Source organism: Accipiter gentilis, chromosome 2, assembly GCF_929443795.1.
Source record: "Accipiter gentilis chromosome 2, bAccGen1.1, whole genome shotgun sequence".
NCBI lineage: Eukaryota > Metazoa > Chordata > Aves > Accipitriformes > Accipitridae > Astur > Astur gentilis.
In genome coordinates, this window is record NC_064881.1 from 37,012,542 (window position 1) to 38,165,974 (window position 1,153,433).

At 36.9% G+C, this 1,153,433-nt stretch overlaps 1 protein-coding gene across 3 annotated transcripts; it reads right to left on the bottom strand.

The window, feature by feature from the left end:
* Nucleotides 1-82,681: 82,681 nt before the first annotated feature.
* CSMD3 (CUB and Sushi multiple domains 3) lies at nt 82,682-850,574 on the bottom strand. 3 transcript variants are annotated; one of them, XM_049824457.1, is made up of 71 exons: nt 850,262-850,574; nt 761,452-761,674; nt 731,078-731,190; nt 682,155-682,349; nt 637,420-637,627; nt 588,824-588,936; nt 559,500-559,808; nt 544,588-544,665; nt 539,521-539,608; nt 522,900-523,024; nt 501,583-501,704; nt 472,658-472,761; nt 466,606-466,718; nt 411,892-412,074; nt 410,426-410,752; nt 401,476-401,670; nt 389,769-389,907; nt 384,499-384,686; nt 382,502-382,690; nt 372,981-373,097; nt 365,768-365,983; nt 364,960-365,148; nt 349,821-349,990; nt 340,775-340,931; nt 336,421-336,612; nt 331,613-331,739; nt 330,561-330,763; nt 310,002-310,193; nt 304,007-304,145; nt 301,619-301,806; nt 295,683-295,877; nt 263,804-263,920; nt 230,231-230,344; nt 229,474-229,569; nt 228,424-228,627; nt 225,587-225,711; nt 221,241-221,337; nt 220,240-220,344; nt 212,026-212,144; nt 209,311-209,380; nt 207,506-207,622; nt 201,733-201,942; nt 197,321-197,509; nt 193,593-193,770; nt 190,488-190,633; nt 187,746-187,826; nt 186,488-186,601; nt 180,447-180,635; nt 179,883-180,029; nt 177,117-177,305; nt 170,099-170,284; nt 169,167-169,361; nt 167,276-167,449; nt 153,118-153,291; nt 150,403-150,576; nt 147,364-147,549; nt 141,604-141,777; nt 135,218-135,400; nt 133,393-133,569; nt 125,055-125,234; nt 121,112-121,285; nt 117,217-117,390; nt 116,885-116,958; nt 107,988-108,099; nt 105,939-106,118; nt 99,116-99,181; nt 96,824-96,982; nt 88,750-88,862; nt 86,578-86,665; nt 84,215-84,350; nt 82,682-82,841 (listed from the first exon to the last, which is right to left on the bottom strand). In XM_049824457.1, exons 1-71 carry the CDS (start codon nt 850,437-850,439, stop codon nt 82,682-82,684), a joined length of 11,121 nt encoding a protein of 3,706 aa, XP_049680414.1. In that variant the 5' UTR covers nt 850,440-850,574. The 3 variants fall into 3 exon arrangements, with proteins under 3 accessions (XP_049680414.1, XP_049680420.1, XP_049680430.1); XM_049824463.1 differs by lacking the exons at nt 169,167-169,361; nt 559,500-559,808; XM_049824473.1 differs by lacking the exons at nt 229,474-229,569; nt 230,231-230,344; nt 544,588-544,665; nt 559,500-559,808.
* Between the last annotated feature and the right edge of the window lie 302,859 nt (nt 850,575-1,153,433).

The window sequence follows — 1,153,433 nt, forward strand, 5'->3', positions numbered from 1 at the left end:
TTAGGCTTAAAATATGTGGTTATCATAAAAGTTTCACTACAGGTGCTCAAATATTGACAATAAAATTGAGACAGATTTCCTCAGCTAGTGAGCCAAAAGCAACAAAACAGACACTGGGATGTTAATACACAGTATAAGCCATGCTAGCAAACATGAATGGTTCTCTCAAAATGGCTATAAGTAACTTGGAATATGAATAGCAGAAATGAAACTGAGTTGTATGATCTGATTGCACAGGTGGATAATGCTAAAATGGATGCATCCTTGTCTGTTTATATCGAATCATATTCATATGAAGCCACATTGAAAATATGAGAAAACTGATTTTAGGAGGAACAAGGAGAACAATGAAGTAGTTCTACCTATCCAACATAGGTAAAAACCACTATATATAGTAAATTTGGATGCGATGTGGAACTTTGAAGAAAGAGCAAAGGTGTAGAAGTGTGTTAGGAAACATACAGAAAAATAATTTCAAGTGGATTCTAGAGCAAGGAAGAAGAAACCACCAACATGCACATCATATTCCTCTTGGTGATGAAAGTCTCCAGCAGCTGACAACTCACTGTAACACCCCATGACCACCATGATTAGAATGAAACCACCAATTTTAGAACACAGAGTAGGGCAAGGCTGAGCATAATACTAGGAAAGGGGTAGAAACTAAGTGTCTATGTAAGCATTTGAACCAAATTATTATTCTTTCTTTTTCTGTAACAATTTGGTATGAACTAATAATGATTAGACTCTTAAGTTTTCAATTATAACAACCATTTATTAGCTTTATCTAAACTGCTGTGTCTATGCAGATAGGCTGTGCATGTGTCTAAGGAATCCTTTATGTACAAATACTTCAGAGGAATCTACCATAAACTAATACAGCCCTTTCAATTTGCTAAGGGTAACAAGCAGAGAAAAACCCATTTTTTTGAAAAGGTAAAGTCCCTTAACTGCACCTTTGCTCACCTCCTTCCATCAGCAAGCCAATCTGCATCTCCTGAGAAGTCTCTGCTTCTAAGAGGAAAATCATATCCCTCAAGATAAGGACATGAGGACCTAAGTTTGTTAGGAGAACACCTAGGTAGGAGTGACATGTACAAGTTTTCTAGTGCCTAGTGAAAGAGGTGAAACAAGGAGCCACAACCAGGTCATGTCCCCCACTATCACTTCTTCATTTTTGACTCTGATGGGGTTGCAGGAACTCCCACAGTTGCCTTTAGCTCAGTGTCCAGCTTTTATATCCAGTCACTATCTCTACATCTTGGCACATTCTTAGTGAGACTGGCACTTTTGAAGGAGGCATGCGATGCTGGAATAAGGAATGGCATTTATGTAGCTTTGGGGAAAAGTTCTGAGAAATGCTTAGAAACTGCAACAAAACCCTGAGACATTCTGCTGAGGAACAAATTACATTTTTAAAAGCTTGTGAAGGTTTTCAAGAGGACCTCAAAAGGCATATTTCAGTTCAAGGCCTTCTAAATTTCTATCCCAGCTATAGATACGCTGCAGCTATTCAAACATACAAAAAAGACAAAGCTTTCTAAAACTACCAAAATTATCCATTTTCCTCAGAAGCAGCAGCAATTGAATTACTTAACATGAAAGTTTAATAAATTTTCAGGCACAGATCCAGAATGAAAAATGTTAGTTTGAATGTTTAGATGCAGAGAATAAAATCTTTAAGACAAGAAGTCAGATGTATAAAAAAAAAATATCCAATTATTAAAAGCAGAGGAAAAATATTTTGGAAGTAGATAATTTCAAATTACAGAACTATGTCAACTGCATCTAAAATTTCTTAATCAACACTGCAGTCAGAAACAGGGGGTTTGTGCTTCTCTCTGAAAAGACAAAACCCCCCAGATAAAGCATGTGTAGCAAAGCCAACTATAAAATGACCTTTTGAATTTCAAGTGCAATGTAAATTGTAATCCATCCTCCTAACTAACTATAAAGACACAACTATTTTTAAAATATGTCTAGAAGCACCTGAATCATCTTATGTAGTTCAGGCTGTCTGTATTCAATGGATAAGACTGATGCTTATAAAGGCTTCCAGAGGAGATTCAACTGTCCTAAGTTATCTCTCTCTAATGTCTGTACAAGGAATTCAGAAATTTACTTAGGCTATTTTACTATTTGTAAAATTCAATCACAAGTTTAGTAGAAACACACCCTACTAGATTAAAAAATGCACACATAAATCTCCAAAAATGACTGAATCCATGTCTAATTTAGTATTGCAGAGTTTCTTCAAATGCATGGAATGTTCACTCCTTCATGCACCACAGAAAACAGACACTATCTAATATTATATGACTAACGTTAAAAAGGTCATATTATCTTTTCAAGCATTAAGACAATTAAAAATCCAGGCTGACTTGTCTGCAATAAGTGGTCCTGACAATTTCTGAAGTGTTCAGGGGTTTGTTTTTTTCCTGTTTTCTAATATCCATTTGCATACTGTACTTTTATTTTGCAATATATGGGATTATGCCATCATTCTTGATAAAACAGTGTTAAAAATCTGGCGCAAGTGTTTATATTGAGGTTTTCTGAAACTCAGTTTATTTAAAAAAAAAAAAAAAAAAGATCCAAAAGACCAGATGAATGTTTCCTATAAAGTTGTACTACATTTTAAAATTATCTGTTTGCTTACTTTGTCTTATCCAAATATTACCCTATCAAATTACTGATTTATTTGAATTTCAGATTAGTGGACATACTAAAGCTAGTTTTTCAGCTGGCAGATTGGAAGATGAAAATATACTTTGCATATCAATAAATGTAATTACCAATTTTCATCCAAATCTAAATTTATTATCTAAATTCTAACCAGCTTTTATATATTTGCATTATTTTTTTTAATTTCTGATATCATTATAATTTCATTTCTCTTCCTCCCCATCTAAAAATAGTCTATATTAATTTTAAGAGTAGGAAATAACATAAATCTTTTAGAGTTGCAATACATATGACGACATTACAATGGTCCCACAAAATGAAATGCATGTATTATCAGTTTGCGAAATAACGCTAGTTTAGGTCTGACTGTCTCTGGCATATTCAACAGCTCAAAGAAGACAGAATGTAGTTGAACAGCATTGTGAGATTTTTTTCTTGTGAATGAGGTACAGTCAGATGTCTGCTGCCTTCAGGCCTTCATACTGCTTGGTTGATCCAATAGGGCCCTGGTGCAAATTGGTTAAGCTTTTAGCAGGTCAGACAAGTTTATTGGCAACTGTGTGCCACTTAGTGCTAAAAGCATCTTTATCCTTGCCTTCTCTTAGTCCTATGCCAGGAACAACTTGGCTGCACTGGTGAAAATGACCAATTGCTTCTGTGTGATAAAAATGGATGAACATGTCTAATAAAACATTTACACATTTAATTTCTAGTACTTTTTTCTTCATGACATTAATGAAATCCCTTCCAGGAACCAATTATCTGTTTTTCTTTTTTTTTCTTTTTTTTTTTTTTTTTTTTTTTTTTTTTTCAATAAAATATAATTCTTTCATTACTTTACTAAGAAACCAAGGAAGGAGTAGTATATCTACTTTCATTTGATTCCAAGACCCTAAATAATACGACAAGTGATAAATGGGACAATCTGCATTCACTGTGGGCACCAGGCTGACATGCAGAATAGATTATTATACCTTGGAGAGATGATTTCTCAGTGCTAATGATATTTCAATTTCTTTGATGTAAGATAGACTCTGTTTAAGTTGCACTCCAGAACCTGAACATCTCTTGAGACCCATTTTAAATTTCAAACTGCTTTGCCATCAGTATGTGAAAAATGAGGACAAGATTCAAGCTCTTATGGTACATTATTTTTGGACTTGTCCTACTCTGGAGCTATTCTTGTCACAAATAGATGTGTGTATCTTCCAAAATTATTTAGTGTTGCTTTTGGACACCTCATATTTCTGCTTGGAGGTATGGCATAACTACATATTTTCTACCACACAGACATAAGGTAATTTTGTTATCCTTAATACCTATTTTGTCATTGATGTGTTCTTACGAAAAGAACAGGCAAGCCCAAATGCTCTCACTTGATTTCTAAACATAGAAAATTGCTATATAAAAATATTACACTCTGGTTCTACCCGATCAGGTCCTACCCTAGCTACTGGTTCCCAAAAGCCCCATACTGTGTATTCTCCAGTTTCAGAAGCTCCTTATAGTTACCAGGGAGCTCTTTCCCTATTTTCAGCTTTTTCATATTAGGTAATTTGAATATTACTGCCCTCAAGATGCTGTAACAAGGTAATAGGAAGGTATGGAACTGGGACAATGTAGCATAGTAGAAGAGTTGGACTTGCTCTTCCCACTGCCCCTATGGGACAGGCAGAGGGACAGACACAAATAATGTCACCTTTCCATGACATCAGTGACATCAGCATGTTGGGGAATTTTTGTTGTACCCCTTGAGGTGAATTAAACACACATTTTTGCTTAAATATGTATATATAAAAATGAACAAAGCATTGGACAGAGTCCTACCACCCTAAGTGGTTCTAAAAGGAGTCTGTAAAGATATATCATGAGCCAATTCCATACATACACTTGCACCAGCACCAATCCAGTGAACGCTGACATGAGGCACCTCAGCCCAGCCTTGAGTCCAAACCCCAGCCCAGATCTGCCACCTAAATGTGGTGCCTGAGTGCTCACATTCCAGGATGGCTACAAGACAGGTTAATGTTGGCTGTTTCTTGTCTTATCACCAAGGGAAACTTAACTCCCTTAACTGGACTCCTTCTGTCTCTGGCATTCCTGCTTCCAGCCAATTTAACTCTTTCTGCAGGTGGGCCTTCCTGCCCTCCATGCCACATCATTCCTTGGTCACAAATTACCACTTCTGAGCAGTTACAATTTGAATTTCCCTTTCAAGCAGTAAGCAATCAGCCTGGTTTAGAAAAATCATAAATCAGCAGATTTGTTGTCACAGGGTGTCCTATTGCCAGTTTTGTCTATGCCTAGAGACAAAATTGTCAGCCCATTTGAAGAATAAACTCTGACAAATTTAAAACATTAAACTGCTGTTTGTGACATCTTAGTTCCAAGAAGCTAGCCCTGTTACACCACCTTGCTCAAGCTTAGATGATGACAGGAGGTCCGAAAATTAACAGGAGACACACAATGCATATGCCACATCTGACTAAAGTTAGAGTGTTAAGAAGTGATTTCCCGATTCCACAATTTAGGCATGGACCAGAAAGGCAGATGTGACAAACTACTTCACACTAGGGGCACCACTGAGCAAGAAGACAAGACAGAAATCATCCCGAGAGTCCCAGAACTCCAGGTCTGAGACAGTGTTTGCTATGTTCTGATCCTTTTAAGACAAATTTGAAGTCCAGATCCCACTTTCAGGAGTATTTAATAAGCTTATGACAAAAAAACCCAAACAAATAAATTATGAGATTCATAACTATGTCAGCAAAATAGTTTGGCTTTTTTCCTTAGAAAATGGAAGAGGTAGTGCAAGCTCTTGCCCTGAGGTTCAGCCCTGGCCAAGACATACCTTTAGTCTTGACTTGGATTTGTTATTCCCTTGGGTTTTTACGGTTGTTCCCTATTCTTTCTGGCTGTTCTCTGTTCAGGCTGATGCACATTATGCCATTCCTAACTCTGCTACACTCCTTTCTGAGGTCATCGAGATCCCTTGTGATATTCCTGCCCTCTAGCCTTGCATCTCATTCCCTGGAAGCCCAGCCAAACTGCAGGTCTTCAAAATTAAAAGTGATTCTTGGTGAAAATAGGAGAAGAGCTGTCATATTAAGCACAGTATCATCATGCCACTGTCGGTACATAATAGTACAACACATAAATGGTAGGCACATACAATCTCAGTAATATTTTAATATTAATTTCTGGTAAAAGAAGGTTATTTCTTCATATTTTTGCCACTGAAAAAGAGTAATTTATCTCTGTGGCAGTGACAAGTATATTTTTTTTAATTTTCGGGAACTTTTTCTTCCTCTGGTAACAAGTTCTTGAATTCCACATTGTAATTTTTTATGTCAGTTTCCCATCATACTTATCATCACATGACTCAGTAGAATGATGCACTTTCTTCTAAAATGCAAAGCTACAAAAAATGTTCCAGTACAGGAACATTTTGTCAGCTTATTTTAGTGAATTGAATCCACAGAGTTAATATGCAATGTATAAAGTCCCAGACTCTAAGTTTTTCTTCCTCTGCTAGCTAGGTATGTCTGAGGTTTGCAACTACCTGTGAAAAATGCTAAATAGATTAAAAATTACAGCTTAAAGGTACTGATTCATCAAAACATTTTTGGAAAACTATGTAAAACGGTCAATGAAAAACATATATAATTCTGGTGACTATGAAAAGACTCTCTGAAGTTAGCTTTCTACTCCAGATCTCAGGGAACTTTTTATTTTTTGGAGGTAATCACTGTATATTACATAGAACTTATTGCCAAGAGAGACCAAGTGCTGTATGCTGTGTGTGTGGGGAAACCAAAACAGTCTCTCTGGTGAAAGCTTACTGGATCATAAGTTAATAATAATAAATAAAGACCTAACTGACATTTTATACTCCTCCAAATGTCTGGAGTATCAGACTTTCTGTGCAAGTTTATCACTTCTTACTGATCAGAAAGTCCAAAATGAGATAGCACCATTCAGTTCAGCAAACTCAGCTCATTCATGTCGGAAGTGCTACAGCAGCATACATGCAAAAATGTCAGCTCTTTCTCACATAAGGAGGAGCTCATTCTTGAAGGCTCTGTTGTGTGGCACGTCAAATGAGAATTATATTAAATATGTGTATAAAATTCCATAATTATACTTGTATGCAAATGTCAGCACATTTCTACATGTAGCTATTCAACTTGTGCTTGCAGGTTCAATGACTGACAAATTGTGGTATTTGAACAGTTCTGATACATTTTATAATTTGATTTTAATAGGAAAGAACCCATAGTAATTACTTTTCTCACCTTTTCTTCATATTTTATTCTAGTATCTGGAAATATTGCTGAAGACAGAAGGCAGACTTGCAAACTGTAGGAAGTAAAGGTACTTTCCTAGCTGCCGCCTTCTGCTTTAAGTTTCCAGGACAACTGGACTTGAATAATTTCTTCTTTTGGTATTGATCTATTGTGAGACTTATTATATGTGACTTAACTCCTCATTCCTCCATGCTTCAGTGTTATTTCTAAATATGAATGCAGTTAAAGCTGTATTAGTATTCATGGCTATCACATTTTTCACAAGAACTTGATCTTTAGATTGTTAGATATTATTGGAAATCCACTACTGAGAGCAAAAGGCTTGCAGTATCTTGAAAGACTGCATCCTAAACATACAGTAATGCGCCACATTCTGTTATGATAACCATCCTTCTCATGAGGCTAAATTTTCTATGTCATTTGTGTAGGAAAGCCAAGGGTAGCAGAAAGAAGTGTACAAACAGTTCTCTTCTCCTTTGGCAGAGTTCTAAGAAGCATCATGCATCTTTTCCTGTGTTCTAGAAAGTGCAAAGGATGGTTCTTGCTTACTTTCTGTGTCTTTGGTGAGGGAAATACAATCTAGGAAATGCACACAAGGGCTTCACAAGGACATATCTCTTATCTGAATGAAGACTGGTCACATGATTGTTGTAGAAGGACTCCCTGTGGCCAACACACCACAAAGTGTGTATGCCAGGTAATAATAGGGTCTGTCAGAAAGCAAAATTCCAAGAAATATAATCTCAGCAGTAGCACAGTACTTCTAGCAAATAATCCCACAGTCTATTGAAGCAGAATAAAAAATCTGCAAATGCAGGCATCACCAGGCCACAGGAAATGGGAGCTGAGCAAGACCCATGCACAGAGCTGAAGACTGATCAAGTCCATAAAGGACTGCAAGCCAGAGTGTACCAGAAATCAAACTAAAGCTTAGTGTTGTTTCCTCGGGAACTTTTGGTAATTCTTTTAGCTTTACTGAAGCTTAAAATTGTACATTCGGGTTCTCAAAATACATGCAACATGCTATTTACTGTGTTACCATACTCATATCTGTTCACAAAGAGTGATTTAGATATTGTAAATGTTTTATTTCAGGGTCAGGCTGACCAATAATGAGGTCAAAGTTAATCTAAAATGATGCACACATGTAGTGAGACTCTAAAATATCAATGGCTTTCACAGGAGTATGGAAACATGAAAAAAAAAAATATTTCTTATGGAAAGTTTGAGAACATATGCAGGTCACTATGAGCTTGGTTATTGTATCTGCCACTGCTGTGGCTGGTGTTTTTGCCTTGCATTATATGAACCTCTCTGCCTTTCATACTGGGTAGTTCTTGGATTGAGTTCATGATGATGGTGAGTGCCACATCATTTCTACTGTGTGTAACCTGCAAGGATTATGGAAGGCTAGAGCCAGGCTACTGAGAGTAAGTCAACACTTGCTCTCCAATTCAGTGCTCTGACTCTGACCATGTAATTATAGCATAACACAACTGATGACCAAACTTGAACCAGTCCAAATGAAACAAAGACTCAGGTGACAAAAACCTCCATCCCAAGCTTTAAGGGAAACTAACAAACAGGAAAGTCACACAGGCTTTGTACTTAAAAGCAACATCACCGAAGTAATGAAAGAAATACCTAATCTCATTAGCAAGTTGCAATCCCATGAAGAATCAGCTTTTTCAGGCAACCCATAGGAGAAGGAGGAATACTGAGAAATGTAGTGCAAGTGCAGGAGAACTTTTCGAACAGGAAACAATAATACTAATTCAGTTTAGGGACTTAATAATTCAGAAGGATTCAAGGCTGAGGACCATAACTGGGAAAGGAGTCGCCCTCCAGCCCATCTGTCCTGGTTTCAGCTAGGATAGAGTTAATTGTCTTCCTAGTAGCTGGTACAGTGCTGTGTTTTGAGTTCAGTGTGCGAAGAATGTTGATAACACTGATGTTTTCAGTTGTTGCTCAGTAGTGTTTAGTCTAAAGTCAAGGATTTTTCAGCTTCTCATGCCCAGCCGGCGAGCAAGCTGGAGGGCCACAAGAAGTTGGCACAGGACACAGCCAGGGCAGCTGACCCAAAGCGGCCAACGGTGTATTCCATACCATGTGATGTCACATCTAGTATAGGAACTGGGGGGAGTGGGGGTGGGGGATCACCGCTGCGGGACTGGCTGGGTGTCGGTTGGCGGGTGGTGAGCAATTGCACTGTGCATCATTTGTACATTCCAATCCTTTCATTATTGCTGTTGTCATTTTATTAGTGTTATAATTATCATTATTAGTTTCTTCTTTTCTGTTCTATTAAACTGCTCTTATCTCAACCCACGAGTTTTACTTCTTTTCCTGATTTTCTCCCCCATCCCACTCGGGGAGGGAGGGGAGTGAGTGAGTGGCTGTGTGGTGCTTAGTTGCTGGCTGGGGTTAAACCACACCACCATCATTACACGGTTGTCTGAGTTTATGCATAGTATGAAGCCCAAATTCTGAGACTCATCCACTTTTCCCTAGACTCCTCCTTTGAAGCATTCAGTGGTTTGGCTTGAGTCAATGTTGATCTCTCCCTTAGCTGATGCCTTAGAGCAGTAACAGAGCTGAAATAACGTATCATGCGGTGTCGGATGTAAAAGTATAGAAATATTTTTAAGAACACAGAGCCCAAGACTTATGTTCTTAAAAATATGTAAGATCATAAAATCTAGACCTAAGTAAAATTTAACAGTGGAATTTCAGTATCAAACTGAGATTCACTCAGTCCAAGTACTCTAGACAGTACATGAGAAACTAAGAATATATGTAAAATAATATCAGAGCTTTTTACATCTCTGAGACTAATTTGAACAGAATGGCTCATGTCCGTATTACTAAATTATCTTTTTCTGTGCAATAAGTTGAGGAAAGACAAACTGTAGTCCTGTAGCCTAGTAACATTGTACTGCTATTGCTAGTAAAAGGCCACAGAGCCTGTAGTGAGTTTGACCAGTCTCAGAACTGAAGCAAGTCAGGCTTCCTCTGTCTGAACATTCATTTACATGCTTGCAGCTTTGTTTGTATTTGATTTATCCATAGCAACATTTATTCTTTGAAGTCAGTGGCTATGGCTAACTTAGTCTACTTTAACTGTCTTTGTGTGGTACAACCATAGCTTTATATAGAGAGTATTAACAAGTATTTTTCTGTGTAGAAAACAAACAAACAAACAAACAAAAAATCTCAAAGAATGATGGAAGAAATAGGATGTAGAAAAATAGTCTTGGTATGACAGTAAAGGCGTTGAGAAGTGGGCACATAGGATGTGATGTAGAGCAGTACAGGCATAGGATGATAACAAATGGGACACAGGCTTGACACTGGAGACCTCATGTCTATAGAAAAATTGGTCAGTTAAAGAAATGAAGACACAGAGTTGCAGCAAACTCATTTTAGGGAGAACAAGGACAATAACGAAGTGGTATCCAACATACCTAAAAGTCACCCTATGTGGCTCAGCATCCAGGTGGAAACCAACAACAAGTGGTATCCCTTAAGGGTCCATATTGGAACCAATACCATTTAATGACATCATCATCAGTGACACAGAAAGCGGGATTGAGTGCACCTTCAGCAAGTTTGCTGACAACACCAAACTGTGTGGTGCAATTGATATGCTAGAAGGAAGGGATGCCATCCAGAGAGACCTTGACAGGCTTGAGGAGTGGGCCCATGTGAACCTCACGAGGTTCAACAAGTCCAAGTGCAAGGTCTTGCACCCAGGTCAGGACAATCCCCAGTATCAATATGGACTGGAGGATGAATGGAATGCGAGCAGCCCTGCAGAGAAGGACTTGGGGATATTGGTAAATGAAGAATTTGACATGAGCTGGCAATCTGCTCTTGCAGTCCAGAAAGCCAGCCTGGGCTGCATTAAATGAAGCATGGCCAACAGGTCGAGGGAGGTGATTCTGCCCCTCTACTCTCCTCTCATAAGATCCCACCTGGAGTACTGTGTCCAGTTCTGGGGTCCCCAAAACAAGAAAGCTGAAGAAGGACTTATTACAGGGCAATGTAGTGATAGGACAAGGGGTAACGGCTTTAAACTAAAAGAGGGTAGGTTTAGATTAGATATGAGGAAGAAGTTCTTTACTGTGAGGGTAGTGAGGAAGTGGGACAGGTTGCCTAGAGGAGTTGTGGACGCCCCATCCCTGGAAGTGTTCAAGGCCAGGTTGGATGGGGCTTTGAGCAACCTGGTCTAGTGGAAGGTGTCCCTGCCCATGGCAGGGGGATTGCAACTACATGATCTTTAAGGTCCCTCCCAACCCAAACCACTCTATGATTCTAGGATTCATTTCTTGATCTTATTTTATTTTTCTGATATTTAGACCTGGACTAATAATAATTCTTAGATTAAGCTGCTAAGATTTTAATTATAGTAATAATAAATTCCTGGGTTTATGTATAAGGTTTTTCCTTTTTTTTCCATAACAAAATTTTGAGTGTAACAAAACTGCTTTTTGATAATGGATCATGGCCAAACTGTGACTGGGAAATTGCTGCTAACGAGGCCAAGTATGACGATTGTCCTCTACTCAAAAGCTGTCGTTACACAGTTTTTGGATTCCTATCTGTCATATCTTTGAAAGAACAGAGCCAGCTCTTTACCCCTGAATACCCAGTACCTTGAGATAGCATCCTCCGAAAGGCATATCAAAGACCAAGTTTCAAAACTATTTTGCAAAAAATATGAACAATTTCTTTCATCCCTAAATTCCCTTAGTCCTTTGATTATAGAGCAGAACATGTCTGCCAGAGGCATATACTGAGATATCTCAGAACAGACAGAAGTCTGATAGTCACCCTGGACATCTGTGTTCAGCTTCAGCTCACACAGACCTTCATATTTTTAATATGTCCTCAAACAGCCAAAGCACGCACTAGATAGCTGCAGATGAAAGGGTCTCTTCTGAGGCTAGCACCTGGGGAACACTTATCTTGAGATTTTCTCTCCAGAGAGGTCTCAGCTGAAATTTCTATCATCTTGTTACCTTAAATAGCTTGGTTCACATTCATGAAACAGGCAGGTACCTATTGAGTTAATGATAACTATCATATATTTTGAAAGATGTCACGGGTGCCAGAGTAGTGGATTTAGGCACCTAATGAAGCAGAAAGACTAATTATCTTGCATGATCTGGGATGAAAGGACAAGGTTAATGCTGCTGTCTTTTAATGTCTGTCTTATATATCAGCCAGTCGACTACAGTACAACATTGAATAACACAAATCATTTTAGCACTAAGTCACTTTCTTTACATTTGCAAGCCTGGGATGACAGGATTAAGTAAATACAATATAGTTTCTATGACATTTTTTCTCATATAAATGATTACATTATTATAATGTTTATTCATGCTCTGGGGCTATTCTGCTTGCTTGCTAGGGCTATAAACATCTCCCTTGCTCTTTTTTTTTTTTTCTCCCCTCCCCCCCCCTCCATGGCATAGCAAACATTCCCAGCTTAGCTACTTAATCAGACTGTATTGACTCCACTGGGCCACTATTGATCACAGTGAAATGTTTTCCTCCTACAAAGAAAATCTCGCTTAAGTAATTTTCCCTATTTTTTCAAATAGCAGGCACCATGAATTAGGAATCAAATAACAAAAAAATAATATTAAGAAGCTTCTAGGTACAATGCAGATATTTTCCTTGTGACTTAAATCTAAGTGATAAACATGTTCTTCAAATAAAAGAAATTCAGTTGATATCTGAACAATGTGACTCATTATCTCTGCTTTGAAAATCCATAAAGTACCAAATCAGAACAACACCCAAGCATAAGTAAGTAAAATTAATAAATTAATTTCAGTGTAATAAATATTAGCTTGGAAGAATAGGCTACAGAAGACTTTCTGGTTGCACTTTTACCCTTCTGATTCTCTCCTGCATCCCACCAGGGGGGAGTGAGCAAGTGGCTGTGTGGTGCTTTGTTGCCTGCTTGGGTTAAACCATGACACTGGTTTTGGTTTTTTAAATTTCCATAGGTCTTATAACTCTAAATTTTCATTGATTTATATTACAATGAACTTTTATTCAGAATAATTACTATTTGGTAGGCAATGATTTTAAAAAAAAGGTATCTATAGTTTTAATTCTGTTTTCTTTACAGATAATCAACTAATTTTTACTTAAAGAATTGCAGACATCTGAACAGTGGCTTTAAAAACATCCATGAGTATAAATTAGTCATGGAAAACAGCCTGACATACCTGTTGCAAATCACTAGTATACTGAATAGCTGATTTTGTTCTGTAAGCACCTTGTCCTGTAGGTTTTTGTTTCCAGTGGCTGAGTTTGAAAATATATCATCTCGATTCTTGCCTTATAGTTAATGAAAGAATCAAAGACCAAAAAGTTCCTGAAAACAGAATCTCAAACTAACCTTCCTGTTCTGCATCCCATCAACATAGTCAGTAGTTGCAAATGCGCTTTGAGCTTTCTCATATCATAAGGAACGTGATAAAGTACAGCTGGGACGGTGGAAAAATCACAGCCTAGTGTAGCTAATAGCACAGAAACTCACATATGGCAATTTCTACCAGTGACTGTAGTCACTGGCCTGATAAAGATTTTCCCTTGCTGTTGCGTTACATTCTTGGCTAAAGAGAGCAGCCAGCAGCCCTGCTTCTACTTGCTCTTGTTGCCTGGCACAGCTTTTCCTCTTGCTCATGAGACAGAAAGGTGGCCACGCACCTCCATCCATACCACTGCTTCATTCAGACTTCATTTATTTGTACAGTGCCTAGAACAGTGGAGCTCCATTCTCATTTGCACCTCAATCACACGATAATAAATAAATATATATGGTCATATTCTTACATATGTATTTATCTGCCTTGAGTACTCCTAGCAATTGAATATAATTTTAGAATTATTATTTATTGTTTGCATTATGGCAGCAGCAAAGAGTATCCCACATGCTGTATGAGGTGGTGAGCACTTTGCAAATAACATGCAGTGGTGGACTTGAGAAAATTTTTTGAGGATTCAGAATAAGTGGAAGAAAGATACATAAAGCAAAATGATAATGAGGTTATGCAGTGGAAAAAATATCATTATTGGTGACAAATCGCATCTTGTTAGGTATAGCAGCCATTGTTAAAATGAGTGTTTATGGTGATTTTAAGCTCTTGTGCCCTGTATTTGCAGAAAGCAAATTTTGAATGATGTATTTTGATTATGATAATCAGATTTCCTACTGAGTTCATTAGTTACAAAGTCAGCTCATCAAAGAACAGAAAAAAATACATAGAAACACACACAGTATGCATTTCAAAATTTGAATAACAACAACTTTTTTGTGAAGTAATCATGTATGGTAAGTATTTCAGAAATAAGCTTCCCAAATTCTAGAAAATTCACCACTTTCTATTAAACAAAAACTAGTTACATTTGATCAATAATTTTCTTATTTTCATTTTTTTTTCTCAAGTGTTTAATGAATAAAATTGAAAAGGTAAGGCTGAATTTGATTTTGCCATATCAGATACTCTGTGCGGTTCATTTGCAGATTTGTTTTCCCTTAAAAAAACAACACGCGATTTTATTAGTTTAACTTTTCAGTTATTCCCTGTGGAACTGAAAGAGACAGTTGTGCCTATTGCAGAACAGCCTCCATACAAATTGATAATGTACTATTCATTCAACCATTTATTTACTTGCATTTGTTTGGTATTCCCACCATCTCCCAATTTCGTGAACTAATTAAATTGTATGACTTTATTTTTTTCTGATTATGGATTTCCATTTCATACAAACAAGGAAATTTATCATTAATTTTAATGAATGTGATTTATATTTCATTTAGAATAATAAAAACATTGATCTGAATTTTTAAAAAATCTTTCTAAAGAGAATCTTTAAAACAGATTCTAGTGGCAAGTCAATGGATTACTGATGCATACTAGTGGGAAGATGCCGCATTATATTTCTGGGAATACTGCATGGACAATTGGTTAATATTCTTAAATTATTTACAAGTTAAATTGTTTCTGCCCTCCTGTTACTCCAAGTAGTCTACTCTGGAAGTCTCTGGTGGGTTTTTTTTGCTAACACACTAGAGCAATGGAATGTTCTAAAGGGACTGACTCACACACAGATGTGGACTTTTTCTTTTTTTTTTTTTTTTTATGGAGAATTCTTGTCTGTTAGGAAATTCTCAATGAGACCATACTTCATGAGGCACTGAATATAGCTGACAAGTTTCTCTCCAAGTCACTATATTGACAAAACAGTCCTCTCAGTGTAGCACTGCCCTCATCACACTGGAAAAAACACAAGTTCAATGACATTATTTTAACTTTATTAAATTATGACAGATGGTTAAACTGAGATTGACCTCTTTTATCCTTGAAATCTCCTGGTACCTGTGGCAAACAGTTGTGCTATATAGCCATTTAATTTATTGGAAAATGTCATAACAGAGGCATTGCCAGTATTTGTTACTATTTTAAAAAATCTGATTTAATATTTTCATATTATAATATAGGTGGGAACAAGATTTCCAATATGCAGACGAAGAGAATTCTTGCTTATGAAAAGCTAATGTTTTGCAAGAATAGCTAAATATAGTAGAAAAATGAAAGATTTTATTTTTTTCATTTAGAAATTGGAATAAGGGGTGGAATAGATAGCCTTGAAAATGTTTTATCCTGACAAATATAAAAATTCATTCTCCAAATCAGAATTATTGATTTTTTTTTTTTTATTTTTTTTCCTCAGCTATTGCTATTTAGCTGTGGGAGGACACTCAAAAAGAATCCAAACAGCAAAACTCATAAAACAGTAAATGACAATATTACTTTCCTTGAAATATTCATTGGCTGCTATATTTTATTTTTCATGAAACTTCAACATAAAATGCTACGTTTACAAGGGAATTTGGAATCCCCATAAGAAAGCACTGTATCAGGACATTGGTAACAGCCCCAGAGCCTTAGAAGTGCTATCTGCTCTGTGGGTGGTTTCTTGTTAACAGAGTGAACTCTACCAAATAATATTAGAGCATATCATGGCACCAGCTTTTAAGTAAAAGTCTCCACTGGATTCAATTTCTGATAGAAAAATGATTGTATTATTTGGGCCATTAAATTCTCACTAAGACAAATGGAATTTTCGAGGATTTTTAAGAGCAGATCTAGATCTTGATGTAACTCAAACAGAGATCAGGCTGGGTATATAGGTTAACAGCGTTACTGTAATTTTTTGTCAAATGGTGCAGTTCCAATCACTTCAATGGACTTGTGTTAATCTGCTACAGCTGGTCATTATTTGGAGAGGACAAGGGGCAACCAATGCAAGTTGCACTGGGAGAAGTTTCATCTTGATAAAAGAAAGAAGTTATTTACAGTGAGAACAATCAATCACTGCAAAAACTTCCCCAAGGATGTGGTGGAGTCCCCGTCACTGGAGGTTTTCAAGATGTGATTGAACAGGGTCCTAGATAATCTCATTAAGCTCCCTTTCCCACAAAAGGTTAGACCAGGTGATCTTTTGAGGGCTATTCTATGATTCTATGATTCTGTGATCTAGTGCCAGGGTAACTGTACTTCTCACCTGCTGTGTATTATTCTGGAACATGGGATTTTTATTGCACTTAGTATTAGCACTATAAAACATAGATCTGATTTGCTGAATCTCTCAGACAGTAATAGTATCGTATACATGTTTTCAAAATGGAAAGAAAATATTGTGTGGCATTTACCTTAATGAATTTAGACTTGGCTTTCTATGCTACTTGGTTTGGTTCTCCCTTGTAGTCATTTGTGAAGTGCAGAAAATCCCTAAAACTACTGGAAGATTGCCTAAATAATGGGTGGTCCCAGTGCAGCTCAGGCTGCCATGTCTCTTGCTGTCTTCTCTGTTTCTATATTTAACATAAGTGGACTGGCTGAGAGAAGCACCGTTAGGCCAAGGTATTGGCAATGCCCATTGATGAAATTGCTTATTTCAATTCCAGACTCTCTGTTGTTAAACAGAGTACTCTAGCTTTGCTAATATTACACAGAAACTCAGTGTTTGGGAAATACAAAAGGTTTCATCACTTACACTACAACAAAGACACAAACACACACACACACAAAGGTGATGCACCCTAACTAAGGATGTGAGGCGTTCTTTCAAACAAACAGACAAACAAACAAAAAAACTGAAAGAAACCCATGGTCAATTCTGCATGGGTAATTCTGTTTTGAGGGTCTTTTAGTGGGAGAAATGTTGAAAGGTGAAGTCTGATTGTTTCAAACATTGTAAGAAGGGGTTTGGGATGTTCTGTCTGTATTTTTCTATATCTCTTTCTGTACAGATATGTATGATCTATCTATAGAGAGATAGACATAAAAAATCTGTGAAGTATCTTTTCAGAATTTTTCAACTTGGAAAAAAAATGCTTTGAATCTCAATGTCATTGATGCCAGTTTAACTTCATCTTTGTCCCATCTCAGTAGAGAAAATATTAATTATTATTCTCATACAGTCTGAAAAAAACATGCATTGAAATGCAAAGAGTAAAGGGAGAGTGCAGTTCTTTTATATGGATAAAATAGAAAATGTTTTTTACCTGTGCTACCATTTATCTATCAGAAGATCAAATACTTTTCTCCTGACTACTTGGATAAGGTACTTCTGTCACAAGTGAAATATGAAATATAAAATCCACATACAGAATGGATTTCCAAAAACTCTTAATCAAGATGATTGTACAGTTACAGAATAGTGTTATTTACCCCACCACATTATAATCATAAGTCGTTTTCTCTTTCAGATGACAAACACTACCCAGATGCCAGCTGAGAAAGATATTTTCCCTACAGCAGCATCTGGTTCATTGGCAGACTCTTCAGGCAGTGGCATTGGCACCTTCTGCACTGCATGTAGGTCTCTCATATCATTATATTGATCGTTTGTTTGGGCTACTGTGCCCTTCTGTTAAAACCTTTTTTTTGTCTGTTTCATTCTAAATTATTTGTTCAATATATTAATTTATTAATTAGCTAATTGTTGTACACAGGATACCATGTTTAGAATCACTCATGGTAAAAATTAGAGTTTACACATTTCTGCAGGGTTTACAGTTTACTTCTTGTGTGAATCAGCACTAGAACTAAATGAGTCTCAATAAATTCCTTCACAAGGGTGAATTTTAAGAGAAGTTTAAACACCACCTTTTCTGTTCTGTGTACTATTTTTAAAATAGTTTTAACTGAAAATTGCGATCCCAAATCTGATCAGTACAAGTTCATTACTATCAAACACCAATGCTTTTCCATCTTTAAAAAAATAATTCAAATGTAACTACATGTCATGGGAAAGCTGTCTCCTCAAATGCATTACACTTTAAGAAAAAGACTACAACAAAAAGATAATTATCACCAAGCATAATTGTGATTAGAGCACTGAACTACTGTAGTACTGCCAGTAACCAGGAAGTGAAAACAAATAAAACCAAAAAAGGCTAGTATGAAGCAGAAATAAGTAAGAATATCAGAGAAACCTTATAGAGTTAGATCAAAGATTCATTCAACTTTGTGTCCTATCTCTAGAAACAGCAAAAGGTAGATGCCTGTGGAAGACTATAAGAACAGCACAAGCATATATATTTCCCCCAAATACTTCCTAAGTTGCTCAGGAATTTCTAAAATTTAAAAATATTTCTAAGTGTTTAACAATTCTCACCAAATTTCTCCTTCACAATTTTTTCTAGTTTTCTCTGAAACAGTGTCATCTTTTGCATCCCAAGTACCCTGTGAAGGAGCTTCCACAACTTTACTTTGTCTTTATGAACCCTAAACAACCTCTTAGCTATGCCTTCTGTATCATTCTGTTCAAATTGTCCCAAACGTGACAGTTACTTCACTAGTTCTTAAGCAGAAGTAAAGAACACTTTTTTCCCCTTAATTTATTGATCACTGTCTGTTCACTTCCTCAGTTACTCTACTGCGGACCCAAAAATATTATTCTTGTGGCACTGATACCAACTATTCCCTAATTTCCTTAGCAAAGAAGTCTCAGTTCATTTGAATTATATTGAAGTGACCAGATTTCTTTTGAATTGGTCACCAGTTTGCACAGTATAAACCAGTCCTATCTTCAAAAGACAAGTAAAGATCTTTTAGAAAATCCACATCAAGTTGCAGAAATTATTTCTTTTCTTTCCATAACCATTAGCTGCATATCGTCTATCTAGGTCTCTGTTATTTGCCTATCCTTTTTGACTGGTCAAGAATTATTACTTCTACTTTCTTTCTTAAGAAGAATATAACAGAGAGAATTAAATCAGAGGTAAGATCAAATATTCAACTGTCTCTGCTACACAACCTATGTGGGAGCATGAACAAACCCCCCAGATTAGCTTGATGAGAAAAGTAGCCACACAGCTTAATGAAGACAAACCAGAAGTACAAACCTACCAAGGATTTTTTTTTTTTTCTTCCCCTCTCTCCTCTCTTGGAGAAGTTCGTGGAGGACTGTCTCCCTTGGAGGGGACCCCACGCTGGAGCAGGGGAAGAATGTGATGAGTCTTCCCCCTGAGGAGGATGAAGCAGCAGAAAATAACATGTGATGAACTGACCGTAAACCCCATCCGCTGAGGGGGGCTTGGTAGAGAATCCGGGAGTGAAGTTGTGCCCGGGAAGAAGGGAGGGGTGGAGGGAAGGTGTTCTGAGATTTGGTTTTATTTCTCATTACCCTACTCTGGTTGATTGGTAATAAATTGAGTTAATTTTCCCCAAGCTTAGTCTGTTTTGCCCATGACGGTAATTGGAGAGTGATCTCTCCTGCCCTTATCTCGACCCACAAGCCCTTTGTTATATTTTTCTCTCCCCTGTCCGGCTGAGGAGGGGGAGTGATAGAGCAGCTTTGGTGGGCACCTGGCATCCAGCCAGGGTCAACCCACCACAACATGTTACATGGTTTACTGAGGTAGTTTCATGCCAATTCCTCTTGTGAGAGAACCCACCACCTACTGTTACACCTCCCACGTTCAGGCTTCTTCTGCCAGGAATAAAATGTTGAACTGATCGTTTGGTGTCATTTCACCTGAATTTAGTGTGAGGGAATTCTGAACTCACCACAAACCCTCCCTGGTCTGTCCAGCACAAGTCATGACAGACAGCCTTCAGATATTAAGAAATTCAAGTAATTTTCAGTGCAATTAATTGACATAACACAATGATCTCTTACATGTTCCTTATGACAGAAAAGACATACTTGTGTATATTTGAAAGTCTCTTTGACTAATTGTTACATACAAAGTTTTAGATGATAAGGGGATTTCAGTAAGACATTGACTTTTCTGAAGAAACACCATATTGTCAATTTTTACCTTACGTAGAAACTAGTAAAAGAGTTGTGTGGCGTTGAATACTACATCACTTCACTTTATGCACATTATGAACAACAGAAAGAAAGGTTTGATGAATGTTTTCCTAAATGCAGCTGAAGCCTTCTATTTTTTATTAGGTAGGAGGTCTAAAACACATTCCCTACAGTACTCTTCAGTTGCTGTTGGCCAAATAAAGTATGACCTAATATAAATATTATTATTGTACACCAAACCAAATACATTCCCCACATGGAGCATTTTTATACAATATGTTTGCTTCCTTATATAAGTGCAATGCATGCATGATAGTTTTATAATTTCTTGAGCAAAATTGCAGTGTAAGAGAACAAGATTTACATTTTCTGTACAGTGATTAGCTCCACTGTTAGCTTACCTCTCCAGTCTAAGTTTCTGGTCCTTTCATTCTCTCATATATTCCAAAACCCTGAGTGCATCTTGGTGGCCTACAGTCTCTCATCTGTGTTATTTCTTTTTAAATGGGGAGTCTTAAAGCTGGACAAAAAATGCCAGATGCAGCTTCATGGCAAAGTATAGTGGAGTAACTGCTTCCCTCAGTCACTCACTATTCTTTTGCTAATGTGGCCCAATATGCCTAATCTGTGTCATCTGTGAATTTGCTAGAGGTGCTTTCTGTCCCACCATCTAGGTTGTTCACAAAAAATGTTAAAAACAGAATTGATCCCAGTATAAAACCCTTAAAAATACCACTCAGAACCAGTAACCAGTTTCACTTTGAACCACTGCCCTATAACCCAACAGTCCAAGTAGATTCAATGCAGTACACCTATCCACTCCATATCTCTCCAGTTTGACTACCAGGATTGTGTAAAAGACTGTGTTCCAATCTTCAGGGATCTCCCTTGATCAGCAGGACTCTTCAAACATGATAGAGACTGGCTTCACAATTATATCTTGGATATTTGTCAGCTATCTCAAATGCATCCAGCCTGGTCCCATGAACTTGAAAATGACCAGCTCACCTGAGGAGTCCCAGTTCAGGCTCCTCTACTCCCCTCTCTCCCAAACCTTGGCACTGGGCACAGACACCTGGGAGCTGAAAGTGCTAACAAAGACTTAGGAAAAGGTGTGAATACCTCAGCCTCTCTTGTAGTCTCTCTCACTAAAAGACCTGTTGCGCTGAGTGGTGAGCCCACAATAGTCTAGGGGCAATTAATTCCATAATTTAGTCTACGGACAGTTAAGTCCACAAGTCCTGAAGCTACTCAGAATCTGAAAGAATGTAATCAGTCCATGCATACCCTGTCTATATGGACGGAGTATAATGTTGCATATATACTTTGTTTCTTCTTCCAGAAATGCCCCTCATTCACATTTCAACTGTGGAAAAATGCTTCATTTTTTTGGTAATAAAATCTAATAAGCAAAAATACAGATATTTTGTACATGGTTTCTAAATTAATTAAGGTGTTAGTAACCAACTGTGGTGGGAGCAACACAGTAAAATTTCTTTTCAAGGATTTTTTTGAGGTTTACAAAACTTATTATATGTACAAATGCCATATGTTGTCTTTTAGTATTTTATGAAATCTGTGTCACTGCAGTTACCCATTTGGATTTTCCTGTAATGCACCTGTGTATTTGGAGATATTTGTAAGGATGTATACAAAATGATCTAAACAGTGAACTGCGAAACCACAGGATGTTCAAGAACAAGAACCATATCAGGCAGCCAAAGAAATGGTCCTCTCCTGTTTGACCACACTGTCTGGTGTGCATGGGCAACAAGTAGAAAGTGAATTTCATTATTCCATAACATTGTGTGCATTGTGGTCATGACTATATAAGGGGGGAAAATTATCTGCCCATTTGTGCATTCTAATGTTATCTAACAAATTTGCAGTGCAGAAACCTTCAAAAACACATATAGCATCTTTTATCTACTCCTACTTGATAAAGAATAAAACAAAGCATATAAATACCAGATGCTTACACATGAAGTTTTATGAGTTGATGAATTTCCTGGAACTCTTACTGGGAAATGAAACTTTATACTGGGGTTTTCTTTAATTTAGGAAGAGGAACTTAAAGGAGAAAAAAAAAAAAAAAAAAAAGAGGGGGAAAAAAAGTTGAAAAAGAAAAATCTAAGTGAGAAAACAAGCAAATCAAAAACACTGTATCCACTTATGTTCCTTCTCTTCCATGTCAATTTGATTTTTCCATAAGATGTTCACTACAGACAAAATGCAATACTTAATTTTGAACAAATTTGAGCAAGGAGAGGTGACAAATAATTTTTGCATTATTCTTGTGAGCAATTATAATTTTTGTTATAAATCTTCATATATAGTACTTCATGAAGGTTGGTATAAAGCATCACAATTCCACAGATCTCTGCCAGTGTAACTCCAGTTGTGAAACAGAATCCATGTTTCCATGTTTTGATACAGTGTTAACAATATCTCATCTACAAGAATATTCTCCTGATATCAATGAAAGACTAGCAGGAAAACAAAACAAAACAAAACAAACAAACAAACAACAACAAAAAAAAAAAACAAAGAAATGAGAAAAACAAACAAACAAACAAACAAAAAAACCAAATCAGTATTTCAGGAGTAACTATATCCAGATAAGAATATTTGTATTTCTTCCTTTAATTAAAAAATAGGAGGAAAATTAATCTTTAATGAGAAAAATGTTTCAATACAATGTTATTCCACATTTTTATGACTTTAATCTTTCAGATGTAGGGCAAGAATACAGAGTTGGGGGGGGAAGGGATAAGGAAGAATGTTAGCGTTAGAAAACAGCTTTCTTGTTGATGTGGAAATTATCACCCAAGCTTGATCTAATACCTGTGAGCTATGAGCAATACTAACCTTATGTTAAGTGCTGGGCCTTGCATTAAGCTGGCTTTTCCTACTAGAACCAAGGGCACAGAGCTATTGCTGGCAGAAAGTCCTCCTAGATGGGAGAACACAGTGACAGATAACACTAACTCTCTCAGTTCTTGAGCATCAATGGTTTGCAAAAAGGATCCATTTCACACCATTTATAGCAGCTACAGAAAAGACTGTGTAAAACATTTTTTGAATACCATACACAACACTCATTGGCAATTCTACCTTTTACCAGATGATGCAAGAAAATTTTGTATTAAAACATTAAGTAAGTTAATGTATTTGAATGTTCATAAAGCAACCACTAAGTATAAGACACTAAATTAAACAATAAAAAATCAAAATTACTCAGCATTTTATGGTTTCTGTCTTAACGCTTAAATACAGATAATAAAGTATAAAAATTTCAAGCATAAGAATTATAGACAGGTACAAAAAAAAAGGCATATTCAGCATCTCCTATATACCTGTATAGTATGTAGCCCTATACCAGTATATGAGCATATGGATCATGCTTCTGTAAGTAGCCCAGGATCTTTTAAAGAGAAGGTCCAAACTGCTAGATCTGTAGGTTTTTATCCCCTTTAGTAAAACTCTATCTGTTCTGTTGGGTAAATGTGATGGTCTGCATATTAAATCTTACATTTAGGTTCCTGCGGTGTCTTTTCTTGTATTTTACCTCTGATACAATCTCTGAGCCATCATGCAAGAATGTTTCCTGGGAACTTCACTGTCCTAAAATTGTGACAAACTTAGATAGCATTATCTGTACTCCCCCTTCTGATGCTATGATGTAGGCAGATACCTCAAGAGGCTTTGGAGATTTTTGTTCTTGTCAAGAGAAGTTTTCATGGCATGCTTAGTTATCTTTTAGATAATTTTCTTGTGGGTGCAGGATAAAAATCCAGATTTATCTCAAACTCTGCTGTGTTAGGTGGCTACCAACAACTTGGAGGAAACTAGAGACACTTGGAGGCAATCTTTGCCTTCCCTGAATCCAGAATAAATTCTTACCAGACATTGGATGATGGCACTGTCTTAGTAAACTTAACCTCAAAATGTTGGCTACCTCTACAATTGGGTACCTGAACAATTAGTTTATGTAAGCAGGTAGAGTTCAAAGCAGGTTGTGGAGAGGAAAGTGTGAAGGTGTTGTAAGTAGATTAAACATAATTTTCTGTCTAGTCTATTACCTTTTGATTAGTAAAACTTGAAAACAAGTTTTCTGGTTTTTAATGTTGTCAGCTGGTATTTTTATGTTGTTTACCTTAGCATGGCCTGTCAAGTAGTAACTTTAATAATGGGTGGTTTAGTGTAAATGAAAAGGGTGTTGTGGACTGACAATAAGGAGTGTATATGGTTAAAACTAGAATACCAGACTACCTTTACAGTAACTGCTACAACAACACATTTTGCCCAGTATGTCCAACAGATAACAAAAAGCGTTGCCATATCTTCACAAGCAAGTCTGAGACCTGCTCTCTAGAGGAAAGTTATATCAATATTTTCTGATTACCAGCGTTAATTATTAAAACTCTTGGATGTTCACTGGAGTAACCTGGAATATGCTTGAATCTCAGCTGGATGGAAAATATTCACCCTTCATAACTATTTTTATTAAAGTACACAAAGAGGAAAAAAAAGTGATAAAATAATAGCTTCTCAAATGTGTGGGCATTTGTGAAGTTAGACATGCAATGAAAATAACTTGCAGTCTAACTGTAGCAATCCATTGATACAATAATACAATACAATGATCATCATCATTTAAGTACAAAAAGCACCATTACTACACTTATTTTAATACTTGTATTTTATTTCTATCTAAATAACAAAAAGTCCAAGTTGAGTAAAATTATAATAGCTTGAAGGAACAACTAAAATTTTCAAGATTGGACCCACAATGTGTATAGCTCCATTCAGTGTAATATACTACCACTTTTCCTCATTATTTTCACACAACATCTGGCATTGATTCCCTATTATAGATAATATATCAAACTCTTCCTTTATTTGCTCTCTGTTCAATGCCTTGTGGCTAATATGCACAACATCACACATAGGGTGATATTTGGATTCTAGCAGTAGCATTGTACTGCTGAATTGGTATGTTTTAGAGGCAATTATAGGAGTGTTAGCAATGGTAGCTTTTTCAGAAAATGGTACAGTAGACACACAAATAGTCTGCAGCTGAATTTTAGGAAGAATACTGTTTGCGATTTTATAAAATGAGACTAATATTACCTGATGTTAAAAGAGATCAAATTAGAAGATTTCTATTTAAAGGTAACCTTTTATTGGTCGTTTTTTTAGAACTTGTCCTATCCTCGTTTTACTTGTTTGTCTTGATTTCTTCTGAAGTACTTTATATGAGCTGCAAATAGTCAAATGCAAAATTCTCCACTTGTTTGAACTTTATCTATATGATGCATTCTTTATACCAACTACTCCTGTTACTACTATCTGTCCTTATCCCTTTGCCTGAGTATATATCAGCTAATATTTTTCCCAATGAGTTCTTTAAACTGATGGTAACTTCTTATTAGCTGCTTATATCTCTCTTTTCTAAGTGTCTTTTCCAAACAGTTGTTCAAAGATGTTCTAACTCAACAACATCTGGAATCAAATTAACTGCGAAGGTTAGGCACACTCTTAAGTCTAGTGTTCTTTCAGATAACTAGGGAAGATGCAGACCTTTCACTATCTACCTACTGTGTACTGTGTCTTACAAAGTGATACCCTGTCATTTGTTTGTGCTTATGTTATAGAAGGAATTTAAACTGTCCTCACTAGCAATTGCAGGAGGGGCTTCTTAATTAAGAAATGACACAACAGTTGGATTAAGCAAATACACAAAGGGGAAGGATATTGAAAAGATGAGATAAAATTATCAGCATGGGTTTTTTTTACAGAAGTGTTTTAAGTATACTCTGCAGCAGCAAGCTACACTTTTACTATAACTGAGTGGGAAGGTGTTGATAATGTAGTAAATAAACAATTTAATAAAGTAGTCTGTCTTTGCCCTTGTAGAATACAGTGGAAAAAGGAATTAAGGGCATGAAGTGACTATGTTTATAGCTTTGATGCATTGTTCTTGAAGTTGCATGAAACTAACACACAAAAATGTTCTATCCTTCTATGACCTTTTATTCAAGAATTTATATTAAATTGCACATTTTTCCAGCTTTGACAGCACATTCAAAATCATAAGGTTGTCTTAAAAGGAATTTTTGAAGCAAGTGTTAGAAAACATAAGATTTGATCCTGATTTCTTTCCTCCTGAGTCATCATGTTAACAGATCATCAGATATACATCAAGTAGCACTGAATTCAGTTTACTACTGCTAGCTATGGATATATACTGACATTTCATTAACTAGATCAATTACCATTTTTGTAAGGAAAGAAATAATGGAGAGAGACAGTATTGCAAATGTATTAATTTCACTTTACTTCTAGTGAAAAAAGTTGTGGTGGAACATAGTTATCCTAAGGTGTATGGCACCATAATCCTAAGAGAAGAATTAACCTACAGCAGTTAATGGCAAAATTTCCACTGACATCCACAGAATTATTACAGAGCTATGAACGTGGGTGGTTTTCCCCAAAATGAAGTAAGTTTTGTCTGATTTGTACCGATACCTACTAATGCATTCCTAATACTAAGATTTAGATTGGTTCTATATTAAAGAAAAAAATAAAACAACTTTGCTTCTTACTATCATAAAAACTATACTGAAGAATATTTTGGTAGAAGCAAAAAGAACTACTCACTGATTTGTAATTTACATAAACACAATAAAGGGTTACATACACTTTATTATCAAATGAGCCAAAGCTATTGAGTTACTATGGCTTAATGAATTATCACGCATCAGCTGAGCCCTAATAGCTGCCTGCCTCAATTACACCACTTGAATTCTGAAGTAATTTTCTTTATCTTAAAGCACCATTACGTTGAATTAGTGAGCAATAGTTCACTAGGATATGTTAAAGAAATCACCTTTTGTCATATGACCAAATAGCTGATAAACTGCAACTGGCACAAGAAATCATTCTCTAGTCTTAATTTCCATACGACAGATGTGAGAAATTCTATGCTCCCACCCATTTAGTAAATCTATAGTCCAAGATTTGTAGTTGATAATAATTACAAAATAGCAGGACAGAAATTTGTTGAGAGAAGATTTTTGCACACATCTAGTCATGTACTTTCAGTGAAAGTAAACATGCTTTTAAATTTACCAGAATTGAAAAAGTGAATAGTGATCAGTGTAGAGATGGCCCTATTAAATCAACATATGAATTATATTTTTTTTTTTACCAACAGCAATAATAATTGACAAATTTCTACAGTGGAGTAACTTGGTCTAATTATCATGAAACAGGTGCATTACTTTCTGTATTCTTTAAGTGGCATTTCCTTTAAAAAGGGGTATGGTTTCCAACCCATCAGTTTTCCTCTCCCCTCCAAAGGAAAAATGACAATTGTATAATGTGTACCTGTTATCCTCTCATTTCACACAGAGAGAAAATTTTTCTGCTGAGCAATGATTTATTAAGTGTAGGCTTTCCAGAAACACAATGACATTTTTCTTCAAGTATAATTTATGAACACCAACACTTTTTGGAAAGCTTCCTGAGTTCCATAGATTATATATTTTAATAGAACCTGCATAATGCCCCCACTTTTTTAAATTAGTATTGCAGTAGGCTAATACAGAAAACTTTGAGTAAAATGCTTTCACTTAAAAATTATAAAAAAAAAAAATAAAAAAAATTACATAATTGTTTAAAATTTGGTAAAGTGTTTAATATTTATATTGCATTTTCTGGACGGTGTTGGAATAATAGACTAAAACTGGAGACAGATAAAGCTGAGGTGCTGAATGTGTTCTTTGCCTCAGTAAAGGTAGGCAAAGGAAGACCTTCCACTTACAAGGTCCCCCTGGCCCCTGTGATAAAAGGCAGGGTTCAAGGAAGAGACCTACCAGCAGTGGATGAGGTGTGAGTCAAGGATCACTTCAGAGAACTTGAGCCATGTAAGTCCCTGGGATGGACAGCTTATATGCAAGGGTGCTGAGAGCTGACCAGTGTCCCTGTAAGGCACCTCCATCATTTTGAAAAGTTATGTCCATCAGGGAAAATCTTCAATTAATGGAGGAATGCAAATGTTGCACCCATCTTCTAAAAAGCTTGAAAAGACAATCTAGAGAACTACAAGCTGGTCAGCCTCACCTCAGTCCCTGGGAAAATCATGAAATGAGTCCTTTTGGAAGTAATTTCTGGGCATTTGGAGAGAAAAAGCTAACTGGGAATAGCCAGCATGAACAAATCATTCCTGACAAACTTGGTTGCTTCCTATGGCATGCCTGGATTTCTAGATAAGAGGAGAGCACTGGATGCCATTTTCTTAGGCTTTAGGAAGGTTATAGATACTCTGTCCCAACAGGATTCTTGTATCCAGGTTGGGATGTTGTTGTTTGGATGCATAGGCAACCAGACAGGAAAAAAAAAAAAAAAAAAAAAAAAAAGAAAAAAATAGTTTGACTATTAGATTAAGGGGGCAATGGTTAATGGGTCATACTCTGCCTAGATGCTGGTAACAAGCAGAGTGCCACAGAGGTCTGTCCTGGGACGAATCCTATTTAACATCTTTACAAAAGACCGGGAGGAGAGCCAATGTGATCTAGTTTGCAGATGACACCAAGCTGGTAGATGGACCAGTCACTATGCCTGACGACAGGGCTGCCATCAAGGAGGATCTAGACAGGCTGTACAAATGGATCAACAGGAGCCATGGAAGGTCCTCAATGGGAGGTCCTGTACCTAGCAAGAAACAACCCCTGGCAGCACTACAGGGTGGGATCTGATGGCCTGGAAAGCAGCTCTGCTCAGAAGGCCCTGGGGGTCTTGCCTGACAGCAAGCTGATCATGACCCAGCAAAGTGCCCTGGCAACAAGGAGAGCCAAGAGCCTCCTGCACTGCACATCAAGGGAAGGCTGCACTCCAGCCAGTACATCAAGGGAGATTATTCTTTTTCTTTAGTCAGCTCTTATTAGACTGCACCTAGAATGCTGTGTCTAATTTTTGGTCCCAGGGATAGTATGCACACACCTGGCCTTCAGTCTCAGCCTGAGTTATTTTGTAGGTGAAATGTACAAATTCCTTATATATTGCCTTTTAACATTAATTCCATGGGCTATGGAACAGCAGTAGCCAAATATAATTTCAAATTGTCCACAGTGATTGCTACCTTCTTCAGTGGATATGAAGATCTCTCACTTCAAATTTAGAGTAGCTTCACAAGTAGTGCAGAACAGAGATAAGGTTTAGCTTAATTCAAATAGCTTATGTATTATATGGATAGGTACCTTCACTTTTCTTCTCATAATTACCTGCATTACAGTGGCAATCACATATACAAAGAAAATGGCAGAATTAATGAGATCGCTCTTCTGCATATTAAAAAAATCATCTGTCACATGTGCATTACACTTGCCTAATGACCTAATAAAAATTCAGTGTTTAAACTGTACTCTTTCTTGATTTATTATACTCAACCGCAAACACTTTGACAGAAAGATGCTCAATGAAATTGAAGCATATTATACTCTGATTATAGAATTGCTTATATTTCAGTTAGAAGACAACCAAAGGACAATAACTGATACAAATAACTCCAAATTCTTTGGCAGTAAAGAAGCCACTATACAGTACTTGTGGGCCTCCAAACAGTGAGTAGAATGTGAGAAAAAAACCCACAGTATAAGGCTCTGAATAGGCTTGTTTGTACTTTGCCTGTGACAGTATGGTTCTGCTCTACATCTGCCACACTTGGATGTGTCAAAGATAGTATTTTGAGAATGGCTTTGAGTACACTGTCTTCAAAAAATTAAACTTTCAATGAGAATTCATGTGAAGATTCTACTTAGAGTCCAACAGTGTAGGTGAGGATAATAAATTTAGAATTGATTCACCCATTTACATAGATTTTTTAAAACACTTAAGTTTTGCTCTTTAGCTGTTCATGAGGTTTGTAATGGAACTGATGAGTACCACACATTTTCAGGAAAATGGGTCTTTCATTTACTAGTGTAAGACAGGAATCACTGAGCTCTCTGGTAATCAGCCTGGAATATATGTGAAGAGGAACAAGGGATAATATTTGCATTTATTAGCTTAATCTATCTTAACTGTCTGTTCAACAAAAGAATGGCAAAAGTGAAGGAGAAAAACCCAGTAATTTTTATGATTTTTTTCCCCAACATCTATAATGTTAAATAATTTGAAATCTTTTTAAACCTGAGCAACAACGTCCTCACTCTTACGCCAGTCCAGAGGTTGTCCTTGTGCACAATGAAAAGAAAAAGCATCATTGAAATTAAGTTTCAGAGCTGTGGTGAAATGCTTCATTCTCTTAACCAGTGATATTACTACACAGAAAGGTCTCTAATAAGAACATGCTCAAAGTCTCAGTAAAGAGGTGGGGATAGGTTGTAGACCCTTTTCGAAGCAGAGTAGAGAGGAGTCTGACTAGAGAAAGGCAGTTTTCTGAAAATTTATGTAAAGTCACTCTGGACTCTCCTTTGGTACTTCTATTAGGAGGATGCCTGTTGGATGAGCCTGAAAAAAATAAATTGCTATTCTCTGTTAATGTCACATCAGTTGGTGGGAGGAAATTAAAAAGCTATATAGAACGTATTTCACAATTGTATTATGTGCATTTAAAAATAACAATTTAAAATTATTGGTATTGTAGTTCTCATTCGAGAATAAAGGCTGCCAAACGTAATATATGTGAGGTACAGAAGAGTGACTTCTAGCTGACAAAAGCTGAGTAAATTTCCTACTGTGCTTAAAGCCAGCAATGCACTCTCTTTTAGCTGGCTTTGTACTGTTTCTGCCTGGGGAGGATTGGCATCTAATTCAAGGATGGGCAGCATATTCATTCCTTGACAACAAGTACAGGGATTATTTCAGCCTGGTCAACACGCGACATTATAATCACCTGATTCCTACTGTATCCGTTTCCAAGTTAGCACCACAGAGGCTTTCTTTTAAAATCAGTGATTAGTTTTCCCAACTGCTACAGCTCAAGAAAACATCTTTTTCCCCTTTTGTTTTTCTACTTTACATACAAGTCTTCTTTACATACAGGACACATAATACCTTAAAGAAGAAGGGCTGGTCCTGACCCTGAAGTACACTTTTACTGATTTTTTGGCTGCTTATACTTTTGTCTCAAGAAAATAAAGTTTTAAAGATGTTGGAAAGAAAAAAATAATGTTCTTGTTATCTGTTTTCATTATTATGGTTTACTGTGTTTAAATTTGCAAAACCCTCCTACTTCCTGTACCTTACCCTATGTGTGTAGTTTATTTCTCAAGGCTTGAGAATAAACTACACAGCAGAAAAATAAGACATACTTGTTTAACAGGTGTTGGAATGATAGCTTCCTACTCCTTCAAAGTAGGGAAGCTTAAAAGGGTATTTTAAACCAAACTGGCTATTTTGCTTGAAGTAGATTAAGGTCTTGTATGTTCTTTTCTTCTGGCAGAACCAAAAATTGGGGAGCTTCCAGTATACAGCAGTAGCCAGGCAGCTAAAGCTAAGTCTTGCCTTTGATGACTCCGACTGGAACCATAAGAGCCAAAGCCTAAAGTAAGTTACATAGGAAATAAATTGCTGTTAGCATGAGGTAGAGATGCTATGTAACATTTTAACTGCACAGCCATTTTCCAAGGTGGATAAGACCTTAGTAATTGCCTTAACAAAGACCATTGATCTGAATTCCCAGAACAAGAATATTATTGTCACAAAGATTTATTGCCAGTAAATGGCACTGGCAACTAGAAATCAACTCTAGGTACAAAAAAAAAAAAAAAAAAAATAGGATTTGCTATTAATAACAGACAATAAAACTAAGCTGTATAGGGCAATGAAATTGTCTAAGTTAGGAACAATGGGATATATTTAATGTCAGGAATTTTGAAAAGATGCTTATGTGGGAAAGCAGAAAAAAGTCTTTTGTTTGTGCATACACAACCATGCATACAATATACATATGTTGTATACGCATGGCTGTCCACACAGACCAACATAAAAAAAAACCCACTATCAGCCATGCAAGCACAAACAGCACCAATTGCCTCATCCTGTTTCTCTTCCCAGATGAAACTCTGTTAGTGGGAAATATATATACATATATACATACATATCTGCAATACAGATCCCTCCAGTAGCTGGCCTTAGACAGTCAGTCCAGTAGCAGGCGCCAAGAACTTTTAATCTCTGGTTGCCTCATGCACAGAAACACACATGCAAAAGGGTCTCTTAGTTGATGCCCAGACCCTGTGGTGTCCCCAGGCAGACCTGTGACAGCCAGCTCACAGAGGCACACCTGTGTCCATCCCAGACTTCTTGCTGCTTCAGTACCTGGCTCCCAAGTCTCATATTGTTCTTGTGGGCTAGTCTGGCTTGATAACAACCAAGGATCACATACTGGCATACGTACCCACACACTATGCACATACTCTGGTCTCCCCAGTTGCTGCACCATGGGCACATGGGCTGTGATCTGACTAGTTTTGGCACTCAGACCCCAAACACACATGCACACAGAATAGAGTCCCTCATCCAGTAAAAGAGTTAGAAATGGAGTTTAATTAATTTCCTGTTAGACAGGACAGACTGCACTGACACGCACAAAGCATGGTCAGACAGACATTCATGCTGACCAGCAAACTGTTTACAGGGGACTGGTCCCCTTTTATACCTTGCTTCCGACATTTTGCCATGTTATTCCTCCCCAAACCACCTGGGTCCCTCCCTTTCCTTGCCTTTTGTTCCTTCCTTAAGCATCCCATAAGTCTTGCACAATCCCAGCACCCTCTTCCCCCACATCATGTAAAGAGTTCCATCCCACAGAGCAGGAACCCCACCTCCACCCCAGTCTATGTGGTATCCCACAGAGCCACTCCCCAGGGACTCATGGTGCTGGGTCTCATCCAGCCCATGGGGCTGATGATCTCCTGGGACAGCCCTGGAGGGCCAGGGCAGGGGCTCTTGTCTCTGACTGGGGCACTGGGGCTCCCCTGCTGCCCTCTGCCTCTGCGCTCTTCTGTGTGTGTATGGATGACCCTTTAACGTATATCCTAATGAATACCACAATTAGACACAGTGCATTAAAAATGGTGTATATCTGTGTTTATCTATACCCTTTTCATTTATAACCTGTTACAAATAGACAGTAGATGTACAGTAGAGTGTAAACATGGGATACTGCATGTCTGTGGCTTTTCAAAGTTTCTCTCTGCAGAATTTTAAAAATAACCAGGACCAGTATTTTGTCAACCTCAGAACTTGTGACGGTGTGCTTCCCCCACCCCCCCAACCTGACCTTTATTTCCCATAAACCTGCTCAGGTGATAATCACCAGTGATGGTCATAATGGATAGGTCTGGTTATTATGGCTGCATCTGGCTCAAAGTGGATTTGGGGGAGACAGATAACAACACAATAGCGGAGGTCTAGTTGAGCATGTGCCAAGATACATACGGTTGGTATGCAAATATAAGTCAATCATCTTACTCCATAAATAGTGGACAACCCAGGGCCCACTGAGCTCTCCTGCACAGCAGCAGGCTGCACGCCAGGATCTCCCCTTGAGTAGGGATGTCTCTCAAGTTACTCCTCAAGGTTGAGAGAATCCTTATCGCATTAGAAACTTGGTAAGATAATTGGGAATAAGAGCACTGGAATCTTGAAATCTTAGTGATGATTGCACGTATATAATCCTTTAGACATAACCCATTGACCCAGTCTGGGACTAAGTCTGGATCCAGCCGCACAAAAATCCCCTCTGAGAAGGAGTTTAGAAGGCAAGGGTGTGGTTCATGATTCAACAGGAGGGTGTCCCTGACATTTTTGTCTGACCCTGTCCTCTATGCAGTAAATAATCAAGAGTACTTTGCCATCGAATGTTGTTAAACCACTGTTGCATTTATTATCAAACTTTGTTAAATCACTGTTTTATATCGACAAACATTGCTATTCTCTCTTATAAGTACATCATTCATCTGCAATAGAACTGCATGTTCTTCAGATACAACAGTTATTAACTTGTTAATAACACTCCATTGACACAAATATACATTATAAAAATAACATTAGAGGTCTAATATTTGTCTCTAATTAAAACAAATAAGTATAAAGCCCTGATTTATCCTTCTCTGCATCAGAAATCTTTACTCATATTTTCTTACAAGAAAGTTTTTAGTCAGGTATGTTTGGAAAAAAGAACCACTTTTTTCCTCTCTTTGCATGGAATGGTTTGTAGCTGTTCTCTGCCTGATAAAGAGCAAAATAGCAAGCCCCTTCCTCTTTTCAAGGCTTTCCATTTCAAAAGGCATTCTGCTCCTGTGTGCTTTCCTAGAAATGGGATTGCACAAATACACTTCCTCTGTACATAAGACATAGATAAATGTGCACAGTTCGGCTCCCCAGGGGGTTTGCTTATGAAAATAAAAGAGAGAGGGTGGAAACCATCACACATTGAAAGGCTAATGGCTCCTAATAATCTCTTTGTTGCAGTAGTGTTTTTCAACTGGTTTCCAGTTGAAAACTTGATGGTATGTGGACTACAGGGCTTTGAAAGATGAAGAAGAGAAATAGGATCTTTTATGCCATATGGAGTTTATACTTGTGAAAATTCTGCACCTTCTCTCAGTCTTCCAAGTGCAGATGTAGCTTTCATGTGAGAAGTGAGGAATGATGTAGCCATATTGTGCATACAGGCCTAAAGATGGAATGTACTAAATATTAGTTTAAAATATTTAAAATATTGCAGTGGGACTACATGGTCAGTATAGGTCCCTTCCTACTGAACTATTCCATTCTATTCTATTCTATTCTATTCTATTCTATTCTATTCTATTCTATTCTTCTGTAAGAGCTAAATATTTAAACTGCCTACAAATGAGTAATTTGAAAGACACTATGTTACATTTTCCTATGGTAGGAGCAAATTGTGATGTAAAGACTGTTCACCTCACAGAGGCACTGGATGGCTATATAATTTATTCTCAAATATGCTACAACGTTTTATGTTCATCACAGCCGCCTTCCACCTTCTTTCACACATTTAAAGCATGCTGTCAAAGTATCATTGCGAAAGTTCCTGAAGATTTTTCTTGTTAATGTTATGCTCAAATCTTTAATGTTATTTTTCATAGAAAACTGAGCATGTAGTATCCCCCTGCTAAACAGCTATACTGAATCTAAACTATGCTGAAGACAGAATCAGTGTCACCTAATGTTGAACAGAATTACGTAGAGGAAATGATATTTGAAATAGTTTGTATGAGGCATTATTACTAGCTTGTAATAAAGTGCTTTTCTTCTGCATCCACATATCAGAGAAGAATGAGACCATCTGAGAAATATTTCTTATGCTCCCCATCCCCAATCTATCCCATTTTGACACTTTCAGTTCAATTACTTTACATTTGGCTACTATTAGATTCAACACAATAACATAACAACACAACAGGTATACTTCTACTGCATAACTTTTCAGTCATATTGGCAGGGTGATTAACTTCTAACAACAAATATTAAGACTTTATTGTGTTTCCATTGTTCAAATGGTGTCTCTATTTTGCAATAAACATTCTTGATACATTTTTATTATCATGACTAGGTTTGCCTCCTTGACAAAATAAAAAGCTATACAGCAATTATGACATTACAATTGAAATTTCTGTCAATTAAGCTTAATTTATTTGCCAAACTAAATAGATCTAAACCTGGATCTATTCCCTAAATGTCAAACTCACATCACTGTGAATATGGCCCATTAATTCCCCTGAGAACCAGACTTCACTCTAGTTTGTATTCTTGGAGCAGAAAGTCTTGAAGTCCACTTAACAAAAAAATTCCATGCAGTCTGTCACATCTCTCTAAGTAGAAAAAAAAATAAAAATGTACATTGACTAGTACTAGAAGGAGAGTTTATCTATATAGCTATTTTTTCCAATGATGTGTAATTATCAATCTGCAATATATACAGCCACATCAACTCGTATTACTAGACAGTTTTCTGATCACTAAGAACATTTACCAATAAAGTTTTCTGGAAGGTTTGAAAATACTAAACTTGAAATAAAACAAGACTGTACTTTTTGGAGCTGTTATTTTTTAATTATTTTATGAAAATACATGCCTGATGTTACAGAACATATAACAACCTTGCTCTCTAGACCCCATTGCTTTAAAAGATGGTTAGGAGGACTTTTTCCCCATGTCCTTTTAAGAGTCTGCTGGAGAACATAATTAAAATTAACAGAGGTACAGAGGTTATTATGAACAAAGGGATCAAAGACTACAGTTTTTAGTTTGACAGTAACATCAAGGTAGAGAAATTTTCCTCAGAAAAATATGCATAGTTTTGGTTTTATCTTGTTTTCCTTTATTAAATGAGGTTACTTGGGTGAGCATTTGATTGGTTTCCTATGCATATCAGTGAGATAACAGAGATAGTATTTATAAAATATTCTATTCAGGAATATTTAGTTAAGAAGACATTGACTGATAAAATTAAGAAGTACTTACTCAAGCACATGGGAAATTCTAAAAGATGACCAACATATACCTTTATGATATATCTTTAAATGTGTGTTTCTTAGCTATAACTTTAAATATCATTGTATCATCTTTTAAAATAAAAAAAAAGAGAGTAAAATAAAATACTTGATCTTATAATCATACCAGAACCTTTGATGTTAGAGTTTGAAAGTTGCATGCAAACTCTACAGAATTTGGGCAAATGAGGATGCTACTTTCTGTGAAAGTAAACCTTCCAGACTGCAGTTTGGAAAGTAATTGACATTATTTTAACCTGAATTTTAATGGAATAGCTTCAACATTTTGTCCAAACAATTCTTTTTCAAGGGCTATTTGAAAAGTTACTTAGTGAAATAAGTGCTTTTTTCCCACTGGGAAACAGATGTGAATCTTTTAAATTTCCAATAGGAAGTTAGTACTTAATTTTTCTGAAATATGTAATTATATTGTGATTTCACACACCATGAAATACCACTTAGAAAAATGTAAAAATATACAGAATGATTTCCAATAGGAAAGTTAAAACCATTATTGGTTTATCCCAGCAGATGTTCTGACAGAACTATATATTTGAAATGGCTGCTAACTGCTAGCATATAATCCCCCCCCGGTGTGGATATCAAACGCAAATATATACAGTGACAGGTCAGCTCACGTTTCCTTGCTCCTGGCTCTTCTTTTTTATGATTGCACATTCAATCATATACATAGAAGAGCAACATTTTCTAAGACAAGGTAATATACTCAAAGTGGTAACATTTTGTTGCTCTCAATTTTATTACAAAAATCAATAAACTCTTCAAAATTTACAGAAAAAAAATAGTAACAAACTATTACAGTACTGAAAACAGAAAGAAACTAATTTTCACTTCAGTGACTTTAGAGAAACACTTCCATTATGTTTTCTTCACTGTCTTGGCTTCATCATGCCATAATCTCCTAAGATATTGAATGTTCTTTATTTTATTTTCTCCAGCTTGAAAATCATTCTGTTGATCAAACTTAGCAAGTATACTGCCTCTTTGCTATTACACCCTAACCCCACAGTGACCCATACTAAATGCCCTGGAATGGAAGAAAACTCAGCAAGAGAAGCTAAGGCACTTAGTACAAGAACCTAACAGCATTTAGGTAGTCCAGTCTAGATGTAGTTAGATCATATAACTAGGACTAAGACACCACGGGACAAAAGCCAGAGTGTGTGGTATTTTGAGGTTACAGTGTGAAAAGAACTGCAGCCTCACAGCCACCACTAAAGTGTGCATAGAGGTTTGATTTCACTGAAAGGTATATTTTTCCTTTCCTAAAGATTTTCATCCTTCCCTTCCACAAAAAAAGATTTGGCATATAACTGTATAAATATGATCTATGGTGTGATACAGAACATCCATACAGGATTTAAGTATCCAATCCACCTACTGCACACCAGATTACTTCAGAGGAAATATGCCGTAACAAGGATAATTCAATACTTTTTGAAATAAGTGAGAGTCTCACTATTTATCTCAAAAGATTTTAAATTAGGAACTATATCTATGACGAGACTCATGAAGAAATGCAATAAAAGCATAGATTCTCAGATGTGTCTAACTTTGTGTGTGTGTGTGTGTGTGTAACTGATTTTTACAATTTCCTTTAATGTTTGGTGTTTCTGAGATAAATAAAAAGTAGTAAATACTGATTTTAACAGATTGCAATCCGTGCAGAACAATTACAATCATTTTATCAGATAATTATTTTAAGAGATAATACAGAAGAAAAATATTGAGCAATTTCTACATCAGTGTGATCCATATATATTTTAAGAGATATCCTGAGTTGAGTTACACAATAAAAAGGAAGGAGAATATAAAAGTAACCTAAATAATTTAGTTCACTGTTAATACTATCACTCAAAAACTTGAATCTTCTAGTCTGAACAACCTCTATTTCAGTGTTTTACTGCTAAGTTTATTATGTCCTTTTTGGAATGACTTAAGAAATGTTTATCCTATAGAAAGATTCTTCTGAAGACTCTTGTAAATCATAATCCTTACTTCTTAAAGAACTAAACTTACTGAATTGTGTTACTCTTACAAGAAATTGATTTTCTTCCTAAATCATAGCATCAGCCTTAAAGGTTTTTCTGTTCTCTTTTACAGATTTCAAATCTTTGTTGAAGATCCAAGCACCAAAACTGGGTGCACTATTTAGCAATCAAAGTAATTGTTTCTGCTTTATAGTCATCTGCTAAAAATCTACACATTATGCTAATTCATAGAGCCACATCACTACAATAGAAAGGAACTCATAGTCATATGGTTTTATACAACAAGACCCAAAGTTATATTCAGAATCAGAAGATGTAGCTTCCCATCACTGTAGAATATTTACTCTACAGCAGATATTATATATGGCAATATAAAAATTAATATAATAGACATGATTCCAAGTTATTATCAATGTTTTCCAACATATTTGCCATTTCTCTATTGTATGTGCATTGATAAGATTATACTAGCACTGATTCTACATTTTTGTCTGGAAAATTGATGAGATTCCCTGAACATCATTAGCTGACAACAGATTGCTGCTGGACCACTTTAAAAATTGTTTGTAATGTCTGATAAGCCTCATAGCATAAGTGTAGATGTGAAGGTATGAATTAAACATTTTTAATCCATCTGGCAATCATCATAGTGATTCTGCGTCATAGCTGTTTTTCTAACCAGACTGCCATTTAAACATTGTATAGAAGCTTATGTATGTCAAATTGGTTACTTTCACCAAGGTTTCATCAAACACAATTTCAAAATCTACTCAGAAGACAAAGGTTTTTTGGTGAATTTTTACATTATTATTATTATTATTAATTATTATTATTATTAAATAGCTTTCTCATTTGTTAACCTATGATCAGTGATGACCTACTCACCACAGTTACCAAATTCATTCCTTCAACTCCTTTTGAATATAATCTCCTTCATTTTTCAGTCTTCTAGTACTTTCTTAGAATTCCATACTTCCTTAAAAATCACTTCCAATGATTAAAAAATATTGCCAGAAATTTCTTAAAATCCTGCTTACAGCTTTTCCAACTCTTCAGATTTTAAATATTTCTTTTGTATTCATGAAACATACCCTTTACTCGCTGAAACTAGAAGTCTTTCCAAGCCACGCCACCATTATCCTGCTTCTCTCTGAATATAGAACAGAAATAGTTAATGAGTATTTCTATCTTTCAGCAATACATCTAAGCAACCTTATCACACTTGACTAGAATCAGACATACTGGAATTTGGTAGCTTATTCATAACCTCATCTTTATCCATCATAATATAGTCTTACACAGTACTGCGTGATGGCCACAATTATAAATTATTCTTAAATAAATTATCCCTCAGCACTGATACAGCTTAGTGCATCACTTTAAAGACAGATATTTTCAAATGACAGCTACATGGAGGAAGCCCTGGAAGGACTGACTTCAGTCAGTGGCAAGGCCAGCAGAGGCAAGGTAAGTCAGCGGCTAAGCGCTAGACTGAGGCGCACTGGGAGGTTCCCGAGGCCCAGGAGCCCCGGGGAAGACCAGGGGGACCCGGCCAGAGCCAGCAGCTCTCGTGAGAGAGGCTGACACAGTGTGGGCATTGCCAGGGGCAACCGCAGGAGATTTAAACGGCCCTGAGGAGCACCAGACACCAGGAGCAAGGCAAACAGGGCATGGTGTGTCAGAAAGGGCGTGGTGAATCAGAAAGGGCGTGGTGCGTCAGAAAGGGCGTGGCACAGCAGTTGGCACAGCAGTTCACACAGGCAGGGAGTGCAGGTGGGGTGCAGTCCCCGCTCTTCCCAGCTCGAGAAGGCTACTCAAGCTGGTGGCAGAGCTGAAGGAGGAAGTGGAAAGGTTGAGGAGTATCAGGGAGTGTGAGAGGGAGATAGATTGGTGGGCCCACCCTACCATCCCAGAGGCAGAAGCAGAAGATGGAGGCTCCGCAAGAAGCAGAGGTTCCCCTGCCCCCTTGCCACAAGGCAGGAGGGGACCTAAGAGATGGAGGGGAATAGATACAGGTCCCTGCTCGGGGAGGCAGGCAAATCCACTCCTGGTCTCCCTCACCTTCCCAGTTGTCCCTACACACCAGGTATGGGGCTCTGGAACCTGAGGACCAGGCCAGTGAAGATCAGGGTGTAGAAGAAGTCCTATCTAGGGAGGTGCCTAGGCCCAGTCGGGCAGCCCCACGCATTCTCACATCCTCTGAAAAAAGAAAAAGGAGGATAATTGTCTTAGGTGACTCCCTTCTGAGGGGAACACAGGGCCCAATATGCAGACCTCACCCATCCCACAGGCAAATCTGCTGCCTCCCTGCGGCCCAGGTAAAAGTCATTACCAGGAAAATCCCTGGTCTGGTTCGAACCTCTGATTATTACCCATTGCTGGTTGTGCAGGTTGGCAGTGATGAGACTACAGGGAGAAATCCAAAGGCAATCAAAAGGGACTTCAGGGCACTGGGACGATTACTGGAAGGATCGGGAGCACAGGTAGTGTTTTCCTCAATTCCTTCAGTGGCACAGAAATACACTGAAACGAACAGGAAAACACACCTGGTTAATAGGCGGCTCAGAGGGTGGTGCCATTGGTGGAATTTGGGTTTTTTGATCATGGGGAGGTTTACACAGTCCCAAGCTTGCTAGCGACAGATGGTGTCCAGCTATCTCAAAGGGGTAAAAGAATCCTCACTCGTGAGATGGCAGGGCTCATAGAGAGGGCTTTAAACTAGGTTGGAAGGGGGTAAGGGATAAAACTAGGTACACCACAGATGAGCCTGGGGGCAGCGTGCCAATGTTAGGGGTGGATTTGATAGGCCAGCTCAAATGCATTTATGCCGATGCACACAGCATGGGCAATAAACAGGAGGAGCTGGAAGCCATCATGCAGCAGGATGGATATGGCGTAGTCACCATCACGGAAACATGGTGGGACAACTGCCATGACTGGAGTGCTGCAATGGATGGCTACAAGCTCTTCAGAAGGGATAGGCAAGGTAGAAGAGGTGGTGGGGTGGCTCCCTATGTTAGGGAGTGTTTTGACTGTACAGAGCTGCACGATTGTGATGACAAGGTGGAGTGCTTATGGGTGAGGATGAGAGGGAAGGCCGAAAAGGCAGATATTTTGCTGGGGGTCTGTTATAGACCACCCAACTAGATTGAAGAGATGGATGAATCATTCTACAAGTGGCTGGCAGTAGTCTCAGAATCATGTGCCCTTGTTCTCATGGGAGACTACAACTTCCCAGACGTCTGCTGGAAATACAACACAGCAGGTCTTTTTCTGCCAGGCAGCTTTCCAGCCACTCTTTCCCAAGCCTGTAGCGCTGCATGGGGTTGTTGTGACTGAAGTGCAGGACCTGGCACTTGGCATTGTTGAAGTTCACATGATTGGCCTCAGCCCATCGATCCAGAGTGTCAAGGTCTCTTTGTAGAGCCTTCCTACCCTCAAGCAGATCGACCCTGCCTCGCACCTTGGTGTCATCTGCAAACTTGCTGAGGGTACACCCAGACCCCTCATCCCAGTCATTGATAAGGATACTAAACAGAATGGGGCCCAGCACTGAGCCCTGAGGAACACCACTTGTGACCCGCCACCAACTGGATTTCACCCCATTCACCACAACCCTCTGGGCTCGTCCATCCAAGAGTACACTTGTCCAAGCCATGAGACTCCAGCTTCTCAAGGAGCATGACATGAGAGACAGTGTCTGAATATGAGCCAACAATGTGCCCAGGTGGCCAAGAAGGCCAACAGCATCCTAGCCTGTATCAGAAATAGTGTGGCCAGCAGGAACAGGGAGGTGATTGTTCCTCTGTACTCGGCACTGGTGAGGCCGCACCTCGAGTACTGTGTTCAGTTTTGGGCCCCTCACTAGAGGAAAGACATTGAGGTGCTGGAGCGTGTTCAGAGAAGGGCAACCAGGTTGGTGAAGTTGGTGAGGGGCCTGGAGCACAAGTCTTATGAGGAGCGGCTGAGGGAACTGGGGCTGTTTAGTCTGGAGAAGAGGAGGCTGAGGGGAGACCTTATCGCTCTCTACAACTACCTGAAGGGGGGTTGTAGTGAGGTGGGTGCTGGTCTCTTCTGTCAGGTGGCTGGAGATAGGATGAGAGGAAATGGCCTCCAGCTGAGGCAAGGGAGATTTAGGTTAGACATTAGGAAAAAATTCTTTACTGAGAGGGTTGTCAGACATTGGAATAGGCTGCCCAGGGAAGTGGTTGAATCTCCATCCCTGGAGGTATCCAATAAGCGTGTAGACAAGGTACTTCAGCACATGGTTTAGTGGGCATGGTTGATGGTTGGACTCAATGGTCTTGAAGGCCTTTTCCTAAATGATTCTATGATTCCAAGTTAAGTAAAACAGCAATTGTTCATGAAAGCAATTGCTAGATAGGTCTGCCCTATGGAAGAACTGAGACTTCCACTGAGCAATGAGAATTAAAAAAAAAAAAAAAAAAAAAAAAAAGAGGCGGATCTACCAATGGATTATTTAAAGACAAATAAGATAGAGCTGCAATTCTACTTTGGAAAATGAGGAGAAATAATTCAAGCTACAATGTCAGAGTCAAAATATGAGAAGCAGTAATTCTATGAAGTTCAGCATATAGAAATTAACAGTGATAATATTGCTGATAAATATTACTATCAGAATCCTTAAAGTTTCAATGTTGAATGACAGACAGGGAAGAAAACAAACAGTGTTTAGTTCCTAAATTCAACAGTATACTTTACATTAACCACTTTTAATACTTGGTATTTGAGACAAGAGTTTTTTCATGATCACATTGTCTAGTGATACCTAATACAAAAAGAATTATCTATCTTTCTAGGGACAACTTTTCTCTTGTAGAACTACACTCCCCTCATTCACACATGCAGAAGTAAATTCAGGCCCTCTTAATCATACATAAATTTTAACTTGGTCATGCACCATCCACCTTATTCTTCAAAAAAGCCCCAAGAAATAAAAATCCACACTGGATCTGTGGAATTTATTGAAAGATTTATTTATTAATGTAAAATCCACCTCAATTTTGAGCAGATCCCAGCACCCAGATTCCCAGCATATGGGAATATTTCTATTAACATCATGAGGAGCTGGCTGCTGCCCTGAAACTGTGAAGGTAATTACTTTAAAAAGCCTTTGACCCCAGGGCCCTAGTCATGAACAGATAGTTTGCATTCCCTCTTTTTTCCTCATTCCACACATTTTCTCCACAAAGAGCAATCTATTTACATAGAAATTGCAAAAAATAACCTTTTATGAATGTAGCAATTACTGTGCTTTATTTGTACTATTCTCCCTCTCAGGTCTTGTGAAGGATGAACATTACAATAATGCATACATATTCATAAAGCAATATTGTAGGCTAATTCTCACAAGGCTGTTATTATTCACAACTTATAAATGAATTATTAATAGCCACTCAAATCTATAAATAATCATCATATAGTGGGCTTTGTTGGTGAAATTAAGTCATTTAACTGCAGTACAATGACTAAAGAATATGAAGAATTTAATACCAAGTGTACTTTTTTTTAACATAGAATTGACAAAAAGATTATAACATCTGCCAAAATACATATTTGATGCAGAGCCATCTAACAGTATCTTATGCATTAACTTTTGTCCATAAACTTACATCTTACTACCACATTACGATGGACATACATATATTGCTGCAGAGCAGTCAAAGATTCAGCTGACCAAATCCAGACATCAGGCTTAAAACTACCATAATGTACCAGTGTTAGTGTTCATTATGACTTCAGTAAGAAAGGCATTCATACTCCATATTCATTTAAATACTATTTATTGGAGCAAACACTATAAAGAAAAAGAGGATAGATAATCTTACCTGTCTTCAGATGCTGGGAATCTTGAGCTGTGCCACACTGAATGGACCTCCAGCTATGGCATGTCATGCTGCAAGCCATGGGAAGGTTCACCAGGATTATGGTCGTTAGAGCTCTTATAGGATTTTCTTAGATGTAAACAATTCTATTGTCAAGCAAAAAGATATTTCCATAAGAACATGCTTCACTTTTGTATAGGGAAAAGGACTCATCAGTGAGGCAATCACTGGTGCCAAGGGGGAGCTAACTGTGGGCTGCTCCATTACAATTAGCTAGCTAAGGTTAACTTGTGGCCAAGATAGGGCAACTACATCTAGGCACCTGGAGTTCCTTAATGCATAGGAGAGAAATTCTCACCTTTACATAGTGATTTGTTTTATTATGAAGTAGAAGTCTAAAATAGGTCAGATTAATTTCTCCTCAGAATTACTTGTTTATTTAATTATAAAGGGAGCTTGGAAGAAAAAAAAATTAGTGTAGATATTTACACTGTAGATTTCTTAAGTTTCTGAGGTAGTAAAAAAAAATTGTTTATATACACATTACTAGAGGTGAGTTTCTGTAACATATCTCATTGTTTCTAACTCCCTTAGTTTCATCAGTCTGAGAAGAGTTGGTGAATTTGTTAGACTCCATTCTAAGCATTATGTCATTAAGGGAAAACTTCAGCTTCCATTTCTCATTAAAAAAAAAATAGTTTCTAGAGCTTATGATTAAATAATTGAAAATGTAAAGGCAAATTTTTATCTTCTATACATTAAGATTTTGGATAGGTGGGATCATGTTCATTTTTAAGGGCTACACCTGTATCAGTAAACTGAGAGGTACTGTGGCCTGTTCTCAAGTTAAACTCTTCCCACACAAATCAAGGCAATCTTTTCTGTAATGTATTTTCGGAACTCCCAACCAGTTTGTTCCCTAAACAAGTCTTGGAATTTAGGAGAGTGTTAGGTGACCTGGGATGAAACTGTGCCAGAGATTAAGCAATTAAAGAGTAAGCCTGATGGTACATTTATTTCTTAATTCCATGAAACTTTATAATTCAGACATTGTCTTGAATCCTTGTCATTATCCCTGTGTCAGACAATGAGAGAAAGGTACATGTGCAAAAAAGGGCAATATTGACTTAATTATTTTAAAATATGATAAAACAATTCTGAAGGGTATTTTGGGGCTTTTTTTTTAAATTTTATTGATGAGAATTTCAGTAAGATTTAATGCTCTCTGGAAGTTCATAAATAAAACTGCACATCTGTGGAAGCTTTTCTGGTGAACAAAATGCATAATTATAGCCTATACAGTTTTTATCATCTAAGTATTGAAAACATATTACCAACACAGAGCTAAAAGTGCCTAGAAACAGTGCAAAATTGCAGCCTGCTGCCTCACTTGTACATACCAATCACAACTATATGTACTCATCCTTGAATACAGTCAAATCTTTATCAGCACTTTTAATTGCCCTAGAAAATTTTAAGCTGTATATAATATAACAAGCTGGGATTTCAGAAGACTCTCAAGAGTCAGAGGCAAACTAAGATTTCCACTCCTTTGGAAGGCTTTGTGTACATGTCCTTCCCATGGTTTAAACAGAGAGTCAAACAAAAGGCTTCTAAAATGATGAAGGGACTGGAACATCTTTCATATGGTGAAAGACTGAGAGAGTTGGAACTGTTCTGCCTGGAGAAGAAAACACTTAGGAGATCTTATCAATGTATGTAAATACCTGAAGGAAAGGTGCAAACAAGATAGAGCCAGGCTCTTTTCAGAGACAGTCCAGTGACAGGACCAGAGGCAATGGGCCCAAACTGAAACACAGGAGGTTCCCTCTGAAATCAGAAAACACATTTTGCTGTGAGGGTGACCAAGCACTGGCATAGGTTGCCCAGGGATGTTGTGGAATCTCCCTCCTTGGAGATACTCAAAAGCCATTTGAACATGGTCCTGGGCAGCCTGATCTACGTGGCCCTGCTTGAGCAGGGGAGTTGGATCAGATGACCTCCTGAGGTGCCTTACAACCTTAACCATTCTGTGATCTCGTGAAAAAAAGAGGTATTATAGCTCCACTGCACACCTCTTGTCAAAAAATGGTGGGTTCCTGCCCTACTCTGTTTGGTGGTAGAGGAAAACCTTCACCTTAATGAGGAACAGGCTACATTTACTAAGATTCCCACATATATCTTTGCAAGTTGCCCTGAGGTACCACTTTATTTGGGTTTACAGGCTCAGTAGAATTAACTGGATTTGTGACTATACTTTTGAAACTTTCTCGAGATTACTGTAAACACTTAGGAAGTCTTCAAAGAAAACTAAGCTGCATTCTGGCAAAATAGTGGGTTATGTTCTCCCTTACAGAATCAGAAATACAGTTACAAACTGGCAGGTATCCCTGCCACCCTGTACCCTTTCAAATGAAGGGAAATTCAAATAAGACTAAAACTAATTTCTTATTTTGTATCTTGTTTAGCATTTCTCCAAACATGTCAGCTGTGGTAGGTAACGATCAGCAAACAGTATCTCAGTTTATGTAACATCTTCGACACCAGACCTTGTCATGCATGTCCCTTATCATCTGAAATTAATCTGCAAAATACTTCCTTTCATTTAACTTTCCTCTGGCTAATCGGTTTGAGGAAATAAATTGTATTAGCTGCTTTGATTGGCATGTCTTCAAGATGTAAGTAAAACACAGCTTAGGCTTATGTAGGGCTGGAATTTACAGAGTTACTTTAACTATGTTAGTTTCCTGTCTAGGAAAATTATTCCAATCTCTTACCTCTCATTTTTAAAAACTTTAACTTGTACTACTTTTTTTTTCCACAGTTCTAATACCACATGTAATCTGAAACACAAGAAAGATCATACATGACACAATAATAATTGGAATGGGACCAATTTGGACAAAGCTTATGCCTCAGTTTTTCAAGGTTTTCAAGACTTGGACTTCTATGAGAAATAAAAAATGCCTTAAAGAAGACAAGCAGTAGAGGTATTTACAAATTAAGAATTCTGGAGCACCTAATGTTTTAAACTAAGTAAGTTTTGTGCTCTATATTTTTGTTCCTTATATCTCATATGTGGACCATGAAAAGAGGGCAATCTAGCTTATGGACTGAGGGCAATTTAGTTTAGGGCTGAGGTTCAGAAAATTCTTTAAAATTTTCCGTGTTTAAATGACTCATGTATTATTTCATCCTTTAATGTCACAGTTAACAATTACACTTTCTTCTGCTCAGTTTTGTGAACAAGAAAAGCTTGATGATAGTTGCTTTTGTAGTGGGTACAAGAACAGCTACAAACAACTGAGGTAGGCATGTCTATTCCAAAATTTTTACTGTTACCTGCAACATACTGCATGATTTTTATGTATCAAGTGGAATGGCAGACCAGGTTCTGTAAACAGTTGAAAGCCACTGTTACTGACATTGTCGTTTGTAATGCAAATCTGACAACAGGAGACAGAGAACTGCAAAAGTTTCTCAGCATAAAGAAGTCTGAAGAGAATGGGGAAAAGAGGGACTGTATCCTAGGAGATGGGACATAATGATTATTACAGATGCATGATTGTCTTCTTAAATCATGCACTTTATATAGAATTCACCAGATAGCCAAGGCAAGGGTCCAGTCTGATCACATCCCTGTTAAAAGGCACAGTCACTCTGAGTCATCACAGTGTACAAAACTACAAAGTGTAGCAATGGGCAAGATTTTTTTGAAATATTGTTAGGAGAAAAATGTGGATTTAAATTAGAGCCAAAATTATTCTTGAACCAGAAAGTTTGAAAGAGGACTTTTTTTAAAGGTGGTGTGTTTTGTTTTTTTTTTTTAAAGAAGTACATACTAGTCAAAAAAATTATTAAAAGTAATGAAACAGAAGCACTTGGATTAGTCCTGAAAGATTTGGCCTCTGGCAAATTGTAGTATCAAAGAGTGGGTGAACATCTCTGAAGTGCTGAGACACTGTGGAGAGGGAGCAGTAAGGCAGACAGAAGGACAGGTGAAAAAACCCTCTATTCTCAAAGAAAATATTTAGTGTTCTTGTCATGCTGAAATACATTTTCAGAAAATGGAAATCCTACTTTATTGAATCCAATAGAACACATCAAAAATCTTAGAGGAGGAAATGGATAGTGGAAATTAGAAAACCAAAGTTAGAAAACCAAAGTGGACATTTGAAGTGCAAAGTTGCTAACAGGAGAAATAAGTGTCATATGATACTCAATTTAAGAATTAGGAAAATTTGGTGCAGATTGGTTTAGCACTGTGACTCAATGCAATGAAATGTATTCCTGACCAACACTCCCTGAGAATAGCTTTATATAGACAAGTTATAACTCTGATTAAGAATAGGAACATGGACAAGAAACTAAATTATTTTTACAAGGGCACAATCTGTCTTATCCTTCTTTTTAAGAGATTATCAGCAACTGAAGCATAAAAAAAGGAAGAGGCTGAAATCCATAGTATATTATGAAGATTAAATGTGTCAGAACAAGTCACATAAACATATAAGAGCTGGACATATGAGATGGATAAAATACTACCCATAAACTCTCATGAACATATTTTTATTATAAAGGACAGGAGAGGTACAGTACTTGATTTGAACTAGGTAAGAGGAAGAAGACTAATAGAAATTGTTGCTTTAACTGCACCACTGCAATCTGTTTATAACGGTGGGTCCTGAGTAGAACTGATGTTAGAAATATTTATCACTGATTTGCATGTAAATATGCTTAGTAAAATCTGAGAAGATGGTGAAGAGCTCTGCAAAATTTAATAAAGCTTCTGGCACAGGCAATACAATGGTAGATAAAATTCCCTGTTGAAAATGGCAATGCCATTCATAAACTGTGCTAGAACAAAACTTTTACAAACAAAGCAGTATCTGGACAAAATCTGTTTGTCGTATGCTAATAATTGATTGGTTTTTCTTTTTTTTTCTTTTTTTTTTTTTTTTTTAAATAAGAGAATATTGAGAAATTATTCCAAGAAAAGATTCCATTGCCCAGAAATGCAATGGAGATGAAATTAAGGCTACATTGAATTAGCGGGAGTGTCAATGACTACAGCCTTTGTTTTTCTTCTACCTTATTCTGAAAATAAGTGGTGCTGGATACTGTTAAGCAAAGAAGGCCTAACCAGACAGACAACTATTTATCTGAATCACAGCAAGTCTCCATTCCCATATTTCTATGGCATTCTTTTTCCTAATTATTGCCTCCCTAATTATCTTTCATTATCTCCTGTTTCTTTCTTCATTGTCAGTCTAGTAAATTGGGAAACAGAAAACAATCAATAAATACTCTTTAAAAAATATTATTACATAACACGTCTTTTTGCTAGTGCTCTTGCCATTCCCAATTATTGCAGCTGACATAATAATTCAAGGGAATAAAACAAAATCAAATACAAGCACTTCCTTCTAGCAGTTTTGCAGGATAGCTGCAGTATGCATCTGTGAGGCCATATGGATTTTCTGGTTTTTATTTGTTACATGCTATGAACTCAAGAACATTGAAAAACCTGTAAATATGTCTGAAAAAAAGTTTATATACTATACACATTTAAAATGGCAGGTGTCACCCAACACATAGCTAATAGCTGTAAAACTACACAGTATATAAAAATGGCAGTCAGTACAGGTAAACATGAATTATGCTGAAAACAAAACTATGAAATGTCACAGCAAAAAGTAGAGGAAAATATTTTGCTAATTTGAGTTCACTTAATAGCACAGGTTGCTTCCTAGGCAGGAACAGATTGAACTAATACAGTGAACAAAAGTACTATTACTAACCTTGTCACAGCCATTTATCATTTTCAGCCATCTGCAAACCATTTAGCCATCTGCCTCTCCAGGTTCATGGATTTCGAAAATGGAAACACAGTAATATAAACGTTTAAAGAAGTTAAATATCTTGAGGGAAAAATATGCATAAAGTGTGGAATCTCTATTGGGTGTCGCTTGTTTTGTTTTGTTTTGTTTTTAAGATAATTTCTAGAAGACATACGGTACAACTCCTGGAAAAATACTGTTAGACCTAGCCCTGCTACAACAGAAGTAGTGCCTCAGGCTCAGCCTACACTTAGGGCTAGGGTCTGGGTTGAGAGAGAAACAGAGCTACATGTACTATAGAGCTGGCAAGGCACTACAAAATGGAACAGCAGGCTGCAAAGGCTCCTGGACTATATGAGAATCTCCCTTGGGGCCATGGCTGGGATCTTTGTCTAAGGTGCAGGGGAAGTATAGGGATTAGAGTTAGGGTGGAAAGAAAGAGAAAACTCTTTTTCTTGTTACAAGTTCTCTTTGGTAACTTGGTGACTTGTCCTTATGAATGCTAGTGGTCTACTATCTGAAATTCTGTGACTTTTCTTTTTACTTATTTAAGTAGTATTTTCCAGTGTGGCAGCACTTTTGCTTTTGAGTGCTCATGATGGTGGTCTCAGATTGCTTTTTTCTCATTCTCGTGCACCCATATACTTAGATTTTGTTTGTTTTGATGTGTTTGCATGGGAAGTACATATCAGTAGTCTGAGTCACCTCTCTTCTCCCCCCTTCCTTTCCACATCTTGTTTGTGAACTTTGGCTTGTATTTAAGAAACTAAAGCATAATTCTCAACTGCGTGAATAATAGTAATTTGAATACTTGACAAACATTATCTAGTAATATAATGAACAGCAACTTAGCAGCCAATCAATGTGCAAATTTACACATAAAGTTTAACACACTCCAATCAGTGCTAACAACACCATAAATAGTCACAACCAATAGGGAATTTATACTGCTTCTTATGGAAAGTCTATAGAACTAGAGGTAAAGCACAACAACAACAAAAACAACAAAAGATCATCATTTTCATAATCTTTAGCATTGCCACCTGCGGCACTGGTGAGAGCTCCCAGTGGTGAATGGAGAATTTTCCCTTTTCTGTTTCCTCTGTCTCCCTCTCTCTCTCTCTCTCCCTCTCTCGGTCACCTTCTTTTTTTTCTTTTGGAGTAGCTTTCATCATCTAGTTGATGTATGCTGTTGGCTAGGCTAACAGAGCTCTGCATGCAAGCCTGTTGCAGTGTCCTTTGCACAGCAGAAGAAACTGGGCTGCAAGAACATTTTCCTCTGGGCAATAATTGGGTGCTTTCTAAAGGTCAGCAGAAAAGTTAGAGTTAGTGTTGAGAGAAAGAGAAAGAATAGAGTTGGAATAGGGGTGAAATAGTGTTTTTGAAGGAAAGGTATCGTCCTAAAGCTTTTAGTATTATTTTCTCTTGTAACAGACTTTTGCCCTTAATTTTTTTCCATACTTTCAGCCAGCTCAAGGGCTTAAGTTTTTTTTCCAAATTTTGTAGCATTCTTCATGCTCTTTAGATTACTGATACTCAGTGTCTGGTGTCTGGAGGAGAATTAGTATTACATTTGTTATAGTGGCTCCTAGAACCTAATTCCAGGGATTGTTTTTTACTGTCTTCATCATGAAATGCATATGAAAGAATAGAAATGTGTAGTGGTTTAAACGCAGCCAGCAACTAAGCACCACACAGCCACTCACTCACTTCCCCCAACCCAGTGGGATGACGAAGAGAATCAGGAAAAAAGAAGTAAAACTTGTGGGTTGAGATCAGAACAGTTTAATAGAACAGAAAGGAAGAAACTAATCATGATAATAATAACAATAACAAAATTACAATAATAATAATAATAATAATAATAGAATTGGAATATACAAAACAAGTGATGCACAATGCAATTGCTCACCACTCACCAACCAATGCCCAGTTAGTTCCTGAGCAGCGATCCTCCCAGGCCCACTCCCCCCACTTTATATACTAGACATGATGTCACATGTTATGGAATACCCCTTTGGCCAATTGGGGTCAGCTGCCCTGGCTGTGTCCCCTCCCAGCCTCTTGTGCCCCTCAAGGCTTCTTGCTGGCTGGTCTTGAGAAGTGGAAAAACCCTTGACTTAGTCTAAACACTATTTAGCAACAACCGTAAACATCAGTGTGTTATCAACATTCTTCTCATATTGAACCCAGAACATAACACTATACCATCTAGAAAGAAAATTAACTATCCCAGCTGAAACCAGGACAAAATGGCATATTATTAATCTGAATTAAAGAAATTCTATCACAAGTACTGAAATAATCTAAGATATGATAAAAGACAACCTGCCTGAGTGTATGCTAAGGCAAATACAAGAAACAAGTCTTACATGGTCTCTATTGAGCAGAAGTGTAAACATACTGTCGCACAAATTCCTGCCTTTTAGCTACTCCAAGTCCTTTCTTTATACCAGTTTGGTCTTCTTATCCATTTTCAGAATAATCAGAGTTCCCTGACTTACAATGCAATTTTTCTTTTATCTTTCTCTTTTATGTGAGTTTAGTCCTCTCATATTTGAGCATTCGTGTTTTCTTCTTCTGAATAGAAGGCAAGAAAGGTTATTGCAAAATATAAAAATATGAGTCCATGTACCAGACGTGTGCACACACACACACAGAGGACACTAACAGAGCTAGCCACACAGAATACTATAGGCAGGGCACCGACTTTAGCAGCAGTCCCATGAACACCACACATAAAGCAGCAAAGTCCTGCTCCTCTTTTCCAACTGATCACGACTGAAGTGCAAACTCACACACAGCCTCACTCTGTAGATTCACAAATACACACAGAGTCATGGGTCCCTCAAATCTCCACACAGCCTCTCAGTCCATCTAACGCTCATGGCTGGACCCTGGGTACCTTTCCCAACATGCAGGTGTCCTCCTGCTTGCCAACTAGTCCAGCTTGATGTTCACTAGCAAAGAGATGTATGCACTTGCACACTTGTCTCACACTGATGTTGCACCCACACAGTCACAGATCCCTCAACCATTAGCACAAAACCGAAATCCACCTAAAATCCATGCCCAGCCCCTGACTCAGACCTTGTGCCTTTCCAGATGCCGGTCTCCTGCTTGCTGGCTAGTCCATCTTGAGTTTCGCTAATGAATGACACATGCACACACCCATTCACAACTAAATTCACTCAGGAAAGATAAATACACCCAGGTCTTTCCACTTGCTAGCACTCAGAGCTATACGCCCTGTGACTCCCAGCTTCTTTTCCATTTTCACGTATTGCAGCACTCACATAGGATAGTGAGGTTACACAGAAAAAAATAGTTAAGGATTTAATAAGAGAATAGGCTAGACTGCATGGATCTTACGCAGGGTGCAGTCAGACAAGCACAGCGACCTGCTCACGTATGGTGGGCCCCTTTTACCCACCCACATTTTCCCATCCTTCTTCCTCCCTGATCTAACTGCTTCGTTCCTTTTCCCTGCCTTTGGCTCTTCTCCTGAACATACCATGGTAAATTTTGCACAGTCCCACAAGCGCCCTCAAATATCCCCAAAATACTCATGTCAATCTTGTTTCCTCCTTTATATCAGTGACAAATTCAGGCCGACCCTCTTCAAGGCAGTGCCTAAGCTGCTCCTCTAAGAGCCTGTCCCTCAGTGGCTGATGGTTTCTGGTCTTCTCTGTTGTCTCCATTGCCATCCAGTCTGTAATGTCTGTGTGTCTGTGTGTCCTTAATTATTCAGTTTCTTTTTTAGTTGTTATTCCTTTCATACTGGATAGTCCTTAACCAGAGAACTTAATGAAACAGATGCTCTTTTATTCCACATAACCTTAGAGAATTGCTACAAGTTCTGCTGAAAATAAATACATCTGAGTGCCCACAAGTGAAAAAAGAGTAAAATCTGAATTTAAAGCTATTTTTGTTTTTAACATTGTGTATGCACTTTGGTTAAAACATTTAACTTACTTGCAGTTAAGTGCATTTCCGTAAAGTGAGTTAAGAGGAAATGTTGAATTGCTTTTTTTATAGGCTTCATTTTTCTGATCTACAATGGCCTGATCAAGTGTCTATTGAAAATCATTAGAAATACTGTGTTGATTTTATATGTGCATGTATAATTTTCTATGCAAACTATTAATATCTCAGCCACACAACAGGAAATCTGTATAAAAATGCCACCTTACAATATTTTTTTTCATATTGACAAAAATACAAGGTATACTGATTTGTAATAGTCATGACAAGTTCTATTTTCTCATTTCTTATTCTCTTTTAAGTCTGTAATTGTAGTGTACATTCTTAAAGACCTTGGTAAATACTGACACAATATGTTTGTGGAATTTCCCAGTGATGTATTCTCATTACAAAAAGATTTTATTGCTTTTATGTTCAGACCTTTGAATACTGTCTGCTACTTAGAAAGTACTGGCATAGTGTAAGGATCTGAAGGCTTTTATTGCTTATCTTCATGGACAGAGTGTTTTAGTTTTTCCTTCTCTAATTAGAATCTTACAGGAGTTCTCCAAAATGAAACAAAGCAGTAAATCAAAGATCATAATAATGTTCTTAATGGAAACTTTTAACATCCTGAACTTTTCTGTGTATATCAACAATGACTCAAGCTGTCTGATTAATTTTAGGGACAAGGTCACCTCTTTCACACAGCAGTATAGATCCCCACTGAAATAACTTAACTGAAGTCAAGAAAATTACACCTATTTTAATCATGAGGTATTTATAATCAGAATTAGGTTCTCCTGCATATAAAATAAAGATTAACTAATAGAAAGTCTGTTTGGCAGCATGTAGGAGAAGAGTGACATCCTGAGAAATTTATCAGACCTTTATCAGAAATTTATCAGGACCTTCAGACCTCTGAATGACAAAATCCAGCACAGGGTGAAAAATCTTGGTTCTACAAATACTCTGTGGAAAAGTTTCATCAAAAAGTAATTTGGGTGATACAAATGAATAGATAACAAGCCTGAACAAAGAATTTTCAGGTTTTTGAATGCAAGTTTTTAATTCAGCTGCATTACAGTTCTTGTGATTGCTATATATCATAATATAAACTATACAATCTTTATGTTAATTCCTCATTAACCCTCTCCAGAAGCTGATGAGAATCTTGTGCTTAAAAAAAAAAATTCTATTTCATGTTACTGATGCAACACTATAAGTACTTTCCAGAATGACCATGTTCCTATTTCGTAAAAAAATAAGTAGGCATTTAACTTTTATTGCGATAATTGGATACAATTTACCTAAATGTTTTTGAGATTGACATCCTTCTGGGTTTTTTTTAATTGTTGTTTTTCCTCATTTCATTTATTTGGATCATCATTTTATTCTAAATTTAATTAGCTATTTTACTAAATGTTAAATTCTTTAGAAGTAGTTTGCTTTGTTTAGTTGTTAATATATTGTTTGGTTTACAAATGTGTGTTTCAAGTTAGGTCTTTAGTAAGTAATAGAGCTATTATTAGTTGATTCATTCATTATGTGTGAGTAGAGAATAATAAGGTTTCAACACCATTGAACATTAGTACACAAAGTAAGACGAAGATATTTACAGGCCATTTTGCTGCAAGGTAAAGTATTTTCCTTTAAATTTATTTTTTAGAACACTCAGTGTATGTTTTCTAATAAAACATGCACTAGACAGTGTACCTAAAAGAAGCATATCAATCTGCTTTCAAAAAATGAGGAATAATTTTGTTATGGCAGAGAAATTTCTTTTAGTTAGTTTAGCAATGTGACATCTTGAAAAATTTTGCTGATGTACTCTTTTGGTGCCCTTAGTCATTCATGGAATCAATTCATTCACGGAACAAAGCATACTGAGATTATTTATAGAGAATGAAACTATTTAACAGAGTACATGCCTTTCACATATATTAAGGTTTTGTGAGCTTTACAGCTTCTGCATGCATTAAGTCTTTTGTTTAAACAAGACAGTAGCTTGAGCATGTCACAAAATCACTTTTGCTTGTTCAGTCTTAAGTCACTACGAAACTGCATGTTACTGTTTCCTATGATGATTCCAACTCACCACTGTGCAGAATAAGATTTTCCACTCTCTAAAGATGACCTACTTTTTTTTCGAAACCAGTTCTTCTCATTAGACTGTTTAAAAACTCATTTTGTTGGATTGGTAGATTTGTAGTAAGTAAGTTTTGTATCACTGTGTTAGCAACCTGTCCACATTATTTATTACCAAATCAATCTGTTTGACATCTGCAGCCATTACTGGATATTTAATACAATTTTTTTAATTAACAAATTATATATTACACGGTGTTGGATCTAGACTGGTTTCTGTGTGGATCCTTAATTCTCTCCTTTCCCAGATTATTTCAGTAAAGCAAAGAATCCTATGGATAAATGCTAAAAATGGCAGAAAGATCCTTAATTCTCCCTAATATTAGGAGATTCTGTATGAAGAAGGAAGAATGAATTTGCATTAAATTATTATCTACATTGTATAACATAAAATTTTTACTCCAGATTATTAAGAACTAGGGTCCCTCTCCTTCAGAATTCACCAGCAGACTAACAGAAATTAACTCTCAGAACCATTTGGTTTAGAATGCTCAGTGATTTCGTAAGTTGTTTAAGGAAGGCCAGAAAAAAGAGAAGTTATGATAATAAGAAGTAATGATAAAAAGTATAATAAAAATAAAGAAAAGTATTCTTTTAAGAAATTTCCTTCCTGAAACTTGTAAGTAATATCTGCTTAGACAGTAGATACCCCAGCATTATGGTGTTTTGATAGCTATTCTATATGAATTTCTGTGCTTTGCTCCAGATATTAACTACTCACCCAATCCTAAACATTCCTTTACATAAAACTGACTAATAACTTCCACATCTGTTTAAGCAAATACAGTGATAATTTTAGTAATAACAACAATAATAAAAATATTAATAATAACAATTAGTTAAGCCAAAGGGATTTATCATTCTAACTGAACATTCTAAAGTGTTACAAACAAAATTACTTGAAAGAGTCTATAATCAATTTCTTTTACTTTAGCACTCTAAGCATGCCTGACTACAGTCAGTCATTTTGGTATGAAAAATGGAAGAAAAACAGGAACACTCCTGTTCTCTTTTTCTTTTTCCTGATCAACTGCTCAGATTTTCAGGGAATGGGATAAGGAGGAAGGGGAGCTTGCAAAGATTTATTTGTGGCAGAAAAATTTGTTCAATGTGCCACGATTAGTGTTCCAATACATATGAAACAGACAACAATTAAAATTTCAAATTTTCCTGAAGAAACGGGTAGTTGGGGTGTTTTGATACAGAAACAATGCTTAGAACCATGCTACTTTTTTATCAACATAACTGATAAAGAAATAGTGAAGAAATATTACATACTTATCTCAATATAACTCTTTAATGCAGTATTTTATGACCACATACTTAAGATATTCCTTTGTTATACAAAAGTTCAAAAAAATTTAGAGTAAAAATTGTAATTATTTTATCCTCTTTCAATGTTCTCAGTTCAAAGCATGCAGTTGATCTGCAATGATACATTTCTTTTAACAGTCACAGTGAGCAAAGATTTTCCTGATGTCTTAAATTCTGAAATTGTTTAGATAGCTGTCCTGGTTTTGACTGGGATAGAGTTAATTTTCTTTCTAGTAGTTGGCATGTTTTTGCATTTAGTATGAGAAGAATGTTGATTACACACTGATGTTTTCAGTTGTTGCTAAGTAGTCTTTAGACTAAGTCAAGGATTTTTCTGCTTCTCTTGCCCAGCCAGCAAGAAGGTTGGAGGGGCACAAGAAGTTGGGAGGGGACACAGCCAGGGCAGCTGACCCAAAACTGGCTGAAGGGATATTCCACACCATATGACACCATGCCCAGTGTATAAACTTGGGGGAGCTGGCATGTGGAGGGGTTGCTGCTCGGGAAGTAACTGGGCATTGATCAGCGAGTCGTGAGCAATTGCATTGTGCATCACTTGCATATTCCAATTCTTTTATTATTCTTGTCATTTTATTATTGTTGTCATCATCATCATCATCATCATCATCATCATCATTTTATTCCTTTATGTCCTATTAAACTCTCTTTACCTCAACCCATGAGTTTTACTTTTTTTTTTTATTTTCTTCCCCATCCCTCTGGGTGGAGGGGGAGGGAGTGAGTGGCTGCGTGGTGCTTGGTTGCTAGCTGGGGTTAAACCAGGACAATACCTCTCTGCAGGGGGCTCAGACCAATTGATCAGTGAAGCCACCAGCTGCTTGTGAGTAATTCATTTTTCCCTGATACATCTCCAGAACAATGCCGAACTGTCTGCTTTAAATGTATATATTTGTTGAAATAAAATCTGTTGCTTGATATGTTGAGTACAAATAAACGCTCTACATACTATTGTATTCACTATTTTTAAAGCAACTGTTTAGATACAAGTACCTGAATTAAATTCTGAAGTTTCATGTTTCAGAGATAGAAACAATTTATATCTGTAGCCCTTCCAGTGCAGATCTTTTTCTTATGGTCTTTTTTAGAGTATTTTTTTCAAAACATTGCAAATAGTAATGTTTCCTCATCATTAGATGAATCTCACTCTTGGACAGAGTTTAGTGGATGTACAATTTGCAGCAATGCAAACTCTTATTGACTTAGAGATATAACTCTTTCATCACACTAGTTATTCCTCTATTTCAGATTAGAAACACTTGCAACAGCTATACCTTTATTATCTGATAACCCCTTCATTTTTCTGCCTCACATACCTTCCCTCTCATCTTAATCACTCTCTTTGCTTTTCCCTCTGTCTTCACCTTGCTAGTGTTTCAGGTGTGAGCCAGAAATGAACGCAGAATGTGCCAAATCAACATGAGCAATTACAGTTCTGTTAACCAGGGTGGGACATTTGTTCATGCAACCAGAACTTTTTTTCTTCATGATTTTCTGCAACAGACATTTAATGTGTTTGATTTATCCTCTTTCTTTGTACAGCCAAAAAATGCATCTGTCTATGCTCTCCGAACTTCACAGTTTTTCCTCTAATCTTATAAAATACTGTGGGTGGTCAGCACCATTCTTCAGTTCCCGCTAAGGAAGAAGTCAAGAGGAGCTGAGATACTGTCATGAAAGTTCAGAGCCTGCAGGGTCACACCTACGTGAAACAAAACAAAAGATCTGTCTTCCCAGAAAAGGTTACTCAACGAGGGAAGATTAAAAATAAAAAACAGAACCAAAACACTCACAAAAACTCCACAGCCAAACTTAATCTGTCATGTTTTTTGGACTTCTGACTCAGAAACAAAAGCTGTGGTAATCATTTACCATGGATCTTTTAATCTTTTCTATGCAAAAGCAATGCATACTATCATTGTATCTTTGCTTTTCTGGAAGCGGAGTTTGTTGGTTTCAAAATGTTGCAAATCTCCCTGTGTTAAGTGAAAAACTTAAGCTAGAACATTTGACAAAAGACAGTGTATTCTTTGACCTGTGTTTTGCCTGGTCATTTCACTACTTAGAGACCACCAGCAAGAGCAATGCAGAATGCACGCTTCCAAAATTCTGCATACCACATCAGTCTTTGCTGCACACATAGAGGGCCTTTCCAGGAAAGTCTTTGTCACCATGCCATCTGCCCAATGGGCCATGGGATTTGACTGTAAGGACTGGTGGATGTGCTCCATCCACATTGCAAGTATGGTATGTTTGGGTTTTCCCCACTGAGGGATATCAGGGACTCATGGTTTCTACCTGCTGACTTTTCAGCTGTTCTTCAGTTGTGAGATCCGCCAAGAGGTGGATTTAGCTTGGAGTACAATCAGGCACTCAAGAAGCCATCTAAATCCAGCCTGTATGTTTTCTAAGTGTTGTTTTCTAAGTGTTGTATATGTAGGCTGCTAGTCAAAGAGCGATTAGTGAAATGTCAGCTTTTTGCCAGGGACACAAGGAACTCAACTGCAAGATAATCCAAATAGAAAACAGGAAAAACCAATATCTCTAGCAAATAATATGTGGGTTTCGACTTTTTTAGACCTGTAAATGAGTTCTTCATGAGGCAGTTTAATTGCATCTATTTTGTTTCTAATTTGATTTGGTGTAATTACTTCTGGTAAAAATCATGCAGTTTGAATATATTTCCTCAACAGTCTTTCCTATTTTATATGCTCTAAAAAGAGGTAAAGTAAAAACTAAAGTTGCTTTATTATTATTGTGGCTGGTTTATTTTCCTGATGACAACAGCAAGCAAATCTATGTTCAGCCTGCACTGACATCAAAGCTGTACAATACTGTGTTGGCCTATATATAATGAGTGCCAAAGTCAAATCAGACAAGAACATCTTCTTTAAACTGTTTGATTTTACTATGTCAGATGAGCCCTAATACTTCCTGTCTTAGACAACAGGTCCCTTGATTTTTATGAACTACACACAATATCTCACATTCTTGAGATTTGAGACCTCCCTCAGCTAGGCATTACAGTGTGTGCAGAGTGAATAATGTTATGTAAGCAGAAAATTAATCAAATTCCTGTTTCTTTTGGAGGCAAAACCTTTTAAAAGACTCCAGGCCCATTGAATAAAATTGACACATTTTTCATGCTCTGTGCCTCTCTCTTGACACTAGAAAAATAAGCCTCAGTGGTCAACAGCTTAGAGAAACATGAAAAATACAACTCTTCACCCATCTTAGTTCTCACAATCCCTGTAGAAGATTCACTAGAGGTGAGTTTTTTCCCATCTTTTCACTGTACAGGTTTTATTCATATATTGGTCTATTACGGATTAGTGATAGAAATGCATTATCTTACGTGAATAGTTCATTCCATCTTGAACATTTGAGGGAGAACTTCAGAAACAGTGATAAAACCTCTTGCAATACAGCTAGTGAACTTGGCTCCATAGTCTGCCATATTTTGTTTAATGACTTTGTTGTTTGTCTAACAATTTGTTTAATGAAGTTTAAGGGATTTTAAGTTCCTTGGTTTCCTAAAAGAAAATGCTCTTAATTATTTAGTAAGGCATTCCATATATATACTGTGTGGAAACCTCTCTCTCTAGGACTGTGTCCAACTCATGTGCTTGTTTTCATATATTATACAGCTTTCACATGCTACCAACTCATGAGCAGGATAAAAACTTGGGTGATGGGAATAGACAGAGTTACACTATAGTCAGCACAGTAAAATGATGGAAAAAAATTGTCAGTTGTTCATGATTTGTTTGTGGGTGGGTTTTTTTTTCTTTTTTACCCGAGCTGTTTCTATAGTGTTTCTTTATTGCCTACTTTTGCATAGACTTCCCTAAAGCTTACTCTTTCATGCCTTAAATAAACAGGCAAGTATGGTCCCTAGATGACATAAGAGTGAAGGTTATTATTTTGCTAGGCTGAAAAAATAACTCACTTGTTTCCAAGTATATTTACTTGTGACAGCTTGGAATAACAAGGTGGGAAAGTAGGAGGAATCAAGTGCTGCTGAATCTGAGAGACAGAAACTGAGGAAGAGGAAAGAGTCACTCTCTGTAAGGTATTTCTGCTTTCTTCCTAAGTTTGCCCCACACACACTCCAAAATACCGTATCGAATCAATTGTAAAATGTTATTTTTACAAAGAAACATCGTGTATTTTCTGTCAACATTGCAAGTCAAGACAACTGTTTAATAAGCTCTGCATCAGCTTCAACACTGACAATATTATGTCTACTGATTCAAACCATCCTTATGACATTTTTAATACTATTTGTATTTTTGGTCACGGGATTAATGTATTCCCTAAAATTTAAAAATGAAACAATGAAACTTCAGATGACATTATGTACCTGTGTAAGTCGTACCTAGTACTGCAAGTTCCATAAAGTAGGGCTTACCTAAGCTCTCTGTGATGCACAAGAATACAAAAATGCAGTGTATAAATCAATAAGCTACCACTTCTCTTTCTATTTGTATTTATTCTGGGTTTTGGGGAGTTTTGTTTGTTTGTTTGTTTGTTTTTTATTAGCACATTGGAATTGTCAATATATTTATTTAAAATGTTGGCTTTTTTTAACTGAGTAGATTTTTTAAAATAACATCACTTGGAAAAGAGAAGAATTTATCAGAAGGGCTGAGAGGTCAACTGATCCAGTAGTAAGATTTGTCCTGGGATCATAGAACCATAGAATTGTTTAGGTTGGAAAAGAGGTTTAAGATCAAGTCCAACCGTTAACCTAGCACTGCCAAGTCCTCCAATAAACCATGTCCCTAAGTGCCACATCAACACATCTTCTGAGCACCTCCAGGGATGGTGACTCAACCACTTCCCTGGGCAGCCTGTTCCAATGCTTGAAAATCGTTTCAGTGAGAAATTTTTCCTAATATCCAATCTAAACCTACTCTGGCAAAACTTGAGGCCATTTCCTCTTGTCCTATCACTTGTTACTTGGGAGAAGAGACGGACACCCACCTCGCTACAACCTCCTTTCAGGTAGTTGTAGAGAGCCATAAGGTCTCCCCTCTGCCTCTTTTTCTCCAGGCTAAACAACCACAGTTGCCCGCAGCCACTCCTCATTACACTTGTGCTCTAGACCCTTCACAAGCTTCATTGCCCTTCTTTGGACATGCTCCAGCACCTCAATATCTTCCCTGTACTGAGGGGCCCAAAAGTGAACACAGTATTCGAGGTGCAGCCTCACCAGTGCTGAGTACAGGGGGACAATCACTTCCCTTATCCTGCTGTCCACACTGTTTCTGAATACAAGCCAGGATGCTATCGGCCTTCTTGGCCACCTGGGCACACTGCCAGCTCATAATCAGCCAGATATCAACCAACACACCCAGATCCTTTTCCACCAGGCAGCTTTCCAGCCACTCTTCCCCAAGCCTGTAGCACTGCATGGGGTTGTTGTGACCCCAGTGCAGGATCCGGCACTTGGCCTTGTTGAACCTCATACAACTGGCCTCAGTCCATTGAACCAGCCTGCCCAGACCCCTCTGTAAAGCCATTATACCCTCAAGCAGATCAATACTCCTGCCCAGCTTGGTGTCATCTGCAAACTTACTGAGGGTGCACTCAATCCCCTTGACCAGATCCTTGATAAAGATATAAAGCAGAACTAGCACCAATACTGAGCCCTGGGGAACACCACTTATGACTGGCCACCAACTGGATTTAACTCCATTCACTACCACTGTTTGGGCTCAGCCATTCAGCCAGTTTTTTTACACAGCGAAGAGTACACCCATCCAAGCCATGAGCAGCCAGTTTCTCCAGGAGAATTCTGTCGGAAACGATGTCAAAGGCTTTACCAAATTTCTGATAAACAACATCCAGAGCCTTTCCCTTATCCACTAAGTGGGCCATCTTGTTATAGAAGGAGAGCAGGTTAGTCAAGCAGGACCTGCCTTTCATAAAGCTATGCTGGCTGGGCCTGATCACCTCATTGTAGTATATGTACTGTGTGGTGGCACTAAAGATCATAGAATCATAGAACTGTTTGGGTTGGAAGGGACATTTAAAAAACACCTAGTCCAATCCCCCTGCTGTGGGCAGGGACATCTTTTACTAGATCAGGTTGCTCAAAGCCCATCCAAGCTGGCCTTGAACACTTCTTCCACAACTTCTCTGGGCAAGCTGTTCCAGTGTCTCAGCACCCTCACAGTAAAGAATTTCTTCCTTACATCTAATCTAAATCTACGCTCTTTCAATTTAATGTGCTACACGTTGCCCTATCACTATACTCCCTGTTAAACAGTCCCTCCTCATCTTTCCTGTAGGCCCCCTTTAAGTACTGGAAGGCCACTATGAGATCTTACCAAAGCCTTCTCTTCTAAAGGCTAAAAAACCCCAACTGTCTCAGCCTGTCCTCACAGGGGAGGTGTTCCAGCCCACTGATCACCTTTGTGGCCCTCTGGACCCAGTCAAGCAGGTCCATGTTTCTCTTATTTTGAGGGCCCCAGAGCTGAACGCAGTACTCCAGGTAGGGTCTCATGAGAGCAGAGTAGAGTGTCAGAATCACCTCCCTCGACCTACTGGTTACAATTCTTCTGATGCAGCCCAGAATGCAATTGGCTTTCTGGGCTGCGAGTGCACATTGCTGGCTCATATTTAGTTTTTCATCCACTAATACCCACAAGTCCTTCTCCACAGGGCTGCTCTCAATCCACTCATTGTCCAGCCTGTATTTGTGGCTGGGATTGCCCCAACCCATGTGCAGGTCCCTGCACTTGGCCCTGTTGAACTTCATGAGGTTCGCATGGGCCCACCTCTTAAGTCTGTCAAGGTTCCTCTGGATGGCATCCCTTCCCTCCAGCATGTCGACTGCACCACATAGCTTGGTGTCATCTGCAAACTTGCTGAGGGTGCACTCAATCTCACTGCCCACATCCCTGACAAAAATGTTAAATAGTGCTGGTGCCAATACCAACCCCTGACTGTTACTGGTCTCCATTCAGACGTTAAGCTGTTGACCACAACTCATTGAGTGCAACCATCCAGCCAATTCCTAATCCACCAAGTGGTCCCTCCATCAAAGCCATGTCTCTCCAATTTAGAGAGAAGGATGTCATGCAGGACAGCGTCAAATGCTTTGCACAAGTCCAGGTAGATGACGTCTGTTGCTCTTCCCTTATCCACCAACGCTGTAACCCCATCGTAGAAGGCCACCAAATTTGTCAGGCATGATTTGCCCTTAGTGAAGCCATGTTGGCTGTCACCAATCACCTCTTTATTTTCCATGTGCCCTAGAACAGTTTCCAGGAGGATCTGCTCCATGATCTTGCTAGGCACAAAGGTGAGACTGACTGGCCTGTACTCCCCAGGTCTTAACTTTTTTCCCTTTTTAGAAATGGGTGTTATGTTTCCCCTATCCCAGTAAGTAGGAACTTCCCCAGACTGCCATGATTTCTCAAATATGATGGATAGTGGCTTAGCAACATCATCTGCCAGTTCCCTCAGGACCTTTAGATACATCTCATCAGGTCCCATGAAGTTGTTCACCTTCGGGTTCCTTAGGTGATCTTGAACATGACCTTCTCCTATGGTGGGCAGTACTTCATTATCCCAGTCCCTGCCTTTTGATTCTGTGAATTGGGTGGCATGGCTAAAGTGATTGCAAGTGAAGATCAAGGAAAAGCAGTTGAGTACCTCAGCCTTCTCCATGTCCCAGGTAACCAGGTCTCCTATTTCCTTCTGGAGACGGCTCACATTTTTCCTAGTATTCCTTTCATCACCAAATACCTATAGAAGATTTTCTTGTTGCCTTTGACATCCCTGGCCAGATTTAATTCTGTCAGGGCTTTAGCTTTCCTAACCTGATCCCCAGCTGCTCAGACAATTTCTCTGTGTTCCTCCCAGGCTACTGTCCTTGCTTCCACCCTCCGTAAGCTTCCTTTTTGTTTGAGTTTGTCCAGGAGCTCCTTGTTCATCCATGCAGGCCTCCTGGCATTTTTGCCTGACGTCCTTTTTGTTGGGATGCATTGCTCCTGAGCTTGGAGGAGGTGATCTTTGAATACTAACCAGCTTTCTTGGGCCCCTCTTCCCTCCAGAGCTGTATCCCATGGTACTCCACCAAGCAGATCCCTGAAGAGGCCAAACTTTGCTCTCCTGAAGTCCAGGGCAGCAAGTTTGCTATGCACCCTCCTCGCTGCCCTAAGGATCTTGAAGTCCACCATTTCATGGTCACTGCAGCCAAGGCTGCCCTTGAGCTTCACATTCCCCACCAGGCACACCTTCAAAGTGAAAAACAAAGCCCAGCATAGCATCTCTCCTCGTTGACTCCTCCATCATTTGGAGAAGGAAGTTATCATCAACACATTCCAGGAATCTCCTGGATTGCTTATGCCTTGCTGTGTTGCCCCTCCAACAGATATCAGGGTGGTTGAAGTCCCCCATGAATACCAGAGCTTATGGGCATCAGGCTGTTCCTATCTGTCTATAGAGGGCCTTATCGTCTCAGTCTTCCCGGCTGGGTTGCCTGTAGCAGACCCACACTACCATGTCACCTGTCCCTGCCCTCCCTTTAATCCTGATCCATAGGCTCTTGGTCAGCTCCTCATCCACCCCCAGGCAGAGCTCCATGCACTTCAGCTTGTCATTGACATCCCTGATACAAGCCCCTGATAAGCAGCACACCTCTCTAGTGAGTGTGTCAGGGCAGCAGATGGGTGCCTCTGTACCTCTCAGAAGAAATTAAATTTCTACTATGACCTGTCACCTTTCCTTAGTTGTGCTGGTTTTTATACAGGGAGCAGATCAGGCTGCCTTACTAAGCTCCAGTGTCCCTCCTGATGTGACAGGTCTTTCCTCTTCAGTCTGCAGAGCGGTGAAGCAGTTATAGAATCATAGAATCATAGAATCATTTAGGTTGGAAAAGACCTTCAAGGTCATTGAGTCCAACCATCAACCATGCCCACTAAACCATGTGCTGGAGTACCCTGTCCATTCACTTTTTGAATACCTCCAGGGATGGTGACTCAACCACTTCCCTGGGCAGCCCATTCCAACGTTTGACAACCCTCTCAGTAAAAGAATTTTTCCTAATATCTAACCTAAATCTCCCTTGCCTCAACTTGAGGCCATTTCCTCTCATCCTATCTCCAGCCACCTGACAGAAGAGAACAACACCCACCTCAATACAACTCCCTTTCAGGTAGTTGTAGAGAGCGATAAGGTCTCCCCTCAGCCTCCTCTTCTCTAGACTAAACAGCCCCAGTTCCCTCAGCCGCTCCTCATAAGACTTGTGCTCCAGGCCCCTCACCAACTTGGTTGCCCTTCTCTGAACACGTTCCAGCACCTCAATGTCTTTCTTGTGGTGAGGGGCCCAAAACTGAACACAGTACTCGAGGTGCGGCCTCACCAGTGCCCAGTACAGGGGAACAATCACCTCCCTGCTCCTGCTGGCCACGCTATTTCTGATACAGTTCTGCAAGATGATCTGCTCCATAATCTTCCCTGGCACCAAGGATAGGCCTCCAGTTCCCTGGATACTCCTTCTGGCCCTTCTTGTAGATGGGCATCACATTTGCTAACCTCCAGTCAACTGGGACCTCCTCCCTTAGCCAGGACTGCTGATAAATGATGGAAAGCGGTTTGGTGAGCACTTCTGCCAGCTCCCTCAGTACCCGTGGGTGGATCCCATCCAGCCCCATAGACTTGTGCATGTCTAAGTGGTGTAGCAGGTTGCTAACCATTTCACCTTGGATTACGGGGGCTTCATTCTGCTCCCTGTCCCTGTCTTCCAGCTCAGGGGGCTGGGTACCCTGAGAACAACTGGTCTTCTAATTAAAGACTGAGGCAAAGAAAGCATTAAATACCTCAGCCTTTTCCTCATCCTTTGACAGTATGTTCCCCCCGCGCGTCCAATAAAGGATGGAGATTCTCCTTAGCCTTCCTTTTGTTGCTAATGTATTTATAGAAACATTTTTTTATTGTCTTTTACGGCATTAGCCAGATTAAGTTCTAGGTGGGCTTTGTCCCTTCTAATTTTCCCCCTGCATAACCTCACAACATCCTTACAGTGCTCCTGAGTTGACTTTCCATGAGTTCTTCCCAGGAAAAGGCCAAACAAAGCAGCTAGCAAATTATATGCCTCTAATCCTGAAGATAGTCTATTTTCCTTATCATGTTGTTTCACTTCTTCAAGGTGGAAGCAGGGGTGGAGCATTTACAGCATGAGAAGTAACTTGTCAGAATGGCTTGATAAGGGATATAGCTATTCACTTCTTACATGAATAACAAAGGTTGAATGAGAAAGAGTGAACAGAGCTCATCTAATCCAGTATAAAAGCTTTGTTTCCTCGTTTCCACTAGACAAAATATATGACTGTGCTCAGCAACCTTTCTTCTGTCTTCTTCTCTACCTGGATGCCCTATCATCCCCCTGTGACTTATCCAGAAACATAAAAAAAATAGTTGGAAGAATCCTTTGGAGGTCACCTAGACTAACACCTACATAAACTAGGGCCAGTTAAATCAAGTTGCTTGTGGGTGTGTCTAGTTGAGTTTTGAATTATCTCCAGAGATGGATGGAGATTCCACAATTTGTGTGGGTAGCCTGCTAGACTATTTGATCACCCCCATGGTAAAAATCACACCCGAACAACCTGATTGCCTCTTATAATAAAATTGACTGTATTTGTAGATGAAGGTACAGTACTAATGTCATTCAGCTGAACTTCAGTAAGTCTTTGATAGCTCCCCAAATAGTCCTGTATGTAAGTTAGGACATTATGGTGTGAATGGGTACATAACTACATGGGTAAAAAATTGGTTTGGAGATGAGGATCAAAGGGTATTTTTACCCTAACCAAGAGGCTGGTGGTGTTCTTCAGGGGCCCCTTCAGGAATCTGTCCTGTTTAATATCCATATCGATGACCCAGATGAGCTGACAGAGTGAATTCTCAGCAAATTTCAAATTACAATGCTGCTATCCAAAAGGACCTACACAGGATTACAGGAACCTTACGAAATTAATCAAGAACAAATAGGAGATCTTGCACCTGGCAAAGACATTCCCCTGGTTGCAATACAAGCTGGAGACTGACTGCAAGGGGGTAAGATCTGCTGAAAAGTCTCTGGGAGTCACAGCAGGCAGCAAGCTGATCAGAAGCCATCAGTGTGCCCTGCAAGCAGAGGCCCAAAGGCATCCTGGGCTGGGTTAATAGGAATCCAGCCAGTAGACCGAGGAACTCCCCTTTTACTCAAGACTTGTTAGATAGCACTTAGAATACTGCAGCCAGTTTAGAGACTCCCAAAACAAGAAAGATGTTCATAAATTGTTTTGTCCACCAAGATGGTTGGGGACTGCAAAATTTGTTTTATGAGGATTGAGGGAGCTGGGTTTATTTAGCCTGAGAAAAGGCAACTTTGCAGGGAGGACTTAATGCCATTCTGCTAATACCTATGAGAATGGTCTCAAGAAGACAGAGCCAAAATCTTTGCAGCAATACATGACAAGAAGACAAGAAACAACAGACAAAATTCATAAGGGAGGGTCTCTAACTTAACACAGAGAGAAACATTTTCCCCATGAGGACAGTCAGGCAAGTGAAAGAGCATACCAAGGAACGTTGTGCAGTTTCCATTCCTGGAGGTTTTTAAGACCCAATTGGATAAAGCCCTGAGCAAGCTGGGCTGACCTCAGAGCTGACCCTGCTTTGAGAAAGAGGGTGGAATAGAGAGCTCCTGAGGTCCCTTCTAACCTGAATTACTCTATGATCATATAATCCTGTGATTCTATGATTGAGAATGAACTACTTCAATGGTCTGTTCGAGACTTTTTCTACCCCATTGTCATATTCCTGGCTATGTTAACTGCAGCTTTCTATTATTGCAGAACAGTCTAGAAGAGTCTGAAGGTGAAAAAAAATGGACTAGAAAGAAAGACTGAGAGTTTTAGATGTATATTTTAGTTCTGAGAACATATAATTTTGTTTCTATGTCTAACATGAATAATATAGCCTTATCTCCTCAACAGAGAACTGACTGGTAGAGATAGTAAAAACATTTTCACAAAGCCATTTTTTTCCACAGAATTTGTTGCTCTGTCAAAATAGAAATTTTTCATAAAGAAAGTTTAAATGTCAGCACAATACTGCCAGGAACCTGTTAGCTTTATTTAGTACTTAGAGAGTCTCAGCTACCAGACTGTATAAGTCAAGGGTTGGAGTTATTTGTGGACAGCAAGAGTTCTCAGGAGAGTAACACGCAGAATGTGATTCTAGCTGGACACATCTTCCCTCATAAACACTAAACAAGCCTTTGAACTTTCAAAACCTGCCACAGAATGGAATTGTTTTCTTAGTGACTTTCATGGACCTTTCTATGACTAGGAAGGAGAACTGACAATCTGCTCCCCTTTGGGATTCATATTACTGTGTCACTTAAAAATGCTATATGGATCTGTTGTGGTTTGACCCCAGCCAGCAACTAAGCACCATGCAGCCGCTCGCTCACTCCTCCCCCCCCCCCCCCCCCCGCCCCAACCCAGTGGGATGGGGGAGAAAATTGGGAAAAGAAATAAAACTTATGGGTTGAGATAAGAGCGGTTTAATAGAACAGAAAAGAATAAACTACTAATGATAATAATAACACTAATAAAATCACAACAGTAATGATAAAAGGATTAGAATGTACAAATGATGCGCAGTGCAATTGCTCACCACCCACCAATCAACACCCAGTTAGTCCCTGAGTGGTGATTCCCCCCACCCCCACTCCCCCCAGTTCCTGTACTAGATGTGATATCACACGGTATGGAATACCCTGTTGGCCACTTTGGGTCAGCTGCCCTGGCTGTGTCCCCTCCCAGCCTTCTTGCAGGCTGGGCATGAGAAGCTGAAAAATCCTTGACTTGAGACTAAACACTACTTAGCAACAACTGAAGACATCAGTGTGTTATCAACATTCTTCTTATACCTAACTCAAACACATAGCACTGTACCAGCTACTAGGAAGACAGTTATCTGTATCCCAGCTGAAACCAGGACAGGACCTCCCAGAATTCTTGCATCTTGCTTATAATGCACAACAGTATAGAATCATTTAGGTTGGAAAAGACCCTTAAGATCATCAAGTCAAACAGTAGTTGTGTTATCTGTTCACTCTTTAAGGGTCTCCGCTTGGGAAGGATTTAGCTGATAATGGGGTTTTTTATCCTTCATCTTTTAGGTTTTCACCTTTTATGCTTGCTAAGAGGCTAATGCTTTGTCATTAAGCACCATATTCTGCCAGTTTTGCACACAGAGAGGAAAAGCATTTTGTTTTGTTTTCCAATAAACTAATCCTGCTATGTTGAAGGATGGAAAAGAACAGATAAAAGAAGGCATGTAGCACATTACTTTCTGTTGCATCATACTTCTGTGCTGCATGAGAGTAGGGTTCAGATCTCTTGCATCTTTCTCAAATCTAAGGTTAGTTGTCAAAATAAAGCTAGCTATGCCAGGGTCATGACATCCCACCTAGGCAGATATCCAGGTCTTGCCCACAGAGGTAACAAGAAACATGATAAAGGACAGAGTTACATGTAGCTGGTTATTTTTCTTGTGGTATAATGAAAGTCTTTTAATTTTTAGAATGAAAGCATAGAATTAAGGCATGAAGCATGGAATTATGTTACTAGACTGAAAAGGCCTTTAAAGTTTTTAAGGTTTTTTAAGATATGAGGCTACTAATGACAAAGTTCATTGTAGGTGTCTATTAATGTTATGACATTTGATACAGTACCTTTTTCTATTGTTTATGGTATATTTGTAAAATTTCTTCGAACATTGCGTGAGATCGCAGTCAGCTTTCAGACTTTAACATTGATGAATTCCACCTCAAACAGCTTCAGGTGTTACTTACGATGTATTGGTCCATTGTTCTGCTACATAACCTGGGAACGTTACTACTGTATTTTCTAATTCTGCTTAAAAGAAATCATGCCATATTTTATGAAGACCTTTAAAATCCCTGTATTTTAAAACTAATTTAGTCTTCTCAGTGTAATAAAACCACTCTTTCAGACAAATACACCTTATCTTCCATGAACATAAAGGCACTTACAACTCATACTTCACACTTGTAATCTTTTAACTCTAAATATAGCATGTTACTACAGATACTGGACATCCTTATTACTGTAAGCATTTACATTTAACAGTTATCCATAGATTAGGTCTTTCTGCAATTATGGCTCAATATGCAGTAAATATATTGCAATTTGAGGCAATAAATATTTTTATGAGGATCCATTACTTGCAAAATTGACTTAACCACATAAGTAAATGAATATAAGTGCATACATATACACGCCTAGATATTGTATATATAAAATATTTATTATACTATATAGTATATAGTATACATATGATATACTATGTTATATATAATAATATAGAAGTTATACATGGTGTACATATAGTATATATTGTATATATTTTGGTTTTCTATTAAAAAAACTAGGGAAAATTTCACCACCACTGGCTTGATTTTACATTAGATGTGTGCACAGATATATAGAGTTTATTATTTATTACATAATATATATATACTCTATGTGTATATATATACACAGGACATATATCTATATCTATCTATATCTATATCTATATCTATCTATATCTATATCTATATATCTAATCTATATCTATATACATAGTACATACACTCTCAGTATCTTCCGGACATGCTTAGGAATGATATGAAACATCTGCCTTAACTGGTTCCTCAACTATCAGGTCCTTAGCTTCCTTAATTGCTTTTGTCACTTTGCATTATTCTCTGGAGCCCATTGCTGGTGATGACAGTTTCCTGTTCTGCATTTTGGCTGTGCTATATAGTCTCTTTCTCAAAGAGCAATTGACAGTTCATCATAGCCCATTAACATGTGGTATCAATTTCTTCATTTACAGGAAAGCTCTGTACTCCAGGCTAAACCTATTATTTTTGCTTTACACTAACGACAATGTCCATCATCATCTTCTTATTTTAGAATCACAGACAAGACTGATATTGTGCAATTAGCCTTTTTAGATTTGTTTAGACACAATCTATATCATGTCGACATAGTTTCAGCATCCAGAGAAGGTAATAAAAGGGGTAAGGCACAGTTACTTTACTGGAAATACATTTTATTTAATCAGTCTTACATCTAATATAGATCCTGCTTCATCTTTGGCAATCTTAGACTTACTTATAGGTAATGTAAAAATAGCTGTAGTAAGTGCAGTGACATTCATTTTCTTTTTGTCCATCCCTCTAGAGATAAGTATTGTATTCTACATAACATTGACAGTGGCAGACTGTCATGACTTTTATGTTTGCTATTTTAAAATGTATTTTACAAATAAAAACAGAAGTATAAATTTACAAGTCTCAATATATGTTTACACTTTGATGTTGGTTGTATTGGTTTTGTTTGGCAAGGTTTTGGTAGCGGGGGGGGGGGGGGGGGGTTACAGGGGTGGCTTCTGTAAGAAACTGCTGGAAGCTTCCCCTGTGTTCGAGAGAGAGCGAGCCCATACTAGCCGGCTCTGAGACGGACCCGCCGCTGGCCAAGGCCGAGCCAATCAGTGATAGTGGTAACGCCTCCGTGATAACATTTTTAAGAAGGAAAAAAAGTTGGGACGGAGAGAAACTGCCGCCGGAGTGAGGAGTGAGAACATGTAAGAGAAACAAGCCTGCGGACACCAAGGTCAGTGAAGAAGGAGGGGGAGGAGATGCTCCAGGCGCCGGAGCGAAGATTCCCGTGCAGCCCGTGGGGAAGACCCTGGTGAGGCAGGCTGTCCCCCTGCAGTCCAGGGAGGTCCACGGTGGAGCAGATCTCCACCTGTAGCCCGTGGAGGACCCCACGCCGGAGCAGGTGGGTTCCCGAAGGAGGCTGTGACCCCGTGGGAACCCCGCGCTGGAGCAGGCTCCTGGCAGGACCTGCGGATCTGTGGAGAGAGGAGCCCATGGAGCAGGCTTTCTGGCAGGACTTGTGACCCCGTGGGGGACCCGCGCTGGAGCAGTGTGCTCCTGAAGGACTGCACACCGTGGAATGGACCCACGCTGGAGCAGTTCGTGAAGAACTGCAGCCCGTGGGAATGGCCCACGTTGGAGGAGTTCGTGGAGGACTGTCTCCCGTGGGTGGGACCCCACGCTGGAGCAGGGGAAGAGTGTGATCAGCCCTCGTCCTGAGGAGGTGAAGCGGCAGAAAATAACGTGTGATGACCATAAACCCCATCCCTGTCCCCCTGTGCCGCTGGGGGGGCTTGGTGGTGAAATCCGGGAGGGTAGTTGTGCCTGGGAAGAATGGAGGGGTGGTGGGAAGGTGTTCTGAGATTTCATTTTACTTCTCATTACCTTGCTCTGGTTGATTTGTAACAAATTGAGTATGTTTTGCAAATTGAGTCTGTTTTGCCCGTGACGGTAATAGTGAATGATCTCTCCTGTCCTTATCTCAACCCGCGAGCCTTTTGTTATATTTTCTCTCCCCTATCCAGCTGAGGATGGGGGAGTGATAGAACGGCTTTGGTGGGCACCTGGTGTTCAGCCAGGGTTAACCCATCACATTGGTTTAAGAGATACAATATATTAATTCTACCTTAATAAAAAATAAAGCCCAGAAATGCTATCAAAAAACATGTAAATCACAGTTTTAGCAGGTCATTAAAATAAGATGGACCCTGTTCACAATGATTTTCTAATTCCTGGTCCCTGAGAGTTGCTCCTCAAAAACTTTTCAAACCAAGTAAGAAATAACTCAATGAATAAGAAGTAGAGGAACAAAAGCTTTTGCCAAGAAATGGGTATAGGTGGAATGAACAGGTTAAGCTGCTCTGAGGGCCTGTAAGTTAAATCACATCAGCCCGATATTACTAATCTGGTTTCAGAATCACTGATCAAATATAACACCATTTAGCATGTTAACATAGAACATCAATCTATTTATTCATGTATACTTTCCCAGACTCCATTTTTGGTGTTTTTGTTTTTATGGACCTTTAGGGTTTTCTGACCACTTTTCTAGCATCAACCTATTTCTGAATGGACATGAGTGAAAGTAAAAGAAATAATCATAGGGACTCATTACTCAAACTACACTACTGGGCATTCTTTTGGTGGGCTAACCATAAATGTGGTGATTCCCCATGAACTGGGAAATTCTTCAATTGATATATGGGAGCAGAATCCTTTTGTGTTATGCTTCTCTTAAAGAAGAGTCTGTTCTTCACATTTTGAAGAGGTTGTTTTTATTTTTTATTTCCCAGTTTCTGAATTCTAGCAGTTCACCCACTAAACTCTTATCAGTGCAGAATGTGATAAAACACCAAGCAAAATGTCTCACAAGAACCATCAGAGGGGACTTAGTGTTCTGATATAATCTCCTGTCATTTAAGTATTGGAAAAGGAGATGACTATATAATTAATTTTGCCCTACATAGCATCTTTTATCTTAGGAATATAAATTATTTTATCAGCACTAGGTAATTGGGATCAAAGTTCACTCTGATAAACATTATGTATATTCTTAGAAATGTGGACATGCAGCTAGAGCATAAAATTCTGGACATTAGTTAATGTGGTTTAAGATGTTACCTTAAAAAAGATGTGCAGCTCCATTGACGGAAGTTATCTCCTCTTCTTTCTACATGTGCATTCTCAATATACTTCAGACAAAAAAGTATTTTGACCTCATCAGCACTGGCAGATATTCACTGGATACTTGACTAATTGCTAGGGAATCATGTATGTCTCCAACATTCATAATTATTCACAAAATTATGGGACTACTTTTCAGAACTACTACTACTACACTTACTCCTGGTTGAGCAAGTCAGGATATTATGTTGTCATAGTTTCAGCATCAAGAAGATAATAAATGGGGAAACTGTGACAGATGCACTCAACTCCCTCCCTTAACCAAACCAGCAGCAGTTTGGTACAGGCTCCAAAGGAGTTAAAGGCCCGAGCTGTAGCTGGGCCAAGAACTCCTCTAGGAAACCCACAAAGAAGTAGAGCAACACAGTGAAAGTTGTGGGTATAAGGAGTCTCGTGCATACCTCTCCCATTGTATGCAATTTGACTACTAGCCAACCACTTTATCCCATAAATACGACAGCCTAAGTGAGCCTTCTTTGAGCTCTCCCTGCTAGACAGCTTGGCTCCATGGCGGTGATCTCCAGCAACGGATCTTTCACTGATGACAGATCCTTGGATGAGCCCAATTTTCAGTTCTTCCTGGACAGCAACTGGACTGCATGCCAGGCACCTCTCCCCTTGAGCAGGGATGCCTGATGTTAACAGATATTGGTGTTTAGCTTAAACAAGTAAGTTTAAAACAGAATGAATCACTTACATTTATAATGTTGTGTGATTTAGTATGCTGTTTGCTTAGCTTTACTTACTTAGCATGAGAAGCTAGATTTGCTGAAGCCTTAGGCCGCAAGCTATAAACTTTCACCTAGATTTACTGGATGTGTACCTACTTAGTCAGAACAGGGGCCTCCAGAGCCAGTGTAAGATAAGGAGGCTTCAAGAACACAAAAAGCACCTGCACAGCACCTGCACAGCACCTGCAACTTGAGAAGAAGTAATCCAATAACGAGTCAGAAAGTGTCAGTCCAGAATTATTATTGGACCAAAGTGTGCATAGAAGATGCGCGAAGAGTGTGAAGAATGGGTGAGGGCGGGGTGAATAGTCTGTAAGAGTATAATTGCCCAGGGATTTCTTTGGATGACTCTTTACTTCCTCTCCTTCTCCTTCCCCCCTTCCTTCCATTGGTCCCTCCCCAGAGGCACCCAGCTTGAGCTGACCCTACTGCTGTACCACTCTATTAAATTATTTATTTTTATAATAAAATATGTCTGAGAGTCTGTTTCAGGAAACCAAGGGCTCGAACTTCACTGCGAACCAACACCAGACATCTGGATGGATCAGTAAGTGATTAATAGCATGCTAAACTTTGAAATCTTAAGTGATATAAAGGATCGATTGTGCACATATAATCTTTTCGACATAAACTGTTGTCCAAGTCTAAGTCTGGATCCAGCTGCACCTAGACTCTTCTCTGAGAAGGAGTTTAGAAAGCAGGGGGCTCCATTTTGAACCTCATGACTTGACAGGAGGTTTTCCTTACCCTTTGAATCTCATAGATATAAACTGTTGACCAGGTCTGAGACTAAAATTGGACCTAGCCTCCCCTAAGCTCCATCAGGAGTTTAGAAAGCAAGACGGTCCGTTTTGAACCTTGTGACTCAACAGGAGGGCCTCGCTTACATTTTTTGCATCTCCTATCTCTGTGCAAATCATGGAAAATCAATTCTAACTCAATTTTCCTTTGTATGTTTCTCCCATGTAGTAAGTAATAGAGTGAACCTTGCAATCAAACTCTGTTAAGTTTCAGTTTTACACATTCTTTAAGGATCCTAAATCACTCACCTGTGACAGGAACACAGCTACTTCACTGAAATATTTTTTATGTAATCAAATATTCATTTAATATTGGTCCTGGTTAATTTCTGACACTACAAAATCTTACTCAAAATTATTTGCCTGAGCTATTACTCACTGTACTTATTTTACTACGTAAGTAAACCAAATGATGAATCATTTTTCCATTGTCCTAGTTGTCACTTAGGACAGCAGTACAAAGTAGATGATGAACAAATGATCAAACAGTGGGAGACTTAGTAAGGAACTAAAGATAAAACCAACTTAGTGCAGAAATGATAGGCCCTCATTTGCTTAAAAAATGCCAGCTGGGATCACACAAAAATTTTGGAAAATAAATAGATATACAGTGCAGAAATCTTAAACCCAAGTGCATTCTTAAATGTTATATCATGCTCCCCTCTCGTGAATATTCTCTTCTGTAAGAATTAATTATTTAATGGAGAACAATATAAAAGGATGTAAAGAATAACAGGTTTAATTGCTAACTAGTAATACAGATTTTATTAACTTGCACTTTTACCAGAAAACTAACCCAGTGCATCTGTCTCCATCATGTTTGACTGAAATTTTGGTGACAAAATCAAAATGAAATCACAGAAACCAAAAAAAAAAAAAAAAAAAAAAAAAAGGAAATTTGGGGTTTTTGACAGATGCTAAGTAGATTTTCTGTAGTACCTTGTACAGCTACTAAGTCTACTAACAAAATGTATGTGAGAGGAGCTCTGGAACTTGGTTGCTGAGTTTACCATTGCTTGGGTGGTCCTCCTGAAGTCACAGACAATTCATGTACCTATATCAATCCCTACTCACAATGAGAAATCAGAAAATATTTTCACAAATGAATCTAATAAATATTGTGTGGTCTTAATATAACAAATGATACAAGCCATACTTTTCTCCAACTCTTACCATCCTATAAAAAAGCATGCTGCAACATACACTGACTTTCTTACTGTGGAACAGATCAACTTTTACAGAAAGATCATGGGCAGAAGCATACATGGTAAAAAAATAGTGTATTCCAGCACAAGAGATCTATGCTTTACTGAGATACTGTAGTAGTTAGGGACTTGCAACTGAATCTACACAGTGGGATACAGATCTGCTGACGTCTTTCTGCAGTGATATCCCAGATTTTAAATTCCCTGCATTTCACTAATGTTGGAAAAAATGATGAATACTTCATAAAACTTCAGCCAACTGTACTAGTGGGTTGAGATATATACTTTTAAGGCCTGGAAAAGAAAAGCTGCCTTTTAGCTAGATTAATAGCTTAGTGACTTAGCTATAGACTCACTTTAATTTCCATTAGTTGTCTATAAGAAGCTCTAAGATTTGTAGCTATTAAATGATATCCTTGACAAGAACAGCTTCTTATATTGTTGTCAAGGAGTTCCTCCAGGATAAGATGTCTACATAATAATGCCAGCTCTGTTTCACAAACAAAAGTAAAATCAGACATTTTTACCTCCATTTTATGATGGTGTAGTCGTTCTGAGTAGTTCTATTAGAATTGCTGCTTTGGTGAGTTTAGATGATACTGTGTGGTTTCTGGATTTCAGGAATGAACCAGATTGTAGTATGACTTTAATGAGACGTCATGGACCAGTTAGTTCTTGACACACAGATAATGTAGACTTAAAAGAGCTCAATGCGTACCTGAGACAGCTAGTCTCAGTGCCTCCAGAGTTACCCAGTTTAGTGGCTATTGGTTATAGAAACTTAAATGAAGTTTTAAATCTTAGTCAGTAGTCTTGATCTTGAAAGGACTCAAAGAGTTGCATAACAATCTCTGTATTATCGCATATTTTCTCTGTGTAGTGTGTTTGCTTGAATAATGTAGCCAAAGTGCTTGGAGGACAGAAAGTCTAATTAATTTCAGCTATCTTCTTGAGAAAAACAAAAAACAGTGAGTAGACTGTGCTAACCAACTGCAATCAAGGAACCAAAACTTGAAATTCCATCGGCCAAAGTGAAAATAAACCACTCTGCTAGTAGAAAATTGAACAGTTCACACAGAAACAATTTATGAGTTAAACAGCTCAAGAACTACAGTAAAAAAAAACAAACAAACAAACAACCCCCCCAAAATCAAAACAAAATCAAAAAAAAACCCCAAACAAATTCAACCCAACAAAAAAAACCCAACAATGTATTATGAATAGCTCATTCTCTGTTACAATGAAGTCAATACAAATCTTGAAAAGCACAAGCTGGATACTAGCTTAAGCATTAACAGAATTGTTGAACAAGTTCAATGAAAGTTTTATTTACTTGTATATGTTAAAACATATAATGCATAAACCAGAAAATGAAGAGCTTAACTTCAAATTCTAGGTAGTGTATGAAAGTTTGGCCACTGTGAAACAAGATTTTTTGCTTTTCAGAGTTAACCAATTTGCTCTAGAACCTGCCTGAAAAACATTAGTGCATGATCCTCACAGTATCATTTTTACAGTGACTCTTTTCTTCTCTTTCCAATGTATTTAAGAACACAGTGTTCAGTAATTTCAACGTGGGCCTGAATGGGCCTTTTGTTTATGTAGAGTACAAAATTCACAAAATAATATTACTTTTTTTTCCCCCCAGTTACCCTATGAATAGCATTTCAGATCAGGATTTGTCATTCACTTTCCATGCTTGCAAGCAAAAGGGATAGTTAAAAGACAGTTCTAATATTACAGTAAAATAATTAAGATCCTCCCCTCCAGTTCAATGTCATTAAAAGACAACATCTTTTTTTTTTTAATGCCAGAAAATACTGTATGCACTGGTACTACCTGTTAATATGTACAACCTGTACATTTCTGCAGAAAGGTAGCAAAATTAATGTGCAAAGTAGGCTGTCTACAACCTTGAGGAACACTAAGGTTTTCTTTTTTTTTTTTTCTTTTAAAGTAAAAAAAAAAAAAGAGGTTTCTCTGTGCTTTTCACTGGGTTGACAGGTATAAGCCTTTTTTTTTTTTTTTTTTTTTTTTGGAAATCTGCTTCTTCAAGTCAAACAAAAAATTCATTTTAGTAAATAGATAATTTTAAACACTGTGCTCATTGTTTTTTTGTGAAAGTAATCTAAGTCTTTTTACCTCACCTAAAATTCACAGGAAGGTACAGAAAAAAATAACATGATTTTAAGACCCACAAAAATACTAGATTTAAATTATTAATTTGGTTATTTTCTCATCTTCACAACTGAAATGAGTTTAAAGCTCATCCTCCAAAGAAGAAACATGGTTAAAAAAAGCAATTGTCCATTTTTATTTTGTTTACATTGCACTGAAAATTTACATCATACTTTTACAAATCCTTTTTCATAAAAATATACTTCTTTACAAAAGTGTATGCATTAATATAAGAGGAGTAGCCAGTTGCAGAAGAAAAAGTTTAAACGATCTCAAATGTATTAACCTTAACATTAATGAATGAATCATAGTTATTGCAGTCATTGGAATAAACAAGAATAAATAACAACCAATGGTATAAAATATAAAACAGCATCCTTTTAGTAGAATACAGTTTGACAGAGTTGTATGAATATTCAAAACAAAGTGTTGTAAAATGGTTTATAAGAAATTCATCAAACATTATAGAAATCCAAGCAGCAATCCTGGGTACAATGATTTTTGGTAGGCACTCTCTATTACGGTAAGAAAAAGTTTAGATTTTCACAGAATTATTAATGTCTGAAAGGGACAATAACAGATAATTCACACTGGCTAACACACAGCATTTGTGAGTCATGCTATGAATGGAAGACAATGACCTATCAAATAAATTACTGAGTTGCCACTGAATAATTCTGATATGAAATAACTGTAAAACTAAAAATTACATTTCCTTAGAAGCAATTCTGGAATGTCTAAAACTTGTATCTGAGGGCTGTGGAATCTGAATTGTCCCTAAAATGAATGGATTGTCCCTAATAAAATCATGGCTTTATATATATATATATATATATATGTAATATTTTTGTTTTCATTGCACTATGGTAATATATTCAATTTTAAATCATTAGCTGTAAGGATTTGTTTCCATAGAGTATGGAATATATAGATTAAATAGATGTGAAAACAGTATTTCCAAATTATAACTTCCTCTTGCTTTGTAGGTCTGATCCAAAGTTCATTGAAGTCTGTTGGAATGCATCAACTTCAATGGGATTTCACCATGCTTTGTGCATGCATTTTGACAAAATGCTGAAGGAATAAACTGATGTGATACAGTTTAGATTTAACTAGCATGGGTTGAAAAACAGACTCTTAATTTTTTTATATATGGATTTGATTGCTAATGTTACTGTAAACTGCACTTTTTAATTGGAAATATCATGAAATTATGTTTTCTCTTTTGAAAAAAATGTAAGATGGTCACTCTTTTGAATGATCTTCAACAGTAAGGAACATAGCCACATGACAAAGGTCAATTCACACTAGCTTCTTGATTGCAAAAATTTTCTAGTTGTATGATTGACAAACGAAATGTAGAAACATTACCATTTTGGGGTATTGTTAACGGAAACAAAGAAAAGGAGCTTGACTTGGAAGATGAAAAGGAAGCAAGATGTGAAGCAGGAAAGGAAATTCATTACATAAGAACATAATGTTTTAATTTTTCTTCTATGACGTGAAAAGAGTAAGTTGTACGTGCTGATTTCTAAATACTACACCCTGGACTTAAAAAATTAACTGTTCTGAGAAAAATAAAATACTAAACTGGCTAAATAAATGAAAAAAAGGTACAAACTCATGAAAAAGATGTAGCATATGACTGTTAAAGAGAAGTCAGTGACCTATTGTCTCCTGTAAGTATAGCTCTTATTTTCTACCTATATCTTTTTTTAAACCCAGTCCCTCTATTATAGTTTTTATAAAGCACAGAAATACTGATAGTGGATGCTCCTCCAATATATGCAAATATGTTTTATGTTTTAGAATAACCTCCTTTTTTAAAAAAGCAAATAAACTGTGAGTAACACTCATGGAGTGCAGCAAAATTTTTTAAAACTCTCCGTGGTACACGCGAAGAAGAATTCTGATCCAGTTTATGAAAAACAAAATCAAAACAAAATAACCACAACCCATTCTTGTCTATCATCCTCAGGAAAAGGTGACCCAGTATATCCTGAAAAGTGTGCTTTAATTTTTTTTTATTTTTTTTTTTTTAATCAGTGAACTGTGTGTGCACTGTGTTGTGTGTCAATTCCAGACTTTGAAGACGTATCATTACCACATTATACCATTGTGCAAACGGTGTTCAAGTTGGGGTCAAATCGTACTGCTTTCCCTTCCACGGACTTTGCATTTGTGTCATACATGGGGTTTTCAAAAGCAGCTTGTCCATTATTATTTTCATGTACAGAGCATCCTGTATACTGTGTTTTAGGTGCAGTCCTATAGAAGAAAGACAGAGTATTTGTAACTGCAGTTTTCCTCACTGACTCTAAAGTGGTTTAAGAGTATGAACAGTATCTAGCTCCCAATTCCAATTATGTGAGCTAAATACAACATCTCATTTTTTGTACAGTATCTGTGCTAAGAATTAGTACTCTCTTTATTGAAGTTTAAGGGATTTATGATTCATTTAAAATGGTGTTCACGTAAAGAAATGAGGTAAAAGCCTGAGAAGAGGTAGGTATTTCTACTTGGATGATCAGCTGGTAAATAGTTAAGAGTACAACAAAATCTTGTAAAGATGCAGTAATTCCCCAGCCAAGTGACTGAGATTTTCTTTTTCCCTTTGAAGACTCAACAAATTTATCAAGAATGAATTTATAGCTGAAATATTTCCTTTTTGATTAAATAACTCAAAATATCAAAGTTCAATCCCTTGAAAACATTTCATATGTATTGTTATGCAAAATGCATACTGTATTGTAAATCATCAATATGAAATGTAAAGACAAGTGCTTACAGCATACAGTTAATAACAAGTGTAGAAAAAAATTACAGGAGCATTTTTTCATATTCTGAAGCAGTTCAAAAACAAGTGGTACCATTTAAAAATCAGGGCACATGTTTTAAACTAATGTTATCCTTGTGAGTACATTACAATTATTATTGTCAGGCTACCAGATGTAAATCACCATTTTGATGGTTAGTAGGCAATGAATTGTCTTCTTATTAAAGTTATTAAATTTTCTTTAGTTATCTAACGCTTTAAAGCTATAGGAAAAGATTACTTGACACTAAATCCAAAGAACTAATACTGGTCTCAGTAACATGAACAAAACTGTTGAACTTAGACTAATGAAATTGAGAAGACTGGTGGCTATGTAAGGTAATTGCATATGAACTAATAATTTCATATGCAGAAAGAGTTCCACAATGAAACTTCTCAGTGACATAATACTTGCATATACTTGCAAGCCAATAAACACAGCAGGCATTAAAACAAATTACTCAAGATATGACTCATAATTCTGTCACATGTAAAAAAAATAATACAGGCAATCTACTGTAAGTACACACAAAGTCTATTCATTATATTATTCCCCATATGCCGTTAATTTATAGCATCTATTTTGGTATCATAAAGAGAGAAATTTATAACATTTAAAATATGTAGGAATGAAAGTATAGCACAGTACAATAAACTGACTCTCAGTCATTATGCCAGACCTTAATGGAGGTAGGAAGAACTGTCTATGTGCATATTTTGCAAACATTTTGTGGTTTTACAGAAAACTTTATTTACAGTAACAAAGACTGAGGGCAATAAAAACACCAAGTCATACATGAATTCTATATACTTAATTTGTACTTACCTTTGTTTATAAAGATAAAAGCCAAAACCAGCAAATATAAGGGCAAAGAAAGGCACAAGGATAGCAATGGCCACTGAACTACTGTTTGTACCATGTGGTTGATTAGAAGAATTTGAACCCTCAGATATATTAAGACCTAAAAAGAATAACAAGAAAAAACAAGTAATATAATATAGGTGTCTCTTCCCCCCGGCACATACTACTGCATAAACTTCAGAATTCAATAACACCTTGTGATCGGGTCATCATAATATGTTCAGCTGTATAAGTACAGCTGTATGCTGAGCCCACCTGGAAAGTAAATGTAGTGTGGTATACCATATTCTGATTAATAAGTGGATGCAAAATGTCAGCAGAAACAATATATATATGCTGGTATAGTAAATATCTTCCTGCATAATTCTGTATGGGATTCAAGTCTTGGATGTTATTAATACACATTAACATACTGTGCTACAAGAAGTCAAAATTATAATAACATATGTTCGATTATATTACTGATTATATTTGTAATGTTTTATTATTCAAGAATTCAGTATTAACTAAATTCAAATTCTTGTTGAAGGAGAAATAACACTGTTCTTAAAACAGTAACAGAAAAGTAACTGAAGTTCTTTTTCTTAAAAAGCACAACAGAATGTTGTTACTAAAGCTCTGTTACCAGAGCTGTCTTCTCCAAGAAAGGATAGATAAAAACTGTTACTTTGGCGTAGAACTGAATATATAGAACCAAGAAGTCAATTTTTAGGAAATTGTATTGGTTTTGTGTGGCAAGGTTTTGGCAGTGGGGGGCGGTTACAGGGGTGGCTTCTGTAAGAAGCTGCTGAAGCTTCCCCTGTGTTCGAGAGAGCCCATACCAGGCGGCTCTAAGATGGACCCTCTGCTGGTCAAGGCCAAGTCAATCAGTGATAGTGGTAACGCCTCTGTGATAACATTTTTAAGAAGGAAAAAAAAAAGTTGGGACAGAGAAAAACAGCTGCCAAGAGAGGAGTGAGAACATGTAAGAGAAAACAACCCTGCGGACACCAAGGTCAGTGAAGAAGGAGGGGGAGGAGATGCTCCAGGCACCGGAGCAGAGATTCCCCTGCAGCCCATGGTGAAGACCCTGGTGAGGCAGGCTGTCCCCCTGAAGCCCAGGGAGGTCCGTGGTGGAGCAGATCTCCACCTGCAGCCCAGGGAGGACCTCATACTGGAACAGGTGGGTGCCCGAAGGAGGCTGTGACCCCGTGGGAAGCCCGTGCTGGAGCCCATTCCTGGCAGGACCTGTGGCCCTGTGGAGAGAGGAGCCCACGGAGCAGGTTTTCTGGCAGGACTTGTGACCCCGTGGGGGACCCACACTGGAGCAGTGTGCTCCTGAAGGACTGTACATCGTGGAAAGGACCCATGCTGGAACAGTTCGTGAAGAACTGCAGCCCGTGGGAATGGCCCATGTTGGAGAAGTTTGTGGAGGACTGTCTCCCGTGGGTGGGACCCCACGCTGGAGCAGGGGAAGAGTGTGATGAGCCCTCCCCCTGAGGAGGATTAGTGGCAGAAAATAACGTGTGATGACCATAAACCCCATCCCCATCCCCCTTGTCCCTCTGGGGGGGCTTGGTGAAGGAATCCGGGAGTGAAGTTGTGACCAGGAAGAAGTGAGGGGTGGAGGGAAGGTGTTCTGAGATTTGGTTTTATTTCTCATTACCCTACTCTGGCTGATTTGTAATAAATTGAGCTAATTTTCCCCAAGCTGAGTCTGTTTTGCCTGTGGCGGTAATTAGTGAATGATTTCTCCTGTCCTTATCTCGACCCGCAAGCTTTTTGTTATATTTTTCTCTCCCCTGTCCAGCTGAGGATGGGGGGGTGTGATATAACGGCTTTGGTGGGCACCTGGCATCCAGCCAGGGTCAACCCATCACAGAAATAAATGCTTATCAAGTGCGTAAGATTTTGTTCTTAAAAGTAACATTAAGATTTACTTGCAAATATTTAGCAGTTTCACTCTTCTAGCAAATGTTCAGGTGAAATGTTTCAGCACCCTGAACAAGAGACCAGTTTAGCAGAGCATTCTATAACATGGGCTTTCTAGTTATCAAGATGTGAAACTAAATGCATTTTACACATATTCATAGAAAAACATTTCTCAAAACATTTCAAAATTATAGCTATACTAAGAAGTACATTGTAAGGCATATATAACTCCTTACCACTTCTGACAAAACACTCTTTGTAAGTACTACTTAAATGAGATTTTAAAGAAATTAACATCTCAATATTCTATGAAACATCAATACTCATAAAATCCTGCAGATACCCTTATACTGCTGGATATAATAAAACAGAATATGGAACAATGAACTGGCAAAAACTTGGAATTTGCTAAATACCTAATCTTTGAAGTCCAAATTGTCCATAATCTTTACCCTGGATGAATCCTTGAAAAACATATGTTGCTCCATCAGGTTCAGCAGAAACCTGTAAACAAAAAGTACTCTGAATTAAATGGGGAAAATTTTGTTACAAGTATCTATTTTGAAGAGAGAGATCCTAATATGCTTGACTGGTAGCTGTTATTCCCCATTAAAAATACCCTCTTTTTTCTAGGAAATCTATAAAGTTTAAAAGAAAAGACAGAACTGTTAAAGGCACAACAGACACGGTGGCTTATGGTCACATATACTACCTTATAATAACTTTAACTGTATTATTTTTTTAAACCAACAAAGTTTAAAGTTTCTGGCAATTCAAGATTTCAGTATTTCTAAGCATCTTACATACTTCATAATTATCTGATTTGTTTAGGAATTAGATGGCAAAAGTTATATTGTAGGTAATCCTAAGTATGCAAGTATTGAGGTTTTAATAATTACTTTAAAAATAAATAAACAAGATCTTGCATTCAACTGACAGTTAGTTCCTTTGCTATTTCTCAGTGCTTATCCCAATAATTACTTAATTATACAGCTGTAGACGAGAAGAATGAGGCTTTGGTACAAGAGCAATATATGCTAGTATAAACTAAAAGACTTGTGGGAGGGAAGAAAGGGTTGTAATCCTATGAACATCTCCTTTATCAGGGTAAGTACATTCTAAACAAACACACTGTATTCAAATTTGCAGGTACTTGCTTCCCAGGGTAGTTATTAGGTTTAAATTCAGTGGTCCCGAGACAGATTCCATCAAGATTTTCCCTTAAGCTTCCCTTTCTCAAGGTAACTATGTCTTCAGCAATGACCTGAAGCTATGTTTTCACTGAAGAAAGGGTGCATTTCTCAGGTGAATTTCTTACTTTGGGGTAACACAGCCTGTTTGAGCTGTTCCAAGATTAAAAAAAAAAAAAAAAGAAAATGGTCAAATAAGAACAGTATGTAAATAGCATACAGAATGTAGGGACTGTACTGTGTACTTTCGTACATTTAGAAGTCTGAAAGTAAATGTCTTGGGTTTACCGTATTTTTTCACCACAGAAGCATGCTCATGAAGCCTGAAGTTTGTATAAACCAAGGGAGTGAAGCCTGTTTACCAGCATATTTACTGTTTAAGATGTTTAAGGTTTTTTGCTTTGGTTCTGGTTTTGCACCTTTTTAAAAATTATTATTGAAGTAGTGCCACAAGTTATACAAATATAAATTTATGCATACAATTCAATGTGCACCTCTTCTCTTCTTTAGGCATGTGCACCCATATTGCTGTCCCTGTAGTGCTTTACCCGTAGGTGAAACATAAGAAAACAGAGAGATTCCTTGAAAAATGAGAAGGTGTAATAGGGATATATGAGTGTTTATCATCATCCAAATTATTTTAGGCCCTTTCTTTTCTGAAAATTCTACTTTATTCTATGACAAATAAAGTGTCTCAGGCCAACACACTCAGTTTTTTCCAGCATTAGCATTATCTTGGGTGATGTTTGGTGATGTTTGTTTTTCCTGTCTATTCTCTGACTGGATTTCCCTCTCATGGTTTAAACAAGTCCCAGCCACCTGGGCTGTTGCTTCTTTTACCCCTCTCCTTCACCTTTCCTCCTCTCAGTTATGCGCACCCTTCTTCTCCCTTTTAAAGAATAAGCTCAGCCCCAGAACTTCCAAGGGGCTTAATGCTTAATTGGAGCAATCTATTTTGTTTTCCCCATACATGTAACAGTTTAGCTTTTTCATGGTACTTCTAAAAATGTCACCAAAAGGTAAAACATCACTGCTAGCCTAATGGTAAAATTTGCTACTACAATAATATTATATGTTATAATATTATTTGAAATTGTTATTATATTATCATGATGATAGAATTTCTCAGTATATTGGAATGAAATCCAAAGTAAGAGAAAGGCTTCTGTGTTAACGTGCATTATAATTGTGCCTACACATTATGACTATTCCCATATTTTCTCTCAGACTGGTGTCCTATACCTTACAATACAATTTTCATTTCATTTAATGAATCAGCATTGTTAACAAGATTCCTATTAATATGTCTCAGGACTTCTGGGGTTTAGAACACCAGCATGATTTCAAACAACAACAACAAAAATATTTCCCTCAATTTTGTAGCAGAAATATACTCACAAAACCATCCATAGCCCATTTTTCCTCTTTCAACTTGCTCACAGATGTATGGGAGGGTGCTTTAATGAGATATATGTGGAGCATTAGCCGAGCTTCCTGGCTTTTATACACTCCTGTAGAATATAGTTTTTAAAATTTATATTTGTGTTGAGCAGAGAAATAATTTCATTTTTAAGAACAAGTATTTAATCTCTTGCCTTAAAAGGGGAAAGCAGGAAGAATAGGTAGCATTGTTACCAACATTTTAGTTTAACAAGATGTATTATTTTGTGAAATTATTTCAGTTATCATAGGATTTTGATAGAAACTGGTTTTAGCTTACCCTGTAGAGAGGACAGAAGGGAAACCTTATAGACGCAGCTGTTACTTAACAGTTATCGTAACAAACCTTAGACAGAACATACATTGACAGTAATCCAATTTGAGATGGAAAATACTGTTCTGAATCAGGCAGAGTGTATTACAACCTTGTATACCCACTTTCACTATTTGTAATTCAGTCATCAGTTAAAGAAGGTGATAATAGCAACATCCACATCAAAATTTTCTTCTAAAAGCTGGTGCTAAATTAAAAATTTCTAGATTTGAAAATAGATCAAAAAGTCACTAGTCAATATTACGACACAGTTTCTTCCAGACAATAAGACTTGTATATAGCCTTATTTACTTTGTAGGCATAATTAATTGATTCATTTTCATTCCTGCAGAAGAAATGTTTAGAATCCAAACACCTTTCTTTGTTAATTTGGAGAATGAAAATAAAATATTACGAGATGCTTGGTGATTTAATCTTCCATTACAAAGACAGTCAAGATACACTCAAGATTTTTTTCCCTTACGTTTTTAAACATTGTTATCAATTAATGGTTTAAAACTTCACATTTTAAATAGAAGACTTGTCTAGTATGATCATTTCCTTTCTGGCAGAGCACTGATATTACTGTTCATTTCATATGAAGTTTTCTATTTGTAGAATCACGCAAGGTTATACTGCACTTTATATCAACAAAGCTAATGATGGCTAAAACTTAAACAGTAACAAAACTAAAACCAAAACCAAGTAAAAGAAAAAAAAAAACCAACCAAATAATTATACTTCCACCTCCAGAAAATTCCACCAAACTGAAATTAAAATACACTGATTTATTGACATAGTACATCACAGAACACACTTCAAACTGTAAATGAATTAAGACTTAAATACTGACTTTCATCCCTCCCTTTAATTTTTTAATTTTTACTGACTAACAAATATGGATGACTTCAGTCTACAATAAGTTAGTATGTGTTAGCTATGCATGAAGAAAACTGGATTTCTTTTCATTAACTGAAAATTCCAGTAATATACCATTAAACTTTATTTTGGTCGTTTCTTATTTTTATGTTCATCCTAATTCTGTGATGTGAACAAGAAGTGAAGACAGCAGTGAGGTGTAGGAAGGTACTGTCTCTCTCTATTGGCTGTGTGTGGCAAGGTTTCATTAGCAGGGGGGCTACAGGAGCGGTTTCTCTGACAAAATACCAGAGGCTGGAAAAGCCAGATGTCTCCTGGAAATAAACTACAATACAATACAAAACAATAAAATACAATACGGAGAGGAAACAGTCCAGGAGAATCCTGGAAGGCAGCCTTCTGACATAGCTGGTGAGTCAGCCAACCAGGGAAGGCGTCCTACTGGACCTGTTGTTTGTGAATAGAGAAGGACTTGTGGGTGATGTGATGGTTGGAAGCCATCCTGAGCACAGCGATCATGAAATGATAGTTTTCAGTTACTGGAGAAGTAAGGAGGGGGGTCAGCAGAACTGCTACCTTGGACTGCCAGAGGGCAGGCTTTGGCCTGTTTAGGAGCCTGGTTGATGGAGTCCTTTGGGAGGCAGTCCTGAACTCAATGATCTTAAAGGTCTCTTCTAACCAAAACAATTCTAGGATTCTATGAAGGGCAAAGGAGTCGAGGAAGGCTGGACATTCTTCAAAAAGGAAATCCTGAAGGTGCAGGAGCAGGCCGTCCCCTTGTGCTGAAAGACGAGCCAGCAGGGAAGAAGACCAGCCTGGCTGAACAGACAGCTTTGGCTGGAACTCAGGAAAAAAGAAAGAGGAGTATGTCACCTTCGGAAGAAGGGGCAGGCCACTCAGGAGCACTGCAAGGATGTTGTGAGGTTATGCAGGGGGAAAATTAGAAGGGACAAAGCCCACCTAGAACTTAATCTGGCTAATGCCGTAAAAGACAATAAAAAAATGTTTCTATAAATACATTAGCAACAAAAGGAAGGCTAAGGAGAATCTCCATCCTTTATTGGACGCGCGGGGGGAACATACTGTCAAAGGATGAGGAAAAGGCTGAGGTATTTAATGCTTTCTTTGCCTCAGTCTTTAATTAGAAGACCAGTTGTTCTCAGGGTACCCAGCCCCCTGAGCTGGAAGACAGGGACAGGGAGCAGAATGAAGCCCCCATAATCCAAGGTGAAATGGTTAGCAACCTGCTACACCACCTAGACATGCACAAGTCTATGGGGCTGGATGGGATCCACCCACGGGTACTGAGGGAGCTGGCAGAAGTGCTCACCAAACCGCTTTCCATCATTTATCAGCAGTCCTGGCTAAGGGAGGAGGTCCCAGTTGACTGGAGGTTAGCAAATGTGATGCCCATCTACAAGAAGGGCCAGAAGGAGGATCCAGGCAACTACAGACCTGTCAGTCTGACTTCAGTGCCAGGGAAGATTATGGAGCAGATCAGAGTAACATCACATGGCACATACAGGACAAGCGAGTGATCAGGCCCAGTCAGCACGGGTTTATGAAAGGCAGGTCCTGCTTGACTAACCTGCTCTCCTGCTATGACAAGATGACCCACTTAGTGGAAGAGGGAAAGGCGGTGCATGTTGTTTACCTGGAATTTAGTAAAGCCTTTGACACCATTTCCCATAGCATTCTCCTAGAGAAACTGGCTGCTCATGGCTTGGACAGGTGTACTCTTTGCTGGGTAAAAAACTGCTGGATGGCCGAGCCCAAAGAGTGGTGGGAAATGGAGTTAAATCTGGTTGGTGGCCAGTCACAAGTGATGTTCCCCAGGGCTCAGTGTTGAGGCCAGTTGTGTGTGGTATCTTTATCAGTGATCTGGTCAAGGGGATTGAGTGCACCCTCAGTAAGTTTGTGGATGACACCGAGTTGGGCAGGAGTGTTGACCTCCTTGAGGGTATAAAGGCTCTACCGAGGGATCTGGGCAGGCTGGATCGATGGGCTGAGGCCAGTTGTATGAGTTTCAACAAGGCCAAGTGCTGGATCCTGCACCTGGGTCTCAACATGGGGTCTCAACAACCCCATGCAGTGCTACAGGTTTGGGGAAGAGTGGCTGGAAAGCTGCCTGGAAAAAAATGACCTGGGTGTGTTTGTCAACAGCCAGCTGAATATGAGCCAGCAGTGTGCCCAGGTGGCCAAGAAGGCCAATAACATCCTGGCTAGTATTCAGAAACAGTGTGGACAGCAGGATAAGGGAAGTGATTGTCCCCCTGTACTCGGCACTGGTGAGGCTGCACCTCGAGTACTGTGTTCACTTTTGGGCCCCTCACTACAAGAAAGACACTGAGGCGCTAGAGCACTTCCAAAGAAGGGCAGCACAGCTTGTGAAGGGTCTAGAGCACAAGTGTAATGAGGAGCAGCTGAGGCCACTGGGTTTGTTTAGTCTGGAGAAAAGGAGGCAGAGGGGAGACCTTATGGCTCTCTACAACTACCTGAAAGGAGGTTGTAGCGAGGTGGGTGTCCGTCTCTTCTCCCAAGTAAAAGTGACAGGACAAGAGGAAATGGCCTCAAGTTGTGCCAGGGGAGCTTTAGATTGGATATTAGGGAAAATTTTTTTCACCAAAAGGGTTGTCAAGCATTGGAACTGGCTGCCCAGGGAAGTGGTTGAGTTGCCATCCCTGGAGGTACTCAGAAGATGTGTAGATGTGGTTTATTGGTGGACTTGGCAGTGTTAGGTTTAAGGTTGGACTTGATGATCTTAATGGTCTTTTCCAATCTAAATGGATTCATGATTCCAAGCTTCCTCCATGTCATTTAGTGCCAATGCCAGCTGGCTCCAAGACATACCCACCGCTGACGTAGTTTGAGCCAGTCAGTAACAGTGGTAGTGCCTCTATGATAACATATTTAAGGGGGGAAAAACACCCTGTGCAACACCAGCAGCAGTCAGAAGAGAGGAGTGAGAATATGTGAGAGAAACAACCCTGCAGACACCAAGGCCAGTGAAGAAGGAGGGGGAGTAGGTGCTCCAGGTCCCAGAGCAGGGATTCCCCTGCAGCCCATGGTGAAGACCCTGGTGAGGCAGGCTGTCCCCCTGCAGCCCAGGGAGGTCCGTGGTGGAGCAGATCTCCACCTGCAGCCTGTAGAAGATCCCACACCAGAGCAGGTGGATGCCCAAAGTAGGCTGGGACCCCATGGGAAAGCCCATGCTGGAGCAGGCTTCTGGCAGTACCTGTGGCCTGTGGAGACAGGACCCCATGCTGGAGCAGGTTTTCTGGCAGGACTTGTGATCCTGTGGTGGTTCCACACTGGAGCAGTCTGTGCCTGAAGGACTGCACCCCATGGAAAGGACATGTGGAAAGGACCTATGGTGGAGCAGTTCGTGCAAAACTGCAGCTTGTGGGAAGGACCCACAAATTGCAGAAGTTCATGGAGGACTGTCTCACATGGGTGGGACTGCATGCTGGAGCAGGGAAGAGAGTGAGGAAGAAGGAGCAGCAGAGACAATGTGTGCTAAACTGACTGCAACCCCCATTCCCTGTCCCCCTGCGCTGCTTGGAGGTGAGGAGGTAGAGAATTTGGGAGTGAAGTTGGGCCCAGGAAGAAGGGAGAGGAGGAGGGAAGGTGTTTTAAGATTTGGGTTTATTTCTTACCACCCTACTCTCATTTGATTGGTAATAAATTAAATTAATTTCCACTAGTCGAGTCTGTTTCACCCATGATGGTAATTGGTGAGTGATCTCTCCCTGTCCTTATCTCGCCCCATGAGCCTGACACCTAGCATCCAGACAAGGTCAACCCAGCACACTCTCCAGTGAAAAAAAAATAACTAAGGCTGCACAAAATCACTAGCTAACACAGTAGCAGGAGGAAGGAAATATGCAGGTACTTAGTGCTTTTAGCATCTTAAGGTAGAGAAGGAAGAAATGCTGGCACAACCGAATAGCTTAATATTGGACTGCAGTGCTGTAAAGAGATGATCTGGGAGGCAGCAGAGTTTTCAGACTCATAGTTAAAGAGTTTTGTATACAGGGTCAGAAGAGAATGGTGGGTGATGCTATTGTATTAAAATGAATTCCAGAGAAGAAAAAGCACAGTCACCTTTGTCTTGCTGGCTGCTAATCTAACAAACACTTAAAAAGTGGAAACAAGATTGCCTGCCCAGATATATCCAAACTAAGTAAAGACATTTAACTTTGTCCTTTCTGTTAGTTTATTCACTCTAGACTCTCACTACAGACTATGGTGAGATGAGCGTCTCAAAAAAGTTCAGTTCAGGTTAAGATACAAACTTCCTAGCTCTCTTCAGAAGCTGCAGTAAGAGACATGGCAATGAGATTCCTCATTCATGTTTCTCATCTACATGCCTAAATTCACAGAACAAAAGCCTTCTCCACATTAAGGATAGATGATTGCCCTATAGGAGGTATCATTTTATACAAATCATCTCTGAGCTAACAAGCAGACATACTTTCGTGTTAACGCTGCACTGAGCTCAAATGAATGTGCCTTGGTAAGATAGGGTTTATTCTTTTGCCTTCAGTACTGTGTTAACATTATCATACAGTGTTTAGTCACTTCAAGAGCTTGGACAGTGCGCATCTAGAAATCATTTGGAACTTGGGAAAAAAAATTAGTCACATCTGCCATGGATGTATCTTATAAATGTACATCAGGAAGTATTTGCATGATGCTGAGGGCTGTGGTGTCTGTACATGGGCATGAACATTATGTACGTACACTCAAACAAGAGCAGAGAAGAATTATCCCGCAGACCAAGGCATCACTGTTCTCTGTTGATTTACAATGGTGGATTTGCAAGTGTTTCTTGGTGAAAGGCCAATGTGCTTCTTCAGAGCTGGCAACTGGGTTCCCAGTGTACAAGAAAGTGTTTAATCTGAGCCAAATAAACAAGTAAAAGCTGTACCTTTCTCTTCTCTTAATGCCTATAATAGCATTGCTATTTTCACTCATGCTAACCTGATCAAAAGAACATGCCCGTTTCTAACCTGTGACAGACATATATACTATAATTACAGCAAGCACAGGTGTCTAAATAGAAAGAAATAAAAAAAAAAAGATGCAGTAAACAATGGAATGCAAAACAGGAAGTGCTGCACGGGGAGAAAAATATTTTTTATTTCAGAAACCTACAAGTTGAGTACAGGAGATATCAGCTCCCTAGCATCTAAATGTCTTTTTTGATCCCTCCCTACTTCCCTGGCCCTATGATACTCTTTCAATATACAGGATCTCAGTTTTCTATCTGCAAAATAGGGAAAGAAAATAATATTAATTACCTGATGACATGTGCAATGCCTGTATGTAGAGTGAAAATGGGCATTTGTAATCACTTTTCTGTCCAACTGAGGGAACCTTTTTATTTGGAGGACAAGGAGGTTGTTTCAGTGAGAAAACACAGCTTGTACTTTTACTAATCCTAAAAATACAAAATACTACATCCACTGCACCTAATACCCTCATAGAAATTACATGGCTGAAACCAAAGAGGCATCATACAATAGAATAAGTTCAGTCAAGACAAACACCATTACCACTTAGAAAATATTTATGAAACTTTCAGTCCATCTACAGCCTCTCAAGTGTGACCCTTCAAAGGACACCTACAAAATATCTTCAACAGACAAACCTAGTGACAAAAATTCACCACTCTACTAGATACTAGAAACTCAAGCTCAAGAGACATGGATTCTTTGGCCCATTACATTCTTCCTGCAGACCAGCCCTCTCAGAAACATACGGGCTGAACTTCCCCCTCTCTTTTTTTCCAACAGGTTGATGTTCTGCCACTTATGTCCTTGATAACACCTCTGGGATAAAGAGTGATGTTAAACTACTTCAGAGAAAGGGATCCTTAAGTGATGAACAAGATTAAAACCAGCAGTGTCCAGCCAATACATAACTGTGATTTTTAAGCTTCTTCAGTCCTGGCAAAAAGTGCTGCAGAGAGAGGGACAAGAAACTAAGTTTTGAGTGATAATGTTGATTTCAGGTGTTTCTTTTATGCTTATTCATGCCCCTGTGCTATAGCCTGCCAGTCCTGTGGTGTGACAGGCCCATTGTCTATGTGGCTGAGATGTCTCAATCATGGGACTGACAGAGTTTGAAAAACAAACAAAAACTATAAACTCAAACATTTTTTACAGTATTTTTGTTTGCTTGTTTGTTAAGCCCTATCTGTAGTTTCTGCTGATGGTTCACAGCATAGAGAACTATGCATATTGTGTCAACATAACCATGGCAACAGAGCTCTGTGTGGCAGAGACTGTGGAATATCATAAACCAAGATCGCAATCAAGGGCTTCTTTTGAAACCACAGCATGAAGGGTAGCTACTTTTTTCAACTATATCACTAGTCTAATTAGTGTAATGTCTCCATGCTCTCCAAGTTCATTAAGTATCTCTGCCTTGCTAGGTCAATACATATAAGTCTCATCATATTGCTTATTAGTCATTAATAGGCTATTGTAAGGAAATTGCACGATTACGAATTAAGAAAATCTCAGGAACAGTAATTTAGAGTTTATTTTTAATATTTAAGGAAGAAGCATGAGAATTAGGATGATTCTTTCACTCCTCCTTGCCTATTAACTCCAAATATAATAAAAATCTGAGAAATAAAAAAAGGGGAAAGAAGGAAAAGGTGGAAAAATCCCTACCTTTGAAAAGGAACTGAACTAGAATGAAAATCTCTGATAAGCTAAGAAAGTTTCCAGAAGATGTTAAAAGTTTAAGTGTTATGCATAAAGTTACAGGGAACCAACGTATAAAAGGCAGAAAAAAATAAAATGGAAATGAGTTTTTCTTATCCCATACCTGATAGCAGCAATTCCATATTGCTGTTTGTAAGCGTTGCATTTACTCTTCCTGAAGTTGCATTGAAACTGGTGACTGTCAAAGTCATGGGCTGTTTCTTGCTTTTGTAATTGTAAGATCCTTTCCATATATAATTTTGAGCAAATACATCATCAGGAACTGTACAGACATCAAACATGTTTCAATACATCTTGCAATATTTAGTACTTATCAAGTCAAGCCTCCAACAAAATGTATTACAAATACTAGCATTTTCTCTACTTTACCCTCTCTATTTTTAAGTACTATTAGGCAAAACCTTCACATACAAAGCACAGAAACCTGGCATTATTGTTTATGAAAGAAATGTATTTGTACTGAAGAACACAACCACAACTGTACCTTCATTTGCTCCTTTCCTCAAATATGGACATGTCCTAGAATTAAACCAACTTCATAAAATCTAATTTAACAGCTGTAACCAAAAGACCAGATTCCTCTCACTGCAGAATCTTTTCTATGCCAGCACAGACAAGCAGAGACATACAGCTAGGATTAAATTTTGCAGAAATTAATATCGATTTAGATATTACAAAGTTTTATAAGCATATTGAAATGACATTAAAAGATTATAAGCATCTTCTTTATCACCTAGTCGCTTTTTCTAATGAATAATTTATATAAGAAGTTTTGTCTTGTCTTTGAATGCTTAAAAACATTATAAGCTCCACCAGGAGAAAAAAAAATAATCCCCTAATTTAGAATTAAAAAGCGATCATAGACTGCAGGGATAATAAATATGCTAGATTCATACCTTTATATTTAATATTTATCATTAGCCAACTGTGAAATTATTAATTTAAGTAATACTATTCCAGCAATAATACGGTTAAAAAAAAACAAGTTACCTATCCAGTAAAAACAGATACATGCAAATCTTTAAAATCTTAACATGAGATAACATTTAAACAATTAAATTGAAGGTGACTTAGGATGTGTTTACCACACTTTTCAAAGGAAAGTATCAAACTTAGCCCTATAACAATTAATAAGTATTTAAAATCCGCACTTTCACATTATTTGGAGTCACTCACACTGAACTTAAAGCTCTGGGTTTGTGTGTGCATTGGCACGTCATGTCAGATAAACACAGAAGAATACTTGCCCCTTTCTCTCTCAGTATATCCCAACATTCAAGACTGGGGCATGCTGGAATACCCGCGAGTCTTCCTTCATCATTTATTTTATGGGTCACAGAGACAGGCTGTCTTCCCCATGGAGGGTAAAAGAGCTTTTCTAGTTTTTTATTTCTGTAGATATATGTATATATGCATACATTTTTTGACAGGTAGACACATAAAAACAAAACACCTACATACTGGGCCTGCAAACTGCAAGCAAGGAAGCTGCGTGGTAGAAGCAGTCTGATGCTGTTGAATTGTGATCTACCCTACTTTCAGGAAAACTGATCTTTATGGACTTTATTTGCAATTAATTGGGATTGTACGGAAAGCTTCTGAATGAAAAACTGGTAACGTGACTACCATGCAGTACCTCATTGACAACACAATTGTGAAGTACTGCACAACCCAGTAAAACAAAACAAAGCAAAACAAAAAGCCCCACAAACTCCCCCTATGCTAAGGAATTACTTTTAAATCTTTATTCATTATTGGTAGACATTTAATAGGGTTATAGTCAAAGGCTAATTTTAGTTAAGGAGACTTCTCTCTTCAAAAAGTCTCTTTGGTGGACAGAGAAAGATTTCTCGCATCTAGTCAGGCCATCCAAAGATAGTCTTCTTTAGCAAATCAGTTAAAACTGGAGTTGATTTTAGCTGGAGTTAGAGGGACTACCTTCTCCAGGCTAAAATTAGCTTTTTTGAAGGCTAAGTTGAAGGCTAATACAGAAGTATTTAGGTAAAGCAATTTAATCAGCAATATGTAAAAGAAGTGCAAGACTGAAAAACATTGTGAAACAACATGTCTTTAAATTGCATCTGGGTGAGTAATATAGTTTCTGAATGGATAAATTACATAGGATCTTACACAGAACATGGCAATTTTAGTGAAACCAATAAAATCTCTCATCACATAACAGAAACTGTATATGGGTATAAATAATACCACATAGTCTAGATGGACTTAAACATTGGGGAATAATTTAATGAACGATGTTTTTGTTCTCTTAATGTGAAGCCTAATCTAATACCCTTTAGTCATTCTAAGCCATTCAGTGCAGTCTCACTAAATTGATTCTCGTTGTCTCTTTTACAGAAATTATTTAAAACTATATGTACGTCAAAGTACTTACCACTTAGTTTGGGACTTGGTGTTCCCAAAGCTGGTCTGGGATCCTTCACTAATATTTTGGAACCAGCTGTTAGAAAGGATGAATGACAAAAAGACAAATCAGTAGCAAATATGTTACTCAGAAACTAGGAAAATAATTTCCATAATGGAATTTATTTGTTACAAAAGGATACAAGATGACGTTTCAAACTCAAATACGAATGAGATTGCAGTCACTATCAAGCCTTAGTATCACAGGAGCACATGTGTGAGACTGAAAGAGTTAATGTTTCAAACGTTGTGGTGGGGCAAGCACTACCTAACAACCAACTCTGCATAACGAGGAATGAGGAACGATGCCAAGGAACCACAGGTGAAAAGAAGCCCATCAGCACCCCTTAGAGGAAGGGCATGCTGAAGGGTGCACAGTTCCCTGTTCTGATGTGCTGTTCTGATACGCTGAGCAGGGCAGCTCACCATGCGGGGCTAAAGATCATGTCTGCAGGGAAGGGGAAGTTACTCCCCAAATGACCCCCAAGGCCAAAGACTCACAAACTGCTCATGACACCTAATTAGTCTAATGAGTTTGAGTGCCTGCCTGAAGGAGGGGCAAAGATGATAAAAGGGCACAAACCAAAGCCCCACATGCACACACGCCCACCAGAACTGTACCCCTTGCCTGACTGGACCAACACTGGACCCAGGACCGGTGAAATCTTCCTCTTTTCCTTTTTCTCTCTCTGTCTAGTTCTCTATTTCTCTTTCCTTTTCCATAATCCCTACACATCATCCCTTGAATACATAAAACCATTGACCAAGTCTGGGACTAAGAGTGGATCCAGCCTACCCTAGGCTCTTCTCTGAGAAGGAGTCTAGAAAGCAAGAGAGTCCACTCTGAACCTCATGACTCAAAGGGAGGGCTCTCCTTATGCCCTGAATTGATATATATAGGTAACACAGGTTACACCGTTTACTGAGGTAGTTTTATGCCACCTACTGTTATGCCTCCCACGTTCAGGCTGCTTCTGCCAGGAATAAAATGTTCAGCTGATCGTTTGGTGTTGTTTCACCTGAATTTAGCCTGAGGGAATTTCAAATTCAACATGACTCCCTTGTCTGTCCAGCCTGGTTCATGACACACATGCCCACTGATTTCTTCCATTGCTGCATTTTTCTCTTGAGTCAGTCACCTGGATGCTACCAAGTCATTGCAATACCCAAACAGTGTAGCCTTTCAGAATCCATATTTCAGAATTCATAGCTCTGGACTATGCACCTAATATGTGAGATGTCTTCTGATATGTCATCTGAGGCAAGTTATATCATTTAAATCAGGATCCACAGAAAATAGCACCGTGAATAGTGCTTTGACTGGAAGCAATGTAACACCAAACAGTGAAGAGATACATAACAAGGGTGTTTTAAATAATGCTTCTCTCCAGGACTTAATTCTCTTCAACAGCACTCACCAAGTGAGACATCTTGTGTTCAAGACTAAAAACCCAAAGATGCATGCTTTATCTCTTAACAATGGAGGAGAAGGTCACTCTTTCTTTAAAAAGTAGCAACAGAAAGAAAGAAAGAAATAAGGCTGTCCACAGTATCTCTAACTGCTCAGTTGATTTGAGCACTGGAAGTTGGAGCATTTCATTTCTTCTCTGATTAGAGCAGGAACTCTCCTACCACTGAAGACGCTGAACTAAATGCAATGGGACAGTGCCATTTCCTGCAGTGAAGCTATTTTATTTTGCAGAAACTAATTCGGATTCACTGGACTATAAAGAAGACACACAATTCTGTCTCCTAACATAGAATACTCTCATGCAGCATTAGGCTCCATTCCTTGCTCCAATGGTTATTTCAATATTTTGTATTTTGGATCTTGGCTTTGAACCCAGGCCTTTTCTCTTTGATCGATACTCTAAGAAAAATAGACAAGAAAAGCAACTTCCTTCTCCCTGAGTGGAGCATTTTTCTGCATAAAAAGGAAACTTTAGCAAGAAGCACTGAGAATATTTGTCTTACAGAAGAGTAATTTTTGATTATTACAGAAGGCTTGTTCTTGCTATATAGATTAAAACTGTCAAGAAACAAGGGCAGGGGTTGGAATTCAATCTAAAGTTCTCATGGCTTGTTACTACTGATTGAGTAATCTCTATTTCCTCTCTACTTTGAAAGAAACTTACTGAACTTCACTCAACATGGTTGACCAGGAGGGCATGCTTCAACAGCATATCCTTTTTGACTACATCAAGCTCAGGTTAGAAATATCTGGACCATACTTTCCAAAGGGCTTTAGTATAAAAAGCTGCTGAGTCAATCAGCCTTGTTAAGGTGAACATGTTTCTAGTCAAGTTCAGAAATGTAATTTTAAATACAAAATAAAATTTAAATACAGATTTAATATAAAAAAAAAAACCAAACAACAAAGCTAAAACAAGTTATTTATGGAGTTTAAGTTTCTAGGTCCAGATATTTGCTCAGTAGGACTTTCAAGATTAGAGTTTTGTATTTAAAGGACTAAATTCTAGTTTATTTTCCATACAGATCCTTTTAGAGCTCTTAACTCCAAATATTTTATTCCTTTTCATCCATTTCCAAGTTATTTTTATGAAGTTCACAATCACAGGTGAACAACCTGACCTGGTGCTTTTCTCCCTTCCACAGGAGAGAGATGTTTCACCCCTCTATAACAGGTAAAATTGAAAATATTTAAGAGATATTTTACTTTATCTAATTACAGTTAATACTTTACAATATATATCTCATTCTTAGATTTCTCCACTGCTAAAAAGCAAGAAGCAAGAGGTCTGATCCTAAAAATTTTGCATTTCTGTAACATTTTATCAGGACATTGGGAAACTAATCTATATGACAAGGTACATGCACTCATAGATACCATTTAATGATTTTTTAAAAAATTCTCATAAAGGTTCCTTACAACCAGAAAGGAAACCTAATACTACTTGTTTCGATATCATCAGCAGAAAATTGTTAGATCAAAATACAACCCATGAATCACATTTGACCTGCCATAACACTTCCTGAGTACTAAACAAGTCATAAGCTTCCTGGCAGCTTGCTTTCTAACACTTTCCCAAAGCCCTGCTATGTTTCCCCACAGTACTTGCCTGGCATGTAATGCCAAGACACCTGTTTTTTAGTAATACAAAATATTTATTTCCTATTTCCCTTCCAAATAGAAGCATTTGGCTATATAGCCTTTGCATGCCTCTGTAAGAGCCCTGGGGATAACCACATCTGAAAAATTAGGTATCAGTAATCTAAAAGGTAATTTAATTATTCAGGAAATTGAATTCCCAATAGTTGCTATACTTGAGGATATTTCTTATGTCACATGAAAAACACCATTCTCACTATGATTTTGCTATGAGTTTTTTCATGCCCTGACATGACAAAGTATGTAGTAAAAATTAGAAACTTATTAAAATGTTGGAACATCAAGGACAAAGTAGATACATTTAGTCTGCAAGTAATATATTGTTGCTTACATACAAATATAAAAGAATACTAAACCCTATGGATTAATTTCATGCAGTGATTCAGACACCTACTTACAGTTTAGGTAGCCTTCTCCAATATTAGAAAAGAATCATAGAATCATAGAATCATTTAGGTTGGAAAAGACCTTTAAGATCATCAAGTCCAACCTTAAACCTAACACTGCCAAGTCCACTAATAAACCACATCTACACATCTTCTGAGTACCTCCAGGGATGGCAACTCAACCACTTCCCTGGGCAGCCAGTTCCAATGCTTGACAACCCTTTTGGTGAAAAAAATTTTCCCTAATATCCAATCTAAAGCTCCCCTGGCACAACTTGAGGCCATTTCCTCTTGTCCTGTCACTTTTACTTGGGAGAAGAGACGGACACCCACCTCGCTACAACCTCCTTTCAGGTAGTTGTAGAGAGCCATAAGGTCTCCCCTCTGCCTCCTTTTCTCCAGACTAAACAAACCCAGTGGCCTCAGCTGCTCCTCATTACACTTGTGCTCTAGACCCTTCACAAGCTGTGCTGCCCTTCTTTGGAAGTGCTCTAGCGCCTCAGTGTCTTTCTTGTAGTGAGGGGCCCAAAAGTGAACACAGTACTCGAGGTGCAGCCTCACCAGTGCCGAGTACAGGGGGACAATCACTTCCCTTATCCTGCTGTCCACACTGTTTCTGAATACTAGCCAGGATGTTATTGGCCTTCTTGGCCACCTGGGCACACTGCTGGCTCATATTCAGCTGGCTGTTGACAAACACACCCAGGTCATTTTTTTCCAGGCAGCTTTCCAGCCACTCTTCCCCAAACCTGTAGCACTGCATGGGGTTGTTGAGACCCCAAGTTGAGACCCAGGTGCAGGATCCAGCACTTGGCCTTGTTGAAACTCATACAACTGGCCTCAGCCCATCGATCCAGCCTGCCCAGATCCCTCGGTAGAGCCTTTATACCCTCAAGGAGGTCAACACTCCTGCCCAACTCGGTGTCATCCACAAACTTACTGAGGGTGCACTCAATCCCCTTGACCAGATCACTGATAAAGATACCACACACAACTGGCCTCAACACTGAGCCCTGGGGAACATCACTTGTGACTGGCCACCAACCAGATTTAACTCCATTTCCCACCACTCTTTGGGCTCGGCCATCCAGCAGTTTTTTACCCAGCAAAGAGTACACCTGTCCAAGCCATGAGCAGCCAGTTTCTCTAGGAGAATGCTATGGGAAATGGTGTCAAAGGCTTTACTAAATTCCAGGTAAACAACATGCACCGCCTTTCCCTCTTCCACTAAGTGGGTCATCTTGTCATAGCAGGAGAGCAGGTTAGTCAAGCAGGACCTGCCTTTCATAAACCCGTGCTGACTGGGCCTGATCACTCGCTTGTCCTGTATGTGCCATGTGATGTTACTCTGATCTGCTCCATAATCTTCCCTGGCACTGAAGTCAGACTGACAGGTCTGTAGTTGCCTGGATCCTCCTTCTGGCCCTTCTTGTAGATGGGCATCACATTTGCTAACCTCCAGTCAACTGGGACCTCCTCCCTTAGCCAGGACTGCTGATAAATGATGGAAAGCGGTTTGGTGAGCACTTCTGCCAGCTCCCTCAGTACCCGTGGGTGGATCCCATCCAGCCCCATAGACTTGTGCATGTCTAAGTGGTGTAGCAGGTTGCTAACCATTTCACCTTGGATTATGGGGGCTTCATTCTGCTCCCTGTCCCTGTCTTCCAGCTCAGGGGGCTGGGTACCCTGAGAACAACTGGTCTTCTAATTAAAGACTGAGGCAAAGAAAGCATTAAATACCTCAGCCTTTTCCTCATCCTTTGACAGTATGTTCCCCCCGCGCGTCCAATAAAGGATGGAGATTCTCCTTAGCCTTCCTTTTGTTGCTAATGTATTTATAGAAACATTTTTTTATTGTCTTTTACGGCATTAGCCAGATTAAGTTCTAGGTGGGCTTTGTCCCTTCTAATTTTCCCCCTGCATAACCTCACAACATCCTTGCAGTGCTCCTGAGTGGCCTGCCCCTTCTTCCGAAGGTGACATACTCCTCTTTCTTTTTTCCTGAGTTCCAGCCAAAGCTGTCTGTTCAGCCAGGCTGGTCTTCTTCGCTGCTGGCTCGTCTTTCAGCACAAGGGGACGGCCTGCTCCTGCACCTTCAGGATTTCCTTTTTGAAGAATGTCCAGCCTTCCTCGACTCCTTTGCCCTTCATAGAATCCTAGAATTGTTTTGGTTAGAAGAGACCTTTAAGATCATTGAGTTCAGGACTGCCTCCCAAAGGACTCCATCAACCAGGCTCCTAAACAGGCCAAAGCCTGCCCTCTGGCAGTCCAAGGTAGCAGTTCTGCTGACCCCCCTCCTTACTTCTCCAGTAACTGAAAACTATCATTTCATGATCGCTGTGCTCAGGATGGCTTCCAACCATCACATCACCCACAAGTCCTTCTCTATTCACAAACAACAGGTCCAGTAGGACGCCTTCCCTGGTTGGCTGACTCACCAGCTGTGTCAGGAAATTATCTTCCACACACTCCAGGAACCTCCTGGAGTGTTCCTCTCTCTTTTTTCGTGTTTCCAGCAGACATCTGGTAAGCTGAAGTTCCCCATGAGAACAAGAGCTAGTGATTGTGAGGCTTCTCCCAGCTGCTTATAGAATATTTCATCTGAGTCTTCATCCTAGTTGTGTGGTCTATAACAGGCTCCCACCATGATATCTGCTTTGCTGGTCTTTCCCCTGATTCTTACCGAGAAACACTCAACCCTATCATCACTATCATCAACCTCTATACAGTCAAAACACTCCCTAACATACAGGGCTACCCCACCGTCTCTCCTTCCTTGCCTACCCCTTCTGAAGAGCTTTTAGCTATCCATGGCAGCACTCTAGTTGTGCGAATCATCCCACCATGGTTCCATGATGGCAACTATATCATAATAGTATTGCAAGTGTCATAGCTCTCTTGCAGCTGACACAATCTGTGTAAATAAAATTATGCTTATCTAAGTTAAGCAGGTTTGTGCAAAAACATCGAAATTCTTACTCCACTGATTTTATGAGACTGTAGTCCACACCTGACTCACTCAGAAGTCTAAAAGCAGGTGTTACCCAAGTATTTCGCGTCCAGAATTATATCTGGAATTGACACCTCTGACCATGCAAATGAAGTACATGAAACCGTATGTCCCGTTAAACACAACTGGCAAAGGATTAGAGTTATCCTCTTAGATGTTCTCCCTCCTAGTTCTCCTTGCCATTCTACTTTATCTTATTAGACTGTAAGTAAAGAAAATCACTGAAATATGATAGAAGAGAGATGCAGCGGGAAACAGAAGAACTTACCTTCACAAACTGGAACCTTCCCAGTCCATGTGCCATCAGACCTACAGGCTCTATGCTCTGATCCTCCTGCCAGGAAAAAGCCTGGCTGACAAGTGTAAATCAATGTATAACCAAGTGAGGGAAGATCCATTCCTGCAACGTTAGCATGAGTTGGTGTTTCTGGTTGTTTACAGCTGTGAGCTACAAAGAAAAGATAAAATATCCTTCAGTCAAAATGGTGAAAATATTTAAAAAAAAATAATCTATACCCATTCTGACAGGTAATTAACAAAGAAAAAAGCATCATTAAAAGTAACATATTAATATATTTTTAATTCACCTTAAAAATTACTATATAGTCTATAAATTACTGTCCCGAGCCTGTGAATACACTCTTAAAGTAGACCTTTCAATTTCAAGGGACCAAGAACCAACTTTAAATGCACTTGCACAACCAAAATTAATTGCCTGCATATGAGAACATAAACAGCACACATCTTACCACAGTTTAAAGCTATCATGCTTGTGACTTACATGACTTATGATATCTGTGTAGCATTGAATAACAATAAATAAATGGGTCATTTGGAAAACACTATGAAAGGTCAAGGAGAAACTGTAGGTGAGGCAAGTTATAAATATCAGGCAGAAAAAATAATTACCATTCCTAATCACATGCAAAGTGTCTTGTATCTTTAGCAACCACCAGAATCTGAGAGTTTAGTGTTATCTCAAAAACAGCATACCTCCAAAAGCAGAGCTCACTTTTCAACACACTAAGCTACTGATCTGCTGTTTGCTTAGGGGGAACACTAGCACCACCTGAAATACTAATGCTGTTTTCTTCTGTGGATATGCTCTCCATACACTGAAGTGATTCTATAAGGTCAGACCTTATAAGGTGAGACTATTTCCAGAAAAACACAGCTGCCTAGCTGAAAAACTAGGAAGATTAACCATGATGTTATACCTCCAGTAAATTAGCATTATTTACCAATGTGAAAAAGATCTAGGAAATTAAATATTACTTCCTGTACCCAAGTAAGATTCTCTCCATTTCAGATTAAAAAATTTCCAGTTACAAACCTTTTTTTCCACCTTCTTAAAATACCCTGACTCCTTAATTGGGAAACAGCGTAAATTCTTTACTAGAACTGATTGTAACTATCTGCTCCAGTACAAGTTAGGGTTGTGCAGGGCTTTCCTACACGTCCTGTTCTCACCACCTCCTCTCTTCAAGGGGACAGTTGCATCCTTTTAGATGGAAACTGACTATTTTCAGCATCTCTCTGAATGAAGACCTGTCTGTTATTCTCATTATTTTGTGTTGGTTTTTTTTATTTTTTATTTAATTCTATAAGCTATTCTAGAAAAATTCACTCACAAAATCGCACTTCTAGCTGCTGTGTCCTGGTTTCAGCTGGGGTAGAGTTAACTGTCTTCCTAGTAGCTGGTACAGTGCTGTGTTTTGAGTTCAGTATGCAAAGAATGTTGATAACACTGATGTTTTCAGTTGTTGCTCAGTAGTGTTTAGAATAAAGTCAAGGATTTTTCAGCTTCTCATGCCCAGCCAGGGCACAAGAAGTTGGCACAGGACACAACCAGGGCACCTGACCCAAACTGGCCAACAGTGTATTCCATACCATGGGACGTCCCATCTAGTATAGGAACTGGGAAGTGGGGGCGGGGTGTCGGTCGGTGGGTGGTGAGCAATTGCACTGCGCATCATTTGTACATTCCAATCCTTTTATTACTACTGTTGTCATTTTATTAGTGTTATCATTATCATTATTAGTTTCTTCTTTTCTGTTCTATTAAACCAATCTTATCTCAACCCACGAGTTTTACTTCTTTTCACAACTTCTCCCCCATCCCATGGGTGGGGGGGGAGTGAGTGAGCGGCTACATGGTGCTTAGTTGCTGGCTGGGGTTAAACCACAACATGCTGTAAGCTAGTAATGCAAACTTGTATTAAGTTAATAAAACTATATAAATTAGCTTTATAACTATGTTACTGTAAATAGCCTAGATAAAGAAAATTGATAGATCAAAACTGTATCATTTACTTACGTATACATTCTGGCTGGACTCCACTCCATGTAAGATCAGGAAGGCAAGTTCGTGTTGTTGAGCCATGGAGAAGGTGTCCTTTTTTACACTGAAATTGAACAACATTTCCCACCTGTTGAAAAGTAGAAAACACAATAATATTGTTATGAGGAAACATCACTTGGGGGGGTGTCCAATTTTGATAGCAAACTCCTTTACATCATACAGGGTCGATAAATTGTGATGGTCTTCCTGTAGAAAGTAAATTAATTTCACAGAGCATTTTGATATAAAATAAAAATTTGCTTCATTCTCATTAAAATTACTCTCCACCCAAACTGAAATCCTCCATGGAAGAGAATCACAACCTCATCTTCTGTGGTCTCTCTGGTGTGTTGCTTTGGGCCCAGAATGTTTGAGGCACTGTGAGTTTGGAAACCAGGCTTACTGTGGCTTTCTAGGTCTGGTCCAAGGAGGAGCCCATTAGGCAATGTTGCAGCAAACCAGGGAAGTCACAGAGCTGAAATGGGTAATAGTTTTTGTCAGACCTTTGCTGAATTAGACCCGCCTTTGTGGAATGCTGGATGAATTCACAAATTATAATGAGAAATATTTCATTAGAATACACAAGGCCTGGTCAACAACACTCTCATGCTTCAGAAACTATTATGTTCCTATAATATTTTAATTTTATTTTTTGATGAGAAGAGGTAAAAAAGAAATGTTCTTTATAATAAACAGATAATAGAAGCTGAAATGCAAGTAAATTACAATTTATAATAGCAATTCATCTGAGATTAGTTTTTAATTATTATTCCTACTATGGCTATGTGTTGCATAAAAAGGAAAATATAATTCTTTAGTCAATAACAGTTCTGCACAAACTTAACATGGAATAACTTGTTCAGCATGTCCAGTCATGGTGACATTGATGAAAATGCAAATAATTCTCAGTTTCCACCAAAAGCAGGGAAATTAGATTACAAGCATATCATTCAGAGGGTAGTTTATTACATGCTGTGAGTGGTTATCTCAAATATTAAAGTACATACATCACATCTACTTTTCTGCAGTGACCTTTATTAATGTATTTATCAACTCATGTTTAAACAAGAAGTTGAAAACTTCGAATTGTATGTGACAGCACATTTATGGTTCTGCTTTGTTTTGTTGGGTTTTTTTTCATTATTTTGTTTAAATGTATAACACAATTCAAATTGATGCTCAAAGGTAAAATGTGGACTCTTTCACAATACTTTAGTTTTGGGAAACAGCATTTCACTGCTACAAGTAGTCATTTGAAACTTTATAGTACTATTCCATTTCAGCTTAAGCTTCTCATCAGAATGAAATTTAATAATAACCCATGAACTACAGATAGTAGCTCATCAACACAGTATGTGATTTAAAATTAATCTCCTTTTTTTTTTCCTCTTTACTGTGCTCACTGGACTATGTAATTACTTTTAAAAGATTTTGAAGAAAATACACTAAATCACTTTCACGATTAAGGGCAAGGTGGGAAAACACTACTACAAGTTTTAGAAGTTGCACCAAATAGAAATAGAAGTACTTTTTTACATGGTAAAGAGCTTAGTTAAAACAACCACCTCCAATATATTACTTTGCAACAAGTGCTAGTCTTATGAAAGATTTGTTCATTTCAGTAATCTGCCTCTATCAAAGCAATCTCTATTCACAGCTATGAAAAGAATACCTGCCCTATTTAATCTTTAGCTATCAAGGAAGACAATACATCAACACTGCCTTTAAAACCAAGACTCTTTCACCCTTGCTCACACCAAAAAAAACCCATCCAAAACCAAACCTCATCTTAACTGTTAACTGTAATTTCTTAATATAATCTGAATAGTAACTTAATCTTCTGTCCTCTTTATTCTTTCAAAGTTGACTCTATGACCTTCCTGAATACAAAGTATTTAAGAAAAAAATATAATTGTTTTGTGATACGGAGTAGTTGGACATCATGGAATTCAATGAGTTAAAGAGGCCAATTTGCTACTTAGATATCTAATTCTAAACTGTAACTAAGTAAGTTAGAAATTCAAAGTCCAGTAATCAATAACAAGTCCAGAAGTAGCTACGGCATGGCTTTAACTGCTTAGTGACACTACCTCACTTTTTTTCAATTAACATTTAATGTGCTACACTCTCTTTGTTAAAAAAAAAGTATCTTTTCAGAGTTTGGCAGTTCTCACAATGTGATTATCTTTCATATATTAGCTCAACACCACTTAAATATGGGCAATACTGAATAAATAAGATAACTGCGATCTTGAAATTTTCACCTATTTTTTAGTAGGATGTTACCTAAAATAAATTTGTCGTTGTATAGAATCTTTTTAGAGGGATAAAAAAGTCAATAGATCAAAAAAATGAACTCAGTATATTCAGTAAAATTCAGTATATTGTAATTTTACTCATCAAGAATGGCCTGAACAGAAAGTTCATACTTTGTGAGTTGAAAGGGCTGGAGAATTGTGTCCATAAAGTCTTTAGATCTACAGGACTCAATGGGTAACAGTGAAAAAAGGAAGGAGGTGTGTTTCCTCAGTTTTCTGTAACTTCTTTCTCTTCTTTAGCCACCTATTCATGACTTTGGATTAATTCTTTATGAACTGAGTCTTCTGCTGGACAGATATATTGAAGGAAAAATGTTCACCTGAAGAGCAGAACCAAGAAATGCATAGACATTTTTTTCCACTGTCTGCCCATCTTCACTGTAGCTCTGCCTACCTTACAGCTTCACTGAAACTTGGTTGCCTAAACATCAAATCAGTTTTTTAGTACTAGAAATACTAGAAATATATCAGTGAGAAAAGGAAATGGCTCAAGTTGCCAAGTAAGTGGAAAGGCTGAGTTGCTAGCATTCCATAATTTAGAAAAAAAAAAAACCAACAAAAAACCAACCAACCAAACAAAACCCCAAAACCCTGCAGCAAACAAACAAAACTCAAACAAAACCACTGTTGATATTGCAACCAGTTGTTGCAACACCAACTTTTCTATCCAAACCAGTAACTAGTAGTGAAACTGTTTTCCTTATTTCCTCCAAAAAAATGGATGTCACCTGTATTATCCTTGTTAGGGAAACACAACCTGTACATACGTAAGCCCTAAAAGTAACATCAAAAATACAACAGTTGCCCAAATGAGGAAGATGTTTTTAGAAGTGCTGTCATGTTATTCAAGATAATGAAGAAATAAATAAAGGAATGAGGCTCCCTGCTCCTATAAAAAAATCTTAAAAGAAATATGTAATTATTAAAAATAATAATAATTTTAAAAAGTAATTTAAAAATGACTTTTTGGGAAGTCTATTTTGCACTATTGTTATTCCAGAGGCACGAGGTGGCGCTACACTACAGCCTTCTACAGTCTTAAAATATCCCCTGTAGAGATGTTCTGATTTGTTCGAACTTTTGTTATACAGCTTGGCTACGAGCACTAGTGGGGAGAGCTGGGGAAACAGCTGCAATATCTTTATTCACTGTACTCTCTGGTTTTAGGGAAGAACTGTTCTATGTGCAACAGTGTTTGCATCCAATACTGAAAAAAAAAAAAAAAATTTCTTGTATAATGCTTGATCATCTCAGTTCCACAGCTGCTTTTCCATAGTGTCAGTTATGGTTTGGATATTCCCAAAATTAACATTACTAACTTTTCCTTTTGCTAAGAACCAAAGACCATATATCTGCTATTCTCTAACAGGAGAAATAGAAATCTGAGAAGAAAATGCATAAATAACAACCTGCATCCATTTATAAAGAATATGATAGTACTCCAGACATATTTTTTCACCAAAATATTAATATTAATATTATTAATAAATTATCTTCATTATTTCTTATATTCCTTCTAAGAATAGAAGATATTTCTAACTTTCATGAGTTATGCTACAATCAATATTTTCTTATACTTCAGTTTACCAAAGAACATGAAGATACTCTAACACGCTTCTCCATCCCCAGCAATTCACGCCAAAGGATTGAAAGACTAAGGGAATGTCAGTTATTTCTGTTCACTAACTTTTAGCATAATATTTTCAGTGAATGAAAACACATTAAGTCTTTGTTGTATCTGTAGTTTGGTAGCCCAGTAATACAGTATTGCCACTACTAGTAATAGGATACTGAGTTTGCAAGACCTCTGGGCAGAAGCTTGCCAGGCTTCCTTTGAAAGTGTCTTGAGCTGCCTGGAGTTTTGGTTTTGTGTTTTTTTAAACTTGATTTAGCTGTAACATCAGATTTTCTTGTGATCAGGTGGCTATGACAACTTTTTATGCCTTCCTTTGTCTTTGTATGATACAACCACAGCTTCATATCCATATTTTCTTGTGATCAGGTGGCTATGACAACTTTTTATGCCTTCCTTTGTCTTTGTATGATACAACCACAGCTTCATATCCATATTAGTAACAAGAAGCTATTATGTGCAGAATGAGCTATTTACCACTAATGTGATATGGTATAGAGAAATACAGGCCTGGCACTGAAATGATAGCAAAGGCTGTGAGAAATGGAGACACAGGATGCTGTGAGAAAGACTACAGGTATGGGTATGATAAGCGATGTGACACAGGCTTGGCACTTGAAACCCCATTGCTGTGAACCACTTGGTTCATGGTCACTTAAAGAAATGCAGACCTGGACAGAATCAGGTTTCAGGGGTAAAAAAAAAGAAAAAATACCTAACATAGGTGAAATGCATCTTAGAGAGGAGATTGAAATATAACGTGGAGCTACAGTGTGAATGGTGTAAAAGTGTGTTAGAAAAATTATAAATAACCCCAGGTGAATCAAGAATGACAGAGACAAAAAAAATAAAAAGAAGGAAAAAAGAAGTCAAAATCACATTCCTGCCATTGAAGCACTCCAGATTCTGACACTAACATCACCCACTGTCGCCAGGCTGAAGCCACAGACCTCAGGATCCTAAGAAGCAGAAGGAACCAGGAAAATTATGTGGTTTCTGATAAGGCTTAAATTACATTTTCATTGATGCAGTGATGATGCCAACTGTGCTAATGGAGACAGCTATACTGTGGTAGTACAGCACTTCTTTTGGAATTTCACCCTACAATCTAATCAATACTAAAGTTTTTATAAGCATTACATTCAAAGGAGGTTATTTGCAAGGTTGCTCCACATCTGCAGATGAAGTTTCATACAGCATTTCATAAAATAGAACCCAAGAGCTAGCACAGGGCTACCACTACCGTAATGTGGCTGTTTTCCTGTAAATTCAGACTGCCCTTTGGCTCCTTTCAGGCTTTAATGTAGGGTAAACCAGCTGAATTTCTAGAAAAGCATATGTTGAAAAAGTATGAGAAGTAATAAATCTTACATATATGACTGATTGGTCTAAACAGTTCTAAACTCATTCTTCAATTCAGTAGTATCTTGTGTTACAACAGCTTATGGTGAAAGTGCTATAAGCAATTTTCTATGTTACTAGCAATATATTTGAAGAAATATTTCAAAACCACAGTTTCTTTCCAAGAAGCAATGTATTTTACAGATTACGGATTAAGTCAGTATTCACTACGTTCTAAAGACATTTTGTCTTCATTGTAACACACTGTTAAAGTAGATCTGTCAAATCAAAAATACTCAGATGAAAGGTAAACATCCTAGAAGTACATATTCATAACAATTAAAGCAGGTGATGCTACTCATTTATATGCTGTGCCTGATATCCAAGTAGCACTAAACTGGTATTTTGATGTTATTTGAACATGCAAGAACCTGATCTGCTTCTGCCTGATGAATTCAATACTGAACAATAAAATCCATACAAAATTCTGTTACCTCTTTATTACAAAACCCCTATTTAACAGTTGAAACACCATTCAAATGTAAGGTGGTGATATTTGTGCTTTTGTTAGTGTAGGTTCCAGGAGGTCAGGTTTTGCTACGCCTTTCAGTCAAGCCTGGAATTATGTTGCATATGACTGAACTTTTAATGCAATCAATGAGATAGGAAAACAGATAAACAAGAGTAGGGGAAACAACAAGAACAACATAACAGCTGTGGAAGTTCATGACTTGACATTAGTATTGTGAAAGGCAAATGACAGTCAGTGATACAGGCAGGTAAAAGAGGAGGTATTCTCATTTACTGAAAAGCACTTAAAACAGGACTCCACATATGAAGACTTGAATTCTACTATCAGGCTACAGCTTGATTTTTTTTACGAGACAGAGACATAAATTTAAGACTTAACAATTAAGTCACTGAAGTGACCCTTTTTAAGAGAATTAAAAAAAAACAAAACAAAACAAAACAAAAAGACCACGAAATCCCCAAATGAGAAAAAAAACACTCACCCTGCATTAGAGTCAGAAAACCATCTTAAATATTCAACAGTAACAACTCCTTATTAGGAATTTGCCAACTACAAAACATTTTGCTTAATTGTGCATAAGGTCTTTTGGTCTATTGTTTAAAATGGTAGACAACAGATCTATCAGACAAAAGAAAATCAAAGCCATCTCACGTTCAGTATTTTGGTAGAATTTAGAATTATTCTTTACCTTTCTGCTATGGATGGAAGCAAAAGTCACTATTATTCCATTCATACCAGAAGTTAATTATAGCATAATATAAATTCATTTATAATGCATTTGCGGTTTAAATGAGTCATAACATTATTGAATATGCAGTAATGTAATATTTCTTTCCAGGTTCTACAGACAGTAACTTGTCTAGAACAGATCATTTTCACTGTTGTTTCCAACCAATAAAGAGCTAAACTCAGTTTCATCTGCACAAATGATGCTCCTACCCTGTTCTGTATTAACTAAGGAATCATATTTAGAGTAACCAGAAATTGCATGCAGACATTTAGTTACTATACAAAACCAAATTCACTACATGAGCATGAGGATAAGCTGCTGGCTAGGTAGGAAGACTATAGCTCATCCAGTTTAAATCTGCTAGGCACTAACTTTACAACTATAAATTCTGCCAGCAACTACACTTCTTTTAGAAATTATTTATCAGTTGACATTTTGCCTGGTATTTTGACAGTTCCACGCCAGCTGTGAGTGATGCTTTCATTCACAACGACAACTACACCACAAATGAGAAAGTCTGCATTAGCTTCTTCAGTCATAGAAATCTCATTAATATGCCAGAGAAATTGTGACAATAAAATTGTAGAAAATGGTCATTGCAATGATTCATTTCTTACACACTTGAATAAAGAGTTGCCCTCTAGCATAATATTGTATTATACCCAAAGGAAGTTAGTCCAAGGACTGCCCCTGCATACCCTATCTTGGCACGAAACAGGACTCCATTCCCTGGAGAAAACTGAGACAATTATATTACCACTCACATATGATTGTGATCTAGCACAATCTGAAAACCCAAAGATTGCTGAAATGATCACTGAGCAGGAGGAGTACTGCGCAAAGGCCACCAAATCAACTAACCAAAGAAACTTTTGACCATGAAACTTTGAAAAGTCTTTAGCTTTGCTTTTAGAAACTAATTTAATGTTGTAAATCTGTTAAAATCTCAGTCAGCCTTTTCTTGCATTTCTGGCAATCTGCAGTTTTTATTTAACTCCTGCTACTAGACAGGCACCACATACAACCTGGGAGCTGCTACCTTCTGCCTAGCTCTTTTCACATGTCTGGAGCTTTCAGCCCTGACACCAAACACAGAGGTAGCAGGATAGTTTAGACTCTCTCTTAGCTTGTTTGCAGCTGCCTTATCAGATTCCTAGCAAATTATACAGCACATTTTTGCATCTGTACACTGTTCACCCATGAAAATATCTCACTGAAATCAGAAATTCAGAAGCGTTTTCAATTTCACCTTTCTTTTTCCAACAGAAGCATATGCAAACACCATTTGCCACAACACACCCTTGTAGAAAAGGCTGCCAACAGCCTGCTGGACTGCATCAGGCAGAGCATTGCCAGGGAGGTGATCCTTCCCCTCTGCTCAGCACTGGTGACACCTAAGTGGGTGCTGGGTCCAGTGCTGGTCTCCTCAGTGCAAGAGAGACAGGGACATACTGCATTGCGTCTAGTCATGGGCCACAAAGCTGATTAAGGGACTGGAGCATCTGGAATACAAGGAGTGGCTGAGAGAGCTGGGATTGTCTAGCCTGCAAAAGAAATGGCTCAAGGGTAATCTTATCAGTGTGTATTAAAATTTCCTGAAGGCAGGAAAGGCAACAGAGACAGACTTTTTTTCAGTGGTGCCCAGTGACAGGACAGGAGGAAATAGGCACAAATTGAAACATAGGAAATTCTCTTTAAAAATAAAAAAAAGCATTTTTACTGTAAGGCTGATTAACTTGGAACAGGTTGCCCAGAGAGGCTGTGGAGTCTCCAACCCTGGAAATATTCAAAACCACCTGCACACAGCCTTGATCAATCTGCTCTAGCTGACCCTGCTTTGAGAAGGGGCATTGCACTAGATGCTCTCACAGGCACCTGCCAGCCTTCATGACTCTGTGATTCATTTGTGGTCACATAATTTCCAAATGTAACAGAATTGTTCTCAGGGGAAAAAAAAATCCACTGTTTTTTAGACTTTGTCTACACTAGCAGTTAGGCACACAGTATACACACTTTTAAGGAGAAAAAGCCTACTTGATAAATAGTAGGGAGCACTTCTCTATTGGTGGGAAGATACTGAATTCCTTCAAGGTGAAACCAAGCAAAACTTGATCACCAGGGTTTCACGTAGCACATTGCTAACAGGGACAGAAGATCAGTGTAATCCAACAGCTAGAAATAAGGAAACACAGCAACACTCCAGCAACCAGCTCTTACACGGCATGAGCAATTTCTGGACCTCTAATCAGAAGTTTCTAGACTCTGAGGTAGTATAAAAATAATTTAATATGCAAGTTAATAAAAAATAGTATACTCTACCTGATAGCCAAATGTGTTGTTCTGTGACCCATGCCTTGGGACTCCTGGATTTTCACATGCTGTGCGAGTAGGTTCTTATAAAAAAAATTACAATAAATTAAAGACAAAACAAATTACAGTATTTTAATGAAATACATGAATGTATCACAAAATTAAGCTTGTTCAACAACATGCAATAACCCAATGAGAGAAACAAAAATAAAGTGACTTGATTCTTGGAGAGTATAGAATAACACCAGGATAATTCAAAATAGCTGAAAACTCCTAGATTGATTTAGCAGGAAAAGGAATAAAAAGAATTTCAAGAAATTTCAATATGGGTGTAACCTTACCTATACATCGAGGGGAAGAACCACTCCATGTGCCATCTGCTTGGCAAATCCTGGTGCTGGAGCCAACCAAAATAAAAGGAGGATTGCAGCTGAAAGACACTTCTGACTGATAAATGAAGCTTTTGCCTTCTCTCTTCCCTTGAGCAGGTACTCCAGGGTCACCACAAAACTTTGCTGTGAGAAAAGATATGATAGAAATGGAATGTGTCATTTATTAAAATACACAAAAATAACACTTACCTGAAGTCAGTCAAGCAAATTTTGTATTTATTTTATTAAACACAGGTCAAATACATAAACATTTAATAGGAATTCAGAGAGAGACTAGATAGCCAATCTTTAGTCTGCTTCAGCTTGCAATAGTTTTGCTAGCTGTTCAAAATGCCTACATAATGGGCTTGGTCAGTAGCTTGAAGCTGACACTCAAGGTTACACAACTTAGTTTATGAAGGCCCAAATATCCACAATTCACCTCCACCCCAAACCACATCAATCTGCAAATCTTCCGATAGAGAGCAATCAGAGAGTGTACCAAACCTTCATGTCAATCTCCCGTCCTCTCTTGCTTTCTGCCACCTACCCAGTGCTCAACATTTTTGTATGAGTAAAGGATTTGTCAGACAGATTTTAGGAATCATAAATTCTTACTTCCTCATCCTTCACTGAAAGACAAGATTTGGTATATAGGGAAGTACAACACTTGAAAGTTAGTACAGCTAACAAAATAACCCCCCCACATAGTAAAGAAATTTCAGCAGCAATCTAAAAGTCAAACACTAATAAACTGTTATTAGGGGGGATATATTTGACTGATAAGAACATATTCTTACATTGATCTTTTTACTTTATACCTATCACCTAAAGATTCCTTATGTCTATAGCACAGCATAACTAAGTAAATGAACTGCTGGCAAATTTACTGGCTGCCTTCTGCAGTACAAAGTACTGATTATTGTCAGAAGCTGGATTTTGAATAATTGATTCAGTAAATGCAATCGGCAATGGTAAACCCTGTGCTGTCAGACTATATTATTCCCTGATGCACCATGAATTCCAATACTGTAGAGTGCAATTTCACATCAATCAGAAAATGCTGTAATACACACAAAAAAATAAAACACTGACCCGGATGTCTGCAATGACATATTTCTAAAAACACATGATGTACAGACAGTGAAATTTCCTGCTCCATCTTTCTCTTCTATAAACAAAATTCAAATTAAAATTACATCTTTTAAACAACCACCTTCAGAATACACTTCTAATATCTCTGTCATCTATGCCTTAAGCTTTCCAAAGGATGTGCTCACATGAAATGCTCCTGCCCTCTACCTCTTACTGCAGACACTGACTGTATGGGAAATCCATGCACACTCATATTGAAGAAAAAGGGCTTAATCTATAACGTACCAGAAATGTATACAATTTCATGGCTTTAAGTGAAATGGGACTGTCTGCAGAATTATAGGCCAAATTCTGTAAAATCCTTATCTATGAATTGGGGCTAGTGCCACATACTGAATCTCATTGCATGATTGACAGATCATGGTTATAATTTATGTTTTCATCAGAAAATTTTGTGGAAGTCTCAATTTGAAAATGCATGAAACACTTACAGATTTTTCACAGAGAGGCTTGAAATTGTCTCCTGAACAGTTCTTTGTACCAACAAAGTAACAACAACTCCCAAGGAAAAAAAAATCCTCAGAATAAAAATTTTTTTTTTTGGTAAGATTATTAAATTTTTGTAACTCTAAGTAAACTCCACCACAGTTGCCAGTCAACTTTACCCAATCATTGACTAGCTACTGAACATCTGCCTTCTATATAGGTAACCATAGAAACCAGGCACCATGGTAAAACATGGCAGTTTTCCCCTGGTATTGGAACAGGGGACAACACAACAAACTAAAGTTGCAACAAACTGGAAGATCTGTGAGTGCTGCCACTCCCAGTGGAAATATTTTCCTGAGGACTCTGAAAGCCTTTAATAGAGACAGGGCCGTGGAGCTCTGGCACTGAGGGTGTGAGGCTAGCCTCATTCTTCAAAGACATTTAATTGATTAACAGAAAGTTAGATCTGTGGTTAGGAATTGTCAGGCATAGGTCTGTAATTTTTTTGCCATCTATTGCCAAGCTTATAAAAACAGCAGTCCTTTACTCAAATTACTATATGAATAATTAAGCAGACAAATTTACTAGGTCATAGATGATAAATACTCAAACAAAGACATGATCAGTCCATTCTGAATAATTATTCCACGTTATAACTATACCTTGCATATCTTCAGCTACAGGCTCTATGGAACCAAGCTGGGAACTAAATTTCCGATGTCAAGAACTGCTTAAAGATTGCTCATTGAGAATGACTTTCACCAGCTCCCTCTCATTTCTGCCAGATGGTAGCTAGTTTAAGCTCTTTGACAAGCACTGGCTGCCAACTGATTTCTCTTGCAAGCCAATGGGTAACCATTGCACGTCAACAACATTCAGTTAATGTAATCTCTGCATGAAACAGCCTTTAATTCCCAGGCAGCTGCATTCTGTGCTAACTATGTCTATTAAAAAGCTTAAAGGTGGAGCCCCTTTTTCAGACCTTATTGCAGTATTGAGTATTCTAACCTCAAAGATGACAAATAGCTTGTGGTATCCAAAAATGAATGTAAAGACACAATATTTCAATCATGAAAAAATGATGAAAATAATTTTTCATGATCTTTAATGGTCATAATATAGTGGACTCTAGAAAAGCTGCATCTAGAGAACTTAACAAATGGTGGAGTTTTCTTGTTCCAGAAACAATGCCTTTCACCATGTTCCAGCTCTGGCACATACTGTTTCAGCAGCACTAAGCAGCTACTGTTGATGATATGAGAATAACATTAGAAAAAAAAGGAAAAGAAAAGATCATCTATATGATAGGTTTTCATAGTAGTAGAATATAGCCAAAACAGAGAATATTTTTGAAAGGGAGAGATGAAGAATGCAAAAAATAGTAAAAGAATGGAAAACTGCATTTTGTAACATTTAGCAAGCCACCTGGCAAGCTCAGCTACTTGGCAAGCTTGAATTAAACTTCAGAAACTGTAAATCCATGAAGATGAAATTATCCTCTTCCAGATAGACTCCTTGCTCAAGACCACTACAGAGTTTCAGTGGTATAGCTATTGTGCAAATAACTACGGAACCTCATTCTTCAGTGCAATCCACTGAATATCTCTCAGAAGCATCACAATGACATCTTTAAAAGATTTTTTAAATAATGTGTTGAATGACACCAACCTAAAGAAAAAGCCACATTTGCTATTGTAATGACATTTGTAGCCATATAAAAATCCATCAAAGTTTTAACTTTCAGGTTAACAAAATTTACTGCATAAAACATATAACTTAATTTAGTGAGGGGGGAAATAGACAATTGTCAAGGAATCACCCTGAGGCCTAGTTAACACTACTGACATGAAAAACATTCTGTGGCATCAGAGAAAGTTTAGGATGAGTAATGAGCAAATAAAAGAGATTATAATGAAACTTCCCCTATTCTATATATAGCTGGATCTGAAAACAAGACAGCACCTCTTAATCTTGTTTCGCCTTGGATCATTTGGTACGCATTGCCTGTAACATTTTTTTGTGTTTGTTTAAGGTTTCCTATATGCTCACAACGGGTTTACAGATATTCCTATGCCTTCCTCAATCTACAAATCTACAATTTTGGAAAATACAGAAGGATTGTATTTGTCCCAGGTTTGAAATGAACTGAGCCACTGCTGGAGGGGAAAAAGAAGACAAAAAAAAAAAAAAAAAAAAAAAAAAAAAAAAGGGAAAAACTTTAAAAACGAAAAAAGCGCTATAGTTGAATAAAGAAATATGGGACTATAAAGTAAATACATACGCAAGCACTGAGGCACTTCACCACTCCATGTTCCATTCCCAACACAAGTCAAAACAGCAGGAAAAGAGAGTTCATATCCTGGAGAGCAGACATAGCTAATGCTAAATCCCCAGTCCAAGTTCGTTCCTTCCAACCTTCCATTAGAGATCTGCGGAGGAGTTGGGCAGGTAACAGCTGCAATAATATTCAAAATAATTAGGCCCAGCTGCTGTAAATATCCCTGGTGTACACAATTACTAGAAGAACCATATGTGCTAATTTCACCTTTTTTAGAGGACAATACAGTCAGGACATGCTATCTTCCTCACTGTATTCTTGCCACATTTCCTGAAGTTAGTACTTCTGCTTTCCTCCATTTAGGAGACAGTGGCTGATTGATGAAGTGTCTTAAATAAAACAGGATGCTACATCAAACCAAATAGTAAGACTACCTAAAAATCAGTATGGAGACTGTGAAGCGTACAACATTTAAGATCCATGTGGTAGTATACTACAAAATTATTTTATTTGTTTAGGCAACATAGAGTACAATTATCTTTAGTTACCATGGTAATAGTAAATTACTTTCTTCCTGTTAATCAGCTTAGACATTTGCTAGATGTTAAAGCCCAGGGATGAAATTACAGGACAATTTTTCCAAAATATGACTTGAAAGCCTGTTTCTAAGTACCACAGTTTGGTTAGTATTTGTTTCATGAATAGCTCCTCACCAAAAAGCATCTAGCTTCTAGCTAGAGGGAGAAAATTTAAGGATTTGCAACCTCTTGAAATTGTCAGTGTTGCTACCTCTAAAAAGGCCAACAAGAAGTATTGCAGTATAGCTTCTCATTTCCAGGCCTCCCAGGAAAAAAACAGAAACAACTTCTACTCAGTTGTAGGAAAGAGGACTGAAAAACAGCACAGGAGGACAAGAGAAGTAAGAAGACATAACTGTAGTGATGAACATAAAAGTGTTATTTACTGGATAATGTGGTAGTAATAGGCAATTTTTAATTAAGAGCTGAAGGAAAAGGTATAAAAGAAGTTAAATGAAAAAAAATCCAAATCAAAAACAGAAAGGGGGAAAATTAGGTCAAAGTTACTAGAATGAATGAGAATAGAGAAAAGGGCTAAAAAAGAGAAAAGTTGGGAGAAACTGTGCTAGCAAAGGAGAAAGAAAGCAAATGAAACTAGAATGATTTAATTTAGTGGAGACAGTTGGGGTAAATGAGAAGAGGTGGTGGCTAAAAATAAAGTCGAGAACACACACAGGTCACAAGAATGGAGGAAATGAAATGCTGCACTTGTAACCTTTAAACTTATGTTCAGACAGCTGTCAGCTTGCAGGCTCAAAAGAAGTCAGAGGCACTAGATCAGGAGTACAGCATATTTGAATGTGATCTGCAGAACATTCACCATGTAACATTTCTCTATTCTTATAGTCTTCAGTGAGAGAATCTCAACTATTTACAACACAAAGGTTCTCTGCAGCATCATTCATGGCTGTTTGAGAATGCTGGATGAAAGTAGTACTATTATCAAATAATCCTTTGCCAACCAGTAAACCAAATCTAAATTTTAAGGCCCTATTTTTTATATTTTGTTTCTCTTGCTCTGGTTCATAGTACAAAAAAACCCAGCAACCAACCCAGAAAAGGACATAATAGCTTTTGCCACACTTCCATGATGCTTTAATAAAAGTCAAAATAAGTACTCCAAGCAGCAAAAGTCTGTCCACACTCTCCAAGAGCTTCATGACTAGTCCATTTAAAAAGATCTGTACATTTTAACTTCTGAGCTGAATAATAAAGAAATAAATTCCAGTGAAAAAATTAGGAAAGCAGACAGAAGAAGTAGCATGAAAATAGGTGTAATATCAGAATTTCAGGGTGAAAAAAGCAAAACAAAACAACAACCAGCGACAAGGCAGAATGCCTCCCTAAATATTTTGGTCAGAGATTTAACCATAAATATGTACAGCAACATTTTTCAGTTTAAGAGCTGAAAGTATATTTCAAATGCAAGTCTGCAGAAAAGACAGTGCTTGAATAGTTGAATATTTAGTTGCAGATGAACATGCATCCTTTTCCAACTAGGCAAAGAGAAAGAATTATTTATATCTTCTATTTCAATGGCACGGCCACAATTACACATCCATTTTCTGCCCAGTTCATTTTCCAATTATTTTAACTAAATGGTATCAGAGGACCCTGGCACTTCCTCCTGACAGTAAAACTAATTGTTATATATTTCAAACACACTACTGCATATTATCTATTACTTTTAATTACACAGTCAAAGAAATGAGGGTTATTAACTTACCTAGTGCACTCACACAAACCTGTGTGGAGTAGAATGAAATTCTGAGAACACTAGAGATTCTGCATATGATTATTATTTAGTATTTATACAAGCCATAAATACGCATGACCTAAAACCAGAAAGACTCAAAAACTCAAAGCCAAAATTGACAGTCTTAACTTTCTTTGTATGGTTTTGTTTGAATCAAATCAGAGTTACATCTCCAGCTCCCCGTTAGGTGCCCTGTAGTCCTTAAGAATTTGTGGCAGGGAGACTATACCATAAATACTTGTTCTGTCTTGTCATCTTCTAGCTGTTTGCTTACAGCCACTCCTGGAGACAGACAGACTTTTGGTCAATAGGACCAGGGTGGCTGTTCTTCTGTTCTTAAAATCAGTTTTGCAACTGAAGCTTGGGCTGGCTAAGAGCACAATAGAAATAGAAAAAAAAGTAAATTGTTAAGAGGATCTCGAAGTCTGACATCCTCAAGAATCCATTGGGAAAATAACTTTAAAAATTGACATTAGCAAAGGTGAATGGAAATAAACTGGACTTGGTAAGATATTGGGAGAATTGTACTCAGCAAGGAATGTAATTGCAAATGGGGTGGAGATTTGAAATTTATTTGATCTGTTTTGATGAATTAATTCAGGGGAGGAAAATGAGAAGTGCTGAGCAGGTATGTAACCGTACTTCCTGAAAACAAAACAGAAGGAAGATGGATGAGAACAAAGTAAGTACAAACTTAGCCGACTAAGTTTTAAAAGAATAGAGATCAGACATAATTAGTGTGAACTCAGAAAGAAAACACCAAAACAGTAATGCTGCTTCTCTACAGCTGTGGTATCAGGAAGAGTGAGAAAAATTACTCTAGAGAGAAGATGTTTGAGATGTTTCTCAGAGAAGTTTGTTCTAATGACACAGATAAGGTGGTCTTCCAGTAACATTCAGATTTTTTGCTGTTTAAATTTTAACAAAGCTTTAAAAAATTTCCAATAAACAGAAGAATCAAGAATGCAATTAGTAAAAGAGAAAAGGAAGATCTTGAGATTAAACCTTTCAGTTTTCACAGTAGAGAAAATAACATGAAGCAGAAAAATGTTTCTTAGGAAGTTTGCTAGAAGGATTTAGTCTTTTTGCTGAGTATGTTAATACAGCACAGTGATGCTCAAAGGTGCACGTCTAATGAAGGAGGGATCAGAGAAAAATCTTAGTATTATGGATAGAGTAACCCAGAACAATTTGCCTTTGACAAAGTTCACTTGTGTATATGCAGACCTTGCCCAAAGGTGTCTATCACGTGAGTGGTCTTTTTGTAAAGGCAGGGACATATATAAGGTCATTTTTGGTTTGACATGCTAGCATTAACAAACAAACACACAAATCTAAACCATCATTTCATATTGGCTAATTCAGTTTAGCAGCAAAGTAATAAAATGTTATACGAAGCTACAAAAAAAAGGTTCAACATACTGTGCTGGTATGAAAAATAAAAGGGTAAGGAAGCAAAGGATGAAGTCACCATTCCTGCAATCAAAAAGTAAATTCAGTGTATTCATAGTAAGTTTTGATTTCTGTGGAAGTATTTGGCTGACCCATTACGATAAACATTGGATGTAAATGTCACAGAAGAAACAGCTGACAATCAAAATAAATGTTGTACCTTTGCATGTTGGGATTATTCCACTCCACGTGCCATTGCTAGTACAAGTGCGAATTAAGGAGTTATTTGATTCCATTGTATAACCAGGTTGGCACATATAAGTAACATTTTGTCCAACAACATAATCATCACCATATCTCATGCCATTGGCTGGGACTCCTGGATCTCCACAACTGATAACTGCAAATATATATTGAGGAACAGATTTTAAAACCTAAATGTGATTTATTTAAATGTGAGGGGGGAAAACATAGGGCAAAACTAGGAATTTATTGGGGAAAAAAAGGAGAAGGAAAAAGTATCATAAATCTTATCTCCATCAGAAGAGAAGATAAACATATATGTTACCTGAATTAGCTGCCAAACACAACATGTAGAGCTGTATAACAGTTATATTTGGAGAACATCAATACATGTGTTCAACAGTAGAAGTAATGGACTGTACAATTTTGATCAGTAAAATTTCAAGATTATAAAAAGAAAAAAAAAAAAAAAAACAAGAAAAAATCCCTATGTCACTACGACCCTTTGATACCCTCAAATTTTCCTATCAGTTCAGATTTTCATTATTAAAGAAGCAGATATCTGTTGTTTAGTTTACTTTTCCATGGGTACATCTTGCAAGGAAACAGAGTCTGGAAAATTTAAGATATATGTCTGCAAAAAGCTCCCACTCTGTAAATGCTCACATGGTTACTATGTACCTAAACAGATGAGAATATTCAGGCAACCCCCAAACATGGGCCATGGCTTATGCCAAAATTAGGCGTACAGTACTTTAGTGAGTGGGACTGGTTGTAAAACCTCTTGTGACTTCTAGTGTCAGGAGATAATTTAATCTCCCGAGATTAAATATTCACAAGGAGTTAATAAAGAGTTATATCATTATAAGCTGAGAATAACGTTAAAATAGGTAAGTTTCTCTCAGATCTGGTCAATTAGATCTATCAACTTCTGGAACAGTTTTCAGAGTCAGAAATCTTGAGAACCCTAGTGGCAATGATAAAAAGCTGTTGTTTTCAGGGGAAAAAAAAATACCAGGAAAAAAATGTAGTTCATACAAAGTACAGCACCCATGTGTTCTACAGTTTATGTTATAGTAAACTTGACAATCCCCCTGCAGCATTTTTATTACTTCTGGAAAATTGTGGGAGGCGGTTTCCTGGGCAGAAAGCACATCCTGGCCACTTCTAACTCAATGCCAAAGCATGACCAATGTGAATGGCACCCTCTCTGTATCCTGGTTTCCAAAATAAGAAAACCCATGATGACATATTTCTAGTGTATTCTGGCCAGGTCCCTTGATCTAAGTAACTGGGGAAGTGAGAATCCAAGGTATCTAGTATGCCTGCTCTACAGTTTATCACAGTCTGAGTGAGCAGATACTAATTAAGCTGCATGTATCAAATCTTAAAAAAAGTCCCACACAATCACAGTCTATGGATACAGAAGAGATTATAAAACATACCACAGGGTTATCTGTGTTAGTCTAAAGGTAGCTAGTGCAGTGATAAAGAAAATTGGAGATCAGCCTATTTTATTTTACCTAGTAACATGGTAATTTTAATTTTTTTTTTAGAACTAAAAAAGTCATAGATTTTTCTTTGTCATGCTTCAAAAAATATAGAGCTGTGAAAGACAGAACTGTTTGTCTCAGCTACACAAGTATACTCAAATACTCTACATGTTCTACCTGTCTTTATTTGACATATTCCATTTACTATCTTTAATGTTGCAAATTCAACTAAAATCATGCTTGATATTTTTCCAGGTATGCTATTGTTTTGACTCAATTATGACATTATGTTCATGCCTTTATCCTTTTTTCCCTAATCCTTGTTTCATCTCTTTAGATTTCCCTGTATGAAGAGTATTTCAAATCATTGCCTTATGAATTTAAGGCAAACACCATACAACATAAATGATCAAAGAGCTCCACAAACTATCAATTTATTTCACATTGTTGAAAACTATTTTTGCTGTTTATTTAAATCCTGCTAAAACCATGTTCTCAGATTTTTCATTCACCTTCCTTACAGTCTTCATTTTTTTTCATCATTAATACAAACTTTTTGCTTCTTCCACTGTTGTTGTAATGATTGTACCCTTTCCTGTTACTGACACTTTAACATCGACCTGTTACACAGCAAGAGCCACCATGACTTTAGCAGATCTCTAGATTGTTCTACCTTCTCAAAATTCTTACCTTCTTATCATTAACTTTTAAAGCCATATTTCAAAGAAAAAAACCCCCACAATCCAGACCTGATTTTCTGTCATGTATTTTTTCCCTTCTGTACTTACTAGTTTTTATCTTACTATAGGAAAAAGAGTTGCATGAAAGAAAAGACTTAGGAGGAAAAAAGAGTCGTTCCTCACATTACTGTGTTGCAACATTAGAACTGTTCATAGAGGTGGGCTAGGAGTGGTAAGGAAAAGATCCTTTTTCTCTTTTGTGTTACACTACAGCATTTGATTTTCAAAGAAAGCAAAAGCAGATGTAAGAAGGTCACCTAGATTTTACTGAGATACTTTTGTCATAAAGATAGGAATAAAGCTTTAACTAAGAGAAATCTGTAGTAGCTACTTAGCAGGATAAGTGGTATTTTCTGAATTTCACAGATTCAGACAGTGAGAGAATCACAGAATGGTGAGGTTGGAAGTGACCTCTGGAGGTCATCTTGTCCAACTCCCCTGCTCAAGCAGTGCATCTGTATTGAGTTTGCCTGGCAAAGTTTTGGTAGCGGGGGGGCTACAGGGGTGGATTCTGTAAGAAGCTGCTAGAAGCTTCCCCAATGTCTGACGAGCCAATGTCAGCCGGCTCCAAGATGGACCTGCCTCTGGCCAAGATCAAGCCCATCAGCAACGGTGGTAGTGCCTCTGTGATAACAGATTTAAGAAGGGGAAAAAATGCTGCTGCACAACAAGAAACTGCAGCTGGAGAGAGGAATGAGAATATGTGAGAGAAATACTCCTGCAGACCCCCAGGTCAGTGCAGAAGGAGTGGGAGGAGATGCTCCAGGCGCCGGAGCAGAGATTCCCCTGCAGCTCGTGGGGAAGAACATGGTGAGGCAGGCTGTCCTCCTGCAGCCCAGGGAGGTCCACGGTGGAGCAGATATCCACCTGCAGCCCGGGGAGGACCCCACGCCGGAGCAGGCGGTTGCCCGAAGGAGTCTGTGACCCCGTGGGAAGCCTGTGGTGGAGCAGGCTCCTAGGAGGACCTGTGATGCTGTGGAGAGAGGAGCCTGCGCTGGAGCAGGTTTTCTGGCAGGACTTGCGACCCCACAGGGGACCCACACTGGAGCAGTCTGTGCCTGAAGGACTGCACCCCATAGAAGGGACCCATGCTGGAGCAGTTTGTGAAGAACTGCAGCCCATGGGAAGAACTCATGTTGGAGAAGTTCGTGGAGGACTGTCTCCCATGGGAGGGACTCCACGCTGGAGCAGAGGAAGACTGTGAGAAGTCCTGCCCCTGAGGAGGAAGGAGCAGCAGAAATCTGATGATCAGTGATGAACTGACCCCCAACCCCCATTCCCCGTCCCCCTCTCCCACTCGGGCGGGTGGGTAGAGAATTCCAGGAGAAGCTGTGCCTGGGAAAAAGGGAGGGGTGGGGGGAAGGTGTTTTAAGATTTGGTTTAATTCTCATTACCTTTCTCTGATTTGATTGGTAGTAAACTAAACTAATTTCCCCAAGTTCAGTCTGTTTTGCTTGTGATGGTAATTGGCAAGTGATCTCTCCCTGTCCTTATCTCGACCCATGAGCCCTTTGTTCTATTCTCTCTCCCCTGTCCAGCTGAGGAGGGGAGCGATAGAGCAGCTTTGGTGGGCACCTGGCGTCCAGCCAGGGTCAACACACCACACCATGCAATGACCCAGAGTTGGACCACTACCACTTAAGTCACTGTGGTAGGCAAAAACCAGCTTAAATTGTGGTGATCCTGACTAGAAGACCATTGTACATTGAGAAGTGATTCACAATACAGGTAACCTGAGGAGCCCCAGGCCTGTGCTGCACTGTGCTGCACATCCAGCACGGCCTTCAGACCTGTGCTGTGCTGCACAGATCCCTTGGCCAGGGCACAACCTCAGTCAGCTCATTGCAGCAGAGGAGCTGCAGGTAGCTCCCACTCAGCTGCATGTCCTTGCTTTTTATCTATCAGTGCAGAAAAAGTTCTCATAAGAACACTGTTTCTGTTTGACTGTAGAAATGATAGAGTTGTTTCCTTGTAAGAAAATCTTATAATAGCTTGAACAACCAAAATGGGAGAATCTTTGCTATGGAAAAGGTCTGCACAGCATGCTGCATGTGGGTCAGCATCTTGTTGGATGCTACACAGCCCAGGGCTCCCAGCGTCTAAAGGGGTATAAGATTATCTATGCTATTTTGTTATAGTGTTAGCTCTCAAAAACCAGCATTTTCAGTGACACACAAGAAGCAGCCCATTACTTGGTAGCTGTAATAATATGGGCTGGCTGTAAATTTTGGTAACACCTGGACTAAACAGAAGTGGCTGTCCTGGTTTTGGCTGGGATAGAGTTAATTTTCTTTCTAGTAGTTGCTATAGAGTTATGTTTTGGATTTAGTATCAGAATAATGTTCATAACACACTGATGTTTTCAGTTGTTGCTAAGTAGCATTTACACTAAGTCAAGAATTTTTCAGCTTCTTGTGTCCAGCCAGCAAGAAGGCTGGAGGAGCACAAGAAGTTGGGAGGGGACACAGCCAGGGCAGCTGACCCAAAGTGGCCAAAGGGGTATTCCATACCATGTGATGTCATGCCCAGTATATAAACTGGGAGAGTTGGCCTGGGGAGGGTAATTGCTGCTCGGGAACTAACTGGGCATCGGTCGGTGAGTGGTGAGCAATTGCATTGTGTATCACTTGTTCTGCATATTCCAATTCTTTTTATTTTTTTCCTTTCTGTCCTATTAAGCTTTTCTTATCTCAACCTGTGAGTTTTACTTTTTTTCCCCACAATTCTCTCCCCATGCCACTGGGTGGGGGGGAGTGAGTGAGCAGCTGCATGGGCTTAGCTGCTGGCTGGGGTTAAACCATGCTAGTGGCGTATCCTGAATCTTCCTATTAATAGAGACAGGGGACAGAACAACCAGTTAGGACACCGATATGTGTTATGTATGTGTCTTCTTAGAGTGGTGTTGGAACCCGGAAAGAAGGTGAAGACCTTGTCCGAAGAAAAGATCCTGGACTTGGGGAAGATCCTAGAAAAGGAAGAGCTGTGTGGAGACAAATGTTGGGGGACATCAGTCAGGGGATGACCCTGACTGTTAACGCCTGAGTTTCATATGAGCAGTGGCACAGCATGAACCAACAGGATTTTGAACCCATCCTTCCCAGGACAGCAGAGAGCTCCCCAAATGTAACCCTGAGGGGGAGTGAGGAAGTGTGAGATAATCAGGCAGGTAAAAGCTCTAAACTGCATGGTTCTTAAATGGACACCAACATCCAGATCCACTATGGGTTGCTGTTTACTTTGTGTCACCTGTGACAGCCACTTGGGACAGGTGCTTGCCTAAGCTGTTCTGGAAATCTGCAATGGTTCCATGAGGTTCTATGACTGCAACAGGCAATAAGCAAATTTTGGGAAATCCTGTCATAGTAAAAAATGGAGACAATGTGTACTGGTTTTGGCTGGGATAGAGTTGATTTTCTTCATTGTAGCTCGTATGGTTTTGTGGATTTGTGATGAAAACAGTGTTGATAACATAGGGGTGTTTCAGTTATTGCTGAACAGTGCTTGCACAGCATCAAGGCCTTCTCTGTTTCTCACGCTGTCCTGTCAGCAAGTAGGTGGAGGCTGCTCAAGAAATTGGGAGGGGACACAGCTGGGATATCTGATCCCAACTGACCAAAGGGAAATTCCACACCATATGATGTGCTCAGCAATAAAAGCTGCAGAAGGAGGGGACATTTGGAGTGATGATGTTTGTCTTCCCAAGAAACCACCACATGTTATGCAGCCCTGCTTTTCTGGAGATGGCTGAACATCTGCCTGCTGGTGGGAAGTAGTGAATGAATCCCTTGCTTTGCTTGCATGCACAGCTTTTGATTCACCTATTAGATTGTCTTTAACTCAACCCACAAGTTTTTGCACTTTTACCCTTCCAGTTCTCCGCCCCATCCCACTGGGGAGGAGTGAGTGAGTGAGCTTCTGTGTGGTGCTTACCTGCCTACCACGGTTAAGCCACAACAGCATGGTAAGGACAATTAGGAAAAAATTGAAATAAAACCTGCCCTGTCAACAAATTCTGCTGGCACTGCCAATTCTACTGCTTTGGATACACTTTGAAGTCATTATGAGCAAATCGTTCCTTTAAAATAGCTAATCTTCTTCAGGCATATTTTATAGACCTGGAGATAAAACTGGCAGGAGAAAGAGAGGGGACTGTTAACTCTTGATCTGTTAACTAGCTATTTAGCTAATATTGTCCATTAACTCTTGCTATTTATCTGTTAGTGATTTAAAATTGATATATTGTTGTAAGAGAGAATATAGCAAGTTAAGTACGATGAAGTATATTTTTTTATTTATTTATTTATACATTTTTTTATTTTTTATTTAGATGTGCTAGGGAACTGTAGAATAAAGGTCTGTAGAAAGGGACATAGATTGGACACAGCTCTGAGCAACCTGTTCTAGCTAATCCTGCCACAAGCAGAGGCATTGGACTAGACAATCTCCAGAGGAGACTGCCAACCTCAGCCATTCTGCAGTGCTGTAAAATACCTCTCCATTTCTGGGTATTTTGGAGCTGCAGCTATTACCTGTATCAGCTTAGATACACATTGTAGCATATAGCAGTGCTTCCTCCCACCCTTAGGAATCAGTTAATAGTTAGCAATGATCAAAAAAGCAGAAATGAGTCAGGCTTAAATTCTCAGAGTTCTTACCTTTTTTGGTAAGATATTCATTGAACTGTTCTTTTAATATTCTGACCACTCCAGGGGATACGTATGAAACTAAAAGGCCCTAAATAACATTATCACTGCAATAAACATATAAGGGGACATACTTTTTAGATGTGTAATCATAACAGAGAAAACTGTGTATTAGGAATGTCAATAGATTTATTGTATAACAAAGTTAAAATACTTATATATTAATTAAATCAAGAATATTTTTTTCTATTACATATAATCTTCACAATGACTCTCTTTGTTTTATTAGGATACTTTCTCTGTTAAGACATTTTTCTAGTTTTTAAGCAAAAATCCCAAGTTTCCACCCGAGTAGTGTTTTTGAGAAGACTGTTCTAGCCTGTACTTCAGCTAAATGTCATTCTAAAATGCAAGAAAAAATATAGATACAGTTACCATCACACAGCACCTTTATCCTTGGTACAATTAACCTGGTTCTCATTATAACTTTGGAAAATAATAAATATACTAAAACATTGGGCTCTCACAGTTTTGCTGACTACAAAAGCAGCTGTTCACATGCTTACCATTAAAGATGGATTTAAAAACAACACAAGGAGAAGTTTTCTTTATCAGTCATCTTACTTTTGGCCTCTATTTGGGTTGCAATAAGTGTGTAAAGAAGCACTTTACAAAAACTAGGGTACTAGTTCAAAATTCAAGCAACAGTGTGCTATACCTCTGATGAGGATATGTTTCCTCAAAATGACAGGCAGTCTCATGTGTCACATAAATATAAAATTTTCATAATTGTTACTAAAAGATGAACTAGGACATGTAATAAAGCAGGAACAGATGGGCTTGAAAATAAACTGTTGCAAAATGCTTATTATGAATGTAAGAGAAGCTAAAATAGCTTCTGTTAGCTGAGTAACCAAAGCAAGTATAAGGTTAATGAAGAGGCCAAACAGAAAATGTTATGTGAGAGTGGGACAAGAGTTTTGACCTCAGAGTCACTACAAAAAGAATTCTCAAGCGTTCATTTCAAGATTTTTATTTTCTGCCCTCTGGAAGACCAGAATATTATACTGCTAAGTTTTCATGATGAAGAAAAGCAATTAAATGAATAATGTCTGAACATGACATACCACCAAACATAAACAAGATTAAAAATATATACTAGGAAAGAATTGAAGTAGGTAGATCTTGTAGCCATACAACTCTTTTAAACTGTAACAGCAGTCTATATACTTTACTATAATGTGTCTGTCTTTAAAAAAACATATTCTTCATCTCATAGCACTATATTTTTTAAAAAGTATTTCATGTACAAAATTATGTATGAAGTAGTGCAAGAAAAAGCTGAAGACTTCATTTATTTCCATCCAACTTCTATATTTTACTTTACTGTCTTTCAGAGGAGAGAAAAACAAAGACGATTGATTAGAGATGTGTCTTACTTGTGCAGTTAGGCAAGGATCCAGACCATGTTCCATTGGCAGTGCATTGTCTTACAGATGATCCAGAAAGTATGTACCCTTCCATGCACGAATAAATTACTGAATTAGAGAATGTAGTTCCATCAATACGAAATACTTTTCCATTAGCAGTTGTTCCTGGATTACCACACTGCACAGCTATAAAGCAAAATGTTAAATATTTTTAAAATGTAGTAAAGATTATTTTTGAAATATTAATGTCTAAGGAAAATCCTGCTACCAGCAGTATTATGTGGTAGAAATCCCTGCTGTTATCCTGAAAAATGCAAGTTTCACCACCTACTGATAAGACGTGTTGTACAGTAAATAGCTGTTGGCATGAATTATTTGTTTCTAGCCTTTTGTACTTAGGGAAACACAGCCTACAAATTTAACTTTAAAATCGGCATTAAAGGAAAGCTAGTTTAGCTGCAAAGACAAACTCCCCATTATAAGGAAATGCCTGATCTACAATTATCTTTGCAGATTTAATTTAAATCTATAGATGCCTTTAAATATACAGATGCATTTATAGCATCACCAAAGTACATTTCCTACCTACAGGATAGAGTCAAACTATTATTTCATAGGCAGGTGTAAGCCTGATGTTTCCCAGTTCTTCAATGCTCAACTTTGGAATTTGAATGTTTCTTTCTTATATGATTACATATATACATCTAATCTATATGACCTAAACTAGAACAATACACCTGCGTGTGCGTTACACACACCTATATATATGTATCTGTGAACCAGAATCATCATTTCAAGAGATTTTTAGGGGGGAAAGAAACATCAAAAGTATCTTAAAATGTAAAAGGGGTAATTCATTTCTGTAATAGATAAGATCAAAGAAGTACTGCAGAAAGTTCAGTTGGGCTAAGCATATCCCTTCAGATACCAACAAACACACACATGTATATATTTACATCATGTCAGGATGGCAATCATTCAGCAGAAAGGATATTACAAAACCAGTTTGTAAAATAAGTTTTTAAAATGAGATGGACATTTCATACAGATAACACGGTCAACAGCGATAAAGTGGAAAATAAGAGTACAGGTTCTCAAGTTATTTTCTGCTTTTCAGGAACTTTAGTCTGTTGGAAATTATTTCCTATTTTTGAATCAAGATAATTCAGGTAATAAATGATTTTGCATAAATATTCTGTTAGAGCTTTCTTTTCTGATAATACATCTTGTTTGAAATTTCTAGAATTATTTTTTTCCAAATAAACTTGTTTCAGCATTTCATTTTCTGTTGAAAAATAATAATGTCAACAGTATTAGTAAATAAATTTTTTAAGCCAATCATTTATGACATAGATGTATCTAGTGAAAGCCTGACATTGACAGTTTCCTAAAACTCAGCTCTTTTCTCTGAAGTTCAGGTGTATAATGGCTGCAATTAAAGGTCAGGTGATGGTGAGATTTTTAAGGGAAAAAATCTCTCAGCAAAAATTGAGTTCTACAGGCCTTTTCTATTTCCTTTTCTGTTTTGTTTTTTGTACTGGGTAACATATATTTGACACTTACACAAGATTGAGAAGAAATAAACAGTTCAGTATACTTTTTTTTCCTCAAAACTTTGAAAACATGCAGTTTCATGGGTGCCAGGAACTGATTTCAAATTTGTCACCTGATGCCAAGCCATTGCTATGGTGTAACAACTTACTCAAAACAAAGTTAATGGTCAGTCCTCAACTGGATACCAATCACAACACAAAACTGGCAATGTAAAATTGTTTTTCTGATTAGCATTTTTAACAAGACAGTTTAAAAATAGAGTGGATCTTCTGTGATTTACCCTTGCACTCAGGTTGTCTTCCTGTCCAACTTCCATTTGCCATACATGTCCTTTCTTCTGAGCCATGGAGGATATATCCAACATCACAACTGAAATGTACGGTGCTTTTAATTTTAAAATTGTTTTCTTCTCTAGACCCATGACCTGGGATACCTGGATCACCACAAGAATCAGCTGTATCACCTAGAATTTAGAGTGCAAAGATTAGAATAAATATGAAATATTATTATGATACTGCATTTAAAATATATGTTTCTATGTATTTATAAATAAATTCATATTTATATTTATATTTTTAGAAAAGAACATATATCTCAATGGGTGTTGAGTCCCTGTAATTACAAAATTACCTGATTCTCAAATAATTTCTTTTTACTTATTTTATGTAAGTACAGAACAGAAAGTATAATTATCTCAAGATTCCCCTTAGACCATGCTAAACTTCTGGTAACAAAATCATCAAATAAGAATAGGGAAACAAAAGGAAACACACAAAACCTTGATTATTTTTTATTTAAAATAACAAATTCTGAGGAAAACCAGGGTCCTGATCACAAAGATAATTTTCTTGTTTGCTTATCCCGAGTGTTCATAAAATACTTTCTAGTTTTATGGTATCATTAGAGTTGTAACAGTTTTACGATTCAATGAAAACTCCAGTCAACAATTTTATGTACATCTGACATGAAGCATTTCCCTGATTTATAGAAATGTTGAAAGTTCAAGACTGCCCGATAGCTAAAATCTCCCTCAGCTAGAAATGTTTAAGCAAATTCTAAGATAAAGGGTTAATGTTTTCTACTATCTGTTGTATATCAACATTAAAAAAAATCAACATAGTCATAATAATAACAATATCTAAGATTATACATCTAAATCTTCATTTATGGTGAGAACTTTTAGGAAGGTCTAGGTAACACTGTATTTGCACAGAAGGTTAGTTGTTTAAATCTTTTAATATGTACTTAGGATTTCAGGTTTATCTTTTTAAAGGTCTTTAAGCTAGTTTTCTATGTAATGAGATGAAGGCATATTTTATTACTGAGTTTCAACACAAAAGAGTTGAATTCGAGAATTCTTGGAGCTCCGCTGTTCAGGTTTTCACCCATAGATATTTAGCTTACAATTTTCTGTGACAACTTGCAAATAAACTGAACAGTCTTCTATACAAAAATAATTCAAACACTGTAATATTTTTGAGATCATATCTGCATTATTTTGTACTTAGTTACACTAATGTAAATAAAGAAGAAATATTTTATGAATCAGCTAGGAAGCTTTAATTCAACTGCTGAAGAATGTCATATTAGAACTTCACATTAGAGACAATTATATCAAAAGTTTTGTAAAATTATTTAAAGAAAGCTTTCTGTAGAATACCCGTACTTTTCTGGTATTTTTCTAAGCTTAAATAGCAGTAATAACAGAAATTCTTACATAAAAGTAGTAAACAAAGTTCTCTGCTCCGAGTACCCAGAAGACCAAAAGTGACAAACTCACTGTCTAGGGGTTCTCTAGGAAGTTAGGACCCTGGAGCTGTAGATGCAGAGAAAAACAGAGCTTCCCTTGCCTTGGTTGGCACTGTATGTGTGTAAAGAATACTGTTGGAGTGACTGGTGGGACACATCTCTTTACTAACAAAAGCATGTACAGAACTGAATAGTGAAAGGAAGAAGAGTAGAACTAGCTCACTTTGCATTGAGAATTATGGTGTATAAGCAAATACTTAGTTTAGTCCAATACGTCCAAGAAGCTGAGTACATTATTGTCACTTATGAAGGTAGTTCATGTGCCAACCAGCAGTTTTGTAGGCCAGGCTTACTACTTTTTATTTCCTTCCCTATAGTCCATGCTTCCATCTTTGCCCACAAATCCATTGAGAAACAATATAACGAAGCACCTCACAGGAGCTGATCTGCACAACTCCTATAGGCTTGTGGGAAAAGAGAATGCAGCTATGGAGCCTCAGTCTGAAGGCACATCTGGAGAGTCAAAGAAAAGGGTGGAACTTTGCTTGGAAAAGCGTAAGAGAACAAACCTGGCAGCTCACACTACCTATCCAACCCCTTGCTGAAGCAGCTGACAAAGTAGGCTAATTATGATCCACTCTCACTAATTTAGGAGCCAATTTTATCATTACTTAAGTTAACCAAGCTTAAACTGACACCTTTCATTTGACAGTAATCAAACAATGTAGTCATGCCTATTACATTGTGAACTTTTATAGCATGTATGTGCAAAAAGTACATGGTCCTATGAATTTTAATGCTTTCAGAAATAACAAATTAACTCAAGTAAGTATAAAAGTTAGCTGACTGTCTGATTCACAATCACAAACTCAAAAGTTTAGGGTCTTCCCTGTTTACCCATTTCATTATGTGACACAGATCAGTAAAGCAGCCTGCCAGCCCTGTTTAAAAAGCAACTGTAAATAGTTCCAAATTACAGTAAGTAAAAGGATTTTACAAGCTTTCAAAATACTTCATGTCCAAGCTACTTAGGTGACTTGAAATCCCTACAGTTTGAAAATAGTCTGCTGCGTATTTTTACAATAATTTAATAATGTCCTAGATTAAGATATTTTTATTATTTCAGGAATCTATATCTTATATTTTCCAGTATTATTTATTTAGACTATGAAGAATTTGAGACAGGGCCTATTCATTATTCTATACTTGTAAAATCTCTACAGCAACAGCTCCATTTTCGGCAACTTACTTGGCATTATGCCTAAAATAATTTTAGGATGAAAAAAATGAAAATAGGCTTTTTGCTGTGCCAAGTATAAATTACATTTTCCTCTTGTAAATGAAATCATGTGTTCTTTCCTAATGTCTAATTATTACCGTGAATTATTACTCTTTTAATCTTAGGGAGGCTAACCGCCAGCTCTTTTGATTGAAGGTTACAGAAATAATTTTTCTAAATGACTAATCACATCAGGAAGTGACAGTGATATAATCAATGATATCACATTCAGAGATTCAACTAACTGATTTTCACAGCCAGTTATGAGCCATCCTTCACCCACAGGTGTAACAAATTCTCAGTTGGCATTTAATCTTAATGAAAATGAGGGTATTTAGACCACTTAAGTAAGTACACAACCATTGCTGCACTTATGAAGAATTCTAAGTTGCTGCAGATTTCTGGCTCCAGCTGATATGCATGTAATGACTGAAAACTGTATTTCTGAATGCCAGTAGATATCAATGGGACATGACAATTCCTTCTAGCTCTAGGATGTGAAATATAAAGTGCCATGTGACAAGAAGTAAACTGTCTTCGGAATGATGCAACAAAATTTGGTTACCTTATGTTTGCTGACCTAGCATTTTCCATTTGAATTCTTCTTCATGTATGAAAAGGACAAGCGTGCTGTGTCTTTTGTTAGTCAAACATTCTATATTATTTATTATTAATATCGATATTTATTATTAATATGATTAGTATAATGTATTATTTATTATTAATATTATTTATTATTTATTATTAAACAAAAATACAAAGTTTAAGGATTTAATATGTGTTAAAAATGAAGAAATCAAGTTATCAAGGCTAATAATGAAAGCTAATGATTCACATATTTTAAGATTAAAAATATGGAAATTCTTATGGTAAACTGCAAATTATTTTAAAATGAGAAATCATTTCAGATATGCACTTTGCAAACAAAGTCTTAATACACTTTGAAAACAAAGTCTCAAATTTTTCCTAAGCTAGAATTATATTTTGGTATAGTACAGCTGAAAAAAATAACAGTTTGTATTCTGTAACAATTTGATTTACTGTGATTAACATTTCAATCTATGTCAAAGAAATGTTTCTTCATGTATTGAGAAAAATTAATTAGATCTGATTAGAGATTTCTATCTGTGGATACAAAAATCATCATTAGGAAAAAAAGGATTTTCATGTACCTCATGAATGCTTATCCCAAGATATTTGAACACTTATTTCATTCATTAGCAGGATGATTATACAATAGTTTTATTTTCAGGAATGTTTCTTTGATATTTTCATGTACATTTCCAGGTTTTCTATTTGTATTCCTTGATATTTTTGTCTTTTTTTTTTTTTTTTTTTAAATTCACAAATTACATTTTTTTTTCTTATGAAGACTATGGAAAACTACAATAAGTACCCTTAGATTATACCTGAAGAAGACTTTTTTCCCCAAAACAAATAAGTATGCATACTAACTGTAAAACACCCACATTTTTTATTAACCTGGTTTTAATTTCCAATTCACATAAATATATCATTATTTATTAAGTAATATTATTTTACATTAAAGTTTGCTTTCTGGTGCATAGCTCTAAACATCACAGGTTGTAAGAACTTGATCTTTGTTGCCATTGCAGCAAATTTCCCTCTGATTTTATTTGGAGAAAGTTAAGGGATTAGATAAGATGTTCACATTTTCTAGTTTCTGTCACATTTTAGGTTGTAATAGCAGATTATTGAATGAAGGAGGACTCATAGAGCAAGATAATAACATTTAGATTATCCTTGTGTGCAACCACTGCCCAAAAGTTTGCAGTGGAAGGTTCAGATACTGAAAAATTCTTCCAACCCTTTGGAATTTAGTGCAAGATTTTAACCAAGAAACACTATTTTAATATTTAATTTTTAACTATTTCCGTGCCATAGGCTGTAAAAAAATGCATATTCTGAAAATGCAGCTGACATAATCTGTTTATACCTGAATACACTAAAGAGATGAAGGCAAGAGCTAAGAAAAAAGGATTTTAATATGTGAGAGCCCACCTGAAGTACTCTATCCAGTTCTGGGGTCCCCAGTACAAAAAGGACACGGACCTCTTAGAACAGGTCCAGAGGAAGGTACAAAAATGATCAGAGGGCTGGAACACCTCTCCTATGCAAAAAGGCTGAGAGAGTTGGGGCTCTTCAGCCTGGAAAAGCAAAGACTCCTGGGAGACCTTACTGAAGCATTTCAATATATAAAATATATAAGAAAGACAGAGAGAGAGTTTTTATTAAGGCGTGTAGTGACAGGACAAGGGGCAACAGTTTTAAACTGAAGGAGGGTAGGTTTATGTTAGACATAAGGAAGACATTTCTAACGATGAGCGTGGTAAGACACTGGCACAGGTTGCCCAGAGAGGTTGTGGATGCTCCATCCCTGGAAGTGTTCAAGGCCAGGTTGGATGGGGCTTTGAGCAACCTGGTCTGGTAGAAGATGTCCCTGCTCATTGCAAGGGGGTTGGACTAGATGATCTTTGGAGGTCTCTTCCAACCCAAACCATTCTGTCATTCTATGATTCTATGATTCTAGTGGAAGATGTCCTTGCCCATGGCTGGGGGGTTGGACTAGATGATTTTTAAAGGTCGCCTCTGACCCAAACCATTCTATGATTTACTAACATTGTAAAGTACCTTGGATTTTTAGTGTCAAACCGGTATAGCAGTACTGTCAGATTTGTGTATCGGTTATTTTTCACCTCTTGTTTTGGCATAGCTCTAACGCAAGACAAAATTGTTGCTTGTTTTCTTCCTATTTTCTGCCTTTGAAGTTATCGAAGTAGTCTGAACTACACAGGTCTGAATAAGGTCCAAAGCCCCACTGGTTTCTTTAAACTATATAATGGAAACATGAGCATGACAAGAAAGAACCTCCTCCTAGTATTTATTGAGAATTAAAACTGATAACATGATTAACCTCTATCACAATCTGTGTTTACATGCTCTAAGATAAGAAATGGGATTTAGCCAAAGTCCAAATTAGTGTGTGGCTTGGATTTCTGTTTTTCACTTGATCAATGCTGTTAAAATGAATCAAACTGAAGTTGTGAAACAGAACATTCCTAAGCATTAAGTTGTTCAGAAAACATATCTCGACTTTGGTGAGGGCTAATCTATTACGAGGATTAGATGGCGTTCCCTCAAAAACCAAGCATCCTATCTTGAAGTTATGTGGAGCCCACTTGGCCTTATTATAATGATGGATGTATTATGCAATTAAGATATATCTGAGGTGTAATCGAGTCAGTAGATATTTTGGAAATTAAAAAAAAATACAAAAATTAACCCGTCATCTTGAAGAAATGCAAGGTTTCCCTGTGGAAATTAATACTCTCTTCAGAAGTCACACAGAAAATATTTTCAAAACAAACCAGTTCCTTTAACATTCTATTGAATGTGCAGTCTCCTATTAGTATTAAATGTCATTGAGAAAGCCTACTTCTCCCAAATTATTTTCTTGCTAAAAGTTTATACTCATTTGATTTTACTTTTTTTACTTCTACTGAAATAATACTTCACTTTTATACATGATTTTTTCCAGATTTTAAAATGGCCTTCTGATAAAATCAAAGTAAATTCAAAACAACTTCAGGGAACTCTCATTAATTAAAAAATATTACCTGAGCAATGAGGGACAGATCCACTCCAGTGTCCATTTAACTGACATGTACGAGATGACTGCCCTAACAGCGATCGTTTACCTGTGCAGGTATAATGAACAGTAGACCCAAACGTATATTTATCTCCAGACAGGACCGCGTTAGGAGGAACGCCAGGATGGCCACAGTCAATCACTACAATGCATAATTATTGGAGATAAAAAAAGGTTATTATCACTGATCAAACAGATCATAGTTATATTTTTCATAATTCCATACATAAACTTCGTGAAGAGGCTGACCTTTTTAGGGCTTGGGAGAAGGGGACAGAGTATGTGATTAGAAATGCAAATATATTACAGACCAAAAGCTGTGAAACAAATGTTTGGAGATGTCAAAAAGGTATTTTAGATATAGATATTGATGTCCAAAGACACTCATTCATGAAGTTGATCATTATGGCATGAACACATGCACACATACACACACACACAAATATGCATTCATATATGTACTCTTTGGAGAAAAAATACAGGAAGACGATATCTGCCAAAGTCACTGCTGAGGTGGGGAATATGCAGACCTTCATCTCTCATCCACTGGTCCCAAATCATTGGTCATGAAGTCTATTAGGTTTATAAACCTAATAAAGTTTATAAAGATCATTTTTGCTAAATTTTCTATGAACCTTAATGTTAATATACTAATTTCATATTCATGGTTTTGGTTACTTAAAATATTGTATTGCATAAATAAAGTATTTGTTTACATATTTTTAACATATTCCTAGGCATCATCCATTTATGTTAATTGCACAGAGATTGGACGGAATTTCTATAGGATCCCAATCTTAGAAAGGGTCATGGATAAACTCCTTATCAGTTGTTTATTGAGTAAATTTTGATCAATAATTGTAGTTATTTCCATACTGTGATTAATTTTTAGTGCTCTTAATCTTGACATTTTTGTGATTTCCACTTACAGATCGCACGTAAGGGTATCAAACAGTTAGCTTATACACACACAATTTTGCTAACTGCCTCAAATGTCATGAAGTACTTAGACAAGAAAATGGGAAAATTCAGCATGATATCTTTTGTCCTTTAGTTGCCTCTGATACAGAAAACTATGATAAGTGGCTCTTGCTATAAATAGTCAAAAGCAGTAATTTTTTTTTAGGAATAAAAACCTGATCTAAAATCAGGATAACACCACTGAAATAATTTCAGCAGCCTCCTACCTACTGGAAAGTTGTATAAAGTAACAGTGAAGCTACCTTGGCTAGATCAAGAGGAAGCTAGCTACTCCATAAGACTAAAGTAAAATGACAAAAGGTCTTACACATCGTTATGGAGAACATTATCTACATGGACAATGTATGTAATGGAAATGAAGCTCTTTACTGAAAAGAAATATTTGGTCTGTCTTTTACGATTAAGAGCACATACCAAAAATATACAAAAGAACCCCCCTCAGATGTGGAATTAATATAGAGAAAACTTTAAGAATTCAGAGTAAGGAGTTAATTTAGAAGGAAACTAAATATGTCAAGTTCAGGAAATGCAGTTAAAATTCATAAACCAAGTTCACTCTGTTCAAAGAATGAATCTAGCCTTGCATGTGTGATTTCTTTTCTTCTTACATCTGTACATGGCATGTGGTGTATCTTGGCCAAAGATATTTGTGTTTATGCATCATGAAAACTACAAATTATAGCCGCAAATACCAGAGTACTAGAACAGCCCCCTAAATCATACAAATATAGTTTTTATCAATACTTCATCATCTTCAATACCATAACATTTTCAGCAGGATTTTTTTATCAAAAAAAAAAAAAAAAAAAAAAAAAGCCAGATCAGAAGCCTGATCAGGATTGAGGATGGATTCAATTGCCTAGCACTTCAGATACAGTACAAGGGTTGTACAGTACAACATATGACTAAAGTCATGCATGATGATCTTTCTCTAATGACTATTCTAAGTCTTAGAGCTTTACATTTATACATGTACTGATCTGTGTTCAATGACACATGTTCCCTTAGGAGTCCAACTTGCAAGGTGCAGAATATTCCTGACAACCCCACAAAGGATTTAGGAACGTGGTATGTTATTGATTGATTTTGTCTCCTACCTAGTGCCACTGACCCCTGTGAGCATTTTATAGGCTTGCAGGACTTTGAGTAAAATGGTCAGAATGGTCAGCTTTACAAACTGGGCACTTGCTGTTAGCATGTTATTTGTTTAATCAATTACTTATAAATAAAATCTACTATTAATTATGTATCATTGTAGAGAAGGCAAACTTAGAAGACTTAATAAAAAGGCATGTTGGTCACGCAGGCTTCAATGAAATGAAACTATTTCTTCTTCTGAAAGCATTCACAATTTTTCAGTGTTTTTATTATCTGTATTTTTCTTGATTGATTCTTTTGCTCTTTTCAGATGTTGTCATAGAGGAAAAGTTAATTTCATACTGGTACCTTACAGCATTCAGTTTTGGGCTTTCCTATACATACAGCCGGTAACCTTGATCTGCTTTTACAGTGGGAGGGACTTTGCCCCATCAGTCCCCATCTTGCGGTCCATCCACTTGAGAGGTGTGGGAAGAGAGGTTGCCAGTGAAGACTGAGGCAAAAAAGTCATTGAGTACCTCACCCTTCCCCTCCTCCATTGTTACCAGTTTGCCAGTCTTACTCATCAGGGTGGTACACTTTCTCTGACCTTCCTTTTCTGGCTGACATACCTATAGAAGCCCTTCTCACTATTCTTCGCATCCCTTGCCAAGTTCAGCTCCACCCATGCCTTGGCCTTCCTGACCCCACTGCTACACAACTGGGCATCATCCCTCTACTCTTCCCAGGATACCTGTCCCTGCTTCCACTGTCTGTGCATTTCCTTCTTGCCCTTTAGCTTTACCAGTAGGTTTCAACTCATCCATGCTGGTCTCTTGCCTTCCTTTCCTGGTTTCTGATACTTGGGGATTGAGAGCTCTTGCACTCTATGGAAAGTGTCGTTAAAAATCTGCCAGCTGATCCAGTCCCGTTCTGTCACGTAGCTGCACAGTACATTTTATAGGTGTGTAAATTTAATTTTACATTGAACTTTGATTCAGATTTAAAGAACAAATAATAAAGGAAGAAGAAAAATAAAAGAGAATAATACTATTAAACTTCTTCAGAGTATGTAAAAATGTCAGGTCAAATCATATTTTTTCATTATTATGGACAATTATCAATCAATTTCTGTCACATCAAAACTTCACTTAGAAAAAAAAAAGAGAAATTCTGAGAGAAAGATATGCAAATAATTCTTTTGCCAGTGTAACATCTTAACAACTATTTCTTTTTCCCTGAAAAATCCCCCAAAACAAAATAGCTAGTACTGATTATGGATGAGATATATGACATTCTGGAAAACCAGAAGTATAAATTCACATCCTCTTCTGGTCAAATGTGATGACTTACAGTAAAATTACATCGTTATTAGGTTAAAGCCTGATTAAATTTATGTATGCTCAATGAAATTTACAAATGTTATACCCTAATTCTTGACTACTGAATTAAAAAATACACTTGAATTTTCTTTAATCTGTGCAGTTGTCAATAATTCTTATAATTCTACCTGACAGCTGGGAATGGTTATATATGTCATATTGTGAGGGAAGAAATGTCAGGATAGGGTGCAGCAATACAATTATTGAGAAGACGACACAGAGACCAGTAAAAAAACAATCTACATTATTTGGATTTCAAGCTTGGAAGGTGTGGATTGTGTGTACTCACATCTCAGTTGCTCAAAAATAACAAATCAGAACATGTCTATCAAAAATATCTTGAGAATACTTTACAATACAAAAGCTCCTGATATGGTCACTGGAATTCTTTGAGGTATATTGTCCAAACATATCTTTCATTTGGAGTACATTTCAAATTTGAAGTATTTTACTAGGAACATGTGCCTAAGTAGTGTATGCCCCTGAAAGTCTTTAATTCAAAGGGGGAGTTGAAAGGGCATTATGGTACAGACCAACACTGAATTCTGCTTCTTACAGGATTTATAGTAGCTAGAAGTACTCTAGCTACAACACATTTCAAAGGAATTGAGTCACTTTACAGGTGAACTTCTCCCTTGTTACCATGTCTCTTGTCCATTTTTCTAGTGATATTTCAAAAAAAGGTATGTTCTTTGAGACTGGTTAGAGATTGAATTCCAGCTATGTCAAAAAAAAAAAAAAAAATCCAACCTGGGTCAAAGAAAAACATCCAGCAAGCCTTCCACTTTTATTCCATTGCTCTTACAGTGGAAAAATGTGCAGACTACTGAATGACTGCCCTACATGTGTCCAAAAGGGAAACAATTTGCAAAACACTCCAAAGGCTGAAAGGCTCTTATAAAAAATATTCAGGAGCTGCATCAGAGTAAGTTTTGGTAAACTGTAGGATTATCATGGATAATGCCTAGGTTAGAATTCATTTACCACTCTATATAAATGACACAAATAAAGCTGAGGATGCCCTTTCAAAAGTACATACAGCACTCTTACTCCCAAAGGTCAGCTTAAAGCAAGAGTAAATCTGTACTATGAAATTACTTGTGACAATTCTGAAATAAGACTAAGAGATAAAAATACAAAAATAGAAAGAAGAAATCTTTGCGCCTTTACCTCTAGAATTTCTTTCTCTTTGGAGATATGTTACTATTAAGTAACATTTATCTTTCTGAAATGGTAATGTTACCTTAAAATTTAATGTGAAACCATTAGACTCTGTTATAAGTTTAACTGCGACTTGCAATCAAGCTACTTATCCCATCAAAGAAAGGGAAAACTTCCAGAACTAAAGGTTTTAACAGCAATAAGAAATAAAGTTTCAGATTTTTTATTTTAGAGAGATAATAGCAGAACTGGAGAAACTTCAATTAAGGAAGACTAATTACGGTAAAACTGAGAACTAATATCTACAATATTGCAAATATCAGTCCATGATTCATGAATAAGGAACCCTTAGCCTGTTTTCTCTTTAATCTCTAGGAAAAAAAAAAACTTTCAGCCTTTCTCAGAGAGAAATTTTGATCCTAAACCAAAACCTTTTCATAGACATAGAGAACTGGGTAAACCAGTGGTCCCAGCCAATTAAAAACCTATGAAACATCTGTGGCTATATGCCTCACAGTTAGAACATTGTTCATGGCAAGCTGGAACAAAAACAACCTCCTTGTGTTGATCCATGTGCCTTAGTGGACAGGGTACATATGACTATGCTGTTCAGGTACATCTGGTAGTGTGGTAAGCTGAGGACAGGATCCAGAGGACAATTTTGGTGCTCTACAGTGCCATTACTATTTGCTTACTGTCTTCACAGATAGTCTGATCTTGTGGTTGTCACATGAGAAGTCTGGAAAGTACTATAGTGACATAAGTCAATAATTAGGTACTACAGATTTTAAGTTTCAGTGTGATTATATTTGTAGCGAATGGAGGCCACGTATTGGCAAATTCAACCGATATGTTTTGACCTTCTATCCCTACTATCAGGGATCACTGTGCTGAAGCATTTGTTTGGGTTATTACATTTCTCAAGGTTTCTATGTTATTTGCTACATATAGTAACAAGATAACTGTGCTACTTCAGCTGCTACTGACACCTTCCATCATTACTGCACACACACAAATGTATGTAAATATGATGATTCTAACTGCTGTCATGAGACTGATGGAAATGTGTAAAATAATACCTACTCTAGTCCACATTCTTTGCAGAAGCATACACATTATCTACTTACTAATGCATTCAGGTAGAGGTTTGTCCCAGTGGCCATTTGGTTGACAAATTAAAACTGAAGATCCAAATAAAAAATATCCAGGATTACAGTCATAAAATACCACTGTTCCATACGTGAAATTTCCATGTTCGATTTTACTTTCTCTTATAGAATTTGCAGGAATTCCAGGATCAGAACAATTGACCACTAAAAAGAAAAAGAGCACAGACTTGACTCATACAAACACAGTATACAAAAATGCCCTTTAAATGGTCTCCTATCCTTTGTATGAGAAACTTCCAGCGATTCCTACCCTGATTTTATATATAATGATACTGAATTAGGAAGATGATATGAAACCAGGAGATGCTAAAACCAGGGGATGCTAAACTCAGAGCAAATAAAAGGAAATGTTTCTTCACAAAGTGTGATGATGCTGTAAAAGCATTCGCCACTAAGAGTGACTGAACATACCAATATATTCAATTTATACTCTGGCCTTGACACAAACTATTGCACACAGATAGAAAACAGGTCATGGGGCTAGATATGCCTTTGGTCTAACCCACAGAGCCATGCAAATATACTTACGTTCCTATACGAACATTTTGATAATGGAGGACCTTTGATGCAGATGTTTTGAGCTAAAGGGCACATGGTCAGTTAGGTAAGATTGTGATGATTCTGCTAGAACAGGGAAATATCCCAACAAATGTGTATGTGCTTTTAAAAATAGGGGTATACTTTGATGGTTAAGAATACTGATGGATTTTTTGAGTCCTCAACTTCTTTAGGATATGTTTGAAAATGACTGAAGATTGATTTTTATTTTTTTTTTTCCTTTTTTGCAACTTACAGCTGTCTGGTAAGGGGAGTATAATACTTATCTTGGGGGTCGTGGAGATTTTTTTAACAGTTGCCATGCAATAGACTCTTCTGGTCAAGTAAACACATCATCACCTACTCAAAGTTACTCTAGAAAACTACAGTTCCTGTAAAAATTACTATCCCTATATCCTTATAATAAATTTCATGTTTATATGCATACCTGTGTGCAGATATATACATAATATATCTTTGTGTGTCTGTGCATGGATGTGTGTACATAAAAGTATCAAAATATGCTAAAAGCCTCTGCAAAAAAGCTATTGCCAGATGCAATTTAAGATAATTTTTCCTACCTACATCAGTCAATGTAGTTATTTTATGGCTCACCTACATCTGTCTAGTCACTGTCCTAAATCTTGGAGTTGGCTTGTGTGCTCCTCCTAGCAGTTCGCAAATATTGGTACCACAAGACTAGAATACATACATTTTTCAAGGATAGAAATAACTTTCTGGTTGGATTTGACTTCTTTAACATTAAATGATAGGTCAATTTTTTTAGTTACATTGAAGAACAGTGTTGAAAATTTGTTGGTTTTTGTTTTCTTTGTTTGTTTGGTTTTTTCCTGGTGGAAAATTTGAGCTGTATTTCTATCCATCTTCATTTTTGTAGACAAGCATTTTATAACAATTGAACATTCACTTTCATGTTATTAAGCATGTACTTTAAGCAATGAAAATTTTCTATTAATAAATCTGGAGTAGTGAACACTTCAAAGAAAATACAAGGAGCTTTGACTATTTCAATAGTTTTCCACTATTATTATAGTTGGCTAGGAAACTAGCTACTTAGCAAAGTTGTAGACAGTATAACAGCAAGTGCAGTGCTGAATTAATATGACAATTGTAAATTCAGCCTTCACAAAGGAGTGCAGCCTTTTCTATAATATGGCACTTTAAGCAGTTTACAAATATGCAAGGTAACATCTTTATGTTTTTTATTTACTTCAATGCAAATAAAACAAAATCATATTAATTAGAATTTATTTCACTGCACATTATAGACACCACTAATAATGTTGCATACAAAGTTGGTTCTTTTTAAAGTCTGTTCTAAAACCAGTAGAAGATTTCAGGACTGTGTACAATTTCAAAGAATAACCTGATCAACTTATTTACTGATCCCTATAGGCCAATAACATAACAGACAGTTTGGCACATTACTCAGCAATACCAGAACACAGAGGTGATTTATAGCAACTGGAGAAAATGAGATTTATTAGGTACTCTTAATACACAGTACATGTTTAGTATTGTAAATTTAAAAAAATAATAACTTCTTATCAACAAAAGGGTCCTTGGAAATTTAAGGTCTGTAAATTATTTCACAGTATCGCTTAAGGCAAAGTGATCAAAGGAAAGTGGAGAACACCTATTGGTAGGAAAATATAGTAAATAAAGTTAATATAAACACGTAACATGACTTCAGCTGTGTAGAGATAAAAATCCATAGAAGCTGCTGGGAAGATGATGAAAACCAATCAATACAATTTCTGCATACGTGCAAGCAGATTACAGCAAAAAGTAGACGTTTCTAAATGAGAACAATTAAAACATTTAAAAAGCACATAACAACACAGTTAAAAAGGACAATGGTGATAAAACCTTCCTAAAAGTGCTTACGAAAAGTAAAACAGAACTAATTTCCTCATATTCTTTTATTTTCAGTGAAAGAATTCTAAATATAATATCCAGAACTGTTGAGAACCAACCCAAATTAATTAGGCTAACAAATTAGAATAAAAATTTAAAAAGTCAAGATGAGCAGTTAGATCAATGGAAATGTAAAAGGAAAAAAAGGTATGTTTCCTTATGCACCTATTAGAACTAAGTTGGCTAAAAATGCAAAGAACATTAATTCAGGGTTTAAGCTGTTAATTATCTCTGTAAAATTTTCCAAAAGGAACTTACAGAAACCATTTAAAAAAAATCAATACAAACTACAGACACGTAAGGCAGTTTCTCTGCAACAGTTATCCTGGCAACCTGAATGTAGAGCAGACCTAACTGAAATATCATAGAATTGTAGAATCATGAAACATCTTCTTTAATAATTTGATGCCTATTAGTAAGGGAGGCATCATTTTGTCTTGATAATGTCCCTTTACCTTCAGTTTATTTCTCAACCTTAATTTTCCAACTGAGTTTGAAATCTGTAAATGCTTGCATTCTTACCTTTGCATATTGGAGGTGGGTGGCTCCACTGCCTATTAGCCTGACATTGTGCTTTGGTTGGTCCTTGCATAACATACCCAGTATTACATGAGAATGTCACAACATCATTGAAGTTGAAACCATTTCCACTTGTTCTTCCATAAATAGGACTACCAGGGTGACCACAGCTAACAGCTAGCATAGCACAAAAGAAAGAAACAAAACCCAAACAGAACATGCTGTTATCAATTCTCATTGTTTATGATAGAATATATAACAATTACAATCATTATATAATAGTATTTTAAAGTTTTGATACTATAAGATACTGAGTATCTTCCAGGGAAGATTCACATTCCTCTTAATTGAATAAGAACTAAGACATACTTTAGTAAATGCTCAAGCACTTATCTAAATATTTAAATAAAATTAATAGATTTGCCATGCAGTAATCAAGACAAACGAAGAAAACTTCTCTGAAGAATCAGGAGAAAAGTATGCACTTGATTTTCATTACATATAGACTGAAATTGAAAAGAAATATTTCAGTGTGATAGTTCATCACGTATTATTTCTTACAAATATGTCTTAGAATTAACTGACTCTGTTTTATCTTTGAGGCCTAGTATGACTGGGTATATGAAACATTATGGGCACTGTGAAATTTTTCTTGTTTTTATACTAAACTGACTACAGAAGGTAAAATTCATTTTTTGTGCCCACAAAGACCAGATGCAAAAATAGCAAGGAAAATAAAATATAAATTAATTTTCCCCAAATAAGTAAAAAAATTTATAAATATTTTCTTCTATGTTTTAACACTTTCCAGTTGTTGATAAATAAAATGTTCTTCAGTAATTTAAAATGAAAAAAAAATCACAGAATACATTATTTCTTTCAAATTCTTATCACTTTAGAAACTTCTAAACTATTTTTCTAAATTAATTTTATTAAGTCTGACAAACTCATGTTCTTTTTCTCCATGTAAAATAGACTTATCATGCTAACTCTAAAAGAAACCCATTTAGCAACAGCAAAAAAGTGAAAATGGTCCTTAAGAGCTAGCATACAGACAAGTCACAGTATATTCTATGAATGAAGTTAAATTGAATTCTGTGTGTTCTACTAATATCATAAAGTTATTTTAATTAAATATGTTACCTTTATGTTACAGGTATCAGAAACTTTTATATAAGGAATTGCATTTTTTCCCAAAAAAAGTAATTGGAATCATACACTAAACTGTTAATATCTGTAAAACTGTCAGGCAAAGATATGCATTCAGCCCATAAAGACGTTTTTTAATGAAGTATGAAATTTGCATACAATTTTGAATAATACCGATGCATATACAGTAGCCGACTGTATAAGCAAGAACAATGGCGAATCCAAAAGTGAAAAGGTCAGGATCGTTAAATTTAAACACATCTCAAAATTTCAATTAAAACATCTAAATTTAAATAAATGAAGAAATGTGAGGTTACTTTTCTACACTTCATTTGAACCTTCGATCTGAAGTGGAGCTGTTCCTAAGTATCTATACAAAATTAGAGGCAGCTGCTGTTTACAGCAGCCTTTTGCAAGTCTAAGCTTTTTCCCAAGTCTTGTGTCCTTTTCTGAAGTGCTGTATTGTGCGTGCACCTGTATTCAAACAAGCAGCTTCCATTTGATCAGAGGAAGAAAATACGTCCATTTTCTCTGCTGTTAGTATATCCAAAACAATTTTTTTTTTCAGTTCTAACATTGATATTAACATTTTAATTTAGAAATTTTTTATTAACAGTGTCTAATTTTATTGCCTTAACAGTTACCTATAAAGAAGTGTGCTGGTCTGAAATGTAATATAAAGAAGTAATGACCTATTACTATATCATAAAGTGAAAACAAAATTAAGAAATACCATTATAGTAGTGTTATGTATATCTAGTTCTATGTAAAACAAAGTAAATAGTGAGCAGTAAAGGTAATGAATTAATGTTGTCTATTATGATTCATCATTGAGATAGTTTCTGCTACACAAGTGTAGCTATGAAAATAGAATATTAGGAGGTAGACTAATACATTTTCAATACACTGATATTACTGAACCTGAATTATTGAAACATAGGTGTAATTTCCTTGAGAATCCTTTGAGAACTCTCAGATTTTCCTAAATGAAATACAGCATTTTCTGTTATTACCTAATTGTATTTCATGCAATATGTTGACACACTTATGAGACAAAAGAAGCCTCATCAACAAAATACAAAATTCATGCTAAAAAAGCCAAAACTCAAACCAGAAAGCAAAATAACTATCTCTGTGAGAAGAGGAAAAAAAAGTTTGTTGAAGCAAACATTATAATCATCGGTGTTGACAGTGTAATTCAAGAGTATATACTTATTTAACTACCACAATCAAAGTAAATGTACATTAAATATTTCCAAAAGCCACTAAGGGCCATAAAAAGCTTTTTTCAAATTTGAGTACTTGGGTGCCTAAGTCCCATCATTTTTTGAAGAAGTTTGATATTCGTATATAAATGACAGGTATTTAGTAGACAAAAGACACAATGGAAATTTTAAGTGACAACATTAAACTTCATCTGATAGATGTATCACAGATTTTAGGTGGCCACATACTGCTTTAAATCTTTTTTCTTGAAAAATGAATACTAAGTTGCAAAGTCACTCCTTATCTTGTCTGACATAGACATTCCTGTGACATAAATCAGTATGTGTTGCCATGCTTACTTACGCACACAGGATGGAAGCTGACCAGACCAGTTGTGATCCTGTTGACATATTCGTACAGAAGAACCAATCAAGCGAAAACCAGGACTGCACTGGTATACAACTGTGTCTCTATATCCATAATTTTCTCCAATTACTTGGCCATTGACTATAAGATCTGGAATACCACAGTGACCAGCTAGATTTTTCAAAGTAAATTAAAAAAAAAAATAAAAAAAAAAATACCAGTAAATATGCCAGAGAAATTTTAAATATACTTTCTCAATTAAAAAAAAAAAGCTGAACATCTCTCTTTTTTTTTTTATTGACTTCATTCAAAGGTTTATTTTTATTAACTTGGGGAAAACTGCAGTATTGCATTTGTATAGGTAGGACTGTACACCTTTAAAAAATTACAAAAAGTGTATCAAAGATATTAAATATAATATATGCTATCAAATTTATTTTCAAAAAATATGAGTACTTTTTATTAAAAACTGTAAAATTCTATATTATTTCCCTTAGTTTTATTTTGGTCAAGATTAAACTTAATAAACTTAACATTACTCTATTATACATTTAAATAAATATGAAAATCCATAAAAATACAAATAAAAATAATATAAATACTAATCCATTATAAATATCAACACATGTGGATGTTATAAACATAGCCTTCTTACAATGGAAACAAATTAAGTTGGAGAATTTATTGCTGGAATCTGACTCTCTGGATTGTCTTTCATTCTTTTCTCCTATTGATACCAGAGGAACCCCAAAGAGATACCATGTTTGGGTTAAAGACAGTCAGTGCAACTACATCCAAATGTCCTGCAACCAAAAAACCTTTCTATGACTTGGACTAATCTTCTATCCTGTATTCTCAAAATATAAGAAATATTTTATTTACACTATGAAAGTCACAAAAAGACATTGAATCTAGAAAAAAGCTGGGAAAAAGAATGAACCATATCATTTGTTACTATGTTTGTTAATGAACTCTGGAAAATGGGCACTGTGATTCAGCAAATAACGTGGTAATGGAAAACCGTCTGAGAATGGTTGACCTCCTGGAGACGGTGACACATGGCAGAGAACTCACTGCAAAAACAAGTAAGGCAAGAAAGAAAAACGAGCAGTTTCAGCTAAGACTTTAATGAAAAATATTACCAGCCACCCAAACTCCTCTGCTCTCCTTTTCTCCTCTACTTCTCCTCAAAAAAACTGCCCACAAACAAACCCCCAAAACAGGGTTGCTAATAAGAAAAGACATTTAGAAGCAATATAGTTTGGATATTTTTTTCCTTCGAACTCTTAAGTGTTTATAATATTCTGATGTATTTTTCAGCATTTTGTCTCATTCTTTCAAAGCTCACTGACCGATTCCAGTGAACCCCAGGTGTGGGAACTGCGCATGTTGAGATCATCAACCAACACACTATAAAAGAAGAGAGAACGAGTCCTCAGTGTGCGCCCTCCGGAACTGGATCTCTACGCTGGCTGGACCAACGCTGGACCCAGGACTGGTGAAACCCTTTTCTACTCTCTTTCTTTCTCTCATTCTGTTTCTCTCTTTTCCTGCTCTCTTTTCCACAGTCCCTACACCTCATCCTTTTAAACATAAACCGTTGACCAAGTCTGAGACTAGGAGTGGATCTAGCCGCCCCTGAGCTCCTCTTTCAGAAAGAGTCCAGAAAGCAAGGGGGTCTGCTCTGAACCTCATGACTCAATGGGACGGCTCTCCTTCTGACACAGTTTCATGTTCCTTTTTCTACTTCATTTTTCTATACTTCCCTCCTCTTCTCAAACAGCGGCTTACTGACACGTTGCAAGGTTCATATTAATAAGTTCATGTGTACTTGACAAAGTTAGCTAGGTTGAATAAATGTTGATTGTTGTTTGAACTCCCCTGGTGTTGTTCCACCTTAATTCTGACAAAGGAAGTCCATGAACCTGAGTTGCTCCAACCATGGGACGCAACACCAGGCATACCTGAAATTTGTTTTATGTCTTCTGGGATAAGATGGCATAATACATGTTTATAAAATTTTTGTCAGAGTACTTCTTGATTCTCCAGGAAAGTCATAATCTATTCAGTATGTAGTAGACTTTCTTGAACATGCCATAAAGGGCCCAATTTCCCTATCCTATCACATTTGTGATGATAAACAGCACTAACCAGATGAGGAGTAAAAACTGAGCTGGAAAAGATCAGTTTCTATCAGAAGTGCAGTCAGACAGTTTGCAGTGATTCAGACCATGTTCAAGGAAACAATTTTCTAATTGCACTTAATTACAATATTTGGCGTGGTTCTTAATTAAGATTTTAGTGTTGCTTTACGATAGCAGAGTAGAAGCAGAATCCATCACCACAAAGGTCAAGCTCTGTTTCTTGTGCATAGGGAATAAAACTGAATTCAACACATCAGGTAACTAAGATCACACTGCAGTTTCTGCAACTATGCGTGGACATTAAAAAAACCACACAACTGCAACATGTGAAAAATTCATTGTAAATCACCTGTAAGTCTTGCATTAATGTCTCTGTTTAGCTTGAGAAAATTTAAAATCACTTAAAATACCCATCCTCTCAGCCTATTTCCTCTCTTTGTCATAAACCTCTCAGACCCAAGTTTTGACTTCTTTTGACTTTTCAGTTTCTTTTTTTCTTTCTTCTTTTCTTTTGACTTTCTTTGACATCTTCTGTTCACAAGGGGAGAGCAGTGAATGTTGTTTACTTGGACTTCAGTAAAGCATTTGACACTGTGTTCCACAGCTGCCTTCTGAACAAATTGGCAAGGTACAGACTGGGTGGGTGGTCAGTGAGATGGGTAGGGAATTGGCTAACAGGCCACACTCAGAGGGTGGTGATCAACCGTTTTTACCCAGGCTGGCAGCCTGTCACAAGTGGGATTCTTCAGGGATCGATACGGGGCCTCAGGCTGTTCAACGTCTTCATAAATTATCTGGATGATAGGTTGGAAAGTACCCGCACCAAGTTTGCTGATGGCACCAGACTGGGTGGTGAGGTGAACACAGTGGAAGGGAGAGCCATCTTACAGAGAAACCTGGACAGGCTGGAAGAGTGGGCTAGCAAGAACTGTATGAAGTTTAACAAAGACAAGTGCAAGGATGGAAGGAATACCCAAAGAGCCCAGTACAGGCTAGGATCTGTGTGGCTGGGTAGCAGCTTTGCTGAAAGGGACCTGGGAGTTCTGGTGGACAGCAAACTGAACATGAGTCAGCAGTGCGATGCTGCAGCAACAAAGGCAAATTGGATCCTGGGCTGCATCTGCAGGAACATTACTAGCAGAGATAGAGATGGAATCATCCCAGTCTACTCAATGCTTGTCAGGCTGCACCTGGAGTACTGTGTCCATTCTTGTCGCCACCACTGAAGAAAGATGCGGACAGACTGGAAAGGGTCCAAAGGAGGGCTATGAAGATAATCAAAGGGCTGGAGAACCTACCCTATGAGGAAAGGCTGAAGGTGTTAGTTCCTGAAGAAGAGAAGGCTCAGAGGCGATCTCATCATAGTATTCCAGTACTTAAAGGGCAGCTACAAAGAGGCTCTCTCTTCACAAGGAGTCACATGGAGAAGACAAGGGTCAATGGGTACAAGTTGCACTGGGAGAGGATTCATCTTGACATAAGAAAACATTTTTTTTACAGTAAGAGCAAACATTCACTGGAACAGCTTCCCCAAGGATGTGATGGAGTCCTCATCACTGGAAGTTTTCAAGATGTGACTGGACAGGGTACTAGATAATCCCATCTCAGCTCCCTTTCCCATCAAAGGTTGGACTGGATGATCTTTCAAGGTCCCTTCCATCTTGGGCTGTTCTATGATTCTATTATTTCAAATCCCTCTGCATTGATTATTTCCTCCCACTGTATAACAGTTACATCTTTGGAGCTCTAACTATATTGCATGACTAATTGTGAACTAGTAAAGAAGTGTATATTTTTTAAATACTGGACCCTAATTCTACCCCTGTCTAAGGTTTCTAAACTGAAAAACAAAGAAATCTAAATGTATGAAAACTATTACAAAACTGTAGTTCTATCAACAGATTTCTAAATCAACTTATTGTGACAGTGTTAAGGAATTAAATATCACTTAAAAACAGGATATGTCAGACTTGTGACACATTTTTCATCTCAATTTTAAAAACAAATAAAAACCATTTGGGATTTGCAGGATTTGTCTCTAGTTTTCACTCTTCTTCCCAGGGAAGCTTCAATTGACTGAGAGACATAAAAAAAATTCAAAAGACACCACCCCTCCCCCCCCAAACAACAACAACAAAACCCCCAAAACAAACCAATGGGTTCAGCACTATTTGTTTCATTTTCAAAATACCATCTGTCATGTAGGACCGTGTGATAAGCGGTTCAGTATGTTTGCTACTGAAAGTGTATATAATGATATATGTAGTTCCTGTTAAGAGAACCTTTGAGAACATTACTGAAATTTCCATAATTTATGCAGCTGAATAAAATCCCTAAGTTGCAATAAAGTCAGAGACTTATTACTATTTTCCAGAAGTTTTTTTCTTTGTTTGCTTTATCTTCCCAATCTATTTCAGACATCCACAGAGCTGGTCTCCGTCAGAGGAAATAAAGACCTTTCACTTGTAATAGTTGCTATCACTACTCCTCCAATACCAAGGAAAAAAGTAGAGGAAGGAAAAAACAAACCCCCAAACCAACAAAAAACCCCACCACCATCCACACCCATATCTGGAAGACTAATTATTGCTTAATTTGCCTTCCATTCTATTCTGGTTTTGTTGTATTTCTTCTAAAAGCAGGGTGGTTTTTTTATTTTTCTCATGACTATTAGTAGAATTCTTCCCTTTTGTCATTTTTCTCTTAAGACACCTGTGAAGAAAAGAATTCCAAAATGTTCATTATACATTAAGGATATGCTCATATTCATTACCACATATCCCAGTAGTTTTTATGATCAATTCTGCTGTTAATTGTTTTTCAGGACTTCCAGTTATACTCTTATTTTAAGGGATTTGTGACAAATAAAGGTCTTTATTTCCCCTTATTAAGATTCTGAAATGAAATTTTGAAGTGCCATTCAGTAGCCTTTGATGCTTTTCTTTGTGTGTTATGTGTCTGCATCTATATATATATAGGTATATAGGTAAAAATAGTGAGTTTGGGGTTTTTGAAGGTTTTTTTTGATTGGGAAAGTTTTCAAAGCTTTCAGATTACTGCTGATTCTTTGGTAGTCTGAGAAAAACAAATACTGCACATATATAGTTTTCTATAGTTTTCTAAGAAACTTGCCGTTGTTTCTGAATGAGACATACTTATTGTGCAATGGCATCAAAGATCAACTCTATTCCTTCATTTTATCTCACAGTTATACATCTAAAACATTTTTCCACTTGCTTGTATTACATATATATCATCTACCATGTAACTGATGTCAGTTTTGTCACACTGTTGTAAACAAGGAGTAACGTATGATTTCACTACTACAAAAAATAGTGCAAAGCCATAAAGGGACATAATTTTAAATCTGTTTAAATCTCATTTGAGAAATAGGTCATGCTTACCCCAATTGAAACATTATGGAAGAGGAACATTTTAGTAGTGAACTTTGGTGTAATGAAACTGAATAAAATGATAAAAATGATTGTTGTAATAACTAGCCTTCATTCAATATAACCATAAGGTGTGACTAACTGTCCTTTGCAATGAGACAGCTAAATTATTCCTCCTAAATGCAATCCAGATACAAAACTGCTCAGGAGCTAAGCTCTGCGGGTGGAGTGTTTTCACTGGGGACTGAATGCAAATACTGCAAACTGGGCATCATTTTGAGAGAGCTCTCTGTAAACATGAACAAAATCTGCCAGAAATACTATGGCAGAAAACTGAAAACAGATGCAAAAAGACAAGGAAGTACAAAGGAAAGGACTACTGAGAAAAAAATAGGAGTACTGCTAGGAAACAAAGTTCAAACACTGAGCAACAACGTTGCCGCCCGTTTGTTTTATTTTTCTTGTTTGCCAGGAAATTAATTTTGCAAATAGATGAGAGAGTATTTAAGAAATACTGATTCTATTATCAATTTACACTCCTATTTAAACAGCCAGTAAGTCATTGAATATTTACTTATCATGGATAAAAGACTTAATAGTACCATTATTATCTAATGGAATATAATTTTTTTAACCCCAAAGTAATATTCTGATTAAGACCAATTATAAGCAAATATAAAACTGTTGTAGTCACCCTGCAAGGCCATTGAAAACAAAAAATTAAAAAAAATCATATAAAATTTGTGGGAAATACGGGACAGAGGAAGTGGTTGAAGCAGTTAAGATCAATGTTGTACTTCTGATCTGCTTTTATCAGAATGAATGAGAGAAAAAAAAACCAAAAACACCCTTGCATGGTACATTGCCAAATACAAACACCTAACAAATAGAACATTTACTGTACTGCATTAAGAATTGGGTTACGGATAGAAGAAAACCTGAAATAAAATTAGCAAATGTTAAGCAAAATCTCCATTCAACCAAAATATTCTAACACCCTAGTAGTAAATAGTTGACTTCACACTAGGTTAGGATTCCTAGGCTATTCTAGACTGTTTTCAGGATAGCCTTGTTCCTTGTCAGTGTATTGTAAGACTGGGTGTAGTTCCATCTTTTCTATGATACAGAAATAAAAGACATATACAGCAGTTTTATGAATCCAGTTGAGGCCCCCTAGGTCTTAATGTAACCTTTAATTTGTAATACTCAATCAAAGGAGCTCACTTTTGTAAAGGCTATGAGTGAATGCTACAAAGAAAGAGATTAAATGTGAAGGTTTTACTGAGTAGCAGATTTGAGGGAGGAAATAAGCAATATAACATTCTCAATTTCCAGTGTAGCAAAGCTTGAGAAGAATAAGTACATGAAATATTATTACGAAAAAAAATTAGTCAAAAAGTAGGAATGAAGGATATTAATAACGTGTGAGTACCAAATAAATTGCTTAACTTGACAAGAAATCCAGCTCTAGCAACAAAGAATGAGCATAATAACAGCATCAAAACCTTTGCAACCTCAGCTGCAAATGAGGTTTCTGCAGCTTACTCTCGGAGATGCAAGAGTAGGAATAAATGAATACAGAACCTTTACATTAAATGGCAAAAACATAGCTATGCTTATTTTAGCTGTCAGTAATGTCACATATGAGCATAACAGTGGAAGAAATCTACATATTAATATATTATTGAAAAAAGAGATTTAGGTTATTATTCAACATTAGTTAATTAACCTGTCAAGATGACATCAGCTGAGGAGGGAAGAATTATTTGCTGGAATTTCTTTTTTTCTCTACAGGGCTTGTACTTACGAGGATGTATTTTTTTTTACATCCTTCTGTTCACAAACAACATCTTCTGTAGAAAATCACAGTATTGAAACGACACTGGCACAGCCCTGGACAAAAGAGAGTTCAGGTCTTTATCCTGCTAGTTTCAGAAGATCCTACCCTTGCCAGCTGTTCAAGCTGTACTAAAACTATTCAGGATGAATGGTAATGTTCTTTCAAATCTTTTTTAATCCATGGCCCACAGAGAGATGTTCTCTGCTGAATTCCTTGAAATGGCTGAAGAATTCTTAAAAGATGAAACATCATATACCTCATCTGAAAGTCTAGTTGTTGTTATTATGAAGTAGTATTGAAGAACAAAGATGTTTAAAAACAGTGAAGAGGAAGAAGTTAGTTGCTTGTATGTTTTTCCAAAAGTTTTAAGGATGAAAATAGTGGCAGAAAGTCTACACTTCAAAGAATACATAGCCACAGAAACCTTTCAGTGACTGAAAGCTGATTGCGAAAATATAAAGGTTCCTTTGTCCTTACCTCATAGAAATATAAAGGTACACTCACTCCTGAGTATGCATATCTTTCTCTCAAATAAAAGACTTGAAAGATAACTTCACAGCTCTACTGTTCTACTTTGCTCTTCCAAATACATAAATTGCATATAAAGTAAATATGTATATATTTCAGTTCCTGATTTAATTGATCCATGGCATACATAAATTTAATATCTTTTCATACCTTCTAATTTGATTACCTAACCTCCCCACAGGTGCTTTCCTTCACTAATGTGTACACATCTGACAAACTGGTTTTATCAAAAAAACTTTTCATCCCTTATCACATTATCTTTCAGTTATGAATTGACTGGAGGTGCTAAATGGCAGATCCTTACCTGTCCCACACAGCTCTCCACAGCACTGATTGATTCATGCACTGCATATTCTTCAGTGTCGGCTTACATGGTTGCCCTGCCCCAGCTGGTATGTCTGCTACTCTTTTTACCCCGTTGACAGCATTGCTCTGTACAGAACTGTTGGATAACTGTTTTCTCATATATCATCATATTTTCTCTGAGAGTAGCAGGCTGTCACCAATGACTCATTAGTGTTTGGAATTGGTATTTTGTATGAAAAAAAGGAAGAGAAAGTTGAGTAAAATCAGGGGAAAAATTCCTCAGCTAACAAGTCACAGGTTGTGTCTACATTAGCATTTTAGTTCAGATCCTCCTTGTAATTCTTAAATGTGCTGTGTGGTTTTGCTATGAACAAATCAGCTTCCTTTCAGAGGAAGCACACTGAGAAGCTCAACTTGTGGTGCACAAAACAAGTGTTCTATCTCCTTTTGGAGACAAAGGGGTCAAAATTATTGACAGGTCCTTTTGACAACTTAGAACCATATGAGTAATGATGACATTTAGCCCAGAGCACTAGACCAGATATTGTCCAGGGAAAATTCTCTGAACCATATGTAATGCAGATATAGAGAATTCAGAACCAACTATTTGTCTTATGATCTGCTCCTTTCTGCTGGATTATTTGTTACTGCAAAGACACAGTATGTGAGGTTTACTATTTCTCTTAGGAGAAGAGATGAAAGGTATTCCTGATACAATTGTATGGCAAGTATCAACAAATGCTGACATTTAATGCTCACTCTAACCCAATTAGCTTTTTTCTGCTACCTGTCTGTCTTTATTGAAAACTGCTCTAGTATTAGTCATGTATTGGAAACACACCTCCATATGTCTTATTGATCAAGTAAACTCCACTCTTCATTTCTGCATTTTAATTCATATTGATACTTAACATTTTATAAAGGTATGTTAGGTTCTCTAAGTGAACTAAATATAACATTATTTAGTAATGTCAAGATTAACAACAAAATGCGAGATCTTATAGACCTTTAAAAATTTTAATCATATTTCATTGTTTGTCTTGATTTCAGATTTAATACTAACTTGCAGAACTGAACACACCTATCATTCCAGCAATTGCTGATTCTTCCTAGGACATATGTAGGAAATTACAACAATGAATTTTGTAAATGAGGGAGAGAGTATCAACAGATCTGTTTTATCAGTACATTTAAATGTCAGGAGGAATTGAGAAAGAAGAAGGAATTAAGAAGGAGAGTTAAGTGTATTCTGGCTGAGTTGAAGAGGATGGACTCACAACTTAAAAAATGTGAAAAGCTGGAGTAAGCTCGCCAATCAACAAAAACAGTTTGCATAAGATGTCTTTCCTCTAATGAGTCTGAAAATCAGTTGAAAATAGTATTTCTTCTCAGTTTTCACTTGGTTTTCATTGATGTGATGTCTAAGCATCTACTAAATTACTTTCAGTCATGCAACTAACACAACTGAGAGAAACTCAATGAAACTAGATATCCCCCAAAGATAAGTATGAAACTGTACATTACATTAACAGTGAGCCACAGTCCCTAGAAAGAAATCAGAAAGCTTTGGAATAATCTAAGAAAACAGCTGCTGCTTTTAAGTATAAGAAGAATTGGAACCAACAGAAAGGCTTCTCAAAGCACGCTATATTTTTGTTTCTTAGCTTTACTTTGTTTGATTTTTTTAACTAAGTTTTCTGACATGGTAACCAAAATAATACAGAAAACATTTTAAAAGCCAACAAATGACCTCAAGAAAATTCATTTCAGCACATACTCATCTCCACCATATCAACATCTATCCACAGTCACTTTAAAAATTGTGCTGCTCTCTGGAAACGTCTATGTATTTCCTCCTGCCAAGCTACATTAGCCAAACAAAAAAGTCCTGATCCTGAAATCAGGATGTTATAAAAGTAATGATCTTCTGGCAGTGCTTCTCCTTAGAGTTAATAAAAAGTCTGAAGAGAGTGCTAATTAAGCAATGGAAGAAAATCCAGTGTTAGAGAAACCTTAGGAAATGTTGGGAAATTCTATTCATCATTCACATATCGGTTAAAAAAATCCGAAAGTAATATGAAGTTAACAAAGTAGACCCTATTTATTTCCACCCTGGGGAATGCTCAGTTTAATAAATAGCTGATTACAGGCATTAAAATAAATAAATAAAAAAAACTCAAAACTTTTTTATAGTCATGAAAATATATGTTTTAACTATCATTACTCATTTCAGTAAATTAAAGCAAATAAAATTAATGTAATAAATAAAATAATGTAAATAAGCTAAGTTTTTGTATAAACATAAACAGAACAACTTATTTCTTCATCAAGTATTTAAATATTTTTCACTGAGGAAAGTTTTTAACAAAATACACAGATTTTTCAGTTTCTTTTATGAATAGGATATTCAGTAGAAATCTATTCTATGTTTCTGAATGTTTCTCCAGGATTTATTACATACACTTTCCCCCAGAAACTGACTCAATGTTTTCAGTATAGGAAAAGATCAAGCACAAGAAATTATGAGAGGCAGTCTGTAACCTTGGAGACAAAACAGTCATGTTTTTTGTCTTTGACCATTATTTTGAAAGACTGAAGTGATTTTTTTCATACTTTTTCACCAAAAAATCTTGTGAAACATTTCTTTGTTTTTAAGTCTTCCCAACAGAATTACTTCAGGAGCTCTCTGTTGGTTTTGTGGTTGTTTTTTTTTTCAATTTGAACATTATTTCTTCTCACCAGCTATGGAGAACAAGAATACTGATCCAGAACTCAATTTCCCACTACATTCAATGAATGATCAAACCAAGATCACTACATTAATATGATAACTCACACAGTACTACATCATTATTTAGGTATTCTGGAAAAAAAAAAAAAAGTGAGGTTCAGAAAGGAGGGCGGTTGTGTTAAATGTTCTATTTCTCTTTGCCATTTACTGTCTTCTGAGATTCAATACCCATAAAGTACTATCTTTCTCCTTTTAATAAAAGAAGCAGGAAAGGAAAAAAGAAAGACAAAAAAGGGCTGTGACAGCTATCAACATATTCTGACACTAGTACGGCTGTCATTAAAATCATGCACTACTGTCCACAATGTCATGGAATTTTATTTGTGTTGTAATACAATTTGGATTTTAGTGAATATTTTTGGTGATTTAAAGCTTACCTATGTTCTTGTTCTCTTCTCTATCTAATTAGGTTCAACAGTAACTAGTTTTAGGTTCCGTTGCTGATACTTATATTCTTATTTATTGTGCCTTTCATAAATTTTTCAAATTGCACATAACGAGAATGCAAATGAAGTTGTCTAACACAATGATTAAACAAAACAATTTGAGTAGCACTTTGGAAAAAATAACTTGTATTTTTAAACAAAATGCTTGGAAAAGGGTATTATTTTATCCAGTAGGATTTCATTAATGTCATCTAAGGGGACACTTAAGGGCATCTTCAGTGTTTAAAATAGAAATACACTGGTAGCCACGTGAGTCCAAGCATAACTAAATTTTTCAGCAAGGCTCTAAGATAAATGTTAAGAAAGGTTTACAGCTGTGAGCAGAAAAGCTTTAGAAGTAGAAAGGGACATAAAAATTTTTTCTTACTATTTTTCATTGATTGAAAACAAACACTAGCATTTATTCGTAAGTTGCACAAAAACGTATTTCTCGGATCATTACAATACCTGCTCTGTAGATCTTCCTGCTGTATTTTATCTCCTTTATCTCCCACACTCTACCATTTCTTTCATTTACTCTGTTCCCTCCACCTTCTGACAACATTTTCTTTCTCAAACTTCTTAAACAAATTTCTGACTTCTGATTTGTCATTAGCTGAACCCATCTATCTATCTTAAGTCTCAAATTGCTTGTTGAAGAAATAAGAATTGAACTGAGTTAGTCTGAGTCTTTCCAGAAAGCTCATTCCTGCACAGTGCTGTAGCACAGCAGGCAGTGTTGCTGCAAGAGCAGTTATTGTAGCCATTACTCTCTCCCTTTTATAAATTTGCTCTGTCAATACCTTTTTTAATTTTCAACAAGTTATGCGTGCTTTTTTGTATGCTATATATGATGTATACTACATTGTTTTTCTTTAAGTAAAACTTATATTCATGCTCTTATCAACAATTTGCCATCATTAAAGCTTTGAAGACATACTTTTGAAAATTTCCTGTAGTCCTATTAGTCTGATACAAAAGGTATCTTTTAGATTACTGTTTCCTCCTCTAGTCATATAAGTGTTTTAACACATTTTCTTAACTGTTTATTGTTACTGGACATTATAGTATATGAAATTAATAATAACAAATCTCTTCTGACAAGTAAAAAGTTTTGTTTTATCTGAAAATTGATGACTTCAGGGTCTTCTTTTAAGTTGCAAGTAAAGATTATGCAACCTATTACTATTATTAAGCTTATATTACATTTTTGTTTCTACAGGCAAATGTAGGGTAAGTTCAATTCATTCTGTATTGACCTTCACTTGGCATAAAGTTATTCTGGCAAAATTTTTAAACGCAAGTATTTTTCCAAGGTGCTGTGCTATTCACAAATAGCAGACAATTTGGCTGGTTTTAGATTAATATTTCTCTGATGAAAATTTTTACATTTCTCCAAACTTAAATAGTTGTAACCTTTGCAGATAAACCAGTAAAAATGAAAAAAAAAAAAAAAAAAAAGGTCAGAACATTTTTATTACACTCCTACTATGCTGCCCCAAAACTTTTAGATTTAAAACTGTCTGTCTTACCACGTCTGCCAACTTAGAAGATAATCAAACATTAAGATCTTTTCTTCGTCCGTCCGTCGTCCCCCCCCCCGCTAAATGGTTTTCAATGTAAAAGTGAAACATAAACAAAGTCTGTCTGTTCCCATCAGCTATAAGTCAGGAAACATTCCAGCTTCAGAACTGTAGCTTGATAAGCAACACTTTTGCTCATTCATGAGTCGTTTAAATTTAAGTGAAGACTTGCACCAAATAATGCTGCATTACGGAAGGAAAATTATTTTTGATGGAGAGTGGTCTAAAAAGGTAAATGGCAATCTGCACAAAGAGATATTGCAACAAACCCCTATATTTAATGAATATATTAGTTCAGATTCTTCTGAAAGTCTCAGTTTATGGATACTCTTTTATATTCTCATGCCCCCACAAATGACAAGGTACAATATGCCTTTCATATTGCACTCTAAAATCAGAATACTATCATAGCTTTGATTTCAGCTGAAACTAAACTGTTAATTGCATATAGAGTTAAAATCAATGTCTCTATAGTTAACACAATAACCCAGATCAAGGTACACCTGACAATAATGAATTAAAAAGAAGCCCTTCAAATTGTTTCACTAAGATCACATGTTCATTTTATTCATGAATGATTTAGGGACTGGTATCTGAATATCTTAAATGAGTGAAGATGCCTAAACATGTACAACTGAAGGGTGTCAAATTCTATAAATAGTGTCTGGATAGTGATTTTTTCTCAGAAATAAGGCTGCAGTGTTCCTGTCAAAGTTTCCACAAACTTTTTTTTCTTTCTTTCTTTTTTTTTCCTTCCCCCTTTATCTTTTGCAAGTGTACAGATTAATTCTATAACATAACCACTGAGTTCAGGCCTACTATGCAGATATTTTACTGAAGACATGTTTTATAACTGACACATCTGGAATCAGTCTTGCTGTTTATATATAGATCTACTTTAGAGACATATGCATCAATCCAGTGACACAGATTTTGCATGTTGGGAAGATACTGAATAAGGGATTCAGTCTGTGGAAAGGTAACCATAGTTATAATTTGATAAGAAAAACAACCCAGCCACACATGTTTTTAAAATGCAGAGTGCTCATCAACGTTTGTGCTAACAGAGACAAGCTGATTCACTTTGCTTACTTTTGCCTGCTAGAGAGAAAGAAAATAGGTAAGCCATGACAGTAGTATCCATACCTAAACATCTGGTCTCAATTCCACTCCAGAGTCCAGAAGACAGACATTCCCTCACTGCAGAGCCAACTAGCATGTATCCTGAGTCACAAGTAAATATAGCTGTAGATCCGTATGTGATTTGTGTTCCAATCTTATTTCCATTTGGAGGTGTAGGAAGCTCTCCACAAGAAATAACTTTATGGCAAAACCAAAACAAAACAGAAATGTACAGCTGAGTATCACAAACACACATACAATAATACTTATCAACTAGTCAACGAGATAAATAAATTTCACAGCTTAAAGTATTTTGCTGCGTAGAAAAAATAGATGAAAAACTCCAAATACAAAGACTCTTACTTCCCCAGAAATAATACTTAAGAAAGAGGTGGGCGAGGACCAATAAAATTGTCTCTGTAAAGTTAAGAAAAAACACCGTTCAGAACATTATTAATTCCTACTTAATTACCTTAGGTTTATCAATGATTGTTTTTTAATATTGGAATGTCACAATTGTTGCCATTTTAAAAATTATGTTTATGTTTCTTTGGGAAGGTGTCATTTTTATCTTCTAGTTTATAATGAAATGCTTGCCCTAGCATTCAAGTAGTATGTTGTTATAATGAGTGAACGATGCACATGGAATTCCTTGTTATTTATCTAAAATTCAAACCATCTTTTCATTCAAAATCATTATTTTAATTTAATAATTTTCTTTTAAGAATTAGCAAAAAGAACTTAATTATTAGGAAGCAAGATGGTGGATTATCGAAGGGTGAAAGCAGCTAGAGCACTTTATGCTAAAAAAAAGTAAGTGCTAATATTGCAAACAAAAGTTCCCAAAACATAGTGGAAAATGTTTGTCTTTTAAGGAAAAAAGGGTTACAAATACACATATACTATGTAAAATATCTATATACACAGAGAAAGAGATAGATACAGACATATACACAATATTTTTAGCACCAGCAGAGGTGAAATATTGCAATTAACTTTAAAAAAACCTCTAAATTAAAAATTAAATTTCTAGTAGGTTATAAAGAACTCAAGATTAATTTCCAATATAATTAATCTGTCTTTGGAATTGCATTTTTCAGCCCCTTTTTTTATTATTTTCATATATATCTTCTATAAATTCTAAATATATTCTAACCCACAGTTATCTGTCTTATCTACACATTTTTTTCCTGCTTTTTAGGTATGTATGGATTTATACACATATATGCAGATACACAGTTTAGATACATGCGTCAAAACCACAGTCATATCCCATTCCATCAAAATGTATGTCATGTGGTGTTTCATAAAGAGAAAGAAATCTTGGGCTACAAAGTACACCCAAACCCCCACAATTTTGAAAAACAGATGTCTAAATTTAAATACATAACGAGACCTGCTTTTCACAGGGGTTACGAAGGGGATGTAGCCACACATTTAGCTTGTTTCAAGTACCTGAATATTCATTACTTATTTTTTTGAAAAGTTGCTACTGCAGGTTATCAAGATACCAGCTAATGGTAGGAATGATGTGCACTTGCACACTATACGATAACCAGCTGGAAGGAGAGATTATTTTATTTATCAAGTGTGCAGACAGGATACAAAGTTTTTGCATTTTTCTAGACTATACAGCGTTCCTGGCCTAGAAAAATATATAGGAAAATGTTCTCTGTTACTTATTTGTAACTTTATAGATTAAGGGACCTTTAAAATCCAGAAGTGTGCTTACAGATATTTCCTTGTCACTAAACCTAATGTAAATAATAGCCTCTAGGATTCCCAGGAATTCCAGCCAGGAAACTTTTTTTCCTGTTAACTGATTCCAATATTTAATTAGTTAATTTCTAGTTCAGCCAAATAAAATATTTTATCTGAAGTGTGTACAGCAGACACAGATACAACATGTACTCACTTTGGCAGTAAGGCCGCTCATTCCTCCAACTCCAGGTGCCATTAGCAAGACACTCGATAGATGCTGGCCCCAAACCGTAATACCCTGGATCACAGCTGAAAACTACTTTTGTTTTATACTCATAATGCGAACCATTCACTATTCTCCATCTTCCATGTTCCAGTGTAAAAGAATTGATGCTTGGACATGTAACAACTTCGAAAATAACAAAAACACATAGTCATTTGTGGCTTAGCACAGGCAAATTAGAAAAAGAAAAGGGAAAGAGGGAAAATCCTTGAAAAAATATTCTAGGGTATGTTTTCTTTCCTTTCTAAAATTCATTGGGTGAGATAATCCAAATCTTAATGTGGATCAGACACTCTGACACTTCGGTATCAGTCTTATGATCACCTGGGTTTTCATACCCCATTTATAACTGATGGTATCCACTTCTCTTTGGGACTGAACATGCATTTTCTCTTCAGTGATGTTCCACCAAGTTTAGATGGTGTAGGATTATATTGATTTACTGAATATAAATAATAAGCAGCAGTTTCAAACAAGTATCCCAGAGTACCAGAGACTTTGTGATTCTGGATAATAAATAGGGTTTAACAGTATATGAGCTGTGCAGCTCTCAAAGAAGAGATGGCTTTTGCATAAACCTCTGCAACTATTAACTTTGATTTAGCTGTAAATTAATTATCAGTTTGAATGTATTCTATAATCTCTAGTGTATTTCTTCTGCTGTCACAAAATGTTTCAATATATATGTCAGATGCATATATTTCTAATAAGTATATCACAATAATTTAATACCAGCAATTATTCATAGATTAAAGTAACCTGAAGCTGAAAGTTTAAGTAATGAGAACATTTGTGCCTTGGATAAATAAACAAAATGTACAGCCAGGTTCTTACTCACTGGAGAGTTTTTACAAGTTACTTACCTACACAGCGAGGTGTTTTATTGTGATTGCTCCAGGTACCATCCGGTTGGCAGACTGCAGTAGTAAGTTCCTTGGCTGATAGTCTATATCCATCATTGCAAAAATAAGTAACGCGGGTGCCAACTAAGTAATCTGTAGTTAATATCCCACCATTTAATGGAGCTTTAGGAATTCCACAAGATATTGCTGAGTAAAGAGAAAGACATAGTTATTTGATATCTTCTTAACCATAAGCTTCCGCTCACCTCAAAGAGTTTATGCATTGTAACAACAACAGTCTTAAATTCACAAAAATTACTTTTTAACTCATTAATGTGTGTTTTAAGCCTACAAATAAATTCCCTTAAAATTTTAGGGAATTAAATCTCAGGAAGTTTTTGTCTTTTGATGGAGGAGGTTAAAAATAAGAACAATGGCTCATAACTCTGCAGCTATCCATTCAAAATTCAGAAGAGAATCAAAGAAGCAGGAATAGAAAGTATCTAGAAAAAATATGGTCAGCATGGTTGAATAAGTAAAGCACCAGTCTGAGACATTACGAATCTAGTTTGTACTTCAGATTTCTTCCATCAGATATACTGTGTGACCTCTGGCAAAGCACTAAAATTAACTTTCAACATTCTATTTTCCTCCTGCAAAGCAGAAAGAAAATACCCTTTTGAAAATATTGAAAATTGGCAAATGAAAGTGTAAGCCACTTTTTTTTTTTTTTAAATTATTCAGCAGAAAGAAAGTACCAAGAGAAGATCTAGCTCTAAATAATTCTCCTTCTGGTTTGCAAACAAAATAAAAACTATCTTTTCCACATTTTAACACCATACATCTAATGCATGTCAGATCCAAAGTAAAAAGGGCTTAGGCTCTTAACTCTTAAGTACTTTACTTTGAAGTGGAATCTTGAACACTGAGAAACCACCTATCCTGCCTACACAGAGATATGAAAAGTTAAGCCTTTCAGATTATGCTTAAATACTTGATAAAAAAGAGTAATCAGTTTTTTGCCCCTATTGTGAGCTGATCTGACATAAAACAGGTCTGCTTCATAAGCAATATAACAGCAGTGTGGCACTAGACCAAAGCTAATAATCACAACTGAGACACAGGTAAAGCACTAATGCTATCATAACTTGCAGAACAGAGGTGATAAGATCAATGTTAAAATATGCTTGAATTGCCATAAAAAGAAACTGCATATGACATGTAAATTTTAAAAAAAGGGACACACTGTACTGAAAAGATCACAGAAAAATACTATTAATTTGCTCATCGCCTCATCTGGGCATCCATAAAAACATATACCTCATGGGTATCACAATATCTACTGGCAACTAGAGACAAACACACATTTAGAAGAAAATAAGAAAACAGTGATTAGAAGATAGTGAAGGCCCCAAGAAAGTCATTGAATTCCTTCTTCCAGGGTACGAGGACATGATCCCAGAGGGCTAAAAAGTGACAAGGTAACTAAACCAGAAGGTCACTCTTCCACTTCTTACTGAACATCTGACAAAGCTGCACAATTTCACCCGATATAACCGAAGAAAGAAACTGAGCCTCTGTCGTGGTTTAACCCCAGCCAGCAACTAAGCACCACGCAGCCGCACACTCACTCCCCCCAACACCCAGTGCGATGGGGGAGAAAATCGGGAAAAGAAGTAAAACTTGTGGGTTGAGATAAGAATGGTTTAATAGAACAGAAAAGAAGAAACTAATAATGATAATGATAACACTAATAAAATGACAACAGCAATAATGAAAGGATTGGAATGTACAAATGATGCGCAGGGCAATTGCTCACCACCCGCCGACTGACACCCCGCCAGTCCCCGAGCGGCGATTCCCCGCCCCCACTTCCCAGTTCCTATACTAGACGGGACGTCCCATGGTATGGAATACCCTGTTGGCCAGTTTGGGTCAGCTGCCCTGGCTGTGTCCTGTGCCAACTTCTTGTGCCCCTCCAGCCTTCTTGCTGGCTGGGCATGAGGAGCTGAAAAATCCTTGACTTTAGTCTAAACACTACTGAGCAACAACTGAAAACATCAGTGTGTTATCAACATTCTTTGCATACTGAACTCAAAACACAGCACCGTACCAGCTACTAGGAAGACAGTTAACTCTATCCCAGCTGAAACTAGGACAGCCTCCGTGACACTAAAATGAAAATGTATGACCAAGTTGGTGTTTATTATATCTCAAATTCCTCCATAGCTTGGATTGCAGCAGCAACCATTAGGCAGACCTATCCATGCGAAGAGGAGGGTAACCAGAAGCTGGTATGACCAAGATATAATCACATAGCACTGTTTACTGCATAACTGGCCAAGCTAATCTCTTCCCTCAAAAGCAAATGTTAATGATAAAAAGTTTTAGGCATAATAGAGCTGCCAGAACTAAGCCCACTGCCAGTTACATCAAGGCCAGCATTCAGCAGGGTATAAAAACTAATATCCACCTGCAAATGACTTGTAACATGTGAACAGCTGTTGCTTATCATCCTGAGCACCAACACATGCTACAGCACTATTTGTTCCCAGACTGCAAATTCTGTCTCTTTTAGCAATCAGAAAAATATATATATGATACTTTGTAGATACAGACTGAGATGTTTTCTGTCTTGAGATTAACTACTCCTTCAGTATTCAAAAATCTCCATTAATGACTTGATAAATTTTGGGTCATACTATCCATGTTAACAGAATCAATCTTGTGACACAAGGAAAATATATCCTTCCCTTAACCTTAAATTTTTAAGAAACAAAAAAACACACCAAATGCTCGATAACAGCCTTTTACATAAACAACAGAGCTCCCAAGGAATCAGTTAAGGACAGTTTTAGTTTACAGCCATTATGAGCTGAATTTTACATATGTGGAATCTTGCACAGTATTTTTTTTTTTTTTAGTTGAGGGAAAAATTGTGAAAAGATCAAGACAAAGTATTTTTAACATCTGAAAACTTGACAGGAAAAAAATTACAAATATGGAACATCTAAAGTGCCCCCAAACCGGTCTATCACAGAAATATTTGGTCATGTTACGTCAGCTTTGGCAGTATTGCAAATCAACAACACAATTGTAATCACAACTGAAACAATAAAATCTATTCTTTGTTCACACAGTTCCAATTCCAAAGATATACGTTTACCAGGAGAATTTGAAACATAGGCAAGACTACTGAAACTATTCAGTGACATACTCCTCTGACCTTAACTGCTTGGACATTTAACTTGCAAAGAATTAAGAAATTTTATGAAAACTGAATTTCCTGTAGATTGCCTTACAAATCACTTTAAAGGATGCCAACTATTTATTTGGCACTTAATAAGTTACTGAGTTTTCATATCTGTCCCAATACAGCCATGCATTTGGAAATAAACAGAAGTCTATTTTGACTAAATACAAGACTTATTTATGTTATACATAGCTATATTAATTGTTCTAATGTATACGAATATGACTATCTCAGACTTATAGCCATGTCTAAATAAATGTAAAGGTAGAACGCATTATGCTTTACACATCAGTTATTTGTTCCAGACCACTACAATTGTATTTTAGCTGAAATTTTGAGAAAATCATAACTCATCAGATATCATACCTAACCAGGTATTCTTGGTATTCTCTTTCTTTTTATTTTTTTTTACTGCTTTAGTATAATTTGCATAACAATCACCAGTTATGGAACACTTATGTCTGTTGTTACAGGCAATTTAGATTACTGACCTAGAGAGAATTCTTCTAGATACAGCGTTATGTTTTAAACTTTACTTACTTAACATCTCTACCTAAAATTGATTTCTGATGAGGCCTGTGTCAGACAATGTTTATTTGCAAGAGAAATATTTCATAATTAGAACCAAGAATCATGTAATCCTGCAATAAAAAAATAAAATGTAAAAAATAACAGGGAGATAAACAAATGTTTTAAAATACTTTGAATCTTCTGAAATCTACTATCAGTTGTAAATATTCAACCGTTTATATGAATTCATGTTAATTCTTGTGTTCAGTTAGATTATTGTAAACCTATTCATTCTCTCAAAAGTTTATCATAATCAGACCTCATAATTTAGTTAACTATGGGATTCTTTTATTGACTTGTGATCAGAGACTTAATATCATTAAAACTGAGATGGATACATGGATGACAACACTTTCACATTACAACTTATTTAATGCATGTCTATATAAACAGAATAGTTAATAACTAAAAGTTAGAACAGTAAAAGTTAGTAATTAATTTGCATTATTGTTACCATTATACTACTACAATATTAGATTTTGAAGCAGTTTCCTTTTACTTCTTTTCATGACAGAAGAAGGGTGCTTTTGCATTAACTTTGAAATAGGTTTCAGGTAATTGCTGAAGTCTGGCTTGAGGCATTTCTTTTTGTTTCCTTACTAGTGCATTGAGTCTCTTATACTAAGATATGTTTAGTTCTATAAATAATGTTAAAAAGGTTTCATCTAAGGTTAAAGCTTGTATCTGGATTTTTCAGATTCTGCCAGTCCTGTAGTGCAAGTGATTTGAAGAATGGCTGGTATTATCTAAGAGGTTCAGAGGTCAAGATTGCTATTCATATAGGTATAAGAATGAGAACATTAAAAATTGCTCTAACATTACTCATGAGCTTGGGAAAAAAAAGGTGTAGTGGAAAAGGCTACCGGCATTCATTAGTTACAGGAACAGATTCAGAAGTGATAATAATGGTACAGATACAAAATGAAAAATGTAAAGAGAAAGCACTATTTTAAATACAGTCTTGAAATATTCTGCAGGCAGTAAAAAATGTTTGCCAAGAAATGGACTTAGCATTGCTAAAAAAAACCCCAAACCACCACAAACCACTAGCTGTGCTGATTGTAGAGGTATCATTAAAGAATTCATAAATTTTGAGGCCTTAGATTTCTCATTTCCTATAGGATAATGCCAGTAACTACTACTGTGATTTGACTGGTAATCTTCATTTAGGAGACAGAAATCAAATACATTAAAATGAGATACATTGGTTTTAAAGAAATTGCAAATATATATATATTTTTAACTTGCACTGCTATGTAAAAAAAAAAAAAAGCCTAATACTTTTTTTTTTTTTTGCTGTGTTAAATGGTCATCTGTGCCAATCCTACATTCAGATGTGTGAAAGAACTGATTAAAATGTCTTTGCTAGTTATGCTATAAATGATAGAGAATGTGAAGTAGAAGGTAAGACTGTGATGTTGTCATCTGATATCACCTGGCAAAATAGTTGGTAAATTCTGACTGACAATTATAATAGTTGTTAAAACAATGCTTATCCTCTATATCATGAAGTTCTAAAAAACACTAGCCCATATTTAAAAGAGTTGGAACTACTTTAAGATGAAGCTGTACTGCTCAGTAGTAGGGGGAATGGCAAAGCCCTTGTGTCTTGTAAATACCCCCTGTGACAGAACATGAGGGATATTTACTGATGGTGTTCTCAACCTTTTGATACAAGAGAACATATCATAAATCTTCTGTATCATCCAGGTATGGGGGATAATTTTCACCTCAGCAAAACAATGAGAAGCTTAGATGTACGACTGATGTACGGAAGCTGCTTAATCCTGAGGGGTTTTGCAGTAATAATGTGTCTTTAGGCTGAATCTGAAGAGTTTGCTGTTGTGAGCTGCAGCTACATATCATGGCCACAAACCACTTCCTGCACACAAGGACTTGCTGGAAAAATTGAATAAAGTTCATATCATGTATCAAAGGTAGCCCTCATTAAATGCATAATTATAATTAACTGGTATTCAATACATACATACATTAAATAATTTTCAATACTCTAACAGTTGGTACCAACAGTCTTTGTACTTGATCAGACACCATGAAGTTACTAAGCACTTAACTCCACTTGTTCCTAAAGGATTATCTGAGTATTGCAAATAGTTTCATTACTGAACTCTACTCAGTATGTTGAGAATAATCATCTTCTATTTGAATTTGGTAAGTTGTTTGGGGTTTGTTTTTTCATTCCACATTGTTTGATATATCTAATTAACAGTCTGATCAAGTTCTACAAATAACTGTCATGAAGGCAGTCCTTAGATTACTAATGAGGAGAAAAACCTAAAGAATGACACATAGCAAATGCGTTGCTTTATACTTTTTTTCTTTTCTTGAGGAGTTTCAGTTTTTAAAAACATAGGCACAGTTTTTATGTATTAATAGAAATTTATCAAAAAGTTTTGAAACTGAGATTATTTCACCTTTGACAAAGGTTAGGTAGTTTTGCTTTAGAAACATACAGTTCAAAGACCTTTTTGTCAAAAAAACCTCATGGGAAATTAACATGTAACATTCCTATAGCACTTATCTCCACTGGTCAAAAGGAGCAAAATGTACACACTTTGAATAAACACATCTGCAAATTTTCATGACAAAAAATCATTCTAATAGTTAACTGAAGAGTGACATAGGTAAGTTACCAGAACAATAACATTCTTTTCAGGAAAGGAAGAATTAGGATACAATCATGATGGGTATTAAATAACACTTTTCCTTGTTAAGTAGAATATGTTTTGGTTTTATATGGCAGAAGAAACTAAATATACAGTTAACCCGATGAATTCCACTTTAGACCATGAAAGACCAGAATGGCATTATAGGCAACACTTTTTTGGTCCAGTTTCCTGTTCTTGGAAATGTAGCAAGTTTCAGGTATTTCTGGGGGGTTTTTTGTATAGTTCTTGGATCATGATAAATGAAATTTACTGAATATTTAGTTTTAAATGAACTTTTTGAATTATTTGTGCGTTTTTTCCCCTCACAGTGATGTAGATTATTTTTAGTATCTGTCAGTCTTAGCAAATTCTGTTGAAATACCATTTCTTAAAAATACATTTGTTTTTGTAAGTTTTACTAGGTAGAAAAATTTTGGTACAGAGGCAAGACCTGCTATTCATTTTAAGTCAAAAAACTGATGGCTTACATTAGAAAAGGCAAAAGAAATTTTCCTAGGGCGTATTATTTTATAATGAAAGAATTTACCTTGACAAGCTGGGACTGGAACATCCCATGAGTAATAACCATATGGAGACTTCCTGCATACAGCAGTACTCTTCCCAATGAGCCGAAAACCTCGATCGCAAGCCCAGCGAACCATACTGTTGAGCTGTCCACCTGTCTGACTGACAATGAAACCATGTGGAGGGGACTCTGGAGTACTACAGTAGAGAGCTTTAAACATAAATATTGAATAAATGAAACATGCATTTAGAATCTGGATGACAATTCTCAACAAATTCTTATTGAATTCAGTGGACATCTAATAACAAGCTGAGAAAATGTCACTGGAAGTTGTTGTATTTTGTATCCTGATCATGCATGCACCAAGCAATTTCACTAAATATAAGGAATAGGGCTTTATAAGGGCTTCAGGTTTTAGTAGCCTGAACGGAAATACAGCAATATCTCACTTCTAGAACTGTTTTTTTTTCTTCACCATCTTCTTTTTTAAACCAAGTAAGTGACAGAATTTTAATTCATGATGAAATTTATTGCAATTGTATAAATTTCAGGAGTATACAATTTTTTTCTAAAAAGGAAACATCAAGGGCAATACTGCACAGAATTCTTTTCAAATAATCTTTTCCTTCTAGTCTTAAATAAGTTATTTCTTTCAGGTTCTAATATGGTTTCTTTCAGGTGATACAATGAACTGAACTAACAAATAAAATAGATTTTAATCATATTTATGAGTGTCATCATAAATCACTGGCAAAAACACTGAATCTGCTTTTTTGTGTGTGTGATTTATTTAGAACACATAAAGTCCTACACAAGTCTTATTTAGATACTATGAAAAAACAAATTCAGAAATCTTTATGAGAGCAAAATGATCTTTGTTGTTATAATCTGATAAAATGATATAGTTGTTATAATCTGAAAGGATTTACGTACTTTAAGTCTCTCTGACATTAAAGATTGCTTACTTATTAAACTGTCATTATGCTTATATTTCTTCTAACTCCATTGTTCATTAAGTCCATGAGTACAAAGTCACTTGGTTTTGGTTACCTCACCAAAGGAGTGGACCAGAAGGGACTTACAACCTGGTAGCGAGTTCAAGATAAATGCTGTTTAAGAATTTAACTTGGTCTCTCATCGTTTTGGTCCATGAATGAGCCATGACTGGTTAGTCAAGATGACCATTTTCCCATTTTGTAGGAAAGAAAATTAAGTTGGAAGTTTGTTCAAGTGCTTCCTTCATGCTTTGAAGAAATGTGGGTAATAATTGGTATCTATTTTCTCAGGCAAATAGAAAAATGTTGATTCACTTGCTCTTTAGGCCTTTGCATGTCCCATGACTTACTTCAGGTCAATGGTTTTCTCAGGCAAAGGCTTCCTTTGATCAGGGTAGAGTCATGTGGCTGTTTAATCTTTATTAAAGCAAGCAGCAGGATGAGAAGCACTGCCATATCTTTCAGAGCACATACTATGAAAATATTTCCTTCCTTACACTAAATTGCTCCTGCCTTACACTCTTGGAAGAACCAGACATAGAGACACCTCTACTTCTTTAGTGTGTAAGAAAATATACTGGTATTTTCTGAGTGATACAGGTAACTAGTAAATATTTCTTGTCTACCTCTCAATAGTTCTCTCACTACCACTAGGGAAAGAGTTTTAAGAACTTTCTCTTCTTTCTCTTTTAAAACATCCAACAGGTACTAAAGGCAATGAAAACAGGTACCATATAATATTTTGTGTCTAGCCAACAGTGAATTTTATCTAGCTATTCAACAAACATTTTACCTCTGAGAAAACTTTCCTCTCCTAAAGGGAAGGATGACACTGATACTGAGACTGTTGTGAGCCTAATTATTCTTCTGCAATAATGCAGTAGCCAAAAATTGAGTTAGAAAAAAAACCCAACACAGCAGAAAGAAGAATTTTATATTTATTTCCTATTGCTTTCTCCACTTGGTAAAGTGAAATTGTTTTATGCCAATAACTTCCTTAGTATCTACAGATACTATCCCCAGTACTTTTCATTCTGTGTATTTCATGTCTTTGGTCACGATAAAAAAATCAAATATAGATTTTGTGTAATTGCTGTAAATTCCAACAGATCTACTTTAGTTTGATTAATGAATATTATTATCCTGTAAAATGGATATAATATAGTAATTCTATAAAAGCAATTATATAAAAAATCAATCTTTGTTAAGTATCATCTTCAGGCACTACTCATAAATATGTTCATCTGAATTAATAACACACACACACTATGTTGGCTTTTTTGACATACTAATTGATCTCTTCTAATATGGTGTGCTGCTTCCATTGAACCTTAAATTAAAGAGTTCAATCCTTCAGGGTCTCACATTTTTCCACCTTATAGCTACTCACTCCTGCCTTGTTGCCTCCTCTTCCTCTGTCCCACCAAAAGTGTTAATGATGAATTGCATAAATATCCAGTCTGACGAACAGTGGCACATGAGCGCAAATAAATGATGGGAGGGAGAAGGAGGAAGCTGCCTCTTTCATCTTTAGGACTGGTTTATGCCATTTCAAAGTCCTGGGAAACATTTGCTTAAATCTTTACAGAGCACCTGTGTTTCATACATTCTACTTAGGGTGTGAGGGTTTTTTTTTCCCTTATAAGATCAGTATCATCAGGTTCATACATAAAACACATTGGATTTCCTTTCAGTCTTGGCAATTAATGTTACAAAAAATACCCTTTTCACATAAATAAATATGTTCCATATTGAAATTTTATGCACATTAAGGAAAGTCTGACTTACATACCTATATATCTTATCCTGAAACCTTTTTTATTGGTGCCATGATCTGCTGACCACCGGAGAAATACTTCATGGCCATTGCTGGTTATATTTAGAGAAGACGAATAGTCCCCACTGAGAGAAATGAGCAGTGGGCTATGACTATTTGGTCCTTGGTACAAAGAAGGAAAAAGGAAAAAAGGAAAAAACAAGTTACAAAGTTTAAAATAACATACAATAAATTATATGCATAAAATTAATATACATATAAAACATCCTCCAAGCAAATGGTATCCTCCAAGCAAATGGTAAACTAATGTGAATTAAAAATGCCAGTTGGCATTATATGTTATATACTAGATAGTACATATTTGTTCAGAAACAAAATTATTTCTAAACATAATTAATGCAGTACAATTTTGAAACACAGTAATCCAACAGTTCTTTTTAGCACAAAAAGTCCAAATAGATTATTTAAGATTTTTTTATACTGACAAATTATGGTACATAAACAATGCCGATTACACAGGTGCAATGTAAAAATACATATATAAAAAGTATCATCTAAATTTGTGCATCCTATAGTTACCATCAAACACCTCAAGTATATCAAATTCCTTTTCTGTCTGGAAGAATTCGAAGAACATGCTGATATTGTAACCCTTTTCCACAGTAATGGTCCATGCACACATCTGGAGGTTTGGGTAGCTATCAGGATATCCAGGGCTCAGTATTACTCCTGTTGAATCCAGACGCATTTCATTGGCTGGACAGAGCACTGTGAAACAGAAAGAGTGATAAAAAAATCTAAAGCCCACTATTTCTGGTTCATGTGATTGGCAAGATTTTCTTGAGCTTAAAAGATCTGCATTACTCATTTTATTTCCATAAATACAGAAAGACTGACAACATTTAGAAACAAAGTCAGTTAGTAGAAAAAAAAAGCTAAACTAATGTTTATCTTGAAAATAATCCCTGCAACCCTCGGAAGGTATCATTTTGTGACATTTTTCTTCTTTCATTCTCTAGATGATAAGATATTCTTGTTGGCTGTGCTTAAGTACTAAATTGTTGCATTGTTCAGAAAGAGAACCATAGACATTCCCCCGCCCCATGTTACTGTTACTGTCAGCGATAATTCCAGGTAAAGTTTTGCACTGAAAGCAAAACTCGAAGACACTGTGATTTTTGGTTGTCAGGTCCTAAATAAAGAGTAATCAATCCTTCCCAAAATCTGTATAAAGCAGGACCTAAATTTTGAGATCCTCAATCAAGCTCCAAGGATGTTGATGTACCTACACACAATGTAAGCACTATTCAGACATGAGGCCTTTGGTCTAGAAAATATAAGACACACTTCAGGTTGACATTTTGTTGCCCAGTAGGACTAATTAGACAAGAATACGATTTGTGCTAATCCAACTACCTAGTTTTTAGATTCATAGAAACCTCAGAAAATGCTAGGGTTTTGCCTTTACATGCATTAAAAAACACTTGGAATTCTATTTTTCCTTCACCTCACCTAATACAGTCCCATTTCTTTTCTATCCATTACCAAAAGAAGCAGCAAAGAAGAGTTCTTAAAATCAAAGCCTATGACTAGCAGTCAAGGTGTTGGTGTTATAATCCTGAACGGGCTGGAGAATTTCAGAATGACTTTGGGCAATTCATCTATTTGATCCTCCTTTTAAAAACAGGTACAACTGTTCACCTTATGACAAAGACTTTTGGAGGAAATAAAGATCAAATTAAGAGGAAAAAAAATAGGTGATTTCTGCCTCACTTAAAAGTAAAAACCCAAATATCACCCTGAGATATAGATATATTTATTTTAACTCCACATTCTTCATTATCCTTCAGTTCTTTGGTAAGTGTAACAGATGTGTAACTGTCTTATATGTTATGTGCATACTGAATTTACATCTACTAAACACCTCCTTTTTATTAAATCTTTGTATGAGAGAATTTTCATTATACATTCACATTTCTAGTGAACTTTCAAGCTCAGACAATCGGATACTTTCCTCCTTCTAACACAGGGACAGACTATTTCCCTGATGAGTAAATTTTAGTCAGCTGAAAAACAAATTATAAAAATCTGAAGTTCTTAATTACTGACAGCCTTTTTCCCAAATTTAGTGGTAGGAAATAAGAAAAGGAACATGCTTTACCCTTTTCTCTAAAACATTGCTGGGAGAGGCTAGACCCCACAACATGAGAGTGCTCTATCCCTGCTGACTTCTTCAGCAAGTACAGCCTGACAGACCTTCACCTTACTCTAAAGAATTATTTTTTTCTTATATTCCACATCATATTTTGAAGTTATTAATATTCCAGTTACAGGTGTGCTAGAAAATACATAGCAGCTCTGGCTATTCTTAATTGTCATAGTTTCAGGATGGATAGAGGATGCTACCAGGATAAATGCTACTTTGCTATCACCACTATTTAAAGCAGTTGCTGAAACTGAGCAAAATGGTGTTTAAAAATATGATGAAGAGGATTGATTTTGAATTTATCTGGATTCACTAAGTGTACACAGAATAATTGTCTCATTAAATAAAAATATTTGATATTGCCATGTTATTGGAATGTTTTTTAGGAACTGGTTTTGCTTCATGATATATGAACAAAGTGCCTAGAGTTTATTCAGAACTGAACACTGCTAAACAGGAACCTTAAAATCTGGGGTTTATATTCACAACTAACACTTACATGAAAGTGAGTTTGTACTGAGCCATTACAAGTTACACAAGAAAATAATAGGATCTTGGATTTCTCAAGAACACTTAAAATATTATTGGCTTATTAAATACAAAAATCAGATTTTTATGGGGAAAAAGTCATCAGACTATGAAGAGAGAGAGAGAACACAGAAAAGCAGAGAAAGAGAGATAAAAAGAATAATCATCTTCATAAACAAAACTCATAAGAATCATAGAAACATAGAACAGTTTGGGGTGGAAGGGACCTTTGAAGATCATCTAGTCCAACCCTCTGCCATGGGCAGGGACATCTTTCAGTAATTAGGTTTGTCAAAGCCCCATCCAAGCAGACATTAAAAAAGAGAAAGGAATCTGTCCATATATTTTAAAATATTCATCTCTCACTTTCAAAATTAGCATCTAATTGCTAAATTTAAATAGTTGTTTCTCATGTCCTGTGTTTGTCTCAGTTAATCAAGAAAAGATTGAATATAACACCTCCACTGCACATGAGAAAACTCATATGGCTAGAATCTGGCCAAACTACAGTGCTGGGCCAGTTGTGATACAGACTTTATCTCAAGCAAATGAAAGAACTGATCCTCTCAAGCTTTATACATACATACATATATATAAACACACACACAGAGGTGTAGCAGAAGGCAGGAAAAGCATCATAGTCATCTGGCTGCACTCATTTATTTACAGCTAGTTTTGCTGTCTCCTTATGATTCTGCTTTGCAAACTGTACTCAATTTCAGGATCTCCAGGTAAACATCCCTCAGGAATTTTATAGAGGCTTATTTCTGTACAAAGGATTCCCTTGGGAATCGGGTAGCTAAGGTTTTTTTATGAATCTGAGCTAATGTAGCTGAGATATAGCTGAGTCATCATTGAAGAATTTCTCAGGGTCTTCTAATTACGATGCAAAATACAGTTTGAATCGTCTTACTCTGAAGCTTTCATTTGATCCTGAAAGTAGAAGCTAATTTCAAGGAAAATTAAGGGCAAAGTTACATGTTGCATATGGCAAATACTCTATTTTAACAAAAGAAGATGATAGGCATTGGCATAAGCTTGTGGAAGTTAGTGATTATTTTCTGATCTAAAGAAGGAAATCTTCAAGAATTTTAAGAAATGCTCATCCAACTGATACACATCAGATAAAAAAATAGAAAAAAAAGGCAACATATTTTTAAATAGTACTAAATGTGGTGTAAATTAACCTGTAACAATTAAAATCTCAAAATAAAATTTTAAATAGATTTATTTCAATATTTTCTCCTAGGAATACCTCGTTATTGACCACTACATCTTTACTGCAAAACAATAGATTCAAACCCCAAATATTGTTATTTAGATTCTGTTCAGCAGCACTCTTCAGATTCAATAAATAAATGAATGTTGAATGTGTGTATTAATTTATTTCAAGTTAAAAATTGAAGCGAAATTCAACCAAAATGCACTTAACACTGGCTAAAGTGTCTAATGTATGCATAAGGTTAAGGCAACAGAACACTATGAAGTCTAACAATAAACATATGCTTTGCCTGGTGAAAAGAATTAGTATACTAATACAAACATGAATGAACAGAAGAGCTGAGTTTATTTCTTGAGACTGACTCTTATGTAATATGTTATATCCTGCACAATTAAAGTATGGTAGGTTATACATAAACCAGTGTAAGTATACTAAAATCACGAAAGCCATAAATTTTAGGCATACAATTTTGCTGCCTCTATATTCCACAGAGCTCTCTATTGATCTGGGTTTCAATATTGAAATTTAGCTTACATATTGGTATCTTCAAACTTACACAGTATATAAACAAATACAAGAGAAAATTATGTTGCTGCTTATTCTAGGTGGCCAGTTTGAAAGGTCGTTTTAAACATGTTTTAACTAATTCCTTCGACTTTTTTTTTTTTTTTTTTTTTTAATTTTCTGAGTATACTAGTTCTGAAGATTATGTTAATTTCATTCAGCTTTAAACTGAAATGGTAAGAGCACTGATTTAATATTTAGTATTTGATCCAATATTTAGCATTTATATGTGACAGAGGAAAGATTAACTATGGTAACTGAAGTCATCATTCCTGAGTTTTTGTCTTGGGTCTTGCAATGAATATAAATATGCCTTCAGCAACACGTGCTGAGAGAATGCCTCAGGATCAGCAAATATGTCTCTGTTTGTCCTATCTATTATTACATCATTTTAATATTTAAAGCAGCGCCTGGAGGTTACCGTGGTTTTCTACCCGTTACATGCTATGACCCTGCTAAGTTGGATTTTAAATTGGGGTGCTGGAAGCTATTCCTAGACACATTTTTACCTAAATATATGCATGGAATTTCAGAAATTATCAGTTTTAAAGTTCTTATAAAACTCACAATTCAAGATGACTTTGCATTTTTAAGAACTAGACTTACTGCTACAAATTATTTTGACTTTTGCATAGTTTTGTGCATATATTCAGGGGAAAATAGTTTATTCAGCAGTAGTAGTTGATCCTTCCAGTTTTACAGGAATGCGGGAAAGGGGTATATTTATAAGACAGTACTTTTCCAACTCTCAGCTGAAAACTGAGTTGAACATTGTAGTCACAATTAAGTTCTAAAAAATAGTACACTGATGTTTAAATTCATAAAACTAAATTGTGCACCAGTTTGAAACTTCAGAAATTAGCAAGAAACAGTCAAATATTAAAGCTTTACTTGTAAAAGTAGTAGATTTATTCACAATTAATTTACTATTTCCAAATAAATCTTTCACCATTAGTGTTTTATAGATATGTTAATGAATTAAAATTGCTAGGGGGGAACAACCAACATTTCATTGGTAGAAAACCCAGATGGCAGCATTTTTCATTTAATACAAATGTAAATCAACTTCATTTATTATGACTGATTTGGGAAAGTATTTTAATCTTGCAATAGATGTTAGAATATTAAGCTCAGGAGTAGATGGAACATGAAGGAATATCATGACAACTAGCAGGATCCAAAATGGCTTTTGTTTACATAAATTACACTTTTATGAAGCTGTGGGTTTTTTTGGTTTTTTTTTTTTTCCCTTGAAATATCTTATCACACATGTTTATAACTGTATGCCCTTATTTATCTTTCTGGAAATAAATGGAAGAATTAGTAAGAAAAAATAAAAATCTGCCCATCACTGAAAATTTAAAAAGATTACAATTTTTTTTAGATAAATCATGTACAAGGTTTATCTCCATTAGCTCCCTAATTGGTTCGGTATGAAGAAAACTCTTGCACTTTCTTCAAAAATTATGGAAAAATTCTATTGCAGCATAACACATCAAATGTCAACTTAATAAAGATTGGCTTAAATGGTGATGTTAGTGGTTGGCAGGATTTTACTTTTGTTCCAACCTTAACGGTGAGGTAGTGTCGTATCTCTCTATTCACAGTTTTCAATAAACGAAGGAAAACGTGAACACACACAGGCATACATGCACACATACAGAAAACCTGTTCTTTAAAATATACTGAATAAAAATGGAAGCACTTAAAGTTGCAGTGAAAAATGATGTTGTGACTTTGTTCACCCAAATCCATGCTATGTTTTTTAAAATTTCCATATAAATTTTCATATTATTATGTTCTAGATAAAATGAAAAAATCACATTATTTATTAGGCTCCCTCCAAAAAAATATTTTGAAATTATTTTCACAAAGTAGAGCAGTCCTTTAAACTCATCAAAGTCATTAAAACTTTACTAATTATTTTGCATTAATAGTTGACACATATTCACCATAACAAACTGTGATAATATTTGGAATAGCATCAAAAAAGTCTGAAATATTTTCAATGTTCCATCTTATCTAAAGAGATAGTGGAGGGTATCTAAGGGGTCACCATTCAGCTGGTCAGGCAGGAGGAAAAGAAAAAGGAGAAAAAACCTTGACAGGTAGGTGGTGCTCCATCCATCTGAAGCCTTTCACCTAGTCGGCATGTCAGGATCTCATTACCAACCAATGTAAAGCCTGGTTGACACTGGTATCTTATTATGTCTCCTGTTTGGAAAAACAAAACAAGACAAAACACAAACAAACAAAAGAAACATTAAACAGCTATTAACTGGGACTTTTAGCTTTGAAAACATTATTGATTAATGAAGTTTCTCGCCACCATATATAATGGACTAAATGACCTCTGGCATAAACAACTTTGATTAGTCTAAGAAATGCGGTAAATGAGCATTGTGTTGCACACTATGCTACATCTATCACTGTTTTCCACCACATTATTAGTTGGATAGTTTGCTAATTTGTCTGGGTTTGACTGATGCTGTGTGAACCATCTGTCCACAAAGCTTTAAGCAATATAATTCATTGGATAACCATGATGGAACTAAATAAAGAGATAAGATCAAGTCAGTAACCCATACAATCCTGAGGGAATAAAAACAAAATAGGAACTGGATTTAGTTGATGATATCTAAATTTGGCATGGTGAGAATAAGCAATCGTAATTTTTAAATTAAGAAATTAAAAATTCATATAGTTTTATGTATGAATAAAAGTAAAAATTTGTACATTGTACACCAGCAGTTCTCTTTGGTCCCAGTAACAGAGCAGAAAAAGAAAAAATATAACTAATCAAATATTGGTATATAATAAAAATAAATTTATTTTTATGTGCCATAATGTGAGCGAAACCAGCTGGTTAGACATCTCACATCTGACCATGTAAGTCATATTTCTTTGAACGATAGGTGGCTAAGTAATATTGTTAGCAGGTCTGTGAAGGTCAGAATGTCATCCTCTTCTCAGATCCTCCTAATTTTTACAAATTTGATTTTACCCTTCAGGTCACGGAACCTTAATGCTGGTACAGAATATACCATTGTGTACATGTTTTTTTGTGGAGTTTGTTGGTTTGTTTCAATATAAGAAAATGTTTTATATTAAAAATTATGAAAAATGTATTTTAAAATGAAGTTACTTAGAAATTTACTTTGTTACTTATATGTGATCTCTGAAGCATAGATGGGATTCAGGAAGTACACGAAAGAGGAATGACTTCTTAAAAATTTTACTTTCAAATGCAAAACTAACATATTACAGGCATGATTTGCATCCTGAAAAGTAAGAAATTTCTGTGCATCCCAGTCCTTTTTTTTGAAAAAAAAGTTGCTTTTATTTTCTCTTATTTTACCTATTTCGAATTCATCATCCTCAGTTAGAATTTCAGCATTTGGTATATTTGTTGGAGGCTGGCAGACCCGGAGCTGATAGGCTATAAACAGGAAGAAAACACAGTTGACATTCCTATACTTAGACAGTTAAGATAGCCATGCAAACATAACTGAGTTAATACCCACATTAACATGATAAAAATAAACATCCATTCATTTACTTTGGAACTTTCAAGAAAATCAAAAGAAAGGAAACATATGAACATCAAAATTAATGAAAAATTGGAAGTTGCAACTGTGTTCTCAGTTATTTAATTTCAGTGGCAAAACCCTTTTCGTAAATAACTTAAGAAGCTTAGAAGTGGTTGCCAATTTTCTCACTTAAGTAACCTCAACTGAAAAGCAAATATTTTTTCTACTGTACAATCTTTGGTTTTTTTGTTTTCTTTTTATACAATACATTTTTACTGCTGAACTCTTCCATTTTTGAAACTTTGTAAAAAGGCAAGTTTTAGAATCCAAAAGATTCTACCCAGAGGGAGCATAACTGATGGACAGAAGCATTCTGAAGGTGAAATTTCCCAGTAAATGAATAGTTGTGGAGCACATCTCACCTGCAGATAGCGTCAGAGAATAATCTGCTTTCAAACTTCTCATTTGAAATCTCACATGAAATAATTTCCTGAGTTTTAACACATGTATGCAACAGCCAGGCAAAATAATTAGGTGAAACAAATTATAAAGACAAGTAGGAGGAGTATGCAGAAGCTATATAGCTTTATTTTTTTACAGAGAACCTATGAGGATGGTCCTGTGTTTGGACACAGAGGAAATTCCTTTCAATCTGAATACAGCCAAAGAAATCACACTGAAGTATTTCTACTGACAGTGTAGTCTTCCGTGTTTTAGGGTGTACATTCAGGCTAATCAATGAGTCAGGTATGCCTGGTTTTCACCGATACTACATTTTCCTATAGCATTGTTTTATAGCATCTCTCATTAGCAAGGAAACACCATCTACTTATGGCAGATGACGATTCAGCTTCAGTTATACACATCTTTGTTACTTCCTGTACTTGGATCCTTTAGTAATCAAACTGGTCAAACTTTTGTCAATCATAACATTTATATTTTATCCAGGTAAGATCTTTTGTTGTTACTGAGTCAACCATATTTGACATCTTCCTATTCCACTCCTTTTTGTCAATCGCATAATGAAGAGCCAATTAAATCAGTGAGTCAGAAAGCTAACATCCTGCCTTAGGATAAAGTAATTTAAAATAAACCACACCAAACAAACATGGAACAGCTATGCTATTTTCATCTTTAAAAAATATATTTAAAAAGTCACTAACATTATTAAAAAATGGATACAAATAAAGTATTCATATAATTTATCTGTAATTTCTCTCATTTAGGGGTATCATTCATTTTAATCCCAAAATTATCTATTTTAAATAAATTTGACTCTTCTCAGTGCCTTGCCGTTATTGCTATAAATTGTATGTAGCTGACATGAAGGAACACAGGGATACTAAGGGATTTATTTATCTTGACAACTTCAGTCCAAAAAGTGTTTAAGTTTCTCCATGAATAATCCTTTGTGCTGCTCAGTTTGCATCTTTATTACACACTAGAGCCCACACTTGCAGAATGACAATTTCCACAATAACAGAAGAATCAAGTATAAGGAGATCAAGGTCTTTAGAGACACTTTATTACTAAGTATGAACATTTTTACATGTGTTTGGTCATTTACTGATATATTCATACATATCAATACATAGCAATTCATATATTGCTGACCACAAAGGGTCAGTTTGTCATTCACAAACTGCTACAGGCCATTTAGATGCCCAGATCTGGAATTAAAATTCTGACCTCCCTCTGCCTAATCCTACTGGAGTCTACTCCATAATCAATTCAACTCCTGTTGCTGCTGTTTTTTTCATTGTGGGATTTAGGTCTTTTTTGTTTTGCTTTGTTATGTTTAGATTAACGTTCCATTAATCCCCCCAGTTTTGTCTATCTGTATTCACCTTGGTCTTTACTAAGTCAAAAAGAAAGCTTTCTATTCTCAAAATCTAACCAGAATCCAGAAGACAGACTGTAGTCTGTCCACTTTTCCTGGAATAGTCAATCCAACAGGCATTCACAGAGCACCTGAAACACCCTTGCTTCTGAATCTGATAGGAATGCAAGAGAACACTTGGCCACAGAAGTTTTGAATTACTACAAAAAGAGGTAGAATTTGGTGCATTAATACTTAGGCATTTTCATTCAGTCAGTATTTAGTTCATTTAATTCGAGGACAATGTTAACTACACAGTATAGTTCACTATCACTGAAATCTCTAGAATAATAGTACTTTCTTCAAAAGATTTAAATATCTATGAGAAATTTAATGACCCCCATTTTGATTACAAAGGAATTTTAGAAGCACTGTAAGCAGTGAGAAGATGAGCACCTTGAACTGCAGGGTCTTGATGCTACCTTCTTTGCTCATGTCTATTCACAGTGCATTCTTTTTTTTTTTTTTTTGCGTTACTACCAGTAAATTTAATATCTGGTAAAGAAAATAGCTTGTTTTCATCGTTCGTATTAGTCTTTCATATGTTTGCGTGGTGGTCACCCTAGTGGTGGTCAGTCATATCAGTAATAGCAAATCTTCTTAAAAAAAGTAATTAAAGTAATTTTTTCATGAGTTTTCTTCCTGCAGTAATCAGTACAGACAGTGAAAAAGTGCAATTTGTCACACTTACCATGATAACTAAGTACAAAGAAGCCACTGGTAGTAAAGTCACTGTGGAACTTGATCAGAATCTGATTGGAAGTGCTATAGACGGATTCTAATGCAGTGTTGCCACTAAATTGTCCAATTTGAGGAGAAGTTTGGTCTGGTCCATCCCTAACGCAAACAGATACAAAAAGATTTTTTTTCTGAAAACAAATAATTTAATTTCTCCAACCAAATTTTAGTATAATGTAGTAAAATTTCTTTAGATTACTCTGAAAGGCATGAATCTCATAAAATCAGATAGGGCTGAAAGCCTTTTTAAATACTGTATGCAGATTGGAGTATAGCAGGTAGCAGATTCGAAGACAATAAAAATTTATTAGAGAGCAAGATGCTCCATTCAGCAACCTTTTGGAAGTAATATTCTTATTTTTAAATAATTGCAGCAAGCTCAAAAATATTGAATTTCTGATCTTACTTTATTTTCCTGCCACTAACTCTGCTCATATATACTTATCTATGCTTTCAGAAGTGGCTATCAGAAAATAAATAAACTTAATACTGCTCATCTTGCCCAGTTTTTTGACTTTGGTCATTTCTAGGAAAATTAAGAGATGAATACTATTTAATTTTTAAAAGACGAGTGAATACTGGCTTCATTAAAAATAAAACCAAAATGCTTATACTCCACTGAATACAAGATTTCACTTGAAAACTGCATGTGGGCATTTATAAATGTAGATTTTATTTATAATGATTATCTTAAGGATGCTACTTTTAGGAATTCTGTAATGTCAGAATTTTTTAACCTAGCTCCTCCCGTAATTAAATGTTATAATTTATAATTTATAGTAAATATGGACACTTAAGAATTCTTTTAAAGTTTGTTTTTATGAGTAGTTTAGAGTTTTCTGAATCAATCTTTTGCTGAGAGAGTTGTGCAATGCATTTTATATAAATGGTTATGTCTCTGGCACAGGTAAACATTCATATAAATGTTGGTAGTTTTAACCAAAACTAAGGATGACACACAGTTGATTGATTTCTTAAATCCTTGTTCACATAGATAGATTGATATTATTTTGTACTATTTATTATGATTTAGACAATACAGGTACTGCTGGTAAGGTCACTGCTACTTCATTTCAGTAGAAAAATTAAATCAAAGTTAGTATTAAACAATAGTGGAACTGTACGGAGGACAAAATCATAATGCGAGGGCATTACATTTTCCTACTCGCTTCCTTCCAGATCAGAATTATGAACATTAAAAGTTTAAATTTTCTAATTGTTATTGGCATAAGATATTTTAACTGAAAATAATTTCAAAATAAAATGATGAGTATTTTTTTTTTGAAAATTTTCCAGTAATACATTTCTCCAAATTCTTGCACATTGCCCCTTCCCACACCCTTCTGTTTTATTGGGGAAATAGTATGATTTGAAGAAGCATTTGAATTGTGAAGAATGTATTTTTTCCATTTGAAACAGCTATCAAAATTTCTGATCAGTTCCGTGAATAAATAATATCCCAAAAGTGGCATAAGCTATTATATAGCCATCAGCCATATAGCAATTATATAGCCATCACGTACATAATACAGTTTATACAGGTATATAAATCATACATAAGTAACAACATGCATGATATATACATTAATAGCATAATAGATGCTTTAATTTCAGAACATTCTCCTAAAAGTGTTGTTAATCTAAATAGGATACAAAACATCTAAAAACAATCAGCAAAGAACACATAATGAAATAAAACTGAGGTTTTACCTCTGTCATGGTATATACAATTACTTTTACTGTAAGAACCAAGTTTGTAACACAACCAGGAGTACAACTGAAAGCACATGAAATCACTTTGTAGAAAAGAAGAGCTGAACAGAAGAAGCACTAGAAATGGACAGTGGTGTTCTAGTTTGTGTAGGATGAAATAGAGAAAGGATGTCTGTATGCACACAAAGGTATAATTTAATTCAGGAAAGATTCTAAGTGTCAGCCTAAATTTGATACACAAAACAAGTGGTGAAGAGTTAAAGGGATTCAAAATTATCTGAGTTTTATCAGGGCAATAGTCTGCGTACATACTCTGATCAAATTTTGATTAGAGTTTAAGGCAAAGCAATCGAGTATCTGGGATGCAGGACAAGACAGTTTGTAAAACATAAGATGAAAAAAACCCAGAACCCACAGAAATGATCACAGAAGTGTACAGAGAACTGTTTAGGAAAGTAGGAATGAAATCCTGAGTTATATGAATTTACATGAATCCAAATCAGATCTCTGTGCAACAGAAAACATAAAATGAATAATTAATATTCCAAATTGCCTCTCATTATTTTGCACTACTCAGACTACAAGACTACTCTCTCAACATGTGGATTTTCAATCTGCAGATTCAATAATCAGTGGATTATTGTTTTAGGCAAGCTCCTAAAAGGTTTTAGCCACTATTGAAATGTCTAGGAGACTCCCCGGTAACAGTTTCAAGATTACTGCAGGAGCTGTTATACTTGGTTACAGCCTCCTGCCTTTACCAACTTCACAACTAAGCTTGGGGCTTCATCAAAATGGGGGCTTCATCATCTGAAAGATTCATGATAGACATGGATTCAGGTATATAGAGAATATAATTTGTTTACAGCTATTGTTAGTTCAACTCTTTTTGTCACAGCCAAATACAAATAGAGTCTCTCCTTTTATGCACTGTCAGTTTAAAAGAAGCCAGCCTGGAAGAAAGTGTCGCTGTAGTTTCTTGTATTAACACTCTAAACATTGTAATACACAACTGCAACTGCTTATTATCACTCCTTTCTTAAGAATTACTTCTCTTGGTTGTTGATAAGCTGTCATAGCCTACTTCTGAATGCTCTTCTTCATTGAGAAACTGAGGCACGCTATTATTGTCTTTGAATTCTTAAGACAAGGACTATGAAACTTCATGTCCAGTGCTATCTAGAGGGAATGATACATTGGAAAACACGGATTAGTGCAAATCACTCATTTCCCCTAGACAGAACATCAGTGTCAAGGGACAAATCACAAATACACTCTTTTTAATTTATACTTTGTTGCATTATTTCACATGAAGATTAAATAAATGCCAAAGGTGTTTTCTTACCAGACAGTTATGAAATCATATATTGGTTCTGTTTGGAGAACTGTGAAATTGATATAGATTCCATTCCCAGGTGGTACCCTTACAAGCCAGAAGCAGTCTTGAAAGTTTGGATACTCATCAGGGTATCCTGGAGAGTATATGGTGCCATTCATTGCAGTTATATTTCCTCCACAGAGGGCTATAAAAAAGACATTTGTTTTTAAAAGATATTAGAACCTTCTCACATTCTTGTCTAAACCATGTAAAAGCCATACTTTTGAACATGTTTGTTATACTATAACTAGATTATGTAAAACCATTGCTGTTTATAGAAAACAGATTTTACTGAGATATTTGCAGAGTCCAAAGTCTATTTTGATATTATTGGTCAAACCTAAAAGAAAAAAAAAAAATAATTCTAATGTCAGAAATGCTATCAGAACTTGAACTAAAGTAATATTTAGACATTGGATTAAATTATTTCCTGTATAATTGAAAACCACTTTGTTATGGCTTTGTGTAAGCACCAGCTACAAATTAGCAGTGAAACACATTAATTGCTTTCATTTATTGTCACAAGAAGGTATCCAAACAAAATTATCAGGTGAGAGAATAGATATGCTAAGTTGATGCAGGAAGTGTGTGGGAAAATTAGAGGGAAATTTGAAAATTAAAATATTGTGTGCAACAGTATGAATAGCAATTTTGCATTTCCTCAGATAAATTATGGTAGACAAAGTAAGAATCCTTCCTATAATTCTTGTTGAAGTGCACTAATTTTAGACATTATACAGTGCAAGACTGACCATACAGCTTTTGGACTTTCATAACTACTACTTTCAGGAAAACTAGTTGTCCAAACTGTACACTTTTCTCCACAGAGGTTCCAGATGCATGTTGAATATGACACCACCCTGTTATTACAGAAGGGAAATTATGTTATAGAAGCCTAGTTCTGGATAAGTAAGCAAAGCCTAAACCAGTATAATTTGCTTTATTTTGCACACATTCCCCTCCACCCCAAATGGACATGTAATGGCAACCCAGATTCCCTAAAATATGCTTAAGAACCAGAGGGCAGGTTGTTGGAAATATAGGTTTGACATATAGGAATTATGCATTGTTTGTATTTAGGTAAAGCATGTGTTATGGTTTATACATATACTTTGGTGAGGAGCTGTAGGGTAAGGAGTCTTTCATAGTCACACCTCATCCATTCAGACTCAACAGCTGGTATACTGCTTGTCTTCAGCTTTTAGCTTCAAAGTCTCAAGGGTTTTTGAACACTGCAGACAGAATTGATTTTGCAGCAGGGTCTTAGGGGAGTGAAGACATGGGCTGATGACTGTCAGGCAGTGAGATTTCTTGGAAAAGGAAAGGGAATCTATTCTGAAAGGATGAAAGTGAGTGACATGAGTTAAGAAGGGTCAGAGAGTATTAGATGGTGCTGAGCACAGGTTAGAGGGATTTTAGGTGCATGAGGATGCAAGGAGAAGAGAACAAAAATGTTTAAACAGGAACCCCGTTTAGTGATATTTGATTCAGACTGTCTGCTTCAAGAAGTCTGAGGCATTAACAAGCCTTAGTATATACTGCCTTACAATAAAGATATTAAAGCAAATACAAATTTAAAACATACCTACATTTCTGGCACTAGGCATATACAAAAAAGTCCACTTTATTTTAATGCTTTTGAACACAAGCACTTTATCTCAAATCAAACCAAGTGCAACTAGAAGATACCTAATTATCTTTTTCCTTCAACAATAAGGAAAAAAAAAACCCAAACCATCAGTAACATATAAAAATGTCAAAAACTCTTTACTAAACATACCACAGTAAATAATTGCACAAAACCCCCTGTAATTTAAGAAATTTCTCTGGGAGCTGAGTAATGTTGGCAGTAATCAAGCAGCACAGCACATGTTAGATCTCCATTATCAATTAGGTTGATTTTTTTTATCTGCATCTTTTCATACCACATGAAGTAGAAACAAAGAACTTCCAGCCACTGTCTGGAACTTCATCAAAAGTGATACTCAGAACAGCAACATACTCTGCACATCTTAGAATTTACTAATTAAATTTTTGGTTCCAATAAGGTAATTCAAAGAAACAGAATCACTCAATTCAGTAAATTATTTGTCTTGATTCTGGGATACAGAAAATACAGCTAGAACTAAGTAACAGGGAAAAGCTAAGCTGTTTAGCAGTTAAGACATGAACCATTACTATTCCTTCAGGATGCAGAAAATGGGGGTTGAAACTTAATTGTGATGAATTAACTTCTTCCCCTTTCAAAAGACAGTGTAGGTGTCATCCCTCTTTTATATGATAAGGCTTCTCCTTCTGAATTCAGTATCAGATACGTCTTAATTTAGCTACCATATCACCCAGAAATGCCAGTGGCTCACTGACTCCAGAAGGAATTCTGAGTAATGAGGCTTCTAATTTAAGTATCTAAATTTAGGTAGATGATTCCGAATATAATGCAAAAATCCAGAAAAGAAGGTGGCTCCCCCCCCCCCCCCCCAAGGCATTCCTCTTCAACTTGCTTGGTATTGAGGATCCCATTCTTAATGCCGAGCTTTTACCATTCAATATAGAGGGAAGTTAGGCATTTAACTCAGGTCCTGAATACCCCTCCTGAAACTGTGGAGGGTCTTCACGGCATATGAAAGTTGGCACTCAACACCTCGTACAGATCTCATCTTTGTGGAAAACCCGTGTCTAGACATATAGAGAACTTTACAGTCAATAACTTAATTGCTAACTGCATTTAGATCTTGCGGTCCCAGGAGTGTAGGTTTTGGGGATGACAGTTTTGAATATGAAGTATCTTCACTGTGTCTATGTTTTTGCAGGAATCTAACATTGCTGTCTGAATGTTGCCATAATTGTGACAAACCTGGAGGTTCCAAAAGAAAGTGATTATTTCATATGGAAGAAAATTCAGCCCTCAGTTCCACAAACAGATTTTGCGGTGCACAGATATTTCTCAAAGAAATTTCTGTGTTACCAAAACATCCATCTTTGTCTGTTTCAGAATCTGATAACACTGGACGACTGACCCTCTTTGGCCTGCTGCTTAGGTACAGGTTCCTTTCAGCATAGCTAGGGATAAGATAAACACCTCTACAGAAACTTCATATACATTCATTCTGTCTCCTTAAAATTTCAGCTATGTACAAGCCACAGTTCCTTGAATCTGCTTACCTTCTGCAAGCATATCAGTGTAAAAAAGTGTAAAAGGTTAAAAAATATAATTTTAAAAAATTTTCCATTCACAAAAAAATATTTGTAGCAAGGACTTCACACAGCATTGACCAGAGGACAACTGCAATTTATGCCACCTTTGACATCTCTTTCTAACTTATGAGACAGAACATAAGTGGCCAGAGTTGGGGAACTGAATTTTTTATTCTTTTTTCTTGATTAAGTGCAGAGCTTTTACTCTGTGGCACCACCTAGACTAAAAAGCAGCACAGGTCTCTACACTCCAGACCTTAAGCTTAACCTTCCAAAAATAAACTTATTAGCTCAGAGAAGTTTTCAGAGATTTCACATTTCCATGAAATGTTTCAGTATCTCTGCAAAAATATTCACGTGCAAAATTGAATACTTCCTCTGCAAAGACCACAAAATAAAAATAGAGGTCTCTATAAAGTGAAAAGCTGAAATGATTTCAGTTAATAGTCCTTAGGAAGTCTTACAAATAATGAAGGGTTCATGGGTCACTCAGAACATACCTTCACATCTGGGGAGAGGATGATTCCAGTTACGGCTGATGCCATGAAGACAAGTCAGAGCTGAATTTCCAATTAATGTGTAGCCAGGAAAACACTCAAATGAAATCGTTTGTCCCACAGTAAAGTCATTCCCGATAACAAAACCATTACGAAATGGTCGAGGGTCAGGACAGCTTTGTAACTGATATGCTGAAGTAAATAAATAATAATAATGGGGGGGGGGGGGGGAAGCAAAATATAAATTCCAATTAATTAAAAAATAAAAGCTTTTCATTAGAATAAAATTAAAAAATCATGGACATGCCATATGTCTTAAATTCAACCTCAGTGACAGTCAAAATCATTGGTCTTACACCAGGAGAATCACAGTGAAACATTCCCACGGCAATTCTGGAAATATGCATAAAAATTAGTTTCCAATTCCAAACCATAAGGAAAACATGATACTACAACCAAAGTTTAAACGATCTTATGTTCTTTACACATTGATAATGTGTCTGTGTGCGTGTGTAAACAAATACCCAACACCCTACCCTATAGGTTTTTAGAACAGGGTCCATGAAGGCAAAAAATGAGACTAGCCCCTTAATTTTATCTTGTAATTTTAGTAAGTACAGGAGTAGTGCACTAGAGAAGAGAGTAGAAAGGAATTTAGACTTTGTGTTTTCTCAGCTTAGATCTTCAAAAAGTTAGGCCACTTCCTGGCTCTTTAAGACTACAAATTGCTTCCAAGTGCACCCTGAGTACACCCTAATCAAAATAGATCCTAGCTGCTGACAATGAAAATTAAAAAGGCTGCAGAAGAGTATCTAAACTAAGCATGGGAAAAAACTAACAGTTACAGAAGACTGATGTGACACCATGACAGGGAGGAGGTTAACAGCCAATGCACCTCTAAAAAAAGTGCAGGAGAATGACAAACAGCAGAATTACAATAAATAGGAAAAGCAATAGGAAAAGCAAATCAGGTAGCCTACACCGCATGTTGAGCGATGCATACAGTATTAAGGAACAGAACAAGGGCCAAAATAAGAAGCCCTTTCACACCACTATAGGAGCCTAAAACACAGGAGGTAGGATCTAGAATGCTTAGACCAACCAACAGCCCTGAAGTGAAAGGCATGGCATAGAGCAGCAGGATGCAGTGCTGCTGCCAAATGACCACCTTTCCAAGACTGAGAGGGCAGAGACTTCCAGGTGGGAGAGCAGCATTGTTGTTTACAAATTATATTAAGAGTCATAGAAGAAAAATACTACCGGAAAAAAAGAAGCACTACAGAATACTCATAGATGGAAATTAAACCTCGAGAAATATAAGTAATACTGAGCTGCTTCTACAAACGTTTAAGCAGGACAATGATGGTGAACAGGAAGTCTTAAGTAAAATTAGAGAGCCTACAAATATACAACAGGTAGTAGTAACAGAGTACCCAAATATCCACCTTACCAGGATGACTTGAAGAAATAAAATTTTGAATGCAGGAAATAATTGTTCCCTAGAACAAGCAGTTGCAAAGCCCACAAGAAAATATGTTATTTAGATTTGAACAACCTTGGTACTCAAGCCTTAGTTCAAGAAGTGTTCATGGGAGAGCTGCTCAATAGTAGCAGTCATAATGTGATTTGATTGTACTAGGAGGGAGCAAGTAAAATAAATCCAGCACAGAGATATTCAATTTTCTAGAAAGCAAATTATACAAAAATGAGGTAATGCAGATTGGAATCTGCTAATTGACGCTACTTTAAAAGACCAGGTAAAATATGTTCTACACTTCAGAATAAAAAACCACTAAGGTGGTTCAGAAAAATGCCTGTGTGACTTAGTAGGAAAGTTAAAGAAGCTGCAATAGGGAAAAGACTGGCATTTAAATAATGGAAGTCTGCCTTTCCAAAAAATCATAAAACATAGCACGTCAAATTTAAATAGAAAATAAAGAGAGCAAAAATAATTTGAAAAATGTCTTGCAGAAGATGACTCAGCTGATCATAAAAAAAAATATTTGACAACATCAGAAGCAAGAAGTCAGCTAGGGAACTGGTGGGACAGTTCATGACAAATGAGAAAAAAGGGACTTTTATGGATTAGGATGCCATAAGAGAAAAACTCAATACATTCTTTGTATCTATCTTTACTGCTGAAGATGGTGTGGAGATTTTCAAACCAGATGCAGTGCTTGTATTATGCAGGTATAAGGCACTAGATTAACTTGAAGTAAATACAAAAGTACTACACTAAATAGGTAAGACAAAGGACCATGAGCAGATGGATTTCACCCAGAATAGCTGCTGAACCAAGATACGTATCATATCATTTCAAGATCTGATCTAGAGGAGTGGTGATTTCTCAATGTAATTCACATCTATCTTTAGAGGGACCTTGAAATTAAAAATCAGTGAGCCTGACTTCTATACATGGTAATATGATACAGCCTATAATAACGAATAACATTACTGACCACATGGCTAAACATGGCTTTTTGGGAAAAAGATTGGGGTTGATATGGACAGATGTTAACAAATATCATGAAGACAGTGGAAAGCCTGAATGCGAAAATGCCATCAAATCGCACAGTAATAGAATTAAGAGTCTGACAACAACTGTAGATGCTGGAAAACTACAAAAGAAACTAGCTAGGCTTCTGTGCTGCTAAGTAGCATTCCTTTTTGCCATTTGGAAATACCGTACTGAGCTAGATGGAGCTGTTTTCTGATCCAATAGGGGTGTCCTGGTTTCAGCTGGGATAGAGTTAATTGTCTTCCTAGTAGCTGGTACAGTGCTATGTTTTTGAGTTAGGGATAAGAAGAATGTTGATAACACACTGATGTCTTCAGTTGTTGCTACGTTAGCATTTAGACTAAGTCAAGGATTCTTCAGCTTCTCATGCCCAGCCAGCAAGAAAGCTGGAGGGGCACAAGAAGTTGGGAGGGGACACAGCCAGGGCACCTGACCCAAAGTGGCCAACAGGATATTCCATACCATGTGACATCATGCCCAGTATATAAACTGGGGTGGGGAGGAGGGAGGGGCGGGGATCGCCACTCGGGGACTAACTGGGCGTCAGTCGGCGAGTGGTGAGCAATTGCATTGTGCATCACTCGTATATTCTAATTCTTTAATTATTACTATTGTCATTTGATTAGTGTTATCATTATTAGTCTCTTATTTTCTGTTCTATTAAACTGATCTTATCTCAACCCACAAGTTTTACTTCTTTTCCCAATTTTCTCCCCCATCCCACTGGGTGGGGAGGGAAGCGAGTGAGCGGCTGCGTGGTGCTTAGTTGCTGACTGGGGTTAAACCATGACAAGGGGTTTTCTGTTTTTACATTCTTATTCTTAAGGAAGAGGAGAAATAAACCTGTCTATAATTTTACTTGGCTTTCTCAGAAGAATTAAAAGGTTCTGTAATGAACTATGAATATCAAAGATTTGATAGCAAACAAGTAAGATTTGAAAATAAGCCTCTCACATCTTTTCCAAGAAGATGTGAAACACTGACTTCTTATCACAGAACTGGGAACAAACTAGTCTTTTACTGCTCTCTTAGCAGTAGATTTTAAAGTTCCCTTACTCCTACAAATTGTATCATATTCCAAATAAGAAGTGAATAAAATCTTAGCATCCAATTTAAGTCATAAAATGACTTTTTCTTTAAAAGCTAACACTTTTTACAGTGGATCACTTCCAGAATGTTACATAGAGTTCAAGTCAACTTGGACTTGTTACCTTTGAAAGAATAATAGGAGACTGCTCTAAAGTAAAAACTCTTCAAATGATCCTTCAATGTTATCATGAAAACAGGTATATTTTAAAATATACATTTGACCTTTTATTGTGAACAGTGATGATGTAACCCCTTTTAAATGAATCTGCAATTATATCAATAGAATTATGATCTTGCAGTCTTCACCAGCTCAGCATGACCTACTTGGGTACAACAAAACAAGAACCTTCCAGCGCTATTGCCAACTAGGAAACAAAATCGATTTGGAGATTTCTGAGTTGGCATTATTCTGTACTAGCCTACATGGATCCAGTACTCTAAAACAATATTTAGTTCTTTCCCTTCCAGAACCCAAGACACAAAACTGAGATTCCCATATGCTTACAAAGATTAAACAATAGAGATGCTTACTTTGTAAAGCCAGGCAATGTAAATTAATATGCCAACCAAATTCAGATATGGGAAATTATCTGTTTGCCTACATTAGAACTGCTTTTTAAAGAGCATATGCAATTATTTTTCCTTTTTCATCTTAATTTTCTGCATTCTTCTGTTTGATCTTGATGCATAACACTTCGGTTTGCAACACACAAAATCTTTTATTTCATGTTTATCTTTTAGAAATGCCAAAAAAAGAAATAACCTTCAACAGCCACCCTGTTCTCACATAAGAACGTCAAAATCTCACCTTGATATACAATATGAAATCCTTGTTTGTTCTGTGAGTAATCACTGTGAAAGTATAAGCTGGTTTCATGAGTTGTGCTGAACAAAGAGGCTGGTAGCTGAGGGCCACTTAGTCTCCCAATAACAGTGCTAGTTTCTGTAGATCCACTCCTAACTTCTAAGTAATCATGTATGGTCTCCGTTGAGAAATTCACAAACTGCAAATGGACACCTGAAAAACATCATCAGTAAATAAAAGCCACTAGTATCAATACCAGGAGGGAGAATAAAGTATGTACATTTTACACTGTTAATATCAGAAAATAATGTAACTAGTGGAAATGCATGTGTTACACTCCTTGATACAGTCCATGGAATTCACTCTGAAGCATTCTTTCTCCTCATGCATTACTAATTCTGAGAGGCTGGCAAGCTAAGAAATGCTAACACTGAAATACTAACATGATCTAAGGCATTGAACTGTAGTGTATTTTATGCCGCTTTTTGGCAAAGTTTGTTGTTTGTGCATTTAGGGCAAATTTCCGTTCTGAACATTGAATTTATTCATTTTAGTTGAGGCTTTCCTGTTTTCAATTGCATAAAATAGTCTCTAGTTCTATTAAAAGAAAACATGCTTTTTGTGCCACACCTAAAAAAATCCAGTGACAGAATTCTACCCCAGAGATAGCTGCATTTCAGTTGTACATAAACTGATCTCTCAGCTTATATATATTAATTTATATATATAAAAAATCAGGAGGCACAGTAAAAATTGTGCACATAATATGGATCACATATATTGTAAGGGTATGTAGAAGGACCGTGTCTGGTCCTTTAAGGGTATCTGGTCAAGGACATTTTTCAACAAAGCAAGGTAAAATAAGAAAAGGAGGAAGCCATACACAAGAAAGAGGGACACAAACCTGAAGGAGGATGTGATGAAAAACAAACCTGGTCAATCACACTAACTGATGATGTCAAGTGAGAGTGTGAAAATATTTATTCCAGTGAGGTCATCTGATCAAGGACTTTATATATTGGGAAACCAGTGGAAAAGGGGAAAACCAGAAACCAAAATATACAAAGACACAGACCTGACAAAGCAAACGTGGAGCCAACGACAAGAAACAAACCTTGTCAGTCACACTAACTGATGGGCTGTCAAGAAACTACAGGCACAATTTCCAGGAAGACCAACCTGGACTTTGCAACTGATAAGATTGTAAACCAGGGGTATGTCATACTGGGAGGGGTGCAGGAATTGGTAGACTTGTACAAACTCCTGAGGGGACGCGCAGGGGAAAGGGGAGCAGGGAGGAACAAAGATGGAGGTAGACAGAAAAGGGCATGAAAGGGGTTGGTTGTGTGTAAAATGGGGTGGGTCAGTGCATTTTTCTGGCTAAGCCCTGCACCTGATCACCAGTCTGTCCTACCATCTCGTATCTTCTTATTAAATCTTTTCTTAACTATCTCTCTGTGTAATCTCACTCTCTATCCTGTGTGCATATGTGCTGCAAGGACTAAGTGCCAGCTGCCGGTGAGATCCATATCTGTAAGCAGAATTTGGTGCCAGCTGCTGGAGTCAGACCAGGGTTGTGGGTGCCCCTGGCACGTAGTGCTAGCTACTGGAGTGAGTGGGGGGGGGTCTCAGTGCCAGTTACTGGTGAGACCTCTGTGTGTGGGGGAGGGTGAAAATTGGTCCCAGCTACTGGAGTCAGAGCGGGGGTGTGGGCATCCTGCCGCCTGTGGTGTCAGCTACTGGGGCGAGTTAAAGGCCATAGCTCTCTGGATCTAGGGAGGGTCCTAGCGGGGTTCTGAGCAACCTGATGTAGTTGAAGGTGTCCCTGCTCATTGCAGGGGGGTTGGACTAGATGACCTTTAAAGGTCCCTTCCAACTCAAACTATTCTATGATTCTACAGACCTTGTGCCCACAATGTCAGCTAACGGGGGTACCAGTGTGCATGGACTGAGTGCCAGCTACTGGAGTCTGAGCTGGGGTGTTGGTGCCCCTGGCCTGAAGTGAGTGCAAGGGTCTTTAACTTCCAGCCACTGGGGCGGGAATGGTGTGCGTTCTCAAAACCAGTTACTGGGGAGACTAGTGTGAGTGAGGTGAGTAAGGACCTCAGTGGTGGCAGCTGGAGCGGGATGGTGGGTCACAGCCCATATGCCTGGTGCTGGCTCCTGGGAGGTCAAGTGTCTATATCTTCCCCAGTGCTGGTGTGGGTGCTCATGTGTCATCTGCTAAAAATCTTCAAACTGGACCAGCCAGTGAGTAGGGAACCTGTGAAGCAAGTAAGAGGGCCCGAAATCCAGACAGGGCTGCCGGGCAGACAATCAAGGGATCTGCAAACATGTGTGTGTGCTTGTGAACCTAGAGAGTGTTTTGTGTGTGCCTGCACTAGTGACCTTTCTCTGCCAGCCCAAGCAGAGGAGGAGACTTGGCTGCCTATGCTTGTGTTTTATTTGATTCCTGTATGCAGGTGCTGTTGAAGGCAGCACCTCCTGTTGGCAGTCTGAGTGACCATCCAGGCCAGTGTGTGTGTCTGTGCTCAGCTTCATTACTGTTTGAATCTGCAAATGGGAAAGTGGCAGCCATGTCCCTCAGCCTGGGCAGAGACCTTACGTCCCTGGGCACCAGGCTGGGCTCCAGTGCCTGGGCAGGAGGGTCCTGGGCTGGAGGAGGTGGCTGCACGCCTTACATCCCTTAACACACCTATTATTTTTGAGTAAAAAAAAAAGTAAATTCTATCATCTAGCCATCATTCATCAGTACCTCTCCCACTAAACATGCAGTTCATACGCACACTCCGTCATATGATGATCTTGCCAACAGAAATTTCTCATTATTTAATTCAGTAAGGAACAGGAAGGTAGCTAACTATCCATTAGAAAGTCCTCTCTCCTAACCAGATGATGTATTAGAACGATTATATGGCAGGACAAGAAGAAAATGCTCAGCAGCTGAGTGGTTATAGGAGTCTTTAAACATTTTCCTGTTCATACATACTTCTATATAAGTTAAAACAAAGTAGAATTTGTATTTTAACTGGAGTTAGTGCAACTATGGAATGATAATGGAGTATTTTCATTACGAAGATGATTGAGTCCCACCGGTGTTTCTGGCAAAGACAATCAACATGATTTCATACAAAATTGAAAGGAAAAGATACAATGTCAGATTAATTATTGAAAAGCCATGAATAATTTTGTAACTCCTAAACTGTAATAGCTAAATGGTGTTTGCCACTGTCTTTTAGAGCTTTCTCCCCAGATACCATCTAAAGTTTATGAATGGTTTTCTGAAGCATGTAACATTTCATACGCTACAGGAAAAAAGGTTGGTGCATAATTAAATTACTGTTACCTTGATAATTTCTGTCTCTCTTTACCTGAAGATAGTTTATATGTCAAAAGAGTTTCTGCTTTAAGTCTCATTCTTTGACTTTGCCAGCCTTCCAAATATTTCCTACACAGAGAATCCAGTTATATCCAAACTTTGCTCTTTCTCTATCCATGACATTTGTAGGCTTGGCCTTTTATTTGATTCTGTGAACCAAACACTTGTCCAAAGGTTAAGCTGTCATTAATAACTGCCAACTCATGCTGTCTAATTTTTTTCTGTTTTACCCACTTTGTTCGATACAAAACCAGCTCTAATATATTTTTGCCCATCATTCTGCTCTCTGTATTCTACTGCCTTTCACTATGAGTTCCTGAACCATATCAGTCTTTCAAAGCATTAATCCATTGCTCAGCCTGTAGCACCTGCATCTGTCTCAGACATCTGCTTGTTAGACTGGCTTTTTCTATGGCTTTTCGCAGTTTGGACATCCCTCTTGAATGTGTATTTCATATATTTATATAATATCTAACCGTTAATCTCATAAAGAATAGCAACAAACCATATAAAGCAACCTTGTAAGTTGATTGAAATTAACATTGTGTCATTGGTTTAGATTACACCATTAGCTAACATAAAGTGGAAAAGCTTATGATCTGTAAATTTTAATCAGGAAAAAATCTTGTTAGAAGCACTTAAACGAGTGAAAGCCCATAGGAAGTTCCCATGATGGCATTTCTGAGATTTTCTGTTTACTACTCAGAAGAGTTAGATGTATGTACCTCCACTGGACTAGAACCACAGCATCACTAAAACCAGTTTTAGCCATCACTTTTTCAATGTCATTTTTTTCATTTTTACAATGAACTTTTACTTTAATTTCCAATTAAATTTTAATCATGTCCTGTTTAGAAATGGTCGAAAATGTCGAGCACATTTCAATCTGTGCAATTTTAGTATAGAAAAGGGAGCATTTAGTTTTTCTGTACATGAACTGGAAAACTAGCAGGGATCTGCATGGGAACTGAAGATTCTAGACAGTATTATGACTCATGACAAAACATTAGAAGCTGTCATGTCAAGCTGTCTAAAATTCATGTAATGGCAGAATTAAAGTATCAATGCTACTTCTGTAAAATGCTTATACAGAAAAATAAATTATTGACTTGAATATTGTGACTTGAACAAAATGCAAACATAACAATTAGGTTCTATATGGAAATCCCTATCCTGACATAATGTACTTGCCACAGATAGAGTCTGTTAAGTCAATGTTACTGAATGTTTAATATTACTCAGTTTAAACAAACCATGCACAACTGGCTTTCATTTAAATGATAGGTGAACCAGGATCCTGAGACTTATAATCAAAAAGATCATAGAAGTGATTTTAAAAAGAGGAGAGAGTTACTGTGGAAGACCCAGAAATTCTGTATCATCAAGTAAAGTTGGCAGAAAATGGCAAGCATAAAATAGAAAACAGTGAGGCGTGTCTGAAAAAACAGCTTGCCATTCAACTAGTATATACAGAAAAAAAGTCCAAGCGCATGTGCTCCTACAAAAGTGCCACAAGTATAAAAAAATTAGATGGCACAACTGTATTGGCCAACTTTGAATAAAGATTTTGCAATGATAGATATATAAGATCCACCGAAAGTTGCTCAAGGGGTTAGCTAGTGTAACTGAAATAATGATATTACTTATGCAAAATCATAGTGAATGTGAGGAGTTCTGGTGACCAGAGAAAGTCTGAAGATATATCCACTTTTAAGACAAGAAAGAGGACCTGGGCAATGGCAGCTGCAGGTTCACTGCAGTCCATGGAAAGATTATGGAACTTGGCTAATTGGAGGCAATTTCCAAACACATAACACATAAAAAGGGACTCAGGAGTAGTCAACATGGATTTACTAACAGAAAATCAACACTGATCAAGCATTATTTCCTTCTATGATTAAACTGAAAAAGGCAGAACTGTGGATATAATGGACTCTCACTCTGCTATGACTTATGACTCAAGTCTTCTATAGTGTTCTCATCTGCAAGTTGAACATATATGAACTTGATAAATTGAGAGGAGGTAGGTTAAAAATTAATGGAACTTCAAGACTCCAAGAGTGATAATGAGTCATTCAACATCCACTTGCTAGCCACTAACAAGTACAATACTCCGTGGGTTGATATGGGAGCTTACACTATTCAATGTCTTTGTGAGACACCTGGATAAAGAGAAAGTATCTTTATCAGAAAATTGTAGTATATGTTAAATGAAAAACCAAGAACCTTGTAGCTTTTCTATTCTAGATCTTTCTTTAAGCTTTGATAACTTCTTTAAATGAATTATAATTCTTATTTTTTTGCCAGAATAAATATTCAAACTATTTTAAAATCTATGTTCAGTTTTTTGAATCCATAAAAAACCCCAACAAATTTAATCCATGAAAGAACACATACCAAAACCAATAGGCAGTTTTATTGTCCATGTGCAATCCAAACTGCTAGGGTAGTTGCCAGGAAACCCAGGGCTGAGGATCACGCCGCTGAAGTCTGACATGCCACCACCACATTGTGCTGAAAAAAACCGCAAAGACATTTTTCAGAGGAGAAGAATGAGCTAAAAAATTAATCCAGAGCATTGAACATCCTTCCAACATTAATAATGTAATAATTAGGTTTATGTTTCAAAAAATACACAAACTTTCCTTTACCACTAAATACCTTTAATAAAGTAATTTATAGATAGGTGCTTTAAACATATGTATCTACTCTGAATGGAGCAGTCTTTAATTTGGGGGACACATGCACCTGAAAAGAGAACAGATGTTTACTCCGCACTCTGTCTGTGTGAACCACCTTTGTGAACAGGCAAGTGGCACAAATCAGCTCATAGCAACATTGGCACAATTCCACGTTAGTTTGTAAAGGAGCATCTGAATAATATAACATAATAATCTATTTTTTAAAGATTCTGTACTCAAAGAATTTCAAGAGGTCTTTTTAAAACTGCATTTGTATCCTGCTGTTCTAAAAACAAGGTAAAATAAACAGATTTAGGAAATGTACACAAACACATATTTCCAGAATTTTAACTATATCTGTATTTGAACTTAATTTTAATTTTTTTCAGGCATGACATCAGCGAATAAAATAACTTACACTTCAATATTAGATTTGAAGATGTTAATTATGGTAAATAAAATTATGTTGAACAGTTTTGTCCAATTAACAGTTGCTACATCCTTTGAAAGACAATTAAAAATCATTACTTGCAAAAAAGAAGGGAAAAAAAGGAAAATACCCCCCCCCCCTAAAATTTCAGCACAGCATCTTTGCCTCCAGATTTTACCATACAGCAGTGCAATTATCGTATCAGACTTCCTATACATATGTTAATGCATAATGATGGAAACTGAAGACTAACTCCTGAAAAAATTCTTACAGCTATCTGCATCTTGTTGAATATTTATAAAATCTAAGCTGAGGGAGCTCAGTACCTCACAGGAGGTTTTTAACACCTGACAGGATTAGGAACAGGATTATGTGAATCAGCTCAAGAGGATATATAATCTGTCTTGAAGAAAAGCCAAGTATAAAATCTTTAATGAGATCTGCAGTATCCTACTTTCCATACATTCAAGATTACAAATACAGATAATTTTTACTGTTAGGGAACCCAAACAAAAAGGCATTTTTATTCGGTGAAAGAGAATGCAAATAGAAGGAGTTTTACATCCCTCACATTTATTCACCATATAAAGAGAATATATTTAAATGCACTTCAGATGTTTCATTTGGGCCTCTGGCAGGATTCCAGTGCTTCTTCCAATAATATTAATATGATCATGTATATAATTTAATTTGAAAAAATAATGCATCTTCTTAAATTGGGGAGACATGCCTTATGTTGAACTTATTAAAGATGAAAATGTAATGCTATTTCTATTTAGCATTTTCTATAATAATCATCACTCTGCTGTGGAAATGATTCATAAATAACTATGTTTGCAAGGGTCTCTGGAGGTCTCATCACTGATAGCGAATAGATGATAGATTCTGACTAGAACATATTTCATCCTTTCTTCTGTTGATTGGACATTTCAGAAAAGCTTGGCCAAAAAAAGTGCCAAGTATACTTTGAAAATCTTCAGCTTCATTTGACCATTTTCACTTTTAATTAAGTTCTTCTAGTTCTCCCTGTTGTTTCACCTATATGTAGCTCTTATTTTTGAGTTCTCTGGCTTTCTCATTCTGGAACATACCTAAACATATTGGAATCGGATAATTCCATCTTCTTACTGGTCCAGGCATACAGGTGATATGTGAATGTCCCTAAAATGACACAATATTTGCTAATTAATATAATGAAAAATATACAATATATGGCACATCATTAGTATCTCAACAAAAATAATTTATAATGTAAAACATCATCAAAATATATAAAACCAACAAGGTATAACATTTATATTGTACACTGTGAATTGTATCATACCTTCCATATGAGAAGACTGTAATCTTAACTATGTGACTGTTAGCCCACTTGAGAATTGTGTCTATGCCCTTAATGTTATTTCTAACAGTATAACAGTATCCAGCTGAATTCTATAATACCAGCTTTAGTATAAACCAAGGGTCTAGAAACGAAAGGTCTAATTGAGGCAATATTTACATAGTATTGATTTGCATCATTTGTGGAACGTGATAAAAAGATACAAACCACACACATTATACAGTACTGACTTTACATCTTAAATTCATAATACTTATTCTAAATGCAGTCTTTACCCTCACCCCTGAAACAGTTGCTTAAGTTGGCAAAAGCTGAGATATTTAAGGATTCTCTTTACAACATATGTCCCTTTACAACAGATGAGGTGTTATGATTTCAAGGCAATCTGTTACAGCTAAGTTCCAAGACCCACCAGTGACCTTCTGTGTTGTTCATCAGCTTCATGTAATTCTAATTGTCTTCCAGAGACAGCAAATGAAAATGAAAAATCTTAGCAGAAAACTCTACTTGGGATTTCACACAAAATCATATAGTATGCACTTTAAGATTACCTAGTAGAAAAAAACGCAATAGCTTTTAGCCTGTTTGTTCAACCTTCATATCAAGAAAAAAGTTAGGTTTTCATGTTAATCTCCTTATCAATTCTGAGCCTGTAGCATTTGAGAGAACCAAGTATCTCTAAATCATTCAGGGTAACTGTGAATAGTTTATTCGTCAATCTGCAACCCATTCTTTTTCTCTCCTAGAAGAAAAACACACTTTCTCCATAGTGCGAGTAGGCATATCTGCTCATTGCTAGAAGAAAAAAAAACAACAAGGAAGCAGCCAAGTCATAATGTATAAGCCAGAAAAACAACATGGAGGGAAGAGGTTTTACATGTGTGTTTGCATAGTCCATGCTCCAATGTTCTTTATATTTTCTTTATTTCAGCTATTTACTGTGGCTTGTCTGCTCATATATTTGTATTTAAGTATCAATTAAAACAAAGAAGAAAAAAATAATTGACAGGCTGTTCTCAAGAAAGACTAGCCAAAATCAGGCAACATATGAAGTAAACTTCAACAGTCATTGTCCGGGCTGCAATCACAGAACATTTCAGTTATTCTTGAAATGCTAGAAAGCTGCAGACATGAATAGGAACTCTGTGTTGAAGGGGAAACTGGGATACAGGTCACAAATCCAAGTGGCAGTTGAGATCTGGAAGCAGACAAGTTTATTTAGTTTCTATCACAGTACATAAACTGCAGCTTTTCAAAAAATATTCTTTAGTCCAAAAAAGTAATTGTTTTGGTTTTTTTGATGCAGTACATATGAGCCCAGTATTTTGGTCTTCACAGAATTATGTAAAATAAGTGTTTGAAATTATTACCGGTTTTAAAACTTCACTTCACTTAGTCTGACACACATCAACATGTGTTACAGGCCAGACTGATGTTAATGAAGAAAGGCAGGTAAGCTATCCTTTTGCTATTTTACTCCAAAGATATCAATAACTCCAGTAGCAGTTAATCATGTGGTGCTATATACTAAACATTTTTTCCCTTTAAAACTTTTCTTTTTACTCTGCATAGGTAATGTGACTGTTTTCTCTTTTTATGCTCTCAAAGACCTAGATAAAGTGGAGACTGTAGAGTCCACAGAGTCACAAATGAGAAAAATATTTTTTGTAAAAAAAAAAATAAATAAAAAATAATTTTTATAGCTGTTGAAAATAGTAACCTATCAGTTGAAACCTTAGTCCTTTTGGGGAGTGTCTCAAGTGGAAACAATATTCAGTTTTGAGTTTGGTTCTACAATGTAACTGTACAAATTTTTGAAAATATTTTCAAGATCTTTCCTGTAGGCAGACAGATTCTTACTGGTTATATATGCTAAGTACCTCAAAGAGGCAAATTAGTCACAGATTACAATCACTGCATTGCCCCTAGTTACACCTTATGCTAATGCAACAGCATAGTAAATTTTCTTGGCAAGAATACACCCATATTTGAAAAGCTTTTTGGATAACCTCCCCCCCCCCCCCCAAATTACTGAAAGAAAATAACTGGCACTATCTGATTCACTGAGAAAAACAATTTCCTTTCCCTTTGTTTGTTGTTACTCCCCCTCTTCAGTTACTTTCTTTTTCCTCCTGTACATAGAGAACAATTGATTATTGCTCATCAAGTGTTTTAACTTAATTTGCCAACACTGCATAGCTCAGCTATGAATACCAAAGATGCCATCAATAATAGATAACAACCTATAATCACTAATGCAGAGGAAGCACAGAGCCATACACTTCCCATAGAATATTTGGATAGTTGCTAATTTAATATTTGGCAGAAAAGCCTAACAGTCCTGCAAGTTTATCACGTATCTGCAACTCCTGAAGAGTTCAGTGTCCATTTCATATTGACAGACTCAGACATAACCACGTTAAAGAACTAAAAGGCACCATTTGACATTGGAAGCTTGGCTCACCTGAAGAGAATAACCCTGATCACACTGGAAGGACACCACATCTCCAACCATGTATCTGTCTCCAATTTTGATCCCGTTGCTTGGAGTCTGTGGTTCAGGGCAAGAGTCCAAACCTATAGCTGTGAAAAATTGAGAAGTTTAGGCATTCTAAGGAGAACAAAATCTGGTTTTAGATTCACATAGAACTTCCGTGTACAGTGTACATAGGCACACCGTACATAGGCACACCGTATTGATATGTTTTAGGAAGCTCTTGCGTACCAGAAGTTTGTCTGTGGACAAGCAAGTGGCATATTATTTTGGAACAACTGTTATGTAAGGAGAAAAACTTTTCCTGAGAAAAGGAAAAGGAAAGAAATAGTCAGGGTAGCAACAAACACTTGCCAACGATCTGAAGTCTAAACTCAAAGTCTCCTCTAAATTTTCCACTGTCTCCTGGCTCAGACTCATTCATTTCCACCCCCAGACTCACTCCTAACTATAACCTACCTAATTCAAACTGGGAGCACCTGCACTTTCCTTTCCCAGTATCTGTTCCAGGGGATGCTGGCCAATACCACACCAAATACAAAACACAGTGCAAAGTGTAACTGCTCACCTGCATTCATTCCTTCACAGGCCTGACTCTACTCTTCCATTCATGTACATACATACACACACAGAGTAAATATTTATATCAAATTTTACCTAATCTGCTATTTTCAATAAAGTAGCTATACAGTTATAACACTAATAGTTCAAATTTCTAACTGCAACAGAAGCTAGTTTGCCAAAGGACCTTAAACTTTTTTTCGTGGTCATCAAAAAGAGAAATAAATAAATTCCTCTTCATTGTCTCTACCCAGGAAGATAAGAATATGTGTAACATTAAGTATAAGCAGCTTGGTTACTCTCTTTGCCTACTGAAAGAACTACACCCTAAGTAGTTGTGAAGCTAGAACCGTTAAGCAACTAAACATCACTACATAGGGTAATAGGGAAATGTAGTGGGATTCAATAATGGCCCTATTTCAATATATTACCAACTTCTGCCTGTTTAAAAACTTACTAATGTAACTGATCACTTCATGTAAGAATTTCATCAAGTAAAAATTATTTGAAGACTCTTACAATGGTGTATTTTTATACTACATGAAAGCTGAAAGCTAATGTAAATTCTAAAGAATTTATAAAGTACACACATTATTTTTTCTCTATAAGACATATTTTGTACACCAATAATAGTTGTCACTACCACAATTATACAATAACGCTGTATTGTAAAATGAAAAAAAAAAAAAAAAGTCAGGCATTTAGAAAGTAGATATTAAATTGATAATCTAGTTTGTCATTCCTGTTCTTAAAAATGTATTGCACACATGAAATTTTATATAAAATTATATTTTAAAAACCACACTGTTTGAACTAAAATCATTGGAATCTACATTTTATTCATACAAATAAAACTCAGGACCATGACAATATAAACTTCCTGCTATGAAACATAATTCAATCCTAAACTGGAAAAAAATCCTTAAAGCACTTGCAGTCCTTATTTTCCCTGCTGAGAACAGTACTGAAGGGAAAAAACATATTTTTTTACTGCACGTATCTGTTACTAGGAATCAGAAATAACTGATACAGATCCACAAACCAAGCAGCTGTACTCATTACTTTTGGTCACTGTTAACTTTGTGATTTTTATTATTTTTTTTAATTATTATTTTACATTTTCGTACTAAGGAACTTACACAATTTATCAACAAGATGTTTTCCATGATATTCAATTCTGGCTTGCATCACTTTGTGCAGAAAGGTATGTTGCTACTTTGAAAAAGTTAGTATTTATTTCAGGGCTTTCCACTGCACATTCACAGAAGAGGATGTAATGTTCCTCTGTATATGACAATAATACCTTTGTGTATATTGATAACATATTAACTGATCCCATAACGATCCCATATTTGCCATGTACAAAATGATGCAAGCAAGTATTTTGCAACCTATTTATACATAACAGATTATTTTAACTTTCAAATTCTTATTTTCTGTTCTCAAAATACATACTAATAGAACATCAAAGAATCTATTTTGAAAATGGCTGATGGGCTTAGATCTACTTTCTACATTTCAGAGTTCTAGACTGTGATCCAGCTCATGTACAAAGTACAAATGCAAAAAAAAAGCAGTACTTGGCTTACACAGATGAGTGTTTGTAATCTATTTTGAACAGTCAAAGAAAGAGTTAGTAGTTTTCAGTTTCCAATTACTGAACCAAAGCTGAAATGCAAAACCTAACTATGTGAATACTCAAGCCATGCAAAGTGAGATGAAATAATTTAAATGCCTTTCTTGGAGTAGGTATCTTAGCAGCTCAAACCAGATCACAAGTATTCATCCTATTGTGTTCTCACTTCAATTAATAAAATAATGTTTAGAAAAGTACAGTTTGAATGCCTACAATGTCTTTCAACAAACTGAAGCATAGAAGGGTTTGCTGCCTTCCCAGCTGAGGGCTATGTCATGGTTTAACAAGGCAGGCAGCTAACCACCACACAGCCATTTGCTCCCTCTCCATTGGGGCTGGGTGTGTGTGTGTGAAGGAGAAAGGCAGAGTGAAGGAGCAGGGGAAAATGTCCCCCCTTGTTTCCCCTCCAGATTGGCTCTCCAAGGAGAAAAGGTAAATAGTGTAATTATTTATAGTTTCCGAGAGATGGCTCCTGAAGTACAGAGATGACAGCAATGCTGAGTACGGATACCAAATTAGTCTCACTGCTAGAAATTTTATCATATCATAAGCCAGAGTTACACAGTACATCAAAATGATAACCTTAACCCGGTCCCAGAGGTGATAAACAGCATAACAGGGAACATATACAGATAACACAACTCTGAGAACAAGTTGCAGCAACTCTGAGAGCAAATAAATCAACATTGTGACCAGCAACTATTAAACTAATATAACAAATGCTTATAACAAATTTGCTTAAACATGCTCTGGTCAAATCTGTCATTATCTCAACCCTTCGTGCCCCACATTGAGTGCAAAAAAGGACTGTCATGGTTTAACATGGCAGGCAGCTAAGCACCATGCAGCCGCTCACTCACGCCCCACCATGGGATGGGGGAGAGAATCAGAAAAGAAGTAAAATTCATGGGTTAAGATAAAGACAGTTTAATAGGACAGAAAAGGAAGGGAAAATAATAATAATTATAATACTAGAATATACAATACAAGTGATGCAGAATGCAATTGCTCATCCCTGCTGACCAATGCCCAGCCAGTTCCCGAGAAGTGGCCCCTGGCAAACTTTTCCCCTAGTTTATATACTGAGCATGACATCATACGGTATGGAATATCCCTTTGGTCAGTTGGGGCCAGCTGTCCTGGCTGTGTCTCTTCACAAATTCTTGTGCCCCCAGCCTACTCGCTGACAGGATGGTATGAGGAGTTGAAGAGTCCTTGACCACTCCTTAGCAACAACTAAAACATCAGTGTGTTATCAACATTATTCTCATTCCAAATCCAAACCAGAGCACTATAGCAGCTAATAGGAAGAAAATTAATTCTATCCCAGATGAAACCAGGACAGGCTACTTCAGAACCTGTATCTCTGTAGTGTCATGATAGTTATTCAGGTGAAAATATAAATGTATTCATAAACTGCACTCTGTTCATCATTGACTCATTTGTGGTGCATGAATAGTTCCTTGAACTACATTATACTACTATCTCAGTATAATGTCTTAGATTTTTAAACTTTCACGACCAGTGGCAATAGAAAGAAAAGATTTTAACATAGGCATACATTGAAAACATACTTTCAGTATCTTCTAATTTTTAGATGAGATGAATTGTATACAAAGTAAAAGAAGCTATTTGATGCTGTCTCACCCTTCTCCAACAGCTCCTATGGCTCTAAATACAAAAACCTACCAATAAAATTTTGATATTGCACTCTGGGACTACACAAGACTTAAAGGAATAGCCCATTTTATTTTTAAAAGTTATTAATGTAATTTTATGGAAATGTTCTAATATTTATGTGAGACTTATACATTATACAATTTAAATGCATAGATTTCTAAGGATTTTATTTTTAGAATGAAAATTAGTGTGTCTTTTTTTTTACTAATTTTAAATAGATACTGAGTATTATGGAAATTATGATGAGACAATCTGAGAAACTCAACTAATCTCAAAGAATATTACCACTACTTACACAGAATAATCAATTACCTAATTAGCCAAACTTTAGATAGAGAAAATGAGGACTAAATTTATATTTGTAGTGCATAAAACATATAAACATTATATAAGTGTTTAACAAACCATTCTGTGGTGGTCTTTGTTGACATTCTTCAGTTGATGCAACATATTTTCAATGTAATATATTTTCATATTTAAGGTATCCATTAGAATACATAAACTGCATGTTATTAATATGATAAGAATTTAAGAATTCAACAAAGAAGTAAAAATATGCCAGAAAATAGATTATTGATAAGACCACTATTCAGTTTTGGAATGTAAATACTTTATTCCTTATCTCAAAGTATCATTTACTTGGTCTTAAAATGTTTCTTCAACAAATAAAGTTCCTTTTGTTTTATTTTTATATTAAAAAGTGCATTTGGATTTTGTAGCAGTTCAAAAGATGAGCCAGACTGGACAGTGTGAAAAAACTATTAATAAAGGATGAAAAGAGATATTGGAAATGAAACAGAATGAAACCTTCTTACAGAAAACTGTTGTTGAGATTAAAAAGTAGTCATTTTGGGAGGAAGGGTGAACTTCCCCTCAGACTTGTGTCTCCTAGAATACGTGAAATAGAATTGGAGGATGCACTACATATTGAAAAAAAATGTTTATGGCTAACTCACTTGAAAAATGCTTAATGTAAATATTTAACTCTGATGTGTTTTTCAATGAGAACCATGCACTGATACTTCAAAAACTAAGACTTTTAATTTAGCTGACTCCTCATGATGACCTCTTTCAGTGCAGGCTCCAGTGAAATGGAAAACACTGGAAACACTGACATTAAAATGTGGCCATTACTTTCTACTTACTAACTATCTCTAAAAACAATCACAACTTTTAGAGCAGGAAGTGTTGTCTGAAAGTCAGAGATGACCAGGACAACTGAGGAGCAAACTCTGTTCTGATCAAAGCATTTCTGGAGAAAGTTCAGTAGCAATACAGCAGTATTTTGAGTCCTGGAATCCTGACCAAAATTCCTGTTTCTCTGTTGCAGAAAACTGCAAGAGACAAAAATCCAGAATATACACAAGATACAGTTTCTGTTTTCTTCCTTCCTAGCAATGATGAAAGTATTGCCCCTTAGCTTAACATCCTGTATCAAACTCACAATTCAGCCCAATGCAGAATTTTCATTAGTCTCTTCTTGAAAAAAAACTAAGCTACAGATTAAAAAAAAAATTAAAAAAAAAAAAATCATAAAACTTTCCTCCAATCCACAGGTAAAAGAGACTACGTCTTTCTTAGCAAGTAGTGGGGAGTAATAGTCATGGATCTATGGACTGAAACAGCTGGTGCCTAGGACTCAATATCCACACTAAGCGCTAAACTAAAGGGTTTTATTATTATTATTAGTTTTAGCTAATCTGGTCCTATAGGCTGATTGTCCATTAGTGGCTGAAGGCATTAGCTGAGATGTTGAAGTACACCTATTTAGTTTTGCATGAAAAGAATCCAGATTGTGTGCTCTGAAACCATGCTTTAGTTACGTGTTGTGAGCCAGAGAGTGGTAAACAAACAGGGATGCCTAATGCTTTACATTTTTCCACATTATTCTACAAAATCATGTCATTATTTGCAATTTGCAGTACAGGAATTAAGTTACAATGTACCTCTATTTTAAACTTCAAGATACTCTTGAAAATATTTTCTATTTTGTTTTTCTTATTAAAAATGTGGAGATGGTGTATTCCACAGATTTTATGGAGATATTATGCTCACTTAATCCTATTTTGTACTTTGAATACCATAGATTTTACTTCAATAATTCCCACCCATGTAAAATAATTTATGTTTATTTTAGAGCATATCTTTGCAAAATATATCACATATCACAGAAAATCTTAATTCAGTAATCATCATAGTTTACTCTCCAACCACAATTCTTTACTTGCCACAAAATATTTGCCCTTACAGTTTACAATTGTTTCCAATAAAGATTACAGGTTTAGACATTGTTTTGCAATTTCCTTACTCCACCTCAAAGTCTGTATGATGTTTTAATCACATATTTCTACCACCTGCACATGAAAAATTAATTAATCATTAGTTTTGTAAAATAGCGTATTTCACTGAGCTACTGGTTAACTGGGTATCTACTGAGGGACATCGATATTATTTCCTGAATCACAAATTTTCAGCATATACTGTGGGTTTATACATTCACATCAAAAACATATTACATTTGTACACATTCAAACACACACCTTTGTATAAACCCATATACACATATATAGCTATTGTTCTTGGCATGGACCAATACTTTAAACGACGTACTGTGAATTCTTTCTTTAATTAGAGGTGAAAGTTGAATACTGGCAGTACCCTACACATTTCAGTTATTTGGACATAGGAATACAGAGACGCATTTTCACTTCCACTGGATTTTACTTTATTGTCATAACTTCCCACATTTTTTTCCTCTCTGAAGTTGTAAGGAGCCGAGAGACTATCTGCATTTCAAGGCAATGGCAGGATAACTCTAACCTATAATTAATGTTTAGTTATAGACAAGCGATCAGGCAGCAATTTTGCAAGGCCGTGTTCTCTGACTGGCTAATCAGACAACCAGACCATGGGATTTGCATACTGGAAAACTGACAAGAAATAACTGTGACACAATTATGCAGATCAGATACCAGAACCAATATGAGCAGAGGGAACTGCACAGCTGGGAAGAAAAAAAACGCAAAAACCAAAACAACCTGCAACAAAATATTAGTGATTGCCAGAATTCCTGTCAGTCAGCTAAGGCGGTCTCATTCAGACAGAAAGGACATTTGTAATTATAGCCTTTTCTGCTCGTGAGGTATGCAGCACTAATAAAAACATTTGAAATAATTCTGCTGTAATCGCACCAACCTGTGAGCATTCATCAGTTAGTTAAGAAGCACAGCTGCTATTTTCAGTTTATTCATTCTCTCATTTTCGCTGAGAGTGACTAGTTTTTGTCCCCTACACATATATATAAAATACACACTATATAGTACATATATTATTGTACTGGGTATAATTTGCAGATTTTGGCAGGGCCTGGTGGGGTGTGGGGCTGCAGGGGTGGCATCTTTGGAAGAGACCAGGGGCTGAGCCGGACACAGCCGGTTCAGCCGGATCCAGCCGGCTCCAAGACCCCCACTGCAGGGCACAGCAGCACCCACCAGAGGAGTCTGGGGAGCCTCTGTACCAACCAGATGTGCCCCTGTGAAGACATACTTAAGAAAAGGAACAAGAAGGCCAGAGGAAAAGGAGAGAGGAGACCTCACTGAAGGGGGACAGAGAGAAGAACATGACTGAGCAGAGGCTGCGGCCGAAGCAGTTGCCTGAGCAGGGCCTGGAGCCCGAGTGTCCACCCGAGCAGGCGCTGAGAGGTGGGACCCTAAGGGGACTGTAGGAACCACAGGGCACTGACCCGATCTGCTGCCCTGCCCTTGTCTCACCAAAGAGAGTGTAGTGTTTGGGGAGAACAAGACCAAAAAAGCACGTGTGTGGGGAGGTGTCCAAAGGGAAGCAGCGGAGTTTTTCCTAAGGGTTTTTTTGTTATTATTCTTCTTCAGTACTAGAATCAATAATTAACTGTTAATCGGCAAAGAAGTTAAACTGAAATTTCCTACATCAGTTTGCTGGTTTTGCATGCACCAATTATATAAATATGTTATAATTTGGGATTAGGATTGTCACATGAGCATGTCTGCATTTACTCCTAGCTGCTGTATGTTCAGAAAAGCTTTTCAGAGAGTGAAAACAAATTAAAGGTGCAAGCAAGTTAAACTAAATTTCCCAGTCCTTACAGTACAGGATTCAGGCCTGATCTTGCTCACTTGGAATTAAATTAGGATTTTACTCATGACTTTGAAGTAATGGTATGTAGCTCATTATGTGTCATAGGACTGAATATTCCTCTTTTATATAGTTTAGGAACACCTAATGACTGGAACCAGCAAGTGCTCTTAATTAATTGAACATTTCTGCATTACCTGTATACTCAAGATGAAATCCAGCAGCTGAAACACTGATATCAGACTGAAAATTTAGGTACAGATTATTTGACGTGCTGTTGAGAAGTGGAGGTATGGTTGTTCCTGAAAAGAGAAATCAAGATATTGTTGAAATAGATGTGTGTGTATGTATAAAAAGAAAGAAAGAGAAAAAGAGAAAGGCGGGAAGGGAGGCAAGAAGATGGGGGTGGGGGTGAGAGAGAGGTCACATAACCAATTCCACCATATTTTGTCATCATGGATGCTATCAAATATCTGTCCCTATAAAAGTTTTATTACATTTTCAGTGCACCACAATATCAGAGACCTCAACTGTAGCTACTCAGGGAAGCAAGGTCTAATATAAATTTATATTACATTCTTTTATCCACAACAGAAGAAATATTCACTAGGGTTTTCATAAAAGCAAGAGCAAATCCTGTAACTGGAATAATTTTAAATGTAACAGTCAAATATATCAAGCAGCTCTGAACATATTTGGTAGGGCTATTCTTAGAAATTTTATTATTTATTTGTGTTTCAGCACAAGACAAGATAACAACGTTATTGTCTGTGATCTCATTCCGTATACATGAATGAAGTAGAATAAAGGAAAACAAAACAAAACAAGAAAAAGTAAGGCAAACAGAACTGTCTTGTTTATCTAAAATAAGGATAAAGAATGCATCCTTTAGTCATGTACAATTTCAAGAGGCATCTCTTTTAGAGGTCTATATTTTTGGCCCCTGCTATAAGAGTGGGCAAAAAAAAGAGATTAATAGATATCTAGTTTGGGAGCCTCTGAATGTTATTTCATTTCTAACATTTTCAAATATTCAAGTTTATGAAAGTCTGCTAAGAGATGACTGACTAAAACAGAAGGAATACTACCTGTTGTTAATTATAGGAGAAAGACGCACACACACGCGCGCATGAAAGAGCTGTATGTTTACAATAGAGTTGAATCTGTGAAACACTTAGTGTAAAATCTTCTCAGTCACCTGAATAACTTCCAAGCCTTGGAGCATTGTTGTCAGCACCATCGTAAAAGTCGAGGGAATCCCAATTGTGTTCTGTGGCAAAACTTACCACCTGCACCTATGAAGAAAAATGTGAGGCAAAGAACATAAACTTCCTCCCCTCTGTACTGAAGCACAAAGATGACTGTAAATTGTAGCCTCTGTTGCTTTCAATCATGAAAAGTTGTGTCTTGCTCTCATTGCCAAAGAGAATGGAAAATGATCATTAAGTGAATACAATTGCATTGCAACATTTTTTTAATTTAATTGCCAATTCAGACTTTTAGATCCTGTGACCTTTAGTGAAAACCACATATTACCTCTAACTAGAGTCACACAACTGTAAAAATCATCTGGGTGTAGAGCAGTTAGTTACTTTATGATTCTGTCCAGTTTATCCAGGGCTAAAAACAGGCCCACAGTGATGCACACTGCTTCATCTATCTTGCCATGTTCAATTTTGCCTCCAGGTAAGAGCAACCTCCTGTGTTTGGTTATCTTCATCATTGACTCATCTCCTGAGGAGGAGCAGTCACTAGCATGCTACAAGGAAAAGGCAGAACGTTCACTTCATTCCTTCCAGAGGTGACAACATTTTTCCACTCGTAAGAAGATGCAAAGCAGTAAACAGATAGACTGCAAGAGGGAGGATATATCTGTTCTCATATAGTGAAAACACTCCCCATGAAGTAAAGAAATGCCAGGTTCCTTTTCCTGTTTTGGAGGGGAGAGATTCTGGCATTTTTTTTTTGTTTTAGTGAAATAACTGTTTAATGAAAAGCATTTAAAGAGTGACAGAAGCGCAGATGAAACCTCAACCACCCTCAAAAAGGGGTACCTTAGCCACTAAGTTAGATAATTCTGCTTCTTTTACTGTTCTTCTGCCTCAATTATTCTTCCTTTTATTTTTTTCCAAAATGGAATAGCTTTAACACAAGAAATAAGCACTGGTTCCAGTACAACTAGGTAATGAAGTTATTTTTCTAAGTGAAATATATGACTTGGACCTTCTTCTAGGTAAAAGGAAGGTTCAGTATGGCTACCTATTTCTTGGAAGGGGGCCTTAAACACTAATTTTTTGTAGGAATTGGTCAGATACTACAGCCAAAGGATGATTTTGGATTTTTTTTTTCTTTTTTTATTTTGAAGTGAAGCAATGGAGAGGCCCTGACTGTCAGCATGTTTAGATACTTGGAGAAAACCCACTGAAAAAAAATCAGACTTGGCTGTCTATTTTTTTGGTTCACAAGGGATTTGGGTGAAACTTATGGGTGTTGCCTCTGTCAGGAATATTTCTGTAGACATACAGAATCGAAGTGCAGGCACCTGGGAAACCTTCAGAACAATTTTCAAACTACCTAATGTTTTTTATGTGTTTTTGGGGCCGGATTGCTGCTGACTACAGTTTTTATATTCATCATAAAACACCTAATTTAAAACATATATTTTAGTGCAACTGATGCTAGTTGCCCTAACCTCCCCGTGTAGTCAATAAGTAGACAGACATACCTTCAGGCAGTGATTCAGAGCCAGAGATGTTTTGAATATACTATATCAGATGTTTTGAATTACCTACTTGAGGCACCTTTCTGCTCTAACTTTATAAGGAACTATGGTAGATTAATTTCCTGATAAAAGGTATTTAAGTTCGGTGCCTGAAGGCAGGCATTTGGTGTACACTTCATATTTACCTAAATTTACATTTAAATGTCTGCTTTTTGATTTGATATTAGACAGCTCAGCATTTACACCTGATCACACTGTTTCAACAAATTCAACAGAGTAATCATATATATCAATTGCTGTTTTACCTAAACAGTTTAAAATTCCATCTACACATTTCACAGAGGAATATGCACTGGTGTTATATTATTTTCATCTCCTTTAAAGCTGGGAAAGTGTCTTTGATACTTTGAGGAAATAAATATTGGTCAGGAAAAATGTCCAGATATTTTATGTATTTAGATAAACACAAAAGCATTAGCTGTCACAGTATCTTGAATATCTGCATTTGCAGGCATTCTCAGGTTGGACAAAATCAGTCACCCAAGTTTTCAAATGTTGCCTCAAGTAACTGATTTTCACAGTAACAATTACATTTTAATATATGTATATTCATGTTTTGTCTTTCCTATGAAGTGAAAAAAACAAAACCAAAACAATTCTGATGCCATTTTTTATGTCATTAGTAGATATAAAGCTAAGCTCAGTTGTGAAAAATTACACAGTAAAAATGGTATGACTTCTGATGTATACTCTGTCTTACTGATCCTGTATCAGCTGTATTCAGTTTACTATACCAGGGACTTTATCCTCCTCAGACCTAGCCCTGAAAATCAGACAGGATTCAAAGGATCAAGCATGAATATCACACTTCATGACTGTCCTGTTTCAGTGACAATATTAGACATTCTACATATCTAATTACAATCATACAGGTATGCCCATGAAACTGCCCTGTTGTCATTACACTGAAACAAATATAAATGAATAACTTATTCAATAACTGATAACAGAAAGGAAGGATGCTATTTGTAACTCTGAAAAAAACCTTGGGAGAACTAGAAAGAAAGCAAACAGTAAATACATCTTTTTTATTATGAGTCTGAAGCAGAAGAATATCATGCAGATTAAACACCTAACTTAAAATCAGAGTTAGTCATTTAATCACCTAATGCAGTCTGTGATGAGAGAAATACTTCCAAAAAGCAACAGTGACTGCCTAAGTCACGATGCCAATTAATGTCTCATTTAAATCCTCTGAACTATCCTCCTAGTGTTTAACTTACATTACTGACTGTATAAGAAATACACAGAACAAAGTATCCTTAGTCAACTGTTTAATAGCAGTGTTCCTCAAAATCAATCCCAAAATTGCTTTAGATTATTAAATACTATTGTTAATGGACATCGGTGGCTTTGAAAATTGAACTCATAAATGTTACCATGTACGGACTTAGGTTGTATTTGTGATGATTTCTGTGTTCTCCCATAAAGTTTTTACATTTTTCTTAAGTATTTTTAGTTATTTTAAAAAAAAAAAACCCTATATTTTTCTGAATAAAGTAGCAAAGTATAAACTTGTACTATTTTAGAAACTTTTCTTGACACAGTAGAATACCTTAAATGCTCTGTGATGTAATTTATTAAAAAGCTTTAATAAAGTGTCCGCAATGGTTCTCCTGGATTTTATTATTAAACCTTTACCTACAGAAACTGAGCTCTTTATTTATTCATTTTCTACAGTAGTTATATTTTGAACCAAAGGTAGACATAGAAAACTTGGCACCATGGTTTCTTGATACGCGTTTTGCTAGGAATTTATCAGATGATGTTTAAATGTCCTAATTTATTACACTCAACTGCCTTTCCAATAATCAGATTTCTGTCAGTTTCTTTAGTGAACTCTAAAGAGTGAGATATACATGACTTAGCTTAATTGATACTTTTCTGTTATGTGTTCCATCTATTTACATTAATAAAGCAGTAAGCGTATCAGAGCTGGCACGTAACCGCTGGTTGTCAGTTTCCCTTCCCTGCCAGTTATACTTTTAAAATTCACAGAAACTGTTTCTTCACAAACCTATAGAACTTGTGCTAGCAGATCCTGCTGCCAAATTCCCACTGAGAAATCTCGGTAGTGAGGTCACAGCATTGTGTGGAGGGAAAGAAAACAAAGATTCCAGAGTTGAGAATTGGCAACAGCAAGTGAACATCATGGTGCCTACCAGGAAAGTAAGTATTGATTTAATAACTTAAATCAGTTTTGAGATTTATTTTGAGGAACACTAATTTAAACAGCTCTTAATATAAATTTTAGTAAATGAGAATTTTGTCAATATTTTAAAGGACCAATTCCCATCTCATGTTGAAACATACTGAAGATTCTTTATAACACTATGAACTTCCATAACGATAGAGTAAATAACAGAGTTTCTAGGAAAACATATATAACTTGTCCACAGAAGCAACCCACTTAATTTCACTCTGTTAAAGGAGATTTATCCATTTGGGGAGATGAAAAAAAATCACAGGGAAGACTCTCTTTCCTCTGGCTTACAAGGAATCACTGACCTATTGAAACAACACATTTTAAATTATTGGTGCTTTTCTTCTAAGTAAAAAGTTACAAGTGTATCTTTTAAGATTTTTGTAAATCTTATAACATTTAACAACTCCATGAATAAAAAGATGTGCAATAAATTCCATTGTGAGAATCATTAGTGAGATAGATAGAAAAATGTATGAATAAATGATCTTTTCAGCTCTTACATAAGGAAAAACAGTTTTAAACTAGATGATGACAAGCAAATAGCAAGTATACTTACTTGAATCCCAGCTCCCTCTGGTACTGTGATCTTCCACACACAATTCAGATTGTTGTCATAAGGCTCAGGGTAACCAGGAGACAAAATAGTCCCTTTGCGCTTTGTTAAAATTCCACCACAGGGTACTGAAAGGAAATGCATAAGGCAAGAAAAGAAGTATGAAGCTTCAGAAGTGAGAAAAGTTATTATCAAAGCTTACACAATGCTCAGCATACCATGGCTGAAAACTTCTGTAAATTTATGCTACATTAAAAAATTTATATTTGCCTCAGGAAAATAAAATCGTGCATCTCAAAAACCTCCTTTTAAATGACCAAAAAAGAATAAAGGAAAATTTGAATTATGTCAGTTTTCTACCTTGGAGAATCATGCTCATATTCCCCTTATTTATTTGACCTTTAATGAAGTGAAATCCATTCCATTGTCTTCTAGTAATCTTACAAAAATGAAACATTATTTTAAAGGGTTAAGAATGAAGTTTGAACAGTTAGGTATTTTATCAGTATAAAAGATAAAAATATGTCATAAAAAAGATACATTCTTTATTAATGTTGCTACTTTGTTGTTGTCTAAATAATTAATAGCACCAGTCTCAACTCCTTGACTGTTCTCTTTGCTTCCATGAGTTATCCCATTATAATATATGGATCTACCACACTAGTAAAGAAATTGCTAAATGCTTGCGAGACTGCACTCATCATATCCAAGCCCATGGATTAATAAAAATGTTACACATGAAATAGAACAGAGGCATTCAGTACCACCAAGTTTCTCTTCTCAATGTTCAGCTTGAATGTATCTTGTCTAGATCATTAGATGCTCTAACAGGGACAAAGAATATTACTGCTTAATGAGATGGTTTATCAAAACCATTTGAAGCTAATATATCACTTCTAAGCAACACTGCTAAGTTCTGAATGGATTTCATTAGATACAAATACGAGGATTTAGAAAATAGGTAGGAGAATGCAACTTATCTTAATGAATACTGTACCTATGTTTTCTGTGACACGTAATTGATAGAATCTGTTGGGAACTACATGGATAAACTAAAGGTCAGTGTCACTTAAAGCGTTTAAATAATTACTCATAAAAGGATGAACAGACAGAACGATCGATGTCTACTATCTCCAAGGAAATATTCAAGCACTCGCTAGAGTTAAGGCAATTTAATATGGTCATGTCTACCACTTCAATTATTAAACTGATTTAGTTCAATGCAATTTTCACCTTATATATATTTTATCACATTTATCGGCACGGTGATTTTCACACATAAGGTGGCCTGTAACCTTTTCTCAGTTCAACTTGCCTAGAGATAGATAGCTTTCTCTTCCACAGACTAAATCATGTATTAAAATTTCAATAATACATTGTGATCAATGGCCAAAATAATTATTTCAATACTCTGTTGTTATATCTGAAAAACAAAGGGATTACATTTCAAGGGCCTAAATAGTACAATTACTGATTAAACTGTAATCACCAAGAACAAATGAAATATAGCCATATACTTGAGCTTCTTATTGATATATAGATTGTGGTTCTATTCCTATGCCTGAAACAGTCTAAATAAATATGATTTGTGTATAATAGCTGGTTAATAATATTTATTAATATTACCTCTATTGTACTGAGTCTTGATCTCTATGAAGATTTTCATATTTTGGAGAAAATCTTTTATTTTACTGAAAACAGCTCAGACTTTAACATGCACCTTCAGCTGATAAGCACAGAAGATTCAAAATCAACCTAATGAAAAAATGCCCTCTATCTTCCTTTCCTCCATTCATCTAAAACACTGCTTATGTACTTCTTAATGCTGCAGTCACTATCATAATGTGGTTTTTGCAATGGGTTAGGATCATTTTAATAAAATATCTGTTCTCTGCCAAGAAAAGTAATGTAACTAACTCATACATATATTTACTGTTTTGGTCGGGAATGGAGTTCTTCAGATGTCTTCATCCTCAAAATGAATAGGTTTCAATGTATTCAATTTGCACAAAATTAATGTATAATGCAGTCAGTACTGCAACAGATGTTACAGGTGGAAAAGTTTGATGGCATTGCAAAAACATCTGTGCAAATTATAACCAATTTTAATTCATTTATAAACAACTGATTTTTTTTCCATACAAAAAACAAAGCCAAACTCTAATGAAACTTAATATGTAAATGTGCTATATTTGCCCTCGACATAAGCCTATGAAAAAATGTACCATTAGAATTTTATCTCTTTACTGTGGGTATTTTCAACACAATCACCAGATTTCCAATTGGTGCAAATCAGCTTAATAAATGTCAATGGATGCACATTAATTTAAGAATTTCATTTTGAGAATTTAATCTTGTATGACTAGAACCAGACAAAGTATATTTTCTCATCTGAAAAATCACTGCTTTTTTCTGACAAGTAATGAAATACTAGTGCAACTATTTCTAAATCTGTAATATAATAGTGTTCTTTCTAATAGCTTGCAATAGCTTGTTAGAGATCTACAACATGAGAGCATCTTAGTTTTGCAAGCAGTTACGGCACAAACTGATATTTCTGAGTCTTGATTAAGGAACAGCCAGGGACTGTCACTGATGTTAATGTAAAAGAACCTAACATATAATTTATAACAGCAGAGTATGTTCATGAAAATCCTGAAATGTCACAGCAAGGTTAGAATAGGAAGGGGAATAAAATCTTTATCTTGAATGAAGAAGAAAGTGAATAAAAGTAAACAGGAATAAAATACTGTATAGATGACAAGGAACACATTCAGCTGGAGAGAGCAGTCTACACTTTAAGGCAGTAATTAGTTCTATTAAAAAGCCTTAGAACTCACCAACACACGTAGGGAGTGAATCATTCCACTGTGCCAATGCATTTGGTACTGTATCACATCTAATTGCTGTTGACCCATGGAGGATATAACCTGGATTGCACTCAAAAAGAACCAATGACCCAACTGCAAATTCATTTCCAATCCTTTTTCCAAATCTTGGTTCAGGCACAGAGCTACACTGTGTTGCACTTGTTCTTGGAACAGCTGCAAACATAGAAACAATTGTGGATTCTTAATTTTAGATTTGGTGGAGGAATACAGATTTTGAACCACAAATATTCAAAATGACTGCAAAAAATTCAGTTATTTGCTAGTTAAGAACATTCTTTTAATCCCCAAATTAATCTTTACAATATGGATTGCATACCTTTGATGTCTGAGTTACTATTTAGAAGAGCATAGCACTGATATCCTTGCCAAGTTTAAAAGCAATGCATAAAATCCACACTGAAACCTTTTTAAAATGGCACTGAAAAGAAATACCGCTATGAAATATTCAGCTAATACATGGTTTCAAAGTAACCTTTCTGTGTCAGATAGATATTTACATTTATTTCTGTGGATTTCTAAATGTGTGTTCTGACTCTCAGATCAGGATTTAATTTTAATGAAAGAATGAATTGCAGTTGCAAGTATTGATGTATAACCATTTCTGTGTTTGACCCATAAAAAGGCAAATAATATAAACCAAGAGAAGTATCTCAATAACAGCAAGATCACTGATTCACCCACAGGTAATAACACTTAGAGTTATTCATATTTAAATTGAGAGATAAACCAGTTTGAGCAGCAAGATGGATCTAACATTAGTCAACCAGATTAACAAATAGAAACAGCTGCTTTGTATAACTGTCTTCTTACATTCGGAATATCTCTTATTCTTCTTAAATATTTGATTTAAGCTTTAAAATACAGATAAAGAATGGTCCCAAATTTTTTACATTGTTAACAGGCTATTACTTCCCTCTACATTCTCAGTCTGTTCCTCTCTGATGATTTACAGTTTGTGACAAAAAGAATAAATGTACAGATTTTTCCAGGTTGTCTCACCTTGATAAACAAAATGAAATCCTTTAGCTGTTATTGGTCCAACTGAAGTAAATCTAACAGTGATCTGGTTACCTGAGCTCAATGGAAGGGATTCACCTACTCAAACAAAGCAAATACAAAGCTATCATAACCACATTTTACTAAAGAAGCATTCAAAATACATCTTTGCAGCTAAAAATAACCTTCTGAAAACCCTGTTCTGCTTCAGTAAACTTTGCAAGATATATATGATTTCAATATTTTATGTTGGCAGTATTATGTTGTTCTAGAAAAGGGGGACTAAAACTCATCTCAGTTATTAGGAATATTTGTTGTATTTTTCCTTTAGCAAAAAAACCCCCAAACCCCATACCTCTTTTAGTTGAGTCAATGCACACAGTATCTATACAATTTTACTTTGCTACAAATATATGCTGCTTTCCCTTTAAAATATGTAATACTCATTTCAGATTGCTCACTAGATAAAAGTCAAAGGCACAGAGTAAGAAGCCCAAATCACTCACTATAATAGCTAAATATCAAAAGAAAAAAATCTAAAAAAAAATAAAAAAAATTAATTTTACTTCATTTTATTCATTAATGCAAAGAGTTTTGAGTGATTAGGCTTTTAGTTCAAAATCCTAATTTCATATATTTGCCTGAATTGAATCTAAGAAAATACGACTATCATATTTTTCTTCTTTTTTTCTGACTACACTATCTTTCTAGGTTTGTAAAAAGTAAATAACAGTTTAATGACAGTTCTATTAAAGAATACCTGAATGAGATCCTGAGAGAGAGGATAACAAAGATGACTGCAGAGTTGGGCCATCATATACTTCAACTACATCATGGAGTGATGTCTGGAAAAATACAAACTGGCCAAAAACCACTGACCAAACAGGAAGGAGAAAAAGCAAGAAGCACCAATGGCCAAAAAAAGGGGGGTTAGAATGTGAAAGGAAAAAAACAAACAAAAAAAAGGAGAGGAAAAAAAACCACGTTAGTATATTGGTTAAAAAATAATTAAATAAAAAATTATATTTATTGATTGATTTCTCTGATCACTTAAATAGCTGTCCTGGTGCTTAAAGTTAGTTATTTTTCATACCATTACAGCAGCAAATGAATAAAAAAGTAATTCTATATATATAAAAGAGAAAATGAAGGTACACAAACCATACATATACTCATTAAAAGATTCTACTACTGAGGGAACAGAACCATTTTTCTGTAGCTGAATATACTTTCAAATTCTCTGTTCTCCCCCACCCAATACACATCTACATTCTCAGTGCAATGTCGTCCTTTATAATTCCAGGTATATTGCTATATACTGTGTTTTATGAATTAATTTAGTTGATAAGTCTCTGTAAGTTTTACTTACCTTGGAATGTTTCATTTTTCTTAAGAACATTAACATTCAGTGCATCTTTACCTTTGTGAAACAAATGAGTAACTGATTCAAAGCAACAAACACTTTCCAGAATACATATATTGAGTCACAAAAATTAATTTTTTTTTAAAGTCATGCTGGTAGAACAACTCAACTCAAGAATGTTGGTTTTGCATTTAAGTTCAAATATCTATGCAGCACATTCACATCACAGATGTTTGCATTTTCAATATAAGTAAACAGTGCACAGAAAAAATAATTGTTTGGATTAATTCTGGCCGTAGTACCTACAAAATATTTACATCCTAATTTTAACACCATTACTAGCAACGGAGGGGAAAATGGCTTAAGGACCATAAAGGTAAGAAAGTGGAAGTAGTCAAATGTAGGTACGGGATGTATTGGCTTTGTGTGGCAAGGTTTTGGCAGCGGCGGGGGGGGGGGGGGGGTTGAGGGGTGGCTTCTGTAAGAAGCTGCTGGAAGCTTCCCCTGTGTTCAAGAGAAAGAGTGAGCCCACACCAGCCGGCTCTAAGACAGACCCGCCGCCAGCCAAAGCTGAGCCAATCAGTGATAGTGGTAACGCCTCTGTGATAACATTTTTAAGGAAAAAAAAGTTGTGGGACAGACACAGAAATGGCAGCCAGAGAGAGGAGTGAGAACATGTAAGAGAAACAACCCTGCAGACCCCCAGGTCAGTGAAGAAGGAAGAGGAGGAGATGCTCCAGGCGCTGGAGCAGAGATTCCCCTGCAGCCCGTGGTGAAGACCCTGGTGAGGCAGGCTGTCCCCCTGCAGTCCAGGGAGGTCCACGGTGGAGCAGATCTCCACCTGCAGCCCGGGGAGGACCCCACACCGGAGCAGGTGGATGCCTGAAGGAGACTGTGACCCTGTGGTAAGCTGGTGCTGGAGCAGGTTCCTGGCAGGAGCTGTGGATCTGTGGAGAGAGGAGCCCACGGAGCAGGTTTTCTGGCAGGACTTGTGACCCTGTGGGGGACCCATGCTGGAGCAGTGTGCCCCTGAAGGACTGCACGCCATGGAAAGGACCCACACTGGAGCCGTTCGTGAAGAACTGCAGCCTGTGGGAAGGACCCATGTTGGAGAAGTTCGTGGAGGACTGTCTCCCGTGGGAGGGACCCCACGCTGGAACAGGGGAAGAGTGATGAGTCCTGCCCCTGAGGAGGATGAAGCGGCAGAAATAACGTGTGATGAACTGACCGTAAACCCCATCCCCCTGTGCCCCTTGGGGGGAGGGGGGGGGGATAGGTAGAGGATCCGGGAGTGAAATTGTGCCTGGGAAGAAGGGAGGGGTGGAGGGAAGGTGTTCTGAGATTTGGTCTTATTTCTCATTACCCTACTCTGGTTGATTGGTAATAAATTGAGTTAATTTTCCCCAAGCTGAGTCTGTTTTGCCCGTGATGGTAATTGGTGAGTGATCTCTCCTGTCCTTATCTCAACCCACAAGCCCTTTGTTACATTTTCTCTCCCCTGTCCAGCTGAGAGGGGGGGGGTGTGTGACAGAATGGCTTTGGTGGGCACCTGGTGTTCAGTCAGGGTCAACCCACCACGCTGGAACACCTATAAAGAGAAACTGAACCAGTTCTGGTTCATTATCCAGGTTAGACTTTTGGGGATAAATATTCCAATGTGTTGCTTCTGAATTATATTTGTTTTCCATATGTTTTATAGTATCTTTATCTGGTATCCTTTGTTATAAAGGATGAAGGTAGGCACCTACAACTGCTGTCATTTATACACCCTTAAAGCTTTAAAAACAGTATATTAAAAATGTGACTTCTTCAAATGCCTTTTTTTTTTTTTTTTTTTTTTTTTTTACTGGTTTAAAAAAAAGGCAGTTCCACATTACCAACTCAGGACCTTATCATACCCTCTTTTCAAAAAGAAAACAAGTCAAATTTATAAAAAAAAACCCCAAAACAAAAACAAACAAAACCCCCTCTTTTTGAAGGGAAAGGCTGGATGTGACATTTATAAGAACTTCAACCAAAATAATTTTAAAACTGCCTGTGAGACATTTCCAAAGATTTTTATCATTTTTTAGGAGGAACCATAGGTGAGATGCCAAATTATCGCCATCGTTTTCCTCCAATCTTCAGAAAATTAAACACTGATTTTTCTACTATCTCTGTTTATTTTTAAAATAATGTTTAGCTGCATTCAAGTCTTCTCTTTGGTGTTTCTAAAGATAACTAACAAACTTAATCCAGCTAATCGTTTCTATCACATTTGCACTTTTATCAAATCTTATTTTCATAGTCAATGATTTTCCTTTTGCCATTGAGCCAAGTTAAGTTCCCTGTGACTTCCACTGCTCTTTCCCATTCTGAATTAAGTTGCAAACTATGTATGGAAAATTCAAGCAAGCGCTAAGGCATAACTTAACAAGCACACATAACTATTATCAAGAGCTGTATCTTGGGAAAACTGTAAAAATAGAATTGGTAAGCTATATTTGTGTTGTAATGGGTTATTATACAATATTTACACCGTAATTATACCTTATAGTGAGCCAAATTCTAAGGCCTGTTTCTACATTTTGTAAGTATTTAAGATTGTTGTTGCCTCCAGCTTTCTCTTAAGCACTTTCCTGTCTAAGAGTATAACACTGAAGAAAGGGAACAAATATGTGACTTAAAATTGGTCATTTTGTAAAGAAAAAGCTCCACATATCATTTATGGTAACTTTTTTCACTCTTTCCTGTGTATTTCTTAATAAAACACAGGGAAAATCTGAGAAGGTATACGAAAGCCATCATTGCCTTGAAATCAAATATATTATGAAGAGATTAGTACAGTTGAGACATTACAAAGCACTGACAAATAGGACCTACTGGCAGAAAGTGGTTAATATGAAACAGCAACAAGCTCAAGTAAGGGTCTTTGAGTCCCACGGTTTTATGATCAATTTAAGTGAATCAAGCTGCTTCCTCAAGTCAGGCAGGAGTATGGTGCAGCCAGTAGTGGAGATAGAATATAGAACCTCTTCCTTCCTCTTTCTGTGCCGGGATACTTATTTTCTATTAAATCAGCTGTGAAATATTGTAATACATCAGTGACTGATACCTGGCCAGCTGAGATTATGTCACAAGAAGGGAAATTCTGATTATTAGAAAAATAACAGTTCATTATTATTGTCTTTTTTGGGGGTCATTGTTGCCTACCCCATTTGGCATGTGTTTATTCTGTTCATTTTCTAGTGTTTGAAAATAGTTTTCTTAAAAACAAACCACAACAAGCATAATTTGAAGACAATGCCAAAAACATGTTTCAAAATTAACAAGAACTGATAAAATATAAATGTGAGTATCCAGTATAATCTGCCTTTCAGAAACTCACTAGAAATTATTATCCAGTGTAAATAAAGATCAAAACACTGTAACTGAAGAATTTGCAGGGTGATTTTTTTTTTTTTTAATTGATGGATGAGTAAGTATTCTCTAAAGAACGACTCTCCATCAATTTTCTGTCCCCTGTCAACTACCATGAAAGACTGAAAGTCACCTGTCCAAAATTGATGTCTAAAGTTGGGCTGCAAATTATTCCTGATTTTATGTTCACCTTGGCCTTCACTGCTTTGTACTAATGTTATTTAAAAATAAAATATTCTTTTCTCTGTATTTTGTGGCTTAACAATTTGCTTAGATATTTAGGTGCCTTTTATTTTACAAGATCAACAATTCTAGGGCATCCAAAGAAGTTTTCTCTTGGAATTTTCATAGTTACAATGTTAGTTTATGTATTTCCTCAAAAATAAACGAAATACATTTCTGTGCTGTTTATACTTTTCCATTTGTGTGATTTTCTTTTTTTCCTGTCAAAATTCCAGGCAAACTGTAGTATTAATACTGTCAATAATTTAGGAAATTGAGGGAATCCATTAATTGAAAATACATCAGCACAAACAAGCTCCCTTTTAACCAGGAAAGAGCTAGACAAGAGAAATTTCCATGCCTCTAAATATCTAGATGTTTCTATGGCCTTCATCACTATAACATCTGGATATTTTAATGAGTTTGGAAACCATCTAACAACAGATGGAATTGGCACAAAATAGTTGACTGGTTAAAAATTTAATCAAAGAAATTTCAGTTTAATTTTTAAAGTGAGAAAAAAACATGTACAGAGTTTGCTTCTGTCTTTTAATTGGCCAGTTTAAAAAAATAAGAAAAAAATACTGGTATATTTTAAATAGCATTAGATTAATGAACAATATTCTCAGTATAATTCCTATCACAAAATCAGAGAATAGCTGAGACTAGAAGCCTTTAGAGATCATCTGGTCCAATCCTCTCACTCAGAGAATTGTCATTTAGAGCAGATTGCTCAGGCCCATGTCCAGTCAGGTTTTGAGTATCTCCAGGGATGTAGACTCCACAACCTCTCTGAGCAACCTGTTCCAGTGTCCCATCTCCCTTACAGTAATAATTTTTCTCTTGTTTAAAGGAAATTTCCTGTGTTTCAGTTTGTGCCCATTTCCCCTTAGTCTGCCACTGGGCACCACTGAGAAGTCTGACTCTGCCTCCTTTACTTCCTAGGTCTTATACACCTTGATGAGATCCCCCTGCGCTTTCTCTTCTCCAGGTTGAACAGTCCCAGCTGCCTCAGCCTCTCCTTACATGTCTGATGCTCCAGCCCCCTAATCATCTGTGTCATCCTTCGCTGGACTCACTCCAGCATGGCCATGTCTCTCCTGTATCAGGGAAACCAGCACTGGATGCGCCACCCCAAATGCATCTCACCAGTGCTGAATAGAGGGGAAGGATCACATCCCTCGAGCTGCTGGCAATGCTTTGCTGAATGCATCCCAGGAGGCTGGTGGTATTCTTTGCCACAAGGGCACCGTGCTGGCTCATATTAAACTTGGCATCCATCAGGACCCTGAGGACCTTTTCTGCAAACCTGCTTTTCAGCTAGCTGGCCCCAGTCTGTACCACCGCACAGGGTTATTCCTTAGTCGCAGACTCTTTATTTCCTTTTGTTGAACTTCATGAGCTTCCTAACTCCCTATTTCTGTGAGTCTTTGAGGTCCCTCTGAATGGCAGCACAATCATATGGTATATCAGACACTTATCCAGTTTTGTATCATCTACAGACTTGCTGAGAGTGCACTCTGTCCCATCATGTAGGTAATTTATGAAGATATTAAATAGTACTGGCTGTAGTATTGATCCCTGGGGTACACCATTACTGACTGATTGCCAACTATCCTTCCTGCTGCTGACCACAACCCTTTGAGCTTGGCAGTTCAGCCAGCTTTCACTTCACCTCACCATCTGCTTATCTATTTGGCATTTCATCAATTTGTTAATGAGGATATTATGGGAGACTGTGTTGAAAGGCTTGTTAAAATCAAGCTAAACAACATCCAGTGCTCTCCACTCAACCACCAAGCTAGTTATCTTATTGTAGAAGGCTATCAGGTCTGTCAGGACTGATTTACCTTTTGTAAATCCATGGTGAATATTTTCAATCATCTTCCTGTCGTTAATAAGTTTGGAGAAGGTGACCAGGACTATTTGGTCTATCACCTTCCCAGGTATAGAGGTGAGGCCAACTGGTCTGTACTTCACTCAATCCTCCTCCTTGCCTTTCTTGAAGATTTGCCTTCTTCCAGCCCTTGGAAACCTCCCTCAACCGTCATGACCTTTCAAAGGTAACTGACCTCTCTCAGCACTCATGGATGCATCACATCAGGTCTCCTGGGTTTGTGTATGCCCAGTTTGTTTAAGTAATCCCTCACCTGGTCCTCCTCCAAGTCATCCTTGCTCTAGACTTTTCTCCTGGTCTCAGGTGTCTGGGAATCCTCAAGGCTGGTTTACTGGTAAAGACTGAAGCAAAGGCAGAATTTAGTAACTCAGTCTTCTCTGCATCCTTTTTCATCAGGGACCCCACCCCATTCAGGAATGGACCCACATCTTCCCTACTCTTCCTTTTGTTGCTGATATATTTCTAGGAACCTTTCATGTCCTTTTCCAGATTCAACTGTAGATGGGCTTTGGATTTCCTAACCCCATCTTTGCAGTGGTGTTCAAGTGCCTGTATTCCTCCCAGGACATCTGACCTTGCTTCAACATCTTGTACACTTCTTGTTTATCTTGAACTTTTATCAGTATCTCCTTGTTCATCCATGCAGGCCTTTTGCCACCTTTGCTTGATTTCCTAATCATTGGGATGGACCATTCTTGAGCTTGGAGGAGGTGATCCCTGAAAATTAACTGGATGTCCTGGACTTCTCATCTCTCCAGGGCCATGTACCAATACATTCTTCAAAACAGATCCCTGAATTGCTGTCACCTGTGTTCCACTAAAGAATTAAACCCAACTCACAAGTCAAACCTTTACAGATAGCATATTATTGCCATTAACACTGTACTGATCAAGTCATATCTACCTGGGTAAAATATATGCTTATGGCAGGTATGAGAACTAACAAAACACTCTGAATAACTTATATGGATATCAGTGGAATAAGATGAACTATCTTTCCTCACCCTAGGTTTCCTGTTCACATCAATGGGATCTTCTGTGTGCCTAGTGATTTACTGAACTCAGAAAGCTCTGGTGTAAAATCAAGCCCAATACTGATGTAATTCACTTGCCTTTAAGATATTACGAAAGGACTAACATGGTTCAAGCATCGTTATCACATAAACTGAAATGCACATTTCATATAAGCCCTCCTGATGAAGCTCAGATGTTTGCTTCAAGACTGAAACAGCACTTACAATGATAGGTCTTGGTAACTGTCAATGGCAAAGGAAAAGGAAAATGAACCCTATTAATTAAATAGGGCCCAAATTACCTCTGCAACTCTTAATACATGTCTCCAATCAGGCACTATTTCAGAACAGGAGTAAAAAAAATCTGTTTCAGTCTGGGAAAGATATACATGGCCTGTATCATGGTTGTTCTTTTCTACAGTAATATCTTAATTTCTTTTGTACCAAATTAGTTGTGAAGAGCTGGAAAAAAAAAAAAAAAAGCCCAACAAATCAAAGCCCAGATAAAGCAATCCATTTGTGATGAATGATAATTTTAAATTGTGTTTAAATATGGTGTTTTAGATAAATCTTTTTTTACTATGTTTAAAATAGGTTTCTTCTGATTGTGAATGAAAAATTAAGGTGCTCAGGTGTCTACTGGTTGTAGTATACACACAGGTCTTATTAAAGAACTAGAGGACTTCCTCAGAATTTGAAGTTACTCTGTAGAAGCTAACTTCTCATAGTTTCAAACAGAATTTCTGTCATCAGACCAAATAATCTTTCCAAAAGAGAGTTTTGCTTACAACAGCATGGAAATTTTATTTCACAGTGAAAAAAAAAAATCTGATTCTTCATCACCTCCACTGGTGACATTCTCTTTGCTTATGATTTAGCTCTGATGTTTTTCCTATCAGGTTTTATAAATACCTTTTTTTTTTTTTTTTATGAAAAAAAAAGAAGAAAGAACAAAAGGAAAAGAAAGTGACGCTGTTCAGAAGTTACAACCTTGTTTAAAAGACGGGGAAAGAGAAATCTCTCACTAGATAAATGGTCTCTATAGAGATTAAAGATAACAAGTATACACTAAGAAACAAGTAATGCAAACTCTTCATTCATCTTAACTCCCAAGACTGGAGACCCCATTCACTGTGCTAAGTGGTGGATCATGGCCAGTCAGCTAAATGATAGATAACAATGGAGAAAAACCATGCTTTAAATAAGCAGGATTCAGGCATAACTACAGGAAGCAGAAAGCAGGAAACTATTATGTGAGATTCTCTCTATGAGAAAGATTCAGCAAGGCTTTCAGCTTATCAGATTACAGTCATCAATCAAATGATCATCGGAGAAACTCTTGTGCCCATTCTCACAAGAAAGACAGGAATTCTCCACAAAATCAGACAACTGCATTAAGACCTGACTACACTAGTATGATGACAATCACTCTAGCTTTCACTGCAGAAGTTTCAGAAAATCTTTTTTTTTTTAGGAAGAGGAGGGGAAGAAAGAGATTTCCTTTTTTTGTGAGAAACCAGATATTTAAGTTTTTCAGTTATTTTACCATCTCCTTTTGTCATGGTTTAACCCCAGCCAGCAACTAAGCACCACACAGCTGCTCACTCACTGCCCCCATCCAGTGGGATGGGGGAGAAAATCGGGAAAAAGAAGTAAAACTCGTGGGTTGAGATAAGAACGGTTTAAAAGAACAGAAAAGAAGAAACTAATAATGATAATGATAACACTAATAAAATGACAACAGCAATAATGAAAGGATTGGAATGTACAAATGATGCGCAGGGCAATTGCTCACCACCTGCTGACCAACACCCAGCTAGTCCACAAGTGGCGATTCCCTGCCCCCACTTCCCAGTTCCTATACTAGATGGGACGTCACATAGTATGGAATACACTGTTGGCCTGTTTGCATCAGGTGCCCTGGCACCTTCAAGACACCTAGAACTAGCCATGGAGTAGCCTTGAAAAAAAAAAAAATGCATGAATGAACAGCAGAATATTTGCGTCTAGGAGGATTTTAAAGTTAAGGGCCATTATTCATATGAAGGAACTTAACATTCATGCACTGCAAGCCAAGAGTTTTACATAAAATAGTTTAATCATAGAAAGTATGTTTAATAAACTCACAGATGCTAAAGGTAGAAAGGTTTATTATGACCTACTGCTGTCTTAACTTATGTTAAAAGGAGAAAAATGGCTTTTACTATACTGTTGAAAAAGTCAGAGGCTACCTACTGCTACAACATGTATCTGCCTCCTCCTGCTGGAACATAGACTTCCTCTGTGAGTAATCTTTTTGATTTAAGTATTTAGCTTCATAACAAACAGCAGATATGAAATAATGTATGAAGTTTTCCCTTGTATTTAGGATGAAATAGCACTACGCTGTAATGATGGACTGAGTCAATATTTTTAAATTAAATTATACTAATGTAGACACCAAATAAACATATTCACCCCCTTCTGCCTGAGAAAATTGATTAGTAAAACTGCAAGATAACTTAAATGCATGTTGGGCTCTTCAAAGAGAAATTCGTCAGTAATCACTGAAGGGAAAGACTGAAAGATAACATCCTAAAGAGACGCTCTTACAGAATTCATGCATGTAGGAACATTGCTTTCAGTAAGGAAACAAATAAATTTTGACCAGCTCACATAAACAAATTGGAAAATCTGATCTTGTACCGTTCAGTGGAATACTTCAGTTTGACATAACAATAACTGTGTATCTCTGAGTTAGTAGTGTTACTATCATTATTCAGTTTTAAATTAAAATAGTAGCAGCAGTGTCATTTTTTTGAATGGCTCTCCTCTTACATTTCCAAACGTCTGGTTGTCTGTCAGTTATTGTTATACATTCAGTCTACTCTATGTCTGTAGCAGTAATCTTTAGTGATAGCTACTAGATTTCTCTGTAATGGTTGACACTTTTTAGCATATGCTGTAACAGGAAAAATATTGTTTGTGAGTACAAAGTAGAGTCCCTACTAGTAGTATCCTGTTGGGTAAATCTCAATTCATTTCAAAGCAAATACCAGGATAAAACAGCTGTCTAGTGCTCCTGAACTTAGAAGCAGTAAAAAATAATTCTAACAGTGTAAGCCTCTTGGGTGCACTGCAGACTAGACGTCAAAATAAGGCTAGTGATGGGTTTATGTGTAAACCACTAGAAGAGGTATTCTTACTGACATGAGTAAGAGTAGACAACTGCTTATCTGCAACAGATAATTATTAACAAGAGTCACTGAACAAATGAAACTGAATGGAGTTGATATAATTTTGTGACAAAAAATAATCAGATATAAAAATAAAGAGAAAAGATTAAATAACTGAAAATTGAAAGATGCTAAAGCTGTCAAAAAGTTAAAGGAACAGAAATATATATAGTTATATATAATATATTATATACATAAATATATATACTTCTATATAACATTATATATTAATTCTAGAATGCCCTTGCACAAGTTTCCCAATGTATAAAGATATGATTATACAACACAAACCTACAGAAGCCCTCAAATATAACAGAACTGTATTTCAATATCATCATATGTATAGTACAAATTTACTGTTATTAGCAAATTAAATATACTTCAATAAGGCTACATTTAATAGCAATGGTCAACATAAAAGTCATGGAGATTTTCCAAACCACACATAGGTGTGCCAGCTAACTGTACTTGGATAGAGAAAATTAATGTGAATTTATACTAGTTCTTCATAATGTATGTGACACGCACCACTGTCTAGTTCTTAATCTCTTAGTCTGTGGAAAAAGCCTTCACTGAACTATCTACTCTTCATTGTGAGCTATCAGCATTTCATTGGTAGTCTCAGCTGTTGTTCTCTCAGGTGGAATCCTCTGTTTCCTGGCAGGGCATCCAGAAGATTAGTGAGGAAAAGAATGCATAAAGGATTCTGTCTACAAACAAGGAACAGGTAAGGAAGGGCAGAAAGAGCTCTGGTTCTTAAAGCTCTCAGGTGCTGTTTTCCTCCCCAGCAGGAAGGCAAAGAAATACCTGTTCCATTCTATCATCTCAGAGACACAAAAAGCAGGAGTGCACAGATCTAAGTCTAAGCTGTAAGCCACACTCTGTTGTTTTACCTTTGTTTTTCTTCTGTAAAAAAGTGTTGACTGAAAACATGCTGGCCTGTCGTCTTTCTTGTTACTGTATTCCTGCATTACTTCTTGCACTACTTATTCCTGCATACATATCTTATTCCTGCATTACTATTCTTGTTACTGCATTCCTGACTAGGAGAGGAAGAAAGAGATAGGAAGTGCTACATCTTCTCATGTTTGAGAAAAGAAACTGTTTATCTGAACTTATGAAGACAATAAGAATGTGTATGGGGACAGGAGATGGAGCAGTTAGAAATGCTAGAATCTCAGAATGAGGTAGTCAAGTGAAATTGCACAGAAAAAGCCACATGCATATTTCCCCATGAATGGGCATAATTCCATAAAATATGGGAGAAAAGTGAGACTCAGGCCTTTTCCTGGACCTGGAACAGGAGTGAGTGAACTCTCCTAATTAACACATTTCTTGCTTGCTCCTAAAATCAGCGAAGTTGATTACATTACTAAATTATCATTCTCCTCCAGCTTCAAAACTCAGTCTCCCTTTCTACTTCTCCCTTTCTGCAAAACCCTTTCTGGATCTGCAACAGCACAATAGTAGAGGAAAAAAAATAAAAGAGTACTTTTTTTTTTTTTTAATTACTATTTATGTTAGATTAGATTAATTGTAGCATATACTATTTGCAGTAATAATAAACAATACTAGTATGTTGCATCTGTTATATAATACAGAACCCTGAAAGAAACACCACACCATACCACCTTCTTTTCTTTGTGTTGGTTTGTTTCAATTTGACTAAACTGAAATTCAAGCTTCTATTATTATTATTTGTTTAAATAGGTAACATTCGTTTATTTACCCCTACAGACAAAAAACCATATCTTACCATTTTGACTACCTTTAAAGCTCTGAAGATTGATTGTATACTTAAAATGTTGAATTTATCTCATTTTGCCTAAGCTACCTAAAAGTTAGATAGTACTGGGGGGCTTATTTCTTGAAATTTTTCCTCAGGTGGAATGAATCATGCTTTGGAGAGGACTATATTTCTCCATGAACTAGAGTGTGAACCTGGACAACTAGAGTAAAGTAGATACTCAATTTTTAGATGGCTGAAGAAAGCTGAGACAAACCTCATCCATAATGTTTTGAACTTACAGATACAGTTTATTCATCTTGTTGTCTTACAAAGCAGTCTTTTAAAAACTTGATTATAAACTGAAGACTTGAAATTATATCCCACTAAATAAAAATAAATTTGTGTTAAAAAAAGATGTTTTTACCTATGCACAAGCTGACGTTATAATGTCATGTGTCCAGCAAAAGAAAATAGTAGTTTCCTTCAGAGTATAATGTTTTGTTCTTTCTTTTTAAAGAAAAAAATAAGAACATATATTGTAAAAACAACAAAGGCAGAGTTCTAGAAGAGGGTATGTTGCTTTTTCATCCAACATCAACATCAAAGTATTCAGTTGTACACTGACAGAGAATCTGCCTTTAATGACACGTACTATGCCATATTTTCTCTTGTGTGCTTACATGTAATTACTTTTGAAAGTGGAAGAATAAGTCTTCTCCAAAATTTACTTTAAAATGTATAAAAGTAATGACACATTCAAATACCAATAATTTACACTAGGTTTTCCTTCAGTTAATGAGATTCAACAATTATAATGAACAGTAAGTATTCAATACAAAATAAGTCAACATATCAGTAAGACAAGAAACGTTAAACTGTTACAGGCTACTGGTGCTACAAGTTTCTAGTGCATTAACTGGCATGAAGCAGGAGTGCTTCTAGCCAGCAAAGAACTTTACAAATGCCTTACTCATGCTTGCTTAGCTGTGTCTGATTGTTCTGTTGATGTATGTCCTTATCATATACAGATCACATTCAGTTGCCACTTTAAGGACAAGTTGTTGGATATAATTTTATCCAATCTTACAGCATACAATGTGTAAAACAGGAAATAACTGTAGGCATAAATAGTTTTCTTCATGCACAGAGCTGTGCAGGGTTGTGTGTCACTAGTTGTGATTTTCAATATATTCTTAAATTATTTTAAAAAAATGCAAGTTCAAGGTATAAGATGTTGATGGCATTAAGTTATCAAAGTAAAAGCAAGAGGTAACTGAAAAGTTACAGAAAGACATTATAGTAATGAATGACTAGTGATAAAATATTAGATGAAATTTATTGTAAAGTACTGCACAGGAGGAAAAAATAAACCTACTTTTTATTCACCAGGATGGGCTTTGAATTAGCTATTAATCACTCGGGACTGAGATCTTGAGGTTATAACAGGCAATTCCTGTGAAACATCAGTTCACTGCTCAGTAGTGACAGAAAGGGAATAAAATATTAACAGTTATCAAGAAAAGCGCAGACAACAACAAGCAATTATAACACAAATGCAAAAATCCAGGGAGCAGGGGATAGACATTTGGGTCTGCCCTCTGCAAAAAACGTGAGTCAAATTAGAAAATATAGAGAGAAAGATGAGCAGGATAATAGCAATTATATAACGGTCTCTTTTGCGTCATGAATAGATTTGAATTCTTCATTCTGAAAAGGAGATTATTAAGGGGCAAATATGATAGGAATCTATAAAATCATGAGAAGTATGCAGAAATTGAACAGGGAATTATTTTTACAGTCCTTTCAAGTACAAGATTTGGAGACCATCAAGCACACATTTAAAACTGGGAACGTTTCTTTACAGAATACACACTTAAGGAGTGGAAGTGCTTGCTACAGGATGTCATAAATGCTAAACCTAAATGGGCTAAAAAAGAAGGTTTATAAATTAATCGAAGAAGAACTCATGAGGAGCTACTAAAAACAAAGTTACTACGCATAGATAACAGCTCCTTCAGTCACAGATTAATGGAGACTGAGAAAGTACTTCTGAGAACCATCAGTAACCGTTGTCCTAAGAGTCTATTTTCCCTGGATTACCGCATTTATTGCTGCTAAAAGGACAGTGTGTTGGGCAGACCCTCCTGACTGACCTGGTATTATGATGATTCTTATGGCCCAGGACTATGGTTTCAGAATTTGTAGCTATTAAGACTGGAAAGTCTTGATTTAAACACTTTAAATGATGGAACTCCAGAATGTATTTAGGCAAATTATTCCATTGTCCAGTACTTTCATTGTTTTAATTTTTTCCCCTCTGTGTATTCCTGATTTATTTAGGCCTAAATTTTAATCAGTATTCACCTAAGTCTGCAGTCTTCAAGATTTTAGTATGAATACTGATATCCTCAAGACTTCAGTTGTGATAATACTTACAGTGATTTCTAATGTAGCTAAGTATAAGCATATTTTTTTAAGAAATTTTCTTTTATAAAGGTATCAACTTTCAAATCTGAAATTATTTCAATTCTATTATACATAGCATAAGAAATTATCTCCTTTAAGCAGAAAGGAGTATGCACTCAACCAAAAAGAACAGCATCAAAGTTGTTTATACTCCACTTCATATTAACTTATTATAGATGCACATTACAATCACATATGTTGCAGGTAGCATAACATCATTCCATATTTGACTATACTATTGACAGTCTCAATTTTCTCAAATGGTATTAAAAAATCCAGAAGGCTTTGATCTTAGTAACTTGCAATTTACAAACGTTAAAAATGGAGACCTGATCAAATACATTGAAATATATTACTTAGAATACATATAATTACACTTTGAACTGTTTTCTCAACCAGAAGGTTGATTCTCTTTCAACCATTTTTCTCTCAGCAAGAAATTAACCTTCACTGCTGTAAGAACAGATGATTATATACCTTTCAGAACTATTAGCTGACAGTTTATTTGAACTGTGAAACTTAATAAAGAAATAGAAACTGTTCCTAGCTGGTCATTTTAGATTAACTCTTTTCTATCTGTGTCCCAAAGAAAATATCACTATTGTTTAGAAGCCAGTTTTCAGCTTCTGTCCCTCAATTCTTACAGTCTTCTATGTAAAATTCTAGCTTCATATCTACTTTGAGGGGAACAGAAGGGAGAAAAAAGTATGTGTTCACTTCTCTGAAAATCCATCAGTGAACAATATAACTATAGGTGAGAAAATAATTTTTTAAAAAGCATCATTAGTACCAGTTTTTATTACTCAAACTAACTACAAGATATTAAAGAGCAAAACAATTTTTCTACCTCAGTAAATTGCATTAAATTTTACCAAATAATAGAAAAGTATACCTACTGTCCATTTCCATATACTTTTTGTTATTAAAATATTCATTTTTATTAGCCTGTAAACCCCATATCACATTGTGATACATCATGGGTAACAACTCAATGGTACCTCAGTTAGAAGAAAATGGTAGGACTTCAAAGGGAATATGTAAGACTGTAAAAAACAGTTCATTGCTTACTGCCGGTTTCATTCTTGGTGTAACACAAAACACAGGATTTGTATTTTGCTTCAGGCTTACACAGTACCTTTTTGCACTTAACTGTTTAAGTGTTACTCAGATTAATTTTCATAGGATTTCTTTGAGTTTAATGTTATTATTCTGTCTTGCAGATGGATAAACAGAGATATAGAGAGGTTAAGTGCTTTGTGCAACTGATATATACATGCAAATATTTATTCTCCCCTGCTGTTTTTTAAAAAATATTTTTACAGAATGATTTATGTTTCCTTCTCTCCATTGTTCCTCTTCTGTGACAAGAAGTATACACTTAAAAAGGTAAATTCTCACATCCTTTGATTAGCCATAATTGACACAATCCCACTAAAAAGAGACACACATTCAAATATCTCACAGCAGAGGTGTTTCCTTACTGCTAAGAAAATTTTTTGTCTTACAGGGACCAGGAATACCTTGGTATTCCCTTTTAAAAAACAGTTTTCAAGACAGTACTTGGGGTTCTGATTAATTTATTATCTGTGTAACTATCTATGTTTGACCTCTCTACATAGAAAAGGATATTTTGTTAATTTCTTCAACCCTTGGACATATATTCACATTGCAGGGTGTGACTACATATCCACATTACAGTTATTTGAAATTAAGCTATTTACAGCTAGGTTCAATGGAACTTCAGTTGAAGAAGCTAGTTGCTGGCATATCCTCTCATCTTGTACTGTGTTGCATGATGTGCCTTACTGAATAGTATGAACTCATTTAAGCCCTATGACTTCTGCCCCTGAAGCTGTATGCTTTTATCAGCAAATTCTATTGTTTCTTATCTGACATCCCATTCATGGAGCAAAATAGATCAGTATATCCCAGAGATGGACTCTTCTCTGAGATACTCCTTTTGGCTTCCTTGGGTTTTAAAACTGTATCTTGGACAAGATTCCCAGCTATAGCTATATAGTTCCCCTGAAGTAGAGAAAATGTGTCAAATACTTGTTAAGTCTGGATCTGCTTTTCACTGTACTTCAGATGTTCTGTTGTTGACATAGAAAGCAAAATCAATTTTTCAAAAGATTTTTTTTCCGTTGTTTTTTTAATGTTCTCTTTGTGTACACCATTTACATAGACAACAGTTTTAAACTAAAAGAGGGTAGATTTACATCAGATATAAGGAAGAATTATTTTTTTTTATGATGAGGGTGATGACACACTGGAACAGGTTGACCAAAGAAGTTGTGGATACCCCAGCCCTGGAAGTGTTAAAGGTCAGGTTGGACAGGGCTTTGAGCAACCTGCTCTAATGAAAGATGTCCCTGCCTTTGGCAGGGGTGGTGGACTAAATGAACTTTAAAGATCCCTTCCAACCCAAACCATTCCATGATTCCATGATTCTATGATTCTATGACTACATGACTATTTACAAACACAAATGCATTTACGGACTCAGAATTACTGATGGAGATGGGACAACCACATGCACAAAAATATGGGTATAGATTTACCAACATAGTTGAAGGATCTTCAACCATCCCCATAAACAGTAACCAGTGCATCAAATGAGACATTTCTTCATTTAGATTAGGACTGCTTCCACCTGATATATGGCAAAAGAAAGCTATTCTCTAACTTGGCCATTACCTAAATGGTTAAGACCAATGAACCTAACTATGCCACATAATTAGTGTCTTTTAACAAAAATATTCTCTAATAAAGATTATACTTCCAAACATTAATGCTGTAAAGATTTTTTGTTGATATTGTTGTATTACTTTCTGGTATTTATTTGTTTTTAAAGAGCTACAAGGAATTTATAATAACATGGTTGAGGAAAAGTGTGGTAGACTCAATTTCTTGGCCTCCTTTATCAAGAAGATTTCTTACTTGTTTCTAGTGAGTTACATTCTAAGTAAACAAAGTAAAGTGGGATTATAGATGCACTGAATGTAAAATTTACCACTTTGAATAGGGTCCAGGAAACATTCGTCTAACACTTAGGTGGCCTTATTGTGAAAAGTAGAGATGAATGGATTTAATGAGATTAGTCTAGAACAAGCCCTCACTTTAATTATGAAGTATGGTTTTGGTGGGTTTTTTTCTTCTTTTGGTTTGTTTTTTAATACAATAATCTTTGGAGGAATAGTTGTCACAAAATAACTAGAAAATGAATTATGAACATGAGTAATTGTTAAATTTAAAAATCAAAACCATACAGAGTTCTATCTAGTTTTTTATATTAGGAGCCGTATTTAAGCATGAGAAAATTTTTAAGTACCTTCCTCTTATTCAGGTTAATTTCTAATTAGATGGATGAAACTATAAAATACTATTCATAAATACAGAAAGCAAGAAAAAGAAAAATACTAATGTTAGAAGTAAGTTATATAATAAAATTATGTTATCTTCTTTCCTACACTAAGGACACATAGAAAATCATTAAAAGCTTTTCTAAACAAGGTACAGAAGTTGAATATATCCCTTTTCCCAACAAGTTCATCCTCCCCCACAAATATGTTTTCTAAAACTTGAAGCACTTATTTTCATATGTTCATTTATATGATTACAACACATATTATGATAACCCAACTCTAATTCCCACAGTCTAATTACATCCCTAGTCAATAGAAAACTGAAAAAAAACCCAGACAGATTAATTTAAAATAGTTTTTTAAAAGTATTCTTAATAGGAAAATATATTTTCCTTTTTATTATTATAATTGTTAAAAAAATAGTGCTAACAAGTAATTCAGTGATCAAATGCATTTTAAGGCTCACTGAAGCTGGTATTCATATTTTTAGATATTTAACCGATATCTCTAAATTAGGGTCCTATTACTATTAGGTAACTGAGCCAGCCTTAAATTGAAGGAGTTGTCTATCTTTGTACAGTGGTTTTAGAAATACTTTATGCCAATTTGCTCATAATTTCTCAATGAAGTTATTAAAGATAGATGGGAGGAATATTAATATAACTACTCAGCCACACAAATCACCAGAAAACTCTTGCCCTATACAGGCCTGCCAGAATATGCTTATTTAATTCAAGTATTTATTTTAGGCATTAATCTTGTAAATTTAATTTATTTCAAGTATTAGAGACGCATTCTGACTTTTTGCTTTAGTTTAAGATAAAATATGTATTCATGTTTCTAAGTATTATTGAGAAAATCAACAATGAGAATTAAGACAACGAGAATAAGCAGATGTAAGTCAATTACTGAAGATAACGAAGGGAAGGAGAATGTTTCTTTTCTTAGTATCCAGGTATTAAAAACAATTTCTTATCATTGTATTGTCACTTGTACTTTATTGCTCCATTTCTTAACAATCTCAGATCACCTTGAGGATCCTGGGATTTGAGGCATAATATGCATGTGTACATTGCATGCTCTGTGGTCACTTCTTTTGTTCCTTTTATGAACAAAAATGAGTGGAAGAAGTTAAAAGAAGCAGAGCTTAGGAGGCAATTGCCCTGCTACTACAAAAGTGTTCTGAGCTGTGTCTACGTCTTGGAAATGTGAAGCTAATGAATTGCTAATCTTGAGCATGGGCAGCACTTTCTAGTCCTGCTTCACTGCTTTCTTACACAATTGCTTATTTGCTTTTAGCAAACAAATTTCAATCACACTTTTATAGCATCTGACTGTTTAAGCAAGTTTTTGTGGAAAGAGAGAGGAGTATACTGGTAAAAGTAAAACATCTGAACTTTGTTTATTGCTTATTTTTACATTACAGTCTCTGAACTGAAAAAGAAAAAAAACATGCCTGCAACTTTTTGTTGTCTTCCTGTAGATCTTAACAGTATCCTATATATAGCAGAAGGAATATCACTAGAGATGGCGGATCAAGGAAAATTATTTTTATTGATGGTTCTTGGGACCATAATCAAAAACCATTCATAAAACTGTTATCTCCAAAGACACAAACAACATGAAGTTCAACTTAGTTGCATGCTACAAACCTCTTCACTATAGTTCTTGCGAGAATGGATTTTTCAATGTAAGAAAATCATAACAACAAAAAAGTAGCAAGGGAACATAGAATTGGCTAATGAGGTATTTAAACAAGGTGCCTAAATCTGAAGGCTGGTCTCACCTTAATAAATTTGTAGTTAAGTTTCTCTCTAATACTTATGTAGGGACGACAGGGACACTAAACTCTTAAGTAATACACATAACAGAAGGAATAAACAATTTTAACTCTGGAGGAATAATAATAGTAATGGTAATAGTAATAGTAATAATCCAATGCTACTTGAGGCACAATTAAGAAAAAAATCTTGTTAAGATACCAGGTTTAATTCAAGCCACTTTATTAATTAAGTAATAAGGGTTCTAGATTTAATGGAAAAGTCACTTTGAAAAAGCTGTTTGGTTCTTCAATCACCTCTCAGCTAATTTAGAGCTACTAATTAAAAGTACAACAGCTTTCTGAGTATAATAATTATCTTTTATTATCCTACTAGTAAATGTTATTGTTTAGATCAGATGATTCATCAGTTCATTCATCTGAAACAAATTATAACTTCAGCTTACTGAATTGTATGGATGAAATTAATACTTGAATAATTATTTTTTCTTTTCATTAGGAGGAAAAAACAAAACAACTCCCAGTGGAAAATAAGAAAATAAAATTAGGAAGCATTGAAAAATTCTTTCTTAATTATCAAAAGGTATATAAAGAAAACCTGTGAAAGAAAAAAATGAAAATATTCCAGCCATTCAATATCTGTAAATAGGAGAAACAGGACTTCATCAATACAATCCCTAAAGTAGATGTAACCATTTATCAGAGTTTCCAGTCTGGCAACAGATGTGTTGCCAGTCTGACTCAATCTATAACTAAAATGTGAACTCAAAACTTAAAGGAATGTTTCAAAGTAAAAAGTTTCAAGACCTAAATGAGAAACTTCTTTGTGGAGAAAGCAAATCTTGCATTAACTATAAACTTCTCATTTCATTTTTAGCAGATCAACACAGAAGTGAGAAAGAAAAAATGTATCCTAAATACAATGAGAATATTATTACTGAGTTTTTTATTTTCTTATTGAAATTACCATATTTTCATTATTTTAGTTAATAAATATAATGATTAATTTTAATATTATAAAGTTGTAGGAATTAATTACTCTCTTTTAATTCATGTTAGTTTCTCTGCATTTATCAAAGTGTTATCAGTGAAAATGCTTTATAATCCTGAGTGATTGTCTTCATCTACAATCAACATTAGAATACCTTGTCTTTCCTTTCAGCTGAGGATTTTACCACACTTTTCAGTACATATACCAATGATTTGAATTTTGAACACTAAAAGTTTCACTCATGAACAAAACTAGGTGACTTATATTTTTGAGGTTCAGTATTACGATCACACCACTCCTTTGGTCTGTATTTTCTAGTGCACTTCCTATTTCCTTTCAATTCAGAGTCTGATCTTTTCAACTACCGTAAAAATAATTAAATGCTGATATTTAGACAACTCCTTCATCCATGAGACGAAAATAAAACTTATTCTCCTTGCATATAACAGAAAGACGCTAAATCTTAGCATGAGCTAAGACTTCTCAGATCTAGTTTTGGACAGTATGACAGGAAATGAAAACACCAGAGAAATCAGATTGAAAATCTCACTGATACTATGACACAATATTAGGTTGCAACTACCTAGCTTTCATTCATACCCCCCCCCCCCCAAAAAAAAAAAACACAACCCAAAAGCTCAAAAAAGGAATATTTTGACCTTCCAAAAGTCCACATGGAGAAAATGACAAGAAAATTGAAATATCATATGTATTAAAGTACAGATTGGAACTCTTTTGAAATGCTAAGAATATTTGTATTTTAGCAATAACTAAATTAATAAATAAGCCCAAACCCAAAACTTAAGTACCTGAAAAGTTCATAACTATGAGACTATCTTCAGGAAAGAGGTTTGCCAAGTGAAAGAGAAGACCATTCCCAAAAAGAAAAAAGGAAATAGAAACAAAAAGAGAAGTCATACTACAGTAATACAAGACACCTGTGTTCCTCTTCCACATTAACGTACTAATTCTGACTGATCTGATTTAAACAGGGTAATATAAACTCACCCAAGAGGAAGTTTCAATCATTTACCAGCAGCCCTGGTTAATGGGGTAGGTCCCAGTTGACTGGAGGTTAGCAAATGTGATGCCCATCTACAAGAAGGGCCAGAAGAAGGATCCAGGGAACTGCAGGCCTGTCAGTCTGACCTCAGTGCTGGGGAAGGTTATGGAGTAGATCAGCTTGTGTGCCAACACGTGGCACGTACAGGACAACTAGGTGATCAGGCCCAGTCAGCATGGGTTTATGAAAGGCAGGTCCTGCTTAACTAACCTGCTCTCCTGCTATGACAAGATGGCCCGCTTAGTGGATAAGGGAAAGGCTCTGGATGTTGTTTACTTGGAGTTTACTAAAGCTTTCTATACTGTTTACCACAGCATTCTCCTGTAGAAACTGGCTGCTTATAGCTTGGATGGGTGTACTCTTTGCTGAGTAAAAAACTGGCTGGATGGCCAAGCCGAAAGAGTAGTGGTGAATTAAGTTCAATCCAGTTGGTGGCTGGTCACAGGTGGTGTTCCGCAGGGGTCAGTACTGGGGCCAATTCTGCTTAATATCTTTATCAATGATCTGGACGAGGGCATTGGGTGCACCCTCAGTAAGTCTGCAGACGACAACAAGTTGGGCAGGAGTGTTGATCTGCTTGAGGGTATAAAGGCTCTACAGAGGGATCTGGGCAAGCTGGATCGATGGGCTGAGGCCAACTGTATGAGGTTCAACAAGGCCAAATGCCGGGCCCTGCACTTGGGTCACAACAACCCCATGCAATGCTACAGGCATGGGAAGAGTGGCTGGGAAGCTGCCTGGCAGAAAAGGACCTGGTGGTGTTGGTTGACAGCCAGCTGAATATGAGCCAGCAGTGTGCCCAGGTGGCCAAGAAGGCCAATAACATCCTGGCTAGTATTCAGAAACAGTGTGGCCAGCAGGATGAGGGAAGCGATTGTCCCCCTGTACTCGGCACTGGTGAGGCTGCACCTCAAGTACTGTGTTCAGTTTCGGACCCCTCACTAGAAGAAAGACATTGAGGTGCTGGAGCGTGTCCAGAGAAGGGCAACAAAGCTGGTGAAGGGTCTAGAGCACAAGTGTAATGAGGAGCAGCTGAAGGAACTGGGTTTGTTTAGTCTGGAGAAAAGGAGGCTGAAGGGAGACCTTATGGCTCTCTACAACTACCTGAAAGGAGGTTGTGGTGAGGTGGGTACTGGTCTCTTCTGTCAGGTGGTTGGAGATAGGATGAGAGCAAATAGCCTCAAGTTGTAGCAGGGGAGGTTTAGATTGGACATTAGGAAAAATTTCTTTACTGAAAGGGTTATCAAGCATTGGAACAGGCTGCCCAGGGAAGTGGTGGAGTCACCATCCCTGGAGGTATTTAAAAGACGTGTAGATGTGGCACTTAGGACATGGTTTAGTGGTGGACTTGGCAGTGTTAGGTTAAAGGTTGGACATGATGATCTTAAACATCTTTTCCTACCTAAATGATTCTAGGATTCTATGAAAAAGAAGAGAAAGCTAGATCAGTAGCATAAGATTATAAATAAAAATAAGCATGCTTATCTTAGAGGTATGTTAAACTAATGTAAGGTTTTAACTGTTTACTTTGATCTCAAAATTTAATTTAAATTTAAATATTTAATTGGACAGGACATACAGAATGAAGACATGAACTTTCTCTTAAAATACTGTTTCCTGTAAATTGCCAGGCATTGGTCAACAATACACCAAATAACCACCAAAATCATATTATTAAAAGATTTACCCTCTCCATACAACACAATATGAAGCCTCAACATTTTTAATAATTCTTAATAGTATATGTTAATATTTTGAGGATTTTTACTATTCTCCTGATGAGGCTGTTTCCTCTCGTCTTATTTCTTGTTACTTGGGAAAAGACGGACACCTCCTCAGCTGAAAGTATAGAAAAGAAGGTATGGCCAAAACAGTCTGCTTAAGAATGCACAGTCCTTTGTAGAAACTTGGAAAGGGAAAAAGGAGGAAGAGAGCAGGAGGAACAGACGGTTTGTAGAAACAATAGTTTGACTTAGTGATGCAATCATGAAAAAAAACTCACAAAAACCAGTTTTTCTAGAAACCTATTTCTGATTGACTATGATAACTTCTAGCAGTGCAAGTGGTTGTTCACCATCACATATATTTAAAAATGACAGGTCTACACAGGCCTCAAGTATTAAAGAAAAAGCAGAGGCTTATCCAATGTTACATTTAATACATCCACTGTCAGAGTGGAATTTGGGCTGTGATCATCACAACAAGAGCACCACACCACTCAAAGACGTATAATCCCAAATATATTTACAAAGCAGGGTGGATAATGTAGTGGATAGAAGTAGGCAATGAAAGTCTTCAGACTTCTGTTCTATGACATATATATAACTTCACACTCACACTGGCCAAGACACCAGCTCTTCTGGTCAAGCTGTGGTTGGTACCATAAATGCAGGGAAACAGAATATTTGCCACCAATGCTTGACATGTCTGAGTCTTGCCTGGTATCCTGATACCATCCATTCCATTTCTACCTTAGGGCAACTCTTCCACAAGGTTTAGTTGTGGGGTTTTTGTTCTTCTTTTCTGCATATTCTGGAATAATTTTATTTGTTAGGCCTGGACAGATATGGTACAGATGTCTTTTACCTGAGCAGTGTTTTTGGGTAGGTCTCACCCTGTGACAATAACAAAGTTTGTGTTTGTCTTTTTTTTCCCCCAGTGCATGTAACACTCATATAATCAGTTAGAGCTGGGCAAGTCTCATTAGCTGAGTGTTGCTTTCAGGGAGGCTTTACCCTTTGACAACATACATGCATGTGTGTATCCATACATATGTATACACACTACTTTTCCTGTTCTTCCACCACTCCTTCTGCTATTTATCCCTTGTAATCATTGAATGATATGGTCCTCTGCCATTCTCCTGCCTAACTGACATACCCCAGGTGGAAACTATCAGAAACAATAGGACTATCATCCTTCATTGGCTTTGCACACCTGCCCCCAAAACAGAAATTCAACATCTTCTCTAAGTAGCAATTCAAAGCAATTTCCTCTCATCCAATAGCCATATTTTGACAGGTTTTAATGACTTCTTAAAATACATTTCAAATTCTAAACTCTTATAAAAAGGGGTTTTTTTTGCCACAAAATGTGTGCAAGAGCCTGGCTTCCAAGTTTGTTTGTTTTTTTTCTTTTTTTCTTGGAGGATTTAATCATATTTTCCTGAAATTTACTGATGTTAACAGAGTAGATGCAATTCAGCTCTATCCCAAGTTTAACTATAATATTCCTTTTTAAATGACTATAAATAAGTAATTGGATACAAACAGCAAATATCTAAAACCTCCAACCTTTCTTCAGTAAAATAGAGTGCTCAGAGATTCTGTTTTAAGAGTGCAGAATAATTACCCATTTCTGCATTCAGGACTGCAACTGGAAAAAACACAAAGCAAAGTTTAGTGAGGATTGCAAACACGTTTTTATTTGTTTTCTAAGCAAAGGTAATTACAGGGAAATCACTGAAAGAAATCCTGAATCTTTGAAGATTGTATCTGTGTACACAGTGGTGAACACAAACATCTGAGTCAATATAGTTAAGCCTACTTGAGGGGGGAATAGTTTATATCCAAAGGAGTATAATGAAGAGGAAAGGTGAGAAGTATGGATTATAACTACATGAGCAGGGCCTAATACTGAAAACTTTTATAAGTAGAAGACTTTTGTAAAAGGATTTTTTTGCAGTTCCCTGATCCTAGCTTGATCCTAACAAACTCCTTCCCTGAAATACAGCATAATACTTCAAGATGGAAACTTGGCAATGGACACCATGACTCCTCATGGATTCCCTGGCCAGGGTTCTCTGTCTTTTACTGCCAACCAGTGAAACTTCTGTATCAGGGAGTAGGCACTTGGAGATTCCTCAGTTGTTCTGTTAGGATGACTTTCCTATTGATTTTTGCAGCTACAAAGGTGGGAAAATGTTGGGGGGGTTGGGGAGGGGGGGCACAAGAAAGAAAGGCCTGGTCTAATGGCCTGCATCTACTGATTACTGAAAATATATTTACCTTCAAAAATTTTCAGGTGATTTAAATGAAAAGTAATGCTATTTATGAACAACTAAGTAATGATGACTATTCATTCTTTTTATGAAGCCAGGAAGAGTTATTTCCAGAACTTAGTATCTCAGCTATAAGGCCAAATCTGCCAATCTCCCTAGTAGAACACCATTTTCTTAGATGAGGTCTAGACTGGTTTGTGGGGCTGGTGTGCTTTGCATTTTTCATAATTTTGTTTAGCCCATTAGTTAAAGAACTAGGTGAGTAGGTGAGTAGAATTTTAGACTTTCTTTAGCCTGAGGGAAATTGAAACCTCATTCATTTCTATCATCTGAGAAGTGTACCCTATCAGACAAACTATATCTTGTTCTACATAGAAGTACCGTTAGACTTTCTAGCTGTCTGTGGATTTTATGCAGTCATATATGCAAAATTAATGTTTCTAGAAGAATCACAAGCTGTAAGAGCTCCTTTTTCCATCAGGAAAGACTGATGTAACCACTTTATCTTGCTTATTTTGTTATCTGTAGTTCCTCTGAATGAAGAGCAGAATTATAAATCTCGACAGCCTAGCTAATTCTTGAAGAGTCAGGCTCTCCAGAGAGAGCTAACCAGCTCTCTTCCTGGCTTCACGTGCAGCTAAGTGAATTCTGAGGTGGACTGTGGCCTTGTTCCAACAGGAGGAATGAGGAAGGCTCCCATCTAGTGCAGATGTTTGGGGGGTGGGGTGGGGGGTGGGGGGGCGGGACAGGATGCTTCTGAATCTCAGAATCCTGCTGTTCAGAAGTAAGCAATTTTGCACCACCTAATCAACGCTGGCCAGCCTTGAAGAGTGAGAAAGCAGTTTTTTCACTCACACAGAGATTAAGAGTAAAAATGACACTTTCATTATTAATATAACTTTACGCTAAAAGGACCTAATCAATGGTAATGCAAGCTTTTGGTATTGTGCTGCTAAAGTACTTCAACCCTGTCCTAAGAAGCGACTCTAACAAAAAAGCAGAATTGTTCAGAAAACCTGCTACCACTCAGTCTCCTCCTCAGGATAATAACATGTATTGGAAAGCATGTAAGTGACAAATGTAACGTAGGCTGTCCTCTGTCATTTGGAATCAGAAACCCAGACTAATTTCAGCTACTTTTGTAACAGCCTTTTTTTTTTGAACAAGGTTTGATAATTAAATATTTGCAGCAGCTGGCTCAGAAAAAAAAAAACCAAACCACAAAAAAACCTTTAGAAATCTTTCATCAATTCATTGGCATTATAGTCAAATTATTTTACTTATTGTGAAGCCATAAATTTCTTCGAAGACCACAGATGTGGTCTCACCATCATTGCACTTTGTTATTAGGCTATTAAAAAGACAGCTATACTGTTGCCATATCTTTATAGTCAAACTCAATAGCTTAAGCTATTTAGTGGTCTGTATTAAATTAGTCATTATTATATTCAAAAAAACATCGTTAATATTTGAGCCAAAACTAATCATTTTTATTGAAAAAATCTAAAAGCAGCATTGAAAAAGTGACTTCAAATCATATTAAGCAACTAAAATAGTAAATCTCTTGAAATTTTATTTCAAAAATACATTGAATAGTTTGAACTCCTTTAAAAGTCACCCTATGGTGACTTTTTCATTGGCATCTGCTCACTTGGCAAGCATGTTAAGCACTGAACCAATGAATGAAATTCTCCCCAGCTGTGAGTTTGCGTATATAAAACCTGCCAGTCCTTCCTCTCATAAACCTAGGACATTCATAGATAAGTGGAAAGTGATGTGAAATGACCTTCTGGTACTTCTTTAAATTATATAGTCAGCATCTGAATGACAGGAACTCGGCCTTGAATTAGAAAAGCAAACCAGAAGTTAATAGTTTTACAACTAACGCTCATCTCTATTCTCCCAAAATCTTAGACTGCAATCTCCAGTTATTTTATGCCGAGCAGGTAGCACAGTAATTCATGTGTACTTTAAAGACTATATTCACTATCTACCAGATATCTTCACTATACAATATATAGGTACTAGCCTATTCATATCTGAATTAAGTAGTTAGTATTATTGCTCTGTGTTTGAAATACAACAAAAAATAAAAATCCTTGGCACCACCTTGTTAAAACTTGAAAATATTCTTCAAAGAAAGAAATTTTTACATCAATGGGAAAATAATTTCCTAGTTTACATATGTAACCTAAATTCTTGCACTATAATTCATTTTATACAAAACTCTGAAAATATTTATATTTTAAGTAGCACTTTAAGGTGCATTTATTTTTTATTCTGGAGAATAAAATACTTAATACTTGCTAAAAAAAATTAAAAAAAAATATTTCCAGCATATAACTAATCCTGCCTTTCATTTTCTTTTTCCAGATGACAATATAAATCCATTACGTATTCATTGTGTAGACAGGCTATAAGCCATGGCTTCCTGTTCCTGTAGAATATCCAACATAATGCAGTCCATCACCTGAAATTCTTCTTGAGTATGTGATCTAACAAAATTTAAACAAGCAGGGATGTTATTGTTTAATATACACTTAATAAGAAGACACAGATTTTGTTCACCTCCAGTATCAGATTTCAAAGATTTGAGGATGAGGAATCACTAAGTAAAGCTTGAACTTGCATCATCTGAGCTCAAGCCCCTAAATGGCTGCTAAGTGAAACATATCTGAAATTGCCAGCCTTACCACATACTCACAAGATAAAATCATGAAGCTATGTGTGTGCAACGTGACTGCTGGATGGATGTAGATTATGCTAGCAGCAATGTTCTCTCATTCATTTAACCCACCATAGCTGCCAGAACAAATATGACAAAAGGAAGCTGTGCTGTTTATTTTACACTACAAAGAATTTAACTTCTTCCAAAAATTGCAGATAGATGTTTTAGATTGGACAAATCATGCCATAGGAACATGTATATCTCTTTGTTGATTAAAGCAAACATCTGAATGGCTTAGACTAGATATCTAATATCCATAGTTAGGTACCTAACTATAACAAGAGGAAACATATTCCACCAAAGGGTTAAATTACATGTATACACACCTATTTGCTTGGAAAGGTGGGCTGACTTACTGTCTATAAAATACGTGGTACAAGCTGAACCATTGTCCCTTTCTCCTGAAATTAGTATCTTGAGCCTTTATACAATTGGGCATATAAACATTTGGAGCAGTCTTTGTGGTTTCACTCCATTTTGCTAACAAGTAATCATTGTTTGGACAGTGCAGTCCCACTGACTTTGAAGTGGTTGCTTGTATGAAAACATGGTAAGAAAAAGAATAAGATTCCTGCCTATGGTAGCATTTTGATATTTCAGATCATCCTCTATCATCTGAATCTCCCATTCAGCCAACTATTGCTTAATTCAATAATTGCTTAGTTCATTAGTTAAATATTAGGTTAAAATATTAAAGCTAGATATTCAGCCAGAGATTTCCATCCATTTTAATTTAAGATGGAGACTTAAATCCTCCACATTCTAAAAATGTCAGTCCATACATGTCTGCCACATTTCTTAAATGAAAGTAAGATGTACACAGCAGAGATGATGGATTCAAGTTATTAAAAGCAAATGTTTTACTTTAACACAGCTAAGTATTATCATAAATACCATTTGGTTCTTACTCCTTTTTGATGGGAAGTTGTCATTTGGGACACTCTGCTACTTATGATCTGTCCTTGCCTATCTTTTTTTCTTTCCAAATGTAAACTGAGTTTGAAATCAAATCAAACAGTACTGAAATAACTCTAGTGTGACACAGCTTTTAAGCTGTCTAACAATTCTAGATGCAGTGAGCTAACAGAAAACACATGTTGACAATATTGTTTTCTCCATGTTTGTCTTCGCTGGCAGAATAAAATTTGTACATGTACCTTCCAGTATTTGCAAAAATTACTCTAAGATAATAATCATCATCACCATCATCATCATCATCATCCCAAACCCCTGCTGTTTGGCTCTATTTGTTTCTTCTCTCTGTTGCTTATTTACAATAATTCAGGGCTATTTCATAACATAGAAATTCAAGAAAAGACACAAGGAAAAGCTGAAAATGGTATAACTGTATGATAGAAAGGTGTCTGTGAATACAAGCCAGTTATTCAGGAATTGAAGAGAATAGTGGATTTTAACTTCCCTGTTTATAGTAAGCAAACTGGGTCTACCTTCATTGCCAAAATTCTAAGAAATCTTGTCACAAAATGTCATGCTTATCAATAAAGTGCTTGTCATTTTTTTAATGTTATATCTTGCTGTACATGTAAAACAAATGTACAGTCTCCATGAAAACTAGACATTTTCCCAATTATATACATGCTTTTTAGCTTCTTTGTAAGAAAAAAGAGCTCCAATTTACATTTCATACTTTTTGATGGCCACTGAGAATCGATACTTAATCTTCTGATAGCATAGCTCATAAAATACACTTATGTACCTTACTGTCTATATCCAATCTATCTTTTTGCTCTAACAGAAAGGAAAGCCATTTGCTGAGGCAAGTTAATACAAAATTTATTTTACTGTTAAAAATATTATATGGAAGTATAGATGACACCGTTATGCAGAGCAAAACATGCAAATTAATTCATGTGCATCAGGAAAACAAAATAAAATCTTAAACATCTGCATTTTAATTGTAACCAGTGCTGGATTTCAGTGTTGAACAATTAATGATCATTACTCCATTTTAAAATATCAGTGGGAGATTGTCAAAGAAGATGAGTCTTCCATGTTTACAAAAGATTTTGCCTGTGGCATACTGTGTGCTTTTGTGAATCATTTATCTTCTAGCTTAAACCTGTCATGGTATGAAATATTGCAACTATGATTCTGCATGACAGAATAATGAAACACTGAAAAAAAGTCGACACTGCAATGACTTTTTCACATAATTTTGGGCTTGAGAAACTGAAAAGCTGCACATGAAATAGCTTTTCTTTTCACTCCATCAAAAACTAATCCAGGCCAATGAGTTCTCTTCTACACACTGAATATGGTCTTCCATTGTTTGTGTTTTTTTCTATACTGACCTGGTTTTAGCTTTTTTTTTAACCTGTGGTCTATTATAACATCCTATATACTGTATTAGATGCCAAAATAGTTCCTCAAGAGGTTCCATTCAGCAAATATTTGAATTTTATGTATCACATTGCAAGTTGGAGCCATAGGGAAGATTATGGAAGAAGAGGTTTTGCTGTTTTCTTTAGGAAAATGACTTTAAATTATTTTATGTCAGCAGCTGTGCTGCAGTATCCCTTCATTCTCCAACAAGCTTATTTCAACTCTTTGTTGCTGTGAATAATCTCTGACAAATCTACATGTCATTGATGCACACTAGCAGGTGAACTCAAGTTGAAATCTGGTGTCTTTATTTACAAAGGCCAGCTTTTTTGGGGGACCATCTTGTCAGTGAGTGATCCCTACACAATCAATATCAAGCACTGCAAGTGAAGACACTTTTCTTAATGCAATGTCTTCTATCAGGACCTAAAATAATAGAGTTACAGGTAATAATTTCCTAAAACTGATCTTAAAGGGCTCAGCATTAAAATTTATGGCTATCCTTCTCTGCAACTGTATTTGAATATATTGTGACGAGATAGAGATGAAAGCTATTAGAAAAATCACATTAATCACATAAAACTTTAAAATTTCAGATGGATACAAATAATTATCTTGAGTGTAGAAAACTTAGGTTAAATCAATTGTCAAAATTACTTTGACTTTCTTAATGGTTGTTCCTGGAATGATTTTAGTAAAAATAGATTAGAGAAAGAGCATGGGTCAGAAAAATACCCATAGTAATAATTTACCAAAAAAAATACACCACTGTATAATTCAAACAAAGATTCATATTTTAAAATTTGAGCTTTTGAGTGCAAGGAATTCTGCTCCCTATTACCATAAGAGTATCGTTGAAAAAAAAAGCAGTTAAAATGGAAATACTTGTTTTGGCCTATTGAACTTGTCATGTCATCCTCATGTTTGAACGGCTACTGCCAGATATGTTTTTTACCTTTCAACACACAAGAATTCTTGTTTTCTGTATTCACAAAAATGGATTAAATACTTCCAGACATGTTCTACAGGTACCTGGCATAATTGCCAAAATATGCTGTTTAAACACAAGAAAAAGAGTGAAGGTCTATCTCGAGGTAGGACAGCCAAAGAGCTCAAGAGAAATGACAGATACTCTATCATAAAATCATATCCCCAACACATTCCTGAAACCTTGGACGGCAGGGTTAATCATGTCTAAACCATGATTTTCCATCATAGTATCAGCATTATTCTTTTTTTTGTATAAGCACTGTGAAAGGGTCAAACAGAATTCCTCGATACTGTTCTTAACATGCTTAGCATGTAAAGAAAATGAGTATTTGTCAAATTATTCCTAGTAACTATGAGGAGCAGAGGGAATTTTCCCCATTTTCATGTCTTCTTTGGGGAATTCTGTCTTTATTTGCAGAAATTACAAAAGCACATTTCCGTCCAGAATGTCAAAGATATGAAGTACAGAGCATTAACATTTTACATCCTTTATTGTAGTAATTTTAACTCTTTACATGTTGACATCTGTGTCATAAACTAAGAAGTATCAGATTTGATGGAAATGGGAGGATATAATCTTTCCAGTTTATCCAGAACAAATTAGCCAGGTCAAAAGCATTTGATTGTTAACACCTAGAAATAAATCAAGAATTGTGCAAATGTGTTTAATTTTTTTCTGAACATTCTAGAGGAATAAGTAGAAATTCCCATGGCTTAGAAGACAATACTTTTAAAACCTGTTTAATTTGTAGTAGCTGATGCACTTCTATGCTATACTTAAGAACAAATTATTTGGATATTAAGTGAGTTCAGTCATGAGTATGGCAGATGGATACACAGCAGTTCAAGCATTGTCTTTAATTTGGATAAAATGTTTGCAGAATGAACATGAAGGAAGATTAATAAATACCCATCCCCATCCCCAGGCACCTGTTATTTGACTAACTGAAATGTGAGCAATGGATCAAAATAAAGTCCTACTTATCCAAGCATAAATCTGAAGCATGGATATTTAAAGAATAAATGATGTTCAGTATGTGGCATACTGCTTACCAAGGAGTCGAACTGAACAACAAACTATCAGCTGTCATCATAGGCATTGTTTAATAATAAAGTGAGATAAAATAATTAATAAATCCAGAGAGATAAAACAGTGCTGTAAAAGCCCTGTCTTTTTGTGGGACAGAAGACATCCTTAAGAGATTCATCTAGTCATCAGAAAAAATGTTAGGATGGGAGTGAAGTTTTGATGGAGGATCTGGGAATCAACAAAAACCAGACAGACGCATGCTGCTCTAATTTCATTCCTCAGGAAAGACTATGCCATTGCCTCATCATGCAGAGAAGCCAAGGATTATGAGAGCAGTATCACCAAACATTTAAGACAAACATTGCTTCCCCTGCTTATGTGGACTTACTGGAGCTATGCTACACTTTCTATAGCCTTGGCACATGACCTTGGGTGGAAAGAAACCTTAACTGGTACCACTAATATATTTGGCTAGCATCACAGCAATATTCTAAGTTACATGTTGGTTGTCACAGTGAGACAAAAATAAATGAACAGTAATTTCAAAAGTTAATGTTAAATATAAGCATTTTGAGAAAATACTGCACTGTGAAAATGATAAAAAGTATAAACAGAAGTATCTGCTTAAAACAGTTTTTTTCACATTAATGTTTAATACAAAAGCAATCATACAAATCATCCAGAGTTGTTTAAAATATCCAAGCAAGAAAAACATATGAATGAGACCAGATCTACTCACCAAATTCCTTAGGAACAGTGATAGAGTAAACACAGTTGTGTCCAACACTGTAATTCTTGGGGTAGTTTGGTGATAATACGGTGCCTTCAGAGCCTGTTGATCGGCTTCCGCAGGGTGCTAGGAAATGAAGATAATCAGTTTTGAATAACATAACATCAGAAAAAGATCAAAGTGATTTGTTGTATGTTGGTATATGCTATTACAGTAGACTTTATTACGCTTCTACACTGGATTAAATTTGTATATCCTGTGAAGTACTGAGTATGCGCAACTTTCTCATATATCAAAAGAGAATTGATGGCATTCTGCAGTTTCCAGATCAATTATTGGTTTTCTTTACCATTTATCAACCATCTTAATAAAATAATGATGTGCTTTATACACAGTATGCTATTATTCACAGCATACAAAACTATTATTCATTTGTATTATGCTTTATACTCTGATAAAAGCATGTATTATGCAGCCCTTCTGCACACTAGTAAATTCTTACTCTTGCCAATAGACTCATAATTCAAAATAATGTATAGAACTACTGAAATAAGAAAGTCACGATTCCTTGACTGAACATGATGTAGCACTTATTCATACCTCAATTATTTATAACATTATATATATAAAATTATAAGCAAACACTTTTCTTTATCACACAAACATCATGTTTATTCTACCATTAATAGCTACAATACTTAATAAAATAGATAAATAACAATGTTATTTACTACAACAGTGTATTTTTTCTGTGGTTAACAATAGAAGTTAGCATTTGGCATTATTCAGAATTGTCAAGCAAGAAACAGTGCTTTTTCTGCCTTTTGTTCATCAGATGTTCAGGTGCATTTACATGAAACAGTCATATGTGTTACTGTTTTCCTATGTCTATTACCTGCTTCTCATACACACTTTGTAATTTAGTAGTTTAATCTATTGTCAAGATTATGGCACCAGTTTAGAATATATTTTCTAACCACTTTGGACTATAAAACATTTTTTAATGAGTTTAATGTTAACATATCTATTTAACAAATTTGTTTCCTCTATTAAGACCTAAGTGACTTCCTAAAACAAGTACTACTCAATATTTCATTTGGTAAACAAAAAAATCTGTTTTTTGTAGTATGCTCTCAAAACATTAATATCTTCTGAATTATATTAAATAAGAAAAATATGGTTTTCTTACAATTATTTCAGAAGATATTATCTCATTTCTCGTCATACTAAATACAAGCTATTTATTAGTGTAGCTACAAATCCTGTGTTTTAAGACTACTTTTAGTTAATTCACACAAAATGTACGTAGGGTATACCACGAAAAGAACACATCTTTTAATGCTAGCAACTACAGGCCTTGTTGCTTTGAGCATGGATTTCTGTAATTTGCATGAACACACGTTCCTTTCAGTATGGTGTAGCTGCAGAGTTTGACAGACTCTGTACCTGAAACAGGAGCAGATGGTACCTATTGCTCCAGTCTGCATATACAATCTGTAAATGATTTAATGGCAAGCATAAAAGTCATGGTATTTGAAAGAGGTCAACAGAAGGATCTTGACTTTTGTTTGTGCATGTGTGTGTGCAAGTGGTAGATGTGGCACATGTATTACAGATTAGCAAATCAGTCAGGACCTGGAACAGAACATAGTCTTGGCGATGCTTAGTACAGATTTACTGATAGACACCCACTCTGAGATAGAGAGTAAGCACTAAGGCTACATGGAACCTTGTTCTCTATGGCTGAAGAATAATCTCAGTGTCTTTCCTCAATCCACCGTCATGTGAAATATTGGAATTTCATGCTTTCTTGTGAAAACATATTTAGATAATAGAATTATTGGTAGTTTTTGCCAAGAAGCAATGGTCTTGGCTGAGCCTCACATCCAGGGACTTACCTGCCTTGAGTTATTTGAAAAACACAAACTAGAAAACCCTTCACTGGCTGAATGTGGTAAATATTTTTGATGAAAACAGATCTTCTTACCAGCTCGTAAGTACTCAAGATTTTCTGTTCCAGATTTTGGATGAAAAGGAAGAGAATATGGAAGAATATAAGGAATAAAAGCACTAAAACTAGAGAAATAATATTGCCAAAAAGCTTATTACTTCTCCCTAACCCCATTTCCTTCTTTACTGTTTGTGAGTTGAATAAATGAGTTACTGCAACAAAGACCAATAATACCATTCCACTCCAACATTCATATCATTATTATACTTCCCTAATCAGCAGATATACAATAATGTGCAAATTCAGGGTAAAATTATGATACCACTTAAGTCAATGCCATTGGCACCAAAAGGGACAGATTTTCACTCTTAATTTAATAAAACCTGAATTAATAGCAAAAAATAGCAATATTTAAATTAATAGCTATATATATAGTACTCAGCATATAGTGGATCATTACTTAAAAAGTCCAGATTTTTTATGCCCCTATTCTTTTTTATTCCTACAAGTTATGCAGCTAAGCAAGGTATTTGTGATTTTACAAAACTACTAGTATGCTTAAAACAGAACAAAATACCCCCCCCAAGTTTCTTTTAAAAAACATACATTTTCCCACAAATTCATTTAACCTAACTTGCACTATTTTTAAAAAAAAAAAAAAAAATCAAATTTACTGCAAATTTTACAAGTTTTTATTCACGTCAGTGCAATGTTTTAAACTACAAATTATTTATATTAATAGTTGCATTTCTAAAATCAACTGTGACTTTTGAGTTGTATCTTTACTAAACGTGTAACACTGTTGATGTGCTGATGTTGTAATACTGTATAATATCAATAACATACTGTAATATCAAAGTGATGTCACCATGACATTTTTTTAAAGCTAGGAAAACAGAGAAACTAATTATGTTTGTCATACACAAGAATTTAAGAAAGCTAGTGTTTCAAAGTGTTCTTGATTGTCTGAGGTAGAGTTATTGTTTTACTATGTATACATCTAGCCAAAATATTTCACAATATGTGAAAGGTAGTATTATCACAGCTGGTGTAAAAATAATTACACAACAGAATTTCACTGATAAATGCACACAGATTTCTAAAAGTGATTAAACCCAGCAATTTTTGAAAATTAAAAATATAAAATACAATTTAGAATCTTCAAAAATTGGAGAGTTCTCATTAATACTGAAGTCTGTTAAAAATAACTTTAGTGTCCCTAAAAGGTGAAGATAATGCCATTTTCTTTTTATAATTTATATTAATTAAAATGTTTATATGACACATTTTCTGCAACATCTAAACATTTTTCCCACAGATTGAATCCCAAGAAAGCAACATCCATCTGTACTGGTTATATACTGCGCACATATCTGGTCACGTAAGAGGACAGGAGACATAGTACAAGGCTGGAAGCAGGATTTCCAGCTGGGGTCCTTTAGGTGCCAAGTCTCTCAAAAGAGCTGTCCGCAGCCTATGTTACAAACTGCTCAGCGTAGTTTGGATTTAGAGATGAACTATCTGTCACTCTGATATATGTAAAGTTTAATTTGCAACAACAGCAAAATACTTGCATTGAGTATTTCATAGTAATTTCTTTCACTTGGTGTTCTTGTTCTGGACTTTTTCACCCTGCCTGAGTTTACCTTCTCCCTTATGGTATCTCCCACTGTTTTCCCACTGCTGCTATAATGACTCTTTATCCTCACAAGAATTCACATTCCTGGGTCTCAAAACCAAATAGTATAAAGGAAAGTTGAATCAAGATGTAAGCACACAGTTGACCTTTGCAATCTGAAAAAATGTTTAAATTCATAAATCATTAGGTGGTAAATCATGTAGTCCTTATAGCAGCAAGACTGCCCTCCAAGATCTTTCTGAATGTATCAAGGAGGAAGCAGTTTATTTGATATTTTAGTAAACCCATAGAGTTCATATTGATTATATTTCCTTCCTTACCCTTTTGGGAAATGCTTACTTTACAAAGCCAGAGGTTTCAGAAAGGGGAGATTCTACCCTGACCATCACTAAATTTTACTATTCAGAAATCAAAGATGGACATGGAACCATAGCTACAGTGAAATAAAGATATTTATTTAATACAAAAATAAAACATATTTTTGCCTCTAGAAAATATCTAGTATTGAGTTATTCGGTTGGATATAATAATTCCACTACCAGAATGCTACCCATTGACTTTCACTATGTAGGTCTCAAGTCCTTTGCATCAGTTTTACAGTGCAGTGATTTATTTCATTTCCTAATAACTACAAAGTTAAAAACTGAAAGGTTGTGAAAATCAACACATCTAACTATTATGTTGTGCATTGAAAGGTCTACCTACAGTAAAAATTCTAACAGACCCATCACACCTACAAATGTAACCTGTGTTATGTAACACAAAAAAAACCAACAAATGCTGAGGACCATTTCCCTAAGAATGAAAAAAAATCCAGCAGAATAAAACAAACCAACCAACCAACCAACCAACCAAAAAAAGTTCAAAAGGCAAATGATATTATCTAATGTAATTCTCCAATAGTATTCCAGTATTTTTTAATAACGTTTGCTTAGCCTCTGAAATACCTTACCACTTTCTGTATTTATTTCTGCTTTAGTTTATTCTCTGACATAAAAATACTACTTAGTATGCTGTCCTTGTCCTGCTTTCCAGGATCAGCAATAGGACAGTAATAGGAGAGAAAGGGACTTGATTGATTGTGGTAAGAACGTGATAAGAATCAGTGTGTTGATGCATTGCCCACTGTTTCCTTGAAAAATTATTAAGCATTAATGGCAAAAAGTTCCTTTTCTCTGTGTGCTGAATTTACTGTAATGGTATCTTGTCTTGTAAAACAGCACTCTCTGCAGCCCTTGAAAAAGCCCCATCATAACAACAATGAAGTATCACCCACTCTGCATGTTAAATTGGTAAGCTTTTTTATCTGGAAGATTACCCATCTTGATCATTAGTGTTCATACACCTTTGTCAAAGAACTAAATCCTACCTCTTTATGGCAATGCATTAGTAAATATGGAATACAATATAAAATGCATTACCATCAGCAGTGACACCTTTTCTCAGATTTCAGCATACGCTAGTTGTAAAACAAACATAGATGATCACTGCAGAGAGGCAAAATCACACAGCAGAACTACAGATCCCTGTAATCTACACCTAACTACTGCTACAAAGTAAAATTTTCTATAGCTCCAACAAAACATTACAGGGTTAAAAGTCCCTGCCATGTGTTTATTGCTCATATGTCTTCCATCGTGCCTTTGCAGTTTAACCAAAAGAAAGAACCCACAAGGAAAAACTTCAATTAAAAAACTGTGAAGAACAGACTACATGAGAATCAATCTCAAAACTCTTCATCTTTTGAAGAAATGAGTATTTTTGCTACCAAATATTTTTTTCTGAAGCTTTTAATTCCTACTACTGCTTTCAGAGTACCTACTTTCTAGCCCCTACAGATAAGATCTAATAGAATGTAATTGTAATTGCAAGATTTAAGTGCCATATTGCACCACCCGTTTTTAAGCAGCATTCCTCAGTGGAATCAATGGGGGATACTGCTTAAAAATGAATGGAACAATATGGCTTTATGTCATGCAGATGAATTTGATTACACAGCTACAAAGACAATAAAAAATGAAGAACAACAGTGCATAAACTCTGCAAAAGGAGGAAAGATATGCTTTGAAGAACTATTGATGGGACACTTACTTTTTATCTAATGGGCCACTGTTTCAAAATCCAGATTAGGATACATATTATTAGTTGGACTAAATAAGTAGGATAAGAAAAATAATTATTTCGTAATATGAAGTAAGTTTTTATAATTGAATATATTGTCATGGTGTAACCCCAGATGGCAACTAAACACCACACAGCCACTCACTCACTCGCCCCCCCCAGGCAGGATGGGGGGAAGAGAATTGGAAGGGTAAAAGTGAGAAAATTGCAGGTTGACATAAGAACAGTTTAATAATTGAAATAAAATATTATTAATAATAATTATTATTATTAATAATAATAATGTAGCAAAAAGGAAAACAACAAAGAGAGAGAAATAAAACCCCCAAAATTTAAGTGATGCAAATGAAAATAATTGCTCACCACCAAACAACCGATGCCCAGCCAGTCCCTGAGCAGCAGCCTCCCCGGACAACCTCCCCCCTAGTTTTATTGCTGAGCATGAGATCACATGGCATGGAATATCCCTTGGGTCAGTTGGGGTCAGCTCTCCCAGCTGTGTCCCCTCCCAACTCCTTGAGCACCCCCAACCTACTTGCTGGTAGGGTGGGGTGAGAAGCAGAAAAGGCCTTGGCTCTGTGCAAGCACTGCTCAGCAATAACTGAAACATCCCTGTGTTATCAACACTGTTTTCAGCACAAATCCAAACCATAGGCCATACTAGCTACTATGAAGAAAACTAACTCCTTCCCAGCCAAAATGAACACATTCTCCAACCCTCATTCCATACCATTCATATCATGCTCAGGTCTCACACTACCCAATACATCCTCATTAATCACCACCCCGCTTCCAATCCTTTGACACAATACACAGACGTCATTCCCTTAGTCTATTGACCACTCCTGTGAAATGTCTGTAAAATGTCCATAAATGTCATAAATGTCCACAAAATGTCCATTGAATTCATGTAGTCCATGACTTTAGGCTCCATCTGTTATGGTGGTCACTCAAGACAGGAAAGGTGGTGTGTTGCATGGAGTTATTGGGCACCAATGCCAGCCCAGGTTAAGTCATTGCTGCACTTGCACGGCTTCTTGTAAGGCTTGTCCTCCATTGGTTCAGGTGGTTTCTACTATAGTAATTCCTACAACATGCAACTCAAATTATGGGTTACAACAATTTAAAGGTATTTTCATTACAGTTTCCACACCTGGTCCCTTTGGGCCAGGTTATAGGGTTTAACATAATAATGAACTCTTCCCCTTGCTCCTAGCCTGGCTAACAACAAGGGGATCCTGCTATAGTAATTCCCATAACATGCAAATGAAAGAATGCTTTATTTTCACCCAGGTTTAAATCACCCTGAGGTACACATTGGACTCCCCCATTCTTCTGCACTACCCACCAAGTGTACCCAGGTCCTTGAGCAAAAACAATTCCACAAATAGGTTTACCCTTTCCTGAGGAAGGAATAACCCAGACTTTTTCCCAACAAGTTCCTTATATGACATCTTATCTCCTTCCACAGTGCACAAGGGTTTTGATTGGGCAGGGCCAGGTTGACTACTACTAACTAGCCAAGTGGCTTCTGCTAAACATGTATCCCAATACTTGAATGTCCCAGTACCCATTGCTCTCAGTGTAGTTTCTAACAGTCCATTATATTGTTCAGTTTTCCCGGAGGCTGGTGCATGATACGGGGTGTGATACACCCAGTCAATGCCATGCTCCTTGGCCCAGGTGTTTATGAGGTTGTTTCAGAAATCATAGAATCATAGAATGCTTTGGGTTGGAAAGGACCTGAAGGATCATCTCATTCCAACCTAGCTGCCATGGGCAGGGACACCTTCCACTAGACCAGGTTGCTCAAAGCCCCATCCAACCTGGTCTTGGACACTTCCAGGGATGGGGCATCCACAACCCCTCTGGGCAACCTGTGCCAGTGCCTCACCACCCTCACAGTGAAGAACTTCTTCCTTGTATCTAATCTCAGTCTACTCTCTTTCATTTTAAAACTGTTACCTCTTGTCTTATCACTACACTCCCTGCTAAAGAGTCCCTCCCCATCTTTCCTGTAGGTGCCTTCTAAGTGCTGGAAGGCTGCTATAAGGTCTCGTCAGAGCCTTCTCTTCTCAAAGACAAGCAAAGTCAACTTTGTCAGCCTGTCCTCACAGAGGACATGCTCCAGCACCCTGATCATCTTCATGGCTGCCTTCTGGTCAAGCAGGTCCATGTCTTTCTTATGTTGGAGACCCCAGAGGTGAACGCAGTACTCCAGGTGGGGTCTCAGGAGAGTGGAGTAGAGGGGGAGAATCACCTTCCTTGACCTGCTGGCCACATTTCTTTTGATGCAGCCCAGATGTGATTAGCTTTCTGGGCTGCAAGTGCACATTGGTGGCTCATATTTAGTTTTTCATCCACTAATATTCACAAGTCCTTCTCCACAGGACTGCTCTCAATCCACTCATTGCCCAGCCTGTATTTGTGCTTGGGATTGCCCCAACTCATGTGCAGGACCTTGTAGTTTGCCTTGTTGAGTCCCACTGTCTAATTCAATTCTTTCAGAGGTGCTATGTCACCATTAAAACCTGCTTTTCAAGGCCCAAGATAGTATTCTGGGCAGTGACATAGGTTACAGATATGTTTCCAGCCATCCAGTAGTCGCTTCCACCTTTGTAAGCACATGCTGCTTGTCATGCGGGTTTGTGGGCGTGTGATATTATCAGTCTGCCAGGCTTCCCCATATTAATATTTCAGCTATTGCCCTCTATACCAAAAAGGCTTTAGATGCTTGGCTTGTTTGATTATGGTGCACATTTGACGTTCATGGATAACCTGTGCAATGGCATCAGTAGTCATGTCCACCTCTCGATCATGAGCCCATCTGTATATTGCATCCCTTGTTAAATGTCCTGATGTGTCATGGGCTGATCGAGTTTTAAATAGCTCACCCTTATGTTCCCAGTCCAGACTCACCTGAGTCACTTCAATTCTAGCAGCCCTGTCCACCTGCTCCTTGTTTCGATGTTCTTCAGTGGCACGGCTCTTGGGTATGTGAGCATCTACATGACTTACTTTTACAGTGAGGTTCTCTACCCAAGCAGCAATATCTTGCCATAATTCAGCAGCCCAGATGGGTTTACATCTGTGCTGCCGGTTGGTCTGCTTCCATTGCTGTAGCCACCCCCACAGAGCATTTGCCACCATCTATAAGTCAGTATAGAGATAATGTACTGGTGATTTTTCTTGTTCAGCAATATCTAAAGCCAGCTGGATGGCTTTCACCTCTGCAAACTAACTTGATTCACCTTGTCCTTCAGCAGTTTCTGCAACTTGTCATGTAGGATTCTATACAGCAGGTTTCCACCTTTGGTGCTTTCCCACAATATGACAGGATCCATCTGTAAACAGAGCATATTGCTTTTCATTTTCTGGTAATTTAATATACAGAGGGGCCACTTCAGCATGAGTCACGTCCTCTGGTGACAGTCTGAAGTTTCGGCCCTCTGCCAGTCCATGATCATTTCCAGAATTACTGGGTGGTTGGGGTTTCCCATTTGAGCCCATTGCATTATCAATGCAACCTACTTACTTCATGGAGCATCAGTTGCATGATGCATAGAGGGGATCCTCTCTTTGAGCATCCAGACAAGCACAGGCAATTGAGGTGCCAAAAGGAGCTGTGCTTCAGTACCAACTACTTCTGAAGTGGCTCAAATTCCTTCATATACTGCTAATACTTCTTTTCCGAGTTGGAATGTAAAGGGCTTCAAATCCCCTCTATCCCTGGCTCCAGAACCCTAGAGGTTGACCTCGAGCCTCTCCAAGCGCTTTCTGCCAGCAGCTCCAGGTGGGGCCGTTATCCCTGGCTAAGGTGTAAAGCACGTTTTTCACATCTTGTCCTGTCCACACTGGCCAAAGTGCTACTGCACAAACCATCTCCCGTTTAATTTGTTCAAAGGCTTGCTGCTACTCAGGGACCCATTCAAAGTCATTCTTCTTCCAGGTCACTCGATAGAGAGGGTTTATGATTAGAATATAACCTGGAATATGCATTCTCCGAAAACCTGCGACACCCAAGAAAGCTTGTGTTTCTTTTTTGTTAGTTGGTAGAGACATAGCTGTTATTTTATTGATTAGATCCCTTGGGAAATGACGATGCCCATCTTGCCATTTTATTCCTAAAAACTGGATTTCCTGTGCAGGTCCTTTGACCTTACTTTGTTTTATAGCAATACCAGCTTTCAAAAGAATGTGGATTATTCTTCTCCCTTTCTCAAACACTTCCTCCACTGTGTTGCCCCACACAATGATGTCATCAATATACTGCAGGTGTTTGGGAGCTTCAACTTCTTCCCGTGCAGTTGGTATCAATCCATGACAAATGGTAGGACTATGTTTCCACCCTTGGAGGAGTCAATTCCAGGTGTACTGGATACTCCTCCATGTGAAAGCAAACTGCGACCTGCAGTCTACTACCAGAGGGATTGAGAAAAACACATTGACAGTATCAACTGCTGCATACCATTTGGCGGCCTTTGACTCCAGTTCATATTGGAGTTCTAGCATGCCTGGTATGTCAGCACTCAGAGGGGGTATGACTTCGTTCAGGCCTCGATATTCCACTGTTAGCCTCCACTCTACGTTAGATTTTTGCACTGGCCATATGGGACTATTAAAAGCTGAATGAGTCTTACTGATCACTCCAGACACTGGATCAACTTATGGATGGGAACAGGGGAGTCTCGAATGGTGCAGTATCGTTGCCAGTGCACTGTCATAGTAGCAATTGGCACTTGCTGTTCTTTAACCTACAGCAACCCCGCCACAGATGGATCCTGTGAGAGACGAGGCAAGTTAGACAGCTGTTTAACCTTCTCCATACTCAAGACAGCTACACCAAAAGCCCACCAGTACCCTTTTGGGTCTTTGAAGTACCTTCTCCTGAGGTAGTCTATGTTAAGGATACATGGAGCCTCTGGGCCAGTCACAATGGGGTGCTTTTGTCACTCATTCCCAGTTAAGTTTACCTCAGCTTCCAACATACACAGTTCTTGGGATCCTCCTGTCACTCCAGAAACACAGGAGATTCTGCCCCTTTGTAATCCGATGGTACACTGTGCACTGGTGTCCACTAGAGCTTTATACTCTCTGGGGCTGATGTGCCGTGCCATGCCATCGAATCCACAGTCCAATAAACCTCATTGTCCCTTTCCTCCACCTGGCCGAAGCCAGGGCCCCTCTATGCCTGGTCAGAGTCTTCATTACTTGATATTTGTAACTGCAAAACAAAAGTCTCTCCATCAGGGTTGAAAGCATGATCAGCCCTTCTACTCTGCTCAACAGACACTGGAGCAATAATTTTCCTTAGATTTCCAAATAATTTTTGGCTGCTGTTTTTCCTTGCAGTTCCTGTATTCAAGCTTCTAGTCTCCTGGTAGGATCACCATCCCCCACAGTCATGCAGGAAGAACCACAGGGTTGTACTTGGTGTAACTTCTGTTCAAGTATCCTTTTGCTCGAACAGAAAAAGGCTGACTCTTAATAGCTGAGGCCTTGGTTGGAGTGCATGAGGAAGACCTACCCTTCTCAGCTTGCTCAGACATTGTTTGAGTCAGTATGTCCACAGCAGAGACACAGGCCCACATGGAGGAAGTGAGATTCTCTTTGTATTCTCAGAGTTGTCTGGTCAGTTCATCTATAGTTGATGCCTCTGTTTCTGTCCAGCTCATTATCACCAAAGTGTATGATGGTGCATTTTACACAAACTTTCGACACATGAACTGCATGCACTGGATTTCATCTGGGTCTTTGGATGCTTGGTAGTTATCCAGGTTGTTACAGATCACCTCCAACACAGCTAGTTTCCTCAAATACTGGATACCTTCCTCAATATTGGTCCATTTGCTTTGGGAATTTGCAAGTTCTTCCTTGAAGGGATACCTATCCTTCACATTTGACAGGCGCCACCGCCAAAAGTTGAGGACTCCTGCCTTTTTTCCAAACCCTCTGTCAATGGCCTTATCCTTAGCAAGGGATTCCAGCTGCCTGGCTTCCTTACCTCTAATTCCTGACTACTGGCCCCAACATCCCAGCATCAGAGTAACCAGCTAAGAATTAGCTCACCTGGTTGATGGCTAAAATCTTTTCACATGTCTCGCAGCTCCCTTAGGGATAGGAATTGGGTGTTTTGTCTCATGTATGAATTCAGTCTCTTCCTCCTCCTATTGTCCTTGTGACTGCTCTGCTGCAGAAGAGGCTGCCTCTTCGGATTCTTTCTCCTGCTCTCTCTCAGGAGAAACTTCTTCATCCCTTACTAAATGAGTCGACTTCCACTTCTATTGTGTCTTTTTAGTTATAAGGGCAACTGATACAGTGTCTGCTTTAGCCATAATATCTGTTGATTTGTTTTCCCTCTCTTGTCCTTGAGGGTGCTGCGTAATATTGAGCAGTGTTTTGCAGATGCTGGCCAGGGCCCAGCACAGTGCAGTAAGTTTTGCCTCTGGAATAGCCATGGCATTTTTTTTTCAAGCATTCTATTACTTTAGCAGGGTCCTGCAGCTGTTTGGGAGTGAAGTTTGAGACCATTGGAGGTGAAAAGTTCTCTAGATACCTGCCCATATTCTCCCACATGCCGTGCCACCCATGACCATAATTTTGTGGAACCTGGGTCATATTCCTAAATTGCTTGTTAACCTTAGACAAAACCAAAGCAATATTCCTAAGAAATACCAATAGCAATACTTTAACTACCCAAGGATGTTCAAGATACTAGAGGAGTTATTGTAAGGAGGGAGAAAACATCACAGTATTCTGAATTTCCTCCACAAAAAACCTATCAGAGGAAGAAGTAATTGTTGTCTCCATGAGATGGTATCTGAAGTACAGTAATGGCTTCAGTACAGAGCCCAAATACCAGATTAAGCTCAAGGTCAGTGTTTTAATAACCAATCTCCCAGGGAAAGCATCAATAATCACTACAGAGCACAGCAAACTGCAAAAGCCAACACCAGTCTTTAACACTTACAGCAAAAAAAAAGAGCATGACGCAAATCAGATAAACTAATATCGAGAACAGGTGGATTGATATCATGACCCCCAAATTTTCACAGATATAAATCCCTTCTAATACGCTCTGGTCAATCTATTGTTATTTCAAACCTTTCAAGCCCCACGTTGGTCACCAAAAAAGACTGTCATACTTGAACACCAGATGGCAACTAAGCACCACACAGCCACTCACTCACTTGCCCCCCCAGGAAGGATGGGGGGAAGAGAACTGGAAGGGTGGAAGTGAGAAAATTGCAGGTTAAGAATGGTTTAATAATTGAAATAAAACAAAACAACAACAACAATAACAATAATAATGATGGTGATGATGATGTAATGAAAAGTAAAATAACAAAGAGAGAGAAATAAAACCCCAAAAAGACAAGTGATGCAAATGAAAACAATTACTCACCACAAAGTGACTGATGCTCAGCCAGTCCCTGAGCAGCAGCCTCCCCGGACAACCTCCCCCCTAGTTTTATTGCTGAGCATGAGATCACATGGCATGGAATATCCCTTGGGTCAGTTGGGGTCAGCTCTCCCAGCTGTGTCCCCTCCCAACTCCTTGAGCACCCCCAACCTATTCGCTGGTGGGGTGGGGTGAGAAGCAGAAAAGACCTTGGCTCTGGGTAAGCACTGCTCAGCAATAACGAAAACATCCTTGTGTTATCAACACTGTTTTCAGCAGAAATTCAAACCATAGCCCATACTAGCTACTATGAAGAAAAATAACTGTATCCCAGCCAAAACCAGCACATATATTAAATCATTGATTGCTGTTTATCCTAGTCTGATATAATACGATGTCATTCTATTCATCCTTTTTAATCCAAACAATGAGTTTTTCTGCTGTAATGTTTTCTTGTAGTGGTTAAGTCAAGACTAATATAGAGATAGTGACTGATATATCACCATCAGGAAATAAAATAATTTTTAAAATCATGCAAAGGAAATCTTAACAGATAAAAATGGTAGTCAAATTTCTTCCAAACTTCCAAATAACAGTTTTATTGTGGATATCAAAGCAAATGTGAATGTGATGAAGCACCTAAAATTGTTGTGACAATACAATGACTATGGAAAAGACAATCTAATATGGAAATATATATTTAGTTGCTGTTTGGAAATACAGAAATATATTAGAAATAAAAATACACCAACAAATATATATATATACAGAGAGTGCACCATCATAAAGCTGGAAAGCAGTACCAAAGAAAATAATATCATAAAGAATATGGAAGCTTTCCATACTGTCTATATGACTGTCTCTTCAGTCTTCATAACGCAATTTAATTATGGCAATAAAAATTGATTTTAAAAATGAGAAAGCAGCTCAGGCCAATATATGTTAATAGTATTTGAAAATGATTAGTTAAAACAGAGGCCAGCAGAAGCTGGCAAAATCCTCTTAGGAATTCAGAAACTTATCAAAGCTGGGCCTGAATCATTAACAGAAACTGGACAAATGATGACATTACAAAAAAAACCCAAACAAACAACCAAAGAAGCCAACCACCAAACCAGAGAAATTCTAAGTAGGAACATAAAAAAATAAATAAATTAGGAAATGTAGAAATGCAAAATCACAAGCAACTAGCTAGACATTGCAGAAACTTAACAGATTAAATATCAATTGTGAGTTTCAATACAACATTGCTGTGACAAAGACACCTCTAAGCCAGGCTTTCATGTATTAAACATAGAAGGAAACACTTCTGCTCCATTCAAAAGCATTAAAGTCTTAGCAGGAACATTACATCTAGGTTTTGGCATTGAAGAAAAAAAAAAAAAAGAAAAAAAAAAAAGAAGGAGGAGGCTCTGTTATGATCTAGCAGGAAATTTTGAAACAATTGGTTTTGTTTAGTCTCCAAAAGAGAAGAATGAGACTATGGGCAGACTGATCACTTTTTGAAGATGTGGTAGATTTAGGATGAGAGGAAATGGCCTCAAGTTGAGGCAAGGGAGATTTAGGTTAGATATTAGGAAAAAATTCTTTGCTGAGAGGGTTGTCAGACATTGGAACAGGCTGCCCAGGGAAGTGGTTGAGTCACCCTCCCTGGAGGTGTTCATAAAGCGAGTAGACGGGGTACTTCAGCACATGGTTTAGTGGGCATGGTTGATGGTTGGACTCAATGATCTTGAAGGTCTTTTCCAACCTAAATGTTTCTATGATTCTATGATTGTGAAGATTAGAGAAATGAATTTTTCTCTTTGCCCGTAAATGATAGGACAAGAAATAACTGCAACAATTTTAGTAATATCAATTAATTTTAGATATTCTCATAACTACTTTTGAAACTACTTACTAAATTCTTTGGTGATTCCTGCAAGAACAAGACTATATATAAATATCTATCATAATGGCTTAAGTATATCCAAGCATACAAGAGACACTACTTCTTTATAATTGGTTATGTATCTATCCATATTAATTGACTGTAGCAAAAGAAAGTGTTACTTTCCAACTTCTTGGTGCTGGCAATGCAAAAACCACAAACAACTGAACTGTTATAGTGTGATGGCTGTTTTATTTTTTTTTATAGAAGAGGAAGGATAGTATTTCATATTGAAAGGTAAAACTCATAAAGAAAAAAAGTTTATGAATAAAGAAGTACAAAATGGGAGAATGCCTAAAAGGCAATTTTTTCCAAAATTAAAAAAACTATCATAAAGTTGAATTATAAAAAATTTGGAAATTTTCTGAAAGATGTATAATCAAGAAAATATGCCTTATAAGGAGAGAACCAAGGAACTCAAAATCTGTGTAGTTTAGCAGAGAAAGATAATCTGATACATTTTAAGGAGGACATTTCAAGAGGATAGTACCTCTTTCTTTTCAATAAAAAGAAACAAAAGAAATTTTAGCAGAAGCTAAAGCTAACTTTCAGCTTGTGCTTTTGTTATTTTATACATAAAGTATATATAAACATATAAAATGCAATTAATCACACAAATTATTTCTATGTAGATTTATTTAACAGTTCATCAATTTTTACCTCTAAACCCAACAAAACCAAACCCAAATCCAGGCAACTTTGTGTCTTCAGTTTCCATTCCTTGAAAACTTTAAAACCAAACTAAATGTCTTTCCAAAAGTATGAGAAGCAGATTTTATACAGCTGAATATGAGATACACTCTTACATTTGGGGGAAAAAAAATACAAAGGAGAATTGGTTTAGCCTAATTTTAGAAACAATGTTTGCTCTCAATTTAATGATTAATGATTATTAAATTCCAATTATATTCCTTTTTATCTCATGAACTCTGGTGCACACAATTTTAAGAGGTTCTATATAATTTTCTTATGTACTGAAATCATGTGTTGCTTAAAATTAGTTTACTAAATTTACTCATTTTATCCACGTTCATGGAAAGTCTGAAATGAATTCTCTGATATGAACTGAGATGTGGCAGAAGGTCAAAAACCTACATTTTTTCTGCTGTGGAATGTGATCACAGCTGATGGCTCCTTCATAATATTGGCTGTTATCCAAGTAGCCAAAATATCATCTATTTGCAAAATTACTGCTTCCTTATTTCTTTTTCCTATATTTTTCTGAACTAATGCAATTAGCTGGAAATTAGATATATTTCTCTTCCTGTCCTGGCTGAGTTAATTCATGTCCATTTTAGATGGGCAGTAGAGCATACAAGCATAAAAGCAAAATCATGTGCTCTTATTTAAATTGTAGAAGTACTAGAGAGAAGATTAAAGAAAACTTGAAAAGTGACACTCCCACTTTTTATAACCCCAAATCCTATTCTATATAATGTTTCCCTTTCTACATGACAGGGTAGAGCTACACGTCAAGAATTATTTATTATTCAAAGCCTGTGGCATGTAGATGTCAATATATCTAGTAATTGAGCATAACCAGGTATTAAATAAATATGTTTAATGTATTAATAATTTATTAATAAAAGTAAAAAATTAACCTGAATGAAATTCGGCTGAAATTACGTGTCTTGTTAAATCTGTTTAACAGATGTGCTAGGAAATTTTGAATCTAAAATAACTAAATTGCAGACAATTCTTCATTTTTCTAATAGAGCAACAAATAGCTTTCTGTAAGAAAAATAACATTTAGTAGTGGTATAAATTAATTTCCAGTGTGGTATAGTCTTCTAGACAAGTGATGTTTAATGCACTAATTTTTTCTTCTTAACTTTTGAAGGAAGTGTATGCAGCTTACGAAGGCCTGACTGAGTGATCACATTACTTTTCAGCAATAGGCAAAGACTTTGGCTTAGTGTTCCCAGGCAAGCTGGAGGATGGTGAGGTGCCTCCACTATTTCATGTTTTTCACTGCACTAGAGATCTCTGGCTCCAGTTGATAAATGCAGTAGAACTCCATAAGGCACATTTCCAGGAGCCTGGCTCACTTCAGAAACGCTCAGGGAATAAGGTTGTCATTCCTTCATTTAACTAATGTTTTATTTTCTCTTTGCCAATACAGTGGAGTTAAAGTATCAGGCTCTGAGAATGGAGCCATCTAATAACAGAAAATGTTGTCTAAAGTATTTTGTGCTAGAATAAAAGTCTTTGTAGTGAAACAGTCTCTGCTTGTAACAACTGGAGGTAGAATAGGTCTTTGCAGTCAGCCTGTGCCTCAACGCAGGTTCATTCCTTTGAAAGAGCACACCAGAGTTATAGCTTCCACAGCTGAAAACCAGTAACTACATAAAAATTTAAAAATGCTTTTCAGGTCAACCGTCTGCAGCAAAGCTGTGTGATATTTAAGTAACTTCCAGAGGAAAACAAACAATCATTTAAAAACGATTTATCCACCAACATAATAAAAGAATAAAAAATATGAGAAAAGAAAATTCACAGTGATAGTCTTCTGGGGGAGATCATTTCAGAGTCTTTCAAGTCTATTTAGATAGCAAGAGGAAAAGAGCATTATGTGAGAGATGTCTGGAAGTACAAATAAATCAGAGATTAACAAAGTTTAACACATTTTTAGCTACAATAGCAGAATTGAGAAATTGACTCAAGAAAAAGTATGACTGAAAGATGTGTAAGGATTTACAGATCTCTTCGCAAGAAATAATCATCCCTTCTCATCAAGAAACTTTTTTTTCCCCCTTTTTTGGAAGCCATATGGCTTCTGCATTTTTTGTTAATTCACCTGTACACTCTTTATATTATATTTCATTATTTATTTGGTTTAAGAAAGAATCGTTCCTATTATGTGATGAAGAGCATGATGACTGCTTCTAAATCATTTGATAGACAATGCAGTTAAGGTCTCACTGAGAATATTTTTTGTTCCATAACCTTAGCAAAGAAAGACATACTTAAACCATCTTTTCATTATGCAGAAGAAACCTACAAAATCTGAGGATGAACACTAAAATGATGAGCTTTCTTAGAACTCACTAACTTCATGAGTTCATTTAGAACTGCACAGAAACAAGAATCTACTTAATACTAGAGAGCTGGTAAGTGGTATCATCTCCTGAACCTTGCTTTGATAAGACTCTCACTGTTTTAGGGGTGGAGGCTGTAATGAGTATATGACCCATCCAAAAATCCTTGATGTTGTTTTATGCTGTCCATTTGCATGTCTCTAGAATGTGCCTTTACCCAAATGAGTTTTCTAGCACTAGCAGTGAATCACAGCTGCTACAAAGAATAAACTTTTTCTTGAATTATCTGAGAATATTATTACAATATTAGAATGAAACCCTATAATTTCTTAGCTTTCCAAGTGATTGATGATCACTTGGTTTCCAAGTGATTTCCAATATTTTGAGTGTGTACACACATTGGCAGTTTGAAAGGAAATTACAGTAATAGTTAATGAATTTAATTTTAAATTTGAGATCTGACAGCTAATGATAAATTAACTAAAATCACTGTAATCTGCTCAATCTCAGCTTTCTTTGCCATCATTGCTATTTATGTTTGCAACACAGACTTCCAAATTAATTTTAAGAAGATATCAGTCCCCACTTTTCAAACTCTCTTCCTTAAATAATTTCCCCATCCAATTTTCAACTGGACTTGTGGGTAATTAAATTTACCAGTGGATTGATACCTAGAAAGTAAATACCAGTTTTCTATAACAAACTGTACTTAAGAGAAAAAAGTCAAACTAGTAAGCTTCCTAGAGAATAAAATGCCATGGTAGACCCAAACCAATATTAATTCTAATAAACATAGCTCTGTGGTTTAAAGGGAAAAATACATTAAAATACAAGCAGTAAGAACAGCCATCTCAATTCAACTACTGCAATATCTGAGTTAATTCAAGGTTTATATCAGGTCATCCTCAAAGCAGTAGCAAATTAAATATGATAATTTAATAATACAACTGAGAGAAAAAGAAATATACGAAATGCAATTAATTCAAGCAAACAACAGCAGCAAAGCATTGCTGGTTTTAGATACATATATGTAAAGGAATTAAGTTAAAAAGAAATAGATTTCCCCAGAGGATGATTCATCTCACCTTGTAGTATTCAGGATAGACATGTGGAAGTGCCTGTCTTTCTCAAATGGCAAAAGAAATGTCTTTTAAGATTACTGTAGATGCAGCCACAGATTCATGTTTCTTAATTCTAGGTTTCTAATACACAGCTGTCTAGTCATCTAGGCACTCTCCATGACCAGCAGAGGGAAAAACACATTCTACTATTCCCACTCTAGAGAGCTCTAGTTCTCAGCTGCTAATCATGATGTTGAAGAAATATCAAACTAAAAAAAGGCACACGAGATAGAAAAAACAAAACAAAACAAAACCCAAACCATACACAATCCATAAGTATGATCACATTTACATTAGAAGCAAACAAAAATAATTAATTCATCCCACAAAGTGAGGAACAAGGACCCAACTCCTGAAACACAGGAAAAGAAAAACAGGGTAAGAAACAACTGCTAATAGTAAAATAAACAATAGTCAAAATAACTGGTCTATGGAATGAACAGTTATGAGCAGAAGTACAAATTAAAAATAGAAAATAAAATAATAATACAAGATTAGCCTTTAAAACAAGCAAACAGACAAAAAAAATACCCACAGAACACTAATCTAATCCAGACTGCTTTTATTATTCCTGGTGGAAGTGGTTCTACACACAAAAGGAATGCCACTTCTGTAAAAGCCAGTTACATTACTCTGACATTACTTGTAATGTCTCTATTTGATTTTGAATAACAGTGTGACATGTCAGCACATATTAAGACATTTCAACCACTGGTCACAGATTTATATAATATAAGGCTAAGAATGGCCATTTTTATCAATGTGGCCTCTTGCATAACATGAAGCACAGAATTTCACCAGTGTTAAAATCTCAAAATCTTACTTCTTGGCTGAGCTAAAGAATGCCTATGCATACTGTTTACATCTTTTACGTGTAGCTACTTTCTGATTATACTGTATCTCTTGCTAATTCTTGAATGATTGATTGTATTTAAAGCAAGATTACAACAACTACATTTCTAATTTCTAATGTTTTATGCATATCCATTGCAAGTCAAGCTTTGGGTACACATAAGGAAAGCAAATGTCTAGGACAGCAGACTAGGAAGGAGAGGGAGAAAAAGAAATATATGAAAAAGAGGGAGGTAATGGTTTAAAATGACACAGTCCTGACAGTTTCTGTTCCAAGTGTATACAGTGATGACAACAAAACTTGTAAAGACTCCAGCTTCACAGTTTTCATCAGATTCCAAAGAACACCTTTCTTTCACAGCTGTAACATGATCTTGCAAGTGTGAACACACATTTAGATGAACAACGTGTCTATGTCTGATACATCCATAAAGATATTTAATAAAATTTTTAGTCCATCTTCAAATAATTTCTGGGGTACCTAAAATCTTCTTTTACTTAACCTTCCTTTTGATTTCCTTAACCTTCCTTCTGATTCCTTGTATTTTAAATATAAAATTAATTCAGTAAGTTACAAGTGACAGACTTGCGATGAACTGTACTGGTTAGAAACCTAGAAAGGAACTATTTCCTTTTGAGCCCTGTTAAATCTAATATTTGGTATGTTTGTTTAGTTTAAGAAAAACAGTCATTAAACATAATATGATAATATGATTTTTATCCTGAGTAGTGACTGTAGTTTTTAGCTGCATAACTATAACATCATTCTAAATTCAGCTGAGTTGCTAGACTGAGATGCAGGGGAATACGATGTTACACACATGAAGCAAAAGTTAGAAAATCACTATCCTGTTTAGAGTACATTGAAAGAACTTAATAGTGCACATCTTTACTTAACAGCCTTCACTTTTGAACAGGCCCAGGACTAGTCTATGGAAGTCAAACTGTCCACAATTAAATATTTAATTACAAATATCTTTGATAATTCTGTTAAAACCAAGTACACAAAACCCAAGTATCTACTCTCTGAAGAAGAGGAGACATAGCACATTTTTTTTTGCTAAGATTTTTAATAGTATTTGAATTGTTAATTAAGGAAGGTCTTAATCCTTAGGGATGCCATAAGACAAAATCAAAGCAAGGTTGCTGGGTTTTGTGTGTCTGGAATACCTTCACATGTTCATCACATGCCTATACTCAGGGTTATTTCTTCTATGAGCATTTATCCTGCACTTAACAAAAGTGAAATTGATGCACATTTTACTCCCTAGTCACACAGTATAATGGATTAATCTTTGTGCATTTGACTCTAATTTTGTGATATCTGTGAACTTTGTCATCTCAATTTTATGTGAAGTTGTATTGGATGGCAGAACTCCCAACACAAATATGTGTGGGATCTTTGTGGTAACCTTCCTTTACTATAATATCTTTTTTCTTTTTTTAAATAACTAAAACCCACTATCACACCAACAACTTTCAATTTTATCCTGTAATCAAATATTAATCCTAACACATTGTTTTACATTTCCCTCAAAAAATAACCTTTCTGGGTAGAACTCTGTCAAAAGTTTTTAAAAATTCAATGATATGGTATCAACTGTTGTTAATTTCATTCATAAGCTTGTTGAGCTCTCAGACTTCCCGTTAAGCTCCACAGTCCTCCTCAAAAGTTATATCGATTTTTCTTCAACACATTTAACCATACATCTCCTAGTTCTGTTCTTTTTTATAATCTACCAATTTTCTAACTGTGGGAATTTTCTAACTGTGGGAATTGGCCAGTTGCTCATCATGGAAGATTTTTGACATGTTCATTGCCTTCCACTACTTTGATAGAAAGGCTAACTTAACCTTAAGGTCAACATTTGTACTTCAAACACTTCATATCTAGGCTCTTTTGGAACTACACAGAAAAGACTGTCTCATCCTAGCAACGTGCTATGGTTCTGTTTATTGATTTTCTTTAACATCTCTTCTGTAACTGCTTCCATTTTGACACAGTTCCTTAGAGCCAAAGGAATGGTTGTAATGCAGGCAGGACTCCTCTGCTACTTCAGTAACATAACGTAACATAATGTAATGTAACGTAACATAACAAAACACAACACCAAATTTACCTAGCTTTTCTGCAGTAACACTGTCCTTGAATGTATTTTTGGCCTTGAACTTCTGTTGACACTTTAATAAGTTTCCTACTTTTCTCATCTTTTAAAAAGTATATTAGTGGTTAGATTATGTTCACATGTTTTAAAGTTGTTTCTCAAAAATCTGTTAGCCACACTTTCTACTACCCTCTTTTGAACATGATTTCCTTTTCCTGGAACACAGATTTTAATTTCTGTTAGATTCCTTGACTGTGTTCTTTCACCACCTCTTTTGGTGATCCTTTTAGATTTTGCTTTTGATTGGTGATACTCTAAGATGGTATTTCTACATGATTTCCAGGTCACCAGTAAACACTTAGCTTATTGCTGTTGTCTTCAAATTCATTTCAATGAGCTTCCTCAGTTTGATATAGCTCCCCATACAAAGCCAAAAATTACTTTCAGTTTTTTTCTCTTCCCCTCTTCCAAGGTGTCCAATTTGAGTGCATTACGGACACTTTGGATACATTCTGAGCACATTATTGTCACATTTACTCTCATTGAGAAAATCTGCTCTGCTTTAGGCCAGCTGTTTCTCTGTTCATTTGATACTTTTATCTTAATGCTGAAATAAAAAGATGTTAACTGAATCACTAATATTTGAACTGAGGATAATTAAAATATCACTGTAATGTTCTCTGACCTTCAGTTACTTATATGCGCTCTCAACTGTAACTCTAAATATAGCTTAATATCTGAATATATCTCTTATTAAAAATTCACCCATGAACCAAACCAGTGTATTTCCTGGCATGCTACATAAGTAAAGCTTTAAACTACCAACTTAGTTAGTAACTAATTATCAAAACAATAGAAAAATATAAAATGAAGTACAGTACTACAGGGAAGGAAATGTAACCTTTTAAATTCGTAACAACAAAACAACTTCTGCGGTAGGTGAAGTACACAAATGTGTATTAGAGTTGTGTTTCATTATATTAACTTCTGTTAATAAAGTGCAGCACACAGCTGCACTTCAGGATATACAAAAGAATTCTATAATGAAAAGGTTCCAGTGAACTTTTAGTGAACCTAAAAACTAGAATTGAAGTTTTGTTGTGGAAGATACTGTTCCTTCAAGAGAGAGTGAGATCAGAAAAAAGCTGCTATACATGCAGCTTCTGAGTGAAACATCAAGAAACGTGAGAACTTAAAAAGAGATGGCTATCCTCTTTAAACTGGATGATGATCTTGCTTACCACTCCTATAGTAGACTGACTAACTTCTACCGGCAGCCCAGTGAAGAAAGAAAAGAAAATTGAATTCTATTTTAAAACAATGCAGTCTCTTAATTGTAGGTTTTTCTATTCCACAGAACCCTCCCCTAGTCCCCACTGTGACAGTCAACGTGAAGATGACAAAACTTGTGCAAAGAATGGAATAGGAGTCTTATGCATGTAACCACCAACAAATACCACTGAATAAATCTTCTTTCACTTGACTGGGTTACTGAAGTCTTATTAAGACAAGAGCGAGGACCTTCAGACTGCTGCCTGAGGTTAAGTTAGAAACATGCATATTTAGCAGGTATAGTCAGTGCAGATGACTGGATTAGTTTCTTTAATTCCAGTTATTAATTAATTGACTGACTGACTGATACTACATAATCCTATCCTACTTCAGCATCTTGCAGTCTTTGGAAAATAAATATTTGCTTATCTGTGTGTTTAAATGGTAAGGATATTTTTTCCTCCTAAGAAGACAATACCCAGCAGCCACCTTGTATGTTCTAAAAGATCTTCAAAGAAAAATGTGTAGCTATGATGTTACCACTTAATACAGAAACAAGCATACATTTAATTAAACTAGTGCCAAAAGCTGTTTTTCTCTCCACCTCAAAATACATGATGGAATGACCCTTTTTTTTTTAAGGAATAATAAAGTTTTTCAATCTTCTACAGGAAAATTTACAAATTCAAAACAAAAAGTAAATGTCAGATTTTAATATTCTAAATCAAAAAACATACTTTATTCTGCGTTTTAATCTGTGTCTTCTTTATGAATTTATTGCCAAATACATTAGAAACTGTATTCTATTCTCAGTAATACAAAAGTTCCCTGTTATATTTTCCTTGCTTATTCATGATGTTTATTCAAATTAACAGTGGTGTCTAAATGGACCTATTTAAAATTATGGCTTGGATATACACAATTTCAGATACTTTTTTTTATAGTAAAGAATATAAAAAATTAAGGCTAAAAAAAATCGAAGTTTATGTAGCTTGAACTATTTCTCCTTCTTTCTAACATATCCTTCATTAAACTATGCTTCTAAAAATTGGCAGCAGATTTAGTTCAACAGAAGATGAAGCACCTGGTTTTATGGTGCACTCTATTTAACTAATCCCTTAAATACCTTGGAAATTAGGATTCTCTGCCAGCTGATTTTAATGAGATCGTTGTAATTAACTACTATTCTTTATTTCTTATGCTTTATTTACCATTATATTACATTAATGAATGTAATATAAGGAAATTAAATACTTGGAATAATTACACACATCTTTTATTATTCAATGGACATTGTAAAGCCATATTATGAATTCCAAATGTATATGCAAAAGGTCAGACACTCAAAGTAATGATTGGTGTGGGTATATGTACACGTCTGTATTTATTTTTAATTATTTTCTGAGCTTTTTAGACTTATTATTCTTTACAGTTCATTGCAGTAACATTTTTAAACTTACTCTGATATGAATAGAAGAACAGCTTTAAGAAGAGCCAGGATTTTAACTTAATCACGTTTTCCAAAAACTGTGGGGTTTTTGGCAAAATACCAGCTGTCTGTACAGCCATATAGAAAGATGTTTTAGTACCCTATTTCCCAAACCATTTGTGTATTTTACAGTAAACCGGCTTATTGTAGGAAAAATGAGCCCACTCTCTCCAAGAAGTATATCTTGATAACCAAATCTCTACCTAATTACTGCCAAATCCACTACGTGGAATTTAGCTTTTGTCTTTTTGACTTGATAGTTTTTGGTGTACAACGGTCTCCTTTCCATAGAGGAGGAGTAATGAGTGTGTTCATACAGAAAAGTGTCTAGTGTGAGATTTATAGGTTAAGGTATACTCAAACCTAGGTGCCTACTCTTTTACTTTCTCAGGAACCTTCTAAGTCTTAAATTTTTACACATACACACAAAAAGTACAATCCCTCCCAAATAGTGTTTGTTGTATGTTTTAATCTCAAGCAGTATTGCTTCCATACACTGTATTCAGATATTTCACTATATATAGTATTTCCTATGTTGCTGCTTGAAGTCACGCCCTGCTAAGCATGCAAGCATGTAAATCCTGTTCACGCAGTCCAGAAGCAAACAGAAAAATATACCTTCCTAACAAGCTCGTTGAATCCTCTTTGGTGACCTTTTAAGAAACCTGTTTCTCTCCACTGACTATACTGGGAGGAAATCCTGGAACAGTAAAGCAATAGGCACATATTTATAAAAAATGGGCAGTGAAAGCTTGGGAATAAAAATTTAGTACTCAGAAGAAGTTTCATTCACAATAAAATAAAATCTCATATATTTTCTTCAAAAGCCCTTCAACTGCCTTTTCAAGTCTGACTATTAAGAACTAACTTTTCAAAGTACCTAGCATTTAAGTAGCATTTTACATATTCAAAACACAATCCTAACTGGAGGAAGTAAATGGATGACTACAATTGCAGCACCACCTATGCCACCTCTTCCACATGTTTTAATGCCTTTAGTACTTTTATTACCTTAATGGAATGCTGACTAATGTCGGTCTTGGCACTACAGTGCACAGTAACTCTCTCAATGCCTTTGTTCAACTCTTTATATCATGAATACCAACCATTTAAACTCACGTCATCCTCAGAGATTCTGGCAGAGGCCCTTTCCTAACATGAGAAAGATAGACATTGGACTACTGAGAATTAATTTCAGATTTTGCAAGAATTCTTCTTTAGTGATTAAAAGCCTTCCTGGCTTTGTATCCTCACTGCATCTCTGCTTCTCTTCTACTATCTCATTCAATCCTCTAGCACTTCCAAAGTATGAAGACAATGTATTTACTGCAGACTTAATTCTCTGCCACAGATGATACATTATTTTAAAGCAAACCAATCACATTGAGGAACAAGCCTCTTGTAGAGAACTGCAAAAGCAAATATCAGCCTGGCATGTTAAATTAATTAAATAATTAAAAGGACTTAAATATATGTATTTTTAGCAAAAAATAATAAGCAGTAACTGTAGCCAACCCAAAATACAGTTACTACTATCCATCTACAGTATCCCTGTAATAATGTCTGATCCTGATGTCAGTTACATTTTAGACATGCATTCGATCTGTTCTATTATAAACAAGCAGTTTTGCCTAGAAACGTATTTTGTGTGGTTGCTTTTTTAATAAAGATGAAAATGTTAAATACCAAAGATGGAAGTTAATGAATGTTCAGCTTCTAAAAACTGTTTTGTGCCTTTCAATATCTTCTTTTTAATTGCTTATATATGGTAGTTGAGGATTTGGGAATGTAATCAAGCATTCTGCATTTGTACTCCAAAAATGAAGAATGGGACAAAAATGTCAATGAAAGCTCCAGATGTTTTGATCAAAATCTTTACATCTGAAATATTATAAACACAAAAAAAGCCTTGATTCTTGCATGTATAAAATAGACCATCACATGCCAGTTCTTATTGTTTAACATACTTCAACATTTTTAAGAAATGTGAATTAGATAACCTAGAAATTCAACCTTGTCTTTACCTACCTATCCTAAATAAAAATCACCCAAGAAAGTATTTTAGCCTAGTGTGCCTTAGTCTTTTATCTTCTTCTAGACTTAAATGTTTGCCTATGACGAGAACATTCTCAATTCTTTATAATATTGTCAATGATGGTGAAAATAATGATTTTCTTTTTTTGTCCTTGCAATTTGTAATAGTACTCAGCCTGACTATGATTTATTATACAAAAAATTGGCTGACTAAAGTCATGGTTTCAAAAGACCACACCAGTATGCAATAACCACATTAGAATCATAGCTTCACTATGTAAAAAGTGCACAAAAATTTGACCTATAAAGCCTCTGATTAAGTAATCAATATTGAATGTTTGAGGAAAAAAGCTGTCAATGTTTAATATATTACAAAATAATAAACAGTAAGATTAAGCTCTTTTGTGCAATCTTCCATCCTAAAATTTTTCAGATATAAACCTGATCTGAGCTTTTTCAAATAGCTGTGACAAGTTAATACAGATAGAAAGAAACAAAATCATACAGAAAATTATGAATTACTGGAAATTAGGCCAAGTCCTACTGTCAGGGCCAAAACAGAGAACTGGTACTTCCTCTGACCTTTCAGTTTTCAGGAAAACATTTCTTTGGGAGAAGATGAGGCTGCAGGCACCCCTTTTCCCAGCTCCCAATAATGTGAATTATCCCCCAGGTCATATGGCAGAGGAACGGACATGTTCAAGGTCCTCTCTCCTTTCTCATAATGCATATGCACCTGGTTTTTAGCATGGTCTTTAATCACTAAAGCACCATGGGTCTAGTATGTAATTGTGTGCGTAAGACTGGGAATTAAGAGTTCTTGCTGCAATCATAATTAAGAATGTTTCTGTTGCTTTTAAATATCATGGTATGGAATTGCTCTGTGAGCAATCATAGGTTTTTCTGGTTGTCTTTTAAACAAAAGACAAAGAGTACATATGAATATTCTGAATACTGATCCTTTGTTACAAAAAAAGAAAGGCATATAAATCATAGGCAGTTCATGACAATATTTGGGATTGTTAGATATATCCCTCAGATGGAGATATTTTGAAGCCTGGATTCAAATATTTCCAAGGATTAAACAACAGACTATAATGAAACACAGCAATATATTTAGTGATCAATAAATTATTTCTTCTGGTAGGAACAAGGTTTTTACACTCAGTCATAAATGTGATCTCCCACTGCAGGGCTTTTTGTTACTCTGTAAACAATTGTTGTTTGCTACCAAAAATTAAAAATTAACTATAGTTGGTGAAGCTAAGAGAAATCATTAAACATCATCTCTGTCATAGTAATATTGCATCTGCATGTGTTAATTACATGCTGTTCTTAACATCCACCACAAAATGCCAAATAGCTTAGTGTATTAGCCTGGATAATCTTTGCATGTGTTCATAAAAGAATGAAGCCAATGATTTGGTTGACTTCCCACACTTATTAGAGAGGCTCAAGGTCATTTTAAATAATGATTTCAATGAAATGCAAGTCATGCCTAATGCACATGGGACTAGGTCATAAAAAATATTTCATGCATAAAGGTACCATTGCAAAAACATCAGCTCTATGCACTAAGTAGGTTTTTGAAAACTAGTCCTCTATGATCCTGAAAGCCTCTGCTCAGCTTTTACCTAACTCCAAAATCATCAGTTATTGACTTTCAGGGTCTGCAGACAGTCATATTTTCTAGTTTTACACATTCCCAGGAAAGCAAGTTTTGATAGACTGAGCAATTCATCAGCCAGTTCAGGCTGAAGCCTGACCAGACCCAGAACATCAAGTGTTCCTCAACAAAGATCTCCTATGGGGCTTGATAGAATGATGGAATCATAGAATCATTTAGGTTGAAAAGCCCTTCAAGATCATCAAGTCCAACCATCAACCATGCCCACTAAACCATGTCCTGAAGTATCCCGTCTACTCGCTTTATGAATACCTCCAGGGATGGTGACTCAACCACTTCCCTGGGCAGCCTATTCCAATATCTGACAACCCTCTCAGTAAAGAAATTTTTCCTAATATCTAACCTAAATCTCCCTTGCTGCAACTTGAGGCCGCATCTTGATGTACCAGAAATTTTCAGAGAATGCTTAAAGCAATCCCAAATGGTTGCCTTTCCAATATAATAGAGCCATGGCCTTAATTTTCTTTTTAATTCTGAATGGAGAATGTATTTATGCCCAGGTTTTATCTAAAAGGCTAGACTTTAGAACAAGTAAGACACATAACCCCTTTCTCTGCGTAGGCCATTTGAACATATCTACATCTATCAGGAGTATGTCTTAAGTTATGTCAAGTTATTCAGAATGGGTATAGAGATGGTACTCTATCCTCCGCTATTGAGATTCTACTACTCAGTGAAAATATCTATATTAATTGCAAGAACAAGAGTTTTTACTTAATAGGGTCTGAGTTGAGACCACCGTATCAGTTTCGCCCTCATGCTATCCAGGTTATTTATCTAATAATTTTCTTCATGGAAACAATCAAATATTACTGACACAAATTCTCTTAGAAGAGAAAAAGCTTTTCTATAGTCTTTGAATTATACTCTTTACAAGACCAATTCTACACATTGTAAAGCATGTCCCTTGAGCCCAGAGGGCCATCTGGAGTGTTGAAAGTTCTCCCTTCCTTTCCTCTGACCTACTTAGCTCCAAACAAGAGCAAAATGAGAATACTCATTCATTGCATTTCTCTTTTCCATATTCTAAGATTCCTTACTCCCCCTATAAAGCTATATGGCTAAATATGGCTCAAAGGAATTTAACAGAATAACCTGGTTTCTAAATTGATATTAAAAATGTAAAAGTTTAGAGAGAAAGATAGGTAATTTTTTAACAAACTTTTTTTACTTCATACCTAAAACATTAGATCAAAATATTGTAGGTATAAAGGGGGTTCAGGTTATCTTTTTTTTTTTTTTTTTTTTTCTTAAAAATAAATAAGAAAATGGAAAAATACACATATACTGAAGTGTAGTGTATACCACCTTTCATTATAACACCATCAGTTTCAATGGAGTTTCAAAAATACAACTGGCAGAATGGAGGAATCTCATTTCTCTAATAAACAGATTTTTTACATAGGTGAGACTGGTGGTCAGGAGGCAAAATTCAGCTCAAACTGTTTCTGCCAGCTCTATGTAATTGAAAGTTAATCAACTAGTATCATCTTTCTCACAGCTATATCAATGTTCTGTTTTTCTTCAGCTAAATCCTGCAAAAGTTGAAAGCATTGATTACATTGTAAAAATATACTATAATATATCACAGCAACATCTACAAACTTTCATCGACTCTGAACTGGAGAAAAAAGCAACGTAAGAACAAGTGAAAATTGCAAAGCTAAGGCGTTTTTATGGAGCCTACTCTGTGGCATCATATTCATAAGAAGTGTGGGGTTTGTCATCTTTGAACTAAGACCTTGTTCATCCAGGAAAGAAAATGGTCCAGTTAGTGACAGATATCCACTTCCCCTTTTATTATAAGATTTTTTTTTCCTTTTATTAAAATGGCAGTCCTTTCAAGCAAACACTCTCCCTTTAGTGAATGTTAAAATAGATAGCAGTGGAGGATTGCTAAGTAGATGATAAGTGGCATGAATAGACACAATTACTGCATCATTGATAAAGAAATTCTTTATCTTTCACTACCCACGAAAAAGACCTTCCAAAAGAAGGAAATCTTTCTCCTCTCATGCAAAAAACGTTCCGCACTGAATCCTCTCTAGAAAACAACATTCATATCTCATTTTAAAATGAGGAAGAAATTTTTTACTTCCATTGCACACAGTCTACAAGTTTGAACACATTTCCAAAAGATTGCTATGGCCAGTTTTCCAATTTGATGACACTGGAGTTTGGTGTTTATTGCTATTATGGTTTTGGTGGATAATGGAAATACTAAAATTCTTCAAATGTTTATAAAATTGGTTATTCTTTAGAGCTGACAATTATTTTTTTGTTTTTGTTTTGCTGGTACTCCACCATCCACTTTGCAGTAGAACTTGAAATATACAACAAAGAAAATCCATACTCTATTTAAAATAAATATATTCAAATTGGAAATGGATTTAACAGCTTTTTTGTCTTCAAATTATGAAAAAGAATTAACATGATAAAGAGGAGATTTTATTTAAATTTACAAAGTAAATGTTAATTTTATAATGTGAAATTTTTGTGTTTATTAATACCTGGATATGTGGGAGAGGTTTTGTGCTTAATCTTACAGAATATGTGAAAAGAATACCGGGGTTTTTATGAAGTGGCTATCAATTGCTGGTAAGAACTAACACCAAATCAGTAAAATAAAAATTCAATTTTTTCTTACAGTTTAAATCTGAAAATGCTTACACTCGAGATAGTGATAATATAACTAATGTCAGGAGACTGCTGAAATGAGTGGAGCTCTTCATATTCTTAAAAGTCTGAATAATTGGATCTCTGGTGCATTTCAAGGCTGAATTTTTCTAGAGACCACATGTCTAACAGGTTAAATGATGTAATGTTGTATATACAAAATATTTCACTTACGTTGTTTAAAAACCAGTAATAACAAAAAGAAACAAACATATATATGACTATATCTAGTGCTCCGTTTAAATAAATATATATGTTACATATCTCTATACTCTGCTGTAAATTTGCTAATTCAAGAATACAGGACGGCATAGAGGATGACATTACTATCAACCTCTATTTGCAGTATTAACTTGTAGCACTATTTATCCAATGTTATTAAAAACTTGAAACAATATTTATCCTGAGTTACTAAATATGTTCTTTTTATTAAATTTATCATTGAAAAGGGCTTTGTCCTAAAAGAGAAGTTTATTAAAATGGCTTCTTCTAATTTTGTACCTGTTTTTTCCATATGACAGAGCAAGAATAATAATAACAGCAACTATAATAAATGAAAAACTGCTCTTACCATGACAACTGGGCAGGGCTCTGTTCCATCCAGGTCTTCCATCATCTCCCATGATACATGTTAGTGTAGAATATCCTTGAAGGACATACCCTGCATCGCAGTAATATGTGACAGTGGACCCCAGTTTATAATCCATTCCAAGTCTTGTTCCATTCATTATATTTCCAGGATCAAAGCAAGACTCACGAAGCTTTGCTATAGAGGAAATAAATGTAAACATAATTCTGAATATAATCTAAAACATTACAAATATTTTCTGGAGTTGTCTCAAGGTCTTGAGTACCCTGTAGACAAATAATGCTCCTTTTATTTTTTATTAATTTTTTTTTTAAGAATCCTTCCATTTTAAATCAAATGTTCTCTCTCCATTTTAGAGACTGTACAAATTACTCTATAATGACCAAAACCATGTCTCCTATATTCTTCCTAGATAATATCTATAGAGCTTCATTATGAGAACTGTTTTTCCAGAGTTCGCTGTGACTAATGATGTAGTTACTTAGATTAAGTTAGATATATGGACTCTGTTCCAGTAGGTAAGACACATCCTAGTTTTAAAATCTGTGGTTGGAAAACTGGTAAGTGGATGTGTGCTGGTTTTGGCTGGGACGGAGTTAACTTTCTTCATAGTAGCTAGTGTGGGGCTGGTTTGGATTTGTGCTGAAAACAGTGTTGATAACACAGGCATGTTTTAGTTACTGCTGAGCAGTGCTTACCCAGAGCCAAGGCCTTTTCTGCTCCTCACCCCACCCTACCAGAAAGCAGGCTGTGGGTGCACAAGAAGTTGGGAGGGGACACAGCTGGGACAGCTGAGCCCAACTGACCACAGGGATATTCCAGACCACAGGACGTCATGCTCAGCATATAAAGCTGGGGGAAGAAGAAGGAAGGAGGGGACATTTGGAGTGACGGTGTTTGTCTTCTCAAGTCACCATTATGTGTGATGGAGCCCTGCTTTCCTGGAGATGGTTGAACACCTGCCTGCCAATAGGAAATAGTGAATCAATTCTTTATTTTCCTTTGCTCGCGTGCGTGGCTTTTGCTTTACCTATTGAACTGTGTTTCAACACACAAATTTTGTCACTTTTACTCTTCTGATTCTCTCCCCCATCAAACTGTGGGGGGGAGTGAGCGCGCAGCTGTATATTACTTAGTTGCCAGCTGGGATTAAACCATGACAGGAGGAAACAAATAGAAGTAGTTTGTTACAAACTAAAAAGTATGCAAACAAGAATTTCTTCAAAATAAATAAACTCCAAATAAGTATCTCTATCTGTCCATATGATACACTGATATATTTTCATACAGCTTTTTTTTCCTCACTGGAGGACAAAGCATGAATATATTCCTTAAATTTATCTCCTTTATTTGTTTTTTTATAGCTATTTGTTTCAAAATATTGAAATAAATCCAAATGCATGCATATCTTTGCTTCCCTCTTCCTTCTATAATGTGAATACCAGTGTGTTTAATATCTAAGACATAAGGAACTGCAGAAAAATAACCACTTGGCACGTCTAATTAACAACATTACTATGTAGAAGGGGAAAAAAGGTAAACATTTTGGAAAAATTTGCAATTTTTTTCCATTAAGGAAAAAACAGTAAACGTATTACGAAATGGTAGAAGCTGGAATGAAGCAGATGATGTTGTGCTATGCAGGATGGAGTTTGGAGTAATTTATTTTACCAAGCAGAAGACAGAAATTTCAGATTTTCTTCTTTACCATTTAAGGGTCTTGTGAAGATCAATAGGGAACACTTATTCATTTTCTGCTAGATCTGTGCCAACTTTCTAATACATCAAAAGATGTGACTTTTTACCAGGCATATTTGCACTATGGAACTTTCTGCTACAGGCAGGTACAGTTGCCAAAAGACTGTAAGAGCTTTGAAATTCCTGGAAAGCTATTTAAGAGCTTTAAATACAAAGACACTTTATCTGATTCTGGCAGTACCTAAACTAAAGTTTCTGAAAACTTACAGATAATAGGGAGAAAGTATTATATATTTGACTTTTATATAGTTTAGCCACATATCAGCTATTGGTCACTACTAGAGACAAGCTAATGAATGAAGTAGATTGTTAGTTTGATCCCCTAAGGCCATTTTCCTGTTGTAGTATTTCTGAGAGGAGAGAAAGAATTACATTGCAAAACCATAAACGTACATTTATATTTAAAGATGGAAACACAGAATAATTGTTTTGAAATTTCAACTTCACATCTTCCTAAAGAACATGAGGGTCTCCTAATGTGATTAACAATTTATTAGAATTTGCATATCTAATCTAGAGAGCATGCTTTTGATATTATAAACAGTACAATAACAAGTAATAGTTACATCACATAGTTAATTATTAAGAACAGGTATTTGATATCCACACTGATTCATTTAGTAGTTGTAGTGTGGTGCCTGTAACATCTGCCTCCTGCTCTGAATGGTGAGGCTTCAAAATACAGTGTGACATTACAAAAAGAAAGGCTAAATTTTTTGTAACATTCACATTCAAAAATTTGGGTGGAAAATCAAAAGTTAAAAGATATAATTTACTAGAAAGCCTGTAAGTTATCACATAGATATTAATAATTATTATGTAAGCCAACTACACTGTCACCTGAGAAGTCTGGCAGACTTTAGGGCAAACTGAAATTTTTTCAAGTCCAAATTCTCAAATTAAAAAAAAAAAAAAGTTAAAAAAAGAGATAAGAAAGGATCACTTAATTTAGGATTATAACTAACATTTTGACCATAGCAAGAAAACCTTTTTTCTTCTTACTGAACTGATTATATATTTGCATTGATATACAACTGATATTCTGAGACCACCATTCTTGAGTTTATGACAAGAAATCAACGTTTCATAACTCTAGCAGATCCTTGGATAAAGTAGATATTATTACTACATGAGAAATTAAAGAGAGATGAAGATAAAGTAACCTACTATGTCTGGTGCATAAATCAAAAACTGAGGAAAGACACAATCTGTCACAGCATGAATTTTCTCTAGGGAAAAATTACAGCCCTGTAATTTTCTTTTCCCCAAATGTACAGTTGTGACAGACTCCTGAAGTTGCTGACTAAACAGTAACAATGTCACTAGAGAAATACAGTTTCTTAATAACTATTCTGAAAAATACTGAAGCCTTAAATACTTAGCAGCTTCAAACTACTTTTGCAAATCTGAAGTAGCTGCTAAGTGAACTTGTAAAGAAAGTCAGTATACTACACTACAATATATGAAGAATGAAGTCAAACGTGGCAAAAGGATTCGTCAGGTCTAGCTGAGAACCAGTGAATAAAAGAACAACTAAGAAGACTGTATTAGCAAATTTATAAGAATAAAATAGAAATGCTCTCAGGAGACAGGAGGAAAAGTGCTTCACCATCAATGTCATATTGCTCCAACCGAAGAACTAAAGACACTGATGACCCCTGTAGCCCTTCCACTTTCTTTCTCAAGAATAGTAGTATCATTAAACTGAAAACACAGAAGGGCAGTGGCAGGTTTAGCAGAACATCAATGAAAATGCTGGAGAGTGTGTCTGCTACAATTTTAGGTGTATTGTTATGAAGACATTTTTCTGTAGTACTATTTTTTAAATTATTTTCTGTAATAATTAGGTATGGACTAAAAATAATTGTTTCATTAGACAGTTAAGATTAGAGTTACAGTATTCTTGGCTGTGCATACTAGGTGTAAATTCCTTTTGCCCATAATAAAATTTTACAACAAGCTTGAAGAAAAACAGCAATTACTTCTCTGATAATTTTGGCATACCACTGGATCAATTAAGGCTTGTGAAATACAGGCTGAAAACAGGTAGCGATATGTGCTGCTGCAATCTCAACTTCAACAAGGAAGACTCTGCTGGCTAACATATAGTAATGATGCCAAAACCCTCTAGAAAACTAGTAACTCAGCACATGGAAAACAACATTGAAAGCCAAGAGAAGCAGGTGCTTTGTCCAGAACTTGATGATTTACTACTCCATCTGTAAGTCTCAAAGAGAACAAAGCCATAAGCATAAGCCACAAAGCTTCTTAGAGAGAACATTAGACAGATCTAACCATAGCAAACATTTCATAATTATTCTCCAGAGCACTTATTAGAACTAATAAGCTGCTCCTCCATTATAAGAGACAAAGTAAGAGAGGGAGGAAAGGAAGAACAAAACCCAACCAGAAACATGATTGCAGACCAGACTTGACACATGGGTCAGGTCAGAGATTTGTACCTGAAAAATATAGCCTGTTAATGAAGTAAAACTTGAGTACTACTTCCACTTAAAATAGGATTAGTGTACATATAGGACACAACTGCAACTGCTACAATCTGTGTGAAAAAGGTAAGTTCATTGAATCACAACAATTCAGGTTGGAAGAGATGTAGCACAACCCCCATGCAAAGCAGGGCCAATGAGGGGCACAAAGCATTGAGATAACAACAGATCTGACCAAAGCATGTTAAAACAAATTTGTTATTAGCATTCATTATATTAGTTTAATAGTCGCTGGTCACAGTGTTGATTATTTGCTCTCAGAGTTGTTGCGCTTGTTCTCAGAGTTGTGTTATCTAACACTTTACTTACTGTGTTATGTTCCCTGTTGTGCTGTTTATCACCTCTGGGGACTGGGTTAATGTTATCATTTTGATGTACTGTGTAATGCTGGCTTATGATATGATAAAATTACTGGTCATGAGACTAATCTGGTATTTGTACTCAGCATTGCCGTCATCTCCGTACTTCGGGAATCATATCTTGAAAACTATTAATAATTAAACCCTTTATCTTTTCTCCTTGGAGAGCCAATCTGTGAGACAAGGGGAGACACCTTCCCCTGCTCATTCACCTTCCCTTTCTCCTTCATCCTCCTCTTCTCCTCCAGGCTAGTTACAATAGCTCCTGAGAATTTTGAACATCCTTGGGATTTTCAAACCACCATGTTCCTACTGCTATGTCTCCTGAATGTGTTTCTGGTCCTGTTTAAGGTTAAACAAATATTTAAGAATACCACACAGAGATCTGCCCCGAGGCTGGACAGTTATGAGTGGCAGAGTGCATAGGATAGTACGTCCAAGTACCTAGGACACTGGGTACCTCCAATGTTATGGAACTTCAAACTTTGTGGGTTTGCCAAAGCAACAAATGCATCAGTCCTTCCCTTGTATACTTTTGCATTTACTATTTGCTTTCAGAATAAATGCAGAAGAAAATAAATCCAGGGAGGTTAGGATGTATTGCCCCTATACCAGCAACTTCCGTATTTTCCCCCAGGCTGTCTTTACAGATTATTGGGTATTTTCATCATTTAATATCAAATATTTCTGTTTCTTCAGCCACACAGAGGCAGTTATGAAAGCTACTATTGATTATGAATTTTAGAAGTCTGTATCTTCTTGTTTACTGTGTTATGACCTCAGAGAGATCTGTCTGACACAGGTAGATAGCTCTACCATGGCCTATCATACAAAGGCCTAGCCAAAATATTTTTTCATTTTCACTATTGGTTTCCTAGATTCTAGCACATCATTTCATCTTACAAGATCTTAAATGCATACATGCCAACATGCCCTACTATGTAAAGGAAAAAAAAAATAATTATATTCTTGAAAAAAGTTGTATATATGCTGTGAAGTTTTGTTGCTGCAACATTTTTGAAACCTGTAAACTGCTGCCTGATTTTTTTTTCCTTTGGAATCATACATTTAACCTTATCATGTATCATCTAAATGAAATCGTATTAGAAGCTTTATCTTAAATTAGTACCCTTATAAGATTATATTTTGTATGTATAGCTAAATACACATTTATCATACTCTTAGGCAAACTGAAAACATCACCAGGCAGAGAACTATGAGAAATTCAAACACATTAAAATTTATGCTTATGCAGTGAATTTTTTTAATAGAAATGAAAAATAATTTTATTTACCTTTGTACTCTAGATGGAATCCAGTAAAACTAACAGATCCATCACTCCGAAAAGCCAGATGCATGTTATTTGAACTGCTTTCTATCCTCTCTGGCAGCTTGCTATCTTGAAAGCTCCCAATCAGTGGGCTATTACCGTCTGGCCCATCATAGATATAAAGAAAATCATAATTTGGTTCTATACTGAAGCTGTAGAAAAAAAAGAGAAATATTAGATAGAATATGCTTTGCCTAACATTTTCACTCTTAAAAGTTTACAATCACTGTTTTCATAAAAGGAAAAAAAAAAACCCTCCACTGTTAGAATAATGGTCTGTAGAAGTGTTTTATTAGAAAACAACAGAAATACTTTATTTATTGGTTCTCTGCTTAAAATGGTATTTTGCTACTGGCCACCAAAAAACCCAAACAAAAACCCATCTTAAATAGATAAAAATTAATAACAATATTTTTAAAGCTTTAGAGAAATAAACATAGATCTACTGGAACCCTTAGCAAAAATGCTTTATGATATAATGCAGTCAGCTGCAGAGTAGAGTGTACACAGCTTCCAGTCAGATTGAACACTTTCACACAGCCAGAGGATGATCTTCCAGTAACCCTAAGAAGCATTTTTTCCTATAAACAGTTTAAATGAAAAGGTGTAGTATTGAAACCTCACCTTTTCTTTTGAACTTAATTTTAGTTAATTTTAACAATTTAATTTAGTTAATTATGTAACTATACTTAATTAACTAATTAGTTAATTAGTTAAGGGCAGAGAGTTAACCAAATTTACTTACAAGACTGTCTCTGTACAAAAAAAGTTTAAAAAAAGATTGTTAGTAAAAGAATGAAAATCCAACCACTAGAATTATTTTGTCTCTACTTGACACTTCTGATTAAAATAAATGTAGGCATTGAAGAACTGATACAGTTTCTTTAGGGAAAATATTTTTAAACATTTGGATTATTTAAAAAATATTTTCTTACAAAAGAAATGCAACAGTCAAATGTCAACAGCTTCAATTTTTAAAGTGTCATAGTTTATCTTGAGTTTAAAATGTTTAGCTACAGTAAGTCGCACTCAAAGGCATATTTAACAGTACTCAGTGGAGTATCCAGAGTTTGGTTTATACAGGAAGGGGGTTTTTTTCACCCTGGAACAGTCTGTGTGTCATAAGTGAGGCAAGTCTTAGTAAGTATGCAATATACTTTGACCAAGACTAAGCTTGTCAGCTTCTGTCAAGAATCATAGCAATTGTCCAGATTTTAAAAACAACTTGGCAATATTTGGGATCTAGAAACTGTTCACATACTATATTGAGTCACGTTGTAACATATTGTTTGTACTCTAAGATGGAGATCTCTTACATCTAATTGTACAATATATAGAGCAGAATATTCTTAAATATTTTGACTTCATGATATTTCACCAAACAAAAGAAAAAAAGTACTACTGCACAGTAGAAAGTTGCTTAGCAACTTTTCAGCATTCTGCAATCACCAACAAAATATTCATATTGTTAATTATGTAAATATAATTGAGTGATTCATTTGCTTGGAAGGAATTCTTCAAAACACATACTATATCACTAAGCACTGACAATAGGCAACTGTATGACCTACATCACTAAACAAGTAATCACGTTATCACTGATCAGAACTATAAAGCCACTATTAGAGAATATCCAGCATAAGAAGGACTTAAATTTCATGGGACATTACAAGCACAATTTTAAACTTTTCTGTGACATCATCATAGGCCCCAGTTGGGATGCATATTTTTCACAAATAATATGTATATTAATTTACTTTATGGTTTACATACAATGCAGACAGCAGAAGTTCCTCTGTGGATTCTATTAATCTCAATTTAATCTTGCATTGTGATAAAGGAAAATGCTAAACCAATTCTATTTAATAACCAGAACAAAAGGAAGTATCCTGTTGAAATGTCCTGGAATGATATAGACTAATAAAATTAGATTTAAATACTACTTTTGAAATTTTGCTGAAATAGCAGGTAAGTATCTTATACAAAATATTATGAATCAATAGGCTTCATCATTAAAGCCCATCCTCCTGGCTTGGGGACAATTCAGTGAGTTACTCTATGCTGCCTTTTCAGGAAGACAATCTTGGTAAATTGAGCACCATCCACTTCCACGTTAGTTGGTATAAACTGAGAGTGCTTTTAATTGAACAGGAGCAATGAGCTCCCCAGCTTCACCTCTATGTGTATTGAATACTCTGATGAATTTGTTGTCACTGCTGACAAAGGTAACAATTAGTAATCACTTTGATAGTTATATTAAGTATACATATGTTACCCTACATAGCTCTGAACAACTGCCAATAATAAAGTTACATACCTGACTTTAAAAATTACAAGCAAGAAGCAGTTTACCTGATAAATGCTAATGATATAACATAATCATTATTAACAGTGATAGTCCAGTCACAATCTCTGCTGTGGGGATAAGGATGAGGGAAGTTTGGTGAAAGTATAAAACCTGATGAGCCAGTCAAGTTTCCTCCACAGGGAGCTGTGAATAAAAATAAATTGGAATTGAGGAAACAAGGTAAGAGAAAAAGAAGCAAGTGCCAGCAATCTGTTCACTGACATTTAATGTCCTCTAAAAGTTAAACAAGAAACAAGTGAAGTATTTACAAAGCTTTAATAGAAACAAAAAATGTATTCACATTCCTCCTTACACAAATACTAGTAATATTAAGTGAAGCACTTGTTTTTGAACTCTGTGTCCTTTTATTTGCTTGCATAACAGTGTAACAAAGCTTTTCTGAAAATACTGTGAACTTGCAAAATGCTCTGGCTGCAGACATAAAAAAAACTTGACTGGATAGGCTTTCCACTTTCTACTTCTTGTTAAAGGCATTCTAAAAGAAGCTTCTTAGGTTATGAAATACCATCTACTTGCACTGATAATGCAACTACCTGCATTTTCACCAGCCAGCACTGATTTGTAATTTGGATCAAGACTGATACAATATAAATGAAATTCAACAAAAACATTCTAGTAATTGCAGTTTTCAAACTCAGAGATAAATAGAGTATCTTCCAAGCACAGGCCAAATAAAACAAACACATTTCTCTGTGTGATTTTGGCGCTCCTAAATGTGTGTTTGTGGTCCAGAAATGTAAATACTTAATTAAAAGAATGAAAATATCACTACCCTCATGAAGTTTTGTACTTCAGCATTCTTTAACTGAGACTTCACATAAGAACAAGAGAATAAGCATATTTTCTAAAGACTTTTTTTGAAAGAACTTAAATTTTATTAAATTTAGGATATTCTGGATAAGATTTATAAAGTCTTATCATTTTGCAAAATTTAATTCTGCAAAGTGATCCTCTGCAGTACCAAAGAAAGAAGTTTACTTAGTTTTTTTACTTAGTTTTATAATAAGGATAATAATGGCTATTTCTTTTCCTCACAAGATTAAAAATTGGTTTTGTTTCTAACCAGAAGCATCTTTTATTTAATGTTATTTATTACAATTCTGAAACAAAGTAAGATGAAATTATCACAAAAAATATGCTTCCTTTAACTGTAAAAGAAGACATTGTAACTTTCTATCTTGCTGAACTAAAAGTTTGTGCAAAAAGAGGAACTGCGAGGTTGTATGGAATGTAAAGGCTGCTCATCACCTGGAACTAGTGTTCTTCCGTATAATCCTATATATTCATGCTCTTGAAGTACTTTAATGGTTCAGGCTGCACTATTTGCATATCTTAAGAATGAAAATGTAAAGAGTGCCAACAAGGACGTTAAGGTTATTCACTGTAACCAAGCTTCACTGAAATGACCCCTAGATTATATCAGTCTGATGATATTTTATGAGGCACCCTGAGCCTATATACGATGATACAAAGATGTTAACTCAAACTTTTCTGTTCTTGTTCCAGACTACTTTCTGCCAATGTCTGCATCCATACTTTCCTAATGTGGTCTTGATTTACTTTAGTTCTCTGTTAAGTTATTAGAATATCTGCATATTAGTAGCTTCTTTCTTATCTACTTACTGTCATTTGCACACACTAGCAGTTACTGTTTCTGGTTACAGTGAGACTGGTTCTTTCATTTAATCCTTCCCAAGGTCTAGCTGATAATCAGAAAGACTCTCCAGGGAATAAATGGAAAGTACATGAAGTTGGACAGTCAAAATGTATTTTATTTCAAGCTATACAATTAACATCAGTACAAAAACCCCATTAATCTTCAACTTTGTAAAATATCTCCCAGGTAGAATTTTCCTCCGATACAGCAGTTTCAGATTATTTTACTTTTTAATTCATTAGAGAGTAAGTTGAGAAAGCCAATGAAAGACAAAAAATGTTATTAGGTGATGTTTCCAGTTTACTATATTCTCTAAAGTTATTTCTTTTTCTGTGTGCTTGAATTAAATTTTTGTGTGATTCAGAATCCATAATTTTCTGAATTTAATCTGTGCAACGTTATTATGAAGTGTCATAACTTTGTTTTTAACTGAGGGCAGACCAGCTTTGAAAACAAAGTTTAAAGAACACCTATCTTTTATAGTATTAGACACAAGACCTAAGACTGAACAAATACAATAGCCCATCTAGAAAGAAACTCAAATGTCAATACACTATGAAAAATGTATTTCTGATGTATTACACAGTGAAAACTAGATGCAGGTTATGTCAACCTGTCTTTATAAACCTCTGTGTAGACACAGTAGTAAGCAAGCACTGTGCCAGACTGTCTGTATGATGATCTTAGTATTCATTGTTTCTATGGAAGCAAGTACAGGTTGGGTTTTTTTTAATCTAAAATGTATTTAATTTTTCTGGAGGGCAACAAAGTACTACTCCAGAACTTTCTGGCTTTTATGTATTTATTTATTCACTGAATTACATCTTAACAAAAGAAAGAGAATGTATGGTTTCATTAGTTTTTTGGGGTTTTTTTGTTGTTTTTTTTAAATAAGAGATATTAAATATAGAATTATAGAATTGTTTGGGTTGGAAGGTAGCTCTAAAGGTCATCTAGTCCTACCACCCTGCAATGAGCAGGGACATCTTCAACTAGATCAGGTTGCTCAGAGCCCCATCCAACTTGACGTTGAATGTTTCCAGGGATGGGGCATCTACAACCTCTATGGGCAACCTGTTCCAGTGCTTCACCACCCTCATCATAAAAAATTTCTTCCTTGTATCTAGTCTGAAGATACATTTAAATAATCGTAATATGAATTGAAATATGAAATAACTGCTGAAATTTTCCTTTGCATTAGTGTCATATAGATCCTATTCTGAGGAAAGCACCACTGGAATTCACTGTTTACAAAAAACTTTTCCATAGATATAAAAATGGAAACCAAGACTTTGGTTAAAACAAAGCAATAGAAACAGACAAAACCAAGCCGCAATTAAAAAAAAAAAGAACCAAAAAAACAACAACCTATGAATTTCTGAAGAAAGTCTGAAACTTCTGGGAGACAGTCCTTACTTCACCTAAATGTACAGTAAACCTGAATCCTAAAATGACATTTTCCATGCCAGTAGTTTTAATGGTATCCTTGAGCAAACTAAGTGAATACCATCATTTAAGATTCTGGTATCTAAACAAGATTGGATCTGTGAAGCCTTTGGAATGGAAAAGACTTAGTTATTTTGGGCACCACAGGCATAAGCCAAAGGACTGCCTTTTGGCAGAGACGTATTCTCAAATTTATAGTTTGTCAGAATATCTTCAGTATAGAAGAATCTCTAATTTTCATCATTCATTCAAAAAGTTGAATCAATATTTAGCTGTTTGTAATTTTCCCATTGTTATTACCTTTAAAATCAAGACGTTCTTAAAACTGTGTTACAGGCAAGACTGAAGGAATCTAAACAACCAAGGCAGTCCCACAGGTAAGAACAATTAACAAGTACATTTACCTAGTTTTGAGCATTAATAATTGGAAGGTTCAAGAAGACACTTTGGAGTAAAAAGAACTAATAAAGTTAAGTCTAGAACATGCTACAACAATACACCTCAGGAATTATCCCTGCCTCTTATTCTTCCATCAAAGTGATTATTTTTTCTAAGACTTTGATAAACCATGATCATGTTAAAATTACGTGTAGAGTAAGCCTTGTACAATTTTGATTTACAGGCATGGAAACAACATAAGTGAATATATTTGGAAAAAAACCTGATGACCTTCAGAGTGTACTGAACCACAACAGACAATTCTGAAATCTTTGGGCTTCAAGCCAAGATTTGCACACCCTACTTTAGTCTATTAGCAGCTCATATTCCTCAAAAATGTATCATTATAGGAAATCAATACAAAATAACTTCATGCCTGATATTTAGCCAATAAATCATCATAATAAGCATTCTTGCTACTCGATGTACAGTAGGCGTTTGTGCATAAAGTGTGGAAATTACAAGTATTATGTAAATGGATGCATGCAGTTAAGAAAACAAGTGCATGTGTATTTACAGTGTACTAAGAACAGAATGACAGGTGAGTGTCTACATTTAAACTATTTAATAATATCATCAACTCAGTATTGATAATGATTAAAACTGCTAGCACTGAATAGTGTAATTATTTTTCAGTCGAAAAAATATTTTTAAACCAGCAATATCAAATAAGACCAGTATGTTATAATACATTCATAAGGCCTGTTCCTAGACCTCTATAATTTCTTTTACTTTTTCCCTTAAACACCTACAGATATTCAATTATCATTATTATTAGATACATATTTAGGCATATAAAAATAATAAGAGATGAGCAATAAAATATTTCTCTTCTGCAGTCTTCCAGCAAATAGTGTAAACAGTTCTTGTCCTAAAGGCCATACACTCACACTACACAGGAGGGCATAGTAAGGAGAGTAAGACCAGAGAAAATAACACTTTGATGTGTTAAGTAGAATAGCCACAGACACCAGGTCAGCACTGAAACATGTTTGCAAATGTATGTCTGCAGACAGGCATGGTGTGTGTGGGTGTGGGTGTGTGCATAGGTAAATAGGATGCAGATTTTATTTTGTAACAACTAAGGTCAAGTTAAGTTTCTTGAAGACAAGAGACCATCTGAAAGCTGTACAAGTGCTCCTAGCAGTTGTCTCTGGCTAGTTCCTCACTGCAGTGTTTGCCCCATACCAGACTAACAGGGATAGCCAAGCAGGAAGAATGCCTTTCTGGAGCTGATGTTCTCATAGTTGCAGAGCCCACTCTACACCACTCTGGGCCCAAGGGCTCTTGTCTGATTATTTTAGGTGCCCTTCTTTTACCCCCCTCCTTTCAGACACTCCTTTCAGGAAGTTCTGTTTTGGACAGGACAGTAAGCACAGTATCTCATAATGATGTGACTCAATACTGCTGCAACTGGCCTATCCAATATTCTTCCACTTGCCCTTCCTTGGAGTGGCCCATTTTCTTTCTTTTCTGCACCATCAAACTTGCAGATCCTATTTAACAGGTTACGTGTCAGAACCCTTAGGGAATTTCAGGTCAGCAGCTGCTGTCCTCTGAGACAAAATCTTTCATCATTCTACATCATGTTATCACATTTGACTGCATTAAAGAACATACTGGAAATAAGCAACATTACATTATTTACCAAACTAGCCAGATGGGTAACGTCATGATTATTTATCACTCTACCTCTACATCAGGTTTTAGAAGTTGTAGCTTAGATATTTTCTAGATCAATAATGATAATGATTAGGATTGCCTCAGAAAAGATTGCTGGAAGGCTACAATCTACCAGAGATTTTTTAAAATTTATTACTTTTCATCATGATTCAGTTACCCCCATTAAATGCTTTCAAAATCCATTTAACACGAGCTACGTTAATCAGAATAGCATTAGAGACTGAGATAATATTTAAAAAAACAAACTGTATGTAACAATTTTTACTAATGAAAAGTTGTTCTTTCTAAAATAAGACTGCCAGAGAAATTAGTCTACCATCTTCTCATTCTTTCCTGTTGCAGCCTACTTTAGCCCTTGCATAATTTTACCTGATCTATAAACTTACTGGGTCATCTGCCTGGTATGTTGTACGTATGGGCATATGAACTTTAACCAAATCCTCCACACTTATCACCATTTTTCAAGTTTAAAACAAAGCTAATAGCGTCATTGACAGTGACTTTCTTGCTCTCTCTGTCACAGTTCATCAAATTATAAATGACACAGCCTTGAGAGGGAAAGGATGAGAACTATTATACTAAGAACTAAAGAGGAAAGATTTTGGTAATCCCTATCAGAGCTTTATACAGAGTAATTTATCAGATGTGCAGTACTTGTATGCATTTGTTCTTCGAAGAAAGTACCTAGAGCAGTGTGATACATTACACCAGAATTTCAAAATTTAGAAAAGCATTATTTGATTTCTTCTGCATACCTATACAGACTGGTGGGCTGGGCTGCCAGAAGTACCGATTTTCTACCTGAATGCAGGTTATTCTCTCATCTCCTTGCAGTTCATAGCCAGGGTCACACTGAAAAATGACAGTGTCTCCAGGTTCTCTTCCATCCCCGTTTCTAGTTCCATTCATGGGGACACCAGGATCACGGCAGGCAGTAGCTACAGAACCTAGCAGAAAAGGGAAAAAGTAAAATGCATTTTTTAAAAAAGTCAACTTTTCAATCCATTTTTGCCCCGTTACATTTTTCTAATCAGAAAGCTCTGCAAATCCAAAATTTTCCTATTCAATTCTAAAATTTTGAAAAATCATGTAACAATCTGCTGCTTTTATACTATTAATTTTTGTCACCTTCTTTAATTATCGAAAGTGTCTAACTTTTCATTTAATCTTTTTTTTGAAAAAATTCTGTTGAACATTGCAGTATGTAAAAAGGAAAGTAGAAGATTTCTTAGTATGCTGGACACAGCACTTCGAACTTAGAGGAATTTTTAATATGAATAACGGAAAGAATAGATTAAGAACCTCACGTTGTCCAATAAGCTATGCTTGTACACATTTTCAATCCTCCACAATTCTATAGTTCTTAAACGTATGTATGGTATAACATTTAGTAGCAAATTTGGAAGTGAATTTCATTGATCACTCATATCTATACCCTTGCACATATCTACCATGCTAGGCTTTTGTAATAATATTAAAAAAATCACTTACACAAAAAATATGGACTTAGTCTGAGAGAATATAGAGCTACACATAATGCGTAAGTACAGATTATTACTAAGACTGCACACACAAACACAATGACTACAAGTATGAGAGATTTATAGATATTTTACTTAGGTTTAACATATCATGATCAAAACATTATTTAATATATTATGCACCAAAATAAGTAAGCTTATGTGAAAAGTAAGCATATCAACTGTTTATTTAAGTAAATATGATTTCCTACTTACATTACAGAACTGCAACGTGTTATATGTATTACAAATAAATAACAAATGTCAGAGTTGCCTGTGGAACTAGTCCCACTGAGCTAAGCAATCTGTGTAACATAAACACAAAGTGGCAGTAGTAAGATTTAATTCAGATGCCCTCTTTCTGGGGAGCTAACACCAGAAGACAGCAATGTATTCATCTGAAATGTGTGTGTTTTATATATTTACTATGTTTTTGAAGAAGAAATCTTGGTCTAACTAGGTTATTTCTCTAAAAGCCCAAGAATCTTGCCTTCTAAGACACACTTAATATAAAATAAAAGACTTAGCTCTATAAAGTTATGGGGCTTTTTATGGGGTTGTTTTTCCACATTAAGAAGTTCGGGGGGGGGGGGAAGGGAACCACACAGACACACCCCCCCCCCCCCCCCCCCCCCCCCCCCAAAGCACTATGACCAGAAGTTAGGGAAATTTCTCCTTGTTATTCCTTGAAGATTAAACAAATATTTCTTTAACATATTAACTACTGCATAATAAATGAAAGGTTTTTTTTTTTCATATGATCATGCAAGATTTTAAAATGTCTGTGTCAGACACAATGATCAGGACTCCTGTTTTTATCTTAAAATAAACTGTTGGGTTTTAATTTGGAAAAAAATATACTAACATATGCAACTACTAAATTTCACTGCACCACACTAGCAGATCTTGCAAATGTTGCATGCAAGAGAATAAGATACTGGAGCTAGATCACACTGGAGTGAAATCTCATCAAATATGAAAAGGTTCATAATGTTAACCTAGGTCAGAAGTAAAAAAGAAATCCTTAAGGTAAACTTAGACTGAAGCAAGTAGCAGTCACATATTAATCTGCATTCCTCCCTTCTAAGAACACAAAACATGCTACATATTTTGATTAGTGTTGGCCAGTCAGAGCAGTCCATATAGGAGAGAAACTGTGTTCTGCCCACTGAAATACTACCTGCCTCAAATCTTGCCATAAACAAGAGTAACACTCCTATGCCTTATTTAAAACATCCTGAAAGCAATTCTAGAAGAATGGAGGCTCATACTTACACAGAATTTGTAATCAGTCTTGAAGAGCTCAAGAGAGAAAGTTGTTGCTATAAAATTTGTTATTAGCTGTACATCATATTGTTCTTACTAGATTGTATCATTCTGCAAAAGAATTGTATATGGCTGAAAAAGAAGATAAAGGGACACCCAGATCTATTTGAAGTTCCTGATACAAACTATTTGGGTTTTTTTAAACACTTAGTAATAATTAACAAATTAAATTTATGAGATATATATGCTAAACTGATAACCTTTTCCTTATTTGCCATGTATAATGGCCTTCTTGCATACTTGCATGTTCTTCCAACCTACTTCTTGCTCTTTTGACTCTGTAGCCAAATCGGTGAAACATGGATTGGGTAAGTGGATTATGAAATGAGCGGAAAACAGGCTGGTCTGCCAGACTCAAAGAGTGCCCATGATCCAAAACCCAGGCAGCAGCTGATTATCAGCAGTGCCCCTCAGGGGCAGGTCTCGACTTCAACATTGTTCAACACCTTCATTAAAGATGGGGACAATGGGACACACTAAACTCTTGGAAAGTTTACAGACACTGAAGGATCAGTCGATATGCTCTAGTGTAACAATGGTATTTAGGGCGACCTCAGTAGGCTGGAGAAAACGCCTGAAAGAAACTTCATGAAGTTCAAAAAATGAAATGCAAAATCCCGTATCTGGGACAAATCAGACCCAAGAACCAATTTGCTGGAAAGCAGCTTTGCAGAAAAAGAATAAACTCTTCTTGAAAGTATCCAGCAAAAGCAGAAACAAAGCATTCAGAAGTTGCAACAAGCAAAAATCCAACTGCAAAAAAGAAAAAAAATGGTTCACTACAAGGGTGGTGAAACACCAGAAAAATATTTCCAGGGGCGTTGTGTTATCTCCAGCCTTGGAGATATTCAAAGCCCTAAACAGCCTGATCTCTTTGACTCTTTTGTGACCAGGGAGATGGACTAGAGGTCTTCAGAGTTCCTTTCCAACACAAACTATTCTATGACTGTTTTTTTAACTTTGCAAATTCATATTAAATACACACAGACTTCCTTTAAAAATAAAAGGACTGCTTTAAGACTGATTTTTGCATTATACCGCTAGAATGCAAAAGACAGGTTCTCAGCTCCCACAGTGGAAGTAGATAAATTGCTATTAAGTCTAGATTTTAGGCTTTTAAGTACTTAATCTCTAAAAGTCTAATTCTCATTCTTCAGCGTTTTTCTGTCAATTTGCAAGGCTCTATTAAGAGTATCAGTTCTAGCTGAAGGATTTATGAAACAGTCAAGGTAAGCTACTATTTTCGAACCAACCATGAAATGTCATACAGAAATCCTCAATAGGCTGATAAAAAATAAATTAATGTATACTTAATGAATAAAATGTAAGAAAGGGAAAGAACCTAACATGCCATTAAAAGCACTAGGATTCATGAAATGATATCTTCATTTTTACTTTCTCATAAATCAGTAAATATTTTGTTCTGACTTCTCTAAAATCTCTGGGAAATTTTGCTTCTATGTTCTCTGTTAAAATGCTACTTTAAAGAGGCATTTTAAGAAAGAGAGAAAAAAACCTCCATAATATTACTAATACATGATTTGTGATTTATTTATTCATGTACATGTGTGACATTATCTTCAATATCATCATCAGGATAATAAACCAGTGATGATTTCTCAGTGCAAGTACGCTGTAGAGCTACAAAACTACTCACTCAGAATAGTTAGCATAATTTGTCCCATAATCTTTTAGAATGTGATTAGGTAAAAATAGGTAAAAAATCTTGGATAGGTATGCATACTGGACAAGTCAAACATAGGTAAGTTTTTGACACATCTCTTGCTCTACATTTTTAATTTATATCTATATAAAAATCTCCAATATTTTGTTGCTGTTGTTGAGAGCAAGCATTCCAGTCAGTTTTGTATCTCTCACCTCCATTTCACAATATACAGATATGTCTACAGAGCATTTCAACAAATGCAACTAACAGATTTAGATACAAAAGTTCAGCTGCCATTTTAATTTCATTGTCACTTTAAATGGTGGTAGAGGTTTATATATTTATTTATTTATTTTTCTTACCTGTTCCCATATTTTGTTGTGGAAATAACTGAACATTACAGAATTCCTAAAAAAAGACCATTCTCATCTTCTGGTTTTTTTTCAATTCATTTTTGAAAGAATACACTAGGAGAAGGTATCCAAACACAGTTCCACACTTACAGTGAGATTAAAGTAAATAAATGATGCCTGAAAACCATGTTGCTTTGTAAACATGTGTCTAAATTCAAATTCCTTAATTAGGAGTGAGATCCATTTAACTTAATTTTGGCCATATGAAAGCTAGTTGTCTTATTAATAGTCTTGTTTCCCAGATCGCCTCTACAGTCAATATCACAAGGGAGAAACATCTACTTCTGTCTTAGACACTTAATGTTCTCATGTGATGGAAGAGAAGGAAACATCGTCCTGATACGTCAACTTTTTTCCATTAAGAGAAAAATCCTGTATGAATAATATATATTAGACATGTAACCTCTATCTTAAGAATAAATTTGTTATAATAAATTCAATTTTGACTCACTTGACATCATATATTTGCCTCAAAAAGGAGATGGACTTTTTTGTTTGGTTGGTTTTTTGATAAATCAAATTGTCAGAATAAGAATCCTCAAATACAGAAATATCTTTTTTGGGGGGCAAGGTTAAAAAATAATGATATAAGAAGGAAACTGCAGAAGGAAAATCTCAGTACTGTGTGTAATTATATAACCAATCCATTTCTTGAGAGCAAACATATATTAACAATATATTCAAATTGAATTTCTTTATCACAGCTTTCTGTAATGTCTGCTCTAGCCCATCATTACTACTGTTAAAAACTGTGTATGTTTGTTTGTTTTCAGAGAGGATCTCTATTACAATTGTCTTGGTACAATTGTGCTTTGTACTGCCTTCTCAACTTTCTGTTTGCCTCTTTATTCTGTTTATTTTTGAATATTTCTTTTCATTATATACCTTCAGCCTATTTTTTGTCTCCTTTTGAAGTATCTATACTGTTGTACTTATGATGTGTATACTCCAGTTCAAGAACTGATTTTTTTTTTTTTTTTCCTATTATATATTCAGGCACCCCAATTACTAACTTCATGATTCCTGACAAAAATTTGTAGAGCAAGCAAAAAGCTCAGGAATTATAAAGTCCCTTATAACTTTGCTATCATACCTGCAATGCAGTCTTGAGAGCTTTCTGCAAAATAAATGGAGGAGGCTATCATAATTCCACATAAGTTCATGTATAGGTTCTAAAGTTCTTTGTGACATATTAAAATTGATAGATAAAGTAAGAAAAGGATACATCAGGTTTTATTCTATTACAATCATTGTAAACTCAGAGTTAAGAAAAGACTTCTCTTGCAGTCACTTTGTCTTGAGTAACTGGTGAGGTATTATTTGTAAATATAATTGATTAAATTGCTATAAACTACGTTTTAGATGGGAAAAAACAAACTCCAAAAAGTGTCTATTACCTATTACATGCAGCATGACAGATGCAAGAATGAGTATGTGTGTAGCATAAACCTGCATGTGATCACCTCAGAGCATTTTTCCCCTAATGAGGATAGAGAAATTAAGAAATCTATTTTGTTCTTTCTCTGGGCAGTTCCAGTTTGGAATAATTACACTGCAGCCAGTCAAAAGATTTGTGCTAGATTAAGAATTCAGAGAGACAGTTCTTGACCAAGAACTCCAGCTTCAGGATGGGCATGAATGAGACTCAATGCTCAAACTGTTCAGTAGGTGAGAGATTAGTGGACAGATTAGACACAAGAGCTTGTGTGTCTTTCCACATGGTCAGTGACAGAAAGTGTTTCAACATTAGCATTTCACATTTCAGAGCTGAGTGTGTTTGTGAAATAAAACTTTGGATTGTGTTATGTTTTACATTTGGGCATGGTTTTGGAGCACATTAATTGATTCCTTTTGATTCAACTAAACTGGTAGGTACATTGCAGAACAACTCTGAACTAAGATTATCTCTGAATATGAAGAGTGTTGCCAGCACTGTTTCAGTACCAGCTGTTTCAATTTATCAGCTCCTCTTAGTCTATGTTACTTGCTAATACCGAAATAGCCAAAGGACCCACAAGTGAGACTTAATATCTTGGATATCCACAGAACATATTCTCTAATGTACACTTTGAATATGTGACCACCAATTCTCCAGAGAACATTTTTCCAATGCACAGGCACAATACTTACTCTGGAGAGTGACTTATCTTATCCATTTCCTGAGTTGTGACTCGAAGGAAGTGGGGAAGAATCTCGTTTTGGAGTTTCATAGCAGCCAAGCCATGTAAAAAATTCCCCCACCCCCCCAGGCTTGCTTGGATTTGTCCTAAGAACACTCATATGAACTGATTCATATGTTCTGAGCAGTTAAGAGGAGGAAGTATCTTAAATCATCACTTGACAAGCTGTACATGACTGTACAAATGCTCCTACCGAGCTGCAGAAGCCATTAAACCAGCATTCAGTCATACCCAGAAAGTTTAAACACAAATCTGTCAACAAATGTCCTTGACGTGGGGTATAAAAATATTTTGATATATCTTTTCAATAATAAGGCACCGAAATACATTTAAACAATAAATCAGATAATTAAATTACTGTAAATTGATCATTCCTGCCTCAAAAAAAGTAAGTTACTGCCAGGGTCCAAAGATTTCTGATAGTTCATGCACCAGGCAATTTGGTATGTGACTGTAATGTTGTTAGGATGACAGCTCCATTTTCATGCAGGAAAGATACTTTGAAACATGGCATTAAAAGCGTGACAAAGCAGTTATAGACCCCACTGATGCTGGGATCAATATAATAAATGCCTTGGGATTTCTTGCTGTTAACAGTAATTTCTAAATTCAGTTTTCTAATGCATGCCAAGACTAATAACAGTAAAGAGTCTGAATCACAACCCTGAGACAAAATTACTTCTTCATTTTGATTCATTTGTGCATGTCTTCTGGAGAGGAAAGGAAGGGGACTTTTTTTGCTGTTGTTGTTTATTTGAGAATTAGAGGAAAAAAACAAACTTTTTTTTTTCTTTTTTCCTTTTTTTTCCCCCCCCCCCCGAGCACAAAATCAGGGTAGAAGCTCTAAACCTTCCAAATTGCAAGCTCTTCATAACATACCGCATGTCCAAAAAAATTACTCTTAACTTCTTTAAACCAACATGTTCTTCTAAACTCCTATCACTTTAAATAAAGGCTTTCTATACTTGTTGGTCTTTCAAACTTGCATCAGCCTGAACCAGCCCTGACAGACTGCACCTTCAAAATTCAAGCTGTCCCAGCCTCCATGTAATACCTTTACCCGTACAGACACCACAGTCTCCCTGAATCTCTAATACTGTTTGAGAATCAGGTCAGCCTGGTATTTACTATCTCAAATCCAACCTTCTATACAACTTTTTCTGAAAAAGAAAGAATAAAATAGCTACAGTGTTTTTATTCAGTCTTCTATCAACAGAAGCACTGCTGAAATAATTATTTTTTTTGTCTATTTTTAATTTGTTTCTTCTGTAGATCTAACACGAGATTTAGGAGCATAACCATTATAATTCTTAAGTAAATTCTAACCATAGACTTAGTTTGTTGATTTTGCATGACTTCATAGATTCTATATAAGTTTGTCAGTTATTGTTTGAAGATTAAAATGGGAAAATATTAAGAATAAGGCATGGAATCAGAATTTCATTTCGGACAATGCACCCCTTCAACAAAAAAGAGTTTTCACATTTTGCACAATCAGGGTTTTCTAGGTTGTCTAGGCAAGTTCTTTGTTTACCTAACTTTTAGATACATCATCTTGGGTGCTTTGGCTTTCATTCCTCTCAGATTCTGCAACAGTAAATAAGTTAGGATGTCTAAGATAGGTCAAGTTTGTTTTGCATGGGAAAAAACAACCAACCAAACAAAAAGCCCAGAACAGAAACCCCAGACAAACAAAAAACCCCAAAACACAGAAACTAGTAAACTGGGGTAGACCACAGTTCAAAGCTCTCCTGTCTAACTTGAAGCAGAAGATACAATACATATTGATGTGGCTTCCCACATAGAACTACCTGACTAGTTCAAGAGATAACAGCTCAAAGAATTCAATAGGACCAGGTTCAGTTTCTGTTTCAAATAATCCTCAAGTATTTTAAATGAAATAAAAGCTTGGAAAGAATATCTGAATAGGTAAATCATCTGTTTAAGTTTCGGCTGCAGATCCTCCAAGAAGATCAGACCACAGATGGAATTCTTGAATGAATTTCTGGAAGAAGAAAGGGTCCATGTTGAATATCTAGAACTGGGACAGCAGATTGTCTTGCTTCTCTTATTGCTGTATGGACTGTGAGAGATGATGGAACAACAGATGCTGTGGATTGTCAATAGTAGCTTCCAGGTCACACACTCCAGACCTTCTTGGAGCAGTGGGAGCAACCACTTTGACAATCCAAGGCTCTGGCATAGCCAAGAGGTCATTTTGCTGTCCAAAGCTATAGAAATGGTACTTATCCTGCAGATAGCAGGCCCCATCTGCACTGTATCTCTATAATTCTCAGTGAACCCTTCTGAGTCGTATTTCCCTCTTACACTAAGGACTGACCAAATGCATCCTAGCACCAAGCCTCATACCACACATCAGAACCTGAAACAGATGACTGAAGGAGGATTATACATTGGAAGAAGTAGGGTAACGCTCCTACCTGGTAGCCCTCCGTGAGGATTTCCCTGGCTGCCTCTGAACTCACAGGGACTGCAACTCAGGCAGAGCACAAAAAGGGGTGTGTACACAAAGTTTGAAGGTCCTGACACCCCAGCTGTCCTGGGTACTTGTCTTTGCAAACATGTAATTATCAAACATAGGTTGTGTGCATTCTATTGTCAAAAGAAGGGTAAGTCAAGTAGATTGTTCTGTCCTGACAAACAAGTTCACTAAGGGAGTTACAGATTTATTCTGAATTTGTGCACCTGTGTAGCTCCTCAGTGGGGATTTCACTGGCTGTCCCCAGGCTCACAGAAAAAGACAAGCCACAACTTGGAAAGTTACATGAAAAAATGCATGCTGGAGACTGCTGCAAAATCCTTTACAAGGTAATGGCGCTTTTCTGCCTTTTTTTTTTTCTTTCCCCATTTCCAAGTGTATAACAAATAATATTTCAATTCTGGTAATCTCACTCTGATAATAAATAACCAGTAAGGTCTTTGTGTGCTATTGTTCTCTCAAACTTCTGTTGCATTTAATGTGAACACATGCACAAGCTCATGTATTGACACCCACATATAAACTGAGTAATAAGTTTTCTGGAAGATCCCAACCTGCAAAAAGGCATTAGAGGTGACCCTGGCTAACAATCTTTTGAAGACAAGTATTACCAAAAACTATAGAAAGTAAAGTCATGCCTGGTAACCCCCATAACATACTATGCCTTAAGTATACGTTTGACAAGTGGGGAACAGGAGGGATTTGGGGGAAAACATCTACCCTCTGAAAATGACTACTAAATCAGGCAATATAATCCAGGGATATGACTGGCTTGCAGTCGATCCAGGATCCAAGCTCCCTACAGCACACAGTGAAAAGATCTGTACAGGACCTAAGCTCCCCACAGTGCAGGTCCAAGGGGTCCATCCACAGGGCTGGAGACCAGCACTCCTACAGCACTGCTCAGGAGCCTTGTGCTGAGCTGAAATGGGGCTCATGGGCAGGGGGTAAAGGTGTTCCCAGATGAGGCTATTCAGGGCCAGTAAGGCCTGTTTAGCGCACTCAGGACCCTGACATAGGGAAAGATTATTTTCTTTAAGAAACTTTGAAAGAAAACACAAAGAAATTAAGTTTTTAAAAGCTGAGTTTTTTTAAAAAAAGTTTTACTGAATTTGCTGCTCATAGACAAATAATTACTTAAACTTCTGTGCATAGAGTTGTCTTCGAGGATCTTATTCTTAGCTATTGAAACACACTTTATTTTAATAATTTTGACATGGTGGAGAGTTGTTAGTCATTTTGGAGAAAAAACAAAACAAAACAAAAAAGTAAATTTGACGAGGGCCTTGGGAAAAAAAAGAAAAAGCAAAACTGTCTAGTTTGTGTTTGCATCTTTCTCCTACCACATATTCATGGCTTTTAGTTAAAACCTTATATATTTGGTGTATGTTGGAGCTCATTAAGAAATTCACACAATACATAGTTTAATCAGTGTTGATTCACCTGTTAGATTTTCTAAGAAGGCTCAACAATAGAGATCGTTGTGAAAGACATCACAAGTTTGTGGTTACCATAGTTGCCAAGTCCCATGTTATTGAATATTCATCACGTTGGTTTTGGTTTGTATTGTGTATGATTCTTTATGAAATCTGGCAATTTATACTTTTGTGTTTCCAACAGCAATGGTTTGTATGACCAGTAATAGTAAGTTTTAGAATGCTTACCTGATAACTCCAGTTGGAAAACACAGACTACTTGGCCAACTGCATACTTAAGTATTATTTCATTGCTATTGTATTCAGACTTTGTATCCAGATTATTTTATACATTCTACTGATTATCAGTCAAAAGTATTTAGTAGCAATTGTTAACTCTACTTGATTTTAAAGTATTGTTTACATTGTAACCTGGTATAGTCTCACATCTTTTTTGTTTCAGGAACAGTGACGATCAAGTTCTTTCCTAGGGGGCTTTATCTGATCTTACTGTCAGATACATTTTAGTTCTTAAGGAGACAACAGACACAGGTTTAATGAGATAACCTAATTTTCTTTTTTCTTATTGTTTTTGTCAATTTACATTAGTTGTTAAAATGCATTTTGTTAAAACCATATGAAGTACTACACTGCTCTTATTATGTTTTATTGGACAACCTTACAAGCTATTTTTTCCCAGTTCATAAGTAGATCTCTTTTTCCATAAATATGAACTCTTCAGTTCTAAATATCTATTATCCCTTAAGCATTTGCTCATAGCTTTGGCACTGAGTATGAAACCCAGCCCCAAATAAATTAATTGACATATGGTTTCAGATAATTGCTGGAACTCAGCATAAAATGGATACTGTGACAATATGTAATCATGCTGGCAATGCATTCCAGCTGGAGAGAAGTGCTTTGAAAATCTTAATTTCATTTAGATTGCATGTTTTGGGGTTTGGGGTTTTTTGGAACTATAGGGGGTTTTAAGCTTTTATACCAGATCTATCCCTATTTCAGATGAGATATTTCTCCATGTGTGTATATGAATACAGGGAAATAAAAATAGCTTCTCAGAAAGAAACAATCATCAGGATCTTGGACCACACACAAGGGCTACTCATGCATTGAAAAATCTTACCAATGATCACACGTTTAACATCGTATCTACTGAAAAGATCATTAAGATGGTCTGAGTGAAAATACATCTGTTTAATTTGATTCTTTACAGAATAATGTGCAACCTGTTCTGTTGCAGTTGTTAAGGATACAGTTGTGCAACAGAGAACAAACAGCACTGCTGGTTTGCCTTGGCCTTGATTTTGCAGTCTGGGTGAACTAAAATCCTCTGAAGAGAGGGGTAGATTGCTCCTGTTTTAAAAGTTAAATTTTCTGTTTTGTCTTTCAGTATCACAAATTGTATGTATGCTTTATAGCCTTTCAGTTTCAAAACCCAATTAATATTTTGCAAGTTCTTAAAGATAGGGCCAAATTTGGAGGTCCTGACATGTGGTAAAGTAAGGTGTTAATCTGTCTGAAGTACTCAGGTTTTGTTGACTTTTTGCTTTAACTTTTTTTGGTACTGTAATTAAAGAGTTTGGTATTGATATAGAACTGGCCTCGTTATTTGACAACATTCTGTCCATACACTTTGTCATTACTCTGGTCTTTGTTAAGATAACTGAAATTTTGATTTAGGAAAGCATTATACTATGTCCACTTGCAAAAAGACACAGAACACTGTAAGAAAACAGCTTCTGTTTTCTTTAGTGTCATTATACAGATTACACCTTCCCAAAACAGCAATGGGAATATAAAGAAGAATAAAGATCTGATTCTTATTTTCATTTTCTTTTGCAAGGTTTTAAAATCCTCTATGTAAATTAATTATATCTCAGACTGCATATCTGAATGTGTCCAGCCAGTAACTGAAGTTACTAGTCCATAAATGTTTTTTTCCACAGTCATATACAGAAGAGTGAAAGATGAGCATTTCTTCAGTCAAATAACTTTGCTACATCTGTCCTTTATGAGATCAGGCAGCTTACTGGAATGCTTTTAAGAAATATTTCTATGGCAATAAAATAGCAGCAAAAAAACCTCCCTTTAATTCAAATATGCTACAAAACACCCAGGCCTAGGCAGGAATGGGGTAACAGGGAAAGCAGGAACAGACAATGAGCTGACAAACTTGAATTAACCTTCATGTTGAAAACACTTCTCAGAACTGAAGTAAGAAGATGTATATGGGATGTAAAAATCCATTTAAAGAATTTGAAAAAATTACAGCTTCAGAAAGAGGCTCTGGATTCCACTAGTGAAAGCTTTTCAAAAGGCAGCAAGATTAGTTACAGAACATGAAAAAGTATCACTGATCAAGTGTAAATGTACTTTGATATGTCTTCAAGGAATTTCACTTATATAAGCATATTTTGGCCATTCTCCCAAAATATTACTTCTCTCTAGACACATTTTTGTGATATGTTCATTCCATTACAAGCTAGCAATAAAACTCCGAAAACGCCTTTCTTTCTTATGGTATGGGTTACATACAACAGAAAATGCACTTCAGTTACACTCATCAACTGAAAACGAGAGATGTGTAAGCAAGAGGAGGATAAGACCTTGGAGAAACAGAATATAAATCTCAAAATAGCTGTTCCTCATATACAGTTACACATTCCTCTGTAATCTGAGTGTAGAAAAAGGATAAGAGTTCTGAAGACTACTTGCAGGTAAGAGTCCATCGTGTGTGTGAGCACATCTCTGTGCGTACATGCACGCGTGTGTCTGGCTGTTTATATGTATGAAGGATGGCACATGAATCATAATAAAGGAAACTACTGAGGCTGAAAATGCCAAACAGAAAATCCATCTCCAAAGTAGCATTAATGCAATATCAGAATTTGTCAGTGAAAACAGAGAGCAGAATAACTATGGCATCTCATTTATTTACCATTGGAAAATGGTTTCCCCAGTCATATGATTGAATGTCAATTCCATGCTGTCTTCTTCTGTATATTGTACCAAATACTTAACAAGATCCCTTTTTGGAGAATACTTCAAAACCAGCTCAATACTACTCTCATACATGCAAAACTTATTGTAAGAAAATATTTCAGTGAAGCAGGATGAAGTTCACATGTATTTAAAGATGTAAAATGTTACCTTTACATGGTTTCATCAGAATAATTCCTGTAAACTGCAGCTGATGAATTTGCCAGTCATGCTGCAGTTTGCCTGTACTTCTATGTAAGATTGCAAAAATGCACTGTTGAATAACCAATGTAGTGTATGAATGCAAAGACTAATTTTCAGGGTGAAATCTCCACAAGACAAGTGGTTTGGGAAATGCTGCTTCGTACATAGTAGATAAAAGTTAGCAAGCCCTGGTCTCTTGCAGTTTTGCTCTTATTGGTAGCAATGGAAATGCAAGGAAGGGAAAGCTTCATTGAGTTTATACTCCTCAACCAGTCAATCAAGGCAAATAATTTTAGTCCCAAAGAAGCAAACTGTATTATTAAGTATAGGTTACTATTTGATGATCAGGCTTCCTTATCCCCTCATTCTCCAATTTGCTACTGTGACTAAAATCATACAATTGTGTATGTGGGTACAGACCAAATTGTAATGCCCTTTTATTGATGTCACAGCTATGTTAGGAAGACAACTGTAACACAAAATAGCGTAACCCCTACACCTTTAACTATATTTTTTACTGACTAATAAAAAATGGAAAATAAAATACATGCTATTTATTAAATCTTCAAATTATCTTAGCTGGAGTAATTTCAAAGATTTGTACAAACTTACTACTATAGAAATATTTGACTGTCTTGTGCACTGTTTCAATCAATAATTAACTTTAAAGAATTTAATGGAAGAGATTCGATTAACCAGAGGAAAAAAATGATAAGGAAGTTAGAGAACCTTTTCTGAAATAGAAGAGTAGTTTCACTTATAACATTATGGTTACAGATAAAGATATTTTTGCACTTCCAAATTTATTTTATCGACAACTGTAAAAATCTGTAATGGATTTTGTTTGCAAGTAAAATGACCCACCAGAATGACAAATTTTATCTGAGAAACCTAAAGTACAGTGCTCAACTTTGTAGTGCTTTAAGAGAAAACACCAGCAGATTTTTCAGTTTCAAAGAATAGATTTCACACATATGAAATTGAAATACGAACTTAAAACATTCATCTGAGACACATGACATTCCCAATTTGGAACCAAATCAGCTTGAGCTCTCTGAAATGCCATGTCACGAGTCAGACAAAGTCTATTTTAAACTCTACAACTGTAAATTTTGGGCAAGTGAGTAGGCTTTGTATTGATGTAAGTCACAAGGGTTTGGTCAAACTATGTTGCATGGGGTTTAAATCAAGGAAGTTCCATCTTCAATATAATTAAAATAAGTTCTTTTTATGGTGACATGACCAAGAGGACTATTTATTTATTTATCATTTCAAAAGTACTTGTAAATTAACCTTTTTCTTTCAATACTTCCTCTCTGCTTTCAGCTATCCATAGCATAACTCCCACTCTCTCTAGCTACAAGCCATTACTTGGGCATTTTACATGGAAGCATTAACTTAAGGTATTTGCTTGCATAAAATACACATATCCTATATACTACTGAACTAAGAAATAATAGCTCCTGAGCAGTTAATGACATTTACAAACCTGTGACAGGAATGACACTTTTGCATTGAAAGACACATAAATGGTTATTCCTTTTACTAATACCTACTACTTAGAAGAAAGGCAACAGCTGATAGAAGGAAACAAATTTATTCAATGGCTTCTTTCTTTTAAGCCTCTTGATGCTCAAAACAAAACAAACCCAAACCCATTAAAAAACCCACAAACAAACAAAAAAAAAAACAAACAAGGAAACACACACCAACACCACCCCCAGCAAAACTAAAACAAAAACACTGATCTAAATTTGGAAGTGTGAGCATTCACAGTTCCGATAGCAAAATAGTCATCCTGAAATTGCTAAATCCAAAGGAGTCCTCTCAAACTTGAAAGAAATCAGCAAATCAGAGTATGAAAACCTTAAAGATGAAAAGCTGGTTCTGCTATGAAGTAGACATGAGGAAGAATAAATCCTATCTTACTGATTTCAGAAAAGTAAAGCAGTTATGTTAGGGAGTGATCCCTATACCAGCAGTGCTGGCAAACAGCATACTGAGGAAGCAAGAAGTTAAATTCCCTAAATCCATTCTCAGATCACCTTTAGGCTAAACATGTTAGAAATAGAGATCTCTGCTTCTGTGCTACTGGAAAAAACAGAGAAAAGAAAGAAACAAGAAGGTGTTCAGTGTCAAAAAATCTTCCTAAATGAGATTGTGGTGAATATGTCTTTCTTTGAACAAAAAAATCCCACAAAAAAAAAAACCAAAACACAACCCCCCAAAAAAAAACAACAACCAAGCTAACAAAAAATCAAAGACAGGACATTTAGAAGACAATGTGGCTATAAATCAGCACTAATCATAAATATAGAAAGCTGATTTGTAAGCACTCAATCTTTAAATGTAATCAAAGTAAGCAATATGCAATATAATTCTAGACTGGAAATTAATATCATCAAACTTAAGCCATCCAGGCTATCTGATACAAGTTTTCTAGGCTTTTTCAGTAGTCTACAGAGACAAGTAACTCCAAAGTGCTATTTACCCAATCTTAAAATAAGGAGGGACAGCTGTAGTTTGACAGTAGAATAAATCCAAGCATTTTAAGGCATATCCTGTTATATAATAAATTGCTGTCACATGATATAAAATACTGCTAGAATATCTATTTACAAAAAAAACCCTCCCAAATACTCAAAACAAGTTTACAGGTTAGTTCTGCATTGGCTGCCTTATAATGCTCCATAATGTGTGCTGTATAGTCAGAAATGTGACTGCACACTTAGGCCTGAGAAGAATGCAGTCTGTAATGCTGAGTGACTCAGTAGTGCAGCTATTATGGTGAAATAATGGCCAATGAGAGATGAATACAGATCCTTCCATTCTGCACAAATGATAAATGGCACCTGAACTGTTAAAGATAGCGGGGAGGAAACTTCCCTGTAATACCAGATTCAAAGGCCCTTGAAATCTATGGAAATAATCTCATCAACTTCAGTAGGATCTGATATTACATACTTCACGCATATTAAAGGAACTAAAAAAAGATTATTTTAAGCACACTTGATTATTATCACCCGATTTTTTGCACTTTAATGTTCCCACTCAACTTTTTTCAGTTATCTTTCGCTGTCTTTTCCTCTCTCAGCTACTACTTTCAGCTTGGTGACATGAAGGAATGTCAGCTGAAGAAAATGTTTCATTATGCTCAATACTTCTGTCTGACCCTCAGATACACAGCTCGTGTCTCTGGCAAATATGCACTTGTTCTCTTCTCTTTGTCCTTCACTTTTCTTGAAGGTCTAGTTTTCTATTTTTGTGAGGAATTTACTGACCAAAGTTACTGCTGACTTCATTGGTGTTTTTCCAGTAGGTATTGGGCTCTTCATGCTTTGCCCCTGACAGTTCAAAAACAATACGCTGTAACAGGTACTTCCTGTTTCCATATTTCTTGTGTCCTGTTGTCAACCTTTCACTCTCCTGATTTAAGGGAAGACGCTGGCACCTGTTTTCTAGCTACATTATTGAACCTGTTCATCCTATTTAGAGGTGTTCCAAAATCCACTGGTGAATCCCCAGAGGTTCTTATTTTTGTTTTACATGTATATGCAAAATTTTTAAATATTCTGCTTTATTACACATCTTTTTGTACTTTGTTTTTCAGGCCTTGGGGGATCTGCTTTCTATTGTGTTCCTTCACTGTCATCTCAAAGGAGATCGCAAAAACTGAGAAATTTTAAAGTTTGTATGAAGACATTACGTAGTCATGGTTTGAGATGTCCAACAAGAAAATTATACACTGCACATCAAAGACAATACTAGACCAAAGGTATGCTCTGCCTAGTGATGAGATGTGAAGTCATGAGCAGTGGAATTTCTTTGTTTACACTAGCTGTATAAAAAAAGCTGTATTTTCAGTAGTCCTAAATACATGATGATGGTGGAAAGTATAGAAGCATAAGCAGACTGAGCTCCCTTACTTCATCCAAAATCCATCACCTTGTATTCTAGCTCTCAGAGTAATGCACAACTGTACAAACTTAGAAAATTTATCCTTGTCAACCATAAAAAAGTCTGCAGTATTCCTGAGAAGTTCAACATAAAATAGTTTCCTTCATATTAATTACTTACCAAAAGAGATTAGAAATGTTAAAATTGTAGAAATAGTTTTACTATTTCAGATAACAAATTTCCCTTTTCCTCCCCAAAAAAGGGAAGCAAACAAAATGAAACAAACAAAACAGACTAATTGAGGCAATGGCCAAGAAAACCTTATCTTGACTCTCTTCTCCTTCCCATCCCCTAAATTTTACAGAATTATTAACACTTTGATGCCATGTAAAGGATTGTGCTGGGCAGCCCTAGCTAGAGACAATTCTAATAGCACCAGCTGTAACACATAATACTAATTAAATAACAGTTTTCTTTCTACTATTTATATAACATTTCAGCTTCGCTAGGCATTCCCTCCCCCCACCCTTTAATTGGTAAAGAATGCTATCTCACCTGTAATTTATGTTACCAGACACACATTAATTTTCTGTATATATTGGATGATTTGTAAAGGAGTCAAATTCAAATTATACCACATTATCAATGGTGAACATTTCCACTCATTAAATAAAAGACAGATGCAGAACTGTATGAGCAGTTGATAAAACGAGATCAAAAACTGTAAGGAACTGATAAGAAGTTTAATCCACTTTTTAGAAACAGATTTTGAGTTTAAAGATTAAGAAAATATAAATAAAAATAAAGCATTAACGGTCTTAAAAAGGTTTGAACATCAAATATCTGTTGTCATTGAATAACATTCCTCTTGAGGCAAAAGTGCCAACAATCCAGTTAAATACTCATACCCAATTTCATGAAATGGCAAGAGGAAAGTAAAAGCAGATACCTCCCCTGTGTGAGCTTTCTGTTTGTTAATTACACTGGAGGTAAAGTATGCAGACACCATCTGTTTCACTCAGACAGCATTATATACTCAAAGAAAGTATATGAAAGCTTGAAAAAAGTCGCACAGAATTATCTTTTTGTTTCCTCCAGTTCCTCAAATATATTTCTTTCCTCATTAGTAAAATAATATGTTCATACAGCAACAGTGTAATTCAGCTTGTGTAGCTATTTTTACATTATTTTTAAAATCTTAACTTAGGAAAAACAGTATTTCTGTGATTCTGATAAGGAATATATACCCAAAATGTGCAAACCCAAGTATTTGAGAAGGATCACTGTGATTTTGTGAACATGGACTGAAGAGTAAGAGAAATGCTGAAGCAGTAGCACTTCATGGATCCATTAAACTGTCATCATGAGATCTCAACAGACTGCAAGAGCATGGAGAATTAAATAAAATACCTCTCCTTTTAGATGAAACTCTAAAACCTCTTTTCAGGTAAAGCACTGGAAGTACATGAGTAGCTGCTTTACGGCTTTACTCCTATGTCCTGTCCTGGTTTCAGCTGGGATAGAGTTAACTGTCTTCCTAGTAGCTGGTACAGTGCTGTGTTTTGAGTTCAGCATGCGAAGAATGTTGATAACACACTGATGTTTTCAGTTGTTGTTCAGTAGTGTTTAGACTATAGTCAAGGATTTTTCAGCTTCTCATGCCCAGCCAGGGCACAAGAAGTTGGCACAGGACACAACCAGGGCACCTGACCCAAACTTGCCAATGGTGTATTCCATACCATGGGACATCCCATCTAGTTTAGGAACTGGGAGGTGGGGGGCAGGGAATCGCGGCTCAGGGACTGGCGAGGTGTCGGTCGGCGGGTGGTGAGCTATGGCCCTGCACATCATTTGTACATTCCAATCCTTTTATTACTACTGTTGTCATTTTATTAGTGTTATCATTATCATTATTAGTTTCTTCTCTTCTGTTCTATTAAACCGTTCTTATCTCAACCCAGGAGTTTTACTTTTTTCCCGATTTCCTCCCTCATCCCACTGGATGGGGGGGAGTGAGTGAGCAGCTGCGTGGTGCTTAGTTGCTGGCTGGGGTTAAACCACGACAGTCCTATCCATTTTTTCCTTGTAACTCCATTCTTAGCCTACATCAATCTCTTTTTCCACTCACCCTAAATGACTACCTGAGTAGGTTCAGTGCATAATGCTCTCTCCATTCCCTTTTTGGCCTCAACATTAAATAATGGAGCAGATATGTGACATTCTCCCAAACAGGCTCTGGAATGGGGTAAGGTGGTAAAATGGCAAAAATATCTTGGATCCAAGGAATAAAAAAACTATTCATGGCTTCAAAAAACAGCAGATGGATCAGAGGCACTCTTTCACTATATATTAAATATCTTTTACTTTGTCCTCTCATTCACATACTTCATTCTTCGTTCCGATTACTGTGCGCACGTGTATTTCTCATATACATAGGAAGAATGAGGGTAGGGGAAAACAAGGGCTAATACAACTACCAAGCACAGGAAGCACAACAAGGTAAACAGTGTTATCATTAAGAGTGTCTGTGTCAACCCATGTTAGAAATATCACTACTGCCAAACAAAATTATGATATTAAAAGAGATCATGCCGATCTCAAAAAAATTATATATAAATTTCACTGACCAGAAGAAAAAAAAAAGGTCAAAATGGACTTCACTCAATGATTTCTTCTGTATCAGCACTAAAAATGTTTAAAGGGATTCAATAACAGTTAAGTAACTGTTTAGATTTGTCACTATGCTGCCTGTAATAAGATGAAATAGTGCTAGAAGGCAAAAGAGAGAAGGACACTGCTGTTCCTGTACTGCTACTTCCCATTTCATCCTATACAAGCAGGAATGAAAACTCCACACAGATGTCTCTGAAAGCAGAAATGCTTATTGATTAGGAAAGGATGAAGTCTTTAACATGCCTACATCACCTCCCTTGTGAAAAACACTGGTCATAGTTACAAGCATTCTGGCACTGCCACAGCTACCCTTGAAACAAAGCCAAACTAGCAAAGGACATGATTTTTTATTATTTTTTAAGATAAAAATATAAATTTACAGCAAATCTGTAAGTCTGGGACAATTCCTTCCCTAACAAAGTCAGAAATGTTTACACTGATTTCAATTGTTCCCAGCCCTACAATTAACTGTGAGTGAACCACCTTATTAAAAAAAATAAATAAAAAATTACCAACTTACTTGAAAACTGTATGGCGAATCCAGATTTGCTGATATAGAAATCTGTGTCAAACTGTATAGTTACTACGTTGAGTGTACTGTGAATGCCTTCAGGAACAAGGGATCCACTAATTTCTTTGAGTAACATCTCATTCTCAGGTGGACCATCCCAAACTCGTAGAATGTCATGGGATGCCTCAGTATCAAATGCAAGAAACTGGAGGCTGTAGGAATACCATGATTTTATTGTCAATTTTCATGTTACCCAACAACATATCTTTAGCAACAAAACTAAACCAAAAAAAGCAAATAGACTTTCATTTCCAAGGGTGATTTTCCATAATGTTTCACAACTTTACCTTTGGATGCATAAAAGCCCAATACAGAAATGTATTTGAAAGAAAACAAAAACTAGTAATCTTTGAATTTATCTACCATGAAATAATATATTACTTCAGCCATTCAAATAATCTGTAAATATCCACAGAATCTTTTCAGAAGATAGTTTTGTTTTTCTTAAGACAATGTTATACCACATTCTCATCAATACAAATTTAATAGAACTATAAACTCATGCAATTAGTGATACAATGTGAATAAAAAAATGTCTAACTAAAATAATTACTGAAACCCGGGTTTTTTTTTTTAAAAAAATGCAGACTCTTCTACTAAATGGTTCTGCTGACTCCAACACTTTTTACTTTGTAGATATTCAATCTTCTAATTCTGGCATTAGAATAGCATCATATTAGATATTTTTATTCAGATTTCCAGTTAACAGTTCTAGTCTGTATATATGTTTGCATATATACACACTTATAAATTGGTTTAAAATTCATCAGTTTCACAAAAATGTAACCAATTTTAAAGCTTGATCTTCATGAGACAATGTTCATTAAAAAATAGACAGTTTCAACAGAAACCTACATATTCAAACTTAGAAAGCTAAAAATACTGCCCTTGAGCTGCATCTTAAATTTTAAATACTAAATCCCTTTTTTTTCTCCACTCTACAGGTAAGATTTGGTTATTATACAATCAAAAAGATTTGTTCTAAGATTTGTTTCCAGTACCTGACAATATTTCCTGGGTCTACTTCAATCACCCACATGCAACGCAGATTGTTGTCATAAGGAAAAGGATAGCCAGGAGACAAGATTCTTCCTGATGATTCTCCTTTAAAACGGCCTCCACATTCAGCTAATAAAAAAACATTACATAACGTGTTACTTTTAGTTCATTACAGATGGTCTTCCAGCTAATCATCTGAGCAACCAATTTATACATCTACTCTCTTGCTGAAAAAGTAACACAACAAAACTGACCATGCCCTGAGATTGTAAGACAACATATAAGGACTTGAAATGCCTTGGGAAAGGAACATGTAAATGTGGTTTTATTTGAATATGTTTATATTTTCCTTTGGCACTTATGTTTTTCTAATAATTTTGAACAAACTGTAATGATTAGAAAATATACCATTATCTAAAGGAAGGAGCATGGATTGTTACTTGAAAAAAAACCCAAACAAACCCAAGAACACCCTGCCACCCTAAAGCAGTAGAATTAAATTAAGAAAACTAAATAAGTACGTACAAAATAAAATATATTTTTTTTTAAAAAAAGAGATGAAACACTAAATAAAAGCTGGCTATTCAGAGAGAAAATCAGCCTTTCAGCCTAGGAAAAAAAAAAAAAAGTTGTGAAACTTCTTACTCAAAACTTGTCCTCACAGTGAAGCTATAGTATTTCTTAGAGGATAACAGATGGTAAGTACTTCCCTCTTAGATGGCCTCAGCCAGTCATTAAGCAAAACTGAGTATTTCATAATCTTAATACCTAATCTTTGAGAAAACTTGAGGCCTTTAAAGCCTTCCTATTTTGCTTTTTTTCCTTTTAAAGTCCCTCTAATGCTTTCTCTCTTGTGAAGTGCAAAGGCAAAGTAATCCTTTGATTAGATTTCTTGGTATAGTTAACATGCAGTTTTATTTTGATTTAAAATCACCTAAAATATCTAGTTGGGAGATTTATTACATAATGATCTGTGAGTTCTGTGATAAAATATAATTGAAATGCTACTCTTGATGGATTTTCTGACATAATAAAAGCAAATTTGCAGAGACAGGTGGCCTTTCATATCTTTTTTAAGCACTTCACCAATCTGTTAATTCCTAAACACCCTTTTAAAAAAAATCTTTCATAATTATTCAACTCAGAGGACAGCATAGTCTATTATTCTTCCAGTAGAGTAAGGATATAAATAGAGTACACTATAAAGAAAAAATTACTCACTGACAAACTGAATGAAATTTAAAATTAATTACATTTCATCCAGGACCACTGAACAACTACAAGTTTATAATTTCTAATTTTCACAAAGGATAACTGGTTTGCCTTTTTATTATGATTTTTGCAGGTTCCCTCTCTCCCCTGTGGTTTATTTCTGCCTCTGCAGCAAGGTTCCAGCTCCCCAGTTTTGCTGGTTGCTGAATCAGCTCTGAAAGTGGTGAATTCTCAGAAAGCAGCATCCTCTCAGGTTGCAGTCAGGAGTAACAGAGCAAAACCCTTTTTATGTTACATCTCCAGATTGCTTACTACAAATAAAATCCTAATTAAGAATCCTAGTTTTGCCTCCAAGTGTCAATACTAAGGATTCTCCTAAGGATGTCAAGTTAAAGGAAATACGTATTATACTACATTTCTTCTGCAAATTCCATGGATAGTATGTCGTACTGTAATATTTACTACGTGTTTAAGATTTATGATTACTACAGCTGCTTGAAAAGTTTTCCTGTTGTCTTGTCAATGTCACATTCTTCCATGAAATGATACTAAAACAAGAACAGTAGCATTTTTAAGCCAATTTCTGATAGTAGCAGCAAATTAAAGTGTCTGTTGACTTATGTTGCTCATAAATATCCAGGAAAATAATTTTATTTGTACATGCCAACCTAAAGTATTTCAAGCAAAGCATCACTGTTTTCACAGATTCTCAAGGTTTGCCTGAAAAATCTGTAGACCATAAAGATCTTGTAGTGGGCTGGGACCAAGTTCTTTTAAGTATGAACCTTGAGTGAATACAGCTACCTGACTCATGAACAAGTACTCTGGAAATAAAGGGCAAGTGTTTCAAAAAATCTTTTTGTTTGTTTTTTTCAATTTCCTTTCATAGCAAAGAAGTTTAGTTTCAATCTAATTCTAACTAAAAGTGAATGTTTAAAGAAGGATTCCTATGAACCAGAAATGTTAGAACGGTTTTACTGCTGATTCATCTTCACCTCCTGCTATTTAACCCATTACTGAATTAAAAGTCTCAAAACCTGACTGTTCTGATCACAAATGACTAAGATGTTCAGACCCAGGCTTCTGTTTGGACATATTAAAGAGATACCTGAAAGAGGTCTCAGTAGTATACAAAAACTGTTGTGATGCAATTTTTTTGTTTTCTGAGGAATATTTCTACTCTGAGCATGCTTTTTTTACTAATCATATTGTGCATTTCTTAACTGCCCTCTGTCTTCCCAGTTCTCTTCTAGCCAATTTCCTCACATTGCATCATTACTAAGACATCATTAATCTTTTACTATACATTTTTCAGTGCAAGAAGACATTTTATAGGATTCATAATGCATCCCTTCAAGAGTATTTTAAAGCATCTGCAGTGAACCATAATTAATATGAAAAACCAAAAGGTATGTGGAATCCAAGACCATTATTTACAATTGGCATTCAAAATTTTTTTGATTTCTTAAGCTTGTCTATACAAAAAACCTCACCTGTTCTAATTAAATTTCTTTTAAAATCTATTTAGCCAAACCTATGCAATCCTCACTTTGGGGTGGATGCTACTGCTGATACAGACAACAGCTGTACAGCTATTTAACTCTTCTTTGGGTGCAAGTAACATGTTTTATTATTTGGCTATGGAGAAATACCTAATTGATTCAGACAAAATCAATATAAATAATTTCTAAGCTCATTAAAATGACACCATCTATGTACTTTTGTTTGCTTGATAAAGAACAATATATACAAATACGTGGTATTCTGAACTGGATGGATAAGTAACCTCCCTGTGAATAGCAGACTAATAGATATGTTTTGAGTAAGATTGATTCAAAACTCAAGAAGTTTACACCACAGGTTGATTCACATTCTAAGTAGATTCACCTATATAGAACATTTTGGAATAACTGTATTGCAGTCTTCACAGAGTCTGGTGGCAGTGCAAAACCCCAGGTGCTTAATTTGTGTTATTTTCTTTGAAAGATAGTGATTTAAGTTGCATAGTTTACCAGTATTGAAATAAAAAAGAATATAAAACCTTGAATATATGCAGCATATCATCACTTTTAACAGATGTCCAGATTCAACTCTGGATTTCAGTTCACTGAAATTTTTTGTTTATGTCAGCTCTGAATCTGGCTCACTTCCTAATCCAAAGGTGGCCAACCTGTACCTTTTGAGCTGTATGCATCTATTTTGGAAAGGAACTGCTGAATAATTAAATCCAGGGACCTTCCTCCAAACAGCTTCTGTCATGTAGGGGACACACAACAACAGTGTTCAACTCCCACCTGTGAGCTGTTCTAGTGATCCCCATCCAGTAGACTGTCTAGATTTGAACTATATGAGGTTTTCAGTATTTGCTTAGAATATGAGAAAGTTGAAGCTCCCCCAGTTAGTGTGAATAGTGCACAGTACATAATCTAGATAATCAATAAAAAAAAAATGAAGGAATAGTTTTAGACATTTTCACCTTGGTCTGTTTTAAAACTAAGCAAGAATTCACATATATAGCTGAGTGTTACTATGGTGACACATTCTATGATTTTTAATGCTTATAATGGAACTGAAAATGTAATTTGATATTGAAACTTTTAACTTCAACTTTCTGGCACCCTCACATTTTATTTGATCTTTTTGTTTCAACTTCCATCATATGTTCTTTGTACACCTCCTATTTGCTACTTGCATGTTCCAGTGCCATGCTTTCCCCCTAATTCTTTGGTTTTCTATACCCTGAATGATGTAGAAATTAGTTAAGGCTTATCACAGATTTGGGATTTAAGCAATTTTTCCCTAAATATTACTCTAAGAGAGCTGTTCAGTTCTTATTTGTTGCATATGTTTCTTAAATGGGCTTTATGTCTTGATGAAGATATGTCAAAATACACTGTTTTCTGTCACACTTAAATCTAAGCACAAAGTGCATTTCACCTCTTGCTTCCCCTACTCACTCAGTCCAAATTTCCTCCAAAAGGAGATGAAAAAGGAAGAAATTTACCAGAATATTTAAGTCTTGTCGTCTTTTTGCTCAGGAATTGAGTCTGTAGGTACCTGCACAACCTATAAAGTTATCATGATATTGTAATAAAGTGTATAATATTGTGTTATTCATCACAGCAACATAACAGAAGCCAAGTAATATGTCTGTATCTCTTCATATATTTAAGTTTTTCTTTTAATTTATTTTGTAGTATTTATGTGTAAATATGTGAAAAGTTTTCTAGCTTAGTGTTAGTTAGATGAAATAAAAAAAGAAATACTGGTTTTAGAACCCCTCATAAAACATACATGGTCCTGGCTTTCTGATTAAGCTTTTTAAGTTGACCATTTGCTGACTATAACTAGATTTTCATGTATTAGGAATTTCAGTATGCACAAACGTTTAATAATTACTCTCTTTTCTTAACCTAAAAAAAGCAACAGCACTCTCATAGACTTAGATGAGATCTATGCACACAGATTTCTAAATGTATGTGTAACTAGATCTGTACACATACAGATCAGATTTCACAAAGATCTAATAATCCTTACTTTTTTTTCTTTCTTATATTCAGGTATTAATTTAAGCAAATAAAAAATAAGAGTCTACTACCAATACATGATGGTAGAGGATAGTCCCATGCCCTTCTTTCTCCAGTCATACACTTTAAAAGGCTGCTTCCATGGAGTGTGTAACCTGGATTGCATCCATAAATTATAGTGCTTCCAGCAAAATGGCCTTGGTCACTGATTTTATATCCAAACTGTGGCACACCAGGGTCCTCACAATGTGAAAGCTCAAAACCTGTGGTAGAATTAACACATTATAGTTAAAAAAATCAAAGAAATAGATATATTAATGAAATTCAGATTTTCTGTTTTCCAATGGAAAGCAAACATTTTCAGACTTCATGTAACAACATATTTAAAGTTTCTTCCCTGTTTTTAAACAGTCTAAAGGACAACTGTCTATACCTCTCACTTAGAGCATGCAAACCAAACTGTGTCATAACATTTTTCCTAAGAGTCCAATTAAAGACTTAGAAGGAAATTCATTACCATTATCAATCAGTTCTAAAATGATATGATAAATGATAAAATGGCAGTTAAAGTGGTTGTCCATTTATTTTGATGACAATCTAGTTTTTGAATAGACATTTAAAGACTCAAACAAAACTGCACAGCAGATTTGTTATTGTGCACAGTAACAACAACAGCACAATAGCACCTATGGCACCAAAGAAATACTGTTATATTCATCAATACCTACCATAATCCTGCATTAAGTAGACTGTAAATTTAAAAACTACATGGAGGAAGCAATGATAATGATGATGTAGAGAATTCAAGCCAAATAATTTGGACATTTTGGAGAATTAAGAGACGTGGAACAAGAAGGAAACAAAATGACTTATGCATCATATGGAAATAGGGAAGCATATTAACATTTTGGGAAACATAAACTGTAATTTGGTGGAAATATTTTCTATTACAAGTAAGATTTTCTGTTATTAACAGAGAAGCAGCTCAAAACCTCGCTTTGTTCAAAACCAAATGGTTTTTATCAATACCATGCAGCTCAAACTCTTTGTAGGTAAAAAAGGTGCTTTGTGTCAGATTGATATTCTTATATGTAGGTGACACGGGAGCAAATGAAGGGGTTTTCATATCTGCATTGTTTAGTGAAGTCACTTACACAGTATTTGTCCATCTGGTCAACAGTTGGTAGCCTTTCACAATCTCTCCTCAGGTACTGAATCATTACCATTGATTGATTGAAAAAATGGTCATTATTTTATTTTACAGACAAAATGCTTCAGGTTGGATAAGGCTGTTTGCTCACATAAGGAAAAAAAATAGGTCAAATGCTCTATCTTCCCTGTTCTTCCTTCAGCTCATTTAATGTCTCACTGAAAATGGCTCACCTCCTGAAGAGCCTTCAGAAGCTCTGAGCTGAACTTTTCTCATTCCTAGTTAAGTTATTGTTTCCCAGAACAGACTGCACTGAAGGAGCTCTAAAAGGGGTTAATGTGAGTTCCAAATGAAGAACCTTTTTTGATATTGCCAGTCTGGATACTTACTGACAAGTTAGAATTTCCTGTCTAAGAAAAATGTTGATCATACTGTGTGAAAAGAAGTTAAAATGTGCCTTGATCACTGAAATGTCCTCAACTCTGGATGGCCTGCTTATAGACACAGCACCAAAGTAGTCCTTTTAACTGATCACTTCCCTCTTGAAGATGAACAAGTAACTCCATTGCCTAAGCATAGGTACTAGAAGCATTTTTGCTGCCCTAAGTTATTTCAGCTATCCACACAGTGCTGGCAGTTCTGGCAACAGAACCAAAGGGAAAACTGTATCCTTCTGGAGAAGCACCTGATAGCTAGGAGCATAGTGGAGAGATCTAGAAAGGCAATAGTTGGCTATTTTAGGCAACTGAAAGAACACGAATCTTCACAATGTGTCCCTGAAGACACAGAATGTTTCATTACAACTTGTGGGGATTTTTTTTTTTCTGCTTAAAAGCATAAGGGTAAGCCCATGGCACTTTTGGAAGGTTTCATTGTTTATAACTATGCAAAACAAATATTAGCTGTCTTTCCCAAAATGGGAAATGGCCAATCGGTGATGAACAGTGACATGAAATCTAATTGGAGGCTGGTAACTAGTGGTGTGCTGTAGGGGTTAATACCGTGTCCAATCCTGTTCAACTTGATCTGGGTGAAGGGGTAGAGCACACCCTCAGGAAGTTTGATCATAACACCAACCTGGGAGGACTGGCTGGTACACCAGAGGGTCATGCTGCCATCCAGAGGGACTTCAACAGGCTGGAGAAACAGGCTGACACGATCAGTAAGGAGATGTGCAAAGTCCTCAACCTGGGGAGGAACAACCCCATGCACCAGAATATGCTGGGGGCCACCCAGCTGGAAAGCAGCTTTGCAGAAGCCTACTGGAGGTCCTGATGGATGCCAAGCCCAACATGACCCAGCGATGTGCCCTCGCAGCAAAGAAGGCTAAAGGTATCCTGGGCTGCATTAGGAGGCATGTTGCCAGCAGGTCAACAGACATGATCCTTCCCATCTATCCTAAGCACTGTTGAGGTCACATCTGGAGTATGGTGCCCAGTTCTGGGCTCCCCAGTACAAGATGTGGAGCTAATCAATAAAGTCCAGTGAAGGACCACTAAGATGATTAAGAGATGGGAGCATCTCTCCTATAGGTAAAGGCACAGAGAATTGAGACTGTTCAGCCTGGAGAAGAGAAGGCTTCAGGGGATCTTATCCATGCATAAAAATCCGAAGGGACAGTATAAAGGAGATGGAGTATATTGAGTCTGGCTGGGATGGAGTTTATTATCTTCATAGAAGACCATACAGTGCTGTGATTTAGATTGGTGTGTTATCAACACTGGTTTAGTCAATTTTTCTGCTATTGTTGAGCAGTACTTGCACAGCATCAAGTTCTCTGTTTCTCACTCTGCCCTCTCAGCAAGTAGGCTGGAGGTGGGCACTGCTGGGACAGCTGACCCCAAGTGACCAAAGAGATATTCCATGCCATATAATGTCTTGCTGAGCAATAAAACTGGGGGTTAGTCTTTCCAAAGGGGCCATTGCTCAGATACTGGCTGGGCATTGGTCTGCTTGTGGGAGGTGATGATTGACCACCTTTGCATCACTTGTTTTTTGTTTTTCTGTTTCTTTCCTGTCTATTTTGCCCCCAACTTTTTCTCTTCCAATTGTACAAATATCTACAAAAGAAGATTCAGCACTGTTAAGGCTAATAACTGTTCAGGCTCGGAAAGTGTATTCTACAAGAATGCCTGTCTAAAAAACAGGAAATGTTAATAATAAGGTTCAAGTGCTGGGCTTGGGTGTACCTATATAAATAAGAAAAATGAAACACCTTGACACTTACATAGTAACACAGCACTGAAAGGCCTATCTTTAATCATAGGGTAGAGCCCTACACTATCACAGGTTATTACAAGGTATAATTATGCAACTTTCACTGGAAAAATAATTACATACTCTTGTAATATCTTGAAATATTTTCCTTTCATTCTGCTAGACTTATATTATTTTTATTAGCATTAGTTTTAAAAACATGATGGAGAGTTTTTGAAACATAAGAATATTTTTTGAATAGGGGAAAATAAATGATGTAAGCACAAGGAGAAAAAAAGGATGTTGACAGCTGCATTACAGAATTACCTTATAGCACTGTTCTGCTTGCTAAAAGTCGGGTTTATATAATAATTCAGCAATGATGAAATAATTATACGGTAAAGAAGTCATATACACTGCATGCCAATAGATACATGTAAGAATCACATACATTTTCAGAAGTTGCCACTTGATAAAATATATGTGTATTGCTGTTTCCCATATACCCTCTAAGCCAAAGATCTGATAAGATTTTTCCTCTTCTAATCTTTGTAGTTTAATTTTTTCAGGCTACATTTAGGTAAGAAGTTTTTTAGGTATCTTTCTTTATCATTTTGGTTCCAAATTGGATTATTCTAAACAATAATCCAAAGTGAGAAATTGCTAGTGTGATGGAAAATTAGTATTGAACATGAGTCTTGAGATGGAGACTGTCTTTTACTTAAGAATTATCTTTATGAAACAATGGGGTTTAGTTACACATTTAAAACTATTCACGTGCTTAGATATTTTTATATGCTAATACAACTGAAAGACTGAAAAAACCTTCAAAATAACCCTCTAGGAAAAAAAAGTGGTTTAAGTATCAAACTGTGCACAGTACTGTCAAAGCAAGGTTTCAGTATGCTACATGTTTAGGGTTTTTTGAGGTACAATTATGGTACTATGTTATTTTGATGAGTGATTTGCTGTTGATTTTGTCATTATTTGTCTTTCGACTGCATTTTCATCTTATGAGCAAAGAATTTTCATTCCTTTAAAATCATAAATCTATTACTACTATTTTCTCAAATACTTACTGGTATACACAAGCTGAAAACCTTCATCAGTGCCCTCCATGTCTGAGTTAAATTCCAACCACAAATGATTTGAAGTACTACTTAGCGTTAGGCCTCTTAATGATGCCCCAGAATATGCACCCAGCAGGTGAGCAGTGTTGTCTTTGCCATCATAGATCTGTAAAACAAATCAGAGTTTTACAATTATGAAAAATAAAATGAGATATTTTATTTACAAAATAATTCTGTACATCTCCATTAAGAGCAAGGACAGCTCTGCAAAGGGAGATCTATTGCCAGTCAACCCGAAGTACTATTTGGATATGCTGTTTGCCTCTCTTGAGTTAAACTGACTTAATTGTGGTGTTTTTTCAAATGCACAATTTAAAACATGTCAGTTCCTTTTTTGCCTAACAATAGAAGTAGACAGAGGTGCCATATCAGCTTGATGTTTTTAAACCTCTGTTTTCTCTTTCACTGCCGGTATTGCAATTCTGGTCATAAACTATCAGCAAACAAATATTTTGTGTAGCTGTCTCTGCCTCAAGTCACTGAGATGGCATAATAGAAAAGCTCACATCTCCCCAAATTTGGCTCATTAAATAAATCACTGAATTCTTTTTCTATGTAAAGAGAGGTTCAAATATGACTATAAAGTAAAAGGAGACTAGGAAATAAAGTAAGTCAAACAACTGCTTCTGTAAGTTGAAAGAGTCATGTAATCTATATGTAAATTGGAATACAGCACTTTTATTATTTCTTTTTTCTTCAAGAGTTTTTCTTTTCCATATTGGAAATGGAAACTTCTATCAGACTACTAAATATATAAAACAATCTTTTAATAATTTTCAGCAAATTTCTTTAGAAGATTGGTTGTTTAAAAGCATTCGTCTAATTCCTAAAAATAGTTAAACTATAACTTAATAATAGCTAACCCAGCCACTCTGTCCTGTAGGATTTATTTAGTGCCTTCTATGATAAAAAAAAAAATTATTAATTTTTTAGTTAAGAAAAATTTCACGTGCAAATCAGTAAATTGACCTCTGAATAATTTTTAAATTGCAATAGAGGTAAATTCTAAAGCTCTAGTAAAAGAACAGAGAATTGTCTCCAGTTCTAAATAAGATCTAATTGTGTTAATTTAAAATGTAATTAAATCTTTCATTTGTAAACAGGAATCTATACCACAAAGAAATCAAAACAAATACACCAGCAATAGTAGTGAGGCAACAAAGTGAATGTGAAATACTGATGCCTGCTCCCCCTCTGTGAGAATGGCATACACATAAATCCTATTTTGCAGAAATCCTTATGTGTCTAGTAATAACAAAGACTTCACATTTAATGATATGCTGAAATAAAACAAATAAGCCACTTCTAGTCACCTCTGATGAATAAATAAGTGTACAACAGTATAAGAAGCACAGCAAAGTGACTTGGCATCATTTCTTGTGTCTTACTGAAACAAGCAAATAAATTCCAAGCAAACTTCATATTTAAATGCCATTGTCCTTAAATGGAGTAAAAATAAGAAATTAAAGAAAAAAAAGGTGCAATTAATGCTTAACAACTAAAAAGTAATATTAAAATATATAAAATAGTATTAAAATGGATTTCTCTATTTTATTTCAAACTTCTTTAAAACTATACTGAGATCAGTAACCAAGCCAGAAAAAAACAACAGAAAATTAGTTCTGAAATAGACTGTTTTGTTTTGGTAACTGAAAGAAAAAACACCCATTCCAGAATTACTACTATCCCACAAAGATATTTACATCATGACAAACTTAAAGAAAACCCAGCTTAAATTTGATGCTCTCTCTCCTAATCTCTCCAAGGCACTTTTAACACCCAAGTATTCAGGATTTATTTTATTTTTAAACACTACATAAGAGTAATCTATTTCCTGCTATGCATGTATCACTAATAATTAACCAAAGGAAGCTATTAAGTTATACCAACTATTCTCAGCCACTTCATAATACCATTTATCTGCATGTTAGAATTTTCCAACACATAATTTATTGCCAATTTTGTTAACTGTCCTACCATTAAACCTTTCACATTGGCACACTGACATCTCTCCAGAGTTGACACTAATTCTACTTTACGGACTAACTAGCTGTCCCAGTTATACTTCTAAGCCTATATAATTTCTATGAAGGAACAAAATTTAACATACCCTAACACTTCTGCAAGTCTATGATTCTTTGAGTAGGAAAACTGCATTTGGATAAGGGAGGGATGTGATTAATTTGAACATGAAATTAAAATATCTTTTTTTTCTTTTGGTTGCTGACTTTCAAATATTCAAAGTATTGAGATAGTGTGGTGTCCCTTAGGACAATAAATGGATGCATATTTTGTAGTATAATTCTCAATTTAAGTCACATTGTCTTTTTTGTGCTTCATTCAAGTTAATGGGCACTAAACAGAAATTTCTAGATGTAATTTAAATAATACAGTTTAAGTTGAACAGAAAGTGGTAACAGCCTACATTGCCTTGTGAGATTTGCAGAACCAGCATTTTCTTTCTAACCTTCCTAAAGTAGGTGGGAGTTTTGCTTAAGATTTTGAATGAGTTAGTAATTCAGTTTCAGAATTTGATCCAGAACACAAGATTGTATGTTAATTAAGGTAGCACCATTATCTTATTTTTAATATAGGAATATTCTTTTTTTATAGGCCTTGCCAGCACATCTGGATTTATGTCACTTGAGTGCTAAATGTATGGACAAAAAAATAATTATGAAAATATTATTGTTTGGATGCATTTTCCTTAAAATCATCCCGTAGCATTCATGCAAAGATAATTGATTCATGACTGTATAATGACTGAATATGCCAGTGACAAGCTATTTGGAAAACAGAGGGCCACCTTTATCAGCTATATAAAGGCCCGATCTGTTAAATGATTAATTCACACAGAGGAGCAAAGGCACAGAAAATTTTGTCAACATTCTTCATATCACAATGATATTTTGAAATGTTATAGAGAACGATGTTAATAGCGAACACTGTTTACATAAATACAATTTGAACTGATAGATGTAATGTTTAATTTGGGGAAGAGGGGTTATATTTGCATTTGCAGTTAGAGAAAAAATAAAACTTCCTAAGCTTTTGAGGGGCTCCACTATCAACAAATTTTACATGGAAATTAACGGCTTTTTTTTCTGCTAACTTATTTAACTCCATAAAGTTTTAGCAGGGGAACAGTATAAAGTGAATGTATTAAATTTGTGCATTTTAATCAAACTATTTTTGAGATTTGCCATTGAAACATAAAAGGCATATGGATATGAAAATATGTGCCTTTTTAAAGAGAAGAAATAACATAAAATCAGCAGCTCAGAGCTGAGGCTGTCAACACCCTGTCAAATGTATCATTTATATCACATGCAAATAGAAGTACTAATATAAAGACAGAAAAGGGCCCATATGTTTAGGGGGTTTTTTTGTCCCCTACACTTATTACCTATTTCTCACTCATGTTTTCAGGATGATATTCCTGAAAGGATTATGATAGCAATTGTGGAGTTTCTTAAGAAATAAATTACGAAAAAGCCCCAAACATTACCTCCCTTCAAAGTCTTTTGCACAAAAACACTCAAAAACTGAATCAAGTGCACACATTTCAAAAGCTGGCCCACAAGTGAGAGAGCAAACATATGCAGTAAAACTGAATCCTCCATATTTTGCAGGAGCACAGAGCACTGAGCCAAGCACAGAAGAAGGGGACCCTTAATGTCAGTTATTCTGTTTGGTTTACTGACATACTGTTACCTGCCTGTTGCTGCATTGAGCATTTTAGTAAAAAGAAGAAGAAAGATTGCTTCATTACAGTATCAAAAATTATATTTAAAGCCATTTTTTTCCACATAGGTGCAATCTCATCTAGCACATCAGCTCTCACTATATATTGCCAAGAGCAAAACCTGCTACAAAAGGAAAAAAAAAAAAATCCTCACAAACAACTGATACTTTCTTCCCATCTCAGTCCTTTTCATATTTGGTGTTCCTTTCTCTTTTGTTTTAGGTTTACTTATGGAATCTGTACCACGGAAGTAGTATGGAAGTAGTACCATGCACAGGTAGATTTTTATTTATGTTGAAATCTACTGAAAATAAAGATAATATGATTGTTTTCTTTGTTCAAGCTTCAATTCTAACAAAAGATGCCTTTCCCCCAGTAAATTAGAGAAGTGTATTAAAAGATCTTTGACATAAAGAATACATTCTACATTCAACTGATTTCATCACAAAGTGTTCACCACTAACAATGGACTATTCAGGCAAGTAGAAGAATGGCAACTCTGTTCCTTTCCATGCAAATCTAAAGCGTTTGCTTACAGCTATCAAAGACGATGGAGTTTAGAGGAAAAACTGGTGGAGGGAGACAAAAGCAGGGGAAAAAAAACCAGGTAGAAATGTTCTCATACTTTGGAAACCCACATAGGCAGTTTACTCTAAAAAATTGGAATTCTGTGGAGCGCACAAACTCAGTTATCAGTACAATTACAAAGAAGGAAAGAATTGTTATACAGTTTTTGCGATTAATATTAAATGGATTGGCATATAATGACTATACAGATCTTAAATTCTTCATATGCCTTCACGAAACTTTCATGAATATTAAAACACGATATGGTGCTATCAAGAGCAGTTTATAGCCCTACACACACACACACACACAAAAAATAAAAATAGAGAGACTTATATATTTCTTATAGTTTCCAACAAAAAACAACCAGCCAAACAAAAAACACACCTACAACATTAATATAAGTAGCTGGAGCAGTTACATCAAAAAGAAAAAAAAAACAGAATTGCATACTAAATGAAGCAAATTAAAAACAAATTATATGTTCTGAAGCCTCTGCTCTATACCAGTTCAGAATTGGTAAGTAAGAATTACCTTCTCTGGCTGGGGAGTAACAGTAAGGGCAGTTGTAAGGGCAGTTATTTATTTGTGTTAAATATGCTGTTTCCCTCTAATGCTATATTCCCAAAGCAGCTGTTTCATTGTTTCACTCTGTCGTGGTTTAACCCCAGCCAGCAACTAAGTACCACGCAGCCGCTCACTCACTTCCCCCATTCAGTGGGATGGGGGAGGAAATCGGGAAAAAAAGTAAAACTCCTGGGTTGAGATAAGAACGGTTTAATAGAACAGAAAAGAAGAAACTACAATGATAATGATAACACTAATAAAATGACAACGGTAGTAATAAAAGGATTGGAATGTACAAATGATGCACAGGGCAATAGCTCACCACCCACCGACCGACACCCCGCCAGTCCCCGAGCGGCGATTCCCCACCCCCCCCCCACTTCCCAGTTCCTAAACTAGATGGGACGTCCCATGGTATGGAATACACCATTGGCAAGTTTGGGTCAGGTGCCCTGGTTGTGTCCTGTGCCAACTTCTTGTGCCCTGGCTGGCCATGAGAAGCTGAAAAATCCTTGACTATAGTCTAAACACTACTGAACAACAACTGAAAACATCAGTGTTATCAACATTCTTCGCATACTGAACTCAAAACACAGCACTGTACCAGCTACTAGGAAGACAGTTAGCTCTATCCCAGCTGAAACCAGGACACACTCACAGTGCTTGTCAGGTATAGATTTGATCCATGGTCAGTTAATTCATGTGGTAAGCAGCAGACCCCATGACTTGATTAAACAACATCAGAAGGTTAGTAGAATATTCAGTCTATTCAGACTTTGAATGGAATTTTATCTGCATAGCTCTAGTACTCTAAAATATTAGCTGACAGAAAAAGTAACACAAAGTACATGATTAACTTTGCCACCATTTTCATCTATCAGTTCTGAAGATCAGAGATGCATTATCCATTTCTTAACCAAAGTCTGTAGCTAAAAACCTGAGCTTATGAAATATTATGGAGCTGCTTCATTTGTGTTTGGGGAAAGGAAGCCCTGTCTGGAAGCTGTTGTTTAAATATCTTGGTTTCCAAATGGTGAATTCCTTACCCTCCCTAGTTCATAGTTAAAAGGGAACTGTGTACTCACTATACATCACTCAGCTGTTTGCTGTAAGACTGGATGATAATCCTTTATTTTTACTTAACTTCCTTCCATTGCCATTTTTCATTCTAGAAGACTTCATTATTCTTTACTTACCTCAGAGATTTCTTAGAGTTTGGTCAACGCATTAATGTTTACGTACATTTACATAGTGATATATATTAGATAGGTTTACAGCATTTGTTGACTATTATTGATTCACTTAAAACTAAAGTATAACACTAATGTCCTACTCCTGTAGCCAAAACTGTCTTCTCCACAGTCAGAAAATAGGCAAATTAGGCAGTATCTTTCCTTTTTATATTTTAGTTACTGGTTCTACAAAATTAAAAGGAAGTTCCTGCAAACTTATCTTCAAAGATATTTTACTGGGATTAATGTAAATCAGTCCAAGAGAATACAGGAAAAAAAAATGTGGATAACCAAGACTACTTTCCTGATCTTGAAGAGATTAATGATAAATACTAGGCATATTCCCAAATCAGTCACACAACAAATCTTCCACTGATTCTTTTTCAGCTCCTGGAGATGAGAAGCAATCAATGATAGGGATCGATAGACAACTTCAGAACTGTTTCCATGAGAAAAGTTTTGGAATGTGTGACTGCTGATTTGTATTTTCTGAAAAAATACTCCTTTATCAGATGAACACATGAAAAAAAGAGTCCGATGGAATTAAGACAAGTTGTAAGAGCTTCATCTGAGAGATGAGGCAAGAAGAGGCACAATGGGTTCCACAGATACCATTACTTCCCATAATATTAAAGCTCAAGTGCCTCTGTCTTGCTACAATATCAGTCTCAAAAAAGTAATAAACATAATAAAGAACACTTCTTGTAGGGTTTTTTTTTTAATAGATTGGAAGGGACTTCAGCTCATTATTATAATTCAAGGCTGCTGACTTGAAAAACAAACACTCTAATTACTAGATATTACTTTCATCTAATAGATATACCTGCAAAACACAGCAAATATTTCTGCCGCACACATTTACAGCAGACTGGTGGCTTCCCTCCATTTATAATTAATTTGGCATTACTCTTAAGTTCATATTAATTGAGTAGCAATATTAAAATAGAATTTTACCTTTAAATATGAGTTAACATTTTCTAGTTAAGCATCTGTAGTGCACATGGTTGGAATGGCACTTGAGAAAACTTAAGTGCCTAGATGTTTTCACAATTGTATGTGCATTAAATGATTAAGGAAGAAAAAAAAGAAAAAATAGTTTTAATTACTCTATATTCATAGTCATTTATATATATATATAAAGTTTAGATAACTTTATATAACTGTAGCTCCCTCCCTACAGTGCTATGACTTCTACACTAAGATAACAGAGTTGAATGGTTTCAACCTAAAAAGTCCTGAGGAAAATGAAGCCATATACTTTTATTGGATGGGCATGAAAAATGTGGACAGAAATATTAGAATAGTGATTTGGGTGGATAAGGATTCAAGTTCAAATGTAACTCCTGACTTCAATTCTTATTCTAATGTTGGTTAATTTAAACATCTTGCCATGACTTCACTAATTTTTCTGCTTCATTAAGAAGTACCAAAACTGTTAAAATGGCATACTTGCATATATCATCTGGATGTTTTAACAGCAACTTGAATAAACTGGGGGATTTTATTCATTTTTTTGCCATGCTATTTATATGTTAGTAAATACTAAGCATCTTTCAAATTAAATCTTTCTGTATTAATTAATGTAAAAATTAAAAGGTATTTACTTGGTTCTGAAATAAGCAGTAAGGCCAGAATAAAATAAACATACCTGTGTGTGCTGCATATCTAGTAGCCTCTGGTTTATTTTGGTTTGCTTGTGTTTTGTTTTAAGATGAACATAACACTTATTTTTATTTAAAACCACTTTTTTTTTTTTAATTTTATTCTTGCTGCCTGATTTCATCTTATATTGGTAGTTTAGGTCTGCTTATGCCTTACGTATAATTAACTCCTTTTGGAAGTGCCTATGTCTGATGACTCATGACAGAAATCCTAACCCAATGCTCAGATGGCTAAAGTTAGATGAGATAAAACCCAGTCTGAATCATAGTTGTTTCTTAGAAATGTATCTTCCCATAACACCTCTCATTTTAATAACTACATGGCAGAATATGGCAGAAAAACTTTTTTTTTTTTTACTCAAAGATGATTGGCATTGTACCTCTTGTTCATTTGATTTCTGAGAGGCAAGTTTAATTAAATTGAGTATTCCGAAATATTAGACTATCATTTAATCCTTTTTATGGCTATTTTATTGCATTTAGTTGGTATGTGCTAAAAGACACTTACCCTGATCATCATCAGCTTTAAATATGTAGCTGACTAACCAATATATGCCTCTGAAAATGTTGGGGAATACATTAATAAAATCTGCGAACAAATCAAAGTAAAGGCTACTGAATTTATAGGGTGAAATCACTCTAAAAAAACTCTTGAAGGTTCTAGTATCCTGGTTTTGCCTTTGTTGTTTCTTTGTTTAATGCAAAAATTCTCTTTGCATGTAACTGCTGTGATCATCATTTTGCAGGAGATCTTACATGGTATGTAACATCAGAGTCATTTAAAGTGTAAACCTCACGTACAAAATGTACTACCTAGATAGTGTATTAAATTAAGCTTCTGAGTGTAATGTTTATCATGTTTAGATCACAGCTCAAGTTATAAAGATACTGATGAAGAAAACAGAATTTACAAAAGATGTAAATGATGAATAATTAACACTAATAATAGAATACAAATACACATTAAGGCAACATTTAATTTACAGTTCCAATCTCTTTTTTAATTATATGTGGCCAGAAAATTATATGTTAAGAGACAGATTACAGAAACACTTCAGGTTGCCTAATTTTTAACTTTTTAGAAATGGACCTGGTTTAGATACATATTTTCTAAGAGACACTTAACAAACTTACCTGATATTGTACTATCACAAACAGGTAAACTTCAAGTATATGAGAAACTACAAGTTTAGAAATAACAAATAAGTTACATGATTACATACCTTAAGAACATCTCCTTGGGCTAAATGAAACGTTCTGGCAGAAATATTGATTCCTTTCCCCGCTTGTACCTGAATGCTATAAATACATTCATGGTTGTTTTCATAGTTAAGAGGATAATTTGGAGACAGTAAGATTCCTTCATTATTTGTCGTGGAGGCTCCGCATTCAGCTGCAATTAAAAGAAAATGTTAAGGTATATTTTAATAGAAAACAAATATTTTTAGTAATAGTGATAATGGGAATGTTAATGCAACCTAGTTCAACATTTTTAACATTTATTGATATCTAAAATCTAATTCTAAATACATGTTCATGACAGTGACTGAAGGCTACAAGAATATTTCTAAATTGCAGTACTTTTATTAAAGTATGTTAAATAATATGGAGAGTTATAATCATAATTAATGCCACATTCCATAATTGTAATGTTTTAAAGGATCTTTCTTGAGGTTTTTTTTGGAGGAAATATACTCGGTTTTACTTCTCCAACACAGAAATTCATAAAGACTTGTGAATTAAATGAAAGTAAAAGTGCTCTAGAAGTTTATATCTGTATATATTTATATATACATGCACATGTATAAATATAGATACATGCAGAAACACACATTTTTACACAGATTAATGAAAAAAAGATAATTTTTTCTAACATTAATTTACTAAAATAAACAACATAGTCAATGGCATAAATTACACTAGAAAAAGAGTTATGCTGTATCTACCAGCTAAACAACAGAAAAAAATAATTTTGTTAAGAAACAAGTAGAAAAATATAAGTCCCGGCGGGGGGCAGGGCGGGAAAGAGAAAGGAATGAAATGGATTTAAGATTAGGAGTTAAAAATAAAAATAAGAAAGTGTTTCCAAGTTACACAGTTAGTATTTCAAAAAAGAAACCTTATAATTGAGGACTTCGGTAATTAAGTTTAATAACTGCACCCCCCACCCCCCCAAAAAAGAAACCATAAAAACTTGTGGCAATTCTACATTGGCCATTAGTAAGTAACTTTCATTTACTGTCATATTTTGGACTACTTACATAATTTTAATTAAGCCATTTTTATCACTGAGGTACCAGTATTTGAAATTAACACTGAAAAACTATTACAATTCTTACTTCCCTTTTTATTTAGTCTTGATATGTGGTGATTACAGTGCAAGAACGAGCATTTTCTCTCTTTGTAACAGATTTAGATTAATTTTAAATTTAACTGTAACACTAAATTTTCTGGGTTTAAGTTAGTTTTCAGGATCACTTCAATATTCTTGCCATTTATTTTACCCAGTCTCATGAGAATGCACCCCAGTTATTTTAACCTGGGAAATAAACAGGTTTATAATTTCACAAAATAAGAAATTGTATTGTGTGAAACTAAGTGGTACTTTTAATGGTTTGAAAATATGTTTAAACAATCTATGCTATCTATTTTAAGAGGTATTATTGTTTTTTAGCATTATGATAATTCCCTCACCAGACTTGTTTGAGCGAAATCGAGGCTATTGAAATATATATTTTATATATGAAATTTGTACACTACATGACAAAACCCCATTGATTAACTATTCTTTCTGTACACAGCTAAAACAAACATGGTACAGAAAGTCAAATCAGGCACAGATCAAAGCAGAAGAAATGCTTGATGACTATATTTAATTCAATAGTGATACAGAACAAGTACCCAAATAATTCAGGTGTCATCACTTTGTCTTAGAACAGTTGGATACACACAATCTAGGCAGAAGTGGAAAACCTTCTAGTCCCCATAGTCATGTCTATCCTTATACTTCATTCTCAAATAAACAGTTATTTGCTACTCTGAAGATGCATAGGCCAGTTTGAATTACCACACATAGGAATAAGATGATTGTTATTCCAAGTTTGCGGGATATCCTTTCGCATTCCAGAGACAGAGAAAAGTCAAAAGACACAAGGTAATTATGGTATTAAGTTGATCCAACAACTCTGTTTTTGTCAGAACTGTAATTCAAACCATTTTTTTTTTAAATCTGAACGCAGCAGTGAGCCAAATGTTAGAGTATTTTTAACTAACAGTTGAGAACCATGCTAGGTTTTCTGTTATGAATAAGGAAATTTTTCATGTCATAGTATTTATCACTCTGATTGTCCTTTTCTTAATTTAGAGGGAGAATGTTGTGTTCCAAGTTGTGGAATGCCCCATCATTGGAAGTGTTCAGGGTCAGGCTGGATGGGGCTTTGAGCAACCTGGTCTAGTGGAAGGTGTCCCTGCCCATGGAAGGGGGGTGGACTAGATGATCTTCAAAGGTCCCTTCCAACCCAAACCATTCTATCATTTTATGTATGATCACAACCCTCGTGTTAGCAGACAAGAGAGCAGTTTAGTAACAGTAGTCTTGAAAACCAGAGTACAAAATAACTTCTCCCATAACATTCAGCTATACCAGTGCAGTTCCACGGAACCACAGCCTGGAGCCTACAACAGTAGCTTCTTTTGTGTACTTCTCAGAGGGATTCTCACAAAATCAACAGTTAGATCCTGGCTTCTCTCCTTGCCAACTGTCAGTGCAAATTATGACTTTAAAAAAAAAAAAAAAAAAAAAAAAACACAACCCATGAAATAGCAAACACACACACAAACACCAGCAGTATAATTCTGAGTAAGTGCTGAATCAAACAGGGAAGATACGTGATTAATATTGTAAGACTTTTTCAACTATACCATAGATAGTTCTATCTGCCAATCCCCACTTCTGTCTGTAAACGTGAACAGACAGCTATGTTGCTTACATTACATGGAACTTCAGGTAACCTATGGTTGCCTTCTATTCTTCGATGTTAATACTGTATCATAAATAAAAAAGATCATGTTGTGCTATAAGCCCAGCCACCAACAAAGCACCATGAGGATGCTTGCTCAGTCAGCCCCCCACCCTGGCCCCAGTGGGATGAGGAGGAGAAGACATAAAGAAACGCTTGTGGGTCAAGACAAGGAGAGAGAGGGATCACTCACCAATTACAGTCTTGGGCAAAAGACAGACTCAACTTGGGGAAGAAACAAAATCAATTTAATTTACTACAAATCAAATCAAATCAAAACAAGGATACCGAGAAGTAGAAACCAAACCTTAAAACACCTTCCCCCCACCCCTCCCTCCTTCCTGGCTCAACTCCACTCCCGGTTTTCTCTACTCCTCCCCCCAGCAGCACAGGAGGACTGGGAATGGTGTTTGGGGTCAGTTCTCCACACCTGGTCTCTGCCGCTCCTTCCTCCTCAGGGCATGAGCTCCTCTCTCCCCGGGCTGCAGGTGGGCCTCCGCTCCCCCGCTCCCCTCCCTGGGCTGGGGGGCACAGCCTGCCGCCTCACCACGGGCTGGGGGGGCATCCCCTCCTCCCCCGCTCCTCCTCCTCCTCCTCTCCTTCCTCACTGACCTCGGTGTCTGCAGAGGGGTTCCCCTCACATTCCACTCCCCTCTCTGCTGCAGGTTCCCCTTCTTAAATCTGTTCTCCCAGAGGCGCCACCACCGACGCTGACGGGCTCGGCCTGGGCCAGAGGTGGGTCCGACTTGGAGCCGGGGAAGCTTCCAGCATTTTCTCACAGGAGCCGGCGCTGCGGCCCCCTCCCCCACTACCAAAAACCCCGCCACACAAACCCAAAACAAACCATACTACTTCTATGTGCAGTTAAGCGCTGAGTAAAAAAGTGTCAGGGAAAAAATGTTAACTGAGTTCTTAAGATTAGAATAAATATAAATAATACAAGTATTTTGTTTAAACTGTTCGGGAAAGAATTTTAACAGCCATTATGGTGGGTGACAGAAAAAAAGAGACTGAAGAGGCAAACCAGGATAAAATTAAGGGAAAATGCATAAAGAGGGCAATATAGAAGAGAGAAAAGAAGGGACAAAACAGTATTTCAGAAATAACAGAATAACCACAGTGGAACAGAAAGTCTGCAACCATCCTTTAAAAACATACTTAGCTTTTATCAGAAATTACTAACATTTCTGCACTTCCTTAATGTTTCATTTTAGTAACATTTCCTATTCAACAGAGATGAAATTCTGGTTGTTTTAATGAGACAGTTTGTTTGTTTGTTTTAAATCCACTTATTTCAGCTGAAACTTAGAACCTGCCCTACACACTTTGCTTGTAGGAAAAAAAAAGAAATAGGGAGAATATTCCAACAGCCAGCTGTTTCCACAAAGATTTTAATTCAGCCTCATATAAAGTACAAGGATGTAACACTAAGATTGCAGTAAATCACTGTTTCTGGACTTCAGCAGAAATATAGAATCGTTTCAGTATTAGAAAGGAAAATAAACAAAAACTCAAAGAAAAATAATGAAAGGAAAATACTGATATAATGAGGTATTTATAAGAAACTACTGTTATGCTTTTGGTTATGAATGTGTGTTCATTGCACATTTCCATAATAAAACAGATGAGTTTAAACTACTGATTATTAGTGCATTTAAATTCTGTAATCCTGTAAAGTGCCATTGTTATTGTAACCAAGGAATGAAATGAATCTGTTTGGGTAATTTAACCATTTGAAAACAATTCTTCAATGAATGGCTTTTTTAAAAAAATGCTTTATTAGGAGAATTTTGCAAAGTTTCTCACAATTGAGCTGATGAAATCTTCACTATAAATAATTAGCAAACAATAAAATGTGACATACTGCTACAGGTTGAAATTCAGACATTGTTTTCTTCAAGACAATCCCTTGGAATCAAAAGATAAGAGCTAGAAATAGCACTTCTGTATTTTGAAAAGATGTCTCTTGGTTGGGAGAGTAAGAGCATTGCAACAGCTTGAGTGGGTGTGTAAGTGGAAGCATTGTAAGAAGGATTTTATCTTTAACCAAAAGTGCTAGTAGACTGCAAATCAACGGTCACTTCAGAAAATGTATCTAAATTCAGTGCTCAACAAACTGTTTCTTATAAAACTGTTAATCTTCAGAAGTTCTATCTCCTCAACTGATGGCAGATGTAAGCAAGAAGACAGACTCTTGTCAAAACAAGATAGCAAAACAGAGGATAACAACACAATTCTGAAAGGATTCAGTTGTGACTGAAGCATTCTTTCCCTGAACAACCTGAGTTATGAGGTGATCAAAAGTTTTCCAGGTGGTTTCGGTATCCTGAAAGAGTTAAATACAGGGAACGCTACGCTGGTGAAGAAAATGAAAGGAACATTGTCTTCTTCAGTCATAAGAATAGTGGTTTTTACTTTTTTTCACATTGTTCCAGAAGACCAGATTTCCTTTCATAGAGCCAAAAATTACTAACTGCAGTTTCTTCTTATGTATTGTAGAACTTCCCCCACCACAATGTTTGAGACATTAACTCTTTCAGTCTCTCACACTGTAGTACATGCATCTACATCAGAGTTGATCTGAACATCAAAAGATTCATGTGGCTGTCTGCGTATTAAATTTACTTTCAGTATACTTTGCACATACTTTTTTGGCATTTTTCTCTCTGCATTGTTTATGTTATAATGAAAGACACTACTCTCAGATTTGGGAAGGTCCTGTATTTAAGACCTACACATAATTATACATCAAGTTGATGTTTCTACTGAAATGGACAAATGAGAAAGAAATCCTTATTAGAAACAATTATTTACATTATTACTATTATTTTTCATAATTAATAGTGCCAGCTGATAAGAATGGGGAGGAGTCCCATATTCTTTAAACAACACGCTCCTGCACTGCAATCAACCAAAGGAGGATAGAGAAATAGCATGACAAATGAGCTGCATTAGTATTAACAAGGTAAAATATATTAACAAATACATTTTCTGTATTAGAATTTAAACAACAAATGTGCACAATTTGCCTTTAAATAACTACAACATTCTCATAGAACAAACCAACAAACAAACAAAACAACTTTAAAACACAAAACCCTACAACCAAACCAAAACACAAAATAACCTGACAACTGTTGGAACTTAGTGAAAATTTCTACACAGTGAACAGGAATAGTTAAAACTTTATGTAAAATATTAAAATACATAAGAAATGTTAAGAAAGTGCTTATCACATTATAATGCCATTATGCTAATAGACAGTGAGCCCTCAATGGCTGTACTTTGCTTTGTTCAGGATATCCTATCCCTGGAGAAAATAACAGAAATATAACATACTCAGAAAAGATAAGAGACATATTTAAAGGAATAAATTTACTTCTGATAAGCAAAAGAAAGATTAGGATTAATTTGTTCTGAGAGGAATCAATGACACATTTACAAGTCAATATCACAGACCTTAAACTGAGAATTCATGCTGCCAAAACATTCCACATATTAAAAGAAAACTCAGTTAAAACTAGCAAAAGGACACTTTTTCAAACCCAAAATAATAAAACAACCTTTGCCTTAAATTTTGTGTATGCACAGAAACGGATAAAGCTATGCAGCAGGACTCTAATGGCAATATGGAATAAGATGTAGAGAGTGTAGCTAATGGCTCTCCTGCTAATTAAGGGACTTTGCAATTACTGCAGACGTATCTATGGTAGTACCTTCACTTCATTGGTTACATAATTGTGTTTCAGTTCAACACTGAGTTTATTTTTTCTGTCATACAATATAACCTTTCAGACATTTCTATTTTTCACTCCCCAGGTATTCCCTGAAAAGTACCTTAACTCTAGCTTGGCAATGAAACTACATAGGTAAACAGGAAAAAAAAAACCAAAAAAACATCACCTTAGCAAAAATCTTTACCAGCAAAGATCCATATACAATATTATCTGAAAAGTATGCAATAGACATGACATAAATGAATGGATTTTAAAGTCAGTGTCTTCCAGCTAAGGTTTAGCAGACTGGAAGATTGTATGGCCCTGAGGAAGCCAGAGGAAATGCCCTACACAGTTGGGAAGCTATGAAGAGACTAGATTATTTTCTCTACATATACATAGAAATTCTGACGTAACAGTTACAATGAAAGGCAATGCAACTTGGCTATTGGGCAGCCTTATAACGGAATGAAGAAAAGAAAGGAAAAAAGAAAACAAAAGAGGGTAGGGGAGAGAAAGAAAGACATGAGAATTCCTGGCATAAAAGAGATTACTTTCAACATTTCAATAGAAATAGAGGTAATTCCAGGAAAGCAGTGTGTGTGCTGAATATGAACACTGCATTTGGTTATTATTTGAATAAAGTATGAAAAGAAAACATGAAACTAAGGAATGACAGTATTCTTACAGGTCTTTGATCATCTTTGTTCCATTATTGATTATCAGAAAAAGGTTTTGGTTTTTTTCTTTCATTATTTTCCCTTTAAAGCAACAATAATTGCTCTTGTTTGTTCTTGTCTATAACATAGTTACAGGGAATTTTAAATGCTTCTTTTAAGCTAACTATTGCATTGAAAATTATAAAGAGCACTAGGCAGAGACATCTGAACTCCAAAAGCATCAAAACCAGTTCAGGGGTGCTACAACCTTATGAAAATAACTGAACTGCATATTCACAAACTTAACACCTGACACCTTCACAAACTTAACACCTGACACCTGTGCTCTGTACCACAAGCTGGAGACATGCCCCTAATATATTGTTGAAAATGTTTATTACTTAGGACTATCCACAGCTTAGATTTTGCTTCTAGAAAAAGCTAAAAGTGAACAAATATTCATACTTACTTTAAGTATTTTTTAGAGAATCTATTGCTCAGTATCAAAAAAGAATTTTTTTCACTGTCTATGTTGAGGTTCAAAGCAAGCAATTTAAAGTTTCTTGACTCTTTTTTTAACCATTAGATATGTCTATTTATTAACAGACTGTACTGGGTTTGGCTAGGATGGAGTTAATTCATAGTAGCCCATATAGTGTGTGTTGTAGATTTGTGGCCAAACCAGTGTTGGTAAGACACCAATGCTTTAGCTGTTGCTGAACAGTGCTTGCTCAGCTTCAAGGCCTCCTCATGCTGCCCCACCACTGAGCATGTGAGAGGCTGGGAAGGGACACAGCTGTGACCTGAACTGACCAAAGAGATAGGTCATGCCATAGCGTCATGCTCAGCAATAAAACTGTGGGAGTTTTTTCAAAGTAGTTGTTGCCTGGGGATCGACTGGGCATCAGTCTGAGTGACTGCCTTTGCATGCCTTCTTTCTTTTTTTTTTCTTCTTGTTTTTCCCCCATCACTTATTAAACTGTCTTTATTTTGACCCACAAGTTTGTGGTTTGGTTTTTTTCCCCTTGCTTTTGACCTTCCTGTTCTCTCCCTTATCCCACTGCAGGGAGCGAGCAAGCATCTGGGTTGGGTACTCATCTGCCGGCTGGGGACAACCCATCACATAGATTAAGATCCTATAACATTCAGACTATGCCAGTCATTTCGTAGACTATTCAGACTATTAAAAATATGCAGCACTAAATAAAGCAGTCTCAAAAAATTAGTTTAGTGCAAAATTTCCTACTACTATTTTGTCTTCTTTTGTCTTCTCCTATAACATACCCTTCTGAATGTTCTTGAAAAATTGGGGAATTTGCCTGAATAAGCAGAAGAAAAAAATCAATAAAATAAATGAAAAGTTTTATGATTAGTAATCAACTGCACGCAAGATATAAGGACTAACAGTAGATCAAAAACTTTGAATAAGCCACCAGTATGGCTGGCTTCCTTATGATAACATGAGATTAAGATATATAAATGTGAGTACTGTCTGTGTCTCTTCTGTTTGATAGTGGTAAGGCCTCAGATTTGAGTAATGTGTTGAGCTTTAGGAAGTTCACTTAAAAGGATAGGTAAGTGGATAAGTACAGAAATTCCAGAGGCAAGAGGCAAGGAAGACCACAAATCTGAAAAGACTGACAATAGATATGTTTTGATACAAAACAAGGCATCAGTCTTCAACATGTGGAAGTAGCTAAAGAGAGAAGTGGAAAGACCACATTAAATATACTTTATTTCAACAGTTGCCTCTTCCCCCAAGAATAAAACATCCCTCCTCCACATTTTTAGTTATTTGTGTAAAGAAACATTAACTTTCACAGGATAGAGTATTTGATATTACTACTTGCTAATCATGACAGCATATATTTAAATAAATATAAAAGTTTTCAGAATTGAATTATGATGTGATCAATTTCTCAACTATTGTTATGATTTTTCACAATATTATTCATTACATGACTCTAGATATATTGAAAAGAAACATTCATTTAGACACCAAAAAAACCAGCCAACTAAAGCCAAATCAAATCAAAACAAAACAATGACAGTATGTTAACATTGTTTGTTAGTTAACTAAAACTACCATACATACGCTGGAAACAAAAGTAATACAATTCACGACTGGCTATAGACATCTACCTCAAAATGAGCTGAATCATATAGTGGACTCTTAACTCTATTGAGAATACATGCATTTACTATAAAGGTAACTTCAGGATATTAGGAATGCTGTACAGATATATGAACAAGACATACAAATGTATTTGTGTGAACCGCTACCAATCATGTAACTAGTGAATGCAATTATCACATTCATCAGGATTTACAAATGGTAGTATTAATTCTGTAACAGATTATCAACTTTGAAACTATTAGTCATTTAACAGAACCATCTAAATAAACGGAAATATGGAAAATATTTCTGCATTTGTAGAAAAGACTTGTTATAAAAATTGTTCCAGCACAACATCAAACCCTATGGAATTCAGGTAATGCCATCACTTGATTCCGAAACCAGGACAGCAGTTCAGCTTTAAAAATTCAGTAACAAATATTTGCTATTTGAACATTACTTTTTCATGTATTAATTCTTAATTTCAAAATCTCACTAAATTGTAATTTCAAATTCAGTTTTGAAAAAGAATATCTTCATAAATTGAATAATAATAATATTAATAGATATAATTTATTAATCCAGCTTCTGAGTAAGGGGAGGAAAAACAACTTCTAATTCACTGGCAAATTATTTGGTTTAAAATTTCTAATGGTTGGCTACTCTGTTCAGGACTAGGCACGTTGGTCTTCTTTGTATCCAGAAAGGGAACCTTGATAAATGTTCTGGCAAGAATTCCAAATAGTCTTGTTATCCGCTGACATCTACAATTGTGGTTTTTTTAAATTTCTTTATAACATCGACCAGAACTACTTCCACAATTTAATTAATGTTGAAGTGAAAATTATTTATTTCTAACAGTTTTACTTCATCTCTCTTTTTATATTAAAACATGTACAAGCTCATTATCTTTCTTCCTAGCCATTCTCTGAACTCCTACCAGCTCTATAGTATTTTTATGGAGCTAAATTGGGAAATACTTCAGATGAAAGTACAAGTTATTGCAAGCAGTCTGTCCCCAGTCTTCTATACGAATTACCATATAATATATAATTTTTATTTTGTTTTCAGTGATTCTTAAATCAATTTCTTAAGTTAATGACACTAATCTAGAATTCCTGAAAAGTATAACTGCAATGAGTCTTCTTTTTTTTTTTTTTCTTTTGTTTTTTTTTTTTTTTCTTCTCACGGTATTTATCAAACTTACATTTATTTTATCATACAGTTTATCTGTTCATTCATCTAGCTTATTACATCTCTCAGGTTCTTCAAAGCTTTCTTCTGGTTGTATCTATTCTAATCAACTGCTATCATAGAGTTCACTTGCAGATCAGTAATGAACATATTAAAGCAAGACAGAACTAATACAAAATTTGAAACATTAATTTAATTATATGATCAATTTTTAGCATGCATGCTCTTTGCTAACAAACTTTTTCTTCTTGCAGATTTTTTTAACTAATAACAAATTCATAGAACCTCCCATGAAAGTTAAGTGTTATTGAAAAAAGTTAGTGCGTTCTTCTTTATCCATTAATTCTCTGTAATTTCCATGAAAAATCTAAATCATTATTTCTTGTTAGAGGACCTAGAGTATTGGGTGAATGCTTACATTAAATTCTGACCCACAAAGAAGACCGTTTTAACTGATGGGCTAACCATTTGCTATGTCTGTCCATGGTAAAAGAGGTAGATGAGAAGAGCGACAATTTACCTAGAGTTTTGGCCAGTTAAAAAAATGTATGTATGTATATATGATGTACAGATGAATATACAAAAGAGTACAATCTGTTATTTCCTCAGTTTGCAACGGAAATAAAACTATACTGGGAATAAGTCAGAGAATAATAATACAAACTGAGAATTTTCAAATGTTGACAGTATGCTTAGTAGTTTGGACCTTTAGTTGGCCATTATTATATGCATGACATAATGATGAAATAGGTAGAAAAGCTCTTTTCAAAAATATAGACAACATAGTTTGGTTTCGTCTGTACTCAAAGATATTACAGAGAGAATAATTACTAACTCTTAAACATTCTGTCTACTGGCAGTCTAGTAGGTCTGCATTTCCAAGAATTTCTGCACCACATCAAGCAGACCTATCTCACATTTTGGGAAATGTGCCTTCTATTGCTGGTCTTGTTCTTTTGATTCAGTACGTGGCACCAGAAATACAGCAAAGACAGTAGAAGATCATCTTGTGATAACTCATTGAAAATATGAAATGGCTAGTTCATAGACTACGTATATTGCCATAGCTACCATGTTATTGTTTATTTTCTGTAAATTAAAGGTTACAACACATTTAAGTCACCTTTGCATTAAACTTCTGGTAAAATCTGTTAAGTTTAATTCTAAAAGAAATCAATGAACTATGAATCTTGTCAAATTCTCAGGAAAGGAAAATAACTGATATGTATAACGAAAATAGAGAATGAATACATAAATCTATAAACATGTATTACCAAAAGGAGGATTATTTTATTTAACTGCATGGCGAATTTCAAGTTTTCTAAGGGATCTGATAACCCAAATCACACTGAATTTTAAACACTGGGGGGGGGGGGGGGGGAAATAGTATAAAGCACTGTTAACGTATTAAATTCAATCTCTTCCTGTTTAAAGAATTTTCATAAAATATTTATGATTCCATTGATTTTTCAGATTTTTAATTTAGTCAACTTGAGGATTACTAGTAGTCCAACGTACTGTAAAGTCCATTTGCAGCCAATGAATGACATACAAACACCACCAGAAAAATTCATTCTTACTGGTCCTAACCTCTGTGCTTCTTAAACATCAAGAGCATGTGAACTAGGAACCAGTCATAGATAACACCAGTTGTTCTGACACCCTGTTTATTCTCATACTCTTTCTGAAGGCCTCAAATACTATCTCTCATCACAGGACTAGAACAACTGTGACCATCATGTCATTAGCACTTTTAGCATATGCTAATGATGCACTTTGGTCACATTACCTGTGTTTACACTGCTAAATGCATCCACTCCTGGCAGATATACCTGGCTCTCAGGCTAGATGGTGAAGTATGGTGTCCATCTACATTGCTTGGAGCTAAGTCTGTCTAGAGAAGCCCAAGCATGTCTGTAACAAATATTAACATGTTTTGGGGTGTCTTCTAGATTCTGTGTGGTGCCTCTGTGGCCCAAAAGTGTAACTATAATTTTTCCTGTGTTCAGAGTATCCAAAATTATCTAAGAACAGTGATACATCCAGAATACTAGTGGGTTTTTTGTTGCATGAAGTTACACAAATGTGCAATATGACATGAAGATTGGCATGGTGGTATGAAAGTGATCGATGGTACAAAACAGGCTTTGATTATGCATGTCAACAAAAATGCTGTTAGGAGGACTCCACTGGCAAACAGGATGAAGACTAGTGCAGTGTTACCCATATCACCTACTGGAAGGGTGTTCTGTAGTGAACTATTGTTATATCCACAAGATTTTGTTTTAAAGAAAACAAAATGGTTCACATACGAGAAGATCATAGAATGAGTTAAAAATTATGCAACTTGCACTATCAAAGGACCAAGACACAGGTGAAAGTAGAGAGCTAAGGTATGTAACAATGCATAGGTATTCATTATGAACATTTACTAAGACAACAGAAGAAATATCATGACCCACGGGACTCAACTATACCTATCAAGAGGATGTAGGATCAAGAACACAGGCAAATTCAAGTTGGAAGGGACCTGAGGATGTCCCTAGTCCAGCCTCCTGCTCAAAGGCTCAATGCTGATGTTAGACCAGGTTGCTGGGGGATTTAACCAGCTGGATGTTGAAAATCTCCAAGGATGGAGACTGCACAACCTCTTTGGGCAGTATGTTCCACTATTCAACATTTTATTTGTGAAAAGGTTGTGCTTATTTCCAGTCTGAAACTCTCTTATTTCGATTTATGCCTTTTCCTTTCATCCTTCTGTCATAAACCACTGTGATGAACCTTGCTCCATCCTCTTAATGATCTCCTCACAGCTGTTGAGAACTGCTATTAGGTTCTCGCAAAGCTGTCTTTTCTCCAAGCTGAAAAGACATGTTTCTCTCACCTTTCGGCACTGGATCAGTGCTCCAGCTTCCAACCATCTTGGTGGCACAGCACCAAACTTGTTCCAATTTTTCTGTGTCTTTCTTGTATTGTATTCTTGTATTGAGAAGCTGAACACAAATACTATGAACAGTGGTTGGTTCCCACGTGAGATTGTGTATATGTGAAAGTGTATACGATATCAGAAGCATTAAAGCTCATGAATCATTTTGGCAGAGAATGACAAACGTGAGCGACAGTAACAATATGTGAATTTCTGAATCCAATAAAAGTGGTCAACAGGAATTTCAACTCTCCAGTTATTTGAATTTCATTATTATGGCATATAAATTAACAATGAAATTGGCAATGGCTTGATATTTATGGGGGGAATATAGCTGATTAAGTAATTCTAGTGGACACTATTCCATTTTCAAAGATAAAATAGGTTGACTGGAAAATAATTTACACCTTGTGTTCCAGCTTTTCTCCCCTCCCCCCCCCCAACACACAATTGTAAATGTCATGAAAACTAAATAGCAGTTTTTTTCATTTATGCTTCTGTGCAAGTTCTTCTTTACTGATAATTTACCCATTCATTTTCAGTATACTAACACTTCCAGAAATTTATTACTAAAATTTAACCTGTCTTCACAACTGTGCATGCATTCATTATTATTAAGGTTACAAATTCACCAAAAATTCACAAAAATAACTTTTTTCATGCTTTACACTGACTCAACTTCTAAACCATCTCTTCTGTAGAGAGATACATAAATGTCACTTTTGCATATGCCAAATTCAGAACTTTTGTTATACCAAGGTAAGCATAGGAATAGTTTGGACATGAAAACTATGATACAGTAACTATCACTGGGTAAAAGCAAGCACATAATCAGTCGATAGTTATTATACAATCAGATTCTGTAAGAAACTTATGTTTTACTCTCATATAATTTAGTATGAAAAAAAATATTTCAAATGCACATTGATAAAGATATATAAACCTTTCCCTATAGCATATACTCTTAAATAAATAAAATAAATACAGATACTTAAGTAACTATCCCACTTTTTAGAGATTTTATTGGTGGTGTTTTAACAGTTCTAAATAGAACTGAAAATCAAGACATTTAGGAAGAATTGAGCTCAGACAATATTAGCCATTAAAAGTTAGGTTTTTAGTCAAAGCTACACATGTAGACTACCTCTACAATGAGTGGAGAGTGTTAGGAACCATCAGAAAGTGTTTTCTGTCAGTTATCTTAGCCATCATTTTAAAACCAGAACAACTGTTCGGAGGGTATTCTGAGGGTATTCTGAGGATATAGTTCTGTAATTTACATAGGAAGCCCAGGTTGACCACACTCCCATACATGGACTTAGTTTTATGAAGTTAACTCTGGTCTAAGTTCTCTAACTACATTTACATAATTTTGTAATACAGGTATCACTTGGAAGCTTGCATTGACAAAAATGAGTCAATTATTAGGCATCTGAACTGGCAAATGCTGTTTTAAATTAATACTCAATTTTCCTAACCTATTAATCAAAATAGGAAGAGTAAGCATTGCACCCTCAATTTGAAATGCTTTCAAGTATAGAATATGAAGTCCACCAATAGTTCTAATACTAAATATGTTAAGAAAAGATTAAATAAATTTGACTAAGGAGATACAGAGAATATGAGATTACATTAAAAAGAGGTGTATTACCATGCTTTTCCATGCTGTAAATCTGCAAATCCATGGACAATGACTACACATACAAGCAAATGAAAGCAGCTGACCACGTACCCACACACCTTGGCAGAGGTGCACTCCATACTCGTCGGCCACCACCAAGACAAATAATCTCTGACGCGCCTTCTAAACGATATCCAGATGAACAGGAGAATGTCAGAATATCTCCCACTCCAAAATTAAATCCTATTCTATTACCAAATTGTGGGATCCCAGGATCTTCACAAGGTTCAAGATTATACTCTGAAAACAAGAGAGCAAGTCAACTTGTATGAGTGAGAACGTGTTTTCTATCAGTCATATTTATAATCTTGCAGTCTAGTAATTTCTGTATATTTCCACGTGACTATCAATACAGATTTCAGATTTGAAAACAAAATGAATGCCTGAATGTTAAATTGGCAATTATGCTACTTTAAAAAGTAAGACTAATGAATACATTCACAACATCTTTAAGGTGTATAACACAAACCACTTTATCACTCTTGTAGGAGCCATAAATGTCTCAGGTACATAAAACAAATGAAAACAATGGCATAGCATAAAAGCCTAAATAATTGACACTTGGGCTCATCTGGAATTTCACTAACTGAAATTAGACTAGTTCTGTTTCCTCCCCTCGCTTGATAATGTGTCTTACAGTTTACTGCCATCTTATTTGTCATGTAGAAGAAATGTGTCTACAGAGGCACACAGGTTTGCTTGCTTTGAAATTGTTGTGCTTAGGAAACAACTTATGTAATTTTATGATTTAGTATATGTATTCATCAAAATCACTTCAATTTTAAACTTTTATTTTTCTCTTTACATAAAATACTGAAAAAAACATTTTCAGGAGCCAGGTATCGCAAGTATTTCTTACCAGAGAAAGAAATATTAAATCCTTCATATGATATTGAAAAATCTGAAATAAAGCGCAACTGAGCCCTGAAATTTCCATAGAGACCAGCATTGATTGGTGAAGGAAGCTCTGAGCCAGTCAGACGTGCTAATGGCTGTGTAAAACTGCCATTCTCTGTTATTAGTAAGTAGTCATGATGATCCTCCAAATGAAAGGTGTAGAAGGTGAACTGCACTCCTATTAGAAAAAAGAGAATTAGATTTACATATCACACTGTTAGCATCAATGTAATTAAGCCAAGGATTAAATTCATGCATTTCATTATGAATCATGGTTCAGAAAATGAAGATAATCCAATTTTTCTAAAAATTAGTATCTTTCCTGATTTTAGTATTAAAATTCCTTTGTAGCCAGTCTTTTTGTTTTGACACTATCTTTTACTTTTGCCTTTAGCTGCAAAATATGGATGCTTGATTTATAGAATTCTAAGACATATGCTTGCCTTTTTATGTAAAATCCAGTGATCCATTATGTATGTTCAAAATTACAAACTGTTTATGGCAGAGCAGGAAAGCTGAACCTTATTTCTTACAGTCACTAGTATTCTTGTATAGCAGCAGTGAAAGGAAAGGTTATAACATAAATGACATTATATTCTAATGGCACATACAGTAATAGCAGCACCTCCTCCCCCAAAAAGGGAGGTCTCTTAATAAGATGTGGCATATGTCAACAGTATGTTTCTTTGAAAACCATCAGATATAAATCACACGTCTAGAAAGGAAGATATATCCTTGAACACAATAGCAATAAAAAGACTTAAAAGTCAAGGCAGACAATTAAATTACTTTTTCTGCATTTCTGTAACTAAGAGTTAGACCATGATCTTTGGGTAGAATGCACAGAAAAGTCAAGAAAAAGAAACAGGAGAAGACATTAGCTAGCTTAAGTGGTTATTGAGACCTCTAGTGTAATAGCATTTTCAGTTTTATTGTGTAAGTTATAAACCAATGAATCAGGCTCTGTAAAATATATCTAATGATGTAATGCTTAGGAAGATGCAGTTGTGATTGAAGATTAACATAGTATATGAAGATTAATGATCTTTGGCTGCTCTCATGGACAACAGATTTTTAATAGTAGACATAATTTAATCAAAGATCAAACAAATAATTCCCCTTTCTACTTCCCCCCACCCTGCAAGAAGTTTCCAAATGGTAACAAAGTCCAAGACTGAAGCTAGATATACTGTGCTTGACTTAGCTGTTTAAACATAGGAACCTCATGCCCCTTTAGGTGTTGGAGGTTTTCTTTCCTAGACTTCACGTGCAGCTTTAGAAGCTCTCAGTACAATTCTCATGTAGTATTTTTTACAATACATTGGATCCCTGAGGTTGTCTCAAATGGCATTAGACATTTATGTTAAGGCAACTCAATCACACCTAGTAAATATGGCTTGTAAGGGTATCTGGAATGTAAGGACACTTGGTTTATGAGGATACCTAGTTGAGGATACCTATTCAAGGACATTTCAGTATAGCAAGCAAAGACAAGAAATGAGGGAACTAATAAATTATATAGACACATACAGAAGCTTTACTGAACAGTATTTAGTGGAGACATTAACAAAGACCGGAACTCTTAAGTTTATGACTGATGGGCCATTGAATGTATCACTGTAATCTTGTAGCAGTTCAACCAGAACTTAGTAACTGATTAGAATGGGGGAAAGAAGATTATCTTGAGTCTCATGGAAATTAGAAATTTACTGTGGAGTATTTGAGGGAATTTGTGAGATTATGTAAAACTTAATATGAGATTTTTAAATGGTATTTGGAGACTGCAAAACTTTTTGTGAGATGTTTAGGGCCAAAGGCAGGTAAGGGGAGGGATCATGGTGGATAAAGGAGAAAAAAGTTCAGGAAAATTGAACTAATCCCTCTTACTAATCCCTGAACCGAACGATCACAGCCTGTCCTCTGTTCATTTTAAACTCTGTTCCTGACTATTTAGTGTGTGTGTCCTCTGTCCAGAGTGTGAGCACATGTGTGACCACTAGTGAACATTAGGATGGGCTGCCTGGTGGGCAGGATGAGGTCAGGGGCCAACACCTGGAAAAAGGGCCATCAGTCACAAGGAGGCAGCACCTGGAGGGAGTGGGATCTGGGGGCCAAGTGCTGGGTCGTGTGCGGGTATGTGCGTGTGCATGTGTGAGTCTGTGTAACTCCTAGCAAACTCCTGTTCCTATCAGCCCAGCTGGAGAAATAGGATTTGGCTGCCTGTGGTGTCCCTGTCTGTTTCGGTGCTGTTGGCGTTTCTGTGTGTGCCAATAAAGACACTTGTCTCTGTCCATGTTAGTCTATGTGACCAGCCATACATGCCTATGTACATATTGGCATCTTTGGAATACATGCGTAGTCTTGCTGTCAGATGGAGACACAAATGGGAGAAACAAGAGTAATTCCTTGGATCTTAGAGACCTCTAGATTGTGCTTCCCTTCAAAGAGACTGGAGAACTGTTCAGCTTTTTCAAGCAGATACCTTCTTCTCTTCTTATTGCTCCACACCTGCCCCCTCCCCCCCCCCGACTTGCTGTAGCTTGCGGATCCTGATAAACCCTTGCTTAGTAGCACTGATATAGAAATTACAGGATGGGATTGTGTTTTATGCACAGGACAAAATTAGATAATCCAAGATATATATTCTAGATTTTAAAAATTCTTAATTTAATAATTATATGAGCAAAGCCATTCATCTGCTTTGAGCATCCTATTTATTCTCCTAGATTGTGTGACAATAAATTGGCAAAAATCACACTGAATTTTGGAATCAAGTTTAGGTTACATGTCTTTTGAGCTAATGCCTAAAAATTTAGCTTTGAGATTGATAAACTCTTAAATGGTTTAATTTTTTAATCATAGTTTTTACATAAGAGACAGTGTTGATCTGACATGAAAAGTTAGCTCTTAGGAGAAAAATGAGATATATACAGAATGAGGCTGAAATTCAGGCCGTATTTATGGCATTTACTGCACTCCAAATTAATTTTGGCCCTTTTTACACATGCATGTATACTGTAACAATAAAATCAGAAATGCCAAAGAAAATTTTATGGTAGTAACCCAAAATAATGGAATTCCTGTGAATCACAGCTGAGCTTCACTGAGTATTGTTCAAACACCAAACTCACGGTTTAACTCAAGGGAATGTTTCAATCAATTTTCAAGATTGCCATGACATTTCTAAGCAAAACCCCAAGGTATATCCCAGCAGTAGCTGTACAATTTAGTTTTCTTCAGAAAATATTTTAATCACATTAATATATGCTGTGTGACAGATTGTGTCTTCTCCAGAGAAGAATTTTAAATGGTAAGTTCAGGTAGATTCCTCCTCATTATGCCTCACATGCCACTTTCTTTATAAGAGGAATATTTAAAATCTGAAATGAAGACAGGAAGACATAACACTCTAATGCAATTTCTCAATATTACAATCCAGACTGTTGGGGGGATGGGTAAATTAACTATTCTATTAGTAAATGGTTTAAAATATATCATTGATACTCCACAAATTTCACTTCACCATATATTGAATTGCATGCTAACCACAGGCAAAATACAATATTTTTTGTCATGATAGAGGCTTCCTTTCCTCTTCATAAATAATACCAATTTAACTGTATTTAAAGTGCATGTTCCACTCCCTAGTTAACAAAATTTTAAAAAATACAATAAAATCATATCATGTTTTGATGGACATTCAAAATCATAATGTGGTCCACATGAACATAAATGAAAAATCATTACAGAATTCTATGATTTTAGACAGAAATGAACAGTAAAATTAAAATATATATATATTTATATTGCAGATAATGTTATTTAAGATAGTATGTACAAACAGAGAAACTCTTTCTTAACAATACAACATATCCAGATGTAAAATACAGATTTTAACTAAACATATGTGTGTAATTGACTGCTATTATGTAACAGCATTATGAAGCTGCAACATAAAGATGTGTGTTTAAAAAAAATACCCCACAGCATTCTGGAGCTACAAGTTATATACACTTTCTTGGCAGTCTGACATTGAACTACCAAATTTTGTCAAAAAAAAAGGGGGGGGGGGGGGGGGGCTAAAAAAAACTTTAATTATTTTTAAAAGATCATATCACTAATTAATGGCCAGTAGAAGATACTCCTTGAGATTCTGAAGTTGAAATTATATTAGACATGAAATAGAGCAGAAAATGAGATTTCCAGAACAAAGGTTATCTCCCTCACTTTAAAATAAACCATTTATGTTTACGGGATTAATTTTCCCAAATGGTAACTATCTAAAATTTAGTCACTCAGTCTCCCCATGGATGATTCATCTGGGCGCTATATAAACCCACTGGACATTAGATGATAGAGATGAATAGGCACCTTCAGAGGATGGTTCATTCCCTCTACTTTAGATACTTTTTTAGGGTGAGATGACTCATATCCTGAAGATATATGCATTTGTCCATTAAATACAGAAGTGGCCCAATGGACTAGCTTACTCAGACATAGAACTTTCCTGTTAGAAGTTTAAATTTAAATTAAGTAAGCCTGTGGCTTATCATCATAAAAGGAGAGCTATCTTCCTCATGCAGTACTACAGGAGGAGCTTAAAGTATTAACACCTTTTTGCCAACAAGAACAAAATATAAGAAGTTCATATAATATTTCCTATTTCCTACTCACAGCAAATCCTCACTCTTAAATTGTTACCAGAAGACCTTTCAGTAGCATGAATCAAAATGCCCAAGTCAAATTACAACATAGCATTCATATTTAATATGTTTTTTTCCTTAGTAACATTTCCATAAGATAATATAAAACTTACTGACACAAATAAGAATGTGCTTATATCGATATATGTGTGTGTATATATATACGTATCAGTGTGTATGTGCTTATAAATGTGTATGTTCATACTACTACTCTCTTTCCCTGTACATTTTCTGTATTTTTGTTTTCTCAGGAGTCTCATTATATGTGGTGTTTTTTTCAATAGCCTCACATAAAATGTAATCACATTGAGAATTTCTGCTTTTATTTACCCTAATTTTCACGTACTTCTCTAGCTGAGGGTTCAAGAAAAAAGATAAATAACAAAAAGCCTACTTAATTTTTAAAACTTAATTTTTTCCACGTACTTTCCTCCATAATCCCATTTTTAATTTAAGAAAGATGAAAGTGTTAATAAAATGTCTTTCAAGAATCCTGAAAAATATGGCTTCATCTGGGCTCATGTTTACTGTATAATTTACATAATTTTCAGTCATGTGTTACTCCATGAAGCTAAACTCTTATCTGTCTTTGCTCCTTCTCTTCTATGAACAGATTATAAAGCTTAGGCTGATTATCCAAAGGCTTTTCAGATAGGGTGCAAATTAAATTACTACAGGGCTAACAGTTTTCTTACACTTTCTGTCAGTCTTTCTTGCTTATCCAGAAGAACAGTTATATTCTTCCCACATACTTTCTCCTTTGCAAAAGATCCACAGTACCTTATATTCCTGCAACTCTAAAAGCTGTGTATCATACCTCGAGGTAACAAAGACAAATGTAGCATCTGATGTAGGCTCAGTAATTTCCGAATGCTTTTTCACTGTGGATACTTACAAGCAAATTATATTGACACAATGGCATAATTTGGTAGTAAAAAGAGACTGTGGAATAGCTGGAGCAATAATTTTGAGAGATACACTTTGCCACTTTAACACTTCAAGGAGTTTTAAACGGGACATCCAGTCAGAGTGATTTAACATGTAGATGAGGAACTATCACACTATTTGTACAAAATAGAGCAAGGGGACCACAGATCAGCACAATTCTCTGTGAGGGAAGTCTTATTTTTATGTTATCAATAACTCTTTCTTAGAGGAATATACCATCAGCGTACTTTGTCACATTTTTCATGCCTCACAGAGAAAAATGATGAAAATCAGAATTGAATTTGCCTTCCTTCTTCTCCTTTTCATTCTTTTTTCTGTATTCTTTCCAGTATTACATATGCAGTTTTGCTTTTTATGGTCTTATCACCTCACCCTATTTATATGCAGTTTGTCTTATGACACCTATCTCTATTTCTTTCCTTTCCTTAACATTAAACTCATATGCTTCTCTAGCTCGTTCCACTCACATTACAACAGTACCATGCAGTCACTCCTATATTTAAAATAAAATACGCACAAAAATCTAAAAAATTGACCCATCCCTTCTCATCTAGTCCCCAAACTTTTCACCTGAAATCAACTAGGACACGCTATTTCAAGGAAATTTTGCTACCTGGAAATCCCAAATTCCATTTCTGCCCTAAGCATTTTCTAACCACTCCTGTGTGTCTTATATTTCTTTGAAATAACTCTTACTAAGATCCTTTCTTAGAGAAGAGTTAAAACCACTATCTTTATCCTGTAATCTGCCTTCAACAAATAACCACCCTTTTCTTAAAAGTCTCCTGTCCCTCAGCTTCTGTTATCAGTCATTATATAATTCTTTCTTACCTCCCTATATGTTTTTACAGGATTCCATTATTTATCATTTTTCCCTGTACATTTCTTTCTAATATATATTATTTATTCAATCCATAAATGCATATTAAACTGCCATTTATACACTGCCACCCTGAAAATGTGTCTTAGTAAGCTGAAACAGTTTCTTTTCTTCAAAAGAATAGGACTTTTCTTTCTGACATTTCCTTGTTGACAGCTAGTGATAATGTAAAATTTAGCATAATAAGCAATCTTTTAAACAACTCCCCTCTCATTAACTTAATTTCTTTTTTTACGCCATAATAAGAATAACATCTTCACTTAAGTCTTCACTTCAGACTCTTCTGTCAATACCAAGTCTAAATATCAGTAACTACTTCCAGCTAATCTCTCTAAGATAAGGCATTTCCTCATCAACACAGAAAAAGCATTCATCCTCTTTCACCTGTATGAATTATTGTGCACTCGTCCAACTATCTGTTACTTGGACTATAAACTTTTAGGGACTTTTCGTTCTGCAGAAAGCACTAGGGCCCAGTCTACCTCTGGAATTCTAGGAATTACTACAATAAAAATAAGCAAAACCAAAAATCAGCAGCTCAGTTCCTAGTTCATTGCTGCTAACCTAGATCTGTATGTGTAGCACAGAATACTGCACATACATATTAAAAAAAAAGGTGGAAAAAGAGAAAAGGATTTATTTACCTTTTCCATGGGTAACATCCACAGTCCATGTACAATTCAGTGAATTTGGATACAGATCAGGATAGCCAGGGGATAAAATTGTTCCACTAGGTCCTCTAACATCTCCACCACATAAAGCTAGAAATAACAAATAAAATAATAGTAAAATAATTAATATAAAACTTACAAATGAGAGAAAATATAAGAAAACAATTAATTAAAAACTTCTAGCTTTAAAATTACTTAAAAATAGGTGGTCAAATGATTTAGCAATTTCACATATAACTATAGCCCATTTTTACACAAAATGAAAGGAAATAGTATCAGTGAATAATTAAGATGTGTTTTAATAGGTACTAAGAAAATAAAAAGCGAGTTTCCTTAGCTGTTTTCCCACATTTTCTTGAAACTGTGAAAGTCACAAGTTCAGCAGGAAGATGAAGGTAGAAGATACAGAGCCAAGCAATATCACTTTAGCCAGAAGCTAAGGCTGGAGACTTAAAACGGCATAGAGTGGATCTTGCTATTGAAGAATTACCGACTGAAAATATTATTGCAGGGAAGCATGACATGCTTTCTTGTGTCTAATTATTGGATATGCATCTATATCCATAATGCAAGTGATAATGACAATTGCCAATATAAGTCTTTCTGTAGTATCAGTAGTGACTTTGTAAAGGTAATCAGTAGTTAAGCAATATAAAAATTAAATTACAGCTCGAATTAATACAAAATACAAAAATTAAATCATTACAACACTGGCATAAATATCTTCATAATTCACTATTACAGTTTAATAGGGAATTTTCCATTCCAGAGCTTTTGAAATACTAAATTAATTGAGTAATTTTTAGTAATGAAGAGGCTCTAATACCTTAGAATTATCTTTTATCAATAACAATGGTTAAAACTCAGTACCAAGAAAAGTTATTACATCATAGTTCTCTGAATATAGATTATCTCAGAAGGGCATACATTATAAAACAAATGAGTATTTCTACTTTTTTTTTTTTTCATCAAGATAAAAGACATCTAGTCCATTCATTTTTCTTAGCTGATTTGTATGCATTACCAAAACTATTTTGTAGAAATATTCCAGGATACAAAAAAACAGTAAACTATGTTACTGCCACCAGATTTAAGTAAAATATTATAGATTGGTTTAGAAAAGTTGACTGCATTTCTTCCAAAGGAATTAACACAAACTGTCCCTTTTCAGCCTTCAGTAGTCAAGCTCTCAACCAGTGTGCTTTCAGAATTTTTACTGGTGTCAGCCATAGTTTCTCTGAGCCTGCACCTTGACCTAAGTCAGTATGCAGCACTCCCACGTTTAACAATCAGGTTTTCTCTTTAGCAGATACTAAAGCCATTGAAAGGCAGTTTGGGAGATAGGTAAATGGCAGTTATTTGTCTGCAATTCCAGTCGATACAACTAGCAATCCCTCTCCCCCTTGTTGTATAAGCTCTTGCTCACTTATTGCTCATGTCTGTGCTTCCCAGCCTGCTGTCACCCCAGCGAGGGTGACAGGCTGGAGGAGCAATTCCTCTTTCTGAGAGAGGCTGCCCCACCTGCACTACCTGGTTTTAACTGCTCCTACTCCTCCTGTAACATCAGCAGAAGCTACCAACATGGCACTCGGCAGTACGGATCATAAAGGTGGGAGATGTTTGGCCTTTCAGTATGTGAACGGTGCTCAAACATCTTCATATTTCTTCAGGAGAAAGGTGTTGTGAGTAATCTGTTACGTCGTGCCACTTATTCTACTGTATCTTGCTATTTATCCTACTTATGACAATTTCTGCTACACATTGATGGAGTAAATCATGAAAGTTAGACCTCTCTTTGCTTTTGCTATTAATGCTATTTATTTGAGAATTAATATGTTGACCGGTCATTATTTTCTGCCTGTAGAAGTACATTCAAAACTGATTTGAGGATAAGCCATACAGTGAATCTAGAGAATATCCAGAATGTACCTTCTGTCTTACCCTGTACATAAGAAGATATTTGTCTCAAGGAAATACATGCATTTTCAGACATTTCGGTAGCACTGAGGAATGTTTTCATAAAGGTAAATAATTTTTCATAATGAGGTTACTCCATTGCACACCATCACTGTCTTTAAGGCGCTGAATAAAAAGTGTACATTCCAAGAAATGGAACTTCATCCTATATCCTAGGATGAAGGTCACCCTATTTTGCCTAGCTAAATTTGTTTGATTGTTCTAACTAACCACATTTCTGTTTTAAACATGTTTATTTGTCTGCATAGCTTCATGATTTCTTTCTGTGAGCTATTTCTCCTGCCAACTTTCTATCCTTTTTGGCCTAGTTGTAAGCTGGAAATTTGCAGATCCAGTACCATAGGCTAAAACAGGACATTCTAGGACTACAACCACCCAATCTCATAACTGTTGGCACAGGGCAATAACCTCCCAGCATACTGATTTTCCTCTTCACTTCTCTGAAGAGACAATGAAGGTAACCACTGTCCACTTATCACCTGATCTTGTTATATTTAGACATCAGTAAAACAGAATCAAAGCTATGACAGCATGTTATTGGAGCTTATGATGGTAACTACATACGTTGTCCATACCTTAGGTCATCCCTATAAATAAGAAAATGCAATCGGTTTTTATAATCATGGGAAACAGCCCAAACAAATGTATTTTACAATGGGTGTTTGGAAAGCCTTTCAGAAATGCAAATGGTGACAAAACATCCATGGCATGCCATCAGGCACTCAGTGTAACACTATGAAGGCTAGCAGATGGCAAAAAAAGGCATCAAGGGACCAGCATTTTACAAAACAAAGCCAAGTTGACAGATCTGAAATATAAAATGTGCACTGGTCCTGATAAGATGGCAAACAGCCCAAGCATATAATATCACTACTAGTATCTGACATTTTTTCAGAGTGCAAAGGAAAACAGAAACACATGAAAATAAAAACAGAAGAAGATAAACTCCACACATTTTTCCAGATTCTACAAGGAACCTGTCTTTCACTTTATCTGATTATACAGAGATGGAGGCTAGCAGAGACTAAAAGTAGAGTGAATATATAAGCAAATAACTGAAGCGCTATCTGGGTGTTCTAATGCGGAAAACGGAATACCGTGTTGCTAACACACTAATTAATAATTTCTTTGTTATGCAAACAGAGAAGCTGCGTCAAGACATGCCTAATTTTTTTCCCTCCATTACTATGTTTGCAGAATAGTGAGAAATAAAATAATAAAAATAAAAATAACAAAAAATAATGAGAACAAAATAGAGAAGTGACTGTATGAAGCACAGATAGATACCTGGATGTATAGTATAACATACAACTACAGCATTGTGGTGATCAGAAATGATGTGACAATTTAAAAAGCAAGTTTTGGATAACTGTGAATGAAGATTGAAATTTAACAGTGGAGTTCAGTGGCTAAGCCAGTTCTTTGGGTCAAATAAATCCTTACAGTGTTGGGTTGATTACTTACACTGTCTTTTATTATAAATGGTCATAACGGCATTCATTTTGCTCAGTAACATGACCAGTCATAAGGAAGAGTGACAGCAAGCAAACCTAGCTTAGAAAATGGCCCTATGTAGTTTGAAAATAATTTTTGGCCCAAGCAATTTTAGAACCTTTATTCAGGCTACTCGTAAGTGTCTCAGCGGGAGAGATGCAGGCCACGCTTCATCCCTGAAATACACAAATAGTTGTAATGCGAGCACTTGTGTCATTCGTATAATTTTCAAGTTCCATTTCAGGCCTTATTTCATGCTACTATAGAACTGTTATAGAAAATCAGTCTTCCAATACTAGAAATAGTCTCATAATTTCTAGCCCAAATTCATTCATGGTCCATTTTTATTCACTTGTTCTTCTGCTAAACTGTCATTATGTTCTTTTCCCTCTTGGGGACTTTGGAAGGCTGGCAAAGCACATTAGTATCTCTGACTTTGGATCAGTTAAATGAGACAGGTTTTCTTAATCTACTTCTGTAAGATACATTTTCCATCTCTATAACCACTGCATTTACAATTGCAATTACTTACTTTTCTTTCTTGTCACAGCAGCTTTGCTACACAAACATATTGCTAGGACACTTCACATTAGATTGTGACATTTTTGTTCATAGATTTTTTTCCTTTTTTTTTTCCACGTCCTCTGTTCTATTTTTAACATATTTATATTTTATTGCTGCAAAAGTCAGTCTGTATAACGTCCTACTGCAGAGGTCAGCCTGTATAGCTAGCTTAATACTTATTACAGAAAAGCCTCTTGCCTCTTAAATTTTGCTTTTTACAGCACAAAATAAAACTCATGAACCACTAATTATGTTCTCTGTCATCTGAGGTCTTTGAATAAGGTTCACTACCTATTTAAAACTGATTTATTTTGATGTAACACAAGTCAGTCTCAGAGTTATGAAGGGTATAGCAATAATATGAGAAAACTGCACGCTAGAAGAAGGGGGTCACCATATCGAAGAAGGACAGAAAACTATCAAGAGAATGCATTTGTTATTTTGGTAAAGCAAGCGAAAATAATACAGTTGTATATAAACGCATGTGTCTGTGTATTTCTACATATGGTGTTCACTAGCAATGCAGTAAAAAAAAAACCTGTATTGTTGTCCCTTTTTAGCCTGACTGAAGACGGTGATATCTGGGAAATTAATAGTATTTTCCTCATTTTTTAATTATATCACCTACCATTTTGATGTATAAAGATTTTTCAAGAGACTAGCCATAGGTCACCAACCACAACTCAGAAACTAACATACAATGATGTATCTCATTTTTCTCAAAAAAAAAGAGAAAATACTTATAAGAACAGAAGCCTTCAGAAAAAAATTTACTTTTTTTCAATAAGGCCAGCTTGCTGCAAGTACAAATAAATGAAAACTATTTGTTTTCAAAGATGATGGGAAGAGAAAACACACATTTATAATTGATTAGTAATAACGATTAGTTTTACTAATGGTTTCAAGCATCATCAAGAAAGACTAATAACACATGCTAGTTTAGCAAGAACCATAGAGTGAAAAGAAGGTAAACCTATTTATACATAGATGTGTTTGTGTATATATAAATCTAAATACAAGTATATATGTGCGCAAACACACAGAGGCCCCATTACATTAATTACTTAATTAACTCCAACTTCCAACTAAAAATCTAAGGAGACTTTCATTTACTGTGTAATTTGATAATAAAAAGGAAATACATAGTTAAAAATTACTGAAACAGTGAATTAGAATTTGAATCTTAGATACTGTGCTTCATAGACTAAGAAACTTCAGCATCTGTCTTCCCTAATTACAGAAGATGTAATGTGTCTTAAAATGAAATGCAGTCAAGTAGTAACAAGTAAATAACAATATGGACAGCAAATTATAATAGTCAGCTTCTGGAACGAAACCTTGGGCTTGAGTTATATTACACAAGAGACTAACTTAATAGAAACTAGAGTAGCTTAGATTACTCACAAGATAAACTTGTATTTTTACCTTCTTATTTAAATCTAAAACAGACCACGACATTTTATCCATTTCCAATTCTGGCATCTACCACACTGAATATTTGTAGCAGGTTTTTTAACAGTTGTATTTTAATAAAAGCATTGGTTTTAGCTTAAAGATGTCTTAACAGAAATGACATAACACCTCTGCCATATTTCCTGGATATGTTCCTCATGCTACTGCACAAATCATATTTGCTAATTCGTTTGGACATCTAGGTGTTTTCAATATAAATGTTAAATGTTTTCCATCTTTCTTGAACATTTTTCTTGCTATTTATTAATTTCCTTAAATAAATGAAGATCAAGCAGAATGGCAATATTTATTTTTAATTCAAATAATGAATAAGAATTATTATGTATTAGCATTCAATTTCATGTTATGATGATGGAATAAAAAGCACTTTACACTCTTAATTAGGTATTGAATTTTTACATAATTTTCCTGTCATTTTTAATGGGATTAATACAATACTTCATATATTGGGTGGAATAGGTTTTCTCACATACATTCAAAGCGTAAAAGCAAAATTCTATTATAATATTCATATAGAGAGGACATGATAAGACAAAGTTTTGTCTTACTCATTAAGCACTGGGAGATTACAGTCAAGAAATTCAGGGCTGTCCAGATAGATAGGTATGCAGTGAATCATATGTAGATGTTAGCTAGGAATGGCCCATTCATATTCTTGTTCGAAAAGAATGGCTGTTATTTATTTGTATGTTTATTTTCCTAGGTAATGTGTCCCATGTTTATGGTATATAGACCAAATTACATGTTCAGATGAACTATTTCAAAATAAATGAATGTACACAGTAATACCAATTATTTATCTCTGGTTTGTGTGGATAAAAAAGCTCTTAACCCATGAACCAAAGAAGGAAAAAAAATATGGCAAGATTCTAGGCCTTGATCAGTGCCACCTCTTTTGAAAACAAATAAAAATGTATTTTGCCAAGACAGGTATCCAGAAATTGGTAATACTGAACAACACTGAAGGATTTTTAACATATCTTCGTAACAGTCTACGGACTAATTCATTTCTTGAAAAGAGACTGATGGTTTGATAAAGATCATAGGTTTTACTTTTCATTCTTTGAAGAAGCCTTAATTTTATAGTTATATAACTTATTTTAACATAGTGGAGTTGCTGTCTTGAAAACTGTAAAGCAATTCAAGTACTGTATAAATTCAAGTAGCTTTCACCACAGTGAAAGGATGAGAGGTAATGGATGTAATGGGAAGATGGGAAGTTCTCTGTAGATGTTAAGAATACCTATTGTGTGGCCAAACAATGGCAGAGGTTACTCAGAGAAGAAATGGAATCTCCCTTCTTGGAGATATAACTCAGCTGTGTAGGATCCTGAACAACCTGCTCTAACATCCAGATTGGACCCTCTTTTGGGGGTATGGGTTTTGACTAGATGACATTCTGAGGTTCCTTTCAGCTATAACTGTTCTATGGTTCTGAAAATATTTTCCTTAAATATTTATCTTTAAAGAACAGAAAAATATTCTACTATCCTTAAAGGTCAGAGAGCTCTAATTTATTTTTTTTTTTTTCCCCAGAAATGCTTTGCTACATTTCTGCATATATAAAGCTGTGTTTGTATGTGTACACACACACAGAGAATACATATGTGCACTGAGGAACACCGTGCACGCCTTATCTGTATAGATACACATAAAAATCAAAACTAAGGAAATTACCTGTGAAATCCTTCATGCATATCAATTACTTAAATATGAATGAATTATACAGCTTGTCATAATCCCCCCCTCAGGCCAGGCTTTAGGGAAGGAAACAGTTTCCTTGTTCATTTTTAAAACATCATTCTCAGTATTGTCTAAATGTTCCTGTAGATAATGAAGCGTGACTTCCCTGATAAGCTTTTTGTGATGCTTATCTGTGTAACATCCAAACGCCTCATGAAAAAAATCAGCTTATACTCCTTCAAAGAATAGAATTGCAGTCAACACAATCTTCTGCTTTGGGGAAGAACTGGTTCTAAGAAGTATAAACTTTTTTTCATTTTCTACACCCTTCTCCTCCACCAAAACACACTCATAAGTTGTCATGGTCTGCCTGCACAATTAGCATGGTCTGTCTGCATATCACTACATGATGTAATTATAAAAAAGAGATGCATTATTAAAAAGAACAATCAAGAAAGAACTCTGCTCCTCAGAAAATGTCAGAGCATTGAATGAACAGTGACCAATGTGTTTATTAGTGGCATGATTAATACAAACCCATACTTGCAGTTTATGCAAACAACAGCCCATTTAGCAAATGCTCTTTTTTTCCCTGGGGGTGCAAGCACTCTGGATTCTATTTAAAAACATTCCACCAGAGAAGAAATTCAGCAATCAAATGAAAATCAGTTCAACCATGAATTGATTAAATTTACTAGAATAAATGTACTCAAACCTGCTTTTAGAGCATATTTATTCAATGGACAATTGCCATTTAGCAATGTGCTCTGGAGGAAAAAAAAATCTTATTTACTTAATGAATTGCATACTAGTTGGAGGAAGAAAGTTATCACAATAGGAAATTTTATTTCACAGCAGAGGACAGTATTCATAGGGAGTGTGTTAGTACTGTTTGTTTTAGATGGTTACCATCTAGTACCTATCACCGTAAGAAAACGTATCTTATGTTTATGGCCTACTCAACAAAATATAGTCCCCTTGACTGTGAGCTGTGGGAACCCTGCAATTCTTCATTCCAAGAACCTGGCCGAGAAGCAGAATCCCTTAGGAAACAGGCTTGCTGAACTACAGAGTCCCATTTTCAGGAAAGTGATTATTCACCCCCCCTTTCTACCACCACAAAATTTGAGTGTCATTATATACTGATATGTTCAACCTATTGAAATATAAAAACCAAAGCATTTGCTAAATAAATAAGCTGAAGGCTTGAGAAAACCCCTACCATTAAAAAAACCAAACAAACAAAACAAAAACAGTTGAAAATTACTATATTTCCAGATGGCAAATCACACAATTCAGTGAGCTTTTTTGTTAGTCTTCATTCAAATTCAGCTTTTTCTTTCTAACTTAGTGTCCTGAGATACTAAGAACTGGTTTAGAAAAATATACTATCATGTGCATTATGTAGCTCATGTAAGTTCAGTAGATTTTTTTTTTTTTTTTGTTAAATACTACTCTAGAATTAAGTGAGTGCAATATTCCTGATAACATTTTTATCATCAGAAAAGCGTGTACCATGCTCAAAGGAAAAAAAAAAATATTTTGAGAGGAAAACATCTCAAATACACAAGTTAATAAACATTTCAACATACTTTCTTAATAGGAAATATAACTGATATCACCCTAACTGGGAAAATGGATTAAAATGAAAAATTTAGGTAAAAAGAGATGACTGAAACTATTAGATAATTTTTCAAGCAGACTTTGTTAATGATATGGTGGAGACTCCAAATACCAATACTCAATACCACTTTTGTCTGGTTTACCAATCATACACTTAATCATCAGGTATAATTTGGCCCTAATCAATTCCTACAGTGATTGGAGGTTGTCAAGTTCTGTTAACAAGCTAGGAATGCAGTGATCAACATGAAACAGGAGAAAATGCAGGTTTTGAGTCAGGTATAAATAAACCTCATGTCATGTTTTGTATGTCAGCACACCTGTGTCCCTAGATGGATACCCAAACACAAACATTTGTAGCTTGTAATAAGTGCTTTCCAAGCAGATATACATTAACCTTGCATGCTTTGCACTAACTGGCAATCAACACATGGTAACATATATTCAGATAGACCTATCTTCCACAATCTGCTGATTTAAAGAATTATATATTATTCTCTACTTTTATTACTAAATATTTCATCAAACAGAAGTATATAACATTTATTTCCTCTAACTATTCTTTTTTTTCCTAAAAATAGAGGTTTTACAAGCTCCAACGTATAACTCATTTTGGCTAACAATATTCAGCAAAATGTGTATATTTTAAGGTACTCTCTATTTTATCCATTCATCCTTACCATCACAAGTTGGGAGTGGGTGACTCCACCAGTGATTTTTTTCACATAGCAAAGGCTCCTCATGACTCAGCCTATAACCCGGATCACAACTAAATGAGACGGTGGAACCTATAGAGAAGTCATGTCCATAACGACGTCCATGCACTGGTATGCCAGGATCCAAGCAAGAGTAAGTATTAACAGTTACACCTAGATAAGAAAAAAAAACAAAAAAACCAACCAAACACACAAACAAACAAACAAAAAAGAAAGTCATTAAATAAACAACCTATAGAATGTTTTTTTTATTAATTTAAGTAATTGACTGTGCTGTGAGTGGGGGTGAAGGCTTCATTATCACAAATTTTCGGTGAATTATCCTTGCATTATGTTTCTCTGTGTTACCGTTATAAGGTGTTATGGATAATGAATTGCATCCTGCCAATAATATTGGATAATGTTGGATAATATCAGACTATGAACCAGTAAGAATTAAACAAAAATAAAATTAATACTAGATGTCTATCTATAAACAGAGGATGTTAAGCAGAAAAGCAACTACTGAAAATGGTTGATTTTGTGTAAAAATGGTAAAGATGTATATTTTCAATGTTCTCTGGTAGTACAAATCTAAATTTCATTCTTCACTAGTATAGATAGAACTGTGGGGTGAGGATTAATTTTAGAAAAAAAAGGGATTTTATAATGAAATTGAAGAATTCATTTCTAATGAAATTTCAGATTTCCTTTCCAACTTTATTTATAATCGAAATCATTTAATATAAGGATATTTGTAATAAGTGCAGCTTTCCTCTTTTTGCTGTTCACATTCCCAAAGTGTAATTTCTACCATTTAACATTATTCATTTAGCCAATAATTTTAAGAATTTACTGGTCTCTGCTGGCAATATTAATCTAGTTTTCCTGATGTGTAGGGATAGCCATCCTTCAAACCTCAGAATGGGTGAGAACTTAACAAAATCATCACTTCTTTGCAAAGTAGAAGATGACACAAATGGAAGCATGTGGGTGAAGGCTAGGACAGTAAAGAATTTTGGAATAATAATAGATTTTTTTTGATAAACAGCCAGAACTTGACATTCACTGGAGTTCAAATCAGCCCAAATTTTATCTGGCAAAGTCACCTCCACATAGATTGTATTTAATATCTTTATCATTAGTGGTCAGGACTAGTGAAAATGGTCAAAAATAAAGTACAAAATTAAGAACATCTGAAAATTGCTTGGTGGTAGTTCCAACAAGGAAGAGTATGAAACAGAAATGGATAGATAACAATGTGCTCATGACCTTTTTTAAGCAAATTAGACAGTGATTACAAAAAAATATTATTTCACATGAGAATATTACTTATTACAACAAAAGGTATATTTAGAAACACAAAAAGTAAATGACTTGATAATATATCAACTTATATGAATTCTAAGAATTTGTAAAGTATGAAATCTAACAGATGCTTTGTGCTGTGTAGTTTATATGACTATAGTAATGGAAAAAGAATACTTCTATATGTCAGAACAAATCACATATGCAGGTTTTTAGATCCCTAAAAATCCATAAGCAAACAATTCCATAGCTTGACTTTCAGCTCATTAATGTAACCTGCATATCCTATTACCTTCAGTTAGAGCTGCAGGTACATCAATCAGGACAGTAATTTAGGTATTTGCTTAGATTTTCATAATCTTCCTGGTCTCATGCAGTTTTACACACACACAAAATGCATTGTACAGAAGACAAGAATAACATGACATAAAAGCAACATCCAGAAGAAAGGCATTTGCTTCCCATTCACATTTTCTGATTCTTAGAGCATGGAGCAGTACAGCAATGACATTAAATTGTTAAGTGAAATTACTGGGCATCTGTTTTGCAGTTTAACACCACTAATTATTTCTCAGTTTGAGAAATAACAGAAATTTACCAAAGATGACACCTTTGCACTTTTATATATTTATGACTGATGGGGAAATCAAATAATACAATTCAGAATGACTTACTTTCATAGTGAATCTTGAATCCATTGTTAGAACGACTGTTGTCAGTTGTAAAGAGAAGATAAATGAAATTGCTACTGCTAAACAGGAATTGTGGGACCTGTGTACCATTATAAGATCCCAAAAGTGGAGATAATAAGTTTGGTCCATCATGAACTTCCAAAACATCATAATTGAGTTCTGTCTGAAATCTGGAATTGAGGAAACACACAGAGGCACAAATATAAGAAGCGTTTAAAACAAATTCAATAAACCCATATAAAGTAAGCCATATTTTAAAACTATGTTCCTTTCCTGGTCATATTCTTTTAATTATTTCTGCACATATCTATTTTACAATATCAATATAATAGTATTAATTATCCTATATAATTAATACAATAATCGAATTTCAGGTTAGTGCCTTAGTAAGATGAGCAGTAAGTTTAAACTCCTTGAGCTGGTTTGTATTGCAGGAAACAAAAGCCAGAAACACATAGTTTGTTAGCAAAGATTAATATTACTTGCATATACTATTTTATAGCAGAAAATTTTTATTCTTTTTGGAAAAAATAAGTAATTTAAGAGGATATGTTGATGCACTCTTTTATTATATCCATTCCACTTGGCACAAATATCATCAAGGTACTTGATATTATCAAAGAATCATACTCTGAGTGTCCACCCTTAAAATCATCTATAAGCAGTGATAGAATTACTTATGTATGCTCTGAGACTCCAGTGGCTTTGTGCCAGTTGAGGCTCAGTCTAAAGTGGTGGCAGAAATTATGGTAAAGAAAAAAATTAGAAGTCCTATTTAGAAAGCACTATAAAGCAAAATGCCTGTTAGAGACTGCACGTGTGCCACCTCTGTCAAGGAAAAGCTCAGTGTGACAGTACTACTAGATATCTCTTTGCTTTCCTTGTTTTAGATGGTATCAGCAATCCCAAACACCTGTTTGGTATTTTGACAGTGGTTTCTCTCTCTTTTGCCATGACAGACCTTACATTAATCATACTGCTTTAATGGACTTTCTGATGGATTATTGAAAAACCCTTTCAGAATTAAAAAGAAACAATTAACAGCAGGATCCTACAAGGACCCTTCAGATGTTCCTAATTCTCTCTCTGATTTACTTAAGATGCCTAATTCAGCTTTGTGAAATCCATTCAAGGCATGAATACATGACTAATGCCAATGTACTGAGGAGCTTTGTATTTCAGTATTTATGTCCCATGAGTCCGAGCCTAAAGATCTAAAGGTATCTGGTGAAAGATAAGAAGCCAAATTAAACCTCCAAAACATGTGTTTTCTTTCATCCATGTCCCACTCCTATTAAACAACATAGAAAAGAGCACAGAAATAAAGTAGTAGGGAGTTATGGAAATGAAGCAGGATAAGCCTAGAAGCAGGAGAACTGAAAATTTCTTTTTTTTTTGCTAGTTTTCACATGAACTCACAATCTTATGTTGCTAAAAAGCTACTAGGCATTAACTTGTTTCTTTCCAGTACTTGTTTTTCCCACTAATCCATAAAAAACAGAAGCAGTCTTGGAAAGAGATCATTTAGGCTTGCTCTGCTTTCTTGGTTGCTTTATCAAAAGCATACTGGAGACAGAAAGTGTAAAAAAACATTGACCCCATAAATGCAAAGGAACTATCAGGCCGGTCAAGACATGATGAAATCGAGTCTCCAAAGGCATAACAGAAATCCTCTCATAAGTACTTGTTGCTCAAAGACTACATACAGCACCACAAACAGCAGAAAAATAAGGAGATGAGAAAAATGAGTAAGCACCCAAGAAAAAAAAAGTGAGGACTTTTTTTTTTAGTGAGATGAACTGAAAGAAATTTGAAGGGGGGATTATGTACAATGTCTTTGCTTGGTTGTTTAGCTCAGAAAAGTGATCAATTTAAATTTAATTTATAAGGGTGATGCTTATATTATTTTTTCCTTGAATACCTTTCCTCTTGATGCTCAACTTCTCTGATATATATACATATCACCTGGTTATTCCCTGATGTGAGAAAACAGTAGGAATTTATAGGAAAATGAATAAAAATACTTTGTGCTTCATGTAAGACCACTCCAAGATTCTTTCCTACTTAAATAGTCACTATTCTTAAACCTGGATGGCTTCATTGCTATGTGAGGTCTATTCTTAGAGAGGACTCACAAAAACTCATTCAAGCAGACAGGAGTGAAACAAACTTTAACATAGGAGGTGACACATGCTTTTTTTTATCTTATTTGAACAGCTAAAGCTGCTTTAGTATTTACAACATGCATCTTTGTAAGAGACAACCTATCAACTCAATGCAGTGTCAGGATATGAGTACAATATCCTGCTGCACAGTGTAGTGTATACTCATTAGTCAAATGTGACTAGTACCCCAGTCACAGTTTGCTGATTAACGTCCCTAGCATTTAAATACTCATAATTAGGCTTCTTGATAAACACTTCATTACAATAAGGAATGGCACTTGATATTTCTCACTTCTATCATTTCAATTCAGCCTAATAAGCTACCATTTATAACAAAAAACCAACAGATTCTCTATCGTAGCTATGCCTGTACAACAGGAGTAAACTCTTTAAAGTGTACATGCATGATCATAAAACATAATATGAAAAAGTTATTACGAAACAGTTGTTATTATTATTATTTGCTTTGTCTGTAAATCTCTCTTTTCACCTATGCCTCTGTCTCCATGGCACAGGAACACTTTAGTGTACAGTCATAGAATGCATTACCTCACATATATGCAACATCATAAGAGAGAAGTCATACGAAGATAGGAAGATGGGAGATTAAAAAGAAATAAACTACTGTGCAACTGATAAATGGATGTAATGTTAAGGTGTCACTCTGCAGGAAACATATATTAGTAAGAACTGTTCCCTTCTTCTTAGAAATCCAAAGAAAAGGATGTAAAGATTCTAGACATGTACTGTAAATGTTTTGCCCTGAGAAATTAAAGATCTTTCAAATAATTACACATATTGTGGAAGTCTTAGTATTTGCATCAAGAAAGGGTAGAAAAAGTATTTATTTTTGTTTTTTCAGGACAAAGGTGAAATGCAAAGGACTGGTCAAAATACGAGTTTGGGGTTTTTTTAATTAAATAGGAAAGCCATTTGGCTAGAGTTTTAAAAGTGTATATTTCAACAAAATTAACCTTCTGTCTTAAGAAACTCCAGCAGAAGATTTGCAAGTGGAAGGAGCAGAACAAGGACAGTCAGACTAGAATGAGTTTTTTAAAAGAAGCTAATGTATGAATGCCTCAGAATATAATTTTAACTTATGTGAAAATAATAAAGTTTAAGTAAACCTCCTAACACTATAGTAGTTTACAAAATGTGTTCTTTCAGTACACTATAAAGATTTATTTCACTATTTGGTTTATATAATAACAACTGCTTTACACACAAACATGTAATTACATATCCAAGTGCATTTGTGTGAACATATATAGATATATTTTTACATGTACTCCTTCACAGAAACACATAAGCATACACACACCTTTATGTACGTAGGGCCTTTATGGATTGCTGCATCTGAGCAATATGCATATCAGTCCAATTATGGCAAGCGATAGGAGCGTCAAAAATGAGCAGCAATGGAAAAAGAAGTGTCATAATGTCATAACAAGATCAGGTTATAAAGAGGATAGGCGCTCTCTCTGTGATCTGAAGAGACCACATTTTATTCTTATTGCTCTTAGCTACAAGAGTAACAGGGGTTGTGCAATTTTATGACAAGGCATTAATGCATTACAAACAAAAACTGTACACAAGAGATCGTCAGATTTAATGAAACTTGGGTGCAAAGGAAGAAAATCCAGCTGGCATAGAACTCTGCAAATAACAAGGCAAATGCTTTTCACTTTGAAATGACTGTCCACATGAAAAGTGTAGTTGAAAATGAAATGCTGAATTAAAAATAAATTATTTGAAATTATATTTTTCTTTTCAAAAATGTGAGTTAGTGAAAGTTCCAAAATTGTTCTTTTTCATTTTGCTTTACAAGACAATAAAGAAAACTAATAATTTTCTTTTAATTTTGAACTAATATGAGTTTGATTCATTTCTGCAAAAGGGAGTTATTCACTTCTCTTTTGTATTTTAAATAGCAAAAATTTGGTACAGCTTCATTTTAAGCTGATGTACAGCACTAGTGATTTTGGAAGACTAGCTTTCATTTCATGTTAAGGATAGGAAATACCTTTGAAGTGTCCATATTACCTGTCCTCTGATTGCATATAATGGCATGTGAACACTTTATTATAGTGTAAGCTATAGTACTAGAAAAAAGTTTTAAACAATCTTATCACAATGACAAATTTTGCCAAGAAATGATGGTAATTTTCATATTCTGCTAAAAACAACTTTTGAATTGTACTAAAATGTAGTAATACCTTCTAAGTTGAGGGTGACCAGAAGCAGTCAAAATATGCTGCATAAATAGCAACTGAAAAGTACTTGCATGATATTTGTGCGCTATAACTTTGATCATCAAAGGCCCTTTTTTCCTGGATCATCATCTAACTTTATAATATTTACAATTAAAAAGAATCTAAAACATCCTTGAAAATATATAGAACGTAGCATTTTTTTAAAATATATTTTCTGTTTTGCTTTCTCATAAAGAGCTTATATGAAATGCCCGTGCCTTGCTACCATGAGAAATTTAAGGTCCTCAGCACATTTCACCCTTGGAATCAGAAGGGACCTAAGTAACAGGCAGTAATCTAGGAAAAGTGGAATGCTGCACTAATTTGGGGAAACTGGAATTCCATCCTGAGAGCACACTCCATCCTGAGAGTCCTTTCACAAAAACAGATCAGCTGATTTGATAATTAAAGATTCATGTTGGATAAAAATATGAGTGCATTTAATTCAGTTTTCACAGTTGATTCAGATTTTGAGAGTTGAAGATTTCACAGGTTTGAGAGAAAAAAAATACTTCATAAGTATAATACATCACAATTATGAGCAAATGAAACATGCTAATCTTTAAAAACAGACATAATTTTTACCTGGGCCAGACAGGCTTAGATATATGCAAGAGGGTAGGAATTTCAAAAGCTTTTCAGCACATCAAAGTAGAAATTACACTTAAGATGAAATTTATGTTCTGAAGACACTAAGGTGTTTTAGAAAATCCTACCTGATAAAACAATTGCTTGATTTTAGACACAGTGCAAATTAATGTTATGACAGAGCTAATAAACTCCTGCTTCTGTGTAAAACTGGAAAATATTAAATAAGAAAAACATTAGCCAAGACCTTTCAAATGTAATTTTGATAGAGTGTCCTGGTTCAGCTTCTATCACCCACTCACAATTCAAGGAATCTTTATAATACCCTGGCCAGCCTGGAGAGAGGATTACTCCACTGGGAGATGAAAAATGCCCACCACATGGAGCTAAAAATGAAACAAAGAGAAAGGTATAATAACACAGACTTCTTATATGTAATTCACAATCATCACTTTCAATATAGAACATCTTTAAGGAACAAATTAAAAAAAAATCCAGTTGAAGGAAGATGCAACAAGGCTTCAAAGCTGACAGACTGTGGTGTTCAGAATTAGATGGAGACAACTGAATTAAAACCTTAAAAAGATAAACTGTTCAATACATTCTAACAAAGCTTTGTATAATGTATTCTTACAGGTAACATCGATTTTCCTGTAATAAAGGACACACAACAAAACATAGTGTTTAAAAAGTATCATTACTTCTGCTTTTAATTGTGAGCAGAGGGATCTGAAAAACTTGCAAAAGCTTCAGTTGAGTATCAAGCTAGAAACTAGTGAGTTGTTATTTTAACTTTGACATGAATCCACTGTCATACCTCATACATTTTGCTTGTTGTGTTGGCAGTCCAAATTCCTCATTCATGAAAAATACAAACTTACCATTCTTACAGAATTAGTTGATATTTTTAAAAAATTTGGCAAATATATATTAAATACTGTAACATATATATCTGCAAGCAGAATTACTAGAAAGAACATGTAGTTTTTCTCTCAGAGACAGTGAGTAAATACAAGCTAGGAAAACTGTATTAAAACATAATTGAAACCAATTGTTGGTAATCATATTTGAAGTTTTTCAATGGCTTAATGACACATTAATTACAGGAATAATCTCCACAGCTGTAGGTATTACAAAGATGAAGAGCATTTCTTTGGTAACAATTCTTCATAAATAGTTGAAGAGAATCTGGTACAGAGTGACGGAAGTTTCCATTATCTGATCAGTGTGAAGACAGTTAGTCATAGGGCAGAAGAGAGATTCTCAGAACTAATAATCATGTTTGACTGATGCTGATTTTGGCTATGGAGAGCACTAGTCTAACACAAAGATGGTATAATCTCACAGGTGAAAAGACTAAGAATCATATGACCAACATTGCTAAAGGACAGATCTTTTAGGTTTAAGTCTTGCAAAGCTCTGTGCAGGTTTTTAATTTCATGCATGAATGCAAACCCATTACATCTGATGGATCTACAGTCTATGTAAAGTCAAGTGCATGTGTCATCAGACTTTTGTGAGATCATCTCAGTGGTATGGATGGGTGAGGGAAAGACCATGGGAGTGCTTGGCTTGTTTTAGTTTATTTCTTTTCAGTAGGAGATTGATACTCCCCAAATAGAGCAAATAATGCACAGAATTATCTTGAATTCTAGACATCTAAGAAATGCAGTAATTCCATCACTAGAAGTATTAACATTTTTAAAACAGGTAACAAATCATAATGTTTTCCTAGCAATTTAAAATATCTAGGACATCTTATGAATTTAATGCATATTCAGTGTGGTAAATTGAACATACGTTGTTCAGCACAAGTGTAAACATCCTCAAAAGACCATATCTATGTATCTTTCTATATGTGTATTATGCATATATGTGAATATACTGAACATACCTATATAAACGAAAATACAAAAAGAAAGTCTTCTTGATCCACAGGGGACAAGACAGAAAAGCAACTATCTCTGAATATGTTTTCCTCTAGAAGAATAAGATATATTTTCCTTGAGCTACAATGTTACATATCAAATAACTAATTTCAATTACTTTTTAAGTAATTACTGGGAAAAAATAAATTGTAAAATGCATGTCTCTAAACTAAACTTTTTCACTCACTAAAGTGGTGGCATATTGCTGTCCTTTAGTGAATCCAGCTACTTCAGTAAAAACTGTTGCAAGTAGGGACATTTAGTAAGATGTATTTTAAAATACTACTACTACTACTACTACTAGTAATAATAATAAAATGGATTACCTAGAATCTTAAGTATAGGCAGTTAGGAGTAATTCTGTAAAAAAAAAAGCTTTTTCACAGTTGCTCTGACTTGCGTTTGTGCAAGCTTTCTTTGATGAAAATACAAGGTGATAAGGACCTGATAAGGTGTTATTTTCTGCAGCAAATATGTTTTCCAAGATGGTCAACAAAGCAGCATTTAAAAGAGGAAAGCATTACACAGACCATGCTCTTAAACTGGTGATCACTGTCTCAAATGATGAGCAGTCTACAATTTCTTTGTTTTCAGGAGTTGCTGACTGTTTTATGGAAAATGAAATCTGCAGAATGTATTAGCTATTCAATTGACACTTTACATTAAAACTCATTTTTCTTTCACAAAATCTTTTTGATCAGACCTATATATATGTTCTCTATGTGAGGCAAAGAAGAAAACAAACAACATACATTTCAGTGCCTTACAGAAGCAGGCAGAAGCAAAATTCATTGCTTCCCCAAAACGCCAGCCATGAAGAAGTAAGTAGCACCTTTTGTGGACAGTGCTAAATCATACAAAGCAGACAGTAAACTTCAACCATTTACATCATTCTCTTTTCCATTACTATCTGTTGTGCGGTACAGATGTGCACTGATGCAACCTGGATGAGAACAAGATTTGTCAAAGATTTCTCAAGAACACAGAATCAAACACTGGATATCCCTTATTCTAGACAAAATCCTAATGAAACTACCTACTTTTCCTGTGTTATATAAATAAGAATTAAACTAACTGGATAAGTGGTTTCTCCAGGTTCGGCTTAATAAGGTTATCAAGCAATAGCCTTGTATCTCATTATATCTCCTCAATGAGGAGGAAATGGTTTTCAGGGGACTCAAAACAATTATTTGCTCTTTTATAGCTATATTTCCAGAAAATGTTCTGGCCATACCAATTCCACTCCTGGAATGAGGGCACAGTGTTCTGTAGAGCAGAACTTTTTAACACTACTGAGGTGTAAAAGTTATCAATGAGCAGATTCTAAGCTGCAAACTGCAGCAGAAACTGTTAGGATTGGGTGCCTTGGGGTTGAATGAAGAGATACCAGGATTAAACTAAGGATCTTTGTCACCTTAATCTTCCCACTTGCACATAACATGGATATGTGCCAAGAGTGGGATTTGTTCATCTGTACAAATAATTAGAGAAGAACATGAACTTCAGAGTGTGTGTGTGTGTGTGTATAAACTTTATTATACATAATAATAAAGTATGCCACATGGTATCTTATAGACACTATGAAAATACAATTTCTCCAGTTAGAAGTATGCTCAAATACTTTTTTGGTTCTGGTGAATATTGGTGTAAATACATTAGCCTACAGAACTATAAATGCATGACAGAGTTATTGTTATCAAGAGCTTCTTTGCTTATTCGCTAATTAAGGATCTGATCCAACTCAAATTAGATTTGGTGAGTTTCTCAGGATCTAAACCCTCAGGGACTAAACACATTTTCTAAGGAAAAATCTTATAGGGTTGTTTTTTTCTTTTTTGTTTTTTTTTTTTTTTTTTGACCATATTTGTTTGGTTTTACTTTTGTGACACTTTTCTAAAAAAAATCACCAAATGACCTGGGAATTCACCAAGCCTCAAAGTTCATACATAGCTGACGTAATCAAGCTGGAAATTTTGCCCTGAATTTCATTTTGTAAAGCAAAGGATGAGCTTTCTTTGTTTCTTTGCCAGGCTCATTAGACATACACATATTTATTTGCATCATAGGCATCTATATGGAGACAAAGATTTTTAGTTTTCTTTTCTTGTGGAATAAAGCATCTTAGTTAGTTGTCCTGGTTTCAGCTGGGATAGACTTAATTTTCTTTCTAGTAGCTGGTATAGTGTTATGTTTTGGATTCAGTAAGAGAAGAATGTTGATAACACACTGATGGTTTCAGTCGTTGCCAAGTAGTGTTTAGACTAAGTCAAGGATTTTTCAGCTTCTCATGCCCAGCCAGCAAGAAGGCTGGAGGGGCATAAGAAGCTGGGAGAGGACACAGCCAGGGCAGCTGACCCAAACTGGCCAAAGGGGTATTCCAGACCATAGGACGCCATGCTCAGCACCAAAAGCTGGGGGAAGAAGGAAGGGAGGGACATTTGTCTTCCCAAGTAACCGTTATGCATAATGGAGCCCTGCTTTCCTGGAGATGGCTGAACACTGGCCTGCTGATGGGAGGCAAGGAATGAATTCCTTCTTTTGCTTTGTTTGCACACACGGCTTTTGCTTTACCTATTAAGCTGTCTTTATCTCAGCCCACGAGTTTTCTCACTATTAGCCTTCTGATTCTCTCCCCCATCCCACTGTGAGGGAGGTGAGTAAGCAGCTGCATGGTGCTTAGTTGCTGGCTGGGGTTAGACCACAACATTAATAAAGCACTGAAAGTGAGTTATACGCTATATGTATGGATTTTGTAACTATCTGAATGCAACAATTACTTATCACTTATTTCTAAACACAAGAAAAAACTTTTGGCCTGTTACCAGAACATTTCAATATTCAACTCCAAAGCAAATGAGATCTGTCAGACCTTCTAAAGATGATGAGAAATGAATGTTTTGAAAGCAGTCCTGGAGAGAAGGACTTGAGGGTACTGGTGGATGAAAAACTTAGACATTAGCCGGCAACGTGTGCTTGCAGCCCAGAAAGCCAACCATATCCTGGGCTGTGCAAAAAGAAGCATGGCCAGCATTTTGAGGGAGGTGATTTTTCCCCTCTGCTCATGTGAGAGCCCACCTGGAGTACTGCATCCAGTTCTGGCGTCCTGTATTAGGTTTGTGTGGCGGGATTTTGGTAGCTGGGGAGGGGTCACAGGAGTGGCTCCTGGGAGAACCTGCTAGAAGCTTCCCCAGCTCGAAGTCAGACCCACCTTTGGCCCAGGCTGAGCCCATCAGTGATGGTGGCAGCACCTCTGGGAGAACAGAGTTAAGAAGGGGAACCTGCAGTGAGTGGGGGATTGGAATGTGACAGGAACCCCTCTGCAGACACCGAGGTCAGTGAGGAAGGAGAGGGAGGACAGGCACCGGAGGAGGTAGATGCCCCTGGATGCCCCTGCAGCCCATGGTGAGACGGCAGGCTGTCCCCCACCCAGCCCATGGAGGGGAGCGGGGGAGCAGATGCCCACCTGCAGCCCAGGGAGACAGGAGTCCACGCCAGAGCAGGTAGGTGCCCCCCAAGATGGCCGTGACTCCATGGGAAAGCCCGCACTGGAGCAGGCTGTGACTGAAGGACTGTGGCCCGTGGGAAGGACCCATGCCCGAGCAGTTCATGAAGGACTGCAGCCCATGGGAGAGACTCCATGGTGGAGCAGGGGAAGAGTGAGGAGTCCTCCCCCTGAGGAGGAAGGAGCAGCAGAGACAAGGTGTGGGGAACTGACCCCAAGCCCCATTGCCCATCCCCCTGCGCCACTGGGCAGAGGAAGTAGAGTAAATGGGGATTAAAGTTAAGCCTGGGAAGGAGGGAGGGGTGGAGGAAGATGTTTTAAGATTTGGGTTTACTTCCTATTATCTGGTTTTGATTTAATTGGTAGTAAATTAAATTGATTTTGTTTGAGTCTGTGTTTTTGCCCATGACCATTAAGTGGTGAGTGATCCCTCCCTGTCCTTGTCTCAATCCATGTGCCTTTCTTTATGTTTTCTCCTCCCCATCGACTTCATGGTGCTTTGTTGCTACCTGTGCTTAAACCACAACAAGTCCCCAGCACAAGGACATGGCCTGTTAGACCAGGTTAGAAGGGCCACAAAAATGATCAGAGGGATGTAACACCTCTCCTATGAAGACAGGCTGAGAGTTGGGGTTGTTCAGCCTGGAGAAAAGCAAGCTCCAGGGAGACCTTATTACAACCTTTCAGTATTTAATGGGGGCTTACAAGAAAGAAAGAGACTTTTCATCAAGGCCTGTAGTGATAGGACAAGGGATAACAATTTTAAACTGAAAGAACATAGATTTACATTGGGTATAAGGAAGACATCTTTTATGATGCAAGTGGTGTGACACTGGAACAGCTGGCCTAGAGAAGTTGTGGATGCCCTCATTGGAAGTGTTCAATGTCAGGTTGCACAGGGCTTTGAGGAACATAATTTAGTTGAAGATGTCCCTGCCCATGGCAGAGGGGGGACTAGATGATCTTTAAAGGTCCCTTCCAACCCAAACCATTCTATAATTCTATGAGGACATGATGTTACTGCTGCAAAGATGGAGTCATGTAAACTACTACTGCATGTACATTTAATACAGACTTGATCCAGTTTCCAGCAAAGGCAAGGGGTAGCCTTAAGCTGATTTCATAATGAATTGGTCAGGGACTTTTACTGGGGAAAAAAAAGAAAAAAAAAAAGAAGGGATAGGAAGTTAATTCTGCTCCAGTAGTAATTTATTTATGCATTTACCTAAACAAGCACATGATCTGGACTATGACCACACAGCTTTTGAACATCTCCAAGGAAGGAGACTCCACACACTCCACTCTGTGGGCAACTTATGCCAGTGCTTGGTCACCCTCACAGTGAAAAAGCATTTCATGATGTTCAGATGGAACTTCCTGTGTTTCTGTTTGTTCCCATTGCCTCTGGTTCTGTCACTGGACACCACTGAAAAGAATCTGGCTCTGACTTCATCTTCTTTGCACCCTCACTTCAGGTATTAACATACATTGATAAGATCCCCCCCGAGCTTTCTTTTCCTCAAGCTAAACAGTCCCAGCTCTCTCAGCCTTTCCTCATAGGAGAGATGCTCCAATGCCTTAAAAATTTTTGTGGCCCTTCATTGGACTCTCTCCTGTATGTTCCTTTCTTGTACTGAGGAGCTTAGGACTGCACATAAACTCCAGGTGTGGCCTCAGCAGTACTCAAAGTAAAGAGGAAAGATCACCTCCCACAACCTTCTGGCAATACTTTGTCTTAGGCATCCCAGGACACCATTAGCCTTCTTTGCTGCAAGGGCACGTTCAACTTGGTGTCCACCAGCACCCACAGGACCTTTTCTGCAAAGCTGCTTTTCAGCTGCATGGCCCCCGGCATGCATCAGTACATGGCCTTGTTCCTCCCCAGGTGCAGGACTTTGCACTTCCCCTTGTTAAACTTCATAAGGTTCCTATTAGCACCTTTCTCCAACCTGTTGAGGTCCCTCGGAATGGCAGCACAAGCCTCTGGCGTATCGGCCACTCGTCCAGGTTTGCTGGTGTGGCAAACTCGCTGAGGCTACACTCTGCCCCATCACTAATATAACTATTTATGTATTTAATTATCAGAAAGCACTCGAATTTTTTGATTACTAGTATCATGTAAGTATCCATTTAGACAGAGAGCAGAAGCATCTTACTCAGCAGCAAGAGAAAGCTGCACCATAAAGTTTCATAACACCACTTTCCAGTGGACATTATGCATACAAGGCTACACAAGGAAAATAAATGACCAACATTGTGTTGGAAACGTCTTAATGTACTGCTGACAGGCATATGTCTCTACTAAGAATAGTGTGAAATATACAGCATTTTCCCTCAAAGACATGGCTATTTCTTAAATTTCTGTATTTTTTTTCACCTAACACAGTCTGCAAAGCATTTTGGTTGCTCATTTTCACAAAGCAGCACAGTACATACCATTGTCTATATTAACCTGGACCTCTCAATTACAAAAATAGATTAATTTTGCTCTCTTTGACACACATTCAAATTGAAGATCATGAATTATCATATGTTTGTCTGATCTTCATTTTTCTCAGGAGATAACCAAGCTCCTATGTTAAAATGATGAACTGTTGTAAAGAGGTATTTTGTATTTTTAAGGACATAACAGCCCATCTTTCTCTTACTGTGTAGGGAAAAAAAGGGTTTCTAAAAGTTATATAAAGTTCAGAATTCAATATGTTGCAAACATTTCTAAATATGCAGATTTAGACTTTTTTTCCTCACTGATGGTTTAGATTACTGTTTATCCCCTTTTACCTTAAAGTTCCTTTTTCATGCTACCTTCAGCAAACAGTACCAAACTATAATCTATTTAAACTCATATTCACCTCAGCAACCAGAAGGTTAAAGCTCCAACATTTATCAATGCTACATTTTATTGTATATAACCATTTATACATATTCATAATACATATGGAGCCTGTAAACTACAAAATATATCAAGAAGAATAGGAATACCAGATGGCCTTACTTTGAGCCAATATACTACTATAGTTGGAATACAGTATTGCTAAACTAGTACAAAGCTCCATTTCCTCACAAAATTTCCATGAAACTGTTAAAGATTGTCTTTGGAATACAAAAAAGTAACTCTCTTACAAAAACACCCCTATGAATATTCCATTAAAAATAATGCCCATTGTAAGATTGCCTGAATTTGGAGTAATTTCTCTTTGTATTTGGGATCTGAGAATAATAGTGTTTTGCTGTTTTGTTTTGGGTTTTGTTTTTTAAAAGGAAGTCTTTCTTATCCTTCCCCTGATTATGGTTCTTCCTGATGTCTGCAGTGCAAGATTCAATAGAATTTTTTATTTAACTTTCACCATCACATGCTGATGTCTTACACCCAGGAGTCCTTCCCTTCAGAACAGCTGAGTGACTGGGCTTATCTTAAAGAGCCTTGTTTTTTAGAAAATAAAACTCTCCAGTCATCTTGCCAAAAGATTGTTTCCCTGACCTTTTTTACACTGATTTTCAGACTCTGTTCTTTCTTCCAGTTCCATTTGATGGTTGCCTGGCAGATTCATACCCACTGTCAGTATGTTAAAAACAAAACACTAGAAATATAACATAACTAGAAGTTGTCATCAACCAGAATCTCTTTGTCAAACATGGGTCTATGCCAAATACTGAAAGACAATCTTAGCTTGATCTAAGAATTCTCACAGAGTTGTTTCTATTTATTTCTTTGTATAGTAAGGTGCAAGGGTTGCGGCAGGAAATTTCCATATGTGAGTATGAAGAAAGTTTTGAGGATGCCAGCCTAATCACTGAACATCTTGTAGATTCATAGTTTTAGACCCTTTTTTCAAGAGCTTATCACCCATGCTACAGAACAGCAGGATATTAAGCATTACAGGAGTTATGCAGGAAGACCAAGGTTAGAGCTGCAGCACAGGTACAACAGCATAATATTACAAGAGATTATGGGAAAATCCTCCATATAACCCTCACACAGGAAGGATGAAAGGCACAAGGACAGGAAACCCAAATTCAAAAGCATCAGGGAACAGCAAAAGCTGCTCCACTAGAGAAGAAAAGCCAGGAGTCATGCACCAAGGAGCACACAGACACTCACAGGCAGAGTTAGTGCCTTCACAGACAGAGCATCATCCAATTCCATCTCAGCAAGGTGAACAGGACTGGATTGGTGACAGGAAAAGAGTCTGGTGACAGCCAAGTGACCATCAGAATAATGCAACTGAAGGGTTAGGTCTGAGGTCAAACCAGGGAGTCCCATGAGCCTGTTGAGATCAGCAGAGAACAGGGCTGGAGACCAGCTCTCTTGTGGCATTGCTGGGGCAGGGACCGACAGCGCCAGGCTGAGCTGAAATGGGACGCTGGGCAATGGGCAGGGCTGGAAGAAAGCTGGTCAGGATTGCCCTGAAAAATGAGTATGCTGACCCTAGGCATCTGCACCACATATATTATTAAATGGTTCTCTTCTATATATTGTAAAAGCTGACATTTCTGCAATGGAAGGAGAACTGCACAAGCAGTTACATTCAGTGTCTCCCAGTCAGTATGTAGAGTTCATGCCTTTGACTTCATGTGTGACAATGAAATTATGAGGTGTGTGTAAGGCAAGCAAACTTCACCTTATATTAAATCACTATGTGTTACAGGCAAATGTGTACACAGTCAGTAAAAATGCTGAACACTCCATCAGACCAAATTACATTATTAGCTTAAAAATAGTTTCATTTGCCTTCAAATTTTATCTTAAATTTAAAAAGTATATCTAATTCTACAGTTGATAAATACATCTAATTGAAATATACCAGTGTCCCAACCTCTAGGATTCCAATATATGTTCCATTTAGAGACTCAGACCACCTATGGATCAGATTATCTTGCGTATGTACGGACATTTAAAAATACCCACATTAATTTAAGTTTTTAATGTAACATTGAAAATGCAACCTTATATTTTATTAGCAGTGTTATGTAGCTCCATGAACCTTATAATAAAGCAAGGGCATTATAGCGTATACTAATCTTATCTAGGGAAACTGACCCACCTTATATCTATTAAACAATAATAATTTATCACAGAAAGTGAACTGAATGCAAATGATATTATAAGCAGACATATTCCTGTATTAAAATTAAGCAAATTTTGTTAGGAAGGCAGTTACATAGTGAAAATAAGAGCTAAGCTTTTGTTTAAAATAAAAACTAACAAACTATAAATCAGAGATTATATCATTATTGATTAAATCATATATTTTTTAAAAAATTGTTACAAGCAACTGAATTTTTTTTTCACTTCAGGTGAAGAGATCTTAAAATATAGGCAATGAATGAAGCAAAGATTATACTTCTGTATCTATTAGTATAAACAAGTCCAACAAAATATGCATAGCACTGTGTTTTAGGATTATATTTCTGTATCTATTAGTATAAACAAGTCCAACAAAATATGTGTAGCACTGTGTTTTAGAGGTTGTGATGTATGCAAGTATTTAATTTCTATAAATAGGAAGATCAATTGCTTAGAGAATCTTCCCCAGCCTAGGTGTCACTGTGGATAGAAGAAACATAAGCACTGCAACAGAGAGGTAAATCTTCTCAAATGGTTTTAAATAGCATAGATGAAGATCTGAAAAAAGATCAACAACTTCATTCTAATCTAATATTGTATCAGCAAACATCACTGAGCACTAAAATTATTTTATATAGTTCATCTGTCTGAAGTAGGACGTCAATAGCTATATTTTGAAGAAAACCTTCTATATGAAACCAGATGAAAATAATAATAAAAAAAAAAAAAATTCAAAACCCCCAGACTTCTTGACTGCTTAAGAACCTTGAGTGACAAGTTGAACAAGAGATTTAAATATCGAAGAACAGAAACCTGTAATATAGTAAAGTAAGGTTCAGTGAAACGGAAAGATTTTCTTATTTTCTTCTTCCCTCCTATTTCTTTCTCCTAGGTATTACTGAGGCCAATCATGATACCAATTGGACTGGAATTCAAAAATGTAGAGATGAATTTTGTTGGTGTATTGCTAGCACTGAAGCTCACTGCTTTAAACAGTTTCTCAAATTGGACAAATACATGCTTTAAAAAGAACAAATAAAAGGGCAGGAGTGATCTTGTCAAGCATAAAATATCTTTGGGATACTGCAGTTCCACCAGTGCCAAATGAGGACTATCTGAAAGTATGAACAGTGTAAACTACTCCCATTCCAACCCTAATAAGTTCCTTAAATGAGTCTTCATTGTTACAGAAGTTATATAGCAGTGCTTGCATCACTGATGTTTATAGCATTTTTTTTCTGTGTTTTTCTTCTGTCCTTATAACAGTTATAAGAAAAATTCATTCCTGCGGACAGGTTTATAATAAAAGCCCATGCCTCACTGGACTCCTTTATTAAGGACTAGGTTTTACAGGAGCTTTGTGCTATGCATTTGCAAAAATCTGAACTTCATTTGGTGACAACTTAAAAGACATCACAGCAAGTTCTCCTGAATCAGAAAGAAATATCATACATACCTCCACACTTAGGAATAGGTCCACTCCACATTACTTTTCCATCCATTAGCATGCAAGTAATTGTTTCAGTTCCTTGTGTTTTAATAAATCCTTCCTCACATATAACAGAAATTGAGCTCCCCAGTTGAAAGTTGTCACCAAAACGCCGAGCATTGATTGGCACTCCAGGATCAGGGCACTCATTATGTCCAAATGCTTTTCAAAAGAAAAAAAAAAAGATGGGGAGGGGAAATAGTGTGATAAATCTTGCAAGTAAGATGACATTTTTAGGATTTTATTCTGCTAGTAAGAACAAACTATTTATATTAGGAAACAGTAAGAAACAAATGCTTCACCAACAGCAGAAAATGTATACTAGAACAAAAAATGGCTTACAATATGATAAAGTTATATCAGCAAGAATCTTAGTTTGAACAGCTAGGCGCTGGCTGATTTCAGTGATGGCTAAGTTCTCTTTTCCAATAGCCCATCCTATCCAATGTTACAATGGGCCAGAAGCATCCATCAGAAAGGCAAGCATCTACTATGTAACAATTTCAGTCATTTTTTTTGTTTTCACTTGACCATCACAACCATTCGAGCCATACTGACCTCTGTGTGCCTGATATTGCCATAGTCTATTTTGTTTCCTGTACTGAGAGCCGGTGAACAAAAGGGATGATGTCAGTGAAAGAAAGAAACACTGAAACTTTAACCACATCATTATATTTAAGGTCAAAGAAATTCTTAGCATGTACAAATCCTTCCAAAGTTTCAACTTTATCTAGGGGCAAATTAAAAAATTTTAATTTCCCTGCATATATCTAAACACTATAACAAAGATCGTCCATTTCTTCTACTACAGAATACACCTTACACTGGGAGAGCAAACAAACTCATCTACCTACCAAAAGTGAGCAAAGTCATATTTATAGCAATATCATTAAAACCCATGCATGAATTAGTTATTATATTTTGATATTTTATTTATTAAAAATACTGCAAATAAATCTTAACTTTTAAAAAATGTTGATTTTTTCAGTGAGAACAAATATCACAAGCACAATATCCACCTTCCTGACATGTGATCACTGCAAATTATAACTTCATATATATGCCTACATATGGAGACATCAGAAAGGACTGCGTCCTAAAAAGATAATAAGCACAATTTTTTTCTTCTGGTTTACTAATGTGTCTGCTAGACAAAAAATATGCAAGTTCCCCCATGAAATTTAAAAGAAAGCAGTATTTCATTAACTTAGCAGAATGATTTCTCAGATGTTGCATTTTTGAAATATTAAGAATCATAATAACAGACAAGAGAAAGCATTCATTTATTGACATTTTGAATTAGGAAATGCTACATATATTGGGAATGAAAATAGTGCTTTCATTGAATAGTTGTCTACCATTTGAGGATGGCATTAAAAAATAATGCAATCCCATACTTTTCATAGGGGCTACAAAAACTTTTTCAATATTTTGCGCACAGTCGTCACTTTTAGTGAGGGGATTGATTGCCTGTTTTTCTTGCTAGTTTCAGACAACGGAGATAGATTTTCAGTATTGTTATCTGTAAATGTAGATAAACATTGACTCCAGGTATAGCTTGCTTGTGTATGACACCAGTTTATCAAGGCTTCAAAATTGGTTGATTGCTCTGTATTTCAGCTCAGGAACTGAGAGCTGTGGCTGCTACTGCTGCTTCTATGGAAGCAATTGTACGGTATAGGATGGCTACGGGAGGCAAGAGAATGAAAGACAACCCTTCCCAACAACAGCAGTCACTCTCTTAGCCTAGCCTGGCTGCAGTTACATTACTTGATGCATAAAATTCAGTCTGCCTATACTTCTGAAAAGCTTCATGGTGGAGCTGTAATATTATATACAAGCCTTAAACCATAAAGAAAAAGAACACGGGTATATCCTTAATATTTTACCCATCATCAATAAATCAAGAAACCATGGAAAATTTCTTCATGCAATATTACACATAAAGAGGAGATCCAGATTTCCTGACATTTATACTCATCAGCTGTCATGACTGTACTGGTATTTTAAGTAGTATCTGGAAAAAAGCCAGGCAGCATAATCACAGCACAGGGTGACGGTGAAGTACTTTCAGTTCTGATATTACCTCAGAAGGATGTTAAAACCTGTATTTTGTATCAAAAAATGTGATGGGGAGGAACTGCAGAGATCTCAAGAGATAGGAAGGCAGGAATTAAGTTAACCATAACTCATCTGGTCTGCTCTGAAAGGTCCTTAGAAATAGGGCCAGAAAGGAGTGGACCACTGGTGCGATTAATTGTTTTGGTAGATTGCCCTACAAAGAGTTTTACTTTATAAGTCTAGCAATGGCTTAGGAGTAACTGTAACCCTTTCAGAGGAAAATACCAAAGAAGAAACAGAAGTTAAGAGAATATAAAGAATATCAAATAATAAATAATTAAAAAAACAGTTTTGAAAGGTTGTTAAAAGTTATGCAAACAACTAGTAGGTTATTCAGTATCATCACATGTAAACTCATACTTCTGTGTAGTACATAACAGCTTGAAGAATTCCATCTTGGGAAGTACTGACTGAAAAAACCTAGCGGGAGGAACTGCCAGCAAAAATGTGCCATGATGGACATACTCTATCATAGCAATAAAACAGACTAAAGCAGTCTTTGGACATAAAAGCAGCATCTGGTATTGTCAATGTCTTGGCCTACTGAGCTGAAATCACTTGAGTAATTAGGCTGATGGCAGGGCCCACAGTTTGACCTTTGGCATGTTGCTATGTAGTTCATAGGGCTGTAACTTTTGCTAGATAAAGCACAGTTATACAGTTGTAATGAAAACAGCAACAAAAAATCTGCGTAAGTGGTAGAAACAGCAACTCTAAACTTATAAAAATATATTTGCCTACACCCTGATCAGTGAGCAACAGCTCAAAGCAGTCCACCAACTAGCAAAAATCAAACAATCTGGAAGATGCTCTCCACCTCAAAAGAATCATCCACCTCAGCCCAAAGGGCGGTTGGCATGACTGTGGCTTCTGGAATGCCTGCCCAGGGAGGACCTCCAGGGACTCCTGGGACCAAACTCTCATGGCTGGAGCTGACACACTTCCTCCCAACCACTGACAACCCCTGCTTCTACCAATGAAGAAAGGGGAGATAGATATAATCACTCCCAACTTTGTAGTCGTCTTTGCATTAACAACTTTGTCACAGGCAATAAATATCCTTTCTCCTTCACGTATGTCCAGTTGTTGCATATAATTAATGTGTGCATTTTGTCTGTCCTGACCTAAACTAGGAAATCCAGACTGAAGCAGAGAGACTTCATTGCTTGTAATTTATGTGACCATATTCAGATACTGTGTCTAGTTCTGATCTCCATAACTGAACAAAGATGTAGATGAAGCGGGAAGCATTCATAAAGGAGTCACAAATGAGGTAAGAGGCTCCGACTGAGGACTTCAATGTATACAGCTTATTAGAGGGAAGATTAAGGTATGACTGCTTTTATAAATACCTTCACAAAGACCAGAAATCTCATTAAGGGCTCCTGTGTTTGGGATATAAACTGGAAGCAAGGAGCCAGGTGTAAGTATGCAGTTCTATAGCAACTTAAACCAATCTCATTTCAGGTTGCCATGTTCCTGCATTCTGCTGTACCCAGTAAAGCACTCTCCTGCCTCATTCCCCCTTTTGCATCAACAGTAGCGCATGGCCAGTGTTACGGAAGCTCACACAATCAAATCCAACAGGTGTTAAAGCTTAGATTTATTCTTCAGTAAAAAGTTAGTTAGAACTCCAGTAACATTTGTAAACCACAGGCTCAATGAAGTAAGGGGAATTAGTACTACACAGCCGACTTAAGAACTCTTAAGATTTAAAATGATGGCTCAAAATGCACATATCACTCACCTAAAAGATAAGGGCTCTCAACCTGAAGGAGTTCGCTCGGGCGGTGCCCCAACCCGAGGGGGAGTCCCCAACTGCAGACCCGCTGCTCTGAGGAGGACTGATTCAAAATGGCCTCCAGCGGGACCCTGTTTATACCCGTCGAATCTGATCTGTGGTCATTTTAATCCCTATTGGCCAAGAAGGTCAACAGTTCTGTGTACCTGGCACATCTTGATTGGGCAGTTCAATTTTCAACCTGCAGCCTCTAAGGTTTGGGGTCTTTTTTCCTCTCCTCCCTGCCTGGAGAAGTTTTGTTTCCTTTTGGGGCAGGGTGTACCTGCCACAGCCAGATATAAGTAAACCAATACATGGATCTGACCAAGCTTAAAATCACAGCCTTTTGACTTCCTATTCTTTTGGTTACTGGCACATTCTCTGCATCATCCATTTTCAAGTCACACATTTCTGTGGGCTTGTCCTAAAATTTAACTCATTAGAAATCTTCATCAGACTTACTGAAGTAACTCAAAAAGAGAAGACATTTGAAATCTAACTTTTGTTTACTTCCTACTTAAGTTGAATTTATGTTTAGTTTTATTGAATGAGAATAATTATCTGAGACCACGTATGTTGCCATAATAAAGATCAATATGAGATAAAAATAGTTTCTGGGAAATACTAATTAAAAATCAGATTATATACTAGTAACTCAGTTTTATTCTTCTCCATCTTATAAGTAACAAACATTAATGAAGTTCTTTACATTAGTAGCCTACGTTCCTTGTAGAAAAGATTGATCATGTTGTACCTTTTCTGTGATATACTGTTTCTACTCTTGAAAGGGGCAAAAAGAGACTGATAGCCTTGAAAAATATAAGCAGGAGTGTTAGCAGAAAATGGATATTTTTAATTAACTTTGGGTTTATGAATGCCAAGACAGAGTGAAAATTATATTAATCCCTTTTTTATCCTCTCTCTCTCTTGGTCTTAAACTATTTATTATGGAAAAATTACTTCTGTAATTTATTAGATTGCAGCTGTCTTTACTGAATAAAGTTATTCAGTAATATGGCGTTATTTTTGCTTTTGTAAGTAGATTTTAACTAGACTTTAACAAACACACACACCTCCATTCTAGGCTAAACACACACATAAAAAGAAATGAAAATATAAATGTGTTAAACTGCTCAAATATGGAAAACACTTCTTTAAAGTACTTCTTTTCGGAGTGAGCAGGGTTCATTATACAACTAGTGACAGTTAATATTGCATTGTTACTTTTTTTATAAAAATTAAAATTGTACCATTTGGTACTATCAGTGCATACTTTAAGTGACTGTTATTTGAGAGATATCATAATCGGACTACCACATGCCCAAGGAACTCTGTAAATTTTTTAAAGGGCCAGAATTTATTCTGATTAGTATAATTACATGGCACAGAAATATTAAACCTGAAGTCTTGGCAGTGTTTGATGAATTGTTCCAAATTTTTTTCCAAATACAAACTAAATATAAGGATTATCCCATGCTAATCAACTGCATCTTTAATTTTTACTGTAAATCCTATTTTAACTGACCTACGTTTAGTTCTAGTTCTGCAAAATGGGATGACCTAAGAACACCCATTTATACACAGGCCTAATTTTTACCCAAGAAGACTGCCTTAGACTCTTCAATAATTTTCTTGTTTGTTTTTTTCTCATTACTAGATTTAGGCTTGACACCATAGAGAACACCACAGCGAAACCTTAAAGGAGTAAGCAGAACTCTTATAAATGTTAAAAGGACATGAAACAGAAGAAAACATAGAGCAAATTTACAATTTCTGTTAAGAAAAATTGATTCAATATCTCATTTTCACTATAACTGATTTTATATTTCAATAGTACTGAATAACCCCAGACCTGCCAATATTTAGTTACAGTACTAAGATACCTAGGTACAGCTCAAAGTTTAGCTTGCAATGATCACCGGTAGCTATAAAAACCAATAAGAAGACAGCATATTTTCTTCATGCTTACATTCTACATTTGTGAGAAATGACCTGGGGATGAAGCAGCTAAAATAGAGGGCTGGGAGCTGAAATATAAGACAATATCAAGAAAAAGATGTTTACACAGTAATCTGCTGTCAGCTTATCTCTTTTGTATCCAGACAGCAATGTTCAAGGTAAGTCTTAAGAAATACTTCTCTGAAAGACTGACAACCTAAACCAAAACAAAACGAGAGAGAGATAAAAAAAAAGATGGAGAGGTGAACTATGATGCAAGAAAAGTAGACAGCCACAGGGGAATTTAGTCCTTGCAATACTGTGAAAATAATATTAACAATCCTTGGAGGAAAACGTGGAGTCTGGGTCTCTCAGTTACCAAGCCCACTTAATCTCATTTCCTTTTATGTTTAGTGGAACTTTTTTGTTTTACTCAGAGGAAAACAGCTTCAACAATAAAGACTATATTTTTCATAAAGCCAAGCATGTAATACAAACTTCTGGGAAGGGGAGATGTAGTTATACAGCTCTCCTTCAAATCATGCAGTTGATGATTCACTTACATTCCAGGTAAGCCTCTGAATTACCATACTCCTAGGTGTTAAGGAGAAAGACAGGAATGGGACCAGTTACTCATTGCATCTGACTTTTGGGATATCAAAACATCCATCGTCTTTTGCCTATTTTGTCTGCCAGTTGGCATGGAAAACTACTCTGCTACCTCTACCATCAGAAAGAAAAAAAAAAGAAAAAGAAATCCAAATGTGTGAGGTGAAGCAGCTCTGGGTGGAGGGTATGATGGTCTCGCCAACAGCCACTCTGTTCTCTCTACCATCTTCTACACATAGCAGCAAGCCTGATACTTCAGGCATTTCCTCTCCTTCCGATTTCTGTCCAAGTCACCAAAAAGAACAACTTGGCTAAACCCAGTCCTTCTCTCTTCACTGCTGGGGTGGCAAAATTCAATTTTGCATATGCTCCCAGGAAAGCCTCACACTATATTTTGCAGTGTTATTCATGCTGTGGGCTTACATATTGCATCATCATGTCTGCCCTAGCTGGGAATATATCCTGCCTGGACTTTGGTGTAGAATAAATGCCAAATTATTTGATAGCAGTACAATGTAGGCAATTCTTCATATGTCCTTCAGAAGAAATGTAATGATTTTGCCAGCAAAAAGTAATGTGAGTAAGTGCTAATGGCATTTAGTGCTGGAGAAGATATTTAATGTCACCTTCAATTATTATGCTGTCAGTAAATGTAGTGCCAAGTAGTAAATGTGGAGCTATTTACGTTTTTGGTTAGTTTCAACCTTTTCATCTCCCTCAGGACAGAAGCAAGTGAAATACACAGAACTCCATTTTAATGAGAAACTCTCTGTTTCTGTGTAATAGATAAACTCAATACAAAAGGTGACAGAAGATGCTGGTTTGCCTTCCAAAAGCTACAAATAGGTAGGTACAATCCAGAGCACTCAAGACAGAAGCTCGACTACTATTTACTGCAGTTGCTCTGAATGGCAGTCTAGAAATTTCTCTCCCCATGGCTGTTACAGCTGTAAGTTAAAAATGTATTAATCAGGATATAATTTATAGGAACCTACCTCCAGCCTATATACAAGCATACCAAAACAGAGTAACTAATGATAGTATGATAGTATTCTTTTTAACATTGTAATGGTGTAGCCAGGCATAACACACAAGCATTTTACATAAGCATGTGAGCAATTTGATCACCAAAAAGGCAAAGATAGACAGGTGTAGTTGCACATAGAAGGCATCCAAGTAGGAAAAAATTGATAAACAAAAGACAAGATAAGCACAAGGGACTGTAAATAGGCCAGACATCCTCCTGAATACACAAGGATGACTGGCAAGACAAAAAAGAACAAGGTAAGTAGCACCAAGAGAACAGGAGTCCTCCTTTTCTGGGAGTGGGAAAAATAGCTTAGAATCATCAGTCACAAAGAAGGCAAAACAGAGAAAAAGAAGACAAGCCTATTGCAGTGTCTTGGTTTCAGCTGGGATAGAGTTAACTGTCTTCCTAGTAGCTGGTACAGTGCTATGTTTTGAGTTCAGTATGTGAAGAATGTTGATAACACACTGACGTTTTCAGTTGTTGCTAAATAGTGTTTAGATTAAGTCAAGGACTTTTTAGCTTCTCAAGACCAGCCAGTGAGAAAACTGGAGGGGCACAAGTTGGCACAGGACAGAGCCAGGGCAGGTGACCCAAACTGGCCAACAGGGTATTCCATACCATGTGACATCACACCTAGTATATAAACTGGGGGGAGTGGGGGCGGGGGGAATCACCGCTTGGGGACTAACTGGGCGTCGATCGGTGGGTGGTGAGCAATTGCATTGTGCATCATTTGTATATTCCAATCTTTTTATTATTACTGCTGTCATTTTATTAGTGTTATCATTATCATTATTAGTTTCTTCTTTTCTGTTCTATTAAACCGTTCTTATCTCAACCCATGAGTTTTACTTCTTTTCGTGATTTTCTCCCCCATCCCACTGCGTGGAGGGGGAGTGAGTGGCTGTGTGGTGCTTAGTTGCTGGCTGGGGTTAAACAACATGCAGTTTGACTTCTCTTTTCAAAGAGATCCTACCACTTCCCACGTTAACTGTGGTGACTAGGAGCTAGCATGGACTGCAGCTCCAGGATATTATATACATTCACAGCTAAACCAGCATATGAGTGTACAAGAGCAACAGTTTTGTATATGTAATGCTGGTGATTAACATTATGTAGGATTTAACCAGCAGCACAAAGTGTGCTGTTAACAAATTTAGTAAAGTTCCGTTTTACAGTTTGAAACTGGCCTGATTTGTCAGTCTTCTAAACACTCCCATCACAACGATTTCTAATGCTGTAAATGATAAATATACACATATTTTTAGCCCTAACACTGTATTTGAAAGACAATCTAAACACCTAGATTAGGTATCTGTAGGTATATAGGATATGTTTGAAGGTGTATTACCATGTCATTTTTACATACTTATACATATCTCCTACACTGTATGTTGAAAACAAAACACACACATACATGAAAAAGTAATATTACTTACTGTTGTAAGTGATGTTAAATCCACGTCCTGACATTGAATGGTCAGCTTGAAATTCCAGACGTAAAATATGACCATTACTGGTAAGATGGGAAGGAACTTCAGCACCTGTAAATGTTCCTATTATGGGGGAATCTGGAGAGTCACCATCTTTAACTGCAAGGAAGTCAAACTGAGATTCCAAATCAAAGTCATTAAAAGAGAGATGGATTCGGCTCCCAGGGTCTGAAATTATTGTCCAGATACAGTTTAAATTATTCCCATATCCCTCTGGATAATCAGGTGAAAGAACTGTACCCATTGGTGCAGTGAAATTGGAAAGGCAAGGAACTGCCAAAGAAAGAGAGAAAGAAATTAGATAATAGAATAAAATGTTTCAATAAGGATTTATTTTATTACTATTTTTTTGTAAGGGGTCCTTAAACTTGTTGATTACCTCAACTGAATAATTCAGTATTTGTTATGATCTGTGAAGGCAGAAAGAAAGTTCTTTTTTTTTTTTTTTTTTTTTTTTTTTTTTTTTATGTTCTTATTCCCTTCCCCTCAATAAAACTACCTTCCAAGCAGAGACCCCAGGTAACAAAGAACATCCTGTTGCACTGGAAGCCCACAGCAGTCCTTACAATTTACCCATGTTCAACAATCCTTAATCACTTGGCACCACTTATTTTCTCCTTTAGGGAACTGTTTAGATGAGCAGACCTCTCACTGAGCCCATTAAAGAGGCAGAAAGTCAATAGCACGCTTATCATTTGTTGTTCACACAGAAGCACAAGAAATTAACTAGCCTCAAAGAGACAACAGAGTTGTTTTGTTGTTATCAGGATAATATTTTATATTCAACCATTTCAGTTAAGCCATATTAAATTGAGTTGCAGGGATGAAAGCAACTGATTGCACTCTGAATAGATTTGATCTGTGCTATTTTAGTGGAAATGCTACAAAAGGTGTTGCCACAAGTACTTATCACAACATGGTTTTCACTTACACTGTATAACGTAACTGCAAGAGAGCTATAAATGTCTATGATCATTTAAGTGCTAAAAGATATTCATATATAATACATGGGGAAAAATGTAAATAATTTAAACCCTTGATTACAATTCAACAATTTCTCATCTAAGGAAATATATTAACTTATAAGAGTAGCTATAAAAAGTGTATCACACATAAAAAATCTACAGAATCCTACAAAAAAAGCCAGTAAAAACCATTATGTCAAATCACATAAAGACAACTGCTTTAATAGTTGCTAGTAAAAGAAAAAAATATTTTAGCCATTCTAGAACCTGTCTTGAGCATAATCATTAGGCAAAGACACCACTGAACAAAGGTAAATTCATCCTATCAGCAGAATTAATTGCATTGTGCTAACTCTGCTATCAATCACACAAATTATTACATATAAGGAAAAACGTATCATAATGTTATATATGAAAATTAATAATAATAAAAGATTTGGTACATACAAATACAGATAGGTATGTTTGCAGACCACTGGTTGTTTTCTTGGCAAATGATAGATTTCTCTCCAATTAATTCAAATCCAAATTGACACTCAAACCTTAAAACATCACGGTTAGAAAATCCATCTCCTTCTCTGATACCATACAATGGTGTTCCAGGATCCCCACAGCTTTCCTTTTCAATTTCTGTTGAAATAAATAAGGAATTTATTTCTAGAAGAATAAAACAAACTCCCCGTGGGTATATGCTCACGTCTAGAAAATAACTGTACATTATTATAAGCAAATGAAAATAATCTGCATAACATTTGCTGAAACACACCACTGAGTCTGGTTCTACACTCCAGCTTAAGGAGGAAATTCTATGTAAAAATCTTAGAAAAATCAGATCTTCTTGTTTTAATAGAAACTTGACATTGAAAGTATATGAGGAAAATTTTTCCTACTTCATTTTATTTTGTAAAATTTTAGACAATAATAGTAGTAAGTAAAATATCACTTTTAGTACATGAGCGCTTAAAACTAGCAACAGAGTCCAGCATCCCACTGTGTGAACACTGTCCATTTTCCAATACAGCTTTAATTGATGAACTAATGACATGGCAAAAAAAGGTAGTAGTGACACAAAAAGAATTGCCCGAAGTCAACAGGAGACTATACATATACATGTTCATATACACCCACATTATGTACACACATGCAAAAAAAACTTTTGTATACTCAAATAACATTTTAGCTCAGTAGACTTAACTGCAAGGCATCTGAATGATTCTCTCATTTCTATAATTGTTACAGCTATGATATTCTTTCAAATTACATACTGTCCTGAACTGGCAGTTACAAGCATGGAGGGATCATCTAAAAAGCATTTCTCACCCATATGCATTTCACAAGCTCATTCGGCAATTCAAGCTGGAATCATAGAATGGTTTGGGTTGGAGGGGACCTTAAAGATCATCTAGTTCCAACTCCCCTGCCAAGGGCAGGGACACTTTCCAGTAGACCAGGTTGCTCAAAGCCCCATCCAACCTGGCCTTGAACACTTCCAGGGATGGGGCAGCCACAACCTCTATGGGCAACCTGTTCCAGCACCTCACCACCCTCACAGTGAAAAACTTCTTCCTTACATCTAATCTCAATCTACCCTCTGTCAGTTCAAACCCATTACCCCTCATCCTATCACTATAATCCATGTTAAAGAGTTCCTCCTCACCGTTCCTCTAGGCCCCCTTTAGGTACTGGAAGGCTGCTATAAGGTTTCCCTGGAGCCTTCTCTTCTTGAGGCTAAACAACCCCAACTGTCTCAGCCTATCCTCATAGGAGAGGTGTTCTAGCCCCCTGATCATCTTCACGGCCCTCCTCTGGACGCACTCAAGCAGGTCTATGTCATTCTTATGCTGGGTGTCCCAGAGCCAAACACAGTACTCCATTTGGGGTCTCACAGAAGCCAAATAGAGGGGGAGAATTACCTCCCTCGACCTGCTGGCCATGCTTCATTTGATGCAGCCCAGGATGCTTTCTGGGCTGTGAGAGCACATTGCCAGCTCATACTCAGTTTTTCATCCACCAATACCCCCAAGTCCTTCTCCACAGGGCTGCTCTCAATCCACTCATCACCCAGCCTGTATTTGTGCTTGGGATTGCCCCAACTCAGTTGCAGGACCATGCACTTGGCCTTGTTGAACCTTACGAGGTTCACAAGGGTACACTTCTCTAGCTTGTCAAGGTCCCTCTGGGCGGCATGCCTTCCCTTCAGCGTGTCGACCACACCACACAGCTTGGCGTCATCCACAACGTTGCTGAGGGTGCACTCAATCCCACTGTCCACATCCCTGACAAAGATGACACTGGTCCCAATACAGACCTCTGAGGGACACCACTCATCACAGGTCTCCACTCGGTCACTGAGCTGCTGATGACAACTCTTTTGAGTGCAACCATCCAGCCAATTCCTTATCCACCAAGTGGTCCACCTGTCAAATCCATGTCTCTCCATCAAGGATGTCATGTGGGACAGTGTCAAATGCTTTGCACAAGTCCAGGTAGACGACATCTGTCGGTCTTGCCTTACCCACCAACGCTGTAACCCTGTTGTAGAAGGCCACCAAATTCTTCGGGCACGATTTGCCCTTAGTGAAGCCATGTTGGGCATCACCAATCACCTCCTTATTTTCCGTGTGCCTTAGCATAGTTTCTAGGACGATCCACTCCATCATCTTGTTGGTTTCAGAGGTGAGACTGGCCTGTACTTCCCTATGTCTTCCTTTTTTCCTTTTTTAAAAATGGGGGTTATGTTTCCCCTCTTCCAGTCAGCGGGAGCTTCACCAGTCTGCCACAAGTTTTCAAATATGATGGATGGTGGCTTAGCAACTTCATCTGCCAGTTCCCTCAGGACCCTTGGATGCATCTCATAAGGTCCCACGGACTTGTGCACATTCAGGTTCCTTAGAGAGTCTTGAACCTGCCTGATCTTGTACAGTGAGCAGTACTTTATTCTCCCAGTACTTGCCTTTGGATTCTGTGAGTTGGGCAGTGTGGCTAGAGCACTGGCTGGTGAGGACCGAGGCAAAAACACTGTTGAATACCTCAGCCTTCTCCATGTTGGTTGCAGCCAGATCTCCCATTTTGCTCATCACGGTGGATACAATTTCTTTCATCTTCTTTTGTTGTCTTACGTAGCTGAAAAAACGCTTCTTGTTATTTTTCACATTCCTAGTCAAGAACAGCTCTAGCTGTGCAGGCTTTCCTGATCCCTTCCCTGAGGTCCCCCTCAGGACGTCTGTAGGACAGGCTCCCGCTCAAAGCAGGCTGAGCTCTGAGGTCAGACCAGGTTGCTCAGGACTTTATCCAGCTGCCTGCTGAAAACCTACCAGGATGGAGACTGTTCTGGGCAACCTGTTCCACCACTTGACTATCTGCATAGGACAAAGTTTTTCCTTATATCCAGTCTGAACATCTCTTGTTCTAACTTATGCCCATTGTTTCCCCATCGTCCCATCATGTACCAGTGTAAAGAGCCTGCCTCTGTCTTCTCAAGATTCTCATCATAGCTACTGGCAGGCTGATATTAGACCCTACTTCTACAGGCTGAACAAACCCAGCTCCCTCAGGCTCTCCTCACAGGGCAAGTGCTCCAGCCCCTGATAGCCTTGGCAGCCCTCCACTGAACTCACTAGAGGTAATCAGACTCTCATAACTGGATAGACTATTCTAGATGGAGTCTAAGAAGGGCCAAGTGAAGGAGAATAATCACTTCCATCAATATGTGCTCCTGTTAATCCAGCCCAGAATGCTTTTGATGTTCTCTGCTGCCAAGACATGCTGCTGGTTTACACTCAGCTTGCTGTCTGCCAGGGCACTATGGCCTTTTCTGGAGACTTACTCCCCAGCCTTTATTGTGTGTGGGAGTTATTAATTTCCAGGTGCAGGACTTAGAAATTGCCCTTGTTGAATTTCATATAGCTCCTATAGGCCCATTTGTCTGGCCTGTATAGGTCCTTCTGTATAGCAGCACTGTTCTTGAGCATATTCTACTGTTTCTCCCAATTTGATGTCATCTGCAAACCTGATGAGAGTACACTTCATATCCTCTTCACAGTCAATGACAAAATGGAATATCCCAGAGCAGACTCCCACTGTACTCTTCTTGCTCCTGGCCTCCAGTGCAGTATGATCCATTAACCACTACCCTCTATTCTATCCACCCCTATAGGGGTGCTTTTTTCACTTGGCTGGTTTGGGTTTTTGGTAGTTTTGTGGGTTTTTTTTTTCTTTTTTTCACCCATTCAGTTACCTCCTACAGTATTCTTGCATCCAAGTGAGGACATTATATTCACGTATCCAACCCTGGATAAGTGGACAGAGTGAAAATCCTTGACAAGTTTCAAGTAGGCAACACCCACTGCTTTCCCCTTGTCCAGCGAACTAGTGATTCATTATAAAAGAGCAATCAGCTTGGTCACGTGTGATTTATCCTTGATAAATTCATGCTAGCTGTTCCCAGTCACTTTCTTCATGTGCCAGGAAATGGCTTTCAAGAGGAAGTCATCCGTGATTTCCCCAGGAACTGAAATAAAGGCCAGCCTGAAGTTGCACAGGTCAAGCTTTTAGCTTTTGTTGAAGATCATGCAACTTTTTTCCAGTCTTTGGGGATCCCTCCTAAGCTCGACAAACTGTCAAAGATGATAGAAAGTGGCCTTGAAAGGAGATTCACCAGCTCTCTCAGTACCCTTGGAAGTCTGCTATGTCTTAGAAACTTGTAAAAATGTTTTGCTCAAGATACAAAACTTAGGAATGCATTCATCATCTACAAATGCAGGAAATATGGTATATAGGTTATGGGAATTCTGTACAAAAGATTTTTTTCCTTCTCTATCCCAATTATCACAAAATTCTTTCATGAGAGGTCCCAACTATAAAAAGGGACAGAAATCTTAAAATAAAATCATCACATGTAATAATAATAGCAAAAAATATCATTGAACCATAGTTTGAAAATTTCTCTTTAAAGGTCTTGCTGCCACTTTTTAATGTTTCCACATTTGGTAGTTTGACTATGAGAAAAAAAGCAAGTGTTTTGATTTTAAGTCAAAGAATTTTTGTAGGGTCATATTGTCAGCAGCATACAACTCATTTCTCAAAGCTTTCAGCTATTAATGCTCTGAAAAAAATTGAAATGTGACAAAAAGCAAATAAAAAACATTCAATTTCAACAAGGAAATGAAAAAGAGTTGAGGATTATTTAAAAAAAAAAAAGACTTTGCAGAGATCTGAAAGGCTTTATTATTCTGTTTGATTAAAGAAAAACACAAAACCAAGAAAACAAAACCATCTAACAAAAAATCATAACAAACATCAACATTTCTTATTGTTTTATTTGTATTTGTTCAAATGGTTCTAGGAAAATAAGAATATAATTCATAATTTAAAGAAAGATAAAAACCATGTTAAAACTCTCCCCAGAACACAGACCTTCAATGAAAGTTAAAGCTGTTCTGAAGAAACAAAGATGTCCCAAAGACACAAACTCACTCCTCCTATCTTCAGTGTTGATGAGACTATTAATGTCAAACCTATAGAACTACTCAAGTTTTTAACTGCTGAAGAAATACAAAGTTTTCCTAGGCTGTCCTGGTAAACTAATAATATTCTAAATGCCTAAGTCACTTCACATTTCCTTTGGGGAAACAAACATATTCTATAAGCCAGTTCTCCAGCAAGTGATTACATCAAGTAACTTAATGTAGTCTTCTCATAGAATACATGCTAGGCAGTAAATATATTCTTACTTCCTTATTCTCTTTTGAGGCTACTATTCTGATGTAGCTGTTGGGCCAATGGCTTTCTCTAATTATTATTTTACCCTAAATAGCAAGAGTTTCCATGTTTTTTGTCAAATTTAAAAAGATATATACCTGAACAAAGCTTGATACAGTGAGCTTGCTCATCTTGTCTTTTATCAGACATCCCTGTGAGGAAGATTTAAAGAAACTAATTCTGCATTCAAAAAGTTCTTAGGCAGAGTATAATTATTTACAGGAGTTAGTTGGAAAAAAAAAAAAAAATTACTATTCTCCTTTATGCTATGTGATTACTGTATTTGGGATATTACATCCATAGTCTTATACTTCGTTTGCTTTCATAGACAGAATTAAGTTGAACAAGATGTTATCTGAATGACAGTTTTAAATTAAATAAACCATCCCTAAACCCCATTCATAAGCATTTACATTTATAGCAAATCTTTCCTTTATTACTTTAATTTTTCCTGCAAGCCTTGTTTATACCACTTTTATACTCTCTGTAAATTAGCATCAGTTAATTTCTGAATTTGAAACAGAATATTTTTGTTGTTACTTAGTTCTCCTTAGGAGAAGAATTTTATTTTATTTGGATTGAAGTGCAAATAGCTTTTAGATTTGTTCAGAGAATGTCAATAAACTTCCTTTGAAACAGACAATACAAAAAATACTGCTTACCAGGCTTTTGTCAGATAATCACATTTTAAATAACACAGTTTTAGGAATGATCGGTATTTCATCTTTGTTTGAAATCACTAAGGGGGCAAATGATATTCATATTCACATTTTTTTAGTGCTAGCTCTATAACCCTTGTTTCAGTTTCCCTGCACTACATATTTGTTTTAACAGCACCTTAGAACTTGGGTTCCAGGCCTGACAAAGTCTCATTTCTTGATAATCTTGCACTAGTCCCCCATTGTAAATAATGCATTTATGATAAATAGAAATTATTTTATGGTTGTTTAAGATTAGCAGAAGAAACAGTAAGTTTTCAAACAGCTCAATTAGTAATGCCGTAATTAAAACTTTAAAAAAAATAGATAAAATTGGAAACTTTAGTATGAGTCACCAAATAGTGAAGAGAAATAAAAGGTATTATGGGCTACCCTCCTGGAACATAGTTTGAATTCCTACCAACAAAGCTGCATGTAAGAATCCATTGCTTTGTTTTAGTTTGACTAAAAATATCCCTTAACTATAACACATTCCTTCACATAATGCACATGTATAACAAAGTTGCAATGCACAGCAGAAGTTGTTATAGCGTGAACTTTAGTGGAAACACTATTTTTACAGATTATTGCATAGTATAAGCATTTGGAAGAAGTTTATTATATATAATGACTACCTTTGAAAAGTCAAAAGTAGTCTTATTTCTTAAGTACATTTTTGTATTTTGTTTTACATTTTGGTTACTTTGTATTTTTACATTTTGATTTATGCTCTCTTTTATAATTTATTCTGCTTTTTGAGATTTGCAGTTCATATTGGCTACAATAAGAGATGGCTAGGATGGATTTTTCTTTTCCTGTGGTTACTACCACTGACATACAAATCTGTGATCCAAAAGATGAGTATTGCTATTTGTGCCTAAGAAAAAGAAGCACTTATTCTAAAATTATTTCTGTTAGATAGTCCTTTTTTTTCTTTGTAGTCTTATAAAAAACCAGAAGCACCTCTAAGCATAAATACAGTTTGTTAAATGTGTTAATAATGGCTCAGGCATGATCTTTTGAGGTTTAAGGCTTTAGAGAGGAAAGAAAATATCCATTTTTGTTTTCAGAAATTACTTCACATAGAAGAACATTAACAGTATAAGGAGGCATGATTTCTAGTGATGTTAGAGATAAAACTTTTTTTAAAGACTAACTCCTTTTGAGACTGTTTAGGATATTCATTATTTTGGAAACTTGGTCATACAAAATTGATGTCTGTGGTCACAGTGCACTGAACGGAGCTTATAATTGCCTATATATTTTCTCACAAGCAATATCTAGAACACATCAAATTAAGCGAAAAATAAAAGAAAAATAGAAAGAAAATTAAGGTAAGCCTCTAATTTTGTTTTAAATTATCCTTTTTTTTATTTTTGTGTATCTCACTGAAGGGTTATGTAGATTTCCAATCAGTGATGCACTGAAGGGAGAGCCCAAAACTACATTATAGGGATACCAAGATCGGAATGTTCTTTTTCTCTTATCCTCTGTCTTTGTGAAGGACAGGCACATTCTGGAGGTGACTAAATGGGCCTTGGGGAAAAGAAATGGTCACTTACTACACAAATTCATTTTGACAGAGTGGCACTGGAGTTAGGGCTTGAAGAGGTAATTTGTCTATCTCTTCTCTCCTGTAACTCAAGGGAAAATAAAAGATAAGCATGTGATTCTTATAAGGGAAAACAATTCTGAAAGAAAAGAGATCACTGGTGCACAGTGGAAAAGTACAATACTGAAGACTTGCCATCATTTCAGCAGAGATTCAAAATCTATACTACTTCAGGGAAATGCCAGGCAAAGACCAATCACTCTTTAACAGCATTTTAGAATAATGCCCATTTTTTGTTTCACTGACCACATCAATATATAAATACGACAGACAAGTACATCTGTTTTGTCGTTAGTAGAATTGCATTTGAATTCATTACATGCTATTTGTTGCAACAAAGCATACTGGATTGACTAAATACTAGTATGTGAAAAGAAACAGAGTTTCAGTATGTAATTAAAAAAAAAAATGAAGCTGGCTGTTTGATATATGAATTTGCTATGTAAAAAAGCTACAAACATTCACCAGCATATATTGACAAACTGACATTTTACAAGATAATGGGGAAAAAATCTATATAATCCCACTTCAAAACACAAGGGTATGTACAATTTATATATAGATTACTGAATACATATTACATATCTAATTTGGTTGTGAAATTACCATGCTAGTGTTCCCACTGCAGGACTTGCTTGTTCAAAGAGCTAGGAAAAGACAGCATTATGTATTTGTACAACTTCTACTCACAAAGCACAAGGAACCATTGATAGTATAAACATTTATCTTGAACATTAGAACTTAAATCATGAGGAGAAAAATCACTCAAAAAGCAACAAGCAGGAACAAAAAAATAACTTATTGTTCTGGTTTTGGCTGGGATAGAGTTAATTTTCTTCATAGTAGCTACTATGAGGCTATGTTTTTGATTTGTGCTGGAAATAACATTGATAATACAGGGATGTTTTAGTTTCTGCTGAGCAGTGCTTACACAGAGCCAAGGCCTTTTCTGCTTCTTGCCCCACCCCACCAGCGAGGAGGCCGGGGGGGCACAAGGAGTTGGGAGGGGACACAGCTGGGACAGCTGACCCCAACTGACCAAAGGGGTATTCCAGACCATAGGACGTCATGCTCAGCATATAAAGCTGGGGGAAGAAGAAGGAAGGGGGGGGGGGGGGGGGGGGGGGGGATGTTCACAGCGACGGCGTTTGTCTTCCCAAGTAACCGTTACGCGTAACGGAGCCCTGCTTTCCTGGAGATGGCTGAACACCTGCCGGCCGATGGGAAGTGGTGAACGAATTCCTTGCTTTGTTTGCGTGTGTGGCTTTTGCTTTACCTATTAATAAACTGTCTTTATCTCAATCCACAATTTTTCTCTTTTACTCTTCCAATTCTCTCCCCCATCCCACCAAGGGGAGTAAGCAAGCAGCTTCATGGTGCTTAGTTGCTGGCTGGGGTTAAGCCACAACACTTATGAATCAAGAACATATATTTCTTAGTGTCAATTAGGATGATACATAATACAAGCAATTGGTAAACTATGCCATATGTCTTCACAGTATGTATGTTCAAGAAAAAGAATCTTAAAGATACATAGCAGACAAACAGTTATGGACCAATTTCAGCAAGATCTTAGACTATGCTTACCAGCTTACATGGGAAGAGATTGGAGGTTTGGTCACATTTCTATGTAATAGGGTTTAGGTATTGCTATGATCAGGAAACAGAACAGAAAGCAATCTGAATGACCCAACAGATGATACCTTCTCCTAAATATTACTTTGTATATATCTTCAAATAAAGGAAATAATATTATCTATTAACTGTTACTATTAAGCATGAGTATTTTTATAAACAAAGGATGGACGTTCATTTCCAAAAGAACAAAAAGCCCAGTGTCATGTGATTTTCAGTTATATTTTAAAGGTTATCAATACCCTTGCTTCATTCTATCAGATTTTAATTACAGATTCTGTGTCTTGGGATTTCCCGATATATAAAAGAATTTGCACCTTAATCACTAGGCTCACTCAGAACAACTGATTGATTTATTTAACCTCAATTCTGACTATAATAGGTTTTATGGTTTTTTTGGTATTATTTTGTTTGTTTGCTTGTCTTCCTATAAGATAGGAAAGATAGACCTGCCCTTATGTGTGGTGTGGCTATTTTTCTAGCAAATAGCAAGTGTGAGAATAGGGAATGAACTGCATTGAATTCAAATACAAACATGCTGGAACGATGTTTGTATCAAAACCATGAGAAGGTACACTCCATAGGACCTGCAGCTGTGCATGACTGACCCAGGTGAGACCCTTCAGAGTCATCAGAGTGTGTTGCAGCACCTTCTTCATGCTCCTCAGTTGTCTTACAGAAGAAACAGGTATGCAAAAGCAGGAAAGGAGAGGAGGAGGAGGAGGATTTATGAATACAATCAGCTCTTGTCCTTGTATGAATTCACAAAATATTTAGTGTATAATGTGTTACACAGGACACCTGTCCAAGGGTATAGAGTCAGTCAGTGAAATTTGGAGGGGGGGTGGCATATAAAAGAAGCAGCTGTTCTTTTCCTGCTATGTAGGCATTGATAATTTCCACATCCTTGGTGAACTGTGCCAATTGTCAGGGTACTTCTCAATTCCTGATCGCACAAAGTGACAAGCCAGAATGTGAGCATTTCACAAAGAAAAAAAGCATAATTAATTGAGGGAGGATAATGGGGCTAAGGTGACTTATGGGAAAATCAGATGAGGTTCCTCTGAGAATGCAGTGGGAAAACAATGGCAGCCACCATCACTGAAAGTAGTTATTCTATATGTATCACAAGTGTTCAACATTTCTAGTATATGGAAAAACTAGCTACAGCCATTCTCCATGACAACAGAATTTCCAGAGAGACAGCAGTTATATCTGCATGATTTTTATTGTAAAATTTATCTAATATCTTTTACTATAAGCATAAAATATTTCATAATTATGTTCTATTATATATTGTATGTACTTACAGACTTTATGGATATACATACTTTCTTCTTTTCCTATTCAGTGCCATGTTCTGTCTTTTAGAGTTGAGTTATTTACTAGTCAGCCAGCAATAAAGTGACCCACCTAATGAATGAGCCCTGTGGGGCTTTAAATAATAACTGCACCTCCAATAAAATAAGTTACTTTCTTAATTTAGGTTTAGAAAATGAACTGTTCTATAGAACTCCATCCACACAAACAGTTTAATAGCACCATGGGACTTCTCATTCATATGAACATTCACAAAAGCTGGGGTTAAACTACATATATTTGGAAAAAAAGGAAGATAGTTATACATACGAACTGATATAACATAGCACTGGTTCAAAAAATAAATGAAAATGCTCTAATACCCTCAACTATAAGTTGTATCTTTCTTCTCTTTACGGAATTGTCTTTAGAATTTAATTCAGGATGATATTTTTTCCATAACCCTTTAAAACACATATTAAAATTTACAGACACGAGTCTTCAGTACTATATTCTTTAGTATTTCAGTACTTTAATTTCTGTCAAACTTAACCACATATTTATTCTTCACTTTGAGTTCAGATTAATTTAACATTAAATCTGAATTTTCTGGGTTCTGGGTTTGATGCTGGTAGTATTTTGATTCATTTCAGGCAATAGCATTGAATAAATAAGACATTAACCACTCCTTTATTGGTATGTGTTCAGTCACCAACATTTTAGCTTTTGGGTTTTTTTTCCCTAAAAACTTAAATAAACATATCAAAAATCTAAATATAAATACGTATTTTTTCTGCTCTGGGAGCATTACAGTGACTGAAGGAGAGCAAAAGTAGCTAGAAGCCAGTAACCATGTACCAATACTAGAGTATTGGTGCATAGCAAAGATATTAGAGAAATGGGTAGTCCCATTTTTCTTCCTCCAAACTCCTGCTTCTAGCATTTTGTAGATGTCTGTGGAAATACTCCTAAATACTAGTATCTTCTTAATTCCAGATTTGCTTGCAAAAAACAGCTGGCATTTTATCATTTGATAAAATTTCACTTAAAGTTGTGAGAATCAGCAGCAATGTTTGTCTTCCATCTATGTTGCGCTCAAGAGATTTCTGCTTCCTACACAACTTTATTCCCCAAGACCCTATCAATATGGTCTTCCTCCTTCAGCCTTATCACAGTAATACTTGTTTTGTTTCAGTATAATTTTGATGTGAAGAGTAGATGCATGTCAGGGGAGGCATGTTTTATCCTCCTGCTATGTTCTTCTGAAGCTACAGTGTGTATATACATCTTTATATTCCTGTTTGCCTGTTGAATCCTCTTTGCTCCCCAGCCACTACAGCTTTGAATCATCCACACCTTTCCTCTTCAGCTAATTTCCCTCTATCAAGAATCTAGAGAATAGGCAGAAAGGAGGTATGTTACATTTGCTCTCATTAACACAGCTACTTCAGCCTGGATGAACTGCATTTGGGCATAGTTAACCAATTCCTGGCAGCTTTTCCTGAATGTACTTGACTTTAGCTGGACTGAAGAGGGCTCACTGCATAACTTGACGAAAGATTCATGCAACTCTCAACATTTTTATTTTAAAGGTTGAAATAGAATTCCACATTCTGGAGTGCTGTATCACATAGTTACACCTCAAAAAAGAAAGTAGTTTTGTTAAAGAGAGAAAACATCTATCAATTTCAGCAGCTTTCCCTTAATATAACTTCTAATGGCAGACAACTACACTATTAGCTTTCTTTATAGAACTACAGAAACTAGGCACTAGCAAGAAAGGATAAATGGAAAAATAATACCAAGGAAACTTTTCTAAGTATGCGATCCTTTACACCAACAGTTCCAATGAGAATACACAGAATATCCCTTAGACCACCAGTTACTGCTTGGACTGTCAAAACAAAATAACAATGTTAATGGGTAGTCACCGTGTGAAGAAACATCTGAAATAGTTTTTAAGGTAGCATGAAGCCTAAAATCCATTTATTAGAAGCTAGATAAATTCTGTAATTTCTGTGTCTGAATCCTCTTTATTTAAGTGGATGGGGGTTTTCTCATTTTATAATAAGAATGGTTTTCTTCCACAGACTAAATCATTTGATTTCAGTGAGAAAAATATAAGCATGTTGTTAATCACCATGAAGAGACTGAAGCTGTAGAGAATGTGGTCCTTTAGTGTTTACAAAATATTCTAAGTTATGATAAAAACAGGCAATATACTATTTTACTAATATGAGCAGCAGCAGCAGGAAACTCATTTATTCCATTGCTGATTTGACTAATGCATTTCACTCTTATCTTTAGAAAATCCTCAGGAAAATAGAATGTTTTAATAGATTTAATAGCTTCATCTCCATCTGTCACTATGCTTTTGAAGATCATATAACTGAAAATTAAGTATTACAGGGGATTTTTTCTGCCACTATGGGAGTCAAGCAGACTTGTACATACACTGTTGACCCTTCTGTTCTGAATAGTGCTATCCTTCTTATATGGTAAATGTGTGCAGATAGAAGTCCAAACCCAAGACTATTTGAGCTATCATCGAGAATGCATCCTTGACACATCCAAAGTTTACCTGCTGAAAACTGTGAATTTATTTGCAGCTAGTATATCATCTGTGGAACCTTTCAAGTCTGTTGATGTTGCTCTTAGTGACAATATCTAGGGTGATAATGTTTTCAACCTGCACCAGCTCTGCAACTCTTCTTCAATGGCAATCAATAAATCTTGTCCTCCAATGCCTTGAATGATTCCATGATGGTTATACGTATCATATTCAGAATATACATGTGACTATACACCACCACCAAGTTTTAAGTTGGTGCTAACTGTTGTCATTAAAACTTTCCGATTCTGCTGAGCTAAACATCTAGTCAGGAGGAAGGACTATTAGTTCCAGCTTACTTTTGCCTTTGCTGAAGGTCACAAAACAGAGCAAAAAAGAGTCTGTAGAGAAACAGTTACCAGTTCCTATTAAAAAAAACTCAAAACCAAAAACCAAAAACCCAAACAAAACATGCTGGACTTGTGTGCTGATCCACTCGCACAGGAGTAATAACATGCATGGTAAAAATAAATACCTACACAGCAGTAAAAAAACCCAGCAGTTACGGGAAACAATGGAACACCCTGAACTTCTCAACCAGAATCAGACAACCTGAATTACACAGCAAGAGACTGACAATTATCTTTTACAGTGATATTTGTTCCTCAATATCAACTTTCATTTTAGATGCATCTGTCTATTGTCTGTTGACATTTTCGCAGAGCATAAGCACACTACTGCAAAGTATCTGTCTATTGGGAGGTCTATACCAGCAAAATCCTCCTGACTGTGACTTACGTTACTGACTCTAGCCGCTATAACACTAGGTTATGACAAATGATATTATAAATATGGTGTATTACTATTCTTACCCATGTCAAAATTCTTTATTAATCACATGCTCTTTATACAGGGTTTAACTCACATATCTCACTTCTCTAAGTGGTAAAACTCTTCCATTCTGCTGCTGTTTCAGAGAGGCCTCCTCTGTATTTCTACACAGAGCTTTGGCTTCAGATGGCTTTAGACTGTCTTATGTGGCTTGCTTGGAGCAGGTTTTCTGACAGGACCTGGGGCTCGTGGGGGACCCACCCTGAAGCAGTCCATTCCCGAAGGACTGCACCCCATGGAAAGGACCCATGCTGGAGCAGTTCTTGAACTGTAGACCATGGGAAGGACCCCACACTGCAGCAAGGGAAGAGCATGAGGAGGAAAGAGCAGCAGAGACAAAGTGTTATGAACTGACCACAGTCCCCATTCCCCACCCAACTGTCCCCATCCACCTGTGCCTCATTCCCCACTCTTGGGGAAGAGTTGGGAATGGAGGGGTGAAGTTGAGCCTGGGAAAAAAGAGGGGCTGGAGAAGTGGTTTCAGTTTTGTTTTTGTTTCTCACCATCCTACTTTTTTTTAAATTGTCAATAAATCGAATTAATCTTTCCCTAGTTGAGTCTATTTTGCCTGTGATGGTAACTAGTGAGTGATCTCCCTCTCCTTATCTCAACCCACGAGTTTTTTCATCTTATTTTCTTCCCCCGTCCTGCTGAGGAGGGGGAGTGAGAGCAGCTTGGTGGACATGTGGCAGCCAGCCAAGGTAATCCACCACAAAGCTGCATCTAAATTTCATCTAAAGGTGGTTGTTGAATATAGATATTTTTAGAAATGGAGTCCTCTCACCCCCCCCACCCCACTCCCCAAAAAGAAAAGAAGAATAGAGAGAAGTATTGCTAGAAGGTCTGTTTACACTACAGCTTGGACTAAGCTCTAGGGGATTTTAGTTTTGATAACCTAAATCCTCTTAAACAAGCGAGTAAGCCTATGTAAATTGGAATTTTAGAAACTGAATCCAGTTAGATATTCATCCCCTTGCCAAATTTCAGGTCACTAATCCAATGTGCAAGAATGCTAGAACTTATCGAAAAGGCTGCCAGATCATTTTTAATGGCTATAAAAGAATGTATTTTCCTGAAGCCAGGTTCTTCAATGCTGCTGAAGTGTTTTGCTTGAATTTGCCCATAAGCAGTTTAAGTGAGACAGCCATTGAGTACAGACAACTTCAGCCGAAACAGCTAAAGCTCAGTTTCCAAATGGTAAAATAAAGAATAATTAAACTAGGTCTTATCTTACTTAGGAGACGATGATTCAACTCCAAAGTAATGCATCAGCTTCACAATAATATGTTTTTATTGTGTCACTCTCCATTATGGTTAAAATATACAAATTAGAGAGAAAAGATTATTTGCATATCGGTGGGAGAAGATTAAGTAAAATTAAGGAAGATACTTCCCCACTATGTAAAACACCGGCAAGATCACTACCATGATCGTGTGTCCAAGTTGTTTGAAAGAGTATTTAAATATTGGAGAGATGTCAGTGTGATGCTGAGAGTAAATTTTCCAATCCATGTATTGAAGTAAATCCCAGTCTATAAAAGCCTAAGTGATCTGCTTTTAATGCATAGTTGAACATGAGAAAGACTTAGAAATACCTAAAGAGCATGAAACAAAAGTATAAAATTCCAAACTGTATGCACATTTAATGTAATGCAAAGTGTTTTAAAGATTAAAATAAATAATTGACTGGAGCAAAAAGTGTGGCTTCTAAATTATAAAGATATTTAACCAATGATTGAATGCCTTTTTAAACTGTATGTTCTAGATTAAATGCAGACTGCTGAACATAACATAACCATCTAACAAAGTATAGAAGTACACCAGCTATTCTTCGTGTTGTTTTCCCTCTCTCATGTTCTGCTTCACCCCCTCCCTCTATGGAACCTTACTGACAGCTTATGCAATTTTTAATATAAATAATTATTTATTAAAATAGAAATGTAAGAGAAATTAAGATCACAGAAAACAAGAACACTATTTCAGTCTGGTTCAAAACATATTCAAGAGCTGTTTATAACCATTCATTAGCCTTTTACTTTCATAAAATCATAGAATCATTTAAGTTGGAAAACAACTTTAAGACCATCGAGTCCAACCGTCAACCCAACACCACCATGACCACTAAGCCATATCCTGAAGTGCCACATCTACGTGTTTTTTGAATACCTCCAGGGATGGTGACTTCACCACCTCCCTGGGCAGCCTGTTCCAATGCCTAACGACCCTTTCAGTAAAGAATTTTTTCCTAATATCCAATCCAAACCTCCCCTGCTGTAACATGAGGCCATTTCCTCTTGTCCTATCACCAGTCACCTGACAGAGGAGACCAACACCCACCTCACTACAACCTCCTTTCTGGTAGTTGTAGAGAGCGATGCAGTCTCCCCTCAGCTTCCATTCCTCCAGGCTAAACAACTCCAGTTCCCTCAGTGCTCCAGGCCCTTCACCAGCTTTGTTGCCCTTCTCTGGACATGCTCCAGCAACTCAATGTCTCCCCTGCAGTGAGGAGCCCAAAACTGAACGCAGTACCCAAGGATTATCAATTTGCGTTGATACACGATAGCATGCCTTTGTCTGAGGTTTAATACATAGACCTCATTTTTTATAGTCTGTATTAATGTCATTTTCATTAAATATGAGAAGAAAAGAGAAAATAAAGTCCATATAATTCAGGAAATACTGTTCAGACATATAATGCTTATTATAGTACAACATGATGTATAAGTTACAACACAGACTCAAAGAATACGTTAGAAAGGACTGTCCTTTGGTCAAAATCCCTGCTGATGTTACTTTATTTTGCTTACCAGATACAGCTTTTCAGCTGCCTTAGTGATGCACAGCAGTGCTTATTATCAAGTGATACTCAAACTTTTTCTTTTTGATAGTTCACCAGAAATTTGCATGCTGATCCTGAGCTATTGTTTTGGCCAGATTTTACCTACTGCTTTTTTTCTGGATGCAAAATAAAATCTAGAGAAACAGTGTATTTTCTACACTCATTGTATTCTAAATATGCCATGCAGGTATCTTGCTAAAGCTGAATCCAGCATTACAGTTCTTGCAAAGACCAGTTAAGCCAGTAATTTATTCTTATACTTGTATAACTTTATACTTTTATAACTTGTATAATAGAGAAAAAAAACAGAGTGGAAACAACAGATTTGAAATTAGTATCCAAGAGCTGCTCAAGAGAAGATGACACTTTCTGTAATACACTGCCTTTGAACAAATGACTATTCTGTATATTATTACACTTGCTGCTGATAAATATGAGACTACACTCCTGGCATTAGAGAACTACTGCACACTTAATGTACAAGTTATAAATGTGTGTTGTGTTTGTGTGGCAAGATTTTGGCAGAGGGGAGACTACAGGGGTGGCTTCTGTCAGAAGTTGCGAGAAGCTTCCCCTATGTCCAACAGAGGCAATGCCAGCCGGCTCCAAGACGGACCCACTGCTGGCCAAGGCTGATCCCATCAGCAACGGTAGTAGCGCCTCTGGGATAACAGATTTAAGGGAAAAAAAGGTTGCAGCAGGCACAGAAACTGCAGCTGGAGAGAGAAGTGAGAACATGTAAGAGAAACAACCCTGCAGACCCCCCAAGTCTGAAGAAGTTTACTGACGGAATAACTTGCAACTGTTACTGAATTGATATTAAAGATGGTTCTCATTTAATCACTCTATATTAAGATTGTCCTGGTTTCAGCTGGGATAGAGTTAATTGTCCTCCTAGTAGCTGGTACAGTGCTGTGTTTTGAGTTCAGTATGTGAAGAATGTTGATAACACACTGATATTTTCAATTGTTGCTAAGTAATGTTTAGTCTAAAGTCAAGGATTTTTCCACTTCTCAAGACCAGCCAGCAAGAAAGCTGGAGGGGCACAAGAAGTTGGCACAGGACAGAGCCAGGGCAGCTGACCCACACTGGCCAACAGGGTGTTCCATACCATGGGACATCACATCTAGTACATAAACTGGGGGGAGTGGGGGCGGGGGGAATCGCCACTTGGGGACTAACTGGGCGTCGACTGGCCAGTGGTGAGCAATTGCACTACGCATCATTTGTACATTCCAATCCTTTTATTATTACTGTTGTCATTTTGTTAGTGTTATCATTATCATTATTAGTTTCTTCTTTTCTGTTCTATTAAACCATTCTTATCTCAACCCACGAGTTTCACTTCTTTTCCTGATTTTCTCCCCCATCCCACTAGGTGGAGGGGTAGTGAGTGAGCAGCTGCGTCGTGCTTAGTTGCTGGCTGGGGTTAAACCACGACAATGACAAGGAGTCAACTCACGGAATAATTAAGCTGAACACCCACACAGTTACGTCTTGAACTAAAGGTGCTGTTCCCCAAGCCTGTCAATGTTTAAGAGGCATTTGGATAATGCCCTTAATAACATTTTTTAACTTGGTCAGCCCTGAATTGGTCAGGCAGTTGGACTAGATGATTGTAGGTCCCTTTCAAATGTGTTGGTCTGTTCTATTCTGTAGAGTGTTCACTACAGACATCATTTTATGAAGGACTATAAGCACTGCTGGTAAGGATAAACTGATAATAGAAGCAAAATTTATAATCCTGTTTTACAACAAAAAATGAACTGGATTCAACTCAGGAAACCATTATAAATAGGGTTTCAAAAGCTACAGCAAGAAAAACACAAAACTACAATGTTAGAGAAGCATAGACATAACTGTGTAAAAAGGGAAAATTGTGCTGCCATTGCAATCTACTCAATGCACTATAAATTACTAAAATTTCTTATAAAAAAAGTTCAGTATAAGTACTGAAGAAAAGCAGATGTAGTTTGATAAAGTATGACAAAACTTACCATCTACGAAATAAGTATGGCTAGCTTTTATTGCTTGTATATAGACAGAATGAGTCTCAAAAACCACAGCTGCATACATCCTGTTAATGGTTCTGCTATATCAGAAAGACAGCTCAGAGTACCTGAATATATTGTATTCTGAATCAGAAGGTACATTAAAATAACAATGCAGGGACAGTAATTCCATACCTCATGAGTTCTGTGCTACATATATTGGATACCTTTATATTAAAGCAGAAGTGTTTTTCCTTCAAGCATGCAAATGGATAATAAGACTATCATTCCAAAATTACTAAAAAGTTTTACAAGAGACTTCAGTTTTCTTATAAAATTCACTAACAAAAAACACGTTCACAAAAATCAACATGTGACCTACTGGGATACTTTTTACACTGTTGCTACACCATTTGACTTTACAGCTGTCATGTACATTTAAAAAGCATTAGAGAATTCATTATTAAACCCCCTGAATCTTCTTAGAGTTGATCTCATGAATATTACAGACAAAGCTGAAGAACAGGAATATTCACCTTTGTGTGGAATCAGGTAAATCACTGACTCTGTATAAGATTATTCCGTAAATAAAGAGACTGCAAATGTTATTCACAGATGTGTTCTAGCTGTAGAATCATTGTTTAACCATGCAGAAGCCCTGTATCATGGAACCACAAACCTCTCCTGATCACATGGGTCGTGTTATTTTTGAACCAGTGTAAAGAGCTGATCGTGAACAGTCAAACGTTTACATTGCCAGGTCCTGTATTACTACAATGTTAATGCTGGTAGCTCTGATTATGTGCCTGGGCCAATTCGTTCATGAATCCACAGGACCAATACTGAGAAAACCTTGCTTCTAGAGGAATTACGTCAAAGCACTTGAAGATGCAATAACTTTTATTCAAATTGTGCATACATCACATGATAGCCCAGTTAAAAGGATTAAAGCAAATGACAGTGTGAATAGCCTGGTAGCCAGAAAAATTACTTTAATCTGCCTATTACCATTTTCATTTACCTATTACATGAAATACAGATGATGAAGTGAAAAAGTGAAGCTGAATACTATTTGGAAATCTGTTATCTTTCTCAGAAGCTCAGATGGTCTAGAAGTAGTGATAAAGATCACAAGTAGGTTCAGAAGAGCAACTATAGCTGCCTACTTACTGTTTCTGATTCAAGATAAATAGCATGACTTCCTGACAAGATGGCCTAACAATCTCAAACACCTTACGCCACTTCTGCTAGAATACTGAGAGTACAGCATGAGTTTTCCCAACAAAGTAGCTGGAGATAATTACAGATTTATTATTCCAAGTGATATGCCAGCAAATATAATACACCTGGGCCACGACAAATCAACAAACTCTTAGAACAAAACAGCAATTATGCAGCAATTACCTTCACTGTCAGAGCTGGATGTTCAACCTGAAGCTGATAAAAATTGCTGTTTACTTTCCAGTCTCATGCAAGACCTAGTGACTGCACTGCCTTTACAGTCTGCTCCTTTACCCTACCTGTATTTAGGGAAAGCTTTTAACTGGCATCGTAGGACAATTTGATTATGCAACACTTGATTATTGCCTTGCCATAAATGGTCAGAAGTAGTATTTCTATCACTACCTCATCTGCTACTGTATAGTTCCACTCTTCCAAGGATTGTTTTCAAAAGACCCCATTGTTAGATAGCTAACAATGATTCAAAGGTCACCTCCTCAGAACTGGAAAGTTTTCTGAAAAAGAGAGTTACTCCAGCAGAATGTCACTATGCTACTCTCAAGCTAATGCAGAAACTGAAAACCTTACAAGAAATTTGAAAGAAAGCTTACAAAACAAAACTCAAGAGGGAAGAGCTTGAAAGACATTCACTACAAATTTTCTTTGGTGTTCTACATTTTCAGAGGCTTCTTCTTAAAGTACACCTAGGCGCTTCTTCTACCACTAGGAAAAATTGGTAAGTCAAGTAATATTTCTAAGTTAGCAGAGATTATTTTTAAAATGTACTAAATCATTAATAAAGGTGAAGAATATTTCTTTCCAACCTTAAAATTTAGTTACAATGGAGTTAGGCTGCTGAAGGCCAGCATATCTATCTTAGGTAAAGCAGTAGAAAAATGCTAACACTAAGCTAAAATTAAGGGTATGCATGTCAGGATAAAATTTTTATGCAGTTACCTGGAGCACAATGTAAAATAAAAATAGTCAAATGTTATCCTTAAGTAATACAGAGGCTGTCAAGCAAGTTTTAGGATGGGCTTCTGTGATGTTCACTAAGTGCTACAAGGCTGTAAAGGATATTTTAAAATTTCTTACTTTAAGGAAAAAAAAAAAAAAAAAAAGTTCCTTGATTTCATGTGAAGTGATTAATAACCAGCAGCAGTATGCTTCATTTTTCTCTTCTGTAAGACACGCATCAGAAAATAATTTGCTTCCCCCATGAGTTTGCACTTTTCAGAGCGATGAAAATTTGGCTGTACATCTCTCTTCTATGAAGAAATTAAGTCCTCTCTTAGCTATCACTTTGATGCTCATACTCCAAAGAGAATTGTTTAAGAATGTAACTTGGGGACAACTGCTCTTTTCTAGTGCAGCAGAATAAACTACTCCCAGTTTTGACATGGAAAAATCTCAGGAGAAAACAGTGCAAGACAGACACTCTACACAAACAGTAAGTGATGTAGTCAAGTGTATTGGTTCTGGCTGGGATGGAGTCAACTTTCCCCACAGCAGTCCTCATAGTGCTGTGCTTTGTATTGGTAGCTAGAACGTGTTGATAACACGCCAGTGCTTTGGCTACTGCTGAGCAGTGCTGGCACAGCATCAAGGCTGTCTCTCCAACCCCTACTGCCCCCCAAAAGCTACTAGGCTGAGGGTGGCTAGAAGTTGGGAGGGACATAGCCAGGACAGCTGACCCAAACTGACGAAAGGGATATTGCATACCATCTGATGTCCACTCAGCAATAAAAGCTAAGAGAAGGGAGGAGGTGGGGGAGGGGCATTTGTAATTAAGGCATTTCTCTTTCGAAGCAACCACTATGTGTGCTGAGACCCTACTTCCCAGGAAGTGGCTGGACATTGTGTGCTGATGGGAAGTAGAGAATTATTTTTTTGTTTGTTCCCTTTGCTTCAGTGTGTGGCCTTTGCTTTTATTTATTAAACTGCCTTTATCTCGAGCCCCAAGTTTTTTTATCATATTTTCTCCCTGTCCGGCTGAGGAAGAGAAGTGATAGAGTGGCTTGGTGGGCATCTGGCATCCAGCCAAGGTTAACCCACCATATGAAGGAAAATGAAGAAAGAGATCCTTGGCTGAGTAAAGAGAAGAGTAAAACAAACAAGAAAGAAAAATATTGAGTGAAAATTATTATTTGTCCAGTGGGCAAACTAGGTGGCTGCCTCATGCAGTAACACAGGAGAAACATCATTGGTAATGTTGATAAGTGACTATCTGCATAGCCAGTCATAAATGATGTAATAAATCATAAGTGATATAATAGTTCCAAGGCTAGGTAAATATTTAGCTTGTCATCTTATGAACATTCTGAACAATTCTGTATGATACACAAATTATACTTTGCAACAAACTGATATTTGATTTTAAAGAAGTTTATTTAAAGTCCTTAAGTAATCAAACTTTCACATAAAGGTTCTTGGATTTAAAATATTCTTAGGCTTCAATGTAATTTTAGACACTGATTATAGGGCTTTATCTGAAAACCGCAGGTGAAACATTTGTCTATGATTAACATATTTCAGTACCATGTTCCCAACCTTATTCAGTATTTTACCCTGGTTAACATACTTATGTATGATGAAGCATATACTGTTGATATGTTAATTTATTATGATGTTTTGTGAATACAGAGTAGGACAAAAGCACATGCTGCAGAAAATGGTAAAGCAGCAAGAAATGTGTGCACAAGACCAGACTAAGCGATTAATAAAAAAGGATGTCTCCTTTCAGTGTTAGAGCTGTATTTTTACCCTAGACTCAAGCCCAGAGCCTCACTCCAGCAAGGTTCAGGACCGAGATACTTCTCATCATTGTTTTTTTTAATCTGAGTTAAGGTACAAGTAAGCATGTATTATGAGCAGAAAGCACCAATTTTAACTGAGAAGTTTCAAAAAAAAGCCTGGAGAGAAACAGGACCCGGTAGATCATATTCAGTTTGAATACACCCTTTACCGCATGTGAACATTGTAAACTAGTCCAATCCAACAGAAATAATTTAAATGGTAGCATAATTCTAGAAGTTACTCAAAAATACAAGATGTTTTTAAACTGCATACCATCATTGGAATAGCTTTGTTAAACAAATTAGCTATTTTGTGCTCTTAGATGACATTGGATTTTATAAATTACTAAGGAAACAAGCATTCCTATTACTGTATTTAAAAATTAACCTATTTTTTCAATTCAAAATACAAAACCCAATCTTATTTAAACACAGGGCCTCTGGTTCAAAATCAGGAGCTAAAAAAAAAAGCAAACCATACAACTGATCAGGTCCAAAGAATAAACTCCTCTAAGCATCATTCATGCAACTGTGCCATGGTTTTGTTTGCTATTTGTAATTCTTATTTACAGTAACTGCAGTGAGGTGGGAGGGCAGGTCTTTGCAATGAACATTGCCAAACTGTGTCCTTATGTATCAATTTGATGGGGGGAAAAAACACTGTAAAGTCATTTATGAATCACTTTATCAAAGTGTCCTTTTTAATGTTCATGAGGGCATAGTATCCAAAGACAGTAGGAATCAGTGGTTCCAAGATCCCACAGGCCAAACGGTTTAAATATACAAATGTAAACTGATAATCAAATTGGTAACATATGTACTTGGTGAAAGGAATATGTGGAAACAAGACAGAAATATTTGATATTTGTCTTTTTGTCTATCTCATATATCAGCCCATCTTCTTTATTTCATCTGTTATCTTGTAGGTTATTTCTCCCTTATATAGCACCATATCTGTGTTGAACAGATTGCTTCCTTGATACTTTGATGTAGAGAAAGAGCATAGTTTGTTCTTATGTAAAAGGATGTAATTGGAAGAAAAACATGTCTAGACATTCATGTAATTCTTTCCACACCTTTCCTTCAAGTGTCCCTGCTTACCACAAGGACATGGACCCCATTACTGCTTCTCAAATCTGCTACTTCTAAATATCATTCTCAGGAGAAATTATTACTTTATTTTCACATGTCTGGTTTTGCTCTTTTCTTTGTCTTTATCTCTCTCATTCACCCCTTTGTAGGCAGATAAAAGATTTAGCATACTTCTTTTCTTTTGCTAGCTATCCCTTTCTCTGACTGTCACCTGCCCATCTCTCAGCTCTGCAAAATTAATGGAGAAGAATAAACAGTTTAGGACTCCTAAAAAAAACAGACTGGTAATCTTTCAACATCTGAAAGAATTTGTAGCATGTCCTGTGGTACTACAATTCTGTATTATTCATCTGGAACAATCTATATTAAGTGGGTTTTGATCCCATGGACAGCAAAGCTACTATAAGATTATTCCAGCTAGTCTCAGGACAGTGCAAAAGAAATAATGGATTCATTTGGAACTGAATATCTAAAAACGCATCAACTTACAACTCTCCTGAGTTCCTTATAATCCCATTTAGTCACAGCTTGTCATTCTCTCCCTTTTCTTAAAGGTTCAATAAGCAGCTAAAGCTCATTTCCCCCAAAACTGTAGAAGTACATCAGTTTTAGAAGGAAGGGAGGAAAAAAAAAATAAAATAAAAAGGGGGGGGGGTGTTAAAAAAAAAATTGTATGGCTTATTATTATTTAAGTAAAAATAATGCAGGAATTCCCATACATATAAGAATTTAAGAAGAAAATTAACATGTCATTACTCCAAACCTAAACATCCAACCAAAACCAAACACTGCGAGGATACTGAAACACATGGATAGGACTCTATTACTTGGTTTGGTGATTCTGACTTTTTTTTTTTTTCAATTCTGGCTTTACTACAGCAGAAAGAGAAAGCAAAATTAAACATAAAACTTCATCAAAAGAGCACTTTTTAAAGCAGTTGTTCTGGCTTTCAAAACTTTGCTGGCTTCATAAAACAACATAGCTAGTAAAAGATAAAGGTGTCATCTTGTAAAATGTTAACACCATTTTTAAAATGCAACCTTTTTATATTGTTTCATCTAATGCTTATTTCCTTTGCTGATATCAAAATAAGACTGTTCACAATTTTTTCATTAAATGATATTCCAATGATTTTTTTTACATGTACATCACATCTACCTGAACAGTATTCTCAAAATCACAGTAGCCTTACAAGTATCTTATCAGAACCCCAAGTGATAGAACGGTCCAACTCATAAATGTCTTATTAATGCATCCTCATAACCAATGTAAAAATGTTCCCATAGCCACATGGAAGCTTATGGTTGGGAGAGACTGAATTGTAATCTTGAGCTATTTGTCTGAAAGATTGCTTGCTGTGAGGAGCCACTTATCCCAGAGACGGCTTGTTTAAGCAGGGCACTCCTCTTTCCGTAAGGACAATTATCAGGTCACTGAAGCATCCAGGTGAGGAGACAGGATGGAGCAGGCAAAGCATGCAGGAATGTTGAGACTACCATTGGCATGGAAACTGTAGTCTTTGAGATAAGGTACTCTTTTGTGTTGTTGATCACGCAAAGGTCATGTGATAGACGAAACCTGCAGCATGCAAACAGTGCGTGAACAGTACGTATGTGCATGCATCATCGGACTATGCCCTATGGAGACAAGCCCTGGTGTGCACCCATCAAGAAAGAACTGAAGACTGAGGACCAACGGGACACCGCTGGATCCATGGTGGTGACTATTCTTGCAACTCTATCCCAACTTGCTTGATTTCTGCCTTTTCTTCCATTCTATCCTATCATTATTTTCTACTTCTGCTACTTTTGATAATACAAGCTGGTTTGGGTATATGGCATTTGACCTTGTTAGTGTTTTAATCTCACTCTTGGGATCATATTGAAACCTTCCCCAACATCGGATCAGGACAATGGTATTCCAAAAGACTACAATATCATGTTAGAGCATCCTATCTATTGCTCTAATTATGACTTAACAACAACCAAAAAAAACAAATTACCACACACACTATTTTTTACATGTTTCTGCTGCAATTACTATTAATGTCTAAAAAATATATTGTCATATTTCACTGTTAAAAAAATAATAAAAAACACAAAGAACTACTGTGAAATAAAGTTCAGTCCCTGATTACTGTATATGATTCGTACAGTTTCTCCCATCACTCTGTATGAGTTCTGTCACATCTATTGAAAACTCATCAGCTATGAAAAGTCATCAGTGAAATAGTTCCTGCCACCTCTTAACTAGTAAAAGACAGTGAAAAAACAGTTTTGCCAGTTACTAAGGGAAATAAATGGTCAACACTTCCCTAGAACATACACCTAAAAATTCACTGAAATATAATCAAACCTCACTAATTTCTTTAGGAAAAAAAAAAATCCAGTTGTTATTATTTCTCATTGGTAAAATAACTAAAAATGTAATTACCATTCAGAAAACTCCCGGTATACAAATCTGAGATCTAGCAAATTGCTCAGAGATCTGTATTACTGTATCATAGATATTACTGTACTGAAAATTTCCTCCAACAAAAAGCCTGGCAGAAGAGTACAGTTCTGTAAAATAAGCAGCGAGACAAAACTTTGTGGATATAAATCTCATTAACATGCTTAGGGATTTTAAGCAACTCATGTGATGCTGTGTGTTTACAGTGTACTGAGGAGAACAGGATTTAACGTACATTTTCCATGTTAAATATTTGGGAGGGAAGAGCTTTTAATCTAAAAAAAATTATTATTTTTAGGGGTAAGGCAGCTAACAGCCCAGGATAACTACTTTATAAATAATAATTTGTAAGTAGAAAGAGATGCTAAATGATTATGCTACCTCATGAAATATAGGGAAGCAAATAAAGATTAAAAATAACACTGAATAATGAGATTTCCTTAAGACTGCATGTTGCAGCAATATATCACCACATAGTAAAATCCATATTCTTAACTGGTGACTCACCACCAGCCTGATGTAACCCTATTTACTATAACTCTTTGAGCCCAACCCATCAGCCAATTTTTCATCCAACATATTATGGACTTGTCTAGCTGTACGCTGGACATCTTGTCCAGAAGGATACTGTGAGAGACAGTATCAAAAGCTTTGCTAAAATAAAAAAAAACACTACATCTATGGGCTTCCCTTGGTCAACTAGATGGGTGACCTTGTCATAAAAGGAAATTAAGTTAGTTAAGCAGGACTTTCCCTCATGAACCCATGCTAGTTATGATCAATGACTGCATTGTCTCTCAAGTGTTTTTCAGTAACTCCCAGAACAAACTTCTCCATAATTTTACCAGGCACTGAAGGGAGACTGACAGGCCTGTAATTACCAGGGTCTTCCTTCTTACTCTTACTGAAAATTGGGACAATATTTGCCAGCTTCCAATTGACTGAGACCTCTCCAGACTCCCAAGACTGTTGAAAAATAATGGAGAGAGGGCCTGTGATAACATCGGCCTACTATTTCAGTACTCTGGGATGAATCCCATTGGGCCCCACAGACTTATGCGCATCCAGCTGGAGCAGCAAATCTCAAAGAAGTTCAGAGTCAGCCGGGACTTTGTCATCCCCCCAGTCATGGTCTTCCAACACAGGGCTCTGGGGGTCCCAGGGCCCATCATCACTGTTAAAGACAGAGGCAAAGAAGGCATTAAATGTCTGCTTTGTTTATGTCTCTATTTGTGAGGCGACTGACCTCATGAAGTAATGGACTAATGTTATCTCCGATACTCCTTTTTGCCGTTAATATATTTTAAAAAGCCCTTTTTGTTGCCCTTCACAGTGCTGGCCAGCTTGAACTCTAATGAAGCTTTGGCCACATGAATTTCTTCTCTGCAGTGACAAAGAGCATCTCCGTAGTCCTTGCTTCCAATGTCCATATACTGTCCTTGTCCACCCAAGATCTAGAAGAAGATCCCTGCTCATCCAAGCCAGTCTTCTGCCCTGCTTGCTTGACTTCTGACAATTTGAAATTGCCTGCTTCTGTGCTCTCAAAAGATGGCTCTTAAAAAGTGAGCAGCTATCATAAAACTCCAAGTCTACAGTGGTCAGTAATCTGAGATAGTACAAGAGAATTCCTTTTTCCTATGAGGAATAAAGCATCAGATGCATAAGGTGAGAAATAAAGGAGTTGACATACAGCTGTTCACAATTACAGCTAAACCTAAGAGATAAGAAGGCCATTAAAAATAAAAGCAGACTTAAGGTCTTAATCAACCTTACTGTAATGGCACTGTATTTTGATGGTCTAAAGCTGTAGGCAAGGCAGGGTTTGGAAAAGCAACTGAAAGGGTTTGGGGGAAAATAGTCAAAAAGAATAATCTTCAACAGCTTGCTGTGGTCCAACTAGAAGGTTTATTAATCATGAGACAATATAAGAGCGGTAATGAAATTTGTATGGGCCTTTCTTACTCTGAAGAGGTGAACTTACTAACTTCAACCACAGACAGCTTAGAGAAGTCTCAGATTTTAATGACAATATGTAGTCTAACAGGTTGAGTAAGTTTTTCTTCGTAGAGGCCTTTTGTTTCCTTGATAAAATTGATTGAATTTTAAATGCATTTTCCCCCTATTCTATTTTCCCCCAATCTGATGTGTCCAGTCAACATGCTGTTAAGTGTACGGAAATGAGGTTAGGATGATGCATTACTCCTTTCTTATGTAGCTATAAGCTCAGTTTGAGAAATAAGCACGCAGGTAAACTGACAGATAGCTGCAATACACATAAATGCAGAAAGCAGAATTTCCTTGGACCTAAGGGATACTGCTAGGCAGGGAGATCAGTATATTGACAATTAGGTGTTAAATCTGTTAAACAAAAGGATAGGGTTATTTCAGGGAAAGATTTCGATGTAGTGAATTTATTAATAGCAGTTGCTCAAATACTGGTTTTATGGGTGAACTTAGTTTTATTGATGTCAGTTACTCAATTCAAAATGTTGGACCATGTTTATAGATCAGCTCAAGATGTCAATTTTTGAGATACTGTCAACACAGAAGAGAAAGTAATGAGTAAATCTCAGCTGAGCTACCTGAAGAGCATGCTGTTGCAGTTAAAAATGTGTTGAGAGAATCTAAGAAGTTGCAGTTTGTGATGTGTTATATATGCTAACCTCATTAGACAGATTATAACAACTAATGTATATGCCCAGAGAGAATGAAAAAACAGAATTTTAACATCTGCCCACTTCTCATGTGAGTTTCATTTCTCAAGTGTCTAGGTTGAGATCCTGAAACCTGATAAGTGAAAAGCGTAAGCAATCAGAAAGATCACAAAAGTAAATGAGAGTTGCTACTAACTTATGAGTAGGTTCTGATTTATCCTTATCCCATTTTCTCTACATACAACACTAGGATGATAATGATTTATTTTTTTTAATCTTGAAGTGGAGAAGAAAGCATTAAGATCTTTGTTATTAGAAAATAAGATCGTGTATATGCAAAACCAAGATAGAATCATTGTGTATTTATTGCAGGCTTTAAAGATTGTGCAGTAAATAAGGCAAAGGCCAACGCTTGATTGATGAGGTTAAAAATATTAAACAGCTGCTACATTTCCCAGGCACCATTCATCCAATGCAATGAATGAGGCAGACAGCCTAAGGGAAATACTGGGTGACTGTGTAATTAAAAGCTGTATGATAATGAATGTGCGCACAGAGGCTGAATTATGCTTTCATGGGTAACTTACATTCTGACACTTCCTCATTTTTGAACAACTGACTTTGTAAAAAGACTACCCTCCAAAAAAACCACCCCAGAGTTTTTGAATTCAAGCCATTCCATACCTAGCTTAAGCAAAAGGCAAAAATACAACATATTATTTAGATAAACTTTTCACCTCCATCATACTATGTTTCATTAGTAGTTTTTGAAAATAAACTGTTGCAGCACAGACTGAACCACAGATCTAATGTTAAACAGCTTCTGGAGAAATCCTAATTCCAGCACAGTGGAAAAGGACCACTGGGACCTGTGCTAGTCCTTCTCTCAAACACCATCCATCCAGGTGCCAAAATAAGATACAAGTCTTGAGAGACCAAACAGGTTTCTGATTCATGCTTTCCTTTCTACATAAACAACTCTGACTTTTAAAATATTACTGGGATATGAGTTAGCTCTTCACTAAAATGAAGAGGTGACTTCAAATACCTCAAAGCTGTAATTATGGACTCAGTCAGAATTTAAAATATTCATTACATATGAGCTAAATATTCTAGACAAATATTTTTTAAAAAATCATGAGAGATATTCTTATTTTAGAAACATCTAAATCTTAAGAGAATGAGCACACAGCCAATCCCACTTACATTTAAAAGCGGATGTTTTCCTTATGACAGCTATTTAATGAAGAAATTGTCTTGCTTTCAAAACACTGTTATTAAATTAGGTTTGTGTATGTTTATGTTAGCATAACAGGTATTAGACAGTCATGTAATAAGAACTGAAAAGGAATGACAATCAGATAAAAGCAATCTTTGGGGTTTTTATATGCTTTTTATGGTCCAGACTGTATCTGATATTTTTATCAAAATGAAGTATTAAAGATTATAAAGACCTGAGAGAAAGCTAAGCAGTTATCAGATAAGATCCACTTAGATTTCATAGTTAGAATTTTGTTATATGGCAGGCTATTAGCAATTAAGACATTACTCTTTTTAATGGTTTATGGAGAGAAAGTAAATATCAAGCTACTGCCAGAATATTTACTGCAACTTTAACTTGTGCTGTTGAGATTTTTTTAAATGAATGTGGTATTTATTGATGTGCATAATGTGGTATATGCAGTTTCTTCAATTGTGTATAAAAAGTTACTATGACAGAACAGAATCTCCCTTCCTAGAGTACCTTTTGAATGCACCCTCATTTTGCCAAAAACGTAGGCAGGCAAGGCTATTACCATGCCTAACACCTATCAAAGAGCCACCACATTCTTTAATTTCTCCTTGATTCCATGGAAGAAAAATAGATTAACTGATCACTTTTTAAGAAGGACATGTGAGGTACTTTGGAAATTATGCAGCCTGCAAACCTTCCTCAATTGCTAGAAGAATGGAATAATCATGGATCATGCATTTTTTCAAAAAAAAAAAAAAAAAAAATCAAAATCTTGTGCCTAATTTTTGAAAGAGGAGACACTATATAACAGAAGAATCATTTGGAACTATACAGGGATCATAAAAAAAAAAAAAAAAAGTTTACATAATTAGCTCTACATTATTCCTGCAATTTCAAGGTCAGACTGTTAACATTTACCACAGTCATAGCAAAGAAAATAAAAGCAGAGAACTGCCTCAATGACCAAGTAGGGAAAAGAATATAAAACCATGAATTCCAGCAAACAGCATGTCTTCCTCTTCACAAAACTACTCCCCTCATGACCACCAAGAAAGATATTTAAATTCAGGTAACTTAGACTCCCTTGCATTCCTTGGAATGCTTTTAAATGCATTTACAGTTTCTAATGAATGCAAACACATGCACAGCAACAGTCTAAACCAAAATAACAGATTTAAAACCAGCTAGAAAACGTGAAAGTGCTAAATAGGAGTATTGTGCCTAAGTTTTGCTTCATAACATCCTATTATAATGAGATTTATTTAGTGACAGCTCCCTACAGTTTCTAGGTATACAAGTTAAACTGGGATTCCTAAGTCTTATTGAATTAAATTCACTGATTCAAGAGGCTGAGTGTAAATTGTGCTCACTATGAGTTGAAAATCTGAGAAGATACCATGTATACGTTGTAACAGTCTGACAAATTCAATGTCTCAAACATCCGTTGAAGAGCTTTGCTGGAGAAAATGGCCTCTGTAAAAATGCCGGAGTTTTGTGAACAGGACAATGTGGCCAGAGGAGAGGGCCCCACGGAGGGTGGGAACGCACTTCTCCAAAGCCCCAATTCCTTATCTTAAGTGACTAGGAGAAGGAACACAATTTATGCCTTCCTGGAGGAAGAAGGCCCCACAGAAGTTGGAACTGTGCTTCTATCTTAAGCGGTCATGCCAGCAGGAAAAGAGAGGCAACTCCACAACGAACCCCCCCCCCGCCAAAGCTCACTGACCGATTGCCGTGAACCCCAGGTGTGGGAACTGCGCATGTTCATAAAAAGAGAGAGAACGAGTCCTCAGTTTGCGCCCTCCGGAACTGGATCTCTACTCTGTCTGGACCAATGCTGGACCCAAGACTGGTGAAACCCTTCTCTTCCCTCTTTCTTTCTTTCTTTTTCTTTCTTTCTTTCTTTCTTTCTCTCTCTCCCTCTTTTCCTTCTCTCTGTTCCACAGTCCCTACACCTCATCCTTTTAAACATAAAACGTTGACCAAGTCTGAGACTAGGAGTGGATCAAGCCACCCCTGAGCTCCTCTTTCAGAAAGAGTCCAGAAAGCAAGGGGGTCTGCTCTGAACCTCGTGACTCAACGGGAGGGCTCTCCTTCTGACACAGTTTCATGTTCCTTTTTCTACTTCATTTTTCTATACTTCCCTCCTCTTCTCAAACAGCGGCTTACTGACATGTTGCAAGGTTCATATTAATAAGTTCATGTGTACTTGGACAAAGTTAGCTAGGTTGAATAAATGTTGATTGTTGTTTGAACTCCCCTGGTGGTGTTTCACCTTAATTCTGACAAAGGAAATCCACGAACCTGAGTCGCTCCAACTTTGGGACGCAACATACGTCCACTGTCATGTAAAGGAAGGCTGAAAATGAACCCAAAAAATATAAAATGAAAGAGTGACGGAAGGAAAGACATAATATTATCATAAGCTGGTCCTCAATGTCACTTACAAATTTTGCCAAGACATAATTCCACTTCTTTTTGAAGACAAAAAGAAAGAAACATGCCTAACAAGACTTGTATTTTAACAAAGTTGGCAAAAGAAATGTCCTTTGTTCAAGGGAACATCTGTAGATAGAGAGGAATCAAAGTTGGGAGTCTGAGTTCTACAGCTGGAAACTGTTTTGCCTATTTGAAGATTGATAGGTATTAGAGATAAAGTAAAAATCAGATAAATCCTAGCAGATGCCAGTTACTCAAAACCATGTTCAACAAATCTTGCTGACTAAAGTACTTTCAGAATAAAAATTCACTTCATGAATAATCAGCTCACTACCGCTACTCAAAGTAGTGGTGTAAGTGATGCTTAAAAGTAGAAAAGTAATAAAAATGAGATAACAGTAAAAGGGATGAAAAATGAGAAGTGTAGAGTGACTTTTATTCTTGGATCATTTCGGATGAGATCTCATGGGACGTTACCCACACAAATTATTTCACTAAAAACACCCACTAAATTATTTCAGTTCTACAAGATAGGTGGACATGAAGCACTTCTCTGTATAACATGCTTTGTGATCTGCCTTTCACTGATAATTCACCTTGTCTCTAACATTTTCCATTCCACATCAACAATATGATTTGGAGAGGCTGTGCTTTAGCATGGGGTGGCACCCAAGCTTCTGAAGATGACAGTCCTATGAAACTGGTCAATATCTAAATTTGGATATTCACACCAAGTCCATTAATTTCAGGAGGAGTTTGACTTTCCTTTACACTGCCCCTCACTTGCCACCAATCATTTTAATGAAATTACAGTAATTTGAAATTACATCTTAAATCAAATGTTTATAATTTCTAGAAAACTTAATATCTGCCACTAGATGTTTCCTTTCACAAAAAAAATTCTTTAGACAACTCAATTGCGATAAAAAGCTGAACAGAAGCTAAAAAACCCCAACAAACCAGTTACCTCTTTTTCTCCTTTAGTCAAATGGCTGAATCTCTAAGAACTTATCCCCTACTGGAACTGTACAGATACATGTATTTCATTGAACAAAAGAAACTTGGATACAAAGCAAAATTCTGGTTGAATTACTCTAAGCAATCTGCTCATTAAAAGAGGTTTCTGTGGCAACAAAACCTATCATTACTGAACCATATTAATTTCTTAAGTACGTCAGGAATATTACTAGTAGTTCAGTAATGGTGGCAGAGGGACTAGAGTAATGTGAAATTGCAGCTGCACTGGGTCCAGATCACCCTATGTTCCTATGATTCATCTTCACTTTCAGCTTGGGTCACAACACAGTACCAAAATCCTTGTAACCTTCTTTAGCTGCCCCCCGTGAATCAGTCCAGGGTTTAACTCTACCATACCTTAAAATTATAACAATTTTATAAAAAGAAGGAATATTTAAGTCTGGCAATGATCCTTACTTGAAATGTTCCTGAAAAATTAATTAATAAAACAGAACTACTAAATGCACCAGCAAACAACAAGAAACCTTCCATATTTACAATAAACAAGGCTTTTCAGAGGTATCACAATTAATAAAAAAGTGGAAAAATGAACGCTTCTTTGTAAACAGATGATCTGATTCACATCGAAGATGATAATGTGTAAATTCCTTAGCACAGAGGTAGTAGATCTAAATGCATTTATCTTGGCTGCATTAAAGATTGAAAACCAGAGATAGCAATGCTGACTTTATGGCCAAATCAACCATGGGCATAAATCCAAGCCAAATTAAACTGATACAAAAGTATTTTTCTAAGTAAGATTAAGTCATATTTCTCCAAAGGTCTTTGGAATAAATAGCCCAATTTGTGCAAACAATTTTTTTTTTTTTTTTAAGATACTGACCAAGTTTGGGTTTTTTTTCCCCATTTGTTGAATGCAAAAATTATCTAAACCACTGTATTTTTAAATACAGATGTCAATTTAAAACATTTTTCATAGCATGTTTAAATGGAGAAATCCGTGGATATTTAGAACACCTCTGATCCCCTTATGGGGAAAAGAATGGAAAATATTTATGAGGGGCAAAAGGAGGGGGGGAAAAAAAAAAAAAGGACAAAATGCTTTCATGACATTTCTGCTTAATTTCTACTTATTTTGAAGAAAATACAAAGTGAGAAAGTATGGCAAGATATTGGCAAGATGTTAAGTTCCTTCAGTAGTATTGGTCTCATTGGAAATAGGAGGCTTACAGACACTGAGAAAGGCTACGGAATGATGATTCTTTTGCTCGGGTTAGCTCTGGCTTGCCAACCACAAAGACAAAAGGAAGTAGCTAGTTTTGTGTTGCATCTCCACAGACTACCTGCACACATATTCACACTAACGGAATTCAATTCTTTGCACCTTTTCAGCTTTTTAGTCTTATTGGATAATATTTTAAATGCAAATATTTACTCCAGAACTTACCTAACAGAGTGTTCTGCTTCAGCAGACATACCTATCAAAAAAAAGTCAGAAAAATGAGCAAAAGGTTATCTGCAGGAAGAAAATGCTGTCCTGGCATAGAAGGTAATAACTAGGCACCACTTGGAGAGCAGAGAACAAAACTCAAAAATTTAGAACATGCCACAAATTTACTTATTTTAACTATGGTTCACATGTCCAGCCAGGTGTTGTAAACATAGCCATTGTTAGATTATTGCAAAAGACACTTAAAAGAACTAAAAAAACTGTAGAAATCATGGGAAAAAAAAATCCAGGCACAGTCAGCTGAGTAATAAGGCCATGTAAAAGCCAATTAATTGTATAACCCTTAACTTGTTGAAGAGATCGAAACTGGCAAACTTCCAATCTCTACTGTACATCTTTATCTGCACATTTCTAACCTCCAACAGCTTTTTGCTTAAGTACACAGGAAAAAAACCCCAAAACCTTGTAGGAAAAATCCCACAAAACAAAACCAAAGCCCCACAGTTTTAAATACTCCTAAACAAGGGGTGCGGCAGTGGGGTAAGAAAAGTAAGCAGTTTGAAAAAGACCTTGGCAATCTTTTTTAAACTCCCCACTGGGTAATATGAGCATATCACTAATAGGTGTGGGGCCAAAAATTGTTGAAAGTGAGTAAAATTTGACCCACCATCTGTTTTTCTCAAAAACAGACAATTAGCAATTTAATTGACTTGGCACACTTTGTATTACAGTACATATGTCACACTAGATGAAGTGATTTGGTTTCTACAAAGTTGTAGAACAGGTGCCTTGAAGCTTTTGGATTATTTGTATTTCTTGGTCATCGTATTTTAGACACATTTTTTATTTTGACAAAAACTATGCCCAGGGCTTAAATTCTCCCATGTGCAGCTTTTAGTCTTTTTAAATGCAGTGCTAAAGTAGGAAACAATGTACCATAGCACTAGGCCAAATACTATTTATTATTTATTACATTGTGTCCATGCTTTCATTTTATAAAGCCTATGTCTGGACTGCCAGATTTCAGAAGTCCTTTAAGTTGATACACAAAGTTAACAGTAGAGATGGCCATGTTAACAGAATACATATAACTTCCTACCATCCAAGTATAAGACATTTTCCCAGCTTATAGAAATACTAAGACAATGTACATTTTCAGGATTATTTTCCATTTAGTATCTCTGTTTCTTCCTGTACATTTATATGGTTAAGCATATGGGGATGTGGACTGTGGGTAAAAAAATAAGCAATTTGAAGCAAAAATAATATTAGCACAGTAAGTTTTAATAAACAAGTTGCAGCACAGTATCTTTAGATAGCCATAGTGCTCAATGTTTTTAATCATCATATATGAAGGTATTTTAGAACTTAAATATGATCTACAAATGTAATGTGGAAAGCAACCATAACACTTATGCTATAGGGTTTTTTCATACTTTTTAAAGTTAAGCTTATTATAAGATTTATTATTGCAGCTACATGTATAACCTACAGCTATTATATTTATATCTGTTGTAAGTAACTGCAAGATAACTGTCCAAAAATAATGTATGGTTATAGGTAATAAATAATAAATTGGTGATAGCCACTACGACTTGCCAAAAAGAAAGGGACTGCATTCAACAGTGTGAACTATGCACTCCATTTCTGCCACTGACAGTGAAGGCCATCACTTTTTTTTTCCCTCAAGTCAGCCAAAATTTTAAACTGAATTTCCTAAGCTGCCTTTTAAATTTTTTCTTCATTACTACTGACAACACTATCAAAAAAGTTTAACTTTTTATATAAGACATTATTTTTCAAGCACAATTTTCCTCCTTTTGAAATTCCTTATTGTTAATGCTTCGATTTTCTGTATCATTTACTGTAAACCTAGTCTATAAAACTAGTAATTTTCTTTATTTAATTACAATGACCTTTACCATTTGTCTGTCTGGATTTTCCTTTATCCCTAACTCATGACATGTGAAATGTTGGTTATTTTTTTTATCGCCCTCAGACTGAAGAGAGAATGGATTTAACATCATTTGTTTTCTACATAATGAATCCAGATACCTAGATATTACACAATTATATATATATATAAAATATATAACTATATATATACATATATGGTCTATTTATTAGCATCACCTAAGCAATAGCCTGGAGACAACTCTGGGTTCTGGATCCCAGGTCTATGAAAATATTTGAAGTCTTATTTTAGGCAGCTTATGTAGCCCAGTAAATGATTTCTACCCCACTAACATTAAGTGGCCACAGGTATTGCATTGACCTGCCATGGCAGGACTCAGTGTTTGGCTGGATTTGCCCTGACCAGAGCTGCTTTTAGCTGGTTTGAGCCGAAACAGCAATTGTTTGGTAATGGAGTGACTATTACTTACCCTGTTGGAGCTTAAGTTCTGTGACAATCATGTGTAGTGAAGCTCTGACTAACCCAGCTAGACATTGTGTAACATTCAACAGCCCTTGGTGTCCATGGAAATGGGGGAGGCTATTCTGCAAACTCAAAATGGTAACTGGGAATCAACAAAAAAACCCCAAACTTAGCTGTTTTAAGAAGTGTGTAAGAGTAATTGCCTAAGAGCCAGAGGAGAAGGAAACCCCACTACAAACTTCATACTTCTCAAAGCCCTGACCTCAGGATGCTGATAAATTGTAGTACATTCCTCCCTACTCCCCTCTGCATGAGGAAGGCAGATGTTAATGTTAGGACACAATGAGACACTGGAAAGGTGAGCATAACTCCAGGGAAAAGGAGCAGATACCAGGGAGGTTATGAACCACCTTATCTGTATTGTTAATTAGGCTTCTCTGTGTTAATTAGATAATCTGAGTGTTAGACTTAAAATGTGAATTGGACAAAGAAGACATTCTTAGTTCTTTTTATATTGTATTCCCTTTTGCTATTAACTAGACTGAATGTAACAATAAGTTCCACTGAAGTGCGAGATACTCTTACATCACTTCCTTCGGCTACGTCAGGATGGCACAGCACTCATGATCCCAGTTTCTTCAGATCACCTCTCTGAAATGTCTCCTCAAAGAGGAAGAATTTCAAACCCCACTGTTTGGATTTGAAGAGGATTTTAGGGATCAGGTGTTCAAAATTTCACCAAGTATAAATTTTCAAAGTTCCTACTTTAAATTTGGAATAAGCTCAGTTTGTGTCCCTGACTATTTCCAAGAATTCAGTTCAGTTTCAAATAACGTCACCAACAGATCTTCTACCAATTTCCATTTATTATTAAATGCCTACTAAAGTTAACCTTCTAGGGTTTATTCTGTTTGGCTTTGTGAACTCATTTGTTTAATGTCATCTAATTAATTCCATCAGGTTAACTTCTGTATTTGCTGAGGAATTTACATGAATACTCAGAGAAAGTTGTCATAATCTCTCTCTAATTATCATTTAATAAAGCTATTGGTTATGGTACCTATTTAGTAAAGTTAATTTTCTTCTCAAATTGGTCTCTGTAACAATCCAAACAGTTCAAGTGAAAATTCTTAAGTGACTAACAAAAGCAATAATCAAGATTAGTTAGTTTGCAGGCACATGCTCACACCTCTATATTTTCCCAAGTCATTTAAAATGCAAACTAAATTGATAATCCACTGTGTGATTTCATAAGAAGATATTTTTCCATTTTTGTTAATCATTAAAAAAGAAAACAAAAACCTACTACCTAATGTCTCTCCAGTTCCATTTAAAAAAGAAAAAAACCTACAATCCACAGAAACAAAAATGACCTTAACTTCCTCTCTGTAATGTTGAAGTTTCTTGAAAAAATTTAAGATTTCCAAGACACAGTAATCTCAAATGCTTCTCTCCTAAGTCCCAGTTATAAATAGTTCAAAACAGTTTCTCCAGATTCAGCTTAGCTGAGAAGTCACCTGTGGCCTTCTTTCATTAACCGACTCCATCACCTGACTATCAGCATTAATAAAACATTCACCATAGAATCAGCAACTTCATGCAGTTGTACCTTCATGTAGGTACAGTTCCAGGAACTGGCTCCCAAGCGGTCACTTTAGCTACAGCTAGGCAAAATGGCACGTTGTTCAATCTGCCAAATAAGTGAACTGAGACATTTACTTGAAAATGTATATACATGTAATTCTTCTAGACTATTAAGCTGAAAAATAAGTCTGTACGTTTGGGGGTTTTGGGTTTTTTTGTTGGGTTTTTTTTGAGATGTTCCAACTTGAGGAAGTATGGTTTCTTATTTGTATTGGTTTTGTCTGGCAAGGTTTTGGTAGCGGGGGGGGTTACAGGGGTGGCTTCTGTAAGAAGCTGCTGGAAGCTTCCCCCGTGTTCGAGAGAGAGCGAGCCTATACCAGCCGGCTCTGAGACAGACCTGCCGCTGGCCAAGGCCAAGCCAATCAGTGATAGTGGTAACGCCTCTGTGATAACATTTTTAAGAAGGAAAAAAAAGTTGGGACGCGAGAAAACAGCCGCCGGAGTGAGGAGTGAGAACATGTAAGAGAAACAAGCCTGCGGACACCAAGGTCAGTGAAGAAGGAGGGGGAGGAGATGCTCCAGGCACCGGAGCGAAGATTCTCCTGCAGCCCGTGGTGAAGACCCTGGTGAGGCAGGCTGTCCCCCTGCAGTCCAGGGAGGTCCACGGTGGAGCAGATCTCCACCTGCAGCCTGTGGAGGACCCCACGCCAGAGCATGTGGGTTCCCGAAGGAGGCTGTGACCCCATGGGAACCCTGCGCTGGAGCAGGTTCCTGGCAGGACCTGCAGATCTGTGGAGAGAGGAGCCCACGGAGCAGGTTTTCTGGCAGGACTTGTGACCCCGTGGGGGACCCGCGCTGGAGCAGTGTGCTCCTGAAGGACTGCACACCGTGGAATGGACCCACGCTGGAGCAGTTCGTGAAGAACTGCAGCCCGTGGGAATGGCCCACGTTGGAGGAGTTCGTGGAGGACTGTCTCCCGTGGGTGGGACCCCACGCTGGAGCAGGGGAAGAGTGTGATCAGCCCTCGCCCTGAGGAGGTGAAGCGGCAGAAAATAACGTGTGATGACCATAAACCCCATCCCTGTCCCCCTGTGCCACTGGGGGGGCTTGGTGGTGAAATCCGGGAGTGTAGTTGTGCCCGGGAAGAAGGGAGGGGTGGTGGGAAGGTGTTCTGAGATTTCGTTTTATTTCTCATTACCTTACTCTGGTGATTTGTAATAAATTGAGTTAATTTTCCCAAATTGAGTCTGTTTTGCCCGTGACAGTAATAGTGAATGATCTCTCCTGTCTTTATCTCGACCCGCAAGCCTTTTGTTATATTTTCTCTCCCCTATCCAGCTGAGGATGGGGGAGTGATAGAACGGCTTTGGTGGGCACCTGGTGTTCAGCCAGGGTCAACCCATCACATTATTCCATGGTAAAGGAAAAATATAGTGCTCTGGTTCTTACAAATCATAAAGCAACAGGTATTTTCCTGGTAGTTCTCAATGTGTCAGCCACAGAAGATTGTCTCCAAAGGATGCTGGATTGATATAAAATGTTTTCATTGCCAGTCATATGACAAGCAAGTTAGAATCAGAAGAGATTTAAAATAATTTAGAGATGAATGACATAAACAAAAGAATAAATGTGCAAATTTCCAGTTCAAAATCCTAATTTCTTTCCTGCTTAAAAAAAAAAAACCAAAAACAAACCCAAAACAAAACAAAACCAAAACATTTGTTTCCCAGATTATTTTCAGAATTATATAATTTATAAATATTGATAATTCTACAGAAACTTTAGATGTTTTGTGAAACTTAAGAGAAAAAATTAAAGAAGGGATTTTTCATAGAAAGCATAGGGAAAGTGTTATTTACTCTCCCATTAATTTTTTCCCCACATTTAAAATCAAGAAAGATGTCTCTTGTTTTTTGTTGTGTTTTTTTTTTTTTTTTTTTTAATTTTAGCTTAGAATCATAGATTCACAGAATGGTTCAGGTTGGGAGGGACCTCTGGAGATCATCTAGACCAACCCCCCTGCTCAGACAGGGTCACCTACATACAGCAGACTGCCCAGGACCATGTCCAGTCAAGTTTGAATGGCCTCCAAGGATAGGTACTCTGCAACCTCTCTGGGTCACCTGTTCCAGTGTTTGAGCATCCTCACAGTAAAAGAATGCTTTCTTATATCCAGATGGAATTTCTTATGGTTTAATATGTGGTAATTACTTCTTCTTGGTACTACTGAGAAGACTCTGCTCCCTCTTCTTTATTCATTCCCATCAGGTATTTATACACGGGTAAGATCCCCATATGCCTTCTCCTCTCCTGCTAAACAGCTCCAGTCATCTCATCCTCTTCTCATATGAAAGCTGCTCCAGCCTTTTAATCATCTTTGTGATCCTGTGACTTGCTCCAGTAAGTCCATACATTTCTTGTACTGGGTAACCTAGAGCTGGACACTGTACTCCAGATGTGAGTAACAGCAAGTTACAGAATTCCTTCCTATGTCAGATGTAAACGTTCAAAACCCATATAATCTTCCACAAGATTTGGTTGGGCAGAGAAAGCTTCAATTGCTTCTGCATACATAAGTAAAGAGAAAAATATTATTCATATGGGTATACTTCATTAATTATTTTCATCAGAGGATAATGATTTTTTTGCTTATTTTTATTATTAGAAAAAGTGGTAATTCATTAATTGGTTCTCTAATTCTCACAAGTGGCCTATTTAAAGGATGTGTCATAATTAACACAAAAATAGTTATTTATATTATTCTGTCAGGTAATGTCAAATTCTGACTTTATCTTTGTCTCAATCTATTAATTGTCTAATTAATTGTCTAAAGTTTCTAAATCCACAAGTGTAGCAGCTTGCACTTCAGAGATTGAAGGAAAAAAAAGAAAAAAAAAAAACCACAAAAACCAAACATCCTGAATATTGTCTTTTTAGAATGAATGGGACCAAAGATTGCAACAAAAGCACTAAATTCCACAGCATGTTTTCTGGAAAATCATGACGTTTGCCTAGTCATATCAACTTGGAACTTCCTAGGGTTTCTTTGCCACCCACTTTTTCAGGTATTCAGTCATATTTCGTAAGTGAGCCTGAAGCTAAAATGAATTTTAGATCTTCTACTCTCATTTTGTGTTACTTAGCTGACCAGAAGTTCACTCTTCACAAGATCTGCAACAATTTTGATATGCAAATTATTTCAGCCCAGAGGAAGGGAGAAGGAAGAGAAGGGGGGAAGGGTGGGAGAAGAGAGAGAAAGGGTGGGGGAGAGAGAGCAGAGAAGAAAGCTCCTGGCTAACAGATCTTTTCATGTAAAATGAAAGGACTTTTATACAACATCTTGAAAATCTATTAATTACAAATAAGAAAAGATATGACCAGATATTAAAACACAGAAAATGAAATAAAACAAATTTGGCAGGTATTTTGAGCTGTTGCTTAGAGAAAATAAAGGAAAGACTCAGTGGCTGGACACCTTAACACACCTTGGAGCACTGGCCAGTCGATGTAGTATTTTATTTTCTGATAAAATGAAATCTTTTAGCGTTTTGCAGATACTGTGAGTGGTTAAATAAACAAAAAAAGATGAAAGCTAAAGCCAAAGGCAGATGCCACCCTCTCCCCATCCATACACAATAGAAAAAAGAAACTATAATATACCTCTCAGGGGAAACATATCTTTCCATCAGCATCAACTGACCAGATGACACGTACATACAATAACTGCCTTGACTGTTCAAGAGCTGTAATTACTAAATTTGGAATCCCTTTCTAATTCCCAGAATATATAAAAAAAGAAAAAGCTTGGATTTATAATTCAAGGAGAGAAGATGATGGTCTATTTTTTGATGTGACAACACAGAGACAAATGCACCCTTTCTCATGATATTAGAGACTGGATTTTTCTCTCAGTTTTAAGGAATTCAAACTCATGTTACGCATCTCACAAATGCTTTAATAACAAATTTGTGGCATCGTGGGGATCTTCAATTTGTCATTCTGTCACTTTTCATATATCATGAAATACTTTATGCATAGAAATACACCAAGCAGAAATGAAAGGGGGGGGGGGGGGGGGGGGGGAAGAACCCACAACTTTCTAGCAGTCTTTCTGAGGGAGAGTACAATGGCTAATTCAAAAGTATAAGTCATTAATTAAACATAACATGATTATGGATTTTAACCGAAGGAATCAAGTTTCTATTTGTATTCCATGTGCACCCCTAATACGTGTACTAAAACCCATGTACTCAGTGCTCTATTTCATACATTTAATTTTTATAAAAATCGAACAGCATGTTAAACAAAAACTCTTATTTTAGATATAATCATGAAAAGGGATGTTCAAGATATATTTCAGATATCCAACATGATTATCAGCATATATAAGCCTAAAGACATGTTGTAAGTTAAAAATTAAAACTCTCTATACTTAAGATTTTCTATAAAAGCAAAAAAAAGGCACACGAAGCAGAAATTCACATAGTGTTCTCTGTGCCACAGAAACTAGCTTTTAAGGAAATGCTGCTTCAGCAACACCAAAATACGATGAGGATTCAATCATACCAAAAAGTTGGCAATAACACCAATTAAAATGAAAGTATGGACTCAACAGTCCATAAAATAATTAGTTTAATGCAAGCAAATTTAACGTTTAATGCACTATCTGTGCACCATCTTTAGAAGTAAGCATCATCATACAGTAAGCTGATGTAGTAGTTTTGGCTGGGATAGGCTTAATTTACTTCACGGAGGCTCGTATCATGCTATGTTTTGGATTTGTGATGAAAGCAGTGTTGATAACACAGGGATGTTTTGGTTACTGCTGAACAGTGCTTACACAGAGTCAAAGCCTTTTGTACTTCTCACCCCACCCCACCAGCGAGTAGGCTGGGGTTGCACAAGAAGTTGGGAGGGGACACAGCTGGGCCAGCTGACCCCAACTGACCACAGGGATATTCCAGACCATAGGATATCATGCTCAGCAATAAAAGCTGGGGGAAGAAGGAGGGAGACGGGGACTTTCAGAGCTATGGAGTTTGTCTTCCCAAGTAATGATTACATGTGATGGAGCCCTCCTTTCCTGGAAATAGCTAAACACTTGCCTGCTCATGGGAAGTGGTGAATAAATCCTTATTTTGCTTTGCTTGCACATGTCGCCTTTGCTTTACCTATTAAGCTGTCTTTATCTCAGTCCACGTGTTTCCTCACCTTTACCCTTTTGATTCTCTCTCCCATCCTGCTGTGGGGGTATGTGGGGCTTAGCTGCCTGGTGCAATAAACACACAACAGATGGGCAAATCTAAAGTTTTATAGCTCATATATTGGAAATATGTTACAGAAAATGCCAACCAACAGCAAACTGAAACAAAAAGCCATCAATAAATGTAAGATACAGTCTATTCTAATACAATACAATTAATTAATAGAGGTTTCTCAGAACATGAAAATACATGCTGAAAAGGCATTGGTGATGTAGTTGTTTTCTAGCATAGCAGCACTTACAGAAATTAATTATTGACCTGAGGGAAAAAGGAAGAAAAAAAAAAAAAAAAAGAAAAAAAAAATCATTCTCCTGGCATAATGCTTGGAAATATGGAAAACTCAGGAGTCCAAGTAAGAGAAGTGTAAAACCTCAACTGGTTATGCTGATTCTTCTGAGTGGTTTAGCTGAAAACATTTTGAAAAACCTCCATACATACACACATTATAAATGTAAGTTCTGACTAGAGTTTAAATACAGTGCCTACCTGCTTGTAGCTATCCTACATACTGAAGTATACAAAACCAAACAAGTAACTTCACTCTTCATCCAACAAAGTAAAATAAATTTCTAGCCCTCTGTTCCATGAAATGCCAACAGCTAAAGAAATTTAGCAACAACTATGCCATGATGTAACTTCAGCAGACAAACAGGTGGAAATATTGCTTCTGTCACCCTTTCACAAGCTGATGTAGCAGGAAATGCATCTTAAAGTTTTGAAAGCAGACATTGCCAGAGGCTACCACACAGTCCTTCACCACTTCAAGAAAATTGGTGCAACGCAGCCACGAGGGGGACCTTTATCAACTCAAATTCAAGTGTGGTAAATAAAAGGAGACTGTGCAGACATACCAAATCCTCATTGTTGTAAAATATGTGGAGAAAAGAGGCAGGCTTGAACTAAGAGATCATGGCTAGTTGGTGGAGAACACAAAAAATACGTATTGCAAATATTGAGGTAAATTCATTCAGAGAGAAATAAGATATTAAATACGGACACAGAACTCTATATTCATAGCACTTTTTAGACCTCTTCAGCTCAAGGTGTTCTAACTGCTATTCTATCACGTCAGGGTTTCAAATTCTACTCGTTGCCCAGGAGGATCTTTCCAAAAGCATGAATTGCTTTAATACCTGTCTATGGGTTCTTGCTTTCAGTTACAGAGATAAAGTTCAGAAATACTTATAACAAAATTTTCACTGAACTCCCACAAATAAATAAGCAGTTTGGGGCATATTTTTGCCCTAAAACCAGAGGTAAATAGCTAGTCTTTTGTAACATATGTGCTTAAGACATGAGATAACAGAACCGAATGCACTTAAATACACACTGAAATGCTGCGGATGAGTCAGACTAACAGCCATTTAGCCCAGTGTCCTGGTTTGAGCAGTAGCTAATACTTAAGGACATAGCAAAAGATGACCTTTCCACACGTAATGTATTTATATTGCTCAGCAGACTAATGTCAGAGGAGAGAAAATCCTTCCACTCTTCTTTACAGATAATACTATCACAAAAGGTTTGATTGCTAAATGCTTTTAATTAAATATTGTAAAGCAGAAAGGATGGCATACAGTTTTATTGAACAAAATTAAAAAGTCATGGGAGTCACCTTCAAATAACAATTTGTCTGACCAGCTCTCCACTGACATGAGGGGAGTTGCAGAAAAAGGATCATAAATTGTGTGTCATGGAAATAATTACCTTTCTTTTAACCAAACAAAACCATTAACTAGAAATATGAATATTAAATTAAGTCTTGTTGAAGACAAATAACCTCATTTTATAAATCAACTTGGAGAACATAATATTAAACAATACTAACATGCAGAGAAATCAGAATTAAAATCAATAAACAAGAAGAAGCAGCAAGCACCAGTAAATAAATATTTTGGGTAAATAGAGAGATAAAATAGAGATAAACCACAGAATTTCATTTTCTAAGAAAATGCTTTTAGACTGAAGACCTGTTTTCACCAATTTGGTAAAGTTAACAGGAACATGAAAGTTTCTCATTACCACAAATATACTCCTTCCAGAAATTATTTTAAAAGACAACAAAAAACCCACACACCCAAATACATTCTGAAGTAACAGCTTTTTGAGGCACAGTTTATTATTAGTTCTTATATGACCCGAGACTAGTATATTTGTATTGCAAGATTACAGAGTTGCAAACAATACTGGTAATAATTTATAGAAAAGCTAAACTGCAGTAGTTGCATACAAATTTATAATTTTTTAATCTCCTACTATATGAAATTTTTGAGGACTTCATTATAATGTATCCTGCACAGCCTTTTAAGTACTCAGAAATACCATTTAGGGAGCTATGAAAGATCAAAACTTACGCAACGTTAATTCATATATTTTATAGAGAGAAATATAGATGAAGTGTATTGTATTGAACATTTATAAATTAAAAACTATGCACTAATATTTGACTTTTTCTTGGATTATAAGTATATATTTGCATGTTTAAATACACATGTACATAGTCAAATTTCTGCATGCAGTCTAGATTAAGAGTAGGCAACCGGTGGATACAACAACATTAGTCTTTTTATTCAAACTCAAATGCAAAACATATATCTTGAGACAGATAGGAAATTTCTTATCTCAGCAGTACAATGAACATAAACTTTTCTAATATTCAAGATGAACTATCAAAGACTGAGATGTCAAAAGACCTAATGGAACAAATTAGTAATTAAAAGAGAAAAAAACCCCAAAATACCACCCCCTCCAAAACACAAAACCTATCCTGACAGAATGCATCAAAGTTTTGAAAGAACTTAGTTTCTAGCAACAACACATGATCATTTGTGAACCATCCCCCCCAAACAAACAAAAAAACCTGACTGACTAAAAAAATAGGTACTCCATCAGAAAGAAGAACAGAGATTTCTTATTTGCCTAGCTGTTTCTGTGGGTGCTGTAAAGCAATGGCAGATAACCTAGGTAATTATTTGGACCTGTGATCACAGGAAAAAAGCTTGGATTGGGGCCTTCTTAGACATAGAACTTGAAGTGCGGGTAGAAAATCTTAAGGAATGTCCGATTTCCTCCTTAAGGTGGTCATAGCACTGTAGGTCAGAGGGACAAATACAGTGTCTGCTTTCAGAAAGAGTTCCAAGAGGCATCTGAAAAGTACAGAGATGTAAACCTGAGATGTAACAAGACCAGAAATTATAATCAAGAATAGATTCAGCTGACACATGGATAAAAATCCACAAAGCAACACGGCTTTTCTAAAGGAAAGTCCTGCATTACAAGCCTACCAATGCTTTCCAGACAGATTAGCAGGCACAGAGATGAGAGAAATCCAGTTTAAGTAGACTATCTGCACTTCCAAAGGGCATTTGAGGAAGTGCAAATGGAAGGTTCTTACAGAGACTAGGATCTCTGTCATAAAAAGACAGGCTTTTGATGGATGTTTGCTTAAAATATAGTTAATTGATGGTAAAAGTAAATGGTCAGTTCTTCCAGAGGAGAGAAGTCACTAATGGACTTCTTTAGTATCTAATCTGTTTGACAATATATTTTGTAGATATGCTGGAAAACAAGGCAAGCAGTGAGATGACAAAACTTGCTGATGATACTACCTTACACAGAGCAGCAATGAGGACAACCACCTGTGAATAAATAAAGAAAGGTCCTGCAAAACTGAGTAAGCAGTAAATGGTAGATTAAATACACTATTTTCTACAAAAAGAATGAAAAGGCATCAGACGAACCTAGTAAAACTACAGTGAACAAAGGAAATACTTCTTTATTGGAACTTTCTTGCCATGAAATAGTCAGAATACTAAAAGTGTATATGGGCTTAAGAGGAAAAATAGACAAAATCATGGACGAAAACATCTGTCAAGAGTTACTTACTATAAATAGACTGGATTTAGGAAGTCTCTGTGCCACAAACCATTAGAGTGTAGGAATGCATTCTGAAGAAGTGTCACTATTATCATTGCTTTCTCTCTTTTCCTTATGTGATATTTAGTTAAATGGATCTTTATCATGACTCTGTACAGCTGTTCTCATATTCTTATAACCTAGGGATTACAAACAGGAACTCTTATACCTTGTGTCAAATCCATTGTTTAAGAATTAGATAAAAAGGTTAATAAAACAGTTGGATAATACTGACAGAGTAGGGGCAGAAAAAGCTTGCAGTGAGTTGTGGCCAACAAAGAGGGAAGAACAAAGAGTGTAAAATATAGTGACAATTTTCATCTTGGCAGTAAGTTAACAAGGAAGGTGCCCCAGGTTTCTGCAGTGGATGCCCTTTTGCTTAATATGTTCAAGAAAGATCTGAAATAGGAATGAGTTTGAATTACAAAACTTGTCAATAACACAGTGGCAGCAGAAATGAAATCAGGTACAGAGAAGGTTGTGCTGTATTTGTAAACTATCTATTGGTGAGTGGGGCTGCACAACAAGTGGTTTTTTTGTGTTTGTTTTTTTTTTTTTTATAAATACAAAGCAGTACTTGTATTTGAGAATCTGTACTAATCATTAGACTAACAAGGTTTAGGTTCATTTGCATTGATTTAGCACAGGGATTTTTGCCATTAATGTGAATCTCTGTTTGTCATTCTTTCTGCAGAATGAAGTTAGAATGCACAAGGAATAGAATTGAGGGTATTAGGAACCAATTAAATAAATCATTGGCATGATCCTGTCTAGTTACTGCACCACAAAACACATACAAACAAAACAAACACATGATGAGAAACACAGAGGAGAGTGGATACAAAGGCAACAGAAATCATCAAAACAGTGAAAATACCACAAAAGAACATAAACTGAAATGGATAGGAGTGAACAGTTCAGAAAGGAGAAGTGTGATAATTTAATTCCTGATTTTGACACACAGAAAGTACAAAAGCTTCCCTTCCCACTTCCTCACAAAAGAAAGATTAGGTAGTATTTAACAAACAAACAAACAAACAAACAAACAAAATCACTTGTCTTGTGAAACCCAAATTTACACAATTAAACTGTCCACGATCTCACTCAGTTCAGTAATTTAAGTTTTTTAAAAATTAGTCTATAATATGAACAAGAACTAATGCTATATTTTCTTAGTAGAATGGACATGAAGATATATGTTTCATAAAAAACTACACTCACAACTTGTTGAGATGAGACCTTCCTGAAGCCTGTATTATGGCAAATGTATCTTACTTTGCACATACTTCCAAAATATGTGTTTCCAGACATAGTGAGAAGACTAACACTGGATTAAACTATCTACCTAATTCAGATCATTAAGTGTTCTGTCACCACCAGAAAAGCAAGTGCTGTTGAGCAGTTAGTCATGGAAAAACATCTCTGTGGCATCTGTGACAAAAAAAACTCAGCTGTGTTTGCAACTCAGTGCTTACTGCTAGGAAAATAGGATGAAATGCGGATCACAAACTCCAGAAGGCTACCCCAGGCTGCAAGAGTACCCCAAGCACTCAGGAACACAAGTCACACTGGTTGAAGCAAGATGAAAGTTATGCTTTAAGCAAAAAGAAATCTTTTGAAATATTGGGTGTCAGAGTATAAATCCCATACCTTAAAATTAGATCATCAATGTAGAAAATTGAATAAGCAAATCTACTTTGCTTCAAATTCACTTTTTACCTACACTCCTATCTAGCTTGGCATCTTAGACAAGCCTCTTCTGAAACTTATCATTACTCTCCAGTCAAAGTAACCTTCTTCAGCCTTATTTTCTTACGCAATTAAAATTAGAGTATGTCTGATGTATTATTATAGTTAACAACAAAATCACACATATTTTGTCCTGATAGGAGGCAGAGCTATCAGGAGAATCTCCTTATTTAAGAAGTTCTATTAATGTGTAGCTGCTTATTTGGAGAGAAATAAGAGAGACACACCAAGAGAAAAAAAATGCCTCAGACTTGGCCACTGCTCAGAAACAGAGGGTGCAGTATGGGGACCCGACAGAACTAGACTGCCCTGAGGATAATTTCCTCTGTTTCAGAGGACTCAAATCTGACCTTAACAGAAATTCAGCATGCTAATAGAGGATGGTTTTGTACTATGTGTTTACATTACTGACTTAATTCCCTAAAATAATTTTTCCTATGATTTTACACCATGATTATTTACTTTATTTTTAATCCTACAAATTCTGTAATAAAAAGTTTATCTTGAAAAAGTGTATTTTTGAAAAGGCGTGTTTTTTATTTAATTTATTCTTTCACATATGTCCAAAGTTACAAAAGGAAGCTATTGCATATGAAAGCTATTGCAGTTAGAGTTCTCATGTATAATTTTTCCAAGAACTACAATATTCCATTGCTAGATTCTCAATCAGTTCTTGCAAAATGAAATAAAGTCACAATTCTGCAAAATCTTATGATCTTAAAAAATGGGTTTCTCGTCTTCGAAGGCTATGCCACAGTTTTATCAGTTTCTCTTGTATTTTGTGCATTTTTTTTTTCCTTGATTACAGATGAAAACCATTCAGTTACAGTGTTTAAGTTGGAGATTGTTTCTCCACTGTTGGTTAGATAGACACTTCCTTCCTCTTCACCATGGCTTTGGGAATAGAAGTGATACTGTGACAATATGGCACCATTTCCTGAAATACTGTATGATGCAAAGTATTCATGCAATTTGTCATCATTAATAACTATTATTTTGTAGTTTCCTTTCACAGCACTGATGCGGGAAGCCTAAAAAGAACCCATTATTTATTTGTTTTATTTGGTAATTGTACGAGCACCACAGTCTGATCTCATATCTAAAAGGGCTATGGTTTTCAAATAATCCCCCAAAATTATGACTTGGAAATAATGCACTTAAAATTTCAGATTGGTAAATATTCCATGTTTTCACATGAAAAAAATCTACCCATATGTGTGAAGCATGAAAAGAAAACAGCTTGCACAACAGTGAGATAACAGGTAAAATATATCTCTATTGCATTTCTGTCCTGCCCGTTCTGGACATTTACTATTCTACCTCCCTAAGTAGTTTTATTTCATGGGATACTGGAAAAGGAATTTCAAAACAACAACAAAAACTTATTTACTTTAAAAGACTCTCTCTGGTGTTTATACCTCTATTTTATATTTAAATAATTATAACAGGATGTAGCTATTAAAACCAAAAAATAACTCCATATGCAACACCTTAATCTAGAAGAAGACAAAGATTTATATTATTTCACAAAGACTTACTAGATTCTCTCAAATGGCAGATAAAGAAAAGATAACAAACTGTTAGTTCCTGTAATAAACATAAATTTAAAAAAATTCTTCAGCTGAAAGCCTACTAATGCAGAGTTATTTAAAAATTCATTTGTCTATTTCTATCATTACAAATGATATGGCATATTCAATTCTATCCCAGTCTGAAAGGATATGACCTTCTATCTCACACCCTGAGCAAACGTACCATTTTGGAGGACAACGGGTAAAGGGCACTGGGTAATGACATCCCACAACCTTCTGTTCCTCCTGTCGTCTTCCATGTAGGGGTTGGAACAATCTATATTCTTGAAAATGCCTGCCAGACTCAGACCTAAATGTCAACTAGATTGAAGAATGTCTTTATGAATTTTGATGGGATGAGGCACGTCCATCTCCACTACCTCTGTGGTTAGTTGAGTCTCCGGATATACAGAAACTGATATTTAGGCATCAAAACACTGTAGTGGGAAATTATTTTAGCTATTAGCAAGTACTGTTATCAAGTACATTATCAAGTAATTAACTCTGACATAAGCAAGTCTGTAAAGTGAAACAATACAACATACTGTACCCATACTAGCTATAAGAATTTCATTGTGGTTTAGTGGTTTTACTTTGGACAAGTTTTATCAGGGCCTGATAAATGCCCATTAGGAGCTGGAGCACGTAAGGAATGCTATTGCCGGTGCTATTCAAGTGCATCTTATCAATTACCTCAAAGGAATGTAATCTGTGCCTTTCAAGATTACTCCACAATTAAAAATAAAGCAAGGGGAGTGGGAATGATCAGAAGAAGATTCAGTTCAAAAATCAGACTGCTGGATCTAATCTAAAATGCTAATGTAGTTGTACCTTTTATGTAAGTAGAAACTTACAAGATCTAAATATATAATACATATAAATAGATACAGTATCAGCCCTAGTCAGGCGTCTAAGTGGATAGTGGAAATAGTGAGGTGGAAGGGGACAAGTTATAGGAATAGAATTTTATCTAGTCCATTAAAGAGATACACAGGCAAATTGGGCATACTTTCTTCATAATTCATGTAGTCACTTAAACTAAAATGTCCTTTGACCCTGAATCCCAGAAAGCACAATTCTCTTAAGTAATTCCGAACATTTTTGAGAGAAGTCTTTGCAATTTTTTGATTCTAGTAAAGAAGTCGGTGATGTGTCATAGCCCTGAATGCACTATTCTAACTCAATTACTCAGTTTACCTCATTGGACTTTCAACTTCCAATTCATAAGTTCCCAAACTTTAATTATAAAACAGCTGCTTACCCAAAATACTACCCATTTAGAAGTCTCTTTTCAGAGCCTACAGAAAGGACTTAAACACAAAGTAAAACTAACAAAAAAACCCCCAATCCCCAAACCTGCCTCTGCCCCCGCCCCCCCCTTCCCATTTTATTTAAGAGAACATTGCCTGGTTTCTGGCATCTCTAATGAATACAACATCTCATGGATCAAAGCAAAGGCAACTGATATAAAAAAAAATTTCCATATTCCAGATTGGGGGGAATAAACGAAAATAAACCAAAAAACTTCACCACACAGTGCCTATCCATTTAATGCTTGATGCATTCAAATGCTATTTAGTGAGCTAGTGTAAAGTACCACTGTAGGGCAAGAGAGAAATACAGACTCAATATCTACGTGTGCAATCACAAAGTTGATTATATGGAGATGAGATTGTGAAGGTTCACCCTTTCTGTCCCCTTCTACCTATTCATATTCAATTAATTTTATTCTTGCAGAACTATAGCTTCTAAGAATAAATGTAACTCATGAATAAAACAGGACTTAGTAGTACATTGTAAGACACTAGACAATAATCCTCTGCCTTCTGCAAACTGAAATTGTTGCAAATAAAATTAATTTTACTAGAAAAGAATCATGTAAATAAAGCAAACAACTACCTGAGCTGTGCAAATTATTTCAAGTCCACATCTAAAAAGCTTCCTTTTCCATTCAGCTATGGTTCAAGCTTTGATGTATTAACAAATTCTTAAACTTCTTTATACTAATCATTTCTCTGTTGCCCCTTTCAACAGCTGGAATGTAAAAATCCTGGGTCTTTATAACTGCCATAAAACAAAGTAGTAAGACCTTTCTATCTTAGTCTACTAGATTTGAATATCAAGAGTGCACAAGTAGACTCATGCTATACCACTATAGAACTTAATATAAATGAACAGACAAAGGAAAGTTATGGATAGAAAAAACCAGCAAGTCACATTGTGCAGGTTTACTCCCAATATGCTTATTCACTCCATCTGCCCATCCTCAACAACACCAGCTCCATTTCTAATACACATGGTTGTTGGTTTAACTCCTTCCTTTCCTTTCTCCTCTCTTGATGAATAATCATACTTTCCATTATCTGGTTTTGGTGGTAGGCAGGAACCATGCAATTTAAAAATTTGTTGCAAGAAATATATTTACAGCTGTGTTTAATATAATACAAAAATTATAAATATAACTAATTCTGTAATAATACAGAAGTGCATGTGTGTATATATGTATATATGTTATGCTTAAGTTTTTGGTTGATTCTGTTCTTCATGGTACATGAAAACTGTATGTTCTCCCAGAAGCATCAAACAGGAACAGCTGTTTTATGTTATGCATTATAGATCCCTCAGATTTTAAGACCATAAAGAACAACATTATCAAGTAAGGTTTTCTTTGTCTTTGGCCCAAAGCTCATCAGTAATTCAAATTCTTCACTTGCGGTGGTTTTTTTCTGTCGTGGCAAGCATGATTCATTTTCAAAAGAATGTAAGAAGTATTCATTTCCTTTATGCATTCAGCTTTAAGTAATCACAGAATTATTTCACTTTAATATTTTTCAACATGAAATAACAGAAGATAAATGTAAAACTATATCCCAAAAATCAACTGCTGTAGCAACACATCAAATAAAAAGCATGCAGTTTCATATGACATAAGACCTTTAAAGAGATCAAATTTATTTTATGTATTTTTTTTCAACTCAGCTTGCATTTTCTTGTTTTTAAAACTGACAGAACTGGAAATAGAATGCATCCCCTAATATAAAAGAAAAACATTTCATAATATTGGCTTAATTTTTCATACACCATTAAATTTGTTTCCAGTAATGTACTGTTACCTTTGTAGTTAACCTTGAAACCGATTGAGCCCACGCTTTCATCCGTTTGAAGGTGCAACCACATCTGATTGCTCATGCTCACAATTAAGTCTGGTACAAAGCTCCCAGTTAACCTATACATAGAAAAAAAATCTGTAAATCCATTAAGTAACTAGATTTTTTATTTTTTTTTTCGTTTTTGTAAGGGATCTAAATAACTATTAAGCATTTTTTTTATGTTTTTTTGTTTTTAAATTAATTATATTCAGCTCCCACCAAATTAGTTATCTATTGGCTGGTTAACCAATACAGCTTTCAAGGTTCCAATGCCTACAGATTTGATAGCATTCTATAAACACAAAAAACTACTGCTTGTGTTGTACTGAAATATTTCATCTCACTTTCAGTTGCTGGTCCATAAAGACATACATCTCCTGCAATCCTGAACCTTATCTGGCATTCCTGTGTGTATGACTCAGATATACGCAGGCCTATGAAATAGCACTAGAAGCCCATAATGAGGGACTACACTTATTCTTCAAAATAAGTATTTCTCTGTTATACAATTACACACTTTGGAATACATGCACTGCATATTTAAGAGAAAGTTGTTATTCTTAAATAGCAATACTATTATGAAGGTCCACATGTTCCCTGCACTCTCTCATCCCCTCTACCACAATGGAAGAACATGTCTGACAGACTCAGGTGATGTTCATTCCTTCATTAACAAAAATACCACCTCACAACTTTACAACCTACTAATGTGACAGGATGTTGATTAATTAGAATGAACTACTCTTGGTATTTATTTTTTTCTTTTCTTTCACTTTTCATATTGTTTGCAAAAATTTGCAAGTCAATGCAATCCTAAATGTTCATTCTGTTTGATGAATGAAGTAGTGTGATAGCAAAAAGGAAATGTTGTGAAAGCTGCATTTTTATATTATATTGCATTTTTTCCCCAAAACTTTGTCTCAAATTTGGTTAAGAGTTCATCAGCTAAAACATAATGGTGGAAAGTACCAAAACATTTTCCATTCTTGTAAAATGGATGACAAGTACAAGACTGTGTAAGACTGAAAGCTGTTAGTTTATTTTTTGCAGTTCTAACCATTCTTTAAAGCTAGCTGAAACTTCAAATGGACTATTTTAAATGTATTTTGCAGTTAATTTTAGTTCTCCCCTCTGGTCTTTTTTAGCTTGTTTCTGTATGAAATACTCTGCTGTGGGAGAAATTCATGTCTGTTTCCCACATCTGTGTTCACAGATGGAGCTACTACAAAGACTCTTGCCAGAATCGAACAAGTAAATGACTGGCCAAAATAATGTACAACTGCTCACTCCTGCACTAAGGGAAAGTGTTTTCAGTGAACTCAGTCTTTGCCAAATTAATAGATTAACAGGATGTTCCTCAGAAACAACACTGATGTAATGGCTAACAGAGTTTTGTAACTGTCGCTGGTGACTGACAGTATATTTTGGGAATATTAAAGCCATCAGGAATATTAATCTCTTTTTTGTGTCAGAGAGAATAATTCCTATAATAAACAGCCATCAAAATTTTTATTGTTTCTATTTTCTGAAGTCAATTATAAATATATTTGTTAAATGCATACAGTTTTCAGAAACAATATTTTTTCAATTAAATAGTTCATGGGGAAAAAATACCATTTGAAAATGCATTTTTGAAATTAAGAATGAATCAACAGAACACAGAAATCACTTGTTGCTCTTTTTTAAGTGCTTAGGGATCCCTGTACAATATTTGGGAAGACTCTGGGGCCACAGAGCAATAAGATCCAGAAAAAACAACATTATGTGAAGGAAGCTGGTTAAGATAATAATGAAATTCTGTAGTTATGTATTATCCTTTCTTTCCTCCTGGGATTTATGCAACTTCCTCTACCCTGGACTCATTACCTAGATTCCCCTCCTGGAAGTAGGTTCTTACACCTTCCCTTTCAAAAGCTGAGCAGTGAACACTGTCAACAGTAGAAATGGAAACATACGATTATGATGCCTCCCTTTTTATTAAACAGCTTAACAGTATGACATGCAGCAGGGTGTTTTCCACCTCTTCCTCTAGGACTGAAGAACTAACCCTCGCACATACTAGTGACATACATTCCTCCTGAGAGAGTACACTGAAGACTAGGTTAGAGGATTTTCAAAAGATTGCAACACTCTCCACCTGCTGAAGATGATCTGTAATGTGGGAGATTGGATACATGTACACCCAACACAGAAAGAACACTAAAAGCTTAAGAATGAGTTTCATGCCTTGTGCACTCAATTTTCCAAGTGCATGTTACAGGAACCAGTGCTCAGATGCTTATTACGTAAAGAGTCACCTGCAGCAACTGTCAGACCAGGCTGCTGAAAGCAGAGTTCCAAACATCCTAAAAAAGTGCTGTGACTGATGTACGAAGGAGGAACCACCATTTCTTTTCTTCCTTCCGCTCTATCCCTTGGTAATAAAACTTAACACTGCTCCACCTTGCAAAGATCTTAGTTCCACAGGAATGCACTAAGAATGCCTTCACATTAGTCATCTTGTCAAACACACAAAAAATTTATTACATTCAGATTTAAGCTCACTTAGGTGCTAGGGCCACTAGGCTAGAACAACCTGTCATGTTGCTGGGTGCATGTATATAGGCACAGAATTGTCAGCACCCAGAGGGACTTAATGGCAAGTACTGAAATGGCTTTGGAGTTTAGCTGTGATTAGCACCAGCAGAGTAGGAATTATCAGGACTGCAATTCTCAATTTAGGAAGCATAATTCTACCTAAATGCCTCTTAAATTCAGGTTTTGGTTCTGAACCTTCCTATCTAGCAGTGCCCAGTAAAACTAGTAGATTAAACACTTGGATAGGTTTGCTGATTAACTTTGATAAATTGGAAGATAAATGTTCTCACATCATTTACATGTAAACCAGACATATTCAAACCAATGTTCTTCAGCAATTTGCTGGAGGAAAGATAATTATCAAAAATTTTAAATCCAAAAATTAAATCATACAATAGTTGATTTATTTGCTAAGCATCATATCTCAGATGAAGTCTGCATGGCTCACAGGAGAAAAGATTTACATGTCTTTTTTACAGTACTCAATTATGTTCCATCTTCCATGTAATTTTTTTTATACATTTTAATTCTAATAACTTTGACACTGATATTTCTGATCACAGAATAATCAGCAATCATTCCACTGGTAAACAAAAATAATATATGTGTGGCTGATTATACAGTGTTATTTGTATAACCCCGCAAACTAATTGGGGGATTTTTTGCTTTTCCAGGATCTCCATAGCAATAATTCTTTAAAATTATTTACCTAGTTATTTACAGAACATATTCTCTTATCATGTGTTAACACTTGACAGTTCTAATTAACCCTTTTATTAATGAAAATTATTTGGAATTCCTTTATACTCATGAAATTTAATCATGTAATTTTATTATTTCTTCCCAACAAAAGTCTCATCATCAGACATACTTTTACAAAACACTAACATCTTTAATGAAATAAAACCTGGACAGAGTACTTTACTACAATACTCAAAATTTTAAATATCATTGTACTGTGCCTCAATGTGTTACTGTAATTCAGATACCAATGAAAAACAATAATTCAGTTAAATGTTAAGAAAGCCCAATGAATTGGTACTTAATAAATGCTCTTTCCACATGAGGGGATATTCAGTATAGTTTAGGAATCTACAAATACCTGAAATTAAATTCCAGCATTATCAGAAATATATTTTGAAGGCTTAGCACTGTTTATAAAATAGAAATTACAGTACTTCCCCACTTCTCGAAACTATTATTAGTAACAATTAGCACACACTACAGAAACTTTGCATTATCCTAAAGAAATTGCACCTGAAATACCTGGCCAATCCTGGTCTCCTCATTGATAAGAAGGGATTACAAAAACAATTTAAAATAAAAGGTCAGATAGCCTATCTTCTGAAGAAAAAAAAAAATCTAAGGGGGAAATTAATTATCAAAATCTGCAAATCCTGAAACAACTGCATTTTCTGCTCAAAGTTTTGCAATTAATAATATTAATGAGATGAAATTAGGAAAGAAAACAAGGTAAACACTAGGTTTAGAGTACTCAACCCAAATAAATTCTTTATATCATTTTCATAGTAAATAATGGAGTCACAATATAGAAAAGTAGTATTAAATATTTCCATTAAATATACTGCAGGGAATTTCATTCTAAGGAATCCTAATTTTGCTTTTGGGAGGGGGGGGGGGGGTGGTGGGCCTTGAATAAATACATTTTGTACTAAACATTTATCACATCTGCTTCTGTTCTGATCTGTGTTTTAAATCTGTAACTCATTTGAACTACTGATAACATAAGGTACTTACTGAGAGGCCAGTTTATCTAAAAATAACAGCTAAATATTATTTGGCTATTTCCAAAAATCTTTTCTAAATAGCAGGCAATCCCTGTCCTGGTTTCAGCTGGGATAGAGTTAACTGTCTTCCTAGTAGATGCTACAGTGCTGTGTTTTGAGTTCAGTATGCAAAGAATGTTGATAACACACTGATGTTTTCAGTTGTTGCTCAGTAGTGTTTAGACTAAAGTCAAGGATTTTTCAGCTTCTCATGCCCAGCCAGGGCACAAAAAGTTGGCACAGGACACAACCAGGGCAGCTGATCCAAACTGGCCAACGGTGTATTCCATACCATGGGACGTCCCATCTAGTTTAGGAACTGGGAAGTGGGGGGCAGGGAATTGCCGCTCGGGGACTGGCGGGGTGTCGGTCGGCGGGTGGTGAGCAATTGCCCTGTGCATCATTTGAATATTCCAATCCTTTTATTACTACTGTTGTCATTTTATTAGTGTTATCATTATCATTATTAGTTTATTCTTTTCTGTTCTATTAAACCGTTCTTATCTCAACCCAGGAGTTTTACTTTTTTTTTCCCCCGATTTTCTCCCCCATCGCACTGGGTGTTGGGGGGAGTGAGTGAGCGGCTGCGTGGTGCTTAGTTGCTGGCTGTGCTTAAACCATGACAATCCCTTACGCGTAAAATATGGTTTCTAAGCAATAAACAATATTTTTATTATTTTTTTCACAAAATTGAATCAGATATGAAAAAAATACAATGTATTTTAGGGGGCATTAATTTTACCTACAAAACACTGAATTATTTACTCTGAATGGAACGGGAGCTACATAAAGTGACAGACTACAAGTAATACCTAATTACAGTGGTTTGCATATTTTCAAATGACTGGGGAACAAACAGAATCACTGGATTATACTGCTGTCTTCAAAATTTTACAAATTTAGTAATAAGATTCTGAATTTGTCTTCTTAAGAATGTTGTGATTATTATTAGACCAGTTATCACAAGTAAAGCATTTGAAAAAATACAGATTCTGAAGTTTATCAGTGGCTGTTAAACATATAGGTACCTATGTATCTGGGCTCACACATTCTAGAAGAATGCTAATGGATGATAAAATCCTTATTTAATACTCAGTGCTGTCTGATTGTAATCATACGTGGTTTAGGTAATATAATACTCAGATTTCCTGTGTAGTAATTTTCTTCACTATAGTAGCTCATTGTTTGAATGATCTACAATAGTCAATAAGCACTCCAAGGTCAAGATCCTATAGTACATCTTTTGTCATACTAAGCCTGCTAGGAGATCGTAAAAGTTTATGTATAAGTCATCCATTTATCTATTCTCTATTATGTTCTTATACACTTCTAATTTGAGAACACACTTATAAAGGGAGCACAACAGCACCTAAAAATTTACATGTCTACACATGAATGTACACACTATGTCTTTTAAAATTTCTGATTTTAGTTTATCTTTGTCTTTTCTGATGTCTAGCACATCTCTTTCTGACTTCAGAAGAGTAAACATATAACAATGTACTTAAAACTGTCACCTTCAGTAATTTTATAAGCCCGGTAAGATTAGTTTTTGTTGAGATTTACCTGCTTCTAATCACTATTTACTGTCATTAGAAAACACATTAATGATATTCTGTAATGCATACAAAATGTAAATGCAAAAGACTTACACTTGAAGCACAGTTTTAGGATCACCCACTTCTCCTCCATCACCAATTGTCAGTGTGTCATAGCCAATCTCCAGATCAAATTCTTCAAAATTTATCTGAATAACCTAGGAAGTAAAATAAGTAAATATGTTTTAGAACTAAAGAAACGTACCTGAGAAATTAGTCTGTAAATAAGCTTTTCAGCAGTGTAAGTAAAAGAGATTTTTCCAACTAATAATTACATGTAACTTTAGCAAATTTTACAATAAATTATTTTAATTAACCCAACAGGTTTGGTTCATGAAATATGAACTACAGTAACTTTAAGGTATCAACACTCTGCTGACCTCCTCAAAGCATCATTTGACTTATTTATGTAGTTGTTATATGTTTAATACAGTTCTGGATAACTGCATTACATTTTGATTAAGACATACTCAAGGGCAACATAACTAATTGGACTTCATGCAATACAACTGTCTTCAAATAACAACTGAATAATTGTACTTCACTGAGAAAATTCAGTGAAGGTGAAGAACATAATTTACTCCTGACATCTATAATCTGGCTCAAGTAGGATAAAGCTGGATCAAAGGTAAAAGTCATTTTCTTATTCCATGAACCTGAGTAAAATGCAACTATCAGAAGCATAGGCATTTTTTATATCCTGTAATTTAAACTGTAGTATGCACACTTAATGATGGAAGATAAACATTTCAGTTCCATTTTAAGAATACAATGTATTTTTCACTTACAGCAAAATTCAACCTTATTATTAGAAAATAAAATAAAGCATATTTTTCCACCCATGTATTAATCATGTTAACCCTGTGCTTATGAAAATTATAGAAGTTCCTCAAATTTTCATATAGATATAAATGACAAAATACTTATGTGTAGGCATTTTTAATACTTATGTCTGTAATAAACAGTATTTAATTATTGTTATAATTGAGAACTGAGAGTGTTTGTGTTCAAAGCTGTGGATGCCATTCTGATGGATTAATATCACATCCTTGAAAGCTCAGTATTACTTTGTTACACTGGGGTTCTGGTAATTGTCTGAAGAAGGACATGTTTCCATGAACAAAAGCCAGTACAGGCAAGTTGGAGGAACTGATGTACGTTCCAAGGATTGTAATTTGTTTTGAAGGGAGGAGAAACACTTTTCTTTAGAGGAATAAATGGCAACATAAGTACACTGAGGAAAAGCCAGTTTGGCATATTCACATATGCAAACGTGTGTGTGTGTGTGTGTGTGTGTGTATGTGTGTATGTACATGTATGTGTGTGTTATACTCCAGGGAATATGGTCAAGTACAGAGAGTTAAGAGGGCCCAGACAGAGAGGACATGGAAAATTGTATAGGCAATTGTCTAATTGTCTACTCTAATTGTCTGAGTAAAGCAGACAAAAGCATACATAAATCTTCTTGATCTTTGTAGTGTAAAAAGAATATTCTGGATATTTTGTGTTTTTCTAGCCACAAAATTTGTAAGCCTAGACATAGGAATTTAAACAGAACTCCATAACTAGATTTAAGGCTGACTATTAAAACAAAAAAAAGAGAAAGAAAACAGAAAAGAGTCTTCATTTTTGGTCCACAATTAACTGCAATTAGATGTGCAGTTACATCAGAATAAGACAAAGGCTCCACAATAAAACATGGGAGTTTGTGGGCAAATATTAGTACTGAATTCAAGTTGAAAGTATATTTCACTTATTAAGAGTAAAATACATTTTGCAATAATATCAATACTTAAGTGCTACAGCAGAGAAAACTTAAATTTATGTTCATAGCAGGAAATCCAAGATGTTAAGAAAAATTGCATAATCAGTTCATCCACCTAAATCCTAATCCTGTTTTCCATTAAACACAAGAATAAACCTAATCTCATTATCATATATTTCTTAGTAAGTGCAACAGTAATCTTATTTATAAGTTAATACGGTTTCAGGTATTTTATATTATTTGTTTACCTCCAAATTGATACAAAGCATCTGTCTTTTTGTAGTTAAGTACTTGTCTTTATAAGCAGTGTCAGAAAGCTAAAATAGCTTTTTTTTTAGTACAATCAACAATATCCCATCCTACATGTATTTCATTGGAGAGGATAGAGGTTAAGGAAAATAGAAGTTCCTTTACAAGGTTTCAAGACACTTTTTTTTTTAATTAGGGCTGACCAGAAAAGAAATACATATCTCTACTCATATGATTAAGGTTCAAAATGTTTTCTTCATTTCACTAGAGAAATGTAAGACCATTTTCATTATTTTTTAACAATGTTCACAAATAAAAAAGTAAAAGAACTCCATGAAAAATACCTGACTCATCAGGGAATACTGTGGAACATGAAAAAAACAACTAAATTTGATTTTTTTGTTCAACTTATAAGCTTTGCCTTGAATCTTTCCACTAGCCTTTACTGAATCCCAAGTTATTGATGATTCTGTTGTGATTTAGCAGGTTAATGGCTGCTCTGATGTAATCTCTCATTCTTCTGCAATCTGAAATTCTTTTCTGAGATAAAGCAAGCTTTTTTATTTTTAATCATAATAGATGTACATGCAAAAAAAGTTTCTTATTTTGTTTTGCTGCAGTAACATTTCTCAGAGAAGCATATTTTATCAAAACAATTTTGGCCCTCTCTCTTTTTTTGTAATTCACCTTAAACTGTGATAATGGGATAGGTATGACTTCGAAAAGTGTACTTATTTAAAGCCAAATATGCATAGATTAGTCTACATCTGTCTTGTATCATATTCTGTGAAACAGTCACATTTTTAAGACAAGAAGTAGCAATGTAGTAATTAATAACTTCCACGATTTAAGAATATATTTTTAAAAAATTATAGTAACTGGCTATAAAAATTTGGAAGGTTAACGTGATAATCTTATTCTTGCAGTTGTTATTACCGTGATTTCTTCTTGAAAGTTTCTGGATCAGCTAAGAATTAGAAAATGCTGCAACTTTGTACAAAACTGCCAGTAGTAAAACAAAACCAGAAACAGTAACCACCAAATACGATCATATTTTATGCATAGGAAAAAGTCAAATATTACTGCTTGAGCCAGTAAATATTTTGTATACCATACATACCTCTGCTGGAAGAGGGTTAGAAACAGCTACCAATAACTACTCCAGACACATTATAGTGCAAATGAAGTATTTCATAACTCCAGATCATTAGAGGATAAGCAAGCAACTGTATGTAATCTACTAATAAACAACCCATTTCAACTTAGGTTTAACATACCAAACCTGAGCTGATTTACAGTAGAAACTTTGGATTTGGCAAACTAAACTTGCCATTTATTTGGCAAATATGCTTGTCTATTGACACTTGAAGACATTTAATTTTTGGAAATTCATCCTCTGCTGTTTATCTTTGACATGAGAAGTACGCAACAATACAAAATGTACTTGAAATCTTTGCAAATCTGCCTGAATAGCAAGAAAATAGGTACTTCTAGTGATAAGATATATCTTCAGAGTCCTTGTTTTACAGTGTCACATTTAGTTTGATCAGACCCAAAGACAGCTAGATTTGGCAGTGCTCATTATATTGATTATTCCTTTTAGAATGCTGAAAATGTGGCTTGATGATACCAGCATTTAAAGTTGAGCATGCTGGAATCTCTCAAAATAAAACCCAAGATTTAGGTAAGATGAGTAAATAACTTAAAACTTTGTAATAAACCTGCCAAAAATTCTGCTTTTATGTCATCTAACGTTTTGTTTTTCTGAAAAAGCTGTAAATGCCAGACCAAAGGTAGGTGGCATCCTTGAAACAGTTTAACATTAGAATAAAACCTCAAGATAATTCTGCATTTTAGTCTGTTATTGTTTGTAAGAATAAGCACTTCAGGGAAAACTGTGCTGATTTATTACTATATTCTACATATTTTTAAACCAAATTAGCATTACTAAATTGTGCTATTGATCTGGGTAGTAGATGCACAGTAATCAGAAGTACAGGGACAGGTATTCTTGACCTGTAAATTCAAGTGAAGTTTTTTTTCCCATTTCCCAGAGCAAGATATAAGCATCATTAATATAAATGAGGTATCCATTGTTCTTCTTGATCCATATAAACAGTGATCATGTTTAAAATGTGTTTATGTATTTATTGTATTTATGTCCCGCCCCACAACCTCATTTAAAACTGGAAAACAACAACAACAACAAAAAAAAGCAAAGGGACCACCAAATATTTTCAAATGGTCAGGTACACTTTCAGGGAACAATACTATGAACAAAAATATTTCACCAATTATTTGCCTGAACAACAAGATTCTGGATAAGAAGATAATACTATCAAAAGTGGGTTCTGGAAGACAGGCACAAGAGGGAAACTTCAAAGATGCAGAATTCCAGCTGAGACAGTTCACTACCATAGTCATGATCTATCATTTCACACATTATAAGTCAACTAATGATATCAGTTATGTATCTGTATGGCTTCAGAACTGAGAAGAATATCTTTACTTAAAATTAAGCAATATAATAACTACTATTCTCTTCTTTTTCAGAAAGAGCTATGCAGTTGTACATGAAATTTTGTACCTTTATAGTAGCTTTTGTGATGTATACAGCAGGTAGCAGACTACTATAATTATCCTGATACAGACTAATCATATTCTGAATTTTTTTTCAGAGGATATTATTAAACATGTCCCTAGAAACTACTGTCAGTAAAAAGGAATCTTTTATTTCCTCTTCCTCCGTATACACACATATATAGGACCAACAAATTTATTTAAAATAAAATATGCTGAGTTGTGCACTCCTTATTTGCTAAAATAAATATGGAAGTAGCTAAAAGGAAGGCAATCATGTCTCTACACCCTGGTCTGCTTTTGCTGTTTATAAACCCAGAAGCAATAAACAGCTTATAATTGCTGAATTAAATTAGATTTATAAAGCCAGAAGCAAATAAACAAAAAATGATGGTAATACTAATGATTATCACCCAAGCTATACAGAAAAAAAAGTTGTATTTGAAAAATAACTTTCTGAAAATTATGATGGTGTACTTTGGTCTCTGATAATTTTGCAAGGACTTTTCCAAAGGAAGAAATGACAGCAGATCTAATTTCTAACAGATTTCAACAGACGCACCTCCTTTCTGTGCCTTGGAATATATCCTTTGGAACTCACTCCTTGGGCAAAACTGAGTCTCTTATCCTGCTCCGAAGTAACATGGGAGAAGACTTTATTGGATAGTTAATGGCTAACTTGAGAACTTCCTACAGCTCTTCAGAGAGAAAAAATGCTTAGGAGGATGTGTTCCAGCCAGTATTCTTTCCAGACAATTGTTCTGTATGACTGTGTGTCTAGTTCCTGATGGAACTAGCTCCCCAAAGGTTCTTCAAGGAAAGTAGTGTTCCAGGTGAAGCACTCAACTTTTTAACATTTCAAAACATACAAAGCAGAATGGTGTGTAACAGAAGCAAGTATATTGCTTCAGAACTGCTTCTGAAGGGCAAGTGTAAAGATTTGAAGTTGTATGTATTACCATATGTGCCCGTTATCCTAAAGCTTCCAATGCAAATGTAACTCTAAAAATATTTTCAGATACATAGTAATGTTTTCACTCGCTAAAATTTGATGTTTTACCAGTAAATAATGATGAAGTTTCCAAAAATGTTATGAATCTTTTCTCCTCAGAAGAGTACTTGAAATTTAAGCTAAAATATAGCTTAAATGAGTTATATCTTAGATAATATTAATAATCCTGCCAAGAACACAACATTATTACATACTATTTTAGTGCACATTGCATATAACTCAATGATTTAAAATATCCAAGAACTGCTGCGTAGCATAACAATAGTTTAATTGGCTCTTTGGTAGTCACCTATTACATGAACAAAACACAACCCAAAATGAAACAGCTGAAATATTAAGCACTTCTGTCCTTTCACATTAGATTTAATCTTGGAGTATCAGAGCAGATGAGAAAAGGGGAGAGGGGGAAGAGAAGGAGAAAGAAAACTTGGAGATTTATAGAAAAAAACAGGTGACACACAAAGCTGTAAGACAGTTCCAGGAGATAAATACTCACTAGCTGAACTGGAAAATTCCTTTTATATTGTTGAGTCCATTTGTTGGCAATAGGATTCATCATACTTTACTGTAGACATCTACAGTGCAAACATCTATATTTGATGTAGGCTTCTTTATAACCAATGAAAAAGCATGTCTAGAGTGTAATCTATTTCATCAAAAGGTAGATAACACACACTAGATGAACCACAGCTTAGAAGTACCTATTTCTCTTCCTTGACTATAAAGTGAGACTAGGTATTTATATATGGATGTCTACACTGTGGACATCTAAAATGGAATTGACTCACATAAATATATTTAAGCAGTACCATCTAAGATGCTGTAAAGCAGCCAAAAGATCCACACAAACCTGGCAGATACAGGATCTTCAGGAGAACTGTGCTCTTTTGGGAAGGCAGCTGAAGACCAGATGTGGTTATCCCAGAGCATTATAAATCAATGGTTGTCAGTATTCTCAATCCTACAGATAGCAGATGAATTCTGCTTTGCAGAGTCATTGGTAAACACATCATGTAATTTCTTTCATGCAGTTCTTTAAAAGGGTTTTTTGTCTTGTTCTGGTTTGGTTTTTTAAGTCCAATACTAATGCTAAATGTCACTTAATTTTCTATAGAGGCTAATCCTGCAATCAGTTATTTATAAAGGTCATTTAAATTTTTTACTTTGCAGCCACAATAATTGAAAACAAATGTATAGTTGTTACCTATCCTGAGAACAAAAACTATTGGAAAGCCTTAAAATGGAAGGATAGCTCATTAAAATAATAGCATGAAGAGATTTTTTTTTTTTTCATGTTATAGGCTTCTGTTTGCATAGAAGCATGATGTGTATTGTGTTGGCTTGCATTCACATGAAGAGTTTTTGAGATTGATTAATCAGAGGAATACAGGCTCAACATTTTATCTATAAATACATCCCCAATTAAAGAAGTAATCTACAAAAAAAGAAGTCATCTTGTAAATAAGGCCTTCTACAAAGAAACAAAAATAAATAATAATTATGCAGTTTAATTCAACTATGAATATAGCAGCCACAAAGGGAAAGAGAGGAGTGCAAATAAATCATTAAGCAAACACACTGGCTTTCACTTAAGTCAGTGTGTTTATTATGTTCTCAACAATACAATTATATAACTTCTAACTTGTGAAACAGAATACTGTGTTGTGGAGTTTGGGCTTTTTTTACCTCTAACCAATTGTTTCCGATTGGATTTTGCCATATTTTCTCACTTCAAATAACTTAACCTTTGCAAATGCTGTCTCATTATACCTCTAAAAATTACTAGTGGTTGTAAGTGAAATTAAGTTGATTTCACTCTTTTTTATTAAGCTACTAGAAAAGAAGATAATATTTTTGATGTAGACACTGAAGGAAATGACTGGTTAGCAACTAACTATAACATGGTGTGGGAATGGCATTTGTATCTAGAAGGTAGCAAGAGAGGGAAAGGTTGGATTTGGAAATACTGGCCACCTCTTTAGTGCCAGAATATCTATTATTGATCTATGAAGAAGTTTATTTCTGCAAACGTTATGTTGCAAAAAACACAGTATGAATGATCCAATCATACTAGCAACAGCAAGAAATCCACCTCACTGAAACACACCCACAAGATATCTACTTTCATCAGTTTTCACTGCTAGCTCTAGAAAAAACCTTTAGACTGCTAATAATGTCACGCCCACCCTTTGGTCATCAATCAAAAGGGATTCTCTGGTTGCCTTCTTCACTGGTAGAAGTGAAACTAGGAAAAGAGAAGAAAATACATCCTGTTTATATCTGTGTGTCCTCATATGCCCTCAGGATGGTTAATTGCTTTTGTGCTGTTGATGTCTGACTACTTCCCAGTAAGTAAATGATGTGCATTTATATCTGATGGTACAAGCTAAGGAAATGCTGCGTCTGATTGATAGACTTTACCTCCATAATATTCCATAGAATCACAGGTACTTCCATCAAAATAATTGTGTTATTATATATTCAATTATAGAATAATACTTTCAGTAGAAAAATATATTGAATCCATTATTTATTATAAGACTGCGGTACAATTTTGTTTAAATTATTTGTATTGAGATATAATGTTATTTAACATTAATACTACCATGGAGCAGCTAATCCTGGAAACCATTTCCAGGAACATTAAGGACAAGAAAATCATCAGGAGTAGTCAGCATCCTTTACCAAGGGGAAGTCATGCTTGACCAACTTTGATAAGCTTCTGTGATGAAATTACTAGCCTGGTAAATGAGAGGAGAGCAGTGGATATTGTCTACCTGGACTTCATGTAGGCCTTTGACATTGTCTCCCATAAGATATTCATAGACAAGCTGTTGATGTATGGGCTGGGTGAACACACAGTGTTTGAACAGGACTGAAAACTCAGTGAAAGCCTGGGCCCAGAGCATGGTGATCTGCAGCACAAAGTCTGTGTGGAGGCCAGTAACTGGTGCTATATCCCAAGGGTCAATACTGGGACATGACCTGTTTATCATCATCACTGGTGATCTGGATGATAGGGCAGAGTGGACCATCAGCAAGTTTGCCACAACACCAAAGTGGGAACAGTGGATAATACGCCAGAGGGTCATGCTGCCACCCAGGGGGACCTCAACAGGCTGGAGGAATAGATGAACAAGAACCTCCTGAAGTTCAACAAGAGGAAATGCAAAGTCCAGCCCCTGGGGAGGAACAACCCCATACACCAGTATATGCTGGAAGCCACCCAGCTGGAAAGCAGCTTTGCAAAAGTGTACCTGGGGGTCCTGGTAGACACCAGGTTGAACATGAGCCAGCAATGTGCCCTTGTTGCAAAGAAGGTGAGTAGTATCCTCAGCTGCATTAGAAAAAGTATTGCCGTCACGTCGAGGAAGGTGATCCTTACCATCTGCTCAGCTGCTGTGAGACACATCTGGATGTGGTGTCCAGTACTCCCTAGTACAAGAGAGACCTGGACACACCAGAGACAGTCCAACGAAGGGCTGTGAAAATGATTAAGGGAGTCAAGCATCTCTCCTATGAGGAAAGACTGAGAGAGCTAGGACTGTTCAGCCTAGAGAAGAGAAGGACGGAGCCAGGCTCTTTTGACTGACAGGACATGACCGGAGGCAATAGGCACAAACTGAATCACAAGAGGCTCCGTCTGAACATCAGGAAACAGTTTTTTACTGTCAGGGTGACTAAGCACTGGCACAGGTTGCCCAGAATGATTGTGGAGTCTCCCTCTTCAGAGATATTAAAAAGCTACCTGGACATGGTCCTGGGCAACCATCTCTAAGTGGCCTTGCTTGAGCAGGGGAGCGGGACAAGAGGTCCCTTCCAGCCTCAACCATTCTGTGATTCTATGAAAGCTGAAAAAACTAAAAATTAGTTCAAAAATGATCACTTACTACCTTCATAGCTAGTGCCTTTCTATAGATAAGCAATTTGGAGAGAAAATAATCTTGCCTATTTTGGACACTCCTCCTAGGATAAATAATTCATCAGTACATTCGGATTTGTATCTCTGGTGAAACTAATATCTCTTCATTCACTGGAGACAGAGTTTAAAATAAAAAGTCTACCAACTATGGCATTTAACTTTCTGTTGACTAAAGTTAGATGACACTAATCTAGATAAAGTTTCTCTCTTCCATAAAATTGTTCCTATGTGTCTTCTTTACTGCAGTCGTGAAAAGATGGGGATAACTGTATTGACAATAACATGCTAATTATTTCCTATTACATCCAGCTGAACACAACTCCCTGCCTGGAAAGCATTTGATATAGTACCATGAGGAATGAGGGAGGTGATTCTCCCCCTTTACTCCACTCTCATGAGACCCTCACTTGGAGTACTACATTCAGCTCTGGGTCCCCCAACGTAAGAAGGACATGGACCTGCTCAAGCAGGGGAGGGCCACAATGGTGATCAGAGGACTGGAGCACCTCTCCTATGAAGGCAGGCTGGGAGAGTTGGGGTTGTTCAGCCTGGAGAAGAGAAGCCTCAGGGAAGACCTTATAGCAGCCTTCCAGTACCTACAGGGGGCCTACAGGAAAGCCAGAGAGGGACTTTTTACAAGGGCAGCTAGTGATAGGACAAGGGGTAATGGCTTTAAACTGAAAGAGGGTAGATTTATATTAGATGTAAGGAAGAAGGTCTTCACTGTGAGGGTGGTGAGGCACTGGCACAGGTTGCCCAGAGAGGCTGTGGATGCCCCATCCCTGGAATTGTTCAAGGCCAGGTTGGATGGGGCTTTGAGTAACCTGGTCTAGTGGAAGGTGTCCCTGCCTATGGCACGGGGGTTGGAACTAGATGATCTTTAAGGTCACTTCCAACCCAAACCATTCTGTCATTCTAAGATTTTAGAGGAAGGTGAGAGAAGATGCAATTGATTACAACTTATGGGCTACATAAACACATGGCTATGTGGTTAAAAAGAAATGTATATCCATATTAGGAAGTTGGACATAACTAACCCAAGATCACATTTATTTTCTTAGGCAGCCAAAATTCAGAATGGCAACAAGGCCAGCTGTAGACAACAAGGAGAAAACAGTTTTGAAATATCTCTAAATATTGATATCCAAGAGAAAGTTGCATAACAGAGATCAAAATACTAATAAACTGAAGTTTACGAAAGCCAATAAAGCAGGTTTTGTGGGTGTTTTTTTTTTAAAGACATGCATAAATATTGAATTAAATATAAAATCTTTAAAATGTATATAGTTAAGTACTTTATAAATATGAGTACTAATCATAAAATCATAGAATCACAGAATGATTTGTGTTGGAAGGGATGTTAAAGATCTAGACCAACCCTCCCTGCCATGGGAAGGGACATCTTTTACTAAATCAGGTTTTTCAAAGCCCTATCCAACCTGACCTTGAACACTTCCAGGGATGGGGCATCCACAACTTTTCTGGGCAACCTGTCCCCCCACCCTCATCATAAAAAAATTATTCCTTATATGCAATCTAAATCTACCCTCTTTCAGTTTAAAACTGTTACCCTTTGTCCCCTCACTACAGGTCCTGGTAAAATGTCTTTCTCCATCTTTCTTATAATCCCCCTTTATATGATGAAACGTCGCAATAAGATCGGCTCTGAAGCCTTCTCTTCTCCAAGCTGAAAAACCCCATCTCTCAGCCTTCCTTCATAGGAGAGGTGTTCCAGCCCTCTGATCATTTTCGTGGCACTCCTCTGGACCCACTGTAACAGGTCCATTGACACCTCTGGGCTACCTCATAAAAGCATTTAAATGACTGATGAGGTTTAAGACTAGTTCCAAAACACAATATAAATGGATTCCCTAACTTTGAAGCTGTGATCCACAAAAACATAGGTAGATAACACCTAACCCCTAAGGCATTTAAACTCACAACATAGGTCTGGTTTTGACCTGTATATTCACCAGATGTACCAAGGCAATATAAGTACCAAGGCAATATATGAGAACATTTGGAATTATTTTTCTCAGAAACATAGTTTTTATAGTAACAATGCGCAGTACCTTCCCATTCAGCTGATCAGACAATTGTTAATATTCCAGACTCCCGACTCTGGTGCCTCCTGTTCTAATCTAGTCTTTTGAATATGTTTCATATGTCTTAGAAAAACATTTTCTAATGTTACTTTGAGAAAATTATGGATGAATGTCACTCTCAGATAAGCATAATTTTGAACAGCAAAAAGTCTTTTTCTTTCTCCTAATAGAGGGATTTGTACTTTCTATTAATAGGAGGGGTTTTTTTTAAGAAGATTTGTTATATTTGGAATTCATTTCCTCACTGATTTTTAGTGGTATTTGAGCACTTACTGCTATGTCTCTTTGATAAAACAGATCTTAACGTTGAAAGGTTTTATAGCAATTTAGTTAAGCTTCTAATGTTATGAAGGAGGTGAAATGTATTTCATTAATAATGCCATCCCAGTAAATAATAAATAGAAAGAGCTGAGACTAAAAGATCATACAGCAGTTAGTAGCAAAAGCATATCAGAGCAAGACTCTAATCTAAGAATATTTATAAAGAAAACTAAAGTAATCTTAAACCATTGTATTTAAATTATCTTTAAATACATAATGTTCCATGAGTACGATTTTCTACTTTTTCATAAGCTATTTCTGTAGTAAAACCATCAGTCCATTTTAGTACTTTCCAAGGAGATGTGTTAGGAAAACCCTGAAACTTTTTGTGCCTTTTTTGCTCTAAAGACTTTTTTTTTTTACTTCCACAGATAGGGAGACAATGATGCTCCAGATAGCCTAAAAAGGGTATGACTTGTCAAGACATGTATAAACAAATAGTAATAGATATAAGCAAGAAAAAAAAAATCAATCTATGAAACAACAATGAAAAAAAATCATGAGCATCCTTCCCTCATAAAACTAAGCTCACTGTCAGAGTTGAAAAAATACTAAATCATTACTCTTAAACAGCAAGATGACTGCAATCATAGGAAGGGGCTGAGGATTTCTAATTAACTTGTCCCTGCTTCTGTTCTTCCATTCAGTAGTTAGTCAAAAAGGATATCCTGGTATGTAGCATAGAAGTCTGCCCTTTTTCATCCCACTGAGGGTAAGCAGTCTGTTCCAAAAGAAAACAGAGAGGTCACTAACTGATGTGAGCCTAATTTGATGAGCAGCTACACACCCTGAAGCGGACAGAAACACAGGAGTCATATTAGTGCCTTAAGTCTCAGTGGATGCTCCTGCAAGCATCACCTTCAGTTTGCATTGTGAGTGTGTATTGGGTTTACATGGCAAGGTTTTGGTAGCAGGGGTTCTACAGGGGTTGCTTCTGTGAGAACTAATCAGGAGCTGCCCCCATGTTGGACAGAGCCAGTTCTAGCTGGCTCCAAGACAGACCTGTCACAGGCCAAAGCTGAGCAAATCAGCGACCTTGGTAGTGCCTCTGTGATAACATATTTAAGAAACGGTGAAAAATGCTGCATAACAGCAGCTGAAGGAGAGGAGTGAGAATATGTGAGTGAAACAACCCTGCAGACCCCAAGGTCAGTGAAGAAGGAGGGGGAGGAGGTGCTCCAGGCACCAGAGCAGAGCACCCTGCAGCCCATGGAGAAGATCATGGTGAGATGGCAGGCTGTCCCCCTGCAGCCCATGGAGGTCCACGGTGGAGCAGATCTCCACCTGCAGCCCAGGGAGGACCCCACGCCAGAGCAGGTGGATGTGCCCTGAAGGAAGCTGTGACCCCATGGAGATCCCATGCAGGAGGAGGCTCCTGGCAGGACTTGTGACCCTGTGGGGGCCCACACTGCAGCAGTCTACCCCTAAAGGACTGCACCCATGGGAAGGACTCATGCTGGAGCAGTTCATGAAGAACTGCATCCTGTGGGGGAAGAGGGTGAGAAGGAAGGAGCGGCAGAGACAAAGTGTTATGGACTGGCCCGTCCCCCTGTGCTGCTCAGGCAGAGGAGGTAGAGAAGTCAGGAGCAGAGTCAAGCCTGGGAAGAAGGGGCCGGGGGGTGGGGAGGGGGGGGGGGAAGGTGTTGTTTTAGATTTTTTCTTATTTCTCATTATCCTACTCTAATTTGATTGGCAATAAATTAAATTAATTTCCCCAAGTTGAGTCTGTTTTGCCTGTGATGGTAACTAGTGAGAGGTCTCCCTGTCCTTATCTCAACCCATGAGACTTCTCATCATATTTTCTCCCTCTGTCCTGTTGAGGAGGTGTGGTGATAGAGCAGCCTGGTGGGCACCTGGCAGCCAGCCAAGGTTAACCCACCACAGAATGGTACCATGAACCTTTAAAGGAATCACTTCATAGAAAGCAAACAAACCAACATACAAACTACCAGCAGCTCTATTTCCCAGTCAAATATCAGAAAATATCATATTGAGCAGAACAATTTACTACAAAGATCACTCACAGGAGCAACCAAGTGAACTCAACTGCGGAGGAAAGTGACAAGTGTCTGTGTCACAAATAAAAAGGACTGAAACATATCAATTGCTCACAGTGCAAGCACCAGAAACTTCCTATCAAAATCTCTTGATCATATGCATATGTCTTTTTAAAAGTTCTAACTTGGGTGTGCATATTCATCATAAGTACAAATAAGAAAATATGTTTGCATTCAAAGTGTATGGGAGACATAACTTAGACCAATTTTAGGAACTTATAGGAAGTCAAACAGAACTAAAACTCAGGTTCAGCCTTTAATTCTATCTAAAGTTTTAATCAAAGGTAGAGTTAATATCTGAAATTCAGGTTATGGCTGGAATCTAAAATTGCTGATGGCTGAAATAGAAAACATTACTTCTGTTGAAGTTATTGCAGTAGGCACAATCTCTCACTCATTCCCTATGGGTAGATCACATTTTCAGAGTGTAAAACATTGCTCCTAAAGTCACAGAAATGGCAGGAAAATATTTAGTGAGATAAAATCTACAATGATTAAGAAAATGGACCTGTTCTCCTTTCATAATGAAAGTGGAGTTATAGCAAAATTGTAGGATGGGAGGATGAGTCATTTATTCCTCTGCAATTGCATTACTTTTTTTTTTCTTTCTACATCTCTTTTATTACACTGTTATTCTCCAACACTTAATCCAGAGCACAACCACATAACTCCTGATTCCAAATTCTCTCATTCAACAAATGATTCTATTTCCTCACAGCTGAACCTGCTAACTTCCTGTCTTAGAAATACCTGGATTCCCTTCTATGCTCTTACTCTGCAATCTCCCCTCCCTCCACATATATTTCTAAGAATTTTTCTTTAAACTGCAGTATATATGTCACTTGGATTTTTTTACTGGATCAAAATGTTCAGGAACAATATGGAAGAATAGTGTAGCTAACACTACAAAGAAACTGAATGAGTTGTGAACAGAATGGAAATATTTTTACACTTTCTAGTTTCATGTAGAATAAAAGTACATTATCTCCTATTGATAAATACAGTACTAGCTTTTTCAATCTGCATGGATGAAAAACAGGATTATGGTTAAAATATATAGTTAAGAGTGAGCTTAAGTATGCTCATATTTTCTAATCATTTCACTGACTGTAACACCCACAGTACATCTTCACACTAGGCTTAGGAAAAGCCAAGTCTGAGACATTTCCGTGTAAAAAGAGCTGCAGTGTAGTTTGTTCCAACAGGCCTGACCAAAACAGACTTCATGAAATGTGTGCTTGAGTTCATGCTAAAGCACCCAGCCTGCTTGAGATTTATACAGTTAACATGAAAACATATGGATGGCAACTGGATTTAGGCTTGACAGCAAGCTTAGGAAATGTTCCACTGACAGTTTTGACATGGCTAACAAAATAACAAAGCTGTGGTAAATTAAATGAAAACCCTCAGCTTTTTGCTGAATTTGTTTTGCTTATTTTTGGTTTGGCCTAAATAGCAGAAAAACACAGAAATGAAAAAATGAAATTTTTGCAGGAGGAAAACAGCAACTTCAAGACATAAGGAAGGAAAGAATGGAAGGTAAGAATATTAAAAAAAATTTAAGAATATCTTTGTCGTGGTTTAACCCCAGCCAGCAACTAAGCACCATGCAGCCGCACACTCACTCTCCCCGCATCCAGTGGGATGGGGGAGAAAATCAGGAAAAGAAGTAAAACTTGTGGGTTGAGATAAGAACGGTTTAATAGAACAGAAAAGAAGAAACTAATAATGATAGTGATAACACTAATAAAATGACAACAGTAGTAATAAAAGGATTGGAATGTACAAATGACGCGCAGGGCAATAGCTCACCACCCGCCGACCAATACCCAGCCAGTCCCCGAGCAGCAATCCCCATCCCCACTTCCCAGTTCCTATACTAGATGGGACGTCCCATGGTATGGAATACACCGTTGGCCAGTTTGGGTCAGCTGCCCTGGCTGTGTCCTGTGCCAACTTTTTGTGCCCCTCCAGCTTTCTTGCTGCCTGGGCATGAGAAACTGAAAAATCCTTGACTTTACACTAAACTTTACTTAGCAACAACTGAAAACATCAGTGTTATCAACATTCTTCACATACTGAACTCAAAACACAGCACTGTACCAGCTACTAGGAAGACAGTTAACTCTATCCCAGCTGAAACCAGGACAATCTTAATATAGAGTGATTAAATGAGAACCATCTTTAATATCAATTCAGTAACAGTTGCAAGTTATTCCCTCAGTAAACTTCTTCAAACTTGGAGAAAATATCACGTAAAGAGTTTCCCAGATATTTCAAACTATTTCAACAGTTTCTCAGAAAGTAAAGGACTAGAGCAGATGGAAATAGACATCATAGATTTTCAGTAGGCTCTGCCATTATGACAAAATTCAGATTATACATTTCCTAACAGATATTTGACATCCACAAAAAAAAAACCCAGCAAAAATAATAATATAAAAACCCCAACAAACCTAAAACCAAAACCCAAACCCAACTATCTCCCAACTCTCAGGCATATACCTTTATTAATCTCAAAATTATTTCAAAATGCAATAGATAATAAGAATGTGAACAATGGCAAACTTTTGAAATCTATATTCTAAAGAATACATTCTAAAGAATATATTCATGCAGGTAGCAAGAATACTTCTATGCTTGAAACACACCAAATGTAAAATTAATATGATGGTGACAAAAAATAACATAAATCATGTAAAATTTCTTTTTTTCAAAGTCCTGCCATGTAAAAATAACATAATCGGGATCTAGTTTTCTGATACATATAAATTTAACAATGAGCTTATATATTTAATTTCTCCTTACAATTTTGGAAAACAGCTTGATTTATTTTTTTAAAAGGAACCCTTTTGCTTATTTTTCTCCTTAAAGCATGGTGGTAAAAGAGATGTGGTGTGAATATGGCTGAGATCTGTTAGAGAGGCTGTCATTCTAGCACTGACATTTTCCGCCGTTTCTGTCACTGTGAATTAGAAAAAAATCAGCAAGTATAATTCGTAAGACTTGAACTCTGGTTAACTTCAACCCTAAATCAGATTTCACTGATGTTTTAGCCTGTTGTTAAATTTGAACAGATCATTTTGTAGCTCGTCCTTCTGAAGGGCAAAATCAAGAGTTGCAATTGCAATTTACATATGCCACATGCTATTTAAGCAAACAACATGAACTAGGTTTTAATGTAGCCCAGCAAATAGCATTTTTGCCATTACTAGTAAAAAAACCACAGGATTTGTAGTGACCTGACAAGGAGCGTCTCTACATTATTTGGCTTTCTCTTGGCCTAACCTGGTTTTAGCATGATTATGCTATGATAACAATTATCTAGCAATTACTGTCTAACGGGTCTCATTCAGCTCTGTGAATACCATATATGGAAAAAAAACCCCTAACAAACCAGGGTATTCACTGTCTAACAAACAACAGCCTTTTCTGATAAGTGAAGCTGAGAAAATTGTGCAACTTTCAAACTTTACCTAGTAACAAATGAAAAGGAAGCAGGTCAAGATACAAAAAAAACCCAAAACTGTCTCTTGGTACAGTGCTAGAAACAGTCTTCTTACTTCATTAGCAATTATGCCAATTTATTTTGTTAAGCTAAAGCAAAGGGATACAGCAAACTAATATTATTGTGTACAATACAGAAAATTTGTATTTTTTTAGGTATCAGCTAAGAATGAAATAATTAAATTCACCACTTTTATATTGGCAAATTCACTAAAGCATTTGAAGCACCGTAATTTAAGAACGCCTATAATGAACAATTGTCATATGATTTCACTCCACCTGTCAAAAAAGTAATTTGCAGATTTATAATCTACAAATCTACATGTTTTTCAATTTATGTTTTTCCCCTATGATACACATATTAATAGCAGATGATAGCTTTCCCTCGCTGTCTGGAATTTTATCATTTGTATCATTTGTTTTGGGTTTGTGTGGCAGGGGTTTTGGTGGCGGAGGAGGGGCTGCAGGGCTGGCTCCTGTGAGAAACTGCTGGAAGCTTCCCCAGCTCCAAGTCGGACCCACCTCTGGCCCAGGCCGAGCCCATCGGCGTCGGTGGTAGCACCTCTGGAAGAACAGATTTAAGAAGGGGAACCTGCAGCGGAGAGGGGAGTGGAATGTGAGGGGAACCCCTCTGCAGCCACCACGATCAGTGAGGAAGGAGAGGGAGGACAGGCACCGGAGGAGGTGGATGCCCCTGGATGCCCCTGCAGCCCGTGGTGAGGCGGCAGGCTGTCCCCCCTCAGCCCAGGGAGGGGAGCGGGGGAGCAGATGCCCACCTGCAGCCGGGGGAGAGAGGAGCCCATGCCGGAGCAGGAGGATGTCCCCCAAGATGGCCGTGACTCCACGGAAAAGACTGCACTAGAGCAGGCTGTGACTGAAGATCAGCCTGCAGAAAGGACCCACGCTGGAGCAGTCTGCACCTGAAGGACTGCACACCGTGGAAGGGATCCACGCTGGAGCAGTTAGTGGAGAACTGTAGCCTGTGTGAAGGACTCACGTTGGAGAAGTTCGTGAATGACTGTCTCCCGCGGGAGGGACCCCACGGTGGAGCAGGGGACGGGTGAGGAGTCCTCCTCCCCCTGAGGAGGAAGGAGCGGCAGAGACAGCGTGTGGGGAGCTGACCCCAACCCCCACCCCCTGTTCCCCTGGGCCGCCGGGGGGAGGAGGGAGAGAGAACCGGGAGTGGGGCTGAGGCGGGAAGGAGGGAGGGGTGGGGGGAAGGTGTTCTAAGGGTTGTTTTACTTCCCATTATCCTTGGTTTGATTTGATTTGTAGTAAATTCAATTGATTTTGTTTCTTCCCCAAGTTGAGCCTGTCTTTTGCCCATGACTATAACTGGTGAGTAATCCCTTCCAGTCCTTGTCTCAACCCACAAGCCTTTCTCACTGTGGCCAGGGTGGCGGGGAGTGAGCAAGCAGCTTCGTGCTGCTCTGTTACCGGCTGGCTGGGTTTAAACCACAACAATCATTCATTCTGTCTTTTAAAATTAACAACAAAGATTTTCTGAAAAAGGTCAAGGAACAGCTGCAGAATTTGTGTCACTACAAGGAGCAGCAGATATTTGAGTTATGGAAGCAATAAAACATGCAAAATGAGGTTTTGTCACTCAGACAACACAATACAGAAAACCTTGCAATGTTTATAACAACATGAAAGTGCTTTCACAATGATAATTGTTTAAGTTCAAGAAATGACATTTAATGTTTTAAAACATCAAATTGTGATGGTTGCCAGCTTTAGCAAAAATGCTAAATCAATCCACCCAATGTTTACTCTTGTCAGACAAGATATTGTAGGTATTTAGTGCAGGGAAATTTAAAGACACTTTCTTTTTTAAAAAACAAGTAGATAAAATTATCATGGCTTCTGTTGAAGCAGCTTTCACAGAAAATCCTGGTCTCTATTTTTTTATCTGGTTGATATTAACTGAATCAGTCTTCCAGTGTGAAACTTTTTTTCCTGTTGCTTAAATGTATATATAAAAATCTCTGGTTTCATTAAGCCCAACAGAAATTATTAGCTTCCTCTACCTAAGGTTTTCCTACATAAATCTCGAAATAAAATAAGTCTTCTGCTCTGGACTTCTGTTTTCTACCTCAAAGGTTGCAAACTGCTATCTCCCTTTACAAAGGGCTGTTAGTCTATGGATAAACCAACTCTATGTTACTAGTCCCATAAAGAATATGTCATAATAGAACCTGAAAAAAAGACTGGTCTGGAGCAATATGCAAGTAACCGTAAAATTCAGCCTGCAACCTGTTTTCTGTCCACACGGTTGATATCTGAGACAGAATAAACCAAAATGTGATACCATAAAGTTATAAACTATATTTCCAGCTGTTTATTGGTAAGAAATATTGCTCGAGCATCTGATCTGATACTGAAACAAGGAAAGGAAAAGAAGTTTTAAATTTTTAGGAGAAAAGCAGTACAAAAATTGCACTGCTTCTGGGCAAGGGAATTAAGCCATGAAAATACAAAGATTTTTTAGTATATTCAAAATATAAACATAAAATTACAAGATTCCATTACCTAATGTCAGAATAAATTACCAACAATTCATAGCATGGTCCAAAACCTAACTGATGAGTTTGTACAACATCCCACAAGATATTCAAGTATCATTTCTCTTACTAGATGTGAGAGATGTAATGAAGTAGAGTTCAAACTGAGAAATCCGTATTCTCATTTCTGTGCAGTTATTTACAAGAATGTTTCCTCTGGACCCAAGGGGTTAGTAATATGAGAATCACAGGCAGGCCAAAGCAGAGAACTTTAAATTCTGTTGCACCTTTAGAGTACCACAGAGAGGCACGATTTTCTTGAATGCTCTTTCAGGCAGTTCCCTGGAACTATAGCTTTGCTATTTTGGATCAACAAAGTTTTAGTTGATTCCAAAGTAGCCACGGATAAAACAGTGGGAAAAATCACTTGCTTGATGTATGCTACAAAATGGGTGGAAACCATGTTAAGAGAATCTAGAAGTGGGAAAACTGTCCATGAATTTCCTCCATCATATACTGTTGGAGAAGCCTCACGTGTACAGGTACTGATCCTCACAGGGAATTTCAACCACCCCAATATCTCGTAGGAGGGCAACAAAGCAGGGCACAAGCCATCAAGGACATTTAGGGAGTGTATTGATGACAACTTCCCAACACAGGTGATCGAGAGCCAACAAGGGGGACATATTCTGCTGGACCTCATGCTTACAAACAAGGAAGAGCTGGTTGGGAATGTAAAGGTTAGGGCAGCCTGAGCTTCAGTGGCCACGGGTTGGTGGAGTTCAGGATCCTGAAAGGAGGGAGGCAAGGCAAAAGGCAGGAACACAACCCTGACAGGAGAACAGACTTTGTTCAGGGTTCTGTCTTCAAGAATCCCACGCAGATGGGGTTCTTCTGGAGGGAAGAACAGTCCAGAGACCTGATTGATTTCCAAGGATCGCTGCCTCCAAGCTCAATAATGGTTCAACGCAATGAACAGAAAACCAAGCAAAGGTACTAGTAGGCCTGCATGAATTAACTAAATTCAATTCATAAACTGACTAAACTCAAACATAAAATGGAAGCATAAGAGAGATGGAATCAGGATCAGGACAGGCAGCAGTACAGAGACACTCCTCTGAGCATGCAGGGATATTTCTAGGAAAGTCAAAGCCCATCTGGGGTTAAGTCTGGCAAGGGACATGAAGAAGAAGGGCTTCTACAGGTATGTCAGCAGCAAAAGGTAGATGACAGAAAACAGGTGCTGTCCACTGAATGGGGCAGGTTGCATGGTGACAAAGGACACTGAAAAGACCAAAGTACTGAATAACTTTTTCAATACTGTCTTCACTGATAAGACTTGCTCTCAAGAATCCCAGGCCCCTGAAATCAGAGGGCAAGTCTGGAGTAAGGAAGACTTAATTCTTGCTGGAGGAGGATCAAGTTAGGGAACATTTAAACAAATTGGATATACATAAGTCCATGGTGTCTGAAGGGCTGTACAAATGGGTGCTGAGAGAGCTGCCCAGTGTCATTGTGAGGCCACTCATTATCATCTTTGAAAGGTTGTGGTGATCAGGAAGTGATTCCTGAGGACTGGAAGAATGAAAATTCCATTTCTATCTTCAAGAAGGGCAAGAAAGAGTATCTGGGGAAGTACATACAGGCAGTCAGCATCACCTTGATTTGTGGGAAGGTGATGGAGCGAATCCTCCTAGACACCATTTCCAATCGCATTAGGGACAGAAGGATGTCTGACAGTAGCACGCATGGATTTATGAAGGGGAAATCATGCTGATCAACCTGATAGCCTTCCACAACAAGATGACTGGCTTGGTGGATGAGTGGAGAGTAGTGGATGATGATCTTGAACTTCAGCAAGGTTTTCAACATTGTCTTCCATAACGGGTAGATGAATGTACAGTGAGGTAAGAAACCCAGCTAGAGGCTAGTCACTTTTGATGTACCCCAGCGGTCAATACTGGGTCCAATCCTGTTCCACATTCTCATTAATGACCTTGATGATGGTACTAAGTGCATCCTCAGCAAGTTTTAAGATGATACAGAACCGTGAGGAGTGGATGATACACCAGAGGGTTGTGCTGCCATTCAGAGGGACTTTGATAGGATGGAGAAATGGTCTGACAGGCACCTCACAAAGTTCTACAAAGGGAAATGGAAATTTTTGCTTCTGGGGAGGAACAACCCCGTGCACCAGTACACACTCAGTTGCAACTGGCTGGAAAGGAGCTTTGTAGAAAAAGCAGTGGGGCTCCTCATGGCCAGCAAGTTGAATATAAGTCAGCAATGTACTGTTTAGGTTAGGCTAATTCATAGTTTGCTCTTTGATTTTCCACAACCACAGTAAAATAAATGTCAGTATTACTTCAGTATTGGGGGGGTGGGGGTGTTAAATATTTGGGTAAAACATTCTTACAAAGTCAACTTTTTATAAATCGATTGTAAATTTCATACATGGAAGTTGTTCAACTGTCCTGAAATATTTCAAATTTAAGCAGAATGTAAGACTACACCTTTCAGTAAGCAGTAGTTGAAAAAGTTCAGAAGACTTTTCTTTTACAAAACAACACAAGCATTTTTATCTGGGTATGATAACATACAGGCAATCATAGATATTTGTGAGAGACTGAAAGAGTTAATGTCTCAAACATTGTGGTGGGGAAACTTCTGCTTAAAGACAAACCCTGCACAGCAAGGAACCAAGGCGAAAAGCCCATCAGCTTAGACATCAGCAACAGGAGGGGGAGGGCATGCTGGAAGGTGTGCAGCTCCCTGCTCTGATAAGCTGTTCTGATACAAATATCAAACAATGGCCATGTCTGCAGGGAATGAGAAGTTATTCCACAAACGACCCCCAAGCCCAAAGGCTCACAAACTGTTCATTAACCTGATGAGTTCAGGTGCACGCCTGAAGGAGGGGCAAGGATGATAAAAGGACACAAACTGAAGCCCCAGGTGTGCAAGCCCACCAGAACTGGACCCGTTGGCTGACTGAACCAACGTTGGACGCAGGACTGATGAAATCTTTCTCTCTTCCTTTCTCTCTCTCTGTCTTCTTCTCTCTTTCCTTTTCCTTTTCCACAATCCCTACACCTCATCCGTTTCAAGATATAAACCGTTGACCAAGTCTGAGACTAAGAATGGATCCAGCCGCCCCTAGACCCTTCTCTGAGGAGGAGTCTGGAAAGCAAGGGAGTCTGCTCTGAACTTTGTGATTCAAAGGGAGGGATCTCCTTATTCCCTGAATTCTTGTATATGGTTACACAGTTTACAAAAGTAGCCTTATGCCAATTCCTGTTGTGAGAAACCCTGCCACCTACTACCACGACTCCCCAGTTCCGTTTCCTTCTGTCATGAATAAAATCTTTAACTGATCGTTTGGTGTCATTTCACCTTAATTTAGCCTGAGGGAATTTCGAGTTAAATACGACTCCCTGGTCTGTCCAGTCTGGGTCGTGACAATATTTCACTATTAGAAAGTTATGTACAAATTGCCCGTATTTCTTTTTCCACTGGATCACTATTCAGAGCTTTGCCACATCATAGATTTATTTCTAAAAATAATCTTAATTATCTTTTCTTGGACAGATCAACTCCACAGAACAGGATCCTGGTAAGAATGAGCATGGAAATAACATGCACAAGAACAATAAAAATATGTGGAACTCACTGATATCAGATGTGTTGCTGCACCTTCATCAGTGAGTTTTATTATTGGCTCCCAACCACATGACTTTCCTTTCATAATTGATTTTTATTTAATTTGTCTACTTTTCCACAGTAAACTCACTGTCTTCTCAGGCCACGTTTGATATATTTAGTTGTGTCTACTCCACTGTCAACAAGGCTTGGGGATGAACAGCATGTCTGGTTAACTGTATGAGGCAAGAGACCAACTATAATGCAGTATAAAGCTAAGGAGGCAGATGATTGCCTAGGACAGGATTCTTTCATATATATTGTACTGATATCAAACTTATTTCTGAAACCACTGAGGGAAGAAAATTAGTCAGATTCAATCCTGGAATAGGCATGTAGACATGGAAGGAATGTCCATTCACACCAGAGTTAAAGTTCCTTTCAGGGTCTTTCATCTAGTGCTTTCTCCCTTAGAAGATTCTCAATTCCTGAGCTATTTTGTTGCAAATGATGCAACAGAAGAAGCTCTGAAATATCAGATGAATAAGTCCTGAAATACCAGGATCAGTAAGTCCTCGTGGTTCTCATGGCTGCGGTATAAAATATTGTAAATATCGCCATGTTATAATAAGCACTATGACATCATGTGTTGTAGTCATTATAAATAACTCTTAATGATTAATCTTCATTATACATCAATGTCATTTTTGACTTCAAGGCAAACATCAAAAGTTAAGTCTTTAAGCACTCATGCAAAGCAAGTATTTTTGTGTTCAGAACAATAAGGCAATGTTACCATGAATTAAACCTGAACACATTAAACCACTGATTACATAAGCAAAAACTTTAGACATGCAAAATCCTCAATATATGCTAAAAAGAAGTTGATCTAACTTGTAAAATGATCTCATTTTCTTTTAACCTCAACAAGTCTAGGTTCTTCTAATCAGTGCTAGACACCTTTTCTATTTATATTGAAAACTATAAACATATCTGACTGTTGTTTCAGATAACATTGTAAGCCTTTTATCTACCTGCTATTTTAGAAACCCCATAATTATCTGTGAGTCTGCATTTCATTGCAGTATCAAAGAGGTACAATTATGTCCAACCAACAGCATGCAAAGAACAGTATTTTCTGGGTAATGCTGAAGCTATTACAAACGTATCTATAATAAACAGGGTAACTCCTTGTACTATGATCTGCCCATAATGAACCTAAGACTCTCAAGAGTCTAGTAATTTCAGTGGTACATCACAGAAATGCAGGACCAGTCTACAACATTCTTGCTTTGAAATAAAGTATCTTATTTAATCTAACATTACTTCTTTGCATTCTTATTACTGACATAACTCTCTGATGTACCATCCACTAACAGGTATTCTTGATTATGGCCTTATCTAGAAGTTCATACTTAATTTTAAATAAATGACTTTTTCTTAACTATTGCTTTCACTCTTTTACTATATCCTCCACACTTTCACAGTATGTAAATACATGAGAAGACAGATAAATATGTAAGTTGGCTCATCTAACCTTGGCTGGTTCCCAAATGCCCACCAAGCCACTCTATCACTCCCCCTCAGCAGGACAGGATGAGAAAGCTCGTGGGTCAAGATAAGGACAGGGAAATCACTCACTAGTTACCGTCATAGGCAAAACAGACTCAATCTGGGGAAGATTAATTTAATTTATTGCCAATTAAAAATAGAGTAGGAAAGCGAGAAATAAGAAGAAAACTAAAACCACCTTCCTCCTACCCTCCTTCCCAGGCTCAGCTTCACTTTTTTGTTCCTAACTCTTCTACCTCCTCCTCTCTCCCAGGAGGTGCAGGAGGACAGAGAATGGGTCTTGCAGTCAGTTTGTAACATTTTTTCTCTGCCATTCCTTCTTCCTCACATTCTTTTCTTGCTCCAGAGTCGGTTCCCTCCCATGGAAGACAGTCCTTCACGACCTTATCCAACATGGGTCCCTCCCACAGGCTGCAGTTCTTCAAGAACTGCTCCAGCATGGGACCTTTCCACAGAGTGCAGTCCTTCAGGAGCAGACTGCTCCAGCATGGGCTCCCCATGGGGTCACAAGTCCTGCCAGAAAACCTGCTCCAGTGTGGGCTCCTCTCCACGGGCCACAGTGCCTGCCAGAAACCTGCTCCTGCATGGGTTTTCCACAGGATCACAGCTTCCTTCAGGGTGCATCCACCTGCTCTGGTGTGGGCTCCTCCCCGGGCTGCAAGTTGAGATCAGCTCCATCGTGGACCTCCATGGGCTGCAGGGGGACAGCCTGCCTCACCAGGGTCTTCCCCACGGGCTGCAGGGGAATCTCTGCTCCAGCACATGAAGCACCTCCTCTCCCTTCTTATTCTCTGACCTCGGGGTCTGCAGGGTTGTTTCACTCATATTCTCACTCCTCTCCTTCAGCTGCTGTTGCACAGCTTTTTTTACCCTTTCTTACACATGTCATCACGGGGGTGCCACCAGCTTGCCTGATTTGCCCAGCTGTGTCCTGCAGTGGGTCTGTTTTGGAGCCAGCTAGAACTGGCTTTGTCTGACATGGGGGCAACTCCTGATCTCTTCTCACAGAAGTCACCACTGCAGCCCCCCCACTACCAAAACCTTACCATCTAAATGCAATACATAAGTACTAATCAAATCAAACTGAACCATGCATGCACTGAAATATTTTACTGAACCAGCATAGGTTCAACCTATGATTTCTGGTTCATTCCCAAATATTAAAACCGGGTGTATGCTTACATATTTTTACCAGTCAGGATCTGTGGCAGTTTTCATGCTATGCTAATATGCTATTTTGTCGTATTTACAGTTTCAGAAAGAAAAAAAAACCAACATAAAATAACTTTTAAAAGCCTTGTATTTGAATTATTGCAGGCATGGCCACTGACTAAAGAGGGGGTTTATTTCATTTTCATTTGAACTAGAATTTATACACATGGAATAACTTGATCTCTTAAACGTCTTGAGAGAAAGGATAACAAGCCTAACTACTGCACCTCCCCAGTACAAGAGAGATACACAACTACTGGTAAGAGTCCAGCAAAGGGACACTAAGATGATTAACGAACTGGAGGATCTCTCATATACGGAAAGCTTGAGAGAGCTGGACTTGCTTAGCCTGGAGAAGAGAATGCTCAGGTGGATTTTAATGTGTATAAACACCTGAAGGGATGATGTGAAGATGGAACCAAACTCTTTCCAGTGGTGGCCAGTGACAGGACCAGAGACAATGGGCACAAACCAAAACACAGGAAGTTCCATCTGAACATCAGGAAACAGTTTTTCACTGTGAGGGTGAACCAAGCACTGGCATAGGTTGCCCAGAGAGGTTCTGGAGTCACCATGTTTCAAGATATTCAAAGACCATCTGGGCAACTGCCTCTAGGTGGCCCTGCTTGAGCAGGGGATTTCAACTAGATGATGTCCAGAGGTCTGTTCCAACCTCAATCATTCTGTAACTCTGTGAACCACACTGACAACCAGAGACAAAGCATTTGTTCACTTCTTAATTTTCTGCACTCAAAGTTCCTTAAAAGCAGAAACTAGAAATTTGGAAGGAAAATAATACTGAGGAATAATGGTTTTGAAAACTCCAGTGAAAAATACTTTTGGTTGAAACAAAGTTCTGAGGTTTTGAAGATAACGCTGTATCACCATGTTGTGAATTGGAGGGGAGGGAGGAGGAAGGCAGCATTAAGACACAAATACCTCTGCCAAAGTGTAATCCTTAACACTCTTCAAGTCATTAATATCTTAAACCTGCAGTTATCTGTGATTTACCAGTAGATGCATACCAGTCTGTGAGCTTGAAGTTTCGTTTCTACCATTGGTAGAATGTATAAAATCTTATTTGGCTTTTTTGTTATGAAGACATGCCCTCTCTGCATTTAAGAAAGGAAACTATTTTATTCAAAATATGGCCAAAAAGGTCTTAAAATTATTCTATACAACAGCTTAGTCGTGGTTTTCAAGCCATTTACAGCACTTGTTCAAAGTGTAAGAGCTGTGTTTAATTTTCTCAAACAATATGATATTAAATTCTATCTACTCCCACATTTGACAGAACTTTCCTTCAGAAATTTTGGATTTGCACAGATTTCATCTTGCTCACTAACAGTTTTTGATTAAAGGGATAAAAATATGAAGCTTCTTTGGACCAGAAAAATGGATCTTAACTATTACTTTTGAACTTTTTGCCCGTCTGTGGGACACAGACTGCATCATCTTTCAAGGACTCTTGACACATTTTTGATGATCTATAAATTGGATAAATTGCAATAGCAGTCCTTGGAACAAGGATAAAACAAACAGCCAACCCTCCCTCCCTCCGAAAACACATCTACCATCTTTAATATGAAAGGATGGCTTCCACACAGGACTTTGTAAGATTAGAGGGAGAAATGCACCAATGTAGCTCAATGGCTTCTGAAATGTAATCAGGTTTTCACTGAGTCCTCTGATAAACTAAGGTGTAAAGGGGTAGGGCTTCTAGGCCTCTCTGATCAATTAATGGAGTGTGATGCAGATGGCAACATAAAACAGATATTAGGAGGTAGAATATACCCCTGTACCAGCAAACACAGATGTTGATAGTCCTTTATAAAACATTCCTGAGCTGTACAGCTAATTTTTATTTTATTACATCTAAACAAGTCCATTACACTCAGTTCAGATAAAATGATACACCTGGAAATACAATATAGCCATTGCTGCCAGGTGCCTAGCTCTTGAATTTAGAGACAACTGGTGTCATAACTTAGCTTTATTACTGTACTTTGACTCATCTGGCATTATCAGAACTCCCAGTACTTTTGTTTTAAAGTGTAGGTATAAAGTATATGGGATTTTAATACAGTGGTTCAGACAATGAAATAAATTACACAACTTTAGAACAGACCTTCATGAAGGGAAGGTGAATTCATGAACTTCAGTGATTTCTCACATGGTCTAAGGCCAAACATGACATAAACAGTCTTATACACAAAACAGCTCTATTGATTATAACAGAATATTAGTGGACCCATGACATTGCTTCATCCCATTGGGTAGTTGCTTCTAGGAATTATTTTAGAGAATCACATAAAAACATGACAGCATCTACTTGTCATACAAAAAGCAAAACACTCTTAGGGGAAACAAGTTTTAACATCTGTCCATACACATCTAATATCAGTCATTTCTTAGAAATGTCTGCAATGCACCAAGTATAGCAGCTAGACTGTAGAGATAAATCATATTAGTGAAAAATGTCATGGTCTACATGGATGGGGTTTTTTAAAGCAAAGCCAGAATTTTAAACTTACCTTATTAGTATTGATAGCTGTGATGACCCACACACATTGAGCATTGCTGTCATACTGGAATGGAAAATTGGGTGAGGTGAAAGTGCCTCCAGGTCCCTGAAGATTGGATCCACAAGTCTTGACTGCAAAAAGAAAGTTCACTTTTTAATTCACATACAAAATACACGCAGCAGATTCATAAACCAAGCTCTAACTTATATTAATCAAGACGTGAAGGATTAAAATACCATTGACCAAAAATAGAACCACCTCATACAAGATAATAGAATATTCATATTTTTAAAACACTTCAGTAAGTAACTTATGTCATTACCTTCACTAATGTCAAGAAAGACAGGAGTTTATATAGTAGAACACAAAGTAGAACACTTTTATAACTGTGTCTTTTTTGTGCATGTGTATTGGTATATGGTATGCCAGCATTTTTTCTGCTGCAACCACTGTCCAACCCACTGAATCAATAGCTGACGCACTGAAAACTATAAAGGAAACTTGTAAAAGTTAGACTTACACAAAATAGTGTTATCTATTTTTAAAGACTATGAAAGGCATTTATTTACAAATCAAAGTCTGTATGGTTATTTACAGTAGCATACCTTAAATAAAAACAGACTGATATCCCTATTTACTGTAGGTTGCATCTCACATCACAAATAACGCAAAGCACATAAACCATGTCATTTCTGCTTGTGAATGACATTTTTAAGGCACTAAATTCACAGTCTGCTGGAGTCAATAAAAGTTTTATTGTTGGTTCTTTGATATTCAGATATTTGCTGAATGCAGCATTGGTTAACTTTTCCTGTATGAAGCTGTAGAACTGACAAGCAACCTAAGCTAAGCATGAGCTTATCCTATTTCTGCAGTGATTATTATGACACCACAAATAAACTGCAGAAGCTAAAGAATTATTGCTTCCTCTGTATTCTGACAGACCATCTTGCTTAACTGAATAAAAAAATTCACACTAAGATGTGAAATTACCATACAGTTGTACAGTACTTTCTCAGAGTGTGTTTATGTGATCCATACTGAATACAGGAAGATTCAGCTGCTGCTGGATGAAGGCTTGCTCCTTCCCTCCCAACAGCATCCCAAAAGAATGTCACTATTTCCACCCAAACTGCACCACTTTTACCCCTCAGAGAAGCAATACTCTGGTGAAGAGTCTGTTCAAAGCCACACCAGAAGCCTGAAAACAAGGAAAGAGGAGGTTGATGAGAGGAAGGCCCCTCATTTATCGTCAGTAGCTGAAGCCTCTGAGGTCATGAGTGAGACTAATGTCAAGCACAGCTTTTTGTCTTTTTTTTAATAAGAAACTGTATGACACTTGCAGCTCATATCTCTGTCTGGGAAGAAAGTCAGGAAGTGTTCTAGACAATCTGCTGTTCCACCGGAATGTCAGTCCATCCTCTGGGGCAGAGCTGGGACGTAAAGCACATCTCCTGGCGTGTATGCTGTGGTAGAGTTAGGAGTTGTGTTTGCTGCCTTTCCTCAGAGTAGCCATGTAGTGGAGGTCTCAAAAGAAAGCCATGCCATTCTATAGTGGAATGGTCCTAATGAAACCTAAGTCTTTGACTACTAATTTCTATTATTCATACTAATTTGAAATATTCCTAACAGACATTTGCTTTCAGTACCATAATCTGAAATCCAGAAGAAAAGAAAGAAAGAAAAAAAAAAAAAACCACCAAAAAAACCCACCCCACAAATTAAATCAATCACTTGGTTTTGTAACGTCTGGTTAAGGAGGAAAAAAGAAGTGATCAAAATATGAATCTTCATTCATTGGAAAATACAACTATAAGAAGCTGCAAAGATGAAGCTATTAGCTATACTTATTTACAGTTTAGGAAGGCTTCTGATACTACAACATAAAATACTGAAATGTTATGAGTTAATATTGAATTTCTTTGGAGTTAAAGGGAGAAAAATGTACACCTTTAGGGTTTTAATAGCTATATATGATTGATGTCACTACATTTGTCAAGTGACAGATGAAAAAAAGACATCTGTGTATTTTGGTGAATATCAGAGTACTTTCTGTTCAGTAGTAACTGTACTGACAGCAATGTTCTACTAAAATATAACAGTATAATATTCTAATATACTAATTTTTTATGTTCAAGTCTATAATCCATAGTTTGCCAATAAAAGACAATAAAAAAATTCTTACGTGGTTTCTTTACCCAGTAATTTATATTTGCCTCTGAACCTCAATACTGTATTTTCTCCCTCAATATCCACATTTTTGCTTTTATCGCATTACCTGTGGTCCTTATCTCAACAAGTATCATTGGTTCCCTGTCTCTGTCTCTGATTTTGTGTGAAGCACATGAAGACTTGTTGTCAATCGTTGCAACCTTTAAAGTGCTGCAGGGTACAGGCAGTGTAGTATATACTTGTAAAAATAAGATAAGTTTCTGTTTAGCTATTATTGATTATTAGAAAAATCTCTCAGAGACATAACAAGTGGTTTACATAAACTTTTTGCTTACTTATTGAAAATTGTAAATACTTCCTATGTCTTTTTGTTTAAGACATTCTTTGACAACCCATCTGAATTCAAGTAGTTGGTCACAAGACTGTTGACCTAATTGTGCACTACCTCTCATGGCTCTGTGATGATTCTTACAACACTGCAAAGAGTAAGTAAAGTAGATGAAAAAAGTAAACTGTTTCCACTGGATTTTGGAAGTACTGCCTCAGACAATTTGCACAACTATTCAGATGAGTAAGTCTATTTAACATGAGAAGAGTTTACAGATAAGCTGAAAGTTGCAAAATTGTAAAAAAATGTATCTAACAGTAAGTTAACATCACATAACACCTTTTCCTGGACTTCTTGAATCTGTCCCTACTTATTTTAAGGATTTGAGAACTCTACCCTACAATCTTGATATTGCTTAGTTATCACCTACATGGGTGACTGGCTACCTGTTTACAAAATACAATGATGAACAGAAGTTCCACAGGCATTCAGATCATTTGGATTCATTCACCATGAATAGATCCTTCTGACATAAGAAACCTCTTTGAATATAGACATATTTGATGCCTTAGTCTGACAAAATTAATTGGTTACTAATTCAAGTCAAGATTGTAACAATACAAGCTAGTTTCAAACCATTAGTTGAAATCTGAGTTGCTGTGTTTTGAAGAAATTGAAATAAATGTGAATATCAGGAAATTAATCATTATTAAAGAACAGATCAGTTCCTTTCCAGCTTACTCTTGTGTCTTTGGAGGTTTCTGTCCTGGCTTTGGTTCATTATTTTTAATCAAGAATTTGTTTTCTTTTTTGGAACTCATTTAAAGGCATGAATTAGATCACTATTCCTATGCAGATAATTCATGTGTTTGAAGATTAGTTCTGATTGTGCTTCTGAATATTTTATACAGTATTTGGAAATACACAAGCATAGAGACATGGGTGTCTAATCTCTTCAAAACCAAACTAATTTATACTAAAAACTTATGGTCGCAGATGCATATTGAACCCAATCCATTACTTTACTTACTCAATGACAGTAGTAACAGTTCAGTAAAATGCAGACATGAGACCTACAAAATTTGACCCTTAATATTTTTCATAAAATAGGGATTTTACTACACCTCTCTAGAAGCAGATTATACACACCTGATTTACCATTTATAGTTAATAAGGTTTTTATATTTCTAAGTCACTACATTTATTTGAAGAGAAAATTTTTATTTTCTTATAGTACCAAATCTGATTTCAGACATATTGTGAACACTGAAAAAAGATCATTAATTCATTTTACATTTAACAGACAGAAACAACTCATGAGACCTCACTGTTCTCTAAGCATGGAATAAGCTCTTCATTGGAGACAGAAATCAGTAAATTGGTGGAAAGCTTTTGCCATTCCAATACTCTAATCTGCTCTTCAGAAATTATTATGAGTTTTGCTATTAACTTCAGAGATTCATATGAATTTTATATTTGAGATTAGTATGAAGAAAGAAAAAAAACATGATCAGTATGGCAAGTAATTTAGCTAAGCAAAGATGATACATACAGAGATGCAGTTATGAAGCTTGCACAAAAACATGTAGGATAGCAACTTTGTAGTCGTAACTGGCAAGTATCGGAAAACTAATATGATCAAAGGTGGGAAGGAAGAAATATTCCTTATGGAATATGATTTCTTTTCTGACCTATATAATACATTTTGAATAGCTGAAATTTAACCTCTCTCATTTTAAATAAGTAGAGAACCATGGTAGTTAATGGAGCTTTACAAAACCATAGGAGACAAAAAATCTGATGTAGCACTTTAAAAACAAGTATAACTTTATAAATTAAAAAGTTTCTGGTGTCAGTAAAGATTTTTCCTTTGTAAAATATGTACCCTTGCCTCACACACTTAAAATGTCCAACTTCTTGAGGTGTCTATTTCTCTATTTCCCTTGTAATTACGAAAGACTTTCTGAAAGAGAGAAACTTATTCTACCAATGCATATCTGTTCATTGTGAAAATAATTAGCAGATAATTGTAAGGCTTCACCTGTTGTAGATGTAACTAGGTTGTGAGAACTAGATGCTCACGGTTAGCAAAGTAATGAGTATATTTTGGCTATACCTTACTTCAAAAGAGTAAAAGGAGGTATGTTAGAAGTTTAGTCTTATCTATTCTGAGTTCCAAAGAAAAAGAAAAGTTCTTAAAAAAACCCCACTGTTTATATCTGACAGCTGCTGCTATTCAGAAATTATTTCTGGATACTACAAAAGTTTATTCAGACAGCAAAAGAATACAGTATAGAATTAAAAAAAATAGATCTAAGTAGTGTACTAAAAGCATATGGAGCAGTAAACAAATCCCAATATTGCCAAAATAAAAATCTAACTGAAATTTTCCAGATCAAGAAGGTCTTTTATTTTCACATTTGCTTAGGTGGAGCTGGGGAGCACCAGTAACGGCTGTTGGTGCCCCTCAGGGTCCTGAGAAAATCTCTTAGTTAACAATTGTATCACACTAGGTTTCAGCAAAAGTCATGTATGTGTCACTGCCTGCCCAGAACACCTTTCAAAGTGATAATTAAAGAGGAAGGGATTTCTTTTAATGATACAATTCAGGATAGAAAGCTATTTGTCTTTTTTTTTTTTTTTTTTTTCCCCCCACTATGCTCCAGTGTACAAGAATCTGAAGCTAAAGAAGGCTGATGATCTGGCTCAGAATAGCATCACTTTTGATGGACAATTTCTAGAGATTCAGAACACACTTTTCAAGATAGACACAGTTCTCTTAGACATTTTTGTGGATCTGAAGGAAAGTTCCAAAATGTAAACTAAACCAGCGGTCTCCAAAGTGGGTTGTGTGCACCCCAGCAACTGTGCAAAATAACCCACTGCAGTGCAGGAAGAAAGCATTAGAACTTTCATAGTACGTGTATATAACTATAAATACATAAACATATATTGGTGAGATGTGCTCAGAAATTCTTTTACTGATATGGGTACTTGATCAAAAAAGTTTGGAGACCACTGAACTAAACATGACAATGAAGTTCTGTCCCATTCTAAAGAATGTATAAAAATTATGTAATGAATATAGACACTTTGAATGTAGTATTTAACAACGCATGGAAATTTTTAATAAAAAGTTACACCTGAAGTATAATTGCTGTGGAATGATTGTGGGAGGTGACTTACCAATATGACACACACCCTCCCCCCTTAAGGGAAGGTAAACCTCCAAGGTGGAATGCAGTGGATGTACAAGAAATCTGTTCCATAATAATTCCCTAAGCAACATAACCTGCAACCTTAGATGTTAGCAACACCAGGAGAGCGTGGTATGCTGACTCTAAGAGAAACAACATGGAGGGTGGAGCGGAGTGGAGACACTGCAGCCAGGCTCTGTGATTTCACTGCAGAGTTGGGGAACTGGAGCTACCAGAACAAGAATGGAAGGTCCCTGCACTGAATCCACTGAAGCAAGGTGAAATAATAGGGGTTCTGTCAACACTACGGCCTTACTTCTGATTTATATTGTTAAGTGCCCAGTTCTGGAGTAGTGACATGCTAAATCATGTTCTCTGGGTGAACTTTGCTCATTATAATCTCATTATAATACCAAAACACACCTCCATCCCAAAAACTACCTGCCTTCAAGGTGTGAGCACCCCTCACTGAGCATGCACTCTGAATTTTCTCTAGCATGTACCTTTAAAAGTAAAGCCAGGAGATTTTACACCAGTCATAAAAGAAGTATGACTGACTAGAGTCACTAAAGCTCCACCTAAAAATAAGACAGTATAAAAGGGCTTAAGAGAGGAGGAATGTTAGGGAAGATCCCATCATAGACAAGTTGGGAGGTGTCCTGGTTTCAGCTGGGATAGAGTTAATTGTCTTCCGAGCAGCTGTTACAGTGCTGTGTGTTTGAGTTTGGTGTGAGAAGAATGTTGATAACACACTGATGTTTTCAGTTGTTGCTAAGTAATGTTTAGTCTAAAGTCAAGGATTTTTCAGCTCCTGATGCCCAGCCAGCAAGAAGGCTGGAGGGCCACAAGAGGTTGGCACATGACACAGCCAGGGCAGCTGACCCAAACTGGCCAACAGGGTATTCCATACCATGGGACGTCCCATCTAGAATATAACCGGGGGGTTGGGGGGGGGGAGTGGGGGCAGGGGGAATCGCCGCTCCGGGACTAATGGGATGTCAATTGGCAGGTGGTGAGCAATTGCACTGTGCATCATTTGTATATTTCAATCCTTTTATTATTACTGTTATCATATTATTAGCGTTTTCATTATCATTATTAGTTTCTTCTTTTCTGTTCTATTAAACCATTCTTATCTCAACCCACGAGTTTTACTTCTTTTCCCGATTTTCTCCCCAGTCCCACTGGGCGGGGGGGGAAAGTGAGTGAGTGGCTGTGTGGTGCTTAGCTGCTGGCTGGGGTTGAACCATGACAGGAGGACATCGCTGACTTCTGGGATCGGTCGACAGGCTGAACCTCTCTTCCCCCCCATAGGGACACCTATAGGGTAAGATTCAAATCCTCGGTTATACCAAGTGCTTCCCTGGGAAACTCAGAAATCTCTACAGAATTTTTCCATAATTTAATGTGCTGGTAGTCGACTGTATTATTACTTGCATGTGCTTTGCAGACAGTGTAGTTATCACTGGCAATTGAAAAGAGCCTGTACTGTTGCTTTAATAAGCTGTACTATTCATTAAAATCTAGCCATGATAGTTTGTAGAACACAACACTCCTTAAATCTGGCTGTGATAGTTCGTTGAACACGACTAAACTAAAAGTACAGTTCACTATTAGTGCATCCGTAATTGTGATAGTTCAATATATTGAATGCGACCGGACTTATAGTGCTGAATTCGACACTCAGAACCTAAGCCTAGCTGCTGCCAGCCCCTCTGATACATGAGGACAAGCTGGACTGCAAGGGGGTTCATTTTCTGCCAAACTTTGTTACTCTTTAACACAACTATTGTAGAAACGTTAATGTTAATATTTTTTAAATATCGTTAAATATTTTACTAGCAATTCTTTACTGGCAATGTTTTATGTAAGAAGCAGAGCTAACTGCACCTCCTGTGATTACTATACAATTAGTCAAAGCTACTATAAACTTGGCTCAGTGCCCGACTAATCACTATCAAGAAGATGGCAACTTAACAACCAGACCAATAAAGTGTTTAGATGCCAAAAGTGCAAGTTTTGAGAGAAATTCACTGCTAAGGTGTTCATGAGTTCACTAGCAGCCATATATTTCCCAGAAACAATGAAACTTTTTTTATTATATATTTTTATTATATATTTTCCTCATGACCGAGGTGAACATCTTTGTAGAAATCTTGTATCAAAACTTTTTTTAGAATTTGCAAACTGCAAATCCCCTGACAGGACCAATTCAGTAGCTGCGTTCAGAGCACATTTAACACACTAAAAGCACTTTTGTTTAAAGGCTTGGAAAAGAAAGAGCCAATTTTGCTAGCACTCTATCTTAAAAGTTTATCATGTAAGAAAAAAATGACAAAGATTTAACCCCTAAAACCTCTGCTGTTAGGTAGTGCTTAACAGAAAAAGAACACTGAAAAATATCAATTTTGTATTAGTAGAATATAATAGAAAAGGGGGATTCTTTTGGTAGAATACTCTATTATTTTTCTAGGGTAGCTTCCTTTAGGAGCAAATCTGAATTAATTCTGTCACTAATTCCCATATTTCTCTTGAGAATTCTAGGCATTTGTTTTGGTCTATAGGACACACAAGAACACCACAGCAAGACGTATTCATTTAGTGCCTCCAAACTGTAACTCTTCTTGCAGTGTGCCCTCCATACAACAAGCAAAGCTCTGCCAATCCGAAAAGGAAAGGGATGATTAGCTACTAAGGCACAACTGACTATTACTCTTCAGAAGAAAAACCTACAATTTGGGAAGAGATACTGACTTACCAGAAATAAAATCTTGAGATGTAGGTCATGTTAGATTAAATGGCATTCAACTGCAGAATTTATCCAATACTGTGCAAGTTATGCACAGACTAAACAAACTGAACAGAAATACTAACTGTATGCAAGCAATTCTCTTTATTAATATATTGAACTCAAGAGCTTAATGCCAACATAATGCCTTTTCTTCTCACTAGTATCAAGTAATTATGAATTTCAGCTAAGAGTCATTGAAGAGTGAACAGAATGTAGTTCATTCTTATAAGACTGCAAAACATCAGAGTGCCGGTATACAACTCTTATCTGAAAATAAATTGCTAAAATATGTATTTCAGAAAACTCTTCCCCTGGAAATTTTTACAGTCTCTCTCTCTCCTTTCTTAAGGGCTGGACAGAATTAGGCTTTGGGTAACTTGTTAAAATACTTTGAAGAACATCAACAAACTATCAGTGATCAGAAGGGAGAACAAATTACTAACGTTTACCATGCCAAATATTAAATTTTTATTTTAAATTTTTTTCACTAGATTTTACAGAGGCGAGACAGTCTTATGTGAAACAGATCTCCCAGCAGAGTGGAACACACTAATCTCTCTTACTGGGAAATCCAGACTCCTAGTTCTGAATTTCTAAATTCCATTGTTTGTTATTTCCTATGGCCTCATTTTTCTTCAATTATAATCTATTTCCTAAAAAAAAAATTCAGTTACAAACCAATTGCATCAGTTGCATGTGTCACCATGGAACTTGTGTCAATGTGTGGAACGTCAAACCTGTTTAAAAGAGTCATATGTCCACCTCAGAACCATACTTTCTAACTCTGCCACAGTTGCTTATCCCTTAAATGGTGATGATGATAATTTGTTTCTTGATAAGAGTATAAAAAATTATTGACTTTGTTAGCCATGCTTGAGTCCTAAGAAGCACTAACACTCCATCTCCAAATAAAACAAGAAAAATCAATTTAAATAATAGATTATATTTGGCTAAAACTATGTTAATTTTTTCCACTCAGTATTGACTATTGAATAGTAAAAGATTTATGTGGACATCATGTAATAATACAATATATAGCCATAGCCTCTGATTTACAGTATTTTGAAGTTTCCTGTAATGTGGTAACATCAACTATCTAGCTCTGTGTTAATACCTAGCTCTTACATGGCACTTTTCAGATCTTATAGGCATTTGTAAAGAATTTTAACAGCTCAATTCTCATTTTTTCTCATTGCCTAGCTCTGCAAAGGGGAGTTAGGCATATAAACCAGGCCTCCTAGATAATAAGTACTGTAACAGTCCATATTGTTTAGTAAAAATCTTCTTCCACTCTGGCTGTAGAAGTCATTAAATGTAATTGGACATATTTTTAAATCTTTATAACCACATAGGTTTAGAAGATATATTCTCACTGACTCATGGGTTTTTACTTTGACACCTATGTCTTTACAGAAGTATTACAAAACTGTTTAAGTTATATTTTATACATTCCCATTTAAAATATATTCTTCAAGTGGTGGTACAATAGCAGATTGATTCAGTCTTTGAATTTAGGACATCATTTATATGTTTAATCTCTCTGAGGTGTTTCTTAAATCTATGTTTGCCTAACATTACACTGAGATATGGCATTTATGTCAACATGCAGGAAGCAGCAAATACATATTTTTTTACAGATAGTTTTCTCCAGGCTTGTTTAAGTTAGTCACTTACAACATACAAACCACAAACTAACAGCAACGAGCTTTTGGTGACCATTGCTTTAAAGTAAATTCAAAACACAGAGGTTTTAAGGAGTCTTCCCAAATCTTCCCTGTAAGTAGCTATTACATCTATTCACAATTACTTATCATTCCAATTAAGAAAGGGAATATTTTTCATGTTGCACCCCATTAGTTAAGATACTGGATGATATTTAAGCTACTTGAACGTAATCCTTTCTTCTAAGTTCTTTTGCAGTATAATGAAGTTGATTTCTTTAACTTCAGCAATCTGCAATGTGTATACAGTAGAAATATTCAAGGGCAACAGTCACATCCATGTTTAAAAGCTTGAAGACAGCAATTTTTTGTGAGTTAGTTTTAAATAAAACTATCTTCTTATGCTTGAAGAATTCAATTTGTCTGCCAATATAAACAGTAGTATGTTTAGTTTGCTAATGGTGTTTCAGTTATTAGTTCTATATTAATAACTTTGACCACATAGTATGCACTGCAGTTTCAATTATCGACATGACTCTAAACAAACTTAAAATCATAAATAATCTGGAAGTACAGGCTTTTATCATTTAAGATTTAAGCATACACTTTATTCTTCAGTCTTTTTTTAGGAAAAATACAACTCTTCTGTACTTCTTTATTGCAGTACAGCTTATTTAATTTTGGTTTTGTTTCCGAAAGAGAATGTAGGACTGCTTGTCCTAATGTTCACTTCATGTGAACTATACCTATGACTTAAATGTGGAAGTAGAAGAAACAGTAAAGAAAAAATTAAAAAAAGAAAAAAGAAAAAAATTCTTAAAAGTATGACAACATTTTACTTGTGAAGACACCAAAATTGTCGAAGAAACTTGTCATGGCCAATAATATGAAAACCAGTTGTGTTGAAAACTTAGTATAAAATTATTTAATTTATAGCTATTTCCAACAGACAGAAAATAACCAGTATGATCAGTACTGTCTTGGCACTTGATCAGCCTTGGGGGGAAATGTTAAAGCCTTGATATTCTAACTGGGGGAAAAAATATAATCTCTCATTATTTCTGCGGATCTTTCCTGAGGATGGAAGATGCTATAGCAGAAGTTTTCTCTACATTAACCACCTTTTTGGGAATGGTAAGAGGATCAGCTAATAAAGAATTTATCAATCGTTCAGTTCCTTTGTAATTATTCTGCTGGGTAACCAGTCTTACAGTACTGTAATCAAAACAATATATGGGCCCATAATGGAATTTTTTCCCCTTTAGCAAATGGAAAATTGTTGTCTTTCAGCCTCTCTTCATCCTTTGTCATAAGTTTTTCTGACATTACTTCAGAGAGTTAATAAATGCAAATGAGTAGGATAAAAATGCCAGTAAGTGGTATCTGTGAACTGGGGACTGAATCATGAGGTAAGTGGATGAGATGGGGTGCCTATGAAGTCAAAAGTCTGTCACTGCTTCTAGAATATGGGGCAATACATCTCTTCAGTAGATCTAATGAGTCTTTGTTAGCTCAAAGAGGTTTTTCTTCTTCTCACCGCATGTCAAATTTTAAAAAGTTAGAAAAAAAAGTTCTTTGCAAATAACCTAACACACACAAAAAAATAAATTATTCTACATCTGTAATTCTTTCTCAGAAGAATTTCCTTAAACATCTTAATGTGATAATTACCTGTACTTGGGAAGATGTAGTCATTCTACATGTGCAAAAGTGAATTAATACTGAACAAACACTGAATTAATACTAGAAGTATAATTTGTTAAAATAACAATAACAACTGCATATGGTACATCAATAAGCACCACTGAATTGTCTAAGAATAATGATGTAATTGATGATTGTAAGATGATGTGATGAATATCTAATAACAAGCTGTATGAGGAATAGTCTCCTTAAGAAAGTGGCTAGATTTCACACCATAATCAAAGTTTTACAATGATAGATTTTGCCTCCATTTTACACAACTAACAGAAAACATAACTACATTTTTCTTTCAGCTTTGAAAACACAATAGTCTGTAACATTAAAATAATCTAAAATTTGCTGTCCACTATTGGGACCTTGCATATGACTTCTTATCGCACTCCTAGAGGCTCAGCTGATTTTGCTTAAAGGCAGCTCTGATGCTGTGCAGCTGTAAACTGGGATCAGCCTGCTGCAAAGTGTGTGTGACAAAGAGCTATGGTAAGCCCTGTTAGTCCTCACTCGACTCAGGAGCTGCATTTGACAGCTCAGACACATGGTCCTTGCTTGAGCTACTTTGCAGTGTGCCAATGCATGCAGTCTGAGAAACAAGCAAGACCAGGACTCCATGCTTAGTCAAAGTAAGAATTACGATCTCATTGGAATTACAGAAACACAGTGTGATAGCTCACATGACTGGAGTACTGCAGTGGACAGTTACAAGATATCCAGGAAATGCAGAAAGGGTAGAAGAGTGGTTGGCCTCTATGCAAAAGAGAGGGTTGAGTGTATCAACGACAAGAGGACAGTTCCTAGGGAGCCTTTGTTTCAAAATTGGCAAGATCTCCATCAGAGGAGATCTCATGGTAGGTGTCTGCTACAGACCTCCTGATGAGGACCAAGCCTTCCCCTGATAAATCACAGAAGCCTTGGGTCTGCAAGGCCCTAGTTCTCCTAGGGGACTTCAACTACCCTGATACTTGCTAGGAAAGCAACACTGTGCTGCAACAGCAATCTGGGAGATTTCTGTAATGAACTTTGGAAAATTTCCTAACATGGGTGCAGAATGTGCCAAACAGGAGTTCTGCCTTTTTAGACCTACTGTTCAAAAATAAGAGAGGTTTGTTTGGTGTCATGACCCTCACTGTTGGCCTTTGCTGCAATGACCATAGCCTCACAGAGTTTAAGACCCTAAAACGGGTATGAGAAAGACCGGTAGCAGAATAGAGACTGGATATCAGAAGTCCAGTCCAACTGGACCAACCCGTTTGCCTCCTACGATGAAAAAACACACCCAGTGGATGAGACGAGAACTATAGACATAATTTACCTTGAATTTAGGAAGATGTCCAACAGTATCATTCAACACCTGCCTCACAAACTCATAAAGCATGTTTGGGACAGACAGACCACAAGATGTTTGGAAGACTAGCTATACTGCAGAGTTCAAAGGATGGTGATTAAAGGCTCGACATCAAACTGGCAGACAGTTATGAGTGGAGATCCTCATGGATCAGTAATGGGTGTGATAGTATTCAATATCTTTAAAGCTCATTTGAATGATGGGATTGAATGCACACTCACCAAGTCTGCAGAGGGAGGAGAGGTAGTTGCACCAGAAGAAAGAGCCACTATAGAGAGAGACCTCAGTGAGCTGGAAGACTGGGCCAAAAAGAATTACATGAGTTTTAGCAAGGATAAACGTAAAGTCCTACACATGGAATAAAATAAGCCCCAGAAGCAGTGCAGATGAGGGCTGACTCTCTGGGGAGCAATTCTGCTGAAAGGCACCTGGGGCCCTGGTGGACAGGAAGCTGAACAAAACCCAGCAATGTGCCTTGGTAGCAAAGGAAACTGTCCTGGGCTGTGTCAGCAAGAATAGAGCCAGAAGATAAAGGGGGGGTGATTATTCAGCCTTACTCAGTACTTGTTAGGCCATATATGGAATACTGTCCATTTGTGGTTCTTCCAGTTTAAGAGCGACACTAAGAAATCAGGTGTCCAGTGGAAGGCCACTAAGAAGACTGCAGAACTTGACAGATGAAGAAAATTGAAGGAACGGGGTTTGTTCAACCTAAAGATCAGAACCCTCAAGGAGGTATCTAATCACAGCCTTTCGCTATCTAAAAGGTAGTTATAGAAAACATAGAGATACTCTTCACGTCGATGCATGGTGTCACGATTTAACCCCAGACGGCGACTAAGCACCATGCAGCTGCTCACTCAGTCCCCCCCACCCAGTGGGATGGGGGAGAAAATTGGGGAAAAGAAGTAAAACTCGTGGGTTGAGATAAGAACAGTTTAATAGAACAGAAAGGAAGAAAATAATAATGAAAAAAATAATAATATGACAAAAATAATACTAAAAGGATTGGAATATACAAAACAAGTGATGCACAATGCAATTGCTCACTACTTGCTGCCTGATGCCCAGTTAGTTCCCAAGAAGCAATCCCTCCCAGGCCAATTCCCCCCAGTTTATATACTAGGCATGATGTCACATGGTATGGAATACCCCTTTGGCCAGTTGGGGTCAGCTGCCCTGGCTGTGACCCCTCCCAACTTCTTGTGGCCCTCCAGCCTTCTCGCTGGCTGGCTTGAGAAGCTGAAAAATCCTTGACTTAGTCTAAACACTACTTAGCAACAACTGAAAACAGTGTGTTATCAACATTCTTCTCATGCTGAACCCAAAACATAACACTATACCAGCTAGTAGGAAGACAATTAACTCTATCCCAGCCAAAACCAGGACAGGATAAAAGGTAACAGGCACAAGTTTCTTCAGGAGAAATTCCATCTGGATATAAGAAAAAAATTCTCACCATAAGAACTATTAAACATTGGAATAGGTTGCTGAAAAAAGTGATAGAAACTCCCTCACTGGAAGTGAAGACTTGGCTTGAGACAGCCATGGATTACCTAATCTAAGGCCTTGCCTTAGATTAGGTAATCATCGAATCAGGTGATTTCCTGATGTCCTTCCCAGCCTAGACTTCTGATATTTGATCACTGCCTCAGTGTCAAAAGGAAAGAATAACTGAATGAGGTTTCACACAGGTTGGTCCTGGGTCAGGGACATTCAGTATTTTCATTAACACCTTGGACACCAGAATTTAGTGCATACTGATTAAATCTGCATTTAACAAAGAGCTGGGAAAGACCATGAATATATTAGGAAACATAATTAGTATTAAAAATGAGAAATTGAAGAAATTACATTAAATAGGATGCAATTCAGTAGAGACAAGTATAGGACAAAGCACAAAAGCAGGAATAATCAATTCACAAATATAGTATAAGGAACAAGTCATTTGGCAGCTTCTGTAACCCTTCAGGGCTTACAATAGCTCAGAAACATAACCTGAGTAAAAAATATCCTAGTGTTATGAAAAGAAAATCAAACTGGAAGATATGTACATAGTTATACGTAAAAAAAATGTGTGAAAATGCAAGAAATAATTCCTCCTCTCCACTGAGCACTGGGAAAGCCCCTTCTAAAATAATAAGCCCATTTTTAGAAACCATATTTTAAGAAAGACACAGACCCGTTGGGAAAACGACAAAAAAAGGCTGGAGGTCTATAAATATGACCCGTGAGGAAGGACTGACTGAACTGCTGTTGGTTAGTTTAAAGAAGAGCAGGTATTCTTGAATTATACAATAAACCATTGAAAAGATAAATTAAATAATGTGCTTTTTATATAGAAGCACTTACTGAAATAAGTTAAGTATAGCAACATGAGTTCACATTTGAATTAGAAAAATTCTTCTATTTGCAAGGCTAATGAAGAACTGGCATGCTTGAGCAGGATCTAAGAGCACTTTCTTTGGAAATAAATAATGTTAGACAAACATCTTCTGGGAATAAATACAGCTGGAGTAAGGAAGTAGTGCTGACCTGTTAGGACCAGTTTCAGCCCTAATTATCTATGGTGTGTTACCTGTATATATGGGTGTCTGTATACATATACACATACATTGTTAGCAATACATTTAAGAGGTCCAGATAACATGTCTGCATTTCAGACACAAGTGAGGCAAAGGTGGATTTTTCAACAATGTACTATAGGTAAAGAAAGGTATTTATAAAGGGAAGATCTAAAATTCATAATGTACCTTCTGCTTGCATATCCACGTTAATCAAACTGATGTTTACAATCTATAAAATGAAAGATACTGAATCCATGAATTCATTGTTGTTTTAAAAATCACTCTAGTCAGTGAAATGAACTGGCAAAAAACAGCAATATGAAGAAAAAAACTGTGTTCTAAATTCATCAGAACCCAATTCAGATACACAGTATCATTTGTTCCTTTTTCTACTAATAATCTGAATTACTCTGTAGCCTGCCTATTAATTGGATGATCATGATTTAAATTATATATCATCTCTCCTTTATTTTTCTCAGATACAAAGAATAACTTAAAAAATACTTTTTCTTTCTACAGATTAGAAGATCTTCTCTGAAATACTGTACTTGTTGCAGAACTTGTTGCTGACTTGCCAGCAGACTTATAAAAGGCAGCATTCATAAATATTTCACAGGGTCTGAGAAACAAGCAAGCAGAAAACAGGAGAGGCAGACATGAAAATAAAAAGGCTAATCGACCAACTGTGAATAGATCTATCTGTTTCATTTCCTGAAACATAAATGAGAGGAAGAGATTTATCAACTGGCAAATAGTTTCATAAAGGAGATAATTGTCTCTGCTTAAGTTGGCTTTCTAATAATGGCATTGCCCTGTAGGGGAATTCTGAATCCCATGGCAGATAAAAAAGTAGGGCCTCAATCCTGAAGTGTTTAATCCTTCTCTCTTGAATGAAGTCACAGAGCAGTCAATATAAGCAGTAATGTTATTACAGCCACATGTATTAAGCATTTCTTGTGATATGAAATAACTAACAAATGCAGAAATTTTCATCTTTCAAATAACAGAATTCAACTGTAACTCAAGTGCAATAAATGCCTGGGCAAAGATTCTCACACCTTTTTTGAACACTTTTTTTTTCTTTCTCAGGAAGGAGGGGAAGGCATTGTTTTTGTGCTGTCCTGTAACAATGGTATGCTACAAGATTTGCATAAGGCCAATTAAATTAGAAGAAATTTAAAAATCCCCATCAGAATTTTAGGCTTGCATGATACATTGATCTTGAAAAAGTCCAGCTAAAAAAACAAGTGTCTGAGAGGATGAATCCACTTTAAAACATCAATAAAATGAGAGTGACCAGTTAATTTTCAGCTGCTGCTTATGTTAATTTATCTGCTTGCCTACAACATAAAGCCATACTTTTCTCATAGCTCGAAATTCTAACTTCTTTTCAATATACCTTGCCCATAAATCACAATGGGGCAAATGCCTTGTTTTTCTGCCATATCTCCTCACCAGGTCCATCTACCCAAGCAACTGCTATTTTGCTACGGTAATGGGAGACATAAGTTATAAAATAAACTTTAAAAAAAAAAAAAAGAAAAAGAGTGGATAATTGTTGGTAAACTACAAAATAATCCAACTGCAATTAAATCTAGTCAGGATATCTGATACAACTTTACAATTTTCTCATAGTCTCTTCTAGAAGTCAGAAGGTTCAGAAATCAGCCAAACCTCCAGGGTAGCATTTTCCTGGAAACTAGTCTTACAGATGTTGATAATCTACAATATTTGCTTATATTTTGGAAGTGATATATCAATTTTCCTTCTCAAAGTCCTATTATAGTTCTCCTGTAGAAATGCTTCAGACTTATTCCAGATTCACTTTCATCAACTTGATCTTATGCCAGTTCCAGCTGGTATTACATGATAACTCCTAAAGAGAGTTAATCTTTCATTTTTGGCAGTTATACTCAGCCACTCATATGGCCTATGAGAACAAGTTGTGAGGATTTATGATGTCAAATCAAATGTATCTAACAGAATTGGAAAGTTCCTGTTTAGAATTCTGCCCAATTCCAGTATATTAATGTAACTCATTATTGATATTCACATGCCATTTTTGAAAACCGTATCATTATTGTGGGATTTTTGGTGTCTGCACAATATAATTTATATAAGTGAATGAAAACAATTGCAAGCTGTACTGTTCAAATAGGAAACACCACATGATAAAAAGCAGCACTTTAATGACATTTTAAGGAGTAACAGGTGAAGTATCTAACATACCACCGGTGTCCTCTTTATCTGCAAAGCTGCATCAGTTCACAAGAAAATATTAATTTCTTGCATAAAATAACATTTATGCATGATTGCCTAGTTTGTTTGCCCAAATGGTTTGTACACAAACATGCAAATTCAACAAGCAGATGCACACATATTTTTGCAGATACTTTCTTCATGTTACTACGTGATATTTATGCTACTTATGCAAAATTCTTTCAAAATGTTTATTGTATGTTCTGTGCATGAAACCTAGAGAAGACATAATTATTAGTCTAGAAGAAATGTTTATACTCCACCTTTAGTTTAGTTAACAGTCTAATTGAAACATCTTGTTAATCAAAAGGACCAAAATTATAGCACACCGAAGGTACTTAAATCAGTAATTTTAATGCAAGTAATGACATTCTAAAGCATTTCCTATTTGACAGACTATAATATCTATACCATCTGTCTGGCTTTTCACCATATGGCATTGTATCAATTCCTAACAACCTTCTTAATATTGGTCCTCTGCTTTTAAAGGTGGAATTAGCTAGTTTTATGAAGTTAGTGAGTGCAAAGAAGTGAAACATTGTCCTTTTGGTTGTGAATCACATGTTCTACCTACCAATAATAGTGAGTTTGCTTATTTAGTTAATATATTCTGCAGTTTCACATTTAGATAGAATTTTATCAGAACTGCTAGCTTCCAATGAATTTATTGCTTTCTTTTTCTTCCTCGTTCATTATTAATACTTACTTTATCATTAGATATGTTTATGAATGTGATTTGTAAATCATTATACAACGTTAGTTCTAAATATAGTCATACTGGGAAAAAATAAAAAATGGACTACAGAATGTTGTTACCCTTTTATACTCAAGTATTTTCATACCTGCTGCTATTCAGAATTCAAAACTTATACAAACGTGAAAAACAACATATTTTAACAACCATTTATGCTTGAAGGCCATAGTCCCCAAAAGCTACTGAGGTGCCTTTCTAAACTTACAAGTAGCTATGCATACATCTCAGTCTTATCACAGTACTGCTGGTAATACTTTATTGTCTGTTAGGAGAGATGCTTTTAAAAAAAAACCTGACAGTGTGTGTGGTATTGATAAATGAAATGCTAATTGTGGTATGCTTTCCTTTTAAAGTGTCTTTTCAATGACAGATTACTGAATTGTATTATCAAATACATAATACACAGAGGACAGCAAGATTGGTGGTACAGTTACCATTTATGTTACAATTTATGTGGGATATGAAAGCCATGAATCTTTAGAATGTCATTTTATCATGGTTATTATACAAGAAATACATAAATCCTTTCATGCAGCCACACCTACATGTGATCATAATGATGATTATTATTTTTTTTTCCCCATTAAGCAGTTTTGAAACCTGGGTGTTCTTTCATTTATAAAACACAGAAAATAAGGATTGGAAGAACTTTGAAAAGATATTTAGGCTGTTACCCCAGCTCAAGATGAGATTACATGTATTTAAACTCTCCTGGATATATATATCTCTCACATGATCTTGAAAACTTCTACTCGCATACCTAAATATTCTTTACTTCAGAACGTTTTGTTTGTGTCCAACTATAAATGTTCTTCTTCACAATTGTAGCCCATTATATTTTATGTTTTCCCTCTTCATTCACTGGATTCGTCTTTCTCTAGATCAAAGCAGTCCAGTTCATTCCCACTTGTTTATATTAAGCTATATTTTAGAGAATTTTGATCCTTTTAAATATTTTTTTCTGCCCTATTTTCACTGGTCCACACCTTTCTTGAAACTTAATTTCCATAGTAGAGAAAATCAGGGGTACTCACACTGCATAGCTTTAGTCACCTATGGTGGAAGACAGGATCCTCGATTTAATTATCACCTGTGTCTGACAGCCTCCTCCAGTGAGTGATCCACAGACAAGACTAATAGACACTTTTACACTGTTTAACAGTGCATGTGAACACCCTTATAGAAGTATACAACACCCAGCTGGTTACACTGGAAGATTAGGAGACTACCATCCTAAAATAGGTATCTATCTAATTTAGGATATGTGAATACGCTGAAAATCTCCAGTAGATAAAGTCTTACTAGTTTTATTATAAAGGTTTCATTTATGTGCATTACATGATTAATTCTGCTATGCACGTGTATCTGTGTGTGTGTGTGTGTGTAATTTAGCAATTTCTAGTAATTATACATACATATAGTATGTAGTAGTAGGATATAAAATGTTAATATTATGTATATGTATACAACTAAACTTTTTACTCGTTTCTGTGACATGTTGTTATTGAAGCATATACTGCTGTGATCCATTGTAAACCTATTTCTGCAGCTGTAATACCTATTATGTTTTTCTTCAGCTCAGATTTGGGTAGCTGATTATTCCAGCCTACCTCTAGTACTTCATTCTCATCCATAGCAGGTCCCATTTAGACTGTCCTCGTATTTTATTACCAAAAAAAAAAAAAGTCATCCACGTAATTTTCCAGCTTTTGTGGATTTCTACTATACACCATCTATGTACCACCCTCAGATTTTTTTGCCCTCTTCCACTGTTCAGAAACATCTCAGTTCACTCTGGACATTAGTATAAGTATCTATAGCCTTGAATTACAAGATAAATGTCCATTCTGTTCCCCATACCCAAACATTCTTTGTGAACAAACTGTACTCTTCAATATTAGACTTTGCTGTTATGCTAATGTACATGTATAAGTATGCACTTTTTTTATTATATAAACTAATATATATATATAATACGTATGTATACACTAATACTTTAATTCCTTTATTCAGGTTTTCATCATACTATTCGTCATAGTATTTGGACATCAAATATATTCAGCAGAATGACTTTGTGCTTTTCTTCTCTTACATTTTTCTGTACTTTTTGCCCTTGATCAATTTGGTCTGGGTCAAAACCAGGTATAGACTTACTTCTACAGTCCTTATCAATCCTAAATTCAAGTCTTTCTCATCTGCTTAGCAAATATGTAATGAAGATGCTTCATGAACTACAGATTGTACATTGAATCACTGCAATTTTGAAATCCATCTTGGTGAGTCTTAATATTTAGCATGTGATAGATTTTCAGCAGCTCGTTATGAAACAAACTTCATAATGTAAATTCCTAGGTAAAATAAGCATACTGAAATACAGACAAAGTTCATGTTAAACAAAACAGTAAGGTGGGACCTTTTTTACTAAGACAGTGGGGACACTAGGATTAAAACTTCAGGTACTTACAAAATATTAGTTTAAATAGATTGGCTATCAAATAATAGCTAGATGTAAAATTAACAAATCACTATAAGAGTAAGAATTCCTCTTTACCTTTACACACAGGTCTATGATCACTCCATGCAGCAAAAACTTCAGCTATCCTCTGACAGGTGATACTTTTTGAACCCTGTAGCACATAATCTTCATCACAGGAGAACTGTACTGTTGCTCCCAGGCTAAAATCAAAGACAAAAAGAATCATTTTTTTTACAAATAGGTACCAGTCAATTTTTCCATTCTTTTAGGCATGACAGTCCTGACAAAAAATACAAACATGCAATCCAGTAATTTTTATTCTTTGTAGTAAAAGGCTGCAGGCTATGTACTAGCCTGACAGTGCACAGCATTCAGCCCTCTCTACGTTCCCTTTGCCCAGAGCTTGTTTACCTCTTTTTAACAGTCGTTTGGCAGTCAAGTGACTATTTTCTGACCTAACTTCTTCCATACAGTAAAGGTTTGACAAACCTGGGCACTGTGTAACAAACATTAGCTATTTATGTTAACTGAAAGCTAGGAAACAATGAGAAAGAGGTACAAGGAAATAACCTAGAAGAGCCAAAAGATCAATCACAAGACTGAGAAGAAATCCCCAGTATAAACATTGTATTCCTCCGAGGGAAGACCTCAGGATACAGATGACTTGCTGTAAATATTCCCCACCCCTGACTCTTCTTGAGGAATTCTGGTGCTTTTGACTTTAGAAGCAGAGGGGCTTTGGAAGGGGGAGCACAATACCAGAGAAAAGGATTAGATATTAATAATGTTTCTTGTAAAAAAAAGAAAAAAAAAGTATATTATTAATAAGACTTTCCTGTATTAGTTCGGACTAGGAATGCATTATTGTAAATAGTGTCATGGTTTAAGCCCAGCCTGTAACAAAGCACCATGAATCCGCTCGCTCACTCCCCCCCCACCTCGCAGCCCCAGTGGGATGAGGAGGAGAGAACATAAAAAAACGCTCATGGGTCAAGACAGGGACAGGGAGGGATCACTCACGACTTATAGTCATGGGCAAAAGACAGGCTCAACTTGGGGAAGAAACAAGATCAATTTAATTTACTACAAATCAAATCAAAACAAGGATAATGGGAAGTAAACCCAAATCTTAACACACCTTCCCCCCACTCCTCCCTCCTTCCCAGGCACAGCTTCACTCCCTGTTTTCTCCACCTCCTCCACTCCCAGCGGCACAGGGGGTTGGGGTCAGTTCATCACACCTTGTCTCTGCTGCTCCTTCCTCCTCAGGGGGAGGACTCCTCACTCTTCCCCTGCTCCAGTGTGGGGTCCCTTCTACAGGAGATAGTCCTTCACAAACTTCTCCAACGTGAGTACTTCCCACGGGCTGCAGTTCGTCATGAACTGCTCCAGCGTGGGTCCCTTCCACAGTGTGCAGTCCTTCAGTCACAGCCTGCTCCAGCGCGGGCTTTCCCATGGAGTCCCAGCCATCTTGGGGGACATCCCCCTGCTCCGGCGCGGGCTCCTCTCTCCCCGGGCTGCAGGTGGGCATCTGCTCCCCCGCTCCCCTCCCTGGGCTGAGGGGGGACAGCCTGCCGCCTCACCATGGGCTGCAGGGGCATCCAGGGGCATCCACCTCCTCCGGTGCCTGTCCTCCCTCTCCTTCCTCACTGATCGTGGTGGCTGCAGAGGGGTTCCCCTCACATTCCACTCCCCTCTCTGCTGCAGGTTCCCCTTCTTAAATCTGTTCTCCCAGAGGCGCCACCACCGACGCTGACGGGCTCGGCCTGGGCCAGAGGTGGGTCCGACTTGGAGCCGGGGAAGCTTCCAGCAGCTTCTCACAGGAGCCGGCCCTGCAGCCCCTCCCCTGCTACCAAAAAGCCCACCACACAAACCCAAAACAAGTAGTAATAGATGTGGTTTATATTTTGCTTACTAGGTTAAGATTTTAATGAGGCTGGCAGTAAAGTCTTGACTGCATGTAAGTGGTGTGGTTTCTCTTGCCAGTAACAAGATTCTAAATGTAACAACTACTAGACAATGAAAGGTGAATACAAGGTGAATATAAACACTCGCTCCTTTAACTGGCATATGTTTCTCAAATTAATCGAAGTAATAAAAGAATTCTAAAAACAACTTTCTAGGTATTTAGCTGTGATTATTTATGAAGCAATAATGCTGGCTTCAAAAGATTTTGTACTTTTTCCATATGGAGCTGACATTTGGTGTTGCAAACTTGGCACACAACAAAACAGGAGATAAGCCCAGAAAAACTTGGTTTGTTTGTTTGTTTTGGTTTCTTATGTTATGTTTTTCTGAGGGGAGGATTGGGGTTTTTTTCCGGTTTGGAAAAGTTAAAAACTTCAATACATAAATCTGTATTATTGCGATAATTCTTCTTCTCCTTTAATATCATTATAGTTTCAAGTCCTGTTTACAGATGAAAATAGTCAATATATCAGGCCTTTGTCTTACATCAGTATCTTAGACTCCATAATTTCAGCTTGCTGTTTTTAAAGGCTTGTCTGTCACAGTTTGCAAGTATTTCTGTAATCTGTGATGGTGGACAACCTATAGTGTCACAAAGGTCTTTTTTTTACACCTTTTACCTTATCAGTTGCTAAATGATCATCATTATGGTTTTGAATTAAAAGGTGGTGGTATTATTTATCCTATTCCTTATATAAGACTGATGAGGAAGACTCATAGATCTGTGATTTAATGTGATACCTCATGCTTGTGCCAAAAATTAATGACATCTGAGAAACATTCTTCTTTTCCCCTCTAACAAAGAAGGAATAAACCCAACAGACTAAAGCCAAGATGTTACTGAAGAAATTCTGAGAAGAGTCAAGTAAACTAAAAATTAATATTTTCAAAATCTCATGTATGGTGACACTGCATTTTGCAGTGAAGGATATTTTGTAAGTAGAATTTGGAGGAGTATCATCAATTTTATCATCCTTATAGTGGGTACTGATAAAGCTTTATGTTTTGGTATTAAAAACATGTGATGAAACCTTGAAAAAAAAATCATACAGCATTATTTACCAAACTCCAGTGACTGCGTAAAGATAGTTCCGTGCACATGATCAAGACTAGCATTTACAATAAGAAATATAATGAAACACAGTATTTTGAAAAGGCTTCCAAAAGGAAAATGTTATAAAAGTGTAAACGCATAAATTCCTTTTCCTTCATTATCCTTATTTTTAGATGGCCTAATATTAACAAGTATTTCCTTTATATGTAATAGGTAACACAAATTACATGACCAATGGTCTTCCCTAGTCTAGGCATAGATAATACTATGGATGTTAGCAAGCGTAAAGCACTAGGACACAAAGACTCTCTCATAACCTAACTAAACATAGGTGTGCTGATATTCTGTGAAAACAGAAGAGCCGTCCCTATTCCTGGGGGAATAAGGGAAGTGCTGATATAAAAGCAAACAGCATGGTGAAGTAAATTATTTTTTAATGGTGTTTGTCATTGTACTTTTGTTATCATTTCCCAATGACTTTGTTTACATTTATAGCTGTATACGAGGCTTTTAAAATTCAATTTAGAAATGTGATTACCTCAAAACTATATAAGGTTTGGTTTTATCTACTAATTCTTCTGTAACTGAACAGAATAAGATAGCTTCTTTAACTAATTAACTTTGCAGAAAATTAATTAGTTGGGGTTTTTTACTTTGGTACAGTTCCTTGAACAATCTTCCCTCCTAGTTTGGTCATCAGGAAATTAGTATGCCATCAATACTAAACAGTAGCAGGGCATTTCATTCTAATTCAAACATATCAAAATACCAGATCACAGACTTATTGATTTCAAAGAATTCTGCCTAGATTTACAGTTGCATTCAATCAGGACCTGAATTAACTCTTTTTTCTTGAATAATACTCGCAGTAAGTGCTTTTCCGTTCTATTCTAGTGAAAATACAAGGTGACTTTTGTTTCATAACACATTTTTTGTATAGAATAGAATGGCTGTGCATGCAGTTCTATGGGTATTTTAAGATTAAACATGGTGTAACTCCCCAAAAGTCCGTGTTATTGCAGCTTTCCTGCCTGACCTTCTAAGTCGTGGAATTATCTGACCCTACTCAGATGGATGCCATAGATATGTATCCCATTTTCCAGCCTTTGCTATGTTACCTATTTTTAAAAATTTTGGTTTGTAAGTCTCTGTAAGTAAAGCTTCTGTACTGGCATAGTTCTTCATTTATCTAAATAAATGATTTAAGACTCTTTTATAACTCTCTAAAACTGGTACTTTTTCCAAAAGGTTGGAAGAGGTCTGAGAATATCACTCCATAGGATATCACCATTGATTTGGCTGGGATCTTCGAATCTGGATTTAATCGCACAAGGTATAATATTCTTTTTTGCTGAGACATGTACTAAAATGCATTTTTCCCTGCAGGGTTTGGCTTGTAAAGAATGAACCCTGTTTTTCTTTCCCTATAGATGGGGATGTTAGTGCTGTAATAATAATTTCAGTTTCAATTAAATTTACAAAAGCAGACAAAAAATTAAAAAGACTAAGCACACATTCCAGAGATTAACTTTTGTTAGGTACTCATTTCAAATACATCTATGATGAAAATAGCTACTAAAGAAGATTGATACTGAACAGAACAAGAATAAATTTAAGGGAGTAAGAAATGTTAGAAGTTTGAAAAGGAATGGTGTCATCACAATACAGCTGATTAAATTTGGGGAGTACCTGGGCTTTACAGAGACATAGATAATAAGTAATGTGGACATGGAAGATGACATAGACACTTGAACAGACACCTCAGAAAATGAGGATTTGATAGTGGATAACAGCTCTTCCAGAAAACTCTTCCAGAAACAGAAATAAGAATGTTTGTGAAAGAAGGGGATAAAAAAAAGCTACAGAGTCCATGAAAAACAGAAGAAATAAAAGTGGAAAACAGAAAAATAAAAAAGTAAACATAATGTAAAGGCCCTTGCAAGGTAAGGCTGAAAAGCTTTTATATGAGACTGAGGAAAAAGAGCCACAAGGCAGATCACAGTCTCGAAGGAAACTGCGAAGTTATACAGAAAGATGATCTATCATTAATGTTAAAAATTATTCTCAATTACTCCAGGGGACTATATGGTTAGGAAGGTTCAAAAGGTAGCAAGTGGGAAGACAAGAATAACTTTTTCAAGATCAGATTTTCACAAGAATCTATCTGCTGTAGAAAGTCATGTTGAGAAAATCTGAACCCCTTTGATTATTGAAAAAAAAAGGAGCACCTGAAAAAAAGTAACATGGAAATATTTCCTGTAACTAACCATGGACTGATTTGAAGACAAAACACCGAGCCAGTAGTACACCTCTTACTAAAAAAATTGAACTGCTGGTATCAAAACTGTAACTGGCAAAAATTCCAGAGGGTTGAAATGTTTATGAAGATTTTACAACACTGATAATTATTTTTATCACCTCCAAAGTACAAATAGCACTCACATTACCTAGTCTCCTTTACTTGGCCAAATCAGTTTTGCTATTAAACTGATATATGATAGTATATGACTGTAAGCATACTGGACTCATAAACACAGTGAGATTGGAAAATTTACAAACTATGTAACATGTGTGCCATGTGTATGAGATATAATAAGGGCAGTTAGATAAGCAGATGATAAAACACCAGTCTAAGAAAGGAAATAGAAGAGACAGAGATCAGTTCCTATGGCAGATCAACTCAAAAAGACATTAATATCAAAAATCAAACAAGCACTTCCTGTCTGAAAGGTCAAAAAAAAGGACCAAAAAAACCGCCAACCAAACTTGCAGAAAATCTGTATAATCATTCTGGACTTGCAGTGTAAGAATGGTATCCATAAAGGCCAGCATATTGACTCTCATAAGCTTGTTAAGAAAATGTTAACAAAATGGGTCTCTCAGGAACTTAAAAACCTAGTCAAGATTAACATTTTTTAATGTTTTCCTGTTATTATCTACCTATACACTCTTTTAAAAATGAAAAAGCATTAGTTCTTTCACAATTGTCTAGTAGGAGAGATCCTTCTTGTTGTTTCTCATGATGATATTTTTTCTCTAATACCTTTTATCTATGGCATACAAGAATTCAGTTCAAAATCCATCTTTCTCCAAAAAAAGTTTGGTAACTGAGCACAGGAGGATAAAGTGTCACTTCCCTCCCCACATATAGTACCGGAGAGGAATATTATGAAGATTCAAAAAGGGCATGCAGATTACCAGGAAATTATTAGCTCTAAGACAAAATGAAAAAAGATAGGCTTATATCTATACTCCTTAGACTTAGCTTTCTCTAAAGCACTCGGCCACAGGTTTGATGTGGGTCTGGTGTGGTGACATAGCAGCAATTTCAGTAGAGGGGGTTTTTTCAGGTTTTTGTTTTTTGGTTTTTTTTTTCCTTAGTTGACAGACAGAATCCCAAATAATTTGAGGACTGTTATAGGCCAAAGAGGGATCCCTAATAGGAGGAAATTGCTGATATCTATTGCATGTCCAGTGGTACTGCATGAGGACATGTGGGAAATCTGATCAAAAACTGCTGGTATGTTACAGAACTACAAATTGTGGAGAGAGACAATCAGATCATGGAAGCTGCTTTGGGCAGACTTGTCCCTCGAGTAGTCTACCTCTGAATTGTGGACAGGTATTATTTTAGAGAAAGCTGACAGAGTAGTCCAAAACAGAGTGTGGGAACAAATGACCAAAAAATAGTGTGGACAGTTAAGGGCAGTTTGATTCCCTGACTTACATTTGATCCAAACTGCTTACAAGATGAAGCCCCTTCAAAAGTGTGTGTAGACTACACATTTTGTAAATCTCAAGAGAACTGAAGCATGATATAGCTATGAAATTGTTATATACAATATAGACATGCATCACCAAAAAAAGAAAAATCTAAAGGACAGCAGTAAAATCTCTAGAAAGTTTCAAAAGCAGAAAAGATTTGGCAAAGAATTTGTCTGTGCATGCAGCGAAAGGCCAGACTGAGTTCATTTAGTCCAGTATGCTAACACTGAAAGTGATGAAAAGTGAATGCTTAGAGAAAAACTTTAGAATACTTTAGAATACAGCAAACATCTGTAATCCATCTTCTGATCATTACCATATTTCAATCATTTATGGTTAAGGAACTTTCTGAACTGGAGCTACTAATTTAGTAGTCCCTGGGTGACTAAATTAGACTCCTTTGGCTAGCCCCCAGATGCAGCTAAGACTGGTAAGGCACACTAGAAAGAAAAAGAGCTTCTGTGGTGTTTGGGGTTTTGTGTGGCAGGGTTTTGGTAGCAAGGGACAGGAAGCTTCCCTGGCTCCAAGTTGGACCCACCTCTGGCCCAGGCCGAGCCCATCAGCATCAGCGGTAGCACCTCTGGGAGAACAGATTTAAGAAGGGGAACCTGCAGTGAGTGGGGGATTGGAATGTGAGGGGAACCCCTCTGCAGACACCGAGGTCAGTGAAGGAGGAGGAGGAAGAGGAGGAGGAGGAGGAGCAGGGGAGGAGGGGATGCCCCCCCAGCCCGTGGTGAGGCGGCAGGCTGTGCCCCCCCAGCCCAGGGAGGGGAGTGGGGGAGCACATGCCCACCTGCAGCCCGGGGAGAGAGGAGCGCATGCTGGAGGAGGGGTATGTCCCCCCAAGATGGCCGGGACTCCATGGGAACGCCCGTGCTGGAGCAGGCTGTGACTGAAGGACAGCAGGCCACCAAAAGGACCCATGCCTGAGAAGTTCGTGGAGGACTACCTCCTGTGGGAGGGACCCCCACGCTGGAGCAGGGGACGAGTGAGGAGTCCTCCCCCTGTGGAGGGAGTGGCAGAGTCAAGGTGTGGGGAGCTGACCCCAACCCCCAAACCCCATCCCCCTGCGCCACTCGGGGCGGGGGGAGGAGGCAGAGAGAACAGGGAGTGGAGTTGAGGTGGAAAGGGGGGGGGGAGGGGGAGAAGGTATTCTAAGGTTTGGTTTTACTTCCCATTATCCTTGTTTTGATTTGATTTGTAGTAAATTAAATTGATTTTGTTTTCACCCCAAGTTGAGCCTGTCTTTTGCCCGTGACCATAACTGGTGAGTGATCCCTCCCTCTCCTTGTCTCGACCCATGAGCATTTCTTTATATTTTGTCCTCCTCATCCCACCAGGGGTGAGGAATGAACGAGCGGCTTCATGGTGCTTTGTTACTGGCTGGGCTTAAACCACAACATGTGGTTGTATTAGTCACAAAAGGAAGTTCACATACAATGTGGGTCCATTAATAAATAGGTGATGCGACCTTGTGGTGCTGGAATTCAATATATAAAAGGCAAAGTACTCAATGCCTTTTCTGCATCAATTTCTACAGCACATCTGCTCCTAGACATCTGCATGTACCAACATGATTTGGGAAGAAGAAGGACAGCCAATATTGGGGAGCAACAGGAAAAAAGAAGACGCCTGTATTCAAAGGCAGGACGCCAGACAGCTTTCACCAAAGGGTGCTGAATTCTATGCAAGGCTGCTATCACCTATGAAAAACTGTGGTGATGAGGAGAAGTTCCTACTGACTGTAGAAAGGCTAACATTACAAGAATTTTTAAGAAAAGCAAGGAGAAGCTAGGAACCTCACATCAATCCCTTGAAAGAACATGTCCCCTAGGAAAGCACAAACAGGAAATCAGCAGTTACACAGTTTTACCAAAGGTGAATAATACGTGATCAACTTGATCGTCTTCTATGACAAAATAACTGGCTACATGGACCAGTGGTAGATGAAATAGTGCTCAATGTAACAGTGCTCAACATCAGCAATGTTTTTGACACCGTCTCTTGCAGCAGTGTCTTTTGGGAGCTGACAAAATATGCACTGAATAGATAGATTCAAAATTGGCCTGGCAGGTGTGCTGAAAGGGTAGGAATCAATGGCTTCATATTCAGCTGCTGGCCAGTAATAAGTTGAGCATCAGGAAGTCAATATGGGGTCTTATGCTGTTTAGTATTTTCATCCTCAACCTTGACGGTGAGACAGAATGAACTCCCAGCAAACTTAGAAATCATATTAACTAGGAAAAGTAGCTGACAGACTGAATAGCAGAGCTTCAGTGTGCATCTAGACACTTGACAAAGTTGAGCACTGGGCCAAGAGAAACCTCATGAAACTCAACAAGCAGAGGTACAAAGTTCTGCACTATTGATCAGCAACGTGTTCTCATCCTGAATAAAACAAACTATATGCTCAATTACATTAGAACTGGTGGCAGCAGATCAAGTGAAATTCTTACTAAGCTGGGGAGGCTGTATGTGTAATATTAAGCCCAGTGTTTGGTCTCCCACTTCAAGAAAGGTACTGTTAAAAACTCTAAAGGTTTTGGAGGTTAGTCAGAGGCTTAGAGCACATGACCTACAGTAAAAAGTTGAGGCAGCTAGGCTTTATTAGTCTGACAAAGAGGAAGCTAAAGTACTATCTAATAGCAGACCATAACTACTTCAAGAACCGTTACAAATATAATGAAGCCAATTTTTCTTAATATGGCAGACAATATACAAGGGCCAGTTTAGCTGGTTCAGGTTTTACCTTAAAAGAAGCTACTTCCAAGAAAGGCAGGGTAGAAGTGGAACAGCATACCCAGACTGTTGTGAAATCTCCATTCTTAGCAGTTTTTAGGATTGGCTAAACAAAGCCACAGCTGACCCGATTTACTATTGGCATTAGTCCTGCTTTGGGCAGGATATTGGAGTTTGATGCCCTCTCAAGGACCTTTCCAATCAATTTTTCTATGACTCACTCAAGCTGTTCAATTTATTTTTAACTCATAGAGCTTTTGCATCTACAGAATACTGTGCTAAAAAAAGTTCAAAGTTTAAAAAATGCATGCTTGACCTGTGTCTCTCAGTAACTTTATCTGCCAATTTCTATTTCTAATAGGATAAAAGATGATTGCCATTAGGCTTTAATTTTCAGGGGAAAAAAAAAAAAATCTTTAGATATCTTTTCATTAGAAAAAAGTATGAGTAAATATCAAATAAGACAGTTATTCAAATTTGAGAAGACACTTTAATCTCGTATCTATTTTTGAAGTCTCCATCATTTGACCCAAATTTGGGATCCCACTTTAAAGAACACAAACTAAAAGCAGTAAGAAGCAGTCTAAAATAAAACTATAGATCTCCAAAGCATGTGAAAGAGCAGGTTTAAAATTCTGAACTTCATATGAAGTTTATATTGAATAGAATTATTTTAACAGTTGGCATACATGTAGCAAACTTAATAATTCTAGATTCTTTTCCTCTATTATTTGATATATTCTTTAAATTATTATTGAACAGGAATCAATTATGCAAGGAATCAAAACCTCAAGCTAAGCTGTAACAATAAATTATATTATTCCGCATTTTGAACTTACATTTCTCTTGTCAATTTTGTGATACGTAGGTAGGACAGACTAGAAGAGGGCAGCGATTATGCAGTTTGGTTTTTTGCACTGATGTGCAGGGAATACATCTGAATTTGTACATTGCAGTACCACACTGTTTCTGTGGAATCAACTGAAAAGTCATATATAGAACCATAGAATCATAGAATGGTTTGGGTTGGAAAGTTCCAACCTACTTGCCATGGGCAGGGACACCTTCCACTAGACCAGGTTACTCAAAGCCCCATCCAACCTGGCCTTGAACAATTCCAGGGATGGGGCATCCACAGCCTCTCTGGGCAACCTGTTCCAGTGCCTCACCACCCTCACAGTGAAGAACTTCTTCCTTACATCTCATATAAATCTACCTTCTTTCATTTTAAACCCATTACCTCTTGTCCTATCTCTACATGCCCTTGTAAAAAGCCTCTCTCTGGCTTTCCTGTAGGCCCACTGTAGGTACTGGCAGGCTGCTCTAAGGTCTCCCCTGAGGCTTCTCTTCTCCAGGCTGAACAACCCCAACTCTCCCAGCCTGTCTTCATAGGAGAGGGGCTCCAGTCCTCTGATCATCTTTGTGGCCCTCCTCTGGACTCAATCCAACAGGTCCATGTCTCTCTTATGTTGGAGGCCCCAGAGCTGAACATAGTACTCCAGATGGGGGTCTCATGAGAGCGGACTAGAGGTGGAGAATCACCTTCCTCAAGCTGCTGGTCATGCTTCTTCTGATGCAGTCCAGCATATGGTTTGCTTTTCGGGCTGCAAGTACACATTACCAGATCCTGTTGAGCTTCTCATCAACCAACACCCCCAATTCCTTCTCCACAGGGCTGCTCTCAATCCCACCTGTATTTGTGCTTGGGAATGCCCCAACGCATGTGCAGGACCTTGCACTTGGCCTTGTTGAACTTCATGAGGTTCACACGGCCCCACCTCTTCAAGCCTGTCAAGGTCCCTCTGGATGGCATCGCTTCCCTCCAGTGTGTCAACTGCACCACACAGCTTGGTGTCATCGGCAAACCTGCTGAGAGTACACTCAATTCCAGTGCCCTTGTCCTGACAAAGATGTCAAACAGCACTAGTACCAGTACTGACCCCTGAAGAATGCAGCCTGTCACTGGTCTCCACTTGGACATTGAGCCATTGAACTCAACTCTCTGACTGCAACCATCCAGCCAATTCCTTATCCACCAAGTGGTCCATCCATCAAAGCCACGTCTCTCCAATTTAGAGACAAGGATGTCGTGCGGGACAGTGTCAAATGCTTTGCACAAGTCCAGGTAGATGACATCTGTTACTCTTCCCTTATCCACCAATGCTGTAAACCCGTTGTAGAAGGCCACCAAATTTGTCAAGCATGATTTGCCCTTAGTGAAGCCATGTTGGCTGTCACCAATCACCTCCTCATTTTTCATGTGCCCTAATGTAGTTTCCAGGAGGAACTGCTCCATGATCTGGCCAGGCAAAGAGGTGAGACTGACTGGCCTGTAGTTCCCCAGGTCTTCCTTTTTTCCCTTTTTAAAAATGGACGTTAGGTTTCCCCTTTTCCAGTCAGTGGGAACTTCACCAAACTGCCACAAGTTTTTAGACAAATAGGCATCTAGCATCAGAAACAAAGCTTTTAAAACTTCCAAAATATATCCATGGGGAATTTTCACATTAGAAAAAATATCCAAAAGGGTGGAATGTCAGGTCCCAAACAGTGTCATGAAATGATGCAGCTTGTCTTAGAGCTTTCATTACAGGTTTTCTAAGTCTGTGTAAGAATCATGTAAGAACACATGAATGTGCTGAGAGAGAGCAGGTAGTGTGGACAATCAGAACAGGAGTGAAATTTCAGTGAAATGCTTCCAAACCTATACCTGCACATTTGAAGAAAGCTGAAGAGAAGTGACAAGAACATGCTCTTCTCTGAAACAGATTAAATTGTACTGAAATTAGATTTTGATTGATCTTCATACAGATAGATCTAAACCCTTCTACAAAACACTGTTTTTTAAAATTAAGGTATCCTAATTGGGATTTTCACTTCCTTATCAGAAGGAGAAAAAAAGACAACCTCAAAGTAAAGCTATTTTCTACACTATAGAGGGAGGGAAAAGTGTGCTATTTTTCTCTCTATCAGGTATAAGACAACCTGGAAAAGATTTTCCATAGTACTGTACTTTTTTTATCTAAATGTAAGCATTTTCTTTCAATGTCTTATTTATTTATTTATTTTAAAGAAGTAGCAGCATTCTTACTTTGGAAGCCTATGAAGCAATTGATCAACTGCTATGATAATGGCACAAATTGAAAGCAGGTTAATTTAAAAGGGAATTTTATTCAGTCTGCTGAAAATTTTTAGTCCGCTTTTGTTCCTTGTAAGACCTCTTTTCAATGTATCAGGCGTTCAACGTGAGATAAATGACATATGTATTACTAACATTCACCAGTCCTGTTCTTTACAAGTACAAATCTCACCATTCACATTCATAAGACCTTTAACAAGCTTTAGATAGGAAACCATCTTATTTATCCCTAATATCTGTAAGATGAATACAACCAAAAGAGCAATTGTTCCCTTTTTCAAGTCCTGTCAATAAAGTGGCTAGAAATTGCGCACGTGTGTGTGTGTATGTATGTCCTCCCACTATTTCCAAATACAAAGGGTTTGCATTATAAAGAGAGGCTACCACAAAATAGTGAAAAGACTCAATCTTTTGAAAGGAACGTCCATTCTGGGTTGTTTCTGAGAGCTACGCTCAGAACAGACCTGCCTATTAAGGAGATGTTGCAGTAGATGGGATTTATTTAGCGAAGATTATCCAGACCAGACTGTTTTTATCTTGAAAGAAACTGAACCATGAAAATTCAAATATTTAGTTGAAAGGAATGAATTCAAGTACAGCTTTCGAGCATAAATTTGAGGTGGCAGCGAAGCCATTGAGCAGCCTATGCTTTCAGAAACTATTACTGATCTCAGTCTAACCTGTTAGAGAAACCAGGAAGCAAGTAGGCTGCCCTTAAAACCAGCAGGATTTTAGACTGTTCCTAGAATCTGCCCTCAACAGAAAGAGGAGCAATGAAGTATTAGTTTGCCGGGGTGTTTGTGGTTCTTCCATCTTTCCTTACTTTGTAAAAAGGTTGGTTCCATACTAATGTCAAGAAGTAATCAAAGTAAGGATTGATAAAAAAAACAGAGTTCGGATTGTTCTGAAAACACATTCTTTGGTGGAAGGTGAAAAATACTTCCTCAGCAAAATAAACATCCTTGCTCCCCAAATTATAACCTGTAAAACCAAGAGCATAATAATGTATCTCTTACATCTTCTGTTTGTTTTCTTTTGAACAAAAGCTTACCTACCGTTTTGGTACATCAAAAAATTCATTAAACTGAATACATCTTTTCACTTTCACTTTCTTCACTTCCAGTGGATATTGTATGTATAAGCCATTTTCTTTCACTTACTTACATTTGAAATGTCCTAGTTATTTATTCTTTTCCATTATCACAGGATTGGATTTATCATTATGTTATACAAATAAGTGTTAAATAGCACATTCATGGAAGCTGACAGAAAAGCTGATCTTCCCTCACAAATAATTTTAGGATTTAAAAAAAAAAAAAAAAAAAAAAAAATCACTGAGTTTAGTGAAATATTTGTGGGGGGGGGGAAACAAGAAGAAAATATATTGATTTTGATATGTTGTATATCTTGTATTCTATTGTTCAGTAATTTGAATGCCTTCTCCTTTATTTTCTCATAAATTCATTTGAAATAGAAATGCTTGACAGTCACATCATCACAGTGTATAGTGAAAAATAATGTTAAATTAAATCCTAATAGCTTGGCCTAAAAAGAAAGATGAGGGCATTGATCATCATCATATCTCCTTTGAGGTAGTGCCCCTCACATAATTTTAACTTGAATGATCTTGCAGGTAGGTCTTTCAGTGGTCATTTGCAGAGACAACACTAGAAAAGGACTTGCAAATTCTCTGTCAAAGGCTACCAAGCCATATTTCTGAGTTTAAAATACAAAAGACTGTCCTAAGTAATGATTCCAGAAAGCATGACAGTTAAGAAATACACTACATTTATTTTTATTTCTCTGGAAACATCAGGAAACTATTTTTTGTCAGATAATGTCAGAAATGACATTCTATATAAAATTAGTTATAAAGCTTTCTCTGATGCACATTGAACTTTTCCTTTCTCAAAACTAGAGAAATAGAGACTATAATAACTAACTGAGATATTATAATAACTAACTGACTGCCAGCTAGCAAATGTACTTGGGATGTAATTGTTAATTCTGTGTTCTGCTTTATTACAGGGAGAAAAGGCAAAACAAAACAAAACAAAGTACAAGAAGTTATGTAAAAGAATGAAGTAACATAATTTCGTAAAATCTTTGCTCACCTCTTAGATTAACACTTATTATCTTCAAATGTTAGGAATTGTTCTGTGTGAAATGTAAAATACAAAATAGGTAAAACCCAAACCTGAATGCAATAAAACCAGTTAATTTAAAAATTATCAATCTCCCTCCTACTTATTTCTTTCTTATTTCTTTCTTTTCTCCTTCCTCACTTAAGTTGTTTTGAACGGATTTGTAAACATGATGATAATGTGAAATTAGCATATAACAGAAAGCAAGAACATAGCCTTAGATTTATTCTTTTAATACAGTCTAAAATTTGTCTATATATCAAATATATAATAATATGTATGTTTAACCCTTTTTAGTATGTGATGAAATGAATATTCAAGAATTGAAAAGGAAACAATTCAGAATCTCGGATAGATAAAACATTAAAATTAATTCAAAACATTTTGAAAATGTGATTATATATGTGTGTGTCTACTCATACAACACATCAACCACTGCTGTTACTGACAATAGGAGTTATATATGTTCACTGAGAAAAAGACATAGAATATTTTGAAAAAGTATTGCAAACTTTTTTTTTTCCTTACAAGATAAGGAATGTGAAAGATGGCTGAGAATGGAGGAGGAAAGTGAGCTAAAATTTGAGTTTAGGTTAAAAAAAAAAAAGTGTGGAATACATCACTGGCAGTGTATAATTCTTTGATACTTTAGAGTCTTCCTAGAAACATTCAAAAAAGCCAGCAAGTAATGAAACGTAAGAATTTACTAGAAACTAAGTACAACTTTTGAGTTCTGACTTTATTTTTTTAATATAGTAATACTATACACCACCAATTTCATATGTTTCAAAATTAATTAAAAAAATAGTTTGCATTAAGAGTGCTAAACCACTCTGAGGACCACTAAGGGAAATACACCTGCATGTATCAAACTTCAGGGTTCCTGATAGAAAATGCAACATTCTCTATTTGATTGCAACGATTATTTCTAAAATAAGTATCTGAAACTTCTTCTGTGAGGTTTTATTGTTCTTTTTGTGTTGTATTCAATTTTGCTTTGTCCTGCAAAAAACCTCCAGTACCACATGTATGCTCATTATTTGTATATCTAACACGGTATTGTCCTGGTTTCAGCTGGGATAGAGTTAACTGTCTTCCTAGTAGCTGGTACAGTGCTGTGTTTTGAGTTCAGTATGCAAAGAATGTTGATAACACTGATGTTTTCAATTGTTGCTCAGTATTGTTTAGACTATAGTCAAGGAATTTTCAGCTTCTCATGCCCAGCCAGGGCACAAGAAGTTGGCACAGGACACAACCAGGGCACCTGACCCAAACTGGCCAATGGTGTATTCCATACCATGGGACGTCCCATCTAGTTTAGGAACTGGGAAGTGGCGGGGCACAGAATCACCGCTCGGGGACTGGCTGGGTGTCGGTCAGCGGGTGGTGCGCATCATTTGTACATTCCAATCCTTTTATTACTACTGTTCTCATTTTATTGGTGTTATCATTATCATTATTAGTTTCTTCTTTTCTGTTCTATTAAACCGTTCTTATCTCAACCCACAGGTTTTATTTCTTTTTCCCGATTTTCTCCCCCATCCCACTGGATGGGGGGGAGTGAGTGAGCGGCTGCGTGGTGCTTAGTTGCTGGCTGGGGTTAAACCACGAAAGGTATTTACATGAGAAAATTATTTTAACTTACCTTCAACCCAATTTTTGCCAGATTATCAGAGATATATGCTCTCTTCCAAGTGGGTATTTTATCTTCTTTGCATACTAAGTACATGCTATATTGCACTAAATAATTTTATACAGTATTCCATTTCACTTTTTACTGAGAAGTTAAGTTTTGAAAGAGTAGCTCAACAACAGCAATAAATTTTTAACATATACATTTTTCAAGTGCAGTATTAGAGAAGTGATACAATGGTAGGGTTGATATTTTACCTAAAATCTGAGCCTATCCGTTTTCCATTTTCTGGTTCTCCAGGATCTGGACACAAATTGGATGCCTGTTTAATACCTCCCTCATTTACTGCAAAAACAAAATAAAACAAAATAAATAAAAAAAGATAAAAATAATACAGTTTTTAGGAAATACAGAGTTAAGCAAATTAACAAATAAGAAAAAGTACATATCTGCATTTTAGGTCCTTTAAAACAGATTTTCTACATAATATGATCAGCCATCTAATCTCTAGTTCAATACACAATTTCTCCTCCCTATAATAAGCAGAGCATGTATTTTCTGTGGGTTTTAAAAAATAACACAAGTTTTTTAAAAGTTGTACTAATCAGCTATTTTGTTTGCTTGTAATATTATTGAACCCATATGGAAATGTTATTACTATTCCTTTACAAACATTAACATTTAAAGGAGTGTTCATCAAGTTTAGGGCTGTACGATTTTACTCTGAACATAATCTAATAAATGTCATCTCCACTAAGAGCTGACCTTTTCTCCTTGAATTATAATAAAACTTGAACTCATAGGCTCAGGCTGAGAGAATCATCCTTAATCAGTACTGAAAATGCAGATATCCCCAAAATATGGTGATCTGAAGGTAAACTCAAAATGCCAGTTTGATTTGCATACATTTATCGTACAATAAACTAAAATGGATCTTCAGAGAGAAACTTCCTGTGAACCTTTCAGTATGTTTTTCTAGAAATTTGTATGCAGTGATGTAGCCCTCAGCATATTCAGCTACCTCTTCACTCTTTTTTTTTCTGTGCATTATATACTTTCTCATAATTTTACAGCTTGCAAAAGTATATTTTACAAAAATAATTTTAGGCCAAAATAATTCTATTAATTTTGTATTTCATTTTTTAAGTTCACTGATGCAGGAGGTAGCAGTTCCCAAAAAAAACATTAGCAAAGGAGGTTGGTCTGCTATCACCTGATAAATTCATGGCCCGATAGAAGAATATTTTTTTCAAAAATACAAGTTGACATGAAACCAAGAGTTTTATACTAAACAGAAAGAGATTTTCACCTTTATTCATCTTTATTTCTGAGGAATTAGACCAATGGATTTGTAGCATTACATTTTAACTTTCCTTTAAAGAAAAAGTTTACATATAATTAGGCTAATCACATTACATTGTAAATTGAATGTACCCGAATAAAAATAATGTAGCTTATAACTATAATTCTAAAGGGTGTTCATTATATTTCATGTTTTAATGAAGGACAATAACATTCAGAATACTTAGGGATTTTCCTTTCCCTGAAATTTGTCTTCTTATGCACACAGAAAGGGAAGAATTGGTTTGGTACCCCTGAGGAAGTCAAAGACCAAATGAAAATGTTGCAGAGGGTTAAAAGGAAAACATCTCAAGTTAGCATGCTGCTCAAAAAAACTACCAAGCTCAGCCCTTGTTAACTTGAACCACAGTATTTATTCTCCTCTGCCCCAAAAGGGCGGTACCATGTCCAAGGTTGTTCTAATAGCAAACCAAGGCAATCTCTGTTCATCTGCATTGCTATGCTCAGGGGACTTTTGGGCCAAGAGGGCTCTTCCTTAGAACCCATCCATATTACCAGGTTTCAGTCTTTTTCTCCCCCAGTACTTGTAGGTGTGATGAAAGCGTATTAGCTATAGAAACCCAAGTTCCTGCTAGTATTGGAATATATATATCTCTCTGACAATTACAATTCCATAAACTGCATTTCACAAGGCCATCTAGCAGGAACTTGTTGGACAAAGCATTTCAAATGAACTCTCTCTTTGAAGTATCTGGGTGCTTTTCTATAGTTCCAAAGCCTATATGAAGATGTGAGAAATTCAGAGTCATCATAAGCAGCCTGTATATATAGGAAAGACCTTAAAACTTTGGATTCAGTAAGCAATGCAGGAAGGGAAAGGAAGTATGCTTTAGAACAAGTAGGGAAAAAGACACCTCAGGTTTTTGACAGTCTGTTAACTTTTCTGACATGAAACATATGGTAAAACTATAGCTAGGAAATTATTCAAGATGCCATGAAAGTAATATTAAAGAAACAAAAAAAAATAGCGCCATTTGGGAGATGTGTCATACATCTATGCACACAGAAGAAATACTTTACTATAAAAAAAAAAAAGTAAAAATATGATTTAAACAGAACTATTTCTATTTATTGTCATTCATGTTTTAATATTTCAAATAACTATTTCATTTTTGTACACTATATTTCCCCATACACAGGTAACAGAGTGAATATTCATTTAAAAAATAATACTCTACTGGATTTAAAAGCACAAGAACTATTATGTACTTCAGTTTCTACCAAAAATGGAAGTTTGAAAATCCTATTGTTTTTTGACATCTTCTGTAGAAAGTTCCATTCTCCATGAAATGGATTTTTAAATGATAAATATTGGATTTATTAATACTCATATATAAAATTATAAAGGCTTATGTTAAAAAATAATAAAATAATTACAGTGACAAAATTAATATAACACCTATACCACAGTAAAAATTCAGAAGAAAAAATTTATAAGTAAAAGTCATTAAACTGATTTCTTATTTGATCCTAAATCAGAAATGCATTTAAGCACAAACTTAAATCCATCCTGATTTCTGTTAAGTACTTAGCAAAAAATAAATACACATTTTATTATTTTTGTATTGGTATTACTTTTCCAGACATAACACTTGATTATTCAGTTTACTGACATACAGCTCTATGTAGTTCCCCAGATACCTGTCTATCTACATTAGTTTGTTTTACACCCCAGATAGTCATATGACAATAAGCAATGAAAGGGTTTCCTGTGGTAAGTTAAAGGCTCCCCTAGGCAAAGCATTCATTCATTGTCTGGTCATGAAACTGAGAGCAAGAAATTCCAGCGTTCTAATCCAGATTTAATTAAGTCCCCCAATGATTTTTTCTGTTGATCTTAAGACTTGCAAAATGAAGTTGATGCATACTTGTTTCAAAGTGTATCATCATATCAAGCATTACCATTCTGGCTTTACTATGTGCAAATTACCTATGCATTAGTATTGACTGTTATATACCTGATACATTAAAAAAAAGTAAAATAGGGAAAAGACATACACCTGAGAAATGTTAGATGATAATTTCTAATGACATTGATAATACAAGGCATAACATAAAATAGGTATTCACTTATCTTATTTCCACTAACTGTTGAATGACGGTCATTCTTTTTTTTTAAAGGACCCTATCTGTCATTGTAATGCAAGTACAGGTCCAGCTGAGGCCACACTGGGAATTTTATTTAAAGTCAACAACTAAGTACATAGGCTTTTCATGAAATAGTGCCTCTTCAATTTCCTCAGCTACCAAAGTGAATAGCTAACCAAATGATAGATTACAATATAAAATCTTAGTTATCTATTTATCACAAAATTATGATCACTAAAGGTACAAATCATCAAGGTTTTCACCTTCACTTATAATTGACTTATATAGGTAATCTACTCTGCATAATGAATAAAATAAGGTACGGAAGTTTTCAGCTTCACATAGAGTATCATAACATATGAAATTATATAAAGACTTTCAAAAGTATATTGACAAATTTCATCACTAATTTCATAACAATCACCTTTAGATATCACAAGTGTCTGGTACTTCACTATAAATAAGCAATTCCTATTAATGTTTATATAGTGGAATATTTAATGATTTGTGCAAAATAAATTTATAGAGAAACAATGTTTTATCAGCCACTGTACTATTCTCATTTTTAACTATAAAAGCATAGATTGACCATCAGAGACCTCAGCAATGTACCTTATAAACACTACTGTAATTATCTTACTGTTATTTCTTGTTTTATGATCACTCTATTTTCCAGTCACGCAATATGCATAAAAACAATACTTGTTTTTTTAATATCTTGATACAAAGTTTTCAAATAAACCAGAAATGCCTTATGGAAATATTTAGGTGTTACAGTTTACAGAAAAGTTGAATATGGCAATATGCTACATTATAAAAACTGAACAGCAGTGTGTTTTGCTTTATTTTTCTGACTTGGTAAATGTTAAAGGGTCTTGCTGCTTGAAGACACCTTTTTATAAAAAACCCACATCATGTATGTTGAAAGTTTAAAATCTAAAACTGAAAAATGCATTACAAGTTATGCCAATGTGCCCTGCTAAATTCTGGAAACTGAATCCATCACTGACACTTTAAACAAAAAATTAGTGCAAATGTGTCCAACCTAAGGAGCTTCGAAAGCAAGTCCTTTCACTCCTGTGAAGAATAATGAAATGTAGTATAAGCAGATATAGGCTAAGCATTTAGTCCATCTTAATTTTAACCAATTACATGTAAATATTTATAATGCGGTTCTAGTCCAAAAAGGAACTCTATAAAAATGGCACGTTCTTTTGCAAAAGATATCCTCTTTAATGTATTTAGAGCAACACCTGTTTAATTTACATTACAAAGTTGCCTGACTCCTCCTTAGGAGCTCATGTGGACTCGGTCCTCTAAGATGCCGAGCACTTTCAGTTTCTATTTTCTGTAATTAAAATTGAAGGCACTAAGCTTCTCCAGAGTATTAAAAACTACACTTAGTTAATCAGTTCACAATGTCAAAATTAATGAAGAAAAAAAGTTTCAGAAAGTGACCTCACGTATGTCACTTGAAAAAAATATGTGGTTGCACATTTGTAAATGAGGATAGGCTTTGGTTTGTATAGCCTTTTGCTGCTAGTACTAATTTTCAATTAAAATAACATCTCTCATTCACAGCTAAGATTTCAGCTGACACCTGGGAGGCTGAATATTTACTTCTTTGCAAATAATGCAAATTTAGTGTGAAATTACTGACAAAATAACATGTCTTTCTACAATGCCAGATTTATAGAAAGCCTGCCTTTAGAGTAGAACCATTTTTAAAAATCACCATGCAGACTGGAGAAACAGATTTATGTCAGTTATATTATCAGAAATACATAAACAATTTTGAAAACACACAAACAACACAGACAGCACAAACTTCACTCTTGCACTAGAAAAAAGTAACAAAAAAGGAGTACACTCACAGATAGAAAACTTGTTGCTGTTGTCTTTCCCTGGAAACAATTTAAATCCTCTAGATTTAAAATCTATGGCCTTTTTCACTAGTTAAAAAAACAAACAAAAACACGTATCAGGCAATACAGTCTATAATATTTCATTTCATTTGAACAAATTTTATCATGGAAGTATATACAAATTAAAGTACCAGCTACTAACAAGCTCATATAGTGTATCTTTGGTGGAAAAAAATTTACAAAAACAAGTATTGAGACCAATTTGTACACCTGACAAAGGAAAGAAGTAAGATTTGTAACTTAATTTTTCTCATGCATAACCAAGAAAAAAAATTATGGCCAAAAGTGTTTATTTCCATGCACCATATAGTTGTGTAAAACATTGTCACACAGTTATGGAACCTGGAAAATGAAAAGAACAATAGATATGTTTGCTCTAAAACAGTTGAACAGTTGAAGAGGTGTTGCATCAGTGTTAAGAAACAGTAGTGCTTATCCCCCACTCCATTAAAAAAAAGAAAAAAAAAGAAAAAGAAAAAAGCTACAGAATACTTTCATATCTGCCAACTGAAAAGTCAGCAACATTTTAAAAAAAGGTACTGTGGCATTTTTTAAAGTTGATTTTTTTGTGAAATTTTAATTCAATTATTCTTTCCAGTGATAGAGAATTTAAAAGGAAGAAAAGAGTCATCCACGACATGTTATTGAAAGCACACTGAAATCCAATATATATGCTCAGATCTGAGCTCCAGTAGTATCCAAGCAATACAGGACATATATTAATCCGCATATATTTTGAAAAGTTTTAATCAGCAGTAGAAATGCCAACATATTTTTTGTCAACATATTTTGCCTGTTACTTCAGATTTTAAAATTCACATTAGAAGTCAGTATTACATTTGGGAAAAAGACAAAACAGAGGCAACAGCTAAAAAATTACAATGTTTCAATAGACAAAATGTCCTTCTAAAAGTAATACACTGGCATACATTCTCAAGATCTACAGGCACCCACATTACCTCCCCATTCCCAAATTATCTCTACTAGTTGTTTTCAAAATCTACCTTAGCTATGTTCCTAGCTTTAGTACAGAAGAAAAACTTTTATTCAGGAAGTACTAAGATTTTCTTAACTGTGTTTAGATCACACAGACAAAGCAGAAGTATTTTGACCATAGAAAAAACACTGCTTTATTAAATTAAGCATACCAGGCTAATTTTCTGGTTTAACTACAGAGTTTTGGATAAAAAAAAAAAAAAAAAAAATACAGTCTACTGTTCTGCTGTTGGTTCTGCAGCTGGTCGTCCTTCTAGCTTAAAAACTATTATTAGCAAAGGATGATATGGAAGGTAGTTGGCTCCCACCTTACTCTTAAGCCCACAGCTGAACTACATCTGCGAAAGTCCTTATTTTGGTCTGGCTTTATGATAAAGGCAGTTAGTGTAGGCAAACAATGTGGCCTCAACGTATTTTGGAAAAAAAACAACTAATAAAAAGAGAGTAAAACCAGAACAGATATAAAAATGTAAGAGAGAATAAAGCAAAAACAGCAAAAGAAACTTTTTCTTTCAGTCATCAGACTAAGTGCCTCTTTTCTCCAATGCACTCTGCCAGTGAGCAATGAACCATACATAAAAATGGACCTTCTAAAAAAATCTGTATTTTAAGTATAGGTTAATTTTAGATATATTATATTCAACCGACTTTATAGATTAGCTATGTTTAAAAACTAGATGGAAGAAGATGTTTTATGCTGGCTACAAGCAAATACTGCTGATGAAGACAGCAGATGTTAAAGGAACTAAGAGAAGCTATCACAAGAAGATAGACAGTACATCGTCAAAGAATTTTTCAGCACCCGTTAACTTCTTATACAAAATCAATGAATAGTCAAAGAAATGCTTACATGAGACATAAATTCTAAAGTAGCAAAATACTATTGAAGTTTTTTTATATATAAAAGTAATCATTACCATGCACAAGAACAGAGCAAGGTTCAGGAGAAAATAGCATACTACTAAGAAATACAATTAATAGGATAGATATAGGATGTGATGATAAGTTTTTTTACACTTTTGATGAAAGAGACCATGCTTTCCTCTAAAGACATAGAGGTTTTTATCTCAATAGGCAAAATGTAAATTTCCTTGTCTATCATCATAATGTAACCTATAAATATTGATAATGGTTCTGGGAAATACATTATTTGCAGGAGCACAATGTATCTGTTGCCACAAAATAGTATTTTTTTTTTAACTTTTTTTTTTTTTTCCCCCAACCCTTAATACCAGAAGCTCTCCCCACCCAAATTAATTGAAGTCCATAAGCAGTTCTATCCTCAGTGGAAGTCATGGACCCAAGAACTGCACCTTCACACAGTAGAGCCATATTGGAATAACAGTAATGCTCTCTCATTATTGTATGAGATTTCTAAGATGCTATTTCTACATACATACGAATGTAGGAGTATAGCTGTAAGCTTCTTTTGGCCTTCTCTGAGCATCAGTGTAAAACAACCCCTCATGAACCAGAAGATAGGCCTAGCTATTCTTCCAACACCTAAGTAAAATGGGACTGCGTGTGATCTCATGACCTCAGGTTGTAGGATGGGTTTAGGGAGATGTTTGTCCTTTATTTTCAGAAATCATCATAACAGCACATTAAAGAAGGAAGATTGGTTTGGATTTTTTGTTTGTTTCTATTCATCCTCAAACATCTGAATGGCATAGCCATAGTTTATGTATACAAGAAACAGAGTTCACAAGATCTAAGGTGGAAATGAAAATAGTTACAAAAGTGTCTTGATGAACATATTTAAAACAATCAGATATTTTCATAACTATTAGCATCACTTTTCCAAGGCTATTAAATACTACTAGGAAAGCAAGCAACTCAAGATCTCTGAAGCATCTTTACACTACAAGAGAAGAATTTTACTTTTAACTGGGTTTTGTATTTTGATTTATTGAACAGTAGTTTCTGAACATACTGTGAAAGAGTAGTTATAGAAATGTATTTGGTCCAAACATGTCATTACTAAACTATGTGTCAGGCTGCATATGAATGTACATACATAAAAACAACCCCACCATCACCAAAAAATCCCATACCCAAAACACAATAAATATATTCTTTAATACTTGGTAAACTAGGCATTATTTTGCACATGTCAATGTGGAAATCGGAGAGAAAAATGGTAACTTGTTCAAAAACAGTTTTATCATACACATGACAGTCAGTACTGAAAGTGGATTTCACTTTTCAGAAGTCTGAGGACGGATTTATGTCAGCAAAGAGTGCAGTTGTACACATCTAAGCTAGTCCACAAAGAGAAATAGACCCTTTAAGGGCTCAATTCATCTGGCCTTAGATACCCACCTTCTCACGAGATGAGTTTAAACTTTGATATGCCCATTTCTCTCAAGACAAATAGTTCAGATGTGACAGTGCTACAAACACCTAAATATGGTCAGACTAGTATGTTCTCACATTTCTGAACAGCTGAGTGCCAGGGAAATAGATTAGTCCAAAAAAGTAGGATAACCTTGAGAAGGCATACTGGTGTAGATGGAAGGTAGAAGTAAGATCCTCCATTCCTTTGGAGAATAATATTGCATAAATTAAAACAGATGTGAACCCAAAGCTTCCTTTATGCCCTGTCCTTCAATCTATTTCAGAATCAATCCAAAAATAAAACTGAGAAGTTAGATCAAGGAAATCAAACTGTTCAGAGACCAAACTTCATCAATTATATCTACAATAGAATAAATCCTCAGTATCACTTTCATATCATTAATTATGTATTTGGAAAGACTATAAAAATCTATTTTAAAGATAATCAAAATTTATAAAAAACCTATCTGAAGTAACCACCTGTCCAGTGCTATAATGCAAGGAAAGGCTTTACATTTTCTATAATACTATTTTAAATACATATGACTTGTAGGTTGGTTGGTTTGTTTGTTTTACATTTATATATTTAAAAGTCAGCAAGTTTGTTTCGATTTTTTATTTTGGGGGTCAGGACTGTTGGTGTACATCTCCTATCTGAATAACTGTCTGACAATCCTGAATGTATTTTTGATTATGTGACTTGATGAAACATAAACAGTAGCATCAGAACTGTGTGACACGGAATCAGATGATGTCAAAAAACTCCGAAAACCTGAAAACTACTTAGGCATCCACCTTGGAGCTTATGTTCAACACTGCTCATGCTTTTTTTCCAGTTCAAATTGATTTAATACAGAATAGGAGATTATAATTTGTGTAACTTTTTTCTGAAGTCAGAAGGCCCAATTTTTTCCTGCAATATGAAAGATGGAACTGAATGCTTTATTGAGGGAAGGATATGAACAGTCCTGGTAATGGGAGAAGTTCAGGTAATAAGTTTTGCATGACAGATGGGTGAGCTAATATTCAGCCAATAGACCAGACTCATGTACACTTTTCAAGTAGTAAATTTATATGTAAACTCAAAACATGTTCAGAACAACTTTGTTGAACTTTTTGACTAAAATGGTCTCTCATGTAAGATAAGGAAGGTTCAAACACTTACAGGCAGTTTTAGACACATATAAAATATTGAAATGTTATCTTAATTATTTTTTATAAAAAGGTTGTGTAATTATGCATACAAATATGCATATAGGCTACATACAAACACTTGTGAGAGAGGACTAAACTAGACAATTACCACATTTTACTCTTCAGGCTAGGTACTGCATTAAAAAAGGACCTCAGGTAAAAAAGAATATATGTACATATATTTTAAGCAGCTATATTATAAAAGAAACACTTAGATGTATAATTTCCCTAGCAACCTTGAATACAACAAGCTCTCAGACACTAGAAATCAAATTAATTTTGAATGAAGAAAAGGTTGTTCTGTTGACACAATTCTGGCCTCATTGAAACAGTATATCCTGAGAGCTAAACGAGACACAGATTTCAAGATGGAAAATTTGCTTCTATAATATAGAAGCATCAGAGTATATAGCCATGTGAAGGATATCTATTTAAAACACAGACAACCCACAAATTCATGTCTTTATTTTAGTCATGCAACAGCATTCATGTAAATAAATTGTCCAGCCTGTCTTGTCTACATTTAAACTACATGTAAACTTTTAAACCAAGTATAAAGTACATTTGAAATGCTGATGACTAAAACACCACCATTCTACGCAAAAGAGGCACTCAGGCTGCATTACTACAAGTTACTATGCAGAGTATTAACCATGGAAACTTGGGCCTCTTCTGACCTTATATACTTCTTTTCTTGGGTGTAGCTCAAAGTAGTTCAAACACTGAAACAGTCCCTTCCCTCTCCTGAACCTTTCTCACATTATATTCACTACCACTCAGCTAAAGGAGATGGAGAACAATATCATAATATCAAAGCCATTATTTCAAGATTGCACACACAGTTCTCCTTAAATGTCATCTGCAGAAGTATAATATTACATGAAAAAAGGCATTAGATTGCTTATTTGACTGTACCTAAATGTTTGTATTGCTTATACATAAATGCCCATATAACATGTCTTAGAAAATATTAATGTCTCTGGAAATTAAGAGAAGGTTTTGTGCCCTCACAATCTCTGTATTCTTCTGTTTCACATCTTTGACATTTATTTAAAGTCAACTGCAAAGGATTCTCTTTGATAATGTCTGAAACAAAAATGACTGTTAAAAGAAATTCTGGGGTGAAAGTCTTTGAGACTATATTTTCTCAAGATCTTTTTTTTTTTCCTTTTTCTCACAAGACTGAGAGAGAAAAGTTAATTTTTCCTTTGAATTTGCATTCTCAAAAATCTTCCCACCATACTAGTATTATTTAGAAAAGGGAAGTCAATACCATTTGTTTTCTTTGCATTGGGTCCAGATGTTAGGGAACACAAGTTGACATTAAAAACACTTGTAGATTCAGAATTACATGATCTTCTGCAATAAGTATATTTGCTGGATTTACATTATCCTAGAAATGAGTAATTAAGTCATTAACTGCTTTGTGAAGAGACAGAAGACATTTGTTTGTTATACAGTGTAGAACTGATTCTGACTGGTGCACAACCAGTAATTCACTGATTGTTCAAGAACCTCAATATCTGACAATGGCAGATTTTACTTGCAGCATCTGCTATTTCTGATGACAAAAATGCTCATCTGATACACTCTGGACTTCCAACATTTGGTGCCCATGTGTAGATATGCCAAATAAATCATGCATGATACTCCCAGTTCATCTTGGGCCTATGTCTAATTCATTGTCTTTCCTCCCTCAAGTAGATCTATATGCACATCTTATCCACAGCCTGAACACATTGAACTACTACTCATGTACAGGTCAGTTCCATTTTTTTTTGCGTACACTTCATGTCCACTACACATGTGATGCAACTAGTTACCCACAACTTCCAAACTCTGACAACACAAGTGCTAGATATGAAGATATCTTAGGGATGACCACTTCAATGGATTGCATAAATGGGGTGGGGAGAAGGAAGATATTAGAACGTATTTAGTTTTTAGGTGATGGCACTTTAGGCTCTAGAAATTTACATTAAAAATCTCTAAACCTAGCAATTACCCAAATAAACTTCACTGTGACCTAACACACTAATTGATGTAGCAATATCTTTGAGAGCCTTTCTGCACCTTGAAAGTTGACATTAGAGTACATGAATTTTCATCAGTTCTTGTAATACAGCATCAACTGCGTAGGTTAATGTTTTCTTAAATATGAAGAACAATTCAGAAGATGAACAAATAGACTACAAAGTGGTGATCCATCCAGTTTTCATACTATTCCATTTTTTGCTTTTTACCTGAGATGATCTTAGTTTCTCTTTTACTATTCCCCCCACCCCTGCCCCTTTCAACCCTAAAGTGCCCTGGTCAAAGCAGATTGTATAGAAGATTTATACTTCAAAGCACTGCAGCTACTGCATTACTGTACTGAATTACTGCACTGTAATTACTAATTACTGCACTAACATATTGCATCAGTACAACATGTAATAAATAATTGTTTCTTGATCCTACAATATTTTAAACACAATGTGGTGGTGGACAATAAATAGAATGGCTAAAATACTGAAAATTACTTTGTGACTGCTTGTTAAAAGTAGAGATGTTTAAACAAAGTTACTACTCATTATGATCTATTAAATAGATAAAATTAGACTTTTTATTTCCTTCCAGGTATCTTAGTTTTGCTGAAAAAAGGCTCTATGTTAGTGATATGCAACAGTCAAAAAGTTTCATTCAGAATAGAAGAAAATGCAAATGAGAATGACTGTAAAATTCTCCCCATAAAATGAAATGCTCTGATAGTTCAATGAACATAATTGTATACTTCAACGAAACGTGCCACAGGCATATGATTCTAACCTAATGTGTGCATTTTACATTTACTTTAAAATTTAATGTATTTTGATTTTATTTTAATATGATGCATTTCCATTTTAATTGTGCAACTTCTCAGGTTCGTTTTTTATCCATAGATGAAAATCTATGACAATTTTCAGAGAACAGTATGATATAAGATATGTATAATTTAATATGCATTTGAAAATTTCTCATTGGGTTCTTATCTCAGTTAAAAATACACTGATGAGACACATAATTGGAAAAACCCTCCTCTTCTCTTGACTGAAAAGTATGATTAGCATGGAGCAGAACTGGAAGCATAAGTGTTACTGTGCTATGTCATCTGTCAACAAAATTGTATGTGGAACCCTCCCACTTTACAACAGTTTCACTAAAATTTATAAAAATATTTTACTTTCTTAGGTAAGTTCCAATTAATATAAAGAACAACTTTGTACAATAAAGTAACGCAATAATGAGCCAAACTATGTAAAATCAGTCAGAAAATATATTGATAAACCAAAATTATTTTCATAGACCTTATAGGTGTATATGTATAGAGGTTATTCCATATAACAGTATTGAATTAAGAAGGATGAGGAAATACAGTTAGTTTACACAGATAGTCGAAATTACAGCTTTTCTACTGTATTCTACATTATATGTATCTCAAATTTCTCTGATTTGGAAAAAGAATTATTTAAAAGAAAGCAAGTGTGGTTAATATGTATATTTTTAAACTAATGTGTAAATGAACTAATGATAACTTGCTTTTTATATTCTAACTGCAGTGTATTTGATTTATACCAACATATTATGGTCAAAATAAGAAAACATTAAATACTGAGGGAAAATAATGACACAACACGTCAGAAGACAAATATCAATTATAGAAATAAGCATGTATAATATAATGAAGAACATGTAAGAACTGCAGGAACTGCAAGAAAAATGAACAGAAGGAACAAGCTAGAAGAATAAAATTGACAGCCAAGCATGAGGAGCAATAATTCAATTAAAACATTAACACAACTAATTTCTTGAAATCCATATGACTGATTTTCTTTTTCCCTTCTTTCTTCTAATCCCACTGGACTTGACTATTGGATAAAAAGTTACCTCCTTTCCTATGACTTCTTTGAAGTGGGAAGATGTCAAGAAGCTTAAGTCATTATTATCAGCTTTTCTCTAATAAAAGTCTTTAAATTAACAAACCATGGGTTATAGAGTTCATCCACCAAACAAAACACATTTATGTGACTGGTTGTACAGGTATTTCCAAAAGTATTATGAAATATTGAAAATATATAGTTCAGTGATTAAATGCTTGAGTGCTAAATTATATCTGTGTTATGTTAATAAGCAGTTCTTGGAACTTTTCAAATTCTTCTAAGAAATAATTTTTCAAAATACACAAATTTATATATGAATATTCTTATATGTATATAACATAAGAATCTTACTGCAAAATATAATGATTTTCTTCAGTCTCCCATCTTTGTAGTTCTGGGTTTCCCTCATAACAAAACGGCCCCAACAAAAAAAACTGAGGATGTATGCACATTGATTTCTTACTTGACACTTAAAAATCTTTAACAGCTCTTCAGAAAACCTCTCCTTCCCTGCTCTTCCTTTCCTTTTCCTGCTTCTAAGTAAAACTCAAAAAAATAGGATATATGAATATATTTTTCTAACAAATCCTTAAAAGGTTTACATCGAATAATCCTAAAGCAGTGCTCTATCATTCACTGAATCTTTAAAAAAAAATCAAGAGAATTAAATAACTTTCTCTTAAATCCTTTTGTTTTCAAAAGTTTCATTAGCACCTAATTCCTCATAACAAATCCTAAAAATCTTTGAAAATATTTAAAAATATTTTCTTGCCTCCTACCATCATAAATTCTTCTGTAACACAGCAAAAAGAAATGCTGGTTTAATGGGGAACACCCAGTAGCACGTTTTTCTCTCCCTGTTTAATTTTTTCCTGGCTATTACTAAGATACTACATAAAGTCAGATATCACAAAGCATAATGTAAGATGTGATAGGTAAGTGTTCTTAAAGAATAAAGGGGAAAGGATAGGGAAAAGATAAAGGCTTTATAAGAAAGTCAGAAAAAATAAAGCTGAAAGAGAAAGAAAGAGAAAGAGATATCAGTAGAATGAGTAAGATTTTTAAAACAAATAGCTAAGTAAAATCATCATGGTTAAAAATTTGCAAATGCTTGGTGACATTTCTGCTCTTTAGAAGGAGCATAGAAGCGCAGAGTAGTGAAATGTGTTGGAATCTAAAGTTATCTTTAAAATAAATGGGATTTAAGATACTAAGGAAAGCATAGAGTAACTTTTTGAACTGCTACATGATGACTAGTGTCTTCTATTAAGATTTCCTGGTACTATTTGAGTTTGAGTTTGATAAGCAATTTTTTCTCTTCAACCTTGATATCTCTGTTTCGGACTGATTTTTTTCTGTATTTAATTTATGAATTATGAACTGTACCTGTAGTCTTGTTACACTGCTTGCAACTTGTACTCATTTGTGTCTATAGTACAAAGGTCTTAATTTAGAAATTCCATTGGGATGGATATTGTCTTAGTATGCAGGACTTCTTAATGGTATACTAAAATCAATTAAGTCTTAAAAATAATTTCAATATTTTCCTCTTTGTGACTTTCTTGGTATATATAGTTTTTTCCTCTTTGTGACTTTCTTGGTGTATATAGTTATATACCTGCTAATACTCTAAATATTCTTTGCAAATATTCAGTTCATTGGAAAAAAACCCACTTTATGTCTTCATTTTTCGATGTAAGAAATTAAACCACTGTTCAGTTTGCCTCCACTGATCATGATTGCTGAATAAAAAGATATAACCAAACATTATGGCTCTTCATTGAAAAAGAAAAAATGGATGGCTACTATAATTTTTTTATACTGAGTTTGTCTTATGTGATAGGAGTTAGTTCTTATTTATTTCTGGGGTAGAAGTCCAGGTTCATTACAATGAAAAACAAAATTCCAGTGACTTGATTAGAGATATTTCATTTTCAATCCACTTCATACTCCTTCAGTGGAATTAAGGAGTCTTTAAAATTTTTTTACACTCACTTTGTAAAATTATTTCAACTCACTTTGTGGTCCTTTTAAGACCCCCAGAACTGTAAGATCATGTCAGGAAAAGTGAGAATCAGACTTGATTACGTTTGGCACTAATAGATCAAGGATTCTTCCCAATTACATGTGACAATTGAAACCTTTGCTGTATCAATATCATCAACTTTCACGTTTATTTTATTCTTTCTTTGCTTCTATCTTAAGATTTGTTTAGAAATCCTTGTATTCCTTGTTCTCTATTGCCACTGCAACCAGAAGTAAGATTCCCATTATTCTCAGGGGTATTTAATTAGGATTCATGTGTACTTCCATATTAAAAAAAAAAGAATAGAATAGAATAGAATAGAATAGAATGGAATAGAATAGAATAGAACAGAATAGAATAGAACAGAATAGAACAGGGCAGGGCTAGTCAGGGCTGACCAAAAGTTAAACCATATTATTAAGGGTACTGTCCAAATGCCTCTTAGCATTTCAAAATATACCTCTTAGCACATCTTTAGACAGTAAAAGTATGCTATAAAAGCACTCACTAGAAGATCTAAAATACCTCTCATAATGTTTGCATTTACTGAAATAAAAATTTTACAGCCTTAAAAAAGATGAAGTTGAAATGAAGTATAATACAATTCAATAGCACTAACAGCATTACTAAACTGAATTCTTAGTGTATGAAACACAGATAGAAAATACCAAAAATGTCAGATTATCCTCTAATAATGTAGTTATGATTGAGCTATCAGTAGTTAAATACTTAAACAGAAGATAAACAAAAAGTCACATTTAATTTCCTTCCCGATTTCACATATGAAGATGACAGATCATACTAGAAACTGTGATTTAGTAGCCACATGAATTGCTACTGAATGCTTGGCATTTGAAGTTTCTACATTTAACTGAATGAAAGTGGTTACAGACATCCTTTCCCCCCCCCTATTTCTGAATAGAGGAAGAGATAAACTTACCTGAGTTTGAGTGCTTGGTTTCATTTGAACTCAGGACCAAAAGATGCTATGTTTCTCTTCCAACTATCGTATCTAAATATATTTCTCAGTAGCCTATCAAGCTGCATCTTAAAATTAAGCTTTTCACCCTTCAGCTACTCCTTCTTTCTACCAAAAGGCTTAATCGTTCAGGAACAAGAACTCTTCTCACTTCTCTCCCTAATGTATCTGTTTCTATATTATATATTCATTTGTCCTTATTTAAGTTCTCCACATACTGGCATTCACTTCCTGAAACATTTATCCTGTCTTACATTTTCTTTTGTAAGGTGGGATAATCAGAACAATGTAACACCATTATAGTTCTTTCATTCATCTGATTCAGTCCAAATTCTTCTGGATGAAGGAACTATAATAATGTACAGTATTCCTCATGAGATCTCACTACTCCCTTATAAAATGATACATGTACTTCCCTACATTTAATGTATTTCACCAAATGCATCTAGGGTTCCTTTTTCCTCTCTTAAATAGTCAGAACACAAAGTCTTCTCCTCTTCTGTGATTTCCAACTAAAAACCTTGGGGAAGAAATTCTTCGGCCAGCCTTTGACACAACCTACAATTATTGTTGAAGTCCAGATAGCAAGTGTGGTAGCCTAATTTACACCTAGCAGTTTAATTTTAGATAGAGACCTCTAATTCTCTCTTTACATCTCTGACATACATACACTTCAAATAATACCAGTTTAGGAAACAAAACAGTATTGTTATTATTTACTCATTCTGAAAAACCTTATTCACAGAACAATCCTGTGGAAGCCAACAGTATGACTCTTATTCTGTAGTTATAATTCGCATCATTGCTAATGCCTCATAAACCAGCACTATTCTGATCTCACTAGCAACATTATCAAAAAAGCCTGCAGTGAAGACTACATGTACGGTACATTTTTATCATTTTAAATATACACATATATGATATAGTACGTTTTAGTAAATTATTTTTTAGTATATTAAATTTTATCTTTTTAAGAATTAATTTGCATAGATTTGGGAGCATAATTCTTAAATTATTATCAAAAGCACAGGACAAAATATACTTCCAAAGTAAGAACTAATTTTTAAAGTCTATTAAATAGAGAAAGATTTGAAAAAAGGAATTTACATAAACTTCTTCAGTAGCTCTTACATATAGTTCCATAGTAATTTAATATGCAGGGCAAGACAAGTAGTTTTTATACTTTTGTGTATACTTCATTGTCAAAGAGAGGCTAAAATACTTCAGTGGAGACCTACAGGAAACTCCACAGAAACACTTGCTGAGTATCTCCCCATAATGGAAATTTCTTCAAGTCAATTAACAATAGTCTCACATTCACAAATATTTCTTCAAAATATTTCTGTGTCTTTGTAATGAGGAATATTATATGGAAGACCATTACAAGTTATTTAACAAGGGTCATTTCATATGTTCTCATGGCTGTTATAAGTATACTATCAAATACTGGTGTTTGCCAAACAAAAAAGGTGATTTTTTACTCAGTATATGAATACCTACTTTAATAGCATAGACACGCATACTGTTCTGTGGGTATGATACAGTAAAAAAAATATTTTAAAGATTTTGTATAAAGAATGCTAGCAAAATCAAGTCTTTAAATGTGGCATGAGGGAAAAAACTGCACACAGAACTAAGTATGGGCTTTCTTCTCCAGTAAGGTCTATACAAGACTGAATTCATCTGTATGTAGGCTGTGGTACTCTTTAATACCTATGATACTACTTCAATATGTGACAAATAAGCACCGTAACATTATTTTAGCAGTGTCTTAGTCTCTAACTTTTTCTTCTTTTTTTTTTTTTTCCATAACGTAAGGTTTAGCACTTTAATATGACGAAGTAATTCAGAAGTATGTGCTTTACCTATATCTTATATTAAATGATAGGTCAGAGAAGAAAAGGACAGTGAGAAAACAGTGGACAGGACATTGTAGTGTAATGATTACATAGAGAAGAAACCGTATGTATATCACAGTTACTGCCAAATTTAACTGCCAAATTAGTACACTTTCACATCTTTAAATTAGAAGAGATTATTACAGACCCTCAGATACTCCCCCATAACTGAAAATAAGCCTGCTTTTTTTGACTTGACCAAAGATGTTCTGAAGTGAATGCATAGCCATACAACCAGTACAAACCAAACTCTATTAATTAATTTACACCAGTTGACAACCACAAAAATACTTCAGATCTGCACTGAAATTAATACAAATTAAATACATCTTTAATCATTTGTTTCATATGAAAACCAAATACAGTGCTTGTTTTTCAGCTATCCTATTTAAATTGCATGTTTTAAAATTTTTTAGAACTGCAGCTCTGTTGTTTCAACAGGTGTTAGTAAATGAAACTACAATAATTATACTAGGTGAGTATCTGATCCAGCAGGACAACAGATTCCAACGTAAAGTTGTGTTTACAAAATATCAACCATATGAGACTTCTACAAATTGCCTGTGCTATATAAGATGTTCCTCCTCCATATATTTGTGTTTATAAATTCTTCATGCACAATAGATTAGCATGTAACAATGGATTAGCACAAAATAAAAATTAAAAGTACATAATAAATAGTATTCAACAACATTAGCCTGCAAAATTAAACTGCTTGTTCCCTGAATTTGTCTATGTTTAAAAACATACCACATGCAATTTTTTATGAATGTCTATGCTGGTTAAATTAAGACATTCCAGCATTGCCGTTTCTCATCTTTCAGGTATCATCATTTACCTTTTAACACAATAAATGATGCTTTGTTTATACTCCAAATGTTGTTCATTATTATTACTTTAGCATGTGGATTAAATCATCTGAATATAGGAACATATCAAATCTTTAGCTTTACTACTTTAATACCTGCAACTGAATTCCCTAGTGATTTAAACTTTGTTTCATTCATTGATTTCCTGTTTGATAGAATAAAAATGTACAGATGTTTTAAAAAGCCAAAATTTTGCTGAAGATTTAAGTGGGAGATGATCACAACTGCATCACCGATTAGTTTAGAACAAAGCAGCTATTTATAAAGCACATTTTTTTATGCTATAGTTGATTATGTCTAAACACATATACAGAATAGATTAATATTTTAATCTCAATTCTCTAAACTCTCATCAGTTCTCACACTAGGCTTGATAGTGAAATATAATGTGATATATTCTATAAAGTGGCATCAAAAGAAAATTCCTTATCTTTCCCTTTTTTCTTTTTATAAATCAAATTAATTTAAATTACTATGATAATATTATTATTAATTTCATTTTTCCATCTGGGTGCCCCACTTGAACTCAATGTTAAGCAGATTTAATCCCTTTCCCACTTGGTTCAATTACATTTCCTGAATGGATACCTGACCTTTCACTTTTAATTTTTACAAAATATTTTTCCATAACTACATGGGCACAAGTAAAATAATATCCAATACCTCTATGAGTAACAACTGCAAGTTCTTTAGTTCTTTCTATCTGCTCAGCATTTCTTGGTCGTCTTCTTGTGCTTTGTAAATTTGCTTGATGAAGGGAGAGTGCTTCCTTGGAAGTGGCCGACTCCAGAATTGATTTTCTTATATTCATAGCTTGTACTTGTTGCTCTTCAGAAGGTTGTCTATAGGTGGTCACTGCACTGGATACAGCAACATCAGCTGATGTGCTAGCAACAGTAATAGCACCAGTAGTGGCCGCAATACGCTCCTCTAACTCACCAGTGGAGGCAGTTTTGATCAAAGTGGAAGAACCTGTGGGACACACAGTAGTACTGGATGCTAACTTTTTCTTTTGAATTGTGTTTTCCTGATCAACCTAAGAGATTAAATTTCCCTCTGTTTAACATAGTAAAGACAACTGACATGAAAAGAGGAAAGTTGATTTGCTTTATTTAAAAATTTGAAGTAATCAGAACATTTTTTAATGCTAGTGAACATTTTGTAATTATAATGGTATTACACGTTTAGTTTTAAATGTCCTCAATAACTTATAGTATAAACTTTTGTACCAATCAGAATGACAGCACATAATTTCCACCCCTGCAAATTCAGTCCTGAAATCTGCATGGCTAGAGCAAAATAAACACCTGTATCATTAAAAGGGACCCCATGTGTAGAAAAGTGATAACCGCCCTATCGAGGAGTAAAACAGCAGCATTGTATAGTAACCTAGGTAGTAGGCAAAACTTTCGTACTTCAATTGCTAATAAGGCTGCCAAATACATTCATACATTTGATTCTTTTCATCAAAGCTTGACAGGGCTCTAAAAGCTCATTTAGACTTGATACAAGGCCAAGGGTAGATGGATAGTAAAAGGTACACATTTAAACAAAACATATAAGCATAATTATCTGTACTTGATATTGGACGAAGGCTGCATCTGTAATTCCGTTTTTGCTCTCTGATTCCTGTAATAGGCCAGATTATTTTACTCAAAAAAACCAACCACAAAATGTTTGATGAGTTAAAAAATTGTCCATGCACTGCTTGTGAAAATATTAAGTTAACACTTCTAACTTATCTAGTACCTGAAATATATAGCCCATGTGGGACTTTTTAATACTTTCTTAACCTTTTCATCCTCCCCCATTACCCAGATTTGGCTGCAAATGTTTGGAAGCCAAGTCTCTCACCTGTGAGCATTTAGAACATCTAACACAGTAGCAATTCCGTCTTGACTGGAACAAATAAATGACTGGGCAATGCATAATAAAATTCATAATAACAAATTAGCATAAACAAAGTTGATGTACATGAACTGTACTATGTTATATAGTATATACATTATCTATAAAACATGGCTTTTTTATTCAATAATAATGATTAAGGGGCTCTTGAACAGTCATTCAAACAATATTCCACATTTCTCTTTTTACTTATGAGCTGTCCTCTCATACAGGCTTTGAGACTTGTCCTTTAAGCGTAGTGAGTGATGACAGGATGGAAACAAATCAGAGTTTTTGCACTGTTAGAAGAACCTGTACACTAGAAAATGAAAATAAGACTCCCAGAGGAACTGAGCAGTATATAGCACCTTTCATACACAAGGTATATCAAATCTCTTGACAAAATTATCAAATACTATACTGTATAAATAAATGGAACAGATCCTAATGTCAAAAATACTCAGTCTTGCTAATAAAGTCTCTTTTGTCTACCATAGAAATTCTAGGCTGAAAATGTTTTATTTTGCGATACTATTAAAAAAATACTACCATAACAGAATACTTAAGCATTACACAGACAACTAATAAGGCTGCTGTGGGTATATATTATTTTTGCTGTCTTACATTTAACGTCTTAATATCTGTTCTGCAGTACAGCACTTCTAAATCATACAGTGATAAGCAGGTAAGACTCCAGGTTTATGTGTCAGGGACTGAACCAAAAACTACTTACGGTCCTATGATGACAGTGGTATAAGTAGCTAAAATAGACCTAGACATGTTTTATTCTTTATTTCAGAATAAAAGAAGAAAATTGTCACAACAATGAATAATATCAAAAGACTAGACTAGTTATGATTCAGGATACAATAAATTTTGACAGACTGGTATCAAGATTAAAACACAGAAAATATAAGTGCATGGTCAAGAGAGATTTTGGAACAGGATAACATTGATTAAAACGAAGAAGACTTATTGCATGTTACATAACCACTACTATTAAAGCAAAATCTATGTGGATGTATCTTTAACATGCAAGCAAATGTACAAGAACAGGCAGTCACCTGTTCCCAATATTAAGCTCAAAGCAAAATTATATTCAGAATCTCAGTCGAATGGCATGTTATGTCCTAGTGCTTTAAAAAGACACAGCACTTGAAGTTCATCTCAAATGAAAAAAAAGCAAGAAAAATTATGCTTACTTAAAGCTTCAAAGCTTATACGCTGAAAAGTACTGTACAACTTTGATACAGAGGCAACTTTCAAGCAAAACACTTAACTTCTTAGGCTTCCACATCCACTTATGCTGCAAAAAAGAACTCATGCAAAAGATCAGTAAAAGGTAAACAGCATGGTGTGATTTACGTGGGAGATTTTAAAACAAAAATTAATGTTATGTATAAACAATCTGGTAAGTATCAACTACTGCATAGAATAGATGCATTCATGTTTGCCTAAATATCATTCATAATCTGTAAAACTTGAACTCATGTGTCTTAGTATTCTACAAAAAGACGTTTAGACCAATTGAAATACCTATGTTGTACGGGCAATGTAACTTACTCTCCACTTCAGCCATCTGCAGTCAAGTTTGACATTTCAGTTTGTCAAATAGACCTTTTTTAAAATTGTAATTTCCTACACGACAAAAAACCAAACCCACTACATATTATTTTCCCTTAATATTCCGGTTGGAAAAAAAATAAAATAATAAAGAGAAACTCACAATGAAAAATGGTACAAGAAGGAAGAAAGGAAGATTTCTGCTTTTCAGATAACACTTAAACCAACAACTTTCAGTCAGCTGAAGTCAACTCAGAGGTAGGTCATCACTTTGAATTCACAACCAGCAACTGAGAAAATCTGAGGCTTGAGGAACTGCCAGGATGCACCATGGGAGGAAGCAATAAGGATATGGAGGCAAGAAAGAGTAATTGTTGCTTGGGGCATGGGTTCACAAAGACAGGGAACCTGACGAGCTCAGACTAAAGCAGTCTGAGACCTACTAGACTGGACAACCATTTCTCTAACTGAATCCCTGTGGATGGAGAACAGATTAAAATCAGTAAAACTGTGGACCTTTCATGTGTCAAGTTAGACTGCTTAGGTGATGAAAGATTTGAAGTGGTATTTACACATAAAAATTCACAACTATGTAGACGTGGAAGGAGGTCAAGCTGATGATCTACAGAGCAATTCAGTTCAGAAAACTAGTCTGAATGAACCACCACTCAAAAGTGGTGTAACTGCTAAACCTTTGGATAATGCAAACATATGGAAGACCCGTAAGCCTTTCTCTTTATATAGGAGCGGAGGTTGCTCCTGATTCCAGGATCATTTTTAGTAAAGGCAAGAGGCAAGAGCCTTTGACATGTGCCTGAGACAAAGCTCCAAAAATAGATTATGAATCTGTGCTACGTGCACACACTTTGCATATGCAATATGCTAGAAGCATACACAGGATTCCTGTTGTAAACATGATAGCAAAGGAAGCTTACCCCAGACAAACTCATAGTAGAAGTTGTCATTTAAATTATTCTAATGGCCAACTTTCTACAAGTAATCCCTGAGGGAATAAAATAATCTAGGGAGATAATGAATACCTTTGCCCACTCTGCAGAATCATTCACCAGCAAAAAAATTAAGGCAGAAAATGGTATCAAATACAGTAAAAATGCGTTTATTATTTTTTTTCTTTCCTTTTAGAAGACTATGACTTGGGAATGATTCCCTTTAAAATGGGGAATGCTAGAACAACATATCTTCCCTCTCCAGTCAGTACAGATATTTAAAATGTATTCATGTAAGTTGTAAGTAATGTGCCAATACTAAATTAAACTTTAACAACTTTTAGAAACTGTAGACCTGAAAAAAAGTAGTCACAGTAGTTCACTTGTTGGAAAGCAGAATCAGAAAAATGCAATTCTTGTTATAGATCTTAATTTGAATCTCTATACACTTTTGAAGTAAGTTGTTTTCTTAACCAAAATCAATTTATTTCAGCCAACACAACTTGAGTTTTATGCTCATTTTAGACACTTGAGCTCTATGCTGTGTTAACATGTTGTGTTCAATCCCAGATTAAGATGTAGATTTCAGCTGTGGCTGTTGTCTCCTATTAAACCAGAACTGGTTTTCTCTTCCAGTTCCACACGTTTTCACAAGGTAAAGTATCAGTGATTAGTCAACATACATTAACACATGATTTAAGATTGTGGTTTTTTTCATAAAATTAACATAATTAACTACCAATGCTTAATTGCTATTCTTTCTTGCAAGATATGACTGAGAAGTATGTTTTAGCAGGTTTCAGACAGATAGGATTTTAAGGAAAATTCACTAAATTAAAGTGACAGTGTGAAATTACAAAATTATCATGCTTTCAGTTATTAACCATCGACTGGACAGAAAGAAACTATTTCCAACGCAATGCCATTTTTAAATAAAGCTTTGACATGAAGTATGTTACTGTAACTTGTTACCACAAGCCAAATACTGTAATTCCACAGACTGAAAGCACAGCCAGTAAAACTTGACTGAGTTGAAAGCCCACCATTAAATGTCTGAAATGCAACTAAACAAGTTGATTCATAAAGAAGTATTTGGCAAAAGTTTTAAAGATTTTCTAAATTTGCTTTTATTTCAGAGACAACTGATGAACAAACAAATGTTCTAATACTATTTATTTGTCCACTGGTTAGTAATACCATGCTGATTAGGAGTCAAACTGATCAAAAAGGAGTGAATACTCTGTAGTGCGAGTTTGGTTCATACAACACTGGGATTAATACAATTTTTTATCCACAGGATCATAGAATATCTTAGAGCAAAATGGACCTCAAGAGGTCTCTTGTTGTCACAACAACCTAAAGCAGGGTCAGTCATGACGTCAGACCAGTTGCTCAGGGCTTTATCCATCCCAGTCTGGAGAAAACCTCCTAGGATGGAGACTCCATAACCACTTTGAGCAATTCGCTCAATTGCATGACTTCCCTCACAAAAGAAAAGATTCTCTTTGTATCTGTCCTGAAGATCTTGTTTCAAATTTTTTCAGTTGTCTTTTGTCCTCACACCATGCTTCAATATTAAAAGCTTGGCTCTGTCTTTTAAATAATCCGCTTGCAGGCATTTGGAAGCTGCTCTTAGCTTTTCCCTCTCCTCCAGGCTGAAAAAGCCCACCTCCCTCAGCCTCTCCTCACAGGGCAAGTGCTCCAGTCCCCAACCGTCTTGGTGGCCCTCCACTGAACTCGCTCCACTGAAGAATTTATCTTTCTTGTCATGGGGTCCAAAACTTTATGCACTATCCCAGCCATGGTTACAGGAGTGTTGAGTAAAGAACAACAATCTTTCCCTCTGATCTATTGGCTACATTCCTATTTATATAACTCAAGATGCTGCTGGCCCTCTTTGCTGCCAGGGCACACTGCAGTGTCAGCCACAACCTACAGGGCCTTTTCAGCAGAGCTCCACGCTATCAGCCAGTCTCGTTGCCAAGGGTTCTTCTTACCCAGGAGCAGGGCTTTACATTTGCCCTTGTTGAGTTTCATAAGATTCCTGCTGGCCCATTCCTCCAGCTTGATTATGTCCCTATGGATGGTAAGCCTGTCCTCGACTATATTGACTGTTGACTGACATTTTGGTGTCATCTGCAAATCCAGTGAGATTGCACTCTGTCACTGTTTTAAGCTCATTGACAAACACGTTGAACAGAACTTGTACCAGGACAGACCCCTGCAGTACTCCACTTGTTACTGGATTCTAGTGGAGTATGGCCCATTTATGACTATCGCCTATATTTACATGGTTTTAACTTCAGCAGTGGAAGAACAGATGAAAACTGGAAAACTGAAAATTGTTCATGAGATCACATAAATCAGGTCTAAGGCTGCTACTGTTCAGCACCTATTCTAATTCATTAGAATTAGTTTTGCTGATATTGAGTTCAAAATGTGAGAGCAAATAGGGATATTCACTATCATCTTGTTTATTCAGGATGAATTCAAGATGCAGGACTTCATTAGTCCCTGAGATACATATGATCCAGCTACAGACTTCCCAAACAAAGCTAAAGGTCCTTAATGGATATGACCCTAAATGGGACTCAGGTCCACTTGGGATTTTTCCTGTGTATCTTAGTAACAAGAAATAAGCTATTCTACCCTTTTGCAATGAGTAATTCAGAAAGAAGCGTTGACAGTCTTAAGCAAAAATAAAATGTGTATTTCATTAAAGAAAAAAAGAGGTGGTTAAAACCATATATAAAATTTCAGAAAAGAGTAATTGTATTGGCTTTGTGTGGCAAAGTTTTGGTAGTGGGGGAGGGGGTTACAGGGGTGGCTCCTGTAAGAAGCTGCTGGAAGCTTCCCCTGCGTCCGACACAGTCAATGACAGCCGGCTCTAAGACAGACCCACCACCAGCCAAGGCCAAGCCAATCAGCGACAGTGGTAGCACCTCTGAGATAACATATTTGAGAAGGAAAAAAAAGTTGCTGGGACAGACAGAAACGGCAGCCAGAGAGAGGAGTGACAACATGTAAGAGAAACAACCCTGCAGACCCCCAGGTCAGTGAAGAAGGAGGGGGAGGAGATGCTCCAGGCACCAGAGCAGAGATTCCCCTGCAGCCCCTGGTGAAGACCCTGGTGAGGCAGGCTGTCCCCCTGCAGTCCAGGGACGTCCACGGTAGAGCAGATCTCCACCTGCCACCTGGGGAGGACCCCACACCGGAGCAGGTGGGTGCTCAAAGGAGGCTGTGACCCCGTGGGAAGCCCATGCTGGAGCAGGTTCCTGGCAGGACCTGTGGATCTGTGGAGAGAGGAGCCCATGCTGGAGCAGGTTTTCTGGCAGGACTTGTGACCCCATGGGGGACCCAGGCTGGAGCAGTGTGCCCCTGAAGGACTGCAGCCCATGGAAGGGACCCACGCTGGAGCAGTTCATGAAGAACTACAACCCGTGGGAAGGACTCACGTTGGAGAAGTTCATGGAGGACTGTCTCCTCTGGGAGGGACCCCACCCTGGAGCAGGGGAAGAGTGTGATGAGTCCTGCCCCTGAGGAGCATGAAGCAGCAGAAATAACATGTGATGAACTGACCGTAAACCCCATTCCCCATCCCCCTGCGCCGCTGGGGGGGTAGGTAGAGAATCTGGGAGTGAAGTTGTGCCCGGGAAGAAGGGAGGGGTGGAGGGAAGGTGTTCTGAGATTTGGGTTTATTTCTCATTACCCTACTCTGGTTGATTGGTAATAAATTGAGTTAATTTTCTCCAAGTTGAGTTTGTTTTGCCCATGATGGTATTTGGTGAGTGATCTCTCCCTGTTCTTATCTTGACCCACAAGCCCTTTGTTATATTTTCTCTCCCCTGTCCAGCTGAGGAGGGGGGAGTGACAGAATGGCTTTGGTGGGCACCTGGCGTTCAGCCAGGGTCAACCCACCACAGTAATCGCTATACTCCATCTTCATTCTTCTTTCATACGTTCAAGGACTTTCAGTCAAGACTAATTTATTATCCTTACTTAAAACCTTCCCATAGTTAACTAACTTGGCAGTGACCAGTGTATCCCATTAAGAAGGGGGGGAGGGGGAGGGTTGCTAATAAAATATCTTAATTAACTATTCTCTTTGATGTTCACAGTCATTAAATATCTGCTGCCTGCAAGACTTTTCAATAAAGTTACAAACCTAATTAAAATGCATTCTGGATCTGTTTTAAAGGAATTTTCAAGTTAGTGTAGATATAACAGTTTATTTGTCTCTCTTAACATATTTTTTTTAGATGTCATTCCAGCCTTATTATTTTCACAAATTTTTATTCTTCATGAATTTCTAGTATTTTTACCTGCTCTTAAGTTCCAATTACAGTTTTGCTTCTGTTGATTTTCAAGTAAGTAAGAGAAAGGAAAGGAATCCGAAATGCAAATACACATTTGAGACTCTAAAATCAGCATAAATGGCTGATGTAAAACATTCTTTTGACCACATCAATTTTCAGTTCCCAGCTATTCAGGAAGGAAGTAAAACTGTGGATTTAAAAAAATACTTGACTGGAAAAATACAGCTCAAAACAAGTTTCAGGTCAAACAGGCAATGACCCTTGGATTTAACCAAATAGCAAAGACTCCAAAAGCTGCTTAGACATAAGTTTAATGTATGTACTTTTTGCTTCCTTTTGTTTTCATGTTGTCCACAATTTGTGTTAATTGATTCAGAATTTAATTTTTATTTCTTTTTGGTAACAGAAGGCACTGCTTTGCATTACTACATTCCCTCATGATTTTTTTTACGTGCATATTTTCTCTCTCTTTTTTCAACCTCTTTATTATTACTTCTTTTTTCTTTTTCTCTCCATCTTTTATATTAATTTTACATGTAAATCAAATGCTGCAGTAAGACATATACCAGAACAGTCTGAAAAATAACAATTAGGCATCGACCACAAGTTTTCAGAGATGCAGGAGATAAAGACGTTTGTCATCCTTCATCCTACATAAAAATGCATTTCTCCCTGATTTTCCAGATGCTTCTCTCAGTGAAGTTATGATCACCTGACATTTTTTTAACTAGACACTGAAAACATGGTAAATTTACATATCTTAATTTTATCAAACTGATCGCATTTGAAAATCAGAATTTCTATCCAGACAAAATCAACCTTCTAGTTTTTGATAATACAGAAATGCCAAACACCTTAACATGATTTATCTCCTCTCCACTAGACTCAGGACATAGACGGAGGACTACCACTTCTTTTTTCTTTTGCATGTATCTGTCCAAATTATAGGGTTTTTTTTCCAGTAAGGTATGTTTGTTGAATAGAAAAACAATATGAAAAGGACTATCGGCACACATGTGGACACTGTTCTTTCAGTTGGCTTAACTTCAGTGAGAAAATACTTTTTGAAAGGCCTATTACTTTTAAGAAAAAAAACAAAATAAACTTTAACACAAATGATTGTTTGTAAATAAGAAAGCAGTGATTTTAAGTACAAAACAATTATTTTCATAAGATCATTTGTTGCATAGATATAGTCATGCTTTGCTTTATTCTCAGAAAAGGTACAGATCAATGCAAGGTAAAACTGTGGAATCCACCATAATTCTTATAAATTGATACAAAAACCTTTACAAATTCTTCAAGACTCTCTTTCAATAATATTATAGGAATCTATTAAATGAATGATAAAATGCTGGGAATGGTAAGTATTCACATCTATGGGCCTTATTTACTAATAGTCATCTTACAAAAGAGTACCTTTACTGTATTTGTCAACTAAAAAGCCTTGCCAATATTGTCTTATATATTTATTTTCTTTGTAATTTGCTCTTGTGAGTCATAGTGCAACAGAAAGATTTATTTACCCTTTTTACGGATAGGATAATATCAAATAGACAAATTTTCAAGAATAATTACTATACAGACTATGTACATAGCAATGTATGTAGCAACCATGTAACAAAGATAAGTCTGTTTCTGTCCCAGGAACTGCTTAGGACAAAAGGAAACTGAAGGGATTTTATACATTCTGCAGTGCAAAATATAATACAATGTGCTTAGCTTGGATGATACACCAGAACAGAACCTCCTGCTCCACTCCTTCATGAATGGGATTTTAATGACTGGATTTTGGACAGTTTTGGAAAGCATCCTCTTGCAAGATTTTAAGCAGAAGAATCAAGAAATAACAGGGAAAATATCACAACTTTAATTTACTGCTGGTCTGTGTGCTACAACTTGTTTGGTTTTTTGTTTTTGGTTGTTTGTTTTTTTTAAAAGGGTTTAAATAAAGTTTTTTAAAAAAAGGTTTAAATAAAGTTAAAAACTATCGTAAAATCTTGTATGTACCTTTTCAAAAAATACCTGGATGTGAACATGTATCATGGACATTTAATCAGAGGTTTCCATAAGTTTAAAACTTAAAGATTCTGATTTCTAATTCTGTTTCTTGTGTCACCTTGGACAAAATGAAATTCACACTTTCTTTTTACTGCCAGAGGGATATTAATATTAGTTGCCTAATATCTGTTCAGTGCTATAAGCAAGTAAACTAACATGCATAAATCAAATATACAGTTCCAGATAGAACAATACTTGCTAAAGCTGGAACTACATGTTGATGTGACTTTGACACTCCTACTTTTTATTTTATGATGAAGTTCAGAGGTGTGGAAAAATAATGAATGATAAAACCAGTAATAATCATCTTTCATTAACTCTTAATATCAAAAAATCTTTGCATCATTGGTCTTGAGTATCTAGGTCAGGTATCTAATTTTTGCCCTAAGCAGGCTAAATGCCCAAATTTTCTATTCTAAATCCAGTGTTAAGGCCTCAAGAAGCTATTTGACACAATCGTATTACTAAAGATTACTAAAATAATTTAAGACTCCAAAAATTTATCCAACGTATTAATCTTCACTACAGGGAAGATAATTTTAAGAGCTAATAATTTTTTTCTATGTTTTTAAATGGATTAGTACTTGTTACAAATAATGTGAAGTTCTCTAGAAAGGCTGTTCATTTACTAGGCAAATGGCAAAGACAAGCTTGCAGAAAAGGTATCTTGCCAGTTTATCTTTATATCAGTCTGTGTATGTTGATTGCACAGGAAGGAATACAAATCTTAATACTTAAGCACATCTTTTGCATTGTTTACTCTACCTGTATCTAGCAAAATTAATAAAGAATGATACAGAAATTCTGATGACTGTAGCCTAATAAGTATAATTTTGCCATTAGTAATACGAGGCCACAGGATTTGTGTCGACACCGTGCAGGCTTGCCTTGGCCTGAGGTTGTTTTCACTAGTTTTGATAATTTGTAGTGGTCAAGTGAATACTTCCTGACCTGTTTGTATTTCGGGAATGTTGTGCTCTGAGAATACTACATACAGTAAAGCTCTGATAAGCTACATAGTCACTGCGTAACAAGCAACAGCCCTTTATACTTAGTGAGGCTGAGGGAGGCTAATGTGCAACTTTCAGATTTTAGTAAAGAACAATGAGAAAGAAGCATCCTGTGTTAAGAAAATATATAAAAAGAAACAATTGAACTCTGAGACTGAAAAGGAAGCACCCCCCCAACACCACCATGAATATCAAACTCATCCCAGCACAGACCCTTGGATCCTATCAATTCATTGTAATCCCCACCCCAGGGGCACAGTGTAAAGGGTGAAAATAAGACAAGAGAAAAATAGTGGAGAGTAGGAAGGCAGTGCTTAACTTTCGTAAGTGTACTATTACTATCGAGGCTTTTTCTATATTAGATAATTTAGACTACCAGACCATCAAAACTTTAAATGGAGGAACAATCAATTGTTAACTCCATTTAAATGGTGTTCCCTTCAGCCATAACAAGATTCCGTGTAACAGTATACTATACAAATGCATTATAAACCAACTAACTTCAGATCTGAAGTTTTGTACAACAAATATAAATTATATTTCTATGTATCTTATACCACTGAAGTATTGTTCAATGACTGTCGGGACTCTGAAGGCTCTAATGGGCCTAAACAGCACTGCCCAGCCTCCCCTGGGCCTCCCCCCTACCCATGGCCATGGGTTCAGGAACCCTAGCCCGAAGCCAGCAGACCCTGCCCCAGTGATGCTGCAGCAGTGCTGGTTCCCAGCCCCCCACAGCCCTGCCCTGCCTAGCCATGGGGCTAAAATGTCCCTGCCTGGCCTTGGCCTGTCTGCATTCCCATGGAGGTGCCCAATTCCCAGGCCTGGGTCTGCCTCCCTGGCCTGTCCTGCTCCCCGGGTGCGGGCAGTGGGATCAGCACTGACTGCGATGCCCTGCACTGCTGGCCCCCTCACAGATCCCCTGGGATTCCCAGCTCGCCAGCCCTCAGGGAGCCATCAGGTCTTGCTGCACCCTGACAATCACTCTGAAAAATACAACACCGATGAACAAAGCAAAGCATTACATTTAACAAGAAGTATTCTTCTCTTACTTCTCACTCAGAATAAATAAACGAAGTTAATCTCTAAACAGAATAAATGTTAATTATAAAGTAATGCAAAGTTGAACGATTTATAAATGAAACTCTACCATCTTTTATTTTTTTGTTTTATCTGAAAGGTCAGGACAGGCTAAAAAATAATACTTTTTAAGAAAGGTCAAGTCCGAAGTGAGCTGAAAACAATTCCTGGGAAGGAAGAAAGTTCCTTCAGTATAGAAACTGATTCAAAATCTACTTGGACTTTACAGAGATAAAGCTATTCCTGCAGAACATTATGTGCTGTCAGCATCAAGTGGGCAGTAAGTGAACTTTTAAGCTATGAAGTGGGCATCCAGTGCAAAACAAGAGCTTTGCCTCAGGAAAAGCTTTCCTGTGAAATGCTCCCAGTGATCCATTAGCCAACAATTTCACAATGTCTTAAGCTAAATGCTTACACATGAAAATAAATTTCAAAAGTATTCTTAAAAGAGTTATATATGTATTGCCTTAATGAGCATTTCAGGCAATTTTGCACCACAATACAATGATAGTAATGAAAGAGTTCTCCTTCAGTAGCCAAAATGGTTATTAATATACAAAATAGCTACCTCAGTTACTGCAGATATCTTTCCTCAGCAATGTATTAAGTTGTCCTTGTCCAGTCTCTAGCTCTACAGGGATAGAGACTCCCACAACCTTCCTAGGAAACTTCTTCCATTTTCAATCACATTTGAATTTAAACATTGAAACAGTGAAAAGGTTTCTTCTGTTTAAATGGAATTTCCCATATTCCAATATGTGCCATTCGCCATTTATCTTTTCACTGGGCACCACTGAGAATAGTCTGGCTCCATCTTTATTACTCCCTCTCATCAGATATTTATACACATATGCACCAACATCTGTGTTTCTTTTTAAAAATACTAATCTATTGAAGCGTCTTAGAAACTGATACTCTTTAAATCGGAATCACATATTTTTGGAAGTGCGTATTTGAACTAGAAATTTTGAATAATATACGTTCTACACATTCTTTCCACTTTTTTTCTTTCCTTTTCTTATAAAAATACCCTACTCTCAAGTCTGTCTCCTGTGACTGTCATATTCTTGGATATAAGTTCTGTAGGTCAGCAAATCATTTTATATCCCAAAAAACCTCAAAGTTGACACTGAAAACAAGCCTAGGATCATGTGTCTTTTTCACTCTAGAGAATACTCTCAAAAATAAAAATTAAATTTTTATGAAGTTATCAATATTTGTTAAGTTTGTTGAGACAGTGAAATACCCTTTCAAGCTGTTCAGCTTCCTTAAGTTACCTGAAATGTCACCTTTATCCACATCAAGGACATACAGATTCCTGGACTCAATCACAAAATCTATTCCTCCATGCAAAAATGGAAATTTAGTACATCCTGGTTTCATCTGGGTTAGAGTTAATTTTCTTCCTAGTAGCTGGTATAATGTGGTTTGGATTTAGTGTGAGAATAATGTTGATAACACACTGATGGTTTTAGTTGTTGCTAAGTCAAGGATTTTTTAGCTTCAGCAAGAAGGCTGGAGAGGCACAAGAAGTTGGGAGGGCACACAGCCAGCACAGCTGACCCCAACTGGCCAAAGGAGTATTACATACCATGTGATGTCAAGCCCAGTATATAAACTGAGGGGAGTTGGCTGGGAAGGGCAGATTAGTGCTTAGGGACTGGCTGAGCATCAGTCAGTGGGTGGTGAGCAATTGCATTGTGCATGAGTTGGGGTTTTGGGTTTGTATTTCACACTTTTTTTGTTATCTATTATTATTATTGTTGTTATTATTACTATTATGTTTTATGTTTTATTATGGTTTATTATGGTTTTTTTTATTTCAATTTTTAAAATGTTCTTATCTCAACTAACTACATTAGAAGGCACATTCATATGATTAGACCATGAAGATGACCAAAGAGGTCTTTGTAAGCACAACTAGAATTCAGATTTCAGACAACAAAAGGAACAAAACTCAGAAATTAGGATTAGGGTAGGTTACTCGGAAAAAAGCACAAATAGCAGGTCATAGAACGAGGGGGCTGAAATGCAGAAACTATTGCAAGCTCTGTATTTCAGACATTGATCTTAATGTGTCATAACATATTGTGGGGTGCTTTCCATATAACAGATACTTCAAACAGTGAGAGTAGAAAAATACATAAAGACATTGTGCAGAATTTTTCATATATTTCAATTATTCTACAAAACTACAAATTAAAGGCTGAAGCTGCACTGAATGTAGGCTGCTTCTGAATTTCTTTTTTTTTTTTCCTTTAAAGAGAAAGATTATGTAAGAATACTGCATATAAAGAATAAAAGGGTTTTTAATTCATTTTACCAGAGGCATGATACTTTTCAAATTAAGATACTTCAAAATAAAAATGGAATGTTCCCTTATTTCCAGCATACTGATATTAATGCCAGCATCAGAAACTTGACAAACAGGTATTGTAGAGAACATGTCCTTTCCTCTCTGAATCCCACTAAGATTACTGAGATGGGAAAAAGACAATCTAAGAAAATACCTGAAACCAAAGTCAATAGACTAAATTTACAGTATTCTAAGGTCCACCACTGACACAATAAGAAATAAAAGAAAGCAGGAGGCACTATACAGGATTTAGATGCTCTTTGTGCCATCATAAATACTAGAACATGATTATTCAATAAACCTCCTCTTGTGCGAAAGGAAGCAATTCCCTATTTCACATCAATGGGTTATACAATAATTCATGGGTTTCTGCGGTATAGAATTGTATTGGGGATGCTATGATTGTCACTAAACTATTTCTTTCTTCTGTTTATATTTTTATTTATTTCCATTAATTTATTTTTAAACCTTTACATCAGTAATGTTCCATTCTTAATATCCCTGAGAAAAAATAATATCCTAAATATAAAAAAGAACAGTTTCTCTGTGTTTTTACCTGGAGAAGTTTTTATGGTTTTCTACACAGGAATGTAACATTCTTTGCAGTATATCTAATTTCTTATAATTTAAGGTCCTTAGTTGAAATAACTGTCCCTTAAATATTACTGGGATTAATACCAGCAAAAATTGTAAAAGGCATCTCTAAAACAAGTTTCATATCTTCTGTACAAACTAACTCATACAGTGCTATGATTTGAGAATGATTTATGTAAACTTATCTTGATGGACAACAATTTGTATTAAACATGTCTTTTCTGGAATTATGTGAGCATTTCTGACAGTCAGGAAGTTTTGTCAGGTTGTTTTGGGGGACAAAACTTCCATTACAAATTTTTCTCTTCTCAGAAATATAACTATGAAAGACATCAAAAACCTTCTGATAGGGTCTCGAAAAACACTGAAATGCTCATTCCTAAAACTGAAGTTCTATTTGATGCTTACAGCATATCGTGTTCTCTGTGTCTCTCATTAGGTTCTGGTTATTTCCACTTAAAATTTGGCTTCTGTCAAAACTGCCAACAGTTTTACCATCATTGCTAGATATTTGCTTTACATAAATTAAATGGCATTTTGATCATCTTTGCAGAGGCAAGAGCTTCTGAAAGATTCTACAGAGTTCCAAAGCAACTTCTTTCATGTCTAAGACAAAGTTACTGGATAGCAGTGATGGAGAATTTTCAGCAAGTATCAAGTAAATTCATTCCCCCAGGAAACAGTACTTAAAAATAATTTTAGAAAAAAAAACAACAACCCTACACCACATTAATTCTAACACAAGATGACTACAAAGACGAGTACAAAACCCACCATTTTGCCTCTGTACAAAGACCATGGGATACTTAAATGTCAATTAAGCCCTCAAAAACGACATTGTGATAGCCTCCACAAGACGTAAAAGGATTAATTTCTTCCACATTGGTTAATACTTATAAATTCCCATTAGGGTCATTGGGAAGATGAATGATACTTAGCTTAAGTACTACTGGCTGGTTTGTTCAAAGTGTCAAAACAGTGTGCTCAAATGGCTTCAAAAAACAGCAAATGTCAATTTCTTAAAATTGAAATTTCCTTCAAAAACATAATTATAATTTTTTTAATCAATAATTTATTTAACACATACATGTTTTAGAACTTTCCAGAAGAAAATATGATTTAAACAAGTGGCTTTCATATCTCTTTCATGAAAAGACAAAGTACCCAGCACCAGGCTGCATACAAATGAGAAGAAATCCTTTCTTCTTACATCTCCAGTTATAAACCTACATATGCTATTTGCCTATTTGTTATACCTATACACTAAACATATAAATTAGGAAGTAAAAGGTATTGCCTTTAATCCCAAATTCACTATTAAGTAAGAAAAGAAGGGAAAGGAGTGAAAGGAGAGAGTAGAAAAAGCAGCAGTTTGTTTTACTTTCAGAAAGTCAATATATCTGTTCCCTTTTGTATTTGTGTCAGCTTTATTTAATTTGAATATATGGTCTTCAAATCAAGGATTCTCTTCACAAGTATTTTTACATATTATAGTGCACCAAGACAGTACTATATACTAAAACAGCATTACCTAAGCAATTCTGCTAGTTTTGTGAAAAGTGGAAGGGTTAGTGCTACCTAGTTTTCAGCTGCCCTGGATTGGGGCTTAAAAGACCCAGTGCCCTGCTCCACTGGTAACCTTCTGGGTGACTTTGGGCAAGTCAATTCATTGGTATGCACCTCAGTTTTGGCATCCAAAACAGACATAATAACTATTTCCAGTACTATCCCTGCAATTCACGACTTTCCAATCTGTCTATCTCCCCTTCTCCCACAGCTCTATTTATTTTCCAAGCTGCAGGGTCCTACACTAGTCAATCACTTTTCAACTGGAAACTAATCCATGTGTTTGATGATCTTTGCTATCTTTCTCTGAACTTTAACTTTTCTGTACTCTTCTGAAACACAGAGGTCAGAGCAACAACGGGAGTCGGGTGCAGATCGATTTATATAGCAGCATGTTTTCTGTTCTGTCCTCTACTCTTTTCCCAATATTTAGTTTTAAAAGCACTAAGGAGTGCTTTTTTAAGCAGTCTAAGTATGGACCTGAAGACCATGTAGTAGTGCTCCTAGTATACTGACTACTTTAGACCACATGAGCTTGCTCACATTACTGACAATAGTAATGATCAACAGATCTCATAATTTTATTTCAAATTAAGATAATTTTGCAATATTCACTATGCAAAAAGAGTTACCAAAAAGCAACACAAGCTAAGGTCTTTGAATTTCCCCGCAAGTGCAGCAGCAAGACTACATGAGTATAACTCTGAAACGCTAGTCACTTAAAGATAAATTGATTGATGCAGCGATGGTTTAGGAAGCAGTGGTACAAATCTCATGTGCTGTTAAAATAAACCTCTCCCTAAACAGAGTGACTACAGTCTGCTGTCACTCGAAGTAGTAAAGGTGCCCCTGACAAAGAGTAGCAAGAGCATCTTTGCCAACACTCTGGCCAACCTGCCGATTACAGGTTTATACTAAGAATGAAGGAGAGGGAGATAATGAGACACATTTAAGGGACACAGTGGTGGAAAAAAGTAGAAAGGAAATGAAAGATTTACAGGAATGTGAAAGACTTCAGGAATGATAAAACAGGGTGAAGAGACCCCTGTTTCAAGTTTACATACACACACGAAGTCAGCCTGGGACAGAAGCAGGAGGAACTAGAACTCCACACTCATTAATAAGGAAGAGCTGGTTGAAGACATGGTAGCTATGGCCACAGTTACCATGAAATGAATTCAAGACCCGGAAGGGAGTGAGGAAGGCAAATAGCACAGCACTAATAGTGGTTAGATGGTAAGGGTCACAGGTTTGTGGTTAGTGGGTCATACTCTTCTTGGAGGATAGTAACAAGTGAAGCACTGCAGGACTTTATCCTGTGACGTGTCTTGTTTAATACCTTCATCTACAACCAGAAGGAGGCTTTGGAGTGGACTCTCTTTAGGTTTGCAGGTAACAACAAACTGGGGGGACTAGACAATGTTTGAAAGTAGGCCTACTATCCAGAGGGACCTAATACCGGCTGGAGGAATGGGCCAACAGGAATCTTATGAAACTAAACAAGGGCAAATTCAACCCCTGGCAACAGGAAAGGCTGGGGTCTGACTGGTTGGAGAGCAGCTCTACTGAAAAGGCCCTGTGGGTCCTGGTGGACAGCAAGATGAATGTGAGCCAGCAGTGTGCCCTGATGAAAAGCACCCTGAACTGTATTAGTGGTAGCATGGCTGATACACTGATGGAAGGGATTATCCCCACCTCTATTGAGCACTTAGTTCCATCTCCAGTTTGAGGCTCACCAAAAGGAAGTGGCCCTGGAAAGAACGTGATAAACTGGAATGAGTTTGGCAGATGATTGCCAAGATGTCAGGGACTGGAGCACTTGCCCTGAGAGGAGAGGCTGAGAAAGCTGGACTTGTTCAGCCCAGAGCAGAATGCTTTAGAGGGGCCTAAAAGGAACCTTCCAGTACATACGAGGTGGGAGGACAAGAGGAAAGGTTGTTAAGTTGAAACAACAGAAGAAAGGTTAAGTTAAAACAACAGAAGTTCTGAGCGGATAAACTTTTAGGCTGTGAGGAGAAAGGAGAAACTTTTAGCCTGTGAGGACAGTCAAGCTGTGAACAGATTGCCTGAAGTCACTACGCAGTCTCCATCCTTGAACTTATGAAGATAGGACTGGATAAATCGCTGAGCAACCTGGCTTTATCTCAATGCCCAGGATTCAGGTGAAAAAAACAAAAACAAAAACAAAAACAAAACATACTGACATCTTGAAAGCCAAGCAAGTAAATAAATTTAAAAAAAAAAAAAAATCACTCTTAGGAGATGCTACAAACACTTCAGTATTCACACTACTATTCTACTGTTGTTCTGGCAATTGTCAAACAGAAACAGAGAAGGTATGAACAACATGGTTCTCGGAGGGCTTTTAGCAACTTTTTTTTTTCAAATATGAATGGTACTGAAATTTGACATAATTACGATCTAAAGAAATTAAATAACTGAGACTCTCTTTGGTACTACTTAGTGATTTTACAGATTAACAAATACCATATAATGTTCACTAGTATGCAAAGTTTATTGTCTCAGCTGCACTTAAGTGAAAACACTTTGTTAAATGGAGGTATCTATTTAACTAATTTCCAGGTGCTTGTGAATGGGGGGAAAAAGTTACATTCCTTCAGCTTTCTGGTACTTCTACTGATAACAGTACACAGATAAAGAAGCCCATATTTCAAAGTATAAAAGAACTGAGGTGGAAAAAGTGTAGCTGGAAACTGAAAAGGTAATTCAGAAAATTCTTTCATTCCTTACTTGGAGTAGAAGTCATTAAGACATTAACTTTTCATTAAATAGATTTGACTCCTTATTTACTAAGGAATTTGGGGGATACTTTGCAAAAAAGGTACTTTTACTTCCGGAATTAGATAATCTTAGACTTAGTTCTGAAGAGTAAAGCCAAATGTACTCAACCTTAGCTATACTGGGAATGAGTAAAAACTGTAGTATCTCATTTAACACTAAGAAATAACTTCTGACATAACATATTGTATATTCCATATCCATATTCATATTCCAGAGCAGAATTTTGGACCTAATTTTTCTATTAGAAAAATAATAACTTTCCTATCTTTACGCAGAAGACTATTCAGCACATTACTCAGTCTTCACACATATGGTGTGATTAGAGTCTTCACAAATAATAAAGGAGGGAGAAACATTTAAAAGAGCACAACAACTATATTTCACATACTTTATGCCTCAACACATAGCTATCCAGTTCATACAATTGAATTTAAAACTAAATAACAACTACTCTACCTTTACCCTCAAGGACCTGAGAATATGATCTCTATCAAAAGTGCAAGTGTTCTCAAGCAACTAAGCAACAAACAAACAACTCTGTCTTTAGGCTAAGGAGAAGAAACAAACACAGAGAGAACAGATAATTCTGCATAGTAATTTATGCAGTCTGATTAGGAAGTACATGGGAAACTTGAGTGTGAGGCAAGACAAAAAATCCCACATTCAGTTACTTCATTATCTAGTTCTCTACATATGGCTGTTGTTTTCTTATCAAATGATCTCTTTCACTGTGTGGGTGTCCCCTAAAGGTACAAAAAAACCTCTCCAAAATTAATTACCTCCTACAATTAAAAAAAGTTGAAAATGCTGGGTGGGGGAGAAGGGAGGGAAGGAAATGGAAGTAAATCATCCAGCAGAAATAATTCTAATACATCTGATGTCACTTACAGTATTCATTTTAGCATTTAAAATCTGGTTTCCAAAGTTAGACCACTTCATGTTTGTTTCCTTCGGTGTCCAGTAAACTTCATAATGGTCAAAGCTATTAAAAAACTAACTGGAATGGCTTATAACTTTGAATTACAGTGAGATGGTTTTCACTGCAGAGAAAATAAGTCACTTAATGAAAAAGCCCAAGCATATTGTGAGAGCATTTGAATGTCAACATTTTTCAAAGGGGAAACAAAATGTTCCAACAGTTTATCTCAATACCACTAAATATTCTGAATGTAAACAAGTGTTTTATCCCAGGTTTTTCCCTCAATTGTTTTATCATCTTGACATGAACAGATCACCAGTGCAATGTATTCTGCTGCTTGGTGGCCATGAAGCATACAGATATACAGGTAAAATGTTTTGACCTTATCAAAAGGAAGTATTTTGAAGGTCCTATAAACTCCACAGTTTACATACTATTATTAGAAGAGTTACACTGCCAGAGAGTATTTATTTTAATAGTTATTTTTTCTTGAATTGTAGTTGGTTTCCTTAAAGGATTCCTTATCTATATATATTTATATATATTTAAAACATTTATATATATATACATATATATATATGAATAGGATCACTAGAACCACAATATTTTTTTTTTTCCTTTCCATAAACCAGGGCCATTCAGATAACCTATGGATTTTATAGTTTGAATATCCCAGTTTCCTAGGGGTTTTATTGTTGTTTGAAATATTGTTTTTCGTTTCAATTTAGAAATACCTGAACTTCCAACAAAACTGAATTAAGTAAGGAAAATACTTTCTTTCTAAGTATTACCTAAATTGAAAAAAAGAGTAATTCAGTATATTTTTTCTCTTCTACAGAGGAGATGGAATTACTTATGGTCAGTAGTACATAAAACAGTGTCATTTGCTCTTTTGTAAACAATGAAGTGTGTAGAATAGTAAATGAAGTAGAAATATATTAAAATGTTTGAATGCACCTAAAACATTAGAGGTTTTTCTTTAGGACAAGTATGCAATTAAGAAGACACATCTGTTAAATCATTAAAAAATGGGAAAGACTCTTTACTGCATCACTTAACATTTATTTCAGAAGTAAATTACAATCCATCAATTTAAACATTAGCACAGACTACTATGTTTTCATATTTAACATTAGTTCTATTGAGTTTTTTAATGAATGATGATCTTATTTGAAATAGAAAAAAGTGAGTTAAAATTTTAGAAACAGGTCTTTCTGGATCCGTATACAGTATCAGAACTAACTTAACAGTGGTGTTATTAAAACCTGTAATTGGGAGAATTCTAAGAATAAATACTTTAAAATGGGAGGGTCAACAAAACACAGCAATTTTTCTCCTCTCTGACCTGACTACAGCAAAATCATGTCATTCTGTGCACTGTCATTGTGTGGGTGTATAGCTGTGAATAAAAGACATCTCAAGAGTGTAAAGGTGAAAAATCATTTGTTCAGAAAGTATAGCTCAGTATAAGATGAAGAAGAGCTAAGAGACCCACAAGTATGAAAATCCACAAAAAACATTTATTTGGGTGACAATGTATGCCATTTAAGTTCTTGTTATGCCTAGAAGCAGGAAAAAAAAAAGCGCTATCTGCTGAAAAGCTCTGGTAATTTCCTTTCATTCCATGAAAAGAGGGTTCCATTTTCCTCCATTCATTGAAAAATCAGGTAGCCATCTGGGTTGTTTTGACAATAGAAGTTCAGGGGATGAAAAGTCACAGATTTAGAATTCTGAGAGCTAAATATCTGCCTAAAAGAATATAAAAATCTGTCATCTGTACAATAAATTACCGACGCAACCAGCAACTTATTTACACTGCCCTAAGCAGAAACAGGCACAGCCCTTACTTAAGTACTGGACTTCTACAGATGTGATACAAGTGATGCAGCACCTTAATTTCCCCCAGGGAATCTCAAGCCTATGAGCATGCTGGTAGTAAAAAGCCATTTCAGTAAGTAAGTCACATTACGTGAGATTTAACCTGAGATTAAGACACCTACATCTGCATGTCTACAGTTGCGCTAGGTATATAAACTTTTATAATAAATGGAAATCAGGTCAGTGTAGTCAGTGGAATGTAATGTTTTAATTCATTTTAAAGTACATACCTTGGACCGGACATAACAGTTGCCTATATGCTGTTTGTTGTCACTTTAGGTGTTCTTCCCTGTCTTGTAGTTTCTGTGCCAGAATGTCATGGTCTCCCTTAAATTCTAATTTGCCAATACCATGAAGATGTCTCATTCACTCTAGAGTACCTCTACCCCACCCCTACCATGTGGTCAGCTGAATCACTCTGCAACCTGCTCTGACAGGATTACCTAGGTATAGGTATGGGGAAGATTCAGTTGCCCATACATAGTTTGGGTTGGTGCAATTTTGTTACTTCATAACATACTCATTTGCAACACCTTGGTTTGTATGCCAGAAGAGCCTCTGGACTTCTGCCACTGCCATAAAAATATCTGGATACCCTAGGTGATTTCATACGTCAGTGAACATATATTCCATGTACAACAGAACTGTGCCCCACAGCCCTCCAACTTTAATGGGTATTTAGATACCTATAGGTGTCTACACCTATAGGTTACAATACAGAGGCATCTACATTTTGGTGTCTTGGAGCTGATTCTCACCTAAGACTTCATTATGACTGCTAAGTCTTCCGACAGTAGTACTGTGTACTGTTTGTTGCAACAGCTTTTGAGATGAGGAATGAATGACAAATTATGTTTAAATTGTTAGATGTTCTGAAAAAAAGTGATAAAGACAGTTTTTCTCTTCTGGCAACTCTAGCTGTGATGTTCTCAGGCAGCTTAGTACTACTTACTTTTGTTCTTTACCTGATTGCCAATTGCTCCAAATTCTCTCTCTAAGTAAAGCCAGCAAAAAAATCTAAGAAAAGTCTAACTCCATAAATCATTTCTGAATGAAGATACATTTCTATTCATATACCAAATGACAGAAAGAAAAGAACAATGGAAAATCAAACAGAGAAAAAGAAAACTTTTCAACATCTGCTTTCTCCACATTGCATCACACATTGAAAGTGCTGCATTTATCCAACTTCAGCTCTACATACTTGTCTGCCAAGTATTAAACAGAGTAACCATTTGCATGTTTTCAACATGAGCATGACAGCTAATTTTGTTCTATTCTGAAAAGCTCAAGGATATATTTAATCTCTTCATCCATATTTTCCTATAAGCAAAGATTCTTAAAGGAAGGCAGATGTGACTGTGCATTCAGTCGACATATTTGATACTATTTTGTTCATAGTAGAAGCATTAGTTTGTACATGGCTTAAACAGAGGTAAAGGAAAGGCAGAAGGAAGCAAAAGCAGTTAAGAAATGGATTTCACAAGTGAAATAAATAGCAAGTATAGGGCTACTACTGAAATCTTCCACAGCTTTTAAAGAGGAGGGAGGGAGAGAGTGAGAGAGAAAGGATGCCGGATCTCAAAAGATAGCAAATTTATAGACTCTTAAAGTAATGTTTAACTATCAGAAAATGGAGAATTCTTTTCCAAACACCCTTTCAGAGTCTGGGTGTGCTTGACATAAAGAATACTGAAGTTTGTGTATGCCAGCCTGCAAGACTGTAAACTGTGAAACTAACTTAATCCCTTCTGTCCACTTAGATAATATTATGGCAAAGAGTAGCCAACAGAAAGCAGCAAGCAAAAGGAACTTTTACAGAAACTGCAAATAGATGGAGTAAAAATGCACAACTAATTTTAGAAACAGCAAAAGAGGATTACCAGTGCCAAGAAACCTCGGAGCAGTAGCTTCAGGAAGATCCAAAGAAGGTTTGGTTCTATTTCAGCCAACAGTTTCTAACTCAAAAGGAGTTTTAAGAAAGCCGTAAGGACAGAAAACATCAAGACAAAGAAGCCTCAGTGAATAGAAAGAAGTGCTGAAACACAGGCCATCAGACAAGCAAGAACAAGAGTGTCTTGGTTATGACACCACAACCTGTGTAGTGAAACATTTTGATTCTCTTCTAATTGACATGTATCAGATTGATTATCCATGTCCAAGATCTTTTAAATATTGTATAATTCAGTATCTTTCATGAATTGAAATGCATACTAAAAGAAATTAATACACATAACCTGCATGACGATGTACTTATATGAAGCTGAGTAGGCCATGTGAGGCTGCCTTGTGAAAAGGAATCTCAAAAAAGCAATTTTCATACATGTATTGGTTTTGTTTGGCAAGGTTTTGGTAGCGGGGGGCGGGGGGGGGGGGTTACAGGGGTGGCTTCTGTAAGAAGCTGCTGGAAGCCTCCCCTGTGTTCGAGAGAGAGAGAGCCCATATTAGCCGGCTCTAAGACGGACCCGCCGCTGGCCAAGGCCAAGCCAATCAGTGATAGTGGTAACACCTCTGTGATAACATTTTTAAGAAGGAAAAAAAAGTTGGGACGAGGAGAAACTGCCGCCGGAGTGAGGAGTGAGAACATGTAAGAGAAACAAGCCTGCGGACACCAAGGTCAGTGAAGAAGGAGGGGGAGGAGATGCTCCAGGCGCCGGAGCGAAGATTCCCCTGCTGCCCGTGGTGAAGACCCTGGTGAGGCAGGCTGTCCCCCTGCAGTCCAGGGACGTCCACGGTGGAGCAGATCTCCACCTGTAGCCCGTGGAGGACCCCACGCCGGAGCAGGTGGGTTCCCGAAGGAGGCTGTGACCCCGTGGGAACCCCGCGCTGGAGCAGGGTCCTGGCAGGACCTGCGGATCTGTGGAGAGAGGAGCCCACGGAGCAGGCTTTCTGGCAGGACTTGTGACCCCGTGGGGGGCCCGCGCTGGAGCAGTGTGCTCCTGAAGGACTGCACACCGTGGAATGGACCCACGCTGGAGCAGTTCGTTAAGAACTGCAGCCCGTGGGAATGGCCCACGTTGGAGGAGTTCGTGGAGGACTGTCTCCTGTGGGTGGGACCCCACGCTGGAGCAGGGGAAGAGTGTGATCAGCCCTCGTCCTGAGGAGGTGAAGCGGCAGAAAATAACGTGTGATGACCATAAACCCCATCCCTGTCCCCCTGTGCCGCTGGGGGGGCTTGGTGGTGAAATCCGGGAGGGTAGTTGTGCCCGGGAAGAAGGGAGGGGTGGTGGGAAGGTGTTCTGAGATTTCGTTTTATTTCTCATTACCTTGCTCTGGTTGATTTGTAATAAATTGAGTTAATTTTGCAAACTGAGTCTGTTTTGCCCGTGACGGTAATAGTGAATGATCTCTCCTGTCCTTATCTCGACCCGCGAGCCTTTTGTTATATTTTCTCTCCCCTATCCAGCTGAGGATGGGGGAGTGATAGAATGGCTTTGGTGGGCACCTGGTGTTCAGCCAGGGTCAACCCATCACAATACATTTAAAAGAACAGAAGGGAATAAGATTTGGTTACTTCATATCCTGCCTAAAAAGCAGCCATAAGACTTGTTTATTTTCTTTTGTTTGAATAAAAAAAACAAGGGTTTTTTTAATCAGATTGTAATTGGTATAAATGGCAGGGGTTTGGTAGCGGGGGGGGGGGGGGGGGGAGGGTTGCTTGCATTTGTGACCTCTGTGATGGGAGGTCAGGGGTTGCCCCATGCTGGTCACAGATGGTTCCAGCTGGCTCTGCAATGGACACACGACAAGACACAACTGAGCCCATCAGCAGAATTTGTGGCATCTCTGTGAAAATCTATTTAAGATAAGGCAGTAAACACTGAGAGAAAGGAACAAGGCTAGAGCAGGTGTGTTCAATTCCAGAACTAGTAACACCCTCAAAGGGACTGGAGCCCATGGATAACCCACACTGGAGCAGGTTCTTCCCCTAAGAGGCTGTGGCCCATGGCCAATGGACATCAGAGCAGAGGAAATGAGTAAGAAGGAAGGAATGGCAGAAGAGTGAGAAATGAGGAGTAGCAGAAAGAAACTCCTACACCTTGACCTGAACCTCCTGCACTGCCCATCACGTCACTGAAGAGACAAAGTGTAATCTGTGGTGAAGCAGATAGAGAAAGGGGAAGGAAAGGCGTCTGGAATGAAGTTAAGCCTGCAAAAGGGGAAAGGAAAGGTTACCTTCCCTAATTTTTAACTATTTGTCTTTGTTTACAAACACCAGTAATTAAATGTTTTATATTAAGACTGTTTTGTCCAGGACAGTAGTTGATGAGTGATTTTCCCTGTCTTCATTTCAACTCACAAGTTTTCTCACTCTTGTTCTTCCTATTTTCTGCCCTGTTCCACTGTGGGTTTGGAGTGAGCAAGTGGCTGTGGGGGTGCTTTGCTGCTACTCAGGGTCAAACCAGCGCCCAAATATACTAGGACAGAATGTGCAGTTGTGCAAACAAAAGAGCAAGCCAAGGGAGTGATCAGGTGAAAAGAGTACTGAAGTGCCAAGCAGTGATGGAGTAAGAATTATGCAGTGTTCTGAAGTTCAGAATTTTGAGTCCGGCTCCTTTGAAAGATGCAACAATAGAATAAAGAAAGTTAAAGCAGATGAAGTGGTAAGAAATTAGTAATTCTGGTTATAGTGGTACTATGCAGGGAAGATTAAGTTTCAAGGAGGGAAGTCAGAAAGAAATTACAGTCATATCTGTGTTAGTTAAGCAGGGGAAAGAGAAAGTTTTTACAAGTTATTACAGTGCAGTACAGCGATTACACAGGCTATTGAAAGGATTAACAGATACCCTCTCAAAAGTCATGCAGAAATAAACTCCTGAAAAGAAAAACAGGCACCTGTATCTGTACTACATGGCTCTTTGGAATGCTTTTTTTGATTTTTTTATCAGTTATCTGCTTTTGTGACAACTTATGTCAGTGCACCAGTGAAATTGGTTTTTGAAAACGGTCTTTACAAAAAGGCTTAAAGTTGTCTCTAACTGAAAAAAAAGAAGGTTTCAGTTCTTAACAAACTGAAACATTTTGTGCTATACATTTTTATTTGTTTTCTAAATGTAGGAAAGATTTTTAATATGTATATTTAATTTCCTCACACTCTCTCCTTCAGCCTGCCATCGACCCAGAAACCACTTTTTCCTATTAGTTGACAATGCATTTTTCCATTTTCTACTATTAAGGTTAATTTTTACTGATCATATCAGCCTGAGTATGCACATTTAATGCTTCTACATGCTGAAATTATTAACTTCCTACATGTTTTTTCTCAAAGAATTGTAAAAAATATTTTCTCCATTTTAGGCATGGTGGACTACTGCAGAATTTCACAACTTAGTGCAGAGTAGACTTTAACACATATTCAGCAATATACCATTAAAAATCAAAGGAGCAAACCAAAATAATAGTAAAAAATACATAATGTAATCACTACAAACTTAGGTTTGTAAAGAGAAATAGAAGACATGCAGCATATTCGAAGGTCTTACACCTACCAACTCACATGCTTTATATGACTTGCAGAAAACATATTTTTTAAACTAAATAAAAGTCTATTCTCTTTCATTACCTATTATCTCACACTTTTGGCAGAAATGCAAGTATGTGTGTCATCTGAGACACAGTTTGTTCTCCTTTTCTCAGTAGTTCAAAGTGAACATCTCAAAAATACGAATTACTTCACATAAACCACCAAAATAGTTATCACATGGTTTCTCAGTTGTAGGGTAGGATGTAATAGAGAAAGTTCCTACTTTATGGCTTTTAACAGTCCTGTAAGGTAGTGATTTCCCAGTAAAGAGTGTGGTTTATCGTACTTGGTATGAAGGATACCATGCAAAAAATGAGTCAGTGCTTTTCATAAACAGTTATAGCAGCCCTGGAGCTACAGTAAGAAGGCTCTTTTTACCTAAATTCACTCAGGATACGCATTCCAGAACATCTATGAACTCAGGAAGTTCAAATACAGATACACAATATTTGCTGAAATAGTAATCAAATGTGTTCTGTTGTTGTATGGAATATGTTATCTGAGGCAATCACACAGAGTTGTAAAAAGTTTACTATTATAAAAGATCAATTACATTAAAAAATCAGTCCTAGTCTTTTGTTAGTTGCTATTTTTACATTAGTTGATTAATTTTATCAGATTCTGCAAAAATTTATGTAGCTAATCTCTTCCTATGATAAATCTCCTGTAGAGAACTGTAAAAGAAATTCCTGAACTAATCTCATTTGGAATGCCATGATTTTTTTTTCATCAGATAAATGGAAAAGCACAAAAGCACATAAAGGGTAACTGTTCCCTGAAGATCCATTAATATACTGTAGATACTGAAAAATATTATTTACAGTAATACTTGTAAAAAACCAGACAGTATTACCACACACTAATGAAGCTCAGTTTTCATTAGCACTTCATCATTAGAATGACCTTCTTCCAAATGGTGATATTCCCAAGTTAATGCTTCAGATGCTTTCACTCTTACTCAAAATAATGCTTGTTCATAAAAACAGTGGATAAGAATCTTACAGGTTAATTAAACCCTTAGTAGCACAATGTGTTCAGAAATGGGTAGTAAGAGATAGTAGCGATTAAATGGTATATTAGTAAATAGAAACTTACTCACTGTTTTACAAACATGACTTAAACAACCATAGAGGCAAATACATATTTTAATGATAAAAACATTATTTCTGTATCTGTTACACAACATCTTTCACAGTATTAAGACCATTTTAAAAGCTAAGTACTTGCACAGGATAAAGTAAAGTAGATATCTGCTGTAATTTTTTATACCTATATTTAGATACACTAGATAATACGCTACCCATATTCTGACATACTGTAATTTGATATAACAGGTTGCACAGCTGAATTTATCATTTATGCAAATACAAAGTACATTTTTATGAAGATTTTTTAAAATGACCCTTACCATTTCCTCTACAATTTGAGGCACTTTTTTATTTAACAGAACAACGACAATAAAAAAGGTATTTTTTTAAATGTACCTTGGTAGTGAGCACTAAATCCACGGTATCGGTGATTGCTGTCTGTTACAAAATGTAGTCTGAGCCAGTTTTTGTTGCTGATAACTGGAGGAGGTATATTCATTCCAGAGAGCCTGAATTAAAACAAACAAATAAAAATTATTATTAAAAGATTAAAAAATGATCAGGGCTGAAGATCAGTAGATTTTCATACACCTTCGATAAAGGTCTTGTGCGGAAAACTTTTTTTTTCAAACACACACTCGTTGACATGCCCTCTGTGGGACTTTATCAATTAATAGTATGTTATGACACGCATGAACAGACAAGATTGTCCGCTATGCATGACCAAGTGATGGGATACAAATCAGTGCTAATCCAGAAACCACACAGTAACATTATTGGTCAGGCACAGTATCATGATGCAAGTACATGACACTCAAGCTAGAAAGAGTTTACATCTATCCAGGGCAGTTAACAGGTTAGGGAGAACAGTGCTCTGGGCACCAGGAAAAGGATTGTATCCTGTGACTTCCATGTTAAAGATATGGAACAAGAGAGCTTAGGTTATGCAGACCAACATCTAAAACTATAAAAAAGATATCTATTTTTCAAGAGTAAAGTACTTTTCTAAATTCAGGGTACAAAGAAATAAGAAATACTCCATCACTTCAGTGAATCTGAAAATTAGTTATTGAAAGTACAAGAAAAGTAGGGAATTGTGATGAATTGACCCCAGGTAGCAGCTAAGTACCACACAGCTGCTCACTCACTCCGCTCCCTGACCCTGACAGAAGGACAGGGGAGAGAATAGGAAGAGCAAAAGCAAGAAAACTCCTGGATCAAAATGAAGACTTTTCAGAAGTCAATTTAATAAGGGAAGAGGGGAGAAAAAAGCACAACAAAAACAAGTGATACAAGGGCAATCGTTCACACATCCAACAAGTAGACCAATCAAGCCAGTCTCCAAACAATGACTACCTGTCCCCCCCAGCCCTTCTCCTCCTTTTTTATTGCTGACCATGAAGTTATATGGTATGGAATATCCTTTTGGTCAATTTGGTTCAGCTCTTTATGTTTTATCCTTTCCCAGCATCTTGTCTATCCCTGGACTACTCACTGTGGGAATGGGGGGGGAAAGCCTTGATGCTGTGCAAGCACTGCTCAGCAAGAGCCAAAACACTGGTGTGTTATCAACTCTGGTTTAGTCACAAATCCAAACCACAGCACCGTACGGGCTTGTATGAAGAAAATTAACTCCAAGCCATTAGACCCAGAATACAAAATTATCTGGGTATTTTTTGTTGTTTATCTGTTTGTTTTTTAACATCAGGATGTTACTCCAATTACTGTACTCTTCCATCTTGACTTGCTCATTTGGAAGGTCTGAATTAGAGCTAATATTTCTTTATTATTATGTTTGTCGCCAAGACCAGAAAGATAAGTCACATCTTCAGGATGTCAACATACTTATCTATGTCCTTCCATTTATTTCTAAACAGAGCTCTGCCTGTAGTCAGAATAAAATACTAGCCAAGAAGAATACCATTTTATGTTCAGACATTGTGGATTCCTATTCTATTTTTTAAAAAAAACAAGGAAAAAAAAAAGAAAAGAAGATGAAATTCTGGAGTGAAACAGGTCATAAAGCTCTTCAAGCAATGCACAAGTGAGAGAATGAGCAGATTCCTTGCTTTTACAAAGGACTTTTCATCTAACCTTTGAGATGGCTTTGCAAAATGCAATAATGTCATTATCAATATTGTTATCTCCATTTTACAGACAGAGAAACTCATGCACAGAGCGAGAAAGCAACTTTGATCACGTATCAGACCAGCAACTAAAAGAAAATTGTAAGAAAAAACCTGCAAGTTCAGAGCTCTGGCTTTTACAACTAAAATCTATTCAGCACTGCCTGGTGAATGGCTGAAATATAGTCTTTAGGAATGCACAGTCCTCCCCTACCCCCCTTTATCAAATGAGAAACTTTTGAGTTTTCTTTAAAAAGGCATGTTTTTCTTGTTTCAAGTAGAAACAAATTTGACATTTTGAAATTCCTTATCAAAGTCTGAAGACTTCTATGCAGTGCTCTGTGCTGAAATACTTTATTTTAGTGTTAAGTGGGTTTTTTTTGCAGCTGTCCTATGAAAATCTTTGTAGGAAAGTTAGATGAATATGATAATCTTAACAAATACAAGTGATACACTCAAAAATAAGAAAATTAAATCAAAACAAAATATTTTGCCATGTAAATAAAATATTTTTACTCTATTCCACTTCAAGTTCTGTCAACATAGTCTCATTAGATATCTCAATTTCTTTAAAAAGGATTTCTAAAAATAAACTTATTACGTTAAGTATTTGGACTATCACCAGTAATAGAGCAAAGCTTCAACCAGAACAGTGGCATCCTCTAAACTTCTATTCTTTGCACACTGTCAGTGTATACCCTTGTCCACAACAGTATTTGCCTATCTGAAATTCAAACCACTTCCCAAGGGTTATTTTGTGGCTTAATGTTTGTTTCAAGGTTTGGAATCATATTGTGATAGCAGTATGCAAGAGCACAGCCAACTAAAATAGTAATGCAAATTAACAGCAAATTCAAGAAAGTAATGGCAAGTCTCCAGAGACTAAATTTTTGTTCTTTGCTTCTTTGTCCTCATACAGTGCCTAGACCTGAATTTGAGCTCAATCATGACTTGGAACTAATAAGCTGGTCAGCTCAGGCTGTGAAAATTAATGGGTTTTTAGATGCAGAAGCCTAGATTTAATTTCTGCTTATGACAACCAACCCAGGGAAACTGCATGTTTCATTTGATAGCAGTCCCTCCTCTAACATATGATCACGTTATTTTAATTTAAAGCATACTTCTTTTTAATGTGCAATAGCCCCTTACTCACTAAATGTGTTCTTAGGGACCTCAGTGGAAAGATTTGTTTCATTTTATGACTTGAGGTTAAGCGAGGAGTAAGCTTCTGTACAAATCTCCCCTTCCCCAGTTTCTGTAACACTTGGGTTTGAGAGCTGGGGAGGTAGGGTTGGGGAGGGAGGTGGTTAAGAGCCAATAAAACAAACTGGCAAGTATCAATAAATAGTTTATACAGAACAATCTTGTCTTGTTTAAAACTAATATTAGAGCTTTCATTCATTCTTTCCCTTAGTGGTCTGTTTTATTAAAAATGATACATTGGATAAGATGTGTGATACCTTTGATAACCCCAAGCAAGAAAACTCCTGTTATCTATTCTATGGATTTCAAAAAATTCAATTAAAAATTTAGCTAGAGATTTTGGGTTGACTTGGAGACTGTACTTTTAACCTTGAGTTATGATCCTCCTTTTACAGTGACCAGCAGTCCAGTTTTCAATGGTTTTATCCCTTCAAAATTGTTCAGTGGGTGAGTAGTACAAGTGCATTTGCAGATGCTGAAAGGTATTGATGAGCTTATTCTAAAACCAATTCATTTACTCCTTCAAAGACAAAACTCAGGACATCTTATTCAGACTTTTTAAACTCTTATGCAGGACTAACTGAAATATCATAGTAGTATTTCTGTTGTGCTCAACAATCATTCTCAAAACACTATGGCAGAGTAGCTTTTTCTGCCTGTCCTTTAGATTACAGATGAGATGGAAACATAAAGCATAAAAACTCAACATGGAAAATATTAATTAATGCTAAATGTCAGGGGTTCTCTTGCTTACCTAAAGGCTTGGAAGGCATTTTTTTTGCCTTTTCAACCTGTACTCCACACTCGTTTTTCTCAGTATTTCATTAGTGTGTACACGGTTCCTAGATCAGGAAGTAGTTCTGATTTCCCCACATAATTATGGCCTTACCTCAAAACTGTGCCAGAGGTGGACGGGCAAGAGACCTTCATAACACTGAAAAAAATTGCTTCCATTCTCAGGGTAAACCAAATTTCTTTTGGGTGTCAGCCCTAAGGAATGTGCCTAGCTCTACCATTAATCATTTCCAGATTTTCAGTTGGTTTAGTGTTCTTAGAGACAATGATCAAGGTGTATTTAGAGTCAACCATAGTCATAATAAAGCAAGTAATCTACAAGTCATTTTTTAAGTGGCGAAAAAACTCCAACTTCTTAAATAAATGACTAATAGGCTTGTGTAGGTATTATTTTGTGAGGAAGACTTTAGAAAGCGTAACAGTTTAAAGGTAACATTCTCTCCATCTTTTCCCAACCATGCTATCTGAAAACAGAATATTTTTAAGACCACCTTCCAAATTTCTGAAACTGTGTTAGCAACCTCTTTCCCTCAGGCACTAATATAAATGACAAAATGCTTGACTGGCACCACAGGCTATTAAAGCTCCTTCAAATACTTGCTTTAGAATGTTTTTATACTGTGGAAACACACTAGCTGATCTCATTCATTTAACTTGGAGAACATATAAAATTTAACTTTTTCAAGCTTAAGAAATTTACTCAAAATTCTAGATCCAAGGAATTTGGATGGTGATGTTTAAAAAAAAATACTGCTATGAGATTGCAAAAGGATGTGGAAATGGATAAGGAAGTACTTGTACTAGTACTGGTTAGTATTGTATTAGTATTAGCATTAGTTCTTGTATTAGCACCTCTTTTTTGGTGTCCCCCCTCACCTCTGCCCCACAGAATTGCCAGTCATTTCTGCATGAGCCTGTAAATACACCACTCCAAGGAACAATGGTTTCATACCAGCTGGTATGTAAAATCTAGGTATTCCATGTAGTCCTCTGACAGGCTCAAGTCTATCAGTAATACTACCCCTAATACAAAGTATGTAAAACAGAATCAGAAACACTACTTATGGTGTCTCCTGATTTTTTTTTTATTTTTTTTTTCTTTTTAAATATATATTGCCAATTAAGAAGTTACAGCAAGCACCCAGGAAACTGAACATATCAGTTTAATCCTTGTTTCAGACAAAGGTTTAGGAATCCAAAAATGTCACTTAAGTTCATCATCCTCGACACAAGATGACATGTATAGAGAGAGGCACTTTCAATACAAACACATGTATTCATTTATGTGCACTTTCTACCATTCGTATCACTGATGTGCCATTCTGCGAAAGGATCAAAGTATTCATCGAGCCAGAAGGAAAATGAAAAGTGTTCTAGTCTGCAAAGGTTAGAGTGTAGGCAGAAGAAACAAAAAGGAAACCTCAGCTCTCCAACTCTCTTCCAAGATTATTTGGTTTTTTTCGACACCCAAATTCCCCCATGAATCTGGATTTTAGTGGTACACACAGCCTCTGGCAGAGAGAGATTCCAGTTCTAAAGATCCGCCCTAATCATTTGTCTGAGCAGAGCATCCTTCTTAGTTTGTGTTAATAGGGGAAACACTCATTTTTATATCAACAAATTGTTCTCATTTATTTGTAATTTTATTACCAATTAATTTTAATATCAAATGGGTATTTGTGATATAAAATTGTGACAGTCTATAGAAATTTTCATTCCGGTGAAACCTTTAATTAAAGCCAAAGAAGCAGCCTCCTTGTATCACTTATTGGCCAGTCAGCTGCTTAGCTGTTTTGCCAGCTGGTTAGCCTGGTGATTCTTTGCTGCACGGCTGCCAGGCTAGTAATGGGCCCCCTAACTGCCTGGTTATTCAGCTGTTGGGCTCGGTGGGCCTTTTAGCTCTCTGTTTCTTATTTGCCACCCAGGCAGTATCAAAATGTTTTCTTCCAAACCAGTGGAAATTTCATAAAGTTATATACAATACTGATATCCAGAATTTCATGAAAAACCCCTCCCCAAAACAGATTAATTTCCTTTTCTGTTTAGCTTTACTATACGGTACATTGTTCTAGCTAGCTATTAAATTGCATTTGCACATTGCTCTGTACTGATTAAAGTGAGAACTGCACTGTAACAAGCATAAAAAGCAGAAGCCTACACCTTTTGATTAGTAAACATTAAATCTTTCTGCATTGTCACTGTGAATTTCAGCACGAAACACATTTTCTAACAGCCATAAAGTGACTTGAGTTCTTACAAATATCTTGTTACAAACATAAGAAGTATACTTTAGTCTGATGCTTGGTTTTTGGAAGGTAGAGGTTTAATTAGCTGTCCTTTTTGGTACAGCTGTTTCTCTGCATAATACTATTACCTAATGTTGCAAGACAAAATAGGTCTTTTATTTAAATTCTCACCCTGCAACTAATTGTTAAGCAATATAGAGGCAACAACCTTTCACTGCTTACATATTTAAGAATAAAACTATTACTGGAAGAGGTCTTACTGAACAATTGAACCAAAAAAAAAAGGCTGTAAAACACATTTCTTAGCACCTATTTTAACTAGTATATATTCTGCCTATAATAAGTCTTCTCTTTGATAATCACAAAAACATGTGAAAAATAAACTGCAAGTTTATTGTCCAAGGCATGAGAAAACATCACCCTAGCCATTTAAATATGCTTATGGTAAAAGACTAGGTTTATTTTTAAAATAGCTAATATCTAGTTAAGTTTACCTATCAAATCAATTATTTAACACATCTATCCTTGACAGCAATAGGTTATACTTAAGATGATTCTAACCAAGCACATGCTGATATCATCTGAGTTCTAACTAAAATCACAGTTCCTAAACTCTGATCTTTACAGTTCATGATTTCTATGGGATTGTTCCCAGAAAGTAGATTTGCAAGCTGACAGAATTTATAATGGCAACTGGCAGAAAATGATTGCTTATTCTGCTCATATAACTGCCCCTTTTCCCACGTCAATTTATCTTCTCAGCAAATTATGAAGCTGTTCACCATTACCATAATGCATTGGCAGTCCAATCTACTTCAGTGCCAGCTACTATTCCAAGCATAGCTACACTGCATCATCTACAATATTTTCCTAGAATTCAAAGAAAAACACCATATCTACCATAAAGGAAATGCAGCTGTCTCATCTTTTTTTATAGTTCAAAAGATGTAGCTCCCCCTCAAACTGCACAGAATCCTGCATAGCAAATTTAAGTCAACAGACAGTAGGCTTCCCTTCTGCAGTTGTCTTCCATAAACTCTTAGAAATGTTCATGGAGAATCTTCAGAACATTGGTTGTGAACCAGAGATTTAAAGTATCTCACCACTATGTGTAGTTAACACCATTTACATTAGATAGTCTGTTATCTAATGTAAAATGTATTTTAAAAAAAAGAAGAGGTTCTTACTGAAATAATGCACCTTTGTTGCTAGTCAAGGGATTAGTAAAAGTGTAAGGCTATGCATGCAGATCTGTCAGTGAAGTTCCCATCTTTGCATCTTATTTGGTTTGAGACTGTGGATAAATCACATTTTACAGAAGAAATAAGGCACTAATATTTTTTGAGAATCAAAATTTTATTCTTCTTGCACTTCATTACAACATTGTGCCTCCATCCCCTTCTTTTCTGTACTATTTAGGAGGCAATTTTCAAAAATCATTCTGCTTTAGGCTAACTCTGATCCAGTGAAGTCAATCAGTATTTTATTCTCCTTCAAAAATCTGACACATAATTCCCACCTTATGTTGCAAAGTGGAATTCAGGATTGGCTTGTTTGGTTTTTTCATAGCATAGTGCACTGTGGCAGTACATTCCGCACCCCCCCCCCATCTGCCAGCAGGAAACAAAACTTCTCCAGGAAGGGACGAAGGGGAAGGAAACCCTGGAGGCTGCAGGTTGAAATTTGAACTGGCCAGTCGAGATGCGCCAGGTACACCGAGGCGACCCTCCTGGACAATAGGATTAAATGACCACAGGTCAGGTTCGACAGGGGTATAAACGGGGTCCCGCTGGAGGACATTTTGGCATCCTCCTCGGAGCAGCGGGTCTGCAGTCAGGGCCTCCCCCTCGGGTCGGGGCACCACCCGGGGTAACTCCTCGAGGGAGAGAGCCCGCAGCTTTTAGGTGAGTGATACGCGCATTTTGAGCCATCACTTTAAATCTTGGGGATTCTTGAGTCAGCCCTGTAGTATTAATTCTCTTTACATCATTGAGCCTGTGGTTTTATAAAATGTTACTGGACTTCTAACTTTTGCTGAAGAATAAATCTGAGTTTTAACACCTGTTGGATTTGGTTAGTCATGCATCCCTAACATGCACATCCTCCATTTCTTCCAGAGACATAATGACATATCATAAAATACTGTACGCTTACTTTAACATTTGAAATGCACATTGCCAGCTAGCTATAATCTTGACAAGTAGTTTAAAAATCCCTGTCTTGTTCATGTAACCAAATTCTCCCTAATTACTAAAAATCTTCTAAAACTATAGAACTTCCAAACAGAAATTAAAACAGAAAGAACTGTCTCTTTCTTTAAAGCCCAGTGACAAAGAGAGGGTTAGTAGAAGACACAAATGATAAGAAAAAAATGCTTGATTTTGTACAAATTTCACAGATATGGTATTCCTCATTCTTCCAGAAATGATGGCCAAACTATTTTTTCATTCATACTGCTGTTTTCTTTTTCATACATTGCTTATGTGCAATGATTGTCTTTGCCATCTTGTTAAGAAGTGGCTCAGAAGTTTATTCTGATTTAGTCAGATAAAATACAGTGTATAATATACAAACAAAAGCAGTAATTTAGGCTACAGGTATGAAGAGAGACAAAAAGTGCCCAGATTGCAAAGGTCCAGTCAAAGCTCAAAATCAGATCAGTGAACAAATATGTAAAAAATTCAGGGAAGGATATAGACACTACAAAATATGAATATAAGGGGTAGGAGATAAAAGAGAGTCAAATAGGCAGTCCTCACTCTAAGTGCCCAATTCTATTTTATTATGTTTGAATCTGTATGGAATGGTAGCAGAATTTAAGCTTTGTGTGTTACTTATTTGTTTGGAGCAGAAATCAGTGACACCAAAACAGGTATTCTGATATTAGTGAAACTGATTTATTTGCAAAACGTGCATTTTAATTTAGAGAAAGATTATTATCAAGTAACAAGCACACAAGCCCCACTAACACAAACCTTAGTTTAGGTATCAGACATATGCAAAAATATTCCAAATAGAAGTATTTTTGTTGGGAAAATATACAGCAAAGTTTTTCACATAAAACTTTTTCATGAAGCATATAGTTCCTATATTTCCTCACAAGCCAGGAGATTCCCAGAAATTGAACTGATCAAAAAGGAATTTGAGGTCTATACCCCATCTATAACACTGCTGAAACACATTCTAATACTACCAAAGCCTTAGGCTAACACAGATTTACATCCTAGCATGACTAGGTGCATACATAGATTTCATCACTCATACATGTGCACTACAAAATCTTAAGTGCTTGTTTTGGTGCTAACTGCAGCTGTGTGGAATCTTTCTCATTGGTATTATTTGCTTGTTGAAATAGAAATGTTTTATAATAAGCTTTGATTTAAAAAAGGGCAAAGTATCACATACTTTGATGAGGCCTATCATGAATTGTCCATGTACATGCTAGCGGGGCTTAATACTTACATAGCATAATACAAAAACTACAAAAGATGGTAGCCTCCCACCCCCCTGAAAGGAAAGACCTACCCAACAGAACAGTGCCTGACCAGTAACTTATTTGGTTTGGTTAAATTTTGATTAAATTAGGGAGCGGGTATATTAAACACAAATGTGAAGTATCAACCACTTAGAGCTTATTGGGTTTCCTATAATTCTATACAAAATACACCCATAATCAAAGGCTCCTAGCATCCTTTCCTTTGTTCTCCATGATTGCCTTGATCCCATGAAAGAAGAACTCTTTTAACAAGCTTCATAAAAAGATCCATCCCACAATGTAGATGTAAGGACACTCATTTGTGGATAGAAGACTAAAACTCAGGTCTCTGATTTAATAAATCCATATCTGTTTAGGAAGAACCAGATTTACACTAAAGAAGCAAAGCTGAAACTAACTGACTATTTAACACATTGCTTGATTTGAAAGATCTTGAAGGATTTAACAATTAAGTTAACATATACCTCTTGTTCCATAAACCCAGTTAAGTAAGATGTTTACATTGGAGTTCAGACACCAACCTAACCATTAACCTTTTGGTCAAGCACTAAATAAGTAAGTTTTTTTTTTTATGGTTAGGCCTATCAATATTCTTTATGTTTCCAATTCCAGTGATGAGATTAATGGGTCTTAATAGCAATCATTGTAAATGTGAATGTCTATTGCATGACAACTTTGGGTACTGGCTTTTTTTTCTTCCTCACTGTTTTGTTTGTTTGTTTGTTTGTTTTCCTGGAAGTGTTCTATCCAAATTGTATTAAATCATTTCAGAGCAAGGACACTGTGACATATTATCAAACAGCCAAAAAACCCCTCTTCTATCTCTTACAAAATCTACTGCTGTCTAAAATGAGAACCCAAGATTTGAATTTTGTTGAAGATAGCAAATAAATGTTACATGCTAATAGATATTTTCAGTTATCTTTGGATAACAAGATAGGTCAACAAGATGGATAATTGCCTGTAAATTGTTCTTTTGTGAAAGTATTTTCAATATAAATAATCAAGTAACATGAAAGTAAGTATTTTTAGAACTGTGGATTTCCTAGAATTTTAATTGCAGCTCACATTTATGCAGCATTAACATATACAATATTGGTGTATCTGTATGTCGTGGTTTCAGCCCAGCCGGTAACAAAGGACCACGCAGCCGCTCGCTCACTCCTCCGCCCCCCTCCGGTGGGATGGGGAGGAGACGGAGGAGAGAAAAGAAAAAGAAACTGGAACCTCGAGGGTTGAGATAAAGGCAGTTGACTGGGACAAACACAAAGAGATTACAACAACAACGGCAATAATGAAAAAAAAAAGTATACAAAAAGAGTGATGCACAGTGCAACTGTTCACCACCCGGGACCCGACGCTCCGCCACTTCCCCCACTGAAAACAGAGACCACCCCCCGGCCCGCTCCCCATTTATATACTGAGCATGATGGCACATGGTATGGAATAGCTCCTTGGCTAGTTCAGGTCAGCTGCCCCGGCTATGCCCCCACCTCCCAGGTTCCTGTAAAAGTTAACTCTATCCCAGCTGAACCCAGGACATTATCCACCCCTTATTCTATACCATCTACATCATGCCCAGATCTTACATATTTTTTTCCAATCAACCACTACTACTTTCCTTGTCATATATATAAGTATATGGACTCCACCCCCCGACCTCGCACACACACACACGGTATTCCTTTAGCCTATGGGCTATCCCTCTAATGTGTCCATCGATTTTGGGGCTCTATCTGTTGTAACAGTTCTTCAGGATAAGAGAGAGATGGTGTGAGATGTTGGGTTGTTGTACGCTGCCTCTGGAACTTGTGGCTAGTACATTTGGTGCAACTCATGCCCTTGGTCTGCAGGTCGAAGATGTTGATCTTGAGGAAATTGCTGGGTGCCAGTTCAAGTTCTATCGCTGTTGTACTTGGCTCAGTTTCAAAAGTCCATCCTGTAGTCATTTGGATAATTCTCACAATAATACCCTTCATATGGCATATAGACACTGTAGATACAATGACATGCATTGGCAGGTTATTTAGCAGTTAAATATCATACAGCCCAATTCACTGGCTATTCTCTCCCAAAATCAAATCTCCCTGAGGTACACATCGAACCTCCCCATCCTTCTGCATCACCCACCAGGTGTACCCAGGTCCTTGAGAAAAACAACCCCTTGAATGGGTTTGCCTCTGCTTGAGGGAGGACTAACCCAGACTGTCTTTCCTAACATACTCCTCATGCGCACTACAGGGACTTTATCCCCTTCTACAGTATGTGGAACTCTTGGTTGGGCGGGGCCAGCCCGATTGGCGGATCCTCTAGTATTAACTAACCAGGTGGCTTTTGTTAAATGTGTATCCCAATGCTTGAAAGTTCCACCCCCCATCGCTCTCAATGTAGTTTTCAGCAGTCCATTGTATCGTTCAATTTTTCCGGAGGCCGGTGCGTGATAAGGGATGTGATACACCCACTCAATGCCATGTTCTTTAGCCCAGGTTTCTACGAGGTTGTTTCGGAAGTGAGTCCCGTTGTCCGACTCGATTCTTTCTGGGGTGCCGTGTTGCCATAAAATTTTCTCTTCAAGGCCCAGGATAGTGTTCTGGGCAGTGGCATGGGACACAGGGTATGTTTCCAGCCATCCAGTGGTTGCTTCCACCATCGTAAGCACATGGCACTTGCCTTGGCGTGTTCGTGGGATTGTGATATAGTCAATCTGCCAGGCCTCCCACTGTTTATATTTCAGACATCGCCCTCCATGCGACAGGGGTTTTTGCCGCTTGGCTTGCTTAATTGCAGCACATGTTTCACATTCATGGATGACCTGTGCGATAGTGTCCATGGTCAAGTCCACCCCTCGATCTCGAGCCCATCTATATGTTGCATCTCTTCCCTGATGGCCTGAGGTATCGTGGGCCCACTGAGCCATAAATAGCTCACCCCTATGTTGCCAGTCCAGGTCCACCTGAGACACTTCAGTCTTGGCGGCCTAATCCGCCAGCTGGTTGTTTTGATGTTCTTCAGTGGCTCGACTCTTGGGTACGTGAGCATCTACGTGACGTACTTTTACCACTAGCTTCTCTATCCGAACAGCGATATCTTGCCACAGTGCGGCAGCCCAGATGGGTTTACCTCTGCGCTGCCAATTGCCCTTCTTCCATTGCTGTAGCCACCCTCATAGGGCATTTGCCACCATCCATGAGTCAGGATAGAGATAGAGCACTGGCCACTTTTCTCTTTCAGCAATGTCTAACGCTAGCTGGATGGCTTTCACCTCTGCAAACTGACTCGATTCACCTTCTCCTTCAGCAGTTTCTGCGACTAGTCGTGTAGGCCTCCATAGAGCAGCCTTCCACCTTCGATGTTTTCCCACAATGCGACAGGACCCATCAGTGAACAGGGCATATTGCCTCTCATTTTCTGGCAGTTTATTATACAGCGGGGCCTCTCCAGCCAGTGTCACCTCTTCCTCTGGCGACATTCCAAAATCTTTGCCTTCTGACCAGTCCGTGATCACTTCTAACATTCCTGGGCGACTGGGGTTTCCTATGTGAGCTCGCTGTGTGATCAGTGCGATCCACTTACTCCACGTGGCATCAGTCGCGTGATGCGTAGAGGAAACTTTCCCTTTGAACATCCAGCCCAGCACTGGCAGTCAGGGTGCTAAGAAGAGCTGTGTTTCAGTACCAACCACTTCTGAGGCGGCTCGAACTCCTTCATATGCTGCCAAGATCTCTTTTTCAGTTGGAGTATAGCGAGCCTCGGATCCTCGATATCCCCGACTCCAAAACCCCAGAGGTCGGCCACGGGTCTCCCCAGGTGCTTTCTGCCAAAGGCTCCAGGTAGGGCCATTCTCCCCAGCTGCAGTGTAGAGCATATTTTTAATATCTTGTCCTGTCCGGACTGACCCAAGAGCTACTGCGTGAACAATCTCCTGCTTAATCTGTTCAAAGGCTTGTCGTTGCTCAGGCCCCCATTTAAAATCGTTCTTCTTCCGAGTAACTTGGTAGAGAGGGCTTACAATTTGACTGTAATTTGGAATATGCATTCTCCAAAAACCCACAACACCTAAGAAAGCCTGTGTTTCCTTTTTATTAGTCGGTGAGGACATAGCTGCTATTTTGTTGATGACGTCCACAGGGATCTGACGACGCCCATCTTGCCATTTTACTCCTAAGAACTGGATCTCCTGTGCAGGTCCCTTGACCTTACTTTCTTTTATGGCAAAACCAGCCTTCAAAAGGATTTGGATTATTTTCTTCCCTTTCTCAGAAACTTCTTCTGCCGTGTTGCCCCATACGATGATGTCATCAATATATTGCAGGTGCTCTGGAGCTTCACCTTTTTCTAGTGCAGCCTGGATCAGTCCATGACAAATGGTGGGGCTGTGTTTCCACCCCTGGGGCAGTCGATTCCAGGTGTACTGGACGCCCCTCCAAGTGAAAGCAAACTGAGGCCTGCACTCCGCTGCCAAAGGAATGGAGAAAAATGCATTAGCAATGTCGATTGTGGCATACCGCTTAGCTGCCTTTGATTCCAGTTCATATTGAAGCTCTAACATATCTGGCACAGCAGCGCTCAGCGGTGGCGTGACTTCATTCAGCCCACGATAATCTACTGTTAGTCGCCATTCCCCATTAGATTTCTGCACGGGCCATATGGGACTATTAAAGGGTGAGTGAGTCTTGCTGATCACTCCTTGGCTCTCCAGTTGGCAAATCAGCTTATGGATGGGGATCAGGGAGTCTCGGTTGGCGCGATATTGTCGCCGGTGCACCGTCGTGGTAGCAATTGGCACCTGTTGTTCTTCAACCTTCAGCAACCCAACAACCGAAGGGTCTTGGGAGAGACCCGGCAGGGTAGACAGCTGTTCAATCTCCTCCGTCTCCAATGCAGCTATACCAAAGGCCCAACGGTACCCTTTTGGGTCCTTGAAATACCCCTTCATGAGATAATCTATACCAAGGATGCACGGGGCCTCTGGGCCAGTCGCAATGGGGTGTTTATGCCACTCATTCCCGGTTAGACTCATTTCAGCTTCCAATACGGTTAGCTCTTGGGATCCCCCTGTCACACCAGAGATACAGATGGGTTCTGCACCTTTATAACTTGATGGCATTAGGGTACATTGTGCACCAGTGTCCACTAGAGCCTTATATTCCTGTGGGTCTGATGTGCCAGGCCATCGAGTCCACACTGTCCAGTAGACTCAGTTGTCCCTCTCCTCCACCTGGCTGGAGGCAGGGCCCCTCTAATCCTGGTTAGAATATCCGTTACTCACTTTCTGCACACATGAATCAGAAGTCCCTTCAAGGGGATCAAAAATGAGATCAGCCCATCTACTGCGTCTGGGGGACTGCTCACGGGAAACTGGAGCAGCAGTTTTCCAAGAAGAATTCTCTTTTCTGGTTGCTTTTTTTCGCAACTCCTGTACCCGTGCATCCAAGACTGAAGTGGGTTTTCCATCCCACTTCCTCATGTCCTCTCCATGGTCACGCAGGTAAAACCACAGCTTAGCCCGTCAAGTGTACTTTCTCTCTCCTCTCTCTTGGGCAGAGGAACGCTTACTCCCAATAACTGCGATGCGGGCCTGTACAGGTGAGGAGGAGGACAGATCCACTTTGAATTGCTGGAACTCTCAGGACAACTCCTCTACAGCTGAGACACAGGCCCATAGGGACGAAGAGAGACTCCCTTCGTATTGCCGGAGTTGGACAGCCAATTCATCCACCGTTTGTCCATAGCCTTCTCTCCAGGACATTACTGCCAATGAGTTGGCATAGGTTGGTGGTGCACTTCGTAGAAACTTCCGCCACATGGGTTGTGTGCATTGGACTTCATCTGGATCTGTGGGTGACTGCGCATTTTCTGGATCATTATAAATCACCTCCAGCACGGCCAATTCTCTCAGGGTACTGGATACCTCTCTCCATGGTGGTCCACTTGCTTTGGTGACATGTAACTTCATCCCTGAAGGGGTATCTTTCCTTTACACCTAACAGAAGTCGCCTCCAGAGGCTGAGGACTTGTGTTTTTCTCCCAATCGCCTTGTCGATGCCCCCTTCCCTAGACAGAGATCCCAACTGCTTGGCTTCCTTACCCTCCAATTCCACACTACTAGCCCCACTATCCCAGCATCGGAGCAGCCAGGTAACAATGTGCTCACCTGGGTGGCGGCTAAAATCTTTTCGCATGTCACGCAACTCACTCATGGATAGACAGGTTCTGGCTCTTCCTCCTGTTCTCACGATGACCCTGGTTCATCTTCATCTCTCACTAAGCAAACTGATTTCTTTGTGTGTTTCTTTTTCTGTACAGGGGCGACTGATACTGGCACAGGTTGGTTCTCTGGTTTAGCTGCAGTGTCTGTCACCGGGGTAGGGGTAGTCACGGTACCTGTTGTCGTGGTAGGGGCAGCCATGGTGCTTGTTGTCGAGGTAGGGGCAGCCACGGTGTCTGTTGTCGGGGTAGGGGCAGCCACAGTGTCTGTTGTCAGGGTTGGGGTAGCCACGGTGCCTGTTGTTCTGTTTTCCATTTTTTCTCCCTGAGGGTGCTGCCTAGTATCAAGCAGTGTTTGGTAGATACTGGCCAGGGCCCAGCACAATGTAGTGAGTTGTGTGTCTCTGGGATAGCCACAGCATTTTTCTTTCAAATATTCTATCACTTCATGAGGGTTCTGTAGTTGTTCGGTAGTGGACTTCCAAGTCACTGGCGGTGAGAAGTTCTCTAGATACCTGCCCACATCCTCCCACATGCCGTGCCACCCATGAGTATCCAGCTTTGGGGGAGATCTCTGAGTGGTACTCTTAAAGAGCCTTTTTGTAGCCCTAAAGAAGACCTGAAACATATTCAGAAGGCATAGCACTAACAGCACACTGGCTTACGCATCCCAAGGATATCCAAAATTCTCAAAAGCTGTTGTAATTAGTCGGAAGGAGAAAAGGGAGGTGAACGGACGGGGGGAGGTATCCCCCCCTAATTTCCCCATGGATTGGGTGTAATTACCAATAAAATCCGACAGAAGGCGCCCAAAGTATGGAAATGTTATCACTGCCTCATACAGATACCAGCTTAACCTCATGACCAGTGATGTAATAATTTCATAAGTCGACACTGCCCAGTACAGCAAAATGATAATCCCAGTCACTCTCCCAGAGATGAGATACGCAACTACAGGCAATACATAGAGCATATAAGAGCTTACAAAACGTCACCATGTAAACAAATGAAACAACATTGTGACCAACATCTATTTATCCAAGAAATGCGTTTGGCAAATTTGTTTCAACACGTTCTGGCCAGATCTGTCGTTATCTCATCCCTTCTGCCCCACGTTGGGCGCCAAAAAGGACTGTCGTGGTTTCAGCCCGGCCGGTAACAAAGGACCCCGCAGCCGCTCGCTCACTCCTCCGCCCCCCTCCGGTGGGATGGGGAGGAGACGGAGGAGAGAAAAAAGAAAAAGAAACTGGAACCTCGAGGGTTGAGATAAAGGCAGTTTACTGGGACAAACACAAAGCGATTACAACAACAACAACGGCACTAATGAAAAAGTATACAAAAAGAGTGATGCACAGTGCAACTGTTCACCACCCGGGACCCGACGCTCCGCCACTTCCCCCACCGAAAACAGAGACCATCCCCCGGCCCGCTCTCCATTTATATACTGAGCATGATGGCACATGGTATGGAATAGCTCCTTGGCTAGTCCAGGTCAGCTGCCCCGGCTATGCCCCCACCTCCCAGGTTCCTGTAAAAGTTAACTCTATCCCCGCTGAACCCAGGACACTGTATTACAGAAAAAGACTTAATGAGACACCTCTGTGACAGAAGCTATAGAATTTTTATGTAACTGGAATTTTTCATGTAATTGTATGTGTGAAACAAGCTGTAGCTGGGTATCAGGGCTGAACTTGTGTGTCCATCCAGTACATTCAAGTCATTAATTCCCTGGGTGATTCAGGAATTGACCATCTAATGAGATAACAGACTAGCTTGAGAAAATAGACTAATTTGAAAGGTAATTGCAATATCAAAATATGCAAAGTTTCCCAGTTGAGTCTTCAAATGATGAAAACAAGAAACAACACAGTAAGAGAAAGATTAGCAAATACAGCAAGCATATAAATACAGCAAGCATATAAATAAAGAAAGCAAAAGGGGAAAGGAGTTAAGTTAATCTTCTGCATTGCCATAGTTCAGTGTCCAGTCATAAGCAATGACAGAACACATCTTTCAGAGGAGAAACTAAACAGTACTAATTCAGTCTTGAAGGAGGAAAGACAAAGACTTCTGTCCCTAAAGCCAGCACTTTCTCAAAGTTAAATATGCAGCAGAAAAGTAAAGGAAAAGTGCCCAAAAGAAAAGTGTCTAAAATATAACGTTCTATTAGCGCTTTGAGGGTAATGTATCACCCAAGTTTTAAGTGGTTACAAAGGCACAAGTCAGTGAAAAACCTAGTTCCTAAGGTCAGTTCCTGTAAAATTGTCTGTGGTAGGACTAAGTGATTTATTTAACTGAGAATCAGGACATTGACAAGTTTGAAGCTAGATATAGCCTTGATCGTTTTTCCATATCTCAGAACTGCAGCCGAATGACTGACAAAAAGCTATTTTTTATTTTTAGAACAGTAAATTACCATTCTTCAAATTTAACCTAATGAGCTATTTAGAACTAAACTAAGTTTTTAGGTAGAAACTCCACTGCAATCACTTATTTCTGATTTATAAAACAAACAAACGAAAACTTAAATAAGCCAATGTTTGCAAAGAAGGGGAAAAAAAAGTTCTACATTACGTTACCTTGAAAAAAGCACTTGTTCTGTAAAGTACTTTAACTTTCTATTGATGAATTTTAAAGTTATTCAGCTAGAGTGATAAAAATAATTCACCCTATGACTCTTTGTCAAGTTCATTATGATGTCTGGAAGAATGAAAAAAAGTCTTTGTTTTAAAAATGTCAGTCTTGAAATATAAGAAAGCCCTGTCATGCCTTTACAATGTTGGAAAAAGTTCAATTTTGAAGTAAAGTTACTGTCATATAAAGCAAGTCTATGAGAAACTACTGTATGATCATTAAGGACTGAATAAAGGTCCAACTGATGATTGATGGAAGTTTGTAGTACTGTGAATATTAAATGTTGAAAAGTGCCACGATTAAGAAATACTTTTTAACTTCAGAAGTAGATTGCAGCTTATAAAGCCAGATGTTCATATGTCAAAGATTTTCCAGTTAATCTGTTGACTTGGCAGAATATGAAATATGATGAAAAGTAAAAGCAGACTTCCAAACACACATACCCTGAAATGTCAGCCTATGATACGAGTAATATGTTGTTTGTGACACAAGTAATAAACATAACACTGATGGACAGTGTTGCTGTCCTGATTGCCTGAAGGACTACTATCATAAGTTGCTGATTTTCATACAGATATCAGGGACTTGGAAGGAATCATTATTCATAAATGTGATGCAAATACCTCATATACAAAGTGACTTCACGCTTACAACTCGATTTTCCTGAGCAGATCATAGAATCAACATAAATACGTATTAACTTCACCTGGGCTGCACACGATGGTTAATGTATGGGTCTTTCTACCATACAAGCTGTGGCAAGTTGCACAGCTCCTTGGTATAACTGATGAGACCAAGCCATGGTCAGGGCAGTCAGCAAGGAGCAGCGGCAGATGAGTTTCAATGCACCACTAATAAGATAGAGCTCCAACTTGATCAGGCTGTGCAGGTGAGGCCTCCCCCAAACGGACTCATCCTGGTGGCCCAGAAGCTATGATAAGGTGGACACCAAGAGCTGCCATGGGACATTTTTTCCTGCATGTGCTAAAGCAAACCTGTGGCATACTGTCTTTCAAGAACCTCAAATCTCTGAGGGCCTTGGCTGAAGAGCTGAGGACCCGGGACAGGTATAGGGATGAACGTGATATATCTGAGTGTTTTCCCTGGAATTCCACACATTTCTTCCCTCTACTTCCACAGCTACTCTAAATAAAACTGAATTGAATACAGCTTGTGTCTGACCAATTACTTTTTTTTAGGTAACAGTCAAGCTGAATGACTGGGACCATTATCTGTGAAAGGCTTATGTAGTTTACCTCTCTTAAAATGTTGCCAACATCTTACTATTTCATGACCGGTTATTTTCTCCACCTTCTTTTTTTTTAATTCTATATAGAAAAATATTATACTTACAAGTCTACTGCCTGAATAGGGGAAGGAAGCTTGTTCTTGAGTCTTTCTGGTAAGTGTTAATAAATTAACCAAACAAAAAAACATGGTGCTGGGTACTACAACTTGATGTTCAACCGACCATATATGCAGAAGTATTGTGTAGCTTGTTACACACAAAATCTTGTTGGGACAGAAGAGAACATCATGTATATGGAGCCAAAATTTACTGTTAGTCCAATTAATGCTTTAACAGACTAACAGTCTAAATATCAAAAACTCTCATTAATAATACTAGTAACTTCTTTAATAAAAGAAATCTTCCTAGTAGCTATCCCTTTTCTCCAGTGTTATGCTCACCCTTTCAGCATCCCTCTGTGTCCTGAGATCGGCACTTCATTCTTTCCCAAACAGAAGGGGAAAATGTTTATTGTGAGTCATCAGCATCCTGAGCTCATCCCTGGAAAGATGTTAATGATAAACTCCCCTTCCACAAACTTGAATCATCTTTGGGCTATTTGATGTTTTCTTAACAGAGCTTGCGTTTTTCTCCTTGGTTCCCAGCCTTCCCCAGCCCCAGCTGACACAGAGGGCCAATGTGTGTTACACAGCAACTGCCTAGAGTTGTCAGACCTTTACTATACATGATAGTCACACCCATCACTTGGCCAGTAGGCAACTGTCAGAGCTCAAACAAGTTAAAACCAGCTCAGGTCAAGACACCTCAGAAGAGTTCTAAGACAATCCCGCTGTCAGATCAATACAAAGCCTGTGGCCACTTCCCAGTAATAAGGTAAAAGTCGTATTTACTGGGCTACTAGTTGGTATCAGTATTGCCGATTCACAGTGAAGAAGCTTGGAGGCATTGGAAATAGGAAGGAAAGAGTAATTCTCCCTGCAGCTAATTCTTGTTTAACTTCTCTCCCTAATCCTTAGTACTTCATGTAACTACAGTAGTTAAATGAAAAGCACATATAGCTATGTAATATTCAAACTAGTAAAAGACTCTAATTATATTTTCTGTGCAGCATAAAGGGAAATTGGCATGCAACTCTGGCTGCAGATAAAGTTTAAAATGTAAGTCAAATTACTCCCACTCTGCAGCAAAATTAGAGACCCCATGGGTCTTATTAGAAAAAGTACTTTTAGAATCTGAAAGTTTTCCTGAGTATCTGCCACTCTAGTTACTCATAGTTGGATATTAAATCCAAATGCAAATGTATCTTAAAAGAGCTTTCCCTTAACATTAGAATAAAAATTAAAAATGCTGTCATGTTAGGCTTGAATCAGTTATGTTATTTCATCTTTTTTAAGGGTGATAATAAGCCAGTGCAAGTCCTGAAATGCCTTTAAAGAACAACTCATCAATACAAAGTAAGAGGATAAAAATTAAGCAGCTCCACTCAAACTACAGGTGATCTTTTTCTGAGTTCACTCCTTCCTATTTCCTATGTTCTGCCTCTGAAAATGTATCAAGGTAGATACTGAAATCTGTCAGAAAAGGCTACTCTTATTGCATAATTCAAATATAATTGCTGTCAAGGATTCCATGCAGATTACTCACAGAACTATTGATCTTATTTAGTTTCCACCTTATTTTTTTGTGAATTAATGTTTTACTCAGTTACCTTTTGTGCAACAACTTTCTTCTACATCTCAAACATCTGGTCTCCTAGTTCTACTGAATTTATCACATAAGACATTTACATTTTAAAATTGCTTATATTTACCTGTAGTGACCTTCCCCTCTTCCGCAATATAACTGTAAGCTAATAAATTTCTTACTTGATAATTCTATAGAACTTCCATCTCAGAGCGCTTGACAAATATCAAGAAACTGTACCACCCTTTATTTCATTAAAAATAAAAAATTAAAAAAAAATCCAAAGCATTAAGAGACAACATGCTGTTCTTCAACACAAAAATCTAAGACAAAACTGGAATCCACAAGGGCCCTAAGGGCACCCTCCTAGCCCTCACTAGCCCTGCCTAGGGACACTGAAGACCTTCTGCCCTTGGGCTCAGGAACCCCATTCCAGCTCAGCCTCAGCCAGCCCAAGCTCTATCCTTGGCTGTCTCCTTTTGACTTACCATGCTGGGGGCTGTCAATTGACTCTTAAGTCCCCAACTCTGACCTCAGTGTTCAGCCCCTGCAGGACTGTACATTGCTGGTGAGCACATGGCATGTGCAGGGTCACCCTTGGCTCCCACTTCTCCCCTCCTTGCTCCTGCTACTCCCAGACAGAAAAGCAGTTCAAATCTCCCAACTAAACTGCTCTAATCATTAAAATTGCACCATTTTTCTATGATAAATTATCGCATTTAAAGGAAAACTATGAATTTGCTGTTGTTCAGTGTACTTGATCATACTCCTTTTACCCTATTTGTAACATTCATATTCAAATGTTCTCCAACTGCAGTTAGGCAAATGTTTCTTGTATCTTTCATATGGAGGATTTTTAATATGTTATGATAAAATTAAGATGTGGATATCATACACCTCCATCACTGTTATTTCATAGAGATATAAATGATAGAAAGCTTTTAAAACCAAGGGCCAAATCTTTGAAATTATTTATGAGAAATAAGGGATAGGACAGGTCACATTTAGCCCTATTAGGTAAGAGTTAAAAAGGAGAAGGACACTGGACAAGTAGTACTATCACTTATGCAAAATGCCTCATTTTGAAAGGAATTATTCTGACACTTTACAAGAACGTGGCCAACAAGGCCAATGGCATCCTGGCCTGTATCAGAAATAGTGTGGCCAGCAGGAGCAGGGAAGTGATCGTCCCCCTGTACTCGGCACTGGTGAGGCTGCACCTCGAATCCTGTGTTCAGTTTTGGGCCCCTCACTACAGGAAAGACATTGAGGTGCTGGAGCGTGTCCAGAGAAGGGCAACCAAGTTGGTGAGGGGCCTGGAGCACAAGTCTTATAAGAGGCAGCTGAGGGAACTGGGGTTGTTTAGTCTGGAGAAAAGGAGGCCAAGGGGAGACCTTATTGCTCTCAACAACTACCTGAAAGGGGTTTGTAGTGAGGTGGGTGCTGGTCTCTTCTACCACGCAACAAGGGATAGGATGTGAGGAAATGGCCTCAGGTTGCACGAGGGGAGGATTAGATTGGATATTAGAAAAAAAAATTCTTTACTGAAAGGGTTATCAAGCATTGGAACAGGCTGCCCAGGGAAGTGGTTGAGTCACTATTCCTGGAGGTATTAAAAAAACATGTAGACATGGCACTTCAGGACATGGTTTAGTGGGCATGGTGGTATTGGGTTGACGGTTGGACTTGATGATCTTAAAGGTCTTTTCCAACCTAAACAATTCTATGATTCTAAGATTTTAGACTAATTCCCAGTTTGATGGTTCACAATAAAAAACCTTCAAAGCTAAAAGCTAAAAACACATCATCTGTTTGTGTTTGTATAATTAGGTGAGATTTATTCATCTAAATTGCATTTTGTTTTTTGGGAGGTGAGGGGTGGGTTTTTTGTTGATTCACAGATGGGCAGCTTCTAAGAAAAAAATCTTGGAAAATTTTATTTCTTTGCCACAGAGGGCTGCAGGAGTGGCCTCTGCAAGAAGAGATGAGGGGCTGCCCTGTGCCAGGCACAGTTGGCTCGAGTCAGCTCCACAATGACCTCACCGCAGGATACAGCTGAGTCCATCCGCCAAGCTGCTGTCACCTTTGTGAAAACATATTTAAGAAAGGGCAAAATGCTGCACAGGCAGTGAGAAAAAACAAAAGTGAGACACAATCTTGTGAATACCAAGGTCACAGAAGGAGGAGGGGGAGGAGGTGCTCCAGCTAATCCCCTGTAGCTCACGGGGAGGACCATGCTGAAGCAGTCTCTCCTAACAGGAACTGTGGCCCATGGAGGACCCACACTAGACCCTGCAGCCTGTGGACAGGACCCACACTGGAGCAGTTCTGGAAGGACCGTAGCCTGTAGGAAGGACCCACTCTGGAGCAGGGGAAAAGTGTGAGGAGGAAGGAGGGGCAGAGAGGAACTGTTAGGGACTGACCACAACCCCACATCCCCATCTGCACTGTTCAGGGCCAGCAGGGGATGTAGAGGAGTTGGGAATGAAGGAAAGAAGTTGAACCTGGGAAGAGGGTGGGAAGGGGAAGATGCTTTATTTTTTTCTTTGTTTCTCACCATCGTATTCTATTTTTAACTGGCTATAAATCTTCCCAGAGTTGAGTCTGGTTTGACTGTGAAGGTAATGGGTAAGTGATCTCCAAGTCCTTATCTTGACCCACAAGCTTTTTAATATTATTTTCTCCCTCTGTCCTGTTGACGAGGGGGAGTGACAGAGTAGCTAGGTTGGCATCTGATAGCCAGCCAAGGTTAACCCACCACATCTACTTATGAAACTTGCATCACTACACATGTTCTAAGAAAACTGCAGAAAAGTATTCAGTAAGTAATCCCTGTTCTCCAGCTAATGTACCTGGCTGCATAAAAGAAAGCAACTGCAGCTAAAAGCCTATTCTAGTTCAGTGACAAAGAGAGAGCAGAAAATATTAAAAAAAAATACGCAAATAAAAAGGAGGTATTGATACAAACAATAAACTCTCAAATACGGAATATCAACAAGATATCAAAATATTAGAGGAACAAACAGCTACAGGAGAAAGAAGGACAGCAAGATGAAGAATGACACAGAATTACAGAATCACTGGGGTAAGAAGACCATCCTGAGATCATCTTGCAAAGCCACCTGTCCAAGCAGGCTGCCCAGGAATGTGTCCAATTGGGTTTTAATATCTCCACAGATAGAAACTTCACAACCTCTCCAGGCAACCTGTTCCAGTTTTCGACCACCTTCAGCGTAAAAAAAAGCATTTGCCTCTGTGCAGATGGAATTTAATGTATTTCAATTTGTGTTCATTGAAAAGTCTGGCTTGCTCATCTTCATTCCCCCCTCATCAGGAATTCATACACACGGATATATGCTTCCCCTGAGCCTTTTCCTCTCAAGACTGAACAGTCCCAGCTGTCTCAGCCTCTCCTCATGAAATATGCTCCAGTCCCTTAAATCATCTTTGTAGACCTGTGCTGGACTCAGTTCAGTAGGCCCCTATCTCTCTTGTACATGGAAGCCCAGAACTGGCCACATTACTGCAGATGCAGCCTCACCGGTACTGAACAGAGGGCAATGATCACCTCCCTGGACCTGCTGGCAATACTGCCTAATGCAGCCCAAGTGACTGTTGGCCTTATTTGCTGAAAGGGTGCATTTCTGGCTCATGGGGCCAGCTTGCTGTTCACCAGAACTCCCAGATCCTTCTTGGCAAAGCACCTTCCTAGAATGTACTATGTCTGGAGTTATTCCTCCCAGATGCAGGACTTTGCATTTTCCCTTGTTTAATTTCATGAGATTCCTCTCAGTCCATTTCTCCAGCCTGTCGAGGCCCCTAAAAATGTCAGCACAACCACCTGGTGCATCAGACACTCCTTCTAGTTTTGCATCATCTGCGAACATGCTCAGGGTGCACTCTGTCCCAGCATCCAGGTCGTTAATGAATATGTAAAACAGTACTGGCCCTAGTATCGACCCCTGCAGTACAGCACTAGTGACTCGCTTCCACCTGGTCTTTGTGCCACTGATTACAACCCTCTGGGCCCAGCTGTTCAGCCAGTGTTTAATCCACTTCACTTTCCATTTATCTATCCCATATATTGTCAGCTTCTCTATGCGGATGTTATGGGACATGGTGTCAAAAGCTTTACTAGAGTTGAGCTAAAGATGAACTGCTCTCCCAGTCAATCCATTGTAGGAGGCAATGATTTCCACTTTGTAAATCCATGATGACTATTCCCATTCACCTTCTTGTCCTTTATGTGCCTGAAAATGATTTCCAGTTGACTCTAACTGGCTGTAGTACCCTGGATCTTTCTTCTTGCCCTTCCTGAAGACAGGAGTGACATTTGCTAACTTCTAGACTTCAGGTACCAGAAAGGTCACCACGACCTTTCAAAGATAATAGAGAGTGGTCTTGCAATGATATCAGCCAGCTCCCTTAGCACCTGTGGGTGCAAGCGATCAGGCCCCATGGATTTATGTCCGTCCAGTTTGTTTAAGTGCTCCCTAACCAGGTCCTCCTCCACTGACGGTAAGCCCTCCTTGCTGCAGACCTTCTCACTGATCTCAGGGCCTGGGATTCCTGAATATTGATCTTAATGGCAAAAACTGAGGTAAAGAAGGCATTAAGTACCCCATCCTTTTCCATGTCATTTGTCACCAGGCTCCCTGCCTCATTCAGCAATGGGCTCATGCTTTCCCTAGTCTTAATTTTGCTGATTAGGTACTCGTGGAATATCTTGTTGCCCTTCATGTCTCTGGACAGATTCAACTCCAGGTGGGCCTTCACCTTCCCAACACTATCCCTGCAAGATGTGACAGCAGATATATATTCCTCCTGTAAGATTTTCCTTTTTTTTTTTTTTTTTTTCTGGGGGGGGGGGGGGAGGATGTTTGTAAATCTGCTTTAGGAATAAAATTAGACATGAAACAGAGGAATACCAGATACAAATGTGAAAATAGCTAATGATGTAATATGATGTATTAATTCAATAAATATATCTCTCATTTAGAAAGAAGCAGAATGATTTTTTTTATGACATAAGCATATGATGAAGTACTTTCTACTTGAAGAAACATGTTTAACAACTTCTACACAGAATAACCATTTAAATGAGCAGATACAGATCATTTGGAATTGAAGGTCCTAAAAGGGCTTGCTCACAAAACCTCTGTTTCTCTCATATTTTCTGTACTGACAGACTATCATGGAAATTTCAAAATATAAGTACCATTGTGTCAATTAGGCCCTAGCAAAAGAAAGAATATCTGTAAGGACAGAGTTCACCATGTTGGTTAGAACAGATTTCAAATTGAGTTCTACCAGCAGAAAAAAACATGGTACTCTCTATATTTTGGAAGTAAATATAAACCCACAGTTGAATTGATGTACAGTTGGCTCACTGTATTGGGTTTGTATAGCAAGGTTTTGGTAGTCGGGAGGCAACAAGGGTGGCTTCTGTGAGAACCTTCTAGAAGCTTCCCCTATGTCTAACAGCCGGCTCCACGACAGACCTGCCACTGGCCAAGGCCAAGCCCACCAGCAATGGTGGTAGTGCCTCTGTGATAACATATTCCAGATGTATATATTTATATTCTTTTGTACACCTTCTCCATTCCCTCATGAGTGCCTCGGCTTTGACGTCTTTTGGTCCTTTTATCAATACCCTAGAATCCCTGTATTTTTTTATGCATTATTTTATCTTCTGTCCCATCTTTGAGTTGTTGGTTTTCTTCCATTAACAACGTCAAAATTGTCTGTTCCATTTCTCAGAATCTTCTTGCCTACTATCTCTCATCTTCTTTCATGTTTCTCCTTATTCATAGCCTGGTACTTAGAGATAGATTTTTCCAGCAGTTTCCTTCTCTTTCCATTTGCAGAATCCACTTAACTTACACAACTGGACAACTCACCTAACTTTTGATATACATACATAGTAGGCTTCTATGTTTGAGCTAGTCACCTTAGGGTCTTTTCTTAATAATTTATGAGAAATAGGCACTTTTAAGGTGTACCATATTGGATGTAATAGTCCAGTATGGGTGGATTGGGTTTACATGGCAAGGTTTTGGTAGCAGGGGAGCTACAAGGGTGGCTTCTGTGAGAAGCTGCTAGAAGCTTCCCCTATGGCCAATAGAGCTGCTGGCCAAGGCCAAGCCAATCGGTGACGGTGGTAGCACCTCTGGGATAACATATTAAAGAAGGGGGAATAAAAACCTGCGCAACTGCAACTGCAACTGCAGCTGGGAGAGAGGAGTGAGAACATGTAAGAGAAACAACCCTGCAGACCCCCAGGTCAGTGAAGAAGGAGGGGGAGGAGATGCTCCAGGCGCCGGAGCAGAGATTCCCCTGCAGCCTGTGGGGAAGACCCTGGTGAGGCAGGCTGTCCCCCTGCAGCCCAGGGAGGTCCACAGTGGAGCAGATCTCCACCTGTAGCCCAGGGAGGACCCCACGCCAGAGCAGGGGGATGCCCGAAGGAGGCTGTGAGCCTGTGGAAAGCCTGCACTGGAGAAGGGTCCTGGCAGGACTTGTGGACTCGTGGAGAGAGAAGCACACGCTGAAGCAGTTTTGCTGTCAGGACTTGTGACCTCATGGGGGACCAACGCTGGAGCAGTCTGTTCCTGAAGGACTGCACCCCATGGAAGGGACCCACGCTGGAGCAGTTTGTGAAGAACTGCAATCTGTGGGAAGGACCTACATTGGAGAAGTTCACAGAAGACTGTCTCCCGTGGGAGAGACCCCACACTGGAGCTGGGGAAAAGTGTGAGGAGGAAGCAGCAGCAGAGATATGTGATAAACTGACCACAACACCCATTCCCTGTCCCCCTGTGCCACTTGGCGGGTAGGAGGTAGAGAAAATCAGCAATGAAGTTGAGCCAAGGAAGAAGGGAGAGGTGGGGGGAAGGTGTTTTAAGATTTCATTTTATTTCTCATTACCCTACTCCGATTTGATTGGTAATAAATTAGATTAATTTCCCCAAGTCAAGTCTGTTTTGTCCATGACGGTAATTGGTTGAGTGACCTCTCCCTGTCCTTATCTCAACCCATGAGCTTTTTGTTATATTTTCTCTTCCCTGTTCAGCTGAGGAGGGGAGTAATAGAGCAGCTTGGTAGGCATCTGGCATCCAGCCAAGGTCAACCCACCACACTCATGGATTGACAATAAGGTAACAGAAAGAATATGGCCATTATACTGGGTGACCTAAGTGAGTTTCTTAGCTAAGCACTTTCCCTCTTCCTTTAACATAGCTAAATGATACAGCATAAAAGGCTAAAACAAACCTTAGACGCTTAACCAATGAAGAAGTATGTAGAAATACAGGTACAAGTTTGGTTCTGGTTATGGTAGGCATACAGTATTTACTGGAATATTGCATCCAGCCTTCCTTTGTTGACCTTTTTTTTTTTTTTTTTTTTTTTTTACAATATAAGAAATAACTGAGAAACTAAAAGGAATGTTTTATGTCTTAAAAAAATGTCTCACTCAAAAACTGATGTACCAACTTTTCTTAATGTATCAAATTTAAAAGAAAGGAATGTAAAAACCACTGAAGATCTCCTTCTATAATCTGGAAAAGACATGAAAAAAAGCCAGCAGCTGAAGTCAATGACAAACACATTCAAAGTGTAATTTTTTTTCCTATTTTTGCAAACAATGGTGAGTAATTATTGGAACAAATTATAAAAAGAAAATTTAGTTGTGTTTTTTATTACTTAGCACTTTTAAGTGAAGACTGCAGAAGACTGGTTAATTTTTTGAAATTAGCACAGAAAAACAAATGAAATACAGAACTCTGGCATTGACAGGAGGGGACATTAGATTATCCATTAGTTGCTTCTGGCACTAAATTCTGTATCTATGAAAAGCATATTGAATCTCAAAAAATTATAGGACTTGCTCTTCTCATCCAAAACATTGCCTTTTATTACTGACCCCAGAGACTAGTTCTTAAAAGTGTCTGAGATTTTAAATTCTTTTCTCTACAGAGAACCAAGGACCTCTTCAGTTCTGTGTAGATGCTGTAGATAACTGGCATATCTAGACAACCAAGAGCAATACCTCTGAGATATTCAAGTTAGTGCCAAGCACCTCATTAAATCTGAGTTCTGAACATCACACCTCTGCTTGTACACTCTGAACCACTGGAAAACACACAATCTGGATATCAGATACTGAATGAAAGAAGCTTGCACCACAGAGTACCACAGTCTTTCCCTTTTGTGCCATATAACTGGCTGGAGCTAACACACTCCTGTGTTTCAATGTGAAACAACATACAGAGATTATTTATGCACAGAGATGCAAGAATAATTGCCCTGAGCATGGATTCCCAGTGATGCAGCTGTACCGCTTCTAGTTCTAGACCTAGGTTGATATGGCACTGAGCCGAACCTTGTAGATATACAAGAAGTGATGTGTGTGTAAAGCAAGAGTCTGGGCCAAACTCTACTGACTTTCAAGATATCATTTTAGAAAGGATGCACCAAAATATACTGTTGATATACTATAGATACACTATTGATTATTGAGTTTATATATGCTAATATATCCAGAATAACACAGACATATGTTTTTTCAGTGTATTTTATATTTTTTTAGAAAAATAAATATTATAAAACCAACTTAAAAATGCAACATTTGTGGCATATCTTACCAGAAATGTGACAAGATGGATTTTTGTTTCCTAATTTGAAGTGTAAGCATGTATACATGTAAAAATTATTTTATTGATGTTAATTCTTCATACACAGGTGTGTACAAAATCACAATTTATATAACTGTTTTCTTTGAAACACTGCATGGGTCTGACTGCTAGCCACCTGCTGTTTCCAGTAAATCAGACTGTGAAATAGTGATCCATGTCACAGCATTTTAACCTCTCCATGCTTTGGAACCGTGCCTCCGAGTTGAACATTTGTAGTGTAATTTGTCCAACAGAAGACATAATGTTCCTTGTTAACAGAGGCCATACTGAAGATTTAAAGAGCAATAAACGTCTAAAAACCCAATACAACAAGAAATTATGAACTAAGAAGAATGTATAAGATTCTCCTGAGTACTATAAAATCTCATTGTATATTTTTAATTGTGGGTAATTAATATTATTTAAAACAACAAAAGGTGACTAGTAATTGGGAATATTTCAATTTGATTTTACTAGATCAATCTGTGTTATTTATAAAACTCCCTGGATTGAGAAGTCTTCAATTTACAGCTGTTAAAAACATACATATGTAAAATTAATATTTGTGTCTTAAAATGTAAATGTTAACATTTTCACTGTGATATAAGCAAATATCATTTGTTCTTAATTCTCACCTCTTTTGCCTCCCCTTCTCCCCAAAAACTGTGAGCAAAGTAGGCCTGCTAAAAAATGCTGGCTTCTATATAGGACACAAAGAAAGTGGAAAATGTTTATTAAAACATTTCCTCGTAATAAAATTCATGTAAGTGTTTAATATATTGACTAATACATATAAAAGCTTTGCTAGAGAGCAAAAACAAAGTTTAGAAGATTTACCGATATTCTGTGTTGTTAGAATGAGTTATCTTACACTCTGGGAAAAGCTGGTGCCTCATTTAAAAGGCCAGCTCATTGTGTTGATTTTCCAGACTAGAGCAGATTGTAAGTGAACACTCCTTAGAATAATAATTTTTATTTACTTTACCACACAAATCAGTTATTACTGTCAAAATTTCAGTTAAATTTCACCAAAAGAATTTTACATTTGTGCATGACATTTGGCTGGAAAGTGATATAATGTAAATTATACAATAAAAAGCCAAATACATTAGCTTTAAAATATCTTGTATCAGAGTTTAATATCTATTAACTTCTTATATGATGCCTTTTACTGATATTAGTGATAATGATAATGTTATTTGAGCACGCAGAGAGCCTTCGCTATTCTGATATATCCGAGGTGGAAAGTTTGCAAATATTCAGATCTAATAACTGATAAAAGATATTAGATCACTAATTCACTTGTTATAAATTAAGACTGACCTTTAATGTATTGCACTCATATGAATGTAATGACTAGGAAGATAACCAGAGCAGACTACAAATAAGCATGGGCAGATGAAAGAAATCTTAGGCTCCACAGCTGTGTCAGTGTACTTTAGTCCTAACCTTTACTACCCATCCTAGCATGACACAGAGAACAAATGTTAGGCTTGCTGAGCTACAACACCAGCTAACGATATAAGATTGTTTCAAATTATTTTTTTTTTTTTTTTTTTTAAAGCAATATATACTGGGACATACCTGATTAAGAAACCCAAAAAGATTTGTGTAACTGCTAATGTAGTTTTAAAGGCTGTATAAATATCAAATACCATTTTCATTTGCAAATTAACTTCAATTTACAATATTTTTCAGCTACTTATGAATTCAACACTTTTCAGCATCCTCATTAACCCTATCTGCAACTTATGAAGGTTGTGTGCCTGCATAAATGCAGGCCAAACTCTGTAATAAGAATTTACTTTTGCATACACAAAAGCATGCACATGTACATGCACACACACAGTTATGTGAACAGTGAACACAAGAACATACTGTTCACTAATGTTTCTTATGACTATTTACTTCTTGTGTTTTTCTGATGTACTTACTGGGTATTATTCCTCTGTCTGGGTATTTACTCCGTATTTTATATTTATGCCTTTGTCGTCTTCATCTAGTCTACAGCATTTTGTACTTGCCTGAAGTAAATTTCATGTTGATGATATATGTATGTTTGCTTTAATTTATCAGCATCATTTTGAAGCATACTTCTATCCTCTAAAGAGCCTGCAACCCTCCACATTTCAGTCATTAATGGTATTTATGCATAATTCTTACTCCGCTATCCAAGATATAGCAAAAGTATTTAGCATCACCAGGCCTAGAACTAAGCCATCTAAGATGCAACACAAAATGACTCACAGAGACTAACCAGTAACTATTCTTTGTATGTATTTTCCCTACTAAGTACACTACATATGTAGAAACAACACTGCCTTTTTTCTGCTAGTTTGTAATCAAAAAAATGCTTAGTAAATAGAACTAGATTTTGCATTAAGCAATTTTTCCTTACTTACTCCATAATTTCTTTCCAGGTTTCAGAGCTAACTGGCTTTCTTACAACTTCCCGGGTGTCCCTGACATTTTCACTGTGTTATTTGCTTTGCACTGTTTCCTTGTTCTCTTTTTACTTCTATGTGTTTATAAAGTCCTTCCATCATTGTCTTTTATATCCTTTGGTGGTTGTAATTCAGCAACTGTGATGGCCTCTCTTATTGTACTCTCACAGCTTCCTATTATTTTATGCTTTTATTCATTAGTCATATGGTTCTTTTCTCACCTTTTGTAAAATTTCTTTCTGATCTGTATATCCTTATGACTGTATCAGAAGCTTTAATGGTCTCTTATTATGATTTATATTGTTATTTTGTATTAGGATAGTCTGTTATTACATATTTAATACGTTCACTTCCACTTACTGCCAGATCTCCTGCAGATTATCTTAATCCTTCTTTTTTGAAGTTTGTTTTGGTGTTGTTTTTTTTTAATGTCTGTTGTCCTTGTACTTAGTATTGATGTCTCTTTACCCATCAATAATAGTAATATTTCACTCAAATTGCCTTTATCCTTCATATCCTGAGACAGATTCTTTCTGTTTCTCATAACTCAAGCTAAAGTAACTACTGCCCTAATAATTTTTGCAATGAAAAACTGATCTAGCTTGTTTCTAAAAGCTTAGTTGGCCCATATCCTACCATTCTGCTCTTTCAGTTGATTTCCAGATAAATTAAATCCTGCTTTTCATCAAATAAAATCCTTTACATGTTTCTGATTATTTTTCATAATATAAAGAATGCCTTGATCTTCAAATTTAACATTCAATAATGGCAGCAATACCCTTTTATTTTCTTTTTTTTCAAATACCAGATATCTATTAAAATCTAATACCAACAGATATATCATAAAAAATCCATCTTTTCATTTCTTAATTGACTTAATGTAAATAAATATATATACTAGATATTTGATACAGTAACTCTACCTTCTTTTTTTGTGTATTCAATACTTTAAAAAATACCAAATTTTTTGCTGGCTGTTGTATTATTCTCCCATTGGCAGATACCAATGGCATCCTACTCCTAATTCTGATTTCTTTTAGGGTTAGTCGCAGACTTCAGTTAAGAGTGTATGTTCCTAGATCTTTTTAAATGGAAAATACATACACATATTCTCTTGAATGACCCAGGTGGTTTTCATCAACTGGTTTTCAGTCTGAACACCATGCCAGATACTCCTGTCATGAATTATGAGCCACTAAAATTTAAATCTATGTCCCATGTTTCAGGATGCAGCTAAAGGAAAACTAGAGATCAGAAATACAGGGTAAGTTGCAAAGTACTGTGGACCCCACTGTGTAAACTGAACTAGACAACTGCAACCACTAGATTCATTTTTTCCTTTCTCCTGCATCAGTAACAAGCTTTGCAAAAGGTAAGAGGAATAGTCATGCTAAATAGATCAGCCTTTAATTTAATTTGTTTTACATTAGTTTTTAAACAGCAACACATCATTGAAATCACAAGTTTGGGGATTTAACTTTATTTCTGTGTGTTGACTCTTTCTAGAACAGAATAGGACAGTGTGCTGCTGCTCTGCTTCACAGTTTTGGGGCCTCTGTGTCCAAAGTCACCAAAAGCAAATGGAATGGCAGCATTCCAATATATGGCTATAAATGCCTAATGCACAGACTATGGTAATAAAAACAATTTCCAGAACATTTAGCAAAGCTATAATTTCATGTTTAGCAAAATTTTCAGTATAAGCATAACTTTCAGCTACCTAGTTTAAATCCATTAACAGGTTTTTGGAAGGTCTTGCTAGCAGATTCATTTGTAACTCAAAACTGAATGAAAAACTAATACTCTAAGGACTGTTAGACTTTGCTGCTGTCACAATCATCTCTCATTTCTCTCCCAAAGGACCTGAACTCTGCTTTTAATTGCACTCAAGACTGTAGCACTTCCTTAATTATACCTTTTAAGGAAATTCCCTTTTCTTATAACTAACTCTCTGGAAAAAAAAAATCAAAACACACAGCCCCCTAAAAAACAAAACACAAACAAGCAAAGATGCCTGCATTTTGGGATTGAATCTCAAGTTCTGTAAGTTACCAGAATTGGAAAGTTTTGTTAAAAAGTTGGAAGCTTCAGTTCAAGGTTAGTTGGGGTTTTTTTCAAAAAACATGTTGTCAGCTACTGGACAGAAATCAAGCCTCATTGCAACAGTCCCTCACCTTACCCTTAACTTCACTAAGGGCATGCAGGCCAGTACGTTCTTGCCCAACAAACAGAAATGATGGTAAAAGTTTATCCTCTGACATAAAAAATAATGGGGAAAAGAAGTTGTGCAGGAGTGCAATATATCCATGTGAAAGATGTCAGAACCTGTATTATATGCTTCAAGGATGAGAGAATATGTACTATGGCGTAGGTAGTTTTTCTGCTGATTCAAATATACCAGTCCAATGCTGCAAGTTTGGGTACAGAAAAGGCTGATAGAGAGATGTGAAGGATCCAGCAACTTACTTACTTGATCTTACATAGAAAGATCCAAAAAGTCTACTTAGCCAAGAAAGAAGACTAGGAGTTTGCTCAATCAAGATAAATAAATATCTTCATTAATAAGCTTTTTAGTAGAGGGAAGAGAAGTCCAATAAGAATTTCTAATTGGCTGGAAAATTAAACTAGACAAAAATTACATTAAAAGTAATGCTCACATCTTAACACTGGTTATGATTAATCATTAGATAATGCCAGGTGAAATATTAGATTCCATATTTGCTGAAGCCTAAAATAATGACTTGGCAGCTTTAGGCTTTCTTTCCATAAGCCTTAAATGAAGGCATAATATTTTTATAAAATAAACCAAAAAGTTCTGAACTTCAGCCCCCCAAATGTTTTACAGTTGCAAAACTATTACTCCTGATACATCTTGGTTATTATTATTTTTTTGGCTTATATAAATCATGCAAAAATCTCTCACTGACATGACTCAAATTGTAAGAGCCTGTATAATACTAATCATATCCTTGATGGTATCTAAGAAAGTATGTACTGATGTGTTACTTCAGAAATACACTAAGACTCATATTTTATTTCTGACAATGAGCAGCAACAGATAATTCACCAGGAGAGTCAGAAATTGATCATACAGAATGAGATTCATCCCTTCTTATATCTGTCATCGTTTAACCCCAGCCAGCAACTAAGCACCACGCAGCAGCTTACTCACTTTTCCCCCACCCAGTGGGATGAGGGAGAGAATCAGAAAAAAAAGTAAAACTCGTGGGTTGAGATAAAGACAGTTTAACAGGACAGAAAGGAAGAAAATAATAATGATAATAATAACAATAATAAAATGGCAATAAAAATAATGAAAGAACTGGAATATACAAAACAAGTGATGCACAATACAATCGCTCACCACTCGCCGACCAATGCCCAGTTAGTTCCCAAGCAGCGATCCCCACCCCTCCCCTGGCCAACTCCCCCCCGTTTATATACTGGGCATGATGTCACACGGTATGGAATACTCTTTTGGCCAGTTTGGGTCAGCTGCCCTGGCTGTGTCCCATCCCAACTTCTTGTGCCCCTCCAGCCTTCTTGCTGGCTGGGCATGAGAAGCTGGAAAACCCTTGACTTAATCTAAACACTACTTAGCAACAACTGAAAACATCAGTGTCTTATCAACATTCTTCTCATACTGAATCCAAACCATAACACTATACCAGCTACTAGAAACAAAATTAACTCTTTCCCAACTGAAACCAGGACACATCATCACAATCTCCAGCAATTTTATGGACTGCAGGCTACTTGAATGGAGCAGGCCTTTGTGTTTATTACCCTTTGAGAAATTTTCCTTTTATGAATTTCTGATCTGTTTTCAATGTAATTTTTCTGTCTATAACATCACATGCCAACAATTTCCACAACTTAATTATGTACACTAACAGAAAAGTTCTACCGTTTAAATCTTCTGCCTGATAAATCGAGTGTCTCTATTTATTCTAGTGTGAGGAATGAAGAATCAATATTCCTTATTTACCTGACATATAATACTCATTATTTTATGAATCCTTCATACCGTTTTTCACATATTTTTTCAAGATTTAAAAGCTTTAGCCTATTTTATTACTCACCCTATAGATGCTTTGCTGTATCTGTTTCCATCCTTCTTCCCTTTTCTGTACCATTTCTCATGTTATTATACCTACCTTGACATAGGGTATCAGAATATTAACGTGGTTCATGAATTAGGTCACAGGGAAATTGTGTTTAACCCTCAAATGTTTAAATTTTTAAAATTTACTTAGATGAATTTACCCCCAGGGTTTCAAAATAATGAGAATTTATTTTATTTCATTAGGAGACACCTAAAATTGTTAACCTTAAAATCAGTTTAAAAGTTTTTGGGATAAAACATATTTATTGAAATTGACTCAATTATTAGAATAGGCTCTTTTCATTTCAGGGGTGTGTAAGAATAAGTCATCTGCTCAAGGCTTTTTTTCAAAGCCCTAGGTTGCTGCATTTTGGTGTTTTTTTTTTACTTGCATGACCTAATGTATGCAGAAGAAATAAACATACAGTAAGCGTACGTGAATAGCTTATTTTCTTTTTTATTGACTGTTATGTCATGACCAGGAAGCTATGGGTTGTGACCGGCCACCTGTATATTGGGTGGCATGTAATTAACAAAAATTGCTTTGACACTGGTTTGACATTGTGTCATTCCTTAATATAAAGAAATTGCTTTAGCAGGTTCATAGGATGCTTAATGGTTTGTTTTAGTTACTGGTTCATTTTTCAAGTGAATTTGCACCCTAAATCACCTCAAGTGATTTTCACAGGCAAAACAGATGGACAATGACAAAAAAAGAAGCAGCATCTGAAGTTCTGAGCAGTCTGTAGGCCCCATATAAGCAATGTTTTACCTTGTTGTCAGGAGTTTTCATGAATGCAAAGGGTTTCATTGATGCATTCAAAATATTATACTTTTGGCTGTTATGGCCCTAGACATAAAAGATGGAATTATAAATGCATATAGTTTACCCAATATATAAAACTTACTAATGATTTTCATCCAGAATGTAGAAACAAGAGTGATTTTGGATTATCTCTGCAGGTATTACTGTTCTCCCACAGCCCATCAATGACTCCCTGAATAAAGTAAACAGAGATCATGGCAGGACAAGGAAGTGTGAAGTTTTAATTCTCTGGAATGACAAATCAAACAATTACATGTTTTGGGTTTAGGTTGTTTTTTGGTTTGTGGGTTGGTTGTGGGATTTTTTTACCTGCCTTGTCCTGAGATTTATGTTATCCTCTGCTTTATGTGTAACACTCTTTTCTCCACCATACAACTCATGCAGCATAAAATATGGCTGTTTCAGCCCTACTTGCGAGATTTGACAGTTCAGTGACTGATGTTTCAGTCAAGACAAGAACAATTGGTCTCCCTCACTACTCCAGCAATTGCCATCCTGAGACAATAGTAAATGACCACACCAAAACAAGTGCAGTATTCTGCTGGAGTAAGCACAGTGAAAGTGTTCCCTGTTAAATTATCAAGCCCTTCCTATCTGTATTTTTTTCCAGAAACTGCTGAGTCAGAGACTCCAGATTTTTTTGCATTTGTTAGCTTTTATTACTGATCATGCTTTTTAAATATTCATTAGTAAAATGCCCTAGGTCCAGACTATTATTTATCCGGTTTCTACAAAACAGTGTTACAAATAAGCAATACCAGAAGCACTCTGGGCTGCTCTGTCCAAAGAGGGCTAAATAGGGCCATAGAAGCACAAACACAGTAGTCAGTAAATCGCTGACCCAAGAGGAATGGTGGAAAAACCTGAGTACTCTTCTACCATATAAGGATTTATGAGAATTATTTTTCAATTTGTTTCTGAATGTTGGTAAGACTTTGGGAAATAATGTAATACATTCCTATCTCTGTTGAGGAGAATGTATGTAAAAAGCCCATCCAATGTATAACTGCTCATTTGAGAACTACTGGTGGATATCTGTTTGACTCCAGATGAGAATAACTTCATACATGTTAAAAAGTACCATCAGAATAATGAAAACATGTATCTTCAGATAAGGCTTACAAATGTTCACTTTTGCAGTACTCATGAACATAGGAAAGGTAAGAAATTAGGAACAGCTTCAGAAATGTTTCTTCAAGAGAAGTGTATTTAAACATCAGGATATCCTATTTTTCTGAACAACAACAATGAAATACTGCCTTCCTAACATTGCGTACCTTAATCAGAATAAAATATTTTACACCATGACAGGAATACAATAAAACAAGGATATAGTAGAAAAATATAAAGGAAATCAACGAACTCTGTGAAGTCTCTGCACTTTAAGGTAAAGTAAGGTACCTTAAGGTAAAAAAAGATGTAAATCCCTGCATGGATGCTGTCATTCAATCTATAGTACCTGAGAGGAAAACAGGGCAGACTTTATTTTAACAATAAAGTGGTCCTTCTCCTTCAGTAACCAGTCTTCCATTCCTTTTGTGCCTCACTGTTCTCTTCAACTCTTGTGTTACCTACTGACTAACACAGGAAGAAAATAAGTTAGTTTTTATCTGTATCACTTCCTGGTGCAGTTCCTTTGTGACTATGTAACGGGCTGAGCCAGCACAAGGTAGGGGATGAGCTGGAAATAAGAGAGGAAACATATTTTTTTTCAAAAGCAGTATCACTTTGTGGCCATGTAAAGTGCTCATTTGTACCATAATGAGCTGAGGTGATTCTGTGACTATATTAGACTCCATGCCTGATCCAAGTACACTCGATAATTTAACAAACAGTTGTCTCACCTAGCCTTGACTTTATTATATAATAATAAATCACATGTACCAGATGAGCTTTAGCTTATTGTAGTCTAGAGAAAGACGGAATGATTCACTACTCTGGTCATGTACATACCCCTATGAGTAGGACAACATGAGCCAGGGGAAGGAAGGACTCTAACATGCCTTCAACTCATAAGCTAGGACTAGCCAGATCAGCAAGCCTGCCCAGAGGAAAGGTCATACCACTGCCTATCCATGAAGAAGAAAGAGACCACAAGAGATGTTTGGACCTCAAAGAGATCTTTGGAGATAATAAATTCTTGTGTGTTGATTCTGACTGTAAACAATGATTTCCAAATAAGGAAAAAAAGGAAAAGCTTTTTCCCCCACAGGGACAGTCAAGCATTGAAGAAGGTTGCCCACACAGGTTGTGCAGTCTCCATTTTGGAGGTTTTCAAGACCAGCCTGGATAAAGCCCTGAGTGACGTTGTCTCACCTCAGAGCTGAGCCTGTTTTCAGCAGTAGGTTGGACTAGCCAGCTCCTGAGTTCCCTTCCATGCTGAATTATCCTGATTATAAGATTCTACCATTCTGTCTTGTGTTCCCTTACAACCTAGTTATGTAGATGCATATATAAAATATTGAATTCCAGGACTAAACTCTTGATTTACATCTTTGGTTGATTTGTATTTCCATGGATATGACAGTTTCTTAAAGTCAGATTCTCCCCTTCCTGAGTCTATTCATTGCAAATGTCACAAAGTAACTAAATATGTCTTTTTAAAAAAAAAGCATAGACTTCAAGGTCTTTACTGTTAAGTGACAAAATTATTTTCATCATGTAACTCCTGGCTACATGTGTCTATTCTGCCTGAAAAGTTTGAGACTTGTTTGTGCACTACACTTTGAAGTACAACCTGAGAAATGAACACAGGAAAAATCACTAGAACAGGGTACCATGGAAGGGCCTTCTATTTGTTCAGAAACACGCAAGATCAAATAGGACAAAATAACAGAAGCCTCCATCTCTGCTGTAAAACATGTGATTTGATACCTTTTTCCTGTCTTAGATTCAACTCTTTTTCATGTTTCAGTAAGCATTTTGAGTGTACCAAGTATAAAGTCAGTTTCAAAGTCCCTTTCAAATGATGGTTACCAAATGGAATCACACAACAGAACAACGAAAAACTTGCCACTAACCTCCACAATCACTGTAACAAATTGCCCTCCTAACACTACTGTTGGGCCTGACCCTACACATTACGGAATGGACTGTGTCTCTTGGACTGCTCTGAATGACCTAATGGAAATGACACAGGTGAAATGCTGGAACAGCCATGTTCAAAATGAAAACACAGAGGCGAACACTAAAGGACAGAAATACCTGGCTTCTATGGAAAGCTTTTGTTTCCAAAAAAGCAAGCCACTTCATTTCTGTTCTCAGTCTTTCAGAAAAAGAGGATGAAAACTATAATGCACAATGCATGGATTATAAAAGATTCAAACCAGACAATACTTTTATCATTAGTATTCCTCCTATTCCTGATTTTCTGCTTACCCTGTTCTACAGTTAAGCATTATCTCTGTTACCTTCTGTTCCCTGTTTTAGAAGGAGAGAAGGACTTAGGCACTCCAAAACTTGTCTGCTTTTTGCAGTTACATTTTTTTTTCTTTTTCAGTTAAATCCAATAAAAAATTAATTCTATCCACTATCAGTAAACAAATACTCTGCTAATCACGTTTCAGCACGTTTTTATGACTGCATTTTCTTTGCCATACTAATTGAATAATTTTTTCCATCTATTTGGCTACAACATTCTTCTGAAGGCATTTTTCCTGTGTTAAGCAGTATCAATTCTTTAAATTCCTCAAATTTGAACTCAGCTGTATCAGATTACAAACCATGTATCATCTTGGGCACTTAACATCCTTATTAGCATCATATTACTCATAAGCATTACTTTCATGAGTCCTTCCTCTGAGCATTGAGCACAGATTCAAAAACTTTGTATAATAACCAGTGAGAAAGCAGTAATAATAATCTAAGGCAGTGTTGAAAGCCTTCATTAATAAAAAAGAAACAATTATACTTGTCACTAATTTGAAGTGATTTTTCAAGAAAAAAATTGCCGGGCCTTAAGTGGTGTTTTCCCCCCACACATTTTAATCTCTACTTATGAGCACCTCGGCTTCTTGTCTTGTCTGTTGGGGTTTTTTTTCTCCAACACATTATTATTTTCTTTGGTACTTGTACTACTGAGGTGTGATTATCTATACCTGTGTTGCCACATTTATGTCAGGCAGAGGTTTTCTTCTGTAGCCTTACATATAAGCATCATTAGATCAAGTACATTGACTGAAAATAAATCTATCCTATTCAGACACTGGATGGCTACATAAATCAAATAACTGCTTTGTTATAAAGATATGATTGAGAACCTGTTGTGTTAATGCATGCATCTGTTGCAGGTTAATCGTCAACAACAGTATACTTAATTTTTAAATGCCTCCTGAATGCTAATTTCTATTGTAACTGAACTGGCAATTTAAAGTTATAATGTAGATTTCTAACACGAATTAACTGCATCTTCCTCCCCCCCAAAAAACCCAACAAAATAAACCCTTTTCCATAATAACTATCATCTGTCTGCTTATCCTCACTTTGATTTTAATTAGCACTAGTTGATGTATTCTTCACTAATGTTTATCATTTGGTTCTTTCATAGCACTAGTAAAATGGGACTAAGAGTCAGGAAATGCTAATTTTCACCATCATTAAATTGCAAATGACAGCAAAGGCATGGAAAATGGCACATAAGATGCCACATATATTTTAGAAAAAATATTGTTGAAGAATATGAGAGTGAGAGACTTTGTATTCTAGATATCACAGGAGGCCTATAGTGCTAAAACCAACTGTCCCAGGGCATGATCGCAGGGCATCAGGCCATGAATGCAGAGTGACTCTACCTAAGGCTCCTCTAGAGAGAATGGGTAATGTTCAGGTTGGGTAGCGCTTGGACAAAATTTCCTCTGGGCCCTTATCCATTGTTCTAAGATATATTTTTTTCTGTTCTTACTGTTCAAAATGTCTGAGGTAATGTGGTGTTGTCATGTGTATTGTAAGCCTCCAGGGTGATGTTTTTACAACATGGTATAAAGGCTAAGAGCATGTTGAAAATGTGTGATGCTATCAAAATGCATAATGCCATCCTGGAATAGTGATCAACGACTACATTATAAATAATGAAGACAAACCCAACATATTGTTGTTCATACTGTCAATTGTGATGGAATCTAGGACATATTGATCCCACAACTTTATCTGATTCAGGCTCAGGGAGAGGGGAGTCTTGAGGAAAGCAGATCTTCATAGAACATTGATGACCAGGTATCCAGGACTTGGGAGGAAAGTGAGGAGCTAAGTTATTTCAAAGTTAAGAGAAAGCCACAGGCCGATATGCTTCATTACTTTAAAGAATTGATTAAAATGGTAGAAAGGAAGGGAATTTGCATATATATGGGTGAATGCAAGGGAAGGGATGATACAGCTTCTTAGACAAAAGTTATGATTGACACATCAATTAAGGTTATTTTAAGGAATACATGACTGTGCAGGTAACAGGGAACTCATTGATACAGCCTGCTCAGATTTTGTCCAAGTTTCAGTTGGGAAAGAGTTAATTTTGTTTCTAGTAGCTGGTATAGTGTTATGGTTTGGATTCAGTATGAGAAGAATGTTGATAAGACACTGATGTTTTCAGTTGTTGCTAAGTAGTGTTTAGATTAAGTCAAGGGTTTTCCAGCTTCTCATGCCCAGCCAGCAAAAAAAGCTGGAGGAGCACAAGAAGTTGGGATGGGACACAGCCAGGACAGCTGACCCAAACTGGCCAAAAGAGTATTCCATACCGTGTGACATCATGCCCAGTATATAAACAGGGGGGAGTTGGCCAGGGGAGGGGTGGGAATCGCTGCTTGGGAACTAACTGGGCATTGGTCGGCGAGTGGTGAGCGATTGTATTGTGCATCACTTGTTTTGTATATTCCAGTTCTTTCATTATTTTTATTGCCATTTTATTATTGTTATTATTATCATTATTATTTTCTTCCTTTCTGTCCTGTTAAACTGTCTTTATCTCAACCCACGAGTTTTACTTTTTTTTCTGATTCTCTCCCTCATCCCACTGGGTGGGGGAAAAGTGAGTAAGCTGCTGCGTGGTGCTTAGTTGCTGGCTGGGGTTAAACTACGACAGATTTAAAAAACAAAACTCATTTGATACTTTCCAAAGGATCTTGAAGAATGACCTTTGAAGAATGACTAATTAACAAAAGAAAGGTCCATTCACAGCTACATAACATATGATTTTAAGGCAAGTGTTTGTTCAATAAGTTCCTAAATCACTAACTGCAGAGGCTGGGAGTCTACACAAGGGTGAAGAGCACGCCCTATCGTATCATCTTGGTGTTTTCTAGTCCTTTCCTAAGCAACTGCTGTGGCCACTATCAGACACTGAACTACAAAAATAAACATTTACTGATTTAGAATGGCTATTTTTAATGATGTTCAGATGCTAATGCAATACCATGCTAAATCAGCACCAAAACTTTAAAAAATTAATTTTTACTCTGTGAAATTTATTTAACTTAGAGGTAAATTACCATTAGTTTATTTAACATAAAGTTTAATCTCTATGAATATTTATTTAAGCATATTTTTCCTCTAGAAAACACTGTATATTATTTGCCTAACCACTTGTTAAACATACTACTAATATTTTAAAACTTCAATAGCAGAGTTTGTAAGCTTGGATTCAGAAAAAAGCCAGCAAGTGCAATATTACTACAACACTTGAAGTTAAAATGTAATTATCATCCTACAAAATGTAAAAGAGAATCTACTGTGAAATTCAAGAACATAGTGTTTAAAGCTACTGGCCAATCAGTACACTGATATTATTTATTTAGGACTACATGTTTTCTCATATTTTTAGTTGAGCTTCCAGCCTTCATAAATCATAAACTTTTTTTCTAAAATGAGAAATAGCTTCACAAATCTTTTACAGGGAAATTATGATTGCTGTAAATTTGTAATGAATAAAGTGTGCTTATTAAATTATCCTTGGCTGTGCTACACAGAAGAGTAAACAGATTAAGTTCACAATATAAAAAAATTAAATGGAAACATGTCATATCCACTAAAAAGTTCATCAGGAATGTTCCCAGGTCAAGGATAGACCCAAATTGATGAGAAACAAGTAAGTAGTTACTTGGAATAAATTCTAATTTGGCAACCCAAACAAAGACCCACATTTTTCTGTTCTTATTCTTTCTTATTCATACAATCCGCAAGGGAGTCTTAAACTAAGAGGCTATCTTGAAGAAGTTTATTATAAGGATCAAAAGAGTTTTAATTACCTCAGACAAAATCTTTTAAAACTGGATGGGGTTTTTTTGCATGTACGTTAAGGAAAAGATTTTTTCACAAAATGTAATTTCATTCTCCACAGAATACTTAAAATGAATGCAAAGGGAGTTTTTCTGTTGGGGAAAAAAATGTGCAAAATCACTGTTGCAAAGGATAAATTCATTTTGTTAGCCATTGTTCTTTAACAGCTCTCTATTTTAATGCAACTTATATGACACACAAAATATGCATTATCAAACAATGAAATATTTAAATGTATTTCAGTACAGAAATAATTTGCCTATAGTTTCACCAACATAAGTTTCACTCAGCAGGTATCATTTTACATTGTATCTAGATTTATACAGCAAAAGACTGTAAGTTGGCTAAAATCAGAAACAAAGTAATGGTCTAGACAATACAATAATACTTCCATTTACTATGGAAAATTATAAACCTCCTTCACATTTTAGGAAAATTATGTAGGAAAAATTTTGAAATACCCAAGAATACACTATGAGTAAGACAGAAGTGAGGTGAGTTATTTTGTTTTAAAAAGAGTAATTACATCATATTTCAAATTTATCTTTAATAACAGAGTACTTAGGTGTCCTACTATTTTCTACGAACATGCCAGTCGTAGGTCAAATGTTAGAACACTAAAGATTTTAATAGAAGTGCATTCTTAGCCAGAAAAAAGAGAGCTGAAAACTTTGGTGGGGTTTTTTTGTCATGGTAAAAATGAAGTACATTTTCCCTACAACATTTGGCTATTCCTAAAACAGCACTACACTCTCAAACACCTTCACCTTCACCTTAATGGACACCTTCATGTTAACAAATAATAAAAAAATTACATAATTATTTCTTCTCTGAAAAGAAATTGTGATCCTTATTCAGACTACAGCAGTAGTTCTCTGAATTGAAAGCTCTAAGCACATACTTTATGACAACCATTATTTTCTATCACTTCCCAGTCTATCCACCAAAAATGTATTGGTTAATTCAAAACTAATCATCATTCCATGTTCAGCTAGTCTAATACCTTTACTGATTTATTTTTTTCTGGTTTTTGTAATCACCAAGCTCTCCAAACATGTAGGAGGAGAAACTGTCAACTTGTTTTTCAACAACAGCTAAATTAAGCTGGTAATCAGGAATAGAAGATACAGATCTAATGTCTTTGCCTAGGACAGTGTGAAATATATACTTCCCATCCTCATCTGCTCTGATCAGGAGACTGCTCTAAGCACACCTTTCATAGAATACTCAGGGAAGGAGATTCTACTTCTTTGTCTACTATACAATTTAACTAGAGTCTTAACAATTTTCTTAACAATTCAGACTAGAGTACATGCTGGAATACAGGTCACCCATGTCAAAGCAGCCTAGAGAATCATTCCAGTTTTCTGCTCAGTAATGATTAAATATTCCATTAAAAGTGACCAACAGCAAAATAAGAGACTGAAACATTCCAACCAAAGCATCCTAGAGGCAAGCATTAGAAAACTCTGACGTGTCCAGATACTCTCAGAATATTTAACTCTGAACTTCTATGTGCTGCATAAATTATCCCATAATGACATTGCTACTTCTTTCACCAATGAATGTCTCAAAGCCTAACTTGTCACTTAGGCAAAAAGGAACATTTCACTAGGTCTCATTTATTTCCAGTGTTTTGTTTTGTTGAGAAAAAATGGGGAAAACTGTTTCCTCAAACTAATCATTTTCTCTCAGTTTCACATGCAAAATGAAATAAAAAAACCCTTCATTCAAGTTACCAAACATCAGAATTAGCCCTTGACATCAGACAACAAAAACCCTGAATGGCATCTATGCAATTTTTTCCCACTACTTAAATGAAAATGGCCTATCAAGATTTTCTTAAAGAACAGACTTGGCATAACTGAAATACTATAATGACTGACTGGAAGACTACAGAAAGTTAGCACTTCATGAAGAATTCCAAGTCTTGTCTTGTGGATAACTCCAGGCTACTTGATGTGTATTCTAGCTCATTTTTTAACTTAGAATGTTACATAGCAGATATGCAGAAAAAGAAAAGTTAGAGGTTTTTTTTAAATCAATAGGTATAACAGTCACATAAAGCAACAAAATGTCTAAGAAAAGATTTTATAGTACTACTTATTATCTAGATCAACTGATACGTGTTTAGTAATTTTGCAAATTATGTACTATTTGTTTTTGTAAATGAAAGATCAAGAGTCTGGTTTTAATTTTAGAAGTATACTTCTATGTACGCTTTATAAACTAAGATATCTTGAGCTAAACCTCAAGCTATAGTCTAAGGGGATATAAAGTACTACCACTGTAAATCTAATTAACAAATTGCTGTTAATTAAGCTTTCCAAATCTATTTTTCCTAACATATGGGGGGGATAGTTTTGCATAATTGAACCCATCAGTCTAATTTAGGGAATATAAATGGCAAGCTAAAAAAAGAATATGCTCTCAATCTGCTTCTCTACATGAGCAATTATTAAATTAACATTGTAATTTTTTATGTTTTGTAAACAGATAATATGACAATTTCCATATATAAAGTAATCTTATTATATCATTTAAATATAGCCAAAGCCCTCTGCAGAAAAAAAAATTAAATCATTGTTTGAAGATCATGACTGAATACATAAAACACATTCAAGAGTAATAAAACGCACATTGAGCTATTCAAGTGATTCATATTGTCTGTATGTCATTGGTGTTACCTCACTAATAATTATTATAAATTATTGTTTAAAAATTATTTTATCTGGCAGCTAGTTCAAAAGATTTCAGTTTAACAGCTTGAAAAACTCAATGGCAATTAAGTAATATTCTAATACAGGTAATTAACTACGTAGGTGGCAGTATGAATTAAACTATGAAATACTATTTGCTAAAGCTGAGACTTAGTGTATAGGCTTCTACCATACTCTGCAGCAGTAAGGAATATTACTTATAAGCATCACTTGTAGAAACTGAGACTGATGTTGTCAAAACGATATAATTATATAATTTGGGATATTTTCTCATTATAAAATTTAAAATAATATCATTTATTTTGTCTATGCTGTGTTTGGTGGGGTTTTTTGTATTGATAATATATAATATTATATATTATATATATATAATTTTATATATGTCCTCTTTTTTGTGAACCAATAGTATATTTAAACCAATATAACAAATACAAGTATTTGTCATATTCACATGTTTCTCGTGTAGTGTGATACTATGTTACCATAAAACTACCAGGCCAGAAAAATGCAGAATGTATCATTTATTTTTTCTACTTAACTGAACCAGATCTTGAAAGAGGTTGTTTACCATTTTATTTCTTTTACTTGTTTTATACAATGCATCTACACTGAGATCAAAAACTGCAGAAGCCAGCCTAGCAAAAATATTTTTTACTACTGTTAAGTCAACAAACAAACAAACAGAAATCCTCTCTAAAGTTAGTATATTTGGAATAAAACCCAAACTAAAAAGTGCTGTGTCTACTCAGCTCAGGGTATTTTATCTCTCAGATCACAACAGAAACTTCTATACAAGTGTAACACCAGCCATACCCCCAGCACATTATATAGTGAGACCACATATGCAGTTCTCTGTATAGAAACTCCTCCAGAGATCTGTGACCAACAGGTGTGACCAATGCTACTTCCCCCAGCTCTGTGCTGAAAGGACTCCATGCCATTCACTTTCTGACATTACGAAACTCCCTGAAGGCTCCACCAATCCTTGCCAGTACAACAGTCCATTCCATTCTGTTTCTAAATATATATACATTTTTAATACAATAATGGTTAGAATGGTTAGACCTACAGACAATGAAGTGAATGAGGCTACAGTGTCTTTCATTGCAATGTCACATCCTTGGAATATATTTGGAAATTATTTTACAGCTGCAATTAGAATATCAGTATTTATGCCATAGTAACAACCATTACTGGGTTTCTTTGTTTTCAGCAATACTACCTATGTACAAAAGGAAAAGTAACAAAATTTAACCTTCCACATCTCAACATCTTTTTTTTTTTTTACTACATTAAAATTGCAATAGTTGACTGACTTACCATATTGTAGGTGGTTCAGAACCTTCAACTTCCAAATAATCATATTTTTCTTCCATTTGGAAATCTGTAAATATGAGTGAGATAGTATCCCCAGGCTCTGCCACAATTGTCCATGTGCAATCTGCATTGTTATGGTATTCATTAGGAAAGTTGGGGCTCGAGATGATACCACTGGATCCTCTCATAGTTCCTCCACATGCATCCTCAGCTGTTAAAAAAAAATAATTATAACTGTCATTAAAATCAGCCCTTAGAAATGTATGCTTTCTTGTTGAGAATGGAAGTTTATTACCTTTTAGGTGAACAATTGCTTAAGGTTTTTTAACATGTTAGACTTAGAATGCTGCTGCAAAGTTATATGACCAGATAGAAAAACTAAAGTAAAAGCATATCTTGGGTTTAATCTTACTAATTAGCCAGTGAATTTAGCATCCACTAAATACCACAAAACTGAGGAACCTCACCGCATCACAGGTTCAGGTCCTTTACTGTGAAAGGAATAAAAAAATATAAAAAAGGTAATAATGAAGTATTGGCTTCATGCATTAAGGACAATAAGGAGAAAAAAATTTATTTGTTAGTTCACAGAAGTAAAATGTCCATTAAAACAATGGGTAACATCCTGGTTCAATGATTTTGAAGGTTCTGTATATTGATTTTTAAATACTGATTGAAATATGTTTGTCCTGGTTTCAGCTGGGATGGAGTTAATTGTTTTCCTAGTAGCTGGTAGAGTGCTACGTTTTGAGTTCAGTATGCAAAGAATGTTGATAACACACTGATATTTTCAGTTGTTCCTAAGTAATGTTTAGGTTAAGTCAAGGATTTTCCAGCTTCTCATGCCCAGCCAGCAAGAAAGCTGGAGGGCCACAAGAGGTTGGCACATGACACAGCCAGGGCAGCTGACCCAAACTGGCCAAAGGGGTATTCCATACCATGGGACATCACATCTAGTATAGGAACTGGGAAGTGGGGGCGAGGAATCGCCGCTCGGGGACTAATTGGGCGTCAGTCAGCGGGTGGTGAGCAATTGCACTGTGCATCATTTGTACATTCCAATCCTTTTATTACTACTGTTGTCATTTTATTAGTGTTATCACTATCATTATTAGTTTCTTCTTTTCTGTTCTATTAAACCATTCTTATCTCAACCCACGAGTTTTACTTCTTTTCCCGATTTTTTCCCCCATCCCACTGGGTAGGGGGAGGGAGGGAGTGAGCGGCTGTGTGGTGCTTAGTTACTGGCTGGGATTAAACCACGACAATGTTTTATCAAGTACCGAGTTGAAAAAGTTCTTATAGGTAAATTTTCATAGCTAAATTACTGAAGCTTATGCAAACTGGAAAGACAAATAGTAGCATATGAAATAGCTTTTCAGCTCATGTAACAAGTTAAAAGCAGAAAACCAGGAGTATCATGCAAGACTAAAGACTTTGGAATAGCTTTCTCTCAGACTCAAAAACAGAAGTGCTTTTCAAAAATACTGTACTACAGAACACCTTTTTTTTTGCTTTTCATGAATGAATTATAGAGAAGTCTATCCTAGTTCCTAGCAATATAAAAAACTGTTCACTAAAAATGTTGCTATACTGTACCAATACTTAAAAGAATAAACAGAGTGACTGTGTTTAAAAACACAAGCTGTGTCAATGAGCATGTCTGCTATTTCTGAGCCACATCTGTTTAGAGATTTTTGCCAAAATGTAATTTTGCTACCATCAGCAAAATGGCCCAGACAAATCATCATGTATTTTGTTCTGACTCATGTAGCAAATTTCCTACAAATAAAATTAATACTAACTACATTTAAGTACTGTAAATATAACCAAGAGCACATCAGATATCACAGATCATCAGATATCTTAGCCTCTGTAATGCAAGCATGAGCCCAATAAATAACAGAATTACTGTGCTATGTTCCTATATTCCTCCATCTGTAATATCATTCGCTTGTGATTTATTTGGTTCCAGTCTTGCAGTCAGATCCTCATAGGTAAAAGCTCACATGTGGGAGAAGGCTAACAAACATTAATCCCCATGAAAATGTTCGGTGCCTTAAGTTGTGAAGCCACTGGAAAAAAAAATTGATCTTCGAGTAAATCGACAAACACTGAAGTTGACAGCAGTTCTACCACTGACTTTATAGTGCATAAGACCCTGACAAATAAAAGAAACTGTAATAATTGTTTCTGTGCAATCTGTTTTTTAGCACCTGTATTTCTATCACACTGAAACAGCGTAACTGTTTAGATGTCAGCTATGAAACACTACAAAGGAAAGAATAGCTGGTAAGAGAACACTTATGAAGACTAACAGTGGCCCATCTTCATCAATGCACAAGTCGTCCAGTAATGATGCGTCAACAAGGAAGAAAGACAGGAAAGACAATCTTTGCAGTGATTTCTGTACAGAGCCCTGAGCATCTTTCTCTCTCACAGCTTTCTGACTCACCTCTGTCAAACCACTGAGGTAGGAGCCCTCAAAGATACTGAAGTGCCTAACACTACAATAAAAATGTAATACCTAAACAGCAGTTAAGCACCTTGAAAGAAGTGTGTATCCACCCCTGTTCTTTTAATTTCCATTTACCAAATATGGAGAAAAACATTCACAGGAATGGTGAGAAGACAATAGTTCAGTTAAGACTTGATAGAATCTGACATTATGCAATTGCAAACGCATAGCTAACATTGTTGACATTTAAAAAAACCTAAATCTACTTTTAAAATTCCTATACCATATTTTCAAATTAAATTTATTTTGTCATGTACTGGGAAAATTTATCTAACCTACAAACTTGCAAATGTGATACGAAGGCATAAATGCAAAAAATACGCATACTGCCAAGATGTCATTTTTCCAAACACATTTCTCTGATCTTAACCATATGCTGAAAGGGGAAGATTTTTCAAAGTGATACGTGAGTGGGGACTTGGCTCAAAAAAGCTTTTCAAGGTATCATGAATTCAAATGAAGATCTATATTTGAATATGCATAAGAGCTCTTATGCAGAGGGATTATAACTGATATCATGATGTGAGTGATGATTATGAGACTACAAAGGTTTTGAGGGTTTGGTTTGGGGGGGATTGGCTTTTTGTGGGCATCGACTGGTTTTTATTTCTATAGATAGATATATGCAGCTTTTTTCCTTTTTTTTTTAAATTATGGCTAAATGTCTGTTAAAAAATTAATGTGAAATGATTATACATTTAAATAATTTCTGGTGAAAAGTAATTTAATAAAATTTTATATTTTATCTTGTAACCATCTTCCTGGCTTGCTGTTCACTGTTCCTTTTTCATAATAAATTTTGAAAATATATTTCTCTGGTTAAGTTTTATTAAATTGTAATATTCTGCTTATTCTTGTAGTTTCAGTGATATTCACAATAATGTTACACATATATTGAACTGGAATTTTCAGAAAGATAGATGATCAAAGGCAGGCAATGTTATCAGTGATATATACACCATGCAAATTCATGGATTTCAATGAGAATTCAATGAGACTGCATGGTAGATCAAGCTTTAATCTGCCACACAATATATCGCATCATCTTATCTATCTAGATATTTATAGTGTACTAAACAGTTAAACTTAAGTGCATAACTCATCACAGAGTAATAAACATGTTATGAATTCTTGAAAATAATGCAAGAAAAAAAAAGAGTATAGCAACTTTCCAAGTTTAAACAATGACTTTTACAATAGCCAATAAAAGTTCTGAACAAGCTGAACCACTTTTGAAGAATCCCATCAAAAAAAGCTGAGAGGACCTGCAGTAATCCTTCTGTACCTTGATCTTAGCTACACAGACTCTATGAAATTCATGGCATATTCTTCACAATGTAGTTCAGGCACAACCCCAGGCATACCGTTGTCTGCTCTTTCAAATTTTAGACAGTCTTACTTCAGATAAATTAGCTGAGCAGTCTAAAGGCATCAGCAGTCTAAAGGAATCAGCACTCTACCATCCCCTTTTAAGCATTTTACATCATATTAATTATTGCTCTTAAATATACACATTAATAACTACCTTTTATCCGAAGATCACGAAAGATCTTTACATTAGGAAGCAATCAATTCTTTGAGAAACTCCAGTGCTCTTCAAAAGAATTTAATATAGGCAAACACATAATACTAACTACTGATTCCATTAGTGTGGTGAAAAACTACTTTACCTGTTTCTGCGTAGCAAACAAATGCACATATGCATGTGTCTACACAAATTCTAACCATCCACAGAATTTTATTTGAGGCTCAACTGCTGCCTTAAATATTGGTATCTAACTATTAAGATTTTTGATGGGCAACTGAAGAAAACAGGAACCCTGAAAAATGTCATTCTCTATCACCCCATATTTCTCATATGTTAAAAATAAATTAACCACTTACATGCATAAAATAATTATGTGGAAAGTGGAGCATAATTCTAAGTATTTTCAGATGTTTCTGAAACAAATGAAAGATATTGCTTTTTACATCCTTCTGAAACAGCTCATGTCTATTTGTTACAATAAAGTAGAATGGAAATGGAAATTAATTATGCAGATAATACTTTCTGATATTTTTCCAAAACCACAACACTTTAGCTGTAATCTTGATTCTGACAGAAGAAAAAAATGCATTGTTATAAAATTCTACCAGTGTTTTCTAAATAAGATTTTTAATCAATTACTGTCATATCCAAAGTAAAGGGTAAAGAAAATCAGATTATCTTCTCCAGGCAGTAACTTGGCATGTGAAAGCAAACATTGTCTATTAAAAAGGCAGCACACTACCTTAGCTATAACTTAAATTATACAACCATTTCTGAATGAGAAGGTAGTTTCTTTCCCAAGGACCTTGTCTCTTTATTACTCTCTGAAAGTCTGTCAGAGGTTGGCTCTAAATAAAAAATAAACAAACAAAAAACCTCACCTAGATAGCAGCCCCACTGATCACTGTTTAGGGAGGGGTTTTAAAGTGTTCAGTAGGTGCTCATTATGAATGTTTTAAAATATGTTTATAACAATTATATGGAACTATTTACTGATCCTGACTTAAACATTATTACTACACAAGCATTTTATGCTTAGTATTTTCCTCTTTATAGGTCTGTATGTCTATACACTCATATTGTTTTTACAGAGCACCACATTGAGAAGCAGCTTCATAATACATTTTGGACTTAATTTTCCAGAAGTCTGAATTTGCTGGTTTATCCATCAGCAACTTCCACAAATTTCCAATGTCACACTTGGTCAGTGTTTAATCTAATGCTCTCATATACAGTTCAGCTTTGCAATTTTCTCCACATCCTATACTGCTTTCATAAAAAATAACTTACAATTTGTTTCTTATTAAGTTTCTTCATTGGCTGTGCTACAGACAAGCAGCAGAAAGGAAAACATAAAAACTGAACTGGAAAGCCTCTTAAAAAGTTAAGCTCAGTTTTAAAGTCTGTAGTATAATAATCCAATTGTGAAATGTGCAAATGAACACAGTAATAGGTTACATAGTCACAAAAATATCTTTAAGAAGCTCCATAGGCAATGCCATTTTCCAGCAGAGTTCCCTCTGCTCCCTCCTTTGCACAAACTACAACGCTTATTCCTTTTGTTCCCTCTATTCACCTTTCCTGGAGTGTCTGTACACATCTATTGCAGGACTCCAGTGGTGCCAGCTGTTCTGCTCTGTGATTTTAATAATGTCACTGATCTACAATTGCATATAAATTTACAGTTCCTATGTTTCCCATGCTACATGTGTTTGTGTACAGGCACTTGAGATGTGTCTGTGGTCACGCCACTTCCTCAAAAAAAGTGCAAGAAAATCCCTCAACACTCTGCCCCATGCAAGCTTCCCCCCATCCCCCTGTTCCCCAAAAAACCTGAAGGCTTTGGTCACCAACCTCGATAAACCTAGCAATAAAGAACTCCTCACTAGGTTAGCAAACCTCTTGGCAATATTGTTCTTGCCCCACTAAATAAAAACTAGTTATCCAACTAGTTCAACTTAAGTCTCTATAACCTTATGCTCAGAGTCAGAGAATAAATGAATGGGTCTTTAAACTATAGAGAACAGCATATGTAGTATAATGCACATTAAAATTTATTTTCATTCTATATAGTGATACATTCTAAAAAGTCCAAATATAATGAAAGATACATATCTCTATATATAATTTCTGAGCAACATTTATATGTTAGCTTTTTCCACAAACCTGCAACAATAAAAAATGTCAGCCTTCCCTCATAATTTATCCACAGAATAACCTTACAGCTTTCAGAAATTTAAATGAAATTATTGCAAAACATCCATCAATTGAAAATCTTTAAGGATAGCTTTGCAGATTTGTCATTAATGACTGACATAAAATTCATCCAGCTTTTGAGTAGAGGGACATAAAACATTTCTTGAGCACATATGGAAGTCTTACTTTCTACGGCTTTGTGTTATGACTTGTAAAACTCACAATCTTAAATTCCAAATAAACCCAAGGATGACTATAAATTGACATGATTCGCATCCTCAAATCCTTCACTTTGTACTTGTATGCTCAGCATAGCTGTAAAATTTATACAGATTTGACAGGCAGCAAAAAAAATCAAATAATAACATCTGTAGCTAAAAAGGTGAGGAAGCTCAGGAGCTTAAATGGTGCTAGCAAAAGTTAAATGGAATAAATTGCCTCCTAACCTGCCACTTTTGAGAGAGAACCGCAAAAATGAGCTATGCCACGGGGGAAACACTACCAACACCAACGCAGCTTGTACCTACCTGGAGTCCTGTACTGAGCGGAACTGGCAGGGAGCGGTAGGAGTGACCTGCGTGGGAGGAGGCCGTGGCCTGCCCCGTGCCGGCTACAGCCGGTTCCAGCCGGCTCTGCAACGAGCGGCGCTGACCCACCGCATGACAAAATGGACGTCACGGAGGAGCCGCCGGAGGGGGCAGGAGGTGGCATGGGAGGGGGCGCAAAGGGGAACACAGGAGGAGACGTGTAGGTGCATGTGAGGACACACCGAAGGCTTGCACAGAGGGGAGGTCCCGAAGGGAGTGCGGCCCTGGAGGAACCATACGGAAACAACGGGTAACACTGGGAGAGTAGGATGAGGGAAAGAAAGGAAACCGGTAGGTCCTGTCGCCTCACACACGTCCCCCCGCCCCGCCTCGCTGGTGGGGCTGAGGCTGAGGCGGGACAGGAGCGAGGGGAGCAGAGACCAGGAGGGGGAGGAGGGGACTGCAGGGAGGTGAGGGAGGTGAAGGGGGAGGAACGGCCTTTTCCCTACGTGTTGAAGGTTTTGTCTTCTTTTGTTTTGCAAATCTTGACTCAGTAACGAAATGTTCGTGTTAACCTGCAATTAATTAAAGTTCAGTGAGATCCTCAGAGTTGGCTGGTTTTCCACCAAGGAAAGGTCACGTTGTGGGTGTGATTTAGGTGAGTCGGGTTCTTCTGAAGGGTTACAAGTAGGAAAAGTAACTGTTTCTACTATACACTGCACAGTTATCTCATTTACTTTTTTATCTATAAAGAAGGAAAAATGTTAACAGTGGAAAAATCTTGGCACATGAAGCCAATAGTTTGGGGCTTTTTACAAAAAAACACGGAAGGTGTGCAGTCTGCTGAATTTTTAACTATATATTTGGAAAACATCAGAAGGTGTTTGGTTAAAATGTACATAGGTGGTTCATTTTTCTAAATTTTCTGTTTTTCTAGACTAAGACTTGAAATTTGATGGATTAACTCACAAGCATGTTTAACAAAGTAAGATAACCCACCAATCTGCGCATCAGCCAACTGTTCCTTTACTGCTGTTTTCCAGCAAGAGAATGAAATACATCTTTTTTTCACATAAAAATGAACGTTGGGGAGGGTTTGGTGCTTTTATTGCTTACTAACAAAACAAGGTAATTTAAATGAAAATATTTGGACAGGCCTTCCTTATGTGAGCACAACAGAAGAAATGAAAAAGTATTTCTTGCCGATCAAACTGTTTCCAATTGGTTAGTGCAACAGTAAAGCTTAGCAGTTCTGCAGTGTTAAATTAAGATATTAATTCATATTTCATAGTTATCAAGCCTGATATTTACTGTTTGAGTTGCTGAGGGGCAGAGGGCTTAAGAGTAAATTCCTTAAAAATGGAATACAGAGGAAAGCAGAAATTAGTTAATTGTTCAGGCAAAGAAAATGAAATAAAGACCTAAAAGTAAATATTTCAATTCATCAATTTGAAATTAAATTTTTTTTCCAATTATTTTTAATAACTGCAGAGAACATGGGTTTTTACTATAGTTTTGAAATGTAATTTTGTCTTTAAAGCACGCATGTCAAACATGAGAGATGATCAATCAGTTATTTGAGATTTTAGAAATTATTAGAGATCTCCTATTTTTTTTTCTAATTTCTCAGTAAAGAAACTACATTAAAGTATGAGTTTAGCAATGGTTGATTTTTACACCTGGTTTTGCAGTTTTGCCTCTGAACCACAAAGAAATTATTCATGCACCTGTAATTGAGACATTGCTTTATCAAAAAGAGGATTATGCTAATATATAAAATAAGAATGTGACAAGTACCTAAGTATTTAAAGTGATTTGTTTTATTTATCTGTTGGCAATTTACTGTATAAAACAAGTTTGTTTCTGTTCTGTGAAAATGATGTGGTGGGGCAGTCAGGAGGAAGGCTGAGTCGCTTATCCTAGCCACAAGACCCGGTGTCATCTGACATTGCCTGCAGGGAGGAAGAGTTGGCACTTCCTTTGGGACCAGCTTATAGCTCTTAGCTGAAAGGACCTTCTCAGATGAAGAGTGCAGCAGATAGGATGTGAAAGAGCTACCAAGAAAGAAGCCTGCAAAAAGGAAGATTGTATTGGGTTTATGTGGCAAGGTTTTGGTAGCAGGGGGGCTGCAGTAGTGGCCTCTGTGAGAAGAGATCAGGGGCTGCCCCCATGTTGGACGGAGCCAGTTCCAGATGGCTCCATGACGCACCCACCACTGACCAAAACTGAGGCAATCAGCAATGCTGGTGGCACCTCTGTGATAACATGTTTAAGAAAGGGTAAAAAACACTGTGCAGCAGCTGAGAGACAGGAGTGAGGAAAATGTGAGAGAAGCAACCCTGCAGACACCAAGATCAGTGAAGAAGGAGGGGGAGGAGGTGCTACAGGCACCAGAGCAGATGTTCCCCTGCAGCTGGTGAAGAAGACCATGGTAATGCAGGTTGTTCCCCTGAAGCCCATGGAGGATCACAGTGGAGCAGATAATCCACACTGCAGCCTGTAGAGGACCCCATGCTGCAGGAGGTGGATAAGCCATGAAGGAAGCTGCAACCCGTGGAGAGCCTACGCTGGAGCAGGTTCTCCTAACAGGAACTGTGGCCCATGGAGAACAGCCCACACAGGAGCAGTTTGTTCCTGAAGGACTGTACCCTATGGAAACAACCCACACTGGACCAGTTCTTGAAGAACTGCAGACTGTGAGAAGGACTCATGTTGGAGTAGTTTTTGAAAGACTGGGATGGACGCCATGCTGGAGCACAGAAAAAGTGTGAGAGGAGGGAGGGGCAGAGAATTGTTATGGACAGACCAAAACCCCCATTCCCTGTCCCCCTGTGTCACTCCATGAGGAGAAGGTAGAGGAGTCAGGGATGAAGGAGTGAAGTTAAGCCTGGGAAGAAGGAGGGGGGAGGGGGGTGTTTTAATTTTGTCTTTGTTTCTCACTTTCATGCCCTATTTCTAATTGGTAATAAATTAAATTAATCTTCCCAAAGTTGAGTCTTTTTTGTCTGTGATGGTAACTGGTAAGTGATCTTCTTGTCCTTATCTCAATCCATGAGCTTTTCTATATATATTCTCTTGCTATCCTGTTGAGAAGGGAGACTGAGAGAGCGGCTTGGTGGGCATCTGGCAGCCAGCCTAGATCAACCCACCAAACAGGTGAAGATAATACAGGAATGCACAGCATACAGCCATACCAGAGGGTGGAAAATAAAAACTTAGGTCTGAGTTTGGGGAGTTTGTTTCAGGGCAAGAAACTGCTAAAAATTTTTGAAGTGGGAGCAGGCTGAAGAGAAAGGTGTGGGTTTAGAGTCATGTTGGAAGGGGGAGATCTATTTTTAAGTCCTGTCTAAAATCCTGTCACTGTTTTGGTTTTGATAGCTTCTAGAATACAAGATACAATTTTGTGCAACCACCACCCCTCCTCCCCCCCAAAAAAAGACAGAAAAGACATGGATAAACTGGAGTGAATTCAGCAAAGGATCAACAGGATTGTTGGGACTGGAGTGCTGAGGAGACTGAGGGAACAGGGCTGGTCCAGTCCAGAGATGAAGCAGCTTCAGGGGGACCTTACAACAGTCCACGGTGAGGCTACTGAGATGACAGAGGCAAGTTATTTGCAGTGGTGCATGGAGAACAAGAGGCAATGGGCCTGAAGAGAGTTTCACGGGGAAACTTTTTAAGCTAAGAACAATCAAGAAGTGGAACAGATTGTCTAGAGAGGTCTGTAGACATACAATTTCAGAGATTCAAATGTCACTCAGACTCCATCCTTGAATTGCTTTACTACAAATCACTTCTGCTTTTAAAGACTGCTTCAAACTGTGTTATTGATTCATCCCCAGTTGAAGTTCCTCCTTGCCATCTCAAAAGCTATGCTTCTGAAAAAAACCCATATATTTCAATAAATATTTAAATATTTCAATTTCTGAATTCCATTTTGACAAATATTACCAAGTTGCCTAGATTAGGGAAAAAAAATCAGACATTTTTGATAAAACCCAACAAAGCACAGATTTTTTTTTTATTTTTTTTTTAGAGTTTTAATGGAATAGTAACATGAAATCAAAGTTGAAATTTTAATAAAACAATAGACTTTTAGGTTTCTTTTGATTTGTTTCATAAAAATTACTAATGTCTATTTTATTATCAGGTAAATCATGTTACCAATTTTACAGGTTTAAATTCATTTATTAATAATACCTGATTAGAATTTCGCAGAATTTATATTGTTGCCTAAAAAATCAATTTACAGTTAAGTTGACAGGTACCTGTTAGAAAAATTTATCATTTCTCAAAAATTCCTGAATATAAAAAAGAGAGAAATATTTGACAAAACTGTATGATGGACACATTTTAACCTTTAGTAAGAGCTGTCAGTTGACAACTCTTAAATCTTATGAGCTGTTCTTACGTGACTTACCTCAAAAAAAAGCATCAAAGCATCTCAGAGCATCAACAACTCACACATTTAAGATATGCAAAAGCCAAAAAAATAAGACTTAGGCAAAGAAATACACATTCCTTCATAAAATCTTACTATCTTGGGTCCAGATCATGCCTTTACTGAAGAGAGACACTTAAGCTATTGTCATGGTTTAACCCCAGCCAGCAACTAAGCACCATGCAGCCGCTCACTCACTTCCCTCCCACCCAGTGGGATGGGAGAGAGAATTGGGAAAAGAAGTAAAATTCATCAGTTGAGATAAGATCGGTTTAATAGAACAGAAAAGAAGAAACTAATAATGATAGTGATAACACTAATAAAATGACAACAGTAATACTAGAAGGATTGGAATATACAAGTGATGCACAATGCAATTGCTCACCATCCGCTGACTGACGCCCAGTTAGTCCCTGAGCAGTGATCCCCCCACCCCCACTTCCCCCAGTTTATATACTAGATGTGGTGTCACATGGTATGGAATACCCTGTTCGCCAGTTTGGGTCAGCTGCACTGGCTGTGTCCTGTGCCAACCTCTTGTGGCCCTCCAGCTTTATTGCTGGCTGCGCATGAGAAGCTGAAAAATCCCTGACTTTAGACTAAACATTACTTGGCAACAACTGAAAACATCAGTGTGTTATCAACATTCTTCTCGTACCTAACTCAAAAACATAGCACTATACCAGCTACTAGGAAGACAATTAACTCTATCCTAGCTGAAACCAGTACAGCTATGAACAATCACTTTATACTTCCCTTGGGTTTAGAGATAAGAATAAAATCTCCTTATAGTCAATATGAGGCTTGTCCACAGGAAGTATCTTCTTTTCTGTTGTGACCCATAGAGGAAACCCAGTACAGCCATACTTCTGCCTTAGGCAGCTTCGTTCATACCTGTGTAAATCTTGGTGAAAAGAGTCTTAATACTGAGTGGACAGTAAAATGTGTCTTCTTTTTCAACACTCTAACCTACCTGTTCTAACACACTTAAGAGTTATGGGACAAATTTGGATGTGTCAAGACCTGAATAATAAGTACCATATGATTTCTTTACCTAATCTGCAACTATACCCATAAGGTGGGACCAAATCCTTAGCTGACTCTGTGACACTGAAATTTGTGAGTTGGAAGGTTTATTTGCAGGCTTATTTCATTATGGGCACTGACATACCCAAGCCATTGTATAACAGTTCTAAGTGCATTTTTATTCTTTCCTTTTCTCAAACAATTACGTCCAGACTAATAATGATTAAACTATTAAGATTTACATTATACTAGCAACAAATTCTTGGCTTTAGTTATATACAAGATATGCTTCCTCTTCATCCATAATGATTTCAAGTGTAACAATGTGTTTTTTAAAGAAGTGTTTATACCTATGAGATACTGCTGTAAAGGATGTTTATTATACTTGCAAAAAACCTTCTTAATTTTAAATCTCATTCATAAGAATTATGCTATTTGGGAAGCAGATTCAAAAGGAAAAATATGTTTAAATATATAGTAAAGAATATACGGTGTAAAAGATTTCAATAATTTTGCCTTATTTGAGTAGAACATCCAATCTTGACTGCCTAAAAGGAAGCTATGGAAAAGATGGAGTCAGACTTTTTTCCAGGGTGCACAGCAAGGAGACAAGAGACAATGATCACAAATTGTAGATTAGGATATTCCATTTAGACATCAGGAATAAAAAAAAATATGCTATTTGAGAGGTTAATTGTGATATCAGGTTACCTGGAGAGGCTGTGGAACTTCCATCTTTGGAGGTTTTCAAAAGTGAGCTGAACAAGACCCTAATCAAATATATCTGCCTTTAAAGTCATATTTGAGAGGTGTGTTGGATATGATAACCTTCTCGGGTCCCAAAATAAGTTCTCCTATCATTTGTATGATAGCTTAGAGATCAGAAAGAATAACAAGAACCAAACAAATTGAAAAATTAAAAAGAGGAACATGTATTCTCTGAATTACCTTTCTAATTTTTAAACTTCCCTGAACATAATCTAGTAGAATATCTAGAGCAAGGTCAGGGAAAAAAAGAATACTTCCCTTTGTTTTATTTTCAGCTCTCTTGGTCTGATATTGAAAGTTGTATTTTTTCCTCAGAACAAATGCATCAACTTTTAAGTTTTACACCATCCAATGGAGAAAAGATTGCAATGCATACATCTTCAATCATTTTTATCTTTGCTATACAAATTGTCGAATGAGACCACTTGTATCTGTTTTTATGTAAACCACCATGCAATAAACTCTTACTAATTTTCTACATTACATTCAGTATAGGACCTTAGTGGGATAAGAGTCTGTCATAATTTTCATTGTCTAGACCTTTGAACCTTCTGGCCTCATGACAACTGGATTACAAGGCACATGCATCTTAAAATGCATTTTGCAAATGTTCATCAAAATATCTTTCTGACATGTATAATTCCATATGCTCAGGTTTATAAAGCAGCTAAACAACAGGGTGTATTTTTACCGAGCACCCTGCAAAGCAGAAAGCACAATTTATGTGGCACATTTGTGATCTCTTTACTCCTGAAATGTTACATATCTAAAAGAATCTGCCTTTTTATCCCAGCACAAAATGCCTAAGGATTACAAAATGTTTTCAAGATTTCAGAGTCAAGATTTCTGTAGTTGCTTAATTATGCAGAGACCTTAAAATTCAGCACTCCTGAATGCGATCTGTGACTACTGCTTCGCCAGAAGAGAGAAACAGGACTTAACCTCTTATGAAGATATTTTCTCAGCCAATTTATGATAACTGCTTTGGCAGCTCTGTTACCTTGTTTGCCAAAATTTATCAAACTTACATTACGTCTGCTTGCATTTGAAAAGTTCACAGACACGTTCAAATTTGGAAAACTAAAATCAGAACTTGAAGGAAAAGATTTTTACACCACAGAAGCATTTAGAAATGAGTTTCAGTGTTCTGCTTGAGGGATGTACAAAGTTTTTCAAGTAGAAGTTGAATATATCTCCTTCCTATATCCAAATGCCTCTGCCACTCATATCTCATCCTACCACTGGATGGTTTTATTGTTACACTCAAAATCTTCTTGTTGGCAAAAAGGAACACACAATGTATATGCAGATTAATTATTTTTCATCTGATTAAGTAGTGATTTAATGGTAGATAATAGACCAAATCACCTAATGAATGCAGAGAAACCTCATTAACTTTGCTGCTACCATTACCTTTTCAGTACCACAGGCAGTGGAGACTCCATGATGATGAAGGCTGGAAGCTTGTGACTTTGGACACCAGGACAGCTCCTGCTCTTCCTGCACCTCTACAGCTACAGAATAGGCCAGTGCCCTGGTAGAAGATGAGGAGCTGGGACCCGTGTCCAACAAAACACTCAAGCGAGCTGAGCCTGAGCTCTGCAGCAGAACCAGGAGGAAGTGGCAAATGACAGTAGTGGGAGACTCCCTGTTGTGGGGGATGGAGGCCTCCACCTGCTGACCTCTCATCAAGGGAGGTTTGGTGCTTGTCGGGGTCAGATCCCAGACACTGCTGAGGCTTCTCTGGCCTGCAGACCACTGCTGCTCTTCCACGTGGGCCCTAATACTGCAAGGGGAGACCTGGAAAATATCAAGCATGGCTACACAACCCTGGGGTGAGAGTCAAGGTCTGAGTGTGGGCTCAGGTGTTTTTTTCCCTAAGTCCTGCCAATAACGGGAAAGTGGGGGGTGCGGGGGGGGGGGGGGGGGGGGAGTGAACAGATCCTGTTGGTCAACAAGTGGTTACACAGCAGATGTGGACAATGGGAATTTAGCTTTTATGGCAATGGGACCATCTCTGAGGATTGAGAGCTGCTTGGAAGAGGTGGGATCCAAGAGGTGAAGCAAAAGTATCTTTGCCAGCCAGCTGGCCAACCTGGTGAGGACAGCTTTAAAGTAGGAATGACAGCAGAGAGATGATGGGGGAAGAAGTAGACGAGGCCTCCAAACAACTGGAAGAAGCCTCATATTTGCAGGCCCTGGTCCACTTAGGGACTTGCACCACCCTGAGATCTGCTGGAGGGACAACACGGAGATCACAAGCAATCCACAAGTTTGATACAGTGCACTGACAACAAATTCCAAACACAGGTGTCTTATACTTTCTACAGGCATATCAGCAGCAAAAGAAGGACTACAGAAAATGTGACACTTCTGCTAATGGGGCAGAGGATCTTTGTGACAAAGGGCATGGAAAAGGCCAAAGTACTCGATGCTTTTTTTGCCTCAGTAAGACTTGCTTTCAGGAATTCCAGACCAGTAGGAAAGTCTGAAGCAAGCAAGAATTAACCTCGGTGATGGAGGATCAATCTAGGGAACATTTAAACAAACTGATCATATGTAAGTCCACAGGATCTGGTGGGATGCACCCACAAGCTGGCCAATGTCACTGTGACACCACTGTCAGTTATCACTGAAAGGTTGTGGTGACTGAGGACTGGAAGAAAGTATAAGACACTCCTATCTTCAAGAAGAGCAAGAGAGGGGATTCAGAGAGCTACAAGCTCTTCAGTCTCACCTCAATCACTGGGAAGGTAACAGAACCAACCCTTCTGGAAACCACTTTGAAACATATGAAGGACAAAAAGGAGACTGGAAGTAGTCAGCCTCGATTCGTTAAGGTAAGGAGAAATACTGAGCCAATGAGATAGCCATCTACAATGATTTTACTGACATGGTAGATGAGGGGAGAGCCATGGTATTATCTTCACTCTGGCAAAGCATTTAACAATGTCTCCCATAGCAGCCTCATAGACAAACCGATAAAATATGGGGTAGATAAAGAGTCAGTGAAGTGTATTGAAAACTGACTGAACAGCTGGACTCAAAGTGGGATGAAGCAGCATAAAGTCCAGCTAGTGGCGAGTTACCTTGCCAGTGCTGGGATCCCCAGTACAACAGATATGGACATACTAAAGAGAGTCCAGCAAAGAGCCACAAAGATGATTAAGAGACTGGAGTGCCCAACATATGGGGAGAATGTGAGAGAGCTGGGACTGTTCAAACTAGGATAGAGAAGGTTCAAGAGGGATCTTATCAATGTGCATAAATACTTGTTGGGGGAGTAAAGAAGATGGAGCCAGGTTCTTCTCAGTGGTATCAAGTGAAAGGACAAGAGGAAATTTGGCACAAGCTGAAATAGAAGAAATACATTTTAAACAGAAGTCTTTTTGTTGGGGTTTTTTTTCCACTGTAAGGATGATTGAACACTCAAACAGGTTGTCTAGGGAGGCTGTGGGATCTCAATACTTACAGATACTCAAAACCTGACTGGACATGGTCCTGAGCACACCCCATTCCAGGTGGCCTTGCTTTGAGCAGGAAAGTTGGACTACATCATATCCAGAGGTGACTTCCAGCCTCAGGCACTGTCTGTTTCTGTGATTCTGTGACATGGGAATATTATGCCCTCACCTAGGTCAAGAGCTGAATACTGTGGAGACTGTGGCAAACCATGACAAACAGGATAGTGTAAACAAGAACTGAGTGTAATAAGCCTTGGTACTGGCCACAGTTCAACAGCTGTCAGGAGAACAATACCAGAAACTGGTGGAAAGGTATATGGTGTGGGTCACTGTGGACCGATCTGATTCACTACAAAGACCCTTGTCTGTAGAGATCTGATGGAAATGTTTGCCTGCAGTGGAACCATTCTGTGTTGAAGCTGAGCCACTGTGCATGTGCACCAGCACTGAGACTGACTGGAGCGAGCATTGCCTTCCTGGCCTTAACTGAAATCCTCTCTGGAGTGGTGATCACACTGTATGTCAGTATGAGTAAGATAAAAGCTTTACCCTGACACATCTATCCCTGTGTTGTTCTGCTTAAAAGATTGAGATCTGGCAAGTTATGGTTTTTGGTATTCCTTCCCCCCACACACAAATTCCACAGTAAATACACACACATGTTCTTTATAACTATGTGTTTTGTCCCTTCATCATAATCAAAAAAGTTATACATAACAGTTCTTTTTAAGAGCTATGCCTTTAGAGCCATTAAGGCCTACAATATACACCCTTCTTATTTCACACATAATTTACTCAACAGGTAGTAATGGCATTTTCAGAGCCATTCTGGTTTATGACAGGAATCCAAAACATTAAAGATATGTTCCCAAAATCATTGTAGAATTTTTCCTGGAAAATTACACTGAATGTGTACTAGTCAACCTAAAATCCCAGTTTGGTGTCCATTTTACTACTTCCCTTCAAACTTAGAAAGTGATTGGATCACGGTCCAAGTGTTTATCTTCTATTTTCAGTAGCTTGTTATCAGTTACTAAAAATTACAAAATTTCAATTACCAGGACTTAAATATATGCCAAAGTATGGAATAATGATCTTTTGAAAAAAGCAATGATAGCAGAACTGAGCTAATCATAAATAAAAAATGGCATACATCTTTCCAGTGCAGTTTTCAAATAAGGATGTTGCAATACTTTTGTTAATATTATGGGTCACAGCACTCTCTATGTAACTGTATGACTACAGCTGTTACAGGCACTTCCCAGACTGAAATAGAGCTGAGTTGAAGAGCAAGTATCTAGAGAGATATCAATCTCAGAATTAAAGCTCTGAAGTCTGTGAAGGCAGACATCATAGTAAACCACCTTCCTGAGAGAACACAGAAAGGAATTCTGAAAAAGCTTCTCTTTATTGCCATATTCATCCTTTATTCCCCTATTCATCCTCAAACAGGGTATGTGCTACATATGCTGCTGATGCATGTTCTTTTCTCATTGATGGCCATATAATTGATGGCCATCTTTTGGCATTGGTAGCCATTGATGGCCTCTCAGTCTTTATTTTGCACCTATTAAGTAAAAATGAGCTTTACGAATTACTTCAATAAAAACATCAGATTCCAAACTTTCAATGACCTAACCAGGTGTGGTGGGTTGACCCCAGCTGGCAGGTCAGCCTTCACCTAGTCTCTCACTCACTTGCCTCCAGCGGGATAGGGGAGAGGATTAGAAGGGCAGAAGTGAGAAAGCTGCTTCTTTCAAGAGACTTCAGTAAGTGAAAGTGGCAGGAGGAAAGGGAAGGAAATAAAAACAACCAACCAACAAACAATCAGTGGTGCAACTCACCATCCAGTGCCAAGTCAGTCCTTAAGCAATGGCTACTTTGAAAAAACTCTGCCCTCTCCCCTGTTTTATTGCTCAGCGTGACATTACAAGGTGTGGAATAGCTCTTAGGTCAGCCGTCTCAGCTGTGTCTTCTCCCTGCCTCTTGTCCACCCCCAGCCTAATTGCTGGGGGACGTAGGGGCAGTGAGAAACAGAGAAGTTCTTGATGCTGTGTAAGCACTATTCAGCAATAGCTAAAACATTGGTGTGTTACCCACGCTGATTTGGTCAAAAATCTAAAACAGACGCCATAGGGGCTGCTATGAAGAAAACTAACTCCATGCCAGCTGAACACAGTACACCAGGTAAGAAGTTTCATACCCTAGCTCATATTGGTTTTAGTTTGAATTGCAGACATAAAGTACTCCTCCTATTGAAAGGCTACAGTGTTTCAAAATACAAGACACTAAACTATTCTGTGTTATAGACTCTTGTGAAGTATCCTCTTTCTTATTAAGTTTAAAACCTTTTCAAGGTATTCAAAAAGCTGAATACATATTGTTGCTGCCAAAGTGCTCTCCCAATAAAGGTAATTAAAATCAGGTTTTATGGCATCCTGCTATCATAGGTAATAATCCATCATTATTTATTTGTAAAATGTTGAAAATGGAATATCAGAATACAATGGAATCATGCTATTGAAGTGTCTGGGTGAAATAAATATGAAAAGAGAATGAATACGGACATCTTAACTCAGTATCGCCAACTTCACACCAGATGGGAAGTCAGTGAGAAAGCTAGAATTCCTTTTTCATTTTTTTCCCCTCCAACTGGTGTAGCTAGAGCAGAGATCTATGATACATATAAATTAGAAGTGCATTAATCAGGGTATAATTGATATGCACTTACCTTGAAACCCAATATAAGTAAGTGCACTGAAACAGTGTAACCATTGTAACAGTATAACCAGTAGTACATAAACATTTTTGTGATGTTGTGATGCCATAGACAAAATACACAAACATTTTTGAGAAGTATGTGAGCAATGTGATCACCAAAGGGGCAAAGATGTTTGTAGCTGCACATGGGAGGCATCCAAGTAAAAAAAGGTTGCAAGATAAGCACAAGTAACTACAACTAATGTTCTGACCATTATATAAGAATGACTGGCAAGGATATATTTTCAAGACTTAATAGTTTGTATAAATAATGATGCTAATTAACAATATGTGACAACTAACTGTTTGCACAAAGTATGCTGTAAATATGTGGATTTAGTAAAATTCAGTTTTAAAGTTTAAATCTGGTTTGATTTGTCAGTTTTCTAAATACTCCATGACAACAGACTCTAACTCCCTGATATATACATGTGGGCATATTTATATATTCAGTTGCAACACTTCTCATCCAATACTTGCTAGATCATATTGCCTATGAAGATGATGGGATGGTATGTGTACTGATGGACAGATTTTGCAATTCCATCTAGACCAATGGCATTACACAGGATTTAGTAAAGCAAGATTTTTACGCAGTAAAGGTGTTTAGAGTTACATGGGGGGGGGGGGGGGGGACGGGGGACGGACCCAAACAAAAACCAAACAACTAGGTCAGCATGCTAAATTTCTTATAAAAACAATTTTAAAATATTAATTCTAAAATTAATCGGGTATTAATATCAATGCTGACACAATGCAAATTCCAGTTATGTGTCTGGGCATCTTCAGTGCAGGAACAGCAAAGAAAATCAGCAAGAAAAAACAAATTGGCTGAGAAAATTCATATAATTCATTGGCTGCCAGAATATTTACATTAAATTACAATTCTCAATGCACACAATGTAGCAATACAGTAATAAAATGCATAACATGCTATTTTCATCATGATGTCAGTGTAACAGTTAAAATCAAAGAAAAATACATTCCTTACATTACAACGCAGACTACCTGAAAGTTAAATAATTCAACAACAGCATAAATTATTGTCATATAAATTAAACATTATACTTAGGAGAACATAGCACATATGATTACTTGTATAGCAACATGCAAAAGAAGCCCAGGACTGCACTGTTGAAACTCGATGCTGTACTGATTATACAAACACTAAGAATTTCAGCTTGGCTTCTTCTTACTCCAGCAGCTTTTGAATCTATAGCCTAACTTTAATCAAATTTTGCAGTAAAGACACATTTTGAAAAGCATTGCTAAGATTTTCATGAAAATAGGCAGCTGGATAGAGATAAATTACTGCTCCCATTGCAGAAAATACTGGAGTGTGAATACAATCATGCTGTTAGGTACTGAAAATCCACAGAAGGGAAAGCACCAGAGAACCAAGTTTTGTAAATTTTACTGCTCAATATTTTTATTACTATGTTTGTGCTACAGCCAACAACCACCACAGAAAATAATGATTTTTATCTTGTTTTTTTGTTTGCTTATTTTTGAAGGACTAGAGCTGTGGCTGAATAGAACTAAGTAATTTTCATACTTTATATTTTAAATGTTGACTAATCCTTGATACTTACAGCTCAATTAATTACTTTTTTTGCATATTCTAAACCCAAGTTGTTTCTATAAGTGGTTATATTTCTCTCATTCTGCAATAACCTCAATTAAATGATGATGACTACTACTTTGGAACCATGTTCTACTTTCCTCCCATTCTCTGATTCAGGAATTTCATATACTTGTACAGAAATACTAAAAATTAAGATTAAAAAGTTACACTTTGTGAAAACTCAAAAATATAATTCTCAGCCTGTGGCATGCAAATTCAGAAATATGAGTGAACTAATTTACTTCAAAAATAATGCCACAAGATCACAGATACATATAGAAAATGACTTCACTATAGTTTTTATATAAATATATATTTATGTATTTTATAAATAAATATTAACTATATATAAATAATATAGTCATACTTTTATCTTTATTAATATTACTTGGGGGCACAGATGAAAAATATTTAAGATGACTGTTAGACTTTTCTAGCAAATATATAATATTTGATTATTAAAAATGAAGCAGATTTATGAAGTTTATCTTGCTGGATTTTTTTTACTTTCTTTTTACTAACATCATACTGTACTCAAAAAATCCTTACAAGCCTCTCTAATACAATTAGATTGCTTGCCATTCAGTCTGTTAGTTTGTGGACAAGATAATTTTCATGTTTTTCTTCTTGCCACACTGAAAATCTTCAACTGAATTCTGCAAGGGAGAATGTACCATTTTTGGCAGAACACACTACAATGGCTATAGCAAATGAAAAGCAGCAGCCTCTCAATGTGATCATATGCTGTCTGACAGGGAAAAATGAGAAAAGAAAATGTAGACTTATACAATAATATTCAAAAGTTTGGGTTTTTTTTCAAAACAATCATATACATCTAAGGAAACATACAAGTAGCTGTTGCTCTGGAAAAATTTAAGATTGTTTCCAGATGCATATATGTATATTCTTTTGTATATCTTCTCCATTCCCCCATCAGTGCCTCAGCTTTGACCTTTTTTGGTCCTTTTATCAATACCCTAGAATCCCTGTATTTTTTTATGCATTATTTTATCTTCTGTCCCATCTTTGAGTTGTCGGTTTTCTTCCATTAACAACGTCAAAATTGTCTGTTCCATTTCTCAGAATCTTCTTGCCTACTATCTCTCATCTTCTTTCATGTTTCTCCTTATTCATAGCCTGGTACTTAGAGATAGATTTTTCCAGCAGTTTCCTTCTCTTTCCATTTGCAGAATCCACTTAACTTACACAACTGGACAACTCACCTAACTTTTGATATACATACATAGTAGGCTTCTATGTTTGAGCTAGTCACCTTAGGGTCTTTTCTTAATAATTTATGAGAAATAGGCACTTTTAAGGTGTACCATATTGGATGTAATAGTCCAGTATGGGTGGATTGGGTTTACATGGCAAGGTTTTGGTAGCAGGGGAGCTACAAGGGTGGCTTCTGTGAGAAGCTGCTAGAAGCTTCCCCTATGGCCAATAGAGCTGCTGGCCAAGGCCAAGCCAATCGGTGACGGTGGTAGCACCTCTGGGATAACATATTAAAGAAGGGGGAATAAAAACCTGCGCAACTGCAACTGCAGCTGGGAGAGAGGAGTGAGAACATGTAAGAGAAACAACCCTGCAGACCCCCAGGTCAGTGCAGAAGGAGGGGGAGGAGATGCTCCAGGCGCCGGAGCAGAGATTCCCCTGCAGCCCGTGGGGAAGACCCTGGTGAGGCAGGCTGTCCCCCTGCAGCCCAGGGAGGTCCACGGTGGAGCAGATCTCCACCTGCAGCCCAGGGAGGACCCCACACCAGAGCAGGGGGATGCCCGAAGGAGGCTGTGACCCCATGGGAAGCCCGCGCTGGAGCAGGCTCCTGGCAGGACTTGTGGACTCATGGAGAGAGGAGCCCACGCTGGAGCAGTTTTGCTGTCAGGACTTGTGACCCCACGGGGGACCAACGCTGGAGCAGTCTGTTCCTGAAGGACTGCACCCCATGGAAGGGACCCACGCTGGAGCATTTCATGAAGAACTACAGCCCGCAGAAAGGACTCACAATGGAGAAGTTCATGAAGGACTGTCTCCTGTGGGAGGGATCCCACACTGAAGCAGGGGAAGAGTGAGGAATGCTCCCTCTGAGGAGGAAGGAGTGGCAAAGACAATCTGTGATGAACTCACCACAACTCTCATTCCCCATCCCCCTGCACCACTGGCAGGCAGGAGGTAGAAAAAAATCAGGACTAAAGTTAAGCCTGGTGAAAAGGGAGGGGTGGGGAGAAGGTGTTTTAAGATTTGGTTTTATTTCTCATTGCCCTACTCTGGTTTGATCGGTAATAAATTAATTTCCCCGAGCCCCTAAGTAGAGTCTGTTTTGCCCATGATGGTAATTGCTCAGTAATCCCTCCCTGTCCTTATCTCGACCCATGAGCTTTTTTTACATTATTTTCTCTCCCCTGTCCAGCTGAGGAGGGCAGTGATAGAGCGGCTTTGGTGGGCACCTGGTGTCCAGCCGGGGTCAACCCACCACAATGGGAAAGACGTAGGCATACTGGACTAAGTCAAGTAGAGGGCTGCCAAGGTGATTTGGGGTCTGGAGCATATGACATGAGGAGAAGCTGAAAGAACTGCGTTTGTTCATGTTGGAGTAGAGAAGATTTGGGGCAGAACTTACTGTTGTCTTCAACTGCCTAATGGGAAAGTACAGAGAAAATGGAGCTGGTTTCTTCTAAAAGATACACAGTTAAAGAATAAGAGAGAGTGAACACAAGCTGGAATGTGGGAAATTCTGATTCAATATAAGGAAAAATAAATTTTCTATGAGTGAGGTCAGACTCTGGAACAGAGGCCCAGACGCAGTCAAAAGTCAGCTAGACATGGCCCCAAGCAACTTCTTGTAGTTGACCTTGCTTTCAGCAGAAGGTTGGACTAGAGGCCTCTAGAGGCCCTTTCCAACCTACGTGATGTCATGATTCTATGATTTATTTTATCAGTGAACATTAGACAGACCAGAAGTGTTTTATTCTCCCTTGTGGCCTTAAATGTAGTCTGGACAACTAATCAACATGTAGACTTCTATACTGAAGATGGCTGAAGGAATCCCTCACATTCTGCCTATTCCAAATCCAGCTAAAAACCACTCTGATTTGTACTTTCACTTAAGTTGATCTTACAGGAAGCTTTTTAACTCTTTGGTCATTAAACAGCCTTTCTAAGTTCTAAACATTTTGAGAACTACCATAAAATGAATTAAAAATATTAAGCAGTGGTTATGTGAATTACTCACATAATATGAAAATGAATTATCATGAGAAGAAATGCACATTTGAGAAATGCAAGAAGCTATGGAAAAAAAAGCAGACTTAAATGCTTATTTTTCCTAAATCCTGTAACAGAATATGATGCTTCAATTAGTAAGATAACACAGCTTCATTTGCATTACAAAGATAGATTTAACAATGCATTTACTGCTATCCTGTTGAATGAATCTTTCATTAAAATGTTCTCTCAGCCAAAAAATATGGTTTTGCAAATGAGTTCTGTGCAGTTGCCATCAAATGTCTCAATTGCATACACATAGTTCAGAGCCCAGCAGAAATGCTTAAATGCAAACATTTCAGTCCAAGAAAAAAACCCCACTCTGAGTCTTAGTACTCTTGAAGAACTATGGAAATTCAGAGATGGAGCAAACAAGTTAGTAAGCTGACATAAGTCATATGCCATGGAAGTGCACTTGTATTTTTTTTTCTTCCTTTTTTTTTTTTTTTTTTTTTTTTTTTTTTTTTTTTAAACCACTGAAAAAGTATGTATGACAGAAAAATAGCGATCTTGGTCACTTTTCCTCCTTCACCCTCAGTAAAGGAAAAGCCATATTCCCTCTAATGTAAAACTGCCTAAAATTAGGAGAGCAACACATTTGGTCCATGGAATTTCAGAACTTATTATGGAAAGCAATATATTCCATTTAATGAGGGGATGAAATTCTTCCATTTATTGCACCATTTGAAATGAAACACTTATGCACAATACAAACTAGCTGAAAAAGAGGCAGGGGGGGAGAAACTGGAGAAAGACAGGACTTCTTGGAGGTTTTAATAGGGTTGTTGTTTCCATGGAAACCCTGCCTATGTGCTGGATAGAATCCTCTAGGGAACGGGTGATCAAATAATGCAAGGCTTCCTAATTGTCTAGCAACAACTTGTTTTATGTTTTTAAGCACAACTCTTCACTTAATACCAGGCTTATATTGCCAGAGAAGTACAGAGGATACATTTCATGAAGAAAAGGAAAACAATGTAACATGCAACTACCCTACACAGGAGAAAGTAATGTTTTAGGTTGACTTACACCAATTCTACAGTTATACAAAGTTTAAATATATAAATATATGTAAAAATATATATAGAAAAAATGAATTAAATAATATAAATAGAAAGCAATCCAAATTTTAAGAAGCAAAATTGTACACTATTCCAAATGACCCTGTAAAACACCTCCTAAATCTACTCAAGCGGAATTGAACGCAGCCATCTAACACATTTAGCGTCAAGACAATCTGTGCAAACAGTGCAGCATGTCTTTTCGTATATAAGCTTAGTGAGAATACTCTCATTTTTATGCATTCACCTGCATATTTAGTAAAAGAAACAACCTGCATATACACATATGCATGTACAAAGTGTTAGACTTGCTTCACGTATGAAAACCACCCCATCATACACAGAATTGCTATTAATGGAGTTGTCCTGAAACACAGCACATACCAGCTCTTCAGGCACTTGCAAATAGTTGCCTGATGCCTGTGACCTCAAGACAGGGCTATCCTGAGTTACTTGCTTTCTTTTGGGTAGGCTGTACTTCAGTCTTATACTTAGATGGACGTTCATACTCATCCTCATTAGCCAGCTCTGCAAAACAGTCTTTATGCACTCCTCATTTTCAGATTCTACAAAAGGCTTCAGTTTGCACAGTTCTACTTTCCTTGTCAAATATTTGTTCACATTAAATACTGTTGATTGTTTTCTGAATTTTTAATCTATAGTGTTACAAAGTAAATTGCACCAAGATTTGCAGCCTCTGGGGGGGCTGTTACAAGACCTTGAAAATTATGTGCTGACTGTTTACCTACCTGCTAGAAGTGTCTGTGACTTAATCAGTTCATTTATCTTCATTTGGTATTTTGGTTTGCTTTAGATTTTCATATGAAACTGAAGTGGTAGTTTAACGACATGAAATCTTTGGAGGTAGCTATGACAAATGTTATACTTAGACATGAACAGTTTGTCTTCAGAACTTCCTAAATAAATACATGACATGGCAGGGAATACGACTCAAAAGAAAAATGTATTTTTTGTTCCAGAATTCCATTTTCTTTCCTCATTTTACAAGTTATATGACAGACATCATTAACTTAAGGAAGTTAATTTGTTTGTTTGTTTGTTCTTTTTAATGCTTATATTTATACCTTCAGGTTTTAAATATTTTTTCTATAAATGTGTGTAATATTGATCCACTAACTGAGCTCTAATCTAACAGAGGTATCTGAACACTGTCTAGAAATAAACTTGTTCTGTTAACATTCCAGGAGTTGCTGATAAGTTTCAACCTATTATTCATAATGTATCTAAATATTGATGGCAAAGCTCTTTACTAGGAGCTTCTTGATGTGTACCATAGATCTTTCAGACTGTTACGCAAATTATAGTACAAAAATTAAGAAGGAAGACTGATCTTTAGAAAGATTGAAGTGAAATACTGGGGATGACAGAAAAGGGAGCTTTTAGTGTAATTATTTGTGCACATTTAGAAAATCTTTCAATTGGACTTTCTATGTGCTAGCCTAGCCAGGAAACAGCTGAAGTGTAGCAGAGTCTACCAAGCCTGCCAACTCCTGAGCTGACAACGTGCAGATTATACACTAATTTATTCTGGGACTAGAGGGCTACAGAATCACTAATGTCTGTAAACCATCTCCATAGTGCTGGCACAAAGCAGATAATATGCAGTGTTGGAATTTATGTCTGAGAGAAAATAATTTGGCTAATAGCAAGATCATTATAGCATCCTTGTTCAAAATGGCAGGTAGTCTCACAAATAGCAGGGTAGACATGAGATACAAACAAATTTAATCCAAAAATAACTGAAATTAGGATTGTTCTAAGTCTATATGCAGTAGAAGAAAACAAACAGAATTAACGTGCAGTGTCATGCTCAGCACTTCAGGATACATGACCCTTTTTGTCTGGCCCTTCTATGCACATATGACCTTAGGCCAAGCAATATATTTAAGACTCTAGGTGGTGAGCAGAAGGTAGTATTCATAACAGAGAAACAAGCCATGTAAACACCACTGTGTTATCACAGACTGAAGAAGGTACTGCAAAACCGGATTAACCTGTAGTTTTTCCAGTGAACAGAGCTTGGAAAAGCTGTACAATACTTTCACTTCCTGACCAAAATCAGAAATCATATTTGGAATCTAAGAATTAGCTTGTGCTGTTGAAGAAATACTGTTTGTAAAGCAACATTAGTTTATGATACTTAAAGCAATGTTTTTGCATTTCTTGTGGATGCCTCCAGAGTTATGGGAGGCAGAAAATTTGATAGAACAAATGCCTGAAAACTACAGTTCTGAAAGACAGATTTTTGTGCAGATGCATATCATCGTGGATTTACATATGCTTTACCAGAGTCGTGTTAGGAGTTCTGTAAAAGGTGGGACGGCAAAAAGGGACTATGGATCCCACATACAAAAACTAATTCAGATATATACTAAACGGGAAGTCAGAGAGTAGGCTTCCTAGCTAAAGTCTTCCCTTTCCAAAATGCTTACACTCTTATAAAAGATTTTCCTTTTTATAGTCTAGTGTCTCTGTTGCAGCATCATCCTTCAAATCCTTAGTCTTGCCTGCTTCCCCTGTTATTTTCTTTTTTGCTTGTTACCATCACCATTAAGTTAATTGGAAGAATTCCCATTTAGCAATGCATTATATTATTTTTCAACATCCAACTTCCCTGTCTTTTTTACTTTGTATAGTCTTTGCGGTTTTATAAGTATTACCACCAGTTATCTGCATTTAAAATTAATCTCTTTTCTTTTTGATCTAGCACTATTAAATTGTTTCATCCACATTGCTCTATTCCCTGTCCTTGTTCTTGAATATGGTTTCTGCACAGCCTTTCAGAAGGCATTACTGTGCCAGGCAAGCTACCGTATAGTTTCCCTCGCTCACTATTGGATCCACAACAAATTCTAATTCAAATCAACCCATTTGCTCCATAGAAGTTGACTTCCTCCCCATCCACCTACCCAGTACCTACAGCTGAATTTGACTTATCTGGAGGAGAATCTGAGCTCACAATTGGCCACAGACACCAAGGCTTTACAGTACCTATGTACTAGCAGAAAAAGTTTCTTGCAGGATAAATCAGAAGGTTAAATCTCTGCTCCAAATACTGTGTCAATGCACTGAGGCAAAGTTGTTCTCAGTTCTCTCTCGTTTCCATCTCAACACATCTATGTTATGCAGGCATTTCATCTTAAGCTGTTTTTGACTGGTATGTATGCTGCATGTTTTTACATTTTGATAATGTCCTAGTAGCTTATGCACTATTTAAAATAAGTTTAATAAACAACCATACCAGAAGTGTTAACGGTCAAAAATAAAAGCAGTCAGCAGGAAGCTTGTTCACAAACATGAATATTCCCTTATGTAGTTATGCACGCTCTAAGGAGAATTGCAGTTCAGAGGAAAAATCAGATATCATGTTAGGCATATGGTATCACTGTTTTTAACAATTACAGAACACTGAAAGAACCAGTAAAACATAACCTGCTGAGTAACATAGCCATTGGATAGACTGACTCTTATTGAAAACTCCAAACCTCCAAAACAAATGTCACGTGCTTCAATAGATGATCCAAAATACAGAAATTATATTCTAAAAAACCATGGATATATTTTGACAATGCAAATCCATTACACAGCACTAATCCAATGAGTTCAAATAATTTTTTTGTGTATGTTCTAGGACCTCAGAGAAAAAAAATCATTCAGCGTTCAAAGTTATTAATACAATCTTCCTTAAAAAGAAAAATAAAAGGATAAAAATGTAGAAAAGGCTTGGTTAAAAAAATACATTCCAGCTACAGCTTTTAGAGATATCTGAAATCTATTTCCTTAGTTTCTTTTTAGCTCTTTAATACTGTAAAAATAAATAATAAAATCAAGGTCTGTCCAAGGAAACTATTTAGTTAAATTTGCAGGAGTCTAAACTCATACACTTACACACTACATTGCTTAACTGTAATACCGTAGTATCATTTCCAAATACAAGTGACTAGGGATGTAAAGGAAAATTTGTATTGAAGAACAGAAATAACTTGTTTGCAAAGGTCTTAAGCACCTGTACTTCTATGAATTTTTGAATGGATGGTCTTGCCACAGAAAGGCCATCAAAAACTATCCTGAACTTTTCAAATCCTAGAAAAGCTCAGTCTTAGCTGCCGGTTTTGTACTCTTACATAAAATGAATGAGTTAAATTGTCATCCTGGAATATCTGAAATTCAACCCAAGAAGCATGGAGTGCACTCTGGTCTCTTTGATAACTACAATTCTTTAAATAACAGTGGGAAATGATTACATGGATGTGAAAAGGAACACCTGGTTTATCAAGGCTTTTTGGACAAATAGAAAAAGGTATCACTATTGAGACTGAAATAAAGAAAAATATTGTAAAAATCACTGTGGTGGTTGTTTTTTTTTCCTTTTTTGCTAGTGAAAGAAGTGTAATATTGCATATGAACAGCTGCATCAGTAAGGGCATTTGGGGGGGTTTCTTTCTGGTTTTAATTTAGCAGAATTATCCTTAGCACAGAGAAGGAAATGCCTTTTAATTGATACCTACAGAAATAAAAAGAATACAATAATAGTAATGAGGTAGTGTCCCACATATTTCACAAATATGTAACTTATCTTTCATCTGATGATCATAAGGCCATTTGCAAGTGGAATGAAACACAGCTTACTGTAAAAAAAAAATTAAAAAATTATGTGAACTATACATGACTGAAATATTCAGCCACTCTTCCAGGCAGCTCCAGATGAAACAGGATCAAAAGGGGAGGATCTTGCTCTATTGATATGTTTGACAGAAAGAAGGATGGATAAGTGAAAGGGATGATGAACAGGTGTACCATATGTTGAATTTATTATTTTTTTTTATTATAGTTGAGTATAATTCTATTTAAAAAAAAAAAAAAAAAACAAACCAAAAAAAACCAAACCAAAAAAAAACCAAAAAAAGACTGTAATAAAGAAAATGTTACACCAATAATAACATGAAAAATAGTACCCAAAACAGCCACCAAACTATGCCTGAGTGTGAAGCATGCAGTGGCTGACCTTAATTTAAGGCAAGAGGTTACAGACTCAGAAAGCAAGTCATAAATTTGCAAGGTGAGGGATCAGAGTCCCTTTTAAGAGGTCTCTTTAAATAATAGGGATTTTTCTAAGTACACACATATAGCTGCTATATATACTTGATTTTCTTACACAATTCAAGCTTACTTGAAGATCTACAGTGACCAGCAAAAGTGAATAATGGAGTAACCATGCATCTAGAGATACTAGAATAACTACAGCAAGCCTGGCTGCTTGGAACAGCTAGAAAGAGCAAACAGTTGACGAGTGACTTTGCTGACTTAGCTGCATCTTAAATGAAGCTAGGCAATTAAACAAGGAAGATGACAGCACCCTGGAATTATTAATCCTGTACTATGAGTGATGCATAACTGCATGTTACATTAAAAGACCTGACTATCCTAGCAGTTGCATCATCAGGGGATGAGAAAAGAGAAGAACTGTCATTATTGTACTTTGAGCATCTGGAACAGCCAGTTAGTGATTATTCTGCTGTTCATTCTTTTGCTTTCTCCCTTCAGTGAAGCAGTACTCTTAATCACAGTACTCTTAATCCATTCGCTGTACCATTTATGAGTGATAAACCTTAGCTCAGTGAGTATCAGACAACTTAATTTGATTTTCCCAGGTTCCCGGGGTGCTAGTGTTTGTAATGATTATAAAATTTTACCTCAGTCTTTGGTGTTCCCTGTAATGATAGAAGCTGAACACTTTATAAAATCCTTGGTGTATGGATGATGTCCACATGACTTGAATAAGTGACAGAAGCCTTTTGAAATTTCATCCCCAATGAGAGGAAAATTCCCCAAATAGCTTGTTTGTGAAGTTATGATCATTATCATTATTCATAAATCTCTGCTTTTTCTAATCCTGCTCAGATGGACAAATACATAGAATGTAATTTTCAATATACTTTCAGTTTGACATGAAGTAATCAGTGCCTCAGTGGTTTCACTTGATGCCCAAAGACACAGGAGGACTGAATCTCCAAATATTTCTTTTTCAGTATTTGCATTAAATGAAATAGGAGTAAATTAAGAGTTAAACCACAACATTATTCCCAAAACTGCATGCACTTTGGTTTTTACTTCATGTAGTTAGAAAACTGGAATCTGGCACTGTATTTTTGGCCAGCCTGGAGATTTGTAGATTGCAGTAAATAAACACAGTATTATTCTGGGACTTTAGCCAGATTTGTCTATAGCTCCTGGAGACCTCTTATTTGTGCCTTACCACAAGTGCTTCATTCCATGGGCAATACAAAAAGATAACATTCTTTGCTAAAAATGGTATTTAAAACCAAGAATATTATTTTAAAAGTGGAACAAGAATTAAAATAACCCTCATAGACTAACTAGGTGAATAACTGGACACACCAGCACCTCAGAGAGCAGAATAGAGCATTCTGTAACTATGAACTGTGATCAATGAATTACAAAAATTCTTACCCACTCTTTGCTAATTGGGGCCCAAAATTTCAAAAGAAAGCATGGATAAATTAAAAACAATCTAGAGGGAATGAACAAAAATTACTACTGGTCTGAAAAGCATGACTTGTGAAGGAAGAGTGCATTAGGATTATTGTAGTTATGGAAGGGAAGACCAAAACTAAACAAGTAAAATGAAGTTGCAAAGAAGATAATTGGTTTCTGATGTGCACAGGTACAAAGCTATATACAGGAAAAAGATAGCATGCTTAAATTTTAGCAAATAAAAAAAATAATGTAGAATAAAAGATAAAAACCATTTCTAATAATATTAAAAATAAAATATGGGAAACCACTGCCTTTGGAAAATAGGAAGGTTTTTAAAGGACTATCTGGACAAATACCTACTGGGAATAAATCTTCCTGTGAAAGGTAGGTATAGATTCTTTAAGATCTTCTGAAATCTTTACTGTTTGCATCCTACCATATTGCCTTTTAAACATATATCAGGAAGGATAAAGTCCTATGAGAACTACAGTCTGTGAAATAGAGACTTCCTTCAGCTGTTTAAAGAACTCTTCACACATTTTCTCACCCTTATCCAGTGGTGCATAACAGACTCCCAATGTGTGTTCTCCAATTGTTCTATTGTTCTCTGATCCTGATCCCTAAGCTCTCAACCAGTCCATTCTGTACCCCCAACAGCAGATCTATACATCCCAGCTGCTCCGGCACACAGATGCCACCATATCATCTTCTCTGCCTGTCTCTCCTGAGGAGTTTGTACCCATCCTTTACCACACTCCAGCCATGTGAGCTGTCCCACCATGTCTCAGTTACTCCAACAGCATCACTGTTCCGTGACTACATGTGGAGCTGCAGTTCCTCCTGCTTGTATCCCAAGCTCACTTGAGGCAGATGTCCCTTCATCCTGCTTTATCATTTCTGAAGTCTCCCATATTCCTATCACTCTGCACCCTTTGCTTTTGTCCCCTATCCACTGCTACCTGACTTAAATGTGGGTCAAAACGTCTGTTTCCTGTGGCTCCTAGTTTAAAGTTCTTTTCTTTTCAACTTGTTTACTTTGTATGAAGCATTGATATTGAACAAGGTTTCTTTTTACCTCATGGTTTACTCGAGAAGAGAAATCTGGGAACTAGCAGGTCTCAAAAACAAAGACCTTTTTTTTTTCATGATACTTTAAAGAGTTTCAAAAAGTTCTAAGACATAGATACAAAAATTTAAAATATTGTACTGGGTTTGTGTGGCAAGGTTTTGGTAGTGGGGGGGTTTACAGGGGTGACTTCGGTAAGAAGCTGCTAGAAGCTTCCCTTATGTCCAACAGAGCCAATACCAGTTGGCTCCAAGATGGACCTGCTGCTGGCCAAGGCTGAGCCCATCAGCGATGGTGGTAGTGCCTCTGGGATAAGATACATAAGAAGGGGGAAAAAAAAGTTGCTGCAGCACAGAAACTGCAGCTGGAGAGAGGAGTGACAACATGTAAGAGAAACAGCCCTTGCAGACACCCAGGTCAGTGAAGAAGGAGGGGGAGGAGGTGCTCCAGGCACCGGAGCAGAGATTCCCCTGCAGCCTGTGGGGAAGACCCTGGTGAGGCAGGCTGTCCCCCTGCAGCCCAGGGAGGTCCACGGTGGAGCAGATCTCCACCTGCAGCCCATAGAGGACCCCACACCAGAGCAAGTGGGTGCCCAAAGGAGGTTGTGACCCTGTGGGAAGCCTGCGCTGGAGCAGGCTCCTGGCAGGAGCTGTGGACCCATGGAGAGAGGAGCCCATGCTGGAGCAGGTTTTCTGGCAGGACTTGTGACCCATGCTAGAGCAGTTCGTGAAGAACTACACCCCATGGAAGGGACCCACGTTGGAGAAGTTTGTGGAGGACTGTCTCCCATGGGAGGGACCCCACACTGGAGCAGGGGAAGAGTGTCATGACTCATGCCCCTGAAGAGGACGAAGCAGCAGAGACAACGTGTGATGTGCACAGGTACACCCGTAAACCCCATTCCCCATCCCTCTAGGCCGCTGAGGGGGTTAGGTAGAGAATCCGAGAGTGAAGCTGTGCCAGGGAAGAAGGGAGGGGTGAAGGGAAGTTGTTTTGAGATTTGGGTTTATTTCTTATTGCCCTACTTTGATTTGATTGATAATAAATTAAGTTAATTTTCCCAAGTCAAGTCTGTTTTGCCTGTGATGGTAATTGGTTGAGTGATCTCTCCCTGTCCTTATCTTGACCCACAAGCCCTTTGTTATATTTTCTCACCCCTGTCCAGCTGAGGGAGGGAGTGATAGACCAGCTTTGGTGGGCACCTGGCATCCAGCCAGGGTCAACACACCACAAATATACATACTTACAATGATATGGGAAAAAAGTAATAGACAATAGGCAAAATACATAATGTTGGGACATAACATCAAACATTCAAAATGAAAGAGAGGATGGAAATCTGACATGGAAAGAATCAATGAAAACTGTACAGGGGGAAGTTTCTTTGAAGTGTAAAGTACCACCCATTGTCAAAAGTATTGGGGTTAGGAAGATTAAACTGATGAAGCAACTAGTGATCCTAAATTCTCACAGTTAAAAGTTTTTTTACACCCTCCCAGACAGTCTTAGGACAACCCAAAATCAACTTTATGATTGTGAGAGACTGAAAGAGTTGATGTCTCAAACATTGTGGTGAGGCAAGTTCTGCTTAAAGACGAACTCTGCATAACAAGGAACCCTGCCCAGCAAGGAATCAAGGTGAAAAGCAGCCGCTGAGCAACCATCAGCACAGACATCAGCAACAGGGTTGGGAGGGAGTGCCAGAGGGTGTGCAACTCCCTGTTCTGATACTCTGTTCTGGTACAAAGATCAAACAATGGTCGCATCTGCAGGGAAGGGGAAGTTACTCCCCAAAGGACCCCTAAGCCCACCGACCCATTTCCCAAAGGTTACACCGAATTAGCCTTATGAGGTCGAATGCCTGCCTGAAGGATGGGCAGGAATGATAAAAGGGCACAAACTGAAGTCCCAGGTGTGCAAGCCCATCAGAATTGGACCCGTCTGCTGACTGGACCAACGCTGGACCCAGGACCAGTGAAATCTTTCTCCCCTTTTCTCTCTCTGTCTTGTTCTCTTCTTTCTTTTTCCTTTTCCATAACCCCTAGACCTCATTCCTTTAAGACATAAAGCCATTGACCAAGTCTGGGACTAGGAGTGGATCCAGCCACCCCTAGGCTCCTCTCTGAGAAGGAGTCTAGAAAGCAAGGGGGTCTGCTCTGAACCTCATGACTCAATGGGAGGGCTCTCCTTATTCCTTGAATTGTTATATATGGTTACCACAGGTTACACCATTTACTAAGGTAGTTTCATGCCAATTCCTGTTGTGAAAGACCCTATCACCTCCTGTTATGCCTCCCAAGTTCATTTTGCTTCTGTCAAGAATAAAATGTTTAACTGATCCTTTGGTGTCATTTCACTGTAATTTAGCCTGAGGGAATTCCAAATTCAACATGACTCCCTGGTCTGTCCAGCCCGGGTCACGACAATGATGTAGAGCAGCAAAGAGAACTTTGGCTCATAAACTGCTCTGTTCTGGTGAAATAAGGTCAGTTCCACTAATTGACTGAAATGTGAAAGAAATGTTATGTGCTAAATTTGTACAGATCTACTATCACAGGTTTCATCCCAATCAAAACTCAGAAGGCCATCATACAAGATAAATGAGTTAACAAGGCAGACCTCTTACCTATATGTTCATTACAGCCAGTCCTATAAGAGATTAAGTCCGTGCTGCTGGGCCTTTCTTGGCCACCTTAAATACAATGGAATCTTTCATACACATGTAATAAAACTCTGCTACAGTTTCTATTACATTTAAATGCCCTGCCAGTGTCAACACAATTTATAGCATTGTATTTATAGATTGTTTTTAACTCTGAATTTGAAGAGCTGAATAAAAAGATGACTAAATTTTGTGAAATTCTAAATTTATTTTTGTAACACAACTGAACCATCTTCAGACTCCTTCATCAGTGGACAATTTTAAATATTTTCTCTTTAAAAACAGGCTACCAATCTGAAATCCATCTGACAGGACTGAGAAAATGCTGTCGTATTATTTGAATAAACCAGCAATATTCCTGCCAATGCTGAGAACAAGAAGATTAATTAATGCTGAAGAGCAAGATTCATGTTCCATAGGCAAATCAATAATCATTCTTTCAGTTAATAAAGATGCAGTCTTGAAGAATGCTAAAATGTCATGCTAGAATTTTAGCAATGAAATATTTTGCCTGCAAAAAACACAACTGGCAATCAGTTGTTCTCTTGGAGTAATATCTGAAGGGCTTTAAAGACTTCTCAGGAAAATAATTTGTTATGACTTCTGCCTTCCAGATTTAATTATGACTGAGTTATAAATAAGGGTTTGTAAAGTGTTACTTAAATACTGAATAATATTTTCACAATTTCCATTTACACACAGGTAAATTCTCATTTTAGGCAGAAAGTGAGAGATACAGAAATTTTTATCAAGCCACAATTTCAATAATCTGAGGAAAATATACTAGTCTATTTAAAAGCCTATGGCAGCAAAAGCTTTTTGGATTAAGCATTTTAGTAAAGTGAGTTAATGAACCTGGGATTTACCAGTAATTACTTTCAAAGTATCTCAGATTATTTTACAAATATTACTTATGCTAATTTATCACTAGAAAGGATTAATCCAGGAATGCCACATAGAAAATGAACCTAAGAGGACTGTAAGATGTTATAAAGAAACAGTTACCTAGCATAAGCAGAATTTACTAGCCCAAACTGGAATCGAGCTAGTTATATACATTTAACACCTCTCCTCTTAAAATTGTCTTTAGGGTTTTCTAACAAATAAACTTGATTAGAAATTAGTTTTAAATCACATGTGAAAGACTGGGGCTTTGCTGGAATTAACACCTCTAGTATTGTGTTTTGATGACTGCACTGTACATACTGCCAAAACAAACTTTTCAAATTGTCAGTTACCATCCTAAACCAGTATTTTACTTTTCCAAGTTTATCTTTCCCATTCACTCATCTTGATCCTTCAGAGTAATCTTTTCCCCTTTCAATTGCAGGTATAATTCTCACTTTTATGTTGTCCTCAGTGACAATTTTGCAACATAATTTCAATAGTATATGTGAATATGGTCAATGCATCATTTACTTTTATGTCCTTTGTCCTTGCTAAAGAAAACTCTTAAAAAAACAGGAGATAAAAACAGTGTTTCAAGCTTTTCATTAACTAACCTCACTTGTCATAAGAAGTCCTAATTCCCAGCCTTGAACACAACTGTGGGCTCAAACATTTTCCTATTCAAGAAGTTTTATTTTCTTCAGTACTGGGTTAGATTTCTTGAATTTAAAATCTGGTCTTTCTTTTTTCATCTCCATTGTCTGTATCAGTTGTTATAACAATCTTCTGTTATTAAATTTGATCTAATTGGTACTTTTTCCATGAAAAGTAGCAAGATAATGCATTGTTATGTCTGTCTTTTCCTTACTTTTGTGTGAACTACAACTGTCTGCAAACATTCTATTTCTGGAATAATTACATATACTGTCTTTCTTCTTCTAAACATAATTTAATTTATTTAGAAATGGTTCGGTTCTGCTGCTTTCCCCAGTCCTCTATATACTGCTTGGAGATGTAATTTAAGAGGCCTTTTTTTTCAAATTAAGACAGTTACTGGACTGGTGAACGCTACTTACTTTGTTCCAAATACCTTTTTATTCTGGACTATATCACACCAGCTGAGCGTTTGCACACTGCTAATGTAAATTTCCAATGGATCTTAGGACAGCTCTCCTCACTACTGATAGGAATTCCTGAAACCCCATGAGGATGTGCAAAGGCAAACTATGTAAACCAAATGAAAGAGTGATTCTGATATTCTGACGAATATTCTGACCTAGATATATACATTTCTAATGAAAGGACAAGGAAAACATTTTAAGATGTTTTGGATTGCTTCCTAATCTGTTAACTATATCCCAATCTTCTGTATATCTCTTAATCACCTTTTGAATATTTTAATCCTGATTTAAAAAAAAACACTAATAAAATTAAATTCTTTGTATTAAAAAGTTTCCATATGAAGTTTGCTTTCTGAAAAGTAGTAATGATTTTTTTTTTTAAAGTATCATCGCTACTACAGTAGCACATCATTACACACTAAGTTTTCACAGGTAAGCACAACAGGTACTTCCAGTTCTCCACCCATCATAAGAACTTAGTTATGTGGCCATCATTATCATAAATGAACAAACACAGCTTTTGGACATGAATCTAATGTATTAAAACCAATCAGAACTCTCACAAATAATGTTGTTTGGTTAAGGAATGCCTACTATGTTAGATGATTATTATTGCTTGTATATTTTCAGTGAGTTCAATTTAACAGACACCATATATATTAGTAAGGCTAATATTGTTATTATTAGCACAGTAAAACTAGTATATTTTAGCATTAGTGTTGGGAATATATGATAATTCTAATATAATACACATCTACATTTCTGTACCAATTTCCTACTTCACAACACATCAATAATGATTTAGAGTAGCTTCAAATAATTCAGTAAGTTTCATCACTACTTTGAATAATAAGAAATCCATGGATCTGATCACAGGTTAAAATTCATGTGGGGGTTTCCTGTTCTTCAGGCTCAGATATATTTGCTCACATAAGTAGACTGTGTATTTATGTGAAATGCCCCTGACTGATAATGAGAAGCAGATACTATCCCAAGAATAACACTAACTGTAAGAGACTGAATTCTTATCCTGAACCATTTGCCTCAAAGATTGTCAGGTGTGGGGCACTGGACCATCTGAACTCTTATCCTGAACCATTTGCCTCAAAGATTGTCAGGTGTGCGGGACTGGACCATCATCTCAAGGAACTGTGAACTGCTTATCTTGAGCCCTTTGTCTCTAAGAAGGCCTGTTTAAGCAGGACACTCCTGCCGATAAGGGTGATTACCAGGCCATTGAGGCATCCAGGGGAGGAAACTGGGCTGGAGCTGATAAGATACTGGCTTCGGGTGTTGATCCCCCGAAGGTCCTGTGATGGAGGAAACCTGCAGCGCATGACATCATTGAAATATGCCCTATAAAAAACTCATAGACAAGCTGTGGCGGGGGGGTGGGGTAGGGGGCCTTCTTCACCACCAAAGAACTGAAGACTAAGGACCAACGGGATGCCGCTGGATCCATGGTGGTGACCATCCTTGCAACTCCCACCACCAACTACTTCCCTGTGGACCAACGGAACACCACTGGATCCGTGGTGGTGACCGTCCTTGCAACCCCCACCACCCACTGCTTGCCTGAGGACCAACAGGACGCCGCTGGATACGTGGAGGTGACTATCCTAGCAATCCTATCCCGACTGCTTGCTTAATTTCTACCTTTTCTTCCATTCTATCCTATCGCTACCATTTTGATACTTTTGATAAAAAAACCCCTATTTTGACACTTTTGATAATAAAACCTATTTTGACTATATGGCATTTGACCTCATTTGTGTCTTAACCTCACTCTTGGGATGGTATCGAATCCTCCCCCGACATTGGATCGGGACAATAATACAATGGGAAAATACAAGTATGGTAGGGTATACTAGAGAGCAATTTCAATGCTTTTCAAAGAGGCAAAAGTTTGATTCTAAAAATTACACATTTTAAAGATAACTAAAAAACTCAAAGTTCTTTTATTGCAAAAATTCAAGGCAACAAAAGGTAATGTAACTTTCTTCATAAAAAAGTCATTCAGGGTATCATTTTGCAGAGCTTCTGGACCCTGGTTGAAAGCACACGGCATTCTACTTGAAAACACATATATCATACTACTATTTCAATAAAATGGTAGATCTTTTCCATAATTTCTTCCCACCCTCCCCAAATTTTAATTAACTTCTCTAATTGTAGGGGAGCATCATTGCTATTTGTAGACCATTTACATTTTTTAATATACCAACCATAAGAGTGTTGGCCATTCTAAGCCACTGATTTATGTTGTCCCAAAAAGGACCTGTGGAGCAATTGTTCATTCATTAGTGTCATGTCATCTTCTTGTCTTTTATACAAATGCATCATTCTACAAAATGTTTTTGCTGGTTTTCTTTTTAACTTTCTTTAAATAATCCAAGATGTTTTTAATCCAGTCTCACACAGCTATACTGGGGCTTTTCCCAAGAATAAGCACCAACAACTGCTTGTATATAAGAACTGGGTTCAGACAAAAAAATGCTCATTCCCCATGAGATGCAGTTTATTCCTGCTTTTAAGTTAGTGCACTTCACTTTCCTCTGTGTATATTGTCAGATCCACTAGTTAATGCACTGCATGGCATCAAGTGCAGTACTTTGACTTTATCTCCTGCTTTGTTCTCTCCACAGCCTGCAAAGCCCAGCTTACAACAAAGACACAAAGGCAGAGTCAGCTTATTTACTGCTTATATTACTAGGTTCTATTTGCCACACTGTCATAAAATCATTTACCTACCTGCAACCAAATCTGTCTGTGAAATACTTACATTGTTATAGGAATACTTCTTGGTAGTTATATATGAAGTTTCTTTTTTTTTTTTCTTCCCCCCCCCCCCCCCCCCCCTTTTTTTTTTAATTCCATACTATTATAGGCCTTATATAAACAGATATACCCCTTCAAGAAAGTGTACTGGAAGGCTTACAAGACTCTTAGGTATACTTTTATTTCAAAATTTACAGCATGTATTTGAAATAGTGTATAGTCATGTGTCTATGCAGTCACAGAATTATACCAATGACTTGCAATTAACCAGTTTTCCTCTCTGGTGGGTTCTGCACACAGGAAATAGCAAAATACTTCAACACTGAGCTGAATATTCTAATATTCAAATTTGACACCAGTTAGATCACTTTTTAAAATATGAGCTTATAAATATCTTGATCCAGTTTATTTGGAATAAATCCACTGAAGAAGAAGAAATTAAGTATAAGCCTATACAGATAGGTAGAAATAAGCATCTCTTTATATATACATAAATATATGTTGCAGGGGAATTACAGAATTCCCAGACTTGGAATTTAGTAACAACCACTTTACTCTTTTATCTGTCATGACAAAATATGGAAAAATAACTCAATATCCTCCCATATAATTAGCCAAAAAAGCAGAAATGCATTTTGTCCATGTAAAAAAAAGTAGCTACTGTCAGTGGGTTGTGCACTTGTTTGACCAAAATGCATGTCAATTCAAACAAGTGGAAAAACAAAGCCTCTTGTTAAAAATAAGAATGGAAGGTTTATAGTGACAAATATTTTATAGCTAAATGTACAGGAGATGGTGAAAATATATTAATAGAACTTCTAGGAATACAAATAAAACTATATTCTAGTTTTGAAATTTCTGAATTCTAAAAAAAAATCCCCAGTTTTAGAATGAAGTATCTTACAATATCTATTTTACCCTGGAATAGGAAAAGCTTTAAAAATATAAAAGTTAGAATACTTCCTTGATTACGAAAGTGTCTAATTATTATAAACTTTATAGAATGACAATATTATGTATAAATGTAACCTTATTTATTAGCCTCAGTAAATTATTCTAGCTTGCTGCATTATGGAGAAACTGCAAGCTGCAATGTTATCTCAGGAATAGGTGATATGATAAAGCTGCTGTCATGTTTCACTGTTGAAAACAACCTTATCAAAATTAATTTGTCAGGGAAGAAGACTTTATTTAAAAATTACTCATGGGTTGTGCACAGTATAATTGACCACAACACAATAAATCCAATTTAGTTTTCTTTTAATTAAGGTATTTTTGCACTTCTAGTAAATCTAATAAAAATTACAGTATTTTAATGAATGTCACAGCATGTAAATGACAGGTGAAAAACTTTGTTTATTCAAACTATGTTCCCTGACAAACAGGATATGAAATAAAGCAATTGTTAGGTATATGCCCTGATTTTGCAATACAATGCTATGGAAACTAGTAAAGCAAAAGGAAGCCATTTGAGGAATAACTCTTTTCTTCATGAAAAAAATTTGGCCCAAAAATGTGTAACTTATAAAAATACAAATATTAGTGTTATGCACCAAATTTAAACCATAAGGGTGCAATATGGTCTCACGTATGGATGCTTGTTGCAGTACAAAGCACTGTTGATTCCAGTGAGATACCCCTCATTGGGACATCAATCTGTAAGAATTACATTGCTAAAACACAAGCATGACGTCCTCCTGATCTCTTCATTCAAAGTGAAGGTAATGTAAATGGAATGTTAAAAAAAAAAAAAAAATTACTCCCCAAATTTACTTGTTCTGAGTTACAACAGGCAGATGACAATGACATTTACACACAGATGGTCTAAAGACATGTATGAGCTTAACTCTGCTGACATCTAAGCATGCTGTAAGTTCAGAGCTTTGTTCAATTTGTTTCCTATAGGTAAAAACAAACAAACAAAACCCACCAAATTAATATTGAATAAGCATACTTTTGTGCTATTCTTGGGGCTTTTTTCCAACAAGTCAGACAATGACATTTCCTAGGTCATCACACATATTTCTGGAATCCAACCAATTATATTAAAATGAACAACTTGTATATGCATGTCTGGAAGAGACCTAGCCATCTACCAAAAAACAGTAGTCAAGTTGTTTAGTGTTGAGAAAAAATAATTCTTACACATATACTCTCAAAATTGTACACCACTTCACTTGTTTTCTCAGGATTCTCTGTTTTAGATATAATAACCATAGGTAGGGAACAATAAGACATTTATCAGAGGAACTCTTTAAAGATGAGTGTTTAATCAAAGAGAGTCTCCATGGCAAACATAGAGAAAGAGATAAGAAGCGCATTAGTGGATAATCACCTTTAGCAACCTTCTGCAGAATTCTGTGTTGGATAATTGCATTAGACAAAATTAGGACAAATTCGTTAGAATTGAACCACAAAGGTCTCTGTATTAAATGTAAAATTAGATGTTTCTGATATCAGACATAGACGTATAGAAGGAACTGTTGAAAATAATTAGTTAAATTTTTTATTGAACATCAACAAAAAATACCTTAACGCTAATTTGGTGCATTAAGCCTTTAAGCCATTATGCCTGATGTTAAAACTTAAATCAAGAATCTGTCACATTCCTAGGTTATGTTTCAGTAATTTGTAATCACCGCTATTAAAATATGTACCTTGGGTTTTTTTATTTTTTATTTGTCAAGCTTTTACCCCTTATATTCTTCACTGCTATTGATTAGAGAACTGTCTTCTCCAAAAAATGTTTTCCTTCTGCATGAGTTTCTGCAGTAAATCAAGTCACCTCTTCATCCTCTTTCACATGCAAAGTTTTGAGTTCCTTCAGTCTCTAGACAAAATAACAGTTTTGAAATATAACAGAGCTTGTTTCCTCTTTTTCTGAATCCTTTCCAATTTGTCAACTATTTGCCCTAGAGACTGACACTATTCAGAAAATGACCTCTCTAATCATGAATAAAAATAAATATGTTTTTTTATATTCTTATGTGACAGTCTTCTACTTACACAACAGAGTTATGTTTAACCATAAGACTACTTTGGGAGCTTATCATTCCAGTTCAAATTTACACTGTGTATTTTCACATCCCCTTGGAATAAAAACAAAATCTATCTGAAGTTCTACTGAAAAATGTATCAAAAGAAAGCATGTGTAACACTGACTGTGATGACTGACTGGCAAGTGGAATCATCAGGTTCAAGCCTCTCATCTTCCTCATTTAAGAGTACAATTTTTTATGCCAATTCATTTCAAAATTGGCAGATCAAGAATTTGAACAATGGTCTACAGTGTAGTCCATTAGCCTTCTACTTTGTTACAAACGTAAGTTTTGTGCAAGTTAACATATTCTCATCAAATCTTTTTTATGATCATCTCCACAAACAAAATCTGGGTTTGTGCCTTGATTGTGTATCTTCTTCATTATTAGCTAGCAGTTTTTTTCTGGGAAGTAGGCGGGGAAGATTCAGGAGTTTTAAGTAATTTTACCTGAAAATAATATTATCGGTAATAACTCTGTATTTTCTTCAAGATCATGGATAAACATATTAAATAACTCTAAGCTAAGAATAGGAACCAGTAGAATGGTATTTTCAGTGATAAACATTTCCCATATATAACTACTTTTTTTTGGTACTGGTTAACTAGGTTTTAACCCAACTGAATTCTGATTTTATTTTTTTTTTAATCAGAAATTTATCAGAATGTTAATTTCAGTTGGAATGTTTTTGTAGGCCCTGCAAGACTGCATCACATTTTTTAGACAAATATAAATGTTACATTTTGTAAAGTTAACCTGTGAATCCAGTAAAGGATTTCAAGCTTGCCTGGCATAACAGTGTTTCATCAAAATACTATCTTTATTGCATTTGGTTGTGTATAGCAGTGATAATTTCTCCATTTTACCAGCTTAGGTCCTTCCATTACTCTGCAAACATTATTTCTCTCTGATACTCTCAGAAAATAAGATTTATGCATAAAACAGGATTCCCAGCTACTGCTGTATTTCTAATGTGAGGAAGGGAAAAGGATTTGACCTGCAGTATTTGTTAGAATACAAGGGATATGTTATATAGAAATCTTAAGATATCAAATCTGACTGAGAATGAGGGGAAGTCCCTCTAACTCAATTGTTTTGGTAGTTTCAAAATACTGTTTGCTCAGTATCCAAGATACTACATGACAAAAAGTCAGAAGTATTAATGGATCCCAAAATTACATTCCCATAGTTGTAAACGTGTTGAACACACACACTTATGTCCTACTTATTACTAGGTTTCTAGTTCTTATTTCATTACATACATTTTTAAATAAATGAGAAATATCATTTTAATAGGGTATTGACTTAAAAATTAGTAGGTGCATATGGTGAGATACATCATATATGTGAGCAAGAAATCAAAATATTCAAAAAGGCTTTTCTTTCTTTAATCACAGTCTAAAAGTTAATAATTAAAATAGAGATTTAAAGTTGTTCATACTAATAAATATAATGGATATATTCAAGAATGTTACTGTAGCATTTTTCTTACCTCTACAGATAGGAACGGGGAAGTCCCATGATGCTGTATTCACAGAGTTTGCTATGCAAGTAAGCTGAGGGTGGCCATCCAAAATATATCCAGTTACACAGCTGTATCGGATTTTGTCACCAACATCAAATCTTGTACCATACAAGATACCCTTTGGTGGAACTCCTGGATTGCCACAGGAACTACTCTGTAATTCTGGAGAAGACATATTTTTATTACTTATAGTGTTTTTATAAATTAATAATGCATTTTGCTGAAGAATATAGAACACATAAATTATGGCAACTTTAGGCAGATAATGTGTTTTCATGGATGTTATACAACTCTTAACACTGAAAAGACATTACTGACAGTCTATTAGGTGTCTGCTTATGTACCTACATATCCGAAGGTAGAATATTATAGGAAAATGAGCAAGAGGTTTTCCTTGAGCTCCTGCTGTAGATATATTAATATATTTTTCTTAATTGATAACAAAGAACTTACTACATAGGAAGAAGAAACAAAGGAACTTGATATATTTCTGACTCAAGTTATACAAATGCAAAACAATAAACAAAACTAATACAGACATGAAAGAACATCAGATTAGAATCCGACAAATTTGGAAGAATAAATAAAACTACTCAAGACAGAACACTAGGAGAAAGTTCTAACAAACATAAGCTTAAGCATGATCAGGAAGCTGTTGAATGATTTAACAGATTTTAGATAATGAGTCAAAAATGATGAGATACTGTGGGTAACAGATTTCTGAGCAAAAGATTGGTATCTGGGTGACTTCTACTCTAATGCAGAGCTTTAAACCACTAAGAACGCAAAATGAGTCGCAGCTCTGCTGTTAGTTTGATCTCTGAGGACATTAATTAGAGTTAATTTTTACTAGGTGGTACTCACACTCAACTTTTGACTGATGTTTCTGCATCATAAATAGCTCTATTACAACATTTCCCATCATTTACTGCTAAAGTCCTTTACTTAATGGACATAGAAAGATAGATTTTGTACAAATATGAGCAAAAAAAGGTTTCATAATCTCATCCTGAGCTATTTAAAGCTTGTACCAAGTATACTTACCAGCCTAGTGGTAACAGGGAACAGACAAATCAGGTAAACCTGTACTTGGTTTCATAGCAAATTTCCCTAATCTACAAAGTAAGGAAACAAGATGGAAGAACAGAAGGGTATATATGTATTGTCTTAATTTCTTTTTCTGAGTTCCATATACCTAAATCATTCTTTTGCATCCCTGATGTGCTCATGAGTATGTGGACACCGGCACACACACATATATATTAACATATTTAAATATCAGAATAGAACCATAGAATGGGTTGGGTTGGAAGGGACCTTAAAGATCACCTAGTTCCAACCCCCCTGCCATGGGCAGGGACACCTTCCACTAGACCAGGTTGCTCAAAGCCCCATCCAACCTGGCCTTGAACACTTCCAGGGATGAGTCATCCACAATGTCTCTGGGCAACCTGTGCCAGTGCCTCACCACCCTCACAGTGAAGAACTTCTTCCTTACATCTAATCTCAGTCTACCCGCTTTCAGTTGAAAACCATTACCCCTTGTCCTATCACTACAATCCCAGTTAAAGAGTTCCTCCCAATCTTTCCTATAGGCCCACTTTAAGTACTGAAAGGCCACTATAAGGTTTCCCTGGAGCCTTCTCTTCCCCGGGCCAAAAAACTTCAACTCTCCCAGCCTCCCCTGACAGGGGAGGTGCTCCAGCCCCCTGATCATCTTTGTGGCCCTCCTCTGGACCCATGCAAGCAAGTCCATGTTTCTCTTATGTTGAAGGCCCCAGAGCTGAACACAGTACTCCAGGTGGGGTGTCATGAGAGCGGACTAGAGGGGGAGAATCATTTCCCTTGACCTGCTGGTTACCCTTCTTTTGATGCAGCCCAGGATATGGTTGGCTTTTTGGGCTACAAGTGCACATTGCTGGATCATATTTAGTTTTTCATCCACTAATACCCCCAAGTCCTTCTCCACAGGGCTGCTCTCAATCCACTCATTGCCCAGCCTGTATTTGTATGTGGAATGCCCCAACACATGTGCAGGACCTTGCACTTGGCCTTGTTGAACTTCATGAGTTTCACATGGCCCCACCCCTCAAGCCTGTCAAGGTGCCTCTGGATGGCATCCCTTCCCTCCAGCGTGTCAACCGCACCACACAGCGTGGTGTCATCAGCAAACTTGCTGAGGGTGCACACAATCCCACTGCCCATATCTCTTGACAAAGATGTTAAACAGCACCAGTCCCAATACTGACCCCTGAGGAAGGCAACTTGTCACTGCTCTCCACTTGGACATTGAACCGTTGACCACAAGTCTTTGTGGGCTTCAAGCCTCTCCGCTTGGCCAGTGGAATGCCCCTTCTTCGAAGCGGTGCCCTCCCGCGTGCGAAATGCCACGCAAACCGTGGCAACACGCCCTGGCTGATGTGCCACGCCCTGTTTGCCCTCTCTGGTCACAGTGCTGCCCTTGGTGGGAGTGGGGTGTGGCTGCCGTTACTCCTGGCCCTGCCCCTGCCTCATCAGCCACTCACCCTCGTGAGAGCTGCTGGCTCCTGGCAGGTCTCTGCGCTCTCCTGGGCTTTCTCCGCCTCAGGAAACCCCTCCTGTATGCCGTGAACCTCTGCTCCACTGCGGAACACGCCTGCACCAGTGCTGATCGCCTCAGCAAGCCCTATGGCTCATGAGATATGCTACATTGTCAAACTTCCATGCCGAGAACTAGGATATATTATTAGATTTCTGATACCAGCCATGAAACAAAACTATGTAACAGTTATTAAAAGGAAGAATCTAGTATAGTCGTATATATGCTATACACATCTATACATATATATGCTATATATGAAATATATGCTAACAATGTGTTCATCTGCAACACTGCTGTACCAATCATGTTTTGATGTGAATATGTGAAATATGCAGATTAGTTGCTGATGTTGCTGCTATTTCTTTCTTTCCCTTACATAATAAACTCTGTGAATCTGGATTGACTTTCATTGCCTTGCACAAGGACACAACACAGAAGTAAAAAGATAGCCTGTCTCATCTTGGTCACTTCAAAGCTCACCTAAACAGTTGATATTCTTACTACTGCTTTATCAAGCTAAGTGTTCTGTCCTCCAGCAAAACTCCCCTGTTCTCAAATCTGCTTGCAAGCTTTACAAAGAAGGCAACACTGCAGTTGACTCCTGCATATTTGTTCAAAGGGATTTCTCTTAAATCCTTTAAAGGTTTTCAAGGCCACTCCAGTTACTATTTATCATCATAGCATGTCAAAATAGAGGTAAGAATATCAGCCTGTGGATTTTGGTTATCTTAACGAATCACATTATATTAACTTGAAAACTCTGCCTGTACACAGTGTTTTTATTTGCAGCTTCTCCAAGAAGATGAAATCTTTCGGAGGCCTGTATTTCTTAGTGCTTTGTAAAAAGGTCACAAAAAGATTCTCTGTCCCTTGAAATGAAGAATATAAAGATTAGTGATGCCTTTAACAGTCACTGCCTAAAACTGCTTACTTTACTCTTACTGCTGTCTCATCAAGAATTACCCACAGAAGGCAATATATTCTTATGAAATTATATTATATTTTAAAGCACTAATTAAAAATCAACCTCCTTCTAAAACGAAACTTATTTCCAGTTGCAATACTATATAATTTGTCTAAAAAGAATACTTGGCATTTTCCTTTAACTTTTTAATATTACGGAAGAAGTTAGTGAGCATGTTGCTACTTCTAACCCTTCAAGTAATTTTGTTCCTGATTCCAGATAATAAAATAGAAAATAAATTGTACAATTTAAAATACATTAGGTTTTTTTCTGAGTATTTTCATTTTAAACATATACAAGTGCATTATTTTGAGGGGGTAGGGTGGAGTGGTGGTGTTTGTAATTCACCAAGTAACTGCATTAGTCTTCTTTGATAGGTAGCATTTATTTTCAAACTGAATGTGACACTCTAATACCAACTTCTTGCCATTTAAAGCTACAGATTGTTACCTTGAGATTGTCATCTATCAGGGAACACAGCAATTGCCAAACTAGATTGTAATTTTTGTTCAGCTCTGCGCAGATTCTTGACTTCAGTGACATTCTGATATTCAGTAATGATATGAAGCATGGAAAAGTATTTCATTGTAAATTGCCACATTGTAATTTGGTTGAACTTCTCCTTGTTCATGTACTTTGAAGTAATTGAATTTTTTACACTCCTACTTTTTTACATTTTTATTGTGTACTGTTACTCATTTCCTTTTTCAAGCAAGCTGTCCCAATTGTTTCAATCTCTCTCCAAGTAAGAATTTTCTTTGTCCTAGATTTAATTGTCAGTTATCTCTGAAATCATGTGCATTGTTTGCTTGTGCAAACCCAAAATGCTTTTTAAAATCAATATTGTACCTGTAAGCAAGGTACATATGAACTTATTTGTCCTCTATTTTTTTTTACATGTTGATAAAACACTGAGATCAAAATACCCTTCAATGCATTTCATTAAGTTTTTATTTCATTAATTACTATTAATGGCAATGGAAATTCTGTTGAAAGACTGTGGGTAAAATATACCTCAGAGAGTTCTGCTTAGCAGGAATGGACACACCTCTTTAAAGAGTTTAATTAGCAGAAATTTAGCCACTTACCTATACAGAGTAATTAATAAACTATTTAAATTAAATAATGTTAAATATAATTTCTTTGTGACAATAGTATCAAAAATAAGGCTGGCAGAAGTTGAGCCTCTCTTTCTCAGCAGTCACTCAAGGAGAAACAAGTCTTAACCAGATATGGAAATTTCAAATTTACTTTCTTTTTATTCAGATTTTAAGTCAGGACTTTTTTCTTTTATGTTATTTATAAAAACAAGAGTAGCACCTGTCCTCCCTAAACTGTTTAAGCATGAAATTTATAATTTGATGTCCAAATACTCAGAACAAGTATTTGCAAATATTCCAGTAAAAAATGCATTTTTTACATTATTACATAGCATTCAGCTCAGTGGAAACTATTTGTATTTTCTCTGCTGAAAATTAATGTTCTTCACACACTAAATCTTCTATTAGAAATTTAAGAACATAAAGAATTTTGTCTTTTTTTAAAGGGCTGATCCATATCTTTATCACAGTTTTTGTTCACAGCTATTACAGATCACTATGATTGCATTTTTCACAACCTAAAGTAAGAAACGCAGTCGATATAAAATGTATATCTTCATGAGTACTCACTCACTGAAAACCTTTGAAATATCCCAAGAGGCTAATATTTGTTTCATTCATTACTTTTGAAATTGAATACTCCTGGTATCTCTACACTGTCAGTTTGGGTATTTTCCTGTATTACTGCATGGCACTGGTCCTAGACTGCTTGTTCATTGGTGTCTACACAAGTCCTCTGCCAGACAAACCTGAGTATGGTCCAGGGAATATGCCATTCTAGGGACCACTCCAGTTGTCTTTTGGGACAGGACTTAGTGTAACTGGAAATACTAGAACACGGATGTACACAGATAACCCTTGGAAAAGCAACACATGTAGTTTATCTTACTGACAAGCGAGAATGCTTTGGTATTGAAGATTCAAGACTGACTTCAGAAGTGCTTCATGTAGTATGTGTGTGGGTATAATACAGCGCTATACATTCCAAGGATCCCAAATATTAGGAAAGATGATACATTTTTAACAATATTAAGTACCCTGACATTCAGTTGTCCACAATTCACCTACATCGAATCTTGCAATGGTTTATTTTAGTTGCACATAGTTTTCCAAAGGTTTTATAAACTAAAAAAGTAGCTTAGATGCATAGTTTCTACCTCATAATATTTTCCTTTTTTTCTCATAACATATATTTTGCATACTTACTTTTCTGTTCTGTCCTCATTCACATTGCTCTTAATACATGAGTAAGCATGGTCTAGGTTTAGATCCAAAAGGGACTAGAAGAATTAACTGATGAATATAGAAATACCATTGTCTTCATACATGCATTCTGAAATATACATATACATACCTGTCCCACTTGAGTTTACAGAGACAGGGAAACCACAAGAAAAAATTTGGAGGAGGCAATATCAGTGCAGTGAAGGAAAAAATGAAAAACTTAATACCTAAGTGGCAATTTCACTGCATAAATACGTATGGTTCAGAGAGCAAAGAAACAGACATTATAAATGAATGCTTTGAAAGATCTACCATGAGTAATACAGGTTTAATAAAACAGAGATTAAATGAAAAAAATCACCTCCCCTAAAGTCCAGGTCTTTCCTTTGTAGTTATTCAACAATAAAAGTGGTTATTCTGTGATTCCAACAGACCTCTCACCTCAAGATACAAGTGCAGAATGAAAAGTCACTATTCTGAAATTCACATTTGTTTACAGCAGTAATAGTTTGTCTAACAACCAAAACTTCTCTGAAGTTTTTCTTTTGCTTTCTGCATTTTATGTGGGTCAATCAAAAGAGACTGTCATATTCTGGTATCTATCTATAAATAGGTAGGCAAGAGGAAGTGTGAGAAAGATTTAATTTTTTTTCTCTAAAGGAAAACAAGGTAAAACATGTTTTTTCTTCTCCTGTTCTTAACTGCTCTTTCTTGATAGAGAAGTATCTTTGTAATAGTAACCTCACTGAGGGTCTCTACCGTTCACTAAAGATAATACAACTAATTACATTGCATAGTTTCTTACCTATTTTTTAATAAATTACATCGTTTTGCTTTTTTCTTCCCTTTGAAATTATTTTCATGCCAAAAAAATGACAGAGGAACTTGATTATCTGAAGTAAAGCCACTGATTAGTATTAGTCTTTTAAAACTGTGTCCTGAGGGAACTTTAAATGTAGATTTTTATACTGAGCTTGATTTTGGTTCTACGTATGTTGAAACAATCACTGCATTTGCCTTCTTTGCAAGTACACAAGAATGTTTCTATTTATAGCAGTAAAGTCATATGTTATTTTTATAGGAACAAGCCCATTTCAGCATTAAGTAAATTAAAACTGCATTAATATAATTCTACAAGCAAGAGACCAACAGCAACAAGAAGAACAGCAAAAAACCCTCCAGGATAGTGAAGGAAACAAGTGATAATTGTAGTACTGTAGTAACATTGATACAGTGAGCATGACAAATGTAATACAAGAAATGGTCCAGGGTTTGCAATACATTCCCTTCATATGCAATACACTTTTTGGAATATCTGTTTAAATCAGCAGAAGACACAGAACAGTACTAGAGAGCTGAAAGACCATGCAAAAAGACAATGGCAGTCACTGATTTTACCATATGACAGTATAATCCAGCACCAAGTGAAATCAACAGAAAGCTTCAGTAGATATGGTTAAATCTGACATTTCCCCATCAGACACACTTCTAAAGTGTTACCTGAAGGGAATGACAAACAGGTAAGGACCAAATAGCCAGCTAGGAGAGCTGTACAGTCAGCAGCACCAGCCACCTTTATTTGCCTTTACCAAATTCCACTTAACTTTGATTAAAGTTTTATCTGCAGTAAATTCCTGTACAGCTGCTGAGGACACCAGTTAAACCCCACATGTGGCTGGAAGGTAAATTCACATAGTGCGTGGATTGAGAAAGACCACTGGAGACTACATGAAGTTTTGGAACGGGCGTAGAGTTTAGTGTTGCAGAGATTGCTCCAGCCATACTGTTCTGAAAGTATTCAACCCTACCAGTATAGTCCAAAGCCTGAGGTACTGTATCTGCCACATGTGGTGGTTGTTCAGCTTCCCAGCTGGATGAAGCCCAGACAGATGTACCCTGCCTAGCATGCAGTTGCTGTATAGGTATGTCTATATATGAGTCATAACAGGATTGTTCCATTTAGACTGCAGTGATTCTGAGCACTTTTTTGGCATAGCTGTGTTCTGTAGGCAGCTCAGAAGAGGCTGTTGTAATTACAGACCAAAGATTATTTCAGAGCCCAGGACAATCTAAAATAAAAAATAGTCCTAAAACCTACACCATATAGCTATTCCTTCCGCAATATGTATTTCTTACTATGCCTTTTAGAGTTATACAAAAGAATTTCATCTTCAATTTCTGAATTGTTATGGTAAGAAATATCTTACAGTATTATTTATTCTCATTGCACTGTTGCCTCAGTGCCTCACCTTATTTTGCCTTATGCTAGGTATTTTATAAATGTTGCATTGTTCCTCACTGGCTGTCCTTATCTGGAGAATTTACAGTAACCAAAGATATAAAAAGCTAACTGAATTTAGGAAAAGACAGTTTACCCACTGAAGGAGGATGTCATAGCACAAACAAGCTGTGTGGCATCGTATAGACGGTGTCTCCACACAAATTTCACAGACAAGAATAGATATATAAGTCAAATAAATTTCATTAATTTTATATATTTGATGTACTGCCATATCTAAATTCCTACTGAGATTAGGGTTCCATTTTGCAAGACATAACACAAATATTAGGAAGATGCAGAGTTTTTATAGTCAAAATGATAGGAATACTGAAAGCGGCAAACAGAATGAAATAAAACACCTTCTGTGGAAAAGTACTGGCACTTCTTAAGGAGACTTCAGAAGAAATGTAAGAGTTGACACTTGAGCATGGATAGCATTGCTAGTTAGTGAATTGACTCTTAAACTGTTATAAAGGCTAATCTGAAAGATTTATGGTTTAAATTATTATAAACTAGAGACTGGCTAGTCTTAAAAAGAAAGTATGCAGCATCTCTTCCTATTGGCAAAGGTCATCTGAACTGACCAGTGTATAGTCTGAGGATACATACACATGCCCATGGCTAATCAACCATGCCTCACATCTGACTTATTAGCCAAGGTTTCCCCACCACAGGCCTTCATCACAAATTGTGTTTTAACATTAAAGGCAGAGAACCTCTGGTGTGTTGAACTTCTCAACTTGTTTGTTTTGGTTTTTTTTTTAAAAATAATATTATTTGTGCTACAGTAAATCAGTCAGGGTTTAAAACTGGAATTTAAAGTATAAGATGTGGATATGGGATGTGTCATGGACATATCATTAGATAGTGACATAAAAGGGCACAAAAAAAATCAGCTTTCTCCTCATGAAAGGGACTTTGACACATGAGGACTAGGCACTAGGTGGCACCTGAAACATTCAGAGTTGTTGTATGACCTGACAGTAACAAATGTTTCCTTCCGTGTGTATCAGTGGTAACATAAAATTCCATTTTTTATATATATATTACATATGCTTGGTATATGTATGTGTTGGTATATATATGTTTATATATAGAATTACTATTGGGAGACACTCTAGTGCCCTTTTAGGTGTCCAAATGTTTGAGGCAATTGGATCACTTCATTGACTACCTGCTTCTTTTTCTCAAAGGACACACTGTCTCTTACAGTGATATTTCAGCCTGGTTTCCACCATTATTGCTGGGATGAACGATTCCTTAACATTGTTTACAGAAAACATGTTTACAAAGTTAGAGCTACATCCCTGTACCTATTTTCTAAATGTTTGTTTTAGCCATGTTGACAAAAGAAAGGTGGGCCTTAATTCTTTAATTTAGTTTTCATTTAGAAAGTGTTATGGTTTAGAATTTTCCTTTAGAAGTTTGAATAATTATTCCCTCCAAAATCTGTATCACAATTGGTTTTGCAGGACCACCATTTCTTTATAGAAATAATGTCCTTACTGTATTTGATGGCAAAGGGTCATAATCAGCCTTCGGGGATGTCAGGAAGACATTACCAAACTCTTCAGAGGTCTTTTTTATATTTCATACTGAATCGCAACTGGCAGGCTGAGACTACTGCTCAATAGGTAGGATATGTAGTGGTTAGGCAGTGCCTTTGTTTAGTCAAGACTAGATTGCTGTAATTACTTTTCTGAATGTTATAATCATATCCTTTCAACAGAACATCTTCTTTAGAAAACACAAACTCTTTACCCTTTTATGAGTCTCAAAGTCTCAACACATCAGGTGAAATTTAAAATCCTTAATCCAAGCTTCCTTTTAAAGTATTTTCATGAATGCTTCATGATGCACCAGCACATCTTTCAGACTGTGTATGGATATGATACAGCTTATTCAGTTAGCCATGCTTTATTATATTGCATAGCTTTCATTAATATGTATTCATACCCTCAAGAGCGTAAATTTGTGGTAATGTATAAATAGATGTAAAGTAAATATATTGTATTCTCAAATACAACATGTCTTATTGTGAATCAAAATATTTTTATCAAAATGCTGAAATAAAATCTCCACTCCATGTCAGGATGGAAGAGTAATCCCTTCTCTTTACATCAAACTGTACTTAAGGATCCTGCATTCAGAATATAGCTAGTAACACTGCTGATATATTAAGCAAGAGAAATTTTATAATTAAAAGTGTACAACTAATAGTAGTAAAACTGTTTTATTTTTCTCAGTGTTTATGATATGACACAGAAATACATAAAAAATGCAGATCTTGCATAATAAAATGGTATTCTCAGAGTAATTTTTCTGAACACAATCATACTTTTAAGGTCTGAAGCAGATGGCTACCTAACAAAGTCCTTTTTATTAGAAAAGGTCTCTTCGGTTAATGCTCATCTCAGGCATAATATGAATTTTTCATTAAAAATGTCCAGACACAAGAACATTTAAAAATACTGGGTCAAGGATATATGCACGATTCTGCTTTTAATGGTACTTACCCTGATAATTTCACAGTGCTGAATTGCATTATGGCCTAATGACTCTACTGCATAAGGTGAAATAATACAACATTACTGATCTCATCCGAATTACTTACATGATGATTCATTAACCAGGAAAGACAGTGTGATCAAATTAATGGATAGTAATGTGAATAAATAAACATCTGCAACATGCTATTCATCAAGAGCAAGCACAAAACCTTTCAATAACTTATATTCAATAAAACTTTGGTTTATGACTCAGTGCTGAGCTGTGCACCCACAATATCATACCTTCCAAAGCAGTCAGCTTTCCACATGGGAGGAAAAGCACATTCTGCTCCAAACACAAAAAACATTACATCTGCTTTTCCCATCTACTCCACCTTTCCTTTTCAGTTTTAGTAAGAATTCCCAGATGTCCTTCACTTGGGAAGCAGTTATCTGTAATTGTTATTTTATTTCAGCATTATGCTATCATTTTCCTTTTGCAAGAATTAACATTAGTGTTGGTATTCAGCATACTATTATCACCTTCATTGCATGAGCTTCTGCGTTTCTTAGAGAACATCTCTCGAGCCTCAAAATTCGTGTGCTTTGCCATATGTTGGAGGCAATTTCCCTGGCACATTTGGGAAAACATTTTCAGAACTCTCAAGCATGGAAGAATGAAAGTAGTGTATTTTCTGATTAAACATATGATTTCCTTATGCAGGAATGATTTAAAATGTCTGAAAAAATGAAAAAGCTTTCAAGCTGAATATGTACCAACATCCTTCTATAAGCAAGTATCACTTGGCATAGGGGGAACTGCTTTATATAAGCTATCCTTTGTGGGATTTGGTGAAACGTGCTTAATTATAATTTTTTTCTTTCAATAGTGAAAAAGTAAATAATACAGTAATGCACATGATTCAGTACACTATTGCCTCTGGATTATGGACTATTATGGGTATCTTTTTTTTTTTCAGAGGTTTTAAAATCAGAAAGGGCTATTTGTAATTTCTAGTCTGAGTCCTGCAGGAGCAGAGATCAAAGTGTTTCCTTTGTAATTCCTGCATCAAAATAATTCTGTTTGATAAATAAGGAGTAAAAGGCATTTAATCTTATTTTATAGATATGGTGATGGAAAGCACCTGCAAAGTAATTCCTGTGACATAAATGTATTAACTTTTTTCCTTCAAAGTCTCCTTTTTTAACCAGTATAAGCTTGAACTCATATAGTCAGCCTTCCCTCAAATCACGTTAGCAGCCAGAGTAACAGCTACTTTTATCCCCATCCCTTCAGGTTACCTGATGTGGGTCATTCCTCTCTTGACTAATCTGTTATTGGAATGAGTAGAAATGGTCATAATTTGAGGGTAGAGAAAGTTTTATCATTAAAATAATTCAAGATTTGAATTAACTTCTCATTAAATATCTGTGTAGGCCACTGTTTCTCTGGCTATCTCTACATGACAGGTTAATACTGAAACAAGCCATGCCAGTCATGTCTCTGAACTTACTGGTATTTCTATATGAAGAAAGTACATCAACAACATGCCTTCAGCGTCTACTTTTAAATACTTTCAATATTCTCTTCTTTTATTGAGAAAAAGAAAAATGTTCTAGGAAAAGATAAGTTTAATAGTCTGCTGCAGTCCCGCACAAATCACTGTTTGACAGAGCTTATGAAGTATTCGTTGTGGTACTAACTCAGTGAAAGATCACATATCTTATAGAAATCTTTGCAAAACTTCTTTAAAGAGTGACAGATTGGTATGTTAGAAGAGCTAAACAGTGTCAAAGAAATATATGTTATACAAGTAGGCTGTTAGCACAGTGTGAAATAGTAAGGAATACACTGAAATGTATCATCAGGTCTGTATCTGACATGTTCAATCATGTGATATAGAATTCTACTTTAATGTATGAGGAGAAAAAAAGTTATAAATGTCAATTGATGGACAAAAAAATATTTTCAGCATTCATTTTTCATTTTGCGGTGAAAGGGGCTAATGAACTGATGAACATTTCAGTTTGATTTCCCCTCCTTTTCCCCCTGCAAAATAGAGGTGAATGAGAAAAATTAGGAGAAAGATCCATTTTTTACTTTGTTTCTCAAAAATGTATTTTCATTCAGGGAAAAAGTCTGTTTTCATCAGACATGTTTATAACAATTGGAGCACTTTTGTAATTAACGTTGACTTGGTTATCAGATGTTTACTGTATTTAATTAATGTAAATAGTAGGCTGTAAGGGGAAAAAATGGGAGTTGGGGGCAAGGAAATTTATGGATGTCCAGACTTCCTAGACTGGGTCTCAGCACCCTGAATGCTCAACTCAGCCTTCAGTTGTGATAATTTTGGCAGTGAACTTTCTGGATATTAATGATGGCTCAGCTAACTAATACATATTAGTATATGAGCATCTGGAAATCCTGAAAAACTTTTCTTCTTTATCAATTATACTTAATCAAATATTTCCTAACAGATATATGACAGTACCTAGACAGGACTACAGTGTTGATGTGATTTCTGTAGTGTCTAACTTGTTTCAAGGAATATCAAGCAAGTCTTCATTATGACATATTTTCTTTCCTCTACATATTTATTTGTTATATTAAGAAAAATGAAAATTGAGTTATTAACTCTTAGTTGTATTGATTAGTGTATTTATATAAGCTGAAACTTTTGAGTATACTTTCATGTCTCTCTGTTTCTGCAGTAGTTTATTCCATTTTAAACCTCTCACTTATTTAAGTACTGTGATGCTCTGCCTTCTCTTACATTAGCAACTGTTGCACAAAGATACTGGGAATATGCTGGGTGGTAAGAAACAAATGCATAATCTTTTAAATGGAATTAGTATGTGTATTTCTACTTTCCTATGTTATTTTTACAAGAGGATTTAAGTATAAAGTCTACAGTTATGATAGAGTTGACTACTGTAAAAAGGTAACAAAACCTAAATTAATCAGATCTACAAACTGGAGATAAATTGGAGATTGGCATGTAAAATTTATATTGTGATCTCCCTTGTTCAAAGTTTTAAGAAGCATTTTTCAATACAGTTGAGAAAGCTTCAGGGCTCACTTGTACTTTAGTTCTGTAACATATAAAAAAATTAAATTGAGAGTAGGGAATAAAAATCCTTACTTGTCTGCAATTTTTTATTTGCTTTGTGAAACAAAAGATATTTTGAAACACATAATGATTTATTAAAATCAGGAGTTACAACTCTCCTTAGCAGCTGTTTCATGAAGGATGATATTATTGACATTGCTACAGTGCTGATGTAAGTAAAGCCTTCTCCAATATTACAATTTATGGGATTATTATAGTTATTAAAACCTTGGAGTTATTTAACTGTGTTTGAACTAAACCTTAACTATGTAAATAGATACTCAAGCTCCAGATGACTAAGGACTTACTCAAGCTCCAGATGACTAAGTACTTACTGTTCTTGGTGATGAAGGTTATTATGACTGAATAAAGAACTAAAACATTTTATTATTATTTTTTCCTATATTTCTACATATTTGTTTACAGGAATTGTATTAAGATACTCATTTTAAACTTTAAGAGAAAATTTCTCAGATTAAGTTTGTTTTCTGACAATAGAAAAGTCAAATGTACTTTTGGCTATGCAAAGCCAAACTTTGGTATAATCATTTGTCTTGGAAAACTATATTCATTTCTCTGCACTGCTTTCTATTTCAGTCTTTACTAAGATCAGTCTAGTAATGGTGGTAGAAATAAAAAACAATGCACAGAAGCCCTCAAGAATTTGACTGCATCGTCAAGTGCATGAAGTTCTGCTTGCTCTTCAAAAGTCAGTGCTGTTTTCAGCATTACTCTCCACTGGCTCACAGCTGGAACTTGAATTCCAAGTCTCAGCAATGTCCAGAAATGCCAGTTATTGTTTATAACTACAACTATTTTCAGTTTGTACATATCAGAGTATCAAATGACACTGAAGTGGTCTTTTTCACCTCAGAATTGAACTAAAGGGCAAGTTTTTAACAAAGGATTAGAAATGGATGTCAAGGCAACCTCAAATACATAGCAATCCACATATCAGTTTCAAGAAAACAAACTACATCACTTTAATTCCTAGTAAAATCCTTTCCTAAATGCCACTCACTCTTGATCGATAATGGATCCATTGTATAAATTTTAGTAGTGGCCAATACTGGATCCATTGGAAAAACCTGTAGAAAATTACATCATCTTGACTTGACTTAAAATCTTTTTCATAGTTCTGTAACTTTTTTCTTTTTTTTTTAAATTTATGGGATCCTGATTGCTTCCAGTTTAAGAAAGAATGTTTTCATTTAAACATCTCCCTACCCTTAACAACTGGAATATGCATACATGGTATATGGAGTGTATAACAGACATGCTTCACAACACAAGCTTTCCTTTTGAACAGTAACCAGCTAGAACTTTTTTCCAACAAGATATCATCTGTAAAAAGAACAATAAAAAAAAATCTAATTTATGAATACATACATATGTTAATATCAGCTCTTTCTTGTATTATTCTTTTTGGTTATCTATCTTCTGCTGTAAAAACCACACTAGCTTCAGGTCATTTTAGATGATTTTAAGTTATCTGAGTCAACAGTTTCCAAGATACATAGTAGAGGACAGTGACAGTATTACCCATGTGTCTGTAGTGCTCACATAGTCTTTTTTTCCTAAAAGACCTTTCATATCTTAATTTCTCAAGGAGGATGCTGCTTAATGACTGGTTAAGATCTGTAGTGCTAATCGTACAATAAGTAGATGACAGGCATTACCTACCTGCCTTTCAAACTGTGGCAGTGGCAACCAAAATTACTGAAGGAAAAGTAATTTTTTTTTCAGTTACAAATTTTACATATTAGGCATGAATTTCATAATTTTCAAGAAATCAAAAAATAGAATTATGAAAGGTAAAATTATTTTTAAGCTACATGAAGCACAAAGAAGTTGTGATAGGCAGGGAAGAATACAATTTTCAAGAAAATCTGTCAAAAGAATCTTATTGTTCCCTTCCTTTTCATTTTACCAATCACCTTCTAGCTTCTAAAAGAGACAAGAATGAGTTTCTGCAACTGCATCCTCCTTTACTCCAGAAGTACTACCTCACAGTCAGAACAGGTATAGTCCTTGCACTGTCACGGCTGCTCTGGAAAAATGTGTCCTTCACTTGGTGTCAGCAGCAGAATCCATGGGACCAGAGGAGAGACAGGTCCCCTCACCCCAGTTCCAGTGTTTGGTCTAAGTCAGCTCGGGGAAGCAGTGAGAAGCCTTTATTATAGAAGCATAGAAGTCTAATTCCAATAGTTTGAAAAGGTACAGTCCTTGTCTGGTAACAGTAGTTCTCCTGGAGGTGACATGGGCCTTTTTATAACCACAGTCTCTGAGAGATTAAAGCCTTTCCCTGTTTCCTAGACAGTCTCACTAAGCCTGAGCTATCTACAGTTTTTCAGTATGATAGCCATAGTTAGGCAAGGTAAGAAAAGGCACAAACGTTACCTTGTCAAATTTTCAACGTCATCTCTGAAAGTGTACAAAGCTTATAGAACATTTCAAAGCTTTCAGACAGGAAGAAAACCTTAAAAAAAAAATAATTGGAAAATAGAAAATGGAAAAAAACCCTCTGTTTAAACTTAAAGTTTAACATTATAAACAACGGAAAATATCAGGTACCCTTAATAAATGCATCTAAATAATGGTAGGTAATCCACTGTCAATATTTTGAAGGAAAGCTATTCCTCAAGTTAAATATTAAATTCAAATTACCTGAATAATTATTTTTTTAAAATCACCTGCAAAGGTAGCTTTGAAGAAGCATTCCATGAAGTGAAAATTTATGATGTAATCATGGCACATCATGGCAAGTAGATTCAATTAATTGTTTAAATATATCATGTGCATGAAATGTATTCAGATAAGAGTCTGCATTGTTAATTAACATTATCAATATATTCTTCATGCAGTGATATATGATTATCTCAAACTTTTTCATTACATAAAATATTTCTTATCCACAACTGCCCATTTTTTCAAAAGATTACTATTTTGATTAAAATCAAACTATTTTGAGTTCATTTTCATGTGAAGAATGTTTACCTGGTGAAATTAATTAGCTTTTAGTTTGTTAAAGGTGCTTTGGTATTTATATTGATAATTACATCTTCATAGAATTCAGAGTTACTTTTCACTCAATTCAGAGTTTACTTGGGGTTTAGCCTCACTCTGCATTTTGGCTTTCAATAGTCTTGCTTTCAAAAACATTTATTTTGCTCAAAACCTATTTCTTTGTCATTCTGGAGATACCATTTAATTTTTCCTTTGAAAACACTTTATACTGCATGATGCACAACTTATATATTGTTTTGGATTAAGTAATTAACTAAATGAGTTTTCATGAAGCTGATATATCCTATTTTTTCCAGACTTGGCTATTTCCAAAATGCTTTAACTCAGGATGATGTCCTGAAATCACTGATAAAACATAGTATTTAAAATGAAGGACATTATCAGGGCATTGTATCTTGGGTTAGGAAATTAGTATCTTTTATTTTGAAATAGGTTAGCAGAATGAATCACTCATACTCTAATTGGCCAGGATATTGCATTTAATATTGGTATTGGCATGAAGGTGTCATGAAATTTTTAAAGGTTTCCATGGAACCTGTTTTCTACTTCTGTTTTTCTTATAAAAGGTTGTCATTGCTAGATTATAACAATAATTTAGCAATCCCATAATTTAGTGCCAACTTTAAGGAAAAATTACTACTAAGTAGAATTATTGCAAACAGGTCTTCTCGTGGCAATCTAGGAGACTCTAGGGATTTTGCATATAAATTGAAACATAGAAAGGCTTGATGTTGGCTCTCTTGCTATCATCAGAACACTTTATTCACTGCAACTTGCTATCCTGCTGCCACAGACGTGATGGCTTCTACAGGCAACAGCAAGACATTTTGAGGGCACAGTGTACTTTTTTTTTGATGTAGGGACTATTTCTACTATTGCATACAAATACTTACATGCTCTAAGCATGTTTAATAGGATGTAAAATAGGATCACAGCAGAAGAGCGCCTAATTGCAGGAACACCAGGACTGAATCTCTTCAGCATATTACTATAGTCTGTCTCTCTATAAGTATTTTTCTTTGATGTTAATGTGTTGTTTTTAATTAGCAGTTATTTCTACTAGGCAGAAAGTTCCTAAATTACTCTCAGAGGCAGGAAAGGGGCAGTCAGGGTCAACTTTCTCTAAATGCAGGAGTGAAACAAGTGACAATGTCCTCTTTCCTGCAAGAAGCAGAGGAAGGGTAAGTTGGTTATAATTGTCAGTATTTTGTGACGTTTTCATGATGAAAAGCAGTTTTGGTGATGGGAGAAATAATGGTACCATAGTGTCCTAATGTACAAACCTTCTCTAATTTTTTCCTTCATTTTCTGCAATGCCAGAGATTGCAATATTAGCGATCATGCAGATCTTTATATATTTCAAGACACTGATTGCAATATGCTGCATAATATTAATATTATTCATAATGTTAAACAGTAAAGCGAAGACCTCATCAATGCTGCAGTAAATTTGAAATAATGTAGATTTACTGATTTCAAATTGGGGCAGTTGCTCCTGGGCATAGGTTAAATTAATATCAACAGCATCACTGACTTGTGGAATATTTTGCATTTATATCAATTTCAAATTAAGCCAGATTTTGCCTGATATATTTTATAGATTAAAGGACGTAGTAGCTTAATATAATATTCAGTTACTTCTCTGCAGTTAGCATCTCATTTGCCCTCATCCCATTCATTTACCTCTTTCTGGGTTTACTTTTCCTCTTTTTATATGTCTGCCAGAACAGTCATCTCTTGAATGAGTTGAGAAATCAGAGTCTAAGGTTAGAAGTGACATGTCACGAAAATCCTAAAACTTGGGGTTTTTAAACCTCAGATCAACAGAGTTAGATGTATTTTAAGATGCCATCTGGTAGCTTTATAAATAACACAAATTTTGGAATTAAAAGGATTATTTATTAAAAAATTATGGTTATCTGAAAGCATTATTCATTCACTAGTAGTGGTGATTTACATGAAATGAAGATTATTAAGCAGCATTGAATTGATTTGTGACACTACACCAGCAATTGTTTGTTCTTTTATATTTAATGGATATCATGTGAAACTTAACAGACAAAGCAAAGCTTTCTAATGATCTAGAAACATACTGATTAACTTAAACTATGAATCAGAAAGCACTTTCAAATATACCAAACCAGCATATGCTTAAAAATGTATTTATTTTTTTTTTAAAGGGCTCTTTTTCTCAGCTGGACATGTACCTGCTCCCTGTTTCCAGCATAAAGATGCACCTTTCCTAACTGCTTAAGGACTGTTCCTGAATCATGAAACTAATTCTTACAAGCCTTTCTTCTTAAGATAAATGATATTTTTTTTCTCTCCTGTCCAAGACTGTGTGCCTTGAAATGATGTTTTTTTTCCAATGCTACCAACATAAAAAGTGATCATAAAAGTGATTTTTCCTGTTTCCTGCCATCATTTTGAAATTATTAAGTAGTTGTCTTCAAAATGGTTTTGAGGATAAATCCAATGATGATCTAAGAGTTGAAAAGTTGCCAAATCCTGTGTTGCTTTATCTAAATTTTAAACACCTATCTTCCAAGGTAAAATCTAAAAATCTACATTCCATATCTTAGCTCCAAATATTATACAATGGAAAAGCTAAGTGCCAAGGAAAGGTAGTTCATAGATATGGATGTTGAGCATGGGAACATACAGGACTAGGTAGCTGGTAAAGCTATGCACAAGGTGTGCTTTTTATACATATGCATCTGGGAGGTTGAGGCTACATATATGCTAGTAAAGAAATAGGTTGGCAACTATTCTGTACCCCTGACAGCCAGTGGCAAGTCATGGCTAAAATACTTACATCCTAATATTTTTCCCAAATCATGATGGCCTCATCCATACATGCAACCCCCCACATCATGCCTGGGAATCGTGCCAAGGCACTAAATGATACAAGCAGAAAACATGCCAGGGAATAAATATTCTGACAAATGGCAGAGATGATCGTCTGCTAGGGTCTGCAGTCATTCTATAGACATATACGGTTTACTAGTATAAACACAACCGAAGCGATTCAGTTAGTGCTGTATAAATGCCTTTCCATCTGCTTTAATCAGGATCCTTGTTAATTAAAAACCTTGGAACTATTCTCACAAAGCTCAAGCTGGGATCACTGTTTTATCTTTCATTTTGGTGCACTTGCAAGAAGAGGGTGTGATGGGGATGGAGGAAAAGCATTCTCTGAGAGAGGGCTCTATGTAGGAGACTCTGGAAATCACTGTTAATAGCAGGATAAGCAGAAGGCAGTCCCCTGTTGTAAACATTTGAAACTGAATTTCCAGAATAATGGAAAAGTTTTTGAGAAGTGCTCCATGTGGAGGGAAGACATACCTGTGTTTATCTGTATTCACACCATTTGGATAGAATATAAAGGCTGGGTGGCAGCAAGACTGCTGCCAGGGCTGATTAAAGATACTGGGGTAAGACTTTGCCTTCCTAATGTAAATGACTAACAGAGACCAGATAAATCACAATCTTAAAGCATTCATCTTTCTCCTACAACTAAAAAAGGAAGATTACAGTGTCTAGGTCACATAATAGATACATATACTGTAGATGCCTAAACTTAGCTGACATGAGTCTCAGATGATATATCATATAGATATGCTTCTACTATTAGAGATTTATCTGTTTCTATAGTATCTAACCAGACTATTTAAGTTTCTACATTACTTTATAGGCAACTAAAATAGGAAAAATGTGGGGTTGAGCATTTTCTTTCTCAGCTTAAATAAATGTAACATTTTCTAACTTAGCATTTGGTCTTTTTAGTGTGAATTAAAATATATGACTAATACCTAACTATTTATTCAACAGATAACCAACTTCCAGTCACTTCCCTGGACTTTAATTTGCTAAATTACATTAGTATTTCTCCGCTACAGAGAGAGGAGAAACAGTAAAGAATGCATTGGGTTTGGAAAAAGCACAATGCAGTAGACACTAATATACAGTACATAAAATTTTCTGGAGAAGTTCAATCCATTTATAATGATTATTAACTGTACTGGTAACCAAAGTTGAGCTTCCCTAATTTAAATGTTTAGGAATTCTTAGGTGAAATCTCTGCTGACAATTTTTATTTCTTTCATTGTGAAAATTTTGGTTCAGTTATACTTCCTGATCTCGACTGTGCCAGCATGACCTGAGTTACAGAGATGACAACCAAGTCACTTGAGGAATAATACTAGCCCCAAAGAACCCATTAGAAAGGTTGGTAAATATCATCCTTCTATCATAACCAAAGGTGAACATGCCACAATAGGTCCTTTTAATTAAAGTTGGTTCCCAGGCCATTATTAATAAAGGTGATAGTAGTGCTGCTCAACAGACAGACACAGCTCAATAGCTGAAATAACTACTCCTACTCCACAGAAGTAGGTCATATGCATCAGTCATTGTTCTGCTAGATCAAGTGCTGAAATATTGCCTTCATGCAAAAGCAAAACAAAATATAGGAAACAAAATACAGCAACAGAAAGCAAAAAACAGGCTTTCCAGGACAACAGATGATTATAATAAATACAGACATCTGTAAGTGTAGGTATCTATGAACTGTTCATCTGCATTCCATTTATAATTAGTTGAAAGTAGCATTTTTAAAGACTAATTAGTGAGCTTAATGAATGATATCAGCTTTAGAATGAAGCCATATAAAGCTAGTTGGGTGGCTCATACTTTATTTCCCTTCACCTGCAGTAAAACAAAAGGAATTAGCTCACCTTCACACATCAATATTGTAAACAACTGTGATTAAAGATGAACCCAATGCATAATCAATTCTGTAATAATAGTCCTTAACATCATTTACTTAAACTATAATACAAGAAGTAAATCTTATGTTTAACATGTAAATCATGTTATTTTGTCTTTTATTTCCACAAGTAAAACTTTTGTAGGTTTTAAATTGTTCAGAGATGAAATTGAAGGAACTCCTGTAGCTACCTACACACACAGTAGAACAGATTAGAAATCTTCCTCTCACAATGATTCCAGCTGTGAGAATAACTACTACAGATACTGAAGATAGGATTTTCTATTTAATCTGCATTAAATTGAAAGTGGCTGTACTGTGTCCTAAATAATTAGATATAAAGTCTCAGTCTTCATCAGATATGCCTGTTGGAAGTTGATTTTAATACTTTGCCATGTATCAAAATTCATTTAGACCTCTATAATTTTTGACAGAGGGGTGAAGGCTGGACGTCTAGAAATAACAATATGTTTAATGGATTTATGAACACCACAAGACATATGCAGAAACATAACATGAGTAGGGACTTCAGAGGCCAAAATAAATACAGAACCTTGGGATAACTGCCTTTTAATAAAGCTGGAACAAAACTATCAGTTTCAGTGCATGAGCACTGATTTTTTAACATATACATGAATAAGAAATTATTAATTCAGTGTGAAAAAATAATAAAGTAAACAAAATAATGAAAAAAAACCCAACTAATAATGAGAACATTCAGGGAAAGGCACAAAATGCAGTATACAATACTGTAGTATTCTGCCATTCCATTATATTTCCTAAAAAAATGTGAATCTTAAGTCAGGAAAAAGCAAGAAATGTGACCTAGATTGTTTTTAGTCCCCTTTCCTGTAAAGAGCTGAATTACATGCAAAAAATTGTTTCCACTTTATGTACACATTTATTATTATTAACATACATTTATCTTGCTGTATTGTTAGCGTGGTTTCTGTGCAGCAGAAGTTATACACAGTGCAAGTGTCATGATAATTAGGCTATAATCATGCCTTCAATTCACCCATACAACTCACAGTAATGTAATTGGGAGCTGTACAAATGAACTAAGGGCAAGAGGTTGCTTTAAGTCCTGTGGCCTTCTGGAGCACTGTGAAGCTGCTGGTTTGCATTAGGCTATATTTCCTTGCTTTTGATATTCTGTGAAAGGGCTGATAATTTGAGGTATAAAAGCAAATTTTTGTTTCCATTATACTGACTGCTGAATATTCTGACATACTTTTTCTGTCCAAACAAAAGGTTTCATTTGGTCATCCTAACTCGTGGTCAGTTATTCCAAATTAGAGGGTAGATTTTACCCTTGCCCTCAGTTGCACTTTGTAGGCAATTATGCCAGAACCTACAGGCAGAATTTGATTGGTGTCCAGATATAGCAAAAAAAGAAAAATCCTGTAATCCAGAAGCAGGGCAAACAGAAAATAGAATACATCCAGCATATCAGTTTATTTACTCTTCTTTTTGTCTTCTTTTGTTTCAGCTTTTTCTGGCAGATTTTTCTAAAATATCAAATACCACTTCCCCAGTTTGCTTAATGTTCATTGTACTAATACTGTCCTATCAAAGTGTCTATCATTGTCATTGACTAATATAAGTAGAATTCCTCCCTAGTCACCTTTATAAAGAGGCTATTCCAGCCATGCATATCCTAAATATACCACTTCTTCTGAAAAGGAGATTGCTTTGCACACAGACTATATTTACATTTCTACCTTGCTACTGTATTAGAAAGCTTTATTTGATGCATATCAGTTACTACCTGAAGTTCTCCATGCAATCTAAACCACACTGTGCTAGTGGAAATGATAGGAAGGGCATACCAGCTCAAAGCCTGCTTTTCAGAGATAGAGGTTGGGCTTAGGCAATATGCTTATGAACAAACTGGTAAGAGATGAGAGTATTGTCATTAACTTTGCATGTCAGTATTGTTTTTTTTCATTTTTGTAGGTATGTCCAACTATCAGGCTGGAGATAAAATGGTAAAGGAAAATGGAAAGTAAAAAAGAAGTTGGAAGGTAAGATGAGGAGGAAGATTTTAAAGACTACTCCTAGCTCATTATCCTACCTCTTGTACAAGTCCACTCCTATTGGTGTTTGTCAGCTTGAGCAAATGCTCCCAGGTATCACAGCTCCTCTGCCATCCAGACAAGCAGGTGACAGACAATAAAAATACAAGGTTCCAATCTGCCCTGGAGCAAAAGGCCTGGGACACTTGGTACTTGAAAACTGAAACGGCCTGGATAGTTCCTCCTTCACAATTTAAAAAGTGTCTTAACAGTTTTGCTGCTGTTATTCTGTTGTAGGCAGCAGAAATGCTGATAAGAAGCATTTTTCATTCAGAGCTTCTGTTCAACAGTTCACAGCAGAGAAGTGGCCTAGAATCCTCTAGATTTTCTATGGCAGCCAAGCTGGTAGTTACAGACCCTGTAGGGATTATTTTTAAAATATCACTGTTTCTGAAATGAAATCCTACAGTGTGCTGGGTTCCATGTGGTCTATACAGACTTGGGATGGGGGTAGGGTTGTCTGTGTAGACATGGAGTCCTTTTTTTCTAATCTTGGCAATTTTTTTAACCTCAATAGTGAGTTTCTCATGAAAACTTTAATGACTATTTCATTTTCTCATTTTAAACTTTTCATTTGTCAGTAGACCCAAATGCTACTTGTTCACTTTTGCATTTCCTATTTATTCACTAAATTCCAGGAGAGGAAAATTAGACTAAAATAGATCTACTTCAAAGAGAACACGTGAAGGGTTAACAGAATTGGGAATTAACTAGTGTAGTAAACATTTGTTTCAGGAAGAAAGGTACTTTCATAAAGTTTACTTTCAATAGCTGATAAGAAAATTACTTCAACATTCTCAAGGCTTAATTAAATACCTACAAAGACATTAAAACAACAAATTCTATCACCACGTTGAAATTCTCTAGATAAAAATGATTGCTTTATTTAAAATAAAATATATCTGAATATGGGTCTATTCATTAATTCATTAGAATGTTAAGCTGCTTATTGAAATATTAAAATACTGCATTTATAGCAGAATTAAAATGCAATACTTTTTAAAAATACTTAAAATAACTTAATATGATATAGTAGCATTTAGGAATTTTTTTCCCAGTTTTCTGACTCAATACACCACACCAATGTTATGTTAGTGACAAGGTAGGGAAGGAAGTTACGGTGCATCAGGTAAGAGTACTGGCAGTTGTCACCATGACTATAAGAGTTTAGCAGTCTCAGGAAAAAGTTAAATACTGAACAGTGAAAAGTACTGATCTGATCCATGTCAAGCTGCTGTCAATTTGCAATATCCACTAACATACAGGTCTATGAGCCCATGGACTGGACCGTGGAAGGAGCCATCAATGACTAAGGTTGTTTTAGTTTAACATAGCTTCCAAAATGAAGCAAATATCTTACAATGGCTAATTGACTGTGCTTTTTCTTTTTCTCTTTTGCTTTTCAATAAAATTATATGAAGATTCTTTACTTGAAAGAGTTATTCAAGAAAAAAAACATCAGGAGCAGTTAGTATTGCCTGAGAGTTATTCCTCAGCAAGGTGCTGGTAGAATTCTGGGGCTGAGAACAACCTGCAAGTGAGCTGCTGTTTTGCTGCTGTTTGATAGAAGAGGAGCAAGCTTTAATGGAAATCACCACCAGCGCTCCTTCTTCTCCAATATCATAACAGTAATGCCGTATGGGAAATAAGACCCAGTGTAGTACCTAAATCTTTTTTTTATAAGGTCTGGCACTCCATAAAACTCTGAATCTTGGCTTTGCTCTTGCTATAAGAAGCCAGAGTATTTCAGGTGGTACTTGGTTTCCTTGGATGATGGAAAAAATAAATGAACATAAATATATACTAGTATGAAACTTGTATATTAGTAGAGTGAACCATACAGGAAAGAATTATAATCAATAGATCATAATAGTATGCAACAGAATGAAATTATAAATGCAAATATTTAATTATATGACTTTATCTTCATCTCTCTCTTATTACAATTTATCATGCTGTACTTACTATTTCTGTTTTCCTTTGTTAATCTGATCCCCAGTAGGTCCACACTGTTAAATACTGCTGTTTTAAGGCATTAAATTTCAGTTGGGCAAAAAAGTTTGTTTACAATGCAGTCAAGTTTTTTTTTACTGCTCTATAAAAAAAAGAGGTTTGTGTATAACACATTGAGTATGTTATGTTTTCTTACTAAGATGATCTAAATGTTTGAAATATAGAAAGGATTTAATTCTTTAGCTGTAATGTTACTCAGATCCTATGAATTAATGCTTTTCTGTTGCAGACTTTTACCTGCATATTTTTAAAATGCTTAGAGTTCATTACAACAAACTGAGATCAGACTCAAAAACCATATTGCTGCAAAAAGATAATATTCTTAATACCAAATTTGTGAATGAGAAGATAATTTTCTTCATTTTAAAGTAAAGCTGCAAAAAAAGATATGAAGAACAGTACCTAAGTGGATGGTACAAATTTGCTGAGAAAGGAAGTGAACTTTATAGCTTCTTTGAATAATCACCTGGAATAGTAGAAATTGAAAACCCTGATGAAATAAATACCTAATTGTCATACAAGTGGAACAGCTGCAACAGTCTAGACTGAGAGATACCCACTACAGAGTATCTAGCAGCAAGTTAATTAATAGGTTCACATAACCTAGACATTAAATAAGTGCCCAGTTTGAATATAGCTAAATTTGCAAGCAGGGTGGCCATTTAAATTTCTGTCTTTTCTTCAGGAAGGAGTTTTCTAATCAATACAAGGAATTCCCAACCTGCTGACAGGTATCTTTTGCAGATTGCAAAGCTATCCATCTACTGCATCTGGTTCTTCTACATGAGAAATTATTTTTACATTTCCATACCTTACTGTAAGATCGAGCCTCATTCAGAAGATGAGTTACTCATCTAAGATTTAAATTGCTTTTTTCTATTTTAAAATTTAAACAAATCAACTGAAGAGTTCTTCTTTTCTACAATCTGTAGACTTCTTTCATTCCTATTATCTTTTCAACACTCTTTCAAGTTCACAATAATCCAATTACCTTTCTTGAACTGCTCAGTTTTTCATGAAGTCTCAGCTCAGTGACAACTCTCTCACTAGCTGTGGTTCTTTGATAAGACCAGATATTGTTTCTTTTTGTCATCTTTCAATCTTTCTGATAACTTCTTTACTTTCCTGGTTCAGATTGTGAAGTCATGCTCTTACAAATTAGATCTTTCAAATATTACAGTAGATTTTCTGGTGACAGTACTATGAGTTTCAGAGACTTTCTTACTTGAAATATCAGTGACAAGTTTGGCTCCAGGTAAATCACAGAATGGTTGACCATTACTAAATAAAAATAAAAATAAAAAAAAAAAAAAGTTAAGATTAAAAACCAATTCCAATCTTTAAATTGAGGGTTACTTTATACTATATACTAGAATTGTTTTTTTTATTTTTTCTTTTTAAAACACTTCTGTTTACCAAACAACAGGTCGCAGACAAATAAGTTCTGCTAATAAGCTCTCAATGATTTGTTGAAGTAAGTAGATGAACACTTACCAGAAAAGTTAAAAGTATGTGCCATCTATTTCAGGAGCTAACATGCCACAGGGTAAAGATAATAGTTTTTAAACAGAATAAGGCACAAGTCCTTTATTGATAGCAATAACCACTTAACCATATTTATGTTTTTCAGAGTTGGTAGTTGGCCAGAAAAATTAGCTGACAATATGCAAATAGTTCTCTGTATTGAGTTTATGCAGCTTTAATTAATGGAATTCAATTAATTTAATTGCTAATGCTGCTCCAGGAGGAATGAACATTCAAGAAGGTATTCTGTAGTGGCAATGTAATTTAGGCGTTTAATCTGGGTTTATAAACTTGAAGTAGAAATATACTCTTTTAGCCCTTTGTCTTGTGCGTGGTCTGTAAAGCAAAACTTTCAGGACCAAGAAATGTGTTTTACACATCTTTGAAAAATGACATGTAATTTGATGACACTTTTAAAATATCTGAAATATAATTCACTTAATTTTGTTTGACCAGATGACAAAGTGGTACAATTATTATATTTTTTAAAAGAAAATGAAATTCACTATCAATATCAATATGATGAGTTTTGCTTGCACTCAGTACCTATTACATCAAATTTAGAGATGCCTTAATAACCAGAAATTTGCCACAGTGCAATAATATTCTAATTGACTGAAATGCTACACAGCATCTGTATATACATTTCTATGCTTAAAATTGTGCCATGCAATGAAGAAGCAAACTAGACAGTTTCACAAACTTTTAAGTCTCAGAACTGAGTGTGTGCAGATAAAGGGCTATTTTGATTGGTTTTCTGAGGACCACTCTGAGAGCAAAGATATGCACTGAAATCTTTCAACAAGTTTTCTACTAAAAAACCCCTATAATCATGGTGTCAACAGTCATGTTCCTATTTCAGTTCTCAAAGTTAAGAGACAAAGTTTTCCACAAAATCAATGGAAAAAAATAGTTCTTTTTCAGAGGACAATTTAGAACCCAACTTAAATGCTCTAAGCTAAACTAAATGCCTTAATCTAGTGGTGTAAACACTCCTTCATGATGCTTTATGAGGTATTTTGAAGGTAGAGGTCACCTGGTTACAAATGTTAGAAATACAGCCCTGTGGAACTTCACAAGAAGCTGTTTGTGACCTATCAGTTCAGAAATATAAAGAATGAATGATGTAGTAAAGATTAACAGAGCATGTCTGCTTACCTACAGGTTTCATGAACAAAATACCTAGTGAAACTCCAGGGTCTGCACACTGTTGCAGCTATCACAGTTCAAAAAAGGACTTAACATATGTACACAAAGTACAAATATCTTTCAATAACCTGAGACAGAATAAGTGTCAAGGCCCTGAGAGCAGTAATAGACCTTACTAGCCCTGACCACCCTCACCTGGGACCCTCATCCCTGCTCATGGGCGCAGGAGTCCCATTTCAGCTCAGCCCAGGGCTGTCAGTTACCTGCCATAACACCACCACAGGAGTCCCAGTCTCCAGCCAGTCTCCAGATATCTGCTGGATGGACGCCTTTGCCCTACTCTGTAGGGAGCTTAGCTCCTGCAAGAATTCCCAGCCCTATGCTGGTACCCTGTCTCCAGCCTGGCCCTGGCCCTGGCCGCATTTCTTTTTGCTCCCTGGATGCACCCTGGCCCTGGTCCATTGTTTGCCATGTTTCCATGGCTATCAATGGACCCTGTTAGCAGCCCCTGGCTCTGCCCCACATATTCAGCCTCTGTGAGACTGTGCCCCATTGAAGAGGGCACAGTCTTTGTGGAGTGACCCTCAGTTTATTGTTCCTTGTCTTCCAGCCCTTGCTGCTCTCTGACAGTAAAATTGCATTTAATTGGATGTACTTCAAGCCAACTCCAATATCTGTCTGTATTTACATGGGAAAAAATCCTTCAGGAATGCACATTTGATTTTCACATTAAACTAGGAAATGAAAATTATTACTTCCGGCTGTGGGTTACTTAGTATAGAATCATAAAATAATTCAGACTGAAGGGACCTCAGGAGGGCTGTAGTCCAACCTCCTGCTCAAAGTGGGGTCAAGACCTGGGAGAGGAGATTCTACAACCACTCTGGGCAATCTCATAATTTTGGTTAGGATGTCTGTCTTGCCATTCACCTCAGTGGAGACCCTTCTCACTTGGGTCCTTACAGGTATTTGAAGAATGCTCTGACACCTCCCTGCCCCTAGCCATCTCTTCTGCAGGCTGAAGAAGCCCATCTCCCTTTGCCTCTACTTGAAGGGCAAGTGCTCCACGGTGTCCCTTCCCTGAACTTGCTGCAATTCATCAGCATGTTTCTTGTACTGGGGATCCAATATTGCATGCTGTATTCCAGAATTAAGAGCCAAGGAAAGGGAAAAAAATTGTTTCCCTCGATTTACTGACTACACTTCTTTTGATGCAGCCCAGTATGCTATTAGCTACCATTGCTTCCAGGGAACATTGTTGACTCATGTAACAAGTGGTTGAGACCTTTACCTTTATGCCATACAAGAATAGAATATTCTATTCCATTAAAGATTGGTGTTTTCTCAAAATAACACAGTAACAGAAAAGATGATTTTAGGCCCAAAAGAATGACATGAAATGTCAACAAGAGTTCCCAAAACATTCATTTTATTTTAAAAGACAGCATAGCATATATATGAGAGTTTAAAGAAAGAAAAACATTCAAAGGAGTCTGACTGGAATAATAGAAAAGTTATTAGTTTATTTTTCCCTGCAGATGACTTTCTCTGTGATATAAAAACCAACACTAGATGTATCTTATGATATTTAATGGAAAGACAAGAAGGGTCTGTAACTCAGGCCTTGAAATAAAGTCTTTGATTTGCTTCAAAACTCTAATGGTATTGCCCTTTAACAAACGCACTGTTTGAACATCTGTATGTAGCAGCACAGAATACCAAACAGATTGAATTATTGCTGCAGAATAAAAAACAAATGACTTTGAGTAGATGTCCAGTCTGTTGCATCTAATTGGTTACTTTAGATTGCTCATAAACATAATATTTCTCCTGTGTTGAATTTCTTTGTTTCCAGGAAAAAGAAGGAATGAAAACTATTCCTTCTTTATTATATAATTTGGCAGTAAAATCAATTGATAACCATCCCTAGAATTCTATGTAGTTTCTGTGGGAAATGCAAAGTAATGTTTACATTTACATTCTCCTATGCTATATTACACAGATTAAAATTGGAAGATGATACACACATTAATCTTAAATTTTTATTCCTGAAATGGTGTGAGGGCAATTAGTAATATTCATTACAAAGGAAGGAAGTGGAAAGTCACTTTGGCTTTGCACTTTTGAAAGAGTATAGAGGAAAAATAATCACCAACAAATTGAATTTGTCATTGTTTTCTGCTTGCAAAAGATCTATGAACAAAACTAATTTATGTAATTTTTAATTAATTTAGTTACGCTTCAAGACAAAAAAGAGGCAATGGATCAGATGGACTGTAGTGAAGTCCTAATTTTGATCAGGAATGGAGACACACATACTTAGGTCATATCTGTAGGCCATATCATTAAAACTAGAGCAAACCCATGCAAATTCTGTGAATAATAAATTTCCTAGCTTCAGACTTTCAAGCAAGTGGACAAATTCATAAATATGCTAAAATCTAGTCTTGCCTTCGTTGCAAACAGGCTAAAATCACAAGAAAAATCCACAAGCAAATAACATGTGAAATGGTCAGATAAATTGGTTGTGGGTAGCAGCATGGAAGAGTCTGTGACTCATCCTAGTGCTCTTGTTGCCTCAAGCCTTCAAAAGATGGATTAACAACTAAGAAGGAGGTGATAGCTTAAAGATAAAAAATTAAAACATGAGAAATGTGGAATGCTTGCTATTCAAAGACTGTTTAGATGATATGTATTCAAGGTAAAGCTTATCTAGTTTAAGACTCTGCTTACAATAGAGGATGGTTAAGGAGTGTTTGGATAATAGTCAAGGCACCAGATAATCAGATAGCATACATTTCAGAGTTATAGACTTGCTAATCAAGGACACACATCCTCTTTTAGTATTGTGAAAGGAAGGGTTGGAAAGAGAAACCAAGACCCTGGTGTCCTCAGATGACACATGATCATTAAAGGACAAAAGGAGTAGGGCTGTCCTTCCCCAAAAGACCACCAAAGACCACAAGAGACCCCCACACAAGCATAGAAGACTCTGTGATGATTGCTCAAGAGAGCAACACGTCATGCTTGCTCAACATAATGAATATGCAATAGTTAGGCGGAACATATGTATTAGAAAGGCGTGGTGTTTTAACTATAGTGTGTAAGTATGGACTGAAAACCTCAGTAGGCATGCTTGATTTGTGGAAACCTTCCACCTTGCACCCTGCACAGAATAAAGCAGTGTCTCCTCACTAAACATACTTTGTGTGTTTCGGGAGTTATTTTTTTTCAGGTAGCACTCTGATGATGAAAAGGTGAATACAACTGAAATACTGCTGTGGCCTTTCAGCAGTCCCACCAGTTGAAAGACCCAGGTGTCCTACGGAGCCAATGATGTGCACCTGCCTGTAAGAAAATAGATGTGCCCTGAAGGCAGGAACAGCAATAATGCCACAAGTACTTATGTTTTCCACCATGTCACCTACACTTATATGACAACAGGGACTTTTAAACTGATGAAAAGCTCTGGGGGATAGGGTGCTAATATTGTAATTTCTGTAGTAGTATGTCCCATATTCTGTCAAAGAAGAGAAAAAAACAAACCACCTGTGTGTTACAGTTGTGGCTAGGTATGGCTTATCTATACACCTATGTGTACTAGTCACTTACGCTTACTTTATAGCCAGCAGTGAGAAAAGAAATGAGATGGTGCTCTGGAATTGTTTATTTCTGCCCTCTACTCTGTCTCTCTCTATATATATTGTATATATACTGCAGTGACAGTACAGGATTTCAACATCAGCACTGTAATGTGGATTGAAAGTCTTGTGAGCTGAATCCTGACCACCTAATCCCTCACATGTGATAGGATTTGTAAACTGATGTAGCAGTCTCTAAAAATGTTACCTACAAGACAGTGTACTTGGCTTAAAGGAATGAGCTAAGGAAAGAATGCAATAGAAATTAAAATGAAAATTTAAAAAATCTCCCATAAAAGGAAACCAATCCCAGAAAACAGGGCAAGATCCTTTTTCTTTCATTTGCATTTATGCCACAGGTGGTACTGGAGGTGAAGACTGATGATATCATCATAATCATAAATTCAGGACACACTGTCTATCAAATAAATGAACTTGAATGGAGTACTAAAATATAGAGAGAAAAGAAAAGAACTCCATGCCTTAGAAGGGAGCAGTGAAAGTATAGTCTGAAATACTTCACGTGGGAAAGACAACCTTAGAACCAAAGGGCTCGGGGCAGGGCGGGGAGAGGTTGGAAAAAGGAGACCTAAATCTCAGGGGAAATTAAAACAGCCCAGGAAAGAATTTAGTGCTATGTGGATGTTAAGATTGCAACTTGTTAAATTAAGTTTCTCTTTTGTAGCTATTTCCAATTGTAATACATATTTAATCTTTGGGATTTTTTTTTTCTTTTTTAATTTACCATTTCAAGTCTGTATAGTGATCAAACTGGATTCAAATGAATATAAGAGGCACACTGTATAATACTTTAATGAAAGACCTGAAGCCAAACATGACAAACTTGCTTCTTGGAACATTTGCAACCCAAAACAATCTTGAGAATCCCAGATATTGTGATGTATTTTCTTCTAAGCTGCAAGAGTCAGTTTTGTGTACTCAGTAAATCTGCTGGCAGGCGTCACACAATAGAAGTGCAGACAAGTGGTGAGACAATTTACAACTGTAAGACTGTTATAATCTCCTATTGTCATTCTGCATTACACATGTTGCATCAAGATGCAGTTTGATATATATTTTAAATTAGATAAATGGGCTGTTGTCAAAAGAGCAATGTTTTTTCACACCATCAACTGTATGTATCTCATTCATGCCTTGGGTTGCTGTTAGCATTTGTGAGCCATGCAGCAGGCTGGACCAGAGAAAAGGATGAGGGAATAATAGAGAGGCAACAAAATGGTATGTTTTCATCCATACTAATTCCCTGATCTGGCTCCCTACAGGGCCTTGTGAATGCTGCAGCAAGCAAATGGAGGGAGAAAGGAACATGAAGCTGGGGACAAGACTAAGTCCATAGCACCTCAAAAGCAGTAATGACATTTAATACTAAAATTCAATTAATATCCTCTCCACTACTTTTTCAGTTCCCTTGACTGCTCTCTAGTTATGGCTTTGATATCAAAAAGCCGGTTGAAGGAGCTCTCTAAGACTCGTTTTGGAGTTTTAGAAAGCAGGCATTCTCTATTGCAGCACTGGATGCACAGGGAATAATTCCACCTAGTGTGCATGCCACAGCTTCAGCACGAACAGGTTATATGGAGTAACAATTACATATTAATCAATTAGTATAGATATACATAGAAATTATTGTAACTGATTATCATAGTACTGCCTACATCTGATCATGCGCAATGAAGAATTCATTTGAGTGGAAGGGCTGCTTTTATGACCACCAACCCATTTGAGATTCTGTTGGCTGTCCTTGAAGTCTTTGTTCTTGTCCTTGTTCTTTGATCTTGAAGCTTTACGCAGTTTCAATCACACGTGGTCACTTTCAACATTGTTCTCATCTAGCGTACAGGAACATCTAGTCATAAGAGCAAAGAACTGCAAAACTTATGAGTAATTACTAGTTAATCACTTGACTACACTTTTGTAATTACCTCCCTGGCTACACTTTTGTCTATTGTTTCAATCATAATGCTAGTATATGATTTCTTATAATAATTTATCAAATCTCACTTTCACAGTTATGTAGCAGCAAACCAGTTTCCACAGCTGGTACAAAACATTAAAACCATTAAAATATTTAGACATACCATACAGAATGTATAGACGTATGCTATCAGTTTATGGGCATATGCTATTAGCTTAATCTCACAAAGTTGATGGTTACCACTCTGAAAACTCCTCTAATGCTATGCTTATTTATCTTGGTCTGTTGGTCAAAATTAAAATGTGTTGCCTACTAACACCAGTGTGAGAAGCTCCTGTGCTATAAGAGTCTTTGTACTGTTTTGCAGTTATAACCAAATCTGTTTTATCAATGCTTAGCTTCTGTCTCCTTTTCTATTACCATCTTCCAAGAATTTCTTCTTTTGATTTCTTTTGTCCAATTAACTCCTTGGTTTTGAGAAACTTTTCCTGGGTTTATTAAATATTATTTTATACTGTACTTTAAAAGGTATTCTATGAATAGTAAATAAAAAAAATGTATTTAATGCATACAAAGGCTTTGGAAAAAGACCCTTTCAAGTGACTACAGAGGCTTGGAAAAGGTTGAGGTATAAGGAGTCTGTATTTCATTACATCTCAACCATATGTGAAGTTGGAATGTATTGTAGATGTGACAGTAGCAGAATTGTGGATGGAAGTAGAAAATTTTTCCATATGAAGATGCTTCATGCCCAGAATAACACATTCTTATTGCTTGCAATAAGAGGTCTTGTGACAAGCACAGAATTGAGCAATGCTACACTGTAATTAAAGATGACATAGCATGTTGTTATTTTACAACACTACTTGTCTATAAACATCTTATTCTTGTCATCTGTCTACTTACTAAAACTAGTAAACTAGAGAGGCAGGGTGCTGAAAGGAATAAGCATGCAGCACAGGCTTTCATTTCTACATCACCAATTCAGACCTGGCCATAAATACTCATGTTGAGAAGCCATAGTTTAGTAGCATTTTCTTGGCCTGTGTTTTCAAATAATTCCCCAGATGATGCATATATCATTACAAAATCAGCTCTACAACTGCCACTAAGTGCATCAGTGTTGATTATCTCTTTAGAGAGACTGAGAATTGAGTGCTACAAGTGGCAATGATATCTGGTCCTAAAAGAGCTAAGAACACATTCCTTAGACGCACACTGACAGAACAGTAAGGGAAAAGGAACCTAAATGCTAAATTCAATTAAAATAATAAAAATCTTTGTAATTCTAATGCTTTAATTTCTTATTTAATCATGCAATAGATATGTAAGAAAGTCTCCTAGTCTTCTGGTTTTTTATATGGAACCAGTAGGATTGCTATCTGATATCAGGTCTGTTCACTTCAGATGTCGTTTTATACCAGGGAAACTACAGAATGTAAGATAAGAACCAAAATCAAAGAAGGTAAAAGAATTCTGAACCAAAACTTGAGCTGGTATTTTTATGAAATTATTCCATTGCCATTATTTTCAGAAAATGCTTTTAAAAAATGTCCTAAATATAATGAACTGATGTTTTTAAAGCATGTAAATTTCTAGGGTTTTAGATCAAAAGTTTATCAAGAATTCATTATGAATTTTCCTTGGGATAAACCTTTTTGTTTAAAAGAAATAGGTTAGCTTTGGAGTTCTAAAATGTTTCTAATGTAGAGCTTAATTTAAAAAAATAAGTTTTAAAACTGTGTCAATATTTTTCGGACAACTTTTCCAATTACATCTATAGTGTGGATCTTAGCTAAGCAGCTTAGCTAATTAATTTTTAGGTGTAACATGCAACTTATAGTCCATGGGATTTCAGTGGCCTGCGGCCAACCATCTAACAAAGGAATGGCTTTTTTTTTTTTTCTTTACATTGTTCAGGTAGAGATTCATCAACAGAAAAGCAGAATTACCAAAGGAGAATGGCTCCTCCAGCCAGAAGTCTAATATTTACTTGTAGCTACAGTTGCTTTCAAATTATTATTATTTTTTTTTTTTTAATTGTAAGTCATTTAACTAACCATGTAGCTCATGGCATTATCCAGCCATTCTCAAGGCTGTCTAAATTTACATTGAGTTTTGCTTGAATGACCTCATTGGCTAATGAGCAATTGTCTGCTAAGAATAAAAAAAGTAAATATCTTCCAAAATAAACTTCTAACAAATTTTATTTGATTTTAAAAGGCAGAGAATTCCAGTGCTGAGTAAGCAATTTCTTCTCTCTTCCTGTTAAAATAAAATTGTCATTATATTCATGGCTAAATGGTTATAATGGTACTGTTCTGGATAATGTCAGTGACAGACATAATTGGATGCTTAATTTACAAACCTAAAAAAAAGTTCACCTATTGCAAGCATTTTACATGTCACATAATTTGTATTGAGCTTCTGAATGCTCAACAGTATGAATATCTTATCATGGATCTTAGTGTCCTAATATGAACTCTAAATTTAACTTACATGCGAAAAACTGACAAACTTTGAAAACCTAAGATGACAAAATGAGTCTGTTCTTAGGTTACAGTTCTGTATTATTGAGATGCATATGCTCATCATGAATAAACCTCTCCAGCTGCAGAGTTTCCTACTGACTTTTAAAGAGTATTTAAGATTGCATGCTGAGCATACTGAACCTGTTCTTGCAGATCTGTGTATTTTGATATTACTGATACAGAAATTCTATCAAAGCTAACACTAATCAAAGCCAAAATTCTATCAAATACCAAATGTGGGTGGAAGGATTCAGCCATGTAGTTGTAGAGGTACCAGTGTCACCTATCAGTAGCTCCATTTTTATGAACTTTATGGATATTTCAAAGTCTACTATTGTGTATTACTGCTTCAAAATTTCATTTAACTGTAACTTAGGAAGAGCATGAAGGAATCAACTGCTTATAAACATGGAGCTATATTTAATTTGATACTTTAATGAGCAGTATATTAGTTCATATAGAATACTGGTTCAACTACACTGGATTACAGTTATCACTACTTGTCTAGACATGGGATCAAAATGTGAATCTTAAATTAGATTGCCTTAAGATTTGCTTTTTTCAGGGTGTCGTGGTTTAACCCCAGCCAGCAACTAAGCACCACGCAGCCGCTCACTCACTTCCTCCCCACCCAGTAGGATAGGAAAGAAAATCAGGAAAAGAAGTAAAACTTGTGGGTTGAGATAAGAATGGTTTAATAGAACAGAAAAGAAGAAACTAATAATGATAATCATAACACTAATAAAATGACAGCAGTAATAATAAAAGGAGTGGAATATACAAATGATACACAGTGCAATTGCTCACCACCCACCAATCGACGCCCAGTTAATCCCCAAGCAGCGATCCCCTGCCCCCACTTCTCCCAGTTTATATACTAGATGTGGTGTCACATGGTATGGAATACCCCGTTGGCCACTTTGGGTCAGCTGCCCTGACTGTGACCTGTTCCAACTTCTTGTGCCCCTCCAGCTTTATTGCTGGCTGGGCTTGAGAAGCTGAAAAATCTTGACTTAGTCTAAACATTACTTGGCAACAACTGAAAACATCCGTGCTATCAACATTCTTCTCATACTGAACTCAAAACATAGCACTGTACCAGCTACTAGGAAGACAATTAACTCTATCCCATCTGAAACCAGGACACAGGGTATTGTACTTATCTTAATAATACAACAGTCCAGTAGCTGAAGCATAGAAGTTTGCAAAGAAAACCTCAGAATCTCTTGGGAAATTTATTTCAAGACTTGCAGTGTATATTAAATATTTTTCACGAAAAATGACATTGAAAATATAAGAAAAAAAACTAAAGGAAGGCTGACATATAATTAAGATCTCAAATTAATCACTGTCTTAAACTTCAATATGAGGCATACATCAAAATGATAAATTACAGTGCCATAGGTGGACAAATATGGCTTATTTAACAACATTATTCTGAAAGAAAAAAAATTAAACAGAACATTGAAATAGTAAGTGGATTTTTTCCATACTAAGGGAGAGACATTTTTTCTTCCAATAATTAAATATTTCTTAAGGCAGAAGAAATGATAAGTTACTCATTGGTTTTTAACTTTCAAATAATGACTTTTTTTGCAGATGTTAAAATGAATGTATTTCCATTCATTTTGCCTGGAACAAAATTATGCATGGTTCTGTGGCTCTCTAATCAATCAACTTTTGTTTATTTATTGATTTTTAAAGATTTATCAAAGAAAAATTAGCACCCAACAGACAACAATTAAAGTCCAACAGGTGATTATGGTAGAAAAATACACTAGGTCTATAACAAGCACATGTGCATGAGATTTTTTCCTTCAAATGTTATTTTGCAAATGAAAGAACAAGGAAGAGAAGTCTATCTAGATAAATTTATCACATATTCTCTCTAAAACAGGATGGCAAATTCTTGGCAGCAGGAACAATCTTTGACTGTACTTTTGCATACTGTTAATAAAGTGTCACAGCCATCCATACTGAGCCTTTGAGAGGTACCAGTGATTAGATACTCCCTCCTGCATGGCACAGTCCCCTGCCTGCTAGCCAGACCTATAGTCTTGGACTGTGTGCTTCTTGCCTTTAGCCCACACCCATAATTTCACAGACCAATTGCTGTTTGTTCAGCTTCACAACTGCTACTTCATGCTATTCACCCATGTGAGTGGTAATATTGTGGCCAAGGGAAACCTTAAGCAGATCAAAGGTTAGTATGGGATTCTGAGGGGAAGAGTTGGGGGGATATGATCACAGATGGTGTTGGTATTCCTCACAATCCTCCTGGTTAGGTGAAAAGCTCTGGCTATGAGCAAGTGCATCCATCAGACCAATGCTGAACTGGACAGTTGTCTTCAAGGGTTTGGCCTCCTTAATCATGGTATCTCATCTGAAGATGAGGTAGGACTTCTGGGAAGAAGTGAAACCACCTGATCAAGGCAAAGAAGAACATAACTGCTAGTGACCTGCTTACCTCAAAAAGAGTGCCTTTAAAAATATTCTTGTCAGGGGACAGGGACCTAACTAGAGTAGAAGAAAATTGAGCTCTGGATTAGAAGGAAGGATGGGAAGTAAGTAGCAAAATTGGGACACTAGACTTTAAGACATCACATTTGGATTTATTTGGGGAATTGTTGGGTATAATCTCCTGGGAAGCAATTATGAGGAGGAAGGGCAGCCAGAGAGACAGCTGATTTTTTTTTAAGACAGCCAACTATTTTAAGGGGAAGTGAACTTTGGCAAATGACTCATGAGGCTAATAAGGGAGCTTCTTAATGAACTAAAATGCAAAGAAGTACAGACAAAAAAAAAAACAACCAAAACTGGAAAAAAGGATAGATAATAAGAAAAGAGTATGAAAGTGTGTTGTGGTTTAACCCCAGCCAACAGCTAAGCACCTGTCCTGGGTTCAGCTGGGATAGAGTTAATTTTTACAGGAACCTGGGAGGTGGGGGCATAGCCGGGGCAGCTGACCTGAACTAGCCAAGGAGCTATTCCATACCATGTGACATCATGCTCAGTACAAAATAGCAGCTATGTCCTCACCGACTAATAAAAAGGAAACACAGGCTTTCTTAGGTGTTGTGGGTTTTTGGAGAATGCATATTCCAAATTACAGTCAAATTGTAAGCCCTCTCTACCAAGTTACTCGGAAGAAGAATGATTTTAAATGGGGGCCTGAGCAACAACAAGCCTTTGAACAGATTAAGCAGGAGATTGTTCACGCAGTAGCTCTTGGGTCAGTCCGGACAGGACAAGATATTAAAAATATGCTCTACACTGCAGCTGGGGAGAATGGCCCTACCTGGAGCCTTTGGCAGAAAGCACCTGGGGAGACCCGTGGCCGACCTCTGGGGTTTTGGAGTCGGGGATATCGAGGATCCGAGGCTCGCTATACTCCAACTGAAAAAGAGATCTTGGCAGCATATGAAGGAGTTCGAGCCGCCTCAGAAGTGGTTGGTACTGAAACACAGCTCTTCTTAGCACCTCGACTGCCAGTGCTGGGCTGGATGTTCAAAGGGAAAGTTTCCTCTACGCATCACACGACTGACGCCACGTGGAGTAAGTGGATCGCACTGATCACACAGCGAGCTCGCATAGGAAACCCCGACAACAGGCATGACGTCACATGGTATGGAATAGCTCCTTGGCTAGTTCAGGTCGGCTGCCCCGGCTATGCCCCCACCTCCCAGGTTCCTGTAAAAATTAACTCTATCCCAGCTGAACCCAGGACAGCACCATGCAGCCGCTCACTCACTTCCCCCCACCCAGTGGGGTGGGGAGAGAATCAGGAAAAAAAAGTAAAACTTGTGGGTTGAGATAAGAACATTTTAATAGAACAGAAAGGAATAAGCTAATAATGATAATAATAACACTAATAAAATGACAGCAGTAATAATAAAAGGACTGGAATATACAAAACAAGTGATGCACAATGCAGTTGCTCAGCACTCGGTGATCGATGCCTGGCTAGTTCCCAAGCAGCGTTCCCCCAGGCCAACTCCCCCCAGTTTATATACTAGACATGACATCACATGGTATGGAATACCCCTTTGGCCACTTTGGGTCAGCTGTCCTGTCTGTGTCCCGTTCCAACTTCTTGTGCCCCTCCAGCCTTTTTGCTGGCTGGGCATGAGAAGCTGAAAAATCCTTGACTTAGTCTAAACATTACTCACCAACAACTGAAAACATCAGTATGTTATCAACATTCTTCTCAAACTGAATCCAAGACATAACACTATACCAGCTACTAGAAAGAAAATTAACTCTATCCCAGCTGAAACCAGGACAAATTGTTGCTTCAGTACTTAGGGACAAAATGAAGATGGCCAAAGTCCAAGGGGCACTAACACTAGTGAGGGGTGTTATGGGTTATAAAAAGTGATTCTACAAGTATGTTAGTAGCAAAAACGACAGGGAAAAATACAGATACACTGGTGAGTGGAGACAACAATGGACAACATGGAAAAGGCCAAAGAACTCAATGCCTTTTGTGTATCATTCTTCACAAAAAGAAACTGCTTCATGTGTCAGTATAGTTGGGAAGGAGAGAGGCAGTTACTTCTGGGTGTGCAGTGAGGGATTACATAGAGAAGTTCAATATAGTCACTTTTATAGATTCACCCACAGGTGCTGAAAGAGCTGTCCCACCATGACTGAAAAGCTGCTCTCTGTAATCCACGAAAAATTATGGCAATCAGTGGTAGTCCCTCATGACTAGACTGACCACCACAAGTACTATAAACTAGTAACCCTTCCCTCAGTTCCTGGAAGTATCCTGAAGAGCGCACTTCTGTAATCCATTTTCCAACACCTGAAGGATGAAAGTAATTGGGAGTAGCACAGACTTACCAAGGGCAAATTATGCTTGATGAACACAAATGACATTTAAGGATGTAAAGGGATGTTATAAGTGGCCACTGCCTCAAGCAGCTCTGGGGCCTGGAGGTTTCTCTTGCCCAGCCATAGGAGCCCAGCCTGGGGCATCTTGAGACGTGGAGGTGTCTGACTCAGGCCAATGGACCTTGTTGATGCTTTTCGCATTTGCAGGTTTAACCAGTTGCACAGCTAAGCATGTATCCTAGAGAAACACACAGACGCACACACAGACGCTGACATGACTGTCTACAGACTGCCACAGACAAAGTGCTGCCTTCAACGGCACCTACCTACAGGACTCACATAAAACACAAGCACCAGCAGCCAAGTCCCCTCTTCAGCTGGCAGACACAGGAGGTCACTAGTGCAGACAGGCACATGAGATTATCTGGGTTCACAAACACATACATTTGCGGATCCCCCAAGTACCAGCACGACCTCTCTGTCCACTCAGCACCCCTGCCCAGATTGCAGGCCTTCTTACCTGCCCCATGGGTCCTCTACTCACTGGCTGGTCCAGCTTGATGCTCACTAGCAAACATGCAGCACTTACACACTTGTCCAGCATGGACCCTCCACCCACCTGATACCTCATCCCAGGTCCAGCACCTCCTACCTGCTGGCGAGTCCAGCTGTAATTGTGCACACCCGGTTTGGAGAGGATACAGACAGTTGCCCTCCACACTCCCCTAGCACCAGGCACATGGCCTGTTCCAGCTGCCGGCACTGCGTGCCTCGCTTGCTTCACCCAAGCAGGTTCCTCCCAGTAGCTGTTTTTTGGGACAGACGCTGTTCCCACCCCAGTGAGTGGCAGCCAAGATCCCCATCTACTCCAGCAGCTGGCACTGAGAGCCCACTTCTGCAGTAGCTGATACCACAGGGTAGGGGCACCTACACCTCTAGTCTGACCCCAGAAGCTGGCACTCAGCCCTTGAAGCCCTCACACATGCACAGGAGAGAGAGTGAGGTTGCACTGAGTGTTAAAAAAGGATTTAATAAGAAGATAGGACAGATTGTGGTGATTAGGTGCAGGACTCAGCCGGATGAGCGTAATGACCGGACCCATTTTTCAGAAACATCACAACACTCACAAAATTATGAAAATGCAGAAGAATAGCACAAAATAATTTGTGATTGGGAACAAAATACTTTATATTAAGACTTTAAAAGCCCATATTAAACAGAAAGAATACTCTGAAGAGTGTGATTTTATTGCAGTACTTAAGAACCTAGCATAAGAACTGACAGATGCTAATACTAAGGGCTCTGTAATTTAGCAGATAAAAGCAGAATAAGAGCCAGTGACTGGAAGTTTAAAAATCAGAGTTAAAAAGTCTTATTTCTAAGTGAGGCAGAGTGATCAGTAGAATCAAAGAAAGTGATAGTTTTCTTAAATCTTGATGTCTTCAAGAGCTGAATTTGTTTCCAGAAGTTATTCTTTAGCCAAATCCAAATTAGTGATTGCAATATCAAGAAAATTGTGTGAAATACAATAAAAATTAATCAGATTAAGTCCACAGGCCTATTTTTCTTTAGTCTTTCTGGATCTATACAGGAATGGTGGGAAAAATACAATGTACAGGTGAAATATTTAAAATTAATAAGCACCAAGGCAACCTGGTATTGATTTCATAAAGAGTGATTCCCTTCTGTGCTACAGCTTTACAAGTAATTCTGGCATTAGGATTAAGCATGATAGTCCTGGGGCAATGATGTATTGTGACACACAGGCTACACTGGATCAGCTGGAAGAAAAAAAATATTTTCCCACCCAAAACTTATTTTATTTAGTGACAATGTTACGTATTAACTGACAGAGTGCATTTTGGAAATGTTACTTAAGATTTTAAAAAACATTGGCTAGGAAGATGTCATGTGATTATACATCTCTGCATGATACATGGGAAATAATATTGATCTATAGTTTTACCAGATAAAATATCTGAGGTATGTTGAAACTTTTAGTAGGATGGACTTCTTGTTTTGGTTTTTCTTGTCTGGATTGATGCTGAAGTATCAATAATATGATCAAAAGCAGGATAATAGTCTGCCATTGTTAATCACAGCATAAAATTTGTGTAAATTTACTTCTCTTAGTGGAGTTACACTGCAAGCACATCAATCTAAAAAAATCACTTTGCAACATGACTTAGCACCGTATCTTATAGCTTACATATTTATTTATTCTTTCTCTAAACTTAGGATTTGATAACTCCCCTTCATTTACTAAATTAATTTTTAAATGTTGCAAATTGTAACTTTCTCTTTATCTTCCCTATACCAAGGGAGTTCAGAACTACTTACCACATTAATAACTATCTTGAAGAACGGTACAATAAAGTCAAAGCCTGATAAGCATCTTTCATGTTTTCTATTTCCCTGAATATACAGACATTTTATTTCTGCATCACACGCTGTGGATAGTAGATACAAGTCTATGAACAAGCATTGTTGGGATGCTTTCCATCCACAGTTAGTATTCCAAGACTAGAAGGATATGCTAGATAATTTTATGTGACTTCCTAGACAATGTGGCAGATATTCCCATGCATTCAGCCAAAAGAAAGAAACTCTAGCACCTTTCTTTTTTCTTGTTATCCAACAGGTTGAATGGAAGTAAAAATTCAGAATTTAGATTGCCTTCTTATGTTTAGTATGTTTCCTTGTTAGATTTAGTATGTTTCATTTTCAAGACAGGAGTTTCCATGATGAATGCATCTGTTTAGGTAATTTAAGCATTCTCTATTTTACTTACTCCTTTCTTCTCTTTGTTGACTTTCCTTTCAGAAACACTAGGCAAACTCAACTTAATTCCATTGGGCTCGCTGAAGCAATCTTATGACAGAGAGCAGCCATACTCAAAATAGCTATGGCAAAATCTGAACGAAAACAAAAAAAGCCTGTAGTATCTGTCAGGTAGTAAGCCTGGTGACAACTTTACGTCTTAAAGTCTGTGGCTTTTACAACTCCAACCTGGCAAACACTTTTTGAGTGAACCTTTTATAGAGACCACTCCAACATTAAACAATAATTCATTAGAACACCTTTAAATTTTTATATGAAGTTAGTAGTCATATTATTAGCTTCATACAGCTAGTACTTCATGAACCTTACCTAAATCCAGATTTAGATTATGTGTAGCCACATTTTTGAATTCTGATACGCAGGAGAGCTAAAAATAGATTATCCTATTTGTTCACATTCTCTAGCTCTATACCAACTGCCAAAATTATTTTTAGCATCCACATCCTGGCACATTTAAGTCCTACTAGTATTTCTGATCTACATGCTTCAATAATCCTGTACATCAGCTACCAATTTTTCTTAATTTTGCTGAAAGAAATGCATGATAGATCCCTACAAGTCACTAGATGGAAATCCTATTCTGTTAATAAACACCATCTGCTCCCTTCTTTCCTGCCCCTCCTGCCATTATCCATAAAGATGAGATCAGTCTTGAAATTTTTAACATTGCTCTCAAATCCTTCTCAAAAGCATTTCAGCAGAATTGCTGAATTCCAATACCACCACTCCAGTACAAACATGAAGACCATTTCATTATTTATACAGCGTCTAATAATTCAGTTTTATAATTCAGCTTTAAATAGATGTGTAGCAGTACAAAACAGATAAAATTATATTTCATAACACTGTTATAAATAATTGTGATTCATCTCCAGGACATGCAAGTGTTTCACTATAAGAATAAACTATATATTAAGTTATTTTTTTCTTCCCCATGATCAATAGGATAGCACAAAAATGTCTATCATACTTACCTTGAATAAAGATTGCCATAAATTCTAGCAGTAAATTTTTTAATGAAGTCAATGGTTTTAACAAGGTCAGCTACCTGTTTAATAGCTGTAAAACAACCCAGTAAGAACAAAAGGAAGCACTGTTCAAAGCAGGACTAGGTTCACTGAAGCCTCTTGCTGTATGGGCCAAGCTGCTATCTTGCTTGCTTTCTTAGCAGCTGTATTTCCCCTCCCCTGCCCTCAGTGAATAAAGCTGCTTATGTATCTCAGGACAACAGGAAATGGAAAAGTGCATTAAATTCTTCTATTCCAAAATAAAAATAATCTTGTCAGAAGTAAAATAAAAAGGACACAGCTACACTGTGGCTTGGCCTAAATGATCAAATAAGGGATCAAGTACAGCATTTCTCCTCCATATATTAATACCCATACATGCTACACAGATACTGAAAGCTACTAAAAAAAAAGAAAAGATGGCAGAAACCTCTCCAGAAAAAAACAGGCAAGGAATCAGCAGACTTGCAACTCCCCCATTTCTCACTCCAGTCAGCAAAGCTGTGTCACTAGACAGTGATGAAGTGATAAATTGCTGCTGGTAATACTGTAGCTCAAGTTTTTTCTTAATATCCCTCCTTAATTTTCAATGCATCTCACCATTTTATGTTGCCACTGTAAGTAAAGTCTTTTTATTTTGAGTAATCTGTTTCAGTTTTCTCTCATTAAATCCTTTTTCTCCGGCGGTATTGTGCTATATAGAGAGCTATATCTCTGTATTTCTCAGATGTGTTCTTTCCCAAATAATAGAGAAACTGAACATAAAGAAGTATGTGCACAATGGTACCAAAGCTTACCCAAATATGCCACTTGACATTGAGGAAAGAAAGAAGGTGAGAAGGAGGGAGAGGAGGAGAGAGGGAGAGAAAGAGAGAAGGATGGAAGGACAGAAGATACAGACTGAGGCTTATGATATTGATGGTAGGAGGCTGGAGTGCGTATTTCTGTGGTCTATTGTGTACTTAGTTTGAGTGGGTGCAATTGCAGGGGCTTACAAATGATGTCCTAGCACAGTAGGTCTATTGATGACATAATTTTATATCATTTCATACACATTTTTATTCTCAGGATACCAGAAAATTAATATGTTCCTCTAAGTTATGATCAAGAAAGTCCACAGCAGATTCATAGTTCCCACACATTCTGTCAGGTACTCTGGAGTTTCTTGTCAATTTTCAGCTTTACTGCAGATACTTCAAGGAGGATGGGAGGTCAAAGAAAGAGGTGTTGGTGGGCTTTGTTTATTTGTTTATTTATTTATTTGGCAGGTTTGGGGCTTTTTTTTAAAGATAGTCAACACTAATGCATCCCATATAACCATCTGTCTATGCCTTCTATTTTCAAACATTTCAAAGGAAAGTATTTTAAATGATCACTGATTATGAAAAGTATGTTCCTTCTTTTTCAAATCACACCTGGATCTAATCCTTTCAGAGATATGTCTCTACCGCTCATCCTGCCCTCTCATGCTATCTCTGTCTATCATTTTGCTTTATTGCAATGATAGGTTGCTAATCATTTCTGTCTTAGGTTTCGAATTACAAATCTATAATGAAGCACTAAAGTATGTGGTCTGATATTTAGGGGTGCTAATTATGCAGATATTTCATCAGGAAGTTAAAAAGGAGCTACTGGGCAATTAAATTTTTTTAAAATTGGATACTAGGTAGAACCAGATCTGAAAATGTTGATTGCAGGGTTAAAGACATTCACAGAGTACAAGAACAGAAATGGAGATTGCCCTGATGTGATTATCATTTAAATACCTCTATTCTCTCATGTCAAGGAATGATGCATGAAATGAATGTAACGTAATGAGTTTTCATTTATTTGCAAGCTAAGTGTAAAGACAGGTAGCTTCAGAGGAAGTCAGAAAAATAGGAATTGAAAGAAAAATTCTCTCACTAAATGAAGCTGCCTTGATGCAGCTCTTAAAAAAGTAGATCTGGCTGTGGGAAGGGAGACTCCAGTGAACTAAAACTCTGGGGTCTAATCTAACTTCTTTCAATATTCCTGATTTCACAAAATAAAGCCTGAGATTGGAAAAAGATGGGTATCAGATTCAAGATAATAAGTTTATGTTTTGTTCTAAAATGCTGATTTCTGTGGCTGAAAGTAAAATTTCCCCACGCTTGTCAGTGATTCAGAAGCCTGAGTTCTATTAATCAGCACGTTATTTTAGCCTAGAAACAAACTATGTGAGGAATCATTTATACGTGCAAACTGAACTCTATTAGTCATCTTCCATTTTAGTTTTAATCATTCTCTATCATAACCAAAATGCATAATACACTATCTGTTAGCATTAGTAGTGCAAAACCTTTTGGCAAATGATGTATAAGGACAGCAGATGATACCATACATGGTGAATTCAAATTTCCCAATTTATGGCACCAAGTCAATGATAAAGAGTGCTACATATTTTCCTAATATGCATAAGAGAAGTACATACTATATTTTGCATAGTTAAAAATCCATAGGGATTTCTGTGTAATATTTTTGTAATAATGCTGCTGCTTAACAATGTTACTGAACACTTGAAAAATTAACAGACTACAGAGTAGCTATAATCTAGCCAAAAATAATTGTTACACTTAGCTTGAATTTCTGTTTTGTAAATTACCTCTTCCTTGTGTGCAAGCCAGAAAAAAGTGTGTGTAATTGCCTCATTTATTTTCTATAATAACTCAAGGGACAAGAAAGACCTGAAAATTCTTTTATGTTTTTCATTTCATATCTTTACATAAGTACATATAGGAGAGAATTTCTATATGAAGTAGCATTCTAATGCATCATACCTGAAGATAAACTATGTCAATGGCTGAACACATTTTACTAGAGAGTGATTCTGGGCTGTATTTCTATGGCAGCCCTTCATTGCATTACCAGTTTTTGGATATTTTCCTAGCTATCAAAGTGTTACTTAGCTAGTTACTTTCTCAGAGATTAGCTTCTATTGCAGGTGGGTACTACAACGGCCTCAGAGCTTCTCCAGGCTGTACTATAGCTCCTGGCTTGCTGACAGAGACACTTAGTGGAAGCAGAAAGATCAAGTGTTTTTACATCAATTAAGAAAAGAAAAAAAAAAAAACAATAGGAAAGAAAAAGAGAAAAACAACAGTTTCTGTTTATATCCTATAAACACATGTTAGAGTTCAGAGTCCCAGTGCCAAGAAATTGATTAAACATGACTAAAGTGAGTTTGATCATAAACAAGATCCTTCCTGGAACATACATACAATACTATGAACTTCTGGACTTCAGGAATACATGAGCCTGCTCATTTACTTCAGTGTCTGCGTGAAAACTGTAGACAATTGTGAAAACTGAAATAGAGAAGTAGCTTTATGTCAGTTCAGAAAACTGAGTCAGCATTTCTCCTATGCAAGTATGAGAAGGAATCTCTCCATAAAACTTGCAGATAGAAATTCAACTTTCTAGTGAAATTCAAGATTAACTAGTAATGTCTGGCATTAATTTGAATAAGCATATATTAGAAGGACCAGAAAGATTATGACTATGTTTTTCAGAATTTAAAGAATTTGGCAATATTAAAGTAAAGGTCATAAAACATTTCTGTCTAGATGGGACTATAGATGGTAGAGTTTTAAATATTTTGGTTTCAGATGTGAGTCTGTGCATCTGAATGACTGCATGAAAATGAAACATTGTAACTTGGATGAGGTTATAAGTGTGTATATGTATATATTCTTGTGGGACGTTTATTTTTGTTAAGTATAGAGATCAGAGAAAAAAATCCAGAATCTTTTTTTAAAGAATGTCTTACCTTCATAGTAAACTTTAAAGCCATGAGCACTAACTGCAAAGTCACTTGTCAAGCGCAGTGAAAACACAGATTTTGTACTTGTCACAGGTGGAGGAAGATGAAATCCTGTTAACCTAAGAAAGAAAAAAGCAAAACTCATGGTTAATTCTCTGAAAAATAAAACTGTATGTGACATGTTGCTGTTCCAAACAATATTTCATCAAGGCAAGGGCAACTGACTTAAACATATATAGTTTATATTACTTGAGAAAATGATTTTTACACAGTAGTTTAAGGAATCAATATTAAATTTTAGTGGGTGTCACGGACACTGAAGCAGGTAAGGTACTTTGGGTTGAGAAAACTATACTTAGAAGAGATGATAGTAAGATAGAGAAACTGGACTTAAAAAATGGTCCAGATTATCAGTAGATGAAAAAAACACCTCACAAACCACCAGCCAAGTTACACTATTTAGAGTTATGTTCAAACATCTATTGCATTATATATTTTACACAGACTTCTGTTAAAATTTGTAGTGGATGAATTTTCTGCCCTAACATGATGAAAGAAAGGGGACCATGATTCACTTTATTCAGGGAATTTAAGATTATTTAAACTAGGTACTTTAGCCTTAGAGAAGATATTTCTGCTTTCAACTCAAACAGGAAATCCAAAGACCATCATAGTGAAATCATACATCCATAAAGAAAGCTCTCTTGCAAGGAATTACAGGATTGCTGGGGGTGAGGGAGGGTTGGTTGGTTTGGTTTTGTTTTATTAAAACCACTATGTTTGAGACACAGATGAAAGAACAATTTTTGAGTACTCATAGCACTGCTGATATGCTCTACTGACACTCAGCTCTACACATTCTTTTCGTTTGACGTACATATGATAACACTTACTTTCTCTATTCTAGGAGAATAACTTTGTCAGGGTTCATACCAGACCAACAAAACCCATAGAATTTACCTGTCAAAAATACGTAAACAAGTTGAATAATTTACCTGTGGATACTCCTCAGCCTAGTTAGCTGTGTGTGTCAAGTTGTGTAGCAGATTAGGATGATTTATTTTATTAATGATTAACATTAAATTGTTTTCATGTGTTTGTAGCTAAGCCCTGTTTTTGCTTATTACTTTGAATTTAGAATTATAGAAAAATTTAGGTCAGATAGTCCAACCTCCTGCTCAGAGTAGGCTTAACATAAGAGTTAGTCCAGGCGGCTCAAGATTTACCTTTTCCTTTTCCATTGTTAGAATAAATTCACCATTTCTTTTTTTTTTTATACATACATTCATGATCATGTTTTGATTTACTGTTATATGTGAAATATAAAATCTAGTGTACACATGCACAAAAAACCCTCCAAACCTCTTCCCTACTTCTTTAAACACACACTGAAAAACAGCCATGTATTAAGATTCACAGAGACATTTGATTTTGCACTGCATCTTTACAGGATTCCAGAACATCCAATGTATGCTACTGGCTAAAATGATGACAGGTATGAAAGCCAAATGATATAGTATTATTCATAGAATAATGAGAAGAAAATTGAAAAACATGAACAAAAGTAGCAACAACACTTAAGGGGGTGTTGTTTTGGGTTTTTGGTAGCGGAGGAGGGGACGCAGGGCCGGCTCCTGAGAGAAGCTGCTGGAAGCTTCCCCGGCTCCAAGTCGGACCCACCTCCGGCCCAGGCCGAGCCCGTCAGCGTCGGTGGTGGCGCCTCTGGGAGAACAGATTTAAGAAGGGGAACCTGCAGCAGAGAGGGGAGTGGAATGTGAGGGGAACCCCTCTGCAGACAGCAAGGTCAGTGAAGGAGGAGGGGAGGAGGAGCGGGGGAGGAGGGGATGCCCCCCCAGCCCGTGGTGAGGCGGCAGGCTGTCCCCCCCCCAGCCCATGGAGGGGAGCGGGGGAGCGGAGGTCCCCCAAGATGGCCAGGACTCTGTGGGAAAGCCCGCGCTGGAGCAGGCTGTGACTGAAGATCGGCCCGCGGAAAGGACCCACGCCAGGGAAGTCTGTGAGGAACTGCAGCCTGCGGGACTGACTCACGTTGGAGAAGTTGGTGAAGGACTGTCTCCCGTGGGAGGGACCCCACGGTGGAGCAGGGGACGGGTGAGGAGTCCTCCTCCCCCTGAGGAGGAAGGAGCGGCAGAGACAGCGTGTGGGGAGCTGACCCCAACCCCCACCCCCTGTTCCCCTGGGCCGCCGGGGAGAGGAGGGAGAGAGAACCGGGAGTGGGGCTGAGGCGGGAAGGAGGGAGGGGTGGGGGAAGGTGTTCTAAGGGTTGGGTTTAATTCCCATTATCCTTGGTTTGATTTGATTTGTAGTAAATTCAATTGATTTTGTTTCTTCCCCAAGTTGAGCCTGTCTTTTGCCTGCGACCATAAGCGGGGAGTGATCCCTCCCTGTCCTTGTCTCGGCCCACGAGTGTTTCTTTCTATTTTGTCCTCATCCCACCGTGGCCGGGGGGGGGGGGGGGGGGGGGGGGCGGAGTGAGAGAGCGAGCGGCTTTGCAGTGCTTTGTTACTGGCTGGGTTTAAACCACGACAGGTGTATATACAGATCAAAAAATATGCAGCAAGTCATCAGTGTGTCTGTGTCCAGACATCTATTCTTTGTTTTGTCATCTTTATGAATAATGTCATTAAAATAAGACTTGATTAAAGACTTTATGCTAATATCTAAAGATGGAAGACTATTTACAGAATATTTAGGATTTAGGAAATGCATTTTTTTATTTGATTATGAGAATATATTTGTGTTCTAACAATAAAATTAATAAAATGCTTGCCTCTTCCAAATAAACATATGTATAATTCCTTGACAAGTCAATATTAGTGCAGTTTTCCCATTAGCTTATTCATAAACCAATAAATACATTAATTCATTGGTAAGTATCACCACTTGAAAGTAAGCTGACCTAACATAAAACCAAGCCAATAATTTGCGTAAAACTTTAATTTGCAGCACACAGCAGATCTAGAACATATCTATTTAGCTACTCAATGATTTGAGCGTATTGTGGGTATAAACATATCCAGCAGAAAAGAAATACACATTTATCCCAAATTATTTGATTTTATGACTGGTACATATGCACAGCTTAGATAGGCAGAGGATTTTTAAAATGAACATATATGTTACTAGTGTGGCAAGCATTACACCTCCTCATGCAAAACAAATCATTATTAGAGCTGGTTTATACCATTTAGCTTTCAGGGGTGTGCTTTTTATCACCATTATGCTGCATTTACTCAGAAATGTTCAGATTGTTTCTTTAATTTGGTTGCTGTACTTAAATTCATAAGAAAAAATGCAAAGGTTTTATTTGTGGTTTAGTGGGTACAAAATGAATTAAAATTTTTAATAAATAAAAATACAACAACATGCAAATATCACTTGGTAAAATGCTACAAATTTTCAAAAGGGAATGGAATGAAATTTGCTCAGACAATTGAAGTAACCTAATATTTGAGTATTATTCATTGAATACTACAGTATATTGACCTCAACGCTTGTCTCATTTGTGTGTAAAACTCTCAGAAAAGTTATAAGTGTTAGCTAGAATAGTTTTCTTAGCCATTTAAAATGAAACATAGCAAATACATAATAACTGCAGGAGAGAGACGTCAGATAAGCAGCAAAATGCCTATATGTGCATAGGTCTCATTGTCACTTAATTCAGACCAGTCACAACTAAATGGCTTACTTAAAGAGAGTACCCTGGTAAAAGCAAAACTTCAGGTGGGATACTGACACAAAACAATCAGTCATCTCCTTAAGCTGGTATCATTTGCATATTAAACACATTTAAAATACAAATTTCCTGTAGTGGTTGAGGGGTTTTTTATCTACAGCAATTTTCTCTCTTACGTTCCATTTGCATATTTCATTCCATTTGCGTCATCGTTTTTCAAATTTAAAATACCTAATGGAGTGATTCAGGTGTCTCTCTACTGCTGCTTTAGACACCATGAGGTATTTGAGACATCAGCACAGAGCTGGTAGATAGGACTCTGGACCAACATGAGACCCAACCTCTTCTGGAGAGCTGGGGGCCAGGCAGGATCCCTCAGGGATTCTAGGTGTCAATATGTTATGTTAGACACTTCAATCACTCCTTTATAGTGTACCACTTTGGCAGAAGAAGTTTATACTAGGACAGGTGGTTTTGGGGTTGTTTTTTTCATTCGTTTGGTTGGTTTTGGTGGGGTTTTCATTCAGCCAGTCCTTATACTCTTTCCCTTTTTGGTTATGAACTGGCTCATTTAGTGTTCCCTGAAATATATAAAGACGTCCCATAAGCAACTGATACTGGCTCCTGTGGCAAGAAATCATGGGAACTAAAAGATAATGTCTACAGAATTCTGAGAAGGAGATAGACTTCTTTCTGTCCCAACTCTTAAAAAAAAAAAAAAAAAGAAATTTTGAATTGTAATGTTCTACTGGAATAGTTGTTTGAGATGCTGCTGTTCAGCTACAGAGTCTTATCCAATGTACAACAGTGGTACAAATTTGTAAATTAATACACTGTGTATGAACACATATGTTTTCTTTGTTCTTTCTGGTGTCTTAGCAAGCTTGTCAGGTACCTTATGCACACAGGAAATGGGCATGTTATGTGTCCACCTAGTAGACTTTGAAGTTGTGAATGTGAATTATGAAATTAGCTGGGTGGATACCCAAAGACTACAGATAATTCTGGCAGTGCAGGAAAAGGTTGAGAAATACTTTTATTCATTCAGCCTTTCTACGTTAGAAAGATCAGATGTTTTTCCGGAAAAACTTCTTGTCTATAGAAACTCCAGTAGTAAATATGGTGAAATTAAAGACAATATATCACTTGGAGACATAATATGTATTTAGAATTTAGATATTATTTGCATGCAAAATTACGATGCTTTGTAAAGTAGTTTCAGTAATGTGAATCTGGCAATGTTTTTGTAACCACCTCACTGTATAAGAAGGAATAGAGGACAGAATCACTTGGTAACCGGGAGCCAGAGAAGAGGGCATATGAGATTTAATTAAAGGTATGTGTATAAATAATCCTGAGTAGATGCAAGACAGAGGAGAAGAAAATCTTCATCGTCACCATCATATTCTTTGGCAAAGAATTAATCCTGCTGGTTGTTTACCATATTTACCCCCCTAGTCCCGACTTCATCCTCCTGAAGAAAGCCAAAGCTGTTGAGGATCCAGGGGGACATCAGAAGGATGAGAACACCACCAGAGAAAAGAGGTAGGTTATAGGAAGTTTCTGTACAATTTTAACTGTATTATCAACGAGACCTTTCTGTAATAGTTAGTTACTTGGTGTATGAGTGTTAGTAATATTTTAAGTGTATTAGTAATAACAACTGCTATAATAACTGTTAAATTTTTATTTGCTAAGACTTCTTGGCAAAATAAGACAGATTTTATTTGAGTCCTCAGATTTCTCTAAGTACTCAGGATGAAAGTGCAGAAAATTTCCCAGTTTACAAATTAAGTGACTAAAGGATGTCTGTTTCCAGCTGAAAGAATAGTTTTGAAGGAGCCTGTGTCGTATGTGGGGAAGTTCTCTGACTCCATACTTACATGTTTTTTCAGTGATGGAAAGAGTCAGATGGATTCTGCATCAAAATATTGTCTTATGTCTGCAGGAATTTCTAAATATTCTGTCACTGTTAATTAAAATATAGTAAATGAATTATAAGAAATGTTGATTATGTTTGAATCTATATGAAAATCTGTAGTATTTTTTTTTGTTTTAAAAGTGACTGAAAATTACATAATTATTTTCTTTCAAACACACCATTTACAGTGTATGTCACTGTGTCTATTCCTATGAGTTACTGTATTTTGGCACATGCTGTAGATTCACAAAAACAATGTGGATACAATATTAAACAGTTGAATGTCAGTTTTCCTTTTTTTAAATGGATTTTATGAGACTATAAAAGTAATTATAATCTCCCTTTTTAAAATAATCTATATCATAATTTAAAAATGACAAATCATCTTAGATTTATGGTTTCCAAGCTTTTAAGGGTTCTGACTGGAAAATTCTTATGTTTTATCAATCCGTTGTTTTCTGTTCTTACTGTGAACCTTGGGATAAACCTTTAATCATATATCAAGTGAACTTTTAGCTGCATGCTGGACTTGGAACTCACCAGCCCTTAAGGAAAGACAAGCTCCCAACTGCAGGATCAAATTAGAGCAATCTTTACGTACTTGCAAAGTTAAAATGATGGGAAACAGTCTTGATTAGTCATACAAAAATGATCCTAGATAAACTGTTCACTTGAGATTGTAGTGTGATAAATGACAGCATTTTCTCATTGTCTGTGTATCTTACATAATCACTTTTTGACGAAGCATTGATTACTCTTTTAAATAAGTAATTTTTAAAAAATATATTTTAAAGGCTTTTTTTTTCAGGTTCACAAAATTTAGCTTTTCTACAGTCTGTTACTGATTTCCAAAGAAAATACAGTTCACCTAGAATATTTCAATTTGGATTGGAAAGTACACAAAGAGATTCACCAGAAGATCTTTTAAGTGAATAGTAGTCTTTTGCTTGATCTCAGTAAACTTTTGATAAACTCATAGGAATTTTACAACAGGAAGAGTTCTAGGCTAATCTGAAAGGTGTAAGAAAAGTTTGTCCTTAATTTATGTAAAATAATGCAGAAACATAAAACATGTCAACATGCCAACTTATAACTTTGACTGTAAAATTAGAGAGTGTCAAAGTCCATCCATTCTCACTTTTAGTTTGATCTCAAAAGGACTGTTTATTCTTCATGTCAAATGCAGAAGACGGATTCTGAAAAGGTACAGGCAAATAAGCAAAATGCCAAGTATAAGATAAAAGTAGGTAAAATGAACTTTTTTATATCTTCACTGAGAATCTTCCCCACAGATAAAGCCAAACATTCTGAAGACAGTAGAAATATTATTCCATATTTAACTGTGTTCAGGAAACTGAAACACCTGATATATTCAAAGCACAGATAAAATATTTCTTATTATAGCTTTTGCTTTTATAATATTAATGTAACTTTGCTTTTATTCCACTATGAAATTTTGGTCTCAGTGATACATATGCAACTTGATAATCTGCAGAGAATATTAATCTTAAAATCTATAGTACATAAAAAAATGAAGTTACATACCCAGTGGATTTCTCCCATTTACAATCCTCCTACCGATTTTGTTATTTGCTGCTACGTCCAGTAACTTATTATATTTTATTTATACAGACACTAACATGTAATGCTTACCAAAAAATACAACTTCAACTTAGTAAGGTACTGCTGGGACTTGGTCTTTTTGGACTACATGCTGATGAATTCATCATTAGCTGGTGGAGTTCTGTCTGTGTGTTTGTGTATTCATATACACTTCTATTCATTTTCTAAGTACCGGATGATTAGATTTAACATCTGACTAGCTTGATGTTACACCGATTCAATTTCAAATTTAGTGAGATCAGGTCTTTTGCCTGCCAAATTCCTGTTCTAACATTTTCCCACTAGCTCTGATTATTGAAAAAAAAAAATAATAAAAAAAAAATCATAGATGCTCTTAACAAAAGGGAATGCTTCTTTGCTTTTTCTAAGATTAAAGCATGCTCTTCTCACCCAATTTGCTACTGCATTTGCTGTGATCAGTATCTGGTTGACTGAAATAAAAGGTTTCTTCAGTATTTTTTCTAGGCATAGTTTTATTTTTGTCTTCTAATACTCATTAAATGTTTGTTTCTGAGGACCCTACCCCTTACTTGTACACGCCATAGCATTTTCTTATTTAGAATACTGAGGTATTGAAGAGAAGATATGATTACTTAATAAAATATGAATTTTCAATATTCACTGTATCCAGTTTGGCATCCCAGATTCTGACTGCCACATTAAAATTGCGTTTCCCTGTTGGCATATTTCTGGTTGCCCTCTTCCGTGACAATGCAAAATCTAGCATCTCTTTCCCTTTCAGTCTGGTTTGTGCTCTTTTTTTCTTGTGTCCCTTCCATAATAATTCACCAGACATGTAAGCATCTCTAGTTTCTGAACAGCAAACTGTCTACCAGTAGAAAGTTCCAAAAGCACTGAAAAGTGGTTAAGTAGCAGCAGCAGTCAGTTGTAAAAGGCTAGGAAAAGCAAGGTAATATCCTTTTAAAAATTAAAATATGCATTTCACTACCAAGATCTTTGATAGAATCTACAACATTAAATACATTATTTAAACATCAGTGGTGCTTTTATGTTTACGAAGGACTTAAGAAATTAAATTACTTTATGAAATTAAGTTACCTACAACTGTTATCTACATCTATCTTTGCTTTTGAACAAGACCACACACCTTTAAAGAAGCCCTGAACATATTAACGCAATGCTTCTCCTTCCTTGAAATTGAGTAGTCCATATTCCACACACAGAGTCATACAGGTCATTCAGTCTGAAGTACATCTGATGCTATAGGATTTCTATATCAAATTCCACAGTCTAATGCTTGAGATTCAGCTCTAATCGTTTTAGCGTCTTTTACTCTCTCAGTATCCCTGCAAACTAGTATGAATGCCACACGAGAAAGATCTTTTTCACTCTTGTTTTGGATTTCCCATGCAGCTTACCAAGATTACATTAATCTTCCCAAATAAATAAAGAGAAATCTTATCCTATTGAAAATATGAAAAATACACAGGAAAGTTCCTGTAAAGATTGCCTGGATATCCCAAAATATTAATTCCACAACACAAGCTAACAGGATAAATCAGGTTGGAAGGGCCCTCAGGAGCTCTTTATTCCAGCATCTTGCTCAAAGCAGGGTCAGGTCTGAGGTCAGACCAGGTTGCTCGGGGCTTTATACAGTTAAGTCTTGAAAATCTACAAGGATGGAGATGGCCCAGCCTCCCTGGGCAGTCAGATCTGATCCTTAATTGCCCATGACACATACTAGGTCAGATTCAAATTATTCTATGTGATAATAGCCTCTTTTTCCTGATCTAAGTAACATACCTAAGTGATCACAAATGCCACAGGAGGGAAGACCTTGCAATTCTAACATGCTTATTCTCACAACACACACCAAAGTTGGAAAGTGTTGTTCTCCCAGTGAAGAACAAGTCCAAAGAACAAGAGACCAGGATTCAGACTTGTAAATACAGTGTATCTAATCTGATGGATCACATCAACAATATTTCCATGACTGTTAATTTCTGACTGCTCTATTAGCTGTCAAAGCAAAACCAGTTTCCCTTTTAACTCTTCAATGCTGTAGCCTTTTCTCACATCCATATTCTATGCACCCACCTATGCATTCCTGCCTTTCTGACCTTTGAGCAGAACAGACCACATCTGAACAGCAAGTTCCAAGAACACCAAGGGCTAAAAAGTCAAGAAGCAATAGTAGCTAATCCAAGAGAGGATCAAATACACTCCAAAAGAATTCTAACGAATTGGATCGCACAATCACTCATGATGGCAATCAAGTCACTGCTCACAGTTATTAATGGATTTTGGAGGGAGAAATAATGACTTATACTTTGCATTTCTGTCTTTTTGCAGATATGCTCTAACTATTTTTCCAGCATTATATTAGAAAGTAATATAGTCCAGAATAATTAAAATTGTAATAGATTCCTTTTTAATCCTTCCTACTTCAAACTTTTTCCATTGACCCAGTATATGTTTTCTTACAGTACTCAAATAATCTAGCATCATGCTCTTTTTGCTAGTGTTCTGCTATATTTTATTAGAAAAATAACTATTTTAATTTAAAGAAAAGCTATTAATTCTTTCATACTAATAGAAAGAATTCTGTAAAATTTAAAAGTGGCAAATTAAAACTGATAAGAGGGAGTCCAATTGCCTTGTTGAACTAGTTCTTTTATTAATCCAAGAGTTTAGAAGTATCCAGAAAGGGATTGGACATGTAACTAATAAGGAAATTCAGAGTTTAGCAGTATATCACTGAAAGAATTGCTAGAGTTTTAGGAGGCCTATGAAAATCTCACAATTCAAGAAATCAATTTCTAGGCAGTGATTTAAACTGAGGCTCTGCAATGTATGTCTTTCACGTGACAGACACGTTTCCATGTTTTCATTGGGTGCAGGTGTCAAGATTTTGGTAGTGGGAGAGGTTCTGTAAGGAGAGGCCAGGGTCTGCCCTGTGCTGGACACAGCTGGTTCCAGCCAGCTCCACAACAGACCCACTGCAGAACACAGCTGAGCCCATCAGCAAAGCTGGTGGCGCCTCTGTGGAAACATATTTAAGAAGGGGCAAAATGCTGCACAAGCAGTGAGAAGTGAGGAAAAAAAAGTGTGAAAACCAGACCTGTTGACAGCAAGGTCAGAGAAGGAGGAGGAGGAAGAGGTGCTCCAGGCAATGTGGCAGAGATTCTCCTGCAGCCCACCATGCTAGGACCATACTAAACCACGTATCCACACTGTAGCCTGTGGAGCAGATGGATGTTCCCTGAAATAATTGCAGCCCATGGAGAAGACCCACATTGGAGCAGCCCATGGAGGACCCGGGCTGGAACAGGGAAAAGTATGAGGAGAAAGGAGCAGCAGAGAGGAACTCTTATGGACCAATCCCAACTGCACATTCCTCATCTTCCCCGAGTTGCTCAGGGAGCAGGAAGGTAGAGGAGATAATAGCGGAGTGAAATTGAGCCTGGGAATAAAAGGGTGGGGATGGGGGGAAGGTGTTTTAGTTTTTTGTCTTTGTTTCTCACCACCCAACTCTCTTTTCAATTGGCAATTAATTAAATTCTTTTTCCCCAAGTTGAGTTTTGTGTGTGACAGTAGTCGGTAAGTGATCTCCCCATCTTTATCTTGACCCAGGATTTTTTTCATCTTATTTTCTCTTGCTGTCCTGTTGTTGAGGGGGATTGATGGAGTGGCTGGGTGGGCATCTGGCAGTCAGCCAAGGTCAACTCACCACAACCTCTAATGTTCTTTCTTACATACCAATTCAGAACAAACATTTTTGAAATCTCAAAAGTGTATTGGAAAGGGAAACACTTCCCTACTGAGTAATAGACAATTAAGTCTGAATCTAATTAGTGTTTAAGTTTTTGACCGTGCATATATGCATGCACATGTACATGTTGAGAAGTTATTAAAGGTGTTGAATTGCAGCTGAGAGTATTGCAAGCTTGATCTACAGCATCCTGGTAAAATTCAACTAATGTTTCATTTTCCAACTTTCCTTCCAAGAGAGCAGTTACTTACCCATTGAATTAGGAAGAAAGTAAGGAATGTAAAGGCTTCCCTAAAAGAATTCCAATTCAAATATGAATAGAAGTAACTCTTACACTTCTTAAATGTCTATTCAATCAGTTTAAAATAAGTAAATAGAATTTGTCTTTATAGCCTCTAAAACAAAGCAAACAAGATCAAGTAGAAGTAGCTGACTGGGTTCAAGTTTTAATCTCACTGAAAATGTTAATAGAAATATCTTCTACTTTATTCAACAATTCATTAACAAATCGACATATGATTTATGAACTAATTTATTTTTGTCAAATGATAATTTTTCCTTGTCAAAATGTAAAACTGCTCATGCGAGCTATTATTTTAAAATAATGATCATAGGTCAAGGCTGAACATTTTTAATTGAACAGCTGCTTTGAACTAAACAATAAGTTACTCATCAGGTTCTGGCACAATCATTATATTCTTTACAAAGCATGTTTCTAAAAAAATGCCACCATCCATTATCAGTGTGAAACTTTTATTATACAACTCTCCACTTTTTTTTAGCATCAGAAATGAAACAGACTTTATAAATAATTGTCTTTCCTATAACAGTCAATTTATTTTAATACATAAAAAAATAGCAAGAAGAACTTCAAATAGTAAGTAAGAAGAACCAGATATCTCACTACAAGACTATACAAATAGTCTTTAAAAATCTCTTGGGTGAGGGTTCGCTTGCTTCTTGGATAGAAAAACTGATCAGAAAAAAATGTATAAAACCAATTACTTTTAGTGCACTCAAAAACATTCTAGGTCCTTAAAGTAACAAGAATTTTAAAAATGATGAAGCAAGCAGTAAGTGTTTTTAGCCTCTAGCAGCTCAAACATTATGACAACATAGATTATTCTCCTCATCTTCTTAAATCTGGGTAAAGATGTACAGTACATTTCAGCAGATCTTGGAGCTTTCTAAACACCAAAGTAGAGGAGCCTGCTCCTTCCAATTTTCCCACTTCTCTGACTCTGACTTCACACTGGTTCTAGTGATTTGCACACTCCTCTGTGAATTGGTTCATTTAACCACCTTGATGAAGAACTAATCCATTAAAAATAAACCCAAGTCAATTCAGTTAGCAAAGGGAAGCATATCCACAAAGGGATATATGCCTGATGAGTGCCAAAGCCAATGGAAGTTAAGGGAAGGATCACACAGCCAAAGCCAGAGGAATATGGGAGCTGGATTTGCTTCTGTAAGTGACAACAAGCTTTTAGATGAGCTCAACCATCTTTTGTAACTTTGCCTTAATGTGTGAAAATAGCACAGTATGGAAAGGAGAGATGCCATATTTTGCTTATCACCGTTGCAGGTGCCAGGAACTTCCAGAACAGCTTCAACTTATACTAAATATTCTGTGGAGTTCTGGAATTCATCCACAAGCAAAATGCTTGTGACATTATCACCACACATGTTATTTCTGTTCTGGTACAGAGAGAAAGTTGCAGTAGCAGGGCATGTGAAGGAGGAAAAGATATCTGCGTATATTTCAGAATCTTAAACTTTTAATATGAAAACCTCACTGTCTTGGAATATAAAGTCATCATTGAGTAACAGCAACAAATAGAATAAATCCTATCAATTCATCAGCTAAATTAGCTGGAAAACAGATTGCAATAGCTAAAAAAAAAAAAAATAATAAAAAAATTAAAATCTATGGACTTTATTTAATTGTTTTCTCGCAGAAAACTTACACTCTGAGTTGAAAGCAACCTACTTTTCTCACAGGCCCCTGTTCATTTTAAAGGAGAAAATATAGGCAAAGCATGCAGCAGACAACGAGAGGGAGGTTGGTCCAGAAGATGCTAGAGGAAGGTGTCTCTCCTCCAATATTGGGTATTGCTATCTTTCTACAGAGAGGTCTGGAGGATATGGTTCTTCAAGACAGAGCCTGAGTCCACTGCAGTGGAGAAAGAAGTATGTATAAATATTTTGGTTTTGACCACTGCAATGAGAAATTAAGCTCTCAATTTCCCATATCCATTCTAAAATGCCCTTGGAGGGGAACAGTTACAGGAGCAGTAAAACTTTGTAGTTGCATGGGAGGGGAAGAGTTTCAGAATACAGGAAAAAAATGGAAAAACACAGGGCAACAGAGACAACTGAATAATACACAAAGTGGAGGAGAAGAAAGCAAGGATATAATGGAAAAGATTTTTCATTTGCAGATCTAAAATTCTGAGACAGACAGATCTCCGAAAAAAGCTGTGACACTTGAGACACTATTTATCTCATCAAGCCATAAATGAGACCCTATAATGATCTTTAAAAAAACAGAACAGTAAAGGGTTGTAAATTAAAGTATCTATTATATAAGCATAATGTATATACTACAAAAGCATAAAGAATATAAACATGTCATTTTCAACCTCATAGGAGGTAAGTATTTAATTCCATATTGATCATTATAGCTAAAATGCTGTAGCAAAATTTCTAGCAGAAAAGTGAAAAGCAATTTTGACAAAATCATATTTGAGTTTAAAATAGAAAAGAAGGTCCCTCTTCCAAGGGAGAAAATTCTAAATTAAAAATTTGGTCGAGTTTTTTCCCTTTCCATGCCCCAAAACAAAAAGGAGAAGACTTTCTAGGAAGAAAAAACTCTCCACAGTATAATTAAGTTTCAAATTTGTTAAAAAAATATTTCAATAATTAAGTATAGCTTTTCAAATTAATTGACTGCTCTCTTCAAACATCTGTGATATGAAATGAAAAGAAAAAAATAGCAATTATGAAAGGAATTTTTTGTTACATGAAAGACATTGTAACATTTTAAATCCAGTATAATATAACAGAAGCGTATCAGGTACCTTATTCTAACCTCCACTTTTGGAAATCTTCCCTTAACTGATCTAACAAAGGAGAAATCTTTCCAAAAGTAACAAAGATGTAAAATTAATCAAAAAATATATGTATTATTCCCATAACCAATTTTTATATACATTTTTCACCCCTACACCAGTGATTTTTAGTGGCCAATGGGCAGTGGATTTAATACAAAACCCATTGTAACCAATCAGCATCTTCACACTTCTATGGGCTTTGAGTCACAGCTTTTGTTCTGCTACAAATCAGCTCAGAACATTCCTATTAAAATAAACAGGATCTACATTTCTTCAGTAATTGAAAACCAAGCTTGTACTTGCTTTTCACACAAGGACCATGCAAAGGACCACTGAAAACCAGCACCTACCTGAAGCAGACTAGATAGCATGTAAAAGTATAGAGCACTTCAGTTTTAGGGGTATTTTTCTCCCTAATAGTTATAATAAACATAGATAAGCATGCCAAAAGTCATCAGTGTAGGGACAAAATGCAGCTTACCCATGGCAACAATAAACACACAACTAGAATATTCTCTTTTTTCTATATGCCTTGACAATGTTGTTTACTGCAACTCATTGTGCTATGCATGAAAGCATACAATGTTGTACTACTGTTAAAAAAAAAAGATAATGTTTTTCTAATATTTTTAAATATTAAGGAATAACTAGAACTATTATTGCAGCAGGGACCAAATTGCATTTACAGTTTTAAGAACACACTGCTGTGTGAGTATCCATCTGTACTGCTCCACTGTTAGAGACAGTGATTTCAAAATATGATACTGCTTTTCCTTATGAACACTTTTACAAAACATTACTAAGAAAAGTCCAATATGACAAGGTCTTTTTGATTACATGCTGAGAATCCACTATTTTAGTAAACAGATGAATTTATTTTCATGCTTGGAATAGCACAATCATTTCAGGAAAGAAATTTTCAAGGATTCTGTTACTGTTGCTAAAAACAGGTAAGAAAATGCAGTTAGTGTTTACCTCTGTATTTAGGAATGGATAATAGCTATACATGTATAAAATGCACATCTGTAAATAGTTACAGGTCTGCCAGGTCTGCATCTATCATGTAGCTTTTAATAAATGGGGGTAGGTTTAAATAAAAATAAATGTATAATACAAACATGAGTCCACTTAGCTAATCTATTTTGCAATCATCAAAAAATAGGTTAGGCTGTGTTATTATCTTAATTCCACATATGAATAATTTTGACTGACATTAAAAAACCAATTCTCAGTAAACAGAATCAGATAGTGGAGCAAACAAGACTTTTAAGGGAAATAATCATTACTGCAAACAGGATATCTCACAAAAAAAGAGGATGAGTGAGCTGCTCACATTCCATACCAACATAAGAAGTTACAGTTATTACTTTTTACTACCCTAACTGATAAAGACAGTCAAGCAAAAAAAAAACTATGGAGGAAGTTTCAAACAATTTCATTGTCCTTGCATCATTTGGATATATATTTTATAAAAATGCTAAATATAACTTTTTCAAACCACTGAGACACATAATGCAAAGTGTGAAATCAATACAAATTTATTTTCAGGACAGAATCCATTTAACAGAGTACACAGGGAATAAGTTTTTTTTAGAACAGTGAAGGTTGGTCCTGCTCTGTTACTTTCTTGAAATTTTACCTTTGAAGTACCAGGAATAACTGATGACTTCTCTAAATAACAGTCTGAAAAAAGCATTTTGTTTAAGCAAGCACATTTTTTATAAAAAAAAAAACAAACCAAAAAAACAAAAACCAAACAAACAAAAACACAAAAAAACCACAATAAATAAATTTGTTTGTCTGTTGAGGGTTATAATTATTTTGAAAAATAGTAACTAACTCCTCTTTTTGAAATGGCTTCTTCATGGCTTAATATCAGTTAAAAAATTTCTTATATCTGCACCGCATAAATCAGTGTTAAGACCCACTGCCATATAAATCTGGATCACATTAGCATAGTAATGAAACCAGGTATTACATCATGTTGATCAATAACCTAGTGTGGTTCTAAACAATAAGAAAACAATGTCCAATAATACTCTGAGAAAAAAAAAAACAGATTTAATTTCCCTAGACAGCCATTCAGAAAATCTTAGTCACAGAAAGATTAAACCTACTTCACGCAAAACACAGCGATAGAGCATAAGTTTTTAAATCCTCCATATAAAACTGAAAAATTATGTCAAATGTGACCCCAATATTCAATATAACCAAAGCTGAAAGCCTATCAGAATCTTGCTTATTGCAGGTGTAAATACTATGATAGAAATAGAAACTTGTCTAGATTTTTAGTTGAAGGCTTTTTGTAATTTTAGTTAAGGCCACTGTGAGATCTTAAATGTCTTCAGAAGTGGTAAATTCACAGATAGAAACTACAAATAGGAAATAGTAAATTCAAAAAAGAAAAATTATGAGATGATAGAGTGGGCTTAGAAAGGTAGGACAGAGATGGATAAAACAATTCTACTAAGGAATGTGGAATGGAATGGAATCAAGAGATAAATTATAGAAAATAGTTTGATAGTGAAAGCACTATTGTGAAAGGAGGAAGGTAGAAATACATTCAGAGCTTAATTTTTGTGGGAAAGCTTAGTCAAATCCATTGTTTTCCATTTTAATTTTAAAAAAGAGATATCTCCATTTTAATTTTTTGCCCTATCTGTAACCATAATTACAGAATTTATAATACATACCCTGAGAATGAGACACATACACCGTATCTATATGTGGAAACATAGTACCTTTTTATAATACTTTTTCTAGTATTTCATTTGCAAAAAAACCCCTTACTTTGGCCTGTTTACACTATGAATTATATTTTTCATACCTCTGAGTTCTGTATTTTGGCCAATCAAGAGGTTTACTTGATTTTACTATGTTTTTGCCTGGCATGGAGGATTTTGTGATGATTTTATATTTTAAACATTTTTTTCAAATCTATTTTTAAATATATTTTAACTTACTATAATCACTTGAAATCACAGAGGAAAAAAATAATTAATAGAAAATATTACAGCCATGATTAATTTTCACATGATCTGCTATAACATGTTTACAATGGCACTTGGACTAGAAGACTATTTTTGCAATTAGTAATAATCAAATGGCTATGAGAGGTAGTTACCTTGATTAGCATGTCACTGTGACTTTTTCATCCAGGTTATATTTATAGAGTTGTATTAACAAGTACCATACTACATTCTTTCTATGAAAACAGTAACCTAAGAAAAGACTTAGTTTCAAATTTCAAAAAAACTATACTTTGACTCAATTCCAGATTTTGCCATAGGCAAAAACTTATGTCAGTGGTTATGATTTGAAAATTGTGTCCTTTAGTATTTACTGTTGCCTTCAAACTGTACAATTTTTTTTGCAATTATCAATAGCTATTTTCTAAATGACAACTGAAATACTACAGTATATGAACATTTGCAGTACAGAAATAGCCTAGAAGTACAGTACTCAGAACTTTGGCACTTTTGTGTATGTAGAGTTCCATTTAGGAATTTGCATGGGTCTGCTATACCCTTTATAACATCTCTCTCTTCTCATTCCTGTCATATCTTACTTGTTGCTTACTTAAGTTTCTCATTTATTTTAGAAATTGGTGTAATAAAAGACATATATCAAAGATGCTATCTATAGAGATGCTATCTCTTCACAACATTCCTCATTTTTATACTTAGTGTTTATTAGTTAGATCATCACACTGGGCCCTTTTCATTTCACTTTTTCCAACACCCAATATTCCACCCAAAAAGATGAGCTCCATTCTTTGTACATAGATGCTTGTTACTCTAGAGAGGTGTTATCAACAACTTCAATCACCTGATAAAAGAGTATTAGAGAAAGGTCCATCTGCAGGCTTTAGCCATAGACATCTTTATTGGTTTCTTGCAGGTCATAGATAAGAATGAACAGCATTTGTCCATGAAAAGATTCCTTTTGTATAGTATTAGAAAAGACCTGAAGGAGATGAGGATTCTCTGCTTGCAAATCTCACTTACAACTTAGTCTACTTATTAATTCTAGTACGGTGGATGTACAGAAAGTGACTAAACTTTCAGCAAGAACAGCAAATCTATTTTATCTTAGACAAAGTTCTAATATTGTTTAAAACTGGATAAAATATACATTTCTCTCTGTGCACAGTTCATTTCATATTATAAGGAAGCAATATTTAACTACCAAAATTACTTCGGTCCTTTGTATAGACATTTTCAAGCTATACACCTTGAAAAGTAGATGTGTAGTATATGTGTTTTACAATGCAAAAACAGAAGCACATTGAAGTAATGAAATTTGGTCAAGACCATATAAGAAAATTGTATAAATTCATGATTGAATTTGTAAATCCTAATGAAAAAGACATTTTTGCATAACAATCTATGTCATTATATTTAGGTCCTGGAGATCTGCACTGTCTGCAGAGGAACTGACAGCAGATTTGGAGATTTTTTATGCTACTAATATTTAGAATGGATCTCTGGGGTTTGAGGGGCTTTTTCTTTTTTTTTTTTTTTTTGGAAAAGCTGCTCTTCCATGTCAGCTGATTCAGGAATTTTTAGTATACTGTTGACATTAATTTGTACTTAGGTAAAGTAAAATATAACATATTTTATTTACATAAATAATTTGGATGATAAAATATTCACTTCAAACTGTGCAATGTAATGTAATCTATAGGAGCCACTTTTCAGTAATAAGCTATCACATTCACAATTTAAGATAAATATTTGAGGGACAGAGAGAAAAGTTCTCCATTTCAAGCCTTATAGCTAAACAGTACTTCATTCTAATAAGTGTATATGTAAATACACACACACACATAATACATATTTGCACACTCAGATGTTTCTTTTGGCTTTCTGCAGATGTAACAATTTAAAAAGAATGATCATACCTTTCTTCAAAAACAACAGAAATCGTCTATTCATGTAAGAAGTAAACATTCAGAGTTGAGTTTAGTAGTAGTAAATGTTTGTTCTAGATACATTCTGATTTGATTATCAACTTTATGAGGTATGTTTATCTACATTGTTAACTGCAACAATACAAGATGAATTTAACAACTGGTTTAAGAGTTACCTTTCTGTCATGTAAGCAAGTCTAACAGTTAGATACACCTGCAATAGAATGAGTCTTTCCCATAGACTATAACTTTCTGGGACAAGATTATTATTGTGAAATCTCATTCTTCCCCCTTCTGTCGCTGAAACATATGCGGAAGACTAGTGGCCACAGACAGTCTGTGCTGGCATGCTGCAATATAATGTCATATATCTGTGTTGTATATAAGTGATCTCCACAATAAAAATCAGCTTTGCTTGCTAGACTGTTTCAAATGCCATAAAGCAATTTAGCAATGCAAAGAAAAATGAATAACTAATATTTAGCAAAGCTGGTTCTCAGAGATGATCACACTCATCTCCCTATAAAACTGGCATATGCACTCTTCATCTGTATAATGCTGTTTACCAGTTTTTCCAAAGAAGATAATTCTCAGAGGCTGTAAAAGTGTTTTTTTCTTGCATTACATGAGAAGTCAAGTAAACAAGCTGGTCCAATGTCCATCAGCTACTTCAGAGTAGCCAAACTGGCCATCCCAATTACTTCAGAGAAATATATTCCATGGAAGGCTGATAATGGGAAAGTCCCTTCCTAAGGTCAGTTAGCAGAAAATTACCTCCACCTTCAAATAATTACCAAAATTGTTTGGCTGGTTGGTTGGTTTTGGTTTGGTCTGGGTTTGGTTTTAAATCCTTACCATTTAACTTCGGACTTCTTTGCTAGCTAAACAAACATCTAACCATTTTTTCCTAAGTTGCTAAAATCTTGGCTTCTTCACAATCATGTAAGCACAAGTTCAAGACACCAGTTGTACCCTGTCTGGATAAGCACTTTCTTTTATCAGTTTTAATTTTCTACCTTTCACTCTCAATGGGTATCTAGAAATTTAATATCATATCAAAATATTCCCAAGAGTATAGCACAACTGATGTAAACTACTGTTCTTTCAGCTTTGTATTTATAATCACAATGCCAAACATTTTATTGCTTCAATGTATTTTCTTCATAAAGCAAACTTTTCAGATTGAGAAAAAGAAACCTCCATTTAAATGTCTTGCCTGCTCAGAACTCAACTCTCAGAGCTGAATATCTATTTACCATTATATTCTGCTACATTTTTTCAATTATCTTTGTTTCTTTTATGTACTAACTTTGCTGTATTTATTGCTGTGTGTCCTATCCATGTTCAGTCCATTTTCAACATTCTACTTATCTTTTGTTTAAAACTTTGCGATATTTTTTTTTTTGTTCATGCAGTAAAAATTTTCTTGTTTAGATTCATTCAGTTATCTGTCTCATCATTTTCCACTTTGATTGGTATTTATCTGTGCCTTCTGTTCTTTCTTTAATTGCCATTGTTCCCTCCTTCATTGCATTGGTCTGCATTGGTCTTTGATGTTTTTTTTCTTTCTGTCTCCTATCTCTTCATTGGTCTTTAACTAGCAGTTATACCTTTTAATCTTGTCTTTCTTTGTAAGCAGAGAGTGTCATCCCATTTGGTTTTGTTCACTGGTCCCTAAATTCTCAAGTGAAATTCCTTCCTTTCTTCTCTTTCCATGCCAATAGTGGAGAAAGCTAGAAAACTGTGGATCAGCTGAAAGAAAAATCATTAGCTCAGTGATCAGCTGTTTGAAGGTGTTTCCAAAGTGTTGAATCCTTAATTTGATCCTAATCACAGTTTCTGCTCTGGTTGCCAATTTGGACAGAAAGTGAACAGTGATGAGAGAAGAGAAGTACAGGTACTTAGGGCATAATAAACAGCCTGAGCAGAAAAAACTCAGAGGGCTACATTTGTCTCTGACGACAATGGGAAATTTTTGAGGTTCTGTCATCTCCCTATCAACAACTCTTGGTCTACATCAATGTTCAAAAAGACTGAAATAGTAGAGTGGAAAAGGAAGCTTTGTACATTTTCAGCTGTCAAGGTTTGTTGGGAAAGAAGACCTGAACGACTGCAAATATTCCACTCTGATGTGTCTTAAAGGCTTAATAACCAAATACTCAGACAGAATTTGTCTCTTTCAGATTTAATCTAGAACCTCACAGAGTTACCATTTTTTTATTTTATTAGTACCAAGTCTGCTAACTTGAGTAACTTCTGTAGCAGTAGATGAAAGGTACAGAACTAACTTGGAGGATAACTCTAATAACATGATTTGAAATAGCATAATATAAGCCAAATGATAGCTACTCAGAAAGGGTCTTTACATGGTTTAATTAAACAAGGCATTGTTCATACGAGTAAGAACTTAGAAAGAACAAAAGGATACACATGTATGAAGTAAAATAGAGCTACATACAACAAAGCTTGGATTCAGAATGGAAAATCAACACACCATCATGGCATTTTGCCCAGGTAAGACATTGGCACTAATTCTGGGCACCCTGCAGAACATCTTGTAGTACTGTAGATGACCTAAAGGCAGAAGTGGGAAAGGAAAGAGCAAGTAAAACAAGCCTTTAAAGTCAGGAAATTCTGTAAGTGGAAACCATGACATAGCAGAAATGGAGGAAGAAGGTAGCAAAAGCAAGGGAAAAAGGTGGGGATTTTCTCATCTTCTGGTTTTGATGAGAGTTAATATGGGAAAGATTGGAACACTTGCTAACAAATAATAGTATAATAGATTCCCCCCAAAAGCATGGTAATGAGTTTGGCTGGGAGACAGTAAAGGATGTAACATAGATATAAACCTTCACAAAGAATTAAGGTTAAAGTTCTAAGGACCAGAAGAAGGAAAGAGTCTGAGTCAGAAGAAAAAGATTACTGTAGCTACTGGAGTGTCATTAGGTGACATGTAGTAAGCTAGAGGTTGCACTAATGTTAGCAGCATAGCCTAATTGCTGCCTGTTTGACCAGACTTCTACCTATTAAAAGGAGAAACACATAATCAGCACAGTTAGAATAATGGAAAAACAAGCAGAACTATTAAATGAGGGCACTGGAAGTTTCTGGTATTGCCAACATTCACTATTTTGCTAGCCGCCTTTCTTCATAACTTTTCCGTAAGATAATTTTGACAATTTAGCGCATGTAAAAGGTAAATTACAATTCTTCCGCTTTAAAAATAGGAAGTTATATATGCAAAATCTAGTCTTCTAGAAATCTATTTTCCCCTTTTAAAATTGGGATTTGTTAGTATTTTACTTAGTGCTATTTATTTTGTAAGTAAGAACATAAAATTACTAAAGTACCCTTGATTTTACTGGGGTTTCTTTGTTGTTTCGTTTTGTTTGAAATTATCCCATGCCCTGAATGTTTTTCAATAAAATTTTAGATGTAAAAAAAAAAAGGATGGATGATGCTAGCATTTCAACACTGTAAAATCAAATCAATGTAAATTATTCAGTGAAACTGTACCTTAAATTTGTGATTGGTTTTGAGCTAAAACACGGTGTTTGATTATGTTGTCAGTAATACCTGGCACTTTTATGACAGAGAGATAGGTATTTGACAATGCTATCAGGCCAGGAGCAGGCACTGATGGGGTGACATTAGGATGCTCAGCTCATCTGTGAGGGTGTTCCCTTACCAGCTGGGTAAAGCACTCATCCTGCTCCTGCTGTGATCCTCTAGACCAACAAGCAGGTCCAACTCCTATGGCATGGTCAGAGCAGCCAGTTTGGCTTCTTGTCCTGGCATCTCTGATAGTTTTCCATGACCTTTTCAATTAGCATAATCTCAGCCCAGACCCAAATAAGCAGCCAACTCACCTGCCTGCAACCCTAACAATATTTAATATAAATTGATATTCAGGATTTGTTGTAATTTTACATATTTTTACTCCAGACTTTTTTTTCTCTGCTCTTAATTAGTTGGACAAAGAATTTAATTTTAATTTTGTAGTCTGTACCACCCATTCTAAGTGGAGCAATATCTGTTATTCCATATACTACGGAATTAAAAAAATAAAGTATTTTAGTTTTATTTAAAATTCCTCTGTTATGTGATAATGATTTCTTTTTTGAGTAGTTTCTAATACCATTATCAAAGTATGAGTCTGTTTATTATAGTACCAAATTCAAACCCTTGGAAGTACTATGATGAAGGGAGCATAGCCAATTACATTCAAGACTAGGAGCATCCTGAAATTTTAAAGACCTACTTATTAATCTTCTGAAAACTTTTTTTCTCTTCAAGTGGTTGGGGAGTAAATGTTAAAAATATAGGCCTACTCAGGGAGTCAGATGTTTTAGGAGAAAACAATTCATTGATAAAGGGCAGTGGATGTCTCCAGTAATTTCAGTGAATTTCTCCTATGCAGCTCAGGTAACCTGTGCATTTGATTCTTGTTTGCCTCAGCAGGGAATGTAGATGAAAGGATGATTCATCTTGCTTAAAAAAAGAGATTAGAAAAGATGAGTATTAGCTCACCTTTTAAACTCTGAGAATGTTAAAGCCTCCTTCCATTCAAATCTCCTAAGAGGAAATTAACTATGAGTACTGTAGTGGTTTAAGCCTAGCTGGTAACAAAGCCTCGCGAAGCTGCTCGCTCACTTCCACCGGGCCCCCGGCCCTGGTGGAATGAGGAGAAAATAGAAAGAAATGCTCGTGGGCCAAGACAAGGACAGGGAGGGATCACTCCCCACTTAGGTCAAGGGCAAAACCACAGACTCAACTTGGGGAAGAAACAAAATCAATTGAATTTACTACAAATCAAATAAAACCAAGAACAATGGGAATTAAACCCAACCCTTAGAACACCTTCCCCCACCCCTCCCTCCTTCCCACCTCAACTCCACTCCCCGTTCTCTCTGCCTCCTCTCTCTCCGCAGGGGGATGGGGTTTGGGGGTTGGGGTCAGCTCCCCACACCTTGACTCTGCCACTCCCTCCACAGGGGGAGGACTCCTCACTCGTCCCCTGGTCCAGTGTGGGGGTCCCTCAGTCCTTCACCAACTTCTCCAACGTGAGTCCTTCCCATGGGCTGCAGTTCCTCACAGACTTCCCTGGCGTGGGTCCTTTCTGCGGGCCGATCTTCAGTCACAGCCTGCTCCAGCGCAGGCTTTCCCACAGAGTCCTGGCCATCTTGGGGGGCCTCCGCTCCCCTGCTCCCCTCCATGGGCTGGGGGGCATCCCCCCCTCCCCGGCTCCTCCTCCTCCTCTCCTTCCTCACTGACCGTGGTGTCTGCAGAGGGGTTCCCCTCACATTCCACTCCCCTCTCTGCTGCAGGTTCCCCTTCTTAAATCTGTTCTCCCAGAGGCGCCACCACCGACGCTGACGGGCTCGGCCTGGGCCAGAGGTGGGTCCGACTTGGAGCCGGGGAAGCTTCCAGCAGCCTCTCACAGGAGCCGGCCCTGCGGCCCCCTCCGCTGCTACCAAAAAAAGCCACTGCGCCACACAAACCCATAACAAGTATGTAGAGAAAACTTTTTAATTCATCCAATTAAATCTTTGGACACAGTGACCATATGAACATTTTAAAATATCTCTGCAGATATATGCTGGTCTTGCACGCTCTCAAACACAAGCAAAATATATATTTATGAAGTGTTCAAAAATTTTAGTTTGTGCCAGTTTGTCACACCTCCACTTCTCATGAGTTTTAGATAACTTATCCATACGTCTTTGCACTGATGCAAACAAATGAATAGCTGTCACAAAATGATTATACCCTTTTCCTAACAGTGGAGCTTTCCAAACTCCCATACCATGTCTGTCGTTTTGAAGACCACACATAGTGAAATTTTCTGATGTTTTTTACCAGAACATTCTGGTAGACTTGTCATTTTCTAAATAATTTTATTTTTAACTTTAGAAAATATATTATTTTGGCTACTACAAAATTGCTTTCTGACCATAAACATAAGAAAGATTCTTTTAGTCAATAAAATGAGACAGAAATATAGTGGATTGAATTATCCAGTTTATCCCAGTAAAACTGCAGCAGGCATGCATTTTTTTCCTCTGTTTAAAATGGATCTGAATTTGTTTCATTGATTTCAATGCAATGTTAATTTTGTGATGAATATTTAAATATCAAATCAATTAACCAGTTAGGTACTGGTAATTTTGGAAAATACATTCCCTTCGAACTGTGAACAGTACTTGGGTATATAATCACAAGTTATTATTCAATTATTTAAAGCCATTTCTATTATTACAGTGCAAACTGGGGTAACTAATTAGAGCAAAAAAATATATTTTAGAAAACTATTGAGTCTGGCATCTCTTTTAAAAGTAGTGAAGCACCTTACTCCTTAAAAAAAAGGACAAACATACTCTGATATTTACTGATAGTATGTTATGGCTTATGCTCAGAAATTTCTTAAAAAAAAAAAAAAAAACAACAGAAAACAAAATATACCCAAGTTACAAAGTAAAATACTTGCAAGGAAATGTCAGAATTGAGGTTGCCATTCTCTTCTTCACCTACACATGCACCATCTCACTGCCACTAATAGTGCAGTTTAACATTAATTGTGGTTCTCTACAACTATATCCCTGTCTCTGCCTCCTGTATGAGCCCCTCAGCCATATTCTGTGGGGAGCTTAGCTCTGTCCCTGGCCACATTGCTTTTTCCTCACAGCTGGACTCCCTGGATGGCCCCTGGACCTGGTTCATTGCTTGCCATGTAGGGTGCTGTCAATGGACTCTTGTTACCAGTCCCCAGCTCTGCCCCTTGTGTTCAGCCCTTGCAGAATTGTGCCCTCTTGGTAAGAGCACAGACTGAGCAGGGTTACCCTCGGCTCCTGCCTCGTGGCCCTTCGTGGAGCAGCCCTGCTTCTGTCACTCCCTAATATATGGCAGTAGCTACTGCAGTGAATTACCTGTAGGTTATACTAAAAAATATTTTCATAACATGCAAGAGGTCTCATCAGCTGACCCAAATTGACTTTTGCAAAGCGGTTGATTTATGTGATGTTTTATCAGTTCAAATCATACCTTCCGTGAACTTCATTTAAAAGCGGGATTTCTTATCACTAGTGCAGACAAAACCCTTGTTTCTCAAGCTGGGTACCCAGAAAATTGAGAACATGTTTTTGATATGCATGTTCAAAAAGCTTTGCAAAATGATTCCTCTAGTAATACACACAAAAACTATGTGAACGGCAGAAATTCTGAAAAAAAAGGAACGAGTTCTATCTGGAAATGCAACATGTTCACTCAAAACAGCAGTCAGAAGTATTAGCTGCTTTCCAAAATAAGGTGCATACAAAGTTGTAATTTAAAAGTAGCATATAAAAACAAACCCTGATTTTTATTTTTTTTTTTTTTTTTTAGAGGGAGCTATTTGTGTAAATATGAAAGAAAGAGTACACAAAAGTCACAAAGATACACATGGAGAGCAGCAAGGAAGCCCTAAAAATAGACAGTGGCTATGACATGGCCCAGAAAGACTCCCAAGTACGAAATTTTGCTAAAAACTTGGTTCAAATACAGGAAGTAATACTATCTTTCTGCAAAAATACTTTTTTGTAGGTGATTGCAAATATGATTTATGGAAAGATTTTTTTTTTCCCCCCATTTAGTTCAAAGCTTTAAACTATTCTATATTTTCTCTATAGTTTGAGGCAAAGATCTGACATATTAAATACGCTAAATCAAGCATATACAGTAACACAAAGATGAAAGTGTAATATTGACTGTACGCTTTCCGTAATGGCCATATCTGACATGTTTCTGTTCCATTTGTTATTGTTTAGCTGCCATTTAAGTGCCATCTAAACCAGTTAAGGCTGTTAAGTATTCACTGAAGACAGTCAGTGACTGCAAATTTCAACAAGATTCAATTCTGAGGAGAACAATTAAACAAAGAAGTACAAAACTGCATAAGCATAGAGTCAGAGGTTATGAGCTTTACAAATAGCCAATCTGCAAAATCTTGTTCAGTCACACAGAAACTTCTTTCAATCAAAATACTGAAGTAGAAAAAGAAATAGTGGCCTTGTCTGAGACAGGTTTTTTAGCTGTCCAGCTATATATTTTACAAATATACCTGTATGGTCCCCTGAAAACATTTTTGTCTGTTATAAAATTAAGGGGAGGGTGACTAGCATAATCTGCTACACTTTCATTAATGTCACTAAGTAAAATGATAAAATCCACTGTCATGCTAGAAAGAAATTTTCCACAAGCAACTGTACCTTTAGTAAACAATTAAAGTAAAACTGTACTTGTTTAAGTAAAAACTTTTTGCAAAAAGAAAACTCTAGGAAACATCACCTTACTACTTGCTACAGCAATCTGGGAAAGTAAACGTCACCATGAAAGATTTAGTAAAGCTTGCATAATTTCACTATCACACTTTCTTAATTTAAAACCCAATTCTGCACTCACACAAATATGTACTATTTTTCTACTGCACCCACACACTAGCAAGATCTTGTAAGTCTTGCAAAAGCAGTCTATTTCAAGACCTACATGGAGGCTTAATCATATTTTCCTTCTTAAGTGCTGACTTATTTTATTCTGTTCTACAGAACTCTGTATCCTATTCTTCACCAGAATATAGTGGCATCCTAAATACACAATACCAAAACTTTTGAGCATGCCAGGCTTCCTTGACTTTCTTCTCAAGACACTGACATTTAAAAAAATGTATCCCAAAGCTCCAGCTTTGAAGGCTTAGTTTAATATAAAAAGAATCTTGGATACATATAATCTGTATATGTAGATAGGCATCTATATATTTATGCATGCAGATAGATGTACATAGATACAATCATATGTGTGCACACAAATATATATAAACCTTCTCAGTAGCTTGAACAAGACATACAAAGAACAAAAATTCTGCCTTTGCAAGATATTATTTTCCTCTTCCTTCCATCCCCCTAGCTTCCTTTACCTGTTTTCTCTGAAGCTTGTTAAAACTGTAACTCAGTTAAGACCGTAAGTTCCTAATAGCAATGATTGTTTCATTCTTTTGCACTTGTGCAGAATGTTGTTCACATACCCTTTCAGATTACGATTTAGAGTGGATTCACCAGTGGGAGTCCTGACTGGCAGTGAGGGCCTTTTTGGGCTCCTACAAGTGATCAAATCTCCACGTAAATTTTATTTTTTGAGGAGTGGGCAGAAAGGAGGAAAACTACTCGTTCTTGGTTTTTCTTGGAAAAGACAACCCTCAAATCTTTTAGCTATGGGTTCCCTCTTTCCTGCAGCTGGTATCAGAATTGCATACAAACACTCATGAAACAGAAAATAAAAATAGAAAGAGAAGTACAAAGAAAAACAATTTCATTAAAGATACATTTCTCCATATCTGCTGACTGTTACCCATTTGACAAACAAAATTCACACCCTGCACAGATTTGAGATGAAGAATTTTACTGCTGTACTTTCCTTCTAATACCATGTTACATTTACTTTGTAGTGGACAGATGCTGGACTGTTGCACAATAGTTCTAAAAAAAATTTCATTACCAGTGAATCAACACTTGCCATATAATATTATAAAACCACATCCCTTTATTGGAGCAGCACTATGCAAAGTAAGTTGAAACTGGATATTCCCTGATTAGGAATACATAGTACATTCTTCATCACAGTGTCATAGAACCATAGAATCATAGAATGGTTTGTGTTGGAAGAGACCTTAAAGATCATCTAATTCCAACCCCCTTGTTGTGGGCAGGGACATCTTTCACTAGATCAAGCTGCTCAAAGCCCCATCCCACCTGACCTTGAACACTTCCAGGGATGGGGCATCCACAGCCTCTTGGGGCAACCTGTTCCAGTGCCTCACCACCCTCATGATAAACAATTTCCTCCTCATATCTAATCTAAATCTACCCTCTTCCAATTTAAAACCATTGCCCCTTGTTCTGTTGCTACAGGCCCTGGTAAAATGTCTCTCTCCATCTTTCTTATAAGCCCCCTTTAAGTATTGAAAAGCCACAACAAGGTCTTCCCTGAGCCTTCTCTTCTCCAGGCTGAACAACCCCATCTCTCTTAGCCTTTCCTCATAGGGAGGTGTTCCATCCCTCTGATCATTTTTGTGGCCCTCCTTTGGACCTGGTCTAACAGGTCGATCTCTTGTGCTGGGGACCTCAGAGCTGGATGCAGTACTCCAGGTGGGGTTTCATGAGAGCAGAGTAGAGGGGAAGAATCACCTACCTCAACCTGCTGGATACAGTTGGCTTTCTGGGCTGCAAGTCCACATTGCTGGCTCATGTCCAATTTTTCATCTACCCATATCCCCAAGTCCTTCTCTACAAGACTGCTCTCAGTCCATTCATCTCCCAGTCTGTATTGATACTGAGGATTGCCCCAACCCAGATGCAGGATGTTGCACTTGACCTCATTGAAAGTCGTGAGCTTCTCACAAGCCCACTCCTCAAGCCTGTCAATGTCCTTATGGATGGCATCCCTTCCCTCAAGCAAATTAACTGCACTAGTCAACTTGGTGTCATCTGCAAACTTGCTGAGGGTGCACTCAATCGTGCTGTCCATGTCATTAACAAAGATATTGAATAGTATTGGTCACAGCGACACCACATTTTACTGATCTCCATTTGGACATTAAGCTGTTGACTGCAAATCTTTGGATGTGGCCATGCAGCCAATGCCTTATCCATCAAATAGTCCACCCATCAAATCTGTATCTCTCCTGTTTAGCACCAAGGATATTGTGTGGGACCATGTCAAAGGCCTTACAGAAGTCTAGGTAGATGACAACTTGACATACAGAAATCAAGATAGATGATAATAAAGATAGCTAGCAAATGTATGGATAATATATCTGTTGCTTATTATGTATCCCTCAAGCCACAGTCTTCCAGAATTGGACACGTGGGCCATGACTTTGAAGTAGACACTGATAAGAAATGTTCTGTGTCTCATCACACCCTTGATTTTTCACTCTTGTAATCCTTTAGTGTTAGAAAATGCTCACAGCAACTGCAAAAATTACCTATTCTATCTTAAATATGTTATCTTATCTCTCTCAAAAGCCTCCTGTTGCAAAGATTACAAAAGTTCCACCACTACTAGATCACACAAACTGAGACCTCTACATCGCATATTCACTTTACATTCATGTATCCATGCTTATATGCTTATTAATTAATTATGTTTTGTTGAGACAAGATTAATTTTAGCACTTTTAGTAGAATTAAAGCACACCATATAGATTTTAAGATACTTACAATTAATTAAGGAAGGTGCATCTTAAAGTCTACATAAGAAAGAATCTATAACTTAAAAATATTAGCTTTAACTATTTTCTCAGATATTTTAAAGATATGAATACAAGTTACATTTTAATAATATTTATTCTTTACCTTGTCCTAAAGTTTGCAGGATGAGGATGCCCATCATACAATGACAAATAATCATATTCTTCTTCTAGAGCAAAAGACTGAAAGACGATCTGTATTCTGTTTCTTTCTTCTGCTATTATAACCCATGTACAGTTTGCACCATTTGGATATCCATATGGGAAGCCAGGGCTTTCTATAGTGCCATTAAGTCCTTTTAATGTTCCACCACAGGTATAAATAAATCCTAAAAAAAACCCCAAGGAAACAAAAGTTAGCAATCCATTTTTGTATCAACCTTCAATAAAATACATCATTGGAATGAATGATTTCTAAAAAAATTATCTAAATACTTCTTTGTAAGTACTCCATTTAGAAAGGTAAACCCCATGTTTTAATACAAATCCTGGCTACTTATTGCAAAACAAGCCCACCCACCTAACAAATGTGTTTTCCATACTGTTTATGTAAAGACATATGGTAGCATCTTTGCAAATAAATATATATAAACAACATCTACGACTAAATTTCGTTGACTGTGAAGCAAAGTATTTGCGTCAATTCCCTTTTTTGTAAAAAGGAAGAAAAGCAACCAGAGCAAAGTAAATGAGTCTTCTTTTGGTGAAGGTCTGATACAGGTTAGATCTATTAATCTTCTGTTATTCCTCCCCAGATTCTGCGACTGGAGGAGGCTGAAAGGCTATTTATTATGAACAAGCTTTTTCCAATCAATAATTCTGGTTTATGAAAGCTGTGTAATTAAAGAGTCAATATCAAATAGCCATCTGTTGCATCACTATATTCTCTCATGTAAATAACTGCCTTGTGTATTTGTAACCAGAAAGAACTTCGTAAGCTTTTCTATATCTAAATAAAATATTAAGATGAACAGTTTATGTATTTTGACTGACCCTAAGTGTATGTTATTATTTAACCCCAGTAGTCAGCTAAGCCACACACAGCCACTCACTCAATCCCCCTTGGTGGGATGGGCGAGATAATCAGAAGGGTAACAGTGAGAAAACTTGTGGCTTGAGATAAAGACAGTTTAATAGGTAAAGAAAAACCTGTGCATGTAAGAAAAGCAGAATAAAGAATTAATTTGCTACCTTGGCAAACAGGTGTTTAGCCATTTCCGGGAAAGCAGGGCTCTATCATGCCTGGCAATTACATGCGAAGACAAACACCATAACCGTGAACATCTGTCCCCACTTCCTCCTTCTTTCCTTCAGCTTTTATCACTGAGCATGATGTCATATAGTATGGAATACCCCTTTGGTCAGCTGGGGCCAGCTGTCCCAGCTGTATCTCCTCCCAGTTTCTTGCCCATCCCCAGCCTATCTGCTGGGAGGGACAGCGTGAGAAACAGTGAAGGCCTTGACACTGTGTAAGCACTGTTCAGCAATAACTAAAACATCCTTGTATTATCAACACTGTTTTGGTCACAAATCTAAACCATAACACCATAAGGTCTACTATGAAGAAAATTAACTCTATTCCAGCCAAAATCAGTACAGTGGGTCAAAGGTGAAAAGTGCATCTGTCAATAGATCCTTTTTAACATGATTATCCCCAAATGTCAGAAATAGCCTCTACATTCAGAAGCCAAGTTTTCTTGGACTATCAGCAATTTTCTTTTTATATAGAAAATCCATTTTCTGAGAAAAAATAGAAACAAGAATAATTATAAAAATATCTCCCCCAAGTCACTGTGTACTGGCAGGGCAGGTCCTTTTCTATACTCTTGCTGTCAATTCTAATGCTCAGTTACAGCAGTTCCTAACTCCTCTAGGTCCTTAGGATATTTTTTTCTTTCTACCAGCTTTGCAGTCTGACTGTAGGTCTACATCCCCTTTCCAGGCTTTCTGCTGTCTTATCCCCTAAACATTAGGCCAGTCTTCCTGCTTTACATTTTTCACCCCCAAAAAGCTTCTTTTCTCCAAGTGTGTTCAAAGCAAGCCCCCTCTGCTAGTGGGCGGATTTCATCAACTGAGAAAAAACACGAAGCGCTCAGCTGCTCAGTATGCTCTTTCAGAGAAACATGATATACATTTCATAACAAACTACAAACAAACAAACCAGATGCCGTCTCTTATACACATATGTATATATTTGAGCTCCTTAAATCATCTTCTTTATGGCATATTCACAAGCTTGTCTTTGTGTTGAGCATCTAAATGTGCAGAGATCCCTTTCTCTGAAGTACTAAGCAGAAATCTCTTCAGATTTTACACTCTATTGCTACACTGTAAAGTAACTTTACTTGACAATAGAAAAGGGACACATCCAATATTTTTATCTTGGCTTTTCATACTTATCTCCAATGGTGAGAAAAGATGCCTCTTATGAAGTGTAATTACTCTTTTGCTACAAATATGAGTATATAATAGGTATATAGGACAGAGACGGATTGGAAAATCCTCTTGGAAAGTAATTAGGGCTTTGTTTGCCTCTTCTGACATGTATAGCAAATTTTACCTTCTACTGGAAATTAGCTTAGAGAATTAATTTTCATATCAGTGCCTACGCACTTCATTTGTTATCAGCCTTCATTGCTAGGAGTTGGTTTTATTTATGTCTTTCTGCATCTCCCTCATATACTCAAACTATTTTTAAATCTCCTTTATGTGTTATTATTTATTATTTAAGCTCAGCTGTTTTATTTAGCACTTTAAAAATCTTCTGGAATACAGTTTGTGTGCAAGTCACTTTACTAAACGAAATTATTTACTCATCATAAGATCTTCATCCTAGAGATCTAGCACCTCCCACCAAATATAGTTACTGGAATAAGACTTTTAAAATAGCTAAGTGTACATATATTTATAAATTTAGTTTTTCCTAGAAATCTCTTTCTGAGGCCTACTTCAATTGAGTTAGAAAAAAATCTTAGAGTGAGAGAGATTTGAAAATTAAATAGCATGCACTGTTAATTTCTATGCATCTCTCCAGACCAAGCGTGGAAAGCACAGTGTGAATTTTGGCTCAATGTCAGAATACAGCTCCGTAATTCAGAACCTGTGTCACTGTTGCTGTATCTAAGTCAGGATAGCTATCAATTACATATGTACTATTCTGTTAATTCAGTGCAAGCTGTAAAGAAAAACTCAAATAAGTTTTCTGTGACCAAAATAAAATTATTTTTTTCTAAAAAAAAGAACAGAGCCAAAACAATGAGAAAGTACCCTGTGAGATAACACGCTACTTATTAAGGAATGTAATGCTTCATATTGGATCCAATAATTGTTCCTATCTATACATATATATATGAAATATAAATTTCCGTGACACATAAAAGTTCCACTTATACCTTTTACTCTTGTCCAAACTGTAGCAAAAGAGAATTATTAATATGCTGCAAGATGATATAACTTGGATATTTTTCAGCAATAACCAGCAGAATGTAATGCAGCTATACATGTATCAGAAGATACATTTTTAATTCCAAGAATGGAAAAAACAATGAAGTTTGATTTTCATTGGTCTACTCTTTTAGTCTGTAAAATAAAAATCATGCCAACAGAATCCATACAACGTGCACTTTAATCTCTACTTTTGTATATTAATCCATTCTGTAATGCTCTTCACCTTGGCAGACCAACTTGGTTACATTCAAAATAAACAACATGCATTAACTGACGGGTCTGATCAAATATTGAAAACATGACATTTATTTTCACAAGGCAAAATTCATGCTGGAATAACTGATAGCGTACACTGTGATCTTTTTCATCTAGATTTCAGAACTAGCATTCAAACCAGAATTTACTTCCAACTGTATTTCATTAAAGAGAAGGTTTGATTCAAAGCATGAGAGAAAGAACTTTGAAAAGCTTGAAGTTGAAAAGAAAAATACTTGTTCAAGTGTGAAGATGAACAGCACTGATGATATTCTCTTAGTAGTTAGTATGATTCAAATATTCCATTGCATTGTTTTCTACCAGATTTTAAAATTTAGATGTTTAATTCTCATCAATTTTGCATGGATAAATATTTATTGAAATCAGAAAACACTGCTGTTCTTCCTGATTTCAGTCATCCTTTGATTCATTATGGGATTACAGTAAGTGACAGTAATCTATTTGACTTTCATTGCCTTCTAACAAAGCAAGTAGTACACCATATCCATACCCTTTGTCCTTGGATGTCCCATAACTATACTCACTCGATACACAAGATTGTCTTTTTCTTTTCCTCCTGACCATTCAATTATACTGTTTAATAGCATATTTCTGCAACCCTCACCTTCCAAGTACTCCACACCTTTTGTTTAATCTCCTTTGGTTAATGTAATTCTTTAATAGTAGTCATCACCATAAGATAATTACAGTGTCTGCCTTGATTAATGTATTTACACATTTCTATGTTGCTTATGTCTTTCCTTTTAAAGAGGTATTTAATACTTGCTGTCATTTACCTTAGGAGCAAACTGAGAAAAGGGAAGATGAGTTGTTCACATGCTGCTTTTTTGATTCTGTCTTTTCTGATATCCCAATCTTCTTTCATCTCTTTCACTTGCACTCACCTTAAAGCACAGTCAATCATATCCTAAAGTATTCCTTAGCCATGTCATCCATGTCCAATTCCCTTTTTTGTGCAAGCTACCTATTTGCAAAATTGTTCTTTTCCCCCAAGATGGTAGTCCTCTTCCATGCAGAATCCATCAACTTTACTCACTTGTGTCTCCTGCTCTTTGCATGTTTCTGCAACACCTTTTTCTATTTGTGATCTTTGATCACCTGACTGTCTTTGGCAGCAAGGAGCCATTAATTTTCATGATGACCATAAATCAGGAAGGATTGTTCTCCTAATTCTCTTCTGTTGTGCTAGATTCTCTTTCTGTTGACTTGCATTATCATCACCTCAGGTTTTATGGCGCCTGTGCGTTCATCCTTCTTGTTTCCTTATTCTCTCCTATAGCCCTGTTTCTGAAACCTCTTGCTTTTGTAGTTTCATATTATACTCTCACATGTGTTTGTTAGCACTTCAAAGAACCTATTGAAATGCTGCAGTGATAGATTTCATAGTGATGTGAACCCTTCCCTGTTTTGTGAACCCTTCTCTCCCTTCTATCAATCCCTCCTTTATTTGGAAAATATATACACAATCTTTCTTTCTAAACCATCTCAGCTTCTCTATAATTTTAATTGTTCTGACATGCCTTACACCAAGACCTTTGAGCCCATTTACAAAATGGAGAAGAGGAAGCTCTCATCAGATGTAATGACTGTATTTTACTTTGGACTATGTTTGAAATTTACCTTTTTATCTCTTCTCATCGTTAGTTCTCTTCCATTTATGCTTTTCCATTTCCCAATAAGCCTCTTTTCTGCATAAAAGAAGCTTCCTTTCTCTAACCTCAACTTCCAACACAAAGTTTTATTGGCTTTTTTCACATCAGTACAAACATGCAAGATAATTGCCTCCTTTAATGTAGTGGATCTAGTTCCTTCCTACTCTCCACCTTTATCTCTGCCTCCCTCAAATACTTGCATACTTCTTTCTTTCTCTACTGTGCTTTGATAACAGGTGTGACTGGTGACTTTTACACTGAGTACACTCACTGGTGTCCATTCCTACCAGAACATTATAAGCCCCTGGCTTTTTCTGACTCTCATTTTCCTCCTGTGAGAGGCATGGAAGGTGCACATACCAGCAGCAACCCTGCACCACAGCACACCAGAACCAAAGTATGCTGCACCCCTGCAGTAGTCTGCAGTGGGGTAGGTATCCATACCAGCTAGAAGGCATTAGAGCTGGTGCTGTTTCAGAAATGTCTATCTTGTATTCATATGGACCTCCATGCCTATTTAACCCAATACTCTGTACTTCAAAGAATCCTTCCCACAAGCTTTTACAATGAGCTTTCTACCAGTTGAACAAAGTCTACATTTAATATTTCACCCAACCATTAAAAAAACCCACAGATTGATTATGTGATTTTTTCTTTTTTTTTTTTTTTTAATTGGTTACATCTATCTCTGTGGGTTGGATTTTTTTGCTTTCTATTTTTGTCAATCATTCTTTTTTTTTTTACAGATAATGCTTATTTCCTTAATTTTAGGCTGTTTTCTTTGGTCTAGAGAAATTCCAGACATGCCTAATAAAGCCTTGTAAAACCCACAAAAATCTTGTGTTTGTGACGTACACAATGTAAGAAGAACACTATTGTAACGCCTCTGTGAAAATCAGCTGAGTTCCAAGAAATTTAGGATTTCTTAACTAGATTGCCATTTGATTTCAGTTTGTTCTTAAAATAATTTGCTTTCACAAACAAGATATTTGAATGTTTACTCTCTGCACAGCTTACTGGAAATTGTGCCAATATGTAGACATTATAAAGTGTTCAAAAGAAGCTTGTTTTAAGACTCTTTCTTTATCTATGGTGTGTATCATTTTAAGGTTATGAGAAAAGATGGTTATACGTCTTTGCAAATAATTGGGTAAGATAGATTGTCTTGCCCTTGCATAAGCTATAACAAGGTGCCAAAATGACTTTTCCAATCATTTGGTAGGGTTGGCTGGAAATCCTATAACAAACTCAGTGGAACTGGGACAAAATACCAGCCAAAAAGAAGCTATCACTGTAAAGTAATTATCACTGCATTTGAAGAACTTTATGGAAGTACTGTTTTTCCTCCAAAGAGTAATTTCTTATCTCTGTTTCAGCCACCTTTTCTGAAAGAGGCTCAGAAATATTTTAGTGTTGTCTTCCACTTGTCTCAGCTGTGAAAACTGGAAGAGGGACAAAAGATTCTGCCCCCTCATGTCAACATTGAGCATGTTTCTTCTTTTAAGAAACATAAAGTCTAAAAACAGCAAGATGGCTCATGTTCACATGGAATGCATCCTGAGGAGCAGAAGGCTTAAAATGGCAAGGTGGCAAAATAAATGACTACATCTCATTTAACAAAAGCATCCACAACATTTTTGTTATATATATTGAAATAAATATTTAATGTCATTGTGTGTATTTCTTGTTCTACAACAGAAAACTGTTAGTCATTTCCTATAACTGAAAACTAAAAGGCTTTAACTTCGGTAGTGTCGTCAGTCTTTAAGGAACTTTAAAAAAGATGTAACATAAATTTACCACCCTGTAAGTCATTCAACAGAAGATTGTCACTTTCACAGGAAAATATAGGGGGTTTTTCCCTTACCCTTAGGCACTTAATTACTTTGGTTTGTATGTAACTCTTCAACAGCGAATAGTCTTCTGCTTCCATTTTAAAAGCATTGGTACCAACACCACAGATGAAAGTCTGATTTCAACAAAGTCAGCTGAAATATGCTCAAGATTTTATCCCCAGTATGTAATTAACTTCTCTTCTAAGGATATTTCACTACTTCTCTCCTATTCCTCATGTAATATCTCAAATGCTTTGTAGACAAGGGATCATCTGTTCCAAAATAACTGCCTCCTTGCTCATGCAGCCAGAGAAGGGTAATCTTTCAGATGTGACAAACATCTGGGCAATTGAACTAGACATAAAAACAAGAGAGGACATTTGGAATCTCATCACAGAATGAATTAAAAATCCTCTCCAGGATTGAAAGCCTGCCATATTTAAAACCCGTCACACATGCTAGCACTGCCAGACTTGTAGAGGAATAAGATTTCTTATGTTTGGAGAGATTGCAGATAGATATTAAAGGTGTTTGGGGTTTTTAAAGAACATTTGGATTTCAAATAATAGAATTTCTGGCCTCAGTGACATTTGGCCACCCTGCTTCTCTCTCCTGTGTTTAAAAATAAACATTTTGAGCTATGACTTCCTCATTTTAGGAGAACCAATTGTGAAAAGCACCTTCATTAGTACTCTGATCCTGCACTCTTTCTTCTTCTACTTACTCTTCCTGCAGTTCTTCCACTTGAAAAGTGAAAAGTAACCAGCATACAACCAGAAATTGATCCAGGAATCTTCCCAGCAGCCCTAAATAGAATACCATATAAAAAGTATGGCTGAAAATTAATTAATGCAGATTTCATGTTTGATTACATGGGAAATTTACTCTGTGGAAAAGATATGAACAGAGATTCCAATGTAAAGATGAGTTGTTGAAAGAATTATACAACCACTGCAATAGCAGATCAAACTAAAACTTCTGAAGGTAGTTTACCATTTGGTTGAATCCATGAAATATATTGATTTTAGAGCTTCATTACTGTTGTATTTATTTCTTATTATATTTTAAGTGTTGGTAGAGAAACGATTTTGCTGCAAAGTACAGGTTTGTGGGTCTCTAGGATATAGATAACAGGGCTTAAAAAATTGTATTTGTTAAAAAAATAAAAAAGACTAAATTAAGTTGTCCACAGCAGAATAATTAATTAACAATACTGTGAAAATGGTAAATATAAGAATTCTTAAAAAAGGGAAACAGCCACACAATAAGATGTTTCAAGAATCTTCACTCTTGGTGCTAGTGGAATATAAGCAAATACTCTTTTTAACAAAAAAAATTAAAACAGAAGTTTTAAATTAAAGTTCAAATGTCCAAAAACCTTAATTACAGTTTTCACACTGATATAGAGAACGAACTGCTAATTGCTCAATGATTGTCTCTCTGTAACTTTACATACCAAAGACTGGTGTTTGTCAAGGATTAAGCCTGTCAGAGACTGGTACTTGGGAGTAATGAGCAAGAAGGAACCATGAACAATCACAAAACGTAATTAAATGTTTGATGAATTTACGATCTTGTCGAGAAGGCACAAGTAGAGGCCTTGCTTCAATAGATAGGGCCAGAAAAGATATGAACTCCTGCCTTTGTTCTTGTCCTTGTAGATAATTTAGCTTAAACTCACTGATATATCAAAATATGTTTAGACTCTGGAATTTGTTATGAAAACGTGTTTTGTCTCTTGTGATGATTGAGCCAAAACTAGGAGATAAGCAGAGAAGTTGTTCGTGGGGCCCAGAAGAGGATCATACTGCGCAAACTCATACAACGAGGGTCAAATAGCGGACAAGTGAGGAAGACTATGGAAGACCACCAGAGGACTCCTGAAGACCACCAGAGACCTTCAATGCCCCTGCATAAAGGACATTTGCCTATGCTAATAGTTTCCTGGAAAACTAATGAATATGTATAACATTTCTCGGAAATCTAGTGAATATGTATGTAGAGCATGTACTTAACCTGCACAATTAGACCCGACAGTGTGCACTATAGGTGGAGCGATCCCCTGTGCATCCAGCGCTGTCAATAAAGAATACCTACTTAATAGTTAATCAAACTATTGAGTTAATTTCTTTGAATCAACACTAATTGTAATGTAACAGCAGAATAGTCAATATAATGCTGACTTGAATACCTTAAATTCAAAGCCCATTGGCATACACAGTAAACCTCTGCTATTATATAGCTGGTTCATTAAAATCTAGGATCTGGGATATGGACCCCTGTAATGAAATTCACACAGAGACTTAATCTAGTGAAGAAAAAAAAAAAAAAAAAGAAAAACACAATTACAGTATGTTACATCTGGTAGTTTGAAATCTTGCAGTAATTCAAGATAAGTGACAGAGAACAGATTATTGCAAATCTAAGTAACCTGTTGAAATTAGTATATAGCTTTGGAGAAAACCAAAAGAAAACAAACCAAACCAAAGCAAAACAGTTTCCGTAATCCTTCAAAAACACCATAGATTTAGTCAAACTCAAAAAGGGAGGGAGGAGAAGGGGGAAGAAAACCCAGAATGATGAGAAAAGTTCCAGTAAGTATTCAGATAGTAAATAAACATTATCAAATAAATATGATGCTGCTTTGAAGTGACTTCAACAAGATTAGAAAAGACTTTGAAGACTCAGTGCTGGAAAATCAGGAGAAAATTAAGGCTCTGTTTTAAGTTTCTGCCAATAGAAATTGAACATAGGAATGACTCAGTATTTATTGTACACTACTGCAGACGGTCTTCCTATATTGTTTCCTTTCAAAAAATAACAGACAACCTTCTACGGCAGCTTAGATTGCTTCTGATATAAACAACCTAGAAATTCTTCTCATTTACTCACAGGGTTTACCTTGAGAAGAGATGTAATTTTTAAAAAACAAAACCCTTTTTGCTTTAGACCACATGAAAATTCAGACCTTTGAAACTCTGCTATAAACTTGGGATGAAAAAAAAATCTACCTAATGTTTTATGCTTCTGAAACTTTGCCATTCTCAGTGAAACATCCATAAAAACTTGATCACAATAACTACCCTGTAATGGATGCCATTACTATGGGGTTTGGACCATTGTACCAAATGCACTCCATGTGCTCTACAACAGCCTAAACTACCCGAGGGCAGCAAAATTAAAATGTGTTCAGAATAAAGGGAAGCAGCAGTTGGAAAACCCAACAATAGTCTTTGATCTACTCCAAACAGTGACAAAACTTATTGAGTTAAATAGCAGACATATTTGAATTAAATAGGCAGGATCACAACCCCTTTAGTGAATGTATTAGCAAATACAGCTTTTCTGAAGATGCGCAAGTGGAACAGAAGTTAAAAAGAGAAAATACGGTGAAGCTCACTATAGAGTAAAGCAAAAAATGTCTTTCCATAAGTAGACACATAGAGAAACACACAGTTGTGACAATATAGCACACTGGGGTGGGTTTTCTGTTTTTCATTTTCTAGATCATATAATAATGAAAAAATGCCACCACTTCTTCAAAAATCAAAAAGCCACAGACTATATAATTGTCAAGTGAATGCAGAGAGGTCAGAAGAACTTATCACAAAGGATTTGATGCTATGGAACAGTTTCTAACACAGTTTTTAAAAGTGAAGGGAGAACAATTTAAACAACTTGGAAACTAATGATTGTCAATAGTAGATATTCAAGCATTATATTTCTACATATTTTTCTTTTTGAAGTCAGATTTTATGAATTAGGAATCTCATATCAAGCTACAGATTTTAAACAAATTTTATCTCATATCCCTTTATTTTTTGAACACTTAACAGGTATTACCACAGTATTTGTAGTATATCTGTTTATGATTTTAATGATAGGTTATTAAACTGAAGTGTCTGTACTGAGGTATTTAGGATTTTTGTAAAAGAAAACACACCAAAACCTCCAGACATAAAGAACACTAGACCAACCAGAAAGTTTAGTCAGTAATAGTCTTTTGAAGAACGATGTTTTATGTCTATTTCTTAAAATAATGTATGTTGTAATAGGGTTTCCTCAAGAAGTACCATAGATCTTTTTTAAAAACATAAATTAATTCTGTCTTCATTTACTCATAAACTTTCTAAAAAAAGTAATTTTTTATTGCAGCAGCCTTTTACAATAAAAAAATATTATTCTTCTCATCTATAAATCTACAGACTGTTATGATTTTTTCAATGCTTTTGTGTGTCTGAATGCAAAGGTAATTTCTCAGATATTGTCAGTTCTGTTAATATTTAAATTTTGAATGAATTCCCATTGTACATTTCTAAATTAGCAGTAGGTCAAAGTATTAACATCTTTACCATATACTTCTTTCTATGTGTCATAATTTTTTTTTTCATAAGCCATAATATAAATTTCAGTAGTCAGTTGAAGCAGTATAGACTGAGGCAAGATGAAAAATAAGATAAAAAGAAGAGCATCTTTAATTACAGAGTTATGTCAGTTCGTAAGATTTTTTAATGAGACCTCATTTATTGATATCACTAAAACAATAACTTTAGTATTATCAATATTGTTTATATTACATTGATTCCCACTAATTATTTCTATTTAAAAAGCAAACATCACTACTGGAAGGTTTTACTCTAAAATATTTAATATTTAACAAATAAAATAATTGGCTAAAAAGAAAAACAGAGAAGGTCTACTTCTCTATACATTGGAAAATATTGCAAACTCATGAAAAATTTTCTAAAAAAGGTGATAAAACTGCTGACAATACTACTCTACAACAGGAGGACTACAAAGGTGTTCAGCTTTCTGGAATTGATAGCTTCTTGAAATGACCTAATTTTTTAGAACATTTAATAGAGATAACAATGCTAAAATGTTATAGAGCCAAGCAATATAGTCAAGTGCTATTTCAGGTTTTATTTTGGTCCCAATGGTCCCAGGACCATTGAAGCTGTTGCTATTATTCTATATATTTATCCTGGTCCTTTCCAGAGACAACCTGCTTCATTGTAGAGGCAGTTGGATGAACTGCATACCTCAAGCTGTCAAGCAGGAGCCCAGCATATAATGCTAAAATGTTGCGAGTTTATGTGAATAACTAGGTATTATACTTCAGCCGATGAGCAGTTTCCTTGGGCAGCTGTCCTTACTATGACAGTGAAATACAGAGAAAGGCACAAGGGAGGGCACATTAACTGATTCATTCACTGCAGCTGATTTTGCCAGTCTACCAAGTGAGATAAAAATCATCACGTAGAGTCAACACCATCAAGAAAAGCTGAATTTTCTCTCTGCCTGGCTATTTAAAACCTGGAGTTACATTGTGACCATTCGCAGATAGGAGAAAGAGGAATAAATATTTAATGGTATCAGTGGTGTCTTCCTTTCCTTCCTCCCTTGAAAATAACAGAGAAACAAACAAAAACCCAACCACTCTGTCCCAGCATCAAAGAAAAACCCATTTGTTCTCCAGAACTGACCAGTTACCCTTTTCCATATTCCTGCCAACATCTTCTAACCAAAAATGCGGGGTCACCCGAACTTGGGGTGCAGAACAAAGTTAGACAAAAATGGTTACATGAAAAGCCAGACTGAAGAATTTCTGTAGAAAAGGAATATATATAAACATTTAATGATGGAAAGAAAACCAATAAAGGCAAACAGCACAGTACTGAAGTTGCAGAAATGGGAAGCAAAAATATTTAGATAAATAGTTCTGACTTGGATGGCGTAGTATAACTTGGTATGTAAAACTGTTTGAGACAACAGTTATACCATTCTATTTGAATAAATTATTCTTGTAAATACTGAAATTTTATTGTTGGTTAAATATCTTCATGTTCATTTGTAAGGGGCAAAGGAACTCGACATATTACTTTTTGCAGTATCTACAGATTGGAATTTGGACAGACTTTAGTAAATGCACTAGGTATTAATCATTCACAAAAAGCTTTGACTGAATCAAAGAGCCTGCCTTAGAGGAGATCTGACCATCTTGTGTGGCACTGTCTGTTCAGTGATGGTTGGTGCAGCTGGAAGCAGAATTGAATGGAATGTTTGGATATAACTTCATTTTTGGTTTTGCCATATAATCAAAATTTGTTAAATCAAATCTTCTTTGAATGTATATCCAAATATATTTTTATTAAGGTTTCTTAATGCCAGCAGGAACTTCTGGTCCAACTAAAAGTGACATCTCATGTAGTAACTAACTGTTCACAGTTTTTACTGGGCTATTCAAAATTTGACTTCAAGTCCTCGTTCTCTGTGTTCTCCCTGTTTATGTGTCCTGCAGAGTACTGGACATAGGTTACTTGCAAGTCAGATTCATGCTCTTATCTTCTAGGTGTCTTAGCTCTCATTAAGTTGTTACTTAGGATCAAAGCCAAATTTGCAAACCTCTATATTCTGTTTCTGTAAAAGCAGATTTGTTTTCCAGCTGTAATTGTATGTCCAGTGACTCCTCTGCCAGTGTATCCAGAACCATCTAACTGCTGAATGCAGTCCAGGGGTTTAAGTCATCCTTATATTCCACTACTGACATTTATTCTTCTTTCATCTGCTTACAAATGAGATACAAAGAGCAAAATTTGATTAAATGTGGGTGTTTACAATGTCCTAACAGCAAGGCTCCTGTTATTATCAGTGGAGTGCTGCACAATAGATTCAGCAGCACTTAGTCATGTACATCAGACTGCAATCAAATAAACTGATTCCGTATAGTCTCAGTTGGCTATAACACAGATTTAAATACCTAGATCAACTTAGACACTGCAGGTTCTGCAGGTGCCTAATGTCAAGTGAAGGAATCCTGCCTAAGATACATCTGCATTTTAGTACTTTCCAATGATTATATTAATGCCTTTTTTCTTCCCAAGCAAGACAAGGACAGGAGTAAAATCAGGCAAAACTGGGCAATTGCTTAGAATCCTCAGTATTTGCTTGTAATTATACCTGTAAGGTTCACAGTCCTTTCTTTTCCTTTGCTTTTCCTGAAGGAGATGAGGGCCAGGTAGCCAAGTAGTGCATACTCAAAATCTGGTCTCCATTTCCTACTTGCACATTACAACACAGAGTTGCCACCGTTGCTGCCATCACTGTAGTATGCACAGAAGAATGCAAGATGGCCAGCACTGCAAGGAGAAATCTGTCAGCATTTTCCATCAGTGCTAACTGAAGCCATCACTTCTTGTTGGTAATGGCAGAAGCATCAAGCTGGTTTTTTTATCTCCCTCTCCCTATAACAGGTTCCTCCCAGCTCCAAGAGGTACAGAAGGTAAGTAGGCTGCTCAGCTACTCTCTCCCTCTGTAGGACAGGGAGATGCAGGGAATCCCAGGACAGAGTCTCAAAGCCTAGAATCAGACCTTTATGTGCACAGGGTGGAGTTGATGGAAAGACCGCAGTAAAGAGGGAGATAACAATGTGTAGTGGCAGTACTGCTTAACCAGCTCTTCAAGAAAAACATGGTGAAAATTGTATCAGCTCTGCAGCTGGTACAAATGAATGCTCTACACTGGGTTTCTTTTTAGAGCATCCCAGCTCATGTTACACCAGTGAGCAACAGGAACAGCTTTAAGGGAATAACCGTAAGCATTCGAACAAGGGCTAGAGAGGAAAAATAGTACTCACTGAAAAACATCTTAACAGTAACCCTCTGTCTTCCTCCTTCCCACACAAAATATCTTCTCTTCTTTTTGTTACAAAACTTCTGTATCTGTGCAAAATGTGATGCAATAATGAATTTTAATAAGCGCTTAGTGTGCCAACAGAAGTTTCTACAGGAGTGAGGAGTGGTATATTCTTTTCTCTCTTATTTACTATCTCTATAATTAGGACTATGTGATTATGCTATCAGTGCAGTGAAATGAAAATGGAATCCACACCCAGTATGAATAATTTACCCAGTCTGCATGGAAATTACAGAATTTTCAAACAAAAGGTAATTATATTTTTCTGTTTCTCTTAATTACTTTGTTGTAATTTGAGGGATGTGACTAAGTTATTAATGCAGTGTAATAAGCTGAAATCAATGCACAGTGAACCTAACAACTTTTAAAAAATAGCACTTACTTCTTCTATGTAAAGAACGTGTTGACTTTTTTCAATTACTGTGGCAAATTGCATACTATTTATGTTGTGGGGAGGGAATGTAACTGCTGCTCAGTGCATTCAAAAATCCAGATTGCTAGGCTGTAACTGTGTGCTACTAACACAATGTAATTGTTAATATTGGAAAGGGTCTTTGAATATGTAATATGAAGTGGTATATCAAGGCTAAACATTGTTACCATGATTTGGGTTGATTAATAGGGTAACTCTTAGAACTCACCAGAAAGCTTAAAAATAGCAGATCTTCATTTCAAGAAGCTGAATATCTCTCTGTCTGGATTCTGTGGCTGCATTGAAAGCTTAAAAGTTCATTAAAGCTCTCTGAAAGTTCAGCATATGGGCAGTAAGAAAATTCAGAGAGGACTTCTCAGTACTGCAAAACCAAAACAAATCATGGGGACAACTCCAAGAGGTTACCTTCAGAAAGAATCATGCTAGCGCACACCGCATTTGTACTTGTCTGAAAAATGCTTATAAGAACTTAAAGAGGAAATAAGAATTTATTTTAATTGTGATTTTTTTTTTTTAAGTGACACAGGACTTAATGTATTAAACACCAAATGAAACCCATCCATTAGCAATGCTTTGAAATAGGGGATTAGATACCCAAGGATGTGTCCTAATATTCAGAAATGCTGCAAATAAGGCAGCTCCTGATAAGAATCAGACTGTTCACTTACATGAATAATCAATATATTTTTAGATTTTATTTAGAAAATATGGGACACTTTCTCTAGATCTTATTTCCTTTTTACACTTTATGATTCTGTTCACAAAACATCTTTGCAAAGATGGTTCACTTGCCCCCCCCATCATAGTCCAGCAGAAATTATAAAACAATGAAAAAAAACCCCAACCCTATCCATCTAATGAAACATATAATTTAATAACATTGAGATATATTTCAAAATTATGTTCAGAATGGAGAAAATCAGAAGATTTAACTTTCTTCCTTTCATTGTACTTTATTACCTTATCAACACTTCATAAAAATCTGTATTTTTTCTTTACAACATTTTGTCAAAGATAAATCATTCATTCTGGGTAACGTCTTCCTAGATGGTCCTATTCAGCAAAACAATTAAGCACATTCTCAACATGAGACATTCTGTTCTGCTTTGCATGTAGATTTGATTAATACTTTGCTTATGTAAATCTGTAATCCTAAATGTTTGTAGGGTTAATGATCCCACACGGAGTAATAAACAGCAAGAATAATTGAAATAATCTATTTAAAGAGTTGTTCATGCCTCTATGAAAATATGAATTGATTGTGTTTCCTGTAAGCAGGAGTAAATCAAAACAACTTGCTTCTTGCAATTCACAAGCAATTAAAGCTTCTCTTTTTATAAAGATATAAGATATAGATTTTATTTTCATTTAAAATCCATAAACATTGAAGGTCCCAATTTTATATTAAACCCATACTTTGGAAAAAATACCAGGTAACACCAGTCTGCTTAACAGATTTCCTTCTGAGTGTTAAGTACTGTACTTAAAACTAAATACATCTCAGTTTTTGAAATAACACAGCACCCTTTTTGTGCCATCATTAAAATGCAGTCCTTTACAAGTGTTTTTGCACAAATACTCTCACTGAATTTTCCTAATGTACTATGTAACAACAGAAGAAAAATTAAAATAACATTACATTACTTACTGAATGTTTCTGTATATCCTTACCTTTGATAATTATTGTTACTTAGGACACGAGATACTAAAATTCCCATGTAAGGGGAAAATTGTAAACAATACTGTATTTGTATCATTGTATGATGGACAATGTTTTAATGTCTTGGTAAACTTATCTGCTTTCATTTTTGCTACTTTTGTTTCATTAAATATTTGCCTCATTCAGTTACTCCATTTTTTTTTATTTTTTTCAGTATTGGCTTCTAGCTTCTGCATGCATTCATTTCTTACTCAAGTTTTCATTGCAATAAAATCGTATACTACTTTTTTCTTCTTCAATTTTGTCCACATTTTTTGACAATTTGTTTAAATACTATTTCTCTAATCTTCCCTCAGATTACTGTTTAAAATGAAAAAAAAAAAAAAAAAAAGTGGAGATAAGTAGTTTTAGGAATAAGATAAAAGAAAATATTAATTGATTGTCAAGAGTAGTTGCTTTTAAAACATATCATCAGAGAAAACATCTCTTGATCTGTCTTTTAAACTACATGTTACGGGAATTTATTGTCTACTTAAGCTAGTAACCTTCCTGTGGCTTGCATTACCTGCTACAAAGGAAGATGACATTGAGATATTGTAGAAAAACATGCTGGAATATTCCATGTGGCCGAGTTACAAGATTTGCAAAATGCCTAGGGAATAATGCAGAAACATTAGCTACAGTTACCCTTCTCATCAGTCCCTAGACGTCAAAAAAAATTAAGTCTTAACAACAGGTAAATATAATCATATCCCTGTGAGTTTTACACTTCAATGAGTGACCCAGAATCAGGAAGATTATTACAGCTAATGAGCTCAAGAAAGATGAAAGAACACTTATGGATTTTACACTGAGTTGTTACTGGGTTCACAAATTATGACATTCCTGGCCACTTTTCTCTTTAATTTTCTTTAACTTAATGTTTCTTGGGATTCATTATGGCAAAACATTTATATAAAAAGTTGGAGAACGGAGTTTGTACATCGTATCATTAATTCATGAGGATCAGACCTAAATGATTACAGAATGACACAGCTACATTGACTTTGAGCTAAGATAACCATACCACCTGAAGATCAAGACTTAGGAAAAAAAGAGAAGGAAAGCCACTACAGCTCTACATGATGCTATCTATAAAGTACATTGCCCTTCAAACATCTGTAAATGCCTCATTAACAAAAAACCTATAATAATTCTCCAAAATAAAGGACAGGAAAGTCCTATCTGCAGAATCAGCAGAACACTTCTGAATGAAATGTGCTTTTCTTTTCTGCCACTACTATTTTTTTTTCCTCTTTATTATAGTACAAAACACACTGTAAAATATTTGTTTCATTATTGCAAATGAAATATATTTAGAATGAGACAGGACAAGGAGTGGACTGTGTGTTGTAGTTTGTACAGGATCTGGTTGTAAGGACTTTAATAGTAAACAGAACATTTGCATTAGATTTGGAAGACCTCCATTCCAAACAGGCTCACTGGGTATCTTCCATGCCCCTCACCCCACCCCTCCACTTTCAGAAATAGAAAGCAAAAAAACCAGTCATATATTATTAAGTTTATTTGTTTTGCAGGCAGATTGGTATAAAATTCTCTCTTAATTTTAATTTTCAAATTAAATAGACAGTTAAGATGCAATGAATTAGATAGCATTATCATTTTCGCAAGACTACTAAGGAAAAGTGGTAACTAAAGGGCTATTGATACTTCAGTTTTTGGAGAACTGATGAAAACAATCATGAAAGTCACGTCATTCAGAAAAGCACAATCCAGACAGTGTCGATGGAGCAAGTTAACACAACCTGGACTACAAGAAAAGCAAACAAAAATTGTGTCTGAAGACTACAGAGTCATCAAAATAGTGTCACAGAGGGAAAACAATAGCTATGACTTATCTGAATGCCTAAAAATCTTTGGACAAAGTCCTTCACAAAAGCCTTTTAAAGACCGTAAATTGAGCAGCACATCAGGGTGAAAGAGAACATGTTGGTACAGAGGGTAGTAAGGAGGTGAGTAGAAGTACATTATTAATGATGTTTATTATGGCTCCATCTAGAATCATAGAATCACATAATTGTTTAGGTTGGAAAAGACCTTTAAGATCATTAAGTCCAACCATTAACCTAACACTGCCAAGTCCACCACTAAACCATGTCCTTAAGTGCTACATCTATGCGTCTTTTAAATACCTCCAGGAGTGGAGAACTCAACTGCTTCCTTGGGCAACCTGTTCCAATGCTTGACAACCCTTTTGGTGAAGAAATTTTTCCCTATATCCAATCTAAACCTGCCTTGGTGTAACTTGAGGCCATTTCCTCTTGTCCTATTGCTTGCTACTCAGAAAAAGAGTCCAACATCCACCTTGCTACAACCTCCCTCCAGGTAGTTGTAGAGAGCGATATGGTCTCCCCTCAGCCTCCTTTTCTCCAGACTAAACAACCCCAGTACCCTCAGCCATTCCTCATTACACTTGTGCTCTAGACCCTTCACAAGCTTCATTGCCCTTCTTTTGACAGACTCCAGCACCTCAAAGTCTTTCCTGTAGTGAGGGGCCCAAAACTGAATACAGTACTTGACGTGAGGCCTCACCAGTGCCAAATACAGGGGAACAATCACCTCCCTGCTCCTGCTGGCCACACTATTTCTCATACAAGCCAGGATGCTGTTGGCCTTCTTGGCCACCTGGGCACACTGCCGGCTCATATTCAGCTGGCTGTCAACCAACACCCCCAGGTCTTTTTCTGTCAGACAGTTTTCCAGCCACTCTTCCTCAAGCCTGTAGCGTTGCATGGGGTTGTTGTGTCCCAAGTGCAGGACCTGGCACTTGGCCTTGTTCAACCTCACACAATTGATCTCAGCCCATTGATCCAGCCTTCCCAGATCCCTCTGTAGAGCCTTCCTACCCTCAAGCAGATCAACACTCCTGCCCAACTTGGTGTCGTCTGCAAACTTACTGAGAGTGCACTTGATCCCCTCGTCCAGATCATTGATAAAGATACTAAACAGAACTGGCCCCAGTACTGAGTCCTGGAGAACACCACTTGTGACTGGCTGCCAACTGGATTTAAGTTAATTTGCCACCACTTTTGGGGCTCAGCCATCCACTCAGTTTTTTACACAGCAAAGAGTACACCCATCGAAGGCATGGGCAGCCAGTTTCTCCAGGAGAATGTTGTGGGAAACAGTGACAAAGGCTTTACGAAAGTCTAGGTAGACAACATCCACAACCTTTCCCTCATCCACCAAGCAAGTCATCTTGTCATAGGAGATCAGGTTAGTGAAGCAGGACTTGCCTTTCATAAACCCGTGCTGACTGGGCCTGATCACCTGCTTGTCCTGTACATGCTGTGTGATGGCACTGAAGATGATCTGCTTCATAACCTTCCCCAGCACCAAGGTCAGACTGACAGGCCTGTAGTTCCCCAGATGCTCCTTCCAGCCCTTTGTGTGGATAGGCATCACATTTGCTAACCTCCAGTCAACTGGGACCTCCCTGGTTAGCCAGGGGACGTTCAATTTTTCAAATTACTGAAAGTGGCTTGGTAGGCACTCCTGCCAGCTCCCTCAGTACCCGTGGGTGGATCCCATCCAGCCCCATAGACTTCTGTGTGTCTAAGTAGTGTAGCAGGTTGCTAACCATTTCCGTTTGGATTATGGGGGCTTCATTCTGCTCCCTGTCCCTGCCTTCCAACTCAGGGGGCTGGGTACCCTGAGAAAAACTGGTCTTATAATTAAAGACTGAGGCAAAGGTGACATTATGTACCTCAGCCTTTTCCTTATCCTTTGTCACCATGTTTCCCCCCCGCATCAAATAAAGGCTGAGGATTCTTCTTAGCCTTCCTTTTGTTGCTAAGGTATTTATAGAAACATTTTTATTGTCTTTTACAGCACTAGTCAGATATAAGTTCTAGTTGGGCTTTGGCCGTTCTAATTTTCTCCCCACATAACCTCACAACATCCTTTTAGTCCTCCTGAGTGGCCTGTCCTTTCTTCCAAAGGTCATAAGCTTTTCTTTTTTCTCTGAGTTCCAGACAAAGCTCTTTGTTCAGCCAGCCTGGTCTTCTTTCCTACCGACTCACCTTCCACCACAAGGGGACGGCCTGCTCCTGTACCTTTGGGATTTTCTTCTTGAAGAATGTCCAGCCTTCCTCAACTCCTTTGCTCTTCAGGACTGCCTCCCAAGAGACTCTGTCAGCCAGTCTCCTAAGCAGGCCCTCTGGCAGTCCAAGATATCAGTTCTGCTAACCCCTCTCCTTACTTCTCCAAGAATCAAAAACTATCATTTCGTGATCGCTATGCTCAAGATGGACTCCAACCACCACATCACCCACAAGTCCTTCTCTGTTCACAAACAACAGGTCCAGCAGGGCATCTTCCCTCACTGGCTCCCTTGCCAGCTGTGTTAGAAAGCTGCCTTCCACACACTCCAGGAACCTCCTGGACTGTTTCCTCTCCACTGTATTGTATTTCCAGCAGACATCTGTTAAGTTGAAGTCCCCTGCTAGAACAAGGGCTAGTGATTGTAAGACTTCTCCCAGCTTCTTTTATAGAATATTTCATCTGACTCTTCATCCTGCTTGGGTGGTTTGGAACAGACTCCCACAATGATACCTGCCTTGTTGACCTTCCCCATGATTCTTAGCCAGAAACACTCAACCCTATCATCACCATCATTAAGCTCTGGACAATTAAAACACTCCCTAACATACAGGGCTACTCCACCACCTCTCCTCCCTTGCCTATCCCTTCTGAAGAGCTTATAGCCATCTATGAACAAGGCAAAAATTGAATTTCGTCTTTGTAACTCCCTATGAACACAGAATACTTTAGAAAGTTTACTTATCCATATTAGATTGTAAGTTGTGTGGTGTGTTTAGAATTGAGAGAAAGTACAGTCTAGTGCAACTCTTTTTTTTGTTTTGTTTTTTTTTTTTTTTAAAGTCTATTCATTTTGGAAAAGGGTAAAGGAAGAGGTATCAGAATTTTACAGTGGTGAAATAATTTGAAAGATACAAAAATGGAAAAGGCCAGGAGGATGTTCACAAAGACCACATAAAAGCTTTTGAGAAAACGACAGTGGGTGATACAGAACATAGCTCGATTTAATTTAACACACATCTAAATTAAAAGTAACTTGTTTAAAATTAATGCAAAAAAAACCCAGGAACGTAACCTGGACATCTCTTTGTTTATCTGAATAACATCTCAACTATACTGGAACAATGATCTAAAATTAAAAAAAAAAAGGGGAGTGATGCCACAAAATTCATGTAATGCTGTTATTTTGAATCAATGAATCAATGTACCTCTAAGTTCTACCCCTGAAACGCTAAATCATATCCTCCTCTGGCACTCATTGGAATAAATCCAATGAAGCCAAGCAAGTTACATTGGTGTAAGACAGCTGATAACTGTTCAACTGCATTCATAAACAGAAAGAATACAGGAACAACCAGAAAAAAAAAAGTGCAATGACAATGTGAGACTGAATGAAAGGAGGCAATTTAAAGGAGATAAGTAATAATGGGATATATGAAAAGATGGAGTGATTAAATCGTAGGTCAGACAGTTCAGATAGAATGCTCTGGAATGATTATTTTGCCTAATTCTTGAATATTAAAAGAAGATATTTATACATTGTAAAGTTCCAAAAGCACATTCAATTTAACCAGTGTGTTCCGTAGAAGTAAGAAAATACTTAGCACATGAATTTACTAAGAATGCAAGATAAGCTATCTCAATGGAAAGAAAAGAATTCCTACAATTACATTACATAGGCATACAAGCAGTCATGTTCTAGATGCTAATAACTATAACTAAATTATGTGATTATGAAATTACAGCCACTGAATTTTCTCTCATGGTATAATTTCTCTAGTTCTACTATTTCTAAGATTAAAAAAGATGCCAAAGCCCTTTCTTCAGAAATCACTTCCTTTCTTAAACCTACAGCAACCTACAAAAACCTTTTGGATGAACTAACTGAAGCTGCAGTTCAACAGGCAGAATTTAGCTCCATCACAAAGTGTTCTAGGGACCACCTTTCCATGTTTTATTTTCCTTTCCCAACAACACAATGATAATGAATATAAAATTATACAGTCCAAATAATAAATGGATCATATCTCTTGTAACTACATCAAAGTCTCTGAACCTCTGTGTTATTTTCTTGTAAATCAACTTAGAGAAAAATGATGGAATAAACTACCAGTTTATATAGGTTTCTCCTATATTTCTCCTGTATTTCTTCTCTATATTAAAGTGATACCACATCAGTGATACCAGATTACAGACTTATTTGGGTTTGTGTGGCAGACTTATTTGGGTTTTGGTAGCAGGGGAGAGGCTACAGGGCCGGCTCCTGTGAGAAGCTGCTGGAAGCTTCCCCAGCTCCAAGTCAGACCCACCTCTGGCCCAGGCCGAGCCCATCGGCGTCGGTGGTAGCACCTCTGGAAGAACAGATTTAAGAAGGGGAACCTGCAGCGGAGAGGGGAGTGGAATGTGAGGGGAACCCCTCTGCAGACACTGAGGTCAGTGAGGAAGGAGAGGAGGAGGAGGAGCCGGGGAGGAGGGGATGCCCCCCCAGCCCGTGGTGAGGCGGCAGGCTGTCCCCCCCCAGCCCAGGGAGGGGAGCGGGGGAGCAGATGCCCACCTGCAGCCCGGGGAGAGAGGAGCCCACGCCGGAGCAGGGGGATGGATGCCCCCCAAGATGGCCGGGACTCCATGTGAAAGCCTGCGTTGGAGCAGGCTGTGACTGAAGATCGGCCTGCAGAAAGGACCCACGCCAGGGAAGTTTGGGAAGAACTGCAGCCCGTGGGAAGGACTCACGCTGGAGAAGTTCGTGAAGGACTGCTTCCTGTTGGAGGGAACCCCACGCTGGAGCAGGGGACGAGTGAGGAGTCCTCCCCCTGTGGAGGGAGTGGCAGAGTCAAGGTGTGGGGAGCTGACCCCAACCCCCAAACCCCATCCCCCTGCACCGCGCAGGGGGGAGGAGGCAGAGAGAACGCGGAGTGGAGTTGAGGTGGGGGAAGGTGTTCTAAGGTTTGTTTTACTTCCCATTATCCTTGTTTTGATTTGATTTGTAGTAATTTAAATTGATTTTGTTTTTTCACCCAAGTTGAGTATGTGTTTTTGCCCTTGACCATAAGTGGTGAGTGATCCCTCCCTGTCCTTGTCTTGACCCATGAGCTTTAGTTTATATTTTCTCCTCATCCCACCAGGGCTGGGGGCGGGGTGTGAGCGAGCGGCTTCATGGTGCTCTTGTTACTGGCTGGGCTTAAACCACGACACAGGCTCACTTTGATGGCTGTCACTGTCATTATAAGATCTGCAGATTCCTTCAGATTTCTTTTTTTTTTTTTAGTAAATATTGTGTTGGGTTTTGGGGTTGTGATTTCTTTTTTGTTAACCTAATACATTAATCTGTATTTTTCAAGATGACTTTCCTGTATACGCACACAGGTGCCTTCTCTTTTCCTTACTATTGCATACAATGCCTCCGAACCAAACAGTACAGGTTCTCATTGATGGCCTCTCATGCAAGGAAAGAAAAAAAGAATAGGGAAAAGAACTTCTGGTATTGGCTTAAATAATAGGAAAACTTGTACCTCTGACTGCATCCAGATTATCATGAACATATGTGAGAAAATAAAATGTTGTGCTATAACAACATCTTCCCTTCCTATAAAATCTTGATGAGGACTAATACACTTTTTTTCAGACACACTTGTTTTCAAAAATGGGTAAGATTTGACCTTTTCAGTATGAATAACTTTGAACCGGATTGTGAACCTGCTGTCACTATTATCTTTCTACTTCTTCTCCAGTTTGAAAGAGAGAGAGAAAAAAAGTTGGCTTGAAGCTCCTGTATAATAGGAGTGGTTTTGTTTTGCTTTTTCTCCAAATAATAATTCCATCAATGAACCACGATAGAGGCATCCAGCTCAGATCTTCCTACATAAAACCAATAGAGTTCAACAGTGCTATTCATCATATTTTTTCTTATGCTATTACTGTTTTGATACTCAAGAGGAGATACAGCATTTTAATTCAATACTGAATGTGAAAATCTCTTCAGAAAGCTCAATGGTGTTAAGCTTGACATGTTGCTCACATTGTTTTGTTATCACTGTTAATTTTCAAAATATTTGTTGAGATGAAACAGAGTTTTGGGTTTGTGATTAAAATTCTGAATACAGTAACTACAGTAAATTACACAAAAACCTCAGTAGAAATTTATTTACTAGAGAAACAAAAATATCTGACATGTTAGAAATTGTATTGCAAAAATATTTCTGCTCAGTATTGCGGAAAATATTTATTCACAGAAGTATTCCTCCAGATAAAATTACTGTTACTCAGATAAGGAAAATTAAACCTTAACATAATTCTTTCTATCATTATAAACTTTAAGATTGAAAGGGACTTTTGGACTTTATAGACTGACTTCTCTAAAAAGATCCTGCCTTTATTTGTTTGGAAGGTGGGTTTTTTTGTGGGGCAGTGAGGGCTTAATGCCACAAGTACTTGTATTTTTTTCTGGTAAGTTCAAAAATCTAAACAGACCCACTAGCTTAACAAAAAAAAAAAAAACAAAAAACCAAACCAAACCAAACCAAACCAAAACAAAAAAAAGCGCCCTATGTTTCTAATTTGGAGGAACCTACATTTTCCTCCCAAATGAAAAAAACACACACACACACACCCCAGTCATCAACAACAAAAACACTCCTTTAAGATAAGTTTTCAAGCGTACTCTTAATTTTAAGGTAGAAGGTAGCCTTTGCATTTCTGAAGGATATTTTTCCCTACAATATTTATTATTGTTTTTCCTTCATAAAAATTCAGGCACGTATCATGATAGAGTAGCACTAGAACTTTATTTGTAGATGAATTTGTGGCCTGCAAGTTAGCAATATAAATGTCCCACTCAGGAGGTTTTATTTTGTAAGAAGCACAATGAACAGAAAACTTGTTGAATATTAACCAAATATCAACCACTTACTAAAGCCAAGCTTTTTCACCATTCCACACCATTTAGCCTGGCATTAGCAGTCTCATCTAAATAATGTAAAAGGATTTCTAATTCAAGTATCAATTCCTTGATGCTGATAGGCTTTTTTTTTTTTTCCTAAACAGGCAAATTAGTTAAAACATTTCAGTGATGATGATGTTCCTCAAAGAAAATGGCAGGGTCATCTGAACATTTAGAATTCATTGATCTCATCCCCAAAATGTTTTTGCTTATGATGATAGTGCCTTATTAATTATGAGCCAAAGGAATTATGGAAATAACCTAGATTTCCATTTTAATTGTTCATGGAAGAGATATATTAAGTAGCTAATGGAAATAATCTTGCATTTTCAAAATTTAAGAATAATTTACATGTTATAATATACAAGTCTTGAACAGTTGCTGTTAATTCTGAGAAACATTTTTCTCTCTTCAGTAGTTCTAAAAATGTAATTTGCACAAGTTTGCAAGAATGACTTCAGTGTGGGCAAGACTCCTTTTTAACTATTATACTATATCCATAAAGAAAATTTCCACTCATGTTTCTTTAAAAATATCATTCCATGTTTCTTTCCACTTTAGCAATAATTCATTAAATCAAATGTCTGCTTTGGGATCAGACAGCTACCTCATTTGGCTCTGTCAGTTTCCTATGTAGATTCTCTGCTATTTTTTAGCCATTCTGAACTTTATAAAGCACTTTATGGAACATTTAGAGCTTTTACTGTTATTCTGGGTTTTACTGGAAAATCTAGCAGAAATGCAAAATTAAAATGTAAGTCTTGTAATTTTGATCATTTCTCTTTCCATCCAACTCTATTCTTATTTTGAACACCCTCCAGAGAGAGCTGAATTTGCCTTTAAAATGTGCCGCGCTCCTAATAGGGAATTCATTTCTAAGTTATCGCTAATATGATCTTATTGGTTATTTGTCAGTCTTTCTACACTTTCATGCTTTAAACCGTGAAAGTTTTACAATATTCCACTTAAGAACAAAATGTCATTTCAAAATTTGGCATCTTCTAAAAAAAAAAAAAGGGGGGGGGGGGGTGTGGCCAGATTTGCTTACCTTTGATCTGATTTCCTAAGCATAGTGTTAGCTTATATGATAACTGCCCTGTCTCCACACACACAAAGGAGCAGAAACCCCAGTACCCCCATCAGAGACTTGAGTCTTTGCTCTGCATACCTCTAGGAAAGCATGCTGGGATTGTGCAAGACTTGTTATTGGCTGTTTAGGAGAGGAATCAAACGTGTGGAAAGGGAGGATCATGGTGGTTTGGGGAGGCACGAATGTGTAAAACTGGAGTGATAAGAAAATAAAGGGGACTAGTCACCTCTCAGCAGTTTGCTGGTCAGTATACTGGTCTGGTCATGCCCTGTGCCTGGTCAGTGCCGTCTGTCCTGTCTTGTCATTAAACTCCATCTCTAAGTCTTTTCTGTGTGAGGTGCTCTCTATACTCCATACATGGGTGTGTTTGGGGTCTGAGTGCAGCAACTGGGGTGGGACTGAGGGTGAGACATCCATGTGTCCATGGTGACAGTGACTGGACAGACTGAAGTGCGTGTGTAGTGTGTGGGAACATACATCGGTGTGTGATGGGCAGTGAGTATCAACTAGGAGTAACTGGTGAGTAGAATAAGAGCTTGGGATGCAGTGGTGGAAGCTGGATCTGGGACAGACCAAAGGGTCTGTATGTTGGCTACTGGAGGTGCCAGGAGGTCCCAGCCAGCTCCTGTGCACTGAGAGGTTGCTGGGGGGGGGGCGGGTAGCACAAGGGGTTGCTGGGGCTTCCGGAGCCAGCTGCTGGAGTTGTCTGAGTGTCTAAGACCAGTTATTGGCAGGATCCATAGCATGATTCATTTTTTATGTAGAAATTATTTTTTAAATGGCAGGTGCGACAAATAGAAGGGCAAAGATTAAATTTTGCCCATTGTACTGTTTTACTGTAATTCTATGTTTAAGGTAAAGCACATTTTAGTCTCCAGAAATTAAATAAATCATAAGTTCTGTTGGATGACACATGGAAGATCTATCCTAAAATAATCAAGAGTACAAAGGCTATGAATAGAGCACAATGATTATGATATAAATTGAAAAAATTCATATGACATGCAAACAAGATAGTCCATTCCAGAAAGGTTACAGTAGAATTGAAAAGACACATTTTTGCAAGGGAAAAGATTGTCTGCACCACTTTTACATAAACTGGCTTAAATCTTGTGAATGTGTAGAAAGTATACTTGATACAGAACTGCATTCGCAATCAATATGTCGTGGTTTAACCCCAGCCAGCAACTAAGCACCAAGCAGCTGCTCACTTACTCTCCCCCCTATCCAGTGGGATGCGGGACAAAATCGGGAAAAGAAGTAAAACTCATGGGTTGAACGTGGGAAGAATGGTTTAATAGAACAGAAAAGAAGGAACTAATAATGATAATGATAACACTAATAAAATGACAACAGCAATAATAAAAGGATTGGAATATACAAATGATGCGGAGTGCAATTGCTCACCACCCGCAGATCGACACCCATCTAGTCCCCGAGCAGCGATCCCCTGCCCCCACTCCCCTCAGTTTATGTACTAGATGTGATGTCCCATGGTATGGAATACCCTGTTGGCCAGTGTGGGTCAGCTGCCCTGGCTCTGTCCTGTGCCAACTTCTTGTGCCCCTCCAGCTTTCTTGCTGGCTGGGCATGAGAAGCTGAAAAATCCTTGACTTTAGTCTAAACACTACTGAGCAACAGCTGAAAACATCAGTGTTATCAACATTCTTCACATACTGAACTCAAAACAGCACTGTACCAGCTACTAGGAAGACAGTTAACCCTATCCCAGCTGAAACCAGGACACAAGTATAGAAATAATATTTGTAAATGTAAGATGGTTTGCTTCACAGCTGTTTTGCATCTCAAAGCTATTAAGAATTTGGTTGCTTAAAATGCAAAGCGTAACTGCTGTGATGCAAGGGTTAGGTATCAGCTGTTCTGATGAAATTTGGAGTAACTGTATTCATCAGTGTAACTGAAACACTCCATCTGCTGGCTTTCAGATGCATTGCAAAAATGCAGTGTATTAATTCTCAGCGAAGTGTTCTCACATTTCCCACAGCCAGCATAAACTGAGCAGTAGCATCAGTAATATTTTTCACAGCTTACAGGCACCCTCTCTGAGATGACATCAATAACTTCTATCATCCACATGATCAAATATTAGCCAAATAATTTGTAATTAGCCATACATAATTGGCTAATCTGTAAGTGTCCCGGAAGTTAAAATATTACAGATTTCTGGCTTACAGTAACATGGCAATGCAACAAATCTTAATCAGTCATGTGAAAAAGTTAGCAGAGTCCAAAATGCTAGAATTATTTTTAGTTCCCCTTCTGTCCTGCTCCTATCACAGTGTCTTTCCTGATCAGGACTTAGTAAATTCTTACAGTTTTAAAACTAAAACAACTCCCACTGTGTAATACACAATATTTAAGAACAGATATGTTCCTTGGAGCCTTCTACCGATGAGGGCCCTCATCTCATTCGCTTTCTGTTATATCTGCTAAGAAAAATAGATGTTATTGAATGATCTCATACCCAGTTCTAGAAAAAAATCTTTCTAGTAGCAATAAGGAGCTGCATTGGTCAGTCAAGTAATAATCATCTGCATCATAACATCAAAGGTCAGGATATCTCCAGACATAAGTTTCTATGTGTAGATTCTACTTCTGAGGTCTAGGTGAGTGCAGAGGACAAACTCTCATGTCATGTAGCAAGGGACAAGAGGGAAAGAGCACTTCAGAGATAAGAAGCAGTTAAGTACCAGAGAAGGATACTGTTGCTGCACACTTGCAAGTATCATTATCTATCTGTACTGCACTCTTGCCTTAGTTTAAGATAAAGATTCTGAGGAAGATGACCGTGTAATTTCAACTAGAATCCTATAATCATTTTGAATTTCAGTAGTTCATGATAGCAAACAAATTAGTGTTTTTCTTCTGATTTTCCTTTGAAAACAAAGTATCATGAACTTAACTCCAATGTTTACTGAAGAACAGTTTATGAAAATTGTGTGCAGCTATCCTGTGCTACGTATTATTTTCTCTAGTATAATTTTTAAACTGAAAACCAAAATTGATCTGGAAATACATATAGATGTTTAGAAATCGTTCTGCTACTATAGGTTCTTCAACTTGCAAACTTAGATATATTGCAATAATTTAAAACTAAGCCGTCATACTTATTTATCTATATACACTATATATAGTATATATACTGTGGTATACTATATACAGCAAGTGCTAGAACATAATAAACAAGGTTTGTATGAAAAGGGGGTTCAGTATGGACCTCAGAATCTTGTATTCCTAATCATATTGCATAGTCCCACCAAAATCATTGCAGACTTGACTTTACATAGACAGATTGTAAAGCTTTCAAGGCTTTCTAAGAACAGTTCATATTTCTTACATATGTCTGAGATCTAAATTAAGACAAAAAATCAAAAGGTAAACAAAAGTGTATTTTACTCCTTCATTTTACCTAAAATTTTAATAATGGCTGGCACAAAAATACTGTATTATTTTCACAATTATTCTAGTCATTAAATGCTAGGAAATGTGAGTAGTAAGTCATACAGTACATACTATATTTATACTTATTATATGCCAAGTACATAATTCTGTGTGTGTGTGTATGCAATTATAGAATTGTCAGCAATTACAGAAATGAACACAAAGGACAAAAAATATGAAAACAAGTTAAGAATAAAGTAAGTGCTATGACTAGAAGCGAGGGTTAGAAAGGTAGAGCACTAAGCATAGGAGAAAATATTTATGAACAGAAGAGTTTAGTAATATGGGAATCACAGAGAATTTTTTAAGGTTTGCTTTCAGTTCTTATTCCACCACTTTTTATGCAACGTTATGATCTGTATTAAATTTTTGTGACTCAGTATCCCATCTACAGAAATAGAAAAATAGTAATTTTTCTTTCCTTCAGGCTTACATATTTAAATTGTTAGTTCCACAAAGCACAGGCTAAGTATTTTGTCTTGTCTTTCATTTGCTGCTATTATCTGGAAAAAAGGCACCACTAGCAAATATTAGAGGTCACTGCTGCTAAATTATCTGATGCTAAGAAAGGTAATACTGAAAACTTGTCAAAATCCAAGTCCATAAACATGTATGTAACTTAATTTTTATAGATAAATTTTTGTGGCCTCAACTCATATTGAAAATTCAATAGTCTTCAAGACTGATATTAAAATATTAAGAAATCTTAACTTTTATTTAATGAGAACTAAGGTATGAATTTATTTACCACCAGATACATATTGTGAGATTTTTTTTTTAGTCTGAAGAGATTCCTGTCATTAGACGTTAGTAAAGCTAATATACAGTAGGCCTTTTGGGACAACCTATTGTCACATATGGGAAGTTCCTAGCTATAGAACTGAATTTTATTCTTTTATATCTTCTGTGATGTGGTATAACATGTTGGCAAGAAAAATGTTTCAACAAAGATCAATTGTTCAGCTTTACCAAATATTTTTATATTTAAAATAGCATAGCTAGTTTTATATTCAATGCCATAGGCAAATAGGAACTGTACTTTAAAATTTTTAAACAAGTGCAATTATTTAATAATGTTATTTTAGTTTATTCAATGGATTTTGTGAAAACTGGAGGTTCCAAATTTTCATTCCTTTCCAAAACAGATTCAGGTTCTGAAATCACAGTATTTACTCCAAAACAATTTCTGAATGGCAATGCTAATATATTTGGCAGAAGTCCTTTCTCTTAATTAGCTTTTTATGTATAATATTTAATATAGTTCTTTAAAAATACATAACAACATTATGTGGGCAAGAATGTTACTAATGTATTGCATTCCATCTATTTAACAGACTACTTTCACACACTTAATGTAATGCATCCTGGGCTTTGTTTATCTGTGTAAGCATGCCTTGGAGTCTTCGCGCCTTGGGGTACTTCTAGCACTTGGCACTACTTTTGCTTACAGGCATGGAAATGAATTTTCCCATCTTGGGATATGAGATTTCTAATTGTGTCTGCTCAGCAGCAGTTCAAAACCAGTCATTTTCAACCACTGAGATACCATTTCCAGTTGGGTCAGCCTTTGTTTTACCGTGATCATAACAAATTGGCCAGCTCCTGAATTGCATGTCATTCTTCTTAAGTAAAGATCAGACATGAACATTCAGACTTAACATTTTATTTTATCCTATGGTAAAACAATATGAAAATAACAAAACCAAAGCCTGCATGTGAAATGGCAGAGACGATTTCGCCACTGAAATAAAGTGTATGTGCCTCAGACAGAGTAACTCCTCTGCAAGTATCCAATTACCAAAATGTAAACACAGCTTCACCAAAAAATATCCATGCTAGATTAGGTAGTGCAGTTTACAGGAGAGGAATTGAAGCACATAGTCTTCAAATCCAAAAGTCATTACAAAGTTTGCATTTAGACTCATCCAATTTTTCACACTACCTAGCATTATGTAACCTTTTGTAAGTTCATACACGTTCAAAAGTACATTACTGTTGGCCTCCATTGTAACTCTAAGTTGTAGCACCCCTGAAAACTCAGCCTCTGGGACCTTGGATCAGTTACTGACAAGCATACAACTATTGACTACCTTAAAAGTTTGTTTTAAACCACTTAGGTAGCATCATTAAGGAATCTGGATCACAGAGTGTATGTGGATTTTAGGCACCTAAATCCAGACTTTTGATCCTGCAAATCCTCACTCAGCTTAACACAGGAGGTGTCTACATTTCATTGACAAACTAATTTATCACTTCAAGTTCTTTAGAGGCTTAAAAAGGCAATCTTATTATATGATGATTTCCAATCTAAATAGTGTGCCAGTTTGTCCTAATTACTTCTCTGTAGAGCCATACCTGGTTTTGTTTATATCTGGGAGTAATTTGTCACAAAGCTTTGTTGCTTAGTGTTGTTAAAGGGCTTTAAAATCTTCTAAAGGAACAGTTACAGAAGTGTGAAATGTTGTTGGGATTCATATGTTTTCTCTGTAAAGAAATTAAAATCCTTGATAAAGTCCCACTTCTACTTTGTAAAGTATGAAAATCCTGAAGTTAAAATATTAGAAATTTTAACAATGGGAAATGCTGCCCACTTACTGACCAGTGTTATCTAGCCCAACTGCAACTTTTTTCATTGTCATCTTTAACTGCCTGCCCTCCTGTCTTCCAACCCTTCCTTTATTCTGTGTGTATCATGCATCACTTACTGCCCTTACCGCACAGCAAAGGATCCACTAATGCAGAAATATACGACAAACAGTGTTTGACTATCATTGACAAAAATTAATTGTAGCAAAATGTTGTCAGTGGACAACAGTATAATATGATATTTTCCTTTCATATTTTTGTCCCAGACTTAGCTTTATTGTCTGATAGTGCAAGGAAGAAGAAAAAGCTTTTTTAAAAAAGTTGTATTAGTATTCCTGTTCAACTCTCCTTGTCTCAGTGGAACCTGAAAAGCCATGTATGCTTATCCATTGTTGTTTAAGAATAATTTTTTCTTTTAAACAGAAAAGGTCAAATAGTCTAAAAGATCTGGAGTTGCAGTCCCTGAAATATGTCCTCTGCTGTCCTGGTAGTCTGACAGGCAGCAGAGATGAGATGCTTCTTGCATCTGTTGCTATGCAACATCTATGGCATCCCACGAGCTCAAATGTCTTCATGCACAAAATGGGGAGAAGAGCTGTCAGCTTGGGAGGTTCTATCAGTATTTTCAGCTTACTATTTAGTCAAGAGAAGTTGTCTAGAAAGATCTAGTACAACTGAAAATAAAGATTGAAAGAAAATTTAACAATGGGCAACGTGATCTTAAAAAAATATCTCTATCAATAGCTTATATGAATAGCTAAATAATAGTTTGTTCAGTGTACTCCTGAATCCTTAGTACCTTTTTTCCTGACTTGTAACAAGACCTGAGCAGGGATACTTTTTCTGAACATCCTGTAAAATCTACATTTCCAGCAATATTCCCATTTAGGGGAGAACAAGCCTGAACTGAAAATAGGAATATAAGAACAAGAATAAGATCAGAAAGACAAGGAAAAGGAAAACACAAAGTTTTACTTGGATCTCATAGACACTGTTCTCTATTTTATTGACTGCTACATTCCTAATTAAAGTAGAAATGAAATATATCTTTTCTATTAAAAAAATGCTGAATTATGAACTGAAAGCTTTTTTCTCTCTATTATGCCTGGGCTAGTCTACTTGCAGTGCTAACTTTTAGTCCTGCTTCTTTTGGTGTTTTTACAGACAATTTTACAAGCAACTTAACATTACAGTAATGTATGCAGTTTCTAAGTTCCTTCAGTTCACCTGAATTCATAATGATGAAATAAGTGCTTGAGTGTAATATAACCTACTTGGCAACAAACTATTTTATAGAAAATTATATGATACCATCTAATTTTATCAAGAACTGGCACACGAGTTAGTAACTCCATGTGTAGTTAAACCTGAGTGCTTTATGGCATCATAACTCAGATGATAGTGGAGAAATCTGGTTTTATTATGTCCTAATTAAATGCATAAAACTTAAAAAAAAAAAAAGTCCAAAATGAGCTTCAGATGCATTACATTGGTTTAAAAAAAAAAAAAAAAGCCATTTAACTTTGTGTTGCCCTACTTATGACAACATAATAGATTAAACCTCAAACCTAGCAGCCTGATTTTGTGATACCTGCCAACACACCTTGCTTTGGTTTTCTCCTTCATTAAAAAAACTTTCATACTAAAATGTTCCACTGAAAGACTGTGCACTGAGTCCAGTCAGAAGAAGGTTTTGGTTCATGAAAGTTCCTAAGATTCTTAAAACAAGGACTGTATAAAAAACAGCTGTGCTGATAGAGGAGTAAAACAGAGATGGATTTTTACATGGTAAATAACAAAGGAAATGGAAGTTGAAGGAAAGGCATTCATCATCCCTGAAGGGACTTAAAGATATTATCTTCATATGCTATTTATTCCCAAGTGACTGGTCTGATTTCCTCTGTACGTAGCTAATTTACAGAATAAGAAATATTGGGCAGCTCCTACTGAATTAAAAAAAAAAAAAAAAAAAAAAAAAAAGAGAAAAATTAGACACTTTTAGAAGCTTATCTGCAAGTTTATCTGCAAATTCAGTGTGAAATCCTGAGTGTTCCCAACTTGGAAAACAAAGAGTCATATATTCAGATATTTAACTAGGTATTTTGAAGCCAGTTTTATTTAGATCTTATTCATATTTCCAAAACTTGATCACTTGAAATTGAGTTCTAGAAAGATATTTCTCCTACGTTCCCATTAAATGAAATAAAACAAAGAATGACCTATGAGATATAGCTGTACTGTGTTAATCTTTTCACAGATACTTTATCTTTCTGAATACTCATTTTGCTGTATTTTATAATAGATTAGTGAATTAACTTGACATTCAGGTTAATTCATTCTATTCTTTCCCATAGATCTTTCCTAAGTCATTTAGTTTGTGTGGTGAGTTACAGCATTTCAAAGGAGGTTTTACTGTGTATTAATTTTTACGTTTATTTTCCTCCCAATTTGATGTCATCTAGAAACTTGGTGAGAGTGCACTCCACAGCCTTCTCCCAGTCATTGATAAAGATATTAAATAAGACAGGCCCAAGACCCTCCACTTGTTAACAGCCTCCAGAGTTCGACCCATTAACCACTGTTCTCTGAGCCCAACCATCCAAGCAGTTTTCACCCACCTGATTTTCCACCCATCCAGATCATAATGTTTAACTGTGGGTGATAGTGTCACAAGTCTTGCTAAAGTCAAGGTAAATGACACCCACCGCTCTCTCCTTATCTGCAGACCCAGTCATTTTATGATAGAAGACAATCAGATAGGTCAGGTGTGATTTACCCCGGTAATCATGGCGCAGACTCTTTTCTGAGATACACATTGATTTTTGCTTCTTTGAAATTACCTTGCATAGACTTCTAGCATTCCTGACAACCCCCTTTTTCCATCTTCCCCTCAAATATTTCCCAGATAATTTAAATCCAAAATTTGGTATATATTTGCTGAATTTACTTTAATCTCGTAGAGAATATTTTTTATGTGATTTTACATTCCTTACTGCCCAAACTATATGTACACCTTAGCCTATGGCTATATCCTCATATACTTAAACATATGTTTTTATGTTTATAATTTTCCACAGCAAGAAAAGATGATTTATTGCAGACTTTGATGCAATTGCAATAAAAAAAATAAATTAAGAACCAACCAATTACAATTATTCTAACATAGTGAAAATTCTGGTATAACAATGCTCAATTCACTGAGTTACAAGGTTGATTTGTAAATTTTTTTCCTTACAATCTTCAGAGAAAAAAAAGAACACGTTTAATTAGCTTCATTATTTAGGAACTGATATCACAATAAATAAAGAAATAGAGTTTTAAATACAAAGTCAGCATTTGGGAGGAGCTTTGTCCTGCACAGATGAGATTTAGAATATCTGTCGGTTTGATTTTGAAGTGTAGCGTACAAGTTTACAAGTGCACAAGTTTAAATGATTGTCCATACATATACACAGATGTACTATACACAATCGAGTTGGAGTACTATTTTTAGCATTACATTGTTTTTTTTATTCCAGTGCTTTGATATTATGTCCCATTTTGAAAGTGCTTCTTTTCATGGGAAAATAGGAAAAGGCTTATGTGAAATTTTTTAATCAGCCAGATGATCAGATTGCAGAGGATGCTTCCTTCCTTTCCCCTTGTATGACTATTTTAAGGGACAACCCAGTACTATTAAGTAAGGAAGATAAGTAGTTGACTAGAACCATTTTCTTGTCTTGTTGAAGACTTGTGCATTAAGGAACAAGGTCAAAGAACAGAAAAAGTTTTAGAAAATGTATTCTGATAGCTATTACAGCTCCAGCTCCTGTGCTCTCGGGACCAGAAAGACAATGTGCATATAACACTTATGTCAGAATTACAAACTGATGTATTCAAAAGAAAATAATACAATCCATAACTTATCTAACTGTACAGGTAAACTGTTCTTAAACAAAATTATTATCATTTTAGCTTATTTGAAAGGAATTCCAACATTTCTGGTCAAAACCTTTGTGTAAGAAATATGCAAGCCAGACACAAGGCATTAAATGCCTCTGACAAGTTTACTTCCCCACTTTGATTCTACTAAAACAGCCTTGTTATGAAGTAATCTATAACCACAGGAAAGTGTTTTGGTTCCTCCAGAAAGAATAAGATACAGGTTGCTTAACCAGAACATTTCCATATCCTAAAATCACCAAGCGAGTGATGCATTCTAGGCTGTAGAGAATTTGTTTTCCTTTGTATAGCCACTTCCTTAACAAAAAAGGAATACTTCTCTTAGTAAGTCACTGGATGAAATGGAGGAACAGAGAATGAAGAGTTAGGTTTCACATGTCTTTGTCATGAGTGGTCATAGCCAAAACCATACTTTTCTTAACCACAGTTCTCAGTTCCCTACCTTTATTTTTAGTCAAATTGTTGACATTTAGATTCAGAAATTTTTGAGAATCAAGACTGGAGTTCTGGAACAGTTAATTTAAAAAAATAAAGAATTAATTGTCTGTGCAGTTCAAATGCTTATAACTAGCAATCACAAAAGAGTAGTACAAGTGCTTAATGCAAATAAAATATGTGAATTCTCATCCTTATTCTTAATGGAACATTCAAGGGGACAATTAACACCACACTCACAATCAGATTTTTCAAGAGAACTATTTCACAATTTCCTTTTAAATATATACATACTTCACACGTTCATTTTCTTCAAAACTATTATTTAGAATCTTCCACAGAGCAGCACTCATGTTTCACAAGCTTAGAATGCCAGTCTTTAAGCGGTTATTGTTCAAAGGAATAAATTAAATTATAGATGTCAAGAATGTCAAGTATTATTTATAATGCTATTTATATTTATACATATTTGATGTTACTCTAAGCAGTTAGAAGGTCTGAACACTTTCTAAAGAATCAATATCATGATTAATAAATACATTATTATTAAAAATATTTTTGGAATCAAAGAACTGCGAATTTTAGGAATGTATGAGGAAAAAAACCAAAGTCTTTAAACAGATCACGATAATGTATATATGAAAGCATATATTCAAATGTATATGTCTCCATACTAAATGTGCAGATTTGTACTTCCACATATTCTTGTAACTTGCTTCCCCAAACCACAGTTTTCTTCTCTGCTGTCAAATTCGACTGCCAGGTGTTACATACTTAACCCTACTCTTCCTCTTTATTAAGGTTATGCTTGCTGAATGCAAAACCTGCAAATTTAGATAGATCAAATCCAACTTTCACACAGTTCCCCAATTTTTTTTAAATATATAAAATGGGATATCTATACATACACATGCACACACACCTACATTCCTTACTGAGACTTTGAGGCTTAGCCGTCCCTGAAGAGCTACTATAGCTATCACTCAGAACACACAAAATACAGAGTTGCTTTCATAAGAATCCTTTCTCTTACCATTCATTCTCACAATACTATCTATCTTCAGAGAAGGAAGAAAAAAAATCTAAAGTCAGTAATACCCACACAATTTTTGAAGCATGAGTCATAAAAATGGACAAGAGTTTCACTTTGAGTCTTGGATAAGTAGGTAACGACAGCATACTCTGCTTCTGGTTTATGTGTCGTTTCCCTGTTCTTTCAGAATCCATTAAAAAGACCATAAAATTTAGTAACCAAAAATCCATTTTCCCTCTTGCATCTGGAGATGAGCTTCAGGAATTTCTTCAGAGAACTAATCCTGACTAATGGTTGCCTAAGAAACTGCCTGCTGCTTCCTCCCTATAAACTGCCCCAGCCACTGCTTGGTCTCTGTCCTGTTCTGGTTTAGCCAGGCTTCTAAGGAAGTTCTCACAGCCAAGCACTTTTGTGAAGAAGTATTCAGAAGATCTAGACTGTAATTTGATCTTTTCAGATAGATTCACACAGGTTGTGCATACCAACTCTAACACATATTGCATCTAATTACTTTGCAAAAACTGACAACCTCATGCAGAAGGCCAACAGTGCACTCTCCATTATCTTGAAGCTTGAGAGAATAAAAAATTTTAGACAATTCAGATTTTCTAAACATCAAATAAGTTCTCAGAAGAACTCAAAACAAGTGCACGACTACATGGGAGGACACGAAAACACAACGTAATTATGAATAGTTATCTAGCTATGTAGAGCACTGCTATTGTACCATCCTCAAACAGGAATATTAACAAACATGTTACTAAAATAACCACCTGAACATGGAACCACATACAGGTACAAGCTGCATCTGATATGTGGTATCTGATGTGTGATACCACTTACTGATACGTGGTAACAGTAGTTCTGATTTTTGTCTAGTACTCTTCCTTAAATTGTGTTATTTAATTTCTGAAACTGAATTATGATCTAGAATTTACATGAGTAGACAAAAAATGAAGGAAAACTAAAGCCTGAACTGAAGAAAAGAAAGTTTTAAGAGGATCCTCAATAAGTGACTGAAACAAACGATCAGTGACTGCAGGGCATGCTCCAATCTTTTGCTGTCTCGAAGTACGAATGAATGTCTATCTGGAAGATATGCTTAAGACAAATAGCACATTGTCCTTATCTGAAAAGGTAATGAAATAATCTTTTTATGATACTATTATACAAGAAAACAAACTACATTATTTAATTGTAACTTTGGCCTTCAAAGCAGCCTAATTCTGACAGTGTTAAATTATAATTCCTAAATCAAACAGTAGTACAGACATTGAAAATAGTAAGTGAACATTTTCTCTTTCATATCTTTTTTAAAAATAAATTTTTCACATAAAGATCTCAAATCAGTAATTTGAGTCAAATTTGTAGCCATCACAAATCTTAACAGTGTTCCAAATTTAAGAACATCTTATTAGGACTTAAAAAAAATAAAAAAAAAAAGAAGAAGAAACCACAGAAAACTCATGTCCTCACTGCCAAATTCTGAAACATGCTGTGATATTTAAAGCTTCTAGTTCTTTAGAGAAAAAGAGACAAGAGTTCAGTAAACATATTCTACCATCTGCTTGGGATTCCATAAATTAAAGATGTCTGGGTATTTTTAACTGCATTCATACAGACTTGGATATCTTTTCTCTGTTTTGCATCTGTTGTGTTTAGCTCCTTGGTATAAAACTAAAAGAGGGAGTCTAAAAGATATGGAACATGCTCTTATTTCTGGATTGTGACAGAGTGCAAAAAGATACTTACCCACAACTCTGTTGAAGATGTTAATAATTACTACAGGGTGTTTACTATCTTTATATTAAGCTCTAAAATTCCTTTATCATCTATTATCTTTCTATTTGTTGATATATTCCAGGAACATAAGTAGGAAATATAAATGTACAAAGAAAAAACAAGCAATCTTGAAAACATTTGCCTCAAAAACCAGGACACCATTAACTGATTATGTTACTGTTTTTAGACAAATAAATGATCACTAACATTTTTTATTTTTTGGTAATATGTTATTTTTTGTGATTTCAGTACATTGAAAAATAAATTTTGGTTTTCTAAATGCTTTCCTGAAAGACTGTGGAAATCAGATAAGTTTGAGTACAGTTATCAAGAATTTTCAAGAAGAAACTTTTAAAAGGAAGAGTGCATCTGGAAAGGAGTGGCGTGGGGAATGTTCCCATTATAGGTCTTAAACAGACCTCCAGCAGAGATAAAGTTTCAGTTTTGTTCTCTTTTATAGTTGATGGGTGGTAACAGACATAACTATTTATTTTCTTCTTTATGCAATATGGAAAGAAATACAATATAGTGACTGTATTTTCTACAGTACAGTCTTCCCATTGTAGGGTACTCCTGAAATACATCTGTCTCCCATATAATCATCATAGACAAGATGATGAAGTATGGACTAGATAAGCAGTGAGGTGAATTGAAAACCAGCTGAATGGCTGGGCCCAGAAGTTGGTGATCAGTGTCATGAAGTTCAGCTGGAGGCCAGTAACTAGTGATGTACCCCAGGGGTTGATACCGGGTCCAATTCTTCTTAACATCTTCATTAATGATCTGGATGATGGTGCAGAGTGTACCCTCAGCATATTTGCAGATGACACCAAATTGGGAGGAGTAGCTGATACAGCAGAGGGTTGTGCTGTGATCCAGAGGGACCTCGACAGCCTGAAGAAATGAGCCAACAGGAACCTCATGAAGTTCAACAAAGGGAATTGCAAATTTTTCCCCTGGGGGAAAAAACCACCCACCACTACATGCTAGGGGCCACCCAGGTGGTCCTGTGAACACGAAGTTGAGCATGAGCCCACAACGTGCCTTTGCTGCAACGACGAATGGTATTGTGGGCAGCATTAGGAGGAGTGTAGCCAGCAGATTGAGGGAGGCGATCATTCCCCTCTACTCAGCGCTGGTGAGGCCACACCTGAAGTACTGTGTCCAGTTCTGGGCTTCCCAGTACAAGAGAGACATTGACATAGTAGGGAGAGTCCAACGAAGGGTCATGAAGATGATTAAGGACTTGAGCATCTCTCCTATGAGGAAAGGCTGAACAAGCTGGGACAGGTTAGCGTGGATAAGAGAAGGCTCAGCAGGGATCTTATAAATGTATATAAATACCTGAATGGAGGGTGCAAAGAGGATGGAACCAAGCTCTTTTCAGTGGTGTCCAGTGACAGGACAAGAGACAGCGGGCACAAACTGAAACACAGGAGGTTCTGTCTGAACATCAGGAAACACTTTTTTTTAATGTAAGGGTGACCAAGAAGCGGCACAGGTTGCCCAGGGAGGTTGTGGAGTCTCCCTCCTTGGAGACATTCAAAAGCTCTCTAGACATGGTTCTGGGTAGTCTGTTTCATGTGGCCTTGCTTGAGTAAGGGGGTTGGAGTAGGTAAGTTCCAGAGGTCCCCTCCAACCTCAACCATTCTGTAATTTGGTGTTTCTGTGACATGCAATATAGTATGAACCTTATCACTTCTTCCAACTAATATGTCATCTAAGTTACCTACTTTGCTAAAATTTTGTATGGATTGGTGTGACTGAAACAGAACTTTATATCTCAACATCTTTTTTTTTGTAACATGAACTACTGTATGATCATAGATTTATAATCATGTCTTACATTTCATGGCTGACTTGGCAAGCATTAAGATTGGAAGTGGTTGAAAAGGCATGCCAAACAGAAATAATGTATTAACAAAGTGTAAATTACAGCACTGAAGCAGAAGTGCAAAAAGATTTTAGAATATCATCAAGGCATTTTTACCCATATAATTAGCAAAGTATCAAATTAGAAATTTCAAGGAAAACACTGAAATGTGTTTTCACACACTAGAAGTCAAAGAAGCGTATTGATGGTATATCTTAGAAAAGAGATCTGTGAAATAATTGACCATTTTTTTTCATTTTTGCTTTAATTCTAGCTATGGACAAAAGCAGTAATTTGTACTTTAATATATTCAGGAATTTTTTCCTACTATATTTGCAAATGAAGATGGATTAACCCAGTGTTGTTTTCCACTTAGTGTGATAGAAGTGTATCCAACTCTGCATTTGCACATTATTTTTCCAGTATATAATAGATAATAATAGTAATATGACAACCCTTCCCATAATGATGCAGTATTGTAATTAACTGAAGCATGAGTTTTATATATTCAAATAAATGTAACCCATTTTTGAGCAACTCTCAATTAGAAACTATAAAAATGTCCATATATGTCCAGGTGACACAAGTGTCCTTGTCCCATTCTCAAAAATGAGGAAAGCATTAGCTACTTATCAGAAAATGGTTTACTTATCTTTTCCATCTTTAGATTAATTTTCTAAAATATAAATTAACAGTGGCATATGATAGCCCTATGGGCTGGTCAGATGTGAATACTATCTCACATGGCTTTAGAATATGCTGCCATCCTGACTTTACTGGGACATATGTGCAAATATAAATATACAATGTACTAGCATCAGACTGACATCCAGAATCTTAAGGACCAGATGGCCTCTACAGAGAGTCATACATTGGAGATAGAGATAATATCTATCATTTCCCTTATGCAAGCAACTGCAACTTGATAATACAATACATTCAAGTATTTTGAATTGCTAAAGGAAACAAAATATTCAGATAATTGAAGTCTTATGTAATCAAAGGAATTCTTAGTTTAATCATGACAATCTTTTTAGAAAAGAGAGTTTTTATGTAATTGAAATCATGGTGTGATTGCATGAGGAAGAGGCTTGTGGGAAGTAGTCATATTTTTGTGGCAGTGGCAGATGCACATTTATAAAATCAACTTCATGTGAAGAGCTGATCACCACACCTTATTTTCCCAGCTGCCCACATTGTTTTGGGCCATAAACTTGAAGCTTGTGTTTTGGAATCAACTGCCTTCATCAATACCATTTATGGCTGCATATGACTCAAGAAAGGGAAATTGGGTATCCAGACAAAAGTCCTTTCATCCGGTGAAAACTATGTTGAAACAGATGCTTGCCCTAATGGTTACAGAAGCAAGTTATTAACATCATCAGATTGGCTGAGCTTCTGCACCATAAATTAAAATGATGCCTCAGATCATATGGTCTTGCTTCTCTAGGAAGTCTGAATCTGACTCTTTCCTCCTACAGTAGGAAGACCGTACCTCTACTCAATGGAAAAGCAATTACGAGCTACAGTGAAATTTAAAACTAGACAGTAATCATTCGGGCAGATCACAGAATACATATAATACACTGTATTTTCTACCACTTCATTCGAGATAATGTTTTGCTGACACTACTGAAGCTTTTAAAAACTGACTTTGTGGGGTTTTTTTTGGTTGGGTTGCGTTTTTGTTTGTTTGTTTGTTTGTTTACTTTTGGGTTTTTTTAAATGATCCCATGCTAATTAGGTTCAATTATCTATCTGAGTGTATCCTTACTGTCCTGCATTTCAGACAGAGGAGTATGACCACCTATCTGAGCCCAATAACTACATTTGTGAGTTGGGTAGAAGAGAGGGGACTACGTTCCTTTTCATTGTCTCTAAAGCAGATGATTGAGAAATAGCCTCCAAAATCCATTTTTCAGTCCATTCTGGGAGAAGAAATAATTCAGAACACTTCCCTATCCTGAAGTATCACACTAAGACTGGGCTTTTCTTTTTTCTTTTCTGTTGAATGATTATTAATCCTCTTGATGAATTTAGGGTTTAGAAAGTACAATTGCTTTATCAAATACTAACAAAAGCTTTGCTAGGTCTAGGTCTCTGTAAGCTTAATTCGTTAAGCAGTGTAGAGACATTCTAGAAAATCTTATAAAGCTGTCATTTTCTTCTCCTAAAACAGTGTCTATGTTTGAATGACTAGCTTTAAGATATCAAATTGTTTTGGTACTGTTTCACTGGACATTTAGGAGTCTAATTCAAATATACAGGCCCAGAATATATTTTTAAATGAAAGTGTGTTTATTACCTAGGATCCTTTGCTTTTCATGGAAAACATATTTCTTTGCCTCCCCATCCAGCTAACTATTGGTGAGACAAAAACTTACATTTTGCACCACTTTGTTTCTACAAAGATATAGGAAGGACAAAAACTATGCTAGGAGGGATGGAAGTGTGATCAGCTTGTGATTTACAATGTCACTTCTTTTTTCATTAATGATACATTATCTAGAAATATGCTTTTTAAATATTTATTTTCAATATTCCATAAATGTTTTGTTGCTGTTTTGTTTTGTTTTTCCTAAATTTAACATTTCCTGAAGCTCCATGAAGTCAGAACATGCTAGGGAAAGTTTAGTAGCTTACCATCTGAAAAAAATTTGATAGTTTTCTTAGCCTGTATCCACAAATAAACACCAATAAGGAAAGCTCCAACTGGCTTCTCCTTTGAGTGTGAATCAGATATAATTCCACTGATTTCAGTGAAAATTTTAAGCAGTTTTGAGAAAAGCCAACACCATATATTTTTTTCCAGTTAAAATTATTATAGGAATGTCCCTGATCTTGCTACTAAGGTATCTGTAGTGATGATTCAGTAGTGTATTAAAGTACTTAATTCAGAGCTGATATACAGTTGTACTGTGAAAAAGATGTAATTGAATTATATAAGCAGCTTGCTTTTTTTTAAAAGCAAATGTGTCACATACTCTTTGTATGAAAGCTCTTACATCTATGCTGTTGTCCATTAACCATGATAAAAAATATACTTCTAAGTTTAGACAGGAACTGTTTTAAATTAATGCATTACTCAGAATCTCACTGCTGAATAACACAGCATAGGCCCATATTTTATTCTTATTAATGTTTTGGAAATTTTTATTTTGATATCTTACACAAGGAACCTTCTTATCCATACATCACGTCCTATAGTTCATTTCAAGGAGTTTGCCATAATCATTAGATGAACTGAAGGTTTCCATGATTGGACAAAACATTTTCTTCAAAAGTTTTTTAAATAGAAACCTTCTTTTTTCTTCCACATAAAAGTTTTGTGCATACCATGAAGGTAGTGGATTTTCTCCAAAATTAAATAACTACAGAGCTGTGGGACATGACCGAGCAGTAGTCAGGCAGTGGTAATGAACTGTAATGGATGAAGGAAATATAAAGAGGATAAGCACAGAAACCTCAGGCCAGCAAGGAAGCTTCATTCCTGGAGGAGAATAAGCAAATGAAACTGCTGAACTACAGTTCCCACAGTGCAGTGTCATAGTATTTTTAAGACCAGTTTTCTCCATGCTACAAAATCAAAAGAGATTTTGAGATCTGTGTCATTTAAACAAAAGCAAACATAAATGTTAATGCTTCTAGGGAATGTGGGGAGGGAAGAGTAATTCCCAGCAACACAACTGCTTCCATGCTAATTCCTCCATCTCCTTACTGAGACTTACATGACAGATCATAGCAATTGTTTATGATAGTCATAAACTATATAGTTGTTCATATGTATTCCATCAAATGCTTTTTACAAAGTGGACTAACAGTTAATCTTATTTGACTCACAAGCCATTGAATAGCCAAATAATAAAAAAGATCTGTTCTAAAACTTAAGTCTGTGTCCTAAATGTTGAAGTTCTTTTGTCTTATCACTAACTTCAACCTATTTGATATTTTAAAATTCAGTGCTCAGTACGATCTGTTTTCTTATGAGGAGTTTCTTTTCATATTTGTTTATATTTAAAAAAAAAAAAAGAAAAAAAAACACACCAAAACAAAACCTAACACCTCAGAAAGGATCAGAAATTTCTACTGTGAAAAATTAAACTAAGTAGCAGTATGTGTTTTTAACTGATTATGTTAGATGGGATTTTTCTGACCTGATTTAGGCATCTAAAAGTTGTGCTTTTAAGCCTGGGCTAGTCATTCTATGTTTCCTTTATACACAAAGGACATAAAAGGGCATCTCTATTTTCTTCTTGTCTTCAGATTAACAACTCAGGAGGACCATGTAGACTGCCCTCTACTACTATTTGTTTCCATATGTTGATTATAAAAAGACCTTTGGTGGACTGCTTAAGAGTCAACCACAACTTTTAAACATCTAAATTAGTTCTAATGACTTTTATCATTGTTTTTCACTTTAAATGACAATTTTATTACACTTCTAGTTGGGAATTGTTTTGAAAATGGTAATTAATCTCCAACCTTCTTCTGCCCACACTGAGTTGATGTCCAATCCTTATTTTAGGATAAATATATGTAAAACATAACACAGCCTAAACTTTCCACAGAACTTTATATATTTTCTTGACCTTTTAAAATTATAAAACACAGTTGGTTTTGATAACAGTTTATATTAGGAAAGACGCTATATATCTCCATGAGGGTTGCTTGAAATCATTATTGTATCTCAATGTTTTAAGAGAGAAAATCCACTTTCACATATTTCTGACTTTAATTCCTACCATTACATCATCTCATGAAACACAAAGACAGAAAACAAAGCAAAAAACTCTTTGAAAACTGGTTATCAGTCTGTAGGTCCAAACAAAACTCAACATGAAATTAAAGAATCAGAGCAGTGTGTATAGCTCAGGAGAGAGTAAAGATTATTATTTTCTTTTTTTTTTTAATTCATGCTAGTAGAAGTATTAGTTGTTATCTTCCTTCCTGTATAACCCACTAAAACTGTGAAGAGGAAAGCATCAGAAGAAATGGGAACCTTGCTAATAGAATAAATAATATGAAGGAAGTAACACTGTGCACATAGTATTTCCACAGGCATCCTAATGCAAAACAAGACCACGAAGAGCTGCAAATGAGTTAAAAAAACCCAACACATGCAAAGCTGTTGAATGAAACTATTTGTCTTCATTAGCTTGTCAGGTTATAGTACCAAAGAACACAAAAGAAATGTCTGCACATCACTTCACATACACTCACCTCTTCTCACAAAGAAACATAAGAAAACACACGCAGTTTTATTTTATCAGGATGCTTGTACATCAGAATCTTTGCTGAAGAAGAGAAGGAAATCACTTAAGAAGGACTAACAGCAGTAATATCAGGCTTTCACCAATTTCAGCACAGAAAACAAAATGACTACCAACAATCCTTCCTAGATTTATGAATCCTCTGCAGCTAGTGATTTAATAACAACACATTATTCAAAAGCAAACATTTTGCATAACAAGTTCACATAAATGTATTCATCCTCTCAGGCATACATTAGGCAAACATGAGTTAATTCCTTTAATGGGCATTGCATGGATTCCTTTACAACAATTCATGTTTTTACAGTAATTATTTTCTTAGGAAGTGGTAATTTATGTTCTCATCTCAGCTTTTTTTCTATCATGGAATATAATGCAAGTTTTCTTACCACCATAAATATAGCCTGGGGCTTGAATCACATTACACCTATGATGTTTTTTTCTGTTTGGAAATCTTACACATTTGTTAAAAAGTGTTATTTTCCTCACATTGCTACTACAGTCCTAATAATGAAGCACAGTAAAGGTTAGACTGGCCTACCTCCTGCATGCTACGTTAGTCAGTAAATTAAATTCTTGAAGAAGAATATGAAACAAGGTAATCATGCAGTAAGACTTCCTTAGTATATTCTGCAGTCAAATTCCTCAGAAATTTATGAAGTTAAGACGTATCTATTTGTGTTTAATAGTTCCCAGTGGATTTTATTTCTCATTATTTGGGGGGAGAGGGGAAGATGCAATTTAAACATAAGATAGACATTCAGTAAAGATGCAATATGTATGAACTTGCTGCCTTTAATATTATGAAAAGCTAGTTTTAAAAATCTCTCAACAGAAAGAACCTGTGTTGGTTGGAAAAAACCCCCACCTCTTAAAGAAGATACAGGAATAAAATACATTTTGTATAATAGTAATAGTTCACTGCATGTGTAAAACATTTGTTTTAAAAAATGTTTCAGTTCTTTTCATGGATCACCATAATCACTGCCCCTAATAAGCACTTCAGTTTCTAGCCACTGCTAAATTGATAAGATTTCTTTTAAGTATACCCATGGTAAACTGAAATTATTTAAAAGTGTAAATTTGCTCCTACTTGTCTATCTTCATTCTGATTTTCTGTCTCTAATAGTCCAAATTATTTTGGGTGAGAGGATTGCTTTATGTTAAAAACCTGTATTTCATTGAAACCAATCAAGAAGAAACACGAAAAAATGTAATGGAGTCCAGGTCAAGGAAGAAACACTAAAATACCAAGAGGGCTCATGGATGCATGAACTACATAGACATTTTCCTCTTCATTTCATTAATAAATGATGACATAATATTGTATTTTGCTTACATAATTTTGCTTTTAAAAGACTCATATAATTTCTAATTAAAGCTGGTGGCAATAAGTATATAGTAAATTTTTTAATTCTTTGTCTAATTAAGATTAATTTTCCTTGCCTATACCCAACATATGCTGTCAGGACATTGTAGTCTAAGCAGTGGAATGTTTGTATCCCATAGTCCCTGACTATATACATTAGAGACACACTGTTTTCTGTAGTTTATAACCAGTTCTTCCTTCCATGTGATTACAGTAAATGCTTGATGAGGGTGGGCATTAAAATCAGTGGGGGAAATATTTCAGCAGTGGAGTGTTGTTCCGAGTTCTTATCACACTAAGGCATAAATTGCCATAGAAGCTGAAAAACTTAACTGACAAATTCTGTGGTTATGAAAGAGAAGAAAAGATATCTTGCCGTGTAGTTTTTTTGAACAATGTATTCCTTCTCAACTGGCATCCTTCTATTTTAACTCTCCAGTAATTAAATGCATAAGTTGTAGATTGCTTCAAGACTTTGTGTGCAATAGATCCATCCCTCATGTATTTAGTAGATGCTCATGGGAAAATTCTTTGTAATGGTATCTGCAGATTGAGTGGTAGTGTGAAGGCTACTTATCTCTAACCATTGGCCTTGTGAATGAATAATGAAAATGTTGCTTAGTTTATAACCTTGCTGTGCAAGTCTGAAGAGAAATCTTTTCCACCATATCCGTACGTGCCGCCAGTATCATTTCTCAGGTTTCCTCTCAGGGTTTTGTTATTTCCCAGGTTCAGTGGTGGGCCAAAAGTCTACTCTGTTCTAATATGCTCATTTTCATGTCCCATTAAAATTCAGTTAGTTTTGAGGACTAGTGAGCACATCCAGAATTAATTTTCTTGGTGATTTGCACTGGGAGCAATGACTGACGTTAGAGTTCTGATATTGCATTACTTCACACAGAGGATGAAACCGATGCATTATAACAGTACTGTCTACCAACAAGTTTAGCTGGTAAAACTTACAAAGTAAATTATGAGGAAGTTAGCACATATATGTATACGGTATATCAACATATCACCTATAAACTAGAAGAGTAAATAAGTCTTCCTGTTATCTTCATTCAATCCTGAAAACAACATCCTACCAGTAGGATTATCCATATAAGAAAGCAATCTAATGCCCTCTGATGTCCTGTACCAATTTTTTGTTCTGAGCTTTCAGCCCTTCCTGATTCAAGAAGCCATGCAAAATGTTAGGAATTCTGTTCACTCTATCTTGCTCACCGCAGGCATATAGAGATGGTAAAATCTGAGTGAGGCAGAAAGGATTATCTTAAACTTCTAAGTGACTAGGTAAATATAAAAGCACAAATTTAATTAATCTTAATTTGACATGCTTTTATAAGGTCAAAATTCACAACGTCAGGATATACAGTATGTATTTCTTCAAGATCAAATACCTGGCTCTAAAACTGCAAGCACTTCTGTATCCGTATAACAGGGACTGCAACATTAATACCACTGCAAATGCTTATCCGAGCCACAAGAAAATCAGAGAAGGAGCTCAATGATTTTGATATCATGATGCCCGAATAAAACCCATGTCATTCAGCATGAAACTAAGAATTAAATGTGGGGGTTTAACCACTTGTTTCTTATGTTCTACACAAAATTTAGAGGCATTTGAATTGAGGGCTAGGCATCTGCTGATGCAGATAGAGATGTAAGTGAATTATTTATGCACCGTTAAAATTATTACTAGATGCACACCTCTATCTTTTGACACCTCTCTATCTTTAAAAACTTATACTGTTTTTACTTTAAAGAGGATTATTATGAAGCTAAATACGTTAGTGGTTACAAAGTAATCAATCAGTGATAGGCTTATATTAAGAAGAGGTTATTCCTCTGTGCATGAGGGAGAAGCAAAAAAACAGCCCAACTTGTCCAGCATAAGTTCATATCTCCCAGTCAGAAGGATTTGTGTGCATGCAGGTGTGGTCTCAATGTCAGAGAAGGAAATAACTTTCTGTGCTGGGGTTTTCATGATAAATATGACAGCTGCAATACTCAGTTTTGCAAAACATATTTACTGTACAAAAATATTTTTATTCTGGAACATAGTTTCAGCATGGTGTCTGGTTTTAAAGATTAAAGATGCCCATCCTTAGGAAACCCTGGAGGAACAAGTCTCTGCAGAGGAAAGGAACCAATTTTCTTTTAAGTTTTCTTTTATCTATTTCTATACAATTTAATTGTGATGACCCAGATAGGTACTGTGTGCTATCATCTTTTGTTATTTTCTGGACAGGGAATACAGTTTAATGACAGCTATAGAAAATGGGAAAATATTTACCACCCATAGGAAATTTTAGCAAACGTCAGTATATCCATATCACAAGGAATTGTTATTTATGGAACAGAGTATAAGATGTATTTTGAAAGCAAGAGGCATAAAAATCATTTCTATGGAGAATGCTGTAGACTTTAAAATAAACTTTCAGTTTTAGTCAGCTGAAACAGTCAAGGTTGAGGCTCAAGGAACATCCAATATCATTATTTATACAGCACTTGGAACTACATATTTCTTTGCAGGCATAAACAAAGATGTGCATTCTTTTCCTGGAAAAAGGTTAATATCTTATAAGACTAGTTATTATACTCTAATTAGATATAAAAACCTAATATTTATTTTCAGTCCACATAACCAGCTGAAAGACAGCATCAGTTGTGTTTCCCACCCTATATATCACGTAAAACCCTGAAGCTTCATTTTAACCATCTCTTCATAATCCCATTTGTCTAGATATTATTTAAGGCTTAGATTAAACATTGTTCACTATAAATAGCAAAACCCCACATTAAGAATAACTGCTTTCTGGTTTAGATGAACTGTCAGTCTCTGCTAAAAGACTAGAGGTCTATCTCTTCTGTTTTCATGGAGTCAGGCAGCAGAAACTGGACTCATAAATACATAGTTTGGGATAGTTCTTCACTGAGACAAAATTAAGAGTAATCCATACTGCACCACAGTCACCCAAAAGGGTGACTCTAAATACAAGTACTTTTGGTAAGAGATGAGGAGAGTTAAAAGCAGAAGAATTTTGGGGGGTGGGATTTCTCTAGTTGTGATTTCTCTAATTTAAATTGGCCATTCAGCTACTTTTTCTTTTACCCTTTCAGGATATCACTGTTCTCCGCCAACGTGATCTTTGAATTCCCTAACCGCTTCATTCAAGTAAATAGGGACTGTGTGTGTTTGTGTCAAGGTTGAATTTAGATGTATAGGGCAAATTATATTCTCAGTTTCATCTCATTGTAAATACTGAGTAATTGAAATCAATGGACCTATTCCTGATTTATATGAGTGTTACTAAAGGCAAAATTTGATGTCTCTGAGGTCAATACCAAGGGTCTTGCACACTATTACATTAACTTATATCAACTCTGCAGCTCTATCGAGGATACTGTTATGTGTAAATCTGCAACATTTTATCCAGACTGAGAATTAGCTGAATACAGAACAAAGTCCTCTTAATGGCATTAATAAGTTTCCATAATGGAGGTGAAATAAGTTTCAGCAACAGTAGCAATCTTCTGAAATACACATCCTGGTCAGATTAATACTGATACAGTGTAAATTGGCAGTCAGAAACACAGACACTACCTGCATGAATATGAAGCCATTCCAACATTGAAAGGAACCTTTGTTTCCTTTTATGACTTCCAAATACTAGAAAGTTTCAGGGAAATATATCATAGTGAATCAGTAACTGAAAAGACTGCAAAGATTAGACACAAGCGGTTATTTTCAGCTTATATTTAAAATGTTATTGTCAAGTAAATGTTACTTAAAATTATTATAAGTGCAAGTAAATTTTTTAGATGCAATGATTTGCCATCCATTTTACAAATTGAATTTTAGTGTTTTAATATATTACTTAGTTAAGCCTTTGAAACTTTTATCTTAAAAGTAGCCACATGGGCAATATTTTCAAATGGGACAGCTAAAAAAAAAAAAAAAAAAAGTCCTTAAATCAATGCCTGATTTTCAGAAGTACTTAGATTGTTATTGATTTTTAAGTGTAAATGTGATGGCTGCTGTAAACAATGATATAATTATATACTGCAAACAAGAATATTTCAATACTAGAAAAAAATTAACCTGTGAAAAATGAAATAAGATCTAACAATTCCATGAATAGCAAATTTATGAAGTCTGGTTTGTGAAGACTCTTTTGTACTTAAGTTATTTGACAAATTCTAAGGCCTAATTACAATTATTTTTTCTCCAAAACCAATTTATTCACTCATCTGGCCTGGTTTTCTATTGTTTGGTAGTCTAGCTGATTCCTCTTGAAACTTTCTACTGGTGTAGGATGGAAAAGCACTATTTAGGTTTTCTTCTCCTTACTTATTTTCACAAAGCCAGTAGAAATGGAAACCTCTGTTACCTCCAGCCATATGTTGAAGTTCGTTAAAATGGTACAAGAAGTGCAAAACTGATTAGAGTGGAACAAAGGAAAGCAATACAACTGTTAAGAGCTTGTTTTCATAGAAAACTGTCTTCAGATGTGAGCCCCTGCTGCCTGAATAAGAGAATGCAGGGAACCTGGCACACCTCTCTACTGGTCCTTTTGTACAGCTTGCAGGCAAATTGAGACATAGACTATCCTCCTTCTCAAGTCTTACTAAGGAATGTGACCACTACTGTAGGCATGGTAGAGAGACAATCCTCCTTTACAGCTCTTTGGCAGATCCCATTTATTGAGAATAAATATGGATTGAAACTGTAGTTATGAGAAGGTACCAAAACCTCCCTAAAAAAAAAGTTGTTACAGAAGGCACTCAGCTATAGAGAAGCCCCAATATATAGGCTTGAATAATGGAATTTAGCCTAGCAGATGGATTTCATCTTCCTATAGCATACTTGAATACACCCTGAAGGCTTAGATCAAGGCAAGTTTATTGAATGCCATCCTAAGTGCAACAATTTTGTTCAGGGATAATCCCTTTGGTTTAAACTTCAGTCTTAGCTACCCTTGTCTGAAAAACAATACTAATCAAGCAAACCAAAAATAAAATCTGTATTTAAAATAAAGAAAGAGGTCATTGAAGTCATGCTTCATGAGTATTGAATAGCCCTGGGACAAGTCCTATCTTTATTTACTAACATGTCTCACCCAACTTTGTTACCAGAGGCAAAGAGAGCAAAATAGTACATACAGCTTTTAGCGGACTATTTGTCTTCTCTCTCTTGCTATAGTTTGTATAATCTATCAGCAGTATTTGCACAGGAGTAGAATCCAACTTGCACTTAATTAAGCTGGTCACTGATGGGTTCCCTAAGTAAGAAGAAATTAGCAACATCTTTGACCTTAGCAAGTAATTTGTGTGCTGCTTGCAGCACTGTTGCATATATGACAAACTAGTAGGACAAATATCTGGCTCATAAAGCAGAGCTGAGGGATTAGTGGAATGTGAAGAACCTTTTCATTTCCAAGACAGAAAGATTAATAACCAGTTCCATCAGGGGAAAGCATGAATTTAATGCAGGGCCCAGTGTATTTGATTTCATTCTTCCTTCTTTCCTTGTTCTCCACACCATAGCTGGCCCAGATTTTGCACATCTTTTTGTTTTCATTTCTGTCTAATAAAACTCTTACAAATTATTTTCAAAGAGTCAGAAAAAGAAGAGGAATAATATTATCCTAAATTTTCATTCTTATTACCTGGACTTCCAACTTGATGTTGATAACCAGAATATGTTTTCATATATTATTCTACCCAAATGACATATGTGAGTGTATTTAATTTTGAAGTAAGAATAAACAAGTAAATAACAGAGCTAAATTAGAAGAGGTAAGGATTTGTCCACTAGACCAAATCTGAAAGCTCCATTTTAGGCAATGCCAAGACTTCTCTCCCCATTTCCTGCAGCTTTCCCTTTCTTCCCTTGACCGTTTGCCCTGGCACACATACAAGCAACTCTGCTTGCAGTTGCTCCACAGCAGTCTTTGGCAGGGTCACTTTTACAACACAGATTTAAGCCAAAGCTAAGTATCTTCACCTTTGAAAAACTGTATAAACACTCTGTAATAAATCAGCCTGCTGTGGATGGAACTTGTGTAAGAAAGGTGAGAAAAACACTCACTATGTTTTGGGAAAAGGGGATAAGGAGAAGCACAAAGAGAAAGCAGCAGAGAAAAATAAAGAATTAAAGAAAAACAGGAACGTTTTAAAAGTGAATGCTACAGCCCTTAAAGATACTGACTTTTCTGGAAGCTACATGCTTCTGGTTTTCTACACAAAAACAGCAATTTAAACTTCTCCATCCTATTCACATTAGTGTGACCTGAAGCAGCCATTTCCCAGCCCCATCCTTCCTTATGCCAGACCTGTCAGCAGTAGCATTTCTGGCTGTGTTAATGCATTTAGTGCAGTGGATACTCTCAAAGTTTGATTAGAGTATCCAAAATAAGACACAAATGGGGAAAAAATCCTAAACAAGATATTTACTGCCAAGAAACACAAGAACAAGAATTAAAATGGAATTAATTCTAAAATGGCCTTTTCCATAAAGATTCCTGCTTACAATTTTCAGGAATGCTGAAAATGTAGCAGAACCACACACAGGCAGTTCACCATTGTTACTCCCTCCCTTTGGTTGCTGCCATGCTCAGTATTGCCTGAACTCTTGAACTCCCAAGACTTACTTTCAGGCTCTCTGTTTGGTGTTCATGATATTAAAATGTTTCAGAGTGTTGAAAAGGATACAACATTTAATCTAGAGCTCCCCCCCCCCCCCCAGATTTCTGTAATAATCTCAATTACCTTTTTATGAAGGACCAAGTTACCTGTCATTCATGTTGTTCAAGTAGTTTCACTGAGAGGAGGAAGGATATAAATCTGACTGACAGGCTGGAGGAGAATGGTATGAAATTTAAGTTAGAAAGATAAATCCAGACAATCTCTAATTAACACAGTAGTTATATTTTTAGCCAGTTAAAGGGTTTTCAAATTCACATTGCATAACATACTTTTTTATGAATTCATTAAAAATGCAGATTTTAGGACATAACACAAGAATACATGAGGCAAATGTGGGGGCCTAGGTCTGACTAAGTGATTTAAAATTTTATACCTTATACTTAATTCATTGAAATTACAGCATAAAAGGTTTATTTAAAAAACCCTCTGTCTGCAGCAGTTACTGGTTATAAAAACAGTGATCAGAATAAACCTATATTTGTGGCAATCAAGCATCTTTTCTGTTTGTCCCTCTCAAAGCCTTGTTACCTTATTTATTCTCATGGAGTATAAGCAATTGTAACTTAAATGGATATGCAGCATTTCAGGACTGTAAGGGTGTGTCTAAAGCTGCATTTTCTTATGTCACTCACTGTTGGTACTAATGAAATGCTTAACATTGTTACTCCAAGGTAATGGCTTTTTCCCTTAAGTTGTTTATATGAGATTTGGATTCATAAAACAGTACAAAGTGGTAAGTACTACTAAACAGGGTGGATAGATTTTTCAACAGCACTCAGCCCTGACAGAAATCTCTTCTTTTGCAGTCACTAGAGGTGTCTGAAATGAGAACAAGATTAGGTCAGTACTGAGGGCTTTCAAAATCTAACCCTTTATATTTTACCAAGTGAAAATACACCTTAAAAAGGCAGCACACTATCTACATATTCATTTTGGATCCTTTATTAAGCAATTAAAACTTTTTTTAAAAGAAAAAACCCCAACTCTATAGTCTATAAACTAGCTTGTTCCCATAAGCAAGTAGCCTGAGTTTTGCAGTCACCCTTTTTGGCTCAGTTTTCAGTGAAATGAATGGTTAAGTTTTGCTCTAATTACTCTGTTTGATTTCCAACAATGGAAGACACTGAGATGCTATGAAAGCCAAAGGCATATTTAAATAAAGTATGAGTCACACAGGAGCAGGTCATGAGTGAAAGAGAGAAAAAATCCAATACTCTATGCTTGAAAATGCACTCTGATTTTCAAAATAATTTGAAAGGGTCAATTCTGAGTAGTGATAAACAGTGCTGGAGAATTAATGAATGCATTATGGCCATGGCAGTTTAAAACCGAAAGGTAATGGACCTTCTGGGAAATAAGTGGAGCTTTGAGAGGTGAGAGAAAAGGCTGGCAGTCCTGATGCATTCATTGCAAATTTACCAATTAAAAATAGTAGGTTGGATATTTAAGAGTATTGGAATGAAACTGGGGAGGGAAAACCTTATCATTGACAGATTCCAAATCACACAAAAGAGGCTTGCAAAAGCACACTCATTTTTCAGCAGTGTAGAAAAAAACCCCAACGAACCACAAACCCACACACCTTAGTTTAAAACCATTCAAAAGTTTCTTTGCTTCAGATTAAGAAATACAGTACAGGAAAGATCTTTTGCCTAGTAGTTCAATGAGAAAGTGACTGTCTATTGTAAAGATTCATTTCATATCAGCTGTCATCCAAATCCAACTATAGTCAAATTCTTCAATTTCTTTGCCCTTGTATTGGGTTTGTGTGGCAATGTTTGGTAGCAGGGAGGGGTTACAGGGGTGGCTTCTGTGAGAAGCTGCTAGAAGCTTCCCCTATGTCAACAGAGCCAATGCCAGTCGGCTCTAAGATGGACCTGCTGCTGGCCAAGGCCGAGCCCGTCAGCAACAGCCGTAGTGCCTCTGGGATAACAGATTTAAGAAGGGGAAAAAACTGCTGTGGAACAGCAGCCAGAAGACAGAAGTGAGATATGGGAAAGAAACAGCCCTGCAGACCCCCAGGTCAGTGAAGAAGGAGGGGGAGGAGATGCTCCAGGCACCGGAGGACAGTTTCCCCTGCAGCCCGTGGGGAAGACCCTGGTGAGGCAGGCTGTCCCCTTGCAGCCCAGGGAGGTCCACGGTGGAGCAGATCTCCACCTGCAGCCTGGGGAGGACCTCACGCCAGAGCAGGTGGGTTCCCGAAGGAGGCTGTGACCCCGTGGGAAGCCCACGCTGGAGCAGGTTCCTGGCAGGACCTGTGGATCTGTGGAGAGAGGAGCCCACTCTGGAGCAGCTTTTCTGGCAGGACTTGTGACCCCGTGGAAAGGACCCACACCGGAGCAGTCTGTGCCTGAAGGACTGCACGTCATGGAAGGGACCCACGCTGGAGCAGTTTGTGAAGAACTGCAGCCCGCGGAAAAGACTCACGTTGGAGAAGTTGGTGAAGGACTGTCTCCCGTGGGAGGGGCCCCATGCTGGAGCAGGGGAAGAGTGCGGAGTCCTCCTCCCCCTGAGGAGGAAGGAGCAGCAGAGACAGCGTGTGAGGAACTGACCACCAACCCCCATTCCCCATCCCCCTGCGCCGCTGGGGGTGGGGGGGAAGTAGGTGGAGAATCTGGGAGTGAAGCTGTGCCTAGGAAGAAGGGAAGGGTGGAGGGAAGGTGTTTTAAGATTTGGTTTTATTTCTCGTTACCCTACTCTGGTTGATTGGCAATAAATTAAGTTAATTTTCCCCAAGTTGAGTCTGTTTTGCCCATGACGGTAATTGGTTGAGTGATCTCTCCCTGTCCTTATCTTGACCCAGGAGCTTTTAATTATATTTCCTCTCCCCTGTCCAGCTGAGGAGGGGAGAGATAGAGCGGCTTAGGTGGGTACCTGGCATCCAGCCAGGGTCAACTCACCACAGCCTTTTTTTTATACCATGTGAGTAGAAAAAGGAGTAACACCTATCTATTGCCCAGGGATGTTTCATATGATAATATCTTAGAAATTTCTGGAAAAAGAAATAAAAATTCCCTGTAATTCAAGGAAGTACTTAAATTTAATTGTCTAATTTTACATATGTGCTGAACTATCACTTATTTTAAGTTAATTTCAGCTTTATGCAAAAGGTAATTGAAGACACTTTCTGTCACCAAATGGGAGCAAGATTTTCCTATAAAGGGTTAATATTTGTTTTCTCTGAATTTCTCTGCTTTCCTTTGTTTTTCTCTTCTTTGTTCATGTCTTTGTACTTTCAAGTGTTTTTTGTATCTCCACTTTACCTAATAAGCTTTGAAAATAATCTTCTAAAAAAATAACAAGAAAAGAAATTGGGTTGGTTGCTGGTTTTTTTTTCAGTTAGAATTGCTTTTGCTCTAACATATTCTGGGACATAGTTTCTGACAAATATGCTATAGCAAGTAACACTGAAGTATTCTATGGTATAATAATTAAACCACCAATTCAAATGTATAATTATATAATCGATGGATATATGAAAAATATTCTATTTCATCAGCACTTTTGTCTATTATGATGGTTAATTTCTGAAGGCAAAAACAGTCCTTCTGTACATATGTATCCATCATATGCACATTTTTCCTGCTTTTTACAGTAAGTGGATGTGGAGGCTGCAAGTTGATCTCTGTGAAATCTATAAATTCTGCCTGAAATGACTTCAGAATTGTTGAAAAAACAAATGTGCTGGAGGCAATCTAAGCTTTTACCTAAGTTAAACACAAGCCACACGCAGACAGGAGTCGAACAGCTCTGCTCTAGCTTACAACATGTTATTTTTTATGCGGCCTGTGGAAAGAGGGGAGGGAAGACAACAGTACTAAGGGAGCAAGTAAATGCTGTTTGTTCTGCGATACCCACTAACTGAATCTAGCCACACAATTAACTTTACATATTAAGAAATTTGTCTTGTTCTTCAAGTCATCTGGGAGTTTTGCCATTCAGTTCAACAGGAAAAGAACAGGAAAGAGTTAATAGGATCATTTCACTGTGAAGGAAATTAAACTTGTTTGTGCAGGACAGACATAGAAGTAAGAGCATACATATAGGTATTATGCAGCATAAAGTATAGATATTTTATAATTTTCCCTAGTATTTCAGCTCAGGATCATAGAATCTTTTGCAAATATTAATTGGTCCCTATGATATGTTTGTAGAGAATAAAAAGGAATTTTCTCTGCTTACAAAATATTTCTTCAGTAAAAGTGAAGCTGTAGCAATAAATTATTGAATTTTACATTAAAATTTGAGCATTTATTTTACGATATACTATGCATTAGAAGTATTACACAAGCAGAAAAGCTACATGTAGCTTGTAAAAAGAATTTTTATTCATTTTTATATATGATGAAATTGATGCAATTCAGAATTCACATGCTGTATTCATCTCATACAGTTTAGACCCACAAACAAAGATTTTTAGATTTGTCAGCTTTATGAGAATGATTTAGCAAATGCAGGATAAATAATGTCAGAAGCCTGCCAAGAGTAGCACACTAAAGAGGTGAGAGACTGATTTTCCATTATCAAAATGCACTAATGATAAAGCAAAGTAACTATATCCACTACTTCTTGGATACTGAAATATTATTTTATTATTATTGTTGTGAACATTCCTTCTTTAAAAAGAAATAAAACCCCAAAACAAAACAAAACCCACACCAAAACCAAGGTCGACTTGGTTTTAGTTTCAGCAGTCGTGTACAGTAAATGAAAGCAGCTCTCTCTCCCAGCAATATAGATGATAAAGAAGGTCCATGTGCATGCCAAGTTTTTCTGCAGACGTTGTAGCACAAAATAGAGAAGGTTTAATCCCTAATAGCACAAAGAGTTGCATTGGCTTGAACTCAGCTATGAGAAACAGAGCAGTTACTGTTTTTTTTGCACGTAGCTGTCTCATGCACAGCCAGTGAATTACTTCTGATGCATTCATATTTTGGGAATTTACAAAACCAGGGGGAAGGAAGGGGGTAGACACCCACATGAAAGTAAGGTCCACACACTTCTTTAAATACCCACCCAGCGAATTGAGAGAAGCCATAAGCAAATGTAATTCCTGGAACAAACCATATATTATTCAGCAATAGTTGTTTAATCCTGGTTATTCAAACAATTCCCAATGTAAGAAATTTAAGCCAAGATATTTTAATTCAAATATTTTTCATAATTATTAAGATATATCTTTAGGACATGCTCTTTTGACTTAGTAAAAAAACTAAATAAAACCTTTTCCAGTTCTCCAACCTACGGATCCCCCAAACACACAATGATGGATCATAAAGATATGTAGCAAATCCCATGTCCATAATGTGTTCTGTATACTGGATAAATGTTGATGTTATCCAAATATTTCTTTCACTTACAGTTGTTTTTTAGAAAGTATTGGGCAATACGGAAGTGTTACACTAAGCTGGACATTAAACGTTACTTGTAAAGCCACTGAAGCAACTGGAATTGGAGTCAAAGTACCTCTGAATATTTGAGCATCTTAAACATCAAAACTTCTAAATCTGCTTGGCCACCAAAAAAAAAAGAACATTGTCTGAAATCATCTTAGAAGCCTGGGTTCCTTTAGCCAAGAAGAATAAAGAACAGATATTCAGAAACAGATTTATATGGACCTCCAAAACAGATTAACATCTGGTGTGAATCGGCATCAGTCATGCCACTGCTCTGGGTTTGTTTTTGTTATTCCTGCTTAATGCTTTTGAAGTTGCCAAGTGAAATTATTTATGTAAATCAGAACACGTCATATAAATAACACTCTACAAGGTAGGGCAATGTTAGGAAGACATGGATTAGGCACCTGAGCTACCCATCCACTAAGTTGTGTGGATTTATGTTGTAAGATATTGTCTTATCTTCCAGTGTGTTCCTCACTGCTGGATAAAGTGGGATTTTGGTACCTAAATTTCATCTCTATGAAAATTATGATCCAGAATTCTCCTTCTCCACTGATGTCTTTTTTGGGGGAAGAAAATACACTCAAAACTTACACAGTATCTTATGTAAAAGTTCATAGGGTGTCTAAAATCCACTCTGAACATGCCTTGCTGTGCTGCGATATGGATAGGATTGAGTTGCTGAGCTGCTGTCTGATATTTAGCCTTGACTCGACTCAGACAGAATCAAGGCCATCCCTTTGCTCACATCTTCAGAACAACTAGTGGGCATTCTCAAAATATATCTAATAGACTAGGTCTCTTATAAAATGCTATGAGGGTCACAACTTTATCCTAAATACACCAAGTGAACGTAACACTCTGTTCCTCTTTCTGTCCTTAAAAACCTCCCAGAGAACAAAAAACAAGCAGAAACACTACAATGAAGCTTATAATTATAGTACTCTTCCTGGTTCAGAAATTCTTTATTCTGCTTGAGGGAATTCAGTTGTCTTCTAGATTTCCCTAAACACCAGACTATGGTTCTTGGACATTCTCCAGTCCTCCATTTTAGTCATTCTATTGCCGTCTAGCACAAAGAAGAGAAAAAAATAGAAAGAAATATTCATTGGAACAGAAGGGAAGATCAAGAATACAAGCCATAAAATGTCCTTGATTCAGGCACTAGCAATCACTAAAATATTTTTTCTTTCTGTGTCTCTTGAGTTATACATCAAAACAAAGATGGCTGTAAAGTTGTAAGTAGAATTCCCTGCCTTGACTATTATGATAGCTGTTGGCCAATACAGCTATAGCAAACATGGACAAAACCCTCCAAAGCTCAGAAGAAAAGGTGATGTAATGTTTATATTCATTTGAACTTGTAATGGATATAGCAACTACATGTCGGGACAAAACATTTAGGTACACCTGAGACACTGAAATGTGAAAGTGCAAGACAACTACTGGAGCCTAAGTGTCCATTACTCTGCATCTGGTCTGATTTTCTATGACCTTGCAGCCCCTTTTATCACTGCAAAATGATTATAAGCACTATTAAAAGATGGAGCTAAAAAATAGTATCCTACACACCTATTTGTGACTAAACAATACCAATGTAGTGGAGAAACATAATAATAAATATTTTAGTGTGTTCCTTATTACAACAGTGATCATTCGATACTGGCTGTTTGTCTGGCCTGTTTACATACAGATTTGAATTGATAACGAAGGGGCGGGGAAGGTTTGGCCCTTTTTTTTCCTGAGATTTCTGCATGTTTCAGTGTATTGTGTAGCTAGGTGCATTTTTCTGCAGCCCAGGGAAGGGAGTTTAGCGTGCAGATGTCAAAATTACCATTAATGTCTGGCAAAGATAGGTGTTCCACTTGTATTAAATGGAATATGGACAAATATACAGACCTTCCCAGTGCATATCTGAGAAAAGATCAGAATATTTACAGATTCGTAGGCATATTTTTACCAAATATCTATCAAATGAGAATCTGTTGTTCATTAGTTCATGCTAGAAAAAAATCCTTCAAGAAACCACCAAATTTTTCTTCATTACAGGTTGGTAATTGGTTACAATATGAGGAAGTTCCAGTTAAAGTATGAAGTTGTTTGTGACATTCAAGAGAAATATTTTCCACTTTGGACTTTAATATAAAAAAACCCAACAAAACCAACAAAACCCCAGCCAACTTTGAAGTTAATTAGGTAGGTTATTCTTGCATGCATTTTGATTAATCATTAGCCAGTCTACTGAAACATGCTTAAGAGATTAAAAACTGTTGAAGTCCAGTTTATTTTCAGGCCAAGAACTCCACAGACATGAGGTTTGATTCTTCATTTCTGTGAATCTGCTTTTGTCATGAATGTCTTTGAAAAAAGGACATAAATTGCTATTGCCATTCGAAATGCAAAATTGTGATTTGGTATCATTTATAGCAACTGGGCTTTTTAAAAGCACGAAGCAGTAGATAATTAGACCCACTGAATTAACTATGTGCATAGCTTCCACCATTAGTATGTGACAATACTCCTGAAATATTGACATATACAAGGTGTATGTTGTGCTACACACTGCATAGAGACAGGAAAGATGCAGATTTTTATTTGAAAAGACTGCAGTCTAAACAAAAAACAGGATAGCACAAGTACATGCAGACTAGGGAGCACAAACAGATAATGAGATGGTGCTAATCACCATAATGTGTGGTGGTCTCAGCTCACCGGCTGCTTGACAGGTACTAGGCTTGGAGAAATTGTTGCAATGAAGTATCTGAAAAAGGGATCATTCCTAAAGCATGTTTAAAAAAAGCAATATGAATTCCTTTTTTACCAATTTACCAGATCTTGCACATATGTTATGGAAGTACAGTTATCTGTATATTTTAATCAATACTACTGATTCTCATATGCATTCATTGTATATGTGTCATTTTCCAAGGGTTTTGACTGTATGTACAGGTGTATCACTGGTAAGTATCTTCATCTAATGCTTTAACATAGTAAAGGGGATGATTTTTAAGTTTGTCAGAAAAAGTAACACCTAAAAATTAGATATTTGTGTCACTTCCATTTTATGAATTATTGCACTAGTCTGATTATTTTAGGTGGATGGCAGTTGAGTACTGAAAAGTGGTATGCAGTCTAATACCTTATTAGAAAAAAAATAGTAATTTAAAATAATATTGAAAAACCTCTTGGAGATTATTCCCTTATACATAGTAAGATATGTGAGATAACATGTTTAGTATTTTACATTTACTCATATAAAAGGAGAGAATTTATCACAGATCCAATGTTAACAGAGGTGTCCTGGAATCAGTAGACATAGCTTCAACTTTCTGCTTGAACAAACACTTCTGTAACTTTGGGAAGTTACTTGGGACATTTTAAAAATTCTTTAGAATTTTTAAAAGGTATTTAGGGTCTGGAAATCCAGGTAAGCCACAGCATGATTTTGAAAAATGTAGTACCTAATACCTACTGAAATAATGGGACTTAGACATTTAGGTTTCTGTCAGTTCTGCTAGGAACTTGCCTGGATCATTAGGTACCTAAGTACCCCTAAAAAGTCTGGCCCATAACTAACTTGCAGAAAGACTTTCTATCTGCAAGCAAGGTAACAGGTAATAGTATTCTCTCATGACACTGGTATAAGGAAACATGCATTAAAGATTATAGCACTGCTAGCTACTAAAGCATGGGGTGGTATATCAATACATCAGGTAGATCATTAAGAAAAGCCATTACCTAATATTAATGGTGTAGTCATATCTAGAAAACTGCATTCAGTAATACCCAACCTGTACCAGAGATGACACTGCAAAACTAGAGGTGTGTCCTGGTTTTGGCTGGGATAGAGTTAATTTTCTTTCTAGTAGCTGGTACAGTGTTATGCTTTGGATTTAGTACGAGAAGAATGTTGATAACACACTGATGTTTTCAGTTGTTGCTAAGTAAAGTTTAGACTAAGTCAAGGGTTTTTCAGCTTCTCATGCCCAGCCAGCAAGAAGGCGGGAGGGGCACAAGAAGTTGGCACAGGACACAGCCAGGACAGCTGACCCAAAGTGGCCAAAGGGGTATTCCATACCATGTGACGTCATGCCCAGTATATAAACTGGGGGGAGTTGGCCTGGGGGGATGGCTGTTGGGAACTAACTGGGCATTGGTCAGCGAGTGGTGAGCAATTGCATTGTACATCCCCTGTTTTGTTTATTCCAACCCTTTTATTATTCTTGTCATTTTATTATTGCTATTATTATCATTATTAGTTTCTTCCTTTCTGTACTATTAAACTGTTCTTATCTCAACCCATGAGTTTTACTTTTTTTTCCTGATTCTCTCCCCCATCCCACTGGGGGGGGGAGGGGGAAGTGAGTGAGAAGCTGTGTGGTGCTTAGTTGCTGGCTGGGGTTAAACCGTGACAAGGTGGTTTAAAGACTGTGGCAAAAAGAATTAAGTGCATTGAAAAAATGGTTTGAACAGAGGTTGAAAAGAGTTGAAAGAATCCCAAGGAAGAAAAAAACAAAAAGAAACCAAACTTGTCAGCAAGACCTTATGTTAAATGAGCTGGTCTGCTCACTCTACTAGATCCCCTGTACTTTTTATCAGTTTACGTGCATTCACACATTAGATTAACATGCTTTAGCTGTAGATATTTTCCTTTTCTCCTTTCTTTCTGATGCATTATTTATCTGTCAGATATTTTGTAAGCTACAAAGGTATTTTAAATTAAAAAATATATATCTGTATTGTTTAATTTCAAGGTATAGCTTTGTCTCAGCTTTTTTTTGTTTGTCTTGAATTGGCTATCTTTTTTTTTCCCTAGCAACTGAACACATCAAAGCAACAGTTTGAATGTAGAAAGTAGAAAGTATCTCAAGTATGATACTGATAAACAATAGGTTACAGCTTGATAAGCAGGATGTTCATCATGTAAACAAAAATCAGCCAAGTCTACCCAATTTACCTAGGACTGGCAGACCGAAAGGTGTCTACAAGTGGCATTGAAGGACATGTGTGAATTTAATGCGTGGTACTGCTAACGACTGAAGATTTTGCATGGACTTAATATACTGATAAAATAACAACGGTTAATAAATGTGTGATAGAAGATAATACAAAGGACAATGCATGATAGAGTTAAAAAATCATAAATATTCAGAATCACAACAATCCACCTGTTCTGGATCAGCTACCTCTAGAATTTATGCTGGGAACATTTTTCCTCTTCTTTTTTCTTCCTACCAGTTCTACTTCACATATACTACATCTGTATTTTACTATCACTTCATATTCTCTTAGTGGACTTTTGGACCAGGAGTTCCTACTATAGCATCTTTGTGTCATTGTTGCATTGTCTGTATTTGAAAGTAAGGCTGCTATCCCAAGATGGAGAAAACCACATTTGACATATAAATAAGAGAATTCAGTTAGAAATGAGTAAGGTAAGGCAGCTGTTACTAGGTAAGAGAGTGAATCTAACAAATAATCCCAGTTTCTAATAAATCACTTTGAAACTGAGCATATGATGAAGAGAAGCCGCTGAGAAAACTGGGTCTGAGTCTTAATTACCACAAAATGTTTTACATCCCACTAATAGTATGAATATATGTGAGAGCTAACATATTGACAGAGACTGAAAAGACAAAAGCAATTATAATCTTCATAGTCAGCATGAAAGCTTTTTAAACATACTTCAACATCTACTAACTAGAAAGGACTATCACATTTTTTAAACATACTTCAACATCTACTAACTAGAAAGGACTATCACATTTTTTAAACATACTTCAACATCTACTAACTAGAAAGGACTATCACATTTTTTGTCTAAGGAGCATTATGCAAATCCTTTAAGAAAAAGTTAGCTGTGCCAGAGATTATTAGAAAACTAGTATTCTGTGAAAGATGCTTTTTTTTTTACTAACACCTCGAAACAGTGCCAATATTTACTAGATGACACTGCCTGAAGTGCAGTTTTTAAACATGCTGCTCCTGATCAGTAGTAGAGAGAACTGAGAACGGTATTTTAGAATAAAAATAAACCAAATCACTGGGCAGATCATCTGCCTGGGTGTCATCTTCTCCCCTACACACCTATTTCCCTTCCCACTAGTTCACATATAGAACATTTGTGGTTTATTTTGAAAGTCAAACCATGATTATATGATTGTACATTGTAATTTCTTTTTCAGCAATGAAAAGGAAATATTTCTGTATGTTCAAGATCTAAACGATTAGTGCTGGATTTACCTATGTTTCACTACTTATATCTGTGAAGTCTATTTTGCTTATTTTTAGCTAGTGCTATGGACCTGGAGCCCTGTGAATTCTACAATGGGCCCAGTGAACTTTGGATTCATACTTAGCACAATGCTGAACTGTAGTGCTGTTTGTTTGAGTAATTGGCAGTGCAAGGAACTGCATGTAATCCAGAAATAGTGTGGTATGTATGGTAATCTCTGTAAGATATTGTGTTTTAAGGCTTGCTATAGGATCTTTTATTTAGTAGTTATTTTGTTCTCTGCTTCCTCCCTATTGAAATGGCTGAGCAAATGGTAACTAAAGCTGATTGTTACACTAATTTCTTTAATGACTCACTTTAGAGTACTTACCGTATGTAGAATATGAGGCAATTAACATTTTCATTAAAAACTATTTTGTTTTGTTTCTCTACATATTTTAGGCCCTTGCTAATCTGACATGTATAGGCATGAGGCAATGGACAAAAGAGTCTGCTTCAAAGAGTTTTTCTCACTGCTAACACAGTAAGGTTCTGACACTTACCATTATAAACACTAACACTGGCTACCTGAGACATTTTTCAGGGAGTAAACTCAAGAATATATAAGTTAAGAAATGTCATAATTGCATGTTTCCCTATTTTCAAAAGCTGCAGTCAAAGTGTCCTTCAGGAAACACATTACCATTTTAGCTATCAGAGATATAATGTTAATATCACATACTGCATGAAAACCGGGTCACTGCTTAAAGAAGGTTGGTCAATACAAGGCAGAAGTGAGGTAGAATGGAAATACATTTATTCTGCTGTAAACTTCCTTAGAAAATCTTTTTGCAGCTGAAAAAAAGTTAAAATAGACCTCCTTCTGCTTTAACTTTGCTGGGTTGAATGATTTTGCATTGAGATCTACAGATGGCTCCCTGAAGCTGCAATTCCCCATTATGTCTCAGCATGTCTGCAGTTCAGACATTACCAATAATGAAGGCACTTGTAACTGTACATAGTTTAGCTTTCTTTCATTATGTTCGTCTTGGAAAAATCACCTCCCATTCCCTTATCATTCACATGTCCCTCAAAGTACAAATGATTTCATACAACACAAGCACAATACAGTAACAGGCATGAGCCAAAGAGACCCATGAACATACTAGAGTAAGGAAGCCGGCTGCTAGGGAAACTAGCCTTCATCATGACTGCATTTTCTTGTTCTTCTCTAGTGGAGGGGAAAGCACAGGGGCTGTTGCCAAAGGCATTATGAGCCTGAGAAATTTGCTATACATTTTAGGCAAAGTGACAATGACAGGAATATTGAAGCCATCCTCAAACATTTTCTATGCAGTGAGAAAGTGAAGAGTTGCATTTCTGTTGAAAGTTTGTATCACTTTTGTGTTAACTTTTTTAACTAGCTTGGTATAAATTGGTAAAATTTAATAGTGAAGTATCGCTGATGTTCTCACTATTGCGTAAATTAGCTCTTATATTCAGGGAGGGAATAAAAGTAGAAAAAAATCTGTTATGTTACGGAACAAAACATTAATAGGACAATACAGATAGAATGGGAAAACTTCATACAGGCTGAAGAAAACATCCTAGGAAAATGAGAAGCATAAAGAGGATAATTTGAAAATAATATGATGTTTGTATGCAAATAAGATGCTGATGATCTTCCTTTTCTTACAGTATATTCCACTAATTTGCCATAAGGCAATGTAAAAAGCAATAACAGTGAGCTAGTATAGTAGGAAACCTTTGAATGTTCAAAGGCGACATTCAATCATTTAAGGCTCACAATATAACGTAGTGTGAAATTGTTATAATACGGTGGGAAATGGCCTACTTAGCAGAGAGGATGCTCCACTCTGCACGGCTGCTTTGTGCTCTGTGGAGGAGCATCCAGCATTCCCTGCAGGACCACTTGCTCTGTACAGGTGAGCGGCTCGTCTGGCTCACTGGTGGAAAAACCTCCCAGCGAAGGGGAGAAAACAATGGGAGGGTACCTGAAAGAATTGTATGGCTTGCTATTGAACTAATGTTTGCATGGCAGTAGCAACTTTTAACCCAAAGGATCATAAAGTGTATTAGGAACCGAAATTCAAACTGCCCTTTATCTGTCTCTACAGAGCAGCGTCTCTGGAGTCAGGCCAGAACATGTTGCCCTAAATGCACACACAAGGATCGTTTGGCTCTTTTTTCCTGCTTTCTCACTCACAACAGGGAAAGTCATCCCTTGCTTGTGAAAGCTGAGAATTATGCTGAGATAAAAAGAATCCCCAAACTATTCTCAAATGAGAACAAAACAACCAACCAACCAACCAAAAACCTAGCACAAGGATTATTATGGCAACAGTAACAAAAATTGATGTTGGTGAGGTCGCATAAGCAGTTTCAGTACATAGGTGTTTGAATTGTATTGGGGAGGAAAATTAATATTTCAAAGGCAAAACTAAGATCCTTAATTTAGTTACAGTTAACTAGTAGCCTACAGTACATTTTTCTCAAAATGCAGAAACAGGTAACAACTACTTTTTCTTATTGTTTTTGCAAATATAGAACTTATGTTCTCAAATTTATATCTGAGTCTTTGAAATTTGTAGAATGAGAGGCACTTGCGTAATCCTCCCTTTTTACCTCCCATTTTCTGAAATTGAAACTTTTTTTAGGAATTGACAGAAATAAGAAAAAAAGAAAAATATGGTATTACAAAGGACTGAGTTCACAGCCAGGAGTAAGTGAAAGAGGAAACACACATGCTCATGTGTTTATTTTGTAGTTGTGTAACAGCAATTCAAGAACCTGCTGCCTCCCAGCTGAAACATGCTGATGGATTGTAGGAAGTAAATTATTTCAGCACTTGTAACTGTGTAAGTTTGCTTGTATTGTGATATTCCATGAATTGCATGAATGGACACAGAGGAAGTTTCAGAAGCTAACATAGATGGTCAGCAAGCTCAGAAGGATGAGCCACTGAGCAGATGCATGAGTCTAAATGGCAACGTTGATACAGTTGTTCAGTTCTGGTTTCAAGATTTTGCATATTTTAGCATTTGAAATAAGATTATTCACTCCGCTAGACAGCAGGGAAATGTTTGGTTTCAGATGCAAGACATGATATATTAATGAGCTGAAACTGAGAAATAACCCATATATAAATGCAAAATGAAAAGTAATATAAATGTGAAAGTGGGATAATTCTCAGAAAAAGTATCTCTTCCAGGTATGAAAGAACTCTTATTCTGGCAATTTTGAAAATATTGCAGAGTATCATTCCCAAAGTGTACAGTAACAGATTCATAGCCCAATACTGAAAAATCAGTAAGATGTACATTTAAATCTCACCAAAGCTGGTAGAAATCAAGCATTATCTGAGAGTTTATCTGAAAAGAGTCATTTTTTTCTCCTAGAGAAAAATCTAATTCCCAGAAACTTACTTCCCCTCTTAACAGCATGTATTAATGAAACACAATGATAAAATTGAAGAAGTAGTTGGAAGTTTGGGAATAAATCCCTCAATACAGGTTGATCTTAAACATTAGATTTTTTGTGCCATCTGCACTGGATTTGGACCCACCCAGCTTCTCAGAACAGTTATAAAACAAACCACTGTTGTTTCTTAATGTGCAGATATGAGGCAATATTACTTGCTCTTTTTTACTTTGCTATTTATGTAACTGAAAAAAAAAATTGCAATAATAACCCTAGAAAGGGCATATAAATAGGTTTTTATGAATAATTATTCATGATTTCCATCTGTTTAAAGTAATTAAAGCAGATGATATTTGACCCACTAACTTCAAGATTTTATTTTTGTTTTTCTCTAGCAAAGGACAGTAGCAATTCCCTTGAAGCCAATTTCTTATACAACTGTAAAGAACTGAAGACTTCAAAGTGCATTTCATACTACAGTGTATATCCTGATATTTATTTTTTTTTTAAATCTAGTGGTAAATTTCAAACCAAAGTACCTGAGGTTTTACTAACCCACAGATAACAAAGCCGTTTAACAGAGAAATTAACTTATTCTTTTTTTCTCCTGATCATTACCTGTAAGAATGCAGTTATTTGGTTTGGAACTGTGCATATTGTATTACACTCATATTTATTAATTTTGTATTCAAACAAGAAAATAAGCTAATGAAAATTCTCTATGGAGGACACTCCAAAATAGCAGTTAATGCAGTTTCTGGCAACAGTAAGTCATAATGATAATCAGGCCAAAAAGGTCTCTGTGCTTCTGTAACATCAGAGAAATATAGAAATCAAGTTTTGAGATCACAGTCACAACAAACATCTGCACTGTAACAACACTGTTTGCTTAAATCAGATTTAAATGATTTCTCAAAGGGCAATAAACACAAACTCTGCTTCCATTCAATCCAGACATGCATCAATCCTATGAATACCTAATTTACATGTAGCATTATGCAAAATGCTCTTGGTATTGTGCTTTTTTAAACAGATGGGACTGAGCTTAGATGTAGTTTAAGCAGACATGAGAGAGTATGTGAGCATTATTATAATGTTTTTGTCTTGAACTAAAATAATGTCAAACAGTACGAGCAGCCATAGAATTGTTATGAGCTTGTATTAAGTATGTTGAATTGTTCTGTGTAAACCCCACAAAAATAAAGTTTCCCCGTGAGCCTGTAGGGAGTTTAAAAAATACATGGTCGAACAACCATGATCAAAAATGTCGACACTGCTGTCCTTTATTCATGGAGAGGAAGAATCTTCTTCTGGCTTGATAGATAGAGGGTATTCTGTGGGAAGTAAAATAAGATTGGAAGAAATTATATGGGAGAGGGTTTCTTCTAGTTTAACATAGCTGTGTCAACAGGCACAGGGAAAAGATGGAGATACTGAACATCAGAGCATCCTTTGAGGCCGGACTTTTCTGTGGAGTCCCTTTGCTTCCTATCTCTTTCTTACTTTGGTCAATGTTGCTATTTACCATGGGGCAGAGATGGAGAAGAAAACATCAGGTTTTGAGGGAATGATGAACTGAAGCTCCACAAATTACCCTTAAACTGGTCCAATAATTAGGAGTGTTCAAAAACATTGTGAACATTAATGTGATTAATATTGAACTTCAAGTCTTCTTTTTTCTCCTTTCTAACCTCTTTTCTTTTTCTTTTCTTTTCTTTTCTTTTCTTTTCTTTTCTTTTCTTTTCTTTTCTTTTCTTTTCTTTTCTTTTCTTTTCTTTTCTCTTTTCTTTTCTTTTCTTCTCTTTTCTTTTCTTTTCTTTTCTTTTCTTTTCTCTTTTCTTCTATTTTCTTTTCTCTTTTCTTTTCTTTTCTTTTCTTTTCTTTTCTTTTCTTTTCTTTTCTTTTCTTTTCTTTTTTCTTTTCCCTTTCTTTTCTTTTCATTTCTTTTACTTATTTTATCATCTCTTTTATTTTCTTTTCTTTTTTCACATTGAAACAAAGGACTGAACTCATATGTGAAAGACTGAACTAGGATATACTTAGCAAAATGTGCTACTCAACTATAACTGAAATGTTTCCTTTTCATCCATTTATTGCAAAACTGAGACTTGGCTTCATGACTGGCTTCACTAACCAATTTTTTCCCTGTGATTGCTTTCATATCTGAGACAAATTCAAAGTTTTGCACAGCTTTACACTTTTCCACATTGTCCTGTGTACTACAGTTCTGTGTATTTATCCCTCATCTTGAACAAGAAAGCTTTATTTAAACCTTCAAAATCTTATAACTTTTCCAAAACTTTCTATGTAGATTTCTCCAGGCTCACACTCATCTTCTTGTTTAAAATATATTTCATTGTTTATCTAAGATGTTTCCATCAACTCTGAATTAAATTGAAGCTATCTTGATAAGGAGGTAGTTTCCTTTTGGTTTTGTACAGTGCTAGGGAACTATTCCTACATGGCAAGCACTGCCAATGCTGCTGTGTAATTTATCACTGAGCAGTGAGGATTCAATGCACTTTCTAAAACAGTCACTTTCCCCTAGCCTTTAGAAGCAGTTGCCTTTTAGATTAAGCAGAACTATTATTTAATAAATCTCAGAAATGCCCCTCAGAAGATTAGGAAAGGAAGTGTAGAAGGTTATTTAACATACTCTGCTTAGAGAATTTAGATAGCAGACTGTAATTATCCAAATTGGAATTTGGCCAGCAGATGAAGGCTAATAACAATATTCTGTGAAAAATACCATGCAATCTTTCAGGACCAGACATGCCAGCAACATCTCATCTGAAACATGGGAACTGCAACAGCTCAGTGTCCCTAACACTTTCCTTGGAATAGTAGTTCAGTTCAAATTCTAGAAAGAAAAGTACTTCCAACAGAATCAGTACCATTTCCTGCAACTTTAGAAATATATTTTTTAAGTCTGTTATTAAAATACTAAACAATCTCATTCTACCTCAGAAGTACCATGAAATGCATTCTGATTCAGCCCGCAAAATATTTATGGTTTTTCTGTCTAATGGAGAAGTCAACATATACAGACAGCCCTCTTCTCCAGTGGTTTTGGGCCTTGACCTAGTGAGGCTGGGTGCTTATGTCAGATGTTGCAGAGCTGAGATGGATTCTTACCCTTCTTTCAATGGCTGAGCCATAAGATAGGAAGTCCAAGACTGGAGTTCAGAAATGTAGGTTATGTTCTATGTCCCACATACTTCACGTATGAGAGAATTTAACTCCACTAGCATTAACAGCAGCAAATGTGCTAAGGGCTGGGATTTCTGTGGACTCCCAATTGGGAGCTCTCAAGAAGCACACTGGAAACTGTCCATAGGCTTGCACTCTTGCTGCATTTAGGCACCTCTGTGAAACTGTGATTACAAGCCTGACTCTTTGTGTTGGGACTTCATGTTTGGGCCTTCAACAGCTCTCCCAAACACTTTAGTTAGAATCATAGAATCATAGAATCATTTATGTTGGAAAAGACCTTCAAGATCATCAAGTCCAAGCATCATCCATGCCCACTAAACCATGTTCTGGAGTACTCCGTCTACTCGCTTTTTGAATACCTCCAGGGATGGTGACTCAACCACTTCCCTATTCCAATGTCTGACAACCCTCTCAGTGAAGAATTTTTTCCTAGTATCTAACCTAAATCTCCCTTGCCACAGCTTGAGGCCATTTCCTCTCATCCTATCTCCAGCCACCTGACAGAAGACACCAGCACCCACCTCACTACAACCCCCCTTCAGGTAGTTGTAGAGAGCGATAAGGTCTCCCCTCAGCCTCCTCTTCTCCAGACTAAACAGCCCCAGTTCCCTCAGCCGCTCCTCATAAGACTTGTGCTCCAGGCCCCTCACCAACTTGGTTGCCCTTCTCTGGACACGCTCCAGCACTTCAATGTCTTTCCTGTAGTGAGGGGCCCAAAACTGAACACAGTACTCGAGGTGCGGCCTCACCAGTGCCCAGTACAGGGGAACAATCCCCTCCCTGCTCCTGCCGGCCACACTATTTCTAATACTATTTCTGATTTGTTGTTGCTTCGGATTTTTTTGCCATGTCAAGTCAGTGACAGATTTCTTCTATGATAATTCCTCATTGCCATATTAAAAATTATTGATTGGATCTGTTTACTCATACCTTACAAGAAAGGTGACTCAAAAAGTTTGAAAAATTAATGTTAAGTTAAACTTTTAAGCATCACTGGTTGCTTTTACAGTTCCACAGAAAATGCTACATCTTTTTTCAGATAATTTCTTTGTCACTACTACCTCCATTAAGTATATGTCTGGAAGAAAGTACAGCATTGCTACAGTTCAGCATTTCCAACAAAAAGTTCCTTTTTTTTTCCTCCTTTCAAGAATTTATATATTTAACTCCATTGTGAAAGATTAGACAGATAAAGAAGCTCTCAGCAGAATCACAATACAGGTAATTACGGGTCTGTCAGCATTTCCATTATGAACTCCATTTAGCATTAAGGGCTTAGCATTTTTCCATCATTTCCGAAAATGTCAAACTGAAAACTGGCATGCAGATTAGCAGCCTGGATGCAAATTTGTTTACACAAAATATTTAAATCTGCTCAGCTGTTTTTGATTTAGATATCAGCCAGAAACTTTAAACTCTCAGGGTTTCTCATGTGGTTTTGCCAACTTGTAGACCAAATCACAGTTAAAAAAATGTGATTGGTTAATAATCTGTTGACTCATTCTCTTCTAAAGTTTTGAAATTATTTACCTTAGGCTTTAAAGTGGATTTTAGAATTTCCACTCATCTTGCAATTCTAGCCTTTCTCCTGCCATCTTTATAAATGAATGATGAGTTACAATAGGATTCAAAAACTATAATAAAACCTGATGGTATGCTTAAAGTCTGAAACATTTTTTTTAGGACTCACTGAACTACCATCATAAGACAGTGAACAGAAATGGACCAAAGCCTGTAAGCTTTTTGAGAGTGTCAATTACTTAGCCCACTAGCTCTAATACCATTTTAGGCTACTGGCCAAAAAGAATCTGATGGAGTTCAACTGTTAAAGTTTTTCAGTTTCATCAGTTTAGTTCCATGCATGGTATGAGCAGTTTTGTCGAACTGTCACATCCTAAATAAACTCTTCTGCATCGCAAGGAAATATTTTGCTTGTTATAACAATCTGCTCTGTTCTGCTAAAAGTCAGTGACAAATCTTCTTTTCATTTCAGTGGGGACAAGCTCTAAAATAATCTACTGGTAAATATTTCAATAAGGTTATAATTGAATCACTCTTGTTCAAAAATACACTTCTCACTTGAGAAGTAAGAAGCTTTGAAAGGGAAGACTTACAGCCACCAAGCAACATGCAATAGAAACACTGTTATAAACATTAATTGAGCCATCAATAGAAATGAGACAGAAAAATAGTATTAATTCAGAAAGAAAAAAAAAGGCACTGAGATTGTAAAATACAGATATTCAAGAAGATAACTGGCATATTGAAAATCCTGATAAGAGATGGGCAAACAGGAAAAGTCAATGATACTTCTCAAAACATGCACAGTCATCCAAGTGTGCCAAAGAACAGGAATCTAGCCCCAAACACTCTGTGAATTAAAAACATGAAAAAGTATGTTACAAAAGAGATGGTGCAAATAAACTTTGTGCAAATGAAGCATGGAGGAAGCAGATGAGGAGAAAAAAAATTAGCAACTAAATATATCCAAATCAGTTTGGCCAGAGGATGTTCACCTACAAGACACTGTGTACTGGCTTAATAGTGCAACACCCCCCCCCACACACACCTTATAAGAATGAAGAAAATGTTCTTCAGAAAATATCTCAGATAGATAGCATTAAAGTACAGCTATATCTTCAGGAGTATCTGCAAATTCTTTAATGATGATTCAATGCTCATTGCATTGTGTTCTTCATTTTTAATAAAGGACCCATTTTCCTTATAGTTACCTCAGACTTACCCTAAATCCTAGCAGGCAATTAATGACTTCTTAATAATTATAGAGGCTCTGCTGAGCAGATTCTCTCCTTAGCGGATATCTGTGGCACGCTCTGACTCTTTAGATTAGACATTTGTGTTAACTCAGCTGTCAATGGATTTCGAAGAGGTGACCAGTACAAGAGGCCCCAAAGGGAGCAATTTGGAACAGCAGCATTCACAAGTCAGATACATAGCAAACTCTCTTGATTTCATTGAAATGCTCAGTCATTCTTGGAACAAGCAAGTAACAGAATTCCTACAAATCTAGCTTTGTTTTACCCTATGTGATTTTTTTTCCCTTTAGTTTTTTGGGTTTTTTTGTTTTTGGTTTTTTTGGGGGGTTTTTTTGGTTTTTTTAATTAATCTATGAAATTCTGTAGAATTTAGAGTCCTGACTAGTCTGTTCTGGTTGTCAGAGAATAATGATGTCAGTAAAGGATACAGTACTACTACTAGATCTGTAAAATTTCCCTTACCATGTCACACGGACAGTTTCGTTGCATACATTGGAGCTTGAAAAACAGAGAAGATACATCTTGGATTTCCAAAACATGCCAAGTATCCAAATTTTAACCATCTGATTCTATGGTGTTTATTTCTATGCAAGTAAGGATTTTATCTTTAAGTTACTATTAGGTTTTGACTTTTTTTAATCATGTGTTTTGAAGTTTCTTTGTTTGGAGCGAACAGGTTTTATTTTGGTTACCAAAAAATAATCTTGTAGACAGGCACAATAGACTGAATAATGAAAACAAAAATATCTGAAATTCCACTCTTCCAATCTCCCCTCACCTTCTTGCAGATGATTTAAAATACAAAGAACCTCCAGAAAAAGCTGGTAAGTCTAACTGATGATTGTAAGGCTAGGAGGATATTTAATTTCCTAACAGATTACCCTTACATGGTTATTACTTTGGGCCACAAAAAGACTTTACAAATGACATAGAAACTGAAGAGAACTTTCTATATTTTACTGCAGGCTTTATGTTTTTGGGAGTTCTCCAGTGGTACTTGTGGAGTGGGAAGAGTTTGGGAAGGGAGCCCAGAAGTGCAGGGGAGGCTGGATAAATTGGGAAAAATTACAGGAGCTAGCTGATGAGCTAGAATATGAGTGTAGTAAAAATATATAGATAGAGCTTAGGAGAGTGGGGCTTTTTATGGGTAGCTTAATTTAAAACTAGCTGAAATTAGTGTAGAAACTCATACAAATTTCAGTGAGCTGCAATTGTAGTAGTAGAAAGATTTAGGAATTTTGGAAGCATATCCTTAGGAAAGTTATGGAGGCAGGCATGCAGGGGTCACCAAGGCTGTTGAACTTGTTCTATATTAAACATTGATTCTGTTGCTCATTGCTAGTTCAGATAAATAGCTCTGAGAAGCATAAGTTTGTCAAGATGTTTACAAAAATCACTGTTTTATATAGTTGATTGGTGCAACTTTCCACTGCTGACAATGAAAATGCCAATAAAATGTATCTCACCTATTTGTCAGGGGAAACTTGTTATCCTTGCATGAGAAGACATGGGAGGTTCTGTTGGCACTGTATCCTCTATGAAAAACACAGAAATGCTATTGCTAGTCTATTTTTTTTTTCCACAGAAGGGAGCTGAAAATTATACTTTCTCAAGAGTGCTGAAGTACTTGGGTAGAAAATTGGGCCACTGAAGAAGTATAATAACATTCACATTCTTACAAGATGTCTATAATTGCTATAAGGAGAATATGGTTGAATTTATGATATATGAAAGTTCATTAAATAGAATCTATAAAAACCTCTAAAAAAATATTCTCCCAAATGTCAGAGGTATTTTATTTTCCCAGGAGGGAGTTGCCAAGACTGAAATAAAGGGTAAAGAGGTGATATTATCAAGGTCTCTGAAGCTAGTAACTATGTGAATTGTGTGAAGGAAATTATTGGCCTCCTTCAAAAGAACTCACAGAAAGGATCTGCTATTGAAGAGTTCTGAATGGAAGTGGTAGATATGCTGAATAGTAATGTGGAAAGGAGTAGGTAATGATGTTCCTATTTGTTTTTAAGTTGAAGATCACACCAAGAAACTGAAGACTGAGCAGTTAGCTCCCCTCTTTCTGTTGTAAGAGAACATTTTTCAAGCCCATGAAATGTAAAATGTTGATTTTTTTTTTTTTTTCTCAGTTCCAGGAGCCTTTATTGAAGGGTCTAATTGAAGCTGAAATCTTCTAACAGTTTCATATGAAAGGATTTCATATTCGGTAAATAATGTGAGTGCTGTAAAAATCTTAGCCATTTTAGTAATAGTCCTAAGAGGGAAGGATCATTGTCATGAGTATTGCTAAGACATTCACTTGTTAAAGTACAATTTGTATCATTGCTTCAATACATCAGACTGATGAAAATTTTCTAATCAGGTAAGCACTTTTGTGAGCACTATATTGATGTAAAGATTTTTGGAGAAAATGTCTTGCCCTTTCAGTTATACATTCTGAATTACGAAATATATGTATTTCTTCTCTTGTGATCATTAAAACTGCCATGTCATGCAACAAGCATTGCTAAAGTCAGTAGCAGTAGTCAAATGATTAAGTATAAATGTCAATTAGCATAGATATATTCAAGGGAAAACACACAAGATGAGCATAGTCATGAATTAAGCATAGGTTCTTCTTGATAGAGCACACAGCTGCAGATGCCTGCTACCAGAAGTGCTGGCGTGCACACACACTTGCATGTGGCTGTGTGCGGGCCTGTGTTCCTACATATACCCGGAGATGCATGAAAAAAGTGTCTTTTACCACAGAGCTGATTCATTGACTTGATCATGTGAGGTAGCAAAAGACCTATTCTTCTTTTCTTCCCTTCACCTTTGGTTAACCAGGTAGGCTTTCCAAAAGTCAGGATTTGGACCTTTGTTTTCAAGTATGTTTTAGCTCTTGTGATTTTGGCTGAGTACATTACATGTTTTTAGACTCTGAGATGGTGGCAAACACAAAGAATGTGCTAGCAGAAGATAAATACAATAAAATTAATGTGGAGAGTCCCTTATTTTTGTGCTTTGTTTTTTCTAGACAATTCAGCATTTTCAAATGTTACTATGTATTTGGAATATATGATAATCCAACAAAAGTAAAACCAAATTGCATTAATAATTATCTCTGAAAGCATTCTAAACTGAAATCTATTTTCTCAGTTCCTCCCAGTTCCTCTGCAGCTATTAGCAGCCTTCCGCAAATTCTAAAATGTTTTACTGGAGAACAAAAATTTAATAAGGAATGTTGAAACCAGGTTGTAAATTGGCTGTAATTCAGCATATGTCCTGACAAAAAGCATGAGTACTCTGTGGTTTTAAGTACTACAGCTGACGCTGTGTTAGCGTACTACCGGTACATCAAATCGAGTGGACTGATCCCCAGAAGTGCTAACATGATCAATAAAATGTAGAAAGACAGAGCATTTTCTGACTGTATCCAAATATATAATTTATTTTACTTAAATAGAATCATAAACAATTTACTTCATAATCTTTGTGTTTATAATGCAATGTGAGTTTTCCAAAGAGCACGTCTATTGAAAATTTCTGGTGTACTGTAAAATACATGGCTTCTGTTATAACTTATATTTCCAAGTCAAATGAAAAGTATGTACAGAAAACTGTAATTCAAAACTCAGTATGAAAAGAAGCAGAGGCAAATGTACTCTCAAAGGTCGTATTCTGGACTTTCCTGTTGTTTTCTATGGGCTCAAAAACAGGCAGTTTAGAAGCTCATTTTATATCCTGTTTTGTAACTTCCATTCACCTTTGGATCAAAGCTGATCTACAGAAGCAACACCACAACTTTTAGTATAGACTTTTAAAAGATTAGTTTTAATTAGACTACGCTTCGATTCCCAAAGCAAATTGCACAGCAATCAAGAAAGCTAAGTATAGTAGAATGTGAAGTTTTCCTTCTGGGTTAGATTAAACGGTGGAGGAAAGGTTTGGTAATTCAAGTAGTTCCATCTCAACACTATGTTGAAACAAGAATAATATCTGTACTATGCATTTATGTAGGTTATTTTAGCTAAGGACTCCAAACTACACTTGCAGATACCCACTTTCTGAGTCTGAAAACAGTTCTATAAGAAGATAATGATCACAGAGGGATCATTTTAACTGCCACTGAAATACAGCCACCTCTGAGATGTGATATGTCAGCCTCTTTAAATGATAATACAAGTATTAAAATAAAACATGAAATAGCACAAATACTTCTTTTTTTATTTGAAAGGTGATTAGAGGTTTTCATTCTAATAAAATCAGTTTTATAGAAACTATATTTAGTAAAAATTTCCTAAATCAGTGGGAATAAGTAATTGTTTTAGTTAATATGCTAGGATCAGGTTTTATTAGTGTTTTTAGTAACTGGTGGTTTTTTTCTTTTCATCAAGCTTTCCTCCTAACATTTGCTAGCTTGTACTCTTGTTTTGTTAGTGAAATCAGTTATGTATTATAGTAGAACTTTCTTCTGAGATTGGGAATACACAATAAATTAAGAGGTAACGGATACTTGCACATACATTTCAAGTTGTTACCTGCACCTTTGTAAGCTAACAATGCAGTCTGTTGAATTTCTTCATAACATAACCAAATATATGAATATAATCTCTATATATGCATATTATATATGTATGTGTACACATATGTGTATACACAATTCCATGAGAATGAAACCAAGCAAGTTATAATGCATAAAGATAAAAAGCTAGTAAGATATGTAAATATGGAAAACAGACAAAATATAGAATTCAAGGTCAGAAGTAGTGATTCATCATCTGTATAATTCAAGTAATTACTCAGTCATTTCTGCCTCAAGCCTGCAGATTCCTTTAGTCCTACTGCAAAGATAATCTGTGTTATTTACAGCCCTCGGGAGGTGAAAATTCATCACCCTGTGAATCCTTCTGTGGTTAAGTTAGTTACTGTTATTCACCTCATTTCTATGATACAATATGAAAATGATACATGATGCTATGATGCTTTTTGTAGAATCCAAGGGAAAATGGGCAGTCCATCTCTCTAAGTCTGCGCTGGTTGCATCCCATTTTGCTCTTTGACAATACAGTCTTGTTAGCGGACCAGTCCTGGTGGAATCCCTTGTATGTCATTCCCCAATGTGTTGAGGCTCGCTCTCTCTGACTAACACTGTTCCTAAATCTACAAACTTATCTGTCTAACATTTCAGACACTTGGAAGGAGATAATGAATTTCCACCATTTCCTTTTTTGACATTTACAACGGTATTCAGCACTTATAATGCTGGAATTATGGAGCCATAGTAAATCTTACATGATCTGTAAGAACAAGGCAGTGAGACCATGAATGCAAATCTGCCCAGGAAAAGTAAACAACTGAATGTAAACATCTACAAAACCCTGATATGTCTGTCTGTGTGTGCATGTTTATTTTAAAAAATCTTCCCCATAGTCCAATATCCTTGTCCCTTCAGTTTCCCAGAAGAAAAGCTAGATGTTGGGAAGCAGATATTAAATGTTCCTAATACTACTAGGCTTTTTTTTAAGAGGCAGGTGACATCCTGTACATTACACACCATTCACCCTTCTAATCTAGGTCCAAGATAATTGCCAAATGTTGTCCCTTGAATTTTTGATAAATATAAAGATTCTCTCTTTTGGTAGAGAAATTGTACAGTTTCATTGAGAAGGAAACATTCTGCGAAGTTGTTTGAAAGGCACATGTTTAAAGCATGTAAGCGTTCTGGGATTTTGTAATAAACTTTAACATGAAAATTCTTTAATCGAAATGGTGAGGTAAGTTTTATAGCCTTGTAATAACTACTTTTATCATACACCTCTTTGATTTGTTACTTAAATATTGCTTCTTCAAATATCTTGTGTAGTAAGAGCTTCCTTAAAATTATAGGGGTCTAAGAAAAAACCAACAACTTAGACCAAATTGTCTGTTCTCTGACTGTTCTTTCCTGGGAGATTGCTTTGGAGTAACTGGTAAAATAATTTCCCACAAGGGCTTTGTTCTGTTGTTTCACTCTTAACCCTTATGTCCAGAAATACAAGCCGAATGATACTCATCAGCAAGAAGTTGAGTCTGAGATGTCACAAGCCTGTTGACTTAGAAATGAAGTTTTCTATTAGTGGAGAAGGAGAAAAACAATTTTTGCAGCAGATTGTAAAGGCTTTCCTACTCCTACCAGGTCCAATTTATCAGATTCTGTAGAATTAACATTTTACATATATTTCTAAGTTATTTTATAGATGTTTTCCTTTGACTTTTACTGTCTCTCTCTGTCCCAGCATTATAATGATGGACTCACTTGGCCTTGCTTCAGAGGTGTTAACTAGTTCCCCAGGCTCTCACTGGACCCAGCTGAAATCAGAAATGCTCAATACCTCTGAAAATCAGATAGTATCCAAGACATTTTTTTTTTTTTTAAAAAAGGAGGGATAGAAGGCTACATTATTCTTCATAACCTTTTCTCTGAAAGGGTGTTACAATCATGCAAATTGAACCATCCCCACAGGACACTTCAAAAATCTTTTAAAATTTCTCTAAAAAACATCTCTGCTTTTCTTTCTCTTTACTAGATCCATGTGCATTCAGTGGTTACAAATCTCAAATTTTGGGGGTTGACCTGTGCAGCACATCAGCAACACTGGGTATAACAAAGTCAATTTTTTTACAAGCTTTCACACTATTCAGTGCTTCCAGCCAGATGCAGAGCGTGAAGGGTGGAGGATATGAATCCAATGGTATAAAGGGAAGGGAAGGGAAGGGAAGGGAAGGGAAGGCAAGGCAAGGCAAGGCAAGGCAAGGCAAGGCAAGGCAAGGCAAGGCAAGGGAGGCAGAAGGAGAGAGAATAGACAAGTGATGGAGCACAGGCCAGTCCATGCCTCTTAAAACATGATGTTTGGAAAGCAGCCTCTAGCTTGGGAGACCCAAAACTACTGGCTGCTGAAATCCAGGATAATGTGCTGGTGTCTCTGTACTTGCTGTTTCTCCTATCTTTCCCTAGACTACTGCTAATAGTCACCGTTGGAGATAAAGAGCACTACGCTAGATGGGCAATTGATCCTACTTGATTTGTTCCTCAAAACCAACCAACCAAAATCCCATAAAAAAACCCAAGGAAAAAACCAGGTAGACTACAAGTTTCTGCTACGTTTATTGCACAGGAGTTTTGGAAAAGGAGGGATTTGAAAGCACATCCACAGAATTCTTTATGTCTCGTGGGCTGGTGCTTACAAGTCGGGATGTCGATAGGGGAGTTGAAGATGCAACCTGCCCCTCTCCAGCCTGTGCGGTTGCCTGGAGCCCCCAGCCCGCTCCCGCGAGGAACGGGCTCATTGCGCTCAGGGAGTGAGGGGCTAGTTCTGTATCTTAAAAATACCGCAACCACCCACCCTAACGCTGCCTCAGACTTGCAAACAAAAGACTTGCAGGAGTCACCGAGCTAAAGCAAGCAAAGCCAAACGACGGAAGAGTGTATTAAGAAGGTCTCCCAGGAGGTGCGGGGGCCTCGGGCGGCTGCTGAGGCCGGAGCCGGAGCCGGAGCCGGAGCCGGTGCCGGTGCCGGTGCCGGTGCCGGCGCCGGTGCCGGGCGCGGGCGGAGCCTGCCGGCGGGCTGCCGCCGCTCCGTGCCGGCTCCGCCTTGCGACTGCTGCCTCTCGCAGTGAAAAAGCGGAGACTGCGGGCGACGTTCCTCGGTGCCCTTTGCGGGTCCCTAAAGGCCACCGGGCAAGGGAAGGAGAAGCGGTCCCTGCTGCTGCTGCTGCGAGGGGATGCGTGTTTCTTCGTTCTCCCCTGCAGAAGAGGAGGAGGAGGAGGAGCCGTGCGCTAAGCGGGGGGCATAGCGGAGCCTTGGTTTAGCCCTGAACTGAAGGAGAAGGGCGGGGGTGAGAGGGGGTAACTTTGCCTGCAGCCCCGCAGAACTGTGTAGCTTGGGAAAAATCGCTTAGGTGCTGTGCACAGGAGCCCCGCGCGGTCTGCGGGAGCTGATGGGCAAGAGGCACCGTAGAGGAGCTGAGCGTGTGCGGAGGAGTTGAAAAGGAAGGGCGACGTCGTCCCTTCGCTAGTCAGTGTCTCCCTGCACCCCTGCGTGCGTACACACACACGCACACGCACACGCACACGCACACAAAGATGCAGCAGCAGCGACCATCTGGAACTGGGGAAACCCGAGCCCACCGCTACTCGCCCAGCCGTTTCCGCTTCGGCCACAGAGCGAGCACCTCGCTGCGACCACCCGTGCCCCACCGAGGAAAGCCAGACACCAGTAACCCCACAAGTCAAGTGACTGAGAAGGAAGCTGGGGGGGGGAGCGGGGGGGAAGCTGGCGGAGCCCGAAGGGAGCTGGGCTGAGGTGGGAATGGGGGAGAAGGGAGACTGCAGAGGTGGCTGAAAGAAGCAGGGCACGCTTTGTCCCTGCTCAATATTTCCACATGCCAGGTACCCCTCAGTGGAAATGGAAATCTTTTCCATTTTCTCGTCCCTTCTTCTGTCAACGAGCCGTTTAAAATCTCACTGCTTCGTCTCCCTTTTATTTTGAAGGCTGCCCTTGTTCCGCTTGTCACAACTGCAACAGGGGAACAGAGGAACAACAGCAGAGGCAAAGCTTCGTTTTAGCCAGGCAGACAAAAGAGCAGACCTTGGTGCTCTCTGCTCTCTGTCTCGGAGCGACAGCTAAACAGAAGAGATGGAGGAGTCTTGTGGTCTCTGGTCATTTCACCTGATTTCCTCTCTGGCTTGCTTCCACAAACAGATCTGAAGCGTTTTCTAATTTGTTTATTTTTCTGGTGAAGGGACATGCCAAACTGAAGGGGTGCCGGTATCAGTGATTTCTCTCTTAAATCCCAGGAGGAAAAGCTCACTGATGTTGCTTCATTTTTAGGTTTTTTGGTGTTTTTTTTTTGTTTGGTTGGTTTTTTTTTAATCCCCTCTCCTCCCTTTTCTGTAAGGGAGTTGTCTGGTGGAGGTTTCCACTCCCTGCTCCTCCAAGCTTGGTTTGTATTTCCTGTGCCTAAATGGTTCTTCTCATTTCTCCCAGGCGTGTGTGGGGGTGTGGGGGTGAGGGAGAAGGGGAAGGATCTTTCCTAGGTGTCTTGCACATCTAAAGGGAAGAGCACAGGATCCATCATCCCCTGCAGCTGGCCAGGAATCACCCTACTTGGTATTTTCTAAATGTTTGGGGTTTTGTGTTTGGTTGCTTGTTTATTTTAATGCCTTCTGTGCCTTCTCTCGCTTTTCAATGCTGCCATTTCTTTGATTTTTTTTCCTCCATGTCTATCCAAGAAAGATTTTGTTGGAGACTGATCTGCGGCATAATGAGATATTGCGTAAGCAGTTAGATATTCATTGAAGAAACTACAATTCCTCTGTACTCCAGCTCTTCCTATCACCCCTTCCCCAGCAGTTCTGATAATTACCTTCCTCCCATTTTCTCCTTTCTTCTCCCTTTTCTAAGCCCTCCCAAGTATTGTCGCAAGGTTCCAAAGAGGCACAAATTTATAGATAAACGTGGAGAATTTTTTTGTCTATATGGATATATACGAGGAGTGCATAATTAATCAGATATGAACATGGCTCCGTAAGCACCCTGGGATAGTTTGACACCTGTAACAGTGGGATAGCTGTGGATCGAGACTGGAGAAATGGTGACAGGACGATGAGAAAAGCAGGAAGGGCCTGAGAGGCAGATATCAAGCAAAGCTGTGGAAGGGCTCTGGATGACAGGAACCTCAGCAACAGGTTGGGTGTTACAATGTGGTGCTGGACTATTCAGTAAGGGTGATCAAGCAAGGAAGGGTATGGGCTAGAGCTTGGGGAGGTGGGGTGTGGTGAAAAGGCCTTGCCAGGCAATGGTAGAGCAGATGCAGGATCTGGGGAGTCACCTTGCTCCCAACATCTGGAACGTTTTAAATGGGTAGGTATTCATTCATTGTTGGCCTCCGCCGAGGCTTCTGGGAGCCGAAGCGTGTGCTGACACAATGGGAATATAAATCAAGGTAAAATGTATTCATTCACGGAGTGGGGAGAGAACTAAATATAAACGCCCAGAATAGATGCAGTGCTGCATTCAGCCTAAGCCAGCTCTATGGAGTTTGGCTGCCTAAAGGAGCCCCCGCCCAGGGTGTAAAATCCGACCTACCGGATTTGCAGTTGCTGGGAGTACCCCCCGCTCCGAGGGAAGTCTATGGAAACTGCTGGGGTCAGCACCTGGGAAGCTCAGGCCCTGACAATAGAGAGGAACCAGCTTCGCAGCGTGTCCCTGGGACCGTACGTGGGCAGGAAGAGAAAGGGCCAGTTTCGCAAAGCCCGTTTTCTCTCTTTCTCTTGGGCCGTTTCAGGTGCTTCGCCCCAGCTCTGCCCTCAGTACCCAGCGTTTTTTCCTCCCCCCACCCCCAAGGGCAAGCGAGGCGGCTTCTCAACAGGTGCCGTGGAAACTCGCACCGCTCCCGCGGCCACCGCGACGCGGGGAGAACCGCCCGAGTCCCGAATTTTGTAGGATGCTGCCGCCCCGCGACTCCTGCTCACAAAGCAGCTGCTTCGGCAGCAGCTCCGGAGCCACCCGGTAGCCCCGGCGCCTCCGTTCCGCGCCCGCTGCGCGCCGCGGAGCGGCACGGCGCGCCTCGCCTCGCAGGCAGCGAGCCCGTGACTCGCCAGCGACGGCAGCCGGCACGGGGAAGGCGTTAATGACAGCGGGCTGAACCAGGGGGGGGAAACGCTCCCCGGAGCCCCGGGTCGGTCTCGGTCGCGGACCTCCAGAGCGGGGCAAAGCGCAGGGAGCAGCTCGCTTCGACAGACGCGAGCGGAGGGAGGCTGGCTGGAATGAGAACGCGCGTTAACGTCGCACGCCAGCCCCTTCCCCTTCCATCCCCCGCGCCGGGATAACGGGGGATGAGGTAAAAGCCCTCGACAGCCTCTCCGTGAAACACGAGTTATCTTTTTCCACGCGATGCAAATGGGGGGACAAGCAGCTGCAAAGCTCTACAATAAACTGTTTCATCCAAGGCAGAGCCAGCTTGGGCAGGCACGCCTTTGAATGCCCCCCCTCCACCCCCGCCCCCCCGCAACACACCTCCTGCCCACCCGTGCAGGCAACCTCTGTAGGCGAGAACCGAGTCTAAAAACTCGGAGAGGATCGATAATGTCTACTAAATATTCTGGAAATGTATGAGTGTGGCGGGGAGGAGGGATGATGATGAGGAGGGGGATAAAAGGGTGATTAATCAGGTATTAATCACTGGCCACAAACAAGGGGAGATTATTTCGGGTAGGCAGCCGACTGTGGGGACTTGCAGAATAGATCCTTTTACTGAAGGCACGCGTGATGGGATCAGCACTTCACCGGTTAGCGATGCCTGGGTAATTTTGAAGGTGCACATTATTCAAGCCACATATTTCTTCTTTTCTCTGCATGTAGCATTTCCCTTAACTGTCTGCAAGCACAGACTTAGTGAAGATATTTATGCCGCTAACTAGAGGCTTCCTTTTTGCTCTCCTTTCATGAACACAGAAGCAGGAAGAAAGCAAAACAGCCCCTGCTCCGAAAAAAAAAAAAAAAAAAAAGAGAAAAAAACCTCCCACCCCACCCACCCCGCCCCCCCGTACATCAGGGAAAAGGGACCAAAGGAGGGAAGAGAAAAGGTGTCGATCTTTGCACCCAGCGGCAGACCATGCCTTCAAGGCTGAATTGCTAACGCACCTTCTCGACAGCCAGGGAGCCCTGCATGCATACAAACAGCTGAGCGTGAAGCGCATTTCGGGCTGTGAGACGGCTACGCACACGCTGGGCTCCTCCGTAACTTTCCCCACGCAACGGGTTAAACTAATAAGTGCATCGATACAGGCATTCCCGCAAAGAGCTCGTGGCTCGACCGAAAACCAGAAATGTAGGTAACCCCCCCCCCCCACACACACACACACTACCATCATCATCACCTTAGAAAAGTCATCCGGTGGGATTTGCTTGAATATACACTAGTTAGAGGCTATATGAACCAACTCACGTCTCCGTTTGAGCATACTGCAAGAATATTTATTGAGCCCCAGCTCAGTCACTGCATTGAACGCCAAGCCTGGCAAGCAAATACATTTCCTATCTCCGAAGAGAGCTCTGAATCAACTCCTTCTTTCCCCCCCGCTTTAGCGATCATTTATATCTTTCCATTGCAAAGTACCCAGGGTAAAAATATAAAATAAGAGAGAAATATATTTTGAAATACACGTTGGTATAAGGCGAGAGCTTGCAACGCCCTGACCGAAAGCAAACGCACCCCTAAAAATATACCCCTCAAATACTACCCTACCTTTCACACACGAAACCATCAATAAAAAGACGAGGTTCCAAAATGTAAATCCACTTTTAATCTCCATTTTCTTCACGAGGATGAAGTCCAGCCGGCCACATTTAGTACATCCCCTTTCCCAAAAGTCTGCTAATTTCGATTCCTTTGCACGGATTTCCCCTCTGCAGATCCCTTTCATATTACTCTCGAGAGCTCCTAATTCCTATTCCTTGGCCAGGCGCAGCGGAGTTGTTGCTGTTGATGGTGCGCGGTCACAGCTCGGAGTGAATGGTGTTTCTGGGATACCACAGCAACCTTGACGAGGACTCAACCATCTCTCCAACGGGGGCACAAAGTCTCAGCTACTCTCGATCGTGTCTCTTCCTTCCCCCACCCCCCCCGCTACCCCAACTCCCTGCACAGCCGAAACCCACCACAATCCTGGCTCCTTACAGCATCCACCAGGAGCCACGGAAGAGCATCTGAAAGCTCAGACGCTCTCTCGAATAAACTCCAAACAGTATTTGCAATTGAGATTCTCCCCCCGCCCCCCCGCTCCCCCAGGAGGATCAATTCAGCCTAGGAAAACGGCTCGGGAAGCGGTAGAGAGAGCGGCGCGGTCTCCCCAGCCTGCCGGAGGAGCCTCGGGCAGCTAACGCGGCGGGGCGCATCCATCCCGCCGCCGCCCGCCGAAACGATCAGTGCCTCGTTATTAAGAATTCACGTGCGGTGCTCGGGGGCTGCCGTCGTCACCGCCGGCACACGCTCACGCTCACTCACACACTCACACTCACTCTCACACACGCGCGCGCGCCTTCGGGCACACAGCTCGCGCGGCCGCGTGTGCGTCTCCGAGGGGATTTGCAGGCTAATTGCTCTGCGCGGAGACATTAATTACGGGCCGGTCTCCGCGGGCGCGGGGAGGCGGCGGGGGGCAGCCGCGGCGGGCACAGCCCCGCTCCCCGAAGAGCTCGGCCGCAGCCGCGCCCGCAGCTGAGAGGGCTCGTTGCCGCGGCGGCCGGGGGCGCGGGGGGGGGGCAGGCGGCGCCGCGCAGCGGGAGGACGGGCGGGGCGGGCGGGGCGGCGGCGGCAGCAGCTCCCGCCGGGCCGGGCCGGGCCGGGCCGGGCCGGGCTGTGCCGTGCCGGGCTGTGCCGGGCGGGGGCGGTGCGGCCGCGGCTCGGCCAGGAAGAGCGCTGGCGCCACCTAGCGGCCGCGCCGCCGCGCCGCCGTGGCCGCTCCGCGGGGGGGGCGGGGGGAGCCCCCGGCTGAGCGGGGAGAGGCGGCTGCCGGCCGGGGAGGCGGGAACCGGCACCGACCCCGCCTCGCGGGGCTCGGGACCCGCGCAACTACCGCGCAAGGGGCGCGGGGCGGCGGTTCGCGCCGCTGAGGGTAGTGCGCGGGCGGGGCGGGCAAGCGGCGCCTGCGGTGCGGGGGTGCGCACGTGGGCGGGTGGGTGTGCGGGGGATGTGTTCCAGGGGTCCGCGTGGGCTGGTGCGCTCTCGTGCGTGAGGGGGTGTGCGCGGGCGGAACCGTCCCTACGGTGCGAGCGCGTCTGGGAGGGCCCGCTCGCGTCGGGGCGTGCGTCGTGCGGGTTTTTTTGCGCGGGTGAGCGCGTGTTTTGGGTGCGTGCGTGTCTGTGCGGCTGCGTTTGCGAGTTGAGCGCGGGTGCGCGTGTGCACGTGTGTGAGTGTGTGCGTGAGCGTGGGCACGTGTATTTCTGCGTACGTGAGCGCGTGTGTTTGCGTGCGTGCACGCGTGCGCTTGTGTGTTTCTCTGCGCGCGCGCGCGCGCACGTGTTCTGTGTGGATGTGCGTGCGTGTCTGTGTGTGAGAGCGTGCGTGGGTCTGTTCCTGTGAGTCCCTGTGTACGTGTATTTTGTGTGTGCGTGCATACATGTGCATGTGCCGCTGTTCTTACACATCAGCGTGTGTGCCGCTGTGCGTACACGTGCTTCGGTCGTGCACGGGTGTGGGCATGTGTTCGTTCATACAGGTTTGCATGTGTTTGTTTTTACGTGCGTGTGCATATGGTGCGTGTGCACGCAGGTGCATGTGCGTGAGTGCGTGAGTATAATCCGAAGTGACGCGCTGATGTACACGAGTGCGTGAGCTGGCAAATTTTGGCAAGCAGTCACGAAGCGTGGACCTTTGCATGTGTGTCTGCACGGGGGTTTGCATTTCCCCACGTTGAACAGCGTGCGCGCGCTTGGTGTGCATTTGTGGAAAGGTGTGTACTGGTTAGGAACTGTTTTCAACAGGGCTGGAGATGTGATGTGAGGCTTTCTGTGTGTGTGTAGGTGCATACAGGAGTTGCTATGGACATATGTTGATGTATATATAAGTTATATATGCAGTAGTACCACAGTATCACAGAAGATAGTGCTGAAGGAATCTGGAGAGGTAATGATTCGTCCTTCACTCCCAAAGCATGATGCAAAAGAGCAGTTTGCATGGCCGTGAGTCTGCTCCCATGCGGGTGTAGGGGTGAGCAGGGTGTGCCTGCCTTCCACCTTTACTTACAGCTGTGCCCTGTTTCAGTGAGGCCAACAGGATTCGGCAGAGCCTGGCCCTGCATATGGCTGGCTGAACTCACCTCTGTAGCTGTAAGACTGCATGTAGCTGGCGTGAGGAAAGAATATCTTTAGCTGCAAGTGCTGACACTAACCGGCCCCATCGGATCCATACAGGTTTGTTTACTGGGGAGAAGCAAAGGTACATATTTCACAGCCTCGTGTACTGTCTACAGCCCTCTCTTGCAGACACATAAGTCTTGGAGTGTGACTGTTGTAATTGAAATTTGGTGGGTCTGTTCGCTTCCTCTGCAGCGGCTCAGGAATGGGATCTCACAAGTGTCACGAGCCCTGTGCTGGTGTTAAGGGCAGTGCCACGTTAGGATCAACTTTTTGACAAAATTTCAGTGCTCTCTGTTTTAGGTAATGTGGGATGGGTGAAAAATCACTCTGTTCAGAACCTGCCTACTGTAGTCATTAAAAGAATTCCGATATATCTCTCTTAACTGTATATATGTATTTACATGTATACATGTATGTATACATGTAACAGGATCCATTTTTCAAGAGCGATTCAAAACTGAAGGGAGACTTCTACTTTCAGAATAGCACGAATGGCCTCATTTCTAGTATTCAGCTTTTTTATGTGCTTGGGATACAGTTCTGCCCTTATTCCCCCAAGAACACTTTCCAGCTCTGGAATTCAAATCTCATTGGGGTAAATACCTCATCAGTTATAGGGCAGAAGAAATAGATATTGAAGACCTAGATTTTTTATTATTATTTCTAATTCATGTATTGCATTGCTCAGTACTTCAATACCTAACTTGTGTAGGAGGTTTATTTTAGTGCTGTTAGAAGTCATGTCTGTCTGACATCCAGTAAGATTTACGCTGTGAGTTATCTGTAATACTTCTGAAAATGAAATTTTGGCTCATCGGTTAGATGTTAAACATGAACGAATAAAGGCTTACAGTTAAAAATGGGACGCCCAATGAATTTTTGTGGCCAAATTCCTACTAATTTTCAAAGACCCTTAGGTTTCCAAGTAATGTAGATGCATTTTTAAAAAAGTACTTCAGCCACTAGGGCAAATTTTAGGCACATTTGATAGAATTAATGCTAGGGATTGATTTTAATTTCTTTCTAGAACACCCCCCACCCCACCCCTCAAACATTGTGATGTTGTATTTTTATTGTGGTTGTTCTGTTGTTAAATACTAGCATCCCATAACCTTTTGAGTGATTCTGGGTTCAAGCTGTAGTTTACGCTGTATGTTTAGTATTCATATAGTGTCCTCCTCCTCTTTCTTACTTTTCCCTCCCTCCTTCCCCTCCTTCTCTCCTCCTTCCCCCCCTTCTCTCCTTCCTCCCCTCCTTCTTTTCTCTTCTTTCTCTCTTTTTCTTGTGCTCTCTCACTCTGTTTTTCTTCCTCCCTTTGTGTTTTGTCTCTCCCCCTTTCTCCTCCTCATTCTTTCTCTTTCTTGCCCTCTTTTTTTTTTCCTCTTTCTCCTCTCTGTTCTTTCTCTCCTCTTTTGGCATGGTCAAGCTTATTGATCATTTGGGTACCAGTCAAGGATGAAAGTGACTTGGCAAGGACCATTAAGTCAATCACTATGATTAAATACTCCCAAGAATTTTAAAATGTGCTGAAATCAGAAATGGGCAGATACTTAAATGTCTGACCTGTCAGGCCCATGAATATCAGCATTGCTAGTGGAAAACCTGTATCAGAGACCTGACAGTGATGGTGCTCCTTTGTGCTATTATTGTTGGATGCTTCATAAGGTAAACTACGCTGTGATACCTTAGTTACAGTATCTGTAAGCAGACACCCTTGCCTCAGAAGCTCCAAGAAATAAATACACCAAAATAGTTATATGGAATAATGTATTACTGTTGGTATTCGCATTTACCCCCTTCACAGTTCCCTGTTCACTTTGCCAAGGCAGATCAAATTTAAGTTTTGATAATTACATTACAAATTCCTCCTACATTTTCAACTGCATTTGTTATTCCTCATTCGCTGTCATATACTTTTGTGTAAGGTAGCTGTATTTAAAGAACTCCTACGTTTCGCCCCCAGGTAACTTCACTCTAATTGTAGATAGACTGATTGCTTTGCTTTAAAAAATGCAGTGGGGTCTTCCACGACAAATAACACTGTGAATAATACGATACACGACACTTGCAAGCACAGACAGCATATGTAGGCATGTGTAAAGCATATAGGCAGTGATATTTAAAAATGTGTATTTGACTTAGGATACAAATCTCATTCACTCATATCACATAATTCTTTTGAACATCGTGACTTAATGCAGAAGGTGGAATTTTCTGAATTCCTGTAATTTAGTCCATCTGGTTATAAACCCAAATGTGGTTGTCAGACCTAACTAGGGTCCTGAACTGTCTGCTCCTCCATTGGTGCGCCCTAACATTCTTCTCTTACCTTGAAAACAGTAGGAGAATGTTACAAATGTACTCCCAAACTTCCATTTTCTCACTCATGCTTTTCAACATGTGTTGGAATCCTTCAGGGGAGGTCACAAAGAGGAGGACACCATTGTGCCATCCCAAGGGAGGTGGCACTTCACTCCTTACCTCTGTTTACTCAGAGTAGAACAGTTTTACTCGTGTGAAACAGATAATGAAGTTTGGATGGGAAAGAGTGAGGTAGGGGTCATTCCACAAATGTTGGTGTGCTACCGTGTGCTGATTTTACTGCTGCATATTCACAGCACAGGATACAGCTGTAGTATGAAGATCAAGTATAATACAACTCAAACAAAGGTGCAGTAAAGCAAATCTAGTGGTGGAAATAGCTGGAGGGAAAGGTGCTATACCACCGACCTCCTCTTGACTACTTTTTAACTTGAGTTTTCATAAATAAGGTTCTAAGCTGCCTCTAGCACAAAATATCTCTGTTCAAGAAAACCAGATAGCAATATTCAAGAGTACCCACTTATACTCCTGAACAAAGGAAAAAAGGAATATTTCTTTCAGATACACTGTTCACAGGGAGACAGAGATCATATGTTTCATAATCACAATTAGTTGTGATTTTTTTAATCTCCCTATTAAATGTTCCTTGCATGTGCTAGAGGCCACATCTGAAATCTGTTTGGAGACAACAAAGAGAATGCAATTCTATTTTATGCAGCATCTCCTGATTTAGATATTGTACTATATAGCACTTAGTTTTCAAGTGGAATTCAAGGAATTAGTTTTGTTCTACTGCTACCAGATTTTGCATATCTTAGTGACTATATTTATTGTTATTGTATCAGTCATGATCAGTCAAGATGATCTTGGTGTGTAGTTGTGTTTGGGATTTAGCCAACTGACAGTCTCAGCAAAAGCTGTCACCACTGTAATGTTCTCTCATCTCTGGTCAGCAGAGTTTGAGTTTGATGATTTGGAAATCCTATAGGGTGTGTGAAAATCAGAAGTGTCTTGACTTCTTTACACAGACAGAATGACTTCTTACATGGTATGTGCAGTGAGGCCAGGCTCACTAAGATGTGTTACGCTGTCAGCTCGGGCAGAATTTATATCTTGATTCCCCTGTCCTTAGTAACTGAGTGGCATATGTTCAAATTGCTATTTGAACACTAGCTGTATTACCCCTTAGATCTGGCACTTTAGGACCTTTGATCCATAACCAAAGACGTCATTGTTTATTCTGCTCAACGCACTGCTTTGTTGAGATATGTAAGTGGCTCCCAACAAGCTCATGAATGTGATACAGTACAACGTTGCACACTGAAAGCTTGCCAAAGGGATGCTTGAATAGCAGAAGTTTAGAAAAGATATTTAGTGTGATCCTTGCACCAAATACAATTATTTAATATATACTTAAAGACAGATTATCGCCTGCAGTTCTGGATACCATGGACATAAAAAAGGGAAATTCCATAACAGGGAACAGCTGCATGTAGTGTCAGTAGAACAAAAGAAAAGAAGAGGTAAATATTGGGGGGGGAGAGGGGAGGAAGCATGGTAGGAAATTGCTATGCTTTATCACTGAAGTAAAAAACAAAAGAGAATTGTCCAGAATTGCTTCAAATATTATCCTTCTGTCATAATAGTACTACTGCTGTACGTAAAGGAAAAGGAATCAAGAAAGGGTGGTGAGGTGCCGAAATAGGAAGAAAAAAGATTTCGTTTTTTTAGTGGATTGTGTAGGTAGGAAAGTGGGTGAGCTGGTGGGGGGAGAATAAAACATCCTTCCAAATTCCCCTTTCCTGTTTGCATTAGATTGAGACATAGTAAAGGTATATTAAACATGTCAGTTATTTAACTGTCATTCAGTGGTAATCAGATGCAATGTATGTACTATCATTCTTCATTGAGCAAATCTGAAATGCATTCTCACTGGTGAGTGTAGATTTTCTTAGTAAACTTCTATTTGTTAGCCAGGGGGTGAAAAGAATACTTCATAGAAAAAAGGTTTCTACTGCATCTCAGATTCTGTTTTAATTATTTATGTGACTGTTTTTTATCTGTATTATCTGCTGCATTGTTTAATGTTTAATGTTTTTAATGTCTTTGTGTGGTTCTTGGAATGTTAGGGAAGATAAGCACTGTAGATATAAAATTAATAATTAATTATTCTTGATGATACTTACAGAAGTTACATATATAAATCCTCCGGCATCTGCAGGAGAACAAATCTAGAAGGCCTGTGCTTTGCTGTTAGTCTGCATGAAGGATTCTCCTTGGCTTGAACAGGAATTCTGTGCATGGAGCTGTAGAAAAACTAAGCCTGTAAAATATTGGTAACCTTGACTCTAATTTCAGATTGAAAATTATACAATGAACATTTATAAGTAGTTGATACCTAGAAAGAAGACTGGCGTTCTATCTGCCTGCCATGTATTCTTTAATAAACATGTAAGAGTTTAGAGACTGTTGACATTGCAGACAGAGTTGATAACCTGGTTTAGAGACATATTTCTGGATATGCAACTAAAGTATAGTGATGGCTTTCAGATGCCCTCTGCTGAGGTTATAAAAGCACAGGTAGGTTAGGAAATTTTGGTGGCGAGTGTTTAATCTTGAAGAAAAGACAGGCAAAAATGGAACTTAAATGTATCTGATGAACACAAATATCACAGCTGAGATTTAATTTTTATTCGTGACTGCATTATTAATTTGTCTCAGAGTGTTCAAGGTAGCCTAGTAAAATATTTCAGACTTTTGTTTGCATTATTTAATGCTAGGCATTGATCGGAAGCTGGGGGTGGTTAAAGAAAGTGGGTGGAAGAGATTATTGGACTAGTTTCAGGCTATTTTGTTTCAGCTAGATATTTGGTATGCATGAACATAGCTAGACCCTTTTGCTATCTATTTCGCTCTGTACTCCACTCTCAAATGATTTATAATGTTTGAATCCCTTCCCCTGTTTAGCCGAGTGCAGTATTACAGCAAAGAATATATCGGTGCTGATTTTGAATAGCATTTCACAACCAGCTCTGTCGCTTGCTTCTTTTTCTGTATGGGCGTCGTGTATCACTTGGAGAATGATGAACTAAAAGTAATGAGTGGTGATGTGGTGATGCTGTAATTTTTTGTGCAGCTTGAAATGCAGATCTGGGCTGACCTGGATTAGGGTATGTGATAGAAAGCTCACCCCCCTCCCCCCAGAAGAGCACAGAGGCACCACCCCCTGCCCCGACCTCCCCAGGGCTGTCCCAGGAGAGCATCAGCCCCAGAGGCCAGGTGAGACCCAGCACCGTGAGTCCATGGGGGGGGGGGTGTGTGTTCTCTGGGGCACCACACAGACTGGGGGGTCCCTGCCCTGGGGGACAGTGCTCATTGTGGGATGCAGGGAAAGAGCATGCTGGGATTGTGCAAGACTTATTATGGGATGTTTAGGGGAGGAACCAAAGGTGGGGAAATGAAGGGATCAGGGCGGTTTTGGGAGGAACAAATGTGCAAAAATGGAGAGATAAGAAGATAAAGGGGACCAATCACCTGTTGACAATTTGCTGGTCAGTACCTTGTCTGCATTTCAGATGGTGGGCTACATTTTTCAGCACTATGCAGCTATGGTTTGCTTAGTTTGATGCTCTTGAATGTTCTGCTGCTTACCTAGTTATTGTTTTGATGGGTAGCAAAATTTGTTGGCATGGTATGTACACTACTTTTGATTCTAAACTGTTCTGTGATTATTGGTTTTTACATGAAAATACAGAATGTATAACATTACCCATTGGCATGAATGGACTAAATGAACTATTGTTTTAAGGCCTCCAATTTCAGTTATTAAGAATTAAGAACTTCAATAATTAGAACGTACAGTATTACTATCCAGAGGCACTAATTTTTTATTTTGCATACTGTGCCAATTTATCACATATAAACAATTTCTGTCATCAAGTTCTTGTGATTTTTTTCTTCTGATGTATTTTTATTGCCCTAAGAATTCCAGTTTCCTATGAAGGTGTTAGCTACCTTTCTGAAACAGTAATCAGTTGCATTTTTTATTTCAGACATAGTGTCTATCCATATATGTGTTTGTCATTATTATAGAAACAAAGAAAAATGGACTGTAGTGTATTGTCTTACTGAATGTATGACTGTATGCATCTCAGTCTATTTGTCTTTTTAAGAAAATTGTTTCATTTATAAGCAAGCAGTTTCTTGTCTAAAATCCTAATAGCCTCTGGCAAAAGTATTTTAGAGATACAATAAGTGGCATCAAAATATTTTATACTAAATGAGAAATAAGATTTGCACTAGAAACATTGAAGGGCTACAAGTAAAGAAAATAACGAGATCCTTGAATATTGAATAAGTTGAAAAATTGACAAAGAACTTGGGTGAGGGTAAAAGAATCTTTAGTAGCTCTACAATCATTAAATGGAGCAAGTTCAATTTAATTGTAGATATTTCAGAGTTATTTCAAGAAAACGTGTTGGAAATAATGTCAAATATTTGAAAGGCTACTCAAAATAATTCATTTGATTTCATCACAGTAAAATGTTGGAATATGTCTAGACTAAGATGGAAAATAAATAGCAAAATACAATATATACTATATGAACTCTATATAATTTTTCAGTATAATTAATGCATAGTATAATCAAGCAGGTGGGGTAGAAGACCAGCTTGGCTGAACAGGGAACTCCTCTTGGAGCTCAAGAGGAAAAAGAAATTGTATGATGTCTGGAAGCAAGGTCAGGCTTCACAGGAAGATTACAGAGCTGTTGTTCACATACAGAGGGAGAAAACATGAAAGGCCAAAGCTCAGTTAGAGTTGAAACTGGCCAGTATTGTGTCAGACGACAAGAAAGGCTTTTTAAAGTATGCTAATAACAAAAAGAGGTGTAAGGAAAATGTGGGATCAATACTTGAGGGTTACCTGCCAAATAGGGATGAAGAAAAGGTGGAGGCATTCAATGTTTTTTTCTTTGCCTCAGTCTTTAATAATACTGATAGATTTTGGGCTGCCCGGTCCTCCGAGTTGGAGGACCGCTGCGGGAACAGTGACTTGCCATTGGTGGACACTGAAATTGGAAGGGACTAGCTGTATCAGTTGAATGTCTGTAAGTCTGTGGGGCCTGTTGGGATTTATCCCAGAGTACTGAAGGCGCTAGTGGATATTACAGCAGGACCCCTCTCAATTACCTGCCAAAGGTCTCGGGAGTCTGGGGAGGTCCCTGCTGACTGGAAGCTAGCCAGTGTTATTCCAGTCTACAAAATGGGTGTGAGGGAAGACCCAGGGGACTACAGACCTGTTAGGCTAACCTTAGCTCCTGGAAAAATTATGGAGAAGATGATACTGGGTGCTATTGAAAGGCATTTAAAGAACAATGTAATCATCAAGGCAGAGTCAACTTCGGTTCATGAAGGGAAAGTCCTGTCTAACTAATTTAATATCTTTCTATGATAAGGTCACCCACCTAATGGATGAAGGGAAGGTGGTGGATGCAGTTTTTCTGGATTTTAGTAAGGATTTTAATACTGTCCTTCACAGCATCCTTCTGGACAAGTTGTGTAACTGCAGGATGAGCAGGTTCACGGTGCGCTGTGTGAAGAACTGGCTGAACGGCAGGGCTCAAAGGGTTGTAGTGAATGGGGTTACACCTGGCTGGTGACCAGTCACCAGCAGCATTCTTTACGGTTCAATTCTAGGGCCAGTTCTGTTCAATATTTTTATCAGTGATCTGGATGCAGAAGTTGAATACACCCTTAGGAAGTTTGCTGATGATACTAAACTGGGAGGTGCCGGTGACTCATTCAAGGGACAAGAGGTCCTGCATAGGGATCTAGACAGAGTGGAGCTTTGAGCTATGATTAACAGGATGAAATTTATCAAGTTGAAATGGCAGATTCTGCACCTGGGACAGAGTAATGCCAGGCACAAGTATAAATTGGGAGAGGAGTGGCTGGAGAGCAGCCCTGCAGAAAGGGACCTGGGGGTGACAGCAGGCTCAGTAGGAGTCAGCAGGGGGTCCTGGCAGCCCAGAGGGCAAACCGCGTCCTGGGGTGCATCAAACACAGCACAACCAGCCGTCAAAAGAGGGGATTATCCCGCTGTACACAGCGTTGCTGTGGCCTCACCTTGAGTACTGTGTGCAGTTCTGGGCCCCACAATTTAAGAAGGATGTGAAGGTCCTTGAATGCGTCCAGAGGAGGACAACACGTCTGTTGAAGGGGCTGGAAGGAATGTCCTGTGAGGAGTGGCTGAGGACCCTGGGTTTGTCTGTTTTGGAGAGGAGGAGACTGAGGAGCGACTTCATTGCTTTCTACAGCTTCCTGAGGAGGGGAAGTGGAGAGGGAGGTGCTGATCTCCTCCCTGGTATCCAGTGACAGGATGTGTGGGAATGGTTCAAAGCTGCATCAGGGGAGGTTCAGACTTGGTATTAGGAAGTATTTCTTTACAGAGAGGGTGGTCAAACACTGGAACAGGCTTCCTAGAGATGTGATCGATGCACCATGCCTGTCAGTGTTTAAGAAGCACAATGATATGCTTTAACTTTTGGTTAGCCTTGAATTGGTCAGGTAGTTGGACTAGCTGATCATTGTAGGTCCCTTCCAGCTGAACTGGTCTGTTCTGTTCCATACTGTTTGTCCTGGGTTCAGCTAGGATAGAGTTAATTTTTACAGGAACCTGGGAGGTGGGGGCATAGCCGGGGCAGCTGACCTGGACTAGCCAAGGAGCTATTCCATACCATGTGCCATCATGCTCAGTATATAAATGGAGAGCGGGCCGGGGGATGGTCTCTGTTTTCGGTGGGGGAAGTGGCGGAGCGTCGGGTCCCGGGTGGTGAACAGTTGCACTGTGCATCACTCATTTTGTATACCTTTTTTTTCATTATTGCCGTTGTTGTTGTTGTAATCTCTTTGTGTTTGTCCCAGTAAACTGCCTTTATCTCAACCCTCAAGGTTCCAGATTCTTTTTCCTTTCTCTGCTCCGTCTTCTCCCCATCCCACCGGAGGGGGGCGGAGGAGTGAGCGAGCGGCTGCGTGGTCCTTTGTTACCGGCCGGGCTGAAACCACGACAGTCCTTTTTTGGTGCCCAACGTGGGGCAAAAACGCAGCCGCTCACCACCCGGGACCCGACGCTCCGCCACTTCCCCCACCGAAAACAGAGACCACCCCCCGGCCCGCTCCCCATTTATATACTGGGCAGGATGTCACATGGTATGGAATAGCTCCTTGGCTAGTCCAGGTCAGCTGCCCCGGCTATGCCCCCACCTCCCAGGTTCCTGTAAAAATTAACTCTATCCCAGCTGAACCCAGGACACTGTTCTATTCTAAATATTTGTTGACATGAAAATATTATCAAAATTTATTACATGTAGAGGAAAATACACCTTTTTAAAATTTTCCTCAGCTGCTGTATATAGATACTGCTTAACTGACGTAAGTAAAATGATGCCATTTCACATTAACAGTTTATAATGGCCCTTACATCCATCTCTTCTCACATCATTACATATAGAATTTAGGGGAAACAGGGTGAATACAGAGTGGAAAAAATATTAGAAATGAGGAAATATTTCTGAAAACAACAAAGAAGTTGGAACTTGCTGAATCTTACTTTCTGTAATGGCTGTTCAGTAAGGTTTTTCTGTCATACTTACGAGGACTAGACACATGTTTCTGTTCTCCTAAGAGAATGTATTAATCTTTGAATGCTTATTCATGAGTTTTTCTCAAGGGGATGAAGCATGTTTTTCTGCTTTGATCAGTGTCCATACTTTCCAGGTAGTATGTCTCCTATACTGAGCATCCAGTCTGACTCTCAAATCCTGGCAATCGGTCTGCTCCTGAGATTTTTACTAAGCACAATTCCTTCCAGGCATCCTTTGGAATAAATGACTCAGCTGTGTTTCTTAAAGAGATTCTTTAAGAACCAAGGTCCAGGAGAGAATTCTAGGCAGATAATCTTCATATAATAAAATAACATCCCTGTAGCTGAGAATCAAGTGTGTAAACTCCTGACGCATTTCTTTGTCATTCTTTATTTGCTAATTCAGGAAACCTTTTACTTGGAGGGCTGGCTGTTGTTCATCTGATTACTGAATGCCCAAATATCTTTGTGCATTTTGCCTGGAGCTAAGACTTTGAATTTAGGGCTTAAATAACTTCTCTTGGTACCATATACCTTGTAGCCAAAGCAGAGGCCTGTGTCAACTAGAAACTACAAGTGCCCTAATCAGTATTAACTTGCCTTGAACCCAAATATAAGGGTTCTAAAATAAGGTACCACCATCAATGCTTATGTATTTTGTAATGCTGTGATGGCAGAACTAGACAATGCATAAGCACTTCACAAAGTATGTGAAGAACGTGATCATCAAAGGGATAAAGATGTGTGTAGTTGCATGCAGGGCAATTTGGGGAATACACAAGGAGCTTGACTTACAAGACAAGAAAAAAAAGCAATATAAGCAGTATTGGGAGCAGATAAGACCCCTGCTTCCCCCTGGGAGGACCAAATAGCATAAAAACATCAAACATGGTAGAAATATGGAGAAGAAAGAAAACAAACCCCCTTCAGTTCTAAATTCTCTCATCAAAATCTCTTGGGCTTCATCACCTTAACCTCAGCAACTGAGAACCACCAAGGACCATAGCCAATGGTGTCATCATGAGCTCCAGGATGTTGTATACTCGTAACTAATGTAGTATGTTAGTGTTACTGACAATTTTGTATATGTAATAATGATGATCAGTAACATGCAAGAACAAATTATTAGCACAAAATGTGTTGTTAATGAATAAATTTAGTACGGTTTGGTTTTAAAGCTGAAAAGCGGCCTAATTTGTCAGTCTTCTAAACACTATATCACAGCAATCTCTTTATTAACTGATACATACATATATATCTATAATATGTGTGCATATATATATACACACACACATACATGTTCAATTGCAATAGCCTAGAAGTTGAATGTTAAAGCACTGACCATTGGAGAAGCAGCACTATGTTTTGTCTCTTCAGCCACCTCATCTTCTGCAGATATTGCTGCCATCTCGGGGTCCTTTCAGGTCTGAGGGTGTCCCCTTCTCTTGCTTTCTCATCCAGACTAGCGGACTTCTCATTGCTGATAACACGTTTCCCCCATGCTGTCAGTAAAGACTTGGAAACTCTCTTTTTTGCTGGCAACATTCATGGAAGGAGCAGCTGTTCAACTTGTGGCTTACTCAGGAGGACACTCTTCTTGTCCCATGCTTAATGCTGAGTTCTCTATTCTCACCAGTCCTCAGAGAATCCTAGATCCATAATTTAATAATTTCTAAAATGAGGATTTTGTTAATAGAACCATTCAACATGACAGCTTTCATAGCATCTCACAGAAACACCTAGCATTGCACAAAGTGTTTGAAAATCAGATTAAATGTGTCTCTGATCTTGTACATCAGATGCTGTGTTCCTGTGAAAAAGATATGAGTCAAACAGCTGAAAATAATGTTGTTTTGTATTTTTAATGGATATGTGTAAAAGCTGTTCAAAGCAAATCAAATCAAAACTAACATATCTAATTCAGAGGTAGTAAAAGTGAAAATGTTGAGGAAGTTACGAGTTGCTGAAGCCTCTGGATTCCAGGACCAGGGTTTCTTCTTTGCAGTTGCTGAAGCCCAGCCAGGTGCCACCTGGGAACCCAGGGGGTCTCTCCATCCCACTCGCATGCATGCTGCTGCTGCTGTTCTGCTTGCAGGTTTGGCAGGTAGTGAGGCTGAGCCTGAGGCGCGCACACACACACACACACACACACAACTGTAACATGGCTGGCAACACACACTACTATAGGCAGGGCACTGTCTTTAGCAGCAGCCCCATGAACACCAACAGCACTCACATAAAGTAGCCCAGTCCTGCTCCTCCGCTCTGGCCGATCAGGACTGAAGTGAAAACACACATACCTTGACTCTGTAGATTCACAAGCAAACACACAATCACAGATCCCTTTAATATCAATGTGGCCTTTCAGTCCATCTAACACCCATGACTGGACCCTGTGCCCCGTACCCATCATGCAGGTCTCCTACTCGCCACTTAGTGCAGCTTGATGTTCACTAGTAAACAGACGTATGCACTTGCACACTCATCTCACACTGGTCTTGCACCCACACAGTCACATATCGCTCATATATTAGCACAAGCCCTAAGTCTACCTAAGTTCCTGGACAGTGGGGCCCTCGCCCACCTCCTGGCCCAGACCTTGTGCCTTTCCATGCAGATCTGCTTGTTGGCTAGTCCAGTTTGAAGTTTGCTAATGAATGACACATGCACACACGCATTCAGGATTAATTTCACTGGGGAAAGATAAACAAAGCCAGGTCTCTCCTGTTGCTGGGGCACGTGCCTATGGGCATTATGATCCGCAGCCTCTGCTCCAATTGCTGCCACTCACGTGCTGTGCAGCACTCACGCATAGGGTAGAGAATGAGACAACATGGACAAAATAGGTAAGAAAAGGATTTAATAAATTCATGTGATGAAAATAAGAGATGTGAATCACAGAAAAATTAAAACAACTTGTTACAGTCCTTAGTGAAGTGTACATATGCTTCTGGCTACCTGTACTATTTTCCAGAAGAGGCTGAAGGTGAGGTTTAATTCCAGAGGAGGGGTTTAGTTTGTTAATGATTTCTTCATTTGATTTGATCCTTGTTTGCCTTTGAGCAAGGAATTAATTAACTTTTGCCATGGTTATGGGGACAACATTGAAGAGGTTATGTTAGGGATGCAGTTTAGAGTATATCTATCCTCTGTTTCAACTTTAGGGCAACAGATAGTGATCATGGACTGGGTCTGTATCACTTTGTAGAATGAAGAATATTATTTCACTCCTCTGTTGGATCTTTCTGCTATGATGTCTTGCCCTCCAATTTAGAACGAGAACAGATTTTTGCTTCTTAATGAATCCATACAAAGACTTTTGTGTCTGATTGTGGTGCTCAGTGAAAAGTAGAAAGACCACAGCAAGAAAAATGCAGAATTTGCTCTTCTGGGTTAGGATGGGAAAGAAGAACAAAAGACATACATTTTAATGAAGTTTTGGATTGGTTGCAAATATTATCAGTATTTCTGAAGGTTCTACTACTGTGAATCTAGCAAGTAAGGTGGTTGGTTTAGCAGAAAATTGAAAGGAAATGTCAAATTCAAAGGGACTACAAATTCCTCAGTGGATTTGAAGATGTTGTTAGATGCATAAATAGTAGAACCTTTGGAGTCTAATTAACAAGGGATCTTTTTACTTCCATACTTGGGAAAAAAGCAAAAAGAAAGGAGAAACTTTAAATGAGCATCATTTAAGTGATTAAACACTGACATATGAAATTGGTTCATTGGGTAAATTTATTGCTTTAAAATTTACATTAGTTTTAGTGTCTTTGTATACTTGTTCTAAGCATAGAAGGAACTCACTTTCCATGACTATCACAATGCATCTTTTCATCAGCGCTAAATTCTCTTCAAATGGTTTAAAGGCAAAGGGAAAAATGAGGAAAAGGGCTTCCACAAGGGATATAAGGGAAAGTCTTCTGCTTTAAATGCCTGAAGCCTACATTGTAAAGCTTAGAGTTATGCATCTTTTTTTGCCGAGTGTGAGATTTATGCTCATTAGGGAGAGCTTTCTAAAATAGCAAAATACTAAAAACATTTATATGTAATAAAAAAATCAAATTATCTAGTACTTGCAGTTCCTAAGTGTAGATTTTAATAAGAGATGGCTATTACTGAATAATTTACCAGAGTGTATGTGTAAGAAATAAAAGCCACAGAAACAATTATTTCCATGACAGTAGTGTTCACTCAAATATATTATAGACACAGACTCAGAATTCAGCTAGCATTTCTGGAGCAAGTTATGATGTTCAAGGGTCTTAAAACACAGGTGAAAATTTCATACATTTTTGTGTACCGTAACTCAGTTATGGCTAAAAAGGAAAGGAAAATGACCTTTTTGTGAAAAATTGTCAGAATGAAAATGTATTACACATCAGAAAAAAATTCAACAGGGCAAAATGTGTACCAAGAATTAAGAATGCTTCCTAAGGACTAGTAAGTTACGCTCGAACCTTCTTTGATATCATAGCATTTCTATGATATGTGTTGCATAGATGAGTATTTTTTATATAAAAGATTCACTTACTATATGTGTGATTTCACTTTTCAGTTGTTCAATACAAAGTTATTCTTCAATAACTAGTAGAAAGTGCTAGTACCCTGGGATTTTTTAGTCTCTTTTGTAATTGATAGACTTTGCAATCTGAGATGATACTTGTAAGATTTCTTTTACCATCGGTACATAAGTTTGTCCTGTAGCATCCTTGTATTTGAGTAGATAAAAATCTAGATTCTCAGTAGTCCACTGTTAGTTACTACTTACTGCAAGGTTTCAAAACATACAAAGAAATATACATCCTTAAATTAAGATGGTATCATACTAATTTAGTTATGATACTTAACTTTACTAGGTAACTATTGTAAATCAACATGCACCCAGTAGATTCTAAGAAGCTAGACCCTAACTAGCTAGTCTTTTCCATATTATGTATAATCATGCTTTAAAAAAAAAAAAGTTGAAAAAGTCTTTTCTTAAATAAGTATTTTAAAGGACTGTCAAAATAATTCATATTGTGTCATTCTAACTGATGATAGTATTAATGTAATAAATAAAGTATAAATTAATAAATTGAAAATATAGAGTATGTGCTAAATGAATTCATCTTGAAGTAAAAGCACAAAATTAATTTCCTGTTATAAACATAAACATTCTTCCATAAAGCAACAGTCAAGCACGTGCTACTATATTTTTACACTAAGATATGAACACTAGTTAGAGGTCTAACTGCTGCACTTAAGTTGAGCGGAATTTATATTGTTATGGCTAAATACACATCTAATGAAAAATGTAGAAGGACTCTGCCAACCTTACTTATATAATCTCAGCCAGTGTTTATAAAGTCATTGAACCTTTTAATGTATTATTCTCTTTACCAAAGAAAATGTCAATCATGAACTCATTTTGCCAGAGAGGGTACAATGAGTTGAAGTTCTCGAAGATGTCATACCTAACACATCAGAAAGATGAACACTTCATTGAAATTCTTCTGTCTGTCATGTTACACTCATGCAACTTGGTCATGACAATCCATTTTCTTAATTGCTTTCTGCAACAATTTTGTAGACATATATACTGAAGAAATAGTTGTACACCCATATTAGATAACAGACTTATCTGTAATGAAAGGTCATTAATTTCTCATTTCAAGTTAAAGAAGAATGGATGAGACAGATTTTCAACAGAAAGTGATGGTAAACAGTAACTAAAGTATGTATAATGTTCAGCTTTCAACAAAAATTTATTTGGGAAAGAATTTATAGGAAGTTCTAATGAACATGGGAGAAGAAAAATTCAATGGTGGATAATTATGTTTTGTTAACTTTCTCAGAGAAGGTATGAGGTTTGGGTCTTTGCTGTCTTTCATGCTGGGCTGGCTTTTGAACCTGTGTGTATCCCACCAACTTCTTAATATTTGAACTACTGGATGCCACAGAGTTCATTCTATACTGCGGTTTCTCATTGCCATGGACATTTTTGAACGATGAGAGTTTTGTTTCACTGTGGAGTGTGAATTTTAAAAAAATCTCCTGTCTAACACCTCTATTCAGTACAAAGACAGCATGTGCCAAAAAAGAGCAACGGTTGCTGAATCATTAAGTTTTCTATATGTTGAGCTCCAGAGGGGACAGTAAATGTGCATTTTTCCTTCCACAACATAAAGACAGAACTAGAACTCAAATAAAATGATCAAAAGTGTGGTTTTACCTGCTGCTTCTCTGACTTGATGATAGGTCTGTTTCTCACTAGTTTTGTCCTGAGACACTGCCACAGACAACAGAATTTCAGCATGATTTATAATGGCTTGACAAAACACTGAAAAACTGATGAAGGAAGACACAAGTACAAATGCAATTTGTCTCTCCAGTAAAGTTCTAACTATAAATACTGTTAGCACTGCTAGAAATGAAATTCATTAGAGAAAGTATTCTGAACACTTTCAGTACAACATGGAAATAATATTAAAAAGTTATTAACAAGCAGACATTTCATTCCCCATTGTGCTGGTTTTAGCTGGGATAGAGTTAATTTTCTTCATCATAGCTTGTAGGGGGCTATTTTTTGGATTTGTGCTAAAAACACTGTTGATGATACAGGGATGTTTCAGTTGCTACCTAAGCTATGTTATAGGTGTGCCCGTCTCTGACCCTGTCTCCTGGATGGGCCAGGGACCTGCACTGCTCTCCAGCTGCTCTCCCGGGTGGACCTCTGTCCTGGTGTCAGCTGTGATAGAGTTAATTGTCTTCCTAGTAGCTGGTACAGTGCTCTGATTTTGAGTTTGGTATGAGAAGAATGTTGATAACACACTGATGTTTTCAGTTGCTGCTAAGTAATGTTTAGTCTAAAGTCAAGAATTTTTCAGCTTCTCATGCCCAGCCAGCAAGAAGGCGGGAGGGGCACAAGAAGTTGGGAGGGGACACAGTCAGGACAGCTGACCCAAAGTGGCCAACGGGGTATTCCATACCATGGGATGTCACATCTAGTATATAAACTGGGGGAGTGGAGGTGGTGGGATCGCCGCTTGGGGACTAACTGGGTGTCGGTTGGTGAGCAATTGCATTGTGCATCACTTGCATATCCCAATCCTTTTATTATTATTATTGTAATTTTATTAGTGTTACCATTATCATTATAAGTTTCTTCTTTTCTGTTCTATTAAACTGTTCTTATCTCAACCCACAAGTTTTACTTTTTTTTTTTTCCCAATTCCCTCCCCCATCCCACTGGCTGGGGAAGCTAGTGAGTGGCTGCGTGGTGCTTAGTTGCTGGCTGGGGTTAAACCATGACAGCACCTCAGACCTAAGAAATAGCTTATATGCATAACTATTCTATTCTATTCTATTCTATTCTAAGTTCCTGTGCTCGCCATGAGTTGAATAACGAGACTATTATTTGCCTGGAATACCAAGGGTTTTTGAGCTCCAAAAACACTTTCAAGGCCACATATCACAAAGGTTACAAGTGGAAACTTTTATTTTATTTTATTTTATTTATTTATTTTAATGTTGTTTTATTTTTTTTATTTTATTTTTCTGAATCTGTTTCAGAGAAGATGCTCACAGGCATTAACAAAATGTGCATGTGTAGCCAGGAGCAGACTGATGCATTCTTCAGTTTGGCTTGAAAAATTATCCCTCACAGTCTGGCAAAGGCAAGTCACAGAGCTACAGAAAGCCACAGCAGCAATACAGGCCAAGCAGTCCCTGTTTCCTGAAGAGTGAGAGCTTGAAGAATGAGGATCAGGACTGACCACACAGAAAAGAATAGGTGTGTGCTACCGTGGGATATTTTGGAAAGTATGACACATATCAATGACAAGCATACTTTTTGCCTTCAAAAACTTGCTCTGCTGTGCTTTTTGGCCAGTGATGCACGAGAAGCGCTCTTGTGCCTGCCCTGCACTTGTATTGCATGCAGAGGGAGATGGAAAGTGGCAGATCCTCATGGTGCAGCAAGTCTGGAGCCTGTCCAAGCACAGGCTGTTTTGCACAAGCAACACCACCTGGCAAAATGGAGCCAAGGGAAGACCAGAGCTTGCTCCTGCTACGAACTTGTGATGGGAAAGAGAGCCAGAGAGTGCCAGGGCATGAGTGGTGTCTTGGTGGTGCAAGAACAGCAGGCAAGAGCCAAAATGGACCAGAGGGGGCTGGACAAGGGACTGTGCTCAATGCTGGAGAGGAAGAGAAACAAATCCAGGGGACTGTGCCAGCCCACCCTGGTGGCAAAGAACGTTTCCTCCCCCAAGATGCGGATGCGGGGCATGAAGGCGACCTTCGGTGAGCACAAGCAGCTGGCACCTAGCCAAAATGGCCCAGAGAAACCCTGGCAAAGGGCTGTGCTCAGTGAGGTGGGGGAAGGCAAAAAACCTCTGGGGACTGGTGCTGGCCCACCATGGGGGAAAAAAGGCCTTCCTTGCCCTATCTACAGGGCATGAGAGGCCACTTCGTAGTGCTTGAGCAGCAGGCAGTAACCTAACCAAAATGGACCAGAGGGGGCTGGACAAGTGGCTGTGCTCAATGCTGCAGAGGGAGACAAAAAAAACCCCCCGGTGACCAATGCCAGTCTGACCTGGGGGAAAATTCCTTCCTGACCCCAGAGCTGGTGATTGGCTATTCCTTGAGCATATGAGCAAGACCTGCCTCCTCATCTCACAGGCTGGTCACACCTTCCAGAAGATGCCCAACCCCTGTTGTCGCTCAACCTGGAGCCATCTGAGGAACTTCCGAGAGTGACAAAATGCCCCCAGCCTGATTGACCTTGGGGGCAAGAATCCTTTCTGCACCTAGCAGGACACCAGTGGGTGCTCCAAAGCACTTGGGACCCCTTGCAACATCTCTGTATCCCATTTCTTATGGCTGCTGCCCTGAGTCTCCAGCGGATGATGGTGATCTCTACAGTGCTCCTCAAATGCTCCTCGGGAGGGCATTCCCTTGGTCTTGCCACTGCTATCCAGCTGATAAGGCCTGATAGTCTCAGGCACCTCCACGTGTTGGTGGTTCGTCTCACCTCCTGAGGAGCTGGCATTTGTTTCCCAAAGGCTGAAGCAGGATTTCAGTCCATCAGATGAGCTTTGAACATGGCCCCTCCGGGAGCTGGCCTTGCAGCAAAAAACCTCCAGCAGCCTCATCCTGCCTCCAGTCTTCCTCCCTGAGCCCCCTCCAAGTAATTCCACTGGCTCCTCAAGGACTTCCTCTCAGATGCATTCAGGCTGCCCCCGGGCCAGCTCTATTCCGATAGCAAAGCCAGGCAGGGTGGCAGTGGGACACGGGAGGATGCTCCCTTTATCCTGCCCTGGAGCGTTGTGACTGCTGCATTGCTGAGTGGTGGCACTGTGACATGGGGGTGATGGGGTCCTCCTCAGCCCCACCCACCACAACCCCACCTGCCACTCCTCCACCCAGCATCTTTCAGAGGAAGGCCTTTGGGGTGCTGGCCTTGAGGCATTCCCTGTGTCCAGGAGGCCCAGGGGGCTGCCCTGCCTTTGGTGGCCATGCACTAGGCACAGCAGCTGGGTGTCCCTGACGTGTTCTCTGCCACTTGGCTCCCAGGGACAAACCTAGTGCTGTTACTGTTCTCTCAGGCCATGGCAGAAACCAACCCTGCAGCCCAGAGACCACCTCTAGTAGCCATCCCCTCTCTGTGCCAGACCTAATGTCTATGAAGCCACACTGTGAGGAGAACCAAGGACGTGATCAGGCTGGACACAAACCCTTTTCCAGGAGGGTTAGTGGGGATGAGTTTGGCAGCTGCAGCCTGGAAGAAAGCCGAGTGTAAACAGAGCCATAGGGTGGGATGGATGGTGCCAACAGACTGCCATGGAAATAACACAGGCTTTGAAAAACAAGTGAGTAAAGTGCTGTGGTGGAAAGGTTGGTTATTTTCAAACCTAGAACATTTGGATTGATGCCCAAAGCACAGTGAGGCAAATGATGACTCTTCTAAACTGTAAAAATAACCCATTGCTGCTATCGCCGTCACATCCCCATTTCCCACTGAAACTAAGCTGCGCAGCTCCTCTATTAAAACATACCAATTGGCCATATTTATACAGGATACAAATGCACTCCAGCCACAAGGCAAAACTTTCAGAGTTCATCTGTGACTTTAACCTTTCTGAGAGTTACTTAGAAGAGGAGAAGAGAAGAGAAGAGAGGAGAAGAGAAGAGAAGAGAAGAGAAGAGAAGAGAAGAGAAGAGAAGAGAAGAGTAGTTCAGTTGGAAGGGACCTACAATGATCATTTAGTCCTCTTAAGGGCTGACCTAAAGTTAAAGCGTGGTATTAAGGTCATTGTCCAAATGCCTCCTAAATACTGACAGGCACAGAGCACTGACCACCTGTAATCTTCCTGCAAAGCCTGACGTCTGTTCCAGAGACCATACATTTCTTCTTCCTGAATTCTAAGTGGAGTTCCCTCTTCAGCTAAGCCGGTCATCTGCCCTGCTTGCTCGATTTAGGGTGCAATAACATTGCCTACTTGTATTGGGTCTGGCTGAGATGGAGTTAATACTCCCCATAGCAGCCCTCATAGCACTGTGCTCTGCATCAGTAGCTAGAAAGGTATAGATAACACACCGGTGTTTTGGCTATTGCTGAGCAGTGCTGGCACAGCATCAAGGCTGTCTCTCCAACATTTTTGCCCTCCCCTCAATGGCAGGCTGGGGCAGGGCAATATCTTGGGATGGGACATAACCAGGACAGCTGACCTAAACTAACCAAACAGATATTCCATACCATATGACGTCAGCTCAGATATAAAAGCTAGGTGAAGGGAGACGGAAGGGGGGCATTTTTGTCTGCTGGAGCAACCACTACGTGTACTGAAGCCCTGCTTCCCAAGAAGCGGCTAGACATTGCTTGCTGATGGGAAGTAGAGAGTAACATCATTTGGTTTTAATTTGCTTTCGCGCGCGACCTTTGCTATTACTTTATTAAACCGTCCTTATCTTGACCCACGAGCCTTTTGTTATATTTTCTCTCACCCGTCCAGCTGAGGAGGGGGAGTGATAGAGCAGCTTTGGTCGGCACCTGGCATCCAACCAGGGTCAACTCACCACACTACTCCTGTGCTTTTGAAAGGTGGATCTTAAAAACTGACCAGCACTCATGTACCCCTAAGCACGCAAAAGCAGATTTCCAGGGAGCACTGCTAAGTAGCTCCCTGAATAGTTTACAGTTTGCTCTCTTGAAATCTAGTGTAGCGACTCTGCTGACCTTTTTTCTCATTACAATGAAAATTTTAAACTCAACCATTTCATGATCACTGTGGCCAAGACAGCAATCTACCATCACATCCCCCATGAGTCCTTCTCTATTAACAAATAACAAGTCTAGGAGGGCGTCTTTCCTAGTTGGTCACTGAGTATTTGGGACAAGAAATTGTCCTCAACAAACTTCAGGAATTTCCCACACTTGCTTGTCACAGCAGTATGGTATTCTCAGTTGATGTCTGGGAAGTTGAAATCTCCCATAAGGACAAGGGCTATTGATCCAGAGATTTCTCCTAATTTCTCCTAATTGCCTATAGGATAACTCATCAGTGCAATCATCTTGGCTGGGCAATTGATAGCAGGCACCCACGACAATATCTGCTTTGTCTTCCATCCCCCTAATCCTCACTCAGAGGCCCTCAGACACATCATCCCTAACTGTAAGGGCTGTACAGACAAACCTCTCCCTTACATACAGTGCAACTCCTCCACCTTGCCTGCCCCGCCTATCCCTCCTGAACAGCTAATAGCCCTTCATCCCATTTGCCTACCTCATTTTGTGGGAAGATGTTGAGATCTTATCTAAAACCATGGCAAATCTCTTTTTCCTTTAGGGTTTAGTATTTTGAGTACTAAAAGAGTAAGGAAGGTAGTATTCTGGTTGTCTTGGTGTGTACATACAGACTATGTAAATAAGGACATTTATACCATATACATTCATTTGGTTGTGGTGATACCAGAGGTGAAAGAAAGGGGTTTGGTTCCCTCTGCATGAACTTTGCAGACACATCAAGAGCATGCTGCTTATGGTGAAGTCTTCTTGGAAAGAAGTCATGAATTGTTTTGTGTTCCTTACTATATTTTTCCTTGTACTTCAACAGCTCTTTTCCTCCTCTGGCCTTCATTCTTGATACCTTTCCTGGAAGTGATGGTAGCCCTCAGCCTTTGTCTTGCTCCTTCTAGTTGTCATCCTATTCTGTATGCCCTTCATGCCCCTAATCAACTGCTTAGTCTTTGTTTGCTTTAATCCCAGATGGAATTTATCTTTCTTGAACTTGAGGAATGAGGAATGTCCATATGGTACAGGTGAGTTCTCATCAGGGATTTGCACAATGCTTGCCTTTCTTATGGAAGTATCTTGCCTGACGTGCAAGAACGCATTTGTCTGTATCACATTCATGGCTCATATTAACCCTTTGATCTACTCATGCCTCCAGAAACATTTGCCTACTCTGATGGTTCCAAACTGTAGCAGAAACTCATGGCACTCTACCTGATGTTGCGTTACTTATTTCTGTTCTGCAGTTCTTCATACATGGTTTATTGATGCAGGGGATAATTCTTCTGTCTGGGCTTCAGCTGGTAGGGAGTATGGGGGCTGTAGAACTATACCATGAGATACAGCTTATTCTGGCTTATGGATGCCATGGAATCCAGCATATGATGTGGAGAAGGAAACCTACATTTCTTGAACAATAGTTTTCTACAATCTAAATTCAAAAGTCCTGACTGTGAACTTCACTGTTTCATACATTTGATGACATCAAAGCATGAAGGGTGGAGCCTGAGAGATGTGTTAAGGGGCATTCACCCACCAGTAGCCTTCTGGAGTCCAGCTCCACATAGTCATGACCAGCAGATCCAGCCCTCCACCAGCTGGCTGAGTGTGGTGGGTTGACCCTGGATGGACACCACGTGTCCAACAAAGCCGCTCTATCGCTTCCCCCCCCACACTAGACAGGGGAGAGAAAATATAATGAAAGGCTTGTGGGTCGAGACAAGGGCAGGGAGGATCACTCAACCAATTACCATCATGGGCAAAACGGACTCTACTTAGGGAAAATTAATTTAATTTATTGCCAATCAAATCAGAGTAGGATAATAAGGAATTAAGTTAGTCTTAAAACACCTTCCCCCCACCCCTCCCTTCTTCCCGGACACAGCTTCACTCCTGGATTCTCTACCTATCACCCAGCAGAACAGGGGGACAGGGAATGGGGCCTGGGGTCAGTTCATCACATGTTGTCTCTGCCGCTTCTTCCTCCTCAGGGGGGGGCCTCCTCACTCTTCCCCTGCTCCACCGTGGGGTCCCTCCCATGGGAGACAGTCCTCCATGAACTTCAATGTGAGTCCTTCCCATGGCCTGCAGTTCTTCACAACTGCTCCAGTGTGGGTCCCTTCCACGGGCTGCAGTCCTTCAGGCAAAGACTGCTCCAGCGTGGGTCCTTTCCACAGGGTCACAAGTCCTGCCAGAAAAAGCCTGCTCCAGCGTGGGCTCCTCTCTCCATGGATTTGCAGGTCCTGCCAGGAGCCTGCTCCAGCACGGGCTTCCCATGGAGTCACAGCCTCCTTCGGGCACCCACCTGCTCCGGTGTGGGGTCCTCCCCAGGCTGCAGGTGGAGATCTGCTCCACCACGGACCTCCCTGGGCTGCAAGAGAACAGCCTGCCTCACCATGGTCTTCCCCACGGGCTGCAGGGGAATCTCTGCTCTGGTGCCTGGAGCACCTCCTCCCCCTCCTTCTTCTCTGACCTCGGGGTCTGCAGGGTTGTTTTCTCTTACATGTTCTCACTCCTCTCTCTGGCTGCAGTTTCTGTGTCTGCCACAACTTTTTGTTCCCTTCTTAAATATGTTATCCCAGAGACGCTACCACCATTGCTGATTGGCTCGGCCTTGGCCAGAGGTAGGTCCGTCTTGCAGCTGGCTGGCATTGGCTCTATCAGACACAGGGGAAGCTTCTAGCAGCTTCTCACAGAACCCACCCCTGTAATCTCCCCACTACCAAAACCTTGCCATACAAACCCAATACACTGAGCATTGGATGCACTGTGTGGGTGGGCTCCAAATATGAAGCTGGTGATGTTAGTCTAGTCACTTACAAAATGCATGTCTGCCTCCTAGGAAAGAAAATAACCACAGCTGGCATTAACTAAGTTTCCATTTTGGAATTTTAATTGGAGAAAGTGCCAAATCAGCCCAGGCACTGAAAAAGCTATGAGAGATTAAATACTGGTGGGTCAGTGTGATACAGTTAGTGGCACTGCTGTCTATAGGGATATGATTTACTCTCCAGGAGTGCGAATAGAGGTTGCTGAGCTTTTAAATGAATTCTGCAGACATTTAGTGAAAAGTAAGGTTGTTGCTGATAATGGTGATATGGGTAAGGAGGTGGCTGCCCAGGTGGCCATCTGACACTAAAAGACAACTGCCTTTCTTTAAGAATCCCTGTGCACCTGTAAGAGAGCTGCAAAGAAGGACTGAAGATTTTGCTTTTTATACGCCCACCTGAAACCACCTGAGAATGCCGGTGTGATGAAATTACTGATGATGTTTTTCAGATACGAAGGAAATTATTTTTTTGTTTTAATTAATAAAAGAAACTATAAAAAACAATCTTCTAGCACATACATGTTAATTAGTTTGCGAAACTGGTGCAGTGAATGCAGAAAGCTGCCATACTGTCTATTAATTTAAAGAATCTGAACATTTTGACACAAGCTGAGTATGACAAGACAGACTCTTGCATGTGTCCAAACATGGTTCTCGTACATCAGGAGGCAGAGAAGAATTCCCTTGCTATGAGTGTCCCTATGTCCAGTGGGCTTTGAGAAAAAAGGCAGTCTTTAAACAGCAAGGATTTCAAGCAATGTGGGATTTATGAGCTGAAATCTATGCTTTGAATTACGCTTGAAAACAAACTGGTAGCCAGTGCATTTTAAGAAAATGCTCTCTGCAAAGGGCCATGCAAGGCAAATGAATTCTGACACAGCACATCCTGAAACAATTAGCTATAGCTGTACTAATTGCATTCCTGTACTGCAGAGAATGCAATCCTGTAAATTGCACCCCACAATTAAAAAAGGATGCTAAGGTACTTGAATGTGTCCAGAGGAGGGCAACACAGCTGGTGAAGGGGCTGGAAGGAACGTCCTGTGAGGAGTGGCTGAGGACCCTGGGTTTGTCTGTTTTGGAGAGGAGGAGACTGAGGAGCGACTTCATTGCTCTCTACAGCTTCCTGAGGAGGGGAAGTGGAGAGGGAGGTGCTGATCTCCTCCCTGGTATCCAGTGACAGGATGTGTGGGAATGGTTCAAAGCTGCATCAGGGGAGGTTCGGACAAAACAGTGTTGATAACACAGGGATGTTTTCGTTACTGCTGAGCAGTGCTTGCCCAGAGCCAAGGCCTTTTCTGCTTCTCACCCCACCCCACCAGCAAGTAGGCTGGGGGGGCACAAGAAGCTGGGAGGGGACACAGCTGGGACAGGTGACCCCAACTGACCCAAGGGATATCCCAGACCGTATGACGTCATGCTCAGCATATCAAGCTGGGGAAAGAAGAAGCAAGGGGGGACTTTCAAAGTGATGTCATTTGTCTTCCTAAGTAACCGTTACGCATGATGGAGCCCTGCTTTCCTGGAGATGGCTGAACACCTGCCTGCTGATGGGAGGTGGTCACTGAATTCCTTGGTTTGTTTTGCTTGTGTGTGCAGCTTTTGCTTTACCTGTTAAACTGTCTTTATCTCAACCAACGTGTTTTCTCACTTTTACCCTTCTGATTCCCTCCCCCATGCCACCAGGGGGAACGAGCAAGTGGCTGTGTGGTGCTTAGTTGCCAGCTGGGCTTAAACCGCAACACCCATCACGGTTTTCATAAGGCATATTTTAAATTCTTAAATTGCTCCTAAATTTTCACATAACAGCATTAGCTATAGAGGTTTTTGTGTTTCTGCATGTGTCCAAGAATGTTGGGTGTTTACTACACAATCTATATTTTTTTGGAACAATTTACCTGCTGTAACACCACTGGATTGAATTTACTCAAGAGGCTAAGTTCATTAGTTCAGGATTCAGATGATATCTTATGTAGGAATGGTAGCTGTGGGTAACTTTGCTAATTTAGCACAAACAAATGTGTTTTAGAAGTACCTTTGCAGTAGAAAGTGAAATGAGTTCAACAGAGTTTTCTTTAAATGTACATTTCATGATACGTCTTTGCTCTGTTTCTTGAATAGAAATTGATGTATTCCTTTTACAGAAGTCATGACTGAGAATTCAGACAAATCTACTAGTTTCCAGAGTGCATAGCAGTTTGTGGGTCCATTGATTTGTAATTAAAAAAAACCATAGTATTATATCAGGTTATGAATGTCAGATGAGTGTGAGCATTTGCAGAGATTAAGAAACGATATCTAAAATACAGAAGACGCTTGAATCCACTGATCATAGGAATTGTATAATTATCTTTATAAGATTAAACTGGGGAACAATGTAACACTAACAGAATAAAGACGTATTAGTTCCTGAGACGTAACTGTGGAGCAATTAAGAAATATTACAGGTGCTAAAGGTAAAATATTACTGAGATAAAGGTCAAATATCTGTCCTTTGCAATAGCTGAGATTTTTAGTTGGACTGCATTGATAGCAATGCTCTAATGAAATGCGTGAATTTCTATGCAGAAATGGAGCAATGTTGAAAAACTCTCAGAACATCCCAGAGAACCACATAAGTAAATTAATACTTTTTGTTCTTTTTATCTATGTGGGATGGATTCTACTTGATGAAGCTAAAGTGATAATAATAACTAGGCATCTTAGAGCTCTTTTCATCAATAATACCCTGAGGGAAGAACCATCCTCACTCTCTTCCTAAAAATATTACTCACTAAACAGACCAGTGTTATTGCTAGAATGGAACCAGAATACCAGTGTGGGCTTTTTAATGATTTAACAGCTAATTACCTAAATTCATTGAAATATGCTTACAGAACTTTATAGTCTGGAATAGCAAAAAGGCTGCTACCACAAGCAGGTATATAGGTATAGGTTGACCTATTAAGATTTCTATGTATGTACATGCATAAATACCTAGCTGTTGATATACATATTCTTGAGACAAAACATTTATTCAGGATCCATTTAGTCATTCATATTAAATTACTATTTAAGTCCAAGGGTTTTAATTATTTTTTTTTTTTTGTACCTACTTCATTTTAGCACACTGCAACCAGAAAGACATCTATTAAAAAAATAAAATTAAAAAAAAAAAAAAAAAAGGTACACCATACCATAACATGCCATCTAAAATGCAGAGCAATACCTCCTTTCTCATCAGCTATTCTTATGACTGAAGTAGTTTACTTTGCCATCATTCTACTCATGTAAGGAAATGAATTATCTTCATCTTGCAGAATATAGTGTAAATTTTGCTTGACACAGTACATGAAGCTCATAAACTGAAAGCAGAGGAAAATGCATAAAGAGTATTTAAAGCCATATTCTTAATATCTTTCTGTTATTGTGAATTATATTATTTATCTTATGATTGTACCGAAAGGCCTCATCACAATCATACAGATGTTCTCTGTCATAAAACAGAGTGGGAAAAAAACCCCTGTTTCTCTTCAAGAATTTACTGTGCAATTGGAAAAGGTAAACCAAAGAAATGGGTGCAGGAAACTCAAAAAGTAATCAAGGTGTAGGCCGATAAACACTTAGTTTAAGTTTTTAAAGTTCAATAGGAGGTAGAGTTGTCATAGATGTCTTCAGGGTTAGTTAATAGGATAAAAAGAAAATTAAGTCAAAGGAAAGTGAAATCGGAGAATGAAAACTTAGAAAACACCATGAAAAAAGGCAGCAAATAGAAGGATAAGAAACATTTCTTAGTAGGGAACAATCTTCACTTTGACTTTCCTTTTTAGGATGGATTTACCCCATGTTATGCACATGAAGTGAATTAATTTCAGGTCCATATGCTGGTGAGTACCTTGTCAGTTCTGACCTAATAAGCAATATTATTATGTTCAATTATGCTTGCAGTTTTTCAGGTTTTATCTGAAGACTCAAGAACTGTATTTCTTTTGTAAAACGTCATCTATATCTTCATTAACATCCTGTGGCTTGCGAAATGCAGGGGATTTAGAAGATTTTTTGTTGGGCAGCCAACATATTTTCTTTGATTTGAAAAATTTCTCATGTGAATTTTTTTTTACATAAGTAGGTGCTACAAAGTCCATACTTTCATCTTTGGAAAGTGTTTAAAAAGGACTAATGTCTAAATTCACAGGTTCTTTAATTGCAAAATATTTCTTCAATGAGCAATTTCAGCTAGGAACTCAAAGACTTCCTGTTGCAAAGATGATGGATTTTTGTTGCTCATCTTAAAAAATATGAATGACTCATCAACAATCTGGAGTATAAAATGGTTCTTTAAAATAGTTTGAAGATGCCTTTTGAATATTTCTGACATCCGCTTGATTTTTTTTTCTGACTCAGATCAAATGCTAACTGACCTTTTTTCTTTATCTGGAGAGTACAAACACAGAGATTCACAAAGTCAGAGGAAAGAAAATATTAATTAGCATACTGAATATGGCCAGCTCAGTCAACTGTGTATTTTCCAGGAGTACATCTTTGATGGATCAATATGTTTTATATGGAAATAATTCTAGACAGGTACCTAATAAAGCTATACTGTAGTCTCATAATATCATTAGCTGAAGCATAACAGAATAATTTTAAGGAAAGCATAGATCACATTCTTTAATATTACCAGACATAAATCATAGAACTACTACTATGATGCCTTCTTATCAAATTGACATTTCTTAAGATTTGTTTAACTGAAGAAATTTACCTTATAATACCTTGTTGTGTTTATTTCAAAAGTTAGTGAATATGATACAAATTGCACCGAAATAAATATTTCAGTGAAATATTTACATCTGATGAAACTGAGATACATCTGATTTCCTTGCATGCTTTACACATGTGAAACTAATCAACTGAATGCTTATTTTTCTTCTTGTATCTGTAACTCATATAGGTCAAGTGTTGTTTGATATCAGATACACTACATTGTACAAAAGTGTATGCATACATGCATTCTAGTAAAAAGAGACATCCACTTCATAAAAAGTCAAGAGGAAGATTAACTTTTCTTTCTTGAGAACCAGGAAATTCCTTGAATGGGGATCTCTGTTCAGCCATTACATTATCTACTTCTTTACTGCTGGAACATGTTTAATTCAACAGTCTTTTAAAGGCTATGTGAAATGTACCTCCTTCCTCCTTTCTCGAAGGCTTGCTTAGCCAGGTCTTAGTAGTATATGAAATCAATAGACCAACCTGCATAAAAAAGAATATCATAAATTATTATTTGTTTAAAGGACTTTCAAAGTAGCCCATAAGTTTTAAATTAAAAGGAGGCCTTCTACTGCACGAGGAAATGGTCCATACAGCTAATAAGTCTGATGCAAGACAGTATAATTGTAGGGACAACCTTTAAATAAATAACAGCTTTTTCAGAAATCCAGGCACAAGTACTGTAATTAAAGGTCACAGCTGGTAACCTCCAGTAGCTTTAAGGACATTAAAAATATAAGCATGGAACCAGCTAACTTTGGAGTGTCTGTTTGCTAGCAGCATGTTCTGTGAATTGAATCAATAAACAGTCTCTCTATAAAGTCCTTTCATTATGTCTGTAGTTTTCTCTTTTTTAAGGTTAATAGTTCTGTTAAGAAAAAGTTTGTTAAGTAAACCAGGATGAATTGTTAATTGCAGAGAAAAAATCTCCTGTAATCTGTGTTTGAGGATTTTTTGCTTAAATAGCCTAATGTCACTGAATATCCTTTCTTCTCTTTGCTGAACAGTTCAGATGAAAACTTGATACTTCATATACCATTGATGAATTATTCCCTGTTCATTGTTATTACTTCATCTTTGATTAGTTTGGCTAATTAATTTATTATGTGCGTAAGGACTGTGTGAATGGCTGACTGAAACTTTTAAGAAGGGTTATTAATTCATACCAATAATATAGTGTACAGTTTTCCTGCAAAAGAACCAAATTCCATGTTCTTATAGAATTATGGAATCATAGAATGGGTTGGATTGGAAGGGACCTTAAAGGTCATCTAGTTCCAACCTTCCTGCCATGGGCAGGGACACCGTCCACTAGAGCAGGTTGCTCAAAACCCCATCCAACCTGGCCTTGACACCTTCCAGGGATGGGGCATCCACAACCTCTCTGGGCAATCTGTTCCAGTGCCTCACCACCCTCACAGTGAAGAACTTCTTCCTTACATTTGTCGTGGTTTAACCCCAGCCAGCAGCTAAGCACCGCACAGCCGCTCACTCACTCCCACCCCACCCAGTGGGATGGGGGAGAAAATCAGGAAAAAGAAGCAAAACCCACGGGTTGAGATAAGAATGGTTTAATAGAACAGAAAAGAAGAAACTAATAATGATAATGATAACACTAATAAAATGACAACAGCAATAATGAAATGATTGGAATGTACAAATGATGCGCAGTGCAATTGCTCGCCAGCCGCTGACCAACACCCAGCTAGTCCCCGAGCAGTGATTCCCCGCCCCCCCTTCCCAGTTCCTATACTAAATGGGATGTCACATGGTATGGAATACCCTGTTGGCCACTTTGGGTCAGTTGCCCTGGCTGTGTCCCCTCCCAACTTCTTGTGCCCCTCCAGCCTTCTTGCTGGCTGGGCATGAGAAGCTGAAAAATCCTTGACTTAGTCTAAATGCTACTTAGCAACAACTGAAAACATCAGTGTGTTATCAACATTCTTCTTATCCCTAACTCAAAAACATAGCACTGTACCAGCTACTAGGAAGACAATTAACTCTATCCCAGCTGAAACCAGGACACATCTAATCTCAATCTACCGTCTTTCAGTTTAAACCCTTTACCCCTGGTCCTATCACTACATGCCCTTGTAAAAAGTCCCTCTCTGGCTTTCCTGTAGGCCCCCTTTAGGTACTGGAAGGCTGCTAGAAGGTCTCCCCAGAGCCTTCTCTTCTCTAGGCTGAATTTCCAAACTCTCTCAGCTTGGTCATTATGGTCATTAATATTAGGAAATTGTTTTTTCTTTACTAGGACCCACTCAACTGATAAAATTTTGAAATACTAAAAAATGACAGGACCTCTAAACACACAGAAATTTATAAAATATTTGAGATGGCTTTTTTTGTTGTTGTTTAGAAAATATTATCTTTGGTGTTGCATTTATTTTTTATTTCTGAGTAATTTCTTCCAAACATAAAACTTGATATTGTTGCAGGGTTTATTGTACTATTGATTCTACTTTGCCTACATGTAATGATCTTTTTTCTGAGGCGTGTGTGTTTTGCAGAGACCTAAAGCAAGATCCTTTATGTAATTTCCATAACCAATTCCTCAGAGTATCTATAAATTGTTTTCAGTTAACATGACTGCCAATGCTCCAATATTATAGTTATCTTCTGTGTTACAAAAAGATGAATTCTGTGATGTGCTAAGTATCATTTGTATTGCACTGAGTAGTCTTGTTCCACTCAATAGGACACTTAAGTATGTGCTTAGCTTTCAGCTGACACCAGTGCATATCAAGAATGTCATTTGATTTGAACTGTATTAGGGATACACTATTCACTACTTTCCAAGCTCAGTTTCTGAAATAATTTCAACCCACAACTCTCAAATTCTAAGAAAAAACAACCCCTATAATATATAGCTGATGCCTACTTGTAGGTCATCAATCTCTCTGTAGAATCTTTAGAGGTCTGTTATCTTAATATTTAATACAAAGATATGTGATGACATTCATATTTAGGTACCCAGGTGTTTTATATAGTGACACCATTAGGCATTTTCTCACACTTCTTGAGAATACCACAGGATTTTGTAAGGGGAAGAGCTAAAATTGATTTCTTTTGTTGATTTATTCAGTGTCATGCCTGAAAAACATTAAAATTTAAAAAACCCCGGTGCTTTACAAGATTCTTTCTCTAGTGACGCTTACCTTTACTTAAGTCCCTTGACACTGGAAGGCAAGGTTTTTTTAAAAAATGGCAATTTGTTTTCAGAACTCTAGATGCTCTGCTAAATAATTTACTGTATTATAAAGCAATTCACCGATATATCAAGTATCTGAAGTATAAGATAATCTACACTTTAAATATTCAGTAGAGCTCTGAAAGCTCACAAGTCAATAAAATGGCACTCTGATGCTACAGTTTTCTTTATTGGTCATTGACCAGTGTATACAACAATGAAAAAACAAAAGTCATAATTAGTGAAGTAGTGAACTTATCGTGAAGCTATTGATGTTAGAGTTCATTGCATCTCAATAAAGCAAGAAAGTTATTACCTACATGTTGTACACTTGTTCTTTTGCTGTAGGAAAAGGTCTCATGTCTCATAACATGCTTTTTCTTAAGTATGTGCCAGAGTACACTTATATTAAGTATATGAACATTTATTGAGCTGGATGTAAGTATACATTGCACAGTGAAGAAAAGTAACATGGTGTTTATGCATACTCAGTCCATTGCTATCATCCTGAGGGGAAGCACAGCCATAATAAAAACAGGAGATTAAGCAAGAATTAACAAGACTTTTAACTACCTGGAAGACCCAGCTGTAGGAAAGAACAGCAGTTGTTCTTTGGTTACAGTCCTCAGCCAGGCAGTTCTCTGAACTCATACATAATTTGGTTATAATTAGAACCATACTTGTATGTGCTGTGTGCATTCTTACCATTTTTGATCTACTGTAGAAACTTGTATTTTAGGTAGTGGAATACCACAAGGAAATGAAGCTCTTGTTCAGTTTGGAAGGAATTTCATGATACTTCATTCAGGAACAATGCAATATTGCTTACAAGTCCATATTCTGACTCCTTTGTTTGTATTAGTAATTTAGGAATAAAATTCTGCTTATTCTGATTAATTGTAAGACCCTGGCCTGAAAATAGGAGTAGACTAGAAAACTGTAATATTTTAAGAGAAATCTCACAAGGTGAAAAATCTCAAGGTAATTAGTGTGCCTAGACTGATTAATATCTGCTGTTATTTATATTATTATGGAATCTGAAAGCTCATATTTGGTTTACCAGGTGTAACAGGTAAAAGTAGTGGAAGATATAGTTTCATACAGTTTCACCAGTCGCTGTATTCATTATCTGCTTTGAAGCAGCATATAACAAGATCCTGTTAGCTCAAAAAGTAGGAAAACAGAAAAAATGAGGACAGGGAGAAAAGGAAATTGTGTGGTCATGTTCCTTGTTTGTTGAAAAGCTTGCAAGTTACAAATATATTGAAAAAACAATTTATATCTATCTGTCTTCACTGTTGTACTGCGAGACCGTGTTTAGAATGATATTGTAGCAGGTTGATGTTTATAGCCAGTATTTAGTAACACATCAAAAATACTTAATGATGATGTAGAGAAATGAAGATGTATATCACAAATGCAGATTTGAAGGATGAATTAAAAACCATTTCTGATAGTGATTTCCTTCACCGAGGCTCATGCTGTCATAGAAATTACAGGTATCACAAGGCAGTCTTCAGAGAAACTAAAAATGGTGTGTAGGTATCTTAATATACTGGAAATTCCAGTGATTTATTGGGGTTTTTATCTGATAGAGAAAGGTATAAGAAGAATCATAGCTTGAAATTATAAAATCTAGTGAAACTAGAAATAAAAGGCACATTTTTTATAAAGGGAGGATGCAATTAAATAAATGAAATTTGTAGAAAATTATAAAGCTTCCTCTTGCTGACTCTTTGATTAAAGAGTGGATATTTTTTGAAATATATGATTTATCATTTTCAATCACTGAGATCAATAAAAATTGCGTTTTGCAGAAGTCAAACCTGATAGTCTAAGAGCTTTATCTGGATCAATCCAGACTGAATTACAGCCTTCCAACAAGATAGCAGACAGCTGCTGTATCACTGCAATGGACTACATGTCATCTTAACCTTGCCAAAAGGTAAGGTAAAATTTATACCCCCATGAAATTAGTTTAAACTAATGCATTTTACCTCACCAGTTAGGGTGAGCTAAGTGTGCACATATGGTCTGTTGTAACTCACCTGATGAACAGTGACTTGTAAAGCTGCCACAAATTAATTGCTTTTGATTGTGTGCCGGTATGCTTCTATGAACAGGAAATATTCCATACTTGAAGGCTTTTACAGCTTGGCCCTCCATGGGTAGTAGCACTTTTATGAAATGTGGTGGCTCTGTAATTCTAATGGGAATAACTACTTTTTAAAATCAGAGTACAAATGAAAAATGAGTGTAGGTCCTTATTTAATTAGTTATAGGATCTCTTTCTGTGAAAATCATGATCTGATTCATGGATGATAATAATGTTAGGCATTTGATGCAATATGATATACTTTGAGACCTTTGCTAACATAATTCACCTAAATCCACTATTCCTTGGGAGCTTCTGGAAACATCTTTGTCTTACAAGATGACTTCAAGGGTAAACATATTTAATCAAAATGTTTGATCAAAAAGGGGTCAAAGTTCCAGAATCCAGGTACTACAATGGAAATATCTTTCAATAGTGCAAAATGTATAAGTTAGTTCAAAATTGCAAGCTATATCAAGAATTTATATTACCACAGACAGATGATTACAAATTCAGGCTGAACAGATGAGTTGTTAAAAAATAAAGATCCCATTTACATTTAAGGTGGTTGACAACAGTGTGTGAAGGAAGATGAAAAGGGTTTTTTTAAAAAGAGATTAAATAAAATGTTTATCTTGTTTACAAACAAAGCATTCTCTAAAGAGTTGCAAGATGCATCTGTACTGTAGCAAATTAGAATTTCTAAATAAAAGTATTTTGATATACCTCTCCCAATAAATTATATTAGCTTTTCTTTTCTCAAGCTATACAGTGATTCATCAAATGTTTTTCAGAAGAAGCTATGTCATTCTCCTACAATAACTGGCCTCTGTGTCACCCTTTCTTGGTGAACAAAGAAAATCAACAACGTTCTCAGTCTCTCTCTAATGTACTTCTTCCAAAACAAGGCTGAAACACCTACCGGTTTGTCTCTATGTGAGAAACTAAAAGTAATGACACCTGCTCTGCAGCTAAACATTGGTCTTCAGTGCTCTCAATGCAGTATCTACTGATGCTGTGCAGTTTTATATAACCCATTTTCTTATTTTCCATATGGCCAAGAACCTTGAATGAAAACAGGATCTTAGCAGCTCATCATCTCTACTTGAATTAATAATCTTCTGTTTGTGATATCACAAATTATTGCTATGAAAATGATTATGATTTCACAGAAGACTGTGGTAAAAAATAAGCTGTAAATGCTTCTAATCAAAGATACCCTTTTCATGCAAATGAAAATCTAATTAGAAGAGGAAACAATCTGTTTTTACAGACCACCATGAAAAGAGCTGCTCTGCATTAAATACAGTTTGAAAAAGAAGTTAGCCTGAAAAAAGCTACTGGAGTAAGTAGAAGTTATTGAATATTAAATCGGGCTTTTAGGACATAATCCTAAAATATTCAATCCATGGAACTTCTACTGAAATAAGAATAACTTTTGTGGTTCGAGTCTTTGCAAAAGTAAATCTTTCAATTTCTTTAAAATTGTTGAAAGCTGCTTCATTGGAATGGGGAATTCATGTTAGATAGATTATCAGAGTTTAGTCTGTTTGCACACAGAATTCTATCATGTAGTCTGATAAGATTGTCTTGAAGTGCTGAAGCCTATTATGTCAGGGTTCCAAGAATAACTGTCACACTATAAATAAAACAGTATTTTTTAGATTCAGTTTTAATTTCCAGGTTTTTTTTGTTCTCCTTTAAGTCTCTTCTGTTGTCTGAACAATTACTATTTTACAGTAGAGACTCTTTATTGATGTTTTTAACCCTAAAATTTAGTTATTTCTTTCAGTCCTGTTCCTTCAGGATCCTGCTCCCTGGTCAAAACCATCATCCTGATAAAGAAGATGTTTCAAGCAGAAGCTTGCAGGCATGCATTTAGAATTAAAGTTAGTAGACATTAGTATCATAAGCAGATATCAGTATAATAAGTAAATGTATTTTATTAGAAAATACAAGTTTGTCAAGACAAAAGCTTATGCCTGCTATTTCCCACATTGGTTTGAGACACCGAGGTTCAAGGTTCCTTGTTCTAATCAGACAAACCAGGGATGTGAATGACTCCATAGTTACAAACTGATTGTTTGTAGCTTTTTAGGACAGTGCTGATTCAGAAGTATAACCAGTTCTAATAAGAACAGAACAGGGTGAGCTTGGGGTCACCAAGAAATCACCTCAAAAATGCAAATACAGACTCAAAATCCTCCACCCAAACTGTGCTATGAGTTTGAGATGTTCAATGTAATTTCCATAGCTGGAATACAAGAAAATTAAATTCATGGTTTTGAGCATGAAAAAAGTCCAAGAAATAAAAAAATAATTTAATGCATTGTGCACATTCCAGTTATGTGAAAAGGCAGATATATATTGAATATATATTGTAAATTACTCATTGAGTGCATGGTATAGTACAGACAAATTTGTTTAAAATTTTATATTAAGAGAAGGCTATTGGAATCTAAGCATGTTACCCATTGAAATACACCTCTATACTACACCTTCTTTAATTGATAATTATATTGAAAAAAGGTAACTTTTCCCTTTCCATGTTGTTGCCTAATCTTTAATCTAACATTTCTCTATACAAAATATGTGACATTTTATAAATATACTCACATATGTCAAAATAAGTTCTTAAATTTATAGGGATCATTGTAAAAAAACCCAACAAACTAAAATCCAAATAAAAGGTACAATATCTATATGCCTTTCTTATAATTTTTATTTGTAATAAGGTATATCATTATTATGGTCAAGCAAAAAAAAAAAAAAGGGTTAAACAATGCACTCAATATAAAAAAAAAAAAAAAAAAGATTAAGCCATGAAATGTGTGAATTTGGGACAAATCCAATGAACAGTGTCAGCTGGAAAAAAATCCTGGAATGGGCTACTCTTAATTTGCCCTTGATTGTGCTATTCTATTTGTTTAATCATTATATCTAGGTTTTCCTATTTACATGTGGGTAGTTATTTAACTGATTAAGACCAGAAAACTTGATTTTGCACTTCCCAAATGGATGCCTTATTGAGCTGCAGCGTCACTTAACTAGGTGGGTGAGGAGGTGGAAGGGACTGTGAGTCTGAGCTCTACGTCAAAGACTATTTATGCGTCTTACATTTAAAGGTAATTGGATAAAATATATGATTGCTATTGGGAATATTGACCAGAAATGAGAAGGATCTTAAATCTCAGCAGAGACCTTGTCATACAGCAATCAGGCTTCTTTTTGCTTCTTCCCTGTATGATTTCTGTAATGCTGCATTTGGTTACTAAAAAGTATCCCCTTTTCATCAGGAAGCTAAAAGCTTAGCCCCAGGCTGCTCTACAGTGTGGAAGTTCAGACAGTTTCTCAGAAGGCAGAGCTAGGGGTTTAAGGCTTCTCAGGACAGGAAAGACTTGATGTCTCAGCTCTGTTACATTAGGTACTTAAGGTACTATTACTACGAGGTTGCTGTGGGAAAGAATTTTACGTTCGCTCCACTGGTCCTGTCTGCTCAGAAAAGTACTGGGCATCTATTCCTGATAGAGTATTTTGATGCGACTCATGTTTTCTGTTGCCTGGTTCTGTTAGCTGATACATCGTTTGAAAATGCAGGTAGAGATGCGTGCGGAGCAAAGTAACTTCTCCAACAGATCCTGTTGATCAGCTGTGGGGAGAGCACGGTTCTCTCACTTAGGAGATCCTGCTGGAGCTAGGAGACTGCTTTTATGCGTTGTTCTATCTCAGATAATATAGGTAGGCTGAATCTGGTTGAATCTGGCCCTGTGTTGCTTTACAGTTCATGGTCAGACCCTCAGCTAATAAAAAGCTGAGGTAAGTCTCAATGATGTCAGGCCTGAGCCTTTAATATTCATTGGTAACACCTTGAATCCTTTTAGTGGCGTCTTGTCTTCATTTACTTTCTTTTCTGGTGACACATCAATTCCAGTATTTGCACCTACAGTTGGCTCTTTATATTGATTTTTTAAATTAAGTTAAAAAGGTTGTGAAGTTCTTCTGAGTAGATATGAAATGATTTATCACCACAAAGAACTATATATCTCTTCAGTGGAATAGAAAAGAAGGGCTCAGCTCCTACTGTTAACTAGGAGCTCTTTTGTATATTGAGCTACACTTGAAAAGTACAGGAAAGCTAGCATTCATTTAGGTAGATTTTACTATGATGAAAATATCCTTTTAATATATAGATTGGAATAAAACTACATATCTTCCATAGCCTTTGGAGAATCAGTGTGCTTCATATGGCTAAGAATTAATTGGTCACCTTGCCATTTAGTTATTTTATCTTGTTTTAGATATGTTAGCAATTGTCTGATGACCAGGTAGCTTTTAAAAATTTTGCTTTAGATTATAGGGATAACACATAGCTATTCTGTGCAGATTAAAGTGTCTCTGAATAAAAAGTGGTCTGGATGAGTGGACACAGAATGATACCAGAGGCTATTCCCTACTATTGAAATCTTACTACGGGCAGACAATTTATATATGCAGCCAAAAATTTATTGTTCATGCAGTTGAAATCTTAACAGCCTAATCACAAATTTTTATTAGTCCATCTTTAGTTATTACAGAAAAAGAAAAAAAAGTGTGCTACCATTATGGAAAAAAATTTCTCTTTTATAATAGCTTAAATTGTTATAAACGCATCCTACTACTTAGCCCTTTTTCTGGAGTTCTGTCCATCTTTCCACTGCTCCTCTCTATCCTGAGGTAAATGGCTTCAATATGGAGTGGGATATGGCAAGTCATCAGCATCCTAAGTCCTTCATCTGGAAGAGTATAGTGTTAACAATGATGGTTTCTTCCTCCTCCTCTCTCCAGGATTTACCTAGGGCTATTTTTATGTCTTTGTTAAACCTACTTTGTAGGTTTGATCTTTCTTCATTGATCTGGAACCATACCATACATATGGTGCATTTTGTGTATATTGTTTTGTTTTTCACTTGTCCTTACAGACCAACCCTAAAAACAGTTCTCATGTCTATATTTCTCTGAGTTGTTTATAGACCTGAGGTCTGGAGCCATTGTTCTGTCTCTTATCATCCCATGCTTGCACTTCTATCTATAGAAAAACTACAGTTACACTATAAAAACTTAAGTAAAAGCAAAAGTAAAAGTAAAAGAAAAAGAAAAAGAAATTGGGCACAGCCCCAGTCACTGGAAAAGTTGCTGTTACAGACAAATCAAATAAAAACAAAGTTCCAGGCAGGCTGAAGCAAAGTAAACTTTGCAAGCATCAGTCCTGAGGCCCCACAAAGTCAGTACACAGCTTGTTACTAACACTGGCAATCATGTATTTGCTGGGCTACAGGGCTAAAAAGTCCTAGTCTGCAAACAGAAATCACAAACCGCAAATCACACCTAGTAGTGTCCACAGTAAAATTCGTTTTAAAGTTAACAAAGGAGATGATGGAAAACCTGAATGACTGGGAATTACTGAATGAAAGGGCACATAGATCAACCTAGAGGTCCCCTGTGGACCGAGTCAAGCTTCTGGCAGACAGCTTCATACTCTGATAACTTCTTGTGATGCTCTGTTGTATTTTTATAACTGTTGTATTTTGATTAGACTGCTAGAATTATTGTAACTGACTAAGAATAAATTCTTGGCTTCTCAAATAAAATGTGTTCTTTTCATGCCCATAACAAGATTTTGAATGCAATGCTCATTATTTTTTTCAAACAAGAAAAGAAAATATTGATCAATTATTTGACTAGAACTTTTAAGTAATTATTCTGTTTTTTCAATGCCCAATACATCAAAAAGGTTTGTCAGTGTCTCTGTAAAATCTATAATAATAAGGAAGATTTGGTCTTAATTTACTACTTCCCAATGAAGAAATTAGTATTCATCAGCTGTTGGGACCTAGTTTTTGATACTTTGAATTCAAACACCCAGAGAATTGAACTAATCTCCAAATTCAGCTCTGGATTCTTGTTCTGTCTTATTCTAAACTAAAGCTGAATTGTCTTATTTCTATTGTACTGTAAGTTGTGAAAGTCATAAATGACACCTTTTTAAGTCATTCTTCGCAGTTGGTTTTGTCATATTTGCCTTCATAAGAAGAAACGTAATCAGCAAATTAGTTGGGAAAAGTCCCAGCTAATACTAAAAAGTCCTAAAAGTTCCCTCCCAAAAGTGGGGGGGGAACAACTAGCTCCTCAGCTGAGAGCTGGTGGATGGATAATGTGGAGAAAACAAGCAACAGAGATGGAAAATGTTCATAGCAGCACAAAACTAAAAATCTGGATTAATTTAATGCCTTCCCTCCCTGTCATCCTGTGTCGTCGTGTCGTCCCCCCACCCCCCCATGTGTTTGGTGGCTCTCTTTTAGCCTTGATACATGAATTTACTCTGTGAGCTCTTTGGAGCCTGGAGGGTCTACATTTTGATATTTGTATATCTCCTAGTTTGTTTGTCCTAATATGTAGGGACTATTATGAGCAATATGGTTAATGCAATTTATACTATTAATATATCTTAAGTCTACTAAGTAATTAATTATGTGTCCGCTTAAGGTATTTAAGTAAGGTGTAAATCCAAGCATCTTAAGGGTTTATTTCTTTTATGGATGAAGAAAGAAGTAATAATTACTCCAGTAAGAAAATCAGAGCACCCTAAGGAGTAGGACTAAAATATGGCAGCTGTGAAGACTCCAAAAGCTTAGGAATACCAAAATCAGAAAAGAAGTTCAACATCATGCCAAGACAAAGCTATAAAAAAATTATGTAACTGGGGAGCTTTACTAGGAACAGAATAAATAATGGTGTTATGGCTACACAGGATTTTATTTTCTGAATTGTTTATTGGGGGTGGGAGGGAGTTGCTGCTTGTTGTGTGTTCTTTTTTAGTGATTTTTTTTCTCTGTTCAGCTTTCATGCTGAGTGCCAGATAGACAGCTGTCATATACCATGGTTACTTATCTACAAAGAAGTTACAGAACATACAACACTCTGAATGCTGATCAAGGTAGGTCTGTCTGCATATCTGAGTTTAGCTTTGACCTGTTTATAATGGCCTAGCATTCAAAACTTGGATTTTGAATAATTATTATCTTCACAGGAAAAAAGAGAAAGGGAAGTGAGATTCAGAACTTGAACTGGACTAAGTCTTGATGATATAACAGTCTGCAGCTATTGTCGACATAATTTATAAGCCATGTTGTAGTGTAACATATACAAACTTTCCCTCTTTCATTTTGGAAATACTCAGTTCTTTCTCTGACCCTTGCTCCTGGAATGGTGTACTGGCTTTACATGTTCTGCAGTGTTTCATTGTTATCAAAATCTCCAGACTGCCTTATCTCTCATTTCTATCTCTTGACACCTTTATGTTTCTTTTCTTTTCATCTGCAGGGCTGTTATAGTTCTCAATGATGGTACTATGACAGGTTATTCGATGTTTAGCAGGTAGCTTGGTTTTCAGATTGTATTTTCACATCCGCTTTTCAATGGTTATTCAATCCTAAATGAAACCAAATAAAACTCAGTTTGTATCTTATATTGATTTTCATGATGGGAAATTCCACCAAGTGAAATCCTTTTAGAACATCCACATTCACATCTCTATTTTTGTTGAAGTATTTTCTTCTTTTTGATAGGTGATATCTTGGCTGTTTTGTAACTTAAACAGTTTATCTTTTCTTCATTTTGCTTTACTTCATGCAGCAGCATTTATTCCCCCCCCCCCCCCCCCCCCCCCGTAGTGCAGTTGCAATTCTTATTTGCCAGTTTTAAGCTAACGGGTTTTTATGTCTTTCTCAAAGTATGAAAAATTGAGGAATCTTTACAGTCAACTTCCTCAAGCAACCTGTGAAAACTCTTCAGTTGGTAATGGAACAAAATATTAAAAATATTATTATTAAAAAGAATTAAAGAGAAAATAGTTCTTCCTTTAAATTTAAAATACTGGTCTTCATGCATTTATTTCATAGGTCAATAAGCAAATTAAGCTTTGGTATAATTTCTGTGTTTCTGAGCATAATGTTGAATTGAAAAGACATTGTCATTTTAGACAACTGGATGAAAGTTTTGCTTTCAATTTATGAAGTCTTACCTAATAGAAGTGTAGCAGTTGGGACATCATTTATCTCTTTATCTCTTTGTATGCAAACTGAATATGATGATACTGCACACTACATAGTACTGCTGTGATGATACATGGAATATTATGAAAGGTGAAATACCCTGTAGTGAGTTGCATTAAAAGGAAATAAAGTATGTAGAATCATGTATTTGGACATGAAAAAGAATAGGTAGGAAGATGATTGGAATTTCCTATATGATGAATTTCCACTTAATTTATCTGATTATGGTCTCTTCTCACTAATGGATCTTGAATGAAGGTGGTTTTGTTTTCAAGAATTTAATAACTTTCTAAACCACAGCACTATCATTGAGTAGTTTTAAGATGGAAAAACCACTGCTGGTGCTGTGTAATTAATTACTTCTAACATATACAACTAGCAAAATAAAAACTTCAAGCTCTATGTTGTTGTACATTTCTTGTTTGCATATGATCAAGAAGATCAAGATTAATACTGGATCAAAATCCATTTTACTAATTTACTCAGTTGTTCCACTTAAAAATCTAATGAAGTATGTTTTCTAATTTTGAATCTCTGAAAGTCTTTACACAGAAATAAACTTCATTGATTAAAAAAGAAATTACTGAAAAGACACAAGCATAAACTCAGTATAGAGGATCTCACACTGGTCATAAAATTCTAATCAGAAATAAAGTGTTTAGATTTTCAGGTTTAAACAATGGGTTTGTATATTGGCAGCAATAACTGTAAGCAGTTTTGATCAACAAAAGATACTAACTAAGTAACTAAGTATAGTAATCGTAGAACTGTGGGTAAATTGTGTTCACTTTATAAAAGGACAATCAATTATTATATAGTAGCTCACCAGAAACCTCCTATCTCCTATTCACAGCAAGGCATAATTTGCTGGTGTTAAGTACCAAGCAAATCTATACTGAAAATGTGACTGCTTCTTAACAAATTCATATGGTCTTTGATATGAAATTTATATACATTAATAACAATAAATATATCAATAAATTCTAACAGATCTTCCATCTTAAAAAGCAAAGAAAAAATTATGCAAAGTGATGAGTCATTTGGATAAACCAGCTCATTTTATCGGTTCCATAATTTTACTGTAGCATATTCAAACAGAGACTACTTGAAAGATCAGAAAGGGTATCTGTCTCACCACAGTTGTCTTTTTCAGTTATATGGTAATCATATTTTTCTATTTTATCACTTGCTGCCCATAAACAAACTAAAATATCTCTTGAAGTCAGTTGAATTCTCTATTTTAATCTCTTTCTAAGGAAATTTATTTACGGTTGTTAGAAACATATTGTTTCCATTTCTGAAGCCTTGTCTTGATTTCCCTGGTGACCGCTGATAAGAACTTATTTAATTTCAGCTGTCAATTTTTGCCTATGGTGCTTTAGAGAGAGAAAGATCTCCTGTATTGATCTTCATTGTTTTTTGAATTCGTGTCTTTTTTCAGTTCAGCTAAGAGCTAATTTCTGAAGAGCAAAAAGTGTGTCAAATCCCAACTTCCTTTCTGAATGCAACAAGTTTTGCTCTGACAAACATTTCACTGCTTTTGGTAGTGTTCATCCAGAATAAAATCGGGACCTGTAGGTAGAAAGGAACTACACTGAATTTGGAGTGATTGGTCTCCTCGACACCATAGCAAACTCCCTGAGAAGTGGGGAGACTGCAGGTGATAAAAGGAAAATAAGTGAATTATAGATGACTATCCTTTGCATTCTGTGATGAAGAACTGATAGAGACCTCACCTTAGGAAAGAATTAAGGAGGAGCACTGCTGAGAGGACTCCGTGAGGCACTACTGGCAATACAACACATGCTACAAGACTAGAAAGCAGCAGCACCCTGCCTGCCCCCCCTGCCCCCTTCCCTCCCCCCCCCCGCCTGTCTCAGGTTGCTCTGGCTCAAAACCAAAGACTTCAGTGAACTCTTAGCACTTCTTTAATTAATGCCTCTGTGGTCTAGCCTGGTTTGGTTTTTCTGCCTCCCTCAAACCTGTTCTTCATCTCCGCGGTTTAGGTTGCTTCCTGCTGTATTCTGTAACAGTGCACTTGTCCTCAGGAGGAGCTGGATCAGACTCAGGTTAGAGGATCAGCCAGGTTGCTATGTCCCAAGAGAGATAGAAACTGTGAGTGGCCTCTTAAGAAACTCAACTGTTCCTGGCATCTGGTGCTTAGAAAAAGAAAGCAAAAGAAATTGTATTCTATTCCTAATAGATTGAACACAGAGGTTGAATCTATTCTGTTGGTGATACTTTTATGAGAAAGATGTAACTTATGTGTATATTAGAAGCAGTCAGAGACTCTTTTCTCACCACCCTCAAAAAAAAAAAAAAAAAGAAAGAAAAAAGAAATAATTTCCTTTTGATTTTCAAAGCAGGATGGCTCTAAATTGAAACGAAAAAAAAAAGAGATCTATGGTAATGTGCAACAGGGTTTGCTGACAAATATGTGTAAGTGTTATATCCTTGCCCCCAAACTCATGAACGCAGGCTTTAAATGGCAAGTGCATTTGATCTCTTACATGTATGGCCTTTGCAAGCAATCTAAACATCCATGTTATTTAAAAAAATTACAGGAGTATTATGCATCCTGTCATGGTAGAAAAATAAAATTATAAAATCTTATTCCAAATGTGCCAGAAAAGCTAACATTTTTCAAAATCTTATTAAAAAGCTTATAAAATTCAGTGTAATTTTTCCTCCCGTTCTTTTTGAACTATGTTGTGATTCCTGTAATTATTTACAACGTATTCAAAAGCATATATTCTCAATTACAACTTGAACTGTAATTGAGTTTTTTTTCTCTCATTTAAGTTGCGTTAAAATAGGAAAAGAAGTGACAATGTTCTCTGTCATCTAATGTAATAATTTTAATGTTTGTACAGATACAGAAGGTCTGATGCAATGAGATTGCTTGCCTAATAAGGCACATAAACATGTTTCAAAGCTGGTCATAGGACCTTTGTTTTTCTGTTCATATGTTGTTCACGTTCCCTTTCTTCTGTACTCATCACATCAGAGCATTTAACTGGGAAAGACCTCCTGCTCCTTGAGACATCTGCTGTGATAGATTACCCAGTCATATAAGTTATTTTGTGAACAAATTGAAGTTTATCATTGTTGTGGTTTAACCCCAGCCGGCAACTAAGCACCACACAGCTGCTCACTCACTCCACAGTTGGATGGGGGAGAGAATTGAAAGAGTAAAAGTGAGAAAACTCGGGGGCTGAGGTAAAGGCACTTTAATAGGCAAAGCGAAAGCTGCACATGCAAGCAAAGCAAACCAAGGAATTAATTCACCACTTCCCATCAGCAGACAGTTGTTCAGCCATCTCCAGGAAAGCAGGGCTCCACCACGCGTAACGGTTACTTGGGAAGACAAACACCATCACTCCAAACGTCCCTCCTTCCTCCTTCTTTCCCCAGCTTTATATGCTGAGCATGATGTCCTACGGTCTGGAATATCCCTGTGGTCAGCTGGGGTCAGCTGTCCCAGTTGTGTCCCCTCCCAACTTCTTGTGCACCCCCAGCCTATTTGCTGGTGGGGTGGGGTGAGAAGCAGAAAGGGCCTTGGCTCTGTGTAAGCACTGCTCAGCAGTAACTAAAACATCCCTGTGTCATTAACACTGTTTCCAGCACAAATCCAAAACATAGCCCCATACTAGCTACTATGAAGAAAATTAACTCTACTCCAGCCAAAACCAGCAAAATTGTTAAAGTAAATTGAAGTTTATCGTTAAAGTAATATTTGTATCCCTTCATCCTTCCTTCCTTCCTTTCCATTTATATCCTTCCACCACACCATTGTCACTGAGATACTGCTAGTATATTTTCTCTACTCTTTAATTTCTTGGCTAAATAATAAGCTTAATAATAGATTTATTAAAAATATTAACTTATTTGAAACCCAGTTTCTAATAACATTTCTCTTCTATCATCAGTGCCCTTTTATTCCTAGTGTTTATTTCCCACATGATTACATGCTGATTACAGCCCTTCATCTTTCTTCTTTGGCCTTTTTTGCTTGCTAGAATTTCTTTCCTGCCCTTCTTCCCCTCCTCTCCTAGTGGCTCTGATGCATACCAGATTCATTTTCCAGGATTACTTGAATCTGATTAAGAACTGATCAGGGCTTCAGGAAGCGCAATTCAGATTAAACCAACAAGAATCTACCTCTAAGAATGGTTCATTCACCGTAAATGGTCAACAATATCCAGCATAGCTAAGTCCTAATGGGCCAAGTCTAAGGATGTGGCCAGCATAATTTTTTGCCTGTAACAAGAACAAAGAATCCTTGAAAGAAGAATGTTTTTGTTATCCTTTATATGATAAAATAAGAAAGAGTGAAAAAGTGAATCAATTCTGTGAGGCAGCAGAGTAAGGCTAAGCTATCGACTATGGAAAATGCTTTGAAATCTTACACCAAGCCCTATTATATGGCCAGTAACTGCAAAAGGCAAGCATTCAGCACTTCTTCCCATTGTTAGGTCAATAAAAGTTAGTCATCTGTTTAAATTCATCTATCCTCTGGCCATGGAGGCAAAATAATCTAAAGCACTAGGAAAATTTGAAATATTACATTATTCTATGATAAAAACCTTTGAATTCATTAAGATTCTACCATTCATATCTTAGGAAATCTCATTTTTAAAAAGTGTCATCCAGAGTAAACTGTATGTTGTCTCCTTTCTAATGTGATCCTGGAGGAGCCCTTCTTGAGTATTCCCCTTCCTTTGAGTGCAGCACTCTAAAGATAATGCATTATTTAAAATAAGTAGATAGATGTCTTATACTACTTGAGAACTCCTAATGCTATTGCCTTTTAATACTAGTGTTTATTATTTCTAGTGCTTCTGACAGGGTAAGGGGAATGCCTCACTGTCTTTTTCACATTTTCTTTTGATTTTGTTTGTCTTGGACGTATCTACTTGAATGTCTTTAGTAAATGAAAACAAAACAAACCCCTGAGATCCAGTGGCATTTATATGCCAGAAATGTCAGCTGACTGAGCAGCTTATGAACAAATGGAAGAGAGTCTAGTGCCATAATCCTTAATGCACCCATGTGACATTTACTGACGCAAATATTCCCACCAACTTCAATAGCACTTCAGTATGAAAGCTTGGGTTAATAACTACTACTTAGCCCAAGTAAAGGTTATAGAATAGACTCCTCTTCTAGACGACTGAAATATCATGGGAAGTAAGCAATCAGTTGGCTGCCACAAAGGGCTGAACCTTTTACAGTCAGGATATGGTTTGACATAGGTTTCTTTAACCAGTTCTATTGCTGCCATTTACAGCTGCCCTGGCGCTTCCCACCCTGGTTATTTCCACTGATACATCTATCTGTGGGGAATGAGATTAGGGAATTGGCTCCATTGAAAAATACTTTTTGTTTCCCTTTTTTCTTCCTCTCCAAATTATTTTCATGAAGACCAGTTCCTTCACCTGGGAATTCTGGAGCCCACAAAAAATCCTACTGGCACACCTGGTGGTACAGAGGGAAAGCTGTGTGGAGGGTTTGGAGGCTGCTTACCACTTGAACTGTGGCCAAAAGAAATCCATGTCAAATCACAGCCTTCTCTGTAACCAAGGTAGGAAGAGCAGCTATCATAAATAAATAAAATAAAAAAACCTCATAAACTTCTCAGTTACCTAAATTAATCAACTAGCTTTGGAGTATGAAACACCTTGCACATAAGATGTACCGGGGACAAAAATCAATATGTACTCATTTTACACATTGTTACTTTGCACATCTTAACCAAATTAAAACAAAAAGTCTTAAAATCCATGTAAAATCATCTTTTTTACACCTATTTAGGTGGTAAGTGTTCCTGAAAATAAAACTCTTAAAAGTTCCTATTAATTTAATTGGCCTTGAACATAAACTTAGGAACTTGACTTTAATAATCTTTTTTTGAAAATTATGACTTATGTCTTAAAAATTAGGGTTATAGTTTGTGGATTTAGTCCTCCTTTCTAATTTTTTAAAGTTCTTTAGCAGTATAAGGCCATGATAGATGCGGTATGGTACCCTATAGGAAAGTCTGCACATACAAGCTCTGACTGTAATAAGAAAAAAAGGAAAAAAAAAAAAGAAAAAAAGAAAAAAAAATAGGATTATTATCTGTATATCTCACATTTTGGAATATTGCAAGCCATCACATATATCAATAAAATTTGATGTAATTGCTCTTTGAAATCTGGAATCCCAGAATTCTGTGTTTATTGTGTACCTTTGTCAAGCAAGTTTGTTTTACAAAATAAGAGCTGTTAAACTACATTGCAACCTGACAGAAAAAGTAGACAGCTTAATGAAATAATAGGTACTCTGCGATCTAGAGCAGATCCACATCTTTATTGTATGTGACATAATTCTGAATTCACAATGTGCTAAAAGTTTTTAAAGTTACATTGTAAATGTTAGAATACACAAAATATAATTTGTGAGAAATCAAACTATGTTTTATGCAATAAACAATCAGTCCTTCATCTAAGAGCTAGTCTATTAAATGTCAAGAGGCAGCTTGCTTCAGAATTCTAGTCAGCTGGAAAATAAAATACACCCATTACTTAGTTGCTTCTTATTATTGGATCATTCCGTAAGGACGTATTCACAAAATACATGTCTGGAAGAAGTGTAGCTTAAAAATAAATCAAAAATACATGGGTTATGAAGTGCCTAATAAGAAAACAGCAAGGTCTTAAACTTTTATAAATAACCATGCACAAATGTTAGATATTATGTAGATGGATTTTAACTCAGCCTAAAATTTGTTACTTAATCTTTTTAGCGAGCCACCAGAATACAGTAGTACTACCAGCATTATATGTTGAAGCCTTTTAATATTCATGCCCATTTGCCCTTTTTATTTTTAGCATTGTCCAGGACTTCCCATTAACTAGCTTAACCCTCAAATTCAAAATCAAATTACTGTAAGAGAGAGGCTTTTCTCCTTCCACCTTTTTAGTAATAAAACCACCAGTAACAATATTCCGCAGCCAGGTGGCTCTTGTTAGAGGCACATAGCTGAACCGGTACAAAACATCCTTTTGTATTAAAATATAGAAAGATTTTAAAGAAAAGCTTAGTTTGACCCATGAATAAATAAAGGAGATACTTTTTCCCTTTTCTTCTTTTTTTTTTTTTTTCTTTTTCTTTCGATAGATCGTTTGCTTCAACTTTTAAGTAAGAAGTACGTGTTTAGAAAGTAGTTTATTTTTTCCAGAGGAACAATAGGGCAAATCGTCTTTAGTGGAAGTACAACAAAAATATACTGGACTGAAAAAGACAAACATGTTAAGGAAATATGTTTTGTGGTCTTTGTTTCCATTTCTTATCTTCTGATTAACACTTAGGATAATACAACTCTCCAAGTTCAGAACAAGAAGGTATGTATGGAGGAAATATTGCAAACCTGAAGTCAGAGTACAAGAGTCAGTTTTAGTCAAATACAGAGAATGTGATTATTTTATTCAAAAGAAAAAAGGCTTCATAAAGAATTCAGATAAAAAAACTTTCAATAGGACAAAATCCATGATTTGACAGTACAGTAAGTCTAGTACAAAGTCTTACTAAAAATTCAGAAATAGGGAAATGAAGAACACACATTGTACATCTACACAGGAGGCATTAATCCCCAGGTTTACCTTTGATAAGCTCACTGAGTTACATATCTCACACAGGTGAGATACGTGTCTAGTCTCCATTATGTCAATGAAAATCTAATCAAGACAGTCAATAGATCTTAGAGAGCAATTTGATTGAGCAAATATAGGTGTCTAATCTATCATAGATTTATAGAATCATGGAATGGTTTGGGCTGGAAGGGACCTTAAAGATCATCTAGTTCCAACCCCCCCCTGCCATGGGCAGAGACACCTTCCACTAGACCAGGTTGCTCAGCGGCCCATCCAATATGGCCTTGAATATTTCTAGGGAGGGGCTATTTCAGTTTAAAGACATTAAGGTGAGTATTTTGTAGTTTCTATTGGTAGCTCTCTGTTGACTCTCATGGGAGTTTGGACATATGGAGTAATCTACATTTCGAGAGCAAAACATAAATGTTTTAATTTGGAACTGAATTTCACTTAATATGCCATGGAATAATGATATCAGTAAAACATTAATGGGAGAAATATATCATCATATACACATATGACATTAAAACGTACAGTGAAATGAATCTTTCTAAAAAGAAAAATCTGTATCTTGAAAAAAGAAAAAAATCAGTATAACCACATGAACCTTCTGTCTACAGCATTATAACCTCAAGGATGAGACTAGTCTTTTTATTCCATACAAGGCTAGGAATAAACTTTTCCTCTTTTATGTTAGTTGTGGTCCCGGCTGCATTAAATTTTGGCATGTTAGTTATCATGACACTTTTTTTTTTTGCCAGTGTTACTGAATGCCATGAAATATTGTTACAAAGGTTTCAAATTATGCTGCATAATGTTGAAATTATGCTGTTCTAAGTAAAATACAGGGTAGCCTTAGCATCTGTCCTGATTCAATATCAGGGAGGGTTCTTAATTGACCCCAAGAGCAAGATTAAGACACAAACGAGGTCGGATGCAGTACCACCTTACAAGTTTTATTTCCTATAACAACTGATAATAGCGACAGGACAGAGGGAAGAAGAAGAAAGGAAAAAGAGGCAGACCTAAGCAAGAAAATGGAAGAGATGCAGCAAGACTAGTTACCACCACCATGAAGCCAGCAACGTCCCGTTGACTCGGTCTTGGTGCAGGTGATGGATGGTCCAAGTTCCAGGTTCTAGCAGACAAGTGATGCCAAAGTCCCAGTTCCAAGCACTGCAGTCCCTTTTCAGTCCTTTCAGTTCCCTTTTCATTCCTTTTTGTCTTTTTGTTCCTTTTCAGTCCCTTTTCAGTTGCTTTTCAGTTGTCGAGAGAGGAGTATGCAGTTCTTTTATTGTCCTGGTCCCCACGATTTCTCTGAAAAGTCCACCCACCCATTTCCACGGAGCTCATTATCATATGTGCTGCCCCATGTTCCTCCATGGGCACATGCCCGGGTGTTCATGGTGGTTTCTTCACCTTGCTGTGGGCAAGCACAGCTTGGTAGGCACTGCTAGCTTCAGGTGGATATGGTGGTTTCTTCAGGGCCTTCAGCGCATACTCCCCCACAGCAACGGGATGTGGAGGCTAGCAGATGGTAACAATGCAGGAGCAATGTAGAGACAAACATAGTCCAACACAGTCTCTTACAGCATCTCCCTCTGAAACTCCTTCGGCTTCTATCTCTTCAATCTTTCCACAGCTGATCATCCCCAGATCCATTTGGTCCTAAGCAAGTGTTAGGCACAGATCTATAGTTCTCCAGTGTTTTGGTTGGAAAATGTTAAAGATAAATGTGAGAGTGGGATGTTGTCAAGGTTGAGATTTTTTTTTATTTCTTGAGTCCCTTGCAACCCTGTGATATCCATGTGATATCCACGTGATATTACAAGCTCAAGAAATGGGCCCATGTGGATCTCGACAAGACCAAGTGCAAGGTCCTGCACCTGGGTTGGGGCAACGCCGGGTATCAATACAGGCTGGGAGATGCAGGGATTGAGAGAAGCCTTGTGGAGAAAGTCTTGGGGGTGCTGGTGGATGAAAAGCTGGACATGAGCCAGCAATGTATGCTCACAGCCCAGAAAGCCAACTGTATCCCGGGCTGCATCAAAAGAAGCATGGCCAGTAGGTCAGGGAAGGTAATTCTGCCCCTCTACTCTGGTGAGACACCACCTGGAGTACTTCATCCAGATCTGGGGTCCCCAGCACAAGAAACACATGGATCTGTTGAAGTGGGTCCAGAGGAGGACCACAAAAATGATCAGAGATACAGAACACCTCTCCTATGAAGACAGGCTGAAAGAGTTGGGGCTGTTCAGTGTGGAGAAGAGAAGGCTCTGGAGAGACCTTATTGCAGCCTTTCAATACTTAAAGGGGACTTATAAGAAAGATGGGGACAGACTTTTTAGTAGGGCCTGTTACAATAGGACAAGGGGTAATGTTTTTTAACTGAAAGAGGGTAGATTTAGCCTAGATATAAGGAAGACATTTTTTATGATGAGGGTGGTGAAACATGGGAACAGGTTGCCCAGAGAGGTGGTAGATGCCCCATCCCTGGAAACATTCAAGGTCAGGTTGGATGGGGCTCTGAGCAACCTGATCTAGTTGAAGATGTCCCTCCTCATTGCAGGGGAAGTTGGACTAGATGACCTTTAAAGGTTCCTTTAAAACCCAAACTGTTCTATAATTCTATGATCCCTTAAAATTTTTTGGGGACCCTCTGTCACAGAGCACACCTAAGAAATGAAGGATGTAGCAGCTTAGCTAATTTAAGGGGTATATTGAGGTATCTCCACACAGGGTGAAAGTCTTTTACCTGTTTCTTCAAGGAAAATGTAAAGTTCAATTAATTCATAAATATATGGCGGCAGCATTGACCTATGCATATTCTTTGTGATAATGCCGTAGATACTATCTATAGAGGTAGTTTATCCCTTCTCAGCAAACTGAGTTTTAATTGTATGTGGAAGTTAAAGATCTTCTGCAAAATATTTAAAGAAAACACCACATCAGAGTGCTCTGTAACTCACTGCGAGGATACTGTTAGGAAATACAGAGGAGTGTGTTTTAAAAGCCTACAAGAAAACAGAATTAAACATAAGCTTCTGATAACCCTGGTAAAGATTTTAATTTTTGAGCTAATGAGAAAAATATTAGGGACATTGCATATGTAATATTTTATGTAATGAAAACACAAATTACAAATTGTTAGAGTGGTAGAGGAACACTTCAGTTTTTACTCTCAGTATATGAAGAATGAGACAAGTATTTGCAGAATTGCAGAATCACAGAATAGTTGAGGCTGGAAGCCTCTGGAGGTCTTCTAGTCCAACCTACCTGCTCAAAGCAGGGCCACCAATGCAGGGGGCTCAGGTACATGTCCAGCTGGGTTTTGAATATCTCCAATGATGGAGGTATTAATCTCCAAGGTCTACAATCTCTTTGGGCAAACCTATTCCAGAGTTCAATCACACTTACAGTAATTTTTTTTTTTGTTTACAGTTAAATAGAATTTCCTGTGTTTTCATATATGCCCATTGCCTCTCATTCTGTCACTGGGCACAAATGATGAATCTGGCACCACCTTCTTTATTGCCCCCCATCAGATGTTTATATACATTGATAAGACTCTCCCCTGAGCCTTCTCTCTCCAGGCTAAACAGACCTCACTGTCTCAGCCTTTCCTTTTATGTCAGATACCCCAGTCCTTTAATCATCTTTGTGGCCCTTCTTTGGACTTACTCCAGTATATCCATGTCTTTCTTGTATTGGGGAGCCCAGAACTGGACATAGCACTCCAGATGTGTTTCACCAGGGCTGAACAGAGGGGAAGGATCACTTCCCTTGACCTGCTGGCAATGGTCTGCCTAGTGCAGCCCAGGAGGCTGTTGACCTTTTTTTGCTGCAAGGGCACACTGCTGGCTTATGGTCACCTTGTTGTCCACAAGAACCCTGAGGGCCTTCTGTGAAGTTGATTTCCAGACAGTTTGTCCCAATGTCTACTTGTGCTAGGGGTTATTCCTCCTTAGGTGCAGGACTGGGCATTTCCCTGTCTGTTGAATTTCATGAGGTTCCTGTTGGCCTATTTTTCAGCCTGCCAAACTTCCTCTGAAAGGCAGCACAACCATTTGGTGTATCAAACAGTTGTGCCAGGGCTGCATCATCTGCAAACTTGCTGAGGGTGCACTCTTTCCCATTATCCAGGTCATTAATGAAAACGTTAACTCTATTGTCCCTGGGGTACACCACTAGTGACTGGCCTCCAGTTGGTCTTTGCACTGTTGCCCACTACTATTTGAGACTGGAAACTCATCCGATTTTCAGCTTACTTCACTGACCACTTATCTAGCCTGTCATCATCTTATCTATGAGTATTTTATGGGAGGCAGTGTTGAAAGCCTTACTGAAGTCATAAATGGCATCCACTGCTCTCCCCTCATCCACCAAATCAGTCATCTCACCGTAGATGACAACCTGGTTGGTCCAGCATGATTTCCTAATCATAAATCCTTGCTAACTACTCCCAGTCAGCTTCTTATCCTTCACATGTTTGAAAATGACCTCTGCAAGTTCCTTTCCAGATGGGCTTTGGCTTTCCTAACCCCAACCCTGCATGCTCAGGTAGTATCTTGATACTTCTTATGCCACCTGTCCCTACTTACACTCCTTGTATGCTTCCTTTTTATGTTTGAATTTCAAAGGAGCTCCTTGTTTATCCATGCAGGTCTCCTTCCACCTTCTCTTGGCTTTCTGCTCATCAGGATGGACCATTCTTGAGCTTGGAGGAGGTGATCCTTGAAAGTCAACCATCTTTCCTGGATGCCTGTTGTCTCCAGAACCTTCTCCCATGGAATTCACCCCTGAACAGGCTAAAGTCTGTTCTTCTGAAGTCGAAGGCTGTCATCCTGCTTTTTGCCTAGCTTCTGCCTCTTCAGATCTTGAACTCCCCCATGTCATGTTCACTACAGTCAAAGCAGCCCCTGGCCCTCATATCCACATAGTCAGTTCTTCCTAATTCGTAAGTATGAGGTCCAGCAGAGAATCTCCTCTCATTGGATCCTTGATCACCTGTGTTAGGAAGTTGCCATCAATGGACTCCAGAATACTCCTGGGTTTCTTGTGCCTTATTGCTCCAGCAGGTTTCAGTGCGGTTCAAGCCCCCTGCTCAAAGGCCAGGGCCTGTGAACTTGAGGCTTCTTCCAATGTCTGAAGACAGCCTCATCTGCTTCTTCTTCCTGATCAGGCAGTCTGTAGCTGACAGCCACCACAATGTCACCCAAGCTGGTCTGCCCTCTAATCTCGACCCATAAGCTCTCAGCTTGTTCATCATCCATCCCAAGGAAGTTCAATGGACTGCTGTTGTTCCCTCACATCAAGGGCAACTCCCTCTCCTCATCTTCCTGGTCTGTTCTTCCTAAAGTTTCTGTATTCATCCATCTATATCCATCCATCCATTTATAATTTAAGATTCTTTAATATGCATGTCTGTAACTACCTGAGAATAGAATTCTAGATGCTTAGAGAATTTCAGTATGTTTATTTTATGACCACAGGTCTTTTGGCTCCTACAGGGTTATATAGCAAATAGGTAGTAATTGTTTGAATGCTGGGATGCCTGTGTATTCGGATAAATCCTAGAGGAACTATTTGTTTAATAAATCCTTCCCTATGGATCTAGCCCAAAGAATTCTATTGTCTCTATTTCACCAAAACAATTCAAGGTCTTTTCTAAAATGTTCTTTTATGTTTTAATTGAAAAGGATGAAAAAAATACCCCACAGTTGTCATAGGCAGTTTTTAATATAATTAAATTAATAAAATAATTTTAAAACTCACTAAAGACTAGATATACTCAACTTTTTAAGTGTTGTACTTACTGCAATTAATGAGGACTGAGAAACATACCTTATATACAAAGTTAAAATTTGTTAGTCTAATTGAAATCTTAACAGACTAACCAAGGAGTTGTTACTGAGTTACAATGATACTAGCATTAATAGTCTAACAATGATAGTAACATTTATAGTCTAAATTATCTAATTATTACAAAAAAATGGGGAAAACTTTCACTGATAAGATGGTTAAAATTGTTATACACACACTTCCTCGTAGCTATCCCTTTTCTCTGGTTTTGTGCTTACCCTTGCACTGCCTTTGGGATCCTGAGGTTAACAGGGCTAACCTTCCTCAAGAGAAAATTATGGGGAACTATGAGGTGAGTCACCAGTTGACTGATTTTTTTTCTGAGAGTATATTTCTAATGGGGGTTGGTTCCTGCTCCCTCTGAAGTTTACATGGGCTTATCTTGTTGCATCTTTTACATCTTTCTTCATTCATTTAAACTCTAGTTTATATCTGAAATTAATATATATGGCACGCTTTACTTATATTGGACAGCTTTTCCTTGTTCACTTTGTTATACATAAAACTAGTTTTACATAGCTCGTAAGACTTTATTCCATTATTGACTAGGTTTTGATAATTGTTTAGATGTTATAAGCTTGGAGCCTCAGGTGTTATCCTATGCCCACACTTTCAAGGCCTCTGCTATCATCTTACACTTGTACTTTTCTACATTACATTTTTATTCTAGGGTTGTAAAAAACCTACTTGCTATTAAGATCTATTAGTTACAGAATATTATAAAAATTATAACAAGAGGTGTAATAGTTGCAGAAAATTCAGCTAGAGCTAGGCTGAGTTAGGTAGTATTCAACTTGTGGTTAGATAGTTGTTACAGTGAAACAAGCTAAACCAAGGCTCTAGGGCAGGCCAAGATCGGTCTGGAAAATTTTTACTCCTGAGGCCCTGAAGAGTTAACTTAGACACTGTGGCCAGCAATACTGTATTTACAGGGCTACACTAGTTCTACATGAAATGGTTTATAATCCATCTAACTCTGCAAATATCAGGTATTTTGTAAAGGAGAATCTAAGACAGTCTGGGAAAAAAATCAAGATTTCCTGATTATTACTCAGGATTACTCTATGTGTTTGAAGCCCAATCAAATTACACTGAATCCAATGATAGTCCTTATCGGATGCATCTACATTATTGACAGGTGCAATGCAAGGAAGGAAGGACAAACATTTGATTTACCGTGGTGTGTTATGGTTCCAGGTCCTCATTTCCTGTCCCATCATGTAATTACTAGCAATGAAGTTTGCAGGAGATGCTGGTCCTAGCACTAGCCATGCACACGTAGAAAGAGCTGTGGGAGAACCTTGCATCCACATGGGAAGTGGGGTACTTTAAGTGCCTCCCTGCTCTATGACTTCTGCTCTGGTTCCCTGGGAGGCAAACTGTTCTGAGCATACCAGTAGTGCCCTCAGGTGCATGCTGCAGGACTCCAAGCATGGATACAAGCAAATTCTCACCAAACACACCTCTCCAACACACTAAATGTAAAATGTAGATGTACCCATTTATGGCCCTGGATTTTGTGTTGGGCATTGTTCTATCAGAATAAATAATTTCTGCTTTCTTTTTTCTCATGCTGTGAAGAAAACAACATTCTTAGAAAAGCTTTTTCCCCATAATGGGATCAATACTGGGTGCAATACTATTCAAAATTTTTGTAAATGATCTGAATGGCAGGACTGCATTCGTCCTCATCAAGCCTGCAGAAAACGTCAGATTGGGAGGAGAGAGACACTGGAAAGAAGAGCCACTATATGGAGACACCTCAATGGGCTGGAAGATTGGTCTAGCAAGAATTTTATGAGGTTTAATAAAGATAAGTGAAAAGTACTGCACAGGCGATGGAATAATCCCCAGTGGCAATACTGGCTGACGTGTAGTTCTGCTGAAATGCCTCTGGAGGTCCTGGTGATCAGGAAGATAAACATCAATTAGCCATGAGGTAGGGCAGCAAGGAAGGAAAATGTCCTGGGCTGCATCTGTAAGAGCAAATCCAACATATAAAGTTGTGTGATTAGTCCACTCTACTTGGAACTTCTTAGGCCACACCTGGAATAATGTGTCTAGCTGTGCTTGCCCCAATTCAAGTGAGAGGAAAAACTGAAAAATTGGAAAGGCCCCAGTGAAGGGCCGCTACTCTGATGGTTTGAGGACTGGAGAACTTGATGCATCAAAATATTGAAGAACTTGAGTTCAACCGTGATGGAGAGGAGGTGGCTGGGGAGCATGTGTCAGTCTAATCAGTCTTCCAGCACCTAAAATGTCATTACTACAAAGACGGAGATACTTCCTTTGTAAGAATGCATGGTGGTGAGACAACACACACGTTTCTTCAGGGGAAATTCCATCTGGATATAAGAAACATAATCTTTCCTGTGGAAGTAATGAAATCTTTCAATAAGTTGTCCAGAGGAGTGGTAGAGTCTCCTTCACTGGAGATATCCAAGGGTGTTTTGACAGAGCCATGGACAACCTAATTTAATGCCTGCTTTCAACAGAAAGGTGAACATGTGATCTCAGAGTTCCGATCTAACCTGGACTTTTCTATGATTCTGTCATTTTTCTGTGAAATTTCTTGTTTATATATTTCAAGTACAGGCAAGTGATTTGAAATATGTGGTCTGAGGAAACATTGGTATTGGAGCTGTATGACTGCAAGGAGTTTTAAAGATTCAAAGAAAGAAGTCTGACAGAAGAGATAATAAAAGACACTCCTTCAAAGAAACCTTCTAGAATAACTACATCCAAAGTCTACAGAGGTTTATAAGAGTCTTTCTGTGACTACAATGGGCTTTGGTTGTTTCTTTAAGTGTTCTGGCTTATTCTAGTATTTTTTTTTCTTTATTTTTTTTCTTCTTTTTTTTTTTATTCTTGTGGATATCTTGTCTAAGAATGCCTAGCATTGTCCATATTCTGTCTGCACAGTGGACTGGAATTTTTTAATTTCATACATAATTTACAATTTGCTACTATGATTCCAGAAGAAAAGGTATTAATCTTTATGGCTCTGAAAAAAAAAGAAAAAAGACATGTATTATTATGGAATTGAGGTACATTAGCTATGTGCTTTAATAACAGAAAATATAATGTATAAAAGAAGAATTTTATCTTAATTTTAATGAACAAATGTAGACATTTAAAAATAATTTTGAAATTATATCTGAAAAAAACAGAGAACACGTCAATACAACTATTCATGATATTAGCAAGTGTGATTAGTTCTAGTTTAACAGGCACTAATAAAAATGCCACAAGCCAAAGGATTTGAATTTGTAAGGAGCTCTATGTCAAAAGAAATGGGAAGAGGGAAGGGAAATTCTTTTAAAACATTCTGCTTTAAAAACAGAAGACCAGCAAAAGACTCTTCCTGTTCGGTGGAGCTGTCTGTGAATGTAAGGATAGCTTGAGTCTCTGTCTAGTATGTTAATCAAAGGACCTTCCTTAGAAATAATAAGGTACTTTTTTAACATGTACAGCAGATTACCCATTCAATAGTTCAGAGCTATCATCAGTGTACAATTTACTGAGGAGATCCAAAATTTGGGATGCATGTTTAGGGGATCTGGATATGTAATTTCTAAATACACTGAAGACCTTAAAATGGACAGGTTGGGACTCACTTAATACACTTTAACTTGTCACAAATCTAGCAGTGTATACCTATCTAGGCTTCATCAGTATCTAGGGGCAAGAGAAAAGCACCTCTAATCATTCTGCGATATATATCCCAGACAGATGTCTTAACTGACTATAGAGGCATCTGAAATATCTAACACTTCTGAAGGCTAATGTTGGCTGAAATCAATCATGTTCTGAAGTTAAACTGGATATGTAAAATGGGAGAAAAAATGAACTGGTAGAAATAAATGGTTTTGAGCCTAATCTAAAGTCACTAAAGAAAATGACAGTCCTTTTATTGACTTCAAATTATTTCAATATATCTATTAAAGATACCCCCTTACAGAAAGGTGATGGTTTAGTGTTATTAGAGTGTAGAATATTTTATTTAAAAATGTATCTCTGGTAACTGAAGAGAGTAGGATGTTAGGTTCCTATTGCCTTCACATTCTGCAGATTTTTGTAGGAAAAAAATCCCTATTTTGGTATGAAAATAATTGCATTTGTTATTTCCTCAAACTATAAAATAAAAATATATAATGTTGTTGACATTGGACAGTTTTCTATAAGACTGATTTCCTTAGTAAAAGCTCTGTATTTTTTGTAGTTAACATAGACTCTGCCTTGAGTACAGAGGATGTACAACTATTTTAATAAAGACATAAAAATGTATCGCTGTTTATCATACACGTAGAAAATCAAGTAAAAATGTGCAGATTTGGACATTTGGAGGTTTTCTTTAAGACATCACAAAAATACTGAAATTATCAAATATTACATTTAAATGCTACTATCTATATTACATTTGAATTATAGTTGTCAAAAGACCTAAAAATCCCTATGTTCATCATATTTTGTTTTCATAAGAGAATTTAAACAGAGATCCCATATAACTGAATTTTCTGTTTAATAATAATAATAATAATTTGTAATGAGGTAACATTGAGGAATCTCTATTCTAGAGGATAGAGAACAAGAATAACTTTATTATTCTACTGTTTCTCTCTGCAATACACATAGAAGGGATTGAGAACAACAGTAAAATTAGAACTGAGTAACAGTTTAGCCTGTTTCCTACTAAATTTATGTCTGATGCCTATTATGTGACCACAGGACTCCTACAAAATAGAAAGGCCAACAGTTACAAAATTGTATTTTTTTTTTTTTTTTACAGGATACACCGGTGTAAAAACAAACAAAAATTATGATTAATATTACACTGACACCTGGGTCCCTCCATAGTTCCCCAGTTTGGTATGCTAAATCTAGAAGACTGCATTTCATTACTTGATTGTACTGTTGATAGTGTACTAATGTCTGGAAACTCACTGGACCAGCTCCCAGGCATGGGTCATTTCAACTAGCAATAGATCGCAATCCACAAATGAACAACTGTGTTGAATTTAAAATATTTTTCTATAGAATATTTGCTATATATTCTATTACAACTATGTTATGCTGGAAATGACATTTGCCATTTTTTGCTTCAGCTGGATGGGATCATTTTTTTCTGAATAGTTTTTATTTATACATACTTATTTGCACTTTTCCAAGTTGGTTGTGATAGTATTTTGGTTTTGCCAAAATGTCTTTAAAATTTCTTTACCCTCTATTTATTTTTTCTCTCACTGAATTTCAAAAGACTTTATATCTGTACATCAGAAACTTCCTGCTAATACAATTTGTTATTGCAAAGATTTGACTACCTTTCAGTCAGTTTTTAGTTCTTCTTGAAGTATGCATATCAAACCCCCAATGTATAACATATATCTTCATTTCTATAACAATTACTTCTCTTTGGCAAAGAAATGTTTTGTAATCCCAAAAGAAGACTGACTGTGTTTTCCAGCTGAGCTATAGCTCAGGTATTTGCAGCATTATTATTTTTCTCATTTTTCTTTGCAATGGGGGAACCTTTCTGGGGAACTATTTGACCTCTGAATTTGTCAGAATTCCAGATGTAAGGTGCTATTAGTGTTCATTGGGACTGAAAACAGATGGGACACCTATGTAGCAATAAATGTAAAAAAAAGATATGAGCGTAATGACAAATCTGTAAGCATCTTTATGAATTTGATAGAGCAAGCAGTTGTGCAGTCTCCTCAAGGTGGACATGCATTGGTGCTTGCTAGTCTTTAACTTAATAAAATAATAATAAATGAAAGTGGAAAGTGGGCAGCAATACTTTCTAACCAAATAAACTCATCATTAAACTTCTAGAGGTCCCAGCTGTGTATGATTTCCATCTCAGATTGTCTGAATTCAGAAAACATTTTTTAGTCATGCCTTAAAGAGCTGCACCAGTAGCCTTCTTGGATTAGCATAGCTCGCATTGCAGATCACATCCTAAAGGGAATAGTGAATGCTTCTGGCTTGAAGCAGGGTAATTAAACAACATGCAAAAGAGAATCTTAATGTTTTCTTCCATTCAGTCTTCCAGATTTTATTCTGAAAGGTTTTTTTTTAATATAAAATATTTCTCTTAGGAATGAGCAACTCTCACAGATACTGTGTTTCTATGTTCTGTGTTCTGAGGATGATTTCTGCTGTTTTTTAAAGCAATGATATGCCTAAACCACAAAGACTGGCCCCAAATTTAGAGTCTGTTCAGATTTATGTTTGCAGTTTAGTTGTGAAAAATGAATCAGGATCCTGCTCCAACTTCAAGGAGAGTAAATTAAGACCAAGTGAACATATTTAGATCCAGTGAAAATCTATACCCCCAGTTTAATCTGAGTATTACTCTTTTGTACATACACACACACCCCCTTCATGCAGAACACAGCCTAAAAATATCCATATGAGACCGTGTTAAACCTAAATGTCTTCACCCTGGCCAGAATTTGGTAAGCTATTTAATGTTTTTGAGAAATTTATCCTTTTTCCTTTGTTCAGTACTAGTGAGTGCAGTGTGATTTTCTCAAGACTCTCTGAAAAAAAGTGGGGTTTATCTTTATAGAATTATTGCAAACAGGGCTTTATAAATATGTATTGTTTCAGACTCAGGTTCTGTGGATTGGATAGGACTAACTATAGAAGTCTCATATCATTATAGCTATTTCTTGATTTGACTATTTCTGGTATGGATATTTGAGTGTACAAATTTGTGAATTAACCATGTCTATGTTCTCAAGTTTTAAAGAACAAGAAAGATTATTCCCATCTGTGGGTCCACTGGAACAATGGCCCAGACGGTTTTGTTTGCCTAATTAATTTAGCAAAGAACACAGATGGACAGAACTTCACAGAGAAAGAAGCCCCTGTCCTCTGTTTATGTGAGAGGAACATAAAATAAGGCTATCAAGTGAGCTTCATTTGTGCAGGTTTTTGATCAGGAATTGCTCTCACTTTTGAAAGCACTATTACTTTTTGCAAACTCTGTTTTTTCAATGTAGGCAGCCTGATGGGGGGGGTGGGGTGGGGGAAGAGTGGAAAGGGCTGTTACAGATAACCTTGATAACAATGATACAGCTAATGTATCACAGAAGTTTGGGATCTGGGTGCTTAGATAGGTCAGTAAAATTAAGCAAACTCTCATTATACCTCTTCTTTCAAGCATTACATGAAATTGAAATTATAACACGTTGAAGACAGAGAATGATGATGGCACTAGGTAACAGTCCCCAAGAGACCTGAGACAGGTTGGCTAATACATTCCTCATTTGGGAACTGAACACCAAACTGTGATATGAGAACAATTTTCTGGATGGGAGAGAGGTAAATGGTCTGGTACTGGACTGTTTATCTACTAGGTATTCATGCTGGCTGCTGTGGAACCAAGGTAACTTTCCTGATCTTCTCCCTCTCCAAGATACTAAAAGTATTCTATTTATTATGGATCTACGTGCACTAAGGATGTGTTTGATTTTCTAATAATGAAGTTTTCCCTGTTTCATATACAGAATCAGAATTCACCTCACCTGACTTTAACAACAAAGTTAAGAATCTAAGGAAATATTCCCAAAGCTGTAGCATAGTGGTTTTAATCTTCCTCTGATTCCTCTGTAATTGATGGAGATAATTAGGCATTTATCCCAAGGGAGAAAGGTGGGGAGGGTTAACTGCTAAGGGTACCAGGAGAATGTAGTTAGTGATTTGAAAAATTTAAGTCAATAATGTTGGTTCTAAGAGGAAAATCTACCTACTTGAACTTAGTTCTTGACTTCACCGACCATCTGGCAAAACTGTGGAATTATATTGCAGAATAATGAATTTAGAAAGAATACAAATAAACCAATTTATCAAGTAAAAATTGATAAAAGTGTTTTGTTTTGTTTTGTTTTCCCCAGTATGCACACTTTAGGTTTTTTGGTTTTGTTTTTGGGGTTTTTTTTAGAATAAAAAGAATTAATAAATGGCCAATCCACACTGGAAACAGAACATCCAAGGAACTGAAGAACTTCATTTAGGGTGTGTTTATTGTATTGCTCTCTCATTTTGTCATGGCTTCTGTAGTCAATTTTACATTATTTTTGTTGGACTATTTTCTTTTGTTTCTTGCTCCTTCTATTCCTCTGTACTAAGGGAAATGGAATATAGGAAAACATGGCTTTGGAGCACATTTTTGGGGGTTGTTTTGAAATCATGTGAACTTAGCTAATACTCTTAATTTCATTACTTCCCAGCAACTTTCACTTTTCATTTTAAGATTTTCTTCCAGAATTAATCACAGGGTTTTTACTTATAAAAACAAAAATATATTGCTAAGTGACTGGTGGAATCACAAAGGAATACTCTTTTAGCAAAGGATAAATAAAAATTACCTATGTGGTCATCATAATATCAATATTATTTGTCACAATAAGAGACATAATGGGTGAAATGTTATGAGAATATAAAAGAGGTAATGTTGGATTATTGCCATTATTAAACCTACTCTGGCATTCTGCTTCCATAAGCAGCTGCCTGTACTAGAAGCTTCAAATAACAGCAAAAGCCACCCTAAAGCACCTGTCCATTGTTTAATGTCATAATGAGAGAAAAGTTCTTTCCTGACTCCCACAGATTACCATTTTATGCCCTGAAGCATACGATTTTATTGTAATTATGTTAGCTTGCATAGTTGTAACTGTTAGTAATGATCATAAAATTGTAGCTTTGCCATGTAAATGTATAGGAGAAAGAAATAGGACAATGTAAAATGTAACTAACCTTGACTTCAGTAGGAGATGTGGAGGCCCAGCAACCAGGTCATTTACTGAAGTGTTGGAAGTACAGTTTTGGTACTATAGAAGTAGATATCTAATGTGAGGAGGAGGCAAAAGGAGTCCACAGTCTTAAGAGTCACTATAATTTTATGGATTGTGAGTAGGTCATATAAAGGTTTGCACAGAAAATGCATAATGGCTGACATACTTTCAAATTGCCAGAAGGTTTAGGTGATGGCAACCTAAATAAAGAGATATGAACTGACTGGATATTTTAGCTGAAAAAAACCCTCTTCATGTTGTTTTGTTTTTTGGTTTTTTTTTTTTTTTTTTTTTTTTTTTTTTTTGTTTTTGGGGTTGGGTTTTGTGTGTGTGTGGGTTTGGGGGTTTTGTTTTCGGGTTTGGTTTTTTTTTTTTTCCTTCTTTCTAGCATTATGTTTGCTTTACTTGAAGTTTTGGATCAAGAGGAGAGAAACAGTACTCTGTTGCCTCTAAATATCATTCTGGAAGAAAAACAGGTAGTGCTATGCAGAAAAATTTAGAAATTAAAAGCTGAAAATTATATTAGAGCCTATGCAGAAAAGGACCCTTGAAACAGCTGGAAAGGGGCTAAATGGAAATCCCTGCCCAAAAGTGCCAACAAAATACAATCAGAGGGTGAATGGAGGCTTACCATTATAATGGAAAATTTGTTGAGGCTAATCTAGACATGTCTAAATGTCTACTGAAACCTATGTAGTTAAATAGATAGACACCAGCAAAGAATTTTATCCATAAACTACATCATGAAAGGATTAAAAAAAAATAAAGGTGTTTAAAGATTTTTATTTTTTTTTTCCTTATTCATTATACTCAGGTTTCCCAGCATGGTTCATTATTCTTATTTTCCATCCATTTCAATATGCAAATGTGCCATGTTGCAAAGACTAAGCATATTATACAATTAGAAATGAAAGATTTTGCATTTAACACTGTGGAAAAACCCCCTAACTCTTGATTGTTAAAAGGTGGAAATGTGTGATGCTCTGTGTTTTTCCTTTCTAAGTTATGTTAGCACAGTTACAATTTTCCTGCAGTGTAACTGTGACTAAGTGAATAAAATGTTAACTGGGATAATAAAATAAGTGTAGCAAGATGGTGCCTAACATTAGTTGCAGAACTAGTGGCTGCATTAGCATATATATGTTTGCTTCAGTTTTTTACTTTAACAGGTTTGAAAAATACCAAAGAAAAGCACTCTGTACTTTTTGATCCTGGGTATACTCTTCAGGAGGGGTCTACCAGTGGCTGCTTGGAGTAGGCATTTATGAATGAGGTAGCAAGTTTCTGAATATATGTAATTTCAAGAAGGTTAGACATTTTGCTTGGGAAGCTATCCTCTAGTCCTGCAAGAAGCAGCATGTTTTTGTACCAAGGAAACAAAACTATCTTATTTCTTCTCTGAGGATGTTTACCTCACTGCTCAAGACTACCATTAAACAAGTAATGCAAAATTCTTTTCCACTGTGTCTCCAATAACTGAATATATGACACTGTAGCCACATACGATGTGTTTTTCTTTTAAAATCAGTGGCTGTTACTACCCCTAAGTCTTCATGGAATAAGGATTTGTTTTGGCAAGATACATGCAACACTGTTATATCCAGAAAACAATTAAGCTGTAACTCATATCAATACATGGTTATAAATTAAACAGATATCAATATCACAGTTACAAAATTGCTATACACATATTGTACTATAGTACTATATTATAGTGCTGTACTATATATGTTATATATATACAGATGTTTCTGAGCTCTATTGTGCAGAGACAACTATGAATAAATTTGGAATAAGAATGTATGTAATCAAATTATCACAAGACTGTAGCAGTCACATCTGACCTTGCTTGGACTTCTGCCACCCCAAAAGTATTAGCAGAGATGTTGAAACTTCAGGAGGCTCCAAGGCCATTCTTGCAAATGACTTCTTACTGATATAAAGTTCTGTTGCACACTAATGAAGGAATCTCTACATGACAATATAGGCAGAACCATCTGTAAATTATGCAGAAGGCTACAAGAGACTCCAACGGAAAATAGATGGGTAATTAGCAACATACTTGAGAAACTCATATGCAGATTGATCACTCATGTCTCATACTGTACAGCTGCCTGCGTAAGCATTGCCATTAAAGGGAACGGTAGCTTTACAGTTTTCTTAATTGTGTTTATCTAGTCAGGCTACTTGCCTTTAAAGACTGGCTGTTAAATATGAATGCAAAGGCTCACCACAACTTTATCACTGGTTTACTTCCACCCATTCCTTTGCAGGAGAAGATGACAAAGATAAGGCAAATGAGGAGGGGAGGAAGAGATATTTATATCATCTTCCATTGCTATCACTCTGTCCATAGTCCATATTCATTCTACTCAGCACCCTTGTTTTGTTGCTCTCCAAGAAGGCAAATGTTACCTTTTCATTTGGTTCAGGTTTTCCCGCTCTCCCACCGGCAATGTAATACCATCACACATACCACGTTTTCCTAAGGAAGATCAAAAAAAAAAGAGTTTTTTTTTGGTAATCTCTGCCCATCATTATTTTCTTCATTCTCAGTTATCAGGGTGAATTAGAAATTTTAAGCATTAGAAGATGTGAATGTCTAGATAATTTTGCAGTATAAATTAAATCTTTTTATACTCTTTGTTTTCTGTATATAGAGACCTGTTCTACACACTAGAGAAAAGTAGATTTATCAAAAGAATTTCATAAGCAGTGACATTTGCAGTGCATGAAGGTGCTTAGCTACTTTGGCTCACATGACACATTTCTACCGAGGAGATGTTGAAATAATAGAAAAATGTTATCAAATGCTGTGAAAAATCTCAGCTCTCATCAGAAAGAATAATCTGCTGTGAAAGTTGAAACATTCTTGTGTAAGGTCCTTGTATAAAGGTTTTTGTGTAAGTTTCTTGTATAAACAGACTAAATGCATGCCTAATGATCATTTTAGGTTGAAATGTGAGGAACTTTTCAGCAGTTGTCTCTTGAGCCCTATTAGGTTCATATTACTAGCAGATGTCCCAAACAGTTTGTTAAAAGATATTTGGAAGCGAGTCATGAACATTTATCACCCTATAGAAATCCAACACAGTATACCAAACACAATACACAAAAGAGAGAAATGTATATATTCATGTATCTGACACTGATTGAAGCAATGTATACAATGAAGAGTTTCTTTGGGAGTTGTTAGCAACAGATCATTTCAAAAGGAAAAGCTGTGCCTGAAAATGCTTTTTGAAGTTGCATTTTAAAGAGGGTTCAGGATAAAACAACAACAAAAAAATAGTATGAGTTTTCTGTTATTTCACAGAATTTTGAACTCTTATGTCCAATTACTTTCCAGACATGTCATCACAGTTATTTCATTTAACTTTAGTCTCTTATTTCATTTATTTAACTCTGGTATGATTGTGAGGCGAAGAAACTGTGCAAATTTGGGTTGACTGGAAAAGGACAAGATCTATGGTTAGCACTCATTTGTATGAGTGCAAATGTTATTTATGCTAGTTAGAATTCATAGGTTTTAGGTATAGAACATCTAAAATTATGTGTATAATTTGAATAAAGAGAAATGCGGTGCTTAATGTACCATGGATAATGAATTCATTATAACCAAAACTTCAGACATGTACCCTTTGCTACTTGAATACATATTAAAGCAAGTACATGGGCTACTGGGAGGAATTCAGAACTCTTACTTTCTTGGGGCCACAGACTAATTTGCTAAGACTCTTCTCAGGGACTCCATTTGTATTTTTTTTCAGTGGAACAAAGGAATTATATTTTGCATCCGTTATCTAAATTAGGTGTTATAGAAGCTTTTCACTAAAGTCACAAGTGACAGATATAGGTACAAATAAATTTTAAAAAAATCTGTTTTTCCAAGCAGCTTTAGGAATAAAACTAGTAAGATTTTGTGCAGACACTGAAAAATCATTCAAAATATTGGTTTTGTAGGAAGTAACAAAATAAGGCTTTTTATTTCCTGGCTTCAGTTTTCTGTAGAGCCTGGGGATAAACCTGCATAAATGTATTCTTCATTTATATGACAACTAACCACTGCCAAACATTTAATGACACTAACCATTCAGTATCCATACAGTAATCATGAATGAGAATTATCAGAGGGCAAATGATAGGGGAGAGTCAGATGTGGAAGGGTTACTTGTTTAGAAAACATTTATAGTATCAGTGGAGAATTCAAGGTAAAAAAACATAATCAAGATGCTGTAGAGTATTTGCTTACTATTCCTTTCAATATACAGTTGAGTTAACATAGTAACTGGGGTTGGGGTTGGGGTTGGGTGTGGGGCTTTTTTATTAATTTTATATTATTTTTTTCCTTCCCTCCTTTTCCCCTTTTTTCTTAGGGTAATCTTATTTTTAAAACACCCTTTGGTTTGTATCTGAAGCTGGTGATGATTATTAGTTAATTTTAAGAGGAAGCTGATGCTTAAACCATACTTTTCCTGCTGCCAGTGACACCTGACAAAATTGTTACAAACATATAATATAGGAAGCTGAGGGTCTTAATTTCTACTTGCAACCACAACCTTTATTTCAAAAAGATTATTCAGATAGGAACAGTAGGGGTTATTGTACAGTGCTTATGCATGTTGGCAAAGAATTTACATGCTGGAATAATCACTCTGAGATGAAAGAGTCTCCTTACACCAGAGATCACTCACCAATGATGCCAGGGAGCCTTAGGTTCAGTTGTGGTAGGTGTTTTTAGAAACAATTAATCTCTGAAGACCTAAATTACTTCTCCAACACCACATTCTCTTTGAGACAATGTTTTTACGCTTTGCTTGTATTTGGTTTGGTCCGATAGAATTTAATAGTAGCATGCTGCATGGAAATTTCATAAATCGCTTTTGAATTGTTTGAGGTTTTGTTCGGTTTTTGGGGGGAGTGGTTTTTTGCTTTTTTTAAAAAAATGAGAATGAGACTGTCATGCTTTCTGAGCTTTTTTTTGGTTTGTTTTTTTTTTTTTTTTGTTTGGTTGGTTTTTTTGTTTTGTATTTTTTTTTTTTTTTTTTATTTCATACACATTTTGTGGGAATGTAATTCAGAGAAAACAGATTGGAATATTGTCAAACCTGAATATTTCAGAACTGGAATAGTCATAGCATTCACTTAGCAATCATGAGATGAAGCTTTTTCTGTTTGCTTCTTCTTATGAGTGTTTAGATTTTATCATCTCAATTTTTTTCTGTGCAATCAACAAGAATTTTTTACTATTAATTTAAATGCATACTGAGAATCTAGAATCATATTTTTTCCTGAGCTGGATTTTAAAGAAAAAAAAAACAAACAAACAACCACAAGACATCATATGGCTCTTGCCTGAGAAAGTTCTGGCAATTTGTGGGTCAGAGGTGTCAAACCAAATTAGAACTAGGAAAAACACAACTCACATTCTATGGTGTCAGTACTGGAACCAAATAGAAATAGTGAAACCTGCAAAGCAGGGAGGTATTTGCATTCAAGTCCATCTCTGTCCCAGTCTGAATAAGTTATCTTGGTTTTTCCTTCCAATATAGCAAAGAGAATATCTATGGTGTGCTGTGATTGCAAGGAGGAAGAGCATCTTTTTTCTTACAGAAATTATGTGGGGAAATAATATAAAGGGCAACCTAGACAAAGACAGGAAAATCACTAGAGGATAGCAATTGACACCACACACTTTAAAGACATTTGGAATGATAGAGAAGTAGAAAATAATGCTCAGAGTAAAACATTTGGAAGTCTTCTATTACTTTTTTGCATATTAATTTTCATAGAAGAAAGCCAAATACATTAAAATTTCTGAGTAGTTTATAGGAAAACTCAAATGAGACGAAACTGATACATTGAACAATAAATTACAACTGCTATAGTTAAAAATTTTAAAATTTCTTTGGAGAATTATGGTTTCCAGATTCTTACCTTTACAACATCATGCAAATACTATGGCTTTGAAGCAACGTCATTTATGGATGTATTGCTCAATGATTTTCCATTCTGAGGTTCTTTTTGTCAGACATTGAACTCTTACTGAAAAACCATCAGTATAGGTTTTTTTATCCCTTCAAGATTTCTTTACAAAAGGTAATCTGAGAGTAAGAATGTTGAGGCAGCTGGATGGTTTCACTCTGGACATGGCAAGATAGCCATGTTTTGTAGTCATCTGCAGGATTGGTACCGTCCTGTGCAACTCAGAATGAGTATAGATCATTAATATGTATTTCATCATTAATATGTATTTCATTATTAAACTGGAATGTCACAGGCTGGTTAAAATAATTCACCTGACTGGAATACAAATATATTTGGGTATAGTTTGCCAGAAAAGAAAGGCAACAGAAGAGGGACTAGCTCAGCCTTCTAACTTTCTTGAGAACAAATTCTGACACTGAAACTAAGTGGAGCTTTCTGAAACGTTCTTTGTAATGATTGAAGGGCAAAAGGAATAGGATCATTAACATTATAGGAGTTCAGATAGACCAGTAAACCTGGAAGATCACATGATTAGGTCTTTTGTGAGCAATCTCACATAACTACAGATATACACAATAGAGACCATTGCATGTGAGCTGGTAATTCTAAGCTCTCTCCCTGGGAGTAGAAAACTGGTACTCACTGTCTGTTGAAGTTTAGGATGTGCTGAATTACATTCCAGGAGTATCTGTTTCATTACATTAACTATACAGCAAAGTATAGTCATAGTATACATTCACATGAGGTCAAATGAATTAATCCCTCCCAAAATACAGTAACCAATCACTGGGCTGACTTTTAACTGACTGCAAAAACAAGAAGGCATATAGAGAGTGAAAAAGTCAGTTTACTAATAATAGGTCCACTATTATCAGAGTAGGAAACCATTGGCAAATGATGTTAAGAAGGTTAACGTGCTTAGTAATTTTTTTGTATAATTCTTGACTAAAATACAAGCTGCAACCTAGAAGTAAATATATTTTAAACCAACAATAAAAGAAGATTTCAGCCTTGAATAAATCAAGAATAGGCTAGAGGCTACTTATTTAAGGTAGGCCTTTTCATATTGTAAGACTGATGGGTTTCATTCTACGTACTTAATGAATCGACTGGTGAAATCAGAGCACAAATAGTAATTATTTTGAGAATTTACAGATCAAAGATGAAAAAGGCAATTGTTGTGCCACAGTTCAAAAAAAATGTGGAAAAGGAGGAGCCACAGAATTATGTATCTGTTGGCTTTACTTTAATTTCTAAATAGTGACTGAAACAAATAATCTAGCAAACCTGGATCACCTGGAAATAAAAAAGAGGAGAATAATAGCCAAAAAAGATTTGTCAAAAACAAATCACATCAAAACAACATAATATACTTCTGCAGTAGCATAATAGGCCTTGTAGATAGAAGTAGTAGAGTCATATAACTTGACTTTTAAAGTCTTTTGTCATTGTGCTTCATGATAGTACTAAGAAAGCTGAGAAAAAATTTTAGAATGAAAAAGCTTAAAGGCGGAATTCCAGCAAATCTGGCAAGGAAATTGTGCCTGTGTTGTAGTCCTGAATCCACTGCCAAAATGATGGGGTTTTGCAGGGATCAGGAAGTAAATAAAACACTAAAAATCCTGCTTAAGAATGAGTTGGATGCTTCTCACTAGATCTTCAAGAGTGGATTAAAAACTGTGTCACAAGTTCTAAATCTATATAGTCTATATATAAAAGAATAGAATGTCTTGCCAGAGGCAGGGGAAAAGACTGGATAGTCTCTTGAGATTCCTGCCAGGTCTGTGTTTCTTTGCTCCTTTGCGCATGTAAATTTATGTGAGAATATGTGGTCATTTCTTTGACTTTGAGGTTTTGTCTATCGATTTATGTAGTTAACAGTTTTATCATTGGTGGGATTATCTGCAGATAAGTGCATCCAGAATTACTTTTTTGGAGTTTTTGGAAATATATCTAATTGTTGGTTAAAGACAATGTGTGGTTCAGTGCTTGCAGGCAATTCCTATGTCAAAGGCAGAAGTAAATATTTAGTTATATGGATAGTTAATTAGACATAAATTAAGGAGCAGTAAGTCACTGTTTCCATGAACAATGCTATTTATAGAGATCAGAAAGAGATGGACTTTTTTTACAGAGAATTTGAAGCTGAATGCTGGATTGCATTGTGAGGAGCTTTTAGGATTACATGTATGTTATATAGTATTTACTAAATTCAAAAGTTAGGTTGTTATTTTAACACCACAAAGAGTTTGAAGTCTAATTCTAGGGAAGGTTCAAATGATGCTCTGTGTCTCTAACTGCACCATATGGTCTAAATGCTGAGTATTTTATAAACATGCCTGAGACAGCTCTAAATTAGGTCATGGCTAAAACAGCAAAATCAAAGTCAAATTTGGGTCAAAAGGACCTGCATGTCCTTTCTGTATTATACAGAAATAATTCAATGAAATACACAAATAATGTACATCTGCATAGATGTCTAATTTGTGAATCATGTTTTTATCGTTAAAATTTCATATGTTCTGTAAAGCCACAGTACTCCATCAGTATCAAGTTATGCTTTACACAGAGAAAAAAATGCCCTACTTAGAAAAATATATTATGTAGGCATAAGTATTAAATCCATAGTTAATAGGTCCTTAAGGTTTTTGAGATCTTTCAGCTGAAGCTGGATTAAAATTCCCATGTTCTGCAGTTCAGTGACTAAATTCATTCTCTGCATCTGTTGTTATTACTTCTCACTGGGTAGTTGAGTTTTCTGCAATATTGTATATTAATCCAGAATAGTCATATATTACATTATACATATGCAATAGCTGTTAGCATTGTAAAACATGTTTATTTGTTTCCTCAGAGGCTCTTAATTTTTTGATGAGTATCGCCAGTATGATACAACATTGATAGATCTCTGCAGACCCAGAAACTCAGGACAATCAACTGCAGAGGAGTCCTAACATCTCAAGAATATATCTGCATAAAGCTCAGTTTCTTAAGAAAGCTTGTCATAAAATGTTTTGGAGTGGCTTTGCTTAAAGATGGTATTTAGCTCACCTAAAATTTAGATTTTATAAAAGTTACATATCTAATGAATCCATATGCCTATGACTGATGGAAGGAGGGATACGCCACCGGGGAAATAACCATTTATTCCTAAAATGGATATCTAAAGCTGAGTCAGCACAGACCAGGGCACTATCCAATATGCCTTGCTGTGTTGGTTCCCTAACACTTCCCTTAGGGGATGTACTGGCTCCTTTACTGTCCACATACCCAGATACACATTTTTACATTTTCAGAGGAAGGGCAACCCAGACTGACCCTGGCATGGCCAGGGAGCACTGAGGTGCTAATAAAATACTATTCAGTAAAACTGAGGCATACTTGGATAGCTGTAGTAAGCTGGTCTCTGTAGGTTCCCAGCTCTTTCCAGTGCCTGTAGATTCAGGCTTAAACTAGTTAGCTAATCATATAAGAAATAATTTTGGTTATTGAATGATTTTTATTTTTTTCCACATCTTGAATATATTTCCTAATCTGTTCATGTCCTAACAATCCATTGGGCTAAAACATTGAGGAAAATAAGCGTATTAGGATTTCAAGCACTCAGTTCTGTTTCAGTTCTTATTTCACTGAAAGTTCTTTATAAAGATGGGAAAACATTGTATTTGTCATTTGCCTCAATTTTTATTAGCAACAAATGAAGACTTTGATGGCTTGGAAAGACGATCTGGAAGATTCTCATGTTTTTGCAGTGCATTAATGTTAAGTTGCTTTCGTTAGTTCTTGTAAAGTTGTTTCGTAAAGCACTGACTCATGAATCTTGAGTGTTCTCAGTGATTTCAGTAAGAATTTGATATGGTATTTATTTCACATTTATGTCAAAATACAGTACCATTCGAACTGGTTAGAGGAGATATGTCTGTATTCTAATTTGTAAGCAACTTTTCTTCAGAAATCTATAATAATTTCAATACATAGCATTTTTTTTCTGCTATGAGTAAATGAAAATCAGAACATGATGTGATACATGCTAATGCATAAACATAATTAAATTTCAGATATGATGAAAAAATACTGTAAACCAAATATATAATACAAATATATTTTTTCAAGATATCTTTTCACAGAAAAATGTTAACATTGCAAACATTTTCTGTTTCTTACACTTTTTACTATTGCTTTTCAAGACAGTGCAATTTTTGAGAACATTATCTGAAATTTCCTTATTAAAATTTTTTATTACATTATTTTTAGCAAATAACAATTCAGTAAAATGCTTTTGAGAAATAGATTAAGGGTTGTGGAGAACAATGCAAAAAACTTTATCAACCTGTCAAAAATAAAATGTAGTCTTTAAATATTCTGAGTATTCTTGCTACTTTCAGTAAGTTCTTACCAAAAATACTTAATCAAACTTGTAGACATTGGATCAAAATCCAGTAGTCTTTCTTGCCCCAATATTATGCCTTATGGCTAATGTAGTGGGGTGTGCAATGCAAACATTATGGTCTATAACTGATGTTCCTGAAGTTTTAAACATAAATTTCTGTGAATAAAGAGAGCAAAGTACATAAATATCAACTAGAGCTGATTCATATCATCATCAGATCTGTCCCAGAGTAGAGGCAGGAATATGTGAGAGAGGGTAACCATTGGATTATGTGGGCAGATTTTATTTTTTTTAAAGAGTAAGACAATAAGGTTTTGGTAGTTTATATGAAAAAATAATATACCCGGTGATCTGTGTGCAGTATAATTGTACTAAGACTGAATGTTTGTTTTGCCAAAGCGTAGTTGTGGTTTTTTTTTTTCTGAAGACTATTTATAATATGCCTTCATTAAAAATCACACTATAATTTTTATTTTGGATGATCCCCAAAAAATTTCTTTTCATATAAATAAAAAAATATTAATAATCAGCCCTTATAAATATAAAATTACAATTATAATTGTCGTGGTTTAACTCCAGCCAGCAACTAAGTACCACGCAGCCACTCACTCACTTCCCCCATCCAGTGGGATGGGGGAGGAAATCGGGAAAAAAGGTAAAACTTCTGGGTTGAGATAAGAATGGTTTAATAGAGCAGAAAAGAAGAAACTATAATGATAATGATAACACTAATAAAATGACAACAGTAGTATAAAAGGATTGGAATGTACAAATGATGCACAGGGCAATAGCTCACCACCTGCCGACCGACACCCCGCCAGTCCCCAAGCAGCGATTCCCTGCCCCCCCCCCCCCCACTTCCCAGTTCCTAAACTAGATGGGATGTCACATGGTATGGAATACACCGTTGGCCAGTTTGGGTCAGGTGCCCTGGCTGTGTCCTGTGCCAACTTCTTGTGCCCTGGCTGGCCATGAGAAGTTGAAAAATCCTTGACTTTATTCTAAACACTACTGAGCAACAACTGAAAACATCAGTGTTATCAACATTCTTCGCATGCTGAACTCAAAACACAGCACTGTACCAGCTACTAGAAAGACAGTTAGCTTTATCCCAGCTGAAACCAGGACAATAATATACTACATTACTTTAACAAAAATCAAAATTTTATTAATGAGTTCAACATCATAGAATCATATAACAGCCCAGGTTGGAAGGGACCTCGAAACACCATCTGGTCCAACCTTTTGTGGGAAAGGGATCCTAGCTGTGATTCGCTATTACCCTGTCCAATTGTGTCTTGAAAAACTCCAGCGATGGGGAGTCTACCATGTGCCTGGGGAGGTTGTTCCAATCACTGTTCTCACCATAAAAAAATTCTTCCATATATCAAGGATATATAGACCTCTGCTGGTGCAACTTGAACTCATTGCCCCGTGTCTTCTCCATGTGACTTCTTGTGAAGCAAGAAACTCCTCTTTGCAACCACACTTTAAGTACAGGAATAATGTTATGAAGTCCCCCCTGAGCCTTCTCCAGGGTGAAAAGACCTAACATCTTCAGTTGTTCCTCACAGGGCAGGTTCTCCAGCCCTTTGATCATCTTCATGGTCCTCCTTAGGACCCTCCCCAGTCTGTCCACATCTTTTTTGAATTGCAGGGACCAGAAATGGGCACAGTACTTCAGGTGCAGCCTGACAAGCTGTGGTGGGTTGACCCTGGCTGGATGCCAGGTGCCCACCAAAGCTGCTCTATCACTCCCCCTTCTCAGCTGGACAGGGGGGAGAAAATATAACAAAAAGGCTCGTGGGTCAAGATAAGGACAGTTTAATAAAGTGAAAGCAAAGGTTGCACACAAAAGCAAAGAAAAACAAATGATTTTGTTCTCTACTTCCCATCAGCAGGCAATATCTAGACACTTCCTGGGAAGCAGGGCTTCAGTACACGTAGTGGTTGCTCCAGAAGACAAAAATGCCCCCCCTTCCGTCTCCCTTTACTTAGCTTTTATATCTGAGCTGACGTCATATGGTATGGAATATCTGTTTGGTTAGTTTAGGTCAGCTGTCCTGGTTATGTCCCCTCCCAAGAACTTGCCCTGCCCCAGCCTGCCATTGAAGGGGAGGGCAAAAATGTTGGAGAGACAGCCTTGATGCTGTGCCAGCACTGCTCAGCAGTAGCCAAAACACCGGTGCGTTATCAACACCTTTCTAGCTACTGGTGCAGAGCACAGCACTGTAAGGGCTGCTATGGGGAATATTAAATTCATCTCATCCAGACCCAATACACAAGTTCTGAGTAAAATGGGATGATCACAGCTTTATCTCTGCTAGTAATGCTCTTGCAGATGCAGCATAAGATCCATTTTGCCTTCATAGCTCAGCATGCTGTCCACCAGGATGCCCAGGTTCCTTTTAGCAAGGCTGCTACTGAGCAACACAGATCCTAGCCAGTACTGGGGTTTTTGGTTATTCCTTCCCAGGTGGAGGACCTTGCACTTGTCTTTGTCAAACTTCATACATTTCTTGCTAGCCCGCTCTTCCAGCTTGTCCAGGTCTCTCTGTAAAATGGCTCTCCCTTCTAACAAGTCCACCTCACTACCCATTTTGGCGTCAACAACAAACTTGGTGAGGGTGCTTTCAAACCCATCATCCAGATCCTTTACGAAGGTGTTGAACAGCGTGGGGCTTGCTAGCAATCCTTAGGGAATCCCACTTGTGAGAGGCTGCTAGCCTGAGTAAAAACCATTGGTCACCACCCTCTGAGTGCAGCCTGTTAGCCAATTCCCTACCCATCTCACTGACCACCCACCCAGTCTGTACCTTGCCAGTTTGCCCGGGAGAAGGCTGTGGGAAATGGTGTCAAATGCTTTGCTGAAGTCCAGGTAAACAACATCCACTGCTCTCCTCATGTTGAAGAAAATGGTAGTTTGTTGTTGAAGGCAATCAGGCTAGTCTGGCATGATTTGCCATTGGTAAATCCATGTTGGCTTTTCCCAATCAGCTGCTTGACTGGGTTTATAATAGTTTTTAGGAGGACATATTCCATACTTTTCTAGGGATTGAAGACTAATGGACCTGTAGGTTCCTGGGTCCTCTTTTATGTCTTTCTTGTAGGTGAGTATGACATTTGCCCTCTTCCAGTCATCAGGGACATCCCCTGATCTCCACAACTTTTCAAATAATATAGACAGTGGCCTTGCAACAATGTCAGCCACTTCTCTTAACACCCTGGGGTAGATTCTGTCCAGGACCACATATTTATATGGGTTGAGCCCTTGCAAGAAGCCACAGACCAGTCCTTCCTCCACTACTGGTGGGTCAACAAATGCATTGTCATAGCTACTGGATCCTGTGATCGGGGGATGTGGCTGGTACACCCACGCTGATAGACAGTAAAATTTCTCAGCCATGAAAAAAAGAGAAAAAAACCTGGAAGCCACAGTTTGGGCATCAAGCTGCCCCACCCACATGGTGGAGTTGGGTTACGACCACCATATACATACTTCAGTCAGAGAAGAAGGGAGTGTCAACGCGTTTTGCCAAAGACCGTTCCTTCCCAGATTATAAGTCCAACCTGGCCTGCCCCAGGGAGTGGGATTTTTAGCTGCCTTGCTGGACCTTCTTATTGCCATCCATGCCACAGCTGGGCTCTATCCATCCATTTTACACCTGTAAGCAACTATATCATGTAACACTTCCACCAAGGTTAACAAATGCATGGGGGGATTCTGAGGGTTTTGTTGATTGCACTCAATGTTCCTCTGAATCCTTTCTCTGAGAGTCTGGACATGTATTTTTAAAGTGTCCAGTAGCTCTCAAATGAGAGGTCTAAGGTGGCTGGGGTCCACCACTGCAGACATCAGTATCCCTTGCTGCCCCCTTCCATACATCACCTGGACACACACAGCTTTTTGAACTCCTTCTGCTGACTCTGACAGTCCCTTTACTTGAATAATAATAGGTTCTCCTCTCTCTCTGTGCTCCACACCTCCAGCCCAATAAACTGCTCGAGACATTGACTGATAACACGCTGGTTTGTCACTCAGAAACACTCCCAGTCCCCAGAAAGCCCTTCAATATTTAGATCTATAAGTACATAGTTGCACATCTCATTCCTCAGCACTTCAATGTGACTTAAGCACCCCCATTTCATCTAGTCGTTAGCCATTTCTTATCTTCATATTTCCTCTGTGGTACCTTTGTGCTGCGCCCACATGCGTGTGTGAACAGCTTGACAAAATGAACTGGGACAGGGAGTTGGCTTGAAAAATAACACAGCAAAATACAATTAGCCTCCACAGAATTTTCCCTGCTTTTTGGTTTGTGCAATTTATAGTCAGTTCCATGCTATAAAGCCTAAGAAATCCCCAAATACCTTATAGTATGGGCATTAGAGAAGGTTTATAGAGTAGGTGATAATAGGTATGAATTCCTCTCAGAAGCTCCTTTCTAAATGATTTTTCTCTATCTGTTTGCTTTGTTTTGTTTACTAAAACTCTGACCCTTAAAAGCAGGTTCTCTACCTCTGGAGAACAGAGTTTAGGCCAAGCCCAAAGTAACCTCTTTTCCTATTGACATAGCAACAACAGTAACAACAGCATTCTCAAACTATTTAGCTCTCCCAAAAGCAAACAGTTTTCTTTTTGTGTTTGTTTGGTTTTGGTAATTGCTATGTATAATATGTAGTCATATTGGAGCAATTTGATTGTTGTAGTCTGGCCACCTGGAACTGCCCTCTGTGATAAATGTAAAGATGTGCTGTATTTATTCCAGCAGTAATCTGTACTGTTTAATGATTCTGAGTATTTTAGGGTGTAACAGGGAAAAAGATTGATTGCTGAAAATCTATATTCCTGTTACGAGACCACAGTGAAAACTAAAACTTCTTACATCCAAATGCTTATTCTGCTGAAGAGGTGTCTGTACAAAGTAAACAAGCTTTGATCCCCACGTTATTTTAAATAGTTTTATCTCTATAGTAAGATAAGCCAGTCCAATCTGCTATAAACAAACTACTTTGCCTCTAAGTGAATGGAAAGAGCAACTAGGCAAAAAAATAAACAAGAAATAAAACAAAAAGCTCAACCAGACCACTAATTCATTCCTCAAGGACACATCCACCCCTGCTTCATATTAGGTTCATCTGCAGTAGAAAAATACCAGTATGTTTTTCTTACCAGGATTACGCATGAGATCAATCTGAAGATTCATATATCCCATGTTAGAAGTTGCTGCCACAAATTTAGTTGCTTCTTCAATCAGATAAAGTTTGTAGGGCCGACCTAACTAGGTTGAATCAGGGTTTATAGGCTGTTATAATCTGGAGGTCTTGACCAGGCCCTTTCTGGCGTCCCCTTTTCCCTCTTTCAACAGAAGCAATTGGCTAACCTCTTCTAAGTATGCATACTATTTCCAATCTGTGGACAAATAGTTTCTGGGTGTGGTCTGAAGATTGCCTGTGCAATATTGCTCAAGGTGCAATAACGTGTGGTACCCAGTGACACTCATGGTTGAGAGCTCTCATGTTTTAGGTGAGTGATATGCACATTTTGGGTCATCATTTCTAAAGCTTAAGAATTCTTAAGTCAGTTGTGTAGTATTAACTTCCCCTTACATCATGGAACCTGTGGTTTACTAATGTTGTCAGAGTTCTAAACAACTTTGATTAAAGAATAAATTTTGTTGAGTTTAACACCTGTTTAATTTGATCGTATGAGCCTCTGGGACAGGGGTCCAGTTATGTTGGTAAAGAAAGAGGCAAAGAAAGTAATGAGAATCTCTGCCCTATCAGCATTATTAGTAACTAGTTTCCCTGCCCTGTTTAGCAATGGTCCTTTTTTTTCTCTGTGCTTCTGCTTACTGCTCATGTATCTGAAGAACCATTTCTTGTTTTCTTGACATCTTTGGCCACTTTCAGTTCTAGCTGAGCCTTTGCTGTCCTGAATGCAACTCTGCATGCCCCAGCCAGTAGGGTTCTTGTAGGCCTCCATGGGTATATGGCTACTTTTCCATAGCCGGAATGTTTATTTTTCCTTTTACGTACACCAAAATGTTCATTCCTAAGCCAGGGCAGTCTCATGTTCTGCCTTCTCCATTTTCCTTTGTAGTGGATGGACTGTTTTTGTACTTCCAGGAGGATGTTATTGAATAACTCCCAGCACTCACAAGCTCCTTTGCCCTCCTTGGATGCTTCCCATGGAATCCCTCACAGCTGGGCTCTGAGTGTATTGAAGTTGGCTCTTCTAAAATCCTGGGTCTTCGTCCTGCTACTGGTCTTCAGTGTGCTCAGTAGGATCTTAAACTCCACAATGCTATGATCACTGTATCCAAAGCTACCATTGGTAGTTTTGTTGTCACATAAGTTTTCACAGTTTGTGAGTGGTAAATCTAGCAATGCACTGTTCCTAGCCAGCATGTCCAGCATCTGTAGCAGGATGCACTCCTCAATGCATTCCAGGAACCTGATGGGCAACTTGTGCGCTGCTGTGTTGTTTTCCCAACAAATGTCTGGGTAATTGAAGTTACACATAAGGACCAGGTTCGGCTGGCCCAAGACTTCCTTAAACAGCCAAAGTAAAGTTTCTTCAGCCTTGTGATCCTGATTGGGAGGTCACTAACAGACACATAACATAAGATCCCCCTTGGTGAGAATGCTGCTAATTCTTGATCCAAAGGCATTCAGTAGAACTTTTGTGGTCTCCATAGCTTACCTCCACACAGCCAAGTTTCTCTTTTACATAAAGTGCAACTCCCTCTCCTCTTCTTCCCTTTCCTATCTTTCTGAAAGTTTGTAGCAATCCATTGTGATCTTCCAGTTGTGCAAGTTTTCCCACCAAGCTTCTGTGGTTCCTATGACATCATAACTCTCAGACTGGGCCCAGAGCTCCAGTTCCTCCTGTTTGTTGCCCAGACTACATGTGTTGGTATACATGCACTTGAGGTTGTATGTTAGGGAGCATTCTGTAGTACTCTGGAAGGTGCACATGCAAAGGAAATTCTCAAATGTTAGCTAAAAGGAGACACTGCTTAGAAATGAAACATAAATGTCTATAAAAGGCCCCAGTTTGACTTGGCTATCGGACAAAGGTTCAGGTGATGCATATGAATTGGAGCAGAAACCAATTCTCTGAGCAAGACGAAAAGGCCCAGCTATGATAGTGCATGTACACATATAGCCTTGCTGACTGGACTCAGAACAAGGAGCCACAGCAGCCTTGCCTCCACCAGGCTACCTGATACAGCACAGGATATATGAATCTTCAGATTGATCTCATGCGTAATCCTGGTAAGAAAAACATACTGGTATTTTTCTACTGCAGATGAACCTAATATGAAGCAGGGGTGGATGTGTCCTTGAGGAATGAATTAGTGGTCTGGTTGAGCTTTTTGTTTTATTTCTTGTTTATTTTTTTGCCTAGTTGCTCTTTCCATTCACTTAGAGGCAAAGTAGTTTGTTTATAGCAGATTGGACTGGCTTATCTTACTATAGAGATAAAACTATTTAAAATAACGTGGGGATCAAAGCTTGTTTACTTTGTACAGACACCTCTTCAGCAGAATAAGCATTTGGATGTAAGAAGTTTTAGTTTTCACTGTGGTCTCGTAACAGGAATATAGATTTTCAGCAATCAATCTTTTTCCCTGTTACACCCTAAAATACTCAGAATCATTAAACAGTACAGATTACTGCTGGAATAAATACAGCACATCTTTACATTTATCACAGAGGGCAGTTCCAGGTGGCCAGACTACAACAATCAAATTGCTCCAATATGACTACATATTATACATAGCAATTACCAAAACCAAACAAACACAAAAAGAAAACTGTTTGCTTTTGGGAGAGCTAAATAGTTTGAGAATGCTGTTGTTACTGTTGTTGCTATGTCAATAGGAAAAGAGGTTACTTTGGGCTTGGCCTAAACTCTGTTCTCCAGAGGTAGAGAACCTGCTTTTAAGGGTCAGAGTTTTAGTAAACAAAACAAAGCAAACAGATAGAGAAAAATCATTTAGAAAGGAGCTTCTGAGAGGAATTCATACCTATTATCACCTACTCTATAAACCTTCTCTAATGCCCATACTATAAGGTATTTGGGGATTTCTTAGGCTTTATAGCATGGAACTGACTATAAATTGCACAAACCAAAAAGCAGGGAAAATTCTGTGGAGGCTAATTGTATTTTGCTGTGTTATTTTTCAAGCCAACTCCCTGTCCCAGTTCATTTTGTCAAGCTGTTCACACACGCATGTGGGCGCAGCACAAAGGTACCACAGAGGAAATATGAAGATAAGAAATGGCTAACGACTAGATGAAATGGGGGTGCTTAAGTCACATTGAAGTGCTGAGGAATGAGATGTGCAACTATGTACTTATAGATCTAAATATTGAAGCTGTAACTCCTGGTGTCAGTGGCTTCTTATTTAGCATTCTGTGGTTTTTTTAATCTTAATCTTGGTTTTTTATAGTAGTCCTAGACATAAAAGAACAAGGACAATAGTAATTAAAATAAGTTTTAAGGTGACTAAATTTTAGTAGCTGACATGAACATTACAAGAGCTTGTGAATTCAACCCTTCAAGGATTTTAGTTGGATCCAATGAAAGATCATATTGTTAGATTAGTCTCATAATCAAGAGATCCAGATTGCTTTTAGAATTAATTCACTTTTTTGTGTACAAGTCTAGCCAGTCAATGAACTATATTGTACAAATAAACATAACAGAAAGCTTCACACATAACTGTACAGATGGACTCTATTCAGAAATGAATGAACAATGTTTGTAAGGAAGATGATACGGAATTCTTCTCACATTGGATTTAAGATTTATCTGAACATAGAAAGATCATGTTGTGTATCTGTTGTAATAGCACTGGAACTTGCTTATTCTATAAATTGTTAGTGTGTTTGAGAATATTTAAATAAAACTAAATTTGCAATATGTCATTTATGCAAATAATGACATGCACATTACACTATCTACATAAATAGAGTGGATAAAATTGTATATATTATCCCACACAATACTTTTCTTTGGAAAACAAGGTTTTACTGTATTTTAATCCCCATTCTAATTTTGACTCATATGTCCTTGGTTAGTGTGTCTGATTTCATTGTACTGTGACTCAGTTTTTAGTGTCTTTAACTCTGTTTCATGTCTTTAAAACTGTAAAGATAAAATATTGACCTATATATAATTTCTACTGTAAGCTTCATGTACAAATTATGATAAGAAGTGCTATTATTTTGGCCACAATAGGATTTCGGTTACCATGAACATTTCACTGACAGCTCAAGGAAAGAAAGTTCTGTTATTATTTTTTACAATAGCTTTCAGGAAATGAAAAGAGTAATGCTTCATGGAGGATACTGAGTCAATGAGCGAAATTTTACTTGCGGACTTTATGAAAATTATTCAGAAATAATTAGTTGAGAAGATCTTATCTGGAGTTATCAACAAACAGTTAGAGAAAAATGACATAAATGAATTTAAAAAATAATTAATATTGGGCTGCTCAATTCCAAAAGAGAAGCTAATTTTTATTAGCTTTGTGAAGTAGTCTTGTTGCCTTTTATGATGTGATACATTGTTGTCTAGCTCTTACAGTAAGTTAAAATTTTTGTACATGTTTTGTTGCATTTTCTCATACTTTTTTTTTTTTTTTTTCCGATAATTCAGTAAGGCAATTATTACATAAGTATGAAAGAATCATTTACCATAAATTTTAGTTGTTCTAGATCAGCAAATTTATGGTTTATATTTCTCTTACTGAACTAAAAAATATATAAAGCTATGCCTTAAAATATGGCCTAGTTCCACTGACATTATAGGGAACTATATTAATAAAGACTATTTTTTGCAGAAAATGTCTTCCTAATCTAAATATATTTCAGAGGTAACCTGAGTGACAAGTGCTATTGTCCCATAGCCGAAGAAGTTTTTCCTAAATATAAGAAAAAATGTCTATAACATGGAAGGGAAAGGCAAAAATACCTGCAAATGTAGCCTCAAATTCTGTTTTAAAATAGATAGCATCAGATTACCTTCCCAGTGTTTTTATACAGGAGACCAGTCTTTCAAGATCTGCCAGACACCTGGTTGTACCTTGTCTGCATTTCTTCTTGGACCTAATGCCTGAGTTCTCTTCTCTTGTCTGTATATGTAGTTAAGAATTGCAGGAATATAAGTAAAATAGTAAAATCTACTGTGAGATTTTAGTACTTCTTTGGATTATCAACTTTGCTTTTATACTAACTTCCAAATTATTTCCTGTTTCATACTACTTTTTCCATTCCTTTTTCTTCTTTCTCAATATTTTCCCATTTTTTATATTCTTTACTGAAAGATCATGAATTTCTTAGAGCAGATACTGGTATATTATGGAGGCACTATTACAGTCCTGTCCTCTTCCCTGTGACAGTTTCAAAGTTGTACAGGTCTAACTCATGACTTTCATCACTTTTTCTCTCAAATTGTTATAATTTTATTTAACTTTTCCTTCTTGTTTGCCCATATTTCTCTCTCTTTGTTGTCCTTCCTACTCCACATATAATTTCTTCCCAGATACATGCGTTCGGACTGCTAGCCACTCTTCCGAGGATATGACTTTAAAACTATGGTAATGCTCTCAGAATCCTTACAGAGTAAATCGGCCAATTTTTCAGACACCTCGTGCTATCCAATCACACAATCTTTTCTTGTTATCTATATTCTTTATTTTTGGTTATAAAACAGATGAGTGAAACAATTTCTAGTAAGAGGGAAATAAATTATTTATGCTGCAGTGCTTTTTTTTTCAGGAAGTAATCAACTTCATGATGATGATTTGTGTTTGAGGGAATGAGGAAATTTTTAGGAATCTGTTGTTGTCTTTATCATTTACTGGGACTGCAGTGTCATCAGGAAGTGCCATCATGCTAATCAGTGTACAAATGGATAGTAAAAAAATGTCCCTGTCCAGAGTAGCCTGGAGTCTGACTAACTATGTAGGAAGAAATGTTACATAGTGCACAAGTAAACAGTCTTTCACAGTCAGAGGTAATAGTATTCGTTCCCTTATTTCTTTCTGTATCGGACCTCAGCCTATTTCCAAGCCTGTCCATATATGCAACCACTTGTTATTAACAGAATTTCATCATATAACTTGAAATATTTATATTTATATGTAAGTATTCATATATTTCCATATAGATGTTCATGAAAGTCATTTATACCTGTGGTCCTTGAAGAGGGTTCATGATAGCATATTTAATAATTGAAGACAAAAGATCATAGCTCAGTTAGAAAGTATCACTGATCAAGCAATTCCTGGCCATCAGCGAGGTAAGAAGTAATGTAGCTTGGTGCTGAAAGGACAGCCTCTGAAAATTAAACAGTCTCTCAGTGCTTGGTATTAAAAGTGCTATATAAACGAGTAAAATGTAATGTAATGCAATTAGGGCAAAGCTGAGGTCAAGTATCCTTTAAATTGAGATTAAGCATATTATTCATGACAGTGTATAGACATCATTAGACATGTATAATGTCTATGAAGAGCAATCTATGTGAGAGGGTATCAGTAATTGAGCTTGACATCACTGGCCAGCCAATTCAGACTTCTCTTGTGATGCATAAGCTATATAAATCTTCAGAAACATTATTTTGTGCTAGAACTGGAAACATAAACCTGTGCAATAGCAAGTCAGGGACACAAATCTCTATACTAACACAATAATGCATTTGTTATTATTTTGCTATTGATAAATGACACACACAAAATGAACAGAGAAGTGGGAGGTAAAAGTTAGAAGGTAAAGAAATAAAGGTGAGAAAGAAAATGGTGGGAGGAAAGAAAATAAAGATGAATGCCTTTCCCAGATAACATAAAACCCAAGTCAACAATTTCAGGGTGAAAGATGAGAGAAGGAAGTATAATGAGAATAAAGGTGGAAAAATATGATGAAATTCAGTACGGTTAACTGATGTAAATTATGCAGTCAGGTTCTGTTATAGTGTGTTATAGTATGCTATGAAAGTTTAATATTTTATGTAAAATGGTAAATATAACTTTGAGAATAAATGATGTCTGAGATCTTTGTCCAAAAGAAACCAGATTCAACCTTTTTTTACTACGATAGTGTCACCTTGCTCATAGACAAGTTTTGTCATATAAGTCTTGTTAATTTGTTGACAGGGTGCATACAAAGGGGCAAAGGAGCATATACATGTTGATAAATATATATATATATATATATATATATAAAAAGGAAGGCATTGGAACTGCACTGGAGTTAGATTTAAAATGACAGAAATAATACTAAAGTCTTTCTTTAATTTTCAGCGTGCATTTCATTATTTTTTTCTTCTCTATTCCTTTTCTCGATCTGTTCTCTTAATTAAAATCTAAGCAAATAATTCAAATTGAGTCAGTTTTAAAGCAGCTTTGGAAATAAAGCTTATGTTTCCATGCTGTAAGTGTATTGCATCAGCTGGGTATAATGTGATAGAGTGGACAACAACATATATGAGACTTTAGTATTATTTCTGTCCTTTTAAATTTAACTACAAACCCACTATTTCTCAGTGAAGAGACTGGAAATAGGCATATAGTTCTATCACACAATACACAGGAAAAAAGGCAGAGCAATGGCAGTAGCACCTGCCACAAAAAATGATATCTTTACATGTTATCTAATTATCCATCTGAACAGCATTCTTTCAAGCCAAGATGTGTCTGTGAACACGTTGCAGACCCACTTTGGTGATTGATCCTGAGGACATTGCAGTGGACTTTTACTCTGCTAAGTAGAAAAGAGTAGGTGAAGGATGTTTACATGACTGTCTTCTAGCCAAGATGACCAAAAGCTGCAGAAGGACTTACCATTTGTTATCATAAAATGATAAGCCTGACTAATCTGGTGGCCTTTTACCATGGAGTGGCTGCATTGGTGGATAAGGGAAGAGCAACTGTTGTCACCTATCTTGACTTCTGTAAGGCCTTGGACATGGTCCCACACAACTTCCTTGTTGCTAAATTGGAGAGATAGGGATTCAATGGGCCGACTATTCGATGGATAAGGCATTGGCCGGATGGCCACATCCAAAACGTTGCAGTCAATGGCTCAATGTCCAAATAGAGATCAGTAACAAGTGGGGTCTCACAGAGGTCCGTATTGGGACCAATACTGTTCAATATCTACATTAATGACATAGTGGGGTTGAGTGCACCTTCAAGCAAGTTTACAGATGACACCAATTTGAGTGGTGCAGTTGATTCAATTGATGGAAGGGATGCCATCCAGAGAGACCTTGACAGACTGAAGAAGTAGGCTTATGTGAATCTCATGAAGCTTAACGAGGTCAAATACAAGGTCCTACACCTAGGTCAGGGCAATCCCCAGTGTCAATACAGACTGGGGGATGAATGGATTGAGAACAGCCTTGCAGAGAGGAACTTGGGGGTACTGATGGATGAAAAATCAGACATGAGCCAGCAATGTGTGCTTGCAGCCCAGAAAGACAACTAACTGTATCCTGGCCTGCACAAAAAGAAGCGTGGCCAGCAGGTCGAGGGAGGTGATTCTTCCCCTATACTCTGCTCTCATGAGACCCCACCTGCAGTAATTCATCCAGCTCTGGGGTTCCCAGCACAAGAAACACATGGACCTGTTGGACTGGGTCTGGAGGAGGGCCGTGAAGATGATCAGAGGGCTGGAACACCTCTCCCATGAAGAAAGGTTGAGAGAACTGGGGTTGTTCAGCTTGGAGAAGACAGGGCCCTGGGGAGACCGTACTGTGGCCTTAATTTAAAGGGGGCTTATAAGAAAGGTAGAGAGAGACTCACTACCAAAACCTCTAACGACAGGACAAGGGAGAACAGTTTTAAACTAACAGAGGGTAGATTTAGTTTAGATGTAAGGAAAAAATTCTTTACTACAAGAGTAGTGAGACACTGGACTAGGTTGCTCAGAGAAGTTGTGGATGCCCCATCTCAGGAAGCGTTCCAAGTCAGACTGGATGGGGCTTTGAGCCGCCTGATACAGTGAAGGATGTCCCTGCCAATGGCAGGGGGAGTTGGAACTAGATGATCTTTAAAGGTCCCTTCCAACCCAAACCATTCTTTGGTCCTATGATCATTAGTTGCAGATGTGCCTGTTTTCCATTTCACGTTTTCTAGCATTTTGGAAGAAACCCTGCTTTCAGAAGCTAAGAATTTAATGTACCTAGCATGTGGAAAGCATTCCTGACACTTTTTTTTGTCTTTGTTTTTTTTTCTGCCTTCCCTGCCTCCTCCTGATTACTATTCCTTTATTGAACAGTTAACAACTGCAATATATATATATTAAAATATATATATAGTATAGGGCTCCATTTATTAGGCAGAATATATACAAATATTTGGTAACATTTAGAGACTGTATGAGGACATGTATATGTTTTTACAGAATGTTTTTAATGAAGTATTTTTGCATGGTCACTGAGATGAGTTTTAATATGTAAACTATTTTTCTATCATTTCAATTTATCTATTTATTTGTTATTTAAATCTATCATCCTGGATGCTGAATTTGGTATTAATCAAATGCATTTCTGAGAGATGAAAGAGATAGCACAATGTCTCATCCAAAACCAAAACGAGAATCACGATAAATAAAAAAAAACCAGAACAATGAGAACAAAGCTTGTAAAAATGGCATTTAAATTCATTAATTTAACCTAGCTTGTAAGTATAAAAGTAATGAGCCATAGATGAAAACATTTTATGGATAAATGAAAGAAAAGTACCAGCTGTCTTGTTGCATGACTTGAGCAAGTCAGATTAGATTGTGAGTGTTTATTACCAAGTATCAATTCAGTGTCTTAGATACAAATTACTTTCTTCTTATTTCTGTACAGTCATACTTGCATTAAACTGTAGCATAGAACACTTAAGAAAATCCATGTTAAATTAGAAGAATATGGTGATATGGACATGTCTTCCGAGCTGAGTCAATAAATACACAAACACGCATACTTACGCACACATGTATAATATATATATATATACATCCATTATTATTATTATTATTATTAAGCATTATTATTTTTAAGCTCACACTAGTAACTTCTGTTTAGGAGTGAACTGTCCTCCGTTATGTATTAGCTAACAGACAGACATCAGTATGAAGTAGAGGACATCTCTAGCTTTCCTTATAGTAACTTGTTTATAGGTCTGTATCTTTATTTAGATGTTTGTGTTAAAAAGGAGATGCATTAATCATTGCAGTGAAAGGAATGAAGTAACAGTGGGGTTTATCTAGCATAAGAAGATGAATCAGGTCTATTCTGTAGATTGTAGATTTGATACCTATTGAGCACCATGGGTATTGAACACCATGATTACCCTGCATCTCTGAAGTGCTTATCAGTACTACATAACTCTTGTCAGTCCACTCAATCTTTAAAAAAATGTTAAGTACAATAGTATTTAGCTCAGGCATTTAAATTGCAATGACTCAGAAATGGAGGGATGTGGACAATGAATATATTAATAGCTTTATAGCATATGTTGAGACATAATGGAGATACTATTTTTAATTAATTTATTCCAGCCATACCATTAGTGCTTGTATAGTTGCAATTCTTCCTGAATTTCCTTTATAGACTATTTCTTTTGTTTTTGATATCTTGACTATTCATCATTTTTTCTGGCTAAAATTTAATATGCAAGTAACTTTATGTACAAGACATCTCTGCAGATGTAACTTTGCAGAGCTTCTTCTAAAGCTTTATTTATAACTGCTGTTTATAAGGTCTTGGCAGTTAATTTTCAATACCTTTCTTATGGTTTTCAATGCTCGTCTGTCATTTCTTCGTAAAGAAAAAGGCAATAGATGGGCGATACATTCAAAAATGCAAGAAATTGTTTCATTTCTTCTTGTATTAAAAAAAAAATTAAGGTGTTGAAAAATATTGTATAAATATAGTGAAGAGGAATTGCAACTAAGAACTAGGGCATCATTCTTCTACAGGATCTTTAGCTGTTTTCTGACAGTTTTGGCATATGCAAAGTCCCTTCCAAGTTCTTCTGCAGAAATATGCATGACAGGTATATTTTAGAGATGACTTTTGTTGGTAACCTGCTCTCTTAAATATTTGAAAAAACTGTGAGAATCTGCTTCTCAGAGATACTGAACATCAGGAGTTAATTAAACTCAGTAGATTCTTAAACTGCTTACCAGAAACTAATATCACAAAGATAACATAGAAAACCAACATGCTATTCAAGTATTTTGAGGCACAGATAATCTTTGCTCTACCAGTTGGAAATGTTTGGTCATTAAGTCGAATAAAAAGTGGTAGCTACATACCAAAAATATGAACTACATAGTTTCAATGTTGCACTAATTAAGTCCACAGATTTGTAAACCAGAATGGATGTCCTATCAGCAATGTTCAAGATAATAATTCATATAATGTTTAAAATGAGAAAATTGAAGTTAATTCTTTTTTTGATTGATTTTTTTCTTCTAATGTTTGATGTTTTTCAATAGTTAGCACCTACAAATTTACTTCATTTGTATCTTCCAAAACAGGGTGTAAATTGTTAGTACATTTTAAAGAAAAAAATGTTATCTTGGATAAATGAAAACAGCCTGGATTCTTTATTATGTATTTTAAATCTAATTGTTCAGTGAGAAAGGTTATTCTAAGACTTGTTTCTTCAAAATTTGTACATATAAATCTGGTTCAACATGAATAGAAACAGTTAAAAACCGCTAAGGTGAGAACAACAAATAAGTGCAGATAGAAAAAAAACCCAAAACCTGAAAATTATTATTTAACATTTCAAGTCCCAAATACAGCCACTTTCAAGAACTTTGTCCTCAGTTCTAGTGTATGTAACACTGCTTATTACAACTCCATAAAATTTTTAAAAAATTCCACGTAAGAAGTCTATCAGAAGCAATGTACAGCTTTACTTTTTTTGTAATTGTCTGACAAGACACGAAGATTAAGCAGTCGTATTCATAAAATCTGAAGACGAGCACTACCCCTACTTGTGTTGTTCAGTTAAGCAATCAAAATCAACGCAAAGTTATTTTTGCTGCCTTGGCTGAGTAAAGAATTAGTGCTTGTGAGAAGGGGTCCTGAAAATACAGTCCATGGGGTCCATCCTGAATTTCTGTTGAAGCTATCACCAGCAAAGCTACATTGAGAGTCCACATTTCAGCCGTACTATACATAGTAGCAACAACTACCATGGGCTGCAGGTTGTTCCTAATACAGCAGCTGGTGAAGTGGTGCAGCTGAGACACAGGAGACTGCAGATCCTAGACCTGCTCATCTCTGTGCTGCTTGTGGCCCCGGTGCTGCTCATGTCCTCAGTGGCATGACAGTTATGCCTATTGGCCTAAGGACCTTCAGGATCACAGCTCTCAAACTACACATAGTATGCAAAGTATATACGATAAATGCCAAATTCTGGTGCAAGTAACTTAGAGTTAATAAAACATCCAAAAGACTGAAAAAAAAGTGGAAAAATGGTATGATCAAGAGACAGAGCAGACAAATAAGCTAATTTATGTTCTGGTAAACTGTTGTAATCCTAGATAAAACCTCTTAACAGATTTGAACTGTTTCTGCTTTTATATTTGTTTCTCATAATCTGGCAAGTAATCTTCAATATGTTCAGGATTAATAAAAAATAATACTAGGTTTACTGATTAGGTAACATCTGGATTAAAGTTAGCTGCACTAGATGTTAGTCCCTTCTGTTTCCAATGTTAAATGTTTTGCATTAAATTATTAATTTTTATACGTACACTCTTTGAAAAGTTGTATTTCTATTATTAGTGTTGTTATTGATAGATACAAACCACTTCTTTTGGAGGTCAGTCCCTTGGAAATCCTAAACTGACTATATGCAACTTAGAGAGTTTATAACAAATGTAGCTTTATTTTCTGATTTGCTAGACTTCATCAACATTTTTTTGACTATTCCAATTTTAGCAAAGAGTAAATTAGAACAATAGTTTCCTAGAAACAGCTGCAAATTACAAAATCTGATATTAATGTTATTATAAATAATCTGATCTTGACATATAAGCATATAACTTTAACCATAACTATAAATTTAAATATGAAGTCCTTTTGTTAATGCATCCAGCTTGGTATGTTTATTAATAAGTTCTCTTCTAGTAATTACTGTTCTTTATCATCTAGTATTACTTTTCTAGTAATACACAAAGTTTGTTTATCTTAGTCTTTCCAAGTTAATATGACATGAAAAGAATTAAATTCTAAATTGATAGATTAATGGGTATTATGACTAAGATTACCCTATTAGAGTAGAATAGGGCCAACAGACTTCTTGAGATTCACCTTGTAGAGCACTTCTATAAACATTTTCCTTGGGAATCAAATTAATCAGCCAGAAATTCTACAAGCTTAAAACAAAGTGTGAGTATGAACATATTCTGTGGTCTGTGTGTAGCGCAGGTATCTGATGGGTCTTGCAGCCTAAGGATATATTTCTGTTACATTCTGGTTCTTGTTTTTTCTCTCTCATCCTTTCTTCTGGGGGGGGGGTGGGTGGGGGTGGGGAATTACCAATTTTATCTTTTTTTTAATTGGATTTTTCAGCTACCCACCTTCTGTCCATTGTGGAGAACTCTGAACCAACCATTCTTTATATAAAACTTAAAGACTTTCCTATGTTTGTCTGATTCACATTTTCTTTGTTACAGCAATGATCTACTTAGTAATTTCTGATGTGTAAACCTTCTGTACTTTATGTGGAAGTGGAGGACAATGGAGGATAGTAAGAATCAAAAACATAAGCCTGGAACCAGATCTTTGCAAAACAGTGATGTGGAATTATTATTGACTGTGAACTGGACTACTTGTTAGACTAACCAGCAAAACCTGTTTTGCAATTATGTTTATGTCAATATATGAAGGCAGGGTGTAAGAAAGATGGAGAGAGACTTTTTACAAAGGCCTCTAGTGACAGGATAAGGGGCAACAGGTTTAAACTGGAAGAGGGTAGATTTAAATTTTAAGATTTAAATATTTAAGAGGGTAGATGGCTGTAAGGGAAGACATTTTTTATGGTGAGGGTGGTGAGACAGTGGACCACGCTGCCCAGAGAAGCTGTGGATGCCCCATCCCTGGAAACATTCGAGGTCAGGTTGGATGAGGCTCTGAACAACCTGGTCTAGTTGAAGATGTCCCTGCCCATGGCAGGGAGGGTTGGACTAGATGATCTTTAAACCCGGACCATTCTATGAGTCTATTAAGAAATGAAAGTTACAGGCATGTTTTACCACTATTTTATTTACTACTATTCATTATGGCCACCTTTATACAAATGACATCTTCCATCTTCCTGCTGATACAAAGTCACCATGTAAAAATATCACACAGTGTTTGGCACAGACTAAGTGAGAATGACTCTCCAATCTCAGACAAGGTGAGAATGGGAGAAACATCTGGGAAATGAGGATCTGGGCTCCATTTCTGTTTTGGCAGCTATTTACATATTTTTCTCAAATGGAGCATTCAACGGGAAAGAAAAGACTTTCTCTCCTGTAACAAAATCCCTCCAGCTTCATGGAGTAATTCTTTGGGAGGAATTAATGACATTGAGCTTTTATGTATGAGGCAAGCTCTGACAAAAATCGTTCTAATTGACATTATTGGGCAAATATCGGTCAAATTCAGGAACAGGTTTGGAATAATGCAATGCTACCCCAATCTCCTCAGCAAATCTACTAGCCAATAGTTTTTTCATTCTCTTACAAGGGCACTGTTCTTTTCTGTAATATGATATCCACCTCATTTTATTTAGCTTTGTAGATTCCGTTTTGAAAAATAATGGGACTTCCCTAAATCAGATGTATTTCTCATTGAATGTATAAAATACTGGGAAAATCTGCCGCCATAGAAAACAAAATCTACAACAGAGTGAATTCATAAGTCACTCCATTGCATAGCACTCATATAAACTTGTTTTCCTCACACAAAGAAATTGACTTTTTTATTTCTATACTAATACTAAAACTGATCAAAAGCCATGAAGATAAAGGGTGTTTATTTCACTTTAATCAAGGCATAATCTCACATATAAATATAGCATAAACCAAATTCCCTTTATTGAGGGTATTCTAATGTCACTGTCATGTTTTACTGCTCACAAATAGGCTTTTTTTATACATGATACATGTATTAGTGGCCATATTCAACCAATGCTGCTGCTTTCATAGTCAAAGTACATGTAAAGATGGACTGGTAAAAAGGCAATAAATGATTGGCATGTGCTCTTAGTTTTGGTTATGGATCAGTTTCTGTCATAATTCAGTGCAGATGTACTGAATGTCACTGGATGTCAGAAATGTCAAGACCCTTAAAACTAAAGCCAAATCCCAAGATGTAAATTGTGACATCAGGGTTCATAGCATTGGCCTCCAAGGGGTCTGTTTGATCTTCCGGAACATAAACTTTGGCTTCAATTTTCATTGAAGTAGGAAGTGTTTTTATGGTTTTTACACTCTAAAAAAAGGTCTTTATTTAAGGAGGGAGGGAAAGGTAATTCCACAGTAAAAACTGTAACTGAGAGTAGAATGACAGCATAAGGATCCTGTTCAAGAATTTATTTTTCATCTTAAAATATATATGAGGCATCTGTACCCTAATCTCATTCTACATAAAAGTTCTCCATGGATAAACATCTTTATGTGTGAAGCCTCATCCTCAAAATACTGTATGTTATGATACACCTTATCAGACTGACATTAGCTGACCCCTCATTATTTCTCTTAAATGAAGCAATTCATTTCTTCTGCTGAAGTCCAGTCAGTGCTAAGGGCACTAAAGGATGATATTGATTTTATCTAAGTAATATTGCATTTTATGTTTGCAATCAAATCCTTTGTACTGTGTTTAATGAAAAAATCCACAACGTTAGTGTGATTTTCCTTTACAAATATTTTTTTACTTATTTTCTCATTTGTAATACCTGAAATTTTTTCAGTATTTTTTGCAGTCTTTTTATTTCATCTATCTGAATCTTTAAATAAATTTCCCCATTTATTTACACTGCAAACTTTGGTTCTTTTTCTCTTTTATAATTACAGTCAAATTATGACACCAATAAAACAAAAGAAAAAAAGGTGAAGCCATATTAGTAGATCTAATTATCATTACACTATTTACAGGGAATGTATAAGATCCCCAATATCAGTAGTAAATCAAGAATTCTTGTATTATTTCTCTAGAAATAATATAAGGAATGTATTGGAGAATGGATTTCTGACATGCATTTTTAATACAGCTTGGTGATGATCTTTCCCCCATTTTAAAATATTTTCTTTCTCTATGGAAATAATTAGCAAAGTGAAACCATATTGAAAGTTCAATTTTTTTAAAAAGTTTATTTCTGTACTTAGTTTAAAGACATACACTGTAGATGCATGGTGAGAAAAAAGTGCAGGTAAAAATGTGTAATGATTTGATCAGCAGGGTGGTACTAATGGTCACTGACAAATATACTCTGTTTTTTCACCTCATCTGAAAAAGTTAGTCATGTAATCAATGTTTTAGGTTTAGATAATGCTTTTGTAAAAGCCATGAAGTTCTATGGATAAAAGTGAGACAGAATTTGTAGAAGGAGGTAATCGCTTTTATATAAATAATATAGCTGGGAGGAGGAAGGGAGGAGGAAAAAAAATGTTGAGCAAACAAACCTTTCTTATTCTCTAAACTCAAGAAAAAAACTTCAAGCCAAAGATCACTGTAAGTTTAACTTAATTATGTTAATGAATTAGATAACGTAAAGAAAAAGGTGACTGACACTTACAACATAAAGGGGGATGTTAGAATGGGAAGAAAGGGATACATTTTCTGTACCTTTATCAGGTTCTGGATAATTTTTAATAGCAAAAAATAATAGCTTTATGTCAACTAACACCAACTATCAGCTGAAGTATGAATTATGTTTTGGAAAAGTATACCAAGGAGGGACTGACTGAAAACTTCTAAGCAATGAAGCCAGATGATTTCAGGGGAAATATGCCAAATAACATCACACGTAAGTCTTTGTCTCCTAACTAAAAGATGATGACAGTACATACTTTTTGTCCAATTCTAACTGAAATTAATGAGACTCTTTCTATTGACTTTACAGAGTTGTAGATCTGACCAATGTCTGTGGTTAAAATGAATAGAGTAATTTCTATTCCTGCCATTAGTAGTTACAAATAGAGAAGAGCTCTGTCCTTATTGGATTTATTTAAACAAATTTTTAGAAATTATTTCATAAAATGATTTCCACAAATTCTTTTTATGCAATGTAAATTATCAGAAAGTTCAGGGCCCATGAAGACACCAAAGAGGACACAATGGTGAACATTAGGTTAGTTAGCATGCTGTTACAATATCTTTTTGCTATCAGTTCACTGTTCCCTTTCTCTTGCCTTTTTTCAGTAATGATCATGATGGTGACAGTTACACATAGCAGAAGTCTTATTTACAGATAATGACAGTGAAGCCCGCTATGTTTTTTCTTTTCCACTTTTTAATTTCTTTTGAAATTTTTATTTCTCATCAGCTTTTTTCTTTATCCTGTTGCCACTTCTGTGCTGAATGAGCTGCAGACAGGACTCCAGAATAGCTGTCCCTAAGATGCCCTTCCTCTCCTCTTAAATTTGTCACCTAAGCTGATGATTTACAGTACGACAAATCGGTGCCTCTCACTCTCCACCTCTGCTGCAAAAACTCAAGTGCTATTTCTGCCAGGTGTAGTATCATGCCTGTTAGGCACTCCCAAGTCCCTCAGTGCCGTGGTTTGTAGTGACTCCCCACAGTTCCTCATATGTTCAGTGGGAAAGAATATTTCCTACATAAAAGAGTTATAATGTACATAATTTGATTAAATAAAGGACCCACATAAGGGCTAAGGATCTCACCTAAGTGAGGAGTACGCTTGTCTTGGTGCACTGCAGAGAAAACAGCACAACCTTTGCACCTGCATTGGTCAATTACCAGAGATTACTTATCTCTGAACTGAACATATATGCTTTATTCCGGGTTATAGCAAAGGACCTGATACCAGAGAGAGAGACTTGTAAGGCAATCTTTATAAATGCTCTTAAATAAGACTAGAATTTCACTTAGTAAAGATGTCATTTAAACACTCCAGGACTCCAGAAACCTAGCAAAAAGATGGAATCGGATATTTCCAATATAAGAAGGTAAAACTTTTTGCAAAAGTTTTTTTTAAATGCTCTTCATTTCAGCACAAGTCTGAGACTTTTACAATCATAGGTTTAATGTTTTATGCCTCATGCAAAATATGATGTTTTTAGCAAGTCTGTGTCCTCTAGCATCACACTTTGGTTGTTAGCTTAGTACAGATTCAAAAGTATTAGTAACAGTTAATGCATCACCAACTCCCTGTGCCTGTAGTAGCAGCAGAAACAACAGTGGTTTTCATCCTTACAATGTCATTGGAAAATAATTGTTTTCAGAGGTTTTTTGTAGCAAAGTCCTCCAACAATCTTGTTCACACATCTATAGCCATGAGCAAAATTCAATCCCTAGCAACGTCCTCAACATTTTGTAACAGGTTGTACCACAAAAACTGTAGTAGGGAATGCTTTTTCAATTAAAATAAGCCCATAAGAAAAAAAATAATCTATTTTTATCTACCTCTGCTTTATTACTTAAAGGAAACAGTAAAAACAAACACTGGAGCAGGTTTCCCAGAGCAGTTGTAGAGTCTCTATCCTTGGAGATACTCAAAACCCAGCAACGCAGCCCTGAGCAACCCACCTTAGCTGATCCTACCTGCTCTGAGCATCGGAATGGACTAGACAATCTCCAGACCTGTCTTCCCACTTCGGCGATTTTGTTAAGAGCATATGACTGATAATTCATTTTTTAAGCAAGCCAGTGAAGTGGTATGAATTAAGTTTTTGCCAGATCATCAATTAAGTGTTTGAGATAATATGACCTTTGTGTACCCCCCCCCCCCCTTTCTTGTTTACTATTGGTATTTCTGTATGAAATAACAGCAATATGCTTGCAGCCTGCCGCATTTTCCTCAATCACCTTTATATTCCTTTACTTCTTTCTCTGTTTTAGGTTACTAACCTTTAAGGCTGTGTCTATTATTTATATGAGCATCGTACTACTTAAATATGTGTTACATTTTACAGATGGAGAAGAGAGACAGAGAATTAATATCTCTCTTTTTTGGTTCAGACTGTTAATGCCAGGTAAAGGACACAAGGTCCTGACTGGAGGAAGCCTCACCTATGAAAGCAATAACATGTTTGTGAAATTTGCTGGGTGAAGCAGTCCTGTGGAAAGCAGACTAAGGAACCAGACTGTATGTACTGCTCATGGTGCTTAGGGAGACTGTCAGGAATGCAATGGCCATAACCTATGTTTCTGAAAGATGCCTATGTCTATTTAAGCTACATTTAAGGCTTGCTGAGACTCCAGACAGTCTGGAATTATAAACATTTTAAAAAAGGGTGGGGAGGGGTAATTTATAAGTAGAAAAGTTCAAATAAAAAAATTATATTACTTTACAGTATGTTTATATAAAATGATGTCAAGGTGATAAATAGGCCTCAGGAAACTGCTAGAAAAGTAATTCAAGTTCCAGGAACTCTGCTAATATTTTATCCAAAAGAAGTTTAAGCAATAACTTGATCATGATCTGTAGTTGCTTATAATAGAAAAGAAGATAGTTTAGTTGACTGCAACACAGCAAATGCTGCTATCAAAAATCTGAAGCTAGAGGAATTCTGACTACATATAAGGTAAAATTTTTTAGGAGTGGAATGCTAGGGAGCGGTGAGGGCCAGCTACTCCCAAAGGGATGGGAATCCAGGATCCAAGGCTGACCCTGTGCAGGCTGTGCCCTTGCTGACAGGGACCAGTCTCGCAAGGGCTGAACACAGGGGCAGAGCTGAGGACAGGTAACGGGGTCCATTGACATGACAAGTGATGAACAGGTCCCGACTCCCTCTGGACAGCATCACCTGGGAGCAAAAGGAGGAAGGATCAGGGAGAGATGGAGGCAAGCCAAAGTGCAGGGCTGAGGGGTATATCCAGGGGACAGGGACAGGGACAGGGACAGTGCTGCAGACCAGGATTTCTACAGTGTTGCTGGAGCAGGGACTGACGGCCCTGGAGCTGAGATGAAATGAAGTCCTAGGTCCATGTACAGGGGTGGGCAAGGGTCCCAGGTGATGCTGTTAATGCCCTTATGGCTGTGACAAGATGTTATGAATTCACCACTTCGAGATCTTTCAAGTGATATTGATATTGTTGTAACTCAGCCAGGATGTGTCACATACTGATTTTTCAAACATATTGAGCATGATTCCTTTGCTGACACAGCTTTCTAGGTGCTTACAATTCTGCTTCACTGGCATTAATATATATAATTAGAGTAACACTTATAGCATTAAATATACTGTAAATGGATACCTTTGCACTACTTTCAGATGAGAATTAGACTAATTTTTAATGCAATAGGATGCAATCAATTTAGTTTAGAAACGGTAGTGTCTTTTGTTTCCTCTCTTATTGATCATGCATTAGATAAATTCAAAAGCTTTTGCTGAGATGCAAAGATGAAACCTTTGCACTGGAAGAACAATTTTCTCAGCCAAATGAAGTTCCTCAGTAATTCAGATGAGACAATGCAGATGTTTCATATGTTTTCTTTGACTTAGAAAAAAATAAAAATAAAACCAATGCAGAACACCATTCTGACAACATCAAAAGGCATAGGGGCATTGCGGTCATGCTTGGTTTTGCCCTAGGGTTTCTTTTTCATAAACCTTCGTTATGATATTGTAACTTTATAATAATTATTTACAATTACTTGTTGCATAAGACACTCTATTAATGTTTACAATTTATAGTGATCTTTCATGTTCATCTTCTTTATTTTCTTTTTTTTAGTGAGCTTAGGATAATTACAACGAATGAGGATGGGTGAGATATTCTTAATCAATGCTTTTACTGACACCTTCTAATGCAAGCTCCAAATAGCTGTATTTCATTTTAAGCAAAATTTAATCAAAATCCAGATCATACTCAGTTCACATTGCATGTGAAATCAAATGCCTGTAATCCTCTATGCTTGAATTTCAAATATTCCTTCAACTATTTTTTCTTTTTTTTAGGTATCCAAATGCATATTTTAGCTAGCCAATGCTAATTTATGACCAACACATATAGTTGATTTATGCCTAAATATACAGTTAAGAAGTTATATTTAGGAATCTGCATTTGAAATCTGAGCCTGGAAATTTCTTCATACTGCAGGTATGACATTAATTCTATTTGATGTTACATTAACACTTCACAGGGATTAATGAGCACATAATATAGTGTGTATGTTTGTGTACATTTCTCCACCTACTTCTTAGTGTATTTCTTTCACACTATCATATCTCTTTACTGTTTCTTTTTAATCTCCTCCCGCCCTATATGTTTTTGCTTGTTCTATTCAATCTATCAGGAACAGTTCAGGAACTTCTTCCAAATGCTAAGTAATCAGAATTCATACCTAAGCACAGGTCTTTTACCGATGCCTGTCACTGCTTTGTCTCACATGTTTCTGCCTAGCCTTCAAACACCAATTCTGATTTTGATACTATCTGGATCTTCTTGAAATGGTATGCTCAACTATATCCATACAATCTCATTTATATATTTGTTTGTGACTATGCTTCTGAAATGAACCTATTGCTGTCAATGCTATTGCTACATAAGGAACACCAATTTCGGCAGTACTAAAATGCATATATTTACCTATGACTGAGTGATTTGAAGTGTTTATGTTAGCTGTTTCACAAAAACAGTTGAAGGGTGAAGAGACGTTCTAGCAGTGTCATCAGTACACCGCTTACTCATCAGAAAAGTTAGCTGTGAGTCTGATTTCCCACTCTATCTGAAATTCTTGCCCCCCCAAAATGCCTTTTCCACTGGGATGTGGCAAATGAAAGAATAAGGACAAAAAGCTCTGTTGGGTTTTGCCTGGGACAGTTAATACCTAAAGATGTGATAGTCAGAGGCAATAAGCCTAACAGAACAGCAAAGAAGTAGCAACCCAGGGATACATATTATAATATTTATGGCACTTTTCTAGCAGTGTATATCTACATTCTGGTCCTGAACTCAGAACTAAGCATTCATCTGAGTCACTAAATGGTCAGAACCAAAAGCAATTACATACTAAGCCACATCAAAAGGAACTGAGGGATAGTCATTGAGCTAAAGAGCTAGTCTTTCTTTTGCTTATTTCTTCACTGTTCCTTGCCCAGGGAACAGAATAGGAAGCAGTGTATGGTTAGTAGACTCATATAAGAGAAGTGAAAACTATGCGCTTGAGACAGCTTAGGAAAGGGATAAAACCTGAAGTCCAGTCTCCATCTTTTTGTGGTTCTTTATGTTCATATAGGCAGTAGTGTTTCTCGAGCCTGTAACGTTAATGAAAGAAACTATACCTAATGTGGTTTTGGGTTTTTTTTGTTAAATTCAATATATTTTAGGTAGGTTCAGATCATATAAAACTCTCTTGGTACTTTGAAATTTTCTCTAAGTTCTGTCTGAAGGTAACAACAGAACTGAAACACCTAAATGTTTAGTGCCTCTACTTATTAAAAATAAACAAACAAAAAGTTAGACTTGGTGCCTACAACTCTTGCTGGTCTGAAATGTAATGCTGACTGAATTACAGACACCACCCCCCCCCGACTACCGCATTAATGTAAAGCTGGAATTCTCTTTTCCAGGGATCTAACTGCATACATTCCATGGACTTGTTTCAGAAGGCCTTAATCAGATGTTCAGAACCTCAACTGCCAAATAAGAAACACGATGTGATGTCATATTTGATATAAAATAAGTGTTATGACTTCAAATCTCTGCTTATTGCCTGACTTGTGTACCAGGCTGCAAGAATTTTCAGCTTGTCAGAACTTGTACTGTGTAAGATGCTAAACTGCATGACATTTTCTATTAATTTCCAGCACAGTACATCCTTCTTGTATGCAGTCCCTTATACAAATTTAAGGGTTGTTTTTCAATTATTTAAAGGACATCTGTGCAAAGTAAGAATATGCTTAAAAGAAACAGTCCTCTCTTCCAGTTTAACAGAGCTTCTGCTTTGCTGTCTAAAGAGCTCATATTGCTGAGGTCATTGGTTGCCTTCAGTTGCCTACCTGATCTCCCACCTTCCTGTAGGGTCAGAAGCGTGTCACTCTTCTGTGCTTTGTTGTCAGAGAAAAAAAAAGAAAGAGACAGTCACTGTTATACATGCCATAAGTTTTAAAGCTTACATGGAATTTCAATAACAATTCCATGCTTTCTTTGTGATTAGATGCTACCTAGTAATCTAGTGAAGAATGTGAATGAAAAATTAGTACCTCTACTGTCTTATTTGCCTTCTAGCCATTTGTTAAGTGTTTTTATCAACTAAACCAACTTTATAGATCTAAATTACTATTTACATAACTCATCAAGGAAGACTAGAAAGGTATAATATTGAAAGGCATGTATATAAAAGTGAACTGGAAATGAGGATAACTGGTTGGACAAGAGGCTGGTATGACTATGCCTCCCCTACTTCTGGTGGGGATACGTGTGAATGTACTTTACATTTTTTCTCCATGTGATCAGTAGATCTGATGTTTCTCAGAAGAATCAGATTTAATTCTGTGCACAAAGTGCTGGACAATGCATGTGTAGGAATTCCATTGAGTGTTTCTGGGAAACAATGAATTTACTGTGATGCCAGGCAATGACTGCTTGATGTAAAGACTAAATAAACATTTTTTTTTTTTAGTTCTCTGGATTTATGTCAACACCTTGTAAGAACTTTGGTTGTCACAGCATAATATATGCATAAAATATACTCAACAGCATTTCCAAGTTTTACTGCACTCATCACCAGAATTTCTGATATATGAAGCTTTACTGCGGACAGCTGACTTCTTCTGTTCATCCGACTAAGAAAATCTCATTGCAAGGCAAGTCTATATATAGCAGAGTGATGAATGTAGCAAGGGACATTTAGACAACTTAAATTTAGGAAAAGCATTTATCTAGTTAGGCAAGAGCTTATTGCATTTTCAGTTTGCTCTTCTATGATATCATTCTTTTCTCTATGTTCTTCAGGATGGGACCTATACATTTTTTGACTGGAAAATGGCCAGTCAAAACTGTTTTGGGTGCCAAACTACTTAATATTTGTGTCAGGATAAATATTAGTAATGATATATTAGAATAAAATAAAATGTGAGAGTGGTCATTAGACTCTCATGTCAGGGGAAACCCAAGAAAGATGATTGAGTTAATACTGTAAGGTAGGACTAAGAACATCCTACATGACATGTGCACAATCATAGCAATGACATTAATTTATGTAGGATCTCTTTGGAACAAAAAACTGCTGTATTCTTCATATAATTTCAAATCATATAGGTTGCTTCTTATAAACAGATTGATTTCTTTCAGGAATAATGCAGCATAAACCAGCCTTAAACTAAAGAAGAGAATATGTTGAGAACAACTGAATCCACAGAAAAAATGATTGTTTTGGCCTTTTTCTCTCTCTCTCTCTTTTTTTTTTTAAATCTGTGGAACTACATGTATTACAGTATCTAATCATTCCTTTAAAACTTTTGTAAATCTTGAAATAAAATGCTGGTTTAACAGAACTTGCAGAAAAGTAGATGAACTACACAGTCATCAGAGGTGTGCATTTAAAAGCTGACTTAATCAGTTAATTAATATTTGAAACTTTGAAGGTTGTTTCCATCCAGTAAATATGCAGTATGAACAGTTTGGGAGAAGACTGTTTCAGTGTTTAAGCTATAACTGGTTGGCACTGTGCAACATCAGCCTTGTACCTAACAAAACGTCCAATTTGAGCTGACTTCTGTGAAGGCTCATAGGTTATATCTCTTCCAGTAAATAAAGGCAGCAGGGCCTGTTTGCTTGTTAAAGAGCAAGTGATCCAGTCTAATTTACCTCCATATGGTTATATTCTCTTCCATGGTAAAACAAGGTAGCTTCATTCATGGTGCCTACCCTTTGGCCCATTATTCTCCTGAGCCACTCTCAGTCATGGTCTGGGAGATTGAGATTTGGCATGGGATAAATCATGTGGGTGAGAGCCCTAACAATTAAACCATGAGAGCAGTTGTTCACCAGCCTTTGAGCTAGTACAGCACCTTGCTCTGTTTATTTCATCAGTATCAATGTCAGCTTGAAAGTCCCTTTGAATCAAGGAAGAAATTAGTGATGAAATATGTTTGACACGGTCCTTGTTATATAAATAAAAAAGCATAAAATTAAGTTCTTCAGAACATGTAGTATGAAGGAAGCCAAAATCATCTTCCTGGAGATGGAAACCAAATCTGCCTTTTTTTTCCCCCAGAACACCGTGGACTTTCTCATCTATTGTTCTTCTGTTCTTGCCTCTGTACTTCTCTTGCTGCTTTTTGCATTGCTCCCATTTTCATATCCATCTCCATTATTTTTAATATCACATTCTACTGAAACCTTTTTTTCTTCCATGTACTTAGTTTTTGCCTAGCTTTGCACTCTGTTCACTTTTTGTGTTGTTGCAGCCATTGTTTCATCTATCTTTTTATACAAAGAGGCCTAATCACTTCTTAAATATATCTTCAGCAAAGGATAGATTGCATATTCTCTAGTTTCAAAAAGCCTTGTGATTGCTTATAGCTCAGAGACACTCCTGCTGCTAGAAACCAAATTCTTTGTCATAATACATAGTTGAATGTAGGCATCTCCTATGCTTGATGTCTTTGAAAATTGCATTTCCTGCTGAGAGAAGTCAATCTTTTTACTACAAATGTCTTTTATGTGATAAAGTTTGCTTAAAAGCATCCAAGCACTTCCCAGAAGCAAGTGTTTAAAGGCAGAATGCAATAAAAAATGAGAATTTCAGCTGGCAACTTTCACTACTGAAAAAAATAAATCTAAGCTGTGGGGCCACACATCCTAGAATATTAAAAAGAATTAATCAAGGCAAACCAGATGTAAATCAAAGCTGTAATTCCGCAAGAACATATAGAGAGACAGTAAAAAACAAACCAAAGCAATAAAAAAATCATAAACAAAATACTGCCTTTTGTTTAATACTTTGCTCAGAGTAGCTATGTATAAAACTAGATTGTACAGGAATATCCACTAAAGCACTTTAAATCTGTAAGAGTTTTGTCTTAAATATAAAGAAGAAACCTAAAGTGTTATAACTGTTTTTAGGATAGTAGAAAATTTTATCAACAGGCTAATCTACTTTAGATAATTTCTACGGCAATAGTTGTACAAAGAACAAAGGGTCATCGGTACGAAGAATGTCTTAACATCTCAGAAAATGCAGAGAATCCTGTTGAGAGGAACCATTAAGGAACAAAGTCACTGTGATGCAGCCCAGCAGTCAAAAGCCCAGGATGGAAGGCCATTGTGATCTAAGGAACCTTGATCCATAAAATTCCAGACAGCAACACTGGACAAGTGTTCGCATAATATTTAGCTGTATAATAGTCCTTTTAAGAAAACTTCAGTTGCCTGGGAAGATTATTTGGTAACTTGTAGCTGCCACAGTAATACATGCCTCTTCTTGTGGATCCTATGTCAGAAGGTACACAACTGATGAATGAAGGCATGTCAAACACTTGGGTCAGAAACTAGCGACCCAGCCCAAAATTAGGCATTTTCAACTAAAATTCAGGAAAAGAACATGTCTCCAGTGTTCTGAAAGGATAGTTTAAAACTATTTTCAAGGCCAAAATTTAAAGCATTATAAGTCAAGAACCTAAATTTATGAAAAGGCTTAAAAATAATGAATGAGTGAATGAATGAATTGATAATAGCTCTTTTTATCACTTCTAGTTTGGGACCGTCAAGCTTATATGTGAGTAATCATTTAAAACCTTTTCTGAAGCTAAGAGAACTGCTCATTTTTCTCAAAAAATAGAATAGAATAGAATAGAGTAGTTCCAGTTGGAAGGAACCTACAATGATCATGTTGTCCAGCTGCCTGACCAGTTCAGGGCTGCCCAAAAGTTGAAGCATCTTAAGGGCATTGTCCAAATGCCTCTTAAACACTGTCAGGAATAAGGCATCAACCACCTTTCTAGGAATTAATACTTAACCACCATCTTGGTAGAGAAATGTTTCCTCACATCAAGTCTGAACCTTCCCTGCTGCAGCTTTGAACCATTCCCATGTGTCCTGTCACTGGATACCAGGGAGAAGAGACCAGCACCTCCCTCTCCACATCCCCTCCTAAGGAAGCTGTAAAGAGCAATGAGGTCGGCCCTCAGCTTCCTTTTCTCCAAACTAGACAAGGCCAAAGTCCTTAGTTGCTCCTCATAAGACATTCCTTCTGGCCCTTTCACCAGCTTGGTTGCCCTGCTATGGATGCAATCAAGTACCTTAACTTTCTTTTAAAATACCATTCAAACAACAGAAATGTAAGTTATTAAGAGAAAGACAGCACTGTTGTCTAAAGACTTATTGGCCGAAATGAAAGAGCAACACAACACCCTTGTATAGTACATCCAATATGAAAATGTATGCATATTCAGTCTTATTAATATTCATTGTATAATCTGCAGGAGCTGGTAGACTCCTTTGGAATCTAAAAATAATTTTTAGAGAAACGTATGGAAATGAATGTGATTTTTCATAGGACATCACTCTTCATTAATTTGCTGATTTGTCTAGGGTACCAGTATGCTTATAATTCTACCAACAGTTGTGGAATATTGAGTTTTAGACTCAACAAGCAAGAGATCTTAAGTAAGAAATAAGACTTCTACTACATTGTTTCTTCATAAAAACTCATTTCATTCCTCTGAAATCTTTCTGTTCAGAATGGGTTGATAGTCTGGTCTGGTTTGTTCTTGTGTGCAGTGTAAGATCAATAAACTCAGAAGCTGGATATTTATCCATAGACTCAGAATTGCAGTTTGCTTTATGGGGTTGACTGCAATTTATCACCCACAATATTTCTCAGCCATATTCTGACTGGAACTTACTTTTAGGAGACTATGTAGCTGGTCTTGTATGACAACACTTTGTCAACTGTATTGTAAAGAAAATGAAGGTTTTCATTGACGTATAGTCTTGGCATACATAGATGACAGATTTATTTACTTTATTATTTGCATTAAAAAAATAGAAGTTATAGAAATAGAACATATTGGTTAGGAACAGAGATTAACTGCAAAATGTTGTTGGGCAGGGTATTCTCTACTCTTTCAGCCTTTTCCAGTTATGGTTGACAACACCTCTTCCCTAGGAAAGCAGCACTCCAGCAATGCAGCAGCAGCAGCTGGTGGAACTTGGACACGTTTCCTATCATTTGGCATTTCCCTCCAAGAGGCATCCGGGTGCCTTTTTTCCAAGTGCTTGCTGTTGCATTCTTAACTTGCATAGACATTCAGGTACAAGAACTAAAAAGACATAAGTTTAAAAAAAATTAAATAAATAGAGTTTTGGATCTTCACAGATTAAAAATAAGTGACACTTCACACATGCAAAACCTAACCCATTTTGTTTTAGAACAGTAGTGAAGATGTTTATTCCAACATATTCTGTATACATATTGTTATTTAACATTATTATACTTTGAAATAAAACTCAAGTTTTAAGATAATAATTGATATCTCACACAGCAGTTACTAGTGTTTCTTCATTTGAACAAAACCGTTTAAAATTATGACATTTTAACTCACTGAGAGTTAGAAAAGGTATAATAGTCATCAGAAAGTAAGACTAGAAATGCAGAGACATGTATTAACAATGCATTTTTTAATGGAAATTCATTATTTGTTGTATTAATAATGAAATGTAATTTAAATTAATGTTTAAAATTCTTCAACATCTAAGGAGTTAATGAAAGGTGTATAAAACCTACATTTTTGAAAGGCAAGTGTGACGGGTTGACCCTGGCTGAACACCAGGTGCCCACCAAAGCCGTTCTATCACTCCCCCATCCTCAGCTGGATAGGGGAGAGAAAATATAACAAAAGGCTTGCGGGTCGAGATAAAGACAGGAGAGATCATTCACTATTACTGTCACGGGCAAAACAGACTCAGTTTGGGAAAATTAACTCAATTTATTACAAATTAACCAGAGCAAGGTAATGAGAAATAAAAACGAAATCTCAGAACACCTTCCCACCACCCCTCCCTTCTTCCCGGGCACAACCACACTCCCGGATTTCACCACCAAGCCCCCCCAGCGGCACAGGGGGACAGGGATGGGGTTTATGGTCATCACACGTTATTTTCTGCCGCTTCACCTCCTCAGGACGAGGGCTGATCACACTCTTCCCCTGCTCCAGCGTGGGGTCCCACCCACGGGAGACAGTCCTCCACGAACTCCTCCAACGTGGGCCATTCCCACGGGCTGCAGTTCTTCACGAACTGCTCCAGCGTGGGTCCATTCCACGGTGTGCAGTCCTTCAGGAGCACACTGCTCCAGCGTGGGCCCCCCACGGGGTCACAAGTCCTGCCAGAAAACCTGCTCCGTGGGCTCCTCTCTCCACAGATCCGCAGGTCCTGCCAGAAGCCTGCTCCAGTGTGGGGTTCCCACGGGGTCACAGCCTCCTTCGGGAACCCACCTGCTCCGGCGTGGGGTCCTCCACGGGCTACAGGTGGAGATCTGCTCCACCATGGACCTCTCTGGACTGCAGGGGGACAGCCTGCCTCACCAGGGTCTTCCCCACGGGCTGCAGGGGAATCTCTGCTCCGGCGCCTGGAGCATCTCCTCCCCCTCCTTCTTCACTGACCTTGGTGTCCGCAGGCTTGTTTCTCTTACATGTTCTCACTCCTCACTCCGGCGGCAATTTCTCCCCGTCCCAACTTTTTTTTTCCTTCTTAAAAATGTTATCACAGAGGCGTTACCACTATCACTGATTAGCTCGGCCTTGGCCAGCGGCGGGTCCGTCTTAGAGCCGGCTAATATGGGCTCGCTCTCTCTCGAACACAGGGGAAGCTTCCAGCAGCTTCTTACAGAAGCCACCCCTGTAACCCCCCCCCCCCCGCTACCAAAACCTTGCCAAACAAAACCAATACAGCAAGCTAGTCACACTCCATATCTATATGACAGTGATAAAAGTAAATTGTCACTTTAAAATATATGAAGAACTTATTTTTTTAACCTAATAAAGTTTAATTGAAGTTTTACAACTTAAATTTTGTCAATGTATTTGAATATCAACATATATCATCTTTAGTTGAATGACAGTCTTATTCACCATGTTTTCAACTGTATAACTAGAGACAGTTACTTGGATCAGAAATCCAATTGGCTGTAAATTAGAATTCATGAATCAGTTATTTAGATAAAAGATGACTTCTCATTATATTTTTGGCCCAATTCATAAGATAATGAGTTTTACTGAAGTTTATTTTCTTCTGACTGAAAATATGGCCCACACTTGAAAGGATCAGACTTCCATTCAGGGAAAATGATTTATTTCTTGCTTAGGGTGAAGAGTGTTGTTTTCAGAGTTATAATCATCCATTAGATGCAAGTTGAAATGGCATTCAGGAAAACAGTAATTGAAATGTGTGTCTTATTTTTTCCTGTAAGACAGAACTTCAGTTCCATGCGTTCTGGTATTGTTGTTATTTTCCTTTGTAAATGTTCCATAAGTCTGTGAGGTAACTGTATTTAGTACTTTCCAGTTAATGTGTATATTTGTTTTCTGTTTGTTATATGTATAATTATTGAATTAATTAATTAAACTGCCCCTAATGTGTCTTTCTCACTTTTTTCTTCATATTTTATGAAATAAGTTCTTAAACTGGAACGTCTCACAGAAAAGATGGAAAGGCTGCCAGACATGAAGCTAATGGGAGAGAAATGAGAGAGGTAACTGAGATAGGGCCAGGGCAGGGCACGGGATGATGAGCAGGTTATCGCCTGCCCAGGGGTAGGCTGGCACAAGGCACGGACCCAGTTTGAGAACCAGTATTTTACAATGATCTAAGAAATACCAGAACTAGCTAACAAGTTTATAGTAGGCTTGCTAGAGCAATTTGGAGCTTGGGGTAGTCTTTTGTTTCCATTACTCAAATTGTCTCACTTAAAGTTAATTCAATTATCTGCATAATATGACGATTGGTAAATTTATGTTTAGGTATTTTTGCCTTTGCTTCACTGTTTCTTTTTAAAGTGTTCATAGAGTTAATCATCAAATTCATGGACCTTTCAGTTACTTTTTTCTTAAAATTGCTTTGTCTGCCACCATGGATAAAACATCTGCAGAGACCCTCCATGAGTGGAAGAACGAAGATTACATAAAGATGACCCAGACATCCAAGAGTCAAAGATAAAAGCAAGAACCACTCAAGGATTAACTCTCTAGCATGAATTTTTAACGTAAATTAAATAGGAGTCTAACAGCTATTTTTGTTCTCACACAAATTTATTAAGCTTATATGGTATATCAACTAAAATTTGTATGTATTCATAACTGCCATACAGAGATTTTGTATATATTAGAAAAACTTTAAAGATGTTAATGAAACTTTTCTTATAATCATATTTTCTGTTAACACACATAAACTTTACAATTTTCATTCATATTTTATTAAGTCCTCCCCATCATCCTCTGCTGAATGTCATAGAATCATAGAATGGTTTGGGTTGGAAGGAACCTTAAAGATCACCTAGTTCCAACTCCCCTGCCATGGGCAGGGACACCTTCCACTAGAGCAGGTTGCTCAAAGCCCCATCCAACCTGACCTTGAACACTTCCAGGGAAGGGGGATCCACAGCCTCTCTGGGCAACCTGTGCCAGTGCCTCAAAACTGTGTATTTAAAATTAAGTTGTATTTTTTAAACACATACATAAACTTACTGCTTTTTTGTGATATTTTCAGTAATATTGGTTCCATTTCAGAAACAAATATACTCTTGTTTTGAAATCTATCCCTGTTTTTTTTTACATAACTACATAATAATTCTAATAATATAACTATATTGTTATTTCTAACTGAATTTTCTTGTTAGGTTTCATTACTCTCACTGTTTTTAACATAGGACATAAGAACAGCTGTTTTTTAAAATTTAAAAGAATATTCCACCTGATCTTTTTCTCACTGATTATCTTATTGCTTAACTTTCTCTTTCAAAAACAGTCTCAAGTCCTTGACACAATCTTTTAAAGAACTACTTGTTATAACATTTTCACTTTTCTGTTACATCATTTCCATGGTCTGTGCTTTCTTGCATTTTGGTGCTTGAATCCTGTCAGTAACTTAATCTCTTTTAAACAGGGCTGAAATTCCTCACACTTACTACATTCAAATCCACAAATGTGGATTAAATTATGCAAATAATGGTTCTCAGTTTTGAATGGCTTAATGTTTAATATAGAATATCTCATTTTTGATACTGATTTTTTTTACATTTGTTTGAGAGTACTTATATTAAGTAATGCTTTGGAAAATCACTTTTTTAGATTTATTTTCTTCTCTTGAGTTTAGTATAAATGTACATATGCTTTGAAGAAGAAAAGAAAGAATTTCTTCTAAATCTTGCTTCTGAATCCTATATTCCTTTATAAAGAAAATATGGAACCCAAAAGATGTATATGTGTAAATCATCTTAATCTTTTCAAAGCAACTACAGCATATAGGTTCTAATATAATATTTGAGTTTTTTAGTTCATTGAGAAGTACAACATACTTTTATACAGTTTTGTAAACAAGGATCTTAGAACAGTATGTGCTAGTAAAGCCTTTTCATGTGAGGTTGTTCAGAACTTTAAGTATTGCCCAACTTTCATATTTCTTTCCAAAGACACAAAGTTTGTCAGAGTAGGAGAGTGATCGAGTGTGGTTTTTAGTGTCAGTGAGAGACATTCAACTTTTCTAGCTTGAAAAATAACATTTATAACCATTGGCTCACCTAACTTTCTTAGCTGAGTAAAAGATCCTTTAACATTCATGAAATAAATTTAAGTGTGATCACAGAAAGAGAGCTTGACATATCAAAGTATTTGCAGAAAGAAGTTATGCTGTGAAAAATCATGTTGAAATAATATTACCTTTCAAATTAAGCTTGGAAAACATTGTGTGTACATTAATTGTTTTGTCTGTCCAGGGAGACAGCTGGGAAATCTGTGGTAAGGAGAATTTAAAGTCAAATGTCTACTTTAGGTGACAGACTTATAAAAACCTTAATTAATAAATAAATAAATAAATAAATAAATCCCTAATAAATAGTGAGAATAATATGCTTTGAAAGGACTACACAGTACATTTAAGAAAAAGTAACACTAAGATAATCAAGCTGAAATATTAAGCAAAAATGTCTTTTTTAAGTTCTTCACTCATGTGGATCTGAAGCACTTATTTCTCTGCTTGAGATGTAGATCCTGGAAAAAATCATCTAGAGGTAGGGGCTTGATTTAGATATTCTAATCCATCAAGAACAGTGGTACTGTCACCTACCTCTGCACAATTATGTGTTGATTATAGTGGGATACTGGAGTATTGATCTGCATATCTGTAAAGTCAGTTCCATGATATTCCTGTCCTTCTCTTGTTCAAAAGTGATGAAAATTAAACAAAGAAAGGGATGCAAAAGGCATAAGCAGGAACAAAGGAAATCTCAGCCCTCACAGGCTTCCTAGAATACAGAGATGACAGAACAGGATAGTGTCTTTCTCCAAGTTATTCTCTTTAAACAGCTGAATGTGTTGCAAAAATTTTTAAAAGAAAGTTTTAGCAAATTTTTAATGGATTTTTTTTTTTTTGTCAACGCTTTTGGTTTGGGTTTTTTTTGGTTTGGTTTTTTTTTTTTTTTCTTTCTCCCATCCTTCCACTATTGGCTGATGTGTTTTCTTGCTACAGTTTTGGACATTTGGACAAACAAGAATTTGTAGCATGTGTGTTTCTGTGGTATCTGTAAAGGCAATGCTGATTGAAGAGAGTGACAGGAAATGTTTTACTCTTCTCTGATTAATCAGTAGGCAAATGATCAAGTTTCTTTTCAAAACAAGTAGTGATAGTGTACTGAAAGTTATTGTCCTCTAGTTACAGACCTCAGAAGTATGTGCTATATTCTTGAAACTTTAAGGGGTTTTTTTCCAGTCTTGTCATAATCTTGTAGACCTGCCAGACTCAGATTTCTCACTGGTTTCAAAAACAGCTTTTGAAATTTCTCCAGCAAGGATTCCTCGTCACTTTACTACATCAACCAGTATATTAAAAAAAAAACGTAGGAAAAATATAAAAGTAGTCACTAAGTCAGACAGACGTTGAGGTTAAGTGAATCCGCATGTACTCCTCAGTGGGAAAATGCCTAACAGTTCTTTTTTTTTTTTTTTTTTTTTTTTTTTTACAAGAATAATTATCTTTTAGAACAGCTAGTAAAGAAATTTCTCACAGTAGATTCACTTTTCTTCCACCTTAGGGGACAGAAAGCAAGACATACAAAATGTGATGGTACAGCTGAGTTATGAAGACTACCTGAATATTGGAAATGGTAATTTCTCCCAAACTGTCTTTATGATTCTTTCCCATGAGACTTCTCTCAGCACTGAGGGACATAGCACAAAGAAAATATAGAGGCTCTAGATTGCTAGGAAAAGACCCACATCTAATTCTGAGAAGAAAAAAAAACATCTTGAGGCTCTTAGAAATATGTACTCACTGTTAACACAGTTGGAGAGATTTATCACACTGTCTGAGGAATTACTTGGCTTAGATATGGGCAGGAAGATGTGCTCAGAACTGAAATGACTTTTTAGCAGTGCTGACAGTTGAGTCCTCAGTAATGGTCACTTTTGGCCTTAGACACCTAACAATAATGTGTCTCCTTTGTGGCCCTTTTATAATTTTAATTTATGTTCTTGACAAAATGAAGTTCAGCACAGAAGCCTTGCCTATCTTTTCACTTACTCTTGTGTATGGGAGTGGGGTGGGAGGGAAGGATTTCACTGTGACAAATCCTACAATGAATGACATACCCTTCCTAGTGTGAATACCATTTTTCTAGAAGTCAAAAAAATGAAAAATTTAGAAGGGAAAGGGGTGCTGGAAATCATGTAAGATTACAGAATAGACTGAAAATGAAAACTAAAAAACATGATCAAAGCATGTCATACAAAACAGTAACCAAAGCAGTAAGGAAAAGATAGCCATATCCTAAAACTGCAGAACAATGAAGAACAATTAAGCAGGTCCTGCTAATTTCAATCTATGAGCTGTGGAGAGGAAAAAAAACCAACCAGTGTTGATATCGAATACTATTGAATATCAATACACCTAATTTTATGGAAGAGGAATATTATATACAGTAGGTATAACTAATATTTTGTAAAGGTAAGAATCTGTTATTCCAAGAATGAAAATGTCTCAATGGCAGGGAACCACAGAAACAATTATTAAAGGAAAACACATTAAAATAGTTTGTTATAATTCAGGTGAAAACTCGAAAAAGCTTTCTGAACTGATTCTGCTACTGTTCTATATTTTCTCTTACTCATGTTCAGCAAGTTATTTATGACAGAATAATAACAAGTGGGTTTAGATTGTTTCTTTACTTAATATAAAAAGGTAAATGTGTCCTCACCATTTTCAAACATATACCTAAAAACATAGTCTTCTATGTTATACACATAACTCACATAATGTACTGAGTAACAAAAGCACTTTTGTTGATAGTTTTTAACCAAAAGAAGAGTGATTTTCACAATGTAAAAGGATATCAGATGTAATAAAACTTGTTCTTTTCTAGAGCAAAAGAAGAAAAAGAATGAGAAACATGATGGACTTTGAATAACACCTCAATGGTAATGCTATATAATTGCTTTCTATCCCTTCCATCAGCGGTGAAGCTTCAAAACATTGATCAAAGATGATGACTAACACATAATGCTTGGGCTGCAGCATATTGTTACAATTCCTCACCCTCATAATAATTGTAGCATGAACCAGCATAAAGATGAATATTTTTTCTTAAATAGTTTTTCAATCCAGACAGATAGGATTAAAAGACTCTGACAGGAATGAGCTGTATTAGAACATCAGTGTCAATAGATACATCATGGGCAGTTGCCTGAAATGGATAAAAATACTCTGAACATTTTACATTACTACACAATGTAAAAGCATTACTCACTGTCAAACCCCTTCTCCACAGAGACGTCATGTAAAGCCTCAGTTGACAAATTGCAAACTGGAGCTATTTGAAATTAAATGTATTAGCTGATGGCGTAATGTGCTTATTACCATACCTGCTGTGATTTAATATGATTTTTCATTAATAATGTTAAATTTGAATAGTGCTATTGAGTAAAAGTTGGTTAAGAATTTCCAAAAATTTTGTAAAGATGCTGATTCATTGGAACCAAAATTACTGTGGGAAACAATTAATGAGTTATGCATATGAAAACAAATAAGAAAAATATGATTAAAGAGTAAAGATGATGAGTTTTCATATGGGTTGATACTTTATATTTGTAAATATGAGTTTACTTTTTAACTAAAAGCATTAACACTCGAAAAATAAAAATTATAAAAACTGAGCTACAATTTTTGGACAATGGGAAGTAATTCTTTGGAGGATCATAGCTTGGAAATTTTTAAACAATCTATTCACATAATTTATGAAAAACAATTTCTGGTTATGGCTATTTAAACTTCACAATGATTCCTAATTAATTTACAGATCAGATTAGTTTCATTTAAACCTGTGAAACGATTTTTTTTTTTTTTTCCTTCAGGTTCAATTATTAACAGCTAATTATAATGCAGTATGTTATTAAGGGATTTTCATTATAGTTCTGGGGAATGTTATTAATTCAATTTGTAAATATAATGTAGATATATGACTTGTAAGAAATTCAAACTCTGAATCAATAAATCATAGAGTATACCACAGAAATTATTTTCTAAAGCATCTAGAATGTAAAGGGGTATAAGGGGTCTTTAATTTTTTTGGTAAAGCAGTGTATTGTGGGGGAAAAAAAAAATGAATAACCCATACAGGCTGTCTTTTAGCATAAACATGTTAGTTTCTTTCCAAAATTGAGAAAAAAATTGGGAGGGTTTTAAGAAAGTAAATTTCAAGCAGCTTAACTAGAACCTAACAATTTTATTGAAGAAAATAAGGTTCACACTGAACCCTAAAAGAACTAGTCAGAAAAGACCACCCTCTGCCTAATAGTTCCAGATTTTGTGACACATACCTTCCTAGTTCTATTTGCATGTACAAATACTCATGATGAGGGAAAATTTGCTAGATACTCTTTTTCTAAAGAGTTCACAAGAGTTTAATTACTTGAGTTTAAATATAAACTTGTAATTTCTTTGCAGTTCAATTTTCCTGCAATATTTTTTTTGCAGAAAGGACCGAGAGAATCTAGTACTACCTTTTCTAAACTAAAGAAGAAGCAATATCCTCTCTTTTCTTCAGTTAATATTTTTCCTAAAAGCTGGAATTTATTTTGACTATATATATATTTTATATATAATTTGAATGATTAATGTAGTATTCTTTTCTCAGTGCTAAAGGGATAATATGGTGATATGTGTTTACTTCTGAAGCACTGGGTCAAAGAAGAAAACTCATTTTGGCACAGAACCCTACAAATGTGTTCTTGAGTCGTTTGCTTTCAGTTCACATCTGCATCAGGTCAGATAACAAACAACCCATTACAAAATGAGTTAGTTAAATTCATAGTGCATAGATATTTCTGCCATAAAACCCAAGTTCACAGAATTGCTCATATTGTTGAGTAAAAGGGCAAGCAATCACTGACTTTGGCTTTTGTACACATTTAGATGTGGTCCTGTGTGTAAGGTTGTATACTGCCAAAGTGATACAGCGATCCTTCTTTGCTATAGACTCCTATCCATCAGGTCCAATGAATCAAAAAGCTAGGGACTACAACTCTGATATTTTTTGGAAATAATTACCTTATGTTAGATTCAGTGTTATGCAGCGTAACATTGCTTTACTGTGTTTTTTTCGTTAATTCACATTACTTGAACTCAGGCTTGCTCAGAAAACAATGATTAATATAAAATGGAATTCTTACTCCCACTCTATATAATGTTTTTTTAAATTATTTGACTGGCATCTACTATTCCTAATCTTTGACTAGGACTTCAGGATGCAAAATGTATTGTAAACTTCCTAAGCTTTAAATAAACTATGGTTTTGTATCTTACGTTGTTGGAAAAGTACTTCTTCCTGCTTCAGCGTTCAGTAACAAAAAAATTGTTAAAACAATGAAGTTAATTGATTTTTCAGGATGTGCAGGTAATCTTTTTTTTTTCACTTCAGTTTCTATACTTTTTGCAGGATGATGGGATGACTAGCATCCACTTACTGCCTTTTCTACCCCCAAATTTGTCTTTGGTCTGTTCCTGAGGAGTTTACACTTCCATACAGGATTTTGGGCAAAGAAATACGTCAATCTTCTGTGACCCAGCTGTCCCATACCTGAAAATGCAGACACTGAACGTGTTCTGATCAAATCTAGCTCTTCCAGATATAAAGCAACCTGTTTATGTTGAATATACATGACTGCTTTGTTCTCTAACCACATTCAGGACTTCTAACTCTGGAAGACCTAAGAAATCTCTCAAGAGCCTGATCTCAGACAAAGGTCCTGACATTTAAGTTCTGTTTTTCCTCCTCTTTCAGTCACACAATAGCACAGAATGCAGTCAAGAATACAAAATAAATAAATCTGAAGTTTACTCATTGGTGATTTTCTTGGGAGCAAATGCTTTTTTATACAATAGCAGTGATAAAGTCCAAAGGTTTATCTGAAAATCATGTGCGATCTAAGGCAACTCAACCCATACACAGGATATATGTAGACTATGAAACAGCAGAAAAAGAGATTCAATATGCCAAAAAGTGTATTGTTATATTCATGACACACATTTTAACTTTTCTTGATTTCCCTGTGTTCCTAAAGAAATAAAGCTAACATTTCACTTCAGCCTCCAGGCTGAATCATATTGACAAAGAGCAGAAGGCTGCTGCCCTTACTTTGGCCATCCCCAAATATCTGTCTCAAAATATTAGCGCCATTACAATAGGTAGGCAGGGGCATTTGTCAAGTGCAACTGTATCTCAAACTACAACAAAGAAGGATGGCATATTGTGCTGCTTGTAAATGAAGCTGACTTGTATTGCTGTCTGGAATGCCGTATCATGGCAAGTGTTTTGCTTTAATTGCTATCCCATAGTGTCTTAAGAAAGTTTCTGGAGTTTACAAGAAATGTAGCTTACCTGACCAAAGGAGAATTAAAAAGTACGGGAAACTCTTTTTAAGTTATTTGTAGACATTGTGCTTGCTACCTGTGGATGGACTTCTTGTTTTGAAATGATTAGTGGAGTTAGATTAGAATTTCATATTCCCCATGCCACTATACTAACTGAGCTGGGCATAAACTACCTACAGGATTTCCTTAGTCCTAGTCACGCTTCCTAGTATGAGTGAAATTCACCTACTGGAATAACTAAAAAAGCCATAAAATTTGAAAATTTACAATCAATAGCACAACTATATTGAGTAATGTTAGACATATATATATGAATTGCACATCTTTCTGCAGAATGAATGGATTGAATTTGATATGTTGATTACAAAGTGATTTAGTGGTAAGTTGGTTTCTCAAAAAAAAAAAAAGGATAGTGAAAACCAATAAATAAACACTGACAATACTTTTAGTTATTGGATGGAGCTGTTTGCTATTTAACAATCATGATCAATTAAACCTAAAATTTTGGTGGGAATGTATAAGTTTTGATGGAAGTTGCTGCTGGGAAGTGTGTCATGGATTGAGGTAACAATCTTTGGTCAGAGCAGAAAACATCTGCATGTATAGTGTGATAAGCACTCACTTGGTTTTCCCCAAAGTAACATGTATTCAGTCTGTTCCAACAAGAAGATTACTTATATGAAGTAGAGCAGATCCAGCAGACAGAACTCCAACGTGGAAACTTGCGTTAGCACAGTCATGAAGGCATTTTATTTGGAGAATGGCAAAACAGTGAATGATGACTAACTTTTTCATGTCTGTGTACCACAAACAATAAACTGTGACCATCAGGGACTGGTGATAGAAAGTCCTTTCTTTCTCTTCTCTTTCATTAAAGGAATTAAGAAGGTTTTGGAAGGTCTTGGTTTTTTCCTGATGTGGCATAGAAAACATTTTTACTTTATGGCAAAAAATAGTTTTGCACCTATTCCAGTTATCAGAGATCAGAGAGTATTACAGCTTCCCATTCAGCTGAAGAGTCAGTTGTTTTGACAGAAATATGAAAAAAGTGCAAAGAAAAGGGGTGTGGAGAAAACGATAAGAACTTCAGTATTTAAACTTGGCTAAGGAGAACAGCTGCTGAAGAAAAACTTCAACTTCTAAGTTGAGGGCTAAAATAAATTAAAAATAACTACATGAAACCAGGGATAGTCAGCTGCTACTCTTGTTGCCCTGAAAAAAATTAGAACTGTGCAGAGTTGTTATAAAGCCAAATAAATACTATTTTGCATGTCAGTTCTCACATATCTAAGTGACAAGCCAAGTAGGATATTGGGAACACACAGTACTTTCCACAACTAAATTATTTTTTCTGTTGAATTGCTTCAGAATACCAAAAGTAGAACTGTTAAATACCTTTTTTTATTAATTTTCGATGTGTGTAAATGTAAAATGTAAAATTTCCAGACTAGTACACAAAGAGAAATATCAGTGAGTTATTACTAAGTTCCCACAATAATATTCCTAATATTTTCACTCTAAATGGTAGTCTGAATCTTGGGAAATCACCCCTGCTACTTTCTAAAGATTTCACTAGTTACTGAAATATTTTCTAAGTAACTCATGTCCCTTTAGTTATAGTCTCATGCTTAATTACCCTCTCTATAGAATAGATTGTTCTGGCACTCAGGATCTAGCTAAGAGAACAATAAAATAGAAGCTCACCTTAAAACTCATTTATACTTGGACAAGCACCTCTGTAAATGGTACATACTCAGCTCCATTATTATTATCACCTCTTGTCTTTCAAATTAAAGGTAATCAATCATTCTGTGAAAATCAAAGATGATTTTTTGTAAGTATCAGCCTTGCAAAATCCAAGCATATCAATAACACAAATAGGAAGAGGAGTATAGCTGACATTTTTGATTAGATGGAATGAAAAGCAATTCAGTGAAACAAACAGCAGCAGCCCAAGCAAACTAGTGTCTATTTTTTCTTGCATTGGACCTCATAATATTATTTAAATGAAAGTGAATAATGGGTTGATCACCAAACTAAAAGATCATAAAAGAAAATAAAAGGAGACAAAATAGGTAAAGCCGAAACTGAAGCAGATACTCCCCTTTCTTTGGAAAATGGGAAAAAAATAATCTTAAATTTAGCTCAGTTCAATTTGAATGCTTCATTTTTTATTTTTAAAACTTTAAATATGCTTTCTTTTCTTTCAATTTAGGGAATTTCAGTTCATTAGACAAATTCAGTTTAGGTAAATTTGGCAATGAAGAATTCAGTTTGAAATGAAGACACGACATGTTGTGCTTCAAAATACTAAAAAAGAATTTTTCTAGAAGGCCATATAGCTTCCATTACAGTACCACTTTAATAATTTCTTTGGTGGATGTACGAATAGTTTAATACTTTCCAAAAGTGTATCTTTGCGCAGATTAACTAATATGTTACTGCTATGTCTGTACATACTTGAACACAACTGGTATAAAACCCTATCTTTCTGAAATAATCATGTTTTACACTAACTTTACACACTTAAGATGGCTAAGAAGCTGCCTGTCAGCAGGGAGTCAGACTAAACATTCCAAAGACAAAACTTTTTTTTCATTTCCTGATAGGTAAGTAGTGTAAAAGCCGTGCTAACTTTCTTAGCTTCAGTGGTATTTTCAAAGTCACATCCAATCTGCTATTCCCTTTTAGTACTTCTGTAACTGGGTGTGAGAGACTGAAAAAGTTAATGTGTCAAATATTGTGGTGGGGCAGTTCTGCCCCCAAAAAATTTTCCATAATCCCCCCACCTCATCCTTTTAAGACATAAAACCGTTGACCAAGCCTGGGACTAAGAGCAGATTCAGCTGCCCCTAGTCTCTTCTCTGAGAAGGAGTCTAGAAAACAAGGGGGTCTGCTCTGAACTTCCTGACTCAATGGGACGGCTCTCCTTCTTCCCTGAATTGATGTATAAGGTTACCAAGGGTTACACAGTTTAGGGAGGTAGTTGTGTGGCTTGTCCGGCTCATAGTTCACAAACGAGGTTCACCATGTCTGGTGCACACAGACGACTCATGGGGAGTTACAAAAGTGACCCAGCCTTGCGTTGCCTTGAGGCCCTGTCTCTCTGCAGAGACAACTCATGGGGAGCTGTGTAGACAGCTTAGGCCTGGGTTATCTGATAAACCCTAAACAGGGCAGTGGCTGCACCATTGAAAGAACCAAAACCTGAACTGAGCCTTGAAAACCCTTAAAAATTGTATGTCCTGAGTCTCAATCCAACCAGTATCCAGTTGCTGAGGAAGCAAGGTAAAAAAAAAACAAAAACCAAAACCGGAGGGTTTCAGCTTCAGTTTCAAATTACAACCTTGTGTATTGAAACAATCACAGACCAATGAAGAAAAGATAAGGGGAAACTCCACTCAGATATACATAATCCATTTAGGCATATATCATAATCCACTCAGACATAGTCATACACACCATTCCACAAGTCAGGGGATAAAAACTCTAAGATTCAGTTCGGAAATGGGGGAGTCACTTCTCCAACTATACAGTTGGCTTGTGAAGGAAACCTTTCCCTCCCTTGATCAGGATGCCAGTCAAGGTAACTTTCCTGGGATTGAGAGCGCTTACCTGGAGGGGTAAGTGAATATTGTTTATGCTTTAAGTTTGTAAATGCATTAGTGGTTGTCTGTGAATTGCTTGTGGTTGTAATAATGTACTACTCTTGCCTTAAAAATTGCAATAGTGCATTCCTCCATTGTATCTGTAAAACCTGCAATAGTGGCGTGTTAAGTCTGTAAGTGAAGTTCAAATAAGTTGTTTGCTTGAACCTTGCAGTTAAGTCCTTTTCTGTCACAGTAGTCTCGTGCCAATTCCTGTTGTGAGAAACCCTGCCACTTACTGTTATGCCTCCTTCGTGGTTTAACCCCAGCCAGCAACTAAACACCACGCAGCCACTCACTCCCAAGTTCAGTTTGCTTCTGTCATGAATAAAATGTTTAACTGATTGTTTGGTGTCATTTCACCTTAATTTAGCCTGAGGGAATTCCAAACTCAACATGACTCCCTGGTCTGTCCAGCCTAGGTCATGACACTGGGTTCCAAGTCAGACAAGGTTTTTAGCCAGAGCTTCCTTCACTTTTTCTTTAATATTGGCACCCAAAACAACAAAAGAATTCAAAATTTTTAAAGGGTGTCTGTTAGTTGAACATAAAGTATAACTTTTTCTCTTTTTATATTTTTTTCTTTTTCTTATTAATATAGAGAAACCCGGTGGATTAGTGAGAATAAACTATTTTGTAAATGGCTTTCCTCTTCCTTCTTCACAAGGTATGTCTCTCAGCTCTCACTGTCAGACCAGTATCTTTTAGTCAATTCCTAGACTGAAACATTAGTCACTCCAATACCCAAGCACAGGCATATCTGTCTGTGACGGGTAAAATACTGGCTGGATGGCTGGACACAAAGAATGGTGGTGAATGGAGTTAAATCCAGTTGGCAGCCTGTCACAAGTGGTGTTCCCAGCCCTGTTCCCCAGGGCTCAGTATTGGGGGCCGTTCTGCCTGATATCTTTACTAATGATCTGGACAAGGGGATCGAGTGCACCCTCAGTAAGTCTGCAAACAATACCAAGTTGGGCAGGAGTGGTGATCTGCTTGAGGGTATAAAGGTTTCACAGAGGGATCTGGACAGGCTGGATTGATGGGCCCAGGCCAGCTGTATGAGGTTCAACAAGGCCAAGTGCTGGGTCCTGCACTTGGGTCACAACAACCCCCTGCAGTGCTACAGGCTTGGGGAAGAGTGGCTGGAAAGCTGCCGGGTGGAAAAGGACCTGCGGGTGTTGGTCAACAGCCGGCTGAATGTGAGCCAGCGGTGTGCCCAGGTGGCCAAGAAGGTCAATAGCATCCTGGCCTGTATGAGAAATAGTGTGGCCAGCAGGAGCAGGGAAGTGATTGTCCTCCTGTACTCAGCACTGGTGAGGCTGCACCTTGAGTACTGTGTTCACTTTTGGGCCCCTCACTACAAAAAAGACATTGAGGTGCTGGAGCATGTCCAAAAAAGAGCAATGAAACTGGTGAAGGGTCTAGAGAACAAGTCCTATGAGGAGCAGCTCAGGGAACTGAGGTTGTTTAGACTGGAGAAAAGGAGGTCAAGGGGACACCTTATTGCTCTCTACAACTACCTGAAAGGAGGTTGTAGCGAGGTGGGCATCAGTCTCTTCTCCGAGGTAACAAGAGATAGGACAAGAGGAAATGGTCTCAAGTTGCACCAAGGGAGGTTTAGATTGGATATTGGGAAAAATTTCTTCACTGAAAGGGTTGTCAAGCATTGGAACAGGTTTCCCGGGGAAGTGGTTGAGTTACCATCCCCAGAAGTATTTAAAAGATGTGTAGATGTGCCACTTAAGGACATGGTTTAGTGGTGGACTTGGCAGTGTTAACGGTTGGACTTGGTGATGTTACAGGTCTTTTCCCACCTAAATGATTCTATGATTCTATGACTGTCTGTGGGATGAAAAGGAATTACCAGAATCAATGCCCTGTCAAACTTGTGTGTGCCAGTCAGCAGAACTGAGAGCACAGCTAGTGGCAATGCTCCTCCTTAACACCAGAGTAAATTAAGGCATCTTTGAAGGAAAAAAATTCTCACAGAGTTGCCCATTGAGAGGGCAGAGTTATTGCTTTTTTTTCAGATGTAGTTTTTTCCAATCAGATATATCAGTTGGAATTTTTCCAAGCTGAATTTCATTTATCTGCCCATGTTTTTAATGGGACTATTGTAGATTTCATTAGTAAATCAATATTTGGCAACATGCGTCGTATAGACAGACTTCATCATACATAAGTGTAAAATTGATAGCAATACTGCGATGATACCATCTGAGTGATATCTATTTACAGTACGATTGACCATTGATATTGATTGCTACTATATGTCCATCTTTATTTTATCTTTTTCATAATCTGGGATTAAAATTTAAAATACTTCATGAAATTCATATCAACTTTACTTACACCCTCTTCGAGAAAATAAATAAAAAACCAGTCAGAATCTTTGTTGCCAGCTGTGTTACCAGCAGTTTGATACCACTTTCAGATGGCTCAGCCTCCATGCCCTTTTGTACACAATGTTAAATCTTCTGAGAAGCAGCATTACACACTTCAGATAAAACTGTCATATACTTCTTTTACTTTAGGCATGAACATTGTAGTATTTTTAATGAAATTTCCATAGTTTTTCTGTAGTTTTTTTTACAAAATCCCTTTACTTAGTGTAAGTATAGTTTGGTATAGTACTGTTCACTAAGAACAGTTTTCAGATTGTAATGAATTCTGTTTCATCTTGTTTGGACTTTCTGCGGCAGGGTTTTGGTAGTGTGGGCGGAGGCTACAGGGGCAGTTCCTATGAGAAGGTGCTAGAAGCTTCCCTGGCTCCAAGTCAGATCTGCCACTGGCCAAGGCTGACTCAATCAGTGATGGTGGTAGTGCTCTGGGAGAACAGATTTAAGAAGGAAAACCTGCAGGGGAGAGGAGATTGGAATATGAGAGGAACCCCTCTGCAGATACTGAGGTCAGTGAAGGAGGGGGAGAAGGAGCGGGGAAGAAGGGGATGCCCCCCCAGCCCGTGGTGAGGTGGCAGGCTGTCCCCCCCCAGCCCATGGAGGGGAGTGGGGGAGCAGATGCCCACCTGCAGCCCGGGGAGGAGCCCACACGGGAGCAGGTGAATGCCCCTGAAGCCGGCCATGACTCCATGGGAAAGCCCACGCTGGAGCAGTCTGTGGCTGAAGATCGAGCTGTGGAAAGGACCCATGCCTGAGAAGTTCATGAAGAACTGCAGCCCATGGGAAGGATTCACACTGAAGAAATTCATGAAGGACTGTCTCCGGTGGGAGGGACCCCACACTGGAGCAGGGGAAGAGTGAGGAGTCCCTCACCCTGAGGAGGAAGGAGCAGCAGAGACAACACGTGATGAACTGACCCCAGGCCCCATTCCCCATCCCCCTGTGCTGCTGGGGGGAGGAGGTAGAGAAAACAGGGAGTGGAGTTGAGCCTGGGAAGGAGGGAGGTGTCGGGGGAAGGTGTTCTAAGGTTTGGTTTTACTCCTTAATATCCTTGTTTTGTTTTGATTTGTAGTAAATTAAATTGATTTTGTTTCTTCCCCAATTTGAGCCTGTCTTTTGCCCGTGACCATAAGTGGTGAGTGATCCTTTCCTGTCCTTGGCTTGACCCACAAGTTTTTCTTTCTATTTTCTTCTCCTCATCCCAGCAGGGCTGGAAGGAGTGAGCAAGCAGCTTCATGGTGCTTTGTTGCTGGCTGGGCTGAAACCATGACACATCTGGAGGAAAGTTACCTACCCATTAAACAGACGGCAGTCTTAGTTGGCTTGTGACCAGTCCCCTTATAGGGTCAGGTGGGCTTTCTGGTTATAGATTGTAGTAACAATAGGTACAGCTCATTTTTTTGTATTTCCTGTTCTTTTCACTCAAGATGTAAGTTAAAGTTTCAACCATCTGTGTTCAAACAAGTTTCTCATCTGTATTTTTTAACTGAAAATGCATTTTCTTTGTTCACATACAATGGTTCAGTATGTGGGTTGCAAAGCCACATGTGAAAAAGATCACATGTAGACAGTGCCACCGTTGACAATAATAAACTCTCTTCTCTTGGAATAATAGTACTGTCATGTAACTGGATTGTGAAGTTGGGTTTTGCTGGGTTCTTTTACTTTCCAGAAATGTGTTGGTGATAGCGAGGATAATTCTGCTTTTCTAGGAGCTTTGGTGATAACTAAAAAGAATTGTGTTTTCTTAACAATCCTGAGAATCATTCTATTAATTTGTCTGTGGAAATGTCTGGGCAAAGGTTTATTAGAATGCTGTACAGACACTTTCAGTGTTGTGAACCTAAGAGCATTGTCTTCCTTTGAATTATAGCTAGTGAAAAGTTGCAAATTATTTCTGTGGTGATGAAATGGTATTTTTCTAAAAGAATACTGTAAGTGTTATGCACATCTATGATGCTATATTAGTGCTATGAACAGTTGTGTTGATTTTGGCTGGGGCAGAGTTAATTTTCTTCATAGCAGCTAGTATGGGCCTATTTTTTCTCAATTTGTGCTGAAAACAGTGTTGATAATTCAGGGATGTTTTAGTTACTGCTGAGCAGTGCTTACACAGATTCAAGACCTTTTCTGCTTCTCACCCCACACCACCAGTGAGTAGCCTGGGGGTGCACAAGGAGTTGGGACGGGACACAGCTGGGACAGCTGAGCCCAACTGACCACAGGGATATCCCAGACCACAGGACGTCATGCTCAGTGTATAAACCTGGGGGAAGAAGAAGGAAGGGGGGACTTTCAGAGTTAGGGCCTTTTTTTTGTCTTCCCAAGTCACCATTAGGCGTGATGGAGCCCTGCTTTCCTGGAGATGGCTGAACACCTGCCGGCCGATGGGAAGTGGTGAATGAATTCTTTGTTTTGCTTTGCTTGTTTGTGCAGCTTTTGCTTTGCCTATTAAACTGTCTTTATCTCAACTCATGAGTTTTCTTACTTTTACTCTTCTAATTCTCTCCCCCATCCCACTAGGGAGGAGTGATCAAGTGGTTGTATGGTGCTTAGTTGCCAGCTGGGGTTAAACCACAAGGATAATGATAATGATGACTCATCTGAGAACTGGTGACTCAGTTTTTTAAGATAGACTGAGTGATTTCACTGATCTAGTTTTTTATGTTTGGTTTGCCTCATCAGATATGACTAAAATTAGCAATGCTTCCTTTCTCTCTTCATTGTTCTGGCCATTCTCCTCACCTGGACTATCTGTTGTATTTAAGTTAAAAAATGAAAATAAAGTGATGTTGCATAGGCCATCTGCAATGATTTGGATAACATAATTGTTGAAACAGCACAGTTGTATTTATTTGCTTCTTTCTATAAACTTCATTAGTAAATTGTATTGTCTTGATCGAGTCGAGAAAGAACTCATGTCTGAGTGGTGACATTCACTATTAAAACACTATACACCTTTTCTTTCCTAAATTTGCCCCTTTCCTTAATTATAGCAGAAGTGTTTACTAAATGCCTAAAAAGGCCATTCCCAGCTATTGATATTAACACTTGATAATACTAAACACCAGCACATCTATTTTGGTAACCTTGATAGAAATTACCATGTCACAGTTTAATACTTTTGATAAAAGCTTTTGTTGGCTGATACCTTTCTTAGGAAAGTTCTTTCCTCATTATTATATTGTGCTCTGACAGATTCTCTCCCACAGCTCCAAACTACAGAACAAATAGGCAGAATTTTTGTAATGTAATGCCTCAATAATGTCAAAACACTTCATATTGGCATCTTCATTTTGACTATTGTATATTATATTTTAAATGATACTACTGAAGTAGAAACTTTTTCATGTTATCCATAAAAAATATTTTGACATTCTCAAACAAAAATGTTTTGACAAGATAAAATGTAATGCTTTAATAGTATTTTGTTTCAAAAAAATATTGACATTTCATATTTTGGTTCCAATTTATGATGCAAAAAATAAACAATTTCATCCAGCTCCACTAAGATCTTGGCTTAATATTTATTTTTATTAATATGCCTTCTTAAGTTATGTTTTAATAAGCTCTTTGACATCTTTGATACATGCTAATAAGTTGTTTAACAGAAAACTCATAAATTTATTTCTCAGCTTACTAACATTCTCCCTTACCTACCTTTCTGATTTCAGTGGTTATGGAGAGAAGTTGCTATTTATTTTTTACAGAAACTCTCAGCTGTAGATGTTTCATTCGGAAAAAATTACAAAGTAGCATCACTGTCACTGTACTGTCTGAGTAATAGCTCAGGCTTTTGTTATACTTGCAATTCCTCACTTAATTGACCTCCACAAAAACTTTATAATATCTCACATAAGCAGCCTCCTCAAAAGATGAAACCTATGTTCTTTTCCCTGGAGTTTCAGCTACTTTGCAGCTTTGTCCTGTCCTACTATTCCAATATTATTTCAGTGCTAATTTCCAGTGATTTTTCTAAACTTACTCTCAAACTCATGAAAGCTGATTTTTCAGTTCTCTTCTTTCTTACACATATCTGGCTCTGCTTTTCACTACAAAGTTCTGATGTCTCTCAGGAGTAAATCAGAGTAATTAGCCTCTGTCCTGCCTGGCTAATTGCTACATCAACCTTGCAAATTTACGTGAAGAAAACAAAAAAGAGACTTAAAAATGGCAGAACATAAAAGAAATAGGAAAAAAAGACACTTAAGTAATTTTTCACCTTCCAACCTCACTCAAACTCTCAACATATCTAATATTTCTTGCTGTGAATGACAAATGACCTTTTTGTCATTGCTAAAGGTGAACACTTTTCAGGAGAAGTCTAAGGAATATATATTATTAGTGAACAGTGGAATTCGGATTTGAAGTTTTAATCAGTAACTGCTACAAATACAAATAAACAGAATAAATTTAAACTTGCGCAATATAAAACTTCCAGGCCTCTTTCTTTAATGCCTTGTGCTCTGAATGGTTGTTTTACACCAGTGTGACACAATTTCAAAGCGTTAGCAGGGACTTCCTGTTTAGTAAGTCATTTTGTTAAAATAAAAATCACTGTGTAAGGAGCTAGACGTGGAAGACTCTGGGAACATACTAGAACTGTGGAAAATGCTGTCTGAGGATGCCTGCTAGCCTCATGCAAAGCACAATTAGAAGCTCACTGTTCTTCTTTGTACTAAAAGTCTTCACACTAAAGCAGTCACACAAAATGTAGGAGACCTTGGTTAACTTTGCAGTGGCATTTGATTGTCATCTGTGCTTTCCTGGAGAGTTCTCCAACTACCAGGTCAGAGTGCTTCAAGAGAACTAAGGAGGATTCACTAAATGTTTCTTGTTAAAGATCACACACCTTAACTAGAATTAAAAAAAACCCAACCAAACAAAATCACACACCCCCCCCCCCAACCTAACCCAAAACAAATAAACACCACAACTGGGTTAGAGGGAGAAAGACAGAAACTGTGAACTTCAGCCTGTTATTTCAGCTGGAAAAACGAAGAGGTAGGTTTCCATTGCTAATAATTGTGTCACTGTTTTGCATAAAGTAGAAAATCTTCAGCTATTGAAACAGAAAGAACTGCAATCAGTAATAATCCCTGGTCTGTAGGCTGCAATACTTTCAAGGGAGGTGAACGATACTGTTCACATTCTGTGATACATGAAAATATGTTGGTTTGGATGAAATAAAAGTTAGGTTTTCTGTATTGTGTGTTATTCCCTTCTGCTTAGGGAGGAGCTGCTATCAGCACTATGCCACAAAAACTGTGTATTTAGTATTAGTGAGCAGTAGAAATAAGTCTGTCTCCATATTTACCAGATCGACATGTTGTGATAGGTGAATCTCATTTTCAGACACCATAACCAATTATGCAGTATCTAACAGCTAGTTCCCAGACCCAGAGATGAGAACCTTATTGGGGTCTTCATAAATAAAACACAGTCATATCCTGGGAAAATCCACAGTAGAATTGCCTGAGAATTAGATATTATAAATAATATTTAGATAATGTATGCCATTATTATTAATTTTTTTTCACTGTTGAGGCCTGGAACTTGACTAAACTTATATGTGAAGATGGTTTGCAGATGTCCTACTAAAAATTTCTGAAATTACTTAACTTTTATATTAGTGAGTGCAGAATTTAGTTTAATGCCTTCACCAGAAATACAATAATTTCCTATGAAACATATAGAAAATAAAGTTTCTCCAGTATTCGTGATTCTTTGCTTAGTTTTAATAAACATTTTTAATAGTGTCCTGTAAAGACACCATGCAAATATTGTAGAATTATGTTTAAAACCTTTTATTTTTTCATGTCTAAGCTTAGGTACAACTACTATTTAAAGATGGAATTTTTTTTCTATTTCCACTGTTTATGGTGATAAATATATCCCTAGTGTATGTGAGATTTTACAGGCAAACAATAAAAACAGGAAATCACTATTTAAAGTGGTCATCACTAAGGAGTGAATTAAATATATGAGGTACTAAACAAAAGATGTTGGGCACGTTCATGTACTTCCTTTGATAGTGGCCATGGCTAGTGTAGAAAAATGGTAAGTATGTGCAACAGACTGTGATAATCAACAGAGCTTGATTTATTATTCTCAGCTGTGCTAAATTTATGTGAAAACTGAATCACATGTACCCTTTGGAGGAAGTAAGATGTTACGTCTGAAGCATAAGACACACTTAGGAAAGATGAGTTTGCAAACAGTGATGTGAAGCAGAGGCAGACAACCCTGCTAACCATTCTGGAAACCTGGAAGGGCAAAATGGGCAGAGGGAGAATTATGTACTTCTATTTTGTCCTACCAGGTTGCAGTGTATTTTCTTTATTTAGAAAACATTTGTTCTAGCTTCTATTCACAAACCTTCTGAGCTTGAAAACCTCTTTGATCTTTCTTAAGCTATGGGTGCAGATAGCTAGCCCTGTCCATGGCCAGACTAACAGGGTATCAAGATGAGAAATTTCTGAATCCTGCAGAAAATGTAAGGGGAAAAGTGGCTGTTCCCACCTGACCTGGGCCTAAGCTACTAAGACAAGAAAGGCAGAAAGTACAGAAGCTGTGGGAGGGGAGTATTAGGACCTGAATCTAAGCAAAAGATGCTAAAATATAGTGAAACAGTGCTGCTGGTTCATCAAAGGGTTGATGTCTAAGGGCAAAATTACAAAGCAAGATGTAAAATCAGTAAAACTGGAGCAAATGGAGAAAAAAGTTTAATGGATGAGATTTATTCATCCAAGAAGAGGAAACAGGGGGAAAAACTGACTATAAGATAAAGCATGTGATTGGGGATGTTTGGAGGTCCCTGACGAGCAGCCCTGACCTGACTAGCAAAGCCTGGAGCAGAACAACAAATCTGTTCTGATCATAACACAGGTGTCTACCTTGATTTTGCAGTCAGGGGACCTGGAGTTTTTTCCCTAGTATTGGTGAGGGAACACCACATTTCACACTCTTTTAATGAATTCAGGGAGAAACAACTAGACCAGCAGCTGAAACACTCAACTGTTGATAGCTATTTATCTAAAACAAAGGCCATCCACTGTTCCCCTTTGTGTTGAGATAAAGTGAGCTTCTTTGCAGCATTCTTTGAGCTTCATGGGCACATCACCCTTACCCATCTCCATTGAGCCTTCTTCCATTGTAGAGGTCACTTTCCACCCTGAGGGTTTTAGTCAGTCATAGCCTGTGGCATCAGACATAGAACTGCCTGACAAGTACCCCTGTACAACACCGATTAAATGATTTACATATATTGTTATCACTTTTTCTGGTTCTTGACCCTCTTTTTACCACCCTTGTCCCCTCAGATAAAGAACCTGTCCTTATTTATTTTTTCACCTTCAGTCCCAGCATTGCTACATCCATACCCAGTTTGATTTTTTTGCTATCACTATGTAGGTGACAGTGGTGCACAGCTTTACTGGCACAGCTACAGCAGCAATGCTGGCCTTGAGCAAACACACTCCCAAGGAGACCCAGTGCTCCCTGCAGGGATCTGTGAGGCTCAGCCCTTTGCTGTTGCTCCCTTTACACATCCCTGAGATCCAGCTCTCCTTTGTGGCACTGTCTTTAACCCCTGGTAGCTTCTCAGACTGCTATTTGTCATGTCCAGACATTTCTCATGTCATGTCCTGTAGTTTCTCACATCCTGTTCACATAACTTAGCTTCGGCCCATGGCCAGGCCAGTGGTCCACTCACCTGCCTGCAACCCTGACAAACATTTAAAGAGTTGTATTGGGTTGAGCCCAGGCAGCAGCTAAGCACCCACACAGCCACTTGCTCACTCCTTGCTTGCTCCTCTCCACTGCTGGACTGGGGAGTGACTAGGAAGACCAAAAGCCAGAAAACTGATGGGTTGACATAGAAACAGTTTAATAAATGAAGGAAGGAAAAGGGACAGCCTCCTCCCTGCCCCAACAAAGCAAACCCACAAAAGAAGTCATGCAAAGGCAATAACTGACTACCTCCCACAAGCAGACTGATATGCAGCCAGTCTCTGAAAAACAACTACCTTGAACAACACCCCCTCCCAATTTTTATTGCCGAGCATGACATCATATTTCCTGGAATATTCCTTTGGCTGTTTTGGGTCAGCTGTCACTGCTTGTCCCCTCCCAGCTTCTTGCCCACTCCTGGCCTATTTGCTTGGTAGAGGGGCAGAGTGAGAAACAGAGAGTGTCTTGACATAGCAAGTAGTGCTCAGCATCAGTGAAAAAATAGATGTGTTATCAACACTGTTTTAGTCACAAATCCAAAACACAGCACCATACAGGCTGCTATGAAGAAAATTAGCTCCATCCCAGTCAGACCCAGTATAAGAGTGTTGTTTAAGTGTAACATAAACCACAGAACACACAGGATAAATAATAAAATTAAGGTTGTGTTTCATCTTTCAGGCCTTTATGAACATGCTTATAGAAAAGTTAGACTTAGGAGAAAATTCAGCCTTTAGGAAAGGACCATTTCGAGACCTATGTACCATGAAGTTCAGCAATGTTTTGAGGGTTGTGTAAGACTAACCTGTTCAAAGGCTGTTGTCTGGGTGTCAGTATGACGTTATGATTTATGTTTTTTCCTCTACAACTATAGATGTGAGACTGAAATACTCTGATTCGTATCAGAGAACTTAAAAAAACATTATTTTTATTTGTAATTCCTTATTTTAAAACAATTCTGTTTGGAAGCTGATGGATTCACCTATACTGGTGACAGTATAGGAACGTCAAGTGGGCGAAAATAAAATCTCCAAATGTTCTTTTATTATTGGTATTACATCATTTTGTGGCACCTGAAAAGTTTTTAAGCTGATAACTCTGACATGACAGCTGCAATGAAAAAGGAAACTGGATTCCTCTGAAGTCTGCTGCCACAGCTGCTTGTCTGCACAATATACCCTGATGCATAGACCTGTGTTTATTATGGCTCAAAGGCACATCTTTCACAACCAGCATTTGGTTCTCCTGTTTGTATAAAAGACTTCTGAGAGCTCCTTTCCTCTGTAACTCACAGGCATTATTTAGTTGCAGCTTGGGCCTTTTAATATATTACAGTAATGATAGTTCTCTGAATGCATACAACTGAATCGGGCATCTTACAGTGCACACTTCACTGCATTAATCATAAAGAATAATGTTTCCATGCAGTGCTGTTTTAGAAGAAGGATATTTTGTCAAGGTTTAATCACTTGCCACTAAAGCCTGGACTACAAATTGACAGTGTTATTCCACTTCTAAGGTCTAAAGCACAGCCCTGCTCTTATATGCTATCCTTAGAACAGCCTAATGATTTAGCGCACTTTTTGTAAAAGAGGAAAATTGGACTTAAAAGCTGTCACGCTTTCTGAAACACTTTGTGTGGTAACTATTTGGATCTGTTCCTACCTAACCCTTAAGAAGAAAGCAGATTAACTAGGCTGATTGGAAAAACATCAGTGGCAATGCCTCCCCTATGGTCTGATCCTCTTGTGTGTCCAACTTCGTATCTACCAGCTTAGTGATCAACATCAAATCACCACCCTTCTTTCTGTGTCAGTGCTGTGGCATCAATAATTGTGTAGAAAAGTGAATTGTATTCCATTCTGGTCACATAATCATCAGGACTGTTGACTAAATTCTTACTGGAGTATTTATTGTTGGGAGACGCATTGAACAAAATTCAGCTTGACTTTCATACTCCAGTTTACACTCATCAGACAGATTTTTAAAAGGCATCAGATAGATCTACAGCTTTGCACAGGCCAAGTCTAGGTCTTTGCACGTGATCTGTGCTTCACTCCAGTTTTGGTCACCTGTGTCACTTACTTTCTGAGGCTGGGTGTCTGACTTTTGTCAAGTGTTCTGGGAGGGATTTATTAGATTTTTGACTGACTAGGTTCAGGACTGCAGGATCACTAAAATGTCTTAATGCCATTTTCCATCCATCCACCCACCCACCCACTCACCCATCCATCCTTCCCTTCATTTATTTATTGCAGTGTGCACTGAACTCAGCTCAACCAAATGTCAGATTCTAGGCTTATATTTATTGTAATCTCAACAGATTAGTTCTGGGAATCATTGTGAGGCAATAAATATTGGAATCCACAATGTCATTTTTGTAGTCACTTTCAGACAATGTCTGTACTTTAAGTTCAGAAACTCTTAGATACAATGAGCAAACTAATCCCTGAAGCAGTTCCACTTGCTTGTGAAGAGTTGTGCCAGGTATGAATTTGTTGAGCATCTTTCAAAAAAAGACAATACTTGAAACTATCAAGGTATGCAATATAGAATAAGATAACAGAATGGATGCTGACTAATGGAGAGACTTATTAACATCTACTAGCATCTCAATAATGAAAATACCATTCTATGAATTAAAAGAAATATTTATGTATAAAAAAATAGAAATCTGTATCCTGCAATGTACTCTGACAACATGCATTGAGACAATACTAAAAGCATCAGCCCACTTAATACATTTTTTTTTTCTAAAGGAATTCAATAAGATATTACCTCATAACAACTTTTCTGTATTTAAGGTTACTTTAAAATTCTTGGTCTCTTTTTCTGGTCTCTCATTATAAAAAAAAAATAACCGTAAAATTTAACCATAAAGTTTAGTCATAAATTAGATTAAAATATAGTTATATATCACACCTAACAGTTACTTGAAACATTACCTCAGAAAATGACCAAGACACATCTACTATAGGAGAAAGTGAAAAGAAAAGAAGCAGTCACAGTCCCCAAACAGGAATAAGTGACTACAAGTAGAAATTTTTCTGAATAAGAGAATTTCAAATTGAGATAGAAGTAATGTGAATTAAGATACAAGGATTCTGTGGGATGGGCTTTATATCAGGTGTGTACAAAATTATTAATTCAGTTTGTACAAATCGCTAACAATTCTGGGTCTCAGTCTATTACCCTTATTTATGTTGAGACATAATATTTCAAACTGTCTTCTCAGCCTCTTTGCTGCAGCAACTAATCTGGACAGAACAAGGACAGAGTTAGAACTTGCTTAATCACCACATCCAGGAGGAAACTGGACAAAAGGAAAACTGAAACCACAATTTTCCCCTTCTCCTTCCCTCAAAGGGAGTCCCATGTGGTGTCCAGTGTTGCTGAGACAACATTTGACATTGTTCAGAGCTAGTAGCAAATTGCTAACCTCTGGGAGTAATGAGAGAACAGGGAGGAAATCATGGCTTTGCGATAGAATAATATCTTTTCTTGGCACTTCCTAAGGCAATACAGCTATATGCTTCTTTTTAAATAGGACTACAGAGAAAGAGACATGCTACCTCAGAAGAAACAAAATGATGGTTTTGTTCAGGTTTTTCCATTGTTTTTTCTTTGTAGCAGATAAATTTGTTAAAGCCTTCCTTAATATTTGAATAGATTTATGAATGCACTGATGAGTATGCTGTAAACTTCTGAATCAATAGACTGATATTGATGGTAATTACATTGTCACTAACACTATTATAGTACTAAACCATAATATGATGGCCACCTGGAAGGATAATGTCGAAGATAAAGCAGATAAATCACATTTTGTTTGTGATATGCATATGACTTGCATGAAATTTGGATATGCCTCCCAGTTCATAGTTACGTCCTACTGGCATCAGAAGGGACGTGTTTGCTCTATGTTGTTGGGTAATTAAGTCCTCAGAAACAAAGTGATCAGCAAGCACTGCTTGCTAATGTCTTCAGCTTTAAATTGTTCAGGACACAGTGACATACTGACATACTGTGTCTCAACCTGTTCCTTCCTATAAGCAGAAGACCTTCAGTTATTTACATCTGTGAACTACTCTCCTTACCTATGGCTGTGTGAAAGATTTCTCCGGTGGCCTTGTTTAAGCAGCACTGATTACTAGAGCATGTGCCCAGTTTGACTTGTCTGCTTCAGGCTCCTCCTACGACACAACTGCAAGCTCGATAGAAGTGCTCACACTCAACAAATTCCTTGTGCTACCTTTCACACTCACAGCTTGGAACCCATTGCAGCTGCTAGTATCTCTTAGGAGGGTCACATAATAGGCCTCTGCCTTATTGCATATGGGATGAGAAACGAAGGCCCACAGAGTCTCAAGCCACTTTGGAATCTCTTTCTCCATTTCAGTGTTTCAGGGAAAGACGAGCAGAATTTTCCATTGTATGACAGTGTCCTTTATTCTTCTTCCCTGTCATTTTAGGTATTGCCTGCTGTCATGGCTGTTGTTTCATCTAGTCTATTCAGTATTCAAAATACTCTTGATGAATGGGGTAAGCAGCTGTCTGTGGGACCATGATACCCCCTGCACCTTGAATGGCTTGTGGTAGGTTCAGCAGACTAAGAAGGTCACATCTATTAATAACTTATGTCTCTCATCTTCATGTCCAGGGTGGCACTATCATACTCGGGAGCCTGGACTATCCTAACACTTGATGATCACTGGAAAACCATCTTCTGACATAAGCAAATTTACTGCCAGCTTCATTGCATTGAAGATATCTGATGCCATCCTCCAAATCTTCCCTTCCTTGCTATCTCAAAGCTCATCAGCAGAAGGCAGGGAAGAAGAGGGAAACAAGAGGAGCAGGAGATGTGCCTGACACAAGTCTTGAAACTATGAATCATCTATTTATGCTATACATACTCCTATACACTATTTGCTGCCGAAATCCTATGGCTACATTATTTAGAAAGAGTATAATTCACTCTCTGTAGAAGCCTGTTAATCAGAGATACAGTAGTAGTTGTAATAATGCTTGTTGAATTACAATTTTTCCTTCATTCCCTTTCTTGCAGGAGCCCATATCTAGCAGATGGTGACTAAAATGTCCTGCCATCCTGGGAATGCTGAAGAAAGGCACGTCCTCAGTTATTCCTGAAACTGTTTCTGGTGGGAGGGAGAGGAGTATGCCGAGGTATCATCTTGCTGGAACACAGGATACCATTTTCAAGCTTGATTCCTTCAAAGATATGAGAAGAGGGCCAGACCACATGTATGATGGCCTAACCCTCTGCACGTATCTGATGACCAGTAGTCATAGTGCCACAACGTACAACCGCAGAAGATGAAACTGTCTGAGCTAACTTCAGCCGTAGACAGTGAAGCACTGCAGGTTCCAAGATATTTCTTTGGAGTCTGCAGTGCTATGATGCTCTTTGCTGTAATAGGTAGCCAGTGACAGAGGCTGCAATGTATTAACTCTGAGATACTGCTTTGTAGAGGACAAACCACCCTTCATATTTCCTCCTCTGTGAGAGTAAAGCAGGGAAAAGAAGAGTGCAGTGCTTCTGGCAGATACGCCCTGCCTTTAAGGGGATGGAGAATTAGCTCCTATTCACATTGTATCAATGTAGATTTCCTGGTGTTGGCCATCATACACCTTCAAACACAGACTATGTGATTTCCCTTTTCTAATGGCCCCATCCCCAGACTGGCTGCCTACATAAGATGTAGAATTAGTTTCATGGTATATGCCTGAAGTGAGCTTGGGTGGTTGCCCTGAACATCTTCTGAGGTCATATGATCTCAGTAAACTCACCTGGATGGACACAGTGTAGTACGAAGACTATAATTTTCTTGTTTTCCCTAGCTAGAATAAGAAGAAATCTGTAGCTAAACATATTTGAATGTTACTAAGTATGGTTCAAAAAGCGCAAGTGATGGCAAAAGGTTTGAATCAGCTTTTAATTTAACCAGAACAGTTCACTCATCTCTAACAGAAATCCTTTCAAGTACTGATTAATACAAAAGCCTAAGAGAGATATAATTTTAAGAAGCAAAGTACTATAGATTCATGTAGGCAAAGAATTTTTTTTTCCTTCCTTTAGTGTACTTATGACTTCAATTAATTCTAAGAACTCAAACCAAGTACCTTGCATTTGCACTTTTCCTACATTATAATGGCTCTTGAACTTTTCTTTCTAATGTATGACAGAGCAGTGCTTTTAGTATGCAGTTACAGTAAATGGAGACATGCATTTAGCATTTTAAGCCTCTAGCAGGTCTTTCTTTCTACACAGCAGCTCACCAATTGAATATTAATATCATGCTTGGCAATTCAGAAACACATGGTGAATTTCCTTTGTCTGTAAATGTCTGTTTAACAAGTATTTAATATTCCACCAAAGAGCTTGGATTCTATACCTACACTTACCCTTAGAGTCTGAATGACTTATTAGCAAGGTGCAGTGGCATTCGATACCTTTACATCCATTTTTGAAGAATGTCACAAGCTACTGCTATGAGATTTTCCATTATTTATAATGTGTTATATTTCAAAACAGTAAAACAGCCTGTAGCTCATACATTTATATGAATCTCCTATTGAAACCTAAAACATATTAAAGAAAAAGAAAATAATTTCAGTTCTTGTTTTGCACTGGAATTACCAATTATTTTTCAGTATTTCCCTATGCAGTTTTAGCAGCTGCACAGTTTTCACATTTACCTTTCCTTAAATCAAAACTCCTATCTTGTAAATATATTAAATTCAATGATAGACCATATCAACAATTAAATAGTTCTTGATAGCTGGGCCAGACTCATGATTCTGTGTTTTTATATTCTTCTCTCTTGTCCAGTCTTTTACTTCCTTTTTCTCTTCCTTAAAATTCCAAATGAAACTAGGGGGTGAGATTTTCAGTGGCCCAAATTAGAACAGTCACATTATTTAGAAATATGCTTATTAAAAATTTCTTCTCCCCTATCTAAATAATTATTCCCAGTACTTTTGACTAGACTTGCCTTTAGTCAAAGGCAATGGCTTTACAACTTTAAGAATGCAATGGATATAGTCCCTGATCACCATCCCTAGTACAGTATCTTCACTTCAGCCATATCCTTCTGAAGTTGCACATCTTTCTTCTTCTTCCTCCTCTTCTCCTTGGCCTTTATTACAGTCTCTTTCTTTCTTACCTCATGCATGTAGCATGTAACTGAATCATATGCTCATCTTCATTAAAAAAAAAAGAAAGAAAACAACAGTAAGAGAAACATCATAGCAGTTCCCTCACTGGTGATTCTTTCTGTTGTATAAATTATCCTCTGCTTTATGTTTCTGATCCATCAGGGTGAAAAACACTGCAGAGGTAGTTAAATATTTTCCATGCTGTGTTTGTAGGACCTGTTGTACAGTTACTTTTCATTGTTGGATGCCTGTAGGCACTTTGGTGATGAGGTTTAGGAGGGGAGTACCACATAAAATTTGCCGTTCTGGGTTTGTTTTCATTAGAGCTTACTTAACACAAACCATCATTAAATAGCTAGTCAATCGGTCAATTATACCTTTAGGTAAGATAAGGAAGAATAAGGGTGAATCTAATAATTCTGTATTTTAACTCTGAACATAGCTTGCCTGTGCAACTTCCAGTTAACTTTAAAAGGAGCATGTGGTGTTGGCAGAACTATTGGAGAGGTGTGGTAACAGAGTTCATTATTTTAATGATTTGTTGTATTTACTGCTATTTAAAAAAAAAATATATTTTTTTCTTCTTTAAACTGACTGTCTGCTTTTTGAAATATTTGTTTTTGCTCTTTGGTGCAAAATATTACAATGAAGTAAAAAGATATATTTTTTAAAAAGGGAAAATTTGTACCATATTATCTATGATGTCTTGCATTTTTTGCAAATATTCAAAATTTGAGTAAGTTTTTAAAAGGAGAGAGTTCATATGCATACATTTGCTTTTATGAAGATCTTTGTTTCATGTGTTTGAAAGAGATTAGAAACCCTGCCTTTAATTTTTAAACTTTCTGATGAATGGTCCTCCTTAAGGGTTGTATTCCACCTTTTTTCCAAAATGTGTATTTCATTTTGATAAAGTTTTTAATAAGCTTTTTCTCAAACTTCCATTCAGATGAATGGCATTTAGAGTATAGAATAAGGAAAAAGAAATAAGAACTGAATGCAAGCTTACACAACTGTAGGCGTTGAATATGATTTTAGCATCCTAAAAACCTCCCTCATAACAAAAATTGAACTGAAATCTACTTTTTCTTTAACCTATTTCAGTTCAAAGCAAAATTCTAAGGGGTGAGTTGTTCTTTCTATCAGGTTACAGTGCAAAGACAACCCTATTTTTCTCTCAGAAATAACCATGACATAAGCAACCTTATAATAATTCAAAAAGTAGCAGACAGAAGCTACCTGGTACCCTGTAAGTGAACTGGATAATTTATCATTTCTGCTATTGATGTCCAATGCAGTAAAAATAGATGGTCTAAGAAAACTTTCCACATCTCCTTTAAGTAGCCAAAAAGTATTATAGGGAAAACAACGCTTGTGTGAGAATACACTGGAACAGTCTGGTTCTGATGCCCATATTTGGCAAGATTTTTAATACTGTTGTAGATACAGAAAACTGCAGTGTCATGTATTTGGGTTGTGGAAACATTATTTCTAATACAAATATAAGAAATCAATCAATTTATTTTATTGAACAGAAATTTATCAGTACAGCTAATACATATGTAATAAGGAGATACCTTATTGTAAATTGTGAGTTTAATCTAGCAAAACAGCCCAAGGTTGAAGTTAGAAAAATCAAAACTAGAAATACATAAATATTTGTAACCCCTATAATAGTTAACAACTGGAACGTTAAAGGTAGTGGAGAAGAGACAATGACTTTCTACATGGAATATCCAGCCTATTCCAATACAGTGTGCATCTTTGAGTCCCTTTAGCATATTATGTAAAGTGAGATTTGACACAGCTAACTTTTGAGCTAATGAACATAATTCCTTGATTTACAATCTTGTCTCATGCTTTTAGATTCTTAGGCCCTACTTGCTTCTCAATGAGCTAGCAATGCTATTAGTATGTTGAAAGGCAAAAATGAGGACTTGAGGGACACCATGCTCTCTGTATGAAAGCTTCTGTAGGGTGTTCTCCTGTAGGGAGGTGTTATTAGATTTTCAGCTGCTCTTGAGCTGTGACAGTTTCAGCTCAGATTGCTTTTTTGCTTTTTTTCCAACTTTTTCTGGCACAAGGAATGTAGAATTTTATTTCATATATGAACCTTGATATATCTCACCATGCTTTTTCTTCACCTGAAATTGCATTTCTGCAACCTCTGTAAGACCACTGAGGGGCCAAATCAAAATGTAGCTGCTCCTTATTAAAATCTCTCAGACAGAATTTAACAGTGGCACCATGTAACCTACTTTGACACCCTACAGGTTGGTGGGTAGTATGCAGAGTGGTTTTGTTTCCTGGTTAGTTTTATAAGGTCAGAATTAGGGTATTCAAGACCCTGACTCCACAGAAATTAAAATACAAGAGTACAGTCAAAATATAAGTTCTTTAAAAAATAAGGAAGGGCCCCCAAATGCATTAATGAATGTTACATATAATTTTGGGGTCCCATCCTTCCTTCTTCAGGTTGTAACTGAGAAAATGTTTACTTTCTGCTCATTAAGCTTATGCACATTTTCAAGATACACTGTAAAACACTTTAGCCTCCAGTTTTCCTTACCTACATCTATCAGCAGAATATAAGCTCCTTGCATTATACTACATCATAAATCAACAAAAGTGTTCATGAATGAATAGTACTAGCCTCTGTAATGGTGAATATTTATGTATTTAATATGTCCACTGCAGTTTTTCTTGGAAATGCTAAGAGAAAAACTAAAGCTTCTCACAATTCACTATAAGCTACAAAGCTATTTAAAGAAAGATACATCTAGTTATCATGCCAATACTGTTAGGGCTAGTATAACTGTTTGTCAGCAATTCTACTGTAACTCATTGCCTTTCCTGAGACCTAGAACATGGTGTAAAATTGCATCTGTTTCAGAACTTGGTGCACATCATTTTAAAGAAAAACACTTACGTGCTCACATTAAGGAAAGAAACCTTTTTATTTTTGTATACCTACATACTCTTTAGGAGTGCATACCATTTTAACTACGTCAGTTGGAATGGGAAAAAATATTCCATCACTAAAAACTGTGCATAAGGAATCTCACTTTTGCAAGGAAATACTTAGAAGGTAGAGTTTGCATAGTACTCAGTTATTCTTTCACTGTTGCCATTGCGCAATGATTGGCAAAATGATATATTATTGCCCTACAGCACGTATGTACAAATCTAATTAATGTACAGGTATTAAACCTGATATTAATTGCTGATTAAAATAAATAAACTGTGTAAAAGAGCTATTATATCTAGCTTAAGTGCTGTGCTGCTCAGGCAGTGTTGCACTATAGGAAATAATTGATTTGAAAATATCATTGATCACTCGTAGTTTCATAGAATCATAGAATAGTTTGGGTTGGAAGGAACCTTTAGAGGTCATCTAGTCCAACCCTCCTGCAATGAACAGGGACATCTTTCACTAGATCAGGTTGCTCAGAGCCCCATCCAACCTGACCTTGAATGTTTCCAGGGATGGGGCATCTACCACCTCTCTGGGCAACCTGTTCCCATGTTTCACCACCCTCATTGTAAAAAATGTCTTCCTTATATCTAGGCTAAATCTACCCTCTTTCAGTTAAAAAACATTACCCCTTGTCCTACTGCAACAGGGCCTATTAAAAAGTCTGTTCTCATCTTTTTTATAAGCCCCCTTTAAGTATTGAAAGGCCACAATAAGGTCTCTTCAGAGCCTTCTCTTCTTCACACTGAACAGCCCTAACTCTTTCAGTCTTTCTTCATAGGAAAGGTGTTCCAGCCCTCTGATCATTTTCGTGGTCGTCTTCTGGACCCACTCCAACAGGTCCATACCTTTCCTGTGCTGAGGATTCTAGAGCTGAATGCAGTATTTCTAGTGGGGTCTCACGAGAGTGGAGTAGAGGGACAGAATCACCTCCCTCAACCTGGTGGCCACAATTCTTTGGAGGCAGCCCAGGATACGATTGGGTTTCTGGGCTGTGAGCGCACATTGCCAGCTCATGTCCAGCCTTTCACCCACCAACACCCCCAAAGTCCTTCTCCACAGGGCTGCTCTCAATCCCTTTATCCCCCAGCCTGTATTGATACCTAGGGTTGCCCTGACCCAGGTGCAAGACCTTGCACTTAGCCTTGTTGAACCTCATAAGGTTCACATGAGCTCACCTCTTGAGCTTGTCCAGTTCCCTCTGAATGGCATCCCATCCCTCAGGTGTGTCAATGGCACTACTCAGCTTGGTGTTGTCTGCAAATTTGCTGAGGGTGCACTCAATCCTAGTGGTGCACTTGATCCCACTGTATTGACACTGTCTCTTATGGCATATCCTTGAGAAGCTGGCATCTCATGGCTTGGACAAGTGTACTCTTTGCTGGGTGAAAAACTAGTGGGATGGACGAGCCCAGAGGGTTGTTCTGAATGGGGTGAAATCCAGTTGGCGGTGGGTCACAAGTGGTGTTCCTCAGGGCTCGGTGTTGGGCCCTGTTCTGTTTAATATCTTTATCAATGATTTGCATGAGGGGATTGAGTGCACCCTCAGCAAGTTTGCAGATGACACCAAGTTGGGAGGCAGGGTCAATCTGCTTGATGGTAGGGAGGCTCTACAAAGAGACCTGGACAGGCTGGATCGATGGGCTGAGGTCAATCATATGAAGTTCAACAAGGCCAAGTGCCGGGTCCTGCACTTCAGTCACAGCAACCCCATGCAGTGCTACAGGCGTGGGGAAGAGTGGCTGGAAAGCTGCCTGGCAGAGAAAGACTTGGGGGTGCTGGTTGACAGCCGGCTGAATATGAGCCAGCAGTGTGCCCAGGTGGCCAAGAAGGCCAACGGCATCCTAGACTGTATCAGAAATAGCATGGCCGGCAGGGGCAGGGAGGTGATTGTTCCCCTGTACTCAGCACTGGTGAGGCCACCTCTCGAGTCCTGTGTTCAGTTTTGGGCCCCTCACTAAAAGAAAGACATTGAGTTGCTGGAGCGTGTTCAGAGGAGGGCAACCAACGTGGTGAGGGGCCTGGAGCATAAGTCTTATGAGGAGTGGCTGAGGGAACTGGGGCTGTTTAGTCTGGAGAAGAGGAGGCTGAGGGGAGACCTTATCGCTCTCTACAGCTACCTGAAGGGGGGTTGTAGTGAGGTGGGTGCTGGTGTCTTCTGTCAGGTGGCTGGAGATAGGATGAGAGGAAATAGCTTCAAGTTGCAGCAAGGGAGATTTACGTTAGATATTAGGAAAAATTTTTTTACTGAGAGGGTTGTCAGACGTTGGAACAGGCTGCCCAAGGAAGTGGTTGAGTCACCATCCCTGGAGGTATTCAAAAAGCAAGTAGATGGGGTACTTCAGGACAGGGTTTAGTGGGCATGGTTAATGGTTGGACACGATGATCCTGAAGGTCTTTTCCAACCTAAATGATTCTATGATTCTCTGATTCTATTTATTGTAGTTTATATAATGGATTCTTTGGAAGAGGCTTACATTAGCAGTTAGACTTTTTCAGAGTCCCTCGGTAGGTTTACCTAAGGCTTGAGTTTTCTCACTTCTCACTGGATACAGATGTAAGTCCCTCTGTTGTATGTTAAAAGCTATTAGGTGTTAACTTCTGCTGAGAGCAATAGAGTTTGGAACGGCCCAGAGAAGTTGTGGGTTTAACAGGTCTGATTTATAGGACTGTTTCATTTCTGAAAGCTCTATTAAAAAGGCTAGTGTATACATGTGAATGTGGGAGCCACGTTCTCTCTTCTATATATGTTAATCTTGGTAATATTTTGACCAATATTAATTTATTGTATTTTGACAAGGATGCTAAGGGTCCTTAACTGTCTAGAGTTTATCAGGCACCTTCAATAATATCAGCCACATTCTGGCCACTCAGTTGAGAAAGGGTGTTATTCAGCTGAAAGTCTGAAAGTTTCATTTCTTGTGACCTGGCAGGAACAAACATGTAAGTCAGAGACTCTTCCAAAGCAAAGATTTTCCAATTAGAAGAGAGAACAAGCAGTTTTAGCTTTGCTGACTCTAAGACACCAGACAGCAGATAATTTTTTTTTTTCCCCTTTAGGTATACTAAAATTGGACTTTTTTCCTAAGGAATCTTGTTTTCAAAAGAGGTATACCATCTATTATCATAGTAGTGCTTCATGAATTTGGGAAATATTTGTAAGATTGGTTCCCTATGAAAAATGTTGACTATTAAATATGTATATGAAAGGCAACACACACTGTAAAACAGAACACATATTACTTCCACTTACTTGCAGTAAAGAATATTTTTTTATGTAGTCTGCCTCCATATATTTGTTCTCTGTTTACTGTAACTCTCAAGTCAGACTGTAAACTTAGTCTTGATACTAAGTTACTGATTACAAAATAGGAACTATCTTCCAAATCAAGATAGTTTGCATAAGTATTTTTACCGATTACTGTGAATTGAGCCTTGAACTAAAGGAACTTACTTGGTCTGATTTGACAGCGAAAACCACAAAGCATAAAAGGGATCTCACAGGGACAATGCTTATTCTGAAGCACTACCAAAAGTGTGCTATAGGCAAATTAAAATCATTAACAGAACACTTTCAAATCCCTTAGCTACAGATAGACAATTTACAGGTTGATCATGAAATTTATCAGTCATCTGTGCATCAAAACCAATTTGATTATCCTATGTAGCAAATCTGAGCAAAGCAGGGAAAATTACGCATTTCATATGATTGTCTAGATCTATTGATGTTGTGATGACATATGCAGTAATTCATCAATGAATATTAAGCAGATATTGACTTTTCATGAAATGAGCAGAGATACTTATTTTTTGATAAAATATCATTAACTCTCCATGAACTTAGCATAAAAAACATTATCCCACATACAATAATTCTAAAAATGGCATCAGAGTGGTAATTATCTGTCATGGCTTAATGCCAGCCAGCAACTAAGCACTACACAGCTGCTCACTCACTTCCCCCTGGTGGGATGGGGGAGAGAATTGGAAGAGTAGAAGTGAGAAAAGTCGTGGGTTGAGATAAAGACAGTTTAATAGGCAAAGCAAAAGCCACACACACAAGCAAAGCAAAACAAGGAATTCAGTCACCACTTCCCATCAGCAGGCAGGTGTTCAGCCATCTCCAGGAAAGCAGGGCTCCATCCCATGTAATAGTTACTTGGGAAGACAAATGCAATCACTCTGAATGTCCCCCCCTCCCTTCCTTCTTCTTTCTCCAGCTTTATATGCTAAGCATGACATCAAAGGGAAAAAAGAAAGACCTGGAGAACTACAGGCCAGTCAGTCTCACCTCTGTGCCTGGAAAGATCATGGGGGAGATCCTCCTGGAAACTATGCTAAGGCACATTGAAAATAAGGAGGTGACTGGTGACAGCCAACATGGCTTCACTAAGGGCAAATCATACCTGACAAATTTGGTGGCCTTCTACGATGGGGTTACAGCATTGGTGGATAAGGAAAGAGCAGCTAATGTCACCTACCTGGACTTGTGCAAATTATTTGACACTGTCCCGCACAACATCCTTGTCTCTAAATTGTAGAGACGTGGCTTTGATGGATGGACCACTCAGTGGACAAGGAATTGGCTGGATGGTCGCACTTCAAAGAGTTGCGATTAATGGCTTGATGTCCAAGTGTAAACCAGTGATGAGGGGTGCCCCTCAGGGGTCAGCATTGGGACTGGTGCTGTTTAACATCTTCTTTGGCAAAGTGGACAGTGGAATTAAATGCACCCTCAGCAAGTTTTTGGATGACACCAAGCTGTGTGGTGTGATCAAAATGCTGGAGGGAAGGGATGCCATCCAGAGGGACCTTAACAGGCTTGAGAGGTGAGCACGTGCGAACCTCATGAAGTTCAACAAGGCCAAGTGCAAGGTCCTGCACATGAGTTGGGGCATTCCAAGCACAAATACAGGCTGGTCAATGAGTGAATTGAGAGCAGCCCTGAGGAGAAGACTTAGGGGTGTTGGTTGACAAGAAGCTTAACATGACCTGGCAATGTGCGTTTGCAGCCCGTATCAGATCAGGGTGCTGGGGCACCTCTTCTGTGAAGACAGGCTGAGAGAGTTGGGGTTGCTCAGCCTGGAGAAAAGCAAGCTCTGGGGAGACCTTAATGCAGCCTTCCAGTACCTAAAGGGGGCCTACAAGAAAGCCAGAGAGGGACTTTTTACAAGGGCATGTAGTGATAGGACAAGGGGTAACAGTTTTAAACTGAAAGAGGGTAGATTTAGATTAGATGTAAGGAAGAAGTTCTTCACTGTGAGGGTGGTGAGGCACTGGAACAGGCTGCCCAGAGAGGTTGTGGATGCCCCATCCCTGGAAGTGTTCAAGGGCAGGTTGGATGGAGCTTTGAGTGAGCTGGTCTAGTGGAAGGTGTCCCTGCCCATGGCAGGGGGGTTGGAACTAGATGATCTTTAAGGTTCCTTCCAACCCAAACCTTTCTATGATTCTATGATTCTATATGGTCTGGAATATCCCTTTGGTCAGTTGGGGTCAGCTGTCCCAGCTGTGTCCCCTCCCAACTTCTTGTGCACGCCCAGCCTACTCGCTGGTGGGGTGGAGTGAGAAGCAGAAAAGGTCTTGACTCTGGGTAAGCACTGCTCAGCAGTAACCAAAACATCCCTGAATTATATAACAACACTGTTTTCAGCACAAATCTAAAACACAGCCCCACCCTAGCTACTATGAAGAAAATTAACTCTGTCCCAGTTGAAACCAGCACAGTATCTCCTGAATTTATTTTAAAATATTTAAAAAAAATAATAAAAAGAAATAATTATAGGAAAGAAAATGAGAGAACTTAGAAAGAAAGCAAGTAGTGAAATAATGATAACTTGTGTAGTGAGTTCACCTTGGTGGCTGCAGATGCCCACTCAGCCACACTCTCTTTCTCCTCCCTCAGCAGGACAGGGGGAGAAAATAAGATTTATAACTTGTGGGTCAAGACAAAGACAGGGAGGTTACTTACTAGAACAGACAAAACAGACTCAACTTGGGGAAAATTAATTCAATTTATTGCCAATTAAAAATACAGTAGTATGGTGAGAAACAAAGACAAAAACTAAAACACCTTCCCCCACCTAGTCTCTTTTTCCCAGTCTCAGCTTCACTTCTTCATTCTCAGCTTCTCTACTTCCTCCACCCTGCCAAGTGGTGCAGGGGGATGGGGAATGGGGGTTAGGGTCATATTATAGTAGTTCATCTCTGTCATTCTTTCCTCCTCACACTTTTCCGTTGCTCCAGCATGGGCTCTCCACAGGCTCCAGCTTCCTTCAGGACATATCCACCTCCTCCAGCGTGGGATCCTTTATGGTCTGCATGGTAATATCTGTACCGTGGAGCACAGATGGGAATCTGGGTCCTGGAGCATCTCCTCCCCCTCCTCCCTTTCTCAGCTTGGTGCTTGCAGGGTTTTTTTGTAACATTTTTTTCTCTTCCTCCTCACTGCTTATGCTGTGTTTTGCCCTTTCTTAAATGAGTTATCACAGAGGTGCCACCAGTGTCACTGGTGGGCTCAGCTGTGCCCTGCCATGGGCCTATTGGAGCTGGCTGGGACCAGCTGTGTCCAGCGTGGGGCAGCCCCTGGCCTTTCCTCACAGACGCCACCCCTGCAGTCCCCTGCTGCCAAGACCTGGGCAGGGACACCCAACACACCATGTTTAAAACAGCAGGAGTCATGTAAATACTCTACATGAAATATTATACTATTAGAGAAGGACAAGACTGCTCTTAGAACGTAATGTGATCTTCAACTGTAAAACCAGCATTACATTTTCATGATTCCAATAAAAATCAGATGGCCAAAGGGGCAAGCATTGAAATAGTCCTTTTTAGCCTTTAAAGGACTTCATATCTTCTACTGGAAATAACTAGGGGTCATGATTTAGACTGTAGGTCATCAGGCCCGCTATGAGAACTGTGCTGGATTCAAGCCCTCTGGTCAGGGAAAATTATCATCAGGAACAGAGAAACCATGAGATACAGTTAAAGTTTCCTCACGCACAGGAGAAAGTGTCAGTAAAGTGTACCAGCTAACATAGAGTAGTGCCCTCTGTGCAGCTCAGTGTCATGGGACTTGGTAAGCAGTGTAGCTGCAGTTTGCTGGGCTGTATAGGAGCAAACAGATGCTGAAGGTCATTTGATGCAGCATTGGTGCCAGAAGGAACTGCTCTGCTCCCACTTGCAGCTGTGGGCAGGCTGACAGTAGTATGGTAACAGGAATGTGGTAGTTTAATATATGAGGAACAGAACAATGTGGAGTGCAGAAAGTTTCATTTAGAGCTCACATGGATGATCAACTTGAGGTCCCCTCCCCAAGAAGAAGGCTGCAGAAGATATTACTCTGCAACACATTCCTGTAACAAAAAGAGGAGGAATGCACTAATTTCAACATCTCCAGCAGCCCTGAGTTTGAAAAAGACTACTCTCCTGTCTGGAGCCTAAGGCAAATTTGGACTACACAGATGCAGTATGGCTGAAAAGATCCATGATTTAGGTCATGCTCTGGACAGTAATTAGGAATACTCTGAGGAGTATTTTATTAAGATACAAATGCCAAAGTTAATAACGCAAAAGGCTCAAGAAGAATGTGATTTCTTGTACTGGAAAATGATCTTCCAAATAAAAATCTGAAAGACAAACCACAATTGTCTGTTAAAAAAAAAACTTGAAAAAATCTGTAGAAAATGGCAAGAGTGGGGAATGTGCACTGAAAAAGTGACAGACTGGATGGCCCTTCCTATTTTTAACATCTCTGCTTTCTTCACTCCTCGGTAGTGTTTTTGCTTTATTTTGCACCATTGCTGTAAACATAAATTCTGCTCTTCCTTATGCACTGAGTACTACCTATAGAACACAGATTTAATGTTCTGAGTACATAAATATAAGCAAGTCTATAGGTTTTTCCATAGAATTAGAACTTAGGTTTCTATCCTGAAATGTGAACTGAGCTTGATGCTTGCACAATGTACAAAAGAAATCAGAGGTAGTCTGAACAAGCGTAAGGGACTGTCTGCACAAAGAAAAATGTTTGGAAAATTGGAATAGTAACTGGAAATCATACAACTGGTTTAATTCATATCATATTCTTATAGGTTCCTCAGTATGGAAAGCCTATAAAACTACAGGATATACAGGAAGTTTTTGTCACATCTAATTGGTTACTGGATTAGTTTATTTCAAGAAATTTTTCTTGTGTATTTTTGCTGTTTAAAATGATTCTTTGCTAACAAAACTAATGTAATTGTCCCAGTCTTGAAATAATTCCCACATCACACCATTGTCATTAGTTTCACTTTCACTCCAAGTCTGCCAATTTTTTAAAACAGTCTTATCATTAATAATACTGCCTAGTATGAGCTACCAAAAACTATTTACCATGTGATATGAAAAAATCTGGCATTATGTAGGTGCTTAGTGAGAGCCACTAGTGTAAAATTTTTATATTTTTTCCAATGGGTTTGTCTGAAGTGAACTCTGTGTATTCTCACTGTGTATTCTCTGGTAAAATAAAATTGCTATTTTTCATCATTCAGTTTGCACATTTATGAAGTCAGAGTGATACAATTAGTGTTCTCTTAATCCTATTTTTATGGATGCTATTCACATGCAAACAGTCTTTTGCTTGATTTCAATGCCAACACCTGAAAATATATTAATGTTTTATTCCTATTGAGCCTTAGCCAGTATAGCTTTTCATCACAAGGAGATTCACATTTTCATTTTCCTAGCCTATGTTTGTGTCCCTGTTTTTTATCCCTTTCCCCTTATCCTGCTGGCTCTGCCAGATATTTCTGTCTGATTCTGTGTTCCTCTCTCTGATGCCAGCTCCATGCTCCACACCAGCTTAATTCTTTTTGCCACTGGACACCTTTTCTGATGACTCACTCCAGCTGTATGACTTATTTGGTTACTCCTGCTCTCTCGTCTCTAAAATTAGATGGTGAGCTCTTCATTTCATGGATGATGTCTTTTTATCTGTCCCATAAAGCTTACATGGCATTTATGGGAGCAATGCAAATTAATAATAATAAACATTTTATACTTTACTGATATACGTTTAGGTATTTGAACTGTGAAATACTGCCTTCAGTCGAAGCAGATGTCAATGCATGATTGTGTCAGAGCACAGCATGAGCCAGGGTCTCTGGGACTTGGGGGCGGAGTGGGCTATGAATGGTACTGCAATAATCCACTAAGTTGAGAAGGTAACATTTTCAATGCCCACAGTGGTTCGGAGGAACACTTTCAAAGTGCTGTCGCACTGTGTCTCTGCATGCCTTAACCACATAATAATCCATCCTCAATGTCTTTTTCCCCATTTTTAACAATTGAACACTGCCTGTGTTTCATTGTATTGGTATAACAACAGTTTTCTACCCCCTAAATCCATTGTTCAATTGAACCTGTTAAGTGGACAAATGATCTTGCAACAGAATGAATGATGAGATGATTTAAGATTTACAATAAAAATGTGGTAATTCATATGGAGATATACTTATGTTGAAGACATATACCTTTGATGCCAAATAATAAGAATGAACTATTTTGAACCTTGAAGGAAAATCTATATGAAAATATCTTATGTAAGATTTTTTTTTATTATGACAAGAAAGAGTACTAATCTCTTTCTCTATGAATAGCTCCTACAGAACTGAAGTTAAAAGCCTTTTGGCTTGAGCCTAAACATGAAATAAATGTTTATGTTGGATGAAATTCTTATCTCATTTAGTAACGAGATAACAGTTAGAGCTTTGTGAGAGAAAAAAAAAAGCAAAAAAGCAGTATGTATAATTTTGTAACATATTTGTAGCCTGCATTGTGACAATGGTAAAAATCTCATTCTAATCCTGCCTAACTGGTATGAACCCACATCAGTCTAATGACGTCAGTTATTTGTGACTGAAGTGACTTTATATAGGTATAGTTACTTAATTTGAACCTGTATTTCTAATTAAAGGATAAGGCTGTGATTTTGCCACAAGAAAGATATTAATGAAATGTTTAAGGAAGTGTGAAATTTTAAATATTCACCGACTATTTGAATATTTACCAAATAGTTAAAATTCACCACCTTACTAGAAGATTCATTGAAAAAATAAAACAATCTGTATGCCATATAATTTTATCCTTAATTACTGGTAATTCTTTCTAAAATAACCACTTCTAAGGGTTTAAATATTTAAAAGTGTACCTCTATTTCTAAAAAAAATAATTCTATAAAAGTGGCACCATTTTATATCAGAGGGCTAGCCCTGTGGTTTATTAGAATCATAGTTACAGACTTTAGTCATGAAAGTAAGTTTAATATTTTATTACTTATTGTTAGAAAAGATTTGCCAATAAAGTTAAAAAGAAAATTAATTGGAATATTCTATATTTTGTTCATCAAGTGCATCACTACACCTACTCACTGAAAGCGATAACATCTCAGAAGTGTTCCCTATAAGAACAGTCTAAATGAAATGGGTAACACAGTTATGGATATTAATGCAGACCATGAGTAGAAATATTAATGATTATAATAATAAGTAGAGAAGAAACCAACTGAATTTTCAGAAGGCTAGATTTGCAAGTTTTGCTTTAAAAAGCAGCACATTTTTTAAAGTTTTAGTGAGGCATACTTTTTCTGTAAATCACAGGAATAAGGAAGCATTAGATCTCCATCATCATTCATGGAAAACCATTTGATTAGACCAGGATCACATACTGTTTTCTTCCTTCAGGCAGAGCTGCCATTTTATTTTATTTTGCAACCTCCAAATATCATTAGGTGTAAAAATGACTATTATTGTTATCCCAAAGTGGTGTGTATTTGCCTCCCACCTGCACCCAGAACTGAGCCAGTAGATGGCATTCATATTGGAAGAGGCATTCTGAGGAAGGTATGGAGTTTTCATTGAAGAAACTCCTATGTAATATGCATGTGGGAGCAGCATTTGGCATGGGAACAAACTCCCCAATCTTTAGCCTCCAAAAAAGTAGGTTTCCAGGCTAAATTACTTGTCCAGGTTCCCTCAGCAGTAATATTTACAGAGGCAGAGCTCTATAAACACAATCATCCCACCAATCTTCCACTCCCATTACAGGATGATGTGCTCTTTAGAGATGCCTGTCTATTTGTGATAATTATAAAGCGGACCTGGATTACCATCATAGGTGACTAAAATTAAATGAAATTACTCCTGATTTCACAGACTATCCAACAAATAATGTCTAGCTCCTATACAGAGAATAAGATATTTCAGACTAACTCAATATCAAGTGCCCCTTTATATCTCCATTTCTTTGTAAGAGCAATGGTTGTTCCATTTTAGGGACTACTCTGTTAAAACAGTTATTGGATAACAAAGGGACTAGGATCAATAGTGATAACTGAGGACTCTAAATTGCTTACTTCCAGGTTTTTGCCTTTTAAAATGTTTTCCTTGCATCTTGTACATTGCTTATGTTAGGCTGTGTGATAAGAGCTCATCTGCAAACTCACAGAGGAGCACAGAAACCCAAATAATACCCTGACAGGGTATTCCCAGGCCCACAACAGAAGCATCAACCCATCACAGGCTCATCCTCACAAGTCCAGAGGAGCACAGGGACACAATGGCAGGCAGGACCCTGACTCAAGGACTTGGAGAAAGGGATACCCTGTTTGGGTGCTCCTAGGGTAGTCCCAGGAATACCTCAGCTCCAGTAACCAAGTGTGAAATCCATCATGATGAGTCAATGTCAGAGCAGCCTTAGGACGGAGGTGGGTTGCTGCCTGGGGGTATGAGACATGTTATGTTATACAGGGGAAGACCATTTTGGAAGTGCACAGGACTTACGGGAATGTTTGGGAAGCGAACCAACGGTGGGGAAAGGGATGGATCCAGATGATTTGGGGAGGAACAACTGTGGGAAAATAGAGGAAAAGGGGGTAAAGATGGCCAGTCATATATAAAGAATTTGGCAGTCAGTACACTTGTCTGACCATGAGCCATGCCTGATCTGCAGAGTCTGTCCCGTCTTCTCGTTGAATTGTTTTCGAACTCCTTCCTGCGTGAGGGACTCTCCATTCGGTTTGCATGTGTGTGTATGGAGGGGTGAGTGCAGCAGCTGGAGTCAGGTCATGGGTCAGAGGGGCTGTGTGTTTGCAGTGCCAGCAGCTGGAGGGACTGAAGTGAGTGGATGTAAGCTGCAGCGACTGGAGTGGTGCCGTGGGGGCCCATGTGTCCGTGGTGCCAGGAGCTGGAGCGAGGGAGGCCTGGGTGCCAGCAGCTGGGCTGGGACCATGGGCTGGAGGACCCGTGTGGCTGGGTGCCAGTGAATGGGGAGACCCGACTGAGTGAAACCAAGTGTCAGCCCCTGGGGTGGGACTAGGGATTGGAGGTATGTGGGTCCATAGTGCCAGCAAATGGAGTGAGCGTGGGTGTGCAAGTGAGTGTGTGAGCACTCCAGTGAAGGTTAAGCTGGGCTAGCCAGTGAGTATGTGATGTGGCCTGGGAGCTGGGTGAGGGGGTCTCTCTATAGGTGAGACCACAGGGGAGGTGGCTACTGGGGGAACAGGGGAGTCTTGGACAGTTGCCAGAGAGACTGTAGGGTTTGGCGTCAATTGGGAAACCTGCTTGTGTGTGTGTGTGTATGTGTGTGTGTGATTGAAACAGTCTGTACCAGCAACCGGAGTGGAGCTGTGACCTTGAGGACTCATATGTCCAGGTGCCAGTAACTGGGGAGACTGAGACCCAGGAACGGCTACTGGGGCAGACTGAGCGTCTGAGCCCAGCTGCTGGAGGGGTCCAAACTGTACACATCTCTATGTGTGTTCTCACTGGCAGACCTCCACCTGCTCAGCAAGAGAAGGAAGCAGGATGAGGTCTTTAGTGCTCTGCATGTTTGTGCGAATGCTCTGTGTGTCTCTGCATATGTGTGGCCAGCCATGTGTATAGATATGTATGTGGTACGTATGTGTGCTCTGTGTGCATGTGCCTTCTGGGAATACATCTTCAGCCTAACCACTAGCTGAACCTGGAGCAACAGAGCTGAGGCAGCTGATGCCTCTATTGGGCTGTTGGATCTGGCCCAATATTTTTTTCCCCTAAGAACTTACTTTTGAAATGTTATTGAATGGTAGCAATTAACGTCCAGTTAATTTTACACCACATTATTAATGTAGGTTTGGATAGCATGCAGGAGATGGGTATGTACTTAGGAAAGCCAATACTTATCCATGAACCAGCATGTTCATGGATCTGCACAGGATAGGGTATGGTTTACTGAACATTTTGTTATATAAACTGCTGAATGCTTTGATTGTGAAACAACTTTGGGAGCAACATAACAAACATAGGGAACATTAAGACTCATTCAGAAAATTGTGACTTAACTCCTTGTTTGGAAGAGACAGACAAGAATAAAACATGACTATGTTTGTACAGCAGACTAGTCTGTTCCTAATAACTTAGGATGAACTTCGTTGCTGAATTCTAAATTGTATGCAATTAACCAATGAACTTTTAAAAATTATGTGTATTTAAAAAAAATAAAAAAATAGCCGGGGACTGCACTGTTCCCTTTGCTACTATTTTTCACAGAATCCTGGACACTTAAACAACACAGAATCATAGAATCATAGAATGGTTTGGGTTGGAAGGGACCTTAAAGATCATCTAGTTCCAGCCCCCCTTCCACTAGACCAGGTTTCTCAAAGCCCCATCCAACCTGGCCTTGAACACTTCCAGGGATGGGGCATCCACAGCCTCTCTGGGCAATCTGTTCCAGTGCCTCACCACCCTCATAACATCACCTTTGTTAGCTCTGGTCATGTTATGACCTCCAGTGCTCAAGGAAACAGTTGGCTGTGTGAGCAATCGTCAGTCCTCTGCTTCTGGCTGTGACACTAGATAGACATGATGGGCAATATATTACCCTGAAAAGAGATTTCATTATTCTGTAGAATGGTAGGAACATTAACTATGTTTCAGAATTCCCTTGAATGCGCAAGCTGGATTCCAGCTATAGTGAAAGATTCAAGTATCTAGTGATTTATCACATATGACTCAGGTGTACTTGCAGGAAGAAGTGTCTTGCTTCTCAAGACACTTTTATGCTGTCCACTTCTACAGTAATGTTTTGTTCTTTATATTAAGCTTCTGAGTTCATTGCCATTGGTAATTGCCTCAAGACAATAAAGAAGATAAACAATTGCTTTCATAGATCTTAACCTTAGTTAAGACAGCAACTATTATTTCTTTTTCAAAACTGTATTCTCTGATGAATACTACTCCTCCCCAATACTGATCTGTCACCTATTTCATTGGTCCTTAAATTTACAATTCATATCTTATACCTTCTGTTGTTCATTATAATGAGAGAAAAACAAGGATCAACAAAATTCAGACACTGTAGTGATACAACTCTAATTAAACCATTGTTTTGCCCCAAAATTCCTTCTTGGAATGTGACTGTTTTCACATATTTCCAAATTCTATTGAATCCTGCCATTTCAAAATGTTACATCCATTAAAAGATTGATAATCAGTCAGTCTACTTCAGTCTGAGTAATAGATTCATAGATGTGCTCAGGCATTTTCTGTCAACGTTTTGGCACCCTAGTAACAACACAAGCCTTTGCAATTTTACACTAGAAGGTGACTCACATCAAATATCTTATTTTGTTCCAATTAGTATGGCAAAACATTGTTTGTATCATCTGGAGGAAAACCAATGACATTCCAACAGTGAATAAGAATGAAAAGCTTTTAATATATTGAACAAATATTTCAAAACAACAGAGAGAAACATTGTTAATCTCTGCATTGGCCTGTGATTTTGGACAGTTTATGCTATTCTAACTATTCAAAGGAGAACTCATATGCCAGGTGAATTTGCTAAGCCTTCATAATTGTAAACCAGTCTACCATGCTTCTGACAGATTAAAGGCCCACTTGATGTTAACATAATCATTTGTTTTACTTTGCATTTGGGACTGAATGATTCACAAAGTTCACTTTTTAGAAAGGTTTCAATCAAAGAAAGAATATAAAAATAATGGAGTAGAAAAGGCTTTATGGTTTTGGGGTTGTTGCATTTTTTTTTTATTATTTTATTTTATTGATTGAGAAATTGTCAAACATAATCATTAACCAGTGCAGATCTGCATAAAGAAGAACCAATCATAGGGTCAGCTCACAGTGATAACATGTGTAGTTACACAATAATCACAATAAAGAAGTTAAAAAATTGAAAGAATATAAAATTGTGTATTTCTTACTGCTGTTTGAATTTCACATAAACAAACCCCCACATTTTTTAAAAAAATATAATGAGTTTTAAACATGGTAAAATCATAAAATCCAATCAGTTCTACGAGATCAAATTGAATAGTTCATATCACAATGTTTTTAGGATTATAGGTATTTTGGGGAACGAGGAAAGAGATTTGTTAGGAACAACTTAGAGATCTTGATTATATCAGTTTTGTGCCTTTCCAGACTTTTACCTGCAGCGCAAAAAAAAAAAAAAAAAATCATGCCAGCAATATAAAATAGAAAATTGGTCATTAAAATCTGTATTGTGCCCAGATGATGAGCATAAGTCATTTATAGTCTTTTACATTGCAAAAAGTTAGTTATTCTGTGGCATCTGTTTTCTACACATTTGTTAGCCTGAATTTATTCCACTGCTTATTCACGTCTATATTTAAAAACACAGTTCAGAATCACTTTTCTTCTATGCATTAATTACTGCATGGTATTTTAATTCTATTCTTCTGCTTATGGGTTTTTATTTTAAATAAATAGCTTTTTAAAAAATATGGGTAGCATTAGTCAGTCATTTTCTTTCTAAGGCTCTATACAGTTTTGTGAAAACATTCTTTCTCTTCTTTCTTCCTCTGATATTGTTACCATGTTTCATTAGCTACTTATATTCATAAAACTATGACTTACTGGACTTGTATGATAGGTCATAGATACCAAATATTTTAAGCTTCATCAACTTTTGAAGCGTTACTCTGGGTTTCATTTATAATAGCAAGAACAAAATTCTTTGGAATTCTTCTACCCATGCAATACAGCTTATAGAATAGAACAAAACACGGTATATACATACCACTAGAAACTTTCTACTTAACCTACTGGAAAGATCTCCTTTTTACTCCTCTAAAGGTTTAAAGAAAGAAGTTTTCATCTGCCATATATAAGCTAGGTAGTGCAGGATAAAATATAAATCTATTACCTGCTTTCCTTCCTCACCCAAATAATCAGTCACTTGAACAGAAAATATTTTAGTTTCTCTGCATTAGTCAAGCCTAGCAAATCAAATAAACCTTCAAGTCAATTAGTTTCAGTCTGCATCAAATGTCTTTTTAATGAAATATTAATTATCTAACAAACTCATATTCACAATATGTCCTCAAGTTTACTTAATTTATCTATAGATTTATATATGTGCTAACATTTACAAAAATTTACCTGTCACACACTACCCAGGGCCTAGCAACTTTACTTGGACTACTTATCTAACAAACCACCTTTTCAGTCTAACGACAGCTAACTGTGGAGAGAAAATCAGAATGCATAGACTAGCCTTTGATCTGTTGCACTGGGAAATTTTGTTGTGCGTTCTTTTAATATTCAGTGAGCACACTACACAGAAGTCAGCGTATGCTTGCATTTCACTGAATGTTGCCCCATCACTGCCTGCTTGTTTAGGCCTTGATTTATGAATAATACACCCTTGTCTCTGGTGCTGCTATTAAAAATGAACAACGGTTAAGGTAGTCTAAAACTTTGAATAACCTGATGTTAAAAGCCAGGTTTCAGTTGAAAGATATCAGAATATTCCTACAATAAAGGATGTTGGTATATTAAGTTCTTAGCATAACACACTACAAGCGAGCAATGAAAACTTGCATTTAGCTCACCAGCACACTCACCTTTAGAATTCCTGCAGGTTGCTTACCAATGAAGAGTGAGATCTGCAACTGTAAGCCTCCCCTTGATAACAAGCTCTCTGTTATTTGAACAGGATGTTTGACCTTTGTTTATTTAGAACCTCATGATTAAAACTAATTATGGATCATCTTCCCAAACAGTAGTCTAGGGTAACCTCCACCACTGTAGTTAGGTCAGGCTTCTGTGACATAGTGGATGTGACTTTCATTTCATCAGGGAGTTGTTGGCACCTGAATCCAGGTCTTGAGTGAGCGTTCAGATACTGGGTGTAAGGGCACAGCAAAGGAAATAGTGCCAATTTCACCATCTGTCTGTTGTAAAACAAGGTCTTCTGCACCTGCTTCCAGAAAGGCATAAACCAAAATAAGAGGAGGGATATTTCTGTAGCGTACACTCTGAAGAGCAGCAAAATTTAAGATATGGCTCTGTCCTCAGCAATTTTTCTGGCTACTTCAGGCATCTTCCATTCAGTATGTGCCTTTCTCAGAATTCAATTTTTCTAATGCATTTATGTGCTTCTGATCTTTATGTGTGGACCTAGTCTGTATAATACAGGTAGTGAATTCTGTTTAGGAGGCAAATATCTAAAGGTTTGGTGCAGCAAAAAGCAAAGTAAGAGTTTCTAAATTTCTTTCCAGAATCCAGAAGACCTTGTCATGGTTAAAACTACCTTTTAACCCTACACTGGAAATGGCAGTGAAGCTAGAACATGAGAGGTCAGCTTCCTCACTAGTTTACTGTGCTTTCAACTGGAAATTATGGGGTAGTAGGTTGACCCTGGCTGGACCCCAGGTGCCCAACAAAGCCACACTATCGCTTTCCTCCACAGCTGGGCAGGGGAGACAAAATACAACAAAAGGCTCATGGGTTGAGACAAGGACAGGGAGAGATCACTTGCCAAGTATTGTCATGGGCAAAACAGACTTGACCTGAGTAAAATTAATTTAATTTATTACCAATCAAATCAGAGTAAGATAATGAGAACATAAACCCCAAATCTTAAAACACCTTCCCCCCACCCCTCCTTCCTTCCCAGCTCAACTGCACTCCTGGTTCTTTCTACCCCCCCATCCCCCCCAGTAGCACAAGGGAACGGGGAATGGGGTTGGGGTCAGTTCATCACATGCTGTCTCTGCTGCACCTTCCTCCTGAGAGGGAGGACTCCTCACTCTTTCCCTGCTCCAGCATGGGGTTCCTCCCGTGTGAGACAGTCCTTCATGAACTTCTCCAACATGAGTCCTTCCCACAGGCTGCAGTTCTTCACGAACTGCTCCAGCAAGGGTCCCTTCCAGGAGCTGCAGTCCTTCAGGCACAGACTGCTCCAGCGTGGGTCCCCTGTGGGGTCACAAGTCCTACCAGAAAACTTGCTCCAGCGTGGGCTCCTCTCTCCACGGGGCCACAGGTTCTGCCAGGAGCCTGCTCCAGCGTGGGCTTCCCACGGGGTCACAGCCCATCCACTTGTTTCAGTGTGGGGTCATGTCCTGTTTTTTGCTGAGATAGAGATAATTGTCTTCCTAGTAGCTGGTGTAGTGCTGTGTTTTGGATTTAGGATGAGAAGAATGTTAACACACTGATGTTTTCAGTTCCCACTAAGTAATGTTTAGAATAAGTCAAGGATTTTTTAGTTTCTCATGCCCAGCCAGCAAGAAGGCTGGAGGGGCACAAGAAGTTGGGATGGGACACAGCCAGGGCAGCTGACCCAAACTGGCCAAAGGAATATTCCATACCATGTGATGTCATGCTGAGTATATAAACTGGGGGGAGTCAGCTGGGGAGGGTGGATTGCTGCTTGGGAACTAACTGGGTGTCACTCAGTGAGTGGTGAGCAATTGCATTGTGCATCACTTGTTTTGTATATTCCAATTCTTATATTATTAGTATTGTCATTTTATTATTGTTATTATTTTCATTATTATTTTTTTCCTTTCTGTCCTGTTAAACTGTTCTTATCTCAACCCAGAAGTTTTACTTTTTTCCCCCTGATTCTCTCCCCCATCCCACTGGGTGGGGGGGAGTGAGTGAGCGGCTGAATGGTGCTTAGTTTCTGGCTGAGGTTAAACCATGACAGGTACTCCATTGGCTGCAGCTGGATATGTGTTCCACCATGGACCTTCATGGGCTGCAGGGGAATCTCTGTTCCCATGCCTGGAGCACCTCCTCCCCCTCCTTCTTCACTGACCTTGGTGTCTGCAGAGTTGTTTCTCTCACATATTCTCACTTCTCTATCCCAGCTGCTGTTCTGCAGCAGGTTTTTTCCCCTTCTTAAATATGTTATCACAGAGGTGCTACCACCATTGCTGATCACTCGGCCTTGGCCAGTGGCAGGTCTGCCTTGGAGCTGGCTGGCATTGGTTCTATTGGACATGGGGGAAGCTTCTAGCAGCTTCTCACAGAAGCCACCCCTGTAATCCTCCCACTACCAAAACCTTGCCATGCAAACCCGATACATATGGTATTGTTTTCTAAGTTAATCAGGTTTCATAATTATTTGGTCAGGTTTTGGCATCATCCTTCAATGAAATACTTAAGTAGTTTGTTGGTTTTTTTTTTTCCTTTTTTCCCCCAGTAAGATAAATTGATAATTTAATCAAGAACCAGAGAATAGGTTTGAACTGGGCCCAATTTAGTTTTACTGAGGGCATAAGGGCGTATTTAATGAGGTTGCAAAGGCCATATGATACTGCAGATTTTGGCCTTGGATGGGAATATTTCTACTAGAAATATCATTTTAGTCAGGAAAGAAGCAAAAATTTATTAGAACAGAAAATGGCAACTCAGGATACAGTGATAACAAGTGTATTGGTTTTGTTTGGCAAGGTTTTGGTAGCGGGGGGGGGTTACAGGGGTGGCTTCTGTAAGAAACTGCTGGAAGCTTCCCCTGTGTTCGAGAGAGAGCGAGCCCATATTAGCCGGCTCTGAGACGGACCCGCCGCCGGCCAAGGCCGAGCCAATCAGTGATAGTGGTAACGCCTCTGTGATAACATTTTTAAGAAGGAAAAAAAAGTTGGGACGGAGAGAAACTGCCGCCGGAGTGAGGAGTGAGAACATGTAAGAGAAACAAGCCTGCGGACACCAAGGTCAGTGAAGAAGGAGGGGGAGGAGATGCTCCAGGCGCCGGAGCGAAGATTCCCGTGCAGCCCGTGGGGAAGACCCTGGTGAGGCAGGCTGTCCCCCTGCAGTCCAGGGAGCTCCACGGTGGAGCAGATCTCCACCTGTAGCCCGTGGAGGACCCCACGCCGGAGCAGGTGGGTTCCCGAAGGAGGCTGTGACCCCGTGGGAACCCCGCGCTGGAGCAGGCTCCTGGCAGGACCTGCGGATCTGTGGAGAGAGGAGCCCACGGAGCAGGTTTTCTGGCAGGACTTGTGACCCCGTGGGGGACCCGCGCTGGAGCAGTGTGCTCCTGAAGGACTGCACACCGTGGAATGGACCCATGCTGGAGCAGTTCGTGAAGAACTGCAGCCCATGGGAATGGCCCACGTTGGAGGAGTTCGTGGAGGACTGTCTCCCGTGGGTGGGACCCCACGCTGGAGCAGGGGAAGAGTGTGATCAGCCCTCGTCCTGAGCAGGTGAAGCGGCAGAAAATAACGTGTGATGACCATAAACCCCATCCCTGTCCCCCTGTGCCGCTGGGGGGGGCTTGGTGGTGAAATCCGGGAGTGTAGTTGTGCCCGGGAAGAACAGAGGGGTGGTGGGAAGGTGTTCTGAGATTTCATTTTACTTCTCATTACCTTGCTCTGGTTGATTTGTAATAAATTGAGTATGTTTTGCAAATTGAGTCTGTTTTGCCCGTGACAGTAATAGTGAATGATCTCTCCTGTCCTTATCTCGACCCGCGAGCCTTTTGTTATATTTCCTCTCCCCTATCCAGCTGAGGATGGGGGAGTGATAGAACGGCTTTGGTGGGCACCTGGTGTTCAGCCAGGGTTAACCCATCACAACAAGACATTGTTATCTACTGTAAAAAAACCCTGCATTTCTATAAAATAGACTGTGTTAATCTTAAGTATCTGTAAAAAAACCCCTTTGCATATAGTTACTTAGTTTTCAACTTCACCATTTTATAGAATGATTTGAACTGAATGGTGGTATACAAATCTGATAACTGTATCAATCTACCAAATGATGGGCAATCACCTTGATTCAGGAATTTTTTACAGTCTTACAGCACAGAGGTAAAAATAAGAAAGGATCACAACTATCTGTAATAGAACACATAAAGCTAACTCAGGTTATAATGGCCAGAAAAGAATTCAGAACTGACTTATATTTTCTCCTATTGGCATAAACACTGTGGCAGGATCAAGAATCAACAATCATATATACCCAGTTGTATAGGTTTTGCAATGAACACGTGGTGCAGAATGTGAAGAAGCAAGAGATGAATGTTTAGCAGATAGTCACTTGCAGTGAATGGGAATCTACACCAACAAATATATTTTCTCATTGTTTGTTTTTCCTGCATCTATCACCTCTGATTACCTTTTTGAGCCCAGGAATTAAGTATTACAGAAGTTAGTTCAGGGGAGTTAGGTTTATACTATTTAATAGTTTATTAATAAGATGTAGGAAGGGAGTTAGGTGTGCATTAGTTTAGGAACCTATTTCAAGAATATAAAGTACTGTGAGAAAATGAAAAAAAGAATAAAAATAAATTTTACATACCAAACCAGTGCATTTCTCACCAATCAAACTCTTCTGTACTGACATTTACCTCCCCAGTATTGCAAGTAAATGTATGTATACGTACATACATACATATCTATATGTCAGTTAAGAAATTAGAGATCATTGTGATGGTAATGTTTAGAAGACTGACAAATCAGACCAGTTTATAACCAAACTTTACTAAATTAATTCCTTAGTAGCACACTTTGTGCTAATGTTTAGTCTTCGCATGTTATTGATCATCATCACTACCTGTACAAAACTTACTCTTTGGCACTCATGTGCTATTTTAGCTGTGATTATGCAACACCCCACAGTTGATGCCATTCATTGAGCACTGACGACTGTGGTTCTTGGTGGCTTTTAGACACTAGTCAAGGTGGTCATGTGTGGCAGTTCTTTGATGAGAAAAATCAGAACTGAAGCAGCTTTGTATTCTCTGTCTTTCTTCCTAATGGTTCATGTTTTTATGCCATTTATTCCTTTCCTAATGATCCTTTTGATACTGCTTTTTCTTGGTATTGGGGTGGTTTTTTTGGTCTGGATAATCATTCCGTTTGTACATTAGAGAGGACACCTCTCTGCAGTCCCTTGTACATATCTTGTCCTTTTACTTTGCAACTTTGTTATTTGGCTGCCTCCTTTATGCAACGGTATATATCTTTGTTAACCCCTTTGGTGGCTGCATTACTTACATACTCATGTAAAATGCTTGCATATTGTGTATTGCTGTGCCATCACATTATTAAAAATACTTACGTATATGTTGTTGTGTATATTATATATATGTCATTGATTACAATATTTATGTGAACTTATATTTCAATTCAAGACAAATTAATGTTAATTATGTTCTTACATACACTTACTGTTTCTAGGTGTCACAGGTCTCTGCCATGGCTACACCAACCTGATGATTTTTACCTTGTAATAATTTCAGATCACAATGAGAAAAATTCTTTCTCTAGTACCTGGACTCTAATTCAAATTATTTCACTGCAGCTCCAGTATCTTACTGCTTACTTCCCTTACATAGAACAAACCCCAAATATTCTGTAGGAATATCTGACCAAAACCAGGCTGATGTAGTCTCAAAGGCCAGAACTGAATAGGAATATCCTCATTCAGAGGATCCTGACTGCAGTAATAGTGTCAGGTGAACTTAGGGCTTGCACTTATATTCAAGGCTCAACTCCCTTGGTATCTCTGCGGCTACTCTGCCTACAGTCTGGCATTTTCAGTAGGGAAGCTCAGAAATGACAGGCTAACTCACATTCAGTCTCTGCACCAATTGTCAGTAGGAAGTACAAGAGGCTTAAGGCACTGCAGACTCAAACCCGAAACTCCTCCTGAAGACCATCCATTCTACTCCCGAATTGGCAACTGATTTCCACTGCAGTTTCTGGTAAGCTCTTTGAATCGAGAGCCTCTGTTATATCCAATGATTTTAGTGTTTTTCTTGGCAATCAAGTGTGAGACAATTAACATTGCCCCAAGATTTCTGCAACTATTTTGGATTTAGCTCTGCTTTGTTTTCCTATCCAAATCTTATGAGAGAGACTTGGGTAAACCAGTGTCATATGGAAAGACACAGAACTCAATATCTAAACAAAGAAAAAATATCATTATTTTCTTAAATTCTCCAATTATTTAATCACAGTCATTCTAATCATATTAAATACATTTTTTTGTCTAATATTTTCATTAATAGTCAGCTCAAAATGTCCTAAAAGATCACACATTCTTGACTTTTACACTGAAAAAGCTGTACAACATTGTGAACAAAATATCAAAACCAGTTAAGGAAAAATGGTCAGAAAACCCCAGGAAGAGAATTGTATATTTTGTAAGAATCATAAGCTTTGATTCTTGGAAATGCTTCAAATGCATTTTTATTATTTTCAGAACACTCTGAGAATATCCAAGCCAGCTAGTAATTATTCAAGAGAATGTTTTTGTATTTCATTTCCAATTTCTTCAAGGCTATTATGCCATCCGTGTTCCAATTCCCAATGTCACTACATTTTGTAGCCTTTCTAAAAGCTTGTGAACTATGGGCTTGTGAACATTAGCATTCAAAATCAAATGACCATGGAACTAACAATTAATTTCCTCCTTTTGGTTTTACCCTGACGTCTGCTAAAAAGAAGGAAAATCTGCCATAAGGAAAATAATAACCCCTCTCTTAAGTATGCTCTGATTTAGTGTTGTACTTTCTTTCTACATTATCTTTGGCTATTATGAGTTCTGACATGAAGTTAGGAAAGCTAGTCTTAGTAGATTAGGCTGGTATGATATATACACACATGTATGATAAACCCAAAGAGTCTCTCATTAAGAATTGAATGTGATATTGCATAAACAAGTTGCGTTACTGATCTGAGGTGAAATATTTTGTGGAACAATAACCACCAAAAAACCAAAAACCCAAACCAACACAATTTTCCATGGGGAAATTTACACAAATGTTTGGTGTAATAAGTAGAAATGCATATAAGTAATCCCCAGTAGTCTTTAGACTAAATGAAAAAATGTTCAACTAAATAAGTGACCATAAAGGTTGCTTTTGACTTATAAGTGTAGATGATATTTTTGGCAAGTAACTAGAATGATTCTTCCAAAAGCAATGTGTAAATACAAATGGCTCATGGGAACTATAGACTTTCTACGGGATTGATTTTGGGCTCAGAAGAAGTACTAATGGATTAAAACATATGACACAGGCAGAATTGAAATTTTAAGTATTTAAGAGCATCCTCACTACTTAGGTAATTTAACAGTGGATGACTATGAGAGATAAAGAAAGAAAAATTGAGCAAGTGTACTAGTAGTTCTTAGCATATTCTCCCAGTAAGAAATGACTGATAGTCCTGAGCAGATTTTGTACCTATTGAGTTGATTATTTTAAAACCATTTATATTTAGAATCAGCTGAGATCCATGGAAGTGGAAGGGTCTTTGCTGAGGGTCAAAACTGAAATTTACACTCACCCAGATCTGCCAGTTAAAGAAATTCCAAGACAATAGATTTTGGAAACCATAGAAAGCATAGTAAACTGTAAGAAGCTTTATGTATTTGCAAGATTCTCCTACTCAAAGAGATATGCAACTATTCAGAGCATAAGAAAGCTCTGGTAAAATATCCACTGTTAATTTGGCTTGAATTAACATATCATGCATGCATATGTATGGACAATATGAGGTGAATGGGCAGTCATTTACATCCCAGTTTACAAAAATAACAAATGGGAATATCCATTTCATGGGAAATATACAATTTCATAAATCTGATTTCATTCTAAATGAAACAAAAGTATATGTTTCGAAAATTTCTATTAAACTACATAAAAAATGTTTTCACTCAAATAAAGCACATCAGCAGAGTTTTAATATTTTAGGTTAGTGACTTCATTTTTTAAGTTTATCTTGGAACATATAATGTAGAATAAGCCCCCATAATCCAAGGGAAAATGGTTAGTGACCTGCTACACTACTTAGACACACACAAGTCTATGGGGCCAGATGGGATCCACCAAAGCATACTGGGAGCTGGTGGAAGTGCTCACCAAGCCACTTTCCACCATTTATCTGCAGTCCTACATAACCTGGGAGGTACCAGTTGACTGGAAGTTGGCAAATGTGATGCCCATCTACAGGAAGGGCCAGAAGGAGGATCCAGGGAACTACAGGCCTGTCAGTCTGACCTTGGTGCAGGTGAAGGTTGTGCAGCAGATCATCTTCAGTGCCATCACACAGCACATACAGGACAAGCAAGTGATCAGGCCCAGGCAGCATGGGTTTATGAAAGGCAGGTCCTGCTTGACTAACCTGATCTCCTTCTATGACAAGTTGACCCACTTTGTGGATGAGGGGAAGGCAGTGGATGTTGTTTACCTGGATTTTAGTAAAGGCTTTGACACCATTTCCCACAGCATTCTCCTGGAGAAAATGGCTGCTCATGGCTTGGACAGGTGTACTCTTTGCTGGGTAAAAGCTGGTGGATGGCTGAGCCCAAAGGCTGGTGGTGAATGGAGTTAAATCCTGTTGGTGGCCAGTCACAAATGGTGTTCCCCAGGGCTCAGTATTGGGGGCCGTTCTGCCTGATATCTTTACTGATCTGGATGAGGGGCTTGAGTACACCCTCAGTAAGTTTGCAAACAATACTAAGTTGGGCAGGAGTGTTTATCTGCTTCAGGGTATAAAGGCTTCACAGAGGGATCTGGACAGGCTGGATCGATGGGCTGAGGCCAATTGTATGAGGTCTAACAAGGCCAAGTGCTGGCTCCTGCACTTGGGTCACAGCAACCCCATGCAGCGCTACAGGCTTGGGGAAGAGTGGCTGGAAAGCTGCCCGGCAGAAAAAGACCTGGGGGTGCTGGTCGACAGCCAGCTGAATGTGAGCCAGCAGTGTGCCCAGGTGGCCAAGAAGGCCAACAGCATCCTGGTTTGTATGAGAAATAGTGTGGCCAGCAGAGGCAGCGAAGTGATTGTCCCCCCGTACTCAGCACTGGTGAGGCTTCACCTTGAGTACTGTGTTCAGTTTTGGACTCCTCACTACAGGAAAGGTGTTGAGGTGCTGGAGCGTGTCCAAAGAAGGGCAATGAAGCAGTTGAAGAGTCTAGAGCACAAGTGTAATGAGGAATGGCTGAGGGAACTGGGGTTGTTTAGCCTGGAGAAAAGAAGGCTGAGGAGAGACCTTATCACTCTCTAAAACTACCTGAAAGGCGGTTGTAGCGAGGTGGGTATTGGTCTCTTCTCCCAAGTTAAAAGCATTAGGACAAAAGGAAATGGCCTCAAGTTGTGCGAGGGGAGGTTTAGGTTGGATATTAGGATGAATTTCTTCACTGAAAGGGTTGTTAGGCATTGGAACAGGCTGAACAGGAAGGTGGTGGAGTCACCATCCCTGGAGGTATTTAAAAGACATGTAGATGTGGCACTTAAGGACATGGTTTAGTGGTGGACTTGGCAGTGTTAAAGGTTCTACTTGGTGACCTTAAAGGTCTTTTCAAACCTAAATGATTCTATGATAAATATGTTTAACAAGAAAAATTTATTCTGTAATAAAAATTTGTTAAGTTTCATTTGTAGTAAGGTTTAAATAGATAATAATGTTTTGATTATAAATGTCATTGTATATATATACACACATACACGTTTTTCTTACTACTTTGAAGCCTAGTAAGAGAGGAAGACTGAACTCCTCTAAGTTTATAATGGTGACTTGGACCAAAAACTAGAAATGGAAATCAAAGGACTTTAGATTTTTCTGATCAATACAGTTGTTACAAGAGATAATACTTCTTCCAAATGTTTCAAAAGAACAGTGGAAAAAAGAAGTTTACTATATGATTTTAATTTTAGAGAAACAGGTACCTTTATAAACTCCCTATAAATAGGTGTCATAGTTTAAGCCCAGCTGGAAACAAAGTGCCATGAAGCCACTCAGTCACTCCTCCACCCCGGCCCCAGTGGGATGAGGAGGAGAAAATATGAAGAAATGCTTATGGGCAGGGAGGGATCACTCACCAATTATGGTCATGGGCATAAACCAGACTCAACTTGGGGGGAAAAAAAATCGTTTTAATTTACTACCAATCAAATCAAAACAAGGATAATCAGAAGTAAACCCAAATCTCAAAACACCTTCCCTCCACCCCTCCCTCCTTCCCAGTTCAACTCCACTCCCAGTTTTCTCTGCCTCCTACCTTCTAGCAGCACAGGGGACGGGGAATGGATGGGGTCAGTTCATCACATGTTGTCTCTGCTGCTCCTTCCTCCTCAGGGGGAGGACTCCTCACTCTTCCCCTGCTCCAGCATGGGGTCCCTCCCATGGGAGACAGTCCTTCATGAACTTCTCCAACGTGAATTCTTTCCATGTGCTGCAGTCCTTCATGAACTTCCCTGGCATGGGTCCTTCCCGCAGGCTGATCTTCAGTCACTCACTGCTCCAGCGCGGGCTTTCCCATGGAGTCACGGCCATCCTGGAGGGCCTCCGTTCCCCCGCTTCCCTCCATGGGCTGGGGGGGGACAGCCTGCCGTCTCGCCATGGGCTGCAGGGGCATCCCCTCCTCCCCCGCTCCTCCTCCCCCTCCTTCACTGACCTCAGTATCTGCAGATGGGTTCCTCTCACATTCCAATCCCCCACTCACTGCAGGTTCCCTTTCTTAAACCTGTTCTCCCAGAGGCGCTACCACTGTCGCTGATGGGCTTGGCCTTGGCCAGTGGTGGGTCCGACTTGGAGCCGGGGAAGCTTCCAGCAGCTTCTCACAGGACCCAGCCCTGCAGCCCCTCCCCCGCTACCAAAACTCACCACACAAACCCAAAACAGGCTGGAGACAATTTTAAAAAATTGTCAAAATATTTATTCTTGAATTTTATGCATTATTATTATTTTTTTAATTGGAAAAAGAAACAAGTGATGCATGAATGTGGGAACGAACTTTGAATTTTTTTACAAGTAAATGAAAAGCATTAACATTATACTGCCAGTATGCCAAACTGTACTATTCTCACACTAAAGGTAAATGAAGATTTTCCACAACAATTTTATAGAATTGGTGGAGATATTTATGAGTGTTGCATCTCAAGCTCAGATCACCAATTGTCATTTATGACTAGGAAGATTTTTAAAAGGTTTTTGTATAAGAATTCATGACAGGAAATCTGATTTATCAAATATTTTTCTATCTTACTTCCACTTAAAAAAAGAACTGTTAGATATTCTGATTTTGAAATGCAAGTGCTCCACAGGTAAGTTGTTGACCTGTGTTCACTGTATTATTATGTTACACTCTGTTACCCATGACATACCACAATCTGCCCTTTACCTGAACCAAAGTCATATAATATAATGAGCTCAATGGCCAGTGCTACCTACGGAGAAGTACGGGAACAACCTATGGAGAAGCACCTATGGAGATGTATTGATTTCTACAACTTTTCTTTAAAGACAAAGACAACTTTTTTATTTGAAGTTAATTACTTTCATCTATATAATTGCATGTATTTCTAAGATTTTACGGTGATAGCAGATAAATGATTAGAAAATAGCAGTGTCACTGACAGAGTAGCATTTAGATAATCCATGGATCAGAAGATACATCAATTTGGAATACTAGGTTCACCATGTAAAAACATTTCAGCCTTTAGGCCGGAGAGATAGGAGAGGTTTTTTTCAACTGATCTGTGATAGCATATCATTTATTATAATAATAATGAATCTAAATAGTGTTGTCTGAGGGTCTAGTACTGTAACTCACCTAGCTAGTGCAAAAGTATGATAAAGATTTTCATGAATATTTAGAGTGATTTGATTTTTGCATGTTTATGACATATCTCAATAATTTTGCAGGGGGGTGTGTGTGTCAGTAATTGATACTTGCCAACTCAGAGGATCAGACTCTATTCAAATGTTCAAATTTGTCCTTTCTGAAAATTTCAGTTGCTACTATCGCAAGAATTATTACAATGATTCTATAGAAGGTTCATTCTATCTTGAATGAACTTCTGAAACAGTTGATTATCTACAGCTTTACTGATAATTTTTTTTTGTTGTTGAACTTTTCTACAGCTTTTTTTTTCCCCCAGAAGGCCATCTTTTTCCTCTCACTCATTTTTTCCTGTTGACAGTCAAACTTGAGCCATATCCCTGCTTCCTGCCAGTGATTTCTTTGTGAAATCCTATAAAGTTTGGGTTAAAACAATAGGATTTGTGCTCCTAAATTAATTATGCACCAGTTTGCTAGATATCAAATTATGTGGCCAAGACACTAGAATCGGCTTGGCTGCTACATTTCTGTAACTTTATTTGGTGGAAAACAGATCTTGTCTAAAAGGGTTATATGTGTTATCTGTGGTTAGACATTAGAAATACACAAATGCATGTGCATGTATATGTGTGCATGTGCATGTATGTGTGTATAAATAAATAGATATACTAGGAAATGGGTAACGTAGAGGAAGTTATTTGGCTTCCAGCTATCATGAACATTACAAACTACATATAGCTTTACTACATCCATGTTTCAAGACATTTCTCTTCTCCGTGACATGCAGTAAGAAGTCTAGCCAAGCTTTTTGACGTAAAACATGATGCTTACTGTCACTTTACTTAATCCCACCTTAATAAATCAAGACCTAATTGTTCCCAACAAGACTCTCTGTGAGCATTCAGCCTTTCTGCAGCATGTCTTGATACCCTGCATCTGGCTGACATCTTTAAATAACAAAGATTCAAGTATTTCACTGGATATGACGATGTCAGAGACAGCCGCCCCTACGTGGCATTTAGGATATTTATTTCTTTCAATAATGACTTAAAAAAATGGAAGAAAACCATATTTTCTGTCATTTCATTGTTATTTAGCAAATATGTCTGCTTTATAGCATCTAATTATATCAGCACATGTGCTAAACTGTAAATGTCACAGGCTGTTTTCTCACATGTAGCCTCTTTCCTATTATCATTTAGGCTTTCTGTTGGTTAGTTAGAAGAACACCTGGTTCAAACATTTCTATAGAAAAGAAATGAGTTTGATTTCTTTTAGGCAAAGGAAATGTTGAATCCAACTGTGTTACAGCCCAAGTACATATTCTGATTTTGGACGTACTAGATTGGAGTAAAGATAAAAGTAGCTGCCCCTGTGCAGTTTTCAGAGACAGATTTGTGAACCTTTCTCCTTGTGCTGACAATCAGACACTTTTTTTTTTTTTTTTTTTTTCGGATAACAAACTATTGATTTCTGGAAGTGATGAGTAAGTGGCTGTTCTGTGCATACAGATCAACACATGAGCGGTAGGTCCAAGCAGCAATTGATTTTCATATGAACAGTGAATCTAATGTATCCTACACATGTTAGACTTGCTGTGCATGAGTTGAAACCTACTTGTAATGATGGTCTCTGCAAAAAAAGAACATGAACAACCACTTTTAGGGAAGAGCCTGACATATGGATCTCACACCAAGCAACTGCCTTCAGGAGCTGCTGAGGTAGACACAAAGCTGCAGACAGAATCAGAATTTAAGATCCAGCCCTGTCTGCAGGACTTCCTTATATAGATCCTAGGATATGAATATATTGATACAGTCAGAAAAATCCAGGCAGGTTTAGAAAAAGAGTTTATAGGTTGACTACATTACTAGAGTTGTAGTGTAGAGACTGCCATAAATTACATATGCATTGTTTTGCTGTGGGAGTAAACAATACTTTCATCTGGTGGGAAGGACTACTTGGAGATAAAGGTGAATAGGATTTTGACATAACAAAGACTGGTTGGCCTCTTTGAGGAAAAGATGCACAAAGACATCAGGAAATTATTTTAAGTGTTGTTTCTCTGTGAAGGATAAAAGGAACAGGAAATGAGGGTCCTGTAAATTGAGGCTTTAGATACATACTTTTGAGGCTTTAACCAAAGTTAGTAATGAGTGCTTGTTATGAAAATGATCTTTAGCATGTGAATGCTTTTCCCACTGACACAGCATAAATATGTATAATCCAAACAATGTTTACAACAATTTCAAATTCTAAAACCAAAGCAAACCCTTTGCTAATGGGCAGGATGGATACCATCCGCATATGCATACAGTATATTCTTCTAGAATCACCACTGAATGAGCGTTACACAAAAAATATGTTCATAAATCTCTTCTTTACTCTTGTACTCTGCAAGAGTTGCAACTGCACTTTTTAATAATAGCTTGAATTTATACAGCACCTATCAACACTTTCAAGATGAAGACTTTTACTGGAGCCATTTAGTTGGGAATGAACATTATGATCCAGTGAAAGCTGCAAAATGTTTGCATTATAATGAACTATTTCACTTGTTCTTTGTATACCTTGGCTGAAATTTGGAACTCTTTAAGCTGTTCTTAATGCCAATTTCCTTAGGAAGTTGGGTTCCTTATCTCCTGATTTATCCCACATCAGTTCTCTTTTTGTCTTCCTAATCCTGGGGAAATAGAGGCAAATTCTGTAGAACTAGAAGCTCTTTGAACTCTTGATGCACTAGGAGGTTAATGGCATTTAGCTATTTACTTCACTGCTAAATCTGTGTCCTCAAATAAATGTATTTAATAATTGTATTATAAAATCCCTTTTCCAGAGTGTAGGCCTTTGCACATGAAGTGTACATAAAGAAAAGCTACCATGAAGAATTACCGTCTAAATTGAAATGTGCCCTTTGAATATAGCAGACTGGAAAGAAAGAGGGCAGGTGACACTGACTGTAGTACTAGCATTTAGTTACACTGATTAGCTATGTAAAAAAATTAATTGTTTTGATAATTTGAAAACATTTATCTTTTTTTATAAATAAATAACATCATAAGGCCAGCTTAGCTTGCTTTGTTATTAGGTGATAACTTTTATGTGAGCATTGCAGTGGAAGGAACACAGGTCAAGATGTGAGATTTCTTGCTGTAGGCAAACCTAGTTCTGGCAGGTCATTCAGTATATCAGGATCTGCAGGAAAAAAACCCTCAGAAATGGGTGATAACAAAGAAAGGCTACTGAAATACAATTTCTGGCTAAAGCTTACACTTGTAAATTGTTGGCTAAATTGTCGATTTACCTGCTGTAAGTGTTTGCCACTTTTTGCAGCTAGGGAAGATAGAACAGAACAAAAGCTTTGCACACCATGTCTCCTGCCTACCTATGTCCTTCCTTGTGGCTATGCCATCTCCCAGTCAGCTCAGCCTTAGTAATCTTTCTGAGTAGCAGCAAACTCTGTTAAGATCTTCCATCATTTCAGAGATCTGTTTCAGCACTATGCTAGGACCCTTCTTTGCCTAACCACATTCTGCAGTCTCCAGAGCTTTCTCCTTTCTTGGCAGTTTTCCAAGGCAAGGACATACCTTCTCATACTTTTCATGTACCTCTTAAAGGAGTATGAACACGATTGGAAGCATGTACAAATACAACTTTATCACGGTAACCAAGCAGAGATCCAAAATAGTTTTGCAACACTTCAGATTGAATTTACATTTGAATATACTTGGAGAGTTACTGCTGGAGGACTAGAACCTAATCCTGAGTATGCTTGTTTATGGAGAGAAGATCTGGCTACTTACATGTGTTCATATCACAGATTTAAGTTTTCACACTTATAAACTTTCCATTATTTCCCTCAATGTTCTTTGATATGCCTTTTCATTTTGGTTGCTTTACCTAATAGTGAACTTAAAATAAATCCATCACGAAAAAAAAACCAGATACAAAATTTGACACTGTCAAAGTTCTGGTTACAAAAATAATAGTGGGTCATGGTTTAACCCAGCAGGCAGTAAATACTACACAGCCGCTCTCTCCCTCCCTGCCCCCACCAGTGGGATGAGGAAGAGAATTGGGAAAAAAACATTTGTGGGTTGAGATAAAGACAGTTTAATAGGACAGAAAAGGAAGGGAAAATAACAATAATAATAATAATAATAGAATTAGAATATACAAAGCAAGTGATGCACAATGCAATTGCTCACCACCCTGCCAACTGATGCCCAGCCAGCTCCCGAGCAGCGGTCCCTGGCCAGCTTTCTCCCTAGTTTATACACTGAGCATGATGTCATATGGTCTGGATTATCCCTTTGGCCAGTTGGGGTCAGCTGTCCTGGCTGTGTCTCCACCCAGCTGCTTGTGCCCCCTAGCCTACTCACTAGAATGGTGGTGTGAGAAGCAGAAAAGTCCTCGACTTAGTGCAAGCACTACTTAGCAACAACTGAAAACATCAGTGTATCAGCATTATTCTCATCCTAAATCCAAAACACAGCACTATACCAGCTACTAGGAAAAAAATTAACCCTATCCCAGCTGAAACCAGGACATAGTGATATGAGATTAGCCTGAGAAAGATCAAAACTATGAGGTAAGTTTTCCATGTCTATGTTCTGAATCAGAAAAAAACCCCATGAATATTTTAGTATTCTGGTCATTTCTCATTTGCTTGTTTTGTGATATAGATAATTACTATTTTTTTCTCCCTACACTTAAAAGTAATGTTAAATATTGACAATGGACTATTTCCAAAGGCAGGAAAGAGAAGAACTGCATCTGATAAATGTAAACTTCAGGTGAGATCCACAGAGGCTAATTCAACATTCTTATCTGAGTAATGCCCCCAAAAAAGACAGGGTTAGACCTCTGTGCTCCCCACACAATCAGTTAGAAGCATCCGTCGCTTCTACAGTGCAATCCAAAAAGATGAATATACTGTGAAAGGGCTGACCTAGCATTCATTAATCAATAGGAAAGGCCAAGTGCAGGGCTATCTATATCAATACTGTTGAATCCAATTTTGGAACTTAAAGGTTAGCTTCTTTGAAAGCTTATGGTGCTTTCAGGATGAATATGATCATCCCCTTGGAACATCCTGCTGAAATAATTCTCTGCAAGTGCATATATTGAGCAGGACTTCAGCATGATTTCAAGAAGGTATGACTTCTGTAGTACTCAACTGTCATTTAATGAAGACTTAGTTATAGGCCTGTCTCAGTTTGAAAGGGACCAAACCATTTTTCTAGAGTATTCCCTAAATAATAGTCTATCAAGTAACTATTGAGAGTACATTTATCATGGAGACAGAAGAGAAATATCTAGACAGAGGCTAGAATCTGTTAAAAAAGTCAGAAAAGGACAGACCTGAGCTCTGCTCCCATGTTTCTTTCTGGATTTGTATTTTCTGTATTTGGTCAGTGTTTTATTGGAAAACATGAGACTGTCCGAGGAAGGAGAAATGCAGGTATAAATCACTTTGGGTTGAAAAGTTCAAGAGACCAGGTCTCCCCATTTCCTGGGTGATTACCGTGATCCCCAGACTGTAATGCAGAGGTCAGCTCTTTTCCTGGCAGGCTCGTTCTTACCACCCACAATGTGTTTGAACACAGCTGCTTTATGCCCAGTACTGTTGTACTCAGTAGAGGCTCAGTACTGTTGGATTATGTTAGAGAGAGGTCAGTGCTTCTACATACAGACAGGGACATGGAATAAAATGAAAACAATTCAATTTTAACCTCTGGAACATAGATTTTCTTTATTACCTTGGATTCAGAGTCCTAAAACTTGGCTGTCTTCCAGGTTAGGCAAATAGTAATGTCTCAGAGTTGTGTCCCGTAAATCCTAGAGATCCAAATAGTGAGATCAGCTGTATGTGTGGTGACTGATACACCAGAAGGTTGTGCTGCCATTCAGAGGGACTGAGACAGGCTGGAGAAATGGACCAACAGGAACCTCATGAAATTCAACAAAGAGAAAAGTAAAATCCTGCCCCTGGGAAGGAATAACCCCATGCACCAATACACAATGGGGGATGACTGCCTGGAAAGCAGCTTTGCAGAGACGAAACTTGGGCTCTTGGTGGACGACAAGGTGCCCTTGAGCCAGCAATGTTCCCTTGCAGGAAAGAAAGCTGACAGGCTCCTGGGCTGTCTCCAGCACGTTGAGGATGGTCATCCTTCCCCTCTGCTCAGCCCTGGTGACACACATCTGGAGTGCTGTGCCACTTCTGGACTCCCCAGTACAAGAAATATATGGACTTACTGGAGCACCTCCAGTGAAGGGCCACAAGAATGATTAAGGTACTGGAGTGGAAAGGCTGAGAGAGGTGGGACTCCTCAGCCTGGTTATTATACATGTCTATAATCACTTGATGGGGGGACTGAAGATGTGGTAGGCAGACTCTTCTCAGTAGTGCACAGTGACAGGATAGACAATGAGCACAAATTAAAAAAATAGGAAGTTCAATCTGAATCCAAGAAAACACTTTTTTACTGTGAGATTGGTAATACACTGGCACAGGTTGCCCAGAGCAGTTGTGGAGTCTCCCTCTGTGGAGATATTCAAAACCTGACTGAACATGATCTGGGGCAACCTGCTCTAGATGACCCTGCTTGAGCAGGCAGGTTGGACTAGGTGATCTCTGGAGGTCCCTTCCAACACAAATGATTCTGTGATTCCAAAGTTATTCTGTAATTCTACTACCTCTTCCATTAACTGAATATTTTAAAACTATCAGTAATTTAGTAAATTAGCACTGACTTCTGCAGATGTACAAACTGAGGCTTTTTAAATAGCTCTCTGAAGAACATGCACCCATGTATACCACAGCAGAGATTAAATTCACATGTCTGATTCATGGTACAGTGGCACTAACTAAACTCAGCTTCAGAATGTCCATTTAGTAAGCACAGGTTAATAAAATCTTAATGTATTTTCTTAATAACAATCAGAATAAAAAAACCCTTTTAATCTGCTTTGTGTAGAGTGCAGTTATCTTTATCTGTTTAAATAAACATTTTTTTTGACATTTCTCCCCAAATCCTGAAGTAGCAATTCCTTTTGATTTAAATTCATTAAATAGGAAGTAGTATGCATTATGGAAATGCTTTGTAGAGTTTATATGGGAAAACTGATAAATGGAATTCTTAGAAAATGCACTTTATTACTGCTTTGGGATTCCAAGAATTGGTACAAAAAGTTCAATATGTAATTCTTTAACAAATTCAATGAAAAAAAATCTCCAATCTATGCACAACTGTTTTTATAGTCTCCGATCCATTTCCTAGAAGGCTTATTCCTAATTAAAAACTTGATAATTTTATATGGTGGGTAATACTGTGAAGAATATCTCTTGTTCATTTAAACCAGTGATTCTTTTAAATTAGTGATCTGTGGTCCCTGGTATTTCATGTCTTGTTTCTCAGTGGTTTGTCATACATGACTAAGAAAAACAAGGTCATATATGCTTGTTGGCAAGCCACATTTAAAATTCCTTAAGTTGTTCTTCCATCTCTGTTGAAACCTATTAAGGACCCAGACTGAAAGCACTGGCTTAAATAATTGCTGTGGCAGTGTTTGCGATGTATCTGATACTGAAAGAAGCTGGACATGCTGGCATGGTTCCAGTACAGCAGCTAAACACCTGGACGGGTTTAAATGTGTGGATATTCCCACCAGAAAGTGATTTTATTGTCTGTTAAAAAAGGTCAGCAAGTTTTCTAGTGATTTCTTTTACAGCAAAATGTAAGCTATTTGTTAGCAACTGCAAGATATGGTAGAGTATCTGTGATAAGAGCAAGTATCTGCAGTATGCTACTTGATTCCATATTATGTGACAGATTAACATATGAGGAACCCTGCAGCTTGATATTTTCAGATCTTTGCACACGTGCTGCTTTACCTGTATACACTGCTGTTTGCAGAACTGAGAAAACAGTTTTGTGCTTTATTTGTTGGAAGCCTTGCATTTTGACGGGGAAGAATGTTTATTCCTTTATTTCCTCATACAACAGAAAACAATATCGTCTTCTTTAATGATACCCTTCCATATGTAAACAATAAATATAAAATTGTATTCTTAATTTTGTTTTTACACAAGTAAATTTGCAGAATCTAGGAAGGCACAGAAGAATGGAAACTCAGGAAAAAATGCTCCTCTTAACTGGCACTCTTCCAAATACTGTTGAGATAGTAGATTATAGAAGTTGTTAGTTACAGTTCATGTCTGGGGATCTGTAATTTTTTTCCCTCGTTTTTCAAAATTTATTGAAAACCTACCGAAAATTTATTTAGAAATTGGAAGATCCCATAATCGGAGACCACAGTGAGCCAAAAGATGTATATAGAATGACTGATGTCATGAAAGGGACTTTTGAATCTTTGAGCAGCACTGAAGTACTAGAATAGAAGTTGCTAGATAATGCTGTACCAGACTGATAAAGAGCAGTGACTGCTGATGCTTTTCTTTAAAAAACAGCTTTATACTGGCTTAATCTTAAAATGGCTTAGGGGATGTTTTGCACAGTAGGGGATATATGCTGTAGCAGAAATCTTCACTGTTACAACTGTGTTTGGAATTCCAGCAATCCATATCAGTTTCATTAAGAAACCTGTTGTGAAATAAAATAATGGCTGAATTAATTTACTGGATGCTTTCATGAGTTGAAATTTAGAAACACTCTGACATGAATTATTACTCTTATGATGATTGTTCTAAGCAAAAGGCTCAGGCCGGATATGCTGAACACTGGAAAATGTATAGGATGAGGCAATTCCCCCAAGACACTTGCAACCTGTGTTTCCATTCTCAAACATATAGAGGATTTAACAATTAAACTCCCTTGAAAACTGGATTTCCAATAGCCAGGATATTCAAATAAACAGACCAACATTTGAAACCGAATTTGCAGAACAGTTATGGAAATTCAATTCTTAGAACGGAGAATTCACCAGATTGTCCAGCTGCCTGATAAGCATGCTCAAATGGCTTTGAATATTTATTTTCGTGGATACAGTTGTAGTGATTTTCATTGGAGAAAACTATGTTTTGCTTTTTCCATAATCTGCATTTAAATAGTTTTCAGATTTTCCTGGAAATGTGAGACATGGAGTGCCATTGACACAGGTGTCTATTACTTTAGGTGTCCAATATAGGGGTCTTCAGAGCATCAACTTAGTCAGGGATTCCTGCTCTTCAGGATTTCTGGAAGGAGAAGTGCAACTGGGTGGGAGTGGGCATGTGTAAGAGACACTGTGTATGCTGGCCAAGCAACTCATCTTGAGTGTAAAGGAAGCCCTGGAGATAGGATAAACCGAAATGGATGAAAATCACAGTTATCCTAGTACTCCACTTCTCATCTGGGCTATGTTAAAACAGGATGCAGCTGAGTGTTTACAACTACTTTTGAATACTTCACACAATGAAAACAATAGCTTCCAGAGGGACATAGATTTCTGCTGAATTGTTTGTGTATCATTGTGACAGAAACAAAAGGAAAGTATGATACACAGAACAAATTTTAGTTCTGCCATAACGCTGAATAAAAGATAGTTTGTTCTTTTAGAAGAGGTCCCCCCTCTGACCTCACTCTAGAAAAAAAAGAACAAAGCTTTCATTCAAAGCATTTGATTAAAAATATCACTTGAAAAAACAGGTCTAGAAACGAGAACATTGCTATGAATACCACCCAATAAAAGAGCATGGCTAATCTTCTTTACATTATTTTCATTTCACTGCTGAATTATTAAACAGCAATTTTTCTACTCCTTTGAACTCTGAAATAGCATTTTCTGCAATACTTATGCTCTCTGGTACACTGCATCAATCAAATCCGGCTGCCACAGATTTCAAATAGCTTGTTGGAAAATGTGGTGATTTAACATACTGCCTGTACTGAACCACTTGACAAAGCTGTAAAGTAGTGAGAACATTTCCATTAAAAATAATTGTCCATTAGTGGCTTCCTAATGGAGTTTTGGTTAATTGACAATTATTTACATGTGAAATATTAAGGCAGCTTAAACCAGTCCTTAACCCTCTCCCATTCTTCTTTATTTTACTGTAAAGGCAAATGAAAACCTGTAAATGAAGCTATCGCTGAATCAAGGATTTTAGCGGTGCCTCTGCTCGATAACAAGAGCTAGTTGTAGAAGTGATCAGTGCAGTTACACTGGCATCAGATCACATACAGAAGAATGCCTCAAGGTACCACCAATCAGGCTGAGATTTATCAAGCTGCAGAGGGGGTCCTCATCCTTCAGCCAGGGTAATATGTGCCCTTCTGCATTGTATGACATAGTTGCGGGCATGTGGCTGATGTCTGTGTCTCTATAATCAACTTCTTCCTTCACAGGAATAGAAAAAAAATCACTTATAGGTAGGCTACTTTTGGTATTTGTTCGCTGGGAAGAAGTTTTGCCTTTTAATTTTGTATCATCATAGAGAAGCGATAGCTAAACGTTTAAATGTAGTTCCTGTTGCCCTACAATATAGTGAAAGAATGGCTTCTCCTGCTATTAAATACAAAGCAGTTTGGATTGGAAATGATCTGCGAATCCCAGTTAAAATAAGAACAAGCAAAGACATCAGGGTTGAACATCTAGAAATCAGAAATCAAGTAAATACAAACGCTTTGTGTTCAGAGGCATTACAAGCCAAATGAAAAGTAGCAGACTGACAGAAAATTGCTGTTGATGACCCACTAGTAACTGAAGTTGTTGTATGGCTGTTTTCAGAGAATAAAACCTGTGACTGAGGTGAACCTGACAACAGGGCCGAGCATCTTGCGCATACACTGCTATTTCAACATGCAGTCTTGGATCAGGTGAACTGGAAGCTGGGGGGAAAACAGGGCTGGTAAGAAAAAAAAGGGGTTGACAGGGCTGCTGCGAAGCCGGCTAGCTGGTATCTAACCTGCTGCCGGGGAACAAGCGGTGGCAGTGGGATCATGAGCTTGGGCAACCTTAAACCCACCCTGAGCCTGCGTGGGGATTGCAGGAGGGGATTGGGGGACAGTGGGAAAGGAGGTCAGATGGCTGCAGGCTGAGCAGGTGCCACCGAGGCCCCTGGCAATCAACGGCCGCAATTGCTGTTTTGCCAGCAGGACATGTGATACCTCGGCTGGGCAGAAGGATGCACGACAGAGCTGCCAGATGAATGAGGCTTGGCAAGCCCGAAAGTGGGGATGGAAATCTGGAGCCTCCGGCCAAAAGCTGGGAATTAGTCAGGTCCAGTCTGGATGCAGAACACTGCAAGCAGAATTGCAGTTCATTCAATTTTCCTACATAATCTTATGTCTATAGAGATTTCATATGTGTGCATTGTTGTTTTCTTTTATGTGCTTTGTTATTTTTAATTGGATAAAACATAATAATTTTAACTAGCTGTGAAGGTGGTTTAAGTTAACGTTAGAAATGTGTAGAAGAAAATGCAACTGCAAATCTCCAAAATATTCTTATTTTGCACAGGAAACGAACTTGCCTTTTTTTTTTTTTTTTTTTTTTTTTTTTTTTTTTTTTTTTTTTTTTTTTTTTTTTTTAAGAAAAGCATCCAGTTTTCCTATATAAGCATCCACACAAAGGAGTGAAAATGAGAGACCCAACTTTTAAAAAACAGTATGCATAAAATTAAGTTTCTAAATGCTTATTAATGTTAATGTGAGTTGGGTTATTTGACACCTGAAAACAGATATCTAATGGAAACCTTAGGCTGCTAGCTTTGGAAATCTTGGCTTAAGAAGAGCGTAACATATGCATTCATCCACCATTAGTGATTCTGGCTTACTGAGTTGGCTGGACACAGTGACAGATTCCTGCCTTGTCAGCACTTGAGTTTGGAGGATGTGTTGCCAGAGATGTGATTATACATAGCCAGGAAACAAAAAGGCACTTGAACAGGACTTCATATCCTGTTTGTGCTGTTTCATTCAAAACAAATTTTCAAACTTTACTTGAATAATGATAATCAGTGTGCTGGACTATTTTACCTGACTGCTTTGCTCTGACAACCTTATAAATATCAAGTTTTGCAGAACGTTAGAAGGTTTTGGATTTGATTCTCAAAGTTTGAATTTCATGTCCAGTGATTCGTCAGTATTTTCATGAAGGTATAAACTGTTATATTCACAAAATATAGGAGGCTAGCTACAGAGAAGAATTTTATGAGCTGTCTTCAGACTAAAATTTTCAAAAATATATAAAAAAATAGTCATTACTGTATTGTAAATTCAAGGGTAGAGCTGTTCATTGAAGAAGAATGGACAGACTGCTTTGAAATGCAGAGCAAGCTGTTGGACATAGCATTTTCCAACCTTTTTCTTTTTCTTTTTTTCATGAAAATATATTAAAAACTTTACGTACTGATGCAAATTCAAAATCTTTGGATTCCATTTGGTTTGCACTCCTAAACATTTTGAAAACAAACAAACAAAAAGTCTGAACTTTTCTTTAAAATTTAATACCCACACAATGTCTGTTCATTTTTACTTAATTAAGCAGTGGCTTCTCTAAGAGCTAGTATATGTGGGATATTTGGAAGATCACATCTCATGTCAGCTATAGACTTTCTGTGCATCAGGTGAATCAGTTCATCTACCCCATAGTGCATTTTCCCTTTCTGTGAAATGGAGATAACGCTTTTCGATCCCAAAGTTCTTTTTACAAGAATATTTGTTAACAACAGCGAGGAACTCAAATACTATAATGTTGAGAACACTGTAACTAAATTGTTCATGTGTATGAAGGGGTCATGATAATATGTACTTTGCAACAAGCTGTTGTCTGCTGGATAGTGGTCACCTTGTGAAGTACTTTGACAGCATGTACTCCACAGACATACATGTGGATAACATAAATATGAATAGTTTGCACTACATAACTGAGCAAGTAGGAAGAACATTTTCAGTATGGACTGGTCTTACAAGACACTAGGGTAGGGAAGTTAGTTAAGAATGAAAAAAACGAAAACATAAGAAAGGAAAATAAAAAAGGGAAAATTATTTATGAAATAAAAAACCTTATAAATTACGAGGACATGGCAGAAAAAAAAACCTCATTGACTGTGATAAATAAAAATGGTTTAATAAATAAATATATTAAACAGCTCAAAGTAGAATGCAAGACTAGTAGAAATAAGCAAAGCAAGCATTAGCCTTATTGAAATGTGCAAAGGCTCAAATAAAAGAATCCTAATGATAAAAGAATCCTTATGCATGAAAATGCCAAAAAGATTTAAAAAAAAAAGACCTGGAACAGGCTGAGAAAAGCTTAACAAAGAAACAAGAAAACATCTGGAGCATGGATGTATCATATTGTACAGTATTTGATAAATTTTATTTCACATTGCTACTAGTATTTTCACTCGTCTTATTTTGTGGATGAAGAAATATTTTCCTGAGCTTTAACAGCTTTTCAGGGTTTGTTTCATTTTTTTCTTGAACTTGAAAAAGAAGACTATATCTCTTTTTTTTCAGCCAAAAAGCAGCATTGTGAAATACACAGAAAAGGTCAGCCAAAATATTTTGAGCTACTTTCTTTTAATCTAAACCTTCCACAAGTTTCAAAATTTCAAAAGTAAAAATAAACACAAGTTCAAAATAAAATGTCAATTCAAAATCAAGAAGGATTAAAAAGGACAAAAAATTCCATTAAAAATAATTAAAAATTTGAAATTCAAGAAAACCAATCATTTTCACACTAGTAGTTCAATGTCTTTCCAGCTAACAATTTTCTGATGAGAAAATATATTGTCAGAAAATCCCTTGCCAGCAGTAAGAACTAGTTTTTGTGATGTTTTAGAAACAGATTGCATTTTTTTTTAAAAAATGGCCTTTATAACATGATATCTTTTGTACAGGATCCAGCCCAGCAACTTGATTAGTGCCTCTGGATGCTGTTGTAATAATAAGTTCTGAAAAGAAACCGTGAAGCAATAGCAGTTCCAGAAGCTTTTTTTTCTTATTACACATTGGTTTCTGTAGCCAAACACATAGTCCATCTGTCTGTGAGCAACTTAAACAATAGCATATGTTCACAGATAAGTAGCAAAGAAATTTGAATTTACATGTAAACATAGAGGACACAAATCCAGAAACCCTATGCTTTATCTGTTCAGGAGGTTTTATTAGTTTGCTTTTAAAATGTCATGATCTCATCTTCCTTTATCTTTCATTGAAAAGTTGTATAGGAAGTTTGCATACTTATGTGATCGGGTAATCATTTACAGGTTTTCAAAGCTTCATTTTGCAAAAAATGGAGTTTGTTTACTTGGCATATGAAAAGGAGGAAAAGACACAGAAAAAATTAATTTATGAAAGGGGTTAAAAAGAAGAGAGAATGGCAAGTATCACATTATTTCTTTCTTGTTTCCACCAAGATCACATTTTGGAGATGACTGGTATATCATTTCTTCTCAAATAAGAAACTTACTCAACATGTCATTTGGTGGAGAAAAAAAAATCACTTTCTATATTTTTGTATTATAATATATTCTCTTAAATATTCCCCAGAAAACTCACTATGTCCTTCTGTTCATTAGAAAGTTTAATTTATCAACTAATCTATTTTCTATATGAGAAAGGGTGAAAGAATCACAGGTTTTATTTGTTTACATTTTGCTCTCACAGGTGGGTGATAAGTGCAGTAAAGGAGTTATTAATTTTTCATTATTAGTTATTAATGTGGCCAACAGGACTAGGGAAGTGATTGTCCCCCTGTACTTGGCACTGGTGAGGCCACACCTCAAGTACTGTTCAGTTTTGGGCCCCTCACTACCGGAAAGACACTGAGTTGCTGGAGTGTGTCCAGAGAAGGGCAACGAAGCTGGTGAAGGGTCTAGAGCACAAGTGTAATGAGGAATGGCTGAGGGAACTGGGGTTGTTTAGCCTGGAGAAAAGAAGGGTGAGTGGAGACCTTATTGCTCTCTACAACTAATGGAAAGGGGGTTGTAGCGAGGTGGGTGTTGGTCTCTTCTCCCAAGTAACAAGAGATAGGACAAGAGGAAATGGCCTCAAGTTGCACCAAGGGAGGTTTAGATTGGATATTGGGAAAAATTTCTTCACTGAAAGGGTTGTCAAACATTGAAACAGGCTGCCCAGGGAAGTGGTGGAGTCACCATCCCTGGAGGTATTTAAAAGACATGTAGATGTGGCACTTAAGGACATGGTTTAGTGGTGGACTTGGCAGTGTTAGGTTAATGATTGGACTCAATGATCTTAAAGGTCTTTTCCAACCTAAATGATTCTATGATTCTATGATTTTTTTTCCCCAAATAGAATGAAAAATCTTTGAAGACCCTTGCAGCACTCATGTATATAGGGGTCCTTGTTAGGATCCCAACCTCATGACATTTATTTCTGCCTATGGCAGGGGAGTTGGAGTTAGATGACCTTTAAGGTTCCTTCCAACCTAAATCATTCTATGACTCTGTGATTCTATAGTGCAATCTTTTCAAGTAGACATAATATTTGCTGTGAGCAGCAATCCTCATGGAGTTTACTTTGCTGACAGTTTCTGCAAAAGCACCCCACTTCTCTTTCCTTGCCTTCGTCACTGTAGCTCCTTATCAAGAAACATGTCAGGAAGTAAAACCAACAAAAAGTAGGAGACATAATGTATTCTTTATTGTTAATTATTAAGCAGACAGAATTTTTTCTTCATTTACAGTAATGATTCCCTCTTTGAATGCACTCTTTTCTGTCTCTCTAATAACCTTTAAAACAAAAGTCAAGAAAGGCTGCATAAGCCATATATGGTACATAAGCTATATATGGTGAACTTTCATATTCAGCTGCTCAAAACAGAGACATTCCTTCAGCAGTGACTTTAAAGAGAGAGTAGGAAAACCTGCTGTGATAGTCTACTGACCAAAAAGGCATTCTTTCCTCTAGAAACTGCACTTCCGAAACGTTACAATTCTCATTTCTCTGACATCCAGTGAGTTAAATCTGCTCTTGCTTTGAGATCCAGGCTTAAGATCTCTCAGAATCTGTCTCCAGAGTCTTACTCTGTTTCTGTCTTTTTTCCTTCCTTTCTGAAAAGTCATCAAGATTTAAATTACCACATGTTGTAAGTAAGTCCCATGTAGATAAAGCTTAATACATTCAAACATGGCAAATTGTTCATCTGAAGTGTTAAAGTATCCAGCTGAGCATAAATTAAACACAATATAACCTTGCTATGCTACGCTTTTAAAACAAACTTGCTAAACTGTTATATTGCACATCTCATATCTAAATCCTAGACAATGCCTTGTATCCTGCTGGTACCTATTTCCTCTTTCTCTTCTGCAAATATATGTAAAAGACCCAACCTTTTCTTTTTCATCCCTCCCTCTTTCATTCTCTCCTTCCTATTTTTTTCCCCTTCTCACCCTCCCTTTGTTTCTTTCTGCTTCCTTTCCTTTCCCTTCTTCCTCCCCACCCCTCCCCCCTTATTTTTTTTCCTGGTGGGCAAATATACACAGGTTCCACCTTCGTACCTAGTTCTTTCAAGAGGCCTCAATGGGAATTCTCCCAAACTTTGTGTGGTATAGGTCATGGCAAACCCCTGTTCAGATGACTGGTTTTCCATAGCTCTTTGGGTGAATTTGTACAAGTCACACAATAAGGATGTAGTCACTGTAATTCCTTCAGAGCCTTGCTGGTAATTCTGCAGTGATTTATTCACTAATTCATGCTCAAGGATACATAAAAGGCAAAAGAAAGCCCGAGTCATGAACTGTGATTAGAGTCAGATCTGAAATAACCCCTGGATTACTCAGAAGTGACAAAGACTGTTGGGGAATATGTTTACTCAGTATTTATCATATGGAGAATGTCAGAATATAACAATAGTAGCAGTAGGTCAAGTCACATCTGTTTATTTAGTTTCCCACACAACCTTTGATGGCAGTAACCTGCTCTGATTACATCATTCTTGGTAATCAAATTCCTAGTTTAAAGCCAAGACAGGTATGTTGAAAAAAGCCATAACATACTCAGATAACCTCTTTCTGTCATAGTCCTTGAAGTGGAATGACTGGACTTTTTTTCACAGATGATAGTATAGAACATGTGCAAGTGTTATCCATCCTGACTATCTCAGCTTTTCTGTTTTGTATTGACAGTATCTATTTGACAGTTTCTATGTGAAATAATAATGAGGAAAGTATAGCCACTAACAGTAGAAGCATATGGTTAAGATTCATATTTTATAATTTTTATTTTTTGCAAGTTATCTAAAACTTAGAACTAGAATCTACTCTTTATTTTTTATTAATGTTATTAAATATGATTTATAATGCACTAAATCACTTTTCTTCTACTTTTCCCCCTCCTTTTTAAATGGGAGAATACCTAGTGCTCCCGTGTACAGCAATATCTTCTCCATTCTAACAGTCACATCTGTATTCATTGTATTTATCTCCATTCTTGCCATCTCTTCTAGTGGGAACACTGCATTGTCTGCTGGATGGAAATAAAAGATAAGAAAATAATAAAAACTCTCTGTCAGGAAATAAAAACAGTTATTTAGGGCTCAATATTTCAAGGGGATTGCTTGTGGCTCTACAGGAGCTCATGTTTGACAAGTCTGAATTTTGCATTACAAAACATTTGCTATGGGAAGAATGTTTTTCAGCTCTGTACTAGAAGGGAGAGAAATGCAAACTCTGGCATAGCTCATTCTCACACTTGTATGGACACACCACAAATTTAACCTTGCACAATTCTCTCCCTAGTGCTTCATCTGCAGGAATCTAGGGGTTTCAGCAGTTATTTTTTGTGAACCACTCCAGGAATTTGGCTGACAAGAGTCTCAGATCTGTGTAGTTGTGCTTGTTAAACCATGGCAGTAGTGTAATGACTGAGTCACGTGAGGGATTTTAAGTGAATTGCTGAGTTATCAACAATTTTAAGACCAGAGTGTTAAGACTTAAGAACATGCATATGATTGCTGTAGGAAAGACTTCTATGGATCCTTCTGGACTAGGCTCTGGACAACATTTCCCTCCACTCTCCCCATGTGGATCCACTTATTCAATGTCTCCGACAGGCTGCTTGCCCTGCTAAGAATGCACCAACACATCTAAGGCAAATTGAGATAACAGATGTGGTGTTAGTCAGCAAAGGTAAATGGGAGCTACGATACAGTAAGTAGAGGTATGCGGGGAAAGAGAGATGAGTTATTTTTTATAGAAGTGGAATAAGGATGCATTTGTGGAGTCCCAGTGTACAGATGGGTGGCAAAGTCAGGAAATATGTAGGACATAGGTCTATCATCACAGAGGAGAAGGCAATAAACTTTTTCTTCTTCCTCCATGTGTGTAGGACAGCTACTGCTGGGGATGACAGCTATGGATATTGAGTGTTGTACCCCTTTTCATTCCTGAAGCCACAGGGTGGAAGAACCATTCTGCTGACTGTCCTCAGGGGAATATGATAGCTTAAATATGCTTGTGGGACACTCAGTTGCTGTATGAAAGGAAGTGATTTACCTGGATGGTGAAGGGGTTCTTCAAGTAGCACCAGCTTGTGTGGTGCTTCCACTTGCTGGACCAATGATATCATCGCTGTGTCGTCTCAACATTGTTAGTGTAACTGGGTCTGGTCCTGCCTTGATTATGTGCGTGACAAGACTCGTGAATCAAACTGTGATATCTCTTTCAGTTGGTTTATAGCTATAATTCTTTTCCATGTGTTTATTTTAATTTACATGCTGTCAGCTGGGAAGAAGAGCACTTTATAGAATTATTGTTGTAGTTCTTTTCAGTTGTAGCAAATGATCTAATCTGTACTGCCTTCCACTATCTGTGAAATTGATTCTTTCTTTATACTTCTTGTTTTCCATTTTTTTAAAATTCAATTTAATAAAGGGTGCATCTTTGTATTCTTAGTAAAGAAATAAAAATTGCATGATAACTCAAAATGCGAAGTGGGGTCCTAACTCTCTTAACCATTGTAAAATAAAATTTATGTTACTTTGTAAATCAATCACTTGATACAGATGACTTTTTAAAAATTCAGCACTGTGTTGAAACAGGTTTATATGCCAGTCATTATATCGTGTTGCCATAAAAAAATGCTAAGACATAGTCAAATGTTATGACATAGTCATAGTCAATGACTATAGCATAGTCAATGCTAAAACATGGTTCAAAAATGAAAGATGAAATTGTCATAACCAGTTTTTCATCAGTGTTTGCACATCTTTGAAATGAAGTTGTTTTAGTTACACATTCATTGCTTTGATGATATTTGTACAGCCAAGCTTATTGAGTTTCTCCAAAGCAAATTATGAGGTTACATATGCACAAATTCATTTATATCATGTACTACGTTGATTGACACAGCCAAAGGGGTGAGGGGTTTTGATGCCTTTTATAAGCACCTTATCTTAAAGATTACAACCCAATACTACCTTACATAGAGTTAAACATGCATAGAGAACAACTGTGACATGAACTTCAATCTCAGGCAAAAGGTCTAGGATGCAGGATGCTCTGAGTCACTTGCAAATTTTTGATCCGTAGTTTGCAGGAGCTAACAATTTACCTTTGGTTGTTCCCAGTTCTTGAGATGCCATGCTCCCAGGGTGGACCACACAACCTGTCTATACATTACAACCACCAAGTTCTGAAGTACAGGGAGAGGAACCAGGATACAAAGTTGTCCTGGTTTTAGCTGGGATAGAGTTAATTTTCTTTCTAGTAGCTGGTATAGTGTTATGTTTTGGGTTCAGCATCATAAGAATGTTGATAACACACTGATGTTTTCAGTTGTTGCTAAGTAGTGTGTAGACTAAGAAGTCAAGGATTTTTCAGCTCCTGATGCCCAGCCAGCAAGAAAGCTGGAGGGGCACAAGAAGTTGGGAAGGGACACAGCCAGGGCAGCTCACCCAAACTGGCCAAAGGGGTATTCCATAGCATTTGACATCATGCTCAGTATATAAACTGGGGGAAAGCTGGCCTGGGGGGAGATTGTCTCGGAAACTAGCTGGGCATCGGTCGGTGAGTGATGAGCAATTGCATTGTACATAACTTGTTTTGTATATTCCAATCCTTTTATTAGTATTGTCATTTTATTATTGTTATTATTTCCATTATTAGTTTCTTCCTTTCTGTTCTGTTAAACTGTTCTTATCTCAACCCATGAGTTTCACCTTTTTCCTTCCAATTCTCTCCCGCATCCCACTGGTTGTGGGGGGAGTGAGTGAGTGGCTGCATGGTGCTTAGCTGCTGGCTGAGGTTAAACCATGACAAAAGTCTATATCCGATATTCACAGGTGAGGATGATATTGAAAAAGAACATTTTTTAAATAAAAATATTTTTAAATAAAAAATATTGAAATATTTTGCCTTAATGGGACTTAGGATTTTACCAAGATGTCTGGAGCCTGTGAGCCACAGTTTCCAAATGATAATCTTATCTTTTTTCTAAGAAACCTCCCCCAGAAGATTAAAATCTTTCCTGCCGTTTCTAGTAATTATGATTTGAAAACATGATGCAATGTATCAAATAACCAGAAAACAGAAAAATAACAACTCAGAAAATAATGTATTAAAAAGCTGATGACATATAAGCACTCAATGAGTTCTAGAGACTTGGCTTATGATTTTTGGAGTCTTCTATTTGGTGAGACAATAATCGTAAGTCTCCCCAAACCTCCTGCTACTGCATGTCTGGTGCAGCCAGAGCTGGCTGGAGAATCAATGCCATTCTGAAGCAAGTTTTTAGGCTTTGCAATGTATTAATTTTCTTCCACAGTAGAACAATGAGAAAACCTTCCTAGTGTTCTCAGAAATCTGGAATTTTGTGAAAAATTTTGACTGAAATGTGAGCCGTTGTATTTGGAAACTATAAGTGGCCAGGTATCTGGGTTCAGGCCTGGGGACACTCTTCCTGGTCCAGAATTGTATACTCCTATTTGAATATCTGTCCTGACATATCTAGGGCACACCTCCTCATCCCAGATAATTCTGAATAGGGCAAATAAGTATCTTTGACACAGTTCGTGCCCCAGTGCATTCCACATAGCAGGATATCTAATTTTTGATGCACACTCTCAAAACGTTCCCAAAGAAAACATTTTGATACCTATTTGTGTGGGTTTGCATGGCAAGGTTTTGGTAGCAGAGGGGCTACAGGGATGGTTTCTGTGAGAAGCTGCTAGAAGACTCCCCTATGTCCAACAGAGCCAGTTTCAACCGGCTTCAAGACGGACCCACCGCTGGCCAAGTGTATTGGTTTTGTTTGGCAAGGTTTTGGTAGCGGGGGAGGGGTTACAGGGGTGGCTTCTGTAAGAAGCTGCTGGAAGCTTCCCCTGTGTTTGAGAGAGAGCGAGCCCATACTAGCCAGCTCTAAGATGGACCGGCCGCTGGCCAAGGCCGAGCCAATCAGTGATAGTGGTAACGCCTCCGTGATAACATTTTTAAGAAGAAAAAAAAGTTGGGACGGGGAGAAACTGCCGCCGGAGTGAGGAGTGAGAACATGTAAGAGAAACAAGCCTGCGGACACCAAGGTCAGTGAAGAAGGAGGGGGAGGAGATGCTCCAGGCGCCGGAGCGAAGATTCCCGTGCAGCCCGTGGGGAAGACCCTGGTGAGGCAGGCTGTCCCCCTGCAGTCCAGGGAGGTCCACGGTGGAGCAGATCTCCACCTGTAGCCCGTGGAGGACCCCACGCCGGAGCAGGTGGGTTCCCGAAGGAGGCTGTGACCCCGTGGGAACCCCGCGCTGGAGCAGGCTCCTGGCAGGACCTGCAGATCTGTGGAGAGAGGAGCCCACGGGGCAGGTTTTCTGGCAGGACTTGTGACCCCGTGGGGGGCCCACGCTGGAGCAGTGTGCTCCTGAAGGACTGCACACCGTGGAATGGACCCATGCTGGAGCAGTTCGTGAAGAACTGCAGCCCATGGGAATGGCCCACGTTGGAGGAGTTCGTGGAGGACTGTCTCCCGTGGGTGGGACCCCACGCTGGAGCAGGGGAAGAGTGTGATCAGCCCTCGTCCTGAGGAGGTGAAGTGGCAGAAAATAACGTGTGATGACCATAAACCCCATCCCTGTCCCCCTGTGCCGCTGGGGGGGCTTGGTGGTGAAATCCGGGAGGGTAGTTGTGCCCGGGAAGAAGGGAGGGGTGGTGGGAAGGTGTTCTGAGATTTCGTTTTTATTTCTTATTACCTTGCTCTGGTTAATTTGTAATAAATTGAGTTAATTTTCCCAAACTGAGTCTGTTTTGCCCGTGACAGTAATAGTGAATGATCTCTCCTGTCTTTATCTCGACCCGCAAGCCTTTTGTTATATTTTCTCTCCCCTATCCAGCTGAGGATGGGGGAGTGATAGAACGGCTTTGGTGGGCACCTGGTGTTCAGCCAGGGTCAACCCGTCACACCAAGGCTGAGCCCATCAGCGACAGCGGTAGTGCCTCTGGGATAGTGTATTTAAGAAGGGAAAAATGTTGCTGTGGCACAGAAACTGGGGCCGGAGAGATGAGTGAGAACATGTAAGAGAAACAGCCCTGCAGACCCCCAGGTCAGTGAAGAAGGAGGGGGAGGAGATGCTCCAGGCACCGGAGCAGAGATTCCCCTGCATCCCATGGGGAAGACCATGGTGAGGCAGTCTGTCCCCCTGCAGCCCATGGAGGTCCATGGTGGAGCAGATCTCCACCTGCAGCCCGGGGAGGACCCCACACCGGAGCAGGTGGATGCCCGAAGGAGTCTGTGACCCCATGGGAAAGCTTGTGCTGGAGCAGGCTCCTGGCAGGACCTGTGGCCCCATGGAGAGAGGAGCCCACACTGGAGCAGGTTTTCAGGCAGGACTTGTGACCCTGTGGAGGACCCAGGCTGGAGCAGTGTGCCCCTGAAGGACTGCAGCCCGTGGAAGGGACCCACTCTGGAGCAGTTCATGAAGAACTGTAGCCTGTGGGAAGGACCCACACTGGAGAAATTCATGGAGGACTGTCTCCTTTGGGAGGGACCCCACGCTGGAGTAGGGGAAGAGTGTGAGGAGTCCTGCCCCCGAGGAGGACGAAGTGCAGAAATAATGTGTGATGAACTGACCGTAAACCCCATCCCCGTCCCCTTGTGCTGCTGGGGGGCGGGGGGCGGGGGGTAGGTAGAGAATCCGGGAGTGAAATTGTGCCTGGGAAGAAGGGAGGGGTGGGGGGAAGGTGTTTTGAGATTTGTTTTTATTTCTCATTACCCTGCTCTGGTTTGATTGGCAATAAATTAAGTTAATTTTCCCCAAGTCGAATCTGTTTTGACTGTGATGGTAATTAGTGAATGATCTCTCCTGTCCTTATCTTGACCCACAAGCCCTTTGTTATATTTTTCTCTTCCCTGTCCAGCTGAGGAGGGGGAAGTGATAGAACAGCTTCGGTGGGCACCCGGCATCCAGCCAGGGTCAACGCACCACAAGTCTTTATTCTTTTTTTAAACAAAGAAAACATCAGGATGTTTAAATTATACTTGAGAGTTTACGCTAATCTGCAGATATGAAATATCACATTGGCTTATTCTTTATATGTACTGCTTAAAGAAATATTTTTACAGGAAGACGTTTTTCAAATGGACAGTGTTTCCCAATTATGTGTACTCTAGTTGCAGTACAAGTTTGTCATTTTAGTAATATAAATGTTCGTCTGGAACTCAGAAAATCTGAATTAATATCCTGGTTTGCCATTGTCTTGGTGCACAATCTTGCAAAATTTCTTGCCTCAATTGCTAATATCAAACATTTCTCTAGTAATGTTTTTCTTAAGACCAATACAGCAAAAGCATGAAGAATAGATGATATTGTATTAAATCCTACTGTTCTACCATATCCAAAACAGTTTATACAAGTTTTGTCTGACTAGCACTTGGAAGTAACAAACTGTATTTACAATGACCATATTTACCTCAGTCATAGAAATTACATCTTTGAAAAGATCTACTGGACTTCACAAGAGTTTCCTTTACTGATCCATGTTCATCAGTAACTATTTTCTGAATTCAATCATTGAAGTCAAAACAGATAAGCCACTTTTCACCAGTTTCTGCTCTTAATATTTTAGCTATGAGATTTCACTTACCCTACAGCAGTTTTGATGACTAATACATCATTCCTGGGCTGAACAAATTATTTTTATAGTATAGCTTTCTGGTTTATTTTTGTACATTCTACACTTATTAAAGCTCCTACTTCAAGTGGTAAATGTTAATACAGTTAAGCATATGTACGTACACTTCCACATATGCAGAATATTTTTTAATATAAGAGAACTCTGTAATGCATTACATCTTTTTAAATTATTGTTTTGGTGGTTAAGAAATATATTTTGCATTTGTCTTTTGCAGTCTTGTCCCCTTGAAGCCCCAAATAAAACATTTCTATTAACATCTCTAGCAGACCTTTAGGGTAAAATTTCTAAACATTTCATTAGAGATGCAAGATTATTTTTTGATGGATTTTACATGCTTTTCTTCAGTATTATATGTTAAACATCTGTGCAACAGAATTTATTTGCTAAATAAACTGCATGTAACAGAACATGTATGTTGACTTGATATTAATATTCTTTGAAACATAATATTGTAACACAGAAGGCAAAAAAGCAGCAGAATTTCCATTGTAGACTCTTGTTTCTGTTTTAGCTCTCTCATTATCCCACAGCATTTGAAGCATCTGAGTACATGTGTCTTGAATGCAGAAGGAACTGATCCTGCCTAAGTTAACTCTGAGCTGAGATAATGCCACCTTTAATCTGATGTCTCCCAATATGAGAGATTCCCAAAGTAGAAAATTACTTGCAGAATGTGCCCAACCTGTTGTATCAAGGCTATTAGGTGATAAAAGATAGACTTTCTTCAGGTGATCATTTATTTGGCAGAGAAGTAGGAACAGTAGTGGCAGTGGAGATAAAGAAAGGTGTGCTGGATTCAATAGACCACAGGGGCCACACTTTCTACTACGGAACAAGTAGTTATGGACTGCAGTATAGGATTTTGTGTGTTTCACGTGATCTGCGATTTTTCCTGCTACTTAGGTAGGAATCATTTTAACCATCAGTCTCTGGGGTGCGATACTGGGAAACCATATGCTTTCCACAGTTCTGAATGACATTTAAATTATATGTTTTTTCCTCAGGAATAGAAGAGATTTTAGTATCCCAGAGAAAATGCCCAGTAATCATGTTCATACTGAAATGGACCATATTGACTCTGAAGAACAACCGGATATAGCAGGTTTTGAAATATATGAATCATGTTTTGGACAGAACTAAGAATCGGTCTGAAATAAAGAAGATTGTTCATCTTCCAAATATTACTATCTTAAATTTCTACAGTTGCTGTGGATATTTTAGAGCTTATTTTGTATTCAAAGTTCTACTAGGTTTGTTCCACAGTTGGTAGCTGAAGTCATTGGTCAAGAAAATCTGTAGTGGAATTTCAGTATTTTCTGATATCTGTTTTGCATGACATTTGAGTTACTCTGTAAGAAGATCTGAACATATCTGAACTAAATCATAAATAGCTTAATAGTTAAACACGCGTGTCTATTCTCCTTCCTCTTCTGTTGGCCATTTTCCTAGAGGATGAAGCTGAAGTGATGAAATCAATTGGAGAACACCTGGACACTTATGGCTTTTATGATAAATTCAGTTCATCTTCATGTGAACAAAAATCAATATGAATTCTGTCTAAAGTGTTCTGGAAGAAAAAAAAAAAGGATTGTTAACCAAATTTCTGATAAAATGTGCATCATTAACTTCCTAAAATCAACAAGAATGGAAATAAACTGGTCTACTCTATTTATTATAGAGTTTAGAAAGGTTAGGTATATAATTCTTGTTAGTCAATGACACTTGCATGCTTCACAGACAATATGCTGCAGTGTGTAATATTAAGTCTCATTATGAAAACAAAGTACTTTAGTGAAATCAATACAACTTTGCATTATCATGAAAAGGGTTATTGCAGTAAGCTAAATAATAAAATGTAGACTACTTCAGAATAAAATCATACCTCAAAATGTCTGCTTAAACCTTTATTTCTTTTTTGAAAACAAAAAGAGTTCTTTTGTGTGTATGTACAGTGTTGAACTGAAAAGAGATATAAAGTGTGTTTTGGCAAAGAAATTACGAAGAAAAATATGGGAAATAAGTAAATTAATGAATAAATTAGCTTTCATAGCAATAATAATTGCGTCCCCATATAATGATGTTCCTTTTAATAACCACATACTGTCAGTGTCCTACAAAAAGGCTAATGATAGCAAAGGAGAAATTCAATACCACAGTCTTCAGCATGTAGGGAGGCTTAATTCTACCTACTCTGACCTCAGCATCTACAGATAAGGTATTCTTCCTAGAGTCCCTTTAAAATCAGTGGAGAGAAATAGATACACTTTTAGAGTACAGTTATCTGACATATTTTAGACATCTGCTTTAAAATGAGAAGAATTGTCTGTGTCCTTCATGGACTATGAAGGTATCTTAGGCTGACTAACCTACTGTGATACAGGCAAATATAAATGCTATAGAGAGTATGAAAGATGCAATTTTGTTTCTGAAATTCCATGGGATAAAAGCATTCATATGACAAGCAGTAAGTATAAATAAACATATTTTACATTAAACACCAACCAAAACTGCAACACAACTCTTTAGAAATTATTCGAAGAAATTAGCATTTACATGAAATTTGCAAACTTGATTCTAAAGATCTGATAACCCAGGTGTAAGGAATGAAACAGCCGATGGAGGAGAACAGAGGAACAATGAGGCAATATCAGCCAGTTAAGCTGACACTAGACCTAGTGTATCAGTACACTTTGTAATGCTGTGCAATTTTGTAAACATCACAACTGTTCACATATTGACTATATCTTAGATCATCCCAAAATTAATTTTTTAATTAATAAGGAGTGGGACACCAACAATACTCAGTTCAAACTTCTTGTGCAAAGGCAAGGACATCTCACAAAGAAACAAAACAAGTTTCAGGACAGTCTAAATTTTTATCATCTTTTGGTAGCTGTGTAGATCTGGTGAGTTAGGAACAGGGGTTGTCTTTCCCAAGAGAGTGGATTCTTGAGTCTTCTCATTTCTTACTCATCCAGACTAACTGTCTTTCTCCTGTTGATATCTGCTAATTTTGAGAGAGAGGGTAGGGAAAAGAGAGGAAGACTGTTTTTCCTCCCTTCCCAAAGCCTTCAAGCATGATCCCATTATGCAAGCAGCTTATCTATTGAGATATCCTTTGAAGCCACAGGTGATCTGTATCTCTCTTCTGTAAGCAAACAACAATACAGAATTGTCCTTTCTTATTCTGTGAAGAGTAACTCTTCTATATCAAATCTTCACATCTCCTTTTCTAAATCAAAATGGTCTGTACTGAGCAGAGTCAATAGGTCCAGTGGTTCCTGTAAAATATTTTCTGTTGTCAGGCTGATGAGTTATCCACATCTGTTGTCTAACTCCATAATATAAAGTCAATGATCCACGACCAGAGCAGAAATTATGTAGAGTGTCATAGTTATTTCTTTACTCTTTACCACTTTGGCTGTTTATATGATTCACAAGACAAGATTATTCCCTCATAATTTTCAACATACTATATTTCCATATATCTTAGTTTGCTTCTTACATACAGTCCAATTCCCTTTAAATGGAGTTTCATGACTAATACTCAGAAAGCCTGCATCTCACATAACTTGTAGCATGGAAGAAGACTTCCCTGTCATTTGTGTCAGACAAAAGAAAAGGAAAAGAAGTACAGATGTATGAAGATGTATAGTGACATCCCTTTGTCTGAAATTCAGTCAAAAGGAGTTTAGTACTAAAATACTTTTGTGATGATTATGAGACTTAACCTAATAATATCTAACACCTTAATTTTTCAAATCAAAGATTTGGGAAAAAACCATTTGACCATCCCAGATTGCAGAACCCAGAGGTAACATTTGGTAAAACAGAAAAATATTTCAGTTTTCCTGAAGTTATTGGTGAGGTTTTGTTGGGTCTTTTTTCATTCTTTCTCCCCCTACCCCCCCCCCCCCTTTTTTTTTTTTTTTGTTTGTGGGTTTTTTGTTTGTTTTGGTTTGGTTTTTTTACTTATTGATTCGTACTGTTAAGGGGCTTATCTATATTTCAAAGGAAACTTCAAGCTTGTCTTGATTTTGGTGTGATTTCTACTGAAATGTAAAGATAGTTAATCACAATTTTGTATTTTGTTTCATCAGTTGTAACATGACGGATCAATATCCCAAAGCCACAAATATATAGCTGGGAGTACTGAAATCTCAATGGGTGCCTGTCATTTTCTCTATGAACTTATTCACGCAAAACTGTCCTTAATCAAATCTAAATAAAGAGAATAACAGAAACAATGTATGCCAGTCCAGATCTCTGTGAAAGGCCAAGAACACAATAGGACTTACTATTTGAAAGGTAATGAGAGCTTTAAAATTCAAATGAATAATGAGTGAAGTGAATAATTTTAGCAAATATATAACACTTAAAAAATTTTCTTCGCTTTAGGACGCATACACCTTTGTTAGTTTAGAACAAATATCCATATAAAGTCTGAATAGGTATTTTAACTTTGTTAGCTGTATACTGAGAATAAATAATTTGAAACTGAAGATTAAACTACAGAAAATTTCTTTGGCACACTTGCACTTAAATGAGGGTTTATAAATTACACAAAGCATAACTACATTTTTAATAGGTAAAAGGCACATTAATCATTCAAGTGCTAGAGCATCCTTAGAAGAGTCACATTACTGTGCGTCAATGTAAGGACTATTTATAGGCACACTGATTGTTTTAATTTCAGAGTGAACATAAATTCTACCAATTTAGCCAAGTATTTAATAATTTAGACAATCACACACCAATGAAAAGTAATATGTTTTTATTTCCTTGACAAACAGGCTGACCTTTAAAATGAGAAGCAATCTCTCTTTTATAGCCGCTGGATGAGGAGATTTTAGCATTTGATTCTGTCTCAAGCTTTTTAATTTAATTCTTTTTCCTGCATTCTTGAAGAACCGTGCCGTGTTCCTGCTACCCTACATTTGACACAGGCAATACATTCTAATTGAACTCATACATTTCTTAAAAGGATGTAGATAACAATCCTAAACTAATTATAACATGTTTAAAGTAACATATCAGCTTATAACTGTTACCACAGATCTGAACTGGGCAGCGAATGGGACAGTTTCATTAAAAAAAGCTATGCGTGTTCTGCTGTGCCATCAAGGAATACCGAAATGCGTGCACTTAGAAGCACACTTTGGGATTGCTGCAGAAACTTTGTTTTGGTTTGTTGTCTGCATAGTGCAAATAACTCACAGTTTGTTTCCCAGGGGGGAGTTTAGAGGTGAGGTATCCTCAAGAACAGAAGCACGGTAATCATTAGAAAAATATATCCAAAATTTGCTTCCTGAATAGGATGGGTATACTGGGTTGTGATTTCTGTTCTACAAAACACATGCATGTGTGGCATACACACACACACACACACACACAATCACACTCACTGTACAGAACAAACTCACGCAAGTCAAGGCTTCTGGTCCAGCTGTGACCAGTACCGTGGACTCAATAGAACAAGACACTGCCTGCAGCTGATCAAGATGCTTGCGACCTGTCTGGTGATCTGCCTGGCTTTATGCATAGTATTTCCACACTGGGCTCAGCTTTTGGTATGGTTTTGAATGTGTTCCACCCAAGGGGAAGGAGAACAAAAGAGGCTATTTTTTTCACTCTTTTTAATTTGGATGGTTACAAAACTTGCCAGTAGCCTTGCTGTTCATATTACCCCCAGGCCAACTAGCTGCTACCTGGAGTGTTACTAGTTTTGGCCTCCTGCTATAAGTGTGCTGTAAGTACGTAAAGTTGTTAAGAGTGACTCTTTGGTTCTTTCTTCTGAAAACCTAAAACACTACAGCAGAGCAGATGTACTCCAAAGCTTTTGACCAAGTATCCCCATAACTATTTTCCGAGCTTTGTTTATTTTTTCCAGGAAACAACTGAACATATGAATGATTAAGGGCTGGGCAGACAGAGCCAAGTCTCACCAGTCTGAGCACTGATTTTGGGTACTTTTCACCCAGTGATATATGTTTTAAATTAAGAACTGTCCAAAACATGAGACTGGACAACAGGAACTGATTAAAAGATGTTCCCATGTTCCTTTAGGTTGTCTACTGTAACAAAAATTCAAAGATATTGTGCATTTCAAAGCTGAAAATGAACATGCAAAGGTACAATGTCATCAAACTCTCTACTACATTCAGTAACTGGATGTGTCTTTGAAGCAGCATCCTATGTTTGAAATATCTGTAGTGAAAGGCAGTGAAATTTCTCTCAGCTATGACATCAGTGCAATCAATCTTTGCACCCCAAATTCCACCTCTGTGTTTAAAAGCAGAAGACAGCTTCTTTTGCTCTAAGACTGAAGAAAATGTTGGTGGAGACCATAAAATAAAGCCTTTTCCCTCAATTACCCACCACAGTATTTACTCTTTTTTTTCTTGCTTTGGTTATCATAATTCTGTGTGGGGTGTTGGAGATTTACAGGTCTTTGAGGATGAGCTTTCTAGCTCTATTCATTTTAACTTAAATTTGAGCTTAGCTAAGTGTGAGACTTCTATGTGGACCAAAGCTGTCACATGCCAGTCTAGAATTCAGTTTTCTTCTATGGTAGATTCATTTAAATATACTATTTTAATCATTATTTAAATGTCTTATTTTAATTATGATTAAGACCATTCATTTTAATTGTGAGTTTCATTTATTTCTTTCCCAAAGATTGTTTCAGTCTCATTCATTTTCATAAACATTAAACCAAATACACCCTTTGCAGTACACTTAGAATTTATGTTTTAGTAACCTAAAAAATGCAACACAATAATTTGCTTAAAAAGGAAGAAAAAAGGAAATATGCAGAAGGTACATGCGTTGGGTCAAATTCTTGCTATATGCTTTGGAAATAACTTTACTGTAATAGTATGCAGTCTACCCCCTTTGAAAGTCATCTGGTTTCTTGCCTGAAACTGGGAAGGAACTAGGTGTTGCCTATTAACAGTTTAGACATTAGTAGGAAGGAAGTTGTGAAAAGAAGATGCAGTTTTGCAGTAGGAACAAAACCAGGTATGTTATGTCGTATACTCACTTTCTGCTATAGAGAAGTAAAGAGGAAACCTTCCAGAGCCCTAGCCAGCCGTGTGCTAGGAAAGGGTTGGTGTTAACTTTTGTGCTCTTGTTAATGAAAAGACCTAAAAATGATTTGGTAAAGTACGGAATTTTTTGAGAGCTTCTGTGAAAACTCCCAACATACAGTTAATACATGGAAAGTATTTGTTCTCTAGTAGGTAATAATTACATCTTTAGTCATTGTTTGTGTCAAGCCTCATTAGCATGAAAATTGGAATTCATTTAAGATACAAGAAAGCTGTGCTTTTAATTTTTTTTTTTTTTATTAGTTGAATAAAACTACGAGTTTTGTGGTATTCTCAGTCATTGAAATTTCCACTTATTACTTCAGAAATGTATGCTTCAGAGCATCACTGTTACAGATGCTGTGTGACTGATGAGTAGATTGCAGTACTACAACCAAAGTATCTCAGCTAAATGTAAATTGAAACATTAGCATTTTAAAAGAAATTGACAGTAAAAATAATAAGAATTTTACTTTTAAATGAAATTTCATTTTCTGCAAAAGGAAGATAAAATATAAAAATTGAATTTTCTTTTTCTCCTTTTTTTTTTTTTTTTTTAAATTTTAAACAGTTCAAACAGCATAAATACTGCTGAATAAATTGTCTAATTCTTTTCCTATCTGTGTGCTAGGAAAAATGGTGAAGGTCTTAATTTATTTTAAAGTCAAACTCTTGTTTAAAAAAATGAAGTGCACACATGTGAATTTTTTCTTCTGATATAAATTTGATAGGCTACTTGATATGCGGTTTAAGCACAGATTGAGATGTACTCAAATTTATTTTGAAATATTTAGTCTTAGACATTTCAATTAAAAAAAAAAAAAAAAAAGAAAAAAATCCTTTAAATAGAAGAGAAACCATTTTCTGGACATACCCCATTGCCCTTCTCTACCATTTGCTGGAAGCATCTGTCTGGTAGTGCGAATATTTGGTTCCTCACTAACTACTGTTTTTCATTCGGCAGTGGCAATTGCAAAATTGTCTTTCTTCTGGACATACCCCATTGCCCTTCTCTACCATTTGCTGGAAGCATCTGTCTGGTAGTGCGAATATTTGGTTCCTCACTAACTACTGTTTTTCATTCGGCAGTGGCAATTGCAAAATTGTCTTTCTTCCGCTGGACAACAGGCTCAGACAGACATATCCAACCAACACCTCCAGATCAGTCATGCATTCTTCTTAGCCACCACCTCCCTTATTAGTGGAAATAACTAACTCTTTTCTTGGAAAGGGTGGAAAGGTGTATAGAAAGAGAAAGGAGGGGATGGAAAACATAGTAATCCCACTAATGCTACCAAGAAGCAAATCTGTTGCAGCCTTTTCTATTGATTTGTTGATTTTTAACAGGCCTGAGAATGGAATGATCCCATATACAATCGGAAGAAAAAATTTAAACATTAAAAAATTTAAATATCTATTATAATACTTTGAAAGAAAATACGCAAGGATAAAAGAAATACTCTGTGACAGTGGGAAATACCTCTTCTGACCTACAAGACTCTTCCCAGTATAGTTGATATTTTAAAAACTTTTCTCAGTATGTGTTGAAAACTAATTTTACCATAGGAGGGCTATGACTTTTGAGCTGGTTTCTAAGCAATCAATATTTTTCCATTAAGATAAGTTCAAGCTTTGTCCTAAGATTAGTTTAAAGATGAAGAATTATTACCAGCTTTTGCCTTTTTTAAAAAATAAAAACTACAAAAATAATTCCACAGTTCAGATTCATAGTTTTAGTTTACAAACTGAAGAGAATCTACTGAGCTGCAATATGTTCATTTGGTGATTATATGATACATTCTGATATGCTAATGCAGAGTGAAGGGAAAAAGATTTGTTATCATAACCATATCTTATTTCAACAGATGTACAAAAAAGGATGACTGAGGAAATAATTTCATATTCTTATTCTAAATTTGTGACTGTTAGGATAAGAAAATATTATTCTTTATATCCAATAAAATTGGGTGACTAGTTCTTAATTAAAAATGTAGCATCTTGGACGCTGTAAGCAACCAGATGTTCTCAACCTGGTATTTCAGATGATGCCATCAAATATAGTCATGAGTACATATATTTAATACAAATAAACATAGAAATTATGCACAAAATAAAATGAATATTAACGTGTCTTTGAGTATATATGACAGCATAATAGGATGAATGAGTAGAAATGGAAAAGAAACAAATTCATTTGAGAAATACAGTGTATACTTGTAACAAAGAATATAATTAACCTTTGGGAAATGTACGTAAAGAACTAGAGGACTTTTCATTATATGAAATTTTAAAACTGAAATTGGTTGAAGATTAGTTGTGTTCTTAAGTACCATAAGACCAGAAATTAGGATCATGGTGCAAGAATTAATGAATGTAATTATTTTGTCTGGTTTATGCAGAAGATCAGAATACAGAGCATACTTCTGTCTGATTCTGACTAAATATTTAGGTAGCTGATGATTATTTCATAAGTATCTCCAATTCCAGTTTTCTGAACTCTTTTTGCAAGTGTTTTCACTTGAACTCAAGTCATTCAGGTAGACTGACATAGAAATATGTCAGTACCCTGTAGCATCAAACATTCCATGGTCTCAGTTTGGCTTTTTTTTTGAATAACATTCTTTGAATTAAGTAGATACACATTTTGATGTAAACTTAGCCTAAAGAAATCTAGCAGTCTTTCAGTGCATAGCATACTTGTCAAGGAGTTGTATTTTGCTGGTCAGAGTGTCCTTGGTCCAAAACTGAGATTTTCTTCTGGTGCTTTTTTAGTCTTAAAAACTTTTCAGGGCTTTGAATACTACATTGACAGCACTGCCATACACAAGACTGTAAGAAGAACAGTTAGAAGATTATCATCTTCTGCTCAGTATTTTGAAAACCAAACACTGGAGTAGCTAGTGGTTTACCATTGCCTAAGATCCTCTTCTACATCATCATCTTTGATTCATTAGTGTCATGGTTTAACCCCAGCTGGCAACTAAGCACCACACAGCCGCTGACTCACTCCCCTCGCAGTGGGATGGGGTAGAGAATCAGAAGAGTAAAAGTGAGAAAGCTCATGGGCTGAGATAAAGACAGTTTAAAAGCAAAGCAAAAGCTGCACACAAGCAAAGCAAAATAAGGAATTCATTCACTAATTCCCATCGGCAGGCAGGTGTTCAGCCATCTCCAGGAAGACAGGGCTCCATCATGCTTAACAGTTACTTGCGAAGACAAATGCCATCACGCTGAATGTCCCCCGCTTCCTTCTTCTTGCTCCAAGCTTTATGTGCTGAGCATGACGTCATATGGTCTGGAATATCCTTGTGGTCAGTTGGGGTCAGCTGTCCCAGCTGTGTCCCCTCCCATCTTCTTGTGCACCCCCAGCCTCCTCGCTGGTGGGGTGGGGTGAGGAGCAGAAAAGGCCTTGGCTCTGGGTAAGCACTGCTTAGCAGTAATGAAAACATCCCTGAATTATCAACACTGTTTTCAGCACAACTCCAGAACATAGCCCCATACTAGCTACTGTGAAGAAAATTAACTCTATCCCAGTCAAAACCAGCACAATTAGTTTTCTCTAATATAAAGAGAAATTCCACATGCCAACTTTAATTTTACTTTTCAAATGGTGATCAAATCAAGAACTACCAAGATCCATTTGCCTATACCAAGTGAATGGTTTGGTTAATAGCTGGTTATATAAAACCAAACACCATTAAGTAGGAAGGCAAGAATTTCAAACAGAACTACTGGAGAATACTAATTGCAAGAATGATATATTGCAGGGATCAATAGTAGCAAGGTACAAGAATGATAATGGAAAATATCAATGTAGAAACATTAGATCATCTTTAATGTTGGTGAAGAGAGACAATTGTATCTGATGTCAGACAAGTACTTTTGGCAGTCTTTCTTTTTGGGGGGTGGGTGGAAGGGGGCGGGTAAAGGATGAAAACCAGCATGCATTTAACATCATCTGCATTGAAAAGAATGCAGCCAGCTTTTGCTACTGTAATAATTTACTTGTTTGTCAAGTACTCCAAATCTGTTTTCTTAGTGCACATAAAAAAGGCACCACATTTTAGATGCCTTATTAAGCAAATTATACACACCAGGAAACAGATAAAGAATTTGTTACATTTGTTATAAGATTGTATGTGTGAGTTATTAGCTGAAAATGACAAGGAAATACTTTATTTACCACTTATTTGTGTCTAGAATAGCAAACTATAAGTAATACTGGATTCTTAAGACTAGTTTAGTGACTTGTGCATTGATACTGCTAATACGCTTGTTAGGACTGTTACAGGTTGGTAATTGCAGTGTTATCAGATAAACCGGCCTTTTCTCAATGTAGTTGGAGCTGTACTAACCCATTGTAGTTGGAATCTTCCTAGGCTTAGGCTTACATGAATAGCAATCTGTTGACAAAGATAAAAAGGAAAAGGTTTTATACAACAACACACAATAAACATTTCCTAAATATTTCTGGAGAATGGAAGAAAATACATTTAAACTGCTGTGACAATATACAATGGCAATTGTGTGAATTGAAAAAAGGAAGTAATATTGCTAATGTATTTCTTTCAAGATCAGCAGTGCTAACTTTTCAGCTACTCTCCTGAAGTATGCCTCAGGTTAATATGGGCAATACTCACACTTAACCAAAAAAAGATGAACAGAATATTTTTGTTGTCATTGAATCCCATAGATTCTTTAGCACTTGGTGCACAACCTAGAAAAAACTTCGTTTTATTACCATTCTAGTTAGCGCTTTTAAACATCTTGATTTTGCAATATATTCTAAAGAAAAACTTAATTTAACAAATTGCTTAATAGTTGCTATGGTTGTTTCAGGAAGACAAATATTATGCACTACTGGTTCCAGGTATAAACATCTGGAATTTGTGTAGTGTTTTTATGAGTGTTACAATTCAAGATGCTCAAGTTATGAAGAGGTGTGGCCCAATGACTGATCATCTTTCAAAGTGTACAGAATAATAGAAATCAAACAAAGCTCTAACTGCTGCTTAATGCTGTTCCACAATCACGTGAAAGGCCATAACACTAGTTTTGGCAACTTTCCAATTTCTAAATCACAAAGCATTAATTTGTTTTTGCTTTTTTTGTGCTGTGTTTTGTTTTGTTTTGTTTTGTTTTGTTTTAATTTCCTTTACGTATTCCCTGATAGCCCTATATATTCAGATGAGAACATTTTTATTCTATATTGTTTATGAAGAGAGCTGGTAATCATTACTTGTGTCTATGGTTGTCGAACACTTTCTATAACTATACCCTGAAATGTGACTGAATAGCTGACCAAATCTTAGTAGTTTTTCAAAACCAGTCCCTAGCTTTTACAGGAAACTATATCATAACTCAATAATCTCATATTTATCAAGATCCTCTCAAAACCAGTTAGATTTTATTTCCCACTCCATTACTCCTAATAGTATGTTTTAGAACCCAAGCCATTCATACAACTGCTTGTAGCTTTGCCAGTCTAACCATTTGGCTGGTGTTTTACATGGTAAATGTTTCCCTCAGGCTAACTATTTTTGGAGATGTTTCAGCTAAAATAGTTCAGCTGTTTCCAGGAAGGGCTAGTGAAAAATATATTGCTTTGCCTATACATATTCATAAGAGGTAATTCTGATTACTTCTTTCCTAGTTCTGGATTGGAAGCATAAAACCGTTCAGATTATCATATCCAGATTAGTAAACACTATTTTACTTAGGAATTTTTGAAGTGAAGTATCAAGGAAACACCTTGATGATGCTAAAAGCCTCTCCTCTCCTCTCCTCTCCTCTCCTCTCCTCTCCTCTCCTCTCCTCTCCTCTCCTCTCCTCTCCTCTCCTCTCCTCTCCTCTCCTCTCCTCTCCTCTCCTCTCCTCTCCTCTTTTCCCTTTCCCTTTCCCTTTCCCTTTTTCTTTCCCTTTCCCTTTCCCTTTCCCTTTCCCTTTCCCTTTTCTCTAGCCAAACAGACTGTGTTGACCCCTGCTTTTAATCAAGACACAGGTTGTTTCAGAAAAATATGTCAAGCATAAGCAGTTTGTATCTAGAGTAAGAAAAAAAAGTCAGTCAACACATAGATGGTGGTGTAGGGAACCAAGAGCACTGAAGAATTTGGTTGCCTTCTTTCAAGAGGATGATAATGAAAATGCTGTAGAAATTATCTAGATCTTTTTTATTTTTTTCTGTTATCTTTTCTTCTTGCCTCTACATTTAACTGAAAGAAACTGTGTAAACTGTGTGTTGAATAGGAATTCCATCACACTGTGTTCAGTGACTGGAATTTGAACCAGAACCAACTCAGTCATTCTTTTTAAAGGGTTTTTCATGGGTTTTGTTTTGGTTTGGTTTGGGTTTTTTGTGGGTGGTTGTTTGCTTGTTTGTTTTGTTTAGTTTAGTTTTGTTTGGTTTGGTTTGGTTTTAAAATCATTTGGAAGTGATAGAGGTATTGAACAGTTTTGTCAGCACTTGTTCCAGGATAAAACGCGTACCCAGATAGGATCTATTTTCCAGGTATCTTCACATGTAGTTAAACACACAAAACACAACTAATAGCCTTATTTGAGGAGCAATACACAGCTAGTTCTGATTATTTATTTCTCCTGGGTGGCACATCTGTGCAAAATTTTTAGATTTACCGTATTCTCACACAAGGGAGATTTACAAGGGCTCACTGCCTACTCACATTCAACATGTCTACCAGGACCTTCAGGCCTGCTTTATGCAAAACTCCTTCCTAACCAGTTGTTCCCCAGCAGGTACTGTCACATGAGATTGTTTTGTCACATGAGATTGTTTTGTCCCAGATCTTAGCATTTGTCTTTGCACGAATTTATGAACCTTTTGCCAGCAACTTTTCCAACCTGTTAAGATCACTGTAAGCAGCAGCCTTACCCTCCAGCATATTAAATGTTACCCAGTTTGGTATCAGCTGTGAGCTTTCAAAAGGTGTCTTCTGTCCCATCACCTAGGTTGTTATTGAGAAGGTTTAACAGCATCAGCACCCTGAGCAGTGCAATGATAATTGGACATCAGCTGATTTTCCTGCTGCGGATCACAATCTTTTCAGCTAAGATGTACAGTCAGCTTTCCACACACCATTCTTAGTTTTCCTATCGAAACCACACCTCTACATTTTGATTACAAGGATACTCCGAGACAATAGGTGGAAAGCTTTGCTACCATCGACATAAATAACATCCACAGTACTTGCCTCTTCCGTTGAGGCAGTTGTCTCATCAGAGAAGGCAAAGCATTTGATCAGTCCTGGGGATGTAATTTACTAGAAGGGCAGCAAAATTGATGTACATTACATATGACAAATCTAATTATACATTATGGCTTCAAAGTTTCCCTTAAATAACCAGAAAAGGGAAATTTTCATGTAATATTCCTTTGTGGTGTCTATTGTAGTCTGTCATCTGGTACAGGGACATTTATTTGACTCCAAAACGTGAGCTCAAGACAGTGTAAGGAGCCTGCTCCAAAAAAAGATAAAGGAATCCATACAACTAAATTTAAAAGCACTTTACCAAAAACATTCAGATGGAACGCCTCAGATTAATTTAAAAAGCTTGATTAATTAAAATTACTTGAAAGGAATATATAAATAACATATTTTTATAAACTTCACAGAAATAAAATATTCTTAATCCTCCTTTTTTTGGGTAAATTTTAGAATGTTAAAAAAATATATTTTGTTCTTAGATAATATTTCTAATCTAAATATTGCCTGAGCAGAGTGTGAAATTGTCAGGCAGTAAGTGTCTCCTTAAACTTGCAACTGGGAATCTCAACGTGTCTTCAGTGCCAGAAGAATTTCATGACAGATGTTCTTTTATTTTCCAATCACTACCATATAGTTGAATTCTCACAGATATGGCAAACTGGTACTGAATTTATCACTCTGTCTCTGATGTGGCAAGAGATATGCAATTTAAGTCATAAGGGAGATATAAGAACAAGATTCAAGTTTGTCCTATAATTATGGTTTCATTCAGTATGAGGGCATCATGAATATCAGACTGTGTGCACACACAGTGCACTTAAGTTGTTGATTCCCTAGGTGGTCTAGGAACTCCTCACCCTGTCCATGAATAGATGACACAATGAAATGATTTGGGACAAGGGACTCACTTGTCCCGGCTACTGTCACAGCAAAGCCTTTGACTACTACTGCAGGTGAGTAACAGGCATTGTGTGTACATTTGATGTGTTAATTAACCTCCTGGGTGGAGAATTTATCAGTCCCAGGAATTTAGTGCTTCTGCAGACTCTTGCCTATGATAGTTTCCTTTGATTCTTCTTCTTTTGGAATCTTTCTTTTTTGCCTTTGTCTAAAAGACTTACAAGACCTATAATACCTCATAAATTTTAGAGGCTTCCTAAAATACCTGTAAAATTCTGTCAGTATTATTACCAGTTTATAGTAATTATAACATTACTCTGCATAAACACTATTACATTGTGTTCAAGAGAATGCATTTAATTTTGGACCCATGATGTTTGATTTTATAGTCCATTCTCTAGTGTGGTTTTGACTAGTATTAATTAGCATTTTCAGTGATGGTGCCAAGGCAGTGTTTGGGGCATCTTCTCACAGACTATTTCCAGAAGGTTCTGGGGACAAGCCTGGACTTAGTTTGGCTATTCAGTGTCCAGTGTTATCCTAACAAACCTTGTACCCTTCATAAATGCACTATTGTTTGACTCCGGATCATGCAACATCATTACTTCCATTCTGTGAAAAATCCTTTACTTTACTTCAGACTTTTTGAACCAAGAGGTTTTCATCTTTGATTTAGAGTGGTGTCATTCATGACACAGTGGTGGCCCAGGGAAAATACTGTTTTAGTGTGGATGCCACTCAGCCTCAGGGACAGACAGATGCCCCAACCCGTGTTTTATTTTGTAGCAGAGGCATAGACAGCACTTGCAGCCTCTTCGTTTCTGGATGGCAAGAGTTTTGGTTACTGATAGGATGGCTCAGAAAACCCTTAAGTTTTTCAGTGGTTTGTAGTAAAAGCCACTGCCAAGAAACTGTTATTCTCCAAATCCTATTATGCATTTACTGTGCAAATAGACCTTTGTTCCTTACACAACAAAATTATATATGTTGCTCTTATTTCTTCTTTCTCTATGAGTTGTTGCATTATATTACTATGAGTCAGATGTTTTGAGCTTTCAACCTGCATTCAGTCGAGAATCTCAATTTTTAGTTATTCTTCAAAAACACTGGATAAAAGATTCAGGAATCTTTTGAGTGAAATGTGCTATATAAAGGTGAGATAATTCTTACACTTTTAAAAAAAAAATTTTAGAAATGATAAGAAATCATAATTTCCTGTCTGCATTTCATTACTAATTTACTTAGGAGACTATACCTTTGTAAAAATTATTAAGTACCGACCGGTAATGTAAAACCAATATTAAAATCAGAGGTGCTAGTAGTTTGCTTTGTTATATCATGTCCTTCTGATCTTCCCTGAGTCTGTTGTTGAATGTTGTGAAAATCCAGTGTTATTTTTCTAATGTAAAAAATAATGTTTTCCTATGAAACTACCACATGAAGTTTCTAATGTTTCATAAAAGGGCCTATGTGATTATATACCTTATTTACAGAGATATCAATCTGAATTATTTTTGATGACAGCTTGAATTAACTGTAGTGAAACTATTCCTCACAACAATTGTCCTCATGACTTTTCAGAGGGGGGGGGGGTCAGTTTCTGACTGTGTTGCTAAGTTGGTAGAAAATGGAGAAATTTCCCTATCAATTACTGCAAGATTCTAAATGGCTTCTAAAAGCTAGTGACTTGGACAAAATTATTTGCAAACTACAATTATAAAATAGTACTGTGATCAAAACTTTTTGAACTGTTGTCTTCTCTAGGGCAAGTCCTCTGAAGACAAGCATTCAAAGTTGAAAGCAGTTGTTAATGCATCTGTCCCTTTACCTAAACTATAGCTGTAGCAAATTCAGAAATAAAGATATATAATTTCCCTGTGTTCATCAATTATTTAATGAACATACAATTTTTATATTTATAGTCATTGACTAGCAGCTAAACATTCATTCAAGAGAGGTTTTATACATTCTGAGAACAGACTTGCAACTGCTGGTGATTCTACTGATAGCCAAGGTATTTAGAATGGAAGATGTTTATCTTGCTTAGCATCTCTCACATAGTAGTAGACTCAGTCTTCTGTATAACTCAGATAAGACTCCCATATCAAGATTTTAAAAAATGAGTAATTATTTCAGATGCCTCCATTTTTAGGCGGTCACTGGCGGTAAATCCTTCCCTCCCCGCCCCCTCCCCCCCCCCCCCCCTTTTTTTTTTTTTTTTTTACTTGTTTTTCAGGAACTACTGAGCTATCTTTCTCTGAAGGTCAGGCAAGAGCTTCAGAGCTTCAGATCAGAGTCTGGAAATTTGCTAGTAAATTCTCAGGATGCTTGTTAGACAGAGTTATAACTAATTTTAGTGTTAAAAGAACAATTCAGAGAAAGAAATCTTAAGATCCTGTAGGGAATCAACGGTTTAAGACAGAGAATAAAAAGTAAAAGAAAATTAAAATAAAAAGTACACATAAAGGAGAAGAAAATATAATGCAAACTAGATGTTAAATACAGACCTACTGATAGATTGAACAAGCATACAGGTAAATTAGTGCAGGCAGAAGAGGAATCAAAATATATTGGGGAAAATCTTTAAGAAATGAGTGATTATGATTATCTTGAATGTCAGTATTCAGATGGGAATTTAGCATGGCGTATATCAATGGTGAAGGAATGGCTGGATCCTGATATTGTTCTGACTACGAGTGAATCTCTAAATGAAGAAACCAGCACTGAGACTTTTTTAATCCAGGAAGAAAAGAGGAGACAGCTTTGTTATCAAGTACAAATATATATTAGTATTCCTCATATTTTGATTAATAATATAGAGAAAATGAAGGAAAGTCAATAATTCAAAATGGTGAGGCTTTAGTGATTTTTTTTTTTTTTTAAATGATGAAACTACATTTTTTTTAAATATTGCTGGGAAATTTCTCTAGTTCTGTTTTGCATGAATAGCAATTTCTTACAAAGTTTCTTGTTTTCAGAAAGTTTCCCAAATGTAGCTCAACCCCAGTGCTCAAAAAAATTTAAGAGATAAAATGTCCCATCTCCACCTGTATTCTCACTGGGTCATTTGTCCTCTTTGAGGTGAGGGGGAAACTAAACAACTAAGGAAGAAAACCCTGTTTAAACAAACATTTTCAGTCACACTGCATAAAGAGTTTTACCACTGCCTTGTCTATTTAGTGATTTTTTTAATGTATTGTGAAGTGTTTACATAGTCCAGTCCAGCCTCTCAGGGTCTGAACCTAAGTCATGGGACATGGAGGGAAACAGAGACCTTCAAGGAGAAAATAACTTACAGAAATGCTTGATCCTGGTCCAATCTTTTCCTCCTAGGCACTTTGGGAAGATGTAGATGAAAAGGGAAAAAAAAATATATTTTACTACATTTGATTTCCTATCTCATAAAAATTCAACAGGAAAAAAATACCTGCAAAATGATTTCAGCAGTTGCAAAATTTATTAATTTTCTTCTAAAGCTGGGGTCAGGGTATCCACAGAAACTATTTTCAGCCTAAAAGAGTTGAACTGCTACACAATACAGACAGAAAAAAATCTGTTATTTAACAGAGTGACTCAGAATGCAAAACTGATGTGGGAGCCTTGAATTTTTCTCTGAGAGAATGTCTCTCTAAGGAGTATAGAAAGCCTTGGAAGACTTATCTCCCTAAACTAAATTTAGTTTTTGATTTCTTTCCACTGGGAATGTTCTTAATATCAACAAAAGTATGAATTATTGATTAAACTTGCATCATTATCAGAATGTTCCAATACCTGTCCTCCAACCTTCAACACTCTGAGAAATAATTTACTGGAGAACATTATCCTTTGAGGCATTAGGGTTTTAGTTTAGTGCAGCAAATCATATAAATACAAACCTTATTTTAAGTATTTAACTCAACACTACTCATATATAAGGATTAACTCAATATTGAGTTGTGCATCACACACTTCCTTGAATTAAGGGGGAAAGCATTTAGGACCTCCTAGAAAGGAGTCCTAGAAAAAGATAACAAAGGAATATACATACTTAAATGTTTACTTGAGAAATATTTTTTTGCTGCAGCATGAAACTTGATTTGGACTGACTTGATTATCATCTTGTTCAATAAATCTTTGAAATTTGTTATAAATGTAAGAAGGAAGTACAATTTCACATGCTATAGCACTTATTATCCAGATGACATAGAAAAAAACCCCAGATATGAGGCACAACTGTTTGAAATAACGTGGATGTTTGTGATCATCACTTCTAATCCAGCTTGATAAAGTCAAGTCTGGATATTATGTATTTTAGCTGGATAATAATTTTTAAATTGGGGAAAAGTATTATCTTAGGTGTATGACTTTATGATTAAATCATTCACATTATCCTGTGTAAATATCTGAAGGCAGAGAGCAGTGACAGTAACTTTATATCTACAATAGCAATTTAATTACACACAGGCCAAGAACAGCTTATTAAATACCTTATGATAGGTGAAAATTTACTGAATTGAATTTTGTTGTTCACTTTGCACAAAATTCACATTCAGTGCAGCTACAGCTGATACCTCATAAAATGTATTTAAAAAGGCATGATTTAGAGCAATTGAAGGATTTTCCATCTTTCCTGAGATTCTACTGAAAACAGCCAGAATAAGATTAATTGTTTGTCCAAAACTTTATATATATATATATATATATATATATATCTATATATGGTATTTCAGGTATGAAACGGAATTGAATGTACAATTTTGAGTTTGGGCAGTGGAAAGAGCACAACTTGCAGAAGGCATTGGAAAGCAGTATCAAAGAGATAAAACACACAACTAAAACATTAAAAAACCTCAACCACACAACTCACCTAATAAAGTACAGTGTTTCTGAACAGTTCAGACTTCGAATGACTCAATACTCAAAACAATGTTCGGGAGTATTTCTTTTCCCCATAACTTATTGAGTGGGGCGGGGGGGCATAGTTAGAGCCTTGAGAGGAGGTTTACTCAGAATTTTATACTTCTTGCATTGTTCTGTGTTTTGATGTGTGATGAGAATCTTAAATCAATATTTTATTAGTATGTGGGAGCCATTGCCATGATATGCTTCTAGAGATAAATATCAGAGCTAATGTGTGTGACTGTTATTTTCATTCCTACATTTAGGATGTGTGATCTTTGGGGAATGTAAATTTAAATTTTTTTTTTTTTTTTCTGTTGCAAGTTTGATACTGTTCTCAGTGAGTTGAGTGAAATCAGTAAGATTTTTTTTCCATTGGCTTCAATTATAGAAGATTGAAGCTTGGTAGTTTATTTTTTGTGAAACTTCATCTAGAAGCTTTTCTTGCACAGAAAAGTTTCCATTTCATATGCAGAGTTATTTGTTTACATATTGTGTATGTCTAAACAACCATCAGTGTTAGCAAGTGGAGAAAGGTAAATCTGAAAATAAAGCAGAACAGCCTAGATATGTTGTTACATAATGGAAAACCACATTGAGGTAAACCTATTTAGAGCACTAAAGATATCACAGAAAACGTTTGTCATGTTGAAAGAAGTTAATGTGAGGTATCTTTCAAAGCCTCTAGAGATTTTGAACTCTTTCCTGGCCTTCACACATATGAAGCTAAGACTTACCATTTTTGGGGGGGTGGGGAAAGAAAATGAAATTAAAAAGAAGGAAATAAATTATAAATGCTACTAAGAACAAAAAAATACTAAGGCACCAAAATGAGGGAACATTCCCCAAATGACCCAGATTCATACCTAAATCCTTTCTAATTCTTTTTTATTTTTTCCCCTTTCTCAGATGAGAATCGTTGACTTTCCAAAATGACTGCCTGTTCTGCTGATATGAGGAGCTCCTTTACTCTCTCCTCTTAGATCTGTTGAACAACGCATAAGCATAATTCTTTGAGCAGGGAGTTGTATCAATTCCCTGACCACTAGACCACCTAATAAATTTCCCTGAGTCTTTCTATCTTTGCATATTGAGTAACTGCAGCAGGACATTCATACTAGCATAAGGTGTGACCATGACTTTCATGAGCTCCATGGAAGCTAAATACAACATACTCAAATAAATTAAAGAAGGAACTTTCTCATTCCCAAATTAACAGTCCAGTCTTACACTACAGCCTCATGTTAGTACTTTTTAGTCCCTACAAAGATCTGTCAAGCTAGCAACAAAATAAATACATTCAGTATGGCAAAGAACATTAGCCTTTGAAGCTATCAGAATTTTACATTAATGTGCAGTCCTTTTCCGATTTTAGTAGCATATATGGGTTTACTTAGACTGAACAATTAGAATGACTTCTTGAGTTTCAGTGTCATTCAAGAAATCAGAAAATGCTTCACTCTAACATGGGAAATAATCAAATATGTCTCTGGTGTTTCTGACTGATGTTTGTTTAATGTGCTCTTAAAGACCTCCAGTAGGGAGGACTCTACAACCTCTCAGGCAATCTCTTTCTAAGTCTCATCAGCATTACCACTAGAAAGTTTTTTTCTAATGTTTAATTTATAGGGATTTTTTTCTGTAATTTAGATCTATATTTTTTTGTCTGTTCCACTACAAATATGAAAAAAAAAAATAAACCATTTGCAGGAGCCTTTTACATGCTTCAGAAGAGTTATCATATCCCTCCTTGATCTTCTTTAGAATAACAATTCCAGACCATTCAGGCTTTTGTCAGACAGCATGTTTTCATCATTTTTATCAATCTCTTGTGCAATTTGCTTAGTAAGTCCACATCTCTCTATATTACTTTATCTGAGCCTTATCAATGTTGAACAAAGTAGAAAGATTACATTATGTTCCTACATGCTGTACTGTTGTTTACACAGCTCAGCATGGTTTTTCAGCAACATCGTTTCATTTTTCGACTTGTTTACAGATTTGATCTGCTCTAACCACTGGATTCTACCTAGCTAATTTTTCACCATCTTGTGCTTGTTCAGAGTTTTCCATCCTACAAGTGGTATCTTGCATTTCTCTCTATTGAATAACATAATCTATTACATAATTGTGTTTTGTGTTGTTTTTGTTCCCCCCCATGCACTCCTCCCCCCATCTAAAGCTGTTTCTCTCTCATATAAAACAATTAGGGTTTGTCCAGCCTTGTTCTTAATAAATCTCTTTTCTATTCCCTAGTTCCTTGTCACATTCAAAATATTTACAAGTATTATTTTGTCTAATTGAAAAAATACTATCTAGCATTTCTTTCAGAATTTAAATGAATATAGTGAGTCTGTTTAATTTCAAAATACTCTTTTTTAAAGACTTTCATTATGCTTGCTCTTTTCCCATTCATCTGGAAATTCATCTGTCCTTCATAAGTTTGCAAAGATAATCACTGGTAAACTGAGATTCATAGAATCATAGAATTAGAGAATTATAGAATCATTGAACAGACCAGGTTGGAAGGGACCTCAAAAGGTTGTCTGGTTAAACCTTTCATGAGAAAGGAAGCCTAGATGAGATTATCTAGCACCCTGTCCCATCGCATCTTGAAAACCTCCAGTGATGGGGACTCTGCCCCGTCCCTAGGGAGGTTGTTCCACAGAATGATTATTCTTACCAGAAAAAAATTATTTCTTATGTAGAGATGAAACCTCTTCCAGTGCAACTTTTACCTTTTGCCCTTTCTCCATGTGACTCCTGGGGAAGAGAGAGCCTCCATCCTCTTTGTAGCTGTTATTTAAGTACTGGAATACTGTGATGAGGTCCCCCCTGAGCCTTCTCTTCTGCAGGGAGAAAAGACCTAACACTTTCAGCTATTCCTCATAGGGTAGTTTCTCCAGATGTTCGATCATCTTTGTGGTCCTCAATTGGACCTTCTCTAGTCTGGTCATGCCCTTCTCAAATTGCATCGTCCAGATGCTTAAATGTCCTACCATGAAATTGCTAGTCAACTTGAATTCATTAAATTTATCTAACTAGTCTCTCTAAAGCTTTCTGGTTTTATCAGACTGAGGTATTCTCCTCCTGCCACTGATAATAATTGTCATAACTGTCTGAATTCAGATAACTTTTTAAATAAAAAATGATGTGAAAAATGAGTTCATACCTTGGCATCAACTATCAGTAGCTTTCCTTCTCCACTGAATGGCACACCATCCCAATTCTAGTTTTCCCTCCAGCTACTAATTGGCTTCTGGTTATTGCTACATCTTTGTGCCTTATTTGATATTTGTACTAAACGTTTGCATTCATCTTTTTGGTCTTTGTGATTTATTTGCATACTGAGATCATTTTTGCCTGAATGCTCTTTTTATTATACTTTAAATATTTCTTCCAGATTTGTTTTCTTAGACTGATCCATTATCACAATTTGCAGATAAATTAACTAAGTTTATTGAAGTATATAATCCAAGTTTTAAAAAATTATTATTTTGATATAATTTTTCTTTCTGTATTAAGTTCCATTAAAGCTCTAATTTCATTGTCCCTATCATCCAAGTTACCATTCACTCTGAAATTCTTAACTATGTCCTCCCAATTGGTACATTTGCCTTGTAGAAGCACAGATTCCACCTAGCTGTCCTAACCAGTGAAGATCAAAAAGTATTTCAGAAGTGCATTCCCAAAGCTTGCTGATAGTCTGTTCTCTTCTCAGTATGTACTTAAGTAAAGTTTTTTGTTTCCCCATCACCCTCTGTCTTCAATGACTTCTGCCTTCAAGTTTAGAACTCATAAAGCTGGACATTGTACAGTAGTTTGGCTGACTGCCTTTTTTAGAGAGATTTGATATATGATATACTAGATGTTTAGAATAAGATGTATGTTATATTTCCATCAAAGTTGTCAGATCTCATCCCTGTGATGTATGCTTATGTAATATACAGGGCATGCCAACTAAAGATTGAAATGCCTAGACAGTCAGGCTAGAAAATTGGAAAGTTTTATATTTCAGGATAGCTTATCCTTGGTCCAACTGGAATATAATCACTTCCATAGATGTTTAACAACACTGACATTTTTACAAATGTATTTAAAATGAAAGGTCTTTTGTGCTTTAAATTTTGTACATTTTTTCAGCTATATCAGTTGATCTAACAAAGGGTTTTTTATATATATATATATATATATATATATATAAAACCTGTTCAGTTTTTTTTATTATTATTACTACTACTACTATTATTATTAGTCCATTAATTATTAAGTGCTACGTGTAGGTGAAAAACATGTTGCATGTAAACATGTATTCTATGCTAACATCATTTTGGTTAGCTCAGACTTGTGTAGTACACATTTTTCTTGAGCAGCAATGAACACAGACATAGTAACAGAAAACCCTAAGAAGTGGAAAAGGGAAAGAATATGAGAGGCTGATCTCTTAACTGTAGGGGTATCCTAAGAGAGTGTAAGACTTCAAGTTGATCTTCACTATAGCTGCTAGGAAACTGCAGATATTATCTGTCAGCATATACCATGTTAACCAAAACCAACAACAACAATAATATGTTCCTGATTAAGATCTGAATAAAATTGTGAATAGAAAGTTGGTGCCAAGGGGATAGAAAAAACTACCAGCAAAGCTGGGACAAATATATTTCCTATGGAGAGAAAAACTAGTTTCTCAGGGCCAGCTAATCTATGTGCCAGACAAACTGTTCACAAAAATAGGTTTAGCTTTTCCTTGCTTCTGAATTTCCTGGCTTAGAGTTGGGTACTGGGTTCCTCGTGTATTATCCTATGTCTAAGTGTTCGCAAACCAAATGGCTATTCTGGCAGTGGGGAGTGACCTTATTTGACAGTGTATTTGCCACGCATATTTATCTGTTGTCATGCATCCTGTGCCTTGGCAGAAGGAATTGGTAAAGCAGCTAAGGATAAAGCAGACCCAGTATTTCTTTTTACATCTGAAGGAGACAAATCAGTTGTATTGGGAAACTGAGCCTAGCACAGAGATTGTGGCTTGATTCCCCTTCTGCAGGGAGAGACATAGGTAACTTACGACAGGGCATTGCTTCCATTGCTCAATATTCCTTCTCACAAAAGGCCAGGAAAAAGCACATCGCTGAGAGGTAAGAGATCCAAAGTCAAATCTCTATCACAGTTTAATTCGTATATCAAAATGAAGTTGTAGAAACAACTGGGCTTCTTGCTATACCAGTTTGAGATCTGCTGTGCTGGCATGTACTCTTTGCTCCTTAATTTTTCTTTCTTTTTCCCTGGTGAAAAAGGATAAATGTCTCTGCTTTATTCCAAGTGACATAAAAACAAATTGCAATGCTTCAGTGCTGTTTATGAAACAGGATTCTTATCCTCTGATCAACTGGGTAGGTTTCTCTGGTTGATTGTTGTATTTGTTAGCCTCTTGGTTCTCTCATTATGTTTTAGAAAAGGTTTATTTTCTACATTATTTTACTAGGATGAAAATAATAGGAAATTTAAACAAAGCAAATCAAGAAAATCAAGAAAAGGGCATAGACTGCTCCCTGGCAAATTGGTCTGGCACTACATTTTTTCAAGAAGGCTTGACAAGAGGCATTCTTTACTACAGTAACCAGTGCCAAGTCCTATCTGTTCTCAGGTCCATGGCTGTGGTAAGAGGTAAGCTTTGGCAAGCTGACAAATAAAAATTAAAGTAGTAGCAGAACAAATTCCTTTATTAGACCCTTATCACTTCCAGCTGGCAAGGACTTGTAGCCCTAATGAGAAAACAGGATTTAAAAGTAATGAAGCTTCTTGGTTTCAGTTGTTTACTTTAAAAAGGTCTCATTCTGCAGAGTGCTTGTTTTCAGTTCCAAGTTTTAACAAGAACTGTATGTGTCACTGTAGGGCCAGTATCATTATTTGAAAAGATAAACTTTAAATGGTATTAGCTTTACAGAGGAAGATTATCTCAGTTCCTAAATTACCTCTGTTCATAAATCTTTATATTAAGATAGATAACAGTAAGAAGGGAAATGAGCATGCTTCAAACCCACTGTTTTCTATCTTTAAAGGAAGATAAGTATTTACTTCTGTGGAAATGTTAACATATTGGCACTAATAGAAGCTATCACATAATTAATATAATGCACTAAAACAAGGAAAGGAATTTATTTAAACATTCAAAATGATCTGTTTTGATTTGAACAGCTATATTTAACAAATGTTGACATTTTGTCTTCCTTAATATGGAAATGAGCTAAAATTTCAAAATCAAAAAAAGGTTGGCTTTGTTTTTTTCTCATTTCCTCCTGTCTTTAACCAACTGATCTTTTACAAATCTTAAAGTTTCTGTGACAGCATACTGAAAAACAAACACAAAAACCCAACTGAGGATATGATTTTTAAAAACACTTCTCACTTTTATCACTTTATGTTAACTTAAATGGATGTTGTTTATCTTACTGTTACCAAGGCTTTTGAAACTGCCTCCCATAACATCCTCATAGACTTACCAATGAAATACAGCTGAGATAAATGAACAGTACGGTGGAATGAGAACTGGCTGAACTGCTGGGCTCAAAGGGTTGTGATCAGCAGCATAAAGTCCAGCTGGAATCCAGACTCTAGTGGGGTATACCAGAGATCAGTACTGGGGCCAGTACTGTTTAACACCTTCACTGATAACCACCATGATGTGACCAAGTGGATCCTCAATAAGTTTGCAGATAAGACAAAACTGGGAGGAGTGGCTGATACATTGGAGGGTCATGCCACCATTCAGAGGGACCTGGACAGGCTGGAACAATGGGCCAGCAGGAACCTTGTGAAATTGGGAAGAATAACCCCATGCACTCATACACGTTGTGACTAATCATCTGGAAAGCAACTTAGTAGTGAACAACCTTGGGGTACTGGTGGAAAAAAGTTGACTATGAGCCAGCAAGATGTGCTTGCAGTAAAGGCTGCTGGCAGCCTCCTGGGCTGCATTAGGCAGAGTGTTGCCAGCAGGTTGAGTGAGATGGTCCTTCCCCTCTGCTCAGCCCTGCTGAGACAGATCTGGAGTGCTGCATACAGTGCTGGGCTCCCCAGTATGAGAGAGATGTGGACATACAGCAGCGCATCCAGTGAAGGGCTACTAAAATGATTAAGGGACTGGAGCTTCTGCCCTTTAAGTCTGAGAGCACTGGGACTGTTCAGCCTGGGGCAGAGAAGGTTCAGGGGGGATCTTATCCATGTGTATAAATACCTGATGATTTAGCAAGTAAGATGGAGCCAAACTCTTCTTAATGGTGCCCAATGAAAGGATCAGAGGCAATGGGCATAAACTGAAACACTGGAACTTAAACACTTAAAAACTTAAACTTTAAAAAATGTTTACTATGAAAGTGATTAAAGACTGGAACAGGTTGCCCAGAGACACTGTGGAGTCTCCAACCTTGGAGAAATTAAAAACTCAATTGGATACAGTCCTGGGTAATGTCCTCTAACTGACCCTGCTTTAAGCAGGAGGGTTGGACTAGGCAATTTCTAGAGTTGCCTTTCAGCCTCAGTGATTCTGTGAGTCATAAGAAGTAAAACAGTTTGCTTTATCTATTTCGAATAAGTTTATGTATTTACAGATTTACAAGAATTCTACTAACAGGAAAAGAATTATGTTAAGTATCTTTTTTTTTCCGTTTTTTTTTTCCCTCATTAGCAATATTTCTCTCTGTTAATTGAAGCTACATAATGTAATTTACTTATACGCATGTAAGTAAAGGATAACATTTACACCAACTATTCCAATCACCAACTATTTGTAAAAAAAGCAGACTTCTTTCATTGAATCTGCCATGAGCTAATATATACTAAGAAAGATATGCTTCAGAAAAAAAAAAGGTTCTTGTCTATCCAGCATATCTAACATTATGAGTAAATATATAGCATATGTGATGGTAGAGCTGATCATGACATGATTGTAAATGTGATTTCAGAGTTCATATCAAAGAACTGGATCAAATAACTGCATATCAGAATGGGCCCTTTCTGATAGGCAAACTCCTGTGGAGCAATGCCTTCTGGCTGCTCAGTCATCTGTAGATGGGTTCAAAGAGGTTGAAGAGAGCTGTGCAGCAACTCTTGCTGCGTCTATGTGTCTGAAACTGGGATTGCAAATGGGTGGGGATTTGTTGAGTGACAGCTGAGGAAACAGTGACTATTTTTAAAAGGCTATGTTTAGATATTACTTAAGATTTCTTTTTATTGTGGAGCATGTGAATATATGTGAATGATTACCACATTCTTTGTGTTTGTTTTCTCCTCTTTCCCAAATATTTCTGTGTCATTGTTTCCTAAAACCTCTCAAATGCAAGTGAGACCAAAGCAAATTAAGTGCAACCTGGGTTGTACTTTCATTTTATGAATAAAATAAAAGCAGCACAGTCCTGACTGACAGACTCTCACCTTTCTTTTGCTTATGCTCGAGTGCAACTCTTACTGCTGCCATTTGCATCTAGTTGCATGTATATGCAATAGGTAGAAGAAAACTTCTTATTTTTTGTATGTTTAGCACATAGAGGGAAGGAGAGAGGAAGGAAACATTAACAACAAAACTACTTTTATATCCCAAATGTTACGCCTATCATAGGGTTTTGTTTCATTCTTATCCCTTTGGGGTACATACATATGCAAGTGAAAGACAAAATGTTTTATTTTCATTTTTTTTCATCTAAGTGTTACAGAAGCTTACTAATTGAAATGGTAATTGTCTGTCACTAAGATAAGTTAGTTACAGAAACTTGTTTGTGTAGACTGATGAGCAAGCTAAAAAAAGTTACTTTTCAGAAACTAGCTGCTGCCAACATTCTCTTGGTAGATTGGAAGTGACTAAAGATGGAAAGTTCACCAGAAAAGCTGGTCTCTGAATTTCTCTGATCAGAATCCAAAACACATCATGCTTAATTCCTAGGCCAAAGAACTAAAAAAAATACAATTTTTTTTAATGCTAACTTTTTAAAAATACTTACAGATATATCTTAAGGTATTTAATTGTGCAGAATAATAGATTAATACTTCCTGGCATCTTTAAAAATACTCTACCTCCTACTAAAATAATTAGAATTAGGTATTATACTAATAGGCAAGAAACTATTCATGAGAAACAGGGAAAGAAACTTACATTTCTATCAGTCTTGCTATCTAAATATCTTGCCAATATACCATTAAGGGTTTTTTTTTTCCTTATATTTTCAATAATTTCTTTCTTATACTAAATTAATATATGTGTTCTTTAGTTCTTAATCTGGACAACAATTCAATTGCATTAGAAACTCTTGGTAAGCATTATAAAGCTAATATATATTTTATGGCACTTAAAGGATTTCTTAGTGGATGAAATTATTAAATTTAAAGCAAAGTAATTCTGAAAAGCTTTGAGCATCTGATTGGAGTTCAATACTGCTAGAATTAACCATACATGTGAAACAAAGTTTAATATTCATACCCAGTTTACTGAATTTAGCAGTCATAGAGGCAGCCAATTTATATAGCCAGACTACTGAATATCCTTTGTTGAATAAATATTTATTGTCACTGAATGATGATGAAAATTAATACTGAACTGTCTTTTTGCTCCTATCAGAAATGCTGTGAAAGATATGTTAACAGATTTAATAAGCGAATAGTTTCCTGCTGTTTTTCCTAGAATCACAAACTTATCTCTAATAATAGCTAGTTAGAATAAAGAAAATCACAGATACGATTACCTCTAATATGTTTAAGAATGAGATTTCAGAATTCTATATCAACGCAAAAGTTCAGTTTCTGAGTCAACGCTTCAGTATTTGTGCTGATTATATGCATTCCCAGGAAGAGTGGTTTTATTGGAAAAAAAGAAAAAAAAGCTTTGGGGATTGCCTTTTATCTGTCTTGGAAACATAGGATATTTTAATGAAGTATTTTTATTCCTAATTAATTCCTAACAGAAAACGGAGGTGAAAAGATATTAAATGATTTTTCAAAGCCATATACAGCTTATGTTCCATAGTTGCAGTCAAGAGATGAAGTGGAACAACCTGTCACATACCATAAACACTGTTGAGAAATCATTCCTATGCCTAGTTGAGTGTTGCTCACATGCTCTAATTTGGAATAAGAGGATAAAACTTGTTCTCCGTTCTGGGTTACCAGGAGACATTATTTTATTGGTAAGTTTATTTCCTTCTTCCATAGCATTTGGTTTCAGCCCAGCTGGTAACAAAGCACCACACAGTCACTCTCTCACTCCTCCCCTGCCCTGGCCACCAGTGGGATGAGGAGGAAATACAAAGGCAGGCTCATGGGTCAAGACAAGGACTGGGAGGAATCACTCACCACTTATGGTCACGGGCAAAAGACAAGCTCAACTTGGGGAAGAAACAAAACCAATTTAATTTACTACAAATCAAATCAAACCAAGGATAATGGGAAGTAAAACAACCCTTAGAACACCTTCCCCCACCCCTCCCTCCTTCCCGCCTCAGCCCCACTCCCGGTTCTCTCTCCCTCCTCCCCCCGGCAGCCCAGGGAACAGGGAATGGGGGTTGGGGTCAGCTCCCCACACGTTGTCTCTGCCGCTCCTTCCTCCTCAGGGGGAGGAGGACTCCTCACCCGTCCCCTGCTCCACCGTGGGGTCCCTCCCACGGGAGACAGTCCTTCACCAACTTCTCCAACGTGAGTCAGTCCCGCAGGCTGCAGTTCCTCACAGACTTCCCTGGCGTGGGTCCTTTCCGCGGGCCGATCTTCAGTCACAGCCTGTTCCAGCGCGGGCTTTCCCACAGAGTCCTGGCCATCTTGGGGGGCCTCTGCTCCCCCGCTCCCCTCCATGGGCTGTGGGGGGGACAGCCTGCCACCTCACCACGGGCTGGGGGGGCATCCCCTCCTCCCCCGCTCCTCCTCCTCCCCTCCTTCACTGACCTCGGTGTCTGCAGAGGGGTTCCCCTCACATTCCACTCCCCTCTCTGCTGCAGGTTCCCCTTCTTAAATCTGTTCTCCCAGAGGCGCCACCACCGATGCTGATGGGCTCGGCCTGGGCCAGAGGTGGGTCCGACTTGGAGCCGGGGAAGCTTCCAGCAGCTTCTCACAGGAGCCGGCCCTGCGGCCCCCTCCCCCACTGCCATCTGTGTTCTCGGCTCTCTGGAATGAAATATATTGAAGAACTTAGGCATCGTAGGAAATAAATTTGTAAAAAATTACAACAGTTGAATCTCTTTAATCATCATACTAATACCTGAATGAGGATCAGTGTGAAAGAGAATGATGGCAACAGTTATTTATGCATGTGTCCCAGACCAAGCTCTTAAAAATGTTCTGGGAAGGGTAAAAGATCATGGTGACACATTACTCCTTTATATCCCAGAATTTTTGGACTCCCTTGTACTCCAGGTCTGCAAGCACTTCAATCCCACTATATAAAATCCCTCATAGTCTCAGAACCACAGGAGAAGACCTAGCCTCCAACTCTTTCAGGCCTTCAGTCTCTAAGACTTCTGGACCCTAGAGATCTCAGTCCTTTCCACTGCTTACTACAGGTCTTGTTATCTTCTCTGCTCCTTCCACACTGTCAGCCTCCTACTATCTGCTTTCCACCTTCCCCATATCTGTTTCCATACTTAAACCTTACATGTGTTCCTACAAACCACATCAGTCTTTTCTGTGACAGGGATAAAATAAAAAAATAAAATCAAAACCACCAACAACAACAAAAAACCCCAAACTGTTAACATAGATCATGATCATTGAAATAATAAATTCTAGCTGGGTAGGGAACTAGGGCAGAAGAAAGTGATTGAGTTTCTAAAGAGACAGGACATTAGGGACCCCTTTGGTTTACTACATACTCTAAGAGGCAGCCTCATAGAGCATCCTCATAGTAACAGGAGAGCTCTTCTAAAGCAAGATTTTTCAGAAAGCCACTTCCTCCCACTCAGATGCCCCTTTGGAGTGATCAAGTAGATTAGTTGGCTATATTATCACTGAAAATTGGTACATTAATAGTTTTACAGAACATTTTAAAGTATCTTAAAATCTGATCAAATTGCCTTTTTTCAACTCCCAATGCATCTTTTTGCAGGTATGTTTTCAGAGCAAAAGGACAATGTAAGTTAGTGCTTAGAAAAGTTACCAAGTAATTTTAGCAATAAATGAAAAAAACCACATCATAAAAATTATAATGATCTGTGTCATCACACAATCACGATGAAGATTTTTAATCCAAAGTATTTCACTGATGAGGTTTTCAGAGGCACTTCACAAATTGAATCAGAATATCTGAAGGTATAAGGAACTGCAGAATGAAACTATAGAGGTAAGCTAGGAGAAGAGAGGTCCAGGAATTTACATATGAGTTTAGCCATCCAAGAAAATATACAAGAACTGTATCCGAAAGCTGTAAAAACCTGCTTTGTATCAAGGGATTAAGGTGCTCTTAAAATCAGTTGCTGCAACAGAGCACATCTTAAGCCAATGTCTTGCTTTTCAAAGTGATCACATAAATTCACCTAAACACTGTAGAAACAAATACCATGCACACTAGTGAGAGGTTTCAAAAGAACTTGTAAGCTGTAGAAATCCTTTTAAGAAATTCAGTTCTGGTAAAAATGAGACTGATGCTTCCATGTAAGTCTTTCAAAACACTTAGATGCAGACATCTAGAGCAACCACTAGCTATTTCTTGTATTTGCTGGCAGATAAAGGTCATTGTGGAAATATTAAATAGGCAAATTGGTGACAAATCCACTGAAACCTGAAACTCTTTGACTGACAGCTTATTTCACTAGTGGATGGAGGACACTGGGAATGTGAAAGGGGACATCGTGGAAGACTTGCTGTCCTTCTGCTAACTTACGACTGCTTGTTCATAAATTCATTAATTGCTCAGTCTCCTAAGAAATGTATTTTCCTTGTATTTACAATTTATGGATTAACCAGGATTTTTTCACTACAGTTGTCACCTATCAACTTATTTTTAGAGTTTCCAAGGGAGACAGACTTGTTAATGAATAGGATGGGAGACAGCCAGATTTTCTTCTCTGCTGATTAAGAATCTGATCCAAAGCCTATTTTGCATGGGATTTTGGACCATTGACTTCAATGCCTTTTAGATCTGTCTTTGAATTCTTTTTTTGTTCCTCCACTCATCATCTACTCATTTTATATTTGAACCCTTTTTAAAAAAAATTTGTGTCTTATTTACTTAGCGATCAAGATGTTTAGAGGTATTGTTTTGTCAGGGCATATAGTCTCATTATGTGTCTGTATAGTGCCTGAGACAACAAAACAAGAACTCTAACAACAGTTGCAACAGTCAGTTAAAAAAGCTATTTTATTTGGCTGAAGATTTCAGGTAATGCAGTGACATAAATCAGAGGCTCTTGACACAGCACGTAATTCTATTGTACTACATTTACTTGATGGCCTGAGTCTGTGTAAATGCTTGTAAAATATCAGAGATTGTGACATTACTATTGTTTGCTAATTTTCATGACAGCATTATGTAGATGTTCCAACTATAGAAGTTCTATTGTACTAAGAGCAACACAAACAAGCAAGAATGCAGTCTTTGTTCAGAACAGTGTATAGTTCACCAAGATAAGATGAACAAAAGGTGAAAAATCAAGTGTGCAGAGAAAAACCCAAGCAAGACAATTTACACATCAGGATAATGTGAAAGCCAGAAATAAATCCCTATCTGCTGGAACACACTGCATCTCATTTGCTATTTTTGTTTTCAGGCCAAATATTATTGATATTAAGTATGCTACTGTAAACTTTCATTTTGTCCAAACTAGTGATAATAACAATGGATTTTCTTTTTTGCAACATTTCAGCAAAACAGTAATTATTTTTAAGTTGCTCAGATACAAAAAATGCTTTTCCTTTTACTGTAGAAGCTTGCATTCAGATAACTGAAAAATTATTGTAGCAAGAAACTTTAACTTGGCTTATTTTGTGAGTCTCATTAAGAAAGTAGTCTTCAGATTCAAAAGATTAACCCAGACATTTTCAAGCCATCATGAGAACCATTTAATGTTGCCAGTTTCCCACATGTGCAATAAGAACTTTAATCATGCTTTCTAGTTTGAGGTGCAGTTTTGGATTTCAAGCTTACAACTGTAAAACTTTGGTTTCTACGAGCTTTCTTCTCACTTTTGGCTGGTTATTAAAAGAGTTCAGCTCAAGAGAGGAACTTGACTGAATCTCCCTAACACAAGTTTCAGAATTGGCATGTGTTGTGGTTTCAGCCCAGCTGGTAACAAAGCACCATGCAGTCGCTTGCTCACTCCTCCCCTGCCCTGGCCACCAGTGGGATGAGGAGAAAATACAAAGGCAGGCTCATGGGTCAAGATAAGGACAGGGAGGGATGTCTCCCCACTTATGGTCACAGGCAAAAACACAGACTCAACTGGGATGAAAAAACAAAATCAATTTAATTTACTACAAATCAAGTCAATACAAGGATAATGAGAAGTAAAACCAAACCTTAAAACACCTTCCCCCCACCCCTCCTTCCTTCCTGGCTCAACTCCACTCCTGGTTCTCTCTGCCTCCTCCCGCCAGCAGCGCAGGAGGATGGAGAATGGGTGTTGGGGTCAGTTCTTCACACATTGTCTCTGCTGCTCCTTCCTCCTCAGGGGGAGGACTCCTCACTCATCCCCTGCTCCAGCATGCGGTCCCTTCCACAGGAGGAAGTCCTTCATGAACTTCTCCAATGTGAGTCCTCTCTGCAGGCTGGAGTTCCTCACAAACTTCCCTGGCTTGTCTCCTTTCCGTGGGCTGATCTTCAGTCACAGGCTCCTCCAGAGCAGACTTTCCCATGGAGTCATGGCCATCTTCAGGACCCTCTGCTCCCCAGCTCCCCTCCATGGGCTGGGGGGGACAGCCTGCCATCTCACAATGGGCTGCAGGGGCATCCCCTCCTCCCCTGCTCCTCCTCCCCCTCCTTCTTTACTGACGTCCTGCAGAGGTGTCCCTCTCACATTCCAATCCCCCTACTCACTACTGGTTCCCCTTCTTAAATACTTTATCCCAGAGGGGCTACCACGGTTACTGATGGGCTCAGCTTGGGACAGAGGCAGGTCCAGCTTGGAGCCAGAGGAGCTTCTAGCAGCTTCTCACAGGAGCCACTCTTGAAAACCCTCTCCCGCTACCAAAAAATCCATGCCACACAAACCCATAACAGCATGCAACCCTAGTCAGGTTTTCTAAACATCTCAAAATCCCTCATGGATCCAACGGGACACATTTTTTGAAAATCTGTCTTTGAGTGCCTCAGATCAGATATTAATCATGTGGTACTCTTTTACGTATTGTCCACTTTCACTACAAAAGGCTATCAGTCTGTATTTGGTATGAGTATAAACTTTCTTGTCTATGCTTGGCATGATTACCAATATAGAATTTACCACAAAATTTTGTTTGGTACAGCACTGAGTAATGTCAGACACAATTGTTTGTGTGTCTGTTTAGTAAAATTTCTCAAACTATCTTTCAAGAGTTTGAAAGGTAAAGGAAATATTGTTGTACAAGAAACTGACCACTTTCGACAAACACTTTTCTGAGTTTCATGGAGTCATAGAAAAACATCAGTTGAAAGGGTTCTCTGAAAGTCATCTAGTCCCAACCTCTGCTCAGAGCAGGGCCAAAACAGACAAGGTTGCACATGGCCTTGGGCAGTCAAGTTTTGAGTATCTCCAAAGAGCGGAATTCCACAGCTGCACTAGGCAACCTACTACAGGCTTTGACCAACTTCACAGTGAAGAATTTTTCCTAACTAGATGTCCTTGTTTCAGCTGGGATAGAGTTAATTTTCCTTCTAGTAGCTGGTATAGTGCTATGTTTTGTGTTCAGTATGAGCAGAATGTTGATAACACACTGATGTTTTCAGTTGTTGCTAAGTGGTGTTTAGTCTAAAGTCAAGAATTTTTCAGCTTCTCATGCCCAGCCAACAAGAAGGCTGGAGGGGCACAAGAAGTTGGGAGGGGACACAGCCAGGGCAGCTGACCCAAACTGGCCAAAAGGGTATTCCATACCGTGTGATGTCATGCGGAATATATGAACTAGGGGGAGTTGGCCTGGGGAGATTGCTGCTCAGGAACTAACTCGGGCATCAGTTGGTGAGTGGTAAGCGAGTGCATTGTGAAGCACTTGTTTTGTATATTCCAATTCTTGTATTATTAGTATTGCCATTTTATTATTATTTTCATTATTATTTTCTTCCTTTCTGTTCTATTAAACTGTTCGTATCTCGACCCACAAGTTTTACTTTTTCCCAATTCTTTTGCCCATCCCACTGGGTGGGAGGGAAGTGAGTGAGCGGCTGAGTGGTGCTTAGATGTTGGCTGGGGTTAAACCAGGACAGTAGAAAAACTGGTTTGACAGCTTTTGTCACTGGGCTTTGTCCTTTCATGGTATAAGTCCAGGAACAGGCTGATTAGAGCCAGTCCAGAGGAGGGCCATTGAAAATGATCAGAGGTTTGCAACACCTCTCCTATAAAAAAAGGCTGAGAAAGTTGGGGTTGTTATGTCTGGAGAAGAGAAGGCTCAGGTGACACCTCATTGTGGGCTTTCAATACCTAAAGGGGTCTTACAAGAAAGATGGAGGAAGACTTTATACCAGGACCTGTAGTGACAGGACAAGGGGCAATGGTTTTAAACTAAAAAACGGTGGATTTAAATTGGTCATTAGGAAGAAATTTTTTACGATAAGGGTGATGAGACACTGGAACAGGTTGCCCAGAGAAGTTATGGATGCACCTTCATCACTGGAAGTGTTTAAATTCAGGTTGGATGGGACTTTGAGCAACCTGATGTAGTGGAATTTGTACCTTCCTAAGGCATGGGGGGTTGGACTAGATGATCTTTAAAGGTCCTTTCTACGTAAACCATTCCACAATTCTGTAATATGTCCACTATACCCACCATTAGGTAGCTTTCTGCAGTAAGATCCCACCTTAGCTGCCTTCTTAAAGTTAAGAATAAGCTTACTTTCTCCATTTCTTTTGAAGATTTTTAGTTTCCAGTGTAATTCACACTGCCCTTTCTTGTGGCTTCCCTATTTATATTATATCCTTTTAAAAATAAATGACCAGAACTTCTCAGGGCATGCTCTGAGTCACTTCGCCTTGCACATCATTTGAATGCTATAATATTTTTCTGTAATGTGCATTCACTGTATGATCTATATTATTTTTATTTAATATTTGAAACATTTTAAGATTTTCCCACCTCAGGTTATTTTCTTCTGTTGGGTGTTTTAAAGCACCCGATTATTAAATTGTGCTTTTTCACTCTGTCAGTTCCTACAGTCTATTTTGTCTTCTGAACATTGAATCTCATGAACCATTTTTTATTTCATTGCTCAGTTAGTATTTCACTGTCCTTTATAATATTGGCTGTTCCCACTTCGAGGCATATTTACTTCATATTCCTTCTTTCAATTAATTTTTCTTGGCCAGTATCCTCCTTTCTGCCATTCTGATGAGAATATAAAGGCCTGCATTAGCAAAAATGCAATGAATCTAGATTTGCATAGCATAAGAGAGCAGAATCTGTCACCCTTTATCATAAAACTTCCTTATGGCTGTATTCTAATTATCATCTGATCTTAAAGCACAACAGTATGCTTTCAGAGTCTGGTTCATCTAGGCCCTTTCCTAATTACTAACATCTGATCCAATACTACAACCCATTACAAATTCAATTAATATAATCAGTCACATTGGAAAATGCCAATAATAGCTGAAAATGTTGCACACCACGAGATATCTTAAACTTTGTGACCTTCCTAGTGTTTGATTTATGTCGTTTTACAATCCTTGAATTTTAACTTGTGTGTTACATTTACTCAAACATAGACTTTCAGATTAAGCCCAATGGAAAATTATACCCTTTACACTTTGAATAATGTATTATCTTTATATGCAAATTCAAAAGACACTAACTGTATTTCAAGGACTGTTTAGAGAGTGCTTATTTTAATACCTCGAGGTGATTGTTCCTAAATCTATTTATGTGAAAAATGTGACAGTAGTTAATGTTGTCTATTTTATAAATCAACCCAATAGCTATCCATGATAACATCAGATTTGATTTGGACTTTGAATGACTTGGCATCTGAGACAGATTTAAGCTGCTTATGTGCCTCTCCCTGATAATCTAGAAATTAAACTAATGTCTCTACAGTTGGTAAGTAATTATAGGGTTTTTTTCAGGACTAACAATAAAAAAATAAAAGTTTGTAATATAGGCATGAAGTCTGAGATAGGAAATGCTTCTGTCCAACAAGACATATGATGAAAAAGCATGAACAGATCTGATAGAATTTTAAAAGAAAATTCTTGTTTTCTTTTCCTGTTGCGTTTTCTTGGCTGCATTTCAGTCTCAGCTCATTTTATTTGCATTCATCATCAGTACTGTGAATTTGCTTTTACCTGTAGACCTGTTTATTCCATTAGACCTCCATTACACCTGCTATTTTAAATCATCTTTTAGCAAAGAAAGAGGGCATATGCCAAGCTTAGTAAGTCTAGCTTTGTCTTACTATCAAGTACAAAATGAATTCATAAGAACAAGACAACACAAAACCAAAGTCTACCGTACAATAAACATGCTCCCACCACCCAGACTGAATTTGAAAAAAAACGTTACTTGGGAGACATTTTCAATCAATCCAAACAATCAAAACCCTATTAACCTCTAGTGTTTGTCCTTCCTGTGGCTGGCTTCTGTTAATCAGAAATATTTCTGTTGAGCCATTGCTTATTATTCTTGCAGAGATTTAATCAGAAGAAATATGTACAGTTAAAACTGGGCAAATACTTAAAAGTAATGTGAATCACGATCAGTAATGAGTGACTCATGCATTTCCAATATTAATTACAGATTTTGGTAGGACAAAGTAGATGTGCTTGGTGGTACATAAGCAGAAAATGATAGTGGAAAGCGGTCATATAAAAAGAAAAAAAAGAGTGAATTTTAATTTGGAATAAGAGTTATCTTTAAGTCTTCTGCAAACACAGAGTGGTAAATGAAAATCCCCATCTCACATCCTTCTCACATTCTTGTGCACATAAAAAGCATTACTGAACAAATTGTCTGAGAGGATATTAACTACTTGGAAAGACAAGAAAGAAAAGAAGGGAAAAAGGACTGAACACTTGTGGCAGATCTGAGGGCAATAACCTGTTAACATAGACAGGCAGCAACTGTTCACTCTGCATTGTTAGTGAAAAAAAAGGTGTGTTCAAGTTGGCCTAGATGCACATTTAAGATTTCAGAAGAATAAAGTCATGGGCAGCACAAAGGATCACTAGTTGCTGGTGTCATAGCTAGCAAAGGTAGCATGGCTAAAGGATCTCAGACACAATGTGGGACCTCACCTCAGCAGCTTTTGGTAGTGGCGAAAGAAGGTGGTAGCTACTGCATTCTCTGATTTGTATTTGTGGGTTGGGATAGTATTATCAAGTCGATGCACATAAGTCTAACTCGAACTGAATGTTTCTCAACTGCACTTTGTAAACTTAATCATCATCAACATCGATGACATCACAGAAAAAAATGCAGGCAACTTAAAAAATTAAACATGGCAAATCATATTATTTTCCAGCCTTTTTTCCAATAGAACATCATGTTGCAGCAATTGACTAGAAATCTTCTTGCACAGAGTTTTTGCAGTTGTTAAGGAAACTAAGAGAACTTGAACATACATGCACTTGCTCCTAGTGTACAAAGACTGATGTACTGCAAGTCTTTTATTATACCAAAATAGTAAGTCTCAGGAAAGGATAAATATCCACAGTGAGAAATCATTATCAGGAAAAAAAAAAAAAAAAAAAAAAAAGGTATTAAAATTCTGTATTATTATAAACCAGATTTAAAAAAAACAACAAACAAAATAAAAATCTTTTTCACAGGACCATCTGTATAGTTTATTTCACTGTTGTGCCCTCTACATTCTAGTTTTTTTCTACCACACAGGTTACATTCTTCAGAAAATCCTCTGCTAATTCACACAGCCCTTTCCAGGTGTCATATGACTTTCAATGCAGATTCAAAAATATAAAATACATGTTGCACAAAGGCTGTTTCCTTCTGTCCCAGCTTTACGCCAGGGAGGGCCTAGAGATCAGCAATGAGCTACTCTGTAGTTTCCACCTGAACTTGCAATTTCGTGATTTTTTCCTGGGAGGTATGATGTGTCAGGGGGCTTTCTATGCTACAGAAGAATTGAACATCAGCATGAGGAGGTGGAATGTATGCCTAACTTCAGCTGATTCTTGCTAGTGTTGCACACCACATGCATCAGGAAAATTTTTCATGTGAGAAGTTTATTGTTTCTAATTTGGACAAATTATTTAACAAAACTTTGTCTGAAATACTGATTATCTCCCATTCCTTACACACTGTAATTGCCATTTTATCTGTAAAATAACTCTTTTTTTCCCAAATTCTGTTACTCTCGCCAAATATACCAACATATAATGATTCTACTGTATCTTCTTAAGGCTTATAAAATGATACAATATAGTAATGTGCAAAGACAATGAAAGATAGAAAGTATTCCTTCTGAACAATGGACATGAGAATAAAAAAGATACTATTTCATAACCTTATTTATAATTGAATTTTCACCTTCTTTTGCTTTGACATTAATACTATTGCCATTGTCATATAACAAAAGGATGCATATTGAGAGCAGCAAAAACCACATAAGCCATATTATACATTGTTTTCTATTCTTCATTCATTGGACAAGTTGTTGTAAGGTTTGTATATTCCTGTCAGGTTGTAAAAACAAGGTCTTGAGTGTTGACAGGGATATGGATTTCTTTCAGCTTCCTTTTAGCTTGATGAGAGAAAAACTGTTTTGGGAATATTTCTCATTCAATATTCAGAAACTACCTTCTCAAAACAGCAATATTGTTCCTACCTGTGAAAAGCAAAGTGAAAATTGTAATCTGTGATGACTGTAATTGCTTACAGCAAATGCATCCACAGAGGTGTCAGGGCAACTTGAAACCTCCAGTGTAACTGCTGCCTTATCCAATTATTGACCTGCTTTGGAGCTGAAGACAAAAAGTCCTCCTTGGCTAAAGTGCTATATTGCAAGAACTCACCAGTCCCTGCAATGAAGTATAACCAGGTTTGGAGAACATTACATACATGAAATAACTAATCATCCTCTGGAAGACACCTTCCAAAGGAAATTTAATGTGGCATCTACCACCCAGATTTAACTTGGAAGTTATGTTATAGTACTATAGTTGTATTGGTTTTGTGTGGCAAGGTTTTGGTAGCGGGGGTGGGTTACAGGGGTGGCTTCTGTAAGAAGCTGCTGGAAGCTTCCCCTGTGTTCGAGAGACCCCACACCAGCCGGCTCTAAGACGGACCCACCGCCGGCCAAGGCCGAGCCAATCAGCAATAGTGGTAACGCCTCTGTGATAACATTTTTAAGAAGGAAAAAAAAAAAGTTGGGATGTGGAGAAACAGCCGCCGGAGAGAGGAGTGAGAACATGTAAGAGAAACAAGACTGTGGACACCAAGGTCAGTGAAGAAGGAGGGGGAGGAGATGCTCCAGGCGCCGGAGCGAAGATTCTCCTGCAGCCCATGGGGAAGACCCTGGTGAGGCAGGCTGTCCCCCTGCAGCCCATGGAGGTCCACGGGGAAGCAGATATCTGCCTGCAGCCCGTGGAGGACCCCACGCCGGAGCAGGTGGGTTCCCGAAGGAGGCTGTGACCCCGTGGGAACCCTGCACTGGACCAGGTTCCTGGCAGGACTTGTGACCCCGTGGGGGACCCACGCTGGAGCAGTGTGCTCCTGAAGGACTGCACACCGTGGAATGGACCCATGCTGGAGCAGTTTGTGAAGAACTGCAGCCCGTGGGAATGGCCCACGTTGGAGGAGTTCGTGGAGGACTGTCTCCCGTGGGTGGGAGCCCACGCTAGAGCAGAGGAAGAGTGTGATGAGCCCTCACCCTGAGGAGGTGAAGTGGCAGAAAATAATGTGTGATGACCGTAAGCCCCATCCCTTTCCCCCTGTGCTGTTGGGGAGTCTTGGTGGAGAAATCCGGGAGTGAAGTTGTGCCCGGGAAGAAGGGAGGGGTGGAGGGACGGTGTTCTGAGATTTGCTTTTATTTCTCATTACCTTGCTCTGCTTGATTTGTAATAAATTGAGTTAATTTTCCCAAACTGAGTCTGTTTTGCCTGTGATGATAATTAGTGAATGATCTCTCCTGTCCTTATCTCGACCCGCAAGCTTTTTGTTATATTTTTCTCTCCCCTGTCCAGCTGAGGATGGGGGAATGATAGAATGGCTTTGGTGGGCACGTGGTGTCCAGCCATGGTCAACCCATCACAATAGTTCTATTGGTTACCAGCAGTTGGATAAATACAGAATTTAAATAATAATTCAAGGTAATTTTTTTCAGGTAACTGTAATAAACTGGATATTTTGGACAAAACCACTGGAAAACTGATAATCCTCTGAGTACTATGCAGCCATGGGTCATCTTTTATTTCACTCTGTAGCTTATCTCTTTGCAATTTTGGGAAGATTCTATGCTTGTAGAGGTGCCATTATTAAAGAATAACTTTCTTCTCTTTGGTAACAGACTCTAACAGAGTACAGTTAACTTCTATTCTGTAGCTGCTGGGAATATGTTGTCTTCTTTGATTTTTAAGAATATATTGAATAAAAACATGAATACTCTGAGGATGGCTTTGGATGATATTCCAGTACTGCTTTATATAGACTGGTAAACATTTATCTTAAAAGTAGTCAGGCTTTTTTTGGTCCTATTGAGTTGAAAGACTGTTTCAGAATGCCACTGATTAGAAATGTCTTTTCCTTATTTTCTACCTAAAGGTACTCACTGCCAGTTTGCATATATTTTTGGTTGTGGCAACACAGTCCTGTAGCTTATTACTTGCCTAGATATCAGTTAATTACTGGCCAGCTAAATAAATGAACCTGTGATGAAATACACTCATTTATTAAATGATTTATTAAGTAGCAAAGAAACTATGCAGATGACCCACCTGACCTTACTAGCATAGCACTAATAATTCAGTGCTTTTTACAGAAAGCAAGGAACATTATGAAATATAAGGCATAAATTCCAGTTTCTCACCAATCTTCTTGACTTCTCCTATGGTGTCACTGAGCAGAGTTCAGCAGATCTGTCTCTTACCAAATGAATGTCTTAGATTTAATCTTATTTAGAAACTGCTTCTAGGCAAAAAACTCTGCATTTACATTATTTTTTTTTTCCAGAGAATGAGACTACAGTTTTCCTTTTCTCCTTTTTTATTTGGAGTTACTTTGAACAAATATTTACTGGTCTAGACACCACTGAAGATAATAGATCCAGTCCTTTTATCGAGGCAAGCATTTGAAAGCCCTATGCAATTAACTTAATCAAAGTTCAATCAAATTTCATTAGACTTTGGCACTCTTGTGCCTGCATCAAGGACAGAACAAAAGATATATTTGGAAAAAGTTTGACCAAGAGGTCTAGCTGTAAATATATCAGTATACCACATATCATTTCATGAAATTCAACATACTTAAAAAAGTCTCTTTTAGAAAACTGTATCATCACGGTCTTTTATCAGTAATTTCGAATAGCTGTTTTTTTCAGGTGTACACCCATCATGTATTTTCTTAGCTCCGTACAGTTGTCAAACATGGAAAGAGAATTCACAGAAGCAAAATATGATATATGTAATTAATTTTTTTTTTTTTTTTTTTTGGTACCTAAATTAAGGAGATTAATTCTTTCAAAAAGACTAAGTGAACTATTCCCACCAAAATCTGTCCATCAGGCTTTCTAGGTCTTTGAGAATCTATTTCAGCTCCTGAAGATAGCTTACTGGTCTGATCAGTTTTGCCATTGGTCTCCTAAAAATGCTTTCTGTATGAGAGTAGAATAGATGTAGGAAAAGATCTATCAGCCCTGGAGGTTTCCTTCATCTTTGATTATGGAAGCTGGTTGAGGGAGACAGTTCTCAGTGATTCTGACCTACTTGGTCTGAGTTACCTCCTCCATACCAGGATAATGCATGAAAGCCATGTCAAGCACACTAGGGAAATTCATCAAGCTCTAAATCCAAAGTTCAGTCCTTGTCACAAATATCTGTGGATAACAGAAGTGAGGGCATATGCACACAAGTTTTTATAAAATATATTCCATGGATAGTATTGTACAGGATTGTTCACATGGTGATTTGGAAATAAAAAATTTGAACCTTAAAGATGAAATCACAGAGATGAGGAATGGAATTGTAGATATTAGCAATGTACTCAGATGTGCGTTCTCTGACTCCATAAATCATAGTTCTGATAGACTAATAGATATTATTAAAAAAACATGGGATGTTAAAATACTGCATGCTCCCTGTGAATGATTCTATGTAAAACCGGGCTGCTTTTATCAGAAAAGCTGAATGCATCTCATAATTGCCATAGCACTATTCAGTGCAGAGAAACTGTTATGCTGTAACACAAATTGGGGAAAAGTATTAGTAAATGGTATAAGACTAAAGAAGACATGGAATTTCAGGTTTGATTCTGGTTTAGTGTATGCTTTCTGTTACATATTTCTTAATTCTGTTAACTGTGTTACTACCAGTAGCTACTGAGTCACTACCAGTTTATGCTGGTATAAGTGAAAACTGTGTCCACATATGAAAATGTGCTGTGCTTTGGTATACAAATCCTACATAATTTTCACCAAGTGTTTTAATTGCATTTTCTTGTTTCTATCTAGATGTTTATCATCCACAATTTTTTCATATGACATTACAATAATTTCAGCAAATGTTTTCATGTCAAGTTCATCAGGCAAAGATTTTTTTTTTTTTTTTTCCCAGTAAAAATGTTCAGATTATATTTCCTTGATCTGTGACAAATGAAAATGAAGATGCTTGTGGCTTTATGAGAGTATCTGCACCGGTCACATGATTCTTCTTGTGGCAGAGTATGTCTAAGTAACCTTACTGACCTTACAAACAGAAAGACTTATTTGATGTTGCTAAAAGATTTAACAAGATTTTTTTTTTTTCTGTTTTTTGTTTTTTTTTTTTTTTCCCCAGATGAGACAGTGCAAGGAACTTTTAGGTGAAAATTCAGTAAAACTATGCCAAGAAGTAATACTCACTCTTCAGTTAAGATATTATACCTAAAAGTTAGTCTATAACATGGCTAGAAATTACAGTTCCATTTTTTTTGTAACCTCTTAATTATATTGAAATTAAAAGTTTATGAAATAAAACTTTAAAAATTAAACTATAATAAAATATATATTTAGAGTGTGTTATTTATAACATCTAAATAGTGAAGCTTTTTTTTTATTTTCTGTATAATATTTCAAGAAAAAAGAACCTGACCTCCATTTCTACTCTTTCTCTGATATAAAGTACTATGGAGTCACTTAGACAGGTAGGTGGCATGCTGTGGGAAAAAAAGCAGGTCCAGTAAATATCACACTATGTAAGAAAATTTGCAGGTAGGTCCTGCTTTGGCACAGACTTCCACTGTAACTGAGCAAGAATTTTCACAAATGTCTGAATAGAAAAAGATTCAAATCCTTGTTCCCATCTGACCTTCCCATAGTTCAAATACAAATCAGTATCTTGCCAAAAATTCAATGACTGAAGCAGAAATAGAGTTCTTGCCTGATGATTTTTCATTCTTTGCATTTATTAGCACTTCATACTGCCTCTCATTTTCCTGTATATTCAACATTTCCATTTAATTCAACACTGATAGAGTGGACCTATACATTATTATTCTAGACTACTGTTATGAGTGATTAAAGTCCACTCTGTTGTTATTGAGCGTTCTGGATTTAAAACAATGGCCAACCTTCCAAGGGATAACATTAATATCCCTGCTTCAAAACAGAAGAGCAATCTATAATACTTCTAGTTTCAAAGGATACCAGCTGGTTTATAAATAGGTGTTTCATGGGTTTTATGTCATCCTGCCCAATATGCTTCTCATCACTCCATCATCATAATTAGGTTTTCAATTAGCAATTTTGTGTTTGTACAAGATTAGCAGCAGCTGAATCAAATTCACTTTACTCATGACAGCAACCTTTGCAATGACTATTGCTGTTAAATAATACAAATATAAACAACAGAGAAATAGGGTTTAGGAAACAAATTTTCTGCTTTCTACATTCTTGCTCAAGTTCATGGTAATGCAATCTTTTTTTGTTCACATTAAATCTATTAATGTTGAAGAGAAGTGACCCTGGAAAAAGCTTTGTACATTCCTACCAAATTAATTTTCTGTGTTAATTAATATTAGCACATAAATAGAAATTACTCAAGTTTAAAAAAGTAGAATTTAAAATACCTGAAACAAAATCTATAAATCCTTTAGTCTATAGACTTGTAGTATTATTAAGAATATAGGTATCATATCCTAAATGAAAATCTTTGCCAAATAATACAGAAGAAATTATTAACAATATAAAATAGTAAACAAATTGATATAAGTAACTTTAATTAAACTTTATTCTCCTTCCTCTGTGAATTTTACTTTTATTAGCTATTTACCAGCTAGAACCACACATAGTATATCATTCTTAGATGTTGCTACCTAACAAATGTAAATGAGAAGTAGCTAATACAGACTTTTAGTAATGATGATCTTGCTGGGTCTACAGTTTTTCCTTGGTGAACTCAATGGGAGTTTTAAAAGAGTTCTAAGTGTGAGCTGAATCATGACCTTTTGTAGGATAAATCTAACAATAAGAGCTGAGCAAATAGTCCAGATCTCCACCTTCTGGGCCTCTCCTTTCCCACCTGTCATTGCATACATAAAAGTCAAAACAGTTCTTGAGTATCTGTTAATGTTTGTTCAAGACATTCTCAATTTTGAATGAAGGTTGATTTGTAACGCTGTGTATGAACATGTCATAACTACATATGTAAATATAGTTCTGTGAATAAAAATAATTCAGAAAAAAAAATATTCAAGTAAGTATTAGCACCAGTTATCTTTGTGTGGCCACCTAGAAATGACTACTTAACATCATTATTTCACTGCAAATTTAAGTTCCTTGCTGGGATACTGAAAAAGAAGTCACACATCAACTTGTCTATAGTATGAATGTAGATTACTAATTTTACATAACCAGGACTGAAAGTGTATTCTAACAGATTTATTTCAATAGTCAGATCCTGTCTCTGATTGATCTCGGACATCCTTGCCAGGAAACAAAGTCTGTGCCTCTGTGTCCAGGACCTCAGTGCTATGTTCATATGGTAATCTGCAGTGTGCTATAGAGATGCTAGGGTTGAAGATAAATCAATTAACTTAGGTTTAAAAAAAAAAAAAAAAAAAAAAAAAAAAAAAAAAAAAAAAAAAAAAGAAGTGATTTTTGGTTGACCTACCGTTTTCAGTTCACACCTACTGCACTGGTATATCCAGAATAATTCTTACATTGAGTTAACTTGTTTAAAGTTATCTCAGATATGCATAACATAAAGTGCACAGTGTTGCCTATACTTATCCCATTAACTTTAAGTTAAGATCCTTAATGAGAATTTTCACCTGAGGAGAATGACTAGAGAGTGTGCAGAGCTGGTGCTGGAGACTGAAATTGAGAGGGAAATTTAGGAACTCATCTGCCTGACAAGGTTAGGAAGAAGTGAAATAAGGGATATGGCTGACAAATAGCTTCATGTACAATTCATCTGCCACTTCAACATCTTATACTCTGTTTTGCTTTTTTCCTACTGCTCCTCTGTAGTCTGTTTTCTGCCTGACTCACTCTCCTTAAAATGTTCTTTTTAGCTGTTTGTGCTTCTCTTGGTAAAAATCTAGCATACATTCAGATGTGGTAGAAGAGCAGTTCACTGTGGTTACAGAAGAAGAGCTACCTTCCTTTTTTGAATACAGAATTTTGCACTGCAAATAGCTGCAAACTGTTGCTTGTCTCATGTTTTGCTTATATATGTCTGAGGTAGAGAACTGTATTTCTTACATGAAAATATTGAATCTAGAGTATAAACATTTTCAGGTAAAAAAGTCAAATGCTCTCCTTGACTCATTTGCTTCCCTTCCCTTCCTGCCCCATTCTTTTAGGCTATTTCCTTTCTCTTTTTCCCTTCCACATTTCCATGAGTTTTTCAGAATATTTTCTCATTTGGTTATTTTTATATCTTTGCAAGTGGAAGACTTTCCTAAGCACTGGATGGAATGGATTGATCCAAATGGTTTAGCTTGATATTTTGAAAACATGTATATCAATTGAAATTCGAAGACCATTTTGATTCCAAAAGGGGTAAATTTAGAAAACATCAGACTGCAATTTTGTCAACTGCTGTTCTTTTATAATAATTCTTTTGTTTGAAAAAAGAGCATTTGCCAGCAAGGAGGTATTGAAATGGTTGATACATTATGTTTGTGCTTAAATCCTGGGTGATGTTTTGGTGACTTTGTTAATTTTGTACAACTCACCCTGACATTGAAATTCCAAAAGACATAGTGCAGTGAACAGAGCAAGAATGAATTTAAGTATTATCTATTATCTACCTGCATCTCTCTTCTCATTTTGCACATAAAGGAGGCACTTAACCTCTCTGTACATATTCCTGCACTATTAACATGGGGATAATATTCACCTTTTTTGTACAGTAAAATGCTCATAGGAGTATATTCTGTATTGGTGGTGATCTTTGTTTTATCAAAATAAAAAGATTTTAAGTCTCTTTGTTAACGAGCTTTAAACAGCTTTCAATATTGCCTACTCTGCATACTCTTATGTTGATAACTGAAAAATCTTTTTCACTGCAAATACTCATGAAGCACTTGTTTATCTTCAAAATCTCTGGTGTTGTTTCTGAATCCTATGCTTGTGACCTTGGAGAACATCTTGGAGCTTTCCATTATTCCTCTTGCAAACTATTGCAAAGTATTACAGTCCCACATCACTGAGCTGTCTTGTGACACTCATGTTCGGTGTGATTCAGTGAAAGTTTCAAACATGCTGACATAAATTGGCTTTCTTTAATAGGATAAAATAAAATCATGTTTCTGCCATTACAAAACATGGTTGTCTGCCAATTGTTACCATACTCACCTTCTTAATCCTGAACTGTTACAGTATTTCAAGGAATTTAGGGTTGAACACTCTTCAGATTGTTTCACATAACATCAATAAACTGACCACATTTTGTCAATTCCAGACCTAGTTAACAAAACTTAGTCTATGTGCGAGGGAACTCCCACACTGAAGATATACAGCAAGTTTAGACGATACTACACATCCTTCACGTTATTCCACACATCATGAGGAAACAAATGGTGATGATGCTAAATGAACGCTTCAGTCACTCTTTTCACAACCTGGATCTTTGAAGCAAGAACTAGAGTTTTATCACCTACAGGTTTCTTAGTAACTGAGTTTTTATCCTATGACTAAGACAATTCCTAATGGATTTACATTAGAATAAAATATTTCCATTAGTCACAACTAATATCCTAAATACTCATTGACATTCAATGCACTGTGTATATGCAGCCTACAAGCAGTGGACAAAACAGTGAAAAAGGAATAAGCAATTCCTCATGCCTAAGGGTGTGTCTACAATTTGTTTAGATTAAGAGTGCAAAGCAAATCTATTTATTGTTCCAGTCATTGGATTTCAGATTGCATCACAGTGCAGGCTTGGAGCTCACAAACTAGATTCCTTTTAGATGAAAATAAACCAAATGGTCCACCACAGAAGCACACCTAACACGTTCTTGGCATTAATGAACATTCATCTCTTAGGATGAGAAAACAGCTAATCTGAACACCCCTCCCCCCCCCCCCCCCCCCCCCCCCCCGAAAAGCAGATGTTGAATATTGGATCTTCAGCACCATCTGTTTTGTCCTATAGATCATTTTCTCAAGGGCTGAACTAAATTCTAATATAGACATATCTTAAGATTTCTGTTTTCTTCTCCCTCTGTTCCTTTGGCCCAGTCCCTTAGCATCTGTTTCCATCATTCCACATACTAGATAGAAGAACAGTCACTGTGTTACATAACTTGTAAACTGTATCCATGCATAAAGTAATTTTTGGGCCCATTGGTGGCTAAGAGACCATATGTGCTGTTCGGACTATTTAGCAGCTTGGACACAGCTCAGACCTCTAAGTTGGCTAGTCCATCAACTCATGTATTCCTGATGGTCATTCAACCAGGATATATGTAAGCTTTTGTTGACCAACAAAACATAATCAATATTCTTCCCAGCTGGCTGGATAATCAACATACTGAAACCATTTTGAGGAGAGTTAGGAGCAATAGGAAGCTGCATCTGTACTCTTTTCCAGTAATGCTATTATTAAACTCTTGTCACTGTTACTGTTTCCACAACTTTTCCTGTTTGTGGCAATGTAGGAAAAAGAAGGAGGTAAGATGTACTGCAGGAGTTATATGGAAAGCTGTCCCATATGGTAAACAACACCAGTAGTAGCCCAGTCACTCATGTGAGTGTGTATTAACTTCTTAGACTTTTTGTTATATTGGAATTTTCTTTGCCTTTCTCTTGTGTTTTGTTTGGCTGGTTTTGATTGGGGTTTTATTTGTTGTTGTTGTTTGTTTATGGGCTTTTTTGTGTGTGTTCCCTAATACAAAATGTAAATGCATTCAAAACCTTGACTTCTGGTGTGAAATAAAATTCTTACTTTTGAGTAAGTCTATTCACAGGTGTTATGGAAATACTGGCAGTAAATGTCCATCAAATCTTGACAATTGTCTTATATTTTCATTGAAGATTATGAGAAAGACAATGAAATATATTTACTTTAAAAAGTGCTGATAACTCATTGCTATATTCACTGGTTTTAAAAGTGCACAGTAAAAAGCTACAGTATTTGAATTCCTGTGCAGTGTGGGTGTAAGGATTTGTGGCATCCCCAGACAGTTTGTCAGTTTGCAGTTCACTCCATATGATTAGATATAATAAAATGTTGCCCTTTTTTTGAAGATACTAGAGGGGATTGTTTAGCATATTAATGACTTCCTCTAATATGTCCATCAGCATGGAAAAAAAAAAAAAAAGAGTAAAGAAGTTTGAACTAAAGGAAGGAGAAGAAAAGCAGAAAACTTTTTTTTTTTTTGAAGCATGAGTCAGTAGTTGGAAGTGTATATACTGCAAACTACTGTGTCATGCATTGTGAACTGTAGAAAAACTCCAGCTCTATACCATGAACACAAAAGCAGGGTCCTCATTTGGTTCCTGTTGACCATTTTAAACTATTCATAGTCTGGGGTTAGCTAGCGTCTCTGTGTTTTCGTTTATGCGAAATATTAAGCGCATTCAATTGGCCTTTATACCAATATACATCTAGGGGTTCGTAGAAAAACATTCCTGATATCATTGCTGATGTGCTCAGTGGATTGCCAGAGCTGTTGCAGAAGGCCTAAGGGCACTGGAAGCCTTGTTACACCTTTTCCAGATCTTTCTGCATGGCTCTATCAGTCTACTGTGAGTGCAAGGACAAGGGAAAGTTACGAAGGAAAGGAAAGAACATAATGACACCACAGTATTATTTGGTCTATAAAGATGGATGGATCTGCAGTTGTATCAGATGCATAAAAAAGGTAGGCACCAGGTAGAAGACCTTGGGAGAATTTCATGGTTAGGGAGGCTTTTGTCTGACACTTAATGACAGATACTTTTTTGCCAGAGTCAGCATACTCCATGAAAGTCAGCATAGCTTTCTGTTATACTTTCATGGAAAAGTGTAGTGTAGCTGACTTCCTACTGTTCACCTTCTTCTGGGACCCTCTGTAGCAGACATTTGCCTCGTAGTGTTCTAGCTTTCTGTGTTATCCTATCTAGGTGAACTGCAGTGGAAAACAACTGCAAATTTTCTATCTGAAACTAGGTATATAACATGCCATTTTGTGTGCTGAAACACAGATAAAAGACTCTTTTTCTCCATTTTCTCTATTTATCTTTGTATTCCCATTTCTCCTGCACCACAAAATGTGGTTTTGAAAATGAATGAACCAACCAACCAACCAAAAGCTCTTGTGTTGCTATTTTTTTTATTTTATCTTTAAAAATACTGATATTTCACAGAGTTGAATTTTGCAGCCAAACAATATAGAGAGAGATTTACACTGATAACAGTTCAATTATTTCATGCATCCATTGATAAAACCCTGAAGCATCAAGAAAATAACTATGTATTTGGAAAAATACTGTTCCCATTGCAAAGGAAACTCTGAAATTCCGTATAGGAGTTTAAAACAAAAGATCTGTATGGATCCAGTTGCTGAAATGACTACTGAACTGACTACATTGGTTTAGTTTAATTGACTGGTTGAATAAACAATAAAAAAGAAAAAATAGCTGAAGAAAAACTACCTCTGAGCAACTCTTTCAGTGCTGATAATAGTCAAGGGCAAGATAAGAAGAGGTCTACACAAAAGACATCAAAGGGATTATTGCAAAGGAAGAAGGAAGAACAAGTCTCTGAGAAGATATATTTTACCAGATTATAACCAAGAGGTAGAAAATAATTCTGAGGTGAATGAAAATTCTCCAATTTTAAAAGCTTTCCTCCTGAAATATTATTTCCTTTCTTTTTTTAGTTTAATTGCTTTACTACCTATCTTTCTTAACACAGAATTACAAAGTGTATAAAAGCACTATTAGAGCTCAGCTGGATCACCTGGGAATGACTGAAGACTTGGTTCTAGCCTATAATGCCCTAGTGGTGGCAGAATTATGAAATTCCCCCCCTGCCCCCCCCCAGTACAAGTAAGTGTAATTTGTGAAGGCTGCACACAGAAGGAAAGGCAGCTTCAAATCTGTGGCTGAGTATCAAGCAAGACCATCATTCCTGGAGAATGGGAGTTCTTGTGGCAATGTACTGGTGGGCAGGAATGAGAAGAGATTAATTTTTACAAACAGTGGTGATAGAAACAAGGTATAAAATGCATGGACCAGTTTTGAAATATCAATTAACCTTCTGGTACTATTAACTGGTAGTGTTATATATCATGTTGTGAGTGGATACTAATACTGTATTCAAGCTAAATTTTTCCTCATCTTATGTTTAGGAGACGGTGTCACTCTCCTATTATCAATTACCAAAGATCTTCTAAGGAGTTCCTCAGCACACGAAAGTCCACATGACATAAATTATTTGCCAACTTGACCCCAAAAATTTGGAGAGCCTCCAAAATATGATTTTCTGGTAACTTAGCTTCATATGGTTGAAGCAGCAGAAGAATACTGAGAATATTTTATTCCCCAGATGCATATTGGAGGACATTTCCAGCCCTTTAACTTTCATTTGCTCTTCTTCACACCATAGAGCAGAGTGAAGCATATTAGCTAGTGTTCATGATAAAAAGCCTAATTTAGAATTCACAGCATTTGCTTGCAATATGTTTGATGCTTTAGTTGGGATAGAGGTGTCTAGAGATTAAATCTACAGCTGTTGGAACATTTCGGAATACTGGGTGAAAACAAGTTATTAAGTACAGCTTGAAAGTAGAATTAAACCTCTGAAGTGTAAGGTTTTCTTGCTGTGGCAATCTAAATTTGCATACAAAACAAGTCAGGTAATAATTTAATTATTAAGGCCTTCACCCAGCTCTGCATACGTGTACCTTTGCAACTGCACAGGGTTCCATTGGCTTCATGGTTGCTTGAGTTTAGCCGAGGGTAATTTTGGAGTCAAAGGACAATTTTTTAAAGATTTATTTTGCATATCATTACTTAAATTTTCTATTGGGTTTGTGTCCACCAGGATGTAGGATGACTGTAGGGGTAGACACAGATGGAAAGATACGCTGGCCTAGAAGTTGTAGGAGCAGAATTTTTCCCTTAAATAATTGACTGCTTTGAGTTTCAGAATTTTTGCTTGCTTCTTTTTTACATGGAGACTTCCTCTGTCAAGAAAAAAACACCCAAACAACATCTTGGAACATCCTTTCAAAAACATGTTTTTCTTGCACTCTAATACTTAAACACACAAAGTAAAGGAAAGCCAAGCTGATATTAGTCAAAATTGTTTCAGGCTTTCACTTTCAGATAAAATATGTATGAGGTGGTCACACATGCCAAAGAGGTAACTTACCTTTTCAAACAGTGAATAATTCTGTCAAAAATTCATGTTGCGAGATACTTGTCTTACATCATTTGGTATTGGCATTCTTTATTTTGCCTTTAATATCTCCTATAGAAAGCTGAGAACAAGATTAAAAAATAACAAGTTAATATATCTTCTTTATCAGGAGCATTCCTTACCATTACCTCTCAAATAAAAAAAAAATAATTTAAAAGTGGTGCAAAATGTTGTTCTCAAATATAGTATCTAAATAATTCTTTGATGTTCATTATAGACTATTGAAAGTATGATGAATATGAACATCTTTTCATTTGATGACACACTTGCTATTTTCTCTTTTACTATGCTTTGATTAAATATTTGAGCTGCAACAGCCTTACAAAGTAATTTTTCAACTTTACCCAGAGTGCCATCTAATGGTACTGTTGTCTCAAATGAGGGGAAAAAAAAAAAAAAAAAAAAAAAAGATGTGGGTCATATTGAAGATTTCACTTTAAGATACAAACGAATTACATCACTGTATGCTGGAATGCAGCCATTGATTTGTTCAGCTAGTAGAGCAGAGTAGAGCTGAAGTGATCCAATCTTTATATTGTTTTCTCACTGGATTAATTAATCATCAACATAAATTCTGCTATTTTAGTGAAACAATAAGACTACAATATTTAGGAAGGGATGAAAATGATATAAGAACAGTGGTAAGATAATCTCATTGTCTTTTCCTTCATCTTCTTTTCTCCTCTTTTAGGTTGCTATAATTTTCTGAAATTCTGAATGTTACTTGACTCTAATGCAGCAAAGTGTTTAAGCACAAACTTAAATTTCAACTCCAAAGATCTATATAACTGAAGCCACAGAATAATGTTAGAATTTCAACTTTCCTGACTTAATTTGTTCTGTGAAACACCTTGCATATATATGGCACCTTTAAAACCTACTGTTAATGATGACACATGGCTCCAGCTGGTGCCTACAGTAGATATCTAATGGATTACCTCAATTTTGCACAGATTCTCTTTGTTTGACCTCCAAACTCTTGTTAGGGCTTGCATTGACTGTAAATCTTACATATACTAATGCTTGTGGTAAGTCAGGCTCACTTGACTGTGAGACAAAATTTAGCTTGAAAAGCCTTGCACTGTATAACACCTTGGCCCATTATACTCCATTTACTTTTATTGCAGTCAGGGAGACCTGAATTCATCTCACAGCTGATGCTGGCTTCAAAGAAAAAATGCACTGCTAATAGTGCACTTTATGTTGGTCCCCGATAATGGTTTAAAAATTGAATTCTTTTTTTTTTTTAAATCACATTGTTGTGGTTTAACCCTAGCCAGCAGCTCAGCTTCACACAGCTGCGTGATCGGTCCCCCTGCCTCAGTGGGCTGGGGGAGAGAATTGGGGAAAAAAAAAAAAGTAAAACTTGTGGGTTGAGATAAAGACAGTTTAATAGGACAGAAAAGGAAGGGAAAATACTACTACTAGAATATACAACACAAGTGATGCACAATACAATTGCTCACCACCCGCTGACCAGTGCCCAGCCAATCCCCGAGCCATGTGTCCCCCAGCCAATTTCCCCAGTTTATATACTGGGCATGATGTCATATGGGTATGGAATATCACTTTGGCTCATTTGGATCAGCTGTCCTGACAGTGTGTTATCAACATTATTCTCATCCTAAATCCAAAACACAGCACTGTACCAGCTACTAGGAAGAAAATCAACTTTATTCCAGCCAAAACCAGGACACATATGCAATTTTATTCTTCTCAATATAAGTACCTTGTTGAGATTGAAAAGATGCAGCAGAGGGCAAACAAAATGATTCAGGTTCTGCAACTCTGAATTACAAAGAAAGATTTGCCTGTATAATTTAGAAAATAGAATTCTAAGCAAAGACCTGTAGATAGGGGAATAAGATTTTGAAAGAAAGGAGCATGCTAACACTAACATACCTGAAGTGTTTAATAAAAAAAAAATAATAAAAAGAGAGTCACTGGCCTGAATGACAGAAGATGACAAAGAAATTATGTAATCCAGAAATTGTACAAAATGCTTACATGCATTCAGTAAAATAAATCAATTCAGTAAAGTAATAGACATACAGAAAGAATAAAAAATTATAAGATACCTTGTTGAAGGAGTAATACAGAAATACACCAAGTTGTTAAATACCAAGCTGTCATGAGGGTGATCACCTAGCTGCCAACAGGAGCTGGACAACAAATTGTGTATATGTGGTAACCATAAGCTCCTTTGACTAGCATACCATGACTTTTATAGGTACTTAGAAAGGAAAATAGAGGATGAATAGTTCACGTGTGAATTATTAACTTAACTCCAAATGTAACTGTAAGTTTCTATTTGTCATTTTTGTCTATGTTCAAGCGTATTTCATCCCTGAAGCATTCCCTTTCATTTTATGATCAGGATATTGAACTGGAACACCCCCAGCTCCCAACATCTCATTTTTTAAATCAGTAATTTAGTTTGAGTCTCAATAGCTTTCATTCTCTCTCTTTTTGATATAAAGATAAAACCATTACAAAACACAGGAGTTTTTGGTCCTCCTTGCCCACAGCTGCACCCACAAAATGGAAAAGGCTTGACAGCTGTAAGCTTTTTCCTAGGATATACTGTACCTGGACCAAAAAAATCCAGCCATCCTGCAAGAGGAAAATACTCTAAACTTTATTTTGGACTGTTCTTCAGACTAAAAATTTCCTGCAGAAAAAGAGAAATTTTACAGCTCTTGGACTCCATATCTAAACTGGCAACCTATAGTAGTTAAGGCCATGTTATGAACTTACTGTACCCATTCAAATCCCTTAGTTTTATTGGGATCTGCTTAGTGGAAGAAAATACAATCTAACATAAAATATTAAATAAAAAATATGGAGTCTCAAATACTACTTTTAATTCATTGTTATATACCATTAAGATTTTACAAAGGAAAACCAGAAAGAATAAGAAATAGATGCAATGAATTTACCAGGGGATAATTTTGTGACATGGTGATTTTATCAGGCTATTTCTTGAAGAAAGATATCCTGCTGCATAAGACCGCAGTGTGATTTTTCAACTTCACGTTGAAGTGTGACTAGATCTTGAATAAAGATCATAACTTATTCCAGAAACTTATGGATAGTGTTCCTGGACTGCTGCTTGTTATTTTACTGATCTTTTGTTTGAAATAGCTCCTAGAGAAGACTCTGTCAATCACATTACCTTGATATCTTCTGAATTTTTCATCTAGATCATTTTTCTAAAGGAATCACCACAAAGATCTGTGATAGCACTAGCTAACTATTTATATATAGTTCCCTGCAACAAATCTGCTAATTCCAATGCACAGAGGGCCACTAATTTTCCCCTTACAAAAGTAAGGAATAAAAGAGAAGTACAGCTCTTTTTTTCTTAATATGATGTTAAAACTTATACTTTAAGGATGGCTGAGCCTAATTTCATACTTTTTTTCATCTGATGTCTACTGTTTGCCATTTACTTTAACACTAGTTAGTCCTTTGACCAGAGGTGAGAAGTGAAGTGGAAAATGTGCTGGTGTAAACAAAGGTCATACAAGAATTTCCATGTCTATGCTGTTTGTGTGTATTGCATCTCTGTTATCTTTTTTGCATTTTCCGCACACATATATAATTGAATGCTGTTTCACTTACAGTCAGAATGTCTATTAAAAAGCAAACAAACAAAAAGCTAATTTATTGGGATCTTTTGAATAGTGTAATGCTTGCTTAGAGAATTGAATCTATGTGACAGGATGGTTGGTCACAGTCCAGAGGGTGATAGGAGTCTTTGTTGCAAGAGTCCTTGCAACGACATCCAGCTGGATTGGAATGGGGTTCCTCGAACCACTGATCTGCTCAGCTTTTATATCCAGCTGGTCAGTGGTCCCACATAACCACCTCAGCACGTGCATGATTCATTTCTATTAATTGTATTACATTATGTACAAAACCCCCTAAGCTATGTCATCTATTTGCAGAAAATTGTCTTACATGAACATTTTTGTATCTGCAAGAACAGTTTCTACTGACTATTTACAAGATTCTTATTTATGTACAATTTTCATCAGTTTTACAGCAAGAACAGCCTGTGGCAGTCTGGCTACTTTCTCCACACAGAGGGTTAATCAACACATCAAATGCGCAAATAATGTCTGTCAGCCCAGGTGCAGCAGAAACTATCTGGGGAGTCTCCTAGACCATCTAAATCTCACATTGTTGCAAGTGAGTCCTTTGTCTCAGATCAGTTTTTTGGTTCTTCTGTGCAGAAGTGGGGAGCTCCTAGATCATCCAGGGAGTTAGTAACGAAGGGCACTGGGTGTACACTCAGGCACAACCCTGATACCCTGCTACACCACAGCTGTAGCTTACATTCTGTAGGTTTTGTCACAAGACTGTCCAGTAAGAGAAGGATGACTTCTTCAGTGTAAACAGTTTGAAATTTGAAACTTGCTGCAATGGCAAAGTTTCCACACAAAAAAAAAAAAAAAAAAAAAAAAAAAATCATCCCTTTCTGTATAACACAAAGGAATATATTTATAATTTTATGCTGTAACAGAGAAGATGAAGTGTTGAGATGCATCTCTAGAAAATCTCTTCCACTAGTAATATCTGCACAGGAGTAAAAGGAAGCATTTATAGGTGTGTCTTCTCCTTTGAACATAGATAATTTGAGCATTCTTTTCTCTAACAGTAAGAAACAGAGATGCTTGGCTACAAATCCCATTAATAATAAGCTTCAGAGACCTTCAAATAAGTTTCAAGGATACTAGTATGTACATGTATTTATTCATCTGAAGTTACAAAAATAGGTGTGAACAGAAATACATAAATTAATAAATTGAAAAAAGATTGAAAGGCTATAAATTCCTTTTTTGCTTGCAGGCTGACTTACGCTGATGCCATAAGCAGCTTTAGTTCATATTTTGTAGCTCCTCTAAATCATGATATGCTGTAAATACATATTTAAGGGACTTGGAAACAAAATCTCAAAAGAACTAATCTTAAGTATGTTGAAATAAAAGCTGGAAACGTACCTGACACCCAAATTCTATTTGAGTTCAGAAAGATAGCCATATAAAATGCTCACAGCTTTGAGCTGTGGAGTCAGGGCCTGAGATGACCCCTGTGCAACTGTGAGCTCTGTAGTGGTGATTGCCTCAAAATAAGTGTATGAAGTTGCTTGTAAGCACCAGCATAATGCTTATTTCTGCATGCTCTACTGGAAAGTTGGTAACATTTTTTGTCAGTGACTCCATTCTATGAATTCTCTATACTTTTACAATGTAAATTTAAAAATGTGTTCAATAAGAAATACATGAATATTCTGTTCTGGCTGAATGACCAACAGAAATTTCCATCCTGAATTATTTGGGTTATTGAGTGCAGTGGGTCAAATTTATCCATGGGATACAAATTTTGGTGTGATACACTAGCATTATACCAACCATATGCTTTGTCATATGTGTTTATCTAGTCAATCAGTACAATATTATTCCATTTGCATCTTATTATAGATCTTACATTGGACACAAACCCAAGTGTTCAGAGATTATCAAATTTATAGTGGACTGAAGAAAAAAAATATGAACATCATTCTCCACTGTAAAGTGCTAAAGCTGCAAGAGACTGGGGGATCAAATTTTCATCAAACCAATAAGAGCCTTACAAGGCTCTAATATCCAGCTATTACTTTCATCCATTTCAGTCTTTAATTTTGAATGTATGATACGTCTCTCCACTGTTTATTTTTCCTGTCTCCTTCCTTTATTCTAATGTCTTTATTTCTAATGTAATTCTTTGATTTGTCATTTCTACAAAGATGCACAGTGACAAAAAAGATGAGAAGCCCCCCTAAATATTTTGACAAACTTATTTAATGTTGATCACTACACTTGGGTATCTCTCATACTATGATTACATCATATATGACAGCAGCTGAAGCACTAAATAAAAGCAAATTAAAAAATGTTATTGTGGGAAGTAAGGTGATTATTCTGTGAACATAATGTATTGATTCCCAGATGCACTCACACATCTGTTATATACTCAAGTTGGACATCTTTCTAGTTTGTGCATTTAGAATTATGGAGTAGGTAAGAGTGAGCATTTTTCTTGCAGATGCTCACAAAGATAAATTTGTTCACTGGATTTTGCTTTTTCCCCCTGTATATGAATATCCTGAAAATAGGGTAGAACATCAGTTAAGATCTTTGCTACATAGTTTGCATGACTTTTGGTGCAAACATTTTCTTGTTGATCTTCTTTTTCCATGTTTTCCTCTCCACAGTGATCGTCCCATATTCATTCAATTCCCAAATCTTCTTTCATTGTGTTCACAATGTTCTTTGAACATTCTTATTTAATTGTCCCCCTTACACACCAGCCTGCATGATTCTTCCCATATCTTTAAAAACAAAAAAACCCTTCACATCCTACTGCTATCAAAAGCTTTTTGTCTTCTCATCTGCCCAGTTAGATCAGTTCAGATTCAGTTCAGATTTCCTGTTCATGTTTGTTACCGCATTGCTTCTACCCACCTACCTGATAATATCTATCAAACATTTACAGGTTGAATCAAAAGGCAAGTATTGTTTATTCATTAGTTCAGGCCAGGTTCTTATCATTTGTAGGTGGATAATTTCTTTTCCTTATCTTAACTATTTACTTTTCATCTCCTACTAATTCACCACCCTCACTCAGAAAAATGTTCTGCATCTGAGATAACTAAAACAGTGTAAAATGTAAGTTACATGATTATTTAGCATCTCTCTGAAAATGTTTTCCCTTAAACCATGACCAAATGTCCAATTACATGAGTATTTGGAGACATGTTCTGGCATCCTTTCATTGAATAGCATCTTACTCCTCAAGATATCCAGTTCAATGCAAGTAAAGTACACATGGACAATATATCCAGTAACTGTGAATAAGGGAGCCAGAATATGGCCTCAGTAGAACATGCTGCCAGTCATTAAAGAAAATATTTGATAAATATTTGTTTGAGTAGCTAAAAACTGAAAATAATGAAAATGAGTGATAATATAATTTACCTTTGCAGATGGATCTAAAAAAAAAAGTAAGATTTTTTTTTCTTGTAAAGTAGTTAGACATCTGTGTTTAATGTCAAGAACATTTATCTTGTTGCAGTTGCCTCTGTAAAGCTGATTTGCATTTTTTTATTATTAATTCATGAATGGGTGAAATCTTCTGCTGTTCTTTCATATAACTATCCTATCAAAATTAGTGTTCTCCTACCTGTTCTACATTAACATAGCCTAAGTGGTTTAATTGTTAAATTAGCCAGTTATGTCTAAGGAGACTGCTATCACCAGTAAAGTGAGACACATGTGATGCAATGCTTGCAATACTAACTAAAAACCTTTAAAAAGGTGGTGATTACCGTGATGAGAGAGGTAAGTAAAATTTCTGAGAAAATCCTGCAGGTTTTGAGTTGACATTTAAAAAAAAAAAACCAATCATCACCTAAATCAGACATAAGCCTTCAAAACAGAATATAAGACAGATTTTAGTTCTGCATAAACTTTGTGTTGGCCTCCTTCAGAGAGGTGTATGTCATGCTCTGTCTTCACACAGGCAAAATTACCATTGAGTTCATTGGGAATTTGTACTGATGAAGGGCTTTAGATTATGTTTATTATAGTAGTTTAAACTGCAAGATGATGGTAAAGCATATTTTTATTCCTGTCGCAGTACTTCTAGGGCTGCTTTCTAAAGCTGTAATGAACTGGTCGATTCCTTTCCCCCATGAGCTTCTCTTTCTTGCCCCTCCTCCCAAACAAGGGAACTAAACCCCAAATCCAAACCACCCCGCTCAGCCCTTCTTCCTCCCAGAAGAATCCAAACAAAAAGTTCATTACAGCTTCTGGATTCCACTGGCTTATGTGCTCATTTGTAAAATATACTGCTGACAGTCTTAATTTTCAACTCATTATCAGTTCTACACAGCCCAGCATGTTGAAAAATACTAAGTATTTTGTAAAAAATCATCTTTCTTCTTAAGGAGGAATCATAATTATACATTCTTACAATGTAAAGGGTTCTGTAACCACTCCATCCCTGGTGTAACATTGACAGAGTACATTTAATAAATCAGGTTTATAGCTCATTCTGAAATGACAATATTGGGCTGTGTTATATTTTCAGCTGTATCTGCATGGTGCAGCGTTCTGTTCTGTACCTCAGTGTTTGCCAGTTATGATATAAATAAGGGTTAGATAACAATGGCACTTAAACCATGTGCTTTAAAAGGTGTTGACATCACAGCATTTAAATCACCAGTCTTTGGCAAGATGCCTCATAACAGTATGTTGTTTTCTGCTGTCTTAAGTGTGTAAGACTAACAGTTCTGCAATAAACTGTTCACAATTATGTTTAGTGCTACAAAGCATGTTGAGATAAAGGGCAAGTGTGTTCCTTAGCTTCAGTTACTCCAAAAACTACTCTGAAAACAAACATTTTGTGGTTGTGGCACAGTCCCAGAATTACACTGCTAGCACCTATGGCAGTGAAGACAATTGAGAATTGATCTATCCTTACAGTTGTGACCTGTCATTGGTGACTAAATGTAAGACTAAGAGGAGCGTGAAATCTGTGAACATTTGCAAGGCACACTGTGAAAGAGACTGCCTACTGCTTTTCATTCATGGGCACCTTATGGTTGTCCTCTTTACTAAGCAGACTCATCATGGACTGGGAAATATACTGTAGCAGGTAGTATACACACAAAACCCCAGTTTTCTTGCTTTTTGTAACAAATTTAGGGTTTTTACCTTCTCTTGGAGCAGCACAACGGCACACTATGTAGTCATGTATTAACCACTAATTCAGTTACCTAATTTTAGGCACTTAACTAAATTTATTTATTTGCCTGAAGTCATATGTTTTTACAAAATCTCCAACAACAGCAGGCTACACTTCCTCCCAGAATAGGTGGTATTAATCCCATTGGCAAACACAGAAGCTATCATTGTTCACGAGGCCAATCTGATAATGAATATGTTATCAAAGTTGAAACGGTGTCTGCTATAAAGGAGATATCAGCAGTACTGTGCTCTCCACATTGCTGTGCCAGTATGTCTCAATCCTGACATTGCTCAGTGATGGAGCACTGAAACTCCTCTCACTCACAGTGTTTAAATCCATTCTGATTAGAGAGACAGTGGGAACTTCAGCAAGATTTTACATTGTTACAGACTTTTACTGCTCATAATTCATTGATTATACATAGGCTGCCTAGCACTAGCAGTGTTTAACGTTGCCCTGATACAGTTTTAAATAAAACATGTTTATTATCATAAGCAGAAACCAGGATGTACAGAAGGTAGAATCCAAGTGCCAGGTATTAAACAGTGCTTCGTCACCTCACAAGAAAATGTCAGCAACAGTGTTTTTTCTTGAGATTAAAAACCTGTTCAACTAAAAAATCTTGGTGATGACCACTAAGGACTTTGAGACTGTGCACATTATTTAGACACTTCTTTGCTACCTGCAATTGTCTGTTTTGAAATGGTAGGTGGTTTAGCATGTTCTGATCCCTCCCTATTCCTTTTCAATTTATTTCCTCAGAGAGTATGGGTTAGGCACAGCAGCTGGCTGTCACTGTGACTTGCTTTTTACTCAGCTGTGCAGCTGAGCTGAATAAGGAACAAGGAGAAAAAGTCAGCAAAGTTGTCCAAAGTCAGTCAGTGCCATGGCTGAAACTGGAACATGGAATCATACTGACTTCCAGCCTAAATGCTGCAGGAGTTGCCTGCTTTTAATTAAGTACTGTACATTTTGGAAACTTTCTTGCTATTCTGTTGCGTTTTACTTAAGCAATTGGAAAAAAGTGGTGGTAGTCGTGAGGAAAAAAAAAAAAAAAGACCCCCTACTAGATATTTTGAGCTATTGTATACAGCAATTTCTACATTTTTGTATACCTGACTCTGCTTATTGTTTCAATTCAATATTCATGATTTGTGAATTCATTGGAAAACAGTAGAATGGGTCTAATGTGGGAATGAAGGCATAGAATAGGGGACAGAATGGAGCATATTTTAAAATCTATACTGTCTACTGTGGCTTGGATGTTATTTGCATTATTTACACTCTCTCCTTAAGACTTCTTGTTTGTTTGTTTTAAATAAAACCTGTTTAGTTTTAGAAATGCAGGCAATACCTCTTCCAGGTAATATAGTGCTATTCAGAGACATTTAAATGAGTTATACATGAGCTAGTACCATAACTATATATGCTACAGGTGAGTCAGTGCAGTGCTTTACCTCAACTGAGTAATCAGTAATCTTGCTGAGAAACATGGCAACTGGCTTGGGGTAAGTGATAATCTGAACTACTACTTCCACAGCTGCTATGTTATTTCATGTGGGGAAAACTGAATATTTGGAGCTAGCTTATGTCTTGTGGATATCTCCATGGAATCTCGTGTGATTAATGAGAAGTAGTGGTAGCACTCAGACTACCAGGACCCACAGAAAGGAAAAAACCTATGTTTAGAAGGCAGGGGGAAAAAAAGGAACACCTGATAATGGAGCAAAGAGATACAGCTGGGGAACTAAACCTAAAGGTATGATTATGGGAAATTATTGAAGTAGAATAGAGGCTCTAAAGACAGATTATGTGAAGGTTCCACAGAGAGTCATTAAACTTGTAAAGACAGCAGATTTGTTTAAGGAAAGACTCAAACAATTGGTACTACTGCAGCAGTATATGCAGGTTTAGGCAAAAGAAAACCTGAGAAAGGACAAAGAACGTGAGCTTTCTGGTCCAGTGTCTATGGTGTAAGAATATATAAAACAGACTGAGAAAAAAACAATAGTCCAATCACAAGGTAAGATGAAACTAAGCTGTCTCATGTCTTAGTGTTGCAACTACCCCATGAGTTTCATAAGATCATAGGAAAATTCAGGTGGGAGGGGACGTCAGAAGGCTAACTGTCTTCTTGATGACCTTCTCATTTACATGGGAAGGCTCCCCTGAAGCCAAGTCTTCCCCAGGTTGAACAAGTCCCAGTCCCTCAGCCTTTCCTCACAGGGCAAGAGCTATACCTGCCCACCATTTCACTGCCTCTCTGCTGAATTTGCTGCAGTCTTTCCCATGCAGTGGGTCCAGAACTGGATGAAGTATTGCAGACTTGGTCTAATGCTAAGTAGAGGGGTATAATCTACTGGGAATGCTCCTGTCAATACAGCCCAGGATGCACTGGCCACCTTTGCTGTCAGGGCATACTGCTGACTTATGATCTTCCTGCTCCCAGCCAAGACGCCCAGGTCATTTCAGCAGAGCTGCTCTTCAGCCAATTAGTGCTCAAACTTTGTTGCAAGGGCTTGTTTTTTCCCAGGTGCAGGACTTTGCGTTTGTCTCTGTTGAATTTCATGAGATTCCTGTTGGTCTGTTCCTTCAGGTTCCTCTGGAAGGCAGCCCTGCCTTGAGTGGTATTAAATGTTCCCCAAGTTTAGTGCCATCTGCAAAACTGATGAGAGTGCCTCCTCCTGTTCATCGAAAATGATGCCAAACAAGATGTGACCCAGGATAGACCCTTGTGTTAGTCTACATGTTACCTACTTTGAGGCAGAGTATGACCCACTAACCATTAACTTCTGAACCTGACCATGCAACCAGTTACTTACCCATCTAGTTGTCCACCCATCCACGCCATAATGTCCCAACCCGGATTCAAGAATATTGTGGGAAACAATGTTGAAAGCCTTGCTGGTCAAAGTAGATGACAAGCAATGCTCTTCCTCCACCTGTAGACTTGGTTATTTTATCATAGGAGGCAATCAGGTTCATCAAGTATGATTTAGCCTTTAGAAATCCATGCTAACTACTCCCAATCATCTTCTTCGTATGGCCATAAATTTGTTCCAACATGACTTGCTCTATGATTTCCACAGGGAGCAAACTGAGGCTGGCTGGCCTGTAATTCCCTAGATTGTTCTTCTGGCCTTTTTGGAAGATGTGTGCAATATTTGCATTTCTCCAGTTATTGGGAATTCTCCTTCCATCTCCATGACCTGCCAAAGATGAGAGCAACCAGATCTCCCAGCACCACTGGATGCAGCCTGTTGATTTTCAGGTACTTGTATGGGTTGAGCTCTCTCAAGTAATCCCTGACTGAGTCCTTATCCACTGTTAGTAGTTCTCAAACTTGAACTCTTTCACTGATCATGGGGGCCCTTGAGCCCCCGTTGGTGAAGACTGAGGCAAAGAAGTTATTTAGTGACTTCAGCCTCATCTGTGTCCACTAAATCATCTGCAGTCCAGGTGTTGCCTGAATAGATACAGACCTCCAGTGGAGAAGAGATCATAGCCTATAAAGTGCATATCCACATGCTTAATGCACATTTATTGCAAACACCACTCAAATGCCATATTTGCAGCTAGGCTATCAGATTGGTGGCTAATTCAGTTATACCTCTAATCCAAGCAATGCTGCAAAGAAGTGGTATTAATTTGAATCAAATGGAAGAAAAACATTTGTAATGACTCTAATAGTGAGGACAGTGGGCAAATATAAGACATCCAGTAAGAAACACACACAAGAATGTTTTATTCTGAGGTATAATTGCTGGGCAACAAAGCAGTGCAATATATAGATATGACCAGAGGATAATTTGAAGGTATCCTCAAAATGGGAAAGGAAGGAAAACACCTATTAGGGACTGCAGGCAGAATTATAGCAAAATATAAAGTATCCACATGCTTAATGGCATATCCAAAAAGAAGATTTTTATCATGCAAAAGGAACTGAAAAACCTGCGAAAATTAAAATACTTCAATATCCCTACTGCAATGAGCATAGATAAAACCAGAAATTTAGTACTGTGAGAAATGTTCAGATTACTTCATACAAAACAGTGAAAAAGAATTACTAATCTTTGCCAGCTATTGAGGACACTTTATGTGATTTACCAGATTAAACTGCTGACTGTATGGATTTTCACATGCAAAGTTATCAGTGTCATTGGAACATCCTGGCAATGTTTCACATGCCTCTTGGCAAGTATTGTTGGGTACAAAGGGCTTTGAGTATGAACAGAGCCTGCAAGTCATTACTGATGTAAAGTAAACTAGGCTTTGAAGGGAGGTATAAGCATCTTGTTTACAAGAGACGATATCCTTACTTAAAGAAATTAAAGAAAAGGCAATCCATAACAGTAGTATGGAGATGCAACTGTATTAAGCAGCTTTTCGAAAGCATTTTAGGTCAAACTGAAGCTGAAAAGACCTACTGCCTTCTTCAGATATCTTTTGATTCTGAAAAACTCTCTTAAGGTACTGGGATGCAGAAAGCCATTACAAATATATCCAAGCCATAGGATATAGAGAGGAGGCCAGCAACTTCCTTTACAAAAATCAATCAAAAGTCTGAGAATATTCAAGTAACATGAAAAGAATGCAGCACGGGAATAAATGGAAATCAGGAACCAATATTTAATGAAGTAATGAAATAATTATGTGAGTCACTGATCCTGAAGTACTATAATCCAGTGCTGTAGCCTACAATATAATCATACTATACTGCTTTTTAAGGACTTTGAAGAGCAGCCTTTAGAAAAATAGAGATGATAGCATTTTCTAGATACAAACAAGGACAGATAATGTTCAGGAAAGTAGCTCCCTGCATTTTGAAGTTGCAATTTTCAAAATGGAATAATTCTACTTTCCTCACCTTTGGGCACAGGATATTTGTCCAGGCAGATCACAGGTCATTACAAAACATCATGAAGAAACCACAGCTGAGTGCACCCAATTGTGTACAGCAGATGTTACTGGGACTTGAGTGTTACGATGTGAGAATAAGCTGCTACTCTGGAAAGCTACTCATGTTTTAGATATGCTGTGCAATGTATACTTTCCTGAATGTAACAGAAATGACATGGCTTTCTGAAAAAGGAGACAAAGTCTGTCAATATGTGAAAAAAAGATCAGCTAAGAAATATTAGGAATGGAAATGAAAACAAACCAGAAAATGTAATTATGCCAGTAAATGAATCCATGGTGTTGCTTGAACATTGTTCATAGTTCAGATCAAACCGTCTCAAGGAGATGAAGCAATAGTGGAAGCAAAAAATGTTCTGGGGTAGGCTGCAAGAGATCAGAGACATAGAAGACCAAACAAGATTTTAAACTTGAAAAAATGTGCTCAATATAAAATCATGAATGACATGCAGATGCAAGTAGGGAATTACCCCTTTTCTTATAAAAAATAAGGGGGGTGAGTTGAACTACAAAATGTAAGTTTTAAATAAAATTAATATGTTTTTTCACATGATGCAAAGTAACTTTTTAGAACTTACTCCTACATGTTTTGGATAACAAATAGATCAAGAATTTGAATAAGAGAATCAGCCTTTTACTAAAAGTGAATTGTCAGTTACTGCATTCTGGAAACTTTTATCACAGGATGGATTCATTCTCATACTCTTATCTTACCATCTCTGATATTTTTCCATTCAATTTTTGCTAGTAATCACTTTCAGCCACTTTGGATGCAACTGATTCTCCTTACCATATGTACACTGACTGTAAGATCTAAGTACTCTAAAATAGCCTGAATTAAGATACAACTGAGAACACATTTATTTATATTTTAGGGTTGATTAAACTGAAAGAAACAAATGCCATAGGAACTTATCCCTATTATCATAGGAAAAATAAACTGTGTATAGGAAGCATAGGTGGGACCTCAGCTGGTCAGAAGCATGACCTGAAACTACCTCTAAATAAGCATAACAAAGGATATCAATTTTCTAATCTTTAAGACTTGTAGCAGAATATAAAAATATAAACTACTATGATGGCATTATTAAAATATAGAGACAATTCCAATGTGCAGAATGACATAATTTTTTTTCGAAGTATGCTCTACCAGAAAGCACGGTATTGTGCAACTTTTTTTCTCATTTGCATCTTTATTGACACCAACTGACTCCAAAATTACTCTGATTGTACTATTTGCATGTTTCTAAACCAGGGATAGCTACATGAACAAGAAGAGGATGCAGAAACTCATTTTACATGACTATTGTTGCTAGGGAGAATGCTCCACTGGGATCCCTCACTAAGCTTGTTTGTCTCACTCTGCCTGGGATTTTCAAAGTGACAGCTCAGTGACATAGTGAAACTCAGAGTGATTCAGGTTTTTCTGTTTGTTTTTCCATTGTCTTTAATTCTGCAGCTGTAGAATTTCTAAACAATAGGTCAAATCCTCAGAGGATAGTAAGTAGTTTTGAGTTTTTTAAAACATATGGAACTACAGTAATTTCATAGCCCAAGGTTGGTAGCCTGTTTGTGCTTACTGAAAACTAAAGAAATCCCAGTGAATTCAGAACCAGTCAATTACCTGGTTTAGGGTCTGATCTGATTCCTGCTGAATTCATTCTCAGGTTTATGACTGACTTGAGGAAAATTAGAATCAGTCCCAAAACATAGTCATCATTTTTCTTCTTCCTGATTTTCTTACCTTTAAAGTTTCAGATTGTGGTCTTGATCCTTTTCCCTCCTCTCTCTCTCTCTCTCTCTCTGAGTATTCCTTTCTGTCTCCCATCCAATTATACAATTAAAAGTAGTTTAATGTTATCAAAACACAGTGTGGGAAACTGTATAAAACAATCTACATATTTTAAAACTGGATATGTTAGCCTGACAGTTGTAAAGTGTTAGAGTATGTGACTGCATACTATAACTCTTCCATTTGACAAGACCTCCAAGTCCAGCACAGTTTCTATGGAGGACAACAACCACACTGATCATCCAGCATGTTTCATGCTTTGTCTTGTTTGGTGTTTTACTTATTTTTTGATTTCTCTGTATAGTTGTACAATACAACTTGTATTACAAAATGGTAAAGCAGAAGTGTCTGTGGAGAAAGAAAACCATTAAGTAGCACAGAAACAGAATACAGTTCCTTGAAAAAGCATGAAATAGCTCATATCCCCAAATGTTTTTAAACTGAACAACCTTGTGTGATGCTGAGCTCCTTCATTCCAGCTAAAAGCCTGATTTCCTAAAGCATTTTCTGCATTTGTCAGAGTATCTCAAGAAGAGGCACTCCCTCACAGGTGCAAATTTTTTAAAGTGTGCTCTGCTTGACCTGTTTCTAAATTCAGTTTCACTCCCTGATTTTCTTCAGATTTCTTCAGTTAAATGTAGCTTGGTTGGCTACCCTTCGTATTGGCATTAAATTTCAGTACTAATGCTATAAGCTGACATATCCTTGATAAGAGACATAAAAGTCTAACTTTTATGGGTTTTCTTATTCCTAAATGAACCCATGAGACCTATAAACTTAAAATACTCAGAGATGAGATGAGATACATGTTATAAATTTTCCAAAATACCGTAACTTGAGGAGCTGATCACTGTATGAAAGTATCCCAGAAACTTTTGGAATCTTTTTTTCTTTTTCAAATCAACTGTTGATTTGACAGTTGTTGATATCTATGCAGAATTTGCAAATATCAAGGGTTTTTTCAACCTACAAAATGCCGTCCCATTTGACTCAGACCTTAAAAGGTTATCTGAAACCCTTAGAAGATTACAGCTAGACTACAGCTTTTTTCCAACTCTCTTTATATTTCCAGTAATAACTCTGACTTAAAAAAAAACACAAAAAACAAAAAACAAAAAAAACCCCCTTTTATTCACTGTCTAATTCTATCTATAGAAAATCACAGAAAATAGATCATTTTGCTCTTGTCCTTAGACGAGACTCATAATCCCCTTTTTTTGCAAAACAAAAGGTTTTGTTTGTGATATTGTTCTGGAGCCAGAATAGCATTAAAGAGACGAACCTGAGTTTTTTCAAGGATCAAAGAATGGATTCAAATGGCTTCATTGGGTAAAGGGCCTTCAGCTAATGGACAGGTCTTTGTGTCAGTGAAGAGTGCAGATGTTCTGACATAAAGATGTATGATGACTCCATTCATACCACTACACCTCCATTATAAAAGATTTTTCAAGTTATTTTACTGCATTCTACAGCAGTGTGATCTCTCAGGCATTTCCCTCTGGAAACTGGTAAAAAAGATGGTTTCTTGCTTTCAGTATTGAAATACATAGATAGCACAGAAGAAATATAGTGAACTTTTAAAAAAATGTAACTATACCACTTGTAAGTAAAAGCCAACAAGTATATTTAACTGGTAACCTAATAAGCATCTCCTGTGTAATTGTAACAGAGGCCAAGATGAGAAAATAGTCTAAACTATTTAATTACTGAACAACAGATAAATTTAAGGTGTTATCTAACAGCTATCAGACACCTCATATAACATGGCATTTCCCATGCTTCAGTCTCAAACACCTTTTCCCTTATTAATGGAGAAAAAAGGAGATTTTCTCCCTGGATTTTCTGACTCTAAGCCCATAGCAGTGATAGCAGTGAAAAGAAAGTATCAGACAAAGGAAGAAAAGAAAGGGGGAAAAGACAGAGGAAGAACAGAAACATCTCCTATGCTTTTAATAAGGGTCATCATATTTTAAATGGAAAGAAGAAAAATCCTAAACCCCAAATTCTGGGACAGGTTTGTTAATCTGTCTTCTGTTAAACAAGTTGAGAGTTGCTACTGACTGTTTCCTTTCCTAGTCCCTAAAGTCTCCTCTGGTTGAATACTTTTAATTTGGGAAATGGCAAGTCCTTATTATCCAGATTGTTAATTCCTGATTAAATTACTATATGCTTTCATATTTTCTATCATTTAGCTCACTTTGAGAGGCTACGGAGCCTTTGGGCACAGATGCACCATCATGTTGCTGTTGTACTCTGTGGCTTCACTAACACAGAAGTTGCAGGAGCTATGAGTAAGAGCTACTATGGGACATGCAGAAAATGATGGGGTTGAAGAGGTTGGAAGCATCAAAGGTGAGAAGATTCTTTATGTGGTCTTTCCATACTAGGTATAAAAGGCAAACTTAATGCAGCAGGGTAAAGCAAAAGAAAAAATGCTCACAATCAGACGCACACAGCTACAGTTTCTAAATTGGTTAATTTTGCCTTTACATGTTTTTTTCCTGCTGTGTCATTTCACTGATTACTTGTAAATTTTGTTTTGCATGTAGTAAAAGAAAGACAGTTAAGCATTGTGGTCTTTTGTCCAACTCCCATTAAGTACAAATTTACAATATTTTATAAATCCAGTAGGTGAAGTAGATCTCCCTTGTATGAGGAATATAACTGCTATGATGGTGGTATTACTCAAAAGAAGGTTTTTGTAGATTCTTTAGCAATTCTCAATGCTTCAGAAATATTTGTGATTTCTATTTTGTATGTTGGAGAGAACAAGAAAGTGTTTACTAGCTGATTGAAATGATGAAACGAATTTAAGCAAATCAGGATTAAGTCAGTCTTATTATAATGTTAATTTCAAAGTCAAATTATAGAATTTTAGATTTTTGAGCTATTTTTGTTTAGAAACAGCCTCTTCCCCTACCAGACTATCACCAAGGCAAATTTTCTTTGAAGATATGTCTGAAAGATTTTTTTTTCTAGCTTATAGCAGACGGATTTGGAGGGCGGAGGGAAGGAAAGGGAATATATAACAGTGACTGCAGCAGCAAGAAATTCTTACTGATGGAGAAAGCAGCATTTTGAAGAAACTATACAGCTTCTTATTTGTACAACACATATTCAAAATAATTTTGGAGAAGCACACAGCATACTTTTTTGTTTTTGTTTTTGTTTTTTAATAACCTAAACAAACTTGTTGTGGGTTTTTGTTTTGCTTGGGGTTTTGTTTTGGTTTTCGTTGTTGCTTTTTTTTCCTTGAACAGGTAGCCAATATTCTGGGGCTTACAGGTTGTTTGCATTGCTAAGAAAAATTACCGATGGAGCTTAAGTTTAGTCTGGGTTCAGTCCTGTTTTTCATGAGCAAGTCAAATGGTCTTATCAAGCCAGAGGAAACAATTTGTGCCTTCTTAGTTTTCTAACCAGCCTTTTCAGTCAGTACAAGCACTAGTCTACAGTTGTTTTGAGCCCCGTGAATCTTTCATTTCTTCTGACTCACTGTTGCCTTTTGCATCCTTTCACATACAAGCACACACCATTGCACAGGTAGACTACAAGTAATACAGCTCCCACGTATTTTATACAGCTCCTGGGAACTGATTCTGAATTTGTTCTCAGATGTTTTGTTGAAGTCCTCTTTGGGAGAGTGACTTCAGTTTTTTCAGCCACTTTCCACCTCTATGTTGTTTTAAATGCTTCCTCCTTTTAACCAGGCTGACAAGTGGATCCACTGATATCAGTGAGATAAGTTATTGCCCATTTAACAAAGGCAAGAGGACAGGCAGCTTTCAGCTTTCTCTAGCATTACCATTGTCAGATTCTACTACTATAAAAAGTAACATGTAGGCACTGGGGCTATGTTCATTAATACTGCTCAAGGAGGTACAGCATGCATGCTTGTCAGGACAGAAGGATAGAGCCTTGGGCTCCTTCCTTGTTATTGACGTTTGGAGTGGGTGTCTTGCAGTTGTATACAGGGAACTATCCTTCTTCAGTGAAACATGGTGCAAACATACTTGAAATGTGGGAAGAAGAGAAGGAGAAAGGGAATATTTACTGTCTTCTAACATTTCATCATGAGCAAAGCAAATCTGCCTTCCAGCTTTTTGTATCTAAGAAGTCTGGAAGCATCTTTGTCTTTACTGTAGGTACAACTAGTTGCATAAAAGTTTAATGTGATTCTTCCACAGCTGAAAAGGACAATTAATATTGATAAACAACATTAAAATCATATATGCTAGTGGAACTATATATATTTGAAAAGCAATATTTTAAGTCAATAATGTATCATAGTATATCCACAGTCTGAAGTTATCCTGCAGACGAGTCGATGACCTACATCTTATGCTTTAAAACACAGATATGGATACAAATTCTGAGTGTCCAGAGCTCAGGGCCATTTCTTTCTGCAGTGTGAGGTGGTGTATCTATGCTGGTTTGTATTGGGTATCTATGCTAATATTTTGGCAGTGGGGGCACTCCAGGGGTGACCTGCGTGAGAAGGGACCAGGGGCTGACCATGCTGGATGCAGCCAGTTCCAGCCATGTCTGCAACAGATCCACCACAGCACAAAGCTGAGCCCAACAGTGAAAAAACATAGGGCAAAACACTGCACAGCAGTGTGAGAGAGAGGAATGAGGGGGAGAAAAGTATGAGAAACAGTCCTGCAGACACCAAGGTCAGAGTAGTTCCTGACAGGACCTGCGGCTGGTGGAGAGCCCACTCTGGATCAGGTTTATCCTGAAGCACTGCAGCCGGTGGAGAGGACCCAGACAGGAGCAGTTCTTGAAGGGTGGCAGCCCATGGGAAAGACCTACGTTGGAGCAGTGGAAAAGTGTGAGGAGGAAGGAATGGCAGAGGGGAATTGTCATGGACTGACTGCAACCCCCTACTCCCCATCGCACTGCTCAGGGTGTGGGAAGATGAAGGAGTCAGGGACAAAGTAGTGAAGTTGAGACTGGGAAAAAGAGTGGAGTGGGAGGAAAGTGTTTCAGTTTTTGTCTTTATTTCTCAATATCCAAATCTGTTTTAACTGACAATGAATTAAATTAATTTCCCCCAAGTCAAGTCTGTTTTGCCAATGATGGTAATTGGTAGACGATATCCTTGTATTTATCTTGACCCACGAGCTTTTTCATCTTATTTTTCCCTCCTGTCCTGTTGAGGAAGGGGGTGAGAGAGAAGCTGGGTGGGCATCTGGCAGCCAGACAAGGCCAACCCACCTTGCTGAAACCTAAATATCTAAGCCCTTTCTGGTCACTCTGGGATTCATTTTGTAATCAGTGGTTAGAAATAGGCACTTTTAGAAGGAAATACATTTGACCTGTCTAAGGATGAGCTGAAGTGAGTGTCACCTTGTTTAGAAAAAGGCACGGGAGTGACTAGCTCAAGCTTAGATGTCAAGCTTCTAAACATCTAGATTTCTATCCATATTTCATTCTTTTAAGTTCTGGATACCAACTTTTATGTGCTGTCAAAGAATATAAAGTCTTTAGACTTTAGATTTTACTAGCTTTTTTTCCTGTAATAATCATTAGCAAGAGAATAGTTACTTTTCTTCCCTTTGCAATTCATTTTCATACAACCTTTTTTTTTTTTTTTCTACTTTCCTTTTATGCCAGAAAAAAAAAGGAGGGATCAAAATGGCAGTCAAAAGGATTTGGAAAAGTATTTATAAATTGTTAAGGATTATATTTTGCTATATATCTCTTTTGTCCATATGAGCATTACTACACTGTCTTTATTGATCCTAGTAACACCAACTTTTCATCAGTATCCAAAGGAAAAATACATTTTTGACCCCCTTTTTAGAAAAGGGAATTGTTTTATTCTTTTGGCTGTTATCAACACTGTTATCATACAATAATTGACTGGTGACAAGAATTTCATTTCTCAGTGGTGTCTAATGTAATCTGTAAATTATATTACTAAGCCTTACTCATTGCATCTGACATACTTTACATTTTGACTGGCTGGCCATACAGCCTCTCTTTTGAGATTTAGATTGCCAGAAATGTAACAGAGAACAAGAATGGCTTCCTGCCAATCAAATTATAGAACACTGGAAAGGTCAGAGTTACACAGTATATTACTGTCTTTCAGAGATTGTACTGGGCATTAAAATTCTCTGATGTCTCATTTCACTGACAAAGATTGTAATGAGAACAGGAAACAGCACAGGATGGATCAGGCTTTGTGACCACAATTTTTATGAGGGTGAGGAATGGAAAGAAGGAAAAAAACCCACCAAAAAATCAACCCCTTCTCATTATATCTAGACTTCTAATATACGGGGCTCTTCAGATAGGAAAATCCAAAGAAAAATTCATTAGATCAGAACTGTCCAGGCAGCTCTGGATTACAGACAGAATATAGTAATTCTGTCTCGGGAGTAGAATGTGAAATGAATCGTGAGAGAAAATGAACAGATCTAAATGGTAGGTAAATTGCACTAGACAGATTCCTGCCGTAATTTAGCGTGTGCTCTGCAAAATTCAAAGTAGATGTTATAGCTACCACTTCAACATACAGTGAAATCAAAGCTCAAAACCCCTAACGCACTGGATGAATTTTTGCATAAATAGCAAAGTAGTGTCTGTCAGGAAAGTTGGCATTCCTGGACCCAGGAACCCTTGGTGAAATCAGTCTTTAAGCTCATTACTATTTTACCATTTGGGGCTTGGTCCAAATGTCCTGTAGCTTGTGTCTCAATTATCACACACAAATAGTACCACAGCTTGATATTCTAACACCAGAGCAGAGTGTTTTATTACCTCTTTCCCCTACTGAAAATGGCTACATAAAGGAATGGATAAATTGCTTTTAATTTCTTTTAGGTCGTATGTTTGTGTCTATGTTATGGAACAGTCTGTCTCCACCATCCCTTTCTCATCTCAGATAAGTGGGAGTAATTGGGAAAAAGTAATAGAGGTTTAGGTTGTCTTTCCTCACAGCCGTCTTTTTCTATAGTAAAAAATTGTTTGGCTAGAGCAGATAGTCTAGGGTTAAGATATGGCCATAATAGTAAAAAAAAGGAAAAGATGGAAAGAAAAAAAATAAAGAGCAGTAACATAAAAGATTAGGATAAATGTTTACCAGAAAGGCCAAGCAGAGAGTATAAACCCTGAGGAGTTAAATAGCACAACTTACTTTCCTTGCAGAAAGTAATTCTTCAGACTAGATGTCCTGTATCTGAAAATATGTTTTTAAAAGGTAGCAGCAGTTATATTGAGGTTTTATGAAACTTATTTATTTGTTTACTTTCTTTGTTGTAATATAAGTCCGACAGAAATACAATTCTACAATATCATCTTTCATCTTCTGTCTCACTGTATTGTGAATACATTTTAGTAGTCTTCATGTAAGCAAAAATGTACCAAATATAGCAACCAGCATAGAATTGTCCCTAGATCCAGAAAAGTGCAATGAATGCCATAATGCAGCATAGGCAAACACACATATATCTAAGCTCTATGGCAGAGATTAGGAGACCTAGGTCCAATTTCTTTTTTTTTTTTTTCCTTGAAATTTCACGTATTTGTATGAAATTCAGTTTCTAAGTGCAGAATGCATTGGTTTTCATAGCTTTTACTGGTACTGCGGTGTTAGTCCCACAGGTGTTACTGTGATAGCAGTCATGGATTTGCCTATATTTGAAGCTGTTGATAACTTCCATGAAAGTCTATACTACTTCCTGTAGTATGCATGTTAATGATAGAGTCTGGGCTTTCTGTACTGTCCCTAATAATTTGATAGGAAATACCACATCTTACAGTATTAATAAAAAATACATTTCTCCCTCCTGACCCTCCCCAAATTTATGCCCTTCAAACCATTGGTTACATTGAACTAGAACTGATACTTTCAGATGGATATAAAAAAAACCAAAAAAAACAAAAACAAACAACATTTTGGAGGGAGAAAAACACAGTATTTGGCCTAATTTTTCTTTTGGAACCAATTTCATTAAATGAATATGCAGTTTTGCACAATAGATTTGAGAATTCAGACCAGATCCTTTAAGTTCATTACTTCAAAAAATAAATAATGTGATTACATTTTAAACTAAACTGACAAGTTCTAACAAGTTGCAAATTTTATAATCTATTTACACTATGCTAACATTCATTGCCATTAAAACTGACGTTACTCACATTCCTGACTTAAAGTAATTTTAAAATTAATTTTATTCCATTACAGCTAAACTTTTCAATGTTCAGTACAGAAAGATTAATGGCAACAGATAGGCAAAGCATTGGCTGCCCAGAGTAGTTTCTACTGCAAAATAATATTTCTTAAACTTTTCTGTTTCATTAATTCCCTCCCTCCGTCTCTGTTCTGGAAAAATTATTGCAACATACCCAAATTACAGAAGCTTCCATACAGTTGTTTTTTAGAACAGCTAAAGAAGGAAAAGTATCATGTAGATCAAATATAAAAACAGTGGTCAGTATTAGACAATATTTTCCTCTAAGATTATTCAGTAGTAAAAAGGAGATACAAAGCAAACTAAATATTCTTTTATGTGACTCCTTCTTCAAACCATGAACAAAGCCTATGCCACTATGTTCATAAAGTATGAATTCTGAGTGTGTAGGGAAGGTGTTGTATACAACTCTTGCAAAAATATAGATCATCATCAACACAGGACCTAATTCCACCTACCAGGCAGGGGACAGTTTGCAGTAGGATTTGATGGTAGTGAAAACCATAGCCTGGTGTATGCATGTGAGCCAAACTATTAATGCCTTTTATAATGCTCTATGTTTGGATTCTTTTAGTCGTTAGCCAGGGAACCAGACTTTTGGATATTAGATTTGGTAGTTATCCACTGTCCATAGCTGACTTGATGGCTCCTAGTGAGCTTTTTGTATGAATTGTCTCTGTAGATCACTGTAGAGCATGAAGGCACATGCTAGTGCATGACAGGGGATCAGTATTTGACAGATTAAAAGGAAAGGGTGGGATAACAAGTTTTCAGTGGTATCATCACATGCTGAGCTTAATTGATCACTTCCCCAAAATAATTTGCGTTTCCTCACTTGGCTGTAGCTAGTGGGTATGAACACTTTATGATCCTCTCTCATAGCACCTTTGAAGCTGTAGGTGGAAGATGTTGAAAGATTGGAACCTGTAGAGTGGGGGACCACCAAAATGATTAGGCAGCTGGAGCACATGCCACGAAGAAAAGTCTGAGAGAACTGGGTTTATTCATTTTCAAGAAGGGAAGGCTGGTAGAGATTTATTGTTGTCTCCAAATAGGTTAGCAAGAGGTTGTAGAGAAGAGACAGACTTCTTTTGAAGGTATAAGGTAAAATGATAGAAAGCAACAGCAACAAATTCCAACAACGAAAGTTCTGATTAGGTATTGGGGGGGGGCGGGGGGGGGGGGGGGAACCACAATAAAGATGGTAAAACACTGGAACATGTCATCCATAGAGTCTTTCAAGACCAAACTGTACAAGGCTCTGAGCAACCTGATGTAAGTTGATCCTGTTCTACCTAGGGGCTTGAAGCAGATAAGACCCAGCAGCCCTTTCCATTCTGCATTATTCTATAGTTTCTTACCTAATTTGAAGGTAATGTTGCAACATTTATTTGTCATTGGAAAAGCTCAAACTATTTCTTAGCACAGTATCAGGGTCAAGAACATGACCATTCCTATTTCTCAGTCAGAGAAGCTAGTGATCTGTAATGATCATTTTGTGCATAAGAATACAGAAAAAAAGGTTGCTGTGGAAAGTGAAAAAGCATGAACTCATACAAAACTTGGAAAAAAAATCTATACTTATTGGATGGGTTTAATGAAAAATGTTACACAGGTATGTGTTTTACCTTCCTTACCATAGGCTGTGCTATTTAGGTTGTGCTATTTCTTTTTCTTGACACAATCATTAGGACTAGTTATAATGTTCCATGTAATCTGGAAGTGATTGGTACAAACTATGCAACTCTGACCTTTCTAATGTTCTGACAGTCAGTTTGATAGCCTTTCTCAATTCTTCTTTTTCAGAGCATCAATCACCTCTGAAAAGCAAAAAGGGGGGAAAAAAAAAGAAAAGAGGCTACTACCCAAGTGAACAAAAAAATGCAGGGACAGAGTTGGTTTTGATGGCTTGGATTTACTATATGACTGCTAGACGCTTGCACAATTGATTGGTCATTTAATGACATTAAGTCCTGTCTTGGAACTGCACTAATGGCTCTGATCTATACTTAAAATTAAAGTCCTGTTGTCACAAATGCTGTGAGAGACCACTTGGTGGATTGCTTGAAATAGATACTTGTAGTTTGCATGGGTTGTTCTTTACAAGGCAATAAGAAGTCTGCATTTTAAAGCTTACAGTGTATATTCAAAAAATAAAATAAAACCCCCAAACCAAACGAAACAAGCAACACCATCTTACAAACTGGGTTGTAATGGGAAATTAAGAACCTGTACTGGTCTCTAAATTCTGCTGAGGCAAATCTGTGAATCCTGTGATAGATCAAATATCATAGATTATAATGCCAGAAGGGGTACCACATGTGACCTACAGTAAAAGCTAGGATTAGCATTCTCGACTGATAGGGTGAACTAGAGAAACAACTGATCTCCTTTTTAATACTGTCTCTGATGCACAGTTAGACCTCTCTGTAAGCTAATCTATCATAGTCTCATAGAATGGTTTCGGTTGGAAGGGACCTTAAAGATCAACTAGTTCCAACCCCCCTGCCATGGGCAGGAACACCTTCTGCTACACCAGGTTGCTCAAAGCCCCATCCAACCTGGCCTTGAACAATTCCAGGGATGGGGCATCCACAACTTCTCTGGGCAACCTGTTCCAGTATCTCACCACCCTCATAGTGAAGAACAACCTCCCTACATCTAATCTCAATCTACCCTCTTTCAGTTTAAACCCTTTACCCCTTGTCCTCCACTACCTGCCCTTGTAAAAAGTCCCTCTCTGGCTTTCTTGTAGGCCCCCTTTAGGTACTGGAAGACTGCTACAAGGTCTCCCCAGAGCCTTCTCTTCTCCAGCCTGAACAACCCTGACTCTCTCAGCCTGTCTTCATAGGAAAGGGGCTCCAGCCCTCTGATCATCTTTGTGGTCCTCCTCTGGACTCCCTGCAACAGGTCTGTGTCCTTCTTATGTTGGGGCCCCCAGAGCTGAATGCAGTACTCCAGATGGGGTCTCATAAGAGTGGAGTAGAGGGGCAGAATCACCTCCCTCGACCTGCTGGTCATGCTTCTTTTGATGCAGCCCAGGATATGGTTGGCTTTCTGGGCTGCAAACACACATCACTAGGTCATGTTGAGCTTCTTGTCAACCAACACCCCCCAAGTCCTTTTCCACAGGTGTCACGACCCAGACTGGACAGACCAGGGAGTTGTGTTTAATTCAAAATTCCCTTGGGATAAATTAAGGTGAAACAACACCAAACGATCAGTTAAAGATTTTATTCATGGCAGAAGCAAACTGAACTGGGGAGGTGTGGTACTAGGTGGCAGGGTTTCTCACAACAGGAATTGGCATAAGGCTAATTCTCTAAACCGTGTAACCATATACAAGAATTCAGGGAATAAGAAGATCCCTCCCATTGAGTCACGAGGTTCAGAGCAGACCTCCTTGCTTTCCAGACTCCTCCTCAGAGAAAGGCCCAGGGGCGGCTGGATCTACTCTTAGTCTCAGACTTGGTCAATGGTTTATATCTGGAAACGGATGAGGTGTAGGGATTGTGGAAAAGGAAAAGGAAAAGGTAAGAGAGAAGACAGAGAGAGAGAAAAGAAGAGAGAAAGATTTCACCGGTCCTGGGTCCAGCGTTGGTTCAGTCAGCCGAAGGGTCCAGTTAGCCAAGGGGTCCAGTCCCGGTGGGCTTGTGCACCCAGGGCTTCAGTTTGTGTCCTTTTATCGTCCTTGCCCCTCCATCGGGCAGGCACCCAAAATTGTCAGGTTAATGAGCAATTTGTGAGCCTTTGGGCTTGGGGGTCAGTTGTGGAGTAACTTCTCCTTCCCTGCAGACATGGCCATTGTTTGATCTTTGTATCAGAACAGCTTATCAGAACAGGGAGCTGCACACCTTCCAGCATGCCCTCCCCCTCCTGTTGCTGATGTCTAAGCTGATGGGCTTTTCACCTTGGTTCCTTGCTGTGCAGGGTTTGTCTTTAAGCAGAACTTGCCCTACCACAATGTTTGAGACATTAACTCTTTCAGTCTCTCACAGCAGGGCTGCTCTCAATCCACTCACTGCTCAGCCTGTATTTGTGCTTTGGATTGCCCCAACCCATGTGCACCTTGCACTTGTCCTTGTTGAACTTCATGAGGTTCACACACACCTCTCAAGCCTGTCAAGGTCCCTCTGGATGGCTAGTGGCTAATAGCTAGTAGCTAATTATCTCACAATTTAAATAAAAAATCTTATTACTAAACTGAATTTGCTTAGTTTCAATTTCTAGACACTGTAAATCGTTAAACTTCTGTGGGCAGAGCATATTACTGAGTTTCATGTTCAGATGCAGACATTTAAAGTGGGATTCATCTCAACTAGATTTAAAGGTGAGACTCAGAGTGAGATGAAGAACCTTAAATTTATGTGTGCATATGTAAGGGTCGGTAAGTGAGCCAAATTTCAAAAAATCCTGGTTTTAGACAATGGAGTCAACAGCACTTGGAGGTGTACACAGCTGGACAGCCAATAGGTTGAGCAAAATTGCTCTCAAGGCTTTTGACTGTATTGTCTAGATCTGCATTGGCAACAGGATTTTAGACATTCATTGCAAGGTACTGACCTGTTTTAGGTATCTTAATTTGTGCCTGAATCACAGTTTTGCTGAATATCTTGCTTTCCACTGAGCTCTGGTAACTTAAATAATTTGCCAAAATCTGAAAAAATAGTATGGCTACCCTTTTTCACAAGACATGTACAAGAAAGACATGTAGACACCTAAAAAAGAGCAGTAAGATGCGAAAGTATTTCCACCATCAATAAGTGTCAGCCAACAGAGTCCTCTGGCTGAAAACGATATACCAAAATTGTAATTTTTATTTTTTGGTGGGCTATTTCAAAACCCATTTTCTAAGGGAAAGCTGGTTAAAGTCTCAACCACACAGAAATTATGACATCTTAAAACCACCATAGAACTCATCCACAAAGTACTCAGGCATCTGTTTAAGTTTAAGCACTTTAGCATTTCCTTTAAAGTCAATGTGCCAACTTGAGTGCTGAAAGTTAAGCAGATGGCTAAGTTCTCTGCTGGACTGGGGTCATTGCTTGTACTTCAGAGCATATGTGGTCTCATGATAAAATGGACTGAAAATTAAATGACTGCAATTAAACTTCTGTGTATATGTTGTCTCCTGCTTTTGTTTACTCTACCTTTGTACTTTTCAGATCTTGAGGGCTACCCATAGCATCTGGTCCACCGTCTGCGTCTTGTACAGAAGTCTGAAATACGCCTGCTAATAAGCTTCCACACATTAAGTGATTAACACATAGAAGTTCAGGAACCTTTTAAAAGAGGCACAAAATAGCTGTGAAGTTCAAAAATAACACTGGTGAATAACCTTAAACTCTGATTATGTTCTTTTATGTCTGTCTCCCAAATATTTTTATGAGAGTACCTTTTACTTCCCTGATTGAGGAAAGGAAGTAGGGGTTGGAGGGACTACAAGGTCAGGAAGGAAAAAAAATTGTTTGTTTGCTGGTTTAATTAAGAAATGGATTATTTTATTTTTTTTCTGAAGGTTGTGATGCAATCAGACTGTATTTATGGGAGGAAAGAACTGGTGCCAAGGTCCTGCTTTGTTGCAACCTGTATTATAAATATGGATGAAAACCAGACTGTTCTTACACACGAAAGGGTGCCAAGGATAGAGGTAGAACTGATTCTCTTCTTGCTGTTAATTCCCAAAGTAAAGAGAAGAGAAATTTCACATTTCTTTCAATAATTACCATATATGAAAAAGGAGACAAGAAACTGCTCATGTCACCCTGACTAAACAATATATTATCCAGATCTAAATGGGGGTAGATTACTTTATATTTCAACACTGATGCAGCAATGGTATTATCTCCAAAGCTGCTATATATATAAAAAGTTATTTATGAAACTAAAGCAATACAAAAATAATATGTCAGATTTGTTAAATTCTCAAAAATAATTGTAAATAGGGAATTATCACTTACTGAATATTATTCCTGGTGGGAACCCAGAATATCTTTTGATTCTAGTGATTCCTTTTATATAAATGTTATACCCACTGGTAAAGTATTCAGATGGTGCAAAGTGTGGGGACTGATAAATAGTAAACATTAAGAGTTCACCAACATGGTGTCATGCATTGATTTGTAAAACAACAAATAATGCATATTTTACTGTAAGCACATATGATTCATTATCTAAGAACAAATTATATGAAACATTTCACAAGGTGAAGATTTTTGAAGGATGTGGGGATAATGGTGGATAACCAGCTGAACATTGCCTTCTAAAACCTCTTCTTTGTCTAAAAGAGGTAGATATCTTCCTCCAGCGAATGAAAACCAGAGTCTCACAGGATTAGGAACAGAGTTTTAGTAAAGGCAGAGGTAAGAGGGGCACTAGGTGTGTCCGGTCATCAGTGTCAGTGCTGCCATTGGTGCAGCTTCTGAACAAGAAGAGGACTTATTCTTGCTGGTCCATGGAAGAAACTGGTAAAAAGAATGATTAGCACCAGGGTAGAAGAGAATGCTAGAGGGAAAACAGCTCCAAATCACAAGTATCTGAAGCCTCAAATAGTCTTACTTCAGATGTGAACAACAGGTTTTATGAACCTATGAACCCTTCATTTTATTCAATTCCCACACCTAATGTTGTTTAAATTGCTCAGGATGTCTTGAGTTTCTCTTATGGCAAGATCTTCAAATTTTATACATTGAAGTACCTTTTCTGGAATTACTCATATTTCTGAAATACAGGAAATTACACTTAGACATAACAAAATCTTTTTTACTGTTAGGGTGATTCAACTTTGGAACAGGTTGCCCAGGAAGGCTCTATTCTTGAAGATATTAAAAACCCATGTGGCCATAGCCCTAAGCAACCTGCTCTAGTCACTCCTGCTTTGAGCAGGGGGCTGGACTATGTGATCTCCAGAGCTACCTGCCAGCCTCAACTGTTCTATGCTAGGAGAAGACCTATCATCTGTTCTCTATCTAAACACCCTCTTCTATATCATTAGTAGATAAAACTCATTTTTTATAGTAATACAGAAAAGTTATTTGTCTTTTCATCAAGTCTTAGCTTTTGCAGATAGAAAATTACACTTACATGGATTTCCCAAAATAATAATTCTATTTGGGGGCAACTGTAGATGCATTGAAATTATCAGTCTGTGTTTACAGAGTTGTATTTGTAATAAAAACTAGTCTTTCTGTAGGAAATTTGAGGAGAATGATGGAGAATCCCATCAGGACCCATGTATTTATGTGCATGCAGTTTGCTTAACTAATCCCTGACCTGCTCCTCTTCCACCATGGATAAATTCTCCTTGCTCCAGACTTTCCCTATGATCTTGTAGGCCTGGGATTCCTGAAGGTCAGGCTTGCTAGTAAAGACTGAAGCAAAGAAGGGATACAGTACCTCAGCCTTCTCCATGTTCTGAGTCACCAGGTCCCCTGCCCTGTTCAGCAGCAGGCCCACATTTTCCTCAGTCTTGTTGTCAGCTGTGCATTGATAGAATACCTTCTTGTTCTCTTTCACTTCCCTGGACAGATTCAATTCTAGTTGGGCTTTGGCTTTCCTAACCTCATCCCTGCATACTCTGACAGTGGCTTTGTATTCATCCGAGGATACTTGTCCCTGCTTCCACCTTCTGTATACTTCCTTTTTGTGTTTGAGTTTGGCCAGGAGCTCCTTGGTTATCAGTGTAGGCCTCCTGGCCTTTTTCCCTCACTTCCTACCTGCCAGGATGGACTGCTCTGGAGGTGGGCGAAGATGATCCTTGGATATTAACCTGCTTTCTTGGGTTCCTCTTCCCTCCAGGGCCTTTTCCATTGGGCCTCTTCTAAGCAGATCTTTGAAGTGGCCAAAGCTTGCGCTCCTGAAGTCCTGTGCTGTGATCTTGCTTTTTGCTCTGCTACCCCATCTCAGGATTCTGAGCTCCTGACTCTCATGGTCACTGCAGCCAAGGCTGCCTTCAATCTTCACATCCCAAATGAGCACTTCCTTGTTTGTGAGTACAAGGTCCAGCAGAGCAACTTTCCTCATCTCCTCTATCACCTCAGTCAGGAAGTTATCTTCAATGCTCTCCAGAATCTCCTGATTACTTATGTCCTGCTCTGTTGTCCCTCCAGCAGATATTGGGATGGCTGAAGTCCCCTATGAGGACCAGAGCCTGCGAATATAAGACTAATCCTAAATGTCTGTAGCAGTCTACCAGAAACAAGAAACAGGAAGTGATGGGGATTTTCAAATGTCCTAACTTTCAGGTACTGTTTATATAGTTTTGACTTTCTAATTCTGCCTTGAATTAATTTAAATGTATTTACAATGAACTCTAATTTAATGAAGTGTTTCTGACCAGGATGGGGAAAAAATAAAAAAGCCAGCACTAGTTTGAAAATGATGGATGTCAACAAAGAGAAATTTTAAATGTTCATATTTAACATTGCACTGAGCCTGAATATTTCCACCTGGGTTTATTCATCTCATTTACATCAATGACAGTAGATGCATATTTGAATGAGTTTAATAAAAGCCTTGTTTGATTACTGTACCACTTTTCTGTTACTCTCTTATGGTGAGAAATGTCACTAAGTAATTGGAGCATGTACTGGGGAATGTATACCAAGAATGATTTTGGGCCCATATCATGAAATGTGATTTCTCCTGCATGCCAGAGGTACTCACAGAGCTAGAATAAGCAATCTGTAATGCTGTGTCAGAGCTTCAGAGCAAAGTATTACTATTAGTATACTTTGTTTTCCAGTATGTTAACTCTTCCCAAGGTTGTACCACTAGTGCATTCTGTCCAACATTAGAAACAAAATCTCTCCTTTTGCCTTCTTTTGTTACAGCCACTTGAATTTATTACCCACTAAGATGATCTTAAATCTTATTTAAGAAATACTGTTCTTAATACTGGTCAAGGGAAACCTTTTGTGGATAAGTGCTCATGTATTTCAACCACTTTAATTCATGGTGAACTAGCAGAAAATGTAAATGTTGTGCTGAACTGGGATTCACAGACAGCAGTAGAGATTAGGAATTCTTATAATGAAATTATCATAATCAATAATTGTTGGAAATATATCTCAGGCAGAGAGGACTTTCAATCGATTATTGTCTTTTTTTTAAGTACTGAAATTGATAGAATGTCTTTTAATAGTTTGAAACAAGCAAAGAATAGGAAATTGGCAACTGACTGACTTCTATCCCTTCCCATGTTATGAGTCCTTGCCCATATTCAAAAGCAGTTGTTCTTTCTTTTCTTAGTCCAGGTGTGTAATCCCTAGAGACCATAGTGTTTCAAATCCACCAGTGACTCTGGGAGATGCATCTTTGAATGTATTTATCATATCTCTTTTCTTGCGATTAAAAAAACCCCCAAAAACCCAAAAGAACCAAATCATCTATTTTGCTAAAAATTAAATCTAATTCCATCACTCAATTGGCCATTAATGTAGCTGTAGAAAACATACTTTTCTATCATTGGTTTTAGAAGGTTTCTTTGCCCCCATTGGGGCAAGTAACTGTCCATATTACAGGCTTTGGTTTCTTTACTTTCACTCCTTACATGAATATTTAAACATTACAGACTACATTAATGTCTCTATCACGAGGACTTCAGAAAATCATTTCTCAAAAAAACCAATAACCAGATGCACAACACTCTTCAGAAAAGTGGCATGCATTGCTTCAAATCCCTTGAGATGTAAGAGAAGAGCAAGAGTTTTCCACAACCTAGGTATGGATGCAAACCATTGTGCTGATGAACCAAGAGGAAACCATGGTGTTCTTATTGTTTTTTTCTAGATTAATGAAACTGTTTTCCTGCTACCACTGTTTTCATTGGAACAACTATTTCCTAGAAAGAAAGAAAAAAAGTCATTATCTGCAGTTATATAGTGTAACTATTTATTTGAAATTGGTAGAGATCTTTTACCAAATATTAATGTTTTTAAATGTTAAAAATGATGAATGTTTTAATACTGTGATTCTAAATCTAAGGAAAACTATTTAGAATTGGTTCAAGCAGGCAAGAAGATAAAAACACACAAAGAAATCACCTAGAGCTGAGAATTCTGGTTTTTGAGGTTTTCTGACAGCAGGAATCATGAACAACTGAACAGAAAAAAATGAAGTAAATTCAACTTTTGCTATTTACTGCTGAATCTTTGGAGATGAAAGTTTACTCCTGTACACCCAAGGCTTTCATGAATTTGAAAATAGAGAAAACAGAGCAATTTATTAATCGTTATTCTAGGGTCATGGTTAAAGTGCAGTTTGGATAGCAACATTTGGCCTGTTTTTAACACTCTCAGTATCAACAGATTTTTCTGGTCTCAATTCCTGTCCCACATTGCAGTTTATAATTAGTATATCTTGTGGCTTTGGGTTGTTTTTTTTTCCCATTAATAGGGGCATATGAGAGTCTGAGAAAGTGATTTCTTTTTCGCTAGATTTTTTAGGGGGTGGAGTGCTGAATAGAATTATCCATTAAAAAAAAAAAAAAAAAAAAAAAAAAAAGAAGTTCCTAAATTGAATGTAATGAATTAGAAGTTAACAAACACTTTCCTAAATTTCTGGTCTACGGAGGATTGGCTGACATTAGGTGTGAAAAAGCTCCTAAGCATCTCATAAGTCATGAATAAACAGGATTCTTTTCTCATTAGTACTTTGGGATTTGGGTTTTTTGTTGTTATTGGTAGTTTTGTTGTTGTTGTTGGGGTTTTTTTGCACCTTTACACTGGATTATACACTCTAATAAAGAAAGAGTGGGACTATAAGAACAACAGAAATAAAGAAATTACTAGTCAGCCTGGTAATTAGGAAATCAATATAAATCACATCAGAATTATTTTAGCTGAAAGGGAAATAAAAGATATAAAACATTCTTACAGTATGTAGACTACACTTATTTCTGCTACATGCAACTTAACTGTCAGAATTTGAGTCTATTCTATTACAGATTAATTAAAATAATTTGGATATTTTTACTCAACTCCTTAAAAAAAAAGTATGTTGTTTTCTCAAAGAGTTAAAAAAGTTAACAAGGAACAAATTCTCAAGATTACAATCATTGAGAGAATGAAAAAAAATAGGAACACATTAGAAAACAATATGATTAAAGAGGGTAAAAATTCTGTTCTTTAGAAAAGTATGTGGAGAATAATCTTTAATTCCCTTCCAAATGGTTTGTGAAGATAGAACTTAATACCGTGAAAAAGCAACGGGAAATTGCTTGATTCATTTGAGTGTCGCAGAATAAAGTCCAGTGATATGGTCAACCTGATTATAGTGGAGGTCAATACATATGTTGTCTTCTTGATTTATTATGTAATTATAACCTTATTCAGCTGCCAGATAAATCACTATGAGTCCTTTGCTTGATTGCAATGGGAGGAGGATAGGAATCTAAATAATGTGATTTTTTAAATATACCTGTCCAAATCTAATGGCACATTATTTCTAAAATTCTGGCAGAGGGCCTGGGGAAACCAAAACCCAAACCACACATTAAAAATAAACTGCAGCCTATATCATATCTTAAGGAGTAGTGTTAATTCATTGAGAGAATCACTGTTTAAAATTATTCTTTTTTTTACTACATTGTCATGTTTCTGCACTTTCTATCAGCTCAAATCAGTTATGTAGTAACAGAAACATTTCCCTATATGCTCTTAGTACAGAGATAAAAATTCCACTGACTACAGAAACAGTAAGACCTACAGGAAGAAGCCAATAACTACAGTAAATTTTACAATGGCCTTTTAAAATAGAACATCTAGTTGCTGTTTTATACAGATCGAGCCTGTTTCTTTTAGCATGCCATTGTATGATTTGCCTAGGTTAAGAGAAACAAACCTTTATTATACAGCTTCCTCAAATTTCCTACAGAAAGACTAATTTTTATTACTAATACGACTCTGTATCAAGAAAGAAAATTAATATTTTTGCTGATAATAAATGGTAAATATGTTTTAGGGTCATGATTTGTAAACACAGACTGATAATTTCAATGCAACTACAGTTGCCCCCAAACAGAGTTATTATTTTGGGAAATCCTTGTAAGTGTAATTTTCTATCTGCAAGAGCTAAGGCTTGACAAAAAGACAAAAAACTTTTCTTTTCTGTATTACTATCAAAACTGAATTACAGTTACTATGTTCAAGTTAACATGCTTATAATAAGCAAAACCCTCTTCCTGGGCATGTTTTGCCAAAGTATGAACTTTGAAATATCCTTCCTTAGTCTGTAGAGACTCACGTGTCAATTGTTATTAAATTTGCTTAGCATAAGCCAAGTGTTTGGTACCCATAAAATATTTAAAAGATATGTGATATAATTCAGATCCCATGGAGTCATTAGACTTAATGTAGTCAGTATTACCCCCATTTACTGTTGCCTAATAAGATTACATTTATAAACTGTGATTTTGAATTTTCTTTTATCCTATGCTGAAACATCAACAATAGCAACCTGAAGAGCCCATTTATGATTTGTATTGCAATTAATGAGAACATTTGTCGGGTTTTTTTTTTCAGTGGAGGATCAAATTCTTTGTTATATTCCTTTGATAAGCATTTTTTTTCCCTGGTGCTTCTGAAAAGAATGCTGTAGGAAATTTCACCCTATGGCTGAGGCAGAAGCTGTCATCATCTCTTGGTTTCCATCACTGCAAATTAAGTAGTGCTGGCAATACTTGCTTATAAGCTCTTAATTGATTCATATGTTATTCTGTCACTAATGCCCAATCTGCCCATTCTGTTGTTATAATTTAGGAAAATGATGAGTTTCCTTGTTAAATCAAATAGTTATATGGACAGTAGCAGGGAAGAGCCGAGTGGAAACTAAGAATAAAAATTAATATTACTACATAATTCTTGCAAGGTCACAAAATATTTTGTTTCTCCATCCCTCCTAATACTGTTTTGTATCTTGCCATGTAGCTGTGTTTGCATAGGCAGATATATTTCTTTGTGAAAGTACTCCAGGTATCTACTGATATGTGAATGTCTTAACAACATCTAGGGCAGTTTAATGCTTTATAAAAGTTATTAGCCATCATGTAATGCTATTCATTTAGTAAACTACTAGTACTAAGCCCATCAGTCTTATAGCATAAGAATTTATCTCTTCTGCTAATGGCAAAATCCATATGTAGGTTTTAACTTGAGCTACTGTTATGCTGCACCATTCAGGTTTGTAAGCTGAATTATTTTTCTTCCTGACCGTAACACTGTGAATTAGATATATCATAATAGGTGATTCCACAGTGAATACATCATAATCTGGTATAGCTACACTAAACAATTTAAGATGAATAGCAACAGAGTCTCAGAAATACTCATTCAATATCATGCTGCACCTCACCTCCTAATAAGGCAAAAAAGGTTAGCACTTACTTTGTTTTAGTCCTCAGTCTTCTGTAGGTGTTCCTAAGATAAAAAGACTAAATGTTTCATGCATGAGGATCCATCAGGGTAGTGGTGGCTGGAGTGTGGGGTTAGGAATGGGTCTGAGAGATCTTTTTTCATTGAGAGATACGAATTTTCTCATGAGAAAGCTTTAAAATGTGAAACTTTCATGAGGTTTCCCCATTGTGTTTTTTCTTTTTATTCTGTTACATACAGGATTTGAAAACATGGATGCAGGTCAGTTGCTGAATTAAATTTTGTCGCCATTTGTACTTTATCGTTATAATAGAAAGACCAAAAAAATCACATTATAAAGGGATTCTGCTTAATTCTTTTTATAATAAACAAATATAAAGCATATTATTATGTCTCCAAGCTACCACACTACTTACTGTAGTAGAACTACATGCAATAATTACATTTAACATCCTCCAAATTCCCATCGGATGGGGAGACTGGTTTCTTTCAATAGTTGCTTGCATGATAAGTTACCCCTGCATAATTTGCAGTAAAAATTATTCTTATTGCTGCTTGAAAAAGCTTTAAGGGCACATTGTTTTTCTGTTTTTGTTTGGTTTTTTTCAGAATTGCTTTATGGGCATATTAAAAGAATGATGGTATAAATTTTACACTGAGGCATTTTCCTATTTTGTTTGTGAACAGCACATTGTGGAAAGTAAGAGTGTTTGAAGTGAGAAAACAGTGCAAGTAGCAGTGAGCATATGAACCTTTTGTTATTTTTTTCAGGAGGGATTATTTTGGTTTGTTTTTCTGTACATGAGTTTAAGGTCATGATTAATCAATATAGTTTAATCAGTTTGAGCGAAGGTATATTGTTACACAGCACTAAGATGAGTTCAAACTGTTAAAAAGACAAATGCACAATGAACAACAAAACGAGTCTTCTGTGCTGCTACCAAAATCAATTTCAACAGCAATCATTTACGTTCTAGCAGTCTGCTTGTAATACAGTGAAAAGGTCAGTACAATTTCTTGCCTAGTTAACAATGTAACTTTCAAGCTTCCCTGGGCAGGAGTTGTGATCACAGTGTCTGGCAAAGTCATTTTAACACAGACCTTGTGTTTGTCACGTTATTCTCCAGAGCTCAACAGTTTGTCTGTAGTTTTCTTAACTTCACAGCCTGCTTTCTCTTCTTTCTTGATTTCTTTTAGTAAACTTGATGATAACTACACATTTCTTGTCATTAAGAATGAACACCACAGGGCAGCAATAAATAATGGCTAGTTTCATGATACTGTTCTTAAATTTTCACCCTTAAACCCATTGCAGCTTTGTCACTGCAAGCAGAAAATGCTATCGCTCTGTGGTTGTACCATTCCAGAAAAATAGAATGTGATTTGAGAAGCCAGAAAAAAGAAATTTGGAATGTAATTAGGTAACATGTTAGTTGCTTACGAGCTGGTATCTCGCTATAGAAGTCTGGCTAGAAGTGGAATAAATAAGTTAACTGCCAAAAAATCACTTCCTCTACAAATCAAAAGGATCATCAGTATGATTCACAACACTTGCTAATGGAAGTATATTCTTCCTTTTTGCCCTGAGATAAATGAGTAAGAGCAGCTGTTAGCCTCCAATACAAAAAGCATTTTATTTTTTTCATATTCATTTAGGATAATCTGTGAATTTTCTTCTGTTTAATTTTTGTTATCCCTACAAGTGTTCGCCCAGTTAACAAAGTTTTCAGTCAAACGCTGGAAGAGTGTTTGCTTTCTGAGAGGTATTTTGTTGCCCATTAAAATCAGTTTCCCACTGATTCCAAAGAAAACAGATCAGGTCTTTCATTCATTAATAAAATAGCTAGAATTAGTGTTGATGAAACTGGAAATTTATTTGAAAAATACTGATTGTTATGATAAAATTTCACATTTGTATGAAGATGTTTCAGAAATAAGAATTGCAGAGAATATTGACCCATGCTGGCTATTAAACTTATGGCTCATTCTTACTTTAGAGTAGTAGTTTGTATCCACCTATATGAAATTCTTTAAAATTCTGTGCTACACGTTGCATATAAAATCTGTATTCTTTCCAAAGGGTGTAGCCTCCACTCATTACCTACTAGCCACATTAGTCAATGTTTTGGTAAGAAACTGACACACAGAATGTCAGAATCAGCACTATACCTCAAAAATTTTATCCTGAAGGAACATAAAACCTTTAAAAGGACTCAAAAAATAAATATTCTTTCTTTTTGCTAAATACATTCAAATAAAGACTATGAAGAAAAAAATAATGAAAAGAATACCTTCAAAAGAAGACTGGTAGAAGGAAAAAAGGAATAAAAAGGAATGAAAGGGAAAAAGACATGAGGGAAAAGGAACAGTATGTAAGAAATGGCCCATAATTCAGTATTAAAAATGCTTGAATTTCCAGCATTCTTAACCATTTTGGTAGCTGTGCTGATTTTGGTTGGGATGGAGTTAATTTTCTTCATAGTAGCTAGTATGGGGCTGTGTTTTGGATTTGTGGTGAAAACAGTGTTGATAACACAGGGATGTTTTAGTTATTGCTGAGCAGTGCTTGCACAGAGCCAAGGTCTTTTCTGCTTCTCACCTACCAGCGAGCAGGCTGGGGGTACACTACAAGTTGGGAGGGGACACAGCTGGGACAGGTGACCCCAACTGACCACAGGGATATTCCAGACCATAGGACATCATGCTCAGCATATAAAGCTGGGGGAAGAAGAAGGAAGGGGGGGACGTTTGGAGTAATGGTGTTTGTCTTCCCAAGCAACCGTTACACGTGATGGAGCCCTGCTTTCCTGGAGATGGCTGAACACCTGCCTGCCGATGGGAAGTGCTGAATGAATTCCTTATTTTGCTTTGCTTGTGTGTGGCTTTTGCTTTGCCTTTTAAACTCTCTTTATCTCAGCCCATGAGTTTTCTCACTTTTACTCTTCTGATTCTCTACCCCATCCCACTGCGAGAGGAGTGAGTCAGCGGCTGTGTGGTGCTTAGTTGCCAGCTGGGGTTAAACCATGACACTAATGAATCAAATATGATAATGTGGAAAAGGATCTTAGGCAATGGTAAAACACTAGCTACTCCAGTGTTTTCAAAATTGCTGACTGAGTTATAAACTTAAAAGAAATCACTCAATTTCCTTTTTTTCTTCATGTTTTACTTATATAAAATAATATTGTGCAAAGTCACAAAATATTTATGAAAGAAAAGACCAGTTTCATCTTAGTTTCTGGAAAATTGGTCCTTGATTTTGTCCCACTGGTCTATGATTTGCAATTACAAGTTATGTCACTGGATTCAGTACTTTTTATTACACCTCTATTTCACTTCTTTTTCTTCTTTTCCTGTAATCTTTTACCATCTCCTGCTGTTTTGGAGAGAAAACTATCAGCTCTCCTGCCTATTTGCTTTTACATTACATCTATTTGATTGTGTTATTTTACCTTCAATTGCTTTTGCCACTTGGGGTCTTAAGAGAGGAAAATGGTCTCCAAGATGATATTTCAAAAACAATTTAGCCAGGCTTCATGCATTGTTTTCTGAAGTAGCAGCACAATCAGTAGATGATACAATAACACCACTGAGTTCTCAGATGTGATGTGTCCCATGCCAACAACAGTTTTTACTTAAAACCATGCTGTCTCCCTTAAATATACCACTCTCTCAGACTTTTCTGATGCTTTGCAACATGAAAAAAAAAAAAAAAAAAAAAAAAAAGAAAGATTGTTTCCAAAGTAAATTCCTTCCACCCAATGACCAGTTCCTGTCTATACTTATACAATGCTTGTATAGAGACTCCCCAATCTGAGCAAGTAAGTCTACAGCTATTACAATATTCATAACAGAGGATACAACATTGGCTGTAGACAAACTAAGTGGCCCTCAGCTTCATAAGATTTTAGGTACAGTTTTCCTGGACATTTTCTCTAGAAATTATTCTAAAAATTGTTACATAAAAACTAGTTCTGTGTCATTTACATAAGTAAATGAGGTAATCTTTTCTACTCCACGAAGAGAAAAAAAAAAAAAAAAAGGTGTCAAACTTTCTGACCAGATCCTAGATCTCTGAAAAGGCCGCAGGCTGCATGAGCAGTGTGCTCCGGCAGCAGAGCTGGGTTAGCCAAGAAACTAGCTGCCTTGGTGTCCTTGAGATGGGGTCAGGAGGAAAAAGCCGGCGTACACCTGTAAGGGGCAGGAGCGGAGCCAGCCCCAGCACCCCAGTGACCTGAGGGCTAGTTTTGTAGCTCCACCTAGCGGAGCCTTGGAAGGTCTTCTGGGCGAGTTGAGTTCATCTCGGTACGTTTGCACGTGAACCGTGGGGATATTTACCTAGCACTGGGCATCCTTCCGCCGCTTCAGCCATCTCAGGCTTGCTGTATTTGTGCCATCGCTGTCTCTCTCTCCCTGGCACAGTGGCGTAGCAGTTTCCCACAGAGAGGGCTCAGTACTGTCATTGTGAAGGTTGTCTGGTGCTCGAGAAACCATATATTTATTTGGATTATTTTGGAAGTTAAGAGTGCATAGATTCAATGCTATAAGTCCAGGTAAAAGGTTCCTGAAATACAGGAATTTGGGAAGAGAAAAATAAGCAGCTTTCTTAGAGGTCAATAGATTATTACTCAAACCTTAAGCTAATACTGTTTGAGATCAGATCATCAGTGGCTTTTACATAGCACCACTATTTTTCTGAGAAAGTGGAATTTAAAATGATAGCCTTGAACAAGCTAGATGCAGCTCTTGCTGTGTGCACATGTAGTCTTACAAATTAGATGGATTATGCTGTTCATGGAGGGACTGAATTGCAGAAATATTTTTTAATGAAAAAAAATCCTACCATTTGAAAATATTAGGTACCTTACAGAGATACGCAATAGCCCTTTTGCTTTCTCTGTGTACAGTGCAAACCAAGGGATGCGTTTTTTCCTGCAATCTTCTTCCAGAACAGGCTTCTTCCTACAGATGAGGGTGGAGAATGCAGCAGGAGGAGGGAAACTGGAAGGTATCTCAGCCTTTTGGAAAGGGGGGTTCTTTCCTATATTTATTTATGTTAGGGGTTTGAACTTTGCTCTCTATGTACCTTGGAAGTCCTGTACTTTGTGTGATAAGTGAGCACACAGACTAGCACAGATGATGTCACACTTCTCAGACCTATGATTTCACAGTGTCTTCATCTCTCCAGAATGATTTCATTGAGCTGAAAATCTTATTAAGATCTCTACTGTAGTAACAGAGAATTTTTTTATTTGGATTCCATTGAAATTTGATGTATTTCATGAGTAAGATGTAATTATCCAAAACAGATCATTTGACACAGGCCTCTGGATATACAGTGCTTCTGAAGGTCAGCAGTGATTGATGCTGCACATTCAGTCCATGTCACTGACTGGCCCACAAATTCTTGTCACAGCATACTTATCTCAGTGTATTCTAGTCATTCGTTATTTCGTTGGGAAAATTTTTAACACGGCACTGAACAAAAAATTCAGGCTGTGTAGGTAACCAAAAGCCTAAATATTGGGGTTTGTGGGAGAAAATGGGCTCCCTTGCTGCAGCTAAACTGCTTTTCCTTCATGTCGCACAGACTGGATTTCCACACGGGTTCTAGGGAGTCCCAGAGAGTGAGCCTCTTCTTCTTTTCCAAGACAGTGGAAGTAAAACAAGGGTTGTACAGAGGGCTACCATTTGGGGTGGGCCTGAGATACTTTCTGCCTCTGAAAAGGCAGCCGCTAGGTCCCGAGTAATTGAAAATCTGAAACATCTAAGAGTTCAAACGCAAAGCTAGGCACATGCGATTCATACAAGGAGTGGAGGTAGGGGACCACGACAGGGACTGAGAAACTAAGACCTAGGCCTAGCTGGGAAGGTCCAGTTGCAGCAAACGCAGGGAGTCCAGCTAGGTTAAGCTCATAAAAGAAAGTCTAGATGAACACTGTAGTATCTAATTAGGCTAACTTGTAACATGCTCCTGTCTGTAATAAAAACTATAGAGCAGCAGAGGGTGTCATGCAGCAAAGAGCAATTAACTCTTCATACACTAGTATTATTTTAATGATGTTGACCTGTTGGGTCATAAGAATAAATAAAATTAGAGTAAATTGGAAATGCTGACAAAAGTGGTTCCATTTTCAGGAAGGTCCAAATGGAGAAAGAAATAAACAGATGTGTCTTCATTCATATTCATTATTTACTCTAAACACTGCCATTATTTTGGGATACAGATTAAGCTGTATGGGTGCTCTACATTAGGAAATTAGTGGGAGGGGTTGTTTTTGGTGCAAATTTGCCTTCTGTCTACATATGGGAGTCCTGAGGTACACACTCAGGGGTTCCAGCAATGCATTCAATGTTCTGGTCAAAAGTCACTTGTTGGGGTACCATCCGGAGCACCCCCTGGCAAAGCAGACCCAAGGCCTTCCAGTAACTGGCTCTCTGCATAAGTTGTGTGTGCCCAGAAGCAGCATCTAGTGCAAGCTCCATTGCATCTAAACACACAATGTGGAAATAAAGTCTTGGAGAGATAATGGATCATAGCAAACATAACCGTGATAATTTCCTCTTTGCACTATATGAGTAAGTAACAGAAGTAGAACCAGAGATTTCACAGAATCACAGGATGGTTGAGGTCGGAAGGGACCTCTAGAGGTCACTTGCTCAAGCAGGGTCACCTAGAGCCAGTTGCCCAGGACCGTGTCCAGACACCTTTTGAAATCTCCAAGGTGGGAGACTCCACAACCTCTCTGGGTGACCTGTGCCAGTGCTTAGTCACCCTTACAGTTAAAAAGTGTTTCTTCATGTTCAGACAGAACATCCCGTGTTTCATTTTGTGCCTGTTGCATCTTGTCCCGTCACTGGGCACCAATGAAAAGAGCCTGGCTCCATCCTCCTTTTGCATCCTCCCTTCAGGTATTTATATACACTACTAAGATCCCCCCTCAGCCTTTTCTCCTCCAGGCTCCACAGTCCGAGCTCTTAGCCTGTCCTCTTAGGAATGATGCTCCAGACCCTTAAACATCTTCATAGCCCTTCATCGGACTCTCTCCAGTATGTCCATGTCTCTCTTGTACTGAAGAAACCAGAACTGGACCCAGTACTCCAAGTGTGGCCTCACCAGTGCTGAGTAGAAGGGAAGGATCACCTCCCTCAACCTGCTGGCAATACTTTGCTAATGCAGCCATTAACCTTCTTTGCAACAAGGGCCTGTTGCTGGCTCATTTCTGTCATAAGCGTAACATGATCTTTTGTACCTGCATGTTCAAGTTAGGGGAAAAATATTTAGGAGTCATACTGCATCCAGAATCTTTACCTAGCTATGGCTGTATCTCAACTTCAGCCTAGGTAATAACATTAACTATGTAAACAGTTGTCGCCTCCTACAAGAAAAATGTCTCTATTCAATAAAAAAACAAATCAAACAAAAATCCCTAAAGAAATTAACTGGAAATGAAAAATACCAGTCATTCATTAACACAGAGTTACAGTTTCTAGGTGATATCTTGCAGTGTGCCACAAAAGTTCAGTTCATTAAAATGCAGGTTTATGAAAATGAGCACAGTGAAATCTAAAAAGCACTCCTCCTTAGTTTTATCCTTTTCAGTAAATGCCCCTGACACAATACACAGTATAGACATAACTTCTGTCTTTGAAGTGTACTGAAAGACAAGGTACCCTGTAGTCAAACACTTAGGGTAAATTTAGACCTTACAGTGGAGCACAGTGCAGAGTTTCCAAGGCTTGGAGAGATGAGAGTCAGTATAGCTGCATAACCACTGCAGTCTGGAGAGGAAAGATTTAGTATTTTAGTGCAGGGTTGCATGAATGAAGCTATATTTCTTCCAGACTGAATCTGGCTTGTATCCAGACATTTCAAGCCCACTGTACCCTCCCGAACTTTGTATGGCCACATTTGTGAGTGTAAAGGCCCCACAGACATCCGCTTATTTTAGTCCACACAGACACAGAAACCCTTTCCTGTCCAAATTACTTCTACTTCTTAATTCTGCTTATCCTTATACTCTGCAACTTTTCTTTCAGCTGAACTAGGCATTACAGAAAGGCTCATGATACCATCTACTAAACTTAATCTGAACTGAAAGTGGGTTTTGGCCTTTGAAATTATAACAAATGCACCATGCAGAAATCCGTCAGTATGTTTTATGTTATATATTCCAGCTTCTTGCAGAGAACCAACATAACACTGTCTTTGTCAAATTCGTTGTACAGCCATCAAGATATGAAGTTGAATTTCCCAAAATGATGAATTCTGGCTATAAGTAAAGACATCAGAAGAAGTCCAGGATAGAGGTCTAACAGTAATTAATTCTTATAATCTGCAGTTATCACTGGGTATAGTGTGCTCTCTATGAAAATGTGAGGTTAATAAAATTAAAAATAACAATATTACTGATAATATATTGACTTTATTTCATAACCTTTTATATAAGGGTGTGAAACTTTTTTTTTTTTTTTTTTTCTTGTGTGATTCTGTGAGCAAACTAGCAAGGGCCTGCTACAAAGCCAGTCCAAAGTCTGCATATTTATAGAAACTGTTGACATATTTTATAAATAATCAAGAATTCAATATTATGCATGCTGGTGTTTCAGTTTAATTATGTTTGCAACAGTTGTGAACATTTAATGTAACTTCAGTAATCTATTATATTTTTCAATTAAGGATTTTCACTTAGGTTTACTGAAGACTTATTTCAATAAGCAAAAAGAACAAACATTTAGTTTTTGAACCATTGCTAGTACAGGATATATTAATATATTTTCAAAACAAAAGAAGCACTTATGAATATATGCATATAGCATTTCTTTACATAATTTGTCTGTAACAAAAAAGTAGTAAGAAAACATTCCCTCGGGAAACAGTAAAAAAAAAAACAAACAAAAAGAAAATATCCCATTCAAATTCAAAGTTCAAATACAAAGTTAAGGTACATGACAAATAGGTAAGGGACCAACACAGGGGAATGACTGAGCAAACCACAGGCATAACTGGGAAGGTCTGACTGAAGCAGACACGTCTGGAGCCTGACTACAACCTTCTTACTTTATTTGGTAGATAGGTTGCTTCTTGCTGCAGGGGGGAAAAAAAAGTCTTGTGTTAAATTCCCTAAGGTCAGTGACAGCATTTTCAGAGCCTTTGATTTATTAATTCTAAAGGTTGCCTGAGACACTCTCCTTCAGGCAGTTCCTTCACCAGGGACTGCTCAAGGAGTATGCGCTTCTCGAGCCTCTGCAGAGGGACTGACAGTAGATCCATTCTCCTTCCTACCTCTGGCCAAATCCTTATAGAGCACGGTGCATACATTCAAGGGAACAATCAGTGATGTCCCCATTCCCTCCACAGGCTGCAGCTGGCTGCTGGATAATCCATCTCTGCATGTTCTGCATATCTCCAACTACTGTATCTTATTTACTTTCAAGAATAATTTACAAAGGGCAGCTCAGCCCTGTTACATCCCTGCTTCATATTAAGTGTTTTGAAGGAGCCTGGAGAGCTCAGCCACTTCGCTGGAAGAGACATTATTAGCAGTGAATCCCCAAATGTGATATCAGTTTTGGCTCTTACAGGCTAAGGAGCAAAGGTCACGATAACCTGTGACTGCTCTTGCCTATTTGTTAGCCTTCTGTGGTTTGTACAGTTTTGTCATCTAATAAATTGAATTTTGATGAGACAATTGATATTTGTTTCTGTCATGGGTATTCCCAGGTCTAAGCTAGATAGAATTATTCTTTGAGTCTTGTATTCAATAGCTAAACTGTTCACATATATTGTATATCTAAAGTCTGTACAGTTCTTCATTGGATTAATTACCATGCTGAAAAGCAAGGAAGGACAGCAGTTAACAGAAATCTCTAGAGTTTCTAATTAATTTTGTACAAAAATTAGACAAATAACATGACCTACACTTTATTATTTATTAACCTAAAAAAAAAAAAGAAAAAAATACGGGAAGAAAAACAACTTTTACTTTGCACAATGGGGTTTTTTGTGCTTAGAATTGTTTTTTCTGCTGGTTTTAAGTTGTAAGAAATTACAACTAAAATAGCCTTCTCAGGACTCCATTCCTAGAACTGAAATCCTTTAGGCTTCATTGTTCAGCATCTATGAGACATCAACATTTTCAAAATTACCACTTGGTTGCAGCCTAACCTCATGGGCTCTAAAAATCTCTCAGATACCAAAGATCCTCACTGCTGTCTTTCATAAAGCTACCTAAACCGAGATGTTTTCTGTAGCAAAAAGGGTACTATTAGCTCATGGCAATGACCAGAGAGGCCATGCAGTTCTCAAGACTAAATACCAACAAGTCCCAGTTGAACTGGGATAATCGGGGTTTGATTAACCTCTCTGAACTATCAATCTCTGCAACAGGAGGGCTGAAAGAAGGTTACCAAACAGTAGAAAAGCAACATATTCATGATAGTGAAGGAAGGGGGGGTGGGGCAGGGAGGGCAATAAACAAAACCCAAAGGGCAAAAGAAAAGTGAGTTCTGTACCAGATGAAGGAGATGGAAGCAAATTCTGTCTTACAAGATTGATTGTCTGGTTGTCTGATTTAGGCTCTTAAATCCAAAAGAGGGTTCATAGCTGAGGAACTGGGAGTTATACCAAGTCAAGGAAAGGGGAAATGAATACAGGAAAGAAATAATGGCCTGAAAAAAAGTTTTTCTTTTAACTTCACCTGAGAAAATTAAAGTATTTTCTACTTTGTCTTTTGTCTACATTAGTAGCATGGCAAAATCCTTTACATATCTCAGAAGAGATCACAGTGTATTCTAATCTTTCAAAATCTCAAATGTATTTATATTGTTAAATATAGTGTAGTATAAACCAACAGAATTGAAAAATAAATTGCAGTGAAAAATTCTGATAACACTGGAGTAAAATATTTTGATTTTGTTCATATAATCTATGAACTACATATCATGTAATTTTTTCCAGTAAATCATGTTGTCAAAATTTGACATATGTCTGCAAAAAAAGGAAGTTTTAGATAAAACAGCTTTTCTTGATGGACAGCTGCTTCATCAAAAAGAAAATTCAATTTGTTTTACCTGTAGGAGTTGTGTACATAGATTATCTCAGAGCTAGGAATAAGGACATGTTTTATATGCTTAAATATTGATGGGACCAGAGCAAAAACCTCTTTCAAAATCAGAAGTAAATTATTACTGGAAAATATCAGTTACTGTTGCTTGTGATTTAGGTGGTATCTCAAACATAAGTACTTTCCTACTGTCTCTGTTTCTTTAAAACTGATGTTTAGTGATTAGAGATGGTTGTTGTGTTCATGCTCTATGATCAGTGGAATCAGGAATTTTATCATACAGATTATCAACAGCTTTGATTTACTTCATGCCTCTTAAGACTTTTTCTAAGCTTTTCTTTCTCATCCCTCATCCATGGTAACTGCCACCTAACTTAGATATTTTGAGCCAAGACCAGGTGAGTTTTATGTTTTCCTTGTCCTGTGTAGTCCTCAAGAAGAAAAATACTTTTTATAGGCTTCTTTAAGTTGCAACATTGCAGAGATATAGAACAAGAAGCCCAAGAAAGTAATTCATATTGATAAGGCAGAACATACTTTGAGGCACTGTTTTTGTGTGACTTTCCACGCCTAGCATGTCCTAGCTTATTAAGGATAGTAAAGCAAAGCAGTCTGTATTTTTATTTTCTTAATTAAAATATTGAATATTCCTATAATATCTTTCCCAGTGGCTAAAATATATATATATATATTGGAAGGTGGTTTGGGTTTGTGTGGCAGGGTTTTGGTAGCAGGGGAGGAGCTGCACTGGTGGCTCCTGTGAGAAGCTGCTGGAAGCTTCCCTTGCTCCAAGTCGGGCCCACCTCTGGCCCAGGCCGAGCCCATCAGCGTCAGTGGCAGTGCCTCTGGGAGAACAGATTTAAGAAGGGGAACCTGTGAGACAGGAGATTGGAATCTGAAAGGAACCACTGTGCAGATACCAAGGTCAGTGAAAAGGAGAGGCAGGAGGAGCGGGGGAGGAGGGGATGCCCCTGCAGCCCTTGGTGAGATGGCAGGCTGCCCCCTCACCATGGGCCCCCCCCCAGCCCATGGAGGAGAGTGGGGGAGCGGAGGCCCCTGAATATGGCTGGGACTCCATGGGGAAGCCCATGCTGGAGCAGCCTGTGCCTGAAGGACTTCAGCCCATGGAAAGGACCCACGCCAGAGAAGTTTGTGAAGGACTACAGCCTGTGGGAAGAAGTCACATTGGAGAAGTTTGTGAAGGACTGTCTCCTGTGCAAGGGACCCCATGCTGGAGCAGGGGAAGAGTGAGGAATCCTGCCCTTGAGGAAGTAGGAGCGGCAGACACAACGTGTGATGAACTGACCCCAACTTCCACTCCCCGTCCTCCTGAGCCACTGAAGGGAGGAGGTAGAGAAAACTGGTAGTGGAGTTGAGCCCAGGAAGGAGGGAGGGGTGGGGGAAAGTGTTTTAAGGTTTAGGTTTACTTCTCATTGTCCTTGTTTTAATTTGATTGGTAGTAAAAGAAATTGATATTGTTTTTACCCCAAGTTGAGCCTGTCTTTTGCCCATAACCATAAGTGGTGAGTGATCCCTCCCAGTCCTTGTCTCGACCCATGAGCTTTTCTTTATTTTTTCTCATCCCCATACCACTGGGGGGGAGGAGTGAGCGAGCAGCTCTCTGGTGCTTTGTTACCAGCTGGGCTTAAACCATGACAGGACACAGAATAACTTTACTGTTTGTAAGCCTGAAATGCACCCCAAATGTCTGAATAAATTCTGTTATTTTTAAAGGTTTTTATTTATTAACCTCTTGATTGATACATGGCCAAATACTTTAAGTATCATTTTAGTTTTAAAATTATATTTTAAAAAGGAAAAGATTATCACTTTGTTGTTAAATGTATGTGTCATGAGGTCTGCAAATTCTACATTTCTACCAGATCTTGATATTGCGTGATATTGGGGTAATCAGCATGTGTTTTGATTATTGTTAGTAGAATGATGGATAAACAGTTTGGATAAAATAAAACCTGTTCTGAAGCTTCACCCACCAGTGAATACAACCTACATGTACTATGTAAAGGAAACCATACAACAAAATGTAGTGGCAAATCACCTGTTCATTGGAAAATCAATAGTTCCTTGAAAATTGCAGCTGTTTCAGTTGTTTTGTGCTCCAGCCTGTTTTTCAGTATTGTA

What these genes read in the sequence shown, in the direction of transcription:
- CSMD3 (XM_049824457.1), bottom strand. Translation starts at nt 850,439, where the DNA reads ATGAAAGGGATCTGCAGAGGGGAAATCCGTGCAAAGGAATCGAAATTA. An exon ending in CCTGCAAACTTTAGGACAAG is followed by an intron (nt 731,191 to 761,451) that starts GTAAAGAATAAA and finishes TTTCTTTCTTAG; the next exon opens with GTTAACAGGATTTCATCTTC. An exon ending in AGCCCTGCCCAGTTGTCATG is followed by an intron (nt 263,921 to 295,682) that starts GTAAGAGCAGTT and finishes TTCATTTCCTAG; the next exon opens with CACCCTGCGGAAGCCGATCA.